We start from the raw sequence: 1,153,433 nt of genomic DNA, 5'->3' as shown, positions 1-1,153,433 counted from the left end.
GTGACATCTGCATCCTCTGGTCCCATGGAATAGGAGCCCTTGAGGAATTCCACCATGATTTCAACAATTTTCATCCCACCATCAACCTCAGCCTGGACCAGTCCGCACAAGAGATCCACTTCCTGGACACTATGGTGCTCATAAGCGATGGTCACATAAACACCACCCTATACCGGAAACCTACTGACCGCTGTGCCTCCCTACATGCCTCCAGCTTTCATCCAGACCACACCACACGATTCATTGTCTACAGCCAGGCTCTATGATACAACCGCATTTGCTCCAACCCCTCAGACAGAGACAAACACCTACAAGAGCTCTATCAAGCGTTCTTACAACTACAATACCCACCTGTTGAAGTGAAGAAACAGATTGACAGAGCCAGAAGAGTACCCAGAAGTTACCTACTACAGAACAGGCCCAAGAAAGAAAATAACAAAATGCCACTAGCCATCACCTTCAGCGCCCAACTAAAACCTCTCCAACGCATCATCAAGGATCTACAACCTATCCTGAAGGATGACCCATCACTCTCACAGATCTTGGCACAAGGGCCAGTCCTTGCTTACAGACAGCCCTCCCAACCTGAAGCAAATACTCACAAGCAACCACACAGCACACAACAGAACCACTAACCAAGGAGCCTGTCCGTGCAACAAAGCTCGTTGCCAACTTTGTCCACATATCTATTCAAGGGACACCATCACAAGGCCTAATCACATCAGCCACACTATCAGAGGCTCGTTCACCTGCGCATCTACCAATGTGATATATGCCATCATGTGCCAGCAATGCCCCTCTGCCATGTACATTGGCCAAACTGGACAGTCTCTACGTAAAAGAATAAATAGACACAAATCAGATGTCAAAATTATAACATTCAAAAACCAGTTTGAGAACACTTCAATCTCTTTGGTCACTCGATTACAGACCTAAAAGTGAAAAGAAAAGGAGTACTTGTGGCACCTTAGAGACTAACCAATTTATTTGAGCATAAGCTTTCGTGAGCTACAGCTCACTTCATCAGATGCATGCCGTGGAAACTGCAGCAGACTTTATATATACACAGAGAATATGAAAAAATACCTCCTCCCACCCCATTGTCCAGCTGGTAATAGCTTATCTAAAGTGATCATCAGGTGGGCCATTTCCAGCACAAATCCAGGTTTTCTCGCCCTCCACCCCCCCACACAAATTCACTCTCCTGCTGGTGATAGCCCATCCAAAGTGACAACTCTTTACACAATGTGCATGATAATAAGGTTGGGCCATTTCCTGCACAAATCCAGGTTCTCTCACCCCCTCACCCCCCTCCCAAAAACCACACACACAAACTCACTATCCTGCTGGTAATAGCTCATCCAAAGTGACCATTCTCCCTACAATGTGCATAATTAAGGTGGGCCATTTCCAGCACAAATCCAGGTTTTCTCACATCCCCCCCACCCCCATACACACACAAACTCACTCTCCTGCTGGCAATAGCTCATCCAAACTGACCACTCTTCAAGTTTAAATCCAAGTTAAACCAGAACATCTGGGGGGGGGGGTAGGAAAAAACAAGGGGAAATAGGCTATCTTGCATAATGACTTAGCCACTCCCAGTCTCTATTTAAGCCTAAATTAACAGTATCCAATTTGCAAATGAATTCCAATTCAGCAGTTTCTCGCTGGAGTCTGGATTTGAAGTTTTTTTGTTTTAAGATAGCGACCTTCATGGAGGGCTGATTTCAGCAAGAAACTATAAATAGAACACGCAGTCTAGTTTATGCCTATGCTGTTCCACTGATGATCTTAAAGTTCCCTGAAGGGACCACCCATCAAAGGGATAGTTGTGTTTCAGTGGTGCTCATTTGTGTCACTCATGTGAATTAGGTTTAATGGTTTGCTAATGTGATTGGCCATTAAGTACAGAAGTAAAGTTAGAATGCCAATGCCATTCACCCCAGGGGTGAGAAGTGCCAGATTTGGCTCACACCACAGATCTAAAGATACAGGTCCTTAATAATATGACATTTCCTTGTCACAGCTGATCATGACGCTCTTTAAAATTATACTAAATTACGTAATATGTAAGGGAAATTTATGGTTTTAGGTCTAAGACTTTAATGAAAAATAAAAATGACAATTAGCTAGGAATTATGCCTAGAACAATAGGGTACTGATTCTTGATATGGGGGCCTCTAATTTTATTGTTTATTGTATCTACTGCAGTAGCACCTGCATTGCAAATGTTAAGTCTTCCTCACTTTTGCCTTCATCCCCACCCACTAAGGGGGATGGGGAGGGAAGTAAAAAGTAACAAAAGGATTCCATTAATTGCAATGCTGAAAACTTCAGGTATATCAGTACATCCTGTACTGTACACTATATTCTAACTGAACTTGACAGTTATCTCTGTTTCACTGTCTTTGGAAAGTGACACATAAGGTAATGATGTTATAGGTGCAGTGATGGGAGAAGCAGCAGAAAGCATATGTATATGCATAATTACTTATCTATATTCATTCTATCTAACTTTCAAAGTCAATGAGAGCTCGGGTTCTGACAAAAGGTAAATGTGCCCCAAAGGGATCTTTGCACGTGACTGGAAGCTTATAGGGTAGTTATATGGTCAGTGTGTGTGTGGGGGAGGGGGTAACATTGACATTCTTTTTATTTAATATGGCCACAAGATGGCTGTATTTGGCCAGAGTCAAGGAACTAGTATTTCCTGAAGCTAATGTAGTACCAAGCAAGGAGGACCGTTTCCCAGGGGTGGGTTCTGTCTTCTTCCCATTGGAACTTACTAGGCACTGCAGCTGGCTAAACCCGGAGTTGAACCATATTTCCTGCACCACCCAGGAAATGGTCAGGTTGTCAAAAGAGAGCTGAGGGGGGTGGGGGGGCAATCTGACCCAAAAGTGTGATGAAAGCATCAGGTTGAACTGCTGGTGGTCCCCAATCTCAACCTGGAGAGGTGCTAAATTGCATCTTCTTTTAACTTCATCCTTCATGGCACCACTGACATTGATCAAGTTTCCTTTGATCACCTGATTTTATTTGTTCTATGACTTCACTGCTGCTGTATTTTAACACTGTTACTTTTCTAAGTTGCAATCACTTGGTCTTGCAATTATTGCAAGTCAGCTACATCAGTTTTCCAAGATAATGAAGAGTGCTATAATTAATTCAAACATGTCTGCCAGTTGTAAGATAGCTGCATAAACTAAAGAGCTTAACTCTAGATCACCCAGTGTCATGCCCTCTAACTTGTCTACAATTCTTAATGTCCGATTTAAAAACATGATGAAAAGTGACAGACATTCCACATCCACTTGACTTGAACCAGTCACTTAAATTCTCCTCCAGTTCTTATGGCTCTACAGGAGTCTTCATACATATCTTTTATAAATGCAATTATCCTATCCAGAACTCTGTATAATTTTACTACTTTCCATAACACTTCCCTCCAGAGTGAATCAAATGCTTCTGTGAAGTCAATGAAAATAACAAACATTTTAAATCCCCATTCTCCCATCCCCTCCTCCCCCCATCAACTGTTAGAGAGTAAATATCTGATCAGTACAACTTCAGCCTGGTCTGAAGCCACACTGCTTATTGCCTGCTACTTCCTCTAAAGCTGGCCTTAATCTATTGACAATTACTTTCATCATGATTTTTCTGGTACCAATAATAAGCATCTACCTCTCTCTAATAATTCAGATCAGCAGGATCTCCTTTCTTCAGGACAATTAGTGTCTGTAGCCAGTCATCTGATACCTCTTCTTGCTCCCATACATAATATGGGTGTTCCATATTTTTATACATAGTATATGGGTTCCATATTTATTGCTAGGGAAATGAGACACACTGAAGAGAAACTCAAGCTCACCAAACTTTAGAGAAGACTGAGGGAAGTCAGTGACCTTTCCCCACTGCATACAGTTCTGCTACCCTCATACTTTAAAAGCCCTGGGAACAGTCTTTACCTTCAGTTCTCTTCTTGGGGTTGTCCTGAAGGTCTGCTATATCCCTCCTCCAGATGCTTTTAGGGAACAGCAGGGTGGTCCCACCCACCTGTCAGATCTTCAGGGGAAGCCAGGCTGGCCGTCCCACTCCTCCACCTACTTTCTATGGAGACTGTCAGAGTAAGATGGCTCCCCCAGAAGTAATATCTTTAGAAAGGCAGGCAGCCTGCTGACTAGAGGACAAGCAACGGTGGGTCTGGGAAACACTCTTCCAGCAATAGTGCTGCCACTTTAAATGACATTTAATGTATTTTGGGGCTAATACTTCCTAGAATGCATTATAGTAACATTTTACCTTTTTTCTGGGATGTATCAGCCCCACAGCAAGTGGCACTTCCGCATCAGCAACTGGACCAGAAAAGAATTTCTACTATGACTAAATGGGCATGGTGGAAGGCCCATTCTTTATTTCCTGTGAGTGTCATGTGCAAGCTGGCTTATCTTGGCCTCCTGAGGAGGCAAGGGAGGAAGGAAGGCCAGACAGCCATTCCCTTACGCTTATTAGGAAGGGACTGGCAGGTCACTAGCCCCTAAGAATACAACTTTAGTTCAGGGGTGAGGAATCAGGGACACTTGAGAAGCTCAGGTTGTGTGATGTGAAGGAAGGTCCGTTGGCCTGCTCTCGGGAAGGGGTAAGTGTGGCAAGAAAAACCATTGCAGAACTAGTTTTTCCTCACACACTGTTGCTTGAGGTTAACTTGGAAATTTTAGATTTCCATGATCCCAGAACTCTACACAAACCTCTGTGGGGCTGTAGAGGGTTTCACACTCACCACAGGTGCTGTGAATTAGTTCTTGTCCCATCTGGTGATCCCTGCTGTTGGTTACTCATGCTGTGAAGCCCTGTCATTCACCTGTCATTCACTCTTCCTTCATGACTCAGCCCTCCTGTCTGTTCACTAAACAAACCCCGACTCTTCCTGGGGCAATAAAGTTCCACCAGACAAGCTGTCCATATGTCACCTCAGGCCGTCTTCTGTTCCAATTACTGGTCCTGTGACACTTTGCCAGTGGCTGGTAGGGAAACTGCGCCCACCCAATACTCTGGGTCCCAGCCCAGGGACCCTATGGCTAGCAATCCAGATCTGCTCAATCTCAGATCCAGTTGCTGGTTCCCTGGGCTCCTTCCTACCCCACCTCTCTATCTCCTTACCTCCAGAATTTCCTCCACTCCTCATGGCTACTTTACCCTTTAGAGTCTCTTGTAAGATTTCTTAGTCTAGGGTAGGGCCCTGGGTTTTATTCTCCTCTGGCATCTCCTCCTTGTCCCTGGCCAACTCCCTTTCTCTCTACAAAGTGATTTCACACCTCATCCCTGCAGCCTGTTCCTGATCTTACTTTCGAGTTTATAATCCTAACCCAGCTCCTCCCCCAACTGCACTTCATCTGCTGTTAGGTTTTATCAATCCCTGGTTCCCTGCCTGGTGCAGCATATATGGTTAATTGGGCCCTTCTGGCCCACATTAACTCACCCAGGGTTTGTGTGGTGGTGGACACTCCATCAAAGGGGCAAAACCTTGGGCAAAGTTAGGCTGCAGGTTTATAGTGCTCAGATGACAAATGAGATCCAGAAAAACAAAAACCACATTCTAATGAAAAAAATCCAGATTTCAGAAATGGAGCTCCAAATCAAACAAAAAGAACAAAGAAATATGCATGTGTTCAGAAATAAGTAGTTGTCCATAACAGTATAGTTTCATTAATGTTATCATTGCTAGAGTTGGTCAACAAACGGATAATTTTTCTGGTTGTCTTCTCTTTTGGTGAGTGAAAACAACTTTTCTAGATTTGTAAGTGCTCCAAATACTTTGTTTTCCAACTGACAAAAGTTGGAAAACATTCAGAAATTGGTAAATTTCAATTTCAATAAAATTTCATTTAATCAATTTTTACTTTTTTTCTTCCCCAAAAGTGTATTTAGAAAGTTAAATATTAATCAAAAACAAAAAATTTCCATGTAAAATATCCTTATTTTCAATGAAGTCACGTTTTCTGTAGAAAAAACGTGGCCAGAAAATGTTCAAACACCTTCAATTATCATATTGCTTTGAACTCTGTATAGAAGCATTTAAATGTTCATTTAAATTTAAAGATAATGAGCATTAGAGAAATTCCTCAACACAACAGATGGTCATTAGCTGTAAGGAATTCTGGATTTGTGAATTAAGGGACAAAAATTTAGAGTAGAGTAGGGAAATTGTGGCTGCTCATTTGCAAACTGAAAATATCATTCTTTCCTATAGATACTATTTTGTATTACATTACCCCAAAGTTGCTCTTCTCTTTAAGCCCATGCATGAAGTACTTATTCACATCTAACTCAGACTAAACTCCCAGTGACTTTTATGGGAGTTCGGTTTATTTAAGGTCTGATCCTACTATCATTTATGTCAATACAAACCTTCAGCTGACTTCAGAGAATAAGACTGGGCTCAAACATAATCTTCAAAGAGCAGGAACCTTTAAGAAAAATAAATCAAGTGCTAGGCACACTTATGGCACTACAGAAATTAGTGCAGTGGGCATTTTGCTGGAGTAAGGAATGAGATTAGACTTTAAAATTGAGCCCTGTAATATTTAGGAGTATAAGGAATATTAGCATCGGAATAAGTCTAAAAGCCCATTCCCATGTGTCCGTTCCTTTGAAAAAACAGTTATTCCTCACAATTGCCAATATTTGTGTGCTATCACATATACTATAATTGTGCACAGCACTTTACAGACCCAAATTGTTTTAAAAAGTCAAGACACATTACAGTCCTGGTGACATTTTTCCCTTCCAACTTCTGGGACATTACAACTTGGCAGAGTCTCCAGAGAAGCAATAGTTTACAAAGAAAGCAATGGCTCTGTAGGGATCTATGCCTTTATAGACACCGATGCAACAGTATTTATTCCTCTTTATTTGGAAAAGCACTAGCTTATAATGGTTCTTGTTGCACTACATTACAAGCTGATGTGGCACCCTCCCTCATATTGAATGGTTCCCAGGTGTTAGTCTAATTCTTTCATGACAACGTTTAAGAGAGAAAATGTTTGTCACCTGCCAAATGTCTGGTTGCAACACCTTCACAACAGAGGGGTACAACTGCATTTTCTCAGCTCCCTTAAAGGGGCTGCACATCCCATTTAGCTGAAGAATCATCACAGGTTTTCTTTCCCATACCTGTGTATTTCCTTCTTAAACCTATCCTATTAAACTAGTTCTTTTGCTGACACTGGGTTAAATTCCACACAGACTACAGTTTATGTAAAGAAATTTCATATAAGTTCTCCCGGCTACTCTCTTCCTTAGTTTGAATTAGTTACCAACTCCTTGTGCAGAGGCTAAGTAAGCTTACCAAATATGAAATATGCTCCCCCTGCCTGTCAAGGGCCAAGGAGGTCTGAGTGTCCCATTTATAAGCATTTGTTCCTCAACAAAGCCCACAAAGAGACAAATTCTGGTCTCAGTGTAGCCAAGAGCCAGTTTGGCCAATTGTGACAAGATACATGGATTGAGCGGGTGATTATGGAAAAACTTCAAGCTTTTCCACAGGAACAGAAATCCAGTTCACCCTCACCCAGTTTTACTACAAGCAACACAGACAGAGCCACTTTTAATTAAATTCATGGGAAAGACACAATTTGACAACAATTGGAGATGGATCAGGCCCTACATTCTTAAAGTCTTCCATTTTGTACAAATAACGTATATTTCTGTATACAAGGTGTTTGATCTAGGCACAATGTGCCTGTTCACAATTATAAAGGAATAAATATTGAAATACAGCAGGTCCGGTTCTGTCCTTGGACACAGACTTCAGGATTCCTAATGACTAAAATGGAAACTGTATGCAACTATCCAGAACTAACTGTACAGCAAGTATTAAAGTAAATGTGTGGTAAGCAGCCAGGGTCAGATTTACACCTTGTGCCCCTAAGCACAGCTTCTTCAGGGCCTCCATCTACTCCCCCTGCCTACAGCTGACCTTTGTGTTTTCAGTAAAAAGGGAAATGAAAAGGAATATAAACACAGCCTCCCAGGGAAGGCATGAGACCCTCCGCCACGCACGGTACTCCCAGCCTGGGGCTCAGCCCACCCATCCCAGGATAGGTGCAAATGCGGGGTCTGTACCTCTCCCCATGGAGAGCGGTTGATGGGTGTCTTCTGTCCCTCCTGCAGCCTGGTGCGGCAGCCACGTTCTGGCTCCTCCTGTGCAAGTAAATGGGGTGCTGGCATGGGGTGCCAGTACGGGGTGGAGGCAGCAGGGTGGCCGAGATTGGGAAGGGCTGGGACACTCCCAGCACCTTCAGCAGCCGCCCTGCCCAGCCATGGCTCACAGTGCCCCAAGACAGGCTGACTCAGATGCTCATCCTGCTCCAGCCCTACAGGCTGGGTGACCACCAACCCATGCCAGGAGCCCGGCCACCCACAGGAGAGCTGTACGTATTAACTTTTTAACGTTTACCCCACTTTTGATTTTTAGGCGCCCTAGAACGCCGGTGCCCCTAGGCACATGCCTAAAGTGCCAATCGAAATCCAGCCCTGAAAGCACTTAGTCTCTGCACAACACAATGAAAAGTTCCCCCCTACAGATATATGTTATTTCTCTTCAAAAAAATATTTGTTTTTAATTCATCAAAGCAACTAACTAATTATAATGGTTACAAAGGAGAAAAACAAAACAGAGTTCATTTCAATCACACACAGCTTCACATGATAATAGTCCAAAATCTACGGTCAAACCCTCTTGAACTCTGAGGTGGTGTGTTGATGTAATGAGCAGAATTTGGCCCTGTGTGTCTGTAAAGCCTAGTGAATATAAATGTACAGCTGAAAGAGAAAAGTTGAACTTAGGAGATAGAACAAAGATTACCATTGTGTGACTTCTATTACATTTTAACTGAGACTAAGTTTTGGTCAGTGAAATATAAAGGAAGTGCCTCACTGGCTATCCAAGTTCATACTGCTTAGCTTTATACCACATGGCAGTGCATAGCACAGACCACGTGGCTAAAAGAATGAGCTATTCACTCAGGTCTCATAATCTTGCTCTCTTTTGCCCCCTGGGTCAACAGCTTCCAAGTGAAGCATAGAGTGGCTCTGAGGAAACAGCCTTACATTCCTCAGTGATAGAATTTGTTATTGGAAAATTCCATTTAAATCAGCAGATAAAAGAATCTAGCCAATGAGTTCATATATCATAGCAGTAATCAAAAACAGTTTGGAACTTTTGGACATTTCAATGTTTAAGACTCATTCAAAGCAACATCAATCTACATTTAAGATCTGCATACAAGTAATTAGTATTCACCTTTCCTATCTTTCAGCTGTTTTCTCACCTATGAATGTTGAACTTTGGTGATAAGATCATCTTCCCTCTTCACTTTGACTGATAAAGAATGAGTTGAGCTATGGATTTTATTTTTAGGTATATTTTTAAAAAGGGAGGACAGGGAAAAATTAAAAACATGCTTATCTGAAAATACATGAGATGTATTCATACAAATACAGAATCCTAAAAAGGGAAGTTCTGTATTGCAATGCCAGACCTCAGGTTCTCAAAAATACAGTTTTATTCACCAACAATAAATTTGTTTGTTTCTTTTATGCATGGCCTTATTTCAGTACCCAGCAGCTATTATTTCTGTGCCTCCCAAAGCAAAACACATACTATATGAAACAGCACTGGTTTGGCTCCAGGAGTTGCTGTAATTTTAAGATCATTTGTACCCAAATTTGTAGACAATTACTCTTTGTTCCAAACCTCAGCACTGAGGCCTAGATTCACAAAGGGACTTCGTTATTTCAATGCTCAGTGCTGCAGCACCTAACTTTGAGGGTGCCTCGCCACCCAGTGGAATCTGCAATCCCAAGTCAGGCACTCGGGCTCCCTATAGAAAGTACTGGGAGAGTTAGGTGTCTAAGAATGCGTTCTACAAAATCCAGCATGCTGAGTGTTGAACCACCTATGTTAGCTAAGTGAAAATGCCAAGGAGAGGAATATGACCTAAGCTCCATCCCTCAAATGGACTTAAGCCCCTAAGCAGAGATGGTGCTAGCCTATTGGGGGCCATAAGCAGGAATGTTTTTTGGGGCTCCCAACATATAACAAAAAGCAAATAGGGGGCCCACTTGAGCTGCTCGGGGACCTAAGCAATTGCTTAAACTGATTATGCATAGCACTGTCTCTGCACCTAAATCCAGGTCACAGGAAAGCACCTATCTGTACTTGGGATTCACAGCCATGAACTCTCTCCTGGAGTTAGCTGCCTAAGCCCTTTCTCACAGAAAACACCATAGGAAGTTGAGCGCCCACTCTCTGCTATAAGTTTTAGTTCAGTGGTTATAGAGTATGCACCCGGGCTATGGAAAACCTGTGTTCAATTCCCCCCTCTGCCTGTATTCATGCGGTACTGTTATTTAGGATGCTGCTATCAGTGGCCTCGACAAATTAAATCAGCAGGTTGGTGAGCATTTGAGAGTCCTCCTGTTCTCCACCCACTTTGAGATGATATGAATCCTTGTGGATGCTTGGCAGGAGAAGTCCTGATATGCTTGTGTGTGCAGGGACTGAGATGGTTACTGGAGCTAGCGAGGCACCCAGGGGATTGTGCAAAGGCAGGTTCCTTGCACCCTTTCCAATTGTGCAAAGGTCAAGAGCAACCATAAAATGTACAATATTGGACCATATGAAAAATGGTCATATTAATTTCCCTACAGTAACTCCATTTTATACAGAATTACAAACATTTTCTACTGTATGATGCTCATTTGGGCTCCAGTTCTCTAAAGAATTATGCACATGGGCTTGGATTGGGCCCTTGTCTTTTATTCCTTTTAATCTGATTGTAAAAAAAATTAAATCCAACACCACAGTCAGAAAGTAGAAAGAACATACTCTAAAACACAACCACCAGCCATTTTTAAGGAAATTTGTATTTCTAGTTGAGAAAAAAACCCGTCAAACTCTGTACTAAAAATAGACTGCTGCAGTGTTTAAATGGAGTAACCCATTTTCATCTCAATGGGCTGTTAGTCTGGAAACCTAATGAAGAAAATTTGAATGATGGTCATTGTACCAAAACCAACCAGTTAATGTGTGTCCGTCCCAGAATCCCCAACTATCTCCTTACAGCTGCAGGATGCTAAAAGAGCCACTACCCAACTGTCAAAACCTCCAACTTCCCCCATGACAATTGAAATGCAGTTCTATATTGTCAATATAAAAGGGCAGAGGCAAATTGTAAACTGAAAAATGAATGGGTCCATGACTAAACTATGTAAATATATTTATAACAGTCTTTCAGATTGCCAACTGGTAATTAGGAAGAGATTACAGTGAAAGCAAGGCTTGGCTTTCTGCCAAGAAATCATGAAGATTCTACAGATCTTTCACTGTATGGCTTCCATCCTGCCATGGGACATCACTGGGACTCCACAGGAACACTGCAGGTTGCTCACGCAGATTTGATTGGAGGATCAGAGCTTATGTTTGTTTAATTTTTGAGATGAGAAGAAAGATTTATCTGAACTATAATTCTTAAAAATGAACTTATGCTTGCACACGTGCCCTGACAATTACCACTATAAGCAGACAAATCCAGGTCAGTTTGAACGGCCATGGACTTAGTGGGACAGTTCAACATGTTTTCACATGTAATGCAAAACTGGAGAATTTGGTGGTTTCCACATTAACCTGCTCTGCACAACCAGGCCCCATAATGGAAACAAAACAAAGCAACTCCTCCCCCCAACCCAGATTTAAGTTTTGCCCCATAAGCCAAAATGAAATGTGTCATCCTAGTAGAGGGGAAAAGGGGCTGAAGATCAAGATTAAAATTTGGCATTCCCACCCATTTGCTGGCTAACCCTCTCACAAGTTTGCACAAACAGCATTTAGATATGCACTAGCCAAAAAGCAAAGGCACATAGGGGTTTCCATACCAATCAAGCCTGTGGTCTGTTTAGTATGGTGTCTGGTCTCTGATCACAGCCAATATTACGGGGTTCAGATGAAGAGTCAGGAAACCTCGAGGACAATTATGAAATAACTTGCCCAGTAAGGGAAATCCCCACCCCCCAAACTCTGGCACTTGGTGGTTAGATGTTGAAGAGAAAAAAAGGATGCATGGACCATTATATTAGGAGAATATCAACTGGAATATTTTTAATTTGCTGATGTTATCTTAAGGAGGCGTTTTATAAGACATACTTTTATTCACCTCTAAGAAAATTTTTACTGAAGTAAAATGTTGATTTTATGTTGAAGTTAAGATCATATACACTTCTCATCTTGAAGGGCTTCCATTTCCCATATTGGAGAATAAATATTCTATTCATACCTTGCTTTCTTCCTCTTTTCATTCTTGTTATTTTCATTGGCAATCTTTGGTTCTGATTTGGTATTTTCAAACAGAGTATGCTTCTCCAGATTTTGCTTACTAAGACATTTTTTTCTCTCTCTCAGATTTCCTACTTTTCTTACTCTGACTGCCATGATTGTTCAGCACTTCACAGCTCCTACGGCTTCTAAAAATGGCAAGATTGACAATGATAAAGACTGTTTTCACAGCTCTTTTCAACCCGGTATGTTTAATGTAAGCAAAAAGAACAGTAACAATAGGCTTTTAGTTTGCTCCATACTGAAAAACATAAAACCCCACACCTAATTGTTCTTCACACAGACTCACCTCATAGCATTCTGTCCTAAATAAATAAATGGATCACATCAGGAAAAGTGTCATTGTTTCCAAATATAGAGGTCATTTTCTATTAAGTATTTTCCAGATGACCAAAGTAAAACAGTTATAAACTAGGAGTAAACATATAGGGACAACATCTAGAGTCCTTATAGTCAGTCCTTACACAGAGAACTCCCAGTACAGTTGGCGGGAGTTTTGCCTTCACACGGATTGAAAAGCAAACTCTTATTTGGCATAACACAATGGAGTTACTTCACATTTACACTAATGTGAGATCAGAACCAAGCCCCAAAACTTCAAGATTTGGTCTATTATATTTTATGAACAGGATAAAGTGAACAGGATAAATTAAATGTTGCAAGCAATTTGTGAGGTGAACAACTTGGGTAATCCAGTGCTATATACCTTTCGAATAGACCTATATATATGTAGTTTCATGCAGAAAAAAGAATTAGCACTTACAGGAAATTAGATTTGTTGTTTACAGAAAATATGTATAGCACATGAGCACTGAAGAGTATTTGCAAAAAATAATCCATGTTGAGTTTACGAATTGGAGTCTCCAAAGAACACAGGGATTAAGAGACTCTGGTGTAGACAAATGGCATGGGGTGGCAGTGGTAGAAGGCTACTGAGAGAGCAGGTAACAATGGGGTACGGTAGAAGGGAAGAGGAGGAAGGGGCTGGGGAAAGACATAAGAATGGAAACTTAATAAAGAGCTAAACTGAGAAGGTTCATGAAGGCAAGAAAAAGGCACAAATACTTGTCATGGAAGGAAAGGGGAAGCAAGTGAGAGGATTTGAAGAGTAGGGCTGGATGCAGCCAGAGAGGCAGGGAAGGGAAAAATTTTTGTAGTAGTATTTTGAATGGATTTAAAATCATAGCTGCTGTCTGTGGAAATGACAGGCCATGTACATAAAAGACTATGTCTTTCTGTACATAGCACTGCTTTAATAAAAATGCAACACTGTATGCTGGGGCATGTAGAGTTAAATCTAGACCTGTGACTTCACTAGAGTTGCACTTACTTACAGTAGATCCAAATTTGACTTAAAGCCCCCTGGAGGCCATATTTCCATATTAAAGTTAAAGGCAGCATGGGAATGACCCATCTCCCCAGGAATAACAAAAGGGGAAACTGGGGGAAATATAATAGGAGTAAAATATATTTACCAGCTGGAAGACAGGGAGACACAACCAGTTACCAAACGGCCACCTTAGAATAGCAGCTGTGGGTTTCTGCTAAATGTAAAGGAGTAGCACTAGAATGGCCTGCTGGAAAAAAATTTCTATAGGAGGGCAATTTTACATTGAAGAGAATTAGTAGGGACCATGAAGTCACAAAGGAAGGTGCTTTGGGGAAAGGGCTGCTTCCACCTATTGCACATTCCCTGATGCTGTCTCTGCCTACCTTGTATAATTCCATGGCTACTCTCAGCTGGAGGGCCACACTTTTTCCACTTTATTCTAGAATTTTAGTTTAGATGGAGAGTGATTGTATAGTCTTTTAAAGGGCGTGGGTTCACTTTAACAAGAACTAAAGAAGAGAGATTAAAAACAGCTGGACTTCTCTTCCCCCCAAGGTCCCCTTCCCCCCATCCCCCACCATCTGGAATGTTTTTTGGAAAGCATATACATTCTCCAAACAAAAACGTCTATTTGAAGAAAATGATAAATGGCGCAAAGACATGCATTATTTGCTTTTGTCTGAAGGTTTTAACTTGAGTGCTTGAATTTTTAAACGGTAAATCTAGATCTTTCAAAGGTGTAAGTGAAACATGAATACATCAACCTTCTTTGAGAAATTATGGCATTTTGATCTTCTTTCAAAACACTTTGGTCCAGACAACTGCACTGATGGCTGTTTCTCCTATAATACTTATTTGAGGGAAAGTAAGCCCAGCAAAAAATAAAAACTAATAATTTATGGTCTCATGCTGCAATGCTTTTTCATGATGAGTAGAATTTACTAGCATGAGAAGTCTCATTCATTGAGCTTCAGGTAAAGATTGGCCAATTAGGCTCTGTAGTTTGGGGTTTTTCTTCTTAAATTTATTTTAAGAGAAGGACAGACACATTTATATGTGTGCAATTCTACAGTGGTTTGAACCTTTAGCTGCGATTATTTTTACAGACTGAACACATTTTGCACTCAAAAACTGGCAGTAACTATACGCTTATCTGGAATGTTTGCAATTCTAACTGGATATCAAGGGCTAAATTTTACTTTTAGTTGCACTGGTTGTACATTGATCTCAATGAATCCAGATCTGCCTAGACTTTCAGAATGACATTAAAGAGGTTATTTGGGTAAATCCTCAATTTATTCATCTGTCAAATGGGGATGGTGCTTTTTCCTTATTTCTTTTTCTCCCCCCATGGCATTTTTAAAGAGGAGTCAAAGTTGTCTGATTTACTTCCTTAGAGTATATAAAAGGGCTAGAGTGTGGCATTTAACCACAGCTGCAAGAAATGCAGAGCTACACCAACCTAGGAGCAACTCAGAAGATTACTGAAATTATTTTAGAACACTTTACTGGATGCCCCAAAAAGCCACAACTGAGGAAGAAGGCCATATTGATTAAAAACTACCTGGTTTAGAAGGCAAGTAAAGACAGCTATAAACAAAATTATATATAACAAATTGAAGAAATGGGAAGCTGATACTAATGAATATAATTCAGAAGTTAGGAATTGTAGAAAATTGATAAGGGAAGCAAAAGGAACACAAGGAGAAGTGTGGCCAGAAGAGTTAAGGACACTAAGAAGCAGTATTTTAAAAATATAAAGTAACAAAAAGAATCCTGACAATGGTATTGGTCCATTACTAGATGGAAATGATAGAATCATCAATAATAATGCAGAAAAGGGAGAAGTGTTTAATAAATATTTCTGTCCTGTATTTCGAGGAAAAACAGATCATAAAGTCTTATCATAGGGTGATAAGTTGAATCCCATATTTTTGAAAAAAGCTTCCTGAGGAGTTCACTGGACAGTTAAGGTTCATTTTAAGTCTTGGAGCACTGGGGAAGTCCCAGAAGACTGTAAAAAAGCTTATGTTGTGCTAGTTTTTAAAAAGGGTAAATGGGATGACCTAGGTAATCATAGGCATGCATGCTTCACATTGATCCTGGGCAAGATAATGGAGCAGCTGATACAGGGCACAATTAATGAAGAACTTAAGGAGGGCAGTGTAATCAATGCAAATCAACATTTGAATGATCCTGTCTCTTCCCCCTCCAGCAGTGGTCATTTATGCAAGGAATCATTTTGAAATTCACTTCCTTTCCCCAGCTGGCAGCATCTCTTTAGCTTCTTCCCATTTGGGAGCTGCAGCTGGCTTAGTAGAAGGCCCAGCAGGTCACATTTTCTACCACGGTAGGGCTTTCACATTGCTTACCCAGAAGAATTACTATAGTGCTTCAGAGACACACTGCGAGTTCTGCAGCATGACTAAAAGCGAAACCCCAGGGCAGTGCCGAGTTTAAAAGACAGCATAAATTCTACTACTCATCAAACCTTCGAGATAAACTAGTTATTAGCTAGTGACTCTCCTTTCCAACACTTTGAGTTTTGGCGATACAATCAGGTCTGGATAGGGGGCAGGGTCTGGACAGACTCACTTATTCCTTATTGATTCTATGGTGTAGGCTACATCTACACTATGAGGTAGGGAGGTATTTCCCAGCTTGATAAAACATACTCAGACGCTTTCTCATCTGAGCTAGGATGCTAAAAATAGTAGCACAGCGTGGGTAGTGCCAAGCTATATCACGGGCAAGATGCCCTGACTACATACCCACGTGGTTCAGACGGGTTTGTACTCTGGGCGGCTAGCCCATGCTGCTGTGACTACACTTACCATTTTTAGCATGCTAACTAAGATGAGAGCTACAGCTAGTATGTGAGTTAAGAACATCCCTACCTTGTAGTGAAGATGTAACCTCTATCTTCTCTTGGTCTTTTCTTTTCACAATTTAGTCTATGTTGCAGGAAGAGAAGATACAGAGTAAGCCCAATCTGTAGACCTGTATTATCATTTTTTCCTCATGCTATCAAGCAGTTTATTGCAATAGACACAATGAGCTAACTTCACTGTGCAGTAACTCCGTTAGTATTAATTTAATTATCATAGAGAGTTTCAGGGTATAAATGTGTGTGTTGTAAGCTCAGAAATATTAATTTATACAAAAATGTACAACTTGCCTATTCCACTAGTATTCCCATACTAAGCCTAATTGCTTTATATTGCAAAGACAGCAAATAACATGGGCTACCTACAGTATATAAACCCACACAGTGATAGTATTCTTGAGGCTTCTGATATCACATGATCCATGTGATATTCCACACGAAGGGAGGAGTTCAGTGTTCCTTGTACTTTTATATTAATTGTTTACCATTTTGGCACAGTGATGCTGCAAAGAGGATGTGAGTGGGTAGTAAGCATCATCATAACATCTACAAAATGTGTATTTTTTTGCAAGAGTTTAGGGTAAGATGTTTTGGAAATGATTCAGTCCTAATAAGGTAATTTCAGAAGAGAGATTGACCTATCATAAAGTTTGAAGATGTATAGTAGCTATTTTATTAAGTCCCCATACTTAACTGGAATTGGCTATAAACAGCATTTAGTTCATATGCCATGCAGAGGCATAAACTGATTATTAGTGAAACACTAATACTTACACTCACAAATGGTGGGAATGGTTTTTCAGACCTTTCTGCTTTTAAAAGTAGATGGTTAAATAAGGAATCCAAATATACAGGACTCAAAAACCAGAAAATGTATAAGGTACCAGTTTTAGAAACCTGTAAAATGTTCATAAGTAATCCAGCAACTCATGACACATCAAAGATCCAGTCTTTCACTGCTGTAAATGGTAGAGAGAATTGACAATGCAGGTACCATTGGAAAACTCTTCTTAATGAGAAGTGTTTGCAGCCCTTTAAGTCTCTTTCTGACACACATCAAAAAGCTCTCACTGGCCCAGGATGGAATCTGACCTACCTGGAGCCTCCTGCATGGGTACATTTTAGGGAAAATTCTTCATTGTGAGATGGAAGCAGCATTTCCATGGTGGGGCAATTATAGCGGCTGCTTAGGAGTTTCGTTGATAGAATAGCTCTTAGAGGGCAGATGGCAAATGAAGTGATCAAATTAATGATACATTTATCACTATTCTCTCTCAATATATAAAAAGTGTGTGTGTGGGTGGGGGGCTGGGGGTGATCACTCACACACACACACAATATGGGATAAATCAGACTCAGCCTTAGAAGGCCCAGGGCCTGAGACATCAGGTTTTAATGTTCTGACATTTTGGGATCTAGAAAAGTTTTTAGAACATTTGTAGTTTTTCTTAGTGCTTCCTCTGAGATCTGTATATTCAGGCTCTTTCTCCTCTCCTTGCATTTGTGTAGTCTTTTTCACCAGTGCAAAGTGGATGTAAAACACAACCTTTCTGATGGAGTAGCATTTCACACTCCACTCTGCATAGGCGTAAGTTACTATACATGGTGCAAGGCAAAGGAGGAATGTTGCTACAGTGATTTAGGCTTGTGACCTTACCGGTGCATGGATACAAAATAATCCTAATTATTTTGGGATTTTTAGCAATGTTTTAGGAATGCTAAACATTGCTAAAAATATTTTTCCTACAGCATGTGTGAAGTTTACAGAATACATGATGTTGTGGTGTAAAGGATTTATGAGCACTCATTGGAGAACCTGAATCACTCACTCATGACTAAGTTTTATATATAAATATCTGTACAATATTTCAAGCTGTGAAACCCTCTGTGAGTGTTAACTGTGGGTTCAATCCATTTCCCCAGTGAAGGCAGTGGGAGTTTTGCTATTGACTTCAATGGGAGTAGAAACAGGCCCTGTAACCCATCCTAAATGAGCTCTATGTGGACACAAATATCCATCTGTGTATTTGAAATCTATTATAATAGTTACCATGCATAGGATTTTACAGCATGTAATACTGTTTAGGTACACATATACCTATTCCTGAATTCTCAAGTCATATCTCTCCTGTCTTGATACTGGCAGAAATTCCATGGTCAGTGTGAGTAGTCCTGTTTTCCATATTTCTGCAAATAAAATTAGAATGACTTTTTAAATGTTTTAGATTAAGTTTATATGCCACAGACCATGATAAATCTGCTGGGATGGGTTTTTGACACTTTGTTACCATTAAATAAAACCACCAGCAAAAAGGGATCCTATCAAAAACATGTATTTTTTGTCTATCATAAGTGAGCATCCTTGTTGATTTCAGCAGTCAGTGATATGATTTAAATGGTATGTTGGTAACTAGTTTTCCCTAACAGACTCACATACTTGCACAGGAATAAACAAACACGCACAACCAAACCAGAGAAAGACTTAATGGTAAATATGTATCATTTATACTTTGCCAAAATGGTTTTGCGGTTTATTACACTACAGTATCTCAAGGAAGATTTTTTAAATAGAGCTACAGCAAATATTTGTCTGTATGCTCAAAAAAAAGTTAAACATATCTAAATATAACTATTTCAGTAAAGCTTTCCAAGGAGCAGTAGTGTTCAAAAATACTGAATGATGAGCTCATTCTCACTTAGACATAAATGTTTTTTTAAAAAGATAAGCTATGGAAGTTCACATAGAGAACATAAAATGAGAACAGCATGAGCAATATACTCCCCCCCCATAAATAAATACAAGTCTGTATGTAAGTGACTAGTATCCAGTCCATTATTTTTGTCACGTACAAAACAATAAGAACTGTAGTTGAAATTTAAAGCATTCTTCTGAGGAGTTCTGGTCTGAAAGTCAGTTGCACTGTGACAGACTATGGCTCATTAAAATCAAATCTCAGGCTGACTGGGTCAGCATTCTCTATGTTCAGCATGGGCGAAGCGCAGCACTTCCCAGTGGAAGCCACCTAACAAACAAAGCTATGCATTACCCTTTCTTCTCTATGTCTCACAACTAAAAGAGCAGGACAGCTTCTCTGCATCCACAGTTGTATGACCACCTTGGCTCAGATCCTCAGATCCCTTGGGATTTAGACACCTAAACAGCTTTGAGAATCTGGGCTTTTGTTACCGGTATTCACAAGTTGGAGAGAGTTCAGAGATGAAGAGCAAAAACAGTAATGGAGGCAGCTAAGGAAAAAATAACTGAGCTAAATCTGTGTATTTTGATGAAGTGACAACTAAAGAAGAGACATTAAACAAAGTCTGAAGGCTGTCAAAACCAAAAGAGGAGAGTAATGATTTAGCATAACGTAAAAGAGGAAGGACTATCTGGGAATAATAATATTAAATTAAGACTAGTAAAATATATACTCACAAAGTCAGAACATTTTTTGACATTTAGATCTACATTATTATGCAACAGCTTTGTATCAGGATCAGCTGGCACAGGTCTTGATGCCAATGTGAAATCCCACTGCTGTCATCAGAACTTTATACCAGGATACAGAAGTATATGCTAGTTGATTCCAATACAGGAGCAGAAACCTAGTGAAGTGACAGAAGACTCATGGCTTGGCCAATTCAAAACTAGACTGCATAAAGCAATAATAAATTTATATCAAGAACAATCCTGCATCAGCATCAAACTGGAGCAGATGACTTGCAAGACCTTTTTTGTCCATGGATTCTAGGACTTCTCTTTCCACACTAAAAGATTTTAACCCCTTCACTGTGCAGGTGGCTATGCATGGTGTTGGTGGGGAAGACAAGAGACGAGACACACTCAGCATATATCCTGTCACAAAATTAACATTCCGCCAGAACCTAAATTTTGCATAACAGGAAAGCAATAGAATGACCCTTCGTTACTGTGAAATTAGTATTATTCCTCCTGGTAGCTTTCAACATAGACTATAAATAAGAAAGACCACAAGGCATGGAGGAATAGGTTCCAGCCTAAAAAGGATTAAAACCAACCAAGAAAGTTACATCAGCTTTGCAGTATAAAACTAGAAATATTTTGGGGACAGTTGTGCAACTTGCATGGTTTTTATGCATCAGATAATAAACAAGATAACATAAAACCCTTTGAATCCTCAGCCCAGCCTACAAATTCTCTGAAAAGCTGCGTGAAAGCACAGGAAACACATTTCTAATTTCAATAGAAATATTTCCTCTGCTTTAATGTGTCACCAAAATGGGCCATTCTCAACTTCCTTCACTGTTGTATAGATGTGTCCACAACCGTAATACCACAAGTGCTCTATGGAAAACTGTACCCAGAACATAAGAACACAGAACAGTAAAATACTATTGTAAAAGCCCTGCTTTCTCCTTAACTATATTTCCTTAGCTTATTACACCAATCACCTTGAGCATAAATCTGTCTTCTACCTTGTCTGTTCTTTCTTCAACAGCAACTTTCCATTGTCCTTGACGGCGGCTCCAGTATACCGTTCTCTATCAATTTTAATTGAAAACAGCAATGCATCAATACTCTTCCTCTCCCCAAGCAAGTTCTTAATCCTTTAGATCCAGTACAGTACTACATCAGTGATGCTACACATGCTGCAATTACTTTAGCTCCATAAGATCTATAGTAACTCTTATCGATTTTATTTGTACAATGGAGGAAGAAGCTGGGAATCAGACATGGATGCTGGTCAGCAATAAAATATTTTAAGACAATTAAGCCATTCAGTTCTTTAGGAGATGCTCTTTTGCTAGATAGCACCTCAATAACAATCACCATAATAGTTATGGTAGCTCAGAATAATTTATGACTATATTAACTAGAAAAATTTACCAAGCTTGTTAAGTGTGGGGCCCCAATAGCAGCAACTGTGAACACTTCTATTATATTCAAGTTTAAGTTTGACACTTAGCTTTGTTTTACACCAGTATCCCACTATAATGGTTTGGGGAGATGAGAAGAGACAGAAGGAAAAGACGGCACTGGCAAATGTGATGCAGATAAACTCACATCCAATGTCCTGGACACTGCAGGAAGAAAAGGAACGAGGAATGTGGTTTAACTAGGCTGCAACTTTAACATCTGGAAACTTTGTATCATCTCTTCATCTGGTGCATGTCATCCTTCCATTGCAATCTGTTCCACCTAGCGGAGGGCTGCCATCAGCCCCCCACCCAGTTAACCTGGTCCAGCACCATTGCTGAGACTCTCGTATAAGAGTCAAGGGAGTAGGGAAGTGGGGGTTGTCTCCATGCTGTGTCATTCATTAGCCCCAACCCCATTTCTACTCTACCTCCCTCCCCCATTTTCTTTTGAAGATGCTTTCTCCTAACCTGCTTCTAATTCTGGTTTATCAGGGAACATTCAACATTATCTATTGAACATTGTCTGCACTGGGCCCCTGCCACCAAGAGGCATCAGCAGTTTTCTTGGCTGCATCCCCTCACCCCTGCCAAACTTCTAGATTGTTAACCATTCAGGCTCTGACTCAAGTTTGAACCCTAGCTTCCTTCCATCGACACACAAATCAGTCTGACTCAGGTCAGCGAGCACTGCTGCAGGGATGGATCCAAACCCAAGTCCTGCTGTCAAGTCCAAGCCCTGTCATTCTGCAGTTTGGACACAAGCCACAGATCCGAGTCAGAAGATCTGCTTCGTGCAGTATGGACATGTTACCACAGCTGTGAGACCCAGCAATTGTAAATCCAGGTACACAATGCAGTATGGAAACTCAAGCACAGGGTTGGAAAAATCAAGTCCACAAGCCTGGTCCCACAGACCCACGTTTACTCTATAAAGCTGCCCTTACAGGCTGAGCACTCTCATGAGCATCCATGGGCTTGGTCTGTGCAAATAACGTTACCCTTGTAATAAAACACAGCAGATGAAGTCTTAAGGGGGTATTGGGGGGTATAGCCAGAAAGTGGCTTTATCTGAAAGCTAGCTACTATTATCTAAGCCCTCACCATGTCTACAGCGGGGGGATGGAAGAATAAGAGATCATTATTCTAGGTCTTTCCCATTATAGGCCTGGTTTGACATAAGTAATTGGACATGGGTGAGGCCTCATTTCTTGTGAGACAGGATTAAGGAGGTAAATGGTTCAGCAGTCTGGAAACAGAATATCCTAAGATAGGGGGAACACCGAAGGGACCATTTACAATAGACAAGATAAGCCTGGAATGTAAAATGAGGTAAAGAGTAAGCTGGGCATGGACAGTGTGTGTACAGGGCACACTGTACAAGAATTGGTTCCTTCAAAGTGGCCAAGCCAACCCCAAAACATGTTTTGCAATGTACAGTAAATGCAATGTATTATGTAAATGTATATAAAGGAAGTGATTTTCCATGTAACTTTGGGTGTGTGGAATGCGTGATACCCATGGCCTATTTGTGAGTGTGATCAACTCAGTGTAGCTTTGCTATATGAGAAATAAAGGAACCTGAGTGACAATATTGGAGTTCTTGGGAAATTGAGTGGAAAAGGTCTTGGGGAACCCCAACAGCAATCATTCTACTAACTTTCTTATAAGGAGGTAGTAGCTCAAGGGATATTCCCAAGGTATCTTTTTGGGCACCCGCTTCAGAACACAAGGCTTGTAGCGAGCCACTATCCCGAAAGGCCCTCTAACTTAAAAAACAAAAACCCAAACAAAACAAACCCCTTACCTCTCACTATGCTATGTAAACTCTCTTTGGCTTTGACATTTGGAATCATTCTATCAGATCTACCCCTTTGTATATCTTTAGTCCCACTGAACCATGATGTCCTTTGTCATGATAATCCCACAGGGGGTACGCATAGCACTTTGAAGTCAGTGGCAGATGAGGCTTTTCCCATAGTCCCATACTAGTTCTGTTCCTAGAGGGGAGGACCCGACCCTCTCCTCTAATGGAGTGTCACCTCCCCTGGGGTCCAGGGCAAATTGTGTGCTCTATGAGGTTTTTAAAACACTTCTGCTTTTGTATTTGCGTAAGTCTGAATATTTTCCCTCAATGAAAGCCCAGCATAATTGCTTGCTAAAATCAGGTTTCCCGCTTGATGGCTGAGGAACCTATAAATCAGTCAGCACAAAGGAATGACACCACGTGAGCCAAAATCTCTCGTGGCTTTGAGCAGGTGCATCATGATTAGAGCAGTCACTCCTGTTTAATCCTGCCGTGTTGACTGGAACTGTCATCTGTGGGGGAATCACCGCACAATACACCTCACCACACACATACACATGCAGAAGGAGCTGGTTCAATAACCTTATCCCCTGTACCTTGCTGAGCTAGATTCAAAGTTGTTTGACCTATGACATTCTGCCTGCTACTGGACCCACTGCCATGACCCCAATTGTGCACTCATCCATGGCGTGCGCGGGGGGGGGAGGCGTGAAACACCTAGATCCCACTGCATGAGCCTTGTTTATCTTATCCATAATATTGGGCACTAAGACCCATGAAATCCACAATCTCATAAGCCCCATCAAGAGGAAATCTTACAGGCACCATAGCTTCCGGGCCGACCCAAAGTTCCCTGAGAAGAAACTTTCTGCCCGGTCCTCCCCTCCCCTCCTCTCCCCTCCAAGTCACTGATTTCAGCCCCTTAAAGGGGCAAAGAGTTTTCTTCTCCTGCTGGCCCAGAAAAAGCCTTCCCACCCATGAGGCTGAAGGGGAGCAGTGTGTAAAGGCAATGCATGTTTTTCTAAAATTCTATATTATTCAGAGACCCTCTGAAGTTGACAGAGAATTTAAGTTCAAGGAACCTACCACCATGCTCTCAATTATGAACAGGGATTGAAATTTCCTCTCATAATAGGGGCTGCAGAGAATATGCAGGAAAAGTAGGTCTTTTACAGCTTCATACAGCATAATGCATGGGGGCGCATAGGGAATGGGTTGTAAATAGGCTGTGAGGAAAAACAGGGGTCTAGCCATGCTTATATAATCCAGTACCCTTCACAAGAGCTGTTCAGAGTTGTGACTCCTATTCCAGTTCAGGCACTGCAATGATAGTTAAAAGAGGGGCTGCAGAGAGACTGAAACAACCACCAGTAATTACTGTTATAACACTGTAAAATACCAGTAGGATGACGGCAAATCTTTTATGCAAAACTGTGTGTTGGCAATTGGAAAGTGTGACAGACTCACAGGGCAAACTGCAACTTGTAGTGTGCCACAAATCCATGAGTTCTTGGCTACCAGTTTAGATTTCTGCTGCTGGTCTTTGGTGACCTTTTCTGATGCTATGAAACTTTGGTTTTAGACTGGTTTCAGAGTAACAGCCATGTTAGTCTGTATTCACAAAAAGAAAAGGAGTACTTGTGGCACCTTAGAGACTAACCAATTTATTTGAGCATAAGCTTTCGTGAGCTACAGCTCACTTCATCGGATGCATACTGTGGAAAGTAAAGAAGACGTTTTTATACGCACAAAGCATGAAAAAATACCTCCCCCCACCCCACTCTTTAAGCATTTTAAAATTACATTTAAAAAAAGCCCCAAATGGTTCCAAAGCAGCTGTAGGAACTTTGTGTTCAGCTGGAGGGAATCCAAGATGGCTTCTGCTAGGAGCATCTGCAGGTGTTTGCAAACTCTTCCATGGGAATTTTCATGGGACCTTTAATTCCTCCACTATTTTAAAGGCATGGCAGTGTACACTGTCATTAGACCTTGCTATTTTCTTTCAGAGTATTTTAATTAAATGTCATTTAAAGACATTGTTTCTACAAATACTATTTTATATATTGATATTTACATACATTTGCAAAATAGATGACCCCTGTAGATGAGTGGCTGTCTCACAGTACCCTCTGTTGGCCTCAGGGCAGCCTTATCCACAGCCCCTTATCTCAGTTACCCTTCTTAGGATCTTCAAATAAACTCCACGCTGGGTTTTTCCAGAACAGTCCTCCTTAGGGTCTGATTTATTAAGTTAAAAACTAAACACAAAAATCTTCCCTCCAGCTGCATAGAGCTGAAACTCCCATGGTCTGGTCACAGTCCTTCCTGCCTTAGCAGGCTACTCCACACCCTTCCTAGCTGGAACCAGTTCCCTGGTTTCAGGGTCTTCCCTGCAAGAGCCTCTCTTGCTCTGTGTTGTACCATTACAGCCTCCTGAGCTTCCCCATTACTGTAGCCACTTTCTGCTCTTTATAGGGAATTGCCTGATTCCTCTCAGGTGGGATCATTCTGCAATCACGGTTGGATTAGCCCCAGGTTCTCCAGCCCAAGGGCAAGCCACCCTTTTACAGTCTCTATAAAGAGTAATCCATTGCCACAACTTATCTATAGCATCCAAAAAGGATTCGTTTTCCTAAGCTTGTGTCGTTCTTTAAAAATGACTCATAAAAACCATTTAGCTTTAAAAAGTCAGTATTAGATGTATTCTTAAACCACAACTTTGGATAAGTCTGTGACAACATCCTCCAGCAATTTATAACTTCCCTCAATTCATGCATTACATCAGCTCTAGGCTATTCCTAAGGGGAATTTAAACTTTAACTAATGACCAGAGAAAGAACTTTACTCATTTTCTCCTAATCACATATTTTGCTCACTTTCTAAATGCCAATATTCTGCATGATAAACTCTTTTTCACTCAGAGTGAAAGCGGAGCGTTAAAACTAGAGCTTCTATGGAGCCTCTTTCTCACAACAAGGAAGGGTTCAAAAAGCTTCTACAGAGACACAGTCCTTTTATATTACAGAAATATTTGAGATTTGGACAAGAACATAAGGATTATGCTTATACTTTCAATAGCATGTTTGATAGTTAGAAATGACATAATGAAAAAACAGAGGGCCAAATCCTAAATGGTACACTGAATGCTATGGGAGTTGTAGGTGCTAAGTATCCTTTAGAATTTGTCCCTAACAGCACAGAACTAGTTCACATTATTCTACATATTTACTCATGGTGCAGAAGAACTACTCTTACAACTTCATGAATGTATCCTTTCTCTACACTGATTCATGATGAAAAATTGATGGAATCAGGCACTCTGATAATGTAGCTATCATTTGTTCACATGTCATTTTTAGGCCATATAGTTTTCTCACATATACATACAGAAGTTAACGTTACTCTTAAATTATCTTTGAGACTAGCTCTCTGGAGCCTCCTCCCTAATTGTCCAGTATGTGGCTGGCTGCAAGGATGTTACTCCTGTTTCCCTAACAGAGTTCACAGATGTGTCTGAGAATGTGAAACTTGTTTCTTGTGGATTTTGTGATTTGCATCTTGAGTTGGGATTCAAATAAGACCATACGCTCATCAAAAAATTCAGCTGAAATTGCCTAGTTTTGCATGGTGTCTGCCCAAACCCATAAATTGACTAGAGGCAACACATACAAAAGCTCACATACTTCAGAGAAATTTTCTGTGTACCTAGCCGGAATTTTGCATTTGTCCAGCTCAGGTGGCCTCTACAAAAAGCAATTGTGTAATCACTTTTTAGTACTAAATTTACAAACTTCAGATGCTTTTGATCAGAAACAGTTTTAAACAGTTGAGCAAACAATTTCACGGGACAAGTAATGGATTGGCAACGTCCAGTAATACCCTTAGTGACTCTGCCTTTGTTTTCAAGTAAGATCAACTACAGAAACTCAATAGGGTCCTTGTCAATTTATCATTTGTTTGGTATCCCTTAAATTAATTAAGATTCTCTCTGTTACTGTTTTGGCTTTGACCTATAGCTTTCCAAGTTCATGTTTATCAGGCCAATGAATCCTAGTCCTGGCCTTAAAGAAGTTTTAACAAAGCAGATCACAATAAAGACACACAAAACAAGGAATGAGCATGATACAATATTGTAAGCTATTTTGGCCAACGACCATACCTGTTTACTTGCTGTAAGTGTCGAGCACACTTCTGGAACTTTTTAAATAATAAATTATACATCAAGTTTGCCTGGAGGAATATTAATATTAGGAATTAGGGCACAGAAGCTTATCTGTATTCATAGCACACCCTAAACCACATGGTATTAAGAAGAGTGACAGAAGACAGCTAACTGGATGGTTCTCACAGGATACTGTGCTTACATGTGCTGCAGACAAGTAGACATGACAGAGCTTGTACCTTGCAGCCTTCTGGAATGAGAAGATGCCTGCACTTCCTTTAAGTTGACAGAATTCATTATGGGTGTTTTGAGTACAGGAAGAACGGGTAAAACACTTCTAAAACCATACTGACTTTGTTTTTATCCTACTTTGTTGGCTAGTTCTGCTACTTTGTTTTCATCATATTCACTCTTCTCTCTGCCTCCATAGTTTTCCCTTCTCCCTTCCATCTGAAAAGTTAATATAGAAAAAATGTTATTTTCTTATCCTGTTTTATAAGAAAAATAACTATAGAAGCTTATCCGAGTTTTTGTTTGACTGTATTCTATTGCATACAACTTGACATCTTTACAAGCTCTGTCTTTCCCTTGTCTTCACGTACAGAGCTACAGTGGTGCAGCTGCACTGATACATTGATACACTAAAGCTGTCGCGCCTTAGTGAAGATGCTACTATGCTGATGGGAGAGCTTCTCCCGTCAGCGTAGTTAACCCACCTCCCTGTGAGGCAGTAGCTGTGATGGCTGGAGGAGCTGTCCCATCAGATTAGCACTGCATACACTGGGGGTTAGGTCAGTATAATTGCATCACTCAGGGGTGTGGATATAGGTCCATCGTGTAGACCTAGCCTCAGGCTCATGTGCTGCTGTCTGTTATGTGATATAGAGGGAGACATTTTGTTAAAGATTTAAAATGTATCCAGTTATGCTCAGAGTAGCAGAAGATCCCTCTTTCCTCTATATGCACCCCAAGAGAAGGGTTTTATTAAAACAACCACAGGTTGAGAAGGCAAGAAAAAAGAAAAAGCCCAACCCTGGTCTACCACTAACAACTTTTAGACTGGTCCAAACGCCAACATTTATTTACAGAAACGCTACACAAACAGAAGTCCAAGGAGCAGAAGAATTACTGGAGCACTACAGCTACTCTCTTATGACTGCTAGGGACACTCTGGACCAAATGCTCAGGTGGTGTAAATGGAGATAGCTCCATTGAAGTCAATAAAGCTGCCTCCGTTAATACTAGCTGAGGATCTAGTTCTGGAATGCTTTAGCTACCCTACCACTTGCCATGGTTCTCAGATGGACTTGCAAGAGAAAAAGTGAAGAAAACATGAAAGTCTATGGTGGAAAATGGAGTCTGATACTGACATACACAGAAACAAGAAATTTTCAAAATCAGCGTGCAGATGAAGAAAAGCTGTCACAAGCTGAATCCAAGGCAAGAAAGCTGTGATTCTAGTAAGAAGTGGGAAGTGCTTTGAATAATTTGGTTCATCTGTAACATCCCCCATCTTTGAAGGAATCTGACTTTAAATTATTTTTAGGTTGGTCTTCAGATTTGGATCCTTTTGGACTCTTCATTGCCAGAGGATGTGCTGGGTGCAGACACAAGAGGCCACCTGCTTAACAACACAGGTCCCAAGAACAAGTCACTCTGGAATTCCACCCTATACACTGGCTGTCCTGGTGTAAAGTTCAGCTCAAGGTTACTGTCCTAATATTCAAAGCCCTCCATGAGTCTTGTACTAGCTAGCTGAGAGATCATCTCTTCACCCATAACCATGACCTTTCACAATAGCTACATTACACTTGAACAATGAGTGAGGGAGATAGAACTTTCACAGGAGCTGGATTGAGACTAAGGAGCTCACTCCTGCAAGAAGAGAAGGAATTTACCACTCTCACAGCTAAACACAAACCTCTTTTCTTCAACTTAGAATAAGCTCTACAAACACACACCTACACAGAAACAAGAATGCTAGTCAAGCTATTTTGCCTATAAGCCATGAAGAAAGAAAGATTATTATCTCTATTATTTAATACTTGGTAATTACCCAGATGCCACGATGATGAGAATAAGGTAAATACCCAGACAGGCAAATAAGAAACATGGAAATACGGAAATTGTGGAAATATGACAAGGAAGCAAGTTGTAGGGCTGGTGAAGGAAGAAAAAACTGGAGTGTGTGGAATCAGGGACATTCTGCATGTATACAAGCTGAGCTTCATGGGGTTTTGAATGTCTTTGCTCAGAGATCTCTGGCCACATGTGTACGTGAAGTAACATTCTATCTCCTTTTTCTACATCTGCCTGACTTGCCTTGGCAAGGCAATGATGTAAGGCAACTGTGAGTTCTCTGATGTCACATATCTTTTCAGGAAGTAGTCAACTTCCTCATTTAAACAACAAAATAAACACAACACAAGAACGGGGGTAGAGACCCCAACCTCTTATTCTAAAGCAAAGGGAGTGATGTTTGCTTATATTTAATGAATTTGTGTGTTTAGAGCAGGTTTACATAGGTTAATGAGCCCTGGTTATTTAAAAAACGTCATGTTAGAATGAGCCCAGTTTTCTCCATGATTGCACTTCATTGTGAACCCAGCAGTAAGGTTCAGGTTCTGTTGTTATACCAATAAATTAAAAACCAGCAGGATCTTATTAAAGGGGAAAAGGCAAAATACCACATTTATTGTGAATACAGAAAGAATCATAGTAAGCAGTTAGTTATAGTTATAACATTCCATTCAATCTCATATTTATTCACACATTCATTCATACATACACACACACACAGAGGTTCTGCAAGGTCTTTATCATAGTTACCAGCCTTCGAGTTGCTCATGCCAAGCCACTGGCCAGGTGGCCTGGATATGAGGAGGGAGCAGGGCCTTGTCAGATGCTCATCTGATGCTCCTGGAAGTTGGTTTGTAGAATCAGATCCCAAAGTTCTCACTTTCTAGAGTCCGTTTTTATAAGAGTTTCTTCCTATGCCCGTCTATGGGAATTGCTTCATCATGCTGTTGCTGAATCAATCAGCAGATAGCACATTCCTGACGGCTCCATGCTGCTAGATGTTATCTTGCTCTTTGGTTCTCCCATTCTTGAGGCTGTTGGGTGGATTCCAGTCTGCCCTCCGGGGGTCCTCTGGTTATTTCCATTTGTCGCCTTCTTCAGCCAATGGACACTGGGTTCTTAGGCTGGCACCTCCCTGATCATTCAGTTATTATCCACACCAAGCATCCATCCACATACATCCTCTATCTCTATTTTAATCACAATTGTTAATACAACAAAAGGGCAGGGAATCTCTGGGTGCTGTTTCTGTTGTTACAGAGTATTGCTTTGAGTCTCTCTCTGTGTGAATTGCTTTGAGAACAGACTCTGTCTTAGAATGTACTAACGCAATTAGCAGCTTGCAAGTTTCACACATAGAGGGAGAGAAACAGTACCAAAAACCAAGAGACCTCTTAATTAGTAATACCCTGGAATTTAAACTATGGGGAATCAAATTCATTTGTGATTTTAATACAGAACTTCTTTAATATGATCCAACACTGTGGGCTCACAAACATATACTTAAGTTCAGAGTCTTTTATGAGAAACAGAAGTGGTCTCAGCAAAAACAGAAGTCTGATCTCATAAAAAAGTTCCCTTATAAAACTGGGATAAAATGTGATCCAAAATCTACAATAAAATAAGTGACAAAACTGTTCCCAAAAACTTGGGGAGTAACAAAAGACCATCATATCATGGATTAAGCTACTGTCTCCGTGTCAGACACAGGGGCGACTGAAAAACATGTTTTTTGTATTCTCCTTCTACCTTTCAGTCAGAGTTCAACTAAAGTGCAGTTTGTTCTCCTCTTCCCCATCCTTTCATCTTCCTTTATTTCCCATCCTTAGGCTGACTGGGGTCTGCACCTTACATCTCTCACCAACCTTGTCTGCCTCAGTGATATCAGCTGCTATGCTGATCCCTCAGTGGTTTTCTTCAAAACTGAGACCCCGTTTGCATTGTATGATTATAATGGATAGTCCTCACAGTCTTCATTAAAAAGGATTTGTTCCACATCAATCAGCAGCCGCCATTCTTTATAGCAATTGTTGCCTCATATCTCAGAAAGTCTCTTATTGGAACATGCCAGTGTGGTGACACTTTGCCACCTGTAATACTGTTCTGTTCATGGCTAGGCTGTGTTTCTGAGTGTTCTATAGTTATTATTAACTTCCATCTCTGCTGTTCTGTACCTCTGTTGACCAGTCAGTGCCTAATTTCCACTCAGACCTAACTATTTTATAGAATTCACTCTTATTGGCTCATAATCAAATCTGATATTATTTTTAGTCTCAGATAGTTTCCTAAGGTGTTAAAAATTGCCAGGAAGTTATAAATATATGTATGTGGGCAAATACATGTAGCTCTATTGCTTGCTATACATGCAGCTCTCTTGCTGCTATGTAACTCCATAGTACACCCACACCTTGAATACTGTGTCCAGTTCTGGTCACCCCATCTAAAAAAATATATTAGATTTAGAAAAAGTACAGAAAAAGACAATAAAAATGATTAAGGGTATGGAATAGCTTCCATTTGAGGAATGATTAAAAAGACTGGGACTTTTCAGCTTGGAAAAGAGACGACTATGATATGATAGTGGTCTGTAAAATATGAATGGTGTGGAGAAAGTGAATAAGGAAGTGTTATTTACTCCTTCACATAACACAAGCACCAGGAGTCACTCGATGAAATTAATAGACAGCAGGTTTAAAACAAACAAACGGAAGTACTTCTTCTCACAATGCACAGTCAACCTGTGGAACTTATTGCCAGGGGATGTTGTGAAGCCAAAACTATAACAGAGTTCAAAAAAGAATTAGATATGTTCATGGAGGATAGGTCAATCAGTGGCTATTAGCCAAGCTGGTCAGGGATGGAATCCCATGCTTTGTGTGGCCCTAGCCATTGACTGCCAGAAGCTGGGAGTGGACAATAGGGGATTGGTCACTCAATGATTGCCTCTTCTTTTCTTTCCCTTTGAAGCACCTGGTACTGGCCACTGTCAGAAGACAGGGTACTGAGCTAGATGTACCATTGGTCTGACCCAGTATGGCTGTTCTTGTGTTCACTTGAAGGAGATTCAACTAAGAAACACACAACAAAAGCCTAGTACTCCACTCTGTTACACCAGTTTTACACCACTGATTTTGATGAATTATACCAGCATAAAACTGGCATAATGCATTGGAGAATCAGGCTCTGGGTCTTTTAGCAGATGACAACAGCTTGAAAAATATTTAGCCAAAACTGTAAACATTACCATGCAGTAGGATAACCACCATTCATCCATATTATGGGAAAATGTGTATTTATGTAGAACAATGGCTTGAAAATCAGGACTTCAGTGCCCTAGTCCCAGTCCTGCCAAAAACTCCTTAGTTATGGTTAAGTTATGTAGACCAGTTCAGCAAAGCACTTAAAAATGTAAGGATGGATTTACTCAGCTGCTTTCATACCCTTGGTTATCAGTGCAATATTGGTCTGCTTGAAAAGTTCAAAATTCATGAGTTGTATTCTCCTCCTGCCCCCGAGTCCTTCCATTCTCAAACATACACTGCCAGACAAGGGTGAGGGCCTTATCATTTTAAAAGCAATAATATGGTCGGCCTGTTGAGATACTATCTATATAATAGTCCCTTCAAATGAATATTCTTTTTTTTTGTGAGAGGAGTTTCAGAATTATCTTAAACACTCCCTTTGCACTCTTAAAGAATGGGCAGCATGATTCTTATACTGTATTTCATGTACCATGCCCCAAACAATTTCTCTCATATCACTTGGTCAGTTTAGTGGCACTAAGTTATTTCTTCTCTTTTATTGCATGTCTGTTTTGATTATCTGAATGGTGTTGAAAAATCTTTGTTGGCACATCCTGTACCACTTGTTCCCAGATGGTTAATTTCTCTTCTCCTTCACTCAGGGCAAAATCAACTCAACCTGCATAAAGCAGTATTGCCAACTGGAGCGGGTCAGGAACATTTCAACAAAACTTCCCCTCCAACTCGAAAATGCTGATTCATCAAAAAGAGCTTTTTGCGGAAACTGGTTTTGGGATTAGAAGGTTTCTCAGGTCCAAGATGAAATTTATGATGAAGGCCAAAGAGACCTACCCACAGTAGCCAAGTGGTTAGGGTACATGGCTGGGAGAATCAAATTCAACGTGGTGCTTTACTTGTGAGCAGAGACTTGAACCTAGGTCTCCCATATACCAGCTAAGTGCTCTAAGCACCTGCCTATTGGCTGTTCTGGGATGGTAACTCACTCTCATTCTCTCTCTCTTTTCCAGTCATTATCATTTCATTCTGTATCAGAACAGAACAAAATTTCAAAACCTCAACATTTTTCTTGTTTTCTGTCTAGCCCTATAGCCAATTCCAAAAAAACATTCAAAATTCATGAGTCAGGCCATGAATCCTGCCCTCCCCCCCAGTGGTTTAACTTTGAAAATCATAAGATTTTTGAATTTGGGGTTATTTTTCTTTAGCTTTTTGGGTCCTGCAGCAGTAAGGTGCACTCAGCTCACATTTTCTAGCTTATCTCTGCAACCACAAGGGATAGAAACTTACTTTTTAAAAAAAAATGAAAGCTGATATTCTCACGTAACCACGTAACTCCAGTAACTGGGACTTTAAGGAAAATTACGGAACTTGTGTGATTTGCAATAAAATCATAAGAGTTGACACTCTGGTTGTAACAGTGTTGCCAGTGAGTGGCCTTCTCGGGACATCCCCTTTAACTTGCCCTTGCCTCAATTTCCCCTCTTGGTTCCTCAATAATTTCTAGGCTTTTATCAACATGGATGTTAAATTTCTTTAACTGTTTTCCACTGCAGTACTTTTCGCAGTATGAACAGAAAGGAATACATCATTGATCAGTCTACACTTTGCTTTTTTCATTATTCCCTGCTTCTACTCTTCTCTAGAAATAATAAGACATACTGGAAAGAGTATTTGCTTTTATGGAAATTGTGTACAGTAAAAAGTGTAGATTTAGTCTTTACACTTAAATCTCATTAATTTGATTAGGGCAGTTTGCAACATCCAAAATGAAGTGTTATTCTGAATGCAGCAATGTATTTCAGATGATATTTGTATAATAGTGTGGAATTTTTCAAAAACAGTATTTCTAGCATTCACCATTTCTATAGCTCTGCAATTCATTTACACAACTTCCTGTACATTTTAGGAAGAAAAAGCATCTATTTTACGCAGCATTTCTTGAGCACTTGAGATTGACTGGTCCCCATGCCACAGGTTGGCCATCCCGTCCCAGCTGATGGCAGGAAGCAGCCAGATCCCCCTCCTAGCCAGAGCAAGCAGAAGCTAAAAACAGGGACTGACCATACCCCTCCACCCAGGCCAGGACAAAGATTAGCCAGGGCACAGCCAGTTCAGTTACCCAGACACCAACCACAGAGATGCCAGAGCAAGCCAGGAGCACAGCATTTTCTATGTTATTAAAGTGTACTCCAAATTGCAGCCTTGTCAGACCTAAGTTCTGGTAATTGCTGGATTCTAGTAAACAAGCTAATGGGTAATTGAATATTAAGTTATTTACATAAAATCTCCAAAGTTCTGAATCTTCAGCATTACAGGTACATATTCACAAGAACATCCTGTATCAGGCCATGTTGAGTTCCTCTGAGTGGCTGTTTATCACCACTAGCTGCCATAAAGAGAATGGAGGCCTGTTGTCAAATAGATTGTTACCTTGGGTGAACAACTGAAATAATATTTAAGTTCCTCCACAAGTGTTAAGGTTTCTATTTTAGAAGGCTGGGCTACAGTAGGGAAGAAAGCTTGCAGCATGGATCCAGCTTAATTTACACCTATATATTTAAAGATAAGGATTTCTAGTGCAAGAAAAGAAAAATCATGAGGAGACTGATTATATGTCATGTGTATGCCTGAGCACTGAAGCAATTTCACTGGTGTGAAATTGTGACCTATCCCGAGTTACCAAGGAACGGGAAAGCTCGCTAAACAAAGTTTATTCTAGTTTGTCTCTTTCTATAGTGACATTGGTGTGACTTCAGTGGAGTTATTCTGTATTTACACCAATGCAAGTGAGATCAGAATCAAACCTGATGACTTTCTGTATTGTCAGAGAAACCATAAACGTACGTTTCTGCATATGATAGATTAGTTATCCAGGGTTGATCTGAAAGGGTTATTTAATAAAATAACTTGAGATTATGGTCTTTTAACATAGTTTTTTTTTATTTACATCTGTATATGTAATCTTTTAAGTAATAAAACTTTAATATAAAATCAAATTGTTACTAAATACAAACAGGAGTACAACATAGCTACTACAAGGACATTGTTGTATTAAATATGTAGTAAAAGAGAGACATTTTATTAAATCATTACTTAAAACTTGATGCACTGCATGTCAAATAAGGAATTCCTAATTTATTACTCCTGGATAATCACTCTATCTCAAGGGAAGCTGCCTTTTCATCCTTGTAAGGATGTTTCTTGTAACTCTGATATATTTTATATTTTTATATCATTAGTCTGAATGTTCCTATCCATAAATGAAGCTGACCACACAATTTCCCAGGGGAAAATAATGTGTGCAACCATAATCATAATTTCATACTTGTTATACTCATGTTTGTGCAGTGAAGAAAAGCTCTATATGTACGTGGGTGCATATCTGCACCTGTTTTAAATGGCACATCCTCCTAAAGCCACATACGCTTTTCCATTTATGCCCAAGCACACTAATGTCCTGGTTTATACATGTACATAGAGATACTGAGTTTGGAATACAAACAAATCACTATGTTACATGCAATTATCGAGATAAAAACCTTTGAAATAATTTGAAATTTTGTTTAAAACTTGCCCAGACATTTAATATTCTATTAATATCCATATAAAATATATAAATTAAATACTTTTCTTGTCATGACTTAGGACATTGACTTTAGTGGTTAGCTTTAATTAAACTAATGAGTGGGATCTCCTGATGTCTTGATTTTCTTTGTATTAGATTTGTTCTTGTGTCACATAAAGTGTGTGTGTAGAAATAGATATAAATATAAACCTAAAAAGATAAAATGATGCGCTGTCTGTATCAGAAAAAAATCTATTTCTGTTGCATACAACATAACATCAGAAGTTAATTTCTTCATTAATTAATGTGGAGAGAAAGATCTGAAAAATATGGAATATTTGTAAAGTATTGAGGATAATTATTTCTCAGCACTTTAATTTTACTTAACTCGTTAGGTTTGGGAGCCAGGTAATATTTTAAGTGCAGGTTAAGAAGATGTATAATGATTTTCAATCACTTACAGTTATAAGTAGGTGCCCTATATATCATATTGACAATTTAAATCTCCAAAGTATAAATATGCAAGACCTTTGCCCTGCCTAAAAGCAACTACTTGGGTAAAACCAAGGGATTTTAAATTAAGGATGAATTTGCAATTACTTTAAGGAAGCATAAAACCAAGCTCTCCATTAGGAATATATTAGCAGCTGTAAAAAATACTGTCTGTTCATTCAATTAACTCTCAACCTTGGAGGCCACAGATCATTTCATTTGTCACCACACTGATCAGGCAGCTCTACATTTTGTGAAAGCTCCCATGCCATTAAGATTATTAAATCTAGCTGCTTTGTTTTCTCAGAATTATATGAGTATGTTCTGTACATTAGCTAATTAAGAAAGTTAAAGATTCATATCACGGTATTTTACAAATATAGTAACAAAGTGTTATGATAAGCACATTTTGGACTAGATGAAACATATTTATTCTTAAATCAATGTTCACATTTTAAGAATAATTTGTCATTCTTATGGCATTATGTATCAGATGAAACATCCATCCAAAATGGTTAAGAAACATGAAAACCCTAAACCACTATATCCACGCTGTCGAAATCATACACAATCAAACCGCTTAATCTTTATAATGAACTACAAACCTTCCTTCCCTACCATTTGTTTTACAGATTACATATTTGAATTACACATCTTGTCCAAATAGAAAAATAGTCTTCACATATTAATTGGTTGCTAGAATTTATTTTATTCAGTGATTTAGACTTTAAAGCTAAATTACAGTGTGAGGCTTTTTTGAAAATCTGGACCTTAGGAGAGTACTGTATGTTCTTCCATTAGGTCAACATTGGTAACAAAGTGCCAAAAGGCACATCATTTGAATAACAACAAATAATAAATAAATTATAATAACAATAATAAAAAGCCTACATTTCACAGGTCATAATAAAGTATATGCAAAGTAATAGGTCACTCTCTTACCTCAGTCAAAGATTCCTGCTTCTGACTGAATGGAACAATTTTACTTACATCCCAGTAAACTCTTGAACAGTAATCCTGTTATGTGTCTACAGCAGTTTCAAGGGGTGGGACTTCAGTGTAGTCATGAATTCACCAGGGAATCTTCCCTTTCAAAGAATGCTGCTGCAGACCAGGAAACCACTTTACATTTACTGTCATGAGCTTTTGGATGATTAGTTTAAGATTTAGAGTGTATATGTATATTCGCCAGCACACAGGGAGGAGTTGCTGGATATGTTTCTTAATATTGAAGCTGCAACACTTTTAAGAATGGGACCAAATTAAGGGATAACAAAGAGTTAAATACATTTTACATAATACACAGCATAATACATGGGCAGGATGTGTATTTGATTATATGACATGTTCCCCCCTGGATCATGCTCTGGGAGGAAGTGTGGGCCACTGGTTACAGCAGAGGATTGGCTGTCAAGTGGCTTGATTTCTACTTCTGATGTCTTGCCATTTACCTCAGACTGTATTGGCTTTGCATCACAGTCCTTGTAGGTCTTAATAGGGAGGGAAATTTTGCAGACCTCGAGCTCTTCCCTGATCCTCTCCCAGCCATGCATGATTAACCCTGCTTTCATTTGTTTGTTGTGCCTTATGGGGTCCCTTCCACTTCTTCCTTGGAGGATATCTTCTTCAGCTGAAGGAAGGGAGGAGCTGAACTGGCATGTTTGTTTTTGCAAATAACTTGACAACATTTGGTGAGGCCACTCAGAGGGGTATCAGTACTGTAGTTATTACAGTTATAATTTACAATTACATTAAGAAATAACTGTACAGTGATTATGTAAATCAATACACAGAGCCAATCAGTGCAGAGTGACTTGCACAACGGCACCATTAAACTGTACAGCATCACTTATGTGGTAAACACGTATATTAAAAGAGCTACTAAAGGAAAATATCACACAACTGCTTTACCTAGCCTACATGGATCTGGTAAGAACAATGTGTTTACTGTGGTTTAGTAGTGATTCTACTAATTCTACCTGAATAAGAGGTAAGACACTCATACCAGGTATACACTCCGCTCCAGTCATTTTAAATATCTGTTATTTGAAAAATGATGAGCTGTATAAGGGGAAGACACATAATGGCATCAATGGCGATCACGCATTTCCCCACATTTTCAGTATAAATCTAATGAAGAAATCATGTGACATTTTTAACTCAATAACCTTAAGAGAAATAACTTCCTGTAGTTTCTGCAGGTATGTATGATGGCATTTAAATTTGTCCCTCCTAAGATCTATGATTAAAACGAATTTGAAAAATAAATAATCATTGTCACTAACAAGACAGTGTGCTAGTAACATATAAAGAAAAGCAATAAAGGCCAGTTACATTAAAAATCTTGTAAGGTGAAAAGTTTAAGAGAGTTAGGGGGCCCTGGGCTATAGCAGTGAATATGTATAGATGGGTGAAGGGCATGTCTACATTACAGACTTAAGTCGACCTATGTTAGGTCGACTTAAAGACACCGTAGTAATTACTGCAGTGGCTGATGTCCATACTACCCTCCTTCTGTCGGTGATGTGTGTCCTAACCAGGAGCACTTCTGCTGACTAAAGAGGGGCAGGGTGGGGGACTGAGAGCCAGGGCTCTTCTCTCCCTGGGCTTCTTGCCTCACTGAGCAGGGACCCAGGTGAGCGCAGCCCAGCTGGGAGCAAGGGGCAGCTGGGCTCTAGCTGCCCGGCTTTCTTGTCAATTTGAGGATTCCAACATGGAGCCCTGAAGTTGACAAGACAGCCAACAGCTGATGTAAGTAAGGCAGCACCTACACAGACAGTGTCACTCTAATTACACTGACATAAGCCCTGTGCCTTTGTGGAGGTGGAGTTATTATGTCAGTGTAATACAGCACTTACATAGAGTCATAGAATATCAGGGTTGGAAGGGACCTCAGGAGGTCATCTAGTCCAACCCCTTGCTCAAAGCAGGACCAATCCCCAATTTTTGTCCCAGATTCCTAAATGGCTCCCTCAAGGATTGAACTCACAACCCTGGGTTTAGCAGGCCAATGCTCAAACCACTGAGCTATCCCTCCCCCACGTCGGTGGGACAAGGCTGTAGCGTATACACTGATATAATTAGGTTGACATAAGCTGCATTATGTTGACCTAACTGTGTAGTGTAGGCCAGGCCTAAGTATTCCTCCAAGAGTCTTATTGACAATATCGATTATGGTGATTATATAGCCTCCATTAATGTAGCAACTGAGTGCCTGACAACTCTTAATACATTTAGCCTCACAATAGCCCTCCAAGATGGGGAATTACTATTATCTGCACTTTACAGATGGGGAAGTGAGGCACAGAAAAATTAAGTGATATATGCCAAGTCTCCTGCGCCCCAGTCTAGTGCCTTGACCACCCTAGTCTAGATAATCTTTCCTTTCAAGACCAACTCTGGATCATTGTAAATCAGTTATTTTCTGAGGTGGAGGACTGATACGAATCTGTCACAATTATGAAAGGGAGAGCTTACATTAGATATAGCAAAAGGCATTTGTATTATGATTGCTCACTTTGAACTATTTACACTGACTATGACTCATAGCTATTCAGGGGATACAGACAGTAGGGTCATTTCCTATTAGTCTACTTTCCACCACGCTCCTTTGGCAAAAATTCAAGTGCTCATAATTTTTTACAGAGTCTCAGGACGGTCTGTCTAAGGCATTATGTTATGTTCATCATTGGGGCACCTGAGTCAGTTTAGCTCAGGAAGATCACCAGCCTTTTTACCATCCTGGTCCTGTATTGTATTGAAATAGTTCATCTAGACTAGTATCCTCATTTGACCTATCACAACTAACCAATGGCATTAAGATGGTTAATGTAGAAGATGGCCCATGTAGAAGATCAGCAAAAGGCTTATACCTGGCTTCCTGAAAGTTCCACTTAAACCTTATTTTGCGAGTTTAAGAGATAGACTTTGTACAGTTCTTCTGCATAGTGGTGAATTTCTCAGAGTGACAAATCAAATCTCACAGAGAACCGTTTGACTGTATGGACTGGTCTCAATCAAATTTGTTGAATAATTTTGAATAGCAAATAAATTTGAGAAAATTGCATCCTACTTGTCGATATTCTGCAAACAGAAAGAAATGAAATTCATCAGATAAACTCATCATTGCAAATGATTTGTTCACTGGTGTTGCCAATGCAAGTTGTGTGCTGAGTATGTAATGTGAAGCATGCTGCCATCAGACAGAATTTTATCCAAAATATAAATGCATGAATAATTTTTATAATTGTTTTGGAGGAGAAGGGAAGGCATATTTTTGCTGTTGAGGGGATTATTTGCCATATCAATAAAAAAATCTTCACTCTGTTGATAATTCTCATCTTGATTGAATTTGGAAAGGTAACAATTTTGTTTTGCTATTCTACTTTACAATGGAAAAAATGCTTTCTTCATGCAACAATTAAGGTTATTGCTCTAATTGGATTGCTTCTTTCCTATTGATATAGAAGTCCACTTTGTAACCAGTGCATTTAAGATCCTTTTACTTAGCTGTATGAAAAAGTATACTTCATATTTGATACAGAGGTCTATAAGTTCTTTTGTATCTTGCTTAAGGTTTTTGCCTTAGTAGTCAGAACAAATACAGTAAGGCAGCTCTCAGAAGTGAATTATTCTGATCAACCATAAACTATGACTACTTACGACCTTTTTTATTGCTGCGCTACACAGTGACACACTGCTTCTCCCCTAGGTCTGTGTAGTGCTTGTATTAAATTACTGTCTAACTGGTTTTCATCTACTTTCCCCATTACCCTAACAGACAATAACATTACTGTCCCAGGTCATTTTTTCTCATATAAATACATTATATGGATTCCCTGTCTTTGTTATTGTTAGAGAGCTATTGAATTTGACAGTTACACTTTTCCCATTTAGCAGCAGTTATGCCCATGCATCCATTAGTGACTGACATATAGCTTTTCCTTAATTACATTATGTTGCAGCATTTTGTAGGTGGAATGTGTCCTTTGATAAGGAAAATTCAATTTAATGAAATGGTGCTGGTTTACTAGTATTAGCTTGAAGAAGCTGTACCCAGTAGCTAGCAAAATCTGTTCATCATCAAACCAGTGCTTGAAAAAAAAAAAAAACAATTTCATCTACATGCTATAGATAAACAGAGATTCTTGCCTGCAAAACCAGACTGCACTAAAATAGTAACAACTGAATTTGGCACAAATAATATAGGATTATTCATGACAATATTATCCCTTTTCTCCACTTCCACTCACAAGAGAAGGCCAATCCCTTTCAGTTGGCCCCTGCTTCTCATCCACCCTCAAGGAGAAGGGTTATAGCTACTTATCCTTTTTGCTGGAGACGACTGTCTGGGAGTCATTTTCCAGCATGGGACACCAAGACTAAACCAAATTCAGTTGCTCTAGTACATGGGAGCCCACAAGAGAGGATGCTGTGGAGGCGTAGTGCCCCAGAGAATAAGGGTTGGTCTACACTTTGTCGTCAGATCAACATTTGCCACATTAGGTCGAATTTACAATGTGCATGTCTACACTCCTGAGCCCTTTCTGCCAACCTAAAGGGCTTTTAAAATCAATGCCGGTACTCCACCTGGACAAGAGGAGTAGCGCTAAAGTTGACCTTCCCGTGTTGAATTAGGGGTAGCATAGACACAGGATACAATGCCTTGAGGAGCAGAATGGGGGCAACTGTATCTTTTGGCCAGCCTGTAGCTGCAGAGAGCCACCTCTCACTGGAATGGAGATAGCTGGACCTCCCCATCTCTTCTGTGGTGGCTGTCACTGGCATTAGCTTGGAGCATTCTTTATAGTCAGAAGAGCGCAGGAACTGCTATTGTGTCTGACTTCTGCACAATTACTTCCTTGTAGTTTCTTGCATGTGGGCATCTGCTTGGGGACCAGTCGATCTCAAGTGCTCAAGAAATGCTGCGTGAAATATATGCTTTTTCTTCCTAAAATGTACAGGAAGTCGTGTAAATGAATTGCAGAGCTATAGAGATGTTGAATGCTAGAAATACTGTTTTTGAAAAATTCCACAATATTATACAAATATCATCTGAAATACATTGCAGCATTCAGAATGACACTTCATTTTGGATGTTGCAAACTGCCTAATCAAAGTAATGAGATTTAAGTGTAAAGACTAAATCTACACTTTTTACTGTATACAATTCCCATAAAAGCAAATACTCTTTCCAGTATGTCTTATTATTTCTAGAGAAGAGTAGAAGCAGGGAATAATGAAAAAAGCGAAGTGTAGACTGACCAGTGATGTATTCCTATCTGTTCACACTGCAAAGAGTATTGCAGTGGAAAACAGTTAAAGAAATTTAGCATCCCTGTTGATAAAAGCCTAGGAATATTTGTTACATTAAATGCTCACAGTCTCTTTGCATCTTCCTGCTTTTGACACTGAGTGATGCCATTAATATAGGAGTAAGAAGTGTTGTGAAAAACATTTGATATATTTAGAAGGCCAGTTTAGGTTTATATTCTGCTCTCAGTCTACACACAGGACTTCACTGACATCAAACAAGTTGACTGGTTGACAAGTAGGGGCTTCAGGGGCTTCCTGGAGGAAGAGGCCACACATCCTGCAAACTTCTTGTAGATGCCACTCTACTCCAGAGCTCTACATAAACTAATGCAAACTGTTGTACCATGATGTAGATGGAACAATTGTTAAGCCCAGGTTTTTCAGTCATGATGAACACTGATGTTGACAGGAATGCACTTCAAAATTATGTTAGTGTGGGGCTTGTCTTCACACGTTTTACTGAGGATACACTGTTCCTTCACTGGCTAAAGGAATCACTGTTGAACTATTTGTACTGGGTGTGTGGGCAGAACTTCCTACCCAGGGATGAAGTGTACTACTTCTGTTGCATCCATAGTACTTGCCAACGCAGGGCCCAGAGGGCCAGTATTCTGTTTTTATTGTGAGCAAAATAATTAGCTCTTTTATTTTCTGAAACCTTGGCACTGCAAAGAAAGCAACCCAATACACTCAGTTTAATGAGATTCTTTCTACAAAGCAGTCTGGACTCCTGTGCCATGGAAGGAAATTCAAAGTGACTTTCCCTGTATTTAATTAAAGGTGCAATACAGATTAGTAGTCATTAAAATGGAAAGGACAGACCTTTTTTTTTAAATGTAGATTGCCCAGGAAAATTAGTTTCCCTTTCTCACCAGTTCAAAGGAAAAAGGCTTAGAATGTTAGTTCCCTAGTACCCCGAGATAAATAAATTTAACAGAAATACTGTATTACAGTAAATACCACTTTCAGATCATGAAGCATTAGGGTAAGACTCCTTTGGTGAAAAGAGAAATCCCTATAACCATTAATTTCCAACTCTGAATGTATTAAGTTAATTCAAAATAACTAATTTGCTGGTGCAAATATTCATGTTAATTATAAGACATGACTCCTGCCTTTATGTCACTTTGCATTCCAATACATAATGCTCTGCCTGTAAACTAGTTTTTGCCTATTAACTTTAAGCATCCCTCTCCTAATAGTCGCACACAACACAAAATGAGGCTAAAATAACATGAAGAAAAGGAGTACTTGTGGCACCTTAGAGACTAACCAATTTATTTGAGCATAAGCTTTCGTGAGCTACAGCTCACTTCATCGGATGTAGCTCACGAAAGCTTATGCTCAAATAAATTGGTTAGTCTCTAAGGTGCCACAAGTACTCCTTTTCTTTTTGCGACTACAGACTAACATGGCTGTTACTCTGAAACCTAAAATAACATGCTGTTTCTGACTTTTAAGTTCTATTTTAGGTATTTATATGGCCCCTATTACTATAGTAACTGAGCACCTCACACTATTTGATATACTTAACCTACTTGCCCCTTAGAGATAGGGTACTATTCTATAATCCCCATTTTACAGATGGGGAACTGAGGCACAGAAAAACTAAATAACTTGCCCAAGCTCACACAGGAAGATTGTAACAGACTAGGGAATTTAACCCTGGTCTCTCAAGCCCCAAAATAGCCCTCTAGCCAAATAAAGATTGAAAATACTAAGACACCATATTATGTCTAGGTTTTACAATACAACGACATACAAGATCAGAGAAAGACTGAACATTTTTGGTTCACCCTCTAAAACAGCATCTCTCCCCTATCAAAATCTAATTGATGCCCTTCCACTGTAGTGCATGAATTAGGGGATGAATAGTGAAATCATTCATGAGGGCAACTCATTGTAAGTGGCTCCAGTAGCTTATAGTTGAGGTTGCATTTCCATTATAAAACCCTATTTTCAGTTGCTGATTACTTTGTCAAATTTGTAATTGTTTGGTCTGAAGTTTCCCAAACCAGTTGTCTGACTCAGATTAAATTTATTCAGAAATTTTCAGCAAAAAAATGGTTCATACATTTCTGAAACAAGATTTGGGGGGAAATGCATTATTTGCATATGTTAAAAAAAATCTCACAACCTCTACACTTCGGAGAAGGGACTTGGAATTTGGTAGGACATCATGCTGGTGCCAGGAGTGTACCTTTTGCTATTCCTCTGAAAACACACTCAGATTTGCCCAAATTATAAACCTCAAACAAACAAACAACAACAAAAAACAGTTCAAAGATGTTCATCAGGGTGTTTGGCAGCTAAATTCTCCTAAGATTCAATCTGCACTGAGTGTGCTACATCCCAGACCTGCAGGGGCTGAGCAGGACTTTCCCTGAAATTTCTGCTCGTGGCTGGTAGGGGGTTAATGTAGTACTGGACATCAGAATTGAGAGCAGGGACTATTGACTATTGACTATTGACTATTGTCCCTATTGACACCCATTCAGCATGGTGAAGAAATTAACCTGACTGAAATAGAGATGGGACAATCACCAGACCTGGGGTGGGGGAGGGGCAGAGGGAGACTCCTGGGACAGAGACCCTAGGGAGGAGACTGGGAGGTAGTGGGGGTGGACAAGGAGACAAGGACTGGGATGAGGAGTCAGGCGTGAAGAGACAGAACTGGGACAGCAACAGGTGAGTCAGCCTGGAGGGGGGCAGGGGGCAGAAAGGAGGGAACAGGACTAGAAAGGTGTCCAATCACTACAGCACACTCCCCCATCAGAACCTGGCGTGGAAATCAAGATTTCCAAATCCCAACTTCCTTCAGCTGTCGGCAAATATCTGTGAAACCTACTGGTGAAGTGTGTCTCATTCGTCCCAATGGTCCGTCCCCAGAAAATGACCACCTACTATTCCTATGCTAGCTCTAGTGGCAGTGGTCTGGGCACCCACCCTGCTGTTGACCAAAATGAGTGTCAATATGACGACATTGTTTGAAAGCAAAGCATTAGGTTTTTTGTATTCAGAGCCTTAGCGCTACATTACGCTTACAGTCATGGCATATCATAATACTTGATAGCAGTACACAGTCTTCCATATCAGAAATTCAAAATTGTTTGAAGATATTGAGTGAAATCCTGGCCCCACTGTAGTCAAAGGGAGTTTCACCATTGATTTCACCGGGGCCAGGATTTCACCCATTAACTTGCACAATAACCTTGTGAGGTAGGTTAATATTGTCCTTTTTACTGATTGAGAAACTGAGGCCCAGATAAGTTAAATGTCAAGTTCATAGCTGCACACTGATTTGGTGGCAGAGCTAGGAATAGAAGTAGAACTGTTTATTCCCAGTCTCCTGCTCAAAACCACTGGCATATTCTTCACCTTACAGGTAATGCCAAATTCTTTTCTTTTCTTTCTTTCTCTTATTTGTCATGAAGAACTGAGCAAGTTACTCCAGATATTTCCCCTTTGATAGTGGTAGAATTACTTCAAGACATTATAATCCTTCCTGAGCTTCCCGTCACCTGTGCGGTATCTCGGAGCTCTGCTAGTGACATTTGGCACAGAGAACTCTACTTTGCTCTCAGCTTCCCTTCCAGTTTCAGCAGAGGTTAGCATAACAGAAGGAGAATGGAAGCACTAGTCACATCTCAGCTCTTTATTCCAGACTTGGGCTAGGCAGCTTTGTTTGGTTGTTTAGTGGTTTCTGCTTGGTACTTAGGGCTAGATTCACAAAGAAACTTAAAAGGAGTCCGGTGGCACCTAAAAGACTAACAGATTTATTTGAGCGTAAGCTTCTGTGGGTAAAAACCCCACTTCTTCAGATTGAAGTGGGGTTTTTACCCACGAAAGCTTATGCTCAAATAAATCTGTTAGTCTTTGAGGTGCCGCCGGACTCCCTGTTGTTTTTGTGGCTACAGACTAACACGGCTAACCCCTGATACTTAACAGAAACTTAGGTGTGGTAATACTGCCATACCTAACTTTTAGGTGCCTCAAAGATCACTGGGACTCACAAAGCCTAGGCAGCCAGGCTCCCTATACAATGAATGGGGAGAGAGAGTTGCCTTTAGAATGGGATTCATAAGAGCCAGCATGTTGGCAGCTCCTCACCCAAACTCGTCAACAGGAGGTGCCAAGCCCCACCCACTTAAGTCTGGGCTGTAGACCAGCAGTTCCCTTTCTTTGGGATTCTCAGTGGAAAGCCCTCTATTGGCATTAGATGCCTACACTGTTTCTGCAGGAAGCATGGCAGGGCAGAGGAGGAGGGTGACCATTCCTGGTGTCCACACATAAAGAAAAGATGTTGATAAGTTGAGAAGGGTTCAGAAGGGAGCTACAATAATGATTCAAAGTGTATGTGAAGATCTCCCCATGATCCTCCAGGGCCCTTGTCAAGGTTCCTCCCCCACTCTGAACTCTAAGGTACAGATGTGGGGACCTGCATGAAAAACCTCCTAAGCTTATCTTTACCAGCTTAGGTCAAAACTTCCCCAAGGTACAAAATATTCCACCCTTTGTCCTTGGATTGGCTGCTACCACCACCAAACTAATACTGGTTACTGGGGAAGAGCTGTTTGGACATGTCTTTCCCCCCAAAATACTTCCCAAAACCTTGCACCCCACTTCCTGGACAAGGTTTGGTAAAAAGCCTCACCAATTTGCCTAGGTGACTACAGACCCAGACCCTTGGATCTTAAGAACAATGAACAATCCTCCCAACACTTGCACCCCCCCTTTCCTGGGAAATGTTGGATAAAAAGCCTCACCAATTTGCATAGGTGACCACAGACCCAAACCCTTGGATCTGAGAACAATGAAAAAGCATTCACTTTTCTTACAAGAAGACTCTTAATAAAAATAGAAGAAATAGAAATAAAGAAATCCCCCCTGTAAAATCAGGATGGTAGATATCTTACAGGGTAATTAGATTCAAAACATAGAGAACCCCTCTAGGCAAAACCTTAAGTTACAAAAAAGATACACAGACAGAAATAGTTATTCTATTCAGCACAGTTCTTTTCTCAGCCATTTAAAGAAATCATAATCTAACACGTACCTAGCTAGATTACTTACTAAAAGTTCTAAGACTCCATTCCTGGTCTAGCCCTGGCAAAGACAGAATATAGACAGACACACAGACCCTTTGTTTCTCTCCCTCCTCCCAGCTTTTGAAAGTATCTTGTCTCCTCATTGGTCATTTTGGTCAGGTGCCAGCGAGGTTACCTTTAGCTTCTTAACCCTTTACAGGTGAGAGGAGCTTTCCCCTGGCCAGGAGGGATTTCAAAGGGGTTTACCCTTCCCTTTATATTTATGACAGTCCTCTTGTGGCTGGGTGCCTAATGCCAGGATTACCATCCCACTGTTCCTCTCAGGCCGCTAAGGACTCCACAACTGACTCTCTTGACACAAGAATACATTTCTTGGAGGGGGAGGGGAAGAATTTATTTAAAAAAATAGTACAAATAATCTGTAATAAAAGCTCTAGAACATAGTTCATTAATCAACCCTACTGCATATATGTCTTAAAAATCCCAAGCCATCTAGTCCATCAACATAGCACATACCACACTCCAGCATCTTTCCCCACAGATTGTCTTCAGTCCTCTCCTGTCCTTCTTCCAGGACAGCTGATTCAGTCCTTCCAGTTGGAGTACATTCCTACTCTTCCCAGCATGAAACACCCCCTTCCATCCCATAACCTCTCTGCTGGGAGCTCATCCTCCCCAGAAAAGCACCCATTACTCCCTCTATTCCATTTACCACTCATTTCAAACAAGCCAGCAGGTAGGCTATTAGCCCTCTCTAGCATGGAGGAATCAGCAGCTAAGCCCATCCACTATTCATCTGCCTTCAGCCTTCCCCAGTTTTCAGGTCTAGTTTAGAAGCCAACACGCAACTCCCTCTACTGTTCTCCATCTTGGTGAGATCAACCAGCAAACTCCTCTGTTGCTATTTAGCTTTCCCACAGAAACCTCCGACTTCTCTGATTCTCCCTGATCTCCAGGAGCTTTTCCCGCCCCCTTAACTGGCCAAACTGGAACCAGCTGATCTGGTGGGGGTTGGAGGAGCTGGATCTTCTCTATTTAAAGGGGCCAGCCACCCTGTGACAGTCTAGAAAACCCACCTAACTGTGACAGGCTGAAGAAGCTCAATCTATTTAGTTTATCCAAGAGGTGACATGATCACAGTCTTGTAGCCACGGGGAAGGGGGAATTTCTGCTTGTAGAGAGCTCTTTAATTTTACAGACAAAAGTATAACATGATCCAATGATTTGAAACTGAAGCTAGACAAATTCAGAGTAGAAATTTCTGGAAATAATTAACTACAGAAGGCAATATTATAGGGTCTATGGATGTTTTTGAGTAGTCTGTATTAGATTACATTAAAAAAAAGCCCCAATTCTTATTGGACTACTCTATTAGGCTTTTAACTGATTTTTCTCATGTAAATATCATTTTAGATTAATCTGTACATGCTTTAATCCCTTTTTATGGGATTAAACCACATGGGATTTGATATTAAAACATATTGAAAAAATATTTGCAAAGTTCTGCTTGGGAAGAATATTCACAATTCCCAGTGCTCATTGTGCATTACTTTCCATATGTAGGTCTAAGAGTTAAATTTTACTTTTTAGCAGGAAGCTTTTTTTCCCTTTTCACAGATTCATAGAAATATAACCTTGAGAAGAGAAGGGATTTTTTTTGCCTTCAAGCAGTTTGGGGGTGTGTGTGTATGGGGTTTTAAAACAAGTACATTTTACAGCATATGGTAAGAGAGGCAGTCTCTTAGACAAGCTGTAGCCAAGCTATTTAGGGCTTTACAGGCCAGGTACTTTGGTGGTACTGAAGGAGTTGATTCTGGCCCATAAGCCCCAAAATGGTTTTGAATCAACCTGCCTCAGAAATCATCTGTCTGCCTGTGTAATCCTACCACAGCTGAAACCAGCAAAGGGGCTGAAGCTGGTACATAAATCCCTGATTCAGCAAGGTATGTACACACATACCTAAGCTTAAGCATGTAGGTAATCTTGTTGATTTCAATGGGACTATTCACATGCTTAATTTAGGCATGTATTTACAGAACTCACTGAACTGGGACCTAAGAGAGGAGTCTGCTTGCAGGATGCTCTCCACGAGGGATGCTAGCCTTTGGAATTCAGGCTCCAAGCTCTTGGTTGGAAATAGACTGAATTAGTCTGTTCTGGGGCAGTCTGCAAAGTCCATTAATTTCAGCAGGCATTTAAGGAGGGCTGAGGGTCAGGGGGTTGGTAGTGAGGAGGTCTAGATTTTTATTGAGGGGATAGGTGTCTGGGTTTGCTGAACATGACATGGAAAAATTTTGATGATGGACTGGCTTCTTCCATGCAGCATAATGTTGCGGTTTGCTCCTGGTGTTTTGGTCTTAGATTGTGTTTGTAATTATTTGTGCAGGCTGCCTGAGGTAGGCACTGAGATGGCTATGATTTTCAGAGGTGACTAAAGATTTTGGGTCTTTCAGTTTCTGGGTGCCCATTCGGAGACATCAACTGGGAGCCTGATTTTCAGATGTTTGTACAATGCATTTATTCTCTGCTGGAAGTGTGCTGAAGATCAGATTTTCAGCTGTGCTTGGTGGAAGACTGGAAGAGGTACAAAGGTGGCTTAAGCAAGTTTTGTGCTGGGGCCATCCAGCTGCAGGGGGGTTGACGTAATGTAGAGATACATGGACTAGTCTTCTTTTTCCCTGGTTACATCCCGTCACATGCTGGGGTGCAATCCACACCAGTGAGGGGTTGTGTCTCCACCAGCCCCACAACCCTGGGTGCCTCACAATAATTTGCTGTCGTAGTTCCCAACCTGGGCCACTCACAGCCAGCATGCATGTCATGCCCTGAGTGCCTGTGTGTTAGACAGCCTTGGTTCAGCAGCTCTGACCCCCTGCAACCTGTCTATAGTCCTACAGCACCAGTCTGGCTTCCACTAATATTAGCAGAAAGAATGTACAGTACACATTGCCATTATTTCCTTGTGGTTAACAAGGTACCAAAACTCTGGAAATAGTAATTTCATATTTGGCATATAATCTTCTGCTTAGGAACTAACATGTCTGTAAAATTATATTTCTGATGGTAAATATGAGATGCCTTAGTCATGCCAAGAAATTGCTAATTTTACATATGAGAAGAAAACTAAAAGAAAAGAAACCCCGCTAGCAGGTAGCTTGGCAGGAACATAAATTGCCTCCATGTAGATTGGAAAGCTGTCAGAAGATGCTCACTTATCGGGTAGGCAAATATCAGGCATAGCACAGAGATGATTATTTTTTGACTGGAGAAAAGACAAACCAGAGTATAGGTCTTGAAACAATGATGTCTTCACTGAAGGAAAAGGAAGATTTCAGGGTACATAAAGGAAATAGTGGTCTTAGGCAGAAGACACAAGGGACCACAAAATTGGACAAAATTCTACACTGATCTATATTCCTGCGTCCCCATTCACTTCAGGAGGGTTGTAGTGGGTGTATGTCAGTGAAAAATTTGCTCTATTGTGTGTACTAGAAGTTTTGGACTATGTATCAAAGGAGTAATTACAGGTATAATAGGGGTTAATGGCTAGTAATGGGTTTTCGGATGTGGACAATTAGAATGTCTACCTGTTTAATGGGATCTAGCACTGTCTTTTGAAGGTTATAAGGAGAGTGCTGCTAGCAACACAAAGTAAAAATAATCTATATAAATCTGAACGAAAATAAATTTGTTGTTTTGGTGAATATGTGAAACAGTGGAGAAGAGAAAAAAGCTTCAACGGTATATTTGTGCCATAAGTGAAAAGTAGATGTCACACAAAAATAATCTGACAGCAAATATGAAATTTGTTCTTTATTTCACAGTAAGGCCAAAAGGGAAATTCCATTTACTACTAGACTCCTTTTCAGCAGTGCTCACACTCAAAGGAAGAACTCAGAGACGGAGGGAAAATGTTTAAGAGGTTCCCAGGTGCAATATTTAAAAAAGAAAAAAAATGTTTCTAGACATAATAAAGGTATCCATTTATTTCATATAAACTTTACCTTGCCATTTTATTATAAACAAACATTTATAATTATTGCAGTGAATAGTTTATTTATATAAAAATATTGTTTATGTAAAGAAATACATTTTTAAAGACTCATTGCAGTAAGTGGTAGAAATACATAGATAATTAATATTTACAATGTTGTCTTTGCAGGCATATAACAAATTCAGTGTTTAAGACAGTCCCTAGGCTAAGTAGACTAACATTTACAATATATGGGTGCTTTTGAAAATCTGAATCTTTAAACAACTGAATACTTTACAAATCTGGCCCTAAATCTTTGCGTAAAATCAGTTTCTTATGATTCAAATAGGGGTGATAGTACTTCCTTTCTCCTACGCTTTCTCTGCCTTGTCTATTTAAATTGCATGTTCTCTGGGGGAGAAGAGCCTCTGTGTGCCTATAGAGTGCCTAGCATAATGGAGCCATGATCATTACTGCAATACAAATAAATCATAATGAATAGAAACATGTAAAACAAAACCCATTTTTGTCTTCAGAACAAGAGAATGATTAGCACTGGTTGAAAAGTTTGCAATGGAACAGTTTTCCATGCAAAAATCTACATGTTTCACAGGAATTTGTGGATTTCAGTGAAATTTCCTTAAAAACACAAACCAAAATGAAGTGTTTTGATGGTGACAATACTGGAAAGGAGCATTTCAGTTTCTCATTTCAAAAACATGTGTTTCGATAATAAATTTCTTAAAGGCAAAATGGAATGAAACATTTTAGTTTTATCAGAAACAAACTATTTTGATTGACCCCAAACAATTTTTTTAAATTCAGTTTCACTGGTAATTTCAATTTTTATTTTTTGGCCAAGTTGTGGAATGTCTGGTTCCCATCCAGTTCTAATAATGATATGCGGCTTAACGGCCCACGAGATGCGTGTGTGGAAGGAATCCTCCCCATGTCAATCTCACTTTTCCATACAGTAAGCCTCCTAGGCTCCTAGGCTGTCAAGGATGCCTGCAAGGGGAGCTGTCAAGTGGTAGATAAGCCAGGGGGAGAATGGGAGCAAGGTCAGTGGAACACTGGTCATTTCTCCCACCTACCCCATGGAAATGTATTTTAGCTAGAAATTGTATAACCTCTCTGCTGAGCTCCTCCTCCGTGAGGAAGTCTGGTAGAAGGGGATCACAGGGACATCTGCTCCTAGGGGAACCCTAGCAGTATGAGCTGTGATTCCAGGAGGATGGGGTGGCTCACCAGGGCCTCCGAGCCAGAGGGTCTCTGTGCAGATAGCCCTGGACTCTTACAGATTTGAATGGATTTGCAGAGTTTAGGGGCCAGACCTACAGCATGTTCCAGGGAGGGAAGACTACACCCCCTGAAAGAATATGGGAGAGGATCATGGGGATTTACCTCTCTCCAATGGATTTTTCCTAGAATAAGAGGCAATAAGGCCTCTAATTTGGAATTTTCCTTGCAGTAAAGAAATAATCTCATGTTAAATAAAATCAATAGGCAGTTTCTCATTGCAAGAAGACGACCGCTGAGACTAGGATTGGGCTTTTCAGATGCAATTGTCAGTATTACTCATTAAACTTACAACAATGAGAAGTAACATCAGTATACTAGCAAGGGTTTCATTTTAGGATGATTAAAGTTCTTCTGGTTTTGTTTCATACCACGTCACTAGGGAAATTGAACTAGAAATATAGATCCTGATTCTTCTCTCACTCATACCAGTTTTATTCCTTAGGAGTTACTCCTGATTTACAGCAGTGTAATAAGAGAGCAGGCCAAGTTTTCTTGAAGTGTAAATTTGGGATTTTGTAGCAGAATCCTACAACAAGCAGCAGTTGCAAAAAAAAAAAAATCAAAAAAAAAAATCACAGATTGCAGGGGAAAAGGGATACAGGATAGACAGCACCAACAAAAAAAAAAAAAAATAAAGCAAGAAAATGTGCAGAAAGTAATATAAATATTTGTGTTTAGATGATAAAGTTTGCAATAAGTTTGATTCAGCATATGTTTGTCCTGCATTCAAGTTCTGTTTAATTTTCTAATTATAAATTGCTCAGAGGTTTATGCTGTGAACATACATCTGGATTTTGTCCATTCAGCTGCTTTTTATTTTATTTTTTTTAATTTGCCCTTCTATTTAGGGAAGTATATTCCAAATTTATTTTCACATAGTGCTGTAAATGTCTTCCATTCCTCAAGGGAGACATTGCTGCCAGATGGATTTGAATGCACATATCATGTCTCAATTTCAATAGTTTTTCACAACATTTTGAATATTTAGACAAAGTTTAATATATCAGACTATTTAGTTTTGAGTGCTTCAAATCTTTTTGAAAATGTAAAGAGAATCATGAAGCTATTGCACACTTCCTGTTTGTTTTTTAAATCAAAGTTGTTAAAAGAGAAGACGACAGCATAGTTACAGTTTGGGTGTTGGTATGTGGACAGTGGTGCTTATGTTTCCACAGCCATTCATAATAGTAATCTTAAAAGGAATACTCGTGGCACCTTAGAGACTAACCAATTTATTTGAGCATAAGTATCCAATGAAGTGAGCTGTAGCTCACGAAAGCTTATGCTCAAATAAATTGGTTAGTCTCTAAGGTGCCACAAGTACTCCTTTTCTTTTTGCGAATACAGACTAACATGGCTGTTACTCTGAAACATAGCAATCTTAGTTCTCTTGTTGTGTCCTTTAGCCCTGATCCTGATTTGGAAGCATCTCTGTGGGAGAGAATAGGTAGGGTAGAACATCCTAACATGTTCTAAAGTCTTCTTTGAGCAGAAACTGCCAAGGATTGTGGTCCCAAAAATAAAAAGATAATAATGCTTGGGATATTTGTTTTTGAATTCTAGTCTTACCACATAGACTGAAAAGAATTTGAATATATCTACAGCTTTATATAAGTATGCAAGAACTATTACATAGTATTAATTGCTTCACTTAGCACATCTTAAAACTTACATTCCTTGTCAACAAATGTTTTATGTGAACATTTGTGAAGATAATCATTCTGGCTGCCTCCAAGTATTTAGCAGTGCTGCAAATTTTACCCTTGAAGAGAAAAGAAGCTTGTTTTAGACTGATAAAAAGGGAATACTGTTGTGATGATTTCCCAGAGTACTCAGCTGTTGGAATCTGTTTATTTTTGTCTTATGTCTTGTTGCTATGTGCACCCTCCCCTCTATTCCTATTAGGTCACTCTTTCAGTTTTCTACAACAAACAACCTCCTCGTTTTGATAAAATGCAAAATAAATTAATTATTTTGAATATTAATGAAAACAGCCTGTGTAATAACGTTGCACGGTTTCATAGGATCCAGGTGTAATGAGTTCTGCTGCTTTTTAAAAAGGAAAATATTCTCTTCATTTTTCTTCATGATATTTGCCTTTTTCTGAGATCAGCCCTGCAAGACTCAGATAATGGCCTGCCACTTTGCTCACACGGCTAATGTATTTCAATAGGATATCAGTAATCTTCTGAATTTTTATAACATAGATCCGTCTTAAGAGGGGGCACTCAAAATAGTGTTATCCCATTAAAGATATTATACTCTATGTACAATGGTTAAGGCAAATGGTTGAACCTACGTAGTCTACACAAAGCATAATAATTAATATCAAAACACTGGGATAAGCTTCAAAACACGGTTTCAATTTCCCTGAAAAGAGTCATTATGACAATGATAATTAAAATGTGTACATACAGTGTCAAAACAATGTCTTGGCATCAAACTCGAGTGTTCTATATCACCTTGAATAATTTCGCCCTAATACCTGCTTACAGTAGAAGCAAATATTTGTCTACCACTGCCACACAGTAACCACCACTATCTTCAATTCTAAGTGTAGAAGACAACATGAAATAGACACCTACTTTTATTACCAGCATAGTCTAAGAGTATTTCATTATTGTGGGGTACTGAGGTTTGTTTCCTGATCCTGTTGCAGATGCGCTGTAAGAAAGCCTGCAATCAGTGTCATTCTGAAAAGAACCAGCCTACAAGATAGCTGAGTTGTTTCTCTCTGCTGCAGGAAGCAGCCTGTTTTGTCTCTCCCAGTTTTGGGGTTCTTGTGTGTTATAGTTCTGAATTCCAAGAAATATAGTAGTTACATTGCAACCTGCCAGCAAGAGTATTTATGTTGTTATCGAATAACTCTGTATGTATTCTGTGTATACTCTGTGCATGCTGTGAATACAATACATATATTTAGACAGGGAGACTACATCAATAGGAGATAGTGACAAATGTCTCTGTAATTAGAGTATAATACTCACATGCTGGTAAAAGATATCTATTTTCTGGTCCCAGATGAAGGATATGTAATGTTGTGCCCCTGTTAGATGGCAAGTAAGTGTCAATTTCTACTAAGTAGTGACCATTGTCATAGTTAGCATTTGGATTATGGTTTTCATTCTCAACACACTTGATGAATTTAATCCTCACAACTCCTACTAGGTAGGTACAATGACTGACATTAAAACATCAGTATTATACAAAAGCTACCACAGAGTGATATCTGAGATTGACACTGTTCCTAAGGACATGTTAGTTTAATGTTATTCTTATACCTTCATGGTGTTTAACAATGCAAAGCACATATCAGTCACTTAAGCTTCTGATATTAATAGGAAGCTCATCAGTTTTCGCAAAGTGTATAAATGCTGACACCTTCAACCAAAATCAATAATTCTCCACGTTAGAAGGAGTGAAAGAAACAGGTACGATATGAAAGCTAACATAGTTAAGTAACAACATTACTGTGATAATTCCCTCAAAATCCACATTCTATGAAGATTAATCTACCATAATGTATCCACAATATTTATTTTTCTTTAAGTTTAAGAAAAAAAAAAGAAAGAATACTTATATTCCTCCTTTTAGTTTCGCCTTTTCTGTCTATTCACCTCAATCCCCTTCCCAAAGATAACTATGCCTGAGAGTCTGCCCTGACTGGGAAAAACCATCCCATTACTTGCTTCCAATTTAAATAAACTGAAGAGACAATGTCTGCCCTGGAGTCCTTCCTGAATAGTCATTTAACAAAATGCTATTGTAGTCTATATGCAAGAGTTTTTAAAGATGATTATCTTAAAGATGCAAAAAAAGGGCCCCAGTCCTGCAAGATGCTCCACAGAGCTGCACCCTGTGCTTGTGTGGAGCACCATTATCTTCAGTGGGGCTCCCCAGAGATATAAGTGTCCACCCATATGGATCTGATTGAGGGCCCAAGGTGAAAACTACAGATTAATTTTGATGCAGGTAAAATACCATACTTACATGTACCATGGACATGTTTCTGAACATGATAGACCACAGATGAAACAGAAAGGAATAGATATTGACAAGAAAAGTCTACTTGCCATATTGTACCTTAAAAAATAAATCAAACAAAAAACCAAAACCCAAAAAAACAACAATCATCACCAAAAAGTAGGGCATCAATAGGCTTGGAAAAAACATGGTGTTGTTATTTTTCTTGTCTTGTAACAGTAGAGTGCTTGTTCCTCACATTTCAGTCCACATCATTACATACTGTCCAGATCTGAAGAACAATAAAGCCAGTTGTACAAGTGATGCTGTCATAAGTCACAGAAGGCATGGGACTTGCGTGTATAGGGTGAACAGAGTCATTCCAAAGTTTGTTAAATATATCAACAAAATGAGTAGCATTGTTAGCAACAGCTTTATAGTTCAGCAGCAAAAGGTTATAAAAAGATTTTATTTAATCCATTACATTTTCCAGGCTCTTCTCTGTTGAGCTTAACTTTCTATTTTTGAGTAGCATTTACTTTTTCAACTCACAAAACAAATACACTATCTATTGTCTGCCACATAGTTTGGCTTTTGTGATATTGAATATACGGCATAAGACTAAAACTAGATCCCCTCTTCTCCCTTCTAGAGCACTGATCAATATGCAGTTACCTACCAGGAAGCATGGAGGATGTAATGGGATTCCATGCACCATGCTGAGCCCTCCTGCTGGCCGTCCTCGGGATTAGCTCTGCAGGTCAATATGCCCTCTCCCGATGGTGCCTCGTCCGCTGTCACTTCTTCTCCTGGACCCACATCACTCCAAGAACCGCAGTGTTCTCTTCATGACATAGCCTTCCAGCCATGTCAAAATCTGTGCTCCCCCGCAAGAAGGTGAGCTGCAGTCTGACTGTCTAACCCCTTCCTCAGTGGCAACTGCAGCCAATTGTTTGGCCACTTCCCTGTGGCTCCAGAACCCTCTTCACCCTTGCCTCAGGGCCTTAGCCTGCAAATCCCAGCAGCCAGTCAGGAGCTATCCCTTGCTCCCCTGGTCCCTGCTAGCAGCACTGCTCTGTCCAGGGTACTAGCTTCCTTCTGCCTGTCAGGCACCCAATTCTGCCCCCTTGTGTTCCAGAGAGTAACTGACCCTGCTCTGCTCTTCAGCTCTTCTTACATGGGCCTGTTCCTCTCAGCCCCTCTCTAATTGACTGCCTCCTGTGCAGCCTCCCTAGGGCACTATTAACCCCTTAAAGGCCAGTGTGGAAGTCAACACCCCTATCACAGAGGGCCAGAGAGCCATCATTCATTTAAATAGCCTCACTTCCTCCTCCTCCTCTTTTTGTCATTCACCTTGAAAGAATGGAACACACTCCAGTACCTCATCTATCCCTTCTCTATCTTTCCATTCATCACAGTTATAGGGCTAGCTGCACTTGTGGCTCCCTACTGGCTCCTTTGACTATATCAACTCTGGTGTCAGGAACTTGTGCCTTTACCTCTCCTAGGATGGAATTCGCAGCTCTCTCTCTGTTAGACTGTGCCGTGGGCTATGATACCACGTGTACCCACCGTATTTACCCAGCAGGTCTTACTGGGTCTGGCACTTGAGGTTCTTTTCCTTGGGAGTCTGATCAGTGGGGTATACAGTGACCAGACAGCCTTCTTAAAACCAAAGTATTGCTTTTTTTAACAATAGGAAAAATGTATGTAGAGAAAAAAAAGATTTTAAAATAGTCTGCATGCATGTCTATCTTACCTAGATTCTTACCATCACCTAATGGTAAGCTAGGCAGGCCCAGCTTCTTCAGAAATCTCTAACAGGTGTCTGTGTGTCAGTCTGGTTCTCCCAAACATCTACCAGACAGCTCCCTGAACAGGCCCCACCCTCTGAGAGTCTCTTTATAGTCCTTTTGATCTTCTGTTTCCCAGGCCTTTTCCTATAATGGTATTGTTACTGAACAAACCTCAAGTGTTTGCAGAGAAGTGGCTTATCTGAGTCATTTTGTTTCCTTCCTGTTTGTTTCTTCCTTACTTACTTCTTCCCTTATTAAATTAAACCATTAGAGACATACAGTAAACCTCCCAAGAACCAGGTCAACATACAATATTCAAAAATTATTACGGAGTAGCTCCATTTCAATCACACCATCCGTCTCTGCTTTTCATCACAAGACATGAGGTAGAAAAAAATTCTAATAGGAATAAGGTGACACCGGGGAGATAGAAAAAAAAATTCTTCAAAGGAAAGCATCAGATGGAAAGGAAAGACAACTCTCAGGTTTTCAGTTGTGAAGGAGCGTATGAATATCTTATGCTGCCTTACGTCAAGTCTTCCTTGTAAGGTCTAAATCCTCTAGGACTTTTTGAAGATCAATGCTTGCGGTACATTACTAGAGCTGTAGTAACTTCTCTTAACCTGTATACAGCTTTCCATGCTCTAACTAGGTCTACAGTTACTACTGCTAGGACATATTGTCTATTGCTAGAGATAACTTCTAAACCAACACTTTAGAGACAGACAGTTATAGGGATATTGTCTGGAATACATGCCAAGGCTCTGCCTCTCAGAGAGTGTGATATAGCCCTCAGAGGACGAGAAGAGAATATCTCTAAATATAGAGAATCTCTTGTCAAGGCTGATTCCCCACTCTGGCACTTTGAGTGCAGAAGGTGGGGCCCTGCAAGGATTCTGAAAATTAATATTGGCCACTCCAGGCTTGTATTAAAAGCTCAAGGTTACACCTTTTCTTTGACCTTGGATTGGTAGATGCTGCCACCACCCAAGTGCAGAACCCCTTTGCGAGTCCAGGAAGGTGCACTTGAGAATTCCTTCCCGTGGGTTACCCTCAAGCCTTTTCACTCCCCCCTCCGGGGAAGAGCTGAGAAAGAAAATAAAAGGAAATAACTGTTGCCAGCAGCTAATTAAACAATATGTTCACAAACCTCTTAAGACATAGAAATCCAATCCTGTTCTTAAAAAAGGTAAATTTTATTTTAAAAAAAGAAAAAGAAAGAAAGAAAATACATCTGGAAACTCAGGCTATTACTAGATTTTAATAGAATAACTACAAGGATTAAGCATCAAGAATAGCTTTCTTGAGGTCCATCTTAAAGGTTACAAGCAAAACAAAAGCCCCTGGGGTTAGCACAGAGGTAAAAAGAGATAAACCTAATCACATCTTCCTAGACATTTCCTGATCTACATACATATCTGAGGTTTCAAATTATTAGTTTCTAGGTATGATACCAAGGATTTTTCATACCTGGCCCAAGCTCTTACAGCATAGCTCTGTTCTGTCCGCCTCTCCCCGGAGAGCAACAACAAAAGGGGAGTCTTGTTTCAATTTTAAAAACTTCTAGCCTTCCCATTGGCTCTTTTGGCCAGGTACCCACTCACTTCCTTTTACCTATGCATAGCAGTGAGACTTTTTAACACTTTACAGGTAGAGCAATTAGATAGCAGCTACTAAGAGGGATTTTATGGCTATTGGCTGTCTGGGTGTCCATAAAAGGGAGCTATCCCTCTCCCCCTTCATTTATCACACCTATGTTGTCAAATAGGGCTATGTCATTAGACTCCTGAAGGTCCTGAACTGAAAAACAAAATCTGTTACTTCGTAGGAGCTAAAAGGAAATATGAGTTTCATGTAATTCTGGGATTTTGATATGTTTCTTTGAGAGACCATGGTGGTCTCCATATTACCAAGAAAAATGTTGTAAAAATGAGTGGGTGGGGAATACCCAGGAGGGTATATTGTTGTGATTAATTGTTTAAGCTATTATTCATTATTTAAGAACTGAAGCATACTCAGTGTTGTAGTGTTGTTTAAAAGACATAAAAGACGACTTGGGTTCTGCCCCGAAGAATTACAATCATAAATATTGTTTTCTGGCCTTTTTTTGCTTCTCATAGGTCCCACTTCATACTTTTTAAGGTGTTGCTTTAAAGGGCTCCTGCCTTTTCATGTCTCCCCTATTTGATTATTACTGTGTAAAGTATAAATGTGTGTTGAATCAGAGACTAATTTCCTACTTGTGATATTACAATATGATGGATCATTGCTTCTCAGTTTATCAGATAAACTTCTTACCTACTTTTCTTTTTTGTAGCTGGTAGGTTAGTTTCTATGAAGACCTAAGGATTCACAGGAATCCTGTGGGATTTGTTTCTTAAAACCTTCCCATATGTAGGTTAGGTGGGAAAATATTAAGGATGACATTTTCAAAAATGCCGAGGTTCCATTTTAAAGTGATTTTGGTACTTGTGATACTAAATTTCATGGAATTTCAGTGAGACTTGTGCTTCAAATGACCTGATTTTTAAACGTGGTAGACACCTCCCAGCTCCCATTGTCTTCAGCTGGAGTTTAAGCAAAATGAAATAAATGAATGGGAATTAGGTGCCTAAATACCTTCAAAAATCTGTCCCAAAATCTCTTTTGAAATTGATTTCCTTACTGTTAATTATTATGTTCATGGCATACACACAGAGAAGTTGGATAAAAAACATAAAATACTCCTGCTGGCAGAGTGCAATGCAACATTCCTTCATTTCTTAGCATTCAGAATGATAACACATGAGAACCCCCAAACACAAAGAGACAAAACAGGCTGCTCCTTAAGGAAAAGAGGCAAACTCACCTACCTTTTTTTAGGCTAGCTGTTTCTGGACTGATGGCTTAGATCCAGATTGCATGCTTCCCTGTACATTCCCTTAGCCTGCAAGAAGAACCAGGACCACCCACCCTTCTCACCCAGATCTTTAAGTTCAGTTTCTATTTTTGACCTAACATGCTTCAATTACTGAATCCACCTCATTCACTTCCACCTTGAAACCATAAAGGATCTCTACTCTCGGTTCTCCCAGTTGTGTGTGGGGAAAATCTCTCATATTCCATTAATATGTTTTGACTTGAATGAGAGCTTCTGGATGCCTCTGGACCTTTGAAAAGTCATACCAATTATTTAGGTGGACTTAGGAGCCTAGCTTTAGGCACCCAGGATTAATCCTGTTCCCACTGAAGTCAATAAGAATTTTGCCATTAAATTAATTGGGGCCAGGATTTTACCCCCAGTGTTGAAAATCTTAGCATTAGACTGTAAGCCCCTTGTGGCAGTCATTGCTTTCACTATGAATCTGCTTGTGTACAGTATTATGCTGCTTCTTTTAGATTGTTTTTAATTTCTGAGGGTGACACTGTTAAGGGGGTCAGCGGGGACTGACTCCTGCCATGTGATAATGAGCTTTTGTAACCCTGAGCTGTGTCAGGTGACTGGGTCCAACAAATAAAGGTTACCGTCTTACCAGCACTCCTGTGTCACACAATTATTACACTAGTCAGGGACCTTGTCTAGCTATGTGTTTGCACATGTATACTGAAAGTGCTACATCACTGAATAACTAATAATTGAAAATCTTGCTCATAGTCATACTTCTTTGCTAAACACAGTATTAAAGAAGAGCATCTCTGTTAAGCAACTATAGGAGTATAAAGTTATGGAAGAATCCAGAAAGGAAGAGGAATTCAGTCTCTGGAAATTATTACCCAGATCATTTCACTTATGGAAAAAATGGGATTGTAAGATTAAAATCACAATTTAAGTTATAGAACCTTCAAGAGTACAACATGAGTAAAACCTATAGAATTTGTATTAGTTTTGCTTCCAAATACACTTTTCCCCAGAAATATTAATCCAGACACTGCAAGTTAAATCATGTACCTTGAAACTGTTACTGATCTCTCAAGCTTGTTTATTTTTTTTTACCATCTTATCAGCCAAGAAGCATTAAAGACAATACTTGTCAATATGAAGTGTCAGCAAGAGCATACTGTAAGCTCTTCAGGGAAAGGATCTTTTCTCTTTGTATAGTCTGGTAGTACCTACTATGTGCTCAGTGACTTCCAAACAATAATATGAATGAGTTTTTATTTATTATAAATTTTTCAAGTCAGCACTTTGCTCAGATAAAATGGTAATGAGTGTAAATACTCAGAGTGATTCAATGACTATATTATATGTAAATATGGCTATTTTTAAAATAAGAGAAAAGGGGAATCTCGTTTCTATAGAATGGATGGATTCAGCTCCTTATGAAGTCAATGGCAAATTTGCCACTGATTTCGGTTGGCAGAGGAGCAGGTCTACAATTTGTCCTTTTTCCAGGCTAACAAAATCTTCCCAAATGCTGGTACACAGCCACATGTTGTAGAACATGGAAAAGTGTTTTCTGTGAAAAGAGCTTTGGGGAAATTAGACACATTTTATTACAAAACAGAGCCAGATTTTCAGCAGATGTAAATCAGCGTTGCTCCATTTAAGTCAGTGTTGCTCCACTGACCTACATCAGCTGAGAAACTGGCTAAATTATATTTTTTTAAAATACATTTTCTCCAATAAAGAAAGAGAGAAGGGAAAGAAAATGGATGATACTAAGACGCTGGTAATTTTATTTTGTCTGAATATGAGAGATTGGGAAAAGTATAGTGTGCCATAAAATTTAATTTAATTTGTTCTAATGAAAGGCTATAATTTTCTGTTAGCAAGATCACTATAGAAGTTCATGGATTGGGGAAAAAAATACTAAGTACCCTCTTTTAGTTCCTTCAGAAAATACCATAACCTTTACTAAACCTGAAAAGGAGATTCTGAAAAGTGAACAATCAAAACAGCAGTCAAACCAGCTGAGAAGCCAGCATACCGCTTTCTAGCAATTTCTGAGCACAATTCTGTCTCTGGGCACACTGATTTAAGCTAATTAAATAGGCACAAACTGTAAAAAAGTGGTTTTTCCCATGCATTTTTATCCAACAGATGCTCATACAGATTTATGTTTAGTTTATATGTATTCATTTTTAGAAGCAATTAACCTTTTAGCTGCTGATTTAGACTTACACTATGGAAGCACATATCTACCAAAGTTATGCTTTGATGAAGAAAAATGCTTCAAGCTAAAACAGCATATTTAAAACATATGTAAGAAACCTTCCAAATCAGTGCCAAACACCTATGTATATATTGTATCATTGCTACTTCTAACTAACAGTGTGGAGAGTGGTTCTGAAATACCTTCCGCAACACATGCAGCTCCCATAGCCTAGAAGTAGGCTGTGTCACACCACGTGATGGGAACAGAATTATAACTAAGGAAATGTAATTCTGCATGTAATTCCCCCATAAGTATCAGATGGGAATCTGGCCAAAGATGTATGTATGTATGTATGTATGTATGAAAGAAAGAAAGAAAGAAAGAAAGAAAGAAAGAAAGGTCAAATTTGGGATTTATTAATCTTGTGTTACTCAGCCCTTCAATCAACACAGTAATCTAACATATTGTGCAATGAGAAAACTGAACAAACAGGGACATCTTGTGGTAAGCTTTGTGGATCACAGGATCTATTAAAATAAAATCCCCGTTGGAACATGTTGAGTGATTCTACTCTTAAGAATATAAAATATGTGCACTAACTTGTAGCACATTATTTAAATAGGGGCATAGATAAGGCTTTAAATCTGCTGTCAGTTCTTAAACACACAGACTTTAAAAATAACATTATCATCTGGCTTTTCCAATGTGCCTTGTTTTCTCTATAGTATTTGTTTAATAAATCTTCAGAATAGAAAGATCAAATAATGTAAAATAAAGAAACAAATGCACGTAGAATCTAACCTAATCTACCAATGACAGAATTAAGAATTTGTATGAATACTTACAACTATAGAATGATTTGAAGCAGTCACATATTCCACTGTAAAATAAGCATAAACCTGATAAAAAACCTGCGACTATACAGGCCATGAGGAACAAGCTTAAAATACAAGATACATGGACCAATATCTGTCTGAAACATTTATTGATCCCTCTCTTTTGTTTTCTGTATAAACATATGCTGAACTGTAGTAGAACTTTTACAGTGTTATTGTTATGCCTACATATTTTTGAATTTAAAGTATCACTATACAGAGAGACTGTACATTTAAAAAAAAAGCTATCCAATTAAATATACATTGAAAAAGTTTGGACACAAGCTGCTAAAAGCATCTTCACTTTTTATATGCCTCACCCCAGTCCTCCTTTATCTGAAAGCAATGGCCCCCTTCCTACACCTACATCATCTTGACTTTCCTGTGATTTCTTTGCTTTTTAGAGCTATAATCTTTGCTGGCTAGAGATCTGAATCATGCTAAAAGTGTCTAACATTGCTCTATTTTTTAAAATAAATAGATTTTTATCTAAAACTTTCAGTTCTTTAAATAATTGATCTTGTATGCAAATTACAAGGCACATTTTTATGTCTGTATGTTCTAGAAAACTAAAGAGATTGTGCTGTGTCACTCACATCAGAGATGATGAACAACTCTATATAAGCAGGCCTCAGTGCCTGCAGCGTGAACAAGTAATTGCTCTGTGGCTGTGCCAATTCCCACTTGAATAGCACTGAAGTAGATAAAAGAAGGTAGTTTCTGTGCAACTGTTTTACCATTTTGACTGGTATATTGTGTAAAACCATACAGAAGTTATTCCTTTACATAACTTATCAGTGTGAATTAATGATCATGCTACACCAATATTTAAGGCATTGAATCACAAGCTTTCTGAAGCCTTTTCCCACATACCTCTCTAAATGTGTCCACCTTGTGCGTGGGTCTCAGGATGGGGTTAAAAAGGCTGAATGACTTTTGAAACTTCATTGTTTATGCAGATAAGGCTTCTTGTGAGTTGGCTCAAGACTTCATGTTCACCACGACATCAATGGGAATATCCCAGGAGGTTTGGAGATCAATCACATAAATGAACACACCATTAACGTGATAGGAGGTGAGGGGCTGGCAGGTCTTATTCACATCATACAGCAAACATTACCTCCCTCATTTTCAGGTCAGAGCACGCCTCTCCTGTCAGGAGGAAGGACATGTTTTAATGGACTGTCCATCAGATGCTAGGCTGGCCTTTAGAGAGTTCTGAGGAAGAATACAGGATCATCAACAGGCTACTCATCTCTTTAGCATCTTGTAGGACACTTAGGGCTTGGCTACATGTGGGGTTTAAAGCAGATCAGACTGGGTTAATCTGGTCTGAAAATGGTTGTGTATCCATGACACAATCCGTCACTGCTCATTAACTCCAAATTTGCAGTGACCTCTCGAGTCCTCTTGCCAAGTAGATTAGGTGTGCTGTGGATTGGATTAGTGTGGTCTATTGTTCATGTGGATGCAATTGCTGCGCACCACTTTTTGCAGGTTTCCAATGGCTACCCCTCCGTCCTTTGTAGGTTGATGTTACTAACCTGTTCATTTACCTGTGTGCCCTCCTCTGCTCTGGTGTCCAGTTCCCAGCATGCCTGCTCCCCCCTTTGAAAGCTAGCACAGAGCCAGCATCTGCCCATTTGTTCCTGGACCCCAGTGAATCAGCATTTTGCAATACAACAGCAGTAGCACGGCAGAAGCCCAGAACTTGCCTCGTGCAGCTGCTTGGAGCTGTGCTGAGACCCTAGATCATTGACATCTAGTATCTAATTGTATTTTAGACTTACCTTTATTGGACATTGCAAAGCAGATGCCTGCGAGGGGCCATGACACCAACCAGTGCTGGATAAAAAGCAAGCATCTCAGGAAAGTGTACATTAAAATGAGGGACCAAAGGACACAATCCAGCATGTAACTTGCTCATTTTTTGCTGAACTGGACAAGCTCCTACACAATTAAGCACAACCCGTCCAAGATGCCATGTGAAGCCTGCTGGCCATACCCTCTCCCCATAACTGGCAAGGCCCACTGGAAGATGAGCAGTAGGATGCTGGGACAGAATTACCTGCTGGGAGCCAGGACACGGATATGGCCAGCTGTAAAACTAGCCTGAGTTCATATACCCCATATGTTCCATGCATCAGCGGAGCCTGAGTCCCAGCCAGAAACCCAGGCCATTCTGTCTCAGTTCCAGATGCCCCATCAGTTGGATGTGAGCTAGGAACCCGTCAGAGTATCCAGCCCCTGCCTGTCTTCCTCCTTCCCTCAGCTCGCAGTGTCCATTCAGTCCCCACACGTGTTTCCAAAATTACTGCTGCTGCACCTGGGCAATTGGACTTTGTCTCGTGCTACAACCACAACTATGACAGTTTTCAGGACCCATAACAAGAAGGACACTTCTCCATCTGCCTGTTTTCCTTTTCACTTCCCTCACCTGTCCTATCTGGTGAACCTTTCCACACCATCCCGTCTGCCCATCCAAAATGGCAGCTAGAAATATGGTGCAGCCGAAGCCCCTACCCCACCCCCACAGCACGTTCAAATACAGAAAAAAAAATTCATTCACGGAAAATGCAACAGTTCATTGAGACAGTGGTTACAGGAAAATAAGCTTGGTTGGTATTCATAGTTTACATGAGGCATACATGGACATTGTATGCCTGATAAAGGTACTAACTTCTCCCTGCTGAGGTTTAAATGCCCTGAAAAAACAGACATTCTAGTTGATAATCATCACAGAACCCTATTTTTCTCTGCATTTTCTCCATGACTGCAGGGGAGACATAGCAGAACTTAAGACTGAGGAATGGCTTGATTTTATTTCACATATTATAGGGAACAGCAGGATGCCTATCCACCTACTATAGCTTGCAAGCTGCTTCTACTCCTGCAATAATTCTGGGGGTCATATCCTGTTGAAAAGCTTCCCAGCATATCTTGTTGGTCTAACCTTTACCTTTTTGGATGAGGCCATTCTCTGTCTCTTCGTCACCTCAGTCATCAAGAGTCAGGACAGCCTAAAGGGGATGCAGAGGGGATTACTATCCATCTCAGCTCTCAATGTCCCCTCTCCCCAGCTTCTCCTTAACCCACCAACACCACAGAAGTGCCTCCAGCACACAAACAAAACTGCAAAACCAACATGAAAACATAATTCCAATACCTCTATCCCCAACAGCATAACTGCACATACAGCAGACAGAAATATCAATGCAGTCAGCACCTCCTCACATGCAGGCCCCTTACCATCTCTGAGGTTTCCTCAAGAATGGGAAGAATCTCAGGGACGTCAAGTCACATATGCATATTAAAATATTACTATCATGGCCTGTCTGAAATATGAACAATAAGTGACTATTTTTTCCATACTCCAATAGCCACCGTACTTGCCAGAATGTCAAGGTCAGGGCCTCTATCTACATCTGACAGGCTGGCCAAGCTGAGTGGGTGAAAGAGGAGACTCGGGATGAGATGTTTGGAGAACTCATGGCAGAGTCCCAGAGGAAAACCAGACTGGCTGAGAGGTGGAGGCTGTACGCAGCGATCCAGAGGGAGAAAAAAATGCAGCTCTCCTAAGAGATCCCGTTACCAGTCCCTTCAGGGTTAGCCTCTCAGTCTTTATGTCTCTTCTTGTTGCAGGAGCCCTGCCCTTTCTCCCGGAGCTTGGGTAGTTCAAGCAATTATTGTCCCTTTTCTTCTTCGGAGTTCCCAGCATTTCTCTTGGCGCTGGGTTGCAATTTCTTTCTCAGCCTGTGTCTTCTCCTTCTGTCTCCTTCTTTCTTGGAGCTGGGATGCAATTTGTCTCCTTCAGCTGGCCCCACTTAGTCCTTGGGCTTAGAGGGTTTGGCAGCCTTCTTCTGCCACTGTCTGCTCCCTGCTAACTCCAAGCCCTACAGGAGCCTTCTTACTCTCTTCACTGTCTGCAGGCATTTGCCCTGGTATGAAGGGGGAGGCAGCATTTATGCTGGTCCGTCTCTCAACTCATCCCCAATTGGTTGGGAGAAAAGGAAGCCTTGCTCTGCCCCTTTGCCCAGCTCCTCACCCTTAAAGAAATAGTACCAGGGCTTCCTTCCAAATCCCAGTTAGTCCTGGGACTGCTTCCTCTCTCCCAATATCTCCCAGGTCCTTATATCTGTAATCAGTTCTTTCAACTATTAAATATTCATGACAGGTGGTGAGGTGGACTGACTAGTAGGCAGTACTGCCCGTAAGGGGTAGACTACCCGATCACAGGGACCCAGTTACGTCCTCCAGCTCCTGAACAATCCTGGCTTCTGGGACCAGGAGCAACTCCTCCCTGCCTTACCATGGCAACACTTGTTCCAGAGGCCATTCCTCGCTGAGGTCCAACATCTCCCACTGAGAACACAGGCGCCTGGATGCCCAGCACTTTTGAGCCCCACAATGCACCTGAAAATGTTGAGGCATTGCACTCAGCCCCAGAAACCCTGTATATGAGAAGAGGCAGAGGGAAAACCTATACATGCCTGTAAATTTAAGTTCTCCCCACCTTGTTATGTTCTGTACTGTTTGCATTGTTACACTATCCATTTGGTTTTCACTATTGTTTTATTTAAAAATTTCCTTTTTGTTGGTTAGTCTATAGATTGTTTTGTAAATGTATTTTTAAATAAAAGGGTATTGATATTTATCCATTGGTTCAATTAAAACTTTATTTTTGGCTTTATTACCATTGTTTTATAATAAAAATAATTTAAGGTACAGTTAGGTCAATTATGGCTCATCATTGCATGCTATGGGATTACCCTCGAGAACTCTATTCCCTCAGTTTGCAGCAACCAGAACTGTGTTTTCACACAATGCAAACTGAAAATGGAACATGTGTCCTGTGTGCACGCTACTGGTGCAGCTTGAGTACTATCACATGAGTTATTGCAGAATGGAGGTCAAGTGTGCATTTGCTGTTTGAAAGGCGGGGCAACAGAAAGACGACAGGGGCTGGATATCCAGAAGGGCTCCTAGTTCACATGCATCTAATGGCTGTGGCCATGGGGCACTGGCAGAAGAATGACAGTATGGCACAACACTAATAAATAATAAATGTTAAGGATAGGTACTTACATGCTGAAGTTCCCTCCAGGGGATCTGCCTCTTTTTGCAACAATCTGTGTTTCTGGTTGGGACTCTGGCTTGGCTGACACATGGCAGGAACTGGAGTACATTGCAACAGGGCAGGACTGGGGCTGGCTTTCCAGCTGGCCAGTATCACGATCCCGTGTCCCAAAATTACCTTGGCTCTCAGGGGACAGCTCCTCTCCAACATCCTCCAGCTCATCCTCTGGGGGGCTGTTAGGATATAGATATTCAGGCCTGTTTGCAAAGGCTTAATCTTTAAGAATTTAGGTGCATTCTTATCACTTAGCTAGTTATAGAGGTATAAAAGAAAGAATTAAAATCACTGTCTGCCAGTGTAAGGGCCTTCTCTTACTGTGACAGTCTGAGGCCCTGTGCTTACGCTACGACCTTTGGCCAAGCAGCAGAGGCAGCCATAAGCTGGGAAGAGAACAGTCACCTCCTCACATTCCAAACTAGTCACATTGAAATAAGGTGCTATTGGGCTGTTAGAAATACAATCCTGTCCTGATAGTGCCTATCACCTCCAGAGAAAGGGAAGTGCCTAGACAATGTAAAAGGAAACTTAGTTTGATAGCATCCTGTCTGGCAAGAACTCACTTATCAATAGCTGGGATGTGAAATCCTCATTTCTGTGTGGTTCTATCATTGTAGTCCCCATTTCCCAATTGTTTGTCTGTATAATCTCTGTCTGGTTCTGTGATTGCTCCTGTCTGCTGTATAATTAATTTTGCTGGGTGTAAATTAAGTAAGGTGGTGGGATATAATTGGTTAAATAATCATGTTACAATATGTTAAGATTGATTAGTTAAATTTCCAAAAAAAAAGAGATTGGTTAAAGTATAGCTAAGCAGAACTCAAGTTTTACTATATAGTCTGCAGTCAATCAGGAAGTAGTTGCGGGGGAATAGGAATGGGGTGGGGAATTGGAATCACGTTTTGCTAATGGGGGAATGGGAACAGGGACACAGGTAAGGCTCTGTGGTGTCAGAGCTGGGAAGGGGGACACTAAGGAAGGAAACTGGAATCATGCTTGCTGGAAGTTCACCCCAATAAACATTGAATTGTTTGCACCTTTGGACTTCGGGTATTGTTGCTCTCTGTTCATGCGAGAAGGATCAGGGAAGTAAGCGGGTGAAGGAATAAGCCCCCTAACAGGTTGTCTTCAGGGGGGCAGAGGGTGTAGAGTGTCTTGGACAGGTTGTGCTATCATTGTGTAGGATCCTGTCCAGTTCATCATAAAAAGGACAGGTCACATGTCCCCCGCTGTCCCTCATTTCCCCTGAGCTGCTTGCTCTTTTTCCAGCCCTCGTAGACATCTTGGTCATGGCCTCACACAGACGTCTGCTTTGCACTGTCCACAAAAAGGTCTTTATTCTGGTATCTAACAGCTTTCTTCCCTGATGCTTCTTCCCAGTTGGCAATGATTCAGGATCTTAGCACAGCCCCAAGCAGCTGAATGAGGGGTGTTGTGGGGCTTTTAAAGAGCTACTGCAGTTGTATTGCAAGAATGTTGATACACTGGGATGCAGGAACAAATAGGCAAATGCTCACTCCATGCTAAATTTTCAAGGGGGAAGGGACAAATTGGAAACTTGATCCCAGAGCAGGGGAGGTGAAACAGGTAAAGAGATAGGTCAGTAACATCAACCTGCAAAGAACTGTGAGATAGCCCCTGGAAGCATGAAAAAGTTGTGCGCAGCAATTGCGTTCACAAGAACAATAGACCACACTAATTCAATTCACAGCAAACCTAGTCTACTTGGCAAGAGAACACAAGGGGTCATGGCAAATGCAGAGTTAATGTGCTGTGATGGATTGCACTGTGGGAACGCAACTGTTTTCAAACTAGATTAACTCAGTTTGATCTGCTTTAAAACGCCTATGGAGACAAACTCTTAGTCTTCCCTAATCAAAAACTCATAGCCTTTAAGGCCAGAAGAGACCATCAGGATCATTTAGTCTGATCTCTTGTGCATTGCAGGCCACAGAACCTCCCCCACCTACTCTTGTAATAGACCCCCTCACCTCAGGCTGAGTTACTGAAGACCTCAAATCATGATTTAAAGACTTCAACTTCCAGAGAATCCACTATTTGCCATGATCACAGTATTTAGACTGATAAGCTGTGACTGATGAAGCTAACTGACCATGTTGACTCTGCTACTAGATCAAAGTGCACTACAGAACTTTCAGTGCATGGTTGTGGGGTCCACGTGGCCAGCTCATGCATTGCAGTGCAGAGTAGATTTACATTGCAGCTAGCCACACATTCACTCTCCATATAGACAAGTTACTTTAGATTGTAAGCCCTTTGTAGCAGGAATTGTCTCTTTCCTGTGTTTTACAGTGCCCAGCACAATGGGCCTCTAGACCTTTGAGTGATAACTGTATATCTACTCATATAAACCACTACCACCTGGAATCCAGAGTATTTAGTGATCAAAGTTCTATTGGCTCCCCAAAGTTGTCTGCTTAAAAGAATCAATAACCTTTTTCAGATAGGTAAGTCCCTACCTGACTATGACTAACAAGTTATACTGTCCTAGGTCCTTGAAACAACACCTCAGTGCTGCCTTCTCCAGACCTCCTTAAGAGGTAGAAGGCCTTGTTTTATATAGGGCCCCAGACTCTTCCCAGTTCCCGGTAAAAAGAAATGAATAATTAGTTCTCCCCTCCCTGACTCTTTCAGTGGGAGAAGCTTATGCCACACCATATCTCTCTGTGGTAGGGACAGATGTCATTGGACCTACTTCCTGCTTATTCCTGGGAAAAAAAAAGAACAAGTCAGAAAATAAGGGAAGTTTAGCTTCCTCCATCTTTCAGGTCTCCAGCCTCATGGCCTGAATAATAACTGGAGGGATTAAGTCAGGTGTCTTAACAACAGCATGTACTTTTCTTCTCCAATGCTCCTTCCTTTCCCCAATGACAGTGTTCTCTTTTATTGACACACATATTGCTACATATCAATCTTCTGATCATGCTTGAGACCCATCATCCAAATGGCACAGACAACACAGAGAGAAAGGATATGCTTTGTGAGCAACTATTAGCAGAGCTAAAGGTATAACTCTGTGACCACTCAAAGGAGAGGTTTGAAAACTTGGTGGCTGAGCTCAGTATGTTGGACAAGGAAGTAACAGGTAATGAAAGAGACAGTGATTGATTAGCTACTGGGCCAATGGGGCTTGTGCCAATAGTGAGCCAGCCAATTGGGAGCCCCCCTGGAAAAATGGGCAGCCCTGAGCCCTGACCTGCTTTGCCTGCCCGCCCAGCGGGGAGCAGGGTTGGGGCTCAGGAGCGCTGGGCAGGGAAGCCCCCGGGCCCCAACTCAGCACCCTGGCAGGAGTGGAGGGGGAATGCAGGCAGAAGGGATGGGGAGGGGCCCCCACTTGCTATGGCTCAGGGCTTCACAAACCTCTAATCCGCCTCTAGAAATTGCTTGGAAGAGAACACAGAAGGTAAAAGAAAACCAACATGCTGGCAATGACTGGCAAAACATTAAGAAACTTGCATATCATCAGAGGGCCTGCAAGCTGCTGTGGGAGATGTAGGACTCCCCGGAGATAGAGTAAAGAAAATCAAATTAAAGTTTTTCACTGCTTTTTATATGTGTAAAGACCCATACAGAGAATAAAGCATATTCTAATGACTTGCCTTCCAAAATTTAGGTAATTAAAGAGGGACATTTACTGCTTCTGAATTTAATGACATTTTTCTTTTTGTCTTTTCTACAATGAACACTGTAAATAGATTTTATAACATTCAAATTGTGCATTAATAGTCTATTAAAACATTAAGCATGAAAGTACTAAGATAGGTTAATGTTTTTAAAATGTTTTTTTTAAAAAGAAATCAATTGTTTTACAAGAAACACTTGCATAATAAGTGATATTGTGAAATTGTATAAAGCTACATTGTTTACGAGAAGTTCTAACAGGCTTCCCACACATTAAGCATGGCAGCTCTTCAAGCAAGAGATAAAGACGACAGATTGGGTTCCCTTCTTCATCTTTCACAATTCCTTTCCCCAATGTCTAGAGAAGCAGTGCATGGCATATGGACAACGCTGGGTAGCAAATCAGCAGCTTTTCAAGTCCTTAATCTTAATTATTCCTATTTCTCTGGCTATTTCTCAGACTTTTAGCTGTTGAAGAGGTTATAGCTGGTAACAGTTGTTTCAGAATTCATTCATCTCTAAGCCTTCATCCAACTCAAACCTACATACAGCACACCAGTGCTCTGAGTCATTAAAAGAAGATGTCATAGGAATGAGATAATAATTATCAAGGGTAGAATTTAGAAAGTCAGAGGCATGCAAATGTACACAAAACTTGCACACAGCCAAACTGAAAATCAGACACCTAAGGGCTCGCATACAGTGAGTTTGTCAGAAACTTTAATATGTAGACAAGAAATAAAGCAAACAATGTATAGATTAACATTTTACCTTGGCTTGGCAAAGAGTAGGTATATTTTGGGAGGAACTGTCCCCAAAGAAAAACTAATGAGTCAAAAATATGCAGAGACAGCAAAAATCAAATAATTTTATTCAGTCCATCAATCACCAATCATAATATTCAGGACAAGAGGCTTGAACAGGGCAGAAGTAAGATGGTTGGGAGAACCTTGGGTTGCTAAATTTTCCTAATATGCCTTTTGTGACTGAAGTCCTGTCTAGTATGGTTGGACAATGACGGACTGAAAAAAAAGTTACTTGATTTCACTGTGTCTGTATGACTTTTTTTTTTTCGGCTAAGGTTCCTCCCAAAATGTTAACTACTCTTTGCCAGACTAAGGTAAATACTGGTATATACCCAATTACTTTGTTAATATGCTGGTCACAAATAGAGTTTAAAAGGTGCTATGGATTAATATAATAGAAAAATGAAAGTGAAGAGAAAATAAAATATAAACCACTAGATAGCTTCTATCTGTCCTCAGAATATATATATATAGAGAGAGAGAGAGTAAACATCTAAAAATCCATTTTAAAATAATGTTCAGGTTTAAAACTCAAGCACTCAAAAGATAACCTTAATTCTGGCTTTTTGTATCTATAAAAGCGTCATTTGGCCTCTTTGTGCATATGCATTAGGATACAGTCTTTAATTACATGATCACATCCTATTTTCCCCGCACAGGATCACTGCCTCATTCAGTGTCCTGTATAGTTACATTATTTCTTTATATCCTTATCATTGTAGGTGTGGTTCATGGTTTATTTACTGCACACTATTCAAACCCTGCATTAAATACAGAATTATTAATTTCCTCATGAACTTGCCTATGATGCTCTCATTTTAGTGCTTAAGTCTTTACAAACATTAATGAATTAATCTTCAGAACACTAAGTGAGGTGTGGGCCAAATATTTTTTAAATGGACAATTGAGACATGGAGATTAAATCCAAAAATGTGAAAAGTGACAACTAATTTTGAATGCCTAATTTGAAGCACATAAGACCTGATTTTTCACATAATTAAATAGCATTTCATAGGTTAAAAACACAGCTCCCATTGACTTCAGTTGCACTTGTGAGTGCTCGGCACTCCTGCAGATCAACCTCAGGCTTTCAAGTTGGACACTTAGAAAATAAAGAACAGAAAATGAGTGGTCACCTGTAAAAAGATTTGGTTTAAGTGATTTGCCCAGACTCACCTGGGAATTTTGTGGCAGAAGCAGGGATACAATCCAATTCACCAGGGTGGTAGTCAAATGACTTACCCTTGAGACCCTCTTTTCTCTTCCTGCAGTCCCTGCCTCTTTCACTGCACACCTTCTAATTACTGCAACAAACGAGTCAGGGTTCCTATAGACAACAGCTTCATTCAATATGAAATCCTGGTTTATTCTCAGAGCATAGTTTGTCCTGTACATTGAATGAGGCAGGGATCCCATGGAGGGGAAAAGTGTGATCATGTAATCAAAGACTACCAGTATGCATACACAAAAAGAGGCCAAATTAATGCTGCATGAGCAACCTTAATTCTGGCATTTCTTAACTATTGAGTGCTTGTATATGCATCCTTAATGTTCTTTAGGATGTAATTTCCTACCTTTTTTAAAAAATGGATTAATCATATAGAATCATACTGATCCCTCACATGGGACATCAGTGGAGCTGGAATCTTTAGATCTACAACATGGTCCTCTACCACTTGAGCTAACAGAGTAACCGGTAACAATAGAATGCTGTTTTCTTCTATGTGGACCCACCATTAGAGGGTGATGGAGGCACCCCATTTGGCATTTCTCAGCTATGTGCTTGCAAGCAAGGCAATGCTGACACTCAGCAATAATGTGTTCAATTCCAGGTTCTGGAATGAGCTCCTGGTTATAAATCCTTCTGCCTGTGTTTCCCTTCCACTTCTATCCTCCTCCCCTATCTCCTGTCCCTTCCAAGACTTGTAGGGCCATGGCACATCTGTTTATGAGCAAGCTAGTTGGAGTCAGTAAAACACAAGATCAGCCCTCAGTCATTTGGAGACTGAGTATATTATCCCTGTGAGGAACACTTCCAGGAAGACCATGAGGAACACTGCATACTCTGGAAGCAGCAGGCATGTAAAGAGGAGTGCTTTAGTGAAGTCATGTTATCTTAGAAAACAATACTTTTGTAAAAAAAAACAAAAAAAACACTCCCCCAAAATAAACGGCAATTGATTACTAGAAAGCTAGGTAGGAAAGGTGTTATACCTCAGATATGTAAACTGAACATGGCCAATAATAAAAAGAAAAGTTGCTTTATGAAAATTTAGGAAATACCTGTCTACAGCTGAACAGCAGCTCATTTGATACACGGATCCCAGTGAACAATATGTACCATTATTGGAGATAGCTATTTAATCTCAAGTACCAATGGTCTCTTATTCAAACAAGAATGAGAAAATATTTTCGAAATAGGTAAGTTGGATTCAACATGCACAAAAAGGGATTCTTTTCACATCTGGTGTCCCTGCCCCAAAAGACACATGTACTGAGATAGATTTACCATGAAGCAGTGACATTCTGCATAGTCTATTATCATTTCACATAAGTAAGAGCAGGAAAACAATGCAATTTGCTCTTTTTTTTTTTTTTTTGGAACCAGCTCTCTCATGAGTGAAATCCAAAACATACAGAGTTCTAGTTCATAAAATGTAAATCAAATAAGGACCTGATCCTTTAAACTTTACTCCTGAGAGTATCATTACCCAAGTCATTATGGGATTACTCTGTATCCCTAACGCATAGTAGCTCAGAGTACAAGGGTCTCAGTATCAAGCGCTATATGTGTTTCAGGAGCAAGCGGTGGGATGTCCCAATAACCACTCAGACACATGGCTAAGAGAAAGGTTTTTACTAAAGTTGGCAGGAAAAGTAAATGTTGCAAATACTTTAGGTTGAGAGGCTCAAACAGTGACAGTTCAAAGTGAACAACAATGGTTCTTGTTTGGGCCCCTGGAATCAGGGCTTTTCAGCCCTAGTACTTGGGGTGCCCTCTCCAGTCCAGTCTCTATTCCAAGCAAATAGGAGCTTGAATGGCAGGCTCAGTCGGTCTCTCTCACTGGAGGGGCCCTCTGCCAATTGCTGCTGCTCCCCCATAAGTCCTACACAGATCTGCACCCAGCTGCAACACCGGGTATCCACACACAGTTCTGCATATGTTTCTTGCCCCCACCTTCTCTTCAGCTCCCTACTTGCTTGAGGCTGGCTGCTGCACCTGTTTCAGCTTTCTTCAAACAGACCCAGGCCACTTCCCGGTTCAGAAGTAAGGACCGTTCTCCTTATCTGGCCAGGTGAAAGGGAAGTGCAGTGGGGAGGGGCTGATGGGAGTCACTCCTCTGCTTTGCAGAGCCAACACCAGCATAAATTATCCCACTGAAGTAAGTGGGAACACTCACATGAATAAGGGTTACTCAGAGGAATCAAAAAGGTGCAAATCAAAGCTCGAAATTTTGCCCTGACTTGCATTTCTTACTTAAGCAAAACTTTTCTTGAAATCAGTAGAGAATTTTGTCCAAGTAAAAGCTGCAGGATTGAGTGCAAAATAACCTCTCTCTTCCAACTTATTACATGATGAGGAAAAAAACATAACATTTATTTAACGTCAGTTAAAGCCTGTCACTTACTGAATCTTTAAAAATTTAAATCTAACTCCGAAAACTGTATTTTGAGAGATGCTTTAGAGGTTATCCATTGCATACAAGAAGGAAGCTAAAAAATATTAGGAGGTTACGTACGAGGCATTAAAAATTGATGTTTAAAGCAAGCAATTTAAAGCAACATGAATTTGTATTAAAAACGGATCCTGAGCACTCAACACATTTTATAAATTTTCCATAAGTGTGTTCAGGCCTGAATCTGCTCTGACCAACACAGCTTCAAATCAGGAGCACCTCCTTTTGAAGTTAATGGAGTATTGGTCTAGGAGTGATGCAAATGAAATCAGAATGAGGCCCTGAATTTTTTTCCAGATTGCTCATTTTTATTATTTTCTTGCAAACCTCAGCAGTTACCAGCAAATTATTTTCCCCCATTTCTATATTTTCCTAAAAGCATTGGCATTTTAGTGCTACATTTTAGAAATCATTATGTTTTGATCCATTTTGATAGTGATGTTTGGACCATTATGGCTTTTAAGCTATGTCCAGGCCTCTATATTATAGAGTCTAACACAAATCTTCTTTTGTAGCTTTGAAATTAGGTGGAAAAAATGAATTCCAGGCAGAGATTTACGCACTTGTATAGCATAATTATAGAAACTTAAACTAGAAGGTGTTTGCTAGGGAGCAAATGTTTGGAAAAAAAGATGGGTTTATTATTTATTGTGTTAGAAAAAGATTTGATTGCAACCTACAGTTATTGCAGCTGCTCTAATAACTGAAACAGGATTTAAAAAAACAAAACAAAAAATTGTCTGACAAATAGTTTATGCTTTGGCCAATACTCTACCTAAAGAGTGGGGGTGTTGCATTTTTTTAAAGGAGACTCAAAACCTGCTTGCACAGGTTTTTGCATCTATGGGTCTGATTCTTGTGTAACTCATGGCTTTAGTGGGACTACAGAGCTATACTAGTGTAAATTAGACCCAATCAGGTTATTTTATTTGAATTCTCTCAAACTCAGATTTCTGCATTCAAACAGTATTTGTGTCTGGAAAAATTGGTGGAGTGGGAAGGAAGTAAGAAACTTCTCCTTCCCTTGCAGAGCCTTCATAAGAGCTGAGTAAATTTGCAGTTACTCCACTCGAGAACCATGCAGGCACATGTGTGACAGATATAGCAATTTCCTGCAATATCTTTGGGAGACCTTACTGAATTAAGTTTAAATAGCTTTGGAGTTCATTGCATTATAACTACAAAGTTTATGTATTACCGTGAGATTGTCTTCCCTGGGGGGGAAACATGGCTAAAGTAAACCCTGGGAAGTGTGAGCTTCAAAGAAATATTTTAAACAGTGTTCCAGACAAGAAGGAACTTTTGGAACAAAGTTAACTGTGTTTGCTATGAAATACTTGTGGGGAGGCAAATATAAATTCCCACCTCTATCTTTTGAGGCTACACCCTGAGGAGAAAACCACTGTCTGACTGACTGACTGACATGGTCAGACACCACGATTAGGTGAAGACCCCCGCTGTGTAAAGGAAAGACTAACCTATACATATATGGTCTTGTTCTGAGAAAACACTGTCATGAACTTGTAACCACAAACCCCTCCCCCCCAGTGGTGTTTGTAGGCCTGAATCTTACCAGAGCCCTTGTTGGAGTTGGAGTGATCTTTGGTGAGCTTTTAGCATGGGTGTAAAGAGTTTTTTTTAATGTTTTAAATATGTTCTCTGTAAGGCTTTCATTTTAGGAATAAATATGCTTGCTTAGAAAGGGCTGCGTGGTAACTCATGTGGGGACAATTATGCTGTTTGAAGCTTCTGGAGAGAAAGCCAAGTGCAGATGCTGGTCATTTAGGGCATCTGACTCGCTAAAGAACTCACAATGTAGGCAGGGAACTGTGTATCCTGCAAAAAACCTCAGTCAGATTGGAGAGAGAGACGTGTCTCCCTCCATGAGAGGTGATTGCTGAGGAACTGAGGGTTCCCTTGTTGAGCCCTGAGAGGAAAATACAGGTGCTGTTGCCCTGAAGGACTGGCCAAGTCTACAGGAAGGGACTATGCTGCACCCCATGAAGGGGTGTAGCTGGGTGTGTGCTCCTCTGGAAATTTAAGCCCTGAAGGCATCACTATTAAGTACATTAAGCACATGCTGAAGTGCTGTCCTGAACACGGATGGACTTAAGCATGTGCTTAAATACTTTCCTCTAATGGGTCCTTAATACAGGAGGATATCCTTTCTATACAATCTAATTAAGACTTATCCTGGCTATGGTTTAAGAATCTATAGAAAGGTTATCACTCTTATATTCTATAGAAATTGTCCATAAGATGTTGTCCTACACTAGCAGCCTAGCAGATGAGAATCTGAACCCCAGGATTCCCTATCAATTAATCATTTTCTCTCCTTTTTCCTAATTGTAGAGTTACTAAATTCTTACATGGGTAGATGGAAGGTTCTTGTTCCTCTGGGTGTGTCTGTACAATGATAAATAGGGACATTTTTGCTGGTTAATTTAAGTTCTGGAAGTAGGTTTAGGGATCACTAATGAGTAAGGCTCTGTGTCGGTCATGGAGATTGTGGAAGTCACAGATTCCATGACTTTCTGTGACCTTTGTGACTTCCGCAGTGACTGGTGTGGCTGAGCCCAGAGCTGCTGGTCCCGGGGACAGCTACACCGGCCTCTGCTGGAGCGGCTCTGCAGCCAGCCACACCAGTGCTGCTGGAGTGGCCCTGGGGCCAACTGCACTGGGAGTGTGGGTGGCCCTGGGAGAGGCCAGAGCAGCAGTCGGTGGGTGGCCCGAGGGCCAGACATACTAGTCACTGCTCGCACAGCCCCAGGCAGCTGGCCCCAGAGACAGTCCAAGCAGTGACCAGTGTGGCTGGTACTGGGACTGCCTGAGCAGCGGTTCCAGGGGCGGCAAGAGCAGTGGTGGGTGGGTGGCCCAGGGAATGGCTGGAGCAGCTGCTACTTGGTGGCTCCCGGCAGCTGGTACGGCTGGTCCCTGCCCCCCGACCCCAAGCAGCGGCCCTCCCCTAGCCACCCAGAGCAGCACTCCCCCCCCCCCGACTCCTGCTAAGATTTAGTCAGGGGTATATATTACAAGTCATGGACGGGTCATGGGGCTGTGAATTTTTGTTTACTGCCTGTGAACTGTACATGACTTTTACTAAAAATACCCATGACTAAATTGTAGCCTTACTAATGAGCGTTAGATGGAAACTGCATTAGATTTTAAAATATTTCCTTTGTTGTTTTCAAATTCTTACCTAATTTGGCCAATGTTGTGTCTGCATGGGACAGACCATATATTTCATTTATCAAACATAAAACATGTTGCGATGAGTGATTTATTGTCTCATAACCAAGTTAGTATGTGCTGTAGCTGTATCTTTCTTAGGAAAATAAAGGAATAGAATGTTGGTTCTCTTTTAATTTCTCTACTTCTTCATTCTTGCCACTTCTCTGTTTGGGATTGGTGACTTTTATAGTCTTCTTCCAAAACTCATAAATCAGATGCCAGGCTGTCATGCAGATTGGTCTCTTGGAGGTCCATGTACCAAGTCTTTGGTCTCTCCCTTGGTCGTCTTTCATCCATGATCACTGCAAGAGTCATCCTACCACTACAGATTTCAGGTCTCCACTGGATATGCCTATGCGGACATCCGTTAGCCTCCTTCAACTTGTCTTCAACTGGAGCAACCCACATTAGGTCCCTGACAACCTCATTTCTTTTCCTATCACAGAGCGTCCAACCCTTTGACCATCTCAAATCTTCATTTCATAATGGAGAGCATACTGACTTCTTGTCTAGTGGCTGGTCAAGTATCTGTTCCATATGTTAGGATGATCAAACAACAGTTTTAAGCACTACCTTTTAGCTTTATTGATAACTTTTTGTCATAAAAAACTGGGGTCAGCTCCCCCCCTTTGCACCAAGCAGTTTCAGTAAAATACTGGCCATCACAGAAGAGGGCACTGTTCTCAGCAACCACTGATCCTACATATTTAAATTATTTCTCTCTTCTAAACTCCCTGCCTTCATGGTGAGTCCTCCTTTTTCAATCATCATAGCCTCGGTATTACCAGCATTCACTCTAAGTCCAAACTGCTCAAAACTATGTTACCACTTGCTCTTTTTCATTTCTAACTTTCCTCTTATGTATGATCTCTGTCCTTAAATTTTCACTTTTCAGTTACTAATGTATTACTTATTTAGGGGTAGGGGTTTGGGGTTTTTAGTAAAGTGCTCAGTTCCAAGTCAAGCTAGGTTGTCTGTCTTACTGTATTATTTATTCTTTGTTTGTTTGTTTTGGCTCATGATCTGATTAATGGATAATTTCAGACTCCATTTCAGCCATTGGTGTATATGCAGTGTCAGTCCAGCAGAACAAATAAAATAAAGGCTGCAGCTATCCACCCTTAGGCATAACTAAAAAAGTTTCCATCTGTTCTTTCATTCATCATCATTCACCATCAGTCCTGGGATATAACAAATACGGCTGCTGCTTCTCACATTGATTTTTTATTTTCTAATGGCAAAATTCTTCCTTTACTCATATTCCAAAGCCAAATAAATGCCCTAGTGCATCCAATTTCACTCCTAACTCAGAGCTGTTAGCTTGCTATCTTCAAAAGTGGTTTCAAAGCTCCAGAACTTTTCTCTGGGCTCAGGTTAATCTGCTGCATTACAGCTTTCACTATTACCCTGAGCACCATCACCATCAACCATTCTGGTATCACAATCATAAATGAGAATTTGTGTGCTAGTGGGACTTTTCTAGTCCCTTCAAGGCACATTTGTAACCTACTGGCATGCTGCTACAGCAAATGTCTGTTGCAGAGATAGGGAATAATAGGGCCCATTAGGTCTGTATTCCAAATTTTGTGACACAAAGGAATATAAAGCTCAACAACGAAAATCCTTCCACTATACTAGCAGGACTTACAGGATCAAACAAACAAAACAACTTTCCCTGTAGGGTGACCAAAAAAAAAAAAAAAAAAAAGATGTTAAGTGCTAATAGTCAAGAAGTTTGTGAATTCCTGAACTTTCTGAAGTTAATTTAAAACCCTAACATCTAAAGTCTGAACTTCATCAACCTCAAAATCAGAGAATAGAGTTCTACTTTGATGTGTATATTTTTTCCCCCGAACGACATGGGAAGCAATGCAGCCAGCTGTCTGCACCAGCACTCCTATTTCTTGAGGCAGAAAATGTCTCCTCATTCTCTTTGGCTCCTAAGAATTTCCCTAGATATTAAGACAATACCAGATGTTAAAAGCAGCAGCAGTTCTCACATCAGCAGAAAAAGGAGAAGCCAGATTTGCACAAGAATCCACGGTTTTGAATATGAAATCCCTCAGAGCTTCTCTTTCATGACAGCATTCTAAGAGAGCATCCAGAATTCCCCTTACATTTAAATACTTATTTATGGAGATCAAACAAATAATGCCAGCTATAGAGGTTTATTTAGGTTGTTCCTTTAACATGGGAGAAGTGTGTACCTCAGTTTTATGACAAAGCCTGGAACAAGAGCGTAACCTTTTCTAGATTACCTTAAATGCATCTGTCAAAAAGGCACAGTAATATCTTGCAGATTACACGCTTCTACAGTCACATAAGACAGAAATGGCCAAGTGTATAACTGATTTGGGAACAGTGCCCTCCATCTATTGCTATTCATTGTTGCATTTAAATTATGGGAGGGCAAATCTGACTAATATCACCACGATCACCTGTAACTCTTTGGGTAAACCCCAATATGCAAGGGTGCCGTGGCATAAAGGATATGTGTGCATGTGCATTCCTAGTGCAACATGCATTGTTCACTTATTTTCATAAAGATTTTCTTGCTTGTTTTTTTTAATTCCATATAAATCATTTACTTCTCTTCATGTGACAAAAACCAGAAGCTGCTAGGGTTCACATTAAAGAACCAAATGACTATTTAGGAGGGAGCCTCTCCTAAAAAAAAAAAGGGGGGGGGTTCTGTAAATACAGTTCAGTTTCTCTTGTTTTCCTTTCCATTTACATGTCAGTAAATTTGTTTATGTGCATTACTTGCATGACTATTTGTTCATGTTGCTGCTGCATCTACTTTCAAAATCCTATATAATTTTAGGATGTGTTGAGTTGGAAGAATCTATTTGTCCAATACATTTGTCTGAGCTCTCTGTAATGCAATTTATTTTTCTATTGACTTTACTTGTTCTTTCAGGCTGTTATATTTAAGATGGATGAGGCATTTATTTTCAGTCAAGAAGCTATTTAAAAGTACACTGAGTTGTATAGATGAATTAATTACTACAATTAAATCCTTGTATGTATTTTGGAATGATTTGTTGACTTTCCAGACTAAGCACATTGTCTTTAAATCAAAGAGTACAGAAGTGCAGACAGTCAATTACTCGCTACCTTCTTCTACCAAATAATCCACTTCCTCCAGACAACTTAACCAACTGATTACAGACAAAGGTACTCTGCCAATATCTGGTAGCCAAATAGAATATCTGTTCAAGCTGGCACTGAAAAGAGAGGCTTATTTTCAGTTCTGTGCATATTGTCTGACAGATAAGAAAAGAGTTTGTTATTCCCAGAACATTTGGAAGCCCCCAATTTATGCCCACTAGACTGCTATTATTAGTAGAGAACATGGCTTCTGCATGCATACTATCATTGACTCAATTGATTCAGCCTACTGGATAGAGTACTGAACAGACTCAGGAGATCTGGCTTCTATTCCTAGCTCAGAACTGGCCTGCTGGGTGATCTTGGGCATGTCACTTTGCCGCTCTGTGCCTCAGTTTACCCATCTGTAAAATGAGAATAATGATACTGACATTCTTTGTAAAGCATTTTGAGATCTACCTCTGAAAAGCACCATTTTAGAGCTAGGTATTGTTATTAGCTGTATTCCCAATATAAAATATAGGGACTATCACAGGAATGGATTCTCTCTCTCAAAATGGAATCAACTTGTGTGTCTGCTATAAATACCAGTTCGGTGCATATTTTTGCAAAACCACAAATGTTTTATTGCTGAAATATTCATGTTTGCTTAGAAATCACTATAGCTATTAATTCAAAGATATCAAAATATATAGTGGTGTTACATTTAACTAGGTATCCATACCATATTAATCACTGAGATATTTGGGCACATTATAAGTTCTGAAAGAACTTGCTATAAAGCTAACAATGTGGCATCATTAATAACTCTTATAAGAAGTTAATTTGGCTGCTTACATTTATTTTCTTATAAAAATACCTTGGTGCAAAACAACCCTATTATTATAGATTGCACAAGGTGCATGTAGTTAACACAAGTCACCTGTGAGTAACAGATGTAAATACATCTCAGGGTAAATGTATTAAAGACAAAGAACTGTTGAAAAAGGAGTTAACTGAGGTCCTTGGAATTTGAAGTTCCAGTACAATGTTAGGTAGCCTGTGTGAAGTCATGAATATTCACCCACCTGGTCCCAGGACAACTCTAGGATGTTAGGAAAGAAAACAGGCAAAGAGAAGAGAAGAAAAAGTGAAAAGAAGGAAATGGAGAAATTGCCAAAGAGAGGATTAGAGAGTCTGGGGAAAGCAACAGAGGCTGGCTGCAGGTTTAGCCTCCCAGTAGTACCTGTAACACTGTCAAAATACCCCCTCTCAATCAATCATATTTAATATGTTACATCTGCTCATAGAGCAGAACGTAGACCAAGCTGTTCATCTGCTCATAATGGGTGTATCAACAGCTTGAGGCTTATGAGAAATGAACCTAACTGTAGGGTAGGCAATTAGTGTCCGCAGATCTAGTTTTCCCCCTAATATGAGCTTTTTGATTTTCCACTATCCTTTTCTTGACTCTGTACTGAACCAGTATGCTACTGTAGCATCTAGAAACCTATTTTTCACACTCTTTCGATGCACACATTCAGATGTAAGCAGGATTGGTTTATGTTCTTTTAACTAGAGTGGTAATATTTACTGGCTTTAAGTCACATATCCAGAAATGCATTCCGAGGTGACTAAATAATTTATTGGAGACATGTTACAGTTACACATACGCAAATTGAGAGTAACTCCACTGACCAGTGTAATTGAGATAATGATTTCTTTCAGTTCACTGTTCCTGATAGTAGAAATCCTGAGATATTGCTGAACCTGGTCCTCCCATATGCCAGAATAATACAACACTACAAAATGCCTGGATCCACCAATATTCCAGAGACAATCAAATATTTCCTGTTAATAGACTAGAAAATCTGATCTCACAGTGTTCAGGACTCCTGTTAAAGGAAATAATAAAAGCTGGTAATATTCTAACCAAGCACTACCATGTATGTTCTGAGTTAATAAGAGAGCTGGTAAAAAGAAAAACATGCTAAACTGATCATTTTCGGATTGGGAGGTTCTAGAAACTGAGAGAAAGACATTGGGTCTGATTGTGATTTATACTGCACTGGCATGGTGCAGTTCCTCCAAAGTCCTATAATTCTCTTCTGTGAATAGGACATAAATGAGTTAATTATTTTATCTGAGACTATTTATTTCATTTCATGAGGATGGTCTCCACATACTAACAAAATTCAATATTCCCCTAAAGCCGATACAAATTTACAGTCCAAGATGACCAGTTCTCTACTGCACACTGCTTTTACCTTGGTGCAATTCCTTTGTTGAAGAGTTACTCTGGACGTACACCAGTGTAAGATCACAATCAGATCTAAAATATTAGTCTTAGCATACCTATTCTAATGACTTTATACCCACCACAGAACTCCACAGCAGACTGAAGCCAGCAAGTGATAGGATGGGGGCAGGGCCAGCACTAGGTTTTTTGCCGCCCTAAGCTCAGGTGGGGCTGGGGTTCGCAGCGGTGCTGGAAGTGGAGGGAGTGATGTCACCTTCTCCCAGCGCCTTCAGGGGCTTCACCCCCTCCCCCGCCTGGCCGCACAGAGAAGCCCCGGTATAAGGGGTAGCACAAGGCAGCGCAGCTGCCAGTGCACAGATGAGGTGGCGCAGCCCCGGCTCCCCTGCAGGACTCACCCTCTCCTCCCCAGGTAGCAGCTGGGCCCCGGCAGCTCAGCATCCTGGGGCTGGGGCTTCCCCTTCCTGCTGCGGCCGGGGGCACAGCGCCCTCGCCCCGTCTAAGTGGCACAGCTCTGAGAGCACAACTGCCCTGAAAAAAAAAGGCTGGCCGGAATGATGCCGCCCCTGGAAATGTGCCGCCCCAAGCACGTGCTTGCTTTGCTGGTGCCTAGAGCTGGTCCTGGATGGAGGAGGGATTTGGTAAGCCTATATTTATTATTACTTTCCCCCCCAAATGTACTTGTTTCAGGGTTTCAGATATATCTGGGTCCCTATTGGCCAACTCCAGTCTGCAATAGGTTACTGTGAGGTGTGTATTATCAGAGTAGGGCATGTTGGGTATTGCAATGAGTTGGAACCTATACGGGGATCAGACATGTGAGCCTGCAAACCAAAAAAAGAGCTCTACTTTTTGAGCTTATTATGGTCATGCTTCTGCAAGGTGCTGAATATGTAATGATTGCACTTATGCTTTGGGTAACACTGCCCTCAAACCCAGTGGCTGTTTATAATATACGATATATCCAGTCTTCATTAACTGCTGGCAGATGCTCCTGGGCAAAGTTCTTGCAATATCATAATGCAGAGCCTTGTGGCTGCTGAAGTAAATTGCTCTGAATAATAGATGATTTTATATATAGTTTCTGCATGCTGGTCTTAAAAGGCAAGTGAATTGTCACTATTTTGTATTCCATCTGGGGAAGGTTATTCAGTAGATTCAATACTTTCTTTGTGCTTGTGGCTTGAATCACAATATAGCAGACCTGCATATGACAAGCTGTCTAGAGAGTGACTTTTATTGGTCTTCAGAAACAGTTTGCAAAGTGTGGACATTTGCTCTCTGTTTGCAAGTCAATTATTCCTAAATTCATGAATTTAAAGAGCTGCAGCTCATATTACTGTCTATACGAAATTTCAACTCAACCTAAAAGGTACAGCAGATGGCAGTCTAATTCCAAAATATGCCTATGTAGGTTGTTGTCCTCTCTTGTCAAGAGAAAGTAAATACTGCTACAGACAGCACACATATGATAAAGAAATAAGCAAGCAACACTTTAAACTTTCTCTTTTTATAGATGATGTTCTGCTCTATGTTGCTGATCCTTAGATCCCCTGTGACTGTTCTTTTAAATATGGACTCCTTAATAATTTCTGGGTGTGAATATAAAAAACAAGAGGTCAGTTTTAAATAAATGTTAGAAAACACTGTTTGTTCTTTGTTCATCTAGAAGGTATACTACTGTTATCGTCTTAGAAGAAAGGCTGTCTTTTCACTTTTGAGGAAACAATCTGTATTATGCCTGGAAAATGCAAATATTATAAGATATAAAATAGTCTTCCCAAAATGTTTATGGCTGATGAAGATCAGATTCTATTCCAAAGATGAATATCAATTATCCTCTTTGCACTGAATATCAATTATCCTCTTTGCAAATTACTTTTGCCATTCTAAAATTGCCTGTTTATAGAAATTAAAAGTTTATCAATTTATCTGGAGAAACAATGTGTATAGAATTCACCTTGATAAAATGCTTCTAAAACACAAGGAGTTATAATCTTCCCAGATACACAAAAGGTACTACTAACACCTTTGATCTAAGGGGAAGTGCTCTATTTAGCACATGTTCAGTCACCAGAATGGCTAAAAGTTGAAAAACTTCAGCATCTTCATGGTAGAGTTCAGGGTTTCTTTCCTTAATATCTCTAGCAAGGGACATTCACAAACAGCTAAAAATAGACCTACAAATCCTGGATACATTCCCTATGGGAGATAATCTAAACTAAATGTACCTCTATCATAACTCATTATTGAAAGTCAATAGCAAACCCTTCTTCCCTTGGCCCCAAATGGAAAGGCAATGGTACAGAGAAGGTGAGGTATCTCATTGGCTGAAATCTACGCCTATTCCCAGGGCCCATGCACCATTTAAGTTCCACTTAAAATCTCAAAATAGTGCTTAAGTGGCATGCAAGTGGTGCATGGACCTTGTGGGTCCTTTGCCCAGGAATTAATTTCACCCATTGAACATAAAGACAGCTGAGATACAGATTTCAATAATTGACTTCAATTCTTTAATGTATGTCTAGGGCTATTCTAAACTGGCAATGTTAAAGTGCTGCTGTGGCAATGCTTTAATGGGGCTTGTGTGGTCGCAGCGCAGCACTGGGAAAAAGCTCTCCCAGTGCTCTAAAAAAACCTACCTCCATGAGGGGCATAGCTACGAGCTCTGGTGCCCCTGTCTACACTGGCGCTTTTCAGCACTGAAACTTGCTGTGCTCAGGGGGGTGTTTTTTCACACCCCTGAGCGAGTAAATTGCAGTGCTGTAAATTGCCAGTGTAGACAAGCCCTAAATAAGCAAAATTAGAAGCCACTTCCAAATCCAGATGTTGCTGTGTGAAGTTGCAAAGTTTCTGTTCCTTTTTGTTCCTGTCCAGTTTGGTCAGTATGGAGGAGTAACAGCTCGAGGGCATTAGAGTCTTGATTTCTTATTAAGTAGAAGGCAGCTCTGAGGCTGCCCCAGGACAGTGAAACTGAAAAATCAGAGGGTCTCTTTTGAAAGCATAGACTTAACTATTTATCTTGTAGAAGAGGGTGATTTTGCCAAAGGCTGCAAGTCTTCCTGTCATTGCGATTTTGTTGAGCCTTTGTACCTATACTTCTGAATCGATGACTTGGGTGAATCCTTCATAAGCTCCAGGCCAGACTATGTTAAGTGTGTTTGCTAACAAAGGTTCATATTTCAAGTGTTTTTCCCTTTTGCTGTAGCTTTTGGGTGAAGCCTTGCTTTCCCCACATATAAGTGCTTATTTTTAGATGTTTAAAAAGATGCTTTTGGAGATGATTTTAGCTTATCCTGCATTTGAGTTTGATAGTTAGGATACAGAAGTTACAATTGACCCATCTTAATTAGCCCGGTGTAACAAGTCCTTAATGCAACAAAATGAAGTGATATCTCAGAGGCAAAGGATGAGCAATCACTCAATTCTTTCCTGTCCTGATGAGGTGTCAGTTTCCATCCTAACTGTAATGTTTGCATGCTAAAAAGGTGACTGGAATGACTTAAAAAAAAATACAGAAACCATTTAAGACCAATCTTTAGCAAAATACACATGCAGACTTTAAATGACTAGATACATTTTAATGCAAAATAATAGGAAAGTATTTAACCTTTCAGAATTCTATATTTGCTGCAGTTTCCACGGTATGCATCCGATGAAGTGAGCTGTAGCTCACGAAAGCTCATGCTCAAATAAATTGGTTAGTCTCTAAGGTGCCACAAGTACTCCTTTTCTTTTTGCGAATACAGACTAACACGGCTGTTACTCTGAAACCTATATTTTTCTGTTATAGTGGAGGACAGAACTGATATTTAAAGAGTAGAGGGAATGCAGTTCCCTGAACAGACATTTACGGTCAGCTACTGACCATTATAAAACGTTCACTGCATCTTTAAAATGTCTATCATTTAAAATGTTTGCATGTATTAGGTTAATAATTTGGGGATCCCACGAATTCTCAGCATTAAAGTTCACCTTTACAACTCACAATTTTCAAAGTACTTCAGAGCTGTTACCCAACTCAGGGAATTCAAGGTGCCACTGGATTGATTAGAGAGAGTCCTGAATTTTCTAGATCTGTAAATTTAATGAACATTCAACTTTTCTGTAATAGAGATTTTATTCCCTTAAAAGCTTACCTTCATAACCTATGCCTCCCTCTGGAGCTCATGGCAAGTCACTCAAACACTTTAGCTCAGTTTCCCCATTTGTAAAATACTTACCAAATTAACTGATGGCGGTTGTAGATATGTTTTAGAGAGGCTCCCTCATAAAGGACAGTATTTATGAACATAGGAATTTGAAGATGTGCTCAGGAGGTGGGGGTTGGGAACACTGCATGGCTGTGTGCACAGCAGTTGACGAGAGATGCTCTCTGGTTTCTTTTATTAATTTCTCATTCACTGGTTTTTTATTTAATGAACCCCAAGATCGTTACAGGCGTGTTCAGATGATTAACCAGTTAATGTCTGTAAAGTACTTAGAAGAAGAAAAGCTCCATGCAGTGGTCACTCTTGAAAAGTTAATAAGGGTATCTGAGTTACTGTTATTTTAATTTCTAATTACGGAAAAACTACAGTACCTCAGACACCTTTGTGATAAATGTTGAGTTTTAAAATAATGACCACTATTAGGGAGCAATTGAATCGTCAGGCCCTAAACTAAAATAAAAAGCACTAAAGGCAAAATTACTACAAGGCTTTTAATAATTTACAAGCATGATGCTAGAACTTTTACTTAAAGTCCTCTGAAGAATTTAGAGACTATAAGAAATGTTGACATTAAAAGGTCATTGTGTTTTCCATAACTTTATGAAGATAAAGGTTAATGATTAATTTAGGAAAAAAGAACAGAAGTACTTGTGGCACCTTAGAGACTAACAAATTTATTTGAGCATAAGCTTTCGTGATCTATAGCTCATGAAAGCTTATGCATCCGATGAAGTGAGCTATAAATCACGAAAGCTTATGCTCAAATAGATTTGTTAGTCTCTCAGGTGCCAGAAGTCCTCCTTTTCTTTTTGCGGTACAAACTAACACGGCTGCTACTCTGAAACCTGTCATTATGCAAGGCAATTAATTAAGGGTTGTATACATGCTACACACATACTAAATTATTATACTAAAATGTAAAGATGAAGAATTGTTGAATGGTAAAAAGAAGGGTTTGGTTAATTTAATGTAATTGTTTATAATTGTGAATAATTAATAAGTTTAAATAGGTAGTACTTGTGTCTGGCTTTGGCCTAGATTTTACCTGCATTGTTTAAACAATGCTCACAGCTGACAGGACATAGATGATGTTTTGTTATTGTGTTGGAAGATTTAGATAAGAGGAAGCTACTTAATATAATAAAATTACACAAAAGGTAATGCTGAAAGGCCCTATACTCAGAAAAACAGATGACAAAAATAGTATAAACAGCAAAATTTATCCAAATTGAAGCTTGTGCATACATATTGTACTGGCTACTGTTCATGCATACTGTACAGCAAAAAGTTAGCTAGGGGAGTCAGAGTACAGCCACTGCTGAACAGACTGGAGGTGAAAGACTGCCACCCTGCTGACTAATCAAGGAGCCTCTGGCTCCCCTTCATTTAATGGCAGGAACAGCAAAGCAGGGCACAACCAGTGATAACTATTAAAAAAAGACAAGAAAAAAAAAGGTTATATGACTCTGAAGGAAGTCCAAAAGGTCAGGAGAGGGTCCAGACACACTAGTCGATGCCACAGCACGGAGGACACATGGTTGTTGGCAATTGAAACCTGCCCCTGAAAGGAGAGCCTAGGAAGAAGCCAGTGTTATTTCTGCAAGCAGTCCTTTACTTTCTCCTCAGCCCCTTCCTAGTTCCTTAACATTTATTGTTCAGATCTGGAAAAGACCCCACCAATACCTTAATCCCAGAGATACCCCCACAGAAATTGTTGGGGCAGCAAAGGGGGACCTCTACACTACCAAGAGCCTAGTAAGACCAAATTGGTCTTAATCCAGTTAATGCAAGCAGAAGACACCTGTTCATACACTTTTAAACAAGTGCTGAGTGTCAGCAAGTCACCATCTGATGTGATAAAAACTGAGATAGCATCAGCATAGGCCTACCAGGAAAGCATCCAGCACAGAAAGACCAGTCAGACGGCATCTGAGGAGTGCAGAAATGCCTCCAAACTCAGAGGATAAAACTTCCCAGACAGAGGACACCCATGATAAATGTCTCTGCAAACAGGGAAGCAGTGGCTAAGACCCCCATTAATCTTTAAGACACTAAAAATGTTCTGGTAAAATAAAGAAATATATGAAGAGAACACTGGCCCAATCCCAAAAGATAACTATGGTTAACTCTATCAAAGGTCTTCTACTGGTCCACTGAAATAAGCCCCACATCCAGATTACAACAGTAAAAACACCACAAATTAAAACAAATTATAAAAAAAATACAGCTGTTAGGAATACAATATGTTTGATCAGGGTGTATCAAAGAATCCAGATAGTCCTTAAGGCAGTTAGCTAAGGACCTGGATAAAATCTTATAATGAGAAGAGAGGAGAAATAGATCTCCAGTTCCATAAGTCACAAAGGACGTCTGTTTTTGTGCAGCTGGGTAATCGCTGATCTGCAGCAACTGCGGGGCAGCTCTTTCTCCTTGATACACGCCATCCCCACCTTAAAAAAAAAAAGAGAGTCAGGACAAATAAAATGTCCAAAATGCTTATAGAATTCAGATGGAAGCCGATCAATGCCCATGGCTTTGCCTGCAGAGAGTTGCTGGACTGCAACAGGGAGCTCCTGCAACAACAGCAGGGCATCCAAACATCACTGTGCCCTTGTTGCCAAGAAGGCTAATGGCATACTGGGCTGCATTAGAAGGAGCATTGCCAGCAGATCGAGGGAAGTGATTATTCCTCTCTATTCAGCGCTGGTGAGGCCACATCTGGAGAATTGCATCCAGTTTTGGGTCCCCCACTACAGAAAGGATGTGGACAAATTGGAGAGGGTCCTGTGGAAGGCAACAAAAATGATTAGGGGACTGGGGCACATGAGTTATGAGAAGAGGCTGAGGGAACTGGGCTTATTTAGTCTGCAGAAGAGAAGAGTGAGGGGGGATTTGATACCAGCCTTCAACAACCTGAAAGGGGGGTCCCAAAGAGCATGGAGCTAGGGTGTTCTCAATGGTGGCAGATGACAGAACAAGGAGCAATGGTCTCAAGTTCTAGGTTGGATATTAGGAAAAACTATTTTACTAGGAGATTGGTGAAGCACTGGAATGGGTTACCTAGGGAGGTGGTGGAATCTCCATCCTGAGAGGTTTTTAAGGCCCAGCTTGACAAAGCCCTGGCTGGGATGATTTAGTTGGTGTTAGTCCTGCTTTGAGCAGGGGGTTGGACTAGATGACCTCCTGAGGTCTCTTCCAAACCTAATCTTCTATGATTTTATGATTCACTGTTCCTCACCATTCAGATGTAGCAACCCCTGGTACATGTCCTTCACTGCTAGCATATCAACGGCTTCCAGTGAATACAGAGTACTTTGAAAGAAAACAGCTGCTTTCTGGTCCACAGCAGGTTCAGCTATTTTATGACCATCCAACAGTAGGAAGTAAAAAAAATCTGCCAATGGTCCATAGTCTTTTTCTTCAACTGGAATAAGAACCTTGTGGGAGCATCAGCTTCCTGCAGCTGAGTGAAATGGGCTCATACCATGGCTCCTTACCCCTCTCTCCCAACAAGCACCTCAGAAGCCAGTACTTCTTAGTTAAGGTTTGGTGAATCTGCATAGGATTTCACATATCAAAGTTCCCATGAAGGTACAAGATGCATCAGGCCATTAGTGCCCAGGAACGAGACAAGGACTACGTGGCAGCCTGCCTGTGATTCCCTCCTGGCAGAACAGGTGGATACGGACCTTTCCGAAACCCACCATTGTCTCAGGGAGTCATATAGGTGTTCATGCTGTTGCCAGTGCTCCCAAAACAAAAACATCTCGGTGAAATTAAAGCCCTGAAATCATTTGGAATCAAAGCACCAATGGGGATCGCAGGCAGGAAGAGGGAGAGACACTTTGACAGAGACATGGGCCGTATCTATACTTAGAGGGCTGCAAGGGCTCAGCTGTACCAATAGGGCTGTGCCACTGCAGCATGTCTGGTGAAGACGTGCTGTGCCGACAGGAGAGAGCTTTCCCATCAGCATAAAAAAAAAAAAACAACCTCTGCAAGTGGCATAAGCTACGTTGGCAGGAGAAGCTCTTCCACCGACACAGCTCTGTGCACAGAAATGCTTATATCAGTGTAACTTATGTCGCTCACAAGAGTGTATATTCACACCCCTGAGCGACATACGTTTTGCCGACATAGGCTATAGTGACATAGCCATAATGATGATCAGACAAGTGAACGGAAGACATGGAGGACCAAACAAACATTCACAATGGCCTTCCTGGTATAAAGGCAATCCAGTTTAGCCCCTGAGATGTGGTTGGGAGTAGTCTTCAGTCAAGAGTACTCCTTATGAGTGGGGTGAGAGAACCTCCAAACATCTATGAACACAAAGGTCTGCCAGGAAAAAATATAGTTCCTTGGCTCATGGAAGGCGTGGCTCCACATGGTTCCTCTCTAAAACAATCTACAGTGCAGCTGAAGTCCTCTCCCAGAACAATAAGAACATCGGGCCCACAGTGAAGCAAGGCATGGACAAGGGTCTACAAAAAAGGAGACATGGTCTCCCAGTGTCACCACCCAGTGTGATGGCATAAAAAGTTAAAAATGTGCCACTACATGTCTCCAACTGGACGAGATGGCCCTGCACAATCTGCACAAAAGCGGGGGGCGCTGCATAGGGCTCCAGAATAGTTAGGGACAGCCCTGGCTGGAATGACATAACATGCCTCACATTTGGGTTCTTGCAGTCTAATGGAACCATCCTAACTGCAGAAACCTTCACATAATGGGAGAGATCAGACACTAACATCTCATTGTGAAGGAAAGGGGCTGCGGGGTGGGGAGGGCATTGGAAAAACTACTTTAGTACCAGGAGTAAACAAGGGGAAAACTAGAACAAAAAGATTCCTTGACCCAAAGTCCCTCTTGTACCAAAAAGATTCACAAACTACTCCTGGGCTGTGAACATTACTATAGATTTCTCATTTGAGGCAGATTTTATACACAACCGATAACCTAACCAACACTCAGCAACACATCCTACACAGTACAGGAGACAGCAGGCACACCCCAAATCCCATGCTTGTCGGTCAAACTGCTAAAGCCATCAGAAGTGGACCATATAAAGAAGCTCCCTACTCCCATCCAACCCTAAGGAAAGGGAGAAAGCAACTACACTCCTAAAAACCAAGAAACAGCAAGTAAACAAAAACAGATACAGACCAACAAAAAGTGCACACAGCACATACCAAACACCGCCTCTCAAAAGTTCCCACAATGCCTAGAGAAAGAGAGATAGAGAGACACTCATACACCTATCAGGTTATTAGAGGACCTTAACAATATAATAATTAGGTTCTTTTGCCTTTCAGTCTGAGTGACTAAAATATTGGTTTTTATCCCTACAAATTACAGTTTGCAAAGTTCCAATTTCTAGAGTGAATTACTGAAATTCAGTCATTTTGTTTGGTCTTCTTACATAGCTGGCAGGGTAAATCAGACTTTAAAAGGAGACTAGAACTATGGTAAGGTATAACCAAAAGAATTTATCATCCGCACAGTAAATTTTGGTCAGTAACTGAAGTATTCCGTGTTCATTATGCGCCTAGATTTTCCCTTCCATTTATTGCAGAGTTTGAAAAGTTTCTTCCTCCTGGTATTGTGTCATGTTGAAAATCACTAATTATACTGGATACTTTATGCAGTCAAAGACCCGCATGTATCAGTGAGGAGTTAAATGTTGAAAGCATATGTAAGTATGCCTTGTGGGTCAGAATTAAGTTTTATGATCAGATGTCTGAGACACTTGGATCAGAGATAGGGATGAACTAAAGTCAGATCTCCCAAACTTTGCTGGAAATCCAGATCCTGGTAGAAATTGTGATAGGAGTCCCTTTCTTGTTTACTTAATTTGATTACAGTTTGGACTTTTTGGGTGCTTACTTATTTGTATTTCTCAATCTTTTTGAAGTGCCTTCATCATGATTCATAGATATTTAGGTCAGAAGGGATCATTATGATCATCTAGTCTGACCTCCTGCACAACGCAGGCCACAGAATTTCACCCACCACTCCTGCAAAAAAAACCTCACACCTATATCTGTGCTATTGAAGTCCTCAAATTGTAATTTAAAGACTTCAAGGAGCAGAGAATCCTCCAGCAAGTGACCCATGCCCCATGCTACAGAGGAAGGCAAAAAACCTCCAGGGCCTCTTCCAATCTGCCCTGAAGGAAAATTCCTTCCTGACCCCAAATATGGCAATCAGCTAAACCCTGAGCATATGGGCAAGATTCATCAGCCAGATACCACAGAAAATTCTTTCCTGGGTAACTCGGATCTCATCCCATCTAATAGCCCATCACAGGCCATTGGGCCTATTTATGAATATTTAATTACCAAAACCATGTTATCCCATCATACCATCTCCTCCATAAACTTATTGGGTTTAATCTTAATGCCAGATAGATCTTTTGCCCCCACTGCTTCCCTTGGAAGGCTATTCCAAAACTTCACTCCTCTGATGGTTAAAAACCTTCGTCTAATTTCTAGTCTAAATTTCCTAGTGGCCAGTTCATATCCATTTGTTCTTGTGTCCACATTGGTACTGAGCTTAAATAATTCCTCTCCCTCTCTGGTATTTATCCCTCTGATATATTTATAGAGAGCAATCATATCTCCCCTCAACCTTCTTTTAGTTAGGCTAAACAAGCCAAGCTCCTTGAGTCTCCTTTCATAAGACAAGTTTTCCATTCCTCGGATCATCCTAGTAGCCCTTCTCTGTACCTGTTTCAGTTTGAATTCATCCTTTTTAAACATGGGAGACCAGAACTGCACACAGTATTCCAGGTGAGGTCTCACCAGTGCCTTGTATAACGGTACTAAAATCTCCTTATCCCTACTGGAAATACCTCTCCTGATGCATCCCAAGACCACATTAGCTCTTTTCACGGCCAGATCACATTGGCAGCTCATAGTCATCCTATGATCAACCAGTACTCCAAGGTCCTTTTCCTCCTCCGTTACTTCTAATTGATGCGTCCCTAGCTTATAACTAAAATTCTTGTTATTAATCCCTAAATGCATGACCTTACACGTCTCACTATTAAATTTCATCCTATTACTATTACTTCAGTTTGCAAGGTCATCCAGATCCTCCTGTAGGGTATCCCTGTCCTTCTCTAAATTGGCAATACCTCCCAGCTTTGTATCATCCGCAAACTTTATTAGCGCACTCCCACTTTTTGGGCCAAGGTCAGTCATAAAAAGATTAAATAAGATTGGTCCCAAAACCGATCCTTGAGGACTCCACTGGTAACCTCCCTCCAGCCTGACAGCTCACCTTTCAGTAGGACCCGTTGTAGTCTCCCCTTTAACCAATTCCTTATCCACCTTTCAATTTTCCTATTGATCCCCATCTTATCCAATTTAACTAATAATTCCCCATGTGGCACAGTATCAAATGTCTTTCTAAAATCTAGGAAAATTAGATCCACTGCGTTTCCTTTGTCTAAAAAATCTGTTACTTTCTCAAAGAAGGAGATCAGGTTGGTTTGGCACAATCTACCTTTTGTAAAACCATGTTGTATTTTGTCCCATTTACCATTAACTTCAATGTCCTTAACTACCTTCTCCTTATAAATTTTTCTAAGACCTTGCATACTACAGATGTCAAACTAACAGGCCTATAATTACCCGGATCACTTTTTTTTCCCTTTCTTAAAAATAGGAACTATGTTAGCAATTCTCCAATCATACGGTACAACCCCTGAGTTTACAGATTCATTAAAAATTCTTGCTAATGGGCTTGCAATTTCTTGTGCCAATTCCTTTAATATTCTTGGATGAAGATTATCTGGGCCCCCTGATTTAGTTCCATTAAGGTGTTTGAGTTTCGCTTCTACCTCAAATATGGTGATGTCTACCTCCATATCCTCATTCCCATTTGTCATGCTACCATTATCCCTAAGATCCTCTTTAGTCTTATTAAAGACTGAGGCAAAGTATTTGTTTACATATTGGGCCATGCCTAGATTATCCTTGACCTCCACTCCATCCTCAGTGTTTAGCGGTCCCACTTCTTCTTTCTTTGTTTTCTTCTTATTTATAGGACTATAGAACCTTTTACTATTGGTTTTAATTCCAATAATAATCCCAGGCCTCCTCTACCTTTAGATCCATAAATTCTTCAGTCCAATCCACTTTCCTAACTAATTTCCTTAATTTTTGAGAGTCAGCCCTTTTGAAATCAAAAACCCTAGCTGCAGATTTATTTTTATTAATCCTTCCGTTCAGTTTGAACTGAATTAGCTCATGATCACTTGAGCCAAGATTGTCCCCTACAACCATTTCTTCTATGAGGTCCTCACTACTCACCAAAACCAAATCTAAAATGGCATCCCCTCTAGTCGGTTCAGCAACTACTTGCTGAAGAAATCCATCAGCTATTGCATCTAGGAAAATCTGAGCCCTATTATTATTATTATTAGCACTCATCCTCTAGTCTATATCTGGGAAGTTAAAGTCTCCCATGATCACACAGTTTCCATTAGTATTTACTTTATTAGAAACACTAAAAAGGGCTCTATCCATATCCAAATTAGATCCCGGCGGTCTATAGCACACCCCAAGCACTATCCCAGGGGAGGCTCTAATAGTTTTCTTCCCCAATATAATTTTTGCCCAGACGGACTCAGTCTTATCCATTTCATCACTTCTTATTTCTTTACAGTCAACCTCATCATTGATGTACAATGCTACTCCACCACCTTTACCTTTATTTCGGTCTTTCCTAAACAGCACATGCCCTTCAATACCTGTAGCCCAGTCATGACTACTATTCCACCAGGTCTCTGTTATCCCTATAATATCTGGTTTCACTTCCTGCACCAGTAGCTCTAGTTCCTCCATTTTGTTACCTAGGCTCCTCGTATTAGTGTACAAACATCTTAATTTTTGCTGTTTGGCCTCACTCACATTCTGTACCCTATTAGGCATGGTCATTTTACTACCAGTATAACCTATTAGACTTGTATCTACACTGCCCTTCCTCCTACCCACGGCTGTATCCACTCTTACTTCATTTTCTTTCCTCTCAATGCTAAATTCTGGCGTGGAGATTACCTGGACATCTCCCAACCATCTCCCCCTAATTCCTAGTTTAAAGCTCTCTTAATCAGTTGTGCCAGCCTCCATCCTAGACATCTATTTCCTTCCCTACTCGGATGAAGTCCATCCCAAGAGAACTGTCCTCTATCCATGAATGCCTCCCAGTGGCCATACATCCCAAAGCCCTCCTTATAGCACCACTGCCTAAGCCATCTGTTGATAATCATAATCTTGTCACACCTTTGTTGCCCTTCTCTAGGAACAGGCAGAATCCCACTAAAGATCACCTGAGCCTCAATTTCCTTAAGCGTCTTCCCCAGCCTAGCATAGTCTCCCTTAATACTTTCCAGCGAGAATCTAGCCGTATCATTTGTTCCCACACGAAGGATAATTAGGGGATTCTTTCCCGCTCCCTTTAGAATCCTTTTCAACCTCAGGTCTACATCCCGTATCTTAGCACCTGGAAGACAGCACACCCTCCTATTCTCCGGATCAGCTCTGGTTACAGGCCTATCACATAGACCTGTCTTTTCCTAGTGACGGTGCTATTCTCCAGTCTATCCCCTGTTCCCTCTGGCTGCAAGTGCTTTCAGTTCCTATTCTCCCTTGTAATCCTCTTCAACCCATCCTGTATCCTCCTGGGCTCATATTTGGTGTAATCTCCATTAACTCTTCCCCTTTTCCTATAGGGACTAGCCGCTCTTCTCTTCTTCCTTGCCCTTCCACCTTCAGTGACTACCTGCTGAGCCCCTTCTTCATTTTCCAACTCTGCATACCTATTCTTAAGTTCTATTTCTCCTTCACTAGCCTGTCTTTTCCTCTGCCTGGTTCTTTTAGTCACATGCTTCCACTGACCACTTTCCTCACCCAGTCTCCCCTCAGAATTCCCCAGTCCTGCTTCCATCTGCAAGTCTGAGCTTTTCCCTTCAGATACCTCATGTCTTTGCTCCATAATCTGCTCAACCCCTTTCCTAAACTCTACCAGACTTTCCACCTGCATCTCCAAACCTCAGATCTTTTCCTCCGTCAGCTCTATCAGACGGCACTTCATACAGACAAAACTCTTACCAGGTGCCCCCTCCAGGATCATGTACATACTGCAGCTTCCACATCCAGTCATCCTCATTGTGTCTTCCGCTACATGGGTCACTCCCACTGCTACCTCTATCTGTCATTGCCTTCCCACCTAAATCCTGTTAATCTGGGAAACACAAACCACACCCAAACCACCACCCACAGCAAAAACCAAGCATCACAAGACAAACTCCCCTTACAAACTTCCACTCAAACTCCCCTGTTTACAGCTCTGTTTGCTAGCTCCTGTGCCGCTGCCTGACTGGCTGATTTAGCTGATTTCCCAAAAAGGAATCCTACTGGTCAGCTTTTCTGATGGTGTCTGAACAAAATGCATTTGCATATTAGACTGTGAGGAAACTATACCTGAACAGAGCAAATCAGAACCTCTGTTGTTTAGCCCGAAATAATCAAAGTGCTTTGGATCAAATTACACAGTAAGGGGCTTCAACTGAAGCAGAAAAATGGTGTGAATTCCAGAAGGGAAAATTGGTGGTTTCATGTATAGCCCATTAAATATGAAATATTGTTGAAGTTTCTTATACTTTCACTAACTAAAAATCAAAACTATGATACAACTAATATTGGTTAATGGAAACCCATTCATTTAAACTGTCTTTAGAATAAGATGTTCTGGACAGATTCTGAAGTCAATGGGGGAACTCTAGGAGTGAAATACTACTCCATGTAAGTAAGAGGGCAAAGTCTGCCTTGGTGATGATTAGATTCAATGGAGAAGTGTTGTACTGTGCAATAAAGTATTCCACTCAGGCAGAAAAATTCAAAGTATACAAACAATTATGTATTCCATTGTCATTTTTAATAAAACTGACCACTTGGAGGGGGAAAAGAACCAAAAACAGAAAATGGATTTTTTTGTTCTTTTCTACAAGACTGGCTCAATCGTCAAGTTTCATTAATAAATTACTATGCGCATGTGTTTTGTCTGTGCTTTGCAGCAGGAGTATTTTCAGCTGTCCCATGGTATCCTAGCTAATTAAGAACATGTTTTAAGAACATGTTTTTATATTAGAAAACAGCACAATACATCTGTGATTTAGCCCCACACCAGTCAGAGGGATTATTTACCTTTTCACAGTGACCTTTTATCATCTGCCAAGTTACAACTGTATGGTTATAATAATCCCCACCAGAATTTCCCTCTCTGAGAGCTGTTAGCTACGGTAGAGTACAACTGACAGAGTTAATAAAGCCTACAGAAAATGGCTGAATAAAAGAAGACTCTCCTATGCACCTCAGATTGGGATACAACTTTGCCGTTAAATAAAATCTACACTAGATAGTTAGCAACTTCTTATTTTCAGAATCAGTGTTTTCTGTCCACCTTAGCTCTCTCTCCCCCACTCTCTCTGAATTCAATGGGAATTGGGGCACTCAAGAAAGCAAATTACAGGCACCTGCCCAGCCCTTCTTACCAGATATCTTCCACAGGCAAACAGCTATAGAGGAAAGTATATGATGAGGGAAATTAAGTCACACAATGTCATGGTTGGAAAGTGCGGTTCTCCTGTGATAAAGTACCTTAGTTTTTTTATGAGACTTCTATTTAACTGTTGAGAAAAAAAAAAAAACAACAACAAGTTCTGGACGGCGTTGATGCAAACTTGTCAAGGTTCCTCCCCACTCTGAACTCTAGGGTACAGATGTGGGGACCTGCATGGGAAATGTTGGATAAAAAACCTCACCAATTTGCATAGGTGACCACAGACCCGAACCCTTGGATCTGAGAACAATGAAAAAGCATTCAGTTTTTTACAAGAAGACTTTTAATAAAAAATAGAAGTAAATAGAAATAAAGAAATCCCCCCTGTAAAATCAGGATGGTAGATATCTTACAGGGTAATTAGATTCAAAAACATAGAGAACCCCTCTAGGCAAAACCTTAAGTTACAAAAAAGATACACAGACAGAAATAGTTATTCTATTCAGCACAATTCTTTTCTCAGCCATTTAAAGAAATCATAATCTAACACATACCTAGCTAGATTACTTACTAAAAGTTCTAAGACTCCATTCCTGGTCTATCCCCGGCCAAGACAGAATATAGACAGACACACAGACCCTTTGTTTCTCTCCCTCCTCCCAGCTTTTGGAAGTATCTTGTCTCCTCATTGGTCATTTTGGTCAGGTGCCAGTGAGGTTACCTTTAGCTTCTTAACCCTTTAGAGGTGAGAGGAGCTTTCCCCTGGCCAGGAGGGATTTCAAAGGGGTTTACCCTTCCCTTTATATTTATGTCAAAACTAATGGTGAAAAATTGACTGAAACATTTTGCTTCAACACAAATTTACCAATGAAGTCAGTTTGGTGTTTGGATCAGCATCTTAATGACCTCAACAGAAAAACTGAGGCTATGACTGCACTACAGGCTATGTCGGCAAAACGTATGTTGCTCAGGGTGTGACTATGCCATCCCTCTGAGCGAGTTAAGTTACACCAATATAAGTGCTCATCTGCACAGCACTATGTCGGTGAAAGATCTTTTGCTGCTTGCGGAGACATAGCTTCTGCTTTTTGCAGAAGTGATTTTTTTATGCTGATGGGACAGCACTCTACTGTCGGCATAGAGCATCTTCACCAGATGCACTGCAGTGACACAGCTGCACCTGTACAGCTGCAGTGCTGTACATATAAACGTGGCCTAAGATTGTAAGTTTCAGGGTATCAGGTTTTTCATGACTGTGCTTTTCTATAACTTTGTAGAGTACTCAGCATAACGGGGCCCCACTCCAGACTGTCACCCTTGGCCATTATTGTAACATAAGCTTTATGATTTAAGGCCCGGTCTACACTAAGAATTTAAATGGGTATAGCTAAGACTCTCCGGGGTGTGAAAAATCCACATCTCTGAGAGCCGTAGCTATACTGATGTAGCTACACTCACCCAGTGTAGACAAGGTCAACGGAAGAATTCTTTCATTGACCTAGCTACTGCCTCTGGGGAGGTGGATTACCTATGCCAATGGGCAAACCCCTCCCGTTGACCTACGGATTGTCTGTTGTGAAGCTGTGAAACTGTAACATTTTAAGTGTAGACATACCCTCAATCATTGACATGAACTGAGTCTAAGGAGTTACTCACTCAAAAAGCAACACAGATGGAACTCTGTCTTCATACCCCATAGCATCTACCCCAGCCTACAGAAGATCAAGGAGTGTGAAGAAGGCCCAAAGTTGCTGTAGAGAATATGAACAACATTATGAGACAAGCTATTGCTGAACCTCTTTGCTGCTTAAGAGGACACAGCAAATCTGATAATCCTAACAGTACAGGATATAAAAATCCATGCAAAACAAGACTCCAAATAAGATGATATCAATATATAGTGTCAAGGAACACTATTACCTTACACAAATCAGACTCTCTGTACGTGGTCTAAAAATATATAAAGTCATAAGCTTAAACTTTTATCTTCCTCAAGGGCACTGGGAAAGAGATACACAGTCAGAATGACACTGTTTTGACACCATATTATTAACTACATGCAACACATTTCATACTTTATGCTATTGGTGATTTTCTATTAGAGACTCAACTATATAACTTTGCCTATCACTTTTGTCTGATCCAGAAGTCAGCTAGAAGTGTTTACTTGTTTGAATGACAAAACTGGGAGAACAGATATTCAGAGATAACCTAAGGAAAGATGAGTAAATGCAAATCTTTCTGATCTTAATCCTCAAAGGCAGCCTTGGAGGCTAGCAGGGGATTGTAAAGAACATTAAGCAGAAAGCTTTTGACAGGCCATCTTACTGATCTAGTCTTACCAGACATGCAAGAAGTTCACCAAACCACAAGATTAATGTTAGGGTGAAAATAGTCTTCTCAAGCAGTCTGCCATGAAGTGATTGAATTTTGTAGAACTATGGTAATGGGACATCATGGGGACATAATTTTCTACATCAGTGATGACTGATAAAAATAAGTGTCCCGGAATTCAATAGGAGATGCACAGCAATCATAGCTGGCAAATCCCAGTAGCGGCTGACTTTAAAGCGTGATCAAAATTACTCTCAGATAATTGTGTCTCATTGTGAGGAGTTGTTGTGTGGAATTTAGAGAGCCTCTACAGTGGTGTCAGCCATGAATTTGCTAAATGTCACCACAAGAGGGGGCTGACTCAAGCCACAGCTACATTAAGTAACTATCATAAGCAGCAAGGTGCTTGCTCCCTAAAATTCAAGATCTGGATTGTTACTTAAGTTTTGAGTGATGAACAGATATGGTACAGTCTCATTTGCAGAACAGCATAACATTATTTTATTTTTACTTTGCAAAATTATGAATAATCTCCAGTTTGGAAAGAAATGTTGATATCAGTGGAACTTTTGGGATTCATTTGTTTTAAAGAAAATAGCTTGAAAAGAAAACACATGCCACTAGAAAGTACTAGAGAGAAAGACTCCAATACTAGCAAACAAATTAGCAACTATAAAATAAGTACACAGTCCACTTATATTGTAGGCATCCTAGCAGGAGTTCAGACAAACCAATTCACGCTACTTTTCTCAGTTCATAAAAAGTTTTTGGGCCAGGGACCATGTCCACCTTTATGTTTGCCTTGCACAAGTGGGCTTTAGACAGAGCTTTAAGAAGTAATTTGTCTTGTCTGATCTGTTGACTAGCATATGAAATTAGAACTATTATAATTAAATATAGATTTGGGACTACTTACTGGTTAAGTAAATAAAGAATACTTGAATAAGTGGATGGGAACATTTGATACTAGAAATGCTAGAGGACTGAAGAAGGTTGGAATCAAAAAAGTTACCATTTACTGCATGAAGACAAGGTACAGCAGAAAGGACACCTGGAAGAAATAGGTTTTAATGGGGAATGATGTGGAATGCTTGGTGGACAGGAGATGAATATCCCAAGAATAGGGGGCAACATGAAGGGGCAAAGCAAAAAAATATGGGAGGAGACAGAGGGAAGCAGAGAGACAGGAGAAGGTTACAGTAACCAGGATGAAAAGTGACCAAGCCATGGGCAAGATTTTTAGAAGCACTAGACCACAAGAAAATAATGAATTTGGGTGGTATCAGACAGGAAGACACTTCAGGAATCTAGATAAGGTGGCTCAAAGCGTGGGCCTGGGAACTGAAGGCTGTAGAATTGTAAATGGTAAAAGAGAACAGAGATGAGAGGAATTAGGAGAAAGAAGCTCACATCTGGAATACGTTCCTGTGTCAGAGAGAGCAGACAGATCAAGAAGAATGTTGAGTGAAAAGTACAATATCGCTAGGCTCACGTAGGAGGAGCTCAGTGAGCCAGATGTCAATGAAGAGGAAAAGAGGAAGTCTAAGCTTATAGGAGCAGACAACCTACAAGGATTTTGAGAGGAAGGAGGACTTGAATGAAGGATTTTCCAAGGTAGGGAATCTTGCATTTTATTTAGAATGTGTTTTTAGCTAGAGGGAAAAGGAATCAGAGAAGAGAGTGACAGAGCAGTTAACGATATGAAAGGGGAGGTCAGAAAAAGCTATGGGGCCAGGAATTGGGAGGAGATAAGGTTGAGGGGACAGACTGAGTTTTGATATTCTGCTCAAGGATTAAATTATGTAGAAAATCATCTAATCAGACATTAAAGCTCAAAGGCTGATTAAATTATAACATTTTATTTGAATATTTTAACATATGTATTGTAAGTTAGGGTTTGATATAGCTGTAAAAAGCTAATTTCAGAAGCCTTCTGCATTATATCAGAATAGAGAGCTTTACAAAGATAGTGGAATGTTTCTCAATTTTTATTTACTAATATACTTACAGCACATCAGCAACTGGTGCTAAATTGTTCATTTAAGGTTCATGGAAAGATGCCTGGTTGTGCGGTAATTTAACACTTTTTAGCTGGTTGCCAACAGAGATCTGGCATAAGCGCTAAACTGGATGATGCAGGTTTCCTAATTTTTAATCTTTATTTATCCATATTTATAACACCAATCATCCAGCTCCACTACTCTCCAAAGATATATATTATCTGTATTCTCTGTGCTGCTGAAGAACAATTCTCACGGACATTTCCAGATGCTACACTACAGGGCTTTATTCATCATTTAGGAAGCAGTAGGGCCTAATGGATAGAGCACTGCATTGGGACTCAGGAGACCTGGATTCTATTCCTACTTGACCACTGGCCAATTGGCTGACTTCACTTTCCTGTGCCTCATCCACCCTTCCCTCCCACATCTGTCAAATGGGGATAATGATACTTACCTCCTTTCGTAAAGCTCTTTGAGAGATACACATAAATACCTTATGAGAGCTAGGCAGTATTATTCTTAGCAGCAGCAGCAGGAATTTGTTAGTGTTTGTCAAGGTTCCTCCGCCACTCTGAACTCTAAGGTACAGATGTGGGGACCTGCATGAAAAACCTCCTAAGCTTATCTTTACCAGCTTAGGTCAAAACTTCCCCAAGGTACAAAATATTCCACCCGTTGTCCTTGGATTGGCTGCTACCACCACCAAACTAATACTGGTTACTGGGGAAGAGCTGTTTGGACGCGTCTTTCCCCCCAAAATACTTCCCAAAACCTTGCACCCCACTTCCTGGACAAGGTTTGGTAAAAAGCCTCACCAATTTGCCTAGGTGACTACAGACCCAGACCCTTGGATCTTAAGAACAATGAACAATCCTCCCAACACTTGCACCCCCACTTTCCTGGGAAATGTTGGATAAAAAGCCTCACCAATTTGCATAGGTGACCACAGACCCAAACCCTTGGATCTGAGAACAATGAAAAAACATTCAGTTTTCTTACAAGAAGACTTTTAATAAAAATAGAAGTAAATAGAAATAAAGAAATCCCCCCTGTAAAATCAGGATGGTAGATATCTTACAGGGTAATTAGATTCAAAAACATAGAGAACCCCTCTAGGCAAAACCTTAAGTTACAAAAAAGATACACAGACAGAAATAGTTATTCTATTCAGCACAATTCTTTTCTCAGCCATTTAAAGAAATCATAATCTAACACATACCTAGCTAGATTACTTACTAAAAGTTCTAAGACTCCATTCCTGGTCTATCCCCGGCCAAGACAGAATATAGACAGACACACAGACCCTTTGTTTCTCTCCCTCCTCCCAGCTTTTGGAAGTATCTTGTCTCCTCATTGGTCATTTTGGTCAGGTGCCAGCGAGGTTACCTTTAGCTTCTTAACCCTTTAGAGGTGAGAGGAGCTTTCCCCTGGCCAGGAGGGATTTCAAAGGGGTTTACCCTTCCCTTTATATTTATGACAGTGTTGATCCCAGAAGGTCACTGGCTGTGGTTGCTTCATCCCCTTAAAGTAACACTGCATAGAACACTACATAGCTGCCCACCTAGAAAAGTGTCCTATGTCACTTCAAGTTGTTTCAAGAGTTAAAATGTTGGGTTGATTTAACTTAATTTTGCTCATAGGCAAATGGTCTCATTTTTTTAATATGGCATGGAGAAGATATAATTTTGTTAAAGGGCTAATCAAAGAGACCCTGTAGCAGTGGCCCAACTCTCATCTGTGGGTATGTAGCCACAGCCAGCGTTTCCCATCTCATTGGTTGGGTAGTTTAGACCTACAGAAAACAAAACAAAACACAAAAAACTCCACTTTTTCAACAAAAGTCCAAATTAAAATCCCAGCTTTCAGAGTCTATTTTCCTGACCTACAGATCTTTCTTTGGCATCTGTCATTCTTCACTCCACTCTAGGATGTAAAAAGTATTCACCAGTGCCAGGTTCTCTCAGTCAAAGGGCAGTTTGCACCTTTTCTCTTTCGCAAACTCCAACTACCAAATCACATCATGTTCTGTAGGTCCAGCCACCAAGTCACATCACCCCCCACTTCACTTCCCTCAGCTCTGCTTCTTTTACTCCACCACAGTCTATGCCCTTGAGAGAGAGACTGATAAACAGTACATGAAAAGAAAAAAAAAATGAACTAGTGAGAAATACCACACAGCGATGCTGCTCTGATCTGGTTTCCTTTTGTGTTCTGGAAACCGCCATCCCCGTTGCTTTGCCAGTGATGCCAGCCTACATAACCCCCTCCTATCCTAGGTGTCCCCATATCATATTCTGTGCTGTTCCTTATGCATGCGATGTACTCCCTGTGTATGCAGTGAGGCAAAGAACATTCTATGGAGGTCCCTCGTAGGTGCATGTGAAAACAAATAATGGTGCCTTTACAGTTTCAATGTATATATATATATATGTCTGCTAAGTATATTTTCAAAATAACATTCCATCCTGAACTATTAAGCTCCAACATGGAAATCAATATTGACAGAATTCTTTAGATGAAGAATTTAGACTGTATATAAAATACTGTTAATCTATTTCATCCAGAAGTTTTTGGTAGTTTATAAGTTGTACCTAATAAACTGTTAATTTATTGCATTGATCTTGGTGATCTATATGCACATTCAGTAAGTTGGCTTCCAAAGTGTCCCCTTTGCACTATTCGTTGGATAAAAGAGAAGAAGGATGCTTACATTATATATCATACTTACATAGCTATTTTAAAACTTCAGTCTCTTGGCCAGTGTTGCCCCCTTTATGCAAAACACCAGCTGCAGCAGACTTGGCACCAGCAGGTAAGTCACTGGGACAAGCCAAACAGTAGTCCCACATTAACAGGCAGCAATCTCTCAAGCCATTCCTGGCCCCAGCCTGGCCTCTCTCACTAACTGGTCGCTGGAGATTCTGCTCTCTTTCACAGTCAGCCCCTAAATGAGCTGTGCTCTCCCCTTTTAACCCTTCCTCCTAACCTGACACTTATGGCAGGTGTAGCAGGGTGGGGCTGATTGAGCTCACAACAGCTCATTAACCATTTCCTGGCCAACATAGGGTTTGCATACCCCAAAGCAGCATTACCTTAGCCCTTTTGGCCATAGCATAATATGGGAAGCTCATGCTTAGCTGCTTATCTACAATGAACCCTAAATCCTCTCAGAATACGATCTCCCCATCCTGTAGGTATAGCCTAGCATTGTATGTTCCTAATAACCTTGCATTTGGTTGTACTTTGCTGGACTTAAATGTTATGGGCTCAGATTTCAAGCAGTCTCTCACAACCTCTAAACTGAGGCATGCAGTTTGAAAGGCTTACATATTAGCATTTGCAAGCTACACATTTGCACCTGAAAACTAGGTAGTTGCAGAATTACCTGATTTCCAGGTGCAAATGCCTTTTCTGAATGCTTAATTTTGCAACCACAATTTTAGAGGCTATCCTTGAAATTAGTCTTTTGGGTAAGTTTAAACCTCAGAAAACATAAATGTTGAAAAGAGCTTTATTTTGCAATTGATGATGCTTTATTATAATGTGCTAGAGAATTGTTTCATTTGATTGTTTCAGGTTGCAGTAATTTTATATTGGGTTTTTCTTTTAGGCTATAAAATTAGTCACCGTAGCATTAAAAAGCATTGAGAAAAGATGGGCATAAAAATGGAAGAAGTTAAATTAAGGTACAACATATGGTGTATGAATGTTAGCACTATTTTTAATGCTCTTAAGGGATTTCACAGAAATGAAAGTTTGTCTAAGATGACTTCCTAGAAAAAGCTCATGAGGACTGTTCAGTTTGATGGTATGTTTTAACAGCAGTTTATTTACAGGATAATCCTTATATGACTTTTGTATGACAAACAGGTATTAATATAAAGTATTTCACAAATAAGTACCAGTTGGAAAAGTGTATTGCATACAGTGTCTGGGGGAGCCCAGAAGTGCTGATGCAGAATATAAAACCAGCTTGATTTCTTTTTGTTTTGCCTTTTTTTGTTCCACTCCCATATGCCTTGGGAATGGGCTAGATATAAAGAGTAAACAGCACACTGGACCAGAATACACTTAGTAGTGTTAACTTCTCATAGATTTACTTCCACCTTAGTTTCCTGATTGCTGTTTCAGCTCTAAACGGAAGGGATGGAATCATGGAAAATAGAGATGGAAAGACATGGAGGCCATTTATCCCACTGCGAGGAAGATTGATCTCTACAATATATTTTCTACTACTTTATTCAGTTCTCAGTTTTAAATATCTCAGATTAAGGGCTTTCACCACTCTCTTTCAAGACTGTTTGAGACAAGTAGATTGCACCATTAGAAAATACTTCTTTAAATCAGTATAAATTTACCTTTAGCCTCATGCTATTGTTTCAAATGATATAACTTTGTTACCATCTCTTTGGAGTTTACACACTTCAGATATAGTACGTGTAGACAATTACTGTGCTCCCTTTCAATCATCATTGAACTAAGCTGTACACATTCATATCTTTTGATTTTTTCTCTTCTAAATCCATGCTTCTTGTCTCCTGTAAACGTTTGCTGTTCTTTGAATTTGCTCCTGCATCTTGCTTGTAATAAGGGGCCCAGAACTGACTTTATTCAACAGAGCTGCTTGGAGATGGACTATCACCTCTCTGCTCTCTGATGTGTCTGCCACCCAGGCCATAGTTTCTATCTTACTGAATTGCAAACTCACATCTAATGTGTTGGTTACTAGCATCCTTACTGTAAGCCCCTCTTTGCGACGGCTTACAGTGCCTCTCTCCACTAAAATATTTGGTTTGTCTTCTTTCCACCTCCCATCTCTCTCTAGTCTCAATGAGTCAGGGCTGCCCTGTCATGTGCTTAACATTAAATACATGCTTTTGTTTTTGCAGAATCAGGGCTTTAATTTGTATTTGTCCATCTCATTTTGTTCCTTCAGCCCATATTTCTAACTGCTTTAGGCTCCCTGGGATTATTTCTTTATGGCTGTTCATATAACTCTATAAATGTTCCCCTTTCACATATAAATAGAATGCGAGGGCTCTGCCCCAAATGGCACACTCTATTTTTTTGTTTCTGCATATCCACTGGATCTCCCAACATTTATCAGTTTAGTATCTTTTAACAGTGCAGCTAGAGGTGCTATTTCTTCCTCTACCAGATTATTAAGGAAAAATTTAAATCAGATTTAAACTAATACTGATCCTGGCAATGCTCCAGGACACCAACACCTCACCATAACTTTATACGTTAATGTGTAATGATTACCATGGCCTGTGTTCGAAGTAAAAAACCACCCATCATAATTATTAGATCCACAGTGGGATTAAACACCTACATTTCCACTGTGTGACAGGCAAAAGCCTTTTACTGTTCATTTATAACAATATAGTAACCAAGTGATTTAGAGACTGCTGTGGTGCTAAAGCATATACCTGCAATGCAAAGTACCCATGATCCTGTACTCTGGAGCACAGTTTTCTAGTTTAATAATATTACAAGCTTTTTTAAGGTGGCAACCATTGTAGTACAAAAGGAATATTGACATTTCCTGCATAAAGGAGCTCTACGTGGGAAGTAACATTCCATAATCAATGAGGAACTTGCTACAGTGATAAGATGCATCACCCAGTTTACAGATTTAGGGAGAAATCCTGGCTCCATTGAAGTCAATGGCAAAATTCCTACAAATTTCAATGGGGCCAGGATTTCACCTATTAAGGTGAAAGAGGACTGTGCTATGTCTTGATGTGGATGAGTAATGCTGAAACTGAAAAAGAATGGGTATAAGGAGAATTTGTAGATTTACAGTTTGGAAATCTCTTTGGTCCACTAACAGTTTTATTTTTTCCTTTATTCTAGGCCTTGAAGTTGCAGTCTTCTTACACAAAATTCCTCTTTTCTAAATTCAAACTCTTGGTACTGGACAAATTAAAGATGTGCCGAAGACACTATAATATTTCAGTCTGCTTTTACCAGAGACGACTAACCAAATCCCTGAAGTTAATTTTTACACAGATGGTACAGGCTTTTTACATTCTATTTTTTATATCCAACAGCTCCTCTAGGCCTCTAACTCTAGGCACTGACCTATTTCATTTCCCATCTTTTTCTTCATGAATTTTCATGCCTCCCCCACTATGACTACATCTTAATAAGTAGACATCAGAGTGCTAACCCTTGTGCTGACAATAGTATGTACTTTTTTCCCAACCCTATATCAATTTCATGCTAGAAACTAATCAGTTAGGATGTCTCAGAAGGACACCACCATCCTCCGCTACCAAAGTCACACATTTGCGCTCTGCAATACGTGGGATGTTTTCCCTTTCTGGGCTGAGACGTTTATGTGCTGTGCTAAATGTTTCTGGTTGCAGTATGATACTGCGATATCTAACTATGATATCCTTAGAAAGAGGATACTATGATAACCTAACTATGATATCCTTAGAAAGATCCTGGTTGGAAATACAAAAGCCAAGAGGGTTTGGCATGCAGAGGCATCTTTTATTTATAAACTGATACTTCTGTTAAGGGCAGCACTGTTCTATGAAAAATACCTTTGGGAAAAAAGTGCTCTTTTTCCATAAATCACTTAAATATTTCCCTTGAGGTTGCATCTGTCCTATTGACTAATGCAATCTCACTGTTGTCATCCAACACGGCACATCACAATACAAATTTGGCACCATAGTCCCTAATCCTTCCCAGCACTATCTCGTTCTAGCTCACAGATGATTTGTGTGTTTTGCAGAAACAATGTTAAGTTTTATTTATAACCGCAACAAAAATCAAATCATTTAATGGAAAATGGTGCTCTTTTTGCTGAATTTACCGATCAACACAAACCCACCTGCCTAGTTTGTCTCAAATACTCCTAGTCTCAGCTCCAGCTTCCCAGATTTCACATTGCTTCTTGCTCTCAACAAGAGTGAGGTATATGTTCAAACATGGGTAGATGCAGCTTTTCTACACATGCTTGACCAAATTCACTCCTTATGGAACACATATCTTTTTAAGCAGGATCAATGACTAGGTCATAATTTGAGGCAGCCTGTACAAAGATTAAACCCTGGAATCTTAAAAATATTTGCAGATCTTTTCAATGTAAACAGCTAACTTGATTAAAAAGGTGATAAATGGTATCTTTAAGAGGTGCAAAGGGATGGTTCAAATCATATTAGTTAACTCAGGTTAACAAAGAAAGAACTTTTGTCTATTATCTAGACAAGACCTTACTTGTGTAGCTGCTTCAAGTACACAGTGATCATCTAGCCAACCCCACCTCCCTATCCTCTTTGACTAGAAAAGCGTGTCAGGTTTGCTTTCTTTGCTTAAGCCATCTTCATTGTTTATTTATAAAAAAGTTAGCTCAAGTCCAAAAGTAACACCAGTGATGTCAGTTTCCATTGCATGTCAGCCTCAGTTGCATGAATAACCATGCATGGCATTTTGAAAGATATCTTCAATTCTACATTGCATCCCTGCTTAAGGGCTATCAAACAAAGGGTGTGCTTTCCCAAATATCCTGCAATTTATGTAGTAATTTACAAAAGTGCAAAGTGGATGTGAAATGCTACCAAGACAGGGCAAATACCTCCTCTCTCTTTTTTGTGTGTAAAATTTTGTCCATCCAAACAGGTTTTGACAAAATAGATTTGCCTGAAATATGATTATGCTTTCAACACTTATTGCCCAAACTGTGTCCACAGATTGTGGATGTTCACAATTGATTACATACATAAAGCTTGCACTTCTGTACAAATGGGTTCAAGTTCCTATTTTCTATGTGTTGTTACATATGCATGAATATATGTACATATTTTACAGGTGTAACAGACAGAGTCCTGGTCTAAACTACACAGGTTGACACAAGGCAGCTTACATCTACCTGCATCTGAAGAAGTGAGCTGTAGCTCACGAAAGCTTATGCTCTAATAAATTGGTTAGTCTCTAAGGTGCCACAAGTCCTCCTTTACTTTTTGCTAATTCTGTAAGGATCTTTAGTAAAATGTCACTCCCACTGATGGAATTTGCCCACTACACCAACTTAATAACTCCACCTCTGCGAGAAGTGTAGCATTTAGGTCAATCATCGGGGTGACACAGTGTCAGTGTAGAAAATGCATTACTTAGATTGATTTTAGTGGCCTCCAGGAGGTGTCCCACAACTCCCACTGTGACCACTCTGGCCACCGTTTTGAACTCTGCTGCTCAACAGCCAGGTACACAAATACAAGCCCCTCCCCCTTTTATGCCCAGCAAATTTTTGAAATTTCATTTTCTGTTTGCTCGGTGTGCAGCGCTCACATAGCAATTGCCCAGCTGACCATGCCACCTCCATGATGCAGACGTGCCCCTACCTAGAGTACAAAGGAGGTGTTGGATCTGTGGGTAGAACAGGCTGTGCATGCCCAGTTCTGATTCAGCTGTAGAAACATCAATATCTATGAGTAGATCGCTCGGGGCATGGGGGAGAAGGTCTACAACAGGGACCTGCAGCAGTGCTGTGTGAAAGTCAAGGAACTGTGGCAGGAATACCAAAAAGCAAGGGAGGCTAACAGTCACTCTGCTGTGGGGCCGCAGACATGACGCTTTTACAATAAGCTACATGCTATCCTGAGTGGTGACACTCCCTCCCGCCAGAAGGGCCTCTTTGCACTTTGGATGAGTCAGAGTCACAGGCCACTGGAGTGAACCCTGAGGACGAGGGGTTGGAGGAGGAAGAGGAGGAGAAGAATGGGGGACAGGCGATGGGGATCCAGTGGCCCAGTGAGCCAGGAACTCTTTGACTCCAGAGCAGTCAAGCAAGTCCCTACAGTCCAGCGCAGGTGAGCCTTATGCAGAGGAAGGAACCTCTGGTAAGTATGCAGTTTGATTTCATATTGCACGGACACATCTGTTCATTTACTCTTTTTTAATCAGGCTAGAGGAGATAGTGAAATAACTAGTAAAGGTAGAGTCACTATATGCTTCTCATTTCCATGTAGTTAGGCAGAGGAGGCCCTGCAGAATAGTTTATGTGCACTGGGATGTCCTGTGAATCCTACATAGAGATCTCGAGGAAGCTTTCCTGAAGGTAGTCTGCAATCCTCTGCTGAAGATTTCTGGGAAGGGATGCCTTTTTTCTTCCACTCTGGTAGGATGCTTTTCCATGCCACTCAGCAATTACTTCAGCAGGCATCATTGCAGCACACAGGCAAGCAGCATACAGACCCAGTCTGCAGCCAGAAGCATGCAGGAGCTGTTCCCTTTCAGCTTCCGTTACCCTCAGCAGTGAGATATCCGCTAAATTCACCACTGCCTATGAAAATGGTGCCAGTATTCAGTTCAGTTGCCCTATCCACATATACTCATGCCTGTGAGCTCTCCATCTCCCGCCCTTATTATGCCAGCTCTCCCTGTCTTTTCCCCGGGGCCATACTCACCATGTCTGGGACTGACACCGTGCTCTATGAATCCCAAACAGAAGTGAGAATGTAGTGCTTGAAACTTGTGTGGATCAAGGGGAGTGAATACACTCACAATAGTACCTCTGTACACTGTATTTTTTGCACCTGGAAATGTGGCCTTCAGGATCTCTTCATCCACACCAGCAGAGTGGCTCAGCCAGATAAGGAGGAGAAGGAAGAGCTGTGTGCTTCATGAACCTGCACTGACCATCCTGCATTGATGTCAGTAAAACATCCCCAGTATTCTACCAGCACTTCCAATACCAGTGAAAAGTAGCCCTTTCTGTAGATGTACTCTGCGGGAAGGTGGTTTAATGCCAAAATAGGGACATGCGTGCCACCACAACAGTTCAGGAACCCCATTGCTGCAAAACCATGCAGTACATCCTGCACATTGCCCAGAATCACAGTCCTTCATAGCAGGATGTGGTTAATGGCCCCTGCACTCTTGCATCACAACTACTCCCACAGTGGATTTCCCAACTCCAAATTGATTTCTGATCAATCAGTAGCAATCTGGTGTTTCAAGCTTCCACACAGTGATTGCCACTTGCTTTTCCACTGTCAATGCAGCTCTCATTTTGGTGTTACTGCACCAGAGGGCTGAGGCAAGCTTCGCATACACTTCCAAGAATGTGGCCTTGTGCATCTGACAGTTCTGAAGTCACTGCTAGTCATCCCATACCTGCATAATGATGTGATCCCACCAGTAAGTGCTTGTTTCTAAGGCCTAGAACCATCACTCCACCATGTTAAGCTGCTCTGCGACTGCAAACAGCAACTGCAAATTGTTTCTTTCCATGGCTTCCAGCAAGCTAGCCTGCAAGGAATCATATTATTCCACGTGGCTTCTCTTGTGGGTCTGGAAATACTGCAGGATCAGATGCATGGTGTTCACAGTGGTCATCACAATAGTGCAGAGCCATGCAGGATCCATGCTTTTCACAGAGATGGTGTGGGTTTGTGGGGCTTTTGAAAAGAGGCACAAAACATAATGCAGATGATGTTGCAGATGCAGAGAAAATTATGGGATGGATAAAACTGCATTATGGGACATTGAAACCATGTTCCCGGTCATCCCTGTGTGACGCATTTGCCCCCATGAGGCATTGCAAACCCTTCCCAAAATACCCTGTGCTAGATGGTGGCGAGTTGCAATGTGGGATATTATTGAGGGTGCATTGCTAGTGAGGATGCGCACCGCTGACACAAGGAGCACAGTGGGACATGCTAAAGCAATTTAATTACTGCACAGGCGGTATGTTAACTTAGGTCGACTTAATTTTGTATTGCAGATTTGCCCTGAGTTTTGAAAACAGTTCGTTATAGGTCTCTCTAGGATACAAAAGCACTTAAATAGTGTGCTTGTTTTATCATCTGGTATGTAAGCACTGTATTCAGAGATACCTGCTGCAACTCACATTGTGATCGTTCATACTAAAGAAGAGACATACACTGCATTCTCTGATGGGGACTTTACTCTAATTTTCACTTCGTATTACTGAATCTAAAATTTAAAAAAGCATTAGAAGAATGCTACATAGGTTGAAAAGTCAAGCATTTAAAAGTTAGGAAATGCCAGACAACCATAATTCTGCCTCCTTGAGTGTCCATCCTGTGCGCCGAATGAGACAGGAGTCCTGTGAGATGAGCAGGATGTAATTAAAGATTATATCATAATGAATATGTATTAAAATAGTATGTTCCCTTACAGTTGATTCTTTAGTAATCACTGCATATTATAAAGTACTACCATTTTACATTTGGTTTTTCTGGGAAAAAATAAGGTGGGAACTTTGATCATTTTTAAATGGAGATGATTATTTGTCGAACAGTTAGGGACTTAACTTTTAGGTGCATTTGAATCAGCATGTAGTATCCTCATTGTTTATCTCTCCATTCATTTTTCTTTCATTTTCACATTTAAAACCCCCTCCCATTTTTCCGTTTTTCTCCCAGCATCTGACGGGGAGCCGCTGAAGAGGCATTAGACCGGGACTATTCCCATTCTTCATTCAGCTAGCCTCTCGGACATGCCTGGCTCTCCAGGTTTCAAGCACTGTCTGACCTGCAGACTCTCAATACCAGTGACAGACAGCCACTTGCAGTGTGTCCGTTGTTTGGGGGAGAAGCACATTACCCAAATGTGTCCCACTGCAAGAAACTCACAGCACAGACAAGAAAGGCCAAGGACCTCCAATTAAAACTCCGACCCGCCTCTGACCCCGAGTCCAGGACACCTCCTCGCCAGTCCTCACCTGCAGCTGCCTCAGATATGGAGTCCTCTGCAAAAATGTCTTCTAAGGACCCTGGTCCTACCAAAGCCATAAAAAAGAGGTCTCACTCCTTGCCACACCGGGATTTACCTCCAAAAAAGCAACCCCTGACCACAAAAACTGCCCCGGTACCAATGGCACCCAGAGCGCCGGACCACGAGGCACCGGGACAGTCTGGTACCAAGACGGCCCGAGGAGCAAAAGACCCTGTGGAGTTTTGCTCTCATAGCAGCAAAACTAAGCCTCATAGCTCGGCACCAAGGGAGCAGAAACGTCAGGCACAGAGCAGCGCAATGGCCCCGCCTGCTGCACCAATACAATCTGACAAGTCTGCGGCACCGACAACACGCCCTCTGGTTCCCAGCCTGAGCTTGCCTGCGCTGTCGGCATCCAGTCTCCCGCTACCACAACAGTTTGTCAGCCATGCGGACCTACTCATTGCTTCCACCCCGGGAACTCTGCTCTTTGGCACTGATGGCACCCTGGCCAGGTCAGGGCCAAGCTTTATCACTACACCTGCTGGCTCGGCCCATCCTCTCTTCAGTGATGAAGTGGAGACAGGAGTGGGCACACCTCACCATCCCTCTCCTAAACCTGGACCTGCTCGGCCACAGGGCATGAGTTGGCAACCCCCACAATGGGTGCCCCCTCCCATGGCCTTCCCATTGCAGTGGGCATACTGGGACCCCTGGGCATTATACAGAGCCCAAAACACCCAGCCATCCAAACCACTTAGGTCCAGGACACAGCAATCGCCTCCACCATCTGCTCCAGCTTCTCCAGAACTTCTGAAGAATCAGCAGACAGGCCAGATGGTGACACCCTTCGCACCTACCCACATCCAGACTTCGTCTCCGGATGAAACAATAATGCCGCCGATCCCCACATTGGGAGATGACTTCAAATCCTTTCAGGATTTGTTTAAAAAAGTAGCTGATTCATAAGATATCTCACTGGCTGAGTTACCATAGACTCAACATAAGCTGACAGATTTATTGCAAGCTGTGGCCTGCTCCATAGCCTCATCCATTGTCATGTGGAGAGCTTCATAGTTCCATCTCTCCGGCTTTCCCAGGGAAGTTCAGGCGACAGTAGAGGACTTACCTTTTGAGGGCAAAAATTGTTTGTAGAGAGCACGGACATCTCCTTACACACCCTGAAGGACTCCCATGTGACACTGAAGACACTTGGAATCTATATCCCTGCGAACAGAAAGAAACAGGGCAGATTGTACAACCAACAATTCCATCCTGCCGCATACACTCAGCCTCAAAGATATTATGATCAACACCGCAAGCAGCACCGGACAAGACGCCGTCAGACGCAATAGCAGTCGTCTATGTCTCAGCCATCCATTTCTAGATAAATGTTTTGAAGTGTTGGTCAGGGACACTAGAGCCCCACATTCTCCAATTCCAAAGTCACCTCTAATTTCCAGCCCACTTGGGGACCGCCTTACACCCTTTTACCCAATCTGGAGAACCATCACCACAGACAAATAGGTTCTGGAAATTATACAGAAGGGCTATTCCATCCCCTTTCTTTCCTTTCCACCAACCCACCCCCCTTCCCTCTTCAGGGAACCATCTCACAAGTACCTGTTACAGCAGAAAATACACTACTAATACAAGGTACTTCCCTTCAGCCTTTCTATGGCTCCAAGATTTTTTTCCAAAGTACTGGCCATTGAATCAGCACATCTTCGCAAGCAGGGTGTGACCATATTCCCCTAACTAGACGACTGACTGCTAAAAGCACTGACATACGACAAGGCAGTTCACGCCACTCATACCACTCTAACCCTATTTACAAACCTAAGGTTACAAACCAACCTACAGAAATCCACCCTGGCCCAAACCCAACAACTGGACTTAATAGGGGTATGCCTCAACTGTGTCACGGCATCAACATGGATACCCCAGCAACGGCTTCTTGCCTTAACAAACCTAATTGCGACAGTAAGAGACAGCCTATAAAAGCCTGCCAGAACATGACTACAACTTCTCAGACACATGTCGGCTACCACGTTTGTCGTGAATCATGCCAAGGTGCATATGAGATGTCTACAAACCTGGCTACGCACTGTATACATTCCTCACAGACACTCGATCAACAGATGGCTTATAATGCCCAGCAGAGTGAAAGACTCGCTCAAATGGTGGACAAAAAAAAACAAACGTCTGCTCAGGTGTTCCCTTAAAAAAGGAATACCCCATCAGTCACTGTCACCACGGATGCCTCTCTGGTAGGATGGGGGGCACACTTGGCTAACACCACCATTCAGGGCTGATGTCCCTAGAGGAGTCAAATCTCCCCATAAATTTACTGGAGCTCCAAGCGGTTCGAAACGCCTGCCATCACTTTCTCCCCCGATCTGCAAAAAACTGTCCAGAGTCTCACGGACAATTTGGTGACTATGGTTTATATAAATTGCCAAGAAGGGGCCCGATCTTACCTGTTCTGCACAGAAGCAGAAATGGTGCATCTCCAACAACATACACATCACAGCATCCTACCTACCTGGAAACCAGAGTGCCACAGCAGACGACCTCAGCAGGAACTTCTCACAGACTCACAAGTGGGAACTAGACCCACAAATTCTGTAAACTATATTTCGACAATGGGGATTCCCCTCAATAGACCTTTTTGCCATGGCCCACAATGCCAAATGCCCACAATACTGCTCCCAAGCGGGACTGGGACACAACTCTCTCGGAGATGCCTTCCTCATCAAATGGGAGAGCCTGTTCCTGTACGCCTTCCCCCCCAATCCTTCTGTTGAGTCATGTCCTACATAAAATCAGACATGACAAATCCAGAGTCATCTTGATTGCACCAATATGGCCCAGACAAACATGGTTCCCATACCTGACCCAGATGGTTGTCAGATTATAAACCCTTCCTCTCCTGCCTCACCTAGTGACACAGAATAAGGACAACTGCGTCATTCCAACACTTCATCTCAAGGCATGGCTAATATAAGCATGACAGAACTCGAAACATGCTGTTCGAAGGAGGTCCAAGACATTCTACTTAAAAGCCAACGTCTCTCCACACAAACAACGTACGCACACAAGTGGAAAAGATTCTCCATCTGGTGCTGAGACAAGCAAATCATTCCACAATCGGCCCCGTTACCCACTATCATTGATTACATATTGACAAGCAAAAAATCTGGCCTCTCTACTAGCTCACTCAGAGTACACTTATCAGCCATCACCACCTTTCACAACAAGGTGGACGAACTCACGGTCTTCACCCATCCACTGACTAAGTGCTTTCTCAAGGGTATAGAGAACACTTACCCCACATCTATGTGGGACCTCAACCTTGTTCTCCATGCCCTCATGGGCAAACCCTTTCAACTGCTAGCGACCTGCTTGTTCCTACACTTATTCTTGAAGGTCGCCTTTTTAGTATCTATCACATCAGGAGGAAGGGTGTGAAAGTTGGGTGCCCTAATGGCACACCCACCTTATACCACATTCCTCAAGCACAAAGTAATCCTATGCCCACACCCTAAATTCATACTTAAGGTTGCCTCCCTCTTCCATCTCAACGAACCCATTTACTTACCATATTCTTTCCCAAGCCCCATGCTGACAACAGGGAGCCGTCCCTTCACACACTAGGCATCCGCAGAGCACTGGCGTTCTATATAGAGAGAACAAAAGAATTCAGAAAATTGTCCAAGCTATTCGTATTCGTAACAGAATGATCATGAGGCACAACCATTTCTAAACAGACACTTTCTAAATGGATCTCTAATTGTATCAAACTGTGCTACCAAAATGACCAATTTGCAAGCTCCTTCTGGACTTTGTACACACTCCACTAGAGTTATGTCCACATCCATAGCTTTTCTTAAACGTGTACCCACCATGGATATTTGTAAAGTAGCTACCTGGGAGTTGCCCCATACTTTCACCAAACATTATGCCCTGGAACAGCAGTCAGCTGCAAACACTCACTTTGGTCTATCGGTGCTCTCCACAGTACATACATCAACTCCGAAGCCCCTCCTCTTCACTGAGAGGCACTGCTCTTCAGTGACCTAAAGTGGAGCACCCACAGGGACACTCCTTGAAGAAAAGAAGGTTACTCACCTTGTGCAGTAACTGAGCTTCTTCAAGATGGTTGTCCCTCTGGGTGCTCCAGTACCCACCCTCCTCCTGAGTTTCGGCTTGGTTCTCTGGGGTAGAGAAGGAATTGGGTGGAGGTTGGCTGCGCATGTGGGGTAGCTGCATGAAGTGGTGCAAGATGGCTGCTGCACATGTGCGGCCAACCGGCTCACTGCTACCACAAGTCTCCAACTAGAAGTGCAGGGTGCCAAGACACCTAAAGTGGAGCACCCAGAGGGACAACCATCTCAAAGAACCTCGGTTACTGCACAAGGTGATTAACCTTCTCTTAGACCCGATTAAAAATATAGTAAACACAAATCAAAGCAAGCAGATGGGTGTGATAAACGCTCTTACAAATCTACACTTTGAGTTACATGTTTTCTTTTTAATTTAGATCTGTCAGATTGGGTGTGTGTGTGTGTGTACCTTAATCAACCGTCTTCATTTTAAAAACAGAAAATGTGAAAAGAAAATGCTTTGGTTTACAATAAAATATTTGATTTACAAAAACAGAGTAAAGGACTGATCCCACAAACACTTGGGCGCACAAGGCACAGTAGAGCCAAAGGGACTGTTCATGTGAATAAATCCATACATATGCGTAATGGTATAATTAGGCCCATACTTCATTTGTATCCTGTCAACAGTAGCTTAAATTCCAAACAATAGGTGTACTCCTTCTTTCATTGAAATCAATGACAAACTCCCATTGAATTCAGTGGGAGCAGGAGCAGGCCCAAATTTAGGAGATCAGGTCTTTGAGGATTTCCTTTTTTAAACATTCTACCAAACTGATGATGTCATTGAAGACGATGTCCTAATGCATATTCAGAAAGGTACAAATTAAGGTTGCACATGCAAACTTAATTCTGGCATTTCCTAACTTTGGAGTGCTTCATTTTGCAACTTAAATATCTTAATGTACGGTTTCTATACATAAAAACATATTTCCTATTTTAAAAATAAAACAAAAAAATACTGGAATTCCATCATATGGAATAATATTGACACCAACAATAGTAATCAGCAAGGTATCTAGATCTACAGCACAGATCCCTATCACTTGAGCTGAGTAACTTGCAGCCATAGTAGGCTGCTCTGAGTAGACTAGAGACTAAAGGAGAAGACACACACATTTTGCCAGTGGCTTTTGCAAATACTTGCTCACAAAAGCAGAATGTTGGGAACTAAGGACAACTAGGTTCAATTCCAGGTTCTGGAGGGGAATGTATTCTACTAGCTAAAGAACCTTTCACTCGTCCCACCTCTGTTCTTTTCCACACCATTTGCTTTTCCCTGCTCCTCACTCTGTTCTTATCCATCACTATCCATTCTGCTACAATCCATCTCCCACCCTGGCCTTCCTACCCAGGTTGGTTTGTCATGATTTTTTTTTTTTGACAAATCCATGCTGGCTATTCTTTATAACCTTATTATACTCTCAGGATCATCTTCCTCTTCTATCACTGTGTCCATGTTTCTGCACTTCCTTCATTCCTGCACTGATTTCCTCTCCTATTCCTCAAAATTCAAGTTTCTTCACTTCCACAGCACTCCACGTCCACATGCTCCCATCCTATATTTCATTAAGAAAAAGTGATGAGTATTATTTTAGTATCAAATTGATATATATTCAAATATGACTTCTTACAATCTTTATGCTGAGAGTCAAAAAATGAAGTCATCATTATGTTTATTGTAGTTTTATTCAAAATTTTATACTGGTGTCATTGCCAATATCTTGAAACTTCTAGTCTTCAATATTCGTATATAAAGCTATCGTAAATATTCTACATATTTTAAATATTTAGATATGGTCGTGAAAAATATTTAGATATGGTCGAGGAACCAATTTAGAAAACAAACACCTTACCCTTTGTGGGAAGAGTTTACTATACAATGCAAAAAGAAAAGGAGTACTTGTGGCACCTTAGAGATTAACCAATTTATTTGAGCATAAGCTTTCGTGAGCTACAGCTCACTTCATCGGATGCATACTGTGGAAAATACAGAAGATGTTTGTTTTTATACACACAAATCATGAAAAAATGGGTGTTTATCATGACAAAAGGTTTTCTCTCCCCCCACCCCACTCTCCTGCTGGTAATAGCTTATCTAAAGTGATCACTCTCCTTACAATGTGTACGATAATCAAGGTGGGCCATTTCCAGCACAAATCCAGGGTTTAACAAGAACGTCTAAGGAACGGGGTGGGGGGGGTGGAAGGAGGAGGAAAAAACAAGGGAAAATAGGTTACCTTGCATAATGACTTAGCCACTCCCAGTCTCTATTCAAGCCTAAGTTAATTGTATCCAATTTGCAAATGAATTCCAATTCACCAGTCTCTCGCTGGAGTCTGGTTTTGAAGTTTTTCTGTTGTAATATCGCAACTTTCATGTCTGTAATCACGTGACCAGAGAGATTGAAGTGTTCTCCGACTGGTTTATGAATGTTATAATTCTTGACATCTGATTTGTGTCCATTTATTCTTTTACATAGAGACTGTCCAGTTTGACCAATGTACATGGCAGAGGGGCATTGCTGGCACATGATGGCATATATCACATTGGTAGATGTGCAGGTGAACGAGCCTCTGATAGTGTGGCTGATGTTATTAGGCCCTGTGATGGTGTCCCCTGAATAGATATGTGGGCACAGTTGGCAACGGGCTTTGTTGCAAGGATAGGTTCCTGGGTTAGTGGTTCTGTTGTGTGGTATGTGGTTGCTGGTGAGTATTGGCTTCAGGTTGAGAGGCTGTCTGTAGGCAAGGACTGGCCTGTCTCCCAAGATTTGTGAGAGTGTTGGGTCATCCTTCAGGATAGGTTGTAGATCCTTGATAATGCGTTGGAGGGGTTTTAGTTGGGGGCTGAAGGTGACGGCTAGTGGCGTTCTGTTATTTTCTTTGTTAGGCCTGTTCTGTGTTAGGTGACTTCTGGGAACTCTTCTGGATCCATCAATCTGCTTCTTCACTTCCGCAGGTGGGTATTGTAGTTGTAAGAATGCTTGATAGAGATCTTGTAGGTGTTTGTCTCTGTCTGAGGGGTTGGAGCAAATGCGGTTGTATAGCAGAGCTTGGCTGTAGACAATGGATTGTGTGGTGTGGTCAGGGTGAAAGCTGGAGGCATGTAGGTAGGAATAGCAGTCAGTAGATTTCCGGTATAGGGTGGTGTTTATGTGACCATCGTTTATTAGCGCCATAGTGTCCAGGAAGTGGATCTCTTGTGTGGACTGGACCAGGCTGAGGTTGATGGTGGGATGGAAATTGTTGAAATCATGGTGGAATTCCTCAAGGGCTTCTTTTCCATGTGTCCAGATGATGAAGATGTCATCAATATAGCGCAAGTAGAGCAAGGGCGTTAGGGGACGAGAGCTGAGGAAGCGTTGTTCTAAGTCAGCCATAAAAATGTTGGCATACTGTGGGGCCATGTGGGTACCCACAGCAGTGCCACTGATTTGAAGGTACACATTGTCCCCAAACGCAAAATAGTTATGGGTAAGGACAAAGTCACAAAGTTCAGCCACCAGGTTAGCCGTGACATTATCGGGGATAGTGCTCTTGACGGCTTGTAGTCCATCTTTGTGTGGAATGTTGGTGTAGAGGGCTTCTGCATCCATAGTGGCCAGGATGGTGTTATCAGGAAGATCACCGATGGACTGTAGTTTCCTCAGGAAGTCAGTGGTGTCTCGAAGGTAGCTGGGAGTGCTGGTAGCGAAGGGCCTGAGGATAGAGTCTACATAGCCAGACAATGCTGCTGTCAGGGTGCCAATGCCTGAGATGATGGGGCGCCCAGGATTTCCAGGTTTATGGATCTTGGGCAGTAGATAGAATATCCCAGGTCGGGGTTCCAGGGGTGTGTCTGTGCGGATTTGATCTTGTGCTTTTTCAGGGAGTTTCTTGAGCAAATGCTGTAGTTTCTTTTGGTAACTCTCAGTGGGATCAGAGGGTAATGGCCTGTAGAAAGTGGTGTTGGAGAGCTGCCGAGCAGCCTCTTGTTCATATTCCTACCTGTTCATGATGACAACAGCACCTCCTTTGTCAGCCTTTTTGATTATGATGTCAGAGTTGTTTCTGAGGCTGTGGATGGCATTGTGTTCTGCACGGCTGAGGTTGTGGGGCAAATGATGCTGCTTTTCCACAATTTCAGCCCGTGCACATCGGTGGAAGCACTCTATGTAGAAGTCCAGTCTGCTGTCTCGACCTTCAGGAGGAGTCCACCTAGAATCCTTCTTTTTGTAGTGTTGGTAGGGAGGTCTCTGTGGATTAGTATGTTGTTCAGAGGTGTGTTGGAAATATTCCTTGAGTCGGAGACGTCGAAAATAGGATTCTAGGTCACCACAGAACTGTATCATGTTCGTGGGGGTGGAGGTGCAGAAGGAGAGGCCCCGAGATAGAACAGCTGCTTCTGCTGGGCTAAGAGTATAGTTGGATAGGTTAACAATATTGCTGGGTGGGTTGAGGGAACCATTGCTGTGGCCCCTTGTGGCATGTAGTAGTTTAGAAAGTTTAGTGTCCTTTTTCTTTTGTAGAGAAGCAAAGTGAACTTTAGACTTAGAACAATGCTTCCTCAGCGCTCGTCCCCTAACGCCCCTACTCTACTTGCGCTATATTGATGACATCTTCATCATCTGGACCCAGAGAAAAGAAGCCCTTGAGGAATTCCACCATGATTTCAACAATTTCCATCCCACCATCAACCTCAGCCTGGTCCAGTCCACACAAGAGATCCACTTCCTGGACACTACGGCGCTAATAAACGATGGTCACATAAACACCACCCTATACCGGAAACCTACTGACCGCTATTCCTACCTACATGCCTCCAGCTTTCACCCTGACCACATGATCCATTGTTTACAGCCAAGCTCTGCTATACAACCGCATTTGCTCCAACCCCTCAGACAGAGACAAACACCTACAAGATCTCTATCAAGCATTCTTACAACTACAATACCCACCTGCGGAAGTGAAGAAGCAGATTGATGGATCCAGAAGAGTTCCCAGAAGTCACCTAACACAGAACAGGCCTAACAAAGAAAATAACAGAACACCACTAGCCGTCACCTTCAGCCCCCAACTAAAACCCCTCCAACGCATTATCAAGGATCTACAACCTATCCTGAAGGATGACCCAACACTCTCACAAATCTTGGGAGACAGGCCAGTCCTTGCCTACAGACAGCCCCCCAACCTGAAGCGAATACTCACCAGCAACCACATACCACACAACAGAACCACTAACCCAGGAACCTATCCTTGCAACAAAGCCCGTTGCAAACTGTGCCCACATATCTATTCAGGGGACACCATCACAGGGCCTAATAACATCAGCCACACTATCAGAGGCTCATTCACCTGCACATCTACCAATGTGATATATGCCATCATGTGCCAGCAATCCCCCTCTGCCATGTACATTGGTCAAACTGGACAGTCTCTACATAAAAGAATAAATGGACACAAATCAGATGTCAAGAATTATAACATTCATAAACCAGTCGGAGAACACTTCAATCTCTCTGGTCACGCGATTACAGACATGAAAGTTGCGATATTACAACAGAAAAACTTCAAAACCAGACTCCAGCGAGAGACTGGTGAATTGGAATTCATTTGCAAATTGGATACAATTAACTTAGGCTTGAATAGAGACTGGGAGTGGCTAAGTCATTATGCAAGATAACCTATTTCCCCTTGTTTTTTCCTCCTCCTTCCACCCCCCCCCCCCGTTCCTCAGACGTTCTTGTTAAACCCTGGATTTGTGCTGGAAATGGCCCACCTTGATTATCATACACATTGTAAGGAGAGTGATCACTTTAGATAAGCTATTACCAACAGGAGAGTGGGTTTGTGTGTGTGGAAAAAAAAATGGGGGGGGGAAGAAAACCTGGATTTGTGCTGGAAATGGCCCACCTTGATTATCATACACATTGTAAGGAGAGTGATCACTTTAGATAAGCTATTACCAGCAGGAGAGTGGGGTGGGGGGAGAGAAAACCTTTTGTAGTGGTAAACACCCATTTTTTCATGGTTTGTATGTATAAGAACATCATCTGTATTTTCCACAGTGTGCATCTGATGAAGTGAGCTGTAGCTCACAAAAGGTTATGCTGAAATAAATTGGTTAGTCTCTAAGGTGTCACAAGTACTCCTTTTCTTTTTGCGAATACAGACTAACACGGCTGTTACTCTGAAACCTACTATACAATGGAGTCTAATCTAAGTCATCAGTCAGCAGTTTTAAAGGTAGACTCAAAACATTTTTTTTTAAAAAAGGGACAGTAAATTACTGAAGTTGAGATATTTCCCCATATCCTACATGTTCTTGTAGATATCACAGTGTCCCAGTAATCTTGAAAGTAAACATTATTTATTCACTTCACTGAAAACAAGATCTGGAATATGTCTGATAGTACATGATCAATGAAGCAACAGATACAATGCCAACTGCTGAAGAGAAAAACCATCAAATAAAGCACTTACAGTTTCAGTAGGTACCATAGGCAAGTATATAATTTGTTAACATCTAACACTTTGAAAGCCAATAGCTCACTGACCATATCTGTTTTTGCGTTCAGTCACATGGACTATTATGCCTTCTATTCATGATTCTAGAACATCCCTGTAGGAACTACACTGATATTTTTTCCACTAAACAAGTGCAGAAGTACATAAAAGACAACAAAATCATGTACTAATGCAAGGTAGCAGCTGGAAATAAGGAGATATAGACAGACGTCTCTTTATAAGCCACCAGGAAGTACTCACATCACCATTTGAGAACCACTTTTCATGCATGTATAGAAGAGTTCAAATATATTTCCAGATGAAGATCTGTTCTGACTACAATGAGCTTGTGCACAATTTAATTTAGATAGAGGTAAAGGGGAAGTGACCCCTTAAAACAAAATTAGTTTACCCCCCCCACACTAAAATTTACCTTGTGTAAATCTTTAAAGACACTTAATGAAACATTTCTATATTTTGGATATTTTGAGGAACAACCGTGTCAGCAGTCAAACATACCATGTATATTGGTGAGTGAGTCAGTAAAATTTATATCAAGAATGTTAATGTCTATTTTACAGTTTATTAAGTTTAGAGGCTGTATTTTTTTACGTCATATTACAGCTGTTGATTAATCACAGTTAATTCACGCAATTAACTGAAAAGAAATAATTGCCAGTAAAAAAAAACTAATCACGATTAATCGCACTGTTCAACAATAAATTACCAATTGAAATTTATTAAATGTTTTTGGATGTTTTTCTACATTTTCAAATATATTGATTTCTATTACACACAAGATATAAAGTGTACAGTGCTCATTTTATATTATTTTGTATTACAAATACTTGCACTGTAAAAATGATAAACAAAATAAATAGTATTTTTCAGTTCACCTCATGCAAGTACTGTAGTGCAATCTTTGTCGTGATAATGTAATTTACAAATGTAGATTTTTTTTGTGACATAACTGCTCTCAAAAATAAAACAAAGTCCACTCAGTCCTACTTCTTGTTCAGCCAATCACTAAGACAAACAAGTTTGTTTACATTTACGGGAGATAATGCTGCCTGCTTCTTATTTACAATGTCACCTGAAAGTGAGAACAGACATTCCTATGGCACTTTTTGTAGCCGGCATTGCAAGGTATTTACATGCCAGATATGCTAAACATTTGTATGCCCATTCATGTTTCAGCCACCATCCTAGAGGACATGCTTCCATGCTGATGATGCTCGTTAAAAAAATAATGTGTTAATTACATTTGTGACTGTATTCCTTGGGGAAGTATTGTATGTCTCCTGTTCTGTTTTACCCACATTCTGCCATATATTTCATATTATAGCAGTCGCAGATGATGACCAGGCACATGTTAGTTTTAAGAACACTTTTACAGCAGATTTGACAAAACACAAAGAAGATACCAAGGTGAGATTTTAAAAAATAGCTACAGCACTTGACCCAAAGTTTAAGAATCTGAAGTGCCATCCAAAATCTGAGAGAGATGAGGTATGGAGCATGCTTTCAGGAGTCTTAAAAGAGCAACACTCAGATGCGGAAACTACAGAACCCGAATCACCAAAAAAGAAAATCAACCATCGGCTGGTGACATCTGTCGCAGATGATGAAAATGAACGTGCGTCGGTCCACTCTGCTTTGGATCGTTATCGAGTAGAACCCATCATCAGCATGGATGCATGTCCTCTGAAATGGTGGTTGAAGCATGAAGGGACATATGAATCTTTAGCACATCTGGCATGTAAATATCTTGTGATGTCAGTTATAACAGTGCCATGCGAATACCTGTTCTCACTTTCAGATGACACTGTAAATAAGAAACGGGCAGCATTAGCTCCTGCACATTGTAACCAAACTTGTTTGTCTGAGCAATTGGCTGAAGTAGGACTGAGTGGACTTGTAGGCTCTAAAGTTTTACATTGTTTTGAATGCAGTTATTTTTTGTACGTAATTCTAAATTTGTAAGTTCAACTTTCGCGATAAAGAGGTTGCACCTCAGTACTTGTATGAGGTGAATTAAGAAATAGTATTTATTTTGTTTTTTACAGTGCAAATATTTGTAATAAAAAATAAATATAAAGTGAGCACTGTACACTTCGTATTCTGTGTTGTAATTGAAATCAATAGGATTTGAAAATGTAAAAAATGTCCAAAAATATTTAAACAAACGGTAATCTATTATTGTTTAACAGCATGATTAATCACAATTTTTTTAATCACTTGATAGCCCTAAGTCATATTGATTTTGAGTAATAAGTGACATGCAGAACTCATAAAATTATATATGTATGCTATGTACATTAAGGATCAAATTTTGCAGTTACCCCATGCAACATCACTTAAGTGGGCAGAATTTACATTGTCTGGAACTGTTTACTTTTAAAAAAATATAATTGGTCTCTGCTAAAAAACAGTTACAAAAGGTTTACATTTTAAAACCCATTTCTAGATGTGCTAAAGACATGCAGCTCTTTGACTTCAATGGGAGCTTTGGATGCTCCTCTGAAAATCAAATCATTTTTAAGTGTGTCAACATGAACGTCTGTGTCTCACTTAGGCACACAACTTTACAAGCTTTTGCCAGAATGTACAAGATTCATTCCACTCTTACCATTAGCCAGATATTGGAGAGGCTTTAGATATACATGGGATAAAATACCTCTCTTGAGATATTTTTCAGAGTAACAGCCGTGTTAGTCTGTATTCGCAAAAAGAAAAGGAGTACTTGTGGCACCTTAGAGACTAACCAATTTATTAGAGCATAAGCTTTTGTGAGCTACAGCTCACTTCATCAGATGCATATCGTGGATGCATCTGATGAAGTGAGCTGTAGCTCACGAAAGCTTATGCTCTAATAAATTGGTTAGTCTCTAAGGTGCCACAAGTACTCCTTTTCTCTCTTGAGATAATAAAAGATCATTAATATTAAAGACAAGAAATTTACTGCAAATCTATTATATGATGCATATTTGTCAGTCAAATGCATGGAATTCCTTTACGAATTATGACCCTAAAGCAATCTGCCTTCAGAACAGAAGTTATCTAGACAACCTTTCTAAGTGTAGAATTTTCATGTGGAGAGGCAAAGGGTGTTTTAGTTTTTTAGACGTTGGTATCTGTTTAGGTTCATAGGTGATAGGTACATTACAGAGAAGGTCCCATGGCTGTGTACCACCTAACTCTGTTGGCACAGACATTAGGAATTGTTGAACTGTGGAAGATGTCTAACCTTTGAAGATCAAGGAACCTTGATTCCATAAAGTTTTGAGCTTTGCTAGCCAGGCACCTTTTTACCTCACTGGAGTGGATACCATATCTTAAATTTGCTAGACTTCTGCCATGTTTAAAATTTAAATATTTGCATTTGATGAATACGTTTTTCTCCATTGGCTTCCATTGCAAAGATAAACATAAATGATTAAAGATTATCAGAGGGTTTGTTTTTGTTTCTGGGTGTGGTTTTTGTTTTTGTTTTTTTTTGGCATAGATCAATAGCAATGTAAAGTTTCAAAATTAGAAAGGTCTGGAAAAAAGTTAACCAGCCGAAAATTTTTAAAAAGTCAGTAATTTTAACTGCTTAAATATTCTAAACTATTTAAAGTATTTACTTGTAACTTTCCAGAAAGCTATTTTTAAAAAAATGCAATATTTATTTTCATCCCTAATATAGGGATTTTAACTGGAAAAAACTTCACACAACCTCAGCTAAAGCCATCTCCATGATACAGTAGCAGGAGCATATTTTCAATTTCAAAGTTTTAAGCAAGTTTTATATACAAATTCTCTTAAGTGATTAGGAAGAGTCCCTTTCTATGCATTATTTGACAAGGTCATGGCACAGTATCATTCTTTCAAAGTCATTTTAGCTAAATGTAATCTCTGCATAAATGATTTTTATTACATTTGCCTTTCCATCTAAAAATATTTTTTCATTAAAAGTAATTTGAGTGGAGAAGTAGAAATTTATATATTATGCATATAAAATAAACAGTGCCAAAAAGCTGGATAACTATTTTTTGATTTATACTCTACCTTTATTAAGACTCTAGGTAATAACAGTCTCTATACCAAGGGTAGGACAATAATTTTCGCAGCGGGGCCACTCCATGAATTTTAGTAAGTCATCACGGGCTGCACATTTCTACTATATTAATGGAGGGGGTGCAGGCTCTGGGAGGGAGTTTGGGTTCAGGAGGGAACTCCGGGCTCGTGCAGAGTGTTCAGGTGCAGGAGAAGGTGAGGCGTGTGGGCTCTGGGAGGGAGTTAGGGGGCTCTGAGCTGGGGCAGAGGATTGGGGTGCAGGAGGGGGTGCAGGGTCTGGGAGGGAGTTTGAGTGCAGGAGGAGGTTCTGACCTGGGGTAGGGGGTTGGGGTATGGGAGGGGGTGGCCAGGAGGCGCTTACCACAGGCAGCTCCCACTCAGCTTCACAGTGGACCGCTCAGGCAGGCTGCCTGCATGCCTTGGACCCACACTGCTCCCAGAAGCGGCCGGCTGCTGCTGGCATATCTCTGCGTGCCCTTTGGGGGGAGGAGGGCAGCGGGTCTCCGTGCGCTGCCCGTGCCTGCAAGCACCACCCTTGCAGCTCCCACGGGCCGGTTTCTCGCCAATTGGCGCTGTGAGGATGGTGCTGGGGGCAGGGGCAGCGTGAGGTGGCACCTTCCCCCACCGGGGCGCGCAGAGACATGTCAGCAGCCGGCTGCTTTTGGGAGCAGTGTGGGGCCACAGCAAGCAGGCAGCCTGCCTGAGCACCCCACTGCGCCGTGGGACTTTTAGCAGCCAGGAGATTACGAGGGGGCAGCTAAAGAGCCTGGCAGGCCGGAGAGAAATGTTAGATGGGCCAGATCCGGAACGCAGGCTGTATTTTGCCCACCCCTGCTCTATACTGTCAAATTACTCAGTCTTGTTCCCAAGCTACAGTATGACCTTGTTATAATTGTTATGACAATAAGGTTCTATAGAAACTTAATCTCCTCTTCAGCAAACTATTTCACCATGTGCTTAGTTTCAAGTAGGTGTTGAAGACAAATTGATTTAATGGGATTTAAGTACATGCTTAACTTTAAGCTTGAATAATGTCAACCTAGTCAGCAAAGCACTAAGCACGTGCATGCACTACACTCAGGCATCTTTGCTGACTCAGGGCCCAAATAGCTTTTGAGTGTAGTTTATATAGAACCTTATATTTATTGATTTGCTTAAAAAACAAACAAACAAAAAGGTTTTACCAGATGATTGCTCTAGATGATTGCTAAATAAGCCACTCTCTATTGCAGGCTTACATCCTTTCTGTAGCTTTTGGAAAGCTTCTATAGATTTCCATAGCCAAAGTAATTCTCTATTAAAGTCTAGAGAATCATTTAAAAACTCCAGATAAAGGTTATCATCCTCTATTATAGTCTACAAAGATCAGTATTATAGTTGGCTTATTATTGTCTAGTTTTAGGGATCATGAACCGGAGAGATTGAATGATCAGTGCAGATGTCACTACACAGCTCTGCCAATGCATCCACAATCATTAGTTTAGTAAGGAACCATAACTGACCAAACACTGTCAGTTATACTAAATGTATACTTCCCGTTGTATGGTAGTTTTCTAGTGTGGATGAATCCAAATGAGGGATATTTTATTTGACATATACATATGTCAAACCTGTCTTAAAAAGCTTTTTGGTGGTGAAAGTATGTAACCTGTTGTGTCAGTATGGCCATCTGTAAATTCTGTGTTGCACATGTATAACTATTTGTGGATACATTTCAGTTATCCATGCATCGCTATTTATAGAGATTGGATCACTTGTATTAAGTAATCCTCTCAAAAGATAATTAGTTAATTATAGTTTACTTGTCACGCTTACCAATGCGGGCCCATTGTTTGCTTTTGTTTCTCCATCTGTCTATATCCACCTGCTGTCTGTTGCGTTATACTTGGGTTGTAAACTCTTAAGGGAAGAAAATGTCTTTTTGTTCTGTTTTTATACACAACAAGCACTGTGAGCTTCTGGTCCACGGCTGAGGCTCCAAGATATGTCTAACCACATTTGTGTAACTACTTAACTCATAATAATGAGAAAATAATGATGTCAGCTTGGAAGGATTAGATTTTTTTTTAAATCATTAAATGCTGGTAAATGGAGATTTCATTGCATACATGCAACCGACAAAAAATATTTCTATTGATAATAATCAAAGTTGATAGATAGGCAAAGAGAAAAATGCTGCTTGAAAATGTATTCAAGTCAGATTTACGGATATTTACTTAGTGTATTTTGACATGTGATGTTGACAATGTGTGTTTTAACAGTTATCAAGGTTTAACTTTTTGAATCTAAACATCTACTGCCATTAAATAACTACTGTCGGAGTGTGATGGCATGCATGTCACCCCAGCATGCCTCGTTTTGGTCAGGCATGGCACCACACATGAGCCCGGCACCACAGGTGAGCCCTCCATCACTCCTTTCACCCAGGCTATCAGCAAGTCCAGACAGACCTTTTTAATCAAAGAGCACTTCCCTTCTAAGGGTGTCAATTATTAATGACACCCATAGTCACAAGTAGGGGCTCACTCAGATATAATCAAGGACATTTGTTGCCTTGGGCTTAGTCCAGCTAGCAGTCTCTGGCCCCTTCCTTTGGGACACTTCTTTCTTGAACCTGAAGACAGTCTCGGATCCAGAAACCCTTCCTGGTTCCTTCTTGGGGTTACCCCTTGTCAGTCTGTAAGCAAGAATCCCTTGCTTTCCTCTTTGGAACTGAGCTGTATTAGTTCCACACTTTCTCCTTACCTAGGAGTCTCCCCAGCTTTCCTCTCTGGAGCGGAGTTGTGGATTAGCCAGCTGCGGGGGCCTTACCAGCTTCTCCCCTGGCTGGCCCCCTTTTCCTTAATTAGGCTTCAGGCAGCTCAACAGGCCAGCTTTTCCCCGCTGGTAACTCCGGTTGTCTGATCTGGTACGATGGAGGAAGCAGCACTGATGCTGGTCCTCTTCTCCCAGCTCATCCCCAATTGGTTGGGTGAGAGGGGAGACTTTCCCTGCCTTCTGTGCAAGCCTCCTGGCCCATGGCTCTTAAAGAAACAGTAATGGGATTTCCTCCCAAGCTCTTCTTACTCCCAGGACTGCTTCCTCTCCTGCAGTGTCTCCCAGGTTCTTGTATATATAATAAGACCTTTCAGTCTCTTAAAGAGCCATGCCATGTGATGGGGCAAGATGACCATAAGGCCCCCCACTACGCCAAAGGGACAGACTACAGATCACTTTGACTCACCCCATAATTTCCCACAACTGTGAAAATTTAAAATAAAAAAAATCAACATTATTATCCATTAAAATATAAAAATTGAATTCTGCCAAGCCTACTTATATGCTTTGACCTATTCAGCTGTTGGTTAATTAAACCCTGGAACTTCAAAAATATTTTCCAGGACTGCACAGTAACATATGACAGGTTTTATTGTGGTGCCAATCAACTCAAGGCTTGCTTTGTAACACAGTGAAGTGTTGTCCTAACTAGTAGAGTTAAGAGATCAAAGAAAGTTATGTAGAAAGAGAAATTAATTGCACCAAAGCACCAGTTTGCTGAGGCAGTAAATTGATTCATGCTCAAGGGTCACTGTTTTAAAGCCCACTAAGCAGTAGAGTCTTCATCTGCAAAACAATGTGGGCTACTTTTGTTAACTGAGGACCTTTAGAGTAATGCAGTACATTTTAAAAAATTTAAAAACTAGTGTTGAGTTTCTTTGTGACCAGGTGGCAGGCCTTCAGCCCCTGTTTGGGCTCAGTAGTCTTTGCCCCTATTCCAGCATTTACCTGTCCCTCCTGAGAGGGAATGTTAAGGGGACCCAGGCCCATCCTCTCCTCTGGATCCCAACCTAGGCTAGGGCCCTTGTTGAAGCTTATCTAAGGTCTGTTTCTTATGGTCCCTTGCTTGCTCTCTGGGCTGCTTCCTACCTTTGACTGTTTTCAGGCATCAGTCATGGAGCTGTTCTCTCCAGCCCTGTCTCCCTGGAGTTTCATTTCTCTGTGCAGCTTTTTAACCAATCTTTTGCTAAGGAGCGCTCCTTAATGCAGCTCTGCCCACTCAGTTTCCCCTCATTGTCCCTGCAGCTCTTCCTTTATAGAAACCACCCATTCTGGGTAAGAAAAGCTAGAAGTCAGAACACAGATCCTGCTACATGATAATGTTCTTTAGCTCCAATACTAAATATACTGATGGGTAAGGTATTATCTTCTATTGGACCAACTTCTGTTGGAGAGAGAGACAAGCTTTTGAGTTACACAGAGCTCTTCTCGGGTCTGGGAAAGGTACATAGAGTGTCACAACTAAATACAGGGTGGAGCATATTAATGTAAGTAGTTAACATATATTTCAAGGTATCATTCAAGGTGGAGTGGACTGTTAACACCCCTCCAGCCATAAGCGGGAGAAGAAGGAAAGGAGGGGAAAAGAGACAGCTTGGTGGAAGGGGATAGGCTCTTAGTGGGTTACAGATTGTTGTAATAAGGCATACATCCAATGTCTTTATTCAGTCCATGATTTTTAGTGTCTAGCAAAGTTATGAATTTAAGCTTCTAGGCTTGTCTGTTGAAGGTGTTGTGTAGATTTGATGAGGACTGAGGGAAATTAAAAAGTTCACCTCCAAGCAATATGGTGTTTTTGTCCTATCGTTTTTCTGTGAGAGTTCATTCAAGAGCATAATGACGGTCTGTTTATACAGCTATTGTGAGTGAAATGTATTTCATTACCAAGACGGGAAGCAGTCACTCCGAATGCTTGGTTTACAAAGTTCTTAGATCACAGATTTTTTGCCCTGGGTCATGTGATAAATATGTATGTGGTGTTTGGGAAAGACTCATGTGTTACTATATTGTAACAAAATATTGCAAGTAACAGCAAAGTTCACCATACTAAGGACTGTAAAAAAGGAAGCTATTCACTATAAATGGTTAAGTGCAGTGCTTTCTCACACTGATTTAAAGGCTCAAATCCCTTTTCTTTTTATAAACTACTGGGCTCTGTTTTATAACAGCAGCAAATCTATTGTCTAACATTTTTGTTTACCTCAACACTACATATGGGTTACACTTTAAGAGCCCAAATATTCTTAGCCAGAGAACACTCAGTGTGGTCCTACAAGACATAAATATGGTTTAAATCATGTCAACCTCTTTATTGTAACGTGCTTACAGCAAAGGTGTAATCTCAGATTTTGCCTGCAGATGCAGCACTCAAGGGGTTACCTTGAAAGAAAATTAATCACTTGAAAGCAGCTAGCACCTAGCAGGAACAAGAGGGGCTGAAAGGATGTATAAAAATGTATAGGAAAATATGTACACAGACACACACACACACTTTCTCCAGTTCTCTCTCACACTTTCCAGCTCATTTTTACAGAAGGATCTGAACTTTTGAAAACTTAATGCTTATCCAAACCAAATCTTTTGCATGTTAGCCTTCAGTAGTCAAGACACAACATCATGCGCTAACAGAAGGAGAAAATACATACCTTAAGTCTGGTGTCTGCTACTTCTGCATTGCTATATATTGTTGCTGCCATCTTCATTTTTTCTTCTCTTAGTCGACTTATGTCACAATCTAGGTTCTCATAATCCAAGAAGAAGCTCAATTTCAACTGACAAGGGACTGGAGTAGCAGTAGTAGGTCAATTCTCAGAATGGGGGGGTATTTTCTATCCTCCAGATTGAATAGTTTACATTTCCTCATGAGAAATGCATCAAGTCTTACACTTATTCATCTATATCACCCATTGCTAGAGTACATTAATCTTGTAATGATTTCATTCATAAATCATTTGTACCAATCATAACCTTCCAGAATCATATTAACCTGGATATAAATAACACTGCATAATCACACTGGTGTGAAGTAGAAATATACATGGACTAGAGAGAAAGACCATAGATAAACAATGGTGAAAGAGGAGCTGTGTTCTCTAATATATAAATTGTGTCTGCATTTTCTTTCCCCCTCTATCCCAAGGCATGTGAACAAAAGTATTTAAGTAACTCAGTTGAACTGAATCTGTGCAACCTTGGCTAAATCTATGTCTCAATTCACATATTTACATAATACGATAGTACTGTATTTACTTGCCTAAACCACCAGACTGTAAGAGACAGAACTGTTAAGGGTGAAGAGATTATTAGATTAAAGGTGCTAAATAAACACTCAAATTATAAATGCCAGGCCCAAGAAAAAGCTCAGTATCAAGTGGCAAAGAACCAGAGCGATGGTTCTAGACAATCCTAAGGAATATCCAAGGGGCGGGGTGGGGAAAAAAAAAGTTGTGTGGATTTTTTTTTGCTTCCTAAGGATTTGAAGTTTTTGTACTATAGCCATAGTTGCAGACTATGGTTTACTTTTTAGCGATGATCAAAACATTTCGACTGAAACAAGTTCTTTCCTCTTGGGAAATGTGGTTTCATTAAGAAGTTTTCCACAGAAAACTGTTGATTTCAATAAAATTTTGAATTTTCTCATCAGGTGAATTGAAAGAAATTGTTTGAATTAGCAGTTTAAAGCATGAACATTGATTTATAATGAATATTCTCAAAGTGTTAATTTTTTTCCCATTGAAAATATTGATGTTCATTAACCTGAAAAGTTATTAAAGTTTCTCTGTTTTGAGTATGCTCCCTTTCATGTCTCCTTGGCTGACTACTTCAAACTGAGAGCCAGGAAGATAGCTGTGTGATACATACTGCAATGGGGTATGCTCCCTATTGGGGCACCTCCTTGTGGCTAGGTCTGGGGATCAGCTCACATCCAGTCTAATGCCCCTCCAATTGCTTGTTCACCTCATGGTGCATGTCTCTCTCTCTCTGGACCCAGGGTGCTCCCTTCTCATGACTCAACCCTCCAGCCAGAGTACTACAGTCCTCCCTTTCTAGGGTATGAAAGTCCCATTGGACAAACTGTCTATTTGCAATCTCAGGTGGTCTTCTGATCCACTTTAAAGTCTGTGCCACTTTCCCAGTGGCCAGGCCCAACCGTTACTACAGATTCCAGCCCAGGAACCCTATACCAGCAAACATGGTTTGCTCAAGCTCCAACTCTGTTGCTGTTTCCCTGGGCTCTTTCCTACCCCTATTCTCTTTCTTGTGAGCCACCTCTGGGCTTACAACTGGAGCTTCCTCCACTTCCTATAGCTGCTTCACCCCTCTCAGCTTCCTGCCAGAGTCTGTAGTGCAAGGCGCAGTCCCAGGGCTTACTCTCCTGCTAGAACTTCTTGTTGTACCAACTCCACTTCTCTCTAGAGAGTGACCGCAGAGATTCTCCTGGCAGCCTTGTTCCTACCACCAACTTCATCTCTTTAATAAGCCTATCCCAGCTCCTCCCCCAGCTAGACTTCATCAGCCATTTGATCTTACCAGTCTCTATCTTTCCTCCAGATGCAGCCTGTAAGGTTAATTGACTTATTTGACCAATTCAGGCCTTGTGTAAGGTGAACACCCATCACATATACACACAGTTAATCTTTCCCCTGGCTGCTAGTTTCCTTATAAAAAGAGCCCATCCTTTGCTGTGAGGTTAAGGATATGAAGTTCCTCCAGACCCCAAGGGGTCTGAAGGGGAAAGTTGCTCCATTAAGCTGATGCATACAAGTTGGTTTCAGTCAGAGATCCCAGGTGTGCTGCTGTGGGTTTCACACCATGGAATCTATTATACTGAAGATTGGGCCTACAGTTTTTAAAAACAACAAACAAAACAAAGATTAGGTTCACCAAAATTGCACTGTATCTTTAAATATCCATTATTAAAAAGAAAACCTATGTCTTGTAAGAAGCACTCAGTTTGATAGGAGAGTGAAATCCTCTGTTCACCTACAGAATAGATAACTGGGATGCAGTACTATAAACTTCCATCTCCAAATGGCCTTACCCTGGTGGGACTACCTTAAGAAGGCAAGTCAGTTTTCACCTTTGAAAATCCCTGTTTAAGCAAGCCCATATGCCCTAAAAATACGAGGAGAGTATTCCAGGGGGGACGGCTGATTTTTTTTAAAAATTGCTCTATTTATCAAGGAAGACTTTTTTAAAAAAATACCAATTATGTTTAAACAGTGTCTTAAACTGCCTAGAAATAAACTCACCCAACCTCTCAGACATGCTAGCTATTAAATGTTAGCAGCTCTCCATCATTAAAGACCTGGGCTGTCTGTTACCTGGTGACTTACAGAAAAATGTGTAGTGTAGACATTACAAATCCCCGAGCAGAAATATTAGCAATTTTAAGCCGTTTTAGCCAGTGGGAAATGTCCATTAAATGATAGTACTGATCCAAAGGTGGTACGAACTCCACATAACATCAAAGTTGCCTTCATGTTTCAGTTTATTTTTATTCCCTTTTAGTTCCCCCTGCTGTGGGTGCAGCAGAATCAATTGCAAGATACAGAGTGTTCTTACTGTGTTCCCCGATGCTCACAGGCTGCCACTCACCATCACTTCTCAAACCTCAGCACAGTTTACTTTCCTCTATCATTTTCTTTGACATAATGAGCACTTTTGATAAAATAGATGTTCTTGCTGTTCAACAGTAAAGCAAGCACATTTTCTTACAGCAAGAAGGCTATAAGCAGAACTCTGTTCATCGTCATACTTTTGATGAAACACTGATAAATTACACATTACTTTAAAACATGAGTGAATAGAATACATTTTTTATATTTTATACATTTTGGAGTTGACAATATTTCAAACATGAGAATATTCCTAGAAGGCTATTGATACAAAAAGCCCTTACTTTAGGGAACTTGACTGAAGGGTTTAATGTTTTTTTGAGGAGCTGACCTATTTCATAAGGTTCTTTTTCATCTGATATTACTGCGTCTAGATACTGGAAAAGGAGGGGAGGGGGAGAGTATAAAAACAAAATCCATACTGTTTTAGGATTATGCAATTTTAGAACATGCACAAGAATGTACAGCATAGTGCAGAGATTTTCTGGCATTGTGTAGGATCCTACATTGTTGCCACTCTAAGTGCTAACAGTTGTCTGGGACCTTGCAAGTCTGCTTCCTAGTGCAAGTTTTGAAGCAAAGTCTGGGAACATCCACTCTGACACTGAAACCACTGAGTGCTGCACAATCCTCAAAACAATTACAAAACAGGAAGAAAGCAGCAGACAAGCCGTGGTGATGATGACAAATCTCACCGCCTACAAAACTGAAGTATTTGTAATACAATTTTAAAAGAGAAGGTAAGACTAGAATAGAATCATAGAATATCAGGGTTGGAAGGGACCTCAGGAGGTCATCTAGTCCAACCCCCTGCTCAAAAGCAGGACCCATCCCCAATTAAATCATCCCAGCCAGGGCTTTGTCAAGCCTGACCTTAAAAACTTCTAAGGAAGGAGATTCCACCACCTCCCTAGGCAATGCATTCCAGTGTTTCACCACCCTCCTAGTGAAAAAGTTTTTCCTAATATCCAACCTAAACCTCCCCCACTGCAACTTGAGACCATTACTCTTTGTCCTGTCCTCTTCTACCACTGAGAATAGTCTAGAACCATCCTCTCTGGAACTACCTCTCAGGTAGTTGAAAGCAGCTATCAAATCCCTCCTCATTCTTCTCTTCCACAGACTAAACAATCCCAGTTCCCTCAGCCTCTCCTCATAAGTCATGTGTTCCAGACCCCTAATCCTTTTTGTTGCCCTTTGCTGGACTCTCTCCAATTTATCCACATCCTTCTTGTAGTGTGGGACCCAAAACTGGACACAGTACTCCAGATGAGGCCTCACCAATGTCGAATAGAGGGGGACGATCACATCCCTCGATCTGCTCGCTATGCCCCTACTTATACATCCCAAAATGCCATTGGCCTTCTTGGCAACAAGGGCACACTGCTGACTCATATCCAGCTTCTTGTCCACTGTCACCCCTAGGTCCTTTTCCACAGAACTGCTGCCTAGCCATTCGGTCCCTAGTCTGTAGCTGTGCATTGGGTTCTTCCCTCCTAAGTGCAGGACCCTGCATTTATCCTTATTGAACCTCATCAGATCTCTTTTGGCCCAATCCTCTGATTTGTCTAGGTCCCTCTGTATCCTATCCCTGCCCTCCAGCGTATCTACCACTCCTCCCAGTTTAATATCATCCGCAGATTTGCTGAGAGTGCAATCCACACCATCCTCCAGATCATTTATGAAGATATTGAACAAAACCGGCCCCAGAACCGACCCCTGGGGCACTCCACTTGACACCGGCTGCCAACTAGACATGGAGCCATTGATCACTACCCATTGAGCCCGACAATCTAGTCAACTTTCTACCCACCTTATAGTGCATTTATCCAGCCCATACTGAATGCTACTGAACAAGAACTCACATAAGCAACACTCAGACAATACCCTTTTGATTTGGAAGAAAAATAAACACAGCTCTTCACCTAAGGCTACTTTAGTTTATATGTTACTAAAGATCCACACAGAACTCAAAAACTGCTAACCTGACAACTGTGGAGGAGTTGTCTGACTCCTTAGGCCCCCTTGTGGCTGAGGGGCCTCTGCCCCGCTCTGCCCCTTACATTGTTAATCTCTCTGAAGTCTTAAAAAACAGAAATGAAAATGACAAACAGGAATTTCCCACTTCCATGAATTTTTGGAAATGTTTATCAGAAACTTATTTCAGAGATGGTTAAAGAAATAGTCTCCCTCACCCCCACCCATGAAAAATGCCATCTGCACAAAAAAATGAAAATTTCAAACATGTCAATATTACAGATTTTTTTTTCAGTTTTCTGTTGGGAAAATTGAAAACAAATGTTTAATTCTCTGTTAGCTCCATGAAAATAAAAATATAAACATGAATAAGTCAAAATAAAAGAGAAACCAATCCTAATGCCAGAATATCCAATAGCCCATGGCTAAGACACTCACCTGGGATTTGAGAGACCCAGATTTAAGTATCCTTTGCCTGGTCTTCCACATCCCATGTGAATGCTCCAACTACTGGGTCATTGACTACTCTCGATTTTGTGTGTGTGTTTGTGTGCACAAACAGGGGGGTTGGGAGAGAATATCTCAGTATTGTTCCAATGTGGAATAGAGAAAAAACTGAAATCTCAAAAATGTTAATGTGACAGGAAAATGGTTTCCCTCTTAGCTCTCTGTATGACTGTTTGAACTCCCACAGTGCCTCATAGGAGTTTGTAGTTTGGGTGCTTCACAACGCCTTCTCCTCTATGGGCCAGGCTTCCTGGCAAGACTACAGCTCAGCAGCTCAGGAGGACACAGAATTCTGAAAAGAAATAATTAGACATTTCTGAATTGGAAATTTTTGCAAATTTCCATTCTGCAAAATAATTTTATACTGAATCAGGATGCCATACGAAATAGCAAAACAAATATTCAAAACATCAGAATTTCCTAGGGATAGTAATTCTGATTTTTGACCTACTCAACATACAGGAGTAGTTTTTAAGGTAGGGAATGAATTTAGGGAGATGGCAAAGTTGCTTCACCCAAAGACTTGATTAAAACTTGCACAACTGCTCCATAGGCAAACAATTGACTTAGCAGCCTAAGTCCCACTTAAAAACTCAGTGGGTGGGATGGAGATAAATATTTTCTAAAATGATATAGCTCAAAGTGAGGTACAGCTGAGAAAAATGGGAGAATCTATTCCCTGGCCTAGGCAAAAGGGTGCTGGATTTCAGTCATCACATGCCATCTCCCCAAATGCTATTGTAGTGCAAGTCGAATACACCCATCTACAAATCAGACTAATACACATTTACAAGATAGGTTACATTTGTGAAACATTAAAAATCCTTTCTTATTTCTTTTATTATTCAATTACCCCATGTACTTATTTTTCCAGTTATGCAAATTTTGCCACAGATCAAAACACCAACCAACTTGTGGTACAACTGAAAGAATTTTATTCTTGGGCTCTCGGGACTAGAGCAGTGCAAATAACTGATTTTTCAGTTCACTGGCAGCTCTGGAAAAAAAAAGAATTGTTTTGGGTTAACCTGAATCTGTTACTTTTGGCAAATCAACCCTGCCCCTGCCCCAATTGTATTTGGATCAAACAAAATGTTTAGTTTGGTCCAAAATGAAACATTTTGCCTTGGAGCATTTTTAACCATAGCTTAACAAAAAAAATCAAAGGGAATTTGGAAATCAAGGGCTAGATTCACAAAAGTGCCATTCACAAAATGGAAGAAGCCTTGGTGCCTCCTGTGCCTTCCCCTCTTGTGCCCCATAGCACAATGATTAGAGCACTTTTGTAGGCTGTAGGAGACCCAGATTCAAATCCCAGTCTGAAGCAAAAAGAAAAGGAGTACTTGTGGCACCTTAGAGACTAACCAATAAATTACTCTGAAGTCTGAAGCAGACATTGAACGCAGCACTCCTCACACCCAGGGGAGGACCCGACACACCAGACTATCTAGGGTTTTGGGCTATCTCTCAATCTCTCCTGTTGAAGCTGTTCCTTTTCGTATAGATAATTAAATATTCAATTGGGCCAGAGAGAGAGAGAGAGAGAGAGAGACTATAGACTGGTGATTAGCGGACTCACCTTTATTCCAGTCCTTGCTCCAGTGACAATTCAAGTATTTTATACAAGATGGAACAACAGGAGAGACTGAGTAAGACCAACCCCATAATAGCCAATAGCCTGGTGATCAGGATACTCACCAGCGAAGGGGGAGAGCTGGATTCAAGTCCCTGCTTCAGGACAATGATTAAAACCCATGTCTCCCATATCCTACCCCCATCTCCTTCTGCTCCCACTGAATGGAGCCTAAATCCCCTGGAGAATCTAACCCCCCAAAATCATTGTTTTGATGAAAGTGACAGAAGTTTTAGCTAAAATATTTTGCCCAGCTTTACTCAGGACTTGAATCCAATAGCAAAATCCAAAGAGTGAGAAACTCCTTGGGGAGTTTCCAACTACAGTCTCCTTCAGAAAGATGGAGTTTGGGAGTTATGATGGAGGCAGGTGGACAAATCTCCTGGGTCCCATGGAATGTAAGTACTAATGTCAAAGAAGGCGTGCCTCACCATAGTGCTGCCCAGAAGCTTCCCTCTCTTTTGGCATCCTGGTTCCCTGAGAAGCTGTGCTCCCATTGGTTTCTCTGCCTTTGCCAACAGAACAGATCCCTCCCCTGAGAGAGAAAGTAGTACTGATAACCGTGTAAGGAGCGCTTTAATGTTGACAGAGGAACTGCGCCTTCTTTTCTGCCACTGCCTACTTATCTCTGTCTAGTAGATTCTCCCTTCCTGTGTGTGTGGAAAGGAGCCGTAAAAACCAAGGGGTTGCTGCTGCAACATTGAAGCCAACTGGAGATGGGTCACACTTAATGACATTTTAGTTATATCCAAGAGCAGCAAATATTTTGCCTGTCCTGCCTCCAATGACATGTTAGCTTAATCCAGTGCTGAAGCAATGTGTTGACAATTGAAAATAGGTTGTTTAATTAAGGCAGGAGTTTAATATCTGGGAACAAACACAGGATATCTAAAAGGAGAGTGGATCTATAAAAGAAATGACCTGGATGCTACAGGTGTTTGAATGGATGACAGAAGCCTATTACTGGGATTATCTGAGAATATTTATGGCCGAGCTTGAGTTTAAAAGTGAATGCTAAAGTGGCTTGTAGACAGATTGATCACTGAAAAACTGATAAATGAATTAGGTGTTGAGATAATTTTTTATTTTCAAGAATGCAATATAAATACAGAAGCTTTCAGGGTCACACAGTTCTCATTTGTCAAATGCAAAGGTAGGGCAAGGGAAAAAACAAACTGAGGTGGGTTGGGGTGTGTGTGGGAAGACATGAATGGATTTTCTTCTATAAACCAGATTTATGTTATCTAATGGTAATGTTTTATCTGTTGTCAGTAGCTGGGATTAGTAAGTTTCCTGTGACCTTCATTCTATATTCAGTCTCCCATCGAAACACAGAAGGCAGCAGAATCAGAGGTTTGCAAGTCAGTTTGCATTGGCTTGAATCATTTGCCATATAAATTTACATTAAAACTTCTTAAAGTGAACATTCTACACCATATTTTCTAATAGGATTTACATGAAAACTGTACCCATTTGCCTTTGGCTAGCTTTCTCGTTTCTCAGCATGAACAGTCAGTGGAATGTTTTAACAACAACAGTTTAATAATCTGCCTTCTGGGCCTCTATAGTGGAGGAGCCATCTTCTTATATAAATGAGTTGTAACCTGAGGACCCAGTATAAGAAGCAGTATTCTGCTTTAATAGTGATCTAACAACTGGAAAAAAAATATATCCAAACACTTATTTTTAAATTGTAACTGGGATTTCAGAAGTAGAAATATTAGCAGGATACTAGAGAAGCAAGAAAGTCAGGAAAATTTCTACATGCTATTAAATGGAACAAAATGGCACCAGGTCCCAGCCAAGAAGGCAATGTATCACATATGCCAGTTGCAGCTCCGGGAAAAAAATCCTTCCTTGTCTTTCCCTGCTACAATTCCAGAGCAAGAAAACAGGCCAGGGTGGCTTCAGAAACCAAATGAGAGCAGAAACTAGTTGGGGTTTATGCCGTATAGGACACCCAATGATCGTCCAGAAAGAGAGGGAGGCAGTCTCTGAGTACTCACCTGCCGATCTGCATCAAGGTAGGTGATGAAAGACCTGCTGGAAGATAACGTCTACACCCCTCTCACTTTAAATGAGGAGGATGAGTGCAAGTGTGCGTGTACAATAAATAAAATAAAAGAAGCACAGAACAAAAAGATACCTACTGTATGTCACCATGTGCTTAATCATTTGCTTCTCTTATGTGCTGGTGCCCATCCCTCTTCTGCTTGTTGGTAGTGCTATACTGTAAACTCTGGTTACATATCTATCCTGAAAGATGCATAGGGTGACTTTGGGCATGGGACAAACAATAATATTTTCTTTGTAAGCTCCTCAAGTGGGGAAATTGGAGAAGATTCTCCTCTCACACAAGCATAAAGGCCTGATCTAACAACTATTTTCTTCTTCCCTTTATCTTGGATTCCAATAGGTGGATTGAGCCCTAATCATAAGCAACTCCAGTAGAATGAAATCAGTTACGGTCAGAAGAGAAAAAAAAAGTGTCTCCTTATTTGACTTAAAAGTGCCTAGCCACCTTAGTAGTGAAATTGCATCCGTTTGGAGAACAGCTGTCACAAAACACTAAGGACAAGTGAATTGGAAAACATGCAGTTTTTAGAGAATAAAAGAATCTAGGTGGATGAACAAATCAATTATGAGAACATTGAAAGCCCCTCCACCACAATTCCAAACTGTTCAATATTAATCATGCACTACATTTTTTTTTTTAAATTTTGGAGAGATTCAGTGGATTGTTTAGCTAGGGATAAGTGAACCATGTAGAGTTCATAGTTTTGCAAACATCTGAAGCCAATTTGAGGTTGCAATCTTTTTTCCTATTAATTTTCTCTCACACCATTTCTAAAGGTGATTCATTATTTAAAAAACTGCTATCTAAAGAAGTCTATGATACATATTAGAGAAAGAGAGAGAGGAAAAAAAGAAGCTTATGCTGGAATCAATAGGTGCTCACATATGCCTATTTCAAGATTTTTTCTCTATTCCTCTTCCTACTATTTTTTCATTCTCTGCATTATTCTTTCTGCCCCTTCTCTTCTCAGTTTTGCAAAAATGCTCAAATTATATTTTCAAACTAGTATTTGAGGGGGTGTAAAATTAGGCAAAATTTGTTTGTCCACTCGTCTATAGGATTAATTCCTTTGAATATACAGGGCATTTATTCAGTATATACAGTATTATTGAATGTACTAATTACGTAATGAAATGGTCACTGGTTATACTGTGTATACCATCCACTGAGTTTTTCAAAGTGATTGCAATTTAGTTAAAAGGACAGAATTATTCCCAATTTCTCTAGAGACCTTGACCAGCAGTGCAAATCAAACCCCCAAACCAAACAAGAAACCCCCATTTGTGTGTCCCACCGCTTAGAGAGCTAAGTTTATAATATCCAATATGGAACAGTTAAAATAGCACTCAAAAATTGCCTTTGTAATGCAATCTCAAAATTGACAGTGCATACACCAGAAGAGAACTGGAGATCCAGAACCAAATAAGTTATGAGTGCAACTCCTAAAGTCAAAGGACTATCATGGATGTTCTGACAGAAGAATTGGATCCTACTCATTCAGGTCCTTAGTTTTGGTATGATACAGTTTGGAGCCAGAATTTGGTGTTATAGAGCAGGATTCCACTTAATAGATACACACAATTACTCCAAGTGTGAATAAAAATATTTAGGATTTTATCCATTGCCTTAGTTATGTATAAAGGGAGAACTAAATATTGTTTCTCGTATTATAATGGAAAGACCAAACAGCTCATGTGACTCCTAACATCTGTTACAGAAACTTTTCACCTTTTCTATTAATTTTGTGACCCATAACATTTTGTTTTCTCAAGTTATAATGGGTTCAGAGGTTTATTAATGCATCTGTCATATCTTCAATAACTGAATTCCTCACTTAGCAAATGTGGTCTATTTTCATTTGAAAAACTTATCTAAAATTAAATAATTTTTAGTCCCTTAGTGATGCCAAGTCCCTGAAACATGTATTTGTGTTTTCTTGTATTGATTTAAGTAAATCCTTCTTTATCATTTGCCTGGAGCATCTCATAAACAGGCTTGTAGGCTACGTGGCCATCCCTCCCTATCAGTCTCTGAGGGAGACCACACTGTTGTGTACCTGAAAAGGTGAGCTCAAAGGGGGAAATTAGCTACACCTAGTGTTCCAGTCCTCTGACCGGGCAGCGTATGAGCCCCATGCCCTCAGTCAGGGCAGGACAGCAAACAGTTAGTATGCTCTAACCTACAATCAGGACAGAGCAATTAAGTAGTCCTTGAGCCCCAAGCTCTCAGCCAGAGTGGGGCAGCAAAGCAATGAGTAGGCTCTGGCTGGCAATCAGGTAAGAGTGAGCACCAATAACAGTCTGTGGGGCTCAGGTAGGGTTGTCCAAGGAGCACAGGCCTCCTGGCCTAAGGAGGGGAATACTGCCACCCCAGGGGTGCAGTGTCAGGGGGAATGTGGGCCCGCCCAACTTCACTGCATCCCAGCGCAGGGCCCTAACAATGGTGGAGTGATCCACCCGCAACACACTAACCTTGTATCAGGCCAGCTCCCGACTAGATTGTTGCCTAGTTTCCCTGGGCTGCTTCCTACTCTCCCCCCGGGTGTACCTGTGTCTGCCATCTTGGGGAGCTGTGGCCAGTCTGCAGGTGGCAGCCCCAGCAGCTCCTCAGTGTCTCGGTTGACCAGCAGCCCCGGGAGATCCAGTCATTCCTCAGGCTTCAGTCCCAGCAACTCCTCTGCAGGCTCCAGCAACAGGCAAGATGCATCCATTTCCTGTGGTGGCTGCAGCCCAACTGAGCTGCAGGACCCGCCTTTTGTACTTCCCCTTCCTGTCCCACGCTTCCGCTTCTGGCAGGGCAGACCTGGCTGTCCTTGTTCGGCCCACCATGGGGCGTTGTGGTCCCTCCTTGTCACTCTCTGAGGGAGGCCACACTCCTCACTACAAGGCTACTAATGCTCCAAAATTCTACCATAGGAGATCTATGCAAGATTAGATAGTCAAGGTACTTTACCTGTTTTAGAAATACCAATACTGGTTTCCAGTCAGGAAGTGTGTTCATTTTTAGAATTTCACTACTATTATTGTTCAGCTGGCCAGGGTACCATTTACCTACATAGGTGATTATTTTTCACTTACAAAGTCAAATGATTTTCTTGTTGGCCTGGTGGAAGTAAGAGGAAATGGATGGCCTGATCCCAAACTCATCAAAGTCAATGAAAATACTCCCATTAACTTGAAAGAGATGAGGCCCATGTTAATAGGCAAATGGTTTTTTTTTGGATAATATAAAGGCCAACCCAAATATACCCACTGAATCCTAACAAAGCCACATTATTTTGAGTCACATTTGATTTAACTCAGTTTTTTAAATATATTTTATTTTACATCATCTGTTTGTGCCCTCATCATAATCCAACTTAATCCTTTTCGATTTCTTACAGTCTTTTTCTTAAACAGGGTTTTGTAACTTCTTGTCTGGAGCAGGCGGTCAGTATAAACCATTAAGCAATTACCCTTTAGTTTGGTAAATTTTATTTAAAACACCATCTGGGTCTTGAGCACTATGGTCAGCATTTACTAAGGTGACACCCTGAGCTAAATCTTCTTGGATTAAGCACAAACATTGCATTGAAAAAAGCTAAGGCAATAATAGTATTTAATAAGCTTCCCACATATAGATCCTCACAAAGGGCCTGAAATTTCCGGTTTATATTCTCTGAAGTACAGTTACACAGTCAAGATGCCACTGGCATGGCACATCTTACAACCTTCAGAAAGCTTCTCCTTAAAACAGTCCTTAAGAATACCATGAACTGAAATATGTACAATAGACCTGTCAAGGGGTGCTCCCCTCACCTCTTGTCTAGCGCCTCTTCATGGTCACTCTCGAGGTCAATGCCCCTTCCTGTGGTTGCATGCCGGCACACTGTCTCTCACTCTCAGATCTGCAGCTCATCTCATCCCCTTTCTTATAACCGCAGCATCCTCTTCATGAATCAGCCCTCTGGCTAGGTCACTCAGCGTTCTCCCCTTCTGGGATATAGTCCTTCACTCCCACAATGACCCAAGTAGTCTTCCTATTAATTGCCCCACTGGTCTATATCACACCTGTGGTGTCTGGTAGGGGAACCCAGTCCCGCCTTCTCCTTCAGGTTCCAGTCCAAGTATCTCAAGCCAGCAGTTCTTGACTTTACTCTCCCAGCCCTCACTGCTCTTTCCCTGGACTGCTTCGTACAACTCTTGGTTCCCCCATTTTTTCTGAGTTTACCAGCTCTAAATCCTCCTTCCTCTTCCAAGGAAGTGACTGCCCTTTCCCAGCATCAGACCCTGTCTGTTTACCAGCCTCCTGGCTTTATAGTCCCCACCTGTTCCTGCTTGCAATCATTTCCTGCTCCCTGGGTCTTCCTCCAAGAGCAGCTTTTTCAGTTAATAGGCCTGCCTGGACACCTTAACCGCTTCCAGTCCTGTGTGGGGTGGATACCCCATCACAAGACCTCATAACTGTTTTATACTGATAGTGTGACACAGGCTCAGATAGCTCTATGCCTAATGACCTTACCTCCTTAAAGCTATACAGCCATCCTCCTCTTCACTCTTGGCTTTCTCTTGAAAAACTTGGGCTTTTTTCATCTGTGTCGTCTGATCTAATGCTGTCCAGGTTCTCCAACGGGTCTCTAGAAAGACCTCATCCAGCTCTTGACAGATTTTCAGAAAAGAAAAACAGAAAACACGTGATTTAGATTTATGGAGCCATGGTTGGTTCCTTCAGTCCAGCCCCCTTGATATCTTATATCCTATCCACCTGTGACTCAGCTCCACACTTCACATCTTTTGAGGAGACTCTCCAGCCTCATATGAGGCCACCCTCTTCTTGGGTTCAGACAATGGGTGGGCACCATGCTCTTCAGATGGTATCACAATTGCTCATGTCTCCACGTTGGATTTTGGGGTCTCCAGAAGCAGCTGGACCAGAGGGCTCCCCTCAACCTCCCCCATCTTTTCCGAACAATCACTGATGTAGCACTTTCTTTGCAGGTGCCCAAGCACTGGAGCTAAAATGAATTCTGTAGTTCTCATGGGGGTGGTAAAGGAGTCCATGTTTCCGCTCTGCATTTCCATGGTTTCTGAAAATTGTCTTTTTAAACAAGTTGGCTCTTTCAAACCTTGAGTGCTTTGTTGGGTTCTGTGGCAATGCTACTTGACAATGAATGGCTAAGCACTAGAGGCTAAATTTCTGGCCTTGATACCCTGTCTGATTGGTTTAGGACTCGGGGACCCACTTTCCACAAAGCCCCACCAGTTGGCTTATTCTATTAGGCATATACAGAGGACTTGATTGAGACCTAAACTGATGAAGAGGAGCATTAGCAGACCACAGATGAAGTCACCCCTGGAAGTAAGAACAAACAAATTGGGGCATATGTGATTTCTAGACACGTCTCAACACTGGTAAAGGGAAGAGGAGGTGCTACCATCAGAAGTCCTGCCCATGCCCCTTCGTACATGGTCAGGGGATGCAGGGCCTGTGTCACATCATCTTAGCTCTACCCCATGAACAATCAGTGCTAAGGGTTATGAACAGAATTTTACAGCTAGGGTGTGAAAAGTTTGCCAGGTGGGGTGTGAAAAAAATTGCCTAGGTGTGTGAAAGTTTAACAGCTTGTGTACCATATATCTACTAACCACCAAGCCTACACACCATTACTTTTGTTACCCTAAGCTTTTTCTTTCACTTGGTTTAAGAAAAGAAGATGAAAAAATTTACCCTAGAAAGAGGTGAAGCTTCCTTAGGGACCCTCCTGGCTATCTTCCCACTCATCTCACTGTAAGACATCACATCAAGTCTATCTGCTTCCTGAGCTCTGTAGGCTGAATAAGAAGCTTGTCTTCTATAGTTCCAGCCCACAGTCACAAGGTTGCTCAGCTATACTTCATGTCAGTCCCTGCAGATTACAGCCCCCAAAATGTTCTACGTAGCATGCTGCTACCCGACCAGAATAGATTTGGCCTATATAGACCTTAGAGTCAGTTCACTCTCTGTTATACCCCTGTTAAGACTATTTGGAGGGAAGTGGATGGTGAATAGGCTAACACTACTAATTTCAAAACACAGTACTTGATATTCAAGGAGGAATTCAGGGTGATGAACTTTACCTCTGGTGAGTATAAAACTTGTGAAATAAGGTTAAGTTTGGTGAAGAATTACATTGTTGTATTGGTTTCAGAGTGGTAGCCATGTTAGTATGTATCAGCGAAAAGAATGAGGTTAGTTTCTAAGGTGCCACAAATACTCCTCGTTCTTTTTATGGTTTTACTGTCTACCAAAAGATGCACTCTGTTTTATGGCAATATAATTGGCCAGGGATCAGAGGTGATCACACCATCTCTTGAACATTCCAGATTATTTGTAAAAAGTTCTCATTGCCTGGAAATGTACGTCAACGCTGCAAAGAAAAACCCACAGTGCCCAGAATCCGGGTCAATGGACTTGGGCTGTGGGGCTAAAAATAGCAATGTAGCCATTTGTGCTCAGGCTGGAGCCCAGGCCCTGAAATGGTCTCGGAGACCAGACTCCAGCCTGAGTATCTAGAGTGCTGGTTTTAGTGTGCAACCCGAGCCCTAAGAGCCTGAGTCAATTGATCTGGGCTCTGAGACTTGGTGCAGCAGGTTTTTCTTTGCAGTGTAGACATAGCTAAATTATCTTGCTGTTTTCACAGACATGTACAAGTTATTAATGCTTATTTATTTACGGATTGCTGGTGAGCCAGCAACAAAGCCAGTAACAATTTATTAAGTCAATTATCCCAGTTCTACTGTTGCTGAAAAAAGAATAGGGAGAGTATGTGAGAGAGTGCAGGAAGGATGATCAGGGAGGGAAACATGTCAGTGAAAAAACTGTTTGTCCATATGACCAAACACCTCATAGCCTATGGTAAAAATACAAGAGATACATATTGACTATTCTTAGAGCTTCAGTTCTGGAACTGACATTTGTTTGTTGCCTTTAAAGACACCAACAAAAGGGATACAGATGATTACCCTGATGAATTTAAGTCCCAGATGCTTTCAACAGACCTACCTTTGTCCTCCACCTACACTTAAACAGAACCAGTAAAAAAGTAACATCCCACCTCCTACCACATTTTCTCCAGCACTGACCTTTCACGCTGACACACCAGTGGAACTGGTGAATAAGTGATAATGATTCTAAGGGTATATAAGGTTATCGACCTGAAGAGATATATCAAAAGAAGCACGATATTCTTCAACTATAGTAGAGGGGTTACTTGGCAGACGTTAATAGAAACATGAAAGGAGATTCTTTGTCATACTGATATTCAAAAGAGGTATTTGGTCAACTTTTGCAGGACCGACCACTATATATCATGGCTACGAACTTGAGAACTGAGCTCCAATCTATTTGCAGTGAGGGTTCCTTTTGGGTGGATAGTTATGACTTGTGGGTGATATTTATTACCCATCTTACTCTCATGTCTGTCAGTGCTGAGGGTGCTCAACAGCTTTTAGGATTAGCCACCAAAGTGTTTGATTTTTCGCAGCAGCATAGAGGAAGTACCTGCACAAACCCTGGGAATAACAAGATACCCCAAAAATGTGGGTTGATGTATATATTTATACCTTATTTCTATTCTATGCTAATATCTATAACTATGGTCCAAATCCTGCTTGGTTTGTTCACAGGAGAAATCCCATTGATTTAGAAAAGTCTACTTATGTGAGTAAGGTGAATAGGATTTGACCCTCCATGCATGTATCATTTCAGACTTTTGTCCTTCATAAGGAGACATTAAAGCATAATTTATTAGCTTTATTAAACCATTTAAAAGTTTATAGAGGAGAACTCATTGTGGACTATGAGCATTTAGCTGTATTGCGTGAGTATACTTATTATAATTCTGTATTTACTCTGCTAGTATGTATTTGTTTCCCTGAGTCCTCTATATAAAAATCCTGCTATTTAGCCATTTTTTAGCCTTACAAACATCTAACCTGGTTCATGGTGTGCTAAGATTCTGTTTTCTAGAGAGTGTTTTAGTTAAATTAATACTTTCCTTTCTGTGAAATTACAGCATTATGTCATGATCATGTAATATATTTGTCTTGTGACCAAGAAGAGAGGGATATTAATAATTACAGATGTGACTGTTTATTGTTGGAGAAACAATATATTTCTTCTGTTATGGTTGAATATATTTCTTCTATGGCTGGCACTACCCACAGGCTCCATGAACTAGTGGGAGAAATTTATGAGTTTTCAAGAGCTCAGAAACAGCTGTAGGCCTGATAAGAAAATATGAGTGTTAAATCAGTTACTCTATGACAATTACATACAATATAAAGAAATCAGTAGAGTAACATCTAGAGAGACAGACAACTTTTATAATACATTTTCATTGCAATGTAATATTGTGCTTCTTGTCCAGAATCTATTCAAAGTGGGCCAAGAATTTTATGGTGGGGAAAAAAGATTAGGAACCCATGTCGTACCGACACTTTAATGCTGCTCCACAAAAACCATTTCACTACTTACTTGAATTATAAATAAATAAATGGAACAGAATAGATTGCAAAAATATCTAATCAAATTCCATATGTCTTCTGATAGCATTAACTTAACAAAAAACTTAAGAAAGCTAATACAGTACAATAATTTTTCTTCACTATTCAGTGTTGCTTATCAGTCTATTTTGTGGATTTTGCACCGAGGTGGGTGTTGCTATAGTAAAAAGTGTGTCTAACATGCAAATAAAAAATGTGGGGATTAAACATGTTGAAAGCCTTATATAAGGAAGTGCCAGAAACAGACTTTAAAAGAGACGGTATTGATAGTATTAGATCCACAACACTTTATATGTTCAAAGAAAAAAATCGGAAAAAAAAAATTCTGCTGTACAACGATATAAGAAAGAGATCTATATTCTGAAGGCCAAGTTGTTAAAATGATGACTGAATGAGTCATAATTAGGACCAGAGATGGACTGCCAAAATTGCAACATAGGAGTCCTTTGAAGATTGCAAGTAGTCAGCAGTATATGTCCCCATTAGTTCTTGAGATGGACTGGTCTCTCCTGACTACTGGGAGTGTCCCTAACTAGCATAAGGGAGTTTAGGGTGTCGATAGAGTTTCAGATACCTTGGAACTTATACATTTAAAAGACTGGATTCAGAGTCGCAGCCGTGTTAGTCTGTATCCGCAAAAAGAAAAGGAGGACTTGTGGCACCATGCCACAAGTCCTCCTTTTCTTTTTATTTAAAAGACTGACCCTCTGATCTTGCTACAGGAACGATGAGAGGGAGATGATTGTGCTGGAGTTTCATTAGTTGAAGCTGGATGGAGCTGCTGATACGGCAACCTTTGTGAGGTAAATGGGTTTTTAGAGGTGTCCCTGACAGCGGAATGAAGACAACGGGGATACGTATGAAAGCTTATGCCCAAATAAATTTGTTAGTCTCTACAGTGCCACAAGGACTCCTCGTTGTTTTTGCTAACTTTAGGACAAAATTCTTTGTGGCGGAAAGTTCTGAAAATTCTCAGTTCAGAAATATTTCATTTTGGGTCAATTTGGCATTAAATTACATCTGCCTGAGCAGCCAAAGTGACTCATTGAAGTTGTAGTTCAACCAATATAGGGGAATGGAAACATGGGGAAATCTGGTCTCCCTGGCTGGACTACATCTCTCATAATGCATTGCAGCCATGGGACTTCCATGATGCACTTTGGGGTCTCAGCCAGAGAGAGGAGAGTGTGATGCATTATGGGAGATGAAGTCCAATCTGAGAGCCCATTCCATAGGAGAGAATGGGATATGAGACACATATACTCAACTCCCATGAGGCTCTACATGAGCTCAGACAGACATCAAGAAATATCAAACTGACCCAGAATTACCAAGTGTTACAAATTTTATCATTTTTAAATCATTTTATTGTGATATTTGGTATTTTCCTTAAATCCTAGCTCCTGGAATCCTTTGATGAAGTGAGAATCACAATTATTATTTTTTTAAATAAGATTCTACCTCTGAGGATACCAGAGAAAAGATTGAAAAAGTGGACTGAGTGCATAATAAAGAGTCAAAACCAGAAGGCAAAGTAAAACCACATAATTTCTTATTTTTTAAATGAATTTGTTAGTGCCTGACACATAATTATTTGAACATCACAAGATGACACTAGTACTCATCCAAGGTAAAATGAAACATTTTTAACAGAGCAAAATGTTTTAATTTGGGTCCACCCAAAACAAGAAATTTCATTTAGACTTTCCCTAAAAACAAAAATTCAGTTCAACTGACGTTTTCCCATGGAAAAATTTGATTTTATGGAAGCCAGATTTTCCATAAAAAATATTCAAAGGAGAATTCCTAACATGATCTGAGTTCTGAAATGGCACAGAGGATTCTTCCTTCCCCCCTCCCCAGGCTCTGTGCTATTACCTTGTAATACCATGTAAACTTAGCCTTTTTACTCTGGCTCTGCAGACTTGATCAGGCTTGAAAGCAATACTCAGAACCAGAAGTTTCTTAGTTAATTAGACACTCAGATTAAAGGTGCACAACAACAAACACCGTGATGGAAAGCTGCTGTAAAATTTAGTAGGTCTTACTTCACAAAGTTCTTCAATGTTTGTTATGTTCCTCGTGATCACTAAATCACATGATGTTGTCTCTCTTGTTATTTAGCAATATGGATGCTGTCTGTTTATTTATGGAAAAGGCACATTCTGTTGTTTCAAATTTTAAAGTTGTCAGTATAAGGAAATAGGAGGAATAGGAACTGAAACATGACTCCTCAGTAGCATTTCCCAGAATTGCCTTTTGAATTATTCCTTCTTCCAATAGGTGTAATTTTGCTATTATATGGTGGGTAATGAATGAAAATTGTTTCAGATGCAGTTTACCTTATCTGTAGATTGAAACAGATACAATCTGTTTTATAATGATGAGCAAATGGATGCCCAAACCTTCCAACATACTGTGAAACTTAATGGTTTGTTAAAAAAAGGTGCCTTGGGGGCTGAAAGAAAAACAAGGATAGAAAAATAGCAGTCAGCCATAACTTTCACACAGATGTGATCTCATCCATTCGATTCTGTGATTGCCATTTTATTATCTGAATCAATAATCGCATGGCATCAAGAAATAATTAAAATGGAGAGAGGAATATTGTTCCCAAACAAATTTAACATACATAAGTATTTTAAATCTCTACTGCATATTGAAATTCACTTGAGTGGTGGATAAAATGCATTCCTCTATATATGCTTTCAGGATGCAAGGGAATTCTAGTCCTGACTCTGCTACTGACTTGCTGTGAGAATAAGACATAGGGCAGGTCACCTGAGCAGGCAGTGCCTCAGTCTCCCCCTTTGTAAAATGAAGATATTTAAGCATCTGCACCTTTGTAAAGCACTTTGGAAGTAGCAGATGAAAAGCTTTATGATAGAGCTGAGAAATTATTATTGAATTGCTGCAGACCAAATACATTTAAGTTCAATTTTTCAATTCTTCCTGGAATATTTGCACAGATGCATGCTGTGTCTACGGATCACCATTCTCTTTATTATAGGACAGCAGTATCTGTTCCACAGCTAAAACAGAAGCTAGCTTCTCATTTAAGCTGGATTCTTAAATTTCCAACCTTAAAATTCCCCTAAAAGAAACTGATCTTTTTGAAATTTCTCCTGCTATGTGTCATCATAAGATATGATTTGAGAAGTCTGGTAAAAATCAGAAAAGAAATTTTAAAATTAGGGAATTTGAAAAAATGTACACAAAGCTCACTTTTGACATTTTAACCTTTTATGGCTCTTGACAGCTCCCAGAATGGCTTCATCTAGATACTCCAAATTTGGTTTGTCATTGTTGTGCCTTTTCATTCTTTGGGGAAGGGAGAAGAGTTGGGTAGTTGGGAAGTTATATAGAAGTATTGTAACAGTGAGGCTATCCCAGTGTAAAATCCTAGAGGAGACAAGGTCCTCATAGTGTTTACCATGAGGCAACTGGGGGAGGTCAATACTATGTCCCTGCTCATGGTGGACCTTATCTAGTTTTCCTGGAGGTAAAAACTAGAAAGCCCTGTCTCCACTAGGATTTTACACTGAGATAGCTAACATACATTAGTTATCTCATGGTTTCATAAATAAATCATTATCTTTTTTTGCAGTCAAGGCAGCCAAGGACTTGTGATACACCACCCTGAGGTAAAGAGGGAAGGGGTAAACCTTGAAAACAAAAAATAGAAGGAAGCGGTGAAACGTTGAAGCAGGGGACCTGAGAGCAAATGGAAGTGCTTGCAGAGTCAATCCTGGCCAGCAAGGAACAAGTGGAGGAAAATGATTGATTATAGACTGTTTGTGACAGGATGGTTTGTTTATTCCCCAGCTGGGAGGTAGCACAGCATGCTATGGCAAAGTCCCCTCTACCCCCAACAATCCCTGAAATAGCATCTAAGCTTGAGGAGTGCTTTAGGGACAAGCTGCACACCAGGTGGGAACTCCCAAGGCAAGAGAAAGCTCAGGTGAGTAGCTCTGACCAGCCTATAACCCCCTTGCCCCACCAGAGCAGGGCAAATACTCCAAGGAACTGGAGAAGATCTGGGTCACTAAGTTTGTTTCCCCTTTGGCAAACATTTGGAGCAGAAATTGGCAATGCAGTGTCAAAGACATTACACTAAGAAGATACCTATTTACTGAATGTACACAAGTCTTGCATACTTTAATAGCAGTGATAACAGACTGCACATAGGCAACTCCCTTTTGTAGAAGTAAAGCATCACTACTCCCCTGTCCAAAGAAGCAACTGCCCTAGGCCTCTCTCTCTCTCTCTCTCTCTTTTCAGGACTCTCAAAACTCATACAAATCCAACTATTTAAAAATGCAATACCTCCCTCATCCCCCACAATTTATACCAGGGAGAGCTCTTGTCAAAGATTGGTTCCTATCAATTCACCCTGGGTACTTATACATCAATGACCCTGTTACATTACTCACTGTCTGAGAGCACCTACTCATGGCAAGACCTGGCTTTGTGGCACTTCTGTCTCAGTTTCTCCACACTGAAATTCAACCTCCTCCTGCCATCTAGTTGACATGGCCTTCTGGCCAAATTGCTTTAAAACATTGAGCCTCTTTTGGGGTAAAAGAGTCCCTTTGTCCAAGTCCAAGAACAACATCACAACAAGAGACTATTTGGCTCTTTCAGCCCCCTTTCTTACAGGTGTTCTCCCATCAGTAGTGGTCTGGCTCAAAATATAACTGCCAGCTCCTGCGTTCCAGTCAGCCCATTCAAGAAGGTCAGACTTAGGGTATGTCTACACTACGGAATAAGGTCAAATTTATAGAAGTCGGTTTTTTAGAAATCGGTTTTATATATTCGAGTGTGTGTGTCCCCACAGAATATGCTCTAAGTGCATTAAGTGCATTAACTTGGCGGAGCGCTTCCACAGTACCGAGGCTAGAGTCGACTTCCGGAGCGTTGCACTGTGGGTAGCTATCCCACAGTTCCCGCAGTCTCCGCTGCCCATTGGAATTCTGGGTTGAGATCCTAATGCCTGATGGGGCTAAAACATTGTCGCGGGTGGTTCTGGGTACATATCGTCAGGCCCCCGTTCCCTCCCTCCCTCCGTGAAAGCAAGGGCAGACAATCGTTTCGCGCCTTTTTTCCTGAGTTATGTGCAGACGCCATACCACGGCAAGCATGGAGCCCGCTCAGGTAACTGTCACCCTATGTCTCCTGGGTGCTGGCAGACGCAGTATGGCTTTGCTACACAGTAGCAGCAACCCATTGCCTTCTGGCAGCAGATGGTGCAGTATGACTGGTAGTCGTCCTCGTCATGTCCGAGGTGCTCCTGGCCACGTCGACTGGGAGCGCCTGGGCAGACATGGGCGCAGGGACTAAATTTGGAGTGACTTGACCAGGTTATTCTCTTTAGTCCTGCAGTCAGTCCTATTGAACCGTCTTACGGTGAGCAGGCAAGCGATACGGATTGCTAGCAGTCGTACTGTACCATCTTCTGCCAGGCAGGCAAGAGATGAGGATTGCTAGCAGTCATATTGTACCATCTTCTGCCAGGCAGGCAAGAGATGAGGATGGCTAGCAGTCATATTGTACCATCTTCTGCCAGGCAGGCAAGAGATGAGGATGGCTAGCAGTCGTACTGTACCATCTTCTGCCGAGCAGCCCTGAGATGTGGATGGCATGCAGTCCTTCTGCACCGTCTGCTGCCAGCCAAAGATGTAAAAGATAGATGGAGTGGATCAAAACAAGAAATAGACCAGATTTGTTTTGTACTCATTTGCTTCCCCCCTCCCCTGTCTAGGGGACTCATTCCTCTAGGTCACACTGCAGTCACTCACAGAGAAGGTGCAGCGAGGTAAATCTAGCCATGTATCAATCAGAGGCCAGGCTAACCTCCTTGTTCCAATAAGAACAATAACTTAGGTACACCATTTCTTATTGGAACCCTCCGTGAACTCCTGCCTGAAATACTCCTTGATGTAAAGACACCCCCTTTGTTGATTTTAGCTCCCTGAAGCCAACCCTGTAAGCCGTGTCGTCAGTCGCCCCTCCCTCCATCAGAGCAACGGCAGACAATCGTTCCGCGCCTTTTTTCTGTGCGGACGTCATACCAAGGCAAGTATGGAGGCCGCTCAGCTCGCTTTGGCAATTAGGAGCACATTAAACACCACACGCATTATCCAGCAGTATATACAGCACCGGAACCTGGCAAAGCGATACCGGGTGAGGAGGCGACGTCAGCGCGGTCACGTGAGTGATCAGGACATGGACACAAATTTCTCTGAAAGCATGGGCCCTGCCAATGCATGCATCATGGTGCTAATGGGGCAGGTTCATGCTGTGGAACGCCAATTCTGGGCTCGGGAAACAAGCACAGACTGGTGGGACCGCATAGTGTTGCAGGTCTGCAGGCTGCGAAACTTTCGCATGCGTAAGGGCACTTTCATGGAACTTTGTGACTTGCTTTCCCCTGTCCTGAAGCGCATGAATACCAAGATGAGAGCAGCCCTCACAGTTGAGAAGCGAGTGGCGATAGCCCTGTGGAAGCTTGCAACGCCAGACAGCTACCGGTCAGTTGGGAATCAATTTGGAGTGGGCAAATCTACTGTGGAGGCTGCTGTGATGCAAGTAGCCCACGCAATCAAAGATCTGCTGATATCAAGGGTAGTGACCCTGGGAAATGTGCAGGTCATAGTGGATGGCTTTGCTGCAATGGGATTCCCTAACTGTGGTGGGGCCATAGATGGAACCCATATCCCTTTCTTGGCACCGGAGCACCAAGCCGCCGAGTACATAAACCGCAAGGGGTACTTTTCGATAGTGCTGCAAGCTCTGGTGGATCACAAGGGATGTTTCACCAACATCAACGTGGGATGGCCGGGAAAGGTGCATGACGCTCGCATCTTCAGGAACTCTGGTCTGTTTCAAAAGCTGCAGGAAGGGACTTTATTCCCAGACCAGAAAATAACTGTTGGGGATGTTGAAATGCCTATATGTATCCTTGGGGACCCAGCCTACCCCTTAATGCCATGGCTCATAAAGCCGTACACAGGCAGCCTGGACAGTAGTCAGGAGCTGATCAATTACAGGCTGAGCAAGTGCAGAATGGTGGTAGAATGTGCATTTGGACGTTTAAAGGTGCGCTGGTGCAGTTTACTGACTCGCTTAGACCTCAGCGAAACCAATATTCCCACTGTTATTACTGCTTGCTGTGTGCTCCACAATATCTGTGACAGTAAGGGGGAGACATTTATGGCGGGGTGGGAGGTTGAGGCAAATCGCCTGGCTGCTGGTTACGCGCAGCCAGACACCAGGGCGGTTAGAAGAGCACAGGAGGGCACGGTATGCATCAGAGAAGCTTTGAAAACCAGTTTCATGACTGGCCAGTCTACGGTGTGAAAGTTCTGTTTGTTTCTCCTTGATGAAACCCCCCGCCCCTTGGTTCACTCTACTTCCCTGTAAGCTAACCACCCACCCCTCCTCCCTTCAATCACCGCTTGCAGAGGCAATAAAGTCATTGTTGCTTCACATTCATGCATTCTTTATTCATTCATCACACACATAGGGGGACAACTACCAAGGTAGCCCAGGAGGGGTGGTGGAGGAGGGAAGGAAAATGCCACACAGCACTTTAAAAGTTTACAACTTTAAAATTTATTGAATGACTGCCTTCTTTTTTTTGGGCAATCCTCTGTGGTGAAGTGGCTGGTTGGCCGGAGGCCCCCCCACCACGTTCTTGGGCATCTGGGTGTGGAGGCTATGGAACTTGGGGAGGAGGGCGGTTGGTTACAGAGGGGCTGCAGTGGCAGTCTGTGCTCCAGCTGCCTTTGCTGCAGCTCAACCATACACTGGAGCATACTGGTTTGGTCCTCCAGCAGCCTCAGCATTGAATCCTGCCTCTTCTCATCACGCTGCTGCCACATTTGAGCTTCAGCCCTCTCTTCAGCCCGCCACTTACTCTCTTCAGCCCGCCACCTCTCCTCCCGGTCATTTTGTGCTTTCCTGCACTCTGACATTATTTGCCTCCATGCATTCGTCTGTGCTCTGTCAGTGTGGGAGGAGAGCATGAGCTCTGAGAACATTTCATCGCGAGTGCGTTTTTTTTTCTTTCTAAGCTTCACTAGCCTCTGGGAAGGAGAAGATCCTGTGATCATTGAAACACATGCAGCTGGTGGAGAAAAAAAAAAGGACAGCGGTATTTAAAAAGACACATTTTATAAAACAGTGGCTACACTCTTTCAGGGTAATCCTTGCTGTTAACATTACATACATAGCACATGTGCTTTCGTTACAAGGTCGCATTTTGCCTCCCCCCACCGTGTGGCTACCCCCTCAACCTTCCCCCCTCCCTGTGGCTAACAGCGGGGAACATTTCTGTTAAGCCACAGGCAAACAGCCCAGCAGGAATGGGCTCCTCTGAGTGTCCCCTGAAGAAAAGCACTCTATTTCAACCAGGTGACCATGAATTATATCTCACTCTTCTGAGGATAACACAGAGAGATAAAGAACGGATGTTGTTTGAATGCCAGCAAACATACACTGCAATGCTTTGTTCTACATTGATTCCCGAGTACGTGTTACTGGCCTGGAGTGGTAAAGTGTCCTACCATGAAGGACGCAATAAGGCTGCCCTCCCCATAAACCTTTTGCAAAGGCTTTAGGAGTACATCTAGGAGAACCGCGAATGCCAGGGCAAAGTAATCCTTTCACATGCTTGCTTTTAAACCATGTATAGTATTTTAAAAGGTACACTCACCAGAGGTCCCTTCTCCGCCTGCTGGGTCCAGGAGGCAGCCTTGGGTGGGTTCGGGGGGTACTGGCTCCAGGTCCAGGGTGAGAAACAGTTCCTGGCTGTCGGGAAAACTGGTTTCTCCGCTTGCTTGCTGTGAGCTATCTACAACCTCCTCCTCCTCCTCATCATCTTCGTCCCCAAAACCTGCTTCCGTATTGCCTCCATCTCCATTGAAGGAGTCAAACAACATGGCTGGGGTAGTGGTGGCTGAACCCCCTAAAATGGCATGCAGCTCATCATAGAAGTGGCATGTTTGGGACTCTGACCTGGAGCGGCTGTTCGCCTCTCTGGTTTTCTGGTAGGCTTGCCTCAGCTCCTTCAGTTTCACGTGACACTGCTTCGGGTCCCTGTTATGGCCTCTGTCCTTCATGCCCTGGGAGATTTTCACAAAGGTTTTGGCATTTCGAAAACTGGAACGGAGTTCTGATAGCACGGATTCCTCTCCCCAAACAGCGATCAGATCCCGTACCTCCCATTCGGTCCATGCTGGAGCTCTTTTGCGATTCTGGGACTCCATCATGGTCACCTGTGCTGATGAGCTCTGCATGGTCACCTGCAGCTTGCCACGCTGGCCAAACAGGAAATGAGATTCAAAAGTTCGCGGTTCTTTTCCTGTCTACCTGGTCAGTGCATCTGAGTTGAGAGTGCTGTCCAGAGCGGTCATAATGGAGAACTCTGGGATAGCTCCCGGAGGCCAATACCATCGAATTGTGTCCACAGTACCCCAAATTCGAGCCGGCAACGTCGATTTAAGTGCTAATCCACTTGTCAGGGGTGGAGTAAGGAAATCGATTTTAAGAGCCCTTTAAGTCGAAATAAAGGGCTTCATTGTGTGGACGGGTGCAGGTTTACATCGATTTAACACTGCTAAATTTGACCTAAAGTCCTAGTGTAGACCAGGGCTTAGCCTCCTGCCAGTAGCCTCTGGCAGACTGTAGACCTCATCCACCTCAACAGCTTCCTTGTGGCCCAGGCATTCTATCTTTTTTGCTCCCCAGGCTCTGTCAGGCTAGCTCAAGCCCAGCTTCTTGTCCCACACATAACAGCAGCCTATCTGTTCTTCTCCCAATCCTGCTCTCAACTGCAGGGCTTTCCTCCTTTTAAGTCCCACACCCTGCACAGGTACAGTGAAACAGGGCTAACTGGCCCAAGGTCTCCTTGCCCTGTTACAGACCCCTAATCTGCAAACCAGTCTCATATTTCACCATAAAAAGCCTGTTGTCAGATTATTAAAAATGTAAGAACTAGGGCTGTCAAGTGATTAAAAAATTAATTATGATTAATCGCACAATTAAATGCACTGTTAAAGAATAATAGAATACCATTTATTTGAATATTTTTGGATGTTTTCCACATTTTCAAATATATTGATTTCAATTACCACACAGAATACAAAGTATGCAGTGCTCACTTTATATTGTTATTTTTGATTACAAATATTCTCACAGTATAAAACAAAAAAATTAGTATTTTTCAATTCACAAAAAAAAATGTACAATCTCTTTATCATGAAAGTTGAACTTACAAATGTAGAATTACATACAGAAAATAACTGCACTCAAAAAATAAAACAATGTAAAACTTTAGTGCACTCAGTCCTACGTCTTGTTCAGCCAATCGCTCAGACAAACAAGTTTGTTTACATTTGCAGAAGATAATGCTGCCTGCTTCTTGTTTACAATATCACTTGAAAATGACAACAGGTATTTACATGTTGCTGTTATAGCTGGTGTCAAGGTTCCTCCCCCACTCTGAACTCTAGGGTACAGATGTGGGGACCTGCATGAAAAACCTCCTAAGCTTATCTTTACCAGCTTAGGTCAAAACTTCCCCAAGGTACAAAATATTCCACCCGTTGTCCTTGGACTGGCCGCTACCACCACCAAACTAATACTGGTTACTGGGGAAGAGCTGTTTGGACGCGTCCTTCCCCCCAAAATACTTCCCAAAACCTTGCACCCCACTTCCTGGACAAGGTTTGGTAAAAAGCCTCACCAATTTGCCTAGGTGACTACAGACCCAGACCCTTGGATCTTAAGAACAATGAACAATCCTCCCAACACTTGCACCCCCCTTTTTCTGGGAAATGTTGGATAAAAAGCCTCACCAATTTGCATAGGTGGCCACAGACCCAAACCCTTGGATCTGAGAACAATGAAAAAGCATTCAGTTTTTTTACAAGAAGACTTTTAATAAAAAAATAGAAGTAAATAGAAATAAAGAAATCCCCCCTGTAAAATCAGGATGGTAGATATCTTACAGGGTAATTAGATTCAAAAACATAGAGAACCCCTCTAGGCAAAACCTTAAGTTACAAAAAAGATACACAGACAGAAATAGTTATTCTATTCAGCACAATTCTTTTTCTCAGCCATTTAAAGAAATCATAATCTAACACATACATAGCTAGATTACTTACTAAAAGTTCTAAGACTCCATTCCTGTTCTGTCCCTGGCAAGAGCAGCATACAGACAGACACAGACCCTTTGTTTCTCTCCCTCCTCCAAGCTTTTGAAAGTATCTTGTCTCCTCATTGGTCATTTTGGTCAGGTGCCAGCGAGGTTACCTTTAGCTTCTTAACCCTTTACAGGTGAGAGGAGCTTTCCCCTGGCCAGGAGGGATTTCAAAGGGGTTTACCCTTCCCTTTATATTTATGACAGCTGGTGTTGCAATATATTTACATGCCAGATGCACTAAAGATTCATATGTCCCTTCATGCTTCAGTTACCTTTCCAGAGGACATGCGTCCATGCTGATGACAGGTTCTGCTCGATAATGATCCAAAGCTATGCGGACCAACATCTGAGTCAGATGCCACCAGCAGAAGGTTGATTTTCTTTTTTGGTGGTTCAGTTCTGTAGTTTCCGCATTAGAGTGTTGCTCTTTTAAGACTTCTGAAAGCATGCTCCACACCTCATCCCTCTCAGATTTTGGAAGGCACTTCAGATTCTTAAACCTTGGGCCGAGTGCTGTAGCTATCTTTAGAAATCTCACATTGGTACCTTCTTTGCGTTTTGTCAAATCTGCAGTAAAAGTGTTCTTAAAACGAACAACATGTGCTTGGTCATCATCCAAGATTGCTATAACAAGAAATATACAGCAGAATGTGGGTAAAACACAACAGGAGACATATAATTCTCCCCCACAAGGAGTTCAGTCCCAATTTTAATTAACACATTTTTTTTTAATGAACATCATCAGCATGGAAGCATGTCCTCTGGAATGGTGGCTGAAGCATGAAGGGGCATACGAACGTGTAGTATATCTGGCATGTAAATAGCTTGCAATGCTGACTACAAAAGTGCCATGCAAATGGCTGTTCTCACTTTCTGGTAACATTGTAAAAAGAAGCGGGCAGCATTATGTCCCATAAATGTAAATAAACTTATTTGCCTTAGCGATTGGCTGAACAAGAAGTAGGACTGAGTTGACTTCTAGGCTATAAAGTTTTATTGAGTGCAGTTATGTAACCAAAAAATAAATAAATCTATATTTGAAGTTGCACTTTCACAATAAAGAGATTGCACTACAGTAGTTGTATTGAATTGAAAAGCACTATTTCGTTTATCATTTTTACAGTACAAATATTTGTAATAAAAATAATATAAAGTAACCACTGTACACTTTGTATTCTGTGTTGTAATATAAATCAATATATTGAAAATGTAGAAAAACATCCAAAATATTTAATAAATTTCAATTGGTATTCTATTGTTTAACAGTGCGATTAATTTTTTTAATCACAATTAATTTTTTTGAGTTACTCACATGAGATAACTGTGAATAATCAACAGCCCAAATAAGAACATAAGAACAGCCATATTGGGTCAGACCAAAGGTCCATCTAGCCCAGTATCCTGTCTTCCGACAGTGGCCAATGCCAGGTGCCAGGTAATCATCAAGTGATTCCTATTAATTTCATTTGGTGACCCCTAGTTCTCATGTTATGAGAAGAAGTAAATAACACAGCCTTATTTACTTTCTCCACACCAGTCATGATTTTATAGACCACAATCAGATCCTCCCACCCTTAGTTGTCTCTTTTCCAAGCTGAAAAGTCCCAGTCTTATTAATCTCTCTTCATATGGAAGCCGTTCCATCCCTCTAATAATTTTTATTGTCCTTTTCTGAACCTTTTCCAATTTCAGTACATCATGGGGCAACCACATCTGCATGCAGTATTCAAGATGTGGGTGTACCATGGATTTATATAGAGGTAGTATGATATTTTCTGACTTATTATCTATCCCTTTCTTAATGATTCCCAAAATTTTGTTCTTTTTATTTTACTGCTGCTGCATATTGAATGGATGTTTTCAGAGAACTATCCACAATGACTCCAAGATCCCTTTCTTGAGTGGTAACAGCTAATTTAGACCCCATCATTTTATAGGTATAGTTGGGATTATGTTTTCCAATGTGCATTACTTTGAATTTATCAACATTGAAAATTTTCTTAGTATCTTTTTCCATTTTCAGAAATGCATTAACAATATAACTTGAATTTTGCCTACCTTCCTCCTGAAAAATAGACTTTGTCCTTACATCGTGCATGGCTAAGTAGAGAAGTTCATGGGTAGAATTTCTAGCTCTTCAGATGCTCCAATAACTTGCCTTGTCCATGATAAAATATAGAAACTTCTTTGACCCTCAGAATAATTTACCCACATGTTTGAATGTACCCTTTATTTCATTTCCTGAGAGAAAATGTTTTTCATGGCCAAGGGCAACCTCTCCCAGTAATGTATTTGCATATCACCGTATTTCCCTATTCCACTCTATTTCCAGATCAAAGGGGTTTTAATAAGTTTCATAGATGTAGATGAACCTTTTATGTTTAATAAACCCCCTGTATCTTTTGAGGTTTACCCATAAAATGAAGTATAATCTTATAGTATTCCTATATTAATGTCACCCTTAAAAACTTTCTAATTGATTTTATAACTAAATAACATTACTACAGTATTTAGTGTATCAAGCATAGGAAATACACTGAATACTGCAGTAACATTATTAGTTGCAGAGACAACACTGGAAAAATTTTAAGGGCAGTCATTCTATTTGCACATGCAAGTTTCTATTCACTCCTAAGTATCTCTGTCAGTATGCACACTTAATGTCATGAATAGTTCATAGACTGAGTAGTGCATAAAAAATTCATCCTAACTATATATTTAAATTGTTTGTGAATCAGATCATTATACTCTAATTAGCAAAGCTCCTAATTGTAAATGGTTAATAATTTGATGATGGCTTGTCAGATGAATTCCATTATTATGTGGTTTATTTGTTTACATTTGCTATAATTTATCATCCTGGATAGTTTGACATCTTTTCTAATCTTGTTAATTCAAAAACAACTTGTAAATATTCTCATAACTTGTACTACCACTGATCAACTGCTTCAACATTCATTTTAAAGAGAACAGTTTCTAACACGACTTTTTCCTGAAGTATTACAGAAATAAAAACAATTACATTGGAAAATGAATTGAATGGAATATATTTTTCTTCTCAACTACTAAGTGTTAACTTATTGTGACAGGTTAAAAAAAAAAACCAAAAACAACAACTTATAAAGCTGATATGTTGCCAATGAAGAAAATTACCGTTTGCATTTGACTTAGACATAAAACATTGCCTAAAAAAGTTTCCTATCAAGCCTCTTTCTATTTTAAAACAAAGACCTGAAGGCAATTGTGCACCTACATTTATGGCCACTAACTTCAGCTGGGTGTGTAGCCCATTGGTCACTATGTGTTATGAGGCTTGTGTCACGCTGTCTAGAATGGCTCATGGACGAGAGTAAATCAAGGCCGATGGTCAAAAAACAGGGCAGAACCCAAACTGGGGTGTATGTCCTATAATTAGATTTTACCAACCCAATAATAAACTCCCAAAGTAGGGCTGTAAAGCGATTACAAAAATTAATCATGATTAATTCACACGATTAACAAAATTAATTGTGATTAATCGCACTGTTAAAAAATGAAAGAATACCATTTAATTTAAATATTTTTGGATGTTTACTACATTTTCAAACATATTAGTTTCAATCACAACACAATACAAAGTGTACAGTGCTCACTATTTTTTATTACAAATATTTGCACTGTAAAACCCCTCATACAAGTATTGTACTGCAATCTCTTTAATTCAAATTTAATTGACGCATTATTTTTTTAATGAGCATCATCAGCATAGAAGCATGTCCTCTGGAATGGTGGCCGAAGCATGAAGGGGCATATGAATGTTGCACATACCTGGCACATAAATACCTTGCAAAGCCAGCTACAAAAGTGACACATGAATGTCTGTTCTCACTTTCAGATGACGTTGTAAATAAGAAGCAGGCAGCAGTATCTCCTGTCAATGTAAACAAACTTGTTTGTCTTAGCGATTGGCAGAATAAGAAGTAGGACTGTGTGGACTTGTAGGCTCTAAAGTTTTTCACTGTTTTGTTTTTCAGTGCAGTTATGTAACCAAAAAAAAATATCTTCATTTGTAAGTTCAGCTTCCACAATAAAGAGATTGCACTTCAGTACTTGTATGAAGTGAATTGAAAAATACTATATTTCTTTTATCATTTTTACAGTGCATATATTTGTAATAAAAAATAATATAAAATGAGCACTGTGCACTTTGTATTCTGTGTTGTAATTGAAATCAATATTGAAAATGTAGAAAAACCACCCAAAATATTTAATAAATTTCAATTGGTTATAAGTGCGATTAATCATGATTACTTTTTTTGAGTTAATTGTGTGAGTTAACTGCTTTAATTGACAGCCCTATCCCAAAGTATTGCAATAGTCTTATAATGGAGTCACAGACACTCCCCTTAGACACTCCAGTCTATCTTGCAACTCAGGCAAGCTGGTCACTTACACCACATATCACAAAGTATTCAGGTTGCTCCCGATCCCAAGAAACCAGTCACTTACCCCAGGTCAATTTGTACCTTAGATCTCACACCAAAGACAACTCCTGCAGCAAATCCTGTTATAAACTACCTAAAGGTTTATTAACTCGGAAAAAGGTTAAAGAAAGGAAACATATATACACAAATGCATTTCTGTCAGTGATTCCAAAAGTGTCAGAGTTGTAGTAATCTGTCAATTCAAAGTGTCTTTCAAGGCTAGCCCATGACAAGCAGCATGGGGATCTCTTTGCTTATGTTTAGGAACCCTTGTCACTCAGAATCCAGACAGCATAAAAGAGATTCAGTTTCTCTTTGTCACGGATTTGTATCTCCTCCAGTCCAGAGTCCAAAACGGATTGGATGAGTTCATGTGTAGATCTCTCCTTCCTGGAGGGAGTTAGGAATGCAGTCAACAGGGCCTCTGTCCTTTGATGCTACAATAACTCAGTTGCCTCCAATGGGCCCTACTTGTATACAGGGTGAGCATTTTACCCTAATTAATGATTCTTTTCCTGTTTGGTGAGTTACGCAATTACAGAGATATACAACACAATTCTCAATAGAACTTTATAGCATGGGCTATAGAGTTTCTAAATGAGATTAATACATGTAGCATCCTACAAACATTTTATAAAGTCTAAACACATTCTTAGCAATTTAACATCTCTTATCTATTTTGATAATGCTAGCCCACCAGTAAGCAAGACTGGTTTCCAGCTATGCATTTGTAAGTGTTCAGTAAGGACTGGGGCTTTGGCATGAGCTGGCATCTGGTGGCATGAGCTGACATCATCCTCGGGAAGCATGGTAAAAATGGTAAGCATATTTTGCAAAAAAAAGTTCTCTCCAAAGAGTGTGACTTTTGACAAAGAACACAAACTCTCACAACTTCTGCACAAAACTGTAGGCCAAACATTTTCACTTTCATACTGAATGCCAGCTATGTTGGGTGCTTCTTTGTCCACCTCAGTTCAAAATTCATCAAGCTAATATCTGGTTCTGAATCTAATATCTGTTTGCATGGGGGAAGCTTTTATTTTTTATGCATCATTCAAACATCAAAGTTCACTCACTTTGGCAGCCAGTTGTCTTACATCAACTCTCATGAAAAGATCCAAAATAATGATTGCTGGGAGCTCCAGATTCTCAGTCTACTGTCAAAACTGCAAATTCATCCTGCAGGGTTTTGTTAAGTGCCGAGCGTACATCTGCATACAGCACATATCTGTCTACATCATGTTCACCTTTACAGTCCACAATGCCAGCTAAAAAGTCCTACTGGAGCCAGACCTCTTCTAAATTTGTCTTACTCAGGAAAGGGAGATGGAAAATGTCACTTGCGCATTTTGAACCTTCATAATAATTATTTCGTAGTTGTGAAATCTGGTTAAAACAAAAATCTGTACTTTTGCGAACCATCAGAAAGAGAAAATTAAAAAGAAAAGTTTTATACATTGTTATGCATAATATGGTACTTCCTATGGCTCAGCAGTACTCTTAGAATCTTACATTGCTCGTGAGCTGTATGTTTTTTATTTGTGGACATTTTATTATACAGTAAAGAAAAAAAAAGAACAACATTATGTGAGCCCTCATTATCCAACAGGTCAGTCATTGCTCTAGCTTTTAACTTTTTTAGCTACAAACCTGAACCACATCAGGAAGATCACAATTCAAAAATTTCCAACTTAAAAGCCAGTTAAAAGCCAGAAAAAGAAAGTTGTTAGCTGCCAATGGAGCTAAGAAGTCACGTCAAATCATTAGCCAATCAGTATAAAGGGATACATTCCAGCTATTAAACCAATTATAATTTTGGATTCCCCCTGTTACCTGTCCCTATTCTGTATTATGGTAATACAACTTTTCTGTCAGATAAAATGGGTATTTTACATTGACTGAAATTTGATATTTTAATTTATTGCTGATGTGTCAAGCAAAAGAATCCATAAATAAGGACTTCTGGAGTCCATTAACTAATTTCAGAACAGAAAAAAGGTCAACCAACTGTAACCAACAACAGAAGAAAGCATTTAGCTAATCTCTGCAAGTAAGCCAAGCCTCCCAAAGGGAAAGAGAAAGCAGTAGAGAGTAAGATATGACAAAATGAATACCTTGGAATTGAGATTAATGAAATAAGAAACACTTATAGCACAAATCACATTAAGAAGTCATCAAAGCAGGCAGTAACCTATATTCACTCATAGCCTTCATTAGCATAATGTGGTAGAGATGATCTATCCAGTTGACAACTGCTTATTAGAAGCCAGCCTGGAACACAACATACTTTTCCTTTTTTACCAGCTTAGACCAAACAGCAAACAACATTAGACTGTAAACACACAGAGGGGAGAGGACCAGACATTGCCAGCACAGGCTATTGCTCTACTTCTTATTCCTGTATTAAAATACAGAGCAACGATTTATCTCACTCAATAACAGAGACCCAAATCCTGTGAGATGCCAATCCAGCAAAGTGCTGAGTATCTTCTGCTCCTAATGACATCAGGGGGCATGTCACATCTCAGGATTGGGCCTAGGTAACCAAGAGTAGAACTGTGTGAAATAAGTGCAGCACTGCCTCCAACCTCACAAAAAATTTCCTCACCCTGAATTTCATCACAAACTGGAAAACCAGCCCCTGGTTCTTAAAGGTTTATGAACATCTGAAGCAAACCCATGCTCAGCTCAGCTAAATTTATTTTTAAAAAAAAATCATCCAGTGGATTACTTTGAAACAAATTATTCTGAGCTTCAGTTTAAAATTACAAGAATGGATGAGTAAGATAATAATCAGATATGTAAGAGTAAAGCCAGGTTCTGAGAAAGCTTTCCTTACACATCTGCCAATGCACCCAAATCCTGACTAGCTGCACAGCTTACATTCTAGACTTAAAACTTCTGGGGTAACACTGACCAGCCATGCTGAATTACCATATGACAGACATTTTATGCTGAAGAAAAAAGGATGACTTATTTTCACTTGTGATCTTAGTCTGACTCTCAAGTAAGGCCTTGATAGTTGGAAAAAAAATCAGTTTACTAATTTCTTTCTGAGCTCCTCTGTTTTACTACCAGTGCACACTTTAAAATAGACATGCTCCAGATATTCACTAACTACAATATACCAGCACACAATCTGCAGCCTTTTAGATTTCATCTAAGACAAGTATAGAAAAAACATTTCACAGTGTAATTCTATGAAGTCTTCTGGACAAAACTGTGCCATTTGTTATTTTATAATCTCAGTAAGTATTATTTTTCTTTTCAGTTAAAAAACACTCTCATATTTTCTGGCTACATCCTTTAACAGTAATACTTCCTAGGACAGGTTTTTTTTGTTTTTGTTTTTTTTTAAATTAGGTTTGCTTCTTAGAACATCATTTTGCCAAATATACTTTTATGAAAGGTCAAAATTCATTTCATTCCTTTAGCAAGCATGTAATTATTAGCCAGACCACTAGCAGCAGAGCCAGAAAGTCATTAAAATAGAAAATAAAATGGACCACCTCTGAGGAAGTTACTGCTTAACAGCACATTCTGTTACAATGTATTCCTCTCATATTAAAACTATAAAAGTGCCTTATAGTTTGAAGTAAATTGGAAAAAAGGAGAAAAATATTTTGCATTGTCTTTATATTTCTTTTCTATTGATAGAAACCAGTTAAATTCATGGAACTCATTACATTAAAAGAGGATTTTGCAATCTGTTGTGTGGTCAACCAGATATTAGTACATTCTACAAGAGCTATAAAGTGTCTCAGAGTCCTATAAAACATGGCTAAGTCCTATCATTTAAACTGAATTGCATTACTGCGGAAATTACAAATCCTCACAAAGTAGATATTATGCATATTTTAGAAACAGCAATCATTTCTATAATTTTGAGGGTACAATGCTCTTACATTTTTAATTTGAGGAAACAACTGTCACTCTTATTAACATCATACTGAACTGCTTTGGTAGGTTTATCAGGAATAAGGTCATTATGATACTGTAGATAAAGATTTCATGTACTAATCTAAATTACATAAAAAAAGCATTTTATGGACTATTCATGGGGCTCCTGTTGATTAGCTGAGATGTTTAATGATAAGTGTTTTGGAAATTAAGCTCATGTTGATACTAAGATGCGCTCTGTTTAGGATGACATTAGAACTGCTGAAATTCACACTAATATGCTTCCTAAACTTACATTACTTCTGTGGCCAGTTCTTTTCCTATTAATCTTTTGTGCATCTGAGTGGGGATTGCATTATTTAGAATATTTAAACCAAGTAACTTCCAAGATACACTGCATGCACCTACCTTTGCGGTATGTCATGTAAATTTCCTGCCAGAAAGATACTTCACTTTATGCTTGTAAGACGCCATTTCCCAAGAAGCAAGAAGTAAGAAAAATGTAGTCACCCAGACCTATAATTTACAGTATGAAGCTATACTCCCTCTCTTTAGGCAGATAAGTTCCAAAGATGATGGTACAAGACAAGGGAGGAGAAGTAGGGTGAAGATCAGGAGGAGACTATGACAGCTGAATTGTTGCTAAGTAATTTTCACCTGTCATACATCTATCCTCTTTGCTATCCTCCCATTATTCTGCACTAACAAGCAGTAGGGAGAGAAGGAAGGATTACTTGATATTGAAGGTTGGTGTACCTTTCTACTAAAGGCAATCTCATTCAAAGAAAACAGATCCTTTCTTTAGTGGAACGCAATGGCATGCCAGGATGACCACATAGCAGTTTTGCAGCTTTTATCTACAGAAATCTCCACCCTTTCTGGCCTGCCTACTAGTGGTACTGGGGGTACTTTACCCACTTTTGAGAAGGCTTGCTGGATGATGGAGTCCCCAAACCAATGAGAAAGAATGGCAGAAGGCAGATAAAGCTAGTCTTAGGTTCAGGAAGAGACAAACAAGCAATGCCTGGAACTGATAAAAAATATCTTGGTTTGGTCTAATTACAGTTTACAGTCATTTTAACATCCAGTGAGAAACATTTGTATTCCTCAGGACAACTGGAATTTAGAACAAGGGCAGACAAAGATAAAATATTTCAGATCAAATACAGGAAACAAGAAACATGGGAAATGGAAGACAGCCCTATCTGGAGTAAAATGAAGACAATGAGAGGAATCTCCCATGTTACCCTGTAATGGGGTGGGACTCACCATCCTGGCGCCTCCTGCTAACTGTCCTGGGAATTAGCTCTTATTTCGCCAGAGTGCCCTCATCTAGTGGTATCTTGCCCATCGTCACTCTTGCCTCCACCTCTTGGACCCACATCACTCCCCGGACTGTGGCATCCTCTTCTGGACACAGTCCTTCAGCTTTGCCACACTCGGTTCTCTCCTCCCTTATGGGGGACCCGACAGTCCTCAGCCCAGTCACTTGCCTTGGTGGCAAACTGCAGTGTCTGGTCTAGCCACTTGCCTCAGTGGCAAACTGGAGTCCATACCTTGGCCACTCCCCTCGGTGGCAAGTGTGGGGGGGGCAAAGTGGGGGAGACCTGGGCCCACCGGCTACTCCGGGTCCCAGCCCAGGAACCCTATAGCTGTCAGCCACGTACTGCCCCTCCTTATACTCTGTCAGCGGTTTCCCTGGACCACTTGCCCGCAGCCCTAGCACCTTTTCCGTCCTTGTATCAGGGCCTCAGTCTGGCAGCTGCCAGGCTGGAGCTCTCTCTCTCTCAACCCTCCTACAGGGCAGCCAGTCCTCCTCCCATAGACTCCAGGCAGAGACTGCCTCTGTTCTGCTCAGCAGCCCTTCTTATATGGGCCAGCCTGGCCCTGATTGGCTGCTCCACTAAGCCTTCTTCTAATCGTCTGGGTTCTGCGCAACCTCCCCAAGGCTGCTTTAACCCTTCTTTTGCCTGTGTGGGCACACACCCATTCTCCTGGCTGAAGTCCTGACCACCAAAAATATGACCTAGTAATCAGGAGTTTAAACAAATGGAGCCTAAAGGCTTAAAATAAGTGCCCATGAAGTAAGTCCAATATAAGCAAAACCCTGGATAAGTGTATACAAAAACATGTAAGAAAAGAAAAGTATAAGGGTGAGTTTAACAGTCACCACTTTCACACCTTTATTAAAATGAAACCCTGGGCAAAACCACCTTTCTGTAACAAGAAGAAATGCAGATTAATACTTTCAGAAGGCACCCTTGTGAAAGCCAGCCCAAAGCAAATCCAAATTTAGTAAATAAAGTGTTTGGTGAGAGTGTTAGCTGCCTGCACACCACCCATAGAATATATCCCAGATCTGGGTATAAGTCAGCAGTAGGTTGATGCTGGCTCAGAGGAATATTTGAAAGGGCTCCCAAAACAAAACAAGAACTTCTGCACTCCGCAAGTATTGCTTCTTCCCCAGGCAGACAGAGACAGAGACATTAAAATGATGAGGATGGGACCATGGGAAAGGAGATTCAAGAAATTCAGACTGGATCTCCAAATCCACAGGTACAACCGTAACTTTGCATTTTGTGATCCAAGTATTCAATTGCATAAAATTAACATTTTCTTATTTTTTTATAGAATACATAATAAATATTTAAGTATGTTTGCACATGTGTAAAGGTTGACTATGATAATCATTAACTGTGAAAAAGGTTTTGATTAACTGATATTTAAGTAATTAAAAGCTATTCAAATTTTCTTGTAACTGTAAAATTAATTTTGTTGGAACTATTACTTACTGTTACATACAGTTTGATTGGCTTTTAACAAAGTCCTGTATTAAAGGATACTTTGTTTTGGCACAGCTTATAAAAATAATCTTTTCAGAACTGAACATTAGATAAGATTACTACTATGTGGTAAGACTTGAATTGTTGTCTATTTTCTTTATTACATAGATTATAACTTCTTGCTAAATTCTGAGCATTCTGTACTAATTCATATAATTTTATTATAGTCACAGGATCATTACCTAGAGTTATTATTTCCTGTAACTATTATTTTAGTTAATAATCCATACATTCTGACAGAGCTTGATAACTTATTTGTTTAGTAAAGCAGGAGACAACTAGGTCTGTGATCTCACACAGAGAACCAAATAGGCAGACACCCCCGCACACATTTCCCCATGTGCAGCCTGACGAAAGTCAGTAGTCCCGTTGTGTGTTTGGTTCTCAGCGTAGGATCAGGGTCAAAACAAGCAATATTTAATTATGAGTCATTTGCATAGTAATATTATCAACACTAAGTTTCTGCTGTAGCATGTCTTGTTCAATTCTGGTGAGGTTATTCATCCAGATCCATTTAAAGTCAACTGCTTTGTCGGGTGATAATTGCTATCATTCTCCATGCCATTTAAGCTCACAGTTTTGGGGATCATTTTCATTTGACTTCACCTCTCACATCTAGGCTTTTGACAAATGCTACTGCAACATGTCCAAGATCTGCTTCTTGCTGTCTATCTTCAGTGTTAAAACCATCCATGCTTTGGTTTCCTGACATTAATATTAAGGAAAATAAGAACCGGACAGAGACTTTCTTGTGTCTATTGTTTAACAAGGGTAATTTGCAAACAAATTGATTTTCTTATTGTCAGACTAGGTGATGCATGCTCACGAGTTCATGGGAATTTTAAACAGAGGCTAGTCTAGTTTGTGTAAGTGCAAGAAAGAAGTCTTTACTGGCACTTTTAAAACAAAAATGTGTTAAAGTTATGCCATGGGTATTAGTTTTTAATTTCCTGACTTTATTGGACATTGCAGACTCCATTTGTTGTCTTGCTAGGGCATATACAAGGGCAGATATTTAAATTAATTTTGTTGATATTTAACTCTATCTGGGGAATCTTTTCCGCATCAGTATTAAAGATGAGATATTTCTTTGCTTCTTCCACCTAAATGTAGTTTGTGCCACATTACTTGTGTTCCTGCTCAGGAAGGACAGTAGCGATTAGTTCCTTCTCTGCATTAGGAATTCCATCCAGTGCATATAAAGAAATATAGTATGGATGATTTATGGAGAGGTAGTGTGGTCCAGTGGATAGGGCACTAGATTGGGACTCAAGACCCCAGGGTTTTATTCCCATATCTGCCACTTACCTGCTGTGTGTCCTTGACCAAGTCACATCACTTCTCTGTGTCTGTTTCCCCTCCTATCCTTTGACTTGCCTATTTAAGATATAAGCTCTTCAGGGAAGGGATGGTCTCTCATTTTGTGTTTGAACACTGCCTACCTCTGCTGAGTAGTAGAGGGTGCTGGTCTCAGTTGCGACCTCTAGGCCCTTCTGTAATATCAATAATAAATGTAAAAGGTGTAAGTTATTCTGTGTGCCTATAGAGTACTGACTGTTTAATTATTCTCCAGAACAGAATGAAAACTAGTTGTCTCTTCTTATTTACCTATTTCAGGAGTTAACTGCACTAAGGCTGCTTCTCAGTTAAACTTAGGGACAAAAACTAGCATCTTTCAAAGAAAGAGAAAGCCTCAGATCCATTTTTTCCTTCCTTTTTTCCAGCTCTTGGTGGTAAAGACTGTCATATTTGATAGGAGAAAAAGAATTGCAATTGCTCCCTTGCTCCAGCTTGATTTAGAGAGAGTGTGAGAGAGAAAGAAACTGAATGTGTCAGCTTCCAGTTTTCAGGAAATAGCTATTAGGCCCCAGCTAGACCAGATGTGACTAATTTACAGACCCACAGGATGGTGGTCATGTAGGCTCTGGTCTCAGGAACTGAAATCATAGGATTAAATGCTTTGCTTGCAACTTCAACTAAATTGTGCTTGCTTGCTCCGTTGGTGAATTTGGCTCTAACAATCTCAGTGCTTTTTGAGTTTCGGGGAACTATATACCATGTTTAATTTGCCTTTCTGGTGTTGATAACTTGTTTATGCTTTTTACCTCCACTTCTCCTGAGTTGTCATTCTGCAAGCCTACCGCAGTTGGTCAGTGACACATAGTAAACAACAGAATTTCTAGCTCCTTCATTGAATAATAATAATAGACTAAACCTCCAATTCAATTGCAATTTATTCTTTATGTGCAATTTAACTTTGTGTAATGCTTCAATACAGACCTACTCTGGTGCTTTTGCAAAAACAAATATAATGTATTGGAAACATAATGTATTTTTCCATCTTTGCAAGCCGGATTTATAAAAATTTTACCCACAGATTTATGAATGTCTTGTGCTTTTTTTGTATACATTGATCTGTTTGAATTCCTTCTGCCCCCCCCCCCCATGTTCAGTGCTGCCCTTGATTTCTGCTGACACCTCACCAACGATCCCCTCTCTCCATGTGGACTTAGTTTAGACTCAGTGTATAACATATTTGAACAGTATGACATCTTTCTTTCCTTATAACCCTGAGCTCAAAATGGTAATTTTTTTTAGCTTGCAAGAGGCTTTCAATCTGAGTGACACATTATTCTAGTCCCTGACCCTTAGTAAGAAAGCTTTTCTTGTAGTGCTGAAAGGTCTGACATTTTATCCTTTCATTGCATAACTTCTATTGAAAAACCACTAAATGCACATGGGTATGGCCTGGCCAAATCAAACTAGTGTATCCATAATGATATTAAGTACTGGAGCAGAAGGTCAGACATTGTTCTGGTTTTTAATCATGAAATGAAAGTGGTGAATTACTAGCTACGGAAATATATATTGCTAGAAATCAAAAAGGTAACAGACTTTAAATGGCATTAATATTATTCTGCTGCTTTTGGAAGCTTGCCTGCAAAACATATTCCAGCAAACTGTACCACACGAAAGCACTAGAGAGTAATAATGGGCAAATAGTATGTTAATTTATGCATATGCCTTTGACACATACATCCCTCAAATTTGATAAGTCTGAAAATAATATATTCAAACATTTTTAGGTAGAGATTTTGAAGAAATATATATGTAAAAAAATCTCTCTTTTATACTTTCAGCTTGAGCAGGAAGGTGATGGGATAAGATTGGATAAATAAGGAAAGGCAGAGGAAGGTGGAGACATAAAGGCATTTCAGTATATATATTAAGAAAAGCGTTGTTATGATTCATTTCACCCTTTTCAAATGAAGTTCTAACTCTGTTTTTCTGCAGACACACCATTAGCATTTTCATACTTGGTCTCCCATCACAATGACTGTATGGCTGCTTCAAAGAAACATAGGTATGTAAAAGCTCTTTATAATGGAAACACTTAAGTGACTTCAACTATAGTACTCTGAACACTTACAATTAGCATCCGCTTACCCTGCTTCTTCAAGTAACTGGATTTTGTTTTCTTGGTTTACTCGATACATGCACGGGTGTATCAGGGTCTAGTGGATTGAAAACACACAAAAAAAATCTGAAATTCTTTTAAAAAAAAAAGAAAAGGAGTACTTGTGGCACCTTAGAGACTAACCAATTTATTTGAGCATGAGCTTTCGTGAAGTGAGCTGTAGCTCACGAAAGCTCATGCTCAAATAAATTGGTTAGTCTCTAAGGTGCCACAAGTACTCCTTTTCTTTTTGCGAATACAGACTAACACGGCTGTTCCTCTGAAACCTGAAATTCTTTTGTTTTCATCTATGTTCTACTACTGACCTGTTGCATGGCCTTCAGTCAAGCCACTTAACCTCACAGCTTCAGTATCCATCCAGTGAAATAGGTATAATACCATCTCTACCTGGGGGACACCTAATATACTGTGGACCCTACTGCAACGTAAACAATAAAAAATAATATAATAAAATCAGGTGTTGTTCCAATGGCAGAAACACAAAAAAGTGATTCTCAGACACCCTTGCCCCTCCACCCCCATACACATTATATATATATATATATATATATATATATATATATATGGGATTGATCAGATAAATTCAGATGGAAGAAAAAGATAGTCTGGTATATGTACAGTTCAAAGGGCGTTAATAATAAATGTGTACTAGACTAAAGTCTGCAAAGGAGAGTTGCTGCTGTTGTACAGAATGTACCTCTGTAATCAATAATACAGGGGCTTCTTCCTGTTATGAACAACTATATTTCTGATCAGACAAAAAAGAGCTTGCGGTCTTCTATGTTGCTAAAGCCCCAGAAGATAACGGATGTTGGATTTACTTCATCAATCTAGCCGGGAGAAGGGCCAAACCGCTGTGAAAAATCATTAAAAAGCCCCACAGCAAGGAGATGCAGAGTACTTGGGATCAGACTGAAAGGGGAACAGGGTTTGCAGTGAGTTACAGCAGCCCCTTTCCATCATCTACTGTGGAATTTAAGCTTTACTTTTAAGTTTCTAGCCCTTTTTACTGCAAAGTAAATCTTTCAGATAGGACTTTGAGGATATCATGTCTTAGTGAGGTTGAGTCTACGCAACAGATCTATATCAGCATAACTACATCGCTCAGAGGTGTGAAAAATCTATGTCTGCGGAAGAGCTTCTCCTGTCAACATATCTGCCACCTCTTGGGGAGGTGGATAAACTACACCAACGGGAGACGCTCTCATCAGTGTAAAGTGTCTTCATTACAGCGCGACAGCAGCAAAGTGCAGCTGCACTGATGCAGCATTTTAAGTGTAGAACTGCCTTGAGTTCAAGAGAGAGGCCTGATACGATATCTTTGAGAGAGGTGTTAATCAGAATGTTAGTTATAAGGACTAATGATGACAGTTTAAATCCTAACATTGTTAACTACTTCAGTGGTGCCCATTTTAGCAGGAACATCCAACTGCGGGTTGTAGGTGTAGGTAGAACAAAAGTAGAGTTCAGTCACTTTCCTCCCCTCAGCCCTGACAACCTTAGATGACTCGTGCTTTCCCTGTGCTGAGGGGGCTCAATCTAAAAGGGAGGACACATGACCACCCCATGTGTCTCCTCGGCCTACTGACCCTCCCCCCTGCCCTGCACATAGCACAGGGCTGCCATGATCTCCCTGCTCCATATTACCGGTGGGTGGGGGGCTTTATAATAAATTTAAATTGGTATTATATTATTGTTTAACACTGTGAGTAAAACTGCCATTAATTGTGACCATTTTAAAAAATACAGTCAATTTGTTTTGTATTAATCGCTTGAGTTCACTGCAATTAATTGACAGCCCTAGTCCAAATCAATATTAGGGAAGTCATGCAAGGTTAGCTAAGTAAGAAATGAAGGCAGTAAGTCCAGAGATGATTTAAAAATTATTTCTTTAACATGAGGTATTTTGTTACAGCTAAATATTTCCTTGTAGTCGCAAGCAAGCAGTAACATGACAAAAAAAATTTATAGGGATTTTTGTGTGTGTAACATACAGGGAGCCAAATGAATCAAAATAATTCTTGGTCCTGGGCTGGGAGCCATTATAATTGTGTTCATCCTATAAAAAAATCCTTCAGGGAGAGAACTATGTACAGAATTCAATACACACACTATGTCGTGAAACCACTTCTTGGTAACCAGACAAATAGAAATCCAGAAAAAATGGTGATTCTCGGTAAAATATTCTATCATCAGATTTCAGGGCCTGACAGCCCAAACAGCTTGAGCAAATCAGAGAACAACAATGCCTCCATCTTACCCTTATACAAAAATAGTTTGTTAATTTTACCCCTAGTAAAAGTCACAATTTAGTAGGGATATCTGATATCAAATGAGAAATACAGATACAAGAAGCAGCAGAGAAATAGGACTCAAGCTGAGTTCACAACTGAAGTTCCCAAGGGCAACAGATAGACTTAGAACAGAAGGGGGCCATTGTCTCTGAGGAGCGAAAGAATTAGATGCTCTGGGCGACCTCAATAAAGCATGTTAATTAAAATATGCATTTGAACAGGATCAGTAGTTTGCAGCTGACAAAAACAGATTGAAATGGTTTCAATAGATTATATTTTTTCATGTTGGAGAGCAATTAAGAAGCCACTAACCTCTCAGTCACTTCAGACAGAAATAGTGGTTCTGATTTTCTGCTCAGTTACTGCAGTGTAAATCAGGACTAATGCCATAGTAACTTTTTAAAACAAGCTGTTACCAAATCCTGTTAATTCTTTCTCTATAAAACGTCAAAAATTCAAGCCTTCTTTTCTGTCCTGACAGCTAAAATCCTTATCTGCCTTGGTTATGTAACACGTTGACTACTGCAACTTTCTCTCTCAGGTCTCTTGTTCCCATGCTGTCTATTCAAAGATCAATAGCAAAAATCTTCTTCCTCACCTACTTCTCACTCCTCTCTTCTACTGATTAAATTGACTTCCTTTCACATTATGCTGAACTAAGATGAGCTTTTATTCTTTGAACAACTCCACCTGCCTCACCCCGCATCTCCATCTTATTCCTCATTACTCTTCTTCTTGTCCCTTTTACTCAACCAATGAGTCTCATTCCATTTTTCTCTTTGTGCTAGCTCTTCCATGAAACTTCTGGTACTCTTTCCATCACAGCACACACTTTCTTTCTTCAAACACTTCCTAAAAACTAACTTCTTCCAAAGAGCTTGCCCATGTTAATAAGATACAGACATATATCTATTCCACCAAATAAAATGTTAAAACTCGAGCTTTAAGATAGCACCATCTTCTAGACCACCCTCTGGATTTGGAGCCTAATTAGTTTATAGTGCAAGATCTTCAAGACCAAATCTTCATTTGTGCTTTGTACAGTGACAAACACATGGCCAGCCAGTCCTTAATAAAGACATTTTTACAGATACATAGATTCTAAGGCCAGAAGGGACCATTGTGATGATCTAGTCTAATCTCATGTATAACACAGGCCATAGAATTGCCTCAAAATAATTCCTAGAGCACATATTTTAGAAAAACCTCCCATCTTGATTTAAAACTGGTCAGTGATGGAGAATCCACCCCTCCCCTGCATAAATTGTTCCAAGTAAATGGTAATTAAAAATATACACCTTATTTCCACTCTGAATTTGTCTAGCTTCATGTAGTCCATATGTCTGCAATAGGCAACTCCTGTATTATTTATTATTGTTATTTTAAATGTAAAAGTAAACATATTGCAGGGGAGTTCAGAGGATTAGTAACGGAGCATAAAGCCTTTTGTCTCTAAATCACTGGTCTGAATCCAGTGAAAAAATCTGATGACTGTTCAGAGGCCTATATAACAAGAAGTGATGTTCTCAGCTGTTGGAAACCACTCAAAAAAAATCCAAGGCAAACTAATTTGTTAAGCACCCAGTCAATGTGCTCAGCATTATACAAGAAACAAAATGCAGACAGTACCTACCCCAAAGATCTCACCAAGATCTAAATCAGAATTCTATAAATGTCTATTGAGTGCACCATTCACCAGGATATCTGTCAGTCTCATCAGAAAGAACAAGTGTTGAATAAGCATAAAGATTGAGCTAGTTTCTGATCCTGCCTGAACAGACTTGATACACAGTGGTGGGGCAATTTAGGGAAAGCTTGGACTATTGTTGTCAGTGATCTGTGCATAAAGAGAAATATACATTTTACATGTTACCAAATCTCATAACCTTTACAAGTAATAAATTCACTCTAGAAATGAAAGGAAAAATGGCAATTCTACCATACTGAAAAGCCAATGAATAGGATTTTGTATTAGGACTCTGTAAATCTAAATTTGTTAGGCTCAGTCTACAATAAGAATGCTCCTGTTTGATTAAATCACTTTTCTGGCACATACTGACACTGTTAGAAAGTTCAATTCTGTACTATTCTAATGCTAAGAGAGAAAGCAACACTTTCCAAAGATGAAAAGCCTTGCTGCCACTAAATAAATAACTCTGTCCATCACAGCTATCTTGCCTCAATCTGATTAAATTCTGTTCTCAGGGGATCAAAAGACTTCTAATATCCTATTTAAAAAATAACACCTCAGATTTTTATCATTTAAACTGACTAAAAATAATCTTTAAGGTAACTCTTGCTGAAATGCTTGGAACTATATTTCATTTGTCCAACTAGGTTTATAAGCACTGTCATTAGGCATTGAAGGGGAATGTCCAGACCACTTAAATTTAGTGTGTTACATATTCAAATGCCAGGTTAGTCAGCTGCTTAAGGAGAAAAAAATGAAAAACTGAACCAGCTCAGCAGGCAGGATTTGAAGATCTGCTCAGCTGTGGGGGAAGTCCCTAACTCAGAACAATGTTGTCAAGGTTCCTCCCCCAATCTGAATGCTAGGGTACAGATGTGGGGATCTGCATGAAAACCTCCTAAGCTTATCTTTACCAGCTTAGGTCAAAAACTTCCCCAAGGTACAAAATATTCCACCCGTCGTCCTTGGATTGGCCGCTACCACCACCAAACTAATACTGGTTACTGGGGAAGAGCTGTTTGGACGCGTCCTTCCCCCCAAAATACTTCCCAAAACCTTGCACCCCACTTCCTGGACAAGGTTTGGTAAAAAGCCTCACCAATTTGCCTAGGTGACTACAGACCCAGACCCTTGGATCTGAGAACAATGAACAATCCTCCCAACACTTGCACCCCCCCTTTCCTTGGAAATGTTGGATAAAAAGCCTCACCAATTTGCATAGGTGACCACAGACCCAAACCCTTGGATCTGAGAACAATGAAAAAGCATTCAGTTTTCTTACAAGAAGACTTTTAATAGAAATAGGAGTAAATAGAAGTAAAGAAATCCCCTCTGTAAAATCAGGATGGTAGATACCTTACAGGGTAATTAGATTCAAAACATAGAGAATCCCTCTAGGCAAAACCTTAAGTTACAAAAAAGATACACAGACAGAAATAGTTATTCTATTCAGCACAATTCTTTTCTCAGCCATTTAAAGAAATCATAATCTAACGCATACCTAGCTAGATTACTTACTAAAAGTTCTAAGACTCCATTCCTGTTCTATCCCTGACAAAAGCAGCATATAGACAGACAGAGACCCTTTGTTTCTCTCCCTCCTCCCAGCTTTTGAAAGTATCTTGTCTCCTCATTGGTCATTTTGGTCAGGTGCTAGCAAGGTTACCTTTAGCTTCTTAACCCTTTACAGGTGAGAGGAGTTTTCCTCTGGCCAGGAGGGATTTTAAAGGGGTTTACCCTTCCCTTTATATTTATGACAGCAGTCATTATGGTTGTTTCATTTACATGGTTCTTCGTGAATCAGAACCACGCAGAGATGCCAGCAGGGAGGGGCTTTTGCCCCTGGCCCTGCATTTGAGAGGGCCACTAAATCAAGTGGCATTATGAATTGGTGTGCAGGGTTGCAGCAACACTCACTGAAATTTGGCCTGGTAGTCCCCATAACTACAGGGGCATGTCTGGGCCAAACCCGTCATGGGACCTGGAGTGGGAAGCCATGCCCAACACCATGGGGTAAGAGCCAAAATGCCACTGCAGAGTGAGTGTCATATGGGCTCGGTCTCCAACCCTGGCCTACCCTCAGTAATAATATTTTTGGAAGGGTGGGGGTGCCTCAGTTTCAGATTTTGTCCTGGGCGCCCGTAAACCTCTGTGCAGCCCCAATACCATTGACACTATTAGCACTGGGAAGACATAAAAAGTTTGAAAGAAATAATAAATAGAACCTCAGTCTAAAGACTGAACAGCACCTAAACCTTTTAAGGTGCAGATATTGATACCTTTCTTTCTCCCAACATGACCCTGAACCTCTGTTGATGTCTCAGAAAATTAAACATGGGATCTCAATAGGTCTAGCAGCCTCTGACTGCCTTTCAGCTTTCTCCAAATCATATGGGGTCTTGAGTGTAAACATCATTCTGATGCATCTCTAAACTCACGATGCCATAGAAACTTGCAGAAAGCTCAGAAGAGATAGCCAGACAGGCTGTGTGAAAACCACTGGTAAATTTAATGCCTTACTTTAAAACAAAATCCAGCTTCACTGGAGGACCCAATTTTCCACTTAAGAAGAAATCAAAGCCAAATAAGTAAAGAGACTCTTGTGAAACTGATAGAAGCTTTGTTTTATATCTGCAATACTTTGTTCATCCTGATTCTGCCTTTCCTTTAAAAATATCCATTCCATTACTAAACTACAAGAAGCTACAGAAAACAGTATCTGATTTTAAATTGTTTCTGTGTCCCTTTTCTCCGTTTCCACAGTCTTGGTGTGAGAGTTTTTTCCCTTGCAAATTCTGTTACCAGGAACAGCCTTCTGATATCTCTCTGCCCGTAGGGAGATCTTTTGAAATCTGTGCTTGAAGCATATATTTTTCCCTCCTTGTGTCATTGCTCTCAGAATTATATGCATTAATTTATCCACCACACAATGTTTTTAAATCAATGTAATTTATACTACAAAGTATGTACTATTTCATGGCATGCAATGCTAGGATAAGGCTTGCATGCAAGTTGCTATACCAAATAAAACTGTACAGTATAACTTCCAACTGCAAGGTGTGGCTATTACAGGTATAGTTAGTGACTACAGCATGCACTTTCTATACCTCTCTACAGTCTAAGATTTCTGCTTTACACAACATATCAAGCTTTCCTATTTATTTGCAATCTGAAAGTTTTCTGTTTACTATTTTTCTGTATAGCTTCTATGCTGCTCTTACAACTCCTGTGGACTTCCAGAGCTTTGATCCAACTTTCATATTTGTATTCCTTTTTAACCTGACACCTTGAACTGTCGAGAATTGGCTTTCTTTTGAGATCTGGTGGGTTCCCACAGGACCATTCCTTGAAGATTAGAAAGCTGAGCTCAGAGGTGACCTTTAGGCCTCTTCTTCGTTTTCCTGCTTGTTAGCAGATTGTACATACAATTTGATGCCAGACAGAAGGCTTTGCTATAGATCCACTTTGTGGTTTCCCCCTATGTGCTATTTCTTTACTAAAAAAGAAAAAAGATGGTCTGTTCTAACACTATACAGAACATAAAGAGATTATTTGGATTTCTGTATATAAATTGCATGTATTACAGAAATACTTGCAGGAGTGATATCTACAAACTATGAGAGACAATATTTAAATTAGTGTTATTTTATTGTTGCGTCTTCAATTATATTAACTTTTTCCTATTTATTGTTATGTATTTGAAGTTATTTTGAATGAGTGTACTCAGTGTTAGAGACAAACATGGGATTTTCAGTCTGGTCCAGATGGATAACGAGTTTGCAAATGAAAATAAGATGAAGTTTTGTCTTTGAAGTGAGGGGGAGTTGCAGACATGTGTTGTAGTTATTCAGTCATGGCACGTACATTTGTAGTGGAATACTTTTTCCTTCCTTAAATTTAAATTTAAAGGTGAAGAGAACCAGCAGCTAAAAATCCCTAACTCCTGGGATGTCCCAGTGTCACAGAGTGACTGTCCTCTTTAAGAGGGAGAAGGGTCCAGTTTACTTGTGACTGATTACTGGCTGTCTAAATGGACTTATGGGAAGGCACCGGGACCTTATAAAGAGGTTGTCATAAATATAAAGGGAAGGGTAAACCCCTTTGAAATCCCTCCTGGCCAGGGGAAAGCTCCTCTCACCTGTAAAGGGTTAAGAAGCTAAAGGTAACCTCGCTGGCACCTGACCAAAATGACCAATGAGGAGACAAGATACTTTCAAAAGCTGGGAGGAGGGAGAGAAACAAAGGGTCTGTGTCTGTCTGTAGTCGTCTTGGCCGGGGACAGAACAGGAATGGAGTCTTAGAACTTTTAGTAAGTAATCTAGCTAGGTATGTGTTAGATTATGATTTCTTTAAATGGCTGAGAAAAGAATTGTGCTGAATAGAATAACTATTTCTGTCTGTGTATCTTTTTTGTAACTTAAGGTTTTGCCTAGAGGGTTCTCTATGTTTTTGAATCTAATTACCCTGTAAGATATCTACCATTCTGATTTTACAGGGGGGATTTCTTTATTTCTATTTACTTCTATTTTTTATTAAAAGTCTTCTTGTAAAACACTGAATGCTTTTTCATTGTTCTCAGATCCAAGGGTTTGGGTCTGTGGTCACCTATGCAAATTGGTGAGGCTTTTTATCCAACATTTCCCAGGAAAGGGGGGGTGCAAGTGTTGGGAGGATTGTTCAGTGTTCTTAAGATCCAAGGGTCTGTGTCTGTAGTCACCTAGGCAAATTGGTGAGGCTTTTTACCAAACCTTGTCCAGGAAGTGGGGTGCAAGGTTTTGGGAAGTATTTTGGGGGGAAGGACGCGTCCAAACAGCTCTTCCCCAGTAACCAGTATTAGTTTGGTGGTGGTAGCGGCCAGTCCAAGGATAACGGGGGTAATATTTTGTACCTTGGGGAAGTTTTGACCTAAGCTGGTAAAGATAAGCTTAGGAGGTTTGTCATGCAGATCCCCACATCTGTACCCTAGAGTTCAGAGTGGGGGAGGAACCGTGACATGGTGGCACAGTGGTGGGATTAACCTGAAATCATTTTGAGATCCAGTTGAGATTTTTTGAACTAGAAATACAGATTTTAAAAAGGAATTTTTAGGAAGTCCAGAAAGCAGCTTTGAAACTGAAAGCAGCTTGGTTTCTCTCTGCTTTGTGGCCAAGCAGAGACAAAAGGGGATTATCTTGTGAATTGCAGGTTTTCTTTGCCTGGAGGCAGGGTACTTAACTCCTGCAGGGAAATTCACAGTCTTCCAACCCAGAGGTTTTTTTTTTCTTTTCTTCCTAAAAGTAAATAGGGGGTGTGTGCTCTACCCATTTGCCTGGAGACAAAAGTGGCAGGGTTTTTTTTAGGATTTTGATTTTTTTTTGTTTTACAAGGAGCACAGGTTTGAAAAGGAATTTTTTTTTTCTTTGGGCTGGGTAAGCAGGTTTCCAAGTAGTTGGAGGTTTTTTGCTTTAATTTGGGCCCAGAGCAGAGACAAGGGAATTGTCTTTTTCTGTAGGCTGCCAATCACTATCAGAGAATAGGTATTCTATTCCAGCACAGCAAAATTTTACAGCCAAGTTTTGTTTGTTTATTTCTAAACCTCGGGTGTAAAGTTAGTTAAAAACAGAGAGGTTAGAATGGCCAAATCCTCGGCTCGACTACAGCTGGAATTAGCCAAATTTCAGGCTGAGGAAAAACAAAGGGAACATGAAAGACAGATAGAACTCATGTGGCTGGAGAAGGAGGTACAGGAGGCTGCCCACAAGAGGGAAATGGAGGGAAGGAAGCATGTGGAGGAGATGGAGAGGATAAAGGCCCAGCAGAATATACCAACAAACCCTAGCAATCCTTCTCCAGGTACCACTTCCCATCCCAGAAAGTTCCCCACCTACAAGGCAGGTGATGATACTGAGGCCTTCTTAGAAAACTTCGAAAGGGCCTGCCTTGGGTACAACATCTCTACTGACCAATACATGGTAGAGCTGAGGCCGCAGCTCAGTGGACCCTTAGCTGAGGTGGCAGCTGAAATGCCTAAAGAACACATGAACAAGTATGAACTGTTTAAATCCAAGGCGAGAGTCAGAATGGGGATAACACCCGAGCAGTCTCGTCGGAGGTTCAGAGCCCTAAGGTGGAAACCAGACATGTCATTTACCCGACATGCCTACCACATTGTGAAACATTGGGATGCCTGGATATCAGGAGCAAGTGTTGAATCTCTAGTAAATTTGCCCTTCCTAATGCAAATGGAACAATTCTTAGAGGGTGTTCCTGAGGAAATAGAAAGATACATCCTAGATGGGAAACCCAAAACTGTAATCGAGGCAGGAGAGATTGGAGCCAGATGGGTGGAGGTGGCAGAGAAGAAGAAAACTGGTCGCAGTTGGAGCGGAGACCAGAAGGGACCACCCCAGACCACACCCTATTACCGGGGGCCGCCCAAAGCCCCACCTACCTCCCAAAGAACCCTCCAGACCCCTTATCGTCCCACCACCCCGTTCTCCAGCAACCCTCCTCGCCCCAGTGACCCGTCAGCTGGACGATGTTTTAAGTGTAACGAGCTGGGGCATGTAAAGGCCAACTGCCCCAAGAACCCCAACAGATTACAGTTCATTGCACCGGAATCACACCAGAGGTCCACAGGCCCAGATACCTCCCAGATACCCTTGGAGCGGAGGGAAACTGTGAGTGTGGGCGGGAAGAAGGTCACCGCGTGGAGGGACACCGGAGCACAAGTGTCAGCTATCCATGCTTCCTTAGTGGACCCCAATTTAATCAACCCAGAGATCCAAGTGACGATTCAACCCTTCAAGTCCAACTCTTTCAATTTGCCTACAGCCAAGTTGCCTGTCCAGTACAAGGGCTGGTCAGGAATGTGGACTTTTGCAGTCTATGATGATTATCCCATCCCCATGCTGTTGGGGGAAGACTTGGCCAATCATGTGAAGCAGGCCAAGAGGGTGGGAATGGTCACCCGCAGCCAGGCTAAACAAGCCGTGAGGCCTAGCTCTGTTCCGGAAACTTCTATCAGGACCCAGTCAGAGGTGATGGACCTGGACCCCAGGCCAATGTCTGCAACAGCAGTAGTGGATCCAGTCCCAGAGACCCAGACGGAACCAGTCCCAGAACCGGAACCAGCCGAACAACCAACACCAGACCCCGTGTCAGCACTGAATCCAGTACTTGCAACCTCAACACCAGAGGGCCCCACCGAACCTGAACTGGCAGCAGCCGATAACCCTACACAAGAGGCTCAGCCGGAGCCTGAATCCCAACATAGTGCACCAGCGGAGAGCGGTTCACAGTCAACAGAAACAGCTCCATCCCCTATATCGCTTCCAGAAGGACCAAGCCTGGGTCCACAATCCCATGAGGAACTGATGTCTCCAGCATCAAGGGAACAGTTCCAGACCAAACAGGAAGCAAATGAAAGCCTCCAGAGAGCTTGGACGGCGGCACGGAGCAACCCACCGCCTCTCAGCTCTTCTAATCGATCCAGGTTTGTTGTAGAAAGAAGACTTTTATACAAGGAAACTCTTTCTGGTGGACACCAGGAAGACTGGCATCCTCAGAGACAGTTGGTAGTTCCAACTAAATACCGGGCCAAGCTCTTGAGCTTAGCCCATGATCACCCTAGTGGCCATGCTGGGGTGAACAGGACCAAAGACCGTTTGGGGGGATCATTCCACTGGGAGGGAATGGGCAAGGATGTTTCTACCTATGTCCAGTCTTGTGAGGTGTGCCAAAGAGTGGGAAAACCCCAAGACCAGGTCAAAGCTCCTCTCCAGCCACTCCCCATCATTGAAGTTCCATTTCAGCGAGTAGCTGTGGATATTCTGGGTCCTTTTCCGAAAAAGACACCCAGAGGAAAGCAGTACATACTGACTTTCATGGATTTTGCCACCCGATGGCCGGAAGCAGTAGCTCTAAGCAACACCAGGGCTAAAAGTGTGTGCCAGGCACTAGCAGACATTTTTGCCAGGGTAGGTTGGCCCTCCGACATCCTTACAGATGCAGGGACTAATTTCCTGGCAGGAACTATGAAAAACCTTTGGGAAGCTCATGGGGTAAATCACTTGGTTGCCACTCCTTACCATCATCAAACAAATGGCATGGTGGAGAAGTTTAATGGAACTTTGGGGGCCATGATACGTAAATTCGTAAATGAGCACTCCAATGATTGGGACCTAGTATTGCAGCAGTTGCTCTTTGCCTACAGAGCTGTACCACATCCCAGTTTAGGGTTTTCCCCATTTGAACTTGTATATGGCCGTGAGGTTAAGGGGCCATTGCAGTTGGTGAAGCAGCAATGGGAGGGATTTACACCTTCTCCAGGAACTAACATTCTGGACTTTGTAACCAACCTACAAAACACCCTCCGAACCTCTTTAGCCCTTGCTAGAGAAAACTTACAGGATGCTCAAAAAGAGCAAAAAGCCTGGTATGATAAACATGCCAGAGAGCGTTCCTTCAAAGTAGGAGACCAGGTCATGGTCTTAAAGGCGCTCCAGGCCCATAAAATGGAAGCATCGTGGGAAGGGCCATTCGTGGTCCAGGAGCGCCTGGGAGCTGTTAATTATCTCATAGCATTCCCCACCTCCAACCGAAAGCCTAAGGTGTATCATATTAATTCTCTAAAGCCCTTTTATTCCAGAGAATTAAAGGTTTGTCAGTTTACAGCCCAGGGAGGAGACGACGCTGAGTGGCCTGAAGGTGTCTATTACGAAGGGAAATGTGCTGGTGGTGTGGAAGAGGTGAACCTCTCCATGACCCTTGGGCGTATGCAGCGACAGCAGATCCAGGAGCTGTGCACTAGCTATGCGCCAACGTTCTCAGCCACCCCAGGACTGACTGAACGGGCATACCACTCCATTGACACAGGTAATGCTCACCCAATTAGGGTCCACCCTTACCGGGTGTCTCCTCAAGCTAAAACTGCTATAGAACGGGAGATCCAGGATATGTTACAGATGGGTGTAATCCGCCCCTCTGAAAGTGCATGGGCATCTCCAGTGGTTCTAGTTCCCAAACCAGATGGGGAAATACGTTTTTGCGTGGACTACCGTAAGCTAAATGCTGTAACTCGCCCAGACAACTATCCAATGCCACGCACTGATGAACTATTAGAGAAACTGGGACGGGCCCAGTTCATCTCTACCTTGGACTTAACCAAGGGGTACTGGCAGGTACCGCTAGATGCATCTGCCAAGGAAAGGTCAGCCTTCATCACACATCTCGGGCTGTATGAATTTAACGTACTCCCTTTCGGGCTGCGAAATGCACCCGCCACTTTCCAAAGACTTGTAGATGGTCTCCTAGCGGGATTAGGAGAATATGCAGTCGCCTACCTTGACGATGTGGCCATATTTTCGGATTCCTGGGCAGACCACCTGGAACATCTACAAAAAGTCCTTGAGCGCATAAGGGAGGCAGGACTAACTGTTAAGGCTAAGAAGTGTCAAATAGGCCTAAACAGAATGACTTACCTTGGACACCAGGTGGGTCAAGGAACTATCAGCCCTCTACAGGCCAAAGTGGATGCTATCCAAAAGTGGCCTGTCCCAAAGTCAAAGAAACAGGTTCAATCCTTCTTAGGCTTGGCCGGTTATTACAGACGATTTGTACCGCACTACAGCCAAATCGCTGCCCCACTGACAGACCTAACCAAAAAGAAACAGCCAAATGCTGTTCAGTGGACCGGAAAGTGTCAGAAGGCCTTTAACAAGCTTAAAGCAACACTCATGTCTGACCCTGTACTAAGGGCCCCAGACTTTGACAAACCGTTCCTAGTAACCACAGATGCATCCGAGCGTGGTGTGGGAGCAGTTTTAATGCAGAAAGGACCTGATCAAGAATTCCACCCTGTAGTGTTTCTCAGCAAAAAACTGTCTGAGAGGGAAAGCAACTGGTCAGTCACTGAAAAAGAATGTTATGCCATTGTCTACGCTCTGGAAAAGCTACGCCCATATGTTTGGGGACGGCGTTTCCACCTGCAAACTGACCATGCTGCACTAAAGTGGCTTCACACCATCAAAGAAACTAACAAAAAACTTCTTCGGTGGAGTTAAGCTCTCCAAGATTTTGATTTCGACATCCAACACATCTCAGGAGCTTCTAACAAAGTGGCTGATGCACTCTCCCGTGAAAGTTTCCCAGAATCAACTGGTTAAAATCGTCCTTGAGATGTGGAAAATATTGTTAGTCTTTATGTACTTGGTAGTATATTTAGAGATGCATGTGTCTTATTAACTCTGTTTTCCTAGAGCTCCAGGAAGAAATCCCAGCCAGTGTTTCACCCTAGCTGAGATTTGGGGGGCGTGTCATAAATATAAAGGGAAGGGTAAACCCCTTTGAAATCCCTCCTGGCCAGGGGAAAGCTCCTCTCACCTGTAAAGGGTTAAGAAGCTAAAGGTAACCTCGCTGGCACCTGACCAAAATGACCAATGAGGAGACAAGATACTTTCAAAAGCTGGGAGGAGGGAGAGAAACAAAGGGTCTGTGTCTGTCTGTAGTCGTCTTGGCCAGGGACAGAACAGGAATGGAGTCTTAGAACTTTTAGTAAGTAATCTAGCTAGGTATGTGTTAGATTATGATTTCTTTAAATGGCTGAGAAAAAGAATTGTGCTGAATAGAATAACTATTTCTGTCTGTGTATCTTTTTTGTAACTTAAGGTTTTGCCTAGAGGGATTCTCTATGTTTTTGAATCTAATTACCCTGTAAGATATCTACCATCCTGATTTTACAGGGGGGATTTCTTTATTTCTATTTACTTCTATTTTTTATTAAAAGTCTTCTTGTAAAACACTGAATGCTTTTTCATTATTTTCAGATCCAAGGGTTTGGGTCTGTGGTCACCTATGCAAATTGGTGAGGCTTTTTATCCAACATTTCCCAGGAAAGGGGGGGTGCAAGTGTTGGGAGGATTGTTCAGTGTTCTTAAGATCCAAGGGTCTGTGTCTGTAGTCACCTAGGCAAATTGGTGAGGCTTTTTACCAAACCTTGTCCAGGAAGTGGGGTGCAAGGTTTTGGGAAGTATTTTGCGGGGAAGGACGCGTCCAAACAGCTCTTCCCCAGTAACCAGTATTAGTTTGGTGGTGGTAGCGGCCAGTCCAAGGATAACGGGGGTAATATTTTGTACCTTGGGGAAGTTTTGACCTAAGCTGGTAAAGATAAGCTTAGGAGGTTTGTCATGCAGGTCCCCACATCTGTACCCTAGAGTTCAGAGTGGGGGAGGAACCATGACAGAGGTAAACAGGAAGAGGAAGTGGGGCGGGCTGGAAGAGATGGAAGATTTTCTGACCCCAAATAAAGTTGCTCTGTAGACTGAAGATGAGTCTATTAGACAGGGAGAACAGATACAAATTAGGTGGATGAGGGAAAGAGTAGAAGCAGAATCAGATGCTGCTGTGATATCAGCAAAAATGCAAAAAGCTGAGGAAGGAAATAAACGGAAGTGTTATAATTGTAAGATCCCTAGCCAAAGAAATAAGATTAGGTGACCTTAAAACCCTGTGATAGTGGCTGACTGGATTAAAAAAAAGTATAGGGGATAAACTAAGAGCCAGGAAGCTGTGAGATGGGGATTTTTTTAGTTGACTGTGAAAACAAACAGCAAGCTGATTAACTGCTAAAAACTAAGATGCTACAGGAAATTAAAATAAATGCCATCTACAAAGTATTTGACTGAAATGAAGGGGGTAATATATGGATTGCCGTGAGACCTGACCAATGATGAGATCATCAAAAGCACAGGAGAATATAAAGTGTTGCAAATAAGCGACTAATTCATATATTAGGAGGAAAAAGCAAGCCATCAACAGCAGCAAGGATTACATTTAAGGGAGGGACTCTACCTGAGAAAGTAACATCAGGGTTTCAGAGGTTCAGAACTAAACCATATATTCCTCCTCCCCAAAGGTATTAAAAGTGCCAATGGGCATGTAACAATTGTTTGTAAAGGGAAAATGAGTTGCAGTTAATGTGGGAGAGATCATTTCTATGACAATTATACAGGAAGGACAGAGGTCAAATGTAGTAACTGAGGTGGGAGTCACAGTCCGGCCTATATAGAGGGTGTATTATAACGAGACAGGCTAAAGAGATACAAAAGACAAAAATTGTTAACAATATATCTTATGCAGAAGCCTTAAGGAGACTCTCAAAGCATCAGGCAGAGAAGTAAAAGACAATCAGCACAGGAGAAGAGGAACTGCAGACACAGCCTCATTCTACAAAGAACATGATAAACACTATGAAAGGAATAGGCCATGATATATTAGTAATGAAAAAAGAAAGGTTTATTACATTTATGATAGAAGTGATAAACTGTACATCACAAACTGGGGAAACAAATCAGAAAAATGAAAATTATAGCAAGGGCAAAGGAAAAATACTTGTATATTAGCAATTTGTCAATGGACTGTATTCATACAATTTTGCAAGAGGTTAATGGTGAAATATGATTAGCATGCGGATCACAATTTTTTGTTGGAAGTTTGATAGCACATGATCAAGAACTAAAAGAAAATATGCTGGAAATGAAAATTAAAGCAGATATAAGTATCCAGGAAACACGGATGAATAAAAAAAGCCCTGCATTTAAAATTCCAGGTTATATTTTCTTCAGGCAAGACTGAGAACTAGGAAGAGGAGGCGGTGTTTTTACTTGCATGAGGGAAAACTTAAACTGCATAGTAGAATGAAGAAGTAAATCTAGAATACAATGGTGCTGAGTTCCCGATGAAGAAGAGAAATATTTCTTTAAGGATTTATAATGTCTACAACTCATGTGGGAAATTAGAAAGCTCAGAGCTACAAGAAATAGTGAAGAAGCTAAAAGGCCATACATTATATGTGGTGACCTAAATAGTCATTAAGTAAGTGAGACAAGTAATAAGGAAGTAAGCTAGCTGATAGAAATTGTACATGCTTAGAAAAGTCAAGGATGAAAATAATCCTTGAAATGATGGTACCCTGACTAGATTTAATGCAACAGATGGTAGTTTTTCCTGCTTAGAATTGGGAATTATAATAGAAGTTATTGCAAGGAATTAAAACTGGGAAATATATAAGGACAAAGGAATGGGGAGTAATCATTTCCATATAATTATTACTATTCAAGGGCATGATAAGGTTGATGGCAATGGAAAATTACCACCTGAAATTTAAAGGAAGGTAACTGGGAGCTATTTACTAGTAAATGTGCTGAATTTTTGAATAATCATTATCTGAGTGATGACAGAGAATTTCATGATAATGTAATAAAGGGATTAATAGCAGCAGCTACTGTAGCCATATCTAAGATATTAAAGTATCCCAGAACGAAAACTCACTTCCAGGGTAGAATGAGGAGTGCAAAATGGCAGTGAAAGAAAGGAACAAAGCCTATGAAAAGTGAAAAATACAATGAAGAGTGAAGATATAATGAAATATAAAAGTAGTAAGGCAATAGCAAAAAGAAGTATCTAAAAAAATCAAAGAAAGTTGGAGGAAGCATTGCAGGCAGATAAATAAACATACCAGACTAACACTAGTCATAACCCAGGTCTCATTGGGACTGACAACATAGTGAGAAGTTCTGATAATGAGAAACGAACAGTTTTAGCAGAAGCTTTCCAAGGCGTGAGTAATGATGAAAATGAAAGTGAAGTTTTCCATCAGATTAAAAGACTATTCATTGAAGACAGCCATGATCTAATATGTAGTTGAGGTAAACATGAAGATACTACACTGAATAATTTTGCATGTGGGAACTTGAGAAAGCTATTGATATCAGCAAGAATACACGCCCAGGTAAAGATAAGCTATGTAACCATGTTTAAATAGCTCTCTGAAAGCAGTTTGAGGGTTCTTTTGAAATTATGTAACACTATAGGGTACCAGTAGGGTAGAAACATGCAATAGTAATACCAATACAAAAAACAGGCAAACTGCGCACAAAGTGGATGCTTATAGACCAATTGCCTTTATATCCTGTCTGGGTAAAATTATGGAGTGAATGGTAAATGGCAGATTGGTTGTCTATTTGGAAAACAATGGGATTATAGACAAGGAACAGGGTGGTTCTAAAGGAGGAAGATGCATCATTGATTACGTTGTTAAATTAGAAACCAAAAAAACATAGAAGTAAAAGCCACAAAGGTTTTATGATAGCTGTGTGTCTATGTGTTGAAAATGTGCATGACATGCCATGGAGGGAAGGCTCATTGGACAGTGTGGATGCACGAGGGATAAGGAAAAGACTATATGGGTGGACTAGAGAATTTTTGAGTAAAAGGACCACACAGGTCAGAGTTGGGAACTTTATGTTGAATATATATAATATTAACACTTACCTGTGGTGTACCATTTTTATGAGCCCAACCTTATTTAATATTATGATAAATGATTTCCCAGAACAAATAAGTGCTGGGGTATGTGTCATTCTATTTGCAGATGATTGTGCTCTGTGGGTTAGGAGCAAGAATGTTGAGGTGGCAAAAAAGAAAATTAAAGCATTACAAGAGACCTCAGACTGAGGAAATGCTGGGATTTCAGTGTTTCCATTGCCAAAATCAAAAGACTGATCTTTACATTCCTTTGTAATTTTCCTTTTTGTAAACTGTACATGTATGTAGAACAAATAGATGTATAGTTAAAAGGCTTAAATTCTTAGGAATAATATTTGATACTAAATTACTTTGGAAAGATCAGATAGATTATGTTTAAGATAAATGTACAGGAAGGATTAACCTTCTTAAAAGTCCTGCAGGTACTAATTGGGGGGCTGATAAGAAAGCACTGTTGACCTTGCACAGTGCCTTAAACAGACCAGAGTAGCAGCCGTGTTAGTCTGAATTCGCAAAAAGAAAAGGAGTACTTGTGGCACCTTAGAGACTAACAAATTTATCTGAGCATAAGCTTTCGTGAGCTACAGCTCACTTCATCGGATGCATGCAGTGGAAAATACAGTGGGGAGATTTATATACATAGAGAACATGAAACAATGGTTACCATACACACTGTAACGAGAGTGATCAGGAAAGGTGAGCTATTACCAGCAGGAGAGAAAAAAAACCTTTTATAGTGATAATCAATGTGGGCCATTTCCAGCAGTTGACAAGAATATGTGAGGAACAGTGCGGGGGAAGGGGGGAATAAACATGTGGAAATAGTTTTTCTTTCTGTGATGACACATCCACTCCCAGTCTTTACTCAAGCCTGATGTAATGGTGTCCAGTTTGCAAATTAATTCCAATTCAACAGTTTCTCGTAGGAGTCTGTTTTTGAAGGGTTTTTTTTGAAGAATTGCAACTTTTAGGTCTGTAATCGAGTGACCAGAGAGATTGAAGTGTTCTCCGACTGGTTTTTGAATGTTATAATTCTTGACATCTGATTTGTGTCCATTTATTCTTTTACGTAGAGACTGTCCAGTTTGGCCAATGTACATGGCAGAGGGGCATTGCTGGTACATGATGGCATATATCATACTGGTAGATGTGCAGGTGAACGAGCCTCTGATAGTGTGGCTGATGTGATTAGGCCCTATGATGGTGCCCCTGAATAGATATGTGGACACAATTGGCAACGGGCTTTGTTGCAAGGATAGGTTCCAGGGTTATACCGGAAACCTACTGACCGCTATACTTACCTACATGCCTCCAGCTTTCATCCAGACCACACCATACAATCCATTGTCTACAGCCAAGCTCTACCATACAACTGCATTTGCTCCAACCCCTCAGAGAGACACAAACACCTACAAGATCTCTATCAAGCATTCTTACAACTACAATACCCACCTTCTGAAGTGAAGAAACAGATTGACAGAGCCAGAAGAATACCCAGAAGTTACCTACTACAGGACAGGCCCAACAAAGAAAATAACAGAACGCCACTAGCCATCACCTTCAGCCCCCAACTAAAACCTCTCCAGTGGATCATCAAGGATCTACAACCTATCCTGAAGGACGACCCATCACTCTCACAGATCTTGGGAGACAGGCCAGTCCTTGCTTCCAGACAGCCCCCTAACCTGAAGCAAATACTCACCAGCAACCACACACCACACAACAAAAACACTAACCCAGGAACCTATCCTTGCAACAAAGTCCGTTGCCAACTTTGTCCACATATCTATTCAGGGGACACCATCATAGGGCCTAATCACATCAGCCACACGATCAGAGGCTCATTCACCTGCACAACTACCAGTGTGATATATGCCATTATGTGCTAGCAATGCCCCTCTGCCATGTACATTGGCCAAACCGGACAGTCTCTATGTAAAAGAATAAATGGACACAAATCAGACGTCAAGAATTATAACATTCAAATACCAGTCAGAGAACACTTCAATCTCTCTGGTCATTCGATTACAGACCTAAAAGTCGCAATTCTTCAATAAAAAGACTTCAAAAACAGACTCCAACGAGAGACTGCTGAATTGGAATTAATTTGCAAACTGGACACCATTACATTAGGCTTGAATAAAGACTGGGAGTGGAAGTGTCATTACACAAAGTAAAACTATTTCCCCATGTTTATTTCTACCCCTGCCCCCGTTCCTCAGATGTTCTTGTCTACTGCTGGAAATGGCCCACCTTGATTATCACTACAAAAGTTTTTTTTTTCTCTCCTGCTGGTAATAGCTCACCTTACCTGATCACTCTTGTTACAGTGTGTATGGTAATACCCATTGTTTCATGTTCTCTGTGTATATAAAATCTCCCCACTGTATTTTCCACTGCATGAGTCCAATGAAGTGAGCTGTAGCTCACGAAAACTTATGCTCAAATAAATGTGTTAGTCTCTAAGGTACCACAAGTACTCCTGTTCTTTAAACAGGTCAGTTAGTGACTAAGGCTGCCAAACTTTCAGGCCAGCATCAAAATCAGAACTTAAATTACATTAATACAAGCCCACACACTATGAACTGCACGTATTACAACACCTATATGTATGCGACAGAAATGCCAGTTACCATATAAATAAAGCTACTGGACCTAACTTTCCAGGCTAAAGTTAATGGGAATTGCAATGATGAATGTACCAAACAAACATCTGAGGATTGTCGGGAATCTGATAGATGAACTAAAGCACACAGTAGAATTCCGTATACCATCTGAGCTGAAGAGTGGATGCCGGAGTTGAAAGACAAGGTAAAACTGAATGAAGTCAAAACTTTTAGTCATGGGAAACTTAGTTATGGATAGAAAGTCACATGTCCAATGGTGGATTTAGATTTATTTTATAAACTTAAGGGTAAAAAAGAGACAGTAAGTATTATAAAGTGCACCATTATATAGAGGAGAAGTGGAATTGTTTTTTTTCAAATATACACAGATGGATTCAAAAAAAGAAAGAAAAAAAACCAGGAAGCGTGGGGAACAGCATACTGCATGCCAAAATTAGGAATTAGTACACCCAAAAGAATATCTGATTATGAAGTTTTCATTATGGCTGAACTAGTAGCAATAAAGCAAGCATTAGATTGGCTCTGGGATGTGCACCCAGCAGCAGTGGTCATTTTTATTTTTTAATTTAACCTCAGGCTTTATGGAGATCAAAAGGTGGCCTCAGTATGTAGAAGAAATGTAATTAATGAAATTATATTTCTAATAACTCAAGTACTACAGATGTAGTATTAGTTTGGATCTCAGAGCATATAGAGATAACGGGGAAAATGGTGAACAAAGCATCTAAAACGCTGTAAGAAATGGAAAGATAGATGAAGAAATATCCTTGAGCAAGCAGGAATTCAAAAGCCTAGTTAAAAAAAAAGTAAAAGAGGAATGGCAAAAAATTTTGGTGGAATCAAAATAGAGAGGAAGAAGATATTTTGAATTGTGCCCTAGAGTTGAGGATGATAACATACTTTGGGACTGATGAAGTGATTTTGTTTAGAGTACTAACTGTCCATTGTGGCTTAAACAAAAAGATTTTTCAAGTATACAGAAAGATGGACTGTGTGCATGTAGCAAGATGGAAGAAACAACTGATCACCTTTGATAAAGGAAGGAAAAGCTTTCTGAGGAATGTGAACATCTAAACAAATATCACATTATGTATTTAGTAAAAACATTGGGGAAATGGGGTATTTAAAAGGTGGTAAGTTACCTGAAAGACAAGGTGCAAAATGAGAGAACATGAACTCCTAAGTATTGAGGAATTGTGGCTGGTGATGGTTAAGTCAAGGCTGCTTCACCATTAAAAAAAAGGAGAAAAAAGCAAAAAGCTGGGGAGGTGCCTGCAGGTGAGTTTGGGGCTTCAGTGCTGGCCTCTCTCAGCCCAGGGTGATAAGGAGAGATTCCTGGGAAGCTGGGAGAGAGTCAGTCAGAGAGTTGGAGTAGAAGATGGGTTCAGCCAAGTTGGGCTGGGAAGGATGGAATTGGGACCCTGAGGACTGTTTTTTAAATTGGATCAGTTCAGGACAATAAACCAGGGTATTACTGATAGAGAAAAGCCTGTATGGAGTTTCTCATGAGTCCAAAAAGGAAAATTGAGGCATGATGCTGCTGAACCATGTTTTGCCAGAAGATGAAGCTATAGAGCAGATATGCTATTTTACACTCAGTCATTCCAAATGGATCTGGCCCATATACTACCCTGATGCAGATTTTTCCTGTGGGGACAGGTGTAATCTTTGCAAGGTGTGGTGGGACTGAGTCAAGAGTCACACAGTCTAAAATGCATCAGCCATAGTCTTGAACTATACAATGCTCCTTTCTGGTATTCCAGCTTTAGGGATGCTAGAAATGGAATGCAAGTGTTGTATCTCGAGTTTCCTCTCCTGGTTTCAGGTTTTTTGGCATATGTCTATGCACAGCCTGGGTCTGAACTTGGACCCACAAGAATAGCCTCTTTCATGGTATTGATATCTTGCTACTTCTGCACCTCGCCTCAATCAGAATCAGGACTTGAAAGGGGCATGAAAATAAGGGGGGAAATAGTGAATTTTCTCCATCTTTAGCAGAGTTTTGAGTTGGGCCCAACAGACGTGTGATGATTCAGGTTGGTTCTTATTTTAGTCAGACTTGTTCATCTTCATGGTGTTACATATTTTGTTCAAACATCCACACATGCAAGATCAACCATAGCAATCATTTAAGATAATCTCCACACCACTGACGGATTTGAAAGGTGTATACAAGTCACGATAGCAACCAGTTCCTTTAAATCAGAACAGTATTCTTTTTTCTTCCAATTCCAACATCCTTCTTTGCCTGTCAGTTTTTATAATGCTCTAAAAAGCATTTGTTCATAATTGTAATTCGATAAAGAAGTGACTGTAAGCATGTTTCAGGTGGAAGGTTGATATTTATGATTTTCTGTGAAAACTATGACATTGGAGAGGGTTCAGAAAAGACCTGCTAAAATGATTCAAGGTCTAGAAAACCTGGCTTACAGTGAGATTTAAGAAGCTCATTCTATTTCATTTATCAGAGACAAGGTTAAGAAGTGACTTTTCCCATGGTTTATAAATTCCCTTGTAGAGAGAAAATATGATACTACAGAGCTCTCTAACTTATGTACTTCTCTAACAAGATCCGATGTCTGGAAGTTGAAGCTAGAGAAATTTAAATTGGAAATAAAATGCACTTTTTAAACAGTGAGGCAAGTAACCATTTAAAAATCTTAAAAATGGATCTAGTGGATTTTTTCATCACGTCAAGATTTTAAATCAAGACTGGATGTCTTTCCGAAAGATATCCTCTAGTTCAACCAGAGTCATGTCTTGTGTCATGCAGGAGATCAGATTAGTTAACCAAATGGTCCCTTCTGGTCTTAAATCCTATTCAGTGGTTTTGCTTGGTTTCAACCTGAAAATAGGCAAAACACCTGTTTTGCCTGAATTTTACTTTGAATACATTCAAATCCCAAATCAAAAGCAATATTATGGGGTGTGAGCCCACACAGATTAAACAAAAAGAAATGATTTGTATTTAGTCACCAAATCTGTAGAGTTTCACACAGCTTCCGTAAGCTGAAAAGCAAGTATTTTTGCTTAGCACATTTCTTTTCAGCTAGGCTCACTTATTCAGTGGCACAAGTGTCTGAGCAGATCATTCACTGCCCTCCTTGTCAAATTAAGGTACAGAGTCAACAGCAGCCAATGAAGCAGAATATTTCATGCTAGACTTTTAGTCCTTGATAAATGCAGTCAATGTGACCTTTTTCCTCCTGACGCAACTGTTTAAGATTATTAAACATTTACATACCACACAAGACATTAAAATTTAAATTTAATGCAATGAGTAGTGCTATGGCCTGACACACTATATGCACGATCAATAGAAACCTTCCAAGTCTAGACTCTTATAATAGGCTAGAGATGTAAGAGGATGAGTATTTGCAAATGTATCTGCTGGATCTTCAGTGGTAAGACATTGGGCTTTATACTGAACCCATTTAAATCAGTGATGAAGCTCCCAGTGTTACCCCGTTATCTACTCAAGCTAGATGACTTGTACATCAGTTAAAAAAAGAGGAGACATATCCCCATCTTCAAGGCTGGATGCGAGGAGATGTAATGGAGAGAAGGGATCACCTCCATCATCGGATAGGACAAAGATTGCTAGTCTAGGTGTCTGAATGGTTGTTGGAATACAGTTGAAAGGTAATGAGAATGTATTATAACAATGAGAAATGACAATCATTTATTTGAGCATTCCATATCTCCCAAGAAGTAGCTAAAATTTTGAAGTCAGTGGGATTGAGAAACTAATCAGTTCGCAGTGACTGGCAGAAAAAAAAGCGTGAGGAATAGGGTTTAAAAACAAAACACTTGATTCTACAACATTTGTGCATCTAATTTCTTTAAAATACTTATGCATGACAATATATAATATTATAAATGTGTAAATATTGCCCGATTTTATAATATTCAAGAGTCTTTTTGATCTATTATAACATGTTTTGTAAATAGTGTGTGGTCAAAGTAGTTCATGAAATGAAAAACCAAACATTATTCTAGATAAGGTGTTTATTTACTACAAACTTTGTCCTGATCAAATATCATGAGACTCAGAATAAAGTCATCAAGGTTGGCAACACTTAAAGCCCATAGTTATTAATATGTTGTAAGAAGAGGAGATCCATTTTTAAGATTTTTAAATGGTTACTTGCCTCACTGTTTAAAAAGTGCATTTTATTTCCAATTTAAATTTCTCTAACTTCAACTTCCAGACATTGGATCTTGTTAGAGAAGTACATATGTTGTGAGGAGAGGCTGAGGGAGCTGGGATTGTTTAGCCTGCAGAAGAGAAGAATGAGGGGGGATTTGATAGCTGCTTTCAACTACCTGAAAGGGGGTTCCAAAGAGGATGGCTCTAGACTGTTCTCAATGGTAGCAGATGACAGAACAAGGAGTAATGGTCTCAAGTTGCAGTGGGGGAGGTTTAGATTGGATATTAGGAAAAACTTTTTCACTAAGAGGGTGGTGAAACACTGGAATGCGTTACCTAGGGAGGTGGTAGAATCTCCTTCCTTAGAGGTTTTTAAGGTCAGGCTTGACAAAGCCCTGGCTGGGATGATTTAACTGGGAATTGGTCCTGCTTCGAGCAGGGGGTTGGACTAGATGACCTTCAGGGGTCCCTTCCAACCCTGATATTCTATGATTCTAAGACTGATACTGTATGATTAATTCTGGGTTTGGTTTACGATATTTATGTTTATCTTTAGAAGGCATTTCAGATACCAGCATCATGAAGGCAGTAGAGGAATATATAATTGCATATAGGAAAAAAGTGAATAGAGTGCTCAAACAGAATTTTTAAATAGCACTCAACTATCAATGTGTTGACCACTGGCTGAAAGTTGAAGTTGCCCCATGGAAACTGAAGTACTCAATCAAATGAAACCCTCAATTTGCACTCAGTTGCTTTGTCACACCCCAAGGCCCCCTCCCTCAGGGAAGGCTGATCAGCATTGTATATTACTAACACTGTTGCTCGCATCGCAAAGCATTTTGGGGAGGGTCAGAGGCATATAAGTGGGGAGTGGAAGTTTCCTTTGCAGGTACAAGAGGCTGGGGGGGGGGCGAGAAAGAAGAAAGCAGAGAACTGGTTAATTCAACACTGCAGCTAGCAAGCTCAGTCTGAAGATAAGAAGCTGATTCCAGCCCAAGGCCAGCTGCTACCTGCCAAGACAGAAAAGGGGGAAGTCCAACACCCCCGACAGGCTGTGAGAAAGGAGAGTTCTTGAACAAAATGCAGGGGCTGGGAAAAGGAGCAAGACAGAAAAATCCAGCCAGAAACAAACAGAACTGTCTCACGGCCCTGAAACTGGGTGTTTTGGGAAAGGAAAAAAGACCACAAAGAGCCGGTTTGGTCTGGCACAGACAGCGCCAGGAACAGAGGTCGCGGACTGGAACACCCCCAAAGAAGCCCAGGACTTAAAACCCTCCTAAGAGCTGAAGCAACTCGGAGAGCACAGCAGATCCTTGGACAGCCTGGGCTCAGGTCAGCACTCCCGTCCACCTTCTCCCCCTCCCTCTTCTGACGTTACACCCAGACTTGACCGGTCTGGTTGTGCATATGTGAGTATGAAAGTGGGTTAGGGCTTGGGGCATTAACACTTTCTTTCTTCCCCGAGCGACCGTGGGAGCGCCCCCAACTCTCTCTGCTGTTCTTATTTTATTAATAAAGCTTTAAAATTTAGACATTTGGTGTGCCTCGTCATCTCCTCCCCAAAAAGATCCTGTGGCCCCAGCCTGATCAACGGTGGCCCCAGGCAGATTGGTAACAAAAATCTGTCACAGCTTCACATAAATTCCAATCAAATTGCAAACCCTTTTGTACGAGAATATCATTGAGAAAGAGTGGAGTGGGAGAAAACAGAACTGAAAACTAAGAAATGGAGCTGGCCAAAAAAGTCTCTCCCCCCAAAAAAGTTTGATGAAGATAAATAGTTTTTCACTGACATTTTCCATGGAAAATTTCAATTTTGGCAGAGATTTGAATACCAACAAATTTCAGTTGAAAATGGAAACAAAAAAAATCTATTTGAAAATACTGTTGCGTTGCCTCCACAGTTTTAGTTTGGATACTTCAAGCTCCCATTCTCTGTTGCCTGGGCTCCTTGGTTGGACTACATCTCCTGTGATTCTCCCTGGGCTCTCCTTTTAGACATGGGAGACATTACACCATTGGAGTCCCTGAGCATGGTGCGTTCTGGAAGATGTAGTTCAGCCAGTGAGGCTGGCCCAAAGAAGAGAACGGGGACACGATGCAACTGAAATACAACTCATGACGCACGATGGCAGCATTTCCAAATTGAAATATTTCTGTTTTCAGGCACTTGTTTTTAATGAAAAAAATCTTCCATCAGTCCTCTAGAAAAATAATTATAAAAACCCATTGGACAGAAATCAAAGTGTGGTACAAGAATAATGCATTTGTCAATGAAATTCTATTGCTTCAGGATGGGACTGTTATGAATTAAGAGTATCCATCCATGTCATAGAGCGCACTCTGGCATATTATCTTCCTTGGGGTGACCTCTAAATTCCATTAACACATACACAAATATGTGTGTAACAATCCCTCAGCTTTTGTAAGCTGCATTTTAGAGGATGTGCCCTGTTGCAGTCTCATGTTAAGTGTGTATCCTAATCCTATCCTCTAGCCCTGAGCTCTACTTGATGGGAGGTAGGGATAGCCTCTGCAGGTGTTTGCACGCAGGGCTACTGCTGTGTCCATACACAGCCACTTGAGGACTGAGGTGCTCATCACTCGTTATACTTAAAAAGATTTTTTGAAAAGCATGTGACAGTGAACAACAGTCTAGTCTTAGACTATGAACTTCTTGGGGAAGGGGCTGTTACTACTTAGCTCTTTGGAAAGTTCTTAGCCTATTGTGAGCTATGGCAAAACCTAATTACATAGATATAATAGATAATGATATATATTCATTCACACGTATGGACTGATGGCTGTCACTAACCCTGAAATAGTGTAGCAATCCTGCTTAATCACCTGCCACACTAGTCAGAGAGAGAGAGAGAGAAAGTTTCTAATTTCTAAGTTTTACTCAAATTTCAACCACTTTTAGTTTATGTTTTACTAAATGGTTGAATGAAGTAAAACCTAGAAATGCTCAAAACAATGTTTTGATGCAAACTACTTTTTTCAGGTACTTAGTTAAAAGAAATTTGCAATTTTAACTTTTTCTCATGATTTGGAAGAGGTTCCTTTCCCCACCCCGCCATCTTGAAAATGTCCACTGGAGAGGAAAACTAGGAATCCATGCGTGGAAGCACTCAACTGCCCACAATCATTCACCGGCACTTAGCACAACATATATGAACTAGCAGAATAGTTTTCAAAAGAGCTTCACCAAGAAACCTCAGCTTTTGATACTGTTTAGCGGTGTACTAATTAGCAGCTTACTGCCGCTTGACTGTCAATTTTCTTTCATATGTATTATATACCATAGCTTCAGTTGTAAGACTGAACTACTACTTTTGGCTTTTTTAATAATAGGCTTTCATAAGAAACAAATAAAAAACGTTTGATACTTATTTGCTATATTTAGGAAATTACATTTGAAGAAGACAAATAGACTCTTAATGAACAAATGCTGAAACAGCTTTCACAGCCATTCTAAAAATACATGCCAAATAAGAAGGACCTATAGTAATATCAGAAATGTGAATGTTCAAGAGAAGTCAATAAAAGGAGTGGGGCTTGGTGCAAAATCCCTGTCAGATTGGGAGAGCTATATGTAATGACAGGTTTCAGAGTAGTAGCTGTGTTAGTCTGTATCCGCAAAAAGAACAGGAGTATTTGTGGCACCTTAGAGACTAACCAATACATTTGTTAGTCTCTAAGGTGCCACAAGTACTCCTGTTTTTTATATGTAATGAGACTCTAATAATTCGGTGACAATGTATGGTTTAACAATGTAGTAATCGGGATTTAAAAATGTAACCTGGTAGAATGAAGGATAAAAAGGACAAAGGCTACATTGCAAATGAGAGGATTTTCTGTGCTTTAGGGCAGAGAAGCCAAAGGCTTGTTATCATAGTTAAATCTGTAAGCTCACACTCTGTAAACTCATACTAACCAGAAGGCTAATGAAAAATTGTTGCTGTCATGAGGTGCAGGGTAAGGAAATGGTACAAAATAAATCTTTAATTTTAAAGTCATCCCAGAATGTACAAAAATCAGTGTCAAAAGCCAACTGAAACTATTAGGGAGCATTAGATAATGTGAAAATCTGCAATAAGAATGAGTAGAGAAACCACATTTCAGGAACACAACAAGTGTATATAGGCGAATTCAAGGACAGCATTCCCAGGAAAATTTGAGTCGCTCTTGTATGAAAAAATGCATTTGCATGTCAATGGGAATGGGATGATTAGTTGTGTATACATAAAGGTGGTAAAGTAAGTAAGAGGAATGCTTTGGTGTTGCAGTATATGTAGAACATGACAGGAAAGTTTACAACGACCCGGGATTAATGTACAAAGCAGACATTTTGAAAACTCACACCATCACTCCAGAAATGCCAGTTACATGGCTTGCCATACAGCATATAAGGAATTAGATGCCATAAATCATTGTGCCATACTGCATATAAGGAATTAGATGCAGTAAATCATCTTGTGATGGGTTTTTTTCCACTATGTGGGTTGCATGGTGGCAGATATAAAGGGATCACATAAGGGAATGGAAAATGAAGAGTTGTATGTGATTCTGTCTGCAGGCAGCCCTAGGAGAAACAGACACTTCTGCAGAAAGATTCTGCTTCCATTAAAGACGGTTAGATTCAAAGAAAATGATCCTGCTTCATTCATTCAGCTCACCCACACCAATTCTTCATTAGTGTCAGATTGAGGGGATAGTGCTGAACTAAACTCATGCCACCAAAGATTATACCAAACAGTGACCGTGTGTGCCTACGAAGAGCCAAGAGAGAGGGCTGGGTTGCACATAGGCAGGGAGAACTGAAGAGGAAACCAGCACACAGAAACTCTCTGCTGAAAGTGCCTAGTGACTAAATGGAGTCAGGGACGGCTTTAGGTTTTTTGTCTCCCCAAGCTCCAAGAGTGCAACTGCCCAAGCAAAAAAAAAAAAAAGAGGATGGCCGGAATGATGCCGCCCCTGAAAATATGCTGCCCCAACCACGTGCTTGCTTTGTTGGTGCCTATAGCCGGTCCTGGATGGAGTTCTCCAGCCAACTGAGGAATCCAGAGAATTGTGTGGGGAATCCAGGGCAGGAATGAGTCACACTTGAATGGTAGGAGAAGTAGTCAGGATCAGCAAAAGCTCTTATATTTAATCACAAGGAGGGAGACTGGGAGAGAAATTTTATTGATGCAATTTGAAATGACAAGTAAATTGACTGGGTGCTCAAAAAGCAAAGATGGCATATTTGGCCACCTCAGTGAACATGGACAAGTACTATAATTATGAGTCTGTCTGAGGCATCCTATATGGGGAAAAGAGGCAGATGGCGATGGTTCATATCAAATCAGAGGAATGTTGGATTTTGCAGAGCTAGAGTGAGTGGTTTGGAGGAGGGGCACGTATTAGATACTTTTTGGAGAAACAATGGAACAGAGGAGACTGGACTATTTCATAGGTGGCCTGGGTGGTCCAAATCTGCAGGTGCCAGGTAACAGTAAGTGGACCCAACTCTGTGAAAGAGGACTTGATAGCAGTTACAAAAACAGTGTGATGGGAAGAAAGGCAGAGTTGTGAAACTGTTAGTTGTATCAAAATTAGTCGCTGGCCTGTGCAGGAGAGTCCAGAGTGGAGGGAAAGCTGGTCAGAGACCAAGGCAGTGGGTGAACTCCCATCTTAATCAGGGAACTTGCTCAGGTGGTGACACTGGATTGTCCCTTCAGTAATCCTTTGATGACCTAGATTACATGGTGGACATAATCCTAACCCAGGAGTAGCAGAGTCAGGTCAGGCAGGAAGCTAATAGGTACCTATGTATAGAACCACCAGCGTATGACTCTAGAACCTTTAGTAGAGATATGAGTCCATGTGTCTACTTAGCTTTCCAGCACCCAGAGACACCCTCAGATTGGGTGCAGATAGTCCTCAGCCTATAGTGCTCTGAAGACACTGAAGAAGCAGTTACAGAGCTGGGTTAGAATTTGATATAGAGGTAGAGTCAAGTCTGCTGGGGTTCGTAAGACATAGTGGATGATGTAGTGATTGATGGGGAAACTAAAGAGAACTAGGAGTAGGAAACATGCCTAATTTCAGAGCCAAACCTAAGGACACACTACAGAGATTGTGGGGTGCGGGTGGCAAACTATTATTATTTCAGTTTATCATAAGGGCCATCTGCATGTAGGATGCTAAAAACTGAAAACATTAACTGCAAAAAGTTAATTGATATGGGCTAGGCCTGAAAGAGCTGTTAAAGGGGGTGATGGAAGGTTGGCATCTCTATGGGACACAGTTAAATTTGAGGTTTGAATTTTATGGTAATGATAAAGTATGTGCTTTTGAGTGGAGGAGTAGAGGGTATGGCCTGTTAGGTAGTTTAATGTTTGGTTTCCTTGCTTTTGTGGGTTTGGGTAAGGCATGCTAAGTGTTCAATAACTAACTGATTCACAACACCTTTTTATGGATCCAAAGTTCTTTTTGGATTTTTAATATTTAATTGGGGGTGGGTGGGCAGAATTTGCACAAGCAGAGGGGTAGGAGCACTAAAGGAAATACCTCCAAGAGGTAGCCACGAAGTTATCAGATCACACCTTAGGTCAGCAGCTTCCCATGAGCCCTTCTTTACTAAAGATTAAAATGGTCAGAAAAGTACAACTCCAGACAGAAGCGTGTGTGTATGTGTGTGTGCACACATGCGAGCACACACATGGCCCCAGTCAGGTTTGAGTGCTCACCTATATTCAGTAGGGAAGACAAGGAGCTGTTTGAGTCATGAATAGCGGACACTGAAGATGAAAACCTATGACCCTTTCTGTTGTAGAAGGAGACTCTTCTAGAACAACATAGCTTCACAGAGGCTTGATTAAGGTTTTCTGGGCCAAGGTGGGCTATCTAAAAGTGTGAAAAGATGCATTATACAGAAAGTAGCCAACCGTGTAGGTGGGCTGCATACCGTGGTAGCCAATTGTGGTATGTTCTCTGTATTTTAAACCAAAAAACAGAAAGTCAGAAACATGCTAACACTAGAAAAGGCCTTGTATCATAAGAGAGAACATCAGAAGAAACATGAACTCTACCGTGAGGGTCCTGAGGAAGGGGGACTGGAGATAGCTGACAATCCAAACCACCCAGCCTCATGGAGTGAAGAGGGAAGAGCTTCTAACTGATGCGACCAGCTCCCTCACCAATTAAAATGACACCATTCGTAAGCCACTTAGTGGAGGATGGACACTCAAGTCTATCCACCAACAGAGACAAGACAAACCCTTGCCAGAAGAGACAGACATTCTGAAACTTGCAACTCTGCCCTCAGAAGACATGATACCACATTTGGGGACTACATATGGTGGAGCATAGTGTGTAGTGATTTTCCTCTCATCCACTAACTGGATTGCGTGTAAATACGGCTATAGAGAGAGTGTAAGAAAATATAAATTGAAAGTATTTTGTGGATGTGGTTGTATCCAGCTCCAGGGGAGGCTGGCACCTCTGTATCAAGGACTCCTGCTTCATTAAAAACTGTTGGATTGAAAGACATATAGTAATCTTGTTAATATAGGTACAACTGATGCTGTAATGTGCACAGTATAAATTACTCCAGAAATAATATAGTCTCTGGATGTTGAGAAAATATGCATATTATGAAACGCAAACAGGTTGATGCAGCTCAGATTCTGTTTACTAAAGAAAAAATATTGCCTTTCAATGGAATGACATGATTTAGGCTTTTAATTGAACAGCTCCTCAATTTCAAATCTCTGAATGGAAAGTGCTACATTAGTCAGTACCCTGCCATGAAGCATCCATCCTAATGAGATCTTCAGCGTTTACTTGTCATTATGGCATATTTGCTAGGAGCATGGTGGGAGAAAGTTAAACCTGTCTGTTCATCAACTCAACTTCTGCTGGAAGGAAAAAAAACTCAACAGGTGTTTTGGCTACCACAGCAGGATGATAACAACAGTCAGGGCTGGATTAAGGTAAACATATGAGAAATCTGCGCTTGAGGTCATAAGATTACATCAGAATCCTTTTTTTTTTTTAAGTGGATGCTAAACGTCGGTAGCCTTCATGGTTGTGAAAAAAAGCTTGAAAATGTGACCTGAGTGTAACTGGTACAGTAATGGTTGCCTGCATTTGCAGACAGCCTGGGACAATAACTCTGAGAAGTGTAGACTGCACCATGCAGTTAAACAATGGGGTTTAGCTACATGATCCTCTGCTTCAGGTGTGGCAGGAGAAGAGTGCCATGGGATCAGCCCCTATACTTCATGGGTGTGTCTGTCGGGGGGAACTCCTAGCCAGTGCCACTCCAAATGGAGTTCTGGGCAAATGAGTGTCAGGATAGCCCCTCATCCCTCCCGTTGCAGTATATCAGGGGCCCTGGATTGCCTCAATCTATCTCACACGCAAACGTGTACACACAAAGCATATGGGAAGACTAGAAGGCCACTGGATATTCACTCTGAAAGAGATGTATATATAGAACTCCTAACATAATGAATCTTTTGGAAACCTAAAATACTGACTGGGACAGTCTTTGGGTTTATTCTGGTGAATAAATCTTCAACTATGCATAGCTCCCAGTAGAGTGAATAGACATTATTATGCATATTGAAAAGGCGAATTGGCAAGGTACATTTTGATTCCAGTTAGAAACAATTGTCTCTGCTCTAATAAAATATATATATTTTTTAGAAAACATTAACATTCATATTCATATACAGTAATGTGTATTTGAAGTTAAAGTTTACCTAAGTTTCTCACTATATTTTATATAATCTTAATGATAAATTTGAAAATAGTTTGTTAAAGTAAGGTTACATGTTCAGTAATTGCATGGAGGGGAGCAGATTCTGCCAACCCTACTCATACAGAGTAGAAGCTTTCTTTGCTAGCTGTCCCACTGAAATCAATGGAAAGACTTATGGAACAAATTATACTTCTACCCTTATTCATATGGAATAGTAATCTGGCTCCACAGCACTAAATATCTTTGCAAGCAGAATCTTTTCTCTGCCCCAGCTTGACTCTAAACTTTCCTCCATTCCCACTGTATGAATTTTTGAGTGAGTAAGGATTTAACATATACAGTTTACAAGTCCTTGCTATGAATGTTAGTTGTTCAGATTCTTCAACCAACAGCTGTTGTTTTGTCAGCCACAGTTGGTTAAATGGTGCTAAATACATACGTCTGGCACATACTGTCCATTACAGAAAGCCATCCTGTAATCAGGCATGAAAAAAGACATCACATGGTCGACCTGATTACAGCAAGGGCACCCACATGATCCTCCATATCACAATTAGTTATGAAAGATTTATGAAACAGAAAAAATGTATCATTTTAAATTTACCACTGTCTCTGCACTTCTATGATTACAAAGGCTGTGTCCAGAGAAAGTATGAAGACTGAAGCATCCCCTTGCACAGGAAAGTTGCTTTGATTAGAATCAAAGACTATAATAATTTGATGCTAATGTTTAGCATAATCTGTAGGTAGCTGTAGGTAGGTTACTTGCTATTGTATATCTCATATTTAAAAGAACTTGCCTCACTCATATCACAATGACAAAAGCAGCAGTTAAGTGTTTCTCGGGGAAAATATCATTTCTTTGTACTGTATTTGAGGGTTTACTGCAGAAGTCCCCCACTGGAAGCCATGGGGCAGGGGCACATGGCTCTGGTTTCAACCCCCACCATGGGGCAGGGGCGAACAGCCCCAGCTTCAACTGTTGACAACTGAACCCTAAGAAGTCACAGAGGTCTGGTAAAGTCACAGAATTCGTGACTGCCATGACCTCCATGACTAAATCATAGCCTTACTGATGACTAAATGAGACCTAAGAAATGGACATTGCTGGTGACGACTACAAGCAGTGAATCAAGATCACCAAAATTACCCTTGGTTTAGATACAGAGTTGTGAAATGCAAGGACTATAGTTGCAAATGCACCTACCTCTCAGCAGGGAGATGGAAGACCTTATATCCAAGATATACTGGAGCTGAACCGCTCCTTGTGCTGCAAAGTGCATGTGGGAGTGTGCTTGGGGAGGGGCTTTTGTCTCCCAGTGTCCAGCCAAGAGGGATGAGAGGAGCTGATTAACCGTTACATGCCCTTCTCCTCAATTTACAGACTTCCCATGAATCTGGAGGCCCTCTTGTCATAATTACTGCTCCCTATAATTGAGGTATATTGAGCTGCATTTCCAGGATACTGTGGGTCTGACCAATCGTCTGTTTGTGGCCGTGGGCTGTTCCCCCCCAGACCAGCAGCGCTAGGGCCCAGGGCTCCCACCGCCCAGAACAGCAGCGGCAGTGGGGCCCCAGGCAACCCCCCACCCAGTAGCAGAAGGGGGCCCTGGGCCGCACCCTCCTCCAGCAGAAGCATCACCCCGTGCTGCTCCCCCCACAGTAGCAGTCTTCAGGAGTGCCCCCTCCTCCCAGCAGATAAGATTTAGTCACAGGAATTTTTAGTAAAAGTGATGGACAGGTCACGGGGCCCTGACTTTTTGTTTATTGTCCGTAACCTGTTCATGACTTTTACTAAAAATACCCATGACTAAAACATAGCCTTACCTATAATGAAGAAGAAATATTATATTACTAGAAAAAGGCTGATACCAACACTCTGAATCAGAACAACATCCCTGAACTTTCAGGATCTGAGAAATCTAAACCAAGATATGGATCTGGGTTTTGCAGTCCAATGGTTATGATGGTCCATATTAAAATCCAAAATTCAAAACATACCCTAACTGTGGGCCAAGATCCAAACATCACACCCAACTGTAGGAACACCCTTCAAACTCTTCTCTCCTCAGCAGATATGACTATTCACAGGTAAGAGAGAAGATTAATTTTTGTTCCCTCTTTCTAATAAGAGAATTAGCTCTTAATTGGAGGATTTTAATGTTCCTTTTGAACAATGTCTGCAAGGAATGTCTAATTTTAGCTATTCCCCACTCAAAATTCTGGATTTTTGTAATACTTTAACTAAAGACCTACTATTTTAAGTCTCCAGGAGATTTTTACTAGGGATATAACACAATTTTCTAACTGAATCTTGAAACAAGATAAGACTCTGCAGGTTTCAGTCTCAGAATACTTGGGCTGTCTGGGGACCCTGAACCTCTACATAACAGGGGTCTCAACAGCAGGGGTCCTGAAACCCTTTCTTCTCTCACCAGCAGAAACATTTCCTGACATAGGCTGCCCAAAAACCTATCTTACCTGCCCATCATGACCCACTGAACACTCCTTTTGAGGGGTACTTTAGAAGGGGAGTTGTATGAGATTAACTGTGTCATAAATATAAAGGGAAGGGTAAACCCCTTTGAAATCCCTCCTGGCCAGGGGAAAGCTCCTCTCACCTGTAAAGGGTTAAGAAGCTAAAGGTAACCTCGCTGGCACCTGACCAAAATGACCAATGAGGAGACAAGATACTTTCAAAAGCTGGGAGGAGGGAGAGAAACAAAGGGTCTGTGTCTGTCTGTATGCTGGTTTCTGCCAGGGATAGACCAGGAATGGAGCCTTAGAACTTTTAGTAAGTAATCTAGCTAGGTATGTGTTAGATTATGATTTCTTTAAATGGCTGAGAAAAGAATTGTGCTGAATAGAATAACTATTTCTGTCTGTGTATCTTTTTTGTAACTTAAGGTTTTGCCTAGAGGGGTTCTCTATGTTTTTGAATCTAATTACCCTGTAAGATATCTACCATCCTGATTTTACAGGGGGGATTTCTTTATTTCTATTTACTTCTATTTTTTATTAAAAGTCTTCTTGTAAAACACTGAATGCTTTTTCATTGTTCTCAGATCCAAGGGTTTGGGTCTGTGGTCACCTATGCAAATTGGTGAGGCTTTTTATCCAACATTTCCCAGGAAAGGGGGTGTGCAAGTGTTGGGAGCATTGTTCATTGTTCTTAAGATCCAAGGGTCTGGGTCTGTAGTCACGTAGGCAAATTGGTGAGGCTTTTTACCAAACCTTGTCCAGGAAGTGGGGTGCAAGGTTTTGGGAAGTATTTTGGGGGGAAGGACGCGTCCAAACAGCTCTTCCCCAGTAACCAGTATTAGTTTGGTGGTGGTAGCGGCCAGTCCAAGGATAACGGGTGTAATATTTTGTACCTTGGGGAAATTTTGACCTAAGCTGGTAAAGATAAGCTTAGGAGGTTTTTCATGCAGGTCCCCACATCTGTACCCTAGAGTTCAGAGTGGGGGAGGAACCTTGACAAACTGCATGGCAAATTGGGGTGTAAATCTACCCCTCACTGATGGACCCATTAAAGGTTTCCTAGTGCACTTTTGTTTACTTCACACTGAAAGTGGGAGACTATTAAGGAGATTAAGGAGTACTTGGGAATGCTTAATGCATGGCAGCCGCATCCATATGGACAGCTAATATGCGGTAAGTTTACACCCCAACGTGCCAGGCACAAACGTTTATCTAGACAAGCTCTAAGGAATGATAAAACTCAGTCTTGTAATGAATCCACTGAGCTTTTCAGGCTTTGGCTTGATGTCTTATGGCTCATGTGAACCCCGAGTCCAAGCAATTAAAGTGATTGCAGACAAAGGGAAACCAACCTGCCATTTTGGGTTCACCAAAGCTCTGAACTGAAACTAGTGGATTTCACAAAGCTCTAATAACTACACTCTGCTGAGAAGGAATTTATTTTCTGTTCATACACCCATCAGTTGTATGCTAGACCGGATAATTTTCTAGTCTCAAAAAGCTATTCTAATGTAACTAATGACTGAATTGATTAATTCTATCACAATTTTAGATCATGCACGCATCGACTTTAAAAATTCCACTGAAATATGAAAGATACACTCTACATAACTAAGAAGAAGAGGAAATCATTAATTATGTACCTATGTATAATAAAAACTGAACAAACACAAAGCTGCTGTTTTCATTGTATGTTGAACAGGACTACAGGAGTCAGCCTCTGAATGCCCTGGGAAAACGGCTACCATAAGCAAGCCACTCACCAGCTGGTGTACCCCGCAGTGTCAAGGCATGGTGTATCAGTGTCTCCTCCTTTAGCACAGTCTGCTGACAGCAATTCCAGCCCTGCAGTGGGCTGCTGCTTCTTGTGACTGTGGTCAGGTTAGATCACAGAGTCTCACCTCTTCTAAGGTAGCAATAGTCCAAAAAATAATAGTCTGTCAACTTCACATTGAACCTTCAGTCAGGGTCATATTCATTAGTCTTTAACCTCTGGTCTTTGGGGCATGGGGGGTAGTTAGTATTCTTTGCCCCTTGACAGGGGGATTTCCACTTCACCTCTTTGGTGGGCTGGTAGGGAAGACAGGCCCTGCCTCTCCACTGGGTTCTGATCCAGGGACCCTTGCACAGTCATCCAAACCTGACTACACAGACCTCTTCCTGCCTCACTGGACCACTTGCTACCTTCCCATGTCTTGCGTTTTTGCCTCAGCTTCTTCCTGGCCTCCCAAAGTATCAGCTCCACTCTAAGCAGCTTAGTCCTTTCAGCTATCCAGCTGGTTCAGCTAGAGGGGAATTTTCTCCACTCCCTTTGCAGGGAAGCACCTGCCCTTCTTGCTCCAGGGCTGGATTACCCAATAGGCAGACTAAGCACGTGCTTCGGGCTCCAGCAAAGCAGGGGGCACCAAAAAAAAAGATTTTTTTTTAAAAAAAAATTGATATTTGATATTTCAAAAAAAGAATCCAAGTAGTCATCATGGGAAAAATCAGAACTTTGTTAGACTTCCTTACACTCCACTACACACACTTCCCCCGTTTTTCTGTTCTCTTTTTCTTACTTATCCCCACCTAAACCAGGGGAGCGTCCTACTAATGTAGATAGAAATAATGCGAGGAAATCAGATCCTGTCATGTATTGCAATAAATTTATGTTTTATTATTGATATAGTCTTCTGAGTGATACGTACTTGATTGGTTTTTTCTTTCTTTTATATATATTATATATATACATAAAAATAGTGTATGTTGTGTAATTTTTTTTTTTTAAGTTCAAATAACTGAGGTAAGGGGAAGGATGAAATGTAACCAACTGAGTGGAGCACAGAAACATAAACTGGTGGAAGAAAAGAAATAAAAAACTAGTGAAATTTTCCAAAATCTTCCAAAGCTGACATTTTTCAAAGCAAATCCATCAGAAGCAATATCTTCTCTTGGTAGCACAGACATCATTCCAAAACCTGTAGGTGTTTCAGAGACTGACCCTTCTTCTATTGGTGAAACAAACACCATTCCAGAACATGTGGATGTGTCAGAGACCGTAACTGATCATCCTACTCCTGGTGGTAAAACCGATGTTGTTCTAGAAGGTGTGGATGTGTCAGAGACTGAACCTGCTCATGCTGTAAATAATAGGAGAAAAGATCCTGGTACATGGGTTGATTTCAGTATCAAGGATGTAGCTTACTGGATAGATCGTGGACCAAATGGCTGTAAACACCACCCTGGGCCATTTGAGAAATCACATCAGACTTTTACCAAGGGCAAACAAACAAGATATTGTCCACAAAAAATATTTTTCGGCATGAAAGTGAATGGTGAGAAATACACTCGAGAATGGCTACTCTATTCACCATCAACAGGGTCTGTGTACTGTTTTGTTTGCATATAAACCTTCAACATCCCAGTTTGCTGCAGATGGATTTAGTGACTGGCGGAATCTATTTTAATTGAACAACAAGAAAATAGCACTACTCACAGAGATTCAATGTTGACATATTTAAATTGAAGACAGGGTTTTGGATTGATACAAAAATTGGAAAAACAAATTAAAGGGGAGCATGAATACTGGCAACATGTCTTGCAGCGTATTATAGCTGTTATTCAAACATTTGCTGAACATGGTCTGATTTGCTGATTCCGGGGATCAAACGACACATCTGGATCATTGCAGAATGGAAATTTCTTGGGATTGTTGGAGTTTGTGGCTCAGTTTGACCCATTTTTAGCAGACCATATCTCAAAATATGGGAATGCTGGCAAAGGTAACCCATCATACCTATCCAAGACAATATGTGATGAACTCGTTGGTCTAATGAGTGACAAAGTTCGTTCAGCCATTGTGGATGAAATAAATACTGCTGGGTACTTCAGTTTATCTGTTGACTCTACACCTCATCTTTCACATTGATCCATTGAGTATTGTACTAAGATATGTGTCTCCCACAGATGGAAAACCAGTTGAATGATTTATAACATTCCTCAATTTGAAAAGCCACACTGGTGAAGAAATGGCAAATCAACTACTGCATTATCTGTGTCAAGTTTGCAAAATAGATTTCTCAAAGTGCAGAGGTCAGTCTTATGACAATGCTGCCAACATGTCAGGGCGTTATCAAGGAATGCAGAAGCAGCTTTTAGAACAGAACAAATATGCCATATTCTTACCATGTGCTGCACACTCTGTCAATCTTGTTGGCCGCAGTGCTGTTGATTGTTGTCTGGTGGGAGTAAGTTTTTTCTCAACAGTCCAGTTACTTTATACATTTTTCTCTGCCTCAACACACCGATGGGCAGTTCTTAAAACATATTTGGGCAATGATCGTGTGTTGAAATCTCTTTCTAATACTTGCTGGGAGGCACATGCAGTGCCAACAAGTGCAATTCTGGAGTCCTACTCAAAGATTGTGGACGCATTAGAAAGTGTAGCTGAAGACCAATCACTGTACGAGAGGCAGAAAACATTGCAAACAAGATGCAAGAACTAGAGTTTGTATTCATGTTGACCATGTGGAATGAAATTTTACAACACGTTTACCACACAAGTCAAGCTCTCCAAGAAAAAGAATTGGATCTGAAAACATATGCAAACCTCTGTCAATCATTAGCAGACCTCTTACACACTTTGAGGAATGATTTCGAAAGTTTTGTAGACATATCAAAAGATATCTTGCCTGATACTAACTACAAAGAAGCCCAGTCCTGCAAGCGAATCAGGAAAAAACAAGCAAATGATAGCAACAGAAACAGCATTAAATCCTAGAGACAAATTTCACGTATCTACTTACTACGCTATAATTGATGCACTTGAAGCTCATATGAAGAGGAGGGGTGAAGTGTACAAAGAAGTATCAAGTAGATTTTCTTTTCTAAATGATATGGACTTATCTGATGAACAATATTCACAAGAAGAAAACGAATACTTGTGGCACCTTAGAGACAAATTTGTTGGTCTCTAAGGTGCCACAAGTACTCCTTTTCTTTTTGCAAATACAGACTAACACGGCAGCTACTCTGAAACCTGTCAATATTCACAAGGTTCCCAAAAGCTAGTTGACTCATACCCTGTTGACTTGAACATGAATGTGGAGAAGTATGGCAGTTCCACTGTTATATGCATGCAATGTTAATGAAACAGGAAAAATGAAATTCAGTCACATTGATCTTCATGACACAATACTGAAAGACAGAATACAATGTGTATTTCCAAATGTAGAGATCACACTATGTAGTTTTCTAACATTGATGATTATCAACTGGTCCGCAGAACGCTCTTTTTCTCAGCTGAAAAGAATAAAAAACCCTCAGAGAACAATATGTGTCAGGACAGACTCAATTCACTTTCTCTATTGTGTATGGAAGCAGACATGCTTCATCGAGTCAGCTTCGATGAACTTATCCAGAATTTTGCAATCAGAAAGAAGCTATTTTAATTTCAGTATACATGTAAGTTGTGTCAAATTTCAAAAAATAAAATTTTATTTTACGGTATAGTATTGTTTTTATTTTGAATTACATATGGGGGGGCACCATAATCTTTTCAGTGTTTAGGGCCTCTAAAGGGCTTAATCCGACCTGGGAAGCTCCCTATAGGCCCCAGCACCGGCATGCAGAGTGTTGGTTGGACTCACTTCCTGCTGCTCTTTCCCAACTGCCTTGGGTTCCCTGTTTCAGAGGAGTTTTCCTTTCTGTCTGGCAGCAGTCCTGCATGACTCCATGACTCCAGCCAGGCTTCTCTCACTTAGTGAGGACCAGAGATCTGCTCCTCTTCCTGGTCAGAGCTTAAATGAGCTAAGTTTAGCACTTCTAACTTCTCCTTCCAGCCTTGACACCTTCTGCAGATGTAGTGGGGTAAGTCTGATTGCAGCCACAGGCTCTCATTAAGTCCTTTGTGCCCCATGTGGGCTTGGTACTCTACATAAGGCAGTGGGAGAAAGACGCCATATTATCAGTACTGGTGTTTACTTATGTAGCGGTAAGTAAGTGTTTTCACCATATTTAAAACAATGCTATACTGACTGTTTTGTTCAAAGGGAAAATTAGAATTGAAGACTTCAGATTTAAACTGACACCCAAAAGAGGAATTGTATGAGTCTCCGAGGCCTACCTCTTGGCTCCAGCTGGAGAACCCATTTGAACTTTAAATGGGCCAGAAATCTTCTTGACGGTACTCTCCCTTCCTACCATCATTCTTCCTTCTAAAGCTCATCAGATGAATTGAGATCTGATCTCCCAGAGGACTGTGAGACCAGTCCTTTGGTAAGGAAGCTTTTGAAGCTGTGGAGTTGCAATGACTTCAATTAATCTTATTTTTTGCAGTGGAATGGATGGGGACTTCTTGTTTATGCAAACCTCCAGGACTGGAATGATGTGCTCACTTTTCTGCTCTGTTCAACCATTTGGACATGTGCCCTGAAATCTGAGAACAGTGGATATGACCATCAGGCATACATTCAATGCTGTAGAAAAAAACAAAGCATAGGATATGGGATTGGTTTTACACAATCCATGCATGTGACGGATAGACTAACATGAAAATAGGCATTTTTCAAGCCTGTTCCATTAAACCTCCTACTTGGAGCTCAATATATTTAATGAGCTACAGAAGCAGGACAAAAAAAAAAAGGTACTTTAAGGAAGACTTCTGGCCCACCTGCAGTCAGGAAGAGTCTGTGTGACCTGCATCTGTAAACATGGTGTTTCTAAGACTTCACTTGAGCATCCACATTGCGATGGAAAGCTTCCATTCTGTAGTATGTAGACTGAGTCAGAATTTCAGCTTCCATAGGCATTTACTATCATATCCCAGGGTTCATAGATCATAGAATATCAGGGTTGGAAGGGATCACAGGAGGTCATCTAGTCCAACCTCCTGCTCAAAGCAGGACCAAGCCCCAATTTTTGCCTCAGATCCCTAAATGGCCCCCTCAGGGATTGAACTCACAACTCTGGATTTAGCAGGCCAATGCTCAAACCACTGAGCTATCCCTCCCCACCAAACACATGCTAGTTTAGTGACCACATATATTCTTTCATTATACTATAGAATATCAGGGGTGGAGTTTCTACTCCATGAACAGTTCACTTTGTCTCCAGTCAGCACTGGGTGAAAATGCATTGTAAATATCAAACAGATGCTAATTTAAGCTTGGATATGCAGTACAGCCTCCTTTAGACTGCCATCCTCTGCTGCAATTTGGATTCATACTAAAGCCAGCTATGGACTCATAACAGTCAGGTTTTTGGATACTCAGTTCATAGGCCATCTGGGACAGTGTCGGCATGAGCAATTTATAAGGTGCATTATATTAGATGGGACGGTTACATGAGGCTGTTAATTATGGAGCCCCAATCCATAATTACAACAATCAGCGAGTAACTAGTAAAAATTTCATAACTTCTTGTTTAACTTTCTTCCTCATTTTGCAGTGTTAATTTTAATCCCACGTGGCATTAGGGGGAAGGAGCGGCACGAGGGGAATGGCTTGAGTTCTGTCCTGAAGGGAAGCACACCAAAACCCCAACTTGTTTTAATAACTTAAATCCCTCCCATCCATATATTAATAAAAACAACATGGCAGCAGAGACTTACGAGTGTTTGTTCTGATGCTGGTTCTGCAGAGGACTGCAACCCCAAAGCCCATCCCCAAATAGCTCCTTTGAGTATGGACCCTAGAGATGCTGTAGCTGCTTCAGTGGCATAGCCTCCTCAGTGACCAGCTTTGGCTCCAGAGTCACTTCTTGCCCTCCATCCAGCAGTTGGCTCTCCTCTGCCTCTGCCCAGCCATCCTTGCTCAGCAGATTGTCATGCACCATATGGGTTCAGTGCTCCCTACAATTCTCAGTACCCAGTCAAATTTCTTGTGAAAAGGCTGGAAGATTGGGAGTTCCCAGAGGTGCCATTGATACGCTATGGTACTCTGTCTTCATCTGCTTGATTTTCTGTCTGCATTGTTCTACTTTCCGGTCAACCCCCAAAGCTGCCAGCCACTCGTATGTAGCTTTCTAGACATGATCATTGCTTGTGCTCTCACTGAAGTTGAATGTCTTGCTCACTTCACACGAGAAATTCACCAGAATCCTGTTGTGTTCCTCTGGCCAGCTAGCAGTGCACCCGATGCAGGAGGTCTTACACTGGATCACAGCTAATATGCTTGAGCGTTGACTGTGTTTCCAGTTGAGCAATCCACGTGGAAATGAAGGGTTAAATATCAAGCAGCTGCATTTGAACCAAAAAGGTTGCTTCCAGTTCATGGAAAGTGAGTGGCAAGTTTTGGAATTGAAGGACTGTGAAACAGACCCAGGGGATTGTGGAATAGTATTGGTGGAGTCTCCAGACTTGAATCTGGTGATCTGGACTTGAATTGCATCCATACTCTAAAATGCCTGGGTTTGATCTGAAGCACAGTGGGATTCAGGGTCCACGGGCCCAAATCTAGAAGGAGTCCTGGCCTGAGTCAGACTAACTTCTGTGTGGATGAATGGGGGCTTAAGCTTTGCAGAGCTTGGGCTTAGTGTGTTGGGGAGTGTGAAGAGGCTAGCTGGGGCTTGTCCCTCTCTGGGGTGGCGGGGAGCCACACCAGCTCACTACACACTGTTGATGTTTACGGGGAATTAGTTCTGCCGCGGGAGTCTCTCTCGGCGGCCCTTGCAGCAACTGAAATAAGCACAGTGAGCCTGGGCCCTAGGTCAGGGCGGGGCAACAATGAGTCCAGTGCTCAGGCCCTCAGGCAGGGGCTGAGCAGTAGCAATACAATAGAAGCAATAAGCCCAGGCCCCAAAGGACCTGGGAGAGGGGGAGACTGCCACCCACGAGTTGGTTGGCAGCGGGGAATGCAGGCCCTCCCACTACACTGCATCCCAGCCCAGGGCCCTAGCAGCAGCAGAAGACCAGCTGCTGTGTCAGTGGGGATCCTGGCTGCAACACACTGACATGGGCTCTGGCAGTGTTGCAGCCAGACTAAGGTCAGCTGCCCTGGGCTACTTCAGGACTCCCCCTCGGGTGGTACCTGGGTCATGGTGGTGTCCTCCGGGGGGTCCATCATCATGTGTTCCTCGGGGTAGGTGGCGAGAGGCAGACCTGGCAATTCCTTCAGATAGCAGGTGTGGGGCAGGCCCCGCAACTCCTCCAGGTAGCAGGCGTGGGGCAGGTCGGAGGTATCTGGCCTCCCCGGCAGCTCTCTCCCTCGTGATTTCTGAGGTTGAGCCTTTTTACTTCCGGGGCGCTGCCTGAGCCTCTGAGGGGCGGGCTCAGAGCTCCATAGCTCCGCCCACTCCGGTGTCCGGAAGGGCTCGTCCCTCTCCGGGGCAGTGGGGAGCCACACCGGCTCACTACAGGGAGACATACCCTCAGCGGTCATTAAGAACTGGAGAGCAGTTGGAATCACTCCATTTTATACCCTCAGAACCCTACAAGAAGAAGGGCAAATGACTCAAACCAACACTGCTGTCTAGAAAAATTCTGAGATGAGCTCCAGGGTTCATTTCTCCAAAGAGAAGGAATCTTTATGGAGAATTCTTAAAGGAGGATCAGAGTTCCAAACCTTTTGTTTGGCAAGATCGTTGTAAAATAAAACAAAAAATTGGTGCATTTGCTGATGTTTAAAGTCAGCTATTAAATTAACGACTGCAATTCTGATGAAATCACCCTAAAACAGTTCAATTTGATGAACAGTATCTAATTTCCAGTGTTTTCAAAATACTACAGGTGTTTTTTTCAATCCTAATCTGAATTATCCACTTGAGAAGCCAGTTGGGACATATCATTAAAATGATCACTCTCAGGGAGGGATACACAGCTTCACTGCCTGAAGGGGATACTGACACATTACCGATACTTTAAAGACTGTTTAGAATAGACAATTTTCCTTTATATTTAATATAATCAAAAATAAAATACTTAAAAATTTAGAAAACTTCATTGTTAAACAGGAAATGGGGTTCTCTTCAACTTCTCAGACTCAAATATATGTAAAACCTAATTTTAAATAAAAGACTAGATTTCTCATTGGGGATAGTGTGAGATATTATTCAAAGAGTAGCATAATAGTCTTCTAGTTGCTTTTACTATAAATCATAGGAAAAAATATACATTCATGCTGGTAAAAATAGTGTTATAAAGAGAGACATGACACTTCTTACATCTGACAGTACACTCTTGAAACAGAGGACTATCGAGATTTTTTTTAAAAATAATATAGTTTGTCAATTAAACAAGATTCCTTTAGAAAATCATTTCACCATAACACAAATAAGACAAAACCTTAAATCAGAAAAAAAATCAAATATTAGAATTCCGCTTAAAATGCGGTCAATACCTATCTTTTCATGAATTTTTCACTGATTCTCTAACATGACAGATCTCCACGGTACAGTCTGTGAAGTCTTAACAATTTTTTTGCTTGAAAAACAGAAGAGTTTGTCTCCAGTGGTCTGATTATAACCCATCACTTATTATCTCAGTCTGTACAATCTTTGCTATATGCCTGAAGTCTGTAACACAGAATGTTGTACACCAAGATCAAGGGTGATTCTTAAAGAAGAGACCTGGCTCAGATATCCCCTGCAAACTTTGCAATATATAATACTTCATTCTGTGAAAAAACAAGATTTCTCTGCAGCTTCTGTTTCACTTGACACAACAAATCACTTCGACAAAGTGAAACAAATGTCTTTTCTTCAAAATAAAGTGGTTTGATGTAGGTCAAAAGTTTACAGATTTTGTCTAATTAATCTACACTAAGTAGCTAGAATATGCAGTAGAAGAATTATTTCTCAGTTTCCTCTCTGTAGCCATACTCCTCAAGGAAGCACATCTTCCCTCCTCGTTTTGGCCATAATTCCCCAGCAGTAGGTATAAAAAAACCCTGAGCATCAAAATTAGCATCAATCACTAACTTTGGGTTTTATACTCCTGTCCATTACCATAGTAATGTTCTACAGCTGCAAAAATTTTAACCTTCCACATACAATGAACAACAAAAGCATAGCCCCCAAGTGGAGGATCACTGTCACTGCATGCAGATGACCTATAGATTGTATTTGTTGAATCCACTGACCCAACAAGTTTGTTTATATTCAGTCACATTTTAAAAGCAAACCTGAGTACAAGATAAGATAATAGTTTTTCCTCAGATGATCAGCTCTCCTTACAGCAAGACCAAATTAATAAATGAAAGACTTATTGCCAATCTCAAACCGAAGGCAAGAACATTCTGCAAAAATGCTATTGTTTAGAGTTCAACATGTTGATAAATATAGTGGCCATGTACTTGAAGTGCTTCCTTTTTGTGTGTATACACCTGTTTGTATACTCAGATAACCATTTTAATTCCTCACAAGTCAAGTAACTTCACACTCAACTTTTTGCTTTGTGTGCACAAATGTGGGGTTTGGCAATAAAAATAGAATAATCCACACAAGAGGGAAGTCCTTAAAATTTTCCCAATAAATCTTACAGACAAACTGAAACATCACTATTGAAAAAGGGTTGGGTTTATGCATGAAAGAAGGCTTGTTCTTCTAAAGTGATAATTATCTGGAGCTTCCAGAAGCCTGCTGTGTGTGAGAAATATTCCTGTCAAGTCTTTGATAAACTTTCTAGTCACAATTTGAAACCTGTGGCAGTCTGACCTAAACTGCTTCTTTTTGTGAGGGGTAACAAGTAAACCATCTCCCCTTCAATCCATCTAATACTTTATGGGTAGGGAGTGGTATAGAACAGATGGTGTTCTTGTCCCATTCATCATCTTTGTCAGGAATTCCTAGTGAACCACAAAATGCTTCTGTAATCCCACTTCTTCTAGATTATTCCTTCATTCTACCATGGACATGATCCACAATTCAGTACACTATATATTGATGGATTTATGCAGGAGTGCCTTAGGGGTAGGTGGAAGAGAAGTATAGGCTTATAGCCTGGTCCTTGAAAAAGCTGAAAATGGAAAGTGGGCCCCTGCAGCACTCCCTGAAGACTGGGAAGGGCTCACTAGTCATGTAAATATAACATCTCGAGCTCACCTCCCCCATTTAGAAAAGGACCTAATAGAGACTGGAGGCAGCAGAGGGTCATCTGTTTGTAAAAGAAAACAAACAAACAAACAAACAAAAATCAATAGAAATTATTTGTTTGATAGAACATTTTGTACTTGACATATTATTCCAGCTAGGTCAGAGTTAAAAACTATTCCTAAATAGCCTGGCACTGGAGTGTGTGTTCTCTAGCAACCACACAGTGTGTGTTCTCTAGCAACCACATTCCATCTCTTACATCACTTACCATGCTGCTGTGACTAACGCACTGTTTTAATAGTCTAAGCAAAGATACAATTTTGGAGGTTTTGTTACTTCTGAAAATTCAACAGTGTCTAGGGCTAGCCAGGTGGGTAACTTGGGAACTACCACTGTTTTCACTGTCATTATGCCTCACTGTATGTTGTAAAATAGAAAAGAAAAGAACCAGGAAAAATACTTTGACAGTTGTAAAGTACTGTGTTATAAAAGCTGGGCCCTTTGGGCACTGTCTGAAGCTGATTTTCATTCTGCTTTATTGATCATAGAGCTGTTTATCTTTAGTAGTTACTGTAGCAGGAAAAACATCTTGTTTGAACATTCTGAAGCGTATTGGCAGGTCTCAACATCTGTTTTATTTAAAACTGCACAAGTATATATACCACCACATTTAGCAACCGATAAACTCAGACTCAAAAAGAAAGCAGGGGTGAAATTGTCAAAAAGAAAAATGGCTGCAGTAAGGGAAAAATTCTTCTCAGCTACACAGAGCAGGTGCAAAACTGATTGGAAAACCATTCCCAGGGAGTAATCAGTGGTTCACAGTCAAGATGGAAAGACATATCAAGTGGGGTCCCACAGGGATCAGTTCTGGATCCGGTTTTGTTCAATATCTTCATCAATGATTTAGATAATGGCATAGAGAGTACACTTATAAAGTTTCAGAGTAACAGCCGTGTTAGTCTGTATTCGCAAAAAGAAAAGGAGGACTTGTGGCACCTTAGAGACTAACCAATTTATTTGAGCATGAGCTTTCGTGAGCTACAGCTCACTTCATCGGATGAATCCGATGAAGTGAGCTGTAGCTCACGAAAGCTCATGCTCAAATAAATTGGTTAGTCTCTAAGGTGCCACAAGTACTCCTTTCCTTTTCACTTATAAAGTTTGCGGATGATACTAAGCTGGGAGGGGTTGCAAGTGCTTTGGAGGATAGGATTACAATTCAAAGTGATCCAGACAAACTGAAGAAATGGTCTGAAGTAAATAGGATTAAATTCAATAAGGACAAATGCAAAATACTCCACTTAGGAAGGAACAATCAGTTGCACACATATAAAATGGGAAAGGACTGCCTAGGAAGCAGTAATGCAGAAAGGGATCTGGGGGTCACAGTGGATCACAAGCTAAATGAGTCAACATTTTAACACTGTCACAAAAAAGCAAACATCATTTGGGGATGTATAATCAGGAGTGTTGTAAGGAAGACATGAGAAGTAATTCTTCCGCTCTGGTCCATGTTGATTAGGCCTCAACTAGAGCATTGTGTCCAGTTCTGTGTGCCACATTTCAGGAAAGATGTGGAAAAAACTGGAGAGAGTCCAGAGAAGAGCAACAAAAATGATTAAAGGTCTAGAAAACAAGACCTATGAGAGAAGATTGACAAAATTGGGTTTGTTTAATGTGGAGAAGAGAAGATTGAGAGGGGACATGATAACAGTGTTCAAGTACATAAAAGGTTGTTACAAGGAGAGAAAAAAATGTTTTTCTTAATCTCTGAAGATAGAACACAAAGCATTGAGCTTAAATTGTAGCAAGGGCAGGTTAGGTTGGATATAAGGAAAAATTTCCTGTCAGGATAGTTAAGCACTGGAATAAATTGTCTAGGGAGTTTGTGGAATCTCTATCATTGGAGATTTTAAGAGCAGGTTAGAGAAAGACCTGTCAGGGATGGTCTAGATAATACTTAGTCCTGCCTTGGGTGCAGTGGACTGGACTAGAAGACCTCTTGAGGTCCCTCCCAGTCCTACACTGCTTTGATTCATATAAACAGCTCTAATACCTCATTCTTATGTTTTTTTAGTTCTGAGGAATATACATTTTTGGCAATATAAATGAGAGGACATCAAATATATGTAGAATATGAATGACTGATGTCCTTAAAACTGAGGCACTTTTGAGAATTAACAGGGTGAGACTCGAAGATGAGTGGCTGAGGGACTTGGGCTGAGTGAATAGGAAAGTAGGCCAGTGGAGCAGGGAGAAATAAGAGAAATACAAGTAAAAAGTAATTGATTGGGTGCTGAGGAGGGACAACTTCAGTTTATCAGATGTGTATTAGTGGAGATGATGGATGTGGGCCCCCCATTAGAATCTAGTAGCAGTGTCTTAGTAAGAAGCCCAGCAAACGTCAGTACCAAAAAGCCAAGAAGTTGGGCCATATTGGGTTTGGTTTTTTTAATCAATGCAGTGTCTTTACACAGTGTCTGTGGGAGCATGGTATGAACTCTTTTGTATTGGCCCCTGGCTAACAGGTCTGTTCTTCTGCCTATTGTAACTGTCAGGAAATCTTTTTTCAAGCCCTGACATATGTAGTCAAATAGAATCTTAATTATTCTCCACTGGTGTTCAATCCAGACTGTGTATTGATTGTACATATAAAACTATCTATTTTAATGAAGAATTCCATCATTTGCTTGTTAATTAAAAATAATTCAGACATTTGAAGAGTAGCTATAATCCAGAAGTTTTTATTAATTTTTAAATAAATTTAAGAAGACTTGAAAATACAAAAGTAGAAATGTATATAGTTCCTTTCATTCTTGAGAATCCCAAAGCATTGTGCACTATATGTGTTTGAAACCATTCTGAGGGATCGCTTCACTCGCCACTAAATTCCCCTGGGAATGGGTTGCAACAAATGCTACACAGCACTTTAGCACAAGAGGCATAGAATACTATATCCAGGAACGAATATAAGGGTATTCATGGGAATGTGCAAGTCACGGTGAACTAGAAAGCATCTGATAAGGCAGGTAAAATCTTAGAATCAGAGTCTCTCCTACATATTGGTCAGATTAGATTGACAGTGTGTCAAGATTATCATGATATAAACTGGACAAAAAGTGAGATTATTTGCTCACCTTAGTGTTGCCCCAGTATCATTTCCTCAAAATGGAACTTCAGATGGATACCAAACACTATGCAATATTTAGAAATATTAATAGGGGTTTAGAAAACATTGAAAACATGCTAAGGGATAACTAAGGTCCCTCTATACTACTCAGCATATTAGACATGCATTATGCATAAAGATCCCTGATTTATTCATCAGAGCTGCGCTTAATTATGTCTCAAATGGGGAATTATTTAGCAATTTATGGGAGCAGGGATTTACTCAGATAAGACTCAGGAGGTTCATGTAACAGTTTCCTTCTCTTGGAAAACTCCTTCTATTCTCACAGCTACTGCAGTTCCTTTCACCAATAACTGCCTTTGCACTGCCACAAGGTCTCCCTTCCCACAGGACTCATCAGGCCTTCAGGGTTAGTGTGTAATATTAGAGTGGCATATGAGAATTCTGGTAAAATAATGGTCTCCGTTTCCTGGCTGGGGACTTGCTTGTTTGGGGGAAAGAGATAGCTCTTTATAGACACATGCTTAGACTGGGCAATGACACACAAACTGAAGCGACCTTGACTTACACAGAAGGAGCTGCTCAGAGCATGCAAGGGGCTCCGGACTATGGAAATCATTCTCTACATTGGTGTAAAATATCCCCCATATATTGACCCCCTAGGGCACACAGCAAAGCAAATGCCTTTTCGGATAACTTTTGGGTGGAAAATGGGGGCCGAAAGTGGCGCTCTGAAATCTGATATTGTAGTTGGGGTATGTTTTGTTTCCCCTTCCTGGCTGGGGGAGCTGGTTTTACTTTGCTTATTTGGGAACAACCACATTTGTGATACATGGCAAAGGTGCTTGGAGCCTTCAGTTATATACATATAAATATTTAACAGCTAGATTATGCTATTTAGGGGCAGCCCCGAGTAAGGAGAGATTCAGAATGACTCCCAAAACTTCTCTACCAGCAGTGGCTGCTTGCCCACAGATAGAATTCTGTTTACTATATCTTGAGCTCTGAACACACGAAAGGGGAAGAAACAGCCTGGTCCTAAGTAAATAAATGGAGAGAGGGACAGTCATCTGAGAATCAGGACAGAAAGGGTGATGACAATACAGCTGGAAGTTCTGCTCTGTTTTTACAGAGATAAAAAATAAAAGAAACTGTTGATTGGGTCTCCCCCAAGGCAATGAAGATTTTCATTTTTTAAAACTCCCTGCATCATTACCTTCACCACTCTATTTAGTCTTGTGTCTGTGTTCTATGTAGTGTTGGCAACATAGCCTGCAAGAAATGTCAAGAGCTTCTAACCCCTGCTATACTCTGAGACTTTGAGTTAAGAAATCCTATACCTTTACTGGGGCTAATATATATGGTACAGAAACAGCAAAGATTTAAGGTTTCTATAAATCAGGATGGAAACTGTCAGATAAATTGACTGACAGAGCTATTTTTGTTTGCTAACAAAGATTCTCTGTGCTGAACATAGGCTGAAATTCAAGAGGCTTGGGTAAGAGGAGAAAGGGGAAAACAGAAGAACTATATATAATTCTTCGCCTCTCTGACCATATCTCCTTCTTTTGAAGTTTTCACTCGCTTTCACTTTTCTGCATCAAAGTTAAGCTTCATGTCCTCATATTGAAGGCACTGAACATCTCTACTCTTGCCTACATCTGTGCTCTCATCTCCTACACAGCCTTCTGCTCTGCCGAAGCTTCTCTCTGCTGCCCAAGGCTCCTTAATATGTGCCATGTTCCCTCACGCACCTCCTTCAAAACCTCTGGAATCCCATCATCTTCATGAAGTAAATCAGCTATAAAAAACAAACTCCCTGTTTTGCTGTATTATATCCATGCATACCTTTACACTGTAACTTCTCTTGGGTCAGGACTCTTACTTATTTGCCTTGTTCAGCCCTGTGCATAGTCACATCTACACTCATGGTGCAATGTGGCCCTAATACAGCAAGTAGTTACTATTAAAGTCAAGCATGGGGTTAGAGCCATGGACTTCAAGCACACCTTGGTCCTAAAGAAGTAAACCTACCGAAGATAAACGCAAACAAAGTGAACATTTCCCCAGAAGAAACCGATCCAAATTCTTACTCAATTCATTCCTGTTTTTTTGGAAACCAACAGATATTTAGCATTATACAGAAATGGAAAATGCCTCATACTATTAGAGAAAAAATGGTGCTACTGGCTGCTATGGACTTTTGAAAGGAAATGTTTCTACTAGAAATAAATAGATGTGTGTTCCAGTTTCAGACAGCAAGATAAGCAGAAGAAAGGATGATATGGACAAAGATTTCAGATATTACCTTTATTTATTTAGCTGCACGCACATCATGACGACTGTGTGTTTATTCATATCAATGAGTTGCGCAAAAGCCCTATTTTGAAATTTGGGATGGTACTTCTGAAAACTGTGAGAACCACTGCTCTCTGGTACTTCTGTGTTGCTCAACATTTCACTACTCCAGTGGTGGAGCTTGCTAAATTTCTTCCTATCTCTGCTACATTCCCTAGGGACACTAGGGAAGGGATGTACGTACTATAGATTTTCCAGTGAGTGGCTGTGATGGTTCTCAATGGAGCAACATCTTTGAAAGCCAGTAATGAAGACATTTTAAAAAAAAAGTTAGAGGCTTGGATTGGTGATTAAACTTACAGACTATGTACTCAGATATTTTAGCCCAATATATAAATCTAGAGGAATGAGGGCTTTATAGTCTTCTTATCAATCATCCTTCTAAAGATCTTGATATGCAGCTCTCCTTCTCACAGCAGACAAATCTGTAGTCAATTACATTTTTTATAACACTGTCATTAATTTTGTAAAACTAGGGTCTTTTGTTTTTTCATATCAATATTTCATTTAACTCACTGGATTTCTTTCATTCGTCTTTTTTGCAGACAATCTAGCTAGGTGGAGACAGTGTCATCTTGCAGCACAGATAGCTATATTTATGCTTTAATCAGTATTCAACAGGACAGAGGTACTTGTGATCTGTACATTTGAATCATTATACACAGTTTGGTCACATGGAAGTCAGTAGCATGCCTTGTCTATTGGGACAAATTATGTGGTATTAGTGTCCCATTATTCATGAAATCTAGTTATTGTTGTGGTCCTTACAGCTGGTTAGCTATTTAGTTTGTTGGCAAAGAGAAGAGCTAGCTATGGATTGAACATGTTTAATTACTTTTTCTGTCACTTGACACAACTGATTCTTCATCAAGGGAAATTAGTTTTAATGCTTTTTGAAAGTGTAAGTCACAGGTTCCCTATATAACATAGGAATAAATATTTTGACTTATCAATAAATGTCTAATTGAGTCTGAAGGAAAAAAAATACAATGATAGTTTCTTGAAAGATTGCCTGCATGTTTTTTAGACAGATTGTCTGCTGTATTGACATCACACAAGTGAGAGTGAGGCCTGGTCTACAGTAAGTGGTTATTTTGGAATTAGCAGAGTTACTTCGAAATAAAACTGATTCCGTCCACACGACCAAACCAGTTTTTTTGATTTAAAGGGCTCTTTAATCCAATTTCTGTACTCCACCTCGGCAAGTGGAGTAGCACTAAAATCGGGATCGGAGTTCCAGGTTACAGATACTGTGGACTCAGTTCGATGTTATTGGCCTCCGGGAGCTATACCAGAATGCTCCCTTGTGACCGCTCTGGACAACACTCTCAACTCCGATGCACTAGCCAGGTAGGCAGTAAAACCCTGGGAACTTTTGAATTTACTATTCGGTCACCATCAGCACAGGCCACCATCACAGGCGACCATGCAGAGTCCACCATCACAAGAGACCATGCAGTCCCGGATTCACAGACGAACTCCAGCATGGTCCAAATGGGCGGTACTGGATCTCATCACATGCTGGGGAGATGAATCTGTTATGGCAGAACTACGTTCCAAAAAAAGAAATGCAAATACGTATGCTAAAGCCTCCAGGGCCGTGATGGAAAGGGACTACTCCAGGGACACAGAGCAGTGTCGTACAAAAATCAAGGAGCTCAGGCACGCATACCAAAAAGTCAGGGAAGCGAACGGGCGCTCTGGGTCACAGCCCCATACATGCCACTTCTACTGTGAGCTGCATGCAATTCTGGAGGGTTACGCCACCACGACCCCCGTCCGTGGACACCTGCAAGGGGGGAGTAGCACGGAGCAAGGAGGATGAGTTTTTGGAGGATGAAGAGGAAAATGCACAGGCGGCAAGTGGGGAATCCATTCCCCACCCTAGCCAGGAACTATTCTTAACTCGGGAGCCAATAGCCTCCCTCCACTCCCAAGGCATGCTCCCATACCATGACCCTGGAGAAGGCACTTCTGGTGAGTGAGAGCTTGATCGGAACCCCGCGGTGGGGGGAAAGCCAGCCAGGCTGGACTGTTCGCGTTTAGTCTAAAGGGCTCATCCCTGCTCAGAGGCTCATCGGAACCATGCAGTGTGCGTGTGTGTGTATGTGGGGGAGGGAGGGTGTTGTGTGCAGCAATCATCCCAGAGAGCCCATAGGCCATCCTTTTATATGGCAAACCCACCAGGCATTGCTTTCTATGGGAAAGGGGGCCCGCAGTTTGAAAGCACTGAAATGAACATGGAAGAAGCAGAATCCCGCTTGCCCCTAGGGCTTACCATGGCTGCCTGCAAGCTGAATTCTGTTGCCCGGCCGCACGTGATGGCTTAGTCACACCTAAGTGGCAGGCACTTCAGTATAAGAGGCAAAATGAGACCTTGCACAGAAAGAACATGTGCTGTGTACTATGAATTGCCTGTTTCACTGAGAAAGTGTGTCCCCTTTGTTCTCTAAACTGTATCTTTTATAACAATACCCTTCCTTTTTCTCCTCCCGCAGCAGGTGCAAATGTTTCAACGCGGCCCCTATCTACTCCATCCCAGAGGCTGGTCCAGATTAGAAGGCAGAAAAAAAGAACTCGGGCCGAGGTGTTTGCTGAGCTCATGCAGCCCTCCCGTACTGATAGGGCCCAGTTGAATGCGTGGAGGCAAACAATTGCAGAGTTGTGTAAAGTGTTACATGAATATGAAAAGAGGAGGGACATGTGCGATGAGAGCAGACAGGATGCTATGGTCAACCTCATGGGGGGCAAACTGACATGCTCTGCTGTATGGTGGATCTAATGCTGGAAAGGCAGCAAGAACACAGACTGCTGTTGCAACCCCTGTATAACCGCCCTCCCTCCTCCCCAAGTTCCATAGCCTCCTCACCCAGACGCCCAAGAACATGGGCGGGGGTGAAGAGAGGCTACGGGGACCCACACAGTCAACCCCAGAGGATTGCACAAGCAGCAGAAAGCTGGCATATCCTAAATTTTGATTTGATTTCTAGACTTGTCCTTCCCTCCTCCTCCACCCATCTAACACAATATCTCCCTTTCCCCCATCTAGCTTCTCATTTCTCTCAATGTTTTGTGCAACAAATAATAAAGAATGGTTTTTAAACAATTGTGACTTTATTTCCTTTCATATGGGGGCGGGTAACTTTAAGAGAAACAAAAACAACTTTCACACCGTACCCTGGCCAGTCATGAAACTGGCTTTCAAAGCTTCTCCGACGTGCAGCGTGCCCTGCTGTGCTCTTCTAATCGCCCTGTTGTTTGGCTGTGTGAAACTGGCGCCAGACGAGTTGTCTCAACCTCCCACACTGCCATAAAAGTCTCCCCGTTACTCTCACAGATATTGTGGAGCACACAACAAGCAGCAATTACAATTGGAATATTGGTTGTGCTGAGATCTAACTGAGTCAGTAAATTGTGCAGCGAGCTTTCAAATGTCTAAACGCACATTCTACCACCATTCTGCACTTGCTCAGCCTACAGTTGAACTGCTCCTTACTACTGTCCAGGGTGCCTCATGAGCCATGGCATTAAGGGGTAGACTGGGTCCCCCGAGGATAACTGTAGGCATTTCAACATCCCCAACAGTAATTTTCTGGTCTGGGAAGTAAGTTCCTTCCTGCAGCTGTTCAAACAGACCAGAGTTCCTGAAGATGCAAGCATCATGCACCTTTCCCGGCCATCCCACGATGATAATAAACGAGGTGATCCACCAGTGCTTGCAGCACCATGGAAAAGTACCCCTTGTGGTTTATGTACTGGCCGCCCCAGTGTTCTGGGGCCAAGATAGGGATATGCGTTCCTTCCATCGCCCCCCAGCGTTATTAAAGCCATCCACAATGGTCTTCACATTTCCCGAAGTCACTACCCTTGATAGCAACTGGTCAATGATTGTGTTGGCTATTTGCAGCACAGCAGCCCCCACAGTAGATTTGCCCACTCCAAACTGATTCCCGAACGACCGGTAGCTGTCGGGCGTTACAAGCTTCCACAGGGCTATGGCCACTCGCTTCTCAACTGTGAGGGCTGCTCTCATTTTGGTGTCTTTGCACTTCAGGGCAGGGGACAGCAAGTCAAAGTTCCATGAAAGTGGCCCTACACATACGAAAGTTTCTCAGCCGCTGAGAATCATACCAGATCTGAAACACTATGCGGTCCCACCAGTCTGTGCTTGTTTCTCAGGCCCAGAATTGGCATTCCACGGCATGAACCTGGCCCAACACCACCATGATCTCCCAATCGACACATGCCATGCTTCTAGGAACATCTGTGTCCATATCCTCATCACTATCATAATCACGCTGTCATCGCTTCCTCACCCGGTTTTGCAGGTACTGCACATACTGCTGGATAATGCGCAAGGTATTTCCAATGGTCAATACCTTAGATCTGAGTGGGCTCCATGGCTATGGAGCCTGCATGGGCAATCCTGGAAAAAGGGCGCGAAACGTAGGAGAGCAGAGTGGCAGCGGAAGAGGTGCTGTTTGGTTCACGATAGCTGAAAAAAGGCAGTAAATGGTTGTCTTCTGTAGCTTTCACAGAGGTGGGAGCCCAGGACAGACAACATGGAGAAGCTCGGAAGCACGGCAATAGCGGAAGAGCAGAGTTGGCGGCAGAAGCTGTGCTGCTCGGTTCAGAATTGGCAGCGGAAGTGTTCGATGGGGAAGAGAAAGAGTAGATAGTAGAGATTACACAGGAAGATGAGAGGAAATGAGAGGTGGATTCATAGTAGCAGGTACACCATCTGCTGAAAGCAGTATGGGATCTGCACGCCAAAAAGGCGCGAAACAATAGTCTGCCGTAGTTTTCACGAAGAGAGGAGCAACTGATGAGACACACCCAGAAACACCAGCGAGAATGTTTTTGCCCCATCATGCACTGGGAGCTTAACCCAGAGTTCCAATGGGCAGCGGGGACTGTGGGCTAGCTCCCCACAGTGCACCGCTCCGAGATTAGATGCTAGCCTTGGTACCGTGGACGCAATCCACCAAGTTCACGCGCTTTAGTGGGGATACAGAAGACTGAGTATAAAATTGCTTCCAAAAATTCAAAGAGAATAATTTTGAAATAATTTCGTACTGTAGACATACCCTTATAGTCCATTGCTTTTCCTCCTAATTATGGGACATACGAGTATCAACTAACACAAATCATTATCTCCTTGAATCCATTATGCCACTGAAGTTACCAATAGAGGCAGATGGAAGGGAACAAAGTTTTAGATTAATTTTAAAGAGCATTAGACAGAGCTAAAGCTATTACGTTTCTTGTTCAGGCTCAGGAACCAAGTCTATGAAAATAGAATAATCATTGAAGATTTGTTATCAAGAAGCAATTAGAAAAGGAAGAAAAAATACAGAATACACTTTTCTGAATCTTTCCTCCCCTGCTTGTAGGCAGAAAACTCATTTCTGCTGCTAAAGTGAAGTAACTCCAATGTGATAGTGAAATCCACACATCCGACATTTGAATATTAAAATCAGGAATCCATTAAAAAGCAAAAGATTAGAAAGAGTGAGGGGGCAGAACAGTCAGTTATGCACTGAAAATCTCTGCACATGGCCAGTACATTGGGCCAAATTCACCCCTGTTTTAACTGCACTGAAGTGAAAGAAATTGCTTCAGGAATTAATTTGTCCTATTGATTTCCATTTGCTCTGTGGAAGACTTGCTTCTACATATAAACTATTCCATGACAAAAATAAGGAATAATACATACCTTGTATCTATAAATCAAAAAGAGAAAATTCATTTTCCTTCTTTTGATGGCTTGGACTAGGATGTTTGATCACCATCTTCACATGTTCTTCAACTAAATTAAATTATATTAAAACATTTACACTGTTCTCAGTGCTGACCAGACTGACAGAAAGATTAGAAGGTTAGCATGATCTTAAAATAATCAGCAAGACTGGTTTAACTGATTGACTTCTATGGCATTACATCAGGGATGGTTTTGACCAAAGAAACAGTTGGTTTTGAGGTTACATTTTACCTTTGGCATCAGGTGTCCCTATCTCAATATAGCAGATTAATCATAATATTTAGCATTCAGCTAAAACATCTGAATATTAACATTTACTTTCACACCAATAGATATTCATCGACATTTACCTGACTACTGTTCTATACTGGTGCTTGCAAATTGAATTGAACTGTTCTTACAGCTCTGACAATGCTTAACCTTCACCACGATGGAAGAGTAAGCATGCCACAAGCTTACCCTAAAACACTAACTATATACTGACAAAAGAAAAAGCAAAATGTTTCTTTTCAGTCATAATTTTACAATAAAACCCCTTTCATTTCCTTCCGCTTAGAAGTCATTTGGTTATTTTCCATGAGAAACATTGATGTTGCCATACAAAGATCAGAGATCCTGAAGTGGTTTTTTTAGATGACATCTCTATAAATGCTCTCAGGAGTCAGTGCCTGGATAGTGACTTATAGATTTAGGTTATACTTTCTCTCTTCTTATGTGCTTAGATACACATTAATGTGACAGACATTATATGCCTATGTCATCCGATTTTGATATTCACAGGCTTTGGCTCTTCGCAGCACTCCTTAATACAGTAAATCAACAGTCAGCTCCTTGGTAATGATATTTGTATTTCTATATGGCTCTTGTTAAACTATACATTGAATATTTCATTCAGTTATCATCATATTACTAGAGTTTCTTATGAATTGGATGGAGTGCAGAGAAAAGCAACAGAAATGATCAGAGTGCTAGAAGAACTTGGTTATGACAAATGATTAAAAGAATCAGATGGGTAATTTTGGTTAAGGTATTACAAGAAGAGGAGGAGACATGGTAGCAGTCTACAAATATATGGAGGCTAAAGCCACGAAGGATTTATATATAGCAGTACATGGGGGGTATATAGTAATTAGGAATCATGGGATGCAATTAAGAATGAACAAATTTAGGACACATATTACAAAGAACTCCTTAAGGAGAAAAGGTGAAAGACTATTCCTAGTGCAAGTCTTCCAAGGGAAGTGATAGAAGCCCTATCAGTTGGAAACACTTAAAGGTGAATCACAAAGGAAAACCCCCAGAATGCTGCCTACTGCTTCTGAAGATAGGTGAAGCTTGTCTCAGTTTAAAGAAAAAGTCATTGTGCTTGATTGTTACATTGGCACTCTCAGGTCTTCATTTTCTCCTCATTGCTGAAGGACTTTGGCAAGATCTTTAGGGAACAGAAACAGTGACGCCAAACAAGGTTTCAAATCTGAATTCTAGCTCTCCCTGACTTCTCAATTTTAAGGAAATAGAACTTTATCTAAGGTTCCTACTTCATCTGAGATCACTGTTCAGGTCCTTCAATGATCATGCCAGGGTTCTCCTGTAAAGAGAGGAAAGTGAAGACCGGAGATTTCTAATGTAAAATAACGTAAAATAAAACAAGCAAATAATACTAACTGTCTTTTTAAAACACAAAGAGGCAGTATAGGACAAAAAAAAAGTTGCATATTCTTAAACCAGATGGGAAGAAGTACCAGCAAATGTATGGCAACATTAGTGGTAGGGAGACGGACTGAATAGATGACCCAGGAATGCACAAATATTTGCTCATATTTCAATTAATTAACTTTATCAATGGTCATGGGACTCTGTTTCACTCTGAAGAATATAAAATTAATCACATAGTTTGCTGAACCTTGGGTGCTATCAAACTTTCACCAGTGACCAAACTGAATCTTCCCAAACGAGTAAGATGTGGCAGATATTACAACCGCATGCAGCACCTCTGGGGACCACCACAGTGTATTTTATGTTTAAAACGTGGAAACCTCAAAAAGCCATTACACTGAGATGGCCCAGCCTGTATGAGCTAAAGAATATTCACAACCCGTTGTTTCAATTCTGGTGATGTGTATTTTTGTGTTCCTGGCTCACTGGGGAAGTGGGTTTCCTGTGGAATCTGGAATCACTAGGGGGTGAGTAATGCAAGAACCAAGACTTTGAAGCTTTCCCCTGAGGAGAGGACTATTGACTTGTGATTACCTGTTATAGGAGGCCAGAGATCAAAGGCCCAAACTGGATAAAAAAATGGTTGAACTGTCCCGAGGTGGTTCTTTTTCATGATGTAAAACCTGACATTAACTGATAATCAAGAAAGCAAATCCAGGTAAGGGATTTTAAAGCCTGACACCTACTAGAGCCCTATGCCGGGCTGGCATGACCTCTGGTAAGTTTTAACATTCATATAGAGCCATTTATTGTTGAGGGGGGAAGGGGGGAGTTGTGTTTTCTCTATAATGCTTTTGCTCCAAGAATAACTGTACCTTGCTTTGGAAGAGCTGAATTGTAACTTGTGACTGTTGCCACACACTGGTCATTGATCTCACAGAGAAAGCACAGCCCCGGTGCTGGCCCTAAGGCAGACTGGCTTGCTGAGGATATCACACTGTATGGCAGAGAGCTGTGCACCTTTAAAACTCCAGTCGGTAGTGAAAGACATGCATGTCTCTGCCCAAGAGTTGACAGTGGGGAACCTGAAACCCTAAGAGGGTGCCCTTGAGGGACCACAGAGGGGGCATACAGGAGCAGTTCTCTTTGAAACTGTGACACATGGCACAGAACATTCCTTCATGAAACTGTTGAAAGGGTTGACAGCCAGTTACTGTCCTATGGTAGAATTAATCTGTGTTCTTAGAACTATAGAAAGGACTACACAGGAGCTCAGTGATACAAGCCTTTTTCTTTCAGTAACTTCCTTTAATTAAAGAAACATTGTCCCCATAATTTACTCTGATACTGTTAAGACCCTGTGGAAGACCATTTCCCCTCAGGAATGCTGATTCACTTTACCCATGCAAATAGCTAGTTGAAGTTAAATTAGTCAGAGTTCCTCAAAATAATCTTGTCAATAGGAAAAAAAATTATGCTTTGAACTGATAAATATGATAATACATGTATTATAATATTAAACACTAATTTTCCACTCTCCAGATTCCAGAAAACTTTTTTAAAAACATGGTTGAAGCATTAGAAATATAGGGTTTATTATTGTTGTTTGAAATCACCAGCTGATCAAATCCATTTCTTCTGACTTTGAGTCAGATGAATTTAGACTAACAGACAGAAGTAGTGATTGCTAGAACCTTCTTTGTCTTAGTTTTTCAATTGGCAAGACATTAACTCGATGTCCTTATTGATTATGCTCAACATCTTTCTTCCTTTTATTTTGTCCTTTTTGTGAGTCAGACTCTGTTGACACCTTTTTCCATTTTTGGGTGGCATGGGAGATAAAATAAGATGAAGTGCAATCAGCTAATAGAATTTAGTAAATCCATTGCCTGAAATGTCTTACCTTGCTGACTCAGTCTGCTTCTGTCTATGCAAAGCAGTAATGCATCATTCCCCTCCATCTCTATTATGAACAAATAAAACAAGAAAAAGAAAGAATAATGCCCTGCAGGTCACCATGAAAATTCAACAAAGTGAGTTTTTGTTACCCTAAAGCACAAATTCTTTTTTCCTTAAAGCTATTGAGAGCAGATGAATCTTCTGCAACGTTGATCAGACTTCAGATTTTGCTGAGCTACTGAATACAAATTAAACTTTAATCAATTTTTTTAAAAACTAGCAACATTAGGTCATTATATAATACATTAAATATCATATGCAATACAGAATTCCCAATGATAGGAAATTCATGGTCAAGCATTCTTTATTATCTCCTCCCACTAGGCCACCTCACACTATTGCTTGTATTTTGGCAGAGCCTAGAGGCTCCAGTGTTGATCAGGACTCCACTTTGTCCTACTTACTGTACAAACACATAAAAAGTCAGTTCCTGACACAAATATGCTGCCTAAGCATCTTGGACAGACATTTAGCCACCCATTTCATGAGCAGCACTGAACACCAAGGAGTGGTGTTTTTTGTTTTAAAAACAAAGCATTTAAAATAAACATTATTTAACCATATTCAACCAAGTTTCCCTCTGCCTTAATCCAAGTACAGTTCCACTGAAATCAATGATTGCACAGGGAGTAAATCAGAACAGGTTGGCTCACTGTGCATATTTCATGAGGCAGCATCAAATTAAAATTATCTCAAGCTAGCTATGGTGCCTCACTAATGAGAGGCTTTGTTATTTCCCAGTTGATCTCACATTTTTGATCTCTCTCATCAGAGTCTCATCTCTTTGCCATCTCTTATCCTCCTAGTTTCCTGATGTGGCTGTGTCTTTCTTCTGTAGCTGTTTCCTCTGCAGTGTCAGGCTCTGCAAATCATATGATTCAGAGAGCCCTGTTTTTCCACAAATGCTGCTATTTGCACAATTCTTTCCCTCCCCTTGTGACAGGTATCTTTTTGCTGTGGGTTTCTCAGGGCCTGAATATTTTTGGCACTCAGACTGCGTAACCTATGAATTTGGATCACCGTAGGATCAAAATCTGAGCCAGAAGGAAGATGTTGACCGTTGTTCATAATTCTTGTTAAGTGCTAAATTTAATTTCAGTGATGTATGCACTGAAGGAAAAGGCAATCCACAATTTCTTCTGAGCTGCAACGTGCTCCTAGTGTACAATGTGTATTTGAATAAAAAAACCTGGAAAATCGCCCCAATGTCTAGGAAGAACCACTACTGCTGTGCACGTGCATGTGGATAAGGCTGAGACCTGCTCTACACCAATGGAAGGTTGAGTTTTTATTTACAGGGTATTAGACGAAGAGCATCCCTAGAATAAATCCAATACAGCCAGAAGTTAGTAGCATGTAGTAGGACCTTAAAGCAGAGCTTAACGAATCATAGAATTTCACTTGCAAAGGTCTTTTGATACAAAATATGAACATAATTTTTTCAAAGGTGAGACATTCATAGTTGCATCCTGCCATCTGATGCATAAGGCACATTGGTGTGCATGTTTAGACCTGATATGAGAAGCTATGTCCCCATTCCTACAAACTGATCCATGCTAGCAGACCCATGCCCACTCAAAGCTCTATTTACCTTCAATGGTATGCCAGGAGTTGCCCAGGAAGGAACAACATGGACAGGAGAAAGAGACACAGCACAGAACCTGGCCCCTGCTTAGTATTCTCTGCTCTGCCAGAAGTGACCTTGAGCACCATCTCAGTTACCTCATCTGTAAGATAAGGTGAATGATACTTCCATGCCTCTTAACATAAAAATTGCTTAATAATAAGGGCTCTGAAAGGCACAGAATTATTAACACCAGTCAGTGGAAGACATTAAAACACATGCCTCCTCTTGGCAACCAGCTAAACACTTCACTCAGTGATTTGAAGTAGATTCAAAGAGTAAGGGGTACTCCTACCACAGCTTCTAAGGATGAGAGGATCTTGCTAGGGGAAACTCCTGCCACAATCCAGAGAGAGGATGGGGAGTGCTCACTCTGTTTTTACGGGGGCAGTTGCATCATTCCTACCCTTGTCAGGAGCTCAAAGGTGTTAGCAGCAAACCTCTAAAAAGCTCTGAGCATATGTAAATGGTGATTTTCAGAGGACTCATAATTCAGACAAATCTGAGTGTATTTTCATAAGTACAGCAAAAGATTTTGAGTTCCTCATACAACTTTCCAAGATGCAGAACTCTTCAAAGAAATGGGGGTTTTGTTTGGTTTGTTTTTTAACATGGGCACATCTGTTTATTTTCCTCTATCCTCATTTTCAGAAATGGCTGAACACCTTTTTTGCTAAAACGTCCCCTCACTCCCAAACAAATGCACTTCAGCTAGAGGCGGTGAAACAATTTTAGTGCAAAGTGTTAGAAGTTTTGCAAAGTTTGGAAGAAGTGAAAACAAAGATAATGGAAAAAGTTAGTAAAGATTGCCCATCTCTGTTGCTTCCAGCTGTGCCTATAGTCTAAATAAACAGGAAAGCTTGCACTTTCTACTTTCAGAAAATGCTCTCTCAGGCTTTCCTAAGCAAAAAAGAGAATAGTAAGAATACCTTTCTTTGTAAACACTATTTTCCCCCCTTTTTCTGACCTACGGGGGTGGGGAGCGGGAAGGTAGGAGGGGAGATTCCCTTCTGCTCTGGGAATTTTGTATAAGTGTGTGAAATAATGTGATATGAATACAACACACCTCTTATTCCTCTTTGTTTTTCTAACATTGCTGCAGTGTCCTTTTTTCTGCTTTACCCCCTTATTAGCTTTTTCTGCGTTACCCACCTTCGCTCCCCACACTTGCACTCTTTTCCACTATCAAAAATGGCTTTCTGCCTGAGGAGAAGCAACAGCCTTGTCTCTTTGGGGCTGGAACACCCTCTTTTAGTTATGTTTGTACAGGGCCTAGCACAGTTGGACCAAACCCTCTAGACATTACCACAGTGCAAATAAATAATGACAGGTTTCAGAGTAACAGCCGTGTTAGTCTGTATTCGCAAAAAGAAAAGGAGTACTTGTGGCACTTTAGAGACTAACCAATTTATTTGAGCATGAGCTTTTGTGAGCTAAATTGGTTAGTCTCTAAAGTGCCACAAGTACTCCTTTTCTTTTTGCAAATAAATAATAATCCTCCTCCCATTCAGATGAGCTGACAAACAGCCACTAACTGGAAGCTGCTGCCTTTGGGTAGAAGCACCATCAGATGGGATTAATTAAGAGAGGTACATGTGGACAATTAATTAGCAGCTTCCCAAAGGTCTTAAGCACCAAACTGGCATAACTTCTACAATGAGGATATGGGGAAGGCAAAGCATAGGTTCTAATATAGCCTGGAAACAAGTCTTCTCAAGTTCTTGAGGGACAACAAACACTCAAAAGACTTTTCTTTTAGTTGTTTATATTCAATACATTCCCTATCTGTTTGCACCTCACCAACAATCTGAGTCTTATTAGCCAAGCATATCCATGCAGTATGCTGATATTTGAGCATCAGAGGAGGAGGGAAAACTGGAGAAGGCGCCAAGGGACTGTAAAGTGATGAGAGACAGATGGCAAGGTAGGCTTAACACAAGTAAATTAAGCACTACTGTAGGAGACCTAGAGCTGTATTATTCCTTAATAGCACTGCTTCATGTTGGGGAAGGTAGAAGGGAGATGAGGACCTTAGTTAGAGCTCCAGGAGGGATTGCTTCATGGCACTTCCCAGCACACAGGGAGATCATGACTGCTGTACTTCCCATTAACAATGTTACAAGTAGTGTAATATTCTCTTTGCAACGGGCCAATACAGAGTAGTCAAGGATGTACACCACCTACTTCTCTTATTCCCCTTGGGGTTTCTAGCACTACTAGCCTGACACAGTCTTTGTATTGAACTGAGGGCAAGGACTGTGGCTGCATTTAGCTCCTATGTAGGCACATGTCAAGGTTCCTTCCCCACTCTGAACTCTAGGGTACAGATCTGGGGACTTGCATGAAAACCTCCTAAGCTTACTTTTACCAGCTTAGGTTAAAACTTACCCAAGGTACAAACTATTTTACCCTTGGACTTCCACTGCCACCACCAAACTTTATCTGGGTTCCTGAAAAAACGTAGTTTGGACACATCTTTCCTCCCAAAATCCTCCCAACCCTTGCACCCCACTTCCTGGGGAAAGTTTGGTAAAAATCCTCACCAATTTGCATAGGTGACCACAGACCCAAACTCTTGGATCTTAGAACAATGAAAAAGCATTCAGTTTCCTTACAAGAAGACTTTTAATAGAAGTAAAAAAGAATCAACTCTGTAAAATCAGGATGGTAAATACCTTACAGGGTAATTAGATTCAAAACATAGAGAATCCCTCTAGGCAAAACCTTAAGTTACAAAAAAGACACACAGACAGGAATATTCATTCTATTCAGCACAGCTATTTTCTCAGCCATTTAAAGAAATCATAATCTAACACATACCTAGCTACATTACTTACTAAATTCTAAGACTCCATTCCTATTCTGTCCCCGGCAAAAGCGTCACACAGACAGACACAGACCCTTTGTTTTTCTCCCTCCTCCCAGCTTTTGAAAGTATCTTGTCTCCTCATTGGTCATTTTGGTCAGGTGCCAGCGAGGTTACCTTTAGCTTCTTAACCCTTTACAGGTGAGAGGATTTTTCCTCTGGCCAGGAGGGATTTTAAAGGGGTTTACCCTTCCCTTTATATTTATGACAGCATATAAGGGGGGGAAGCTTCCCAGGGGGAGGGTGGGGTGGGGGAGGAGGAAATTTCAGTATTAATCTTCTCATTCCTGACCAAATAAATGTAGCTAGAAACATTTCCTCAAGGATGCAGTTTGTAAAAATTGTCTACACCAGTAGATGATTGTGGAATTGGGGTACCCCCAAACTCAGTAATGGACAGTACTGTTCATTAGAACCTCAGAATTATGAACACCAGAGTTACGAACTGACCAATCAACCACACATCTCATTTGGAACCAGAAGTATGCAAACAGGCAGCAGCAGAGACAAAAAATTGGGGAGGGGGGAGGGAGGAGGGAGGGTAGAAAGCAAATACAGTATAGTACTGTGTTAAATGTAAATGACTAAAAAGAAAACAGCATTTTTCTCGTGCATAGTCAAGTTTCAAAGCTGAATTAAGTGAACGTTTAGTTGTAAACTTTTGAAAGAACAACCATAGCATTTTGTTCAGAGTAACGAACATTTCAGCGTTATGAACAACCTCCATTCCTGAGGTGTTCATAACTCTGAGGTTTGATATTATAGATGGTGGTGGTACCGTATCCATAACAGAAAATAACAACAATGATACATTGTTTTTCCTAAGACACTTAAAATATATTCCCAGAGATCCTATTCCCTTTGATGTGAAGATTGCAGTGGAGGGAATCAGCTTTAAAAGAGCCTTTTCTAAACAACCTCCCTCCAGCCCCCCAGTATGAGTGAAATATTCCTGGAGGTAGTGTTACCATTCAGTGTGGTGAAGAAAGGAAGCACCTAAAAATACAAAATAGGTAATTCTTTCTTACATAAGATACTGTATTCCATTATAGTATATCACTCCTTTACTAGTAACAGAAACAGTATTAGTATCAGTCATTTGAAATGTGTTTTCTGTATCAGTTTGTATCTTCTTCAAAGGTGATGATTTCTCTGCCTGCTAACTCCTGTCACATTTCCACAGACCACATTCACATTTGACTCTTTTGAAGAAAATATTTTTTTTTGCTTCTGGTCTCAGAACAGATTATAGCAATCTGGAGCTGTAGGCACATCACAACATGGGTCCCCCTGGCTCCACCCCTACAGCTCTGTCCATTTACTATTGCCCTGTCCTTCACTTGGAGTAGTGATGCTAGCCTACTCTTTCTCCCTTCAGGAACAGCAAGGTGGTCTCAGGGATTCCCCTCCCCATCTCTAGTTAGGCAAAATAGCAGCAGGGGGTGGGGGCCAGTACCCAGAAGCAAGTGTGTGTAGACTGAGCTGGCCACATGCTGCTCAACCCGCCACACAGAACTGTGGGGCATGAAGTTAAACCCCATTGAAATGCATAGTGCAGTTTATACATCTCAGAGCTATTGTTCCAGGCTCTCAGCAGACACAGGTAGACATTAGTGCATCACTTATACTTAGGTCATATTTTCCATCTTTTTCCACAGCCATGAAGAGGCTTGCTGCTTCTTCTCCCCCCCCCACCACACCTCAGAATGAAAGCTGAGATTCTGATGTGAGCACAGGACTCCAGGAAGGGGGGCTTTAGGACATGATAATAGAGTGCCCATTCCTTAATCCATCCCTGTCTGATTTAAGTGCAAAATATTGTAGAAATACCACAGCCAATATAAACAGCTAGTACTAAAGTGTTCGGAGACCTTAACTTTCAATGATTATTTAGCAAACTCCCCAAAGACAATGGTTAATGATTCAATGAGGAAAAAAATTGCTTAAATTAGATATGAAGGACTTTAGAGTTCATTATAATCTTTGTAGCTAAATAGATCTAATGAAGATGTGAACATTATTATATTCTTAATGAAAAAGGATTTCAAAATGTAGTGGGTTAATCTGTGATATATGAACTTACTGTTCAATGTCAGAAGTTAGTGAAGATTTACCTAATTAAAGTTGAGTCAGTTTTACCCTGGAGAAAAAAAAATAGGAAAACAAGGTTCTAAGAAAAGTGTAGTTATTTCTGGGTCTCCTTTAATTTTCAAGTTGCTGATGAAACTGTGAATTAATTGGAGCCGTTGAACCCATTCTAACCTATTTTTGTTAAAGTTTAAACAACTCTGCTTTGCAAAGAACAGTGTATACAAGAGATTAAAGTCTTCTGTGATGAATAATGTCTTTGTTAATTCAAAGAAAACAGTAGTATTATGACAGGTTTCAGAGTGGTAGCCGTGTTAGTCTGTATCAGAAAAAAAATGAGGAGGCCTTGTGGCACCTTAGAGACTAACAAATTTATTTGGGCATAAACTTTCGTGGGCTAGAACCCACTTCATCAGATGCATGGTGTGGAAAATACCGTAGCAGGTTTACATATACATAGTACATGAAAAGATGGGAGTTGCCTTACCAAGTGGGGGGTCAGTCTAACATGGCAATTCAATTAACAGTAGAATACCAAGGGAGGAAAAATCATGTTTGTGGTGGTAAAAAGTAAAATACTATATCTGATGAATAGTATATCTTCAGTTGACATATTTTTTTGCAATATGTGTATGCTCCACAATTACACAGGTAACATGTAAGTGAAAAAAAGGTGTGGGCAAGCATTTGAGCATTTGCAACTTTCAGTTTCAAATGTTTGACTGATCATCAACTTTGATTCCCAAGTTATTTGTACAATTGCCATTTACAAGTAACAGTCCAGTAAACGTATTAGGATAAATAAAAGCGTTGTCTTATGGTAGCTTTTGCAGCTTCAGGATCATTGATTATTATCTAGTATTTCTTTTCTAGTGGCATGTAGACACCACAATAATTTTGGGGTTCTTTTGTGCTAGGTCCTGTACAAACATGTTTGATGATTAAACATAAAGGACTAGATTCTCATCCCAAATATACAAATTTGTGTGTAAACCTGGAATAATTCCACTTAAATTAATGATATTATCCCACAATTACAACAATATAAATGAAATCAGAATCTGGCTCCTAACTATACACTATCAGAATATAGCTGCTACCAATAGCTTAGATAATGGCAAAAAATGTTTAAGAGAAATCAACTAGTCAAGAATGCTAGTCTTAATATTTAGAATGTAACTTCACTGTAGAGAATGGTCAAAATGTGTGACAATATTTGCTGCAAAAGTTAAGGAATTCCCCCAGAATCTTAAGGAAATCTCAGTTTCTTAAAAGATATGCAAAAAATGGGGAAGCTTCACATTCCAGAAGCAAGAGTCTCAACATTCTGAAAAAATTTATGAAATACATTGAAAGTTTATAAAGTTCCATAACCCACCTAGATGGACAAATAACAGGGAAAGGATAGTCCTGTGGTTAAAGCACTAGATTAGGATGCAGGAAATCTAAGTTCAAGTCCCATCTCATTCACAGACTTTTTGCATAACCTTGAGCAAATCACTTGGGCCTCAATAAAGCTTGTGCTTATAAGCATCCTATGAAGAAAAGCTCTTAAGCAACTGCTGAAGTCCCATTGAAATTAATCACAGAAAATTAAGGTGTCTAAACATTTAAAAACCAGATGTTTATATTGGTGGCTGTATTTTTTAACAATATTTTCACTTTAGTCATTAGATCTGAAAAAATATCTGGCACTGAAATTTATAGGACTGAAGCATACGTTTAAAGTTAAGCATACACTTAAAGGCTTTGTAGAATTTGAGCCCCGCTCTCTTTTTGCCTCAATTCCACATTTTGGAAGCACAATGGGACTGGAATCTCATTTAGTGTTTCTAGCCACTTCCACTATACAAATAAGATGATGATGTGAAAGTAAAATTAATTAATTAATTGTGGTGGAGTAATAGGGGTAATTCATAATTCACTCTGAACTACACTATCTTACTCAGCAAAAAGAGAAAAGTGAATTGAAAAACGCATGCAAGGTTGATGCAAAACAACAATTTAAGAGGATAGGTCTTCATATTCAGGGTTGATTACATGGTGTGTTAGTCCACATTAAAGGGGTGTAAATTCTAGCTTTCACTAGTGTGTTGCGCACTAATTGGTCCATGTGGACCCTGTAGGCATGCACTAGAAGTTCCCTTGTGTGCTCTAACACAGTATTGTTTGAAACCAGATTAGCACACAGTGTAGACAAGAGCTCAGTTAAATGAGAACCAAGGGAATAGTAAATAAATAATAATAATAATTAAAAATACAGTATTACAGTACATCTAGAGGCCCAGATTGAGATCAGGACCCTGTTGTGCTAGGCACTGTACAGACTAAACAGACAAAGAGCAGAATAAAAGTGTTATCTCCATTTTACAGATGGGTAATAAACAGGTATTTTTCAGTGTGCCCACATAAGCAAAGCATTACAAATGAATACAGTTTTAATTACCAGCACCTTTATTATCTTTGTACATATTTATCTACCTGAATTTCTAATGTGCTTATCACTGTAGTTTCTAGATGCTACATACAAAATTAGAATAATCTCATGTCTGGAGACACAGCCCAGATTACTTGGTGTAAATTCTACAGCTCCTTTGCTATCTTAAATTGGACTTTGAGTCTGTGGAGGGGGCTGGATGGTAGGAAGAGGCCCAGGGAGGGAGCCTTGAGGCATGTCCTGGTCCCTGACATTGTGTGACTCTCATAGGACTCTGGGAAGCGACTAGTGGAGTGGGATGGCCCAGTCAAACACCCTTGCCATATAGGGACATAAATCTCATGAGTAAAGAGAAGATAGAGATGCTGAAAGTCTCATGGCAAGGACAAGCCACATACAGGGGCCTGGAGATAGACTAAGGGTCCTTCCCTTCACAAGGATGCAGGGCCCTCTACAATTCATTGGACACTGCTGCCTCAAAAGGGGGGTTGAGCTAAATCAGTGACCCAGCAGGAGGGCTGAGTCACCACCCACCAAAACGCAGGCCATCCCAATACTGGAGGAGTTGCCGACAGGAGGCACCAGAGACCGAGAGGGGGAAATTGAGGGCCCAATGACAACCACTGGATGGTAAGCCCAGCCTTCTGTCACATAAGTGCATTTATTTTGCAAAATATTATTAATTAGCAAATTGGGGTGTTTGGGAAAGTGTTTGTCAGAAATAGAACTGGAAAATATCTTGAAACAACAACAGAAGTAGAGGTTCATATAAAACATTCTACAGGTCCATTTGCTCAGATTTCAGTGGAGCAATACCAATACACCAGCTGAGGATGTGGCCCTCTGCATGCATCTGTAAACAGCTGTTCAGTATCTCCATATGTTTTTACAGTAAACGCTCATCTATCTGCCAATGTAAATTACATTCAGAATACTGAATTTATACAAGACAGAAGATAATAGATTAATGGAATATAAATTGCCTCTTTTTCAAATATACCGAATTGTATCCTTGCTATCTACATAACATTTAAATGGTTTAATCATCACATTCTTTTTTGCATGACTCATCATGCATGCAGGTGACTTGTTTCGACTTCTTCATTATATTACCACTAGAACTGTAGAAACAAAAATATGCAAAATCACCCTTTGAACTGTTTTTCCTATTAGGCAGAAAAATCTTCTTTTTACTTGGAACAGTTTTGTCAGTCCTGCCATAAGCAAAACATATTTTCACGGGTAGAAAGCTGTGTTTTGTCACCTGAATTGTAAAGCTTGCCTCCCACTGGAAATAGGGTTGAAGGTTAAAACTAAACTGTAATTTTCAGCATCAGTTGTTCTGGATCTGAATGTTATTCATATGATAGCTATAAAAACAATGCCCAGATCTAATGAGTTGCTTTAGCAAAATGTTTTCATGTTTATAAAAGTTAACATAAAACTAAAGTCTGTTGTACCTCCATTTGTTATATTCAAGGCAGATCTGAGAATTTTTCCAGCTGTGTCTCTAAAGACTGAAGGTCAGCCTAAATGTCCAGACAACTAGTAAAATAAGCATATTTCAAATCACAAGTTTCTTTTAAGTAGGATGATGTGAAAATTTCTGGCCAGCTCCCGACCACTCAGCTGATTGCCTGTGGATTATGGAAGCCAGGCAGCTCAGGGAGATAACCAGCTGAGGAGCGGGCCACTGGGCTCTCTGGGTAGCCCGGGAGCTGTGCAGCCCGCTTTCCACATACCCACCAGGCAGGCAGCCCAGAAAGTTGGGCGACCCTCTAGACTGTCCTCTAAGTAGACAGGCAGTCCTAGGAGCTGGCCAGATGTATGAGGAAGCACAATCACCAACAGTGCTGCCTAATGGTTAGGCAGGGTTTTGGCAGGGCTCCTTCCCTCTGAAAGCACAGTCCCTTAGCAGCCCTACACCCAAGGTTTCCAGTACTCTCCTTTTGCGCAGAGACTGTGTGGGAGCTGAGTCCTTGGACAGTCATGGTCTTTTCTAATAGGCCCTTCACATAAGTGAAGGCTCCTGGTGTTGTCATGTCTTCAACCTTCTGGGTCTGAACTTGGGTGGCTAGCCTGAGTCTCTGCCCATGCAGCAATGATCACACTGCGATTTTTAGCATGGTAGCATGAGCCCTGCTAGTGCAAGTCTGTCTACCCATGGTGGAAGAATTGCTTCCAGTTGCAGGGTAGAGATACCCTAAGTCGCTCCTTTCAGTCTCTGGTTTCACTGTGCATCCGGTAAATCTTATGCATACATGCACTTTCAAATCAGTGGAAGTGGTCGGTTAGTTTCCATTACAGCTTGGTTTTCTAATGGTTAAAAAACAAGCATTTTCTGTGAAAGGATGTATTTGGGAATGTGTTTTGGCTGCCCCCACCCCTAGGGTGACCAGATAGCAAGTGTGAAAAATTGGGACAGAGGGTGGGCGGTAATAGGCACCTATATAAGACAAACCTCCGAATATCAGAACTGTTCCTATAAATCAGGATATCATTACCTTACCCTCCTCCCCCTTTTCACACTATTGCTTAATACAACCATTTCATGCTGTTAAAATAGAATTCCTTTGTCCCCATAGGAGCAGCCACCAGTTTGGGGGGCAGCAGGACAGAGAGGTTTTGGGGGCCCTAAAATAGCCTGCATTAATAAGGAAGCACTCTTTAATTGCACCTATCAGAGTCCCCTTTATCTGGCTTTGATTGGCTGGGTCTCAAAGAGCTCCTGGCTGACGGTGGTGCCCGCGCTATCTGCATCCCCATTCTTAGTAATCTCCTCCTGGGTTGCCAGTTCTCTGGTGTTCTCCTCTGTAGTTTTCAGTGCCACAATCATTGTTGGGGGCGGATCTCTACTCAATATGTCATGAGCAGGTCTTGGGAACTACATCAGATTGGAAGTTGTTCTCCTTTGTCTTCTGGTAAGCCTGCCATAGATCCTTCCCGTAGCCTAGCATCGGCCCTCCTCCGTGATGTACCCCAGGTTCTCCACGGCCTTTGTGATGTCCGTGTACACATCATTATTATTCCTGTGGGAATTCTATTGTTGTGCAAGCACATGTTCTTCACCCCACAGGTTGTGGAAATCTAGGACCTCTCTCCTAGATCATGCAGCAGCACAAGGGTGACTTGGATATGGAGTATCCAAGGGAAAGAAGCATTTCCAAAACACACTGTGGATTTTAAATGGGGGTGGGATGGGGTTCTGGTCACTGATCTTCAGGCAACACAGTTCAAAAATACAGTCAGAGCAGTGACTGCTGAAGCACTGTGGGCTTCTTGCTGGAGGATTACTACATTGAAAGAGGTACTTCTGCATTTACACAGGCATTGTGCTGGTAGAATTATACTGGGCGAAGGCTTGTGTCATTTAGGGAGGTGGCTTACATTTGCCCGCAAAGTTGAGGGTTTTGTTGCCAAGAATCAAAATGGACTGTGGAGCATACCCAATGGCTGCAAAAGGAAAGTTTTGCTGGGAAAGCTGTCTAGTCTTAGAGGGAGGCAAAATTTTAGACAAAAGCCTGTAGACATTGAAGGGGAAAAGCCCAGATAAAACATCTGTCAGCACTGCATAGCTGGGAGCGTCTATCATATGGCATAATGGGGCTTAGTATCTTTGAGACATAGGCTATGTCTACACTACAGACCTTACAGTGGCACAGCTGTACTGCTGCAGCTGCGATGCTGTAAGCTCTCCTATGTAGCTGCTCTATGCCGACGGGAGAGAGCTCTCGTGCCAGCATAATAGAACCACCCCCAATGAGCAGCGGTAGCTATGTTGGTAGGAGAGCATCTTCCGCCGACATAGCACTTGTCCAGACTGGCACTTTTGTCAGGGAAACTTATGTCAGTCAGGGGTGTATTTTTTTCACACCACTGACTAACAAAAGTTTTACCAGCAAAAGTACTAGTGTAGACATAGCCATTCTTTGGAGCATTTTGACCTGCAGGCACAAAGGGTGTATCATATTGACTTGTCTTCCTTTCAGAAAAGAACTACTAAAATGATCTAATTAAATAGGCTGATTTCACTGTTAGCAGCAGGTCTCAACACAACCATATTCACCTTTTGATCAATCGTTGCTTGTCCAAAACTCCATCTCTGAGCTCCTTCTATTTTATTTGCTCTTTAGCTTCATCCAAGTTTGTTCAATGTTTTCACTTTCGAGTGGTTGCAAGACACAGAAATTCTCCAACTTTGTTGACACTTGTTAAATGGTGCTATCAATCACTTCATCCAACAGGCTGCTCTCTCAGATTGCCCTAGCATTCTGCCAGCCAAACATGAGGTAATAGAGCTTGATGATTTCATTCTTAGTGTCCCACTTCACTGACCAAAAGGGACCTTTTGAATGCCCCAATAAATTCTCCCAATAATTTTCAAGTGACATCTTGCTGTTTATTCTACTTCATGCTAGGAGAGATTGACAGTTTAACTAAATAAAGCATCCAAAACTCCGAGGCTTCTCTGCTGCCATCAAAAGCCCTTGTTTCTGCTCTCAGTTTGGCCTGACAGCTTAGAGTTTCTCACCAAACAAAAAATAAATTGTCATGTAAGCTTGTAATTTCAGTTAAGCCATACAGCTTCTTATTTATACAGCACCATAGGTGGGCACAGGGCTTTACAGATAAATAAAAAGCTGTCCTCAAAAGCTTACCTTAAAATTGCACATTACACAGAAAAAATTATAAGCAAAACGTGGGAGCAGGAGGATGGGATGGAAACACAGTGAGTTAAAGACTAAAAGAGTGAAGGGTTTCTTATTACTGATTGTGTGGCTTCTGCTGTCAGGTAGGCCTGTATGACCTGCCTCACTCAGTGGGCTGGAGAGGTGAATGCCCCGATCACTGAGCATTGTGATAGTGAATGTGCCTTCCTGAGACAAAAGACACATCTAGCATGCTGTGACAGATTTGGAGCTGCTCTGTATTGATTTATGAATACTGTACATTGGCCTTGTAATTGGGATGTTGACTGTATGAAGATATTAGGTTTATTCAATAGAGGGCTGTATAGGAAAACGGGCAGGAAGGAAAAGAATAGCTTCATTTAAGCCACCTCTCACAAGAGTTGCTAATGGACAATGCCAGGACCATGGGCTCTGAGGACTGTCTCAATCTCTTGATGAACCTACAGCACAGGTTTTGACTAGAGGAGTCAAAGTCCAGGAACACACAAGTGCAAGAGAATTATAGCAGCATTTAAAAAGCATGTTCTCTCAAGAGGTGATAGTTGCTTGTAGCAACCAGACTGAGAAACAAGCACTTGAGGTGTCTGGAGGAGCTAAACCTATGTAAATCACAATCAATGGATGTAGGGCTACAGGAAAGAGATATAGATGTAGATGTTTAGTTGCGTTAAAACCCCCTTTTCTCTAATAGTTTTGCTCCTACTGCAAAATAAACAATATTCTCTGGCTAAGAAGGTTGTCTGATCATGGGATACCACTGGTTATAGACTCCCAAAGGGAAGAACTGCAGGTGTTGGAACTTATTTGGACCTGCCGGGTGAGCACGGTTGATACAAAGGGTACTGTAGCCGAGGGCCTGGTCTGGCTAAGACAGAACCACAGGAGAGGTAAAGGTATGGGCTTGGCACTTGAGCGGTTGCAATGAGGGAGACCAGAAAATGGATAGATGTGCAGCTAGTCCTGTAGCCATGACACACATGCATCTGAATCAGGGAAGATAGGTGTGCAGAAGGAACATCTTTTCAGGCCTGTTTTCGACTGAGACATGGCTCTGGCACTGAGTTGAACCCTCAAGAGCTCTAAGTGCAATAGTTATGGTGACTGAAGAAAATTGTATAAAGTCCTGTGAAAGGGAGGAAAAACTTAACTTACACTATAAAAAAAAACTATATGAAAATATTGAGGTAAAAGGCACTGAAAAAACAAGTCTGCAGGGTACACACCTCCACATGACTGTAGATCCAGTCAACAGCAAAGTTTTCTGTATTCCCTGCCATGGAAAAGGAGGAATAAGAAAGTTGAGGGCTTTGGCAACCTTTAATGCCATACATTTGACACCACAAGGGGGTGTTTATGGAGTCCCAACAGATACAGTTTCTAGAAGGCTCTGGAAGGTCAGATGCCAGGGCATCGTTTCCATGAGTAGAAGGTACAAAGGCCCTGTGACCGGGGTCTCTGGGGGGAGGGCGGGTGGGGGACGGGACACACTGAGATTACTTAATGAGGGCAAACAGCAAGTAATAGGCTGATAATCCCCAAAACTGGTGGATATTACAATACTTAGATTTTCCAAGCCAGCAGAAAACTACTTCTACAATACCTTACTGGATGCACAGAAACCAAAACACAGTTCCCTTATAGCACCCAGACTCCCAAGTCAAATATGATGAGGATTAATGAAAATCTTATTCACCATATAAGAAAGTTCTATCAATCCCAAAGGATCAGACACATTACCTCCCAAGTTAATGAATATTTTAGATCTTACCTAAATACACACTTATATCCAGTTCTTATTAACTAAACTAAAATTTATTAAAAAAGAAGAGAGTGTATTGGTTAAAAGATCAGGATACATACAGATGTAAGTACAGTTTCTGAGATCAGTTTCATAGTAGAGATGGTGAGCTTTGGAGTTGCAAAGAGTTCTTTCAGAATTAGTCCATAGGTTATAGTCCAATGTTCATATTCAAGGTGATCCAGATGGGACTGGAGATCTCAGTCTGGGTCAGCAGGGAATCCAATCTTAACATGCTGACTGGGTCTCTGGTAGCAATGCAGCCAGACAAGGGTTGGCTGCCCCTGGGCCATTCTTATCTTCCCCTCAGGTTGTCCCTGGATCTGTAGGGGGTCATCCGGTTCATCTGAGTAGAAGGCCAGCGGCAGTCCCAGCAACTCCTTGATACCTTTTGTCAGTGGGTGAATCCAGCAGCCCTGGCCAGTCCTCAGCTTGGTGGGAGTCTGCTGCAGTCTCCCAGCTTGGGAGCAAGCAGGAGGTATCGGTCTCCTTCGGTGGCTGCAGCCCAACTGAGCTCCAGGCCCTGCCCTTTATACTTCCTGTTCCACTCCCGACTTCTGGTGGGAGGGATGAACACAGCCTGGCTCTCCCCACCAGGGTTCACACAGTGATCCCTCCCCCTCTGGCTCAGTGGGAGGGCACTCCTCGTCAGTACAACATCTCACTGTAATGAGTGACTAATCTAGTAAACAGATAATCCATGCCATTTATCAGTTCAGGGATATACAAAACCACATCAGAATTTGATTGGATATCCCGAGTAATGCTGTCATAAATATAAAGGGAAGGGTAAACCCCTTTGAAATCCGTTCTGGCCAGGGGAAAGCTCCTCTCACCTCTAAAGGGTTAAGAAGCTAAAGGTAACCTCGCTGGCACCTGACCAAAATGACCAATGAGGAGACAAGATACTTTCAAAAGCTGGGAGGAGGGAGAGAAACAAAGGGTCTGTGTGTCTGTCTATATGCTGTTTTCTGCTGGGGATAGACCAGGAATGGAGTCTTAGAACTTTTAGTAAGTAATCTAGCTAGGTATGTGTTAGATTATGATTTCTTTAAATGGCTGAGAAAAAGAATTGTGCTGAATAGAATAACTATTTCTGTCTGTGTATCTTTTTTGTAACTTAAGGTTTTGCCTAGAGGGGTTCTCTATGTTTTTGAATCTAATTACCCTGTAAGATATCTACCATCCTGATTTTACAGGGGGGATTTCTTTATCTCTATTTACTTCTATTTTTATTAAATGTCTTCTTGTAAGAAAACTGAATGCTTTTTCATTGTTCTCAGATCCAAGGGTTTGGGTCTGTGGTCACCTATGCAAATTGGTGAGGCTTTTTATCCAACATTTCCCAGGAAAGGGGGGGTGCAAGTGTTGGGAGGATTGTTCATTGTTGTTAAGATCCAAGGGTCTGGGTCTGTAGTCACCTAGGCAAATTGGTGAGGCTTTTTACCAAACCTTGTCCAGGAAGTGGAGTGCAAGGTTTTGGGAAGTATTTTGGGGGGAAAGATGCGTCCAAACAGCTCTTCCCCAGTAACCAGTATTAGTTTGGTGGTGGTAGCGGCCAATCCAAGGACGACGGGTGGAATATTTTGTACCTTGGGGAAGTTTTGACCTAAGCTGGTAAAGATAAGCTTAGGAGGTTTTTCATGCAGGTCCCCACATCTGTACCCTAGAGTTCAGAGTGGGGGAGGAACCTTGACAAATGCAGAGTGCTTATGGTATACAAGGAGGAAAGTACTTCTTGTGGTCTCTCCATAAATGAAAGAAATGGTTTTTTAGCACTTCTGCTGTTGCCTTGTTACTTTGTGATGGTCCTAATGCCCCTTTGTTGTGAAAGTATCAGACAGAATTTCTCTGCGAGGATACAATTCATGGAAGTGGGAACTGCAGTCATAACAGGAATCAGCCACTCTTTTGCTTAAATCACTGAAGTGAAAACTGATTTGATTGATGTAGCTTGAATTTCCATAGAAGCCAAGAATGTCAAGTTGCAACAACTCTGTGAGCAACTGATAAGAGAATTAATTAAAGAAAGTGTTATTTAAAAGAAAAATCCAAGTCTTTAGTTTCATCTTATATCTTATTAATTAGTTTGTTGAATCTTTGTATTTTGCATGCTTGTCATTGTTCGAATAAAAACAAAAAAAAGTAAAGCAAACCAAATGAGTTAGCAAAGTGCAGTAGTAAGTGAAGAACCTGCTTACTCTTAAGGTATCTTATTTTCAGGATACAGAATGTGCAGCAGGATTTCTTCAGGTTAGTGAATAATGTAGCTGAAGTCAATGTACTTAGATCTACTTACTGTGCTGTCTTTGCTGCGGTCAGTCGATGGCTGATGCTCTCCCATCGACTCCTCCTGAGCCTCTTGCCCTGGTGGAGTACTGGAGTCGACAGGAGAGTGCTCGGCTAGACGCTGCCTGTTCATCCAGTGGGAAATGTAGACAAGCCCTAATTAACAAATGCAAGGTGACCTTAGTTCTTGGAAGATAGAATTAGGGAGGCAAATGAATTATCAGGCTGAAAACAGAATGTATGTGCTAAATAAGTTAAGTAAATAGGTCAGTAAGCTAAGAAGACAGAATGACTGAGCCAACTAAGGGTACATCTACACTATGAAATTATTTCAAAATTATTCTATTCAAATTTTCTGAAGCTATTTTGTACATTTCAGCTTGCAGGCAGCCATGGTAAGCCCTAGGGGCACGTGGGATTCTGCTTCTTCCGCATTCATTTCAATGCTTTCAAATGGCCGGGCCTCCTTTTCCATAGCAAGCAATGCCTGGTGGGTTTGCCATATAAAAGGATGGCCTGCGGGCTCTCTGGGATGATCACTTCACACAATGATTATGATCCCTCCCCCGCCACACACACACACACCCACCCACCACTTGGCTCCGATGAGGCTCTGAGCAGGGATGAACCCTTTAAACTAAACACAAGCATCCCAGTGCGGCTGGCTTTCCCCCTACCCTCCACCACGTCGCTCCGATCAAGCTCTTGCTCACCAGAAGTGCCTTCTCCAGGGTCATGGTCCGGGAGCATACTTTGGGAGTGGGGGGAGGCTATTGGCTCCAGCGTTAAGAATAGTTCCTGGCTGGGGGGGAAAACAGATTCCCCACTTACCGCCTGTGCACTGTCCTCCTCATCCTCCTCTTCATCCTCCAAAAACTCATCCTCCTCACTCCGTGCTACTCCCCCCTTGCAGGTGTCCACAGACAGCGGTGGGGGAGTGGTGGCATCACCTCCCATAATTGCATGCAGCTCTCAGTAGAAGTGGCATGTATGAGGCTGTGACCCAGAGCACCCGTTCGCCTCCCTGGCTTTTTGGTACGCTTGCCTGAGCTCCTTGATTTTTGTACAACACTGCTCTGTGTCCCTGGAGTAGCCACTTTCCGTCATGGCCCTGGAGACTTTAGTGTACGTATTTTCATTTCTTTTTTTGGAACGTAGTTCTGCCATAACAGATTCATCTCCCCAACATGCAAGGAGATCCAGTACCTCCCGTTTGGACCATGCTGGAGTTCGTCTGTGAATCTGGGATTGCGTGTTCTCTTGTGATGGTGGACTCTGAATGGTTGCCTGTGATGGTGGACTGTGCTGATGGTGACCAAACAGGAAATTCAAAAGTTCCCGGGGCTTTTACTGCCTACCTGGCTAGTGCATCGGAGTTGAGAGCATTGTCCAGAGTGGTCACAAGGGAGCATTCTGGGATAGCTCCCACAGGCCAATATCGTCAAATTGCGTCCACAGTTCCTGTAACCCAGAACTGCGGTCTTGATTTTAGCGCTACTCCGCTTGCCGAGGTGGAGTACAGAAATCGGATTAAAGAGCTCTTTAAATTAAAAAAACTGGTTTGGTCATGTGGACGGAATCAGTTTTATCTCAAAGTAACTCGGCTAATTCCAAAATAACCACGTGCGGTAGACCAGGCCTAAGATAAGAGGGAGAACACCCAGGGAACTATCTACTATGAACTAGATAACAAGGGACAAAATAACTTGTCAATATAGAGATGAGGCAAAGAGAAAGTCAAACCATGGACAGTGCATGGACTGCACATGCTGCACAGGGATTGGTTCCAACCAATCCAATCCAAAAAATGTGTGATGCAAAGTATAGTAAAATCAATGAAATGTTTAATGTACATAAAGGGAGAGGGTTTCTCTGTAACTTTGGAGTTGTGATATACCCTGCATCCATTCCCCATGTGTTTGAGTCTGATCAACTCAGTGTTGCAGTACTGCATGCCAAATAAAGATGACTGAATGACAAGGGCTGGAGTTGAACTGAGTTCTTGAGAAGTTGAGTGGAAAGAGGTCTTTGAGGGAATCCCAACATTAGTGGTGCCATGACTTGACTTACTGGTCACCCTGAGGCTCCTTTTGTATTGCACTGTTTTATCTGTAGGCAATACATTTGGCTAAGTTTGGTTTGCTGGTCTCTTGAACATTCTTAATAAACCAGAAGTGTAGTCAAGCAATTGATTATCCATATTAGTTAACAAATTGATGAGTCAGGAGCCATTAGCCAAGCATTCATCAAACTGATTTGGCATGGGTGTGTAACCTGGCCATTTGGATTTGGGATAGTAATCTCTAAAATTGGATTTTGCGGGCATGTTACAGACCCTAAGTAGACTTGCAGCACTCTACTCTGTGGGGTAGGGGTGCAAAATATATAACAGTGCTACTTAGGCAAAACACCTTGAATAAATGTTTAATACCTATTGCTAAATGTTTTACTTGACAGAACACCATCTATAACTCATAGAAAATAATAAGGGAGCTCTTGAATATTTTGTAACTGTCCCTGGGGTTTTTCATTTATGTGGAATATGATATATAAGTGTAACCCTTGGCATTATGTTTGTTCTCTATGTAAAATAGAAAAAAAGGAAAAAATAAAGAAAAAGAAAAAGGGAGACTAGGGGATTGTTGGATGAAAAGCAGCTAGCAAGAAGAAGAGAAGTTAGGCTGGTAGAAAGAGGAATCGAATGGCCCAGGAAAAGTTTACTGCAGCCAAACTGGGCACCACAGCAGATCACTTAGTGTGTAGAAGAGACAGAGAAGAGTTAAAGGAACAGGTTCAGGTTTTTCGGAGGCAGGTAGCAGTGCTCACTCTCCTCCTAAAGCCAGGATAAAACTCAGAAGTCCTTGCTCCCAGCCTACTGGACCCCACTCCCCTCCCCAAACCAGTAATATAATCTTCTTTTTCTAATATTTATGTATGTTTCCAGTGTTTCCTTTATGTCCTTTCTCAATTCAGACCTTCCTCTTTGCTTTTTCACTTGTATTCCTCACTTGGCTCAGTTTGCTGAATTCCCTGTGGATGTCTGTAATTTGAAATGCCCTCACAAAAGTCAATTAATCTCCCTTGGATCTTGTCTCCCTTCTTTCCTACATTGCTTCCTGTGAGCCTTTTTGGTGCACCCCAGGCTATGAATCACCTTTTTACCACCTGCCTCCAGCATGAGGGAGTCTTGCCTGTGCTAGCTGGATGTTCACCACTCAAGCACTCTTCTCTGGTCTAAATCAGACCTGCTTTTACTCTGCAGGTTGAAAATAGATGCGCTCCTTCAAAATGTTCTTATGTGATGTCTAGCCACTGACCACAAGATTTCCCCAGAAATTCCAGATCTTCTATTCCCAAAAGAATAGTGTAGCCCAGTGTATATACATCCTTACCTCTAGGGCACCCCCTTCTGCCTGGACACAGCATTGCAGGGAAGTTTGCTTCTCACACTCCCTCTGGTGGCCACTTCCTGGACCACAATGGTTAGCCCCAGCTGGTCTCTTGTGCAGACTGCTGTACTTTGTCTTCTGTGGCTTGGCCTTCTGGTTAAGAGACACAGCAGTTCAATCCCCTTTTGGGGTTCAGCTCTAAACAAAAAAGGTCCTTCACACAGATTGGGCTTCTACCTAATTCTCTGGTCTCATAGACTCCAGCTCAGGGATTCTCTCCACTCTAGGGCCCCATCACAGGAGTTAACCTTATTCCTGCAGCTTTACTTCCTGGCCACAACTAGTCCTAAATTACTTTGCTCCAGGCCCTGTAGGGGGACCTCTCCTGAAGTTCCCCCCCTTTGAACTGAGCTCTCTCAGCTCCTTATACAGTCTAGTGCTGCCTCCTCTAGCCATGAGGCAATTAATGCTCTAGCCATGAGGCAATTAATCCTACACCTGGGAGCATAACAAATTAGATACTTTCTCTAGATTTTCAGGTGATAGGATTAAGCTGGTTTTTCCTTAGACCACTGCTCCTGTATCACACACAGCACTTGAGTTCAATTCTAGTAAAACAAAAGAAAATTTATTTACGAAATAATGGAGATTCAAATAGAAACAGGTGTGAGTTATGGAAACAAATGGTTACATGTAAAACAAAATAATAAAACATGAACTAGGGCCTACACTTATTAATAGTTACCTTTCCAGCTAATAAAGTAGATTCTCATCCTTTTACACCAGGCTTCTGCCCTTTCCTTTGCGGTCTGAGCTCAATGAACAATCTAATCTGTACATCTAATCTGCCGGTGATATCAGCTGCTTCTTGCACAGATGCTGGGAAGTGATCTCCAGCCGCTGCCCTACTGCCTCAGTGCATTGTCTCAAGAAATATCCTTGGGCAAAGAGGTGAAATAACCTATTATAGTCCTCTGCATCTTTACCCATTACCCATTTTTCATGAAATCATACATTTTATAAACACACTCCCCGGGACTCATTATTATCATGCTTGTTAAAATTTCTAAACCTTAATCGATACACCTTTGGGTGATCTGAAACCCTTTTAAACAGTTTTCTTAAACTTTTCATAAATAGTACCTCCCCCTTTGTCCATATCCTTAAATATCTGTAAAGTTTTACCAGACAGTTTGGGAATTAATATGGATACTTTGTGTTCTTTAGGAATTTTGTGCAATTCATATATTCTTTTATGTATTCCTTTGATGTACTCCTCAACACAATCTGACTTCTATAGACTGGGCACAGTTCATCCCAGCTGGGTGGTCCTTGGAGTAGATTGCCTGCTGTCTAAGGGTCCGTGTCTCCAGCATCCTGCACTCATGATCCCTTTCCTCATGCTTTCACTCCTCCAGCTCCATGGCTCGGTTATATGCAGCTTCTTAGAACGTAAGAATGGCCATCCTGAGTCAGACCAATGGTTCGTCTAGTCCAGTATCCGACGGTGGCCAATGCCAGGTGCTTCAGAGGGAACAAACAGAACAGGCAACCACTGAGTGATTCATCCCCTGTTGTCCACTCCCAGCTTCTCGTAAACAGAGGCTAGGGACACTTCCTCCAGCTCTGGTGCATCCTTGTGGTCCTTGGCGATGATTTCTGCCATCCTCTGCTGGTGTTCATGTTCTTTTTTTTCCTGCTAATTCCAGTGTATGGGGCTGTACCCTGGCCTTGCCCAGCTCCAGGATAGTCACACTGTGGCAATATGAGGCAGGCTCCCTGAGTTATTAGGCACACTCAAGGAATTCGGTTGCCCTCCATGTTGCTTGTTGTATTCTTCAAGTAGGGCTTTCTACCCATCTGCAGGTTTTTTCTGCAGCAAATAAGCAGTGCTTGGTACATAACTCTTCTACCTGCTTCATGGTATATTTAGCGTATGCGTCTTTGCTCGTCCTTCCTTTTCTACTGCTCTATTCCCTTACACAAAAAAAACAGAACACAATAAATAGTCATTTTTCTTTACCTGTTTCCAAACTTCACACGTTTGAATATCTCAGAAACTGGTTTATAAGTGCTGGGAGCATGGTCTTTAGTTAGCTAGCAAATGAGGTACTGATCCAGCTGACTATGTTAGGCTCTTACTAGATGCCTCCCTATGGGTTGGGGGAGCAGACAGATGCTGGACACAGTATTGGTAGATAATACTCTAAATCAGGGATGGGCAAACTTTTTGGTCAAAGGGCCACATTTGGGAACAGAAATTGTATGGCTGGCCATGAATGCTCACAAAATTGGGGTTAGAGTGCAAAGGGGTGAGGGCTTTGGCTGGGGGTGCAAGCTCTGGAGTGGGGCTGGGTATGAGGAGTTTGGGGTGGAAGAGGTTGCTCCGGGCTGGGACCAAGTGGTTTGGAGGGTGGGAGGGGTATCAAGGCTGGGGCAGAGGGTTGGGGTGCAGAAATGGGTGCAGGCTCCTGCTGGGGGTGCAGGCTGTGGGGTAGGACTGGGGATGAGAGGTTTGGGGTGCAGAAAGGTGCTCCATGCTGGGATCAATGAGTTTGGAGGGTGGGAGGAGGATCAGGGCTGGGACAATGGGTTGGAGCACAGAGGGAGGCTCAGGGGTGCAGGCTTGGGGAAACACTTACCTCAAGTGGCTCCCAGAAGTAGCGGCATGTTCTTCTGCAGCTCCTGCATGGCCAGGCGGTCTGCATGCTGCCCTGTCCGCAGGCACCGCCCGCACAGCTCCCATTGGCCGCAGTTCCTGGCCAATAGGAGCTGCGGGGATGGTGCTTGGGGTGGGGGAAGCATGCAGAATGGAGCCCCTGGCTGCCCCTAAATGTAGGAGCCAGAGGGGGGCCATGCTGCTGCTTCTGGGAGCCACGTGGAGCAGCCCCCGACCCTTCTCCCTGGTTGGAGTGCCAGAGGGGGACTATGCCACTGCTTCTGGGAGCCGTGTTCCTCTCTAAATACTTTTATTGATTACAATATAAACCCACTCACTTCATATTCACACCCCAAACATACTGCACCAAAGTCCAACAATTAGAATGAAGTCTCGATGGCCAGTCGAGGTTAACTCCAATCATAAGGCGTGGGGAGCTGGCACTCTTCAAAATCAGGGTTCTGGTTCGATGTCTGACTCCAAGTTTCAGATATGTCCGGTACCTATTTATAGAGCAGTTTGTTGCATCATTGGCTCTGTCTGTTTACTAAGCCTTTCACTCATAACTCCAGGAAAGCAGTTCCAGGCAGGCCACCATAATCCATTTCCCCCAATTCTTGCATAACAGCACAGCTGGTGTTATTTCCTTCTCTGATAATTCTTCGTATTCCCCATGGACATGACAAAGTTGTTTTGCACAGACAGTCCTTGACTGCTCATAACCTTAAATCCATGCTTCAGTTGCCAACACACAACTCTCTTACTCATGTCAAGCATACTGCATTCATGCTCGGCCTCAATGGCCTATAGCATATTACTCTGTGTGTGTGTGTGTGTGTGTGTGTGTGTGTGTGTGTGTGTGTGTGTGTGTGTGTCAGGGTTCCCTCCCCACTCTGAGCTCTAGGGTACAGATGTGGGGACCCGCATGAAAGACCCCCAATCTTATTTCTACCAGCTTAGATTAAAACTTCCCCAAGGCAAAAATCTCTGTCTGTCCTTGGACTGAGGTATGCTGCCACCACCAAGTGATTTAGACAAAGAATCAGGGAAAGGACCACTTGGAGTTCCTATTCCACCAAAATATCCCCCCAAGCCTACACCCCCTTTCCTGGGGAGGCTTGAAAAATAAACAAGGTGAGCACAAACCAGACCCTTGGTTTTATAGGACACTAAAAACCTAATCAGATTCTTAAAAAACAGGACTTTATTGTAAAGAAAAAAAAGTAAAAGAAGCACCTCTGTAAAATCAGGATGGAAGGTAATTTTACAGACCCTTGGTTTTATAGGACACTAAAAACCTAATCAGATTCTTAAAAAACAGGACTTTATTGTAAAGAAAAAAAAGTAAAAGAAGCACCTCTGTAAAATCAGGATGGAAGGTAATTTTACAGGACAATCAGATTCAAAACACAGAGGATTTCCCTCTAGGAAAACTTAAAAGTTACAAAAACCAAGGATAAACCTCCCTCTAGCACAGGGAAAATTCACAAGCTAAAACAAAAGATAAACTAACGCATTTCCTTGCTTTACTTACAATTTTTGTAAACTAGATGCTTAGTTCAAGTAGGGCTTTGGGAGATGTATTTTCCCTGTCCTGATTCCTCCCTGACCTGGAGAGAGCCAACAAAGAGAACAAAGCTAAACTCTTCCCCCACAGATTTGAAAGTATCTTCTCCCCTTGTTGGTCCTTTTGGTCAGGTGTCAACCAGGTTACCTGAGCGTCTTAATCCTTTACAGGTAAGAAGGGATTTTATGATACTCTTAGCTGTATGTTTATGACACACACGCCAAATCATAGACAGTACTGGACAGCCTGCTCCACACTGGCTGTGATTTCTTCCTGGAGCTCTAAGAGAAAACAGAGTTAATAAGACACATGCACCTCTAGACATACTATGGATTATATAGAAACCAACAATATGTCCCACATTTCAAGAATGATTTAACCAGTTGATTCCGGGAAACTTTCATGGGAGAGTGCATCAGCCACTTTGTTAGAAGCTCCTGAAATGTGTTGTAGTTCAAAATCAAAATCTTGGAGAGCTAAACTCCACCGAAGAAGTTTTTTGTTATTGTCCTTGACAGTATGAAGCCACTGTAGCGCAGCATGGTCGGTTTGCAGGTGGAAACGCCATCCCCAAACGTATGGGCGTAGCTTTTCCAAAGCATACACAATGGCATAACATTCCTTTTCGCTGATTGACCAGTGGCTTTCCCTCTCAGTTTTTTTTGCTGAGAAACACGACAGGATGCGTGAATAAAGTGAACAACTGTCTTGTTAAGCTTGAACGAAATAGAAGTATTGCAAACATTAGGCCTCAAACTTCCGTATACTGCAAAATGCAAGCCTTGCAAAAATAAACTTAAGCTTGTGACTTGTGGTCAGGAAATGAGGTGACCAGATAGCGATTTATGCTGATTCCTATGTACTTATCAATCCAAAATTACCCACATTCAAAATCTAATTGGCTACAGAAAATAGGCCTCAATTATACGAACAACAAACAATTGGACATAAAAATTAAATACGCATCAATTATACAATTAGGGCAACCACATAAACAATGTGGCCCACCCTGATTGGCTGGTCTCTTCTAAAACATGGCCATCAGACCAGATAAAAAAGATGAAGACACAGGAGTGTGTGTGTGTGTTTTTGGTCGTACCTGACCCACACCCCCGAACTGAAGGGGCGTGCACTTTTCAACTGTCTGTACCTGGCCAACGCGTAAAGCGGCCAACTGAAGGGTAATGTATTTTTCGGACGAATGCAGGGTAAGTCTATGAAGTAAAGAAGTCTGGCCACTCGAGTTGACTTGATCATAGTCTTATCGATACTGTAGTACAAAACCAATAGTAGATGGCTGATGCATAATAGCTTTGCATGCGTTATTGCTTGTCTTTTACATAGTCCTAGCAAATGCATGTAGCACTGTCGTTCATCAGCTTTATATTGCCTTTAAAATAGTTTCACACCAGGAATAGAGGGCTGGTGAATAATAGCTTTACTTATGCTTGTCTTCAGGGCTTTTATTATAACCTGCCAGGACCAGCATATGTAGAGTCACTGTTCAGGAACTCACAAATGGTCCACAATATTACATATCCTTGTGCTTGTCTTCAATATAATCTGCCTTTTGGATTAATCCTTATTCAGTGCTGGTCCTTGATTTTCCTTTTCTTGTTTTGTTTATGCTATTATAGTCAGAAATCATTAAAAGCTTTCCTTGAGGAATAATCAGTAGTTCTTCCTTGTTTTATATGGACACCACTTAACCTCATCACATCTGTGTTGGGTGGTGGGAAGTAGTGAACACTACGGGGTGAAATAGGGCCCCAAGGTGTGCTTCTTTCTTCCTTTATCTCTGTAGGATGGAATTCTTGATCCAGTCCTTCCTGCATTAAAACTGCTCCCACACCACGCTTGGACGCATCTGTGGTTACTAGGAACAGTTTGTCAAAGTCTGGGGCCCTTAGCACAGGGTCAGACATGAGTGTTGCTTTAAGCTGGTTAAAGGCCTTCTGACACTCTTCGGTCCATTGAACGGCATTTGGCTGTTTCTTTTTGGTTAGCTCTGTCAGTGGGGTGTCGATTTGGCTGTTTTGCAGTACAAATCGTCTTGTAATATCCGGCCAAGCCTAAGGAGGATTGGACCTGTTTTCTTTGGGACAGGCCATTTTTGGATAGCATTCACTTTGGCCTGTAGGAAGTTGATAGCTCCTTGACCCACCTGGTGTCCAAGGTAAGTCACTCTGTTTAGGCCTATTTGACACTTTTTAGCCTTCACGGTTAGTCCTGCCTCCCTTATGTGCTCAAAAGACTTTTTGCAGATGCTCCAGGTGTTCTGCCCACGAATCAGAAAAGATGGCCACATCATCAAGGTAGGCGATTGCAGATTCTCCCAATCCTGCTCGGAGACTATCTACAAGTTTCTGGAAAGTAGCAGGTGCATTTCTCAGCCCAAAAGGGAGCACATTAAATTCAAACATCCCAGGATGGGTGATGAAGACTGACCTTTCCTTGGCAGGTTCATCTAGCAATACTTGCCAGTATCCCTTGGTTAAGTCTAAGGTAGAGATGAACTGGGTATGTCCCAGTTTCTCCAATAGCTCATCTGTGCGTGGCATTGGATAGTTGTCTGGGAAAGTTACAGCATTTAGTGTATGGTAGTTCACACAAAAGCATATCTCCCCATCTGGTTTGGGAACAAGAACAAGTGGAGATGCCAATGCACTGTTAGACGGGTGGATTACACCCATCTGCAGCATGTCCTGGATCTTCCGTTCTATAGCAGTTTTGGCTTGAGGAGACACAGAGTATGGTTGGGCTCTAATTGGGTGAGCATTACCTGTGTCAATGGAATGGTATGCCCATTCGGTCCACCCTGAGGTGGCTGAGAACATCGGCTCAAAGCTAGTGCACAGCTCCTTGATCTGCTGGCGTTGCATATGTCCGAGGGTCATTGAGAGGTTCACCTCTTCCTCTCCACCGTCACTTTTTCCTTTGTAATAGACACCTTTAGGCCACTCAGCATCATCTTCTCCCTGGGCTGTAAACTGGAAAACCTTTAATTTTCTGGAATAAAAGGGCTTTAGAGAATGAATATAGTACACCTTAAACTTTAGGTTTGAGGTGGGGAATGCTATGAGATAGTTAAAAGCTCCCAGGCGCTCTTGGACCGTGAATGGCCCTTCCCACAATGCTTCCATTTTATGGGCCTGGAGTGCCTTCAAGACCATGACCTGGTCCCCTACTTTGAAGAACTGCTCTCGGGCATGTTTATCATACCAGGCATTTTACTCTTCCTGAGCATCTTTTAAGTTTTCTCTAGAAAGGGCTAAAGAGTTTTGGAGAGTGTTTTGTAGGTTGCTTACAAAGTCTATAATGTTAGTTCCTGGAGAAGGCGTAAACCCCTCCCATTGCTGCTTCACCAACTGTAATGGCCCCTTAACCTCGCGGCCATACACAAGTTCAAATGGTGAAAACCTAAAACTGGGATGTGGTACAGCTCTGTAGGCAAAGAGCAATTGTTGTAACACTAGGTCCCAATCACTGGAGTGCTCATTTACGAATTTATATATCATGGCCCCCAAAGTTCCATTGAACTTCTCCACCATGCCATTTGTTTGATGGTGGTAAGGGGTGGGAACCAAGTGGTTCACCCCAAGAGCTTCCCACAGGCTTTTCATGGTCTCTGCCAGGAAATTAGTTCCCGAATCTGTAAGGATGTCAAAGGGCCAACCTACCCTGGCAAAAATGTCTGTTAATGCCTGGCACACACTTTTAGCCCTGGTGTTGCTTAGAGCTACTGTTTCCAGCCAGCAGGTGGCAAAATCCATGAAAGTCAGTATGTACTGCTTTCCTCTGAGTGTCTTTTTTGGAAAAGGACCCAGAATATCCATAGCTACTTGCAGAAATGGAACCTCAATGATGGAGAGTGACTGGAGAGGGTCTTTGACCTGGTCTTGGGGTTTTCCGACTCTTTGGCACACCTCACAAGACTGGACATAGGTAGAAACGCCCTTGCCCATTCCTTCACAGTGGAAGGACTTCCCCAAACCGCCCTCGGTCCTGTTCACCCCAGCATGGCTACTAGGATGATCATGGGCTAAGCTCAGGAGCTTTACCCGGTACTTAGTTGGAACTACCAACTGTCTCTGAGGATGCCAGTCTTCCTGGTGCCCATCAGAAAGAGTTTTCTTGTAGAAAAAGGACTTTCATACAACAAACCGGGATCAGTTAGAAGAGCTAAGAGGCAGTGGGTTGTTCCATGTTGCCGTCCAAGCTCTCTGGAGGCTTTCATCTGCTTCCTGCTCAACCTGGAACTCTTCCCATGACGCTGGAGACATAAGTTCCTCACTGGATTGTGGACCTGGGCTTGGTCCTTCTGGAAGCGATGCAGGTGATGGGGCTGTTTCTGTTGGCTGTAGACCGCTCTCCACTGGTGCACTATGTTGTATTTCAGGCTCCAGCTGAGCCTCTTGCATTGATTTAGCTGCTGCTGCCAGTGCAGGTTTGGTGGTGCCCTCTGGTGTTGGTTGCTTCGCCAGTTATGGCTCTGGGCCTGGATCCACTATGACTGTTGCAGTCGTTGGTAGGGAATCTGGTTCCACCACCTCCATCTGGGTCTCTGGTAACACAGACGAGCCCCTGTTGGATGGCTCAGGAACAGAGCTAGGTGTGGCAGCTTGCTTAGCCTGGCTGCGGGTGACCATTCCCACCCTCTTGGCTAGCTTCACATGGTTGGCCAAGTCTTCCCCCAGCAGCATGGGAATGGGATAATCATCAGACTGCAAAAGTCCACATTCCTGACCAGCCTTGTGCTGGACAGGCAACTTGGCTGTAGGCAAGTTTAAAGTGTTTGACATGAAGGGTTGAATTGTCACTTGGGCCTCTGGGTTGATGAATTTGGGGTCCACTAAGGACTGGTGGATAGCTGACACTTATGCTTCAGTGTCCCTCCATGCGACAATCTTCTTCCCGCCCACACTCACGGTTTCCCTTCGCTCTGAGGGTATCTGGGAGGCATCTGGGCCTGGGGACCTTTGGTGTGATTGTGGTGTAATGAACTGCAATCTTTTGGGGTTCTTGGGGCAGTTGGCCTTTACATTTAAAACATTGCCCAGCTGACTGGTCACTGGGGCGAGCTTGGTTGCTGGAGACTGGTGTGGTGGGGCGATAAGGTGTGTGGGGTTTTCCTTGGGATGTAGGTGGGGCTTTGAGCGGCCCCCTCTGATAGGGTTTTGTTTCGGGTTGCCCCTTATGATATTTGCTCCAACTGCTACCAGTTTTTTCTTTTCTGTCGACTCCACCCATTGACTCCAATCTCCCCCGCCTCAGTTAGAGTTTTGGGCTTCCCATCTAGGATGTACCTTTCTATTTCCTCAAGAACACCCTCTAAGAACTGCTCCATATGCATTAGGAAGAGCAACTCTTCCGGAGATTTAACACTTGCTCCTGATATCCAGGCATCCCATTTTTTCACAATGTGGCAGGCATATCGGATAAATGATACATCTGGTTTCCACCTTAGGGCTCTGAATCACTGGCAGGCCTGCTCGGGTGTTAGCTCCATTCAAATCCTGGCCTTGTCTTTAAAAAGTTAACAGGATAAAAGGTTAAAAGGATAACAGCTCCTCGGCAGCTCTCCAACACCACTTTCTACAAGCCATTACCCTATGATCCCACTGGGAGTTACCAAAAGCAACTACAGCATTTGCTCAAGAAACTTCCTGAAAAAGTACAAGATCAAATCCGCACAGACACACCCCTGGAACCCCGACCTGGGATATTCTATCTACTATACAAGATCCATAAACCTGGAAATCTTGGGCGCCCCATCATCTCAGGCATTGGCACCCTGACAGCAGGATTGTCTGGCTATGTAGACTCCCTCCTCAGGCCCTATGCTACCAGCACTCCCAGCTACCTTCGAGACACCACTGACTTCCTGAGGAAACTACAGTCCATTGGTGATCTTCCTGATAACACCATCCTGGCCACTATGGATGTAGAAGCCCTCTACACCAACATTCCACACAAAGATGGACTACAAGCCATCAAGAACACTATCCCCGATAATGTCACGGCAAACCTGGTGGCTGATCTTTGTGACTTTGTCCTTACCCAGAACTATTTTACATTTGGGGACAATGTATACCTTCAGATCAGCGGCACTGCTATGGGTACCCGCATGGCCCCACAGTATGCCAACATTTTTATGGCTGATTTAGAACAACGCTTCCTCAGCTCTCGTCCCCTAATGCCCCTACTCTACTTGCGCTATATTGATGACACCTTCATCATCTGGACCCATGGAAAAGAAGCCCTTGAGGAATTCCACCATGATTTCAAAAATTTCCATCCCACCATCAACCTCAGCCTGGTCCAGTCTACACAAGAGATCCACTTCCTGGACACTACAGCGCTAATAAACAATGGTCACATAAACACCACCCTATACCGGAAACCTACTGACCGCTATTCCTACCTACATGCCTCCAGCTTTCACCCTGACCACACCACATGATCCATCGTCTACAGCCAAGCTCTGCGATACAACCGCATTTGCTCCAACCCCTCAGACAGAGACAAACACCTACAAGATCTCTATCAAGCATTCTTACAACTACAATACCCACCTGTGGAAGTGAAGAAACAGATTGATAGAGCCAGAAGAGTTCCCAGAAGTCACCTACTACAGGACAGGCCTAACAAAGAAAATAACAGAACGCCACTAGCCGTCACCTTCAGCCCCCAACTAAAACCCCTCCAACGCATTATTAAGGATCTACAACCTATCCTGAAGGATGACCCAACACTCTCACAAATCTTGGGAGACAGGCCAGTCCTTGCCTACAGACAGCCTCCCAACCTGAAGCAAATACTCACCAACAACCACATACCACATACCAGAACCACTAACCCAGGAACCTATCCTTGCAACAAAGCCCGTTGCCAACTGTGCCCACATATCTATTCAGGGGACACCATCACAGGGCCTAATAACATCAGCCACACTATCAGAGGCTCGTTCACCTGCACATCCACCAATGTGATATATGCCATCATGTGCCAGCAATGCCCCTCTGCCATGTACATTGGTCAAACTGGACAGTCTCTACGTAAAAGAATAAATGGACACAAATCAGATGTCAAGAATTATAACATTCATAAACCAGTCGGAGAACACTTCAATCTCTCTGGTCACGCAATTACAGACATGAAGGTCGCTATCTTAAAACAAAAAAACTTCAAATCCAGACTCCAGCGAGAAACTGCTGAATTGGAATTCATTTGCAAATTGGATACTATTAATTTAGGCTTAAATAGAGACTGGGAGTGGCTAAGTCATTATGCAAGGTAGCCTATTTCCCCTTGTTTTTTCCTAACCCCCCCAGACGTTGTGGTTAAACTTGGATTTATGCTGGAAATGGCCCAGCTTGATTATCATACACATTGTAAGGAGAGTGATCACTTTAGATAAGCTATTACCAGCAGGAGAGTGGGGTGGGAGGAGGTATTGTTTCATGGTCTCTGTGTATATAATGTCTTCTGCAGTTTCCACAGTATGCATCCGATGAAGTGAGCTGTAGCTCACAAAAGCTTATGCTCAAATAAATTGGTTAGTCTCTAAGGTGCCACAAGTACTCCTTTTCTTTTTGCAAATACAGACTAACACGCTGTTACTCTGAAACCTTTAAAAAGTTTGTAGCTGTTCATGGATGACTTTGGCATTTCAGCTGCCACCTCTGCTAAGGGTCCACTGAGCTGTGGCCTCATCTCCACCATATACTGATTTGTAGAGATGCCATACCCAAGGCAGGCTCATTCAAAATTTTCTAAGAAGGCCTCTGTATCATCGCCTACCTTGTAGGTGGGAAATTTTCTTGAGTGAGGAGCGGTGCCCCTCAGCTTAGCCTTTTCCAGCCCTTCGCGCTTCAGTGCTAACTCCATCTCCAAGCTGTGCTGCTCCACCTCCAGGCATTTCGCCTCTTTCCTCTCCTCTGTTTCCAACTCCAAGCGTTTTAAGGCTGTCATGTTCTTTTTGTCTCTCTTCAGCTTCAAATTTAGTGAATTATAGTTTTTCTTGGACCTTGTTTTTTGCTATCCTAGCTTTTGCTTGCCTAGCTTACCCAAGAGCTAAAAAGAAAAAAAAAAACCTGCTTGTGAATTTCCTGGCTGTAGCTTACACCTTTGTTAGAAAAACACCTAACACCTCTGCCTCCAGGCAAAGAGAGAGAAAAGGAAAAAGACTCCAGCTGTTCTCAGCTCCTGCTTTCCCCAAGCAGCTAAATGAAGAAAAAAAATTCCGAAGGTTTGTGCTTCTGGTTCAAAATGATCCCACCACTCTGCCACCATGTCAGGTTCTTAACAGAAGGATTTTATTTTTTTTTAAAAAGGTAAAAATCACCTCTGTAAAATCAGGATGGAAAATAACTTTACAGGGTAACAAAAGATTCAAAAACACAGAGGATTTCCCTCTAGGAAAAACTTAAAAGTTACAAAAACCAGGGATAAACCTCCCTCTAGCACAGGGAAAATTCACAAGCTAAAACAAAAGATAAACACATTTCCTTGCTTTACTTACAATTTTTGTAATCTAGATGCTTAGTTCAAGTCGGGCTTTGGGAGATTCCTGTCCTGATTCCTCGCTGACCCGGAGAGAACCAACAAAGAGAACAAAGCAAAAACCTTCCCCCACAGATTTGAATGTATCTTCTTCCCTTATTGGTCCTTTTGGTCAGGTGCCAACCAGGTTACCTGAGCTTCTTAACCCTTTACAGGTAAGGAGGGATTTTATGACACCCTTAGCTGTAAGTTTATGACAGTGTGTGTGTGTGTGTGTGTGTGTGTGTATCCCCACACACAGATATATATTTACATCTCTCCCACCAATTACACCACTGTGGCACTTCTCAGGACACCAGGCCCGGGCATCACCTTGTTGCCACTGGCTTCCAAGTATCCCACAACACATGGCAAAGCTGAAGTCAGCTTTAGCATAAGAAAATAAGAAACTTGTCAAAGCAAAGATGGATACTTTATACCAAGTAGAGTTAGGGTGTCCTTGCATGGCATCAGAACACTTACAATGTAGTATTCAAATATGATATATGGAAAAGCGTAGGGAGGTACCAAGGATAAAGTTAGAAGAACTTAATGGGTTACACATACTTAAACTTTAAGTGGCGTATAGGGGACTTTTAGCTTGTAAACAACCACAGTATAAACATAAGTGGGTTTGAAGGTATATCTTTGAGGCATACCTTCTGTGTAAGGTGGACATGTTGAAAGATTGAATGCTTCCCAGAAAGATGGTATGTATGTCTCCTTTTTGTGTTGTACTGTTTTGTCTTTGGGCAATAAAGTTGGCCCAGCTTGGTTAGTCTCTTGAACTTTCTTATCAACCAACAACAAGTGTAATCAAGCAATTACCTATGCATATTAATCAACAGTTCTTAAAGAGTTACTACCTCTTTTTCCCACCCATCCAGACAAAGGCCTTTGAGATTGCAAGGCTTGCATTTGACTAATAGTGAGTTCATATGCAAATTTCCTATGCATATTTAAGGCTTATGTTGATGTTCACTCTCCAGGTAAAAACCTCCTTTGTTTTGAATCTTAAAGCACAGTTAGATCCAAATTTACCTCCACCTCACACAAACTCGCTGCTGCTCCCAGTTAAGTCAATGGCAACACTACCGTTGAATTCAGTGACAGCATAATGAGACCCCTGGTCTTGTTTCATTTTTAGATGTTTACAGAAGAAATTTTAACCATGAAACTGAGATTAGAGAGACACTCAGTTTCATGGATCTGTGCCAATTTACACCAGCTGAGGATCTATTTATGCTGAAGATATTAATCCTAGTTGGTTGAAAGCTTTCTTCATTTTTTTCACATTTCTTTCTTCATCCAACATGTGGACCTCAGAAGGTCAAGACTAGGTCATTTTTTCTGGAGCTTTCTTTGAATCTTACTTTTGTCATGCTAGCTATTGAGGATATAGTTCTGTTTTAAACTATTGTTGGAACTCTCAAATGTCTAAAAGGTTGTGTGTGTGTATATATAGGCACCCACAATTGAATATTTACAGTATGAGATTTACCAAATATACTGAGGCAGTGGTGGGCAACCTGGGGCCTGCAGGCCACACATGGCCCGTTGTGGCTCACCAGCGGATTACCCTAAGACAGCGTTTACATTGACTGTCCGCAGGCACAGCCATCCGCAGCTCCCTGTGGCCACAGTTCACCGTTCCCGGCCAATGGGAGCTGTGGGAAGTGGCACAGGCCGCAGGGACGTGCTCGCTGCGCTGCCCGCAACTCCCACTGTACAGGAATGGCAAACCGCAGCCACTGGGAGCTGTGGGCGGCTGTTCCTGCAGACGGTCAATGTAAACACTGATTCTTGGCCCGCCAGTGATTACCTGATGGGCAGCGTGTGGCCTGCGGGCTGCAGGTTGCCCACCACTGTACTGAGATCGCCTGAATCTCCCTGTTGCTTTTGAAATTATGACTTTAGATGTAACCTGAAAGTTCTTCAAGTGGCCATTATTGCCAATTGTTAAGCACTTTAAGGTCTTCTTCACCTCTGATACTACCCTCTCAAAATGTATTTTATAAGGATGGATGGATTGCAGTAAATTGGACCAACCTGACTGAATAACTTCCCACAAACTCTTATGAAACAATATAAAACTAATTAACCATGTATGTGATCCCATGTAATCCAGTTCTACCCCTGAAATAGGATTTGCTATTACATAATTGTCAATAAGTCTCACTTCCCTATCTTCCAAAAAAAACTTACATGCTGTATCAGCACACATTAAGTACAACCTGCAAAACTCTTGTCAGATATAATTAATAAAGGAGACTCCCTCATGATGCCAGGATGTGTCAGAACTCAAAGTAGTGACAGGAAGGCAATTGAGATAGCATACTGAAATATGAATAGCACAAACTATGATTTCACAAAACTTCTGATAGAAATCCTGCATGAGTAAAGAAGGGCCAGAGCTGTAAAACTCAATCTGGTCCGGAATCCAGTTGCTATTTCTAAATGAGCATCTATGGAGTAGGCTTATTTGTCAGTCAGTTTTGGCATGGCATTTTTGGGGCCTCTAAGCACAGATGGATTTGGAACAAAACAGCAGAAATAAGAAAAGGAAGGAAAGTCATTGGATTTCTCTTCATAACAAAGAATATATGGTAAGTTGCAGAATGATTGGTTACTAAACCAACAACTAGCTGGCTAGACAACCATTTCAAAACTACCTGTGCAAAATACCATCTACTATAGATGAAGCCACCATGGGCAGATGGAGTGCTCATATATGTGACATAACCTTTGCCTTCTGTCTCTTCATATTGTTGCAAAGAGCAGTTGAAAAGAGAATGGAAAATCAAAGGGAGGACAAAAGTGGATAAAATGAAAGGCATGGAAAAGGAGAGATGAAAGAAGAAGAGCAGGATAACAAAGACATCCTTTTTTGAGTCTACACAGATTTACTGACCTGCCTCCCTCTATGCCAATTGCAGATCTCAGCCTGTGACAGACATCGCCTGCTAATTTAAATTTAACATGACCTGTTGATCTTTCCTCCATAAAGCATTGCAACTCTCCCATTCTCTGTCACTTTGACGGTACCACCATTTTTCCGGTCTGCAGGGAAGGGACTGTTTCTACCATTTTTTGTACAATGCCAGCTACTACTTGGGCCGAATCCTGGTCAAGACCTCTGGCTGTTACCCCAATGCGAATATTAACTAAATAATACATAAAAATAATAATAAATGTGTTATTTTCTTAGACACACAATACATTTATAAATGCGGTCCCAAGATTGTTAGACTTAATACCAGTGCTGTATTCTTCACGAGCTCGGGAGGAGTCACAAGTTCCCGAATGAACTTGCTGAAGTCATCTTCTTTTTCTTTAGGAAAGTGCTGTACTCATGGCTTGAAAAATGAAGGCATTGCCTAGACCCTGATTCCGCAATGACCGTTGCGCAGATGTTAGGCTACTCCCATGCAGAACTCCTTTCAGTATGCAGGGACTTAATTCATAAATCAGGTGAGGTGAGACACAGGTAGCGGTAATTTCACATTCACCACAACCACCTCCTATTTACAGTTGGCTTCATCCTGGAGGCAACACATTTAGAGATTAGAAGGGACTTTGTTCGCTTTGATAAGATTGTCTGCTGAGATTGCCGACAAAGATGCCAGCTTCTATCCACGTGGGGCTAGATTCTCAAAAGGCCTTGACGCCTAACTGTCCAGAATCAGGTTCCACAGGGATTCACAAACCACCACTCAGCTGCCTACAAATCCCATAGGTGCCTAAACTCACCCAGCACCTAAATTGTTGTTGTGGTGCTAAGTCGTTGTTCCCTAGAAGGCTATGTTTCTGCCTCTGAGCACATGCATTGAAGCCTCATGCCAGGAATCCACAAGCCTCAGCCCCAGAGCACAATTAGAGGAAAGATAGCCAATCCTTCCCTAATTTGCCTGCAGGGCCCAAGCCGAGATGCGAGCTCTGAGCTCACCTACCAGATCGGGTCCTATAGTGTACACAAAATGCTAGGGGGTAGGGGAAGAGGAGGACCTTCCTTATAACTTTTATCCCAATGGTTAGGGTACTCACCTGGGATAAGGGAGACCTCTGGATTCAATTCCCCCTTCACCTGAAGGGGAAGAAGAGATTTGAACAGGGATCTACCACATCTCAGGTGAGTGCCCTAATCACTGAGTTATGGAATATTCTGATTTGGGGCTCTCCCAGTCTCGCCTGTTGAAACTGTTAATTAAGTATGCAGAAAAAGTGCCAAACTCAGGCTTTGTGAATCCTAGTGATTTTCTAGATGCCTAAAAGTTAGGAGGGGTGATGCTGAGCATCACTGCACCCAAGTGTCTTTGTGAATCCAGCCCTTGGTGATTTTTCTGCCATTTGGAAACTGGTTCATTAAGGCCACCAATTCATTTTAGAAAGATCACTAACTAAGCCAGCTTTAGGAAGGGTCTCTTGGCTGACAGCTATATATTTTGCCAAGTATCCCAGCATTCAGTGAACAGTAAAAGTATCCATTAAAGATATTTTGCTCTGCCAAATGGTATCATATACAATCACCTGCACCAGAAAAGCCTATCAACTCACTGAAGAGTGGCATTAATCAGATGATGCCTCTGCTATAAATGGCAGCTGTTGTGCTCAGGACTGCAGACAATTAGACATGTACACACTCTTTAGACAATTCACATCACTTGAGCGTTCCAGTAGCTGACATCTCTTATCTGTACATCCTCTATTTCCTTCTCAATATCTACACTTCATAATTATTGAAAATATACTTAGAAACATTCCCCAAAGAAACCAGATTACACAGAAGATATTACACCATGCTCTTTTTTCTTTCAGTATAGGCTCACATTTACAGAAAGTTCAGATAAGTTTAGTTATGGCCTTTCCCTAGTCATTTAACAAATATAAATAACCAAGTTTAAAATAACCAGGCTTAAAATAACCTTTTAACAGACTGATGTACTCTAGTAAATATTTTTTAAAATCCATAATCCTAGTATGGATTTAAAGATATATTTGACAGAAGATATTTTTTTCAGAGTATTGTAGGATCCCAAATTAAAGGTGTTGACTGGAGTCTCAAATTATTTGATAGGCAAAAGCTATACATAAAGATGAAACTGGGGCCATTAATATTGGGCACACTATAAGGAAAATAATAAAAATCAGTTAGGCTGCAGGGATGGAGGAATCAGTTATGAAAGAGGGAAAAAAGGATCCGTCCATCATAAACCTTTGTCTTTTTATGGAACGGAACCAAATATTTTTTGCTCATTATTAGCTTCTTAATGGACTTAATCTGAGAGGACTCATCCCATTTTTGATAATCATAACTGGATTTGGTGCAAATACTATTTCATTTTCTGTTATGTTTTCAACCATTCACGCACTCCACACTTCTTCTCTGGTTGGCAGGCCTTTGTGAGTGCATGCATGAGTTTGTGCATAGTTACGCCTAACCTTAGAGCTAAGGTTGTGAGGCCCAGCTTCAGTGGACACACTCGCACTGGCTCTCATTGCACTAGTACTCTAAAACTAGCAGTATGGCTGCACTTGCATGGACAGTGGCAAGCAACGGAATGGGCAACCACCCTGAGTATATACCCACTCCGAGCAACTAGTCCATAATGCCGCTCACCACTGTCATGCAACTGCAACATTACTACTATTTTTATCATGCTAGCTTGACAAAAGATGGCATGAGTATGTATACTGAAGATGGGAATCACACCCTCTGCTCCAAGTGTAGACATAGCCCAAGAGAAGCAGGAGCCAATACACACACAAAGAAAGAGACAGACATAGCATAGACAAGTGTCAGGGTTCCCTCTCCACTCTGAACTCATGGGGATCCGCATGAGAGACCCCCCCCAAGCTTATTTCTACCAGCTTAGGTTAAAAGGCACAAATTCTCCCTTGTACCTTGGATTAGGTAACACTGCCACCACCAAGTGATTTAGACAAAGTCTGGGAAAGGACCACTTGGAGTTCCTACTCCCCCTTAATATTCCCCCAAGTCCCCACATCCCTTTTCCTTGGGATGCTTGAAAATAAACAAGATGAGCACAGACTAACCTTGGGTTTTTTTAGGACACAAAAAAAAAAAACCCAATCAGATTCTAAAAGAAACAGAACTTCATTAGAAAGAAAAAAGGTAAAAGAAGCATCTCTGTAAAATTAGAATGTAAGATAATCTTACAGGGCAATCAGATTCAAAAACACAGAGGATTTCCCTCTGGGCCAAACTTTAAAGTTACAAAAAGAAAACCAGGAATACACCTTCCTCTCAGCACAGAGAAAATCACAAGCCAAAACAAAAAGAAGCTAACACTTGCTAGTACTTACTGATGCTAAAGGAGTTGGATTGCTTGCTTCCTTGATCTGTGTCTGGCAAGCACACAGAACAGACAAACCAAAACCTTTCTCCTCCTCCCCAGATTTGAAAGTATCTTGTCCCCGTATTGGTCCTTTTGGTCAGGTGCCAGCCAGGTTACCTGAGCTTCTTAACCCTTTACAGGTAAAAGGATTTTGTGCCTCTGGCCAGGAGGGATTTTAGGCTACCCTTATGGTTGTGACAACAAGCAACTTGTGTGACCCCGAGAAAAGCTTAGAGATGGGGCATTGGGGTCTGCTGTTGGCTAAAGAGGCTTGGAGTTTTTTAAGCAAAAAATCCTCTCTCCTGCTGTTTGGTTCCTCCTCTATTTAAGAAAACAGGACTGTGTACATTCTTGGTAAATAAACAAGATTGCATCAAGGAAATACCTATCTTCAATTTCTCCTCCTAACTGGAGCAACCTGCAACACCCTGAATTTGGCTAACTACTTAGATTGAAAGGGAGAACAGTAAAATTAAATGGCACTTGCCCTAGAGCAAGTCATGATAATCAAAAAGTTGCTGACTCCACTCAGATTAAGTCTACTACTTAATTTAGCAGCAGTGAAAGCACTTCAACTCTGTTTTTCATCTAGCGCAAGAAGTGCTTAGATTCCAAACTGAAAAATAAAGGCCTATTAGCTTACTATGGTCGAAAGTGACTTTAGCTCCCTCAACAGGTACCAGATCAATAGCAGCAGAAACATTAAATTCTCTCCAAAAAGATTTTGAGATGATTCAACTTTCTGAAAAAAAATACTACATTCATATTTTACTTAAAAAACAAAATAATAATGCTTATGACAGGGGCTACTTTGAAAAGTCTAAAGGAGTCTCCCCCAGCATACATGGACTCACGTATTATGTCAAATACTCTAAGTTCCACTTAGGCCTTTAAATGATGCACAGGGGTTTATTTAAGACTTTCATAGTATAGGCAGTACAGCTTTATGTCCTGATCCTGCAAACACTTAGGACTTGGCTTCCATCAACCTAGTGCTGTATCATAGGGATTTAGGTCGGCTTAACTACACTGCTCATGGATGTGGATTTTTCACACCCTTCTGCGACGTAGTTGTGCTGACCTAATTTTCTAGTGCAGACTAAGCCTTATATACTTGTTTAACTTTATGCATTTATGAGCACAGATTGGATCCTCAGGGACTAGTCCTGAAAACTAAATGTCTGGGTAACTTTACTCATGTAAGTAATCCAATTTACTTCAGCCGTATCGTTTGAGAAAAATTTGGGGTGGGCAAAGTTGTGTCAATCATATGATTATATTATATCCTGTAAAGTCAGGAGTGGAAGGGGACAAAAAAGTAGAAGCCATAATGGTGCATCTAGACCTAAGAAAAGGGCTTGGCAAACCAAAGTCTGGGGGTGCAACACCCTCATTTCTCGCATAGCAAATTAAGCCTCTGATTAACTTCAATGAAATTACTCATGTAATGTAAAGTTACTCATGTGCATATTATCTTGAATTGAGGGGACCACCTGTGGAGATCAGAGGTCAACACAATTTGTATGCTCACTCAATCCTCTTCCTCTTGGCTGACGCTTCTCAATAACTGGATCAATTATGCTGATTCTGATTGATGATTTGCAGTGTGTTCTTGTTGTTTTAAGGTGACTACTTGTCCACAAGTAATTAGATAGGTACAACCAATTAATTTCTCACAGGTCATTGAGCAATTGTCAGTCACTATTGCAGCAATGTAGATTCAAACCCATATTATAACAGTGAGAGACCCCATGTCATGGTGTGTCCTTTCAGTCATCCAGTCCTCTAGCTTGTCAGCTTTAAGTGATTTAAGCATCTTTGGCAGTGTTTCACCATTTCCACATAGTTCTATTTCTCTTATACATCAGAGGTTCTCAACCTGGGGGGGCAGGTCCCCTTGGTGGTAGGGGGGTGGGACAGGGAATGTATTCTGGGGAGGGAAGACTTAAGAAGCTTTTGAAAAAAAAAAAAAACCTTACTGAGTACATTTTATCCACAGCAATGAATAATTAGCAAAGCTGATTCCTCCAGACATCTCAGATGGCCCTGTGCACTTTGATGGATTTCCATTAAGCTTGCATAGTATTATACAAAGTTGTTGCCATCTGTACATTAATGCATTTGCTACAATGCAGTGTGCACATTTAATTGTGAGCATCGACCACCGTCATAGTTTTGCTTTTGCTTTTATTGGAATGGATCATTGGCTCTGTTTGAAACAATACCTTGTTGTTCTTAATATTTAGTGAGAATTGCTTGGGGTTTTTTAAATCGGTATATGTACTTGTGTGGTGGGAAGGGAGGCATAAACTACTACAGATACAAAGAAGGAGGGCACAGTCAAATATATGTGAGAACCATTGATGAAGCTGTTTTCTATAATTCTCAACCCATGTATTTTAAATATAGTCATTACAAGAAACACTGTAACAAAACAAGGACAAACAAAATTAAAAAGCAGACAATAAGAAAACAATAGCTAGGGCCAGAATTAGCTCAGATTGAGGCGTAAGTTAAAGTTAAGTAAGAAGGATTCAATAAAGTTGAAATGGCTGTTTCAGTGGTACATTAACATGATTAATGTTGTAATATTGTAAGACACAGTCACCAGCTTGAAATCATCAAGGACAGCTGAACAGATCCCATAGTTGATCTTTCAATATTTCTGGGCCCTTAAGGAAAACACATACTATTATTTATGATTTATTGAATTATTTGCCTGGTCAGCTTAACTATACAATTGTATTTGATCAACATATCAGTAAAATGCAAGTTTTCACACTGACATTAGGAAATCTCACAAATAACTATTTTGATCAGCTAGAAGCTGGCAGGAAACATACCAAAAAATTGAAAACAGCTAAGTAATAATGGGTGTAAATTCAGTATTGTAAATACAGTACGGTATTTTATCAAAATCTTTATTTTGTACATGATAGTTCTACAAAAGTTGAGATTCAGAGTTACATAATTGAGAGAATTATAAATATTATAGCCTGACAAGAACTAATAGGGCATATCATCCACTCACCGGGCTGTTACATTATTGTTCCCTCATCATGGTAATGAGTAGCTATGGCGTTTGATACTGAGCACTGAGGAGTACCTGGGTATCCCACAGAGAAGAAATAACATTCGTAGAATGTTAAAAATTACAGCATCCTAAGATTCTAATGGTTAGACATGGAAGACAAGAACAGTGCACCGGGTTAAGTAAAAACATATTTCTTCATGCCTGATGGATAAGTGATTGAGTAACATAATGTGTTAGGTTGGGTTAAACCTTGTTGTTTTAGGCTGGGGGTAACTGCTGCCTTTAATTCAGGATAAGAGTAAAGAGGTGACTGAAATAGTAGCAGTCTCCAAATCCAAAACATAGGCAAGTGTCTCTGCCCAAAACAAAGGCAAAATCAAGGCTGCCTAGAAATGTGAACGGCCTGGGCCAAAGGTTTCATTGAGTATTGTTTGACCAGAGCGGTGGGGTGGGTGCCTGGCTATAAAAGCAGCAGGAGACAGCAGACAAAGGGCAGGGCTACACTAGAAGCACTACATCGGCACAACTGCAGCTGTACTATTGTAGCGTGACTGGTGAAGACACTCTATGCCAGTGGGAGAGTGCTTTCCTGTTGGCATAATTACTCCACCTCAGTGAGAGGCAGAAACTATGTTGGCGGGAGAGCATCTCCCGCCAATATAGTGCAGATGTGGACAGTGCTTAGCTTAATTGTTTGCACTCCAGAGCAACGCAAGTTAGATCAGCTTAAGCGGCAGACCTGTCCGGAGAGAGACAGAGACAGAAGCAGCCTGGACAAGCATGGCATATGACTCTGTATATAAAGAACCACTCTCCTGATGTTTAGTTCCCCTGGTTTTCCAAGAAACAGGATTTTATATGTTATTTGTAAATAAAGAAGATCACAAAGAAAACACCAGACTATCTTCAATTTCTTCTCCTAACTGGAATGTCTGGGACAGCTGAGACTGGATTTTTGAAGGAGTTGTGGGTCTAGTCCGCCTGTGACTAGTTAATGGAACAACCCACAGCACCAAATTGGTTTAAATGTCTCAACAAATTCTTCAATGTGGTTACCTCCTTTCAACTTTAATATAGCTACAGCAGAGGCTAACTCCATGACTGGAATTTCTGTGGTAAGCCACACATCAGCATTCCTGTTAATTCTAATAGTAACAACACAGACAGAAAAGTCATCAAGAATAGTTGATACTAAAACATCATACAATGCAGTAACCAAAATGTTTTTATTAGATTCCCCATGAATCTCCTATAACAGAGTGTATAAAAATGGAACATGACATTTTTTCCTTTCAGAAATATTGCAGTGTTTGAAGTTTTTTAGGATAATTTATCATTTCTAACAGGTTACTATTTCCCCCCTATTATTAGCTAAATGTTAGTCACCGATTATGTTTTGAGTGTTAAAGAAAACTCTGCTTTACTGCAGAAACTATTATTTTGAATTACAAAATGCAAAGCACAGTTTTACTAAATACCAATGTTAACCAAGCCCAAACAGTAACATTACAGGCTCCTGTGACGTCTTAGACTTATCTTAGCCAGTGAAAATGACATAGTTAAAATAGCTTATAGTATAGTACACTTAGCTAATAGTATAAAATGCACAATCGACCGCTAAGGTAGAGTTTATTTGATGGGAGAAAACAAGTAGGTTTTTTTTTTTTTCCTGAAGCAACATACTATATCCCACTTTACAGCTCAAACCTCTGACAATTTAATATCCTTTTACAGGAGAGATAAATACTGAACTATCTTTTGCTGCAAACAGAAGGCTAGTTAAACAGTGAGATATATTATGCAATCTTCAGTCATATGATAAAATCCACTTTAAATATGAGAGATCATAATTTCAAGCATTTTGAAGCACAGAAACAATGCCACACCAAAGTGGGACACTATTTACAACTGCTTATTTTAGCAGGTCAGCTTAATATCTCTGGGGGGGGATTCTGTTTCTCTTTGCTTCTGAGGAATTTCTCTTGTGATGAAAATGTATATGTCTATATCACTTTCAGTGATAATAAACTGAGTGTTGGAATGATCTGCTTTTTAGGGAACGGGACACATTCAAGGAAAATAGAAGTCAGACACCCCCCCCCCCCGAGACTTCATACAGTGCTAGTTTTCTGAGTAACCTAGTACATTTTCTAACGTCTTTCACTAATTTCTTTCTTCAGAGAAAACAGCTTCAAATTCAAGACACCTGAATAGTACAAAACACCTGTATAAAATGATAAACTTATTCTTTGAAATCTTCACTACTTTGAGAATTGAAAATGTTTTGCAAGTTTGGCAATTAGATATTTTCTTATAGACTGGACCAGTAAACAAAGCAACAACAAGAAGTTGACTGCTTCTTTGAGAATGGTCATTTCTTTTCATGGAAGTGGCTGAACTTATGATTTCTCTTACATGTGTACTTGGATTTGAGATGAAGAGGCAAAGGGATATAGGCCAGGTCACTGAGGGGAAAATCCAATTAAATTATCTCCAGAACATCAGGGGGAGGAAAACAACAGTGAATATGGCTGTGTCACCCCTTCTTCTAAAACTGAGGAATGCTGAGGCTGGCATCTGGAAGGTCTTTTCTGAGGGGAGGGAGTAATACTGCTGAGGGATACAATGGGGAGCAGTCATCATAGGAAACAGTGTTCTCCTCAGGAAACCTGAAGAATTTCTAGCAGAAAATCGCAGTAGGATTCCTTTGGAAAGGGCAGGAATATGTCAGTGCAGAACTAGAAGTAGCCTAGATCCTGCATTAGCTGTGCAAGAGAGGAAAGTGCTGGAAGAACACGGGCTCTTTGTATGAATGCCTTGAGAACCATGGGGTTTAGAAAAGCCTCAGCATCATGTCTTTCAGGGACTGCCCTGCCTACCCTCCCTCCAGAAGCCACAATGGCCAGAAAAGAATAATTTATCTAGTGAAGAGGATGATTTAGCCTAGGATCATTTGGCCAGGAATGATGACAAGGTCTCTGACTTGTGCTTATGAAATGAGGAATTATTCCTAGCATTTCTAAAACGTCTTCCAGCTTCTACGAAAGTGGCACTAAGACAGTAAGAAAACTTTGGGACTCAATCAGTTTTAACTTTGCCTGGTCTTTGCAATCAGGAAAAATTCTTCTTAGCAACAAAGAAGGAAAAGTAACTTGTTTGGGGAGCCATTGTAATGTACCATTGTTGTGGAAGTTTTACAGTATGGGTATTCACTCAGACCACTCAGTACATGAGAAAGGAGGCAGATGTCCCAAAGGAAAAATAAAAGGTAAGAAATCAGTATGCATGAGCAGACTACTCTGACATGAAAACACAGAAAAATTTCTGAAAAGTTAGGTCAATGTGGTCCCCACAGCATGTCTGATATATACACTGGCTGGTTCATGTAATCGATCGCCAAGTCTTTGTCTCATTACCGAATGTCAATATTACCAGGTTCATGTTTTTACAAGGACGAGCCATTTTTGAATGATATTTCCTATGTATTTTATCTGGAGATCCTTCCCTGAAACACTGGAAATGCAAATGTTTCCTTTTTTCTTCTTCTTCCAAAAAATTATGGTGGCAAGTGTAGGAAAAAATCCATTCTTCATTTGTTTGAGTTCTCCTCTGACCTTGGGATAATAAATAGGGCAGTGACACAATTTAGGATTTGTCACAATTTAACAAACCAGTTTCTTGCTTGCTTTTTTAAAATCCCCCTCCAGGATTCCTGTGTCATGGAACAGCTTGTAATATACAGCAGCCAGCTCCAGTATTTCCATCTTTTGAGGACTGAAATGGATTTAACTCGTATTAGTGGAGTTACTGTGCTCACTGCCTGACACGGTGCAGGAGTGCCATCCACAATGGATGTGCAGACAATTTTAGTACAAGACTAATCAGTGAAAGCAAATTGTGCTGAGGCAGATATGCTGAGAAATCAAGCTGCTACCGCCCACTACATGCTGACAAAAGGCTATTTCCTTGTTGCTGAACAAGTTTGAAATATATGGATAATGTGAAGATCTGTGTATGTGTGTATATGTCACTTTATATGGCCAATAGCTGTGGATTCACTCTGGTAATTGGTGAAATCCACGCTTAAATATGCAGCTAACCAAAGCACACTGAGATGCTCATATGTGGCCAGAATTGGTTTCTTACTATATGTGCAGAAAGCAACCAGCATGTAGTGGATGCAACATAAGCCAGATAATAACCAAGGACCTCCTTTGGTGCTTTTTGATTTGATGCAGGCAGCTGTGCAGAGAATTCACATAGATATACAAAGGGAAATGGTGAGGAACAGATCCTCCAATTAGTGGTTTACTACTCTAATCAAATAGATAAGAGTAGGACACTGGAGACCAGTCTGCAATTTCCCTTCACCTCAGTTCCCTTGTAGTAAACCTTGGCCATTCAATGCTTTGCATTATACGGCTTTAGTTCATCAAGATTCAGTACCAGCAAAATTCTTAAACATGATTTTACTTTAACCACATCACGTTATCTTCAATGGGATTACTCATGTGCTTAAAATTAAGCACATGCTCAAGTGTTTTGATGGATCTTAGCTTAAGTGTTAAGTAAAGAAATACTGCTACATGCACAATGAACACTCAAAGGATAAATTGATAGTGTATGAATGTACCCAAAGAATAAATTGACATAGTATGAAAGAATACAGCAAAAAATATACCAGTTCTGTAAAGGAAAAAAACTTCTCTCCCTTCTAGGAGATATAATCAAAACTTCGACAAGATGTAAGCAGCAACTCATAACACAAGAAAATATAAAGACCACATTTACAATACTGTATATCTTCCCAGAATCATTTCAAACAAGAGGTCACCAGAGTGGTTAAATAATTCGAGGTTGAACACTTCACAATGGTTTATATTAAAGATTTTTATTCACATTTATTTAAAAATTGATATAACATAGCTTCTCATACTTCACAACATGGTAATACATTTATATACTTTTTTCCAGTAATTCTAGTAAAAACAACTTTTCTTTTCTAAAAGGGAATAATACACCATTTAGAAATGTTTGTCTTGGAATGTAAATACTTAGCTATCACAATAGTCTAAGTAAAGTGATGCTTGATAGACAAACTGTACAGTGGCAAATTTGATTAAAGGTTTGTTACATTTCCGAAAACTAGATAGGAATATTGCCTAAATCAACTGAAATCATAACTGAAAAATGAGACACAAAATGATTTAAATGTATTTTTCCCTTTCAGTTATCAGCAACATATGGCCATTAATAAAGTGTTATGGTTTAGATATATAATTTAAATATCCTAAAAAGTATATAATGTACTATAGATAAACAAAAATATAACACCAATCTTAGATTAAATCCATGCAAGATTTTGGAACCTGGAGGTAAATAATCAAATCAAGATATATTATAGAGTGACTCCAGTAAACTGGTTACTCATGTGGTGCTTTGCTCATGAAAAATATGCGAACATGCATGAAAAAAATGTTCATTTTCACTGTCCTTCAGAAAGAACTTGCACAGTACCCTTGACTTCCCCCAAAGGAAACTGGAGGTACAAATGGTCTACATTCAGTATCAGAATTTCGGCAGGTCTGTTGTACATCTAATGTGCAGATTTACTGAGAGACGTGTATGATGTGACATATTAATCATAAAGGATTTGTGTGAATGACCTTATGTAGACTGTGTACTGTATGACCTAAATCACAACTACAGATGTAGACTGTTCTCTCACATTAGTAACTGTTGAAACTAAGATCGCAGCCGGGAGAGTGGTCCCATCTAATTTAACATGGATTTTAAGGCCTTGAAATGAAATTTGTGTCACGGAAAGATATTTCTTTTACACTTTCACTGTTACCTGGCCATATGTGCTTGGGCTATAATGCAAAACATAAAAGAGTTGCTGTTATTTGTTAAACTAATTCTTTCACAACTATTTTCTGACTGTCATTTCTACATAAGACTGTTTTCTTTTATAATTTTTCTGGGGGCTGTGAAGGTGATCACAGACAAACTCAAAATGTTTTGATGCCAGAAATTGATTTTTTTTAAATATGTCTAATGAAGAGAAATACAAGAAATGCATGATAGGTTGGTACTGTTTTCTTTTTAAAAAAACCCATGAGTGTTAATCTTAACCATACATAGATGCACTGGACATCTCTCTATTTCCCAGCTGGCTCTCTGATTTTTTTCCATTTATCTAGTGTAATGAGTCTGAACTTGCATTCCTTGGTGCACCTGAAACCCCGCCGGAAGTCCTTGGGCTCTGTCTGCATACAAATAACTTTCAGTCTTGTCCCTAGCTGCTCCTTTTCTCGTGCTGCTACTGTCAGAGACAGAAAAGCTCAGAAGTCACCAGGAGGGGCTTGGCATAGCAAACACTGTAGTAACCCGTAAAATAACCTATACCCTCCATTTGCTATCAATAATACATATCTAATCCCACGAGAGCCTAGCAAGTCAACAGCCTCCTGAAGGTTTGTCTCATGTTTTAAAACATCTGGTGAGGCAAACAGAAATGTAAAGAGGGAATATATTATCCTCATTTTTCTAAATGGCAACATCTCCTCATCTGGCCCTATCTTTTTTTCTCGGCTCTTCCCCTTCTCTACTTCTTTTTTCTCTGCTTTTTTTGCTCGTTGACCTCCTTTCTCTTCTTTCCATTCACACATCTTTTACATCTGTGTTTCAAACTAGGCCCACATGTGATTTCACCTCCCACACCAGAATCTGGAAGAGGGTGAAACATGCACCTCCAGTCTGGAGAGAGAGAGAACTGGTAGAAGTTTGGGAAACTGAGATAGGGAAGGAGGCACACCTGGTAAAACCAGCAGACACCATGGATCTGCAGGGAAGTCTATGCAGAATCCACAGACCTTCCACATATAAGACAAATCCTTCTTCACAAGCCGCCTAGCTCCATCTGGAGCTGTATCATCAATACCTCTGGTCCCCAGGCCTGAATATCAAGCATCTCCCTCCAAGAGTGATACTAGCACAGATGACTTCCCCTGGGAAAAATCTGTATGCTGCAGAGGCACCTGTCATGTTCAGTGGCTGCCACTATATTTCTCCCTCTCACAGAATGCCATGCTAGTTTCACAGAAGGGCTTCTGCTGTGTCTGGAGACAAAGTAGATCATGTCATGGAAGACCAGCCCCAGTCCTGATTGCGTGTGTGTGTGTGTGTAGGGGGGAGGACTCATTTTATTGCCCTGCCCACTAGGTAGGAGAAAGGAGCCCATGAGCCCTTATTATGGCTGACATTAGTCCACTGAGCCTCCTTAGAAGTGACTGGAGACTTCAGACAAGTGGTTTCCACAAACACTTTTCTGCCAGGAGGAGGGATACTCAAACCTCAACCCAAGTGCACTTTTTAAATAAATGGGCCCTCTCAAGCCGGACAAGAGAATGAAGGGGATGCAATTTGCAATGCAGTGCCAACAGATGTATATTATTTCTGTTTATGGTCTCATGGTCTGAATGGTCCTAAATTCATCTGCTATACTCCATTTTGACACATCAGGGAACACAGCACAACCAGACTAATGTTTGCTAATATGCTGGCACTCAAGTTTCACAAGCTGTTAGATGCAGGAGTGGAAATGTACGAATGTTAATTGTATATGTTAGAAATAGTATATTTAATGGTGTGATTTGATTAAACTTGTATTACACAAACATTCAATAAAGGTTTTGAACCTGATCCAGAGCTTATGAAGCCAATAGAATGACTTCCATTGATTTCAATAGGCTTTGGCTTGGGCCCTTAATGATCTGAGCTTATTTTATTTCTATTTGTCACACACACACATCTAGAGTTCACCCTCAATATTTGAGAGGCACAGACATTTACTTCTAGGATTCTGTGTTTGTCCCTTTCTATGGATGTTTCCCAAGAAGAATCAGAGAGAGAGAGAGAGAGAGAGAGAGAGAGACTAGACTTGATTTATATTATATATGACCAGCCTTCCCTATCAGCTTTCTAGCTGTTTTCTCTGGGTTAATAATTGCCCTATGGCAGAATGACTATTTTTATTCATGAAAGAAGTAAGAAAGTTTTCAGCTATATTACTATTGTGCACACTTGGGACAGCCACTTTCAATGAACTGCCCGAGAATAATTACTGCCTTCCAAATATTAAATAAAATGGTCAATATATGCTCCCTGTTCTTTCAATATATAGGATCTGAGTCACTTCTGGAACAAGCATACACAACTTTGGTGACAGTATCATGGCCCGAAGTGAATTTTGCCAGTGGAATCGAGTATTTTGGTGGGCACAGCAGCTGATAGAATCTTGACTATCTGCCTTTATGGCAATGTTTCTTCTAGGCCCTGTCAGGCTGCCTTTGGCATTCCTTCCTTACATGTTGTGGAATATTGGTCAATGGAACCCAGAGAAGCATCTGAGCTATCCTGAGAATAATAATAATAATAAAATCTAGCTCTTATATAGCACTTTTCAGCAGCAGATCTCAAAGAAGCTCTACAAAGTGCTGAAAACCACAGAAGAAATCACTGCAACAGAAGACCCTTAATTTATAAGGGATATGAGAATGCTGTATCAAAGAAATAATATTTTGTTTGCTGTTATTGAATATTCTAAGCAGTACTTGCTAAATTTAGGTTTGTAATAAAGTTATTAATACAATATAGAAGTATAAATTATTAGCACACTCGTAACTTCTCTATTCTACTTGTATACAATGCATATATATAGTGTTAATAATATAGAATATGTTATGTATTTCTTTGATACTTTTTTGTGATTTTTTTAAAGGCATTTTAAGTAGAAAGCATTATGGGAAGCTGGATAACCCCCTACTCTCCCTACAATAGGTTGAACTAATTTGGACAGTTTCCTGTATTTTTATTTTCCTGAATATATATACCAGTCTTTTCCACTGATCAAACAATTATCTTTTTGGACAGAATAAAATTTCCTGACCTTGCAATTCTCACGAAGGTACACACACTCTCACTAACTCACATTTGGCCCTAAAACATTTGGTGAAATCTTTTGAATAAGTGCCCCTGTTCTCACCTGTGGGGGCTACCTAGACCTATGGAATGTAGACAGAGGATTTGCCTTCTAGTGAATTGCTATAGTACTTAAGGTGAGACTATTAAAGATGCATTTGATTTAGCAGGAAAAGTGTACACATCAGAAAACAGAAAACTTAGAAGTGTTTCACTGGGCCAGACTCCCTGGCATGGGGAACTCTCCTAGTGGTGGAAAATATTCTAACCCACCTCCCAACATAGCCGACAGCGTAGGGGGCACACCCTGTGCAGTAACTGTACTTTGGGTATTTCTGGCAGCCGAAATAGCAACTCTAATTTACATTGAATATTGTTTAAGGCTGCTGGTTTATGTCAGAAGCTGAGCTGGTCAAGGAGAATCATGGAGTTGTATAGGTGGTGTAAAGAGACCTTTGCTCCCCAACTGAAGTCCTGTGCCAATTGTAGCATGGCTAGAACAAAGGCCCATTGTTTTTTTCCCCTGAAAACAACTTATAAAGCTTATTTACCTCTTTTCTGAAGTACTTCATCAAAAGGGTCAGATGCTCAGAGAAGCATCTAAAGCTTGGCTGTTTCTCATAATCTTATTGGTCTAATAATGGTATCTGTCTCATTTATGTGGAACAAGTTTAGTTGTGGTACATAAAAGGTTGTTAAAAGGAGGAGGGAGAAAAAATGTTCTTAACCTCTGAGATAGAACAAGAAGCAGTGGGCTTAAACTGCGGCAACAGTGGCTTAGGTTGGACATTAGGGAAATCTTCATAACTGTCAGAGTGGTTAAGCACCGGAATAAATTGCCTAGAGGGGTTGTAGAATCTCCATCATTGGGGATTTTTCAGAGCAGGTTGCACAAACACCCTCAGGGAGGGTTGAGGTAATACTTAGTCTTGAATGCAGGGGACTGGACTAGATGACCTCTCGAGGTCCCTTCCAGTTCTATGATTCTATATCTGGTACTTCCTGATGTGGTCTGACCAGATATACAGCACGTGATTTCTTCAGGGTATTCTAGCACTTTTCCTTCCAGTCCTAGCCCAAGTCACAAACTGTATAGGTGTGTGGTGATATTAAAAAAAACACAAATGTCAAAAACATAATTTGGGTTCAACTCAAGGCCCAACCAAAGTTTCAGGTGAGATTCTCTCTTAAAACTAGAAGAGTATATAAAATTATACTTACTTATACAGGTTTAGTGGGATGAGAATGACTAATTCATGACTGCATAGAATGGGTCAGAATATTTTTGTTTTATTGAATACTGCACTGGTATTTTTGAATTAGTCAACACAAGCCTGATTCACACTTACATTAAGGCCACTTTACACCACTCTGACAGCGTAAAGTAGAAATGGTTTTCTGTCCAGATAATATTTTCAAGAGTTCATAATTTTTTCTTGCCCTAGATTGGGACAAAAAGTCAAAATCTCAAACATTTTTGTGAACTAAAAAGCCGCACTATTGTTTTGTTCAAGTCAGTTGAAACATTTTGGTCTGATCATTTTGAAATATTTCATTTAAATTTCAACCTGTTTTTTCTCTTTAACTTTTTTCAGTCTAACTTAAATTTTGAAATAAAAAGTAAAACTGGAAAACTATTTTTTTTTGTTTCAAAAGTGTTTAAACATCTTGAAAATACTATTTTAAAGAATATTTTTAGTTGGGAGATTCATTGAAATTGACGCATTTTCACAGTCTTGCTTTTAACAACACAGGACTTTTCAACCAAAAAACGTTTCACCTACAAATTTCCAACCAGCTCTAGGGTTAAGGAGGTCTAAGCAGGTACAAATGTAATTTATGTTGACTTTAAAGCTCCTTTTCTTCAAAAGAGTGGTGCAAAGTTGCCTTAGTATAAATTAGAATCATTCCCTTAGTTTTAACTTCTCCAAGCCTGGCATGAAAATAAATCCATTCACTTTGCAGGTTGGAATGTCTGCAAAATAGTCAATCTAAATATGTTGGTGGTGTGTGTTTGTTTTCTAAAATCAAAACAATCTCCAGCAGTCTCTGTTTTGTATGTAGTTTAGAAAGTTAGATTGAACCAAGAAAAATTACCAAATTGCAAATTTAGACAAAACAAAAAGAAAATGTGCTAACAGAAGTTATCTTTAAATAGAAATTATCCAGAAAAAAAAACAGGTTTCTCATCAATAGTAACATTTCTAGTCTCCCCTTGACATTTGAGCATCCTGAATGAATTCTGTTCATTGTTTTCCTGTTTCATCTATCACATTGTGGTTATACGGTAGCACCAGATGAAAATACTAAGACCAAATACAAAGAAGTACAGTACAGATTGTAAATTCTATGTGTTAATTACATGCTACAGAAGTTCCACTGTTTCAACAAAAGTAATTTCCAACTTCCAAAACCTTGCTGTTATTTCATTAAAAAACCAAACAAAAAAACTTGAATATACAGTATACTGCTTTTGAATAAATATGTTATCTACAATTTATAAGACAAAATCAATTTAAATATAAAAAGATTTGTATTACATAAAGCAAGAGAGTACAAAAGCACAGCTTTTGTAATTTTGGTAATATTGCAATTTTACAAACATTGCATAGTATGTGTAAGAAAATATTTCCATCTTTTTATATATCTATACACACAAGAAAAACATTAACATGATAGTTACAAAACAAAACAAAAAATGGTTAGATTTTTTTTAAGTATGGTTTTAAACAATACAACACTCAAACTCTTATCCAGTTTGCATCTGCATTACAGTGAATCAGCTGATATCTCCAATATCAATATCAATATCAATATCTCCAATAAGTTTGGCTTTTATTTTGTTAACATGTAGGCAATGATTTAGAAACCCTAAAAATATCACAGGTTATTACAGCTGAATATCCTTAACATCCATCAACTTCTTTCAGTCCCTATGGCTGTTTCTTCAATCCATACTAAATAGCCCTCTGTTTCTAAATTGGTCTAATGTGAATTGTGTTATCCGGTCCAATCACTGTGCAAGCAAAACAATGTAAATTATAAATTCAGTTGAAGTAAGCAACTTTTTGGTACATTCTGGAATACACATTCTTTCCTCTTCTCATGATCTCAAACAGTGAAAGAACCTGTTATGTCTGAAGAACAATATAATTGGACACTGACACTATCCCTCTGGAACAAAAAATCTACATCTCAAAATGCTGCACAGAGCAAAAGTACATTACCATTTCATGTTGTAATTACAACTTCTCCTCTCTTCCTTCCAACAGAATTAGTGGAAGCAGCTGTGTCATACTATTAGATATAATAGAAGTGTCAGTCTTTGGTCTTTAACATTTAACCAGTGAATGAACTGCAGTACAAAACCATACAGGTAACAGTGTTCAAAGAGGTCATTCAATGTTTGTTTGCTTTTTTTAAACAAGAAAGAGACAGTATCCTTTTCTATTATAATAGACATTTTTACAACATATTATACGATAATAAATATTAATACATGTAGCTAACAAGGTCTTTTCTTATATTTCATTGTGGCCATATGAGCAATTCTGAGGAGGTGAGCCAACTATAAAACCACTTCAGTAGCGCCCAAGCTAATAAGCTAATAAAAAGAGGCAGTTTGTGATACATGTATTCATATATTATAAAGCACCTTAGAGGATTATTTTTTAGCCCCAGGTATTATTTTCCTAATTAGACATTTACTAATTGAAAAGAAAAAGAGTTAAAAATGCTTTTGGGACTCTCACCCCTGCCCTGCAGCTGTCACAATGCAATGACCTGGAAATTCGGAAGCTGTTGCCTTAGCCACGGCAAGAAGTTGCATACCTTTTCTAAAGAGGGGTATCGGAACATTCAGCCAGTCAAGCATACTAATGGGGGAAAGGGTTGCAGTTGCTTTATCATGAGCAGAGCAAGGCAGCAAGGTGACATGTGGCAAGAACAGCAATGAAAAACATCCTTCGGTTTTGAACACGCGACCTCCTTTACTTTACACCTCAGCTTCATAAGATCAATAGTCGAAATGTAATGATATCACTCCCTGTTTCTGTGTGATCTATTTGCTGAGAGCATCCACGAGCCCTCCATCGAAAACTAAATGCATGGGTGTTTGCAGCTGCATTTTTTTTTTTAAGCACGACCACCAGTTGAACTGGGAAACAGGGAGGAACATTAATTTAAAGCATTTTAGGAACTTGTAACTATGGTTTGTTTCAGCATTCCTTCTTATTTGCTCTTCATAAACATACATACAAGTAAGGTTTTCAGTACTGCCAAATACAAGCATTCAAAATTAATCAGTCAGGCCCCCAAAATCATGAGATTGGCTTAAAATAATTTTTCCATTCTTGTTGTTTTCCTTCTGCTTTTTTTTTTTAAATTGGATCACATTTTTAAGCTTTTCTCCATAACCTTGAGAACTAGAAACTTACTTTTTAAAAAAATGAATGCTGAGGTTCTTACATATTCACTTGTTTCCAGGAGCTGGGGCTTAAAGTAAAACGTCCAATTTCACAAGACTCACATTAACATTTGCAAGAGTTGGCAACGCTGAACATACAAATGTTGGTGGAAAATGAATTTAGGCTTGTCGCTAAAATTAATCTCATCACATAATTACATTTGTTTTTGCAATGTAATGAATTTCAGTTCACGCAGAAGTAGGAGTAGTTTATACAAGTTAGGTCATTCAGCCAGGGAACCAAAACTCTACTGTATTCAGGTGACCAGTCATACAGTTCGAATATCATGAATGGAGAATACTCAAGGGAAGACTCACAGCAAACTATTGCAAGCCGTTCCCAGAGGCTGACATTTGTTTGCACAAACATTCCGCAATACACTTTAAACAGCAAAGAACTAATCAGTCTATTCACGAACACTTTGAGAACAGCACAAAGGGTTAAATTCACCGAATCAATGATTCTCTGCAATTTTTTGCCCATCTTTTAAATTACCAGCATACGCACGTGGGCACAGATGATAGAATGTATGAGCTCAGAGACACAGACTCATTCAGCGGTGTCCTCCTCTCCTTGGAATATCATTTGTGCTGATGAGTTTTACACATACATTCTGTTACCTATGTGCCCAAATGAAAGATATCTCTTTCCTCATAAGGTCGTTTGAAGATCCACTATATATTGACAATTCCTACAGTTTTCTTACAATGCTGCTACTTTATTTCCTGTATTGCAGAGAATTAGCGTACCAGAAAAAGGAAAAACAAATGACTAACAGCAGAAGTATTTTTCTTTATTAAAGACAAGGAATTAAAGTCTCAAAATTCAAAAGTTAACAGCTGAAGAAATCTGAGCAAATGAAGTAGTCTAATTAAAATCCTTGTTTGACTATGTAGTAGCGGAGGGGATAGCTCTTCCTTTTTGGTGAAATTCATCCCTACACATAAGACTAGAACAAGGCCAAATAGCTGTGAAGCAGTGTATAGACCTTGTGCTGGTCTTCTTCATAAGGGTGAATGTCACCTGTAGTGAACAAAATAAACCCTATAGATGATACTAAAACAGAAAATTAATCACATTATTATGGTTGCCAAGTTTCACTTTTTATTTTTTCGTTTATTTTTTACCCCTTTAATACTACTCTCCCCAACTTTAGAGTTAGCTTTGGAAGCAAATCATTGCATTGGTGTTCTTATAGTTAGACACAGCAAAAACTATGAGCTGGGTGGGATAACTGAAAAGATAATATTTAAAAGCACACTTACCTTATTGTTATCAAGTCATCTTCCCACAATAGGAAACATTTTTTATCTGTTTTACATTCCTGGATTCTGCAAGTTTCAAGATACTCTTGTTAAGCAGCAGTGAGACAAATTTATCAACAATATACCAAAGTGTCTTTTGCAGGAGCTCAATTACTAGAAAACAGGTAATGAAAAATGGAACATAACTAAATTCCCAGGTCAAGCTAGTCAAAAAGAGAGTTACTATTGAAAGCTGAGTGGAAATATGATAGCTTTATCTAAACACAGACCTGGTGGAGTCAACACAATGTCAATGTACTTGTTAATATTCTATGTCATTTCATATTTGCTCATGGATTTTTAATGCTATTACTTTAAAAACCTTAACAGCAGATGACAAAAGAAAAAAGGATAATAAATCTGAGCGGGCCTTCCAGTTGTAAATGCATTGCTTCTTGGTGTTATGCATTACATTAGTATTTACGTATTATGTTATGGCAGCGGATAGACAAGCTATAAGTGCTATAAAATGGACAAGATATACCTCTGAAGAGCGTCTCTTTTTTTTGCCAAACATAAATGTCTTCTGAAAAAAACCTATTTGATCAGACAGTTCAATATCATCAATATTTCCCTCTTTATCCTGTTCTTCTTTTCCAGAAACTGTACATTTTACTAAAAGCAATCACTTCATGTGCAGTAACCCACTAATAACTGTGTGAGGCTATTCAGATCTGACAAACAAGAGTGGATGTCTTTTGAACTCCATAAATTTAATATTGCTGAGTGCTTGCAAAATTTACCTAAACGTACAAAACCCCAGACTTAGAAGACAGAGTAACAACACATTTGTTTTAAAGAAACAAAACTCAGAGGGATTCTGTCTCTCTTTTTTTACTTTTTTTTCTTTTTTTGTTAAAAACCATGTACTGAATTTTAATTGTTTAATAAAGCAAGCATCACACAATGCTTCAAAATTTTAAAATTCAGGGATAAAAGTTTACATCCAAAAAGATGAATGGAAAATTGTGCTTTCAGACAGTGAAGTTAATTATCATACAGGGGTTACCTATTCATCTCACAATTGGATTCTGGGCTAATTTGTATAAGTACTGTATATACGTGTGCAGTTCATATCCAGGTCCTGCATAAAACTAAACTATGTGCTTCACTTCACGTAGCAAAGGCACCTGTGTTATTCTCTCTTTTGGACAAAAGATGATATTATGATCCAGGTTTCCTGATGAAGATTACATTTATTTTTGAATATCTCACTCCCATCTCTATGTTGAGTGGTAACATGAGCCACAAGAGAAGGCAGCTTTGTATTCCTGCTTACACTGGAAGAAGTTGCTCTGCGGGCCATTTGAAGCTTCAAACTTGTCACAAGGAAACCGAGCAGAACTGTGAAGCAGAGGGACAGTAACAAAAGGCTATTCTGGTGTGAGGAGAAACTGGAGTCATTTCAGCTCCACAAACAGATGTTGCTACTGGATTGACAAGTAGAGCCTGCTCCTGCCGGGGAAAGGTACAGTTTACCACTAGGACAAACGCAGAGCTCATAGATAGTCTGTCGAGGAGTTGAGGAACTAGATGGGGAAGATGAAAAGGAACCCATTGGTAGATTTCCCAGTCGGATTATATCTGCATTTAAAAATATCTGTGGAGGGGAAAAAAAAAAGAAAAACAACTAAATTTAATTTCTTTTTCCATCCTTTATATAAAATATTTTAAAAACTTTATTCTAATGTGCACCTGAGAGATTAATATGAATATCTAAACAACATACATTTCTACTGGTATTGCTGGCATGTGCCTTTGAACACACATTAGTACACATAATTACAGTTTATGCAAATACCTCTTAACTCCTCACCCAAGACATTTATTCAACCATAAGTGAATAAGTGAGTGCCCATACAATAACATTTTAAGAATGTTTCCTGAACAGGTTGATTTTTCTCTTGTATCTTTTATGACAGAAATTCATTCATTCCAGACAGTAGCGTCTCCCTACCTCAAACAATTCATATTTTAATGAGTGTGAAGTGCTATTAAAGCTTATTCCCCCATGTATTACTTTAAGTAGCAGAAAATTTGTGGTGAAATATGCTAAACTGTATAGTCTTAACAATAACTACATACACGTAATAGTTAAATAATCATGTGTGTTCACATATATTAGATAATGTGCTTACTGGATTTGAAATCAGACGAGAAAGGTTTAAGGTTAAAGTCTTGTTAAGAGCACAATCAAACTATAACCATTTGATTTCTGAACATTGTATCTAAGTCGGAAATGTCCTTTTTTTACTTTCTCTCATCTGAAACAACACTAAATGTTCTGAGGCTGACCAGTTTGGAAAGGATAATGTGATCATGAATTTGTTTATAAATAGTTTTATAATGTTTAGAGAGTACATCAGCCATCTGGGAAATTGCTCAGGGTGCTGAATAAATAACTACAGTACAATGAATCTTCATCAAAACAGATGAATAAAATAATAAAAAAGTAAGTCCTTCAGAGGGGCATACTGATAGAGAAAAAATCTCTGAAAAAAGTGAGCTTTTAGGTGTTTGGTGGTTTTGCTGCTGTTTTTTTTTTTTTTTAATTAAATTAATGAGGGATGAACTGAGGAAGATAGTTTGAGTGAGAAAATTCCACAACAAGCTAAAGCAAGATCAGCCATTGCCCTAGGTGCAACACTAGAAACTCTAAACAGCAGAAGGTGTTTCAGTGCGGACACAAGCCCTGGAGATAGCATTATGAGACTTATGAGGTGGTGGGGATCCTGAAATACTGCCCAGTGCTTTAAAATGTTATCTACCACATTATAGGCAGCAAATATATAGAATGCAACATGACATAGCATACATACTACTCCTCCATTCAGTAGGCAAAAATTCTTTTATATTCAACACCAGCTGCAAATTGTCAGAGAAGCCACGGGAAAGCACCACTAATCCCCTACCAAAAGTGGATGAGGATGGGAAGGCTATGATTTACCAGAGAGAAGACCAAGAGGAATTCTACACAGCTAGAAGTATCCTATTGTTATATGGTCAGTGAGGAAACTGCAGAAAATCTCTGAAGTTCCTGGTGGGAGGAATGGAACACAGAGCTGTATGGGACATATCATAACCCAAAAGGCAATCAAGTGTGCCCACAAAGAGATCACCAACTGTCCAAGGAAGACAGATGACCCTTGTTGGAGATTCCATACTAAGAAGAATGGAAAGAACATTCTGCAAGAGGCAGAAAGACAACAGGATGGTGTGCTGTCTTCCTAGAACCAAGAAAGGGTGAACAGGATAACCTGCATAGTTATAGGCTTGTCAGACTGACATTACTCCCAACAAAATAATGCACAGAGAGTGCGATGACAGGGAGAAGGATGCTAGAGCCAGTAGGCTGAGCTCCTGAGAGGAAAGTCAGCATCACGGGTCCATGAAGAACAGTCTGGGGTAGAAAAAGAGCTCCATATGCTGGAGAAGAACCTGAGATGAGTTTGAACTATTGTGTTTATTTTGGAGATCCTGAGGACCACTTTGTACTGCTTTCACCTATTAACCCAGCCCCATGTGGTGGTTGGGGGTAGTCCAAAGACATATTGAGGGGAGTTCCTAAGTGGCCCTGAAGAAGGGAAACAGAGCGAGCATGGTTTGGAGTCACCTCTGGCCACAAGTGGGTGGGCAATAAATGGCAACCCTGCTACAAGAGATGATATGGCACTGGTGTGACTGCTGCTGGAATACTGTGTCCAGTTTTGCTGTCCATAATTCAAGAAGGACTTTGATAAATTGGAGTGTTCAGAGAAGAGGCATGAAAATCATTAAAGGATTGAAAAACATTCCTTAAAGGAGCTCAGTCTACTAAATTTATCAAAGAGACGATTAATGGGTGACAATTACAGTCTAAAGTACCCACAATGCAGGGGTATTCATTCTAGCAGGCAAAGGTATAACAAAATCAAATGACTGAAGTTGAACCTAGACAAATTTCAGACTCGAAATAAAGTATAAATATTTAACAGTGAGGGTAATTAATCACTAGTGCAACTTCACCAGGATTGTGGTAAGTTCTCTATCACTGGAAATTTTTAAATCAAGATTGTATGTTTTTCTAAAAGATATGCTCTAGTTCAGGAATTAATTTAGGGAAGTTCCACGCCCTTATAATCTAGACTTCTGGATTTATAATCTGTGAATCTATAATGATCTTTTTTTATATCATTGTAGCTACACTTGTGCAGAACCTCAATGTAGGCATGTTGTACTGCTGTAGATGGGAATTTAAATGGAATTATTCTGGTGTAAGTCAGAAGAGAATCTGCTGCAATTATTTTTTCTAGTCATCTGAAGATTTGGAATGTTGCTTAACTTTAATTTTTACTTCAGGTTTCACATTGTGGTGCTGTGACAACTTGATTTTGGTTTTGCTACAATATAAAAGCAGCATTCTTGTTTTCTTTCTATGAGGCATGCATTTGGCCATGCAATATGACATCATGCAAATGGAGTGGTAACAGAAGAAAGGGCAATACTACATTATTATTTGACAAGACAGCCTTGTGATATAATGATTTTCATAAGGAACAACTCAAAGCAAAGTGAACTTTTGACAAATAAGATCCAAACCCCAATGGGAATTCATAAAAGAGCATTCTCTTGTATGAGAAATGTTTAAAGGCATTAGAGCTACTAGCAGGGATGTGTTTACGGTAAAATTATGTTGAGTCTCCTAGGATTTGGGCAACAAGATTATGAAATTCTTTGATTTTTTTCATGTTCAGTAGCAATACTGTGACAAAGTGCTCTCTTACATTAGCTCTGGATGTTAATTAAATGCTTTTCTTTTGAAAATTCTGTACCACAAGTAAGTTTTTGGTTACAGTAGTTCACAAACCATATCTAGGCCAGAACCAGGCATGACATGACGTGTGGAAAAGAAAGGACAATTTCCAGTGGACGTATACAAGATATTTGACTAGACAGAAAACCAATATGAAGAAAGCTATTACATTAAAACAAAATATTGTAAGAGACTAAATAAAAGAACAAAACAAAGGGTTTCAAAATTGTTCTGAGTCAAATTTCCCAGCTATTATAATCCCCACTTGGGAAAAATTTCTATTGACATCAATTTTCACAATTTTGTTGAAGTAAGGAGTCAGAGAGAGCTGAAGAGATACTCATTGCAGCTCTGGCCTCTCGATGCCATAATGATTCTCCCAACACGGGAAAAGTACAAAACAGCTGTAAAGCTCCCTTCCAAGGACCTCCTTGCAAGTCCTATGGGGCATGCCCAGGGTCAGGAAGGGGCAAAGGTGTCTTAAAGACACCAATATAGTCCACTCACCACCCAGGGTCTTTTGTAATTATAAACAGTAAGATTCACCTTGCAATCCATCAGCATCTGAGGTTGTGACGGACTCCCTAGATCAGCAGTTTCCCGCCTGGGGTCCAAACATGTAATTCCACAAAGGTCAAGGGATCACAGTCAATACTGTGGGGCAGATTCTCTGCCCTGTTAAGTTTCAAACCACCTGTAGTTTCCTGGCTGAGGATTCCCCTGTACAGAGCACACGGGGAAGTGCTAATGAATACCCTGCCCCCCAATCTAAATAGCCCTAAACTCTGCTTTGTAAAAGCACTGAATGAGTGTTCCGCTTCTGTGAAAGAGGCCAGAGAAATTAAGCTATCAGCTACAATGTGTTCAATGAGAGCTGCTCAACTTTGTTTATCCTAGTGTTTTGTTAATGTCTTATGTGTTTTGTGGAGGCAGGGAAGATGAAACAGATTAGCTCTATATATAATAGTGAAATCTAAGGTGGAAGCTTCAATTGGCTCTGAGGATATGACCTAGTGGTAAATAATAATTTGATTTTAGTATTAAAATATTCAACTAGCTAAGCTGATTTTGTTGCCATAGGGAAATTCTCTAATTGGGGTCTGTTACTCAATAGATAGCGAGCTACCTCCTTTTAGGACTCATCTTTTTTACTCATCTTTTAGGACTTATACGGATAGATCATCTGCTGTATTCATTTGATGATTTGACTAAATGTATTGCTTAATTTCAATATTGCTGTTAACTTGTCTATTCCATCTTATTTTGACCTCAGTTTAACAATTTAATTGTTGAACCCTTGGTTGGTTTACAGTAGTTTAGCCTTAGTGATAAGTTTTGATTTCATTTTTGTTTGTTGATTAACTTTAATAACAATTTATTAAAAGGATATTAAGTCAACTTTCTCCCAATAAGTAACTTGAGCCAGAATTACTGAAAATCTCTGGTGGATATCGGCCAATCCACCTAGGAGCTTAATCTGTTTCTTCTAAATTAGTTCTTTGGTTCTCACAAGCTCTACCAAGTACAATGGAGCTATGCTGATTTACACCAACTGAGGATTTGGCCCAGGGTTGGGTCTTTTCTGTGCATTAGTTTGGATATATTATTGTTTTGTAAGCACAGATGGTTGTTTTCACAAATTGGGTCACTAGGCTCCCATCAATGCAGTTTTCACATGTTGGTATGTTTGAAAATACAAGTTGAGCACCCAAACTGTGGCCCTTTTAACATTGTATTCCCACACAGACCATTCCTTGAAACTTTTAACCATTTTTATTCCTTTCTTTCAACACTTATTCACTGAATTCAACCTCCATTTGGTATAACTGGACATTCCGAGAAAGAAGAAACAAGCCTTCATGAGGCAAAATCAAAACATTTTAATTTTCTATTAGCAAAAATAACGAGGAGTCCTTGTGGCACCTTAGAGACTAACAAATTTATTTGGGCATAAGCTTTCGTGGGTTAGAACCCAATTTCTTGTGTGTTTTTAAATCTTTACGGATATTTGTATAATATGAAATTAACAAATTAAGATTATTTCATGCTGCCCTGAGGTGAGGGTGTTGGTGCTAATTAAATTTCACATTGGGTTGCCCAAGTTGTTAGAGTGTAATTCTGTTCTAAGAGATTTAGACTGATTTGCATTATTTGTCTAACAAGTGAACAAACAAAAGAACTGTTTTACTGCAACTTTTACTAGTTTAATAATAACAGCAATAATGTTCTTTGCATTGGTACACTTGCAGTAAAAAAGGTTTTGAGGTTAAATCCTCCATGGTGAATTTTCAACCATTTATTGCTACGTATGACTTTCAATCTGAAAATAGATGCACAAGCCTAGACCCCTGTGTCCATGCAGTGATAAATTGCAATGAATGAGACTCTGTGCCAACATATCAGTGCACAATAGGGCATCTGTTTGCAGAAGCAAAAACATAACAAGCATGAGACAATGAATGGCTTTTGAGGATGGTTAAATATTGAAACAAAGCTGGCGACTGGGGCCAAATGCATTAATATGTTAGGTTTTGTAAAATGTTCTGAAGACAAAAACACTATATACAAGTTAGATGATATTATACCCTATATTTTGGTGACAGAGACATTGCTTGTTAAATATTCTTTAATTATTAATACCTACTGAGAAAGTAAGAATTTGTGCTTCACTATGGATTTTCCAGTACCAAAGTAGCTATTTATAGAAGTTGTTCAAAAATATTTCAAAATTCTTCTCTTCTGAGATCATTTATTTTGTAACATTAAATCATGCGAAACACACATTATCCGAGATGTTAAAGAACCAGTGCAGTGTAGAATGGTGCAAAAAAAAAACATTCCAAGATATCTGTTCACATTTTTAATGAATTCAAGCATGATCTCATTTGTTTTAAGTTTGTTTTCTGTGAACATTTGAGCAATCAATTTTTACAAGCACAGATGTTTATGGAAAGCCAATTACTGTACAAAGGAACAGGCTCAAGTGTTCACAGAAACTGAGTTTGAAATTTGCACTTGCAGGTATTTGAGTTGGTAACATTAGCATGTGTATCCAATGAAGGACAGAAACAATCCCATGTGACTTATCGGCCCAATTGCAAAAAAGAAATACTCAAATTTTGAATATGCATGCTCAGTCCAATGAGTGATATATTCATCACATAAATTCAAACAATGAATACATTCAAGAAAATTGTGCTCAGCTTGTGAAAGTGGCTACATGTGCAGAATACATTGTGTACTGTGAATTGTTTGGCCATCTCTATTAATGAGGAATATGGACATTATTTGAAGGAAAATCCACAGGGTCCTACATATCAGTACTCCAAAAACTGAAAATACATCCAAATGTGGTTTTATATGTTAAAATATTAAATTGGATGCAAAATGTGAAGGTTTTTGATTTGAAAATATCCTTGGCTCACATAGCTGAGAGCTAGCTGGTGCCCTAAGACACCAGTTAAATCCTTGCATTATGAATACTTCAAGCCTTATCACCAAGCTTCTGAAAATTAGTAAATCTGGCAGAAATTTAGGCAGTTGTGTCAGTTTTCTTTTCCTTAACAGTGTTAGCTGTTACAGTTCTCAGGAAATGTTTTTCCAATACAGCAAGAATTCAAGATTTTGAAAAAAATCCTGTCCTGAAAGTCAAAATCTCAAGAATTTTCATGAATTGGTAATTGAAAAAAATTCAGATTGGGTTAGTCAATTTTCTTTGGTAATTCTGAAACATTGTGTTTCCATTTTGACCTTTTAAATTTAACAGGTTTTTTTTTTATTACTATACATTAACTTAAATTTTAAATGAAAAGTTGTTTGGAAGCAAATATCAGAACTTTTCATTTTGAAAATGTCAAAATCGGATAGTTTGATAATTTTGAAATTTGGTATTGTTTATGTTTCAAACAATTGGCAATTTTTGATGAAAAAAAGTTTCATTGAAAACTTCCTCACTGGCTCTACTAATTACATTCCTACCTCACAGAGGTGACGAGTAATTAGTTAGAGTTGTGACAAAGCTCTGTCCTTGCCTCCATGGGTCCCATGTTTCTTGGTGGATTTCGCTAGCCTCAGAGGCTCACTGTGACCTCCACGTAACCCTTCTCTCTCTAGAGACAAGGGTCACAGTCTACTGAGCCATTTTCATCATAAGCCAGAGAGGGAGGTGAGGAGAAGTTATCCTTCCTTGCACAGTCTTTGTTGTCTCCCAGTCTCAGTGATTAATCAGGGGGCAAAGGTGTGTGGGGGGGGGAGCCCGGGCCCACCCTCTATTCCGGGCTCCAGCCCAGGGACCTTAATAGTATCAGCTATGGTAGCTGACCTTTTAGAAACATAACACGTACAATTCCCTGGGCTACTTCCCCCACAGCAGCCCTCACTTCCTCAAGCTCCACTTCACCCTTACCTCAGGGCCTCCTTCCTTGTGCCTGATATGGTGTGTACTACTCAGCCTCTCCAACAGCACAACTTCCTCCCACAGCTCCTGACATGCACCTCCACCTGACTAACTGGGAGGCTTTTAACTAGTTTCAGCCAGCCCCTGATTGGCTTCAGGTGTCCCAATCAACCTAGCCTTCTCCCTGCCTTCTGGAAAGTTCTTAATTGGCCTCAGGTGTCTTAACTGACCTGGAGCAGCTGCCATTTCACTTATCCTGGTACCAGGGATTTGTTTAGCCTGGAGCGAATATATCTATCTCCCACTACTTTTCTATAGGGGTGGGGCCGGCGGCCTTGGGATCAAGCTGGGAGGGGGCTAGCCGCTCCGCTGGCCACTTTGGCGGCCACTCCAGCCTGGGGTCATGCTCACCTGCCCTCGTCTCCAGTCGGATCCGCTGAGTCTGCGGGCCTAGTGAGGGGGCGGGGCGAGGAGGCAGTGCTGGGCTGGGCCTGGCCTATGCAGGGGGTGGGAGCTCCATAGGCTGAGCCCTGCTACACCCACATCCCAGTCCAGACAACATCCCAGTCCATCCACATCCCCTGCCGTAGGGCGCATGGGGGAGGTAGCCGATCACATCTCCTTGAAAGCTTCCATGCACCTAACGGAGTCTGTGCTCCTCACTGTCTCTCTCAGATTAAATCAAAATGGCCGATGAAGAAATCGCCACCCTCGTTGTTGACAATGGCTCCGGGATGTGCAAAGTTGGCTTTGCTGGGGATGATGCTCCTCGAGCCGTGTTCCCTTCCATTGTGGGACGCCCCAGGCACCAGGGTGTCATGGTGGGCATGGGGCAGAAGGACAGCTATGTGGGCGATGAGGAGCAGAGCAAGAGAGGCATCCTCACCCTGAAGTATCCCATTGAGCATGGCATTGTCACCAACTGGGATGACATGGAGAAGATCTGGCACCGCACTTTCTACAATGAGCTGCGGGTTGCCCCTGAGGAGCACCCTGTCCTGCTCACTGAAGCCCCCCTGAATCCCAAGGCCAACCGAGAGAAGATGACGCAGATCATGTTTGAGACCTTCAACACCCCAGCTATGTATGTGACTATCCAGGCAGTGCTGTCCCTGTATGCCTCTGGGTGTACCACTGGTATCATCATGGACTCTGGGGATGGGGTCACCCACACAGTGCCAATCTATGAGGGGTACGCCCTGCCCCATGCCATGAGATATTTGGGAAATGTATCCTAATATTCAGCATAATTTTTAATGTAATTATGGATTTATTATGGTAGTAGTTGGAGACCCAAGACAGGGATTGGGCCCCATTATGCTAGACAATGTATAAACAAACAAAACAAAGACAGTCCTCTGCCCAAGAGATCCTGCAGTCTAGGATTATAATAACCAGGCACAACAGGTGGATATACAAACAAAGGGGGATGGAGTGGAGGGACAAGGTGACAATAAACATGGATATGTTTGCATAAATGTGTAATCTCAGAGTGTATGTCTACACAGCTGCTGGGAGTGAGTTTTGCAGCCTGGCTTGACAGAGTCACACTATCAGGGCTTGGGGTAGCATGCTAAAAAGAGCTATGTAGACACGGCTTTGAAATTTTCTGGCTTGGGCTAGAGCTTGGATCTGAAGCCCACCCCTCCTCCTCAGGCTTCAGAATCCAAACTCCAGCCCAAACTGGAATGTCCATTTTGCTATTTTTAGTGGACTTTCTAGCGTGAAACCTGTTAACACAACTCTATTGACCCAGGCTGCAAGACTTGTCCCAGCAGCTCTGTAGACATACCCAGAGTCTCTTTTTCTTGATTACACTTGGCCTTTATTAGCCAATGTGATGCTGCAAAAGTTCAGAGTCTGTTGCATGGGAGCAGTTTGGGTAAATATGTAGCAACTGAATCAGAATTAATTTTCATAAGAGCTGGGCTAGGTAAGTCATATTTTGGACCACTGAGTTGCCACCATCAAATAATTCTTGAAACTTGTTACTGTTATATACTGGTATATTTTTGGTTCAACTCAACAAACTTTTATGTATTTGCCAGTCTACTGAAAGGTAGTAGCTACAGGATGCAAATAGCATTATTCAAAAATGATCTGAACATCTTTGAACTTTTCTACTGTGTTTATATGTGGAAGTAATAGTCAACCAGCAGCCGGGGGTGGGGGGGGGTGTTTGTGTGTGCACATTTCCAAAGATGGAATGTTCTTTTTTCCTCTTCTGTGAGCTGATAGGATTTTTTAATGCCCAGAGTTTCCAATTCCATTTTACGTGTAAATGATTGCTGCTTTAAACCATTGGCTATGGTTTATTTATAGAGTAATACATAGTTCACAATTAAATGCCAAGCTGTAATTGAATCAAAAGATTCTGCTGATGCCTTGAATCACAAGGGTGCAGCTCAAGTGCTTTATAAAGGGTAGCAGAACCTGAGACTAAATTACAGTCTCCAGTATTCAATCTGGGATCATGCATTATTATTTATAATGTGGATAAAAAGATTATAATAATACTGAAGTAAATAAAAAGAAAATGCGTCAAAGAGCAGAATGCTTGCAAAAACTTTCAATTTGTGCTGTGGGAGGCTAAGGATTATACCGTACAAGAAATAGGACTGGAGGAAAAGTATTTGGTAAACAGTTATATTCTTCAAAAAAACCCAACAACCCACAAAACTTTAAAGTTCTTCTTAAATAAAAGGTAAGTACATCTTTCACTGCTTAATCCATGGTAAATTTATAATGTTCTGATAATATGGTTATAACAAATTTATCTCAAGTGATTTACAGAATAAGTAACTGTCTCCAAACCTTATAAAGTTCAATTTGGTTCGGCAGTATGTGAACAAAACAAAAGAACTATTTTCTAGTACAAAACCTCAGCCTCAAATACGACAAACACCATGAGCACAAAGACTGATTGACAAAGGCTGTGTTTATTACAAAAAGGCAAAGATTACTTTTAAAATGTGTCTGATTGCACTTAAGAATGTGATATACTAATAGAACAATAATGATAAACTCTCTAGTCATCAGTGAGTTAACAAGGAAACTAATTGTAAACTATTTATTAGGAATATTTTTTTCACTGTATTAGTCTCTGTGGTATAAATTCTCTCATGTAATTTTCCTCCACTGACTTGCTTTGTCAATTTCTTATACAATGAATGGTGCTGGACTGCTAGCCTTGAACACTGAAGTCCCATGTGTGTCCACAGAAAGATACAAAATGGGCATCCACAGTCATGCTCTTCCAGACTGCTCAACCAAGATGCATTCTAGAAGGGCCACTTCTAGGGATGAAAAGATAATTTAGTCTTGATGCTCAAAAAGTCTTTGGCCTATCTGCTGGCAACTGGAATGGTATTCTGGTGCTTCTAGTAATATCATTTATAGGTGACAAAAGGCACACGGGGACATGCATTCCAGCAATTGTGATACAGCTGCTCTGATGTGCAAATCTGTCCCTTAGGAACTGGATTAAATCTACCAGATCATTACTCATCGGTTCCCTACCTACCATCAGTTAGTCATTTGCTATCACCACTGACCTGGATAACAGATGAAATGCTGACGCACAAGGAAATAGTGTGATAGCCTGCGACCAATCTCTTGAACTATTTGTTTCCCAGAACCTTGCATTATAAGGACATTTGGACTTTTTTGGAGGGGAGGAGGGCAGTGGGAAGAGGGAAAGATATTTGCTATCTCTACATCCAGCAAACCGCCACCTCCTCACATCACTTGCTAGAACACAGGAAGTTGCTAAGAACAAAAATTTAATGTGATGCAGGCAGGGATTGAACATTTGTATGGAGATCAAGAATATCCACAACTATAATAATTAATGGTAACAAAAAAGTTGTGGAAGGGATATTAATCTTCATGCTTCAATGCTTGAAGTAATCTCGGTTAGAGATCAGGATGAGTCCTAAGGGGGGGGGGGAGGGAGCTATTTGCCTATGCAGAGTGCTTGCATCTTCCACAAGCATCTTGTACAGTCCAACGTTGGAGACAAGGTACCAGACATGATGGACCTTGGTCTGATCCAGTGTGGAATTCTTGTGTTTATTTAGGGGCAGAGCCATAGGGTAAAACTGTTCTTTGCTGAACATAAAAATTACCAGCACTAGAAGAATTAAACAACGTACAATAAGCATATAAAATTATTTTGGCTATGATAACTCTCTATTAGGGAGTAACAAAGGGTGGTGTTTGTCTGTCAGGGAGCGGGTAGGAAAGTAATATTTCATTACAACTATTAATAAATTAACAAATCATTATGGAATCAACCACCTGGGAAATCCCAGATGTGTATAAAGTTTTGGTTTCCATGATTATCATGTTGGTTTAAGAATTGAACAAATGCTCCAATTTGGTGTTCAGCCAAGAACCTGTCAGGTTTGTGTTGAGATAATTTATTAACATTCTAAACAGAGACTTGTGTTAGGAATAAAATATCTGCAACGCTTATCTGAGAATGGGGCCTTCTTTTATCATCTAAATAGTTTTGTCAATCTTGCTACAACACCATGACATCCAGAGGCAGTTAAGTTTGAACACGTAAGTGAATCTGAATTCTGGATAAAGAATCTAATCAATTTGACTTTCCTTAGGTGCTCATCACCAAAGTATCTAGACTAAAGTAGGTCATTGAATGTCATTTACAAAAATACCTTACATGGAGATTAGAGAACAGTACTTCAGAAGAATGGTTAGGAAGGCAAATAGCAGTCAGGGTACATGACAAAATCCCTGATCAACCCATGGGCTAGAGGTTATCCTCACAACCATTGGTTCACAATTATTATTAATTATCATGACAGGTGCCGTCTTCCTCCTTACTCCAGGAGTGCTCAACCCCTGCTCTGCCTCAGACCCAGCCCCACTTCTTCCCACCCCTGTTATGCCCCTCCCCAAGCGCGCCCCATCCCCGCCCCTGCCTTCTCCCCCCATCGCCTCCTGCATGCCGCAGAACAGCTGATTGCCGTGGGCGGAAGCTGCTGGGAGGGATGGGGAAGAGTTGATGGGGAAGAGTTGGCAGGCTGCTAGTGGGTGGGAGGTGCTGGTGGGGAGGAGGGGAGCTGGCTGCCAGTGGGTGTTAAGCATCCACTAATTTTGTTCCATGGGTGCTCCAACCCTGGACCACCCACAGAGTCAGCACCTGTGATTATTACTATTATAAAGCATTTGTAAAAGCACCATAGATGTGCATAGTACTAAATGGAGAAATTAAAGACACACTCACTGCCTCAAAGAGCTAACAGTTTAAAAAAAGTTCTGCCACTCGTCTCAGCATTTGAGTATTATATTAGTACATGAGAAATGCCATTAAAGGTAGAGCAAGAGTAGTAAGACACAAGCACTAGGTGGAAAACGTAAGATGACTCAAGGACATGTTAGACTGGGCAAAGGTGAGGGAGGTTGGAGGCTAGTAGAAATAAGACCTAGATTGTCACTAGTCCTAACATGGCCATATAGGACAAATTCTTTTTGCCCCCTCCTCATCTTCTGAAGTGAGAGAAGAACTGCACAACCTGTATTCTCCACTGTAAGAAAGTGGATGGGAAGGTGCTAAGAATGTGTGAGGAGTGGATGGGGAGTGGGCAGAGCCACAAATTCACTCCCTCCAGTCAGACACAATGGCCAATGGAAATAGCCAGGCATAAGAAGGAAATAAGTCTTTCCCCGAAAGAGTGAAGTAGCTTATGTACCCCACATAGCTAGGGGGAAGCATGGGAGAAACAGTTACTGTGACATACAATACCTTTAGGGTGTCCCATTTGGCTGCATGCTGTCCTTTGCAGAATGCTGAGCCAAAAAGTTTAATTTTGCTCTAAAACAGCTGTTTTCCTTGTGTCATTGGAGATGCATCATATCGGTTCCTTCTCTTTCAATGAGATTTTCTGAGGGTTGCACTAGTATGAGAGTAACTTCTTAAGGGATTGTGAGAAGAAGTGGGCTTTGAAGAAAAACTGAAAGGAGGTGGTATTATGGTGCACAGAAAGAGAGTGGAGAATCTAGGCTCAGTACCCGAAAAATTATCATTGTGCTTTAAGTATGCTGTATGGAAATTACAGATCCCGTGGAAATTTTTATAAATGTAAGGCTATGACCCAGAGAGTCCTTGGCCACAACATTCCTTATGCATTGTAATACACTATTACATGCTGTGCAATGGTTGATGTGGGTATATGTCAAAGCTGTTATATGCATTTAGTATAGTTTGTGAAACATTTGGGATTCTTTGGGGAAGATGTGATATATAAACCCAAGGAGACAGATTTTCAAAAGAGTGCAGTTCCCAGTTAGGCACCTAAATGAAGTGGCCAGATTTTCAAAAGTACTTGGAACCCAGCAATTCCCACCAAGAATTTGAAAATCTAGCCAGTTCACTGAATTGTCTAGTTGGGAACTGAGTTCTCTAGATGTTATTGTCCAAGATTTCTTACTATTATTTCATTTTTAGGTAATTTTCCAGGCACCACTATCACACATTAACTGACTTACAACAAAACCAAGAATCTGATTCTCATTCTGTTCTGGTCGCATTTTATACCCCTTTTCACAGGTATAAATGACCACACAAGCAGAGAATCCTGCCCCAAAAATCTGTTCATACTGAAATATCACATGGATGGTGGGGTATATCATTGAAGCGGAGCTTTCAATCTCTCAGAGAGGCAATAACAATTTAAGGAGAGAGAGCAGTTAAACCAAATTGGGGAAAGTTAGAAAATAGAACACCTCTTCCTTTCTCAGGCCTTATCAAGATATCATTCCAAATTTAAGATTCATTGGCTGGATGCAACTTTCTCTGTGCACATTCACACAATATAATTGTGTATGTATTCAAAATCCTAGCTCATATCTGCCTCTGTACCAGGACTCTGGTGACAGATTTGGGTAAACTTGTCCTCTACTGCTATATTAAGCAGCATTCCATGCCATGCTATTTCTAGGGCAAATACTCACATTTGTATTTTGTTAACATTCTTTTTCCTGAGAGAAATGGTGTGAATAAAATTTAACCATTCACATGCTTTTTTAGAAAGCAAACAAAGAATAATGCATGAGCCAGGCTGGAGTAAATCCACTTTTAAATTCAGGGAGCTCCAGAACATTTTTTACAGTATACACTTGATTCTTACATACAGTATCAATTAAATAGTTTCTTTATGTTATTTACTTTTTGCTGGACAGAACTGCATAGTATTTCATTGCAGACTGAGCTTACCTCCCCTTCCGTGGACTGCAAGTGCAGTTCTTTCCTACAGGTTGCCTTTAAGTCTCCTGCAGCCGCACTAACTTGTACTCCCTTTGGTGCTTCCATTATCAAAGATCTAGTTGGAGACTCAAGTCTGAAAAATAAAAGTATCCATTAATAAAAAAATCCTCATATCAACAGCATGTGCTGACGAAAATCCATTGTCAAGACAAAGAAAATGAAAAGTGAATTGTTGCATGAGTTCTTTATTTATTATTCTTTGTGACTCCAATGCAAGAAAGCACCTAAGTATGCACTTAAACCCATCACTGTTCAAGAAAGTACTTAAGTATGTGCTTAACTTTAAGCAACGGGATTCATGCACATGCTTGCTGTACTGCTTAGGGATGCTTTCTTGAACTGAGGCCTAATTTAGTTGATAGCTGCTCCGACACTGAATTATCATTAGTACAGATATGCTGCTTTCCACTGTGACTATATGCTGAAAAGCAATGCCTAACCTGTCTATGCAATGCCAGATGTACATTTAAATAAAATCCAAATTGAAATGTTTCCTTTGAATTTTTTAATAACAGTTTCAATTCCCTGGGACCTCCTCTTCCTTCGCAACATACAAATAACCCCTACTAACTGCACCAGAGTTACTCACATGCTTGGGGGTGAGGAGGGGATTGGGGAGTGAGAGATTGATTAGGCCCTCAGTCTGTATAACTCTGCTTTCTGCACACATTTCACCCTCTTCTGCAAACTGTTCACTGACCTCTTCAACCCCACAATATCTGCCATATTCTCTGTATCACTTCTCAATGCAATTACCACATGCATCCGATGAAGTGAGCTGTAGCTCACGAAAGCTCATGCTCAAATAAATTGGTTAGTCTCTAAGGTGCCACAAGTACTCCTTTTCTTTTTGCGAATACAGACTAACACGGCTGTTACTCTGAAACCTTCTTTTTGTACGTCCACTAGTTCCCCCTTTTCTATCTCTTCTTTTCCTCACACTCTCTGTCCTCAAGATCCTGGACCACTCAAAGCCAAGGGGTGAGCTCTCTCTGCAGTGCTAGCTCACAGTACTCCATGCTTCTCTGCTAATTGAGAGTTGTAGTGGTGAGGATTTGTGGTGATGGTGCTGTGACAGACCCAGACCAGTGGGGTACAGGAGTCTGGTCAAAGGCAAATATACTGGCCACTGGATGAACAGTTTTCTGTTCCCTGAGTGACCAGAGCAGGGGCTGCCCTAGAGCAATCAGGAACCTGCTAGAACCAATTAAGACAGGCAGGCTAATCAAGGCACCTGGAGCCAATTAAGAACTTTCTAGAATCAATTATGGCATGCAGGCTAATCAGGACACCTGGTTTAAAAAGGACCTCCCATCAGTTAGTAGGGGGGTGTGCTGCTGGAGGAGTGAAGAGTTCAAGTGTGATCAGGCTTCAGAAGGAAGCTCCTGCAGTGAGGATAAAGAAGGTGCTGGGGGAAGGCCATTGGGAAGTAGCCCAGTGAGTTGCAGCTGTCATGCAGCTGATACAGGGAACACTGTGGACAGCTGCTATCCACAGGGCCCTGGGCTGGAACCCGCTTCCCCCTCATCCCCACAACTCCTGATCGGACACAGGAGGAGTTGACCTGGTCTGTGGGAAACACCAGAAGGGAAGGTCTAAATTGGAAAGGGATCTGGCCTGTCCCCGACCTACTAGGACACAGAGACTGCAGGGATTGTTCTCTGTTTCCCCCATTTGGGCCAGGGATGAGGTTAGCTGAGTGGACAGCAGGTTTGAGCCACTAGCAAAAGTGTCCAAACTGAGGGCTGCAGTGAATTCTCTGAGGCAAGGAAATCCACCAATAAGCTAAGGACCCACCAAGACAGAGGAGGATCCTGCAGGAACCTCACAGTGCTAACCTGCAGGGCTTAAAAGGGCAGATGGTCTAGTGGATAGGGCCCTGCACTGGGATTCAAGAGGTGTGGATTCAATTCCTGGATCAGCCAAAGACTTACTATGTGATCTTATTTAGAATGAGCAAGCTTGGAGAAATCACTTAATCTACACAGAATCTCAGTTCTCCATCTGTAAAATGAGGATAGTACTGCCTAAGCTCACAGGGGTGTTATGAAGATGAAATCAATTAATAATCATGAGGTGCTCAGATACTACCACAAAGAGAGCCAGTTCAGCACCTAGATAGATAGCTGGGAGAAAAGCAGCTGAAGTGGTTTGTTCCTCTGCATTTTCCTTCTATCAGTTTGACCCCTGAGTAGTAGGTCATAATCACCCAGAAGTATAACAAAATGCATTTATAAAGGGGAAGAAGAAAGGAATTGTTTGATATAAAGCATTTGCCAGCTAAAGTAAACTGGAATAGCTATTAAGTATCAGGCGACTGGATTTAGGCATATTGTAATATTTTATTTATTTATTTTTTGCAGACAGGAGATAGCAGTCATGGATTATTTTCCTGAAGCCAAAAATACCACATTACATCAAGGATAATGGAGATGAGGTCTGAGCTGAATGTCATGAAGATATCATCTGTAAAATATTTCGGATTGCTGGGTGTCACTGGCACTCAATGGGAATAAATCTGAAAGCAATTATTTGGAAGTAAAAATATAACTTAAATACATTGTTCAGATATGACATGATCAGGTACTAAGCGTTTTAGATGCCTGTCTTTAAAGTCAAATGCAAAACATGAACACATGATCTTGTGTTAAAGAATGAGAGAGATTTTTTGAAGACCTTTATCATCTTTTACTCAGGAGGATACAACTGCCCTCTGTTATATGTATTGCACTGAATGGATGACATTAACAATTCCACGTTACTGCGGGCTTCAGAAAATCTAAACCACAATTGATTTTTCCTGGAAGTTTTCCAGTAGCAGGTATAGTGTTGCATATCCTGATCTGTGTTGGGTAATATCTTTCACAGCACTGTAATCTTTTCTATAGGATCACTAACAATTATTTGCAATAAACATGCCACAGTGCTGCTCAGAATTGTCAACTCTAGTTTCAACATGAATAGTCAAATTTCCACCAGTTTTATGAAACTGGTAAGTGACTGATTGCATGAATATAAAAGATCTGAACAATGAATTCCCGAAGAAGCTATTAATATTGTATTTCTGTGCACAGCTGAAAGAAATTTGAGCATTTTCAGAAAACAAAAGCATTTAAGTAATTAGTGGAAATTATTAATTTCAGCAATGTGATGTATAGATGAATTTCTGAGATTTGCAGTTTAGTTTTTAAAAGCTATCTGCTAGCACAAATTATTTTTCCTATCTTTTTACAGTTGCTTCTGTACTTTTATTATTGTTTTACTTATTATACATCTGGAAAGAATCTTAGGGGCTGTGTGACCTGAAACTATCAACTAGAAAAGTAAAAGCCTATATGTTCAGAGAGATTTTTTTCCTCAGTAGGTGTTGCAAGGGGATAATCAGACCCATGATGTAGAATAACACTTCTTGTTTGTTTCAGTCCTATTTTCTAAAAGCTTTGATCTTTGCCATAAACCTATTGCAACATTGCATGATATCATATTTAGGTCTCTAAAATGTATAATTTAAATGGCAGCAAAGGTCTCTTCTGAATACTGGAGCAAGAATCTGCTTTCCTTTCAAATTTACTAAGGGCCTGTCAGAGTGGCATTTACTTCTGTGAGTGTTTCCTAGTCCCATGATTTCATTTTTTTTTCTACCCAAGACAACAAGCAGATCTGACAAAGCAGAAAACTTTATACTTCCTGTGTTATTAGACAGACACCTTAATGTAGCAGGAAAGAGAAGTATACTTTTAAAACAAGGATCTTTAAAAATTTAATCTGCCAATTTCAGACACAACAGGTATCCAGATTAAACCAACCTAAATATTTTGGTTCAAAGGTCAAATGACACGTGACACTAAATTGAAATGACACATGAACCTTACAGTTAGGATATTCCATTGTGCTGGATCTGAGAAGACTGATTGATGAGCCACTAGTGAATTGAATCACCCAGACACTGTGTGATTCTTATATTTACATGAAACACATTTACATGAGACACTGTGTGATTCTTACATTTACATTCTTACATCAATCTTACATTTACATGAAACCTTTCGCCCAGAGGATCACTTTGTCAGCTTCTGAAGGCCAACCCTTTTGGGGTGAAATGGGTCATCTGTCCATAGCAGCATTATACTTCAGCTACAAGGAGCAATTTAGGAAGGCATAATTTAATTACTCACATCTGAATTTGGCCAAGAATACCATATGATGGGTAAGGGATCAGGACCTGAGTTTTTCCATCTCATGCAATTTCAAGGTACCCTCAGCTGAAAAAAATTATTAGGGGTTCTTGTTTTGTTTCCTTATTGTTCCTCCTTCTGATCTGCTCAGAAAACATACAGGCCCTGATTCACAGTGAGCTGGTTGTGGGTCCATGATCCTCAGCCACACAGTGGAATACAGAGCACTAGGGAGCCTAATCTAACATGTCTAATGGAGTTTACCTTGGTGGAGGATCAGGCATAGGGGCCTCTGCTCCACCCTAACCCTTTCCATGTCTGTCTCATCACCAGTCCACCACGTACACGTCTCTGTCCTCCCCCTTACACAGAGTTGGTAGGGAAGCTGGTATAGGGTTATATCAACTGGCTTTACATCGGCAAAGATTCTCCCAACACAGCGGGACTTCTCCAGTGGGAATCTGATTGACTTCAATTTGCTTTGGGCCCATTGAGCAGAAAATCCAGCCCACACTATTCAGTAGAACCACCAAACCACATTTCAGTCTGTATAGATAGGGCCTCTAATTTCTCTTCCCATGGTATCACCGGAGTCCTTTCTCTCTAGCATGTGCAAGTAGCTAGTAAAACTTAAAGCACTGTAGGCTAAGTCTGCTAAAAAGGAACGGGAGTATTTAAAAATGTGCTGCTAAACAGAAAACACACATGAAGAAGGGCATCCACTTCCCCCTCCCTAATCCAGAATCTTTCAAACTGGTCTTAATGCAAAGAGTCCCAAGATGACACATTTCCAAGACTTTGATCCCTTTATCTGTGAGTTTAACCAACCTTTTTTCTTTTCTTTTCTTTTTCAGTTAGTATTATTTTGTGGACTTCTATAGTATTACAAGAGTAAAGATCCACCAATAAAAAGAAAAGAAAAATCCATCTTGTCTACTAGGTACCCGTTATGAAGATTTTGGCATATTGAGAGAAGTGTGTCAACCATGTGATGTATCCACTGGTTCTTCTGGGCACTAAAATTGTCTTAGATTGGCAGCTGAATCAACAACTCAATAAAGATATGAAAAAGTGCCAGGCAAATATTCAGTGACTGGATAAATTGTTCACCATGTTCTGTCAGTGGGATCAAATGAATGTAGCCTATCAGATCCAAACCTTATTTTAATGTCACAGATTGAAGATCGAAATAAAACACTTGGCTGATCACAGTTACACATATTCTAATGTGACATGCTGGCACTGAGAAACCAGTCTGGCATATGTTCGACATCCTAGATTACAGTGACAATGTCATGGATTATGAAAGAGAATCATTAGGAAAACAAAAAGCAGAAAGCAAGGAAAGGGAAGAAGCAGCAAAGGATAAGGGAATAGGGAAATATGAGAAATTCAGGCGGACTGCATACGAATTCTAATGGTACTGTGATCGTATTCAACACTGATTTACACCCCTTATTCAATCTCATGGAATTGAATAGGACTGCAAGTTACCACAGAGTTTGACCATCTGTCTTTTGAGAGTAATATATATCAGATAGCAACATGATATGCCAAATCCTGACCTTGCCATCTAAACTGTGGAACATCCCCCCGGCAGCAAAACTTTTGTGGTTCTCCTGAAGGTTGATAGAGAAGGAGGAGCCAATGCATAGGGGAGTTTCTCTAGAACTGGGGTGGCAAGAGCAGAGTGAGAACCTCTTTCCTCTCTAGGAAAAGATGTCTCAGGGTTGTAAAGAGCACACTTGTGGCCCATTCTCCACTCAGTCCCCTAAAAAAATCACCCCAATCTATGTCATACTCTTCCAAGAGACAGGAGAGACAGCAGATGGGGCAATTAGCAAAGGGACCGGGAAGAAGCACGTGTGCTCTTTCCCATAATCCCAGAAGAACTGACAGGCTTCCAGGGAGAGTGCCACCTCACCCCAAACAGTCACAGTTGAGGGGGAGGACAGGGAAAGACAACACATGTAGCAGACCTGAGATGTGGGGGTCAGTGGGAGAGCACCCATCTCACTAAAAGCTGGCAAAGAAGTATAGCAGAGACCTCAGTGAATGAGTTATAGCACTAGTTTGCCCACTATTGCTGGGGAGCCTCGTGCTACACATTCTCTACTCCTCACCCTGCATCTCTTTGATATGCCACACAACGGGAGCAGAGAAAAGGTGAGGGCTCCACCAGGCATCTCTGAACTATAATTCACCTACTCACACCTGGAATAGGGACAGAGGCCATTTCCCATCTCTCCAGGCAGGACAGCAAAGGGCAGCAGGGCCTTATAATTGTGTCTTGTTTCTTTTTGGTCAGGAAGGATGTTCTATATTAGCCCCACCCAAGAATTACCAGTTCTTTGGTGTGGGAATCCCTTGCATGGGTCTTTCAAGCAGAAGCAGCAGCCTTTCCCTTTTCTTACAGCAGAAACTTTCAACCCACCCTCCTCCCCGCCGATGTATATGTCCAGCTGGGCAGGGTGAGTTGGGGTCCCTAAACTTCCAAAAGTCACCTTATATATTGAAAAATACTTGTTTGAACTGTGACATTATTAGGTAGAAGTGCACTTTAATTCTGATAAATAGCAACACACTAAAAGAAAATGATCAGGAAGTACAAATTACATCAAAGGACAGAGAAAAAATATATTAAAGGGGTTAACACTGACAAGCAGAGATGTTGACTCTGCACAACTCATGGCTCACCCTAGAACTTGCATTCATTCATGAGCTTGTTTCACATAAATATTTGTTTTTTATCGTTATTATGAAAAGGTAATTTATTGCCCTACGTGCTTTGGCTGTGGGAATCAGGGTGCTTTTGTAATTAAAATGATTTCTTTACTCTATTCCCATTATTTATGCTATTATTTACAATATTTATTATAGTTGAATACACCCACTTTTTAAAAAAAATATGTCAAATGTTATAGAACAAATGTACTGAAAAAAATCTTTTCTTGATTTATTTAACCTACTACATTGCCTTGAAGATCAATTTTCCTGGACCTTGTTGGATACCAGTTTCAAATCTGTACATGACATTTAAAATAATTATTTGTAACCACTAGAATGCAGTAACTCCAGGATCAAATCAATTGTGTTATTGGAATTAAAGGGGAAAGAAATATACATCTATATGCCAGACTCATAGAATCCTAATTCTGTTCACTGATCATCAGCTGTATTATAAAGGCTAAAATCTGTCCTCAGATGCACACATCACTCCCTTTGACTTCAGTGGCAGCCTGACACATACATTCAAGGACAGAATCTGGCCCTAGGTGTTGTGATCTCATCAAAGGAGTGAAGTGGATTTCCTATGGAAATAGTGGGTACCCCTTTCTGAAAACCAGTAAATATGAATTTTTCACTTATACTTTCCACATTTAACTTTACAGGTCATTGACAACACATTTAAATAAAGATGAACCCCTTGTGACTCAGTATCAGGACAGTAAGGCAGTCACTGTACCATTTGCTGTTATGTCCACCTTCATAGGCGGGAGGGATAGCTCAGTGGTTTGAGCATTGGCCTGCTAAACCCAGGGTTGTGAGTTCAATCCTTGAGGGGACCATTTAGGGCTCTAGGGCAAAAATTGGGGATTGGTCCTACTTTGAGCAGGGGGTTGGACTAGATGACCTCCTGAGGTCCCTTCCAACCCTGACATTCTATGATATCTAACCAATATCATTGGCTGTAGGACAAGTCATTGTCACCTTTAGAGTTCCTAAAGCTCTCATTAACCTAGAAACCAACTCACTAGACTAAGCGCTGAATACTAATTGCACTGCAAACTCCATTACTTCATTATAGTGGATCTGCATTATCATAGTAACTGAATACTTGAATATTAATAGACCTACACAGGTCGGGAGGAAAAGCACTTCTTCAAAGGTCAAGCTGCAGGATCTCTTCTGAAAGTTAGAAGAGGAAGAGATAGAGATAAAATGGAATAGGAGAGGCTCTGAAAGTGTCATTATCTTTATTTATTACAAGTACTAGAGAATTAGTGAAGAGACAAAAAGGAAGTCTGGAGAAGTGTTGGAGAGGGCAACAGCATTGAATATACAGCATCCATCAAGTGTAATGAAGCTTCAGGAATGACCAGGAGGTTTGAGGAAAGTTAAAAAAGCCTAGCCTGTGAATCTATAGATTACAGAGTGAGCAAGGGCATCCCCAGGATGTCTAATGATTTATGAGAATACAGGGAAACAACCCAAAAGACAAGGAAGTATAAAAACAAAACAAAAAAACCTGGAACATTGGAGGAGGATGGAAACAACCAAGAAAGTTAAGTGAATGTTGGGCATTTTAAGGGGCAGCTAAGAGTCAATGTTAGTAGAGTAAATGAGACAGCTATTAATATGGAATCTAAATTTACAACAGAAACTTATTTACATTAGGTTTATAATAATTTATGATAGATCCAGGGATGAGAGTTGGGCATGGGAGAAAATAACAGCCTTTAAATGATTTTCGCTGCAGGTCACTTGTGCATCCTTTACCCAAGAAAGCCTGGCAACCACTTGATAGTTTTCAAAAACCTTTCTGAATGTATTGTCATCTTATTTTTCACACAAAAAAGGTTTTTTTGTTTTTGCTTTTTAATATCTAACATGTTAGTACTTGAAAACCTCATCATTACAACATTCTGAATTGACCACCTAATGTTTAGTAGGACTTAAATGAAACCGTGACAGTAGAATGATTCAGCATACTTGCTTGCACAAAGCTAACACATCAAAAATAATGAAAAAAAACAGTCTTACTGGTTTACATCAGACATTAGAAAATGAAAACATTACCTTGCCAAGTGAAAATGTGAAACAGGAAAAGATCTTTTAGAACATATCTTGTATGCTTTAACTGAGGGAGGCAAAGTCTGGTTGCAAGGGGTAGGGGTATTGCTCTAAGTCTTTACAGGGATAACAAAGATGAACTAGTTCAGAAAAAGCAGCAGCAAAAGCTTCTTTTTAATCTTTTGCATGATAGCCGCCATGTTGGCTAATATACCGGGGAATGAACAGGAGATTTTCAGTGCTAAAAATCATAAGCTGTTACAGCTTAAGCAAAAGCTCTCTAACAGTTTCATATCCACGAGCTGAGTGGAGGATGGAAAATCTGTTTTGCAAATGATTTCAAAATTTTGAACTATAGCTTTGTTCCAACAAGTTCAAAATTCACTGTAAAATAAATAAAAAAATAGAATAGTTGCAAATCAATTGAAATACTTCATTCATTTAAAAAGTGAAACTAGGCCAAATTATGAAGGATGAATATAAGAAAAAAACAACACAAGCATGTAGGGACAAAATTAGAAAGGGTAAGGCACAAAATGAGGTTAAACTATCTACGGACTTTAAAGGTAAGAAGAAAACATTTTACAAATACATTAGAAGCAAAAGGACAGGGTAGGCCTATTCAATGAGGAGGTAATGACAATAACAGAGAACGCAGCAATAGCTGCAGTGTTAAATGCATTTTTTTGCTTCAGTATTCACCAGAAAGGTTAACAGTGATCAGAAGACTAACACAGCTAACATCAGTGTAAATGGGGTAGGATCTGAGGCTAAAATGGGGGGGGAAGGAATTAAGAATTACTTTGTCAAGTTAGATGTATTCAAATTGGAAAGGCCTGATGAAGTGCATCCTAGAATACTTAAGGAACTGGCTGAAGAGGTATTTGAGCCATTGGCAATGATCTTTGAGAACTCTTGGAGGAAAGGAGAGATCCCAGAGGACTGGAAAAGGGCAAATATAGTACCCATCTATAAAAAGGGGAATAAGGACAACCCAGGGAATTATATACTAGTCATCTTAACTATGGTACCTGGAAAGATAATGGAACAAATCAATCAATTTTTGAGCATGTATAAAATAATAAGGTGATAAGTAACAGTCAACATGATTTGTCAAGAACAAATCATGTCAATCCAAACTAATATCCTTCTTTGACAGGGTAACAGGCCTTGTGGATAGAGGGGAAGCAGTAATGCTTTTGATAGTATCTTATATGACCTTCTCATAAGCAAACCAGAGAAATATAGGCTAGACAAGTCAACCAACAAATGGTTTAACAACTGGTTAGAAAACCATACTCAGAGAATAGTTATCAATGATTCACAGTCAAGCTGGAAGGACATATTGAGCGGAATCCCACAGGGATCTGTCTTGGGTACTGTTTCCATTCCATATTTTCATAAATGATTTGGATAATGGCATAGAGAATACACTTATAGTGGATCGCAAACTAAATATGCGTCAACAACGTAATACTGTTGCAAAAAAAGCAAACATTGTTCTGGGATGTATTAGTCGGTGTGCTGTGAGCAAGACAAAAGTAACTCTTCCATTCTGCTCAACACTGATAAGGCCTCAACTGGAGTTCTTCAGGAAAGATGTTGACAAATTGGAGAACATCCAGAGGAGAGCAACAAAAATGATTAAAGGTCTAGAAAACATGACGTACGAGTCAAGATTGAAAATTTGGGTTTGTTTAGGCTGGAGAAGAGAAGGCTGAGTGGGGACGTGATAATAGCCTTCAAGTACATAAAACATTGTTGTAAAGAGGAGGAGGATAAATTGTTCTCCTTATGCAGTGAGCACAGGACAAGAAGTAATGGGCTTAAATTGCAGCAAGGGAGATTTAGGTTAGATAGGAGGCAAAACTTCCTAATTGAATGGGTACTTAAGCACTGGAACAAATTACCTAGGGAGGTTATGGAATCTCCATCATTGGAAGATTTTAAGAACAGGTGAGAAAAACACTTGTCAGGGATGGTCAAGATAATACTTAGTCCTGCCTTAGAGCAGAGGACTGGACTCAACCTACTGAGGTCCCATCCAGTTCTATTTTGATTTTGAATTTTTACTCTATATTCTATTTTAAAACAGAATATAATACAAATTATATTTTTGAAACAAAGTAATTTCAAAACAATAAATCAAAATGTTTCATTTTGAAACATTGAAATAGAACATTTTGACACTGTTGGGAACGTCATTTCCCAGTTTTACTCCAAAATGAAATTTCAGGGAGGTTGACACAATTTTACAAAGTGTATTGATCTTTGGAACTGCATTCTCTTATAGAAAATGGTTCTGTTGAAGTTTTTCCAACCTGCTTTATCACCAGACACAGAGGAGAATCTGTAACGCACACTTCCAAGTTTGTTGCACTTGCACTCAACCAAACCTTTTTGTTTTTGAAAACAAGAGTCAGGAAAGATTTGCAAAAAGAAAAGGAGTACTTGTGGCACCTTAGAGACTAACCAATTTATTTGAGCATAAGCTTTTGTAGCTCAAATAAATTGGTTAGTCTCTAAGGTGCCACAGTCTCTAAGGTGCCACAAGTACTCCTTTTCTTTTTGCAAATACAGACTAACACGGCTGTTACTCTGAAACCAGGAAAGATTTGGTAAGTCAATTTATTTTCAGTTATCTGAAAGTAGAGACCAGACATTTCTTTCTGTTCTTTGGCAGCAGACCATGCCACCGGAGGGGAGCCAAGTGGCTCTTTCTTCCTTTTTGACAGTGAATTCCATCTTCAGAGCCACTGAAGACAGAATAAAACTAGAGATAATCATTTCCCTTTATTCTGTACTGGTTAGACTACAGCTGGAATACTCTGCATAAATATGGGCATTATACAATAGAAATGATAGAGAAAATTGAGAGATTGCAAAGAAGAGTAACTAGAATGATAAAGTGTCTAAAATGAAATGTAACACTAAAAGAGATTAAGGAAAATAAATGTGGATTAAATAAAAAAGCCTCTTAGATCAATCCAACATTAAGCCTGCACAGTTAAAATCACAAAAAGACAGGAACTGCAAACATTAAGGTTTCAGTAGCAATGCTGACTCAACTGCACTGCACATCCTTGATGATGCACAACACAAGTTTTATGATGCGCACATTTAAACCGAAAAACCTGATAAAAATTACACAGGTGTAATGTGACAAGTTAGCGTTTCTGTTCAAACTCAAGCTCTGCATTTCTTGTTTTTTGGTGATTTTATCAATGAAGTTGAAATGTTGCATTTACATTTTTAAAATGTAATATTCTTGTTTTTAAAAGAAAAAAGAAAAATCTTCTGTGCTTAAATGATGTTAGCCTTTAAATGATTGCAACTAGTCTGAAGTTCACACTTTCCTGTATTGTTGCTATTGGTTGATTGGAGATAGGTTTCTGAAATGCTAGGTTGTTAGAACAGCAGCATAGTTGTTTACATTGTGATGGCTCTAACCTTACAATATAACAAGCTTTTTAAATATAAATAAAAGCTTGCATATTAGGCAAAAATTGGAAGGATGAAGATAAGATTACAGGATTTGAAAGGGGTGTTTTTGCACCCATGATTTCCTCCTGAGGTTAACATAGGTTTTTTGGAGAATTTTGCTGTTTTTGCCCCCCAATACCTGATTCTGTGAGACGCTGAGCACTCAGGCTCTGCTCCAAAAAAAAAAAAATAGTCAAGCATGTCCTTGACTGAAGTAAAGGAATAGTTCCAATGAAGTCAATGGGCTTATTATAGAATTATAGGACTGGAAGGGACCTTGACAGGTCATCTAATCTAGTTCCCTACACTCATTAGGAAAAACTTTTTCACTAAGAGGGTGGTGAAACACTGGAATGCGTTACCTAGGGAGGTGGTAGAATCTCCTTCCTTAGAGGTTTTTAAGGTCAGGCTTGACAAAGCCCTGGCTGGGATGATTTAACTGGGAATTGGTCCTGCTTTGAGCAGAGGGTTGGACTAGATGACCTTCTGGGGTCCCTTCCAACCCTGATATTCTATGATTCTATGGCAGGACTAAGTGTTATCTAGACCATTCCTGACAGGTGTTTGTCTAACCTGCTCTTAAAAAAATCTCCAATAATGAAGATTCCACAACCTCCCTAGGCAATTTATTCCAGTATTTAACCATCCTGACAGTTAGGAAGCTTTTCCTAATGTCCAACCTAAACCTCCCTTGCTGCAATTTAAGCCCACTGCTTCTTGTCCTATCCTCAGAGGTTAAGAAGAACAATTCCCTCCTCCTCGTAACAATCTTTTATGTACTTGAAAACTGCTATCATGTTCCCTCTCAGTCTTCTCTTTTCCAGACTAAACAAACCCATTTTTTTCAACCTTCCCTGATTGGTCATGTTTTCTAAACCTTTAATCATTTTTGTTGCTCTTTTCTGGACTTTCTCCAATTTGTCCACTTCTTTCCTAAAATGTGGTGCCCACAACTGGACACAATACTCCAGTTGAGGCCTAATCAGCAGGGAGTAGAGGAGAAGAATTACTTCTTGTGTCTTGCTTACTCCTACTAATACATCCCAGAATGATGTTTGGTTTTTTTTTTTTTTTTTGCAACAGTGTTACACTGTTGACTCATATTTAGCTTGTGATCCACTATGACCCCCAGATCCCTTTCCATAGTATTCCTTCTAGGCAGTCATTTCCCATTTTGTATGCATTCAACTGATTGTTCCTTCCTAAATGGAGTACTTTGCATTTGTCCTTATTGAATGTCATCCTATTTACTTCAGACCACTTCTCCAGTCCTGATCATTTTGAATTTTAATTCTATCCGCCAAAGCACTTGCAACCCCTCCCAACTTTTTATTGTCCGCAAACTTTATAAGTGTACTCTCTATGCCATTATCTAAATAATTGATGAAGATATTGAACAGAAATGTATCCAGAACTGATCCCTGCAGGACCCCACTCATTATGCCCTTCTAGCATGATTTTGAACCGCTGATAACTACTCTTTGGAACAGTTTTCCAATCAGTTTTGCACCCATCTTATAGGAGCTCCATCTAGGTTGCATTTCCTTAGTTTGTTTATGAGAAGGTCATGAGAGACAGTATCAAAAGCTTTACTAAAGTCAAGATATACCACGTTTACTACTTTCCCCCCATCCACAAGGCTTGTTACTCTGTCAAAGAAAGCTATCAGGTGGATTTGACGTGATTTGTTTTTGACAAATCCATGCTGTTACTTATCACCTTATTATCCTCTTGATGTTTGCAGAAAGGAGTTGGGCCATATTTTTCAAAGAATAGTCATCTCTGGGCTTACGCTATGGGTCCTAAACATCAATCCAAGAGGTGAATGTTTCTGAAAAAAATGTAAGCATATAAAAACAGGGACATATAATGGAAGCTCTTTGTCAATTTAAAAAAAGGTCAGAAGTAACAGGAGCTTGTCATACTAACCAGGGAAAATGGAGCATACAGGGGGACATGGTCATGGTGCACACATACATACACACACACCCCCGTCTGTAAGTATAAATATAAGGAAGAAGTTATTCTCACCAATTAGAGATACGATTAGAAAAACAGATTTGTATCAACACAGGAACATATCAGTTTAAATACTGATTATCTGAAGGTGAGATCAACTTGGGAAGAAAACCAATTTGTGAAAAAAAGTCAGAGAACGAGAAAGTCACTAAAATCCGTCTGGTCATAGCTTGAGAGACTGGCAATAGTTTATAGCCATTAACGTTCTACAAAAAATAATTTTAAAAAAGCAGGGGCTTGGACTGTCTCAGGCTATAGCATCTTCTCTTTTGTGTTGAAGATTGGTTTGTTAGCTTTTCCTGGATGAAAAGAATGAACAAAAGATGCATGAACAGAAGATCACGCCTCTCCTGCCAACTTTAAATAGCTTCTCAGCCTAGCTTCTCTCAACCTTCATCATTTCAATGACAAAACTGTGTGACCCCTTCTCTGGCCTCAAGCTTTTACAAAATGGACACACTGCTATGTTAGCATGCTACCTACTACAACCTTTTAGAAAAAGGTTCTTAGAGAAGTCCTGTGTTTGTAGCTTTGTGGAAAATATAAAACCATTCTGTGGGATTTGTGTATCTTCGATACTGATCAGAGTCAAAATGAAATCTTACGGGCTTTATCTGTTTCTTGCTGCTTGATCAATTTCCATCTCATTATGCCCAGCACTAGCTTTCAGGATTAGCTAATAGTCAATGGTATACTAGCCTTGACATAGAAGAAAAAAAAGCTATTAAATTTGATCTTCTAGTTCTCCCCAGAGGTAGGAAACAACAACAAAGTAATTTACCCCCTTATTAAGAAGGTGATTCAGGGCATAGCTATCAGCATATAACCATTGGCTGCCTCTTTTGTGCATAGATATTACCCATTAGTGCACCATGTTTTAATGCATTACTATCATTAAAGCCAGTACTTTGGGGCTATAATCTTGGTAGTTTAGTTCCTTCACAGCATTCTAGTGAGAAAAGGTATCAATGGAAATCTGGAGATTTAATTATTAAAATGTAATTCATTTTGCTCATTCTAAAGCACAATTCTTTTATTCTGCATGTTTTAGTTAATGAAAGTCAGATTCAATTATATTTTAGGCAATGGACTTGATCTAAAGGGGTTTATCAGCTTTCACAAAGGATTGTAGGAAAACATTTTGCTAGCAAAAGCTGGCTGGTTAGATTTGGAAAAAAATGTAAGGAAAAATCAACACAGAAGAGGGGACAAATATGCAGTTGTTTTAAAGCTGCATTTTGTATGATTTTTAAAAGGAGCGTTTTAATAGCAAATATTAGAGATGGGCCAAAGTCTGAACACCCTTACGTTTTGGTGGGGATGACATTGTTCAGAGGATGAACCAAGCTTCAGAGCTGAATTCTGCAACCAGTCCTTTTGTCTGTAATGAGCTGAGCCAAAATGTCAGATTTGGAAAAAACAAACAAACAAACAAAAAACCCTACCTTAATTTAGTGGGTGTCAAAATCTGGGTTCACATCCAATTTTGTAGTTCAATCTCATCTCTAGTAAACATGGTCATAATTTTACCTTCTAGTTTCAGTGGTGGATTTTGCTACATATACAAGGTCATTATTTAATAAATTGTCCAGTATCTTCTGTGCTAGACTAACTTATATTGTCTTATATAAGACTTATATTGTCATCTTTCATAAAATCCTAATTCCAGAGGTTGATAACTTGACTTTGTTTAGATGACTTCAGAGGTTTCAAATGCAATAACCCTGAACCCTAATGAATACATAGCAGTGAACATTTAGGGGTAGCTAGCAGAGCATAATACATATTCAATAAATGAAGAATAAAATAATTTAATCATAAGTTAATGCTGTTGACTAGAATTCTTATGTGCACAGTAGGAGTTATTTCAGTTTCATAAATGTCTTATTTGATGATGATTGGTGCTGAATCGTCCTTCTTTGAGTTGTCTCTAAATCAATCTGATGTCAGAAGAAGAGGGAAAGGCAAGCTGAAGAATGTTGAGGAATTCCCATTAATTGCAGCATGTGTAATAACAAATGATTTGAGGGAATGGTTGGTTTGGCAGATAGTCAGTGGGAAGGAGAAGCACGGACAAGATAAATGCCAAAAGAGAACTAGGGTTGATAGTAGACTGAAATTTAGATGCAAGTTTGCAATGGGTTGTGATGGCAAATAAATGATAATGCAATTTGCATGCACACAGGCAACAGGGAGATACAGCCCTACTCAAATGAACCCTTAAGATCACATCCAGGATACTGCATGTTGGCAAAGTACGTCTGCTTCTATCCTCCATATTCTTTAGGGTGGCAAAAGTACCACTTCTCCCTCACACGAGACTGTTGCTGCTGGTTATGCCTTTTTGAAACAACAGCAGCTTCTTGTGTTTTCTCTTCTGTCTCTGCTGCCCTCCTCGCTTTTAGCAATCCTGCCACCTGGTTACAACACCTGCCACCTGCCACCTGTAGACAACAACTACTTTTAACAACAGACAACAGCCTTTGGCAGAGGGGAGGGATGGGGGGGAAAGAGTGTTGCACTCTCTGGAGGCCCCCCCCCAAAAAGCCTTGCATTAAGTTTAAAATGTTCTGTTTAAATGCTCAGTTTTGGTCAGACACTTCCATTTTCTGAGAGAGAGGGGGAAAAAAAATAAAGGCCCCAATCCTGCATGCTGTACGGCTATGCAAAGCCACACTGAAGTCAATATTAGGTTGATGTTTTTTTTAAATGCATGGAGGGGGCTTCATCTAACCTCCTTCTGGAAGCCAGTGAACAGCTGGCACTGTAAATGTTGCTAGGCAGGATAGCAAGAAGGGTTTATAATGTGCAGAAACCATGGAAGAGTTGCAGTCAACTTTGATGTAAGTAAAGCGAGGAAAGATCACAAAAAATCCTTAGATTCTACTATGATTGATTGTTTCACAATTAAATTTAATCTCTCCATCATTTAGTGTAAATTATTAATACCTACCACTGAAATCACATATAAACTTTATGAAAAGGCCTACATTGGCAAGTCATTCTAAATAATCTTTTTCTTGGTCTTTTAGACTCTAGTAAACTTTGGATTTTGTCCTTTTACAATTTACTCATGCATACACATCCATATACACATGCAACCATCTCAGAATGACTTTGAATACATTTGGAGAGGTGGACTGGCTTACTTAAAAATGAATTCCTGAAGAAAGCAAAAACACCTTTAAAAATCCCGTAGAAGTATTGTTTGAAGGATAAGCCTGAGGCTGTTTACTTTCTGTTGACATTTTGGCTTTTATCTCCTGCAATAGCTCAAACAAACAGGATCTGGGCTTCATGCTGCGAGACAGCACTGTATTGAACGGGACTTTTTTTTTTTTAAAGCCTGTTCCAAAAGGTATAGTGTGTGTACGAACCCCAAACTCTATGATTTAGATTGGTCTGGCACTGGAGAAAGTTACATTATAAAAAGTAAAGGGGTGTGCATATCATTTGTGATACAGGATATTTTTCTCTCTGACTGTGATACCTTCTGTTGTAGGTGAAGTCTGTGGCTGTTTTGATATACCAGGAACAGGCCAATAGAATATATATATATATATATACATACATTAATGGCCTAAATGATATAGATTACTTTATAAATAAAAAATAAAAATCGATTTCTTAATTGGTGTTGGGAAAAAATAAATTTTAAATAACTCTTAACGAACACCTACTTGAGGTCTTGGGAAGGTTCTGCTCTGATATGGGGTGTCTCCACAGAGTGCCCAAACACTGCCCCTTCTGTGCCTAAAATAAACACACAAATAAAATACAGTACAATTATACTGGAAAACAAAAACACATTCAATTCTATAACCATCAATCGACATACTAGGACAAAATACTTGGTTGATTCATTTGTTTATGCTTCTGCATTTCATTATCAATAAGGTTTCTTCAGATTCAACATTCATTTTTTGCATTAAAGAAAATGTTATTGCTTAAGTCAAAATCTGTATTAGGAGTACTAGAAACTGCAATCATCTATGTATCCATAGAACAAAGTTAACTTAAATAATAGAAGTCCAAACTTTCCAGCATTGGTGTGCCCATCAGTGTACCCATCTCAACACTTTTAGAGAAATCATGTTAAAGGTCAAAATTTTTAAAAAGATAAAGAACATAAGTATGAACAACAAAAATGTATGGTCAAACTTTCAGAAGTGTCCAGTAATATTGTGTGCCTTGGTTTTTGTGTGTCTAGCTTGAGATATCATGTACCTGGTCTTCAAAGGTTTTGAAAATGCATAGCTCTCTTATTCTTCTGAAGATACCAACTATTTTGAATCTCTTTACCCTTTTCATGTCTTACATTCCCTTGCCAAGAGACACTGGCTCACTAATTTACTGATGACAACATTTCTGAAATGGCCACTAATTCCGAAAGCCTCATTTTTGGGTGCCTAACAGGAGACATCCTGGTGTGTGTTGCTGAACACCCAAAACAGAGGCATACAGAATAAGTGAATATTTCTGAATACTCAATTTATATAAGCATCTATAATTTCAGATGCTCGTACAAAGCTTAACAAATAAGGCTATTTTACCATTTTCAGTCAAAACTGGGTTTTTATGAAAAATAGGGTTTGATTAAATGAAATTTTTCACAAAAAGAATCTAGTTTCATGGAATCATTTTGACTTTTCATTGAAAAACTGAGAAACAAAATATCTTTGGTTTTCAACCAAAAATTTTATTTTTCAACAAAAAGCTGAAAGTTTCTGACAGCAATCTCTCTCCCCCCATTTTTTGACTAGTTCTTTTAACTAACAAGCTTAAATAATACACTGATCTGTTCCCAAATAGGTTCATCTTTCCTGTACTTAATCTACTGTCTTCTTCTATCAGTCTAGATTGTGGATATGAACTATACACAGGCAGCCTGACCCACACTTTGGCAGTGGGTTCTTTATTTGGAGTGCCCTTCACGTTTAAGTCACTCAGCTTGATCCCTGAAGAACAGACCTATGCAAGACTAGGCTGGTTGTTTCTTGTGCACATGCTCAGGTCTAACCGATTGCCATATGTGGGACTGGGAAGGAATTTCCCCCCAGATTAGATGAGTAAAACCTCTGGGGTTTTTGATGTTCCTCTGCAGCATGTTTGTGTGGATCTCTTGCCAGGATTATCTGGGTACCTCTCATTTAATCATTTCCCTGTCAATGCAGAAGCCTCAAGTACTGGTGAACCTTGGTCCTTCCTATTCTGTGACTGTGGCACATCATAGTGTAGTTTCCTATGGGTCTCATTTACTTTGGTCTCATTTCCATTGCCGGGTTTAGTGTGTGGGCGCTTGGCGGTGTTGGTGGCCTCTGATATGCAGAAAGTCAGATTTGATGATCCAGCGGTACCTTCTGGCGTTACATTGTATGACTCTGCTCACATGACAGGGAAAACCAAGAAGTCTGCTGCTTGCCAGGAGCTAGGATTCACGATGTGACGGAGAGACTGCCGAGACTCATCAAGCCCTCGGATTGCTACCCCTTCCTGCTTCTCTGCGTGGGCAACAATGATACTGCCAAGAATGACTTTGAGCGGATCACTGCAGACTATGTGGCTTTGGGAAGAAGGATAAAGGAGTTTGAGGCACAAGTGGTGTTTTTGTCCATCCTCCCCGTAGAAGGAAAAGGCCTGGGTAGAGACCATCGAATCGTGGAAGTCAACGAATGGCTACGCAGGTGGTGTCGGAGAGAAGGCTTTGGATTCGTTGACCATGGGATGTTGTTCCAAGAAGGAGCAGTGCTAGGCAGAGATGGGCTCCACCTAATGAAGAGAGGGAAGAGCATCTTTGGAAGCAGGCTGGCTAACCTAGTGAGGAGGACTTTGGTCCCCTTCCCCCAGTGAACCTAGTTTAAAGCCCTGAGGTAAGTGGGGATGTGGGATACTGGGAGGAAGCATGAGCAGGAGAACGCGAAAGGGGAGGGCTCCTGCCTCATACTAAGAAAGCAGGACAAACAGCAAGTTATCTCAAGTGCCTATACACAAATGCAAGAAGCCTGGGAAACAAGCAGGGAGAACTGGAAGTCCTGGCACAGACAAGGAATTATGATGTGATTGGAATAACAGAGACTTGTTGGGATAACTCACATGACTGGAGTACTGTCATGAATGGATATAAACTGTTCAGGAAGGACAGGAAGGGCAGAAAAGGGGGAGTTGCACTGTATGTAAGAGAGCAATATGACTGCTTAGAGCTCCGGTATGAAACTGCAGAAAAACCTGAGTGTCTCTGGATTAAGTTTAGAAGTGTGAGCAACAAGGGTGATGTCATGGTGGGAGTCTGCTATAGACCACCGGATCGGGGGGGATGAGGTGGATGAGGCTTTCTTCCGGCAACTAATGGGAGTTACTAGATCGCAGGCCCTGGTTCTCATGGGAGACTTCAATCACCCTGATAGCTGCTGGGAGAGCAATACAGCGGTGCACAGACAATCCAAGAAGTTTTTGGAAAGTGTAGGGGACAATTTCCTGGTGCAAGTGTTGGAGGAACCAACTAGGGGCAGAGATCTTCTTGACCTGCTGCTCACAAACCAGGAAGAATTAGTAGGGGAAGTAAAAGTGGAGAGGAACCTGGGAGGCAGTGACCATGAGATGGTCAAGTTCAGGATCCTGACACAGGGAAGAAAGGAGAGCAGCAGAATACAGACCCTGTACTTCAGAAAAGCAGATTTTGACAGCCTTAGGGAACTGATGGGCAGGAACCCCTGGGAGAATAACATGAGGGGGAAAGGAGTCCAGGAGAGCTGGCTGTATTTTAAAGAATCCTTATTGAGGTTACAGGGACAAACCATCCCGATGTGTAGAAAGAATAGTAAATATGGCAGGCGACCAGCTTGGCTTAACAGTGAAATCCTTGCTGATCTTGAACACAAAAAAGAAGCTTACAAGAAGTGGAAGATTGGACAAATGACCAGGGAAGAGTATAAAAATATTCCTCGGGCATGCAGGAGTGAAATCAGGAAGGCCAAATCACACCTGGAGTTGCAGCTAGCAAGGGATGTTAAGAGTAACAAGAAGTGTTTCTTCAGGTATGTTTGCAACAAGAAAAGTCAAGGAAAGTGTGGGCCCCTTACTGAATGAGGGAGGCAACCTAGTGACAGAGGATGTGGAAAAAGCTAATGTACTCACTGCTTTTTTTGCCTCTGTCTTCACGAACAAAGTCAACTCCCAGACTACTGCACTGGGCATCACAAAATGGGAAAGAGATGGCCAGCCCTCTGTGAAGAAAGAAGTGGTTTGGGACTATCCAGAAAAGCTGGACGAGCACAAGTCCATGGGGCCGGATGCGCTGCATCCGAGAGTGCTAAAGGAGTTGGCGGATGTGATTGCAGAGCCATTGGCCATTATCTTTGAAAACTCATGGCGATTGGGGGAAGTCCCAGATGACTGGAAAAAAGGCTAATGTAGTGCCCATCTTTAAAAAAGGGAAGGAGGAGGATCCTGGGAACTACAGGCCAGTCAGCCTCACCTCAGTCCCTGGAAAAATCATGGAGCAGGTCCTCAAGGAATCAATTCTGAAGCACTCAGAGGAGAGGAAAGTGATTAGGAACAGTCAGCATAGATTCACCAAGGGCAAGTCATGCCTGACTAATCTAATTGCCTTCTATGATTAGATAACTGGCTCTGTGGATGAGGGGAAAGCAGTGGATGTGTTGTTCCTTGACTTTAGCAAAGCTTTTGATACGGTCTCCCACAGTATACTTGCCAGTAAGTTAAAGTAGTATGGGATGGATGAATGGACGATAAGGTAGATAGAAAGCTGGCTAGATTGTTGGGCTCAACGGGTAGTGATCAATGGCTCCATGTCTAGTTGGCAGCCAGTAACAAGTGGAGTGCCCCAAGGGTTGGTCCTCGGGCCGGTTTTGTTCAATATCTTCCTTAATGATCTGGAGGATGGTGTGGATTGCACCCTCAGCAAGTTTGCAGATGACACTAAACTGGGAGGAGTGGTAGATACGCTGGAGGGTAGGGATAGGATACAGAGGGCCCTAGACAAATTAGAGGATTGGGCCAAAAGAAATCTGATGAGGTCAACAAGGACAAGTGCAGAGTCCTGCACTTAGGAAGGAAGAATCCCACGCACTGCTTCAGACTAGGGACCGAATGGCTCGGCAGCAGTTCTGCAGAAAAGGACCTAGGTGTTACAGTGGACGAGAAGCTGGATATGAGTCAACTGTGTGCCGTTGTTGCCAAGAAGGCCAATGGCATTTTGGGATGTATAAGTAGGGGCACTGCCAGCAGATGGAGGAACGTGATCATTCCCCTCTATTTGACATTGGTGAGGCCTCATCTGGAGTACTGTGTCCAGTTTTGGGCCCCTCACTACAAGAAGGATGTGGAAAAATTGGAATATGTCCAGCAGAGGGTAACAAAAATGATTTGGGGACTGGAACACATGACGTATGAGGAGAGGCTGAGGGAACTGCAATTGTTTAGTCTACGGAAGAGAAGAATGAGGGGGGATTTGATAGCTGCTTTCAACTATCTGAAAGGGGGTTCCAAAGAGGATGGGTGTAGACTGTTCTCAGTGGTAGCAGATGACCGAACGAGGAGTAATGGTCTCAAGTTGCAGTGGGGAAGGTTTAGATAGGATATTAGGAAAAACTGTTTCACTCGGAGGTTGGTGAAACACTGGAATGTGTTACCTAGGGAGGTAGTGGAATCTCCTTCCTTAGAAGTTTTTAAGGTCAGGCTTGACAAAGCCCTGGCTGGGATGATTTAATTGGGGATTGGTCCTGCTTTGAGCAGTGGATTAGACTAGATGACCTCCTGAGGTCCCTTCAAACCCTGATATTCTATTATTCTGACTCTAGGAGTGTAATGTTCCTCTCCAATTAAGAGGTGATCAAGGATGGAGAAACAGGCAGACTGATTGGCTGGCTCTAGAAAAGAACCTGTTGTTGAAGGCAAGAGATGGTGGTTGTTCAATCATCTAAAAGGATCAGATGCTTACACAAAAGGTTCTCTTTGAGATTTGAGGGAATGTTCAGTGAAATTCTTCTTTTATCCAAATTAGTTTTCCCATCTCAGATAACAAATAATTTAAAAACAAAGATGCAAAATTTGACAATATTTTTTCCACTTTAAGCCTTTCTTTAAAATATACTGAAGAAATTTGGCAACATTTAATAAACATCCCATTAAAGCAAAAAAGGCTGTTTGCAAAGTGGGAATAATTAGGAATGTAATAAGAAGGCTAAGAGGACAGATACTGACTCTCAGACAAAAGTTCCATAAAATTGGTATTATTCTTTACTCTGAGACATAAGGATAAAACACATATATCAGCCATTTAAATGTCTAACTATGTATTTCAGTATATAGCAATACCAAACCGATATTGTTAGCCATTCAGAAGATTAGGCTCTTTTTGAGAATATATTGATATCTATTTTTTTTATTTATTGCCTTTGTATTAGAGTGAGCTGTAGCTCACGAAAGCTCATGCTCAAATAAATTGGTTAGTCTCTAAGGTGCCACAAGTACTCCTTATATTTTAATTTTGTTACCCATTCTCTCTACAAATTTTCTATCATTGTTACTAAATCAACAACCATGTGCCTGTAAGCGCTTTCTCTCTCCTTTTTAAGATGGAATAGTGGACTCTGTGTAATAAAAACAGATTCAATGCTATGCCATAAAGAAGTCAAGAGTAACAAGAAGGGTTTCTTCAGGTATGTTGGCAACAAGAAGAAAGCCAAGGAAAGTGTGGGACCCTTACTGAATGAGGGAGGCAACCTAGTGACAGAGGATGTGGAAAAAGCTAATGCACTCAATGCTTTTTTTGCCTCTGTTTTCACTAACAAGGTCAGCTCCCAGACTGCTGCGCTGGGCATCACAAAATGGGGAAGAGATGGCCAGCCCTCTGTGGAGATAGAGGTGGTTAGGGACTATTTAGAAAAGCTGGACGTGCACAAGTCCATGGGGCCGGACGAGTTGCATCCGAGAGTGCTGAAGGAATTGGCGGCTGTGATTGCAGAGCCATTGGCCATTATCTTTGAAAACTCGTGGCGAACCGGGGAAGTCCCGGATGACTGGAAAAAGGCTAATGCAGTGCCAATCTTTAAAAAAGGGAAGGAGGAGGATCCAGGGAACTACAGGACAGTCAGCCTCACCTCAGTCCCTGGAAAAATCATGGAGTAGGTCCTCAAAGAATCAATCCTGAAGCACTTGCGTGAGAGGAAAGTGATCAGGAACAGCCAGCATGGATTCACCAAGGGAAGGTCATGCCTGACTAATCTAATTGCCTTTTATGATGAGATTACTGGTTCTGTGGATGAAGGGAAAGCAGTGGATGTATTGTTTCTTGACTTTAGCAAAGCTTTTGACACGGTCTCCCACAGTATTCTTGTCAGCAAGTTAAGGAAGTATGGGCTGGATGAATGCACTATAAGGTGGGTAGAAAGCTGGCTAGATTGTCGGGCTCAACGGGTAGTGATCAATGGCTCCATGTCTAGTTGGCAGCCGGTATCAAGTGGAGTGCCCCAAGGGTCGGTCCTGGGGCCGGTTTTGTTCAATATCTTCATAAATGATCTGGAGGATGGTGTGGATTGCACTCTCAGCAAATTTGCGGATGATACTAAACTGGGAGGAGTGGTAGATACGCTGGAGGGGAGGGAAAGGATACAGAAGGACCTAGACAAATTGGAGGATTGGGCCAAAAGAAATCTGATGAGGTTCAGTAAGGATAAGTGCAGGGTCCTGCACTTAGGATGGAAGAATCCAATGCACCGCTACAGACTAGGGACCGAATGGCTAGGCAGCAGTTCTGCGGAAAAGGACCTAGGGGTGACAGTGGACGAGAAGCTGGATATGAGTCAGCAGTGTGCCCTTGTTGCCAAGAAGGCCAATGGCATTTTGGGATGTATAAGTAGGGGCATAGCGAGCAGATCGAGGGACGTGATCGTTCCCCTCTATTCGACATTGGTGAGGCCTCATCTGGAGTACTGTGTCCAGTTTTGGGCCCCACACTACAAGAAGGATGTGGATAAATTGGAGAGAGTCCAGCGAAGGGCAACAAAAATGATTAGGGGTCTAGAACACATGACTTACGAGGAGATGCTGAGGGAGCTGGGATTGTTTAGCCTGCAGAAGAGAAGAATGAGGGGGGATTTGATAGCTGCTTTCAACTACCTGAAAGGGGGTTCCAAAGAGGATGGCTCTAGACTGTTCTCAATGGTAGCAGATGACAGAACGAGGAGTAATGGTCTCAAGTTGCAGTGGGGGAGGTTTAGATTGGATATTAGGAAAAACTTTTTCACTAAGAGGGTGGTGAAACACTGGAATGCGTTACCTAGGGAGGTGGTAGAATCTCCTTCCTTAGAGGTTTTTAAGGTCAGGCTTGACAAAGCCCTGGCTGGGATGATTTAACTGGGAATTGGTCCTGCTTTGAGCAGGGGGTTGGACTAGATGACCTTCAGGGGTCCCTTCCAACCCTGATATTCTATGATTCTATGAAGTCCTCACTAGACCACTGACAATAAAAGGGAAAAGAACTAAATGAAATGAATATATTTCCACTCACTCTATATTATTAGAAATAGGACTGAGGAGAATGTCAAGTATCCAAATGCCTGATCGTTAAATCTTCTAGGATTAAATATTGTATTTCAAATTGTTTCTGATATGTCTTTATTTTTGAGCACTACTCTTTTGTATTTCTAAACATAGCTTTTTACAAATCTTATTAAATAATTGTAGAAATACAATGAACAGTACAGATACATCACTCTAGATGTAACAATATTTTAAACACTTTGCGGAACTAAACTATGACGATAAGATTAAGAAAACAGCTATGGTGAGCAGATTAGAGAACAAAGAAAACTGAAATGGGATGTTATATTATTTTAACATTTTGCAGTGATAGAGGGAAAATGTCCTCAATGTGAAGCCTCAGTTAAAACTGAAGGATGGTGTTGATTTCCTTGGCCAAAAATGACAGTAGTTCTTCTTCTTCTAAAAGCTGCTTGCACAGGAGATTTTCTGAAATGGTTGATGCTACTGTGGTTAACAGAAAGAGAGGGAACTTAGGGAGGTCTAATGGGCTGTAATAGCAGCAGGTATCAATATAGCTAAGATAGCTTTAATCTTGCTAGTTTGGGTACTGACAGTGTAGCCACAGCAGCACAGACTTCAGTGTGGATTAAAGATCTAGGCTTTCATCTCGAGAGGTGTAAATGTTGTCAATCGTTATTTAGGTCACAGTGAAAATCAGTTTGGTGGACTCATCCCAGCTGCTATTTTTAAACGTTACAAACATAATTTATGGGAAAATCCACTTCAAACCACCAAACCAGCTGACTACTATAGAGATCGACAGGAAAGGAGAGGGAGAAATTTTCCGCCAACATCACAGAACATGAACAAAGCTGTGTTATGGAATCTACTCTGTGGTTTTGAGTAGCCTTTGCAAGCCTAGTACTGTCAGTAGACAGGGATGAGGGGAAGAGTCAGACAGGAGCATCTGTATAGTGATAAGTTCTCCAGCTACCGCCATATGCTGCCCTGCTTTCAAAACCCAAACCTTGCCTCCACATGTAGTGCCATGAAGGGAACTCTTGTGGAGCTGGATTCCTTGCCACAAAGAGGGTGCTTCCTACATATCCTCAGCTCCTCCCCCCATCCTGGCCAGCAAAGCTGCACACATTTCACATCCAAGGGGCCTTCTGCAGGGGTGAAGGTGGGAACAAGACTTGAACTCAGAAATTTGTGCACAGTTTAGAACAACCATCTGTCTCTACTTATGGGAGGCCCAAAATGATAGTAGCAGAGGTGTTGGAAAGTCAAGACTGAGGTGCTTAGGGGAAGCTTGAACAAACTATCTCCATACCAAGGGCCATACTCTACTCATATTCTATTGTGTGTGCCAAGCTACCACAGATAATTCTGTGCAAAGAACAAGAATAGAATATGGGCCATCACTGTCTCAAAGGCAACAGTAATCGTTTTTCACTTTCATGAGTACATTTGCTTATGAATTGAGATATTTTTTCCTATAATACACATTTGTTAAAAGGCAAATCCATTACATAAGCAGAGAGCTTTAACATGAAGACAACTAAACTAAATTTTAGCACCGGGGACTAAGTAGAATCCTTAAAGACACATCTAACATTCAAAGACAGATGTGTTTTCCTTTACCTCCAGGAACATAATCCCACATTACTTTTTTGAGAGAAAGAGAGAAGAAAGGTAAGTATAACTAGTTTTAGCAGGTTTCAGAGTAACAGCCGTGTTAGTCTGTATTCGCAAAAAGAAAAGGAGTACTTGTGGCACCTTAGAGCCTAACCAATTTATTTGAGCATAAGCTTTCGTGAGCTACAGCTCACTTCATCAGATGCATACTGTGGAAAATACAGAAGATGTTCTTATACACACAGATCATGAAAAAATGGGTGTTTACCACTACAAAAGGTTCAGCAGAAGCAGCTGTCCTATCTCGGGGCTTCTCCTTCTGTCCCTCCACCCCCAGGAACATGATACAGTTCTGTGGTGACCTAGAATCCTATTTTCGACGTCTCTGACTCAAGGAATATTTCCAAAATACCTCTGAACAACATACTAATCCACAGAGGCCTCCCTACCAACATTACAAAAAGAAGGATTCTAGGTGGACTCCTCCTGAAGGTCGAAACAGTAGACTGGACTTCTACATAGAGTGCTTCCGCCGACGTGCACGGGCTGAAATTGTGGAAAAGCAGCATCACTTGCCCCATAACCTCAGCTGTGCAGAACACAATGCCATCCACAGCCTCAGAAACAACTCTGACATCATAATCAAAAAGGCTGACAAAAGAGGTGCTGTTGTCATCATGAATAGGTCGGAATATGAACAAGAGGCTGCTCGGCAGCTCTCCAATACCACTTTCTACAAGCCATTACCCTCTGATCCCACTGAGAGTGACCAAAAGCAATTACAGCATTTGCTCAAGAAGCTTCCTGAAAAAGCACAAGATCAAATCCGCACAGACACACCCCTGGAACCCCGACCTGGGATATTCTACCTACTACCCAAGATCCATAAACCTGGAAATCCTAGGTGCCCCCCAGGCATTGGCACCCTGACAGCAGGATTGTCTGGCTATGTACACTCCCTCCTTAGGCCCTACGCTACCAGCACCCCCAGCTACCTTCGAGACACCACTGACTTCCTGAGGAAACTACAGTCCATCGGTGATCTTCCTGATAACACCATCCTGGCCACTATGGATGTAGAAGCCCTCTACACCAACATTCCACAGAAAGATGGACTACAAGCCGTCAAGAACACTATCCCTGATAATGTCACGGCTAACCTGGTGGCTGAACTTTGTGACTTTGTCCTTACCCAGAACTATTTTACATTTGGGGACAATGTATACCTTCAGATCAGCGGCACTGCTATGGGTACCCGCATGGCCCCACAGTATGCCAACATTTTTATGCCTGATTTAGAACAATGCTTCCTCAGCTCTCGTCCCCTAACGGCCCTACTCTACTTGCGCTATATTGATGACATCATCATCATCTGGACCCATGGAAAAGAAGCCCTTGAGGAATTCCTCCATGATTTCAACAATTTCCATCCCACCATCAACCTCAGCCTGGTCCAGTCCACACAAGAGATCCACTTCCTGGACACTACAGTGCTAATAAACGATGGTCACATAAACACCACCCTATACTGAAAACCTACTGACCGCTATTCCTACCTACATGCCTCCAGCTTTCACCCTGACCACACCACACGATCCATCGTCGACAGCCAAGCTCTGCGATACAATCACATTTGCTCCAACCCCTCAGACAGAGGCAAACACCTACAAGATCTCTATCATGCATTCTTACAACTACAATACCCACCTGCGGAAGTGAAGAAACAGATTGATAGAGCCAGAAGAGTTCCCAGAAGTCACCTACTACAGGACACGCCTAACAAAGAAAATAACAGAACGCCACTAGCCGTCACCTTCAGCCCCCAACTAAAACCCCTCCAACGCATTATTAAGGATCTACAACCTATCCTGAAGGATGATCCAACACTCTCACAAATCTTGGGAGACAAGCCAGTCCTTGCCTACAGACAGCCCCCCAACCACCACATACCACACAACAGAACCACTAACCCAGGAACCTATCCTTGCAACAAAGCCCGTTGCCAACTGTGCCCACATATCTATTCAGGGGACACCAACACAGGACCTAATAACATCAGCCACACTATCAGAGGCTCATTCACCTGCACATCCACCAATGTGATATATCATAGAATCATAGAATATCAGGGTTGGAAGGGACCTCAGGAGGTCATCTAGTCCAACCCCCTGCTCAAAGCAGGACCAATCCCCAATTAAATCATCCCAGCCAGGGCTTTGTCAAGCCTGACCTTAAAAACTTCTAAGGAAGGAGATTCTCCCACCTCCCTAGGTAACGCATTCCAGTGTTTCACCACCCTCCTAGTGAAAAAGTTTTTCCTAATATCCAACCTAATATGCCATCATGTGCCAGCAATGCCCCTCTGCCATGTACATTGGTCAAACTGGACAGTCTCTACATAAAAGAATAAATGGACACAAATCAGATGTCAAGAATTATAACATTCATAAACCAATCGGAGGACACTTCAATCTCTCTGGTCACGCAATTACAGACACGAAGGTCGCTATCTTACAACAAAAAAAACTTCAAATCCAGACTTCAGTGAGAAACTGCTGAATTGGAATTCATTTGCAAATTGGATACTATTAATTTAGGCTTAAATAGAGACTGGGAGTGGCTAAGTCATTATGCAAGGTAGCCTATTTCCCCTTGTTTTTTCCTCCTCCCCCCCCCCAGACATTGTGGTTAAACTTGGATTTATGCTGGAAATGGCCCACCTTGATTATCATACACATTGTAAGGAGAATGGTCAGTTTGGATGAGCTATTACCAGCAGGAAAGTGAGTTTGTGTGGGTGGGTGGGGGCGGGCGGTGAGAAGACCTGGATTTGTGCTGGAAATGGCCCACCTTGATTATCGTGCACATTGTGGGGAGACTGGTTGCTTTGGATGGGCTGTTACCAGCAGGAGAGTGAGTTTGTGTGTGTATGGGGTGTGGGGGGTGAGAAAACCTGGATTTGTGCTGGAAATGGCCCACCTTGGTTATCATGCACATTGTAAGGAGAGTGGTCACTTTGGATAAGCTATTACCAGCAGGAGAGTGAGTTTGTGTGTGCGCTTTTTGGAAAGGGTGGGGGGTGAGAAAACCTGGATTTGTGCTGGAAATGGCCCACCTTGATTATCATACACACTGTAAAGAGAGTGATCACTTTGGATGGGCTATTACCAGCAGGAGAGTGAGTTTGTGTGTGGGGGGCGGAGGGTGAGAAAACCTGGATTTGTGCTGGAAATGGCCCAACTTGATTATCATACACATTGTAAGGAGAGTGATCACTTTAGATAAGCTATTACCAGCAGGAGAGTGGGGTGGGAGGAGATATTGTTTCATGGTCTCTGTGTATATAGTGTCTTCTGCAGTTTCCACAGTATGCATCTGATGAAGTGAGCTGTAGCTCACGAAAGCTTATGCTCAAATAAATTGGTTAGTCTCTAAGGTGCCACAAGTCCTCCTTTTCTTTTCTCCTTACAATGTGTATGATAATCAAGGTGGGCCATTTCCAGCACAAATCCAGGTTTTTTCCCCACCCCCCCAAACCCACTCTCCTGTTGGTAATAGCTTATCTAAAGTGATCAGCAAGTTCTTTATCCTCAGAAATGTGTCATTCTGCTCACTACTCCCTAGCAGAAGAGATGTGTTCACATATATATATTATCTTGTTTTTAGCAAGAGAGGTAAAAAAGATCAGTCCCTCAAAATCTACTGATATACCTCCTATGATAAAATACCAAGATTAAGAAAAACTCAAAGAACTAGCATAACAACTACAAATACCTTATTACTAGAAGCTAAAAAGAAGAGGAGAGTGACTAAGGAATATATTGTATAAAGCTAACATGTTCTAGGTATCTTTTCTCTCATCTATGTGTATGGGGAATGTTCAGTGGATAACTCCTATTAGTATTATAGGAACTATATGTAAGTTCCCAAAGGTCATTGGTGGGAAATTAGGCTATCATCTCCACCCTTTACTATAAAATGACACTAGAAATGTGTGTGCCTATGAATATTACATGCTTTATCATAAACCATATCTATAACATAGAAGTGTGATTCGTTTTCTGAAGACAAATTGGGATAAATAGGAAGAAACACACCCTTTATTTCTTATATTCTGAAGATTTGTCCTCAAGAATAAACCAAAGGATATTTCAGTGCTACTTGTTTTACTCAGAGGTAAAATGTGTGTCTTCTTTTAATGGATTGTGAAAGCTGCTGTATCTGGTACCCAAGACTCACAAGAACTTACAATATGAATGAGTTCAAAAAACTATAAGAATTTAAATGTCACACAGAAAAAAGTCCTTCATCAGGATAAGAGAGGTCCTTTTAAAATTTCCTGAAGTTAATTCAAAATAAGAATAATCTCTCTCAGTGACTGAAACTTGGCAGGAATGGAGATCTCTGGAAAGAGATATAGTTAGGGAACTGAATTCAGTGGAACATGACAGAGAATGGATAACAATAAAAAGTCAACCTTTCAGAGAAAAAATAGAGAGGGCACTGAGTAAGGTGCAAAGGAGGTAAAAGCAAAAATCACAAGTATGAGTGAAATTACTTCCAACTCCAGCTCTGGAAGAGAATGAGTTAACAACACAACAAACTTCATTTAGAAAAAAGCATCTCCCCTGACAGCAGCCTAATGGACAATAGGGATAATCTATTCAGAAACACTGAAAGAAGTTAAAGCAACCTGAGGCAGAATGGATGTAAGGAAAGAAATCCTCAGAACCCCTAGAGATGGCAGGTTTTAAAAAGACATTTCTCTGACAGAGAGCACAGCACAAATCATATTAGTCCTAATTCAGTACAAGGAAGATCTAGTCATGCATTCCCAAATTGTATTCCCCCTGAAACTATGGAAACTGAAAATTTATACTTAGACCGACTGGTGTAAACTACTTATTTCTGCTCAATTTACTACTTACTGATTTGCAGCTTTTTGGAGAATGACAAGTTTCATTAATACATCTGGAAATACAAAGTTGATGTTTGGTAGCGGATGATGTTATCTCATTCATGTGCTCTTGGAGAAAAGCTGTTGGTTTATTTAGGCATAACCAGCAAACTATGGCTCGTTAGTTCTCAAAAGAAGTTTGGTGGCATTCAGTGCCTTACTCATAAGCTAGCAATCAAAGGGCCAGATCCTGCATTATTGATTTCCCTGTGGATTTTGTATAAGAACCAGATTAAAGAACAGTAAAGTAATTACTTTTAAAGGTTTATAAATGCAAATAATCCAAGAGCACCATGACATTTGATAAAACTAAATCAGGATTGGGTGGCACTAGTTCTAGAAGAAGTTGTTGCAGAAGCATTGATCAATACAAAAAATAAGTAAGTTCTTGGCCTGATGGCATATCAACAGAAGTATGGAAGTGCAAGTAAGCATGAATATATTGGCACGACTGTTTAATTTCATCATGAAGCCTGAGAAGATGCCTGATGTGTAGAGAAACTGCACATTAGTACCAATATTTAAAAAGAAAAAAAGATAAACAAGACTGTGGTAACTATCGCAGCATTAAACTCCTGAGCCACAAAATGAAGATCTGGGAGAAAGTTATTGATAAGAGAAATAAAGGTCAGTGACAATCAGTTTGGATTTGTGTCAGGCAAGTGAACAATGAATGGATGCTATCTCTGCATTAGGATTGCTTGTGGAAAAATATAGCAAAAAGAGGAAAACCCTGCACATAGTATTAATTGACAATGAAACAGATACCCGAAGACTATATCAGATTAATCCAGCACATGCGCAAGGGTGCTGTTACCACAGTTAAAATGTCACATGGACAAACTGAACAGTTTCTAGCAGAAGTTTGTATACCGCAAAGCTCGGCACTAAGCCCCTTTTTGTTCATATTAGTGTTTGATGTACTTACAGAAAACATCCAGGATGGCACTCTGGTGCATCCTTTTTGCAGATGATGTAGTGTTCATGGGGGAGAGCAAAGAGGGTGTGGAAGATGGTTTAGAGCCACAGCGGTACATATTGCATGAAAATCAGAAGAAATAAAACAGAAATAAAATAAAAATAAAATAAAAAAGAAATAAAATATAATCTGTAGATTTCATGATCTCTTGCAGGAAGACATGAGACTAAGTCTTGGAAGGCCAGTCAATACTGAAGGTACAGAAGTTTAAGTATGATAGTACAGGATAATGGTGAACTCCATGATGAAGTTATAAGCGGATCAGGAAAGATGGACTAAATGGAAAGAAGTGAGTAGAGTGATCTGTCATAGTAGAATACCTATCAAATTCAAAACTAAAATCCGCTAGATGGTAATTAAGCAGCACTTTTGTATGGGCCCAAATTCTGGGCACTGAGAAAGAGACAGGAAATGAAAATGGGAAGTTGAACACTTGGAGTTACAAGGATGAACCATATTTGGAACAAACAAATTAGTGAAGATGGTATCAATCATAGAGAAGCTGAGAGAATCCAGGCTTAAATATTTTGGGCATGTGAATAAGAAGACTGGAAGAATATATAGGAAATAAGTTATTAAACTTAGAAGTGGAGGGTGAGAGAAAGGTTGGAAGAACCAAAACTAGACAAATAAGGGTCATACAAAAGGACTAGATTAGCTATGGAGTTTCCAACTGCTTCAAGACATACTGGAATAGAGAATGACTCAAAGAGCTGACACCATAGAGATGGGACACAGGTTAGACCAAAAAGAAAAGGAGTACTTGTGGTACCTTAGCGACTAACCAATTTATTTGAGCATGAGACCAAGAAGACTGTGGATTTTGTGTGTGAAAAGAATGCAGAATCACACCTAAAGTCAATGAAAACAGGAACCTGAAAGCTGGTTAAATTATTCATCGTGAATAAAGGGCCAGATACTGGCACTTTCTTTCCTGCTTTTCATTTCTTTTGCACCACAGAGCATACAGAAAGAAGGCTTAATTGGACAATTGCAGATTCTCCTAAAATAGGAAGGGAGGTTGTGATGCCCTGAAGAGTGCCATCCTCTATGGATGTGAACTTGTTCTAGGCTCTCTGAAAATATTAAAGGACATGGCAATGGCTTTCCAGACCCCAAAGGCCAGCCTTGTCACAATCTTGTCAGAGTATGCAAGGAAAGTCAGAATAACTTGTGATCTTTAGGTACCAGTGACAAACTTTCAGTCCTAGTGATCAATGCATCAGTTACATTCTCATGACTATCATCTTAAGGAAGAGAGCTAGGAACTTACTTTAAAAAAGGGGAGATTCTCCTTTACTTTCTTTAGCTCTCCCAAATTAGAGAAGATCCTAAAAAGGGCTGTTTTGATACATTATCTGTAAATATCTATGAAAGAAATTGGCACATACAAGGAAAAATAGATTTCCCAAGTATAATGTCAGAGGGAACCAATAAATTTCATTCTGTTATCCCTGTATTGAACCCAGCAATTTCTGTTTGACCAAAACATAATTTCCAGAAAGGCATCACATCTTCATCTGAAGACATCAAAAGATGGAGAATCCACTACTTCCATTGGTAAAAGAACTTTATGAAGTGCTGGTTTCGTATATATATTAGGATGTAGTACCAGTTTGTCCTATTGAGTTTAAAGGAAACACTGTAAAATCTTCATTATGGTGGAAGCTTGACATCTAATTCAAAGAATTTGTAACAAGTAAAAGTATCCACAGTCTAACTTTCAAAGAGAAATAGGAGTAATTAATCAGGATTGCTTTGCCATTGCAAGAACCTTGAAATTAGAGGCTTTATGCTCTAAAAGGTTTAATTGAGATAGAAAAGCTTAATAATTTTTGTACTATGTGTTGAGAGTTAACCTTATTTGCCACTCTTGCCATAGGATCAGGCATTCTCCTATGAACTATAACCTGTGAAGGCTTGATTAATGCTACACCAAACACAGGAATATGCAACCAATCAGAAACAGTACATCAAGGCATCATTTAAGAACACATTCATTTGACTTACTATTTAGAAAAAAAAGAAAAGAAAAAGCAAGCTATTTTTATTATGAGTTTAAGGCAAAAGTGCAGTGCAGGTTGTGGACCAAATGCAGCTTGTACAGCCCTACACAAAGTGTCACCACTGCCTTTATTTTAATACAGGATCCAGCACAAAATTCAGCCAGCCTGCTTGGATCAAGTCTGCATTCTGGAACCAGCAGTTTCTACAGGTTGCACTTGCCTAGTAAAAATTAGTTAAACTGCACCATTTTATACAAATAAGGTTGTGGTGATTCCACAGACTCCTGGCCTGTAGACAGTGTAACTCCCTGAGTGGCCAAAATTTAAATGACTCATTTTAAGTTTTGATGGTTACATGACCCTGATGCAGGCGTATTATCATTAGGGCTTTCATTATGCCTGGACTCATCCATATTTGATACTATTTTCTCCTATTAATGATACACCATGAGTGAGGTCATTAAGTCCAGGACTTGCTATGAGGCAGGACCAATTAAACCTGAACCATCACTGACAGATGTTTGTCCAACCTGTTCTTAAATCTCCAATGCTGTGGATTGCACAACCTGTCTTAGAAGTCTATTATTCCAGACTAACTACCATTATAGTTACAAAGATTTTCCTAACATCTAATCTAAATCTCCCTTGCTGCAGATTAAGTCATTTAATCATAGAATATCAGGATTGGAAGGGACCTCATCGTTGAAGTGAATTGATGAAGTGAGCTAAAGCTCACGAAAGCTTATGCTCAAATAAATTTGTTAGTCTCTAAGGTGCCACAAGTACTCTTTTAGTTTTGATACTGTGCAGCAAGTACTTTTGTTTCTCCAGTTTCCTCCTGTCTGACCATTCTTCTGAAAAAGTCATATGGGTGAGATATGTATCTCTATGACCCAGATGGACTCTATCTGGTCTAGTGCATAGGGCCCTGGAAAAGGAGAACATGGCCAATTTTTTTAAAATAAGTGCCTAAAATTACACTCCTAAATCCACATTTAGGGGTCTAAATAAATGGCTTCACTTTCAAAAATGCTGAGCACGCAGCAAGTGATCAGGAGTTGCTAGGTGCTTAGCCCTTTGGAAAATCAGCCCACTGATTTACGTGTCTAAACAGGGACTTAGGAACCTAGCTTTAGGCACCCAGATTTCAGATGTCTTTGAAATTATCTAAGTTACCTTCTATTTTAATAGCTGATTGATGCTGTTTAAAGTGACTTATATAGGCTTGTGTTGCTATGTTCTTCTTGATATGTTTTGCAGTAAGATCATGCACTGTGCTAGGGTGGCTGTATCTTGAAGTCAGAAGAAATATGCATTGGGCAAGATTACACATGAATATGCAATTACTCATCTTTCTACTTATTTTAACAGTTACAAGTAGGTGGGAAATAAAACAATTATTAAACCTTTATCTAAGATTGAGTAAGAGTCCCAAGTGAAAGCTCAGATTTGATACTCATCATTTAGCTCTAGGGACATGTCATTTTCAGTTCTCCCTCTGACAATAAATTCTACTACAGTAATTACGGAGAATTTTAATTCCAGTTGTCCAGAAACTTGAACTACATATTCAATTGATTTTGAATGCTTTATTTTTTCATAGTTGTAATCATGTGAATATGCATACCTGCCTTCTCTTTTCAGTTTCAGTACATCATAGAATCATAGAAGATTAGTGTTGGAAGAGACCTCAGGAGGTCATCTAGTCCAACCCCCTGCTCAAAGCAGGACCAACCCCAACTAAATCATCCCAGCCAGGGCTTTGTCAAGCCAGGCATTAAAAACCTCTACAGATGGAGATTCCACCATCTTCCTATGTAACCCTTCACCAGTGCTTTACCACCTTCCTAGTGAAATAGTGTTTCCTCATATCCAACTTAGATCTCCCGCACTGCAACTTGAGACCATTGCTGCTTGTTCTGTCATCTAAAGTAATAATGCATCTCATTCTCCATGGTGGCTTTAATTAAATAGCATAACTAGGCAGTGTTCATCACGCTGAACAAATTTTATTCTGTTTAAGATTCTATTTATCTATATTCTCATTTTGAACCAATCACCATGCTATCTGCACGCCAAAAACAAACATTTTTCCTCTTCATTCCTCCCTCCAGAGAGTGAAGTTATTTTGATGTGTACTTGTGGATATGTTTGATTTTTGTCTGTCTAATCTGTGAATTTGACATGTATTGCTTAATGGGAAAGGGAGGTCAAATAAATGATTTAGAAGTGAATATGGTGAGGTTTGTGGTCATTCATACATTGTGCTGAGTGAATTCCACAACCTTTGCCTTGACCTGGAGGAAGCCCTGCCTCCCTCACATGAGCCGGACGTTTAAAAGTTAGATAGAACCAGTGTTCTTGAGAGTCAGTGTTCTAAGTCATGGGAGGTGGGGGTCCTGGAGATTGTTGCAATCTTTAAGGAATGCTAGGATCAGACCATTTAAAGCCCTGAAATTAAGGAGTATGTCTAAACTTGATGTGAATTTCTATAAGAAGCCAGTGGAAGGAGTAGAGTACAGGAGCACTGTGATCTTGGGAAACTGTTTCCAAGGAGACATGCCACTACATTTAGCTCCAGTTTTAGTGTTTTGAAGAGTGAGGTTTTCAAGGCCAAACAAATTACATTGCAATAATCCACCTGGAAGGGATAAAAAAGGCAGTCCGATGTAAAAAGTGTTTCTTGCAGATGCTAGAATTTTATTTTCTGGGGATTCCCTTTTCGCATGGGGTTGAAAGAGAAGACAATTGTTCTCTTGGCTGATCTCATGAGGTCTGTGGTTTGCAGTGGCACCTAGCCAAGTCTTTGCAATTCAGGCTGCATCTGGAGTTTTATGGACAATGAGATAATGACTGGCATAATGCTTGTTGACAGCATATCATGGCAAATGAGGGTTGAGCACAAATATATGAGGAGACAAACAGGGTCCTGCTGCTAACTTGTAAGTATTGAGGGTTTAAGGCCTCTGTACATGTTACTATTTGTCTATTTAAAGGCTTTAAAATATAGAAACCATTGCCAGGATCAGTGTGGAATACTTATGTCTCCTTTCAAAATGCAATTCCTGGAGCTTGCCAACACAAAAGTCAAACTTAGACCCTGCAATTTAAAAGTTTAACCTCTGAAACAGTCAAACTTGGATAATGAGATCCAATCCGGAAAGCTTTGGTAGAGGCAATCAATCATTCTTCTTACCTCGTTCTACAGTGAGCCTCATGGTAAACAGGGACTGTGAAGGACTGTAGAGAAAATGCTTCTCAAGTGTTGATGAATCTCTTGCAAAGGAAGCTGCTCTCAGAGAACAGCAGAGTACTTCTGTTCCCTATTTTATAATTATTAAAGATTACCTGTAAAACCTACGTGCTGGTGTAGTAGTTGGAGTCTGCTGGATTACTTATTACTAATGAAGCAGTAGTACTTGGGTTGATAGCTCTGAAGAATGAAGCCACCGTACGGCAATATTATCACCGATGTTTTAGAAATGTCATTACTATAGCTAGTGTAGTGTTACCACATAATCAGACACTGATGATATTTCATCAGTAGAATCATAGAATCATAGAATATCAGGGTTGGAAGGGACCCCAGAAGGTCATCTAGTCCAACCCCCTGCTCAAAGCAGGACCAATTCCCAGTTAAATCATCCCAGCCAGGGCTTTGTCAAGCCTGACCTTAAAAACCTCTAAGGAAGGAGATTCTACCACCTCCCTAGGTAACTCATTCCAGTGTTTCACCACCCTCTTAGTGAAAAAGTTTTTCCTAATATCCAATCTAAACCTTCCCCACTGCAACTTGAGACCATTACTCCTCGTTCTGTCATCTGCTACCATTGAGAACAGTCTAGAGCCATCCTCTTTGGAACCCCCTTTCAGGTAGTTGAAAGCAGCTATCAAATCCCCCCTCATTCTTCTCTTCTGCCGGCTAAACAATCCCAGCTCCCTCAGCCTCTCCTCATAAGTCATGTGTTCCAGTCCCCTAATCATTTTTGTTGCCCTTCGCTGGACTCTCTCCAATTTATCCACATCCTTCTTGAAGTGTGGGGCCCAAAACTGGACACAGTACTCCAGATGAGGCCTCACCAATGTCAAATAGAGGGGAACGATCACGTCCCTCGATCTGCTCGCTATGCCCCTACTTATACATCCCAAAATGCCATTGGCCTTCTTGGCAACAAGGGCACACTGCTGACTCATATCCAGCTTCTCGTCCACTGTCACCCCTAGGTCCTTTTCCGCAGAACTGTTGCCTAGCCATTCGGTCCCTAGTCTGTAGCTGTGCATTGGGTTCTTCCGTCCTAAGTGCAGGACCCTGCACTTATCCTTATTGAACCTCATCAGATTCCTTTTGGCCCAATCTTCCAATTGGTCTAGGTCCTTCTGTATCCTATCCCTCCCCTCCAGCGTATCTACCACTCCTCCCAGTTTAGTATCATCCGCAAATTTGCTGAGAGTGCAATCCACACCATCCTCCAGATCATTTATGAAGATATTGAATAAAACCGGCCCCAGGACCGACCCTTGGGGCACTCCACTTGATACCGGCTGCCAACTAGACATGGAGCCATTGATCACTACCCGTTGAGCCCGACAATCTAGCCAGCTTTCTACCCACCTTATAGTGCATTCATCCAGCCCATACTTCCTTAACTTGGTGACAAGAATACTATGGGAGACCGTGTCAAAAGCTTTGCTAAAGTCAAGAAACAATACATCCACTGCTTTCCCTTCATCCACAGAACCAGTAATCTCATTATAAAAGGTGATTAGATTAGAGGGCAGTAATATACATACAAATTCTGGGAAGACAGTTGCATAAAAACAGAGTATTATGTACATTAATTTTTTTGTTCAAAATGTCACTCCACAATGCTTTCAAATACCTCACAGTACAAGAAGAAATAAAGATGTGAGAAGTCCTTAAATTTCCTCCCTAACAAAATGAAGATGCATTGATATTACTTGCTTTGCTGCCTATAGGCTAAATTGGAACAAAAATATTAGCAACTTAGATTATTGAAAGTCCTAGATTCTATGCAAAAATGTGGAATAAATAAAAGCTATAGTATCAGTTCTTCAGAAGATTGTTAAGAAATTTCTATTTGGATATTACCATTAATTCTCTTGATTATTACCTACTCTGACTGCCTTTGTAGTCATGCTCTTCATAAATGTTCTGACTTTGTGCACTGGAACTAAATTGCACAGCTGAATAGAGCACATTCAAACCGGTCATTACTACAATGCAAAAGGGAAAATGACTTCTTTAGACATTTCTTAACTGTAGTTTAAAATGGAAATTCTGCAGCTGTGAGGGAAACGGTAAAATGTAGAACAGTAATTTTGTCACTTTAAAATATTCCCAAATCCAGTTCAGCATAACTGTGAAACAAGCCTTTTAATTTAGCAAAAGAGTGGAAGCAGGTGTATTTTAAAACAATTAACAGCAGTGACTAGGAACCAGAAATGACCATGTCAGCCAGAATATTAGGAAGAGCCTGTACGTGACCTTTATTCATCAAGGAAGGTGATCATGTTTACAGCAGTAGCTTCTGCAGCCTATTGCACTGTATCATTACAGTAACTTTAAAGAGCTTGCCAAATGAATTTTGTATGTGTTCATAAAACTCTTCTTCAAATGTTTTAAGAGTTATTTTGTGAAGAAACAGAATCACTGACTACTTTTTTTTTCCTTTTCTCCTTTTTGTACCATTTTAAAAGTGATGTTGATTTCTATTTTATTATTTTTATGGCACATAACATTATAACTATAAGGAGATTCAATTACAAAAATTTAAAATAAATAATTAGCATATGCCACTCCCCAGAGAAGGAGATGCTGTTAGAACTGTTGCCAGCAAGTCTTGGAAGACCAAATGTTACATAAATATTCAAAAAGAGCCAAATGTAATAAATAAAATCAGTCAACCAACTGCTAAACAAAACAAATGAGTCTCATATTGTGCTCTCAAGTTCACCAAATTCAGGCTCTGCCAAACCACAAAGGCTCTTAACTGGGTATGCCCTGTTGACGTCCATGTAGCAATCTATCCTCAGAACATCAGCAAAAACATTCCCAGGTTTTTAACTGCTGCAGCATGGTGCAAGGTGAGAGGATGTCCCAGATGATCCAGAGTTTTAAAGATTATCATTAATAGTTTGGAATGCAACTGGGAAGTAAATAGATTACATATAGGTCAGTCTCTGTACTGGTTCTTACTAATCAGCATTTTATCTTTTTCAGCAGGACTTTCCTTCCACCTGCTTCCTCACTAATAATAATTCTAATTTCCAGTTCAATGTTTTTTAAAAACAAAAAACCTTTTGAATTAATGTTACTTTTGCTGTCACGAGAAACCTACTACAGAAAATCTATTCCTACTAAATCCATATTTTCAGAAAGAGAAATTGCTATCTTTGCTTTCATCTCAAATTTAAGTCAAACCAGGAAAGCCCAGGCAGAAGTAACAGTAAACGGATAAAAATTGCAATACCAAGAAAACTGAAAGCAATCCTGAGAACTTAAACATGAAACACACTTGTTGATAAATACTCTTACTGCACGGTATGCTTTCGCTATTGGGTTTGCTCCATTCCATGCTGTGAGAAACACAAACCGAGAGAGAAATAGATAAAGAAAGCATTTTGGTAATGTGGCTGAGATAAAATAGTGGATATAATGCAGCCAGTTTGATATGAAAATTAATATTTTAAAAGAGATGTTTCCCTTTGACCTTTAATGAGTAAAGAAAGTGATATTTATATAAATCTTTTCAAATGCAAGTTCAAACCTCAACTCTTTCTGATGACCACAAAAGCAAGGAAAAGCATTTTTCAAAGGGGCCTTGCATCCTGTCACCTCTTGGATTCCACATGGTTGATCTTGGCCACCTTTAGTCTGTCTTGGAGCACTGCATTTTTGTAATTATAAGTGTAACCCTTCTGCCCGTCAGAGTTGGCAGCAACAAGGGCCGGGTTCAATATCTAGGGGTTCCATTCCAATAACACAATGCAAACCGGCTCGAGCCCCCACCCAGTGACCTGGGACAAATATATACCACCCCCGCTGGGCGCCTCCAAGAGGCAATACTTCCCCTCTCGCAAGCACATAGTCTGAGTGTAGCAAAACTCTTTTAATAACAGAGAGAAACAATGTGGCATTATGTTGGGGAAACACCACCAACAGGAGTCCAGCAACCCCAAATCACCCAAAGTCCCAAAAGTCCAATGCCCCAAAAGTCTCTGTCCCTGGTCAGGGCAGCCCCAGAGTTCGAAAGTTTATCTGCGGAGCTTTACCTCCCAACCTGGGTGGAAATGGGACAGGGGTAAGAGGCACCTTACGTGATCTGAAGCTGACCGCCCATAGCTCCATAGCGGCGCTCCGCTCCGCCAGCCGCCCCACAAACTCCTTGGCTCAGCTGCGCTCCGCTCCGCCAGCCGCCCCACAAACTCCTTCGCTCAGCTCCACGGCCCACAAGCAGCTCCTGCCATCCACACACTGCGCCGAGTCGAACTGCTTCACCAGCCGTCCTGCAAACTGCTCCACAATATATCTTCAGGCTCCCGCACTACTTAACACAACACTCAGTGATTTCAGCTCTTAGGTGAATTCAGCTTATAATAGGGGAGCCCCAGTGCTGGTGCACTGTCAGCCCAAAGTTAGCTCAGCAGCCTATAACTAGACTTCTAATGAAATCAAAACTAGCTCTGATATTCCACAGTGGAGAGAGGAGGAAGTGCAATTAGCATGTAAGGCCCTCACCAAGGGGCCCATGCCACCAAGTATTAATACTTGTCCCCAGCCTCTCTCCATTCACACAGTTTTGGAACCCATGACCCTTGCCTAGCGAGTGCTACTTAGTTGATGGTGAATCCCTCCATCATAACAAAAGGCCACGTGCAGTTCCAAGCACAGTTCCCATAATCAGGGTAATAACAATTTATTCTTCCTGCCCCAATAACAGAGACACTGGGGATCCCACAGCAGCCAAAGTGACCATTTGGGCAGCTATGGCCTCATTCTAGGCAGGGTGGGTGTGCCTATGCAAATGAGATCGGCCCCTGAAGTTCTTTTCCACAACTTGCCACACCTCACCACCAGATGTCAGGGTGGAGCTCATCCTGACACTGCTTACATCGTCTCATAAGCTACTGGGTCTACAGCTTTCAACCTCTATACATTTTTGCTTTATAGAGGTCGAAGCCGTAGACCAGCCGCGGGCAAACTGTGGCCCACGGGCCACATCTGTCCTGCGGGACTGTCCGTCCTGGCCCTGTCTGGCCGGTCAGGAGACAAGAAACGGGGGGGGGGGGGGGGGGTTAGATGGGTCGGGGGTTCTGAGGAGGGCAGTTGGGGGGCAGGAAGTGGGAGAGGGCGGATAGGGGGTGGGGGCCAGGCTGTTTGGGGAGGCACAGCCTTCTCTACCCAGCCCTCCATACAATTTCAAAAACCTTGATGTGGTCCTCAGGCCAAAAAGTTTGCCCACCCCCACTGTAGACCCAGTAGCTTATGAGACTTACAGTATACTGGGTCTGCAGCTTCAACCTCCATACAGGTTTGCTTTCCAGGAAGCTAGATTAAAAGCAAGTACAACATATTTTGCACGAAATTGTTCCACTGCTAGTTATGGCTTAGGATGATGTACTCTCTGTTTTGTCATCACTGTGTCACACGTCTTACATAATGTTTGTTGTGCAATAATAATGGCTCGGAGGGAAAGCTCTCTACTTGAGATCAGTGGCAGTTACACACATGAATAGGGAGAGCAGAATGATGGCTTGAGACACACTTTAAAGATCTAAAAGGAGATTTTTGCCTTTTGATTTATATTCTGAACTGCCTATTATCTAGCATGATTGCAAAGTGCATTCCAAACTGATGAACAGATAACAACTTCAGCCACATGTGAAGCTCATTCACTTCTAGAAACTTGCTATAATGTACATTCCACAACGTTCAGCTTTTCTGCACTCGCAGTAGGTGACACAGGCACAAGTCAGAACATCCAGACAAACGGATCTCCCCATTTCCACACTAATACTACTGCACGCCTAAGTTAGCAATTGTCACTTCATCAGAAGTCTAGCTGGAACATGTATACAAAAATAGCTACTTTCCATCAACATAGGTATGGGAAATATGGTATGAAAAGAGCACATGTGCATAGTAGAAAAAAAGAAAGGACAACTCAAAGTATGAACCCCCTTTAAGGCCAAAACAAACACTTTTCATTCTTTAGTCACTAGAACAAGGGGATAACTGTATAGAGCTAACTGGGAATGATCTTTCATTTTCAATCATTTTAACCATAGATGCTTCAGTGTGCCAAGATGTAATCAGGAAGAGGAACCTTTATTTGTGTGTACTCTTCAATCCACAACCATTAGAGTACTCTGGCCATGATCCTGCAATGCATTTTAGCATGTGCTTTCCCTTCAGTGGGACCACTTGCATGCTTAAATGAAGCATATGCTTAAGTGCCTTGGAAAATTGGGGGTAGAATACTCAGGAACTCGGAGGACCAAACCCAAAGAATGGGTAAGGTACTTGGAAAATGTGAATATATTCAAATTAACAAAACAGATGAAATGCATCCTCTAGAATAAAGGATTTGCAATTAAAAATGTTGTACCCCTAACAATTATTTGTGAGAAATCTTGGAGAGCCGAACCATACCATAAATCTTCTATTAATTAGACCAGCCGAAGTGCAGTACTTTGGTGACCTTCAATATAACAATCAATTTAGTTTATTCATTTAGGGTCCCATCCTGCTCCCATTGAAGTTAATCACAAACCTCCTAATGACTTTAATGATGAAAGATCAGACCTTCAGTAAATAAGGCTTCGTAAGTATTAAAATAAATATGTATGTTTTGTGTTAGCTTTCAGCAAAATTTCCAGAGAATAACTTTACTGGATCAAATGTTTGCTATAATAATGTTTCTGAAGCAAATATGGCAAAATATGTTGAAAATGGAATTTGTAATGAGAAGTTTTGCACTGGAAACCTGATTTCAAGAATTAGACTTGTTCATTAATTAAACAAACATACTTGTGATCTATGTCAAAACAGCTCAGATTACAAACACCAACAAGGCATAACAAAGTATTCATGACCAAGGCATAGACTATTAATAATTCACTGACATTATTTATGGTACCTTAGAGACTAACCAATTTATTTGAGCATAAGCTTTCGTGAGCTACAGCTCACTTCCTGTAGCTCACGAAAGTTTATGCTCAAATAAATGGGTTAGTCTCTAAGGTGCCACAAGTACTCCTTTTCTTTTTGCGAAAACAGACCAATACGGCTGTTACTCTGAAACCTGACATTATTTAGTGAATAATTTCAAAAACAAATACGAGAAAAAACACAGTTTTTTTCATGGACACTTTAAACTGAAATAAGCAACATTCTTTAGGGGTTCTGGTTAAGAAAATGAAACATTTGTTAGCTTTATTGCTGTTAGATATATGTTGGACTCTGATGATATTCATAGATTCACAGATTTTAAGGCAAGAAGGCATCGCTAGATTAGCTAGGTCAGACCTCATGTATGTCACAGACCATAGAATTCCACCAAGTTACCCCTGCAGTGAGCCCAATAACTTGCATTTGTCTAGAACATATCTTCCTGAAAGGCACTGAAGCCTTGATTTGAAGATATCAAGAGACAGAGAATTGAACACCTCCCTTAGTAGTTTGTTCCAGTGGTTAATCACCACCACTGTTAAGAATCTGTGCCTTGCTTTTAATTTGAATTTATTTGTATTTAACTTCCAGCTATTGTTTCTTGTTTTGCCTCTTTCCTCTAGATTGAAGTCCTTTAGTACCTGTTTTTTTTTTCCTGCTCATAATCACGTTAACTCTCAGTCTTTTTTTTTTTAAATAAACTTCTGAGCAAGAGCTCTTTAAGTCTCTCCCTGTAAAGCATTCTCTCCAGCCTCCAAGTCATTTTTGTGGCACCTCTCACATTTTCCAGCTGCAGCCCTGCACCTGACCCACCCATCCTGCACAGGCTCTGTGCTGGTGTGTTCACCTATGCTGGTGCTCACAAGGTGATCCTTGGGAGACTAGCTTGCAGCTGCCCCCTCCAGAGGGGGAATCCTCTGTTAGGGAGAATCTGGGTTTTTACGGCCCCTTTACACTGCTCTCATCTTTTTACACAACATAAAGGGGCCAGAGCAGGATTGAGGACCTGAACCCAAATCTAGAAAACCCAAGCGTTCTAAGCACCAATGGACTTCAATGAGTCTTGGATCAGGACCTAAAATATCTTAGTACTTAAAGTGCATAAATTATAATATAGAAGACTTTTTTTATAAGTTCTCTTTGTAAGATAAGATTTTCAAAAGCATCTGCATGACTTGGAAGCCTAACTCCCATTTGCGAAAGTGTCAAACTCACAAAACTACATGAAACATAAGGCTCCTAAGTCACTTAGGCACTGTTGAAAATGTTACCCATTATCTTTTCAGAGACACTTCATATTTATTTGCCAAGGCTTTTGTCATAAACATACAGCTAAGGGTATCATAAAATCCCTCCTTACCTGTAAAGGGTTAAGAAGCTCAGGTAACCTGGTTGGCACCTGACCAAAAGGACCAACAAGGGGAGAAGATAGATTCAAATCTGTGGGGGAAGGTTTTTGCTTTGTTCTCTTTGTTGGTTCTCTCCAGGTCAGTGAGGAATCCGGACAGGGAAAATACATCTCCCAAAGCCCTATTTGAACTAAGCATCTAGTTTACAAAAATATATGTAAAGGAAGGAAATGCATTAGTTTATCTTTTGTTTTACCTTGTGAATTTTCCCTGTGCTAGAGGGAGATTTATCCCTGTTTTGGTTTTTTTGTAACTTTTAAGTTTTGCCTAGAGGGAAATCCTCTGTGTTTTGAATCTGATTGTCCTGTAAAATTAACTTCCATCCTGATTTTACAGAGGTGCTTCTTTTACTTTTTTTCCCTATGCGCACACACAAAATTCTCTCTAACATTACTTGCACTGTGATTACTCTTTTTTACAGAGCTGTACCCCAATTACACTCCCATCTTGTATAACTAGACACAACCAGGTTACCTGAGTTTCTTAACCCTTTACAGGTAAGGAGGGTGTCATAAATATAAAGGGAAGGGTAAACCCCTTTGAAATCCCTCCTGGCCAGGGGAAAGCTCCTCTCGCCTGTAAAGGGTTAAGAAGCTAAACGTAACCTCGCTGGCACCTGACCAAAATGACCAATGAGGAGACAAGATACTTTCAAAAGCTGGGAGGAGGGAGAGAAACAAAGGGGCTGTGTGTCTGTCTATATTCTGTCTTGGCCGGGGATAGACCAGGAATGGAGTCTTAGAACTTTTAGTAAGTAATCTAGCTAGGTACGTGTTAGATTATGATTTCTTTAAATAGCTGAGAAAAGAACTGTGCTGAATAGAATAACTATTTCTGTCTGTGTATCTTTTTTTGTAACTTAAGGTTTTGCCTAGAGGGGTTCTCTATGTTTTTGAATCTAATTACCCTGTAAGGTATCTACCATCCTGATTTTACAGGGGGGGTTTCTTTATTTCTATTTACTTCTATTTTTATTAAAAGTCTTCTTGTAAGAAAACTGAATGCTTTTTCATTGCTCTCAGATCCAAGGGTATGGGTCTGTGGTCACCTATGCAAATTGGTGAGGCTTTTTATCCAACATTTCCCAGGAAAGGGGGGGTGCAAGTGTTGGGAGGATTGTTCATTGTTCTTAAGATCCAAGGGTCTGGGTCTGTAGTCACCTAGGCAAATTGGTGAGGCTTTTTACCAAACCTTGTCCAGGAAGTGGAGTGCAAGGTTTTGGGAAGTATTTTGGGGGGAAAGACGTGTCCAAACCACTCTTCCTCAGTAACCAGTATTAGTTTGGTGGTGGTAGCGGCCAATCCAAGGACAAAGGGTGGAATATTTTGTACCTTGGGGAAGTTTTGACCTAAGCTGGTAAAGATAAGCTTAGGAGGTTTTTCATGCAGGTCCCCACATCTGTACCCTAGAGTTCAGAGTGGGGGAGGAACCTTGACAGAGGGATTTATGATACCCTTAGTTGTATGTTTATGACAGCCTTTTACATAGCATCATTAAAAACTGTTTCTTTCTTTAGCCTGGGTCATACATTTTAACATGTTGTAGCTGAATGATTCTGACCACCACCTTTAATATTATGAACAATAGGATCAAAATAAAAACGTATTGTTATAATAATACAGCAAGACCTTTGGGACCAAATTTGATATTGCATGTACATATCAGATACTGACAGGAACATCAGTGATCCAATATGCACATACAAGGCCCATTCAATATTTGCTTGATTTGTAAGCCTCAGGACAGCTCCCATGTTCAGAGAATGTTACTCCTCCCATATGATATCACCCTACCATCACCAACATTGCCATAGCAACAGAGCATGACTCCCTTGGTCATTCCTTCCCTTGGACCTGATGGAAGCGAAGTGACCCAGAGCCTCTAAATGGCTGTGCCCACGATCCCACAACCCCATGGATAAAGGACATTCACCCACTTCCTTAACCTGTATGTATATTTTGCATATCACATTTTTAAAATGTAACCTTTCAAATGTAGAAAGACCTGATACAATAATCCACAAAATGATCTCTCTTGTGCTCTGTCTCTGGGATGCTACTATTTCTGTGTTTGACCGTTTCTTTTTAAATCACTAAGAGAGTTAGTCTACAAATACTGTATGTTTAACTCTGGGGGAAAAAATGGGTGAAAATGTTCCTGTGATTTGGGATAAAGAAAAATAACTGCAAATCATTCATGAAGAGACAAATCGTTGCTAGGCTTGTGCAGCCATGCAGGAGAGTTACAGGGTGTAAGGGGCTCTCTCATGGAAAGTCTACACAGGGGAGTAATGTGGGTAGTTGTGCAGGGAGGGCTCCAGACTCTGTGAGCTGCCTACCCAGACACATGGGTACCAAAAGATGGTGGGAGGGGGATGAGAAGAACCAAGACATTGGCCAGTATAGCTGTGCCAGCACTGCCTGTGAACACGCACTGCACCAGGTATAGGCCTAGAACTGGATATTCCTTCTCCAAGAACCAGGGGGAAGATGGGAGGCAGATTTCTTCAAGGCTCATGGCAAGGCTACAATTAAGCCCTACAAATGAGAGAGTAAAAAGTTTAAGATTGGGTAAACTATGCGTTACTCAATCTATCTTTTATAATTGATATTTCTTGCCTGATGTTTGCTCTTTTTTCTATTGATGAATGTCTGCTCTAAAATAATTTGATGACTTTCATATTAATTTAAGCCACCCCATGCAAACTTGGAAACTTGGATTTTCCAACGAGCTTACTGGAGTTGGCTGCCCAAATGCCACTGAAAATTAGTATGAATTAAGGCACCTCACTGCATTTAGGTTTCTTTAAAAAATCCAAATCTGAAACAAAAAGGGATAAAGTAATTTAGATATAATCATTATTTCTTTTTCATTCTAAAATATATAAAATAAAGTCTACTGCATGCATCAAAAACCTCCATATGTACCCCACTCAGAAGACTTCATAGTTGGTAGAGAAGGTGCTGATTTCATCAGTGACGATATATAGATACATATAGATGTATTTTAAAATATAGATTTCATAGAGTTTAAGGCCAGAAGAGACCATTGGATCTTTAATTCTGATCTCCTGTATATCATTACATTTCACCCAGTTACCCCTGTTTTAGAACCAATAACTAGAGTTGGACTAAAGAATTTCAGTTCTCAGGAGACTAAACTATTGTGTGCTACAGGCAAAGAACAGGGAAGACAGAGGTACCACCAATATCTGAGGCCCCTGCAATGGCAAGGAATGTATTAGATGACATATGCCCAGAAGGGGGAGAGAAACATATAGACATATTCATCCACACGCGCGCAAGCACACCCATGCAAACACTGTTCGTTCTTGTTTGCTATGCTGAGATCCTCTTGTTTATACTAAACATTGCGTTATGTCTAGCTATTTTTACAGATTGCAAACAACACTAGCAGTGAAGGGAATTCCAACTAATACACTGCTGAAAGAGGACTGTCATAGTGTGCAAAGCAGACAAAGTTCAAACCTCGGGAATATCTAGAGCTGCTGATCTGGTACTGCTGTATATGGAATAAGAATGCTAGTAGAGTGCATCTTCCAAATGACCTTCACAATTAAATTGTGTAAGTCTTGTGAAGATATTCTGAAGCGTATTTTACTTTAAAAAAATCTCTTCATTTTTTAAAAAAACGTAAGATTTTTAAGAGCAAGTTAGACAAATATCTGTCAGGGATGGTCTAGATAATACTTAGTCCTGCCATGAGTGCAGGGGACTGGACTAATTGACCTCTGAAGGTCCCTTCCAGTCCTACGACTCTGTGGTTCCATAGTATAATAATTCCAAATTCTCCATTAAGTTGTGATATATAAAATGGACAACGATAGATACACTCCATTTATCTCCTCTCCTCATCCTGAAATTCTCCCACTCGTAAGTATCTTTGGTTCTAATAGTAGCAAAGTCTTATTTCCTGTCACAAAGCCAGGTGTGACTCAGTGTTCCCTTGGTGTCTGAACAGACTGAGACATAATACATTTCTAAAAACTCAAAATAGCACAAAACATTTTTAATCACAAAGCATGTTAACATTTACAAAACAATTAAAATTAGCTTTCAAAAACTCAGATACAAGAAACACAAAACCATATCTAATATTCAAAAGAAAATAAAGTAAATTAGTAGAACCAAACGTAGAGAGGGGGGAAAAAAGATTTGTTTAACAAGCAGAGACTGAGAGTTAAGCATTCTATCAGGTAAGAAGAGTGATTTGTTCAGGCTTCTGAGAGCTATAGAAAGTATTTGCACACCGTTCTCTCATATAGGATTAAAGAGAAGGAAGGATTTTTTTTTGGAACTTGCCTGAACCAGTTTGTGACTAGAGGTAAAATGCTAACTATTCTTTTATCTTATAAGGGCCCTTTTTGTTCCAATACCTATATTCAGAACAGTATTGAAAAGCCAAAACCTGGGATGGAATCATAATGCACCGTCTCATATTCATTTCCTATAATAGGTGAACTTCAGTACTCAGCTGTTCACTTTACAAAGAACTTTGGCTTGCTATCCTTTCACCTGCAGTTCAATCAGCATTCTTCTCACTTGTAGTCTTACTGGATGGTATTCTACAGGTTCTACAGATGCATTGTGAGTGGAATATTTTAGAGCCTGTATTTTTCTTGTCCTATTTCCTCTGCGCGACTATGTGCATCTGCAATCTAGCCTTCTTTCAGGAGTCTCAAGGGAAATCACACGTCAAGCAACATTTGTCATAGTTCCTCAAAATATATCCACCAGATTTGTTAGGAATTATCTCTTCCTGTTTGCTGGTCAAACCACGTTGACTGTCCTTAATTATATCATATCTTTCTAGGAGCTCCCTTATTGTACACGAACATTTTTTTGTTTGATTCTCTTCACTGACAATGAGATTTCAGGGTCTTTCCGACAACCTTTTAAAATATTTTATTGCTGTTACTCTTCTATGTGTTTATCATTTTCAAATATTATTATTATTAAAATATAATTATTAAAATATTATTATTATTATTATTATTTTAAAATGGATCTACTATATAGTCTTCTTCCCAGGTTTTTTTTTGGGGTGGGGAGGGATTTTGGAAAGCATCTGTTGGATCTAGAGTTTTGCCAATCTACAGGTCTTCTCTATATTTGAACCTCCTTCAGTGGAACAATCATTACTGCATTTCCTTTTGCTTTTTCTATGTAATTCAAAGTTCATTTTTGCTACTTTTCCCTCTGGAATTGATGTGCACTAATGCTCATTTCCAATTGTCAATCCTTATCTGTGTACATGCACTATTGTATATGCTGAAAACCCAGTGAAGTCATACACATACATTTACATTATATACTTTTAATAAAGTATAAGGCTCATATATGTTGATTATGTGTTTTAAGAGTCAAAAGGATGACTCATGATGCCTGTGTATATGTGTGTTGAATTTACTGCTGTCAAACTGAAATTTAAACCCATTGTTATCCTCCACCCAAACAGAAATTTAAATTTACAATGCAGGCAGAAAGCTTCAGGCCATATTTTTGTGGGTGATTTAATGTTTTTCTGGAGTGCCTTCCCTTGGGTGAAAGTATTCTTAGCTCACAGGAGTCTGCTACCAATAAGGTTTGAGATGCATTGCACCAAAGAAATTACTTGAACAAACAATATCTTTCACAGCTTTACCTGCATTCTGCTGCTTTGTGCATAGATCTACAATAGTGAAGCCCTTGATGCTGATGCTGCAAAACTAACAGCCCTATCAGTGCAGATGCTGGTTTCAAATTTTGATAACCATGGATTTATATATCTCCCTAGCAAAGAATACTTTGTGGTCACATTATTCAAATATTGTGTTCACAAAGCCTGTTTTACATACTTCACAACCTTCCTTTGCTTACCTTTTCTACTTTTCAAACTCAGACATACACAAACAAATGTTATGAATGACTTTTTCTCCCTACTGATTTCAGTGGGGCCAGTATTTTATCCTGTGAGTCCAAGTTAAAAAACGAGACAGCTATAACATATAAAACCAAGTTTGACTCCCTGCAAAATAGTATATTCAGACATTTGAAAGATAGCAACCCCCCATCTCTAGTTAAATTATGAGGAAAGAAGCATCTGCTTAATGACTAGTAGAAAGGTTCCAATATCCTCTGTTTGAATTTTTTTTTCTCAACAATTTAAAAAAATCTCCTTAATGTCTAAATTTATTTTGTCTGTCATTTCCCACTTGAATGCAGGGACATCCAGTCCATTGCAAATTTAGTGGTATTATTGTGTAGTCATTGCAAACACTGCACATACAAACATAAGAATGCCCATACTGCATCAGACTAATGGTCAATCTAGCCCAGTATCCTGTGTTCCGACAATGACCAATGCCAGATGCCTCAGAGAAAATGAACAGGACAGGGCAATTTATCAAGGGATCCATCACCTCTCATCTAGTACCAGCTTCTGGAGGTTGGAGGTTTAGGGACACCCAGAGCATTGGGCTGCATCCCTGACCATTTTGGCTCATAGCCATTGATGGATATCCTCCATGAACTTACCTAACTCTTTTTGAAATGCAGTTATACTTTTGGCCTTCACAACATCTCATAGCAATGAGTTCCAGAGGTTGACTGTGCATTGTTATGAGGTGCTTCTTTTTGTTTGTTTTAAACTTGCTGACTATTAATTTTGTCAGATGACTCCTGGTTCTTGTGTTATGTGAAGAGATAAATAACACTTCCTTATTCACTTTCTCCACACCATTCATCATAATTTTACAGTCCTCTGTCCAATATTCCCTCTAATTTTTGACAGGCCATGTGCACAAAAAAATTCTCCTGTGCAAATTTTTGTGCTTCTGTGCAAATTTTTGTGCTTGTGGTGTTTTGCCATGTGCGCGTTGTTTAGGATCTGTGTGTGCATGCACACCCATACAGCTTAGAGGGAACAGTGCCTCTGTCATATCCCCCTTAGCATCTCTTTTTTTAAGCCAAATGGTTCCAGTCTTTTTAATCCTTCCTTGTATGGAATCAGTTCCATATCCCTAATCATTTTCTCTGTACTTTTCAGGTACAGGGTGCCCAGAACTACACACAATATTCAATAAAGTTTCTACATAACCTAACAGTACCAGATACGGTCACTGAATACGTTGCTTTACACAGAATGAATGTTCAATATCTGTTTTGCCTTAAGGTGCTGGCTCCAAATAGGATTCAAAGTGTATTACTAATGTTAATATATGGTGCTTGATATCATAAAATAGCTTTCACCACAATACTTTGCTACAGCTCACAGAAACAGGGTGTCATTGTATACACTTTTAAAAAAAGAGTAATATAAAGTGCTCATGGTATTTCTTAAACGTGTGTTTTATTATCCCTTCTATTATTCCAATGACTCTGAAAGTAGAATTCTGAGGTTTTTATCTCCTCACTACTCCACCCCTAGTGCCACCTTGGGATGTAGTGATATACTTTGGCCTGTAGCATCCTCTTTGTATGAATAACATTCAAATCCATACATCCTTATCACTGAACCCATATTCTTCAGTCTCTTCAGTCTGACCTTTCTCCATCACTTGGATTGTGTTTCCATGCATAAATTAATCACAACCAAATATTCAATAACAAATAGAAGCAATTAAGTTCTTCTATGATTTACCCTTCCTCTTTGTTAGCAGCTGTATCTTAAAAATAAAGGTGGGCTTGATCTGCAAAATTAAAATCTATATTTAAAAATGTCCAATGCTTGGGCGTGTCTGGATATGAAGTTTTGGTTCAGCCCATTAAAGAGGTAGTTCTCCACTGCAAAATCTGGATCCCTATCCAAGTTTAGATTTCAAAACTCCAAAGTGTATTAAGATATAGGATTCTTTGGTTTAGGCCCATCTCAGTTTACCAAACAGGTTCAATTATCCACCGTGTCCTAACTTCAGAAGGGGCCAGTTGTGACTTCCTGATACAGTGCCACTCAGAACCAATGGAAGTTAGAGCAGCTGGGTGTCTGCCTCTGGCCTCTGACATGCCCCCTCCACACCTCATGCTTATATGACCAGGGAATCTAGCCCATGGTTTCCATCTTTAAACTCATTCTCAATAATGAAGGCATCAGATCGAAACAGTGAACAAGATTTCCAAAGCCACATATGAAAAAATGCATGTTATTTTTGTGTGCCCATTTTACGTGTGTAATACTAAATGAATATATGCAAGTCCAGACATATGCTCACATAAAAATGTATGAGCATCACAAGTTAGGTGCACAGCTTTGAAAATCTAGAAAACAGGATTTAAAATGTGACCTTTTTACTATTACTATGATAATATTTTCTAACCTCTCGATATTTTTATTACCACAAAAGTAGGAGCTTTAGAAGACACCCTGAAAAGTGAAAACACCCTAACAGGTTAAAACAATGATCCAGGTTTTTGGTCAATGCAAGCTGCTTCGGGTTGGCTCTCTCTCATTTAACAAAACACTAAACTAAACTAAACAACCCAACTGTGGATGTAGAAAGCCCTTTTTAAACTTTAAACCTGGCCAAATCAAAACTGAATTTTACTAGACCACCAAAAAGCATATTTACCATTTAGGGATTTATGCCTTTCAAATATCGGTTTTCCCTCATCTTCCACTGCAATGGGAAAGCTGTGGAGAAAAACGGGAGCAAACAATTTTTTCTAAAAGAAAAACTATTTTATTCACTCTCATCAATGACTGAGGCATTTCTACTCAAAATTTCCCAGCATGCTCACTTGCAAATTGATAACAAACAAGCAAGACTTGAGCCAAAATGGTAGAAGTATCCAAAAATAATCCATTAAAATTAAAATGTTTGGACAACCTCAACTTTAGGTAATTGCAAGGAAAACTTATGGATGGGAATGCACATTTACTAGATCATTGGGACATTCAAATTGGTGTAAGTGTAAAAGGATGAAAGAATATAATAAATAATAAATAATAATAATGCTATACAAGTGTATTTATGGTAGTAGTAATTAAATATCAAGGATTTTTGAAAATTCCATTGAAGAATTTGAATGGGACAGATCCTCTATTCAGATCTGGTTCATCTGTTCCACTGACGAGAGGCAGAAAGGAGCCAGACACTGGATGCAGCTGGTCAACAGATAAACTCCACTGCACTGCTGGTGCAAGCATAATGGATTTGTCCCCTGAATCTGATATCCCCACCCCTGCTTAGGGGGCATGTCAGGCGAGGAGAGGGCTTGGCAGAGCTCGCTTCCCTATTTCTATGCTCCACTGGCATATGGTCAGTTAGGGACCCTATATTAGTGGTGCACATTAGAGGTGTGCTGAAGCAGCTCTAACAACTGGGGTCAATGGCTGGTCCGGAGAATCAGGAAGTTGGAATCAACTACCTCACATCCACTGTCCTGTACTGAGAAGAGCTTAGGCACATGAGAGAATCAAGCCACATATATTCATGTAACTAAGGATTCATAGTCATGCATACACAAAAAGAGTGCAACTGTAACATTAGCATTTCCCAACTTTTGGGTGCTTAACTGTGCATATTTATCATTCTCTTAATGTAGATGTTTTGTACTGAGGTCACGGTTATGGAGCCAGCTTTCCCACTTTCTGAGGTCTCTGAATGCATCCCCTCAGGTGTTTAAGCCTCATGCCCTTACCCGTCTTGCGGTAAAATTTTGCAAGTCTCCCACTCTCAGCCCAGGATCAGGGTACAATATTTCATCTGTGCCAACTTATTACCATGCAGATCTGACTGGTACTTTCCTTGGGAACCTGTGAGCATTGATATAGTGACCAATAGCCTTCTTTAAACAAGTATGTTTATTAGCAAACAGAACAAAGCATTGGAGAAAATGGTTTCAAAATAAACAGCCCATATCCATATTTAGTCTCATCTAATCTCATGCTTCACTGCATGCTGAGTTAGATAGTGTCATGGTTATAGGACTAACAGCACCTTTGTCCCTTTTCTGGTCTCTCTGAGGGCATATGACTTCAGGTGTAAAGTCTTGTGCCTTTACCTGACTGGGGCAGAATTGCACAACTCTCCCAGTCCTAGAGCAGGTACTGAGGTACAGAACCCTGTGTATCTACTGTTCTCACACAGTAGGTCTGAATGAGTTTGGACAATTGCAGTTCCTCCCTCTGGGAGTGTCTGTTCTTAGGTATACAGTGATCAGAAAGTCTCCTTAACACAAAAATATTGCTTATTTTGCAGTAGGAACAAAGCATCAGAGGAAAAAAGATATTTAAAACTACAGTGTACATGCATAACTGTTGTACCTAAGGTTTCTTCTAATGGTAACCTAAGGAAGGCCTAACTTCTTCAGATACCCCAGTGGGTGTCTGTGACAAGTCTGGTTCCCCACGAACAACTGCCACCCATCTTTTGAGAAAGAGCCCCTTTTAAACCATCCTCTAGTTCCCTAAACAAGTCCTGTAGACTCAGCAGGAGATCAAGACACAGCCCTAGAGCCACTGATTCTGGCATGGTCCATTAACTCCTCAAGCATTTGCTATGGGGTGGCTCATTTTGAGCCATTCTTTTCCTTCCTACCTGTTTTTTCAAACTCTTGCTTAGTTAAATCATTGTAGTCATACAGAAAACCCATGGTAACCACACCAACACACAATATTAATACATTATTATGAATCTGTCACAGATGGGCTTTCCCCTTGTGTTACAAGATAACCACCAAACCAGCTTACATTCTTTTTGGAAGCAAAGGGAATCTCTTGGGATCCAGTCTCATTCCACTTTGTTTTCCAGAGAATATACCCCCATGTCTGTTCCTCCCTCTCCTTTCAGAACATTCCAAATTATCAAAGATCTGTCCTCCATGTGTGCTCCTGACTCCAGTTACCACACTGCTCAATGGGTTTATTGCAGGATGAGAAGTCTTCCGTTAGCCTCAGACTGGTTCTTCCTAGGTTATATCTATACTATGGACCTGACAACGGCACAGCTATACCACTACAGCTGTGCCACTGTAAGGTTTCCCATGTAGCTGCTCTTTGCCAGCAGGAGAGAGCTCTCCTGCCGGCATAATTAAACCAATCCAATGAGCCTATCCTGCTGACATAGCGCTGTCCATACTAGCTCTTTTGTCGGTGAAACTTATGTCTGTCAAGGGTGTGTTTTTTCAAACCCCTGACTGACAAAACTTTTATCGACAAAAGAGCTAGTGTAGACAAAGCCCTAGTCAGCCATCCACCTGAGAGAATGCCCCCGTGATGGTCGCTCTGTTTGGCAGCTAGATTCATTCAAGTCTAATGGCTTTCAATCACAGGCCCAGTTATTGTGGGAAGGGGCTGAAGCTGTCTGCTCCCCCTGACATTCCAAAACACCATCTCAGATATTCTATACATAAAAACACAATTTTGGGGTATAGATCAATATTATGTACCAAACATCGCCATATTTTGTCATAACTGAACTTTTGCTTTTTTGCTATGGATAGAGAGCTGGGTTCAACATGAGCCCACTAATTTGGCATGTGTACTTAACTTTTGCTCAGTCTCTATTTGGAATTTTTATTTTTTTTACAACCACATCAAACATATCAATTTTGCCAGTGCCACCTATGACTTAGCTGAGTAAGCCGGGTGAATGTTATTAAGTGCTTCTCCTACTCTGCATCACTTCTCCCTCCAAAATTCATTCACCTTGAATGATGATCCTTCTACTGGGCTTGCTGAAAGAAAGGGTGACAGGTGTGCAGTTGAGCATGAGTCAACATACATTACATTTGTACACAGACCTGTCAAATGTCATGCATATGGCATTACACTCATGCATTTTCAAGGTTTGTCACACTTTCCTGCGTAACTAACATGTTAATAATAAAAATCCTAATTATTAAATGATTAACAATAAAGGGGAAAGAAAGGCATCTTTTCATTTTAGATTGGGATTTAGGGAAGGTGGAAGATAGGGAAAGGGCCCACACAATTAGACAGCCAGCATACCCACTGAGGTCAAGGACCTGGGTTCTGCAGTAGGACTGCAAAAGGCATGTAACAGTGATACAAAAGGATTTTGAGCAGCTCTATCTTGTTTGCAAGCGTAGCACTGGAAAACATTGCTCTGCCACCAGTAACTGAAAAGAGGGGAAAACTGAAATAAAATTAATTAAATTGGTCAGAAACGGGGTGGCAGCATTAGACCATAACATTAAGATACATAAGTTGGCAAAATAAGTATTTATTAAAGAAATAAGGTAATTGTTTATCGTTTAGAATTTTGATAACTAAGTGTGCACAGAATGTTGGCACACAGCCAAGGACAGTGACTTGGCAGTTCCGAGCAGTTCAGCCTATGACTAAGACATTGGTCAGTAGGGTGTGGACTCAGATCAGGTAAAGGTCACTCCAAAGCTGCAGGGAGGGATCATACAGGCATGCTCAGTCCAAAACTAGGTGAGGGTCACTATATCATAATAGTAACATCCCATAATACTTAAAACTTGTTGGGTAACAGCTCTGATTGACAGCAAGATTTAGCAGTTGTCATTGAGCTATAAGTATGAACCAATCATAGAAGGTCTAAAGGTGATTGGAAGATAGGTATGCTTAAGATAGATGAAAAATAAGCCAATCAGAACAAGCCAAAAACAGTGTATAAGGTAGAGAGCAGGCAGGCAAAAGTCAGGTTAGGAGCAGGAGAAGATCAGAGAAACCTACAAGAGCAAAGATCAGCAAGGAAGAAGACCTGAAGAAAGAAGCAACTGCAGGGTTACAGCAGCTGCAGCAGGGGGCTGCTGGCACAGAGCAGAAAAGGATCCCGAGACAAAAAAGAAGGATCCTTAAGACAGAGGGAAAGAATGCCAGGGAGAGTAAGGATATCAGTCATAGTATAGAATAGAAATAGGGTTAATAAATGTGTATGCTTGGGATAATAAAGATGTGTGTTTGTGTTATGAATGTTACCTTGTTCTATATGCATAAAGTTTAGTTTATTAAGATTGCTGTCTGTGTCCTACATATGACTGATCACCATGTGCGGAACATAGTCACTTAAGCCATTCCATCTGTATGACATTATGGTCTTGGGTAGTTTAACTTATATACCTGTGCTTAGGGATTTATGTTTATATTTTAATTATAATTAAACCTAAATCTAAATTAACGTTTAGATTAATTGTGTTAGGAAAGGCTGGTTACACTAAATAAAGAAAATATGTTGTTTTGGAAAAGTACTGCGTGGGTGTCAATCCTTTGAGTGGAGGGCTGTATCCGTTTCCTCCCAGGGGTGAACAGATCTAGTCTGTTTGGGGGAGTTTCCGGAAGGGCATAGGGAGATCCTTGGTAAACACTGTCAATTCTACTAGGACAGGCCCCTTCCTTTCACCTTGCAGGAACAGATTGATAGGTCAACTTCTTGAGAACCTGGATGTATGCAATAGGAGGGCTGCCCTGGGACCCCCGAACAACAGGGTTCATGGAGTTAACTGGGAGCTCTACTGCTCAGCCCCACTTCCCAGCCCCTTGGCAATAGCCACACTCTCCTCCTTCCTCTGAAGCCTCCCTGGGATGGGTTAAGGCTGGCAACAGGAGACCTGGGGCTAGGAAAGACAGTAGTCCCCCACAAAGGTTCGATGTTCTGTTACACAGTGTAGATTTATACATTTTGTTTATCCATCAACTCCCTAGAGAAAATTCTCTGAAGTAACTTCCCTGTCTAGCTGATGTTCTACAATTTAAAACAAAAAAGGGAAGGATGTGAAGTTTTAAATTTGTCACAAGAATGCAAAGCTTTCAGAATGTGCACAGTCTTTGTCTCCCGTTGTGTGATAAAGTAGGAAAGAACAAACACAATTTAAAGACAAGCAGAAAATGGTGGTGGAATGAGAGAGAAATAGAAGTTCTATAAATTATATCAGCAAACTCTATATCAAGATTTTTAAATTAAGCTTTGGCACCTCTGCAATGTGGGTGTGAATTATTTTCATTATTTAGTGAGGTTCTCATAAGGTAAAGTGTCAATGGCTATGGTGACTCCATTATTTTTAGTGGCAAAATAACAAGAACTCCTATGCTCACCTTTTAATATAATATTTATAAAATTTCAAGGTTAGCTATGAAGCTCCTTAATGGGGAAATCCATAACTGTAATTTTTGTCTGGAAACAAAAATACAGCTTCTGCCTCCAGGTTTTGCTAGTCCTGGAAGAATGTATATTCATTTTCTCAATGGCTTGTTTCACCAGTGTGCTGGTGCCACACTTTTCTTGCACAAAATAAGATTCCTTGCATTCTAGATAGACAAATAAAAGTGTCACAAGCCTTGTAGCTTTTACCTGATGCTTAATATTTCCAGGTCTCTAAAGACAGAAATTTGTCATATCATCTTATGTTAGGTTGCATTGTAAGCTGTGTTGCACCAATGTTTCCTGGATATCCAAAGGGAGAACAACCAACAGAGTCTGGCTGTGTGGCTTTCTGCAACTCATCAGAGGTGTAGCCCTAAGAAGAATCTTGACAAAAGTTGCTAACTATGTAGTGGGTTCATTCATAAAGTGGTGATTCCTGAGAGAGACCTCTAGGCCACAGTTAAGTGGGAAAACAAAATCTGGTTTACACTGTAATATCAATCCTGAATTACTGTAATTTGAAAACTTCTGATTTTCCATGCAGAAATATGGTTCTGTTTCTGTTTGTTTATTCCTTCTTTTCAAAGTCCTGCTTTCCCCTCCTCTTCTTCTTTACATACCACCCCAAGGTACTGTGGTTATGAAAGTGTCAGCTTGAGAAAAATACTCTTTTTTTCTTTCCAATTTCCATCTGATGATTGGCACTGTGACCCCTTGACAGGTTTAATCAGTTATATCATGTCATAGAGAGTAATGTAAATTGACTGATGCAACCCACAGAGACTCATCACTTCACCGGGTTTTTCTGAAAAAATTAAAAGTAGTACACAATCATTGGTCGGAACTCAAAGACCTGTGCTATGAAGAAATGTTTATGTTTTTTCCCAGGCTGGGTATTTTACCATCTTTTGGAAAGATTTTAGTACTTTCCATGAGTCTACATGTAAACTCGTACAGTTGTTACAAAGTATTTAGTTCATCTCCAATTGACATGCCTGGATAGCTTGGCTCAATAGTCTCAGTTTTGGTCTGCAGTCAGTAATGAAGCTCATCCGACTTGCTACAGCTTTGATGTTTGGCTGCAGTGTAGTACATGCTCCGTTTTCTTTTCAGGGAATCTAGAAGTTTGGAAATCAAGGATTTTTGTGTAACCCACTTAGAGAAGGTAATTAAATTGACATTTTAAAATTCCAATATAGAGGATACTTTTGTGTTATTATAAGCTGATTAAAGAGTTAACATAAAAGGGACCGCAGAGTTTTTACAGAAAAAGGTTTTGGATTCTAGCCAATGTTTCATCCTAGTTACATTATAGGCCCCTAAATTCCTGGGCCATTAACATCAGTTTAATGAGGCTAGTCAGGAAGTAACTGTAAAAGAGTGATCTTAAGAACATAAGAATAGCCATACTGGGTCAGACTAATGGTCCATCTAGCCAAGTATCCAGCCTCCTGACAGTGGTTGGTGCCAGATGCTTCACTGGGAATGAACAGAACAGGGCAATTATTGAATGATCCATCCCCTGTCATTCAGTCCCAGCCAGCTCCTTACGGTCAGAGGCTTAGGGACACCCACAGAATGGGGTTGCATCTCTGACCATCTTGGCTAATGTCCATTGATGGACCTATCACCCATGAACTTACCTCATTCTTTTTGAATCGCAGTTGTACTTTTGGCCTTCATAACATCCCCTGGCAGTGAGTTCCATAGGTTGACTGAATTGTGTGAAGAAGTAATTCCTTTGGTTTGTTTTAAACATGCTGATCATCATCATCATCATCAGGTGACCCCTAGTTCTTGTGTTATATGAAGGGATAAAACTTCCCTATTCACTTTCTGCACACCATTCATGATTTGATATCCCCCTTTAGCCATCTATTTCTTAATTTAACAATCCCAGTCATTTTAGTCTCACCTCATATGTTAGCTGCTCCATACCCCTAATCATTTTTGTTGCCCTTTTCTGTATCTTTTCCAATTCTAATATACCTGTTTTGAGATGGGGAGACCAGAACTGCAGCCAGTATTCAAGCTGTGGGTATATCATGGATTTGTATAATGGCATTATTATATTTTCTATCTTATTATGTATCCCTTTCCTAATGATACATAACATCTGGTTACCTATTTTGACTACTGTTGCACATGGAATGGATGTTTTCAGAGAAACCATCCACGAAGACTCCAAGATGTCTTTCTTGAATGGTAACAAGCTAATTTAGGCCTCATCATTTTTATATTATCTATCTGTCTAGGCTTCATTTAATCTTAGGATAATCTGCACTTAGGACGGAAGAACCCAATGCACAGCTACAGACTAGGGACCGAATGGCTAGGCAGCAGTTCTGCGGAAAAGGACCTAGGGGTGACAGTGGACGAGAAGCTGGATATGAGTCAGCAGTGTGCCCTTGTTGCCAAGAAGGCCAATGGCATTTTGGGATGTATAAGTAGGGGCATAGCGAGCAGATCGAGGGACGTGATCGTTCCCCTCTATTTGACATTGGTGAGGCCTCATCTGGAGTACTGTGTCCAGTTTTGGGCCCCACACTTCAAGAAGGATGTGGATAAATTGGAGAGAGTCCAGCGAAGGGCAACAAAAATGATTAGGGGACTGGAACACATGAGTTATGAGGAGAGGCTGAGGGAGCTGGGATTGTTTAGCCTGCAGAAGAGAAGAATGAGGGGGGATTTGATAGCTGCTTTCAACTACCTGAAAGGGGGTTCCAAAGAGGATGGCTCTAGACTGTTCTCAATGGTAGCAGATGACAGAACGAGGAGTAATGGTCTCAAGTTGCAGTGGGGGAGGTTTAGATTGGATATTAGGAAAAACTTTTTCACTAAGAGGGTGGTGAAACACTGGAATGCGTTACCTAGGGAGGTGGTAGAATCTCCTTCCTTAGAGGTTTTTAAGGTCAGGCTTGACAAAGCCCTGGCTGGGATGATTTAACTGGGAATTGGTCCTGCTTTGAGCAGGGGGTTGGACTAGATGACCTTCTGGGGTCCCTTCCAACCCTGATATTCTATGATTCTATGATTCTATGATCTGTTAAAGAAATCTGTTAAATGTTATTTGTGGAAGTTTTTGCAAAGAAATTGCTTCTTTTTATCTGATTTCTATGCACACATTTTGCTTTTTGTGAAATGTTTACAAAATGTTTTTTTTTAAACTAAAAAAAGTGAAAATAGAAACTGCTGCATGTTCTGTTGCAAAGTATTTTTTAAATTGAAAATGGGCCCACTTTCTCTTAGAAACTCATGCATTAACACCTAAAAATGGGAAGGTTTTGTGTACAGTGTAGTACCCTTAATGATTTTTTTCTAACAGGAATAGGTCAGTTTTTAAGTTTGCAAATAAATGCAAACACTTATCTATACATACACATTTTTAATCAGTTTTACACTTCAATGTATATTTTGAACAGCTCTGTCCTTATATTGAGAAAGGTAGGGCCCAGGAGGCAAAGGGAACCAGAGATAGTATATTTAATAAATAGCAGCACTTTAAGGTCTGGAGTTTGGTGCTATACCCAGCCAAGATATACCAGCCAAAGTAAGCAAACCTAAGCCCAAGAATACTTATCTTTAAGGAAAAAAAAACATAAGCAGAAATTCTTGGTCATCAGTAAATAACTTGGATGCTAAGAGACACCATAGCAACAGCAAGTACTCTCCTTCATTAAAAAATGCCCTACCAACACTTTCCATCAATGACTAGTACTCTACAATTACCATTCATCTCTACAGCTTGGAGAATAATTGATCTTTCATTTCACTGACAGCTCTGAAAAAAAAATCAGTTCAGATCAAACCAAATCCAAAAATTCACTGAATCAAAAAACATTTGTTTTGGGCCAAACAAAACGTGTCGTTCAACCTGAACTGTTTTTTTTCCAAGCATTTTTAAAGGGCTAGGATCACAACATGGTGGTACTAGCAGGTAGAATCATAGAATATCAGGGTTGGAAGGGACCTTAGGAGGACTTCTAGTCCAACCCCCTGCTCAAAGCAGGACCAATCCCCAATTAAATCATCCCAGCCACGGCTTTATCAAGCCTGACCTTAAAAACTTCTAAGGAAGGAGATTCCACCAACTCCCTAGGTAACGCAATCCAGTGTTTCACCACCCTCCTAGTGAAAAAGTTTTTCCTGATAACCAACCTAAATCTCCCCCACTGCAACTTGAGACCATTACTCCTTGTCCTGTCATCCGCTACCACTGAGAATAGTCTAGATCCATCCCCTTTGGAACCACCTTTCAGGTAGTTGAAAGCAGCTATCAAAACCCCCCTCATTCTTCTCTTCCGTAGACTAAACAATCCTAGTTCCCTCAGCCTCGCCTCATAAATCATGTGTTCCAATCCCCTAATAATTTTTGTTGCCCTCCGCTGGACTCTCTCCAGTTTTTCCACATCCTTCTTGTAGTGTGAGGCCCACAGTACTCCAGATGAGGCCTATGTATATTGTGATTATATTTTTTACTCCAGTGGTTAGGGCACTCTCCTCAGAGTAGACAGACTTGGATTCAAATCGCTGCTCCAAAGGGGGAGGGTAGGCCTCCCTCTTTCCAGGTGAATGCCCTAACTAGCAGGCTATACATTATTCTTTGGTTGAGCTCTCTCAAGTTCTGCTGTTGAAGTTCTTCCACTTTATATAAAACAGCTGAACCCGGGGAGGGGGAGGGGGAGGGGAGGAGTAAGAGGGAGGGAGAGAGAGCAAAAAAAGAGAAAGAATGACTCCATAGTATGGTGGCTAGGGCACTCACCTGAGAGGTGAGAAGTCCAGGTTCAAGTCCCTGCTCCAAATAACATGTAATCATTTATATAAAGCTGAGTTGCTTTTGCTCTCTTCTGTTGAAGGTACCCAGCCCAGAATAGCCTATAGTCTGCTGTTTAGGACACAAACCTGGATGTAGGGAGACGTTGGTTCAAATCCCTGGGTTTCCCACATCCTGAGTGAATGCTCTAACATAGTTACAAGGTGGACACCTCCTCTCCAGCCATTTTGTGAATCTAGCCCTATTTTTTCTCCAAAATATTCAGTAAATTTGTGTCAAAATCACAAATAGTTTCAGGTTGACTAAATTGCATTTATTCAGCAAATAAACTATGCTTCCGAAAAATGTCACCCTGCTCTAGCAATCTCTAATATATCCAAATGCCCACAAACAGGCCAAATTTACCCAGGTTGTCCCCAGCATTTGCATGCACCTATATTGCTTTAATAAATTCATTCTAAGTAACAAGACATCACTATGATCATTTAGTGAATCTGCATCTGTGTTCCAGAGAAGATCTATCTGCATACTTGGGACAGCTTTTCAAATGTACTTAGCTCTCAGCAGCTCCAACTGAAACAATCAGAGCTGATGAGTATGTTCATCAATCTGGCCCGTAGTTCATAAAGTGGTGAAACTTGAGAACTTTTCTATTGCTTCAGTAACAGTAGATAGCATTACCAAAGTGTACACAGTATTCTCTTGGGCCCTCACCCTGCAGACACTTACAAGCATGCTCAACTTTACTCATCTGAGCAGTTCCCATTAAACTCAGTGGGACTGTTCACATGAGTAAAGCTTAGCCTATGCATAAGTGACTCCAGGATCAGGGCTTAGTTTGCACTTAGCAGCCACTATATATACAAACAAATGTTAGGCCATAGCTATTTCAATTCACTAATATCATGAGATCCTATAGTAGAGGACCATATATAGACAGTAATCCCTGAAACTCAGCTAACAGTGTCAAAGCAGCATTAACTCAAATTTTCCTGGCCTTTGTAGGTAAGGTAAAATCTTAGGTATTTTTTAAAAAAACCTATAGTTATGTTTCATTTAATATTAGATATATACACTTTGGTTTCTTTCAGGAATTAAGAGAAAAATCCTTTTCTTTGTCACAAGGAACAATTTTATTGGCCTGATTTTCCCTACTGGTCCTATTGAAGTCAATGGGAACTGCTTAGACTCAGCCACTTTGAAAATATAGCCATATAACCTGAAGTTAAGGTTCACTTATACAATACATTGCTTTTCAAAGTCTTTAAAAAGATATATCACATCTACAGCACACAATTAGTTTCCCTAATGGTGACAACTCTAGCACTTCTCTGTCCTTTGTCAGACGTGTTTTCTTTTGTACACTTTTAATAGCTGCTTTGAAAGCTCGTGTCAACTGTGTAAGATTGAATGTCTGAATATTTAACAATCTGACTGGGAGTTTGGATCCCAGTGCGGCTCCAGGATGATTCTGCCTTTTTCTTCTAATATTCTTCCGATGTCTCCTCTATCATGATAAAAGTCTCCTAAAACTTCTGTCTGTGAAGAGCTCCTCTGAAGCAATGAAACACTCTCCACCCCATTCTTGTAAACAGATGGAACTAATGCTATTTCACAGGATGGCATTTCTAAATTGTCTACTGTGAAAAGCCTTTGAGTATGAAGTACCAGCATGAGAAGAGAAGTGTGAAAAATAAGTAGAGATCAGGTAGGAATGGAAGAATAGGAGTGAATAAAAAAACATTCTTTATCTATTAATCAATATTATTGTAATCCGATATCTTTTCTGATGCTTAAAAAGAAAGTTTAGTTAACTTTTCCCCCCCACAGGCTGTGCCTCTGGATTTCCTGGGTCCAGTCTGGACTGGAAGTGGTAGTAGTAGAATATTATGAGAAAACCATTTTGATATATCTGGCCTGACTGTAAAGAAGTAGTTTCTAAAATCTCACAAAAAGCCTATTGTTGCAAAGGATTTACAGCTTAACTTTACAGACAAAATAGCTCCACTTAAATATGGGCTCAAAACAGAACCATCCCACCTGAATTTTAGAGAAGTGGAATAATAATCTGAATTTTGTAATTCAAGCCTCTCTTAAATGTGGACTGACCTGGTACTCCAAGTCCAAACATACTTGAATTGTGGGGAAATTCAGATTTGTATCTCACTCTGGATTAGAACTTCATAATTCAGACCCACCTCTAGTTCAGATAAGGCTTTTTAAGTATTGAATGTTTAGATGCTTATCTAAACTAAACCTAGTTTATCTGAGCCTTTTAAGGTTCACCCTGCACTACAATCAAGTATATAATAATGCATTGATACACCTTCTAGGTACTAATGTTCAGGAAATGCATAAAGATGTTTTAGTGGTCATCTGTTTTACACTGATAGTATATAAATCTTACAGACTTGCCCAAAACTGAGTAATTTGCCTCCTAAGTGAGAGTACTTTCTAATTCTTCTATTAAGCAGACTAAGGTTAAACTCAGAAATAGACTTCCCCTTCTCAAATTCAAGGTGAGCCTGCTTCAGTTGAGCACTACTTGGCCATACAGAAATTAGATTTGACATTTTCAGTACAGAAGAAATGCAAAACATACTACGTAATGGCAGCTCTTACACAATTAGGAGGTGGCATTATGTAAGTAAAACCTTTCAAAATGGCACATGTACCATAAGTCAATGCTTTATTAATGATGGCATATAAAATTATCCCTGTTAAAAATGAAACATATACAGTTTGTGGTCATATAAACTTCATTCTAAGTTCAACTCTAGTCACAAAGAAATTTATTCTGAGCCAGGGTGACCAGGTGTCCCGATTTTATAGGGACAGTCCCAATATTCAGGGCTTTTTCTTATATAGGGGCCTATTACCCTTCACCTCCTGTCCCAATTTTTCACACTTTCTATCCAGTCACCCTATTCTGAGCATTAGAAAATGTCTTTCATACTTGACATTATGCAGCACCTGTTGGTTGCTCATCCTAGATTATTCTGAACAGCTCAAGCACTCACTGCTAGTGCTAAGAATTTGTCCCCATATACCCATACATTGCTACGGGAAAAGAGTTTATGAAAGTCTGAGAGATACAAGTTCACTAAGTAAAATTATCACCAGGGAATACAAACAAATATTGTTTAGAGACCTGTTTGTTACTCTACCTGTTACTTTCAGTCTGTCAGCTCCAATGATGATCTCATCTTCATCTGCAGAAAACAGCACCTTTTCACCTTCACTTGCCCTCACTTCAAATCTCTTACACTGGGCCTCCACAGCATCAGCTCCTGGAATTGAGAAATAAGACACTTAATCTAAGAAAATTGAAATGAAAGATAAATAATCAGTACTTCATTTTGAATCCCAGAAGCACATACAGTACCTCAAGTTTTGAAAAATATTTTGGTTTCAATATTTTTGTCAGTTGTAGAACACTTTGTATTATAAAATCTTTCAACAGTTTCATAATATAAATGATTATCCCAGTATTGTCTATTAGGATAGGATTTTAAAATAACAAAAATAAATAGTGTATATATAATTTATTTAATTTACATTAGTGGAAAGAGAAGCCAGAATTAAGAATTAACTCAAATTCTGAGATCTTGAAATGTCAGTTCAGAAAGGTTTCTTAGATTTATCTGTATAAATTTTCAGTTGTGTGCCTGTAAGAACAAAAGATAAGCACTGGCATATTCTGCCAACACAAACAATCAAACAAATTCACTTTGTGGAAAACGTACTCTTTCCAGGTTGATTTTCTAGTCCTGTCACATACTTTTATAATTTGATAACTTAAAAAAGCAAACGCACACACATAATTGTGTCTCATCATTTGTTTGACACTTGATGTTATGGAAGAAAAATTCCTAAATATCTTAAGGCACCTAGTGCCTTACAGTTAAAAGGCATCAAAGTCCCAAGAGAATGTCCCAGCTACAGTGTGGTGAACAGGGTTTAGACAAATAGCAGATTTCAATGCCCTATCTACTATATTTAGAATGCAATCCCTTTTTCTTCTCATACTTCAGTATATATTTCCCTTATTTTTTTAAAAAATTGTATCCTCTTTTATTTCACTCATCCAGCAATGAAACAGAGCTTTAGTTCTCAAAAATGAGGGTGATAAATGACAAATTATGTTCCATTGACCAATAGTAAAAAATCCTTCAGCCTTCTTGTGCAATGTTATTTCTATGACACTCCTAGGTTTTCTCATTGATCCTCACCAATTTAGTTACATTTATAAATTTAGATTACTAATTTAGGCCTAGATTATCCCCTCGAGATACGCATGCAAGGGATTATGGGGGTGGTATTCTAAACTCTATCTTGCAGTTGTCATCTGAGTTCACTTACAAGCCTCCTAGCTCTGTTGAAGCTAGTAGATATTGAACAGCGAGGAATGCACCTGCTTACATAATGCTGCATACATAATCAGTTCAACACATAAATGGCCATCATCAAAAACCGGAATCCAATCAGAGATATAAAAGCCCTACCAGCCAATTTTGAATTAGGATTTTCTGATGAGGTTCTTAATATTCAGGGCCAAAATAAAAAAAATAATAATAAATTAAGCTCTTGGAAGGGTGATTATACCACTAGAGTGATATATTTACACTATATAGAAGTTAGAATTATATTTAGAATATCAATACAGAAGGTTTATAGTAATATAGGTGCAGCTCTCTTCCTTTGAAATTAGTGCAATATTTGTCCTGTTGTGAAAGTGCCTCTTTTGCAGAATGTATCAGATTCCACACCCATGTCATGTTTTTGCTTTCTTTTTAACATTTTGACTGTGATCATCAGGTTTTGCTACAATTTTTATTTACTCTGTGTAATGAAAGAAGTGAACAGGTTTTTGAAGTGCTCTTTACAACCACGTAATAATGACCAGATCCCGAGAGTCTCTCAGAACCCTCATATCCCATTAACAGAGGCTTAATCCTGCAAAGGGCAGAGTGCTTCCAGAGAGGCATTCACTCCCAGTGGCTTGACAAACACCTGCTAACTATAACAGATATGAACCCCCTAAGAACTGAATCTGCTGGTTTATAATCCCTAAACACTATAAAACCAAGATGGCAAGGTTCAACAGCTCTAAAGTGGCTTTGTTTTGGTTTTTTTTACTGCATTGAGGATCGTGTGTGTGTGTGTGTGTGTGTGTGTGTGTGAGTGTGAGTGAGAGAGAGAGAGCCCACTTACTTCTCATGCAGCTTCTGAACTGTGAGGTGCACATGTCCCTCAAATCCCATTTAAGGGCCTCATCCAACATGGTGCTGAGGTTCCTCTACTCCCACTTCATTTTTTAAGGCAGGGTGTCTGGTACAAAAAAAAGGTTAAATAGCCCACTATTGCCCTCATTTCTGAAGTCTTCACAGGGCAAATGACTGGCTCACCTGTACATCAGGTCTTCTTTGTGGAGATTAGTTAGTTGGGCTACTACCTCCTTCTCCCACAAACTACTAGAAATTTGAGAGTGGACAGTTTATTTCTCCACCATCCTGGATAGTGGGACTGCAAAAAAGCTGTTTACTCTGCTTAAATTAATTTACGCCTAAAACACCCAAGATTCCTCTATACTAAATGAGATAGTCCCCAGATTTAATCTCACAGAGACAGGAGTGAGAATAGTATTGATTCTGCAGGGTGGTCACACTCTACACCCCCAAAGATTATGGACTTACTGAATGAGTACCATATAAAATGAGACTATAAACAACTATGAATACTCTTATCTGTGATCAGTCCCTCAGTCTTGCTTCCACTAGGGAAATCAAAATGGGATACCAAAAATTAGACATATTTAGGCATGAAGTTCAACATGTGTAAAACAGAAAGAGTATAAACTATGGCAAGTGAAGTAAAAATGTAAGAAGGCAAACCAAGAAAGCATTTGATGAGCAACTAGCTAAATATCACAAAAACTAACAAAAATATTGAAGTATGTCAGAAGAAGGAAGCCTGCCAAACAGTCAATGGGGTCACTGACTGACTGATGTGCTAAAGGAGCACCCAAAGAAGATAAAGCCATTGAAGAGAAGCTAAATGAATTATCTGCATCAGTTTTCACTGGAGAGTATGTTGGGGAGCTACTCACTTTAGAGCTATTCTTTGTACAGAACAAATCTGAGGAACTATCCCAGGCTGAAGTGTCAATAGAGGGGGTTTTGGAACAAATTGATACATTAAACAGTAAAAAGTCACCAGGAATAGAAGGTATTCACTCCAGAGTTCTAAAGAAATTCACATATGAAATGGTAAAACTAGTAACTGTGGTATATAACATATTATTTAAATCAGCCTCTGTACCAGAGGGTAGTTCATGTAACACTGTTTTTTAAAAAAAAGGTTCCAGAAGCAAATTGGTTGAAACAACAGTACAGAATAGAATTATCAGACACATAGATAAACATGGTATTTTGAGGAAGAGTCGACACAGCTTTTGTAAAGGGAAGTCATGCCTCACCAATCTATTAGAATTCTTTGGATGTGGACAAGGGTGATCTAGCAAATACAGTATACTTGGACTTTCAGAAAGCCTTGGACAATGTTCCTCAGCAAAGGCTATTAAGCAAAGGAAGCAGCCATGGGATAAAAGGGAAGTTCCTTTCATAGATCAGTCGCTTGTTAAAAGATAGGAAACAAAGGGTTGGAATATATGGTTATTTTTCACAATGGAGAGAGATAAATAATGGGGTCCCCCAAGGATCTGTACTGGGACCTGTGCTGTCCAACATATTCATAAATGGTCTGGAAAGGTGGTGACAGTGAGGTGACAAAATCTGCAGAAGATACTACATTACTAAGATAGTTAAGTCCAAAGCAATCTGTGATGAGTTACAAAGCAATCTCACTAAACTGGTGTCTGGGCAAAAAAAACAATAGATGAAATATAATGTTGATAAGTGCAAAGTAATACACATTAGAAAAAAATAATCCCAACTATTCCTTCAAAATGATGGGGTCTAAATTAGCTGTTACCACTCAAGAAAGATCTTGGAGTAATTGTGGGTAGGTCTCTGAAAACATCTGCTCAATGTGCAGGGATTTTTTTTAAAAAAAGCTAACAATGTTTGAAACCCTTAGGAAACAGATGGATAGATAAATCAGAAAATATAATGTCACTATACAAATCCCTGGTACACCCACGCCTTAAATACTGTGTGCAGTTCTGGTTGCCCCATCTGAAAAAGATATATATTAAAATTGTAAAAGATACAGAGAAGGGCAACAAAACTGATTAGGGGTATGGAACAGCTTCCATAGGAGGAAAGATTAAAAAGACTGGAACTGTTCAACTTAAAACAAGAGTTGAGTAAAAGGAATATGACAGAGGTCTATAAAATGATGATGAATGATGCGGAGAAAATGAATAAAGTGTTATTTATCCCTTCACATAACATAAGAACCAGAGGTCACCAGAAGAAATTAAGAGGTGCCAGATTTAAAACAAACATAAGGAAGTACTTCTTCACACAACACACAGTCAACCTGCAGAACTCATTGCCAGGGGATGTTGTAAAGGCCAAAAGTGTAATTGGGTTCAAAAATGAATTAGATAAGTTCATGGGCGATAGGTCCATCAATGGGTATTAGCCAAAATGGTTAGGGATGCAACCCTATGCTCGAGGTGTCCCTAAACCTCCAACTTTCAGAAGTTGGGGCTGAATTACAAGGGACGGATCACTCAATATTGCCCTGCTCTGTTCATTCCCTCAAGCATCCGTCACTGGCCACTGTCAGAAGACAGGATAGGCTAGATGGACATGAGTCAACTTATGCAGGAACCATACATAATGATACATACATTTTGCATTTAAAATGGTGGACCCCAAAGATATTTAAACTTAATTCAAAAAGTTCTCCCAAGGACATGCAGGAAATTGCCATATCTATACCAAGTCAGACCCTATATTTACTTTCCTGGGCCCCACTACACAGGCAGAGGGCATTATTGTTACTACCAGGAAACTTGAGATATTTTAAACCATTGACATTTGTGGCTCTTTACTTTCACACTGTATGAAAATACTCCTAGATATCTGTTACTCCACAAATGTCATTATAAAAGTGAATTCCACTTTTTGAACAATAAAAGAAATGTGCTTTGAGTATATGCTACCATTGGGTTCCATAGTGTGCTTTACTGAGTAGTACTCAATTATTATTGCTGAAACAGTAGTTGGTATATTCAAGTCATTTGTGGAATTATCCAGAGATAAGATTAAAACCATTTCTGATGTGCAACAATTTAGGTTTTTTTTTTTTGAGAATTTAAGTTACTGACAAAGTCATAAATGCTAGGACAACAGAAATGCTGGACTGTTTTGTTACATTTCAGCCATGCAGAAGGAAAATAAGTGTATATAGTTGCATGTATGACAAATTTGTGTTGCATCCTTTCGGTTACAATGCACACAGTTGTCTCTCAAAAGCAGTCAGAAAATACATGATTTGTGAATCCGTGACAGTATGCTAAAATAACAGAAAGAAGCAAAGTAGGACAGAACTGTCTCTCAAGACATCATGTATAAGCAATGGACATCTGTGAAGTTGTTAGATCAAACATGTAGAACAATCACATCCTCCAGTATACTCATTTGCAATGGACACAGAATAGCATCTCTCGCTGAATTATAGATTCCACAGTTTGTGGAAACATGTGTCTGTCTCTTCCAAATTTTACTGCATTGAGAATGTCATTTCTGTGAATTCCTCCAGTTAGTGAGCCATCTGAGAAACTCTTTAGCTCTGTTGAGCACATACATGCATATTACTGGAGCAGTCTACTTCCCAAGGGTCAGAGTCTTGTCCCACCAATGTGAGTGGCCAAACTCTGTCTTCAGTGTGCTGAGGATTTGGGACTAAGAACCCAGAGAAGTTTAAATGCATTTTCAATTTATAAACTACTGACTCATTTGAAGCAAAGTTTATATTTCAAAAGCCTAAATATTATTTCAGTATCTTCCTTAAGTACTTTTTAAATAATCCCTGGGAAATGTAGCTATGATTTCAAAGCAAATTAATAGCGAATAATATTCTCTGTGAACCTGTATTAAATCAGAGTATTTGCTGAAAATGTGAAGAATGATTTTTAGGACTGTTTGCATGAAAGGGGATTTCACAGTAAGAATAGTAACATACTGTACTTTATTTTGCAGATTATCAAGATGAATATTGAGGTAAATTACAAGTACAATAATACAGGAAAATTTTGGCTCTTTCTTTAACATGAACTTTCCATACAGAAATTTATCAAAATAAATGTAGGTATTAAAACACTAGAATGAAAGGTGTACAGGAAGCCATCTTTACTAGGCAATCTCCAACTGAAAGAGACTCACTCATAATGACAGATTCTGAAACTGGGTATTCTCAAGCCATTATGCAAAGGGCCACAATCCTGCTAAAAGTACCTGGTAAAAAAATTCCATTGCTAGAGGGGAAATCCTTTGTGGTGTATTTACACTGTAGCCAGTCCCCTTGTCCTGCCTTGGGGGAATGTCAGTGGAACGTTATGTTTTGGAGGCAGAAGGTGGGCACAGTGGAGCACCAACTCCACCAAGGAAATAGCCATTAAGAACCCTGTGTCAGTGCTTGGAAGCAGCTCTAAATGGCACCAGTGGTGGGAAAGGCACTGAGAAACCAGTAGTCATCATAACTGCCTCCCTGATGCCTGTTCCCACTTTCTTAACCCTACCCTTATGTTGAGCAAAGCTCGGGCACAGAAGAGAATCAGACTCAAAATATTAATAATGCCTACCCCTTACATAGTGCTTTTCATCAGTGTGTCGAAAATCACTTAATAAAGATCAGTGTCACTATCCCCATTTTGCAGATGGGAAAACTGAGGCACAGAGTGGTGAAGTGACTTACCCAAGGTCACCCAGCAGGCTAGTAGCAGAGCTAGGAATAGAACCCATGTCTCCTGAATCCCAATCTAGTGCTCTTTCCAGTAGGCGACACTGCAACCAAACATATTGTGCACAATTCTGAAGTATATCTTTGTTAAGCAACCAATTCCTGTCATTCGTTTGCATGACAGCTTAAGGCAGTTGTCACTGTACTTGCATCCATTTTAAAATTATTTATGAACGTACCTTTATAACTTATGCTTACTGCACAACATCTGTATGACCAAAGTTAGCATCACACCTACTGTGTTGTGTATTTGCTCATCATTAGCAAAGCACCTTTAGATAATTCAGAGTACAAATGATGAAGTATAAAATTATTAATTCTATCTTATTTGGAATTGTGACACATTTATATATAACAAACAGCTGGTCTGAATATGCTATAAATTTATACTGGAGTATGGCATTATTACTTCAGTTATAAGTTCTTTAGGACAGGGACTGGCACTTTGTCATATGTTTATAGCATAATGAGGCCTTGGGTAATTTGCAGCATACAAATAATATGTAATAATAAATAACTGTTTTATAGCTTTGCTAAAATAAGATAGCAATTTGCACAATTTTCATTGGTTACTCAACAAACAAATGATAACCATTATTTGGAATTATGGTACATATTAACAAATTCTCACCCCTATCTTGTCCCTAAGATTTAGGCATCACAAAAGTGATTGTCCATGTTCCCATGACTGGCATGCTCTTGAGTTAAGAAAAAAAAAATGCTTTGGAGGCACTTCGGCATGTTATGCAACCCAATGATCAGTGAAGATTTTATTTCCTATTCTGTACCCAATCCATGGAAGACATGGGTCTATTCTAGCTCTCAGCTAGAAAACTTAGCTGAAACTGTAACAACTTCTGCTTTTAGCTCTAGCTGTCCCTAGTTTATTCCTTGGTATCAGCCAAGATGGTAACCATCAGAAATGGATTAGATAAAGTGGAATTTACTGGAAATATGCATGGAAATCTCCCAAATTTGGATAAGTGATATACTACCCTACCAAGTACAGAGCTATATTTTTACATTACACAAAGTTGGTAAAGGAACTGCAAACAGTGGCTGTGGGAAGGTAAAGCTCATACTTGCATGCATAATAGATGTGCTCTCCTGAAAAACGAATGTAATTTAGTATAGAGATGCCTTTTTCCTTGGCATTCCCAGGAAGCTTTTTTGCTGCAGAATGTACACTCTGCAGAAGCCTTACCATCAGACATCTCTCTGTTGGTATAGCTCATCACAGATTCTTAGATGCTCTGGATTGTTAGATGCTCTCTTGTCTCATGCCAGCCTTGACACAATTATCTGCAGGCTACACCTCTTCATGACAGGCTTTTGTGACTATGCATGTGGTGCATCATGACACACTGAGTCATGTGTCAGATTGTGATGAATGATAGTCACTTTTGAGACCCTAGTTACTGCATAATGTTTTCACAGATTTCACTCTCTTCCATGTTTTTCTGTACAAAAGGGATCGTAATAGGGATAATGATACTTACCATGTTTGTGAAGCTCTGAGGTCTACAGATGAAAAGTACTAAATAAGTGCTAAGTATTTTTTTTTATTATGTGGACCAGAATGATAGACAAAACTCTGAATTCCTGTAGTTTTAGGTTTCAGTAAGAAACTTTGCATCGTGTGGTTTTCTTTTGTATTTAGTGTTGCAGTTGTTTATTATTCACATAGCACAGAAACGTGCATGGAACTTTAAAGATCTGTCGTTCTCCAAGGAACTGACACTGTGCATTATTCTTTCTGTCTTGCCTGTAAAAACCATCCTCTCCCACTGCTATCAGCAACTATAAAAGTAATACAAAGCTGTGCAAGAGAATAAAGCTAGCACTTTCATTGCTGTACTTTCTGCTCTGCTTCCGGGCACCTACAGTACATTTTTAATCCATCCTCAAAGCACCAGTGCATGAACTGAAACTGAGGTGCCTGAAAAGCATCAATAATACAAAGCATCAGCGTGCTCACTGCAATGGCTCCTTTAAATTGCAATATATCCATTCTATACCTGATTCACAGAAGCCATTGTTTTATCTTTCCTGCTTGGTTCCTTTAATAACTCCATTCGATCTAACTCCATAGCTAGTAACCCCTCATCAACAAACAGAGAGAGGCATGCATCATATTCATAAAAAGTAATACAGATATCTTCCAGTTCATCACAAAGGCCCACAGTTCAAAGTGAATTATTGAGAGCTCATGATCTCTGTGTATGCAAAATGTAATGAAATTCACACTTAATTTACAGTGTTTTGTTTCTTCAATAAAAACAGGCTGTTTAAATATTTATTAAATACAGGATATTTCTTGATAAAGAAAGATTTGAAAATGTGTGGATGCTTTTGAGACTAAGAGGATAAAAGAGATAAAGCATTTTTAATAAAGAGTCAACCCCCCACAGGATTTAAACTCAATATTTTTGAAATATAAAGGCAGATAAAGTATGTGCTAAACTACAGAGATTTTGTTCAATATTCAGAGGAACTTCAAGTATTATATTATTTCAGGCACTAGAGGGCTCCCATATTTTTCAATGAATGCAAAGGCAATAAAGCAGTCATTCTCAAAATGTTGCACTAGTGACCCCTTTCACATAGCAAGTACTGGAGTGTGATTCCCTCCCCCTTATAAATTAAAAACACTTTTTAATATATTTAATACCACTATAAGTGCTAGAGGCAAAGTAGGGTTTGGGGTGGAAGCTGACAGCTCACCTTGCAACCCGCTGAGGGGTCCCAACCCCCAGTTTCAGAACCCCTGCAATAAAGCAAATGAAGAATTCATACTAATTCCATACCCCTTATATTCAATTTAAAATAATGTGTTCCCTAATTCACATGAAGATACCAACACATTCAGATTTCCATGAAAACAAGTGTTTTGGGTGTTATATTAATTATAATTATATTATATTATATTAAACAGATGATTAAAGCAAATTTTTCCTATATTTTACATATGAACTGCCCCATGAAGAGGTTCTCTTAAATTAAGTTTATACGTTACATTTAAGTGACTAGGTCTGTTAGTTTGTTTGTTTTTTTAAAGCACATATAACGTGACACAATTTTCTGTATCTGGTTTTGTTAAGGCCTACAATTTTTCCTCTCAAATCGTCTTGCACAGCTAGCTACAGAAGCACGTTTCTATTTTGTTTTTGAGTCAATACGGTATTGTTATTCTCAATTGCATACATCCAATTAACTTTGAAGTTTCGAGTGAGGTGTTATGGAGGTAACATAAAAGCAAGGCTCAACTACAATAGCTTGTACCAGATGCACATCAGGATTATTAATCCCGAGGATGATGATCAGGGATCTACCATCAGTAGGTGCAACATAGTTAGAAAATACAGAGAATGCATATATGCAGAATTCCCTGACCTTTTCCATAGAAGCCCTCTATGAATCCAAGTTCTCTCTCCATCTGCTGAGGGAGCTGGAATTCCTGCATGGCTCCAACAGGTGGCTCTGGGGGATGATGGGAATTGGGTGGAGAAATGGACTGGGCTCTCAAATTTTTAGGGGGAGGGTGTGTATGAGGAAATCTTGGGGGACCAGAAAAATGCCTGAACCACTCCCGTTTATTGTTAAAAGTAACCAAGCCAGCAGGTCATAAGTGGGCCTATGCAGCTGCCTTAGCTTGACTGAGTCAGGAGGGGTGGGGGGTTGAGCAACCACAAAAAGGGCAGCTTGACCCAGCATCCTTCCTGATGAGATCTCTGTTGAAATTGCTGAGGTATGTGTTTCAATAAAACTGGAACCTTATCTATATGTGCCCTCAGGGATGTGTCTGTCAGGGCCTCAAGGCATGCAAACTCTGAGAAAAACCCATATCTGACTAATTGATAATTAGAGGAAAATCTCTTTGAAATTACTTGCTTAATAAGTTTTCTTTGAGTGACATCTTATTGTAATACTAACGAATAAATAAGGGAAGAAAGTTTGGGGTAGTTGTACTCTTCAGGGACTCTCCTTCTGGACACATCTTGTGGTCCCCATTGGAAGACTGCCACTGTACCATTCGAGAGCCACACACAACTTCGGTAATTAATGAGGGTCGGGGGTGTTTTCCTAATCAGTTGCAGATGTGTGTAAGTGCTTGAGACTAAGTAAAGTATAGCTTTAAGTGAAAGCATTCTTGTGTTGTCCTGTTTGTGCCATCTATCAGTCGGACGGCTGTGCCTCCATTGATTTATTTCCTGACACCACCTTGCACAGAGAAAAGTTACGAAGAGCTTTGGTCTGAAGGAACCATGGGTAACAGGGTGAAGGTATAAGTCACAAGAGAACTTCTCACTTGTATTGGGGTGAGAATCTTTGGATTGATGGGTCCTAACTTGTAGACAGCTGACAGTTCTGCTACCTGGCTGATAGCTCTGCTTTGGAGTTGTCAAAGGGGAGATCACATTTTGGGGTAGTGGGCGTTTAAGGCTTCCCTGACTTAATGGCTGCTGTCTCTGCTCAGCTTGAAGGAGAGGTAATACACATATTCAGTTTTTCCAGACATTATTCTCTAGTGCCCAACTGCAATCTACACTAAATAATAAAAGGGTGTAAATATGTTATTTACATAGTGATTAATCATTTGTATGTTATATAGAAATTGTCTATACTAATGATATAGTATAGTCTCATCATATGGTGGTAATAACATTCCACTAGTATCTCTGAAGAATATTAAGAAGTCAGACATTTCTGAATCAGCAGATCCTGATAACTTGCATCCAAGAGTTTTAAAAGATCTAGCTGAGGTGCTCACTGGATTGTTAATGCCAGTTTTCAACAAGTCTTGGAACACCAGAAAAGTCCTAAAAGTCTGTAACAAAGCTAAAGTTGTGCCCATTTTTAAAAAAAGGGTAAATGGGATGACCCGGGTAATTATAGGCTTGTCAGCCTAGAGCAAGATAATGAGCAGCTGATAAGGACTTAATAAATAAAGTATTAACGGAGAGTAATGTAATTAATGCAAATCAACATGGGTTTATGGAAAACAGATCCTGTGAAATTAACTTGATATCTTTCTTGGATGAGGTTACAAGTTCGGTTGATAAAGGAAATAAGTGTTGACAAAATATACTTAGACTTCTGTAAGGCACTTGACTTGGTACCACACAACATTTTGATTAAAAATAGAATATAAAATTTCCCAGCACACATTTATAGTGATACGCTAAATAGATTGAGCTCTTTGAGTCTGACAAAGAGATGGCTAAAGGGTGACTTTATTATAGTATATAAGCATCTACACTGGCAAATATCTAATAATGGGCTTCTCAATCTAGCAGAGAAAGGTAAAACATGATTCAATGGCTCTAAGTCAAAGATAGATAAATTTAGAGTGGAAATAAGGTGTACATTTTTGACAGTGAGAGTAATTAACCATTGGAACAGTTTACCAAGAGTTGTGATGAATTCTCCATCACTGACAAAGTTTAAATCAAGATTGGATATTTTTCTAAAAGATCTGCTCTAGGAATTATTTTGGGGAAGTTCTATTGCTTGTGTTATTACACAGGGGGTCAGATTAAATGATCACAGTGCTCCCTTCTGGCCTTGGAATCTATGAATTTGGAGTTTGCCTGGGACTGGTAAGTATCCGAGTCTGTGTTTGTTTGCTTGCTGAGGAAGTATCCGAGCGTGTGTTTGCTGGGGGGGCAGTGTGAGAGCCTGAGTGAGTGTCTGATTGGCTGCTAGCCTGCAGGGGGCGGGCAGTAGGGTGTCTGTTTGTTTGCGACAGGGAAGCCTGGCTGTTTAAAAATAGCCAGAGCTTCGCGAACCAGCTGAGCGGCGGAGAACCAGCTGAGCAGCGGGGACAGCAGAGCAGCACACAGCAGGAGTTTGCCTGGGAGTTCGCCTGGAGGGAGCCCAGTGAGGCTTACGTCTTGCAAACTGTTCTGAGGAAGCTCATAGTAGGAAGGTGATATGGAAGGGGGGGGTTCAGCTGTTGTGACCTGCACTGGATGTGCCATGTTTGTCTTTCTTCCACAGGACAGAAGCGACTTTGTCTGTACAAAGTGCAAGCTGGTCTCCATATTGGAAGAGAAGATTGAAGGTCTGGAGCAACAGATAGCAACCCTGCGTTGCATACGGGAAACTGAGGATTTCCTGAACGAAACTCAGGATAGGCTTCTAGGGGCACAAAGCTCTACAGATATAGAGCAGTTTGCACAGAGGAGCCAAGAGACCAGTGAAGAAGCTTGGCAACATGTGACCTCCAGAAGAGGTAAGCGGAATGTCCGGGTTCCAGTAACACAGACACAGGTAACTAACCGCTTTCATGTTCTCTCCACAGGTATCGTTGCGGAGAGTGGACCAGATGATATGTCTGGGGCGAGAAAGCAGAAGGAGGCTCCGCTGGTTGGAAGGCATGAGATGCGCTGTCCTGAGGTTGGGGGTTCCACGACCACCACCCCCAAGAGGAGAAGGCGGGTTGTCATAAATATAAAGGGAAGGGTAAACCCCTTTGAAATCCCTCCTGGCCAGGGGAAAGCTCCTCTCACCTGTAAAGGGTTAAGAAGCTAAAGGTAACCTCGCTGGCACCTGACCAAAATGACCAATGAGGAGACAAGATACTTTCAAAAGCTGGGAGGAGGGAGAGAAACAAAGGGTTTGTGTGTCTGTCTGTAGTCGTCTTGGCCAGGGACAGAACAGGAATGGAGCCTTAGAACTTTTAGTAAGTAATCTAGCTAGGTATGTGTTAGATTATGATTTCTTTAAATGGCTGAGAAAAGAATTGTGCTGAATAGAATAACTATTTCTGTCTGTGTATCTTTTTTGTAACTTAAGGTTTTGCCTAGAGGGGTTCTCTATGTTTTTGAATCTAATTACCCTGTAAGATATCTACCATCCTGATTTTACAGGGGGGATTTCTTTATTTCTATTTACTTCTATTTTTTATTAAAAGTCTTCTTGTAAAACACTGAATGCTTTTTCATTGTTCTCAGATCCAAGGGTTTGGGTCTGTGGTCACCTATGCAAATTGGTGAGGCTTTTTATCCAACATTTCCCAGGAAAGGGGGAGTGCAAGTGTTGGGAGGATTGTTCATTGTTCTTAAGATCCAAGGGTCTGGGTCTGTAGTCACCTAGGCGAATTGGTGAGGCTTTTTACCAAACCTTGTCCAGGAAGTAGGGTGCAAGGTTTTGGGAAGTATTTTGGGGGGAAGGACGCGTCCAAACAGCTCTTCCCCAGTAACCAGTATTAGTTTGGTGGTGGTAGCGGCCATTCCAAGGATAACGGGGGTAATATTTTGTACCTTGGGGAAGTTTTGACCTAAGCTGGTAAAGATAAGCTTAGGAGGTTTTTCATGCAGGTCCCCACATCTGTACCCTAGAGTTCAGAGTGGGGGAGGAACCTTGACACGGGTGGTGGTGGTCGGGGACTCTCTCCTCCGGGGGACTGAGTCATCTATCTGCCGCCCTGACCGGGAAAACCGAGAAGTCTGCTGCTTGCCAGGGGCTAAGATTCGTGATGTGACGGAGAGACTGCCGAGACTCATCAAGCCCTCGGATCGCTACCCCTTCCTGCTTCTCCACGTGGGCACCAATGATACTGCCAAGAATGACCTTGAGCGGATCACTGCGGACTATGTGGCTCTAGGAAGAAGAATAAAGGAGTTGGAGGCGCAAGTGGTGTTCTCGTCCATCCTCCCCGTGGAAGGAAAAGGCCTAGGTAGGGAGCGTCGAATCGTGGAAGTCAACGAATGGCTACGCAGATGGTGTCGGAGAGAAGGCTTTGGTTTCTTTGACCATGGGATGGTGTTCCATGAAGGAGGAGTGCTGGGTAGAGACGGGCTCCATCTTACGAAGAGAGGGAAGAGCATCTTTGCCAGCAGGCTGGCTAACCTAGTGAGGAGGGCTTTAAACTAGGTTCACCGGGGGAAGGAGACCAAAGCCCTGAGGTAAGTGGGAAAGCGGGATACCGGGAGGAAGCACAGGCAGGAATGTCTGTGAGGGGAGGGCTCCTGCCTCATACTGGCAATGAGGGGCGATCAACAGGTTATCTCAAGTGCTTATATACAAATGCACAAAGCCTTGGAAACAAGCAGGGAGAACTGGAGGTCCTGGTGATGTCAAGGAACTATGACGTGATCGGAATAACAGAGACTTGGTGGGATAACTCATATGACTGGAGTACTGTCATGGATGGTTATAAACTGTTCAGGAAGGACAGGCAGGGCAGAAAAGGTGGGGGAGTAGCACTGTATGTAAGGGAGCAGTATGACTGCTCAGAGCTCCGGTACGAAACTGCAGAAAAACCTGAGTGTCTCTGGATTAAGTTTAGAAGTGTGTGCAACAAGAGTGATGTAGTGGTGGGAGTCTGCTATAGACCACCGGACCAGGGGGATGAGGTGGATGAGGCTTTCTTCCGGCAGCTCACGGAAGCTACTAGATCGCATGCCCTGATTCTCATGGGTGACTTTAATTTTCCTGATATCTGCTGGGAGAGCAATACAGCGGTGCATAGACAATCCAGGAAGTTTTTGGAAAGTGTAGGGGACAATTTCCTGGTGCAAGTGCTAGAGGAGCCAACTAGGGGGGGTGCTTTTCTTGACCTGCTGCTCACAAACCGGGTAGAATTAGTGGGGGAAGCAAAAGTGGATGGGAATCTGGGAGGCAGTGACCATGAGTTGGTTGAGTTCAGGATCCTGACGCAGGGAACAAAGGTAAGCAGCAGGATACGGACCCTGGACTTCAGGAAAGCAGACTTCGACTCCCTCAGGGAACGGATGGCCAGGATCCCCTGGGGGACTAACTTGAAGGGGAAAGGAGTCCAGGAGAGCTGGCTGTATTTCAAGGAATCCCTGTTGAGGTTACAGGGACAAACCATCCCGATGAGTCGAAAGAATAGTAAATATGGCAGGCGACCAACTTGGCTTAATGGTGAAATCCTAGCGGATCTTAAACATAAAAAAGAAGCTTACAAGAAGTGGAAGGTTGGACATATGACCAGGGAAGAGTATAAAAATATTGCTCGGGCATGTAGGAATGTTATCAGGAGGGCCAAATCGCACCTGGAGCTGCAGCTAGCCAGAGATGTCAAGAGTAACAAGAAGGGTTTCTTCAGGTATGTTGGCAACAAGAAGAAAGCCAAGGAATGTGTGGGCCCCTTACTGAATGAGGGAGGCAACCTAGTGACAGAGGATGTGGAAAAAGCTAATGTACTCAATGCTTTTTTTGCCTCTGTTTTCACTAACAAGGTCAGCTCCCAGACTGCTGCGCTGGGCATCACAAAATGCGGAAGAGATGGCCAGCCCTCTGTAGAGATAGAGGCGGTTAGGGACTATTTAGAAAAGCTGGACGTGCACAAGTCCATGGGGCCGGACGAGTTGCATCCGAGAGTGCTGAAGGAATTGGCGGCTGTGATTGCAGAGCCACTGGCCATTATCTTTGAAAACTCGTGGCGAACCGGGGAAGTCCCGGATGACTGGAAAAAGGCTAATGTAGTGCCAATCTTTAAAAAAGGGAAGAAGGAAGATCCTGGGAACTACAGGCCAGTCAGCCTCACCTCAGTCCCTGGAAAAATCATGGAGCAGGTCCTCAAGGAATCAATCCTGAAGCACTTGCATGAGAGGAAAGTGATCAGGAACAGCCAGCATGGATTCACCAAGGGAAGGTCATGCCTGACTAATCTAATCGCCTTTTATGATGAGATTACTGGTTCTGTGGATGAAGGGAAAGCAGTGGATGTATTGTTTCTTGACTTTAGCAAAGCTTTTGACACGGTCTCCCATAGTATTCTTGTCAGCAAGTTAAGGAAGTATGGGCTGGATGAATGCACCATAAGGTGGGTAGAAAGCTGGCTAAATTGTCGGGCTCAACGGGTAGTGATCAATGGCTCCATGTCTAGTTGGCAGCCAGTATCAAGTGGAGTGCCCCAGGGGTCGGTCCTGGGGCCGGTTTTATTCAATATCTTCATAAATGATCTGGAGGATGGTGTGGATTGCACTCTCAGCAAATTTGCGGATGATACTAAACTGGGAGGAGTGGTAGATACGCTGGAGGGGAGGGATAGGATACAGAAGGACCTAGACAAATTGGAGGATTGGGCCAAAAGGAATCTGATGAGGTTCAATAAGGATAAGTGCAGGGTCCTGCACTTAGGACGGAAGAACCCAATGCACAGCTACAGACTAGGGACCGAATGGCTAGGCAGCAGTTCTGCAGAAAAGGACCTAGGGGTGACAGTGGACGAGAAGCTGGATATGAGTCAGCAGTGTGCCCTTGTTGCCAAGAAGGCCAATGGCATTTTGGGATGTATAAGTAGGGGCATAGCGAGCAGATCGAGGGATGTGATCGTTCCCCTCTATTCGACATTGGTGAGGCCTCATCTGGAGTACTGTGTCCAGTTTTGGGCCCCACACTTCAAGAAGGATGTGGATAAATTGGAGAGAGTCCAGCGAAGGGCAACAAAAATGATTAGGGGACTGGAACACATGAGTTATGAGGAGAGGCTGAGGGAGCTGGGATTGTTTAGCCTGCAGAAGAGAAGAATGAGGGGGGATTTGATAGCTGCTTTCAACTACCTGAAAGGGGGTTCCAAAGAGGATGGCTCTAGACTGTTCTCAATGGTAGCAGATGACAGAACGAGGAGTAATGGTCTCAAGTTGCAGTGGGGGAGGTTTAGATTGGATATTAGGAAAAACTTTTTCACTAAGAGGGTGGTGAAACACTGGAATGCGTTACCTAGGGAGGTGGTAGAATCTCCTTCCTTAGAGGTTTTTAAGGTCAGGCTTGACAAAGCCCTGGCTGGGATGATTTAACTGGGAATTGGTCCTGCTTTGAGCAGGGGGTTGGACTAGATGACCTTCTGGGGTCCCTTCCAACCCTGATATTCTATGATTCTATGATTCTATGAATCTAAAAATATATTCGGAAAAAACATGAAATGGACTAGTTTGGCTCAGTTAAATAACAATATGAGAGAACTTTCCTCTCTCTATCATGGGCCTGTGGATTCTTAGTGGCTTATGTGAAATGAGTTTAATGATCTTATTTCAGTTTTGCGTCTAGGATGTTCACATTAGAAATCCACACAATTGGCCTCATTTGAGGTTGGGGGGGCATTCACACCTGCTCTGACCCTTTTATGCCATGTAAAAGGGCAAAGAGACCTAAAGTGGTCCTAAGAGCTCCATAGCCAGCTGTGTGCAGATTCCCCCTGTGTAGACACTGCAGAAGACAGCTGAAACGCTGCCTTCTGAGGACTCCATCATAACCCTAGTGTATGGGGTGGGACTTGGGTTGAGAGGTGCATGTTGGGGGCAAACCTCTGGAGATTCCAGGCAGCACTGTGGCTCTTAGGGCAGTCTGGAGAGCTGGCCCTAACTTTGACGCCCCTCCAGGGCCATCTAAGTTACACTGTGGGTCTCTTCAGCCTCCATAATAGCCAAGGGTCAGGACGACACAAAAGTGGTTTAAATGAACCCTAACCTCCCTTAGGCTATGAGTTCTCACCTCTCATCTTACAGATGCAGATTGAATGGAGATGAAGACTGAACAACTGAATCATTTTAGCTGAAAGGGACACCTAGTGTGTTATCTAGTCCATTCCCAGGGTTGTGGCCAGCTTTATTTTGTTATTTCTCTTTGCTTTTCATTAAACCCTTCCTTCATACTATACCAAATAAACAATATATTCTTATCAAATCATCTTTAATACACGAGTGATCAAGTTTAGATCCAAAATGATTCTATTTCTTTCCTCTTGAGAAAATCCCTTTTCATGCATATAAGTAATTACATCTAGAATCTGACCACTACATCCACATGCATGGGACTGGGTGAAGTCCGAGCAACCAGGAGAATTCTGGCTGACTAATGCAGAATTTCCTCCTGGGGACTCCCTGAAAGCACACATACAGTAGCAGCTCTGCCACCCTTGCAATAGGTACAATGTATGCTCCCCTCAGAGCACAGCCAGCTCTACCGCCGAATGCTGGTTGGAGGCGTGAAATGGACCAGCCCCTATAGGTAAACAATGCCCGCAGGAACACAAGCATAACCAAATGTGTTATGCATTCACAGAGGGGGCAAGATTCTGTGCTACACCTCTAAGAAGCAAAGCGCAGGGAGAGGGGGATTCAAGACTGATTCAAGCCACCTTTGTGCCCTCCTGATTCAGCTTTGCTCTGGAAGCTGCAGTGGCCCTGAGGAGCTGTCTAAGTTACAGAAGACTTGTAGGGCTGCCCTAGGTGGTGGCAGTACTGCCTGGAATCTCCCCAGCACTCTGTGCCCAATCAAGCTCCCAACATACTCCTTACATCAGGGCTTACAGGGAGATCCACAGGCAGTTTTCCTCAGGTACTGTGTGGGAGAATTCTTTTGGATGGAATTGGGAATTTTAGGGCCCTTTTATACTGTAAAGGAGCTGGAAATGGGTAGGAAGTGGGTCCCCAGCATGTTTCTCTCAGACATTTCTCGGCTCAGTTATCTATATTTCCTCATTCTACAGGTCTTATTTTCAAAAACTTATTTTTGTTGCTCCACTTTGAACCTCCTCAAGTCTTTTTTTAATATGAACACATTAATTTAATTTAGGCTTGGATACAGTACAATGAGTTTACTAGTTGACTTGTTTTATGCATGATACTCGTATTAATAAAATCCAGGTTAGTATTTGCCTTTTTTGCAATAGTATTGCTTTGGCCCATACTTCATTTATTATCCACTATAAACCACAGATCCTCCTCTGCAATACTAACATGTAGTCAGACTATGTTTGATTATTTCTTCACCAATGAAGTCTTTTACCTCTGCCTTTATCAACTCACCTTTCATTGACTTTAGCCCAGTTGTTCAATTTATCAACATCATTTAAATCTAGTTTCCAAAATATGTGCATTATCTATGAATGTGATTACTACACTTTCCACTCATTTCTGTACGTGACTAATTAAACTTGAGTAGTAGTAGACCCAAACCAAGTCTTGGCACTTGACGCCACCCTCAAACTTGGAACTGAGCCTTCTGTAACACTTCGTGTACTCATCATAATGTAGTTCTATCTAATCCATATTCTTCTGGAAGTACGGTGTGTGAAGCCATATTAAAAACTTTATTGAAGCTGAGGTGACTACTTTTCCATTATGCATTAGAAAACTGATTCAAAACTCATTGAAATCAATGGGAGAGTTTCCATTACCTTGATGGGAGTTGGATCAGGTCCTACATATGCTACCTTACTGAAGAACAAAATATTAAGTTAGTTTGCCATTACATGTTTTATGACAAACCCAAGTTGCCTACTAGCTCTCCTTTTTATATTATTTACATGCTATTAAACTGAAAAGAAAACGAGAAACTGAAAAGTGAGGGGATAATATAAAGTACAATATACATGACCATCCATTGTACATACGGAAGAGCACATCAAAATCAAATAGCAAGAGCATTCGTAAGAAAGAACTACTCTGAATACAAAACTTTAGTTATATAAATCCAAAAATCTAGGTTCACAAAAATCTTTACACTTCCCTCCAAAGAAATATAAAATCCTCAAATTCATTAGATCACTGGATTCCTAAATACTCTCTATAATATCTCCTATTTATCATCTTATTTTCTTCCAGGTGCTTTCACTCTGACTGGTCTATGAATTGTTCTAAAAGTTTATCAGCTCTCGAAGTTAGACTCATTTATCTGTAAGTCCCTGGATGCTGGTTTTTTTCTCTTTTTACAAATAAGTTTGATGTCTGACTTGCTCCAATCTGGTGAGACCTTACCTGTCATCCATGAGTTCTCAAAAAATTGCTAATGGGTTTCAATAACTTTTCTCCTACCTGCTTTAACACTCTGAGGTGAATTTTACTGGGCTATGAGCATGAGAAATATATTCATATTATCTAAGCGTTCTTATAACTTCCCTTTCTGATTGTACCTCATGACCTTTCCCTTCCTTGTTAACTATTATTATATTGAACACCTTGCTTTGTGAAGAATTCAGAAGAGCAGCATTTCAGTTTTCTGCTTGTCAACTCTTATTTTCTCTTTCTCTGTTAAGTTTTAGACCTACATTTACTGTACCTTGTTCCTTGTTTTTTTATGTACTTACAATTGTGTGTGTGTTTTTATAACTGATGAATAGCACCTTATTGTGTCCCTTTGCCTTTCTGACATTGCTTCTTCATGTCCTTATTATTCTATTCTTATTTCCATTTATCTCTCTTTTTTATAATTTATAACTCATTCCATTGCCCTTACTAATATTAAGAGTTCTATTATGGACAGACTGATAGCTGATTCCATTGCTTTAAGCACCAGGTAATATAATGTTGTCCAGAGTGGAAATTTCTACACTAGAAAAAAATCATTGCAAATATTTATTTTTGCTAAAACCAGGTCAGTCCCACAGGAGTAGCTACATTGGGAACCCTAATGTAAATGGGCTGCTGTCAGGTGCTGGCATTTCAAACACCATGTTGATTATACCTGGTCTGAGTAAGGTTTGTAGACACAATGCTTAAACTAATGAAGGCAGTTTGTGGTCCATCTGCACTATGGCTTTCAACATTGCTAACACCAGAGTTAGATGAACCAGGGTTAGCAATGGTGGAAAATTGACCTAAGTGTGTTTATTTTCATTCTATTGCCACATGACAGAGCTATGGGTTGCAGCAGAGACACTGGAGCTATTTTCAGACTTAGGAAGATGATATAACTAATGCCCACCATTAATGTGTCACATGGAGATCTGTGCCTTTAAGGATTTCACTCACAGCCTCCAATCTGTACCTGATACTTCTTGGACCATGGGGCTTATAATCCAGAGATCAGTTGGTTGTGGGCCAGGATAAAGTCTGCTGAGAAGAAGGAAGCAGGGTAAAAAGCAGGTCCAGGCTCTCAGTCAAGGGAAAGAGTAACCAGTAGCTACTTGAACCAGGGTCTAGGAAAAAAACAGCAATGGCTTACTCTTGGAAAGAAGCTGGCAAGAGATCCAGGGAGCACAGTAGCATGTTGAGCAAGTTCTTCTTGGATTCAGGGGTCAGGACTGCCAGCAATAGAAGTTCCCTGTGGGGAGGAAAATGGGAATTGAGCCCATAAGGGTCTTGACTGAAAGAGCCTGAGAAAGGCCTGAAAGGAGATAGATAAACATAGAAATGGCTTCTGGGAAAAGTGAAGTGAATGTGGAGGTGGGAGCATACTGCTACTTCATTAGAGGGCTTTGGGACTGGAGCCCATGGAGCATGCTCCCTGCATTTCAACTGTACCTCTTGGATGGGTTGAGGCAGTGCTCTTGAAACTAAGTGGGAAAGGAGTCATGTAAACTCTGCAAGAAGGGGAGAAGGTGGATACCCTCGAGAGAGGCATTTGGCCCAGTGGTAAAGAACTGTGAATCCTGCACTGAGGAGCAAAGGAGTATGGAGGTGTTTAGCCTTGGAAAGGCCAAGAAACTTTTTAGCTTGAGAAAGGCCACCTAATGAAGACTTATAGTACAGAAGGTCAATGAATGGGGAGGGACAAAAATGTATTGTACTTTGTTTTGAACTTTGTTTACTGTGGAAGGGAGGGAAATTTTGCTTTGGTCACAAAACCAAAGCACTGAAATCATTCTACTGGCCTGGGAGAAGGCTGTCTTTAGCAGTAAATTGAAGCAGTGACTATGCCTTTGACATCACATCAGAAATGTAAGCTGAACCCTTCATGGGGCAAAGAAGATCCAAGAAAGGAAACAGGACACCCCTCCTCCCTTCTAGAAGGCTAGACAAGAAACAGAACAGTCAGGTCACCCATCCCACAAACAGCAGCCTGGAGGATCCAAAGGGTGAAGAAGTGACAGAATGATCTTTCTCTATTCCAGAAGAGTGATCAGAAGCTTCACGTGTATAAAGCACCTAAAAACCAGAGGCCTTTAAAGCAGGATCCAGGGACAACGCTTTGCTGGAAATTCAACTGCTGAAGGTGGTAATGAAATAGGCTTTTCAGCAAGGTGTTGTTCCACACCGCCCTGGGATAGACTGCCCTCATTTTCCATATCTTCCTTTGACTTGTAAATTAAGTCTATCAGCCAGCAGGTGTTTGATAGATTTTTCATGGTCTGGCTTTGGGATCTCTGGGAATCCTAGGCTTTAGGATCTGTAATGGGGTACTGTCCTTTAAGATCATGTGAGGGACCAGTTATCTCATTGCAGGTGTCTGAAATAATCAAAACCAGACCTTGGTTATGAGGAAGATGGTACTTGGGAATCGTTTGTGTCTGGGAGGGAAAAGGTATAGGTAAAACCCAAGCTACTGTTTTTTTAAGGGCCTAGGATCAGAAACCTTGAAGAGTGGGCAGGTAAAGTCTCCGAGCCAGCACAGACTGGCATGTGGAGTAATTAGATCCCCTTGGAAGGCTTGAGTTTTAGGTGAATAGAGGCAGATGACTCAAGAGGGAGACTCCCCACTCAGTCAGGGAGATTGCTGCTGAGGGAAGAACTCAGCCAGGACTAGGGTGACCAGATGTCCCGATTTTATATGGACAATCCTGATATTCAGGGCTTTGTCTTATATTACCACCGATTACCCCCCACTCCCATCCCAATTTTTCACACTTTCTATCTGGTCACCCTAGCCAGGACACAGCCCCAAGAAGGACCATGCAACCCCTGGACCTAAGGGCGAGCGAGGGGAGAGTCTACAGATGAGGGAGATCCAGATAGGAACACACAGGCCCCAAGAGGGAGGGCTATGAAACTCTGCAACTAAAAGGGAGCTGAGAAATCTGAATACATTAGATCCCAGGTGAAGGGGAATATTATTTTAAAGACACTGGGAATATGTGAATTATTTGTGGAACTCAGAGCAAAAAGGCTGCATACAGGGGCACCCCAGGCCACAAGTTGGGCCCTGGGATGGTACTGGCCTAAAAGATTTCAATACCTTGATAATTCACGGGGAGGGAGAGGAACCCAACTCATGTAAGAAACAATCTGGTGGAAAATCCACAAATGAAAGTTCATGACATTTCCAGTCTCCTTTTTAGGAATAGTCTATTTACTGGACAATACTGCCCTTAATTTTAGTTGAGAGGGAAAACTCTGATTTAGGCTTATTATGCTACTTGAATATAAGATGTGTCACCATTTAGATGTAGTGATTTGCTCTGATTACTTCTGAGAGGCATTGACTGGTACTTGACTTGAGCTATTCTGATCTCTAAGTGAGATCAAACAATGATTGTTTCAATGAGTTAGTTATTCCATGCGATTAATTAATTGCAGGTTTATGGAATATTCTTACTCACAAAAATAGAAGAATGGTAGCAGGATATTTTCAATGATCAGCTATATCACCATTTCAATGCCATCAGTTCCCTCATTCTCCTGTAAGTACAGTATTTATTATCAATTCAAACAACAAATGAAATAGAAATGTCAAATCTTGAATGCTTAGTTACTACAGAATTTAAAATTACTCATTAAAAATATCCCAAGCTAAACAACCATGTAAGAACTTTTGATTTACCCTATAGAAAAGGAAATTTGTCAGTTCACCATTCATCTTTTCTATAAATATCAGTGATGAAGCTCCATGCTATTTTAAATGGAGGCAAAACAATATAAACAGCAATAAATGTAATTAACTTGATTAATTAGCACACTAAACATAACTATTTTCTATTTATGGTCATTAATTGGTATTGATTTTGCAATGAGAAATTTTTATGGTTACAAGACTGCACTGAAGTCATTAGAAGGTTTGATTTTACTCTACTTTTGATTACTGTACTGAAACAAACAAAGCAAATCTTGATATTTAACATATTGTTCTTAAAAATAGGCAGTAAACATAACACAATAATGGACTATTCTATGGTCCAATTTGCCAACAATTTATACCAGACCAAAGGTATTTGAGAGCAAACAAGCTGTGGTGTTAGTGAAATGATCACCAGATGATATTTCTAGGAATTGCATAGCTAATATGGATGGATTCACAGATGATCTTCAACAAAATGAACCACTGATATTCTTTTAAGGCATGATTCAAACCCTCCAGAAGTCAACACTTGGCTTGGACAGATTTCAATTAACTTCAGATCAGGCCCTAAGAGCATTAGACCGACTGGAAGAAGCACTGATCAATATGCAGTCTTCTGCAATACATTTCACTGAGGCTATATATTTCATATGATCCTAATTTTGCATACAAATATACTATATTGTACATGCAAAGTAATGCTTAGAAGCCTGATTATCCAATCTACACGTGTAAATCCTAGCACAACTGGACATTGGGACTCTTTTTTCCCCATGTTGGAACCCATAAGATATTAAAATAATAGAGTTTAAGTTCAGACTGCTGTAAGAAGTGCAAATCTGGATATAGATTCCAAATCTGCAACCATGTATTCCTACCCCCTCATATTTTCATAACGATATGTCTCTTTGCTATCATTTTTAATAACGTATAGTGTACATTAGCTTTTTTCCCCTAGAGGAGGAAAAATGGTGAAGTCAAGAAGCATGCTAGAAAGACCTGATGGCTTCTTACTAGGGTTTTTTTTTTGGTATTATTAAATTTTTGGATTTAATAGAATAAAGTTACAAAATAGCATTAAATTTACTTGCCCTTTTTTATGCCTTTCTCCTAAATCATTCATATATAGAACAGCATATTCTCTGCAAAATTAATGAGCTATCTGAATGTCAGAAGGAAAAAAGGAGTAAAAATAAAATCTGAGTGTCCTGTCAGGGACTGTTAAAGGCCCAGATGCTGTAGGTAATTTAATTGTGCTTAGCACCCTGTAGCAGCATTGTGCATGCCTTAGCACTTGAATCAAGTATTAGCAATTAAAGAAGTTAAAGACTGGGAATTAACACCATCTTTTGAAGATGTACACCAAACCGCCAAAAGCACATTAAAATTCCTTTGAATAGTGTCTGCTTTCCCCCCCGCCTCCACTTTTGGATCCACCTGCTACATAACCAAACCAAGTATTCCTACTTTAAACATTTCTGAGCAGCAGTTATGCTATCTGTATTGGCTGACCTAGCATGAGGGTTAGCATCATCAAGACAGATGGCAAGGGATTGCTGATTAAACACTAACACCACTGTACTGGAACCATTAGTGACTTCTTTTCATTCGCTAACTAGGACTTCTACAGTTGAATCCAACTGTAACATGGAGTCCCATGACAGCTAGCAGCTTTAAGGAAATGCAGTTTCCTTTCTAATGAAGTGCTATAATCTGCTAGACAAGACATTTCCTTTTCCTTCTTCTTCATGCTACCTGGGAACACTCAGACACTCTACCGATCATGGTTCTGATAATGCAAACAGTTTTAAATACACGTAATCCCACTGACTTCAATGGGACTAGTCACATAGGTAAAGACAGGCATATGCATTCGCAGGATCAGGACTTATTTTGTTAAGAAGCCCTCCCTTTTATTTCTATGTCTGAGATGGACATTATCTCAGGACAAGAGATAAACTTCCTAATATGACAAGGTATGAGCAAATGTATGCAGTTTCATTACATGTTCCACATGTATGTTTCTCCAGGAAGAGTATTTACCATGCTGGAACAATAAAGGATCACTTGAATCTCTTACTTCCTCACTAATTGGAAGAAAGGGGAAATTAAAAAGGAGATGGGAGAAATCTCAACTGCTTTTATAAACTAATCCATTGTAAAAGTAGAATACAACTAATTCATCTGAAGAAGGAAAATATGTTGACAGTATTCTTTGGTCTCTTTCATTAACCTCTAAATAGATACAAAGTGCCAACATTATGGTGAATAATATACAACATGTATATCTTCAGGTGAAAACAATTCTATGTAGATCGTCTCGCTACCTAACCAAACTATCATTAAAAAAGTGTTTATTTTTTATTTAAAGATAAGATTTGCTGTATTTGTAGCTGACTAATTGCCTGCTCTAAAGTCTGTTTATTGTTTTGGTTGTCTAGCATTTTTGTTATTTCTACATAAGAGCCAAGAAAGTCAAATAAAAGAAATAATAAAACCCCTTTAAATAGCAGAGAGAACAAAAAGCGTGGCTGTTACAATGCTGGAATACAAAATTAAAGCACACTTCTGTAATATACTTCAGCACATGCTTACCTTTAAGCGAGTGAAGAGTCCCAGTGACTTGAATTGACTTCAGTTCCTCACATGCTTAAAGCTTTTCATATGCTTAAGCATCACGCTGAATTGGGGTACACATGTGCCGACTTTCTGATTTCCTTGGGTTACTCGACGCCTGCTCTGCCCTGGAGCACCCACGGAGTTGGTGCCTATGGGCTAATATCTAGAGTTACTAATTACTCCAAGCAAAGGTGTGTTTTTGTTGTTGTTTTTTGTTCCGTTTTAATGAAAATATTGGTGTAAGTGAGAGGAGGACTTATAACAAAAACTGGAGTGGAGGAGAGGGAAAGGTTTTCCCTCTATCATAAATGTAACCCTAACAACCAAAGTAGGGAATGTTTGCTAGTGAATCACAGGACCGGCTCTAGGCACCAGCAAAGCAAGCACGTGCTTGGGACGGCACATTTCCAGGAGCGGCTTCATTCCGGCCAGCCTTTTTTTGGGGGCAGTTGTGCTCTTGGAGCTGTGCCACTTAGACTTTGCCACTTTGCTTGTGGCGGCAAAAAACCTATAGCTGGCCCTGGTGAATCAGTATTGTCTAGTGGTTGTATAGAAAACCAAGGCACTAAAATAGTCTTCAGTTTAAAAAGTTGTTTTAACTTCTAGAATATCACTTCCTTTCCATGCTTCCATAAACCATCTGTAGATCGCTTAACAGCAAAACCATACTGAAAAGCAGGTGTTACACATACAGATGGGTGAAAACTTTGGGATGAAACTATTTTATTCACTAAAAAAAAGTTGTCATAAAGTAGGGAATCTCAACCTTGTTTGTACACAGAGGCTCAGGATACTGGCCCAACTATTCATTATTGCATAGACCACCCCCCATTGTAATGACAACACAGAAAAGATAGAATTTAATTTAGCATATTAATGTTACGCATATGTATGTAGAGGTCCAAAACCCTGATAGTAGGCGTTTGAACTCAGACATATCAAACAGCAGGACATGCTTCTGTGTTTCACAGAGGAAATGCAGAATGTGTAACAGCAACAGGCAGCTAACTAAACTAACCATGTACTCTTGCTAAATTGTGAAGTGACTTACTGTTTTACCTTTTTCATTTACATAATATGTTTTATACTTAGAAATTCATAAGAGAAACACAGTAGATATTGCTTGATAGTCATTGTATGATACCGTAGTATACTGGTACAGCTGTACATCAGATGTAAAAATATTAATTAACATCTAAAAAAGTATATAAAAAATTAAAGGCTATCACAAACATTTTGCAATAAACATCTACAGTTTAAGAAGGAATTATTGCTAAGGTAAACAGAAACACAAAGAATACTGCAAATAATTTGAACAAGGGTATCTATTTTAAATTGAAATGCAATCTCTCTCTTCATAACTAACTAACCAATATATAAAAAGATATTTGTTTTATATTGAAATGTTATATTAAAAAAGGTGATAATCGGTACAATGAGAAGTCAAGTGAAGTGAAGTGAAGTGAAAATCTTCAAGGTAAACTCAACCAAAGCTAATGGTCATAGGTCTAATTAACTGTTTGGTGGCGGTCACATGGATGAATTGCATATCATTCATCCCATTCTACCGATAATCATGGATATGTCAGTCATCAGGCATAAATGCAGGGACCAAAGCTCACCAGACTTTTGGCTTCAAAGAACAGATAAGACTAACTACCAAGTGAGCTGAAAAAGATGCTTCAGAATCTCATCTGGCAGAAGGAACCAATAAATCATAGAATCATAGAGTATCAGGGTTGGAAGGGACCTCAGAAGGTCATCTAGTCCAACCCCCTGCTCAAAGCAGGACCAATCCCCAATTTTTGCTCCAGATCCCTAAATGTCCCCCTCAAGGATTGAACTCACAACCCTGGGTTTAGCAGGCCAATGCTCAAACCACTGTTTGACTATCTACTGAATGCTTGGGTAGTAGATATATTTCACTGAGAGTTAAATGGAAATTTTATTTACTAGCCATTTTAATCATACATCTTTGTTATCACCTCCTGAACGTTACATATCATGTATTGTATACATACACCACCCACCATAGCTTTAGGAGTAATGGCAGCAATGTGCCTATTAGCTAGGCTATCAGAATGAATTCTTCTTTATCAAACAGCCTGAATTGGTCTAAAACATTTCATGTGTGTGTAAAAAATAAAATAATTCTCTTAGATTTATCACTAGAAGCTCAGTTAGAGCAAAGTTAGCAATGGCTGTTTCACAAGTAGCAGTCAGAGCTACGCTTCCTTCATTAGAGCTCTCATGTATGAGTTTGTGCACTTTAAGAATTGGCCAATTGTTTCTTGCCTAAAGGGTCATTCAAATGGCCAACTACTTACCAATTTGTCTCATTATTTACATACCACATCTTTATATAGCTGAGCTTTTTTTTTTGGTAAATTAGCCATCTTATTACATGCTAAATGTTTCTGTTCACTTTAATTGAGAATTAATTTCTTCAACTTAAAATGAAAAATAGATGTTATTATAAGAAACAAGTTTTGAAATCATTGCCCTAAATATTAAAGAGACTTTATAAAAGGAAATCTCCCAAAATAATTATCTTTATTTTTAATTAGAAGAAGCAAAAATTGAACATATTATTTATGGTTATAGTATTTTAACAAGGCACATTCCCTGTATCAGACCACACTTTGCACAGCAAGCAAAATTTAATGAATATGACATTATTTATGTAATTTGTTTATTCAACAAAGAGGCCAAAGTACAGAATAGGACTGGTCAAAATTTTCTAACAAAATTACGTGTTGTGATTAAATGAAAATTTTCATGGGACATGTCTACTTTCATGGCATTTTCATACATATTTTTCTTTGAATAAAGGAATTTAAAAGAATTTAAAGATCCTGGTCCACAAATTGGAAAAGAAAAGTAAGGGGCTGGAGGAGCAAAATGAGATCTGTAAGGTACATGCAATACAGTTGTTTCCTTCAGTGGAATCTGGCCCCAGGGGCAAGAGATTCTAGAGGAAGGGACTGGGAGATCAGGCACATGGAAGACTGAAGATACCATTTTGGCAGCTTAACAAAAATAAACTGGAGGAAGAAGAAGAGATAAAAAGCTCTGCGGGAGGAGGGGACCCAGTGAGCTCCCAATAGGGCTGCCAGACCCTGCACCACAGTTGTCTTTCGTAGCATTCCTTTCACAGGATGGCAGCAATAACTGTGAAAGGGCATTTGTCAGAAGAGCCAAAGCAAGTGAGGATTCAGGGAATTACCAGAGTAACTCACATGGTGCAAATTAGGAAAAACAAACAATTGTAATAAGACTATGTAAAGAAGAGTGTGGCAACTAATGAGGTGGAAGCACAGAAGACTAAAGCATGGTTCGATGCCAAAGGAGACGTGACCTATCATCAAGTAGGATCTATAGTCATGATCCAGGCTCCCTACCACCCTTTCTGAAAGGGTATGTTCCATGAGTGATATTGGATCGACTTGCCCCCTCCGTATGCTTAGCAGACCTGGGAAGTGAAGAGCAGAGTTGGGTTCAGGGAGGCCAACTCAAAGCTCATGAAAGAAAGTAAAGAAAGAGGGGAGAAATGGTTTCTTCCCTTTTTGTCTTACAGATTTGCAACAATGAAGTGGTGGAAGGTTACACCCTTGTGTGTCCTGATGTGGGGGTGTGTGGCATTGGTCACAAGTTTTAGAAACAGTCCAATCGATGATTCCTCAGTCCCAAGGCCACCCAGAAGTACAACAGACTCCAACTGCTCCATAAGAATGGAAGGGAAATTATATGAAAACCACTATCTGGAACTAAACAAAAATCAAACTACCTTTCTAGGAAATTTGTCTTGTTCAGACACAGGGATAGTATTGTCGGCAGTTGGAGAACTACCAGGGGTGTGTTTGGGAGGTATCTGTGGGCCAAAATGCACAACTGGGGAAGGGGCTGTATGATTTGAGAGTTTATGGGTCTAAAATACATTCCAGGAAGGTGGTGGCATATAAATGAGTCTGGGGCTTTTAAACAAGACGAGGGAACATTGTGGCATATAAACAAGTATGGGGTTTTTCTAAGGCAAAACAATTTTATTTTAGTAGGCCCAATTGGTGGGCTTGTATGTAAATAGAACCCAGCTGTTTCGGTGGTGAATAATAAATAATATGCAACACCCCACACCCCAGCCCAAAATATGTACCTCTACCATAGAATCATTTAAATATGACGCCCTATAGAAATTGTACAGTCAGACGGGATTCTGTGGCAACTATACTGGGTGGCCTGGGAGTTGGGGGTCTCTCTATGGAATTCTGCAACCATTGAGGGATTAAACCTTAAAATTAACTTGATGATTGATAAATTTGGTCAAGCCATTGAAAAAAGGAGGAGGAAGCAGTACTTCAACCTTGCAGCAGGAGGCATTGATTATTATTAATATGTACTCCCTTGCACAAACTTCAAACTGGATTAATATATCTGTAAATACCCTAATTAGTTCATTGAATAATAATGTTTCTTGGGCAATTGTGTGTAGTATATATGGTACCAAATGTTTTATGCATGTAATACAGGAAATAGAAGCGATAAAGTAGGAGGAGTGATCAAGTTTGTTAAATAGCACACTTACCTCTACCACACTAATAGAAAAGGGAATTCATAACACGGGGGGAGAAAATTTGCAATTTGCAAAGCTGAACCTTGGGCACCACATGAAATTAATAATTCGACTGTGCCAGTTATGATTTTTATTTCTAAATGGACAGGTAATCCTAAAGAATTGGTATATTTGAATAATATGGGTATAATAGAGAATGAGATCTATAAACAGCATTGTACCAATGTGAAGATAGCAACACAAAGAGGAGATTAAATAAACACAACCTGCTAAAAAAAAAATAAAATAAAACCAAGCACAGGTGGTTCTGTTAGTGCTCAGCACGAATTAAGCTAACCAAAAGTGAGGGATGTTGGGCCCGACTAGTCATTAAACAGAGAGTGAAGGAGGTGGCACAGCTTGGGTACACAGTATGTGCTCTGGGATACCACAAGTTTCTGGTGGGAACACCACCATGCTACAGGAGCCTGAATGGACTTTGTCTGAAACTCACCTCTCTGACTCAGACTGGGACCAATGCCCTATGGCCAAGTGTACAGATTAAGGAGAATGCAACAGAGACCATGATAGACAACACCAAATGGTGACCAATCTCTTTGCACCCATACCTCCCTTGTCCATTAACACCACTGATTTGGTACAAAGGAAAATAGAGTAATTGGTGCTCATTGTCCAATAGCTGAGCAACCTGAAATTGCAGACAATATTGTACAGGCAGAGGAGACACTTTGGTGGACTGTACCAGACGTGGTGTGCTTGCACCCCCTGGTTTGTACTTTGAGCCTAATTTTAATGGTGGTTCAAATGATTACAACTATTGTGGTCTTGGGAATGTGCTATTGAGTAAATATACTTGAAAAATAAAGCACAGAAATACAGGAATTTAATGACAATGGAATAAATGCAAATATAAAAAGAAAGACAGAAGCAGGGGAATGTAGTTGAGGCCTGGCCCGACATGAGTCGTTGGCAATCCCTGAGCCACAAGCTCATTGGCAGACATTGCAGGTGGTGTTGGAAGACAGGCTTGGGCTGAGATTGCTGCGTGACCATTGTTTTTCCTTTCTTTTCTGGCGTTTTTCTGTGACCAGGGCAAGGCGATTTTCCTCAAAAGTGGACATTCCCTTTCGGACAAGTCTTCACCAGTTATCTCCATCCTAGGCTGCTGTCTCCCAGTGTGTAATGTCAATGCCACATCACTTGATGTTTATCCTGAGGGTGTCAAAAGCATTTCTTTTGACCTCCCTGTTTCCTTTCTACTTTGGTGAGTTAGGTATACAGCAGTTGTTTTCGTAAGCATACATCAGGCATGTGCACACAGTGCCTGCTACACCTCAACTGAAGATGAATAATCAGGGCCTCAGCACTAAAGATGTTGGCCTCTGTGAGGACACCGACATTAGTGTGGTGATCCTCCCCCTTTATGTTGAGGATCTTCCGAAGAAAGTGCTAGTGCAGGTTTTTCAGGTGTTTTCTGTCGGTCACCCAAGTCTCACAGCCGTAGAGGAGAGTTGGGGTTATCGCCGCTTTATGAACTAAAAGTCTAGTATGTGTTCTGATGTTGTGATTGTTGAACACCCGGCGAGACAGTCTGCAAAAGGCAAGGCTGGCACAGCGAATTCTGTGCTGAATCTCAACATCTATGTCTGCCCATTGTGAGAGATGGCTGCCAAGATTGGCAAGTATTCTACATTTTCTAGTTTTTCTTTGTTGATGTAGATCTTCCTTGATGGGTCCGATGATTGACCAGGGACTAGCTGGTGGAGAACTTTTGTTTTGCCAATGTTCAGAGTTATCCCTAGGCTTTTGTAAGCTTCAGAGAAGCAATTACGGGCTGTTTGTAGATCCTCCTTTGAGTGTGCAACTACAGCACAATCATCTAGGTACTGGAGTTTGGTTATTGTTGCTGATATTACTTTAGTTCTGGCATGGAGATGAGAAAGGTTGAAGAGGTTGCCGTCAATCCGATCTTGGATGCCAATGCCCTGTGGTAGATGGCCTTGGGTTAGTGTTTTCACAGCTGCTAAGAAGATGGAGAAAAGGCTGAGTCCCACTACACAGCCTTGTTTTACACTAGTTCGGATGACAAAGGGCTCAGAGATAGAGCCACTGCACAGGATGGAGGCAGTCATCTGGTCATGGAGGAGTCTTACAATGGTGATAAATTTGCTTGGGCAGCCAAACTTTGACATGACTTTCCTCAGAGCCTCATGGTTGACAGTTGAAGGCTTTGGTCAGATCGATAAAGGCCATGTCCAGCTCTTGGTGTTCTTGACATTTTTCCTGATCTGCCTGGCTGCGAAAATCATGTTGGTTGTGCCTTGTGATGGTCTGAAGCCACACTGGGACTCTGGAAGTACTTCCACTGGAAGACATGAGTAATTAACACACGGAGGGAGGCCTCATTTATTTGAAGACAGAATTGGGGAGGTAAATGAATCATCAGGTTGAAAACAGAATGTTTGTACTAAATATAAGTAAATATGTCAGTAGGCTAAGAAGTCAGAATGAGCCAACTGAAATAAGAGAGAGAACATCCAGGGAACTATTTACTATGAACTAGATAACAAGGGACAAAATAACTTAGGAATGTAGAGAGGAGGGAAAGAGGGAGGTCTAACCATGGACAGTAATAATGCATGCTGCACAGGGATTGATGCCTGCAAAGTAACCAAGCCAATCGAACAAATGTGTGATGCAATGTATAGTAAATGCAATGAAATGTGTTTTATATATATTAAGGGAGAGAATTTCGGAGTAATTTTGGAGCTGTGATGTACCCTGCATCCATCCCCTCTGTGTTTTAGTCTGATCACCTTAGCATTGATGTATGTCAAATAAAGACAGGTTTCAGAGTAGCAGCCGTGTTCGTCTGTATTCACAAAAAGAAAAGGAGGACTTGTGGCACCTTAGAGACTAACCAATTTATTTGAGCATAAGCTTTCGTGAGCTACAGCTCACTTCATCGGATGCATAAAGTGGAAAATGCAGTGAGGATGTTTTATACACACAAACCATGAAAAAATGGGTGTTTATCACTTCAAAAGGTTTCCCACCCCCCCTTGGAGTCTGGTTTTGAAAACAGAAAAACTTCAAAACCAGACTCCAGCGAGAGACTGCTGAATTGGAATTCATTTGCAAATTGGATACAATTAACTTAGGCTTGAATAGAGACTGGGAGTGGCTAAGTCATTATGCAAGGTAACCTATTTCTCCTTGTTTTTTCCTACCCCTCCCCCCCACCACTGTTCCTCAGACGTTCTTGTTAAACCCTGGCTTTGTGCTGGAAATGGCCCACCTTGATTATCATACACATTGTAAGGAAAGTGATCACTTTAGATAAGCTATTACCAGCAGGAGAGGAGGGGGGGAAGAAAACCTTTTGAAATGATAAACACGCATTTTTTCATGGTCTGTGTGTATAAAACATCCTCACTGCATTTTCCACTTTATGCGTTCGATGAAGTGAGCTGTAGCTCATGAAAGCTTATGCTCAAATAAATTGGTTAGTCTCTAAGCTGCCACAAGTACTCCTTTTCTTTTTGCAAATAAAGATAGTTGACTGTCGAAAGCTGGAGTCAAACTGCACTCTTGGGAATCTGAGTGGAAAGAGGTCTCAGAGGGAATTCCAACAAGGTGGGCGCTCTTACTGCTCAGTAAAAGCATCATTGGGCACTTTAGATTAATACGCTTTAAAGTATACTAAACAAAGGGCACTTTTAGTACTTAAAAAGAGCATCCTCATGGTGAGTTAATGTAGAGTAGCGAGCACTCTGCCAAATCACATGCTGTCTTGTTGAATACTGAATTCCTGTGCAGACAAAGCCACAGTCTTTGTGTATTTATGTAGGGTAGGTAGGAACACATGGCAAACTAATAGAGATAGTCTGAAGACATTAATGGGTGTTCCATTTACACAAGATTTGCAAGAAAAGGGTACAGTTAAGGTTGTGTGGGCACGTTGAATGATAATTTCTTGAAAATTTTCATGTATAAATTCTTAATTCTAACTGAGAATTAATGAAGATTTTTGCCTTTGGAACTTTTGGTTTTGTGTCTTATGATTTCAAAAATTAACTTATGCACTACATGTCAATGCTAAGTGCTAGCAAAGTTTAAAGGCATAAATATAAAACATTTCTGAGTTTCCAACTCTTCTAACAAGGTTGAACAATTTTTAGTTAGACGTTTTAGTTGGAAAAAGTTTTTTTTCCTTCTGTGAACCTGGAATTTTGAAATCTAAGCTGTTTAAAAAAATTTAATTTGAAAGTTCTAATTTCTGTTCTGCAGTGTAAAATGAAAAATTTTAGACCAAAAGGTTGCTTGCTTGTTTTAAATAAAGCCAGAACAGGGTTCAGAAATAGGATCTAGGTCCAAGATTTTCAAAAATGGGTGCCTAAAGGTTAGGCTCCAAAAACAATTTAGATACCTAAATAAGGGGCTGAAAAGCAAAGAGCATTCAGCTGTTCTCACTGAGATCAATAGGAACAATGAAGTGCTCAGTGTTTTTACAAATTAAGCCACTGATATAGGCGCCTACATATGAAGTTAAGATCCTAATCAGGCACTCATTTTAAAAAAAAAAAATGGCTGAAACAAAATACATCTTTCAACATTACCCATGTAATGACTACATGATGAAAAATTTATTATTTCTGGAGGTACAATTTCCCCCCTTATCCAATTGTTATTCTGCACCTGTCCTACTTGCCTATGCTGCTCAGTCACTGACATTAAAGTTATCTTTGCATTATTGTGATGTTCCTAAAGAGACCCTTCAACTAAAATTAGGATTTCATCACACAAAATGAAAGCTCCTTATGATCTGTCCAATATTTTTATTATTAAAAACAAATACAATTTCAGTAACATTCACAAACACAACACATGCTTCTTCAGATTCTACCATTTGCCTGGCCATTCAGCACAATCCATAGTGATAACAACACAGAGAGCTGCTGTTCCTGTGACTTCCACCCCTTGTAATTTTTCAGCGTCAAGACAACTAGCACTGTGCATTGATGACAGACATGGCATTGTTGTTATTATAACGACTCAGAGCCATGACTTTATATTTAAACATATACAATTGAATTCTCCAATACTACCTGTCACCATTGTTTATACTTTCCCCCTTCACCCCTTGTAGATTGGGATGTGCTCCAAAATGTCTTCATGATGTACTTTATAACCCACCTCTACTGAATATACTTCATCATCCTGAGTCTCTCATGGAATGGAGTACCTCATTTATTAACAGTTTTATTCAGGGTCTTCCATCTCCCTGAATGATCATACCATACTTTTTCTTTTCTTTAAAACAGAAAATGGTAGCTAGATTAATCTTCCATTTGAAGATCTTCAGAAGAGCTTAAATTCTCATTGAATATTTCCCAGAGACCCACTGGGCACTGTGGGGCTTGGGGCTATAGCCCCAGTGGGGCTCACCGGGGCTTCTGCAGGTTTGAAAATAGTTAATGGAGCTCTGCTCCAGATAGCTCTGGCTGAATTTAGCCCTGCTCCTCAGACCCTCCTAGTCTAGTATGGACACTTTTCCAAATATCTCAGATGAAGAGAGTGTATTCTCTTAAAGTTTGACCAGTGCAGCAATTTGGACGTCAAGATCTGGGTCCAGATTATCCACACTGTGGCCCCTTGTGTAGTCATTTATATTTGTGTAAAGTGGGTGTTAAATGCTACTGTTCTGATTTGGTAGCATTTTACATCTTTTTGTACATGTGTAAATAGAAAGTGTAAGGTCGTAAAGAATCAACCGTGAGAAGTCTTGTTCCTGAGATTTTCAACAACATTGTATACACCTGTATTCCTCTTACACTCTTACAGGAGCATTTCAGATTTTGTAATGTTCACAAACCAACATTCATAGAATCATAGACTATCAGGGTTGGAAGGGACATCTAGTCCATCCCCCTGCTCAAAGCAGGACCAATTGCCAACTAAATCATCCCAGTCAGGGCTTTGTCAAGCCTGACCTTAAAAACTTCAAGGGAAGGAGATTCCACCACCTCCCTACGTAACACATTCCAGTGTTTCACCACCCTCCTAGTGAAAAAGTTTTCCTAATACCCAATCTAAACCTTCCCCTCTCCAACTTGAGACCATTACTCCTCGTTCGGTCATCTGCTACCACTGAGAACAGTCTAGATCCATCCTCTTTGGAACCCCCTTTCAGGTAGTTGAAAGCAGCTATCAAATCCCCCCTCATTCTTCTCTTCCATAGACTAAACATCCCCAGTTCCCTCAGCCTCTCCTCATAAGTCATGTGTTCCAGTCCCCTAATCATTTTTGTTGCCCTCTGCTGGACATTTTCCAATTTTTTCACATCCTTCTTGCAGTGTGGGGCCCAAAACTGGACACAGTACTCCAGATGAGGTCTCACCAATGTCAAATAGAGGGGAATGATCACGTCCCTCCATCTGCTGGCAATGCCCCTATGCCCCTACTTATACATCCCAAAATGCCATTGGCCTTCTTGGCAACAATGGCACACTGTTGACTCATATCCAGCTTTTCGTCCACTGTAACCCCTAAGTCCTTTTCTGCAGAACTGCTGCCGAGCCATTCGGTCCCTAGTCTGTAGCTGTGCGTGGGATTCTTTCGTCCTAAGTGCAGGACTCTGCACTTGTCCTTGTTGAACCTCATCAGATTTCTTTTGGCCCAATCCTCTAATTTGTCTAGGTCCCTCTGTATCCTATCCCTACCCTCCAGCGTATCTACCTCTCCTCCCACTTTAGTGTCATCTGCAAACTTGCTGAGGGTGCAATCCACACCATCCTCCAGATCATTAAGGAAGATATTGAACAAAATCGGCCCAAGGACCAACCCTTGGGGCACTCCACTTGATACTGGCTGCCAACTAGACATGGAGCCATTGATCAGTACCCGTTGAGCCCAACAATCTAGCCAGCTTTCTATCCACCTTGTAGTCCATTCATCCATCCCATACTTCTTTAACTTGCTGGCAAGTATACTGTGGGAGACCGTGTCAAAAGCTTTGCTAAAGTCAAGGAACAACACGTCCACCGCTTTCCCCTCATCCACAGAGCCAGTTATCTCATCATAGAAGGCAATTAGATTAGTCAGGCATGACTTGCCCTTGGTGAATCCATGCTGACTGTTCCTGATCACTTTCCTCTCCTCTAAGTGCTTCAGAATTGAATCCTTGAGGACCTGCTCCATGATTTTTCCAGGGACTGAGATGAGGCTGACTGGCCTGTAGTTCCCAGGATCCTCCTACTTCCCTTTTTTAAAGATGGGCACTACATTAGCCTTTTTCCATCCATCTGGGACTTCCCCCGATCACCATGAGTTTTCAAAGATAATAGCCAATGGCTCTGCAATCACATCCACCAACTCCTTTAGCACTCTCGGATGCAGCGCATCCGGCCCCATGGACTTGTGCTCGTCCAGCTTTTCTGGATAGTCCCAAACCACTTCTTTCTTCACAGATGGCTGGTCACCTCCTCCCCATACTGTGCTGCCCAGTCCAGTAGTCTGGGAGCTGATCTTGTTCGTGAAGACAGAGGCAAAAAAAGCATTGAGTACATTAGCTTTTTCCACATCATCTGTCACTAGGTTGCCTCCCTCATTCAGTAAGGGGCCCACACTTTCCTTGACTTTCTTTTTGTTGCTAACATACCTGAAGAAACCCTTCTTGTTACTCTTAACATCTCTTGCTAGCTGCAACTCCAGTTGTGATTTGGCCTTCCTGATTTCACTCCTGCATGCCCGAGCAATATCTTTACACTCTTCCCTGGTCATTTGTCCAATCTTCCACTTCTTGTAAGCTTCTTTTTTGTGTTTAAGATCAGTAAGGATTTCACTGTTAAGCCAAGCTGGTCGCCTTTCATATTTACTATTCTTGCTACAAATCGGGATGGTTTGTCCCTGTAACTTCAATAAGGATTCTTTAAAATACAGCCAGCTCTCCTGGACTCCTTTCCCCCTCATTTTATTCTCCCAGGGGATCCTGCCCATCAGTTCCCTGAGGGAGTCAAAGTCTGCTTTTCTGAAGTCCAGGTTCTGTATTCTGTTGCTCTCCTTTCTTCCCTATTTCTTTTCTATTTGTTCCACTTTTAGGATGAATTAACAATTAAATTCATTTTCCATTTTAGGTCACTATTCATTTCTCTGAATCCTGTGGGCCGATGTTCATAAATAAAAGAATCTCCACAACTTGTATTAACAGCAATACAAGGTGTTAGTACTGAAGATTTCTAAAAAATATTAGGCTACTCACTCCTGATTTGCTTCATCAAAAAAATAGAAAGAAAAAGATAAACAGGACAAAATGTAAATGACACTTATAGTTAGGAACATTCCACTCTCTTGATTTAATCTGCACCAGCTGTAGACCAATTAAACAGTTCCCAGGTGTTCACATTAATGACTAAAACAACATGTTTTCTTTCAGGCTTTTTAACTATTTATAATATTAAACTCAAATACAATGTGTCTAAGCAGATCAGGTCATGCACACACACTTTTGCAACGTTGTATTGACTTGACAAGACATGGTATTACCCATCAGAGTACTAGCTTCACTGCGGCAGATGTAAATGAGTGTCACAGAAACCCCACCTTTTAACAATATCGGCTGAAGTAGAATGTTTTAATAATGCATCTTCTCGAAGCAACAGACACTGGCAAGTACCAAGTGGCTAAAACAGATATCAGTTTAATTTCTTCTCATCTGTATCTGCTAGCAAGTCTGGTTACTTTTGCACACAAATTTCCCATGGTCATTTATAATAATCAGCACAGATGGTGGGTTTCTGTGAATGATACTCCCACACAACAAGTGTAGTTTCTACAGGCCTGAAACAACAATCTTAACTCCATGTGAAGGCAAAAAGTCATCAAAGCTAGAATTTACAAAGCAACTAACTGTAAAACTATCTCAGGATTCTTGAATATATGAATTAGCAGACCATGAAGAATGTGTGTAATAGCAGCAACATTGCTTGATCATAAGAACATAAGAAGGGCCATACTGGGTCAGACCAAAGGTCCATCCAGCCCAGTATCCTGTCTGCCAACAGTGGCCAATGCCAGGTGCCCAGAGGAAGTGAACCTAACAGGTAATGATCTAGTGATCTCTCTCCTGCCATCCATCTCTACCCTCTGACGAACAGAGGCTAGGGACACCATCCTTACCCACCCTGGCTAATAGCCATTAATGGACTTAACCTCCATGAATTTATCCAGTTCTCTTTTAAACCCTGTTATAGTCCTAGCCTTCACAACCTCCTCAGGCAAGGAGTTCCACAGGTTGACTGTGTGCTGAGTGAAGAAGAACTTCCTTTTATTTGTTTTAAACCTGCTACCCATTAATTTCATTTGGGGGTCCCTAGTTCTTATATTATGGGAAAAAGTAAATGACTTTTCCTTATTCACTTTCTCCACTCCACTCATGATTTTATAATTATGGAATTAAAGGAAAATGAAACCAGACTTTTACAGGAACTACTGATTAATGAATATGAATATCTGTCCAAAAAAAAGTTCCCTCCTCCCCACCCACCATCTCTTAACCCTCTCTCCTGAAAAAGATATTTTTTCTCAGCCATCAGACAAAACATAGACATTCTGCAGGAAGAGAGGTCTTCTGACTGATTAGAAGCTGGAGCATCTCCCTTGAGAACAAACTTCAGAAATAGTAATCACAATACATAAGGTACCTAAACCAGATTTCAGTCCTCCCCTTGTTCAGAAACAACATATGATAGTTAATGGCCTAACACTAGATAGAACCATTGGGCTTTCATAATGTTAGGAGGTTTTCCTTTTAAGCATTCATGTTTATAAGGTCAGATTCTTTAATTCTCACCTTTTAATGAGAGGTTGACTTGTTTTTACCAAAAACTTTTCTATGCCATGCCTGAGTAGTCCAGGTTAGTACCTATTCTTGGAGCATACTGAGAACAGCAGGTATCATTTATAAAATGAAAAAATATCACTGTGAGAAAAGCAAAGTATTAAAGCCCTTCTTCAAGGCACAAATTCCAAATCCCATTAAACACTGATTGCTTTAAAGTTCTGTGGAAGGCTGTAGGTTTGAGAGAGTCAAGGCCATGGCTCAAACTCAGCACAGAGCACATCTCATATTCGTTTTTCTGTTGGTGCTCATGAACAGTAGAATATCCAAGTTTCTTATCTAACTACACATTAAACCTTTTCCATTACATGCCCATATCTTTGCAGTATGGGGAAGTTCTGTTATTCTGAAGTAAAGCTAATAAATGAAAACATTCCTCATTACTACTCTAACTTTCTCCTTACTCACAACCCCACACTTCAATTTTTTCTCTGTTACTTGTGGATTTGTTGTATAATACAATGGGCAATCACTGGTAGATTATTTTAATTATTATTATTTTGTGCTATTTAAAAGTAAATTTGTGGATTTTTTTAAAAAAATCACAAACTTGCATACCAAATAGCTAGTTCAAATATTAAAGAGTATGTAGATTTGCCCAAAGAAGAGATAATTTACTAATGGCTGCTTTTCATCCCAAGAGATGTTTAACCTCTTTTCTTGCAAGAACTAAAATAATATTAATATCTACTATGGAAAAAGAGTGGAAACAATGTGATAAACTATTAGAAATACCTTTGGTAGACAAATATGATGAAGTTTTGTAAAAGATGTTGTAAAAATGATGCAGTTAAGATGAGGACTCCAAGAAGACGCAGAAGTCTGTTACCAGAGTTTTATAACAGAAAGCCTTATAATTGAAGTAGGGTGTAACTACCCCTAAAACACTGATTTATTTAATGTAAATATAATCTAATAGACTGCATTACATGTGATAAATTGCCAAGTCAGGATTATAGTTATTAAATGCAAATATTTTATAGTATCTTTCATCTAACAAAAAAGGATTAAAATGCTCCTCCCTAATTTTAAAAATTGTTAGGCCTTACATATGGATGTTTTTGGATGGAGAAAAACTGACATGACTGCAATTCGGCACCTCTGAAATGTTAGCTTAACAGTTTTCTTAGGAATGCAAAACTCCTAATTGAAAGGTAATGTATGCTTTGCTTTCAATGAAGTGGAGAAGAGGCAGCATTTTGCTTTCATAAGTAGGACTCCGCATCTGTCACAGAAGTCATAGATATGGTGACTTTCCAGGACCTCTGGGACTTCTGCAGTGCCCAGTGTGGCTGACCCCAGGGTTGCCAAAGCAGCTGGTTCCAGGGCCAGCAGCTCAGGTGGCTTTGGTAACAGCCACACTGGCTGCTGCTGAAGCGGCTCTGCAGCCAGCTACTTGGGCAGCCCTGCTGCCAGCCGCACTGGCCGCTGCTCGGGTGACCCTGGGCAGCTGACCCTGGGGACTGCCTGAGCAGCGGCCAGTGTGGCTGGCCCCGAAGATTGTCTCATCAGTGGTCCCCAGGGCAGCCAGAGCAGCCACTGCCTGGCAGCCCCCAGCAGCCAGTGCCACTGGCTCCATACCCCCAACAGCGGCCCCCCAGAGCACTGCACCCCCAGTACCATCCCCCCATTAAGATTTAGTCAGGGGTATTTATAGTATAAGTCACGGACAGATCATGGGCTGTGAATTTATTTATTGCCCGTGCCCTGTCCATGACTTTTACTAAAAATACCCATGATTAAATTGTAGCCTTATTCATAAGCAATAAAGCTGAGCAATACAAATTTGTAGAAGCTAAGGCTGGCCAGAAAACAAGAATTCAGCGTAATGAAAAATGTTGAGGTTTCAAAACTTGTTTTTGTCCTGTATTGAAATAAAAAAATTAGAGCTTTCAAAATTTTCCATTAAAAAAAAAGGAGAGAGAGAGAGAGAGAGAGTTGCAATGAGTATATAATTAGTTGAAAAAAGTGAACAACTCCAAAAGGAGACCCTGAGAGACATAAAGACTGACTCAATAGCTTGCTGGTTAGGGCTCACTCATGTGGGAGTACTAGGTTCATACCTCTACTCTGAGTCAAGCAAATCAGGGCCTTGAACCTGGTTCTTCCACATAGAAGATGACACCCCTAACCCGAAAACTATTTGTTTGGTCTCTTTTTCCCCCTCTAAGTTACATCCTGAACTGGAGAAAAGTTCTTGATAAATGTTTTGTGGAAACATAACGTTTCTGCAAAAAGTTCTGATTTTAACCAAATGGCATGTTCCAACAAAAAATATGTTGTTGAAAAATTCCCAACCTCTAGTAAAAACTTCTGTAAAGTTATTAATACAACATTCTGAGTAGTTTAAGATTACTCAGTATTTTGTAAAAAGAAAAGGAGGACTTGTGGCACCTTAGAGACTAACCAATTTATTAGAGCATAAGCTTTCGTGAGCTACAGCTCACTTCCTCAGATGCATATCATGGAAACTGCAGCAGGCTTTATATATACACAGAGAATATGAAACAATACCTATTCCCACCCCACTGTCCTGCTGGTAATAGCTTATCTAAAGTGATTTCCAGCACAAATCCAGGTTTTCTCACCCTCCACCCCCCCACACAAATTCACTCTCCTGCTGGTGATAGCCCATCCAAAGTGACAACTCTTTACACAATGTGCATGACAATCAAGCTGGGCTATTTCCTGCATAAATCCAGGTTCTCACATCCCCCCCACCCCCATACACACACAAACTCACTCTCCTGCTGGTAATAGCTCATCCAAACTGACCACTCTTCAAGTTAAAATCCAAGTTAAACCAGAACATCTGGGGGGGGGGTAGGAAAAAACAAGAGGAAACAGGCTACCTTGCATAATGACTTAGCCACTCCAAGTCTCTATTTAAGCCTAAATTAATAGTATCCAATTTGCAAATGAATTCCAATTCAGCAGTTTCTCGCTGGAGTCTGGATTTGAAGTTTTTTTGTTTTAAGATAGCGACCTTCATGTCTGTGATCGCGTGACCAGAGAGATTGAAGTGTTCTCCGACTGGTTTATGAATGTTATAATTCTTGACATCTGATTTGTGTCCATTTATTCTTTTACGTAGAGACTGTCCAGTTTGACCAATGTACATGGCAGAGGGGCATTGCTGGCACATGATGGCATATATCACATTGGTGGATGTGCAGGTGAACGAGCCTCTGATAGTGTGGCTGATGTTATTAGGCCCTGTGATGGTGTCCCCTGAATAGATATGTGGGCACAGTTGGCAACGGGCTTTGTTGCAAGGATAAGTTCCTGGGTTAGTGGTTCTGTTGTGTGGTATGTGGTTGTTGGTGAGTATTTGCTTCAGGTTGCGGGGCTGTCTGTAGGCAAGGACTGGCCTGTCTCCCAAGATTTGTGAGAGTGTTGGGTCATCCTTTAGGTTAGGTTGTAGATCCTTAATAATGCGTTGGAGGGGTTTTAGTTGGGGGCTGAAGGTGACGGCTAGTGGCGTTCTGTTATTTTCTTTGTTAGGCCTGTCCTGTAGTAGGTAACTTCTGGGAACTCTTCTGGCTCTATCAATCTGTTTCTTTACTTCTGCAGGTGGGTATTGTAGTTGTAAGAAAGCTTGACAGAGATCTTGTAGGTGTTTGTCTCTGTCTGAGGGGTTGGAGCAAATGCGGTTGTATCGCAGAGCAAATGCTGTAGTTGCTTTTGGTAACTCTCAGTGCTTCCGCCGACGTGCACGGGCTGAAATTGTGGAAAAGCAGCATCACTTGCCCCATAACCTCAGCCATGCGGAACGCAATGCCATCCACAGCCTCAGAAACAACTCTGACATCATAATCAAAAAGGCTGACAAAGGAGGTGCTGTTGTCGTCATGAATAGGTCGGAATATGAACAAGAGGCTGCTCGGCAGCTCTCCAACACGAGTTTCTACAAGCCATTACCCTCTGATCCCACTGAGAGTTACCAAAAGCAACTACAGCATTTGCTCAAGAAACTTCCTGAAAAAGCACAAGATCAAATCCGCACAGACACACCCCTGGAACCCTGACCTGGGATATTCTATCTACTACCCAAGATCCATAAACCTGGAAATCCTGGGCGCCCCATCATCTCAGGCATTGGCACCCTGACAGCAGGATTGTCTGGCTATGTAGACTCCCTCCTCAGGCCCTACGCTACCAGCACTCCCAGCTACCTTCGAGACACCACTGACTTCCTGAGGAAACTACAATCCATCGGTGATCTTCCTGATAACACCATCCTGGCCACTATGGATGTAGAAGCCCTCTACACCAACATTCCACACAAAGATGGACTACAAGCCGTCAAGAACACTATCCCCGATAATGTCACGGCAAACCTGGTGGCTGAACTTTGTGACTTTGTCCTTACCCATAACTACTTCACATTTGGGGACAATGTATACCTTCAGATCAGCGGCACTGCTATGGGTACCCGCATGGCCCCACAGTATGCCAACATTTTTATGGCTGATTTAGAACAACGCTTCCTCAGCTCTCGTCCCCTAAAGCCCCTACTCTACTTGCGCTATATTGATGACATCTTCATCATCTGGACCCATGGAAAAGAAGCCCTTGAGGAATTCCACCATGATTTCAACAATTTCCATCCCACCACCAACCTCAGCCTGGTCCAGTCCACACAAGAGATCCACTTCCTGGACACTACAGTGCTAATAAACAATGGTCACATAAACACCACCCTATACCGGAAACCTACTGACCGCTATTCCTACCTGCATGCCTCCAGCTTTCACCCTGACCACACCACACGATCCATCGTCTACAGCCAAGCTCTGCGATACAACCGCATTTGCTCCAACCCCTCAGACAGAGACAAACACCTACAAGATCTCTGTCAAGCTTTCTTACAACTACAATACCCACCTGCAGAAGTAAAGAAACAGATTGATAGAGCCAGAAGAGTTCCCAGAAGTTACCTACTACAGGACAGGCCTAACAAAGAAAATAACAGAACGCCACTAGCCGTCACCTTCAGCCCCCAACTAAAACCCCTCCAACGCATTATTAAGGATCTACAACCTATCCTAAAGGATGACCCAACACTCTCACAAATCTTGGGAGACAGGCCAGTCCTTGCCTACGGACAGCCCCGCAACCTGAAGCAAATACTCACCAACAACCACATACCACACAACAGAACCACTAACCCAGGAACTTATCCTTGCAACAAAGCCCGTTGCCAACTGTGCCCACATATCTATTCAGGGGACACCATCACAGGGCCTAATAACATCAGCCACACTATCAGAGGCTCGTTCACCTGCACATCCACCAATGTGATATATGCCATCATGTGCCAGCAATGCCCCTCTGCCATGTACATTGGTCAAACTGGACAGTCTCTACGTAAAAGAATAAATGGACACAAATCAGATGTCAAGAATTATAACATTCATAAACCAGTCGGAGAACACTTCAATCTCTCTGGTCACGCGATCACAGACATGAAGGTCGCTATCTTAAAACAAAAAAACTTCAAATCCAGACTCCAGCGAGAAACTGCTGAATTGGAATTCATTTGCAAATTGGATACTATTAATTTAGGCTTAAATAGAGACTTGGAGTGGCTAAGTCATTATGCAAGGTAGCCTGTTTCCTCTTGTTTTTTCCTACCCCCCCCCCCAGATGTTCTGGTTTAACTTGGATTTTAACTTGAAGAGTGGTCAGTTTGGATGAGCTATTACCAGCAGGAGAGTGAGTTTGTGTGTGTATGGGGGTGGGGGGGATGTGAGAACCTGGATTTATGCAGGAAATAGCCCAGCTTGATTGTCATGCACATTGTGTAAAGAGTTGTCACTTTGGATGGGCTATCACCAGCAGGAGAGTGAATTTGTGTGGGGGGGTGGAGGGTGAGAAAACCTGGATTTGTGCTGGAAATCACTTTAGATAAGCTATTACCAGCAGGACAGTGGGGTGGGAATAGGTATTGTTTCATATTCTCTGTGTATATATAAAGCCTGCTGCAGTTTCCACGATATGCATCTGAGGAAGTGAGCTGTAGCTCACGAAAGCTTATGCTCTAATAAATTGGTTAGTCTCTAAGGTGCCACAAGTCCTCCTTTTCTTTTTGCGAATACAGACTAACACGGCTGTTACTCTGAAACCTGTCAGTATTTTGTGTTATTTCTTCTTGAATTTACAAAGAATATGACAACATTCATTTGGACATATCCTTTTCCTGTAGAATATATAGTATGTTGATTCTCCAGGTTGAATACATCTTAGGTTTCATAACATGAGACAGAAGAGTTCTTTATTTTAAAAAAAATCCCTTTTTAATATCCTTTCCCCAGGGAACACAAGATTCTTTTATCCAAAAGTTTTACTACATAGAAAAGATGACAGCAATATTTTATGATAACATCAATGATATAAACCCTAGACAGAAATACTACTTTCATGAAAAACTTTTTACTACAGCATCCTGTGTAGTAGAACCATCTATTAAAACTGTTAACACCACTAACACTATATAGCAATTACTAACAGGGTGTAGAGGTTTGTGTTTTTCTTCTACCCTCCCCATAGCAAGATTTGTGATAGACAAGATCAAGAGTTTTTAAGGCAACAATATCAAAAAAGTCAGAACTATTGTTAAAGGAAAACCAACACACTTTTGGTTTCCCAGCCAGTATCCATTTACTTCCCTTCTAATATATCCTCTATCTAGGACATTTAATTATTTTAAAGGTTACCGCAGATTGACCTTTTTCATAATTACCACCAGGAAGGCCATGAATGCCTTCAGTCCTGTGCTCGCCACTAAAATATACAGCCTTATTAGTAATATATTATTAGTAATTCTTTAATGTATAATAAATCATACTTATAATAGTAAATATTAGAAAATAGTAGACTTAATAAAAGCAGGATAACATAAAAGGAAATCAAAATAAAATGTACCCCATTAGTTACATTTGGAAGTTAGTAACTTTAGGCCACTTTGAATTTTAATTTCATTTGGAATTTTTAGCTCTTATATTTTGTCCCTCAATTGTAAAATAAAGATATATCAAATTCATTTTCATTAATGACTGGAAATATATTCCATATTACCCTGATTACAGTACAGTGATGTCCTGACAACACAGACAATATCGTGTTATCTCGGTAAGAATTTCAAATAGGTTTACACTGTTTATATTCTGTTACTCAGATTCAGAATCTGTGGAGGACTGAATTCAGGATCTGGGCTGGGGGACCTATTCAATGCTCATTGAAGAGATGGAAGTCTTTCTGTTAGAAAATGGATAATTACTTTCCATGAAAAAATTGAAAGAAGCCAGAAAAATTTCATTTTATGCAAAACTGTCTGCTGAAATATTTGTTTTTTGTGACAAAAAAAAACAAATGAAAAAATAAATGATTTTGATGTATGAAAAATCCATTTTCTCTCTTTTTTTTCCCCCTACTAGCTCTACTTTCCAATGAGTGTTGCATCAGGCCCAATGTTATTCTTCAGTATGATTATCAGAGTTTTTGCAAAAAATATTTTACATCACTGAATAAAAAGGTTATTAATGAGACTTAAATAATACAAATAATCTTCTTTAAAGAAGAACACTCACCTACAGTCAGTTGTCCAGTTAACTGTCCCATGTGATTTCTTGCGTTCACTGTTACGTTCCTGTCAGACTGTAAGACCATTGGGCTATCCTGGTAAACATGTATAAGACAAGCAAATGAGAGAAAAAAAAATATAGAAGTAGAATTCAGTTAGAACTGTAAAAATAACCCCATGCTTATGATGATAGGGTCTTGCCAAAATATTGTATTCTTATTTTCATGTAAATATTCATGTAAATATTTTACATATCCAATATATACAAAGAACAAGGATGAAAATCTTACTGCACAGCCTCTATTTTTGGAGATCAGACATGAAATTATGCTCTAGAAATTGTTTTATTCTCTGAAGACCACATTTGGATGATACAATTTATAAACTAAAAAGAATAAAATTGTTGCATTTTATCTTAACCTTTACCATGACACAAAATCCATGTATTCTTCATACAACACCCTTAGTGTCGTCAACAAACATTATAACAATCTTACTTTACAAACGTTAATGATTTTCAGAATTTGGAGGAATAACTGTTATTCCTATTTCCAGACTGATCAAAACAGAAGTGTTGAAAGGTTACAGAGGATAACACCAACTTAACAATCACAATGAATTATTTTCCCTACACTTATTACAGATAGTGCCTGAGATCAGAGGGGATTTTTTTTTATAGCTTCTTTGCTTTGTTCATTTGACATGACCTTGTGCAGGATCAGTTCCACTACTTAGTTTGTCCAATTGCTTACATGGGTTTTTCATACAACAGGGGAGGGAAATATATTTAAAATAGACATACAATACACTCTCGCTATAACAAACCTATCAGGATCCAAGCCATTTGTTCATTATAGCCAGGGGTACGTTACAGCAAAAACAACAATTACAATGAGGCCTGTCAGCTCCTGCCAGCAGAGTGGGTCCAGGATGCCAGTTCAGCTGGCAACCCCATGGCAGGCTGGGTAAAAATTGTGCACCTATATGCAACATCCTCCCCCGTACACTTTTTTTTTTTTTATAACAGTATAGTACTGTAGTTGGGATCCAGGATCTGTGTTCATCATAGCTAAAAGTTCATTATAATTAAGGGAAAAGTGTGTACTGTATGCTAGGGTGTACTATATGCTATTTTAAATCCACAACGTTTGGCACAAGGGTGTACTGTATGCTATTTTAAATCCACAACATTTGGCACAAATAAACGGATCAAGGACACCACATGCAGATATGGCACAAATAATATTGCTACAAGAAGCCCATCATGCATATTTTAAAAATTAGATTTATAACGGAAAATTGAAAACAAATGCCATAATCCTACTCAAAATCAGTGAGCTTATGGAATCCATTTGAATAGCAACTCTAAAGTTCAGAGGTATGGTCTGGATTGATTTGATTTAGATAAGAATACTTGCATGTTGGCTAAAAATTCAATTTTTAAGGTATTGGTTTGTGATTTCAAACAGTATTACATTAAAGTGCACTAGGGAACTTTTAATGCAGACCGCTAAGGTCGACACAGTGCTTACTAACAAGATTGACAGTGATGTAGACAATGACCTGAGATTATTACTGTATTTATCTGTTACATTGAATAGCCATGAGATGATACACAAACAAGTAGAGCTGGTTGGAGAAACTGACAAAACCATATTTTGTTGGAATATTTGGTTCCATTGAAACAGAAACTTCATTAAATTGGGTCAGTTATACCAGATTTTATTTCAGAAGAAAACTAGGGGGAAGTTGCAATGATGTTGAAACATCCTATTTTAACATTTTTTGGAATGAAACATTTTGATTTTTTGTTTCAAAATTTATTTTTTTTAAACTTTATACTACAAAATTAAAAAAAAATTCAGAAATTCAGTTTTTGTTCAGATTCTGAACGAAGCCAAATTTCAAAATCCTTCATGACCCAGAACTTCCATACTCTGCAGAGCTCTATTAACTACCTAACCCAGAACTGTGACTAAAGTACATTTTTTGTATCAAATAACCAATTCCATAAGCCATCCAGTCCTGTAATTTATCTGAACTTATATGAACATATTTGGTCTAAAACTTTGATTGTGCATATGGCAAGATCAGGTTTTGACCTAATACGCTTTAAATTACCTGGGATGAGCCTACCTAAGAGACCACCTCTTTCCCTGTGAAACACTATCACAGTTACAATCAGCTGAGCCATGGATGCTAGATCCTTTCTTGATATAATAGAGTTGATATGAGAGAGAGTAGGCAGGACATTCTCTATTCTCATTCAACCCCTGGTACAATACAGCCTGAATTTGCAACTTCCAGGGCATACTGCAGGATCCATTTGTCTCATCCAACTTTTGAAGAAGTACTGAGATACAGATTGAGGTATAGGGTGGTTAGCATTTGATTATGAGCTGCTGCTTTGGCATGGAGGGTGAGCTGACTGAACTGCATATTTAGTTTGTGAATTTAAATGATTGTAAGTCATTAGGAGCCTGATTATCAGTTCTTTCGTTATTCTAACTAAAAAAGAAAATTAAGAAAATAAATTAAAAACACAGTTGCCTATGGTCACTCTTTTCTAGAAAGAGGGATCATCTCCTCCCCACTAACTCTTCATCATTGTTGAGAAGATGGGGAAATGACTAAGAAAGTCACAGTTGGACTTATTTTACTTGAATGATGAATTGGAGCTGTACTTCAATCTTGCATACCCCCTCGGCTTTTTCTTCTGGTTCAGGGCATTCCTTTATAATAAAAAGCTCTTCTGGATTGCATTGCCAGTGATTGTTAATTGTAAAATCGTACTCTGCCTGTAGAAAGGTCTGAAATTATTTTGACCTAGTTTCCAAAATAGTAAGTGTGTTTTGTCTTTCACTGGACCCGACAACAATCTTATGTAATTCCCTGCCAAAGAGCTTGCTTGGCTTGTCTATTTTCTTTCCAGGTGAGGAGCCATAACTATCTGAGACATTGTGTTCAGAGCAACCATTTGAGCAGAGAATATGATCATGCCAAGGGATGCATCAGCAACAAAAGCAGCTGCTATGGATATTTTTCTCAGCACTGATTTGATTTTCATGTCCCCTATGGACCTTTGAAGATCATTAGCACAGGCAACTGCCTTTCTGGCAAAAGAGGTTATAATACACAGCTGAAGCTTCAAAATGTATCTTTAAAGAGCCCTTTACTCTGCTGGCTAGTCAATTTTTTGAAAGACATCCTTCTCACCCAGAACAATGATATCCTTATCAAGAGAGGCTATTATCATGTCTACCTTTGCCTGTTGAATTAAATCTTCAGTTTAGAATCTAGTTTAAACTAGATTCAGCAGTTTACTGAAATTGAGTAGCGATCTCAGTGGTCTTTGCATTCTCATCCTAAGGGTTTTTGTTTTCTTTTCTGACTTAGGAGAATAACTAACTTCATTATCACATGCTCCTCAGGTTTGTTGAACTAGTGATCTGATTGTAAATGAAAACCTAGGGTAGTGTAACTTAAGTGTAACTGTTTGGCTGTGTGGTTGTTTGTTTGAAAAGTGTGAATTGGGAGTGCTTTGTTCCAGGTGGGCCTTGCGTGGTTTATTGGAGGGAAGGCTTTGAGCCGGGCCAACTGTTTCAAGCCAGCAGCCTTATAAAAAAGCAGCCAGTTACGAACCAAGTGAGTTTGCCTGGGGGAGTTCTCCCAGAGTGTTTTTGCCTTTCAGGCTTCTGTGAGCAGTAAATACACCATCTGAAGAGGCTTTTAGATGGAAGATACAGATCGTGAGCGATCAGCTGTTGTGACCTGCACAGGATGTGCCATGTTTGTCTTTCTCCCAAAGGATAGAAACGACTTCATCTGTACGAAGTGCAAGCTGGTCTTCATATTGGAAGAGAAGGTTAAAGGACTAGAGACCCAAGTATCAACCCTGCATTGCATCAGAGAAAATGAAGACTTTCTGGATAGAAGTCAGCATTTGGAACTGCAGGTATAGCATGCTGAAGAATCAGAGAGGGCAGTGCAGAACAGGGAACAAAATTCGCAGCATGTGACCTCCAGAAGAAGAAAGAGGAGAACCCATGTACCCCCAATGCAGATAGAGGTAAGAAATCATTTTCATGCTCTCTGCACAGGTACTGGTGGAGAATGGTTTGGAAGAGTTATCTTAGGAAAGGGATCAGAAGGAGAACCCGTTGACCGGAACGCATGGGATGCATTGTCCTATGAATGGGGGTTCCACAACCAGAACTCCCAAAAGGAGGAGATGGGTGGTGGTGGTCGGGGACTCCCTCCTAAGGGGGATGGAGTCATCCTTCTGCCATCCAGACCAGGAGACATGAGAAGTGTGCTGCTTGCCTGGAGCTAGAATTCAGGATATGATGGAGCGTCTGCTGAGACTGATCAAGCCCTCGGACTGCTACCCCCTTCCTACTTCTCCACGTGGACACCGATGATACTACTCAGAATGACCTTGAGTGTGTCACTGCAGACTACATGACTCTGGGAAGAAGGATAAAGGAGTTTGAGGAGCAAGTCATCTTCTCGTCCATCCTCCCTGTTGAAGGAAAAGGCCCAGGTAGGGACCATTGAATTGTGGAAGTAAATAAGTGGTTATGCAGGTGGTGTCGGAGAGAGAGCTTTGGATTCTTTGACCATGGGATGTTGTTCCAGGAAGAAGGATTGCTAGGAAGAGATGAGATCCACCTAAGGAAGAGAGGAAAGAGCATCTTCACAGGCAGGCTTGCTAACCTAGTGAGGAGGGCTTTAAACAAGGTTCACCGTGGGATGGTGACCTAAGTCCAGAGGTAAGTGGGGATGTGGGATACCAGGAAGAAACACAATGAGGAGGGTGTAACAGGGGCGGCCTCCTGATTCATACTGAGAAAGCAGGGCAATCGGCTAGCTATCTTAAGTGCCTGTACATGAACACAATAAGCCTGGGAAACAAGCATTGGAAGAATTGGAAGTCCTGGCACAGTCAAGGAACTAAGATGTGATTGGAGTAACAGAGACTTGGTGGAGTAACTCACATGACTGAAGTACTGTCATGGATGGGTATAAACTATTCAGGAAGGACTGGCAGGAGAGAAAAGGTGGAGGAGTTGCACTGTATGTAAGAGAGCAGTACGATTGCTCAGAGCTCCAGTATGAAACTGGATAAAAGCCTGTTGAGAGTCTTTGGGTTAAGTTGAGAGGCGAGAGCAACAAGGATGATGTCATGGTGGGCATCTGTTATAAACCACTAGACCTGGAGGATGAGGTAGACAAGGCTTTCTTCAGACAACTAACAGAAGTTTCCAGATCACAGGCCCTGGTTCTCATGGGAGACTAAGATCACCCTGACATCTGCTGGGAGAGCAATTCAGCAGTGCACAGACAATCCAAGAAGTTTTTTGAGAGTACTGGGGACAACTTCCTGGTGCAAGTGCTGGAAGAACCAATTAGAGGCCCTCCTCCTCTTGATCTGCTGCTCACAAACAGGGAAGAATTGGTAGGTGAAGTAGAAGTGGATGGTAACCTAGGCAGAAGTGACCACGATATGGTCATGTTCAGGATCCTGACAAAAGGAAGAAAGGAGAGCAGCAGAATACAGACCTTAGACTTCAGAAAAGCAAACTTTGACTCTCTCAGGGAACTGATAAGCAGGATTCCCTGGGAAGCTAATATGAGGGGGGAAAGGCATCCAGGAGAGCTGGCTGTATTTTAAGGAAGCCTTATTGAGGGCGTAGGAACAAACCATCCAGATTTGCAGAAAGAATAGCAAATATGGCAGGCGACCAGCGTGGCTTAACAGAGAAATCTTCAGGGAGCTTAAATGAAAAAAGGAAGTTTACAAGAAGTGGAAACTTGGACAGATGATTAGGGAGGAGTATTAAAATATTGCTCGAGCATGCCAGGGTGTAATCAGGAAGGCCAAAGCACAATTGTAGTTGCAGCTAGCAAGGTATGTGAAGGGTAACAAGAAGGGTTTCTACAGGTATGTTAGCTACAAGAAGATGATCAGGGAAAGTGTGAGACCCTTGCTGAATGGGGGAGGCAACCTAGTGACAGATGATGTGGAAAAAGCTGAAATTCTCAATGCTTTTTTTGCCTCGGTCTTCACAGACAATGTCAGCTTCCAGACTGCTGCACAGGGCAGCACAGTATGGGGAGGAGATGACCAGCCCTCTGTGAAGAAAGAAGTGGTTTGGGACTATCCAGAAAAGCTGGATGAGCACAAGTCCATGGGGCCGGATGTGCTGTATCCGAGAGTGCTAAAGGAGTTGGCTAATGTGATTGCAGAGCCATTGGCCATTATCTTTGAAAACTCATGGTGATCGGGGGAGGTCCTGGACGATTGGAAAAAGGCAAATATTGTGCTCATCTTTAAAAAAGGAAAGAAGAAGAATCTGGGGAACTACAGACCAATCAGCCTCACCTCAGTCCCTGGGAAAATCATGGAGTAGGTCCTCAAGGAATCCATTTTGAAGCACTTGGAGGAGAGGAAGGTGATCAGGAATACTCAACATGGATTCAACAAGGGCAAGTCATGCCTGACCAATCTGATTGCCTTCTAGGATGAGATAACTGACTCTGTGGATATGGGGAAAGGTGGATGTGGTATATCTTGACTTTAGCAAAGATTTTGATATGGTTTCCCATAATATTCTTGCCAGCAAGTTAAAAAAACTAAGGATTGGATGAATGGACAATAAGATGAATAGAAAGCTGGCTAGATTTTTGGGCTCAATGGGTGGTGATCAATGGCTCGATGTCTAGCTGGCAGCGATTGTCAAGCGGAGTACCCCAGGGGTCTGTGCTGCGGGTGGTTTTGTTCAACAGTTTCATTAATGATCTAGAGAATGGGATGGATTGCACCTTCAGCAAGTTTGCAGATGACACTAAGCTGAGTGGAGAGGTAGATATGCTGGAGGATAGGGATAGGGTCCAGAATGATCTAGACAAATTGGAGGATTGGGCCGAAAGAAATCTGATGAGGTTCAATGAGGACAAGTGCAGAGTCCTGCACTTAGCATGGAAGAATCCCATGCACTGCTACACGCTGAGGACCAACTAGCTAAGTGGCAGAACTCTATTCAGAACTTCTGAGGCCACATCTGGAGAATTGTGTCCAGTTTTGGCCCCACCCCCAAATATAAAAAGGATGTAGAAAAATTGGAGAGAGTACAGCGGAGGGTAACAAAAATTATTAGGGGGCTGGGGCACATGACTTATGAGGAGAGGCTGAGGGAACTGGGATTATTTAGTCTGCAGAAGAGAAGAGTGAGGGAGGATTTGATACCAGCCTTCAACTACCTGAAGGAGGGTTCCAAAAAGGACGGAGCTTGGCTGTTCTCAGTGGTGGCAGATGACAGAACAAGAGGCAATGGTCTCAAGTTGCAGTGGGGGAGATCTAGCCTGGATATTAGGAAACACTATTTCATTAGGAGGATGGTGAAGCACTGTAATGCGTTACCTAGGGAGGTGGTAGAATCTCTATCCTTAGAGGTTTTTAAGGTTTAGCTTGACAAAGCCCTGGCTGGGATGATTTAGTTGGGGTTGGTCCTACTTTGAGCAGGGGATTGGACTAGATGACCTCCTAAGGTCTCTACCAACCAAAATCTTCTACGATTCTATGGAAAGGTAGGTGGAACAAACCTGTCCTTAGTTTCTACCTCCTCCCTCACATCTCTGTGTCAACTCCAAGAACTTGTCTTCCACATAGAAGAGAAAGGGGAAGAGGAGGACTTAAATCTGTGTTAATTCATGCATGTCTTCTATATACACTTATAGGATGAAATCCTGACCTGATTGAAGTCAATGGCAAAACTCCCATTGATGTCAGGAGACCAGAATTTCACAGTGATTATTTTTTTTCTTAGCTATTGGCTCCAAAGACAGAGAATCAGAGGAATTAGTTTCTATAACAGTAACCAACTCAGAGGCATATGTGGTGTCTAGGAGACTGTACAAGTACTGAAATTACTCCAGCGTAAAACAGTTGTGAGATGAGAAGCAGTTTTAGGAATGAAAATTAACCTTAGTCTTTTGCACGGATAATCTTTGGAATATTTGACTATCAAAGAGAAAGCATGGGCTAGCGGTTAGCACCAAAATATGATCACAAAACGTTTTCTGTAAACAGAAAGTTAAACCAATATGTCACAATGAACTTAACACATAGAACAGAACACAAAACTAAACACATCCATTCACATTTGGATAAGTGTTTTAAATAAGGAAAATACATTTGAAAGTCAGAATTAATTTGAAACACACACACATGGTTTTTCTTCTTAACGACCATATTGTTTAAGGCCAGAAAGGCCCTCCTTTATAGAACAGGACACCAACATCACCCACAACCCGCACACTAAACCCATTATACTATTCTTATATGTGATTCACACTTTCATTATCTAGGATGCTGATTCACAAAAATACAGATAAGTACATTTGTAAATTAATAATTGCGCATACAAAATGGTCTTAAAAAGCCTTAGATTCTGCCTGCCAGAAAGAGAGTTTTTGCAAGTGAAAGCTAAGATACCCTGTCACTATTCCTTTTCTGATATACACCTTGAAAGTGATGGCGACTTTACCTCATACTTTTCCAAAAACAGGGATGAAGGATTTAGAAATTGCTCACACACACACACACAAAGGGAAGTATACTGCTTTATAATGTGATTTCTTCTGCTTTCTCCCCCTTAAGCTATGAATGCAAGGGGTAGTGAGGTCAAATATTTAAGCTTCATAGAATATTCATTAGAATATATACATGTAGTGTAAAAAAGTTTTTCCTGTTTGATTCCCACTTAGATGTTGGGAAAGGAGCAATCTTCTTCATTACACTAACATTATTTCTTGGCATTGAGTTCACCTGAGAATATGCAGGGAAACAGGTGGGAAGGCATGTCCTTCTCCTCACAAATACAGTCCCTGCCATCACCACCCACTCCTTGCTAGCACAACCTGGGGGACAAAGTATCTGAACAGAGAGGGAGGAACAAGGAGAAGTCTGTGACGTTGTCATCCTCTTACATCTGCTAACACAGCTGGCCAGCCCTGGAAGCAGGGGTGAAAGTAACTTAAAGGACTTACCGGTACTCCAGAGTCCTTATGAGAGGGTGGGGCCTCAACTAGAAGAGGTGGGGCCTTTAAATCCCCAGGCACTTTAAATCAGGATTTAAAGGGCCTGGGGCTAGGGCTGTGGGAGCAGCAGCTGGGAGCCCTGGGCCTCTTAAATCACCCCCTGCACTCCCAGCTGCAGAGGCAACTGGGAGCCTTGGGGTTCGGGGGTGATTTAAAGGGGGCAATTTAAAGGGCTCGGGGCCACCGCTACCACCCCAGCCCTTTAACTTGCCACCGGAGCCTGGCTGCCACTACCCTAGGGCTCTGGCAACAAGACTCCAAGAACAATTTAAAGGGCACAGTGCTAGGGCCGAATTAACTTTTTTTGGCATGGCGCCAAACGTATTTGTGCCCCCCCGCCCGCACCCGGGAATGAAGAGGCCAGGGGCAAGAGCACAGCGGGGCATGGTGGTGGCGGTGGTGGGGGGGAAGGATTGGTCACCAGCTGGAGCGAGGCAGGGGCCAGGGGCAAGACAAGCATAGTGGGGCATGGGGGGAGAATTAGCCCCTGATGACTGGAGCAAGGCAGGGGCTGGGGGCAAAAGCATAGTGGGGCAGGAGCTAGGGTTGGTCCTTGGAGCAAGGGAGGGGCCAGGGGTAAACTGGAAGGGCAGCAGGGCTGGGGACGGGGTAAACAGGATCCCCCACACACACCCCTTCCCACATAGAGTGGGTACCTACCTTCTCCCTGGTTCTAGCCCATTCTCTTCCTCTCTTTCTGCACCGAGCTGAGGGTGGGGGTGCATTGAGAACAGGGCTGGGTCTGGGAGGGATTTAGGGTGCAGGAGCAGGCTGGGGGTTAGGGTGCAGGGTCTGTCCAGGAGCTAGAATGAGGGAGGGGGCTCAGGGTTGGGGCAGGAGGTTGGGGTGCAGAGCGCTTACCTGGGGCAGCTCCCTTTCGGTGCGAGGGTTGCAGGTGGGTATGTGGGGTGGGGGAGGGTGCAGGAGCTCTCGTTTGGTGCTCAGGGTGGGGGTGGGGATGTGGGAGGGTGCAGGAGTCAGGGCAGAGGGCTGGGGGTATGGGCTGGGCTCGTGGGGGGGGTGCAGGAGTCAGGGTAGGGGGCTGGGGGTGTGGGCTGGGGTCGCTCCCAGCTCCCTGCCCTAAGCGGCTCACAGCAGGGGGCTGGAGGGTGTATGTCCCGATTCCATCCCCTTCCCCAAGGTCCCGCCCCTGCCTCTTCTCCGCTTCCTCATGCCGGCAAACAGCTGATTGGCGGCAGGGAGAGGGAGTGAGAGTGGAGCACGCTGCAGGAAGAGGCAGGGGCGAGGGGAGCTGGGCTGCCGGCGGAGCCTGCCCTGCAGCAGCAGGACAGAGCCCTGGGAGAAGGCAGCACCAAGCTTCTGCCCCTGTAGGAGAGAGGAGGGGGCGGAGAAGAGCAGGCGGGGCCCCTTCCGAGTGTGGGCCCTTTAAATAGCCGGTGGAGCCCCACCACACTACCCCAGGGCTCCAGCCACAGGGCTCTGGTGGCAATTTAAAGGGCCCGGGGCTCCAGCCACCTGGGGAAGCCAGTCCGCCCCGGTACGGTGCACTGGCTCTTCCACCTCTGCCTGGAAGGAAGTCTTTACTACACCCTCCTAAAGGTGGCAAAACAGCTGTATTCTCAATGCTGGGGGCACTCACTGGGTCTTCCTGAGGTACAAAGCTGAAGCTATCCACAGTGCTCCAATATGGACCAATAATTACTGTCACAATCTGGTTTAACATTCCATGATGAAGCCCATAAACATGTTAAGGACACATAAGAACTTTTTATATATAGGATACATAAAAATATATGAATGAACTGGACAGCCAACATGTTTTTAACCCCTAGGAATCTCCCACCTTGGAGAAAGAACTGTGTGATAGACAGTCCACTCTCTTATTCTCCTTTTTTACTTTCACTGTGGATCCCAAGGAGTCACAACTTTTTCTCTCCTCAGGACTGCAATTCTAAATTTTTCTTTTTATTATGAACAAAATATAGCAGTCACCATATCATTATATGCCTGCTCTGAGATTATCTGTATTTGTGAACCATTTGCAGGGAAAGTTTCTTGGACAGTTTCTATGGAAACCCCTTAAATGGAACAAGTCAAACCATTCACATGAGGATTTTATTTGTATTCACCTTCTGATTATACAGGGCAGCCAATCCCTTTTGATGGTATTGACTTCTCACGTCTTCCCCACTTATGGCACCCCAAATACCTTGGTTTTTTAAAGATATAAACACTAGATTTCATAGAATGATGTTATGTGGGTTTTTATTTCCTCTGGAAATGACTCCAGGATCCAAATACCTAACAGGTAAAAAGCCTTCTGTCTAAAGAAACAAACCACCGAATCTGTATAATGAAAAAAAAATTCACACTGGGACAAACTTGCAAAAACAGAACATTTCATGCAAAAAGCAAATGAGTTTATGAGACATAACCAGTATCTTCCTGCATTTCCCCCCAATAGTTAATGAAGATATTTGTGTCAATGTAAGTAATTTTCACCTCAATCCTCTTTTCTGCTCTGGAGCCTACAGTGAATCCTGAATTTCTGACATAAAACATTGTCATGGAAATGTCTTTGATGTTACTAATTCAGCACCAACTTCTTCACAGAGTCATAGGTGGGTTCTTAAATAGAACATACTTGATGAAAGATACATCTTTCATCATTAGCTGAGAATACTTGGATTTCTTTCTGCAACATTAGGTAAAAGTTTGACATTTGGAAGAAATTTGGTAAATGAATATTGAGGCCATACCAGAGTCTATATTGCAATTATTTAAAAGGAACATGCAAGGAATGCCCTTCTCTCCTTTAATTTTGGCATAAAGCCTTTAGCAATAGTGATGTTAAATATTAAAACCAAAGGGATTACAGGGGGAGGTGAGAAGGAGTTTAAGAAGTTGAAGCATGCTGATGATACAACCATTATAGACTGCAAACTACAATCCCTGAAATTTTTGATTTGACTGAGTCATTTCTGTTCACTGTAGAAATGTTTGACCAACTCTGAAGTAAATTAGACAAGAAATTTCTAAGATAGGAGAGCTGAAAAATTATGGGATAAATAATATACAGCAAAATACGCTGAACACTTTTTGAAGTACCATGTCTCAATATTATGGCCTAAAAATTGGGTTTATTCATGAACTTTTAGCAGAATCTAGAATGTTTTTGAAGTTCTTCATTGTCTAGTAGAAATAATCTGTTAGGTCTGGAAAAACATTTTGATTGCACATAGACTAGAAATTTCTCATGTCTGGCTGATTTTACCATGGATTGGACTGATATAAAAGGCCCTTTGTTTTCAGTTTTTATTTTGCTGAAAAAATCCTGGGAATTATCAGTGTATATTACAAAAAAATTAAAAATGGCTGAAAATTAGTCTGAAAAACTAACTTCAGTTTTCTGGGTAAATATCAGGGGATGGGAAGGACATTTAAAAAAAGCAACAAATAGAGAAAAGTCAGAATATTGAAAGTAAAAGGTGTTTAATGACGTGGTGATTTGTTTCATATACTGTATTTAGCTGCATAATACACTGGATGGGTACCCAAACCAACTGGAGCCTCAAGATATTGTAACAAACAAAAGTTAATGTGGTTCCGTATATGGTTTATTAAAAAAGAATACTTCTCTTTTTAGCTTACATTTAATATAAGGGGCTTTGTATAAATTCCAGAAGTCCTACATAGCTAAGGCTTACAGCAGTTTTTTCAAAGTGTCTGTTCCAAAACTTGTTCTCCTGCAGCCTTGGAGTTAGCCGAATTTTAAAAGTATTCTCTCTGTATCAGCCAAGTTAGGTGGGACACTGAGGATGCGAGAAGTAGGCTCAAATTTGGGAAGTCAGTGCAGTGGATTTTCCAAAATTCAAATGGAGTGATCTGCCATTGTCTGGTGGAGATATTGCCATGTATGTATGGAATTCACTTTCCAGATGTGTTCTTCCTTCATTAGGAGTCACAAAGAGGAAAATTATACACAAGTAATCTTTAAATCTTCATTAGTACAGGCCACTCTTTTGCAATGGAGGTCAAACAAGCACAATGACTTTCCAGAATTATGATTCACTGTTAAAAGTTTCAGGGGACATATTATGAGAGACAGTAGCTTCCCACTTCTTTGACAGCTCTGTGAAAACTTCAAAAAACCTTTCCAAGTATATACTGCTCACTGACTGGCAAAATGGATATGAAAAGATTTGTTTTTTTTTCCCCTGGAATCTCCCCAGATGTGTTTTTGTGACAAGATACTGCAAAGACCTTGTTGACCAGAATGACATACACCTCTGTGTTAGACAACACAGAATCTATTGTAGAATGGGATTCCAATCTTTTCTGTGCTTCATACAATGGCCAAAGGGTTTCCAATCAGAAATTTGAGTTTTGAGCAAAGGATTTACCTCATTTCTTCAATAGCTGCTTTATTGTTCAGTATTTCAGCTTTTGTGCTGCTAAACTCTTTATGATCTAGAAGGTGCATTAGGACACCCCAGACCTTCTGACAATTCTGTGCAGCTAAGGGTTGTCGGTACAACAACAATTGGAAGACTGCATTCCAATTTGATCTCTTCACAGACATCATAGAAGATGTTTTTTCATTTTCCTGGAATACTTGAAAACCTCATTCAGTTATGAATGTTTTTAAATTAGCCATTTCTAGAATACCCATTGCAATGTGCAACAGATGAGCTAGGCCTTGTGTAGTAAGAGGCTGAGTCAGAATTCACTGATGCCACATCCTGCCAGGTAAGTTCATCTTAACATAGGTTTCAGAGTAACAGCCGTGTTAGTCTGTATTCACAAAAAGAAAAGGAGTACTTGTGGCACCTTAGAGACTAAACAATTTATTTGAGCATAAGCTTTCGTGAGCTACAGCTCATTTCATCGGATGCATACTGTGGAAAGTGTAGAAGATCTTTTTATATACACACAAAGCATGAAAAAATACCTCCTCCCACCCCACTCTCCTGCTGGTAATAGCTTATCTAAAGTGATCACTCTCCTTACAATGTGTATGATAATCAAGTTGGGCCATTTCCAGCACAAATCCAGGGTTGAACAAGAACGTCTGGGGGGGGGGAGGGTAGGAAAAAAGAAGGGGAAATAGGTTACCTTGCATAATGACTTAGCCACTCCCAGTCTCTATTCAAGCCTAAGTTAATTGTATCCAATTTACAAATGAATTCCAATTCAACAGTTTCTTGCTGGAGTCTGGATTTGAAGTTTTTTGTTGTAATATAGCAACTTTCATGTCTGTAATTGCGTGACCAGAGAGATTGAAGTGTTCTCTGAATGGTTTATGAATGTTATAATTCTTGACATCTGATTTGTGTCCATTTATTCTTTTACGTAGAGACTGTCCAGTTTGACCACTGTACATGGCAGAGGGGCATTACTGGCACATGATGGCATATATCACATTGGCGGATGCGCAGGTGAACGAGCCTCTGATAGTGTGGCTGATGTTATTAGGCCCTGTGATGGTGTCCGCTGAATAGATATGTGGGCACAGTTGGCAACGGGCTTTGTTGCAAGGATAGGTTTCTGGGTTAGTGGTTCTGTTGTGTGGTATGTGGTTGCTGGTGAGTATTTGCTTCAGGTTGGGGGGCTGTCTGTAGGCAAGGACTGGCCTGTCTCCCAAGATTTGTGAGAGTGTTGGGTCATCCTTCAGGATAGGTTGTAGATCCTTAATAATGCATTGGAGAGGTTTTAGTTGGGGGCTGAAGGTGACGGCTAGTGGCGTTCTGTTAGGCCTGTCCTGTAGTAGGTGATTTCTGGGAACTCTTCTGGCTCTATCAATCTGTTTCTTCACTTCCACAGGTGGGTAAGAATGCTTGATAGAGATCTTGTAGGTGTTTGTTTCTGTCTGAGGGGTTGGAGCAAATGCGGTTGTATCGCAGAGCTTGGCTGTAGACGATGGATCGTGTGGTGTGGTCAGGGTGAAAGCTGGAGGCATGTAGGTAGGAATAGCGGTCAGTAGGTTTCCGGTATAGGGTGGTGTTTATGTGACCATAGTTTATTAGCACTGTAGTGTCCAGGAAGTGGATCTCTTGTGTGGACTGGACCAGGTTGAGGTTGATGGTGGGAAGGAAATTGTTGAAATCATGGTGGAATTCCTCAAGGGCTTCTTTTCCATGGGTCCAGATGATGAAGATGTCATCAATATAGCGCAAGTAGAGTAGGGGCGTTAGGGGACGAGAGCTGAGGAAGCGTTGTTCTAAATCAGGCATAAAAATGTTGGCATACTGTGGGGCCATGCGGGTACCCATAACAGTGCCGCTGATCTGAAGGTATACATTGTCCCCAAATGTAAAATAGTTATGGGTAAGGACAAAGTCACAAAGTTCAGCCACCAGGTTAGCCGTGGCATTATCAGGGATAATGTCCATCTTTGTGTGGAATGTTGGTGTAGAGGGCTTCTACATCCATCGTGGCCAGGATGGTGTTATCAGGAAGATCACCGATGGATCTTTGTGACTTTGTGTGTCGGGGGGTGTGTGAGAAAAGCTGGAAATGGCCCAACTTGATTATCATACACATTGTAAGGAGAGTGATCACTTTAGATAAGCTATTACCAGCAGGAGAGTGGAGTGGGAGGAGGTATTTTTTCATGCTGTGTGTGTATATAAAAAGATCTTCTACACTTTCCACAGTATGCATCCGATGAAGTGAGCTGTAGCTCACGAAAGCTTACGCTCAAATAAATTGGTTAGTCTCTAAGGTGCCACAAGTACTCCTCTTCATCTTAAAATAGTTTTACTCACACAGAATGCAACTGTGTGACAATTTGCTAAAATTACAATCTCCAAATCTCCCAAAATAAGTACAGGCTTTTCCACAAAAAAAGCCAAAGAACCCCAGCCAAACAGCAATCCTACAAAATTGCCACTGCAGGGTAATCAATTTGTGATTTGTCGAAAAACAAACATACACCTAACCATTCCCAGCCAGTCTCGCTTTAATTTTGTTGTTCAGGGCAACATCATTCTCCTCCAAGTATTTCTTGGAGAGGCTAATTGAATTTGTCAGGGATTTTACAGCCAGGCTAAAATTTAGTACAAAACCCCCCAAAGGACCATCAGCAAGTCCTGAAAAGCATAAGACATGGTAAAATTAACTTACCACATAATGCAGAGCTCTGTTTTTCTGCTGTGTTGTTTGGATGTTGCTTCGAATATACGTTTGCTTTTATTTTTACTATCTTCTTTCAGCCTCAAGTATAATTTGCTTTCAAGTCTTTAGAAGAACCATCTAGATTAAAGGAATTTCCAGAGACTTATTGACGCCTGCAGACTTTTAAGAGTCTTAGCAGAACAGGGTGATTAAAAGGCTTTGCCTCCACATAAACTTACTGAAGAAAGCGAACGTTTAAAGTTCATAGATGAACTAGTAGGTTGAAAGAAATCAAGAAATCCAGAGGCATAGTTTTGAAGAAACTTTGGTGCACCATTTTCCCTTATACTTTGGTGCACCATTAATACCTTATACTTATTTAAATGAACAAACAAACAAATCCAGAAGCGGTCACCAAGGGGTAGATCCTAAGCTGCCACAGAAGGTCTATGACAATTTACACAAGTTGAGGATCTGCTCTCAAGCACAGAAAATTTTACCCCATAGTTAAAGGCAGAGTTTTAAGCCACCAAAAATAAAAAGGCTGTAATGGAAAGTGATATACAATGTGAACCTTAACTACAGGTGTTCACGCTGCCTATAACAAACATATTAATAAAGTTAACACAGTTAGATCTTCAGATTTGTTCCTCTGATGAAAACTAGAACACCTGACATTTCATACCAACTGATACCTCTGTTTCCAAAATTACAGCCTTTCAAGGCTGAATCCCAACTCTGTCACTCTGAGTGCAGAAGTGGAGCCTGCAAGGATTTTAAAAATTAATACTTGCCACTCCGGGCTTGTATTAAACTCCCAAGGTTACAGCTTTTCTCTGACCTTGGCTTGGTAAAGGCTGCCACCACCCACATGCAAAAACCCCCTCGAACCCAGAGAGGAGCACTTGGAAATTCCTCCCTTTGGGGTACCCTCAAGCCCTTTCACCCCCACTTCCAGGGAAGAGCTGAGAAAGAGAACAAAGGAAATTAGTTGTGGCTACGAGCTAATCAAACAACATATGCACCAAAAATCCAGTTCTGTTCTTTAAAAAAAAAAGGTAAATTTTATTAAAAACAAAAAGAAAGACAATACATTTGGAACTTAGGCTTCTGCTAGATTTTAAAAGAGCAATTCCAAAAATCAAGCACCCAAAATAGCTTTCTTGGGGGTTCAGTTTAAAGATTACAAGCAAACAAAACATCTGGGGTTAGCACAGAGGAGATCCACATGCCAAAAGAAAGAAAATAAACCTGATAGAGTCTAGCTAAACAGCCCTAATTTACTTAGCTATTTGGGGGCTGCCAAATAAGTAATTCTAGGTATGATCTGATCTGGTTCAAGCCTTACACAGCATTGCTGCTCTGTCCCAGCAGCCCAGAGAACAACAGACAAAGGGAAAGTTTCTCTGAAGTTTTTAAAAAAGTTCTAGCCTTCCCATTGGCTCTTTTAGTCAGGTGCCCACCTTTTTTCTTTTCTTTTTCTCTCTTTTTATTTTACTGGAGGACTTTTTAACCCTTTACAGGTAAAGCAAGTAAAGAACAGCTACCAAGAGGGATTTTACAGCTAATTGGCTGGCTGGGTGTCCATCAAAGGGAGCTCTCTCCTCCTTTATTTATCACACAGCCCATAACACTAGAGCCTCTCCAATAGTTGTGAGCTGCACAGACATATGAAACCCAGTTGCACAACTCTGACTCTGGTTCATGTACACCCTAGCATGTTTATAGGCTGTGCGCCTCATTTCTGCATTGTACACATCACTTGATTAAAACAGATACGTTAGCCAAATTTTTCCTAATCTGGTGCAAAAGTTAGGATCTAAATAAATGCTGAGGCGGAATCAGGCCACTTATTTAGGTACCTAGTATGTTGGACTCTGACCTGGTCCCAGCTCATGGCAAGGCCCAAGCCTCACTGAACACTGACATGCATAATTGGAAACCAGTCTTGCTCACCTGTGCGTTAGTATAGTTAAAATAGATATTAGTGTTATATGATTGTGTTTAGACTTTATGGAATGCTAGTAAGATGCTGTACTAAGCCTACTTATAGTATCTGTATTCCATGCTATAAAGTAATACTTGAGTGTTTGCTCTGTAACCGTAAAATGTTTGTTCTGAAACTCTAACTCACCAAACAGGGGAAAAACTTCACCTATTGCAAGATACTGGGTTTCTACAGAAGGTGGTATTTCCAGCCCATCAGGAAGGACTACTGAATCCAACTGGGCAATTGGGAACGAAAGACTATCAATTGTTCCTACCACCCACACATGAAGGGGTTACGAGCAGAAGAACTCATCCCGTTAGCTTGGATTCTAGGGAGAGGGGGATACAAATCTCATACGAGCAGGAATTGGGTTCTCTTTATGCTGTCTGGACTTTGAGGGCAAAGATTCCAAAACCTAAGCAAGAGATTCCCATGCTGCTTTGCATGGGTCAGCCCGAATAGAGCTGCTTTTCATAAAAGTGTTTATTACCTTTTTAAATCTAGATAATACTTAGTCCTGCCATGAGTGCAGGGGACTGGATTAGATGACCTCTCAACGTCCCTTCCCTTCCCATCCTATAATTCTATGATTATATGACTAACTCGTGTGTGTGTGTGTATGTTTCCTGTTTTGACCTTGTAAATAATTCTCATTCCTTCTCCTAGTTAATACATTGTTAGTTAGTTTATTATAGGTTGGCTACAACTGTTGTCTTTGGTTTGAGATCTGAGTACAGCTGACCTGGGGGTAAGTGACTGGTTCTTTGGAACTGGGAATGACCTGAAAGATGGTGTGATTTTTGGTGTAAAATGACTATCACTAATTCCAGCTTGTCTGGTTGGCAAGATAGACTGGAATGTAAAATGGGACTGTGACTCCATGTTAAGACTGTTGTGGTGCTTTAGGAGTTCACACTTGTTACTGGGTTTGTGAAATCTAAATATAACATCCAACCAGTTTGGGGTTTCTACCCTCCTTTTTGACAGTCTGTCCTGAGTTTGACAATCACAGTCATGAGCCACACCAGACAGCATGACAGCCTCATTTATTTTTTCTGTAGAAAACAATCCGGCATAATTCAACTTTCGTTTTTAAAAACAAACAATAACGAACACCTCGGACTTTTTCCCAAAGGAAGTGTTCTTGAGCTCTGAAGTAGTCCAGTTAATTGTTATTGAAAATTATTTTCCTTTTTCACGCCAACTTTTCAGACTCAAGAAGTTTGGATAAGTATTCAAACCAACCCTAGGTCAATTCTTTCATTCCCCAATGGCCAGGCTGATTATCTATGCAATTTTCACCAATTGCATAGCAAGCAGAAAAATCAGTTAATTAACATTTTTATAAAACACACTAGTTAAAGTGAGTCATAATTTTTTATGATTTGACCAGTAAAATCCACTTACTAAGGATATCTCATGCTCACATGTAGCACCAGATTTTCAGTGTGATGCGACTTTTACCTGGTTTCCCAGATCAGTTCAGAAAGGAACAAAGAGCTCTTTTTTATGACTTGCCTACAAGTCAACTTTGAAGATGAGGACCACATTCTCAGCAAACAAAAACAGTGATTATACAAATGATTTGATATTGAAACACAGGGTCTCAATTAATAGAGTAAAAGAGACAAGACATTTAGCTAGCTAACAAAAATTGTACTTATGCACTAAAGGACATTGTAACAAAACATATATTGTAAGAGTTAGTTGTTCTTGTTGGACTAGTTCCTAATCACCTCTCTCATTCCAGGTCACACCTTTATATATGCAAAAGGCAGTTCCAACAATTAGGATCTGCATCAATCTATCTTTGGGCAGCTTTTAAGGCCCCCATTTGTAAGGTAATAAGTACCAGTCAACTCACTGACTTTAATGGGAGTTAAGGCTTTACCTTACAGGATTTGGCCTTTGCGAAAGAGTCAGTTGGCCTGTAATCAGTGGAAAAACCTTCCCTAAAATTGCTCAAGGGACTACCTTTTTCTAGGTTTCCTCTCTTTTCTCATTTGCCTTCTAGGAGCCAAACAGCTAAGGGTTTCCCTTCAGTTTTTCCTGTCCTGCCAGGAAATTTAATCTTCCATAAATGCTAAGAAAGTCTAGAAAACCAAAACAATGCTCATAGCCTAGTTATCCCTGTCTCCAATCAATGTTAGGATATGTTCCTAGCATACAGCACCATGATTATTGTGAGCGTCTCAGACTCCAGTTTACAGAAATATATCCTCCCTCCTCTCCCTACTACCCTTTGCCCCATCTGCTGGGAAGGTTCTCTCTCCTTTATTTCTATTTCCCCTCCCTTCACCTACAGCTCACTGGTTGCTTGGGAGGAATCTTGGCATCTCCAGTCTATTTATCATGAATCCTTTCATGCATCAGAGGAAGATGCTGTCCTGTGAGGAACTCTGACCAAACCTGTGGACTCTGTGAGACATGCATGCTATAACCTCCAGATAAAAAAATAACCTTCTTGTTTTTCTTTGTAGTATAATGTACCATGACATTTGTATTATGTCAGCAGTTACTTGTGCATAAAGAAACTTAATGATACAATAGTTGCAGCCTATTCAAATACCAAATAGACCCGGAGTTTTGGATTGATTCAAACATCAGACAAAACTTCCACTCGATTTTAAACATCCCAACTTGAAATGAAGCAAAGCTGCAGTGAACTTGCAGAAAGCTTCTGAACTACCCACAATTCACTCCTTAGCGATGATGTATAGCAAATAAAATTCTGGACCACTGAGCTGCAAAACCCCAGAAAATTCAAATTATGACAAGTGTAGGGGGCCAATGGAGGTCTTAACACTATAAGACAACGGTTCAGATCAGGATCACTGCACTGTGGTCTCTTTCTGACCATCTTTTCTTTGTATGTATACATGTTAGGAGTGGGTCACATGTCAGAGGAGGAAATTAAACCAAAGTGGTAATGGAACAGCACAGAATTTAGTTTTTTCTTTGTTTTACAGACAACACTAAATAAATCCAGTCAGAGGGTGAAGAGATTGCAAGCAAATTTACAAAAATTAAAAGTAATACACTCATGTAAGTGTTATTCCCTGTTTGCCCTGCCAGAGGGGACTTGTCCACTGTTTTTAATAACATTTATTTTAGACTCACTAGCTGGGAGAAAAAGCTAATTAAAACTTGACTGCTTAAAACATCACCGGACAAAGCACTGGTGAATATACAGGAGGGGGAAATCCTGAACATCCACGGAAATGAAGCGAGCAAATGGTGGCAGAATTTCGTTTCAGATTAAATTTCACATTTTTCCCTGCCTAGATTTCACCTTTAAAAAAAAATGTATTTATCCCATATACTTGGGATCTACACTAAATTCATACCTCTAATGGCCAAACAAATAGAGTAGGCCAGAAAATAGAAATCCGTTCCCATGAAAGATTCTGCAGTTTTGAAAACTTTTCCTTTTGAACCAGGATGAAAAGTCAAATATGCAACATTTTCTCAGGTTAGGATTTCCATAAAAATTCTGTTATGACAGAACTGAAATGGAATTCTTCTGCTTCCTAGTTGCCTTCTTGGAATGCTCCTGTCAGTTTCACTTTCTCCCTGCTGCCACCCCCACAAAAAATGAAACTGACCAGAGCCTTCCAACCTGGCTGCCCTGAGAGGCAGAGAACCCAGGAGTTCAGCCTTTCCAATCTCTGGTCCTGCTTCGAGCAGGGGGTTGGACTAGATGACCTTCTGGGGTCCCTTCCAACCCTGATATTCTATGATTCTATGAATCCTGCAGCTGTGGGGAGAAGGCAGAGAGACAGGGCCCTCAGCCTTGGCAGGCCTCCAGGCAGGCATCTAGGGAGCCTTCATTTTGTTTTTTCTGATGGAAGAAATCATAACTTTGCAGCAAAATTGAAATTTTCCATGTGAAAACTTCAATTTTGGAAGAAGGTTATTTTCCAACAGAAAATTTCTGACAAACTCTATAAACTAATACAGATAGTTATAAAGCTAGATAATCAAATTTATTATTTAAATTTATGAATGTTTATCTGAACACAAAATTGCCAAACTTTGTTATAATCTGACTTTATTGTCTATAATTTGGCTCAACTCTGCTAATAACCTTGTTCTTATTCACCTACCACCTCCATATTACCACCCAAAATGGAAGGCATTTGCCTTCAGATTGCTAATATGGGCTGCAGCCTCAATATTCACCTGGCTTCTTCCCTATTTTTGTATGTGCAAACAGATATACTTTGCCCCCTTTTTTTTTTACATATGGTTGAGTGGGACACAAGACCCCATCCTGTGAGATTTAGACTTGGCTATGGTGATTCATGACCTACAGTCTTGACTACTACAATGTATGATAAACAGGATTGAAACCATAATCTTTATAAGGCTCCAACTGGTGCAGAAAACAGCAGTTGGCTTATTCAGCAACATACGCTGCCAAGAGCGCATCAATCCAGTGCCTCTTTCTCTTTTCTGGATCAAGTTCAAAGTTTCAGTCTGAATTTTCAAAGCCATTTATAGGATTGGCCAGAGTGACACAGAAATTGATAAAGTGAATCAGACATGGGGGCTCATCCAGCCCATATGCTATATTGTAACCAGTACCAGCTGCTTCAGAAGATCAAACTCTGTACACAGATTATTGGATAACATGCATACAGGGAAAGCTTCTTATAAACCCCAATCATGACCAGGTTAAGGCATAGATCCTATCAGCCTGTAACTAGGGCTCCAACTCCTGGAGTCATGTGATTACATCAGATAGTCAATTTTTTTTTCTAAACATAATTTTTAGCCCATGAGGTTGTACAGAAAGGCTTGAAAATAATAACTGAAAGTAACTCATGCACTTCTATCTTCCTTGGGCTGCAGAAAGCCTGACATAATAGTTCTTAATGATGTAATAAACTTCCCAGCACATGCATGGGATGTTAGCGCCAAGACCCACTGCTCTATGTGGCTTCAAAGCACCACCCCAGCAGAACACTGTCTAGCAACAACTGCAGAGTGATGTGAGCTTGCTTCATTAGTGACACAGCTACACTCCAACTGATGGTGGAAGTACTTGAGGGCAAGCTGCTGCTATCTGTGTGTCCACAGGCAGGAGAGGAAAATCTCTGCTGCTTATCCTGAGAGAAGGGGAGTCCCTGTTCTGGGGGCATGCTGCCCTGCCTGTCTGGGAGAGGAGTCCCTTCAACCAGGTGTGTGTGTCCTGGTGTATGTATTTACAGCCCCTCACTGATTGCCTTAATCTGATACTTCCCCCAGAAGTAAGACATTGGTGTACACCTCAGATCCTGAATTACTTGAGGGATCACTTCCCTCTGCATGACCATAACTTGCCACAACAAGTGTGTTCCACTGGAACAATGGAAGAGACAAGCTCAAGAACGAGGTCAACCTACACAGGGCATAGAGGCAAGCTTTCTCAGCAACTGGCCTGTGTCTGTGGAAACTAATTCCAAAAGAGATTGGAATTATCATGACCCTCAGCACGTACTGAAAAACTGTAAAATCCACCTCTTTAAATCACCAAAAATCACCAAAATCACCAAATCACCAAAAATCACATTTTTTAAAGCTTACAGAATGAAAGAATGAGTGAGAGATACAGAGACCTTATCTACACTTTTAATCATTTTAATGTGCTCAGATACCCTGGTGTGGGATGCCCTAAAAAAGCCTGGACAGATAGCTCTTCTGTTTCTATTTCTCTATAAGTTGCCTGTTGGTACTTTTCAAAGACTTACAGTTGGATATTAGTTCTAAGGACTTGGATAATCTTAAACTGCAAAAAAACCAAACCAAAACAAAAAGTACAAAACCCCACAAATTGTAAGGACAATAAAGGGCACAGAGATCTGATCACCAAATTGGAGAGGGAAGTTAAAAAAATAAGATGCAGGGAAAGTTTGTCTTTTAATAAGAAGGTTTATTTCTGGAATTCTATTTTTAGTGTGCTCTGAACTTAATGGAGTACTAAACAAAGCTGAAAACCACAAAATCTTATATGATTTAAGTAACTCTACTAAAATTATCAGTTACTCGAACAACAAAGTGGAGATTGTTCTATCCATTTTTTGTTAGCTATACATAACTGTATAGCTAATGCGGAGGCTTCCTGATAACACTTTTTGAGGTTTGGATCACAAGCCGTGAAGAATCAGTTATTGCTACATCTTAATTATTTTGCTCTCTTGGCAATGATATCTGTAATGTTGGTTCTATCTATTGTTCCCATGTTAAATAAGAAGTTTATACATCTCCGATCGACTCTGAACGGCCCCACTGAAATGTAAAAAATGGTTCATATTATTGTTGCTCTCCTTCACTCTACACCCATATATTTGCTTATTTTATCCAATTCTTGCATGTTTTCATGAACCACAATTGTAGTCTATGGCAGGGATTATGTTTGTATAGAACCTGGTGCAATGGGGCTCTGATGAGTTTAAGGTACTTAAATGAGGCCTGTAGGTACCACTGTCACACAAATAATAAATCATAATAATTTGAAAGGTAAATTAGTAAATCATTTCTTGGTTATGGGATAAATTATATATTTTTGTGTATCTCCAAAATGTATCTGTCTTGATCATGACAGCATAGGATCTATGAGTTTTGCATTTGTCCTAAACAATGGCAGATGTCCATCATCCAGCTTTACTCTTGACCATCAAGAAGATGGATTCAGGTCTGGGAATGCCCTTGCTTTTCCCCTTTCATGAAAATAAAATCAGTATGTATCTTTTGCCATCCTATTTGCTTTGTCAGACTTGAAGCATCAACAGGAATATTGCAATATATTGTATAAATTAGGAGGAAAGGAATACCCCAAGTTGCCCAAATGAAATCCCCTCCATATATCAGATTGTCACCCACAGTTCTGACAAACCAACAGTCATAAGTGAGTTTGAAAAGAATGTACTCATACTCTGCTTCTGCACATTCTTTAACCTTGTAAAATCTTTAACAAGCAGCTTAGTCATCGTAAGACACAAATTGACTGGTAACTGAGCTCAAAATTTGTTAAATGGTCTTCCTCTAAAATTTGTCATCTGTGGAGAAGAGATATTCAGTACCACCTTTACTCTAGGACATGACTTAATGTTTCAATACATTTTCTAACAGAAAGGCAGTTTGCCATGAGACTTGCCAGTCACAGATGAAGAAAAGTCACCAGTTCTGTTCAGAAGGGCAAAATAAAGGAATTAAGATTCTTGAGAAATTATTATAGTTCAGGGAGAGAGCACAGGACACATCCCTTGAAGGGGATTGACTATGGCATTGGTCTCTACTCTTTAGTTGCAGATACTTGCAAACTTTGAATACTGTAGATCTTTTCCAAATGAAATTATTAGGGATGTCGTCGTCTTCTACCATCTAACTTCTAATTATTTAATTCTGCTTTGGTAACTAACTCTTTGGTGCATAACGTTTTAGGAAGTGCTCAGTTGCAGATTTTTGAAGAAAATCTCTTTCACTTTTGGCTACATCTACACTTGGAGCTAGGGGTGTGATTCCGAGCTTGAATAGCCATATTTGCGGTAGCTCTCATTAAGATAGCATGCTAAAAATAACACTGTAAGTGGGCTAGCACGGGTAGTGTCAGCATGGGCAACCTGTCCTCAGTGCATATTCTCCCAGGCCACATGGGTACGTTCTTGGGTGGCTAGTCTATGCTGCCAGTCACCTAGCTCCAAGTGTACAGATACCCTTAGTGACTTCAACAAATACAGCCCTGTGGCTTACAGCTTCCTACTGTCTGTATTCAGAGTAGACTAGCATAGGAGATTCCCAATAAGATATTATTCCTTCAGTCAATAGAACTCATAACAGAGTTCTAAAAAAAATCTAGAATTATTTCAGTTCGAAGAAATCAAACTGTTGGATTTTTTTTTAGCTACAAGATTACAGTGCAACATGGGAACTCTCAAGTAAAAACCCAAATGCATGCATGTTCTTATCAAGATTTATATGACCAAACTTTTAAAGGGGCCTCATTCTGCATAACAATATTATTCCCAGGGAGGTTTTTTGTGTGTGTTTTTAAAGATAAAAAAAAATAGTTTGCATCTGAATATGTAGTTTGTGCACTCACATCTAAGTTTTCAGAGCCTGCTTTGGAAAATTTGCCTTACAATGCTTGCAACTGATGCATCACTGGCTTTAGTGTGGTAGCTATGTGGAGTTTTTTATTCCCTGTAAAGTTTTTGGCATCTGGACAAGATCTAATGAGGGAAAGGGCGATCAAACATCTTCCTTTCTGAATATTACAGCAGTTGTCATTAGCAACTACTATATTTAAGCTTCCATTATAACTCTGTTAAGATCTCATTATAACTGTATTAATAATCTGTCCAAAAAGATTTCCTGTGGGGCTGAAATTTAAATGAATGGTCTCGCAAAACACACACATACTCTTGGTCAAATTAAAAATGGAGCAAATTTACCGCCTATTTTTAAGCTGCAAGTCAATGTTAAAAATACACCATTTCATATTCTGACCACTAGTTTCTGTGTAAAGAAAACAAAAAAATGGCTGAACGTAGACAGTTCAAGTTTATCACATAAAGTCCTCACTGAAAACTAGAAGCTTCAGTTTTTAATATTAAGTTATAAGCATCTGAAAATGTTCTTTGGCATAGTTGTGACCCAAGAACCTCTTGATGCCAATTGGCAGAGGGCACAAGAGCACACGGGTCTTCGGGGATCCCTTGTGTTCACCAAAGAGGGTCATGTGAGGTCTGTACTGAAAGCCTGTGTCACACAGTCTTCATAACAACTGTGTGATGTATGTAGGGAAAATGTGAGGAGTTATTTATATATGCTTAAATTATGTTCTCTAGGCTCTGTAGTTAAATGCAGATCACTCAAAGGCAGCAAATTCTGAGACAAACTTTTCCAGACAAGTGGCAGGAGATATTTATCTCCCTGGTGGACCCCTGAATATTGTGCATCTCACAACAGAAGTCTAGTGGCATACTGAGTCAAATGCTAATGAAGAGCTGTGGAGACTTCAGAAGGAAATTAAAAAGAAGTAGTAAACAGAAGGGGGAGAGGTCCTGAAACAGAGTTACGATAAACAATATCAGGAAGATTTAGGATATAGAGGTGAAATATAAGTATTACTTAATGTTGTAACATAGGGCCTCCAAGTGCAGGCCTATAAGATATTTAGCTTAGTTAAACAAGGCCTTGCACCTAAAGATAGGTTTCTACTGGTAGCTTAACTTATGCATGACCCAAGGTCACACGATAAAACATCTATTCCTATGACTGTTTCAACTGTTGATATTTAGTACATATGTACTTCAGTGTACCAGTTAAAGCTAATTAGAGTATTTTGGGGATTTTTGCAGACATTGGGTATGAACAATGTGCTAACCACAAGTTATGGTGAATGAATAATGTCAGTGTTAATAAATATATGGGGAACTAATAAACTAGTCTATGAAAAATGTGGCACCCCAAAGTAGTGGGGTATGGAAGTTCAAATAGGAAAAGGGGTTGCAAACCTTCATAAGTATGCATGAACCCCAGTGGGCATCAGTGTAACACATTATAATAGAAAAGGAGTACTTGTGGCACCTTAGAGGCTAACCAATTTATTTGAGTATAAGCTTTCGTGAGCTACAACTCACTGTAGCTCACGAAAGCTTATGCTCAAATAAATTGGTTAGTCTCTAAGGTGCCACAAGTACTCCTTCTCTTTTGTGAATACAGACTAACACGGCTGTTACTCTGAAACCTGACATTATAATAGCTGAATCCTGACCTGCCTGCCTTGGAACCATCAGGAAGACAATCACTCATGGTGATTGTGAAGATAAACGACAAATACTCTGGGGTTCCCCACAAGGTGGTGTGAATGAGGCCAGTCATAGGGCTAAACACTTTGTACAAACTCTCCATCTGTTGCTGTATTTCAGTGTTCATTATTATCTGCTTAGTGGATTTGTTAATAAGGGGACCTGTGATAAATTGCAATGTTTTTTTGTGTGTTCCTCTGACCTCATTCCAATAACTTTGATAGTAATCTTCCTAATGCTGTAGCCATTTAGAAGACCAAACTCTTATTAACCACTGCAGTTTAAGAAATTTAATCTATTCATGGAAGATAGGTCCATCAATGATTAGCAGCCAGGATAGTCAGGGATGCAACCCCATGCTCTGGGTGTCCTTAAACCTCTGACTGGATGGCAGTGGCTACATCACATGATTGTTGTTCTGTTCATTCCCTCTGAAGCATATGGCAGCAACCACTGCCAGAAGACTGGATACTGGGGTACATGGTCCATTGGTCTGACCCAGTATGGCCGTTCTTATTTTCTTAATCAAGACACCAGTTATCACTCACCTAGGACATGAGAGACTCAGATTTGAGTCCCTGGCTCAAATTCTACGGAGCAGGACTAGAACATGGGTCTCTGACGTACCAAGTGAGAGTCCCAAACACAAGGCTATTGGCTATTCTTGGTTGGTCTCTCCCCCATCCCGGACCTGATAAACTTGTATGGATGAACTAGTATTTTACAAAGGGCAAAACATATTCTTCAGAAAATTACTGATCAGACTAAGTAACTAATCCTTTCCTCTCTCACAGCCCAAACATGTAATGCGGACCTTGACAAGCAGAAGTTTTAAAATGTCTTATTTACAAAAAGTTACAGATGGCAATCTCAAGTTTAAAACACAAAATGTTAATGAGCATCTTTATGAGATGATATCTAGAACTTTCTATCTGGTGCATTCCCTATGTGGCCTTATGGATACTCACACACACATGCCTACACACAGCCACACTTTCACTTCCACATACTAAAAAGAAAGAAAATGAAAAAGGCTGAGACATCTCTCAACTAATAATTAAAAAAATGTAGACAATTTAAAATGGTAAGGAGTTTCTGAACTCTGCAGTGGGGTGGAGTGGGAGGAGAGAACCTCAACAATTCTTTTCCCTTTACCATAAAGAGTGTAACCCTTTATTAAACAAGAAAGGTAACATAAGCAGAAAGTGTAAACAATTTTTTTTTCCAGTTTAGGATTCATCCTAGTCTTATGGGATAGTTGGAGTCGCAATGGAGAAAATAGTGCTACACTAGATGAGGATCACTGATTGGGGAATACAACTTTCCCTACAGATTTCTCCTTTTTTAGGTTACATCAACCCTACAGATTTTTGCTAGCATAGCTATATCAGTAATGGGTAAGAGAGATGTAATCCTTCTTTGTTAGCAGAAGTCTGTAGTACAGACACACCTATACAGTCGAAATTGTGCCTTTACCAATATAGCTTGTTTCATTTGTGGGTGTTGGTTTTACTGTAGTTGTACAGAGCAAAACTTTGCTGATATAGCTAGGTCCACACTAGAAGCACTTTGCCAATATAATATACCAGTATTCTTATCCTGGTAAAGCACTGCTAGCGTAGAGCTCACCCCCGTGGAAGTTATAGTCTTATCCCTGAGCAAATGGTGTACAGTGAGGTGGGTGAAATTGAATCCAAATTTACCTTTGGTTCACTGGGGACTAGGTAGTGACCCTATTTGTCACAGGCCTTTCTACCATTTCAAGGACTAAAAGCAACTTCAGGTGCTTTAAATACTTAAAATAGAATAACCAGCTAAAATCACTCTAAGGAGCATATTCTGCCTCCAGATAGAAATGTACAACAGTCATTTCTGTCAGTGGGAGTCCAGTGTGAATTTCTGTCCTTTTCATTCCTAAAATAAGGCTGTGCTCAAATTCCCCCCCCCCCCCCCCCGAGGAGCATATTTCTTTTGTTTTGCTGCAGGGGATTATGTAGATGGTCAGCACACTGAGTATGAGAGGTTCTATTTTCTTGCATAGCAAAGCTATTTGAACTCAAGTTTTGTCACTGATTCTCATAATACAGCTAAATGGCCTTTTTGGTCAAAAATGGCTTGTTAAATATTTTATGTGACATTTCCCAAAGCCAATTTGTTTGCCAGTTGTTCACAACATTTTTAACTTTTGGAGAGTCTCCTTATAAAGTGGTATAAATATTAAATTTGAAATACTTGCACATTCTACAGTGATCAACAGATAGTTCAGCCTCAACCAAAGCATTTTATAAGCCAAGCACCAATGTTTCTTCTGCATAGTGCTTTCCTAAAACTGTACCTTAACAATAACATTTTTCTGGGTCAGATCTTTCTGATTCTTCAAATACATACTCCCTGATGGGTAGTAGAAAAATTTCAGTTTGAAATAATTCTAACTTGACTCAATCAATGGCAGTTAGGTTTTAGTAGGCTACTATGACAAATCAGCTCTAGGTTTTGTTAAATACTAGACAAAATCAAACTGATGTGAAAAAGACAAAAGGCAAAGAAAAGTGTATTAATATTTTTCTTCCTTGTAAATTATATCAGAATGAATTATGAAACTGAAGTCCTAACAGCATTGGTTTGAAGTTATATTGAGGGAAGTGTTGAACAAAACCAATATATTTCAATTCTTACCTTCAAACACCTGTATTATTCTAGCTGTGAATATCTCATGAGACTGACTCAACTGTGTTTTCAGCTTGATATGGGAATAAATGCATTTGGAGAGAACAGATCTTCAAAATCATGTTTATTAAGTTTATAAAATTACATATCCACTGTACAAGTCTCTGGGCACATGAACATCTACTGCTCAAAATCAAAGGTCAAATTTTCAAAATTAGGCTGTAGTTTTTGGCCTGCAGTTTTGTATCCATAACCGACTGATATCAGAAAACTGCAAGTAGAAAATTAGAAGCTGGGTTGAGGCCTTTGAAAACGTGGCCCATAATTAAAAAAGCAACAACCCATAACATACTGCTAATGATTGTTTGCCAAACAGATGATTTCCAATATTCACAATAAAGAGAAACGAAAGAACACCATCCCTAAGTGCTTATCTAACCAGTTCTTTTGACATGAGGAACGTCTAAACTAATGTAACATCAGAGAAGGACCTGAGTGAACAGATAGGCCTGGCATTGTGATGAAGGTAGGTTCTGGCAGACTAACATGGAGACTAAATTCCAGAGTTAAGGATCTTCCATTGAAAATGGTTTCCCCCTACCCAGTGCAGCAGGGCCTACTCATTTTTCTCTTGCCACCTGATTCAAGGATTTAATGTAGAAGGATTTAGACTGAGGTTTCCAGAGGGGAAGAGGATGGATATTTAACATTTAGATACTTCCCTTAACCCATCTCAACTTAATAAAACACTTATTTTATTTTAACTTTGCTTTTGTGAAAGAAATGCACAAGTCTCAATCAAGAATTGATTAGAAAAACATGGTCTGTGCCATGCTGTCCTTTTAGTGTTGAAACATCTTCATCTTTCATTTTATTGTCTCACTTTTTATTTTCTCTAATGCTTTGTATAAAATGTCTCCAGGTACTGCTTTGTGGATGAAAAGGTTTATTTGGATTCATTCATTCTACTGTATTACCTGTGATTCATGATAGCTGGAGGCTGTTCCAAAGCCATAATTCAGTAGGACAAAACACATGGCAGGTATTGTAACAAAATGAGAAGGGGTGTAAGGTTTATATGATCTAGAGGGAAAATAACCAGGTTATAACAGAAGGGTTCCACCACTTTCCCACTGACCCTGCAATACAAATCAATTTGTGGGGTGAAACCTGAATCCGCGTGAAAGCTTACACCAGGGGCATTTAAATCCATCCCCAGCTTGACTGTCACTAAAAATTTAATTGAAATAATTTGAAATACACTGAGGCATGTGGCAGAGTATCATTTTTTGCTCATGAACACTAATAAAGGGCAACCTGTGACAGGCTACCATTTCACTCAGTCTATTTTGCTTTGTATGGTAGAGTCTGTTGATTTCTTAGTGACACTTGTCCATATTAAATCAGAATTCAGTGAATCATATAAACTAATTGTACAGCCAAAGCTATCTTTAAAAAAAGCTGTCTATCTTGTCTGGTAGAGTTAATGACTACAGACTACTAGGATCTTGCTTTAAATTTCATTAGTAATAAAATGAACTTCTACACAACAAATCCAGTCACCAGCTGGTGGAATTTTTTAACTGGATAAAGTGCCCTAATGTCTTTTCCACCAGTTCATAGACAAGTATAACTGCAGTATATTTTATTCTTTTAAAAAGAAGGGAGAAGAAATATTAACTGTAGACGTACTGAGATTAATGATAAAAGTGCATAAGTCAACCAGTCAGCAGCTGAAAAAAGATATGAATATGGTTGACTAACCAGAAGGCATTGTGTGCTGCTTTAGAAATATTACATCACAATTCAAAAAATGAAATTAATTGAAAAAGGACTAGTGCTAGAGATGTCAATTTCCTTTATGAATATTCAGTACACTGGCCTTGAGTGTACCCATGGATCTATAGGTAAGATACTTCTACTTCTATCTGTACCACTGCCAAATTCTCTCTCAGGATTTGCATACTACAACAATCTATCCATCTGTATCTGCTATTCACATTGCATTCCAAACTAAAACTCACCTCAGAATTATTCCAGCTATACCTATAAAGGCATCACGTCCAAACATGAAGCAACTTTTCTAAAATAAAATTATTAAGTAGGTGAAAGATTGTAGAATATGAATTCTTCAAACTTTCAGGAGCAAATAGGACCTCAAGCAGAATAGCAAACCTATAGAAGGAAATATATTTTAAAAGCTATGATAGTAAAAGAATCTGCCAATGTTACAGGCCAAATTTACATGATTTTTTGCATTCATATGGCAAAATATCCATGACAAACTAGGATTTTACACTGTCACTTGGCTGCATTCCATGATCACTTGGAACTTCAAGGAAGCAGTAGAGACAGAACTCAGATTCTTGTCCAAATTCATAGGCCGCTACCATTTGGAATCGAGAAGTAGTATAATGCATATGACAAACTAAGTTGCTAGCCTGGGAAATGGAAGCTGCTTGCCTGCTCCTCTGCAAGCTTCTTATATGACCTTGGGAAAGTGACATTCTGAAAGTCTTTCTTTGCCTCAGCTTCCCATCTGTAAAATGGGGATAATAGCATTTACCTACCTCACAGGGATGTTAGGAGGATAAACACATTAAAAAGGTGGTGAAGCACTGTGAAAAATATGGAAGATATCGGTATTATTTTTATGATTATGTGTACCTCTGTTTATTTGAGTCTTATTGTGCTCTTTGGTACATGGGATCAAAGAGCTATCTCCTGTAGGAGCTCTCCTCATGTCCCAAGGAAGGCAGACAGCTGTTTTAGGTAACCCAGCCACTGGTACTTTATTGACAATACAGGCTCAATGCCTTTGAAATTTTGCCTCTGACCAAGCTGGCTTGGTACAGGGACAAGGTACTTCAGGAAAGTTCCTGGGTAAGGATAAAAGGGGTAAAAAACAAGGGTGATGTCATGGTAAGGGTCTATTACAGGTGGCCTAATCAGGAAGAAGTAGTGGATGAGGCTTTTTTTAAACAACTAACAAAATCATCCAAAGCACAGGGACTTGATGGTTATGGGGGACTTCAACTACTCAGACATCTGTTGGGAAAATAACACAGCAAGCACAGATTATCCAACAAGTTCTTGTAATGTATTTGAGACTTTTTTATTTCAGAAGGTCGAGAAAGCTGCTAGGAGAGGGGCAGTTCTTGATTTTATTTTGACAAAGAGAGGAATTGGTCGAAAATTTGAAAGTGGAAGGCAGCTAGGGTGACAGTGATCATGAAATGGTAGAGTTCATGATTCTAAGGAATGGTAGGAGGGAGAACAGCAAAATAAAGACCATGGATTTCAAGAAGGCAGACTTTAGCAAACTCAGGGAGCTGGTAGATAAGATCCCATGGAAGCAAGTCTAAGGGGAAAAACAATTGAAGACAGTTGGCAGTTTTTCAAAGTAACATTATTAAGGGCACAAGAGCGAACTATCCACTGTGTAAGAAAGATAGGAGGTATGGCAAGAGAGCACCCTGACTTAACAGAGAGATCTTCAGTGATCTTAAAAAAAAAAAAAAGTACTACAAAAAGTGGAAACTAGGTCTAATTACAAAGGATGAGTATAAACAAATAACACAAGTATGTAGGGACAAAATTAAAAAAGGCAAAGTCACAAAATGAGATCAAACTAGCTAGAGACATAAAGGATAACAAGAAAACATTCTACAAATACATTAGAAGCAGGAGGAAGACCAAGAGCAGAGTAAGCCCGTTACTCAGTGAGGGGATGGGAAATAACTAAAAATGTGGAAATGGCAGAGGTGCTTTGTTTCGGTTTTCACCAAGGTTAGTGGTGATCGTATGTCTAACTTAGTGAATGCCAGTGAAAATGAGGTAGAAACAGAGGCTAAAATAGGGAAAGAACAAGTTAAAAATTATTAAGACAAGTTTGATGTCTTCAAGTCCCCAGGGCCTGATGAAAAGCATCCTAGAATACTCAAGGAGCTGACTGAACAGATATCTGAGCCAGTACTGATTATCTTTGAAAAGTCATGGAAGACGGGAGAGATTTGAGATGCCTGGAAAAGGGCAAATATAGTGCCAATCTAAAAAAAACAGCCTGGGGAGTTATGGACCAGTCAGCTTAACTTCTTCACCAGGAAAGATAAAGGAGCAAATAATTAAGCAATCAATTTGCAAACATCCAGAACATAATAAGGTGATAAGTAACAGTCAGCATGGATTTGTCCAAAAAAAAAAAAAATCATGTCAAACCAACCTGATAGCCTTTTTTGACAGGGTAACAACCCTTGTGGATGAGGTGGGGGGGGGGAGGGGGAGAGAGGGGATGGTAAACATGGTATATCTTGACTTTAATAAAGCTTTTGATACAGTCTCGCATGACCTTCTCATAAACAAACTAGGGAAAGACAACCTAGATGGAGCTACTATAAGGTGGGTGCAAAACTGGCTGGAAAACCATTCCCAGAGAGTAGTTATCAGTGGTTCACAGTCATGCTGGAAGCTCATAATGAGTGGGGTCCCGCAGGGATCAGTTCTGGGTCCCGTTCTGTTCAATATCTTCATCATTGATTTAGATAATAGAGAGTACACTTATAAAGTTTGAGGATGATACCAAGCTGGAAGGGGTTGCAAGTGCTTTGGAGGATAGAATTAAAATTCAAAATGATCAGGACAAACTGGAGAAATGGTCAGAAGAAAATAGGATGAAACTCTATAAGGACAAATGCAAAGCACTCCACATAGGAAGGAATAATCAGTTCCACATTAAAAATGGAAAATGACTGCCTAGGAAGGAGTACTGTGGAAAGGGATCTGAAGGTCATAGTGGATAACAAGCTAGATATGAGTTAATAGAGTAACACTGTTGAAAAAAAGCGAACATCATTCTGAGACATATTAGTAGGAGTGTTGTAAGCAAGACATGAGAAGTAATTCTTCCACTCTACTCCATGCTGATTAGGCGTCAGCTAGAATATTGTGTCCAGTTCTTGGCACCACATTTCAGGAAAGATGTGGACAAGTTGGAGAAGTCCAGAGAAGAACAACAAAAATTATTAAAGGTCTAGAAAACATGACCCATGAGGGAAAATTGAAAAAATTGGGTTTGTTTAGTCTGGAAGAAAGACTGAGAGGGGACATGATAACCATTTTCAAGTACATAAAAGGTTTTACAAGGAAGAGAGAGAAACATTGTTTTTCTTAACCCTGAGGATAAGACAAGAGCAATGGGCTTAAATTGCAGCAAGAGAGGTTTAGGTTGGACACTAAAAAAAAACTTACTGTCAGGGTGGTTAAGCACTAGAATAAATTGCCTAGGGAGGTTGTGGAATCTCCATCATTGGAGATTTTTAAGAGCAGGTTAGACAAATACCTGTCAGGGAAGGTCTAGATAATACTTAGTTCTTTCATGAGTGTAGGGGACTGGTCCAGGTGACCTCTCGAGGTCCCTTCCAGTCCTATGATTCTATCTCGTTCTTTTTTGAATCTGGTTATAGTCTTGGCCTTCACAAGATCCTCTGGCAAGGAGTTCCACAGGTTGACTATGTGTTGTGTGAAAAAATACCCACTGCCTATTAATTTCATTTGGTGATCCTAGTTCATGTGTTATATTAGAAATATGGCAAAAAGCAGCATGATAAGTGATTTACAATAACTTCTTGTAAAACATTATGAGAAATGATTGAAGAAATGTTGCATCTATTGACTATTTTAAATATACTTTACATTGGATAATTTTAAGGAACTTTTTGTTTTATATTAAATAGTCATCTAATTGAAGTATTATAAAAATATCCTATAAAACAACAACAACAACTAGTACATCCTACATCCCTTACTCAGGTAAAACTCCCATTGACTTCAATGGATGGCTTTACCTGGGAGAGTGGGGGAAGACTAGCTAATTAAGGACATAGGATTTTGCCCTAATTGATTTGTTCTTCAAAATCTGATTAACAACTATTCAGCATTCATTCTGCCTTGATTAAAATACATTACTTTCACTATTCCTATCCCTCCAACACATGACAATGGGTCATCCTGGAAAGTAAATAAGACATCTGTTTTAACTGCTGTTTTTAACTGTTGGGCATGCCACTAGCAGTTACCAAGTGCTATTCTTCCAAAGTGCTAATGCTTGCATAAATATTTTAAAGTTACTAAAATTCATTTTCATCAGGTGAGGTGAGATGACATGAATCATGTTACATACCTATGTCTCTGAGCTGCCTTTGCTCCAGCTGTCCTATAAGCCTATTTGCACATGGGTTTCAACAGGTCAAGGAAAAGTGGCTGGCATACTGACAATTCATATTTATTCTAATTGCTATAATCTAGTAGAAAATTACCTTGGCCAATCAATCACTTCCAAGCATTCTTTCATAATGCAAGGCTAGCCTTTATCACAAGGCCAGCTGTCAGCTGCTTTTTTTTTTTTTTGGTTTGAAGACACAAAACTTTGGATCTATAAAACCCATAAATTTAATCTTTCATATCTGAGTCACCAAGAAAAGTTAAACTAGCTATTCATTTCTTGTGCAATATTAGTTTACTTTTCATTAAAAAAGGAGAAGCTTGAAAAGAACATATATTATTAAATCAATTTTGATCACTCCTATATTTATTTTAGCTTTGATATTTCTTGTTTCATTATTCAGTTGGTATAATCACACAATAAAATACACATTATATATATATATATATATTATATATATATATATATATATATATATATTTCCTCATTTGTAATGCATGGGATTGTGTATATTCTTGCCTAGAGCTACACACTAGAATTAGTACACTGTACTCACATACATAAACTATGATATAATGGTATTAAGAATCTGACTAAACAGCAGAAGTAATGGAATTAGGAATAGGCACTGAGGCCCATACGTTGTTTTATGGTGTCATGAACTGAGACTCTTCTGAAATACTGTCATACAATTTGTGTGTGTTAGACATCAACCTCCGTTTTGGATTTGTTTACAGTAAAAATGGGGTCCAAAAGTAACGATTTTTTTTAAGCTCTTGGTTTCTACTTTACTAAAATATATTTTGATACTTTGAATCCCAAATGCTTGCTTTGTAACTGACTCACTTATCCATTGATTCTTTGGAACCATTGTCACAGTTCAGGACAACTGCACATGTATCCCCTCTACATGGTGCACCTAGGTCACCCACACTAGGCTCCTGGCTCCTCGGTGCCTCTCTCTCTCCTGGCCCAAATTTTTCCAGGCTGCACAGTTCTCCACCTACACTGTGATATTCCCATCAAGCCAGACTGCCCATATAGGCAAGCAGCATCTGTTATACTTTCTCTCCAAAAGTTAAGTACAATGTAGATTGCCAGTAATCACAAGTTACCACGCAACTTTTTATATTCAAGCACATTTATTCTAAAGGGGAAAACTTTGGAGAGGAAACATTAAATACAAAAGAAGAACTTACTGTGACGTTATGAGTGTAGTATAATCTCTCATTGAAAGGTGCCATAGGGCCAGAAAGAATTAATTAACTCTCAGACTGACCTGACCCAGAGCCGAACTTTAAGGATGGGTTAGGAAAATATGTAAATGAATAGAGCTTTAAAATGCAAGCCTGCATTGTTTGAGATAGAAAGGTAGATGTGTGTTCAGGTCTTGTGATGTAAGCAAACAAGTCTTGTCTACTGCTATAGCTTTGATTCAAAGATCAAAAAAGGAATATTAACATTTATGAAGACACTTGAGTGAAGTAGTATTGTTGTCTATACGTCTCTTTGAAGGTTGTGGTAACCTGTTCTGAACTATTTAATGGATACATTACCCTGTGCTAATTGCCATGACGTTTAGGAGAAGGAAAGTTAAGCCTATTGTTTTCTCATCCCAAAAGGCTACTGGAAATGTATAAAAACCCTGGGACATGATCCTTCTTCATCTCAGAGCTGCTTTGGGTTTCAAGAGGGGGAAACCTTAAGCCATAAGGATTGAGATCCCCAGTCACTGACTGGAGTCACCCTGAATATGGACATTGGACTATAACCTATGGACTATTTCCAAAAGGACTTTTGGAAACTACAAGCTCATCTCTGCTATGTACCTGAACCTCAAGAATTGAATTCAAGTTTGTAGGTATATTGATCTTTCAACAAAAAATGACTATAGCATGTATTTTGGGTAAGATCTAAGTTATAATTAGACCTGGGTCTGGGGCCTGATCCTTTGGGATTGGAAGAACCTGTTCTTTTATATGATGAAAAAAGATTTTCAGAATTCATCATCATATGTTTAACATGTGTGTCTGGATGGAGGCCTGAGGCTGGGCACTTTAAGGGAAGTTTGTTGTTTGAAGTTCTGAGTAACCAATGAGGTACTATAGAAGTGGTTCTGTGCTGGCTTGGTATATTTAAGTATTGGAATATCCACCAGCTTTGGGGGTTTGTCTGCTCCGTTTGCAGTTCACCCTAATTGAGTGACCTCAGGTGGCTCCCACGGGCAGCCTCGTCACACCTACACATATGCTAAAAAAGTTTACCAGATATTCCCCCCTTCCCCACCATCCCTCAACTCCAGCAGAGGCTCTGGTAGCAGTCAGTCTTTTAAATCCCATGGTTACAATTTCGTAACACCATTAGTTCAGAATCAGAACCACCATGAATAGGTTAGTCTTTTCTTTATACAGCTTGGGCCTTTTACTCTGAGAACAGGTAATTAGCAGACAATGGTCCTCTCCTCAGGGCATGGCTTCAAAAGGCTGGGGTTTTGCCTAACTGGAGATGGAGGATTTGGAGTCATCTCCTTTAAGATTCCTCAGGCAAAAATCACTTGATACTGTTTGTCCCAAAAATCCATTGTTGTCTGGCACATTGCTGAATACAGTTCTTTGAAGTTCATAATACTTCCCAGGGCTCACATTCCATCTTCCCCCAGAGAGGTTTCATACAATCCTGGCCGACACCTTTGCATTTGCTCTTAATATTCATTCACAGCATATATATTGTACTTTAAAGGCTCCTTTGGAATCCTTATGATTACTGCAGTTGTCTACAAACTAATAATGGTACACATTTTTTTTTTGTTTGCAGTCCTGAAATTTCCTTGCTCCCATTCAGTCTGGCTCTAAGCCTGGTGTGTGAGCAGAGTTCCAGTCATCTGAGAAAAGTATTCGGTGATTATGGGTTTCCATCTCTATCACTGAGAATGCTTCTCCATCCTTTGTCCAAGAGTCACAGTTTTAGGGTACTCCTGGAGCCCTGTTTGCTGCTGGAATCCAAAATGGTACCAATGGCTAAGGGCACTATTTTTCATCTGCTTCCAGCTCAGAATTTATGACCTGTTCTTTCAGATCCAGACTTTGCTAAAGTAATCTATGTATTTATGACTTCATTGGTGGATTATTGCCATTTGTTTTACACGGGTGATTCAGGGGACTAGCTCCCCCTGGTTTGGCACCCCCTTAAACAGTTGTATAGCCCACTGCCCCACTCACTCACTCCGTTTGCCACTCTCCTCTTGCTCATAGAGTTGTAGTGCAGCTATTTTGTTACTCAGCCCTCTGACAAGTCACACTATGGTTTTCCTTCTGGGGACTGGGGGATACTTTCCAAGTCTCTCCAGATGATCAGCATTCAATAGTGCTTATTCCCGCTGCCCTGAGCCTGTTACTCCTGCCATGACTCAGGAAATCTGCTAATTCACTGCCTTTGGCAGTACCACTTGGGAATGGTTGGTAGGGGAACTCAGGTCTGCTTTCTACTCTGGGTTTCATTTCAGGGCCCTTTACTAAGCAGTCAAGGTCTGCATCTTCCCTAACCTTACTGTTCTCACCTTTGAGCTACTTCCTACCTTGCTTCCACTCTTCCTAGTCAGACACCTCTTTCCAAGGGTCTTCTAGGTCTCAGGGATTCCTATCCCTCCTTCCCTCTCTCTTACCTCACAGAGTGACTAACACTCTTAACCCTGAAGCCAGTCTCTGGGCTTTATGCAGTGTAGTTTTAGCTGTGTTGGTCTCAGGATATTAGAGACAAAAAGTGGGTGAGGTAATATCTTTTATTGGGCCAACTTCTGTTGGTGAGACCACAGACTAGGACACCAACTCAAAGCAGCACCAGACCCTGCCAGAACAACAGATGCAAAGCCTGCAGACATATCTCCACTGCCACAATGATCAACACCCCCACAATACACCTTTCACAATCCACAGATCATACACAAGCCTATCTCAACGTGTGGGCAACACTAAATGCCCCAACAACAAGTATGTGAGTGAAACCAGAGAATTACTATGCTCTCAAACTCACACAGGAAAAAGATAAAAAGAACAAAAGTACCCTGTCACCTGTGGGTGAACAACAACCACCAATGTGATATATGCCGCCATGTGCCAGCAATGCCCCTCTGCCATGTACATTGGCCAAACTGGACAGTCTCTACGCAAAAGAATAAATGGACACAAATCAGACACCAAGAATTGTAACATTCAAAAACCAGTAGGAGAGCAATTCAATCTCCCTCGACACTCAATAAAAGACTTAAAAATTTCCATTCTTAAACAAAAGAACTTCAAAAACGTTCAAGAACTTCAACGAGAAACTGCAGAACTGGAATGAATTTGCAAACTGGACACCACCAAATGAGGCCTGAATAAAGACTGGGAGTGGCTGGGTCACTACAAAAAGTAATTTTCCCTCTGTTGATATTCACCCCTTCTTGTCAACAGGGCTGGCCTTACCATGAGGCGAAGTGAGGTGGCCGCCTCAGGTGCCAGACTGTGTGTGTGGGGGGGGTGGGCACTAGGACCCAGAGTGTAGAAAATTGTGTCTGTTGCTGGCGCATAGTATTATCTCTGCTCTACATGCACAGAGATAGTGGAGTGCTGTGCAGGAGGAAGGAGAGCACAAGAGAAATAACAGGCAGGCAGGAGAAAAGGTGAGAGGGAATAACAGAAAGCAGCCGGAGCTGCAGGGAGAGAAAGGAGGAGGAGCCTCTTATGTACCTCTCCAGCACCCCCAGGAGCCTGAACTGATTAACACCAGCTTCTCAGGGAGCTTCCTGTTTCCTGCTGCTTCCCTGAACCCACTTGAGGAGAACAGGCAGTCAACTGAAGTAGTAGGAGCCAGTTAGGCCCATAAGACGCTGATATCTTCCCTCACTCAGGCCCTGCTACCAGCCTGCTTATTTGTCCCCTTCAATTGAGTGTTGAGAGCCACTATAGATGGCACAGAACAACAATCATGAGTGAAAGAATAAAACACCCCTCTGGGGCAGTAATCAGAAAGCAAGCAAGCAAGGAAGCTTTTCTATCTAAGCAGGAAGGAGCTCTCCTGAGATACATAGATATAAATGTTCACGGTGAGCCTTCCGGCCCCAGTGAGGATGTGAGTGGTGAGGAGATGCCTGATCTTCCAGTTAGTCAGAGTGCAGGTGACCTGGCAGCTACTGCAGCATCCATATCTCCATCTGAAATGGATGTAACCATGCACATTCCTGAAGAAAAGTAACTCAGAAGAGTGTGGTGGAGGCGCAAGAAACAGCTGCTGCTGAGTTGAGTTCCTTAAGTCTAGATGATCCAGGACTGTGGACCCACTTGAGCAGTAGCCTGAGGGACTTCCTTGTACTGCAGGGGCCACAGCAAGTGAAAAACTTCATGTTCCCCAAAGACAATGGGGAACATGTCTGTTACTGGCATGAAATCCCCCACGCCACGTAAAGTTGAATTCTTTAAGCAGGTGCTAGATTGTGCAATAGTCAGTTGAAGAACGTTTCATGCAGCTCAAGGAAGACAGCAGTATATTTGGGATGTTGTATGATGTTCCAAAACTCCTCCCTTTATCTGAAGAATACCTACACCAGGAATGCAGGGCACTAGAGACAGTGTTGACACATGATGACATGCGCAATATTGATGCGAGTGATTTAGGTGATGAACTAAAAACCCTTTCAAGATACATTTCAGCAGGATCAACTCCAAAGGCTGTTCTGGAATATATGTACACAAATAAGATGACCACCCTCTTTCCAAATGGTTTTGTTGCTCTTTGTATACTTCTAACACTTCCTGTAACGGTTGCCAGTGGAGAACGCAGCTTCTCCAAACTGAAGTTAATAAAAACACATCTATGCTCCACAATGACACAGGAGAGGCTAGTTGGCCTTGCAACCATCTCAATAGAGCATGAGCTGGCCCAGACTGTGGACCTTCAGGAAGCAGTTCAAATCTTGGCAGCCAAGAAGGCATGGAAAGCACCACTTTGAATAATCAAACAGAAAAAATGCCAGTGTTTACTATGCAGACACGAAAAGTTACATTTGCTATTCAGGCGTTTGAAAGTTAAGTGTTACTTAAAATTTGTGAACAAGGCATTTTAAGTTGTTAGTTCTCCTTTATTGGGGTTGGTAGCAGAGCAATACCATGAGAGGAGTAGAACAGGAAGACAGAATTGAGACCTTTCAAAGTTTTGTCCCAAGCGAGGGGGCATGAGGGCGTCATTTGAGTTCCTCACCTCAGGTGACAAAATGTTGTGGGCCGGCCCCGCTTGCCAACTGTGGGGAATGGACCACATCCACCCTGATTGAATTGGCACTTACCCCCACTTGGCAAGACAACTCCCATCTTTTCATGTGTTGTATATTTATACCTACCTACTGTATTTTTCACTCCATGCATCTGATGAAGTGGGTTATAGTCCACGAAATCCTTATGCCAAAACACATTTGTTAGTCTCTAAGGTGCCACAAGGACCCCGCATTGTTTTTACTTTTCATAAAGTGATCACTCTATATCTCAGGCCTTATCCTCAATGGAAACCTGTACAGCACCTTCAAAAGGTAAGCCTGGGAGCTTAAATTAATCACTCTGCTAGACACTAAAAACCATGGACTGAACAGTGACACTGGATTTATATCTTCTTACAACCACCTGTAATCTAGCACCCCCTTCTTTTTGTCCTATGCCTGAAGAGATAACAGGCAACTCTACCTTGAATGGTCCCTTACAATATGTGCTAACTACTTATGCTAAACAGTCTGTTCTACCTTGCATTTTGCTGTGACTTTGGGAGTTCCTTTGTCAGACCCGAAGCGCAGTTCTGTGTGGCTTGAAAGTTTGTCTCTCTCACCAAGAGAAGTTGGTCCAATAAAAGATGTTACCTCAACTACCTTGTTTTTCTTGGCTCTGTGTAAGCCTGCTCCCTTACATGAGCTTGCTTCCAATTAGCAGACTCCTCATGGACTAAATCTTTCCCTGATTGCCACTTAATTGGTTGATTGGGCCTGTCTGACCTAATCCAACCCCCACAGGGCCAGTGCAGGAAGCCCACCTCATCACATGCCCTGAGATGTGATAGGGTACATTCCAAATATCTGTAAACAAATTCAGGGTTCGGGGAGGGAAGAGACGATTTCAACTTTACCTATAGAGAAAACAGTAGCAACTGCAAACACATTCACAACTTAAACTAACAGATACAATTCTTTAAAATTTGCAGCTTTGTACAAAAAAAAAAAAAATCATTCCTGAGAAGAGAGACAAATTGTCAAGCTTCAACACAGAGCAAATTGAAGCAGAAAATAAGTTCACTTTATAATGAAAATGCTGACTGACCCTTACTTTAAAAGATCTCATGTATGTTAAATCTATCACCTGCGTATCCATAAATTATTCATTTGATACAGCTCCACTAGGTTCACTGATCATTTTATAATATTTATTATGTATGCTGATTTCATTCTTTGCAAACTGTATAAACCAATGACACTATTATAGTGATGTCATCAAGAGAGGTACCATAATACCACTTGGCTGATATTATGAGAGTGATAAATAATACCCTTTCTCACACATCATTTAGGCCTTGTCTTCACGGGCAGCATCCCAGGTATATGTAGCTACATGCTGCAGTGAAAAGCTGGCTGCATCCACACTGAGGTGCATAGTTACATGCAGCTGTGAAAGGCTCTGGCAGTGGGGAGCTGCCAGAGCCTTTCTCTACTGCATCCTCCCTGCAAGAGCCTTTGCCTGCTGCTGGAGCCTTTCCCTACTGGTGATGGGACCCTATACTACTAAGGACAGCGCTGCAGGTATGGGAGGCATTGCTTGGACATGTAGAGAGTCATGTTGTAGGTGTAGGGTATATACCCTAAGGTTTTGATGTGTCTTTATTCTGCTCACTTAAGCAGTACCTTTATTCTGCTCACTTAATCTATCTATACTGCTATTTATACCCATTCTAGGAGACGTGTGCAGTGTATATACTCTACACATCTCAATGGGAGTAGACATAGCCTTAGAGAAGGTTCAGTATTTAGCTATTAAAAAAAAAAGAGAGATTTCAAATGTGGGAAGTTTAAGTGTAGTATTACATTTTACAAGCTATATGGCAGTACACACCACAAAGTCATATCCCAAAGATTTTTTAAGGGCTCTGAAGGTTTTAAGTTACTTATAGACAATAAACAAGAAGAGGACAATAAGTGATCCTGGAGTAAGTCCATGGATTTAAGTAGAATCCATCTATTATGTGACATTAAGGGCCTGTTGGTGAAATCCTCAAACAGCCTAATCAGCAATCAACAGAAGTTTCTCTTTCACAGGAACTGCACAACCAGGGAAGGTGTCTGTATCTGTCTCTACACACACGGTCAAATTCATCCTTGGTGTAACTCCATTAGCTTCTATGCCATTCAAGTAAAGTGTTATACCAGGAATAAATTCGGCCTGCAAGTTTGTATGTCAGGGATGGACAGTACATTACATTTATTGGAAATAATATATCTGGATAAAACTTTGAGCCTTGAAGCTGAGTGGGGAGGGTGTGATGGGATCGGTCACAGAGACCCCCTTGGGACTGTCACTTGATGTGCTGAAACTACCTCTGAGCCTGTTTTCTTTGTCATCTTGGGACTCCATAATCCTGTCTTGTTGAGCCAGACATGTTAACCTGCTGCAAAACAGACCCAGAGTCTGAACCACTCCCCCAAAGCTTCAGATTTAACTGAAAACAGCTCAGCAAGTACTCCCGTCTCCAGCACCCAGTTCCCAATGGGATCCAAACCCCAAATAAATCTGTTTTATTCTGTATAAAGATTACACAGGGTAAACTCATAAATTGTCCACCCTCTAGAACACTGAGAGAGATATGCACAGCTGTTTGCTTTCCCAGGTATTAATCACTTACTCTGGGTTAATTAATAAACAAAAGTGATTTTATTAAGTATTAAAAAGTAGGATTTAAGTGGTTTCAAGTAATGACAGACAGAATAAAGTAAGTCACCAAGCAAAATAAAACAAAACATGCAAGTCTAAGCCTAATACATTAAGAAACTGATACAGGTAATATCTCACCCTCAGAGATGTTCCAATAAGCTTCTTTCACAGACTAGACTCCTTCCTAGTCTGGGCTCAATCCTTTCCCCTGGTACAGTACTTGTTAGTTCCAGCTCAGGTGGTAACTAGGGAATTTCTCATGACTGGCAACTCCTTTGTCCTGCTTCACCCCCTTTTACAGCTTTGGCACAAGGCAGGAATCCTTTGCCTCTCTGAGTCCTCACCCCTCCTTCTAAATGGAAAAGCACCAGGTTTAAGATGGATTCCAGTATCATGCGACATGGTCACATGTCACTGTAAGACCTAATTCTTCATTACCCACATCAGGTACACAGGAAGGCTTGCAGGTAAATAAACCCATTCATAACCAATTGTCCTTGTCAATGGGAGCCATCAAGATCCTAATCCACCATTAATGGTCCATACTTTGCATAATTACAATAGGACCTCAGAATAATACTTCATATGTCTAGTTTTAGATACAAGAATGTTATATTCATACAAATAGGATGAACACACTCAGTAGATTATAAGCTTTGTAATGGTACCTTACAAGACACCTTTTGCATAAAGCATATTCCGGTTACATCATACTCACACTCATTAGCATATTTCCATAAAACATATGGAGTGCAACATTAGAGGGGAAATCTGATCAACTGGGTACAACCCTCATAGCTCTAGCAGGTCATTACATATCCATATCCTCTACTGTAATTAGGAACTGAACAAATTTCAACATCAAGACAGACAAAAGGATAAAATTCCATGATATTCTTGAAACAAACTGCAATGAAATTTCAAAAAATGTCAACAGGAATATGAATAATAATTGTAGCCACTGATGATATATATGATTCTTCTGCTATATATGGTATACCCCTTGCTGAGGAAAGGGGTATACCATATATATCAGAAGAATCACAGAATCACGGAAATGCGAGTTTGGAAGTGACCTTCAGAGGTTTTCAAGTCCAGTCTCTAGCATTGAACTAGGACCTAGATCATCCCTGACAGGTATTTCTCCAACCTGTTCTTAAAAACCTCTAATGATAGGGAGTCCACAACCTCCCTTGGAAACCTATTCCAGAGTTTAACTGTCCTTATAGTTAGGAAAAATTTTCCAATATCTAACCTAAATTTCCCTTGCTACAAATTAAGCCCATTATTTCTTGTGCTATTTCAGTGGACATGGAGAACAATTGATCACTGTCTTCTTTATAACAGCCCTCAGCATATTTGAAGACCATTATAAGGTCCCCCCCCCCCCACACACACACACATTTTTTCTCAAGACTAAATCTGCCCAGTTTTTTTAAAACTTTCCTCAGGTCATGTTTTTAAACCTTTTTATCATTTTTGTTGCTTTCTTCTATATTCTCTCCAGTTTGTCCACATCTTGTCTAAAGCATAGCACCCAGAAAACAGTACTCCAGCTGAGGCATCACCCCAGTGCCAAGTAGAGCGGGACAATTAACTTCCATTTCTTTCATACAGCACTCCTGATAATACACCTCAGAATGATATCAAGTGGAGTGCCCCAAGGGTCGGTCCTCGGCCCAAGGGTCGGTCCCGGGGCCGGTTTTGTTCAATATCTTCATAAATGATCTGGAGGATGGTGTGGATTGCACTCTCAGCAAATTTGCGGATGATACTAAACTGGGAGGAGTGGTATATACGCTGGAGGGGAGGGATAGGATACAGAAGGACCTAGACAAATTGGAGGATTGGGCCAAAAGAAATCTGATGAGGTTCAATAAGGATAAGTGCAGGGTCCTGCACTTAGGATGGAAGAATCCAATGCACCGCTACAGACTAGGGACCGAATGGCTAGGCAGCAGTTCTGCGGAAAAGGACCTAGGGGTGACAGTGGACGAGAAGCTGGATATGAGTCAGCAGTGTGCCCTTGTTGCCAAGGTGGCCAATGGCATTTTGGGATGTATAAGTAGGGGCATAGCAAGCAGATCGAGGGACGTGATCGTTCCCCTCTATTCGACATTGGTGAGGCCTCATCTGGAGTACTGTGTCCAGTTTTGGGCCCCACACTACAAGAAGGATGTGGATAAATTGGAAAGAGTCCAGCGAAGGGCAACAAAAATGATTAGGGGTCTAGAACACATGACTTATGAGGAGAGGCTGAGGGAGCTGGGATTGTTTAGCCTGCAGAAGAGAAGAATGAGGGGGGATTTGATAGCTGCTTTCAACTACCTGAAAGGGGGTTCCAAAGAGGATGGCTCTAGACTGTTCTCAATGGTAGCAGATGACAGAACGAGGAGTAATGGTCTCAAGTTGCAGTGGGGGAGGTTTAGATTGGAAATTAGGAAAAACTTTTTCACTAAGAGGGTGGTGAAACACTGGAATGCGTTACCTAGGGAGGTGGTAGAATCTCCTTCCTTAGAGGTTTTTAAGGTCAGGCTTAACAAAGCCCTGGCTGGGATGATATAACTGGGAATTGGTCCTGCTTCGAGCAGGGGGTTGGACTAGATGACCTTCAGGGGTCCCTTCCAACCCTGATATTCTATGATTCTATGATTAGACTTTTTCACAAATGCACTGTATTGTTGACTTATATTCAATCCGTCATTAGTGTAACCCCAGATCCTTTTCAGCAGTATATAGCCCAGCCAGATATTCCTTACTTTGTAGTTGTGCATTTGATTTTTCCTTCCCAAGAATAGTACTTTGCACTTGTCTTTATTGAATTTTATCTGGTTTGATTTCAGACCATTTATCTAATTTGTCAAAGTCATTTTGAATTCTAATCCTGTGCTTCCAAGTGCTTGCAAACCCCGCTCAACCAGCTTGATGTTATCCACAAATTTTATAAGCATATTCTCCACTCTATTATGCAAGTCATTGATGAAAATACTTTTCAAAGATAATTGATAACAGTTCCAAGATTGTTTTTTAAGTAGCCTAGGACAAATTTTGTCAAGCCCTGATGACTTGAATATATCTAATTTACCTAAATATTCTTTAACCTGTTCTTTCCCTGTTTTTGGTTTATGTTTCTTCCCCATTGTTGTTAATACTGTGTTCAGCATCTGGTCACCATTAATCTTTTTGTGGAAGACTGAAGCAAAATAGGCATTAAACATTATTAAATAAATAATTAAAGCCTGAATAATCCCGCTACATCAGAGCTAAGTATTATTAGATGATCATAACAGGGCACAGATTACAGGTTTTATTGTTGAATCACTTCCCAGAACTGCCTTTCCCATTATTCCAGTCTCCTAAGCTGCATTAAACTACTCAACATGTTAAGAGATTTAAATTTTAGATCTCAGATTTGCCAACCCCTACACAAGAACAAGGCCTTGTTACTTTCCAAAGGAGTCTGAAAATAACTAACAAGCAAACACATGGACATATGGCTTTTCTCTCTTCTGATACTACATGTTGGAAGTATGCTTAGAGGGAAAGTCTATCAAAACCTCTGGAGTCATGTGTCTGTGTTATTTATTTTAAAAATACTACCTAATGTAGTGTATTTTTTCAGTCTTCCTTTTAGCCTTAAAGTTTAATCCAAACTTATTTATAAATGTGTTTTAGATTTTTTCTCTTCAATTCATTTAATTTCCATTAAAAGAAAACATATAAACAATTTACTAAACTAAATTACCAAGTTTAGCACAGTAAAAATTTGTTATAACCATTTCTTACTTTATTTAAATTAATAAAAAATACCTATCTAGATTATAGGCTTCTGAAAACTCTCAACATCCAGAAATTTATTATTAGGTTTGCACAGATTTTTTTAATCTGTTAGTTTACATAAATATTTCATCTAGGTCATTTATTTTGAAGGTCAATGGTGTTTACTGAGACAAAGTTTTAGGGATAAGGGATACATAGTTCATAGGTAAAATATAACATGATTTAAAGCATGCAACTGAGTAGAAAGGAGATGAGAAAAAGTGGTAAATTCTCTTTGTTTTTATTTCTAGGGTCCCTATCTGACACCAGTTTAGAACTTATAACATGCATATTTACCCTCCTGATATAGTGAATCAGGATCTTAGGACTAGATTGGGGTCAAGGAGCTTTCACTTACTCATTCATTTAGAGAGCAGACCTTGCTTGAGATCCAACACTCTGCCCTGACTCAGATACAAGCTCTTTGTAAACACTTCACTCCCTCCTTCATATGCTCTTAAGTCAGCTGACACAAAAATGCAGCTTCATCCAAGACTGCAGGACAGCCTTTCCACCAGTATCTGATATTGCAAGAAAGGAACACTGAATGTAGTGACATATCCAATTGTACCCAAACAGATTGTTACTCAATTTGAAGGGTATCAAGTTCATTTCAACCACATGTGCATCACACATTCTTGCTGCAAGAATTCCTACTCCCCTTGCCAGATACACATAATTTGCTGTGGGTTTTATTTTTTTAACATAGTTGATCTTTCTGTGCTCTGCCAATCTTGACATCAGGGTTTGTTTCAGGGATTGCTTCCTGGGTTAGTGTTTTTGTTGTGTGGTGTACAGTTGCTGGTGAGTATTTGCTTCAGGTTGGGGGGCTGTCTGTAAGCGAGGACTGGCCTGTCTCCCAAGATCTGAGAGAGTGGGGGCATCGTCCTTCGGGATAGGTTGTAGATCCTTGATGATGCGCTGGAGAGGTTTTAGTTGGGGGCTGTAGGTGATGGCTAGTGGCATTCTGTTACTTTCTTTGTTGAGCCTGTCCTGTAGTTGGAGACTTCTGGGTAACCTTCTGGCTCTGTCAATCTGTTTCTTCACCTCATCAGGTGGGTACTGAAGTTTTAAGAATGCTTGATAGAGATCCTGTAGGTATGTGTGTCTGTCTGAAGGATTGGAGCAAATGAGATTGTATCTTAGAGCTTGGCTGTAAACAATGGATCACATGATGTGGTCTGGATGAAAGCTGGAGGCATGTAGGTAAGTATAGTGGTCAGTAGGTTTCTGGTATAGGGAACCTGAAGCAAATACTCCCCAGCATCTACACACCACGCAACAAAAACACTAACCCAGGAAGCAATCCCTGAAACAAATCCCGTTGCCAACTCCGTCTGCATATCTGTTCAGGGGACACCATCATAGGGCCGAATCACATCAGCCACACCATCAGTGGCTCGTTTACCTGCACATCTACCAATGTGATATATGCCATCATGTGCCAGCAATGCCCCTCTGCCATGTACATTGGCCAAACTGGACAGTCTCTACGCAAAAGAATCAATGGACACAAATCAGACATCAAGAATTGTAATATTCAAAAACCAGTAGGAAAACGCTTCAATCTCCCTGGACACTCAATAACAGACTTAAAAGTGGCAATTCTTCAACAAAAAAACTTCAAAAACAGACTCCAACGAGAAACTGCAGAACGGGAATGAATTTGCAAACTGGAGACCATCAAATTACACTTGAATAAAGACTGCGAGTGGATGGGTCATTACAAAAAGTAATTTTCCCTCTGCTGATACTCACATCTTCTTGTCAACTATTGGAAATTGGCCACCTTGATTGCATTGGCCTTGTTAGCACTACAAATTTCCCCTCCCTTGGTATTCACCTCTTCTTGTCAACTGTTGAGAATAGGCCACTTCCACCTTAATTGAATTGGCTCGTTAGCACTGACCCCCCACTTGGTAAGGCAACTCCTATGTTTTCATATGCTATCATATATATCCTGCAGGTCCTCAAAGAATCAATCCTGAAGCACTTACATGAGAGGAAAGTGATCAGGAACAGTCAGAATGGATTCACCAAGGGAAGGTCATGCCTGACTAATCTAATCGCCTTCTATGATGAGATTACTGGTTCTGTGGATGAAGGGAAAGCAGTGGATGTATTGTATCTTGACTTTAGCAAAGCTTTTGACACGGTCTCCCACAGTATTCTTGTCAGCAAGTTAAAGAAGTATGGGCTGGATGAATGCACTATAAGGTGGGTGGATAGTTGGCTAGATTGTCGGGCTCAACAGGTAGTGATCAATGGCTCCATGTCTAGTTGGCAGCCGGTGTCAAGTGGAGTGCCCCAGGGGTCCGTCCTGGGGCCGGTTTTGTTCAATATCTTCATATATGATCTGGAGGATGGTGTGGATTGCACTCTCAGCAAATTTGCGGATGATACTAAACTGGGAGGAGTGGTAGATATGCTGGAGGGCAGGGATAGGATACAGAGGGACCTAGACAAATTGGAGGATTGGGCCAAAAGAAATCTGATGAGGCTCAATAAGGATAATTGCAGGGTACTGCACTTAGGATGGAAGAACCCAATGCACAGCTACAGACTAGGGACCGAATGGCTAGGCAGCAGTTCTGCGGAAAAGGACCTAGGGGTGACAGTGAACAAGAAGCTGGATAGGAGTCAGCAGTGTGCCCTTGTTGCCAAGGCGGCCAATGGCATTTTGGGATGTATAAGTAGGGGCATAGCGAGCAGATCGAGGGACGTGATCGTTCCCCTCTATTCGACATTGGTGAGGCCTCATCTGGAGTACTGTGTCCAGTTTTGGGCCCCACATTACAAGAAGGATGTGGATAAATTGGAGAGAGTCCAGTGAAGGGCAACAAAAAGGATTAGGGGTCTGGAACACATGACTTATGAGGAGAGGCTGAGGGAACTGGGATTGTTTAGTCTGCAGAAGAGAAGAATGAGGGGGGATTTGATAGCTGCTTTCTACTACCTGAGAGGTGGTTCCAGAGAGGATGGCTCTAGGCTATTCTCAGTGGTGAAAGAGGACAGGACAAGGAGTAATGGTCTCAAGTTGCAGTGGGGGAGGTTTAGGTTGGATATTAGGAAAAACTTTTTCACTAAGAGGGTGGTGAAACACTGGAATGCGTTACCTAGGGAGGTGGTGGAATCTCCTTCCTTAGAAGTTTTTAATGTCAGGCTTGACAAAGTCCTGGCTGGGATGATTTAATTGGGGAGTGGTCCTGCTTTTGAGCAGGGGGTTGGACTAGATGACCTCCTGAGGTCCCTTCCAACCCTGATATTCTATGATTCTATGATTCTACTGTATTTTTCACTCCATGCATCTGATGAAGTGGGTTTTAGCCCACAGAAGCTTATGCCCAAATCAATTTGTTAAGTCTCAAAAATATGAATATCATTTGGGGTCATGGAAATGGCCACTATTTAATGAAAATGACACTGTGAGGCTCTAGAATGGTAAACAAAGCTTGCAATCAGTAATGGTATCACAAGAGGTAACCCTGTGGTTATATGAGGTTGTTATCCCCAGATGGATATGTACCACAGAGGAAGGCGGCACCTTCTCCAAATCTCAGAAGGGATAAGGGCAATGAAACTGTTGTCTGAGACCCTGTGGGCAGAACAGCAATCTTGTTCACATCTATGGTTAGGTAAACTTTTAGCCTGATACACCACTGCATCACTCTAGCTTTAACCCATGTAACTGAATTGAAATCAATGGAATTACCCTGGTGAAAAAAAATGGAGTAACTCAATGATCAATCTGGCTTTTTGTCGAATCTCCTTTTTTAAAATTGTCCCTTGCTACATGTAATTGATATGGTGAAAAATAACTGCAGATCTTGGATAGAAGCAGAAGCAATCACATAAAAATACAATGGCAAAAATACACGAGAATAAGATTTAACTGACAGTAAGAGTGAAGCTGGGAACATAAATAGCTAAAGCAGACTATTAGAAAAATCTTAGGAATTCCTGTGAGAGCCACTCAATACACTGGCCCCACCATATGCCCTGGGAAAAAGAAAGTCACATGGGACTTGTGAATGCCAAATTTTTCACAGTAAAATCCAGACTGGCAGCAAAATTAAATGTCAAACAGTCACAGGAACCTTTTGTACTGTGTTAGGTTTATAGGCTTATCTGAAACAAACACTCATTTGCCCTGACTCAAGACAGCCTACAAGTCACTAGCTACTAATAATTATAGTTATATAGATAGATAGTTTTGCTTCACATACACCTGCATCAGCAAGGATACTGTGGCATCAGTGATAAGATGCTTTTGGCACGGGATGGCCCAATCTCATTTTAACATAAGAATAGCGTTGAACCTGTTTCATCCAGAGTAACATCTGTCTGAAATGCCTGTGTGACATTTCATTGTGCCATCTTTTCATTGTGATAAAAAAAATGTTAAGACAATTTTCTGGACCTTGCCCTACCCTACTGGCTGAAAAAAATCTGCCATAGTTTTACTGCAAAGGACTAACCATAATCCAGTCTGCAACTGGATTCTATTAAGTTTTTAAAGAACAAAGGAATGAAATTATTCCAGTGCTTGAAAAAACCTCACACTGGTGGTGATCTACATTAACTGCATATCAGGAGCTCTAATTATTTCTGCCAAAATCTCCATATTTAACTTAATTTTTCCATAAGCCCCTGTTTTCAGGAATGATCTGTAAAGTACATGATAAAATACAGTCTATGAACATACCTTGGACATCTTTAAAAAAAATCTAATCCTTCCAAGCCTACTTATCAGTAAATATCAGTAAACGTTAATTTCACCTTACACACACAAACTGAGAAATATTTCCATAATCATCTACATTTACGGATATGAAAAGAAAAATGCTACTTGAGAACTTCTTAGAGTTTGATTTAAATTCTATTTTTTTTTTATATATTTTAAAATCTCATATGACAATTTGTGTGTTAACGGTGATCATTTAACTTTCTGCATCTCAACATCTACTATCATTAAACAAAAGTCTGACCCTCCGCCATTGTCTGACATTCCATAATTCACCAATCAATAAAATAACCCTCCACAACTGTGTGCAACTGAACATTTAAATTGACGATTTTAAAAAATGCTTAAAAATCAAGATTTTCAGCTGCTTTGGGCACTCACAACTCCATCTGCAACTGAACTCAATGATAGCTGTGTGTACATAGCACCTCTGAACGTCAGGGGCTCAGAACATGCCTTCTTATAACACTGCCTCTCTCTGTCTTTGCCTTCCTACCAAAGCTATGCTCAGTGGAGGCAGTAGAACTGGAGCCCCCTCAACTACCCAAAAGTTGTTCAGTGCCTCTTGAGAGGTGCTGAGCAGCCTGTAGCTACAGTGAAGTTACTGGTGCTTGAGGGTACTCAGCATTTCTCAGGAGGCACTTTGCACCTTGCATATTTAGGCCTAGTGCCAAGTTTGCTACAGAAGAGTACAATATAGAAATAGATGCTACAGGAAACAACAGGCTTGCAATAAAGTTGCAGAGAGTGTAGTAATGTTATCTTTAATGTACATTTCCGTGACTGTACAAGAAACAAAGCACTCTGTTTACTACACTATACATGTTTTCAAGTCAGGTGAAAAAACCTGTTTGTACTATCGGGGAATGAAGCATTTAAGTGTGACAGGCCAAGATGAATCTCCTGATTTTTCTTACATTACTAGGCCGTCTACTTGCTTTCACCTGCACTACGACTACTGTTAGCACTGCTGCTCCCACAGCCTCTCAAAGAATGGAGACATTTGCTGGCAACAGTCCATCACAGTACTGTTTGCCCTTCTTCCCCAGTTAGGAGCAACATCATTAGTAGTTTCATATTTTTAATGAAAACATTTCACTTCTAGTCTCATTAACAGCAGTGCTTAGTAGAGCAAAAAGGCTGGGCTTTACTTGCCATGGCTTTGGTTAGGAAAAAGGTGCGACTTCTCATGAGCAATTAATAGCATGTCAATTTCAAAATACATAGGAAATATCATAAGAGAAGCATGAGCTAAAATGATGCAATATAAAACTGATCCTTTAGATCCTGGAAACAAAGAAATAAATAGCAACTCTAGGTGCTGAGAATTTGTTGATGGTTTCAGGACAAATCTTGTGCTTCCTTCTATATCATCAGCTCTGCAACCTTGTTCCATATGGTCTACTCATGGCACCCATTGGCAGCATCTGAGTGCTTCACACTCTTCTAATGTATTTCTCCCGAAAACATCCCCATTTTACAGATGAGGAACCGAGGTACAGAGACAAAGTGACCTGCCCAAAGTTACAGAGAAAGACTGTGGGTAGAGCAGGTCTCCTGAATCTTGCATGCGAGTGTCCTAACATCTGTGCCCATCTTTGCACAAAAGTGAAGGACAGAGAAAAAGATTTAGCCTGTTGCTTCTAGAAGAGGTCCTGCTAGCTCATGTATGAGGCATTTTGGTATTGGGGCATCAGTACTCAGCCACCGTCTATAGTCTATGCAAAAACAGAGTTTCAATTTTCAAAAGACAGTGTTGTACCAATAAAATAAAAACCAGCAGGATCTTATTAAAGGGAAAAAGGCAAAATACCACATTTATTGTGAATACAGAAAGAATCATAGTAAGCAGTTAGTTATAGCTATAACATTCCATTCAATCTCATATTTATTCTCACATTCATTCATACACACACACACACACACACACACACACACAGGTTCTGCAAGGTTGTTATCATAGTTACCAGCCTTAGAGTTGCTCATGCCAAGTCACTGGCCAGGTGGCCTGGACATGAGGAGGGAGCAGGGCCTTGTCAGATGCTCATCTGATGCTCCTGGAAGTTGGTTTGCAGAATCAGACCCCAAAGTTCTCACTTTTTAGAGTCTATTTTTATAGGAATTTCTTCCTATGCCAGTCTATGGGAATTGCTTCATCATGCTGTTGCTGAATCAATCAGCAGATAGCACATTCCTGACGGCTCCAAGATGTTATCTTGTTCTTTGGTTCTCCCATCCTTGAGGCTGTTGGGTGGATTCCAGTCTGCCCTCCGGGGGGGGGGGGGGGGTGTGTCCTCTGGTTATTTCCACTTGACGCCTTCTTCAGCCGATGGACACTGGATTCTTAGGCTGGCACCTCCCTGATCATTCAGTTATTATCCACACCAAGCATCCATCCACATACATCCTCTATCTCTATTTTAATCACAATTGTTAATATAACAAAAGGGCGGGGAGTCTCTGGGTGCTGTTTCTGTTGTTAGAGTATTGTTTTGAGTCTCTCTCTCTGTGAACTGCTTTGAGAACAGACTCTGTCTTAGAATGTACTAACACAATTAGCAGCTTGCAAGTTTCACACATAGAGGGAGAGAAACAGTACCAAAAACCAAGAGACCTCTTAATCAGTAATACCCTGGAATTGAAACTATGGGGAATCAAACTCATTTGTGACTTTAATACAGAACTTCTTTAATATGATCCAACATAATCCCCCTTTTGACACTAAGATTTATAATCGTCAGTGTCACTTTCTATGTAGCCTATTCAAGAGAAAGTACTTGAGGCAATTTGAGTTTGTGATTCCAATTCATGCCACATACATGATCCTAGTGATGTATCTTTACTACAAGGTTCTGGGGCAACAGGCAAGGTGAGGCACACGCACTTTTGAGGAGTCCATTCGGTACAACCTCTAGTGTCCAATAGCTTCCCTCCCTCCCCAGCCCACTGGCTCAAGGTCCAGGGTAGCCAAAAGGATCCCATGTGTAATATGGGGAGTGGGTTAACCTTCAATACCTTTGCCTCCAGGGACTGTTGGTGTGCAATTTTGACAACAATTTCTCCCATTAACAAGTCTGGTTTACAATACTGGAAACATATTGCATCCATTCATATTGATAAGTGTCAAACAATGATCTCTTTCTTTTTTAACAAATGCATCAAACCCTTAATATTTCCCAATATGACCCAGAACATTTTGTGTTCCAAAGTAGCTAGTGCAAGTATCTGCATTTCAGTGCATCCCATAGCTATGGCTGTGTAGTTTCCTATTTCTAATATTTTTTTTTTCTTATGGATAAGCCATGTGGTAGTATTAAGCCATTACTAAAGATTCCATTGGCCTTTTAGGTTACCCAGACCAATTTGGACCAAGTCTACATTGGCATGTACTTGTTTTTGTATCAGGCTGTCCTGTAGCTGGGACAGAAAGCTTAATTTATTTTTAAGTTCCTGCAGGTCTTCAGTATTTTTTTTTAAACACACAACAGTGCGAGCAACAACACAAAACACAAGACAAAACATAGAACACAGAACACAATTTCTATTGTGACAGTAGATTCATGGTATTGGGTTGCTTTTCAGCTGGCAGCTTTTCCTGATTTTCTGAAAGACAAAAAGAACATGTTTCTACCCCTTTTGGGGTGGCAGATTATTGCTTAAAATATTTCTTTTACAAATACCCTTGCTGATTGCAGGCAAAACAGAGAAATTGCCCCCATATTTTCCTGTTTTTGTTCTATAGGCAGGCCAGGTTTCAATGGCTTTTATCTTTTAAGGGTTATGGGGAAATTATCCCACTGTTTAGTCATTAAATCCCTGAGTTTTCCTTCTTATACAGCAGACCAAGTTTATAATGTTTTTCCTGCTGTGTTAAGCTTTAAGTTTTATTTACAGGTAATAACTGAGAAGCATCATTACCATACGACCTTAAAGGATTTTTCCAAAAATCATACACACTATACGTTGTTACAGGGATACTTATTATCATTAAATTTATTAAAATTATCTTGTTATCCCATGCCTTTTATTTAGACAATTTGTTTGCTGACCAGGTATGTCCTTTATCTGCAGCTCCTTTGTGCTGCTAGTTCTTTCCTTCATCATTTAGGTAATTTGCATTTTCACAGAAACTTCCTGCTTTTGGATTTAAAGCCATCAGCAGCTCAGAGAGTCTATCTTAAAAGGGACACAATCAACTTTCACCAGAGTTTTGATTACTTTTAACTTCTGCTTCCAAAACACACAGCAATCTGAAAAAGAAAACCCAACCTATTGTGGCTCCCTTTGGAGCCCTAATAGCATTTTAATTAAGTAGCATGGTATGTTTGCATTTCTTTTGCCCCTTCTACAATATACCCTGCACATGTTCTGGGGCAAATGCACATTCCTTCCATAGCTTAACTTCTATAACATTATCCAGATCCATTTTTACATAAGGTGTCACTATTTCTTTTTTTGCTTACAGAGTTTTCATGTACCTTTATCAAAGTGACAGTCTGATTACTCAGAGCCATTTTAAGACTCAGTGTTTCTAACATTGCTTCTTTTTGTTTTGTGCACCTCACCCCTGCTGTTGCTTCAGAGAGGCACTGTCTTTTTTAATTTTTTTTTTTTACTACAACTCTCATCTGCTATTTTGTTACAAAAACAAACAAAAAACAAACAAAAAGAATCCAAATTTTTTTTTTTATATTCTCCTGATTTTGACTGCCCTGCTGCAGCCACAACTTAAAAACATTTTAAATTTTGTAAAGCATTGAGTTACCTTTTAAGGGTTAAATGCCAAATCCCAAAGCCAAACAACACTAATTACCTGTGTCTAGCAAAAAGGTCTGTCAGTTTTGCAACTTTGAATTAAAGAGTCAAATGGATTTTTAGTGGCATTAACAAAAACAAAACTAACTGGTCCTTAGAACTTTACATATTTACACACACACAGACAGATACATACACATTTTCTTTTCCTTCAACATCCCTTCCACACTGCTCTGTTTTTTACATCTTACATTCCCTTTATACATTTGAGGCAGTTAAGTTCCAATAGAACCCTCTTATGTTCTTTTAGCAAATTTGACTAAATTGTCCAGTCAAATGATTTTAATCAGATAGTTTATTTTTGCCTGGCTAATTTACAGACATTCCTTTGGAAAAGGGCCCATTTTTCTTTCAGAATGGCTGCAAAGAAACCAAGAATGCTCAAACACTTTTCCTTTTTAACATTTTCGGTTAAAAGTTGTTTGGGTGAAATACAAAGTTTAACTGCTTAATTCCCTCCAGCCTCTGCAGAGTTAACTTTTTTTTTTTTTTACTCTCTTTTCTCTTTGTAATTATGCCTGGGGGTGCGGTACATAGGACCTTCTCCCCCTTTACCTGCCTCCCTCCAGCCTCTGCAGAGTTAACTTTTTCACTCTTTTTGTATTCCTGGAGTGCCTCTTTCACTATTTTCAGCTGGCTTTGGGTATTTGTAGCCAGCACCTTCCAATTGTCTGCTCCCTTTTCCATTTGTGCCTTTTCCTCTTTACATGAAGACAAGCGGAGGGAAGAATCCTTACATGCCTCCCACAACAACCAAATTGCTGCTGCATCTCTTTTGGCAGCACTAGAAGGTTTATATATGAGGATATACTGAGCCAATCTATCCTCTAGGTCCGAAATAGTGCAGACATCAGCTAGGGCTTGTTTAGTCCAAGGACTGTGCCCAAATTTTTGAAGGATTTGTTTAAAAGGTGTAATTTCTTTAACAAAAGGTGAGGTTGGAGTTCCTTCTGACTCCATTCCTCCCTCTAGTACTGGCTTACCCTGTTTTCTTTTAAACATCTTAACATGGATATTTCAATCTCTTTGTCACTGCTGGTATTACTTAGCAAGTGACACAGCCTAGATTCTGAAATCATAGCTTAATCTATGCGTTTTTCCCCTGCTACCTTCCCGGAGGCCAGCAGGTCCCCTGCTACCTTCCCAGAGGCCAGCAGGTCCAGTTAACCTATTTCTCCCTGCTACCTTCTCGGAGGCCAGCAGGTCTGGTTAACCTGTTTCTCCCTGCTACCTTCTCGGAGGCCAGCAGGTCCGGTTAACCTGTTCTTCCCTGCTACCTTCTCGGAGGCCAGCAGGTCCCCTGCTACCTTCTCGGAGGCCAGCAGGTCTGGTTTAATCTGTTTTCCCTACTACCTTCTCGGAGGCCAGCAGGTCTCCTGCTACCTTCTCGGAGGCCAGCAGGTCTGGTTTAATCTGTTTTTCCTGCTACCTTCTCGGAGGCCAGCAGGTCCCCTGCTACCTTCTCGGAGGCCAGCAGGTCTGGTTTAATCTGTTTTTCCTGCTACCTTCCCGGAGGCCAGCAGGTCCCCTGCTACCTTCCCGGAGGCCAGCAGGTCTGGTTAACCTAATAGAAATGCCTAGCTCACTAGAGCTGGCGGTGTGTACACCAATATTTACAATAACTGAGGTTTTTTTACCAATATTCCCCCTTTCGCAATTCTCCACCAAAATGTTGTACCAATAAAATAAAAACCAGCAGGATCTTATTAAAGGGAAAAAGGCAAAATACCACATTTATTGTGAATACAGAAAGAATCATAGTAAGCAGTTAGTTATAGCTATAACATTCCATTCAATCTCATATTTATTCTCACATTCATTCACACACACACACACACACAGGTTCTGCAAGGTTGTTATCATAGTTACCAGCCTTAGAGTTGCTCATGCCAAGTCACTGGCCAGGTGGCCTGGACATGAGGAGGGAGCAGGGCCTTGTCAGATGCTCATCTGATGCTCCTGGAAGTTGGTTTGCAGAATCAGACCCCAAAGTTCTCACTTTTTAGAGTCTATTTTTATAGGAATTTCTTCCTATGCCAGTCTATGGGAATTGCTTCATCATGCTGTTGCTGAATCAATCAGCAGATAGCACATTCCTGACGGCTCCAAGATGTTATCTTGTTCTTTGGTTCTCCCATCCTTGAGGCTGTTGGGTGGATTCCAGTCTGCCCTCCGGGGGGGGGGGGGGGGGTGTCCTCTGGTTATTTCCACTTGACGCCTTCTTCAGCCGATGGACACTGGATTCTTAGGCTGGCACCTCCCTGATCATTCAGTTATTATCCACACCAAGCATCCATCCACATACATCCTCTATCTCTATTTTAATCACAATTGTTAATATAACAAAAGGGCGGGGAGTCTCTGGGTGCTGTTTCTGTTGTTAGAGTATTGCTTTGAGTCTCTCTCTCTGTGAATTGCTTTGAGAACAGACTCTGTCTTAGAATGTACTAACACAATTAGCAGCTTGCAAGTTTCACACATAGAGGGAGAGAAACAGTACCAAAAACCAAGAGACCTCTTAATTAGTAATACCCTGGAATTGAAACTATGGGGAATCAAACTCATTTGTGACTTTAATACAGAACTTCTTTAATATGATCCAACAACAGAACCAAGGTAGGTTATTTTTCCTAATTTTAAGTATAATGAAAATGTTGCATAATGCTCATCTCAGTCAACAAATTTTTCCTGCTTTGTATAAAATTATTAGTTTTAATTACTTTCAAAACACAATTCTCTTAATATGCACGATCCACACTGTGGTAGCAGAATTTGCGTTCTGGGGGGAGGCATCGGATCTTCAGCTAGCGTTAGTCCATATAAAGCAGTTTCTAGGAAGACCTTTTTTCCATCTGTGTCTGAAGCAGGATCTTAGGAGATATTCTTTCTATTGCAGACACTGCCGTTCTCATTCTATATAACTTACCTAAGAACCAAATTCGGTCACTCATGTTGAAGAATCCATGGGACTACTCATGGAATAAGCATTACTATTACTATTCAACAGGAGTAATGTTGTGGAAAAATCTAAATCGGGGTGGGCAAACTTTTTGACCTGAAGGCCACATCTGGGGGGGGGGGGGGAAATTGTATGCAGGGCCATGAATGTAGGGCTAGGGCAGGGGAGTGGGGTGTGGGAGGGGGTGCGGTGTACAGGAAGAGGTTCTGGGCAAATGGTTGGGGTGCAGGGTCAGGAGTGGGGCTCATGGCAGGGGATTGGGATGCAGGGTGTGTCAGGGGGCTAGGGGTACAGGAGGGGTTCAGGGTGCCAGTGGCGTGCAGCCAGGCTACCTGCCTGTCCTGGCCCCGCGCTGCTCCCAGAAGTGGCCAGCATGTCCAGCAGCAGCTCCTGGGGGTGGGGTAGGGTGGGGCAGGCAGTTCTGCTGCATGCTGCCTTCTCCTGTGGGTACCACCCCCACAGCTCCCATTGGCCGCGGTTCCCCATTCCTGGCCAATGAGAGCTGGGGGGGCACTCTGCCCTCCCCTGCCCCCCAAGGGGCTACAGGGACATGGTGCTGGCCGCTTCTGGGAGTGGCGCAGGGCCAGAGCAGGCAGGGAGCCTGCCTTAGCCCGCTGCACCATGGGGCTGGGAATCCTGTGGGCCAGATTGAAAGCCCTGATCTAAACAATACAGCTGAGAAAACAAATATGGAGCATATTGTGGCCCAGAAGAACAGATCCATACATCATATTCAGAGTCAGAGATAAAGGGTTGGTTGTGTGACTTGTCCAGAACCTGTGCAATGTATCCTCTGCTGTTATATCTATAAGAGTAAAATTGACATTTCTCTTACTGTATAGTAGTGGGGGATACAAATGTGGTATATCTAATACCTTGTGAACAAAATCTGGGCCTGGATCTTTGGTGTGGTGTGATTTTTACTAAAATATTTCTCAAAATGGATTTTGTTTAATTGTAGAATGTGCAATTTTCCCATGAGACTCATGAAACTAGGGTACATGATTGCTGCTCCAGAAAGCTGATTAACTAGCTGTGTCAGTTTTCTGGCTCAGCTAATCAGGGGGACTAATTACCCAAAAATTAGGGACTCTTTTCCTCCAGAGTTTTGGAGTTAATTGGATTCCACAGAAATCAATGGAAAAGAAAGGTAATCCATGGATTTTAAAAGAAACATGCAATTCATCAGGTGCCAACATGGAATTCAGTAAGCGTTAAAACTAAAAATACAACTAATTCTTCCTTCATGGATTTTTGATCTATATTTCTGATCCAGCTAGTTAAAGCCTTGTTGTTCGCTCTAGACTCTCACTCTAGACTTCATTAAAATAACATTTTCTTTTGTTTTCCTCCTTGTCGCTTGCTGCTATGCACTGCACACAGCATTCTCTATCATGAAGTCATTGGACTGATACAGTACCAGTAAACTGTAAGGTGCAATCCTGCAAACTTTGAAAACAACTATCGGCACTTGCTTTGCAAAAAAAAAGCAAATCCAAGTCAGCAGATATGAATGAGTCCTGTAACTCCTCTAGCTCAAGAGAGCCTCCCAACTTCAGAGTAAGTGCACAGATGTTCATCTTATGAAACTAATGCTAACACTCCAGGACAAATGTGGTAATATGCTCAGCTGTTTCCCTATAAAACTTTTGCTTTCCCTGTGAGTTTTCTTTATCCCAGCTCACTTATGGCTTCAATCACGGGTATGCAACAGTAATTTTTCATAGTACCATTTCTCTGGATTTTGTTTATTTAAATAATTTCCACTTGACTTCCTCTGAAATCTTACTCTCATAGTCCCAATGCTATGGGACAGAACAAATAATACACTAAAAAAAGCAAAAAGATATACAAATGTATGTGTAAAAGATGGACTTTAATATTAATCAATTAAGTAAGAATTCATTGGTACTGAGAAAAATACACCCTGAGGATCTGCCCTGGAGGCACTTACAACCTCCCAGCCCCACCCTAACACATTCTTGGCATTTGATCTAGTGTCATATTATTAATTAAAAAAAGAAAAGGAGTACTTTGGCACCTTAGAGACTAACCAATTTATTTGAGCATAAGCTTTCGTGAGCTACAGCTCACTTCATCGGATGCATACTGTGGAAACTGCAGAAGACATTATATACACAGAGACCATGAAACAATACCTCCTCCCACCCCACTCTCCTGCTGGTAATAGCTTATCTAAAGTGATCACTCTCCTTATAATATGTATGATAATCAAGTTGGGCCATTTCCAGCACAAATCCAGGTTTTCTCACCCTCCGCCCCCCCACACACAAACTCACTCTCCTGCTGGTAATAGTTCATCCAAAGTGACCACTCTCCTTACAATGTGTATGATAATCAAGGTGGGCCATTTCCAGCATAAATCCAGGGTTTAACAAGAACGTCTGGGGGGGTGGGGGAGTAGGAAGAAACAAGGGGAAATAGGCTACCTTGCATAATGACTTAGCCACTCCCAGTCTCTATTTAAGCCTAAATTAATAGTATCCAATTTGCAAATGAATTCCAATTCAGCAGTTTCTCGCTAGAGTCTGGATTTGAAGTACTTTTGTTGTTTGTTTGTTGTGTTTGTTTGTTGTTTGTTTTGCCTACAGACAGCCCCCCAACCTGAAGCAAATACTCACCAACAACCACATACCACACAACAGAACCACTAACCCAGGAACCTATCCTTGCAACAAAGCCCGTTGCCAACTGTGCCCACATATCTATTCAGGGGACACCATCACAGGGCCTAATAACATCAGCCACACTATCAGAGGCTCGTTCACCTGCACATCCACCAATGTGATATATGCCATCATGTGCCAGCAATGCCCCTCTGCCATGTACATTGGTCAAACTGGACAGTCTCTACGTAAAAGAATAAATGGACACAAATCAGATGTCAAGAATTATAATATCCATAAACCAGTTGGAGAACACTTCAATCTCTCTGGTCACGCAATTACAGACATGAAGGTCGCTATCTGTAGTCTGTAGTCAAGGACTGGCCTGTTTCCCAAGATTTGTGAGAGTGTTGGGTCATCCTTCAGGATAGGTTGTAGATCCTTAATAATGCGTTGGAGGGGTTTTAGTTGGGGGCTGAAGGTGATGGCTAGTGGCGTTCTGTCATTTTCTTTGTTAGGCCTGTCCTGTAGTAGGTGACTTCAGGGAACTCTTCTGGCTCTATCAATCTGTTTCTTCACTTCCACAGGTGGGTATTGTAGTTGTAAGAATGCTTGATAGAGATCTTGTAGGTGTTTGTCTCTGAGGGGTTGGAGCAAATGCAGTTGTATCGCAGAGCTTGGCTGTAGACGATGGATCGTGTGGTGTGGTCAGGGTGAAAGCTGGAGGCATGTAGGTAGGAATAGTGGTCAGTAGGTTTCTGGTATAGGGTGGTGTTTATGTGACCATTGTTTATTAGCACTGTAGTGTCCAGGAAGTGGATCTCTTGTGTGGACTGGACCAGGCTGAGGTTGATGGTGGGATGGAAATTGTTGAAATCATGGTGGAATTCCTCAAGGGCTTCTTTTCCATGGGTCCAGATGATGAAGATGTCATCAATATAGCGCAAGTAGAGTAGGGGCGTTAGGGGACGAGAGCTGAGGAAGCGTTGTTCTAAATCAGGCATAAAAATGTTGGCATACTGTGTGGCCATGCGGGTACCCATAGCAGTGCCGCTGATCTGAAGCTATACGTTGTCCCCAAATGTAAAACAGTTATGGGTGAAGTGAGCTGTAGCTCACGAAAGCTTATGCTCAAATAAATTGGTTAGTCTCTAAGGTGTCACAGTCTCTAAGGTGCCACAAGTACTCCTTTTCTTTTTGCGAATACAGACTAACATGGCTGTTATTCTGAAACCTGATACTATTAATTGCATTTCAGTGGCACTCATCACTAAATTATTCTTGAATAAGGACTGCATGACCAGACCCAAAGTAGGACACAAGGAACAGAGCTTAAAGTACTGGAAGTAGATTCTGTCTCAAACTATGATAAATCTTGTCCTCAGAGAACCCTAAAAATCAGGTGTGGAAGGGTGTTTGTAATTGAATAGAATAAGTTATATTTAAGAAACATTTTAACTTCCTGATGCAATTTTTCAAAATTACTTTTAAATGTACTTGTAATAAATGCATTTTACACTCATTTCCAAAGCAACGTCTTGTCTGTGTCTCTACTTAGAACAAAATAGAGTTCAAAATCATTTGGTTTGTACAGGCTGGCTCCTGGCAATGCTTAAGGTTGCCAACTTTCTAACTGCACAAAACTGAACAGCTTGCCCTGCCAATTCTTCAAGTCTACCCTCCCCCGTTCACTCCATCCCCGCTCCCTCGGATGCTTGCTTTCCATCACCCTCACTCACGCTCTCATTTTCACTGGGCTGGGGCAAGGGTACAGGCTCTAGGCTGGGGCCAAGGGGTTTGGAGTGGGCTCTAATATTCGGAATCTGGAAGGTGGTCCAGGCTCTGGGCTGGGGCCAGCAATGCGGAGTTCAGGGTGCAGGAGGGGGATCCAGGCTGGGGAAGGGGGGGTTCAGATTGTAAGTGGGGGATCCAGGCTGAGGCACAGGGTTGGGGAGCAGGAGGAAGGGAGGACTCTGGGTGCGGGAGGAGGCTCCAGGCTGGGGATGAGGGGTTCGGGGTGCAGGAGGAGGCTCCAGGTTGGGGATGAGGGGTTCGGAGTGTGGGAGGGGGTTCTGAGCTAGGACAGGGGGTTTGGGCTTTGGGAGCGAGTTTGCGTGCCGGATGGGACTCAGGGACGGGGACAGAGAGGGGGTGCAGGGAGAAGGTTCTAGGCGGTGCTCAGCTCTGGCGGCTCCCCGGAAGCAGCAACATGTCCCTTGCTCCTAGGCAGAAGCGCAGCCAGGCAACTCTGTGATGCCTCCGCTGCAGGTGCTGCCCCCACAGATCCCATTGGCCATGGGAGCCAGCGCTCAGGGCAGGGGCAGCACATGGAGCTCCCATTCCTCTTCATAGGAGCCAAGGGACATGTCGCTGCTTCCAGGGAGCTATGCAGAGCCAGGTAGGGAACGTGCCAATCCTGCACCAACCTGACTTTTAATAGCCCGTCAGTGGTACTGCCTGGAGCTGCCAGGATCCCTTATCCACCGGGTGTTTCGGTTGAAACCCGGACACCTGGCAACCCTAGTGATGCTGAATGTGCTAGCAAGCATTTAATTTAAGGTTAATATTATTTGTTCTTATCACTATTGAATGCAGCACAATCACAGAAATTGCACTGTCACTGTTCTGGGAAAACCATGTTTGTCCCCAAATATTCTCAAAAGAATTAAGCTCAAAGCTGCTTAGTGCAGAAATGTTAACATTTGCATAGAAATTCTCCTTTACATGGCACTTGTGTTAAAAAAGAAAAATCAGTAGTGCTTGCTATATGGAAACATATTATTTATGAAGCACAGTTCTTGGTTCTGTATAGACATACCACAGAGAAAGAAAGTTCCTGCTCTATAAAGTTTACCACTGAAGTCAAATACAACCAATAAAGTTTAAGTGCATAACGCACGAGGAGATGGCTCATCCTGGAAGAGTGGCGACTCTGTTTTACACCTATAAAGGGTGATTACTACAGGAAGACATTTTGAAAGCCTGAGGTAAGGAGGTATTGCATGAACAATATTTTAAGTATCTATGTGTAGTAAAGGCCGGTGATAATTTTCCCTATACTAATTACAGTAGGAGAAAATACTAAGGGTGGGAAATATAGTCTTTGGTTTTAAGAAGCATATTCTTTATTTAGCCAAAAAGAACCTTTGCTGTTTGGACCCTGTTATCACAATAATCCACATACTTTACAGATTAATACAACGATCTTTGATACAACACAGATCATTTCCTTTTCACTGCTGAGGAAAGACGTTTGGAATTTAGTTAGTACTAGTATTGCTGCAGCTTCCGAAATTTGAACATTTTTATACTAAGCAGCTTTGATAGGAAAGAGGGCTGCAGGCACAAAACATGTAAAAGTTCCATTACTAGAGGGATGGGAAACTCTTTTGGGGTACAGCAAGATATTGAACCAGGTATTGTCAAAACTGAAAATTCCTTCGCTGATGATCACCTGCTTAGGGAACCAGATGGTTATCCTAACTTGATTTATTCCATACAATAAGCTAGGTACTGTAAATTCAACAGGCATGTCTGGTATAAAGGTTGAAATGTGTTTGGAAGGCTCCAAGTCCTTAACCTTAGCCCAGATCATTTCCAAATATTGCTAGCTGAATGCAGACATAGTGAGTGAACTGACTAGAGCTGAAATTAGTTACACTAGAAATGTGTTAACATGTGGAACAGGTGGACAACAATAAAAAAATGTTTAAAAGTCTGATGCAGGAAAAGCTAAAGGAGATGGAAATCAGTATGGCATTCAGAGTTTTTGAGGATAGAGAAAATACGAAAAAATCTCAAAGATGGAAGGAAACAATATTATAAATAAAAAGAAGAGGTGGTTGCACTAATCACCTATAGTACAGGAACAAGTGATTTGTTCAGAGAAGAGCTGGATGGTACAGTTATGAGAGATATTTTCTCATATAGGGCTAAATTTTATGATTAGGCAAAGCCCTGTATTGGGTGGGGAGTATTGAACTGTTCGGCAGAAGAAAAGGTGGGTGAGGAAATATCTATTATTGGACCAACTTTTGTTAGTGAGAGACAAGTTTCTGAGCCACACAGAGCTCTGTCTCTCTAATATCTGGGGAGCTACATGGTTACAACTATACTGCATGTACTGCAGAAGGCCATTTTAGGAAGGCCTTGTGTTTGGGGCAGGCTCCAACTTGGTCTGCAGCACGCCTGAAGGGCTAAAACCTTAACTTAAAATAATTTCCTGGTCTAAGTGCTAGAGAAGCCAACTAGGGGGGGAGCTTTTCTTGACCTGCTTCTCACAAACTGGGAAGAATTAGTGGGGGAAGCGAAAGTGGATGGGAAGCTGGGAGGCAGTGACCATGAGTTGGTTGAGTTCAGGATCCTGACACAGGGAAGAAAGGTAAGCAGCAGGATACGGACCCTGGACTTCAGGAAAGCAGACTTCGACTCCCTCAGGGAACGGATGGGTAGGATCCCCTGGGGGACTAACATGAAGGGGAAAGGAGTCCAGCAGAGCTGGCTGTATTTCAAGGAATCCCTGTTGAGGTTACAGGGACAAACCATCCCGATGTGTAGCAAGAATAGTAAATATGAAAGGCGACCAGCTTGGCTTAACGGTGAAGTCCTAGCAGATCTTAAACATTAAAAAGAAGCTTACAAGAAGTGGAAGGTTGGACATATGACCAGGGAAGAGTATAAAAATATTGCTCGGGCATGTAGGAATGAAATTAGGAGGGCCAAATCGCACCTGGAGCTGCAGCTAGCAAGAGATGTCAAGAGTAACAAGTAGGGTTTCTTCAGGTATGTTGGCAACAAGAAGAAAGCCAAAGAAAGTGTGGGCCCCTTACTGAATGAGGGAGGCAACCTAGTGACAGAAGATGTGGAAAAAGCTAATGTACTCACTGCTTTTTTTGCCTGTGTCTTCACTAACAAGGTCAGCTCCCAGACTGCTGCACTGGGCATCACAGCATGGGGAGTAGATGGCCAGCTCTCTGTGGAGAAAGAGGTGGTTAGGGACTATTTAGAAAAGCTGGACGTGCACAAGTCCATGGGCCCGGACACGTTGCATCTGAGAGTGCTAAAGGAATTGGCGGCTGTGATTGCAGAGCCATTGGCCATTATCTTTGAAAACTCGTGGCGAACTGGGGAAGTCCCGGATGACTGGAAAAAGGCTAATGTAGTGCCAATCTTTAAAAAAGGGAAGAAGGAGGATTCTGGGAACTACAGGCCAGTCTGCCTCACCTCAGTCCCCGGAAAAATCATGGAGCAGGTCCTCAAGGAATCAATCCTGAAGCACTTCATGGGAGGAAAGTGATCAGGAACAGTCAGCATGGATTCACCAAGGGAAGGTCATGCCTGACTAATCTAATCGCCTTCTATGATGAGATTACTGGTTCTGTGGATGAAGGGAAAGCAGTGGATGTATTGTTTCTTGACTTTAGCAAAGCTTTTGACACGGTCTCCCACAGTATTCTTGTCAGCAAGTTAAAGAAGTATGGGCTGGATGAATGCACTATAAGGTGGGTGGAAAGTTGGCTAGATTGTTGGGCTCAACGGGTAGTGACCAATGGCTCCATGTCTAGTTGGCAGCCGGTGTCAAGTGGAGTGCCCCAGGGGTCGGTTCTGGGGCCGGTTTTGTTCAATATCTTCATAAATGATCTGGAGGATGGTGTGGATTGCACCCTCAGCAAATTTGCGGATGACACTAAACAAGGAGGAGTGGTAGATACGCTGGAGGGTAGGGATAGGATACAGAGGGACCTAGACAAATTGGAGGATTGGGCCAAAAGAAATCTGATGAGGCTCCATAAGGATAAGTGCAGGGCCCTGCACTTAGGATGGAAGAACCCAATGCACAGCTACAGACTGGGGACCGAATGGCTAGGCAGCAGTTCTGCGGAAAAGGACCTAGGGGTGACAGTGGACGAGAAGCTGGATATGAGTCAGCAGTGTGCCCTTGTTGCCAAGGCGGCCAATGGCATTTTGGGATGTATAAGTAGGGGTATAGCGAGCAGATCGAGGGACGTGATCATTCCCCTCTATTCAACATTGGTGAGGCCTCATCTGGAGTACTGTGTCCAGTTTTGGGCCCCACACTACAAGAAGGATGTGGATAAATTGGAGAGAGTCCAGTGAAGGGCAACAAAAATGACTAGGGGTCTGGAACACATGACTTATGAGGAGAGGCGGAGGGAACTGGGATTGTTTAGTCTATGGAAGAGAAGAATGAGGGGGGATTTGATAGCTGCTTTCAACTACCTGAGAGGTGGTTCCAGAGAGGATGGTTCTAGACTATTCTCAGTGGTAGAAGAGGACAGGACAAGGAGCAATGGTCTAAAGTTGCAGTGGGAGAAGTTTAGGTTGGATATTAGGAAAAACTTTTTCACTAGGAGGGTGGTGAAACACTGGAATGCGTTACCTAGGGAGGTGGTAGAATCTCCTTCCTTAGAAGTTTTTAAGGTCAGGCTTGACAAAGCCCTGGTTGGGATGATTTAATTGGGGATTGGTCCTGCTTTGAGCAGGGGGTTGGACTAGATGACCTCCTGAGGTCCCTTCCAACCCTTATATTCTATGATTCTATGAACTCCTTCTAATCAGACTTATGAATACTATGGGATTTGTTCATAGACATTTTTCCTTCCTCTGTCTGTCCAAAAATATTGTGAGAGCAGCCTTTCAGCATTTCTGCTTGCTGCTGGAATCCATGAGTGCAGACAAAAACAATAGGGAGAAAGTTAGTCAAACACAATAAAGGTTCAGTCTGAGCGTTGAGTAAAGATACAGGATGATTTTTATTTTATGTAAACTGGTTCATCAATCCCTAGAAATAAGATGTGATTTTAGAGAAGATGAACTGAAAACACAAAGATTATGCTAAGATTCGAGTTTGACCGTTCACAAAATCTTTACTGTCCCAAACATACTTTAGAGTTTTGACTTATGTTTATTTCAGTAGATTTTAAATGATCTGGCAGCTTGACTTTTTAAATGTATTGATTATAAATGATTTACATAAAAATATTGTGAAAAAGTATGAAAAATACAAGGTATATTGAAAGCAAAGTTACAACATCAAAGAACTTGCTCTGATAAATTATGCCTATACAACTATACAGTGCTGTTCAATTGTAAATTTGACATGAATTGAAGATTGTCTATGGATTTTGCTAATGGATAAAAACTGGGTTTTGTAAATAAAGAAGTCTGCATTTTACCAAGCTCGAAGTTCAAAATGTCAATAAACTAATTTAAACTTGGTCTCAGAATTAATATTTTATGAACCCCCTTTCCTTCTTAAGCTGAACTTAAAAGTTTGTTCTACGTTTGAACTTATGGGGGGATTTTTATTCCAATCAATGGCTTTGTGGCTGTACATGACTCAGTCAGAGATTTCGGTCTTTACCTTAGAGAGAACTAACTCTGAACAGTTACAAAAGCAATATTTTCATTATTTTTCTTTTTGTGTACTTTTCTTTTCCTTCTATCATTTTTTCTTTCTTTTTATATTCTATCATTAAACTTTCTGTTCTCAGGTTTGCCAAAGTGGGAATAGTGTATATGAAGGACCAGAGTTTCTTCACACTAAGAAGCAATTTGTATATCAACATTTTTAGATATAGAATGTTAATTATGTTCTCTGTTTTTAAGAAATGAAATCTCCAAATGTCACATAGCCCTACTTTAGACACTTTATTAGTTTTACCGTTTCGAGATAATGTTTGTATCTAATGGAGAATCAATCTTTTGAACTTAAAGGAAAACAATTAAAATGCCCTCCATAGGTTACTGAGTTACCTGAAGTCCCATATGTATTTTTGGAAGGGCAATTTATCTGTAATTTGTTAGTAACTAGAGATTTACAATTCTAACAGAGGGTTCTTCCGGAATTTCCCAGTGAGATCCATGGATCTAATGGAAGTGTTCAAGACAATAAAAACTTCTTTTTCTCTTTCCATTATAAAAAGAGAGAATGTAAGATTGTGTCTCAATTCTCTCTAGTTTTTAAAGTTCTCACCTGGGTAGGGGTTTCATGTGAAATGACACTAGTACCTTTTCTTTGTCTAATGCATAAAGGCTGTCATTTTCTTGTTATGGGACTTTTTGTACTCTGTAAATTCTAAACACATTTTAAAACCTATATTAAATTTTCAAGAACATTTTACGTGCCTATAATATACAGTCGTAAGAAGCTCCATTTGTCTCATCAACCCAAGGAACCAGGAATATGGGGCTTGATTCTTCACTTCGATATATAGGTTCTATGCCAATCTAATTCCATAAACTTCAGTAGGATTGTACTGACATAAAGCTAGTATAATAGAGTGGAGAATTACATGCATTAACTTTTTATATTTTGAACCTTTGAACAAAAGCTCAATCTTTCTATGGTGAATGAACACACTACAGACAGAAGTTAAAGTTATTTGTGTTCAACTTCTGTTTGCCATTTTATTTTCCTCCCTCCCATGAATAAACTAATTATAACCAAAATGTTTATGGACTCCAATCCTATTTTACCACTGCACTGATGAAAAGTGCTATATAAGAGCTAGGGTTTTGTCATTTGAGGGCGCTACACAGTGAGTTACGGCGATAGGAAGAGCCAAATGCTAATAACCAACTTCTAGCCAGCAATTCAAACAAACACTCAAATCCCCCCTGGCCCCACCACACCGAAACTTCGCACTCCCATGCAAAATTATGAGAAGAGATTGTATCAAGGCTTCTCCCATACCATGCAACTGAAGGACACAGATTTACCAACTAGAAAGATGTAGAATAATAATCTGATCTCACTGAAGACTGTTTACTGTAGAGTGCACACTGAGCGCTCAGGTCCACAGCTGAATTAAAGGATCATACGACACACACTAACAGTTACATGTTTAAGAAATGTGGACAAAACTAAAATACTAAGGAGGGCAAAACTACAATTCCTGGAATATGATGGCAAAGAGGCCTTCATTCCCTTTCACTCCCAGATGAGATACAGTGACTAGAAGATAAGAATGAAATTCATACTGAACCTGGACAAAAAAGCTGGTCTCCAACCAATCAAGTGGTAACCTCCAAGACTGCTATTTTCAGTGATGGCACCTGGAAATTTTTCTTAACTGTTGTTGAGCTGAAGATTTCATTTAATACAACTTTCCCTGAGAAAACTCATCCTCCCCTCCTTCCCTAAAAAGCCTCACACTTAAATTAAAAATAAGTACAACTCTGGATGAGCTATATGAAGGATCAGATAGATGAAAACGTCATTACTAAATTTAAAAATTTACCCAGTGTTTACCCTTGATGAAGCCAGGGCTACGGGCAGTAGCAGGCAAAGAGGTTGCTGGCACTTCATGACTTGGAGAGGAATTCTCCTCACCCCCACATCCACATTCTCAAAAATCATTCCCATGCCAAGGCCAGCTACTCAGGCTTGGTACAAGAGAGGGTGGATTTAAACCACTGATGATTAGTCAGGGACATTGTTATCACCTAAAACTAAAAGTCAGACATCTGCTTGGATAGACAATAAATCAATGAAATAATAAAAGGATGATTTGAAAACAAAAATGTGTTCAAAATTCAGTTTTACCACTGGATGACCCCATACAGGTTTCAGTGAAGTAAAGCAAATCAAGGACACCGTCGTAAATCAATGTGTCCTTAGGTGCCATTAGATAATGCAGAACAGCCAACTGAATTTCAGAATGGCAGTCACTACACAGACAACCAGCAAAAACAATTGTGACTGGTCCCTTGGCAAAGCTTATGATTAAGACAACATTGTCATGTTCATAGACAATAAACTGACACTGGACTCTCAGTACATTGGAACACCATCATTCTGAGAGCAACAATGAAACAATGACTACTTTATTCTCACCATTAGGCAAATAATCATAAAGGCAAGTAGATTTCAACATTAGGAATTCAGGAGCATTTTAGATTTTATCACACTACACAGGAAGGTAAAATTTGGTCACAGAAATAGACATTGTACTTTACACTGAAAACAATGAAGAGTGGATTCTGCATTCCCTTTGTGCTGCTCAGGTGATGCAAAGATAGCATGGACTAGACACTCCCCCACCCCTTTGACAATTCCCCAGCATATAAGAATCTTCAGTGCCTGTAGATCTCATACCTACACCAAAATAGTCTCCTAGATCCCCCAGCACAAATGGCATGTCTGGGTGGAGAGGAAGGAGCAGAGAATCTCGCCCTGCATGCATACATGAGAATGCGCTTTGGAAGAAAGCCCACTAAATAAAAAGATAGCTCTTCCAGAACATTAGAGAAAATTATGGACACCTTCTAGGCATGTAGTGTGCAACTGGTAAATAACACAAACATAATCATCATTATACTACTACATTACAAATGGTTTTTGATAACCCAGACTGGAAACAAGCCAATATTTTTCAGTTCTAGTTAAGTTTTAATACAAAATATATTTGATCCCATCCAAGTAATAAATCTTTTTGGGGCAATCAATTTCAGCAACCATGCCACTGTAATATAATCACAAGAACAATGTAATCAAATACCTTCCAAAAGATAAGCAATGATTAAGAAGCTAACAGCCTTGTTACTTCTAGGAACACTAAATTAATCATGTATTTGTTGAATTTATCAAAGCAACATTACCGGTAGAAATGTTCTCTTCTTGACTGCAGAGTTATAGACAGCCAAATGCTACTCTGACATACAAGTGCAGCTTCCACTTACATCAGCGGGAGTTTTGAACATGTATATAAGGGCAGAATTTCCCCTCAAATAGTCACATTATATACGCACTCTTTCAATGTGGTTAACTGTCAGTCATAGTCATCAAAAGTCTCACTTCTTTTACAAGTAGAAATACTGTTACCGTCTATGAAGCCAGTTAAGAACTTGAATCTATGCAAAATATGAGTTTACGTGTGGAAGGAATATTGAAGTTCACCAGGGGCAACAGCTGATATCGCCAAGACCAGAAACAGCTTCTGAATGTAGAAAGATCTCCACCTAGTAATTGAACATATACTCTCTTTCACCTACCTGGGATGGAGTCAGTATTTCCCTCTAAAACCTCTGCTACATGGAGTAGTAGAATTCAAATTGACCATCATGAGGCCCAAAGACAACAGAGGTATAGAAAATAGTACTTAAGAAATACCAGGAATCAGCAAGAAACACTCCTAAAAGTGGCTGAAGCATACCCCAGCATTTCCTGTTTATTCTTTAAATTATGAATTCTCTGTGTATTAGAGGCTGGAGAAACCACAGAAGTTTGGTTTGTGATATGGATGTTACAACTGACCACAAAAAAACAACAATAATCAGAACATGCCAAATCCAACCTTCTGCTCACAGGAAGAATAGGAGGAACTCAGTCCACCCCTTCCAAAGAAAACCTCCAGTTGGGGAGAGGACTCAGACATAACCTCACTGATGAGCAGCTGCTGAAGGGGACAGGATGCCTAAATGCCAACCCTCGAAAGATGAGCTTCTGAACCAGCTTTCCAAAGAGTGAATCTGATCTTATCCCCTCTTTTAAGCTGCATATAAGAGGGTGATACATGTAAGGTAGGGTGGGATGGGTGGAAGAAGGAGCCTATTGCATGCTAGTCGCCGCTAACACTGCCTTGTGTGTGAGCTAGCAGCATTCTTTCTACTACGTTTCATGCGGGAAACACAAGGCTTGAGCGAAAAATCTCGAGTGGATGGAATCTCTAAGGAAGTTCACCTTTCACATGAACCTGAATTTCCAAGAAACATTTCCCCGACTCCCTCCAAGAGCATACTAGTTATTTTAAAATAAAAATATAGATTTTGAACCTAATTAGGTGTTCAACTCTGAGTACAAAAATGCATGATTTTAATAATATGTTGTACATATATTTCATTTGATCAAGATTCTTGATTTTGTGCCTTGTAAACCATTTTTTCTAATAATCTTTTATTGTATTATATACTAATGTGTTCTCTTAGGGCAATCTCTTGAAAGCATGTGATACAGGAACAAAGAGCACTCTTTTGACCCTATTAGCTGGACAGAAAAGATGGAATATGAAGCAATGGATTATAGAATGAAGGAAAACAGTCTCTCTCTCCAAGACAGGCAAGGAGACTGCATTACAGGGGTGCAAATTTGGGCTTCCTTAATGCTTCAGGCAACATTGTATGGGTGAGTGGTAAATAACTAGTCAGGATTAAGGAATTTGGGAGAGTTGCCTGTTACACTTGCAGTATATTTACAACTAATAAACCTCTACAGTGATAGTACAGCTTCGGCAAACTATAATATTTTAACTCAGAAACCTTGAAGTCTCAAATTAGTTAAATCCATTATGAGTTATTTGCAAATCAGCAATTGATCTGTGTGTGATGCTATTTTAATTATCATCTGATGATGGTTACTTGCTAGAATAATAAAAATGATGAGAGCAGAAAGCCATTTAATGGCAAGAAAATTATTTTAAACCATAAACAAACCAGTTTAGGGGAGGGTCATTTGACTGTTCTGGTCCAGACAGACCTTTTGGCAGCTTTTGACACAACTGACCATGGATTGCTGCTTCAGAGATTAAGGGATGCTGCTGTGTGGCGTGAACTTCCCTCCAGTGGTTCAAATCATATTATGGATTGAAGGAGTCAGCTGGCAATAATGGAAAAAGACTTATAATTACCAAGGGATGATTTGCAGTGCACTACAAGGATCAATCATATTACCCTTCTTGTTCAACGTACATATGGGATCTCTTGGTGACAATTTCATAAAACTGTTTGAATGGATACTGCTGATATGGAATTATATATCACTGAATCTATGCAGCCAGCAGGTGCAGTCTCTGTTACAGATGGGACATTTGAAAACAGAGCAGCCTTGTCCCTTGATCCTGGGAAAACAGAAGATTTGCTGCTGGGTAAATCATTCAGAGATAGATTTCCATGAAAAAGATGTGGTCAAAATGATGCCAAAAGTTCTTAACCCACCTATTTGTTGGATGCATTTTGATTTTTTTTTTCAGTAGTTCAATTTGTATAGGCTACACCTATTGATGCTTGTGAACATTTTACAACAGAAACACATGCTTATGGAATCACAAGATTTGATTAGTGTAATTCCCTTTCTGTAACAGATTACAGTATGGCTCCTTCATCACTTGCAGCTAGTTCAGGATGCAAAATTTTACCCAGACATCATTATACAATACTTGCTCCCTTTTCTTTACATTGGCTAAATATACAGCAGTAGATTGGATTCAGGAAGGGGCAGTTAGCGAACCTGGCTGCTGCTCTCTAGGGACCTGTTTGCTATACTCCCTTTGATCACTTCTCTTTCCTATTCCCCTCTAGTCTCTGTGCTGTGAGTTGAAGGGAGCACTTAGGATCGAGGTATGCTGGCTGAATACAGTTTTGTGCCAGTTTGAAACGCAAATCTGGGTCCCCTGCCCCTTGCCATTGTGCAATCACCACTAAGTACTTTTGCAAAGGGACCGTCCTAGCCTTCTCTGAAGCAATCTTATTAATTAGCTACTCCCAGTCTATCCGTCTTGCTTTCAAGTTCCCTAGAGAAATAAAAATGCCAAATTGCTTAACTCTTCCTGCCCTGTGAAGGTTCTTCGATGGGTCTTAGTTCACTTTAGCTTTCTGAAAAACTGCAGAACTAGAATTAATTTGTAAACTTGACACAATAAAATTAGGCCTGAATAAAGACGGAGTGGCTGGGTCACTACAAAACGTAATTTTCCCTCTGTTGATACTCACAACTTCTTGTCAACTGTTGGGAATGGGTCTGATTGGATTGGCCTTGTTAGCCACTGACCACCCTGATTGGATTGGCCTTGTTAGCACTGACCCCACACTTGGTAAGGCAACTCCCATTTTTTCATGTGCTGTATATTTATACCTGCCTACTGTATTTTTCACTCCATGTATCTGATGAAGTCAGTTATAGCCCACAAAAGCTTATGCCCAAATAAATTTGTTAGTCTCTAAGGTGCCACAAGGACTCCTCCTTGCTTTTGCTGATTAGGACTAACAAGGTTACCCCTCTGAAACGTATCTGTAAATCCTCCTTTGTTTTGGAGAGGATACCAATGAAATCTACAAAGCTCTAAACAACCTTTGTGCCATCTTTCAAAACCTCAATACTTAAGATATTGGTTCCAGTCAGGAGAGGTCTGGAGTACAATCAAACATAAGAAAAATATTTTACTTTCAACAAGGTTGGGAAAGCTGTCTGCCATACTATTCTTGTTATCCTTCTGTAAATTCATTTTGATTTCAGTTTGATAAGCATGTCACCTTTGCCATACTGGCCTTCAGAGCTTTCAAGTGATCTCACAAACAACTAATCATGTACCTTGCAAGTAATTCAAGTAACCCCCCCAAAATTACCATTACAAGAACCGTCTAATTTCTCATCTAAAACTTTCAAAGCTAATCACCTAAGTACAACAAAATATCCAAGAGATGATGCAAAATATTGTACCACATCCTTCTGCACCTGATAGCAGATTTGCACACCGTTGTCAGTTTTATGACCCTTTTCCAACCATTCTGCAAGTTCCATCCAGTAAAGATGGTCTCCACATATTCCTTCAAACATTCATATTGGCATATTTGCTTGCTATAGTAGAAAGTTTATAGACCCAGTTTTATGGTTCACAGGGAAGAGGAGGAATTTGACTGGAAAAGCAAAAAAGCGAAACAGAACAAGGAGGCAAGAGTTAAACTGTATATCCCAGAGCAGGTAGACAGATTCATGATAGCTCAGCTTGAACTAGCATGTTAAAAATAGTATTGTGGACACCGTGGCAATTGCAGCAGCTCAGACTAGCAGCTTCAGTCCAAGCCCACTGGCCCAACCCCCAACGAGAAGTAAAGTAAAAGACAAAACAAAAACACAAGGCCTTTGATAGCCTGGGCCCCGCTCCCCTGTAACTATTTGACACCCCTTTGCATGGCCTGGCTCAATGACTGCTAGAACTCTCCATCAAGGGAGATATTAATGGTTTAGTTAGACCAGAATGAGGCAGAGAATCTGTCCCTCTATATTTCAGACCTTGCATATCTGTATTCAGACACCAGCAACCATTTAAGAGTCTCACTATCATGACTTCAATCAGTAGGCAAGGAGTAATCTACTACTGTGATGTGCCCTAGGCTGTAGAACTCCCCCCTGAATTTCATCTCACAACTTCTCTCACCAATTAAACAAAAAATTACAATCTTTTTACTCTAAAATATAAGTTCAAAAGATTGACAATTAGTTTGACAACTGCTGGCCTTATCGGAATGGGGTTTTGTCACAGACGCCATAGGCAGCTGAGTTGGAACCATTAGTATCATCCCTCACCTCTTTTCTTTTCCCATTTTCAGCTTTATTGTTAAGCTTTTTTAGAGTGCAGTATTTTATTTCATTTCTTTAATGTCTGTTAAATTGGTTGGAAATAAATAGCTTCCAAACATTTTGACAAGAGTTAGGGGAGATAATGTATACAATTATAACAATTCTCTACACCTAAAGAGAAAAACATACAAATAATGCAGCTTGAAGTATCCCAAAGTTCAGGATATCTAAGAAGAAGAGGATGATTTTGTGTGAAAGGTTCACAGTACATTTTCTTTCACTAAATCAGTACTGCAGTCATAATGCCTCTCATATACTGGAAGTTATTGCACAAAGTCCCAGGAGTACTAAGTCAGTTAAAGAAGTTTATGGAAAAAAATGTCAAGAGCAGAGCTGATACACAAGGGAGTTTCGTCTGTGGTAATGAACTTCTTACAGTCTTTCAGAATCTTCTAGCTAGATAAATAAAGTAACTTTCTAAGGCTAAAACTCAAGAAAAAGATCAGATTAGTTGCAGTTAGGGTTTAAGAATGAGGTATCAGTTCAAACAAATGAAAAATGTGTATTTCAAAATCTAGATGTTTTGAATAGAATATTGTATCCATGCTTCCCCGAAACTTTCCTTTCTTCGGGTATCAAGATCCACAAGATGACAGATAAGGCAATATCCATGAAAAAATTCATTGAATTACGTTTGGTGGCCATTGTAATAAATGCAAAATGTACCTATTAATGTGGACCAGAACTGTATGCAACTTCTCTAGGGGAAAGATGGAATGTGAACCCTGGGAAGTGTTATGAATTTCAAATGACTATACTGAACAATTGGCCAGACAAGAATGAAATTTTGGACAAATAACGGGGAATCTCTAGGTAAAGGTGAAAGCAAAAAGTCAACCTTTTGAAGCTATGCCCTGAGGAGAGGACCACTGTCTATTGATTACCTGTTCTCAGCATCACAAGATCAAAGGCCAAAGTGGTATAAAAAAAAGACTAACCTATTCATGGGCATACTTGGTCTGAGCTATGGCTGTTATGAATTTGTAACTACAGGAGAAGCCCCTTTGAGAAATCTGAAGCACTGACTCCTGTCAGAGCTCTTGTTGGAGTTGAGGGTAATATCTGGTAAGCTTATTAGCAGGTGTGTAGGTCCTTTTATTGTTTTTAATATGTTTTCTCTGTAATACTTTTACCTTAATAATAACTGTGCTTGCTTGGAAGGAGCTGAGTGGTAACTCATAACTCTGGGCAATTATCTGGTCATTGCCTTCAACTTCAAAGTACAGATGCTAGTCAGGCAGTCTGGCTTGCTAGGAATTTCACAGTATAGCGAGAAATCTGTGCAGCCTGGAAAAACCCCTGTCAGATGGTAGAGAGACAAGTCTCCACCCAAGAGACATGACAGCTGAGGAACTGGGAGCCTACAGTGGAGGAAGACCAGTGCAGTTGCCCTGAACTGTGACTCACACAGTTCCTACAATGAGTTTTTAAGACTGATTCTATCAGGGAGTGGGTACATCAGAGGGGACAGCACCAGACCTATCAGTCACTGGCTCCTAGGCAAGTTGCACCTATCAGTTATGTAATTTCTACAGCCAAAGTAAATATGAATATTTTGTTTACATTTCTGGGAAGCAAAACTTTGCATAACTAACTAGTGCTACTCCTTTACCATGGTGAAGAATAGGACATCGCTTGAGGAAGACTAATTCCACACTATTTGCTAAGGGTAAATATTTGAGAAAGCCAAATTCCTAGCATCAATATTTCAAATCTCCAAATGGGCTTTTAAAAAAAAATGGTTAGCATTTGCTTTTCATATTAATTTTTCGCTAGGTGGAAATCCATTTGTTATATGGGTGTAACTCCTAAAATGACAAAAAGCTAAAAATGACCAGGAACTTTAAAAATGAACAGTTACAGAGCATGAATCCCAGTGATGACTGAATCTGGTAATATTCTAAATAAGAAGAACTCTCAGATATCCTTGTAGCGGTTTCCATCACGTCACGCTGACTCAGCAGACATTCTAGGCTTCAGAGTGACACACAGAGGGGCAATCCTAGAATCCTGTTATACAAATATTTCTAAATTAAGTAATTACAAGATATAGAGTAGAGGAGTTAGAATTTGTACAAAACCAAAGTAAATAATCTGCAGTGGGTTTTGGTCAGTGGATTAGTAGACATGATTCCAACACTGGAAGTTCCCTGGCCTCTCCCGAGCTCTTGCCTTAGATATGGAGAGCAACAATGAAACACTGCTTTACAGTGCCCCCAGGTGTGTGCAGCAGTCCCCACGTAACCTCTCTACAGCCTCCCTCTTCTGTGCCGGGAAAACATAGCAGTTGTGCAAAAATATTTTCTGATCTATCAATTGTTTCAGCTCAAGTACTAACAACCAACTTAATTTCACTGCCTACCTGCTTTTAATGGGAAAATAGCAAACTTGATAAAAGAGAAGATATTTGTAGATCAGAACTTTTATGGGTTCCATTTTTAGTAGTATGGAAAATAAATCAGCAACAAAAAAGAGCACGTAAAGTCCTCAGATTCAGTTGTATCTTTTACTCCTTGATGTACATTACTTACATTAATAATAATATTTCACCATGGGTTTATACTATCTTCAAGGAGAAAAAAATGGGGGGGGTTAAAAACCTCATTCTGCTGCTTTATTCTCCTTCTCACATTTTAATGTTTTGTATTCTTAATATAACAGATACACATCTTTTTTTTTTTTCCAAGCAAGCTGTGACACTTATGGATTAAATCACAAGGAAGATGCAAGTGAGTAACCTTACAATTTACAAGTGCAGAATTTCAGGTATGTTCCTTTCAAAAGGTGGCTAAGGTGAAAAACACAACAACTATTCTTAAAGTATTTTCTTCATTTGCACGTGCAAAGCCTATTTCAAGTGGAAACAGAGAAATTTACATATATAGTTTAAATAATAATTCCCCTCTGGGATCTGGAATGAGTATCCAATCAGCTGCTTACATTTGTGCTGTAACTTAGCACCTAAGACAATATTCTGTTCACACTGATGCTATCTGAATTTGATGTTAGTTTATTATAGGAGCTGGATATTATTAAATCTGGAAAATACAAGATAAGATTTCTGGTCTCATTTAAATAGAAAGTTAATCAAAAGGAAGGAAAGACAATAAGTGATAACAGAACCTCTATTATCTCAGTCTAAATGTCAAGTATTGTTTATAAATCACAGTTACTTCTACTTTTCAAGTATCAGAAACGATTGCCAATAATGGGAGATATTAATAAATTTAAGTTTGGGGAACATTTTCAAGACTGTTTCCTACAACATAACACAAATAAAGTCTATTTTATAAAGAACATTAGGAATTTGACGCTGTGAGAATGTGTTTATTGTTTTCCTTTTTATTAACTTTACTAAGTTTACTACAACTGTGATTTGATTTTCCCTGTATATTACCATTTGCTGGCAAAAAGGTCAGAAATCTATGCATACCAGAAAGAAAATTAGTGTATGAGATTCACATGTTCACCATTGTCATGGAAGTCACAGTCTCTGTTTCCCCATCCCACTCCCCAAAAAGGCCAACACTCTCCTAATACAATGTAGTTGAACAGATTTAAATTGTGTTCCACTCTCTTCCTGCCATCAAAAAAATACATCCTAATTTATTACTTTCAAATGGTGGCATTTACTATATCTGTGGCCCAGACAATCAAGCATGATGGTTCTGCATATCTAGGGGAAAGGTCAGCTTGGTAGGAAGGTCCCAAAATAATGCAAATATTTCTCAACAGCTAGTAGAAGAACTAAAAAACCACCATGCATTTCCAGCTTTAGCACAGCTCCAGAAGTATCTTACACACACTCACTCACACTCACTCCACATTTTTACATCCCACAATATTTACTACAGCCTTAGGACTGTAATCAGTCTCCATTATGTTTCAGTGTTAGGGAGTGTTAAGTAAGTACTGGTCCAGAATGTAGGCTCTATGGCTGAACGGGTGCCCCAAACCTTTGCCAAACAATGCAGCTACAGCTATCCTCTTCCCTTTTTTCTATTTTTTCCAGAGGACTTACGCCCAGGCCTACCTTTCTCCAACCAAGCATCAGCCATTTTATATTTTGACTATTTCATCTCACAGTAGTCCTCTGGGAGACTATCTAGTCTTCCTGGCACACCAATCTTCCATAGGACTTTGCTTATGTAAGCAGCAGCATTGGCCCCATTGAAATTAATGGTAGAACTCCCTTTGACTTCAATGCAGTCAAGATGCCTCCCATTGATTTCAACTGGATTATTTCACATAAGAATGGCCATACTAGGTCAGCTCAATGGTCCACCTAGCCCATTCTCCTATCTTCTGACAGTAGTCAGTGCTAGATGCTTCAGAGGAAATGAACAGAACAGGCAATTATTTAGTGATCCATCACATTGTCCAAACCCAGCTTCTAATAGTCAGAGATTTAGGGATACCCAGAATATGGGATTGTGTCTCTGACCCTCTTAGGTCCATCAAGGGATATGAGTCATGCCCCATCGACTTATCTAAATGTTTTTTGGATCCAGTTATACTTTTGGCCTTCACAACATCCCCTAGCAACAAGTTCCATGGGATGACTGTGCATTGTGTAGAGAAGTACTTCCTTATGGTTGTTTTAAACTTGCTGACTATTAAATTTCATTGGGTGACCCCTGCTTCTCATATTATGCAAAGGAGTAAATAACACTTCCATATTCATGTTCTCCGCACCATTCGTAATTATATAGACCTCTCTTATGCTGTCTCTTTTCTAAGATGACCAGTCAGAGTCCTTTTAATCTCTATTCATATGGAAGCTGTTCCATATCCTAATAAGTTTTACTGCCCTTCTCTGTACTTTTCCCAATTCCATCTGTGTGAGCAAACTCACACTTGCTTAAGCACTTGGCAATAGCAAGGTCTCGGTGGGTAAATACAGTAACATAATTCCCATAAGCCTGATTATTATACATAGCAGTTGGGACGGACAGAATCACAAATATCACACATGGGAAGGAACAGTCATGGCATACTTAATCTGGCATTCTGTGACCGCTTGGAAGGAGCTGCGTTTCCCCTAGTGTAGTTACAAGGATTGCAGAGTTTGGGGAATTTGCAAAACTTCCATAAACACTGCACTTGTAAAGTTTCTATTGGCTGGGTTAGGACATGGATACTTTTAGGAATACTTGAATTTATTTTTTTAGCTTTATTTCAATATGTTCATTAAGTATTCTGCAGCCTTTAAAACAAATCTTCTATTTCATGGATACTTAGAATATTAGTGATTTACTTTGTTACTTCTGGAAATGATAAAAAAAGCTAAAGCTAAGTCAGTGCATCAAATATCATCGAGTTGCAAAGATGCACATGAGACTTTTAGGAAGATTATTTTGAGAGGGACTTTGTGCCTTTCCATAGCATGACACTTTGAAAAAAAATTATTTGAGGGGACAAATTCTACCCAGAGTTGCATGTTCATGTATTAGAGGGCAGAATGTGACCTTAAATGTCTATTCCTTGTAGAAATGGCTAATAAAATATATAGAGGTCATTTTTGTGAGCTTAATCTTTTGGTTGTATCGTGATCTAAATCCAAGTGATGATATTTGCATTTCTAAATATATTCAGCTACCTTGTTACTGAAGGTTTGCTTATAGATGTTACATAAATTACCTTTTCCTATTTTTAGCAAACCTTTCATAAGGAATATTTTTCAAAAGGCAAGCCTTAAAGGAACAAACTGATTGTGAATAGAAAAAAGTCAAAGATGATTATCTATCTAATAAAGTGATCAAAACACAATCACTATTTTGACATATACACAGATTCATAAAAAGAAAAGGAGTACTTGTGGCACCTTAGAGACTAACCAATTTATTTGAGCATAAGCTTTCGTGAGCTACAGCTCACTTCATCGGATGCATACTGTGGAAAGCGTAGAAGATCTTTTTATACACACAAAGCATGAAAAAATACCTCCCCCCCACCCCACTCTCCTGCTGGTAATAGCTTATCTAAAGTGATCACTCTCCTTACAATAAGAAAAGGAGTACTTGTGGCACCTTAGAGACTAACCAATTTATTTGAGCATGAGCTTTCGTGAGCTACAGCTCACTTCATCGGATGCATCCGATGAAGTGAGCTATAGCTCACGAAAGCTCATGCTCAAATAAATTGGTTAGTCTCTAAGGTGCCACAAGTACTCCTTTTCTTTTTGAGAATACAGACTAACACGGCTGTTACTCTGAAACCTCTCCTTACAATGTGTATGATAATCAAGTTGGGCCACATTGTAAGGAGAGTGATCACTTTAGATAAGCTATTACCAGCAGGAGAGTGGGGTAGGGGGAGGTATTTTTTCATACTTTGTGTGTATAAAAAGATCTTCTACGCTTTCCACAGTATGCATCCGATGAAGTGAGCTGTAGCTCACGAAAGTTTATGCTCAAATAAATTGGTTAGTCTCTAAGGTGCCACAAGTACTCCTTTTCTTTTTGCGAATGCAGACTAACACAGCTGTTACTCTGAAACAGATTCATAAAGTGTTACATGATATTTCAGTTGGCAGGCAAACACTCACGACTCTAAATCTTCACCAGTTTTTTTATCTTACAGATAAAGGAGACAGAGCAGTTAATTGTCCATTTCAATTGATTATTTTAAGAACTAAACGTTGTCAGATGTTGGTGGGACTTTCCATTCCCCCCTGGGCCGGCCAAAGACATTCCCTCCGAGACCTCTCTTCATACATGGATACCCAGAAGTTGCCTATTGTCCCTCTGATGTAGTTAGTTACCACTCCTTTAGCTGATAAGTGGGTTCAATCAAAACATCTCTATCCATCGTACTGACATCCTGACCTTATCTTTGAGGGTTGGGGGTGGAGGGGAGAATCAGTGTGACCCCCTATCATCTTTGGAGAGTGTGTTTGTAACATACTTGGTATCGGGGTGTTCTGGTATCACCCTCTGGAATGTGCTTGCCTGAGTGCCACACACATCTTAGGAATGGGTCTATTTTTGCTGTATCAGCCCTGTTTTTGCCAGTTGCTGTGAGCTTGCAGGCAGGCAGGCTCTGACTTCTGCTCACTGCCTGACTTTTGCTAGCTTTGCTTTATATTACAGGGCCTGACTACTACTCCAGTTCAGGTCTCAGGCCTCGTAACAGGACTCTTGCACCAGGCCCCATTTCTCAGGCTCCCTCTACTACACTAAGAATATAATCATGAAGGAAAAATATCAAGGTACTGTACCACATATAAATTTAGATTTTAAGCTTCGTGTAGCCTGTAGTTCTCATGGTACATTTTCAAGCATACATGATTTTTTCTACTGCCTGTGGAGGTCAAAGACTTTTCTGAGGGAGATTTAATAGCGGAAAGACATATTTAATAGCTCTTCATTCCTTTCAACATTTGCAATATGCATATTGAAATTCTCTGTACTTCATTGACTAAAACACATTTTAACATTCCTCTCTGATAGCATTTGTATAGCAGCGAGAACTTAATAGAATTCAAGTACTGCAATTTTTTTTATTTTTAATATATCTAGGAGAGCTACAACCCAGCATGACTCAGTTGAAATGAGCTGCGTTGCACTTTTGAGTATATAATGTCTTGATTTAACTATTTTTTCTATAATGGCCTGCTGTTAAGTGATAAAACAATTACATTTTTAGCAATATTACAAATGGGTTGCTTTGAAAAATCTCCATCCTAGTGTACATTATCCAGTTTTAATAAAATTCCCTGTTCCCCATGAAAAAAATTACACTAGCTGAAGCTAGAAGGTACTCAGGTGGAGCTACTTGAGTATATATGAAACTATTCATTCTTTTCATTGCATTTTGCAGAACTTGTATTGCTGGGTTCACATCAAATTAGAAGAATCAAATGTTCCATTCACAGTGCTGAGCTCCATCTCCTGAAGTTTAATGTGCATATTTTGTTTTCCCACATAGATGAGGGATGATGGCACTTTTTAAGTAATAGCACAGGAACAGAAAGTTTCAGAAAACAGTGAATATCTACTTCTTAGATTAAAGCTCATCTTTGGCACTCATGAGCCTTTCTGTGATCTACAGTGATTTCTCCTAAGGTATTCTCAAAGCAAGCCTGCATTGAATGCCAGTTTAGAGGGTGCAGAAATCCTACTCTACGTTTTCAGGGTGAAGAAATTAATTTGAATTAGCTGTAAATAAACCCAAAAGATATCAAGCTCCTACCTTTCGGGAATGTATTTCTTTCACATACAATGGAAGTAGAAATTCAGATATGCCTTCAAGTCGAATTCCTTTTTTGGTGACTCTCAGATTCCCCATTCCATCCTACAAACAACAACAACATATATGTATATATATTTATTTCACTTTTGGAAGTAACCACTGTGAAGAAATAAACATTCAGCTCAAAGTCTAGAAGCATTAAATGCAAAGAATACGGAAGAGGGAAGTAAGGTGAAAGGGACTCTCTGAATATATAAAAGTGCATGAGAGATCAAGTTTTTCATAGAATATCAAGGTTGGAAAGGACCTCAGGAGGTCATCTAGTCCAACCCCCTGCTCAAAGCAGGACAGATCCCCAATTAAATCATCCCAGCCAGGGCTTTGTCAAGCCTGACCTTAAAAATATCTAAGGAAGGAGATTCCACCACCTCCCTAGGTAACGCATTCCAGTGTTTCACCGCCCTCCTAGTGAAAAAGTTTTTCCTAATATCCAACCTAAACCTCCCCCACTGCAACTTGAGACCATTACTCCTTGTTCTGTCATCTGCTACCCCTGAAAACAGTCTAGAGCCATCCTCTTTGGAACCCCCTTTCAGGTAGCTGAAAGCAGCTATCAAATCCCCCCTCATTCTTCTCTTCCGCAGACTAAACAATCCCAGTGCCCTCAGCCTCTCCTCATAAGTCATGTGTTCCAGACCCCTAATCATTTTTGTTGCCCTCTGCTGGACTTTTTCCAATTTTTCCACATCCTTCTTGTAGTGTGGGGCCCAACCCTGGACACAGTACTCCAGATGAGGCCTCACCAATGTCGAATAGAGGGAAATGATCACATCCCTCGATCTGCTGGCAATGCCCCTACATATACATCCCAAAATGCCACTGGCCTTCTTGGCAACAAGGGCACACTGTTGACTCATATCCAGCTTCTCGTCCACTGTAACCCCTAGGTCCTTTTCTGCAGAACTGCTGCCGAGCCATTCGGTCCCCAGTCTGTAGCGCAGCATGGGATTCTTCCGTCCTAAGTGCAGGACTCTGCACTTGTCCGTGTTGAACCTCATCAGATTTCTTTTGGCCCAATCCTCCAATTTGTCTAGGGCCCTTTGTATCCTATCCCTACCCTCCAGCGTATCTACCTCTCCTCCCAGTTTAGTGTCATCTACGAACTTGCTGAGGGTGCAATCCGCACCATCCTCCAGATCATTAAGGAAGATATTGAACAAAACCGGCCCCAGGACTGACCCCTGGGGCACTCCACTTGATACACATGTGGATAACAACTTATTTGACTTTTCAAAAGCTGCAAAAATATTTAAAAAAACATAACAGTCATCCAGTAGGTTCACTAGCTTGAAGATAAACATTACTTTTACAATCACTAGTCAAAGTCTTTGCTGGGTCTGTGGTGAGCAGAATGAAGGTTTTTGAAGCCTTCTGGAAATTCCAGACACACAGCAGTTTCGAGTAAAAACGAAGAATCTACATTTAACATTCTATCTGATATGAAAAGAGGCATTTTACACCTGAGTTGGTGGCAAATCCTGCTTTCTTCTTTGTAATCCTGTAGCAAAACTAACACTATTCCACTGAGCAAAGGCTAGGTCAGGATCTGAGGAGCCCATGCAACGGACGATCCCTGCAGGCTACCACTCACTGGAGAATTGAGGACAGCTTCACCAGCTCTAATTTTATAAGAATGCATTATCCATCTCCACTAGCATCTTTCCAGTGGGGGAACAAGAGGCAGGGAGGCTACTCCAGGCCCAGAGGATGGAGAAGCAGCTACAGAGCAGCATTGCCACTGTACAGTGGTTTGTGCAAAAGCAGCATTCACTAAAACGTAGCTCAGGAACTGGGGTTGTGAAATATTAGCTGGGATAAACATTGGTCTGAAAGTTCTGAGCATGAGTGCTTTATTTTCCCCTTTATTTTCTTTTACACTAAAGATTGGAGTACAATAAAAGAATGGCGGAAGAATAAAGAAGTTGTTTAAACACAATTTTGTTTATGATAATACAATTGAAAGAGCCTGCTCCTGCTTAGTTATGGCAAAATTCCCAGTGGTTTCATTGGGAACAGAACTGGGCTGAAAGTAATAATTAGTCTCTAATATGGAGACAGGAAGCTTCAAAAGATGGCTGCTGAATCAGCGTACTCTGCATGTTTTCCATCAGGCTTTTTAGCACACATTTTGAAATATAAACACACAGTACCTATTTGAATAAAATAAAAAACATATTGTCATAAATATGTAATTATACAAGAAAGCCAAGATCCTGTGTCCACTTCTGAGGACCTACTAGGACCATAGAAACAAACAAAAAAAAATATGCATGGCACAAGTGTCCCCAACTGATCACAACATGACACAGAAAGGTGCCCCAGGCTTGGCAGGTGCCAATACTCTGCAGGGCTCCCCACAGCAGGACACAGAATGAGTATATAAAATGTTGGGGCATAATCAGTGAGGCAACACACAACAGCAATCCAAATAAGCTAAAAATCCCATGTGAGCACATCAACCACTTCCCATATACCAGATAGCAGTGGCTGAAGGCATGCTACACAGCAGCTTCTGTAGACTGAGCCTGCGGGTTTTGCTCCTCAAGCCCAAGACTTAATACCCAGATTCCACTTGAATATGAACCCTTACTGTACATTTTGCATGAATGCTCCCAGAGCCACTCATGAATCACACAGATAAAGGAACAAGCAAAATACCCCTAGTTCTCAGCCTTGTACCCTAGGAATATGCCATCTTGCGCTGCTCAAGACCCTTTCTTTAGCAATGCAAGTTTATTAATTGGTTCACCATTTCATTAATGGAAAGTGGATATACACCACCCTTTGTAACCTGAGCAGATTTACCAAGCACTTCAGTCAAACTCACTGGTAAGGATAAACACTAGAATAAATTTATTGATTAAAAAGATAGATTTTAAGTGATTACAAGTGATAGGCAAAAAGAGTGGTTATGAAAATAAAATAAGCACACAGTCTAAATTCTCAGCCCTATTAGACTGGGCAACATCTAGATTAAGCTGTTTTTCTCACCCCACTGGATATTGCAGGTTGATTACAGTCTTTCATAGGCAAGCTTTTTTCTCTTGCCCAGGGACCAGTCTCTTCAGCTCCAGTGTTCTCGTTGCCTTCAGCATTGGTGGGGAAGAAGAAAAAGGATGGGTCCACTGTGTTCTGTTTTATACACTTAAGTCCATGTGCTTAGAGAACATAAGTCCAGGCATGTCTGGTGGACATTGCTAAGTAACCAGGCAAGGTTGAGCACTTGCCCTGGGTATAGCCTTGTGCAAGTGAGTCATTGAATTGTAGGCTCCCTTGCTGGACAATGGCTGTTGATGGTTGTTCAACACCTGCCTGGGCACTGGTTATCCCCCTGGTTATTGTCTTTGGGGAGCTAGTATCTGGGTGCTTCCCAAACCCAAAGCATATTTTAGTGACAGTCACACAACACAATTCTCATAACTTCATATGCATTAATGATATACATATTTAGATGAAACAGTGGGTTTCAACAGATCATAACCTTTCCTATGATACTTTACAAGGCATGCTTTGTATTCCATATTACAACTGTATACAAATGATGAACATGACGGTTACGGAATTCTCCCCTGGGGTGTAGAGTGTCATACTCTCTTTATGGTTGGTGTAGAAACCATTTCTAAGGCAACCCTGAGCCCTGCTGTTCCACAGCTACATATTGACCTATTGGAGCCATTCACAATCCCTTGTGCAAGATCAAGCAGCATTCAGGTTGCTTTAAATTATCCTGAAGGATTGGTGTGTTGAGGAGCTGGCCCAGGAACAGGGGAGTGTAAAGGTGACCTTTCTTGCCTGCTGATCTGAGCTGTGGTATCCTCAGCTGTGGCTGTGGGCTTTTGGGGCCTTTGTATTTTCCAGAAACAAACCACATATCTTCGTTTCTACAAGGATTCCAAAGAACACTAATTCTCCTCTTTCTCCCCCAGCTTGCTATTCAAAAGTTTTTAGGGGAATGTAAACCATGTAATCTTATCTGGGATTTAGAAGTGACTGCTACAGGTAGAAGATAATCAAATAAGAGTCATATAGAGGCAGTCAGCCAGAGAACTGCCTCTTTATTTAGGTAATTTCATTAATTATTTAATAGTTTTAACACTTGAAATTAAAAAGTAAATGACCCACTGGACTTCTGGTATGATTCCACCAAAAAGAGAAACATTGACCACAAAGCCACTAATGAGGAAATTAAAAATACCGCACAGTTGGTTCTAGTTTAACAAAAGGTCAATTATATTATACCCGTTGTGAAAACTTATCTATCCAACATGATTCTATTTATTTGCTTCCTGGTCATCAATGGAAAGAGGGAGACTTTAATTACTTTCCCTATATCCACTGTGATTTGGCCCCCAACTGACACTCCTCAAAGCTTCCCTTTCCATATGAGCAAAATATGGGCTGTGATTTGGGGAGTGCTCAATCTGAGCTCAGCCAATCTCCCACACCACAGTTCCTACCCCAATACCATGGCCCTTATAACAAACAGTTACTACAATCAGAGCTGAGCAAATAACTGATTTTTCAGTTTGGTGGCCAAACTGGGAAAAATATCTTCAGATCACAGTAAACATTTTAATAAATAAGAAAAAGTGCAAATCCTACATACAAGAGATGGGGAACTCAACGGTAGGTGTTGTACCTGAAACTAACTTAACTCTAGTTGACTAAATTTAAGATTTATGTTGTTCCTTTAACAAACATAAAAGCCAAATGCCTAAATTGAATTCATAACACAAACATTCAGGGATAAGAATTCAGTTAACATCCACAGACAAAATTTACTAAGAGCAGGTCTACACTACAGGGCTAAGTTGATCTAAGTTACGCAACGTAGTAACGTAGCTGGAGTCGCCGTACCTTAGGTCGACTTAGTGCGGTGTCTACACCGCACTGGGTCGACAGGAGAAACTCTCCCATCGACTTACCTTATGCTTCTCATTTAGGTGGAGTATTGGAGTCAATGGGAGAGCAATTGGCACAGCACGCCGATCCCTCGGTAAGTGGAGACAAGCCCTAGGAGAATGATCGCATATAGTCTATATCAGATATTCTCTATTATCTCTCGTTCATGGCCAGCTTTCCTAATCTTTATACTGGCTTGCACTAGGCGATGCAGAACAAAATATTAATTTTTCCCCAGTATTTCATTGCTCAAGACCCTTGTCTTATACCAACTTCCACCCTATGTCCATACTTCTACTGAATGTCAGGATAAATTTTAGCATTGCATATTGCCTTCTATGACCCATTTATATATTGAAGAATGTCACACATCTACAAACTCAGGCTATGAACTGTGCTCCCCACCCAAATAAACCTAGTAAAATGTTAATGGCGAAATTAACAGTAAAGCAAGGTCCTGCATTAAAAGTTGTACAAAATGGTATTATGGGGTTCAACATCCATTGCACATCTGAAGTTGCATGCTCTAAAGTTCAAGATTATAAGGCTTCAGTATTAAAGACTATAGAAATATGAAGTGCTGTATGTGTCATTTCATACCTTGGTAGTGCTTCATGTTACTTTTTACATCTGCTTTCTTTTTTGCTTTTAAAGACATGAGTTTTGTTTTACTATACCACAGTAATGCTAAAACATTTTAGCAGTTTGCCCTTGACTCCGGTGTGTTCTTAGCCCAAGAGAGCTAACGCGCTTAAGGTCTCTCTGAACATTAATAGTTCAAGCATTTGTTTTAAACTACAATTGCTATAGGGCAAAAAGAAAAAAAAATTCTAATATGCATAGAGAACAAAAGGGCCCACAAAGACGTGAAGAAAAAAAAATGAGATTCAGTACAGAATGAATAAAGGAACACCAAGAAAAGAATGGATCTCTCAAATTTATTTGCACCCTTGTGGAATAAGGGCTGTAAGTTATTTTGTTTGAGCTATTCCTCTTCTCTCCCTCGCCAAATAATTGGCCCATATTATTTGAAACTTTCCAGGCTATAATATTAGCTGCTTGTAGGATTCAGCTTTATCCTAATGTAACACATTATCTTTATGTAGTAAACGGGAGTTTTACCAACCACACACCAGGCATAGTACTGCTAGTAAATTTCTTGATTGAACCCAAAGGTTCGTAACGTTAGCATCACTATGTAATAATAATACTTGAACAAAGTATTATTGTTTGGTACTTAGTGCATACCAACAGCATGCTTTGGCACCACTACAAGACATGCATCATCTGCTTGATACCTCCAAATGCCTTGTCTGGAGTCTAATGTATGTAATGAATCATCTTAGACTGAATTGAATGTGATTCCTATTTTCTTGTCAAGCTGTGGTACTTGACAAATTCAATTCCATTACTTGTTGACAGTTAAGACCTGTCTCTCTCATTTTAAAATTCACTAACTGTGTTGTTAAATAGATCTACTGCAAGATTCTGTAATGAAATGCTTTCTCTATGTGCTACAGGAGAACAAACCTGAGGAGGGCTCCTGAATGTGAGAGACAGAAAATACACAAGTGCTAGACCTAGACTATGGAAATCAGTACCCAAAGAGAGAAGAATTAACACAGGCCTCATATTCCTGGGTTTCAGAGTAACAGCCGTGTTAGTCTGTATTCGCAAAAAGAAAAGGAGTACTTGTGGCACCTTAGAGACTAACCAATTTATTTGAGCATAAGCTTTTGTGAGCTACAGCTCACTTCATTGGATGCATACTGTGGAAACTGCAGAAGACATTATATACACAGAGACCATGAAACAATACTTCCTCCCACCCCACTCTTTTACATTTTATACATTGTCCCCACTATTTTACATTTGGGGACAATGTATACCTTCAGTTCAGCGGCAATGCTATGGGTACCCGCATGGTCCCACAATATGCCAACATTTTTATGGCTGATTTAGAACAACACTTCCTCAGCTCTCGTCCCCTAATGCCCCTACTCTACTTGTGCTATATTGATGACATCTTCATCATCTGGACCCATGGAAAAGCAGCCCTTGAGGAATTCCACCATGATTTCAACAATTTCCATCCCACCATCAACCTCAGCCTGGTCCAGTCCACACAAGAGATCCACTTCCTGGACACTACAGTGCTAATAAACGATGGTCACATAACCACCACCCTATACCGGAAACCTACTGACCACTATTCCTACCTACATGCCTCCAGCTTTCACCCTGACCACACCACACGATCCATCGTCTACAGCCAAGCTCTGCGATACAACCGCATTTGCTCCAACCCCTCAGACAGAGACAAACACCTACAAGATCTCTAGCATGCATTCTTACAACTACAATACCCACCTGCGGAAGTGAAGAAACAGATTGATAGAGCCAGAAGAGTTCCCAGAAGTCACTTACTACAGGACAGGCCTAACAAAGAAAATAACAGAACGCCACTAGCCGTCACCTTCAGCCCCCAACTAAACCCCCTCCGACGCATTATTAAGGATCTACAACCTATCCTGAAGGATGACCCAACACTCTCACAAATCTTGGGAGACAGGCCAGTCCTTGACTACAGACAGCCCCCCAACCTGAAGCAAATACTCACCAACAACCACATACCACACAACAGAACCACTAACCCAGGAACCTATCCTTGCAACAAAGCCCGTTGCCAACTGTGCCCACATATCTATTCAGGGGACACCATCACAGGGCCTAATAACATCAGCCACACTATCAGAGGCTCGTTCACCTGCACATCCACCAATGTGATATATGCCATCATGTGCCAGCAATGCCCCTCTGCCATGTACATTGGTCAAACTGGACAGTCTCTACGTAAAAGAATAAATGGACACAAATCAGATGTCAAGAATTATAACATTCATAAACCAGTCGGAGAACACTTCAATCTCTCTGGTCACGCAATTACAGACATGAAGGTCGCTATCTTAAAACAAAAAAACTTCAAATCCAGACTCCAGCGAGAAACTGCTGAATTGGAATTCATTTGTAAATTGGATACAATTAATTTAGGCTTAAATAGAGACTGGGAGTGGCTAAGTCATTATGCAAGGTAGCCTATTTCCCCTTGTTTTTTCCTCCCCCCTCCCCCCCGAGACATTCTGGTTAAACTTGGATTTATGCTGGAAATGGCCCACTTTGATTATCATACACATTGTAAGGAGAGTGGTCAGTTTGGATGAGCTATTACTATCAGGAGAGTGAGTTTGTGTGGGGGGGTGTGGGGGAGGGAAAGAAAACCTGGATTTGTGCTGGAAATGGCCCAACTTGATTATCATACACATTGTAAGGAGAATGATCACTTTAGATAAGCTATTACCAGCAGGAGAGTGGGGTGGGAGGAGGTATTGTTTCATGTGTATATAATGTCTTCTGCACTTTCCACAGTATGCATCCGATGAAGTGAGCTGTAGCTCACGAAAGCTTATGCTCAAATAAATTGGTTAGTCTCTAAGGTGCCACAAGTACTCCTTTTCTTTTTGCATATTCCTGGGTGTAAGACAGACCTGGGATTCCTCCAGTAAGATTGTTTTTTCTCTCTCTTTTTCCTCTATAGGCTAGAATAGCTGCTAAATTTTGTCCATGTGTGATCTTTTACAGAAGTGAGAGAGAACCAATTATTTTCCCCTCAGGCTGCTCATAAGCAGTGGGAAGTGGGTGCAGGCAGAAGCCTCTCTCTTTCACTTGGCAGAATCAGAGGGAGAAAGAAGGTGGATCCAGAGCCAGCATGGGTGTTGGGGGAACCCAGGGTCCTGGGAGCCTGGAGAAGCCAGGTGGGGGTGGGGGGACCACAGTATTGAAGGAAATCAGGAGAAGAGCATAAGGGCTTGTTTGAGGAAAGGGCTGCTAATGCCCAGTGCCATATATTGGTGTCTAGGAGTAGCAATTGCAGGAATATCCTTCCCAGTCTCTGTAACCCTGCTGTATGCATAAGAATCCAGCTGGCCTGTAGAAGTACGTGAGGGAAGAGGCAAATACTTGTGTGTTATGCCTAATGCATGCCCTGGACTAGAATTGAGAAAGGAGGAGGATAGTGTTGTAATTTCTCATTTTAAATACTTAAAGAACTCTCAGACAATATGCTGGGGGGAGAGGGGAAATGAAAAATAAGTAATTATTACATATTTACTGTTGTCTGATTTTACCTGTGAAAACTTTGGTCTGGGATCAGAGGTCTGTCTACTGCATGGCATATAAAGATAGTTTATTTCCAGGGTTACTGTTGAAAGTGAACTCTTGGATTATTTTGTTCCCATTCACGCTCTGTGGTATGTTGTTTTCATTTTAGCAAACCTTAAATTCAAAAGCTTCAGCCATTTCAATGGTATAAAGTGGCATAAAATTACTCTTTTCTCTCGAAATTTGAAATAATATATTTCATATATGGTAAGAGTATACAGTGTGATTTCAAATCACTGCTTCAGTTTTGGAAGTCAATACGAGATCTATTATTACACCCTTTATGATTTATGAAGGTCATAATAGTTCAACAGTGCAAGCAGTTGATCAGACAATTGTTGATTTCAAGGAGATTACCACTTCTAGCAGAAAGGATTTACATAAACAGCCCCCTTGATTATAAATTTGAGACTTTTCATTTTAAAATAAAATCCATTTCTGGACAAATGATCAGCTCAAGCTTCTGTTTTTTTTGTTTTTTTTTTGCACTTCAGGCAGCTTGCATCAGAAGCTGGGCTTTGAGACAACCTTTTGGTGTTGGCCGGAGTCTACTTTTATTGGCTGCCTCAACCCTGGTAAATTCTGGCAGCAGCCAGGCCCTCTGGTGAGGTTATCAACCTGACCCTAGGCAGTCCTGCCCCCTCAGTGTGCACCACACAGTTAAGAAAACCAGATGCACTTGGTCTCGGATTGAAATATGTGGCGAGAGCAACATCAGGAAGATAAAATGAAGATTTTGGGTCCCACTGTTTCTGAATAGAGTGAGAGCCGAGGGGAGGGTGGGGAGATGAGGGTAAAGTGAAAGCCAGTACGAAATATCCACTCTAATGAAGATATTTTGTGGAAGCTGTAGAGAAAAGATTAGGACTCAGCCAATTTATACTCCTGTTTCTCAAAGATAAGATTTGGGAGGGTGGATTAGAACACCTCAATCTGGAGCACAGAATGGGCACAAAGCAGACAGCCAGCCATGAGTAAGATACAATAGAGATGAAAGTGTGTAAATCACTGCTAGAAGCAGCCCATTTGGGAAGAGAGGCAGGATATCCAATGGGAAAGAAGCTGGTGGCTCAACATCCATTTAAAAACAATAGGTTGTGTGTGTATGAATACCTTTGCCCTATCCTGGGGACAGTCAGAGCAAGGCTGATATGTCATTTACCCAGTACTGGTAGGAGCTGAAATAAATACTCCTTTAGATTAAGTGATAGGGATGTGTAGTTTTCAATCTCCACCCACTTGGTCTCAGGGAAGCTTCATGTAAGCCATGGTGTTTATTATTACAGTCATAAAAACATAGATGGTTAGTGGGTACTATCTAGCAAAATTATTCATTATGTGGAAATTGATAGGAATCAGTCTGAAAAATGCAAATAAATAACTTTTGAGAGACCACTAGAATAAATCCCCTTTGTGCAATGTAAAATATTTTAAAAGGCACTAAAACACATCGACTCTAACGTTGACTAGTTCTGTAATCAGTAAAATGTATGGTCTGGTGCACCACTGTCTTTACAAGAGTCCTCCTGAGATTTCATTATTTACCTTGTCAGAGTAAGGACATGAAGCATTTTGTTAATCTAATTTACTAGCATAATATGAAGCTATTATTTTTATGTTAACTGATGTAAAAAAATCTTCTGATGTACTTCTGTAGAAAGTAAGTGACCTGTGAGATTAAAAATTTGGTCTGTCAGAGCTGGCTCTTGAAGAAAATAAGGTTTCAAATAAAATGAGGTTTGTGTAAATTAAACTCTGAAGTGGTCAAGGATTAAAGGTGTTTGACATTGGATTTTGAAATATATCCAAGGCTACATTTATACACAGACAGTTTAGCCATTAGTCCAAACAAGTCTTAATGCCACCCAAGGAAAAGGAGGAATACAACTCACTTCCCAAGGACATAATTTTCTAGTACTTGTCTTCAGAATTTTAGATTAGGTGCCATTTCTATCTGCATCACCCCAAAGACCAACACCATATATTGAATCAAGATTTGATTCAATGTCCAAAAGAACTACTAAGTCACTGACTGCAGCAATATTGATTGATTTATACTCCCTGGTATCCCACTTTCATGCTCTCCAATTCCACTAGGTGGGTTTTATCAAAAAACGTAGCAACACAGTAGTGTGAATGAAACAAATCAGCATGTTTGGCAGGCACGGAAATCGATTACCATTTTTTCTTGCTTGGCAGAATTACTTCTCTCCATTCACACTCTTCACTGTATTGGAGCATGAAGCCTCAGTCCCATAATCTTTTGTTCTGTGGGACAGTTAAATTCACTCCAACACATACAAACAAAAGAAGGGTAAGGTAATATCTTTTACTGGTCTGTTGGTGAAAGAGACAAACTTTTGAGCTTCACAGAGCTCTTCTTCAGGTCTGGGAAAGGTAATCAGAGTATCACTGCTAACTACAAAGTGGAACAGATTATATTTAGCTGTGACACACGGATTACCTTTCCCAGACCTGAAGAAGAGCTCTGTGTAGGTTGAAATAATGTCTCTTTCACCAACAGAAGTTGGTCCAATGAAAGCTTTACCTCACCCACTTTGCCTCATATCCCGGGACCAACATGGATACAAAAGCACTGCAAAAAAAAATGTAGGATAATCTTTAGAAATATTATAGTTTCCCCCTTCTGTCTACCATCTAAAAAAAAAAGTATCAGAGGCCCTCTTTTTCCATTCTCTGATGTTGACGCCAGCTCCATCCAGCACTTCAACACCCAGAGCCCAGCGAGGCCTGTTTTTTCTTACTGTTAACACCAGTGTCAGTAATATTCTGACGTTGTTGGCTTAGTGATTTTTCTACACCACATGTCAGCTCTACACCGGAAATTCAAAAAAGAAAGAATATTAAACCACAGAAATAGGGAAACAAAACATTTATTATATGCTGCCACTGAGATTATCTAGCAATAATTTTGCTGCATTTGAATGACTATGTCAAGGTGAATAAAGTTACAATTTTATTGAAAGTTGTTGGGAAGGAAAGGAAGTCTAATTTACTGGAGCTTATGAAATGGATTTGAGATGCTTTGAAGACAGACATTTTTCTCTATTATGACAAATGTTTCTGCTCTTGAAAATGAAAAAGTGAATAATCAGTCCACGGGGTCAATCAAGCTTTTAATATCAACATTCAGGAATTTTTAAAGTCTTGGGCTGTAAGTAAGTGGGCACAGATATGTCTGTAAAAGAACTGTTAAATGGGTTTAGTGTATATGATTTAATATTTAAAATGAATCTTAAAGATTAAAAACAAGGAAGGTGGTCTTTCTAAAGGCAAAAAACTGATTTACCGGTATTTCATTTTTTGTCACTGTATTGGCAATTCCTTCAAGCAACAAAAACTTTTATAACTCCAGGTTAATATTCTTTACTTTTGTTAGATAAGCCATTTTATACACACCATTACACAAAGCAAACGTGAGTGAGCTATGACTCGTGCTTTCCAAGTCAGGAGGTGTCATAAATATAAAGGGAAGGGTAAACCCCTTTGAAATCCCTCCTGGCCAGGGGAAAGCTCCTCTCACCTGTAAAGGGTTAAGAAGCTAAAGGTAACCTCGCTGGCACCTGACCAAAATGACCAATGAGGAGACAAGATACTTTCAAAAGCTGGGAGGAGGGAGAGAAACAAAGGGTCTGTGTCTGTCTGTAGTCGTCTTGGCCGGGGATAGACCAGGAATGGAGTCTTAGAACTTTTAGTAAGTAATCTAGCTAGGTATGTGTTAGATTATGATTTCTTTAAATGGCTGAGAAAAGAATTGTGCTGAATAGAATAACTATTTCTGTCTGTGTATCTTTTTTGTAACTTAAGGTTTTGCCTAGAGGAGTTCTCTATGTTTTTGAATCTAATTACCCTGTAAGATATCTACCATCCTGATTTTACGGGGGGGATTTCTTTATTTCTATTTACTTCTATTTTTTATTAAAAGTCTTCTTGTAAAACACTGAATGCTTTTTTCATTATTTTCAGATCCAAGGGTCTGGGTCTGTAGTCACCTAGGCAAATTGGTGAGGTTTTTTACCAAACCTTGTCCAGGAAGTGGGGTGCAAGGTTTTGGGAAGTATTTTGGGGGGAAGGACGCGTCCAAACAGCTCTTCCCCAGTAACCAGTATTAGTTTGGTGGTGGTAGCGGCCAGTCCAAGGATAACGGGGGTAATATTTTGTACCTTGGGGAAGTTTTGACCTAAGCTGGTAAAGATAAGCTTAGGAGGTTTTTCATGCAGGTCCCCACATCTGTACCCTAGAGTTCAGAGTGGGGGAGGAACCTTGACAGGAGGTTATTTAAAAATGCTTTGCTAAATGTAGGGAGGCTTAAGCATTGCTAATGGAGTTAAAAGGAGACAGTAAAACCGAGCAGTCTGCCTTAATTGATCCTGTATTGTACTTTACGTGCAATGGATAGAAAATGTTTTTTAAAACATTAAGGAAATGATCAAGTGAACCTACCACAGATTCTGTCTAAATATCTGATAAACAGAAGTGCAGAAGACCAATGGTGATAAAACAGATATACCAGTCATTTAGTTCCTTTTAAAACAGACTATACAAAGTTAATTGGTCCAACATTTGGCTTGCATGGAAAAAAGTTAGTAAAACTCAGTTTTTATAAGATGGTTTTAATGTTTATCCTAAAAATAAAATACAAACATCAGTTGTTTGGCACATATGAGTGCTTAATTTGAAGCATGGGAGGTTTAGGTTGGACATTGGAAAAAAATCCCATTAGGGTGGTTAAGCACTAGAATAAATTGCCTAGGGAGGTTGTGAAAACTCCCTCATTGAAGATTTTTAAGAGCAGGTTAGACAAACACCTGTCAGGGATGGTTTAGATAATACTCAGTCCTGCCATGAGTACTGGGGACTGGCCTAGATGACCTCTCCAGATCCCTTCCAGTCCTAGGATTCTATGAAATCACTAACAAGATTTATTTATACAATGCAGAGTTCCCCCCCCCCCTTCATGAAGTGCATTTGCCTTATTCGATTATATTGAGATACTTATACTGCATCTGTCACTATGTTATTGTGTAGTGTAAGATCTCTTTTTACTAAGTGGTCAGATCCTTAATTGGTATACATCAGCATTGCTTCACTAGCAGCAGTTTGATACACATCAACTGAGAATCTCACTTAACATTTCTTTTTTTCAGATTCTATACACTATCCCCACTTCTCCAAGATACAGAAACTAGGAAAAGTGCAACTACATAAGCATGAAACAGTTTTTAAAACATTATTCAATCCTGCTGAAAATTTAATTGCACTCTTTTAGTCTTACTGTTTATTTTAGCTAAGCTGTCGATTTATTTTTTAAAAAAAGAACAAAACATCTAGAGACTAGCAAAAATAAATACTGAAACTGATTTCTGTTGCCTAAACACATTAGCACAGTAAGCAACATTCAAAATTCTTTCACCTTTTTACCATTAGCTATTGATATTTCTAGTTGTATTCCCAGTGGAATTATTCTCATAATAAATTACCTAATAAAAAAGTAATCAAATCAATTTTAGGGGCACAAGTTATATGTGCATGAAAGTAACATAATTAAAGTCTTCTTAGAACAGATGCAGAGCCATCTTCAGTATTTCTGGGAGAATCTACAAAACAATTTCTGTTGTACTCCCCATAAACATTGGGCATCATTATCACACAGCTAGGCTGACATCTGGCCTAATCATTCTGAAGACCAGTAATGAAATGATTGTTTGGGGTTGGGGACACCCTGTAATTAACTTCGTAATTTTACACAAAAAGTGCAAGAGGGTTTTTGTCCATCTATGGGGATCTTCAGATTCTTTTCAGTTTCATGGTGCAAAACTGGAACCCATCTGTTTGTGTCTTTGAACTCTAGCGATCAGCTTACATCAGTTTTCCATTTTCAGGTCTAAAGTTATGGGGCGAGGGGGGGAGGTCTAAAAAACACACTAAAGCTGGTTGAAAAATGAATTTTCTTTGCCATGGAACAGAAATACCTCTTGGGAAGGGGAGGTAGTGTATCATGGGAGCCCCGGCCCATGGTGTATCATAGGAGATGTAGTTTGGCCAGACAACCCAGCCCATAAACGAGAATAGGGACATGAGGGAACCAAACACAGTTTTCACAGGACACCATGGTGGTATTTTCAAATTGAAATATTCCTGTTTTCAGCCATATGTTTTATGACAAAAAACAAAACAAATTTTCTGCACAAAACAGACAAAAAATAATTTAACTTAAAACCCAATTTAAAACAAACAAACAAAAACAAAAACACCCCCTCCCCACAGTTTCAATAGCAATTTTTCAACTAACTCTCTAATATATATTTCAGTCATACTTTGCCTTATGTTTTATACCCCTCAAATTAAGGAGTGGACATCACAGAACTGAAAGACTAGCTCTTGGCAGAAGAATTAAAATTATTCACTTTTCTGAGAAACCAAGGACTGAACAGGCATGGAGAAGGAACTACCCCAACTGGAACCATTCTTAAGAACTGAACTCACACTTTCAAATTAAAACATATCTTAATTACGTGCACATAAAAGACCGAGTCACACAGGGCCCAATTCAGCTACGCTTACTCACATTGAGTAGTAAGTCACTCCATAATTAGTCCCATTGTTTGTCTTTAGACTACTGGTATAGTTGGATAGTACTTACTGTAGTTAAGGTTGACAATATCAAATCTGTAGGGATTTCCAAAATTTATAAAGAAAAAGGTTGCTCAAAGAAAAAATAATGTAGTTGATTAGAAGCATTGATAAAAAACATTTCAGTTTCCTAAATAAGATTAATGGAATTGGCCTTTTAATATATTTAGGTGGTTACCTGAAGGACTTACATTGGTTACAGTGGAATATTAAGGATTATCAATTAACTTAAATACATATTAAATTGATTACCCTGTGTGAAGTAAAATTCTGAACTTGTCAACTTTTTCCTTAACTTTTAAATGATTATTAAAATAATCATTTTCCATTGTGACATTATTAAGATTAAGTGTTTGTTACTATCTGAGATACCATAGTGATTTCTTTTTCCATAAAGAAATACTACATGGAATATTAACATCTTAAAGATCCTAATTATACTTCTATTTCTGTGATGCCTCCCACAGTCTACGTAAATGTTCATGGGTGCCTTTGTAGATGGATAATGGTATTGTGTATTGGTGTACAGTGGCCAATCTCTTGGTTTTGAATAAAGTATTATGAAAATTTTACAAGAGGACTAGTAACAGTATGCAGAAGATGGTATTTTCTGCAAGTTCATATTTTATTTGAATACAATTGTGAACTTCTCTACCCCCTCGCCCCTACCCCCCCCCCCCACACACACACACTGGGGAATTCTGTTAACTGAATGTGAGGTATATTGCATAGCCAGATTTCTAATTAGTGGTTCCATGTTTGTTCCTCTTTTTCAAAATATTTTTTTAAAAAAAAACTCTAACGGAGTGAAATTCACCCAAGCAAAGAGGGCTCATGCAAGGCCTTCTTCTTCTTTGGATTTAATAGCTGCTTTCAACTACCTGAAAGGGGGTTCCAAAGAGGATGGCTCTAGACTGTTCTCAATGGTAGCAGATGACAGAACGAGGAGTAATGGTCTCAAGTTGCAGTGGGGGAGGTTTAGATTGGATATTAGGAAAAACTTTTTCACTAAGAGGGTGGTGAAACACTGGAATGCGTTACCTATTGAGGTGGTAGAATCTCCTTCCTTAGAGGTTTTTAAGGTCAGGCTGCTGCTGATGATTTAACTGGGAATTGGTCCTGCTTTGAGCAGGGGGTTGGACTAGATGACCTTCTGGGGTCCCTTCCAACCCTGATATTCTATGATTCTATGATTCTTCACTGGAAATTTTTAAATTAAGATTGGAGATTTTCCCCTAAAATGTATATTCTAGTGCAAACAGAAATTATTTCAGGGTAGTTCTATGGCCTGTTTTATAGAGGAGGTCAAACTAGATTATTACAGTGATCCCTTCTGGCCCTGAATGAATGAAACTTTGCTAATTAAGTTCTGCAGCATGGCTATGTGGAAGTTAGTAGCCAGGGGGCTAGCCCTAAAGAAAGTCCTCCACAGCTCCCCAGGGCAATAAAGGAGATCCCATACATAGTCCAAATGTGTGTAAATGGAGCAAGTGTTATTGGAGCTGAGCTCACATGGATGCAATGGCCCAAAGCTCCATTGGGGCTCCAGATGGGGCTGCCTATCTGCTCACAAGTTGTAGAGATTAATTCTGGTCCCACTAACCACTGAAGAGGACTTCATATAAAACCAAATTACACTAGCTTTGTGAAGGTAGTCTTTAAAAGAAATGAGTTTTTTTTTTTTTTTTTTTACTGTACCATTTAAATCAAAGCTAGGCAAAGAGGAAGTGAAGAGGTTAGGATTCAACTCCTTTACCCTTATCGTATATGCTGAATACAACATATTTCAAGTTAACAATGCTTTACTTTGGATTACTTAGCTCTGCATTATCTTACGTAGGGACTATTTATTTCCTTATGTTAATACCATAAATAAATTTACCAAAAAAGAAAAACAGAATGCTGGCAGTCTAGCTTTGCAAATAAAAGTTTATAAAAAAAAATCAAAACTTGATATTTTCCCATATGACTTTTCCCCAGTCTTGAAACAGATAAAATAAAATGAGAATGCTGTCAATGAAGGAAGATTTTTAAAGGCGACATTGACAAGTTGTACAGAATCATTTTCCACCTTGTTCCTTTTGCTGCAATAAGCACTGGAGTTTGTCCTACCCTGTCCTTGAATACAAATATATCATATTTATTTATGATGTCAACTTCAACATGTATTGCACATTTTATTGATGAGCAAAATGTGTGTATACTTTGTTCGTTTACAAACCACAAAGATGTTTTGCTATAATTGTGTCATGAATAGGATACAATTTATGTCTTTCTACCAGCAGTGAAACAGTGGCAACATTTTTATTTGATTGAAAGCGTTCAAAGTTTCTATTCCCAACTTTAATGACTATTATTTGAGTGTATAGCAATAAAATTGATTATATTAGAGTGCTTAGAATGAGCCTCATTTATTGTTGCAGTACACAAAGTAAAGAGCATGGAGGATATCTGTGAGAGACTCTGCAGCTGGATTAAGTATACTAGAACATCCCACATTTGCAGGTTCACTCTATGATCCATTTGCTCATTTGAACCCTTTCCACACATTCCCAGAAGACCAAGTGGGTGGGTTAAAGGGCAGAGGGAAGAGTATAAAGGAAAGACGAGAAAAGAAGGGGCATGAGGAACAAGACGACAAGAACCGGTGAGAGTACATAATGATGGAGAGAGATTGGATGGAGAGAAGAGCTGGAGAGAAAAATATTGAAGGTACAATTTGAAAAACCAACATCTTAATTGCATTAATCTACATCTTCTTGACATGACAGAGAGTAGCAGAGTACATGGAAAGGAACTAGGGATTGTGAGCAAGAGTAGAAAAAGGGGAAGATAGTAAAGAGAAAAAGTGAGCAGATCCATGAGTGAATGTGTCAGAGCCAGGATCCAAAACAGACACGCTGAAAGGGGGGAGAGGAGTACCTTTTTGGAAGAGACCTGGAATTTGTTTTCAGCTAGCCAGGATACCAAAACTGCGAATACCACCAACAACTCAAAAGTAGTAAGACAAAACATACATTATTGAAATAACTTCTTAGTGAAAGGAGAGCTAATCACTCCAGAGCAGCAGCAACGTTCTTTAGTATCAGACTGCTTCCTTAGGTCCTTATAAGTGGGTGCAACATTTTCCCCCTTGAGATGATTCCTCTGGAGCCAAGCTTTTGTTCGCACTTATTCTGCGAGGGAAAAAATCAAGGGGTGAGGGAACCGAGATTACAAGGCCCCTCTGAAAAGTCAGTACTGCTTGTTGTGATGAGAAAACGGAAGATATAAATAGAACATAAGGACAGACAACCTAGGAGGAACACAGTAGAAAGAGAGAAAGAAAGAAAGACTCGAAAAGGTTTTTTTGGGGGGAAGGGAGGAAGCACATGCTTGCTGGGCTAGCAGATACAGGATAGAAAACACTACAAGGGTTGGTACAAGGGGAAGTACAGGGGACACAGATAGGTAAATAAGATTCTCCTACCTTCAAGCCCCCATTTACCAGAACCTGTCCTGTTTTATACTTAGAAAATGGACAGAGTGATGGAGAAGGAGAAGAGAAGATAATGAGGTTGCTTGGCTGATGAAAAGTGAGGGGAAAAAAGCCAGACAATCCTTTTTCTCTGCACCCTGACAAAAATCTCCAGAACACACCGCCCCCGAACATTCTCTCCTTCCCTACCCCACCTTTCACACACACATTAAATCCATTCTCTGTACCGTCACCCTGATTAGAATCTCATTTTAGCACATTGAAAAGTATTTATAACCAGAATTCAATACAATAGTGCAGCAAATAAGAATTCAGAGAACTTCAGGCCAGTAAAATAATCCTTAATAAAAAAGTTTATGCTGTGCTAGTCCAGTTTTGTTATCTGCAACATGTGCTGTCAAGTTAATTTTGCTCCATCAAGATATATTTTTAAAATAGAACTAAGGATTTATTTCACATTTAAGATGGAACCTATTGAAACTCAAGCTGAATATTCAGTATTGAACGATTTCATTGGAAAATAAATATAAAAAGCGAGAATAAAAATCCATTTCACTAACATTCCTGCTTTCAGGAATATTTTTCAAGTCTTATGACATATCTTGGGAAAAAAACCCACCACACTTTCAAAGTTATGTGTATTGCATCAGCAGAAACAAGAGATTCTTAACAGCTGGCAGAGTGAGTGAGTGTGTGTGTGTGTGTGTGTGGAGAGAAATACTTATGCATTTCTTTTTCATTTGCAAGTACTGTGAAATTGCCACAAAATTTATCACCATGTACATTCCACATTACAAGTGTCCATCGCACTACCATTAGGGATTATGTAAAAGATGCTCTGTTGACACCAGATGGTGCTACTATGTACTGCTAGTCATCAATTACTGTGAAAGACCTGCTTTGGTGAGCCAATTGGGTCTTGGATGGATTTTAATTTTACTGTGCTGGGTACAGAGGATTAGTAATCAACAAAGATTCCAAAACCTGACAAGACTAATGTGGGAAGAGGGGGGAAAAAACACAAAAACCAAGAGTAAGGTGCTCCAAAGCTATAACATCATGTATTTAAGAAAAACAAAATACCCTTCAAACATACATCATAAATAGGGGCCTGAGTCAAAGCCCTTTCAAGTCAATGGGAGTCTTTCCATTGAGCAATGGATCAGGACCTCGTTGCACGTGTAGCTCAAGGTCCAGTGTGCTTCAACAGCAACCGTGGGAACTATAAGTTATGGACTACAAACTGCATCATGTTGGAAGAACTTCCTGGTTCCTGCCAGGATGTACCACTGTGTGCCCCCCCCATGGCAGGAGGTCTCAGCACCGACTGAGCTGGGAGCACATAGCGGGCAAGCAGAGAGGAGGCTGCTGGACTGTAGACTTGTTCTATGTTCTTTACAGGTAGGACCAAAAAGAGCTTAAAGAGCACCCTGAGAGGCGTTTAAATGACACAAAGGAGAACATTGGCTTGTTTGTTTGGGTTCAGTTATTGCGGGAGTTAGAACATATTTGTAAGAGGGACCCTTATCCTGGTAGTTTGTCTGACTGGGTCTGGTCTGAGGTGGACACAAAGTGACACAACACAGAGCATACAAAGGAGCCTCAGGCCCAGTTTCCCAAAGTTGTGTAAAAATGTTGCAAAGCAGGCTTCCCCTATCTTGAACAACCTCATACCGGGCCAGTGAACAAGAGTGGGGGCTTCACATGTAAGCAGTGGGTCAAATATATTTGGGCTCCAGTGGAAATGACAAGTATACAGTCCTGTTGCTCTATTGTTAAACACTGTATGGGGCAAGCAAATTTTCAGAATAATCACTTACAATGTGTATGATAGTAGAAGAACAAATTATTGTGTTGATAGCACAAGATTTCAAAAGCTGATTAAAAAAGGCTCACTACAGATGCTCTCTTACCAGTAATACATTTAAATTAAAGTGCATTTAGCTAGAGTCAGGATTTAAGGCAGATACGGTAGCTAGACAGTAAAAGTCAAAGTTAGTTGAGTGCAGAAGGGCAGGGGGGAAGAGAGACATTCTGTAAGCCATCTGGAACCAAAACATCCTTCTGTTCTAACTGTATGTCTTGTGCTTGTTTCCTATGGTTGTAAAACAAAGTGCATAATGACCACAGACAGCTGCTTCAAAATTGAAAAAAAGTGATACATCAGAGGTGGAGAATGATGCTCTGCATTGCTTTGATCTTTTTCATTGCAGGATATTTAAATAAGTAACTTTTCACCTGTACTGCTGCTTTTTGTTTTCCTGTTGTTTGATTGGCCACATAATAAATGACTAATATACTATTTTGACATTGATTGTGTTAAAAGAGTACAAAAAGATTGTCAGAGGGTAACTGTATATTTAGTTACTTTACCATTACATTTTGAGATAAATGGAAAACTATATATTTAAACAAGAGTTTCTACATTTAAACTGTAGAATGTTATTTTTATTAATGAAAAAGTTAGATACAAGAAGTCCTAAATATATTTTAAGCTATTCCTCTAACTTGTCACTTTGAAAAAGGCCCTGAAAATTACATGCAGAGAGGGCATCCAACTAATCATCCACATAATAAATGAAATTCCGTGTAAATTAGGTCCAACGTTTGTAACAAAAATGCTACCAGTGATATTACAACATTTTGGCTAGCTGTCCAGTCATTCAAATAAATGGTTGTGTCAAGCAGAAAATATTCTTCTCCAAAAGACAGGACAATTTGACTATCATGCTCACTTTTAAACATGCTACTGCATCTAAACTTTTTATCTACCTTTTGTATTTCTGTAATCACAATGTAAAATGTTCAATTATTATTAGTCCCTCAGAAAATCGAAGTTACTGCAATCTTCCCAAAGATTCTCAAAATTATATCACAAAGCAAAGAGAAAAAAAACTTAATACCTGAAGATGTGCTATTAAAACTTATTGAAGATACAGATATCTAAAGAGGCAGGCTGCCATTACATGCCAGTGTGGCACCTGGTTAAAGTAAGTACAACTTGTGTTGTTTTGCTAAATCCTTTTGTTAAACCTCCTAGCAAAACACTGAGAACAAGTCTACAGTACAGCACTACATTGGCACAGCTGCGTCACTGTAGCACATCTGGTGAAGATGCGCTATGCCTATTAGAGAGCACTCTCCCGTTGGCCAAATTACTCCACCCCAGCAAGAAGTGGAGGCTATTGCTGGCAGCCATCAATATGCCAACGTCCCCCAGCTCTGACCCAGATGATGCAGATTCTCAGCTTTCCTACTATCCGAGATTTAGGTTACCTTTCTTATGCTTAGTCTATATAAAACATACTTGATGCTGTATGGCCACATAAACAACCAAAAACAATCTCTCTCCTCTTGGCAGAGGAATTTTCCCATGTTCTTTTACCATTGTGTGCAACCAAAGGGATCTTGTTGGAGATAATATTCCTAATTTCAGATACCAAATGATACATGCAAACAAATAGGATAATCAGTCAGTAAATCACAACCTTTTCAATGATCTCACATGACTTATCTTGCATAAAGTAAATCATACCACAATATCATCTCTATGAAGAATATGGGACCTAGTGTCATTCTGGCAGCAGAAGCCAGGAGAGATTAATTGTATTGGTGGCTACTGGATGAGTTTTCTAGTTCAGATGATGTGCCATCAATACTCTATCAGAGGGGTTGCTTTCCAAATACACAAACAAGTTGAATTTGGCATATGTCAGAATTGTACTGAATTTAGGAAAGAAAACACACTAAACCTTGTCTGAAAGCATCATGATCACATGCTTCTACAGTTAAAGACTCAACCAGCAGCATTGGGATGTAGGACTGACAAAAAAAAAAGCCAGCCCTCGTCAGATGAGCCCTCACAAAACATCCTGATTGAACATGCAAAACCTATAAGAGAAAGAGTTGAGGACTTTATTGTCATCACATCGCTCCTATTCAGTGCAGAGGCAAGGAACAAAAAGCATGTTACAGCTCTTACCAAGCATTTCATAAATGATATGACAAACCCATTTGACCCTGAATCACATTCAGTGGTGTTTATCAACATATCTAGTGGGCTGCATGTAATATCAGATGTACACAAGACGCTACTGAAAAAACAGGAAATTTTGGTGCACAATTGATTCTGAGGGCATATGTCGCTTCTTCAGCCCACTCGAGAAATCTGGCATCAAAACATTTGCTAACATGGCCAAGACCACCAAATTTAAGTCTGGCAAGGGAGGGACAAACACGGTAGCTATCCATCCGGAAATTGTTTTCCTGTCCTTAGCAAGATGCAGAGATGATGTTTCAATGGCGACTGTTCTTGGTCACCCAGTAGGATCTGTGCCCCGCTTCTGTGCTCCCAGAACAATGAAAAGAACAGACCAAGATGAATTAGGGCATCAGCTAGAAGCTCCAGCTGAAAGAATCCATGAGCTAAAAGTACGCAACAAAGAAATTATAGTGTACATCACAGATGCCATGGCTTCTCACACAAACGATGGCTGAAAACAAACTAGATGAATTGGCTGCTGAGTATTTTTGAGACAGGTCCTAAAAGGATTTGACAAAGTTAATTTTGTAATCAAAATGTTTGATAGATATAACAGTAAATCAGTGAAAACTGCAGAAAGACAGCATTGGACTAGATCTAAGGTTGGATTCAAGAAATACCAGGGAATTGGTGGACACCTTGTGCCTCAATGGCAAAGGTTTCTAAACATGGCATCCAAGAAGCAGTCACATGTATGACTATATGGGTCAAAATGCACCTGACAATCGAGCAGCAAACCCAACAAAACACTCCTCCTTGCTGGAGGCTTTTCCAGTGGTGAAGTAACAAAGTCAACTACAGTAAAGGTGTTGAAGAAGCCCTAGGCTTTTGCAGTAATGAGGAAGAAGTGGACACAAGGATGTTTCTGCATGCTGTATGTGCCAATATGGCTTTTGCATCTCTTGGTGAGACAGGAACCATAGTAATCGGGTTACCTAATACAGATGTTTTGGTCTTTGCTGTTCACTACCTTCCAAAAAAACAGAACCCATAGATAACATGTGGATCAAAAAAGGCAATGTTACCAGCACAACTGACAAGAATCACTTAATCCCCAGGCATAGAATTTCTGATGCACTCACTCTTGACTCTGCAACATACTTTCTGCTGTAAATGCATTAACAGGATGTGACCATATTATCCCTATTTGACACTGGGGAAAAAAATTCTGTGTTTAAATCCCAAAACAGAGGGCGCTTACTGCTTTGGACATCTTGCCAAACTCGGGGAGCGATGGACAAGCTGCAAATTCTGCAGCAAGGAAATTAGTAGCAGTGCTGTATGACCAGAGTGAAAAGAACAGGAAACCCATAGAGACCTGAATTGCTTGTGCATATGTGTAGCCATCAAAAAGGACAGGTCACTGGCCAAACTACCGCCATGTGAGGACAGTTTTGAAGAACACATCAAAAGAACATCTTGACAAACAAATAAAGATTTGGATATCTTCAAACATAGATATTGGATCACCATTGCAACGTGGATGGAAAAATGTGGATGATTAACTACTTCCTGTATTCTTCAGTGGCCCAATGGCATCTGAACTTCTACAGGACCTTATTTGTTCCTGTGTCAGTAAGGGTTGTGCCCCAATCAACTGTGAGTATAGTCAGAACAATCTTCCCTGCACAGAACTTTGTATATGCCAAGGCAAGGAAGAGTGTGATAACCCACACTATCAGAGTTCATGATGATGATAATGATGTTGACTAGAAATGTCACCATCACTATTACATTTCAATGATACCTGTACAAAATTATTAGATTTTGTTTTACCCTTTAGATTGTGGTTGTGCTTTGAGGTCACGAAGATCCAATTTTATGGCTTAAAATAACAGAGTTATTAAAATAGCAAACAAATGCAAATATTTCAAAGTGATCATTTTAACTTGTTGATGGTTTCATTTTTTATCCCCCTTTCTATGGTAACAGCAGCATTTGACAGCTCCACTTCATACTTTACCTTAAAGAAGACACAATAAGCTTTCAAATGATGTGTGACATGCATGTGTGTAGACAGTATAAATTAGGTTGACCAAATCAGTGGTGTCTGCAACTTGCTTATTTGTTACTTCCAGACTCCCTGGACTGGGATACAATTGTAGATCACCCAAGTGTTTAACTAGTGCAGAAAGCAGCTGCCTGTGTATATAGCAATGCTTCTTTCAGGGAGCACACTACAAAAGTGCTCCATAAACTGTACTGATTAGTTTCCAGGGACAATTACAGTTGTTGGTTTTAACATGCAAAGCTTTTGATCCTCCGTAAATGAAAAAAATTACCTGTCTGTTGTAATATGACAACTAAAATCAGATGAACCTTCTGAATCGGGATTGCCCGGATTTGTTTTTTTGAGGCTGGTGGCAGATGAGAGCCCTGGAATTCACTCCCCTCCTTGATTTAACAGGGAGAGTCCAAATGTGTTGATCTACAGGAAACATTGCAAAGCCTCTCTATTTATCCAGACTTCTACTGAGGCTAAGATTTTTATTTTATTTTGTGTTTTGCTAGTGGGGAAGTTATTTTTACCTGACCTGGTCTCATCATAGATTTATGTATACAAGCCTGGATAAATAAATATATATTTGTGCAGCTTATTATATATAAGAAACACATTTTGGACCAAATACTTTCTGGTATCTTTAAACAGGAAACCCTATGCCCCTAAAACAGAGTGCACAGATGTGCTTCAAAAGTAATGTTAATATGCATTTAATCTAGCGGATATTGCTTTACAGACCCTTTGTGGTATTTCCACATCTTATAGAAGACAGAATGTGGGTGGCCATATTTTACCCTGAACTTCTGCTGCTGAAGATGTTTTTTCTAGTGTATGACTATGCTCAATTCCTGGTCCTTTGAATCTGCAGAATTTTATAATCTAAGCAAACGTAATGCTTAGGTAGGTGTATATCTAGCTTTCTGTAATTATACATTCTAAAAACAAATCATATGATGATAATTATGTTAAATATAGGATTCTTTTAACAGTCTTCTTTTTTGTCTGCACTTTTGCTGGATTCCAGAGCGAAAGATCTCTTTGATTACATCCTCTTAGCAGAAAACTTAAGCAAAGACCCGTAGAGTACAAATCTGGTTGTTGGTACTCCAGCAACACGTACACTCTAAAAATTAAGGTAGCTGTTGATGTGGAAAAGCATGTCAGATGGGGGACACTTACTGGGATGATAAAAGTATATTAAGATCATGTCATAGTTAGACATATGGCAGCTGGTAACTAACAGCAAGACTTTTGTTATACAAAGGGAAAGAGAGGCACTAAACGTAAAAAAGGAACACCAGTATATTTTCATCTGTAAGTTTTTACAGTTCAATTAACTGTATCCAATTGCAAATTACTTTAGGAGAAGAGAAAATACTGCATCCAAAAGTTTAAGTATGTTTTACATTATAAAACATTTTTTGCTGTATTAACTGTATTGTTTGCTATGGGTACCCGCAAGGCCCCACAGTATACCAACATTTTTATGGCTGATTTAGAACAACACTTCCTCAGCTCTCATTCCCTATCGCCCCTACTCTACGTGTGCAACATTGATGACATCTTCATCATCTGGACCCATGGAAAAGAAGCCCTTGAGGAATTCCACCATGATTTCAACAATTTCCATCCCACCATCATCCTGAGCCTGCACCAGTCCACACAAGAGATCCACTTCCTGGACACTATGGTGCTAATAAGCGATGGTCATATAAACACCACCCTATACCGGAAACCTACTGACCGCTATTCCTACCTACATGCCTCCAGCCTTCATCCAGACCACACCACATGATCCATTGTCTATAGCCAAGCTCTACGATACAACTACATTTGCTCCAACCCCTCAGACAGAGACAAACACCTACAGGATCGCTATCAAACATTCCTACAACTACAATACCCACCTGCTGAAGGGAAGAAACAGATTGACAGAGCCAGAAGGGTACTCAGAAGTCACCTACTACAGGACAGGCTCAACAAAGAAAATAACAGAACGCCACTAGCCATCACCTTCAGCCCCCAACTAAAACCTCTCCAAGGCATCTTCATGGATCTACAACCTATCCTGAAGGATGGACTCATCACTCTCACAGATCTTGGGAGACAGGCCATTCCTTGCTTACAGACAGCCCCCCCAACCTGAATCTCTTCGGTCACTCGATTACAGACCTAAAAGTGGCAATTCTTCAACAAAAAAGCTTCAAAAACAGCCTCCAACGAGACACTGCTGAATTGGAATTAATTTGCAAACTGTATACAATTAACTGAGGTTTGAATAAAGATTGGGAGTGGATGGGTCATTACACAAAGTAAAACTATTTCCCCTTGTTTATTTCCCCTCCTAAGGTTCTTGTAAACTCCTGGAAATGGCCCACCTTGATTATCACTACAAAAGGTCCCCCCCCGCCCTCTGTCCTGCTGGTAATAGCTCACCTTTCCTGGTCACTCTTGTTACAGTCTGTATGGTAACACCCATTGTTTCATGTTCTCTGTGTATATAAAATCTCCCCGCTATATTTTCCACTGTATACATCCGATGAAGTGAGCTGTAGCTCACAAAAGATTATGCTCTAATAAATTTGTTAGTCTCTAAGGTGCCACAAGTGCTCCTTTTCTTTTTACTGATATTAGTACGAGTAAAAAGTATTTTTTGCATTTTTATTTTTAAATCATTTTTATGACTCTTTTCTGCCATCATCCTAGTTTAAATGTGGGCACCATAATTGTATGCAATATTCCAGTATTTATCTCACAGATGGACAGGTACAGAGGTAAAAATGTGATCATCCTACTCACTACTCCCCTATTTATACATCCAAGGATCACATTAGTCCTGTTTGTCACAGTATTGCACTGGGAGCTCATGTTCAATTGTTTGTCCATGCCTCTTCCTAAATCCTTTGAGTCACTATTTTCCAGGATCAGTCCCCTATTCTGTAGGTATTGCCTGCATTCCTTGTTCCAGAAGTATAACTCTCCATCTGGCTCTGTTAATATTTATTTTGTCTGAATGGGCCCAGCATACCAAGAGAGCCAGATTGCTCTATTTGACTTCCCTGTCGTCATCATCATTTACCACTCTACCAATCTTTGTGACATTCACAAATTTTTTCAGCAGTCATTTTGTATTTCCAGATCATTGACAAAAATGTTTAATAGCATTGGGCCTACCACCAATCCCTGTGGAACCTCACTAGAAACACCCCTCTTAGATGAGAATTCCCTATTGACACCTATAGTTTGAGATCTCCTATTTAGCTAGTTTTTAATCTAACAGATGCTTTATTGCTTTTTGATAGTGTTAATTTTTTAATCAGAATGTCATGTAGTACTTAGTCAGATGCCTTACAAAGGTTTAAGGGCTTATCTACACAGGGAAGTGAGTGTGCAGGAAGCTAGGGTCTGAATTTACAGTGCAGTAACTACCCATACTGACTCCCTGAGTGGACAGCCTTACTGTGCGCCACAAGTGACTTTAGAGGAATACTTTTTAAAGTGTATTAAGCGAAACCACCCAAGAGCCTTTCTAGTGCATAGTAAGAGCGCGTCCAAATGGGGAGTTAGTGCAGAGCTGCTAACGCATCTCAAAATTCAAACTTCCTGTGCACTCACTTCCCCATGTAGACAAGCACCAAGTTATATTACACAGTTACTTTTATCAACCAAACTTCTGATCTCAAAGAACAAAATTAGGTTTAACAAGACCTACTTCCATAAAATGATGTTGGCTGGCATTAAATTATTTTCCTATCCTTTGACTCTTTATGAATTGAATCCCATATTATCTTTTTCATCACTTTGTGTACTATGGGTGTCGGACTAACAAGGCTATAGGTACCCGGTCACCCTGCTTCACCTTTTTGAATATTGGCCCAGCAATCTTCTGGAATTATTCACTACTCCAAGATTTATTAGAAATTAAAATCAGTGGGACAGAGATTTCCTTAGCCAACTCTTTAGGACTTTTGGGTGCAAGTTGCCTGGGCCCGGTGCATATATAAATGTGAATCTCGAGAATGTGTTGAACATCCTTGTTTACTGATGGTTCAGAAGGAACTTTTTCATTCTCATCTGATTCAAATATATCATCCTGCTTCTTTCCAAATACAGATGAGAAATATTTTTTTCAGCACTTCGAGCCATTTCTGCATCATTATTAACCGTTTAACCATCTGCATCTAGCAACGGTCTATGCCTTTGCTAGGATTTCTTTTCTTCCTAGTATATTTAAAAATGCCTTCCTATTGCCATTAGCCTACATGCCATGGAGTTTCCTTGTCTGCTCGCTGATCCATAGCTTCCCTTATCAATATTCTACACTTTATAACTTCTAATGTATAAATTGATGACTATCTATTTCTTCCTTTTTCCATAAACTACATAAATGCACACACTGAAATTGCTGCATTCATCTCATCCTGAACCAGAACTTTTAGCCAAGTTATCCTTTTTCTTGATTGTAGAATTATGGCTTTTTGAACATCTAATAAACTCTTCTTAAAGAGCTCCCAATTTTCATTCACATTTCCATCTAAAATTTTTCTTTGCAATCAATTTTGCTTACAATTTTCTTTATCTTTAGGAAATTAATTAGTCCTTTTGAAGCACCAAGGACATATATTACTGGTTAGGACTCTTCTGTTTTTCCATATTCTGTGTAGACACCTCATGATTACTGAACGCCAGGCAATCACCAACTTCTAGTCCAGTGATTCAGAGCCTATGTCACAAAGTGCTTCTGAAAATTTTACCCAAAATAGATAAGTCTCTAGGTATTTGAATGGATATCCAGATATTATATAAATTATGCTATTCTTTTGGGTTTGAATAATTAGGATGGAAATATTGTGAGATGACCTTGCTCTCAAATCAAGCTGAAATGTGCAAGATCAACTTCCCTTGTGGTACTTCGGCATTTCTGTTTCTCTTGTCACTTGCGTCTACACTGCAATCAGGAGTTATGATTGCAGCACATATAGGTATGTTTGAGCTAACTTCGATCAGCTTGCTAAAAGTAGCAGTATTTCAGTAGTGGCACAGGTGGCGGCATTGATTACCACTCAACTATAATCCCACCCAGGATCCTGGGTATGTACTTTGGCTGGATACCACCCATGCTACTGTAGCTACATGGCTATTTTAAGCAAACTAACTTGACCAAAGCTTGCTCAGGTATACCTTCTGATGCAGCCATGGACATGCCACCAGAATACAGCTCTTTAGGAGGCAGGTGAATTTTTTTTTTTTCAAATTTGAAGAAGAGATTTAGTTTTGTTCAACCATTGGGGGAAAAGTTGTGGGTTTTCCATCTTATTTGAACCATTATTACTTATACTTATTAAAAGTCCACCTTCTTTTGTGTATCACAAATCATCTCAGCCCTAAAGAAAGCCCTCAAGGAATCATTACAAAAAGTGGGAAAGGAAGTAGAATCAAAACATTGTTGGTAGAAATGGACAGAAACTAGATCGCAGTCCTATCCTGCAAAATTATGCAGAAGAAAAGCACTTGTCTCCTGAGCACAACATTAAAATCCACAACTAGTAGTTTGATAAAAAATGTCTGTTTCAATAATGAATCCTCAACCACCTAATCCTAAATCACTTAATTTTTTGTTCATCAGCTTCAGACTGCTTTTTGTTTGTCACCACCTTCTACCCCTGCAACTTCTAAATGGTAATCTCAACCCAAACATGAAATGTATCCAAGAAAAATAAATAAACCAGACAACCACAGGATAATATGATTTTGCAATTTGTTTTGCAAGTGGCTACTTAGAACCACAGCAATCCAAATCTTCAGTACACATCACTTGATTAATATTTAGAAAGCAAGAAAAACAAATAAAACCTCTGAAATTAATACTAAACCTCACAAAATGCTAAGCCATGTACTCCTTGTATTGCACTGGTTATTGTAGAGTGACTGAAGATATAATTATGAGAACGAAGATGGTACCAATTCCTGAATGGGTTTTCCAAGTTTCAGTGTATTTTTAATTACAAAAGTCTGGAAACCATAACTGACAGATAGGACTCTGAACTTCAATACAAAGAGATTCTAACCTCTACCATACCTGTAGGGTCACTTTTATGCAGTGATCATTTCAAACTGAAATATCCTTGTTTCAAATGTATCTCTTCATTTCATTTCAGTTACTTTACAAGCCATAGTATATTTCAAGAAGGACTTTGGAAGTTTATAGAACAAATACATACAATAACTGAATCACATTCAAAGCCAAATTAAAACCAGCCAAAGAAATAAATACTATCATACCAGACAAATAGTTTGCTATCAGAAATCAAAATTGGATTAGAATATATTCTAGAGAGTTTATAGTGTGACAGGGTCAGGCCAGATGGCTACAGGAGAATGATCCTATTGGGATCCAGGAAGTGGGCAGGTGAAACCCACCCACTGCTAAAGGATCCCCCCCATAGCCTAAGAGGGGGATCCACAGGACTGGGAAACCAAATGATTACAGGGGACAACTAGTGAAACAACAGGGACAGCAGTGTGGTTAAAGAGTTGCTACAGGAGAGTGATAGAAGGCAGATATATTAGCCCCAGGTTAAGTAGGTCCCTTTTCCCTGGGTAAGGTAACAGGGAAGGTTCCAGAACAATCAGGAACTTTCTAGAATCAATTAAGACAGGGAGGCTAATCAGGGCACCTGGGTTTTAAAAGGAGCTCACTTCAGTTTGTGGCATGTGTGCGAGGAGCTGGGAGCAAGAGGTGCAAGAAGCTGACAGTGAGAAGGCATACTACTGGAAGACTGAGAAGTATAAGCATTATCAGACATCAGGAGGAAGGTCCTGTGGTGAGAATAAAGGTGTTGGAAAGAGGCCATCGGGAAGTAGCCCAGGGAGTTGTAGCAGTCACGCAGCTGTTACAGGAGCCACTGTAGACAGCTGCAATCCACAGGGCCCTGGGCTGGAACCCAGAGTACAGGGCGGGACTGGGTTCCCTCCATCCCTCCAACTCCCTACTTGATACCGGAGGAGTTGACCTGGACTGTGGATTCCACCAAAGGGAAAGGTCTCTGGCCTGTTCCCCAATCCACGAGGTGGATCAGCAAAGACTGTAGGGATTGTTCTTCTTCCTTTCCCCATGCTGGCCAGTGATGAGGCTAACTGAGTGAATGGCAAATTTGAGCCACGAAAGTGTCCAAACTGTGGGCTGCTGTGAACCTCTGAGGCGAGCAAATCTGCCAAAAAGCGCAGGACCCACCAAGGCAGAGGAGGAACTTTGTCACAATAGCAATACAATTTATATCATCAATCTGGGAATTGTTTCCATGACTATGAAAACATTGCTGTACATTAAAAAAACCATAATCCTAGCTGTTCTGGTCTTTTATCATCTCAGATGTTCACTCTGTCTTGCTGCATTTCTGAACTGCAGATCTGATTTGCTTTTACATGCAGAGTCTGAGTTAAGAATTGATGTAGTCTGCAGATCAGAGATTAGAATCTAGTTTATGCATTTAAGAAATTACAGAAAAGCAGCTATAATAATGAAACATACCACACAATTATTGTAAATGCATTAGTCATCTCCACAGTAGATGTGGTACATGTCAAATACTGTAATATTTTATAAATAAATTTGTAAGTCTTAAGAATTTCAGCTCTAACAATTAAGAATTTCTGGCAGGAACATCTGTTTTACAGTTCTACTGTATAAGCTAAATTTATCATGTAGGTTTGAAACATATATTTTGTTTTTATTAGATTAATAGTATATTGGCATCACCACATGTCAAAATTAATGGCTTTTTAATGATAGTCCTTGGTCATCATGATTCACTAGAAATAAGTGGGGTGGGGTGAATGTGTTGCTTTAGTTCATGTTTAATAAGAAAACTTTCAATGATGTGTAATAAAATGATTAAAAGGAATAAATATTTTTGTGCCTCTCAAAGAAAAATAAGAGTAAGTTATAGAAACTATATATTATTGTATCAGCAGCAATTTCTAAGGGCCCTTTCTACTATAGTACAAAGCAAGGCCCTTCATTTTCAGTTTTTGTTTAAAATTTCCCAGGAATTTATCAGTGTTTATTACAAAAACATTAAATATGGGTGAGACTCTCAGAAAAAAAAAATAATTTCAGTTTTCTGGGAAAATATCAGGGTACAGGAAGACAGAAAGAAACCATCAAATAGAGAAAGGTAAGTGCGTTGAAAGTAAAAGCAGTTTAATGCTGCAGTTTATTTCATGAACAGTACGTTAATGGAATGCACGTGCACAGGTGTATTTCCCACTACATCGTCTTACTTGGACAGCTTCACATCTACCTGTAGACTAACTTATTAAACTATACATATCTATATATTAAACCATACACACTACTGTAATGTACTGGATGTTCTTAATATAATCACATACTTGAGTGGTCCAATATTGGAGTGAAAAAATAATTGGTAAAAAACAAATAGCAGCTTTTGTAAAACCCAGGAAATTTTTGGCACCCCACTCCCTCCTCTCCCTGCAACAAACCATGGTAAAACTGCAAACAAAGGGCCTTAAGTCTAAGAACTCGGTTGGTAATAAGTTTTTCATCATAACATATAATTGAAAATACAGAAAAATAAACCATCAGGAAGTGTACATGATCCTTGTTTTACCATGTGATTTTATTCACCTAAAACTATCCTTACTTCCCTCATTCCCTCGTTTGCTCTCTCACCTGTCATGCTACATATATCTAAATTCTAGATTGTACACCAGGCCCTTTTGGAAGAGGTTTGTCTCACTATTTGCTATGTGAAGTATGTAGCAAAACTTTTTGTGTGGCACAAATAAAAATAGAGCAATGATGCTCATGCTATTTTTGTCAGAAACACTCCCCAGAGCACCAAGTAGCAAACAAAGAAATATTAGGAAATGCAATGGATTATTTGCATGAGACATTTAACATGCTACTTCTGGTTGAAAATGTACAAGTGTGAAAACAAGTGGTGATGGTATCTCTCAGAGGGAATTTAAGACTGGGAGGTAGGTGGTTCCTAAGTTACACTGCCATCCTCTAAAATGACTAGCACCAATATCTTTTACTCATACAGAATTAACAGCATTTAATCATGAAGTAGGTAAAGATTCTCTTCATTTCACACAGAGGAAGTGAGCTATGGCCAAGGTCACACAGAAAGCCAGTATCAGAACTTGGAATGGAATCCAGATTTCCTGGATCCAGACGCAACTGAAATTCATTAAATTATATTGTTCTTGCACAGGCAAGTAATTTAACTTCTGAGACAAATTCTGTCCTCAGTTACTCCAGATTTACATTGATATAACTGCATTGATTTATTTAGGTATTACATTTGTGCAGCTGAGAATAAAATTTGGCTTTCTATGTCTGTCTCAGATCAATCTGTAAAATGATGGTAATACTTAATTCTCGTCTATACGTAGACATTAACATTGTAAAGCCTGTTTATTTGGGGATTTCATTTACTGCATTATGGTGGGAATCACCAAGTGGCACTGTTATATGTAGTCTTACAAAGTTCTTTTTTGGTGCAGAAGCAGTCTTGAAAAAAAATGCTTACATTGCTAGTATTGTGATGAAGCTTTTGCAAACAGCAAGAGTTTGTTCTCCATCTTAATTGTTCTGGAATAGTTTTTGAGACACTAATTGTTTGAGTAGGCCTTTGAAATTGAGCCGGAAGAAAGCTGCTGGAGCTACATCCGTGCATTTTGTTTGCCACGTTCAAGCTAGCTGAGTTGCAAACTATTAAAAATTGCCATTTCCCTTCTATCTGTGTTCCTCAGGAAAACACTGAGAGTTCTTTAAAATAAGGACTGAATATAAGCATTCTAAAAAACCAAGCCCACACACCACTGCCAAAGCAGCCCCGTCACCAATACACTACTCTGCAGTGCGCTGTAAACAGGGAACTGCTGGAGCTGCTGTAGTGGTGGTTGGGCAGGAAAGACACCCTCATGTCCCCCTCTCAGACCAGGCACATAGCCTCCATATCTCGTTTTGCCTTACGGGTCACCACAAGGGGCAAGAACTCCCCATCTTCTGGAAGAGGAGGAGCATGGAGAGAGAGAGAGGGGCCAGGCTTCTCCCATCAATCCTTCAGATCTAACATATGGTACCAGTGGTCCATGCATCCTCCAGGATAACAGTTCTCCCCCGTTAACAGTTAATACAGCTAATCCTGTAGTTCAATTGCTAAATGTCTATGCTGCAGTACTGAGAGTTCAAACCCCGATGATGAGGTCTGATGGTTAAGTGTTGTTGCAGTTGTATCTAACATGGAATTTGATTTCCCTTTTTCCTAAAAACAAAAACACTAAAAAGCAGCAGCAAAACCCCTAGGAAATTACACAGCAAAATTTTATTTAAAGAATGTTATTTAGGGTGCAAAATAAAACAAATACTCAAAAGTTAGAAAATGCCAGAATTAAGGATGCCTGTGCATATGCATTATGATACAGTCTTTAATTATATGATTACATCCTATTTTTACCACAGCTTCATTCAGTGCCCAGGCTGGATTCAATTTAAGCCATCTATTCATAAGAACTGGAATTTGTCTAGATCAGAGGTTCTCAAACTGCGGAGGCATAAGAAGCTTTAGGGGGAAAAAAAACAAACAAGCAAACAAAAAAACTGACTCCGCACATTTTACCCACAGCAATGAATAACTAGCAAAACTGATTCTTCCAGTCGTATCAGATCCTCAGATGGTGCTGTGCATTTGACTCTAGATGGTGCTATGCATTTTGACAGATTTCTATAAAGCTTGCATGGCATTGTAAAATGTCGTTGCCATCTGTACATTAATCCATTTGCTACAATGCAGTGTGCATATTTAATAGTAAGCATCAACCACAATCACAATTTTGTTCTTGGTCTTATTACAATGGATCATTGGGTCGTTTGAATCAAGGTCTTGCTGTTTAGTGAGAGCTGTGTATATTTTAAAAATTGGCATATGTACTTGTGTGGTCGTGGGGTGGGGGGTTGTAAACGAATACAGACACAAAGAAGGGGGATGCAATCAAATAAATTTGAGAACCACTGGTCTAGATAGCAAAGAACAAGCTTCTCCTGGTATCTCCTACCTTTCTACACCCAGCTGCTTTCCTACCAAAGTCACTTTTCCAAATAGAAATTAATTTGTTACTCATTACCTCCTATGATAGAGTGGCAATACTGTTTGGATGCGGTTGTCCCAAAAGAGGGTATAGAACAACAACTTCTGGGTGTAGGCTTGGTGTTGTTTTACTGTCCTCACATGCTCTTTCCCAAAATTCACTGCATATACCAAGACTTCAGCTTCTTTCCCCCAAAAACAGTTTTTTTAAAAAAACAAAAACAAAAAACTTTAGGTACATTAGTGTCAGAACATGCCTGAAGATAATTTCTAACATAATAAACCTCACACACTGTAAGATCCCCAAACCAACTCTTCATCAGGTAAGAAAGATTTCAAAGAAGGAAAAAATTACTCTTTGAGGTAACTAACTTCTTCAGAACCTAAGGTACAGACAGGGCCCTAAACCAAATGGTGTCCCAGGCAAGGAGCATCTTCGTTGCTCCCCCAATCCCATTTGTTAAACTTTTGAATACCTTATTTTTATTGCACTCAGGACTTTGGGCAATAATTTGGATGCATTTTTTATCCCAGTCATATAAGATGATACATTTGCATACTGGGATCTGTAAATTTGTATTTATTCATGCTAACACCTGCCCCTAAATCAGACCCTGGTTGCAGACTGCCTAGTTCTTCTGCCAGAGTTAGCGACAATGCTACAGACTGTGCAACCTAAACACAGATTGAAAGAGATGTTCCAAAGCCCTCATCATTTCAGTTTAACTTTCAATTTTTTAAAAAAAGTGTTCCCTTTGGGCAGGAATTTATCATGCTTACTTTCATTCAAAAGATATTTTCTGGGGACAGAGTTTGAAATAATTCAGATGAGCTCTGTGTGTGTATATGCACACACAAACATAAATTGCACAGGTTTCCATGTCCAAAATATAGTACAAGTACTATTTTTGCTGTCCACTGTCTCATAGAATCATAGGACTGGAAGGAACCTCAAGAGGTCATCTAATCCAGCCCCCTGCACTTATGGGAAGACTGATTATCTCGCCATCCCTAACACGTTTGTCTAAATTGCTCTTGAAAATCTCCAATGAGGGAGATTCCACAAATTCCCCAGGCAATTTATTCCAGTGCTTAAAGACTCTGGCAGTTAGGAAGTTTTTCCTGAAGTCCAACCAGACCTCCCTTGCTGCAATTTAAACCCATTGCTTCTTGTCCTACACTCAGAGGTCAAGGAGAACAATTTTTCTCCCTCCTCCTTGTAACAACTTTTTATGTACTTGAAAACTACTATCATGTCCTCTCTCAGTCTTCTTTTCTCCAGACTAAACAAAACCCAATTTTTTCAATCTTCCCTCTTAGGTCATGTTTTCTAGACCTTTAATCATTCTTGTTGCTGTCTCCAATTATTCCACATCTTTCCTGAAATGTGGCACACAGAACTGAATACTATACTCCCATTCAGGCCACTATATTGAACACTAAACTCCCATTCAGAGCAGAGTAGAGTAGAAGAATTATTTCTCGTGTCTTACTTACAACACTCTTGCGAAAAAATCCCAGAACGATGTTTGGGGTTTTTTTGCAACAGTGTTACACTATTGACTCTTACACTCACATTTAAAAACTTTACTCTTTCCATGCATTTAGTCTTCAAATAAGATAAGTGTCTTTGTGTTTGAAGAAACATGATTCAAAATTTGAAAAGTTACAAGTGACTGAAAATTACCTATGGGTTACTCCAAACCATTTGATGGGAAGTTTCAGCCCAAAGGAGAATTTGCAAGACCATCACCAGGAAGTGCATAGAGTTGTAGCAATATTTGGAAAGTCCTATCAAATATCTGTTTCTGAGTCAAGTTTCAAAATTGAGAAGAAAATCTCATTAGACCAAACATCTTGAGCGGCTGATATTTCCTATTTCCCTTCAGGCTAGAAATACTATAATCAAACCTGGACTCAACAAGAAATAGGAAATAAAGAAGTACTTGGGAATTGGAAATGAAGTTATCTTCAAAGAGTTTTAGTTCAAGTTGGTTCTTAATTTCTCCTGAGTCGCATCTCTCATCCATAATTAGGATGCAGTAATCCACCTACACCACTGTGAGAGAGATTGCATAAGGAGAACATTAGAAAGCCAATATGCATGATGGAACTTTATGGGAACGAAACAGAAGAAGAAAAATAAAAAAAACACCCTCTGCCCAAGTAAGAACTCTGACATTTCTGTTGTCTACATTATACTTACACAAAAGTGAGTTTTCTATCTAAAAATTATAATTCTATAGATCCTCCATTATACAATTAGAAATCTTTAAAACATATGGTATCTTAAATAAGTCTTTACAAAACCCACAATTTTTCAGTTGTTACATGGGCTAAAATAGACAAAAGTTTAATACAAGTGTTCGAGAAAAATAGTCTACAGTGATTTATTTTAAATGGTGTTATGATGGGTTCCTTTTAAGACTGTTAACTTTTGTTTTTAAGGAAAAAAGTTTACTCTTTACTTGGAAGTACAAACTAAAGGTTTCAAATGACTATTTATCCTCTCTACATGACAAAGCTATGTGTTCTGCTATATCTTTGGAAAGCATAATGGTTTGAGGCTTCCAGAATAATATAGATCATTTTACTTGTATAAAAACATTTCATTAAAATTTAAACTGATTCATAAATAAAACATTTAAAAATGAGTAGGAGTCTTTAAAATATCGTCATGCAGATTTATAAGTAAGATCAACAGAATTAAGCAAGAACATACATCTTGTAATTCATTTTTATCTAGTAAAGCAAAACTTGTCTGTTAAATGTTGGGAGTTTTTTTTAAGATTATATTTTGAATTTGTCCATATTACAGCACAGTTTTAAATCCTTCCAACATGTATCAGAAATAAGAACAGATGCAAGTGATGGAAGACCTGCTCTATAGGTATATAATACATAGTTAGATCATAAATTCCTTGGGGCAGGGTCTGTCTCTTTGTTATATGGTTGCACAGTGTCTAACATAATTGGGCCCTGGCCTATAGGTTCTACTGCAATACAAATAAAACTACTATTATTACATTGAGCTAAGTTTACCTTCCCCAAAGGAAAAATTCAGTAAACCCTATTATGAAAAAAATAAATACAGGAAATGTGTTGGTTAGGGTTTAAAAAACACCTTTCAGTTATACAGGGTTAAAGAACCCAATCAACAAAAACTGTAGTCTGAACATCAGAGATGTCTCCCTCCACACATACTACATGGACAACTAAAAGATCCTACTTCAAAATGTTGGGATTTACAATAATATTTTCATTTTTTAATAAAAAGGTTTTCTCCCTCCTCACTGATGTGTATGAAAAGTGCACAAACAAGACAGGAAGAAATTGACTGACTTTAGAAGATAAACTGTGAGATTGACAGTACACAAAGTGCTGCCAAATACACAAATATAGCAAACTGAAAACAGAAAAAAAAAAAATTCTCTACTCTGTAGTCATCTGACAGAAGGAAATTGATGGAGTCACTTTAACTTGTATTTTAACACGGAAGGACAGATCAGGGCCTTCTCTTTAAAGCGTATAGAACAGGAAAACAGCAGAAAACCCATTTAAATGGAAATTTCTGTAGGACCTATACAAATCACTTTTACCTTACTCCAGGGCTTTCTTAAACCAATTCTCGTTCAGCATCCCATCAGGTCCCCCTTATTAAGCTAGAGCTTAATCTTGTGTCAGGCTAGTAGGGCTGCCCACTTTTCCGTCCCTTAGAATTGGTCCCCCCCTTCTCTTACTGAGCTGGAGGGGATATTTCTGTTAACCTTCTCTACATAGCATTGTTAGCAGCTCTCTGAGTTCTATCCTTATTTTCTTTCCAAAGTAGCCATTAATTTTTATCATCAACGTGGACACTTCCCTGTTCTGCTCTTGACCCTACCCAAGGGAAAAAGAGAAGTTGTGACATTTAAGATTAACCTCTGCCTTTCTGCTGAACTCAGAAACGGAAATACCAATTCAATCTCTTCATAGAGCCTAAGCAGGCTCTCTCTATTGTCATCAGCTATTTGATTAATGTGTCCCTTTCATTCTCATTTAAATTTTAATTACTTTTTAGTTCAAATTTCAAATTTTGAATTTTTTCAAATCAGCACTAACTCTGGTCAGAAAATGTCTTTAGTGTGAAATTCATATGAGCTCTAATTCAACTGCAAATGCCTACAAACTGTTGTGGTCTCCATAACCAAAAAGAGAATCTTTTATGCAGGATTTTTTGACTCGACTAAGGGTAATTTCTGCTTTCATATACATCCATAAAACCACAGTTAAATGGATACAAATGAAAGCAGTATCTGGTCCAGTTGGATGATAATTTCTAGGATTTCAGAGAGATCTAGGTCAGGGCTGTGTTTAGAAACATAGGAATGATTTGTAAAGGTATTTAAATTCCTTATGGGAGGTGCATGCTTTTGACTAACACATTATGCATCTAGGCACTTGTCTATATCTTTAGGTGCCTAAGCACCTTTAAAAACTAGCCTCTTAGGATATGTCTACACTGCAAAAACAAAAACATGGTAGCAAGTCTCAGATCCCCGGTCTAGAAATTTGGGCCTGCATTAGGATGATAAAACTAGCCACGTAGATGTTCTGACTTGGGCTAGAACTTGGGGCCCTGCGAAAGAGGTGGGCTTCAGAGCCATGAGCTCCAGTCCAACCCAGAACATCTACATGGCTATTTTTAGCACCATAACACAAGCCCCATGAGCTCAAGTTTAAACCCAGGCTCTAAGATGCACGGCTGTGGAGGATTTTATTTTGGGGGGGGGGGGGCAGTGTAAACAAGGGCACTAGAACAATTTGTATAGTGGGGTTGCTGAGCGCCACTGAACCAAACTGTAAACCCTGTGTATGATGGAAACCACTTCAAGCCAGGGGGTGTGGCAGCCATCCCACCCCAGCAGCCCTAGTTCCAGAACCTATGAGGTTAGACAACTTCAGGTCAACATTTTCAGACTTGAGTGCCTAAAATTAATCCATCTTAATCTATACACAGCCACTTAAAGGGGGGGTGGGGGTGGGGGTGGGGGTGGGTGGGGGGGGCGTAATTTACTTTGGTAGGAGCAATCAATGTTCAACATCACATTTCTGAATCCTGAAAAGTACGTAGCCAGCTCAATCACTTCATTTCCATGTTTTCCAAAGAATTTACTCACTTAACACGGGGGGATCCACAGCAACACTGGATTTAAGGCTGTGTTTAAAAAAAAAATTCTGCAGCACTTTAATTCAATCTAAATTAATTCTCTCTGTCTCTCAGCACATTTGTTCCTTTGTACTTTGCTGGGGTCATATAAAGAATATATAATGGTTTCAAATAAAAATATATAGTTATTCATGAATCAAAATTTTGTTCAGTATTATTTTTGCACAGTCAATTTAATCATTTTAACACTGCCTGAAATGCATTATAAAACATTTAGTTCTATCAGACAAATACATTTATCATTGCCAGTAGAGATCCACTGCCTTTCATCTACTGAAACTGAGAAGTCATCTGCTGTTATTACAGTCTCGAGCGAAAAGGATATGAAATGTGGCATGCAGTCAAAATTGCCTCTAAAGAATGTCTGTGCAGGGACTCTTGCTTACCTAGTTCATTGACATTTTGGATATTTAAAAGCTGGTTCAATTGTAGGATTAAATGCCATAAAAATGCTGAACAAACTGCACACTAACTGAGTTAGCGTTTGAAAGGATATCAAAATGCCTGAAATAAACTTGTGTCTTTCAGCTGCTTACTTTAAAATACAAGTTATGATCTACTATTTATATAATGTCTAAATGCACCTTTTTCCTGTTCATCTATTCAACAGCAAAAAAAATCACTGCTGAGGTGATTAAGTACTAAGTAACCATCCTTCTTAGCTGTCAATATATAGTACCGAAAATTTGCACTGACCTTTTATATAGAACTAAGAGAGCAATTTTACATAACTCCAGGAAGTTCCACCTTCAACATCATGCCTATTTTATTTATCTTTATATATATTTTCAGACACCATTGCCGTAAAGATGGTACTTCTCCGAGTGGCCTCACAAAGGATGGTAGGTCAAGCAGCTTTAGGAAATTCTGTAGTGCCAGTCTCAGAAGCACCAATTTTAAGAGTGTTTTGTAGTCAATCAATAACGTTTAAAATGACAATGTGTAGTTTGACTACCTGACATTGTTTCAATGTCAGGTAGTCAAACTACACATTGTCATTTTAAATGCATTGATTGCCTACAAAATCAAACCTATAAATATCTAGATGTGACAATCACAGAACTAAATACAGGTGAACTGCTATTCACTTTCTCATAATACAAAAACAAGGGGGTACTCAATGAAACTGAATGGCAGAAAATTTAAAATTGGTAAAGGAAACACCTTTTCCACACAACTATCTGTGGAAGTCATTGCCCCAAGCAGTCCTTGAGGCCAAGAGTTTAGCAGTATTTAAAAGGGATTAGATATATGAATAAGATGAATATTCAAGTTTAATGTAAATATTAAACAGAGAAAAGATTTTTCAAAGGGATACAAAATCTTCAATTTTACAGGCATAAGCCAATCTCTAATTACTTGGAATTGGGAGCAACTTACATTAGTTGCCTACTGCAGGGTTTCTTGCATTTCCCTTGAAACATCTGACACTAGCCACTACTGGTGATGGGACATTTGACTAGACCAACCACTGGTATGATCCAGAAGGGCATTTCCTAGTATCCATTTTTTTAAAAACCCTATACAGTGTAGATATTGCAAGCAAGACATATGGTCTGCTAGGTTTTATAACATGACTTAAGGACAAAGCACCTTATAGTAGATTTTTTTTCCCAATCAACATTTTCTAGATGTTATTGTTCTTTATTTTTCTTTCTCATGGTGCAGAGTACAGTAGAAAAAGGAAAAACAATTAAAAGTCTCTCCTAGAAGTTTTCAGGGTATGTCTACGCTGCAATAAAGTATTTGGCTGGCCTCTGAGTCAGCTGACATGGGCTCATGGGGCTATAAAATTGCAGTATAGATGTTTGAGCTTGGGCTGGGCTCCCATCTCCCAGCCTGAGCTCAAATGTCTACACTGCAATTTTATTGCCCTGAAGCCCAAGCCCCATGAGACGGAGTCAGGTGACAAGCCAGCCAAATACTCTATTGCAGTGCAGATGTACCTTAAGTATTAATTTATTTTTTAAAAAATTAAAAAGTGCTATGGAAAATTTTACAAATATTAGTTAATGGATAATTTGGACCATTATAAATAAGGATTTAGGAACTTTTTTAAAAAGTGGGTTATTATGCATGTATAATGTGTAACAGGTACAGTGGCTGATTTTTTTTAAAACCAGACTGTAATGGCTCCAGCTATAGTAAAAAAATATATATTTAATGCGGTTTAAAATGCAGATCACTACCCAACAGACAACCACTCCGTCTATCAAAATAACATGATTTTTATGTTCATTGTGCAAAATCTCATCCTGAAAGAAATAAAATCCTGAAAATAAAGGGTTTATAATGGTAATATGGAGAGACCTGCTTTCAGTACCACCCATAGGAACCTGTATTACACTTACTTAAATATAATACATCACCAAACAAACCAACCAACCATAGATATGGGAGAATTATCTGACATGTATTGGACTTTCAAAATCCTTTGTGCTAGTCTACACAAGAAGCGCTACATCAGTGCGGCTGCATTGGGAGAGAGCTCTGCCATCAGCATAATAAAATCACCTCTACAAGAGGTTGTAGCTATGCTGGCTTATTCACACCCCTGAGCAACAAATTATACTGAAGTAAATGGTAGTGTGGACTAGAGAAAGCCCCTTAACAAGACAAAATTAAGGAAACTAAGGTGCTAATCCTGCAAGGAGAAGCCAGTCAGTTCACCCTTGCACGTCAATAACTTCAGTGGGGATTCATACATGCATAAGGAATGTTGGACAGAAAACAGCAGAATAAAGATAATGGACTTTGAGAAGGCAGACTCAGCAATCTAAGAGAGGTGGTAGGCAAGATTGCATGGGAAGCAAGTCTAAGAGGGCAAAAAAGTTCAAGAGTTGACAGTTTTTTAGAGAGACATTATTAAGGACACACGAGCAAAAAATCCCAATGCACAGGAAAAATAGGAAATGTGGTGAGAGACGACCCTGCCTTACCAAAAAGAACTTCCATGACCTGAAACTCAAAAAGAGTTATACAAGAAGTGGAAACTAGGTCAAATGACAAATGATGAATATAAAAACCACCACCACAAGCATGTAGATACAAAATTGGAAAGGCCAAGACATAAAAAGAAATTAAACTAGCTAGGGGCATAAAAAGTAATAAGAAAATATTTTACAAATATGTTAGAAACAAAAGGAAGACCAAGGACAACGACAAGAGAGGTCCATTATTCAATGAGGAGGGAAAGACAATCATAAAAAATACAGCAATGGCTGAAGTGTTAAATGCCTTTGTTTCAGTTTTTCACCAAAAAGGTTGTCAGTGATTGGACGTTCACTAACACAGTTAACATCAGTGTAAATGGGGTAGGATCTGCAGCTAAAATAGGGAAAGAACAAGATGAGAATTATGCAGATAAGTTTCATATCTTCAAGTGGGCAGGTTCAGATGAAATACATCCTAGAATATATGAGGAACTGGATGAAGAAATCTCTGAGCCATTAGCAATTATCTTTTAGATGGGGGAGATCGCAGAAGACTGGAAAAGGGTAAATATAGTACCTACCTATAAAAAGGGGGAATAAGGACAACACAGGGATTTATAGACCAGTCAGTTTAACTATGGTACCCAGAAAGAGAATGAAGGAAATAATCAATTTGCAATCACACAGAAAATAAGGTGATAAGTAACAGCTGGGGACCAGATGAAAGAAAAGGTATTTTGACTCCTTTGTGGAACAAAATACCTCTTCTCTGCCAACTTCAACACTGGTGCTGTGGTGGCTGGTGCCTGCCAGAGCATCTTGGACAGCTCAAGGATGGCCTCATAAATTTTCAGCACTATTCTGCTCAGGCCCAAGCTGTGCAGGATGTCCAGCAGCCTGTGCAGAACCTCCTGGATCCTGTTCCAGGGGCATTTAAGGCCTCTGCCACCCTGTAAACCAAGATCTGAAAGTCCTTAGGGTCACCCAGGCATGGAGGGGAAGCCAGAGAGGACAATGACAAGCTCACTGGTGCACTGTCTTCCGGCTTAGACTTGTCCTCCCATTCAGAGGGCTTTCATAGCTCCAGGAAAGGCTGTGGAGATCCTTCCTTCCACCAGGGAGCCTTGTGCTCATCGACAGTAGCTGCAAAAGTTGGGCTCTCCCCCAGCTTGATGAGGGATTCACTGATTGGCTCCACAGCAAGGTTGGTGTTGGCATCCTGTTGCCAGGCACGGGTCCCCAGACAGTAATGGTGGCTCTGATTCCAGGAGGATCAGAGAGTTTTCTGGTGCCAAGAAGTGGACCAGAGTAGACGGATTATCTGCCTCCTCCTCCACTGCATGAGCAGCTAGTGCTGCACACACAGGAGCTGAGGACGCTGTTCCAGATACAGCCACTAGAGATGCTCAGGTACTGCTACTGGTAATGGAGGGTGCAATGCTTTGTCTTTAGTTGAAGTCCTGGACCAGACAGTGAGGGCTCCTCCACCTTGGAATGGTATAGGGACTTCTGCCTCTTCTTGCAGGACTTGAACTAGTAACTTTCCCTCTTGTCTCTATGGGATTGCCTGTGCCTCCCTTCCCCATGTTTACCCCGGCTCTGTTTACCAGAGTCTCTTGGAGCCAATGCAGAGAGCAGAGGCCCTGGAACTGGCCATAGCCACACTCAAGGGGAACTCCTACCTTCTTCAGATGGAAAGGTGGTGTCTCCCTTGTTACACTCCAGACTGGCTCCCAGTCTTCTCCATGAAAAACTTCTTAAGCCAGAACTCTCTTCACTGCTTTATCCTCCTCAGAAACCAACTGCAGATATCGCACCTGGAAGGGATGTGGTTGTCTGTGGCAGTAAAGACAGGCATTGTGATCTTCTGTGAGTGGGATGGGCTTCTGGCTGTCCAGAGCTCTTGAAGGCATGGGGATAGAAGAGGAAGAGGAAAGAAAATGGAGCAGAGATTGTTCTCCTACTCAGTGGGACTCCAGCCAGGGTACCGAACCCCAAAATACACTAAACTAAATTAACTAGAGTATAAACTAGTCTATTTTAACTATTTACGAATAAGGCCAAAGAGGCACAAACGCTGAGGCACCATCCCAAACCACGAGCCATGAGAAGCAACCAAAATGAGTGGTGATTTGACAGCCACCTTATACCTGTGGTATGGTGCACAAAGAGAGAGAGTGTGTGGAGAGAGAATGTGCAGACCAAGCAGACACTGCTAGGAAGAATTCTCCAGTCCCAAGTGCACAGAGTACGTGAAGTGTGCTATACACAGGGACAAGCCCTCAAAGAAGAACTAAATGGTACTACACAAAAAGTTGTGTGCTGTTATTAATCCTCCCATAATACAATAGCAAGGGGCCATTGAGTGGAACTGAAAGGTAGCAAATGTAAAACTAGTAAAAAGAAACGTCCTTCTTATTAAGACAACACATAACTAACCAGTGGAACTCATTGCCACAATATATAATTAAATACCCATGCTTCAGGGCATAAGTCAGTCATTCACTAAAAGATCTTAGAAGGATACTCATCAGGCTGGTATTTCCATAATTTATGTTTTACAATAGGATTTCTTACACCTTCCTCTGAAACATCTGGTACTAGGCACTGTCAGGTTATGGGACTAGGTGGACCACTATTTTGAGGCAATATGCAGTTCCTATCTTTTAACCATATTGTCAGACTAGAGGCACCTATGTGAGGACACCTTGTAGTTTGATCTTTCACTTTGCCATAACAATCAATCAAATGAGGGCTGCAATTTATACCACTATGAATTTCAATGTCCAGCTGTTAGAATAATATATGCTTAGCTCCAGACCTATACATTATTACTGCCAAATGCTATTTGTCATTTCAGATCTTAAATTCTTTGTGATATTAATTATTTATAAGGCAAAGCCAACTTATCCTTAAAATGTAAAATAGGAAAACAAAGTTGCCTTTGATGCATATCTTTTGAAATGTAAAATGTCATAAAACTTCAAATCAGGCACCTTTCCAGTTTAAACCCTTTGAATCAGATACATTTAGCAGAAATGATTTTGGACGCTGCTTTGTGTAGTTCAGTGTAAATGAATCACCACTTATTCATTAGGTAAATCCACAAACTCTGCATTAAAGGTAGATGTTTACAGTGGGCATCTAAATGATAAATCTCACATTTGATTCAGTCCCATTTTTCAAGTGCCATTAATTTTAATCAGTAATCATCACAGACTATAGTGGAACTTTCTTGCAGAGGATAATGCATTGCATTTGCATCTCTACCACAGACTAAAAATAAATCCTTTCAGGACCAAGGGGACAAGGCATCAGAATTTTCTGTATAGGACATAAGGATGACATGATTTTAATTAGAAATGGCTGGGGTTTGTAAGCTATTTGACATTTTAAACCTTGATGGATACGGCCTGCAAAACTGAAAGTCAGCCTGGCTGGTACAGTAGGCCAGTGTCAGGTTACAGTTTAAACTATTCTAGAAAATGTTTCTCAGTTTAAATAATCAGATGCATAATTAAAAAGTAGTCTACCCAGCAAGGTGTATATTACACTTAACATTTTTAATAGCAATTATAATCTAGAAATATATTTTAAAGCTAGCAAGTTTTAAAAAAGTATATACACATGTTTAAGCAAGAAGGTATTCAAAAGACTGTTAAGAATCACACTATTACTCTATTTTGTTTACTTGCCTAAGTATACTTAGGCCCTAAACATAGAAATGGGTATTATGTGCCAATTTATCCCCTTTTCTGGAAAAAAAAAAAAGGGCATAGGGTAAAAATATGTTTAAAATGTACTCTAAAATAGGGCAGTATAAAATGTACCCTAGCACCCCATCAAATCTAGGTAACCTTATAACATGAGCCTTAAGCAGTGTCTTTATTTCAGCGGGTGGGGAAGATTCAAGGAACACTTAGTTAAACACTACACACACCCCTGCATTTATGGCTCTTGGAGACATAAACCAGAGTGGATGTAGCTGGGTGCAGACTCACTGGTAGCACCTCCTGCTGGTCGTCTCAAGGAATTAGCGTACCAGCGTCCGGAGCGCCCTCTTCAGCCTGTGTCTCGCCTTGCTGCTGGCTCCCGTGTCCCTCCCAATACCCCAGTGCCACTTTAACTGAGTGCTGCCCCCTGGCAGTACCCCCCAGTTCTGGGTCTCCCCCTCCCACTATCCTCACCTCACCTCAAGGCTACTGCCAGTCACCAACTAGCCTCCATACCCTAGGGCAGACTGTAGTAGAAGCCACTCATCACAGGTGAGAGGGTTTAGACCTGCTGCCTCTGGCTACCTGTGGCTGCCCCTGCAACTCCCGTACCTAATAGGCCTTCCCAGGTCTGCAGCATGGGGATTTCCTAGGCCTGAGCTCCTGGGCTCCCTTGGCCTTTCCCCAGCCCTGCTCCAAACTAGGTCCTCTATTCAGGTCTCTGCAGCCAGGTACCTCCCTCCCAGGGCTAGAGAGAGTGTCTTTTTGCTCCTGGCTTCCCTGGCTTTTATAAGGCCCACTGGGTGTGTTTGAGGCTTGGGCCCCAGCTGCGGCTACTCTGCCAATCAGCCCAGTTTTTCCCCTGCCCCAGCCCTCTCCTAGGGCTGTTTTAGGCCCTTCCAGGCAGGAGCAGGTGGCCACCCCACTACAGTGGACCATATGTAACCATGTCAATGAGGTCTGATTTCAGAGATTCCTGTCATGCTGAAGGCAGAAGTACAGTAGAACAGGGCAGTAAACAAAGCAGGCAATATATGCTAGCTAGCTACATATGCATGTACAGATAATGTGCCTGCTTCTCCACTACCTTGCACATCTTGGAATTGTTTACGTCTGTTCAAAGTGGAGGTAAAACACTGATTCTGATCTGATAGCATTTTATAACCACTTTGCACAGATGTAAATGACTGCTCAAGAAACCGCATATTCTCCATCAGTCACCTCAGCTTTAGTATCTTATGTGGATCACTTCTTTTTCCAGTGCTATTCCTCATCTACATGTGACCAGTAGGACTACTGATGTCACTTAAATGACTCAAATGCCAGTGGTAAGGAGAGGACTCACAGCTCTGTCTGTCCCTCACACTATGATAATGTCATTTTCACCCAGCTAATTAAGTGTATGGCTGAGATCAACACGTTGATGAACAAGAGCTGGCTGATGTCAAACCCTAGCAAGAAAGGAATTATGCCATGAACCTGATGAAGACACTTTGGAATAAGTATAGCTGTGGTGCAGGCTCTTCCAGCTGAAGACTTAGCTGCAACTGGTCAAGCCAGTCCACAGTTTCAGAGTTCTTCTGGATCCCTTGGTGGCAATGAGTAGTTTGCACATAGTATCATCTATGAGGATTGTGTTTTCCTGTCTCTGATTGTCCAGAAGACTGCACTACACTATGATGACCTGGCTTTAATTCACATTACTTCCTGAGCGGGCTTAAAAAAAAAAAATCAACACTGAGCAGTCGACAAATAGCCTAGAGAGCAGTGCTTCACGTCAGCAACCCAGGCTACCAACAGCAGTCTCCAGTGGCTGGAAGTTGAAACTAAACTAGACAAATTCAAACTGAAAATAAGGTGAACATTTTAAAGGGGGAGGGCAATTAACTGTTGGAATAACTCAGCAACAAAGAGGTGGATTCGCCATGACTTGAAGTCTTTAAATCAAGATTGCATTTTTTTTCTATACATTGTTCTATAATTCAACCAGAAGCTACTGAATTACAGGAATTACTGGGTGAAATTCGATGGCCTATGTTTCTGTGTCCCAACACAGGCAGTCAAGAGTCAGAGTAGGGGCAAACCTGAGGCAGGGGGTAGAGGTGGAGTGTGTAGTCAGGTTCTAGGCCAGGGTTAATACCAAGGGTCAGAATCTGTGTGAGGCTTCAGAATCTGAGTCTGAAGACAAAGTCCAAATCAAGCTGAGGTTGAAGCCAGGAGTTCACTAGGAATAGTGGTCATGACAGCTACAGAGAATCCTGCTGTTGCCTGGACACTTCCTGGAACAGCCATTTGGTTTACAGGGTGGGGAGCCAATCAGGAGTCATTGGAACTGCTGTTTGTCAGACCCCTTGAGACAGGACTTCTCATGGTCTGTGACCAAAAAGAAACATAGGTAGTGGAGTGCAAACTGATTACAGCTGCTCCTAGGTGGCAGCATGGTGCTGTCAGCTACCCAGCAGTTTTGCAGGTCTGCATTCTTGACCCACAAGGACAGTGCCATACTGGACTCTCTTCCCAGTTCCACATGAAGTGACCTTGTGCAGGCACTCAATTACCTTGTCATCTTGGGGAGAAAGTGTCTAATACTTCTCTTCTTTCTAGGGCAGTATGTTATGCAGGAGGTCAGACTAGATCGGGGTGGGCAAACTATTTGGTGCAAGGGCCACATCGGGGTTGCGAAATGGTATGGAGGGCCAGGTAAGAAAGGCTGTGCCTCCTCAAACAACCTGGCCCCCGTCCCCTATCCGCCCCTTCCCACTCCCGTATGCCCCTGTCAGAACTCCCGACCCATCAACTCCCCCTGCTCCTTGTCCCCTGACCATCCCCACCCGGGACCCCCCCACTCCTAACCAGCCCCCCGGGACCCCACCCTCTATCTACTCCCCCCAGCTCCCTGTCTCTTGACCGCCCCCATCCCCAAACCTTCACCCCATCCAAATGCCCCCGTCTCCTGACTTCCCCCTGGGACCTCCTGCCCCTTATCCAACCTCCCCTCCCCCCACTCCTTACCATGCTGCTCAGAGCGGCAGGACGGGCTTATTGGAAAGCCTGGGAGGTGCGCAGGCGCAAGCCACACTGTCCGCACAGTGGCATCACTACAGGGAAGGGGGACTGCAAGGGAGGGGCTGGGAGCTCAGGGGCCGGACAGGATGGTCCTGCAGGTCATAGTTTGCCCACCTCTGGACTAGATGATCATAATAGGCCTTAAAAATCTATGAGAACATCTGACTTGTCTTTACTCAGTGTTTTCCAACAGTACACTGTGTCAAGATTTTCAGGGCACTTCATGCTTTTGGATCAAAATAGTTAAATGATTGCCTCATGCTCTGAGATCATGATCACTATGGTCAAATGTACTACTCTGGAACAATGGCATTGTCTACCACAAGGGTAAAGCTCATTTGTGAAGGAAGACAGAGCTTTCTGAGAAGCCTGTCCAAGAATGCAAAGCTCACTCCTGTAGGGCGAGCTGAAAGCTTTTCAAATAAAATATAGCACATCATAAAAGAAGAAGAATCCAGAGTTTTCCTCTGGGAGCAGTGCTGAGAAAAGAAGGGGGCAGAAAGAGGTGGGGAAGAGGAGGGGTGGGAAACAGTGGGGCGGGGGTGGGTCCACAACAAAATTTTAAATCAAAGGGGGGGGGTCCCCGGGTTACTAAAGTTTGAGAACCGCTGCTTTAAATATTTTCCCTTCTTTTTCTTGTATCTTTAATAAAAGGTTATAAACATTGTAATGGTTGTTGCTGCCATGGTACTAAACAGGCCTTGAATTTTGTTTAATTGTTTATTGTTGTGCAGTGAGAGGGTCATGTTAACACCTTTTATTCTCTGGGCTTATTTAATAGAAATTAACATAGACCTACGGTTAACTGCAGACCTCCTCTTACCTGTATGAGTACTCTAATAAGGCCTAACTATAACTTTAACTGATAAATAGGATAGACTCCTGTATCCTAGTCTGCTCAGAGAATTATTCTGCATGCAAATAATGTTTCGTTCCCCTCTTTGATTATACGCTAGTCCTTTGCCTTGGCCTTCTCCTTAGCAACGGTTTTGAAGTAACATTTTCATAGGCTTCTATGTCATTTAGGCATTTAAGTTCCAGTGCCTTTCGATGAGACTTAGATTCATAACTGCTGAGGTCATTTTAGTTTATCTGCTGGTAAATTCTGTAATCAAGTTCTTTATGAAGCAGGCTTAGCAATCAAAACATTTACATGGAAATTTAAAGCCATAAGTTGTAGACACCTCCAATACCATCCTTTTGCTCAGGAAACAAGCACAACTTGATACAAACGACCATTTGGGGGAGGTTTAGATTGGATATTAGGAAAAACTTTTTCACTAGGAGGTTGGTGAAGCACTGGAATGCATTACCTAGGGAGGTGGTAGAATCTCCTTCCTTAGAGGTTTTTAAGGTCAGGCTTGACAAAGCCCTGGCTGGGATGATTTAACTGGGAATTGGTCCTGCTTCGAGCAGGGGGTTGGACTAGATGACCTTCTGGGGTCCCTTCCAACCCTGATATTCTATGATTCTATGATTTATGGGCTTACTTGCAGCACTAGAACCCCTTAAAGCAAGCTGCAGACAAAGCACAACTGAATAATAATACAACTTCTGCAATTTCTATAGCACTGAGTTATGGAAAAATCTATCTCTAAAGTTTTGATATTTTAATGTACAGGAAAGTTTTGTTAACTAGGAAACACATTCAATTTTATGTGTCAGTAGGAGGGTAAAGGGGAAGTTGTTGACCAAACAAAACATCTTTATGGTTTTATATTTGATTTTGCCATTGATAGCTCTGAGTAGTGTATAACTTTGAGCCTGCTTCCAAAAAATATGAATCCACTCTGTATGCTCAATCCCATTTGTAAGCCTGGGCCCCACAGCAGATCAGCAGCAGCTCAACACATACCACACCTACAGCTGTGCTTGCCCTTGTTCCAGTCCTTGCTCATTCTAGCCCTTGCTCCAGCTTGCTTCCAGTCCCTAATCTCCTCTGACTTAAGGCTTTGGCCCCCACCTCTGCCTTATGACTTTGGTTAGCCCTCTGATTCTGGCACTTGGCTTCTGTCTCTCCAGTACTGATCCCCGGCCGACTCTGGCTTACAACCACCCCAGCTCTGGCATTTGGCTTTTGCTCCTGTGGTACTTGGCTTGTTTCTGGGACTCTACCCACCCTAGACCCAGCTTTAACTTGTGGGCTGAACTCTTACTGTCACCATTAGGTCTGACTGTCCACGGCCTGGTCAGCAACATTATCAATGAGGAAGAGGAGACAAGATTTCAACAGCGTACAGAGATATGAGAGCCAAAGATGTGACAAGATCACGAACTTGAGTGACAGGAACTGTTAGTGGCAACGGAGAAAGAAGGGAGGCTTTAGAGGAAAGATGAGGAGTTAAGTTTTTGAAAAGTCAAATTTAAGATGGCAATAAGGTATCTAAGAAGTCATATCAGATACAGAGGTGGTGTTAGATGAAGTGGAACAGATAGATTTGGGAGTCACTGCATAGAGATGGTAGTTAACAACATGAGAGCAGATGATGTCACCTAGAGAAAGGGAGATGAGGATTAGCGGGCAAAGGATGGAGACTTGTAGATAAGGACTTGTCTTCTTAAATCTTCCCATTATATCCACTTTTCCCATTATATCCATCCTTCATACATCTAGCACTTCAACTGCTGCTCCCTGAAATCTAATTTTTTTAGTTAAATCCTGTCCTTCTAAACATAACTCTGACTTCCTCAATGACTCACCCACTTTCTTGACTTGATAATTAACTATGCTTTATCACTTAGTGACTAATCTCAGACTCAGTATACACATTCCCTGATTAAATTCAATAACACTTTGCAAAACCCAGCCCACACTATCTATTCTTCACTTGAACAGCTTATATCAACAACTCCGATAATCTTATTCTTTGGCATTCTATTTTGCTCCAACCCCGGTTTCATATGTATATTACAGAAAACGATAACACCATTCTTTCAAAAATTCTCAAACTTTCTAGAAAGGATTCAGATTCAGCCTTGCAAGTCCTCTTTCATGATAAGGAATTCCAACATCAAATAAAATAAAGAGTGGGGAAAAATGGATGTGGAGAAGAAGTTCTTTATTACTCAACACAGTGTCCTGGGAGGACCATCTAGTCCTCCAACAGACCTTCCTCTGGTCCAGGTAGACACCACTTTATCATTCAGCAACCTCCAAGGCACAGGGTGTTTTCCCATACTTTACAGTACCATTCAATAGTTTATCAACCCAACTTCTCTGTCCTATGCTACAAAGTCTTTGCCTCTTTCTTCAGCTCCATGGTATTGTTAATTCATGGCAGCCATCAAGGCTGCCAAACACTTCAACAACAAGCTTACTTAACCTTCCTCACTTAGATCGACTCAGCTGCAACACTCAGAGGTGTGAAAAATCCATGTGATGTAGTTAAGCTAACTTAAATCCTCATGTAGGCAGCATTAAGTTGACAGAAGAATGTTTCCATCCACCTAGCTAGAACCCCTCCCACCAGCGCAGATAGCATCTATGCTGATGTGTTACAGTGGTGCTTCTGTAGCATTTCAAGCATAGACAAGCCCTTAGCTTCTGTCCATGTAAATCTGGAGTGTTCGAAGATCCACCTCATCTTTGGGATTGTAAAATTTTCCAGCTTCTGAGAGCATGCTGGATTTTACCTCTGGAGTACAAAATGAATTTTTATCAGCATCTCAAAAAAATAATGTGTTTTTTTTCCCTCAATACTTTCTAGTAATCCAATTGGTGGTAATTTTTGCCCTTTCAACAGTGTGTCAAAGAGAGTATTTTTATGTTCTGACTGATGTTTTAATTTGTATGGATGTTGTGGTTTTAGATTGCGAATACAAAACAAAAAACCATACACAGACATATCGGTCGATTTTAATAAAATTGACTTGACTGCTCATCCATCCACTTCTGTAGCTTTCAAGTAAGTCACATTCCTCACTATGCTTCCTTATAACTATAAAATATAATCTATCTCCACTCTGCCCCTCCTGGAGGAGGATTTTGGCTTCTTCCCAGTTTCTGTTCCACTCCCTCTCCATTCATGGAGGATGGGAATACTAAATTCATTTTGTCTAACTTCAGCAGCACTCAAACATTCAGAAGCTTTTCTCCACAGCTACTGAGTTGCGCTTCCATTTAAGAAATGCTACTGGAATATAAAAGGGGAGCGGGAGTGGACAAAGTTCTCATGAAAAAAAAGAAGCGTGTAACACTTCATGTTGGTTGTCTACTTGTGCTTATGTAGCTTCAGGGGGTTCCTTCTATCCCTACTAAAGGCTTTGCCTTAGCTAACCAGTTTTAAAAATCAAATCAGCCATGGAAGTAGTACAAGGATTTAATTACAGGTAATTGTCCAGTTTGCAATTTAAATTATGTGCACTCAAACTTTATAGCAGCAGGTGTAGGTCAAAAATACAAAACAAACAAACAGTTCCAAGAGGCTCACTCCAACCAGCTACATAAAACTAGGAACCACACTCTGAGTCATTGCCTTTTAATCTCTTAAGAACGCCACCTTCTTCTACCCAGCCTACAAATAGTAATTGGTCAGACAGTCTTACCAACTCTTCATGTTGTTACAAGTCTACAATCCTGAATTACTCAGCCCTTATTGCAACATTTTACATTTCCATTGGTGCAATGTAGGATATTTGTCGGAGCAAGATATAAAACTTAAATTTTATTCCAGACTATTGCTGAAGTTTTCCTCTTTGCAAATTTTATTTCCATTGATCAAAAAGAGTTAAAAATCAAGGCTGTCAAGCAATTAAAAAAAGATGTCTCAATTAATCCCGCAATTAAAAAAATAATCATGGTTTATTGCACTGTTAAACAATAGAATACCATTTATTTTTTAAAAAATTGGATGTTTACTACATTTTCAAATATATTAATTTCAATTATAACACAGAATACAAATTTGTCATTTTATATTTATTACAAATATTTGCACTGTAAAAAACAAAAAAAAATTTCAATTCACCTCGTACAAGTACTGTAGTGCAATCTCTTTATCATAAAAGTTGAACTTACAAATGTAGAATTACATACAAAAATCCTGCATTCAAAAATAAAACAATGTAAAACTTTAGAGCCTGCAAGTCCACCCAATCCTACTTCTTGGTTAGACAATCACTCAGACAAACAAGGTTGGTAACAATGGCAGCAGTATCGCCTGTCAATTTAAACAAACTTGGCAGAAGAAGAAGTAGGACTGAGTGGACTTGTAGGCTCTAAAGTTGTACACGGTTTTGTTTTTGAGTGCAGTTATGTAACCAAAAAAAATCTGCATTTGTAAGTTACTTTCATGATAAAGATATTGCACTTCAGTACTTGTGTGAGCTGAACTGAAAAATACTATTTTTTAAAATCATTTTTTACAGTGCATATATTTGTAATAAAAATAATATGGAGTGAACACTGTGCACTTTGTATTCTGTGTTGTTATTGAAATCAATATTGAAAATGTAGAAAAATATCCAAAAATATTTAATAAATTTCAATTGGTATTCTATTGTTGTAAGTGCGATTAAGTTTTTTGAGTTAATCGTGTGAGTTAACTGCGATTAATTGATAGCCCTATTAAAAATAGTTGTTTTTAAATGATCACATTTGAGAGAGAGAGAGAGAGAGAGAGAGAGAGAGTGTCAATGTAGGTCCAGGCAGTACAAAATATAATTCACTTCCCCCGCAGTTTAACACTGAACTGGAAGACAGATAAAAGATTCATTTGAAAACACCTCCAAAGGCTATAACAGACTAATATTTCATCAGCAATTTCATTCAGATTTAAAAATAAGTAAAAGGAGGGATTTCCTTTCAAACGGTACAAAAAGATAGCATGCATCACTGTGGCCCCACAGCCAAATTAATACCATTAACCCTCAGGATTCAGGGATTTAACAGCTTGCTTTCCCTCATGCTAAACCTGCTCGTAAATAACATTTTATTTTGCTGAAATTTTGCATCAAAATAGTATAGCATTTCCAGAGCTGAATCTTTAAATAGAATTTGAATACTGAAATGATAGAGACAGTGCTTTGAAAAGAGTACTCATAGAATCATAGAATATCAGGGTTGGAAGGGACCTCAGGAGGTTATCTAGTCCAACCCCCTGCTCAAAGCAGGACCAATCCCCAATTAAATTATCCCAGCCAGGGCTTTGTCAAGCCTGACTTTAAAAACTTCCAAGGAAGGAGATTCTACCACCTCCCTAGGTAACACATTCCAGTGTTTCACCACCCTCCTAGTGAAAAAGTTTTTCCTAATATCCAACCTAAACTTCTCCCACTGCAACTTGAGACCATTACTCCTTGTCCTGTCCTCTTCTACCACTGAGAATAGTCTAGAACCATCCTCTCTGGAACCACCTCCCAGGTAGTCGAAAGCAGCTATCAAATCCCCCCCTCATTCTTCTCTTCTGCAGACTAAACAATCCCAGTTCCCTCAGCCTCTCCTCATAAGTCATGTGTTCCAGACCCCTAATCATTTTTGTTGCCCTTCGCTGGACTCTCTCCAATTTATCCACATCCTTCTTGTAGTGTGGGGCCCAAAACTAGACACAGTACTCCAGATGAGGCCTCACCAATGTCGAATAGAGGGGAACGATCACGTCCCTCGATCTGCTCGCTATGCCCCTACTTGTACATCCCAAAATGCCATTAGCCTTCATGGCAACAAGGGCACACTGCTGACTCATATCCAGCTTCTCATCCTCTGTCACCCCTAGGTCCTTTTCCGCAGAACTGCTGCCTAGCCATTCGGTCCGTAGTCTGTAGCTGTGCATTGGGTTCTTCCATCCTAAGTGCAGGGCCCTGCACTTGTCCTTGTTGAACCTCATCAGATTTCTTTTGGCCCAATCCTCCAATTTGTCTAGGTCCCTCTGTATCCTATACCTGCCCTCCAGTGTATCTACCACTCCTCCCAGTTTAGTATAATCCGCAAATTTGCTGAGAGTGCAATCCACACCATCCTCCAGATCATTTATGAAGATATTGAACAAAACCGGCCCCAGGATCGACCCCTGGGGCACTCCACTTGACACCGGCTGCCAACTAGACATGGAGCCATTGATCACTACCCGTTGAGCCCGACAATCTAGCCAACTTTCTACCCACCTTATAGTGCATTCATCCAGCCCATACTACTTTAACTTGCTGACAAGAATACTGTGGGAGACCGTGTCAAAAGCTTTGCTAAAGTCAAGAAACAATACATCCACTGCTTTCCCTTCATCCACAAGAACCAGTAATCTCATCATAGAAGACGATTAGATTAGTCAGGCATGACCTTCCCTTGGTGAATCCATGCTGACTGTTCCTGATCACTTTCCTCTCATGTAAGTGCTTCAGGATTGATTCTTTGAGGACCTGCTCCATGATTTTTCCGGGGACTGAGGTGAGGCTGACTGGCCTGTAGTTCCCAGGATCCTCCTTCTTCCCTTTTTTAAAGATTGGCACAACATTAGCCTTTTTCCAGTCATCCGGGACTTCCCCGGTTCACCACGAGTTTTCAAAGATAATGGCCAATGGCTCTGCAATCACAGCCGCTAATTCCTTTAGAACTCTCAGATGCAACTCGTCCGGCCCCATGGACTTGTGCACTTCCAGCTTTTCTAAATAGTCCCTAACCACCTCTTTCTCCACAGAGGGCTGGCCATCTACTCCCCATGTTGTGATGCCCAGTGCAGCAGTCTGGGAGCTGACCTTGTTAGTGAAGACAGAGGCAAAAAAAGCATTGAGTACATTAGCTTTTTCCACATCCTCTGTCACTAGGTTGCCTCCCTCATTCAGTAAGGGGCCCACACTTTCCTTGGCTTTCTTCTTGTTGCCAACATACCTGAAGAAACCCTTCTTGTTACTCTTGACATCTCTTGCTAGCTGCAGCTCCTGGTGCGATTTGGCCTTCCTGATTTCATTCCTACATGCCCAAGCAATATTTTTATACTCTTCCCTGGTCATATGTCCAACCTTCCACTTCTTGTAAGCTTCTTTTTTATGTTTAAGATCCGCTAGGATTTCACCGTTAAGCCAAGTTGGTCGCCTGCCATATTTACTATTCTTTTGACTCATCGGAATGGTTTTTCCCTGTAACCTCAACAAGGATTCCTTGAAATACAGCCAGCTCTCCTGGACTCCTTTCCCCTTCATGTTAGTCCCCCAGGGGATCCTACCTATCCGTTCCCTGAGGGAGTCGAAGTCTGCTTTCCTGAAGTCCAGAGTCCGTATCCTGCTGCTTACCTTTCTTCCCTGTGTCAGGATCCTGAACTCAACCAACTCATGGTCACTGCCTCCCAGATTCCCATCCACTTTTGCTTCCCCCACTAATTCTTCCCGGTTTGTGAGCAGCAGGTCAAGAAAAGCTCCCCCCCAGTTGGCTCCTCTAGCACTTGCACCAGGAAATTGTCCCCTACGCTTTCCAAAAACTTCCTGGATTGTCTATACATCGCTGTATTGCTCTCCCAGCAGATATCAGGAAAATTAAAGTCACCCATGAGAACCAGGGCGTGCGATCTAGTAGCTTCTGCGAGTTGCCGGAAGAAAGCCTCATCCACCTCATCCCCCTGGTCCGGTGGTCTATAGCAGACTCCCACCACTACATCACTCTTGTTGCTCACACTTCTAAACTTAATCCAGAGACACTCAGGTTTTTCTGCAGTTTCGTACCGGAGCTCTGAGCAGTCATACTGCTCCCTTACATACAGTGCTACTCACCCACCTTTTCTGCCCTGCCTGTCCTTCCTGAACAGTTTATAACCATCCATGACAGTACTCCCGTCATGTGAGTTATCCCACCAAGTCTCTGTTATTCCAATCATGTCATAATTCCTTGACATCACCAGGACCTCCAGTTTTCCCTGCTTGTTTCCAAGGCTTTGTGCATTCGTATATAAGCACGTGAGATAACCTGCTAATCGCCCCTCATTCTCAGTATGAGGCAGGAGCCCTCCCCTCACAGACGTTCCTGCCTGTGCTTCCTCCCCGTATCCCGCTTTCCCACTTACCTCAGGGCTTTGGTCTTTGGTACTGTGCATGCATAAATGAACAAAAAGCACAGAGAAAAGCTAGAAGGGCTAGAATCTGATCTCACTTGCCCTGGTTTTACATCATTGACTTCAAAAGAGTTAATCATTACTCCAAGGGAGGGCCCGAAGATAAGTAAAACAAAAATTAGGTTTCCACAGTAGAACAAAATGTGTTTAAAAATCTATCTATCTATTAGTGGCATTTACAAAGAGGCTTAGGACAAGTCTACACTTGAAAGTTTACGAACATAGCTTTCTGGATCCAGAAAAAAAAAATCTTGTATAGTTTAATCCACTTGGAAATGGATTAAGCTAAATTGGGGGTGGAAGGAGGGGGAGCTCTTATTCCAGAGGTTTATACTGAATTAGCTATTCTGAATACTTGTTCCAGTAAATTTCAGTTCTGATCAATTTCCTCTTTGTGATGCAGTCTGTATCAGAACCACATCTAGGTTGCTCAGGGGACCTGCAAGTAATACAACTAGTATTTTTCCCACTTGAGGGAACAGAAGGCCTATAATTGTTTTTTTACTCCTTACAAAGCAGCAGGCAGAGTCTGGCCCTAAATGATTTGACCTAGTTTACAGAAAATCCATGGCAGAGCCAGGAATAGAACTTGAGACCTCCTATCAACCAGTCCTCTGTTTTCCCACTATGAATCTAGTACAGGCAGTGGCGGATTTAGAGTTAGTGGGGCCCTGTGCTGAGCTTCATTTTTTGCCCCCTACCCTCCTCCATGGGACCCAGACAAGAAAAAGAACATTCTTTTTTTCTTCACCCTCCTCCTATATAATAAGAAGAAGTAAATGAAAATAAAGTGAGGTACCTTGATTGTTTTTGTAGTCTAACATTTTTTTTTTGAAAAGTGCTGAGGGTCTCGGCAGACCACTTAATGATCTTTCCAAATATTGTTTGTACCGTTAGCTAACTAGTGTAATAAAGGTGCTTTATAAACTATTGTACAAGAGCACTTTATAAAAAAAACATGACCTTTCTTTGGTCCAGCTGAATGTAGTTCTCAGACCACAATTTGAGAACTTCTGGCCTAGATGAAAGCTTGTATTTGCACTACGTTAACGTGAAAAATGTGTAAAAATAGAAAGTGTAGATGCATGAATGAAAAAATAAGTTAACTTCCTCTGAAGAAACTTATTCAATTAAAAATATATATATTTATTCTGATAGCTTTTTTTCTATACTTTTTCTTTACAAAATCATCAATAAAGCCATCATAAGTAATATTTTGTAAAGAGGCACTTCCAATTGTATCTAGCGAAACTACAGCTTGTGTAGTTGTGGCAGATCACTCTGAGAAAGCTCTCCAAGAGCTCTAAAAAAATCCACCTCTACGAGGGGCGTAGCTACCAGGCCTGGGAATGCGGCTCTCAGCACTGGTGCACTGTCTACACTCGTGCTTTACAGCGCTGAAACTTGCTGCGCTCAGGGAGGTGGTTTTTCACACCCCTGAGCAAGAAAGTTGCAGCGCTGTAAAGTGCCAGACTAGACAAGCCCTAAGAGAATCAGTTTAGTCGTAGGAAGGATGCATTCGGTTCTCTGGAGAAATGCCAAGTAGGTCAGGCTGTGGGGCCGGCAGCCCCTGTTCTGCACTGCCAAGCATGAAATCAATGACTTTTGTTGTGTCCTTCCCACATTAGGAATTTTCTTATGTTCAAACATTGCCAGGGCATGGTATGTTACACAGTAAATCCCTCCCTGAGTACAGGGATGGGCAAACTATGGCCCATAGGCCAGATCCAGCCTGCCAGCCGTTTTAATCCAGCCCTCATGCTCCCATTGGGGAGCAGGGTCTGGGGCTTGCCCCACTCTGGCGCTCCAGCTGGGGAGCAGGGTCGGGGGCCACTCTGCATGGATCCCAGAAGCAGTGGCATGTCCCCACTCCTGCTACTACGTGTAGGGGACTCCCCTCCGCATGCTGCCCCCCCACAAGTGCTGCCCCCGCAGCTCCCATTGGCTGGGAACCACGGTCAATAGGAGCTGCAGGGGTGTGCCTGAGGACACAGCCATGCACAGCAGAGCCACCTGGCTGCACCTCCGCGTAGGAGCCGGGGAGGGGGAGGGAACACGATGCTGCTTCTGGGAGCTGCTTGAGGTAAGCGCTGTCCAGAGCCTGCACCCTGAGTCACTCCACCCTGTGCCCCAATCCCCTGCCCCAGCCCTGGTCCCCCTCTCACCCTCCAAAACCCTCATCCCCAGCCCCACCCCAGAGCCCGCACCCCCAGCCAGAGCCCTCACCTCCTGCACCCCCCAAACCTCCTCCCACACCCTGAACTCCTCATTTCTGGCCACAACCCCAGCCAGAGCCCTCACCCCCTCCAGCACCCCAACCCCAATTTCGTGAGCATTCATGGCCGGCCATACAAGGGACAGACAGATACCCAGATGTGGCCCTGAGGCCAAAAAGTTTCCCCATCCCAGTCTAGTATGATAATCTAAAATTGATTGCTGATATAAATTACAGAAGAACAAATTCAACCTTATGGTTGAAAGAAATATATTAATATGACCACTCAGCCTGCAAACAAAGAAGTTTCCTGAGATGAAGGGGATGTTAACATATTAATAAAAATTAGGCAAAAGATGAGTTCACTCCCAGTCACAGCTGGGATATGACTGTTCTGAGAAGATACCAGACAATACCTACTGTAGATACTGTTAATTGGGTATTCTAGTGAAACAGCTTTCAGTGACTAGACCAAAAGGACATCTGAAAGGAATACTGAATTTGGAAAGTATTGCCTTCAGTTTGGTGGAACAATTAAGTCTCATCATTTAAACACTGGATAAACTGGAATACACAATGGGGACTCTGATTGGTAGAAATTCAATTACTTGAAATCCTGTCTCAATGCTAATTTTGTTCGCAATTACAATACAGGATATTACAAATGCAATGTTACAAAGATGTTTGATTTGAAGTCAGATGATAATGATGACTTAAGACCTCAACAAAATCTGATAAACAATATAAACATGGAAGAGAAGTCAAGGACAAAAAGGAACTTTTAGAGGAAGTTGTGAAACACTGATCATGAGATGCATAATACAATGAGATTTAATGTTATTGAACAGGACACTAGAAGCAGCCTCACAACACTTGCTGACAGAAGATGGTTTGCTTAGATCAAGATTTGCAGTTATAGCGAGTCATCTTTAGCTTTGCCTAAACTTAACTTCTGCCTAAGTAACAACCTGATGATAACAAACATGCTATTTCAACAAAGAAAACCATAGCGGAAGTGGACATAAATATCACCTGATGGGCAAAAGAAGAACATGATAGGCTTTGTGTCTGTGAACTGAAGATGGAAAACAAATGCGTTGTCATGTAGATCATTTGCAGCTGATATTGGATCAGATCATGAGTTATTGCTGAAGTCAATGAGGTTGATACAGAGTAACTAAAAAACGACCTGACCTGGATAAACTGAAAGACCAGACATCAGGAAAGAATACAAAGAAGTCATGCAGAAAATCATCAGGTCCCTGGTGAAGGAAGAAATGAAAGTTGAAGGAAATGGAAGATTGAAAATAATGGCATTGAGAGAGTGTCTGAACAAGTGTTGGGCTACAAAGCCAAAACAAGGTGGATAACAGATAAAGTGCTGCAGCTAAGAGACAGGCAGCTGAAGGAGAATAAAAAGAAAGATGCAAGATTAAGAACTGAGTAAGATGGGTTGACCAGACAGATAAAACAGAAAGCAAAGAGAAACAACTGGATAAGCAAACAATGTAAAGATACAGAAGACAACATGAACAGAAAGGAGGCATTGGGGTTATACTGCAAGATAAGAGAATTTAGTGGGACACATGGAGTTGAAAATATCAGCAGTGAAAGAGAAGCAAGAGCAAATAATTGAGGACAAACAAACAAGCAAAGAATCAGTGATACAAATAATACTCTGAAGAGCTGTACAATGTGCAGAACACATTGATAAATTAGTCTTGGAGAAGCTGATGGAGAGCAGATTCCAGAATTCTTAGAGGAAATAGTAAAGATCTCGATAAAAAGTTTGAAAATGAAAAAAGGTTCTAGGAAGTGACAACATAACTGCAGACCTTTTGCAAATAGGTGGTAAGGGTAATGCACAAACTATTCAATAAAATTTACAAACAAGAGCAAGTGATGAATATATAGGGGAAAGTCTATAACAAAGGAGACATGAGTGAGTACAAAAACTGCAGAGGTAACAGCATATTGGGTATACCAGGGAAAGCATTCACCAAGATATTGCAGAGGAGACTAAAGAGGCACATTGAAGCAGGACCTGCAGAGTAATAGGCCAGATATACACCAGGTGAAGTACAATATACCAGTTATTTGTGATAAGACTGGCATTGGAGAACTATTGCAGAACACAACTGAACCTGCCACAACAACTTTAGACTTCAAACAGGCTTTTGATAACATTTTGGCAGAAAAGGTTATGGCACATTTTCAGAATGTATAGCATACCTGAGAAATTGATCAAACTGATAGAAAATATCGAGAGCAACTTGATGGGTGCAGTGCCAATAAAGAAGAAGAAACTGACAGAATGATTTAGGACAACCATAGGAGAGTGAGACAAGGATTCACACTATTGCCAGATTTGCTCAACTTGGTACCGGAAGGGGCTACAATTGTTACTGCAAGCAACAAAATAGGAGGCGGTATGTTATGTGAGAAAACAGTAAAAACTTTGATTTGCAGACAGCATTCAGCAAGGAGGATTTACAGAGAACAACTGACAAGATAGACCAGGAAAGCAGGAAAATTAACATTAAAGATGAGCACAGAGAACACACACACAAAAGGCAACTGGAAGCCAAGAGGAAGAGGTAAAGGTCAAAGTCAAAGACAAAGGCTGCAAATATGTAAAGCTTAATCCCACCAATGGTACTCCAGAGAAAATGATTCTTAGCGGATTTAATCTGTTTTACAGATTCTGGAAACACAGAAACAGGCAAAAGAGAATTTAAAAAGAAAACAACTTCATCTTGCTTTAATCTCAAGTAGATGCATTTTTGCAACTTCCAAATTCTAATGTAAATTTCAAAAAGTAGCGTTATATGAACTGAGGCCCTGATCCTGCCTGTATGGGATTACTGAGGTAAAAGCAGTTATGTGAGGGTTCAGCAGTCTGCCTGTGTGGATCATAATATTGGATCAGGGCCCAAGGCAGTTCAGCATAAAAGGAATAAATTGTTCCAGCCTGATTTCTAGAGTTTGACAAGTCTTGAAGAAAAAAGTTATTCCACAAATATTCCTTCATTATTTTAAATAAATATAATAGCCTTTGTACCCTCAGTGTGTTCTTTCAGTGATTAATGCTGCAAGACAATTAACTCTTATGAAGTAGTCCTGTAGAATTTAATTAGGGTGAAACACCATTAGGACTCTAGAAATTTATTAGGGTTCTACATAATTTAATAGAATTCTATTATTTCTATATTATGTTTCAAACCACTCTGTAGAAGGAATATAATTCCCTGTTACATATAAAAGTTATTTTTTTAAATTAAATTCTACAAGACAGGAATTCTCAAACTCTTATAGTGTGGATCACATATAAAATAGAGATTTTCTTGTGGAGAACCTCATCTCCCATTTGTGTTTGCATGAATCATGTCCCTTTCTACTCCAGTGTCCATGACATGCTTGTGGTAACTACAGCAATCATCCAACCAGGTATCAGAAATGTACTATGTGACATAAAGAAAAGGAGTACTTGTGGCACCTTAGAGACTAACCAATTTATTTGAGCATGAGCTTTCATGAGCTACAGCTCACTTCATCGGATGCAGTGAGCTGTAGCTCACGAAAGCTCATGCTCAAATAAATTGGTTAGTCTCTAAGGTGCCACAAGTATTCCTTTTCTTTTTGCGAATACAGACTAACACGGCTGTTACTCAAACCTGTCATTATGTGACATAGGTATCCAATTAAAATTAACAGAGATTGGATTTCAAATATTAATATTTTCAATGAACAGCTCACAAAATATCCACAGACCAAAATTATTTTAAGAAATGATTTCTAGTTGCTTATATTGAAATCTTGCTTGTTCATGGGTTTATTTATATACAGAGAAACAAACCAACAAAGCCCACTTTAGTTAAGGATTTTGACATTTCTGTTTTCCATATCCCAACATTAAGTCAGAGGAAGAACATGAATGTATTTTGGGCATGTACACTAGATCCTTCCTAAAGTTTGCTAATGTGCTGAATATTTCAAATATTAAATTTTGGACTCAATCACAGGTGAAACAAAATTAATCTGGCTAGTACAGCCGGAAAAAATATCTTATGCCTGACTCACTAGTGTGTTAAGGCCATTTTGGTATCAAAATGCACCTCTAAACCCAGCTTATTAATTGTTTGTGTATTAAAATGAGAATATATTGCTATGGCAAAGGTGTTAATGAATTGCATGTTGTCTGGTGGGAAGACTTTCATGACTGAAGCTAGAGCTGGTCGGAATATTTTCGCTGAAATGAATTTTTAGCAAAATATGTTATTTCGCTGAAGAGTTTTGCAGAGACAAATCAATTTCCACAAAACTCTCATTGGGAAGTGTAGAGAGATGTTTATGAGAGATTGTGATTTGGAGATGCTCCCTCATCAGGGACTGCATTGAGAGTGTGGGAATTTGGAGGTGTGCCCTGGAGGCACATGGCTCTGTGAAGCAGTTCACCAGAGATGCTCTTCGGTTTGCTTTATTAAAGATTTATTCCTTTTTCATTCATAGGTTTGTTATTTAATGAGTCCCAATATCGTTACAGGAATGTTTTGGGGCTGGGGTATGGGCAAGAAAGAGAGACAAATACATGTGTGCATGTGCACACAAGAGCATGCACACAATATCTGGGTACTTAGGGAGCTGGCCTGGGATATGGGAACCCCGAGATTCAAGTCCCTGCTCAAGCTGATGTGAAGTGATTGGAGTTAAAAAAACCTCTGTTAAAAAGCAGAGACTTGAATCTGCATCTGACACATTCCAGCCCAGGGACTTTGTCTGCAAGCTACAGGGGAGAACATGATGGATACACACTTGCAAAAGAACTTGAAAGGTTTTGTTTTAATTCCAACTGAGTGATAAAAATAAATTTTGAAACCTTGAAAGATGCCACAAAATGAAATTGTGCTCTAATTTCAGCTCTAAGCGGCATGTAAAAATCAATGGCTGTAAACTATTTAGAAAGGATTGAGTGGGCAATAGAGGAGGGAGGAGTGGCATTCTATGTCAAAAATGACATTCCTTGTTTCCAAGTCACTGACAACTTGGAAGCAAATGATCTTGAATGCTTATGGATCATGTTCTAAACAGATAAAACAGAAGATGGGGTGCGAGTTGATGTCTGCTACAGACCAACAAATCACACTAGAGAAGAGATTGACTGGCTCTTTAAGCACCTTTCTAGAATGCATAGAAAAAAAGATGAATTATCATGGGGGATTTCAGTTTGAGTGACATACACTGGAGATCTCATGTTGCCAGTACTAAAACACTGTCACAATTTGGAAAAATTATAGATGACAACTTCCTAACTCAAAAAGTGTTGCATCCAACATGAGGGAATTCTATATTAGATCTCATCTTGACCGATTAAGAGCAATCGATCACAAAACTAAAAATACTGTGGTAGCTTGGGTACAAGTGATCATGACTGGACTACACTTGTGATGTGCAAACAGAATGAAGTCCATACCAGTAATAGCATACTTACTACTTTAACATGGCAGTTTCATAAAACCGAATACAATGAGTGAAATCAGTTGGAAGAAAGAATGTTAACACAACAATGTGAATGATAATTGGGAACTGTTTAAGAATGTTTTACTAGATGCCCAAAAAATCTCAGAATCTAGCAAGAAAGCCACACTGGTTAAGAAACCAGCCTGCATGAGAGGGAAAGTAAAAGCAACTATATATATATACACACACACACACACACACACACTTATTTACTACTATCAACCCCATACACACACACATCCACACACACAATAGTAGTGAATAAAAGTCAAAATCTAGGAATTACTGCAAATTAATGCGATAAGCCAAAGGACACAAGGAGACATCTATGGCCAGCAGAGGTAACGTTAATATTTTTTTTTGTTTGTTTTTAAAGCATATTAGGAACAAAAGGAATCTTAGTCCATTATTAGATGGAAATAGTAGAATTTTCATTAATAATGCAGAAACATTAGATAAACATGTCTGTTTTATATTTGGGAAAAGCCAGATGATGTATTCCTATCACATGATGATACATGCCAACAGTAACTCAGAAGGATGTTAACAGCAGCTACTAACACTAGACATGTTATCAACAGGCACAGCTAACTTGGGAGGTTATTTAAAGAGTCAGTTGAGGAGCTGTCTAGACCATTAACACCGATTTTCACTAAATCTTGAAACACTGCAGAAGTTCAGGAAGACTGTAAGGCCTGGTCTACACTGCGGGGGGAGGGGTCGATCTAAGATACGCAACTTCAGCTACGAGACTAGCGTAGCTGAAGTCAACGTATCTTAGATCGACTTAGAATCGCTTACTTCGTGTCCTCGCACCGCTCCCCCGTCGACTCCGCTTCTGCCTCTCACCCTGGTGGAGTTCTGGATTTGACAGCAGTGTGACTGGGTATCGATTTATCACGTCTACACAAGATGCGATAAATCGACCTCCGATAGATCCATCACTACCTGCCGATCCGGTGGGTAGTGAAGACGTGGTCTAAGAAAGCTAAAGATATATGGGACAACCCAGATAACAGTCATTGATCCTGGGCAAAATAATGGAATGATTGATACAGGATACTATTAAAAGAACTTAGCATGATTAATGCCAATCAGCATGGATATATGGGAATAGATCCTGTCAGATTTATTTAATTTTTTTTATGATTACAAGTTTGATTGATAAAAGGTAATAGTGTTCATGTAATAGACTTCTGTGAAGCATTTGACTTGGTACTGCATACCATTTTGATTAAGAAACTAGAATGATACAAAATAAACAGAGCACATTGTGATGGTGTGTCCATCACACACAAGGCTGGAAAGGGTTAAGGTGGCCAGGTAGGCCAATTAACTCCCAAAGCTGCACCTGGAAGAGAAGCCAGGGAGCAGGGGTTGATTAAATGAGGCTCAGCTGGGCAGGAACAGGAGGTGCCTGTATAAAGCCCAGTAGCTGAGAGCAGAAAGGGGAACAGTCTGCAGTCACTCCCTGAGAGAAGGGAGCTTGGGCCGGCAAACCTGGGGGGTGGGGGGAAGCCAGAAGGTAGAGTTAATTCCAAGGATGGCCAGGAGGAGATGCAACGCGACTGAGTGCACCCTTTGATACATATTAAATGGATTAAAAACTGGCCGATAGGTTTCAAAATATAGTAATATGGTATCATCACTGAACAGGTATGTTTCTGGTTGGGCCCTGCAAGGGTCAGCTCTTGGCCCTAAACTATTTAAAATCTTTGTCAATGACCTAGAAAAAGACACAAAATCACTGATAAAAATTTGCAGAAAATAGATTGGGGGAGTGGTAAATAATACCGAGGACAGGTCACTGATATATAGCTATCTGGGTTGTTCAAACAAATAATGTGTATTAGAATGGGCAAATATAAAGTTATCCGTCTAGGAACAAAGAATATAGGCCATACTTACAGATTGGGGGATTCTATTCTGATAAGCAGAAACTCCAAAAAAGACTGAAACCCATGATGGATAGCCATCTTAACATGTTCTTCCCGAGTGACACTGCCCAGAAGGGCTAACATGATCCTTGGATGTAAAAATGGAGTAGAGGAGTTACATTAGCTCTGTAATTAGCATTGGTGCAATAGCTGGCTGAAGCAAAAATAAACATTTAGTTTGGAACCAAAACGGATTCTCCCTGCCCCACCAAAATGAAAAATTGAAAAAAAAATTGGTCAAAACAAAATGATTCTAAATGAAACTGATTCAAATTGACAATTTGACTGGAAAATGTAGATATGAAGTGGTTCATTTCAACATTTTCAAAATAAATGTTTTCAGGGTTGTAAGGTTTTGACATTTCCAAAATTTGTTTTCAGGGTCATAAGTGTTTTTTGTGTGTGTTTGCAGAAACTATTTGCAGAATTTGATTCATATTCAAATAGTTTTGGTGCCCTCCAAAATCCATTTTTATGCAAATTTACTATTCACTTAAAAAAAATCACCCAGCTGTAATACTGAAGAGTTGACTTGATTATAGTCCATAAATAGGAAACAAATTTAAAAGAAGGCTCGTCAATCTAGCAGACAAAGATACAATAAGATTCAGTGGCTGGAAGTTGAACTTAGGGAAATTCAGACTAGAAATAAAGGGCAAATATTTAACAGTGAGGGTGATTACCAAGAACTGGGGTGGATCCTCCACCATTGGAAAATTTAAAATCAGGATGGGATGCTTTCCTAAAAAAAATGCTCTAGATGAAACAAACTAATTCAGGAACTCCTATGGCCTGTGTTATGTAGGAGGTCAGACTATGTGATCACAATGATCCCTTCTAGCCTTATAATTATAGGTTGGTGAGTAACTGAAATTTTTGGTTCACTGACAATTTCAAAAATCAAGTCAAGCCAAATTCAAAAGCTGCAAAAGAAATTTGGCAAAAGAGGAAGTGGTGATAGCAACCTCCCTTATAATCTGCAGCCTAGTGGTTATGGCATTCAAGTAAGATGTGAAAGACGTAGGCTAAATTCCTCCTAGTATAGAGAAGGGATTTTAACTATTTGGGTCTCCCACATTGCAAGGATGGGCTATTCTGAGGTAAGTCACTTTTAGTCTCCCCTGTTGAAGCTGCTCTACTTTGTATAAATAATTAAATAGCCATTGGAGCAGGGAATTTAACCCAGGCATTTCACCTCCCAGTTGAATGCTCAAATTACTCAGCTAAAGGTCATAAGTGACATGTTTTGTTTGTTTTGACTGACACTATTCAATGAGTGTGAACAGTTACAGGTCAATCAAAAAACATTTTCTAGTGAGTTAACTATTCAGCTGAAAATTTTTGCCCAGCTCTGCTTATAACAACCTATGAATCATTTATTTTTGTTATAGTAGTGCCCTAAGGGCCTAATCAAGGATCAGAATCTCATTGTGATAGGTGCTATACAGACAAGAGGCACAGTCTCTCCTTCATAGTGCCCACAATTTTGGCTTATGTAAGATACACCAGATGGACAAAACATACAGAGGATAGGAACAAGGGTTACAGGTGTAACAGTGAAATGATCAAGTTTTGTATGGTAATCAGTAGTCACAGCTTACTGACTTAACAGTTTATAAATAAGAATATAGATACTTAATTTACAAGTCCTCACTGAAATGGAGAAGTAACAGAGGGCCTGCCCCAAAGAACCCTGTCACAGAGTGCGCTGTACTCACTGCTGGAGATCCTCCTTCTGGGGATTAGCTCTGCCAGTCTGACTCCCCTTCCTGTGGTTGCTCATTCCATCCTCCTCCCTCTCTTGGAACTTAGCCATTCCTGCTTTGTGGCTTGGCCCAGGTCACTGTATTTTTCCCCTTTGGTGGGTGGGAGGGAAATGCATGTACCAAAGTGTCTCAGAACCCCCTGTCCTAGCCAGTCTTCCCTTTCACTGCCTCTTAATGGTGACACTTCTTCAGTGACTGGTGGGGAACCCAGGCCCACCTTCTGCACTAGATTCAAGCCCAGGGACTGTACCACAAGAAGTCAAGGTCTGCACAGTCCAAAACCTTCCAGCTGCATTCCCAGGCTACTACCTACCTTGTTTTCTCTTACCCTGAGAGGGACTGCAGCCTGCCTCTTAATCTCTGTACCTCTTCTCCCCAAGTACTGGCTTTATACAGGTCCCTCCTGTTCCTGTCCAGCTGAGCTTCATCTCTAATTAGGACTCCTTGCTCCTTCTCCAGGTGGAGCCTAGGCAGTTATTTGGCCCACCTAGCCACCTTAACCCCTTCAGGGTCTTGTATTGTGTGGACACCCTATCACAGATGCCTTGAGAGCTAGCTACAACTACCATATCTGGGTAGTCATTAGTGTTCAACCCATACAGGGCACTGAATTTATTGGAAGGAGACTAAGAGTAGGCAAATCCAATGGACATTGGATACAGTCAAACCTGCCTAAGGGTTGTGTTGAAGAGCAGTGCACAAAAGACGACTTACTTATCATGCCCAGCAAACTAGGCCATGTTTACTTCTGGCAACAGAAACTCTGTGCTGTCAGAGGCTAGTGATTTTGAGCTAAGACTTTTCACAGGGCACAGACAAGAGAGAGCAAACGTCCTAAAATAATTGAGGCAGAGAAAGAAGGAAGCGGTTTCTTGTTACAGACCTCAGCAAATGGAATCGCTCTGTAGGTTTTTCCCCCAGAGGGTTGTGCTACCAGCTGCTAATTCAGGCTGTGTCTCACTTTCTGCTCCTTCTGTCTTTCGGTGGGGTGGTCTACACTGGGAACTTACATCAGTATATCTACATCTCTTAGGAGTGTGAAGAATCCACGCCCTCGAGAGAGAGGTAGCTATGCCAACCAAACTCCTGGAGGTAGACAGCACTACCTCAATGGTCAATGGAAGAATTCTGGCAACCTACCTCCTGCCTTTTAGAGACATGGATTATCTACTGCTGACAGGAGAACTCCCTCCCATGAGCATAGGTAGTGCCTACACTGAAGAGAGCTACAAGATGAAAACTGCGCTAAAGCCTTAGTTCAGTTACCTGGGCAATCCTGTTGACAGCAATAGAATTATACAGGGCAAAAATCTGGCATGTTTACTAAAACAGCAAAGTCAGGTGACTATATCAACAGTGGTAGAAAGTATATGCTGATTTTATGGTGATAACACAAAGCAGGAAAACGATTGGTCTTACCACAATGAGATGAAAATGTTTCAGTAAGGAAACTTAATTTTTACCATTTAAGGCCCCAATTGTACTCAATCACAGAGGGGCTGTTAACACAGAGATGGCTATCTGATCAAACTTTAGTTTGTCCTCTTCAGTAAGTGGAAATATCCTTGGTACAAAGTGCCTACTCAGATTCAAAACTACTAACATCTGTAATGATATTTTACTCGGCACAACTCACTGAGACACTTTTCTCATACATTTAAATAGTTTCATGCCATTCTGGCTTCCCTTTCACATTAATTATTTTCTTATTTTCTCCTCAGTCAACAGTTATTTGGTTATGTCCCCCACATACATTTAAATCGGGTGCAAACTACTTTTAGATCTACATATATCAGAAATCTTCAGGAAATTGGCAGCTTTATGATTCCTTTAAGTTGGGGGTTTCTAACATAAATATTGCAGATAGTTTACCGGCTAGCAACTGTATCCATAGAATGTGAATAAAATCAAAATAGCATATATATACTATATGGGTAATACTTTTACATTATTTCCAGGTGAAATCTCTGTAACTGACTGTTTTCTATAGCTACAGTAGGTCAAATTCTATGACTGGAAACAGAGAAAACCCCTAATAGGTTGAAAACCAACGTTTGCAGCAAAATATTTTGTATGAACCCCTATCTTCAGACATATGCAAATCTTTCTAACATGGTTACTTTTACCACCAGAATTTTTGTGATGCTGAATTTAATGTAAACATAGTAGGAAGTGAATCCTGTTAATGCTGATAACTCCTTTGAAAGGAGTAGCTGTAGCTCATGAAAGCTCATGCTCAAATAAATTGGTTAGTCTCTAAGGTGCCACAAGTACTCCTTTTCCTTTGAAAGAGGTTTTTAAATACCAGCAGCTATGGATATTCATTCTAAATAGGTTCTTTACACATCTAAAGAATGTTAAACAACTGAGCTCTATTTGTGTGTATTATTCTATTATGACCAAAAAGTTAAATAAAGGCTTAAGCAGCAGTAGAAAAAACAAAGTCAATACACACATGGTTCTTAGGATAATCCATTCGTTTTCTTGGAAAAACAAAGGGCTGAGACTTTGTTTCAAACAAGGCTCATAGATAATTGAAATTATTGCACTTCATTCAGTGTTTTTGCAAAATTCCTCCACCCCACTTAAACTGGACAACTGGTGAATGCAACTTAACGACCCTGACTGACAAAAGTTGAATATGTACATTTTAAGCAAGGCACATTTATATGTGCTGAAATCACAGCAAACTACTTAATAGACAGAGGAAGGCCCTCACAATGCGGGATGGAGAAAGGAAAGTGAGTTTCACATTCAGCTGTTACCTATGTTCTTGTTTGACTGAAAAGTTGCTTGGTCCCTTTTTGCTTAAGTATAAAAGTTCTGCTGATGAAACCTGTCTAAATGGCTAGAATTCAGAAGGCAACAATATATTGCAAATATGCTACCAAAAAATGCTGAATTTCTTGCGAGTCAGAAGGGGAAGTGTGTACTGTATTAAAGAAACAAAGTTGAAAATGAAGGTCATTCTTGTGTTTGGTTAACTGTTTCTTTCCTGGGATTTAAAATGCAGTACAGAGAAGTCTGATTAATTGTGGTTTTGAAGTAAAAATAGAAGTACAGCAGCCTAGACTGTGTTTTCCTCTCTCAGTATTTACCTTTCCTTTTTTGTGACTCTTAGTCTAGGGGTATTTGCCGATTGGTGCTTTGTGTAGTATCTACAATATTGGTATGTAGAGTTGATTCTAATGATCAGTAAAGGAATGGGTGTTGATCTGTGTGAATGGAACCTAGCATAAATGCATAGCTTTATTAGCATCTCTTTGTGAATGCTTCATAATGTAAAATGATTGCACTGGTTTTCTGTTGCCAAGTCATATTAATGTTACTTAAGTATCTGCAGAACAGTTACTTCCAGCACTAGAACATTTGCTTTCTCAAATCTCAAATATACGATCTAATTGAGGACTATCTTCAGCTTTTCTTGGGAAAAACAAATACGCATGATATTTGGGATACAGTAGAAGGCTTTGTGTGCTGACTGGCTGAAACTGGGAAATGCTATAAAGGTATTGTGAAGTTGCAAGATGTGAGAAATACATGCCATTATACCACATTATATATTGAGTGCATTCCTGCAATCTGATACTAGACGTGTCTCCTTTTTAGCATTTAAAAATCAAAAGAGGAAGTTTAAAAGTGATGGAATTGGGGGGAAATGAAGCATGAAAAATGGAGTTTATAAACACACACATTCTAAAATGTATGGGTGGGTTTCTTTTTGATTTTTGGTAGGACACTATCAAACTTCATGGCATATTCACACAGTTGTCCTCTATCACTGAGGTCTACCTCAGGGGTGGCCTCTGTGGGTCCAAGTGCTTGGGCTCCAGCCTGAGCTCAGAAGTCTACACAGCAAACAGCCCTAGCCCCATGACACTGAGTAGGCTGGCACAGGCCAGCAGTGGGGTTTTCCTTGTTGTGTAGACATACGTACATAATGAAAGAAGGCTCTGTGCAATTTTTGGTAATTGCATGTCACCAGTTATCAGCACAGACAGGCCCCTCCTCCTTTTCTCTTTTTTGAGAAGTCCAGGTAAAAAAAAGTAGATGTTCTTAGGGTCTGGGGCTGTGGTGGACAACCTGCGGCCTGTGAGCTGCACATGGCCCAACAGGGTAATCCACTGGTGGGACACGAGACTGTTTGTTTACATCAACCATCCGCAGGCACAGCTACCCGCAGCTCCCAGTGGCCATGGTTCACCGTTCCCGGCCAATGGGAGCTGCTGGAAGCTACATTTTTGTCTGCAACCATCCCAGCATTTCATTCCACTGGGGGGGGGGGGGGAAGGGGGAGAAGGGTGAAAGATGGGGCCACCTATGGACCGCCTGGACCATTTTGCATGGTTCCCCTTAAATATCTCTTATGCTTTCACAAATGCTGCCCTTTCAAAATGGAATATAACTATGATCACTCGCATACTCAGAAATGCAACCTTGGTTATTCATGCTATGTTGGGAGTTTGTCTCTTAGGGTCTCAACCCTGTCTGAAATTTCCATTGAAGTCAGAGGACTATTTAAAAAAAAAAGGGACAGTCCTTGCAGTCCTTAAACTAGCACATCCTCAGGGAACTATGAAGAGTTAGTCAATTTCTTGAAGATCTTGAAATATTATAATAGGAAAAGGCAACTTTTATGCATTTTATGTTTTCTCCTTTTCATGAGTATTGTCCAAAATAAGTGTGAAAATTGTGCATTATTTCATAGAATCATAGAATATCAGGGTTGGAAGGGACCTCAGGAGATCATCTAGTTCAACCCCCTGCTCAAAGTAGGACCAATCCATCTTGCCTTGAATAAATGTTAAGCAAGAACACCACACAGATAGTTGGGAAAGCATGCCATCAATTATGTGTGGAGGAATCCATTAGTATAAATATTGTTTTATTTAATATAAATAAATTAAATTAAATATTAAATTAAATTTAAATAAAATAAATTTGTTTAATATAAATAAATATTGTTCCATCTGAAGAAGTGGTTTTTAAATTAAGAAAGCTTATGCCCAAATAAATTTGTTAGCCTTTAAGGTGCTACCAGACTCCTTGCTGTTTTTCTTAATATAAAAGTAGGCCATTTCATGAAAACTGTGTCTTAAATAATACTGCCTTAACCTATTAAAGAATATAAAGCAGCTACTCCATATGATTCTGTGTTTTAGGTTAATGTTTTAAATTAGTAGTGGCCATAAAATACTCTCTCAGGGGACTTATTTACTTTTAAATAGCTATATTTTTACTCTGGTTTTCAGAAGGCTATGAAGCATTTAATGTTATTTCAGTATCAATTTATACAAGCCCTCTGTATTAATTTGCAATAATTTTAAGGAATCTCTAATGGTCTGTATAAGAGTAAGATATAATCTTGTGGGAAAATGAAAGCTCCCTTTTTCTCTTGCACTGTGCTGACTCAAGGGACATTTGAGTCAGCACAATACATAGAATGGGGCCCTCAGATAAATTTACTGTGAAGTTAATATTAACATGAACTATTTTTCTATCTTCTTTTAGGATGCACAAATAAAATGAGCTTTCAATAGGCAACTGTTGGACTAGAGCAAAACAATTTGCCATGTTTATTCATTGAAATGTTTTAGTTTTTCAGAGAACTGTTGTCAAAGAGAGGATTCATGAGCAAATCAAAGTTTTTAACTGATAAATGAAGCTGTAAAAGTTGTAATAGGTTCAGAAACAAAGATATCTGTGCTTTTACTTCCTCTGCAGCTAATTATAAAGTAACACTCCAGGGATACATATAAACAAGTCATCTACTTCTACATAATGGAGACAGAGGCATGGGAAAGTTTTCTTCATAATTCAAAGACTTAGGAATTCAGAGCTCCAACTCAGCAGCACTCAGATACTGTCACAATGGGTGCCCTGGAACTGGGAATCTGAGGAACTCAAATTATTCTTGTTAACTTATTACTCTGTTTTCTGAGTTGTCAGAAAGATTTTGGGGGAAATCCTGGCTCCACTGAAGTCTCAGGGCCTGTTCTGTATGAAAGAACATACAGACAGAATATGGGGAATACTGCAGAGTTTTTCTTCCCCTTAGTCCCCAGGTTTTTAATAAGGAAAGAGCAACCATATCCTGTGTTATTAGCCCAGTCTGTTAGGGCAATAATTGGAATTATTTTAAATGTAATCCTTCTAGAGCAAGTGTCCCCCATTTGAAACATATTTTGTAGCAATAAATGTATGATTCATATTTTACCATTTCTGCCTCCCTTTTTTAAATGTGAGGAAAAGGATAGAAAGAACAATGAGTGAACAACTTGTGACTGAAAAGAAAATGCCTTCCAAAAGGAAACATCCCCATAGGCAGTTTAATAGCCATGACAATTTCAGATAGAAAAATGAGCACAGGGGGCTGAATAGAGATCAATGAGAATGCCAGCACAGATCCAGATGCTGCTGCTGCAGCAAAAAGACAGATTTCAGAGTTCACCATCTGGAATCTATTGCTGCCAAACACATCTTGTCAGTGACCACTGGGATTGGCTGTAAAGCTGGGGCACATTAACTAGGATGCAAAGGACTGCACAACAGTCACTTTTCTAATATCAGCAGGCAAGCCTAACTGAAATTAACCACATGTCCCAATTTCATCTGGAGTAGATCTGTCAGTCAGAAAACAGCTTCCTATGCAAAAGCACAGAATTCAATGCTTGGAATACGCATCTCCAAAATGCAATAACTTTCAGATGAATTACTGAATACTTTAATGACAGGTTTCAGAGTAGCAGCCATGTTAGTCTGTATCCGCAAAAAGAAAAGGAGGACTTGTGGCACCTTAGAGAATAACAAATTTATTTGAGCATAAGCTTTTGTGAGCTACAGCTCACCTCATCGGATGAAAGCTTATGTTCAAATAAATTTGTTAGTCTCTAAGGTGGTACAAGTACTCCTTTTCTTTTTGTGGATACTTTAAAAGTGCCTAGTTGCTAGGGGCTCCCTGCTAAGCTATCAATAGCTATTTTTGGTATTCGAATCACACATCAGATACTGATGCCTTAGCACTTAAAGGCTGCCCTAAATAAAAGAGCAAAGGTAAACTACAGCCCTCAATATGTCATCTGTCTTTCTGTTGCTGCTAGCAGTTCTCATTGCAAAGAGCATGAAAATTAATCAACATGTAAGTTTGTAATCAATCACCAAAAAAACAAAAGTGCAATATTTCTACGTAATAGGCTGCACTATTGGTATTGTATTAATACTGAGTTCTAGGTCCAGGCATCATACAGCATAAGTATTATCTTTGCTTTTCAAATGTGCTCATTATCGTATTTAGATGTCATAGTCAGGGATGAACAGACGAAGAGTAAAGTCTTGTAGAGACTCTCTCTGGATGTTTTCAGAATTCAGTACTAGACCACAACCGTCTATTTTAATCTAATTGGAACTTCAGGATACACAGCAAAGGCTTGTTGGAGTGGTTTTAGAGGGAAATAAAGGGAAACGTGATCACTCACATGTCTTAAGCCTAGTTTTTTATTAAGGACTTAACATTGAGTTTTTCATTTTATCCTCCTTCAGTGTCACACTGGCATCATCTAAAAGCAGATAGAAAATGGTGCTGTCATGAATATTCACAGTCATGCTGTGTGATTATTCACTGAGACACAATGTGGAAAACAGCATGCAGCTAGCTCCTTGACACAACCACCTCTATAGCAGAAGGTACTTGGTAAAGAGTGCTCTTCAGCAGCAAAATCCAGTTATATTACTTTTCCAGATTGTAAATTATGGACATGATTATGGTTTTGCCACAAGCTCCCCATAAGGGGCAGTATGTTCCTACACTTCCCTGGGGTCAGGCTGTGCAAAAGAATTTAACAGCCACACTCTGGTAGCTGGTTTCTATATGTGGCCCAGATTGCTTCCTGCAGTGCGCCAGCTCGGCTGCACTGGGTGGCACATTGAGTGTGGTGGAGCCCAGACTCCCTGCTCCTCACCCCCACTTGCCCACATGAATGGCAGGGGAAGTAGCAAACCTACAGAAGGGTCCATCCACCCAGTGCTGCTACCCCCCTTGCATGGCGCTATAAGGTGGTTCCCAGCTGAGCTCTACCCAAATAACTAGAGACTGCCAAACGCTGTAGCTTTCCAAGGTACCTAAAGTTAGCTAAAACCAGTGTCTTATCTCCAAGATAAGCAATATTAATATTTGAAAATGTCCATGTGACTAGCTCACTTGAAGAATTTTCTTTGTAGTGGATTTGGATTATGATAATGTGTTGAAAAATACACATAATTAAATAATGCTATAATAGGCATTAAATGCAATGAGATAAAGCGAGCAAGATTTACTGAACATATTTTAATAGCCATTAAAACTTTCTTGTTTGGTGTTAGAGTGTGTTACTTTTTAGAATTTTAATATATTTCAAGTAACTCTCATTGTATGTGTAGTGGGTTTAAATTATCCCCCAAATTGCATCACTGTTTGATGGGGGGTTTTTTTGTTTTTGTTTTTAGAGGATTTGTAGAAGTCCACAGCTGTGCTGAATTCTTATATTAAAAACTCTGGAAATGAAAAGGTAAAACTGGTGCTATCTACAAAATATAAGTTTCTAATATGTCATAATTTCAAGGGATTGTTATGATCAAGTCGGATATCTGGTGTAACCAGAGGGGGTCAGGAATTTTGACAATTTTTTTTAAAATGCCATTTTGTTGAAACCCAGCCTCTGTTCAGTTTTGATAAAACTTTCATCAGGAAACGTTTCTCAAGTCCAAGATGGAATTTCTGGTTAAAATGAGAGCATACTGCCCCCTTCACCCCAATCCCACAATAGACTCATTGTTAGGGTACTCACCTGGGATATGAGAGAGACAGCTTCAAGTCCTTGGTCTCAGACAGACTGAGCAGATCGTTTAAATGCACACAATAGATTGGTGACTTTCAATAGATCTCTTTCTTCCTAGAATTTGTTTCTAAATGTATTGACAATCTGGGCACAATCTACCTTCTTTCATGTGACCGAAAATGGCTGAAGATCTGTAGCTTCTGTGTTTGAATCCCAATGAGTGGGTCTGGTATACAGGTATTGAAGCTACTTGGTAATTCATAGAGCTTCCTTCCATTATTTTATGCAATCCCTTAATATAATTTGAGATGTAGCTTACAGAGCTACTCTGAGCTTCATTGTCAGCATCGTGATGCTCAGTGTACTGCTATCCATCTTGAGATTATTTTGTCCTCCTAGGTAAGATGGTGGCTTTCAAGGTCTTAAATGCATTCAGGCAGTAGTCACTTTCACAAAGGATTTTAAATTTTCCTTCATTCTGAAATGTAGGAATGGTTCCTAAAATAGCTTCCATTGCTCGTGTTAAAGACATTTTTGTGATCGTGGGCCAAGGCCTGTGAATGAGTTTGACCTCCTATCTCAGGATCAGATCAAGCGGTTTTGAAATTCAGTGAATATTTTTCAGAGCCCTACTAATAATTCTGATGTGCCACATACATTAAAATTACAGTAAGCAAAATCAACAGGTAACCTATAGCATATTGCACCTGATCACAGTCTAAGGGTATGTCTACACTACGAAATTAGGTCGAATTTATAGAAGTCGGTTTTTTTGAAATCGGTTTTATATATTCGAGTGTGTGTGTCCCCACAGAAAATGCTCTAAAGTGCATTAACTCGGCGGAGCGCTTCCACAGTACCGAGGCAAGCGTCGACTTCTGGAGCGTTGCACTGTGGGTAGCTATCCCACAGTTCCCGCAGTCTCCGCTGCCCATTGGAATTCTGGGTTGATATCCCAATGCCTGATGTGGCAAAAAACATTGTCGCAGGTGGTTCTGGGTACATGTCGTCAGGACCCCGTTCCCACCCTCCCTCCCCCCGTGAAAGCAAGGGCAGACAATCATTTCGCGCCTTTTTTGTCTGCTGCCAGCCAAAGATGTAAAGGATCGATGGAGTGGGTCAGAACAAGACATAGACCAGATTTGTTTTGGACTCATTTTCCTCCTCCCCTGTCTAGATCACATTGCAGTCAGTCACAGAGAAGGCGCAGCGAGGTTAATCTAGCCATGTATCAATCAGAGGCCAGGCTAACCTCCTTGTTCCAATAAGAACGATAACTTTGGTGCACCATTTCTTATTGGAACCCTCCATGCAGTCCTGCCTGAAATACTCCTTGATGTACAGGCACACCCTTTGTTGATTTTAGCTCCCTGAAGCCAACCCTGTAAGCCGTGTCGTCAGTCGCCCCTCCCTCCGTCAGAGCAACGGCAGACAATCGTTCCGCGCCTTCTTTCTGTGCGGACGCCATACCAAGGCAAGCATGGAGGCCGCTGAGCTCATTTTGGCAATTAGGAGCACATTAAACACCACACGCATTATCCAGCAATATATGCAGCACCAGAACATGGCAACGCGATACCGGGCGAGGAGGCGACGTCAGCGCGGTCCCGTGAGTGATCAGGACATGGACACAGATTTCTCTGAAAGCATGGGCCCTGCCAATGCATGCATCATGGTGCTAATGGGGCAGGTTCATGCTGTGGAACGCCGATTCTGGGCTCGGGAAACAAGCACAGACTTGTGGGACCGCATAGTGTTGCAGGTCTGGGACGATTCCCAGTGGCTGCGAAACTTTCGCATGCGTAAGGGCACTTTCATGGAACTTTGTGACTTGCTTTCCCCTGCCCTGAAGCGCATGAATACCAGGATGAGAGCAGCCCTCACAGTTGAGAAGCGAGTGGCGATAGCCCTGTGGAAGCTTGCAACGCCAGACAGCTACCGGTCAGTTGGGAATCAATTTGGAGTGGGCAAATCTACTGTGGGGGCTGCTGTGATGCAAGTAGCCCACGCAATCAAAGATCTGCTAATATCAAGGGTAGTGACCCTGGGAAATGTGCAGGTCATAGTGGATGGCTTTGCTGCAATGGGATTCCCTAACTGTGGTGGGGCTATAGACGGAACCTATATCCCTATCTTGGCACCAGAGCACCAAGCCGGCGAGTACATAAACCGCAAGGGGTACTTTTCGATAGTGCTGCAAGCTCTGGTGGATCACAAGGGACGTTTCACCAACATCAACGTGGGATGGCCGGGAAAGGTGCATGACGCTCGCATCTTCAGGAACTCTGGTCTGTTTCAAAAGCTGCAGGAAGGGACTTTCTTCCCAGACCAGAAAATAACTGTTGGGGATGTTGAAATGCCTATATGTATCCTTGGGGACCCAGCCTACCCCTTAATGCCATGGCTCATGAAGCCGTACACAGGCAGCCTGGACAGTGGTCAGGAGCTGTTCAACTACAGGCTGAGCAAGTGCAGAATGGTGGTAGAATGTGCATTTGGACGTTTAAAGGCGCGCTGGCGCAGTTTACTGACTCGCTTAGACCTCAGCGAAACCAATATTCCCACTGTTATTACTGCTTGCTGTGTGCTCCACAATATCTGTGAGAGTAAGGGGGAGACGTTTATGGCAGGGTGGGAGATTGAGGCAAATCGCCTGGCTGCTGGTTACGCGCAGCCAGACACCAGGGCGGTTAGAAGAGCTCAGGAGGGCGCGGCACGCATCAGAGAAGCTTTGAAAACCAGTTTCATGACTGGCCAGGTTACAGTGTGAAAGTTCTGTTTGTTTCTCCCTGATGAAACCCCCCGCCCCTTGGTTCACTCTACTTCCCTGTAAGCTAACCACCCTCCCCTCCTCCCTTTAATCACCGCTTGCAGAGGCAATAAAGTCATTGCTGCTTCACAGTCATGCATTCGTTATTCATTCATCACACAAATAGGGGGATGACTACCAAGGTATCCCAGGAGGGGTGGTGGAGGAGGGAAGGAAAATGCCACACAGCACATTAAGCACAGCACTTTAAAAGTTTACAACTTTAAAATTTATTGAATGACAGCCTTCTTTTTTTTGGGCAATCCTCTGTTGTGGAGTCGCTGGTTGGCCGGAGGCCCCCCCACCGCGTTCTTGGGCGTCTGGGTGTGGAGGCTATGGAACTTGGGGAGGAGGGCGGTTGGTTACAGAGGGGCAGCAGTGGCAGTCTGTGCTCCAGCTGCCTTTGCTGCAGCTCAACCATACACTGGAGCATTCTGGTTTGGTCCTGCAGCAGCCTCAGCATTGAATCCTGCCTTCTCTCATCACGCTGCCGCGACATTTGAGCTTCAGCCCTGTCTTCTGCCCGCCACTTACTCTCTTCAGCCCGCCACTTACTCTCTTCAGCCCTCCACCTCTCCTCCCGGTCATTTTGTGCTTTCCTGCACTCTGACATTATTTGCCTCCACGCATTCGTCTGTGCTCTGTCAGTGTGGGAGGACAGCATTAGCTCGGAGAACATTTCATCTCGAGTTTTTTTTTCTTTCTAAGCTTCACTAGCCTCTGGGAAGGAGAAGATCCTGTGATCATTGAAACACATCCAGCTGGTGGAGAAAAAAAAAGGGACAGCGGTATTTAAAAACACACATTTTATAAAACAGTGGCTACACTCTTTCAGGGTAAACCTTGCTGTTAACATTACATACATAGCACATGTGCTTTCGTTACAAGGTCGCATTTTGCCTCCTCCCACCGCGTGACTACCCCCTCAACCCTCCCCCCTCCCCGTGGCTAACAGCGGGGAACATTTCTGTTCAGCCACAGGCAAACAGCCCAGCAGGAATGTGTCCCTGAAGAAAAGCACCCTATTTCAACCAGGTGACCATGAATTATATCTCACTCTCCTGAGGATAACACAGAGAGAGAAAGAACGGATTTTGGTTGAATGCCAGCAAACATACACTGCAATGCTTTGTTCTACAGTGATTCCCGAGTATGTGTTACTGGCCTGGAGTGATAAAAGTGTCCTACCATGAAGGACGAAATAAGGCTGCCCTCCCCAGAAACCTTTTGCAAAGGCTTTAGGACTACATCTAGGAGAACCGCAAATGCCAGGGCAAAGTAATCCTTTCACATGCTTGCTTTTAAACCATGTATAGCATTTTAAAAGGTACACTCACCAGAGGTCCCTTCTCCGCCTGCTGGGTCCAGGAGGCAGCCTTGGGTGGGTTCGGGGGGTACTGGCTCCAGGTCTAGGGTGAGAAACAGTTCCTGGCTGTCGGGAAAACCGGTTTCTCCGCTTGCTTGCTGTGAGCCATCTACAACCTCCTCCTCCTCCTCCTCATCTTCTTCGTCCCCAAAACCTGCTTCCGTATTGCCTCCATCTCCATTGAAGGAGTCAAACAACACGGCTGGGGTAGTGGTGGCTGAACCCCCTAAAATGGCATGCAGCTCATCATAGAAGCGGCATATTTGGGGCTCTGACCCAGAGCGGCTGTTCGCCTCTCTGGTTTTCTGGTAGGCTTGCCTCAGCTCCTTCAGTTTCACGCGGCACTGCTTCGGGTCCCTGTTATGGCCTCTGTCCTTCATGCCCTGGGAGATTTTCACAAAGGTTTTGGCATTTCGAAAACTGGAATGGAGTTCTGATAGCACGGATTCCTCTCCCCAAACAGCGATCAGATCCCGTACCTCCCGTTCGGTCCATGCTGGAGCTCTTTTGCGATTCTGGGACTCCATCATGGTCACCTGTGCTGATGAGCTCTGCATGGTCACCTGCAGCTTGCCACGCTGGCCAAACAGGAAATGAGATTCAAAAGTTCGCGGTTCTTTTCCTGTCTACCTGGCCAGTGCATCTGAGTTGAGAGTGCTGTCCAGAGCGGTCAGAATGGAGCACTCTGGGATAGCTCCCGGAGGCCAATACCATCGAATTGTGTCCACAGTACCCCAAATTCGAGCTGGGAACGTCGATTTAAGCGCTAATCCACTTGTCAGGGGTGGAGTACGGAAATCGATTTTAAGAGCCCTTTAAGTCGAATTAAAGGGCTTCACTGTGTGGACGGGTGCAGGTTTAAATCGATTTAACGCTGCTAAATTCGACCTAAAGTCCTAGTGTAGACCAGGGCTAATAGAGACAGGTGATTCTCTAGTGTGTTACCCCAGTGAAGTAATTTGCACTGCAACAAACCTGAAAATGTTTTCTAAAGTCTGGGCCACATCAACACTAAAATGGAACTGCATGTGAAAAAGTTTCACAAGTCACAAAACATTGTTTTCAAAATGAGCTTAGTGCACCCACTACCTACTGCTTTGTCATCACAGCTACAGCCCTATACAGTTGGAATTTGGTTCTCTGTATCAGTTCTAATAATGTTTAGGATTGGCACATTGTCCTATCAACTTAAAGCTCATTAAGCTACTAGGTATAGTTTAGCTGTGCTAACTAGGACAGGGGCTTAATTTTTTTCTTGTGTGTCTATACTAATCAGCTTAATTCTTGAAGGAAAAAAAAACACTGTACAAAAAGTTCTAGAATATAACCACAATAGCTATTCCCTTATTTTGCAGACACTTAAAATAAGGATTCTTAGTCTTTTCAAATATAAAAATGATAAATTTACCCGAAGAGACTTAGAAAAAACAGACTTCATGTTACTTCATAAAGTGATTTTCTTGGTTAATACTACAGAACTCATCACAACTCAGTTGTACATTGGAAAACGGGGAAATTGATTTTTAACAATAAGTTGCATAAGGCTGTCCTCAGCTCACGTGTCATCTCACAGGTGTCAAAGTCACGGAAAAGCTGAATCAAAAACCTTTTACCAGAAAATATACAGAAGAGCTATATTTAAAAACAAAACATGTATCAGGCAGTGAGAGAGGAAAACAAAATCTAAAATGATCTGAAAAGCAGAATCAAAAGTATGTTTAAAGAACCAGACTGTTTAGGATAAGTCATTTGAAAAAGATAAGTTACTTACCCTACAGTAACTGTGATTCTATGAGATATTGTAGTCAGTGTGGATTCCACCATAGGTGAACACGTGCCTCATGAAGAGAAGATCCAAGGCAAGTGGGGTTGTGAATGTCCCCTGAGTGCCTTGCTCTCCTGTGTGAGGGCACAAAGGGCAGAGCACCTGTGACCCTCTCTCAGTTACCTCACAATTTGAAGCCCATGTTGCTGAGTGCTCAAAGTAGGAATGGAAGCCAGGCCATGGGATCCGCACTGAGTAAGGCATCATGAAGAACCAGTTACTGTATGGAAATAACTGTTTTTTCTTCGTATGTCAATGTGGATCCCATTATAGGCGATTGGCAGGCAGTATCATATGGCAGAAATGAGAAGTTTCAGGTGCATTAGTCAAATTATGATTGAAGCACTGCTCTCACAAACTTGGCACCTGAATAAGTTGCTAAGACAAGGTTATAATGTTTGACCAAGGTCAGTGGGTCATTCAATGTTCCTGCTTGCAGATCTCAGATATTGGCACATTCCTGAAGCAGGTACAAGAAGTTGCCTATGCCGTGATAGAGTGAAGTTAGTGAGTCATCTGATAAGTGGAAGGAAATACATCACATGATCCACCCAGATTTTCTGAGCTTTAGGAGGAAGATGTTGAGAGTGTTAGGATATAGATATTCAGGCCTGTCTGTAAAGGGCTAGACTAAGAATTTAGGTGTATTCTTATCACTTGGCTAGTTAGGGGTATAAAAGAAAGAATCAAAACCACTGTCTGCTGGTGTAAGGTCCTTCTCTTACTGTGACAGTCTGAGGCCCTGTTCTTAGGCTAAGGCCTTTGGCTAAGCAGCAGAGGCAGCCATAAACTGGGAAGCGACCGGCCACATCCTCACATTCCAAACTAGCCACATTGAAAGAAGGTACTATTGGGCTGTTAGGAATACAATCCTGTTCTGATAGTGCCCATCGCCTCCAGAGAAAGGGAAGTGCCTTGAAAATGTAAAAGGAAACTTAGTTTGATAGCATCCTGTCTGGCAAGAACTCACTTATCAATAGCTGGGCATGAAATCCTCACTTCTGTATTGTTTTGTCATTATAGTTCCCACTTTGCTATTGTTTGTCTGTATAATCTCTGGTTCTGTGATTGTTCCTGTCTGCGGTATAATTAATTTTGCTGGGTGTAAACTAAGTAAGGTGGTGGGATATAATTGGTTACATAATCATGTTACAATAGGTTAGGATTGGTTAGTTAAATTTCAGGAAAATGATTGGTTAAGTTATAGCAAAGCAGAACTCAAGTTTTACTATATAGTCTACACTCAATCAGGAAGTGAGTGGGTGGGTGTGTGGGTGGAAGATATTGGAATCATGTTTTGCTAAAGGGGTAAATGGGAACAGGGAATGGGGGTGGGGAAATTGAAATCATGTTTGGCTATGGGCAGGAATGGGAACAAGGACACAGGTGTAAGGCTCTGTGGTGTCAGAGCTGGGAAGGAGTCACTAACAAAGGAAACTGGAATCATGCTTGCTGGAAGTTCACCCCAATAAACATTGAATTGTTTGCACCTTTGAACTTCGGGTATTGTTGATCTCTGTTCATGTGAGAAGGACCAGGGAAGTAAGTGGGTGAAGGAATAAGCCCCATACATACACACTGTAACCAGAGTGATCACTTAAGGTGAACTATTACCAGCAGGGGAGCGGGGGGTGGGGTGGGGTGGGGGCTTTTGTAGTGATAATCAAGGTGACAAGAACGTCTGAGGAACAGTGGGGGGTGTGGGTAAACATGGGGAAATAGTTTTACTTTGTGTAACGACCACATCATAATCCACTCCCAGTCTCTTTTCAAGCCTAAGTTAATTGTATCCAGTTTACAAATTAATTCCAATTCAGCAGTCTCTCATTGGAGTCTGTTTTTGAAGTTTTTTTGTTGAAGTATTGCCACCTTTAGGTCTGTAATCGAGTGACCAGAAAGATTGAAGTGTTCTCCAACTGGTTTTTGAATGTTATAATTCTATGACGTCTGATTTGTGTCCATTTATTCTTTTACATAGAGACTGTCCAGTTTGACCAATGTACATGGCAGAGGAGCATTGCTGGCACATAATGGCATATATCACATTGGTGATACGAGCAGGTGAACGAGCCTCTGATAGTGTGGCTGTTGGGATTAGGCCCTATGATGGAGTCCCCTGAATAGATATGTGGACACAGTTGGCAACGGGCTTTGTTGCAAGTATAGGTTCCTGGGTTAGTGGTTCTGTTGTGTGGTGTGTGGTTGCTGGTGAATATTTGCTTCAGGTTGGGGGACTGTCTGTAAGCAAGTCTCTACGTAAAAGAATAAATGGACACAAATCAGACGTCAAGAATAATAACATTCAAAAACCAGTCGGAGAACACTTCAATCTCTCTGGTCACTCGATTACAGACCTAAAAGTGGCAATACTTCAACAAAAAAACTTCAAAAACGGACTCCAACGAGAGACTGCTGAATTAGAATTAATTTGCAAACTGGACACAATTAACTTAGGCTTGAATGGAGACTGGGAGAGGATGAGTCATTACACAAAGTAAAATTATTTCCTGTTTATGTTTATCCCCCCCCACTCCCCACTGTTCCTCAGACATTCTTGTCAACTGCTGGAAATGGCCCACCTTGATTATCACTACAAAAGGTGATATTTCCCCATGTTTATCTGTCTCCCCCACCCCCCACCCACTCTCCTGCTGGTAATAGCTCACCTTAAGTGATCACTCTGGTTACAGTGTGTATGGTAACACCCATTGTTTCTTGTTCTCTGTGTATATAAATCTCCCCACTGTATTTTCCACTTAATGCATCTGATGAAGTGAGCTGTAGATTACGAAAGCTTATGCTCAAATAAATTTGTTAGTCTCTAAGGTGCCACAAGTCCTCCTTTTCTTTTTACATAGAAATAAAGTTTCAACTAATTATTTCTTGGCTCAAGTAAAAATATTCTAGAAGGTGAAGTCACAAAATGCAGGAGTCTCATTATAAGCCATGCAATGCATGGTATTTGTGATGAGACAGAATATTGTATTGTATATGGTCTTCTCCATAGTATTACATCTTGGAAGCCTATCCATTGCCAGGTATTCTAGAGCGTACCTTAGATCACGAACTCTTCACAACACTGATCATCCTTAAGTGTTTGGAAAGTGTATAGCACATACAAGGCTCTATAAAAAGAGGACAATCTAGGAAATACTATGAGTATTTCATATAGTCAAAACATTTTTTAAAAGTTAAGTCAAATTCCATGCTGAATGCTTCCCCATGGCCTGATGGAGCAGCATTCAGCACACATATTTGGGCTAAACTCATTTTCATTTTCCTTCTCCAGTCCACTTATTTTTTAAATGCTTATGTGGTGATTTCTCACCACAAGCAATAGGAAATGGTAAAATACCCCTTGAGTACTGTCATGGCAAGCTATTTTTTACTACATCATTTCCAAGAAAATATGGTACTTCCATCTTAGCATGCCACTAATGAAAAAAACACCTATTCCTCTAGAAGAAAAAGGCCATAATTTAATTAACTTAACCATTATAATAGGACAAGCTATGAACATCTTTGCCAAGTCTTTTCTGCAAGTTTCCCACACCATTTCATTTCACTGGGGCCTTGTGCAACATTCTATGCCCTGGCTTTCCTTCTAGGCAATAGTCGATAGAACTCTCTTTTTGCTGAGACTGCCTAGAAGGGAGGTCAGGGTAAACCCTTTACTGTCACTTACCCATGACATGGCGGACTATGTAGATTTAAGTACTCTGTATACTTAACTATGTGAGAAGAGGATTTAAATACAGATTAGATGTTGTATGTATCAATTAAACTAACAAACCCTATATGTATTATACAGAAATAGGATGAACAGATTCTGCAGGCTTTCACCATATAGCTGCAACTGAAAGGCCTGGAAGTGTTCTGCCTACCCAACTGAAGTGCTAAAAAGTGATTCTTTTATGAATGAAATTATTATGCCAGATAATGGAGAAAATAAGATTGTGTGTTCCACTATGCAAACATTAGTGTACTTTTAGTCAACTGTAAACAGCTATATATTTATATCCCCTACCTCTCACTCATACCATAACTGCAACACCTATGTTTTGTCCATGCCTAACTGCCACATTCATTTGCATAAGATTTGAAAAATGTGAACTGATAAAACAGATGTCAGTTAATAATTTATCAGCCAATACTCTGACATTACATTAACCTTTTACTAGGTCAGATTTAAAACTGATATGAATCACAAAAAAGGGGAAAAATGGACTGGCTATTTAAGTAGCTCATCAGAATTTTTTTGCATATTCTATATCAAAGACATCTGCTAAAAGCAAGGTAGAGAAACATCAGAGCAGAGTGATAGTCTGGATTTATTTATTTTTAAACTTTTTCAGCCAGCCCAAATTTACACGGTGTCAATCAATATGAAAAATTGCAGAGAATCATCTATACACAGTAACAATGCATATGGTCTCTTATGGCCAGTGACTAGCCAGTAGTTAAAGAAAATTTCTCATTAAATATGTTTTGTATTTTAATTTCAAAGTCCATCAAACTTATGAAAAACATATTTTGTATCAGACACCTTCACTAGTCTTTAGTGCAGTACAAGTTGCTGAGAGAATGAAATTTATGTTTGTTCCATTAATTTCGATAAAAAGAGCTACTAGGATACATAGCTGAAATGTCAGCTTATATACAGAGTGATCCCGGAGTCAGCCAGGATTTGTTCAGTTCAAACAAAGGCTAATGTTATACAGTTACAGTCCTGAATATTTTATTTGATCTTTAGTGACCTCGTTGTAGACTGACGACTCTCAGTAGGGTGATACAGCAAATGATTTGCTGCATTCAGTGTTTGCATGATGGCAAAATTAGTTCCATTAGGTTCATTCATTCCAGATTAAACATTTATTCTACCCATTTGTATTCATCTAATGTTAACACAAGAACTTTTTATTCATCCTGAAATCTGAACCATGTATGGTTTGCTGTGACATACTTAAAGTGTTTCATCTGTGTGTTCTGGACAATAGTTACTTGGATTTAACCCTGGGATTTAACACTGGGATTTCAGCCATGACTGTAGCTGCACTGTGCAACTCTAGTGTAAGCACAACTTACACTAGTGCTTCGTGTCCAGACAAATAAAACCAAGTGAATGAGACCAATATAAATTGAGTCTACACTAGGGAGTTGCATTAATGCAGCTAACCCAGCAACTGAAACCCCAATGTAGACAAGGCCTTAGTTTCTGCTATTGACCAGATGCTTTAGCATGAAGCAACTATTATAAGTGTTAGCATTTCCATATTTCCAGCCAAAGAGGAGCAGTTACATAAAAAAAATCTAGAAGGAATTTGGACTCCAGGGTTATTTTCCCAACTGAGCCAATGACTTGGTGTTTCATAAATCACCTAATCTTTGTGCTTCTTTTTATCCACCCATCAGATTAATATCGACCTTCAAAAGCACTGTAAGAATTAGGATCTTAGAGTGCTTTACAAAAACTTAGCATAGTGATTTCCTAACTGGCCCATTCTACCTCTCTGCTAGAGCAGGAGATGCTTTCACTTCCCCAATGATTATTGGAATTGCCAAAGAACCTCTGATTTTTTTTTCCCCTTTCTTCACCATAATTGGCTCCAACCTTCTTCCCATCCTCCTCCCTCACGATTTAACTGCTGCAGCTACACTCTGCCTTCTCTATATCCCTCCATTCTCTCTTCTGTCTCCCTTTCCCGTCTTAATATTACCCTTCTTTTCCCTTCTTCTACTCCTACTAACTCATCCTTTCGACCTTCCATCCTCACCAGTGGGAGTATGTATAGAAGTAAGAGGACATAATGAAATTAATTTAAAAGAGTTGAGACCATACAGACTTATCTCGACCACACTTGACATCTCTGTGTTGTGTATGGCATTCCTTCCCCCTACCAACCACAGTTCACCTATCTTGTCTGTTAAGTTTGTAAATTTCTCCAGAGCAGTGACTGTTTTTACTACATGTTTATACAGCAGTGGGGTCCTCATCTTATTTGGGGACTCTAGGTACTATATCTATAATAATGGGTGGGATTCCCCAACTATGAGTTAGACCCCCATAGGGGAATTATGGATAAAGGATATGGCCAAGACCTCTTGTGGTTCCAAGTTCTGCCTCCTCGAGCAACTCAGGTTGGACCAAATCCTAATGCACCAATGTCAGGTGGCACTCTGATTTTGTGATGCCTGGATGCACAACTGTATAACTGAGGTAAGACTCCAAAATATTCAAGGTTTAGCTAGTACCTGAATCTACAGTTTAAAATCCATTTTGTGACATTATGCTAATTAATGACTAGATTACATACTTTTTGGCACAGCCCACAGTAAGAACTATGTAGAAGCACAATGACAGATAGATGGAACACCAGGAAGCATTCTTTACCACATCTCTTGTGCAGAGGCTTCAGTAAGCTTGCTCCCAAGGCAAGCCACAAGACCATCTTTTGCCCACCACTCCCTGCCTCTTTGGGATGAGTTGTGTTCCACAGAGGAGTAAGGAAAGGACAGGGATTAGAATTCTATCTGCCCTTATGTAGGCTCTATAAGGGGAACGCTGGGGCAATAAAACCTGTGAAAAGAGATGATCCTTGACCTCAAGGGATCACCAATAATTGAGCTCCAGTGCATGGATAGCAGAGAAGAAAGCCTCAAGGAAGAATTGGATGACCTACTTATGGGGGACTGGCACACAATTCATCTGCAGTTCAAACTGCATCTAGAGCAGCTGTATGGCTAAAGATAAATATGTTGGGGATGAGTCAGCTAGGAAGTCTCTCCCACCTTATTCTTCTTCAGCCAATCTTGGAAGGAGGTTTTGTAATACATCCTTTTATAACTGTGGATGTTCTATTTCTCAGATGCCTCTAAGGAGACATCACAAGGCAAATATAGACTAGAATACGAATAAAATTCCTCAAGCAATTCCCACAGTGTGGGATACAAGGTGTTTAAAGCTTAATCACACCTGTATATTATTTATAAATGTATGTGTTAAACACAAAGTACCTTATTAAAATGGCCATTAAAGAATTTTTTTGAAAATGTGGTGATGATTTAGAATTAATTTCCTCAGTATAATGTCATTGAATGTGCTGTCACCTTAACAGATAATTGCAAATCTATTTACAAAGAGTACCTCACAACTGCCTTCATCATGCGAAGTTTTGCCCTGAAGTAGGATCATTACTTTTTTAGTCAAGAATAAGTTAAAAATATATTTTCATTTCAATACAAGACAAATGACCAAGATTTCCTGATTGTGGAGCTGTTCAAGTTGTATGGTATGTCTGATTTTTTTTTTAAACAAAAGGAAATATTTTCTAATTGGTTTTATAATTCACCAAACTGAATATCTGAAAACAACAACATATACAGTGTTGTCATAGCTGTGTTGGTCCCAGGCTATTAGAGAAACAAGGTGGGTGTCTCTAAAATAAAACTTGTGCAGCATGGAAACAAAATGTCTGAAGTGAAAGCCATCTTTCACAGAAAGGGTCAGTTAAAATATATATATATATATATATATATATATATACACATATATACTCAGACTCTTTCCTAGCAGCCTGGTCCACTGTTATACATTGCCAGGGCTGTATTTCAAAGATGAAACTTCAAAGCAAGAATCTCATACCAGTGACCACACTTCTTTGCTTCACAATTAATAATTAATAAATATTAAAATGCATCAGATAAGTTTATTATCCTATTTCTCACCTGTTGGCCATCAGGAGTTGTCTCTCATACTGTTAAGTTATGCACATCTTTTTTATATTATAAATGTACTCAGTTACACTTACAGAATTTTTTTTTTTCATATTATTGCTAGAAAGGTTTGCAACTATGGTTCCACAGTATTTTCCTTCCCCATTATCTGATATATGGGAACTGCCAGAAATTACTAATAGGCACACTTTAAAGGCTTGCTGGTTCACTTGGGATAAGTGTCCAAAAGTTCAGATCCTCATCTGAGGCTCAACTGACCTTTTCAGAACCTTTGGTCTGGAAATCTCTGAAGAATAGACCTTTGTGTGAGATTACCAGTACATCCTTGCTTTTAACTGGGTCAGAAATACATCAAGAATAACCTCCCTCATTAGATTACTGTTTCTGATGTAAACCAGAGTATGGGCTGAGATTTCCAAGTGAAAAAAGATAGTAACCAAGCTCCATAAATGTTCCAGTAGGGATGGATTCAAATTTTGTTGGAGTATTTGGGCAAGTTCTTATTTTATCCAAAACTCTGCTGAGCAACACCAGCTAATTCTACTAAACTGTTGTAAGAATTAGTCATCTTGAAGAGACATTACCAAAGCATATCCATTATCATTTAAACACTGGAATGCGTTACCTAGGGAGGTAGTGGAATCTCCTTCCCCAGAAGTTTTTAAGGTCAGGCTTGACAAAGCCCTGGCTGGGATGATTTAGTCGGGGATCTGTCCTGCTTTGAGCAACCCTGATATTCTATGATCAGCCCTTTTAAATATATAATTGATAGACTTTTTTGGTTTTAGGTATTTAAAACTAATGACCAGTTTTAAGATGTGACTGAACTGATCACTTAACATGATCCCTTTGTATTCTGAATACAAACAGACTGTACTAAGTTTATGGTGTCCACCATCATTAACTACATGGACCGTTCACCTAGAACCTTGTGATACATCTGTAGTTCTTAGGATTTATTGTACAATTCTAATGGAACTCATGTATGAGATTTTATCATTATAAAAAGTCAGTTACTCCACAATTTTAGTTAACTTTCTGATAATTCAGTGGAGTGTAGACCACTATTTAAAGTGCAGTTATGATCCATGATCCACTCAGTTGTGCTCTCTAAGCTCAGCTATTAAAACATAACACTGATGGGCTTCCCCAGGACACCCATTTATAATCTAAAATGTTGCACCAGGTTACCGGATAGAAAAGCAGTATAAACATAGACTACATTAAATACCTGCTTTCATATTAAACCTAGTCCTCCACTTCAAGTTCATATGAAAAAATGAGACTCATCCAAGAAAATTAAAAATCTAGAGAGGAAAAATATAGAAACAAATTACTGGAATGTATTGAGTTTCTTCCTAAGACACATTAATGTTTTTGTTCTTTTTATATTGCTTCCATAGCTATACTTGCTTGAACTAAGTTACTTTAATCTTCTAGTTCTATCCTCATCTTTAATGTTGCATATGACTTAAAATCACTCAAGAATTTCTGCACATGTCCCTATATATTTATTCTATCTGTACATGTTCCAAGTGAGCTTCTTGTCCTTTGCTACTGTACGTCAAATTTCACATTTATTGCACCATATATGGTGCAACTAGTTACAACATGTATGTATTGGAAGGTGCAAAAACCAAGGAGTTTAAACTTTCAGCTTTATTATGTAAATTCAAGGTCAGCTACTTCCTATTACAATTTATTGGCAAATCACTTGAGATATATATGACAATCACTTGCCATTAAGTACACTTCTATTGTGTATCTTCTGGGCCTTTTGTTTGTTTTTTACATTACCACAAGGTGCCAAGGATATTACCATCAAAATTGAAGAAATATATTGGAGAACTGATATATGACTGATATGGAATAAGTTTGAAAGAGGGTTAGTGAGATAATGTTTGCTCTGAAAGATTAAAAATAGATCTGAAGACTACCAGAGCAATGTTTAAAGTATGGAAGGGAGGGAGGGAAGGAAATGTAGTGGCATATTACCATTTTGAAGCCTAGGGCATATAGTATAGCCTTAAAAAGAAAAGGAGTACTTGTGGCACCTTAGAGACTAACAAATTTATTTGAGCATAAGCTTTCGTGAGCTACAGCTCACTTCATCAGATGCATGCAGTGGAAAATAAAGTGGGGAGATTTTATATACACAGAGAACATGAAACAATGGGTGTTACCATACACACTGTAACCAGAGTGATCAGGTAAGGTGAGCTATTACCAGCAGGAGAGCAGGGGGTAGGGGGAGAACCTTTTGTCATGATAATCAAGGTGGGCCATTTCCAGCAGTTGGCAAGAACGAGTGAGGAACAGTAGGGGGGGGAAATAAACAAGGGGAAATAGTTTTACTTTGTGTAATGACACATCCACTCCCAGTCAAGCCTAAGTTAATTATATCCAGTTTGCAAACTAATTCCAATTCAGTCTCTCATTGGAGTCTGTTTTTGAAGTTTTTTTGTTGAAGAATTGCCACTTTTAGGTCTGTAATCGAGTATATCCTCGGAAGTCTTGGTATAGGAACACAAGACATTTATATTTCAGTTAGGTTCAGTACACCTACTCCATACAAGCCCAATTCAAAACCTTAAAAATCAGTAAGGAAATATATTTCACTTGTCAATAAATAAATAAACCAGTTATTTTAAAGGCACCCAGGGGGTGTGTTTGTAGTATAAGGAGGCTGGGGCCTTTAATGGCTGAGCTTCTTAGACAGCAAGTCTAGGTGCTGTAAAACTTTGATTGTTAGGCATAGCCAGTTGGAACTGGACACAGAATAAAGCAGATCTCTTTCAAGCTCCTTAAGCACAGGATGACCACATAATATCAGGAGTAAAAAGTTAAGACGACTCCGAGTGAAAAACTGGAGCATTTCAAAGCTCCATTAGAGCTGAAACTCTGGACACGTAAAAGACAACTGGAGGAAGTTCAAACAGCACTTTTACTCTGTATCCAGAGGTAAGTGGTGCCAGATAAAAGGAAGTCACTCACAAGGTATCCTTATTTGCGACTGGTTCTGAAGCACTTGATGTGTTTAATAGTGTTCAGTTAACTCAGGAACTATGAAACGGGAGTACTGAAATTTGACAATACTGTACTCCACATAAAAATGAAGCATGTGAGACATGCCCAGGAGGGTCTCCGGTAGGCAATAAGCACAGCAGATTGAAAATCACAACTGAACTAGCCAATTTCAGACATCAGTAGTGTTGAAGTATCAGGGGAGCCCCGCAGGTCCAGGCGACAGTGCAGGGTACCTTATGCTAACTGTTAGCAAAGTTAATTATTAGGTTGGTTATAAACAATTGACATTTTATGTTATGCTTATGTTTTTTAAAGTATTATTTGCAACAGATATGATGAACACAGGCACACAGCTGTAGCTCACGAAAGCTTATGCTCTAATAAATTGGTTAGTCTCTAAGGTGCCACAAGTACTCCTTTTCTTTTTGCGAATACAGACTAACACGGCTGCTACTCTGAAACATTGTATTTAATGTTATAAATGTTGTTTGTATGTTTGAGCTAGGGCTTCAAAGCATGACAACTTCAAACATGATAGTGAGATGGACCAGATGATAGAGATTCATACATTCACAGCCCTTTGTATCATTAAGTGTCATATGTATGTGTGTGTGTTCCTCACTTGCGGGGGGAGGGCGGGGACGAGGTCATATTCCCTGCAAAATCTGGAGTCAATAAGGAGTCATTAATGCAAAAATCCCAAATCTGCTTATGCAGATCCTCAGTGGGCCAAGCCTCAAACGGCTGGGTAAAGGGGCAGTGACTGGTTTTACTTCTTTTCAGGATGCTGGTAGGCAAAGCAGGAGTTTGGGTATAAAAAGCCAGTTTGAACTACATAGGGGCCTTCTTTTTGTTTCAACAAACAGTCGTGACTTTTGTCCATGGGAAAGCTACCCCTGTGGAAGGATTGGATGAACTGGAACCTACCAATATCTCCACAGGACTGATGGGGGCTACTGGTAAAATGTAAGTATGCATTTAGATCATTTTTTTCTTTCATGTTTTCTCTGTATGCTTTTGTCTTTAAATAAATGTACTATGCTTTGAAAGAGCTGTTTGGTTAATCTTAAAAACTGGCATTCACTGGTCCTCCTTGGCCAAGAATATATATTATATAAACATAATATATGTAGACTTGATGCAGAACAGCATCTTTATCAATAACTAAGGCAACCGATTCCCAAAACATGCCGACCCCAAGTTGTCAAAAAAATCATGGGTCAGCTTCTCTTCCCCATTCTTCTCTCCCACCCCCAAAAAAGCCAATTATGATATTAAATAAAATAAATACAATTTTGGGCTATTTTTGTTTGCCTTCTGAGTTTTCAGACTTTAGTGTGCGCTTGGTTCATTTCTCTGCAACTACAAATGTTAGAACTTTTTTTTTTTTAAATGAACTCAGATTGTTATGCAAGAGATTGATTCCAACAGTTGGTATGTTAAGGAAAACACCAAAAGTTGCAGGACTCACACTCACAAGAGTAAGCAACAGTTCTCTGCATTTATATGGTATCTACTTTTACTGTATCAAATATTATACATATTAACAATGTTTGAACAATTTAAGTGGAATAATTTATGTATTCCAAAGCTGTATTAGGCAAAAAAACCCACAATGTCTTTTGCTACTTGTGGGTATGATACAGTCTCCTAGATGTAGGATTCATGTTGCTGTACATCTCATTGCCAATAAAATAACCTGTAAGAGGGAGCTGAGAAGGTGCTTAATGTTTTATTCACAACATTCTATCAAATTTTATGCCACTTTGTCCTAAGAGCCTCAGCAGGACTTGCAAGGCTCAGCTGTCATGGAACTGAACAGGAACCAACCATTCTTCTGTACATGAAGTTTAATCTTATGTGTTTAGCAGCTCTAAATCTCCGACACTCTACTCCCACAGTATATCTTTCCATATGTTCAACATCCCGAAACAAGTCTGATTCAGCTAAGAGTAGCCGGAGATCACAATGTCACCACAAACAGAAAATGGACTTTTAAAGCAGATTGCAAAACTAGTATTAAAATTAAACATCCACATCCTGGCTTATGTTTATGAGTGCCATTACTCTGAAGACCTGATGTTCTGCTTCCTGATTATTACTATAGGTGTACCATCATGTTCATAACCAGGGGGCCAATTTGCTCCTGAAAGTAATTAACTCTTCTAAGACTGTATAGGTGATTATTTCCCCTTTGACTATACTTCCATTACAATCAGGAGTGAACAAAACATCTGTCCAGGGCTTTGATTTAGGCCTGAAATTGCCTTTGAGGGGGCAGGGGAACACTAATATGATGAGAGAATGTAGTCTATCAAGTGGAGTTGGAGAGTTTGAGTCATTTGCTGCTGTCAAGGTGCCACAGAACTAAGTTTTCAAATATGGTAGAAAGCACTGCCCCATGGAGAAGAATGCTTTAGTGGTCAGTAATTCATTAATTTCATCTCTGCTATATTGATAAAATTCCCAAAGCATACAGACAGACTATTGACCTGAATCTCCTCTTAGTTACACTGGTATGAAAAGAAGAAACTATACTGAAGTCAGAGATACACTGGTATAAAGGCCTAGATGATAAAAATGCAAGGTTCAATTTGTATACTTAACATACTATTTGATACAGACACATGTACAAAAATAGAAACAACCCCCCTCTTCAGTCCTAACTGAAAAATTAAGGAATAATTAAATAAAAGTTGCCAGTGGAAAATAAGAAGTATTTTAAGTTTAAGCAAAATGAAAATATTGCTTAGTTTGACTTAGAATAGAGGTAGTAATCCCATTGCATTGGAATTTTTAGCCTGATAAATTTTGATTAATACTCATCTACAACTTATGAATGCGTGGCAGATTTCATCAACAGATCATCAAGACATTTCAGGAAGAGTTCAGAGTTTAATGCATATGGAAAATGACAAAATCTTGATTTGTCAAAGGGCCTATAAATTATCAGATGTAACAAAAATTGTCCCTAATCTATAAAAATAACAGCACTTGAAATTTTTAAACATACAATGTATTGCATAGTTAAAATTACAGTTTATATTTCCTCTTTAAAACAATCATTTATTTAAAACTTCAAAAGCATACTGAATCTACCATGCTAATAGTAAATATTTCCTGGGGTGGATTTAATATGTTTCCAGACTCTATCCTCCTTTAATAGCATTGGAAGCACACCCTTTCAAAGCAGTCTATTTCTAAAATTCACCTGCCATTTATAGTTCTCAGGTGGAAAGAAGACGTGGCTTCATAAAAGCAACACTATTATTTTAAGCATCATCTCATGGGGTTTGAGAGCTATTTGGAGCATGTTCAAGTTACAAGGAAATCTCAGTCTACATTTTCTGAATGTGAATACTGAGAGTTTAATTCTCAGTAAAATTTATACCAATCATATCCTTTACTTGTTAAGTAATAACTCCTTGTATCAAAAAACAGCAATCCGTACATTTGAAAATAAATCCACCAAACTAAACAAAATATTAAGTAAGCACATAATTCTCACTGCAAATAACTGATTTTTCAGTCTGGTGGCCAAATCCAAATAATTAAAAGTTTCTGGTCAATGAAAATGTTTTGGTTTCGTTTTGCCTGAGATGAAGTGTTTAGTTTCAGAGGGTTTAAAAAAAAAAGAAAGGGGAAAAAAAAAGAAAAACCATTTGAAGTTAAATTCTAAACAAAACAATAATTTGAAACATTTCATTTCAAAAGTGTCAAAATGTTTCAATTTTTCAGAATTTTGTTTCAACCAAAACAATTTGGGAAAGCTGATGTGAATTCGTGAAATATTTGCCAACCTAAAAAATCTGCATAAAAAGGTTCATCCAAAAAAATTCATTCATCTCTACTGATGAGGCTCTCTTGTATATCATAACATTAATAAGAGTTTGTCAAACAGTGAGTTGTGACTTCCAGGGGATTAATATTTTTAATCAGTCAGCTGTCATTTAACCACTTGCTGTTTGTAACATTTTGTACTTACAGAGCACATTTCAGCTGAGGCTCTCAATATGTTTAAACATCAGAATCTTTCTGGAAGGCAAGTATTACTGTAACCATTTTACAGATGGCTAAACTGAGACACAGAAAAATAAATGTGTCCAATTTTCAGATGTTCAGAGCAAATATTATTCTCACAGATTTCAGTCAGCCTTGAGCCTTTGCAAAGACCTGCTGTAATTAACTTATCCACCTTCACACAGTGAGCCAATGAAGAATAAACCCCATGGGCAAAATCCTGGCTGCACTGAAGTCACTGGGACAAGATTTCACACCATGACTCCTGAATCCCATTCTCCTGTTTTAAATATTAGATAGATTCTTCATGCCATGCATGAAACTGGGGGAAGGAAGGTGACAACCACTGCAACAAAAGATGAATAATCTTCAGGTATGAAGCATGTATTCATTAGCTGAATGACATTACCTTTTCCAATGAGCTGTTGTTCAGGCACAGTAGATGACACTAATTGAAAATGCTTTTCACCCATGTAGGCTGTCAAGTTTTTTGTTGGGTTTTAAGTACACAACTTTCAATTAATCATGCCAGGTGCCACATGAGAGATGGATCATCAGACATTCAGGGTGTGAAGAGGAAGTTAGAGACAATGCTACTGAAAAGACATCTTTCTTTGCCTGCAATACTGTCGTGGTGGCTGTAGAGATCTGCTTAACAGACGACAGCATTAGTTGCCTCTAAGGCACTGATTATTTTCCTGCATTTTGCATCACTCTTTATGGTTATTTAATTTGGGATTAATGCTTCAGTACTACTGAAAAGAATTGCAACAAAATTTATAGTCTGAAAAACAGAGCAAAATTACTGAAAAACAGCAAATCTACAGCTATAGCAAAGTTTTAGGGTCAAATCTCACAGTCCTTGTTCAGGCTTTAAGGGAGCAAAACTCCTACTGGATTGTTGAGTGAGTAAAAGGATTTGGTCTATAATTAAAGTCCTCTCCCCTTCTCCTGCCAGCCTCCATTCAACTCAAAGACAAGAGTCTAGTAACAGGACAGAACTACAATTTCACATCACCTGAAAGAGAACTTCCATTCATTAATATCTTTCATGGAACAAATACAAGTGAAAATTCCAGAGGGATGCATATGTTTGAGTTCAATAGGAGTTTTGGCAAAGCTTCAGAAACAAGGTTCTAGAAATCTACATGGAACCGGCATTGTAATGTTTACACAAAATATTAAAACCTATCATCGTATGCAAAGAATCCAGTAATTTGTTATGAGCGATAGCACTACAAATTATATATGTGCGTGGATAGGTCTCTGTTGGTGTATCATAATGCAATATGGTAGCAAGGAATCTAATATAAATAAGCTATAACTTATGCTACCAGATTTTGTTGCTCTTTGGTTCCAGACTAAATCCCTATCTGGCTTCCATAATCAATGCCTCACAGACTCAGAGAGGAGCAGGATCCTCTCCAGGGCAGACTCCTGATATCTCCCTTCTGCTACAATCATTGCAGCCTCCGTACTTGGATACACACAGATCTGATCCTGCTGCCTCCCTACATAACAGACTCCTTTTCCACTCCTTCCTGACACTCACTAGAGCCTTCGCTTCAGTCCCCTGACAACTTTTCTCCTGGCCATGCTTGATACATCACTGACTGCTCATGGGACTAAGCTGTGCCTAAATTAAAGTGGAGGATAAGCACATCTCTCTCTCTCTCTCTCTCTCACACACACACACACACGTTTTGTCTCATTAAATAAGACTCTTAGTTTCCACAAATGACCAAATTAAAAAACAAAATCATACAATAGGCAACAGACACCTAAACCAAGATCATATGTCACATCAGGTCCTGCTGCAGAGAACCCATGAGGCTGTACTTGTGGGTGTTTCTAAATAAAAATGCATCTATCTACACCTGGTCTGTCTTAGACCCCACTGACCAAAATAAATATCTAAACAAAGTGTTTGAAATTGAATATCTTAAGGAAAGAGAGAGAGTGGGTGAGACAGTATATTTTATTGCAGTGGTTCTCAACCAGAGGTACGTGTACCTTTGGGGATATGCACATGTCTTCTAGGGGGTACATCAACTCATCTAGATATTTGCCTAGTTTTACAACAGGCTATGCAAAAAGCACTAGTGAAGTCAGCACAAATCAATATTTCATACAATGACTTGTTTATACCTCTCTATATACTATACACTGAAATGTAAGTACAATATTTATGTTCCAATTGATTTATTTTATAATTATATGGTAAAAATGAGAAAATAAGCAATTTTTCAGCAATAGTGTACTGTGACACATCTGTATTTGTATGTCTGATTTTGTAAACAAGTAGTTTTTAAGTGAGGTAAAACAGGGGTATAGTAGTCCTGAAAGGTGGAGAGCCCTGTTTTATTGGGCCAACTTCTGTTGGTGAAAGAGACAAGCTTTGAGCTGCACAAAATTCTTGTGTTCTGTGGAGCTTAAAGCTTGTCTCTTTCACCAACAGAAATGGGTCCATTAAAAGATACTACCTCACCTTGCTATTTCTTTTAGCATGAATGAAACACAGGTTAGCCAAATCAGGTTCTTAATCTTTTTCTGGTAATTTTCAGGCTGTTAATTACATGAACATTCACAATTTTGCTGCACTTGAGAAGAAAGGAGTTGTCCATCCACAAACACAATACACATAAATTCAGATTATTGGCTGAATATGGGAGAATTTCACAAGTACTTAAATATTGTTCTTATTTTCATTTTAACGGATCTTAGGTGTCGAACAAAAATTGTCTTGTAAAACTAATTTAAATGATAATGAATCCTGAGTAAAAAAGAACTCAACAGGAAAAATTTGACACAGTTACAAGCCTGAAATGATTAGTGAGTTATTAAATTAAATTTTCTTTCTAGTTTCATTGGTTTGGAAAATCTTATTTTCATTTGAAAACAAATGGCTAATTTGGAACATTCTCTAGTGTATTAACTTGAACGTTTACATTTGTTAGAGAAGAGAAAAACCAAGGGGATTCCATGACTCTCAAATTTGTAAAGCGATAACATTTAATACTTAAGTCTCTGATCCAAGTTGTTAGTAATCAGAAAGTTTCCATCTGATGGCTTTATTTTCCTTTATACTGTAGGGGATGACATTTTGGTGGTAGTTTATAGATCAGTAGCTCAGATATTTTTCACACTGGTTATGAGGCTTAAAACCTTGGGCCTAGAGGTGTTAGATTTTTCAAGTTTTGCTAATTGTTATGTGAAGTTCTGTCCACTAAGAAATAGGACTTGGATCACTTATGTCATACACAGTGGGTTCCTGTAAGAAGCTCCACAGGAACTTTAGATCAGAAGGGCCTACAAGAGAGACATAGCACAATGAAACAGTAGATGGAACAGAGATCTAAAATGAAGGAAAGTGGAAGAGTGTGGCACACAAGCGTAAACGACATAAAAGATGGAAACGAGGAATGGATACCCATAACATATTCAAGACAGAGAGGGATAAGATTAATAAGTGCACAAGGGAACTCAGAAGCTCAACTATAAGTCATGAACCAACTAATAAAAAGGAGTTACATGAATGAAAGGCAGCAACAGTATTGACTGGTTACTCCACAGACAGGAATTCCAACATCCTCTCTGGCTCAATAGTGAGAAGAAAACTGTATGCAGTCTTGTGCGCAGCACAATAAAAAAAAAGGGTCACAGTAAGGATGTCCAAGAATGATGGAAATCCCCACTAACACACACCACTAGTGATGGAAGATTAACTAGGTCAGAAGTCACTTCAGGAACCTAGTAAGAGGAAGGACAAATTGTCTTTTCAGAGATTTTTCCAGTACATGAGCAAACAAATGAGAAAACTGATACCAGAAACCGTTACATTTACAGGTCTGTGCTATCTAATCACACATGAAAAAAATGCAGGTTTAGACTTTGTTAAATTTAGTCATTTAGTCACGTTAGTTAGAGGGACATCTGCTTCTGCTGCGAATATAGTTATTTCTGAAGCAAAATACTTTTAGTCAGAGGCTAAAACAACCTGAATAAACGGGACCCAACTCCTTGTGTGTTCCTCAATCCGTCCTATGACAGTGGTGGTAAGTTCAGCTGATAAGAGGCTGTTAATCTCAGAGGCCAGAAAAAGGACTGCCTTCTCAGTGTGCACCTATAACTGCAGGAAACTGACAAGAGACTAATCAATCAACCATATAATGGAGAAGGCAAGGACAGCCTGTGACATCCTTGGTCTCTGAGATACATGATAAAGAAGATGGAAATGAAGTGGAGAGACGAAAGTACAATCATGTTGGGAAAAGAAGGTGTGAGAACTGTTGGAGGAACTGGCTTCATCATCAACAAGAAATGATCTTCAAAAATCATCTCCTGTAAGTTAAAGTCATTGCGCATCGGAGTGCTACACCTCCAACTGAACAAGAACAGCACATTCAAGATTATTAAGATCTATGCTCCCCCACACACAAGCAAAGATGATGATGTGGAAGAATTCTATCATGAGCTTGAGGAAACCCTCACTCAAAAATCCATATATATATGACTGTAATGGGAGATTTCAACGCCAAAGTTGGAAGAGGGAAAGAAGGTGAAAAGTTCATTGGAAGGTATGGCATCAGTGAACAGAATCCACAAGGAGAATGACTGGCAAATCTGATGGAGATGAAAGAAATGTTCATTGGTAACACTTGATTAAAGAAGATGGCCAAGAGGAGGTGGACACTGATCACGCCCCATACAAAGAACAAAAATGCGATTGACTATATTCTGATGAATAAGCAGCACATTGTAAAAGACATCTCAGTAGTACCATCACTTAACACCAGTAGTGACCATCGCTTGCTTAGAGCACGGCTCAACTTCAATGAAAAGGTGGAGAAGAAAGTACTACAGATGGCAAATCAGAGACAGTGATCAAAAATATTTGATGGGGCAATCTTAAAAGTGAACATTTCCAAGGAAGACTGGAATCTTCTAGATAACTGTGATGAGGATTATAAAAACTTCATTGATAAACTGAGGCAATGTGAGAAGTTAGCCAAGAAAGACAGACCGAAAAGAGTGAAGGGAAGAATCTCGGAGGAAACTCAGAACTTGCTAGAGAGGTGGAGGAATATGAAGTAAAATGATGGTGACAAACTTGAATACTCCCTCCTCTGCAAGTTGATAAGACTAAAGGAGGACTTTGAGAAGTACCAAAATGAAAGGCTCTTAAAAGACGGCTGAAGATCTCAGAAGGCTCAAAAAATGCAAAATGGAATTGACACTGTGCAGGTCAACAATAAAGGTGCTGAAGAACAGGGATGGAAAATCAGTAATTGACAGAACAGGGATGGAAGTGGTCTGCAAAGATTTCTACACCAAACTGTGTGTATCTCAGATAAATGTCCCAGTACCAACACTTCAACAGGGCATGTACTCCGAGTTCCTGTCAGTGAAGTTCAACGTGCAGTTCACCAAATGAAGGAAGAAAAAGCCCCAGGTAAAGATGGACTGACCATTGAAAGATAAGAGCTGGAGGCCAAGGCCTCTGGGAAACCCTTGCCCAGAGGTTTAGCAGTTACTTGGAAATGCTCTCACACGTCTACAAGCTGTTCACCAAAACAACAACAAACCGACTCTTCACAGAGTCTGGGCGAGCAGCAGCCGAGAGAGCAGACAGGTTTTAGAAGGAATTTCAGTACAATGGACCATATTTTCACTATAAACCTGCTATTGGAATGCTCAAGGGAATACAAATTCCCTTTACGTATTGTCTTTGTCGACTATGAAAAAACATTCGACAGCATCTTGATTAATGCAGTGATCTTGCAGAGCAGGGCATCAACACAAACTATACTGAACTATTAAGGAAGCAAATTCTGACTGCACTACAGATATAACTTTATTTGATACCTTCCTTCATATCCCCGTTAAGAAATGCGTGAAACGGGGAGACACGGTTTCACTGAAACTCTTGAAAGCCTGCCTTGAAATGGTAATGAGGCAGATGAATTGGAAGGGTGGAATCAACAGAGAGCAGTTAAACCATCTCAGATTCATGGACAATATTGTGTTGATCACCAAAAATACTATCAAACTACAGAAAATGCTACGAGAACTCAACACAAAAAGCAGCCATGTTGGACTGAAAATTCACTGCTCCATAACAAAATTTAAGCAGTCTGATACCTTGCCAAAACCCCAAACAATAATCAAGGGAGAACAAATAGAAGTTGAGCAATATATCTAATTGGGCCAAGAAATCAACATGCCCCACAATCAGGAAGGTGAACTCTCGCAAAGAAAGAATGCGGATTGGTGCGCATTCAATTCCATCAAGGATGTCCTCCAAGGAAAAAATCAACAAGGCAACACATGCCAGCCTCTTAAACTCAACAGTACTGCCAGCAATGTTGTATGGCAGTGAAACATGGGCGCTGACAAAGACAGAGGAGCAGCAACTGTCTGTTATGGAGATGGCAATGGAAAGAAGAATTCTGGGAATTACAATTCTCAACCAATTTCCCAGTGAAGTGATCAGACACCAGAGTGGAGTCCAGAATGTTGTCATTGAGAGCAGGCATAGTAAAATGCAATGGGCTGGGCATATAGCAAGGCTCACTGACAGTTGATGGACTGCAGCTATCGCTGAGTGGTACCCACAGAAACTGAAACGACCACTCAGCCAACTCAAAAGAGACAGGAAGGTTTATTTGTAAAAAGACATGGCCGCACATGGAGAAGGAAGGCCAGGATATGAGAAGAATGGAAGACGTGTTGTGATCGGCGTCATCTATACAAGGGCTGAAAGACCTATCGATCAAGGTCATCAAGACAGAGGAAGATATTTTCCAAAACATTTTTATGCAAACACAAATATACAAGTGTGCATATACATGGATTCTCTTTCACACATTAATACATCTCAACCTTTTACCTAGAGGAAGGGGAGCACAAGGCTAGTGGTTACTAGTCAGTGGGACTACGAAGTGTTTTGCAGAACTCAGCATCTTGTAGGTTTGGATTCTTACATTTTATATTTATATTCTATTTAAAATTGTACATATTGAGTACTTTTATTGTAGATTGAGACATTATTTAAACTTCTTTGTTTAAGGCAATGTTGACTTCTTAAGACCCGTGAGAAAAGTAATATTTTCTACTTTTTTGTGACTGACAGATTATGGATTTTAGTAGTGTCATTGTGGTAACAACGGAATATTTTAAAAAACGTATAACCCTTTAAAGTGCAACCGTTTGTACTTTCTTGACCTGAGTAACAAGAGCCCGAATCTTCTGTAAAAATAGCTTAAACTACTTCTTAGTTATCTGACAAGTGTATGAAAAATACTTGAAGATTTTAATACACTTGTTGGTAATTATTCAGAAGTGTCTAATTTGAAAGAATAATTTTCTTGATTGAAATTTTGAGTAATTCCTCAGTAGGTCAGCAGACAAAATGTTACTCATTAGCATTGAAATATATCAGCACAGTTTAGAAGGAAGCCAGTGTACCACTCCATCATGCACTTAAATTATTTAGGCATCTGTAGTCACATCACAACTTGTTCTCAAACAGATTGCACTTGTACTGCCTAATTTCAGAAAGGAAAAAATTAAATAAAGGAATCTAAATTTTGTTGCCCAAGGAATTTACATGCATCTCAAGCTATTCTGTGAATTTTCTGAACTGATTACCAGTCTGTAGGTGTTGCAAAATCTCATTTATCTTGACAGTCTCATCTAACGCAGAGAAAACATTCAGTTTTCTATCTTTTGATTTGATTGTGGTAGGACAATTCCTCTGTCAAACAGTGGGAGGAGTGGTCACTGTCTCTTCTACCCTTCTTCCAATCGCCTGCCACCCCAACCCAACGAACCCTGCCCTGGAAGATCCAGTCACATTAGGTTTGATGGACTACTGTAATTGCTTACCTCTGTTACATTTGTGTGTTATACTAGATTTTCTTACAATAAAATACAGAGTGTTATTGTAGCATGCTAGTCCGTTGAACAATCCTATTTTAGACATCAAAAACACCACAACTGTATTTTAATGAAGGAGACGGACTGAAGTAATACCGCACACAACTGTCTGCACATCCAAAAGCCACTCATACATCAGGATACAGTGTGGTCTGCAGGCCTGCAAACAAATGCATTCAACCACTGAGTAAATATGGTAAGCTTCTATAAAATGCTGATCATGAAGTAGTTTTATAAAATGTATGCTTTTTTTTTATGATTTATATTTACTGAATACTGGCCCATGTAACTACATGGACAACCCTCCATCAGCCAATCGGATTCCTTCCAGAAGTTAGGGCCTCCAACTCTCTGTATAAAAATTAAACAGAAGGAAACCATTTATCTGAGAGGTGTCTAGCTGCTGAGAGTGGTTTGCAGATGCACATCCTGTACCCATCTTGCAAAGTGGCTGGGACACAGGGAGTCACTTGAAGTTAGCAAAGGTTAGGACCCTACAAGGACTTAAGATTCCCAGACCGACATATGAAGGGGACTGTGTTAGTATTCCCCACGCAAGGTCCTCCCACCCATTGCTTGCAGCACAACCAGCTTTCTTGCTGAGCTGCCATGAGTTGATGGGCAGTAGCTGAACTCTGGCTATGATCCTAAACTGAGGCTATAGCCCCTGATCCAAAGTCCATTGGAAACAAACATGCGCCTTTTCTTCAATGGGTATGGATCGTGGCCAGCGAGAGGAACTTAATACTGTTTCAAGAAGTGTTAACTAATTCATGGTAGAAAGAACATGCAACACTGAGCAGCTGTTCTCAGACTCCTCCCTGCTACTTCTTGTAAACGCTCCCTCTCTCTGGTGAATTTATGCAGCAGGTGATGGGGCAGGGATCCCAATATTTCATCATTACTGCCTTTCCATTTTGTACAATCTTCTGCACATTTCATCAAGTTGCATTTATTAGTTTTTAATATAGTCCTATAAATGTGACTAGCGCTTTACAAAGAAAAGAACTTCTAAACTAACAGCTTGACTGCCCCCAAAAGCGAACCATGGCCCCGGTCCTGCAAAGCTATACCTGTGAGTAGTTCTACTGAACAGCGGTGAAAACACAGCAGTATGGGCTTCAGCGTGGGCTATTTGCCAGACTGTGCTAGCCCATGCTGCCATATCTTCGCTGCTATTACTCACACTACCTAGATTAAAGATAGCATGGGTATGTCTACCTGTGCTACCATTACACCTTAAATTACAATGTAGATGTACCCCAGAATGCAGCCACTTCTGATGGGAATCTGGCAACTATTAGCAACACGGCAACTCTGTGGAACATCCTTAAAAACCTGACCCTTCCTATTTTAAGGAATTTAGGCACTTCTAGTGCAGATAGGGGCCTAGTAGGATTTTCAAAAGTGCCTAGCTGCTTAACTCTAATTTGGAGTTAGGTACCCTGGTGCCTTTGAAAAAAATCTCACTAGGCACCCATATCTAATTTTCAAATGAATGAGGTGCCTAAGTACTTTTAAAAATCTGATCCTAAGTAAAGAAGAGCTGTTTCTGCAGAGGAAAGTTAAGCAGAATAGAATTTCCTGATTTGCAAATCAACCAGAACAAAGGTTATCATTCCAATTCTTATAAAAAGGGCCTTAGGATCTTTAATTACCATAGGAGATCAGGACTTCTGCTTTCACTCTTATACACAGCCCCAATATCTCCTGAAGCACTCAACACCTAGCCAAAGGAAAGAGTTCCACCTACTGAATGCTCAGCACATTTTACTTCCTCATTTTGCTTTTCTTCAGGTGACCCAGAATAACTTGGGTTTGTTTGTGAAATTAAACAGGATCACAGCTCTCAGGGTAGTATGACTTTAAGCAATTAATACACTACTTTGAGGATACAGAGAAGAAAATAAATAGGTAAAGACATGAGCTGAACTGGTAAACATCAATAAACAATGAGAAAAAATGATAGTCGCATTAGCACAGATCTCTTCCAATCATACAGAGGATAAAAACTGTTCTATGTGATCAGTATATCAGAAAGGTTGCATAACACTGATTAGAGAACAGCTGTGACACTCAAGAAACCCAGGTTTGAGTCCCAGCTCTGAGAAAGACCTTAAGGAATATTGACTTTCCCAAGAATAGCTTTCTCACCTATTAAAATGGGCAGAAGTGTTTTAAAATCTTTGGATGAAAGAGCTAACAAGTACAAAGCAGTATTATTAATATACAATAATTTATGGGCTAAAACATGTTTAGTACAGCATTAGAAGTATCTATTGTCTCTACTGAATTGCTAATGTTCAACTAGAACTTCGGCACTTGAAAATCATCATGTTTTAATGACACCTTTGCTCTAGCAAAGCGGGTAAATAAGAGGTATGCTTTTCCTGACAGTTAAATATTGAATAATGTATGTGTTCTCAAGATTTACTCCAAAATAGCATTTCTTGACAAGTATATCCTGTAAATAACAGCAAGTAGGTAGGTAGTGTTGGAAAAATTCTTCCATCTTGTAAAAGCTGCAGACAGAAGATTGCATTTGGGTGCTTGTTTTTCTGACCTGAGGTTAAAGGACTCCTTATAGCAGATGCATAGAAATATTGTTCAATAAATAACACATCACAATTTCAGACTAAGAAAGCAAGAACAAGGTCAAAGAAAGAGAATAGTTTCTACAAAACACAAACTATAGATTTATCACAGGCTTGGCTGAAAAAGCTGAAGGAACTTTTAACGTGCGATGTTAGTGAGAGCCTGTAGATTCAAAACTACTCCAAGTTCATTCTAGAAGATAAATACATTGATGATGTTGAACAGTTTTATAATTTCATTTCAAATGCAAAACTTTGTTGGCCTGCTTTTCAAAAATCCACTTTGTCACAGTCTCCCACAAAATTAATCTTCTTAACAGTAGCTACAAGTATCTGCTTATATTAAAAAGCTTTAAGTTTTGTTATTTTGGACACAGAATAAGGCTTATGTGTAGTCTGAGGAAAATGGAAGTGAGGAAAACAAATGGGCAAAATGGACTTATCTTATTTCTAGATTTTTTTAAGCTCTTTTCTCTCAGTTCATTCTCATACATGAGATTATTTCTTCATTTGAATTTTACAGTATTCATTTGCATATGGGTTATTTACCATTCACTAGCCACTATGATAAATACAAGCTTTAATAAATTATTGTAAATGCTAATACTTTAGCTTAATTAAAAACATGTAACTTCAAATAAATACTAACTTGTCAATTTAATATAATAAATCAAGCTAGCCTGCAGAACACTCATCTAAATATCTCACTGACATCTTGGAACTAATGCTGACAAGTTAGAGTGAGGTAATTTAGAAGCAAGGTCACTGAAGTCAGTGTTGGTTTAAACCCAGTGCATAACCGGAGGTTAAAAATCAGCTCTCTTAATTTCAGAGGTAGTAAGTGATTAAGTACCTGATCAAACTCCCATTGAAGTGAACGGAAAGACTGAAGGTATGTCCATACTGCAATTAAAAACCCGCAGCTGGCCCATGCCAGCCATCTTGGGCTTGAGGGGCTTGGGCTAAGGGGCTTTTCAATTGCAGTGTAGATGTTTGGGCTCAGGTTGGAGCTGAGGCTCTTGGACCTGTGAGGTGGGAGGGTGCCACAGTTCAGGCTGCAGCCTGAGCCCAAACATCTACACTGCAATTAAACAGCCCCCTAGTCAGAGTCAGTTGGTACTTGCCAGCCAGGGGTGTCTGCAGTTTAGACATAGGAGCCGAGTTAGGAGTCTATGTGACTTACCCAAGGAAGTCTGTGTAGTAAAGTCGGAAACAGAATCTAGGTCAGTTGACAACCCACCCCGTGTTTTAAAGACCATCCATACTCCCTTACATACTAAAGTAATGCTTGGGATTTCTGGGGCACATGAATGGGACTTTGACCAGACAGCACCAATGCCCTGGAGAGTGGCCAAATAGGGTATGTCTACACTGCAATTAGATACATGCAGCCTGACAGTCTCAGGCTCAGGGCTGCTTAATTGCAGTGTAGACATTTTGGCTTGCTGAAGCCAGAGCTCTGGAACCCTCCTACCTTGAAGGGTCCAAGGGCCTGGGTGCCAGCACAAGCTTGAACGTCTACATCACAATTCAACAGCCCTGTTCTCTGATCCCAAGACAGCTGGCCTGGGCCAAATGTGGGTGTGCAACTGCATTGTAGATGTATCCCTAAAGTCAGCACCAGGGACTGTAAACAGAACAGGTGGAAAGTTAAACAGGAAAGAAAAGGTGGAGCAGCAAGATAGTGGCAGATGGAGTAGAAAGGTGAAATACTTTATAGCGGCATGGGAATTTGCTCTTCATCTGTTTTCCAACCCTTGGTCTTCCTCTCTGATTTTACCCAGGGGAATTTTAGGCCCACAATTTCTGCATTTCATGATAGTATCTAAACACAACTTTCAGGAGGAGGACTTGTGGCACCTTAGAGACTAACACATTTATTTGAGCATAAGCTTTCGTGAGCTACAGCTCACTTCATCAGATGCAAGCCTTGAAGTGAGCAGTAGCTCACGAAAGCTTATGCTCAAATAAATTTGTTTGTCTTTAAGGTGCCACAAGTACTCCTTTTCTTTAAACAGAACTTGTTTCTTTTTTCTCTTCCCTCTCTTTGTATGTGTTTCATTATTGTATAAGGAAAAAACGAACTTAATAAAAACGCTTAAAAATTGTACCTAACATTGGCCTTTAGAAACCATTAAACCATCAGTAAAGAGAATTTCAATCAAGTCAGCAGGCTTTTAAAAAAAATATGTAAAATGAAAATAAGTCACAGAATGCTTGCATGACAGAATGGGTATAGAAGGAGCAGCAGCATAGAAAAGTTTCACCTCATGAGAGCTATAGAAGGGAACACTGTTTTTAGCAGATCTAGTGGCCCAGAATTGTTGCCCCAAATTACTGTGTAGGAGGAAGAGTGGGCAAAAGTTTCTATTCCTGATAATAGCCCAGAATAAGGGTTACTAACACCTCACAGTGTAGCTCTGTAACCTCTACATTGGGAGAGATTGTGGTAGCATTCTCTCATCTCCTGTGGTATCCCCTTCATGCAAAGCCTTGTTTTCTTAGATCCAAAGCACTGTACAAATACCCAAGGAGTTATCTTATGAGGGAAAAATGGATTTCACTTTAAGAAATTAAGTTAACTACCACATAAATGTTGAATCCATTCATTAAACCAGAATTTGGAACTTCCTCTGTCTTTAAAAGATGATTTGCATATAATTTTAGTCACATATCATTAGACAAAACTGATTAAGTTACATAATATCTATTTATTTGCTAGAGTTCTCAGTAGAATAAATTAGAAATGACTGTCTCAGTAAAGTATAATCTATCATCGACTCAGGCTATAATCTTTTTCTCTCAATAGTCAACTAAATTATATTTTATCATTTGCAATTTCTCATATAAGCACCAAACCAATTCCTGTACAGTAGTACATGTCAGAATGTTACAAGAATTCACTGCTATATGCTTCCGTACTTGTTTTAACTCCAATTCTCGATTTATTTTTCAGTTTGTATAGAATTTCTACTAGGTCTCTTCCAAAGCAGACAGAGAAAATTCTCTTCATGTCATGTATCCATAAATGAAATAAGTGCAGCCAACATGTACTATTTTTCTTCATTTGTAATAGTTACTAACATTTTTACCAACAGTGCCTAGAATTTTGCAGCTGCTGACTTCTTTTGTACAATCAGTTCAAAAATAATGTTGCATAGCTTTTTTTCAGTAATTTAGTTTCACAACAAAATATAATACATTTTAAATGATATTGAAATACTAGATGGATCTAACAACACACAGGGTTGAATTCTACCCTTTGAAATGTGCAACCAACTCCTATGACCGCAAATTATATAGCTTTGTATAGATTACCTCAGATATTTTAATTGTGGGTATAAATGGAATATAGCCTATTTCCAGTAAAAGATCCTTAACATGGTGAAATTAGAAGAAAAGCAAAGACCCATCTCCGAGCCATTGTGCACCTCACAAGCACAGAGTGGGCAATTTTACTCTTGCCACAGTCCATGCATACATTCTGAGATTACAATCAAATTAGTTTTGCAAGTGTGCTCAGTGGGGACTTCCTTAGCTGCACACTGTACAAGCTTAGCTCACAATCCTGCAATGAGCTCCCTTCTGGTGGGCCAGTATAGATATTACTATAACCTGCCTGGAATTTAATATTAATTGTGCTGAAGTAGTACCAAAAGGTTCCAGCCAGATTAGGGATCCCACTGTACTAGGCACTTTAGAAATAAAGCAGAGTGTCTGCTCCAATGTGGTCACAGTGTAAACAGGAACACAATGAAACAAGGAAGGCATGAAACACAATGGAGAGGCAAAATGGGATACAAGGATGACTGTAATGAAGATGAAGTGGTCTATACTGGCCAAGTGTACAGTTTGGAAGCTACATTTTTTATTTTAAAATTAAGATAAATGAAGAGATGTTAATAACTAACAGGCCATTAGCTTAGACATTAAGCATTATCCTTATGGTAGAATACTCTCTTTATATTGCCCTTACGGAGAACCTGAAAAAAATGTGTTTCTTGGGGGAGTGTAAGAGCACCTGCAATTTGCTGATTCATTTAGATTAAGGTGGCATCTTAAATATGAATTAAATTAAATACGTATGCTGAGAGTGATAATTTAAATAAGGAGTGGGCTCACATTCTAGGGGGAAAACTTTGCCTTGACCACAGTATGAAAAAAGGAGACCATGAAGTGAAGTGAGAGCACATTTTAAGCTAAAATAAAGGAGTTATGTAGACCCAGATGAACGATACATACATGTCAATGAAAATGTGATAAATGAAGTAATCCTGATTAGATCAGGCAATTCAGGAACATGCTAGCAAGACTACTTATTTTAGGGTATATGCCTTATGAATAGGGCCCTACCAAATTCACGGCCGTGAAAAATGCGTCACAGACCACGAAATCTGGTTTCTCCCACAAAATCTGGTCTTGTGTACTTTTACCCTGTACTATTTCACAGGGGAGACCAGCATTTCTCAAAGGGGGGTCCTGACGCAAAAGGGGGGTTGCAAGGTTATTGTAGGGGGTTTGTGGTATTGCCACCTTTACTTCTGCGCTGCCTTCAGAGCTAGGCAGCCAGAGAGTGGCAGCTAGCTGAGGAACCAGCTCTGAAGGCAGCAGCGCAGAACTAAGCACGGCAATACCATACCATGACATCCTTACCTCTGTGCTGCTGCTGGCAGCGGTGAATTTGGTAAGCCCCTACTTATGAGTAGAAGGTTATGGTACTGCAGCTCTCCAATTAGCTTCAGTTCCCCAACTTTAAAATAAAGGTGGTAATACTTCTAAGATTGTAATTTGTTCTGGGCACAGTCTCTTCCTGCATAATACATATAATACTTAGCACATTGGGCCCAAAATTTGTTTTTTTCTGGTGGCAGAGGTGGGAGGGCTGTAATACCATAATACATAATAATAAAGAATAATATGAACACCACTTCCAAGAGAAATATTCCTTTTGTTACTGAAAGAACATAAGAACAGCCATACGCGGTCAGACCAAAAGTCCATCTAGCCTAGTATCCTGTCTTTCGACAGTGGCCAATGCCAGATGACCCAGAGGGAATGAACAGAACAGGTAATCATCAAGTGATCCATCCCCTTCCGGCAAACAGAGGCTAGGGCAGGGGTCGGCAACCTTTGGCATGGGGCCAATCAGGGTAATTCACTGGCAGGCTGCGAGACATTTTGTTTACGTTGACCATCCGCAGGTACAGCCCCCCAAAGCTCCCAGTGGCCGCAGTTAGCCGTTCCCGGCCAACAGGAACTGCTGGAAGTGGCCTGGGCTGCAGGGACATGCTGCGTGTGAAAAATACTTCCTTTTGTTTTGAACCTACTGCCTATTAATTTCATTTGGTGACCCCTAGTTCTTGTGTTCTGAGGAGTAAATAACACTTCCTTATTTACTTTCTCCACACCAGTCATGATTTTATAGACCTCTATCATATCCCCCCTTAGTCATCTCTTTTCCAAACTGAAATGTCCCAGTTTTATTAATCTCTCCTCATATGGCAGCCATTCCATAACCCTAATAATTTTTGTTGCTATTTTATGAACCTTTTCCAATTCCAATATATCTTTTTTGAGATGGGGCGACCACATCTGCATGCAGTATTTAAGATGTAGGTGTACCATGGATTTAAATAGAGGTAATATATTTCCTGTCTTATCTTCTATCCCTTTCTTAATGATTCACAACCTTATGTTTGCTTTTTTGACTGTTGCTGCACATTGAGTGGATGCTTTCAGAGAACTATCTACAATGATTCCAAGATCTCTTTGAGTGGTAACAGCCACTCTAGACCCCCATAATGTTTTATGTATAGTTGGGATTATGTTTTCCAGTGTGCATTACTATGCATTTATCAACATTGAATTTCATCAGCCATTTTCTTGCCCCGTCACCCAGTTTTGAGAGATCTGTTTGTAGCTTGTCGCACTCTGCAGAAGAAAGATTCTGATTGTTGTAATAGTACAAGAAACAGTCTTAAATATATCAAAAGACAAATGGAAGTGAAACATGAATTGCTATCTTCTGAAAACCAACGTATAGCAGCTACCGACAATATTGTGCACTTGAAGAGTCACCTTCCAAACATGAACAGAATATAGCAAATTAGTGGGCTTTGTGCCACAGTACACATATAGACTATTTCATTATTACATTTCAGAATGCAGGTGCATTGAGGATGGGTTGGAAATATGATGCAAACAGAATATTTTGTATTATGAAGTACATGTGTATTTCCAGAAGAAGTAAGCTATAAATTTGCACTTTTATGTCAGATAACTTAACTGCTTTGTAAATTTAAACCTCTAAACTTTGAACCAGATGTTACCAGGAGTTTTTGGCTAAACATCACACATTACTAGCAACTTTCCTCTAATTTTGAGTTTGTAGGGATTGGAGTCAAACTCAGAGTGGCTACATTCAGATTAATTTAATCTGCATGACTAAAAACTACAAAAACAATCTTCCAGGTAATGAAATCTCCTTAGAAAAAACAGTCCTTTACAGGTTGAGGATCCATGAGGAGGAACTTCTATGCAGCAATAAGTACAGAGATGTTACAAACCCTGGTGGAAAATATTGTGGAACTAAGATTAATCGAATAATATAAGATTAGGTTTGGAAGAGATCTCAGGAGGTCATCTAGTCCAACCCCCTGCTCAAAGCAGGACCAACCCCAACTAAATCATCCCAAGCTGGACCTTAAAAACCTTTAAGCATGGAGATCACACCACCCATTCCAGTGCTTTACCACCCTCCTAGTGAAATAGTGTTTCCTAATATCCAACCTAGACCTCCCCCACTGCAACTTGAGACCATTGCTCCTTGTTCTGTCATCTGCCATCACTGAGAACAGCCTAGCTCCATCCCCTTTAGAACCCCTCATTTAGGTAGTTGAAGGCTGGTATCAAATCCCACCCACTCTTCTCTTCTGCAGACTAAATAATTCCAGTTTCCTCAGCCTCTCCTAATAAGTCACGTACCCCATCCTCCTAATAATTTTCATTGACCTCCGCTGGACACACTCTAATTTGTCCACATCCTTTTCGTATACTCCAATACTCCAGATGTGGCCACACCAGTGCCAAAGAGAGGGGAATAATCACTTCCCTCAATCAGCTGGCAATGCTCCTCCTAATGCAGCCCAGTATGCTAGCAGCCTTCTTGGTAACAAAGGCACACTTAACTCATATCCAGCTTCTAGTACACTGTAATCCCCAGGTCCTTTTCTACAAAACTGCTGCTTAACTAGTCAGTCCCCAGCTTCTAACAGTGCATGGGATTCTTCCATCCTAATTGCAGGACTCTGCACTTGTCCTTGTTGAACTTCATCAGATTTCCTTTGGACCAATCCTCCAATTTGTCTAAATCACTCTGGACCCTATCCCTACCCTCCAGCATATCTACCTCTCCCTGAAGCTTAGTGTCATCCATGAACTTCCTGAGGGTTTAATCCATCCTATTGTCCAGATTAATGAAGATGATAAACAAAACCAGCCCCAGGACCAACCCCTTGATGCCAGCTGCCAACTAGACCTTGACCTGTTGAGCCTGACGATCTAGCTAGCTTTCTATCAACCTTATAATCCATTCATCCAATCCATATTCTTTAATTTGCTGGCAAGAGCACCGTGGGAGACACAATCCAAAGCTTTGCTAAAGTCAAGGTATATCACATCCACTACTTTCCCCAATCCACAGAGAAGTTATCTCATCATAGAAGGCAATCAGGTTAGTCAGGCATGACTTGCCCTTGGTGAATCCATGTTGACTGTTCCTGATCACCTTCCTCTCCTCCAAGTACTTCAAAATGGATTCCTTGACCTGCTCCATGATTTTTCCAGGGACTGAGGTGAGGCTGACCAGTCTGTAGTTCCCTGGATTCTCCTCCTTCTGTTTTTTTTTTAAAGATGGGTACTATATTTGCCTTTTTCCAATTGTCCGGGACCTCCCCCGATCACCACAAGTTTTCAAAAGATTATTCAGTTCTCTGATACCATACATCCCAAACTTTGTTCTGCGTAACTGCATAGAGTTTTAAATGATCTCTTTGTAAAGAAGCCAAATACACCTGACAACTCAGAATTCATGCTGCCATTATCTTCCTGGGTTATCTTTCCCTTGAAAAAATGAACCCTCAAAAGTCAGGAGGCAAATATAAAACCCTCAAAATTTTATTTTAATGTCATACTTTGTTGCGACCTGAGTAATTTTTGAATGCTCAGTATAGCAATACTGTTACCATCTGCACATAACATTATTACATACAGAACACCTCCCTGGTAACATTTACTGGGCAAAAGACAACATTTCAGTGGAGACCTATGTAGGCAATTGTGCAATACAGTAAATGGAGGAAATAATTCTCTCCAGTCCCTCAAAGGTAATCAGCTTACTTCTGAAAGCACAACACCAGATTACTTTTATCATTTTAAAGTGAATAGCCACAAATGAGGTCAGCAGTCAGGAAATTAGCTATCTTTGAAAAGAAAATCAGACAGCACATGATTCAGGTTTCTACAGTAGTGAGTTTTACTTGTTGACTAGGTGCTGCATAAAACAGTAAATTTTGGTTATTCAAAATTTATTTCCTTTTTATTACACAAGAATATCCTTGTCCTTCTGTAAAGAAAAAAGTGAGCAGTTTAAACTATGCCCTTAATACTGTTAACTCAATCAAGGCCCTTCTTACTTTTTCAGCCTTCCAGGATAAATAATCCTACCTTTTGCAGTCTCTTATCATATGCAAGTCTTTCTGTGCCTGTAGCCACCTTTGCTGCCCCTCTCTTTTCCATCTTTGTTACAGTTTCCTTAAGGTGAAGTGAATGACACTGAACACAGATTTTTTTTTTTTTTTACCTTTCATAATGCACCAAAGCAGCATACTTTATTTAACTGTAGCAGCACATTAAAGATATAATTTATTGAGCTGTCCATGATGAATCCATAAGAACGGCCATACTGGATCAGACCAAAGGTCCATGCAGCCTAGCATCCTGCCCTCCAACAGTGGCCAATGCCAGATATCCCAGAGGAACCTAACAGACCAGACAATCATCAAGTGATCCATCCTGTCGCCCATTTCCAGCTTCTGGCAAACCACCCTGCCCATCCTGGCGAATAGCTGTTGATGAACCTATCCTTCATGGATTTATCTAGTTCTTTTTTGAACCCTGATATAGTCTTCCTCTTCACAACATCCTCTGGTGAAGAGTTCCACAGGTTGACTGTGCATTGTGTGAAGCAATACTTCCTTTTGTTTTGAACCTGCTGCCTATTAATTTCATTTGGTGACCCCTAGTTCTTGTGTGATGAGAAGGAGTAAGATGTGGAGTTAGCTAAAGGAAGATTAAAAATACATGGAGTAAAAATGTAAACCCAACAAGAAATGTAAAAGGAAAGATATCGAATACAGAGAATGTATCTTAGAAAGCAGCAAAATTATGCAACAAGTATCATTTCAAGTGTGCTCTGTTGAGCTTAGGTCCTTTTACAAATGGTCATAGAGAAATATGCTGAAGGGCAAGTAAGACATATATACTTTGCTTTAGTACACCTGATTTGAGCCTTCTACCTACATGGCCACTGTTCCTGACAACTGAAATTTCACTAATCTTCTGACCTCATCAAGAATGCTAGAGGCTAGCATGCATGAGCAGCATAAAATCAGATGTGCCATATTGTCCAGCATCTGTTCTTTTCAGGGAAAATTGCATGCAGAGTTAAGAACATAGGGTCGTCAGATTCAATAAACTCTGCCCTCATCTTATATCTTATTGCCCTTATATAAATCCATGGTACGCCCACATCTTGAATACTGCATACAGATGTGGTCTCCTCATCTCAAACAAGATATACTGGCATTAGAAAAGGTTCAGAAAAGGGCAACTAAAATGATTAGGGGTTTGGAACGGATCCCATATGAGGCAAGATTAAAGAGGCTAGGACTTTTCAGCTTGGAAAAGAGGAGACTAGGGGGGATATGATAGAGGTATATAAAATCATGAGTGGTGTAGAGAAAGTGAATAAGGAAAAGTTATTTACTTGTTCCCATAATATAAGAACTAGGTGCCACCAAATGAAATTAATGGGTAACCGGTTTAAAACAAATAAAAGGAAGTTCTTCACTCAGCACAGTCAACCTGTGGAACTCCTTGCCTGAGGAGGTTGTGAAGGCAAGGACTATAACAGGGTTTAAAAGAGAACTGGATAAATTCATGGAGGATATATTCATTAATGACTATTAATCCCTAGCCTCTGGGTGGAGATGGATGGCAGGAGAGAGATCACTTGGTCATTGCCTGTTAGGTTCACTCCCTCTGGGGCACCTAGCATTGGCCACTGTCAGTAGACAGGATACTGGGCTGGATGGACCTTTGGTCTGACCCAGTATGGCCATTCTTATGATCTGTCAGTAAGATGCATTTGTCTTGCTCTATGATAGCTGTCTCCAATTATCCTACTGGTACTTAGATTTTGCTTACTTGGTAGATATTGAATGAACCATAGAATAACATACAGGCTCCTTTTTAAAAAAATATTAATTTGCTGTGTATTTGGAGAAAGAGGCCTTTTCTTTACAGCATATATTTTCAAGATTCAACCTCTCAGTTCTGCCTCTGTGACCTCAGCTGAACAGTAATTTTCACTGTATCGTTTATAAAGACTAAAGACCGTGTTATGGTAAGTAATAAATACTTGTAAAATCATTTTTGCATCCAGCAATTTTATTTATTTTGTATCACCAAAGAAGGACGGATCATCATGATTTGAAGCCAAATGCATTTCTAAAAGAATATAAAATTTATAGGTGTTCATTAATTGGCAGAGCAATAAAGGAACAACTAATGAATGGCTTCAAGGTACTCAAGGCACACATAGCAAGTTAAAATATTTCCATAAATAGTTAAACATTTAAATAATAAACATTTAAATAATAAAATCTGATGCACCATATCCTTAATGTTTCTCTAATAACATATATAAAGACTATAGCATTAACAGCTCTAAAGGCTCAAATTAAGAACGCAAATATTATATTGATTTTTTTTTATAAATGTTTAGTTTTTTTAACCTGAAATTCACAAAATAACTTTTCTCTATAACTGACAATAAAACTAGTTCAAGGAAGCCGCTCTTGCAGAGATACTTGAACCAATTTGAACCAGAGTTCAAATGAAATTATTTCCAGTGAAGTACAATCATATATCACAAAGTGCAATGACCATCATCTTCAGTAAGAAAAACTGAACCTTTCTAATGGCCCACCCTATGAACACTTCAGTTGGGCTACTTGTGTGCAGACAGAATAGTAAATACAATCGGGCTCTTGACTTCTCTTAAATTACTTCTTTTCAATTACTTTCCCCACACACACACACACACCTCCCTATTTCTATTGCTCATCCCCTATGTGGGTTTTCCTCCTGTACTTTCACATTCCTCTTGTTTCCTTTCCAAAACCACAGACAAGAAATGATAATTGTTAGCACTGAGTGAGGGGCTGAGATGGCAGGTGCTTTAAAAAAAAATATCCTGCTCAAAAAGTATCCATCTTCAACCACCTAACTGTTCAGAATGAAGCCCTGATGTATAAAAATTAACATGCTTATTTTTAAGAAAAGCATCAGTCGATGGATCCATAATTAAATGTGCAAAAATATAAAATACAGCTCTCTCCTTTTGCTCCCTCACAAAACCTATTTAATTACAGCCAATGATACTTTCAGACATGCAATTAAAATGGTTATGCATTTACAATTCAGGTATTTTATTTTTGTCATGTGATGCTATAACATTCAATACAGCTAACCCTCAAGTACCTGTTGCAAACCAACCAACACTCATTGATATTTAAATCCAAAATTACACCATTTACACTGAATCACCAGAATTAACCTTTGCCTCCATTTCACCCCTGAGCAAACATCCTCTCTTTGAACTTTTTAAAGCTTTGTGCAAGGGCAATGGCCAAAAAAGCAGGAGAGTTATTAAAACACATTTACACACTTTTTAAAATAAGTACACTTTGAGTATGTAATAATCAGGACATTTCCAATGTATTTTTTCCCCATTCAGCAGAACCTTACTTCTGAGTTGTCATGCAACAATAGATAGCTGAAATGGAAATGATCTGTGGGGTTATCTAATCCACTTCCCCAGTGGACTAGAATCCTAGAGAATTCTAGCTATCTATATACTTATATGGAATTCATTATGCCAACATTAAAGCACTTCACATACATCAGAGGATTTATCCTCAACACCATTGTGAAATCATGAAGCATTAGCATTTGCAGACAGCCAAATGAGAGACAGATCTTTATTTGTACTGAAAACTAGCGCCGGTTGGGTATTTTTCGATAGCACACTTTTTTTTGTCAGAGATGTAGGGACTTGAACTGGGGTCTACCACTTCCCAGGTAGTGCCCTAATCACCAGGGTACACAGTCTATCCCTCTCTTTCTCTGTCCCAATGAATAATTAGTTATACAAAGAACTGTTGGAGCAGAACAGCTCCAACAAGAGAGAGAGAGAGACCCACCCCATAACAACCAATAGCCTGAGGGTTAAGGCTCTCAGGTGGAATGTCCCTTCTCAGAATCCAATATGTGCCCTAAGCACTGAACTATTGACTATGCTGATCTCTCTCTGTTTGAGGGAGGAGGGGAAGTCTGGTTTCATCCAAATGAAGAACAAGAAAAATCTCAAATGTTCATTGGATATGAAAATGGTTTCCCTGCCAGCTCAACTGGAAACTGAACCCTGCCTTAAACCAAAACAATCTTTCCTCCAGGTCACTTCATCGGAAGCTTATGCTCAAATAAATTTGTTAGTCCCTAAGGTGCCACAGGTACTCCTTTTCTTTTTGCAAATACAGACTAACACGACTGCTACTCCGAAACCTTTCCTCCAGGATTCTTCCTTGCAATACATTCTCTAGTGCTCTCTCCACTTTAGTTTTAAGAGGCCCAAACAACGGAGCTTGGCTTGCTTACCTTGGGGTATTATTTCATTGACTATTAGATCTTTTTCTCAGGAAGCTTTTTTCTAATAAGCATATTTTTTTCCCCTTTTCTTAATTTCACTATGCTGCTTCTCACTACAACCTCTTTACCATGTTAAGTAAGTCCTTTCTTTTCTTGATGTTCAAACACTTTGTTACCATATGGGCCTATAGCTCCAAGTATCCGTCATAGCTGTGGTAAGAAACTGTTAGCATGAGTGTATTATAAGGACTTGTGAAAGATATGCTAAGAGATAATGAAGAATTACTAGTTTGTGGATTTTATATTGCTTAGAGTGAAAAAATATCGGCAAGCATGATCCAATTTCAAAACCTATTTTAAGTTTGTTTTTATTCTTGTGATTGGCTAATAAAATCGTAACTAAAACCACAAGAAAGGGCAAACAGAATGGTAATATATGAGGGGACATGATTCCCCTTGCCTGTGTATAACCACAATGTGGCATTAACATATGACTCGAGAATGCATAAAATGTTCCAAGCCAGAAAAAGACAAAATGAAATGACTGGTGCAGACGTATTTTTTTTTTTTAACTCACTAAGCTTTGTTGTTAAGTTGGTTAAATTGTTATGCCGGAAATGTTTGTTGGTGACTGGATAATATTCAGTATACAGTTAACTTCAAGGTGTAGAAAGTAATAACTAGTCCATAAAAACCTATGAAATTATAAACCAGGTTGACCAGTCAAAGCTAGCAACCATTGAGCCCTGTATTGGTGAGTACAGCTTTTCCATATTGTGCTGATCTTTTTTTTGGTTAGAACAATCTAATTTAGTAAACCCAACTGAGCTTAACTATTTAACATCTCATTATTTAATTATCTAAATGGAACCCATCATTTACCCCTTCAAACATGAGTATTAACTGTTCTATCCCCTTTAATCTTTACTAAACCAAGCTATAAATATTTAGGCCTCCATGCGTCAAAGATGCCAAGCTTTATACATGAATAGTCCCATTGTCACGTACAGGAGTAGTCCTGCTATTCTATTCTACTCCATACAAAATTCATATACAACATTCATCACTGTAGCATCTGAGCCTCTTCTGGTAGTGCATTAGGCAACATTAGGCAGACAAACATCTGTCACACTTAAGTATTTATAGGACTGAGGCCTTAGGTCTTAATATTGTTTCATCAATTAATTCCATCAGCCAGCTCATGATCATGTGTATGTATTTATTTTATTCTCCATTGTCTTTGAACTATCTCCAATTTGTCTACATCTTTCCAGTATTTGGTGGCTAGAACCTTACACAATATTCAAGGTATGGCCTCACCAGAACTGCACAGAAAGGAACTATTACCTTCCTATTCCACAATCCAATTCCTTTGCATATGCTGCCCTAAATTGCATTAGCTTTACAGTTGTTGTATTAATATTTAAATTGCTGTTCACTATCACCCTGAGATTTCTTTCAAGACAACCACTTTTTAGGTTTCTCTTTCCCATTGAGAATCTATTGTTTTCATTTTTTCCCCAAATTTTTCAAGAGGAATCTCATTTTGTCATTTCCTGTCTATATTTCTATGCTCTCCAAGTCTCTTTATTATGCTGTGTATAGCATCTCCCAGTTTAATTTCATATGCAAATGCCATGTGTTGTTAAACCATCTTTTGGGCTATTAATAAGAACATTACATTTGATGGGACGAAACAGGGATGCCTCCAGTACCCCAGTACATACTTCTCTTCCAGTCCAGTACATAATTGATTCTTACTGTTTGTTTACTGTCTTTCAAACAGATGTCAGTCCACACAATCTTCCTTATCAAAGCCAATTTAAACTAAGTCTTCATTCAAGATTTCAGGCAATATAATACCTGATTTTATAATATTTATATTTTATTATAAATGTAAATGACACATATTGGGACCAAAGGAATTCTAGATAGATTTTGAAAAGCTGGGAAGTTCCTACCTGCTTCTTTGTTAAGGAGAAGGGGGAAGGGAGGAGCCAAGATCTTGAATTTAGGAAGAACTTAATTGATATATATATTTAGCTGTCACTTCACATTTTGCCCAAGTAAATCGTATCATTTACTTGATTAGCAATGTATTCTCCATTGTATTCCTCCGTATGTCCACTCAAGTTATAATTAAAAAGTTATCCTAGCTACCAAAAGATGTTCTCAGAATGAAGGAAAATAGAAGTTGAATTAGAATACCAGTAGCCTCCCGCCAACATGGTGCAATGGATTTCTCCTAGGTTTAGGATTTTTTTTTTAAATAGTGAGATATTTTCTTTTTTAATAAAAGCACGTGCCTATAAACAATACTAAACATTATATTTGCAATTTAATAAATGGGAAAGACTGAAAGTAGAAATAATTGCAAAGTTCCAGATCAAGAAAGCTGTCCTTTGAATGTAGCAGGTCTCATGAAAACCTCAAACTCTGGTAGCTGATATAAATAGATGTTGAATCACTCCAGTGTGAAAAATCTCTGAAAAAGGATAAAATCTTCTTTCTTAAAGTCAAATCAGGATGTAATACAACCCACATTGTTCAATTCTTGGGTTCTCTGTAGCTTCTGTCAGTGTTTAAAATCTGTCCTTAGTGCCTGAATCCTGCAAACCCTGGATGTTTTACATCTCATGGGCCTGATTCTGATCTCATCCTGGTTAAATTAGGGGGAGTTAGAGATGTGAAATCAGAATCAGGCCCTTGTAAGCAAAAACACCATAGCCAGCTAGTGATTTGTTGTTCCACTGAACAGTCACATATCCTCATTTTCAATTCATGCTGTGTTCTTTCATTCTCAAACGGTGCAAAAAAATTCTCTCTAGTTCAGTTATAACACCACCACCTACCATTTGTGTAACACCTTACATATTCAAAGAACAGCATAGACATTCATTAATTAGCACTCGCAAAACTCTTTTGAATTGTGTGGGGGAATATTACTAGCCACATTTTACAGATGGGGAAACTAAGACAAAGGTGAATTGACCCTTGCCACTGTCACATGCCTGGCATATATAATTAGGATTCCAATTCACCAGCAAATTCTTCTCTCCTGTTGCACACAGGATATAGAATGCTAGATTATTATGCTACTCCATGAAACAGTACTTCCTGTGAAAGAGAATGTCTGCAATGTTTTCTAAAAACATTTTAGGGTTCAGTTCATGCTCTCATCTCATTATTAGGATATGAACAGCATTGAAGGCTCATACACTTGGGATTATTTCCTGGCAGATTGCTGGTTTACTGGCATATCAGTCTGACTTTTTTTTTTGGGGGGGGGCGGGGGCGTTAATACTGACCCATGAGTCTAATGAGTAACAATAGAGTGTTGCAACATTTGGAAAAATACACCTTTCATCAATGAAATTAATTAAAATGGTTCCCTGAAATGCTAAATCCCTTATGCTTTCAGTACATTGTAATTTTCAAGTCAGTTGCAAGCATTTTTAAAATGATTTTTTTAGATATTTTCAGAAAATGAATTAACATAGGATTGATACTAAGTTCATATCTGGGGTGGTATGGTGCTCATATTAATATAGTGATCCAAAACTAAAAACAAAATTTAAAAATTCAAATACAGTTGCTAAATGACAACAAGGTATTTAGATATCACATTGTTTACAAAGGCAAAATACTTCAAAACGTGGAAATGAATAGGTGAACACCACTCTTTAAATGCCCCTATAACAAAGATATGCATATCGGGGGAGATTTTTCAAAGACTTAAATTAGGTGCCTAACTCATATTGAAAGGCAATGGGAGTTGGGCACCTAACTGCCATCTATACCTTTGAAAAATCTCTCCCATTATTTTTATCAAATGCAAAGAAAAGCAGGGTCACCAGGTTATTAAATTAAAGGAATGAGCTAAGATGTACCCCCAATAATCACTGAAAAACAACATTTATTTTGTCTTAATAGTTTTGAAACTTTTATGGAAAGAATCTGTCTACAAGCAGTATATTTTCAGGATATTTGTAAGGCTTAACAAAATCACCTGTCAACTAGATTACACAGTGTATACACAGCACATCATCCCAATATCTTTGCTTCGGCCACTGATGAAAAGAAGCAACTGAATTCAATCATTTACTTCTGTCACTGTTCAGGGCTACTGCACCGGTATTCCCCCTTCATGTTCCAGCACCATCACCAATTCTTGGGCTTTTGGTTCCCCAGCAGTGTTGTCTCTCTTGGGTAGAAACTTGTGTTTGTCTCTGTCCTGACTGGGGTATTTCCAAGCTGCGCAGCTCCCAGCCTACGCTGTTAATTCTCTGGCAATGTCAAACTGCCTAAGCAGACCTTCTTTACTTTCGCCTCAAAGATGGTACCACACAGCTCTTTCTAAGTGGTAAGAAATTTGTTCTTCAGGCATGACAGAGGAAACACATTAAAACAAGAAAAATATTGTTTAATATTGTTTTGTTTTATGAAATTCTATCCGTTCTGACAATAAAACGGTTATGAAAGTTTGTTCTCTCACTCAGGTGCCAATTGAGCAAGGTAGTTAAGGATAGTCCTAAATTTAAGCATGTGAGTAATCCCAATGAAGCCAATGCATCTATTATCAGTAGAGAGCCTCCAACAAGTTACTTATTGATACCTTTAACCCTTTGTGCAAAAAAATGTATTCAGTATTGTATTTACAGATAAGTGAACCAGTTGAGAAATCAGACCTGAAAACTTCACCTAACACATCAAATGACCCTAAAATAAGTCTCTAAAGTTCAAGATATTTGAGTTAGGACAATATGGTTTGTTTCTGAACTGAGAAGTCATTGCACTTCCATTTCCTTTCTGACCTGAAACCAACAAGTGTTAAATATCTTGAGAAGCATTATTCTTGCAGCACATCTGAAAGCCAGTATAGAAGCAGGAAATACAGGCTCTCCCTTCAGAATGCCTCTCCCTCAAAATCTTGCAAACTCCAGAGTTTCAAACGAACAGTTTAGATAAAATTTGACTAGAAATCCAAAATTCCAAACCAGACCGACACACTGTTTTATATTGCCCATCACTAATTTTATTCACTATCCCTTTAAAGAACAGTGAGACACAAAGTCAGTGTAACCATACAACTTTAATAAAGATATGTAAAGAAAAATGTAGATATTTCTAGTAATCTGACAGATCATGTATACTACCTGTTACTTCAGTCTGGGTTACTGAGTGAACTCCTCCCCTGCTTTCCTTAAAAAAATCTGTTGATCTTGTAAGGTTGATATGACTGTAAAAATTAATATATCCAAAGTCATAATATCCTAATAACTGTATCATGTACAGCTTGAGAAATGCTAGACCCACATTACTGTAACAAGCTACCTGGAGACCAAAAACTGATAGATCCAGAGCCACAGCCAATCGCTCAGGTGGAAATAATGTATGAGTTGGGTGCTTTTCAGAACAGGTATTTTATGTAAAAGCGTAACTTTTAAATCGGTTCCAGAACTTATTAAAACAAACATGAGAAACTAAAGTTTAAAAAGTTGAGTGGAAAAATAAAATATTTCAAAACCCATAGAAAATGTCTAGCCAACAGCTGCATTTATTAGCAGCTCTCATACCTTCAGTATTGTTTTAATCCATCAATTTTAATATCCAGAATTTATCTTGAAATGTTTGGACCATTCAGTGACTCAGGCTTGGACATGATCTGTAAATTAAACCATACTGGCATTGCTGATCATTTTGATTTTTGTCTCCAGATCCAATACTTATTTTGATAAGATTTCAATTTAGCTCTGTCCTACTGTGCTACACTGCTACTCAGCAGGTTACTGAATAATTTCCTGAGGTATTTCTCTTTTCTACATAGGAAAAAGAAAATTTCTCCCAAGCCAGATTGTCATCTGGAACTAAAGTATCTGACCCTTCTTTCAGCATACAGACATGTTGCTTACTCACAGATATTGAACAGGAAACCTGATGGTGTTTGTCAGAAACTTGTGCTGTAGTTCTGGATGAGCCAACATTTATTGGTCCCCAGATGTTTTCACCATGTATTATTTACTATTCATCTGGGATCAGGGCCCCATTGCATCAGAAACTGTACATAAAACAAATGAAATGATGATCCATCTCCCAAAGAGTTTACAATCTAATTAACACTGCTATATAATCATCTAGCCCAGGATCCTGTCTTCTGACAGTGGCCAATGCCAAGTGCTTCAGAGAGAATGAACAGAATAGGTAATCAAGTGATAGATACTCAGTGACTCCAAAAGGTGACACAGGCAAGAACCACAGACCTAACATTTTTACACAATTAAAAATGTCAAAATTTCTCGGATTCATTTTTTGTCAAAAACAAGGTAGTTGTTGCAAACTTGAAACTAGAATTTGCCCATATTCAGCCATGTTCTATCCTCAACACAAAAACCAAAATGCACCGCATGGAGAAATCAGAAATGTCAACTCCATGAACTACTCAGCACACATTTTCCCCCTTCCTCAATTAGAAACACATAATCAAATGTTCTTGTATAAAATTCTTATTTTCAGCAGCGCACACTACATATTGATAAATAATCTTGTTTTGTAATGTCATTATCAGGTCATCAATAGAGAATTTCTCAGAAGTTTCTCTGTTACTAATTAAATGTACTGCATGCTATAGCAATTAATATTTAAGAAAATCTTTTTCTGTTAATAAACAGTTACACATTATATGCTTATCAAACTTTGAAATATTACTTAAGCATTCAATTTCAAACAAGTGGGGCATAATATCGTGAAATATTTATGTGCCTTGATTACTCAATTTGACTTTTTTAAATTCCATGCAAGTTGGTGGGACACTCTCTGATGAGATTATACCTTTATTAATCTGAATATGCCATAATTCATACCGATTTTCTCCTTGGAAATGAGGCAAAGAGTTAAGAAACATTCTTTAAACATCTTCAATAAAAAAATTCTCATGACATGTTTCACTGTACACTGCTTTACATAAGTGATTCAATTCTAACCTGGACCTTAGGGCATCTGAAGTCATTTTTCTTTCACACACACCATGAATCAGAAATCCATAAATATTTCCCTTTAGAAATGGTATTCATAGTCTTTTTCCTGTAATAAAAACCTTCATCTGTTATCCAATTTTATTTTCTTGAAAGTAAATGGTTTATTAAACTTGAGTGAACTGGAGATTATAGCTTTATTAAATCTTACAAGAGGAGTACAATAGTCTTTTGACATTTAGTCCAAAACTCAGATAACCATTTCATTACAGGATATTTATTTCTCCACAGAGCCTGCTACAAAATGGACTACACTCCTGCAGTAAAGCACAAGGGCAGGGGTTGGGGGAAGTTTGCCCAGAACATTTTAAGAGGCATATCTACAAGATTTGCCTCTTCCAATGGAATGAGTAAAAGGTATAGCCTACAGAACCTGCAGACATAGAGGGATTCTCCATGGACACTGATTGTGTATTCCTGGGCCCTGTAGCTCTCCTTCAAAACCTAGTCAGAGTCCCCCATGGAGCCAGCCCCAAGTGGAACCAGGATAACAAGGGCTTCTCCAGCTGTGTGCTGTCCCCAGAATCCCCTTAAAAGGAGTACGGGGGAGAAGTCCCACAGCACCAGAAAAAAAAAAACACAACCTAAGGTTATGCTAAAATGGCTAAATCTCTGAAGTTGGGATGCAGGGGGATGGTACATGTGTGTCAAATATAAAGGGAAGGGTAAACCCCTTTAAAATCCCTCCTGGCCAGAAAAAAAAAATCCTCTCACCTGTAAAGGGTTAAGAAGCTAAAGGTAACCTCACTGGCACCTGATCAAAATGACCAATGAGGAGACAAGATACTTTCAAAAACTGGGAGGAGGGAGAGAAACAAAGGGTCTGTGGGTCTGTCTATATGCTGGTCTTTGTCGGGGATAGACCAGAAATGGAGTCTTAGAACTTTTAGTAAGTAATCTAGTTAGGTATGTGTTAGATTATGATTTCTTTAAATGGCTGAGAAAAAGAATTGTGCTGAATAGAATAACTATTTCTGTCTGTGTATCCTTTTTGTAACTTAAGGTTTTGCCTAGAGGGGTTCTCTATGTTTTGAATCTAATTACCCTGTAAGGTATCTACCATCCTGATTTTACAGGGGGGATTTCTTTATTTCTATTTACTTCTATTTCTATTAAAAGTCTTCTTGTAAGAAAACTGAATACTTTTTCATTGTTCTCAGATCCAAGGGTCTGGGTCTGTAGTCACCTAGGCAAATTGGTGAGGCTTTTTACCAAACCTTGTCCAGGAAGTGGGATGCAAGGTTTTGGGAAGTATTTTTGGGGGGAAAGATGTGTCGAAACAGCTCTTCCCCAGTAACCAGTATTTGTTTGGTGGTGGTAGCGGCCAATCCAAGGACAAAGGGTGGAATATTTTGTACCTTGGGGAAGTTTTGACCTAAGCTGATAAAGATAAGCTTAGGAGGTTTTTCATGCAGGTCCCCACATCTGTACCCTAGAGTTCAGAGTGGGGAAGGAACCTTGACAATGTGGATCACCCATCCTTCCCCAGCCTCTGTGTGGGTCAGATGAAGATTAAGTAGAAGTCCGTGATAACCCAACCTCTTACAGCATGGGCAGGGGAGATCTATAAGAAAAAGATTTCCTCTGCACACATTTTAAGATGTCCCACACACTCACTCAGTGTTCCTTTTTTGAGAGTTCTTCACTATACCCAGTGGGAGAGTGGGGGCAGAGGGGGAGAAAGATGTGTTAATTTAATGTAGTCTTTTATCTTCTATAAATTGTATGAAGAAAAGCTGTACTGTAAAATTTAAGGTTTTTTATCTTTTTCTTCCAGCATTTTACAATGAAGTGGACAACTCAATATGTACACTTGGCTTCTCTCTCTTGCTGCCCTCTCCCACTTGGGTCAAAAATGCAAACTGCTAAATTTTTAATGTGCAGGAGGTAACAGAATTGATCTCACAGTGATAAGGCTAACATTTGCCCTTGAGGAAAAAGAGAACATTTACATAGCTACATTTAAAAAAAAAACAAAAAAAACATTGATCTGGAAGTAAGCACAGGGACTGAAGAAGAAAACACTTGAATGGAATGGAAGTTACAGGTTATTTGTTCTTGCTACCAAAATGATTTATAAGTATGTGAAAATTTTACTCGTTCTGGAAAGGCAGTAGCATTTTATCTGACAGGATCTTTCCTCAAGAATTTTGAAGCTATTGTTGGAATATGGTTGTTGATTTCCATTCATTTTTAGCTTGGTCAGTTCCATTCACATTTTTAATTTAATAATCTCAAGACACTTCTTGCTTTTATAAACTTTTAAAAATGATTTTTAAACGGGTATTTTAATTTTTCTACATGAAAACAAAAAAGCTACACCCTGGAAAATTCTAAAGCCAAACTCCTCCCCAAACCAGTTGCTAAGTGATAACATACTTATTCCCTCCTCAAATCATTTACAACCCCAAAACACCTAAAGCAAGGCAATGAAAAATTAAAGTTAGACTGCCGACATACAAAAATCAAGCATTTTAAATCAATCAAGACATACATATTTCACTGCAATACACCCACCGTAACTATGACTCCAAATAGTCTTTTAGTAGCAATTTTAAAATATAAATACTGTGCAAACCCTTCTGAAGAAACCACATACATGCACACCAGCCTCAAATGTAAGCCCCTATGCAGGCATTATTTATCTTAATGGTTAACTTAATAGGTTAACATAATAGGTTATAATTAACTTAATAGGTTATAGAACAAGGAGTACTTGTGGCACCTTAGAAACTAACATTTATTTGAGCATAAGCTTTCGTGGACTAAAACCCACTTCATCGGATGCATGCAGTGGAAAATACAGTAGGAAGATATATATACACAGAGAACATTAAACAATGGGTGTTACCATACCATCTGTAACAAGACTAATTAATTAAGGTGGGCTATTATCAGAAGAATTTTTTTTTGTACAGATTAACACGGCTACCACTCTGAAACCTGTCACCATTAATAGGTTATAAGTGTTTCCTTTTAAACTAAATATAAATTCTCAAAAAAAACCAGATATATTTTACTTATAATTTTATTGCCTCTTGATAAATTGATGAATGCTAATATTCCTCCCTTAACAGTAAAATTTAAAATAAAATATTTAGCGTAAAACTGTCTCTTGGCCTGCCCCGCCCATGAGAAATAGCAAGAAAGAAAGAAAGACTTTCCTGCTCCAGATGTCTGTATGGTCAGCTCAGCCCTTTAGTCTGGGCACAGAAGCAAAAATAGGATTATGCATCAGCTGCACTTATTGCCCCCCATAGAGCAGCTGTGCAGGAAACGAGTAGAACACTAGCTCTGTTACTGCAATGTACAGGCCTACAGAGCCAGCATCAGGGGTGTAAGTCAGCCACAAATTATTATCCCTCAAAAGCATGGTGGAAGCAGGAAAGCAATTACAGTTTTCAGAGCCACAATTCTTTCCCTGGGATGCTCTTGAAATGATGCTGTAGTCACTTCTCTATTATTGACTCTGTCCTTCTAGAACATAGTAAGGGGCGATGTGTCACTAGCCAAGCCAGCCTCTTAGGGTATGTCTACACAGCCCTCAATGTCAAACCTCCAAGCACAGGTGAACAGACTTGGGTTAGCAGGGCTCATTCTACCACTCTAAAAACAGCTGTGTAGACAGTGTTTGAAATTGCAGCTTGGGCTGGAGCTCAGATTCTGAAGAATAGGGAGGGGTGTGGTGTGATTTTCTGTACCTCAGGGGAACACCCAGCACCCCCATGTTCATCCTTATAATAGGATTGTGTGGTATGATTGTGTGGTTAAGGAATATTTAGAAAAGCTGGACATGCACAAGTCCACGGGTCCAGATCTAATGCATCCGAGGGTGCTGAGGGAATTGGCTGATGTGATTGCAGAGCCATTGGCCATTATCTTTGAAAATTCATGGTGATCGGGGGGAGGTCCCAGACTATTGGAAAAAGGTAAATAAAGTGCTCATCTTTAAAAAAGGGAAGAAGAAGAAACCCAGGGAACTACAGACCGGTCAGCCTCACCTCAGTTCCTGGAAAAATCATGGAGCAGCTCCTCAAGGAATCCACTTTGAAGCACTTGGAGGAGAGGAAGATAATCAGGAACAATCAACATGGATTCACCAAGGGCAAGTGATGCCTGGCCAACCTGATTGCCTTCTATGAGGAGATAACTGGCTCTGTGGATATGGGGAAAGCAGTAGTTGTGATATATCTTGACTTTAGCAAAGCTTTTGATACGGTCTCCCACAGTATTTTTGCCAGCAAGTTAAAGAAGTATGGATTGGATGAATGGACTGTAAGGTGGATAGAAAGCTGGCTAGACTGTCGGGCTCAACAGGTAGCGATCAATAGCCCAATGTCTAGCTGCCAGCCGGTATCAAGCAGAGTGCCACAGGTCGGTCCTCGGGCCGGTTTTGTTCAACATCTCCATTAATGATCTTGATGATGGGATGGATTGCACCCTCAGCAAGTTTGCACTTGCCACTAACATTTGCACTTGACACTAAGCTGGGGGGGGAGAGGTACATACGCTGGAGGGTAGGGATAGGGTCCAGAGGGACCTAGACAAATTAGAGGATTCGGCCAAAAAAATCTGATGAGGTTGAACAAGGACAAGTGCAGAGTCCTGGACATAGGACGAAAGAATCCCATGCACCGCTACAGGCTGGGGACCAACTGGCTCAGCAGCAGTTCTGCAGAAAAGAACTTGGGGATTACATGGACGAGAAGCTGGATATGAGTCAACAATGTGCCCTTGTTGCCAAGAAGGCAAACGGCATATCGAGTTGCCTTAGTAGGAGCACTGCCAGCAGATCAAGGGAAGTGATTATTCTCCTCTATTCGGCACTGGTGAGGCCACATCTGGAATATTGCATCCAGTTTTGGGTCCCCCACTACAGAAAGGATGTGGACAAATTAGAGAGTCCAGCAGAGGGCAATGAAAACAATCAGGGGGTGGGGCACATGACTTACGAGGAGAGACTGAGGGAACTGGGCGTGTTTAGTCTGCAGAAGAGAAGAGCAAAGTGAGGGGGGATTTGATAGCAGCCTTCAACTACCTGAAGGGGGGTTCCAAAGAGGATGGAGCTCAACTGTTGTCAGAGGTGGCAGAGACAGAACAAGGAGCAATGGTCTCAACTTGCAGCGAGAGAGGACTAGGCTGGCTAGTAGGAAACACTATTTCACTAGAAGGGTGGTGAAGCACTGGAATGGGTTACCTAGGGAGGTGGTGGACTCTCCATCCTTAGAGGTTTTTAAGGCCTGGCTTGACAGAGCTCTGGCTGGGATGATTTAGTTGGTGTCGGTCCTGCTTTGAGCTGGGGGTTCGACTAGATGACCTCCTGAGGTCTCTTCCAATCCTAATCTTCTATGATTCTACATCAATTTCTTTGTTAAATTGACAAACTCATACAAGCTTGCAGTGTCCAGCGAGCATAACTGGACACTGCAAGACAGAGGTTCCTAGGGTTGTGTCTGGGACCGGAGATATTGGCTAGTGTCATTTGGTTGTACAATCCAAGGACAGCTTACATGCCAGAGGCTGTGCATAAACAGACCAGGAGTGGGGGCTCTCACAGCAGAGCAGGGTAACACTGGCTCCCAGAATCAAGAATTGGAGTGACCTAGCTGATCACCAGTCCAGATGACACCAGAGGGGGAACATCTCAGGTGGGCTTCAGAGCCTGAGCTCCAGTCCGAGACAACTTCAAAGTTCTGCCTGCATACCTATTTTTAGAGTGCTACTGCAAGCCCCACTAACTCAGGTTGGTTGACCCAGGCCAGGGGTGGGGGGACTTGCTGTCGCTGGCTGTGTAGACATACTCTGAGAAACCAAACGCAAAATAAAACTGCTTGTGGAAATCTACTGATGAAAAGTGTTATACAAGAGCCAGGAATTATTGTTAGTAGTAGTAGTAAAAAACTTAGTTGATCAAGCATTTGGACTTTTTCTTTTTCTTTGGACTTGATTAAAAAACACATTATGTGGGCAGTTTGTTGCTTTCAAGGGGCTTAGTTTTGCGAATAATGTCATAGGTGAGTAGAGTATCTTGTTTCTTTAATGAAGTTTTTTTGGTTCTGGAATACTTTCAGTATTGTTCTAGTATGTATTACATACAAAAACAATTTGTCCACTTGGACTAGAGAAAATGAGGAACAATTAAAAAGACAATTCTGTGCAACATAAAAAAATACACATTTCATTATTATGAATGTCACTGAAAAAAGACCTGATTTATTTTCTCTAATGAAAATAATTAATTGTGTTTAACTAGAGGGCAAAGAAAAAAGGAAATTTGCACTACAGAGTTTCTGAGGGATAATGCACTCTTGGGTGTTTTATTAGCATGAAGAATTCTGAAGTCACAGAACTAGCCCGTAACACATTGCCAACCACAATGAATCAATGAAAGTTACTTTTTCTTTCTTTCTTCATTTCACAAGTGAGATACATTAGATTGGATTTTTTTCAGGAAGAATTGGCCAACTTTACAATCTGAGGTTTTTGACTTGTGTAATCATGTTGGCTTGTGCTCTGTGATGCTTCAACAATTTTTATGGTGTCTCAGGGAGCGTCATTCATATTCTGGTTTTGTTGGTTTAATCATAGATTTCAAGGTGAGAAGGTTTACTTGTTTTTACTTTTTATAGTCTCTAGCTGTCTAGAAACATACAACCTTCAAGCATCCACAGCAAATGCCATCAACTGCCAGACCCATGGGATAAAATGGAGCCTTAGTCAGACGTTCCATGAAGTCCATAGAAACATTTCATTCATATATGTGATGAAAGAGTTCTTATTGCCATTTTAATCCTGTTTAAAATGTTTGGTGGTTTCATCACATTCCTGGTGAGATGAAGGCAGCTGGGTGATTAAGGGAGTTCACCAAAAGAGAAAGGCAGAGTCTCCCCCTTCTGCCCATCCCTGCTTAACTTGCAGGCCATCTGAGGAAGAATCTGCAATGGGAGGTAAACAGCCTGTCACCAGAACCACTACTAGCTCTTTCTCTGCTTGCATCTGTTTGGCTCTTGGCCAGGGAGGCATACTGACCCTGGAGACTTCAATCCAAATCCTGGTCTTGACTTCTGGGAAATATAGTTTGCATATCCTTGCTGAAGAAAACCGGGCAGGAGAAATCACCCAGAGTGACAGGTATCCACTGGTGGAATCATTCAGGAAGCCCGGAAGAGAACTACAGGAGGACATGGCTCATCTGCATAGCATCCACTAGTAGGAGGGCTTCATTGTCAGAATGCACATGGAGACATCCAAGATGGAGGATGCTAGTTAACCACAGATTACTACAATGGCACCAGAGGAGTAAGGAGACTGGCTGCTGGTCCCCCATCCATAGAGGTCAAGAACTAGTATGCAATACTGGAAACAGGAGGAGAGGAGCAGATCCCAATGGCTGAGGAGAAGACAACCATCCCCAAGGCTGGGATACTCACAGCGACTGCACCCACAAGGACAAGGCACAGTGTGGTAATGGCTGGAGATTCCCTTTTGAGGTGGATGGCAGCATCCATCGGCCTACCCCACGTAATGTCCCAGGAGGTGTGCTCCCCAATTGGATGTGAGGGACCGGGGAGTAGGCAGTTTGGTTTAGCAGTCACAGATCCCTATGCTTACTACCATCCCTAGTAAGCAGTCACAGATCTGCTTACTAGGGATGGTAGTCAGTGGGCAGGAGTTGGAGGAATCGCAAGACACAGAGTCAGGCTGGGGTCATAGACTGGAGACCAGAGGTAGTATGAGGCTGGAACCCAGTAACAAAAGTCAGAGTCAGGCTGGAAACTGGAGATCAGGCAAAGTCTCACTTTGCAACAGGCCAAAGTCTGTGTGGCCTTCCAATAGCAGTGTGAGCCTATCAGCTGTCCCAGGCTCTGCAGATCCAGGTTCTAGTCCCTGGGTCCTTGCAGTGGAGCCCATAATCTGAGACATTATGGAAAGGTTGCTAAGGCTTATCTGTTCCACTGCCACATGCTGCTCATCCACATGGGCACTAATAATATTGCCAGGCATGACCCTAAGAAGATCAGAGGGACTACAGTGCTCTGGGAGAAGACATGAGGGAGTCAAGAGTACAGGTTGTGTTCTTGTCCACCCTCCCTCTTGAGGATAATGTCCCAATCAGGGACACATGCATCCTGAGTATGAATGCATGGCTGTGAAGATGGCATTAACAGGAGGGCTTTGGTTTCCTTGACCATAGGATGCTGTTCAGGGAAGGAGGACTGCTGGGAAGGGATGGGGTCCACCTGATCAAAAAGAGGAAGAGTCTCTTTGCACATTGTGATGGTTTTCAGGGTACCCAGGACTGTGACACACTTTGTTACCCCCTGCATCCTGTGAGAGGGAGGCTCTCTTGTGGTAGCTGGATATCAGGTTCCTACCACCACCAGCCTTTCAGCCACACCTCTTGGCTATGCCAGCCCTAACGTTTGCCTTGCATGTTAATAATAGGTGCACCTGACTCCTCAAGTCCCTTAGAATCATTCCCTCATTATATCCATCCCCTGGCACTGGCTACTCACAGAAATTCCAGATCCCCTGCACCCAAAGGTGCAGTGTACCCCAATTTACCAGTTTTATTTTAAACCACACAGCACTTGTGAGCACCTATGATAAAACAAAAGTAGGTTTTTATTTAAGAAAGAATAAAGATTTAACTACAAATGAGAGAGTGATAGAAGCAAATAATTACAACACAAAATCATAAAATGCAAACATGGTTTACACTTACCAACAGTTACCTTTCCTTTACAGTAGGCTCCCTTCCCCAATAATTTAATCGGTTGCAGAGCTGTCTGGTTTCACAAGAAGCAGGATCCAAACATTCATAAAAGTCCCATGATCTTTTAGGGGTTTCCTCAGTGAATGGATCAAGAGTGCCTCTCCCTACCCTTTGTTATTCTGAAACAAAATTTTGTCTCTATTCATAGCCAGAACAATCTCCTGCCTGCTATAATGTTCCTTTCCAACTCCAAGTGGTTTACTTGCCTGTTTTGGGATGTGGCCGGGGTAGACAACAGAATCTTGCTTTACCTCACCAGCTGACTATGGTGGGTGACAACTCCTCCTTGTTTGGGAATGGGTCATCACCGAGGCACAAGACCCCCAGTGAATATGTTTTATTCAAAGTTCATAAAATATCCTTTCAATGTAAATATATTGTTCCTTAAATCTTACCCATGCATCCATATCATAATGCTTGTGTGTGACAAGTTATTCTTTACAGATAAATATCCTGTAAGATGTGTTTGGTGCAGTGAGTTTGTCAGGTTTGAAGTCAGAGTTCTTTGCAAAGAATAGGAGACCCTTAACAGAGAACTATATGTTGGGGAGGAAATGGGAAATTACAATCGGGTCAGAGAAGCAGCAAGAAGTGTAACAGTGGTGGAATCTACTCAAAATCTGAGATGTGTCTCCACAAATGCAAGGAGTATGGAGAAAAATGTGGGACAAATTGGAAGTATTAGCCCATAAGCTAAATTATGACTCAATTGTCATCCCAGAGAATTGGTGAGATAAATCTCATGACCGGAATATTGGCACACAGGGGCATAGACGTGGACTTCCCCTCTGCCCAGTGGGTGTTCGACCACCCTCGCCCCTGGCCACGCCCCATCCTGCCTCTTCCTGCCACCCTCACCCACACCCATTCCACCCCCTTCTTCCAAGTCCCTCCCCCTCCCTCCTGGAAAGTCCTAAGCAGCATTCAAAAGTTGTGTCAATAAAGTTTTACAAAGCACGTCTTAAATTCATTCCATGGACTGCTAATCACATTTAAGCTATATTCTCAGACACTTTCTAAATTATTCACCAATTTTCCAGATACTTCAACTCTGTAGTGCAAAGTAAAAATAGAACTAATTACCTCCTTAGACGCTTGTGATCATGGTTCCCAAGGAAGTTAAACAGAGCTGCACGTATATTTCTGAAGTTAATCTAAAGGCAGAAAAATGAGACCTTCCATTTTGGTTTTAGATTTCTAGGTCACCAAACAAGAATAATGTACATAGAGATACATAGATGAGACTTTCTGGGACACAGTAGAATGGTCCCACCCCCTGTCTGACAGCCTCTGTGCTGTTGAGGAGAATGAAAACCTCAGGGAAGGAGAACATCCAACTGGAGCAGATATAAATGATCCCATAGTTGGGACCCTCCTCCCAGATGATGATGTGGTATCCTCTCACACTGAGGATACTTCTCCAGGGGAGGGAACTCCAGTTATTAGGAAGAGACCGGTATTAGTAATGGGCAATTCGATCATTAGAAACATAGATAGCTAGGTTTGCTATGATCGGGAGAACTGCATGGTGACTTGCCTGCCTGGTGCAAAGGTTGTGGATCTCTTGAGACATCTAGATGGCTCATGTGTAGTGCAGGGGAGGAGCCTGTGGTCGTGGTACATGTAGGTATCAATGACATGGGGAAGGATAGGAGAGAGGTCCTGGATGCCAAATTTAGGCTGCTAGGTAAGAGACTGAAGTCCAGGACCTCCATGGTAGCATTCTCTGAAATGCTTCCAGTTCCATGCACAGGGCCAGTTAGACAGGCAGAACTGCAGGGTCTCAATGCGTGGATGAGACAATAGTGTAGAGAGGAGGGGTTTAGATTTATTAGGAACTGGGGAAGCTTTTGGGAGAGGGGCAGCCTATAAAGGAAGGATGGGCTTGTCAAGGTTCCTCCCCCACTCTGAACTCTAGGGTACAGATGTGGGGACCTGCATGAAAAACCTCCTAAGCTTATCTTTACCAGCTTAGGTCAAAACTTCCCCAAGGTACAAAATATTCCCCCCGTTGTCCTTAGACTGGCCGCTACCACCACCAAACTAATACTGGTTACTGGGGAAGAGCTGTTTGGACGCGTCTTTCCCCCCAAAATACTTCCCAAAACCTTGCGCCCCACTTCCTGGACAAGGTTTGGTAAAAAGCCTCACCAATTTGCCTAGGTGACTACAGACCCAGACCCTTGGATCTTAAGAACAATGAACAATCCTCCCAACACTTGCACCCCCCCTTTCCTGGGAAATGTTGGAATAAAAGCCTCACCAATTTGCATAGGTGACCACAGACCCAAACCCTTGGATCTGAGAACAATGAAAAGGCATTCAGTTTTCTTACAAGAAGACTTTTAATAAAAATAGAAGTAAATAGAAATAAAGAAATCCCCCCTGTAAAATCAGGATGGTAGATATCTTACAGGGTAATTAGATTCAAAAACATAGAGAACCCCTCTAGGCAAAACCTTAAGTTACAAAAAAAGATACACAGACAGAAATAGTTATTCTATTCAGCACAATTCTTTTCTCAGCCATTTAAAGAAATCATAATCTAACACATACCTAGCTAGATTACTTACTAAAAGTTCTAAGGCTCCATTCCTGGTCTATCCCTGGCAGAAACCAGCATACAGACAGACACAGACCCTTTGTTTCTCTCCCTCCTCCCAGCTTTTGAAAGTATCTTGTCTCCTCATTGGTCATTTTGGTCAGGTGCCAGCGAGGTTACCTTTAGCTTCTTAACCCTTTACAGGTGAGAGGAGCTTTCCCCTGGCCAGGAGGGATTTCAAAGGGGTTTACCCTTCCCTTTATATTTATGACAGGGCTCCACCTAAACCAAAATAGAACCAGATTGCTGGCACTTATAATTAAATGGGTTGTAGAACAGTTTTTAAACTAAGGGCTGGGGGAAAGCAGACAGGTACGGAGGAGCATGTGGTTCGGTCATCCCTTAGGGGAGGATCTATAAATGGAGATTCCCTATGTCCTAATAAGGAGAAGAGGATGGAAAATGATAAAATACAGGGAGGATCTGATGAGAAAGTCAAATGAAAAAAAGTCCAATTCAATTACATCATGCAATAGAGGACAGCCAAAAAATGAAAAGTTTTTAAAATGCTTATATACCAATACTAGAAGTCTAAATAATAAGATGGGTGAACTAGAGTGCCTAGTATTAAATGAGGATATTGATATAATAGGCATCACAGAAACCTGGCGGAATGAGAATAATCAATGGGACACAGTAATACCAGGGTACAAGATGTATTGGAAGGACAGAACAGGTCGTGCTGGTGGAGGAGTTACATGATATGTAAAAGAAAACGTAGAATCAAATGAAGTAAAAATCTTAAATGAACTAAATTGTACTATGGAATCTCTATGGATAGTAATTCCATGCTTGAAAAATAAGAATATAGCAGTAGGGCTATATTACTGATCACCTGACCAGGATGGTGTTAGTGACTCTGAAATGGTCAGGGAGATTATGGAGGCTATTAAAATAAAAAACTCAATAATAAATAATGAGGGAGTTCAACTATCCCCATATTGACTGGGTACATATAACCTCAGGAAGGGATGCTGAGATAAAGTTTCTTGACACCTTAAAAGACTGCTTCTTGGAAAAGCTAGGCCTGGAATGCACGAGAGGAAAGGCAACTCTTGATTTAGTCTTAAGTGGAGCAGAGGATCAGGTTGAAGAAGTGAATATAGCTGGACCGCTTGGTAACAGTAACCATAATATAAATTTAACATCCCTGTGGCGGGGAAAACTCCACAGTGGCCCAACACTGTCGCATTTAATTTCAGAAAGGGGAACTACAAAAAATGAGGTGGTTAGTGAAACAGAAATTAAAAGGTACAGTACCAAAAGTAAAATCCCTGCAAGCTGTGTGGAAACTTTTAAAAGACACCATAATAGAGGCTCAACTTAAATGTATACTCCAATTTAAAAAAACAAACAAACACAGTAACAGAACCAAAAAAAGGGCCACCGTGGTTAAACCACAAAGTAAAAAGCAGTGAGAAGCAAAAAGGCATCCTTTAAAAGTGGAAGATAAATCCTAATGAGGAAAATAGAAAAGAGCATAAACTCTTGCAAATGAAGTGTAAAAATAGAATTAGAAAGACCAAAAATAATTTGAACAGCTAGCCAAAGACTCCAAAAGTAATAGCAATTTTTTTTAAAAATATATCGAAAGCAGAAAGCCTGCTAAACAACTAGTGGGGACACTGGACGATCAAGATGCAAAAAGATGATAAGGCCATTGCGGAGAAACTAAATGAATTCTTTGCATCGGTCTTCACTGTTGAGGATGTGAGGGAGATTCCCAAACCTAAGCCATTCTTTTTGGGTGACAGATCTGAGGAACTGTCCCAAATTGAGGTGTCATTAAAGGAGGTTTTGGAACAAATTGATAAACACTAATAGGTCTCCAGGACCTGATGGTATTCACCCAAGAGTTCTGAAGGAACTCAAATGTGAAATTGCAGGACTATTAACTATCATCTGTAACCTATCATTTAAATCAGCTTCTGTACCAAATGACTGGAGGATAGCTAATGTGACGCCAATTTTTAAAAAGGGCTCCAGAGGTGACCCTGGCAACTACAAGCCCGTAAGCCTCACTTCAGTACTTGCAAATTGGTTGAAACTATCTTAAAGAACAAAATTGTCAGACACATAGATGAACATAATTTGTTGGGAAATCGTCAACATGGTTTTTGTAAAGGGAAATCATGCCTCACCAATCTACTAGAATTCCTTGAGGGGGTCAACAAGCATGTGGACAAAGGAGACCCAGTGGATATAATGTATTTAGATTCTCAGAAAGCCTTTGACAAGGTCCCTCACCAAAGGCTCTTAAGCAAAATAAGCAGTCATGGGATAAGAGGGAAGACTCTCTCTCATGGATTGGTAACTGGTTAAAAGATAGGAAACAAAACGTAGGAATAAATGGTCAGTTTTCAGAATGGAGAGAAGTAAATAGTGGTGTGCCCCAAGGATCTGTACTGGGCCCAGTCCTTTTTAACATATTCCTATATGATCTGGAAAAAGGTGTAAACAGTGAGGTCACAAAATTTGCAGATGATACAAAACTACTCAAGATAGTTAAGTCTCCGGCAGTCTGAGAAGAGATACAAAAGGATCTCAGAAAACTGAGCGACGGGGCAACAAAATGGCAGCTGAACTTTAATGTTGATAAATGCAAAGTAATGTACATTGGAAAACATAATCCTAACTATACATATACAATGATGGGATCTAAATTAGCTGTTACCACTCAAGAAATATCTTGGAGTCATTGTGGATAGTTCTCTGAAATCATCCACTCAATGTTCAGCAGTAGTCAAAAAAGCGAACAGAATGTTGGGAATCATCAAAAATGGGACAGATAATATGACAGAAAGTATCATATTGCCTCTATATAAATCCATGGTATGCCCACACCTTGAATACCGCATGCAGATGTGGTTGCCCCCATCTCAAAAAAAGATATATTGGCATTGGAAAAGGTTTGGAAAAGGGCTACAAAAATGATTAGGGGTATAGAACAGCTTCAGTATGAGGAGAGATTAATAAGACTGGGACTTTTCAGCTTGGAAAAGAGGCGACTAAGGTGGGATATGATAGAGGGCTATAAAATCATGAGTGGTATTGAGAAAGTAAATAAGGAAGTGTTATTTACTCCTCCTCATAATACAAGAACAAGGGGCCACCAAATTAAATTAATAGGTAGCAGGTTTAAAACAAGTATTTTTTCACGCAACACAAGTCAACCTCTGGAATCATAGAATCATAGAATATCACGGTTGGAAGGGACCCCTGAAGGTCATCTAGTCCAACCCCCTTGCCAGAGGGTGTTGTGAAGGCCAATACCATAAGGGGGTTCAAAAGGGAGCTAGATAGATTCATGGAGGATAGGTCCATCAATGGTTATTAGCCAGGATGGGCAGGAATGATGTCCCTAGCCTCTGTTTGCCAGAAGCTGGGATTGGGTAACAGGGCATGGATCACTTTATGATAACCTGTCTGTTCACTCCCTTTGGGGCACCTGCCATTGGCCATTGTCAGAGGACAGGATACTGGGCTTGATGGACCTTTGGTCCGACCCAGTATGTCCGTTCTTATGAGTATGGAACAGATTACCGGTGGCACCCACTATCTGCTGTCAGAGTGGTAGACTAAAGGAGGTGGTATGGATCCCTCAACATAGGGTTGTTCTATAGCAGTACTGGCATTTGGTAGAGTAGATCCAAGGCTGCTCTAACATATCTGGACTGGTAATGACCCCACCAGGGGCCAGAGTACCCTCCATGCTTCCAACAGATTGTATGCCAGGCAAGGTTTATTGTAGTATAAACTTTAACAGTGACAACCTACAGGATATAATGCATTCCTACCATTAAACAATGCAGTACTCTGTATAACTAAATTGGTTTTAATTTCCCTCACATCCAAGCGGAAGGAAGGAAGGAGAACAAAGTGTAAGGACTTTGTCCTGTGTGCTTGCTGAAATCTCAAATAATATTCTTCCAATAGATGCAAAATGACAGAACAAATCCAGAAATGAGCAATTTTATCTTTCCTCTGTGCAGAGGCAATTTGCAATAATCAAAATCCATAGAGAATTTATAGCTCAGGAGTGACATACAGATTTTAAGACTATAAAATGCATTTACACATCCTGAAACAATCCTATGCAATAAATGATGTAACTAGCTATGATTCAACAACTTGATAATACATCAAGTCAAAGAAATTCATGTAATTTACCAAGATACATTGTTGAAAGGATTATTGTTCCATGTTATTTACTTATTTTTAATCCACTTTCTTTTTTCTTCCCCTTTGTTTAAGATTTAGTCTTCCAAACTATTTTCTTGAGTCTAGTCACCACTGTTGGGACATCAAGCTTTGTATATGTGCATAAGGAACCATTTACAATCTAAAAGGGACAGAGATGAAAGTAAGCCGGTATGGCGTACTGGCAAGAGACGGTATGCCATGCTGGACCAGACCGGCTTCCCCAGGCTGGCGATTTAAAGAGCCCAGGGCTCGCTGCAGCAGCCGGAGCTGCAGGCCCTTTAAAGCACTGCCCAAGCCCCACTGCTGGAGCCCCGGGGTAGCGGTGGCAGGGCTCCGTTGATTTAAAGGGCGTGGAGCTCCGCTGTGGTAGTGGTGGCCAGAGCCTCAGGCCCTTTAAATCACCCCTGAGCCTCTGCAGCTGGTAGATCCGGGGGTGATTAAAAGGCCCCGGGGCTCCCAGCCACAGCCAAAGCCTTGGGGCCTTTAAATCTTCATTTTGAGGCCACGCCTCTTCTTGTTGAGGCCATGCCCCCGCTCAGGAATCCGGCTTACCAGTAATTCCTTTAAGTTACTTTCACCCCTGAAAAAAGAGCACATGTTGGTAAGTGAATGAGCTATGAAACTTATGCTTTTTGAGTGGATAAAAGTACACTCTTTAGTAAAAGTACAGTCACCAATAGAGAAGTACTTCTTTCATAAGGAAGAGAGACTTTGTCTGCAACCATCTACATTATTTTTGAGTAGCGGTCAGCACATCCCCAGTAAACTTTGAAAATTATGAATGATTTGGACTGATTAGCTGGCATTTAACATCTGCATATTGGAAACTTCTGTTTCTATTAAGTAATGCCAATAATCCTCCTAAACTGTTTAATCATGTTCCTTTTTTAGGATCATTTAGAAATGAGTTGAGATAACACAGATTGAGATGCTGTCTATCACCCAGACAAGCCATCAGAATTGATGATACAGAGATTACTGGATCAAAATACAAAATAAATAGATCTGGGTGGTCAAAACAATCTGTTACGTCTGAAGCAGAGATGCTCCCCCTAATACTGTGATACATGTGGAGAAAAACAAGACACTATTACATATTTTTGCAAGAAAATTAATTACTTATGCATTGGTAATTCAGAGGTGATTTGCTACCATAGTCAAACTTTTGATTAAAGCACTGAACACAATTGCTTCTAGTTCTGTACCAGTAAAATTAACTGAAGTCCGATACTTTGAAGAAATGATGAGGGATTTCCCTAATGCTGAACAGTAAACTCAGCACCAAATGTGGATCCAGTTCCAGCCACTGAGAAACTGAAAAAAGCATTTGGTGCTTTTCAAAAATGTGTGTGATGCATTCTATTTAGAAACAACTCCTTTTATGCAATATTTTTCTCTCTCTCTCTCCCCCCCCATTATTTACTACTAAAAATAGCCATCAGGCTCTAGTCAGAATCAAGGTGCATTGTACTGACCACTGTATCAATCATATAGGAATATAGCTTCTGCCCCAAAGAGCTTACAATCTAAATTTACATGAGTAGAACGCCTTTGCTTCTATCAAATATTTGTTCCTCAGTTGTAATGTCACAAGTGAAGGATTGAAACTTCTGGCAGTGTAGATTCTTGATTGGGATTATATCGCAAGCCATTAGCTCATTGGTAAATTGAATGAACCTATCAGAAACCTGAAAAGAGCATTTTGTGATTAAAAGTTCTTTTTTACTTTTGTAGTCCTCTGCACTTTCTGGCATAAACTCCTGTACATCACAACAAAGACTGCACTCATGTTTTCTAACTCAAAGGAAAACAAAGTAAAAGGAATCTCACAGAAAATCTTGTTCTTGTGAGACTTCCAGTAAATTTTTGTATAATTATAACTGTTTGGATTATTAAGGTAGGCATCCAGCTTTTAGATGTATATCTAAATCAAACCTCTGAAGCATCTCCCAGCACTAGGCTGCAGGTCAAATATTATCTTGGATTGTTCCTTGAACAGAGAAGCAGAACCAACAAATGCAGAGTATTTTGTTCTCTTTAGCCTCACATGAAGACGTTTTTCATATAGAATTCTTTTGGCAAGTTCCGTATTACTCAAGACAAGTAGGCAACCTGATCTTTGAATTGCAAAGGAGTGAATCCCATGGGCCCAGTTTGTCTCCAGAATGGTATTTACTTGAGAGCTAGAGGGTACTTTCATAGGATAATGCATATATTTTGAAACCACAAAGCTAACTAGTTGTTGCCTTATACTCAGAATAATTGATATTCTATGATTCTATGAAATGCTATCAGTCATTTATAGCAACCAACAGAGTTGGAAGGGACCTCAGGAGGTCATCTAGTCCAACCCCCTGCTCAAAGCAGGACCCATCCCCAAATAAATCATCCCAGCCAGGGCTTTGTCAAGCCTGACCTTAAAAACTTCTAAGGAAGGAGATTCCACCACCTCCCTAGGTAACGCATTCCAGTGTTTCACCACCCTCCTAGTGAAAAAGTTTTTCCTAATATACAACCTAAACCTCCCCCACTGCAACTTGAGACCATTACTCTTTGTCCTGTCCTCTTCTATCACTGAGAATAGTCTAGAACCATCCTCTCTGGAACCACCTCTCAGGTAGTTGAAAGCAGCTATCAAATCCCCCCTCATTCTTCTCTTCTGCAGGCTAAACAATCCCAGCTCCCTCAGCCTCTCCTCATAAGTCATGTGTTCCAGACCCCTAATCATTTTTGTTGCCCTTCGCTGGACTCTCTCCAATGTATCCACATCCTTCTTGTAGTGTGGGGCCCAAAACTGGACACAGTACTCCAGATGAGGCCTCACCAATGTCGAATAGAGGGGAACGATCACGTCCCTCGATCTGCTGGCAATGCCCCTACGTATACATCCCAAAATGCCATTGGCCTTCTTGGCAACAAGGGCACACTGTTGACTCATATCCAGCTTCTCGACCACTGTCACCCCTAGGTCCTTTTCCGCAGAACTGCTGCCTAGCCATTCGGTCCCTAGTCTGTAGCTGTGCATTGGGTTCTTCCGTCCTAACTGCAGGACCCTGCACTTATCCTTGTTGAACCTCAGATTTCTTTTGGCCCAATCCTCCAATTTGTCTAGTTCCTTCTGTATCCTATCCCTGCCCTCCAGCATATCTACCACTCCTCCTAGTTTAGTATCATCCGCAAATTTGCTGAGAGTGCAATCCACACCATCCTCCAGATCATTTATGAAGATATTGAACAAAACCGGCCCCAGGACCAACCCCTGGGGCACTCCACTTGATACCGGCTGCCAACTAGACATGGAGCCATTGATCACTACCCGTTGAGCCCGACAATCTAGCCAACTTTCTACCCACCTTATAGTGCATTCATCCAGCCCATACTTCTTTAACTTGCTGACAAGAATACTGTGGGAGACCGTGTCATCCATGATACTTTATCAAAACACCACCCATAAAAAAAACAAAACATACAGCTTCACATTTATTTACAACTCAAGTTGTGCAACTCCATAATGATGGAGGGGCTGAAAGTAATATTATGTACGTTTGAAGATAACATGGCAGAAGTTGGTAAACATTAAACATCTCTTCACAAATGATGGTATCTTTTGTTCCTGCTATTGGCATGACTACCTGCAATGAATGAGTTAAAGCTCCACCATGCAAGCAAACAGCACAAAGCAGTCTTAGAACCATAGAATATCAGGGTTGGAAGGGACCTCAGGAGGTCATCTAGTCCAACCCCCAGTCAAAAATTGCCAATGTTTTATTGTAAATTGCAAATGACTGCAGAGATGGGAATGGGATATCTAGGAATTAGATGATGGGGGGAACTATTGGTAAAATAGACAAAGCCTTTCACTTCTTGATCTCCGGTTGGAATTGAGGCCAGACTAGAAGTGCATAGGCAAACGTCATCCCCCACAGGAGCTAGTTGGTGGACAACGCGAAACCATTTGGTGGTTACACAACTGGCAACGAGGGCTGAGCAGGAAACAGAGCTTGGATTCCCCTCAAAGCAGTCCTAGTGGGTAGCCAGGGTAGCGCACACTAGAATCCATTAAATTGTGACAAGTTTAGGGCAAAAAACATTACTAGAGATGATGGGATCCATAATTTCTCTAGGTTGGCTACAATGTTAACATTTCTGAAATGTACAGACTCTAAGAAGAGCACACTGTACTAAAATACAGCTCCTCTTAGGGTTTGAAAGTCATCACTTGATGTTGCACAACCATCAAGACAGCAACAGGGAATGAAGGGCAATTTCAGTATTAAAATTAAAAAGCTAAGTCTCAATGTTATGAGAGATCTGCTATAAAGACATGAACATGTAAAAATAGGTTAAATGTTTTTCACCATCACCAAAATTTAAAATACATATGTACTACATAATTCAAATCAGAAAATAGCTACAGGACGGTATCCAGATTATATATTCATAAAATATATCAGTATACATACCATATATATATATATTTTAAAGAGTATTCCCACCTTTCAGTGAATTCCTTTAGTTATATAGGAAGGACCCTTTACTTTCTTTGGTCAGCTTGTCTCCAGCTTTGTCTCAGACTTTTTATAGCTCTTTTTTCATTTGCTTATAGGCCTTTCCTGGAAAGATCTAAGCTTCAACTTAGTGTGACAGCCACCATCTTGGCCAACACAAAGAATTGAAGTGAGGAACTCCAGAGCTAAAAGCACAAGTTTCTACAGCTTTAACTAAAGAGATGTTCCAACATAGAACTATAACAGATTTACATGGACACACACACGGTTACATTAGTCTCTTAAAAATGGGTGATGACTGGTTAATTCAAAGCCAACATTGCTGTATTTCTGATCCAGCAATTGTCACTATGTGTTGGTCACTCACCATCTTCTAAAAAGTGATTGTAAAGAACCTCAGGCAAATAACGTCATAATTTAAACTACTCTGAAAAGTTCAAAGTTGTTTAACTAGACAAAGAAAGGGATTAATTTCTGCTTTTAACAAATCATAGATTACAAGTTACATGAAATAGTGTATACATTGTACCTAAACACCATAAGTATGTAAGTTAACTCAGCTATACGTTCTAGTTTGGTAATCCGATCTCCAAGTCAATTCCTCAATTCTCATTGCTCTCAGACACGTAATTTTTAGATCTTAAACTTAAGTCAACATGAATAAACCATGTCCCATTCTTAATTTGACATCATAGCTACTTCTGCTATGCACGTTAAAGTCTAGCCAGCATGGATTTTACCAATACCACTGTTTATTTTTTAACCTTGAAAATCATCCAGCGAATTGTGGTTATATTGATGCACAGGCATATTTTCCATATATATTAACAAAAATTATATGCATACACTACCTTGGTAATTTTAAAGATGCTTTAAAAAGAATGAAGTCAATCAAAATCAAGTGAGGGCACTTCAACCTGGATACGCAACAGACTTAAATGTGGCCATTCTTCAACAAAAAAAAACTTCAAAAACAGACTCAACGAGAAACTGCAGAACTGGAACTAATTTGCAAACTTGACACCATCAAATTAGGCCTGAATAAAAACTGGGAGTGGCTGGGTCACTACAAAAAAATAATTTTGCCTCCGTTGATACTCACACCTTCTTGTCAGCTGTTAGGAATGGGCTACATCCAGCCTAATTGAATTGGCTTCATTAGCATTGGCCCCCCACTTGGCAAGGCAACTCCCATCTTTTCATGTGCTGTGTATTTATACCTGTCTACTTTTTTCACTCCATGCATCTGATGAAGTGGGTTATAGCCCATGAAAGCTTATGCCCAAATAAATGTGTTAGTCTTTAAGGTGCCACAAGGACTCCTCATTGTTTTTGCTGATATAAACTAACACGACTACCCCTGAAACCAGTGAAATCCTAATATGCTAGATAATTTAAATAGACAAGATTGGGGCTAATCGTGCTGAGCTGAAATGTCAGAACGTATAGTTATCTGAAAAATGTAGTCTTATTTTTCTCATGAATGCCAATGAATAGAATAGATTTTTTTCAGATTTACAGATTAGAATTTTCTCAACATTTTTTGGGAGGATTTTCTGTCATCAACATCACAGTGTTTGATACAAAGGGATTTCCTGTGTGGGTTTAACTGTGGAGAGTTCAACCAGATCCTTTACTGATAGGAACCCATTCCCTGTCAAGCTCTTATACATGGACAAGTGCAATAGTAAGATTTATGATATTTCTTATATTATGTATCATCACTGCATTTGAAATACTACAATGACTAACACGCTGTTAATAAAAATATTTGCAAACTATAAATTATACAATTTTGAGTAAGAACATTCATGCAGAATTAGAATATCATAAACCAGTCAAGATTTATATCTATAAACCCTGTTTTCTGTAACAGGCTAACCAGATGATAGGTCATGAATATATATAAATATTTGGAGTGAGAAACTATTCAGTCCCAAAAAAGAATATTTCACCAAACAAAGCTATTACACATTCCACCATGTGAAGAATAAAGGTTAATAATCCAGTGTCAACAATGATATACTATATACAAATGTTGGTAAAAATGATATACTAATGGAACCACCATAAAATAAAATGATCCTTCCAGTCTTCCTTGGTACAGAATTTTTTATAACAATAGCATACACTCAGCTTGTTCAAATAAGAAATGTTAACAGATGCGAGTTTGCATTTCTGGGACAGAAACTGCAATAATGAAAGTGAAATATAATGCTGGTAGATCAGTAATGTTACCTGAACAAATTGCACATTATTTTCTGCTTTTTGATGTCATGGGGTGATTTTTTTCTTCTTATGCTATTAACAATTGCTTACTTGAATACAAGTGCAAGGACTGGTGAAAAATATAAAATTATTTTTCCTCTTAACAGGAGGATTAAAGATTAATTCACATATGTCAACTAAATATAATCTAATTGGATTTGTAATATTTCAGGACTGTTAAAAATCCACATTAAGTGATTTTTGAACTGCAATATCCAGCATTGTCATGAAGGACTGCATTTAGGTATAAAGTGTATTACACTTCAAATGTTATCTTAGTGAAATCATTAAGCTCCCGTTCATTTAATTATATTTGCCACATGCATACTGCTAAAACTACTAAACCAAAGGCTTCAATCTGCTAAATAGTAAGCAGAAGCACTGAAATAGATAGATTTGCACTGTGCACTAAATGTGAGATTTGATTCTATATTCCATTACAAGTTATTCACTTTCCAATAAAGCTTCTAGATGTTTTATTCCCAAAGAGTGAAGCTGAATGCAAAGTAAATTAAACAAGAGAAACTTTATTGAAGCCTGTGGACTTCTGCCTCCATGTGGCTGAGTTGTCCTTTAACCTAACTACCTCCATTCCCTATTCCTCCAGGGACACTTCAGTTCCACTGACCATGATATATCTTCCCTGTTTTAACAAACATTTTAATATAAAATTAAACACAAATAATTGACACCCAGACTCCAGCTCCTGTCTCTTCTGCCAGAGGTTGTTAGCACACAGCTAAATTGGAGTTTCATCTTTACCGCAGACTCGTGGTTGAACAGTCTTTGAGATAGTTTGGTCTTCTCAACAGGTGAAGTACATAGAAGCCCTGGAGCCAGGTCCTCCTGCGAGGACCTAGCCAATAGAGAAAAAACAGAAGGAGTAGGCTTATGAGTTGTGAGGAGCGTCCGTCTCCAGGGTCAGCAGGTTGTTTGCTAACCAGCTATACTCTGTTGCCTGCTTTCACTGATTGTTGGCCATCTCCTCTTGGTGGATTCTCCATTCTTCTGGATGCAGCAGGCCTCCACTCAGTGGTGGGCAGATCATGTGGTAACAGAGTCTTTCTGCTGGTGGTTATCACATGACCAGCAGGCGTCACACCCTGCTATCAAGGAGCAGAGATGTGTATTCATTCCTGGCTGTTAAATCTACTCACAAGCCTGTCTAAGACAACGGTCAATGCCAAGGTGCGAGTCCTGTATTTTTTGCACGACATGCTTATGGAATGTGGTGGAGACAACAAACTTCCTGTCCTCAAAATATTCTATCCTGCATACTCAACTAATCTTTAATTTGACAATATGGTTCTGCTCCTACCAGAAACTTGGCTTTTGTCTTCTGGCCACCCTGCTCTTATCACATTCTTTTGACTGCTTGCAATTGGGCTTTTCCATTGCCTCTTTGATTTTCATCAGCTTCAGTGTTGAAACCAGGAGACAGTGCAGCATGCTAATGGATTCAATGTCCAGACCCCGTTCCTCCAGCTCGCTGATACTGGGTACATATGTGTACAACATCTGATCTCCTTGGTAGTGTTGGAGATGCATCAACATATGCAAGAAGGGGCTTTGCCATGATTGTTTCTAGGGGTGTCTAAGCTTTTTGCACTATTATTGGCTACAGGTGTACTGATGGAAACCCTCCACTCCAAAACCATAGCCAGAAGCTTTTTTTCTATTTTGTTCAGTCTCTGACAGGGGTCTGTTGGAATAAGTGACTGGCTGCTTTTGCAAAAAAGCTATACCCAATCCTTTCTCTGATGCATCACACTGGAGTGACAGTGTCTCTCCTGTCTTGTAGTACTTCAGGACAGGGGCATCCATTATCCTTTGTTTCAGCATGTCAAATGCTTGCTGTTACGGACCTGCCCAGTCCCTCTCAACATCCTGCCTTATGAGAGGACAGAGACTTGTACAGGAGCTGACATATGGTTCCTCTATTGCAGACAAATGTGGACAGAAAATGTATCATTCCTATAAAGTGCTGTACCCCTTCAGGAGTGCTGGAACAAATTGTATGAGGGGTGATGAGAGCCATTGAACCAAACTGTAAATCCTGTATATGACGAAAACCACTTCAAGCCAGTGGGCATGGTAGCACATTCAGCACTCCTAATTTCAGCACCTAGGTACCCCTTTCACATCTACTAGGAATGTGGAATGTCTGACTGCTTTCATTTTGATGGGATCAGCTCTGTCCCTGTGCTGTGAGCAGATGTTTAATGTATGTCACCTCATGTTGTTTGAGTCACATTTTATCTGCATTCAGTTTTATGTTCTTGTCCCTGCATCGCTGTAGAAAAGCTTGTCGTCATTTCCTGTCATAGTCTCATTCAGCTTCTGTATCATGGCTTCTTTCACCTACAATGAGGATATCATCTGCAATTGTTTTCACCCTAAGCAGTCCTTACAGCACTCAATGAGTCATCTCTGGAACACCTCTGGCACTGGGCTTATATTCATCAGCAGGCATAGCCATCTGTAGTGACCAAACAGTGCTGCACATGCTGACTCTTTAACCAGACTTATGAGTCAAAACCCAGTCTTCACACCACAGACCATTCAGATTCTGGATCTGGAAAGTACTAGCAAGATTTCATCTATTGTGTGCAGTGGATATTTTCAATTCCGGTTTCAGTGGCTTTGGTCTATGCAGATGAACAACATGCCTGATGACATCTTTACCACCACCAGGCTGCACTAGTCCCTACAGGTCCTCTAATGCCCCTGCTCTACACACTTTTGAACTCCTTGGCCCACTGGACTACATAGTGTCATAAGACTTTCTTTGCATGCTTACTACCCGATCAGATCCATGGTTTGTATGGCTGTATGCTGTATTCCCAAGAGAGGTCTGGGGTGCTTACCATCTACCATCCACAAACTTCAATTGGTACCATCTGTTATTTCTCAGATTAGTTACTATGAGGTCACATATTCCTTTGGGCTCCACTGTGTTCTCATTTTACATTGTGACCGCTCTTTGTAATGGGTGTGTTCAAATCCAACTCACCCTAAGAAATCACTATGCAGGAGGCTTCACTATTCAGCTGAAATCACAAAAGATAACATGCTTCTATGCATGGAGGATGGTACTATTCATCCCTTGTTGCTTTCTTGTCCTGACAGCTTGAACTGATATGCTCTCAGAGCCCAGGAGAGTCTCACGATGTTACCACCACTGTCTGATGTGCCACCCCACTCCTGTACAAATCTGACAATCTTCCAAGACCTTGCTCTGCTCTTGCACAAGATGGCTCAACCTTGCCACATTCCTTGTAATGCTGTCCTACCTTGGGGCACCTTCTCCTTTACCTGCTCATGCTGTCTCACACAGTAAATACATTTCACTACGTTTATGGAAGCCAATTGCTTTCCTTTCCTGTTGACTCCCTGACATGTAGTTCTGGGGATGCGATACACCTTCTATGTATTTCATCTTTCCTCTCAAGGCTTCCATTGCATGCCCCATGTCTAAGCATTTGTCTAATGTGAAAAGAAAAGGAGTACTTGTGGCACCTTAGAGACTAACCAATTTATTTGAGCATGAGCTTTCGTGAGCTACAGCTCACTTCATCAGATGTTTACCGTGGAAACTGCAGCAGACTTTATATACACACAGAAATCATGAAACAATACCTCCTCCCACCCCACTGTCCTGCTGGTAATAGCTTATCTAAAGTGATCAACAGGTGGGCCATTTCCAGCACAAATCCAGGTTTTCTCACCCTCCACCCCCCCACACAAATTCACTCTCCTGCTGGTGCTAGCCCATCCAAAGTGACAACTCTTTACATAATCAAGTCGGGCTATTTCCTGCATAGATCAAGGTTTTCTCACATCCCCCCCACCCCCATACACACACAAACTCACTGAGTTTGTGTGTGTATGGGGGTGGGGGGGATGTGAGAAAACCTTGATCTATGCAGGAAATAGCCCGACTTGATTATGTAAAGAGTTGTCACTTTGGATGGGCTAGCACCAGCAGGAGAGTGAATTTGTGTGGGGGGGTGGAGGGTGAGAAAACCTGGATTTGTGCTGGAAATGGCCCACCTGTTGATCACTTTAGATAAGCTATTACCAGCAGGACAGTGGGGTGGGAGGAGGTATTGTTTCATGATTTCTGTGTGTATATAAAGTCTGCTGCAGTTTCCACGGTAAACATCTGATGAAGTGAGCTGTAGCTCACGAAAGCTCATGCTCAAATAAATTGGTTAGTCTCTAAGGTGCCACAAGTACTCCTTTTCTTTTTGCGAATACAGACTAACACGGCTGTTCCTCTGAAACCTGTCTAATGTGAGATTGTCTTCCCAGAGCAGAGGGAGGGGATGATCCCAAGTGCCACAGACTATCCTGTCCCAAATTAGGGAGTCTGTCAAGACTCCAACATTGCATGTAGGCAGCCAGTGTTTGTAAGGCAGTAACATGAAATCTATCCCCTCCCCTTTAGATTGTTCTCTAGTGAAAAGCCTGTGTCACTCCACAGTTTTGTCCTGCTTTGGGGAGCAATAGGTCCTCGGGGCTCCTAGGATTGCTGGGAGGCTTGAGGCAGTGTGTGGTTCAGAGCAGTGCAGATCTCTCCTCCTTGTTCCCCAATAAGGTAAACTAATAATTTTAATTTCCTGCTGTTGCTGTCCTCCTGCATGGCCAGGTCTGTGTACAGTTCAAACTCCTCCTTCCACCGGGCACATTACTGGACTAGGTTTGTGTCTGCAAATTCCAGACCAAGTTACAGGACTCATTCTGCCAGCTGCTACACTTCAGATAATTCCCTGATCAGATGTTACCACCAGATTTTATTTGTAAAGGAAAGAAGCTGAAACAGGTAAAATTGAACAAGTGGAACTTTATAAACCCTGTGGATTGCTGTGTCTATGTGGCTGAGTGGCTTCCAATCTAACTCCACTCCCTCCCCATTCCCTTGGTTTCCCATCAATAGCAGTTCCTCCAGGGAACATGCCCCCTAGTACTCCAGTTCCCCTGATCATTTTATGCTAGCCATGGAAAAAAGTGTTTTGATATTTCATTTTTGTACAGCTGTAATTAAGGTATTTTAGTTTTCCAAAAATTTAAAATTCTAAATTAGGTAGTCCTGTGGTAGGCTGTAATCCTGAAAGCCAAATAAGTCCCAGGTACAAAGGTGTTTGTTTTGAATATTTCACCTGTATGGCCTTTTATGCTCTGGCCTCAGTGCGGTACAATGTATCATGAAGACAAGCATACAGAGGAATTCTTATGCATTTTAAGAACATCTTTATAACTGATTTAAATATCCTCTAGCTGTATTTAACATCCCCTGAATTTGGCTTATCATCTGAAGAAGAACGTTGCATCATGTCAAGAAAAGTCTGTAAACACATTTAAAATATTATTTATATATACATAAGCAGAGTCATAGATTTACAGAGATAAGGGAGTCACTAAGTCTTCCCACAGTAGAGTTATGATGTGTTGTGATCCATAAGAAAAACAGCAACCACCTTCACATATTTACATGGAAAATAAAGCCAATTAGTAGTTAAAATGTCCATTTCCAGATTCACATGTTGTAAACTGATAAATCCTTTCTCCTAATATCCAGTATCAATAAACAAACCAAAAAATTGTAACCTTCCATTTTAATTAAACAATAAATCTGTAATGTGTATGTTGATAGTTTAATAATGTGCAAGCATTAAAGAATACATGAACGTGCACTGAAAAAAGGACAAGCTATTAACATGAAGATCAAGAGATGGAAAATCATGGTGGTACTTACCACTGTGAAATTCATGACCTTCAAAATCCATATTGTCATTGCTAAGTTAACAATCATGGTAACCAACAGCAGAAGGACAAAGAAGTATAAGCACCTCTTTCGCCATCCATAAATTCCCACTGGATAAAGTTGCGGATTTTCAATCCTTGGCAGGCTGTTCTGCTGTGTTGCCAGTATATATTGTTCTCGTGTCATCTGCGTGGGGGGGGGGGGGGGGGGACAAAAAAGTAAGAAATGAAAAATTGTCATTTGATAGATTTTATTCTATGAAGATTATCTGAATAGGTTTCCAGAATCATCATATTACAGCCACTGAACTGTGTTAAAGAAAAAAAATTCATTGAGCCAAATTCAACCATACCAATTTGTTTGAGCTAGGCTTTTAGTACCCTTGGTATGATTTTTACCTATTTGCTGCTCCATGATATGAAGCATTCTTTTTCTTCTTCTTATCATGGATTATAAAGTGACTAATAGAGGAACAGATGTGATTATAACTAAGTCAGGCTACAAGTTTCAATAGTATATGGAAAACTAGGAGAAAAAAAATGTAGAAAAGAAAATAGACCATATGTGCTTGTCTCAAATACAGTTTTATTGGCTTCTTCATATATGAGCAGGTCACAGAAAGTAATTTTTGAAAGGTAAGTCATTCATATATTTAATATGAAAGGAGAAAAAATAGTGTCATACTTTGGTTTAGGACAAAATTTTACAAGTGAAATTCTCTGTTTTATTATGTATGCAGATGGTTAAATAAATCATCTTCTTACATATATTGTATCCCATAGAAAAGCATACATTATAACAGGGATCAGCAACATTTGGCATGAGGCCTGTCAGGGCCATCCAACTCGGTAAAGGAACCCTGCCTCCATCCAAATGAACACTCATACATCTGGATGATGTTCCATGCTCTCGGTCAGAGACTGAAAATTCTACTCACAGTGGGCAGTTAAAAAGTTTTCTTTTTTTCCCTTATCTTTTTACTGGTTTGTACAATATGACTAGTTATTGACATTGCAGTAACACCTACAGGCTCCAGGCAGGATTGGGCATTGTGCATATAGACAGACAGACATGCAGTCATTATGAGGGAAGAGTTACAAGAAAAGAGGGAAATGGGAAGGGGTGTGAGCAGGTATTCCCCATACTTATCTTGTGAAATACCAAGAGGATCAATCATTTCTTATTTTAGGAATAGAAAGGTAAAAGAAAAAAGTTAACTGTGCCCACTGTACTTCAGCCATCTGTGCCATGTCAACAGAATGTTGCGGGATGTAGTAAAAAAGCCTCTTTCACTTTAAAGCTCAGTGATCATGTGCAAATGTAACATCGATGGACCCCAATCGTCATTGGGGAGGATTGAACCTGGAACCTGTGAAGCTAAATGCATGAGCTTCTACTGCATGAGCTAAAAGCCATATGCCTCTTAGCTAAGGCTGTAGAACAGACTCATTAATCTATAAGTGGTCTCAGTGCCATTAGATGGGACAGAACACCACACCGAGGAGGTGTATGGGTTACATACTTTCCCTAGCTGAGGAAGCATGTCCCAACTTCAGAAACTTCCCAGATGAAATCCCGGATGAGCCCCCACTTATAACGCCAACAGACTCTGGTCACCAGTGGGCAGGATTGAACCTGGGACCTCAGATCTGGACCATATGGCTGTTAGCCAAGGCTTTGGGGAGCAGACTCATTACTCTCAGGAGGCGTGTGGGTTACGCAAAGACCATACTTTAAACCTTTATAAGGCTACCATATCAAATGGATTGTTGTCACCAGGCTACCAAAAGGGATAGTCTTTAGATCTCATATGTCTCAAGGGTCAAGGGTCTATTACAAATCAACGAGGTGTCAGAGCAGTTCATGTAAGGGTTACCACACCTCCACCCCCAAAAACCCTCTACCAATGATAGCAAAAAAAAAAAAAAAAAGTATTTCCCAGTATAACCTGCCCTACCAAGGAATGTCTATCATTTTTACTGCCAGTCTGAGTGGTTTTGATTCTTCATGACTATATAAAAGGGAAAATGCAAAGACATGGTCAACAAAACCAGATAATTTACTTAGCTCAAGCAGCAGACTGGACATAAAAATATTACAAAAGAAATTTTGTATTAGAATACCTTTAGTCTACATTTTAGACTGTTCTCAACATATGCCAATTTAGGAAATTAACTGAGAATGTCAGGGCACAGGCATTCACTACATTAACTTCTAATCTTTTGGTATTTAGGAAAAATTGTTTTAATAAATGTAGAAGTAAATACAGATATGTTCTTCCATTTTTACATCCTCTATTTTTTTTCCTGTCATTTATGTTCCTATTCAATGTTCAAACTTGCCTCCCTTTCAACATAAAAAGGCCTCCATTATTATATGATTTAAAATTAAATGAAGGCAATTTATTTTTGTTTTCCAAAAATACTATTTCTAATGTGACCATAAAATTATGACTTTGAACTTTACAGGAATAAAAAAATTAAGCCATTGAGTAAATGTGTATGTAGATCCATCCACCCAACCCATAACAATACACATCAGAGAAAATTACCAATTTTACATTTAAAAACAATGGTTTATTTCCTGGTAAAAATAATAGGGCAACTTTTAAGATATCTTATGAGTAAAGATGGTAAACTGATCCAAACAAAAGTAAGAACCAATGTATATCTGCTTGAAGGATCAAACAAAGTCTCAAATTTCACTAGGAAGTCTGTTCTCATGAGTTCAAGACCAAACCCATTTGGATAAGCAGCTGAATAAGTGGATACTTATCCAACTCAAAACACTGAGGTTTGCCCATCACTTCTTATGAGCAGAGATATTAATTGTGTGACATTACAATCCCAACTTCTTCCTCCAGCATTGTGAAATGCAGAGACTCCAATGGTGACTTGGAATTGGATTCACTTTGTGAACCTGTTACGGAGAAGTTTGGTCAGTGGTCCTGTCTTTTCTTTAACTCCTATTCTTTCACAGTTGCTTTAAGTTCTTTACTTCCAAATCACTTTAAAATGTATGTATCACAGCAGTGAACATTAGAAGGCATATATAGAATTGTAATAAAACAGGTAAGGGACAGAATTATGCATGTTATAAAGTGATCTGAAAAACATAAGTCTCACAATCAGGGGGGATTGAGAGGATTTTTGTTTTGCTTTGTTTTTTTTTTGTTTGTTTTTGTTTTTTTTAAAGAGCACAGAAGGCTACCCTTTGCCCCTTGGTCTTAATTACATGATTGTTTCTTGTAGTCAGACTTCACCAACAGGGTTTCTTTCAACTAAACACACTTCTCTCAACTTCTAGAGAGCTTTCTAGTGCAGGTTAGCTCAGAGGCCTCAAAGCATGCTCCCCTTATGCCCTGGCAGAATGACATAATTTACCACAGCTGTCGCCAGCCATATTTTCTTGACAGTCCATGAACTGAGGCAGCTGCAGTTTTTCCCTTCTTAATAGATTAGTTAACCCTATTCTTTCCAGCTGCTGAATTCCTGTATATTTGCCCAGTCATAATCATAACAATTTCTGAATAGTTCTTGAATTATTTGGGTACATTCTGCCCATCCCTCACTCTTTACCTTGTGACCTACAAATATATTATCACAATAGAGCTAGGTTAAAAGACTTAAGGTTGTAAAGTGAAGCTCTCAAAAATTAGGCAATGTTGGAACTCAGGTTGCCCATAAAACCTTAATTTGGCCTCCTTGTGTATATGCATTATAACAGTCATTAATTACATTATCACATCCTCTCCCCCTCCCACCTCCAAGTCAGGATTCCTGCCTCATTCAGATCATAGGATGGACAGATTTCAGTATATGTTTTTATTTTTATCATTTCAAACGAGAAAGGGTTTTTTGTGGGGTTTATTTTTTGGGAGAGCGGGGGGGGGGAGATAGGGAAGGGAGGGAGATGGATTTATGTATTGATCATTCAAGACTCCTACCTTTTTGACCCAAAATATCATGAGAAGAGCTCACAGTCTCAGCACAGTTGAAACAGAGTCTGTGTTTGACCCCAAGCCTGTACTAAAAACTTGTCCAGATCCTGATTCAAAAACCTCCTCTTCCTTGGCTCTGCACCGTAACATAATACTTTGATATTCCTTTGGCATCTTTTATGCCTCTAAAAGGAATATTTCAATTACAGCTAGTTGGAAATCTTCCATTGAAATGATTTTTGACAGAAAATGCACTTTCCACAAAAATCAAATTTTGGCTTGCTGCCAAGGACAGCAAACTTAGAAATGCCTTACCTAACAGACCATCTTCAGAAGGCTTAACGTAGATCCTGATCCTGCAAGCTGATAAACGCAGGTAGACTTTACCATCTTGCCGAGTCCCACTAATCTCACTGGGGCTCTGCACAGGCCCAAGGGTGCCTCACTGATTCAATTGTAGGATTGGGGTGTAGACTCAATTCTTCCAAGCAGTAGGGTGACCAGATAGCAACAGTGAAAAAATGGGATGGGGTGGGGAGGTAACAGACGCCCATACAAGAAAAAATCCCAAAAAACAGGAACTGTCCCTATAAAAACGGGACAGGTCACCCTGCCAAGAAGGGATTTTGTTTTTATTTCTCCGCTGAGACCCAATGAACATTAATGGTGTCATAAAGATAATTAAATATATTAGGGCAGTGTTCTATGAAATGGTCAATAGAATTGTAATATAAGCAATCTGATTAATTTTGGACACAAAAAAAATCAGAAGGCCATCTGTGGATACATTATAATGAATGAAAAGGATATTGAAGGAGATTTTGGGATTCAAATTAACAATAGAATAGGTTGTACTATTCTGTTACTACAAAGATGGCAAATCAATTCATAAAGTGCATCAAAGGGTGTATTATAATAAACAGGGCTGTGCAGTGATTTTTTTAATAATCGCAACTAATTGCAAGATTAAAATAGTTGTAACTAATCGCAGTCTTAATTGAACTGAAACACCACCACCACCACTTAAATGTATTATAAATATCTTTGGATGTTTTTCTACATTTTCAAATATATTGATTTCAATTACAACAGAATAAAAAGTCTACAGTGCTCACTTTATATTATTTTATTACAAATATTTGCACTGTAAAAAGAAACAAAAAATAGTATTTTTGAATTCACCTCAAAATGTAGTGTAATCTTTATATTGTTAAAGTGCAACTTGTGTTTTAAAAAAAAAGTAACTGCACTCAAAAACAAAAAACAATGTAAAACTTCAGAGCCTACAAGTTGAAACAGGAAGGAACATACGAATGTTTAGCATACCTGATACAAATGTCTTGCAACACCAGCTACAACTGTGCCATCTAAACGCCTGTTCCCACTTTCAGGTAACATCATAAACAAGAAGTGGACACCATTATCTCCAGTAAATGTAAACAAACGTCTTAGTGATTGGCTGAACAAGAAGTAGGACCGAGTGGACTTGTACGAGGAGAATTGAAAAATACTATTTCTTTTGTTTATCTTTTAAAACAAACCACAGAGTGCTCAGATTCTTTGAAGAGGCCTTTTTGTTGTTTTAAAGAACAGGAGGGGACAGGAACAAAAAGGAAAATATTTTAAATGCAATACCCTGTGACGTGGGGATGAGATCCCTGTACTTGGGCTCCTGATTCTGCAGCTGGCAGTGTGAAGCTCACACTATGGTAGTGGGGGCCAGTCACCACAGAAGACCCATTAAGACAATACATAGCCCTCCACAGCAAAATTTTGGCAGCTCAGCTGCTGCTTCCTGTTTCATCCAGCCTTCCCTCCACTTATGGCTGATGATGATTACTGCTGGGACAGGGACTTTCTCTGCTACTCTAGTTGTTCCCTCCACTCCACAGCTCTGAGTGCAGGCAGCTGGGAGTGAGGGAAGTAGAGAAGGAGAGATTGGGAGAACGAGACAGAGACAGACTCTTCCAAAAAGAATATTCCTGCAGCCTAGTTGAAGATGCACTGAACTACAAACCAGCAGCCCATGAGCTCTCCTTTCAACTTTTCCAGTGACTATTAAATTAATATATACCTTTCCTGCTCCAAATTAACAACCAAGGTCTCATACTCCTACCTTATCTGTTAGTGAATGACAATTTGTCTCCCCTAAAGTCCCTGAGAGCAAAAGGGAGCAGAGTTCAGGTTGGTGTAGAAACCACAACTATTTCCAGACTTAAGATTTTGAGATACTAGTACAATGACCTTATTTTCTGACTATCAAGCTTTTTAAAACTTTACCTTCAGATGTTCTGACATTTAAACCTGTGTGCATTTCTTTTTTATAAACTACAAAATTAGTGTTTTTGTTGAATAGGTTTTTATTTAAAACTTTAATTCTATCAAAGTTACTTTATTTTTTTAAAAGGAGGAATTTTAGAGATTTTGAACTTTTAATGACAAGAACTAAGTTTAGACATATCCTCGACGTAGGTGGAAAAATATACCTATATAATCACTTTTAATATCCGCAAGAGAAGGATTTGTTGATTCAGTGTGACCATTTTGTGCCAACTCAGTATTTTGGTTTTACTTTTTTGTCTAGTGGAGCAGTCGTAATATTAATGGGTATCATTACAGAATTCCATTGTAGTACATTTACTAAATGTCTAATAGTTTGCAGAGTATTTACTGTGTCTTCCAAAAATCACTAGCTAGCTTTATTTACTCTTTTAGGCCTCATGCAGGATCATCAATATCTTTAACACACATGTTAGCTTCAAAATGTTTACTTTAAACCACAAAAATTTTTAAAATCCAATATCAAGTAAAAATCTATTTCCACACCCATATTTTTCTACATTCACAAGCTGTGAAAATTCAGAACCTAATCTTGCAAATCAAATAAATATGCCTCTTACCCCTACAGAGATAATAAAATAGATATGCAAAAATTGAGTGTGTTTTGCTACCTGTATTATTAGGATTTTAACAAAACACAGCACACCGCTTACAGATCTTGAGCATTTAAGATTTAATCTTAATAACCTTTAAGTAATCTTTTGATATTCAAGCACTGAATGAAAAATGTTATAAAGGAATAAAAAGCATATATAAAATATGACATTAGTCAGACCAAACAATGATTTAGGCTGACAAGGGACCTCCAAGCAATCAGGTGACCTGTAATGGAACAGATTTTTGTGTGGTGTTTTCTGCCAAAGCAGACAATGAACCAAGAGGAGAAAATATAGCTACTAAGATGAAAGTGCCCACATCGGCATTTAGTGTGAAAGAGAAAAGCAAAAACAATCTGCTCTTAACCAGCCATAGCAGCTCAGCAGAACTCTTTCAGGACATTAGACAGGTAATTTACCAGAACCAGCTGGCTTTCCTCACTCACCCGGACCGTAACATGCCCTCTAGCCAGGCAGCCCAGGCTGTGGGCACCTCTTTTTTTGTGTGTGACATGCCAGCAAGTTACTTGCTCTTTTTCCAATTTGTGCAACATGTGACATTAAAAAAAACCTGACAGATTAAATATTACTTTAGGTCTTCTTTACAGTCTTTAGCTGGCAATCTACAATGTGTAGTGTAACGTGTGTCACATACAGCAGTAGATGCTGCATAGGAACAACAATAATTTCTTACGCTGAAGACTCTAAAGCATATATATATGTATATATACATTCTAAACAGTCTGAAATCATTATACCTCAGATAAGATCAAAAATGAAAAGGGTTTTTTGGTGGGGTGGGTTATATGAAAAGAATTATTAATGGTATAATCAGTGGCTAGCCTTACTTTTGCATCTCTTGTAAAAGGCTTTACACCAACATAAATGAATTCACTCAGAAAGATTTTAAATGACAAACAGTTATATGCAAAGCTCTTGCTATCACTTCCAGTTTGCGCAGCGCATTCTAACTTATGTTTCCTTTGTCACCCAAGGGCTTAGACTTCTCTAAGTGACTTCTAGAATGTTAATATAAATTTCTGGTAATCAGGATCACAATGCTGGCCAATGATTCCATCACCTATGACAGAACAGGCAGTTCTAGATTGAGAGGGTAGTGAATATTGCTTTCTTAAACAATTAAACGCTGGAAGGGAAAATAGCTTCCCTTGGTATCATCAAAAACAGACTAACTACAAATTTTATATTAAATATAAAGACTAACTAGACCTAAGCACAAGGGAATTGGTATTAATATTCTGTTGGTAAGAATAAAAAAAGTGTTAGCTCATGCATGCCCTGTCCTTATTTAAATTATATTATCAATATAGAAAAACACTTACTTGCAGCAGGTTAATGGCCTGATATTACGCCTTACTATAGGGCATAGATTTTAGTACTGAGCGTAATCCCCATTGTGGATTATTTAAAATGCTCAAATATTTAAAATCAAAATTATTCTTTATTAGTGGCAATGTTTACTTTTTCATTGCACTCGGTTTGGAAATGAAATTGGACTTCACTGTTTAACTTTGATTATAGCAATTTTCTAAGCAGTTGCATTTTCTCAGTCCTGTGCACTACCATAATGCTTTTGTACTGTCTGCCTGAAACAATGAAGAGCTGTGAACTACCTTAGGCCAAATTCCTGCCCCACTGCATAGTGCAAATGCCCCACTGCATAGTGGAAACAGGCTGAGACCTAGGGTGTTCTTCTGAGGCTATGGTAGAAGGGATCCTTCTCCCCATGCAATTCCTTGCCAACAGACATCTGCTAGGGTAGCCTTCTTGACACTTGTGTCTCTACTACAAGGTGGTGCAGGGGGGAGAGTTCAGTGGATTAACCTAGCAGAGGATTTACCACTCTTCCCCAAATCCCCATTGTGCAATGGGACAGAGACTGCTCTTCCACATAAGCTCTGCAAATCCTGCTCCACACACTGTAGTGTATGGCATGATCTCTGCTACATGAGAGACCCACATAGGTGCAATAGAGGGAATTGCGTGTGAACTGCTTCCCTTTCTGGGACTTCTGGGAAGTTTAAATGGGCTCTTTCCCATATACTTCAAGATTTGCAAGCACTGGCAGCAACTTGGTGAAATCTTCTGACTAGTTACCTCCTAGACAATGTGCCAAAGGTTGGATCTCCTATGAATAATGAAATCCTATATCCTCTATCTAATCTCTCTGAGAGCCACTTCATTCTTGAGAGCCACAGTCTCTTTCCTATTCTAAGTCCAGGTAGCCAGGTTTGGCAGATGAGAGCTTGTCAAGGTTCATGTGGGGACCTGCATGAAAAACCTCCTAAGCTTATCTTTACTAGCTTAGGTCAAAACTTCCCCAAGGTACAAAATATTCCACCCGTTGTCCTTGGATCGGCCACTACCACCACCAAACTAATACTAGTTACTGGGGAAGAGCTGTTTGGACGCGTCTTTCCCCCCAAAATACTTCCCAAAACCTTGCACCCCCTTTCCTGGGAAATGTTGGATAAAAAGCCTCACCAATTTGCATAGGTGACCACAGACCCAAACCCTTGGATCTGAGAACAATGAAAAAGCATTCAGTTTTCTTACAAGAAGACTTTTAATAAAAATAGAAGTAAATAGAAATAAAGAAATCTCCCCTGTAAAATTAGGATGGTAGATATCTTACAGGGTAATTAGATTCAAAAACAGAGAACCACTCTAGGCAAAACCTTAAGTTACAAAAAAGATACAGACAGAAATAGTTATTCTATTCAGCACAATTCTTTTCTCAGCCATTTAAAGAAATCATAATCTAACACATACCTAACTAGATTACTTACTAAAAGTTCTAAGACTCCATTCCTGGTCTATCCCCGGCAGAAACCAGCATAAGACAGACACACAGACCCTTTGTTTCTCTCCCTCCTCCCAGCTTTTGAAAGCATCTTGTCTCCTCATTGGTCATTTTGGTCAGGTGCCAGCGAGGTTACCTTTAGCTTCTTAACCCTTTACAGGTGAGAGGAGCTTTCCCCTGGCCAGGAGGGATTTCAAAGGGGTTTACCCTTCCCTTTATATTTATGACAGAGCTCTACAAGGGTTGAAGAGGAAGAATCCCTCAGTCTGCAGTAGACTTTGCCATATTTGCATCTTTGGACTGTGAGGGCAACACCAAGTAGAGGTGGATAACAGATACCTCCCTGGACTGGCCCATGTTCTGCTGGACAGAGAAACTTCACAAAGCCTCTGTTCTGACAGATGGTGCATGCACACTCCCCAAAATCACTCCTCTCTCTCACTATGCATCTGCTGCTTCTAGTATCTGAGGGTCCTGCAGCGAATATGGAGACCATACTCCTGACGTTTTCCCAACAGTTGACCAGTGCGTATATATTTCAGAATTACTTTTTTTCTTCATATCAACCTCGTAGCAGTCTAATTCTCTTATTCACACCAGTAAGCAAGTGAATTTCTTAATATTTTGGAATTATTCAGGCACATAAACATCCCCACAAAACAGTAGGGTGTCCAAGTGTTATTTTAGAAAATAGATAACATTGCAAGTGTGTTTAAATATGCAAGCAAATCAATGCATGCTTGTGAAAAATCAGGAAGCAAAACAAAATAAATATGAAAATCCTGAATTTTTCAGAGCTCATGGGTTTTTCTTTTAATAATTTAAGGGGAAAATGACATTAACTCAGAGCGTAATTGTTCTCCTTCATATCCTCCTTAAATTTCTCCTTTGCCATGAAGCTTACAGTAAACTTGACCACTGCCTTTCATATTGACCAATATTGTCTCATTGTTTCCTGTTACTCCCCCATTGAGAGTATGTAGAGGTCAGGCTAAAAGCTAGAATGTGAAGGTGAAAGGCTACGTAATTCCCAAGCCTGCAGTTCAAGGAAACAAGTCTAAGTCCCAAATGAAACTCAACAGAATGAATGGGCCCAAAACAAAGGCGATGTATCTCCTTCTGCAAACCCTGAAAGGACCAAATTCTCCTTTTGTTGCTTGTCTCATACTCAAATTGTAAGCTCTTCAGCGGAGGGGCAATCATTTTATTGTGTTTGAGCATTTAGCACAATGGGGTCCATGTCCAGGTGCTATGGAATACAAACAACAACTTAAGTGGTCTTAAAACTTTCCTCTGGCTCGAGCAATTCAACAATTAATTGTAGTGGAATTCCCTATTTTAAAGGGAGGGAATATCTGTGCAACCAGTCAATTATTTCAGGCCAATTTAATTTTTAAAGTGAGTCTACTATACCTACTAGGGAAAAAGGCATTTCAAAATTGACTCGTATCAGAGTAGTGAAAAAATTAAATATCATGACACTATTGGGGGAGGGATAGCTCAGCAGTTTGAGCATTGGCCTGCTAAACCCAGGGTTAAGAGTTCAATCCTTGAGGGGGCCATTTAGGGATCTGGGGTAAAAATTGGGATTGAGCAGGGGGTTGGAATAGATGACCTCCTAAGGTCCCTTCCAACCCTGATAGTCTATTGAAGTCAATGGTTGCTTTGCCACTGATTTTCATGGGGACAGATTTCATGACAAGTGTGTGCATTTGGAGAATTTGGTCCTTTCAGGGTTTGCAGAAGGAGTTACATCGCCTTTGTTTTGGGCCCATTCATTCTATTGAGTTTCATTTGGGACTTAAACTTGTTTCCTTGAACTGCAGGCTTGGGAATTACGTAGCCTTTCACCTTCACATTCTAGCTTTTAGCCTGACCTCTACATTTCCTGAACCCTGAAAGCTGTGTTCTGCCAAAGAGCTTCAGTTAGGAGGCCAGATGAATAATGAAAACATAATTTGTTTTTCAAGTTCCCAGAAGACCTTTAGAACAAATAGGAAAGGATGCACTATAATTTCTCTCTCATACGATGGCTTTTCTATTTACCAGCAACATTGGCCTGGAGAGTCACTGATTTAGGGGAATTCTCAGTCAAAAAGCTATACATGCAATTTTTCAGTTTAAAGCAGTTCTCAGGCTTTTGTCAAACAAAATGTTATCTTATTTATCAAAATTTCCTGTGACCTTCTTTCTGCCCTAAACCTCACCACATATCAGATAAGCAGTTATGTACATTACTTGTGTTCTGAGCTTATTTTATCATTGTTTCTATCTGGAAAGGAGAGCAAGAAAATTTTACCAAAATATTCTATAGGAGCTGCTTTGTTCCATTGTTTTCTTAAAAATTAAAACAGAAAAGTGAGTATGTTGCTTGAATCTGTGCTGATGGATGTCTTTAGCTTGTTTGCACTCCTTAACTATGGCTATTGGGTCAGGGGTTCCAGATGTCAGTGCAATGTTCCTTAAGTACCAGTAGCAGGAGCTGATGGAAGCCAGCCATGGGGATGAGGAATAGCTCTTTCATGGCTGAGCAATAACTCTAACTTCATGGGTTTCCCCTTTCCTGCATTCTTCCCGTGCTCCAGCTAGGGGTGGGAAGGTTGGGTGAGATTATATACGTAATTTAGATTTTAAAATGTGTCCATATCGGTGGACAAATACATGTTGATTAATAAGACACATCAGTTAGGACTCACAATATAAAATCTTCTCCAGCTCACCCCAAAGCAGGGTACTCCCCCCACCCTCCCCCCCCCCAAAAAAAAGTCTGGATCTCAGTCCTCTCCACCTGCAAAAGTGGAGGGACTGATATCACTCTCTAAGCAGAAGTGAGAAAAGCAATTCATGGGCCTTGAATTGCTTTTCTCACTTCTGCTTAGAAACCAGGATCATCCCCTATAGTCCTGGAATACCCCAAACTCCTTTTTAAAAAAATCACAAGGGATGCAAGTATGTAAGGAATGCAAGACTGGAATTCAAGATCCCACCTAAAAGACAGTATACTCAGTTGATTGGATAATTTACATGTTTGGAAGTTGAATAATTGAAATGCATCTGACTTTTCTTCGCCACAGAAAAATACTTTTGACATCAGTGTCAACTGGACTTAAGTCAGCATGTCGCTTGTGATGGTGCAATTTGCTTGGCTTTATGTTGTCAATTAGAATTCCACTTTCCTGCTAAGTCGATGCAATTAGATTACTACAGAGACTTTATTACAGCCACAGGCAGGACAGCAGATGAGGTATACAATTTTCTCCCTGTGATGCCAGCACTACTAAATAGTTATTGGAACAACTGTCTATAAGAGAGGACAATAAATGCTTCTACCTTAAATATTGTTTTCTAGTAAAAGTTATATCAGAAGGAAAGAATAAATCGTAAAAAAGGACATAAGCTAGATGTTGCTTGCTCTTAGCATTAAAAACTTACTGGGAACATTTACTGCTGCTCTGTATTTAACATTTAATTATGTTGGTCATTCAGTCAAATTCATGACTTGCTCATAAGAATGAATAATCATATGGTAAGTACAGGTTCATTTTTTTTTCACTGAAGATAGAGATTCAATGTATTGAAAAGTTACTGAACAATATTCTGTACTTCGTTGGTTTATACTCTTAAATGCAGGGACTGAAGTACTCTGAACATGAAGTTTCATCGTAATCGGTTTTTCTAAGTTATACTTTTAATAACCAGAATAATTTCATGTTTTTTTCCTGTACATGCAAAGCTCTTTGAACACAAAGGCTTAGTCATCTCTGTGCTTTGTCTCATACCTCTGTGCTTTCTCAATACATTAACATCTTAAAGAAAGTTTAAGACCAAAAATAGCCAGTGTGTTTCAATTTAATCAATTGAATTTAAAAACTCAGTAGAAGCAGCAAGAAATTCAAGAAATTAAAGCAAAGCAATGGCTTTCAGTTAGAGGGTGTGACTTGCCAGAATTGTTCTTTAATAATCATCCTTCAAACTTATATTGTGCCCTATCAATGTCTCTCTAGGCACAATGCAAAATTAAAATAAAAAATTGGTGTCGGGGGTGGGGGGCGGGGGGGAGTATCATGCCTCTCAGGATCCACAAGCAAAAGGATAATTTTCCCACTTCAGAGGCAGAAGTGTGGCAGTATTGTCTTTTCTGCTGAACTCCCCTCTTTCAGGAGGCTTCTGTTGAAAGTTGCAGCCAGGGAAGTCCCTGGCATCATGACTAAGTGAACACTGTTGCGAAGAAAATAATTCTAGAATAGGATTTAGGAGGGAAAGTAGAGTGAAAAGTGGCAGACTGCTCAAGGGGAAGAATTTAGAGAAACCCAATTTAGAGTTGGGGGTAGGTAAGATCTGAATGATCGTAAAAGCAGTGGGAACCTATTGGTTTGGGGAAAGGGGACACCAAGCAAGGAGGGAAATGACCTGGAAAAGAAACAAAGTTGGAGAGCCCAGGGGGACTGCAGGAGGAAGGGGCGGGGGTGCGGGGGAGAGAAGAGAACTAAGCAGTGTGGGACAGTGGTAAGGAAAAAGACCATGCTCTGTCTCTCCCCCCCGTTTACAGAATTAATGACTGCCTGAGTTAAAGTCTGAAACCTCAGAACATGGTGGAAGAGAATGTGCAGTTACTCAGTGCACAGGCGAAGGAGAGAAAGGAAATCCAAAGGCTCCTTCCCTCAGGTCAACAGGCACAGAATGGGCAATGGGGGCTGGTGCATGAGCTAAGTAAACTTATGCACGGTGTTTCCCCTGAGCTGGGTGTATGTGTAAAGCTGCCCCACTACTTCCTGGCTTGTTGGCCAAGCTTCTCAGATAAGAACCTCTGGATTTGAACATATGAACTAAAAGACTCACCTTAGTAAACTCAAAGGCAGAAGCAGACTCAAAAACAAGTCCAGCAACACTGGGTTGCACATGCATGAACTTGGAAGAGCATTTGAAAGAAACTGAAGAAACAGGAGAACTGGGCATGAGCAGGAGAGATCAAGATTGAGAGCAAAAACCATGAAAAATAAGAATGAAAATGACGTAGAAGGAACGAACATTTTAAGTGAAAATAGAACAAATGAGGCAGACCAAGATACGTATCTATAAATTATAAAGGGTAAGTTCTAAAAATATTACCATCTTCCACTTGCCCACACCTGTATGTTGATACAGAGTGGAAGACAGGAGAGAAGGGACTTTTCTAGCTTGTCACACTCACCATTTGCATTGTGTTTCATATTAGACCATTAACTCTGGGGGGCAAGGATTGGGACTGCCTGAGTGTTTATGCATAAACTATAGCATCCTGGGATGGACACCAAGATGCCACTTAATGCATTTCTACAGCTTGTCTCAGCTTTCTTACCTCAGAGTAGCTGGCTCCAGGCCTAATACTACACCAAAGTAAGAGACATTGATATAAAAGGTGACAAGACGAATCAGGTGCTCTGTAATACACATGAAGCAATTCCTTCAGCTTATGTAAATACCAGCAGTGGTCGAGTAACCAGAAGATCTTATAGATAAGGGCCATGGTGTAAGCTAGGAGTTGCGTCAGGAAAGAATTTGGCATGTAGTGATTAATGGTAGTAGTGAGAGTAGAAAGATCACTGTTCCTAGCTGCTTTGATTTTTTCAAGGGAAAGAGCTATACATAGATCATTCTGAATTCCTGTACTAAGAATTAGATCAAGTGATGATAATATTACTTCATTATGCAACACACATGCTGCATAATAAAGTGACCCAAAATGACTGCTTCTTGAGTAAAACATGCACTTCTCAGCTAAATTACCAGTGTAATCAGATTTCTAAATGAAGGCCCCAAATGACAGTCCCTTTCAGGGACACATCCCCAATTGCTGTAAACTGGTGTGGCTCCATCAACTTCAATGGAGCTGGGGAAATTTACACCAGTCGATAATCTGATCACCTTTTAAAGAGAACACTTTTCTTTTCTTAGTTATGGTCTCGTCAGACAAAGTCAATCTGAACCAATACCCACAAACACTTACTAGTCTGATATCACACCAGAATGACTTTGTAGTGACTGGAGAGGCTCAGGCTATGTATGCCATACTCTGTTCTGAGATTTTATAGTTACAATACAAAATAAGAATAGATTTCACAGAACCATAATATGGTAACTGTTGAAAAAAACTGAATGTTTCAAAGAGGGAGTCCCTCTATCCTGAGAATATACACTATACAGTTTCTCTGTATAATGATAGACAAATTATTTATATATATGTCTACCATTTTACAGAGAAACTCAGATGCAATTGGATTAAAGGAACAATGCAGTACCACCTCTATCTCAGTCTCTAATGTCAATTCACTTCCTGTATCTCCCAGGTACGCTTTCATCAAATTAAAAACCTGTAATTGCCTAATATAGATTGTAAGGGCAGAAGGGACCACTGAGATAATCTAGTCTTATCTCCAACATAATATGCTCTTTTTTAAACTAAACAGATTTAGATTCTGGAGTCTAATATGAGGAGGAAATGATCTAAAAATATTTATGTTCCAATTCAGGGCTTGACTTTGTATGTTCCTATGTACCTCCTGTGATGCCAATAAGTGTTGAAGACAACATCTTGCAAGATGCATTCAGAATTGAGCCTTTACTTTGACAGTCTGTGTCAATGACTACCTTAAATACAGCATGGCAAAGATATTTTTTCTGCACTTGCAGAAGTCGATGATTAAAGTTGGGGAACATTTCAGAACTGTCTAAATTGAAATTTTATAATGCCACTTTTCATAAGGCCGGTTATGTTTTAACAACAACATCGTGCAAATGAAGATCCGAATCCTGGAAGCCACTATGTGTGAGCCAACACCTGCTTTCAACCAGAGCCCCACTGAAGTCAGTGGGGCTTCAGTTGAGTGCTTTGTAGTACAGGAGCTCAAAAGGTCAGAATTTTTTAATCACAGGAAAATCTGTTCACATAACAGGGATACAAAAATGCTGCATCTCAACCTTTATTTTTAATAGCACCTCACAAAATGGGGCCCTGAACTGATCTGAGAGCTATATACCGTAAAAACACCCACACCAAGAAGGTATATATTATAGCAGGAAAAACCACAACATTCTGGTTTGCACTATTGTAGTTGTACTAAAGTTTTAAGTATGTGTAGTATATTTAAAGTAACCTGAAAATACTATTTTCCCCATGCAGGCTATAGTTAGATAAACAATTACATACAGAAAATACAGAATGTGCAATTGTGCATTATGAGGCTATAACTCTATTGAGTGGATTCAGGTGACATCATATACTCAGAGAGAACAGCTTGAGTTGTTTGTGTAACCACTAGGACTCCACAGTGGAATTATAGCTCCATCATTCAAAATTTGCATTTTTTAATTTTACATGATACATGGGTATGATTCTCTAATCTGTTCTTTTCCTCCCTAGAATGAGGCTTCTTCTTTCTCCTTGCTATTGATGAATGCAATTCTTTTCTGTGATCTGTAGATTTTCATAATTAACAGATGTGGCTTCACAGTAATGAAATATTTATTATTATACACAGGCTGTGAAATTTTTAATCCTGTAATCAATGTCTCATTGTGGATTTCATGCCTTTCTTTGTAGCAGTCATGTACATAAAGGTTCAATATCATCTTACAAACTGACTTTAGCGTTGTGATGAACGTCAACTGATATTTATAAAAACTTAAGTTTGAGAATTGCCACCTGAACAGATTTTCACTGTGGTCTTGCATGTGTGTTGCCAAGAGAATGGGGAATGGTATCCTCTTGGTTGTGTTATGTAAATCTCATTGTAGTAACAGTCTTTGTGACTGTTTTAACCTGTGTGCAATACTCCTTGAACCTAAAGTGTTTCTATATTTTTATTTCTTTAAACTTTTCATCCTTTTAACCTTTTTGCATATTCTGTCAAAAAGGTATGTAGTGACCCAATAAATGGCTTGGTAAAGGACTTTAAAAAAAGGAGGTGTTGGTTAAAGGAATGGGGGTGGGGAGGAACAGGAGGTGGGGACTCCTATGACTGGTATGGCAGGATGCACACACACCTTTCTTATCACCCACTTTAACCCTCCTACAATGGGGTGGATGGTAAGGTCCCAGCAATGGGTTGGCTGGGGGACCTGGATGGAAAGAGCGGGGAGGGTGGCAGAAACCCCCCGAGAAGTTATTGAATGAACATGGAGTTACCTGCACTGTATGTTTTTATCTGCTAGGTAGTTGCAGATGTCTAACAAGTTGTGGCCTGATCAAAACAATATGTAACGTCTCTCCTGTCCTCCTTTTGGTATAGCCGAACAATCACCATGCATGGGAACCCATTCATGGGGAACTCACTGAATCCCTTAACAATTTAACACCCGTGCAGGTTCTACTCTAACTATTCTTCAGCTAGAGTAGAAGCTTAAATGAGCCTTAGGCTATGCATATTGTGCTCTCCGTGATTTGAAAAAAAGTGGAAGCAGGACAGTTTGATGGAGAGAGGTCTCCTGCAGTCTGTGATAGGGGAGGGAAGCCTCCTCTTTTATACCCAGAAGATATTGGAAGAGGGAGATGCATCCTATCCCTTTTTGCCCCACACAAACAAGAAACTTTTGTGATCAAGCTGGAAGAAAAGCAGCTCCTCTCAGTCTCTAGCCTGGGCCTGAAGCTGTATGGCCACTAGCTACTTGCATTTCAGAATAGTGAGTAACTCATTTTTACACAGCCTAGGGAATTCATAGAACTTCTATTGCTCAACAGAGGTAATTTTTGCCCAGAGTTTTTCCTCCTATCCTCCAAAATAAAATCAAATAAAAAGGCTGAAGGCTTGGTTCCACTGAAGTCAATGGCAGAACTCCCAATAACTTCAGTAGGGACAAGATTTCACCCAGAAGATTTTACTTAGTTGACCAATTCCATCTCTTTTCTAATTTGGCTTATTTTTAAAGTTTGCAGCTACCATCACTGAAACAGACCATTTTTCTGAACAATTACTATGGTAAGAGGACACCAGCTTATTCAACTTCGATGAAAATCTGAGATACAGTAGGTGAGCAAATGACTGAACTGAACTTATCTGATAAGTTTTCAGTGTTCAACACAGAGGAAAATGTCTGTTAACTAGATTTATCTGGACTTTGAATCTTTAAATCATAAGGCTTTCATTATCTCATCTAAAAATTGTAACACTCTACGGGCAAACTACATCATGCAGTATAGAAAACTTGTAAGTTTAATATCCTATATTACTTGCCTGAGATATACCCATTTATGACTCTCTTTTAAAGGAAATAATGGTCCTGAATTGTATATAATCTCCAAATTGCATTCTGGGAAAAGTAACTTAATATGGAAGAACCAATCTTCCATTGTATAATTTATGAGAACCTGGCATTTTACTTAAACTGATAAACATTTTCATATATATTTGTGTACATGGCTTTTAATATCTGTTTCTGTACTTGCTTGTACGACAGTTTATTATTTTCACCCAGTCTTTAATAAAATAAAAACTTAAATTTATTAAGACTTTAGCACTTTATGAAGACTTTAGCACTTAGGAAAGCTCCTGCTGGTACAGAATGCTACAGCAAGTCTCCTCAGCAACACTGGCTACTGTGAACACATCAAACCTGTACTCTGCTCGTTACACTGGCTTCCCATTGAATATCAAATCAAGTTCAAGCTCCGAATCCTCAGCTTCAAGATACTCATAGGCCTGGGCCCAGAGTAGCTAAAAGATCAGCTAAAGCTCTTAGATGAAGACCATGGGTGACAACTCTGCTCATCTGGCACAACGGAGCTCTACAATAAAGGTAAAGCTCATCTGTGCAGGATACAGAGCTTTCTCAAGAGCTGGCCCAAGACGGTGGAATGAACTCCAAAGAACTAAGGACTATCACAAGCCTCAGCACCTTCTGCTCTAAGTGCATGGTTCATTTATTTGATCTTGCCTTCTTTAATCAATACTGTATACAGTTCTATGGGTAAACACACATGCATGTGCTTATGTATTTAAAAAAAATCCAGAACGCTATTGCACATATTTCTTTCCCGGAAGAGAGGATGAAAGAGCAAACATGTGACAGATGTTAGTCACCTTGTTTAATGCATTGCTGGAAGGTTCTCAGACACTTCAGTGATACATGCGGTATAAGAATATATAGAATAGAATGAATTACTTTAAAAACACATCAAAGTTATTCAAACCACAGTGAAAGATCACTTTTAATTTAACCTCTGTTGCTTTCCTAAACTGAGTATTAGGGTGTCTGAAGTGTGTTGAATTACCTAACAGATTCATCATATCAGTAGTGTGCTAGTAGAGCTTTGTAGATTAATAAAAACAAGACAGCCTCAGTCAAAATTGACATCATATATGAATGCAGGGAAAGGGGTGATAGGAGGCAACAAAAAAGCAATGTGACTCAGCAGTGAAATAGGCATGGCATGGATTTTCTACCTAGATATTTATACCATGACCTATATTTTTATGTATATAGATCTACTGTGCAAATATCTTATGTGATTATATACATTCAAATGGGTAATGTATTCAAGACTGATATCTTTCCTACTACCGGTTTTCTCCAAATTATAGCCTTGAAAGGCCATGTAATATAGCTGTTGAGAGACAGGTAAGAGAATGCTTAAACATGTGAATACAAATCAAGTCTGGATAATATGCATTCTAGGGAGTTAAATGAATTAAATACCAAATTTATTGAACCACTGATTAAGAAATGGGGAGTATAACTAGGTAAATAATCTTTTTCTTTGAGAATTGTCTGCCAACAAAATCAAGATGTGCTCACAGATAATTTGTGATCAGTAGAAGAGGTAAAATTCAAATAATTCAACATAAATCATTCTCCCAGCTCTGTTTCGAAGTGTAATTTCAATCCCGAGTCAGATAATAGAACCAATATGAAGTGAACAAATGGAAAAATTAGCAATAAGCAGCATAGATATAAGCATGTCATATTGTGCCTTAATTGTATTGCAAAAATGATTCACATTCGATTGGCTATGAACACTATCACATGGATGTAAAGCTGACTGAAGGATAGTAATAAGAAGTATTATACTGATTTGGTGGAAGACTTATCTGGTGGGATGATGAAGTGCTGGGTATGATTTTATTTCAGTTTTTCATTAAAGAGCTGAGAGGAGGAGTAAATTGCACATTAATTCCACAAATACAAATAAGGAAAAAAATATACAAAGGGACCTTAAGGCTACAAATACACAAATATTCTTTAAAAACAAAATATTTAGCTTTGTAAAATACCAGCAAATCCATCTGCAAGAAAATGAAAAAAATAATCAGTTATTCAATGGGAGGAAAACCATTGTAAAGCAGTAACACTGAAAGGGAGGTAGGAGTGCTAGTGGTCAGCAAATGAAACAGGAGTGTGTAAGGGATGTGACAGTGAAAAATAGTCAACAGCATATTGAAAGGCATTGCATCACTGGCAGGATGTAAAATTCCCTGTCTATCTGGTTCTGGGGAGACTTCCCTTGGATTACTGCACATCTGGTACCTCATGACTAGAAAGATGTAGCAAAGTTGGAATTCAGAAAAAAGAAAAAATATGGATGTGGAAAGACTGATCTATGAAGAAAGATTAAAAGAGCAAATAGTCACATTATCCCTTGTACTCAATGTGAGTGAGTGCAAGTAGTCTTCTGCATCTCCACACATGGGTCCCTAGCTCACAGAAGCACAGTACTGCTTACTCTTTTACACCTCTGGGGGAATGCCCCTCCCTCCAAAGGAGTGAGGGTGGGGGTGGAATGAAGCAAGGCCATGACCTCACTCTACAGATTGGTTGGTGGAGATGGCTGAAGCTATAGGATAGTAGATCTTTCACTGTTCCCATGGGACCAAGTACCCGACAAAGCATAATCCTTCCCCCAGACTTTTTGTGATGGTGAGGCTTGCCCATGACTGTGGCTAAATGCCACAATCTTCCTCCTGCCTATCCCAGACCACTGAACCTATTCCCCAACCCAGAAACACTTTCCTGCCACTCCCCCACCCCCACCCCCCCCACACACAAACAACCCCCACCACATATATATTCTCCGGAGCCCTGGACTCTGCACAGAATTGTTCGAGGAAAATGTACTGAAGTGTTGGCATATATGAGCCAGATAATTGCAACAGGTAAATATTATGCATCTGCAACTGTGTTTTGCAGTACATCATTTTCTTAAAGCACAATGTGTCAGAATGTGAATATTGCACTGATCATTTTTAGACCTATAAAACTTAGTGTTGTGTGTGAACTGCAGCTGCAATATCTTCGGTATTCTGTGACTGGATAGGAATTTATTTCCTTTCATTTTAGCTTAATGGTAAAGCCTGAAAGAGTATTATCAATCCTTTTGGCATTTGAGTCTTGAAACACAGCGAGGAAATTTAAAGGATCTAAGGAAACTAAAATGAAATTTATTATCTCCAGCACTGGGTTTATTGCTATAGTTCTAAAATAATACTCCTGACATTTATATGGATTATAAATAATTGTCCGCAATTCTTAGTGATATTCTGACTGCTACAATAATTAAAAATATATGCAGCAAATATGTTAATACAGCATTATATTTGAGGATTTAAACATACAGAAGTCAAGGGGGATTGATTCTGTACCCTTATGCTAGTTTTATGCTGGTGTAACTCAGCTGAGGTAAGCAGTTACATGAGCATAAAATTGTTTTAAGAGTAGTAAAGTCAGAATTGTCACTGTCATTCCCAATTCCCATGGTAACTGTACCTTGATTCTCTTTTATGAAGCAGAATTTTTTTAGCATATCAGATATTAAATTTGAAACTATCTTCGGTTATCCAGAGCATATAACTGCCAAAATCTGACCCTTTCCTGTCACAAAAGACATTTTAGTGCACCTGCCTTTTGCAACCCTTCACCGGGATGAATTTCACCCAGCAAAAAGAGTCTTCCCTTCCTCACCTCGTTCTGGCCACTTCTGTATTTACTTTCCGCTATCTTAGAGCTTGTCTGTACAAATACTTAGTTCACAGCAAGTTTGTAAATGAATCTTAAACTAACCTGCTGCACACTAAGTCTGTGCAGACCCTACCACTGTACACCAAAAGTTCCCAAGTGCACTTTAATCTACTCCTGTTTCAAAGTGCTCAACAGAAGTTTTAGTGTGCAGCAGCAGGGTTCATATGGACACTTAGACCGCAGCAGGCTACTGCAAGGTAGATTTGCATCCTTGCTTGTGGCAAAGTAAAGTCTTCATTTAGACAAGCACTTAGACTCACTTACACTCAGTCTCCCTTAGCCTTACATCCACTTAGTGAAATGTAATTTGCACATCATTTTAAGTAAGCTTAGCTGGTATAACTGACATACTAAAGAGAAGGATGTAGCAAGAAATGCAGCAAGAGAATATAAAAATATTTAAATTAAAATAGAGATACTGTGTGAGCGAGAAAACATTTTATTGTATTAACTTTTGTTGTGCTTACACAGAGCTCTTTACATCTCATGAAAGCAGGTGTTCATTATCTTAGACTTCCTTAGATTTGTTCCAGATGTGAATGACAAAGATGATCAAAGAGATGGAATGCAAGCCATATGAGCAAAGGCTGAAGAACTGGGTGTGTTTATTTTGGAGAAGGGGAGATTAAGGGGGCGGCGGAGAATGACAGCAGTCTTCAAATACTGCCATAAAAAAAGATGGAGAAAATTTTTTTCTCTTCTCAGAGGGCAGGACAAGAAGCAGTGGATTCAAACTACAGCATATCAGATTTAGATTAAATTTTAGGAAAAACTTCCTAACTGTAAAAACAGTGAGATGATGGAAGAAACTGCTTAGGGAAGTTGTGGAAGCTTCTTCCCTGAGATTTTGAAAAAGGCTGGATCGCCATCCGTCTTGGATGGTTTAGCCACAATAGAGCCTCCATCTCAGCAATGTAAATGCTATGCTCTGCCCTCTCCTCATGCTCTGAGTTTGGAAAGAAGTGGTCATTCCTGCTAATAGCAACCAAGCTGCTGTGGATACAATCTCATGAGACCCATGAGAGTTGCACACAGTTTCAAGGGAAGCTGGGTGTGTACAACTGAAGGCAGAATTTGCTGTCTTAAAGGAAATGCATTGCAAAACTTTATTTCAATTCCTAATGGGGCAGTTTCCATCTCTAGGTCAGCAACTATCATTTTTTGATGAGACTTCTGAGATGAGGACTAGTTCTATGCCAAGATGAAGACGACATTTTCTCATGTAGGAATTTTATTCTCTCAGAACATACGAGTAAGCTTTTTCAATGCCTGTACATTCCTCTCTAATAAAGATTTTAGACAAGGTTTGTTAGTCAAGGTTTCATGCTTGAGCTTTGTTCATAAAATGGTGAAAACAAATATCTATACAAAGATATTTCATGCCTTAATTCTAAATGATGAATGCTAATAACGCTGTTGGTGGCAGAAGCTTCCTTCCAACTGAAGAGTGAAAGAATTGCTAAGATGCTAAACGTAAGTGTGCTGTCTGCTATCTAGACTTGGAATAAGAGGATTCCAGTTTTCTGTTTTATTACGCTGATTATCTTAATCAAACACAGCAAATAATGAAGTGAGCTGTAGCTCACGAAAGCTCATGCTCAAATAAATTGGTTAGTCTCTAAGGTGCCACAAGTACTCCTTTTCCTTTTCCAAAATGGTCATTATGTCCATACCAAGGCAACATGAAGATATTGTACATGTTATATGCATGCAGATTCAGCTGAAGCTATACACAGTGCACCACTCTTGAGTGCTACACAAATTGGCAGCGAATTTCAATTAGCTATTCAAGCTGTGAGCTCCAGCAAAATATACTGGGTAATGCAATAATGTGACTGATCAAATGGTCAGAAAGCACTATCGATCTCAACCTGTAGAATCCCCACCAATAAAGAGAAGGGGTGGGGGAGCAGCTTCCAGAACACAAAAAACATAACGTACACGACTGCACAGTTCTACCAATAGTGCAACACCCGCACCAATCACATTCTACCATATATTTTCCTCCAACAAAAAATGCACTACATTTATATTTCGTTTTTTATATATACACACACACACGTGTGGCTATAAAATCCCAATAATGATATTGGAGAGAAACAAAGGTAGTTTATTTCTGGGGAGAGGGAATCTGTTCCAGCTACAAACAAAAGAAGAAGCTGTTTGCGTTACAAAAGACACAGAACCATGCCTTCCGAATCTTTCCACTGGCTGATGGAAAGGTGTTGTGAACTGAAAAGGAATAACTAAGTACTGCACTGCTGCCTTTGCTTACAGGCAGTAAAAATGGTGCAGACATTCATGCTGCTCTAGAATTTGCTTTTGGAGCACTGCATTGTTGGAGATTATTACAGTGTACAAGATTCCAGAAATATTTCTGAAATCTTCTCAAGCCCAGGTTACAGTGCAACAAGAACTGACAAATAAATACCAGTTCTATATTCTCATCTGAAGCACCACAGTATGAGGAAACAGTTTCTAAGGACATTCAAATCTGGTCTGTGCTGCAAATGTTTCTGTTTCACAGTATTAGTTAGTGCAACCACAGCAGTTTTTAAATCAGTGTGAAAGTTATGATTTCTGAAAAGGCATATCCAACATGAAAGTTTCCAAAGCAGGACTGTCTCATCTGTGGCCCGCTACATCCTCAGTATGTTTCCAATTCATAGCAGAATCTCCCAACACAGTGATTGTACAAATAATATCACAGTCTTAGCTGCCTGCATTGTTCGTTAGCTTAGATATTTATTCAGTGCTCATGTCCAATGGCTTGCTGCTAGGGTTGCCAGTTTTGGTTGGATGTATTCCTGGAGATTTAGCCACATGACATAATCTAATTAAAAATTAATCTTTAATTTCTGGAGAGTCCAGGCCAATCCTGGAGGGTTGGCAACCCTGCTTGCTGCTGATTTCAAATACTGAAGTACATGTCCAGTAACTACATCCTTGTTGAATTACTATAATTGTTGCATAAGTTCCATAGCTAATTTTATTCAAAATAATTATCAGTGTCAAACACTCACATTTTGCACAAAATTGATCAGAAAATAAAAGCTACTAATATCTTGTATTTACTATAGGACTGTCTCTCCATACGGTCCCCAAAGCAATTACTAAACTATTTAGGAGATTCTCTCAGACACCCTTGTAGTAAGTAATAGCTAGATTCTCAGAAGTGCTCTCTTATTCTGGGTGCCAAATTTTTGATGCATTTAGCCTGATTTTCAGAAGCTACTGGGACACCCACAGCTGCCAGAGACTTCAATTAGAATTTTAGGTGCCCAGCACTTTAGAAAACCAGGTCCAAGGGCTCTATCTGAACTGGGATGGAGGGGAGGGGAGGGGGAGAGAAGAGGCGGTCTACATGTAGCAGTTGCAGCTCCCTGATGCAGAGCAACCTGGAAGCAGCAGAAGTTTGGGCTGCACCAGCCCTAATACACACCAAGTCTGCCCTCCATCCCTCACCTTCCCTTGGTTTAGAAGTTGGTGGCTGTCGCAGGAGTCCCCAGGGAGAATTGCAAAAGTGGGTTGCCTGTTCATTTTCAGGAGCAGTTTTAGGAGTTACAGCTGAGGAGCTAAGGGAAAGGAGGGGCAGAATCTACTGACTGGAGGAGGGGGAAGAGCCCCAAATTAATTAGCTGGCTGACTGATCTTATTTGGTAGAAATATCTTTTTTAGAAACAGTCTGGGAGTAAGAATCTAATTGCCAGCCCAAGCCCCACTATTTGGCCACTAGCTGCCAGTGTCTACAAGAACGTGATCCTCCATGATGTTGTCTCTCAGCTTCCACATTGCAGGATCAGGCCTTTATAAAAGTAGCATGTTTACCAAATTTAATAATTATTTACAGAAAAAAATAAATTATTGAAATAAGCACAAAAATATAAACCTATTTTTGTCATAATAGAATGTCACTTGTGTTCATCTGAGTTTATTTTATCCTCCAGTGAGAAAATAAAGGGGAGTGAAGAAAAATGTTGCTGAGCTAAATTGGATTTAGGATATTTTAAAATAAAACTGAATTATTAATTAAAAGTTATATGCTGTGGGGCACAAAATAGGTTCCGTTGTTCTTTGACTCTTTCTAATGTGTGTGGTACGTGGGCATTACCAAGATTACAAGTTTATGAAAAAAAAAATCTAAACAGCATTGTGCTGCATTTAGCTTAAAAGTGTCTCTGCATTAATTTAAAAGTTATTCTGGATCAAGGAATGCAGAAGCATGAAGCACTAGACACAAATTTTAATAATGAGGGATGATTTAAAAAAAAATTAAAATGGTCTCTATTTCCAGACCATCGTATTCTACACCAGTTCTTGTACCACTTTTTTCACCTGGTATCCAAGTTCTTCACATACTATAACAGTGCAAGACAAAGGAAAAATACCCTGATTCTGCAACTGACTGTGCCCCTGGGTAGCTCCACTGAAGTCAGTCCTGCTCCCGTCATGAAAATTTGATTGTAGAATGGGGTCATACATTTCAAAAGCATTTTTCCTTCTGGTACATATGGACACTTCACTTCTCAGATCAGAGATATTTTATATACACTAAATCAGGGATGCAACTTCACTACATTTATCTGATAATAAAAGAGATACTCTCTTTTAATCAGAAATGCCCTGACTGCTTTGAAACACGAGATTTTTCTTTTAAATACCAGTTTGTGTTTGACAGGGGCAGTTACACAACTGAATAAACGCTTAGGTGAATAGAACATATATGCAATTACACAGTAAGTTACATAAACAGAAAGAACACAAGGAACTTAACCGTAATAGAAAGTCAATAAATCAGAAAGAAAAGTGGGCAAACAAGATGGATAAGAGTCTATTTTTAGAGTGATATTGCATTATAACTGAGTAGGCATTTTAAATGCTAATACGGTCTTATTTCCCTGGAAGGTCAGAATCACTGAATGCTGGTATTATAATTTAGGAGTGATTTTGCATGCGTCTTAATTTTTGTTCTTTTATATGTCAAGAGTAATACATTGTCTAAGATCCATCTTTTTTTTTAAAAAACCATTCTTGAGTTTGTAGGATTTGTGCAGTGATTTATTCCATAGCTCATATTTAATATTTTGTCCAGCCATATCTTAATTGTAGGATTCTCTTTTGTGAGCCATGAGATGGCTGTATGCTTTCTAAGAGCTACTGTTAAATTTGAGTGTTTTTCTGTATTGCTTTGAAGGGGGATTCCAGAATAGAGTAGGTTTATGTGTGTGTTCCTCCTCCCACCCCTCAACTGTATGCTATAGGTATTTTTGCAAGCTATTGTATATTTGGCATCTGAGGACAATCTCATAAAATGTGTGTGGTTATGCACTCCAAAAATACTGGAATGTCTGGATTCATTTTTAAGTGATAACCAGTATGTAGGAGAAAGTGGGTGATTATTTTCCACTGGAATTCTCCCCAGAAGAGTGTGCCATATGGAGATGTCAGGGACTTTGGAATTCCAATTTTCATTTCTATTTTATATGTAGCAACTACACTGTTTGTGTATCATTTAGAGTTCCATAAATTCTGGACATTAGTTCTTGCTGTTTGCATTAGCCTTTTCTATTCATTTTCAGATTTGGACAGGAGCGGTGGTAGATTTCCCTAACCAGATCACTGCCTGAATTATTATGTTACATTGTATTTGACAACCAAATGACTTGTCATTCGTTATGATGAACTGTTTTAATGTATGCCCCCCTTTCATGCTGCTAATATTTCAGACATATGTAACACAGTGTATGCAGTTAGACACTACCAGGTGTTCTTGCAAGCAGAAAATTAAAACTGATTATTTTTGCTACCTCCTCTTTTATCCAAATTGGAGATCTGAACACATTGCTAAAAATACAAATGACTGTCAGTTTATTATTATTAATGTTCTCTCAGATGTCCATAAAGGAAACCATTTAGGCCAAATCCTGCCCTGTGTTATGAAAACCTTGCTCCCAATGCATTATGTAGGTGCCCCTCTATGTGCACCCAACCACTGCAGCGGAGAGAAGGATTACAGTTCTTGAATACAGTGGTGAAAGCAAAAAATAAAATAAAAATGAAAAATTGGACCACTACCATGGACAAGCAATTGCCCCCAATTAACCAGGTATTTCTTTTGTAAAACAAAATCAGTGAATTTTTTAAAAAATAGAGACTAAATTTAATGCAATATTCCACTGAATAAAACATCAAGAGGAAGTCTGGGATTCAATGCATTGTGTGTACGTTTTTTTAAATCTTCTTTTAAAAACTTCTGTATTAAAAGGCCAGAGTTTAAAATTTCACCATTGTTCACCAACACTTCCATAAAAATCACTATAGATCCTTCGCACTTCACATCAACTCTCTAAAGCTGTCCTAAATAAGTAGAAATAATTGCCATCCACTAGACTAAATGGATATGTGACTGAATAAAGTTAAGAGCGAAATATATTAAAATTTGAGCCCTGTCTCTGTAAGTTAATGGCAGGCAGGGAGCTAAACTCCAACTGAGACCTTCAGCAAGGATCAACTACCAAGCATGTTCAACAACCCATTTAAACATGCACTATGAGCAAAATTCACCCCATGCCACAGTTCACCATTGGAGACCCATTTAAACCATATTTTGAAGCCCTAACTTGTGCTGTCCCTGTCTCGGGTAAATTTCATCCTACATGAATTACTCGTCATTTAACATATTTGATGTAATTATAATGAAAGAATTCCCAGTAACAGATGTCACTATAGTTTAGCCATTTTAAATTCATGTTCACATAGCTGATAGCCTCTTCATATTTTGATTTTATCTTAACCGAAGTTACGAAGGGACACGACATGCCGCTAGGAAGCCAGCTAATGACACTCATACACAGCCCTGTCCTCCTAAACACTACTATTTAGTGGAAAACAGATACAAATGAATCCACTGAATGCATCCGATGAAGTGACCTGTAGCTCACGAAAGCTTATGCTCAAATAAATTGGTTAGTCTCTAAGGTGCCACAAGTCCTCCTTTTCTTTTTGCGAATACAGACGAACACGGCTGCTACTCTGAAACCAGATACAAATGAGTAAAACTATCTATCTAGGTTTTTGCAGTGCAGTCATCTCAGCACCACCTTGGTAAGCTGTGGCTGATGAAGATCCAACAAACACAGATCAAATGTGAATTAGCATTCACTGGCCACGAGACCAGGGTTTTTGGCCCTACACTATTTGATGTTTTTATCAATGACCTGAAAATTAAAAATAACTTTACCAATAAAGTTTGTGGATGGTACAAAGGTTAAGGAGGTAGGTAAATAATGAAGAGCACCAGTCACACATAGAGAGAGATCTGGATAGCTTAGTAAGCCACATTCAAGCAAACAGTACACACTTTGATACAGCCAAACGTAGTTATGTAACTAAGAACAAGATCTGTAGGCCATACTTGCAAGATACAGGCCTATTTTGGCAAGTAGTGACTCTGAAAAAGACTTGGAGTTTACTATGGATAATCAGCTGAACATGAGCTCCCAGTGAGAGTCTGTGGCTAGAAGGACCAATGCAATTCCTAGATATATAAATGGTGGAATAGCAAGTAAAAATAGAGAGGTTCTCTGTATTTGGTACTGGTGTGACTGCTGCTGCAATACTCTGTCCAATTTGGGTATCCACACTTCAAGAAGGATGTTAATAAATTGGAGAGGGTTCAGAGAAGGAAGAACCATAGGAATGTTTAAAGAATTGGAAAATATGCCTTATAGTGTGACATTCAGGGAAGCCAAACTATAAAAGAGAGGATTAAAAGGTGACATGATATTTGACCTTAAAGCAAGGTGGGGTAAGCAGTTCCACACTACCTTAGGGAACAACTTGATTTATCTCTCTCTGTTTCTGGGTTTGTTCATATCATTTTTTTCAAATCTAAAGAAATAGAATGTTATATTGCAACCTTCCAGTGAGAGAATCCATGTTTTTATCTAACTTCCCTGGGTGCCTGCTGCAAATATAAGAGTTTCAAAGTCACCCTCCCCACTTTCCTGAAGGTTTTCCTTTGATTAACGTGTTAACACAAATTAAACAAACTAAAGTCCTACCCAAACGTTCTCCCCCATTTTGGCTGTTCTAATCTTTGAACTGCTCAGCCCAAACCCTAGCTTCTTCTAAAGAGAGGCCATTCCACCACCCTTATATCTAGGGCATGTTAAATAAGCTGACCTTCCACAGTGAGTCAACTAGAGCTCATATAACATCTGACTGTAGGGAATCCATAAAAGTAGATCCCGAGAAGAACCCAAACTCCCCTTTATAAGTATCCATACCAATTTTCCTATATATACACACGTGGTGGTAATATGAATTACAAAGCCATGTAATAAATTGCATTTACCACGCACTTTTGACCACCTCACCTGTACCAACTATTTCACCTCCACCAGTACTTAGTATACTATTCAAAATTTTTGAGCAGTTTGAAATTGCCAGCATTTTTTGCAACTACCTGCCACAGAAATATTTCCTTCTTCCTCTGCCAACAAATGTTGAGTGCAAGTCTTTGTTTCTTTACTATATTGAATAAAAGCATTAAGCTCTCTACAAAGCTTAGGGCAATTACTGTGTATATGTAAGCAAACCTATCAGAAGAACTTTAAGTGGCCATTACTAAGAGATTAACTTACTATGCTCTCTTAAATCATATATATGCGTTTTCTTTGTTAGATAGCATTAGAATGATCCATGATGATTTGGATTTAATATCATTGGACAGGGAATATGTTAAGGCACATATTCAGCTTTTAAATTGTTTTATTGTTAAAGAGACAACAACTGGATTTCTGTTATTGGAGAAAATGTCCAGGTTTCATTAGTTAGACCTATCTTCAGTATTATGGAGACTCAAATGTGCTAATCAATATCCATTGTATCTGACAACTAACTACAGTTCTGAGTCAAGAAAGCATCCCTCTTCAGAGCAGTATTTAACTATGTACTCAGCTTTAAGATCTATGGGTATTAAGCATTTAAAAATCACCTGGACTAAAGAGCCCTCCTGAATCAGGTCCTACACTATAACAAGTCCATAACATACAAAGAATTCAAGTAATTACATTCCATAATACTTGGAAGAATATAAATAGGCTATTGTAGGAACATTTAGCAAGTATAGATGATAAAAAGAAACTTTAAAAAAAATCAGATGATTAATTATAGGAGTGGGATGGGTTTTAGAAGCAACCTTTAATTTCATGTGAAGGCTATTTGTCCTAAGATAAGGGGACATATCAGGATTTAAAGGCAAAAGTCAGCAGTCATAAATGAGCAACAAAAGAAACATAAGGAAGACTAACATCTGGCAAGAAATGGCATAATCACACTGACTATACAGAGAACTAAGATAAGATGTAGTTGACTATCAGAATCCTACAACTCATTCAGGATGACATTGAAAACCAGCTTTTGGGGTATCCTTAGGACTTGAGATGTAGGTGTATAAACCCATTAATGCTAATGGGTATTTCCCAAAATCCTTAGGTCAATACAAATATTTACCTCTGAGGGATAAAATGAAAAGTTCAGTCTAACCACAGGATATGGTAAAATATCTTCACTAGGTTTTCACGCAAGTTACAGGTCACTAAGGCTTAGATATTTAATTATAAAAACATAGCATTGTCAAGTGAAAGATGAGATGATTCCAGATTAGATTCCTCATATCTTTGACTTTGTAGATGCAATATTTAAAAAACAGGAAGATTTTCAATAAAATGAACACCACCACCACATCCATACTCAGCAATGAAAAAAATCCACCAAGTTTCTTAATCATGTATAAATTGAAAAATACTATTTGCTAAAGCCTAAAGTAATTGTAATCTCTTTGCTAGCAATGTTATCCAGTTCCCCCTCCTTAAATATAATAGCAAACTATCCAGTACTTGGTAGTGGATAATTTAACTAAATATAAAAATCGCCAATATTTCAGTGTCAGTTGTCTCCAAAAACAGAAAAATAAATGACATGACTTAACATGCCCAATGAAATTATTTCTATTAGTAAGCGGATGATGTCAAGTATCAACTCCTATCCAATTTCCTAAAAGCTACAAATCCATTTAAGGAAACAGAATAATCACAATCAGCTAGAGAGACAAAAATATTATTAGTGGAATAGCTGACACCCACATGCAAGCCAACTGTTCTCATTATAAAAGCACTCAGAATATAAGTACCCCAAATAGTGAAGAGTCAATAAAAGATAAAACAAGTGACTCAATGGAACAATCAATAAGAAAATCTATGTCAATTATTTTTTTCTCAGAGCAGTCTTGCATAGATGACTAGATGATAAATGAGTGTTTACACATTCTAGGATAGAAGAGAGAAATTTGAAGGGGACAAAAATAAAGTATGAGGAAATATGAATGTTTTGTTCCCAAAGGGAAAAATCATACGTTGGCATGCAGACCTGGAACCCCCGCCCCCCTCAAAACAAAAAGAATCTCACAAAAATACAATCCCTCCGCCCCCCGAAAACTTGCAGTATAACCTCCTCAACAATTTGATGTAACCCTACATTAAATAAAGTTAAGACAAATAGGCCCTTATTGCATAGCCTTTATACTCTAGATTAAGGTCCTGCACTATTAGAGATCCCTATAATACCTAGGGCAAGGAAAAAAACAAACCTCAGGCCCTGATCCTATAAATATATACAGATGAACTGAACTTTACTCACTGAAAATAGTCGTATGGACCTCACTGAAACATGTGCGTGAAGTAAAGCATATGTAAATCTTAGAAGAATCAGGGCCCAATTGGCACCGTTAGTTTTTAATATATTTCCTTTCCTTGTTTAAAATACTTTCCAAAAAAATTAGTTTTGGGAGGAGATTTTCAAAGGCCAAGAGGCATGTTAGAGGCCCAACTCCCATTCTGCCTTTGCAAAATCTTCTCCTATATCGCTATGGAAAATAAAAAAGCAAAACATTTTCATTGTCATTACATTGTGTTGGACAACAGAGAAAGAGTCCATTGGCAACATTTCATTTCAGACTCTGTGGGACAAAAAATGGCTTAAATATGACAAGATTTTTTTAAAAAAAAATCATACTAGCCAAACTCATTCAAATCAAGTTTCAGAGGGGGTAGCCATGTTAGTCTGTGTCCACAAAAACAACGAGGAGTCCAGTGGCACCTTAAAGACTAACAGATTTATTTGGGCATAAGCTTTCATGGGTAAAAAAAACCACTTCTTCAGATGCAATGAGTGAAAATTACAGATGCAGGCATATATAGATACTGACACATGAAGAGAAGGAGTTACCTTACAAGTGGAGAACCAGTGTTAAAGGGCCAATTCAGTCAGGATGAATGTGGTCCACTCCTAATTGATGAGGAGGTCAATACCAGGAGAGGAAAAATTGCTTTTGTAGTGAGCCAGCCAGTCTCAGTACCTGTTCAAGCCCAAATTAATGGTGTTACATTTGTGAGTGAATTGTAGCTCTGCAGTTTCTCTTTGAAATCTGCTTTTGAAGTTTTTGTTGTTGTTGTTGAAGGATGCCTACTTTTAAATCTGTTATAGAATGTCCAGGGAGAGTGAGTGTCCACTACTAACTTTTGTATGTTCCCATTCCTGATGTATGATTTGTGTCCATTTATTCTTTTACGTAGAGACTGTCCAGTTTGGCCAATGTACACGGCTGAGGGGCTTTGCTGGCACATGATGTCATATATCACATTAGTAGATGTGCAAGTGAATGAGCCCCTGATAGTGTGACTCATGTGGTTGGGTCCTATGATGGTGTCGCTAGAGTAGACATGGGAATGGAGTAGGCAACAGGGTGTGTTACAGGGATTGGTTCCTGGGTTAGTGTTTCTGTGGTGTGGTGTGTACTTGCTGGTGAGTATTTGCTTCAGGTTGGGGGGCTGTCTGTAGGCGAGGAGTGTCCTGCCTCCTAAGGTCTGAGAGTGAGGGATTGTTTTCCAGGATAGGTTGTAGATCACTGAATAAAGTATAGGTATGTAGGCAAAGGGTTCTTCAACCATTAGGAAGTTCCAGCCTAATGTGAATTAGAACAGCAGAGTCATTAAACCCTCAAAAACTAACTGTGGAACAGAAAATCTGACAGGATCTTTCATTATGAAAGTGCTACTGCAATTATAGAAATAATAAAAAAGGAGAAGAATACCAGTTCAAGAAACCAGCAATTTACTAGGAAAATGGTCCAAGGAGCCTCTTATGTGTCTTGTAGAAGCTGTCAGTTAAAATGTCATCTTTAACATTGCCTATCATCTAATGGACTATGAAAGGTAAGGAAGGTAAACTCAAGCTTAAAGAGCTCTTTGAACTACTGATTTGAGCAAAATTAGAAGAATCTGATCATAGCATAGCAAGGAATTGTGAATCCCCTAATTTAAAACCAACCAAGGCCCTCTTGACAATTTTAAATGGGGGAAAAATCCTGTCCTTTGGAATAACACATCTCTTAATGTTTTATAGGAACAGTGTCCATGTACATTCATAAACTCATAATAGACAGTCCACAAGTGGGCAAATTTGTTCAGATTTTAAAAAAAATTCCTCCTCCCCCTAGTTTTAGAACCATTCTGAAGTGTTCAGATAATGTTTTCCTCATTTACAGTTTTGGCTTGAAGCCAATTCAATGGGCACTAAAAAGGGCGTTTTAACGGTAATCCAGTTGGGACTAAAAATAAATGTGCTGGCTCAAGAAAAATGAGTAGTTCAGTTACATTTTGGATAAGAATTCAGCCTGAACCACCATTTCTTCTTTTGATCATTGAAAGAAGCCACTGGAACTTTAGTCTGTTCCACAAAGTGGGAGAATGATGGTCAGGAGAATAACAGGAATATGGGTGTGGGGAGTGTCTTTGCAAATTTAACTTTTAAATCCCAGAGTCTTAAGATTCATAGTCCTGCCAGATTCCAAATGGAATCTGCATGTTAGCTAACATGACTCTTAGCAGCAACAGCTCGTCCTTTGTATTGTTTAGGTCTTGGACACAGTGGTATTGTGCAGACACAATGGCAAACATACGGCAACCATGATACTTAAGTTTGCATTCTGCCAAGCATAGAGAGCAATATGGCAGACAAGCATATTACATACCATTTGGGGTTGGGACTGACTTTCCCTATGGGAACCTTGAACTTCATTGAAGTTAGTTATAAAGATATATGATGAAATCCCAGCCCCACTGAAGCCAATGAGAATTGTGCCATTGATTTCAATAAAGCCAGTATTTCACCCATGCCTCCTGTTCTCACTGTGCAACAGCAAACCCCAGCTCTGTCCGATTCCAAACTGAGTGTTTTCAAACCCCTTCTCCCTCACATTTTTACAGATTAGTGTCTCGTCACCACGCACTGAAAAGCTAAATCTTACACTTGCATGCTATACAATATTGTACACTTTATTAGGACTGAAATATAAAGACACATTGTGCAACAGGGAAACATGCCCCAGTAGCAGGGTGCTGGTGCAAAAGCACCTAATTAGCCCCTGCCCAGTCAGCTCCAATCAGTGGAAACATATTGGGGCTGATGGAAAAGGCCTGATGCTGGCCTGAGAATTGGCAACACTTGCTGGCCTGACAAGCCAAGGGCTATAAAGGCTGTGAGGGAGGCAGAAGGCAGGGGCCAGCCAGGGAGAAGTCAGGCAGTCAGGGAGGGAACTGGAGGTCTCCTAGTTGAAGGCTGACTCTGCCTGTAAAAGTCCTGTAAAGCTTGTAAATAGATGTAACTGGTGGTGGGATAACTAAGTAAATAAAGACAGGTGTGCACAATCCTGAAGCCTTTCTGAGCCTTATTGGGGCAGCAAGAGCGCCCCAGGAGGAGAGGCAGGAGTGGACCCTGTTACAATCCCACAATCCACTACAATCTCTTCTTTCCTCCCCCCACTTTAAGTTAATCTTTCACATGGCCTAAATCTCCAAACATCTACGTCTCTGCTGAGTTTTCAGCAAACGTTATTGTTAGACAACTTTAAAAAAAAAGTAAATAGGATTAACACATTTTGATTTAAGGCTTTTGATCATGTCTATTCTGACTAGGATGGGAGTACTGTAAACAAAGGTCTTATGTAATTGTCTCAAACAAACTCTTCAGTGTCAAAATGCACATAATGAAACATGTACAGTACAATATGCCAATCATTAAGAGTGAGCTCAAGATGTTATATAGCTAACTGCCACGCAGTTTAGGCTGCAACAATTACATATATGTTGAAACTTGCCTTCTTTCTATAACTTTGTCTGAGAATACTGAATTTCAAAAATAATTTTTGAACGTTTAACTGAGCATTCTAAAAGTTCATGTCATGACAATAAATTTCAAGTTTAAATGGTTTAAATCTAGCATGGTGCCTGGACTCAAACACTGTTTATGAAGAGACTACTATTATTTCCAATAACATTAAAGTAGGTTTCTTACCCTTTGTGAGACTATGAAGGAAAGATTACAGAAAACAAATCACTGTTTTGATTGAATGTTATCCTGAAAGTTGTTTGCTGTGTTTTATAGTCATCAAGTTTCAAACAGTTTATAAAAGAGTATGTCAAGGTTCCTTCCCCACTCTGAATTCTAGGGTACAGATGTGGGGACCTGCATGAAAAATCCCCTATGCTTATTTTTACCAGTTTAGGTTAAAACTTCCCCAAGGTACAAACTATTTTACCTTTTGTCCCTGGACTTTATTGCTGCCACCACCAAGCATCTAATAAATTTAACAGGGAACGAGCCCCCTTGGAAACATCTTTCCCCCCAAAATACCCCCAAGCCCTACACCCCCTTTCCTGGGGAAGGCTTGATAAAAATCCTCACCAATTTGCATGGGTGAACACAGACACAAACCCTTGGATCTTAAGAACAATGAGAAAGCAATCAGGTTCTTAAAAAAAAGAATTTTAATTAAAGAAAAAGTAAAAGAATCACCTCTGTAAAATTAGGATGGTAAATACCTTACAGGGTAATCAGATTCAAAACATAGAGAATCCCTCTAGGCAAAACCTTAAGTTACAAAAAAGACACAAAAACAGGAATATCCATTCCATTCAGCACAACTTATTTTATCAGCCATTTAAACAAAAGAGAATCTAACACACATCTAACTAGATTGCTTACTGACTTTTTACAGGAGTTCTGACCTGCATTCCTCCTCTGGTCCCCGCAAAAGCAACACACAGACAGAGAGAACCCTTTGTTTCCCCCGCCCCTCCAGCTTTGAAAGTATGTTTCCTCATTGGTCATTTTGGTCAGGTGCCAGCAAGGCTGTCATAGCTTCTTAACCCTTTACAGGTGAAAGGGTTTTTCCTCTGGCCAGAAGGGATTTAAAGGTTTTACCCTTCCCTTTATGTTTATGACAGAGTACATGGCACAGTAACAATGAAAATGTTCTCAGAGTCACAGATGCTATAAATGAGTATTTGGGGATCTATTTGCAAATCCCTGATAAGAGTCAGGGAAGAAGAGTTAGACCCTACCGTGGTTCTCAGTTAAAAGTGCCTAACTTTTAATGCAGAGACTTTCACGACAAACCAATTGTTCTACTAAAAAGGCCAGATGCTGCTGTGTTTTCAGTTATGCAACCGAGATTGTGAAACACTGTTACCTGAAAAGTATGGCCGGTATGTGGTACGCACACTGTAGGAAGTTCTAGAACACCATGAGCCTCCTCTTCTCTCCACAATTTATATTTTCATAGTAACCATGGGTTTGCCACTATTTAAGTTTGAGAAAAGTTTAAGTATCTCAGTTTGTTCTGAAAATATATGGGAAAAGGTCTATCACTCCCATTCCGGGATAGTGAATGAAATAAGAGGACCAGACAGAAGTGCGAAAGAAAAATAGATCTAGGGTTTTAGTAAAAACATCTAATTTATTTTTTTAAACAGGACTTTGAGTTGCATGGTAATGAGTGAAGAATCCAATAATACATCGCTAACTCCCACTGCAGAGGTTGTTGGTATACTTGAACTATCTGAAGAATTAATCCGAGAAAATAACGCACATGGATCCTGCATCCCCATTATCCTATGAACTATGTGTACTTGGAGAGAAACTTAAGCACTATGATGCCAATATTTCTGCTTTTTAGTTCTTTATATTTCAGTCATCTGGATACAGAACAAGGATGTATCTTTCATGTGTGATGGATCCATTTAATTTTGGTGCAAACTGTTCTGATGATACAATAGACTTCTAAGCATTTGCTAAACAGATCATGCTGAAAGCCAACAAACAATAATGATGAATTCACACTAGTAATCAGATCATATGTGAAAAACTGCACATCAAAAAATCAGGTATGCATGATTAAAAACCGTATGTTTGGGGACAGCATTTGTATCTCAGGCTCTGGTGTCTGCTTTGGAAACATCTCCATAAACCATGCATTCCATGATCGAGTGCTCTCTCAGAATGGCAAAAGAAGAACTCTGTCCATCTTCCATATCTCATTTTTTTCCCAAGGTAATTCCTGGTAGCTCTGCCAAGTAGTTTGCCATATGAGAGTGTTCAGTGATGTGGAGAACATAGATGCAGATCACAGGCACAGTCTACTATGAAGATTTTGAATTGGAAGAATTTGCAGCCTACATAAGCATTTAGTTATATGCAATTTATTACTGCTCCTTTCTCTTACATGGTGATTATGTATCAAATATGAATGTATCAGAAAATAATAATTGAGCAGCATTCATGTGTATTTTTCCAAGGACAAGTAATATATTTCAAATAGCAAAAATTAAAGTTATTAACTTATGTATTTGTAGTTAGTAGTAACTATATATTGAGAACTATGAAATTGTTAGAAAAAAATGAAATTGCAAATGAGCATCACTTCAATTCTAAAGAATAGCTAAAGTAAAAAGATACTTTCAAGTTGCCTGTCATTTTTATTCATGTGTGTGTTATTCCAAGAATGTCGGAAATTGCATTTGATTGTCAGATATATGTTCAAAAAAGTATTACTCCTACTGGAAATCTCCAGTAACTGGGGCATCCAGCAGTCACGAAAACAAAGACCTTAAAAAAAAAAAAGATCTATTCATATGTACTTCTACATCAATGAGACTCTACAGGAGGCTTGGATAACTGACAACTAGTTCTTATTAGAATTGTCTCTCAACTGAGAGAGCTTTCTCTCTCTCGAACAAGTCAAAACCTCAAATGACAGACAGTATTCAATGTTTTTTTTTGTAACAGTTCCCACCTGGGAGAAATGCAGCGCCTGTTAGGTTTCATTGTCAACATGAAACTCAGCCAGGTTCAACAAAACAGTTGCAAACTTGGCCCCACCTTATGGCTTTGCATAATTGAAAAAAATCTCCTTCCTTCCATCTTCTGACAGCTGCTCTCTACTACCCAACAAATCCCATTACTTTTGAAATTCTCCTGTAGGAAGCCTGGTGACCTGTATCTTTTCCGTCTTTTGCCATGTATTCAGGAGGAGGAATTATTAGTTCCCTTTAATTTTTCAAGATCTGTATGGAGCCATGATGGTCACTCTGCCTCTATCGCAAAGAGACATCTGGTATGGGTTGTTCGACCCCAACTGTCAACAAGGTCTGCCAAGATCCTGTTCTGAATGAAAGGAGGAATTGCTATGATGAAGATTCTAGTCTTCATTGAACTATTCAGCTTGTTCAAGAGCTCAGCTCTACCATTCAGCTGATTCAGGAACAGGTTGACATTTTTCAAAAGAAAGTAACTTTTCATAAATGGCCTTTATGCTAAAAACACACTTTTTTCCAAAAATATCTTTAAAATCATTGTTTTAAATAAAAAGCCATTATTTGATTAAAATATTTCAAAATTCCTCTAGTTCCCAGATGAGATGATTCAGTTCTTGAGCCAGCTGAATTATCAGACTATTCATCAAAAGCAAAGGAGTCCTTTGTTGAACATTCTGTTCATGAAACTCTAACCAGTGACACGTCTTAGTCTTCAACAAAAGCAACATCTACAATGACTGGGGTCTTTGCCACAATAGAATTGCTCAGCAAAATACAGGAGTGACTGAATGGTCAAGGCCTGAGGGTTCTGGTCCTTGACAAACCATCAGCTATTACTTCAGAGAGAATCCTGGTAGTTATAAATCTTATACTCTGTAGAATAACTGGAACACTTAAGGATTCAGTTGTGTCAAAGAATGTTTTGTTTGATTTTTGTTTTGCTAATTAATCAAATAGTCACACAATCCTAGCAAGCCAACTTTTTTTTTTTTAAATGTCTACATCTGTTGCCTTAGTATCAGCTGGACTGGAAAGTCATCAGATTCTTTTTTAGGGGGCCAATGTTTGAGTAGGATTTGGAAAGTAACAAAACCATTTTCTAGAAACTTCTCAAAATTCAAACTTTACTCAAATTGTTGAAAATTTGGGGCAGATGCACTTTATTTTTTCATACAAAATCAAAAGGTTAAACTCCTGCTTTACATGTGAAATAGAACTCAACCTTAAACATTGCAATGGCTCCACTACAATATTGAGAGAGTTACCAATGAACAGCTAGTGCCCCTCCACATAGGCAGATATTAGGGAATGGGGTTAAACACCTAATCCCCAAGTTATGAAACAGAAATTGAGGAGTGTTATAGCCACAAGCCCCCCACAGAAGAATTCAAATACATAGGGTGTCTCCCAATATAAGAGCATACGAATGGCCATACTGGGTCAGACCAAAGGTCCACCTAGCCTAGTATCCTGTCTTCCAACAGTAGCCAATGCCACGTGCCCCAGATGAAATGAACAGAACAGGTAATCATCAAGTGATCCATCCCATCACCTTTCCCAGCTTCTGGCAAATATAGGCTCGGGAAACCATCTCTGCCCATCCTGGCTAATGTAACAAATGTAGGTTTCAGAGTAACAGCCTTGTTAGTGTGTATCCGCAAAAAGAAAAGGAGTACTTGTGGCACCTTAGAGACTAACCAATTTATTTGAGCATAAGCTTTCATGGGCAACAGCTCACTGCATCCGATGAAGTGAGCTGTAGCTCACGAAAGCTTATGCTCAATTACATTTGTTAGTCTCTAAGGTGCCACAAGTACTCCTTTTCTTTTTGTAATGAATGTAATGAATCTGTGACCCGATATTGAATGGCTACTGTGTCTTGCCCCTCACCTCATGTTGAGGGAGATTTTTACAGTTTTTCCTCAGAGAATCAGGAACTTGAGATGAAATTCTTGAGCTCTATTGCCAATGCCTCATGTGTGCTCTTTAGCACTAGAAAGATTCCCACTATTGTGGCCTTGGATTATACCAGGACTACAGCCAATAGGGAAAAACGTGGACGGGGAGTTTTTCGTGTATGTCATTTTGAAACATCATAGATTATCAGGGCTAGAAGGGACCTCAGAAAGTCATGTATTCCAACCCCCTGCTCAAAGCAGGACCAATCCTCATTTTTTGCCCCAGATCCCTAAATAACCCCCTCAAGGATTGAACTCACAACCCTGGGTTTAGTAGGCCAATGCTCAAACCACTGAGCTATCCCGCCCCTTCACCAAGCAAGCCTGATGAGTATCAGTAGGTGAAAAGAAAAGTCAACAGTTTAGGTTTACAAAACAAACCCATTATTTGCAGATCTCTACAGTTCTCCTTTCAATAGTTAATTCTCATTCAGAATACCTCACTTTAGAAAATATACAGTTGCCTCTGTGGTGACTCCTGATATCAATTCTGCAACATTATGGCTATGTCTACATTGCCATTTGTCATAAATATAAAGGGAAGGGTAAACCCCTTTGAAATCCCTCCTGACCAGGGGAAAACTCCTCTCACCTGTAAAGGGTTAAGAAGCTAAAGGTAACCTCGCTGGCACCTGACCAAAATGACCAATGAGGAGACAAGATACTTCCAAAAGCTGGGAGGAGGGAGAAAAACAAAGGGTCTGTGTCTGTCTGTAGTCGTCTTGGCCGGGGACAGAACAGGAATGGAGTCTTAGAACTTTTAGTAAGTAATCTAGCTAGGTATGTGTTAGATTATGATTTCTTTAAATGGCTGAGAAAAGAATTGTGCTGAATAGAATAACTATTTCTGTCTGTGTATCTTTTTTGTAACTTAAGGTTTTGCCTAGAGGGGTTCTCTATGTTTTTGAATCTAATTACCCTGTAAGATATCTACCATCCTGATTTTACAGGGGGGATTTCTTTATTTCTATTTACTTCTATTTTTTATTAAAAGTCTTCTTGTAAAACACTGAATGCTTTTTCATTGTTCTCAGATCCAAGGGTTTGGGTCTGTGGTCACCTATGCAAATTGGTGAGGCTTTTTATCCAACATTTCCCAGGAAAGGGGGGGTGCAAGTGTTGGGAGGATTGTTCATTGTTCTTAAGATCCAAGGGTCTGGGTCTGTAGTCACCTAGGCAAATTGGTGAGGCTTTTTACCAAACCTTGTCCAGGAAGTGGGGTGCAAGGTTTTGGGAAGTATTTTGGGGGGAAGGATGTGTCCAAACAGCTCTTCCCCAGTAACCAGTATTAGTTTGGTGGTGGTAGCGGCCAGTCCAAGGATAACGGGGGTAAAATTTTGTACCTTGGGGAAGTTTTGACCTAAGCTGGTAAAGATAAGCTTAGGAGGTTTTTCATGCAGGTCCCCACATCTGTACCTTAGAGTTCAGAGTGGGGGAGGAACCTTGACACCATTAGACATCTGTGGCTGGCCCATGCCAGCTGATTCGGGCTTGCAGGGCTCAGGGGCTGTTTAATCGTGGTGTAGACATTTCGGTTTGGGCTGCAGGATGAGATCTAGGACCCTCCCATAGGTTCCTAGAGTCCGGTTTGCAGACCACACCCAAACATCTGCACTGCAATTAAACAGCCCCTTAGCCTGAGACAGGTGGCATGGGCCACCCATGGATGTCTAATTGCAGTATGGACATACTCTAAGGTACTTGAGAGTATGATCTTTCACATATCCCTTGCTTAATTTACTTACTTGTAATAAGAAATGCTACCAGCCATTTACGTTTTGTTTATAGGATTATTTCTATGACAGTATGCGGACTACGGATTCCCTGAAATCCTGCCCCCTGCCCTTTTTTTTTTTTTTTTTATTAAAGTTAGCTACTTAAATTTGGTTTAATAGAAGACAGTTACTGTCATTCTACCTGAGGTGGTGAGTTTTAGGGGATATTCGTGAGAGAGCGAGACCGACCTAAATTTTGAAAGATTAATATTAATAGAAAATCCTGCATGGAGTGTGTCTCAATAATTTCCCGAGGTAAAAGTTTTTAGGGATGTCAAGAGATTAAAAAAATTAACCGCACAGTTAAACAATAGAATACCATTTATTTAAATATTTTTGGATGTTTCCTACATTTTCAAATATATTTATTTCAATTACAACATAGAATACAAAGTGTACAGTGCTCACTTTATATTTATTTATTACAAATAGTTGCACTGTAAAAACCAATAGAAATATTTTTCAATTCACTGAAGTGCAATGTCTTTATAATGAAAGTTGAACTTACAAATGTAAAATTATGTACAAAAAATAACTGCATTCAAAAATAAAACAATGTAAAACTTTAGAACCTACAAGTCCACTCAGTTCTACTTCAGCCAATCACTCAGACAAATAAATTTGGTTACAATTTGCAGGAGATAACGCTGCCCATGTCTTGTTTACAATGTCACCTGAAAGTGAGAACAGGCATTCGCATGGCACTGTTGTAGCCAGCATTGCAAGATATTTACGTGCCAGATGCGCTAAAGATTCATATGTCCCCTCATGGTTCAACCACCATTCCAGAAGACATGCATCCATGCTGATGACAGGTTCTGCTTGATAACTATGCAAAGCAGAGGGACCGACACATGTTCATTTTCATCATCATGAGTCGGATGCCACCAGTAGAAGGCGGATTTTCTTTTTTGGTGGTTTGAGTTCTGTAGTTTCTGCATTGGAGTGTTCTTCTTTTAAGACATCTGAAAACATGCTCCACACCTCATCCTTCTTAGATTTTAGAAGGCACTTCAGATTCTTAAACCTTGGGTCGAGTGCTTAGAAATCTCACATTGATACCTTCTTTGCGCTTTGTCAAATCTGCTGTGTAAGTGTTCTTAAAACGAACATGTTCTGGGTCATCATCCGAGACGGATGTAACAGGATATATATATATGGCAGAATGTGGGTAAAACAGAACAGGAGACATACAATTCTCCCCCAAGGAGTTGAATCAAAAATTTAACTAACACTATTTTTTAATGAGCATTATCAGCATGGAAGCATGTCCTCTGGAAATGGTGGCTAAAGCATGAAGAGGCATATGTATGTTTGATAGCCGGCGTTGCAAGGTATTTAAGTGCCAGATATGCTAAAGTGCCACGCGAATGCCTGTTACTTTCAGGTGACATTGTAAATAAGAAGCAGACAGCAGTATCTCCCATAAATGTAAACAAATGTATTTGTCTTAGCAGCTAGCTGAACAAGGACAACTGAGTGGATTTGTAGGCTCCAAAGTTTGACATTGTTACATAATTGCACTCAAAGCAAAACAAGCTACATTTGTAAGTTACACTTTCATGATAAAGAGATTGCACTACAGTACTTGTATGAGGTAAACTGAAAAATACTATTTTTTGTTTATGATTTTACAGTGTAAATATTGGTCATAAAAATATAAAGTGAGCACTGTACACTTTGTATTCTGTGTTGTAATAGAAATCAATACATTTGAAAGTGTAGAAAAACCATCCAAAAATATTTAATACATTTCAATTGGTATTCTATTGTTTAACAATTGATTAAATCACGATTATTTTTTTAAATCACAGTTAATTTTTTGAGTTAATCACACGAGTTAACTGTGATTAAGTCAAGAGCCCTATAGTTTTATATCTTTAATAGTCTTACTGTTTTGGGTCTTGGTACTAATGAGCATTAAAAAGTAAATCTGTGCTGTACTTCTTCCTAAAAATGCTTACACTCCTGCTTAGCTTCAAACAGATGAGAAATTCAAGAGAGGCAGGCAAAAAACTGTTTAAATTATTTACAAGCATCCACAGCCTTTATTGGCAGAACATTGGACATCCCAATAACGACACTAACAATTTGGGAATAGTTCCACATTATGTTTCTAATACTTGGTATTTGCCTGCATATTTAAAACATTAGAGGAGGACTAAAAGATCCTTCAAATCCGAACCACAAGTTCTCCTCTGCTTATATAAAGGGCTAGTAGTCTCTCCAGTACCAGATGATTCTTTTTTCCACTTGCTGCTTCAACAGCTTCCTCCCCTCACTCAAAGCCTTCCTAAATGATGCCAAAGAATCTTGTTTGAAGGACTTCTTTGACCATTGCTCCTGGTCAGCACACCTATTTAAGTACAACTTGACCTTTGAGGAACTCAAGTCTCCACTAGAGGGAGACGTAGCTTCACTTCTTAACCTCTGCTCCTAGTTACGATCTACTGTCATTATACGCAAAAAGAAAAGGAGTACTTGTGGCACCTTAGTCAGTCTGTAAGGTGCCACAAGTACTCCTTTTCTTTTTGCGTATACAGACGAACACGGCTGCTACTCTGAAACCTGTCACTATTCTGGAGCCCAGAAGGTGAACACAAGGTACATTGCATGGCCTAGGACAGGAAGTCTTCTCCCCCGGAGAGCTCTGACCTAAGTAGTGCTCTACTCAAGAAACCAAAGAAGAGCTAATTATTCACCTATTAGATCACTTTTCAGTTTCACAGCTGCTGCCCAGCCACAGTAACAGGCAACGACAGCTCAATCACCAATGCTGCACCAGAAGTGCCAGGGCCTTGGCAGCGTCAGCTCGAGAACAAGCCTACTGCTCCTGACCAGCCGCACAGAAGGAGCAGAGAGGTAGAACTTGTAATATTCACTGTAAACATATTCCATGAAACTTTAAGAATGTGAACAAAAACAAATGTACACTTAATCTTTCCAGTCCTATAGCATGTCACCCCCTGGAATTCTGCTGGCAATCCTAAATGACAAATCAAAGCTGACCTTTTTTTCTTTCAAATGTATCAGTATTCTGTACCGTGCAGCACGTGTGTTTCTTCATGGCTGTATGAGCTATCAACATGGCAAATTCCTCTTTTCAATTACTGGACTCAACCTGTCTGTCCAGAGCTGAGTATTAGCACAACTGTTTCTATCAGATTGTGTTGATGGCTGCCAGTATAAATAATTCAGGGCTAGCTCTGAGAGCTTGTAGACAACAGAAAAAAAAATAGCTTGACATGACAAGCGTTGTGTGAAAAATTAAGGAGATATAATATCCTGTAACACTTTCAAACGAACTTGTCCTGCAAAGAAATCCCAAAGAAGAGAGCTTGGAAAGCTGAAATTTCAAGTTCATTTTTGTGGTAATAATATCCTTTGACACAAGCATGTGAATGTGAACGCACAGTGCTAAGTACAATAGCCCCCAGGTCAGTCACTTTCATATAAGGAAGGCTTTAAGAGGCCATAAGTAGGTTCTGCTGACAGAGTAGGCAGTTGATCAGGATTGCAGTATACAATGCCAGGTTTCAGAGTAACAGCCGTGTTAGTCTGTATTCGCAAAAAGAAAAAGGAGTACTTGTGGCACCTTAGAGACTAACCAATTTATTTGAGCATAAGCTTTCGTGAGCTACGGATACAGCTCACTTCATCAGATGCATCCGTAGCTCACGAAAGCTTATGCTCAAATAAATTGGTTAGTCTCTAAGGTGCCACAAGTACTCCTTTTCTTTTTGAGTATACAATGCATCACTTCAGCACTTTCTGTACAAGCCCATTTGTAAATGAAAGCTGCTGCTCCTCACAAAGAGCCCAAGAAAGGCTGCTAGAAGTAACATATGCTATTTACTTTAATGAAACTTTTGACTATGGAAGGAGTCAGGCCCGTAATGGATTTAAACTGGTTTGACACATGAAATATTTGACGAAGAAGGCCTCTAGTAACAGAAGGGCAGTAAATGCAGTTAAATGAAAAAGTAAATACAGCAGATTGAAAGCATGTAGCAATTAGAGGGGAAAAAAGCTCTATAAAGATAAATTATATGTATAGAACAGATGGGGAAAGAAAGAATATGGAAACAGATGTAAACATTATTCTAAAGCATGAAAGATTCATCAAGACAGCAAAGACTGTGCAGAGCAGTTTAATGCTGTCCACAGCAAGGAACTCTGGGCTCCAATTCCTATGAAGAATAGGAGCAAAGTTTGTTAAGTATAAAAGCATTAACAGAATATGTTTTGGTGATGGTGTATTCCACATAGTTCTTATTCATAAAGAACTGAAGTGAAAATTAAGACTACATTACGCTATTGTGTTGAATGCACATTCCCAGTATGCATTAAAGAATCAAGTAGTACAAGGCAAAGTGCAGCACAAACACCATTGATGGGAAATGATATAAGCACCTTGTATAATAAACCAATTAAATTGTGTACACACAATGTGCTAATTGTTCTCTTTTTATGGGGATAAATTTCAAAACACATTTTCTGTCTTCACTATCTTTCACCATTACATACACATACATGCATACGTATATTACACATTTTGCATAATTACTTATCTGTTACCATCTTGTTTTGAAACCTCAGTATAAAAAGAGATTAATAACCTGCTTCACAATACTACTTTGTGTAATGCTGTATATTTTTACAAAGTCCAACACTGGATGAAGAAAAAACTAGAAAAAAAAATACTGAAATGTGAACATTTTGACCCTATATTCAGTACTCTTAAGACTTATTCTTTGAACAATATTAAAGACATGAACCATGTCCAAAGTCCTCTGAAATCAGCGGGAGTCTTTGTTTATTTTTATGGGTTTAAGATCAGTCCCTCTTAATACCAGTAACTATAAAATAATGTTTTTTCCTACTCTCCACCCTTTAGTAAGTAGGTCTTCCTCTTTTTGTCACTTGCTACTATTGAGGTACAAAATTTTGGAACAGTACATTAAGAATGGCTTTATTTTTTATGGCACTGAGGTTATAGGGTCTGTTGTGGCCAAAGTGGTAAAGAAATTAAAATTAATTATTTTATTAAAATAAACCATGTAATTTAGGGTGTGAAGGGAGAAAGAAGGATCTTGTGGCTGCTCAGGAAATGCTCATGCATCCCAACTCTTTTACAGACTACCTGTGTGACCTTGCACAAGTCAAAATCTCTCTGGGCGCATTCCTGGACCCACTGATGTCCATGGCAAAACTCCCCTTGGCTTAGGGGGGTGAAATCTGAGCGCCCTTTATGTCTCAATTTCCAAGTGTAAAATGAGAATCTGGCCCAACCCCTTCCCCAGGGTTCAGAAGAGAATACACTACATCAATGGGAGGAGCTCAGATATGACTATGATGTGGGACAGAAAAGCAGGTGTTCCGGTAAATAACTACTGTACACGAACCCAGGACTTGGGTGGATTATTCACTGACGTACACATGGCTGCATTGTTATAAAGACGGTCTTTCAAACAGTGTTTCTTGTCACACACTGTTGGGGTATGTAAGGATTAAGTAAAGACCTGGGTAACCGCTAGTATGGTATTAGGGAGGAAGGCATGGGCAGGCACTGTCTCTTCGCTTGATAAATAAAGTGCTACTCCTCTCCCCTCCCTTCTCCTTGTTAAGGATTGATAAGCATTGCAGCTGCACAAGAAAGGTGGGGATCTCAAGAATACCCTTTTGTGTAAAGCTGTGCTATTTCCCCCTCCCTTCCTTTCCCAGCTCCACAAATGAGCTTGGGGACATGGCCTTTCCTCTCTTCCCTGTGAACTGCTGATCAAGGGAATTTGTGGCTACAATTATAGCAAAAAAAAATAAAATAAAATGTATTTGTAAGGTAAAAATTGTCTGTAGAAAATGCTAATGCTGTAAATAGTAATCAGGGGCAGGAATAATTATATTCAGTATATTCAGTAGCTGTTAATATTTATTGTGTGGGCATTCATATTACTGAATAAGGGTTTTGGGGGTGTTGTAGTAAATATGGGTATTTACATGCTAATAAATAAAGTGTAAGGTAATTAACTCAGTGCTTACTCCACCATCTATTCAAATCCGCCTCTGGGTCAGCCTGTTCTCTCCCAACACATACTCTGGTTGTTTCTGAGATCACTTTGAATTGTCCACTCTGAACAATTGCATCTGAACATTGGTTTTTACCAGGCACCTAGCCACCTTGGTAAATGTGTGTTTTAATGTGAAGAGATTAGTGCACCCTGTGTGGAGTTAAGGCACCCATAGTTGTCTAGTGCAACAAGGAAGAGAGAGTGTGTCTGTGCAACTTTAAGACAGAGAATCAGTTTTTCAGGAAACTTTAAACCCTGAGCTTTATTTGGTAAGAGTTCGGAAAAGTCAAGTTTCTTGTAATTAAGCAGCACTGCTGCTTTTGCTCTTTAGTCTATCTTTATTTAAGCTCAAAAAACTATGTATGTATATGGCCAAATTGTCTAGCATCTTGTACCTTGTGTAATCATTTGCACCTGTAGAAAACCAATATAAAATATCATTCTGATCAGGTTGTGGTTTACACCCACTTTGTACCAGGGTGTATAACTAGACAAGGTGCAAGGCAGTGGAGAGACAGAACCATACTAAATTGAGAGATTAGGAAAAAGCATTCTGGAAAGAATGTCAACGCATTTCTATTCCAAAAAGGAATTAGGTCTCTTTGACCACTCAGAGGCCAGGAGAAATCTAATGTCAAACCTTGCTGGAATTAAAATGGCAGGGGTGGGAAAGTTACCTTTCCAATCACATACAGTGCCACTTTTTCCTCCTACTAGTTCAGAAAGAATTTATTCTTGTTCATTTATAAGGTAATTGAGTAAAAGGAGTTGAATCCTAAATATACACAGATTTGAATAATGGATTAACAGCTTTTCTGACTAAAAAGAAAACAAAACAATTTAGGAAAGTTTGAAAAGTAAAAGTGCTATATTACTGAAGTTATAGGTTGTAGCATTTGGAATATTTTTAACCAACACTTTGCTTCTCAAACTACAGAATGCAAATCATGCATTAGATTATACTTGTTTAAATACGTATAAATCAAGATTTTATAAATGCACTATTTTCCCCAAAAGAGTTTTCCATTTGATCCTAAGTCTGTGGTTTCTTTTGCTGCATTTCTTACTGTATACATTGGAAATTTACTTCCACATATTTTTAAAACAAGTTCTCCTTTTCTTCATAGGTTCAATTTGTATTCCTATCATGCCTCATTCATTTTTAGACTAATCTTTTATTTAGCATTTTACACTTCTCTTAAATTACTTGTCCTCCTGCTTGCCACTGAAACTTGATTAGAGCAATTTATTATTACTGCATCAATTCCAAACTAAGGGTAGGAAAACCAGTGTATATAAATTAAGAATTACCCTAAACTTTTGCCCAAAACTTAAAATGACCCAGAACACCCCCCAACTTAAAGGTTGAAAGAGATTGGAAAATTTTCCTTTCCTATTTTCTAGGCAAGACAAGAAGAGTGAAAATATATAATAAAGCTTTCATGGATTTCCAGTCTAGTTGAGTAGGCCAAAGCAATTCATTTTTTAGACAAGCATCCAGACTTGTGTATTTAATCTAAACTTTTTGGATGTTAATGAAATAAACAAAACCAAAACATCTTTTTGAAGTTCACCTGTCATTAGCTGTTTTCTGTCACTACCCAAGAAGTGGCATCTCTGGAAATGACAATGCAAAAATAAAGGTCATTGAGTTGACGACGTTTTGATGTGTTTGTGAGCACTGCCTGTCAGGAGTAGTATTTCCAAGTTCTGGCAGATCTCACCCCACCACAGTGCCTAAGGGCAGGGCAGATACATACCATATTAGCAAGTAGGTTCCGCTCTAAAATTATTAGCATTGACCTTTATTTTCCATATGACATGCTAGAATACGTACCACCATAGTTCCTCCCTAATACCTAAAAATAAACATTTTGCAAAATACCCACTGGAGAAAATTCTGCCCTCTGCGAGTGGTATGGAGGATCCTGAATGTAGCAGAACAAATAAGGTTCCAGGCTAGGGGTAGAAGGCTAAATTCTGGGACCCCATTCAGAGTGGTTCTGCAGCCCTGTGCTGGCTCCGTGGAAGGACTCTGCTCCCCAAGGTGCAAGGTTGTGGGGGAGAATAGTTAGTAGTAGGAAGCATTCACAACTGCACAGATCCACTGGCTATCTCCCTACCACCACCACCACACACAGACATATGTGCATGGGTAGGTATGCTCAGGTGTCACAAAGGCCATTGTAGCGTGTCTGGGGCCATGCAAAGAGGGATATTCCTTCTCTTCCCTAGCGCCTAGAAAAACTCCCCAGAGCACAACTTGGTTTGCTTGGCTTGTGCACTACAATTAGCATTTGCCTTGATGACAACTCTCTGCTTATTTACTGTACAGTCCCATAAACCATATGCGCTCATTTACTGTCTAGTTCCATTGTCACCGTATTGACAGGTTTCAGAGTAGCAGCCATGTTAGTCTGTATTCGCAAAAAGAAAAGGAGTACTAGTGGCACCTTAGAGACTAACCAATTTGAGCATAAGCTTTTGTGAGCTACATTAATTAATTATAATTAATGTATCCGATGAAGTGAGCTGTAGCTCACGAAAGCTTATGCTCAAATAAATTGGTTAGTCTCTAAGGCGCCACTAGTACTCCTTTTCTTGTCACCATATTGTTATTCAGTTTTATACTTTGTTTTGTTTTGTTGTTTTATACACATTTTGTTTTGTTTTATACACATTTTGAAAATTCAATTCTTCTGGTCAGAAGCATAAGACTGGTCATGCTGGCTGAAACCAATGGTCCATCTAGCCCAGTATTCCATCTTCCAGCAATGACCAATGCCAGATACTTCAGAGGGAATGAACAGAAGAGGCAATAATCACGTAATCCATTCCCTGTCACCCATTCCTAGCTTCCGGCAGTCAGAGGCTAGGGACACCCAAAGCAAGGAGTTGCAACCCTGACCAATGGCCAGTGGAGCCACATAGCAATTTATGTGCTGGCACCATCTTGCCTATCAAAACCTGTTCTGCATCACCCAGGGATCGAAGTCCCCTATGCAGGCTACCTAAACATAGCTACACCCTAACTCATGCAAACTGTCTGGAGCCTTCTGAAACAGCAGGTGAGGAGACAGGATTTCCCTTTTCCTACACAGAGTGTACTGTATTTAGTACATCACAGAGTACCCTTTATACCAAAGAAACATTATGTAATAGTACACTATAATCACAATGTCTAATCAAGGTATTCTTTTACTTATGTTTTTATTATTTCTGAAAACTTCAACTTTCAAGATTACATGAACTCTGTATAGATGGACAAAAGGACTTGCGACTAGGCAAGAAAATGGATTCACACTATAGCTCATCACTTTCAAGGCCTCATTTCAAATTCCTTTCCAGCCATCACAGAGCAACCTCAGTAATTCAACTAAAGAGGGGTGATCAAGACATTCAAGTTTGTATGCTTTTCAGATTCTTTCCCAGACATATCCAAACCAATTTGTTCATTTGGGCTGGAAATCAATAGGCTCTCTTAAGAAACCCAAACAGTTCATCAACAGGGTGAAACTAGCAGTCTTTGTCGGAACTTTGTCAGCAGTGTCTTGTCTCTCCTATTTTGTCTTCTCCTTTCTCTTTCAATTATGCTTGTACTCTAAATGTCTATTCCTGCCTTCATCTTTGCTCTCATTTCAAATTGCTTTCCCTCTCCTCTCCTCTGCTGCACCCAAGCCTCCCTACCATTAAAAAAACCACACACCTTACTTTCCCATTATCACCTTCGTTGTTTTACTTTCTTCCCCTATTGGAACTCACTTGCTTTCTTGCTGTGGCTCTGTCAAATCCTTCCTTAAAACTTACCACCACTGCACAGCCTATCTTCCAATGAAATGAATATTGGTAGAAAAAGCAGTTTAGTTAAAATTATGATGCTACAGTGCAGAAATACATCTGCTGATTACTTAGTACATTGTGGGCCAAATTCTGCTGCCTCCTACACAGAGGCAAGTTAGACCAGTGCAGCTGCACCCCACAAATAAACATGATTTGAGGTGCCTGCTAAGAGGGACTTCCTGTGCAACTTGGTTTGGTAGCAGGCACGGGCAGGGTGAGGAAAACAGGGGATCCATTGGCTAATACTGCATTGCTGAGCAGGAACACAAGAGCACTGGGGACTTTCAGAGCTGGAATAGCAGATGCAGAGCAGTTGTGTTGCTGCTGCACCCTGCTGCAGACAGCAGGATGGAAGGGGGAGGAGTGTGTGTATGCATATACACAAAGGGGAATGATATAGATTGTGGAATGTGACCCTATAGGGCTATACTAAGAATTTTAGAATGTAAGCTTCTTGCCTTTTTCTGTACAGTATAGCAGTGAGTACACTGTGTGTAGCAGAAAAAAACCCCAAAAATATTGACTGCCAGCATTAACTTTACACTAAGAAGTTAGGTAACCCATTCCCTTTCAAGACTAAGTATAATTTAGTTTAATGCCAGTAAATTTCATAATATGGTGTATGCCAATTAAAAAAAAAAACAACTTTTCATGCAGGTGTTTTGGTACAGCAGTAAAACTGTTTCCAATCTTGGCTCCTTTGTTCAGTTTGTTAGTGGCACTGATTATGCTTTTAATAGAGCAAAGCAATTTTATCAGCCCTAGCTTTTGTCCTTTTAAACTGAAGAAATCTGGAAAATAATCTTAAAAAGACCTTGTTTAAGAAATAATGGGGGGGAGGGGGAAATATGAAAAAAGCCAAGAAAGTACTGCACATACTGAATAATGATTATTTCCTGGCCTACAGAATTACTTATCAGTGGTAATTATATTAAGTAAGTGTTTACTGGAATAGTAATGGAACATGGTGCCTTTTGCCTATAAATCACTGTTTGGATTGAATGTGGTCTAGTTCCTAATGCAGTTTTAATGGGCAAGATTCCACATAGTAGTAATAAAAAGAAATCACTATTCTATTGTGTCTCTCAGCAAAGAAGCCCAGAATTCAGCTATATGGGCTAAACTTATTTCCACACTTGGTTCTTCCAGGCTATTGTAAGTTATCTGTATTTGGTAATTGTAATAGTGGCTGTACAACCTGTATTTTAGTGCAACCCTTCTGCCCATCAGAGTTGGCAGCAACAAGGGCCGGGTTCAATATCTAGGGGATCCATTCCAATAACACAATGCAAAACCGGCTCGAGCCCCCACCCAGTGACCTGGGACAAATATATACCACCCCCGCTGGGCGCCTCCAAGAGGCAATACTTCCCCTCTCGCAAGCACATAGTCTGAATGTAGCAAAAGCCTTTTAATAACAGAGAGAAACAATGTGGCATTATGTTGGGGAAACACCACCAACAGGATTCATAACACAACCCAAGAGCAACAAACCCACCCCAAGCAAATTAGGGCATGTCCTTTCCCTTTGGTTCTTGAGTCCAGCAACCCCAAATCACCCAAAGTCCCAAAAGTCCAACAACCCAAAAGTCTCTGTCCCTGGTCAGGGCAGCCCCAGAGTTCAAAAGTTTATCTGCAGAGTTTTACCTCCCAACCTGTGTGGAGATGGGGGGGGAGATTAAGGGGCACCTTATGTGATCCAAAGCTGATTGCCCCACATCTCTATGGGGCTCCGCTCTGCCAGCCACCCCCATGAGCTGCTCCAGGCATCCGACAAACTGCTCTGCTCCGCCAGCCACTCTGCTCTGCCAGCTGTCCCGCAAACTGCTCTGCAATATATCTTCAGCCTCCCCCCCCACTTAACACAACACTCAGTGATTTCAGCTCTTAGTAAGTTCAGCTCTTTTGTGATTTCAGCTTGTAGTAGGGGAGCCTCAGTGCTGGTGCACCATTAGCCCAAAGTGAATTCAGCTCAGCAGCCTGTAACTAGACTTCTAATGGAATCAAAATTAGCTCTAATATTCCACAGTGGAGAGAGGAGGAAGTGCAATTAGCTTGTAATGCCCTCACCAGGGGGCCCATACCACCAAGTATTAATACTTGTCCCCAGCATCTCTCCATTCACTGGGTTTTGGAACTCACAACCCTTGCCTAGCGAGTGCTGCTTAGTTGATGGTGAGTCCCTCCATCATAACAAAAGGCCAAGTACAGTTCCACTGTCCTTGATTCACATAATCAGGATAATAAGTTTATTCCTGCCCCAATAACAGAGAAACTGAAAGTACAGCAGCCAAAGTGATCATCTAGGCAGGGTGGGTGTGCCTGTGCAAATGAGATCAGCCCCTGAAGTTTTTCCTACAACCCACCATGACTCGCCACCAGATGTCAGGGTAGAGCTCATCCTGACTCTGCTTACAATAGTAATTATAATAGATGTACAAACACAGAAGACGACAAAGTAGTTACTTCAAAGAACGTACAATCTAATTTAAACCAAGAACACAATAAGTGGATATAACAGACAATAGAAGAAAAGGGGACAGGGAGGAAGAGAATAGGAATTACATGCTTACATAGCTAACCTATATGAATAACAAAGCGGATGACAGAAGTATATTAGCATAATTATTTGGGAAGCTTGCATGACCATTCCCCTTGATAGACCCATTCTTCAGACAAAAAGAAGTTACTAGTATTCAGAACTACGAAACCAGCATCATTTTCATTCCAAAAATTGCAAAAATATATTTTAATTCGAGTGTTCACAGCTACCAAAGCTTTTTGTTTCCAAAATTACCAAAACACAGAAGTGCTCGTATTGTACCTGAAACAGATTAGATATGCAAATGAGTTAGGATAAAAAAACTTAAGCCATTAATACACTGTAGGGGTGGGTTCATCATTCTTGTCACTTCCTTATTTGGGGGTGGAGACTTTTATAGCCTTCTTTCAAAACTAAGTCAAATCCCGGGCTTTCCTGCAGATTGTCCTGAGATCTGCTGATATTCGGACCAATGTACTGAGGGCTTGATCTCCCCCTTTGTTGTCTTCCATCCACAGTCATTACAAGAGCCATCTTCCCAATATAGCTTCCATGTCTCCACTGGATGTGCCCATACCAATGTAGCCTCCCTCAACTGGTCTTCAGTCAGAACCATCTGCATTAGTCCCTTTATGCCTCATTTTGTTTCCCCTCAGGGAGGGTCCAACCATTCAATCATCTCATCTTAACATCTTCCTTCCCTGATGGAGAGCATGCTGATTTCTTTTCTAGTGACTAGTCAAGACTCTGTTCTGTACATTTGGATGGGACAACCTGTAATTTTATACACATTATTGGCATCTTTTGTCACAAACAACTGGGGTCACCTCCCACAATATGCACCAAACAGCTTTAGTGTGATATTAGGCATCACTCAGAAGGGCACCATTGTCAACAACCATTGATCCTAGATATTTCTTTCACTCTTCCAATATCTTAGCCTGTGATAGCCCTTATTATAGCGCCTCCTCCCTGTTATCATAGCCTAGGTCTTACCAACATTCACTAATTTCAGCTTTGTCAAAACTAGGTTACCACTGTTCAAAGTTGGTTTGTAGGGTGCCCCAGGCTTCCACATATATTACTAAGTCATCAGAGAACAGCATATTCCAAGGCTTTGTATATCATCACTTATCACATCCATGATAACCACAAACACAAAAGGAGTTAAGGCTGACCCCAGTGCAGGCCAACATTTACTGGAAATTCTCTACTGTAGCCCCATTTCATTTTGGCTAAACTATCAGTGGCTCAGAAGGACATCTTGCACACCTCTGTCACATATGCCACCAAACTAGTTCTGTTGGTATGCCTTCTTCAGGTCCACATGGGTCATGCATAGTTGTCTCTTTACTCTGAACTTCTCCATGAAGATTCATAGTGCAAATATAGTATCAGTTGTGCTCATATCCGGCGTTATTTCATACCGACTCTTCCAAATTTCAACTATTCCATAGAGCAGCTTTTCAATAATCTTCTCCCATACTTTCACAGAGCGGAAAGTCAGCTTAATTGGGCAAGTCTGTTTTCAGTTAGTGGATATGACAAAAATATTCCCAGGTGTTCACAACTTAAAATATTATAATAATCTTTGTACAAAGTATGTTTTGTGAGGTATCATCTTATTAAATAACAAGCAAATTGAGTTATGTCCTGATAAAAGATATGTGGGAACATTGTATGTGAAGTTACAAGATTCCACTGTATGGTGTTACCACCACATGTTCCAAATTGAGGTTGGCAAATAGGTCTGTCTCGAAGGAATGTGTGTTTTGCTTAATTTGTATTTAAGCAGTAAACAGAGTCATCAAGCAGAAAGGTGAGACAAAGGAAGTCCCACAAGATTAGGAAAAGCAGCAGGAACATCCTTCCATATAAACTTCTTGTCTCCTAGTACCCATCTGGAAATGTTTTTTCAAGAGGGAAAAGGAAACTATGCAAAGGAAGGACAAACACCCCAAGGCACCACTCTATTTCTCTGCATTCATGGCTCCTGAAAGACAAAGGAAGGAGTGTGGATGTGGGGAGGGGTCCTCACGTAAGAAGTTCGGTCTGTAAGACTGCCGAGAGCATATGGTGAAAAATCTTTGCTTTGCATTTAGCATAGTTTGTTAAGATAAAACTCAACTCGTGTCTATCTTTATTTTACTTGTAATCATTTCTAACTTTTATGCCTCATTACTTGGACTCACTTAAAATCTCTTTGTAGTTAATAAATTTAACATTTTATCTAATCCTGTGTGTTTTAATTGAAGTGTCTAAAAAACTCCATTTGAGGTGGCAAGTTATGTGCATATTATTTCTACTAAAGCAAAACAGACTTTTTATAAACTGTTATTGTCCAGGAGAGGGGTGGGCAGTACAGGATGTACATTTTCATGGAAAAATCTAAGACTGGGAGTGGTTGGCGGTCACACTGCTATATAACCAAGGCTGGTAAGGGTCTTGGCGTGGCTGGCTGCAGCACACAAAAAGACATAGTTGGGAGTGACTTGCACACTGGAGGCTGTTTCTGAGCAGTCCAGGCTGGAGGCTACAGCAGCAAAGCAGTGTAAAGGGCACTCCAGGTTAGAGGGAAGAGGCGATATTTACTCATTTGTCTGGATTGTACCCTGGTATGTCTCAGCGGCATAACAGCCAGTTTCAAACTAAGGACAAATTCTGGCCCTAGCAGAGCAGCACTACCAGGCTTTGCTGCCATTGACACCTAAGCAGCTCAAAGGCAGAAGAATGAGAAAGGACCTCATATGAGGCAGCCACATATAGTTTTCAACCACTATAACTTTCCCTCAGGAGCAGAGTCACAGATTCCACCCAGTCTGATATTTTATCAATTGGACCCTTGGAGAGGATGTGTGTGAAGGTACTAGATATGTGCTCTGCTGGTATACAAAAGAAGGTACTACATACACATCAGACCTGTCCTTCCCTCTCTGCACTGGCTTCCTAGAGGATAGTAGGTCAAGTTGAAGGTCTGTCCTTACTTTCAAGGCACTCAGTGGCCTGGACCCTGGCTACCAAACACATTGCTTAATGAGGACCAGGGTTAAGGACTCCTCTCCTCAGGCACAATGGACATTTCTACAATAGGGTAAAGAGAGCGCGTGGGAGATAAAGCTTTCTTGGGGACTGGTCAAGACTGAGGAATGTACTCTTACAGGAGCTAAGGACCATCAGAAGTCTCACCTTCTATTCCAAGTTAAGCTGCACTTTGACTTTGCTTTCTTTAACATATCCACAGAGTGCACATTAAAAAAACCCTACCAAAATCCTGCACTGCACACACTATTCTCACCCTGGAAAGAGGTTTAGAAAGAGATAAACCAAATGTGAAAAATATTGGTCATGGTGTATAATAGGCTACAGGAAGGCATGCAGATTCTATAGCAATACGAACCTATATAGGACAGAATACAGTATGTTAATCTTTTAATAACAGCCTTTCAAAATCAAAAGCAGCGACAGATGTAATTTCTGAAGTAAAATGTATCCTCTCACTTTATGTTTCTTAATAAGGGATACGCTTTCTACTGATGGGGGGGGGGAAATCTTCTCAGCCAATCTACAGGGAAATTAGAAGAGCGCTTACTCTAAACTACATTAATTCTATTCCCTATTGAAATATCCCCCAAAAGAGAATCCATCACATGTTGGTAACCATGACTTTGGTAAAAGCAGCACTAGGCTGCATAAAGGAAGACGCTTCCATGATGCCAACTGCATCTCTGCTTTCTGCATCTGAATAGTAACAGAACAGAAGTCTTGTGTTGGCTTCAAACTCCAGTCAATGCCATTTGTACTATCAATCCTGGAACAAATAGTCAGTTTGTTACACGGAGCTACTATCAACATCAGCACATATGCAAACGGTTCCAAAGTGATAGCTAGAGAGGAAACTGTAGACTGGCAATACTTTTTTTCTTGGCAGGATCATGCACGCTTGGCTCTGATCTGATCTGTAGCAGTGGAGTAAAATCAGGACCCTAGCCTGGCTGCACAAAGAACATTTGCATCCCCCAAAGCTTTTATGTATTATCTCTGTGTTGATGCAGCCATCGTGTAGGGCCATATGCTCTGCTTCATGCCTAAAACAGCATGGGAGGAAAGCAGCAGCCACCTGACAGATCCATCTGCTGTAACATTCTCTCTGCCAGACCAATAGCTGTGCAGAGCCAGAAGGGGTCATAGCAATGATTGATATGATTTACAATGCAGCCACATGATCTGTTGGAATACTAAGGGCAGATCCAATTAATCTTAAGTGAAGTCTTTGCCTGTATGCACTTCTGGACCCACACCCGCTGTGGTAGATTGCTTGTACGAATGCTGACATTAAGTGGCAGCCACCAGCCCCATGATCCGTTAGAACCACAGAGGGGGAATTACTGCTCTTCTGGGCTTTTGTAATTTACAATGATTTGTTCCTACTAAGTTGCACACGGAGTACCGCTTCCCAAGACTCTGCCTTTTTCCCACATGGCCTTGACCAATATGCATTACAACTCCTGTGACCTGACAAGAGTGGATAGAAGTTCATACTCCTGCATTTTTTCAATCTTTGGCTTTCTTTCACACAGTGAAAAGAGAGGTTTATAGGCCTTCTCTCTCCTTTCTTAGTCTTTATTCAGGAAGAACTCAGAGAGCAAAACACTTTGATCACTTCAAGATATTCCTGTAAATAAGGATTTGATCCCTAACATAAGCCTGTGTAGTTAGAAAGAAAAGAAAAGAAAAGTTGGAGGCAAACATACATACCTGGTGGCTTTTCAGTTTAATAATTCTGTAACAGCATAGGATTTGAGAATGATCAAGTCAGGCCTTTAATATGTGGCCTTTGCTGTGAACTAATGTGAGGGTTTCTGGCGGGTTTGTTTGTTTGGGTTTTTTCCGGCACTTTGATAAAAACAATCCTCTACAACCAACCATTTTAACATTCCATACATTCCATCCCACAAAGGTAGAATCAGAAATACATTGCATCAATCACTTTCCAACACTGCAACAGATATAACAAAACTGTTGAGTTTACCTGATGAATTTTCCTTTAGATAAACCTAACAACATGAACTCTACAGAAAACAGAAATACATAAAGCTACACTGCTTGTAGAGGGACAAGGATTATATATTTGTTACTTTCAAAGCCCACTGCAGACAGAGAATTGAATTAGTGGTATCCGTGTCTAGCTTTAAAAACAGCAGAAAAGGGCTGTGTTTAATCACTCTACTATACCACTTGTGACAAATTAAGTCTAGCATCATCTGGTTGGTATAAGGATTCCGGTGGCATCAGCTATTGTGTTTGTTCAGATAATACTAGCTTCGCATGTTCCATGGAAATGTATGCCAAGATTATTAATAAATCCAACGTGGGAGTGCTACAGAATATACTAGAGACACCGTTTGCTTAGTATTGCAGAATCTTAGTTCTAATGTCAAAATAATTAAATGCCCTCTATATGAGCTTAGAAAAGGGTGACCTCTTTCAACAATTAGACTGTTTTGAAAATCAATTTACCAGGCCAAAGCTACAGCATAGTTTACCAAATGCGTAGAAAACAGCGACCTATAGAAATAAATCTAAAGTAACATACCAAACCTAACCTTTCATTTAACTAATTTAAAACCATCAATACATATTTTCTCTAATAAATGTGATTAACATTAAGATATAACAATCCTTAGTTTAAACAAGTCCCTGTAATTTTTTTAATTTCCCAACAAAGCCTGTGTAACTAAATGAAGATATTTCCCTCAGCCCTGCAAGTTACAGAATCTCAGGGTTGGGGTTTGTTTTCCCTTTTTAATCCAAACTTCAACTAGAAACTGAGATGTACTGTATTTTGTTTATGATGGGCCTGGGAGAGGTGGTATAGGGAGAAGCAGATGTTACTTCAGAATCTACTCTTGAATTTGAGTAAAATTGTCTGGTAAAAAAAGTCAAGCTTCCTCCTCCAGGTTCACCATCTCTAGCTGGAGTTGGACAAGGCATTTATTTTTTGGCCTTTACATTCAATTAACAACATATTTATAGAATAGTTAAAGTAGACAATGGCTAATTCCTTTTCATCCTTCAGAATACAACATCCATAAGCTGCAAATGGAGATTCTAGCAAAGCATCTCTGAGTTTATGGATTTGCCACACCCTATGCAGTAGTTAATGGAACATATGTGATGTACTTCTGAGACTTGGTGAGATATAATTATTAAACATGTTCATGAATGAATTGCTCATTTAAACTATATTAGCATAAAACAGTTGTGAGTAATTTATATGGATGTAATTTCAGTCACTTCAAAGTATTTACTTAGATCCATGAACACCCTCAGCAAATTCACGGATGACACTAAGCTGGGGGGAGAGGTAGATATGCTGGAAGGTAGGAAAAGGGTACAGAGTGACCTAGACAAATTACATGAGTGGGCCAAAAGAAATCTGATGAGGTTCAACAAGGACAAGTGCAGAATCCTGCACTTAGGACAGAAGATCCCATGAACTGCTACAGGCCAGCTAGCTAGCTGACTGGGTTAGCACAGTTCTGCAGAAAAGGACCTGGTGATTACAGTGGACAAGAAGCTGGATACGAATCAACAATGTGCCCTTGTTTCCAAGAAGGCTAACAGCATATTGGGCTGCCTTAGTAGGAGCACTGCCAGCAGATCGAGGAGAGTGATTATTTCCCTCTATTTGGCGCTGGTGAGGCCACATTTGGAGGATAGCATCCAGTTTTGCTCCACCCCACACTACAGAAAGGATGTGGACAAACTGGAGAGAGTCCAGCGGAGTGGAACTAAAATGATTAGGGAGCTGGGGCACATGACTTACGAGGAGAGGTAGAAGGAACTGGACTTTAGTCTACAGAAGAGAAGAGTATGGGAGGATTTGAGAGCAGCTTTCAATTTCCTGAAGGGGGGTTCCAAAGAGGATGGAGCTAGGGTGTTCTCTGTGGTGGCAGACGACAGAACAAGGAGCAATGGTGTCAAGTTGCAGTGGGGGAGGTCTAGGTTGGATATTAGGAAATGCTATTTCACTAAGAGGGTGGTGAAGCACTGGAATGGGTTACCTAGGCAGGTGGTGGAATCTCCATCCTTAGGGGTTAAGGCCCGGTTTGACCTGGGATGATTTAGTTGGGGTTTGTCCTGCTTTGAGCAAGGGGTTGGACTAGATGGCCTCCTGAAGTCTTTCAACCCTAAACTTCTATTATGCTATGCAAACTATTGTTTTTATCCTATATTTGACAGCCCTTCTGTGTTATGGCTGAGCTAATTAAGAAGGAAGGAATGCTCACCTTCACCATATCCTAGTAGTTTAAAGATTCTTAACACAGTGTTGCCAACGCCAAGCATTTTTTTAAGTCACTCAAGCCACACCAAAAAAAAAATTATATGATTATTACAAAAAATAAAAAGTAAGTATTTTTATTAGCCTCTGAGCCTTTTGTGTAACTCACTTGGCATTTGCAGGCTTTCATTTGCCAGTTTGATGGCTAGAAATTCACCTCTTTTATAATGAAAAGAGGACATTCTCTCCCAATCACATGCTTGTAGGAGCTAGGGCTTTAATAAAATCCATCTAACATCATGATATTTGGCAACTCTAAAGCCCACCCAAATGTGCATTCATGACAGGGTCCTTTCCCTGTAATGGAGTGAGACTGTCATTTTCCACTGACACCTCAAAAACCATGACTGTTTACTTTGTTACCTGATCTTTAGAAGCATCTACCATGAGGGACAGTATGAAGATCCACACATAAGTAGACAAAGTGATGCTACATGACATGTGTTCTCTTATGTCACATGCAAAAAAACCCAAGGCCTAAATTTGAAGGTAAATACCCATACACATTACTGTGACATATTGGAATGTATTGAGCGTTGCTGAATCTGTTTAAGAGAATTTGTAGTAATAGTTTAAGAAGTTGCTTATGTTGAATCTGTTATATAGTGCCTACTATGTTTTTCCTTCCTTCTCTCTGCAATAGACGAGGTCAGCCATCATGGTTCCAACCACATGTACAAGTCTGTTTCTAATCAGGGACTTGTGCTGTATCCACCATACACAACAACTGGAGGCAAGGATTCCAAGAAACTCCTATGCACCAGAGTAGCAAGACAATCTACGAACATTGATAGATTAGGGGCAAGAGGAGAGATGTCTGCTAAAAATGAGTACTCCAAACTCCTAAACTAACAGCAGCAAGGTGAAGCGGCAGCCTATCCTGGAACAATGGAGACCTCCAAAAGTGCTAGAGAGGAGTGGCCCACATAGAGAGAGACAGACTAGAGCAGTATTTTGAAGCGAATGAGATTCCCCCAGAAAAAACACATAACAGCATTACAGAGTGTGATGGGGGAAGCACACACACACACACACACACAGTTTAGTACACAGTGATCACCCCAGAGAAGCCAGCAAGTAAAATCTGTAAAGGGATGGTGCAAATTGTTCAAGAGCACTTCACACCCAGGTCGATTATAGCAGAGAGCTTAAGGTTGCATTAGAGGATTCAACTTGAAGGTGAATCTATTTCCTTCTTTGCAACAGAGTTAAAAAGATTATCAGAATTCAGTGCTTTTAAGGATGAGCTTAGCAAGGCCCCAAGAGACAGACTTATGTGTATATTGCTTAATAAAAGCACATGGAAGAGGCTCTTAACTAAATAACATCTTACTTTTAAGCACACGGTAGAAATGGGAGTAGCAATGGATGCTTTATCAAGGGATGCAGCAGAATTGCATACTGGAGCTAAAACAGATGTAGAAATGCATCTACTATCAGTAACCCAAGGCAAAAGCTGGTCCACTCAGCAGATAGACATGGTATTGTTGTGCAAAAAGGGTTCCATGATCCTTCTTATTGTCAATTTAAAGATGCATATTGCAGAAGCTGTAATAAAAAGGTCATATCCAAGCAGTTTGTCACACTAAGCAAAATCAGGAAGAGGCCAATCAGGGTCTAGAAAAAGAAATATCAATTTACACGTTGTAGACAGAGGCAGTAGTGACACAGAAGGCAAGAGTGGAAAAGCCAGCCTGGATATATCCAGTGTGAGCAAAAATGTTAAGCCAGAAATTTGGTTGACACCCTAAGCGGTGGGGAAAAGATAATAAAAATAGAATTGGATACATGATCTGCAGCATCTGTCATTTGCTGTTTGGAATATGAGAAAACTTGTAAAAATATCAAATAGACATTGATATGGCTAAATCATGTACAGGAGAAAAGATGGTGCCAATTGCAGCGATGCAAGAGAATACTGAATTTAACAGTAAGCACTGTTTATTAGAATTGTATGATGTTCAGAGGGATGAGCCAGTGGGGCCATGAATGGTTACAAAATTTCCTCTGGACTAGAAATCTAGAAAGATGTTGCAGTCACTTTCAGCAGACCCTATTACAACAGTTGAACAACAGCTGGAAGCATACCAAGTCAGTCACTAGCGTATTCAAGGAGGATATAGGAACTCAAACACAGGAAGGCTAAAATAATCCCAGCTGTGGAGGTGCAGCCCAAGCTTTGCAAAGTTAACAGTATCTACTCAAAGGTAGATGCTGAACTGAAACATTTGGAAGAGAGCATACTTTTGACCGTGGCCTGGAGTGAATGGGGAACACCTATTATTCCAATTGTAGAGAAAAAAGAAAAATGTGATGCAGTAAGGGTGAGATTTTAAGGTCACTGTAAACCCCTTACTGAAAGGTGAAATATGCCCCCACCTCGAACTGAAAACGTTTTTGCTAGCAGCAGGGGGACAACAATTACGCAAAATTGAATTGTCGCAGAGCTACCTACAGATGGAAGTTGAAGAAGAATCTAAGTCATACCCCACAATCAACACACTAATGGGTCTGTACCACTAAAACAGGCTAACATTTGGTATAGCTTCAGCTGCTACTATGTGGCAATGGCAATGAGAACAAATTGTTGCTTTGAGGACATTTTTGTGACCAGTGGAAATGAGGAAGAACATCTGGAAATACTGTAAAGGGTATTAGAATGTCTAGAAGAATACAGGTTATAGCCAAGCACATAAAATGACACTTTTTTCAAGGACTCAATAGCTGGGCGTGTTATTAATGCAAAAGGCCTACATAATTCTCAGGAGAAGAGTAAAGCAGTCCTGCAAGCTCCACTGCCATAGGCTGTATTGCAATTTTAGATAATTTCTAGAGTTTATCTATTACTATAGCTAATTTTTACCAAACCTAGCAACTGTATTGCATTCACTGAACCGTTTACTGCAGAAAGTGGGTCAAAAGTGGGTATGGCCAGGTGAGAGTTAAAATAAAACCTTTACCAGAAGCAGAACAGTTGGCCACATCAGACTGTGTGCTTACACACTTTAACCATTCCTCGCTCATCAAGTTAGCATGTGATGCTTCCTCACATGGAATTGGGGGCAGTTCTATCACACGGCATGGCAGATAGCAGTGATAGACCCATAGCTTTTGCCTCCTGATCTCTCTCAGTGGCAGAACCTAACTGTGTGCAAATAGACAAGGAGGCTTTAAGCCTGGTACCGAGTGTAAGGAAATTCTCACTTACCACTGACTAGCAACCACTTTACCCGAGAAAGGGAGTTTCTGTGACAACAGCAGCATGTATGCAATGCTGGGCTCTCTTCCAAGCCGGTTAGATCTATGACATCAAATTTAAAAGAACAGGAGCATATGCTCTCTCCTACCTGTGCTAGCTGAAGGGCAACTTGTAGTAGAGACTAAATCTATTGAACGTATCACCTTGTTTCAAATTGAGGGTGCCCCAGTGACTTATAGTTTGATCAAGCAAGAAACCAAGAGGGATTACACACTAGCTCAGGTTTATGAAGCCATTCTGAAGGGCTGGAAATATACTGACAGTTCTAATCTGGCATGATTTTACACGTTTACCATATATCAAGGATGTATCATATAGGCAATTCATGTAATTATACCTAGGGGTAGTAAAAATGAAGACATTAGCCAGAAGTTCTGTACGGTGGCCTGGCATTGACCAAAGAGAACAGCTTGCTAAGGAATGTTTGGGATGCCAAAAGATAATAGCATGTGCCTAATCCAGTACCATTGTACCCTTTGGAATGGCCACCAACTCAGTCGCAACGTCTGCATATTGATTTTGCAGGACCATTTTGGGGAAGGCTATATCTAGGCATGGTAGATCCGCGTTCCAAACGGCTGGCAGGTTTTTGCATAAAGACCACCACAGCTGCACAGGCAATAGAAAAACTTAAGCTTGTTTGCAAGACCTGGACAGCCAGCACAACGCAGTGTAGCCTGGAAATTTTGGATGCTCATGAATTAAAATGGTATTAGATATATCACCTTGGTACCATACCACCCAGCCACAAGTGGCTTGGCTGAATGGTTGGTACAAACTTTTAAGCAAGCCCTACAATACATGACAGACAAGAGGCCATTCCAGCAGCAGCTAGCATGCTTCTTGCTAGCATATTGCAGTACATGCCACGATGAACCAAACACCTGCAACACTGTTTCCTGGCTAAAGTCTCAGATCATGCTTGGACTTAAAGCCAGATCTGTGTCTAGAAGTCAAGAGTCATCAAATAATGCAAGCTATGATGAGAGGGACCAGCTAAAAGTGGGTCAGTGATGGCACATGATTATCGGGGACCCAGTAGATTGCTTTTGTTAGTGCGCAAAAAGGTCCCTTGCCCTATATTCTACAAATGGCATGCAATAGGTTTTGGCACCACCACACTGACCGGTTGTGAGATTCAGGGGTATCTCCATGGCTTACAAAAGAAGTACAATTCCCCTGCTGCCAGTTGTTCCAACATCAGTGCCCCAGCTTGAAGCAACAACCAATAAGGTAGACTAGAAAGCAAGTATGCTGAACAACCTACATCACCTAAGTCAGACTTTGCTGCCAACACCCCACTTCCAAGGTAAGTGTTGAAATATTGGCAGACACTATTCAGAAAGAAAATGCAAGCCACCAAAGACTTGGTTTGTGGGGGGAATAACCCAAGGCCCAGTTACAAGTACATCTAGATGTTGTGCCCATTTTGGCAAGCGAGGGGATGGGGAGCATATTTGAATATATTGAGCAGAGTATTGAATGTTTGTGTGAATTTGCAAGTATAGTTTCTCAAATAGTAGCTTATGTTGACTCTTGTGTTATACAGTGGTTACTGTGTTTTGGTTCTCTCTTTCTACAACACAAGAGTCAGCCATCATGGCTCTAACTGTGCGCACATCTGTTTCTAATCAGAGATTTATGCTATATCCACCAGATCAAACAATTATTCCTACCATAATCTAATTATGCAGGCTGTTCAAACAGAAGATTTCAGATCCTACTGAACGACATCTTCTTTTCGTGCAATAATACTGCAGTCAAAAGATTATTCTCTCAGCATAAAGTCATTGCCGCAAGTCCCATGTCTGGTGCCCTGTGTACTCTGTGGCATAGGGGACAAAAGCTGAACAATGGCCCCACTCACTTCACCAGTTCTTTAGAGTAGCAGGGCAGAACTTCTGCAGAAAAATAAAGACCGAAAGAGTCATTTGTATACTTAATTCACTAGATTAACAATCAAAACACTCACTTCTGTAACTGTGATATTAAGATGCACTCATTTATGCTGCCCCACACTGCCCATATCCTGAAAAGAAAAAAGATGCACGGACTAAATATAGCTAGACTGTGCCAGGCAATACAGTTGGAGGCATTGGTAGCAGTGCTGTGGTGCTCTTTGCTTTCTGAAGGTAGAAAAGGCAATCCAGGTTGTAGGCACAAAAAGGAGTCGGTTAAGTTTTTTTCCACTGGGAGAGTATTACACCTTCTTCCCATTGTGGGCAGAAGTGGAGGTTACAGTTTGAGAAGGGGCAGTGCTTTGATATCCTAGTTGCCCCACTCAGCAACTAAGTGCCAACTGCATCCATCCAAGTATCTGGGACTGCATTCCAAGATAATGGACAAGTACCTTAGCAGAAACATTGTACTGTAGTAAAGTGGTCAGTAATGAAATAGTGCACAAAAGTTGAGAAGTTATCATTGGGTCTTTGGGTCAATACCTCATTGAGATGAATAGGGAAGTTATATCATCCTGTGCTATTGTTTCAGGCCAGACAGAACCACGTTAGTTACAGCTGACTCACGTTTGGAACGTTTTCCTCAAAACCATAAGGACTAACAAATATTTAAATGAGAGGTTAGATCTGGAGTATAGTTCTGTGTTAATGGGTGACTTCTGCAGAAAAATTCCATGTTCGAGGATACGTGGGGACTTCTATGGTTATTTGGGATATATATGTATTGCCAGCAGATTGAGGGATTTGATCGTTCTCCTCTATTCGACATTGGTGAGGCCTCATCTGGAGTACTGTGTCCAGTTTTGGGCCCCACACTACAAGAAGGATATGGAAAAATTGGAAAGAGTCCAGCGGAGGGCAACAAAAATGATTAGGGGACTGGAACACATGGCTTATGAGGAGAGGCTGAGGGAACTGGGATTGTTTAGTCTGCGGAAGAGAAGAATGAGGGGGGGATTTGATAGCTGCTTTCAACTACCTGAAAGGGGGTTCCAGAGAGGACGGATCTAAATTGTTCTCAGTGGTAGCAGATGACAGAACAAGGAGTATGGTCTCAAGTTGCAGTGGGGGAGGTTTAGGTTGGATATTAGGAAAAACTTTTTCACTAGGACGGTGGTGAAACACTGGAATGTGTTACCTAGGGAGGTGGTGGAATCTCCTTCCTTAGAAGTTTTAAGGTCAGGCTTGACAAAGCCCTGGCTGGGATGATTTATTTAGTTGGGGATTGGTCCTGCTTTGAGCAGGGGGTTGGACTAGATGACCTCCTAAGGTCCCTTCCAACCCTGATATTCTATGATTTCTTTTCATTTTCTGAAAATCTGATATTTTGGATATGCTGTTGATCCAGCAGTAAATCATAAGCTCCTCAGTAAATCATAAGACTTATCCACAAACTTAACTTTTCCCACTGAAGGAGCAGGACTTTATTTTACAATAATAATTTAAGAAAAGTGTAATTTTGGGTGCACAAAAATCTTGCTTCCCTGTTTTAATAGGTAAATTGCAATTCTTTAACTATTTCAGTTAATTAGTGCTTGGAACCACCTATACAACTGCACCTTATTCTGAACTTATGACAGTGTACAGTGTTACATCCTGAAAACCTAGCCCTGCCTATTCATGAGTAGGAGCTTTAAAGGAAGCTTTGTTAGGCCAACACTGAACACTTTTGAAAATTATACACTGCAGCACTAAGAAATTGTATCTTATGTTGCTACTTTATATACAAGCTTTTCTATGGTAGTATTGGAGATTGAAGCATGAATTTATCCAATTTACAGTACATGCTCACATATTCAATTTTGTAAACAATTTTATAGTGGTATTTGTTTTCATAAAAACAAAGCTATTATTCAGAATACAACAACATTATGTATATATTTGATTTTGTAGTCTCATGCTTGTTTCCATCGAAACCAAACACATATGACCACAAATTCTTGACAAAATTAAAGAAACACATAATTCATAAAAAGAAAAGGAGTACTTGTGGCACCTTAGAGACTAACCAATTTATTTGAGCATGAGCTTTCGTGAGCTACAGCTCACTTCATCAGATGTTTACCGTGGAAACTGCAGCAGACTTTATATACACACAGAAGTATATTGTATATACTTCTGTGTGTATATAAAGTCTGCTGCAGTTTCCACGGTAAACATCTGATGAAGTGAGCTGTAGCTCACGAAAGCTCATGCTCAAATAAATTGGTTAGTCTCTAAGGTGCCACAAGTACTCCTTTTCTTTTTGCGAATACAGACTAACACGGCTGTTCCTCTGAAACCTGACATAATTCATAGTGACAAAACCATTCAGAATTCCTGCATCTGGACATACAAGTGTTAAGGAAAACCAAAATAGAACCAGTAAAAAAAATCCAAGACAATGAAACATGGAAAAAGTTTCACCAACAGATAAAATATATTTATCACCATGGTAACACTTTCCATTCTCAAATGATATCAAACAAAAAAGTGTCAATACCCAATGTCGTCTGTTACTGGAAGACACAGAAGCTGAAGGCCACAAAATTAACCCAGGGAAAATGGCAAGGAGTTAATTTTGCTGCATTTAGTGTAGTAGAGGACATAGACCATGTATGCATGCAGAGGGAACACGGATGGATTGCCCACTGGCTATATGGAAATTAGGCAATATCTTCACAGCATGGTCTTTCATTCCCTTAAAACTTGTGGACACCTCTGTTGCAGCCGTGCGTTGAAGGTGCTCTGTGTGGTATTGGAATGGGACGAGTGGGATGGAGTAGAGAAAAAAAGTTAGCATTCCATATCATTGTCCCTTACTAACCTGGGTTGTTAGGCCCAGGATATCCTATAGTGTTAGGCCCAGGATATCCTATAGTTCTCACCCAGACTATACTCCAGCAGGTGTAAATGCTTTTTCGGGCAGAATATCCCCCATCTGACTCCTTTCTGTACTACAAGTGGAATCAACCAAAGGCAGCATTACTCTTGCAAGGGCTGTGCTGCAACAGGACAAGGGAGCCAGTGGGACAAAACAGACACAGGAACTGTCCCAAAAAGACAGAGTTAACTGGTCACTTCCACTCAAATCTGCATGATTTGGAAGCTCTAAGTTACTCAGGGCTCCAATCCTTTACTTCTGGAGAGTAAATTTAGCAGGAAACCCTGCAGGTGTAACACCACAGTTTTTCTGACTCTCTAGCCCCCTCATGGAATGGGGCAATCTGGGTATGATAAATTGTATCCATAACACCCTACTTGTGTTCAAAATCCTTTAGGGGATTTATACATGACAGAGGAAATATTGTTCAGCCCATTAGGGAGATCACTATGGAATTAAATGCCACACTAGGTGGCTTACTAAACTCAAACTGAAAAGAAAAAAAACCCCAAACAGTTTAGGCTTGTTTTGGGCCCTACTTTGGAAAACGGAAGAAATTAGCAGTGTGACTATTTTTACCTGGTCAATTAATATGATTTAGAGAAAATATTGGGGGAAAGTGAAACTAAAGGTATCTAGTGAAACTAAATAGGCTTCTGAGTCAAACAAGATTATGGTTAATAAGCTATGAATTGATAATTTAATTGTTTCCCCCAAAGTTATCATTTTGTGCAGTTTAGAAAAATGTATCCACATGCCAAGGTCTCTTATTGTTCAGTCATGTTGATGAGGCATTGGGTGCCACACAGTAAAATCATGAACAATTAGACTTGGGGAAAAAACAAAACAATCAGCAAGTGCCAGGTTTTTTGATTATTCTTGTGATGCTTTCCTTTATTTGTGTTGATCCTATCTATGAATGCAGATTTGGCTCCATTCTCATCCTGCATGTCTAAAAGTTGAAAGTTACACATGAAATACCATTCTCATGTGGAAAGGACTTTAGAGGATACAGTAAGTAATGCCCAGGGTAGTATTGCTTTCTGTAAGGCTTATATACACACACGTGTGAATTTAGTGAGTCTCCACTATATCTGCTCTGCCTTCGAGTACCTCTTTCTCCTTCCACTACTCTTCAACTTTAATATTAGTCTATTAGCTATTTCCACCCATTAACTATTTTTCATTCATTATTTACCACTCAGCTTTTTTCCTAATCTTTTCACTGGAAATGTTAGTGTCCATATTTACTTCCCACACACTATGCATCTATTGTGATTTCTATTCTCTCTCAGATACTCTTTAAGATCAATTATCCCCCTCACTCCAGAGAGGTCACCCTTTAGCTAGTCTCTCCTCCTTTCCTCTGACTTCAATCAGTAGTTGCTTTCAATAAATTCAGCTTTGTAACCATGCCAGGGATACACTTTGAATCCTGAGCTCAGTTTTTTGATGTCCAGGCCAATAGTGAATGGGAGGCATTGAAATGCCGAAGAAATACTTTACATTGCTGTCTACTACCTGACTACACGTATAATAAGTAGCACTGGCAAGTTCTAGGTGGAGATGTACAATTGTGAAATTGCTGGGCACAAGTCACTTAAGTGGAGCCTACGAGAAAGAGTGCTACAGATGGATGGGACATGGAGTGATACTTTAAATTTTTTTTTTTTTTGGTTCTCTAACTCACTTCCATAGCAAGACAGAAGGGGAGTACTGTACCACTGCACCACCATTTCTTCTTGAATGCATGTTCCCTTATTTTCCATTCTCCGTATACATTTGTTAAGTCTACAATATCAGCCTTTCCCTGACTCTAACAGCTTGCATTCTTACAGTCCTATTCTGCTCTCATTCTTGACTTGCAACTTGGGAATCATCTTTGATTCCTCCATGTCCCTCACCAACCCAAGCTGTGCCCAGTTTGAAATCCCTTTGGAACAGTGGTGGATGTAGCAACTGGCTAGTGCAGCTCTGTTTGATACAGATTTCTCATCTATTTGAGCTCTCTGGGAAGCCCTACCTTTCCTAACAATAAATGCTATGTTAGACAAGATGTCTATAGCTATCTAAGTCATACTTCAGGAGGGGAACATTGCACCAGCAGCTTCCAGAGGTATTCAAAATTTCATTATCCACTCAAACCCAGACTGCTCACATCTGAATGTTTCTTCCCGCACAAATCTATATCTAGATATCTTCCTTCAACCATTCCTCTATACCACCATCCATGTGGTGATCACCACATCATGATTACTCCAACTTCCTTCTTTTTGGTGAAATACATTTGTTCCCCCCCACATCCCTACAGTATCAGCTGAACATTTTGCCCTTGCATATTGTCAGCACTTAATACATGTAACACTAATACCCATAATTTTGTACCACTAATTTACTTTGGCCCATGGATCACCTTCATGAATTCTACTCTAACTGCTGACATCTGGAGATGGTGTGTCTCAAAATTCACAGCCTATTGTAAAGGCTAGCTGATGTTTCAACCACTCTCTTTTATGGGATAAGACTCAGATTTAATCAAATTACCACCAAGAGTACCAGAGATTAGTGCTATCTGTTCCTGACTTGATTTCATACTTACAGTAACAGTAAACTTCTTTTAACTGAGTGCTTTGAGATGGCTGCATTCTTCTTCTGAAGATCAAATAAATGCACAACAACTTCAATGCAGCCTGAAAGCCTACTGCCTCTCTTTGGTCCATTCTCAAACCTCTTCCTTGGTCTCCTCTCTTCTTGCCTCCTCTGAAGCCATCAATAAATTTCTCTCTCTCTATAAACAAAGGATTTCTTCAGTAGATCTTTCAGCTTCAGTTTTGCCTCTTGCCTCCTTACCCTTGCTTCTCATATTAATGCTTTCATCAGTCCCTCCACAACTCCACTGGATTTCCTCTGCTCTCTAAATTGTTCCAATCCTCTTTCTGTAGAGCTCTCCCCCTCAACTCTATTTTAACTCTTACATGAAAAAGCTGGAGGAGTTGTGATGCATCAGTAAGATTCTGCAGCCTAATCTTCCCTGATTTCCAGAGCCTCCTCCAGAATAGCTTCCAGGATCAGTGGTAATATTTAGTACTGGAACAATGGCAAACACCAAATGCTCTAATTTACCATTATTTTGTTACTTTATTCAGGAAATTAAGGTGCTCCATGTTTATTCACCCAAGCTCTCATATAGTAAATCACAATTATTTCTTAATTTGAAAAAAAAGTACCATTTTCATTGCATGCAATCTAGACAACTCTTAACCCTTGTCCTTTAGCCGTCTTCCAAACTAGAAGATAAAGCTACCTTATTTCATTTAGAATTTCCATATTATAGGGGGCAAGTAACAATGCTTCATGTTGAAAGCTATATGCATTAAACACAGTACTATATTAACATTCAACACTGGGATTTCTCCCTTTGTGTCAACCTTGCTCTTCTGATATAGTACATGACAAACTAAGCACAGCATTGAAAGCTATAATTTACATTTGTGCTTCACAAGGAAGGTTTCCAATAACAATTCATTTGTTTTACTGCTGTTATTTTGCTAGTAAGGACCAATATATTTTGAGGTTTTTGGCACAGTAAGGGTCTTTGTTATTGTTGGTATAATTAAGTACTAGATGTAGTAAATTGTATTATAAAAAAGTACACTTCCTTACCAGTGGGAGTAATTTGCCTACAGAAATCTGTTATAACATTTAAAATGAAATTGTTAATCAGGGACTATTTACAGTTGCACCTGCTCTTATTTATAGTGTTAAACTGTGTAATTACTCAGTTCTTCCAGGTCTAGGCAAATCGATAATCATTAATACAACAGAAGCACAATTAGAGAATCCCCATCTGCTGTATTACACTAATTTTGTTGGAAATTGAGGAACATAGATACAGAGGGCATACAGGAAAAGAAGCAAAAAGAAAAGGAGGACTTGTGGCACCTTAGAGACTAACCAATTTATTTGAGCAGAAGCTTTCGTGAGCTACAGCTCACTTCATCGGAAAAGAAGTGGGTGTATCCGTTTGTTTTGCTTAAATGGTCATTTGTTTAGTTCTAGCTGCATGAATGTGAATCCCCTAAAGAAAAAAAATACTGCTTCAAATTCATTTCTGTGATTAATTAGGTGTACATCAAGCTATGACAACATGATCCACAACATAGTCCACAACCCAGGGGCTGAGTGGGTGGAGTTTTCAAGAGAACATAGCAACTCAGTTGAAGTTAAACAGATTGTAACAATAATATGTCAAACAAGATATTCAGATGCCACCCACCATTAGGTAGGATGAAGTTTTTGCTACTGAAAATCCCCTTTCAAATAGCAATGGAGTAGAATAGCTTTTACTCCAGGTCCAGAAGTAGTGTTATAGCATTTGAAAATCAGCTGCCAAAATTAAGTCTCCCCAATTATTGCCTTATTCTGATACTGCTCAGTTAGTTATATGAAAAATGTCGCCCTGGTTACATATGTATGTTGCACACACACTTCCCATATAATAGCCCAACTCCTGCTGTAACAACTGCAATCCACTACATACATATATACACGTGCTCTGCAATTGTTTAATTATTATTTTGTTAAATATAATATCCCAGGAACTTTTAAATAAATTCTCATAGCTTTCACAAGGAAACTATCTTTTAAAAAAATATGCAATTCCTCATTTAATTATTTTCAGAAAATAATCAATCTGGAAATAGATAGAATCAATAATCGAAACTAGAAAAGGATAGGGAATTTAATTTATCAGAATACATTTCTAATATGGATTAACTATTTGATTTTCTGCCGAATGGGTATGAAAAAGTAACTACAAGATATGTAGCAGTAAACATATTAAGAGCATATGCATAAATAAGTGAATATATATTATATAAGTTTATAAATGTTAAGTTCAAAGAAAAGAAGAAACATGAAGATGAGAAAGCTGCTTTAGAATTCTGAAGAGTCATTGCATCACTGTTTTCTGTTAGTATACATCACTATTTTTATATTACCGTACGTTGCACTTTATTATTTTACTCAAATTGCAACCCTTAGATCGTAAATTGCATCAGGTTTGCTTTAGTGAGGCTTTTGATACAGTCTCACATGATAGTCTCAAACTAGGCAAATGTGGTCTAGATGAAATTACTCTAAGCTGGGTGCACAACTGGTTGAAAGATCATACTTCTGAGTAGCTGCCAATGGTTTACTATCAAACTGGGAGTTGTATCTAGCATGGTCACACAGGGTCAGCTGTGGGTTGAGGGCTATTCAGTATTTTCATAAATGACTTGGAAAATGGTGTAGAGAATATGCTTATAAAATTTTATGACTACAAAGCTGGAAGGAATTGCAAGCATTTCCATGGACAGGATTGGTATTCAAAAGCACCTTGACAAATTGGTCTGAAATCAACAAGATGAAATCCAATAAAGACAAGTGTTAAGTACTACACTTAGGAAGGAAAAAAAGAATCAAATGCACAACTACAAAATGGGGATACTAGCTAGGTGGTAGTAATGCTGAACAGGATCTGGGGGTTATGGTAGATCACAAATTGAATATGAGTCAACAATGGGATACAGTTGTGAAAAAGGCTAATAGTCTGGGGTGTATTAACTGGAGTGTAATAAATAAGAAGAACAGGAGTACTTGTGGCACCTTAGACACTAACCAATTTATCTGAGCATAAGCTTTCGTGAGCTACAGCTCACTTCATCGGATGCATACCGTGGAAACTGCAGAAGACATTATATACACAGAGACCATGAAACAATACCTTCTCTCACCCCACTCTCCTGCTGGTAATAGCTTATCTAAAGTGATCACTCTCCTTACAATGTGTATGATAATCAAGTTGGGCCATTTCCAGCACAAATCCAGGTTCTCTCACCCTCCGCCCCCCCACACACAAACTCAGTCTCCTGCTGGTAATAGCTTATCCAAAGTGACCACTCTCCCTACCATTCTTTTTGCGAATAGAGACTAACACGGCTGTTACTCTGAAACCTGTCATAAATAAGAAGGTAACTGTCCCATTCTACTCAGCATTGGTGATGCCTCAGTTGGAGTACTGTATCCAATTCCAGGCACTACAGTTTAGAAAAGATGTAGACAAATTAGGGAGAGTCCAGAGAAGAGCAACAAAAATGATAAAAGGTTTAGAAAACCCAAACTATGAAGAACAGTTTAAAAAAAAAACTGGCCATGTTTCATCTTGATTAAAAAAGAGACTGGGGCGGGGGGGACCTGAAACAGTCTTCAAATATTCTAAGGGCTTTTACAAAAGGACAGGGATCACTTGTCCTACCTTTAGTGGACACAGAAAACAAGAGGTAATGGCTTCATCTGCAGCAAGGGAACTTGAAAGTTTTCCCTAATATCTAACCTAACTATAGGGTAGTTAAGCTCTGGAACCGGCTTCCAAGAGAGGTTGTGGAATCTCTGTCATTAGAGGTTTTTAAGAACAGGTTCTACAAACACCTGTCAGGGATGGTCTATGCTTATTTAGAGCTGCCTCAGCACAGGGGGTTGGACTTGAGCACCTCTCAAGTCCCTTCCAGCCATACATTTCTTATGTAATGTTAACCAAAAGTAAACTGTATGTTACTGTCATAAATATAAAGGGAAGGGTAAACACCTTTAAATCCCTCCTAGCCAGAGGAAAAAAACCCTTTCACCTGTAAAGGGTTAAGAAGCTAAGACAACCTCACTGGCACCTGAACAAAATGACCAATGAGGAGACAAGATACTTTCAAAGCTGGGGGGGAGGGGAAGACAAAGGGTTCTCTGTCTCTGTGTGTGTGTGGTTTTTTTTTTTGGCCAGGACCAGAGCAGGAATGCAGATCAGAACTCCTGTAAAAAGTCAGTAAGCAATCTAGTTAGATGTGTTAGATTCTCTTTTGTTTAAATGGCTGATAAAATAAGCTGTGCTGAATGGAATGTATATTCCTGGTTTTGTGTCTTTTTGTAACTTAAGGTTTAGCCTAGAGGGATTCTCTATGTTTTGAATCTGATTACCCTGTAAGGTATTTACCACCCTGATTTTACAGAGGTGATTCTTTTACCTTTTTCTTCAATTCTTCTAAGAACCTGATTGCTTTTTCATCGTTCTTAAGATCCAAGGGTTTGGGTCTGTGTTCACCTATGCAAATTGGTGAGAATTTTTATCAAGCCTTCCCGGGAAAGGGGGTGTAGGGCTTGGGGGAATTTTGTGGGGAAAGAAGTTTCCAAGTGGACTCTTTCCCTGTTATATTTGTTAGATGCTTGGTGGTGGCAGAAATAAAGTCCAAGGACAAAAGGAAAAATAGTTTGTACCTTGGGGAAGTTTTAACTTAAGCTGGTAAAAATAAGCTTAGGGGTTTTTTCATGCAGGTCCCCACATCTGTACCCTAGATTTCAGAGTTGGGAAGGAACCTTGACAGTCATACTAGATACTCCTTTTCTTTTTGCGAATACAGACTAACACGGCTGTTACTCTGAATACTAGATACTGAAGCAGCTCAGCTAGAACCACCCAGAAATTTCCACAACAAGGTGTGGCAATTACCAGAAATTACTCAGTAGCTGTATATGAAGTTCTTTGTGGACAACCTTGCTGGCATATTGCCTTCTAGTCACCCTCTGAGAGTTCAGCCAATTAGAGAGCAAGGGGAGAGGGGAAGGTTAAAAATTCAGGAAGTAAAAGTAGCTGACTGATGCAGTGCCAAGAAATGTGTCTGCTGTAAGGGCTTGGTCTCAATCTTTGTACCGCTTTGGTCAGAGCTATTCCAGTGTTATTAACCAAGGAAGCCCCATATTAGGATGGTGTTTGGTCCACGCTGGTGTGTCTTATGGACTTAGAGAAGAGTGCAGAGCATTTGTTACCCCTACAGGCTACAGAGCCTGAAGAACTTACATTCAGGTACCATCTAATTTCTCTGAATTGGCACTGTGTCTTAGAGAGAATGAGGTTTGTGAATTTGTTTCTAACTTAGGCTAATGTCTACACTGTCCCACAGTTTTGACTACAGGCATTTGAATAGCAGAGTTCCCCAAAGTGCTGTGCTGTAAATCCCATGTGGACACTGCAGAAGTATACTAACAGCTTCCTAGTTCCTACTGGAATACATTAATGAACCATTTAGTTTGCTCCTAAAGTGTCTACCCCAGGGAATTACAGTGCAGCGCTTTTGTCAAGGTTCCTTCCCCACTCTGAACTCTAGGGTACAGATGTGGGGACCTGCATGAAAAAACCCTAAGCTTATTCCTACCAGATTAGGTTAAAAACTTCCCCAAGATACAAACTTTGCCTTGTCCTTGAACGGTATGCTGCCACCACCAAGCATTTTAAACAAAGAACAGGGAAAGAGACCACTTGGAGACGTCTTCCCCCAAAATACCCCCCCCCTCAAGCCCTACACCCCCTTTCCTGGGAAAGGCTTGATAATAACCTTCGCCAACTGGTACAGGTGAACACAGACCCAACCCCTTGGATCTTAAGAACAATGAAAAATCAATCTGGTTCTTAAAAGAAGAATTTTAATTCAAGAAAAAAGGTAAAAGAATCACCTCTGTAAAATCAGGATGGTAAATACCTTACAGGGTAATCAAATTCAAAATATAGATAATCCCTCTAGGCAAAACCTTAAGTTACAAAAAAGACACAAAAACAGGAAGATACATTCCCTCCAGCACAGCTTATTTTACAAGCCATTAAACAAAAGAAAATCTAATGCATTTTCTAGCTAGATTACTTACTAACTTTACAGGAGTTGTAAGGCTGCACTCCTGATCTGTTCCCGGCAAAATCACCACACAGACAGACCAAACCCCTTACAGATTTGAAAGGATCTTGTCCCTTCATTGGCCATTTTGGTCAGGTGCCAGCGGGGTTACCTTAGCTTCTTAACCCTGTACAGATGAAAGGATTTTGCCTCTGGCCAGGGGGGATTTTATAGCACTGTAGACAGAAAGGTGGTTATCCTTCCCTTTATATTTATGACAGCTTTACTGCATGCTGCTGTTCACTGCCCTGAAGTTCAGATTACATGTGTGTAGACAAGCCCTTTGTTGGGCTTATGGAAATTAAATAATGCCCTATACACTGAAAACCTTAGAGATCCAGGAAGTAGATATTTCATATACTGAACCCAATCCCTCTCCTACTTTAGATATAGGCTACAGATTTCCGTTTCATGAGCAACAGAGAGGACCAGTCAACTATTAACCCAAGGGCTGCTGGCTGTGGAGATCCCCAGACTGTTTGCTGATTGCATTCTGAAGTGTTTGCAAGGACTGGGAGGCTGCTATTTCTCAAGCTCTGAAAAATCCTTTGGACGGACACACTCCATAGTATGCTCACACTACAGAAATCACCTCTGAGAGAAGATCAGAAGCATTGCATTTTGATGTCTGTGCTAAAGTATAGAAAAATGTTGTGTTGATACAAACATTCCAAATATAAGGTAACAACAACAAATGGGGGAAAGGGGAAGAGTCTGGATAAGGAACACGAGTAGATTTATTGTCTAATAGCTTTTGTTTAAAAGTTATTCATAGTATTCCAAATATTATTTGTGTTTTACTATTTAGAATGTGTATTGTGTGCATTTCACGTTTGCTTTATTAAGTGTACAGTACTCTGAAAACTGACTAGGAATTAACATACATTTATCAGGGTTTTGCATATAATAGCTCCGAAGTTTAATTCTGTAATGCTTTCAGAAAAGACAGAACACTGGCCTGTACTTCAAGAAAGAGTTAAACTGAGGTTCAGAAGAAGGGGCGTATACAGTTATACAGAATATTGCCTAAGCATTCCCTCTCCTGCTCCCACTACATATATAGAATACTCAATGAGTCCAAAATTAAATGTTGCATTATGTCCACAGGATATAGATCCCCCTCCTATGTTTTATGTTAAATATACAATACTTTTTGATTAATGGCATTACCAATATATCTTATTTAGTAGACAGGACTATTTGAAAAGTAACTTACATATCTTTTTGAAAATCACTAACTCAAGATTGTATTTATGGCAGTATAACAAATGATCACTTTAATAGTGGAGGTGTGCCTTTGATAGGGATGGCAGCAGTGGAAACACCCTCTGAAACAGGGAGGGAAGACATCTCAGCTCCTGGAAACAAGGTGAGGTACACCCCTTTCCTCCTCTCCTTCCATTCCCCTATCTTTCCCTTCCCTTCACCTTCAACAGGTGATTCTCTGATTCGCTCTTCCCCACACTTTGCTTGTACTGCAGGGTGTGGAGGAAGTATAATTATTATTATTTGGTAATTAATACTAATCTAATTACTATATATTTACTTCATATTTCTATCATATTCCTAAGAATCTGAGATGGCAGACAGCAATATGGTCCAAGAAAGAAAAAAAAGTCATTGAAGAGGATGAATGTGGTTTGAACAAATGGGATGAAGGGAAAGCTGTAGTACCTTTTTCTTGTGATTGGCAATCTGCAATAACAAGGTACTGACCACTGCAAATGAAACCACGTTCTGTGTAGTGACAGGCACCTTAAAGGGACACTATCAATTGGATTAATATTAAAAGTTCCATTTTCTGAAAGAACACTCAATAGTATGATGCTGTGACTTCATTTTAAATCTTTAAAATCTATTTTATAAAATTTGTTCTTCGTGTTTACAAACATCAACAGAAGAGCAGAGGAGGAAGGTTGAGAAGAGGAAAGGTAGTCCAATGGTTAGGGTCCTACTTTAGAATGTGAGAGACTTGGATTCAATTTCTGTACTGCCACAGACTTCCTGGGTGATTATGGGCAAGTCACTTAGACCCAGACCCACCAAAGGACTTCAGTGACAACACTTACATGCCACCAAGATCCTCAAAACCCCTGCTTGGCTGCTAACTCATCCAGTAGGTGACTAAAATCCCTTGGCACCTAAATGTTCACCGTATGAGTCCTCTAGACACCTAAGTTTCTGCCACTAGGTATACAACAAAGCCTCACTCTAGCATCCAGATGTCTGCATGTGTAAAATCACACTAGGATCTTCAAACCAGGTGAAGGTGCCTATCAGGCCTAATCTGGTAGGTATGCGCTGAGCACACCTACTGAATAAGAGCCTATCCAAAATCTATAGAAGGAGTTGGTGTAGTGGTGGCTCTTTCCACTTTTAGCCCAGTGGTTGAGGCACTCACCCAGGATGTGAGATCCCCCTGTTCAATTTTCTACTGTGTCTAATTGGGAGAAAAAGATATGAACAGGGGTCTCCCCCTTCTCAGAAGGGTGCTTTAACCACTGAATATGGAATATTCTGATGTGGGGCTCCCTCAGTCACTCCTGTTGAAGCTGTTCCACTTTGTTTAAATACTTGAATACTCACTAGGACACAGAGTGAGAATGACCCCATAGCCTAATAGTTGAGGGTACTCATCTGGGTTGGGTTATACCCAGGGTCCAGTCCCTGTGCTCCAATAGCTGTTTAAGTATTTACACAAAGTGGAACAACTTCAACATGAGAGATTGAAAAAGAAAAAAGTGTGATGCTTAGGACACATCCCTTTCATTGTCAGCTGCCATTGGCTATCTTAGGAGTGGAGCTCCCTAGGGTGTTATATTTTGTGGATCACATTCTGAAGCACCTGTCCATCTCTATTCATTATATAGAAATCCTAGGCACTGAATGCAGTCTTTGTGGGTTCCAGTGATTTTCCAAGTTCCTGAAACTGCAGAATGAAAGCCACCAAGAACTAAGGATCATCATGATTAGGGGGCTGGAGCACAAGATTTATGAGGGGAGGCTGAGAGAACTGGGATTATTTAGTCTGCAGAAGAGAAGAATGAAGGGGGATTTGATAGCTGCTTTCAGCTACCTGAAAGGGGGTTCCAAAGAGGATGGATTTAGACTGTGCTCCATGATGACAGAACAAGGAGTAATGGTCTCAAGTTGCAGTGGGGGAGGTTTAGGTTGCATATTAGGAAAAACTTTCACTAAGAGGGTAGTGAAGCACTGGAATGTGTTACCTAGGGAGGTGGTGGAATCTCCTTCCTTAGAGGTTTTTAAGGTCAGGTTTGACAAAGCCCTGGCTGGGATGATTTACTTGGGGATTGGTCTGGCTTTGAGCAGGGTTTGGACTAGATATCCCTGTCAACCCTGATTTCTATGATCACAAACTTCATTTTCTGTTCCAAGTGCAAGGCACATTTCTTTGACCTTGCCTTCTTTAACACACAGCAATAAGTATATTCACAACACTACCCAAACAAGACACTCCTCTGCACGTGCTCCTCCCTCTGGCTCTCAGGAGAGAGGATGAGAGAACAAAACACCTGACAGCTGTTAGGGACACTGTAATACACGACTGGAAGACACTCAGATAATACAGTAATGAGCATGGTATAAAAATCTGTACAGAATAGAATTTCAAGCTCAAGTAGTCATACCTGTGCTAAGTCTAATCAAGCTAGCAGACTAAAAAGAGAAGAAGTGTAGGTGCAACCAGCAGGACAAGATAGCCACCGAGTTATGTACCTCTATGACTAGCCTGTCCCACTGCTTGTGCTGCCCTGGCTACACATCTGCTTACAGTGCATTACTCCTCTAGCTCTAATGAAGATATACCATTCGTCACAAGAGGTCTTCAGCAAAAGAGAAACTTGCTAACTTACTGAGCACACAGAAGAAATAGTAAACCTCAATGTACACAAAGTTCCGTCACATGAATGAAGTAAACTTGAAAAACAGAAAGCTTTCTAATTTATTTTAGGTATAGTCATGCTAGGCGTCACTTGTAATTATGGTAGAGACAACAGTTTCAGCCGCAAGCGGACATCTCGGTATGATAAATAAATCCAAAATATTTAATTTGTATAAAACAAGCCACATAGGAAAGTAAAAGTTCACCTGGAAAAGATGTGATGCCTTTTAAAAAAATTACTTGAAAGGAAAAAAAAAATCAATCATGAAAATAGTGAACGCGTGATTAAAATCGAATTTGGTCCACTTCCTTGAGATTATGACCCTGATTCAAAGTCCACTGACAACTGAAGTTAATGTGAGCCTTTCCATTAACTTCAGTGAAGTTCAGTTTAAGCCCTGTAGTCTCATACAGGGGAGATCTGAATTTTCTAGAGACTAAGATAATTTTGGGAGCAGTTAGATTTGATTGTTATATAATTTAGGATTAATTTCATTTATAAAAAATGTGTTGGTTGCTAAATCTGGGTGATTTTCCATAAATATTCACTTCAAATTTGCTGTTTCTGCAAATATTCTTCTCCGTAAACTCATTTGTGAAAATATTCACAAAAGTAGCATGAACGCAATTTACTATTTGAGCCATAACTTTTTGAGGCTTAGTTCTAGTCAATACCATCCCACAATCAGGTTAAAATGCACTTTTCATGGTCTCCCACACAGGCTTAGTTTCCTTTTAAAATGAAATGGTCATTTAAAAAAAGAATGCAAGGAACTCCAGTGGAATGAATGAGAGATTTAAGTGTTAGCTTTTAATTTTCTCTACTGAATGCAGTCATTTTTGTCAAAATTGTGGTATAATTTAAATATGGGATTTTGTCTGTGAATGGCCATGAATTATGCACTACCCTGCGATTACACATTACATTTATTTTCTAATCCTAAATTATCTTACTCTGATCAAATATCATACAGTTTGATTTCATTGAAATAGAAACTTATGAAATCTTTAAGATTACATTCAAGCCTTTAGATGAATTTCAAAATGGGAGATAATGAAATGAGTAGGAAGACAGGTATTATATAATTACTTTAATGCTCATGAGGTGGACAAAAAAAGATGCATTAATATTGGCATGTCTATAGTGTTGGTTTCTTGACAGTGATGGGAACACTTAAAGACATTTCTCCAGGATAGCTTACTATTGAAATTATCTCAATTTATTTTGAATAAAAATATTTGCATGTTTCCAATAAAAAAGTTTAAAACCGCTCATCTGTTCAAGTGGGGGCTGATGACATCTTAAAAGCATATACAAAACTGACACTTAAAGTAAGGCCAAGAGTAAGCTTAAAATGGGGTAAAAAGGATACATTATCTGATTAACAATTTTTTAAAAGTTAGCGAGATTTACATTGGTTAACTGATCAAAATTAATGTAATGGTTTCCGACATTGCACGTGGCTTCTGAAACCATACAGACCTCCTGCATTTCTGGCTGTTGAATTTTATATATATATTTTTACAGGGTCCGGCAAGATGGCTACAGGAGAGTAATAGAAGGCAGATATTAGCCCCAGGTTAAGTAGGTCCCTTTTCCCTGGATAAGGTAACCGGGAAGGTTCCAGAACAATCAGGAACCTTCTGGAGACCATTAAGACAGGCTGATTAGAACACCTGCAGCCAATCAAGAAGCTGCTAGAATCAATTAAGAAAGGCTAATCAGGGCACCTGGTTTTTAAAAAGGAGCTCACTTCAGTTTGTGGTGTGCATGTGAGGAGGTGGGAGCAAGAGGCACTAGGAGCTGAGAGTGAGAACGTGGACTGTTGGAGGACTGAGGTGTACAAGCATTATCAGACATTAGGAGGAAGGTCCTATGGTGAGGATAGAGAAGGTGTTGGGAGGAGGCCATGGGGAAGTAGCCCAGGAAGTTGTAGTGTCGCACAGCTGTTCCAGGAGGCACTCTAGACAGCTGTATTCCACAGGGCCCTGGGCTGGAACCCAGAGTAGAGGGCGGGCCGGGGTTCCCCCCAAGTCCTCCCAACTCCTGGTCAGACACAGGAGAAGTTGACCTGGACTGTGAATTCAGAAAAACGGCCAAGGTGAGGGCTGCCATGAAGCTCCAAGGCGAGCAAATCCACCAATAAGTGCAAGACCCACCAAGGTAGAGGAAGAACTTTGTCACAATATATATATATATATATATCCTATTCTAAGAGGACCTGACTCTGCCATCTTAAATCATGTTGAGACATAAGCCCCCACTGGTTTCAGCTGGAGTACTTGTAAAATAATGTGAGGTCAGCATGACTTAAGGTGAAAGAAATCAGGTCCAGAATATGATTTGCATCTAAGGGGCACTCAAGTAGCCCTTTCTGCCTGATCAGAGACCTGAAATTAACTGGGATGAAGAAGAAAAGCTCTCTAGTCAAAGAAAAATCAGGAAAAGTTGCAGTGGGGAAGGTTTAGGTTGGATATTAGGAAAAAGTATTTCACTCGGAGGGTGGTGAAGCACTGGAATGGGTTACCTAGGGAGGTGATGGAATCTTCTTCCTTAGAGGTTTAAGATCAGGCTTGACAAAGCCCTGGCTGGGATGATTTAGAGTGGGATTGGTCCCACTTTGAGCAGGGAGTTGTACTAGATGACCTCCTGAGGTCCCTTCCAACCCTGATATTCTCTGACTGAGGAGATATGAGCCAATATTGATTATCTTTGAAAAGTCATGGAAGACCAGAAAGATTCTAGAGTACTGGGAAAGGGCAAATTTAGTGCCAATCTATAGAAAGGGAAATGACAACCTGCAGAATTACAGACCAGTCATCTTAACTTAATTATCTTTCCAGGTACTACAGCAAATACTTAAGCAATTGGTAAATACCTAGAAGATAATAAGACAGAATGGATTTGTCAAGAACAAATTGTGTCAAATCAACCTAACAGCTGTCTTTACAAGGTAACAAACCTTGTGGATGGGGGTTGAGGGGGAGAGGTGATAGATGCTGCATATCTTGACATTGATAAGGCTTTTGATACTGTCTTGCATGACCTTCTCTAACTATGGAAATACAACCTAGATGGAGCTACTATAAGGTGAGTGCACAATTGGTTGGAAAACTGTTCCCAGGGAATGGTTATCAGTGTTCACTTGAATAAAAATAGAAATTTTCCTTTTAGAAGCAGTGGTAGAAAAAAATATTAAAATGATCAATACTGGTGCAGCAAGTATAATTCCCATAAGAAAGGATATACACCATCTGTCACAATACGTTTTGGGAAGAGTTAATCTCTTAAATATCAAACTTCACTAATATTTATGCCCAGAGATCAGTCTTCTTCAGAAGAAGGATAATTCACATTACAAATGCAGATTCATTCAACTTTCTTTATTGTTGGTAAAGAGGGCCATCATATTCCAACACGTTCACAATTCTACACATAAAGCAAAGAATTAATCCAGTCTTGGGTTCTCTTGCCACTCATCCTGCCTTTCTATTATTTTGAATTTATTGGATATCCAGTCCTAGACTGTAAAAGTCAAAAGCTAGTTATGCATGACAATGTATGCAGTTGGCCTGTTTCCTACTCATTACTAAATAAACCCTTCTGGTTTCACTTACCTTAAACATTGACTATCCGGGAATTTTAGTTGGATTTTTGACTTCTTTCGTCTGCCTCCTCCTCACTTTTTTAGTTCATTAAGATCCTTAGGTTACATAACAGTGTTATTAAATGTCATAGCACTTCAGCTCCATTACGTCTATGTCTTCCTATTATGCAGGGTAGTTGAGGCTATCAATCTTTGTATACTTTAAGGCTTCATAATAAAAAGCCTTATAGATGAAAATAACTAGTATTGCAGCATATTGATTTGCTATGCCAGACATTTTCTAAATGGACTCAGCTCCTTGGTGGAGAAGGAAAGAGATTCCTGGAATTGATGAGGTGCTTGCAGCATTGTCTAAGCAAAAGGGTGCCTAATAGGTCACTTTGATGTCTGTAACGGTACCATTTCATGGATCAACAGGGCAATCCAATGGAAAAACTTCACTAAGTAGCTAGGATTTGATAGATTTTTAGGGCAGCTGTATCTGAGAAGGAAAAGGAGAAAATTGCAAATACATTTAATATACCAATTTCGGTGAAAAAGTAAATCTACCTCACATGGGGACATTCCATCAGTGGAATTCTGTAGGATTCTGGTATGCTAATTTGTTCCTGCTAGTGCTTTGGGGCTCTCAGAGGAGAGCTATGTTTCAGGAAATACTGGTTTTATTGCAGGTTTGATGCACATGTGGTCTGTTATTGTTATCAAGGTTATACCACACTGTACCAAACCTTTACATGCATACTTAATGACTTTCATTTCTACATTCACTCTTGTTTAACACTGCATCTCATCTGACCCAGTTCTTTTTTAAATTACAGCATACCTTTTTAGGAACATAGGCTCCTGTTTAATCTAATGAACTCCTAAAGTGCGTGATTTAGTTAACAGATAATTAAATTTCAGAGATGGTAACTTTAGGGAGTAACACATTATTGAAGCAGCAGAAGAAGAGGTACTTACATTTAACAAAAAAAAAAAAAGATACTCAACTGGCTGAATGAGGCTAGGAATTGCAAGCTAAGACAGAACAACTGCCAGTTGATGATAAGCTGTTCATTATTGTATTGGAATCCTCAGTTTGTAAAATCCCAAAGCTGCTCTCACATCTATACACATGGAAATAATTAGAACGAAAATAAAATACTGCTTTGCATTTGCAATGTGCGGCAGAGTGCCTGTGAACAATGCACAGTCTACCTGCTTGGAAAAATCTTACTAGCCATGTACGCTTTTTCCACAAGCGGTGAGATGGTGTGTTTCAACAATGTATTTATTCATTTCTATCCAAGAGGATATGCAGGTTGTTTTCTTTTTTTTTTTTTTCAAACACTGCTGTTTCCTTCTATGGTATCTGTTTTCTAGTGAAGTCAGTATTCATATGCAGAAGACCAGAGCTAGAATCCCTCAAATAAGCCAGACACTGCATTTAAGATAACAAATGGTGCATAGCAAAGTACAGTGAAACATCCAGCATTCATGCCCTGTGAGGAAGGCATAGAAAGCTCAAGGATTTATGAGGTTCACTGTCTATATTCCCTCCCCTTATTTAAGCAACAGAAGAATCCCCGTAGCCTTCTCCAGTAGATTGTAATATGAATTTCCTTGGGTATCTTGTACCGAGATGGATGTGAGTGACTAAACTGCATCCACACAAAACAGGCACCACACAGTAGTATGTAAGGGACATCGTGCCAAGTGCACATTGGAGCGTATATATAAAATGCAGGCACCTGGGTGCACAAAGTAATACAGTTTTGCTTTGTTTTAAATATTGTATACAGCAATGAAGAGGCAGACTCTTTACTGTGTGGGAAAAAATCAGGCAATAAAAAACAACATTGGATAAATCTGTAAAATGTACAACAATTTATCTATATACCATTAGTAAGGAAAGGGGCAATGGCTTAAGCTAAAAATGCATGGGAGTGTTAGGAATTCTAAATGGTTTTCTATTGGCTTCATTCATTCACTAGGTTTGTTTAGATTTCAAACGTAGTATCTATGTCACTGACAGCCAGGGCCGGATTTAGGGGCATCAAAGTCATGAATTGGCTACAAATACAGTAAAAATAAGGTATTTAAAATATAATAAATGGTGGGGGGGGCGCACATGTCAGAGATGCTCCTCGCCTGGGGCACCATTTGGCTTAAGGCCAGCCCTGGTGATAACAGCTATAGCATATATGTTTCAGTCAGCCTCTCTTGTCTTTATATCATTTACCCATTGATAACTATGTCAGTTTTCATCCAGCTGTGTCCAGCCATACGCTGCCTGGACAATTTCTCTTTGGGTTTCTTTAAATCTTATTTAGGTTCTATCATGCTTTGACTTTAAAAAACACACCTGATCTTAGGTTAAGAGCACTGGCGTCAGTAAGGGTGGACCGTGAGAATTTTTCAGCTATTGCAAAGCTCTCATTCCCAAATTGGGACAAAGTTCAAAATGTCAAGAATTATTGCAAATTGAAAAATCGGAGAAGAAAATCAGACTGGGTCAATCAGAATGGTTTTGTTTGGATTTTGATCTTTTATATACACGTTAATAGGAAAACTTGATTTTTAAAAAAAAATCATTTCAACATGATAAATGGAACTTTTTTTGGAAATGTTTAAACAGATATTTAGGAAATTTAGAATTTTATTTATTTTTTTGCTTCAAACAACTCTCTCATGAGATATTCTACCTATATAGAATTTAATGTTTGTTTCTAATCAACAGTAGACAGAAAGCAGGATCAAGTATGTGTAATATCACTTCTTCAGTACAGTGTAATGCCATGTACTTTATAAATAGTTTATTAGCTTATGCCATCCTGAACAAATACGTTCTGTATTCTTCACCAGGCTTTTCCAAGGCTGATCAAGACTGGTAATCAATCACTGTTCATGACAGATATTCTGTGACTGTTTTCACTTGACATTCTTATTTTATCAATCTGGTTCACTCTAGATTGAAATACATTCCAAGAGACCATGGAATCGCTCAAGACTCAGTGTTTACATTCTAAATCAGACGAGGTTGAGTATTACCTGTTGGGTAAATGACATCCAGAAATCTCCTCTTACATGAGCACACGTCATGCCTAATACAAGTATGCAAAACTCCACTGACTGCATTGGACTTGTATTTCATTTCCATCAAAGATGAAATATATAGTCTTCAGAGGTAATTTGCAAGCACATTGTAAGGCCAGGTTTTATTTATAGATGCTAAAAAGCCAATCTTTACTATTGAATCAAATAAGGACAGAAGTGTTGACAGCTGTCTTAACACATTTGATCTTTTTTCTAGCACAGAATAAATAGTCATATATGGTGCTAAAACTAACCTCTCCAATTTCAAAAAAGGCTAGATTACTATTATACCACTATGACCTTCCTAGTACAAATCTGAATGAAATGCCATATTTTGGTGCAACAAAATTCCTCCCATCTCTCAAAAATGTTGCCATTCAGTAATGGTTAAGACTGATGCTATGTCTACACTGCAATTAAAAAAACACTCAATTGGCCCATGCTAGCCGACTTGGGCTCATGGGCTGCTTAATTGCGGTGTAGAGATTCAGGTTTGGTCTGGAGTCCAAGCTCGACAATCCACCGAAGTGGGAGGCTCCCAGAACCCAGGCTGCAGCCTGAGCCTGAAAGTCTATGCTGCAATTGAACAGCCCCATACATCTGAGTCAGCTGGCATTAGCCAGCCGCGAGTGTCTAATTGCAGTGTAGATATACCCCAAATGTCCCACTTCAGTTTGTTGAAAAATAGGGGGCGCTTCCACTCTCCTGTTCAAAGAAAGAATTGCTTCCCCTCCCATTAAGCCTCTGTTCTCAAAGCTCTGTTCCCAGGATTTGATCCTATATGTAGTCTTCTCACCCATAGCACATTGTATCTCACTCCTTTCTCTTACCAATAGCTGGAAAGAAAAAAGTCCACTACTGATCACTTCATATGCCTTTCCTAGGGCTGCCCATTTCCAAAATCAAAACTCTAAACCCAGACAAAGCCAACTCAAGCTACCCTATAACCACCAACCAAGGTCTTGCCAGCTGGAAGAAGAGAGGACATATCCACCCTTTTCCTTTTATAACCCTGCCCAGATCAGTCATGTGACAGGCAAGAACCTCTAACATGCCACAACACTTTTACACCTTGTCACAAATACCAATCAGGATCAGGGCTCCTTCAAAATTATTGAAGTTCTGGCCAATAAATAAATTACACAATCATCTACGTATTTACATTCTATTTCCCAGCAACTTTCTCTTGTTTTCTTTAGTCTTTTGGATGTACCAGGTCATTCGCGTTAAGTGACAGTTTCCATTTCTCCCTAGGGAGCTCAGATGTATGTATTGTTTACATTTTAAACTGCTTAAAAATAATTTCAAACTTTAGGGAGCTACTCTGGCCTGCACAGAGAAGGTGTTTTTGTGAATGAGCAGAACTGATTTGGAATGCTTAGTGGCAGTTCAGATTAGGAAAACAAAAAACTACAGAGGGGAAAGACATCAGAGCCAAGCAGCGGTTGTCCAAAGCAAACTCCAAGGTAAGCAACATAGTTGAAGGGAGCTTCATTGAGACCACGAAGATACCTAAAGATGTCCATGAACAAAACAAGAATAGGAAAATAGTGTGGTACCATTAAACCCTTGTATATTGCCCGACTCCAGCCTTCCTATACAGTAGCTATTGATGGACTGTCTCTAAGTAAAGAAGCTCAGGAGAATGGCCGATAATGAAAAAAAAAAGAGCTAGATTAAAAGATTTAAGTCAGGTCTGCTTTGAAGGGGAAAACTCCCAGAGTACTGTACATACTAATCAGCAAAGGAAGAATCTCTCAAGTTATATCAAAATCCCTCATCCATAATGACGTGAAAATCTTTAAAAATGAAACTTAAAAAATCCTCAGAAAGCAAACGCCCCAACTCATTTTCACTGTAAATCAGCCTTTGAAAACAAAGCAAACAGTCTCTGAAATACAATTGTAGAAACATTTTTATGTACCGAAGAAGTATTCTGAACTTTTCAACATGGATAGAGATTTTAATGACCCAATGGAAACTCAAGTTCCCAGTGACATAATATTTGGAGGAGGTGAGGTTTATTTACTTACTAAAATGTGCACACAGTCAGATTCTCACACAAAGCCACTGAACATTTGCTGTACAAGAGCCTGATATTCCAAGCCACCTATGCACTGCATTTCCAGTTGTCAGTGACAATTCAACCTGTGAGACTGGCAGGATTGGCTCTAAATTACTGTACTCAATATTTCTACAATAACTCATGCCAATCTGCCACTTACATTCACAACTCTTACAGAGATAGGGATAGATTTTGCTGTTATGCCACAAACTCCATGCTGCAAACAGTGCAATGATTGCATTCAAGTGGAAAGCAGAGAGAATCAGAACATTTTCTTCCTACAGAACACTTGTATTAAAATGAGAATACACATCTCTAAATTTTCAGCAGAAAACCAAACATTAAAAACTGAACAAAAAAACTGAGTTTGTTTTTTCTAAAAAAACATTTAGTCAGAACCTCAATATTTCTGTCAAAAAAGTTCGACACATTATTTTCAGTCAGGCCTAGGAAGTATCCTTTATTCTCCACACTTGTTCGTATCTGCTTTCCCTGCAGTCTGTACCTTGCTACCCCAGTTAGACTGGCTAGCTTTGATGGTAGCAATTGCCTTGTGTCGTTTTTGTGCATTCTGAGTTCAAGGACTATTACTGTGTCTAGCTCTGTGATCCTTGTGCCTCTTTGTGCCTCTTCCCCATCTTTGTGCATCTGCAAAGGAACCAGGTAACCTTGCTCTACAATTAATGAGTATTTTCCAACACTTGGAAAACATAGGGCACGATAGAAGTACAAAGTTGCTCTTTAAAGAAAACCAAAAAAACCCCACGCTCTTAGTAGGGTGGGGACAAAAACTGCAAACAACCCCTCCAAAAGAAACAAAACAGGATTTTGCAAATGTTTCTCCATAGTAAAATGTCTCACCCATCAGGCAGCTCCTGATAAGACAAAAGAGGACTTGTAGACTGATCTAGGACCAAGGGAAAAGGAAGATTACAACTCCTAGTTGCCATTGCATCCTTAATTTAGTTTTTATGTTAAAATCGGAATGCTCTCTAATGTCTAAATCAGCCAAAAAGATGATGTTTTGCAGGATGCCTCAGGCATTCAGCAGATTCCCAGGAGAGAAATTACATGCAAATCAATAAAAAAAGAGAGAGGGTGTAAGCCTCCTTTTAGTATTATTAAAGTTTGAGCCCCTGCCATGTGGATGAGTTTTGCTTGCATTGATATGGGGAATGGGAGGGAATTGTAATTTGCTAGTAGAGGCTAGCAGCAAATTGCTTCCCTTCTCCTTCCCCTCCCCCAAACAAAAGTGAACATGAAGTACTTACCCAAAAGGGAATGTCTGAGGCACAATGACTTTCAGGGCTTTTTCTGGGATGTGTATAGTTTACATTATACCCAGTGCTTAGGAGTGTCTCTCTGCTAGTCAAACCCAGTATAATGAGAAAGAGCAAGTGAGGGAGGACAAGGCAAAGAATAAGAAGAACATTTGTTAAAATAAGCCAGCAATGTGCCTAGCTGAAGTTTTTTTTAAAAAATGAATTATAAAAACAAAACATCAGTTGGGTATCAGATGACCCTGTATAGTTGATACATACATGGTTATCGATTTTCTTTGCCTAAACAGCTGTCTGCTTCTACTTTCTTTCCTCTCACTGTTTGTTACACTGAATGGGATATGTACAGAGGTCCTATATGGTTGCTTCTCCTCCCTGCACTTGCAGTTAACAAGATATTATGTACACATCTGTTGCTAACAGGGTGGCTTGCCCCTGATTACTATTGCTGAAGAGGCACAGGTGAGAGAGATCAGCTGTTGCCTTCTAAAGGGCAGCAGGAAGCTAGGGGGAGTTCAGAAGACTGTAGCTAGAGTGAGAAAGGAGACCCTAAGACCAGAAAAGTTGCCCGAGCTAGGAAGGGCTGAAAGTAACCTGCTAGAAAAGAAAGATCCTGAGACACCTGTGGATTTTGGAGCTGTGCCTAATTTAAGGCTGGAGGGAAAACCATTGTGTTTATTTTTGAATTTTAAGTTAATAAACCAGATCCTAAGGAGGGGTCTTCTTACTGGACTTGTAAAAGACTCTTTTTGAATTTATTGAGGAACCAAGAGTGGAAACAGAATTGAGGGACTGCTTGCAGGGCAGCCCTGAAGCCCTGAGGGGATTCTCCAGAGGAGGCAGTCTGTTGACACTACCATATGTAAAAAGCCACTGCCTTGCAGCCTCACTTCCCAGTCACCGAGTTACAGAATACTTCCCAGTCACTGTGTTGAAGAGCAGGGATTCCTTCCTGCACTCCCTGATGGTTGCTGTGGATTTCCATTTTACTTGTGCATTCTAGTGCTTACTTATACATGTCATGGGTAGACTTTGACCTGTCTATAGCAGATTTAAACACCATAGCACAAAATCAAGCAGAAGACCTCCAAAGACAGCCCCAACACTAAGGAACTTATAGTCTAGAAGACTGACTGAGAAAGACAAAACAATGGGGGAGAGAGAGACAGACAGACAAAAGAATCACCTTTAGTAAATTCACAGTCCTCCAAGCCTGCATGTAATAATCATCATTTTCCCTTGATTCCTTTGCATATTTTGCATTATGTTTATTGTGAGGTCTAGCCTCTCTCCTGTATCTGTGGTGGCCATTTACAGTATTGGGGAGTACTTGGGTCAACTGTGTTTTCATTGAGGGGCATTCACCTCTGGACATTGTCCCCTGCTCGCCCAAAAGTTCACACAACAAGGCTATCCTTTTATACAGGCTCTTCACTAACAAGATGTACAAGCTGAGTCAACTAACTTTCTTTGAGTAATGGAGGAGATTGGCAGCGAGTTGCTAATCTTTTTTTAGAATCTGACACATTTTTAGCATTTCTGATCCTTTTCATATTTTTATCCACATAAATAAATACTGGGGCTGCTCAAATACCTCCCCTAAAATTCATATTCGGCCTATGCTGAAGTCAGTGGAACTTGATTGGCACTACTTGTTGCTACTTCGGATTAGAATTGCACAAGTGCTTACATGTTTGCAGGACAAAGGCTTTAGCGCATTATTATTTTTCATTTCTAATTATCTGAATTTATATAAATATAGATGTTTATTTTTATAACATTTTCTGTTCACTTTAATCTATTCAACCTATTTAGTGCATGTGCTATGCATTACTTGTATAATTCCTTTATTTCTTTACCAATCTCTTAAATTTAGCAAAATCAAAACTTAAAATTATAATGTTGGGAGTTAAAAATTGTGAAAAACCCATCCCCGGTTTCCCTCATGTTGGGATAGCTTAGCAATGGCCATATGGAAATTTTATGAACTTTAACAAACAGACAAGAGCCCCAACCTAGCAACCCTCACCATTTATTTGAGAAATATAGAATTGAAAATATATTTCAACTCAAAAGCTAAAAGTAGCTTGGTGGGACAGAAATCGACTGGTGCCAGACTACTTGTAACTCACAGAGACAACTGCTAATACCTATAGTTCAGTTTATATTGCTTGACACATAGGTAATGATTTTGGAAGAAAAATAAAAAAAATATATTTAGACAGATCATTGTGAAGTTAGAGAACATTGGACAAAGAAGCCTCCACATTATCATAACTGATGGTGAGAAGAAAAGAGCTTGTCCCAGGTGTTCAATTTCAATCTTCCATCCAATTACTGCATGGCAGTCAATTAGCACATAGGCCAAAGAGCAACTCCATTTTCTGCTGTGAAAGACTGTAAAGGAGATAACTCACTTTACTGTTAGGTGACAAGGTGAAAAAAATGTCTGCTTTCTACTGTATGATTTTACTTATAGGATGTTTCAACCACTTTTCCAGTGTTTTGCCCTTGGTACAACATTTAACACTAGGATAAAACATTGTTTTGCCAAAGTCTGGATGGACAGCTTCTGTCATTCTTTTTAATAAGTCTGTGGGGAGTTAAACTGACTGAAGTAACTCTTTCCTACTATGTAGACTCAAATATTCCTGCTTATTTTGGGGCTTAACACCTTATAGGAGACCATCAGAACTCTGTAGAATCCAGCCCAATGTATTGAGATTGAGCACCTGATGTTAATTTTCCTTATACACCAGTAAATCTTATATTCAGTTCAACAGCTACTCAACTAGAATGGTGTAACAGAACAGAATCAGGCCCCCCCAACCATATCCTCTTTGTCCTAAACCAGTTATTTAATTTTAAAGGAGCATTATCCAGTAGTTAGCACAGAATTTATCATTTTGGAATTTTCTTTATATTTAAAACAGACTCACCTCTCACTTAGAAAAGGAATTTTTTTGGACAAAGTTGGTTTCCCAGAATAGTAGTTTTGGTCAACTCGATGCTATTATGAATTTGACATGGATTCATTTAATTGTCCCTGTCATAAAGGGAAGGGTAAACCCTTTTAAAATCCCAGAGGAAAAAATCCTCTCATCTGTAAAAGGTTAAGAATCTAAAGGTAACCATGCTGGCACCTAACCAAAATGACCAATGAGGAGACAAGACACTTTCAAAAGCTGGTAGAAGGGAGAAAAACAAAGGGTCTGTGTGTCTGTCTATATGCTGGTCTTTGTCAGGGATAGACCAGGAATGGAGTCTTAGAACTTTTAGAAAGTAATCTAGCTAGGTATGTGTTAGATTATGATTTCTTTAAATGGCTGAGAAAAGAATTGTGCTGAATAGAATAACTATTTCTGTCTGTGTATCTTTTTTGTAACTTAAGGTTTTGCCTAGAGGGATTCTCTGTGTTTTGAATCTAATTACCTTGTAAGGTATCTACTATCCTGATTTTACAGAGGTAATTCCTTTACTTCTATTAAAAGTCTTCTTGTAACAAAACTGAATGCTTTTTTCATTGTTCTAAGATCCAAGGGTTTGGGTCTGGTCACCTATGCAAATTGGTGAGGATTTTTACCAAACCTTCCCCAGGAAGTGGGGTGCAAGGGTTGGGAGGATTTTTGGGGGAAAGACGTGTCCAAACTATGTTTCCCAGTAAACCCAGATAAAGTTTGGTGGTGGCAGTGGAAATCCAAGGGCAAAGGGTAAAATTAATTTGTACCTTGGGGAAGTTTTAACCTAAGCTGGTAAAAATAAGCTTAGGAGGTTTTCATGCAGGTCCCCACATCTGTACCCTAGAGTTCAGAGTGGGGAAGGAACCTTGACAGTCCCCGCCCTCAAAAAAAAAAAAGGACTTAAGACAGCACTGCCTCTTTCTCCAACTTTTAGCCCAGTGGCTAGAGCACCCATCTGGGATGCGAGAGACCAGGGTTTCATTCCCTCCTCTGCTTGATGTGAAGAATGATTTATGAACTTGTGTCTGCCACATTTCAGGCTAGTTCTAGAGTCACCGCATAATGAGATATTCTGGAACAGATCTTCAGTGTCTCCTTTTCAGATAATTTGGAGCAGGAACCTGGGTCTCAGTTGATAGAGTGCCCTAACCACCAAGCTTTAGAGTCATTCTCTCGCCTTCCCTGGCACAATAACTACTTGTCATCCAAAGTGGCAATTCATAGTCTATTCATTGTCATTATAAATGTAATTGCACTCCAAATCCCTTTCCCAAATCAGGCAGAGCAGGGAATTGAATTCTAGTCTCCCACGTCCCAGGTGAGTGCTCTAACCATGGGGCTAAATGGTTGTAAGGGTGCTATCCCTATCTCCATATTCTGAATGATGCCAAAAGTCCCCCAGTTTGGGAGAGGGTTGAGATGTGTGAGAAACTATCCAGTGAATTCAGGTCAAATTCCTGAATAGTTTTGAGTCAACCAAAACTGTCTTTCAATTAATAAATGATCCATCTGACAAAAGTTACCTAGCTCTATTTATTACCCAGTATTCTGAGGTGATTTGTACTGCCTTTGAGTTTTATTTCTGTAACTAAAGCTAGGGGATGCGAAGTGCTCTGTGGCTGATGCTTTTATTTTTTCCTTCCCCAGTTGGTCAGTTTGCACATCATCTTAAAGTAAAACAGAATTAGAACAATGGAAAAGGAAGTGGTACTGGATTTTCAAGGTTCTTACAGGTAATTAGTGACAACTGACAAAATGCAAAAAATAGTTCATCACTCTTAAAAAATGCTACTTAATAAGAGTCCCTTTAACTCCCCCTGCAAGATACAATTTCTTATTGTATGAAAAGGTCACTCCATTTTTTCCCCCCATAACTTCCCTCTACTAATCAAATTAGCCTCATGCCAATGAGCCTCTTATATCCTCTTTCAGGATAAGATCTACTGATGAAAGCAGAGATAATTTACTACAGACTTTCCTGTTGCCATTCCTGCAAACCCTTACTCACCAAAGGGATCACTTTGCCTTCAGTTAAGATGATTTTACTCAGATCTCAGATTCAGTAAGACTCATTGGCTTTATTAACTCTTACCTCACGTGATGAGTCAAACTGTAGGATCCAACCCCTATTTTGCTTTTCTAAACCGAGATGTCCTTGATTGATCTTTATAATCTTCCTCATAGAGAGGAAATGTCAGCATTAAGGTTCCAAAATGTGATTCAATTCCTTAGCTGTAAGAACTAATTAGTCACTGGACCAGCAGTACAGAGACTCAAACCATTGTTTTCAGCAACAGCAAGTCTAAGTGACTAATGTATTTGTTTACTGCACTATTACACTGGCCCCCAGTTGCTCATTTTTACTAAAGTAATTAACTAAGCACGATGTAATAGTTTCCATCCTACCAAGTTATTTTCATGGGAATTTAAATAAATTAGCTATAATTAGAACTAATGAAATGGCTAAGAGTGCTGGGTTCAATTGCAAAAGTTATTCTGGTGCCTTATGCTTCCTTTTTATTGGAGTATCAGAATACATTCAAATAGTCCTTAACCATCCAATGTTAGCATGGTCACTAAGATCCAAAAGAAATCCCAAACTTCTTCCTATAGACTTCAGCTACTAGATACTATTTGAACAAAACAAAATGTACAAAGATTAGACACCAAGGATTGTGGCATCAATCACTGGACAAAAAGGAAAGGAAAAACTGGATAAAATATGGGTCAATTTAAATTGCTGCATAGACAGTTGAAATAAAGTCAAAGGTTCTTTTGTTTATTTGTTGTTTATATTTCTAAGGGATTCAAAACTAAAAGACACTGCTCACAAACAAGGAAGGTAGGAGTGAATGGACTAGTTGATGCAAAAGGTAATGCATATAGGACTTAGTTCTGAACAACAAACGAAGCATAAGCCATGCTTGCCTTGGGTATTTTGGTGTTCTACGCAAAACCATTGTTTACATACTCCTGAAAAGGTAAAAGACCAAGTCAACAAAATCAACATGTTTAAAAACAAACATCACTTACTTGAAGAATACCGCTATGACTATTTAGATTGAGTTCTTTGAGAATGTCACTATGTGTGTGCAGAGCATTTAATACAGTGGGGCCTGGAGTCTATGCAGGTAGTAATATACATAATAGCACATAGGCAAAGGAATACTTTTTCCCCTCTTACCAGGTGTTATTTCTGGTCTTCTGCTCTTCCCTTGTTCTTTCAAATTTTTGTTCCAGCTCTCAGTTGCATTCTTTTCAGGGCTGGGGGAGGGAGGGAGGTGTTTGTGTTCCCCCTCCCCCAATCAAAATCCCACATCCCAGAAAATGGACAGCCACTTTTTGCAAACCTGTGCCCTCAAAATGTGTTCAGTAGTATATGGGGATCTCAAGACCAGCAGCCTTGTCCCAGTTGTTCACATCAGACGGTGACCAAATCAATTTTTGTTGAGAAGAGGCTGGTCGAAATCCCAGTTAGGTGTGGGACTTCATATCACAGTGCTTCCATCTAGCTGATCAGGGAGGGCTACCCATTCTTATATCCCCTCTCTGCCCTTGCCCCTTCTCTCGTTTCTGTTTGCACTCTCAGCAATGAGAACTGTTACATGAATTCCCAGTCTTAGTTCATGGGTTGCCACAAACAGTCACCATCTCTGGAAAATGACACCAAGCACTAGTTCATCAGATCATGCATTTTTCTTCCTGGAAGAGAGGATAGAGGCAGCTCACCTGATGCCACTACTTCAAATGTTGTCACATTAACCCTTTTTTTCTCCGAGAACAAGAACAGATACATTCATCATTTCCTCTTGAAATTATTTCCTCTCAAGTCCCTCACATATGGGAAGATCCTTGCTATGTGGATGAGGCAGTCAACGTCTGATTATCTGCCAAGATATACCAATTTGCACTGTAAAACAAATGCATCCTTAGTGACAGCTTGATTCATAGGATCAACACTGCAACACTCCCTCTCCTCCAAAGATTTCCAGAACATATGCTTATAGTTGTCACTGAGCTGATGTAAAACAGCTTTGCTTAGCTGAAGTGGTCTTGCAACACAGTGGTGCTAACGGAAAGCATTATTTGCTCCAACTTATTGAGCAGGGCCCAGGTAGCTTGTGAACAGCTTGCAGCCAGTTACTGGCCCACTGCCCTCCCCCACAGTAGTTGAAAAAAAAATCTAGGGCCATGTGTGTCATTTAAAACAGTGGTTTTCAACTGTGGTTTTCCAACTTAGATTATGTCTAAGATCTCCAAAGGGGCCTTCACCTCCATTTGACTTTATGGGTCCAGAAATAAAAAAAGGATGGGGGAAAATGATTTAGAACATTTCAGCATTTGCTCAACAGTTAGTATGTTACTGGGGAAGACAATGGGAGGAAATAAGCACAAAGAGACATTTATTTCGAGAGAAAATGAACGGAAAAGTAGAAGAAACTAAACAAGAGCAGGAACATTAGACTGGCTGATTTTATCCCCCCTACATTTTATATTCTTATTTTATTGCTCCATCTGCCATATGACAGAGGGAAACAAATATTTGGTTCAAAATTCCGGCAGGACATTTTTGGAGTACTATTTCTGAATAGCGTGCTAAACATTCCCCATTATTCCTGTGTCTATGCAAGATGTCCAGTACTAAGAAAGCCTAATTCAGATATCCTAATAAGTGTTTACAATAGCAAATTGATAAAAATATATTTCACCATAACCCTTGGACTTGATGAGACTGTGTAAAGCAGCATGGCAACTAAGCGAGTGTCTGAGCTGCCAGCTAGGTCTTTTGGATCCTCATCTAGAATCTAAATTTGGTTCCACAACTGATTACATCACAGAATTAGGTTCCCAGACTTCTGTGGAATCCTTTCTGAGCAGTAGGAGAGAACATTTAAATTGGATATGAAAACTGGTCACTCCAAAATAGTGAGATCAGATAAGATATTCAAGATGGCAGAACTGAGCAGTCTGCAAAACCTGGTACTCTCACCATCACAGTCATACAAAATATTACCTAGAGTTTGACCACAGCAAATTAGAGAGTATGTTTTCAGAAATCACCGAAGGTAGATTCTCAGCTTGTACAAACTATCGTAGTCAATAGAGATATGACAATTTAAACCGCGGAGGATCTGCCCCAATGTTGCTGCAGTCCTCTTTACAGCAAATAATTGAAAGGCTAGACAGATGTCGAGATCAAGTGACTGCAGAGACAAAGAGTAGCAGCAGCTGATAAGTTCATAAAATATTGAACACTAGTTTGAAACTCCTAGAAAATCATCATATATGTACAGCTTCTGGTTCTCCCTGAAGTAGAGAACCCCACTTTAATGCATACCCCCCCAAAATAGATCTCTAACTACTAGCAAAATAGAATAAAAATTTAGAGCCCATAAGGTGTCAAGTATACCTGCAAGAGGTGGCCTTCACCGCTACTCTGTAATTTTCTCCCTACATGACTTTAAATACAGGCAATCCATTTTACAGACTGCCATGGCAAAGAGATTTTACTCAAAGACAGAAACTGTCACTTCTATGAACTATCAATTCTATGACTTTTCCAGTGACAGAACTGCATTCAATATAGTAAAGAAACTTCTCAGATAGCAAAGCATTAGGTATATTATCCTACATTCAGCAACCCTGAAGATCTCAAAGGAGCACAATTTTTTTTTGTTTAACCATCTTGTAGAAGCACTAAGGTTTTCATAGACACAAGAGCAGAAAAGAAAACTGAACTGAAAAGAAAGTGTGCGCGCGCGAGAGAGACACACAAAAAGAAATCAATGCTGGCATTTAACATTGTAGTTCTGTTTGCTAAATGAAAAATTAAAAACAGGTGGTTTCTTTTTAAACTAGTTTATGGTATGTGCTTAGTTTCCACAATAATAAATTAATCAATGAGCAGCACCATATTTTAGAATGTTATGACAATCAACCTTTGGCATTCCCGACTAAAAGCAGTCTATAGTCTAATTTAGGGGGAAACTATTTCTATTATTTTCTTGCAAATAGACCCAATATCCTCAGAACAGTTACAATACCATTTCTTTCTTCAGGGTCCCAACTACTGATTCTTACATCTAAGTCTGCTACACAGGGTTACAACTTCAGTTCCTACCCACTCACCCATCCAATTTACAAGATTCAATTGATATAATTAAAATGAATCATTGAATGGTCTAATATTATACATAATCATTAAAATTCACAGCACTTGAAAAAAGATCTCTCTTACACTTAGGATCCAATAAGAGGAGAGAGAGTGTACCATCTATGTCATCTTGCTTAGATTAATTATACTTAACAGAATCCAGTAGGAAAGCATTACTGCCTGGGTAATAATTACTGGTTCCATGATAACTGACTATCTTTGTTCTAGTTTTAACCATGATGATTTAATAACCAATCTATTCATTTTGCCCTCAGCAGGGTATCTGAATGGGTTTTGCTTCGTTTGAGACATAATTAAATAAAAGATCTATATTTAACATTCAGTCTGCAACAGATTGATTTTCCAACAATTTATCAGTAGAGGTACATCACAGTAACAGAGAGGATAGCCAATTTAGACAAAAATTGTTTGGTTACAGACATTAAATATGTGATTTCCCCTCATCTCTTCTGTAGTCTTAAGAATTCTGTATATACTGTAGCGAAGACATTACCCACCCATTAAAACCTATGAAAATCCTCTCCTTTTTAAATGAAAGAAATGGTGGATATTCCCTAACCTATTAAGCCTTGCCCTTTGTAGTAACTTCAGTCATTACAAATGAGAAAGGATGCCCTCTCTTGCTTTCTCCCACAAATCTCACAATAAGTTACTACCTGGGGTATGTGTCTGTTGTGATGAATTTCTTAATTTTCTATCAGACTTATTTACCAATTACTCCCATCTTACAAACAGAAAACTCTCTCAAGTAGACTTAATGTGGCATTAAACCTCCAGTTTAAAAAAAAAAACCTACAAAATTTCCAGACCAAAAAAAAAAAACAACACACACCAAAAAAAACACCCAAGTTGTCTCCTCATAGAACACTACTTAGTCAATGTGTGAAAGCTTCTAAACATAAATCACTTAAGGACTTCACTTTCCCCTCCAAATGTTGTTTTTGCCAGTTTTGTTTAACATCTTCATTAATGATCTTGACAATGGAATGGATTGCACCCTCAGCAAATTCATGGATGACACTAAGCTGTGTGGCGAGGTAGATATGCTGGACAGTAAGGATAGGGTCCTGAGTCACCCAGACGAATTGGAGGATTGGGCCAAAAGAAATCTGATTAGGTTCAACAAGGACAAGTGCAGAGTCCTGCACTTACGACAGAAGAATCCTATGCACTGCTAAAGGCTGGGGATTACCAGGCTAAGTGGCAGTTTTTCAGAGAAGGACCTGGGGATTACAGTGTACTAGAAGCTGGATATGAGTCAGTATCCTTGTTGCCAAGAAGGCAAACTGCATATTGGGCTGCATTAGTAAGAGCATTGCCAGCAGATCGAGGGAAGAGATTGTTCCCTCTATCTGGCATTGGTGAGGCTACATCTGGAATACTGTGTACAGTTTTGCCCCCTCCCCACTACAGAAGGGATGTGGGCAAATTGGAGAGAGTCCAGCAGAGGGCAATGAAAACAATTAGGGTGCTGGGGCACATGACTTATAAGAAGAGGCTGAGGGAACTGGGCTTATTTAGTTTGTAGAAGAGAAGAGTATGGGAGGATTTGAGAGCAACCTTCAGCTACCTGAAGGGGAGTTCTAAAGAGGATGGAGCTAGGCTGGTCTCAGTGACTGCAGATGACAGAAGCAGCATCAATGGTCTCAAGTTGCAGGGGGGAGGTCTAGGTTGGATATTAGGAAACACTATTTCACTAGGAGGGTGGTGAAGCACTGGAATGGGTGGTGTAATCTCCATGCTTAGAGGTTTTTAAGGTCCAGCTTGACAAAGCCCTGGCTGGGATGATTTAGTTGGGGTTGGTCCTGTTTTGAGCAGGGGGTTGGACTAGATGACCATCTGAGGTCTCTTCCAACACTAATCTTCTGTGATTCTATGATAAAGCTGAAACAGCTAAAAAATTTTCACTCCTATAGCCTGTTTATACAGGGAAGTTAATTTGGATTAAGGTAGGGTTTGAATTTTAAGCATAGCTGTTCCTGATTAACTGCTTGGGTGAGCATGCTTACTCTGGAATAAGTGTGTCCACAAAGGGAGTTAACTAGGAACAGATATTCCAGAATAAATCCTTATGTAGACCAGTCCTAAAATAGGGGCAGAGATGGATATCTGTCTTGAAGAGCATTATGTTCAAGACAATACATCAAGAAGGAAATTCCTCTCTTATGCTGAAAAGAGAAGCATTTGTGTGTTCAATTTATCAATGAACATATATAGACTATTACAAAATAAAAAAGCATTAGACAAACTCACTACAGATTTTGAGGGAGGCAATGCGCCAGTGGATTGACTATTACCTATATGAGAAACCCAAAAGAGATCTTTCAGGAGGAGAAGTGATTTTAGAAAAGAAACTAAAATCTCTTCCAGCTGATCACTGTGCTTCCCAAGAAGCAAAATGGAGCTAGAGAAATTCACTTGCCACTTGAAGACCTCTCACCTAGGGCACAAGCAGCTCCCTCATATATCCAACATTTTTAAATTTTGGAAATTAAATCAGCTGTATGATTTCCAAAATATCCCAATCTGACAGTTATACCTACAACTGTAATGAAAGAAATTAGACAGATAGAAAACTTTATGAACCTTCAGGAACTACTTCTAAAAACACAAATACATACAGTTTTGTGTGTTTGAGAACTGAAAAATCCTACAGATTTACCAAAGAACAGAGTACAGAGTGAAGTATAGATTTTAACCGAGGAAGTTCAAAATGCTGCAAGAGACTTTTCAAATGGCATGTTTCCAGGATTGGATGGCTTTAACAGTAAACCTTTATAAATATAAATCTTTTTTCAGAAGCTTCCAGTGCCACCAATGTTCAGTCTCCATTGATCAGGAAAAATTGTTTGATCCTCATTTGGAATTCAGTATAACTGTACTCCGGAGAAAAGAAAAATCCAGAAGCCTGATCAAAATCATGACAATAAAATATTTGCAAATGTCTTAGCAAACTGGTTAGTGTGAATTGGGCTACATATAATCTGGCTTTAATCCAGGGAGAAGCATAAATAATATTCAGCAAAAAAAACGAAACCACCACCACTACCACATTAAACAATTGAATGAGAGCAGCCTTCTATCATTAGAGGCACAGAAGGGGTTTGATACAGTTCATTGGAACAATCTTTTTGTAGTACTGGAGAAACTGAATTTTGAACATCAGTTTGTAACAAGAACTATACACAGTCTTATTTTAATGGGTCTTGATCAGAGCCTTTTTCCTTAAAATGCAACTCTAGGCAAGTGCGTCCTGTGTCACTTTTTTCCTTTTCTCTGTTGTTGAACTGCTTGCAGTAGCCGTCACAGATTCTGACGAGAACCAGGGCATCATAGTTTGATCAACATTTCTCCCCCCTGCCCCCCACAGCTCACAATCTATTTTTTATCTCAGTGGAACACAAGCCTCTATTCAACGTATCTGTTTGTGTAACTATGACCAAGCCAGAAGCAATAATGCCCTAGAGCATCAGTGAGATGCTCTAAATTACTTTTCCATACCTAGGGTGTCTCAGAAGTATTCAAAGACATGGAGATACAAAATTAGCCCAACTCTACTAATTAAAAAAAAATTTAAAAAAAGTCAGTCTGCACCTCCTTTACTCTCTCTCACGTAAAGACTTCAAAAGGACGACATAACTCACAGTTATGTTTGCTGACAACCTGATAAACATTGATCAATGTCCTTCACTACAGGTCTTACCACTGTTTCTACATACTTGGTATTAAGAAGACCTACATAAAATATTCTGCACTTTTACATGGCACAGAAAGAACCTCTGCTTTTATTTTTTTCCCCACTGTGACTGAAGCCAAAGACATTTTTCTCCCTCAGGAAACTGAACATCCCCCTTTCTTAGGAACCACCCTGCCAGTATTGAAAAAAGGAAATAAGGTTCCTCAGTGTAGTAGCAAAATAATTACTGAATTTCCAGGCATTCATCTATCAGATTTTCCTTCAGGACAGGAAGACATTAACTTTAAAAGATGGGCTGCCAAAGGACTGTCAACCTTTGGAGACTTTTTCCAGATAATAAAGCTACTGAATTTTGAACTTCTCTGACTTAAGTTACTGTCTCATGATTACTATGTTTATGTAAAGTTAGCCACCTTACACTCCACAGCTGGGGAAGAACCAAATTAGGAGAAAAACAGTGTGGCCCAATCAAAATATGCTCCAATTTTTAGGAGTAATTTGGGAAACACTTGCTAGTGCATATCGCAAGTTTTACATCGACTAAAGTTCCTCTTCTTAATCAGGCAGGATGGTCTTCTGATTAAGGTACTGGGTTTCAGGAAACCTGGATTCAGGTTTTTAACTCTCTCATGGAATTCAAATGTGACCTGGGATAAATTTTGCTGACATTGACTGTCCGCAGGCACAGCCCCCCTGCAGCTCCCAGTGGCTGTGGTTCGCCATTCCCAGCCAATGGAAGCTGTGGGAAGTGGCAGCCAGCATGTCCCTGTGGCCCGCAGCTCCCATTGGTCAGGAACGGTGAACTGTGGCTGCTGCAGGGGGCCATGCCTATGGACAGTCAACATTAGCAAAATGTCTCACGGCCCGCAATCAGATTACCCTGATGGGCTGTATGCGGCCCGCAGGTTGCCCACCACTGCTCTAGATGCTTATATGGCCCCCATCACCATAGTATCTATGCTTCCTATACACACTAATGAAATTAGCCTCAAAATTTCCCAGTGAAGTAGGAAATTATTATTCCTATTTCTATTTCCTATTCCTATTATTCCTCATGGCTGGCCATGAGGGGGGCCTCTAAACTGGGACCTGGAATAAAGGGTGGGCCCAAGTCCCCCTACTGGCTGCTGATAAATTGGCACTGGTAGGGCAGTGAGTAGGAAGACTGCCTGAGACCAGCTGTCAAGAGGGACATTGATACCCAGGAAGTGGAAATGCACATGATGACCTGGCTGGAGGCCTCAGTCATGAAGAGGAGGCTGCAGTTCCTGGAGCAAGAGGGGTCTGCAGGGCGAGAGGACAACAGAAGACATACTTCCAGGGGAGGGCTCAACATCTGGCTGGAGCTACTCCCCAGGATGGCCGGCAAGCGGTACCACTAGCAGTGAGTGGACCTTGTGACATGAATATATAAAAATACTCAAGGACTTTATTAACTGACCAACCACCACAGTTGTTTTGACCCCTCTCTGCTTCTACTGAAGCCTGTGGTTAAACTTCCCTTGACTTCAGTGGAAGCAGAATTAGGCCACCATTTTTTTTTGTTTTAAATCATACTCAATTTCTAGAGATAGAGTTGTATTCATATCAATCACCCAAAATGGTTTTAGTGTTTGGCAGTTAGATGAATAGGAGGCACAGATTTATTACGTTAAACTTCTATATTATATACATATATTCTATAATTGTTAAATATTAATTTGTAAAAAAGACAATTGTTCATGGCTACAGAGTTGTTTTTTAAATGCACCACAGTTTACTTTTATTATCTGATAACATTTATTTGCACCATGTAGCCTAGGAGCCAGAGTCAACAGTCAGGCTTCCATTGTGCTAGTCTTTGTACAAGCCCAGAACAAAGAAATTGAAATCTAAAAAGTACAAGACAAGAGGTAGATACAGACACAGAAGGAGAAGGAAACAATGAGACAAAATTAGTCAGAATGATAGGCAGTGGTACACTGATTCTCCTATAATTGTTCCTCCTTTGGTTTATCTTGAATGCAAGAAAATAAAGTTAGAAAAAAACCCTCCCAATAATTTCTGTATTTCACACAGACTCTTAATGGATGTTTTGAGCAATATGACAAATTAAAAACACTTGAGACTAGTTAATTCTCTAAGGACATGCCTGCAAGTATTTTAACAGCACATTCATTTAGATCCAGTAAGATCGTTCATTTTGTTTCGGTATATCAGTACATCTCAATTAAGACTGCACCTGCACTGGGGAGAGGGAGAGACCTGCATGTTCATTTATTCTCATTGCAGAGATGTAATCTAGCTGGCATGTGCTTCATACTTAAAAAAAAAAAATCTTTATTTTCTAAAAAATTATTTGTCTTCTGTAATGAAGCTGAAGGTTTTTTTTTTTTTTTTTTTTTTAACTGTTTGCTATTTCCTTGTGCAATTAAATGGCATTTTGCTCAACAACATTTCAGAAGTCCATTAATAGCCCCATTGTGTGACATTAACTGGTAATGATTCTCTAAGGCCGAGGGACTTCTCAGGAAGAGATATTTAATGCATCATACTTTGTATCTTACATGTTACTTGTCCTGTATTCACATGATGGTAGGATGCTAATGGTAATTTTAAAACCCAGTTCCTGAAAGGCTTTATTTTTCACTTAATATTTTCCTGCAGTTTACCACAAGAAACTACACAGTTTCTTTTCTTGAGAGTACGTACTTTAGTGATTCATTAATCCCAAACATTTCCTGTTAAAGCTTTTGGGAATTTGTCCCACAGGTGTATTATGAATCTTTTAGCTTTTTTGCAGTTTACACAGCGTAAAAAGGATCAGATTCTGTTTTCAGCTATAAATTTGGAGTAGGCTTATTGAATTCAAAGGATTTATGGCCTGATCCAAAGACCTCTGCTCTAAATGGGAAGTCGCTCACTGATTTCAACGGGCTATGGTTCATACTCTTATACAGGATGTACCATGCTGTAAATGCAAGGAGAATCAGTCTCAAATGCCAGGTGTACACTGCAGCTGGGAGATGCTTCCCAGCATGTGTGGACAGACATGTACCCATGCTAACATGCTAAAAATAGCAGAATAGAAGGGGTGGCAGCTAGGGGTAGCTGAATCCAAACCTACTCAGACCCCCTGGGTGCATACTCAGACTTCGAGCCCATGCTGCTCTAGCTGTGCTGCTGTTTTTGGTGCTCTTGCTAAAGCAGTGAGAGCGCGAGCGTCTGGTCTCCCCTCAACTGCAGTGCTGATAGCGCCAAAGAATCAAAAGACAGTACAGATGTTTTAAGTACATCACTTCTAAAGGGACTTCATTAAACTATTTCCTTCAGTTTCATAGGAGTATACAAGAAATTAATAAGATAGGTCACCACTAGGTTTTGGTCCTATTTACCTAAATGAACAGAAGAAAAAACCCTTATTGTAGCAATCCCCAGAAACAGAAATGCTTTTCCTCCTGGGCAGAGTTTGATATGAATTCTCAGTAATGTTTCCCTTGTTTTCAAACTAATTATGATTCCCCAAATAACTATTATGGTCTTGGCCATTTCTAGCCAAATTGCTATATCTTTTTCTTTCACTAAACTTCAGACATGAAAGCGAATGGAAAAATGCACCTAATAGCCAGAACAGAAATGACTGTATTTGGGTACATCATCACCACTTAGCAGCAGGTAACACTTGTCTACAAACCTACTTTGTTTTTGGCAGAACAACATATTCATTATGTGGAGACAAATCCTGATTTGAGTTGAGCATCTGTAAATTCTTTGGAGAAGAAGTTCAGCACTTCTTCAGATTTGGCCCATGGCTATAGACAAATATTAAAGGCTTTCATCTAGAGCTGTGCAAAGCTTTTATTAAGCCCCCAAACTTGAGCAAGATTTGTTCAAATATTTCCTGAATTTTGCTAATTGTTCAGAAAGCTTGGCCCAAGCTCTGGGTTTAGGTAAAACCTTTGTAAAAACTAAGGGTACCCCATGTTTTTTTAACCCAAGAACCGACAATGCTTGGTGGTTTTGATTAAGTTTAGTTTGGAGATATTTGGGTTGCATGAACTTAAACAGGCGGTAGGTGGGGGGGAGGCTCTGCAGCAAAAAAAACCAAACAAAAAAAACCACAAACACACGCATCCATGAGAGTTGAGAAATGTCCTATATCTTTGCTTTATAAGATATATAAAGCACCAAGGCCTGAAATTGGGATTCTCTCTTTTTCATTCAACTGTGGCAGGGCCATAGAAGCATCTGCAAGTGGAAGAGATTACTGCACTAACAGTCTGATCCAATACCCATTGAAGTGAAGGAGACTATTAACTTTATATCAGGCTCCCAAAAGTGCTTGGTTGATGCACCATGCTGCATGTTTGATACTCGAGAATGGAAACCCATTATCTTTTATTTGCTTTCAATGCTTGCCTCTGATTGGCCCAGGATGTTAACCTCCACTGCTCACTGGTTAAATTTTCAGACACCTTTGTGCTTTCTCCCATGCTGCCCGCCCAAGGTTGGAAGACAATGCCCATAACCATCCACCTTCAAAGCCCTCCTCAATACTTTTCTTTGCCATGATGCCTACAAAACTCTTGATAGCAGAAAGGCTGCTGGTATGAAATCATGACTAATATTGTCAGTGGGTGTCTACATAGCAATTTAAGCCCAGGAGCAAGCCAACCCCCTCCCTTTTGAATCCACACTGCAAATGTGCTAAACTAGGACTTGGACCCAAGGTTTCAGGACCCTGCGGGGCTGGTGGGCGTGACCCTGTGTTAAGTTGGGATGTAGCCCTATTGATTTCCTGTGTGTGCACGTGGCCCCACCTTAACTCAGGTCCTGGAAGTCCTCCAGCTGTAGTCCACAGTTCATGGCAGTAGAGGAGCTGTGCTACAGGTAGCCAGTGCAGTATGCCAGAAGCCCCATTACTGTCTGACCGAGCACACTCCTGCTTCCTGCTACTCCCATAATGGCAGCTCCATATCCTCCTTGCTTCTGTGTGGAGCTTGCCTGGAGTAGGGAGCAAAAGTTGATAGGCAGGAATCATCCGTCCCCTGGCTGCTTCCCCTCCCTGAGGGGCAGTGCTTGGTCCCGGGCTCCTGCTGCCCTCCCAGAGGGTGGTTGGGGCAGATAGTGGGAGCTAGCCCCAAAACTTCCCTGCAACCTACTGAAAATCCCTCAACTCTGCCTCCTGGGGTGCAGCAGGGGCAGGGATAAGGGATTGCTGGAGCACACTGCACTCCAAGCCCTGGGGATGCATTTCATTTCTCCTCAGCTAGCAGCAGCCAGGCTACAGTGTCTCATCTGATACCTTCATTTTATGTCAAACTTCAAAACAGACTAATAAATTAAACACACTTTCACTGAATATTCCGTTGAGAATTGCAAAGTTTCATTTTAATACTTTGACAGCCCTGGAGACTGATGGCCTAATTATCCTCAGAACTGGTCCACATGGGTATTTCCCAGCCAACGTGGCTCAGCCTTAACCTGGAGAGCCCAATTCTCAGATCACATGGCAGTTCAGTATCCGATGAAGTGAGCTGTAGCTGACAAAAGCTTATGCTCAAATAAATTGGTTAGTCTTTAAGGTGCCACAAGTACTCCTTTTCTTTTTGCGAATACAGACTAACACAGCTGCTACTTTGAAAACAGTTCAGTATAAGGCCTTCTCAAACTGCAGTCATTCTCCTGAGACAGCCACCAGAAGAGCAGATTATGCTGTTCACGTCCTCAGGTGCTCTTTGTGGGCACCCCAGTCCCATCAATAGCTCCACCATAGTTCAGAAAGAGCGTGGACAGTAGAGTTTTCCCACTGAGCAACGTGTTCCTCGGGGTAGATCAGCATTGGGGGGAGGGCACTAGGCACTCTGGGATATGGTTACTTTGACTTGAATCCATGCGGTGCACTGCCAGAGCATGCATCAGAAAATTATTAACCTAGGATTAAAATGCAGTGTAGATGCTGTAGCCCAGCATTCCCTGACAGGAAGTCAGCTAACTCGAGTCCCATTTACCCGATGGTTACAATGCTATGTAGATGTAGCCATTGTTTACTTTACTCCTCCACTTAGCTGTCTCTCTATATTCATTCATCTTGATTTATACCTTAGATTGTAAGCTCTTTGGGACAGGAATATATTTGTTCTGTATTTGTACTGTGCTTAGCACAACCGGGTCCTAGTCCATGACTAGGGTTTCTATGTGCTCCAATACGAATAACTGAAGTTACGACACTAGTGTGGTGAGTAGCCCTAGACCTGAAGCATGCTCTCTTTTGTTCTAGTTACTTCTTATTCTAAGAGATAAACTAATGGGAGGAGGAGTTTCATTCACTGAACTACATTAGCAGGTGATGTTATCTCCTTTACAGTATTGTCACTAAAAAATAAATAGTTACTTTACTGAATTAGATTTAATTGAAAAATTGGAAAAATATGACAGTAATAAGATAAGCCCTTCCATTTCACTGCCTACAACCCCTGCCAAAGTGTATTCACTAATTGATTTAAACTTTTATTTTATTAATATCTTTTCAGCTCACCTCTTACCAGCAGTAGGAATAGCAAGATTTTATCTTGGAATATGCACTCTACACAGCAATTGCCATTAAACACTACCACCTATTTAACATTACCACCGTATCAATTCTTCGATGTCCCAAAGAACATAACTTCTCTATCTTCCCCATGCACTATGTTAGCAGGAATCCGAACATGCAACTATTGTCTATTTCACTGGAAATAGAAGAAATTGCTATATTCTATGAACTGACTCACTCATGAGATTTCCAGATGATTTTTGCAGACTCAGGTTCAGGTAGTTAGCCAAGCAAACTTCTGATAAGAGTTAAAGCTTAATGCTGAAATACTATGAATTCTTCCTTAAATCCGAACATGAATTGCTTGAACTGAAAATATATTGTTTTTGTAGCCTTCTTGAGACTGTAATAGCATAAGAATGAAAACTCAGGTTGACTGAGTCACAGTAACCAGATATACTTTTTTTAAAAGGTTTTACTTCTTAACAACTGTACACAGCTATTGCTTCTAAGCTTGCCCATTCTTTAAGAGCTGATCATATCTTGAGCAATTTCGCTGGTTATATATTTTCGGTATGTGATCTTTCAGTACATACAGCCTATGAAGTAATTCTGATAACATTTAAGAAGAAATTATTATAAAGAGAAATTAACTATGCGGAAAGTAAATTCCCCCATTTCCCCGATGAGCGCTGCATATTGGCTCGTGATATTTAACTTAAAATAATACAACTAAAAAGGGAACAGATTTGTGCAGTTTATGCAGAATGTTGAGAGACGTTAGTACATAACAATTCCATAAGTATTTGCTTCCAGAAATAGAGTAGTGCAAACTTGATAGGATAAAAAACAGAAAGCCCTTAAATTATTTAATTGGTATAATGCCAGAATTCAACTAAATTTACATCTGTGAAGTAATTTCATTCAAATTTTTCAAATGACTCCATAAAGAATTTAAAAGATTTTTGTATTTATATAATAACATCAAAACTCTGTAATTATATTCATAAACTGACCTTTATAAAATGGTAGCGCATTAAGTAAAATTGGATTAGATTGGAATATAGTAATAAGAAATGTGTTTTCAGCTTTCTATTTGTAATTCAAACTCAAAGGTTGTAATATATTAAATGTGTGTCAATCTGTAACATGACTGAGTCTACATACCTCTGTTTCCTTGTGTGTCTTCAAAGCTATCCCTCTATCTCTCTTGATTGACAAAAAATTCCATTCACATGTTAATGTACTACATCTCAGCTGATAGCACAGGCATGGGAGAGAAAGATAAATGATGCATCTTAGTACCTTTTTCCTCTGAAATTACATTAGTCTGCTGGGACGTTAGATAGGATGAAGCTGCAGATTCTAAGATCATTATGCTGCTTATTACCCTCTGTATTTATCTTCAGTGATACTAAAGCTTTATAGAAAATCTAATTTCTCCAAGGCTGCATTAGCATCCAAAGTACCAATTTTTGGAGGCCAGGATACATTCCAGCTTCCAGATAATGCATGAAAGGATGTAATATCAATCACAGGGAGATACACCCAACCATTAGGCTTTCTGTATTTGGCGCAGAATTCAACAAGAAGCTATATATCTGGATTGTTTTGGGACCCTCACTCTTAAATTTGGTTCAGGTTTATTTGAGAGAGAGAGAGATGAAGTTGAACTGGGCAATAGAGTCAAGGTTGTGCTAATACTCCATCTTCTTTTGTTCTGTTATCACCAAGGAAATGTTTTGTAGCTCACCTACAAAAGTGTAATTATTTAATTTTAGTAATATTCTTTTTATGGGAAATGTTGCTGGGCATATTTGAAGGGAGAAAAGAAACTCGAGCTCATTTATGTGCCCAAACTCTAACTTTACAAAAACCCCAAACACACAAACCAAAAACAGAGCTCAGAAAATTATCACTGAAGTGCAGGTATGTTCACATTAAACAGCTAACTCACAAACTTAGAAACCCACATATTTGTTTTTTCTGCCTATGCAAGTGATGTTCTACAGACACTTCAGCTGGAGAATTGTACTTTCTTCCTGTTATGAAAGGAAGAAAGTGATGCAGACCAATATGTGGGCAGCATTTCAATAAAAGCACATTTGAAATTTACTCTCAAGTACAAGCATAACGAAATTCCATATTTGAACTCTATACTGTGACAATGCCTGTCCTTGTGCAGAGTGTTTTCCATCTGATACATCAGCCTATAGCAGCTAGAAATATTTCAATTCCAGATTTCTCATAAGAGTGCCCCATAGTCTGTTTCTGCTGCTGCTACCTCCGACAAGCACTGGCCTTGAGATTTTCTGCTGTTGGTAATACTCAAGCGATGAATTAAAACCTCTTGTGCTGAAAAGAGGGATTCTAAGTTTGAATCCCAAACAAGAGGCCACTAAATTCTACCAAATTGGCATGGGAACCTTTGAGGGAGAGCCCAAAAATAGACAGCTGTGAGCTGAAGTTCCATTCTAATGCTGTGAGAGGTTTTCCTTTGCATGCAATGTAATCAAAGTTTGTTAAAGGCAAATCAGAGTGTAGAAGACCTGGCTGAATGGTATGCAGAAAAGATTTGTGACTTAGTTTCCTTAAGGCTCAGTCATGAGGGGTTTAATCAAAATGATTTTTAATATATGATCTATACATATATATTGTGGTTCTCCTTCAGCCTCTATTGCTGCCACATTCACAACATTCTTGTGAATTAGAGGCATGATTTCTTTTACAAAAATCAGTCCATTTGTCTTTACCATATCACTTGTTCATCTGTTTCTTAATTGTGTTTTAATACTCTTTCAGCCCTACTAGGATTGCTCCTAATGCCTTTTTGTGTCTACACTGAAAATGAAGATGTAATTGTAACATGGGTAAGCATACCTGTGCTAGTTTTAATCTAGCAAGCACAGGTAACAATGGTAGTGAAGACATGGTGGTACATTCTTCAATGTGGGTTAGCAACCCTGCCACCACATCTTCGCTACTATTGTTACCTGTGCTATGTAGATTAAGGCTAGCACAGATAGATCTACAATTACACTTTCACTTGCAGTGTCGACATTCCCCTACACACTTAGGTACAACATGTGCTACCCTCTGGTCTTTTGGTATTGTAGCCAATTTTAATGAGACTACATATCGGTGTTAGTAGCTTAGCCAATTCACACTTAAGTTCTTCAGAACTCTTTGATGTGTACTGTCTGATCTGTGTTACCGGATGACCTTTAAATTTATTATTTTGTTCTGCCTCCTCTTTTAACAACTCATCTTCATTGCCTGAAAAGAGTACAACCAATAAACCACATCTCCCCAATATCCTCCATGGGGAAGAATGATGCAAAGCAGTCATTTAGCATCTCTGCAGTGTCTTTCTCCGGAGTAGTCCAGGGGACTCCGGGATCTTCTGGATGTGTCTCTACTTCAGAAACACTTCTATTTCTTTGGCTATTTGCTCTCAAAAGGTTTTAGCCCTTCCATTTTCCATCTTACCTTTTATATGCCAAAGTTTACGATCTCTTTCATTATTAAATCCACTAAAGTTGGATTTCCATGTTATAAATGTTAGCTGGGTAGACCCCGTAGAATATTTTGGGAACAATAGAACATTACTGAACCACCTACGCATGAACCTAATCTGTTCTTTATCTATAGGTATATAGAGCAGTAATACAGCATCCAATTTTTTTTTTTAAATCGTTCAATCATGTTTAAGTAATGCCTATTGTGTCAAGGTCCTCTTCCATTACCAGGATTTCTAGTTCACCCATTTGCTTTTAAAAATTCTTGCTCTGAGACAGACACCTATAGTTTTTACCTTTGTCCAGGAGCCTAGTTTTATTTAAAATACTTTATTCTGACACCATGTATTTTCTATCATTTAGCCATATGATCTCAACCTTCAGTTCTGCTGTAGTTTGTTCTGTTCTTTACTAGACACAGAACTACATTTGTATTATTGCTTTCCTTTACAGATACTCTGTCCAAATTGAATGCTCCTCAGCATCTATGGCTCTTCCCCCCCTCCCCCCCCGCCAGCTCCCAGTGTAAGTAATCCCCCCAAACCTTGTTAGTTTTCTTTGACAAGAATGTTTCCACTTTGATTATATACAGCCTTCAAATACCAAGAACACTCAACTGAAGAGTTCACAAGCAATATTAAAATTGATACATACATATTTTGCATATATCAACTGAACAACTGTGTCTGATTCTGATCTATACCCTGGTGTATACCAGAAACCACTTTTTTGAAGTCAGTGAACTGGCATTGGTGTAGAATAGCTGTGAGATAGACTCTGACCCCAAATATTAGCTGTTCAAGTTAAAAATTACTAAAAAGAAAAGGAGTACTTGTGGCACCTTAGAGACTAACCAATTTATTTGAGCATGAGCTTTCATGAGCTACAGCTCACTTCATCGGATGCATACCGTGGAAACTGCAGCAGACTTTATAAACACACAGAGAATATGAAACAATATCTCCTCCCACCCCACTGTCCTGCTGGTAATAGCTTATCTAAAGTGATAACCTGGATTTGTGCTGGAAACGGCCCAACCTGATGTTCTCACCCCCTCACCCTCCTCCCAAAAACCACACACACAAACTCACTATCCTGCTGGTAATAGCTCATCCAAAGTGACCATTCTCCCTACAATGTGCATGATAATCAAGGTGGGCCATTTCCAGCACAAATCCAGGTTCTCTCACACCCCCATACACACACAAACTCACTCTCCTGCTGGTAATAGCTCATCCAAACTGACCACTCTCCAAGTTTAAATCCAAGTTAAACCAGAACATCTGGGGGGGGGGTAGGAAAAAACAAGAGGAAATAGGCTACCTTGCATAATGACTTAGCCACTCCCAGTCTCTATTTAAGCCTAAATTAACAGTATCCAATTTGCAAATGAATTCCAATTCAGCAGTTTCTCGCTGGAGTCTGGATTTGAAGTTTTTTTGTTTTAAGATAGCGACCTTCATGTCTGTGATTGCGTGACCAGAGAGATTGAAGTGTTCTCCGACTGGTTTATGAATGTTATAATTCTTGACATCATATTCTCTGTGTGTATATAAAGTCTGCTGCAGTTTCCACAGTATGCATCCGATGAAGTGAGCTGTAGCTCACGAAAGCTCATGCTCAAATAAATTGGTTAGTCTCTAAGGAGCCACAAGTACTCCTTTTCTTTTTGCGAACACAGACTAACACGGCTGTTACTCTGAAACCTTAAAAATTACTGTATATGAACAAAACATAATGGATGGACTCTGAGGATCTCCAGAGGATTATGGTCGATTCAATAAAATAACTAGGGTGGAAAAAGGTGCAGAAATTAAACGACATTTCAAGTGCAAAACCAAACACGATAGAAAGATAGCACCGAAGTTGTGCATTTATCAGTCAGAAAGCGACTCCATGGTCTTCATTAGAGGGAAAATGTGCAACGACAGACATGGAATGAAACAGACTTCACTAATTAGTCAAATCATCAGTGCTTTAAATCCCATTAGAGTTTAGAATTTATTAGCTAGACATATGCAAAAAGCCACACAAATGCAAAAGCTTAATAGTAACAGCAGTAAACAGATTGGTGTCTTGCATACCTTACATTTGATTTTTAGATCTTAAGAGGGAAAAAGACAAAGAAAAAAATACTTGGGCTTTAACTCTGTTAAAGGAAAGACATTTCTTTACAACAAATCATGCAGTGGTTCAAAAATAGAGAGAGCAGACTTATATGGCTGTATTGAACACCAATGGAATGTAAGCTACCATAGCAAAGAAAAAAATCATAGTATATAATGTACGTTATTCAAAAAGAGGGGTTTACTTGAATTTTTTTCCATTGTTTCTTCATTTCACTGGGTGTAAACAAACATCCACTGGACATACAAAGATTTGGTGTGTAATTGGGTGTAAGTGGGAATATGAAAAATCCCACAGCACTTGCAAACTACAGAATCATGACCTAAAACTGGAATTTCTACTGTGTTGCAAGGAGCTGAAATCTTTCTAATTCTTGAGGCTGTAGATAACATTGTAAAAGAAAGCACATCACAGAAGGACAATGCAAAATGTGAGGGAGAATCAAAATACTAAGGGTATACCAATAATTTAGCAAGATGAGAAGTGAAAAGGAATGACCAAGGATAAGAAAACTTACTGACTTCAAAGCCGCAGTTTGTTCATTAGGGAGTGAAGGATCAAGGCCTGCATATATAAAAACTACTGTATTTAACAAGAAAAGAGAAAAGTAAAACAAACACAAATTGAGTCTAGCACCTTTCTAGGCACACATTCATGCTTTTCCAAAGCCATTTAAAAATGGTCACGAAATTCCTATTGCTCTTAGAAAAAACACACTATATTCATAAACCACAAGTACCTCTTTATTGAGCATATATATTAATGCACAAATAGAAAAGAGGGGAAGGGAGAGATCAGTTATGATTAGAATAATAAAAAGGTATGGGAAAGAGGATAATTGTTAAAAGTAAAATTGAACACTGACTCAGTTTAGCTGAAAATTGGTAGCCATGTTCATACATGAACTATACAGCAATGAAATTTAGTATAGCAAAAATGGAAAATCAAGGAAAATAGATGACATGTGTGGCACAGTACTGTAGGAGACTAAATATTCAAACAATCTGTGTCAGTGTGAACCAAAGAATACATAGCAACCACCAGCAAGGTTACACCTGCCAGGACTCTTGTCAAACCCCAGTCTCAAACCCAGGTCAGCTGGGCTCTTGGAAAGCAACTTTGGCCATCACACCACACCAGCTCAACTTATTACCAGGCAATTCACAGACTTGGGTGGGCCAGCTTCCAGTATTTCATGACCTGCTCCCTGATTGGCCACAAGGTCTTGACCCTGATTGGCTGGTTACCATATATTAGCTTCCTGCTTCTTTTCTGACCTCCTACGAAAAACAAGTTATTGCCTGCTAGGTGCTGCTTGCACCCTGCCTTGCTGCCTTCCTTGACCCCATTGGCTGCCTTGCTGTATCTTCCACTTGAATTAGATCTCCTGGTTATGAGGTCTCCTGCCTGACCCCTTGGCATAGCAACCCCAAATTTCAAAATCAGTAGCTAGGAAAAATAGCAAGTCTCAGGGCTGGTCTGCAAAAATACTTCATTGGTGGCAAGCTGGGGTGTAAATCCACCCCACACTAGCCTGCCATGCATGAAGTGAATTGTACCATCGTACACTAAAAAGTTCCCTAATGTGCTTTAACCTATTCCTTTTTTCAAAACAGCATAGATTAAACTCCACTATGACACTTGGTCACTGCTGCTGTGAACTATGTGGACACATGGGAGACTAGCATGGGATAGATTTACACCCCATCGTGCTGTGAATGAAGTGTGTGTGTGTGTAAACAAGCCATAATTCAGTGCCATATTGGGAGAGTAAAATTCTCAAATTTGTCCAGTGAAAATTTCATTTGGTGAAAAGAAACAATAGTGACTATACTCCTGTATATTGGTACCAAATAGTTTCTCTTTATTAGCTCAGTTGGGGCCAACCCAAGACTTTTGCTACATGAACAGCAAGTGACAAGGCCCATTCTGTCAATACCAGGTGAAGGCATAGAACAGGACCTCCCCACTCAGTGGTCTACAAATAAATTTAATTACATCCTTACCATAATGTAACATCCTTGGAATGGGAGGAATACCAAAGAAAGCCATGACACTAGCATTTAACTTCAAAAAGGGGAGCTACACAAAGATTAGGAAGGTAGTTAATTGGAAATTAAATGAAACAGTCACAAAAGTGAAATGTCTGCAAGTTGCATGGAATTAAAAAAAACACACAAAATGCATACCCCAATAATAAATGAATAATATCAAAACAGTAAGAGGACCAAAAATGCCATCATGGTTATACAGAGAAGAGGTGATTAGATCCAAAAAGATATCCTTTAACAACTAGAAGGTAAATACCACTGAGGAAAATAGAAAGGTGCATAAACTCTGGCAAGTCAAATGTAAAGTAGAATTAGGCAGGCCAAAAAAGAAAGAAGAATTACTAGCAAAACACACAAAAACTTACATCAGGAGCATCAAGCCTGTGAAATAATCAGTGGGGCCACTGGATGATCAAGGTGCTAAAGGAACACTCAAGGAAGATAAGACCATTGAAGAGAAGCTAAATGAATTATTTGCATGGGTCTTCACTGCAGAGGATGAGAGGGAGATCCTCAGATTTGTCACCAAAAAATGGCTCAGGAGTGGGGAACTGCCCCAGATAGAGGAAGTTTGGAAAGAAATTGATAAATTAAACAGTAATAAGTTACCAGGAGCACATTGTATTTACCAAGAGTTCTGAAGGAACTCACATATGAAATTACAGAACTGTGGTATGTAACCTATTGCTTGAATCAACCACTGTACGAGATGACTGGAGGATAGCTAATCCAATTCCATTTTTTAAAAAAGGCTCTAGATCCGATCCTGGCAATTGCAGGCCAATAAGCCTAACTTCAGTACCAGGCAAATGGGTTGAAAATATAATAAAGAACAGAATTAGACACATACATGAACACTATGTTGGGGAAGAGTCAACAACTTTTGTAAAAGGAAATCATGTCTAAATCAATTCATTATAATTCTTGAGGATGTCAGCAAATACATGGACAAGGGTGATCGAGTGGATATAGTGCACCTGGCCTTACAGAAAGCCTTTGACAAGGTCCCTCACCAAAGGCTATAAGCAAAGTAGGCAGTCATGGGAAAAGAGGGAAGGTCCCCTCATGGATCAGTAACTGGTTCAAAGATAGGAAACAAAGGGTAGGAATAAATAGCCACTTTTCACAGTGGAGAGCATTAGATAGTGGGGTCCCCCAAGGATCTGAATTGGGACCAGTGTTGTTCAACATGTTCATAAATGATCTGGTAAATGGGGTAAACAGTGACTTGGGCAAAGTTAGCAGACAATACAAAGTTCCTCAAGATCGTTAAGTCCAAAGCTGGCTGCGAAGAGTTAAAGGGATTTCACAAAACATGGCAACGGGACAACAAAACGACAGATAAAATTCAGTGTTGATAAATGCAAAGTAATGCACATTGGAAAAATTCATCCTGATTATACATATGAAATAATGGGGTCTAAATTAGATGTTACCACTCAATAAAGTGATCTTTGAGTCACTGTGGATAGTTCTCTGGTAACATCTGCTCAATATGCATTTGCAGACAAAAAAAGCCAACAATGTTAGGAACCATCAGGAAAGGAATAGATAATTGGATAGGAAATATAATAATCCCACTATATAAATCCATTCTATGTTACATCTTGAATAATGTGTGCAGTTCTGGCTACCCCATCTCAAAAAAAAAAGATATTAGAATGGGAAAAAGTACAGAAAAAGCCAACAACGATTAGGGGTATAGAATAGCTTCCATATGGGAAAAGATTAAAACAACTGAGACCGCTCACCTTAGAAAAGAGGAATACTGGGAGACATGATAGCAATCTATAAAGTCATGCATGGCATGGAGAAAGTGAATAAGGAAGTGTTATTTATCCCTTCATATTACACAAGAACCATGGGTCACCAAATGAAATTAATTGAAAACAGGTTTAAAACATAAGGGAGTACTTATTCACACAATGCAGTATCAACTGGTGGGACTCATTCCAAGGGGATGTTATGAAGGCCCCAAAGAATAATTGGGTTAAAAAATAGGACAGTTGGCCCCCTAAAGAAACAGTGGCTTGGTGTTTTTTTTTGTTTGGCCTGCCGTCACTCTTAATCAGGGCAAAAGAAAAAACAAACAATGAAAATGTCAAGAGCCCCAGGCCCCTCCTCTGTGTGAGGTGGGGCTGCCAGGGCAGGGTAGAGCAGAGTCAGATAGTGTAGTAGCCCAGAACCAGAGGAGCCATATCAGCAGCCCAGAGCTGGGGAGCTGAAGCAGCAGAGACCATCCACACTGCTGGTGAGCCAGAACTCTGCTATAGTGGAGAGCCGTGAGACCAGAACCTGCAGTTGAGTAGGGTGAGCAGCTAGGGAGAATGAGGTGCAGACCCTGGACAGAGTGCTGTCAAGGTTCCTTCCCCACTCTGAACTCTAGGGTACAGATGTGGGGACCTGCATGAAAAATCCCCTATGCTTATTTTTACCAGCTTAGGTTAAAACTTCCCCAAGGTACAAACTATTTCACCTTTTGCCCCGGACTTTATTGTTGCCACCACCAAGCGCCTAACAGGGAAAGAGCCTGCTTGGAAACCTCTTTCCCCACAAAATCCTCCCAAACCCTACACCCCCTCTCCTGGGGAAGGCTTGATAAAAATCCTTACCAATTTGCATAGGTGAACAAGATCCAAGGGTTTGGGTCTGTAAGAACAATGAAAAAGCAATCAGGTTCTTAAAAGAAGAATTTTAATTGAAGAAAAAGTAAAAGAATCACCTCTGTAAAATCAGGATGGTAAATACCTTACAGGGTAATCAGATTCAAAACATAGAGAATCCCTCTAGGCAAAACCTTAAGTTACAAAAAGACACAAAAACAGGAATATACATTCCATTCAGCACAACTTATTTTATCATCCATTTAAACAAAACAGAATCTAATGCATATTTAACTAGATTGCTTATTAGCCCTTTACAGGAGTTCTGACCTGCATTCCTGCTCTGGTCCCGACAAAAGCAAAACACAGACAAAGAGAACCTTTGTTTCCCCCCTACCCTCCAGCTTTGAAAGTATCTTGTCTCCTCATTGGTCATTTTGGTCAGGTGTCAGCGAGGTTATCCTAGCTTCTTAACTCTTTACAGGTGAAAGGGTTTTTCCTCTGGCCAGGTGGGATTTAAAGGTGTTTACCCTTCCCTTTATATTTATGCCAAGTGCCCAACAGCGGGTGATGTTGCCAGACAAGAGGACCATTAAGGCTTGGAGTGGGACGTGAACCTGATGGGAGAGCTGATACTGGGAATACAGGTCCCATCACCTAGAGACTGAAGGTCTGTAGCTACCCCCACAGCAGGTATCACCAGAGAGTATCCAGGTCCTCAAAAGGAGGCTTAGGAGACTATGGTTTACAATATTCCCCATACCTGTAGTGCCGGTTCCTTGATCCTTTAACCCTTTCAGTTTTCCCCCTAGTTTACAGTTGCTTAATTAATTGTATGGGGTTTAAACTCAATAGTAGTGATCTGAGTCAGGGAAGTAGCCAGTCAGGAGAGAGTACTCCAGAGTAGGGATACCCTAGCCTCTGTCCTGAGAGAGGAATGATGAGACTGGGAGATCAAGGCTCCCAGGGATCCTGGACCCAGTCTTATCAGGGTTACAAACATGGGAGAGAGAAAAAAAAAGTCCTCACGATCAGGCAGGGACTCATTCTTTTGCCATCTGATTTCACTGGGGTAGTATAGAAGCCAGGAAAATTCTCCATGATAGCAGGACCATTCTCCAGCTCACCCAGAGGTGTTGTCATAGCTTTGGAAGCTGAGTGTTAACATATACCTCTTCTTCACAAGAGGGCTCTGCAAGTTTACTTTGCTTTGCTATAGTGACAATGTAAATATTTGTAATGATGTAAGGTTTAAATTTAAATATTTGTGATATACCAGTGGTTTCATATTTATAAACTGCTAAGTTTCGCTACAATCGTTATTTCTACTCAACATTAGCTCTTTATCTTTCTATTTAATGGTGTATATAACTGAATCCATTTTAATAGATAGAAGAGTGGATTCTGGAGTGGTCCCAGAAATAATTCCTTGGCAAACCCCATTACCACACTGCACCCAACTTCTCCTGGACATAGCAGAGAATGTGGTTCCTGTACTCATGAGCTTTCCCCAGTGGTCAACAGTTCTCCAATTTTCAGTGGAACACTCTTAATGGAAAAAACCTAGGCACATAAACTGAGTCTTACTTTCAGAAACACTGGATTCTATCTATAGATATGTTCCCAAAGGCCTTTTGTTCCATCCAAATCAATAAGACTGATGCCTTTCTAGTAGTCAGCACTCCTGTGATAGGAGGTTGGCAAAAATACAGTGCTATTCTAAAAATCAAGTAAGGCAATGTTCCCAGTTCAGTTCCAGTCTGCAACACCTGAATCATCTTTCTTGCTAGCTATTTATACCACACACTGACAGTCGTTGCTTTGCCAAATAGGTTAGTTTATTAATGTAAAAATTGAAAGTGTTAACAGGTAGCAAATTAGATGCAATCAAATGAAAGTGTCTACTGCAACAACTAAGCCATTCTAGCTTGCCAATGTTTTGTTTCCATTCAGTTACTTCTCAGCAGATATTGGAACATTAGCTGAGAGAATTTAATCTACCAACAGATCATTTCTGGAAATCATCTACATGCTCATTCTATATGTATGTTTTGCTTTTGTGTGTTTCATTTAAATGGAAATGAATGTTGCAATTTCTGACCTACTTCATTTTTTAAGTACTATTATTCTTCCATATGGTATATAATACTTTACACTTACATTGCACCATCTGTGTGAAGATTATGGGAAATATCTGTAGGCCTTACTGGAGCCCTAGGCACGGCTAACAGCCTAAACCAAAGGCTGTGCTCGGAATGGTAACATCTAGAGATCAGCTAACCAAGTAAGCCCACTGCTGATGGAAGAGGACGGTAAAAGAACATTCAGACTTCTTAAGTAACACTGTAAACACAGTCCAAAGAGTGTGGTACAACACCACACCAACCCCTTGAAAAGATAAGGATGGGATGACAGCATAATGGATCAGAATGTTTTGTTTGAACTAGAGGGTACACAAAGGTAGTAATTAACATCTGGAGCATAATACATAACTTGTTTGTAGCAATGTGTAAAAAGAATGGTCATAGGAGGGGCATATTTGATTGGCCTAAGGGACAGCTTTCTATTATATTGATTGAGCTAGCACCTTGTTGTGGGCATATATAGGCTAGCGTACGGTTACTGTTGAGACAGGTTACCTTGTTACTGTGGGGACCGCGCTTGGACAATAAACCTGGATGAGTGCCTTCACCAAACTGAGCCTATCCTCTTTCTTCATGAGTGACATCGAGGCCTACTGAATTGGCAAGCTGCACTGTCTGCTGATGCAGCTAACACATGGAGTTCCACCAACCACACATGAGCAAAAGCAGACACTAATATAGTGCTTACTTTATAGGTGAAGAATCTCAGGTAGAGGCTTAGCCAACGTTACACAGAAAGCTTGAGGCACAAGCAGGTCTCTTGATTATCAGCCCTTTGTCTTAATGATAAAATGGCCTATATTGGTTTCCTTGGTCTCTGTCCTTAGTGTTAAGGTCACTCATGAATCAGACACAGAAATAGTTCAATAAATGTTAACATACGATTCCATGGATATTGTTACTCATTGTTACTGTGTTCAGTTTCCAACTGCTCTTTTTGGTTGTACAGTTTTTGTACGTAACAGATTTTTTTTTTTTAAAAAAAAGCTTTTCAAAATCCTCAAGCCCAAAATGGATCACACATTCAACTTTCAGAAAAAGAAAAGACCCCAGGAGATTATAACAACACTGCAAAAAAAAAGGTAGAAGAATAATAAACATAACTTTTCAACCTTTGCCTGAGGGAAGCACAGCACCCCAGGGATGCAACAACTACCATCAAACTGTTTTATACACACCCACACCCACCAAAAGACCAAAGGAACCTTAAAAGCTATAGGAAGTGATCTAGCAATACGTTTCTTACATATTTCCTCTCTTCTGGAGACTAACTTGGAGTTTCAATCAACACTCTGAAACAAGCAATCTTTTGAAAAGAAGTTTCTATTCTGAACCATCTTCAGGCTCTGAAGCAGAGAATGGGAAAGATGAACAAGTGCTGTGTTTAATATTTGTATACCATGAAAAGATTGACACAATGACAGGATCAGCAATCATGAAAGCAGATGCAGATCAGAAAGTCACAGCAAAGTAAATAGAGAGATATGTACAGAGTGAAACAGTGTCTAAATGCATTGTGACATTGATAGCCAGTCACAAAGGAGCATGACAAGGTTATTTTGTCAAGGCTGAGTTCTACTAAAGGATATTTAGTAGAAACAATATTAATTACAAGTACAGAGATACCTTAAAAACAGAATAAACTGTCCTAGATTAGTTAGCAATATGCCACTTTTGCCAAGAGCAGTGATATCAACATGTAAAGGTGGTTGAAGATCTCAATAAACATTTTGAATATTATTTACCTTCAATAAATTGCCTTGATGAACTCTTTGAAAATGGAGGAAATTAAGCTCAAGTGACCAAATGTGTGAATTAGGCACAAAGTAGACTGAGCTAACAGGTTATATTCAAATCCAGGTTAGACTGAGGCTAAGTCTTGGACTCTGTGTATTATTATTTTTGTTTAAATTTCACACACCCCTGCGAAAATCTAGGTATGTTACAGACAACCAAAACACAAGCCTTAATCAAATATAAATACATCCCATAAATTTACATACCATCTGCCTCACAGCCTCCACCTATTTTTTTCTACAATGCCTGAAAAAGCCTGAGAGAAAAGGCCAGTTTGGCTGTGATTTTTGAAGGTTACCCCAAATCTGGCTCTATTTTGTCCCATTTCAGGTCCTTATCACACTGGTATCTGAACATCACATTATGCTGAGAAGTTCTATAAAATTTTGAACAAATGGAAGAAATCTAGCAATATATCAGCCACTTTGGATCATAGGGGTGCAACCACTAGTAAAGAGACCCCTGCAACATGTTTGGATTATAGATTCTTGCTGGAGCACACATCTATGCTGGTTTAGTTTGTAGAGAATTCCCAGAGAGAAAAAAAAAATCTACATTAAGATGGAGTTAAGTTTGAGAGACTGTATGTGTAATTTAAGGTAAAACAAACCAAACACATTATCACAAATGTTGTAATGGTCACCAAGCCAATCATTGCACACCCAGGAAATTCAAAACTAGGTTCCATTTTAAAAGATATCCAAACATGGAGAATGAAAAGTTAGGGTACCCAAACAATACTAGTGATACTGTAATAGGGCCCTCTGGCTCCTACCTCTGCTCTGGTCCACAAACAGCTCAGAGACCCTTGTGCTGGTTAAACACCTTGTATAATTTATTTACAATGTGTGTCCTTATCATCACCTTCATACGGCTCTGGTCCAACAGTCCTGGGACAGCTACCACAAGCAAAGCAGAGAAAAGCAGCCTCCCTCCATCTTTTATTGCCTCTTGTGCCTATTTGTAGCCTCTGCCTAATGGCTTAATTAGCCTTCCAGGTCTCCTCCACTCACAAATTAGGCACAGCTCTGTTTAATCAGTTTTTCTGTATTTGATTGGAGCTGTTGTGAGGAGAGGGCTGGCTCAGGTGTTCTTTCCTAGCACTCTGCTACAGACACCAGGCAGCAACCACCCAATTCTGAATAATGCATTATAGTGTTTGTAGCCTCAGATTAAATAAAGTTGATCTTTTAATACACATTAAATGTATTCCTTTCCCCCCCCTCATAGTTTCCTTCCAATCTTCACATGTCACTTTTTAATTTTTTTTTAAATATATAGATTGAGTACAATTTAGGAAATATCGCACTTGCCTGTACAGCTTTTACACCAATCTCTGTTCTTACACAACACCATGCATGCTTCAAAGTATGGCTAGCCTTAAAACTGTATTGAGTGCTTTAAGAGCAGTGTAGTCAGTCACCTCCCTCTAAGTACTGTCTCCAGAACAAACCTGAACTCTCTGGACTAATATAATCTCTAACTTTTAGTAAGAAAGATACTAAATTTATAACTCTGATGCCTCACCTGTGCTAAGAACATAGTAATGTACTATATTACTTTCACCTTTCTAATAATCTTTGCTTCTACTAAGTATTATTTTATTCCTTTCTCAATACAGGCTACATTCCCTCTGTAAGGGAAAAGAAGGACCAGCTAATAACAAAGATTATCAAAGCAATAAAATTTCTGCAGCATAATGGTGTGTGCATGAAGCCACAGAAATACTTATGTATTTGGCCACTGGTGGTGGGCTGAACAGGGAGATAGCGGAGCTGAGATATAATGGATGATGAGCTTTCAAAACCTGAGGAAGCATTAACCCAGGAAGTGCCAGAAAATTTTCACTTTGGAAGTCAGAGAGTGAAATGATAACTTTGGCTGGATGTATATAGGAGTATATTGCACCTGTTCTCTCTCCCTTCACCCCAATCATTAATATTTATATTTTGAAGCTCTTCACATTCACTTTTCTCAGTGGAGGACGGGTAGAGAGGAAGGCTTGAGAGAGTCACAAAGTGAGATGATGGATGAGTTTATGAGGAGTAGAAGCGTTAAAGATAGAGTGTCAATGAGAAAGTTAGCCAGGTGGCTTGTGGGCTGTGTGATGTCACTGAGTGTTGGAAGAATCAAATGGGGATAAAGAAATAGCAGAGAGGGCTGGAGGAGAATCAAGGAAGTCTTGGAAAATATCTGGATGATCAGGACAGTCATTTGGACAACGAAAATGTTTTAGCTGACAGCACATAATCAGAGCTGGATGAAAGAACATAATGTGACACATGTTTGGATGACTTTAAAATAGAAAAGAGCACCTGACCAACGCATAGCAGCAATAAAGAGTTGTGGATTGAGATATGAGAGTTCAGAGAAAATTAAAAGGATGTGGAACTGTGGACACACTGGAGATAGCTGAAGTGGGTGTCAAAGGAGTTCAAGGAGCACTCAAGGTGACTGATAGCCATCTCTCAAATACAAGATATTTCAGAGGTTCTATAATTACCAAGCAATGAAGTATATAATCACTAATGCAGCTCAGCATTGACCACATGGTAACTTGTTATGAACTTATCTATATTGCACATAAACAAACTTTGTTAAAATAACATAATTAAGGTTGAGAAGTCAAGCACTTAAAAGTTAAGAAATACCAGATTTAAGATTAACTGCACCCCCCTCCCCAAAAGCAAGGTCCTAGGACCTGGGTCCAGAGTGCTTGCACACTTGACTCAGTCTGATTTGTGTGTGGATGGAGGGGGGACTTGGGCCAGAGCCCAATCTTAATGTGCAGTGCAGGCATATCTTTAGGAGCCTTACACCTTTGGTGTAAATTAGAGCATCTCTAACTTATGCTGGGGTTAGGGTGTGCATGATTGGGGAGTTGCAACAGACTTCTTGATTGTCTTTACTCGGCCTGGAGAATTTAGCCCTGTGCTCACACAAATATGTATTTCCCCAAACAAAAGGATCACTAGAAAGGTTTAGGTGTCTTATACTCCTGTACCACAAACATAGCTATAAAAAATAGCCAGGAATTATCTAGTTAAGCCCTCACATCCTACAACTATGATTTGCCTTCTCCAGAATACCTCACCTAAATGAACTACCCACACCAGATGACTCCTTCCAATATCTCCTCACAAAATATGCAACCTTTGATTCCAAATAAGTGGAATGATGAGAAAAGAACGATTTCACATATTACAAGTATGATTCATATGAAATGTTACCAAGGAAATGGGCTACCGAAGGGATGGCTTCATGAAGAGGCCTTGTACTGTACTGCCACTGGACTATGCACAGACTCCACTCCCCCAGACATCAATATCTTCCTCCTAACATCCCCCCCCAGCATTTCCTTTTAATCCCCTACTCCTTGCTTCCCAAAACCTCAGGCACTCTGCCTGCCTCCCCCATATCCTTGTTTATCCCTTTCTCCATCAGTCCCTTTCTTCATCAAAGGGAGCCACTCATGAGCTGCCATATAGAAGGAGGAAGGGAGGACCTGAGGGCCCCCAAAGGATGAGTGAGGATGTGGGCAAGAAGCATGAGGAAAAAAGTGAGGCTTATCCACAACCCCAAGTCCCATCTCTCTCCAGGGCTCGTCTCCCATTATCCTCTTTTGTCTAGTCTGCAACCCTGTCTCCTCAATATGCCTGTGAGGTATGTATCTGGAAGAAAGCAGTGTGGCAGTATCTGAAAATGGAAGTAGTTTATGGAATTTAATTGGCTAATCTCAGCGTAGCTCAATGCGGTTATTCTGCATAAATGGAAAAGCTATTTACTCTATTTCAGAAGTTTTTATGTCTGAGGTGAGCCTGTGAAATTTGAAGTTTGTGACAACCATTATTGTTTAGCCAGAGGAAGCTAAATATATATGAGAAAAATCAAGGCAAAATTTCAAAAAGGAAGCATTTTTAAATGTTTCTTCAGCCAAAGTTAGTATTTTACTAAAGAATCATAGAATCATAGAATATCAGGGTTGGAAGGGACCTCAGGAGGTCATCTAGTCCAACCCCCTGCTCAAAGCAGGACCAATCCCCAATTAAATCATCCCAGCCAGGGCTTTGTCAAGCCTGACCTTAAAAACTTCTAAGGAAGGAGATTCTACCACCTCCCTAGGTAATGCATTCCAGTGTTTCACCACCCTCCTAGTGAAAAAGCTTTTCCTAATATCCAACCTAAACCTCCCCCACTGCAACTTGAGACCATTACTCCTCATTCTGTCCTCTTCTACCACTGAGAATAGTCTAGAACCATCCTCTCTGGAACCACCTCTCAGGTAGTTGAAAGCAGCTATCAAATCCCCCCTCATTCTTCTCTTCTGCAGACTAAACAATCCCAGTTCCCTCAGTCTCTCCTCATAAGTCATGTGTTCCAGACCCCTAATAATTTTTGTTGCCCTTCGCTGGACTCTCTCCAATTTATCCACATCCTTCTTGTAGTGTGGGGCCCAAAACTGGACACAGTACTCCAGGTGAGGCCTCACCAATGTTGAATAGAGGGGGATGATCACGTCCCTCGATCTGCTCGCTATGCCCCTACTTATACATCCCGTCACATCTCTCCCCCCTTCGAGATCGAACTGAGCGGGGTCACTTTAGCCGGTGACCTGGGGAAGTTCGAAGCCACCAACGTTCCCATGGATGCCCCAGCATCTCTCCCATTCCTTGGTAGGAGTTACACCAGGCCCTTCCAGTTTCACACCCTCCCTTAGGTCGGGGGTGGTCAATAGCACTCGCAGGCTGCATGTGGGAAGGTTTATGAGGCCCGTGCCCTTTGGCCACCCCAAAACCCCAGGGGGGTCAAACTGGGATTGGGTCTTCTCCCCAACAAGCTGGCCAAACACAGCCACTTGGTTATCGGACTGTTTAACTTTCTTAACAGCTTTCACTTCATCTGAGACCTTCTCAAAGCTATCCACACTGGATCTTTCAACAGGAAAGTCAGTGGATCCATTCACAACAGAAAATTTCTGGCTGTTAGGAACTGAAACGTTCTTGATTAAATCACTTTCACACCCTTCAGTTGCAGTAAACTGCTTGCAAAGACTCCATGAGGATTCCTTTCCCTAGGGCTTTTCTATGCAACAATTCACCCCTCACAGAAATTCTACTCTTACCCTCTTCACCTAGGGCTTGCTCAAGAGGAACACTTTCCTGAGCAACAACAGACTCTTTCTGGGTCTCCCTTACATCCAGAATCACCTCTGGCCCATCCGGCGGATTCCTACACAATCCCCTTTCAGGCAAACTTACAGACTTCCTAGATAAAAGGTCAGAAGCATTCTCCTTCCCTTTGCCACACACAAGTTCAGGAAATACAAAGAAAGAAAGAAAAGAAATACAAAGAAAATGCAGTTTTTCTATTAAAAGCTATTGTGCCAAATTTGGTGTCCAAATTCAATCACTTAAGTGTAATACAGAGGTACTGTATTTCAGCCACACTGTAAATGCAACTCTCAATACATCCTAACTATAAAACCATGTCCGACACCTCCATAATGCGTTTGGAATATAATGTGATAATATGGTGTGGTATAAAATTGTCACTAGTATGGGATGGCCACATTTGTTACAATGGCTGAAATTTACCCTTGAGCAAGATAGAAGCATGAGGCTTATGCACTGCTCAACAGGAGCTTAAGTTGTTCATGGGTCTTGTGTTGGCCCTCTGCACAGGGGTGAACTTCACTTATTTATGTCATCCCGAGCAAATGTCAATAAAAAAAATGTATATCGCACCTTTTCATATTTTGCTAATGTTATTAGAGAAGAGTTATTTTAGAAAATGTGGAGAATTTTACCAAAAAAAATTAGTTGTAAATTTTACATTCAACTGCATGGAAAGACAGGTTGTCTTGATTACCACAAAAGGCACATTAAATTAGTTGTTGTGCTGCATCAAGTATTGAAAACTCTGTGACAGTACTCCTTTGCTTGCCTGCAATACGGAACAAGCAGTTGATTAAGCACATGTAGTGGTGTCATGGGTCAAAGAGTACAGGCCAAGGAATGAAATACATGTGACTACTACTGCTTTTAAGAGTCTTTAAACATTATTTAAAATAGTTGCATTTCATATAACCTGTGTGTCACAATTTAAAGTCTAGTATCTCAAGAACAGCTGTGGTTGAAATGGATCTTTGGAAAGCCTAGAAGCCCTGGTATCCAATAGGAAACAGCACATCCTTTTAGCCTAGCAAATCAAAGAATATTGGACCATAAGATGTCACTGCTGCAGGGGAAAGTAGTTCTGATCCTGGAACTGAGGGAGTGGAGGTGGATGGGAGGGAGGGAGGCTATTTTGTTCTTGTCTTTTGTTTGTTTTTAAGAAAAGGCATCTTTGAAAGATACTGAGCCATTTCAACTGGAGTACTGGAAAGAGATGGATTAGAGGTAGAGTATAGGTGAGGAGAAAGATGCAAAATAAATGAAGTTTATTCATGTACTACATTTAGGGTTGGCACAATTCATTTTTTTTTATAATTCCAGTGGATAATATCAATGTTTATTTTAAAGTATTTTTTCCATTTTTAATCAATATAAATGTTTAGAACTATGGAGAATTATAGGGCAGGTCACACAATGTGAAGGGCAGGTCAGACAGTTATTGACAATTATTTAATGACAGTAGATATTGCAATTCAGAAAGTTAAAGTATTATAACCATTAAAATACAAATTGTCAACATCACATTTAAAAATATACAAAGTTGATATCCTTAAATCAAACTTTTATAAGTTCTCAAGAAGCATTTTCTTATTTTACCTATCTGTAAATTTCTATAATTATTGATGGAAATGTTTTTTCTTCGGTTTGTTTGTGTACAGTGAAATGGGTGTTTTCTGACATTTACCAATAAAAATCTAATCCTTCCAAGCCTATGTTGTAAGCTCTCCAAAGAAGGGGTAACAAAAAACCATGCAGATATATAACACTTTATAGAAATGTTAAGCAATAAACTATAAAAAGATACAAACATAGCTTTCACTGTCACAATAGCCTGCTAATATACATGATTGTTTTAAAATCTTCCTTACAGTGTGAGGCTATACTGATTGAGACCTGGCACATGCACTAGTCCTGACTTCTGAAAAACACAATTCAATAGCTTGATGCAGACTCGGCAGTGAAATAAGGATAGACACCTGCAAAGAGTTAAGCTTATTAAACTTTAACACAGGGCAAGGAGCTACCCGCCCATCGCCCATAGTCTCCTGTACCAGGCATTTAATTAGTTCCAGTGTAGGAGTTACAGAGCTCTTACCATATAACCCATAACTCAGGGTAGGCTCACCTCAGCCTACCTCCGGGACTTAGCTCACTCCAAGTCCTAGTACCCTTCCTCTGCGAGGGGGAAGAGAGAGTGCAGAAGGTGGGGACCTCAGCCTGCGAAGGGCACAAGATCTGACCTTGGTCTGCAAAGGCCATAAGGTCTCATCCTGTCACATGAGCCCAAGACCCATCACAAAATCCCAGGCCTTTTACCTCTGGGAACTGTTAATTTTATCATTTTAACTGCGCTAGAAGCCAGCCACAGGGAGTGCCAGAGACTAGCTTGTTTCCACCCCACCCAACCATAATGCCTGGTATCACAACTCCTTCCCAATCTATTCCATCACCTTTCATAGCCATATGTCAGCCAATGTTCCCGCTAATTTTTGACAGGCCACGTGTGCCAAAAATTTCTTCTGTGCAAATGTTTGTGCGTGTGGTGTTTCGCCATGTGCATGGGGTTTAGAATCTGTGTGCGTGCGCACACACGCACAGCTTAGAGGGAACAGTGAAGTCAGCGCCTCCATCTGACAAATATAAGCCATCATCCCTGAAAAACTCAGACAGATTGTAACAGATGTGCCTATGTTTTATCACTGAACCCTCTGTCTCCAGGAACATGCTGGTGACATCCCTATTCACTTTCTTTCTAGACTTGTCCACGTGGGCTGGGTCTGCAGCTCCCCACCAAACCTGACTTGAGAGCCATACTAACCTAACCTCTGACCACAGCCTGTCCAGACTAACCTAACCTCTCAAGATGTGGTAGGAGCTACCTGTTGTCCCTCAGCTGCTGGGACTGCTCCCTTTAACAGTGAGCCCCATCAAGTTCTCCCACTCGCTGTGGCATTTCTAGACAATTTCCCCTCTATGCTAAGTGTTTCTCCCCAAGTTCTATTTCATCTCCTCATGTGCATATAAAGAGATCCCCTTTATTTCTTCCCACAGTATTTAATTGTAATTGGGATCTCTTCTTTGTGATGGGTAAGCCTTTAAAGTTCAATGAAAATTCCCCTGGCCCTAATTTTTTTTTTTTTAATTCTAATCAAGCTTTTTACTGCAGCTGTTCAGTTCATCAGAAGTCTCATACTACCCCCTTAATACATATTTAAGTTCAGGAAAAATAATTTTACACAGTTGAGCTGATGTAAAAGACTTTATATCCACTGATGACTGGATATAAAAATATGTACATTTTAGACAAGTTGACTAATTGGGAGAAATACATCTCCTAAACTGTAATATTTTGGTAAAAGTTTATGTTTTATGAGGCACATTGGAGTTTGCACATACAGTCTTTACTCTGACCCTCTAGAAACCGTAGGATCTTGCCTGAATAAAGTGTGCAGGATCAATCCCTGAGAGTGGTTTTAAAAATAAGGGCTAGATTTTGAGAGGACCTCACAGGAATGCACAAAAAACTTTCTCTTCTTTTACCCTGCTCTAGTGATAACATGTGGAAAAAAAACAAATCAAAAAAAGATGTTTTAAAAATCAGTTTAATCTAATCTCTCCAGACTACAAACACTAAAATGCCTCAATCATAATTATATGGTTATTGAATAGTATCATGACAGGGCAGAGTTAAAACTGTTTGGCTGTCTTAGTTGTACATTTCCTACATTAATATGTCAGGATTTCGTTCAAGTTTAACCTTAATTCTGAATTTCCTGCTAGATGATGCTCAGTTTTGAGATAATTATGACATCCCTGAAATGTATTTTGCCTTAAATTACTGACAAGTATTCTCTCAGCCCTAACTCCATCTTAATGTGGTTGGTATCTGGGAATGTTCATTAAGATTCAGACAATTTTGTTTGTAAATTGTACTGTTAATTAATCTTACATAGTCTTAGTATATTTATCTTAAATAACTGTACTTTGTTATCCCAACAGTAAATTGGACATTGCTTTGTCCAATATGTGCTTGCACTATCATCTTTCTTTGTAAATTGCCATTTTAATTCACCTTTTGTTCTAATTTTTATAAACCAGGTTTTGAAAAGAAAGGACGTAGTTTTAATCCCTGTGCACTTGTACAGTTTACATGCTGATGCTCAGTATCTCCTTGTCAGGTGTCATAGGTTTCCAACCTAGGCAGTGGGGTTGCTGAGCAGGAGCCTTATTCTTTGCACTTCTGCGCTGGAAAGCTACATATGGAAACTGCAGATGATACCACAAACAAGGGCTATATCTGTTGACTCAGACGGATCAGCTGACTAGTAGCCAACTGCCGATTATTCTAGGAGATGACCAAAGCTTCCTGTTCCCTACCACACCACTGTCTGAGCAACTAGTTGTCAGGCCTGCTGATGATCCCAACCCCTAATACCAAGTTCCTGACTCCTTACCTCATTCCCACTCCTTGTTCCTGCTCCCAGATCCTGACCCTAGTTATTAACTTCAGCTCTGACTTTTGGCTCCAACTCCAGCTCCTTGGCGTGATTCTTGACCACAACCCCTGGGCTTTGACCATTAGGTTAGACTGCCCACATATGGGTCCTGCCACCTCTCCCATCCATACAGTATTGCCTGCAAAATAAATACGATATGAGAGTATCTGTTTACTGATCAAAATGCTATTAAATAATATCCAGTGTGTCTCAGTGGTTGACCAGAAGAAATTGTTGCATATTGATATTTCACAGGTTATGAAGCATGAACCTAAAATTTATGCATCAGATTCAAAATGTAATAAGCCTTCTGCATTCAGACTACTAGATGACCCATTTGTGAAAATATTAAATGAGTTCTGCACAGATGTAATGCTCATCAAAAATGTTCATGCACAGCAGTTTCTATAAAATTACCCTCAACGAAGTAAATACAGTGCAAATGCCCACTTTTGTGTCTTAAATAATTGGTTATAGGATTTTGCTAGTTAGACAAAAGATTTGGGTTCGATTTTTACTGTGTATAATTACAAACTTAATGCTACAGCTCTGCTGTCCTGGATAACTTCATACTGTATGTTTTGTTTCAAATATTCAGCATTCAGAATATCAGATGTTCTAAATAGAACTGTGAAAAGGACAGAAGTTCTGTTTCACAAAGGTTTTTTGAGTTTTCAAAATGTGTCTTTATTCAAAATTGGACTGAATACTGAAATACTTTATTCAAAATTGGACTGAAAATTTCTTAATTCTCTGTGAAAGAACATTTTAAAAATTATTTGGGATCCATTGAAACATTTTGCTTCAACAAAAATCAAAACATTTCATTTTGATTTTGACTTTTATTATAATACAAAATAAAACACATTTTAAGAATTCTTCTAAAAATAAAGAACTGAGACATTTCAACATTGTCAGAACTTATTTCCCAGTTTTCTTCTGGAATGAAATTCTAATGAAATCAAGCAGCATTACAACAGAACTGCCTATTCTGATAGAATATGATTCCATTGAAGTTTCTCTGATGGGCTCTAGATATAATACTAGATATATATATAGTGTCTAGTTGGGTTTACAAGGAAATTGGTGATGCACGTGACATAACTATCTGTCAGATAGCAGGACTGAGCCCTATATGACAAATATTTGAAAGTGCCTCAAACTGGACACCAGTTTAACACTTGTGATCAATTGTTGGGCAATTTTGTGGCACAATTGCATTAACTGCATGATGTATGTACACGAAGTTGGAGGCTTACTTATAAAGAAATAGCTTGTTAATATAATAAATTGCTTAAACTTTGCATAAAGTAAATTTATTTTTGTCAAAAGCACTCGGTTATATTTGGAAAGGATTTCAGTTCCTTTCTTATGTATTTAATGATATTACATTAATTAAAATGTGTCAATACCCCTTTTTAGTATTTGTATGAATACTAAAAAATAATGTTAAACAATTTTGTGCTTGAGAGAACCCCAGGCAGAGCTTCCAATAAATAAATACATACATAAAAATTGCTGATTATCTTTGAGAAGATAATAAATTAGGAAAACACCAATGCCTAAACAAGGTAAAACAGAAGGTATCTGCTGCTCAGGGCTCTGTTTTTAGTAGTTGATCAAATACAATTTTTTTCAGAATAGCAGTTATTTGAATACAAATAAAAATCAGAATACTCCTCCACTTCCTATTCACAAATGTGAAGAAAAAAACATTGAATATTTCATCCACTGATGCATAACAACATTTCCTGAAGTAATTCATATTCTTGTGTCAAGCAATTTTTTACAAGTATTTTTGTGAAGAATCAATGTTATCAGCGTGACAAAGATTAAATATCCTGTGTACATTCTGTTGGTGTAAATGAGAAAAAAAAAAACCACCACAGTTGCAGAAACATTTTAAAGAGCAACTTTTAACTGACAGTTAAGTGATCATGGTAGGGAAACAATGTTTGCCAAGTAATAGTTTAAATTCAGCTAACAAGAAGTTAAAATGGGTCATTTATAAAAAAGGAACATATAAATCCTTTTGCAATTCATAACTGTGCTGCTTTTGTTGTGTTTAGAAATTTAAATTCCCACCCAGGCACCACGACTGAGGTGTGAATAAGATTTAATATCTTTTAACATGTCCAAAAAGGCCAAAATCTTCAATTTCTGTGATTGTACATGTAGCTATCATGAGAATACTGAAATAAATCAGAGCTATCTCATTTTGTAGAGTATGAGTCATGAATTTAAAGATGACTAGGACAGGCAGAGAATGGATATGAGCTTGCTGCAGCTTCTATGATAATGGTTTGCCAACTGCCAAAAGAAAAGTGTACTTCTTAATATCTCTTGTTCATGCCAGTAAGAGATGTTAATCAGGTTAAATACAGGCTAAACTTAAATCCATTTTAAAAAAAGATTCAAGTAGCATTTTGTTTGAAATGGTGCTGAATCTATTTGGAAACACTCTGTCACTTCTTCATATAAATGGCAAGTCAGTATTTTATCCCCCGCATGTCAAAAATCAATGCCAATGCAGTAAATGGTTGGCACTAAACTTAACAGAGTTAATTTTTTTCTTGCTTCAGAAAACAATCCTGTCTGCAACAATCTTTCTGGGACTCTCTAGCACACCACTGGCACCATTGCAAGCTGTCTCCAATTATGAGGCCATGACTGCTTAAAAATGTTTAGAGGTTAGAGTTGTTTTTGACTCTGAAAATATTATAAAGTGCCTTAGATTTGTGGTACATAGACAAGGGATTGGGAAGAAGGCTGTGTTGCAGGGAAGTGTTCTATCCCAAAGGACCTAAGTAATTGATGGAAATTAGCAGGAGCAACATGGAAACTGTGTAAATACACGAAAAAACTAAAGGTATTCCAGTAAAGCTGGTTGTTAAATTTCTGCAGCCCCTTTAGAGTGGGTGTGCCTCAAATACCACACCTGAGCCTCTCAGGGGCTCACCCCAGACTACAGCAGCAATGGCTATCGAGGCTCAGGATGCTTTTCCCAGATTGCTAGGGTCCAGGCTAGAAATGGAACTGGTTAGCAACACTACCAAAACCAGTCATAAGTCAAAGCTCAGAGACAATATTTTTTGTTTTGGCTGTATTTGTACTGGAGAAGAGGGAAAAGTGTCACAGCCAGTGAGGACCTATGTAAGAGAAGACTTTGAGTCCTTTGGGATTTCTGGGACATTGGGCAGTGTCCTCTCAGCAGAGACCAGAAATCCAGGAAGCTGAGGAGAGAGCCAGCCTAACGGCACATTTGAATCCAGACCAGAGGACCACAAGGATAGAACAGAATAAACCCTCCCTTCACTGCCCCCCAGATATCTGTAAGCACTCATCCCTACCCCCAACCCTGCCTCCTTCCCCCGCAATGTAGCCATAGAAGCTTGATGCAATAGAATGACCTCTATATGTATGTACTGTTCCTATTTTTATCTTCGTTCAGGGTTCTCTCTTGATTTGTAACAATGTCTGTCTCTGTATGTACAGATAAATGCAAATGAATTGATAAGAGAATGTATATAACTGGCCACTATGGCACCATATTTTTGAAGCTGCTTGTCAGTCTTCCTGGTACCGTGAATAAACCCCGTTCAGTATTGTCTGTGCTTGCCTGATTCTTGGGGAAAAGAATCTTTTTGCCTAACAGTTTTGGCGCAGTGAGCAGGATGTGATCGGGAATCCTTGGAAAGTTTCTCTCAACCAGGGATAGGGATGAGTACCATTTTACTTACCCGCTCTAGTGCACACCTTGGTTTGGGACTCCCCGAGACACCCCTTCACACCCCTTTTTTAATAAGGACTACATATAGGACGCACAAGCAAGAGGATTGAATGGGACTGTGTTTGTGGCCAAGATCGTTGGGGTGCAGGGATCGCTGGAGGTGAAGGCTGTACTGCCAAGTAGTGAATACCAGGGTATGTGCTGCAGTAAACTGAGTACAAGGGTGTGCACAGTCGGTCTCCCCTGAAGTGCTGCTTAAGTGGGTTTCAGGAAGCTGGGATACAATGTCTTATGAATCGGCCCAAAATGCATCAACAATACCCTCTACAGGAGGGAGACTCATTGACTGGCCCTGGGGAACATCAGTGATGCCCTCCACAGGAGGGAGATTCATTGATTTTATAAAAGGGAAACATGAGAAGGTTCAAAAAACCATGGCAAAAGATGGATGGAATGAGGGTATGAGTATGATGGATAGTGTTCTGTGGTGGTCTCGTCACACAAAAGAAAGATTAGGGAAAGGGATCATAATAATGTATTGCGAATATGAAAGAAAATTACAAGAGTTGGAAACACTCCAAAAAGATCTTATATCAGAGCTGAATCAAAAGGCAGATTGCAGCCACAAGCTGTGTGAGTGTGAAGCAGAAAACAAGGCTCTAAAAGCAAAACTATAAAAAAGAAAAAAACTCCTCTGCACATCGTATTGATGCTAGCATACACCAGAAGGGTAATTTTACTGACAAAGACCAAAATGAAATTAATTGGAAACACCTTGAGAAATAAATTCAGAATTGGAACCTGGCACACACGGGGGGAAGATCAAAATAATTGGTCCCCTCCTCCACGCCCCCCGCCCTTTAACCCAGAATTAAGTGCCAGTGCTCTCTTGGCCCCTCTCCAAGAGACTACTAAGTGGTCAGGGACAGGTGAAACCAGAGTGGCTCATAATACGTATAATACGCTCCTCTCAGCACAGAGGAAATGAGAGGCTTACTGAAAGATGTCCCTGATCTAAAGCCCAAAGACCCAAATTTGATATTTTGGAAAAGAATAAGCCAGATGGTTACCACCTATATGTTATATCCCAGGGATCTTTATATTTTAATAAAAGCTAAATGCCCCAATCTATCATGGGCCAAGATCCCTACAGAAGGACACCGAAAGGGCGTTTGGGCCTCTGTTAAATTTGAATCTGAAAATGATATAACCCGTGCCTGCACTGAGTTTAAGGAAGCCGTCCAAGAAGACTTGGGAAATGGAGCCGGTTGTTGGGGACTGAGCATGGGCTGCGAACAAGGCAAACACAAGCCTGAAGCTCAATATTGTGAGGGAAAGTGGGAGATGTATTCCAGCAATGCGGGTATTGCAGACCCAAAGAAAATGGATCAGGGATTTTTAAAGATGTTAAAGGAAGGTTTTAACTCCCACCTGCAAACAGCCCTTAATTTGGGAGTGAACCCAAGCTCTGATTATGAATCCATCTGTATGTGGGCCTCTGAATGCGAAGCCAGACAGGGCAAAGAGATAAAGAGCAAGTCTACTCACATTGCTGTGGTAAGAGCAAAAGATAATGTAAACTGTTATAACTGTGGATGGACATACCCAAAAGAACGGCAGGCGCAAGGCCCAAGAACCTGGTCAGGGACAGAATCAAGGCCAGTTGAATCTCTGCAGTACCTCACTGCCCTTTCAATCTGGTCCTGATCCCATCCTCCCCCTCCCCCCACCTCACAGTGTTTTGTATGTGGGGAAACTGGACATTGGGCAGCTGGATGCCCAAGCCGAGTAGCCCTGGGCAACTGGCCTCAACCACTATCTCAACCAGCTGCCAACCGTTACTCACACCTAAGCAAAGAGGAAATTGCCAGGCTTTTAAATTCCATAACCAGCTAGGATCCAGCACCCCCCCCCCTTGCCTGTCAGTAAAGCTCAGGCAGATATAAATTCCTCGAGGCCACCCTTACAAGCATAGATAAGGGGCCGGCCATGCACAATTCTCGTGGACACGGAAGCATCTGTTTCCATTACTGACCTCCCCCTCCCCACTACTAAACAGTATATTACTATTTCAGGGGTAGGAGGTGCACAACTCATGGCTTACAAAAGCTATCCTGTTCTTGTAAAATGTAATCTATTCTTCTGGACACAGCCTTTTTTTTTTTCTCTTTGACAGATTTAATGATGAAACAAAAGTCAGAACTGGATCATATACCTTTTTTCTTTACACATGGTATTAAATATTGAGAAGACAATATATGGTGCAAGATGATAATCTTTCAGGTACTAATCTTCTGACTGGACCCTTTTATAGTGTAAACTGCTAGAGTCTTCACCCTGTCCCAACAACATACTATGTATAAAGTCAAAAGTTACCCCCCTTTCTGGGGTTTGACTTTGTCACCAAAAGTAACTTCAACTACAATTTACAAAATCCATCCTTAGCCTTAGCTCCAGTCCTCACTAAAGCTGGGCAAATAATTGATTTCTTTCAGTGCTGTGGCAGTTCCAAAAAAATTGAAAAAAAATTCATTGAAGTTGAACCAATTCCAAAAACGGGGGGAAAAAAATCACAAATTGAAAAAAAATTCTTTCAGCTCAAACTATGTATGTTGTTAAACCCAAAACATTTTGGGGGGAAGTTTTAAAGGGCTACATTCACACAATAACCAAAAGAGGAGCTAATGGGAGAGTTGCTACTGCTGTCTTCCTTATAACTTGTAGTCCAGTGGTTAGGGCCCTGGCGAGAATATGGAAGAACTAGGTTCAAGTCACCATCGCTCTGATGTGGGGAAAGAATTTGAACTTGGATCTCCAATAGTGCAGGCGACCCAAGTCAGGTGTGGGACTTTCTCAGTCTGTCCTGGTGAAGCTGTTTCACTTTGTATAAATAATTATTAGAGCAGGGACATGGAGCTCTCACCACCAGGCCATAGATTTATTTTTCCACTCAACCTCTGGCCCACTGACTATTCACAGTGGCAATTCACAGTCATCCAGCCATGATCATTACACAGAGTAGCTGCTATATGGAAATGTACAATGATAACACAAGGCAGCCAGCAGGAAAATGCAATCTCACATTAGCAAACCTGTAAAACAAGAAGAGAAACCGGTTGAAGTTTATGGTAATGGATGGAAACTGCCAGCAACCCATTTGGTGAATATAGCTATTTGGTCTAGAGGTCTGATGAGGGTATTGCACCAGCACTTCATATGTGCAGCAATTGGAAGCTGAGAATTGTTCCCATGAACAATGGAAACAATCTTAAAAAATATGGGAATGTATTCAAGAGTGCCAGCTGTCTGGATAGAGAGCTCAGTGAGAAACTGAACAAGTGTATGCACGTATACAAAAAAATCCAACCCTTGGCTTGGTATCTGGAGTAAAGCAGGCCCATCAGTATACCAATGGCTACCCTGTAGTGGTATTGTGATGAGACTACAAGCCACTAGAGACAATTTAAGACTAGCCTTGTCCTTAGTGCCCCCAAAAGATTTCAGTACAAACTGATGCACCACTCTGCATGTTTTATAAAGATCTCTTCCCTACAGCAGTCTGCCTGCTGCAGCATTTATTATTAATGAAACAGTTTGTGATTAATAAGGGTACATCTAGACATGGATAAAAAACCTGTGGAAGTAGAAAAAGGGATAAAGGGAATTTGAATGCAGACATCTCAGTTTTTGGAATAGCGCAAGAGTCAGGCTAACTCTAACTCTAATAACACAAGCCTTGAAGGCAGGGCCTGGACGAGTGGGAAAACTGAAAGAGATGCTGTTTTGACCTTGTGTTGGTAAGAATTGGAATGCAGACTGTAGCAGGAACCACTGAGAAAAAGTAAGATATCAGGAAGGAATATGTATAAACAAGATGTGTCTGTTGATCATTATTGTATGTAGCAAAAAGTATAAATGCTTGCCCTAATTGTTTAATAGCAGAGACCTGCCTAGGAAGGGGGAATCCCTGTCCATGCGCACTCTCCCCATCGCAATTGCTTGAGAATAAACTGTCTCTGACTTGTTGCAAACAATCTAAGAGTGAAGACTGTGTTTTTCTTCCACAACCAGTATACCAATGAAAAGGAGGACTTGTGGCACCTTAGAGACTAACCAATTTATTTGAGCATAAGCTTTCGTGAGCTACAGCTCACTTCATCGGAAGCTTATGCTCAAATAAATTGGTTAGTCTCTAAGGTGCCACAAGTCCTCCTTTTTTTTTTCGAATACAGACTAACACGGCTGTTACTCTGAAACCTGTCAGTATACCAATGGCTACCCTGTAGTGGTATTATGATGAAACCACAAGCCACTAGAGACAGTTTAAGTCTAGCCTTGTACTTAGTGCCCCCAAAAGATTTCAGTACAAACCGATGCACCATGTTAGGATATAGATATTCAGGCCTGCCTGTAAAGGCCAATACTTTAAGAATGTAGATATATGTTTATCATTTAGCTAGTAATAGAGGTATACAAGAAAGAATCTGTGTAAGGGCCTTCTCTCACTGTGACAGTCTGAGGCCCTGTTCTTAGACCAATGCCTTTGGCTAAGCAGCAGAGGCAGCCATAAGCAGAGGCAGCCATAAGCTGGGAAGCATTCCAAACTAATCAATATGGGGCTGTTAGGAAGGTGATCCGATCTATCACCTCCAAAGAAACGGAGGAGTCTAGAAGATGTAAAAGGAAATTTAGGTTGATAGTTTTCTGTCTGGTAAGAACTCACTTATCAATAGACACAGCTGGGAAACCCTTATGTCTTTACAGATGTAGTTGTGAAATCCTCACTTCTGTATTGTTTTGTCATTATAGTTCCCACTTTGCTACTGTTAATTTGCATGGTCTCTGTCTGGTTCTGTGATTGTTTCTGTCTGCTGTATAATTAATTTTGCTGGGTATCAACTAATTAATGTGGTGGAATATAATTGGTTAGCTAATCATGTTACAATATGTTAGGATTGATTAGGTAAATTTCAGTAGAATGATTGGTTAAGGTATAGCTAAGAATATTACTATATAAATTAGGGGCAAACAGGAAGTAAGTTGGGATTCGAAAATAAGGAAAAAAGTACTTGGATTTAAGCTTGCTGGAAGTTCACCCCAATAAACATCAAATTGTTTGCACCTTCGGACTTCAGGTATTGTTGCTCTCTGTTTATGCGAGAAGGACCAGGGAAGTGGGAGAGTGAAGGAATAAGCTCTCTAACTCACCACTCGGCATGTTTTATAAAGATCTCTTCCCTACTGCAGTCTGCCTGCTGCAACATTTATTATTAATGAAACACAGTTTGTGATTAACAAGGGTACATCTACACAGGGATAAAAAACCTATGGCTGGCCCATGTCAGGGCTCAGGCTCCAGGGCTGAAAAATTTCTGTGTAGCCATTCTGGCTCATGCCTGAGCCTGAGCTTTGGAACCGTGCAAGGGTGCCTGGTCCCAGAGCTTGGGCTCTAGCCTGAGCCAGAATGTCTACACAGCAATTTTTAGCTCTGCAGCCGAGTCAGCTGACCCAGGCCAGCTAAAGGTCTTTTGTCCCTATGTAAACATTCCCTAAATCACAAGCTTAAACTAAGTGGATTAAGGGCTTGCAGGTTCTGAGCATAAGTCTCTACTATAATGTAAAGGGTTAAGGGATAGAATTAAGGGTTCTGATGGAACTTGAATTTCCTTACTCTTATTCAGCATGTCTCAACTAAACTTTGTATGACATTATTATTTGTACTGTGGTAGCACCAAGGAGTCCCAGGCATGGATCAGAACCTAACAGTTGCATTTAAATTACTAATTTACTTTATCAGACTTGGAGACTGATTTTGTTGAAGTCTAGAGTGACATATCTCGAAATGTGTGGTGTCTCTCCTATTCCTATGTGATTCTGGTAAACCAAGTGCCCATTCTGCCAAGGCTGCAGGCATTAGCTTAGAACTGACAAGCTCATAGCTGGAAACCAAACCAGCTCACCTGTACCTTATTTTTGTTCAGAATCGGTATTGGGCTTATAAGAATGTATTTAGTATTTAGACTCGATGAAATACATGTAAGTTGTTGCATGTAAGAAACTCACTAGTAATATCCGTATTCCATGCTATATGGAAATAACTTTGAAAATGCTTGCTCTGAACTTGTGAACAAGAATTGTCCACCCAGGTGGACTATCAAAAATTAAGTGGGTGACTACAAGACAAAAGCTTTGTTAATTAGCCCTTCCACGCACAGAGAAGTACATGCAGAGGGCCTTGTTCCATGGGTTTGAAGGCTGGAAGAGCGGAATAAAAATAGCTGACATGAAGATTTTTCATCTCTTTGCTGTTTGAACTCTCACAGGGCCAGAGATTCTACATTGAAGTGAGTGATCACCTGGGGTTATCCCTGGGTTTGCCCTGAGAGTCATCTTGAATTGAGAGATAACTACAGTTATGTCACTCTTAGGATTTAGATTGCAACTCATTTGTGTATATATGTTTTCTTGCTTTAACCTGTAAATAACTCATTTCTTTTTCCTAGTTAATAAACCTTTATTACAGGATTGGCTACAGCCATTGTCTGTGGTGTGAGAGCTAGGATACCAATTGATCTGGGGTAAGTGACTGGTCTTTTGGGACTGGAAGCAATCTGAATATTTTGTGATTTTTGGTGTAAGTAACCAATCATCACTAAGTCCAGCTTGTGTGGTTGGTAAGATGGACTGAAGAGTCTAAGGGGACCGTCTCTGACTCCATAATAAAACTGTTATAGTGATCCAGGAGTTCACATTTGTTACTGGCTTGGTGAGATCTAATTATACAATATACCCCCTGTTTGGGATGTCTGTCCTGTTTTCAGAGTAACAGCCGTGTTAGTCTGTATTCGCAAAAAGAAAAGGAGGACTTGTGGCACCTTAGAGACTAACCAATTTATTAGAGCATAAGCTTTCGTGAGCTACAGCTCTGAAGAAGTGAGCTGTAGCTCACGAAAGCTTATGCTCTAATAAATTGGTTAGTCTCTAAGGTGCCACAAGTCCTCCTTTTCTTTTTGTCCTGTTTTTGACAGTCTGACATGGGGTAGGCACTCATGGTCATGAGCCACTCCAGAAAGCTGGATATGTGTGGTGTCTCCTCTATTCCTGTGTGTTTCTTCTATTTTATCTCAGTTCTTTCACTTTTGTGAACTACAATAAAGATTATAGAGTTTCTTTCCAGTCCTATGCTCTTTACAATGGACTCCTGCAAGTTTTTTCTCATGTTCTAGCAAAGTAGGGCAAATCAGAACTGAAAGGTCACTCATACCTCCTTTCACTAGCAAAAGGAAAGAAGCTCTTTGCTGTACAAGGATATCTGAAGAAAAAGTGTTGTCACTTGTGCCATTGTGATTTCTAGTCTTACAGGAAGCATAAAGGATGGAACTGTAGTTTCTTGAGCACAACAGACTGTAATAATCTAAGAAGAGACAGTACTGTGAATTTGAGTGGCATGGCTCCCGACAGTTTCTTTTTGCCCCTATTTCTTCCATGAGTTGCAAGCAGTGCAACAGAGCAGTGAATTACAATAAGCTATGGGTGGGTGTGCTGGGTGTTCTTGGATACTCGAATGCAAGGGCCAAGTGGATGCAGCAGCGTGAGGAGGAAGTTTCGTAGTGCACACCCAGACAGAGCTTATTGCTATTAGAGTTCATTCATTTTGAAATTTAATTATTTTAAAAGTATTAAAAACTTTTTGCTAAGAGGGGTATGTAATGTATCAACGCACCGTGATAAACAGTTTGTAGAAGGCTAAAAGAACACAGTAGGGTAAAGATCCTAAAAGCATTTTCCCTACTAATTTGAATGTAGTTGATGATATTTTTTCCAAAGACATTCTTCCTTTTAAGAATAGATAGAATGGTCATTTTTCTCCCCCTCTTACTCTACAAGAGCCCTGCTTCTCTTTCAGTGACACACAAAAACTGTTGGGGGAATATTGTACATTTCACAATATTGTACATTTTAGTCTTTCCAAGAGCAACTGAGTTAAATGTACCTGGTGGCCCACAAATCCATTTGCTGCTTAGAATGCTTGACACTTTGGGGTGAGGGTAAAAGAGGTGTCTCAGGTGTTTCTGATCACTGTGGCCATGTTTCTGTGCCTCTCTCTGTGTGTGTGGGCGGGGCGTGAGGATTGATTTATCTAAGAAGTCATTTCAAAGAAGTAACATGATACACAGGCAAACCAGTAGCCCAGGTGCAGTGTTCAGCTGCTGCTGGAAAAGCCCCTTGACTTCAGTAAGAAGCTGGTTTAAAATTCCTGTTCAACCTTTCTTTAACGAAAATAAAAGTGGAAAGATTTTGGTTTGGAGAGAGAAGGAGAGAAATTTCTGTTATAGGGTCAAATCCTGAGGTCCTTGCTCAGATACCCATAGTGAGGCTCTGTGCTCCCATACTCCCTTTCTCCAGTCCACTCCTTGTTGTCATGTCCATTGGCTTTATGACCTCTTAACTTTGACAGTGCCAGCACATGGGAAACAGGGAGACCTTAGTCTACTTCCCATGGAGTCTTCCTTAGGAGGCTAGAAGGATATGAGGCTAGAAGGATAAGGAGTCTTCCTTAGGATAGAAGGTATGAGCAGGTGATACTGACTCAAGCCCTAATGAGGAATACCTGCAGTGTGACCAGGCCAACAATGTGTGAAAAACCCACCTACCCCTCCCACTGCACCCGCTTCAGTCCACATACTCTTCATGCATGCAGTCCCAAACCTGAAGAGATATTAGTAAAGGGAAGGGAAAAGTGAAGGTAGAAGATCTAATACAAGAGGGGGTAGGTGAGGGTCTACGGCCTAAAATGTGCAGGAGGTCAGACTAGATTATCATGATGGTCCCTTCTGGCCTTACAGTCTATGAGGCTCTGAGATACAGAGCCTCCACATTCCTCTTCCTGTTTTTTCAGACAAGGATTCTCCAGTCTATTCTCCCATCCATAAACAAAAGTGAAAGGGATGGTATAGGTCCAATATATTATGATCTACCTTCCTTGAACACAGTAAAGGTTGTTTTTATTTTGTGAAGTACAAAATAAATGAAAAGAATGTTCCACAGATGCTAAAAAGCTTCTTCCTCTTCTTTTTAAAATAAACTTTACTTTCCCACTTGGGGTATTTTGGTGTTTATGGTTATGGAGTGGCTTCCCATTTAGAATTATTTTTTTAAAAAAAGCACTAAACATGGGAGAAGGCAAGCACTACAATATTTTTAAAGTATCAATATGATGAGATGTTAATATACTGTTATCAAATATAAAACAGAAGTATAAAGCACTGTGAAAAATGATATCTCAGGGAGTGCACCTTTAATCAAGTTAGCTACATTTATCTAAATCTAGAAAAAATCTCTTTCATACAAGTTCAAATAGCTCTGCAAGATATGTTTTCTTGTAAGTGCCTGCTCAAATTCATAATTGCTAACAAAAATCTGCCCCACCTCCCCTCCTTGGCACATGAATAGAATAGATTATGCCTAATTGAAAACTGCAGTCAGAAAAGCAATCAGACTGACATGGTTAATAACAGGCGCTTCTGTTTAATTATAGGCTAAATTAAAATTGCATTTCTTTTCTACGTATGAAATCTGCCAGCGTTATTGAATGTGAATTGTTTCTCAATTGGATTTAAGAGAAAGAAAAGAATAACACTTTTTTGTGCATCTTTTTTTTTAGGTCTTACATCTAATGGAATGTTTCAGACTTATTATGGTTATTATTCCTCTTATTTCCCTCTTTAAATCCTGAACAAAGCTGAGACAAAACAGTACTCACAGAAGGATTTCTACTCTCAGGAGATGTACTTATACTCAGGGTCAGCTGACAGCTGTCCTTCCTGTAGAAGAACTCACAGGCTGATTTAAAGATACACAGAAGCTCTAGCTAAGTCAGTGACTTAATGTGCATCACCCACTGCACACTAACATTGAAAAACAGTTGGTTCAGGGTGTAATAAAGTTAATTTTCCATTAACTAGTAACAAAAAGTATGCAGATGGCAGAACATTTTACTATTAAAAGCAATAGTAACGTTTACTATTCGGGGGAGAGAGTAAAATCTCAGGAAAGACTTTAAAATATATTGTACAAATATATTCTGTCATGTTTTCTACCTAAGTTTTATATAATGCCCATCAATATGGTATTTAAATCCCAATACAGCAAAGCACTTGAGCACAGGATTTCAAGGGGACTACTCACATACTTATGGTTAAGTGTATTCTGAAGTATTTTGTTGTAATAGAGCCTAAATGCTGGACAGAATTAACGACTATAAATTCCCATGACTAAAAGGTGTTTTTTTCTTTTATCCGTTATTCCTGAATAGATGAGTTTAACTAAATAACCATAAATGATGAAGTTATTCATTTATTTCCCTCCCTTCTCCTCCCAGAGCAATAATTCTGGGAGAATCTATAATCAAAAAGGGGTGTTTTACACCTTTACCTAAACACCACTGGGCTGGACTCAGTCTGAGGTGTCTTCTGGAAAGAAGTTCCTCAGCCACACCCTCATCAGTGAGTTGGCTTTGTTCCCCAGTACCCAGCTTTATTGTGTCTGTGGTGCATAGCTGGTGACTATGGAGGATAAGGCAGCTTTAGCTAGGTCCCAGTACTTGTAAAATAGAAGCAGGACTTCGAATTCTTCTGTGAAATGAAGTGGAGATTAAAACTAGGAGTCATGGAGTTTGTGAAGCATGGGTGTGATGTGTAGTCTTGGTAGCTACTGAAGCATGCTGCCTTCCTATATATAACCAGCTCTGGGTAGAGCTACAACCTGAGACTAAAGTCAAGTATCACATTTTATTTGTCACACTGTGCTATATCACACTACTATACCATCCATTCTGCCACTTTTAGGAGTGAAAGAAATCAGAAGGAAAGCCACTTTTACAAATAAGGGGTAAGTACGGTGGGTGGGTTTTTTATTTTGTTTTCTTTTATAAAATCAATTGTCTGCCCCCATTATACCCTCTCCTGAGTTTCCCATAGTATCCTGTCTTCTCGGTATCCCCTTTTAGATAGGGTTGGCTGGAAAACAACAATTCCATTTTGTGGGGGAAAATGAGGTTTTGAAAAATAGTTGTTCAAAGGTAGAACGAAAATGAGACCTTTCAACATTTTTTTCATGAAAAACAAGCAACTCACCCCAGTGGTAAGGGTATACACCTGGGATGTGGGAGACCAAGGTACAGGTCCCTGCTCTGCCTGACTGGACTACAAACTTGAACTTAGCTCCTTCGCATCCCAGGTGAGTGTCCTAACCACTGGACTATAGGCATGTGGTCTCATGTGATCTCTCCAGTTGAAGCTGTTTCACTTTGTATAAATAAAGAAATATTCCCTAAGAGTGAGAGACTGACTCTGTAACCCAGTGGTTAGGGCAGTTGCCTAGGATGCAAAAGATCTATGTTTAAGTCCCTTGTGTGTATCACACAGAATAAGGGTCTGAACTAGTCTCTCCCACATCCCAGGTGAGTGTCCTAATCTCTTTCACACCACCAATTCCATTCTGGACTCGAGAAACATTTTAGTTAAAACAAAGAAATTTCAGTGAAATGTTCTGGTTTTCACAAAGCAGCATTTTTCAAAAGAAAAAAGTTTTGTCAAAAGTGTTTCAACAAGCTCTACATTTAGACTGTAAACTCTTTGAGACAGCAACTGTCTACATTTTCGTTTCTTGTATAGAGAGAAGAAGCAAGTGTTTTAGACTCAAGCTGCCTGATAGCTAGTTACCAGGGGAGAACATGGGGCATCCATCTCCTGCAAGTAAGTTATTAAAATAGAAATGGGCAGATCTTGCAATTACTGCTCAGGCAAAACTCATTAAAGTGAATGGGAGATTTGCTTGAGTAAAGACAGCAGATGTGGGCCTAAAAAGCATTTATGCTATATCCCAAAGCACAAATAAAATCTTTATGGTATAGTGCAACTTTCCCATCAAGATGATTGTGCAAAGTAACAGAATAACTAATGTCACGGTTTAGAATTGATTGCTATTGCATAATTACCATAAAAAAATTATAATCGAAACCTTCACACGACCACATAAACCAGCATCACATTAGGCATGAAAGTCTGTTCCACACTTCTGCATGTCCGATTTTGTGCAAAAATATTTATATTTGACAAGAACAAATCGACTGCCATGCATAAAATACAACAGAATCCCAATGAATCTTATAGCTTAAATCCAAGACAGTAAAATTGCACACACTGTGATTATACAGAATGTGGGCTAGTGGCTTGAGCAGGACTCTGCTGGTCAAGATTCCTGGGTTCTTCTACTGCTCTGCCATGAATTCAACATCAGACCTTGTGCACTGATGTACCAATTTATAAAATTGGAATAATATTCTGCTTACCTCATGGATCTGATTTTCCACCACCTTACCTATGCAAAGTAAGTACAAAACCACCATCAACCAGAAATCTAGTCAATTAAAACACTTCACATGCTATACTGCCAGTTTTTTTAAAAACATCAATTTTTTCCTGGGTTGTTTTGCTTTGTGAATGGCTCACACAAACAGGCAAAATTAACTGACTGATCATACAGAAAAATGTAGAGTTGACTAGTACCACTTTGTGAAAAAATACATTAAAAACCAAACAAAAAAAAATATGTTTCTTCAATCTTTCAAGTATGAAAATCCTACATGTTACTTCTTAAAATATAATAAAAAGTTTTTTCTGGTTTCAGAGTATAACCAGCTGCAACAATATTCCCAATATTCAATATTTAAATGAGGAAGAAGTATGATTTTTAATTTGATTGTATCACTTTCCCCTACTATCTTTCTAGGTTTCTTCTCCTCAATTATTATTCAAACTCTTCTTTACTGAAGTCTAACCATGTAGCGTCCTTTCTAATCAGTCTATCTTCCCACACATTACATAGTAGTAAATGATTACTCATTTTATTGCATAAAAGATGAAGTTGCTAATTTTGGGATCTCTCTTCCTGCCCCTTGTTACAATATAAGGGCCCAAATTTGTGTGTAGAAATAATATAGATTTCTATTAGGGTTCCACATGCAAAAGATGTGCAGAGCTGAGACATAAGTTTACCAGATCACCTCTCCGACTAGAGGGTATAATGTGATATTTCAAGCAATTAGTTGTCTCTTAAAAGCCATTTTTACCCTACTGTTTGTTTTCAGCTGTGCTAAATATTGACTTTCACATAAAACAACACTTACTATTTGTTGTTAATGAAAATGGTACCAAACAAATTGAGCTGCAGAGACATTCATCCAAATGGACGATTAGGTATCTGGGCTAATTAGCTTTGTTATTTGTCAGCTCCTTTATTCAGTCCATTCCTGAGAGAGCATCATTCATCGGGATACCAAGGACTTCTAAGAGAAGAACACTTTCATAATTCATTAAAAATTATGTTTGTTTATTTCAGAAAGTATTGTGAAAACTATAGTTTAGTAGAGTTATGGGCCTTTGATAAGATTTTAGTTGTGAGTTTAACATGAGTAAATGAGGCCCAAATAAGGAAATATGGGAGTTATTGGCTCCAGCCTGGGATTTGCCAAAGTATCTTAGGGAATGTGAGTAAATTTACAGAGCATGTATGCTTGGGAATGTGCAGAAGACTGGGGACAGGGAGAGTTTCTGTGCTGGGCTCCAAGGAGTACAGCACACAATGTTCAGCCAAGGGAAGAGGAGGAAAGGTGGACTTAAGCCACCTTTACACTACCCAGATTCTGGGCCAAAATGGCCCCCAGTGTAAATCATAGCAGCTGGCTACTTTAATTTATGCTGGCCTTTCCACAGCTGCCTATTGGCTGCTCTGCAGCAGCCCTGTGTCTTCTCAAAGCTGAACACTGTAGGGACCACCTTCCTCCTGCCAACTTGCCCTTTCCTACCTCTGGAATAAGGGCTGCTTAAATTAACCCTAAGCAGCCCTGGTACTGGAGAAAACCTTCCCTGGCTACTAGGAATTCCTTTATAATTCTGTATGCTGTTCTCGCAACGTACAGGGCCACACTGGGAGGGACTCAAAGAAGAGAATCTCTGCTGAGATTTGTAGGTCCCCTCAAGCCTCCTTTTGCAGAAATTACTACCTGCTCTTTCCTGCTAACCCTAGAAACTGGTTTACCCTTCCAAGACATCTTTGCCAGGAAGGAGCTGGATTTTGCCTTACGATTTCTGGTTCCTGCAAATCAAGAAGCCAAAAGATTAGGGCTTTGTAGCACCCAAAAATTAGTTTGTGGATGCATGTCTCCCACCATTAGCCATTGCTTAGCCATTTCTCCCCCACCCATTTAACTCAATGTTTACTTGGAAATCAGTCTCCCATGCCCCCTGACAATGTCTGTTTCCCCTGCTTAAAGTCTCCTTAGCTTTTTTTTAAAAATCCTGGGTAATGTAACTGTGTGGAGGATTTCATTATGCATGTGTCTAATCCTTTTAATCCTACTAAGGTCTTGGCCCCAATAATAACTTGTATCAATGAGATTCACAGGCTAATTATGTGTTCTGCAAAACAGTCCCACCAATATAGGCTGGGGTTTTAAGACTAAATAAAATCAACAACAAAAATCCCTTCAGGGCCAATTTGATCAATTACTGTGAATGTACTAGTACTAAAAGAGATAAAATAAACTGATAATTTGGGGAAGGAGTGGAATGATGGGCAGACACACAGCTGAAGTGCAGAGTTTTTTGCCTTTAATACTTTGAAGTTTATACTGTGAAAACACAAGAGTATCTCACCAAACAGTATTTTAATGAATAAAGAATAATCAAATGTAAATTTTGGATTTGAAGACACAGTATGAACAGTAGTAAGGACACTTTTGTCTTTTAGCACATACATCCAATCTCTATATGTCATATTCACATCCCTTCATGACATCAGTTTTTCTTTATCATGTAATATGACTCCCACATGGTAAAGCCAGGGCATAATGTGGCAATCTACATATCTATTCCCTTTCATTTAATTGCTTTCATCTAACATGACATTTTAGACAGGTAGTGAAGTTGTAGGAAATAATTTTTATTCCCAAATGACTTATCAAAATTCAGGAGTCTGCATCTGGTACAGTGCATAGCACAGGAAGTACAAAGCTACTGCTTCACTTGAAGTTTAGCTTTATCCTTTTCGTGTCTGACATTTCAACCAAATATTGATAAGTGTGAAGTCAAACAATGTTGTGTTTTGTTCCTACATATGCATTTCATGAAAGTATGGCTAATTTTCCTAAATAAAATGTATATTTTTGAAACAAATAGAACATATAGTAGTTAAATTCTATTATCGTTTGGAATTGTGTAGCTTCATTTATTAATTTCCTCATGTTTTAATCTAAATTTATGTCTTCTATTTAGTTTCCAGTGTGGAAGGTATTCATAACAATTGAGCACTGACGGCCAAGCTACAGCTTCAGCAGGGTCTTGTTTCTATTTCAAAACTTTAAAGAAGAAAGATTTGCTTTGATTTTTTGTGAAAACTCTGACCCAGTTATTCTGCAATGCAGCTTTGTAAATGATCTTTTATGATTTCTTGCTTAGATTTACCAAGTTATTAACATGCATGGAGAGTCTATTACAGAACTCGATTACCTTGTGTATCAAAGTGACAGATCTATAGCCTTTGTGACACAGTTACAGCTCACAAACACTGAAGGCCAATTAATCACTTATGAATCAGGTCAGAGCTACCAGGTCTTGGAAGTCTGTCAACTCATCTTGAATAAAGCCACTACAATGTTATAACAAATATTGGTATACACTGTAAATGATGCCGGACTGTAAGTCAACCACTGGTTTAAGGGCACATTAAAATATCAAAGAGGAGTATGTCAAAAATGATTAACTGCATGGGGTGGGACATTTCCAAACCACCAGTGGAGGTAATCCATTCTGTCAAAGCAATGGTACATTGTGATCAAAGAAAATAAAAGGAGTTCATAATGCAGCACAGAACATATGGGAGGGCAGTATCTCCTCCTCCCGCCCTGCATACACTAAAAATTAAAAAGACTACAGTGTAGGACACAACCCTTAGTAAGCAGCACACTGCTGTGCCCCAGCAGGAGTATCCCTATTACACCTACGCCAGCAGTAGTTTAATATCCCCGGTGCTCCTTAGTGCAGCCAAGGAATCATCTAGGGGAGAGGGGAAGGCAAAAGGGTGTGCAGCTGATTAAAGTCAGGTTATCCCAGGCAGAAATGTAATGGGATGTTATTATTCCCTCTTACTCTTACGGATATGCAGCCTGGGTCAGAATCTCACCCTAAAGCACTAACATTTCTTGATTGCTACAGTCATCACTGTATTAGCCACAAATATCTTTCAAAGTGACAGAAGATTTTCGAGGACACACAAATATGCCCCAAACAAACTCACCCTGCATCTATTAGAGGGCTAGACTCTCTCCTGTGATGCTACTGCTTTGCTCCAGAACCTGAGTCTGTTTGCGAGGCCTTTAAAACTAGAGAAGATCAGCCCAGAACATAGGGGATTCTGCAGCAGCGTATAGAGGTGCTCTTACACCACTCAGTTTCCCTGCTTCTGGTGTAGCAGGAAAAAAGGAGATGTGGTCAGAATCAGAGTCATGGCTAAGAAACCGAGTCATGGCTGAAGCAGCTCAGGGAAACCAGTCCTGCATAAAGCAGAATCAGGAGGTAGAATAGGTGAGCTTTAAATGAGCACATACATCCCTGACCTTTGCTCCATCCAGATCAGCTGCACAGGAGGCTCTGGTCCAGAATATTTATTTTGAACTTTAGCTGCTGTAATGCAAACTATTTTCAATTGTAGGCATATTCCATACTGAAGGTTTATATATTAAGGTAAACAAATCATAGCACTTGGGCATGCAGATATAATTGTCTGCAAAATATATGAACCTTGGGCACAAAAACATTTGTAATATTTATAGTTTTTAGGTCCCAGCCAACTGTCTGGCCATAACGAGAACTGCAAGAGGCATATAGTCATTTAGTAGAGGGAAAGTAAATCAAGCAGGAAAACATTAGGTGGCACTGTATAATAAATAATTCATAACCTGTTATTAAAGAATATGATAGAAAGATTGTTGCTTGATAAAGCTGCATTGGGGGGGAGGGTGTCATATATCTGCTCTTCTAAATAACCCACCAATATTAGTGACCAAGAAGACATACATCTCTTTTAAAGAAGGAAACACAGTTAGTTATTAATATTATTTTGGACAAAGATGCATTTTCTGTTAACCTTCCCTTTTGCAAATGCCTGCCAGGGTACAAATTACTTGTCTGTTTAAAGGATTGCGTTGTGCACACATATATTGTTAGTCAACATTACCTACACAACAAAAAGTACGTTTGGAAAAATATTAGTATTTGATACAATCCCACAAAAAGCAAGAACTTCACAAGTGTTCTTCAATGTCTAGACCTAATTGACAGAGTAATATTTAGCACTTCTATTGCCTTCCATACCTGGATGTCAAAAAAGCTTTGCAGATAACCACTGATTAAACTTCACACCACCTTGTGACATAAGCAAGCAGCACATTATTACCTTCATTTTACCAATGGGGAAACTGAGGTGCAAGTGGGGTGAAACAAAGTGTCCAAGGTTAAATGGGAGGTCAGTGACAGAGCCAGAACTAGAACCCTAAAACACATCAAAAGATGGGTGAAAGAGCAAAGTTTGGGGGAGGTCTGGGGGGTCTGTGAACCTCTGGAGCTATTTTGCAGGATATGGAGTGCAAACGTTTTATTCCTGGAACTGAATCAAGTTGATTTCCACATGGAGCAACAAGGTGCTAAGGGTACAGGAAGAAGGAAAGCAGTCTGTGTTTCCCTCATGCTGCAAGCTCCATTCTTGCAGATTTAAAGCATGCGGGAACCCCAGTAGTGCTCATCTTTCCCCCTCCCTGTTCCTATTGGGAGCTAGCATGGGACAGAGACATCTGACTCATCTTCATGTGGTAAACGTTGCTTCTTCAAAGAAAACTCTATAGTCTCTTAAGTACAATGCAAATGGTTGGAGCTAAAGTCAATGACATTTGAGGGGGTCCAAAATGAAGAACAAAGTTTGCCCATCCTTACACTCTACTGCCTAGGTGTTATCTCATTAAATTATTGCCTTTTTTCCTCACAGATTGTTGTCCACTTTCACACAGCAATTAGTGTCATTACATCTAATTAGAATCAGTGTGAATTCAAGTAGCCACAAAATTACAGTATGTAATTATAGATATTTTGTTCAAGTGGAAAGGATGACAAACCCATCAAACCTTTGGGAAATGGAGCTGCTGCAAAGTATTTGACAAAGCACCATTTTAATTCTAAAGAAAACCAACAAATCCCAATGTGTCATAAACCCAGAATGAAACAAATAAGATATGTAGCATTATAATGCAACCAACATAAGTTGACAGTTGATTTTTCATAACAGCCTCTTATGCTGATACAATTTTTGAATATGCTGTTATTCTCATCAGTTCCCAAATTCCCTCCACACATCCCCAGAAGAAAACGATAAAATATTTAAAAGACTCCATGCTCATTCTCCCTTTTTAGGGAGTTAGAAACCTCCCTATAAACTTTCTATGACCTTTATAGTGTTATGGATCAGGTTGGGCTGGGGTTGCGGTGCAGGAGGGAGTACGGGGCACGCGATTCATGTCCCCAAACTCTTAATACATGTCCCCAAACACTAATGAAAATGAAGCACTGTGCATAATTATTGTAGAGTCCTTGTCAAAAAAATGTAAGTTCCTCTTCCTTCTTAGCATAAGGTCTTTTGTAGTTTCTCATACTGCGCATTACCCAGTGGTTAATTTGTGCCAGGGCTTGCCAGGGCTGAACCCTGGCACTCTAGGCTTGACAGTCCATAACCCCAACACCTCTGGGCTTGCTGCATCAGTTCTGAATGTAAAAAAAATTGCTTGCGCACCAGCACCTCTTTCATTACAAATTAAGCACTGACATTACCTCCTAATCTAGGGCTTGTTCTCACCACCTTTCTGGAATGGGACTTTAGCATCTTCTGCTTTTATCTGAGAACACAGAGCCATGGAAAGATAGAAATCTTTATGAGTTCTTTTAATACCGGAGAAGAAAAGACAGACATTTTTCTTCCCTGATAATAAGCTAGCAGTTTATATATCTTGGTAAATTTGGAATTTAATTTGTAAACATTAAATGTATCAGCAGTCCTAAGTATACATCAGCTGAGGCTCTGCTGGACTCTTTCACTGACAAGAATTATAATTATAGCTGTATTATTAAGTGTCATATGTAAATATATTTACTTCTATACGCTTCATTCCCATATGAATACAAAAATATATTTTTCATATATGCTAATCAGAAAAAAATTCAATGATAGCTCAAGAACTGGAGAGCTAGGAACAAACATATTTGTTTGATAGGCATCATTAAAATAATACCTTACCTTGTCTCCACCATTTGAGCTTTCATTTCCCATATGCATCATGTTTAACCCAGTCCTCCCACCTTACTCTTCTGTTCAGCTCCTTTCTTCATTCTCACTTGGTGCCTTCTGTCATTCTGACCTTTAGTACTGCAAAAGTCTTTTCCCATCCTATCCACGATGCATTCTCACTCTCCTCCATATCTGTCCTTGAAATCCCCTTATCACAGATCATAGTGAATCACCTCCTCTTGGACATTTGCTAGGCTGTTGTGAAGGGACCCAGCTGCTGGACCCTGGGTGTTTTCAGCCTCCAGAGCCTGAATGGAGTCCAGCCAAAATGGCCCATATTTGGGGTCCCTAGGCACACTCTTGGGCCACAGACCTCTGCCTTGTATCCCATCCTGAGCGCTGGAACAAACTGTCCAATAACCTAAAGCCTGAGCTCAGTGCTGATCGTTCACACCCCTCCATAGCTTAAACAGAGCCTCTCTCTGAACTCCACCCAAATTTGTGAGCCTTCTGCTTTACAGTTAAACTCTTTCAGGAGTCATAATAGTTCTGGAGCCAATACACAGAGATAGTTTGTACAGATTCCAATGCCACTGCTCTTTTATACTTAACAGATAAAGCATAAGAGAGTACAGATCTTATAGATCACAATACAGATCCTAAACACAATGTCCCTCTCTAGCTCAACATTCCTTTGGGAGTCATTGGGAGACCATGTGTGTTCAGGAAGGTAGGCAGGTTCCCCTGCTTCATAAGGGCCCCTACACGCTGCATTGATACTTACATCTATTAAACTGAAGAAAAGTGGCAAAAACTCCAAATAGATCCATAGGTGCTAGAACTAGGGGTTCTGTGGTGCTGTCACACCCACTGGCTTGAAGTGGATTACAGTTTGGGTCATTAGCTCTCAGCACCCCCACTATACAAATTGTTCCAGCACCCTGACTAGATCAGCTCCTTCGTTTTTTACAAGCTTTCCAGTATCCTCTGTGAGATGACTCCCTTACCAGCTTCAACAGGAGACCACAGATCCATACCTGGTGATACCATTGCCAGGTGACCTCTTCCCTGCTAAACCAGTTCCTCTGGTGGGAGTCAGTTTATTGTCAAGAGTGATTATACTTCCTTGTTCGGGTTGATAAAGTAAATTACCTTCTATTATGAGGCCTTTGTCTTACCCTCTTGGAATTTTATTCCAATGTGGCATTGAAAGGAGAGAGAAGTCAATTAATCCCAGATTCAAAATGGAGTTTGCAGTCTGACAGAGTCCCCATCATCAATCACTTTGAATACTGTAGATACAGATTACCCAATTAATTACAACCCTGTTCAGGAAATCCCTCTTCCCTTTTTCCTAACAATTGATATTGGATTGCTCATCTTGTCTTATTTAGATTATAAGTTTTTCAAGGCAGGGAACATGTCCTATCCATGTTTGCAAAGTGCTGAATGAATTGACAGCATTGTATAAATATTTGTTACTTATTATTGTTAGAAAAATACTGATAATACATAGATGACATATTAGAAAACAATGTTCTTCAAACTGTATCAAGAACATTACATTGAAGTTAGCACTTAGATAGAACTCCTCATCTTCAAAGGGCTTTACAAGCATCTTTTGAGTCCTCACAACAACAGTGATATTACACACAGAGAGCCAGAGGCATAAAGAGGTTAGGTAATTTGCGCAAGGGCATGGTACACAAAGGAGTCACGGTAAGAGATGGGATTAGAAAGCAGGTATTCGCAAATCTGAAGACTGTGCTCTAACATCTAGGCTATATCTTTTTCATATAGACACCTTAAACAAGGAGTGAAGAAAGAACAATTTGTTCAGTTTATTAGGAGAACAATAATAATATTTTATTTATGTATGTTAAAGACTGAATTATGGAATACAATACAGAACCAACACAAAAATAAGTGACCAGTATCATAGAATCACAGGGTTGGAAGGGACCTCAGGAGGTCATCTAGTCCAACCCCCTGCTCAAAGCAGGACCAATCCCCAATTTTTGCCCCAGATCCCAAATGGCCCCCTCAAGGATTGAACTCACAACCCTGGGTTTAGCAGGCCAATGATCAAACCACTGAGCTATCCCTCCCCCAGTAATACTATGCTATTATGATTATTTAATATGTATATTACAGTAGCACTGACACTCCCCAATAAGGATTGAGGTCCCATTATGCAAACTGCTCCTCCTTCATTAAGGAACTTTAATTTCAATTTATGAACCTAACTTTAGGTTCCCATTTTTTTAAAGTCATGGCCATGAAGTTTAAAATCAAGGCTTCCACAACAGTCTTAGGTTATGTCTATACTCCCTCGCTTTCTTGGAATATGGGGTTGTGAATAGCAGTGCACACCAAAGTGCTGCGCTCTAACTGCCCCCCTATGGATGTTGTGGGCACAAACTAAAAGGTTCCTAGTTTGTATTAATGTAATTCTTTTTGAAGAGGGCTGTATTACTTTGGTCTGATTTGGGTTCTTGGGTTTAGTGTGTGGGTGCTGGGTGGTGTTGGTGGCCAGTGATATACATGACATCAGAAGATCTGGTAGTCCCTTCTGACCTTAAACTCTAGGACTATGACTCTGTGTTTTGTTAAAGCCATATGCCTCCTATTCAGTCATTTACTCCCACTCCCAGTCTTCCACTTTGGGGAGTCCTGTTCCCTGCACCTTGAAAAACTTACAATCTAAATGAGACAAGACACACATCCCAAAGCAAGAATGCTGGGGTAGATCTCCATAATATAATGTCTTTTCCTTCTTACATGCTTTGATGAGCACTGAAATAGTAAACAATGTTGAGTCTTAAAGTATTATCAATGGCATCAGAGTTCACACTTCAGAGCTATTGTTTCAGGCTATCTACAGACTTAGGCAGGGATCTCAATGTTGGTTACACTTGCTTCATGTTTTGAAGGTTCTCTGCAATCATTGCACCTACAGACTTACTTTCTAAAAAAGAAAATTGAGATCTTGGAGAACAATAGAAAGGTTCGTCTGTGCCCTCATCCCTCACCCCCATGCCTAGCTAGTCGTGCATGCCCTCTATTGTGTGGCACAACCCACATTTTGGGAAACACCGGTGTAATCTAAAATGGTCCTTAGGCAATGACTTTCTGCAAAAAAAGAAAACATTAGGGGTTCTGGTGCTACTCTGTCTAGTGTCTGTCAATTTATTAAAATATTTTTAAATTCATTATCAACCCTGATCCAGAGGAACATGCTTTAGATACAGAGCAGAGCTCATTCCTCATGCTAATTTGTTTTTTGGTCTTCCTGCTGAGATTACCAACAGGAAGACAAATTAGTGACAATTGTGATGTGGGCACCTGTCCAGACAGTGAACTGGGCTGAAACTACTGATTTATTTCACATACATCAGAAAACTCTTATCAGATGGTAATGATTTTTTACCCATTTCTGATCCAGGCTCACAATAATGACCTAGAGGTAAATGGCTCTACACTTTACCAATCAGTTGTGACATCCCATTCTTCTCGTTTTTAAGTTATGAGTAAGAAAGCCATGACCTTCTTTTGGGGATTAACTCTGCTTATATTGTCTCCAACCAGCTATCTAAGTTTTCAACGGTTCTGAGGGGAAAATGAAGAATTAAATATTAGGATGAATGATATATGTTTTTCACATGTACATTTATGTTGAGCAGCTTTGTTTCAATGACTTGATATAGTCATATCCCACTCTTTCAGACTATTTAGAATGCGATTACATACTGTCAAGATGCATTTGAAAAAAAAATTGAAATATAAAACTGCATGTTTGTATTTTTACCCCGGAAATGATACTTGGAAATAATTGAACATACAGCACAATAGTTCAGAAAACAGAATTTTTCAGTTAATTTAACATAGATTCTACTAATCCCAGATTTAGATCCTTTATATTAAGTAACTCTGTAATAATGAGATCAGTCCAGTTCAACTTAAAATTCTCAAAAATGCATCTTTCTGGTTATTGTTAATTTCTGATGCAACAATGGTCACTGTGCTGAATGTAAAGATTGGTACAGAATACAAAGCTATAATTATAAATGGACATATACAAAATATTTAAGTGGAACAGAGAAGGTATACCTGTCACACTTACACTGCAAATTTCACTTAGTCTATAGACACTCAAATTCACAAGTCAGTGTCTCAAAAACCGGTAGGACAATGCCCAGGTTCACCAGGAGATCAGGATATCTTGGACATTACACAGATACCTTTATGAGAGTATCTTCTTTTCCCCAAGACTTCCATTCACTCCTCCCTACTGTCAATTTCTCCTTCATTTTGTTCCCCCAGGAAAAATTTGACATTACTTAGTCTCAAGGAAAACATCCTTTCTTCTCCCTATTGGCCCTGTCTCCTTGTTCTTGCTCCCTATATTATGATTATCAATAATTCTTGTGCCTTACCCCCATAAATTTGGCACTGTCCACCCATGCATTATAAAACCATCCACTGATCCTGACATTGATTATTCCCTCTCTCACATCCGAAGTTCAGCAAACTGCTTGAAGAACATCCTGCTGTTATATCTCCAATCACATCTCGATAGACAATAGCCTTGACTGAAATCACCCTTGATTTTCCTCCGGTCATAGCACACTGTTCTCCTTGCTAACAACATTATTCTTCTTTGAAAGATACAATGAAAAAAAAAAAAGAACAACAAGACTGAGAACAGGACTGAGATAGCCTTGCAGCCTGTGTGGCTCACCATGAAGAAAAGAACAGCAAGAATATTTGCATTATCAAAGATCCACCAGCACATCCCTCTCCTCCTGGTCATTGGGAATTCCTGCACAAAATGGAGTGCAGATTCATTTGCAAAAAATTGCCACATGCTAGCTACACTAGTCACACTACAAAAGTACAGGTTTCAGAGTAACAGCCGTGTTATTCTGTATTTGCAAAAAGAAAAGGAGTACTTGTGGCACCTTAGAGACTAACCAATTTATTTGAGCATAAGCTTTCGTGAGCTACAGCTCACTTCATCGGATGCATACTGTGGAAAGTGTAGAAGATCTTTGTATATACACACAAAGCATGAAAAAATACCTCCTCCCACCCCACTCTCCTGCTGCTAATAGCTTATCTAAAGTGATCACTCTCCTTACAATGTGTATGATAATCAAGTTGGGCCATTTCCAGCACAAATCCAGGTTTTCTCACACACACACACACACACACACACACACACACCCACACAAACCCACTCTCCTGCTAGTAATAGCTTATCTAAAGTGACCACTCTCCTTACAATGTGTATGATAATCAAGGTTCTTGTTAAACCCTGGATTTGTACTGGAAATAGCCCACCTTGATTATCATACACATTGTAAGGAGAGTGGTCACTTTAGATAAGCTATTACCAGCAGGAGAGTGGGGTGGGAGGAGGTATTTTTTCATGCTTTGTGTGTATATAAAAAGATCTTCTATACTTTCCACAGTATGCATCCGATGAAGTGAGCTGTAGCTCATGAAAGCTTATGCTCAAATAAATTGGTTAGTCTCTAAGGTGCCACAAGTACTCCTTTTCTTACTACAAAAGTACAAACTACTAAAGGATTGTGGGCATCTTAGAATTTTTCAGGCTGTAGAGGAAGACTTGAGAACCACCTCTACCCAGGATAGGGACTGTTGAATTTTTCACATTGTTTCCAGATCTCTTAGCAGTAGTTGTTATTGCATAGTAACTAGAGGTGGACAAAATTTTTTGGACAGTTTATTCATCAAAAAATGCAGTCTCTGTTTGACCAAAACTATTATGAATTTATGTCAAGCTACTGGGTTTTGGGATGGGGCTATCTGAATCTCTCCTCCTCATATAAATATATATAAATAAATAATAATTGGAAAAGGGACTTACAACTTGGTTCTCTCACACATCCTATGTGAGTGCCCTAACTACCAGGCTATACAGTCATTTCACTCTTTCCCTGGCCCAATGGCTATCTATTTTCATCATGAAGGACTATGAATTGCCACGATGGATAACAATGGTAGAATAGCCCACAGCTGCAAAATTGCAGCTTCAGGTTCAAACCCCTTTCCATGTCAGGCAGAGGGGAGAATTGAACCTTGGTCTCCTGCATCTCAAGTAAGCGCCTTAAATGCTGGGTTAAAAGTTATAAGAGAGACACTTCCACCTGCAGTTGTTTTGTCCAACTTAATTGTCCTTTCCTTTCCTTTAGTCAAAATGCCTGAAAAACTAAATGAAACATTTTGGTAATGTTAAAACGAAATGTTTCATTTCAACCGAAAGTTTTCTAATTTTTCAATTTGCTGAAAAGTTTTGAAAATGTTGGCTTTTGGTTTGACCTAAAACAAACAACTTCCAATATTTTAAATTGCCAGCAAACGAAAAATCCATTATTCTCCCAGCTCTAATACTAATGACACTCTGAGAGTAGTTCTGCATATCTACCAGTATTTAGGCTTCCCAATACTGCAAGTGAGGTAGCAAATATTTACACATTTATTTGTATTTAAGGGCATGTCTACACAGCAACTAGACACCCGCAGCTAGCCTTTGCCAGCTGACTTGGGCTTGTGGGGCTCAGGTTGTGGGGCTGTTTCATTGCTGTGTAGACTTCCGGGCTCAGATTGTAGACTGGGCTCTAGGACCCTTGTATCTCACAGGGTCCTAGAGCCCAGGTTTCAATCTGAACCCAGATGTGTACACAGAAATGAAACAGCCTCACAGTCCGAGTCCTACAAGCCTGAGTCAGATGGCATAGGCCAACCATGGGTGCCTAGTCGCTGTGCGAATATACCTTCTGTCTGTTTATTTTACATGGCATGTTATAGCGGTTCACTGTGTTTGCTAGCTTTTATTGAGAGACCATTTTTTTTGTGTATCTATTGAAAATTTCACAAGAAAGTTTTATGACAATTACAGTGTTACTGTCATTCAAAATGAGAAGTCTATGACAAAAATTAACCTTGGAAAGTATAATGGCCTCCTCACTGGCACATTAATTTTCTCTTTTCAAAGGCTGGAGCCATTCAATACTAGCTAGTCTGATGCTGTCATTGACCCCAGATATTTACAGGTTGAAAAATTCCTCATAAAACTTCGGAGAGACCAGGTGGATGAAATAATATCTTTGAATGGACCCATGTCATATCAATAAGAGATATTACCCACCTTTTATCTTTACTATCTTGGGACCAACACAGCTACAACACTGCAAATATAAAAATTCAGTAATGTCCTATATTTAAACATTTTTTTTCATAAGAGCTCATGGTCTACTTAAGTAAACTGGTAAGGAAAATCAAGTGATAATCAAGTATTACTGGTCAGTTGATTTTATTTTCAAGTTTAGGTCAAAAAAGGTTGTGTCAAGTCCCCTAACGTGGTTCAGCTCATCCCCAGTGCTGGTGCTGCAGTGTAACAATAGAAGGCTGTGCAGCATTGTTAAAAGTGTTATTCCTTTTAATGAGACACTAAATTTGAGGTCACTGCCAAACAGATAGTTTCAATGCAATTTAAAAATCACTTTAGCTTTGCTTATCCTTGGAAGAGTTGAGCTAAAGATTAGGTGTTTGTGTATTCAGTTTAAAACAAACAGTCCAGCAGTAATTGTACCCCTCTATTTTCACTCTCTACAGCAAATAAGGATTTCCCATTATATGAACCATTCCTACTGTAACTTGTCTGCAGTGATTGCACAAAGTTACGACATATCTTTAACATGAAGGGGAAAGAGAACGATGCTCATTGGTTTGTTTTTAAATACACTGCTCATGGAGTTTATTTAAATGCACTGGCACATCCACATATTTTCCTAAAAACATAAAATTAAAAAGAAATTGGTTTTAAATTTTCAAATTTGGATTGCTAAATTTGAGCCTTTAAATCCATATTTAGATACCCAACTTTAGCTACACAAGTTGGAAGATTTTGGCCATTGTTTTCTCATTGAAGTTCTGAGTTTGGGCACATAATTAATGCCACTGTGATACTATATTTTAGAACAAGCACTGCAGCATTGCTGTGTCCTTAGCACAATATAAAATCCTAAGATACTGGGGTATTACAATCATGTAAAATTGCCAAAGGAATTTACCAGCATGGGCACAAAATTTACTTACCTACCCTTAGCAAATTTGTAATGATGACAATAACTATGAAACACCGAATATTTTATTTACTCATCAGAAATAACTAGCAACAGAAAAGAATATAACCCTGAAAGAGGTTACAGGCCTGGTCACTTAACTGAAAGCAAGCTGACATTTGGTAATGGAAAACTGAAGATCACCATTTCATGTACAGAAGGTTTTGCACATTACATCCAAGCAATTTAACAATGCGTCAGTGAGTGATGGAAGTCATAACACACATTTCAAGGCATTCTGTATCATATGTCCATTGAATTATCCCATCTTTTCCACTGAACAAGCTGTTAGGAAGATAAATTATATCTTATCACTTATGAGAATTGAAATGTTAATAGTATACTACTTGTTTTAGTCTAACAATCAATTACAGAGATGAACAGAGAAGGGGGTAACTGGGCACTAAATACTGAGCCTGCTATGAGGAAGATTAATATCATTACTTAGTTGTAAGTGTACAATTCATTTTATGAGAAACAAATGCAAATAGAATTCATACTCCTAAAATCAGCTTGTTAACCTACACAAGGTGAAACAATGTTTCAGAGAGTTATAATTGTCCTGTAGGTGGGCCACTGCTAATCCATTTGCAGTGCACACATCACATGCCAGTTTCTTTACCTAAACTTGCTTGGGAAAGGAATCTGCTCTTAAGAGGGAATTCCACAACTTCATAAGGAAACGTTGCATCTGACTTTAGGAATGAAAGGTTATGTCATAAACAGAAAAGGAACTTCGTTATAAAGGAAACTGCAAGTGTGTTTTAAGGGAATCCAACTAATAAACCCCCCAAACTTAAACTTCTTTAAAAATAAAAATTTTGCAACTTCAGAAAACCACCTGTCAAAGTCTGGAAATGAACAGTAGTGTCGAGCCAGTTCCCCCACCGCACAGAACCCTTCATCACTCACTACTGATCTTCCTACACACAATGAATCTCTCATCACATATCTATAAACAGTTATTATGTTATTTAGGATTAATTAATAACAGTCCTTAATGTTATTAAGGATTAATCTCTCCTTTTCAATACACTGTCATTAGCCCAATTACTTGTCAGCATATACAACCAAACCACAATTCTACAAGAAGGCTGAGTATTACAGGGTTGTATGTACTGTTGCTATAGCCACTTTGGTCCCAGAATATTAGAGAGACAAGGTGGGTGAGGTAATATTTTCTATTGGACCAGCTTCTATTGGTGAGAGAGAGAAGCTTTCGAGCTTACACAGAACTCTGAAGAAGACCTGAAGAGCTCTTTGTAAACCCAAAAGCTTGTCTCTCATCAACAGAAGATGATCCAATAAAATGTATTACCTCACCCACCTTGTCTCTCTGTTTATCTTAGCATTTCCAAATATCAGAAACACGTAACATGCCTGATAATGTCCTATTTTCTCTTCCTGAAAATGAAAAAGCATTAAATGTCAATATTAATAGATTTACAATCTAGTAAAAAGCAACTGATTTAGATCTCTAGCATCTGACTCCACCCTCCAGTACAATATGGGTTCTTTTGTTGGTGTTTTTTCTTTTGTTTGTTTGTTTGAAGTTGGGGGAAGTTGTTTGCTTTTGTTAGTAGATTTTTCCCCTTCTTTTTCTTCATAGATTTTAAGGTCAAAAAGGATCATCTTGTCTGTTTTCTGCATAACAGGCCATAGAACCTTACCTCTCGGTAATTTTTGCCTCAAGCCCCTAACTTCTGTTTGAGGTCCCAAGTCTTGATTAAATAAATAAAATAAATAAATAAATAAATCCAAGGTACGTTATCTCTAGGTAAATTTTATTTTTGGTTATTTACCCTAAATGTTAAAAAAAAAAATGCACCTTCTTTCCAGTCTGAATTTGTCTAGCTTCTGTTTACAACCATTAGATCTCATTATGCCTTTTTTTGCTAGAAAAAAAGAACTATTTACTATCCGAAATCTCCTCACCATGTACTGAGGACTGATCAAAATCACCCCTTTAACTTTCTCTTTCATAAATTAAATAGATGGAACTTCTAAATTCTTTCCTTGTAAGGCAGGTTTTCCAGAGCTGCCCATTCTTGTAATTTTCTGAATCGTTTCCATTTTTTCAATATCTTTTTTGAAAAGTGGACATCAGAACTAGACACAGTATTCCAGTATTATCATAGGGCTTAGGAACCTCAATCATGGACAGAGACCCCATGTGCTAAGAATTGTACAAATGGAGCAAAAACACAGTCCCTAAGCCCACACTACCAAATGATCCAGTTTAGTCTGTATCGCTGATCTCTCACCATAATTATTTACCTCCCCAACTATTTGTATGTCACTTTCAACTTTTACTGTAATTATTTTATATTTTCTTCTAGATAGATCATTGATAAAAACATTGATGAACACTGGGTCAAGAACAGGTCCTTGATGGACCCCACTGGAAAATTAAACATCTCAGTAGGACGATTCCTCATTTACAATTACTTCTTGAGATCTCTATTAACCAATTTTATCCATTTAATATGGGCTACATTGATTTGGTATCATGCTAGTTTTTTTAATCAGAATGTTATGCAGGTCTAAGTCAACTGCCTTACATAACTCTAAGTACATTATGTCAACACAAGGTCAGGAATTGGGGCTGGCAGTGGAGTCAGTCTGGAAGCATGGCCTGAGCAGAGCCAGTCTCCAGGCAACCTAATGAGTGCAGCTGGCTTCTGTAGGCTGCCTGATTGGCTATACTATATGATTGATTGGAAGAGTCAGCAGATCAGCTAAAGCCCAGCAGCACTTCAGTGTCTTCTCATACTATCTGTCTATTTTATGCTTCTGTCTATTGCATGCTAGTGTCTGCTTGTGTATAGCTTTGTTCCTACTCTTTCCCTGTCTTGGCCTACTCCAAGTAACATGGTCCTGACCTCTGACATTGGCACTGATCCTTGGCTCTGGCACCTGGACTCTGGCTCTGCCCGTGAGCTCTGATTCCTAATTCCTACTTGTCATGAGTGCCCAAGTTCCAGTCACCGACAACAGCTACATGTATCAGCCAAACTTAGAATCTCATAAAACTGATATCAAATTTGTTTCACAAGACCTATTTTCCCTAAAACCATGTTGACTGGCATTAGTTATGCTACTATCCTTTGCTGACTGCATCCCATATCAGCCTTTCCATGAGTTTGCCTGGGATCAGTTGCAGGATAACAAGTTTATAGTTACCTGGGTCATCCCATATAACCTTTTAAAATATTGGTGCAACATTTGCTTTTTTCCAGCCCTCTGATCATGTTCAATGATTTGTTAGAAATTAATAATAAAGGCTTGAGAGATTCTCAGAAAAAAAATGTCTCCACGCATACTTGGTTAGGATTATATTCTGTTTGTACAAAAATCAAATTAAGACTTGATCACTTGAACATAGGTTTGTGTATTTTGTTGACTAATATAACAGAGTGAGGATTCAGGTTGATAGTCCCTAGTTTGCCCAGGTGATACATATATATGTGCATTTGTGAACCTTTTAGAATACCAGTTGTTGAGAGAATTGCTATTTGACTTGGTAGGGCAACTGGGTAAAATTCTCTTTCTGATCCTAATAGTTTTCAGTTTTTGCATTTTTTAAGCTTCTTACATGCACGGAATGTACCATACACTTCACGGACCTTTCAAAATCCTAATGAATAAGAGGCAACAATTATTTTTAGAATGAAATGCAGTATCAGTCACCCACAAAAAATTAATAGTGTAAGAATTTAAAGTTTTTGGTTTGGGTTATTTTCGGGGAATAATATGTCTTTCCTTTCAACTCAAAATCTCATTATTGGACCTCTGATCTGAAAAATAAACATTATCTGGCCTGTTACAACAGTAGTATTAATATATCAAGCTTCAGGAGCTTGATTGGGGCTTGAGAGAAGGGATTTAGACACATGGTAACTGCCTGATTTCACTTCAGAGCTTAGTTCCATATTAATAGTGTTTGATATATGTTTTCATTTGACAGATTTACTAGGTGAATCAAGATAGTAATTCTTATTTGAAGAGAAGATGAAAAGTCTGTTCTTGTTTCATAAATGTATATGACCTTATTTTACAAACTAATTTAATGACATCTATCCATGAGGGAAAGGACAGCTTTTTAAAAAATTCTGTCTTTGCTACAGTTCAAACAGAGCATTATGTTGTAAGTAAAATATTTGTAAATCCCCTATGGCCCGATTCTTAATCAATATGAAATAACACAACATAAAAATGGGATTAATCTGAGATATCAGACATAGGCAATGACCTGACAGAGAGTTCTGTGTAAGATCAAAAGTTTGTCACTCTCACCAACAGAAGTTGGGTCAATAAAAGATATTACCTCACCCACCTTATCTCTCTGATATGCAGTGTACAAACAGCTAAGGAAACTAAAATAACATCTTATACTGGATCTTTATTAGAAAGAGAGGTAGTGTCTGGCCTTTAGCCACTTAGTTATAGTGAGACAGGCATAATAAAGAAGGTTTTTTATGAATTTTCACCTAATTGGACTGGAAGTGAAGCAGCACATGCCTTACATAACAGATTATTAGCTCCTAGAGCCTGGCCAGGATTTAATATTAGGTCTGCCATTTCCAACCTTCAAGTCCACCTTATTTGTTCTGGTTTTATACATGTAGTTTGTTTAGCAGTTTATGCTTCTATTTTCCATGACAACAAGTGACAGATTAAGGCTGAAATACTTGACCAACCCAGGCATCACTGGTCAATATCTAATTTACTTAATGTGATCATTTATATAACTTTCATTCAGTTAACTGAACATTTCAATATTTTTAATTTATTTAATTATTTTGTTCTTTATGTATTTTGCATATAATTTATTTGATTCATTGTAACCAATTTAAATGTAAATTGACATGTAGAATGTATACATATATATTGGTTCAGAATATTTATTACATATATATTCCAAACCATAAACTATGGTAACAGTAAATTGCTTACAAAGTGAAAAACTCAGTCATCGGGAAATGCTAACATTGAAATTCCATGTGCAACCTATATCTGCCCCTTTGTGTAAATTTTTTGTGTTACACTCTTTTATAACATTGACTCTGAGTCAGCAAGGTTCTGAAACGTGTGTAACTTTAAACACTTTTGTGGTCCCACTCCCACTGATGCCTATTGGAATACTGAAAGGCTTAAAGTTACACACATGCTTAAGTACCTTGAATTGAGAATTATTATTTACATTCCTTTTATGCCCAGAAGCTCCCATCATGATCAGGCTGTCATTATGAGGAGGGATGTACATACACAAAGAGACAGGTGTTATCTCAAAGACTTTACACTCTATTTAGACAAAACCGACAAACAATACTAGGCAGTGTCACAAATCTGTCCATGGTGGCGTGCCCCCTTTAAGCTATGTGGCGAGTGTACACATGTGTATCCAATTACTGCACATCTACGCCAGCCGGTGCTACAGGGCATCTTTCTAGCAGGCTGCCACTAATCTTCCAGCAGGGGCCTCCTGATGGTCTCATCCCCTCTCTGTGTCTCCAGTGATGCCACCTAACAGCCCACAATGAGCAAAAAAGTTAAGCAAAAGAAAGGTATGCAGCACCCTCCAGGATATGGGCTTCTCTTACTTCAGAGGAACCCTGGGAGCAACAATGTCAACTTCAGAATTTGCTGGGTTCCAGTGCAAGTCTCAGTTCTTTCCCCTGTGAACTCAGAGGTTCTGTACCCTCCTTCTGCGAGGTCAGGGGCTCTGTAGGCTGTCAGTCCTCTCTCCAGGGATGGAGAAGCTCAACAGTCTGCTCCCTTCCCAGGGTTTCCCCCCAATCTGAGTGGAGTTCCCGCTTTTCAACTCCTCCTCCAATCCTGGCATGATTTGCAGGTGGGGCAGGATGAGGCTGCTCCATCCCAAAGCAGCTCCTTATCCATTTCCATGTCATTGGGGGTATACAAACCCCATAACAGTTAGTTACATTAAAAAAAAAGAAAAGAAAAAAAGACCAATGCTTACGTACTACAGTGTCTGCAGACCAGACTCTGGTCAGCAAATGAGTTAGCTGTTGAATTATTTTTATCACCATACAGTGTCTGCACCTCACTCATTATACACCATCTACTCCTGCACTGAATGCAATTAAAAACTGAAGTTAATTGTATTCAATATGTAATGAAAGACTATTGTCATGCATACATACAAAGAGACGAAATTAAGGTTGTCTAGGCAATCTTAACTTTAGCACTTCCTGGCAAGCATTTTGAAAACCTGTCTGGTTTAATATAAGGGCATGTTTTTTGTTTGGTTTTATTTGTTTATTTTTTGCATAAACAAAGTAGTTGCTTTTTAAATAACACAAATTTCAATAATCACATAGAACTATTTGTTCAGCAGGTAGTTTTGCCTGTATAATATAATGAAAGTGCCAATGGAATATTGGCAGATCATCAATTTTAAAAAAAAATCTTATGAAACCAAACCAGCCTGTAACATTCATATGGCAGCACCCAGAATCTCAACTGAGATTGCAACCTCATTTTCCTGAGTGCTGCACAATCACATATTAAGACATGGTCCCTTGCCCATGGGATTACAATTTTAGAGCTTATCTACACTGCCGTCAGTATCGGCAGGCAGCGATCAATCCAGCGGGGGTCGATTTATCGTGTCTAATATAGACACGATAAATCAACCACTGAGCAATCGCCCATCAACTCCAGTACTCCACCAGAATGAGGAGCACAAGCCGAGTCGACGGGAAAGCATCAGCTGTCGATTTACCACAGTGAAGACACTGCGGTAAGTAGATCTAAATACATCAACTTCAGCTACACTATTCACATAGCTGAAGATGCGTATCTTAGATTGACCCCTCATGGTAGTATAGACAAGCCCTTAGTCTCCAATTCTACGAAGACATAAGCACATTATTAACTTTGCGCTCTGTGAGAAGACCCATCTAGTGCAATGTGAGGAGCGAGATAACAGAGGGAGGCATACAAACAAATATGTACATAAATGCTTTTGCATTTTTAAATATTATAGTAAATAGGCATGATGTGAATTACCCCATCTGTCTCTGAACCTAGCTAGTCCTCACTATTTCTTATGGGCATCATCACAAAGGTAGGCCTTGTCATGGGAATTAAAGGAAGAGAGGGGAGTGGCTTTTATAGATCAGTTATTGTATAGTCCATACACAATGGGCAGGGTAGAAAATGTTACAGATATTTGTGACAAGCTCACACTTGGATTAATTACAGTAGCATCTTTGGCAGAGTAGAGGAGGCATAAGGAGACATAAGAGGCTCAGATGAGCAGAGAGATATAAAGCTGTGAAGAGACTGGAAGGAGAGGACAGGAAGCTTGAAGTTTATGTGATGAAGGAGGGGAAGCTGTTCCAGGTAAGGAGGGTGGAGAGGTGAGGCAGTGATGTGTTTCACCAATGCCAAATACAACTGTACAAATAGTGACACAAACTTGCCCAAAATGCTGCATGAAACATAATTAGCAATATTTAGTATTTGTGTAATCCTACTGTATCTTTCAGTCTTTTCCCTTAGACAGAAATATAGTCTCTGCAAACTATCATAACTGGGTAACATACTGAAGATATTTACAAAATATTAGTAACTGTCCCAGTACCTTTAGATAAGCCCATGAATTATTCAAAAACTTCTTATCAAAACTAACTTAACATAGAAGAGACTAGGGCCTAATATTAAGCGTGTGTGGCAATTCAAAGAGTGTATAGTAGAAAATCTTTTGAAATGTCAAGACTGTTCAACCATCTTATTTCTAAGCACAGTCTCTTTCTTTCAAATTCCAGTTTAAAGTCTACCGTTTGTTGTTTCATTCTATTCATTTTCTCAGCTCTGGTGCTAATATATATATATATATATATATAGAGAGAGAGAGAGAGAGAGAGAGAGAATCATAATTCTGAAACTCTTTGCAAGCAATGCACATTCTAAGTATAAATAAAGATAATCGTGATACCCCATTTCAGAGATGAAACAGCATGTGCTGCAAATTAATGTGAGAGGAAGGCTGGCCCAGTCATTAGCACACTACCCTTGGGTTCAAGTCCCTGCTCTGCTCCAGGCTTCCAATGTGACCTTCTGCAAGTCGCTTAGATTCTTTGTGCCTCAATTCCCCATCATAAAAATGGGGATAGTAGTATTTCCCTAACTCACCAGGGTATTGTAAGGATAAATAAATAAAAGATTTTGAGGTGCTCAGATACTGTGGTGTCTCTGTCTATTTAGTTATCCTATATATATATATAGTTATATAGGATAACTAAATAGACAGAGACTCCACAGTCTCTCTCTATATATATACTAAAAACCATGAACTAAACTAAAATATCACACAGCCATCAGAGATCTCCATTTTCAGGGACACCATAGGACTAGAAGTTCTAATACTGTGTACAGTTTTAGGAAAACCTGATGCACATTCTTGAGAATTTCTGTTAAAACATTGGACTTGCTTCTTCCAGGGATCAGCACTGTTACGTTATTTCCTCTTTCCAATAAATCTCCATGTAATGATATGAAATTAAAAACACAAGGTCATTCTTAATGTTTCATTCATTAGCATGTTCTTAGAAACCAAGATTTGTTAACGACTTCTTACTGAAATTCTCATCATAAAAAAATGCTGGAATAGATATGGAATAGATAAAAAATGTTGGCAGACACCACTATATTGAATAATATTTCATTTCATGGACACTATTAATATATTACACCCAGAAAGGCAGGCCAGTAAGGGACCTTACCTTTTCAAGCTTAAAGCAGAAAAATTAAGCAAAGTGTTTGGTTTCTTTTGTTTGGGATTTTTTTAAAGAATCCAATTTAAATAATTTCAAATTGTGATAGAGGCACTTTACATGTTAGACCAACTTTTACCCTTAGTACCATGCAAGTTGACTAGATATAATAAATAAAATTTAGCTCTTAATAGGGGAACATATATAGTTTTTGTGCCTTTAATAAATTATGAACCAAATTCTCTACTCTGGTTAAACAGACTAAATGACTTCAAAGGCTAAAGGTTGGGGACTCCTTGAAACAAGTAATAACGGAGGCATATTTCCTTGACCCCATTTCAGTAATTGTTTAAGCAGCGAACTTTTAAATAGATCTGGGTGAAACCTTTCACTCAAAAGGGTTTTTTCTGTGAAAAAATGCAGATTAATCAAACCAAAACATTTCGGCATAACCAATATGGATTAATTAAATGTTTTTGCTTGAAGAAAAAATCCAAGAAAAGGTTGAAACATTTCATTTTGACACATTGAAAATGAAACGTTTAAAAAGTCATTTCGTGCTGAAAAATGTATTTCAAAATTACCTTTCATTTTATTAAATTCAAAATGTTTGAAACTGAAATTAAATGTTTCAAGTGGGAAAAAAAAACCTTTGTTTGGCATCATATGATTATTTTTGACTTTTCAATTTGACAAACATTTTGAAAAAAATCTGTTTTTGTTTGACACAAAATATTTTTCCCCCCGAGTTTGGAATTGCTAAGTGAATGGAAAATTCTGCTATTTGCAGAGCTTTCTTCATTTGGTCCAAACAAAGGAAACTTGAACTTGCCACACTTCTTTCCTTTCTCGATACCCCTTGTAGGCCAATGGATTATCGCTTCCTCTAGCCCAGCCCAATGGCTGGCTGCTGGTTCACCTTTGTGCAGCATCACAGCATGCTGCAGCAGAGGTTTCATCAGGGGTAGAACACTCCCTGAAAGAACGGGGAAATTCAGATGTCATGGGCAGCTTATTCCGAAAGTTGTTGTGCAAGTTGCAGTAATCTTTCAATGCTACTAGAGCTGAAATGAAAGTAGTTGTGGCAAGAAAATAAATAAATAAATAAATTGCCTTTTGTATTGTAGTTTCCCCTCTCCATGTACCATGTAAACAGTCTGTTTAGACCAGAGGTGGGCAAACTATGGCTCGTGGGCCACATCCGGCCCGCGGGATCATCCTGCCCGGCCCCTGAGCTCCTGGCTGGGGAGGCTAGCCCCCAGTCCCTCCCCTGCTGTCCCCCCTCCCCGGCGGGTAGCGTGGCTGGCTCCAGCCGGGCTGCGAGCTCCTGCTGCTCTGAGCAGCATGGTAAGGAGGCGGTTGTATAAGGAGTAGGGTGTTCTGAGGGGCAGTCATGGGGCAGGGGCGGTTAGATGGGGCGGAAGTTCTGCGGGAGGGCGGTCAGGGGCCGGGGGCGTGGATAGGCGTGGGAGTCCTGGCAGGATTGTCATGGGGATGGTGGTGTGGATAGGGGCCAGGGAGTGGGGTGGTTGGACAGGGGGGTCAGGGGCCAGGGAGCAGGGGTAGTTGGACAGGGGGTGGGGTCACGGGGGGGGTGGTTTGAGGTGGAGGGTCCTGGGAGGGGGCAGTCAGGGGACAAGGAACAGGGGGGATTGGATGGGTCAGGCGTCCTGGGGCGGAGGGGCGGATAGGGGGTGGGGGCCAGGCTGTCTGGGGAGGCACACCATTCCCTACCCGACCCTTCACACAGTTTCGCACCCAGATGTGGCCCTTGGGCCAAAAAGTTTGCCCACCCCTGGTTTAGATCCCTGAGAAAAGGGTGGGGTGAAAGCCAGAGCTCCAGCCTGAGTTGCAATGTCTACACAGCTATTTTTAGCCCAATAGTGCAAGGTTTGTCAACCGCGGCTGGGAGGTCTCTTCCAGATTCTAGGTACACATACCCTCTAAGGCTTAGAGCAAACATACTAACTTTGAATACAATTCAACACATATGGCAGTATTTATAGTTCACTGCAGCTTAGCAGAATTTTATGTATATTATTATTCTGGCTTTTAGGTTCAACCATTAGTAATCCCTGTGCAGCTGCAGTGATAGGTTCCAATGAACAATTTGGAACTACTAGAAAATTAGAGCTCTTCAGGACATTCTGTTTTAAAATTAAACAATAATGAACTCAAAGCTGTGCTTTGCATTACAATAATGCAAATGGGTTCCCTTACAGAGTGCTATCATTATTAGAATGCACAGCACAGGTTTAAACTTATTACTTCTAGGAGAGAACATCAAAATGATAACCTGTAAATAATGTTGTAATTTCAGTCTGATAAAGAATATGCCATTTTGTGCTTTCTGCTGTATTCAAATTCAGTTGCCAACCAATAAGGAATAAACATTGGATTAAGGTGGGTTGTCATAGTCTTTGGGTGATTCACCTAAGGTCGTAACATTGTAATATTTGCTAGACAGCCAGTGCATCAGAACTCTCTGGATCTGTCTAGTAAAATATGAGTTTCATATTCAATCCTCTAATCAGATTGATGTGGAAAAAAAAACAGTCCAAATCATTTATAACCCCCAAGCCTAACACTCATCTGTATGAATCATAATAAACTTGTCTTGAAAATTATATCATCCTTGCTGAATCCCAACTATTGTTTACAACAGAGGCAAATACTAGTAGACACTCAGCAGAGTACCTGTAGGTTTAAAACAAAATCAGACCAGGATCTGAAATGGTGGTTACATTCTGCAAATGGGGCAAGTAGGTGCAATTCTGTGAATAAGTCACAGCTTACAATAAGTCACAGTTGCTTATGCCAGGAATCAATCTGGTCCCTAATGTTTAGCACACTCCCAAACCAAAGATGAAAAGACCCTCATGGTTTCAGTTTCATGAAACTTTGAAAACTCTTGGAAATATTTTAGAACTATTTTTAGAGCAATTTTTGTCCCATCTTCTCACATCCCTCCCCAAGCAGCTTGCATTTCCACACCAGAGGCCATGCTTTCCTGTCTCCTCTTTTTATGCTGCTCTTGGGCCCTGATTTACAGAATATAATAAGTATTGTATAACAAACTTTATTCAAACAAAACCAATCTGAAGAATGAGTACATACTGAGTTCCTTGTATAGTAACTACAGTGTACTTCCATGCAGCTCCAGTTTCTCTGCTGTAAAAGGTTAACACCTGGGGAAAAAAAATTCTACTTACTATGATCTATGTCTCCCCATCGCTAATACTTTCAACACAGTATTATTAACAGTCCCAGGTTCTCCCATTCTTGCTCTGTCCTCCCCCTCATTGCATATTCCAGAACCTTCTGTTCTCTCCCTGAATAACACAAAATTACAAATTATAGCACTGAATAAAGCAGTCATGGCATTTGCATTTAAAGGCAAGAAACTTATAGGCACAGATATCACCCTGTGATAGCAGCTAATATACATTCTCTGTTCACTTTCCTGTTTTCATTATCTCTTACGGCTGCTCTAATGCAGTTTAGGCTGCAGTTTAGCTGAAAAGTTCTCAGCAAGGTAGCAAGTGTGCCATCCTAAACAATTATTTCAAAAACAAGTTATTGTATTGTGAGCATCTTTATTAAAAATTGACAATCTGAGCCATCGTTGGAGAAGCGATTGTTGAGCTTTCCAAGCCCATCTGACTTTTACTCACACCAGGAGCTCCACTGAGTTACACAGAGGAGCATAATAAAAAGACAAGACAGGAAAGTGTGGCTTCTGGTGCTGGAATCCAGGCTACTTGAGAAGGGATGTGAGGAGAAGATAGGACAAAAATTGCTCTAAAATAGTTCCAAGAGTTTGGAAAGTTTCATGAAACTCAACTGAGTGAAGTGAGTAGGTGGTCCGTTGTCAGTAATATTTCAGTGAAATCATTATTCTGTGGAACTATCCCACAAACATCCATTAAATCTACTAATGAGAAAAGGTAATTTGGTTCAACTCTGCATCCAAATATGTGACATGTTATCTATCCAAAACTCTGCAAGCCTGGAAATTGGGCTGAAGAGATCTCAGACAAGACCTGAATAGAAGTTAGTAACTCTAAGAGGAAAAAGGAAATTGAGCCGTGGTGGGAGGAACACTTTTACCATATGCGACGGGATAGGGTGCACAATATATCAACAGGGTCATTTTTATACCTCTGACAGAACTAGAGTTGGGTGACTTGTGAATATTTCAACAATTTTAATTTCACTTTGCCATTATATCCTCCCTCTTGTATTTGCTTGTAGAATTGTGAAAAGCACAATTTTGTGCATCTGAACATAGAAGCTTGGGCTTGTTGTCAAAAATAATGTAGTTATAATACAAAATGTATTTGGGTAGAAGCAGAAATAACATAGCAGCCATGTTAGAATTTTATTTGTCGATAAGTGATGGAAGAAGGTCGGAATCAATGCAGTGAATGAGAGAACAGGAAGGAGATCAAAGAGGAGGGGGAGGAGAAAGAGTGACAGGGCCAACAGAAGAATCTGCATGGTTCCTCTTTAGAGGTATCAGGGAACAAGACCTTTTCAACCTCTATGGAAAGAAGGTGAGCTGAATTGCTGATGAGGACAGGGTGAAGATATTGGCACTGTAGCTACCTAAAAGATCACCACAGGAATGAGCTAGAGACTAATGGGCAAGGCAGCTCATCCATATCAATAGCCAGCATGGATCTGCCAGTGGGGAAAAGGGATGGGAGGGAGAGAACCTGGCAAGACTACAACTCACAAGAGTCTGTTACTGAGGAATAGGATAAGCTGCTCTCTCTGTCATCAGACTTCTAGGCTCACTCTTCTGCAGACAGTCTGGCTGTTTACCAGGAGGTGGTTTTCACACTTGGATTTCTGTAGTAAATATTATTCTATATTGGATATAGCTAATCATGTAGAAATGGCAGGAACTGCTTTACTGGTTTCCAAAGTCTCTGGTCTGAGACCTGGCAATAAAGTAGCTATATAACCAAGACCAGAAAGAAAAAGAGTACTTGTGGCACCTTAGAGACTAACAGATTTATTTGAACATAAGCTTTCGTGAGCTACAGCTCACTTCATCGGATGCATTCAGTGGAAAATACAGTGGGGAGATATTCACTTCATCGGATGCATTCAGTGGAAAATACAGTGGGGAGATTCATATCTCCCCACTGTATTTTCCACTGAATGCATCCGATGAAGTGAGCTGTAGCTCACGAAAGCTTATGCTCAAATAAATGTGTTTGTCTCTAAGGTGCCACAAGTCCTCCTTTCCTTTTTGCGGATACAGACTAACACGGCTGCTACTCTGAAACAAGACCAGAAAGGATAATTGACCATGGCTTCTGTAACTGTGACCAAGTAATCAGGCACAGAATCATAGAACTGGAAGGGACCTTCAGAGGTCATTGAGTCCCCTGCACTCAAGGCAGGATTAAGTATTATATAGACCATCCCTGACAGGTGTTTGTCTAATCTGCTCTTAAAACTCTCGTATGATGGAGATGCTACAACTTCCCTAGGCAGTTTATTCTAGTGCTTAACCACCCTGACGGGAAGTTTTTCCTACTCTCCAACCTAAACCACCCTTGTTACATTAAATTGTTTGTGAGTGATAAAGTTGAATGGGATCAGAAAATGAGACACTGGTATTATAAAAGTATTTGGTAGAGATAAGAAATATTGTGGATTACAGAGCACTGAGCTTCTGAGTTCTCAAAACCCCAGACCAGGAATCTGCATTAACAATTATTCAAACTAGATACACAATGGTATGTGATCAAATATTTTGCAGCTAAAACTGTGCAAAACACTGACACTGAGGTCATTAAATGTCTGGCTGCAATGTTTACAACCATGACTGTGCATACACACAACATCCTGGCATGAATGTGACGAGAGAAGATTAAAGTGTGCTGTTAATAGCCCATAACTTCTGCTTTCAGTTCTTTGTCTCCCTTTCTCTCTCTTCTCTTCAGTCAGGAAGAAACCTAAGGGTGTATAATTTGGTAGAATCATATTCTTGTAGCTTCCCATCATACATCAGTCTAACTATAACGAGTATTAGAAACATGTGAAAGACCTCACCATACTCATCATAGTATCTGAATCCTCATTACGTAATTTAGATTTTAAAACAGCAGCATTTTTCCCAAATCAGGAAGAAAACTCTACTAAACATCACAGTACCAAATTATCAACCGTAAAAGGCAAGAGCTAGGGAAATCTTTCTAGAATCTAAAGGTCAGAATAATCCAGAATTTACAGTTAGTGTAACGCAAATAAATGCTGCCAGAATCTATTGAAATCTTATCAGCATAAATAAGCCATGTTGAGCACCATACCTTGCTAACAGTACACCAATACATTACCCCTGAAACTGAAGTATTATGATTTATATGGAATATGTGAAATACAGTAATGAGTATAAAGTATATTTCCAAACCATTCACCCATTTTGCAATGTTGATTGTCATTGAAAATAGTTAATTTATTTGAATGCCAAGCTAGTATTCATTTTCTATTTATAAAAGCACAATTCCTGACACTGATAATGCAATGAGTATAACACATCTCTGTGAATTTTGGCTGCATGTTAATGACTTGAATAATCCACACAATTTGTGAGGTTTTTTTTTAAACAAGTTATATATTTTTTCTGTCTCATTGTACAGAGATGTATATAATAGTGTACATTCTCTCTGTTTTATTCTGAACTGAGTCAGGTAAAAGAAAAAAGTCTGGACAGCAAAAACAGAGTGGATACCGTAATGGAGCATTCTTTGTTGTTCTGTAGAGATGTAGAAATGATGCAGAATTTAGAAAGATGAACAGAGATTCAGAGGTCATTTAGCTGTGTTGTTCTCTACCCACACTGCAGGCTATAAGGGGTGAGGCAGTGGAGAATCACAGCCATTGATGTGTTTTTTGTCAAGTTCTTTATTGAAAATTAATTGGAAATTGATATTTTTTGAAAGAGGTGACTAATATATCTAGCTTTCTATAGTTCATTATCAGAGTTTTTATTTGGGGAGAGGGAGCCCAAGTCCTTGTTGTTTTATGGTGGATAGGAGAAGCATTATGGAGACTGTAGCAACTGTAGCAAGGGAATTTGAGTTTATTGACTCATGTTAACCCCTCACTATTCTGTCCTTGCCTAATGGTTGGCAGTTTCATCCTCTGCTCACTTCAGTCCAACTCTCAGCCCCTGCCTCTTCTCTTTATAGCTCTGTTCAGTTCTTCAGGTTTGCACCACCAGAACTGGTGCAGCCAGTTGCCCTTTTCTAGCTTTGCCCCCTGTCCATGTTTTCTGAGGGCCATTCTTTTCCTGGGGTAGCTCTCCTGCGAGGGTGCTCAGTACATACTACCAGCTGTCCAGTTTTATGGGCTCTGGACCATCCTGGATGTCCTGATATTTTATACCTCAGAGGTGGTATCCCTGCTCTCTTTCCCCTCATCCTGTACACTACTGACAGCTCCACGCTGGCTGAAAACCCACAGAATGAGCAGTGAGCATGGAGGAAGAAAGGCAATGAGGCACAGCAGGCCCCAAAGGCTGAATTTTCAGAGAATCCTTCCTGTAGGTACAAATGGCAGGTGTGACATTTTGTGGCCCTGTAATCTGATGGACTGGTAGGGAGCGAAATACAGCTATCCTTCAACACAGTCCTGCTTAATGGCCATGCCTGATTCAAACAGGCCCTAACTTCTCTCCATGTATGGAACTCGAACCTGTAGAGAAGGGTTACCATATCTTGCCATTACCACAGCAGCCACCCTTTGTCTGTGAAGAGTAAAGGCGATATACCTGTGGATCTCCTCAGATGACCTGGATCCCTGTGTATTATACCACCATGTCAACTTGCAACACAAAATGGTCCCAGGAAGAAAAGCGGTAAAGTAACTGGTATGGTCTGGAGATAACATAGGGTACATAATATTTTGGTTATCTTGGGAAATTAAAGTACAGAAAATTAATCGTAAGTTAGTGCTCTTCTGGGCAGCTGTCACTTGCTAGCAACAAATATCTGAACCTTAATGTGGCAAAATATAATTGTTTTGCTAGAAGTCTAAATATGCAAGTGCCAGTTGCAAATTTTGGGTGTTTGTGGTTCTTCATCGGACCTCAAAAGGCTTGGAAAGTTGGCTGTATATTTCCATACACCGTTACCTCCTACTACAGTTTCTGCTTTATGAACCAGATTCATCATTACATTCCACTGCTTTGCATTACTCCAGTGAATGATGCAAGGCAGCTGTAAACCTGGTTTAACTGGTCGGTTAAATCGTATTTATGGCTACTTTGTGTCAGAATGGTACAAAGCAACCAGAGCCAAACATGGAATATGGCCCTATATATAGTATTTCAGTACTCCCTGTCATCCCTCAAAAACTGAATAATTCTAACACTTTTTTTGAAAAGCTTCTCTTTTTGGTGAATGGACGTTGTACTTCCTTTATTTATCCTAAATCTTGTATTAAAACTGAAAATCTATTGTGACTCACAAACAAATCAAAATGAAATGTCAATTCATCTCCCCATAAGGTTGCTATTAGAAAGTTGATTTCATTTCTGTCATAACAGTTTGCAGAAGGGATATTGTTCTGTGTCTATTTAATTAACATAAATGAGTGACCATTTCTAAGTAAGTACTCGCAGTAAATTACAGCACAAATCAATGTAATCTGCATCTATTACACACTGTATTATTCATGTTGCTACCTTATGCCTTAATAAATATTTGATTGGGCAAAAGAGTAAAATGGGGTGGGACTCTATACAAAATGCAATACAATACTACCCTAGCTTCCCACAGGATTTCAAATCAAGTTCTAGGTTTCAATCCTTACGATCAAGGAACTCAGTGGCCTGTGCCCAGGTTATCTAGAAGACCATGGTCAACAACTCTGCTCCTCTGGCCCAATGGAATTTTCTATAATTAGAGTATGTTTGGAAGACAGAACTTTCCTGGGGGGTGGGGAGGGGAGGTGTCTGACACTGTGGGATGAATTCCGACAGGAACTATGGAGTTATCCATACATCACCAACTTCCGCTCCAAGTACCCTGCACTTCTTTAACCTGTCTTCTCTAAGATAAACACAGAGCAGTGTGCATAGAAGAAACATATAAACCTACAAAAGAAAAATCCCTTACCAAATCAAACCATTCCAATGCGCATACAATTCTCCCCCAGGAGAGGATGAGAGAAACCACAAACCACGCATGCCAGATGTTAGTCATGCCACTTAATGAATGACTGGAAGGTACTCGGACACTACAATGATGAGTGTGGTGTAAGCACCTATACAGAATAGAACAGCTGCTGCAACAGGGAGGCTGGTTTGCTCCCTGCACAGCTAGCAGTCACTGCTATTGTGGGCTCCCTTTTAAAATCCCACAGCTCCTGCAGCTCATGGGCAGCGAGTATAATAGGCCAGGGGAGGCTAAACCTCCCCTAAGCCAAGTCCTGGCCCTGCCCATACTCCGCCCTCTCCCCCAAGCTGGTGCCCTAGGTGGGAGCGCAGCTCTGGCCAGAGGACAGCAGCCTGACACTGGGTCCGAACCTGTTGCTGGGGCCGGTGCTGGGGGCGGCCTGCGGCACGGTGCTGGGGCTGTGGGTGGCTGGCAGCCTGGGGCAGTTAGGCCAGGTCTCCTTCAGCCGTAAGGGGGAGGATGTGGCTGTGTGGCTAACCTCCCTGAAGGGGGGCTCATGTGCCGCCCATGCAGTAGCTCCTCAACAGAACTACAAGTCCCCAAAGGTTTGTTCACAACCTGAGGTGGAGATGAAAGGTGGGTGCCTAAGAGGGAGAATACCATCACCCACGGGGGGTAGAGGCCAGGGGGAAATGAACACTTTGGGAGGAAGGGACAGAGTCACAAAGAATGATCTCAGGGCTGCTGGTGGTTGGCTCTGCTAAATGTTTTGTTCTCGGTCCCATTAATCCTGGCTATGGCCTTGCTCCTGTCTGCACCACAACACAGTAAGGAAACTAAAGGATGCTGTAATGTGTAAGTGGAATACAGGAGGAAGGAGGGATCCCTTAATTAAGGAATGAATCGTAAGTTAAAACAAGACTTGGAATGAATGGTAAGTTAAAACAAACAAGAAGGTTTTCATTCAAGATTTAAGGGGAAAATGGCTTTCTTGTGTGGAGGGAAGAGAGTTTTTCAGTCAACCACGGCTGCAAAATTACTGAAAGTCAGGGTGAAACAGAAAGTTAGATGACATGAAGAAGCAGGAGCATAGGTGGATATGAAATCAGAGATAGCATTTAAGGCCACGGAGAGTTTAGAATACCGAGGAGGCAGGATGGGAACTGAATTATATTCAGATGTGGAGGGAAAGCCAAGAGACAAGAGAACATGGAGAGTTCTGATGAGATTTTCAGTGAGTGGGAGGAATAAAATCAGAAAATAAATGAAATGAAGATTCATTCAAAGGAAAGTGAACAAGTGTTCACTTTTCAAGTGTTGTAGGAGAAAAAAGTTCTGACGTTTAGCATATCAAAATAGGCGATGCATTTGGGGCCGCAAAGTATTATCAGATCACCCTGCAAAAAAGCCCTGGAAAAAGCAGAACTAGATCAACTGAAAACCTCCACCAGTGTACCCAACATCTTTCCTCTTTCTTAATACAACATACTGTTTTCAGACAGGCTAGACACTGACTGATATAAACATACAATATCTTCACTGCATTTTTTAGATGCCTATACATGCAATTTCTGTATAACATAGATTGATTTTAGCTTATCTGATTGAATATACTAGAGTTCTAGTCAAATAAAATGTCAAACAGAGATATTTAAATGTATCTGGACAGCAGCGCCAAGGCTAAGAAGCAAAAGCAACAGAAAATGACTCTGAAAAGATTTCAATTTGTTTTGCTAGTGAAGTTACTTCAAGGCCTTCATTCATTTTGAATTTCCAGTTTTAATAAATTAAGGAGCATCAAGGTTTGAAATTGGTAAAATTCAGCTTGTTGCAAGACAGAGCAGAATCCACAAGCTACAGCAAAAGCAAGAAAAAAATATGAAATTAATAACCATTACACTATAAATATGTGACTAGAGACGAAAAGGCAGTGTCAATAAATTGCTCCTGCATGCTCACACTACCTGTCAGGATTTATAGTCTATCTTACAAGAGATTTAACAATTTAACTTAGCAGTATCTCTTATTGTCATAGTTCTGAATCGAGTTCATTTAATGTAACTCCCACAATTATCAGGCATGCTTACTGAAGTTTGAAAGTAGCATGGCACTTGACAAACCCTCAGACATTGGAACTGTTAAGAAAATATCTCCTGTAAGAATACTTCTTCATGCCCTTCCTTAATAATACAGTGTTGTGTGATTAATTATCTCAAAATATATATTCCTGTTGCGCTTAATTTCTAGACAAACTTTGTGCTCAATAAATAAATAAATAAACTTATAATCAGAAGTTCAGAAAGAGGGGACATGGGTATTTCCCTTTATGAGATCACAGTAAGTATATACATATGAATAGGGCACTGGGAGCAAAGGATGCAAGTGTTTGGAGAAAAGTATTGTATTAGAACAATGGAGCCAAAACCCCCAGCTCCACTTTAACCCCCCCCCCCACCCCTAAAATTTGCATGTTGGGAAATTTTAAGTTAATGCTAAAGATTTTTAAATATTTCAGTCTGGCCATTTATAATTTAGGTTCCATAGGCAACCTTAACTCTGACTCCATCTTTTCTTCCTTCTCCTCACACATGTATTATTTACCCATGGATACAAGCAAGGGTCACAGATATGTTGTATATTATATTCATTTTAACTGTCTTTCCAAAGGACATAAGAGTCTACAAATCTGAGTTGTATCGGAAGGTGAAAAAGAATTTCAATATACTTTGGAGAGATGAATGGGACAAACAGATGTCCAGAAGCATCCTGGTCTGAAGCACAGGGTATAGAGTCAATAAATTGTACATTCTAATTCCAGCTCTTTCACTTGTGTGGCCTTGGACAAGTTACTTCATCTGTTTGACCTTCCCAATCTCTAAAATGAAGATACTACTATTTATCTACCTTACATGTCTTTTGTGTGTTCATAAGTGATGATACAGTGAATATGTAAATATGAAATAGTGAATGCATACAAGGCTATGTAAGTGCTAATCATGTTTGTTTTGAATATATGGAACAAAGTGGAGTAAAGAATTGATGGTGATATTGTAATACTCTCTTGTAGAACTCAAAGGATTTATTGGAACACTGCAAGTTAACAACTCCCACAGACACGGGCAGGACTTAACTTCCCACCAGTCCTCCTCCATCCCCCCATCAGATACAACGTAACTTAACTCCCAGACAAAAATATAGCACCATTTATTTGTGGAAGAGCTATCTATACTGATCATTACAATATTGTTCGGTAACATATGGGAGGTAAGTTGTCAATATTTCTTGATGTTCATATTTAAGCAATTAAAGCAGAGGAAGCTTTATGTTTGAGTGAATGACCTATACGTAATATTTTTAGATATGTACAACCTGAGAGTTTAAGTTTTATGGAAATGTTGAACATGTATTGGGTTATTGCACGATGAAGTTTAGATGCAAAAAAGTTGTTGGTGGGGAGGTAGAATATGGATACTGGTATAAGGTCAGAATAAAGGATACATGGACAGAGAAGTGAAATTCCATACTTTTCTTTCCCTTTGGCAGAGGAGGGGGTGGGAGTGAGGAGTGCTGAAAATCAGGGGCAGGACATCAAATTAGGAGCTCTAGCAGGCAATGGGATGAGGGAGCAGCAGTAGAGAGGCCAGAGCACAGCTGAAACATCATTGCAAGACTTTTGAATCCAACAATTTATTTAGACCTCCACCAGAGTATACCTCATTTAACTTGGGAGTTCTTTGAGTTTGGGAGGAGGGGATTTAGACTAGTTATCTCAATACAGAAATATGTTATGCATTAAGTGATAATTCATTCAAGTAACTGGACCAATTTTCTCACAAGAGCTGTCTCTGTAGAGGTTTCAGTTACCTGATGTACCTTGATATCTATGCACCTAGCTTTGCAATTGCTTTTCAAACTTTAAAGAAAGTACAAGTAAATAGTTGTCTGTGAGGAATTCCAGCACAGAAAGTTTCAGACAAAACTATTTAGGCTTTTTTCCACCTGATGTAAGCAAATATTGACCTAAACCCACAAAATGTTTGTTTTTTTTACTCACTTCTGATTAAAAGAACTCCCAGTGGACTTTTGTCAAACTTTAGAAAACATTTTGCTGCGGCACTGGCAACTCATACTAGGTTTCAGGCAAAAACAATGTTTTGTTCCTAAGTTCAATAGCCTTATTATGTTTTCTTTCCATTTCAGGGAGGATTGATATACAGGAGGAGGATGTAGCAAAGGATTTCTGCTTTTAAACATCCTGCAATAATATCTTAAATCCAGCCAGTAACTCAAGCTGGTGCAGAGGTTTAGCAGCCTGCCTGTTAAAAATATGATCAAATTATGATCACATAACACATGGGTTAAAACATATTATCTGACTAGCTGCCTACAGTTTCTGGGTCGAATTTAAGGTGTTTGTTTTTGACCTATAAAGCCCTAAATGGCCTTAGACTTTTCTACTTGACGGATTCCTTTTTCCCTCTGCCATATTGCCTAATTTGTGGTCAGCAGAGCTGGAGCTCTCTCAACATAGGAGAGAGAGGGCTTTTGGCCAGTCATGTTCTATGAGACTGCCATGAACTCCGGAACTCATTCCCCCATAGGTGCTGGAACTAAGGGTGATGGGAGTGCTGCTGCACCCCCTGGTTTGAAGTGGTTTCCATCATATACAAGGTTTACAATTTGGCTCTCAACACCCCCACTATACAAATTGTTCCAGCAGTCCTGCATTCCCCTTGATCCAGAGTATACCAATTCTGTTGACAATGCTGTAAAGTCCATTTATTCTTCTTGGCTTTTGTTGAAGGAGTAGAATTATGAAGGTGACAAGTGGTGGAAAGGATTATTAAATGCCTTTTTGTTGTCTGGACATTAATGGTTATGGGTTTTGTCAAAATTGATAGAGTTGTAAATTAGAATAACTGTATTTTTCAAATATTTTTGTTAGAATCATGGGTAGGTGATCAGTCTATTTGTTGGTGTATGAATCAAAATAAACAAAAAAGCTAACTTAGGAAATATAATATCCTAGCAAAGAGTACAGGAAAGCAGTTGGTAAAGGTAGGAGCTAGTAAGGAACAGTCAGATGAAAGAGTTCCATTTAAACATAACATATGAAGGCAAGCAACTAAATATTGACATACTATGAAAATGTGTATATAGAAATGCTCGAAGTCTAAACACTAAGATGGGTGAACTGAAGTGCCTGGCATTAAATTAGGATATTGATATAATAGCACAGAGCAGGGATCAGCAAACTTTGGCCCGCAGCCCACAGCAGAAGGCTGCTGGCTGGGCCGGTTTCATTACCTGCAGCATCCTCAGGTTTGGCTGATCGCAGCTCCCACTGGCCACAGTTTGCTGTCCCAGGCCAATGGGGGCTGCAGGAAGCAGCGTGGGCCAAGGGTTGTGCAGACCACCCTTCCTTCAGGAGGGCCAAATCGCACCTGGAGCTGCAGCTAGCAAGAGATGTCAAGAGTAACAAGAAGGGTTTCTTCAGGTATGTTGGCAACAAGAAGAAAGCCAAGGAAAGTGTGGGCCCCTTACTGAATGAGGGAGGCAACCTAGTGACAGAGGATGTGGAAAAAGCTAATGTACTCAATGCTTTTTTTGCCTCTGTCTTCACTAACAAGGTCAGCTCCCAGACTGCTGCGCTGGGCATCACAAAATGGGGAAGAGATGGCCAGCCCTCTGTGGAGATAGAGGTGGTTAGGGACTATTTAGAAAAGCTGGACGTGCACAAGTCCATGGGGCCGGACGAGTTGAATCCGAGAGTGCTGAAGGAATTGGCGGCTGTGATTGCAGAGCCATTGGCCATTATCTTTGAAAACTCGTGGCGAACGGGGGAAGTCCCCGATGACTGGAAAAAGGCTAATGTAGTGCCAATCTTTAAAAAAGGGAAGAAGGAGGATCCTGGGAACTACAGGCCAGTCAGCCTCACCTCAGTCCCTGGAAAAATCATGGAGCAGGTCCTCAAAGAATCAATCCTGAAGCACTTGCATGAGAGGACAGTGATCAGGAACAGCCAGCATGGATTCACCAAGGGAAGGTCATGCCTGACTAATCTAATTGCCTTTTATGATGAGATTACTGGTTCTGTGGATGAAGGGAAAGCAGTGGATGTATTGTTTCTTGACTTTAGTAAAGCTTTTGACACGGTCTCCCACAGTATTCTTGTCAGCAAGTTAAGGAAGTATGGGCTGGATGAATGCACTATGAGGTGGGTAGAAAGCTGGCTAGATTGTCGGCCTCAATGGGTAGTGATCAATGGCTCCATGTCTAGTTGGCAGCCGGTATCAAGTGGAGTTCCCCAAGGGTCGGTCCTGGGGCCGGTTTTGTTCAATATCTTCATAAATGATCTGGAGGATGGTGTGGATTGCACTCTCAGCAAATTTGCGGAATGATACTAAACTGGGAGGAGTGGTAGATACACTGGAGGGGAGGGATAGGATACAGAAGGACCTAGACAAATTGGAGGATTGGGCCAAAAGAAATCTGATGAGGTTCAATAAGGATAAGTGCAGGGTCCTCCACTTAGGATGGAAGAATCCAATGCACCGCTACAGACCAGGGACCGAATGGCTAGGCAGCAGTTCTGCGGAAAAGGACCTAGGGGTGACAGTGGACGAAAAGCTGGATATGAGTCAGCAGTGTGCCCTTGTTGCCAAGAAGGCCAATGGCATTTTGGGATGTATAAGTAGGGGCATAGCGAGCAGATCGAGGGACGTGATCGTTCCCCTCTATTCGACATTGGTGAGGCCTCATCTGGAGTACTGTGTCCAGTTTTGGGCCCCACACTACAAGAAGGATGTGGATAAATTGGAGAGAGTCCAGCGAAGGGCAACAAAAATTATTAGGGGTCTAGAACACATGAGTTATGAGGAGAGGCTGAGGGAGCTGGGATTGTTTAGCCTGCAGAAGAGAAGAATGAGGGGGGATTTGATAGCTGCTTTCAACTACCTGAAAGGGGGTTCCAAAGAGGATGGCTCTAGACTGTTCTCAATGGTAGCAGATGACAGAACGAGGAGTAATGGTCTCAAGTTGCAGTGGGGGAGGTTTAGATTGGCTATTAGGAAAAACTTTTTCACTAAGAGGGTGGTGAAACACTGGAATGCGTTACCTAGGGAGGTGGTAGAATCTCCTTCCTTAGAGGTTTTTAAGGTCAGGCTTGAGAAAGCCCTGGCTGGGATGATTTAACTGGGAATTGGTCCTGCTTTGAGCAGGGGGTTGGACTAGATGACCTTCAGGGGTCCCTTCCAACCCTGATATTCTATGATTCTACTTAACTTAACTTGAATTTAAACTTGGAGAGTGGTCAGTTTGGATGAGCTATTACCAGCAGGAGAGTGAGTTTGTGTGTGTATGGGGGTTGGGGGGATGTGAGAAAACCTGGATTTGTGCTGGAAATGGCCCACCTTAATTATGCACATTGTAGGTAGAATGGTCACTTTGGATGAGCTATTACCAGCAGGATAGTGAGTTTGTGTGTGTGGTTTTTGGGAGGGGGGTGAGGGGGTGAGAGAACCTGGATTTGTGCAGGAAATGGCCCAACTTTATTATCATGCACATTGTGTAAAGAGTTGTCACTTTGGATGGGCTATCACCAGCAGGAGAGTGAATTTGTGTGGGGGGGTGGAGGGTGAGAAAACCTGGATTTGTGCTGGAAATGGCCCACCTGATGATCACTTTAGATAAGCTATTACCAGCAGGACAGTGGGGTGGGAGGAGGTATTTTTTCATATTCTCTGTGTATAAATAAAGTCTGCTGCAGTTTCCACGGCATGCATCCGATGAAGTGAGCTGTAGCTCACGAAAGCTCATGCTCAAATAAATTGGTTAGTCTCTAAGGTGCCACAAGTACTCCTTTTCTTTTTTCAATGGGACACGGTAATACCAGGATACAAAATATACATAAATGACAGAGTAGGTCACACTGGGAGTGGGGGTGGAATATATTAAAGAAATCATAGAGTCAAATAAGATAAAAAAATTAAATGAAAGAAACTATACAACAGAATCTCTATGGAGAGAAATTCCATGCATGAATAAGAGTATAGCAGTAGGAATATTTTACTGACCACCTGACCAGCATGGTGATCGTGCTTGTGAAATGGTAAGTGAAGTTAGAGAAGCTACAAAAGCAGAAAAATGATGGGGAATTCCAACTATTCTCATATTGCTGGGTACATGGTATCTCAGGGCATGATGTAGACATAAAATGTATAGACACATAAATGACTGCTTCTTTGAGCAACTAGTCTTGGAAGCCACAAGGGGAGAAGCAGTTCTTGATTTAGTCCTGAGTGGAGCACAGGACCTGGTCCAAGAGTTAACTATAGTTGAACCAGTTGGTAATAGTCACCATAATGTAATTAAATTTAACATCCCTGTAAGAGGGAAGATACCAAAAATCTCCCACAGTAATATTTAATTCTAAAACACACAAAAATGGGAACACTAGTTAGATGGAAGTTAAAAGGAGCCATCACAAGGGTTAAATGCTTGAAAACAGCATGGGGACTATTTAACAACACTATAATAAAGTTTCAGACTAAACAAATGGCCCAAAACAGAAAAGACAATAAGAGAACCAAAAGATTGCTGCCATGCCTAAACACGAGAATAATGGAGGCTGTTACAGGCAAAAAGGCATAGAAGTCAGATCCTAGTGAGGATAACAGGAAGGTTAAACTCTGTCAGGTTAAGTGTAAAGGTAATAGAAGGCAGGCCAAGGAAGAATTTGCTAAGCAACTTGCTAAAGACACAAAAACTAACAGTAAGATTTTTTTTTAAGTACTTCAGAAGCAGAAAACATGACAAACAGACAGTGGGGCCACTTGATGACAAAACTGCTGAAAGCAAACAAGGCCATTGCAGAGAAGCTAAATGAATTCTTCACATCACTCAACTACAGAGGATGTGGGGGAGATATTCACATCAGAGCAGTCGTTTTGGGGTGAGAAATCTGAAGTACTGTTCCACATTGATGTGTCAGCAGAAGAGGATTTGGAACAAATAAATCACCAGGACCAGATGGTATTCACCCGAGAGTTCTGAAGGAATGCAAATATGAAATTGCAGAATTACTAATGGTAGTATGTAACCTATCGCTGAAACAATCCTCTGTACCAGATGACTGGAAGATAGGTAATGTAATGCTGATTTTTAAAATGGACTCCAGGCAATCCTGGCAAATACAGGCTGGTAAACTAATTCAGTCTCTGGCAAATTGATAGAAACTATAGTGAAGAACAATATGATCACACATAGATAAACATGGGTTTTTTGGTGAACAGAATCAACATGGCTTTTGTAAAAGGATGTGTGCTAGAATTCTTAGAGTGTGTAAAGAAGCACAATCCAGTTAATATACCATACAATAACTCCTCACTTAATGTTGTTGTTATGTTCCTGAAAAATGCAACTTTAAGCGAATCCAATTTCCCCATAAGAATGAATGTAAATGGGGGGGGGTTAGGTTCCAGGGACATTTTTTCCCCATACATTACAGTACTATAGTTGGCAGGTGCCCCCACCTTACCCCACACAGGCATAGCCCACTGGCACTGGAGACAATGACGCAGGCAAGGAGGCCAGCTGATTGCCATGGGCAGGAGGCAGGGGAGGGATGGGGGAGGCGCGTCACATCCTCTCTCCTCCCCCCTCCTTCCTGCCCAGGGCAATCAGCTGGCTTGCGACGTTCAGGGGACAGGAGGGTGGTGAGAGGAGACCCAGCGCACAGCCTCCTCCCTCTGCCTCCTGCCCACGGCAATCAGCTGGTTTGTGGTGTTTGTGAGGCAGGGGAGGGAGGGGGAGCCTTCATGCTGAGTCCTCACTCCTCCCCCCTCCCTCCTGAATGCTGCAAGCCAGCTGATTGCCACGGGCACGTGGCGGGGAGGAGGAGGAAGGCTCTGATCTGCAGGGTCTGCTGGTGGGCATGAGGTGCTGGGGGGGAGAGGGGAACTGATGGGGGGCCGCCAGCTGCAGACAGACCAGGCAGCCAAAAGACGTTATAGCGAAGCATTGCACAACTTTAAATGGAGTATGTTCTGTAATTGAGCAGGGATGTAAGATCAAAACAATGTTAAAGGAGAGGACATAAAGTGGGCAGTTACTGTACTTGGATTTTCAGAAAGCCTTTGACAAAGGATTACCAAATACCCACCTGCTGAAGTGAAGAAACAGATTGACAGAGCCAGAAGAGTACCCAGAAGTCACCTACTACAGGACAGGCCCAACAAAGAAAATAACAGAACATCACTTGCCATCACGGTCAGCCCCCAACTAAAACCTCTCCAACGCATCATCAAGGATCTACAACCTATCCTGAAGGAAAACCCATCACTCTCACAGATCTTGGGAGACAGGCCAGTCCTTGGTTACAGACAGCCCCCCAACCTGAAGAAAATACTCACCAGCAACCACACAACAAAAACACTAACCGAGGAACATATCCTTGAACAAAGCCCATTGCCAACTGTGTCCACATATCTATTCAGGGGACACCATCATAGGGCCTAATCACATCAGCCACACAATCAGAGGCTCGTTCACCTGCACATCTACCAATGTGATATATGCCATCATGTGCCAGCAATGCCCCTCTGCCATGTACATTGGCCAAACTGGACAGTCTCTACGTAAAAGAATAAATGGACACAAATCAGATGTCAACAATTATAACCTACAAAAACCAGTCGGAGAACACTTCAATCTCTCTGGTCACTCGATTACAGACCTAAAAGTGGAAATTCTTCAAGAAAAAAACTTCAAAAACAGACTCCAACGAGAGACTGCTGAATTGGAATTAATTTGCAAACTGGACACCATTACATTAGGCTTGAATAAAGACTGGGAGTGGAAATGTCATTACACAAAGTAAAACTATTTCCCCATGTTTATTTCCACACCCCTACTGTTTCTCACACATTCTTGTCAACTTCTGGAAATGGCCCATCTTGATTATCACTACAAAAGGGTTTTTTTCTCTCCTGCTGGTAATAGCTCACCTTACCTGATCACTCTTGTTACAGTATGTATGGTAACACCCATTGTTTCATGTTCTCTGTGTATATAAAATCTCCCCACTGTATTTTCCACTGCATGCATCTGATGAAGTAAGCTGTAGCTCAGGGAAGATTATGCTCAAATAAATTTGTTAGTCTCTAAGGTGCCACAAGTACTCCTTTTCTATTTCAAAGAATCATTTTTATTTGTTTTAAGTACAGGTCAGTGTCAGAATTGTTAGCTCTCTCACGCTGGTCATTGTTCAGAAATCACATCTGTATGTTTGGTCTCCCTAGAGAAACTCTATGGGGAGTCTAGTTACTGCCCGCATTGTTTATAAAACAGCAGCAGAGATGCAAGTTGCTAGTAGCAGGAAGGTAGACCACATACTGGATACTGCAGAGACAGATTTAAGATAGTGAAAAATAAGTAATTGTCAGAGAAAACGTAGAACAATTCCCTCCACCCCCAAGTTTGGCACTAGGTTAAATGAAGAACCTCTTACAGTGAAGTTACAAGCAATAAAATAAAAAGGGTCCTGGTGCAGAAAACCTCCTAAATTCATGCTTATCTTTAAGCATATCCTCAAGTCCTATTGCACTACAATGGGCAATATGCACCTGCTTTAAGTACAGACCTGAATGAGGAGATTCATTTCAATGAAAACATTCATATTGCGAAGCATGGGAACATTTTGGCTTCTCACTCAAAGAATTCCACTGTATCTAGCAGCCATGGTCAAAGGGACTCTCACGTTTTTCACTCGTTAAGCATACCCATAATGCCCTTGTAGCACTGATTTCTCAAATTCATGAGTCAGAAGCTCTTTCCTAATCAGTTAACACATTGCTATTTAAGGTATGGATTCCAGATGGCAGGATTGGAGGGTGCTGATGTGGGATATGTAACATTGAAACGGATGAAGATGAAAGGGGTGTTTTGGGGTATTATTTTGGAGCTACCGTTTTGTAAAGTTTGATTTAAACACTCATTAAGTTGCATTATCATGTAGGTTCTAAAATCATTTCCACCGGCATAAATCCTGACAGAAGGCTCATGCTGTGACAGATCTGCCAGTCAGCAGATTCTGGAAATGAAAAGCAGCCACAACTTCCTCTTGCATTGGAGGAGGGAATCAAAGAATCAGTGCAATGCAAGAAATAGCCACCATTGCCTGGGAAGGTGGCATAGCCAGGACAGTTGTGCAGTTCATTGATTCAGTGTTAAAGCAGTACTGGCTTCTGCGGGGCCGGCTCTACTGGTTTTGCCGCCCCAAGCAGTGCACCACGGACGGCTGAAGAGAGAGGCTGCCGTAGAATTGCTGCTGCCGCGGAAACGCCCTAATGGTACACGGACGGCCACCCCTTGCAGATTGCTGCCCAAAGCACCTGCCTGGAACTCTGGTGCCTGGAGCCGGCCCTGAGCTTCTGTCGAGGCACCTCCTTATCACACAATGCAGCATCCATTAATTGGAACAACCAGAGAGAGATTGTGCCAGAATGATCCAACTAACTGACATTTTTGAAAGAGGGCTTGGCCTGACTACAGATGTGCAAAAAATACCCACAGGAAACTTAGAATAAGAATTGTGAATAAACTAGCATTTTTTTAGTGGGCTAATAGTGTACGTACAATGTATCAGGAAATGATCTCACAATTACATGGGACAGATCCTTTTATAGAATTATCTGAAATCCACTGTCAGAGTCTGCAAGGTAAGGAGGGTGAGAGAACGAAAGACCATCAAATGAGAAAACAGCTGCAGAAGATGAGTTGGAAGGTTAGAGTCAGGTTTAAATGACAATGAGGAAAGTGAGAGGAGTGTTAAAGAGATCATTGATCCAAGCAAATATCTGATGAAAAGTTAGTGATAGCCAGGACAGGAATAAGAATTGCACCTTTCCTTATTCAGACTCATTTACAGATTGAACTGAAGTGTGAACACCAGAGAGGATCTCAAATCCTTGTCTGAGCATAGAGATCCTACCCATCACACATGGATGAACATGGAAGAGTGCTGCACAGTTAAAAGTTGTCATCTTTGGGTAACATATTAAACCTGAGTTCCTTCTAGAATACCCTGGTGAACGTCCACTGTGAGGCAAAGATCCAGTGGTATTCTGGCTAGGGCTGGACAGAAAATAAGAGTTTATTTTGCAAAAATTGAGGTTTGAGACCCAGGTCTTCTAGATTCTAAGCTGGAACTTGAATCTGGTTGTCCTCAAGGGACTAGAATTCTGCCACATCTCTAAACTATATAAAAAGTGGGACTTACAGAATGTGCAAGACTCAGAATAGGATCCTGAATTTGCTATGTAACCTGTAGACTCTTGCAGATTAGTCTATTATGGTAAAATCACAGCAGACAAACTGAAGAGAATTTAAACCATAATTTTAGAACATGAAAACTATATGTTGGATGTCTTTAAACTAATCCTTCCTCTGGGTTCCAAACCTGTGGCCAAGTACGGGTTTTCAATTCCCACAGGCTTTTCAAGGCAGAGCACAGGATGACTAATGCAACAGGTTGGCCTGGAATTCCCTGGTGGTACAGTAGAAGGTTTGGAGTTTTCCTTTTTTCTTCATATCTTGCCTTACTTTCTTTTTTGGATGGAAGTTGCGTACGATGTTCCAGCATTTGTCATTTTGTTCACACCAACTCCAATCTGTTCTTTCTTCCTCTATGCCTTAGCTTTCATTTACAATGAACCTACTTCTTGCTGGTTCTCAGCACGAAGTGCTGCATGATGCTGAAAAACAATCTAAAATGAAGGAAAGTTCATTAAGGGTGAAGTTTACCCTCTCTGCACAAAACCTGAATAATCTGACTTCATATGGAGAACTCTGCAGGGGCTGAGGTGATGCAATCCACAGGCAGACTGGCAGTTTATAGTGAAGCCCTTCTGGGTATGTCTTCAGTGCCAAGTTAGACCAGACTTTAGTCTGGTGCTGCTCCATACCCTCCTTCCATCTACAAAGAAAAACCTCTGACCCAAGCTTGAGGATGTGTTAAGCCCAGCCTGGAAGACACAGCTGAGAGCATAGGTTTGAGTTTAGATTCACTTCAGTCTGGGCTGGCAACCTGCCTTCTTTGCAATAAGAACTCAGGCTAGTCAAGCCAGGGTGCTGCTAGACCTCTGATGCTATCCCACAATTCCATCTGGAATGTATTTGCTTGTCTATGTCCTCCTGCATTCTGCACTGACATTACCTACACTGGATCAATGGTTTAACCCCACATTTGCCAGCTCAGTTTCTGCTGCACTTCCACAGAGATGCCATCCAAAAAATCCTCCTCCTGTGCTGCCAGTTGGCCAGAAGGTCATAAGAGCTTTCTGGTAAAACTGTGGTGTGAAATCAGTAAGACCCATAAATCTCGGAGAAATATAGCTGCAAGATGACACTTATGTTTATTAGAAACAAAAGAAATGGAAAAATCAGAGAAGTCAGTCACATGCACTATGAATTGCTTTAAGGAATTCAGCCTGCAAATCACAATGATGTTCTCATGCTGTTGGCTTTCACCTTCAGAACTGTCTGCATTAATAAGCTAGGCAGTTATTTATATAAAGTATTGTTTTCATGTCACTGCCACAAACAGCAGCTCCATGCTAGGATAGAGGAGGGAAAAAGAGAGAGAGAACACCCTGAGAGTGAATTGATAGAAAAGCCCAGATGCATGCACCTCTAAGAATCATGGGCTATCTGACTAGAAATTCTTCCCAGTAAATGGGCCAGTACAGCACCACTCTGGATGTAACAACATGGTTCTGCCCTGTGAGGCTAGACCCAGCTGAATCTTCAGGGAAGAAATAGCCTCTGCAGCCATTACTCCAGACTATAAAGTGGAATGTAGCTGCAACCCTCTGTACCTCCTACATGGGGTCCCTGCTAGTGAATCATCATGATTATTGATCTCATGGCTCTTCCCCTGACCAATTCCTATATCACCTCCACTCCCCCATCTTCCCTACAAAATCTCACCAAAAGTGCTTAAGTTGTGTTAAAGGCTTTTCAGCAGTGAATTCCATTTCTAAAATAAAGCCCTCCCACCAGAAGATTTACAATATAGTAATTTGCAAATATGTATATTATAGATGGCACAGATAGTGCTGTCGATAATTAATGTTGCCTGACAGATTCCATTGTAAGACCTTGGATAAGGGATGAGGAATGGGGAGCGGATGCAGGTAGGGGAGTGGGAGGAGGACCTGATTAGAAGTGGGATGGTACAGTTGGTGCAAGTAGTGGGAACTGTAATGAGTGGGTAAGCCAAGGAATGGGGACATGGACCCAAGTGGGAGGGACTTGGATCTAGAGCCATGGGAGTCATTAGGGGACTAAGGCAAGGATCGAGGGGAGGGGAGGTAATGGAGAACTGGAACTGTGATGTGGAGCCAAGATAGGGGTGGGGGGGATAGGAATGAGGAGCCAGACGGGGGTGAGGGACTGTGATGAGGAGTTAGACTGGTGGTAGTAGGTTCTCGAAGGTGGAATTGGAGGACTGGGATGAGGAACTAGGTTTGGATAATCTGAGACTGGGATTTGGAATTGAGCAGAGAACTGGGCTGTGGAGCTGATGGGGAGGGAGGTACTGGGACAGGGAGCTGGAGGGTGTTCAGGCTCGGGGACTGGGCCCAGGACCAGGATTGAATATATTGTCAGCTACAGTTGGGGAGGGAGACTGAGATGAAAGCAACTGGGGGGGTGGGGGGGGAAAAAGGGGCAAAAAAGAGGCTTAGGTTGAAGAAGGGGCAGAATGGTCTGTGACTACTAGATCACATTCCCCTTAGATCCTGAAATGGAACAAGGGATTCTCAACATTTCTCTTCTGTCAGAAAATGGCAATGAAACCCACTGACAAAATATGTGCTTTATCTCCCTTTAGTTGCTTGCACACTGAGGGTGACAACCTACTACTGCTATCATATACTCTGTTCAAACAACTGGTAAAGATCTGTATAATGGATCTAAAATTCTAACCTTGCTGAAGACCCATGTGTGAATTAATATGATTCCACATGATGAAATTTGGTTTTTTCTTTCCGCTTGCTTAATAAAAACCCAAAGAATTTACACACAAAATACTATGTCAAAAGAACATTATTCAGATTTCAAAGCCAAGCATTCAAAAGTTAGGAAATGCCAGAATTAAGGATGCCTGTGTAACCTTAATCCCCCCACCCCATGCATATGTTTTATGATACAGTCATTACTTACGTGAACACACACTTTTTTTTCCCCACAGAACCCGTGGCCTTATTCTGTGCGCAGGATGGATATTGCTTCTTGAATGAACAGTTATTGAATATTTTGTTTTCTTCTCACTGTCCAATATGTGACCCCAGGCTTTACTGACTGCATAGTATTGAAACCCTGCTATGACAATAGACCTATTTTAAACATATTTTTGTGTGTAACATATATGCACATATACACACACATTGTTATTATTATTATAAATAGTATTTATGACCTATATGTGAACATATAGACTAAGAATAATACAAAGTATTGTATACAGGTTTTTTCATTTATTGATATCTACGCACCAACATAACCAATCCCATTTTAAAGATGGGGAATTTGATGTGCAAAGGATCAAAATAACTCAGGTTGAATCAACACTTAAAATGCTGCACCACCGTAGTGCTTTAATAAGGATGCTCCTATGCTGACCAGAGAGAGCTCACCCACTGCATAATGAATGCACCTCCTTGAGTGGCGGTAGCTATGTCGATGGGAGAAGCACTCCCACCGACATAGCACAGTCAACACCAAGGGTTAAGGTCAATATAACTGTGTTACTATGGGGGGTGGATTTTTCTCTGAGCAATGTAGTTATACCAATGTAAGGCTGTAGTGTAGACCAAACCTTAATCAAAGTCACTCAGCAAGTCACAGACACAGCTGGAAATAAAACCCATGACATCTGCTTTCTACCTTTTCTATTGTGACTATCTGTCCATCACAATGTAAATCAAAGAAAAACTGTTTATGGGCAAGCTGGAGCAGCAGCAAAAGTGAAGTTGCAACCCAAGCTCCATCCTTCCTTCTCAGTGAGGTGTGATTTTTAAGTCTAAATGGGACCATTTTAATTTTCTTTACTCACACTAAGGAACCTCATTTTGTAATCAAACATAATTTTGTGTATTAAAAATGTAGGGTGAAGGATTAGTATTTGCCATCTACTCCCACCTACAATAGCCAGTTTCAGAGAGACCAGCATAGATTCCAACTAGAAAAAAGTCTGAAGTGAACTTTTTTCATAACTTCTAGAAGTGCTATTGTAGAAGCTATCTTTGAGTATGGAAGTTATTTCAAGAAGTATCATTGCTGGCAACAATATGTAGAGAAACTAGAAAGACAATATAAAAAGTGAATTTATTAAACCCATATCAAAATCAGTCACTAATACTCAACTAGTTTTGAGTTTCCCCAGATTTCTGGCATTTACAAGAGACAAAGTATCAGATGAATAATTTTTTTATATCCGACAGCCTGCATTAAATTCATTCTGTGACTTCCGAAACAAAACAATACACCTACCCGTCTTTCACTCTTTCACTACAAACGCCAACCTTTAAAAAAAAAAGAAGTACAGCACTGTTGATCTCTCAACTCAACCACATTTTAAAGGAACAAAACCCCAATCCCTTAAAACCTCTCCTATTTAATCAAGACTGAAAAGAACCACCTGGGAAGGTCAAGTACATTCAAGTTATTAAACTTCAAATATGCTGGAATCTAGGTGTGTCTTTCTGGACCTTCTTCCCCCCCCCCAAAAAAAAATCAGCAGTAAGGAATTGGGTATCTCTAAATTCAGGGAGAATTAATTTTGGCATCAAGGCAGTTAAAGAACCTCATCTTAGCATCAAATTAAAACAAAACAGTACATTTAAAAAAAAGTAGAAATAATACTTCTAGAATTGTTAGAAGGTTTAACTAGCTGTGAGAGTTAACAGGGTGGGGGTGGCCAAGCATTAAGTCTTGTGGTAAGACCCTATCCCAGTTGAAGATTGCTTTGTGCCATAGCAAGAGCTCAAAGCAGCACTACTCCTCCTCTGGCTGCTAGTGGATCTCCAGCAGCTGGAGATCTCCAGGCCTTAGGGATGGTAGTGAAATAGCTACTATGGCAGTTGCACATTTCCTGGGGATTCCCCTGCGGGACTGGATCCTCTTTAGGCCACCTTTGAGGTACCAGTATGGCAGAAAGCAGCCTTAATGCTGGACAAGATCCAGCCACTATGTTTTATTTTAATTCATTAATTAATTAAAACACTCCTCCACCTCAATCCTTCCTGTACCTGAACCTACACCCTCCCAAGTTTCCCAAACTTCATGAAGTGTTCCAGGGATGATGAAAAGTTTTCATAGATTCCAAGGTGAGAAGGGACCATTGCGGTCATCTAGTCTGACCTCCTGTATAAAATAAATTACAGAAGTTCCCCAAAATAATTCTTGATTTAAAATCTGTCAGTGATGGAAAATCCACGATGGCTCTTGGTAAGTTGTTCCAGTGGTCAATTTCCCTCACTGTTAAAAAAAATATACATCTTATTTCCAGCTTCGATTTGTCTAGGTTCAACTTCTAGCATTTGGATCACTTTATACCTTTCTCTGCTAGATTGAAGAGCTCATTATTAAATATTTGTTCCCCAGTGTAGACACATATAGACTATAATCAAGCCACCCCTTAATCTTCTCTTTGTTAAGCTAAAATGAGTTTGCTCCTGGAGTCTGTCACTGTAAGGCATGTTTTCTAATTCTTTAATCATTCTTGTGGCTCTTCTGTGATTCCTCTCCAATTTATCAACATCCTTCTTGAATTTTCGGCACTAAATTGGACACCATAATCCAGTTGTGGCCACACCTGTGCCAAATACAGAGGTAAAATCACCTCTGTAATCCTACTTGAATTCCCTTTGTTTATGGATTCAAGGATCACATTAGCCCTTTTGGCCACAGTGCCCTACTGTTTCTTTAAAAGTCTGCTATTTTATTTTAATTTGATACTTAGGTGAGCTATATTGTCTCTGGACGTAGAGATGCCCTAAAGGCCGCTCTCTTTTACAAGAGAGGAAGCTCTAGCAGCCAGACAGCCCCAAGAATTGGTGGAAGTGAATGCTAAGGGCACAAATGCACCTCTGTCTTCAGCTGGGCTGAACAGTGATTGGCTGCAGCTAAAGATCCTGCCAAAATTATTTTACTGAGACAAACCTATGTCATTTCGCACTTTGTAGATTTGATTAATTCCCCCTATTGACATTGTGCCTCCGAACCGGCCCTAAAAATGGAATGTATTTATCTGAGATAGTCAATTTAAAATAAAATTTAAAAAATGGTTCTCTCACTTCAGGTCATGACCTTTAGGTCTAATCATGGCCTGATTTGAGTGTAGTATAGGTTTCTTTTTATACCTCTGAAACCACAGTATCCCTCATCAGAGGTACTACTTTGTTCTTTCTTCAGTGTTTCAGTGGATACAGCTTATTCACACATCAATTACTGAAAGAAATAAAAGAATGATGGTAGCTACATCACCATGGGTTTCTTTTTATTTAGGGAGGTCTTGTCTTCATTTTATAATGATCTTAACTCAATATTACTATTTAAATAAATTGCCAAACTGACATTTTTAAAAAAAAACAATAACTATAACTTAATTCTAGAAAATGGAAATGAGAAATGAACATCCTTGTCTACAACTAGACATAATGCATAAGGATGTCACACAAGCTTCCATCCACAGCTCCAAGTTGCTCTTTAAGGCTCACCTGCATTGTCCTGCCTAATCCAGTCCTGGATCCTTCTGAGAAGATGCTAACAATTGTGCTGAACTGTGACACATTAAGTGACAAAGTATTTTAGTTGTGAAGTGCAGTGATGTCCACTGGGAACAGATCAAGACCAAACTCATGTGTGATGAGACCTATGGTGGAATAGAACCAAGGCGCTTTTGAGGTAAAAAGGCTAGTACACTTGCTCTTTCTGACCAGGCAGTGCTGTGGCTGCTTAATATCTACTCAAAGCCACAATCACCTTCTGATCTGAGGAGCAGGTGACTTGGTGATTCTCTCGCGTCCTGATAACAAGGCACAGATTTATCATGAAAAGATGGAATATAACAGATTAAATAATATTCTAGTCACCAAAGCAGTTTGCTTTAACCTTTTAAGAATTTGCCCCAGGCATCATCATCCATCATAAATTGCTTCTAACATGACAGTGTTGGATCTGTAGGATTATCTGGGCACCAGTAGCTGAATCAGAAAAATAAAATATCAGGAGAAAAAATAGAAATTCAAAGTAAATCTAGTTGTATAGATATACGGGATTGACATCCACAGTTAAGTTATATACATTCAAGCCTTGAAGTCAAATGACTCGGATTAATCTTCTGTCACATGGTGTCATAAATATAAAGGGAAGGGTAACCACCTTTCTGTATACAGTGCTATAAAATCCCTCCTGGCCAGAGGCAAAACCCTTTCACCTGTAAAGGGTTAAGAAGCTAAGGTAACCTTGCTGGCACCTGACCCAAAATGACCAATGAGGGGACAAGATACTTTCAAATCTGGAGGGAGGGGGAACAAAGGGTTCTGTCTGTCTGTGTGATGCGTTTGCTGGGAACAAATCAGAAATGCAAGCCTTTCAACTCCTATTAAGTTAGTACGTAATCTAAAGCTAGAAAATGCATTAGATTTTCTTTTGTTTAATGACTGGTAAAATAAGCTGTGTTGAATGGAATGTATATTCCTGTTCTTGTGTCTTTTTGTAACTTAAGGTTTTGCCTAGAGGGATTCTCTATGTTTTGAATCTGATTACCCTGTAAGGTATTTACCATCCTGATTTTACAGAGGTGATTCTTTTACTTTTTCTTTAATTAAAATTCTTCTTTTAAGAACCTGAATGATTTTTCATTGTTCTTAAGATCCAAGGGGTTGGGTCTGTGTTCACCGGTACCAATTGGTGAGCATTATTATCAAGCCTTCCCCAGGAAAGGGGGTGTAGGATTTGGGGGGATAGTCTGAGGGAAGACGTCTCCAAGTGGTCTCTTTCCGTTCTTTGTTTAAAATGTTTGGTGGTGGCAGCATACTGTTCAAGGACAAAGCAAAGTTTGTAATTTGGGGAAGCTTTTAACCTAAGCTGGTAAGAATAAGCTTAGGGGGCCTTTCATGCAGGTCTCCATATCTGTACCCCAGAGTTCAGAGTTGGGAAGGTACCTTGAACACATGGTATTAAGAAAAGCCTGTTATAGTTACAAGAATAGTCTATAGAGCTGTTTTACTGGTTTATATTTGCTGCTGCATCATTATTGCCTGGCCCTGTAATATAAATTAACAGATCAGAAGCCCAACATTATATGACAGTGGCATTCATTTCAATTTGTGGATTTCTTTAAAAAACAGGCAGAAAGTACAACCTTTTAACGATACCTGTGTTTTTATTAAACTGCCTCACACATCCAGCACCTTACAAAAATGGTATGGTTACATTGGAACACAAAGGAGAGATTGTTTTTAGTAACTTGTAAGATTAAAAACACTTCTAACCATTCCAGGGAGGCTTCTATTCTATGATACATCTATTGATTTATATGTGTATATAGCTGGAGAATGAAATGCACTGGAGACTGGCAAACATACTGTGTATTTGTTAAAAATAACCAAAAGAAAATGCTACTGAAGAGATGGATTTCATTTCTATCAAATGGACTGTACTATAGGATCAACTGATTGCTCAGTTTTCAGGTCTGATTAAGCCAGACAATGACCACCTTCCCCTTAGGCTTAACAACGGCCAGATAAGTTAGAAATGAACAAAACGATAAAACTATCAGCACATGTTTTTCTTGCTCCGAGATAGAATTTGGCTTGCCAGAGTACACTCATTTAATACTTCTAGCTCAGCTTAAAATAAGCTATGGCTGGAGAGTGAACTCTGGGCCTCTCAATCTCAAGATACCCCTGTTAACTACTGAGTTTTTTTATCAGCACAAACTAACTTAAGCCAACTCTGAAAAGTTATCAAAAATACTGAAAGGAAACATATGGCATGGGTTGTATCTGCATTATCAGAGAAGCCCATAGAGAAATGTTTTTTCCCCTTTGGTTCTGAAAGGCAGAATTTGCCCAGTAATACAGCCGTGATTTTGAAATGCAAAAGGGACCCTATGAAGGTTGCTGCCAAATTACAATGCACCTGATACATTGTTGGAGTTCTAAGAAGGCCACCTCCTATTAGGCCCAGTGGTAGTGATTAGAGATAAGGCAATCTGTGCACACAGGATACAAGTACAAAGCAATACAGTTTTCTTCATGTACCGCAACAAGATAATTTTGCACGTATTTTTAAGTAACAATCATGTTTTGTTATTTTATATCACTACATACTATTCCATTTGTTTAATCATTTCTGCTTGATTTAAGGCATCAACACAATTTACCAAACATAAAAACAAATAATTAACATATCTTGACATATCAGTATGTTAAAAAAGAATATGGATCCAATAGAAAACTCAAAGTTCTCAAAATCCATTGAAGAAAACTGTTGAAAATCTGCATACTGTTCAATGAAAGAATTAGAGGTGAGGGTGGTAATTATCTTAACATTACTTGCCAAAAGACAACACTTTGACTTCATCCAGAGAAAATCAGACCATAAGGTTGAACTCAATATTATGGAGCTGAGCAACAAATTGCAAAAGCAAAATTCAAAAAACAAAACTTCCTGATTTACTATCTGTCTGAAAATTAATGCAGTTACATGTATATTTTACGATTAACTTGTCTTTAACAACAACTCCGTCCCTTTTGCAATGTTGTTATGGAGAGATACTGTATGGCTAAAAAAAATTCAGATTATTATTGTAACCATAGCTGTGCATATTTTTCACCATGAGAACAAAAACTCTCATCTTTTCAGGCTTCATTACAAATTTTACACTCAGATAATGTCTGTCAAAAGAGTCATTAAAGGTCACAAAAAGAAAAGGAGTACTTGTGGCACCTTAGAGACTAACCAATTTATTTGAGCATGAGCTTTCGTGAGCTACAGCTCACTTCATCGGATGCATACCGTGCATCCGATGAAGTGAGCTGTAGCTCACGAAAGCTCATGCTCAAATAAATTGGTTAGTCTCTAAGGTGCCACAAGTACTCCTTTTCTTTTTGCGAATACAGACTAACACGGCTGTTACTCTGAAACCTGTCATTAAAGGTCACAACTCTACAGTATAAACCTGTGCTCAATTTTGAGTGGACCCATGGCTAGCTGCAAAATGAATATGGTCCAATACATGCACCAAAATGATGTGAAATGTCTGGTTTTATATGATTTTCAACTTCAAAACTGGAAGTAAAAGACAGCCCCTGCTCTGAAGAGAGTTTCCAGAAAAGAAACATTTGTATCATTGAACAGAAAGAAAAACCTTAAGACAATAACCTGTGCTAAAACTATTTCATTCTTTACACTGCAGGTATAGTCCCAGAGCAAATCTAAGGTCCAACCAATCCATAAGCCAGGAACTGGTCTGTTGACTCTCAGGGCAGGTATATAAGCATCACATGAGGAACAGCAGCTCAGTCTGCTCAACATCACTCCAGGGCTTGGAACTTTCTCCTGCCTGACAGTGGCAACAGACTCCCCAAGCCTTAGCCTGCTCCAGCCATCCTCTTACTCCAACCCTGTTCCTAGTCCTGTTTCCGTCTTGCTTGCTCTCCGGCCTCACTCCAACCCTGCTCTGGACTCCTCATCCTGGCTCTCACCCGTGGCTCCAACCACTAGACCTGACTGCTGTGGCTTCGTCCATTAGGCCTGATTATCCCCATCAACGTTTCTGACAGGCCCAATCTTAAGGGGGGTTCTATTTAGGCAAAATTCATACTGGAATCAGTAGCAATTTGCCTGAGTAATGGTTGAATAAGGACTTTATGAGTGGGCCCTTTAAAGCTATGTTTCTACATCTTCCCTGAGTTCTGCATTACCTACAAATGGTATTTCCACTACAATACACAGCACTAATATGTGCCAAAATGAGACCATATGGTACTAATAAAACCACTGATTCCACAAAGGGGCAGATTCTGCCACTCTTGCTCATGATGAATAGTATCTGACTTCATTACTAGTTCCACTGAAGACAATGTCACTATTGAAAAGCAGCATATGGATTACAGATGCGTGGAGAAAGGTAATTCCATTTTGTGGAAGATTTTAATATTTTGAAATCTAGGTTAATTCCAATTTTGAATGAAAAACAAAAAAAAACCCTCAAAATTCTCCCTAAAAGGGTACAAAGTCCCCAGTTCCAAGGCACTCTTGATGGTAGGCTGCCCTGGAGCTACTGATCTCCAGGCTCCTGGGTCCGTGTGTGCCCACCAGGCAAGCTGCCAAGGAGCCATAAGCCTGGAGGCCTGGGTGGTGATGTTCCAAGGGCTTCCAGGCTCTCAGTTTTCCCATCAGCCTACAAGGTAGGCTGCTGAGGAGCCAGTTGGATGAGCTGGCAGGAAACCAGTTTCAAAACCTTCCTGGCAGGCAAGGTTCTGTCAGAACTTTATCAAAATGCAGCCAGTTCCATGAAACTTCTCAATTTTGACAAATCAGCAATTTCTGATGAAAAAATGTAGTCAGAAGTTTTCTGACTCGCTCTAGCATACCTTGGAGTATGCTGGTACCTGGCAACATAAGAAAAACTATGTGATTTATTAGTCTCATCACCACACATAAGGAAAAGTCTATAGATATGGGACTTCCATGACACATCACCTCTCCTCACCAAAAGAGGAGTCCAAAATATTTTGGTTTTCAAATAATTGCCAAAAATTCAAAATTTTCTGTGGAAAAAAGGTTTTCCAACCAGTTCTACTAATTTCCTTTTAAGGAGGAAAAAATCCCCTTTATTTAAAGTGTTTTGTTCTCTGCTAATCTATGACTAGGAAAAGGACCTTAGTTGTAAGCAGGAGAGAAAGCTCTTGAAGGTTGTTAAGCTGTGGCATGCAGTATTCTGTTTTGTAGCTGTGATTTAGGTCTGATGTAAATCATGTAACATTACCATGGGGGAGCACAATTCAATAATAATTATGGTAGACAGTGCAGGCAGACAGTGCAGGAAGTAAGAAAGTATTCTTATTGGTTAAGATTTCTGAAGGGAGGTTTATTTGCATGCAGTGCACTATGAATATCACACCCTTCAGCTAAAACTGGCTGCTATTCAGTGCTTTAAATTTCATCTTCTAGTTACAAAGGACAATGTTCTCCACAACATGCCATTTTAGCACTCTACAGAGGCACATCTCAGTGTCCCAGGAGTGAAGATTGTCTTATTATAGTCAGCCACACTGTCATGCCTTATTGTATAATTAGGCATAATGATACTTAGTTCTGCAAGTCAATTGTCCAGGAGCTACTATCCTGAATAGGGTTTGTGACATAATTGCTTTCTGGCCTTTTCTACCAGCAAATCCTTGTAGATCATATTTTAATTGCATTTTTCATGAAGAAAATGTGTCAGAGGACAAAGTTCTTATTCCAAAACAGCCATAAACTAATGTTTAATTGGCAAACACAAAAACTATGTTTGTTAGAGGCGTGACTTCACCAAGAACAAAAAAGATTTAATTTCCTCTGCTTTTATCTCCCCCATCTTCTTGTTCCTCTTCATCTCCATCTCTCCTGCCCAGTTCCCTTCTCTTCCACTCCTCAGGGCTTAGTTCCTCTGTAGAAGAGAGCTAATGAAAGGCAATATGATAACACACATTGATTGAGAGTCACAATGACAATCCTTCCAATAGACAGCAGTGTGTAGGCAGACAGACAAACAGATTTTGAGTCCATGTTGAGTTACTCAGAGGATTCAACACACTACAGCACAGCACAACAGGAGTTATGAAGATTAACATAGAGGTGGTTCCAGGGCTAGCCCTGCACAAAACACACATGAAGGTGGCAACCAACCCCCTTTTAAAAAACTTTATTTAAAAATAAGTTGACTTCAGTTTAAAAGTGAATGTGTGGAGGATGATGGGAATGGGGCACATGCTAAATATAAACACAAAACTAGGTGTAAAAAATACAAAAACTAGGCCTAAAACCCAAACTATAAATGCCATTGGGCAATACGCTAGTTTATTTGCACTGAGCACTGTGAAGTATCTTGTTAACTGTCAGCAAATATATGAAGTATTTCAAATAAATGACAAAGGAAGTTTCACATTAATGACTGCAGAATCTGGCACCAATAATCATATTAAGGATTAAAATCTTGGCATTTAAAGAAATATAGTCTTCAACCTACAACTCAAACATCTGGCACTTCCCTGCTCCCCAGATTTTTGGTAAACTTTAATCCTAGACAGACATTTTATTCAAAGTTGGACTTCAGACATTGTTAAATCATGACAGGTTTCAGAGTAGCAGCCGTGTTAGTCTGTATTCGCAAAAAGAAGAGGAGTACTTGTGGCACCTTAGAGACTAACCAATTTATTTGAGCATAAATAAATAAATAGGTTAGTTTATTATTGGTCAAATAAATAAATTGGTTAATAAATTGGTCATATAAATTGGTTAGTCTCTAAGGTGCCACAATACTCCTTTTTATTTATTTTTTGTTAAATCATGGTAATTTTGCAGTTGGAAACTTGTGAGGCCCTTTCCTATAAGTGTGAACTGAGACACATTATATCTCATAAAAGAACCCCATTATGAATGTATACAGTCCAGAAGGCAGCATTCTTTCTCATTAATTATAGCAAAACAGGAAACTCACATTAGCTCCAGTGATCTGAAAGGTAATAAAAAAACAAAAAAACAGGTTTGTATGGAACTGGGCATTAAAATTCTTTGGGGCAAAAAGGTATCGGACTAAGATAGTACAATATACTTAACTGTTTCTTGCTAAAGGCTCTGAAAAAACAAATGTAAGGGATTACCTTTCTTCTAACATGAATGACTTACTGTTATGTTTCATCTCCTGTATGGAATATATAGCATAGTGCAATCCTCTTAAACAGTAGGCTTTGAGAATCACTGAAAAATTATGACTTAAAAGAATCTAGAGAAATATATCCATACATAGTTTTTGGAACACATAGAAAGCTTTTAAAAGACACATTTCAGAGTAACAGCCGTGTTAGTCTGTATTCGCAAAAAGAAAAGGAGTACTTGTGGCACCTTAGAGACTAACCAATTTATTTGAGCATGAGCTTTCGTGAGCTACAGCTCACTTCATCGGATGCATGCCGTGGAAACTGCAGCAGACTTTATTTATACACAGAGAATTGGTCAAACTGGACAGTCTCTACGTAAAAGAATAAATGGACACAAATCAGATGTCAAGAATTATAACATTCATAAACCAGTCGGAGAACACTTCAATCTCTCTGGTCACGCAATCACAGACATGAAGGTCGCTATCTTAAAACAAAAAAACTTCAAATCCAGACTCCAGCGAGAAACTGCTGAATTGGAATTCATTTGCAAATTGGATACTATTAATTTAGGCTTAAATAGAGACTGGGAGTGTCTAAGTCATTATGCAAGGTAGCCTATTTCCTCTTGTTTTTTCCTACCCCCCCCCCCCAGATGTTCTGGTTTAACTTGGATTTAAACTTGGAGAGCGGTCAGTTTGGATGAGCTATTACCAGCAGGAGAGTGAGTTTGTGTGTGTATGGGGGTGGGGGGGATGTGAGAAAACCTGGATTTGTGCTGGAAATGGCCCACCTTAATTATGCACATTGTAGGGAGAATGGTCACTTTGGATGAGCTATTACCAGCAGGATAGTGAGTTTGTGTGTGTGGTTTTTGGGAGGGGAAAGAGGGGGTGAGAGAACCTGGATTTGTGCAGGAAATGGCCCAACTTTATTATCATGCACATTGTGTAAAGAGTTGTCACTTTGGATGGGCTATCACCAGCAGGAGAGTGAATTTGTGTGGGGGGGTGGAGGGTGAGAAAACCTGGATTTGTGCTGGAAATGGCCCACCTGATGATCACTTTAGATAAGCTATTACCAGCAGGACAGTGGGGTGGGAGGAGGTATTTTTTCATATTCTCTGTGTATAAATAAAGTCTGCTGCAGTTTCCACGGCATGCATCCGATGAAGTGAGCTGTAGCTCACGAAAGCTCATGCTCAAATAAATTGGTTAGTCTCTAAGGTGCCACAAGTACTCCTTTTCTTTTTTTAAAAGACACAGTGTATGTTACTATATATAAAGATCATATTTTATAGTACAGCCCTTTTTCTCTGTTCCTAAGACCAAAAGTCTGCATTATATATTTATTCACACTCCCCCTCCCTCTCACAATTGTAAATGAAGCTAAATCTAAAACTGAATTTGTCTAAATTGCATTCAGTAATGAGAGGAGCACTTACTTAATTGTATTTTTAAGTGACTGCAAGGGTGCCTATGTCCAGGATAGGCATTCTTTTAGGTCTGCTTTTTAAATCTAAATAATCAGATGAAGATATATCTGATTATATTTTGTATATGGCTTGAATTCAGTGGTTTCTGATTGTTTAGGACATAGGGTTGCATGATCTCCAGTATTGATGTTTGATGGTATTACAGAATGCCAAAAGAAACCAGCTGGACTATAAGAAAAAATGTTCAGGAATTCACATATACAGAACTATATCACAGGATTGTTCAGATAAAGACCTACAAGGAGAAGTCAGAAGAGTACAAAAGCCAGCAACGAGAACGACACTTTGCAATAGAAGAAGAAAAAAGAAAAATAACAGAAGAGCGATAGAGACCAAATTCACTGAGATTTAAAGTGCTGCCCTACTCTGAAATGTGCCTATAACCATGACATTGTTGAGTTCGGTGTTATTGCTTCACAATGATTTCCAGATCAAATGTGCTTGGTTTACAATTTTTTCCCCCTCTTAACTGTTAGACTGGAAAACTCAACCTGGAATGTGAAAGTGAAGAGAGATTATTTTCTTCAAACATTAATTCTGCCCAATTCTGGGCTGTAGTCAGCCCCTTTGCACTGCTCTTGCCACATGGGGTGGCTAGCAAGCAGTCATCTCCCCACTGAGGAATGCTTCAGTATTTAGTTGAAATCGAACCATTTCCATGAAACATTTTGATTTTGACGCATCAACAAATTACCACTGGAAAACATGTTTTGTTGGAATTTTCCTGACCAGCTCAGGACAGAAACTTTAAGGGATATGTCAGTTGGAAAAACACATGAATGAAAAGTCTATTGGTTCTAGTGGGTTGGAAATTGCCCCATCTTTCTATGTACTTTGCATCTGAAACCAAGGGCTCTTTTGGATTTACTGTGTCAGACCAATGTTTCGTCCAGCCCAGTATACTGTCTTCTAACACAGATGCTTCAGAGGGAATGAACAAAACAAGGCAGTTGCTGAGGGATTTATTCCCTATCATCCAGTCCCAGCTTCTGGCAGTCACGGGAGACCCAGAGCATGGGTTTGCACCCCTGACCGTCTTGGCTAATAGCCATTGAGGGACCTACCCTCCATGAACTTATCTAATTATTTTTTTAACCCCGTTATACTTTTGGCCTTCACAGCATCCCATGGGAAGAAGTTCCACAGCTTGACTGTATTGTGTGAAGAAGAAGTACCTCTGTATGTTTGTTTTAAACCTGCTGCCTATTAATTTCATCGGGTGACCCCTGATTCTTGTGTTATGTGAAGGGGTAAATGACACTTCCTTATTCACTTTCTCCACACCCTTCATGATTTTATAGACTTCTTTCATATCTTCCCCAGTCAACTCTTTTCTAAGCTGAACAGTCACAGTCTTTTTAATCTTTCCTCATATGGAATCTTTTCCTTAACCCTAATCATTTTATTGCCCTTCTCGGTACTGTTTTTTTTTTTCAATTCATACATCTTTTTTGAGATGGGGTGACCAGAACTGTAAACAGTATTCAAGGTGTGGGCATACCATAAATGTATATGAAATGTACTGTCTTATTATCTATCCATTTTCTAGGGTTCCTAACATTCTGTTAGATTTTTTGACCACTGCTACATATTGAGCAGATGTTATCAAAGAACTGTTCACAATCTCTCCGAGATCTATTTCTTGAGTGGTAACAGCTAATTTATACTCCATCATTTTGTATGTATAACTAGGATTATGTTTTTCAATGTGCATCACTTTATGTTTATCAACATTGAATTTCATCTGACATTTTGTTATCCAGACACCCAGTCTTGTGAGATCCCTCTATAATGCTTCACAATCAGCATTTGACTTAACTATTTTGAATAATTTGGTATCATCTGCAAACTTTGCCACCTCACTGTTTACCCCTTTTTTCCAGAAAATGTATGAATATGCTGAACAACACTTGTCCCAGTAGAGATTCTTGGTCCCCTATTTACCTTTCATTATTGTGAAAACTGAGCATTTTTCTCCCCTTTGTTTCCTGTCTTTAGTTACTGATCCATGAAAAGATCTTTCCACATATCCCATGACTGCTTACTTTACTTAAGAGCATTTGGTGAGGGAACTTGTCAAAGACTTTCTGAAAGCCCAAGTACACTATATCCACTGGATCACCCTTGTCAACATATTTCTGACCTCAAAGAATTCTAATAGATTGGTGATTTCCCTTTACAAAGCTCTGTTGATTCTTCCCCAATATATGTCTCTGATAGTTTCAACCAATTTGCCTGGTACTAAAGTTAGGGTTACTGGCTTGTAATTGCCAGGGTCATCTCTTGGACTTTTTTTTAAAAAAAATCAGTGTTACATTAGCTATCCTCCAGTCATCTGGTACGGAGGCAGATTTAAGTGATAGGTTACATATCACAGTTAATAGTTCTGCAATTTCATGGGTGAATACCATCTGGTCTTGGTTACTTATTACTGTTTAATTTATCAATTTTTTCCAAACCTCCTCTATCGACACCTCAGTCTGGGACAGTTCCTTTGATTTGTCACCCAGAAAGAATGGCTCAGGTTTGGGAACTTCCCTCACATCCTCTGTAGTGAAGACCAATGTAAAGAATTCATTTAGCTTCTCTGCAACAGCCTTGTCTTCCTGAGTGCTCATTTAGCACCTCAATTGTCCGGTGGCCCCATTGACTGTATAGTAGGATTCCTGTTTCTGAAGTACTTGCATTTTTTTTTCTTTTTTTTCTGGTTTGTGTGTCTTTTGTTAGCTGCTCTTCAAATTCTTTTTTTGGCCTGCCTAATTATACTTTTACACTTGATTTGCCAGAGTTTATGTTCGTTCCTATTTTCCTCAGTAGATTTGACTTCCAATTTTTAAATGAGGCCTTTTTGCATTTAAAGCCATCATTACTGTGCTCTTTACCCATGGTGACAATTTTTGGTCCTCTTACTTTTTTTTTTTAAATAACATGAGGACATTCATTTAATTTGAGCCTCAGTTACAGTGTTTTTAAAATGTGTCCATGCATTTTTCAGGCATTTAATTTTTGTGATGTTATTTTTACTTTCTATTTAATTAGCTTCCTCATTTTGTGTAGTTCCCCTTTCTGAGGTCAAAGGATACTGTACTGGGTTTCTTTGATATCCCCCCAAGGAAGTTAAATTTAATTATAATATGGTTTCTATTACTGAGAGATTTAACTATATACCTCTTGGACCAGATCCTATGCCACTTAGGACTAAATCAAGAATTGCCTCTCCCCTTCTGTCTTCCAGGACTTACTGAACCAAGAAGCAGTCATTAATGGTGTCTAGAAATTTTCTCTCTGCATCCCATCCTGAGGTGACATGTATCCAGGTGAGAGGAAACTGATGAAGAACTGTAGGCAAATTCTTCATCATATTAATATGTAAAATATTCAAACAGTAAGCGCACAACCATCCATTCAGCCAAACTACTGAACTGATTTGGCAGACAAAATATTGTGGTGTAATAGTAAGGTGAAAGATTAGAGGGAAAAGCCAAAGAACAGTTAGAGCAGGAATACAGCAACGGAGGAAGTTGGTGAAATAAGGAGAAAATGGGTGGTGGGACAAGAATGATACAATCCCTACTCTTAGTACCCCCAGAAGAGAGACAAGGAATATGATCAACTCAGTAAAGCTGTAGTCAGAAGCCAACATAGTAAAGTTCCATCTGCGAAAATTGGCTTTGGTTTTCCACACAAACAAAATTAAAGGCAAAATTGAAAAATGTTTTGCTTTCAAACAAGACTGCCAAAATATGTTTTTCCCCCTCAATATTTTTGCCAAAATTAACCCCTAAACAAACAAGAAAGTTGTCCTTCTCATTTAAGAAAAGAGTAAATGTTAACCAGATATCTGACTCCTTATATTCAAACAGATTCACATAGCGGTTGGTATTAAATAACTGATCCATCAAGCCCACCATGCATGGAACGCCCATTAAAATATCATTTGGTTATTGTTAGTTTTGATTCAGCAACTCTGTTTATTCATTTCAAAGTTAGGAGTAGTCTGGGTAAATTAAATGATCCTCACCCCCAAATTCTGTTCTAGTTTGACGAAAACTTAACCAAATATTTTTAGAGGAGACACTAAAAATGTTACATTTCAGAGTAGCAGCCATGTTAGTCTGTATCTACAAAAAGAAAAGGAGTACTTGTGGCACCTTAGAAACTAACCAATTTATTTGAGCATAAGCTTTCGTGAGCTACAGCTCACTTCATCGGATGAATTATTATTATGCTCAAATAAATTGGTTAGTCTCTAAGGTGCCACAAGTACTCCTTTTCTTTTTACTAAAAATGTTGTCACTTTAAATGAAATTTATTGTGAGCCAGCTAAAATTTGACATCAGAAACATATTAGAAAGGAAATGCTAAGTAGTATACAGTATGCTGTGGAACTAATCCAAAAATGTATATACAAAGTTATATACAGGAGAAAAAAATATTTTATTATAATTAGTCCAATTAAAGCTTGAACCCTGTTTAAATAGAAATGCACCTGAATCTTCCCTCTTCTCCTGAACCAAACTCTCTCCAAATGTTTGACATTCAAAATTTAGTTTAATTTGTCATCAATCTCACGTGCCCCTATATCTTATTTCTGGTCAAGACTGGAAGCAGAAATTTCAAAACACTAAGAGTAGGTGGGAAGTTCCCCTAGTTCAAGTTCTGAACAATCAGCAGTCAACCAGTAGGTGTAATTTAACGCCTGAGAGTCAAACATATAAGTTTCAATTTGGGTAAGCCATGCAAACCAAACCCCGCAGAGTTTACAAACATATACTCCAAACATTTTGAGATAAAACCATACGGTCCTAGGATTTGTATTTGGAGGACAAAATATGGAAATGGAAAGACCACTTTCCAGGTCTAGCCCACTCACACAAGGTTTGTCTTACCCTTATATACCTCTTCAGCATTATAAATGTACCGAATGACTAGTAGTTCAGTATTCAAAAACTCCTGGTCGGCTTCACTGAACAAGTCTTACTAATAAATAAGATCGTATTGTCTCATCAGGCATATTGACTATGTTTACAACTATTTCCTTTTTCATTCCAGAACTGTGTCAGGAGCCTATTTCTACATTAGTGACACTTGTCAATTACTTGAATGAATTGTTACAAAACAAATGGAAACAGAGTGAAAATTATGAACTTGATTTTAATTAGCTAAACAACAAGTGATGTCTTCCAAGACTGGAACATTTGGATAATAAATTACCTACTTATTTAGCATGAAATGCACCAATTGTTGGTCTTGCAGCTGGAGAAGCACATCTTTCAGTTACGCCAGATGGCTCTCAAATGCATATCACCTTGTATTTATCACGAGCCAGAAGAAAGCAGTGCTCAGACAAAGAGGAGTTCAGAGGCTATTCTGTAAACTTTTGGGTATGGTACAGCTTAAAGGCAAAGGGCCCAATTCTGCCATTATATACACTACAGTATATGCTCCCACCTCAGACTTTGGGACACATTGTAACTTTAGAAGCTACCCTGGGTCAGAGTCAGCACTTAGCTTTACTGTCCCAGTAAGCAGAGGATGAACTGTGACTCAGTCAGAATTCCTCCCTCATCCCTCTTGCTCTGGGAAGGGAGTACATTTCCTCACCCTTTTTCATGGTTCAGCATTCTCCACAGTGAACATTTTTCTGGCTTCCTAATATGGGGAGGTCAAACCAGGGGTTCTTTCATGCATCACCCTTTTCCACACTCTTGCTCACAGTGGAAGTGGCAGCCTGGGAGCTCTTGCTTTCCTCCCTATTGCCAGAGTCACAGTCTGAGCAAGACCAGGAAAAGAAGGAAGATGGACCTTACTTCCTCTTACTCCCCTATTCTGCTCACTAAAGACTGTAATAATCTAGGTCAAAGGGGTTGTATATATTGAGTTCCTGTGGGGGTGGGGAGGGAAAGTCCACCCACATCTAAAGGCCTCTCCCACAACCTAAGGGAAGGAGCCACTGAACTCAGGGCTCACATTAGGTCAGGGGACAACTAATGAAAAATAGGGACAGGGGTGAGTTCACAGGGTCAGAAGCAGGGATCCAGAGCGGGACACCTAGCAGAGAACCCTGGACAGTACCCAGTGCTCCTCAAAAGCATCCAGGGAGCCAGTGGACATGGCCCAGAGGAATTCTGCCCGGAGACATGACCTGAGGGAGGAGCGGAAATAGGCCCCGCAATCACAGAGCACCTCCCCATCCAACAGCCTCCTCCCAGTGTGACGGATAGCCACCTGGGCCATAGCCAGGAGGAGGTTAATGAGATGGTCTCGTGATTTTGTGGGGCCATGGGTGGGGTGAGTGTAGATCAGGAGATGAGGGGAAAAGTGCAGCCAGTACCTAAGGAGAAAGTTCTCTAGGAGCCATACAAGTGGCTTTAACCTGGCACACTCGATGGAAATGTGTGTCAGGGTCTCCCACACAATACAAAAGGGGCAAGTATTGGGTTTGGGGGGGGTGAAATGCATAAGGTACATGCCCATGTTTATGGCTTCATGAAGGAGCCACCAATTAGTATCCCCAGTGGGCCATGGGACCAGGATGGAATACAGACCGGCACACCACAGGCGGTAGAAGGTCCCACCACTTAGTGTCAGGGTGGGACATGAGGTTGATGAAGTGAAGGGTATGGCACATGACTCAAAGGGGGGTATAGCTGCATACTTGGAGGCAGAACTGAGACCAATGAGATGAATGTAGGACAAGAAACAAATATGACAACATAGGCACCGATGCCGTGGGTGCTCCAGGGCTGTGGGGGTGGGGTCTGGGGTGGGGGGGGCAAGCACCCCCGGGGTAGAGGGAAAGTTGGCCCCTATGTATGACAAGTGTTCTTGGAGGCTTAACTTTACTTGAAAAAAAGAGGAAAGAAGAGGAAGAATAATTTTGAGATGGAAAATTAAAAGGCTTATTTAATGGTTCAGTCCATATTCACTTCTCACCTCTCCCTCACTTTCCCATATATGATTGAGGTGTGCATTGGAACATGATGAAAAATCCATCTGGTATTTAGATTTGCTTTCCAGTGTTTATCTTGTGCCTGTGTTTTATTATGCCTATTATGTAAATTAAAGGGAGTATAGGAAGTCATTGTACACTTAGAATCATGGCCGTAAAAATATGTCTTTATTAGCTTATTGTCATCTCCCTTATTCTCATCCATCCCCAATCTTTTCTGAACTCTCTTTTTAATAGGGCTTTAAAAAAATGTGAATGTTATTCACAAAGGCATAGCAGCACTGTGCTGGTCCACCTACTCTCTCATGCGATGCCAGCTCTTTGTAAAGGCAGTGCTGCAGCAGCATGTGGCCAGCACTGGTTCTTCATTATAAGCGCAGCTTGATCTGATCAATGTTCTTAGATAAGACTCCCTGTAAATTACAATAAATTTCCCAGCCCCTGGCGTTCTTGTTCAGAGATAATCCTTTAAGCTGTTAAGCATGTCTGTGTTGTGATCCTCAGCTACAGGTCAATCCTGTTCCACAGCAACCCTCAACAGTCTCTTATGGCAACTTGGTATCCTGTTCCACTACTTCTTCAGCCGAGTCCTCCTTATTTTGTCCTCAGTCACCACTACCTTCAAAATTATAACTTGCTTTCTCCAATGTTGTCTTTTGTGCTCAACCTACTTGCCTCTCAGGGTTTTTTGTTTGTTTGTTTGTTTTTAACAGAGCTCGACTGGCAAGCACTAGTCTCCTTCTGGTCCAGTAAGAGTCTTGTAACAATCCAAGTTCTCATTCTAGACCAAAAGTCAAATTCAACTCTAGCATAAGCAGGTTACTCCCATCTAAGTGTGTGAAAGTTGCATTAATTTACAACAAGATTAAATTTGATCCCAATAACTAAATTTGTATGGTCTACTGCTGGAGAACACACCCCTTTGCTGGCTACAGAAAGCAGCTTTAGCAACCCAACACTTGTCCTGAGGACCCAGAGAATGCTATGATGAGTACTGGCAACAAGTTCAAATATATTTAATTCCTTAAGGAAAAATATTTACTCTTTTGGAGCCCAAGATAATCAGAAGTCTCTTAATAAACCAAAAAGCACAGATTTTGCTTTCTTGGCATTGGACTTTGAAATAATTAGCACTTGATAAATCACAGCAGCATTGGAGCATTGGCAGAAAAACATTTCACACATGACATAAGGATAAATATAATGTGAGGGGGTGAAGAGTAGAAAGCATTTGTGGGGTATAATGCATTATTTTTTATTTCATGAATTGTAAATGAATTGTATTTCAGTATTGCACTAGAATAAAAAATATAAAAAAGAAAGACATACTGTACTGCATCAATTTTAATTATTCCTGCATCAGCTTTTGTTACAAGACCAATGCCTAAAGTTATGACATGCAGGTTTCCAACATGCAGAATTGGATTTCACTGTGTTTAGGCCAGAAGTCACATTTGTATATAAAAAAAGGAAACAAAAAAACACCTAATAATAGGTATAGCAAGCCAAAAAATGGCTTGTACTGAGAACTCATGAAACATTCATTACATCCAGTGAATCAAAGCAGAATTCAAAGGCAGTGACATTCACCAGCCTTAGAAGACTTCAATAAGACCAGGCAAATACCGCAAGCATGAAGAAAAACTACAGTTTTAAAGGGACAGAATGTTTGCAATCAGATACTGTATTTGCCAGTGATTTCAACACAAGTGAGCTGATTACATGCAACAATAGCTAAGAGCACTGACGATATCTTGTCTTCTTGCATGCTCTTCATAGTAGAAACAATGCATCTGGTCACAGCACATAATGCTGTTCTTTTCCAGGACATTGAGTCAAAATTAATCTCACATAATCAAAATGTGATAAAAAGCCAGACTTACAATACAGGAGAAAGTTGGCTTTACTCTGAGTAGCAATGAACAACACCCAGCTGACAAAACACACATCTAAACCCAGAATTTGTTTTTATTTGTTTCTTATTGGTAGGTAGGCAGGCACTGATCTATGATTTCCCCCCCCCCCTCTGGTCTGTGGTAGCTATACTATATTCTTGGGATACTGTGCTTGTGACAACTATAATATCATGCATGGTGTGATGGGGGTCACCCACCACCAGCCTGGGAAGGGTTAATGAGGCTGAGAAGGGGCCAGTTAATGAGCTAAGCCACAGTTGAAGGGAATGAGATGGCCTAAGTAATTCCCTGAATGATGACAGTTCCCAGCAGAGAAGGAACAGATGGGGGTAGACTAAAGCCAGGAAGCTGGCAACAAAAAGGGGCTAGAAGGAGTAGTCTGTAGTCACTCCCTGGGAGTCTGAGTTTGAGTTCGTACACCCAGAAAGCAGGGTGGGAAGCCAAAACCTGTAGGAAGGAGTCCAGGGAAAGAACAGCGGGGTCTGAGGGAAAGCAGACCACAGTTGCCAAGTATAGAGTCCCTGGACTGGAAGCTGGAGTAGTGAACAGGCCTGGGTTCCCCTACCAGCTACTGGGGAAGTTGTAATGAGAGGCCTGGACTAGACATGAATCACAGCCATCTTGAGTATGGAGTTAGCATAACCCACAGCCATCTTGTATGCTCAGCTACCATACGTTGGAAATAAAAAAACTACAGAGTCAGGAAAATTCAGCCTTAGCAGATAGAAAAAATACCTGCTGCAGCTGCAGCATTACTAACAGGGAAAGATACAGTGAAATCACAGATTCATGGGAATAGAAGGGAGTACGGACAAGCTAACCTTGCAAATTTCTTACTGAGTGCCTGTAGGAGTTTCTTGTTAAAAAGTTGCTTTTGCTGATAAGTAGACATTATGAGGTTTCCTGTTGCCAGGAAAATTATTTTAGCCCATTAGGGGTTATAAGTAGGTAAATTTATTGTATAGTCATGCTTTAAGTAAAACGATTGGTTAAGACATAGATAAGAAAAACCCCTCATTTTCAACTATTGTGACGGGGTTGGGCCAGATGGCTATAGGAGAGTAATTTTTTTTTTGAAGCAAAAGATTTTTTTTTTATTTGCATAACACACTTACAAAGTAAAAACAGCAGCATATGCAATGTGTAACACTGCAACCAATCACAATTGTTTTCTCATTAGCTTCAGGGGAGGGAAGTGTTCAAGCTTGCCTGGGCCCAGAGTGGGGGGCTTCCTCAACTCTCGTGGTCTTCCACCCTTTCAAGTTACCTGGTGGCCCAGAGCAAGGGGGCTTCATCGACTCTTGGGGTCTTCCACCCCTTCGAGTTACCTGGCGCCACGCCCGAGTGTCACCAACAATTCCCTCCTCTGAAAGCACCCAACAAGAGGGGCAGGCTGTGGGGTGGACAATCCGGGGGGGGAGGGGGCACGTGCACCCACGTGTGAAAGGACCCCTCTAAGGTGGTGGTGTCCGCAGCAGCAATGGCTGGGGTCCCTTACTCTCTCCCCCAGTCAAAGGGTCAGACAAAGGGACCCGAACGGGGACACCGAGCAGAGAACCTTGGACAGCGCCCACCGTTTCTCAAAAGCATCAAGGGAGTCGGTGGACGCCGCCCAGAGGAACTCTGCCCAGATACGTGAACGGACCGAGGATTGGAAAACGGCCCCACAGTCACAGGAAACTCCATCAGCCAACCTCTTCTCTCTGGTTTTATAGATGGCCGTTTTAGTCAGGCCCAGGAGGAGGTTAACTAGGAGATCCTGCGACTTTGTGAGGACACAGATGGGGAGTGCATAAATAAAAAGGTGAGGGGAAAAATGCAACCAAAAACGTAATAGGAGATTTGTGAGGAGCTGGAACAGGGGCTGCAGCCTGGCGCACTCCAAATATACGTGCGCCAGGGTTTCCCTCACACCACAAAAGGGACAAGTATCTGGGACGGGGGTGAACCACACCAAGTACGTGCCCGTGCTCACAGCTCCTTGAAAGAGCCGCCAACTGATGTCCCCGACAGGCCTCGGAACCAAGGTGGAATATAGGCTGGCCCACTGGGGTGCTCACCCTCCAAAGGTGGCAGAAGGTCTCGCCACTTTGTGTTGGGGCGGGTCATTAGGGTGAGGGCGTGAAGGGTGTGGAGAGTGAGCGTGTATAGATGTTTCCTTGGCATGGTTTGGAAGCGTACCGGCTGCAGTGAAGGGGTGAGGGGGTCGATTGGGTCTGCGGGGCAGGGATCCAATTAAAAGGTCCGACGGGCCTGGGGTAGAGGGTGGGCAGGGCGTGCCCTCGAGCAGGACCCGGTCGAGGTAAGCTCGAGCAGCGGGCGGCAAAGCGGCCTTCGCCTCCTGAAGTACGCGCTGGGGGGTATGAGGTCTGGAGAGCCCCATGTGCCGGGCGAGCACCAGGGGATCCAGCCATTCTCCCCGGTCGCAGTCCAGGAGGTCTCTGACTCTCATGACTTCTGCCAAGATCAAGCTCTGGCGCACCGAGCAGGACTCTGCCACCTGCACATGGAGCTGGGGGTTGTGTAGCAGGGGCTCCGCAAGGAGATCTACCCCCTGGGTGGCTGCAATGGACCTGGTCGTTAAAAACAGTTTCCAAGTCCAGAAAAGGTCCTGGTAGAAGACCGGCAGCCCCGAGAGGTCTCACGGAAGACCTGCCGGATGGAGAGAAAAGAGCTGCCGGTCATATCGGAGCCTTCAGATGCGACGCAGGATGGTGTGCGCCAGTGTGCTCCACGCTGAACTGCCTGCACCATAGAGGAGCCTCTGTAGGGCCTGGAGGCAGAAGACACGGACCTGAGTGTGTTGAAACTTCAGGCCCTGTCCTCCTTTCTTCAGGGGTAGATGAAGAAACCCTACAGAGGCCCAGTGCGTTCCTGACCAAAAGAACCCCAGAATCGATGTCCGGAGGTTGGTCAGGAAACCCAGGGCCGGGACCAGGGTGTTGAGCCGGTACCAGAGCGTGGACAGGACTAGTTGATTAAGCACCAGCGCTCTCCCTCGGAGGGAGAGACATCGGAGTAGTCCTGTCCATTTCCGGAGCCGCACTATCACCCCAACCTCTAAATTTTCCCAGTTTTCCGGCGGAGAGGGATGCATGGCAGAAAGGTAAACGCCGAGGTAGAGCAGCAGACCCGTGGTCCACTGGATGGTCTGAAGCGCGGGTGGGAGGGAGCTCGCCTGCCGCCAGTCTCCTACCGCCAAGCCAGAGCTCTTGACCCAGTTGACCTGGGCGGAGGAGGCTACCGAATAGATGGCCTGGCAAGCCTCCACCCGCACCAAGTCGCCGGGGTCCTGGATCACGAGGAGCACATCATCAGCATATGCCAACAGGACAAGCTGCAGCTCCCGCTCCCGCAGCACCAACCCTGTCAACCTCCTGCGGAGGAGACAGAGAAAGGGTTCGATCACCAGAGCATACAGTTGGCCTGAGAGGGGGCACCCCTGCCGTACTCCTCACCTGAAGCTGACCGGTTCGGTCAGGGTCCAGTTGAGCTTAACCAGACACTCTGCAGAAGTGTACAGCACCCGGAGAAAACCCACAAACTGGGGTCCGAAGCCAAATGCCTGCAGAGTGCTCAGGAGGTACCAGTGGTCCACCCTATCGAATACCTTCTCCTGATCTAGGGACAGGAGGGAGAATGACAGACTGTCTCTACGCCCGAGTTCCACAAGGTCCTGAACCATAAATAGGTTATCAAAGATACTGCGGTCCGGGACAGTGTAGGTCTGGTCTGGGTGGATCACGTCCGCCAGCACAGACCCTAGCCGCAGCGAGATTGCTTTCACTACGATTTTGTAGTCCGTTCTGAGGAGCGAGACGGGATGCCAATTTCGTAAATCGCAGAGGTCCCCCTTCTTCGGCAATAAGGCGAGCACAGATGGTGACTAGGTCTGGCATCCCAAAACACGTGGTAGAACTCCACGGTCAGGCCGTCCATGCCTGGAGACTTATTAGTGGGCATACGACTGAGGGCTTCCGAGAACTTGGCCAGAATGACAGGCAATTCTAGCCGGTCTCGGTCGCTCGAGCTGACTGTAGGGAGCTCCTCCCAAAGCACTCTGCAAGCGCTAGGGTCGGTCGAATCCGGGGAGAAAAGACTTGCGTAGAAGGATCGGGCCCTCTCGCACATCTCCGCCGGTTCCGTGAGGGGGGTGCCGTCTTCTGCCAGGAGGCAGGTGACATGTTTCTTAGCCCCCCTCGTTTTCTCCAGGGCATAGAAGAAGTGGGAGCCACGATCCATCTCCTGAAGGAGGCGGATGCGGGATCGAACAAAGGCGCCCCAGGCCCGATGGTCCTCGAGGGCCCGGAGATCCTCCCGCTTCTCCCGGCACACTCCGCAGAGGAGTGGGTCTTTGGGGCTGGCAGCCAAATGCCTCTCCAGCTCTAAGACCTCCCATTCCGACTGCTCTATTGCCACATGTCTCTGTCGGCTGGTGCCCCAGGTGTAGTCGCAGCAGAAAAAGCCGGGCACGCACCTTCCCCAGGTCCCACCATCGCCGCGCTGAGGGAAAGGCACGCCGCTGCCCTCGCCAGGCCAGCCAGAATTCCTGGAAGGACATCACAAAGCCTTCATCCTCCAACAGGTTGTTGTTAAAATGCCAATAGGCCGGCCTCGGCCTCTCTGCACAGAGGGAGGCTGTCACGGTGGCTAGGTGATGGTCAGAAAATGGGGCCAGCCGAATGCTGGAGGAGTGGGCTCGTGAGAGATGGAAGCATGATAAATAAATTTCCTGCTTTCAGGAAAGCAGACTTCGACTCCCACAGGGAATGGATGGCCAGGATCCCCTGGGGGACTAACTTGAAGGGGAAATGAGTCCAGGAGAGCTGGCTGTATTTCAAGGAATCCCTGTTGAGGTTACAGGGACAAACCATCCCAATGAGTCGAAAGAATAGTAAATATGGCAGGCGACCAGCTTGGCTTAATGGTGAAATCCTAGCGGATCTTAAACATAAAAAAGAAGCTTACAAGAAGTGGAAGGTTGGACATATGACCAGGGAAGAGTATAAAAATATTGCTCGGGCATGTAGGAATGATATCAGGAGGGCCAAATCGCACCTGGAGCTGCAGCTAGCCAGAGATGTCAAGAGTAACAAGAAGGGTTTCTTCAGGTATGTTGGCAACAAGAAGAAAGCCAAGGAATGTGTGGGCCCCTTACTGAATGAGGGAGGCAACCTAGTGACAGAGGATGTGGAAAAAGCTAATGTACTCAATGCTTTTTTTGCCTCTGTTTTCACTAACAAGGTCAGCTCCCAGACTGCTGCGCTGGGCATCACAAAATGGGGAAGAGATGGCCAGCCCTCTGTGGAGATAGAGGTGGTTAGGGACTATTTAGAAAAGCTGGACGTGCACAAGTCCATGGGGCCGGACGAGTTGCATTCGAGAGTGCTGAAGGAATTGGCGGCTGTGATTGCAGAGCCATTGGCCATTATCTTTGAAAACTCGTGGCGAACCGGGGAAGTCCCGGATGACTGGAAAAAGGCTAATGTAGTGCCAATCTTTAAAAAAGGGAAGAAGGAGGATCCTGGGAACTACAGGCCAGTCAGCCTCACCTCAGTCCCTGGAAAAATCATGGAGCAGGTCCTCAAAGAATCAATCCTGAAGCACTTGCATGAGAGGAAAGTGATCAGGAACAGCCAGCATGGATTCACCAAGGGAAGGTCATGCCTGACTAATCTAATCGCCTTTTATGATGAGATTACTGGTTCTGTGGATGAAGGGAAAGCAGTGGATGTATTGTTTCTTGACTTTAGCAAAGCTTTTGACACGGTCTCCCACAGTATTCTTGTCAGCAAGTTAAGGAAGTATGGGCTGGATGAATGCACTACAAGGTGGGTAGAAAGCTGGCTAGATTGTCGGGCTCAACGGGTAGTGATCAATGGCTCCATATCTAGTTGGCAGCCGGTATCAAGTGGAGTACCCCAAAGGTCGGTTCTGGGGCCGGTTTTGTTCAATATCTTCATAAATGATCTGGAGGATGGTGTGGATTGCACTCTCAGCAAATTTGCGGATGATACTAAAGTGGGAGGAGTGGTAGATACACTGGAGGGGAGGGATAGGATACAGAAAGACCTAGACAAATTGGAGGATTGGGCCAAAAGAAATCTGATGAGGTTCAATAAGGATAAGTGCAGGGTCCTGCACTTAGGACGGAAGAACCCAATGCACAGCTACAGACTAGGGACCGAATGGCTAGGCAGCAGTTCTGCGGAAAAGGACCTAGGGGTGACAGTGGACGAAAAGCTGGATATGAGTCAGCAGTGTGCCCTTGTTGCCAAGAAGGCCAATGGCATTTTGGGATGTATAAGTAGGGGCATAGCGAGCAGATCGAGGGACGTGATCGTTCTCTATTCGACATTGGTGAGGCCTCATCTGGAGTACTGTGTCCAGTTTTGGGCCCCACACTTCAAGAAGGATGTGGATAAATTGGAGAGAGTCCAGCGAAGGGCAACAAAAATGATTAGGGGACTGGAACACATGAGTTATGAGGAGAGGCTGAGGGAGCTGGGATTGTTTAGCCTGCAGAAGAGAAGAATGAGGGGGGATTTGATAGCTGCTTTCAACTACCTGAAAGGGGGTTCCAAAGAGGATGGCTCTAGACTGTTCTCAATGGTAGCAGATGACAGAACGAGGAGTAATGGTCTCAAGTTGCAGTGGGGGAGGTTTAGATTGGCTATTAGGAAAAACTTTTTCACTAAGAGGGTGGTGAAACACTGGAATGCGTTACCTAGGGAGGTGGTAGAATCTCCTTCCTTAGAGGTTTTTAAGGTCAGGCTTGAGAAAGCCCTGGCTGGGATGATTTAACTGGGAATTGGTCCTGCTTTGAGCAGGGGGTTGGACTAGATGACCTTCAGGGGTCCCTTCCAACCCTGATATTCTATGATTCTATGATTCTATGAAATGCGTTCCAATCGGGATTGGCTCGACCAATGGGCTTCCACCCGGACAAAGGTGAACGTGGAAGTGTCATCCGGGTGGTGATCACACCAGATGTCCCCTAGGGAGTGATGTTCAACTATCTCCCAGAGGGTGTCCGTGGCGGCCGGGCTCTGCTTGGTCCCCAAGTGGTCTCGCTCCTCGAGGGTGGTATTAAAATCCCCTCCCAGGACCAGGCACTCGTGAGAATCTAAGGTGCTGAGGAAGGCGGACACCTGCTGATAAAATTGCAGCCATTCCGGGCCCAATGTCAGGGCATAGACGTTAACGAGGTTAACCACGAGCCCCTCTATATGGATCCGGAGATGCAGCAGGTGACCCGCACGGCCTCGGCGACCCCTAGTACCTCGGGCTGTAGGTCGGGAGAGAACAGGGTCGCCATTCCAGCCTGCCGAATTGTGGAATGGCTAAAGTAGACCCTGTCCCCCCGACTCGAGCTGCCAACTGTCTTCAGTGGTCAGATCCGTATGGGTCTCCTGCAGGAAAATCACAGAGTACCCTCCCTCCTGAAGGAAGGAGAGCATGTGGGACCTGCGGAGAGCCATCCTACAACCCCGGGTGTTCAACGTTGTGATGGTGAGAGGTGTCATGGGGGGGGTCGGGGGGGGGATCCTCACTGGCAGGGACGCTCACATCCCCCAGAGGGCCGCACAACAGTCCTTGACCCATCCTGTAGGTGAGTAATTGGTCACGGAAGACGCGGACCCGCCAGTAGGCCGCAGCATCCTGCTTCCCCGTCCCTTTACTTTCCCCCATGAGGGCCCTTGTGGCCTGGAGAATTTGAAAAAAATCCCCCCATCGCTGGAGAACATCCCCCCATTGCTGTACCTTGTTGCTGGAGCCACGGACATCCTCTAAAAACTCCCGCAGCTCTCCTCGCAGCTCATGGGGGGCTGGGGTTTCGGTTTCCCGGTTGTTCCCCAGCAGGGCCCTTGGTGCAGCCCTCTGGTCCACTAAAACGGACAAGCAGGGTGCGGACTCCGACAAGGTGCCTGATGGGCTGGAGTTTCTAGGCCCGCCTCAAGCTCTGGGGTGATAGGGGGCGGTGGAGGGAAGATAGCAGCTCCTAATGGCTCGGGGCAGGAGAACACAAAGGCCGCTCCCTGGGGGTCATCAGTTGGGAAAGGGAAGGAGACAGCCCCGGTGGCGGCAATACCATTGCAGGAGGTAAATTGGATAGGGGCAGGGGCAGGGCAGGGGCAGGGGCAGAGGCGAGGTTCTGGGTTTCGGGAGGCAAGCAGCTGGATGGCGGCGCCTCCCGATCAGACTCAAGGGTTAAGGGGGTGGGGAGGGAGCTCTCAGTGATTCCGGGCACGGGCTCTATGGTGGATTTAGCGGCCACAGCATCAGGAGGTGGATTATCTTCTGTTGGGCCCCCGCCTGGGAAGGAAATCAATTGCTCCGCAACAATGGGGGGTGCCCCTGGTGACTTGTGTCCCAGCCGCATGGCGCCTGCTGTCACCTGAGCAGGCTCGGTGGTCGTCAGCGGGAAGCCATCAGCAGCCAGGTCGATGGAGGAGTCCAGGGGTTCCTCAGAGGTGGGAGCAGAAGCAGCAGTTAGGGGGAGGGAGCATGGGGAAAAGAGGGGTGGAGTGAGGTCATCCAAATCGAGGTTTGCTGGCAAAAGGTAGTCCTCCCCCTGGGCGACTGGGGTCAGATCTAGGGCCTCGATCTCCTCGAACTTGGAGGAGAGGACACTTTCCGTCACCCCGGGGTTCTCCCCACTGGCACCCGCCACAACAGTTGCCTCAGGGTTCACGGGGGCTTCAGGTAGTGTCAGGACAGAAGGGGCTTTCTCAAGGATCTTGGAGGGGAGGATCTCCCATGGAGGGGAGACACCACCTTCCGGTGCTACCACGTCTTTCCCGGCTGACACCGGTGGATGGGACGCACTCGTGGGCAAAGCGGAAGGTTCAGCATCGGTGCCCCCATTCCTGGTCTTCCGGGGGGCCGTGGGTAGATGAGGCGGAGCTCGAGCCTTCTGCTTTCCTTGCTTCCCCTGGACTAGGGCCCAGCCCTCCATGGCATCATCTGGGGGCTGGTTAGCAGGGGTCATGTCAGGGAGTAAAGGCGATGGCTCAGGGACTTGGGGGGGGGGGACGGTGGGGCAGCATAAGGGAGGGAGGATTCTCCCTGGGGCAGGCTCTCTCCCATGCCTGGTGGTATCTCTGACACACCCTCCTCCATAGGCCCCGCCGGATTGTCAGCAGTGAGGGCAGGGCTCTCCTGCTCATCTGGGCATTGTAGGGGAAGTGCCCCTTGGGCCTGAGCAGGAGAAGTGGTGGTCCGAAGAGAAGGGGGGGCGGGTTCAGGTATCAGGCGGCCAGGGGCGTCGGCAATGACGGGGCCGATGTCCTGCTGGGTCTCGGGGATTCCAGATGCCCCTCCTTGCCGGACTAAGAGGCAGTCCCTCCAGACATGCCCTGACGTCCGGCAGAGGTAGCACCGGGCTTCCCCCATGGAGAAATACACCCGGTAACGGGTCCCCTGGTGGGGGACTAGGAAGAACCCCTAGAGCGCCTCTCCATCACGTGCCACCGATGGCAGTAGAAGGGCAGCATTGGGGAGAAAAGGAGGGACAGAGGTCAGGACGAGGTGGACACCCAGGTCCTCTAGTGGCTCTAGGGGGACAAACACCCCCCCCACCGCCAGGCCCCCTCCACCGCTTCCTGGGCAGCAGCCTCTGATGATAAGAAGAAGATGACCTTCCCATACATTTTGGAGGCTGCCACAATGGCCGAAGGCCCCACCACCCTCACCAATGCTCGCACGTAGGTCTCCACATGGGGCGAGGCGGGTACCAGGAGGCATCGGACACCGTGCTTCCTTGTCATGGTGGGGAAGAGGCCCCGGCCGCTGTTGATGGTGGTGGAGGCAGTGGGCGGGAGAGATGACAAGGTGGCAGGCGGGGGGGGCTGCTGCCGCCCGGGCATACGGCCGGGGAGGGGAGGGACGGACACCCACAGAGCTGGTGAAGGGGGCAGCGGGGAGGGACGCCGTGGTCAGTGGCGAGGCCGCAGCAGTGGGGGTGGCCCCTGACACCGAGGGCCTGGTGGTTTTAGTGGGGCCCTTTCTCGCCAGCTGGGGGGGCTCCCCTAAAGTCTGGGGAGGTGATGGGCATGGCAGCGACGGAGGTCACCCTGGTGCCCTCCATTGCCAATGCCCCAGCAGGTGCGGTGGCAGGTGGTTAACAGGAGTTGGGGTCAGGTAAAAAGGGACAGGCTGTGGGATGGACAGTTCGGGGGAAGAAGGGGCACATGAACCACCATACGCTTGTCCAGAGAGTCCTGTTTGGTTGGCTGGTGCTTCTGGCCTATGCGGTGGAATCAGGGCGAGCACTAAGTCCAGAGGCAGATGTTAAACAGCCAGCAATGACGGTGGAGGAGGCAGTTGTGAAGATGGTAGTGTGGGGGTTGGGAGGACACAGATGGATCTGGGGGCAGCTCCGTGCCACACCCCCTGTGTCCCTACAAACACAGCCACGACACAGTCCAAGCCTCCCCTCACCCGAGAGCACAGTTCAAAAGTTAGTCAGTCTTGGACCCCCTCCATGGCGATTTGTAAGTTTCCTGGGCAGTGTTCCTCTGCTAGAGGGCTGTTTCTCTGTCTGTTCCGGGTTTTCTTTTTTGCATTCCAGAAATGCCGGAGCAAGTGATAAGTTTCCTCTCAACCGGAGACGGGTTCGCAGACAAACAGCAAGCGGCTGGGTGTGGGGGTTGGGTCCTTCCACTCCCCACCTCCGGGGAGTGGGTCAGCAGCCCCCCCCACTCGGAGCAGCAGCAGCATCCGAGGGTGGGCGGGGGTGGGGAGGCTAACAGCTGGCCAGCACTCTAGCAACAGTGGAGAAAGAAAAGAAAAGAAAAGAAAAGAAAAGGGGAGAGCATCTGGCCCGGTCGTGGGGGGGGAAGCCGAAAGCAGGGGGAAAAAGCAAGAAAAGCCTAGGCCAGAGGGTAGCAGTAGGAGAGCAGGCTAAGTAGGTCCCTTTTCCCTGGGTAAGGTAACAGGAAAGGGTTTTTGTTTTTTTTTTTTTTTGAAACAGAAAAGAATTTTATTTGTAACACTTACAAAGAATCACCAAAGAAAACAAAACAAACTATGCAACAAAACAACACAAACAGATGGTATAACACAGCAGCTTTCAGGAGGGAGAAGTGTTCAGGCTAGCCTGGGCCCAGAGCGGGGGGATTCCTCGACACTCGTGGTCTTCCACCCTCCTGCATTACTTGGTGGCCTAGAGCGGGGAGGCTTCCTCAACACTCGTGGTCTTCCACCCCCTTGAGTTACCTAGTGCCGCGCCCAGTGTCACTGATTATCCGTCTCCTGAGAGTGCCCGGCAAGATGGGCACGGCTGCAGGGTGGGCGGTTTAGGGGTGGGGGGGTAGACACCCATGTATTATAGGACCCCTCCTAGATGACAGTAATGATGGTATCCACAGCGGCAACGGCTGGGGCTGGCGTCTCTCGCTCTTCCCCTCAATCAAAGGGTCAGACGGAGGGAACCAGACGGGGTCACCGAGCAGAGAACCCCGGACAGCTCCCACTGCTCCTCGAAGGCGTCAAGGGAGTCGGTGGACGCCGCCCAGAGGAACTCCGCCCTGATACGTGAATGTACTGAGGATCGAAAAAAGGCCCTACAATCGCAGGACGCTTCATGGGCCAAACTCCCCTCTCTGGTTTTATAAATGGCTGTTTTAGCCAAGGCTAGGAGGAGGTTAACCAGGAGGTCTCGCAACTTTGTGGGGCCACGGATGGGGAGTGTATAGATAAAAAGGTGAGGGGAGAAATGAAGCCAAAAGCGCAATAGAATATTTGTGAGGAACCGGAAAAGGGGCTGCAATCTGGCACACTCTAGATATACATGCGCCAGGGTTTCCCTCACATTACAAAAAGGGCAAGTATCCGGGATGGGGGTAAGCCATGTCAGAAACATGCCCGTGCTCACAGCTCCATGAAGGAGCTGCCAACTGATATCCCTGACGGGCGTCGGGACCAAGGTGGAATACTGGCTGGCCCACCGAGGTTGCTCACCCTCCAAGGGTGGCAGGAGGTCCCGCCACTTTGTATCGGGGCGGGACACCAGGGTGTGGGCGTGAAGGGTGTGAAGCGTGAGTGTGTATAAATAATTCCGTGGTGCGATTTGAAAACTGACCAGCTGCAGTTCATGCAGCCGGCTTGCAGTGAAAGGGTGAGGGGTTTGTTGGGATCGGCAGGGGAGGGGCCCAATGGAAAGGTCCGGCAGGCCTGGGGTAGAGGATGGGCGGGGTGTGCCCTTGCGCAAGACTCGGTTGACATAAGCCCGAGCAGCGGGGGTCAGGGCGGCCTTCACCTCCTAAACTACGCGCTGGGGGGTACGAGGGCTGGAGAGCCCCATGCGCCGAGCAAGCGTCAGGGGATCCAGCCAGTCTCTCCGGTCGTAGTCCAGGAGGTCTCCGACCCTCGTGACTTCCGCCAGGACCAACCTCTGGCGCACCAAGCGGGACTCCGCCACCTGCACACGGAGTTGGGGATTATGAAGCAGGGGCTCCGTGAGAAGATCTGCTCCCATGGTGGCCACCACGGACCTGGTCATTAGAAACAGTTTCCAGGTCCAGAGGAGGTCCTGGTAGAAGACCGGCAGCCCGGAGAGGTCTCGCGAAAAACCTCTCGGACAAAGATAAAAGAGCTGCCGGTTGTATCGGAGCCCTTGGAAGCGGCGCAGGAAGGCGTGCGCCAATATGCTCCACGTCGAACTACCTGCACTATAAAGGAGCCTCTGCAGGGCTGGGAGGCGGAAAACGTGGACCTGAGTGTACGGACACTTCAGGCCCTGCCCTTCTTCCTTCAGGGGTGAATGAAGAACTCCAACAGGGGCCCAGTGCATTCCTGACCAAAAGAACTCTAGAATCAATCTCCGGAAGTGGGTCAGGAAACCCGGGGCCGGGGCCAGGGTGTTGAGCCGGTACCAGACCGTGGACAGGACTAGTTGGTTAAGCACCAGTGCTCTCCCTCGGAGGAAGAGACATCAGAGTAGCCTCGTCCATTTCCGGATCTGCTCTATCACCCCGCCCTCTACATTTTGCCAGTTTTCTGGCGGGGTAGGGTGTGTGGCGGAAAGGTAAATGCTGAGATAGAGCAGTGGACCCACACTCCACCGGATGGTCTGAAGTGCGGGTGGGAGGGAGCTTACCTGCCGCCAGTCCCCCACAGCCAAGCCAGAGCTCTTGACCCAGTTGACTCAGGCGGAGGAGGCTGCCAAATAGATGGTCTGGCATGCCTCCACTCGCGCCAAGTCGCCCGGGTCCTGGACCACGAGGAATATGTCATCGGCTGACAGGACCAGCCGCAGCTCCCGCTCCCGCAGCACCAACCCTGTCAACCTCCTGCGGAGGAGACAGAGGAAAGGCTCGATCACCAGAGCATACAGCTGGCCTGAGAGGGGGCACCCCTGCCGCACTCCTCGCCCGAAGCTGACCGGTTCGGTCAGGGTCCAGTTGAGCATAACCAAACACTCCGCGGAGGTGTACAGCACCCGGAGAAAACTCACAAACTGAGGTCCGAATCCAAATGCCTGCAGAGTGCTCAGGAGGTAACCATGGTCTACTCTATCGAACGCCTTCTCCTGATCAAGAGACAGGAGGGCGAACGACAGACCATCTCTCCGCCCGAGTTCCAAAAGGTCTCGGACTAGAAATAGGTTGTCAAAAATGCTGCGACCCGGGACAGTATAGGTCTGGTCTGGGTGGATCATGTCCGCCATCACGGACCCTAGCCGCAGCGAGATTGCTTTCGCTACAATTTTGTAATCCGTGCTAAGGAGTGAGACGGGACGCCAGTTTAGTAAATCGCGGAAGTCCCCCTTCTTCGGCAACAAGACGAGCACTGCTCGCCTGCACGACAGAGGGAGGACCCCGCTCTGCAAGGACTCAGCCCAGACAGTGACTAGGTCTGGGCCGAGGATATCCCAGAACGCGCGGTAAAACTCCACGGTCAGCCCATCCATGCCCGGAGATTTATTGGTGGGCATGCGACGGAGGGCTTCTGAGAACTCAGCCAGGGTGAGAGGCAGCTCTAGCCGGTCTCGGTCGCCCACGCTGACTGTGGGGAATTCATCCCAGAGCACCCCGCAAGCGCCAGGATCGGTCGGATCCGGGGAGGAAAGGCTTGTGTAGAAGTCACGGGCCCTCCCACACATCTCCTCCGGATCCGTGAGGGGGGTGCCGTCTTCCGCTAGAAGGCAGGTGACGTGTTTCTTGGCCCTCCTCGTTTTCTCCAGGGCATCGAAGAAGCAGGAGCCGCGGTCCATCTCTTGAAGGAGGCGGATGCGGGACCGAACGAAGGCACCTCGGGCCCGGTGGTCCTCGAGGGCCCGGAGCTCCTCCCGCTTCTCCCAGCACGCTCCGCAGAGGGACGGGTCCTCGGGGTTGGCGGCCAGGCACCTCTCCATCTCTAAGACCCCCCATTCCAACTGCTCTATCGCCGCATTTCTCCGTCGGCTGGTGCCCCGAGTGTAGTCACGGCAGAAGAGCTTGGCGCGCACCTTCCCTAGATCCCACCATCGCCACACCGAGGGAAAGGCACACCACTGCTCTCGCCAGGCCAGCCAAAACTCCCGGAAGGACATCACGAAGCTCTCGTCCTCCAACAGGCTGTTGTTAAAGTGCCAATAGGCCGGTCCCGGTCTCTCTGCATGGAGGGAGACCGTTATGGTGGCTAAATGATGGTCGGAGAATGGGGCCGGCCGAATGGTGGAGGAGTGGGCCTGTGAAAGATGGAAACGGGATAAGTAAATACGGTCCAACCGAGACTTGGTGTGACCGATGGGCCTCCACCCGGACAAAAGTGAACGTGGAAGTGTCAGCTGGGTGATGGTTACACCAGACGTCCACTAGGGAGTGATGTTCGACTATTCCTTGGAGAATGTTCGTGGCGGCTGGGCTCAGCTCGGGCCCTGAGCGGTCCTGTTCCTCGAGGGTGGTGTTAAAGTCCCCTCCCAGGACCAGGCACTCGTGCGAATCTAGGGTGCCGAGAAAGTCGGACACCCGCTGATAGAATTGTGGCCGCTTTGGGCTCGTTTGCCCAAAGATGTTAACAAGGTTGACCACGAGCCCCTCCATACGGACTCGAAGGTGCAGCAGGTGGCCCGGCACGGCCTCAGTGACCCTTAGCACCTCGGGCCATAGGGTGGGGGAGAACAGGGTCGGCACTCCAGCTTGCCAAGTCGTGAAGTGGCTAAAGTATACCCCGTTCCCCCCCCCCCCCTCCAGCTGCCACCTGTCCTCGACGGTCAGGTCCGTATGGGTCTCCGGCAGGAAAGCTACAGAGTACCCCCCTTCCTGAAGGTAAGAGAGCACCTGGGACCTGCGGAGAGCCATCCTACAGCCCCTGGTGTTCAAGGTTGCAATAAGAGGCGTCATGCGGAGGGCTGGGGGGGTGGGGGTTTCTTATTGGTGGGGGTGTTCGTGGCCCCCGGCAGGTTGCACAGTAACCCGTGACCCATCCCATAGATCAGTAGATCTTTTCAGAAGCCGCGGGCCCGCTCGTAGGCCGCAGCATCGTGCTTTCCTTGCCCCCTGCCCTCCTTTATAAGGGCCCTTGTGGCCTGAAGAATTTGATCAAAGTCCCCCCATAGCTGAAGAGCCAGCTGTACCCTATTGCGGGCGCCACGGGTGTGTTCTAGGAACTTCCGTAGTGCATGCCGCAGCTCATGGGGGGGTGGGGTTACGATTTCCGGGGTATTCCCTGGTGGGGCTCTTAATGCAGCCTCGTGGTCCGCTAAGGCGGGTAGGCAGGGTGCGGACCACCGACGGGGCGTCTGACAGGCTGGGGTTATTAAATCCATTTCATGCCTTGGGGTGGAAGGGGATGGCGGGGAAAAAATTGCAACTCCTAATGGGTCGCGACTAGAAAGTGCAAAGACTGCTCCCTGGGGGGAATCTGCAAAAAGCGGAAAGGAAATAACCCCAGGGGCAGCATTAGCATTGCAGGAGGAGGGGACTTGGGCAGGGACAGGGGTGGGGGCAGGGGTAAGGCTCTGGGCTTCAGGAGGCGAGCAGCTAAAAGAAGGTGCCTCCTGAGCAGAGTCGAGGGTTAAGGGGTAAGGGAGGGGGCTCCCAGTGACGCTAGGCGCTGGCTCCATGGTGGTCTTGGCGGCCATGGCATCAGGTGGTGGACCACCTTCTGCAGGGTGCTCACCTGGGAAGGCAATAAGGGGGAGGGAGCATGGGGAAAGGGGGGCTGGGGTAAGGTTGCCCAGCTCGAGGCCAGCCGGCAGTAGATCATCCTCTGCCTGGGTGACCAGGGTCAAATCTAGGGCCTCAATCTCCGCATACACGGAGGAGAGGCCAGCTCCTACTACCCTGGGGGCCTCTCCTCTCCTCAACAGTCGCCTCGGGATTCGCGGGGGGTTCGGGTGGTATCTGGGCAGAAGGGGCTTCCTCAGGAGTCTCGGAGGGGAGGGTCTCCCGTGGAGGGGGGATTCTGCCCTCCAATGCCAGTCCGTCTTCCCCTCCCGACACCAGTGGATGGATCTTACTCGTGACCGTAGCGGGAGGCTCAATATCAGTGCCTCCTTTCCTGGTCTTCCGGGGGGCGTCCGCGTCAGATGGATGCAGCAGAGCTCGAGCCTTCCACTTGCCTCGCTTCCCCTGGACTAGGGTCCAGCCCTCCATAGCGTTGTCTGGGGGTTGGTTAGCAGGGGTCATGTCAGGGGGCAGAGGTGATGGTTCAGCGGTTCGGGGGGGTAGCGGTGAGGCAGCATGAGGGGCGGGGGGTTCTCCTTGGGGCGGGCCCTCTCCTATACCCGGTAATATCCTTGCCACACCCTCCTCCATAGGCTCTGCTGGATTGGTAATAGCAAGGGTGGGACTCCCTTTCTCACCCGGGCGTTGTAGGGAAGGCATCTCTTGGGCCTGGACGGGAGCAGTGATGGGTCGAGTAGGAGGAGGGTTGGTTTCAGGTGCCGGGCAGCCAGGGGCGTCGGCAACGACGGGGCCGATGTCCTGCCGGGTCTCGGGGGTCTCGGGTGCCCCTCCTCCTCGGGCCAAGGGGCAGTCTCTACGGACATGCCCCGCTGAGCGGCAGAGGTAGCACCGGGCCTCTCCGGTGGAGTAAAAGACCCAATAGCAGGCTCCCTGGTAGGGGACTAGGAAGGACCCCTCGAGCGCCTCTCCATCACGCGCCCCCGCCAGCGGTAGAAGCTGCACTTGCCGGTGGAGCAAAAGGACGTGACGGAGGGTGGGGTCCTTGCAGCCCAATGGGAGAGGGCTGATGACAGAGACAAATTTCCCCAGGGTGGAGAGAGCGGGTAACAGGGCAAAATTGGGTAAAAAGGGAGGAACGGAGGTGAGGACAAGGCGAACGCCCAGTGGGTACAAACACACCCCCCCCCCACCGCCAGGCCCTTCTCCACCGCCTCCTGGGCGGCAGCCTCCGAAGCTAAGAAAAAAACGACCTTCCCATAGATTTTGGAGGTCGCCACAATAGCCGTGGGTCATACCACCTTCGCCAACGCCTGCACGTATGTCTCCACATGGGGCGAGGCGGGCACCAGGAGGCAACGGACACCGTGCCTCCTGGTCAAGGTGGGGAAGGGGCCCCGGCCGCTGGTGATGGTAGCAGAGGCAGTGGGTGGGCGAGATGACGAGGCGGCAGGCAGGGGGGAGCCTGCCACCGCCTGGGCATAAGTCCTGGGAGCCGGGGGAGGGACGGTCGCGGAGCTGGTGGAGGGAAAAGCAGGGAGGGACGCCATGGTCGATGACGAGGCCACAGCGGTGGGGGCAGCCCCTGCCATGGAGGGCCTAGTGGTTTTAGCGGGGCCCTTTCCTTTCTTCCCGCCCTGGCCTTTCCGGCCAACTGGGGGGGGTTCCTAGAATCTGGGGGGGCAGTGGATGTAGCAGTGGCAGTAATCGCCCCGGTGCCTCCTGCTGCCGGTGCCCCAGCGGCGGCGGTGGCCGGTGTTTTGACAGTGGGGGGGGGGGGCTTGGGGGTTGGGCAGGGGGGTAGGTGGGGGAGGGACAACCGATATTGTTAGAGGGGCCTCGCCCCTCTCATTCCCCGCCATTGTGAGCAGGGAGAGACGGGGAGACACCAGAAGGAGGAGGGGGAAGCAGATTAACCACTCCTCTCTGCTGGGCTGCAGGCGGCGGGGGGGTACCAAAGGGGTTGGACTGGAAAGGGGGGAAAACAGAAATTGGGGTCCGGTGATGGGGCAAGCTGTGGGGTAAACAGTCGGGGGGGGAGGGGGGATGGACCCACGCACGTTTGTCCAAAGAGTCTCGTTTGGTTGGCTGTTATGTCCGGTCCGAAAGGCAAAGTTCAAAGCAAACAGCTGGATCTGAAGGCAGATGGCAGGTTGCCAGCAGGGACGAATGGCGGGGGGCCATGACAGTTGTAATAATGTTGGGGGGGGCACCGATGGATCGGGGGGCAGCTCCGTGCCACATCCCCTGTGCCGCCACAAACGCAATTAAACCACAGTCAAACTCCTCCCCACGAGAGTATAATTCAAAGAATTACTCAGTCTTATGGCCCCTTCCACGATGATTTGTAGCTTCCCTGGGTGATTCCTCTATCTTCTTCTCCAGCTTTGTTGGCTGTGCACCAAGGCTTCTGGCAGGCCGAGAATGTTGCAGAGATGAGAAGAAATTCCGAGCTGACAGCAGAACGGCTGGGTCTGGAGGCTTCCACTCCCCCCTCCGGGTAGCGGATCGGCAATCTTCCCCCCCTCCTCCGGGGGTTTCAGCTGAGGCAAATAGCTGCGCCTGAAAGCAGGCGTGGGGGGCCGGGTGCTGGCGGCGAGCTGAGGGCCGACCAGCACGTAGACGGGAAAAAAAACCAAAGAATCAAAACAAGCAAAAAAAGCGTCTGGCCCAGTCGGGGGGGGGGGGGGACGGGACGGGACGACGACGACGACTAAGGCAGGTGCAAAAAGAAAGAAAAATCCAGGCCAGGGGGCTTTAGGAAAGAATAGAAAGCAGATAGCTGAGGAGCAAGCAAAGGACGTTCCGTTTCCCAACAGGGAAGGTTCCAGAACAATCAGGAATCTTCTGGAGACAATTAAGACAGGTTGATTAGAACACCTGCAGTCAATCAAGAAGCTGCTAGAATCAATTAAGGCAGGCTAATCAGGGCACGTGGGTTTTAAAAAGGAGATCACTTCAGTTTGTGGTGTGCGTGTGAGGAGCTGGAAGCAAGAGGCACTAGGAGCTGAGAGTGAGAACGTGGACTGTTGGAGGACTGAGGTGTACAAGCATTATCAGACACCAGGAGGAAGGTCCTGTGGCGAGGATAAAGAAGGTGTTGGGAGGAGGCCATGGGGAAGTAGCCCAGGGAGTTGTAGCTGTCACATAGCTGTTCCAGGAGGCACTCTAGACAGCTGCATTCCACAGGGCCCTGGGCTGGAACCCGGAGTAGAGGGTGGGCCCGGGTTCCCCCCAAATTCTCCCAACTCCTGGTCAGACACAGGAGGAGTTGACCTGGACTGTGGGTTCAGAAAAACGGCCAAGCTGAGGGCTCCTCTGAAGCTCCAAGGTGAGCAAATCCGCCGATAAGCGCAAGACCCACCAGGGTAGAGCAGGAACTTTATATGTAATCACACTATATAATGAGGATCAAAAGAAAGCTCATTGGAACCTAACTCCAGGAAACAGCTGAAGTCCAAAGCTGCCAGAACTCTTAAGCCCTGCATGACCACACTGTGCAGAAACCAGAGCCCCAGGAGACATGACCCTGACTGGCCATTGGGAGACATCCATCTGCTTTATTGGGAGCGGTGAGCATTAGATGCTTTGTGTGTGTATTCTGCTGATTAATGGTTAATAAATACATGTATATGTTTAAGGATATTCACTGTGTAAGGCTCTGCCACTGAGAAAAATTCCCACTACCCCATACAGGGCCACTGGAACCCCAGACATAGGGAGAGTAGGGAATGGGAGCCCTAAATTGTGTGGATAACAAAGTGGCATAAACCATCAGGGCAGTGCAAGAAAAGACTACTTGGGACTGTTGGTATGGAAAGACTCTGATACCCCAGAAGGGGAGACTACAGTGACCTGGCTTGAGGGCCAAGCCACGAAGACAGAGTACCCTGAGTCAGAGGGAGTGAGAGAAAAGCAGCAGGGCATGCAAAGTGCAGCAGAAGGAGGTGTCAGACCTGAGTGGAGCTAATCCCCAGGTAGTAGGCATCCCTAGCAGTGAGTACAAAACTGCATGACACATTGTTTCATCACAAACAGTGACAGATAGAAAACTTGGATGAGAGAAGGCCTTTCTGTCTGATTTTAGGTATAATCTTTTAAAGAACTTAATGTTTACAAACAGGATTGGGTGAAACTAAGAGAAAGGAGAGAGCAGCTTTAAAATCAGAGCAGTATTTCAGAAAGAAGCTAAATTCAAGCTTGGTATGCTGTGAGATTTCACACAGTTCCTAAATGAATAGAATCAAAGTTATTAAAAGAGAGAAGGAATGCTACATAAAGGGAGATGTGAGAAATTCACACTGTTCATTGCATACAGATTTCATTATGTTAAAAACAATATGTCCAGATGTATCTCTGTTTCAAAGGCGAAAAGACTGCAGGAATTTATTAAACTATTGGCCACCTTTAATTAAATGAATTTCCCTTATCACTCCCTTCATTTGTCTTTTGAAGTATACGTGTTCATCTTTGAAAATTTAATTTCCATTCTTGAAAAGGTAATTGACTGTCAATGATCTAGCCTCAAAGGAAAAGAATAACTTTCATTTTTCATTACATTGAAAAAGAACACATCAGTGTTCCTTTGGTGACAGTTTCCAAAAGAAATGGACAATGATTCTCCAATGATTCCCTTGTTGAGAGTCTTTGCTTCAGGTCACAATGAACATGTCTTCATTGTCTCTGAAGCTATCGAGGCCTTTCACATTGATGATGCTGTCAGTTTTTACAATCCCTAAGGGAGCGGTTATTGATCTCACAGGGGCACTTGTCTTAAATTCTCAGACAGGCTTTTAAAGAGTGCCAGAAGAAAGAGAATAGGCTTGAATGTTTGGTTGTAATTTCACAGATTTCTGCAGCTAACACTCAATACAATAGGCATGCATTTCTTCCATTGTAAATAAAATATTGTTTTCAAACAAAATCATTATCCTCATTCTCCTGAGCTCAGTCTTAACTGTACTGACCTGTGTCTGGAGATTGTCAAGATTCAGAGGAAAAATGATGTCACACCAAAATGGGAAAATCTGAGCCTACTAAGATGAAAAGTGCAATTTAACCTTAAGTCTCTGAGTAAATTGTGATTTTCTTATCCTCTGGAGAAGAAGAGACTGCAAATGGGCTTATCAACCAGGAAGTACTTTTAAACGGGTCTCATTTTCCATCATTGTGCTTATTCCCACTAACAACTGGATATGTATTGATGGAAAATGAAGCCTTGTTATTAGTTAAAGTAAAATAAATCTTAACTAAAAAAAATTCCTTCTTGCATGACTTGCATTAGGATAAGATGATGGCACGATGTTACACAAGGATGGGAGAATCTATTTGGATTTAATAAGACTCCACTCTCTAAATATTCATTAACCTTTAGAATCTAACTTGAATCGAAACTTTTTGGAGTCTCTGAAATACCGAGATAATTATGCAGTGCAGAAGGGCAGGTGGGGATAGTTGACATTTAAGATTATTAATATTTTCTAAGGACAAAAGAGTGGTAGGTGCCCAACCCCTGGTGATTTTCAATAGGCCTGTTTCTTTGAAAATGTCCCCTTAAAGTTACAAAGATGCAAATACATTTTAATCCCTCTCTATTTGTTACTTGTCTACCTTATGGGACTGGTACTATGTTTCCAGTCTGGACTGTGCATATCCCATTAAAAGAACCACCAGACTCCAAAGAGTAATTTCTGAACACTGTTCATGTGGGAGATTTCTAGCCCAATTGTGCTCACTGAATAAGTGGAAACAAAATATGTGTTTACTCAAATAAAATTCACTCTGTAAACATCTAGTGGTTCACCAATCACTAATGTATAGCTGAAACACTGTCTGTTCTCCTTTTGCTGCAAATGCCTAACTCCCATTTACACTATAGAGCTATGTACATGTAGCTAGGCAAGAACATCCATAGAGTTTACCCAGTAAGGTACATGCAAAGGGTAACAAAGAAAGACAAGGAAAGAAACATCCCAGAGTATAGTTAGTTCTGGTGCTTTGAACATGATGGAAGCAGGATACAATATCACACTTTGCTTTCTCATGCAGATGAGTCAGTGGAGTGCTGTGGGTTTTATAGGAAAAGCCACAGATATGGAAGAATGCATGGATTCCACATCAACAAACTACCCTTGTTGGCTTGTGTGACAGATATAGCAAACCAATGTTCAGCTAACTTTTAATGCTTTGTTCAAGGAATTTATAGTTAGGCTTTATGTTTCTTCCAGCTGCTATACTTCCATATGCTTAAAATAATGGTGCAACATAATCAGGTAAGTGATAAAAGGCTCAGTCCAGTGTCAAACAAACAGGGAAAGATCATTTCTAATTCCTTAGAGGTTTTTTGAAGAACGTTGTTTCCCATGTTAATTCATTTTACTTGTTGTTACCCACGAACCTTCTTTTCTGTCCTCCCACCTAAACGTTAAACATGCAATCAACGGGGGGAGATGTTCCCAAAGGGAGGGAAACTTCCACTTGCAGATCTCCCCCAGCTAAAAGAACATTTCCTCTTCCACTGCCCCGACCACCCTGGAAACCATATGTGGTTGGATGGGGGAGAGGAGTGGAGACAGGACAGGGTTGGGGATTGACTTGTTTCCCTGGGCTCGAACAGTTTAGGCAGAAACTGTAATACAGTTTAATGCCATATGGGTCAAAGGACCAGTGGGACCATGTGGGCAACAGCAACCAGAGCCACTGCAGATCTATGATGATGTCAAGCTAGAGGATGGTCTCCACAGCCTCTTCTGTAGACGGGAGGGAAGGCAAACCTCATCTCCCACCCTTGACAGGATGATGCAGTGGAAACCTCTGTGTGAGAGCCATGAAATGATTTCCTCCCTAGGGCTCCTTCTCCCAAACAGCCACATTCCCCCACTTCCCTGGTCATGTGTGAAATAAACGATCATGATCTTGTAAGTACCCTTGACTAATACCTTTTTGTAGAGACCCTCCTACCCCTGAGAGAGAGATGGGCATTTATGGGCATACAGACTCTGCTGTAATGAACATAAAGGGAATGCTGAGATTTCTGGATGCAGACATTGTAGTTCTCCAACTCTCCAGCTTGCAGAGTAATTAAATGTAACCTGATCTTAAAGTTACTCTGGACTGAGCAGTCACGGAAGGTGCTTTGACTACAGGTGGGCAGGAAAGGACTTCCTGTCCTGTGTCAATCTGAGATTTTGAAGTTTTTTCCCATCCTGAATTAGAATAAAAAAAGTCAAAATCTTCAGCAATTTTGTGAACCAAAAATATTTTAAAAAATTGATGTCAATTGAAGCATTTTGTTTCAATTACAATTTTTTTCCCTAGAACTTAATTTTTTAAACAGTCATTTTGAACCAAAAAACTGATTTTTTTGTATAAAAAAATTCAAAATGAAACATTAATTTCAAAACTGTTTCAAAATATTGAATCAAAGTTTTCTGAAACCACCCCTTTCCTGTGAAAACTTTTGGCTTTGATGAATCAGCATTTTCTGTCAAAAAGATGTTTAGTCAAAAAATTCCCAGGCTGCTCTATTCTGACTACACTAAATCCTGAATGATGTATTGAAAAATATTCAGAAACATTAAAATACAACTTCTTGACCTATGCAAAACCTCTGAATTAGCTTAAACATTTCAACCAAGGACAGAAATGCAGGCAGAGATCTTTAAGTGTCAATAGGAAATGACAATATATCATTGTTATAAAGGAAGGCTTTATGTTCCATAGACCAGACTTGATTCTCCAAATCTTAAGAGCTAAATTAAATAAAGGGAATTATAAGGCTTCCTGACACTACACCTGTACCCAATGGGGATTTTTTTTATTTATAATCATCAAATCCCATTCTAGTCTCTCCAGTTCTCCTGAAATCACTGCTACCAGTATTAAGGAAGACTTAAAAAATATGGGAAGCTTTCAAGGCCAGACATTTGTTAAGATTCCCTGATTGGGATAGATTAGAGATAAGACTTCCAAGTTAGATGCTGATATCTATGCCAATATTTTATAGTCTGTTTATGATGAACAGGGGCTTGTATGGCATTCTGAAAACTTACCAGGAAGGAAGTGACAGGGATAAGGGCTGTATTCAGTGTCGATGGAAGAATGTCCCTTCAAACCAAGAACCATGCAAGTTCTCATGCCAGGTATCGTACATGAGAGTGGAATCTGATCCACAATATTTAATGATGGTGGCATCTGGCATAAAAGAGGTTAGAATGTGGCTCATATTATGTTATGTTATTTAACTATTTAAAATAGATTAGGCACTGTTTGGCAGACTGCCAGAGCTCAAGGATCGGCATAATTTCAGACATGCCAATATCTGGTTAAACTTCAGGCTTGGTTGTCAGTTTTTACCTGCAAGAATTTATATAGATTCATAGGAAGGTTAAATGAACTATACCAAGTTTGTTTTAATAAGGCATCTAAACAACACTGGCTGAATAGCAGAAAATTCATTGTTGAATAATAATCAGCCTAAAATAATTTAGCATAAAACATTAGGATGCATTTTACATTGCTAAGGCCTTCTCCATACTAACATTTTTCTTACATTCTCTGACCTGTCATGTGGGAGCTCAAGCACAGACCAGTCACTGGTGTTTTTACCACCATGTTGTCTAATGGTGCTCAGAGCAGAGTTTAAAGTATATTACAAAGAATGCCAAGTCCTTACCAACAACTCAGACTTTAAGGCCAGAAAGGGCCATAATGATCATCTAGTCTGACCTCCTGAACATTGCAGGTCAAAGAACCTAGCTCACCCACTCTTTGGCTGAGTTAGTGAAGTCCTCAAATCATGGTTTAAAGACTTAAAATTACAGAGAATCTACCATTTATTCAAGTTTAAGCTAGCAAGTGACCCTGCCCCATGCTGAAGAAAAATCAAGGTCTCTGCCAATTTGAGCTGGGGGAAAATTCCTACCTGACCCCAAATAAGGTGATCAGTTGAACCCTGAGCATTTTGGTAAGACCAACAGCCAGACCCTGAAGACAGACCCAACAGCCAGAATTCTCTGAAGTAACTCAGAGCCCTCCCCCATTAGGGATATTTGCTACTAGCAGATGAAGATCAGCGACAAGCCATTGTAGGCAGTCTCATCATGCCATTCCCTCCATAAACTTATCAAGCTCAGTATTAAAGCCAGTTATGTTTTTTGCCCTCACTGCTCCTCTTGGAAAATTTCATTCCTCTGAGGGTTAGGAACCTTCATCTAATTTCAAGCCTAAAGTTGTTGATGGCCAGTTTATATCCCTTTGTTCTTGGGTCAACATTGGTGCTTAATTTAAACAACTCCTCTCTCTCCTTGATATTTATCCCTCTGATGTATTTTATAGAGAGAAATCATATCTCCCCTGAGCTTTCTTCTGGTTAGGCTAAACAACATAAGATATTTGAGTCTCCACTCATAAGATAGGATAATACAAGGAATGGAAAAACCTAGTAGCCCTTCTCTGCACCTGCTTCAGTATGAATTGATCTTTCTTCAACATGGGAAACCAGAATGGCACACAGTATTCCAGATGTCTAACTAGTGCCTTTTATAATGGTATTAATACTTCCCTATTTCTACTGGAAATATCTTGCCTGATGCATCCTCGGACTGCATTAGCCTTTTTCACAGCTGCATCTCATAGTCATCCTGTGATCAACCAATACACCTAGGTCTTTCTCCTCCTCTGTTGCTTCCAACTGATATATCTCCATCTTATAGCAAAAATTCTTATTGTTGTTAATCCCTTGCACTTGCACTATTACATTTTATCCCATTTTTATTACTCCAGCTTTCAAAGTCATCCAGATCTTCTTGTATGATATTCTGGTCCTCCTACACACTGGTAACACTTCCCAACTCTGTTATCCACAAATTTTATTAGCACACACCACCTTTTTGTGCCAAGGTCATTAATAAATATTTTAAATAAGATTGGTCCCAAGACCGATCCCTGAGGATCTCCACTAGTAAGCTCCCTTGAGCCTGACAGTTCACCTTTCAGTATGACTCATTGGTAGCCTCCCATTTAACCAGTTCCTTATCCACTTTTCAGTTCTCATATTAATCCCTATCTCCTCCAATGTAACGAATAATTTCCCATGTGGAATTCTAACAAATGTCTTACTGAAATCCAGGGAGACTAGATCTACCATATTTCCTTTGTCTAAAAAGAAGATCAAATTGGTCTGGCACAATCTCCCTTTTGTAAAATCATGTTGTATTTTATCCCAATTACCTCTGTCCTTAACTACTTTCTCTTCCAAGATCTTGCATAGAATTGACATCAAACTTATAGGCCTGAACTTTCCTGGATTACTGTTTTTTCCCCATTTATTAAAAATAGGTACTATATTCGTAATCCATAGTCAAAGAGTCAGGTGTGGGGGAGTGAGAAGGAAAGCGGCAAGCCAGTGGTGAGTGGGGGAGTCAGGCAGATTGCTCGGCCATGCATTGGCATGGGGGAGGCTGGCTGGGGCCGGCAGCTTGGCTCGGCCGGGGCTGGGCCAGTGGTTTGGCCTGGCCGGGCGTGGCCGGGGCTAGCTTGGGCTCCCACTTCTTTGTTTTCTTTTTATTTATATGGCTATAGAACCTTTTACTATTGGTTTTAATTTCCTTTGCAAGGTCCGACTCTGCTTACCTTTTGGTAGTTTCCCTACACTTTCTGACCTCCGAGAAGTAGCTTTCCTTACTGATCCATCTCATCTTCCATTTTTTGTAGGTGTTCTCTTAATAACCTGTTTGAGATGCCTTTTCATCCAGCTTGGTCTGTAACCTTTCCCTATGATTTTTTTTCCCCCTTGCTTGAGATTCTGGCTTCAGATAGTTAGGGAAGTTGCCTGCAATGAAGGACTCAGGGATCTGAATGTGGAGGAGGATTGGAATTACTTTGTCAAAATTGCAGAAACTATTTCCCTTATTTTTTTAAAGTTTGCCCTTTTGAAATCAAGGGCCCTAATTGAAGATCTGTTTTTGTTTATCCCTCTGTTTAGTTTAAACTTACATTTAAACATTTAGTTTCAACTTAATTAGCTCATGATCATTTGAACCAAGGTTGAACCTTACAACCAGTTTTTCTATGAAGTGCTCACTACTCACCAATACCAGATCTAAAATGGCATCACCTCTTGTAGATTCAGTGACTATTTTGTGAAGAAATCTGTCAGCTATCACATCCAGAAAAATCTGGGCCCTACTATTATTAGTAGCATTTGTCCTCCAATCTATATCTGGGAAGTTAAAGTCTCCCATAATCACTCATTCCACTAGTCTTTATTTCATAAAAGAGGTCTCTATCTTTCACTAAGAAAAAGCAAAACCGAGCTATATAAACAGTGAGTAGTTTAATATCTTGGATTTAGCACCAGTAGTTATGATTCAACTTCAGCACAGAATCATTATGAGCCCCATGCCACTGGCTGTATCTATGTTAATTAAACTCAAGCAGACATCATTGGAATCCAGGGAAGGGGTTGGAAAATGGTTCATTTATCGACACCAAATGCAAATAAAAACAATTTTTCTACAAATCAGGGAAGGAAATTCTATACCTGCAAATTCAGATGATATGCCATATTTTGGATGAAAAAATAAAATATACTTAAGGTATTTTCGTAATGTTTCTGGAAACAAAGTACAAATGTACAAGAGTGCACTTCACCGAAGGTTTGGTCCCATTACAAACTCACTTTTTTCTGATTAATAAAATTAAAATAGGCAAGTTGGATGAGTAGATGGTTAAAATAGCTAGATTAATGCAAATGGAAATAGTGAGACAAATGTAAGGAAACACAATCAAGGTTGCAAAGGTGTAGATATTGAAGTGTTAAGATGGAATATTTATGAATCCACTCTATGGGCCTGATACCACGCTCTGGAAATTGCTGATATTTGGGAAACATCAAAGATTTGTATTATGGATTCGAGAGTTGCTGGGTTTTTTGTTTGTTTGTTTGTTTTTATTTATTTGGATTTTAAACAATCCGTTTAAATCCATAAAATCATGGTCATGTATTTACAACCATATGCCTACTTTTTCTTCAGCTAGCACTATGAGCCTTTATTTAACTAAGTTATGCATGCTGTGTTATCAGCACCACTGCTGATGAGTGGGCTGCTTCAAGAATCCTGGATCGGCATCATTTCCCCCACATACAGATACTTAAAGAAGGTACAGTACAATATTGTACAGATCTAGTAAGAGATTCTAGTAAGTACTGTCATGACCCACTAGTGTATTTCCAGATTTCGGTTGCAGAAAATAAGGGGTCAGACATCCACATCTAATATACAGTAAATTGTACAATTTTGTCTTAATGTCTTAAATAAAAAGTGAGAATGAGGGGAAAGAGTGAGATTTTCCTATGTATAATATATATTAGTATTAGTTATGACTGCACTTTTGGGTAATGATGTACCATTTTAAGTACGTTGTATTTTCTAAAAAGGTTCTAATTTCTCCTCCCAGAAATCCCAGAAAATGTATTAGCAGTTTCACTTTTACTGTACTGCAACTAGATTCAGTATGTGCAGCCAGTCCCAAAGAGGGTAATATCTCTGTTTCACATTTGCATAATAGTAAAGATGGGAATTGAATTCCTCACTGGATGATGTCCCTGGAGTTTCCTCCATCTGTATTAAAAAATAAGAGCTACGTAATTTGTTTCAGTCAAAGGGGAAATTTGTCTCATGGAAATAATAAAAATAAAAAAAAAAAACCCTCCTCAATGGAGGAATTGCATTTTTCTTCAGGAATCCTCTCATGAATTTTATTTAGAAAACCTTAAGCCAGATAATCCCAGTAGAATAGCTCTCCAGGGTCCAGCAGTATCCAATCAGGCTGGGCAATAAAACGGAGGGAGACAATCCCATCAGTGGAGTAGGAAACTCATTGTTCCCAATTCATTCCTGCACTGGCACAGCTGCCAGCCTCAGGACCCCTAGGAAGCAGTTTGCACCTCCTCTGACTCAGTGGCTGCAGGGATCACACAATCACCTAGTAGTGAAGAATAGCTAGGGCACAAGTCCACCCTATGGAATGCCCCTTACGCCACTATCGTCAGGGTTGGCTGTGTATCAGGCAACGGGAATTCCTGCTCTTGGAAGTAGTCCTTAGAGGGAGTTATGACAGCTATGCTAGTGCAAAAGGGCTATGGTGCAATCTTACATTGTCCCTGATGAGTCGCAACACAGTATTTCCCTGCCCCAAAGATAGAATGGGGACCCATGTTAGAAATATTATCCTTATCCTCATTTGCAATGTCCTAGTAGCTTATCGTGCTTTATATGACATGATAGGTATATTCCATGCCAATAATATGATCTGAAAAACTTACTATTCAGAAAACAAAAAATGACTGTTATAGACATGGTGAGTAAAAGCCAAGCCACCACCAGTACTATGGCTGTGCAAAGAGAGCAACAGTGTAAGCCATTGTCCTGTAGTTTTTCTCATCTACTGCTAAGAGCGATAAATTTCCTTAAAAAAAACCAGAAAGATGGAAAAGATGAGATGATCCCATTGTCAGTTCTTATTAAAACAAGTCCTCACTTTTTTTCTTTCTTTATTCCTTTTATCTAATTACCCAGATGACGGTTACATTTCCTAAACTCTTTTGAACCACTTGTCAGAATGATTATACATGGTTACTATGGAGCTGAAAAATCTGTCTGATTGTGCTCATCTTTTCACAGCTATTCTTGTTCTTGAACTCTCCCCAACCCACATATCCAAGAGATACAGCTGATGTGTTGGGACTCGTCTTTCACAGGATGCTATTACTTCAAGTCTAAAATGTATGCTAGTGCTCTTCCAGAGGAAGCGTCAAGAATATTAAGCTTTTGTCCCTTTAAGAAGGAAGGCGATGCAGTCTCACATTTGTATTGGAGCTGTGTAAAATATGAACTGCCATAAAAAGCAGAGAAAAAAAAAACCTTTGGTATAAGTGTGCAAAACCAGCAAAACATTTTTCATCTTTTACCTCAAATTTTTCACAAAACTTCATTCCACTATGAAAAAGGAAACATTTCTCTGTGAAACTGGTAAATTCCCACCTGGAGCAAATTCACATATATCAATATTGCAAAAAACTCAGACCAGTCTACATAAAGTATTAATATCATTTTTTATCTTGCAACCAAGACTAAGGGGTGTGTGCTTGGTGGGAAGGCTTTAATGCTTGCAGGAACATCAACACGTGCTCCCTTATGATGTGTTTTTTTTTTTATAACATTCCTATCAGATTGATTTATGCCAGGAACTTGGAGTTTTTTGCATGGTCCTAAAACAAGACTGAGGATGATTTCTGAAATGTGTCTCTAAGTAACAGTCTCAGAATTGAGCCATGTAAGACATTGACCATAGCATCTTTCCACCAAGTTCTAACTAACTCAAAACTTATGTGCCAACTTTTTCATTCCATAAATACACAGAATAAAATAAAAAGCTGACATTTAGGACAGGAAGCAAAAGCCTTATCTACATTTTTGCGCCATTACTTTTTAAACTCACAGCAGGAGTAAAGTAGTGATTTTAACTTCTTAACTGCTATGAAGACAGGGACTATAGAAATACTTCAGGCAATAATAAGGCATACAGTCTATTGATACTTATTATTTGTTTTACAGTAGCTCCTAAAGTATCCTAATTAAAATTCAGGGCTCCATTGTTGTAGGCATTGTGCAGACAAGTAGCATAGACAATCAGTCCCTACTCCAGAGAGTTCACATATCAGACAGGAAACAACAGGTTGATAAAACAAACTGGAATGGGTTAGGACAATTCAGACAAAATCTAATAAAAAATAGTTTGGCAGTGTCATAAATATAAAGGGAAGGGTAAACCCCTTTGAAATCCCTCCTGGCCAGGGGAAAGCTCCTCTCACCTGTAAAGGGTTAAGAAGCTAAAGGTAACCTCGCTGGCACCTGACCAAAATGACCAATGAGGAGACAAGATACTTTCAAAAGCTGGGAGGAGGGAGAGAAACAAAGGGTCTGTGTCTGTCTGTATGCTGGGTCTTTGCCGGGGATAGACCAGGAATGGAGTCTTAGAACTTTTAGTAAGTAATCTAGCTAGGTATGTGTTAGATTATGATTTCTTTAAATGGCTGAGAAAAGAATTGTGCTGACTAGAATAACTATTTCTGCCTGTGTATCTTTTTTGTAACTTAAGGTTTTGCCTAGAGGGGTTCTCTATGTTTTTGAATCTAATTACCCTGTAAGATATCTACCATCCTGATTTTACAGGGGGGATTTCTTTATTTCTATTTACTTCTATTTTTTACTAAAAGTCTTCTTGTAAAAAACTGAATGCTTTTTCATTGTTCTCAGATCCAAGGGTTTGGGTCTGTGGTCACCTATGCAAATTGGTGAGGCTTTTTATCCAACATTTCCCAGGAAAGGGGGGGTGCAAGTGTTGGGAGGATTGTTCATTGTTCTTAAGATCCAAGGGTCTGGGTCTGTAGTCACCGAGGCAAATTGGTGAGGCTTTTTACCAAACCTTGTCCAGGAAGTGGGGTGCAAGGTTTTGGGAAGTATTTTGGGGGGAAGGATGCGTCCAAACAGCTCTTCCCCAGTAACCAGTATTAGTTTGGTGTTGGTAGCGGCCAGTCCAAGGACAACGGGTGGAATATTTTGTACCTTGGGGAAGTTTTGACCTAAGCTGGTAAAGATAAGCTTAGGAGGTTTTTCATGCAGGTCCCCACATCTGTACCCTAGAGTTCAGAGTGGGGGAGGAACCTTGACAGGCAGAAAGGCAGAGGTCTCAGCTCACTACCTTCCTAACCAGTAACAAACACAAAGGATTGGCAGACATCACCCAAAAGGGAGGTTTTAAGGAAGGATTTTAAAGATGGTAAAGGGAATCTTTTACTGTTGTTATTTTTCTGAACCTGTTCTGCGCAAATCTGATTTAAATAGATTTTTAAATACTATGCTTTCATTTTTTACTACGCTGGGCTAGTATTTCTTTCTCCCACTGATCTCTGTACCTCTTCACGTGCTGCCTTCTATGTATGGAATAAATGGCCAATTCCAGTTTTCCAAGCCAGCATCCTCTCTCCTTTACTCCCTTTTTCTGTGATGCGATCAAACCATGATTTCATAACTATTAAAAATATATGGTTCTAAGGATTTACTGGCTCCTATATACACGTCTTTCAAATTACAAGATGTTTGTTTAATATATATACAAACACACACACACACTATTTTTTTTATTATATATATATATATATATATATGACAGGGTTGGGCCAGATGGCTACAGGAGAGTGATAGAAGGCAGATATATTAGCCCCAGGTTAAGTAGGTCCCTTTTCCCTGGGTAAGGCAACAGGGAAGTTTCCAGAACAATCAGGAACTTTCTGGAAACAATTAAGGCAGACAGGCTGATTAGAACACCTGCAGCCAATCAAGAAGCTGCTAGAATCAATTAAGGCAGGCTAATCAGGGCACCTGGGTTTAAAAAGGAGTGCATTTCAGTTTGTGGTGCATGCGAGGAGCTGGGAACAAGAAGTGCAAGAAGATGAGAGTGAGAAGGCATACTACTGGAAGACTGAGAAGTACAGGCATTATCAGACACCAGGAAGGAGGTCCTGTGGTGAGAATAAAGAAGGTATTGGGAGGAGGCCATGGGGAAGTCGCCCAGGGAGGTGTAGCTGTCATGCAGCTGTTACAGGAGCCAGTGTAGAAAGCTGCAATCCACAGGGCCCTGGGCTGTGACCCAGAGTAGAGGACTGGCCCGGGTTCCCCCCATCCCTCCAACTCCCTACTTGATATGGGAGGAGTTGAACTGGACTGTGGATTCCACCAGAGGGGAAGGTCTCTGGCCTGTTGGTGGATCAGCAGAGTCTGCAGGGATTGTTCTTCTTCCTTTCCCCATCCTGGCCAGTGATGAGGCTAACTGAGTGAATGGCAGATTTGAGCCATGAAAGTGGCCAAACTGAGGGCTGCCGTGAACCTCTGAGGCGAGAAAATCTGCCAATAAGCACAGGACCCACCAAGGCAGGAGGAGGAACTTTGTCACAATAGATATATATCTATATATAGATATATATGTAAAAGCGCATATATATATATAGATAGATAGATATAGATATATACTGTATTAATATTTGTACAGTGCTAAGCAAACTGTCAGTGCTTCAGGTGTGGTTCTATTCAGTAAAAAAATCTAAAGTGATTCATGGGTTCCATGCTTATTTCCTGTAACTGAATTCTTTCCCAAACGTGCTCAACAGAGAAGTAATTGCCTGCATGCTCACCCTGAGATCTGAAAGTAAAGTGCATCACAACCAGTAACTGGAGCTTTATAGGCCAAATTGGGTCCACAGTTACAGCTGTGAAATCCTAGTGTCTTCAAATTTTGCCCTCAGAGACAACAGTGCACTGCCTTCAATGTGTTTGCCTAGAGGAACTTAGTAAATGGTACTATTAGTTCACAGGAAGGAACTTACTCTCTCTAGCTGTATTGCCTCTACAGGGCTAATAGAAATGAAAAACAGTAAAAGCTCATTTTTGTCCTGAGAGTCAGCAGTTACGACTCTGAACACACAAAGAGGGCAGGACTGTTGATTAAAAAAGTGCCTTTTTACACAGCCACTTTTCAGAGTGAACGTGCAGACTTTAAAAAAAAGAAGAAAGAAGAAGAATTGTATAGAATCTGCTAAACACAGGTGCAGAAATGCAAGTACTTCGCAGTGATTTCTTTGAATGGAAGAAGCCAAAAGAAAATTCCTCTGAAGCGATCTTTTTCTATTTCTAAATATATAGAAACTTCTCATGCAGAGAATACGTTTTGTGCTGCTCTCTGTATTTGTATATGTTTCACAAAACATATTGGGCCAGATTCATGGGAAATAGTTACCTTGCATAATGACTTAGCCACTCCCAGTCTGTATTCAAGCCTAAGTTAATTGTATCCAATTTGCAAATGAATTCCAATTCAGCAGTCTCTCACTGGAGTCTGGATTGGTAGTTTTTCTGTTGTAATATCGCAAATTTCATGTCTGTAATCACGTGACCAGAGAGATTGAAGTGTTCTCCGACTGGCTTATGAATGTTAGAATTCTTGACATCTGATTTGTGTCCATTTATTCTTTTACGTAGAGACTGTCCAGTTTGACCAATGTACATGGCAGAGGGGCATTGCTGGCACATGATGGCATATATCACATTGGTGGATGTGCAGGTGAATGGGCCTCTGATAGTGTGGCTGACGTTATTAGGCCCTGTGATGGTGTCCCCTGAATAGATATGTGGGCACAGTTGGCAACGGGCTTTGTTGCAAGGATAGGTTCCTGGGTTAGTGGTTCTGTTGTGTGGTATGTGGTTGCTGGTGAGTATTCGCTTCAGGTTGGGGGGCTGTCTGTAGGCAAGGACTGGCCTGCCTCCCAAGATTTGTGAGAGTGTTGGGTCATCCTTCAGGATAGGTTGTAGATCCTTGATAATGCGTTAGAGGGGTTTTAGCTGGGGGCTGAAGGTGACGGCTAGTGGCGTTCTGTTATTTTCTTTGTTAGGCCTGTCCTGTAGTAGGTCACTTCTGGGAACTCTTCTGGCTCTATCAATCTGTTTCTTCACTTCCGCAGGTGGGTATTGTAGTTGTAAGAATGCATGATAGAGATCTTGTAGGTGTTTGTCTCTGTCTGAGGGGTTGGAGCAAATGCGGTTGTATTGCAGAGCTTGGCTGTAGACGATGGATCGTGTGGTGTGGTCAGGGTGAAAGCTGGAGGCATGTAGGTAGGAATAGTGGTCAGTAGGTTTCCGGTATAGGGTGGTGTTTATGTGACCATCGTTTATTAGCACTGTAGTGTCCAGGAAGTGGATCTCTGGTGTGGACTGGACCAGGCTGAGGTTGATGGTGGGATGGAAATTGTTTAAATCATGGTGGAATTCCTCAAGGGCTTCTTTTCCATGGGTCCAGATGATGAAGATGTCATGCAATGTAACTTATTTCCCCTTGTTTTTTCCTACCCCGCCCCCCTCAGACGTTCTTGTTAAACCCTGGATTTGTGCTGGAAATGGCCCACCTTGATTATCATACACATTGTTAGGAGAGTGATCACTCTACATAAGCTATTACCAGCAGGAGAGTGGGGTGGGGGGAGAGAAAATCTTTTGTAGTGATAATCACCCATTTTTTCATGGTTTGTGTGTATAAAGACGTCTTCTGTACTTTCCACAGTATGCATCCGATGAAGTGAGCTGTAGCTCACGAAAGCTCATGCTCAAATAAATTAGTTAGTCTCTAAGGTGCCACAAGTACTCCTTTTCTTTTTGCAAATACAGACTAACACGTCTATTACTCTGAAACCTGATAAAAATGAGTAAGGATTGTTTTTACTTCTAGTTTATCAAAGCTTTTGAAGAACTGAAGCCAAATGCCCTAGGAGGATCCTCAAGGATAATTGCTTATTTAATAATGCCCTTCAAACCTTGCAGTGCAGGGAGACTTTGCTTTTTGAACACCTTTTCCTGGGTTAAACAGGTCAAAGACCGACACAGTTAAGTTTTCCATAGTTAAATATTCTGCAGAACTTCTGACTCCAACCTCCCAGACAGAAGCCAACACTAAGTAGAGCATTAAAAAGAAAAACACCAATGGAGGAATAAAGAGGCAAGAGTAACATGCTCCTTATTACCATCCAAATGCTATAAAACACAGTTAGCATGCTGTACTACATGATGGATTGATTTAATCCCACACAGCTTTACATGTATAAAACGATTCCTATTGGTATTATATACACTTGTACAGTGAACTCATATGGAATGGATAAACTTTCAAAAAATTATTTACGCTAACAAGTCTGCAGTTGAAATGGTCAAGGCTTATGCTTCAGTGCTGTATGGAGGTTCGTTTCAAATTCAATACATCATCAAAAAGATGTAAAATTCAAACAAGCATCAATATAACAATAAAGGAGAAACCTTTAGATATCTGGAACTACCAAGTGGAAGAACTGAACAAGTCTTATGAACATTTTCAACAACTGGAAAAAATGTATCTGTACAAGAATTTAATTCATGCTCCTCTTATTCAGCTTGATGTCTTCATGTGCACTTAAAATATATTTTTAAAGGAGGCAAAATAATTTGAAAACTACAGCAGGGTGAAATGTTTCAGAGAAAATCAAAACTCCACTCAGATGTCTCTGCAAAACTTAAAACAAAGGTAAACACATTTTGACATTTGAAATATCAGGTTAACGTTTTCCCTTTGATTTTGATTGTCAGATAACTGCACTTCCAGAGATCAACTGGAACTGGAAGTACAGCAAAACCTTGAGAGAAGTTATTTCACATTTTCTTCCAGGTTTACTAGAATCTGGGAGTAATGGAAGCCCCCTTAGTTTATCAGGAGACGTCCAACCCAATTTCATTTAGACAAATGAAATCTAGCCTTTTTAAAATTTGACTCCAAAACCTGCTAATAAAGCAATTCTTAAGTAACTGCTGCAATATCAGATATGTTAACAGATGAGCAATTTTATATAAAAATCACAGATGAAGAAAAGCCAAGTGTTCATAAAATATAAATATACTCAAGCACAGTGATAGTTCTTTGCATAGATACAATTTTTCATCTGCTACATACACATATTTTTCCTGATTCATCCACCAGTCTTCTCCTCTTATCAATAGTCTGTGAGAATTTTGGGGGCTAGGATACTAGAAAAAAATCTAACTGTAATTTAAAACAGCATCACTACAAAATTAAAATCAGCAAATTTTAAAAAGTATCAGTACAGGAATAATGCTCCTCAACACACACATTTAGTAGGTTTAGGATGGTTGGAGATGTTTATTGTTACTATTATTATGATTGCTTTCTGTTTGGATTTCATGCCAGAATAATTTCAATTTTGTTTACAGGTTTTCATCAATTCCTTTTCTATTTGTAAAGCTCTTGGTTTAATAGATATTATAATGAAAATACAAAATGAAACATGGCCCATTACTGAGGTAGGGACTAGCAGAAAACCTGAGCTGTGCGCGTAAACTTAGCTCAAATAAAAAGGGTTTGGGTTCAATTTAAGTAGAAAACATATGGAGAAATCAAACTTCAGCAGCACAGTACACCTACAACACATCACGGGTCAGAAAGATGTAATGATTTGCATGCATCGTCAGAAGAGGAGCTAAGGTATCTTCAGGCATCAAAAATTTAAGAAAACCAAAATACAATGTACTGATTCAGCAAAGAGATCTCAGGATTCACAAGTTACAGCATGTCATCTCTGGTCATCCTGAGCTTGTGTGTCACATCTCCAGTAGAGCATATCTTTCAATCAGCCAAAGTCTACCCAGTGAGCAAAATCTTAAAACTGGGAGTAATGCCAATAGTAAGAAAAGATGGAAAGGACCTTTGATATGAATTATACACATGCTCTTTTTTTACATGGTATCAGCTGGAACCTGCTGTTTAAAATTATAAGGATTTGGGTTGAATATTTCTGGTAATTGGTTATCAAAAAAGTTACATACAGCAGGAGGCAAAGAATGAGCATGTCCTACAAACATTTACAAAAGTAAAAGAATTTATAAGCTCATCAGTGCTGACCTAGTTCATAAATTCTAAGGCCAAAAGGACCATTGTGATCATCTAGCTCAGGGGTGGGCAAATTACTGCCCGTGAGCCACACCACGTGGCTTGGCCCCACTCTGGCTGGGGCGCTGGGTCGGGGGCCGCACCACATGGAAGCTGCGGCATGGCCCCACTGGCTCCTACGCACTCCAATGGTCCCCTCCTGCACTCCAATGGGAGCTACAGGGGCGGTGCCTGCAGATGGGGCAGTGTGCAGAGCCTCCTGGCCGCTCCTCCTCATAGGAGCTGGAGAAGGGACATGTCGCTGCTTCCGGGAGCTGCTTGAGGTAAGTGCTGCTTGGAGCCTGCACCCCCTGAGCCTCGCCCCATGCCCCGCCCCAGCCTGATCCCCCTCCTGCTCTTCAACCCCCTTGGTCCCAGCCCAGAGCACCCTACTGCATCCCAAAGCTCTCATCCTCAGCCCTGAGCCGCACCCCCAGCCAGAATCTGCACCCCTTCCCACACCCCTACCCCAGCCCTGATCCCCATCCCAACCTCCAAATCCCTCAGTCCCAGCCCAGAGCACTCTCCTACACCCCAAACTCCTCATCCCCAGTCCCACCCCAAAGCCCATACCCAACCCCAATTTTGTGAGCATTCATGGCCCGCCATACAATTTCTATTCCCTGATGTGGCCCTTGGGCCAAAAAGTTTGCTCACCCCTGATCTAGCCTGACCTCCTGTATAGCACTACCCCATAGACCTTCCCCCAAAATAATTCCTAGCAAAGATCTGTTAGAAAAATAGCCTATCTTGATTTAAAAGTTGTCATTAAACATTTGTTCCCAATGTAGGTATTTGTAGACTGTAATTGAGTCACCTCTTAACCATCTCTTTGTTAACCTAAATAGATTGAGCCCAGAGCTCAACCACCAATGTCATTTCAATTAAAATATTACACTGGGAAATCCAAAGTGCCCACACAAAAAGGGAGGTCAACTGTCATGAGACTGAACTACTTATGTCATTAACCTTGACACAAAAAGGTATCATTTTTAATATCTAAAGCTGAAATAAATAAAACGTTCAAGAGAAGTGAAGATAAGAGAAGGAAAAGAATACATTTACTGTACCAGACAAGAACATAATCCCTTTACAGTTAACATCTAGCTCCTTCTCTAACAAATTTTAGATCTTATCTTTAGTAGTGTGGGAAAAATTCATGACTCCCCATTTCCTTGGCTGTTTATATATCTTTAAAGGTGCACCATTCATACAAAAAAAGGATAATATCCTGAGAAAGAAATCAGTATTTTGTTAAAGCTTACTACAAGCTAAAGCTGGTTATTTGACTTTCCACCAAGGGTAGGATATTCTCAGTTCACAGGCTTGTGCCTTAACAGAAACACAACAAACCACAAAACAACAACAAAGGTAGGGTTTTAAAGAAAAAAACAAAAGGATAAGCAACAGATTAGAAATACTATCTAAAGAGCCCTTGTAACAGAAGATATATATATCTAAAAAGGTATGTGTATTAATATATCTTCAAGTCTTTACAAGGCTATACTCAGACACTCTGAATCCTGCCATTATAATGTGTAAGGACAATGTTTGAGCAAGGTACAGAAAGAAGTGTTTGCACACCGAAAAAGCAAAAATTTTAAATGGAAACAAAGTCTATTTGTATCTCAATGTGATTTTTCAGCTCCCCCATAGTACCTTCAGTATTTTCAGAACTGAACCAAATTCATCCTTCAGTTCCATGCAGCCAATTCTCAGCATGCCATTGTTGTGCTGTTAATTATCTGATGCAAATCCCACTGAAGACAATGGGCTATTTTTTGCTGTCAGTTACACTCAAAATCTGGAGTTATTCCACTGTGTACACTAGTTTAAGAGCTAAATTTGCCGCAACAAGTTTGCACATATGTAACCCACATCAGAATAACGTTCAATGCATATATGATGGAGAATTGGAATATGGGAGAAAAAACAGCATGCTTGTTTGTCTATGTACAGATCAGATACAGGTCCCAAGTAGTATATATTGAGAGAGCATACAACTAGTGCACACAAAGTACTCTATGCAAAAAATATATACTGAAGTGTGGTATAACACTCCCATTAAGGAGAATAGCCACCCCTTAAGGAATTCCAGTCATTCCACTTGCCTCTTACATATACTTCTGTTCAAAAAGTTGCACTGAATTTTGAAAAGACTGGAAGGCGATTTTCTCGTACAACTGTCAAATATTAAGCAAAACCACTAAAACTAATTCTGGTGAAAAACTGTCTACTTGTGAACCTTCTGTCCATTTTAACCAGCATGTTGTATTCTAGATTTCCAATGTACTACTTCCTATTTACCATGCTGTAAATGAGGTTGCCATGTAAATTACCTTTTTTTCCATTCACTACAACTAAAAAAAGATAGCTCACATTTGTAAAATCTCTCTCAAAGAAGCTTGAGAGCAGACCACTGCACCTACCTGTCCAAATGCAATATCTGAAATCCTTGGGATAGCCTGGTGGAATAGTGGTAGAGCACAGCAAAGCACTCTGCTCATACATTGCCATCCTGAGCAGCTAATGAATAGGCATGGTGCTACTGAACTGCAAAAATAAAAGGAAGACTTGTGGAACCTTAGAGACTAACAAATTTATTTGAGCATAAGCTTTCGTGGCATACACCGTCTCTAGAATGGTGGAGGAGGATAATTACGAAGATTCCTCTGTGAATTAAGTGCTTAAAAGCAGAGTCACTGAAACAAAACACTTTCTAAACAACAAAGAGGTATGGAATGGAAATTGTATGGAGAAAAAAAGGATAGAATGGTGTGGATACCAGTGTCCGGCCTCAAGCCTCCTTGTATCAGTACTTACCCACTTTATTCTGGCCACAAAGGTGCCACTTAGGGACCACCCTGCATTGAGAGTTGTGTGAATCCACCCACTCCCCTGTGAGTTTGGGATACAATTCTGTTTCCCAAAATTCCATTTGCTTCTCCCACTTCTGCGCATGTCTACTGCCACAGTCCTGCAGCAGAAGTAGCATCCCTCTACATGCTCGCACATCTCTACTGGCCACTGGTTAGGAGCTCAGTTCCTACCTATTCCTTTTGGGTGTCCTGCACCATAGGGGATGCAGAAAAAGAACAGTTCCTGAGCTCTGTATTACAGTTGTGCAGCAGCAAGAAACGGAGAATGATACATATGTATCGAGGGGTTGGGCATAAAGAAGAAGATGGTTTTAAAACAATTAAAATGTGATATATTTCTGTGTTTATTTATAGTTATTAAACCTTGTTAGTTCCATTTTGTTTTCAACCCTGACTTTGCTGGTGCAGCCAGTTCCAGCATAGTAAAGCCAGTCCTGAGAGCTTGAGAAGAACACATCAGGAGTGAAGATTAACAGTGAAAAGCTAGCCAGAGAAAGTGAGCCTTGTGGACAGATTTGAAAGAGGAGTGTGAGATTGCTTAGCACGCAAGAAGAGGAATATTGCTGCAGAGTAGAGGGAGGCATGAGAAAATGCACCAAGGTGTGAATGGAAGAAGTTACAGTCAGATGCCTTTAATCATTTAAAGTGAAATACAAAAAGATAACAGATTAGAAATAAAATCCAAAAACTAGGCCAGCTAGATTAGCCACAGCATGAATGTGTTATACCCACAAACTCTCTAAAAGTTCCCTTCTGGGATAGATGACACCAAGCTGGAAATGCTGATTGGCATATGCTCTGGAGAGGCAATTATTTCTGTCATTTACCTCTCAATGAAACGTGATGGCATACCCATGTTTAAACTGAGGAGAGGACATCCACAGATAGAATTGGCTAGCTGGCATTTGAAAGGCTGCACTCAAGTGAGCCATAGTAATGGAAAAGAATCAAATTTCCATATCCCCAGAATTTGTATGGATTATTGGATGATAATATGTGATAATATTTCATTTCTTAAATAAGTGAAAGATGTTTAACTTGTCTTATTTTCTTTCAAAGACAAAACCTTTATATGTTGAGCTTCATATTTGTATTAATATTTATACAATTAAATTTCCGATTCTTTCTAATCAGGAGCACTTTCTTGATTGGACTGTCAGAATTTCTATCACATTCATTAGTTAAGATGGATGGTAGTGTGCTCCAAAGACACAGCAGGAAAATTTGCCCAAGAAGTGCTACCGAGCAAATCTCTTATGTTCCCAGATCATCATTTATCAACTTTATGGGGAGAGTGGAAGTTCACATAAACAAACTGGAAAGAACAAAATTTGTTAAGAATGGTATATTATGTTTTCCGTTGGTAATGGAGATATAATTAATTTACATGAGTTCACGGCTGCTCTAAATTCTGTAACAATTAGATCTTTTACATTACTGCTTGGGCTTCTTCCCAGCCAACCCGCAGCTCCAGCTCATTTTATTCACCTTATCTCTCATACTCAAAGCCTCACATCCAAGAGTTCCTATAGTCCTTCACTGCTTCTAGGTATCCTGGCACTGCAGGAAGCCAAGAAAAATTAGTAGAGTGTTCCTTGTAGGGAAAGCTGCCTCTCTTTAGTCTTGCTACGCTCCCTTCCCAATCTGCAACTTGAAAAAAGTGAATTTTAGGAAGGAGCAGAGAGAGGGTGTTAGGTGTGATGAAGAAAGGATGATGTGAGAGTATAATGGAGGAAGATTGGTACATTTACCTAAATGGACACATTTACTGAAATAAAAAATAAGCAAATACTTCCTAGGGAGTAAAGTATGGGCCAACAGATGAAATATGGGGAATTGTGACACTACACAGAGCCTTGAAGAAAATGTAAGGGGACTGTTGCCCCCTTACTAACAGTCAGTGGGGGTGTTTTGGTTGGCTAGCTCCCAGTACTAAAAGGGGAAGGATCTATGGGAAATCAGGACCCTGAGACTGACAGTCCCCAGGAACAATGGGGAGAGACCAAGGCTCCAGGTCAGCCTGAATGACAGGGCAAGCAGGCTAATCAGGGAGTCAGGAGGCCAGGGAGGTCCCGTCCTCCATGTGAGCTGGATTGGCCGGGGTCAGACAGAGTGGGGCCAAGCTAAGGAGAAAGCAGGGGCCCAAGCTGACCTGGGGAGCAGAGCTGTGCCAGAGCTAGAGGGACCAGAAAAGCAGCCCAGAGAGAGCAGACCCTGTCCTGGGAGCAGAGCTGCAGCCCCAAAGCCAGAGGCACAGCCCAGAGAGAGCAGACTTGCCTTGGGAGGAGAGCTGCAGCAACCAGAGCCAGAGGGGCCAGAAAAGCAGCCCATGAAGCAGGTCAGTGCTGGGAGCAGAGTCACAGAAGCAGCCTGCAGAGCAGACCTGTCCTGGGAGCAGAGGAGCTGTAGCAACCAGAGGCAGAGGGGCCAAGGAAGCGGCCCAGGGAGCTGGAGGCAGAGCAGCAGCAGCCGTGCTGAGATGGAGTGGTGGAGCTGGGGCTGGAGCAGTCCGGAGCTGGGTGTGGTGAGCAGCTGGGGAGAGCGAGGAGGACCCTGGGCAGCAGGCCCAGTACAGGGAGACGCCTCAGCCAAGGGGCTCTGCAGGCCAGGCTTGGATCGTAACCCCGACAGGGCGGGGCGACACTGGGAAGAAGGGTCCTACCACTTAGAGCCTGAGAGCGTGTGGCCACCACCAGAGCAAGTGTCCAACCCGCAGCATCCCTACAGCACAGCCAGGGCCTGAGAAGGCGGCCTGGGACTTACAAGGAACAGACTGTGAACTGCCCGGACATTCCAGAGACTGTTTGTGATGTTCCCTGCCACAGAGCGGGTGGATGTGTTTCCTTTAACCTCTCCCATTTTTCCGTATTCTTTTTAAAATTAATTGTTGATTAAATAACTTGCATTTGCTTTAACTTGTATGTAATGGTCAGTGGGTCAGAGAAGTGCCCAGTGCAGAGAGAGTACCCCGGAGTGGGGACACCCTAGCCCCTGTCCTAGGTGACCTCAGCAGGGTTGGGGTCGAGCCCCCCAGAAATCCTGGGTCCAGCCTTGTTGGGGTTACGAGGACTCTGCCAGAGAGGAGAGTGGAAGGGGAGTCCTCAAGGGCAGGGAGGCCACTGGGTAAAGGAAGTGGGAGAAAGGACTCGGAACTTTTCGCTAGCCCACTTCACCGGGGTAGTGCAGAAGCCAGGAAAGTTCCCCACAAGAGCGGGACTATTCCCCCCCTTACACAAAGGTCAGAGTTTGATAGCAATCCAGTGGGGCAGAAGGACTTAAATAGGTAAATTGAAATGACCAGAATAGTGGTCAAGGAAGATAACTTTGGCTCCAGCTTACTGAATGAATTTGGGGGGATAAAAATGGAGAAAGTGAGATGGCAGCCAGTGAAAAGGCCATATTATTTTCCTTGCAGATGTCTCAGTGAAAACTCACTGTGGGCCCTACTACTAGGAAGGCCACAGTAAATTTGCTACCTGGGCCCTTATCCTTAAATTTGCTCCTGTGTCATTAAGTACAAGTGGTTTAGAAATCCCTACACTAAAATTAGCCATCTCTGAACACCACTGTATGTTTAGACTTGCATTTATAACAGTGGATCCATGTGATCTTGCCAAAGATCTTTTGTTGCAGACATTTTGTCCGACAGCTGGCTAGGGCTTTGGTCATGACAGATTTGTTATACAACTGTATTGAAGCTTTCTTTCATCAGTGACATTTGGTCATGGACTTTTAATCCAAATTTACAGTTTCTCTACCTGCATTTATGAACTCTGTCTCTAGGCTGTAACTGTACTAATAAGCATGACATTTCATGGTGAATAGTCACATCGTGAAATGCCAAATTCAGGCATCAACACAGGATGCCTGAATATCCTACATCTCAGGGGGGAAATGTGAGTATTTGAGTTTCCTATGAATACAAAGAGAAACTTAAAATACTTTTATCTCTGAAGCCCTCTTCCTTTTTCTACTGTTAAAAACAACAACCTTGGAACACTTACTTTACACTTAGTAGCTGATTGATTTATTTAGGATAAACGGTGACAGTCTGTGTCACTGGCATAACAGTACATGTCCATAGATTTGACTGTAATTGTGCCAGTGTGATTAATTGTAACTGGATATGGTACACCATGGAAAGATGAAAAGTCTGAGAATAGTATATTTAAAGGAATGATTTCCTAAGAGACACAGTATGAAGTTCTTTCCAAAACAATTTTCATTCACTGTTTTTAGTTTCTTTATTTTCCATTCAACATTCTTTTAAACATCCTCTTAGAATATTTAAGAATAACTTCCACCCTCATACCACTGTTGTCTTGGCAGACAATGATTCCTTTTAATCAGTTTTTGAAAGTGAGAAGTCAACATGACTTGATCTCTTCTGTGCAGTCATCAGTACCATAAAATGATGGCAGCACATCTCTAAAACACACCTTAATGTCTGCTTACTATGTTGATTGATTGGCTCTGCAACAGTGTAAAATATTGTCGAGTCACACAAACCATTATTTTATATTTAATCTGACAGCAATGATAAATTTAAAAATTAGACTCTGAAGGAAAATTTTAAGCCTAAACTGATTGTGAACTATTCCTTGAAAGCTTCAAAACTTACTGTTTTGGGGCTTCCCTGGAGAATCAGGTGTTCTAAAAAATATATCTGCAGTAAATATTGCTATTTTTATTTCTAAGACATCTGGAACAAAGCAGGGCAGCAAAGGGCTCAGGTGTCAGGTGAGAAGGTAGGGTCCAATGTAGCAGGCATCCTGCCAGGGATTCACCTAGTTGCTCAGACAACTTTCTGTGCCTCCCCCTTGCTTAAATAGCAAGTCATATCCCATCAGAGAGGCCAGACATCTCCTCCAATCAGGAGCTTTGTGAGCAGCGTCTCTGGTGAGCTAGGTGATATCAGCCCACACTTCCTGCTGGTATCGGCAAGCTGCCTGGTGGTGGCTGCAGTCTGAGGACTATCTGGGGTCCCACAAACCCAAGTTTGTGATCCAAATTCCGTCATACCAGTTCACTCTCCCAAAAAAATCTGATGTTTACGGGGGCTCCATGGCAGGCCAGGACCATCTGAATGGGGGGGGGGGGGGGGGGGAGGGAGGATAGCTCAGTGGTTTGAGCATTGGCCTGCTAAACCCACGGTTGTGAGTTCAATCCTTGAGGGGGCCATTTAGGGATCTGGGGCAAAAATTGGGGAGTGATCCTGCTTTGAGCAGGGGGTTGGACTAGATGACCTCCTGAGGTCCCTTCCAACGCTGATATTCTATGATTCTATGAATGGACATTGTATGTTTCCCAGAAGCCCCTACCCTCACCAATCCTTAGAAGCCTGGCTTCAGCACAGGAACTGACCAATAGGCCAGGAACTTTCCTTGGTACAGCTTCCCCAATGCACAATGAGGAAGCTTACCAGAGGTCACCCATCAGTACTAAGGGGCCCTAATAGGGCAAAGTCTTTCCAACCCTTCTGCCATGGTTGGGGCCCTTCTTGGACAAAAAATCCTGTCCATTTGCTGGATAAGAAGGAAGACCCTTAGTAAGATGAAACACAGCCCTTTTGATATCAAAAGCCCTTTCTTTGGCTATTGGTCACTGGAAAACTCAGTTTGAACCAGTATATGCAAGCCTCCCCAGTTGTTGGTACCTCTCTGGTACCTATCTGGAGTGATTCACCCCCAAAGATCCCCACGGGCATAGTTTGTGGGTCCTGGATGAGCCATGATAACCCTTCCTGCTGGTGTTACATACAAACCCTGGCCCATAGTGATACATAAAACTTATTACAATATGGTTCCCACAGATATTGCATGTCATTGCAGTATCTGTCAAAGATGAATCAGAGAAAAAGGCAGCAGAGTCCCATGTCACTGTTTCAAACAGAATCTCCAAAGAACATGTACTCTCCTTGCTGGTCACTTAAGACTTATATTGTGTGCTACTGAAGGGTTTGCTCCCTGTTCTCCAGGTCTGATGGTGTATTGACCATTTCACAACTCAACTCCCAGTTCCATACACAGTCCAATAGATCATTCTCCATCCCTCTGCAGCTCCCAGGGCTTTTTAACAGATATAGAATTAGCCCTATAGATGTGCACAGTCTAGTGTATGATGCAAACTACACAACCAGAGTGATCATATTCTATTTGATGTTGCAAAGTCATAGTAAGCTTCTGATTGTTTACTTTAAGATTTACTCAACTTTTTTTTTAATTCCTCTGTAGACTTGTATCCTCTGACTCTCTTTACCAGGCAAGTTGTCAAATGAACATGGAACCAAGCTAAAAAAAGTGTTTCAATCCTCTTAATCTCCGTTTTTACAGCTTTAATCCAAATAGAACTTTAGTCAGCTGCAGTCTGGGGTCTGGCTGAATTATAGATAAGCAGATCCCACTAGGGAACACCACAGGAATTAAAAGGCTGCTACTCATTCAGGCATGCTTACTTTTAGTGAAAAATTACGATTGTTCAGTTTGCCCAGGCAGTTCATAGGACATCCATTAACTCCACTCGTTAATACCACAAACAGGAATTTTTTAACTTTTAAAACATGAAAATGAACACTGAGTTTTATAACTGACCCTCTACATTGAAAGTGTGAGCTAACAATATAAACGATAGATTTGCATTTTCTCAGCAACTTTTACACAAGGAGGTTCAGACCTGATCCATACATTTAGAACCAGGTAGTCAAACTGATCCTTCTGAATACAATGCTGGGATAAAACTCTCTGGCATTCTGAATATTCCAAGCTTATTTGAACTTTTCAAATGCAACAGCAAAAAAATATCCTTACAATAAGAAATAAGATGGAAAAGACTTGATGTTACTTGAAACTCATTTTATCTTTACTATGATCATTTTACTTTTCTTCATGTTATATAATTGGAAACTGGAACTTATATGTTGATATAGGTTAAAAGGATCTACGTTAAATAATGATTTCAAAATATATTGTGATATGTTATTTTGTACCAGTACCAACATGACACGAAGGCATAGAAGGTCATAAGATAAAGCACGACTGGAAACTTGCCAAGGAAAATTCCACAGAGATGCAGGACCATAGTGTTGGTAATTTGGTGGGCAGCAAATTTTCCTCTGAAGTGATACTAAATCAATAACTCTGCATTATGTTCAAAGACATTATGCTGTTGACATTACTATATTTCCAGTGAGACATGCCAAGAAGAGCATACAGCATAAGGAATGGTCTACAATTAAAATTCTGAAGTGGCATAGCTGTGCCACTGTAGCACTTCAGTGTAGACACTAACTATGCTGACAGGAGGGACTCTCCCATCAGCATAGGTCAGTGGTCTCTAAACTGTAGGGTGAGCCCCCTGAGGAACATTTAGGGGGGTGCATGGTGGGACCCAGGCACGTCCCCAGTGGGTTGGCGAGGCAGTGCTGCCCAGCCTCTCTCTGCCCCCAGGCAAGCTCCATCCCAGCCGCAATTCCATCACGCCCCCTGCTCCACTCCCATCTCTGCTCTGACCCCAGCCGTAGCTCCACTCAGACCCCTCCTCCACCCCCAGCTCCGTCTCTAGCCCCAGCTCCTGCCCCATCCCAGTTCTCTCCTTAGCTCTGCCTTCAGCCCAAGCTCTGCTGTGGGGGCAGCCTTGGTTGAGCAGTTTGTGGACGATACCAAGCTGGGAGGGGTTTCAAGTGCTTTGAAGGATAGGCTTAAAATTCAAAATGAACTGAACAAACTGGAGAAATGGTCTGAGGTAAATAGGATGAAATGCAATAAGGACAAATGCAAAGTACTCCATTTAGGAAGGAACAATCAGTTGCACACATACAAAATGGAAATGACTGTCTAGGAAGGAGTACTGCAGAAAGGGATCTGGGGGGTCACAGTGGACCATAAGCTAAATATGCTTCAACGGTGTGACACTGTTGCAAAAAAAAGCAAACATCATTCTGGGATGTATTAGAAGGAGTCTTGTAAGTAAGACACGAGAAGTAATTCTTCCTCTCTACTCCGCGTTGATTAGGCCACAACTGGAGTATTGTGTCCAGTTCTGGGCGCCACATTTCAGGAAAGATATGGACAAATTGGAAAAAACTGCAGCAGAAAAAAGAAGAGCAACAAAAACTATTAAAGATTTAGAAACCATGACCTGTGAGTGAAGATTGAAAAAAAAAATGGGTTTGTTTAGTCTGGAAAAGAGAAGAGAGTGGGGATGTGATAATGATTTTCAAGTACATAAAAGGTTGTTACAAGGAGGAGGGAGAAAAATTGTTCTTCTTAACCTCTGAGGATAGGACAAGAAGCAATGGGGTTAAATTGCAGCAAGGGAGGTTTAGGTTGGACATGAGGAAAAGCTTCCTAACTGTCAGGGTACGTAAGCACTGGAATAAATTGTGTAGAGAAGTTGTGGAATCTCCATCACTGGAGATTTTTAAGAGCAGGTTAGACAAACACCTGTCAGGGATATTCTAGATAATGTAGTCCTGCCATGAGTGCAGGGGACTGGACTAGATAACCTCTTGAGTTCCCTTCCCTTACTACGATTCTATGATCCTGCTGTATATTAATATGAACAGATCTATTGTGCCTTCAGATTTAAGATTTATACAGTCTTAAATTGTACATGTAGCGTATTTATGTAATCTTGTTCACTATATCTCTTTGATAATATAATAGTTAGAGCCCTTATTCCTCAGATCTGTTACTGAAGTCAGAGTTTGTTACAGATTTCAGTGGGAACCAAACAGACCAGGGGTAACGTGAAGCTGGAAAATACATCTTCATTATACCGTACTCCTTTCCTTCTTTCACCTCATAATCCTCATTCTTCTATGCTTTCAAATCTATTTGAAATAGTAAATTGAAGATTTTGTGGTGCAAGGAAGGAATATTTAATTCCTCTCTGAGTAAAGTTTGGGGCCTCTGAATGCCATTTGGATGAAAATCTGAATGGGTTTATTTTACCCCTTTTCATGTTACTGACATTAAAAAAGGCATGTCACCAGTGTCATCTCTGTGAAATATAATTGCAAAGAGAAACAAAACTTTTTTAATTTATGGGTATAGAATACAATTAGTGTCTTATCACTACTTGGTTAGGTTATCAATGTGAACTACTGTCATATCAGCAGTAGTAGCTATTTTGATTTGGGGAGCTAACTCTTTATTTTTCATGTATATCCCCTTTGGTAGAGCCAACCGTACTTAACTGCATTAATTCTTGTCTGCTTCTTACATTAGCTACCTAACAGCCATCAAACCCACCTTTCCTGCATCCTCTTGGGGAAGGGAATAAAAAAAAAATAGCCCATGAGAAGTAGCAAATGTATTCTTCTTCAAGTTGTTTTCATTTTTTGACAGTTTTAAATTCCCTCCCTGAATTTTCTCTGACTCCTTAGAAAAAATGTTTTTTTTTCTCCTTTTCAAAAGCCTTAGCTACTGAATCCATTATTTAACAGGCTCACATGACTCCTAGTTCAGATCTGAAACTTCAGTATGCATGGACAGCCTTCGTACAGCATGTTCTTTGTCTTGCTCCCAATCAGGAGCCAGAAGCAGAGGTGGCCTGACATGAAATAAAACTTTAGAACTTTAGCTATTTTAGAAAGACAAGTTCCTGAATGCTGCACTTCCACCCCAACAGTTTTTTGGGACAGAAGATTTTGTATTTTCCTCCTTAATAAAATTCTCATCTTTATTAATCCTGAGTTTGCATTTTTGTTTTAACATCAAAGTTACTTTATGCCATTCATACCATTTTGACAAATTCCTGTCACTCTCTACTTTCTTAAAGGTCCATTCCTTTGTTTCCCCCTATCTCCCTGAGGGAACGTGGGGACACTGCAACAACAGAAGGAAAATACCTCATCTCCTTGTTGCCTCACATAACATTTCTAACATGGAGCTGAGCAGATGCTTACATTAATATTTAAATGAATATGTAATACCAAAACAATACCAACACTGCAATAAATATTAACAAGAAAAATAAACACTGGTTTCATTTTTATTACACAAATAAATCCTCCCGCCCCATTATACAATTTAAGCTACTGCTGAGGACAAAGTCCTTAGGCCTTGAGAGATTCTTAATTCTGTATTTCCTATTCAGCACTGCTGTGCAGTTCTCACTTTGTAAAAGGCCATCGAGCAATTTCCACTAATACAGTAGACTGGTGAATATCTGAACGCACAACTGAAAGTGATAATTGATAGCGAAGGACCAGATTTTTAATTTGCAATAATGTGTGTGCAATCATGTACCCAGATTTGTGTATGAATTTACCACAGCTGCAAGTGCCAATGCACATTAGATCAGCTCACAAGTGAGGACCAACTAACAAATTGTGCATGGAGCTAAAAATAAAATATAATCAAAGGAATTTCTATAGCATGAAACTGTCAGGCATTTCCCCAATATTTAAGTGTTTCATTGTTAAAAATATGAATTAAAAATCAATGTGTCACAGTTCTCCAGTGGCTTAAGACAAGATCAACCCTGCACTTTTCCATGTCAGAGTGTTTAGCAGAGTGCTAATGTTCATAGTAAGCCCTGGTCTACACTACGGGGTTAGGTCAAATTTAGCCACATTAGTTCGATTTAAAAATGACTGCATCCACACAACCAACCCCGTTCCGTCGACCTAAATGGCTCTTAAAATCGACTTCTGTACTCCTCCCCGACGAGGGGAGTAGTGCTAAAATCGACCTTGCTGGGTGAACTTTGGGATAGTGCAGACACAAATCAATGGTATTGGCCTTCGGGAGCTAACCCAGAGTGCTCCATTGTGACCACCCTGGACAGCACTTTGAACTTCAATGCACTAGCCAGATACACAGGAAAAGCCCTGGGAACTTTTGAATTCCATTTCCTGTTTGGTCAGCGAACTCAGCAGCACTTAGCAGCCCAGGTGACCATGCAGTCCCCCCAGAATCGTAGAGCATAAACGCTCCCCCATCATCTCCGTCCCTGAGGCTATCACAGATTGGAAGGCGGAAAAAAAAAACGCACTCACAAGACATGTTTTCTGAGCTCATCCAGTCCTCCCGCACTGATGAGGCACAGCTTAATGCATGGAGGCATTCAGTGGCAGAGTCCAGGAAAGAATTAAGTAAGCACGAAGAGAGGAGGCAGGACGTGATGCTGAGGCTAATGGGGGAGCAAACGGACATGATGAAGCGTCTGTTGGAGCTGCAGGAAAGCCAACAAGAGCACAGACCCACACTGCATCCACTGTTTTACCGCCTATCCTCCTCCCCATGTTCCATAGCCTCCTCACCGAGATGCCCAAGAATGTGGGGGGGGTGGGGCAAAGGCTCCAAGCACTCAGCCACTCCAGAGGATGGCTCAAGCAACAGAAGGCTGTCATTCAAACAGTTTGATGTTTAGTGTGGCTAAAATAAGTAATGTGGCCTTTTCCTTCCCTCCTCCCCCTCCCCACCTGAGCTACCTTGTCCATTATCTCATTTTTTTTACTAATAAAGAAAGAACGCATAATTTAAAAACAATAGTTACTTTATTTCGAAGGGGGGTGGTGGTTGGGTTATAGGGAATTAAAATCAACAAAGGGGGAGGTTTGCGTCAAGGAGACACACACAGCTGTCACACTGAAGCCTGGCTAGTCATGAAACTGGTTTTCAAAGCCTCTCTGATGCGCAACACGCCTTGCTGTGCTCTTCTAATTGCCGTGGTGTCTGGCTGCTCAAAATCGGATGCCAGGCAATTTGCCTCAACCTCCCACCCTGCCATAAACATCTCTCCCTTACTCTCACAGATATTATGGAGCACACAGCAAGCAGCAATAACAATGGGAATGTTGTTTGCGCTGAGGTCCGACCAACAGCGTCAGTGAGCTTTTAAATGTCCAAAGGCACATTCTACCACCATTCTGCAGTTGCTCAGCGTACAGTTGAACTGCTCCTTACTACTGTTCAGGCTTCATGAGCCATGGGAGCAAGGGGTAGGCTGGGGTAGGTGTGACCGTGCGGTGCTGCCGGCTGGGAGAGCAGCCTCAGGAAGAAGCCTTCAGCTCGCATGATATTCCAGGCAGGACTGAATCTCCATGAGATGAATCTTAAAGAAGAGAATGACCTGGAGTCTCTGCCTTTGCAAGACATGCAGGGATCGATTCCTGGAGCTCTTCTACATGTACGACGAGGACAGGTACTAGTCCTACCACACCGTCTGCTGCGAAGGCAAGGAGCTGCTGCTGGGTAGCAATGCCAGCTGCTGAAGGTGCTTCTGTGTTGAATGCTTGGGGGTCCTGGTAGGGCAAGGTACCTCGTCCAAGGCAAAAGAGCAAGAGCCCTGGAGCGGTTATATGCATCAACCTCAGAAGTCTATAGTGTGTTACAGCACTGATCAGACTAAAATGTACGGATGCAAGACTTCTTCACTAGCGACATAGGACAGGAATATGATGCACCTAAAATCTAAAAAGTCCCGCACATTTCCCAGAGTCATTACCCTTGATAACAGAACATCAATAATTTCATTGGCTACTTGGATCAGAGCAGCCCCCATAGTAGACTTGCCCACAACAGCAGCAGTGATGGTGAGCTGAGCGGGCTCCATGCTTGCTGTGGTATGGCGTCTGCATGGGTAATCCAGGAAAAAAGGTGCGAAACAATTGTCTGCCATTGTTTTCACAGAGGGAGAGGCGATTGACGACATGTACCCAAAACCACCCATGACAATGTTTTTGCCCCATCAGGTACTGGGAGCTTAACCCAGAATTCCAGTGGGAAGTGGAGACTACGGGAACTGTGGGATAGCTACCCACAGTGTACCACTCTGTAAGTTGATGCTAGCCACAGTAGTGAGGACGCACTCCACCATCTTAATGCGCTTAGTGGGGACATACGCAATCGACTGTATAAAATTGATTTCTAAAAATCTACTTCTATAAAATCGACCTAATTTCATAGTGTAGACATACCCTTAAGTCTAACACTAAAAATCACATGGATGTTTAAATTATTTCAGGTGGATAATTTCTGCTCCAGCTGACAGAGAAAGCAAGTGACAATTAAAATTCATGAAAGTATACAAAACTATTTAAATATTCCATTCTGGAATCCCTGGTCGTAAATTTCTTTCCAGCATGTACTAGATTTTTTTAAAATCATTTAATGAGGACTTTTTTAATTGAACAACTGCCTTGTTGTAATTCTTGCACTTTAACAACTAGAGCCCTTTTCAGCAGAACACATTCATTTCCAAGAAAACAAAACTGGTGTTCAATCAGCATGATGGTTACAAAGAGTAAAATCAAAGAAAGGGTTGTTATAGAATACATGGAAGGAATAATAAATAAGACCTAAGACCATGGATTAACTCAAGAATTTATACATTCAGGCTGAAGGAATAAAAAAAAATTCTTGCATTTTCTCCAACAAGTTGCAATAGAGTTTGAAACCCTGGAGTGGATGTATTTATGCTTCCACTTTGAATAGGAAATAATTATGGGGAGGGGAGGAAGCATGTCCCACTGACTGTGCCTTTTAGTTTGAATCAATGAAAGATCCTTTTGTTTACTTTGTACACTGTGAGGCCCAGGTGGGCCATCCTGAGCTAAATGACTAAGCCAGCTCACTTCACAAGATGCTTCAGTTGAGTCCATGATATTCCATGAGTAGAGCTGGTCAATTTTTCTTTTTTGTGGGGGCTGTAGGGGGAGAAATAGTTTATTTAGCTAAAAAAAAAAAGGTTCACAGATTCAGATAGATTTCAGCCAATAGTTTCAACCAAATAAAAGCGAATAAAACAAATCCCAAGAAACTGGAAACATTTTGTTTCAACATTTTCAATTTGAAATGTTTTGACTTTTTATTTCAATACGTTTCATTTAAAAATCTTGCTATGTTTAACCAAAAAAACCCCACAAAAAGGGTAAAAATATTTTCCCTTTTTTTTTTTGATCAATGAGAAAAAAACAAATAATTGTTGTTTTGGGTGAACCCAAAACAATGTGTGATTTTTTTTTAATTAGGAAAAAAAATTAGAGGTTCACTTATGTCTGTCTGTTACTTTAAACATTTAACACACTGATTTTCTGTATTAGTAACTAATAAAAACATGAACAATTCTTCAAATTAATTCTGGTCTATTATCCTAAGTTTAATAATTCTTCTCTCTCATTAATATGGACTCCCTTCAGAACATAATGGAGCTAACATATCACTTCTTAATAAAGGTCACTTAGCAGATTTATGACATTTAATAAAAGGCAAAGATCCTGATAACTAGAGCTGAATAAATCCTCATGTAACTGTTCTATTATCCTCCCATATTTATTTGTTTCATCTTCCTCTTCATAAGAGATGTATGTATATATATACATATATACATACACACACATATATTTCTGGACCGGAGCTATATTTAACTATATGCTGGGAGGTATACAAAGAGACTAATACCTGAATAGGCTTGTGGACACTACTGTAATGCCATGAACAAATAAGAACAATAAATAAATAAAATAAATAATGATGAACAATTTGTTTAGCAAACTTAGCATCTTTGCTTATGGAAAGTCAAAAAGCAGGGTGATTTTTTATAATTATGTGAAAATCTTCAATTCATTTTAACTATATTGTTTGACTGCAAACAATTTTTGGCAGGTGCTGATTATTCACTATTTGCTGCTAGAGATTTGTGTATTAGAAACTGGAGAACTGGGCTATAGACCACAAAATGAAATTCAACAAACACAAATGTAACGTGCTACATTTAGAGAGTAAAAATCAAATACAGAATGGGGGATAACTGGCTTGGCAGCAGCACTGTTGAGAAGGTTTTGAGAGTTGTGGTGGATCACAACCTCAACATGAGTCAACAGTGTGATGCTGTTGCAAAAAAAGCAAATGCAATTTTATGTTGCATTAATAGAGGCATAGCATGCAAGGCACAGTAGGTGATTATACTGTTCTACTCACGAGTAGAGGGTTAGGGTTAGGCCTTAGCTTAGTGTCCAGTTGTGGTCACCACTGTATAGAAAGGATCCAGAGGTGAGCAACAAAGATGATCAAAGAGATGGAATGCAAGCCATATAAGCAAAGGCTGAAGGAACTGGGTATGTGTAGTTTGGAAAAGAGGGGTTTAAGCGGGAACATGATAGCGGTCTTCAAATACTTGAAAGGCTGCCATAAAAATATGGAGAAAAACCGGTTCTCTCTTGCCACAGAGGGCAACACAAGAGGCAATGTGTTCAAACTACAGCATATCAGATTTAGATTAAATCTCAGGAAAAACCTCCTAATGGTAAGAACAGTAGGAGAATGGAACAGATTGCCTAGGGAGGTTGTGGAAGATCCTTCACTGGAGGCTTTCAAAAGGTGGCTGGATAGCCATCTGTCTTGGATGGTTTAGACACAACAAGTCCTGTATCTGGGCAGTGGGTTAGACTAGCTGACCCTTGCAGTGCTTTTTACCCTACAATTCTATGATTAGTGGAGACCAAATTCACCTAGTTTTATTTCTGCTTCCTGATTGGACGGGCGTGCAAGCACTTACAACATGAATATTCATGTCTACAGATTTTAAAAAAAATCAACTTTTGTGACTACTTGTGCCAGTAATTTTGAAATATACTTCCTGGGTGACTTCACCCCTATGTAGAGGGTCATCACAGGGCTAGAACAAGGGACACCCTTACCAAACATTCATGCCAATGAAGCTCAATTGCTCAAACACTCATGGAAAGTAAATCTGTAAGGTGTGTAAATATTTAAAAGTAGGGCTGTCAATTAATTGTAGTTAACATCTGCGATTAACTGAAAGCAAAATTAACATGTTAATCGCATAGCTGTGGGTGGGGTGGGAAGCATCAGCAGCAGGGGGGTGAAGCCTCAGTGCACAGCTCTGGAAGCAGCAGAAAGGCTGGAGCAGCCCCAGCCTGCAGCTTCCTGGCAGTTAGAGTCCTGAACAGGGCTGGAGCCCCCAGTGGGTCTGAATCCCAGAGCCCTAAGGCCAGACCTTATATTTGAAATGATACAAAACCTCAAAAATATTTCAATAAATGGTATTCTAATATTGTTTAACAGTGCCATTAAAACTGTGATTAATCTCAATTAATTATGATTAATTTTTTAGTCGCTTGACAGCCCTACTTCAAATGCAAATTAATATTTGATGAATAGCCTTCTGATATTTGGCCAACTCTGCTTATATTCAACAGGCTTCAGGAGAGTCAAAATCTCCTCGTAAAAATCACTCCTCTAGGAGGCTTCAGCAGTGAATGGAAATGCCCTTAAATGGCTCAGGTCCTTCCTCTCACAATGATGCTAGACGATTGTTTTGCTGCCAACAGGTAGGTGCCTCCCAGGTGCTCCCTCTTGACCTTTAGGTGGCCTTGCAAGTGCCCCCTGCCTCGATTTCCTTTCTTTCGTGACTATACAGTTCCACTGTTTTTAGGGGCCAGTTGCTTGCATACATTATCCATATGTGAGATTGTGGCCCCTTCCTGGGTGTCCTCCTGCAACAGGCTGCAACACAACTTGTCTGTCTGCCTCAGTTTCCCCTTTTGTCCCCAGTAATTCCATGCAAATTTTTCAAATATAAATAGTCCTTATTGGCTTAATTTATTACAAACATCCCACAACCATAATTCAGAATTCCACAGCACAGTACAAACAGTTCATTTGGTCTTTCAAGTCCTAATGGTACAGACTCCAAGTGAAGCTTTGGCATCTCTCATCATGCCCCATCTCTCAAGTGCAGCTCCAGTATCTCTCACCATACTTCATCCTAGCCCCACTGGGATGCTTTTTCCCCTTTTTTCTTTCCCAGGTATGGTTCCAGCTCTTGTCTGGAGACATCAGCAGCTCACATCATTCCACAACCTTTAGCCCTCCCTGGCCCTCTGGCTTCAGCTCTCTGGCTCAAAGAGCCAGCAGATACCTCTTCCTATGCTGCTGTCAGCCTTCAGCCCTCTCTGGCCTGGGAAAGTTTGTAGGTTACCCCCAGTGCTTAATTTTTCCCAGGGCTGAGCCCAGCACCTCTAGGCTTGCTGCATCAGTTATGAAAGTAAAAAATTGTTCGATCCCCAGCACCTCTTTCATTACAAAGTAAGCACTGGTGACCTTTCTTCCTGCCTTCACCAGCTTGACCTGATTCCACTGCCCCACTAGGGAATTCTCATCTCACTCTCTCCTTCATGGGCATCCCCCACTGAAGCTCTTAGCCCAGCTCTGCTCTTCCAAGCTCCCTCATTCTGGACTCTGGTTTCTGAACTCTCCCTCTCAGGATTCTTGACTCCCTTTGCCTTTGGGCTCTCTCTCAACACTCTGAGGGGCAGCTCCACCCTTTTCACTACACCAAATTAGGGCTCAACTAGACTAGAACAGGAGAGCTGGGGGTGATTTCATTTAAGGGGACAGTTACACATTACATCTGGGCAACTGCTTTTCCACTTTAAGAACCCTTATTTGTGGAGGGTCACAAGAACATAGTGGTGGCACTCTGTACCTCAAAGCAGAACTCTGAACCAACCCCACCCCCATACCCCCATGTTCACCACTGTCATGTAATTATGATATGTTTTGTACAAACTATGCCTGGTAAAGTATCATTTTAAAAGTCTTGATCTGTTGAACATTAATATCCTGTTGGATGGTATGTGCTATCACTGTATGTGAAGTTATGAAGTTTTGCTGTGTGTATTACTGAAATATGTTGTGAAGTTGGGAATCTCCACAACCAGCCTTTTAGGTACAACAATGGAGGGTGTTCATCAACACCCATCAAGGCAAGAATCCACTATCTCAGGAATGGTATACAATGGACACTTCTCAGACAGAGCACCTATATAATGGAGACTGCTTCACCCATGTTATAGTAAAAGATCTTTCCAGAAAGCTGGAAGAAACTACAAAAGAGGGGAAGTGACATCATTACTTGGCCTCATTCCCCCCACAACTCAACACCTTAAGAAATGTCTGGAGGACAAAGATTTGAACTGGGAAGAGTGGTCCCAGGCTGGAGAAGAGTCCCAGCCTATGGACTGAGGAATTATACTATCTGTCATGGTGAGACACTGCTACATTACACATTACACAGGTGATGGCCATTTCTGCATTTATTTACATGTGGAATGAAACCACATGCCCTGAAAATGCACTAGCTGCTGCAAAATTCTGCTTAGCTATCTAGGTTACCACAAATACACCACACCATGAATTCAGAGTCCATTTCAAGGACACTTTCCCAATATCCAAAGATCTCAATGGGACTGGCCTGCCTCTGTCATGACATACCATGACAACTACATTCCAGAGGAATGATGGAACTGATCAATTGACCAGCAGGGGGAAGGACATGAATGTGGGATATAGAATTTTCACAGAAACCAGATTTAGTCGATGGGACTCCTGCAGGAGTTAAGAGTGACTAGCAGAATGTACTGGTTTCAAAACCAAATGCAGAATTCATGTCTGATCCGGTTCTCTATCCAGAAGAATCTTAAACATATACTTACTCTAAACTATTCATCCTATAGGTTAGGAAGGAAGACAGAAACAGAGCAATTGTTACAGTTGCTTCTATTTACAGGTCCCCGAGAATTGCTACCGTAGAAAGGGAGATGGGTCATGTAACTACGAAAATAAATATTTTACACTACTGTCCATATGCTTAAAAGTAAATTAAAAGTGTAAATAAAGGAAAAGTGGTTTTTGATATTATGGGGCAATAAAATAAAAATTGAACTGTATTTTTATTTTATTCATGATAACCATTTAAGTGTTTTTAGATAAGATAAAAGAATATTTGGGCTGGCTGAAAACAAACATAGTTCAGCACCATTAAGGAAGTCACATCCTGCTTTCTGAACATTTAAAGAAAAATGTTTAGTGCCATGTATAGATCTTGCCTTTCCCGCATGTACATGTGGCTTGTTCAGTTCTTTCAGTGGTACAGTCCTTCTGTGCCCCTAGACTAGAGCTGGTTAGGAATGGTCTATTAAAAAGATATTTTTGACTGAAAGTGTGTTTTCTGAAAAACTGAAAAGGTCTAATTTTTATAAGTAAAATAGAATGGAAAGATGTCACTTTGGTTTGGGCCAGGCCAGATAAAGACATTTTGATACATTGAACCAAATCAAAACATTTGGGGTCAGCTCATCATTAATTTGTGTCCATCTGAGCTACTGCGGTACCCAGTGGTATATCAGGTGCCTCATGCAACCATTTTACCCTATGGGACGTGCTATTGCCTGGAATACATCTCCCATGATGCACTGCGGTTTCTCCTCTTATTGAGCTGCCATGGTGTGTCCTAGTAGCCCAATGTCTGCTGTGCATTATAGTCCATCCAGACAGTCATATTAGTTCCACATGGGGTGGAGATAGGGGCAAGTATTGTTAGGAAAGCCTTTGCTAAATGGAAAATCAAGACAAGGGAAAGTGTTAGGATATAGATATTCAGGCCTGTCTGTAAAGGCCTGTACTCTAGGATTTAGGTGTATTCTTATCACTTAGCTAGTTATAGAGGTTATAAAAGAAAGAATCAAAATCACTGTCTACTGGTCTAAGGGCCTTCTCTTACTGTGACAGTCTGGGGCCCTGTTCTTAGGCTAAGGCCTTTGGCTAAGTAGCAGAGGCAGCCATAAGCTGGGAAGCGAACGGTCACTTCCTTACATTCCAAACTAGTCATATTGAAGTAAGGTGCTATTGGGCTGTTAGGAATACAATCCTGTCCTGATAATGCCTATCACCTCCAGAGAAAGGGAAGTGCCTAGAAGATGTAAAAGGAAACTTAGTTTGATAGCATTCTGTCTGGCAAGAACTCACTTATCAATAGCTGGGATGTGAACTCTTCATTTCTGTGTAGTCCCCATTTCCCTATTGTTTTTCTGTATAATCTCTGTCTGGTTAGTTAAATTTCTGGAAAATGATTAGTTAAGGTATAGCTAAGCAGAACTCAAGTTTTACTATATAGTCTGCAGTCAATCAGGAAGTGAAGGGGGGAGAATGGGAACAGGAAATGGGGGTGGGGAAATTGGAATCATGTTTTGCTAAGGGGGGGATTGGGAACAGGGACACAGGTGAGGCTCTGTGGTGTCAGAGCTGGGAAGGGGACACTAAGGAAGGAAACTGGAATCATGCTTGCTGGAAATTCACCCCAATAAACATTGAATTGTTTGCACTTTTGGACTTTGGGTATTGTTGCTCTCTGTTCATGTGAGAAGGACTAGGGAAGTAAGCAGGTGAAGGAATAAGCCCCCTAACAGAAAGGAGTAAGGAGAGGATGAGAGGGACAGGTGTGGAATGAAACTGTGATGAACGGACTGTGACAAGGATTGGAAAGAGGCTGAGCAAACAGTCATTCAGTACTAAGCAGAGAAAGTCCAGTCAAGGCTGTAAGAAATTATTATTAATGTCCATTAGTCCTTACTTTACTTGTTTCTGCAGCTGCTTTGCCAGCTTCATTCTCTGCCTGGGGAAAGAACTATAGTGGGGGCCAAGTCTACTTGGCAGGGGGAGAGAGGATGCCACATGGTTTCAAGTGCCCAAGGAGAAGCTGTCTCGCTTCCATAGTGCGGAGTTGGGAGAGAGACTTTTCTGCTCAGCCAGCCTCTCTCAGGAATTCCCTGTGAGAGGGAACTATATGTATAATGATTACATGAATTTTATGACTTTTCTAATGACATTTTTAATTTTTATATGTTGAAACTATAAAAACAAAGCATTATGTGCAATTTGAAATCTTAATAATGCAGTGGTATATTACTGGAATTTATTGTAAGCATATAATGAGACAAAAAATAAAATAGGACATGATCCTGGAAACCGTCCTCTTGCTTCTAGTCCTTATTAATGCAAGTGGTCCTACTGGGACTGGTGATATAAGTGGAGGATACTTGTGTGAATAAGAGTTTGTGGGATTAGGCCTATATTTATTAAATATTTGCCCTGATCCCTATACATGATAAATCCAGCCTTATTAAATCAGCAAACATGAAATTTGGATGCCTTAAAGAACATTAAAACGACTCAGCAATCATGAAAGAGGAGCAAAACAAAGGGTTATGAATTACTTCGTTTCTATATCTAATTCCAAATATATATATTTTTAAATAACGCAAAATCCTTCAGTTTTAATTACATAGCAAGACAACTCTGGGCCTGATCCTGCACACCCACAGGATAATCCGCCCCCGCTCCCCCACTGACTTTAGTGAGAACAGACCGTGAGGTTTATAACCTTCCTGTGCCAATGAAAGTAAGCTTTCTTTGTGTGTAACTATAGACATGTGTCATTGACACAAACATAACATCCCAGCAGTAATCATTTCACAAGCATCCCACCCCCACTGACCTTATTTGTTGAGCCTGAAGGGTGACAGAATAGAACCTTGCAACAAGTCAGCTGAGAAATCCCTCATGTTAGTTGAGTAATTACCCCAAACCACCTGCTGAGATCTCCCAGACAGAAAAAGAATCGAACCACTCAAAAGTGATGCCTTCTATTCCTACTCAGATCTGTGGATAGGTCAACCAAACCTTCTAGTCAGTGCTGCCAGATCCAACAGAATCAGCTTGGGCACATTACTTCAACACAGTGCAAGGGAGAGATCACCAACCAGCTAAGCTAGTGTAACCTTTACATGCTGGGATACAGAAATAAGCTGCCTCACCACAGCCTTCTCCATCACACTCCTAAGAAAGGTAAATCTTAGCCCTTAAGCTTAGCCCTGCATTTGGAATTACTGCCATCTGGGTGACTCATTTGCCATTGCATTGCTGTGCTTTGGATTATTTTTCTGCTTGATGATGGTGCATGTCACGACAGTGACCACTATTATATCTATGAAGGCCTGGATTTCTTTAACAAATGCACATTTTTCATTCATCTATTTGGTTTACGGTAACATTTCCAAAGATAACCTCAAATAAAAGTACTGAAGAAATGGTTACACATTTCTTTTCTAAGGAAGTAAGTGATTGATTTGACTGCCAATGATAGATGTTAGTACAGTATCAAGACATTTTAGCATTAATAGATATTACCATGGAAAGCATATTTAAATTCACTTTTACACCTTGAAGATCAATGTATCTTGGTACACACTGTAAACTGAAGTACAGTTAATCTGTATGTTGTATTGTAAAATCAGTTAATATATATCTTTCAATAACACCTCCTATTTCCTGCACCCTTCAGCTTGGAGAATGTGGTGGAATTTTTAAAATCAGGGAAACGCATATTCGGATTTCCTTCAGAAAAGCATATGCTAAGATGTGAAAGACCTTGTGAGGTTTTTTGGTTTGTTTTTTCCTCATTAAAACCATGCAGAAGATGCTGCAGACAAAGCAAGAGCTAGTTTTTACTTTGGGAACAACATTAAGACCGGGTGGCATATATGCTGGGAGGCATGCATGGCTTTACCCAGAGTCCAGGTAGCCTGCACAGCAGCGTAAAGGTGTTTTTACACCCCTGTGCAGGTGTGCAGTCCAATTAAGAGTCTAGCCCTTAATGAAGAATTACAATGGAATGAAATTTAAAAACAAAATTAGTTTATATGCAGTGATAGACAAGCCTTGATGTGATAGAGTGCATTATATTCTGGTCCCCCAAAGCACCTGGGTTTATGGATTCTGAATGCTAACTCAGGAGGTTGTTAGTATTTCAGTGAAGTTCATTTTCATTTAAAAAGAGTCCCCCAGGGATACTCTTTAAAAAAAGCAAGAGACTGAGTTGCCTCTTTGTTTATTTGGTAAGGAGATTTGAATAGTCTGTTTAACATTCTAGAATAAGGGCAATGTTTTGGCTTTGCCAGTGCATAGGCCTAGGACTCTAATGTGCAGCACATGTCAGCATGAACAACTTCTGCTTCTTGAAATATGTGATGAAAAGTAGTCATTGTAGATGAACAAGGGTTGTTTTATTTTTCAAATAACTACAATTTTAACATTGTTTTTCTTTTTTTGCTAAATTGAGAACAAATAAATTATTCCATATTATGATCTAACCTCCTGCTAGATTTAATTGAATGAAATGAAGCTATTTAAATGTAGGGACACATTTAACTTCATAAAATTAGAAAGTCTCTATTTTATTTTGCTCTCGCCAATAAAACTATTTTTAAAATTCCTGAAAACATCCTATTTGAAATGCAAGTACCGAAAGTGATCATTTGAAAAGTTATTAGAACTGCCTTTTCATTCCTCACATGCATCACCCTGACAAATCTGCCAGAATTTTAGTAAATGACATAACCACATCTTCCATATTTACATAAATGTGCTCTAATAACCAGCAATCTTTTTTGCCTGCCACATCTGTATACTTGCTGATGCCATGCAGCAGTATTTCATAAATGAACAGATATTAAAAGAATAGTAGTGATGGAAGAACAATTTGCCGAGGACTATAATTTATTCCTGATAATACAGTATAACACAAAATATGGTCATTGCTATTCACTCAGTCTTTGGTATTATTTATGTGTTCAATATGGGTCTGTAAATACATAGATACAGATAGACAATGTTAATAATGGTTTTGTATTTTTACAGTTTGGGTTAAAACCTTTTTGAAACTGATGGGAGTGAACATGCCCTTCCATTAAGATAACTGTAAGAGACAGTTAAAGAGCCACATCTAAAACAAGGCATAGTGGAGTCTGCCCAATAACTAGCAACATATGTGGAAGGTTCAACTGTCTATTGCTTGACCAGGTGTGCTTGTGTGTGTCAATCGGAAGTGCAGACAGAAATTGAGCACACACAGAGAGACACATGAACAGAAAAAATGAGGCAAGATATACTGAGAGAGACAGACGGAGCCTGGAGAAGCAGAGTGTATAACCCTGAAAGAAGTTAGAGAGGGAGCTTCTGAGTCTGGTACTGTCAAAAGACACTTGCGCAGGTAAGCAAAGAAACTCTCTTTTTGTTTTTGGTTCCTCCTGTAAGCTCTGTACACTCCTTGGATCTGAATAAGGATGCATCACAGAAAATGCCTGACTCCACCATCGATTTCTACTCCCAACTGGAACACCCTCAGGGCCTTGCACTTTGAGCAGACACTCAGGTCAAAGAGGGGTAATAGTATCATTAGCTTAATTTTTGTTTATGATTCCTGCTATATAGAAATCAATACATTCTTGGGCATTATTGGGAAGGCAAATGGAACGGTAAATTGTAAATAGGGGCTTAATAAGCTGTATGCTGGAGTCAGGATGTCTGTGCGAGCTAATATAAGCAGAAACACCCTGGTGCTACAGACAACAAAGAAGATAAACCTAGAATGTAAAGATCAGGTTCTACGTGGCCAGAGCATGCTGCACAGGTATTGGTTCCTGCAAAGTAACCAAGCCAATCCCCAGAAATGTGATGCAATTTAATGTGTAAATATATGTAAACTATACCCACCCCTACAATTGAGTCTGATCAACACAGTGTAGCTTTCTGTGTGCCAAATAAAGATACCTGGCTGACAAAACCTGGAACTGAACTGTGTTGGCTTTTTTTTTTTCCAGAATCCTAGAGAACTGGATGAATTGTTCTCCCAGAACTGGACAAGGTGTTCTGGATAAACTGAGTGGAAAAGATCTCAGAGGGAATCCTAACAGAGATATCCCTGAGGGCAGAGACTAAGGTAAGAGACAGCAGGGTAACTACGTAATGCTACTTCTCATTTTTGGTTTGCTATTTTGTAAAATAAATAAAGCCTTGCTGGAAGGGCCTGTGAGATTGATCTGTTGTGAGTTTAGTTGAGGAGCCCTGAAGAGAGGGAAGATTGATGACAAGAGGCCTGGAGCAGGACTTCAAGCCATGAGGGGGCTCACAGGAACAACCTGACACTAGAACAAAACCAAAGCACGTGTAGCTGCTACCTGGAAAAATGCCTGGCAGGTTGGGTTTAGAGACTTTGTCCACAGTAGAATCTCTCTGCTACAAAGTATTATACAGCATGAAGTACAACATGAGAACTACTTGTGCTGTATATAATATTTAAAAAATGGGTGACACATTGCTACATGATTTACTGGAAGTCCAGCATTTCTGTCAAGCTGAAACTTGTTACAGGTGAAAAAGATGTATGAACTTTCGATATTCTTATCCTCATGATAGTAGGAGGGTGACAGGAAAGAGAGCCTAGAGTTAATAAAGTAAAAAGACAATAAAGATAAGTAAAGGATGGATGGCTAAGGCAAAAGACATTATGTGGCGATATGAGCCTGTTAAAGTTTATATTAGATTAAACAATTTAGAAGTGGATTTCTCACAGTAGGAGTAATAAAATACTGGACGTTTTTACTTGCTTTAAAAATAGGTACTTATCTGTCACATCCATTATCCATATATCTAGTAAATCAAAGTAGGGAAACAGGCTTTTTTTAAAAAAAGTAATGGAATTAAAAAGTGAAGGAATATAGGTGAATATTTAAAGTTTCTGTTGAAGGATTAAAGATATGAACCAATCAGTTAATTACAGAAACAGTAATCAGTTGAATTGAAAACAAACAAAGTGAGAAATGCTTAAAATTCCGCGTTATGTAAGATCTGAAAAAATCTGTAGCCAAACAGTTAAATAGAGCAGTGTTCAAAAATGAATTTGTTACCTAGTGAAAGAACTTTAGATTTGCAAATATTTAATAGAGGAAAATTGGGGAAAATCCAAAGGCTAACAAGAAAAAAAGAAAAAAGAAAAATGCTTCAAAAGAATCAAATGGAATGTGAAAATTGGTATAATTAAATCAGAAGAGTTGTCACACTGGGTCAGATCATGCTCTATCTTGTCCAGTATTCCATCTCAGACAGTGGCCCATACCAGAGTTTCAGGAGGAGTATACAGAAGGCCAATTATGGTATGATCCACTCCAATTTTTCATTGCTGACCCTCCCCAAGCCTGAGGTTTCACCCCGACCATCTTGGCTAATAGCCATTCACAGACATTCTCCATGAACATATCGAATTCTCTGTTGAACCCAGTTATACTTTTGACCTTCGCAGCATCCTCTGGCAACAAATTCAATAGGTTAGTTGTGCGTTCTATGAAAAATATTTTCCGCTTGTTTGTATTAAACTTGCTATCTATTATTTTCATCAGGTAACCTTTTGTTTTTGTATTGTGTGAAAGGGTAAACACCACCTCTCTGTTCACTTTTTCCATTTCTGATTTTATAGACCTCTATCATATCCTCCCTTAGGCATCTTTTTTTGGTAGGTTCAACAGCCCTAATCTTCTTTTAGTCTCTCCTTCCATGAAACCCATTCCATATGCTTGATCATCTTTGTTGCCCTTGTCTGAACTTTTTCCAGTTCTACCGTATCTTTAAGATGAGGTGAGCAGTACTAGACACAGTATTCAAGGTGTGGGTGCACAATGGATTTATAGAATGACATGATATTTTCTATCTTATTTTCTATCCCTTTCCTAATAGATCCTAACATAGTTAGTGTTTTTGACCACTACTGTTCCTTGAGTGGAAGTTTTCAGAGAACTATCGATGGTCACCCCAAGATTTTTTTCTTGGATGTGTAATAGGGAATTTAGACCCCATCATTTTGTATGTATAATTGGGATTACTCTTTCCAGTTTACATTATTTTATACTCTTTATTGGTGTTGAATTCCAGCTGCTGTTTTGTTGCCCAGTCATCCAGTTTTGTGAGATCCCTCTAACTCCTCCCAGTCACGATTGGACTCTATTATCTTCAATAATTTGGCATTGTCTGCAAACTTTGTCACTTCATTTTCACCCCCTTTTCCAGATCTTTAATATGTTGAAAAGCACAGTTCTCTGTACAGATTCTTGGGGGACCCCACTGTTCACCTCTCTCCATTGATTCCTATTGTTCAACCAGTTACTGTTCCATGAGGACCCTCCCTCTTATCCCATAGTTACTTCATTTCCTTAAGAGTCTTCAGTGAGCAACCTTGCAATGGCTTTCTGAAAAGGACTGTATCACCCTTCACCTATAACTTGTTGATTACCTCAAAGAATTCCAGTAGATTGCTTTTGTTAAAGAACATCATGCCTCACCAATGTTGACTCTTCCCCAACAAATCACGTTTATCTAGCTGTCTGATAATTGTGTTTTTCACTATAGTTTGAACCAATTTGCTTGGTACTGAATATAGGCTTACCCATCTGTAATTGCCAAGATTGCCTGTGGAGTCTTTTTAAAAATCAGCATTATGTTACCTACCATCCAGTCATCTGGTCCAGAGGCTGATTTCAGTGCTAGGTTACATACTGCAGTTCGTAGTTCTGCAATTTCATATTTGAGTTCCTTCTGAACTCTTGGGTGAATACCACCTGGTTCCGGTAACTTATTATTGTTTAGTTTACCAATTTGTTCTAAATCCTCCCCTATTGACACTTCAGTTTGGGACAATACTTCAGATTTGTCACCCAAAGAGAATAGCTCCGATGTGGGCGTCTCCCCCACATCCTCTGCAGTGACGACTGATGCAGAGAATGCATTTAGTTTCTCTGCAATGACCTTGTCTTCCTCGACTGGTCCTTTAATAAATGTTGTAACTTATTGAACCCACTGCCTATCTGGCAGTCTTCCTGCTTCTGATGTACTTAAAAATGTTTACTATTAGTTTTTTAATCTTGAGCAAGTTGCTTCTCAAAGTCTCTCTCGGCCTCCCACCTTATACTTCTGCACCTAACCTGCCTGAGTTTGTGTACCTTCCTATTTTCTGCATTAGGGTTTGACTTCCAAATTTTAAAGAATGCCTTTTTGCCTCTAATGGCCTCCATTACTCTGCTGTTTAACCATGGTGGCATTTTTGGTCTTCCTGTCATCTTTTCTTAATTTGGGGTATACATTTAGTCTGTCTCTCTTATACTGTTTTTAAGTAGTGTCCATTCTGCTTGCAGGCATTTTAGCCTGGGGCTATTCTCTTCAATTTTCATTAAATTACAATCTTCATTCTTGTGTAGTTTCCCCTTTTAAGTTACATGCTATTGTTGTGGGTTACTTATATAGAGATTTCCCCCACTCAAGGATGCTAATTTTAATTTATATTATGGTCACTATTCCCAAGTGGTTCAGCTGTAGTTATTCCTTGGACCAGATCCTGTGCTCCACTTAGGACTAAATCAAGAATTGCCTCTCTCCTTGTAGGTTTCCTTCAAGAAGCAGTCATTTTTATATAGACATTTGCTCTGCATCATGCTCTGAGGTGATATTTACCCAGTCAAGAAGAGGATAGTTGAAGACCCCTATTATTATTGCATTTTTGCTTTTGTAGCCTCTTTAATCTCCCATAGCATTTCACAGTCACTGTCGCCATCCTGGTCAGCTAGTTGGTAGTATAGTCTTACTGCTATATTCTTATTATTCAAGCAGGGAATTTCTATCTATAGCGATTCTATAGTACAATTTTATTCATTTAAGATGTTCACAATATTTGGTGTGTTCATGTTCTCTCTCCCATTCATTATATATACTTATGTCACAATATAGTGCCATTCCCCAACCAGCACGACACTACTGTCATTCCTATATATTTTTTACCCTGGTAGTATTGTGTACTATTAATTATCCTCATTCTGCCAAGTTTCCACAGTGCCTATTGTATCAATATCCTCATTTAATGCTCGGCACTCTAGTTCACCCACATTAATATTTAGACCTCTAGTAGTTGTATAAAAGCATTTCATTATATTGTACATGTTGTCAATATTTTACTGCTTGCCTTGGTATATATTATGTTTCAAGGAGACTCTTTTAAATTGAATGCTCCTCACTAGATCATACCTGTACTTTATCAACTTCTTACCTATTCTCTATACCAGGATATAGTTTCTTTGTTTAATAAATTCCTCTCTAAAGAATGTCTCTGCCTGAACCATGTGATCCTCTGCACCTCCAGCTTCCCCCCAGCCCTTAGTTTAAAATTACCTCTACAACCTTTCAAATTTTATATTCAGCAATCTGGTTCCATTTTGGTTAAGGTTGATCACATTCCTCCTTTATAGGTTACTCCTTCCGCAGTTCTTAATAAACCATAATCCCTGTTCCCTATACCATCGCCGCATCCATTCAATGAGACTTTGCAGTTCTGATGGTCTTTCTGGCCCAGTATGAGGAACTGGAAGCATTTAAGAGACTACCACCATAGTAGTCCCAACATTTAATCTTCACAGTCAAAATTTGGCCTCCAGGCCCTCTCTCCTACCTTTCCCTATCTCATTGGCATGCACGTGTACCATGAGCACTGGCTCCTTCCCAGCGCTACCTATGAGGCTATTTAGAAGTCTCATGAGATCCACTACCTTTGCATCTGGCAAGCAGGCAATTCACCATGTGGTTCTCCCAGTCATCACAAACCTAACTATGTTTCTAATAATCAAATCTCCTACTATTATTGCCTGACTCTTCCTAATAACTGGGGTCCCTACCCCCTGAGGGATATCCTCTGTGCAAGAGTATATCATGACTGTAGAATATGATATGTAGAATGTATATTTTAGATGTTGGGACATGACAAAAGATGCCTGTTTGACCTGCAAGGAAAGAACTGCCAGGTGAAAAGCAGAGCCAGCAACCTGATCAGGTGAACAACTGGGTCAACAGTTCAATCAGGTAAACAACTTAGTCAGCAAATTAATCTTAGTGATAGGCAGAACAGCATTTTTACAAAGTTATTATATATTGTATAATGTGTTTAAGGCAAGCACCTGAATTTGTGTGAGCTTCTATTTAAACCTATGCTGTGCCACGTTTCAGTGGATTGATCACTCACTGAAGCCTCAAACAAACATACTTCTTCAGTTGAAGAGTATGTGAACCTGTGCATTCTGGGTAGCAGGAAAAAGAACCCGTCAACACCACAATCATCTGGAAGGTGGGTCCCAACTATGGGACAATTTCTCCATCATCTACTCCAGTTTGATGCGGTCCTGCCCCAATACTTTCATCCTCCTGAACAGCACAGTGGCTATTGGACAGCAGGTGGGGATGCTCTACTATGTCCTTAAAAGTTTCCTCTATGTACTTGTCATCTTCCTTTGCTCCTCCAATTCAGCCACTCTGGCACCAAGAGCCCGTACTCTGTCTCTGAGGGTCAGGAATTGCTTGCATCTGTCCAGAGGCAGGTAATACATGTTGCATATAACACATCATGATGGAAGGGATAGTTAAAATTGAACAGGCTGAAAGTAGAATGAAAACTAACTTAATCAAAGGTCTGAGTCTAGAACTACATCCACTGTCAATGGGATGAAAAATTGGAGGAGGAGAATAAGGCTCTGTCAGTGGCTGCTTGTTACTTCCGGCAGCAGGCAGTGCTCCGCCCCATACTCCCAACCCACCCACCATAGTGATGAAGAACATTTATCCTGCCCTGGCAATGAGCGATGAGGAATCATGATAAGTCATGTACTGCCAAAGCTGGGAGGATTGCAGGCACCACTCCCAGGAGGAAATGTAGGGTAGCAGTAGTTGGTGACTCTCTTCTGAGGGGGATGGAGGCACCCATCTATCAGCCTGACATGGCATCCCCAGGAGGTATGCGATTTGTGAGGGGCCCATATCCCAGACATTACAGAGGGATTGTAGAGGATCATTCGGCCCTCTGACCACTACCCCACGCTACTCATTCATCATAGACACAAGTGATACTGTGAATTATGAACTTGAGTGGCTCAGAAGTGACTACAGGGCTATGGGAGTAAGGGTGAAGGAATTGGGGGCACAGGTGGTGTCCTCTTCCACCCTTCTGGTCAAGGGTAGGAGCACAGGCACAAACAGATGCATCCTGGAGCTGAATGCCAGGCTACAAGGTGTTGCCAGGAGTGCTTCAGTATCCTTGACCATGGGATGCTGTTCTTGGAAGAACTGCTAAGCAGAGATGGGGTTCACCTATCAAGGGAAGGGAACAGCACATTTGGATACAGACTGGCTAACCTAGTGAGAAGAGTTTTAAACTTAGTTCAATAGGGGCAGGTGACAAAAGCCCAAAGGTAAGTCAGACATGGAGACCTGGGAGAAGGGTCAGAATCTGGAAGGGGAGCATGGGCTGTTATAGCAGGGATAAGGGAGAGACAATAGAACATGCAGGGGGAGAAATCAAATCAGTGTCTTAGATGTCTGTATAGTAATGTGAGAACTATGGGGACCAACCAGGAAGAACTTGAAATGCTATTTAATAAGCACAGCTATGACATAGTTGGCATTAGAGATTGGTGGATAATACACATGGTTGGAATATTGGTATAGAAGGGTACAGCTTGCTCAGCAAGGACATGCAGGGAAAGAATGTACAAGGTGTTGCCTTATATCAAAAGTATATACACTTGGACCAAGGTTGAGATGGGAATAGGAGACAAACTTGTTGAAAGTCTCTGGGTAAGGATAAAAGGGGTAAAAACATGGGTGATGTCATGGTAAGGGGTTCACTATAGACTACCTCACCAAGAAGAAAAGGTGGGTGAGGCTTTGTAAAAAAATAACAAAATCATCCAAAGCACAGGACTTCAACTACCCAGACATCTGTTGGGAGAACAACATGGCAGGACACAGATTATTCAACAAATTCTTGGAATGTATTGGAACCTATTTTTTATTTCAGAAGGTGGAGAATGTTAATAGGGGAGAAACTGTTCTAGATTTGATTTTGACAAATAGGGAGAAACTGGTTGAGAATTTGAAAGAGGAAGGCAGCTTAGGTGAATGTGATCATGAAATGGTACCACTCATGATAATAAGAAATGTTAGGATGGAAAAACAGCACAATAAATACAATGGATTTCAAGAAGGCAGACTTTAGCAAACTCAGGGAATTGGTAGGTAAGATCCCATGAGAAGCAAGTATAAGGGGAAAGCAGTTCAAGAGAGTTGGCAGTTTTTCAAAGAGACATTATTAAGGGTACAAGTGCAAATTATCCCACTGTGTAGGAAATCTAGGAAGTATGGCAAGAGAGTACCCTGGCTTAAGCAGGAGATCTTTAATGAATTAAAAAAAAAAGTCCCACAGAAAGTGGAAACTAGGTCAAATTACAAAGGATGAATATAAACAAATATCACAAGTATGGAGGGACAAAATTAGAAAAAACAGAGCACAAAATGAGATTAAATTAACTAGAAACCTAAAGGGTAACAAGAAAACATTCTACAAAATACATCAGAAACAAGAGGAAGACCAAGGACAGGATAGGCTCAATGACAGGGGGAAACAATAACAGAAAAAATGAAAATGGCAGAAGTACTAAAAGCAAAGTACTCCACTTAGGAAGGAACAATCAGTTGCACACATACAAAATGAGAAATGACTGCCTAGGAAAGAGTACAGAAGAAAGGGATCTGGGAGTCATAGTGGATCACAAGCTAAATATGAGTGAGCAGTGTAACATGGTTACACAAAAGCAAACCTCATTCTGGCATGTATTAGCAGAGTGTTGTAAGCAAGACATCAGAAGTAATTCTTCCACTCTACTCCACACTGATTAGGCCACAGCTGGAGTATTGTATCCAGTTCTGAGTGCCACATTTCAGGAAAGATGGGGACAAATTGGAGAAAGTCCAGAGAAGAGCAACAGAAAGGATTGAAGGTCTAGAAAACACGACCTTTTTGGGAAAATTGGAGAAGAGAAGACAGAGGGGACATAACAGTTTGCAAGTACATAAAAGGTTGTTATGAGGGGGAGGGAGAAAAATTGTTCTCTACCTCCGAGGCTAGGACAAGAAGCAATGGCTTAAATTGCAGCAAGGGAAGTTTAGGCTGGACAGTAGTATTTCCTAATGTCCAGCCTAACCACCCTGACAGGCAAGGGAAGTTAAGTACTGGAATAAATGGGTAGGGAATTGTTGTGGAATCCCCATCATTGAAGATTTTTAAGAGCAGGCTGGACAAACATCTGTGAGGGTTGATCTAGAGAATACATAGTCCTGCCATGATTGTAGGGGATTGGACTAGATATCCAGTCTGACAATTCTATGATTGTATAAAGAGGATAAGAATTAAACAGAGAGTCAGATGTCAAAAAAACAATGTATGATTTAATGCAAGGTTTTAAAAAAATCAGAATTAAAGAATTACATGCAACAATCTGATGTCACTTGATAACAGCATATCATCAAGTCCCTGGAGGAGGAGAGGTTTAGTAGCCTGGGTGAGGTGAAACAATTTAAGACAGTTACAGAAAAGAGAAAGTAGAGTATAATGGGTTCTTAGAAAGCAGGTGCTTTTAAAAAGGCAACAGGAAATGCATAACTGAGAAGTGTTAACATTAATGGTAGTTATCAGATAAGGAGCTACAGGAGAGTCAGTAGCAAGCACTGAGTTTGTTTTGTGGTTTCTATTCCATGGTTTAATTAGTTGTTTCCTCTGTGACTAAAAATTTCTTCTATTGATCCACTCCCTCCATATTAAACGGACACTTGTAGATAATAAAGGGTGAATAAAATTAACGGAAAAAGAGTTTGAATGCAAAGATTCTACTTCATATGTCAACAATTTTTTAGTAGAAAATCCTTGCAAATGCATCTTGTCTGGTAGCTGTGAAATGAAACACTAGATATGGAGTGAGTTGATTTATTTTTTGAAGAGGGGGAAAAAACAGAGGTGCCTGTACTGAATACGGAGTGGTCCCAAGTGAAATATGTGGGGATCACAAGCTACTCAAGAGACCTAGGGCATATATGGTATTCTCTACCTAGGAAATTCTCAGGATGGGAGCATAAAGAATGCTGATTTGAGAGAGATTCAAGATGGGAAATCTGCTGAATATCTGCCTGTACTTATCATTCCTCTGGAGACTACTATCAGACTTATTTTCAAAACTAGTGAAGTTCACTGAATTCTTTTGAGATAAAGAACAAAGCCTTAGAATTCCAAACTAGGAATAATAAAAGAAACAAACTAGCACAGCACCTAAGAAACACAGAGATATTTGATACTGGAAAAACAAAAGAAAATGGTTTTCTGAACAAAAAAAAAATACTAAGAATGATCAAATGTGCAGTAGAGAAGAGACATTACTTCTGGCATGTTAGCACTCCAACTGAGTGCAGCTTTTTTTTTTTTTTTTTAAACTCAATGGCCTAGGCCTCTTTCCTGGGTAAGTTAACTTGTGAAGAACCTATGCTTTGACTTTTTTTTTAAAAAAAGCTTCTAGACCCTTCAGTAGCAACAAAAACCTAAGTGATTTTACTATAAATCAGTGAAATGCTTTCTTCTAAAGTGTGCAGGCAGACAATCCCAAGTCTTGGGCCTTTTTATTGCTGCTATTCTCTACTATCGGCAAGATTCTGAAATTGACGAAAGCAATCAAGTCAATTTCACTTGTGGCTACTTTAGAAAAAATCACCACCACCAGATGTAGGCACTGCAGCTATTTACAGAATATAATGACTCAAAATACAGAGGATGGATGACCTATCATGTACCACCACCTCCTTCTTAGTTGTCAGGACATTCCAGAGAGAGAAGAAAAGAAGTTGGTGTGGAAGGGTAATAATTGGCAAATGCTCTCCTCTCCCTACTATCAGGGGATGGATTGGCCTAGGGGGAGCTTTACACTTAGACAAATTTTAACTTCAATAATTGGAACTCTCAGGAAGGGTCCAGGAACTATACTTTCTTCAGAATACCATCTTCCTCTTGCACTGCCCAGCAGCTGAGTTTGGTAGAAGTTGGGGTTGGATTTTCAGCTGGATGTTAGCCTTGGACAATGAGGACCCTTGTCTTAATTTAGCTTTCTGGAAATTAAGTCCTCTAACTATTAAGACTCTGATGATGGATCATGTAAGTGGATAGAGTGTGCATGAGGATGGGTGCGGGGGAGAGAACAATATGGTAATTTAGAAGAGAGAAGTAAGGTATTTGCATGACAAAAGATAGTGAGAGAGAGTTGGGGGGATATATAAAAAAAGAGAATATAGAGTAAAGAACATACTGTCGGGGGGGGGGGGGGGGGATAAAGAGTAAAAGTGAGCAAGAAGGAAGAGAGGAAACAGGCACTGAAAACAACCCTGGTTGAAAACACCATGCTGAAGGAGGAAATGAAAGAAAATGGGGATGGAAGCCAGGAATGGAAAGAAGGTAAAACAGAACCAATAAGAATGAATGTTTTCCTTTAAATACCATGGTGTGTGGAGATGAAAAATGTACCAGAGTGTGCATAGCCATCATGAAACAGGACTTCAAGTCCTGTTCATGATAACTGTTGTATTACAATATACTTGACAATTAGTGCCACATGGATCCCTGTAGGGCCCAAGTCTGACTCCTTTACAGCACTCAACCAATACCCTTGTTCATGAATAATCCAGTTGACTTCAACAGGACTCCTATTGGAATCCTCAAGGAAAGTAATAGCCGGACTCTGGCACCTTTAAGGATTCCCTCACACCTTAGATTTGTGGTCCATAAACTTTAATTCCTTATATGGTTGATGGCTGATAAATTTCAATGTAAATAATTCCTGAATGAAGACACATCTCCAACCTGTGAGTACATTAACACTCTATTGCTCAATATTCAAAATGAAAATTTGTACGTTTCAGAAAGTGGAGGTGGGGTTGTTCTTTCTAAATAAGATGAAAGGTGTGACACTGAGTGTCAAAACAGAAATGCAATATCCTGAAAGGAAGGAAGGAAGACTCCAGGAAATAGAAGGGAATTTGGAAATTAATCTAAAAACATGGAATACCATTTATCAAAATCAGACTGAGAGCTTAACTATATGAACAGTTAGCATGCAGCAAGCTGGGATATAGAAATCTACAGGGCGCTAGCCTGACTGTACAGACCCTGCAACTGTGCATGAAAAATTCTGTAGAGCGCTTTGATCTACCCTACTTTGAAATGGAAGTAGATCAAAGTGCACAATGGATTTTTTTCATGCATGATAGCAAGAGTCCACACAACCACTTAGCTCAGGCATGCTAGTGTACCATAGATACCAAATCTTAGCACACTAGGGTATATAAGTAGTAATTTGCCTTAAGGGGAGATAGCTGATAGAAAGGTCTTGAAAGGAGAGAACTAAGGGAACATTCATGATCTTCAATTTTGATTTAAAGAAGCTAGAAAATAGTAAGTGTAGAGTACCATTTTAAAGTTCAAGTGAGGTAAAATAATTGCTGAGGAAGTGGTATGAAACCAAAAATCGTTGGAGGGTCTAATGCAATTAATTTAGGAAGAAAATGAAGTTGGTAGAAGGAGGATGTTAGAAAAAAATGAAATGTCTGATCAGCTGCTACCAGTAGCTATGGTTTAAGCTCCGAGATTTCAGGGAAGACTAGATCTACAAGACATGAAGTGTATGGCAAGAGGAATGACAACCTCAACTTTGTCCAGCTTTACCACGATACACAAGACATCTTAAAAAGGGACAAATCATCTTTCTTCATCCAAGGAACTAGTTTGCTTCCAGTGCATGAAGGGCACTGGGTTCACGCTGAAGGACCTGCAGACATTTAAATGCAAATATCTAAATAAATGCTATTAGAGTTTGGAAATGTTAGCAGTTAGAACTGCATGTTTAAAGAGATGACATTGTCCCCAATTTATAATTTTCAGGTGTATTTGGGTTTTGATTTTAGTGCACAGTAGTTTTGTTATTCTTCGTCAGTTGTTGGGAAGTTATGTCTGCTCCCACGTAAGTATACTATTGATGTTTTACATGTACAAAACATTGTGTGTGTTGTGACAGAGTCAGGCCAGATGGCTACAGGAGAGTAATAAAAGACAGATATATTAGCCCCAGGCTAAGTAGGTCCTTTTTCCCTGGGTAAGGTAACAGGGAAGATTCCAGAACAATCAGGAACCTTCTGGAGACAATTAAGACAGGCTGATTAGAACACCTGCAGTCAATCAAGAAGCTGCTAGAATCAATTAAGGCAGGCTAATCAGGGCACCTGAGTTTTCAAAAGGAGCTCACTTCAGTTTGTGGTGTGCATGTGAGGAACGGGGAGCAAGATGCACTAGGATCTGAGAGTGAGAACGCGGACTGTTTGGAGGACTGAGGTGTACAGGCATTATCAGACAGCAGGAGGAAGGTCCTACGGTGAGAAGAAAATGTGTAGGGAGGAGGCCATGGGGAATTAGCCCAGGGAGTTGTAGCTGTCGCACAGCTGTTCCAGGAGGCACTCTAGACAGCTGCATTCCACAGGGCCATGGGCTGGAACCCGGAGTAGAGGGCGGGCCCGGGTTCCTCCCAAATCCTCCCAACTCCTGGTCAGACACAGGAGTCGTCGACCTGGACTGTGAATTCAGAAAAACGGACAAGCTGAGGGCTGCCGTGAAGCTCCAAGGCGAGCAAATCCGCCAATAAGCGCAAGACCCACCAAGGTAGAGCAGGAATTTGTCACAGTGTATACATACACACGCACACAAAAATGTAGTTTTCTGTATTTAAAAAAATGTGAAGATAACAGCATGAGAAAGTGGTACCATTAATAAATCCTGAGTTACTGCCATATCTGTCACATACAAATCATTATTCAGGCAGGTTGAAAGTACAACTGACTCTTGAAACATTTTTAATTATGCATTCATGATTTAATATTAGTTTTCTTGTGCTGCTCCCGGGCCTTGTCCTAGTTTGCCAAAGATAGGAAATTTACTTTCACAAGTGGGTGCCTGAGGATGTTAATTACATGAAAACATCTCACAAAAAGCCGGCTAGCTGCCATATTCAGGAACCCTGTGGAAGACATGGATTACTCACCAAGTAGTTAGCAACTGTCCTCTGAAAAATATTTTCTCTAGACATGAAAAGGAAAAAGAGACGTATTCAAAAAACCCAAGAAAGTCACCACCTAGTCAATACAACTTTAAGATTCCCGATGGCTAATCAGCATCTGACTCATCATCCATAAGTCTTGGACTACTGGCCTGAGCTATAGACTCTTGCCATGCCGCTAATTCCCCATGACAGGTGATGCCCAGAGATGTAGTGAGGCAGAGTGGCCTCTCAGACCCAGAGTGGGAGGAACCCCGCCGCTGAACCACTACACATGCCAATCTGACAAGTGGCTTGTCACATCTAACAAGGCACTATCCTTTGCAACAGAAAGGATAACAATAGAAATATATCATTGCTGTTTAAATAATGCAATAAGAGAATATCTCAAATACAAAACTGGAGATGCAACTTAAAACATAGCAATTAAAAAACACACACAAAAAAACAACTTATATTAAGAACCTTAAAGTGCAGGATGATACATTTCAGTTGATACAATAATAGCCATCTCTCTCTTGCTGTCCAAACAGTGATTTTGACAGAAGGCAGGCCCTCAGGCAGGGCAGGGCAACAGAGGTCTATGGCTCATGCCTGCATTCAGGGTCAAGCAGCAAGGGGTTCGGGCATCCTTAATCCAGAGGATGGCCGACAAGTGCTGGCTTCTGGGCCTTGAGAGGGGGAGACTGCCACCCCAGAGTTGCATGGCATGGGTGGCACAGGCCCACCCACTCCACTGCACCCCGGCCCAGGGCCCTAACCTTGGCAGCGGAATTCACCACTGGGTTAGTGGGGATCCTGACTGCAACATGCTGACCTATGCTCAGGCAGTGCTGCAGCCAGATTAAGGTTGGCTGCCGCTGGGCAATGTCCGAACTCTCCTGGCAGCTCCTCCGTGGTCGGGTCAGCATGAGACTCTTGCCAGTCCTCAGTTCCCCAGGGGCCAGCAGCAGGCATCTGGCTTCTCCAGTGGTTGCAGCCCAACTAAGCTTCCAGTCCCGCCTTTTATACTTCCTGTTCCACCTACTGACTTCCGGCAGGAGGGGTGAGCATGACCTGGCTCTGCCCACCAGGGCTCAGTGAGAGGTTCCTCCTGCTCTGGGTCCGTGGGAGGCCACTCCGCCTCACTATAGCACCCCTTTTATCGAAGACAATTTTTGATTTCATCAGTAAGTTCCTTCTTCTCTGCACATACTGGGGTCACCTTTATAAGCTTTCCAGTTTTGACATGTTAACAGTTAAGGTTATCTCAGTATTTGCAATATTACCAAAACTCTCCTGTACCATAAGGAATACCTGTAACACAACAAATCTAAATGAATAACTAGATTTAGTTATATTAGGCTTTGCTTATACTTGTAATTAGGCCTTATTCAACAATTGGTGGTCAGCAACCCCTGGCAAACCTCATTTACCATTTGAGCACTGGTGTAACCATGTACTAATGGAAATAATACGTATGCATTCACTTCAACTACAGGCGACATTAGCTGTAACTGACCTGAAGGTTTTTTCTCAATGTACACCATAAGCACTGTAAAAAAGGCAAAACTTCTAATGATTAAAACACTACATTAAATAACTCTATAGATGTTCATTTTAATGTCTTGCGGTTCCTCTTAAGAATATTTTCCCTGTGCTCCACAAAATATCACGTGAACTCCCATTGTGTTATTCTTAACTTGAGAAGTTAATAGGATACTAGGGCTTTTGGGGGGTCCCCCCCCCCGTTTTGCTCAGCTCCATGAACCAAGGGTTCTTCACACAACGCACAGTCAACCTGTGGAACTCCTTGCCAGAGGATGTTGTGAAGGCCAAGACTATAACAGGGTTCAAAAAAAGAACTAGATAAATTAATGGAGGATAGGTCCATCAATGGCTATTAGCCAGAATGGGCAGGGATGGTTCGCCAGAAATTGGGAATGAGCGACAGGGAGTGGATCACTTGAAGATTACCTGTTCTGTTCATTCCCTCTGAGGCACCCAGCATTGGCCTCTGTCAGAAGACAAGATACTGGGCTAGATGGACCTTTGGTCTGACCCAGTATGGCCATTTTATGTTCTTACGTTAAGCCAATTATTTAAAAAATAAAGTAGTTTGTTTTGAGGATAATACTTCTTCTCTATGCAATTGATGCCATAAAATTAAAGACAGTTGATGCTGGCGGTCATATTTTTGTGATGTGTGTAGTGGTGCATGTTCTTTGGATCCCCACTTAGGAACTTTAACTGTTAACAAATTACATTGTGGGAGGTTGAGGGTATATTGCAGTTGATCCTGCATGCAAAAAAGGAAAAAAGTCTAAAGAGCCTCCTGAACCTACCTGCCTTGCACCCTACTGCAGAGGGCAACAATAATCCAAACCTTGCTCTCCATGGTACAAGGATTTAGGGCCCAATTCATCATTATGATGCTGCTTGTGCAGTCATTTACCCCAATATAAAGTGAGCACAAAGTGGGGGGGGAAAAAACACTACCAAAGCAGAATAGCATTTTTCATTCATTTTCATTGATGTAAATGACTACACAAAGTACAGGGCAGTGATGAACTGGACCTTCAGCATTATAGTCATTTGATAGGGTGTGCTCACAGTCCTTGTAGTAGCCAGCGTACCTTAGACAGCTCAGCAAAAAGCACATGTTGAACCTTTCAACAGGATGACTGAGCTCATGCCGGCATGTACTCTAAACAGCACACACAAGCATTTTAGCATAGTAAGCCAGAAGGTCTCAGGATTGCTGCTGCTGCACATTGGTATCACCCCTTATGTGGGCTGTCACTTAACAGCCATAAAATAAGACCTGTGTATTTTTTTTTCTCCATTAGCAGCAGGACTTTAAATGATTCCACTGTTCCTAACAGCAGCAACCAACATATACCATACAATATAGTGCTCAGGCAGAAGAACTAATTAGCTGCAGTTGGCCCTTATTCCCTGAAGATAATGTCCATTTTAACTGACTACTACCAAACTAATCAACCCATCACAAATCTATCACAACCTTTCATTACAGAGCTCACACTGTTATTGCAATAAATTCTCATTTGGATTGGCTGCTGCCAAAAAAGTCACGTAACTTAGAAACAAAAAATAAAAGCTATAAAGGCTGAGAATGAAATGAATTTGAAAGCGAGAACTACAGAAAAAAACTGAACAAGTATTTCAAATAGTTTTAATCCTTATTTTATTGAACGGTGTCTTCTTTCATTATACAGTGTGACTCCATCTTTCACACACAAGACACATTGGGCACTCTGTCAACGTATCCTACAGCTGCTGAAACCAGTTTCTCAGGGCCAAAAATTGTACAGATGACCATTTGTATTAAAATATACTAATGCAGATCAAGATAAGACAATTGTTAAAAATGCCACCAGCCATTGGCATCATGTGCACTTACCTGTTCCTGATGTTGCTACCAGTGGTAGCAGTAGTGAGACGTTTTAATTGGAAAGCCTAGACTAACTAAGGCCAGAGAGGATGCCTGTCGGGGTGAGACAAGAGTCTCCTTGCCAACTCAGACGCTAGCCAAGATATCCCATGTGCTAATTAGAGTCAATCAATTCTAGTTTTTTTGTTGTGTGGAACTCATCTGTCCACTGCATGCTCCTTTCAAGTAGGCCACAAAACAGGGCTACCAGCAGGTAGTAAATTCTGGTTGCCACCTTCTTGCACTGAATTTGTATAGCGTTTCATTAAATTGATGGAAAGAAGAAGTGAGGCAGGATGTGACTGGGAAAGCTCAAAATTGAAGCAGAGACAGCATAGGCTTTTGGATAACACTATGTGCCTTATTCTAACAAAGCTTTTGTTTAGTGTTAGAAGAACTGACACTTTCCCATGGTCACGTGACATGCCCTAGAGCTCAAAGGTGTGCCTTATTTCACCACTCACCCCCCAGCCATCCAATCTAAATCCTTTTACTAACACAAAATATTACATATCATACTGAAAAAGAATGATCTTCTAAACTGAAGAAATTGTGCTCATTAATCATCAGATCAAAATGTTTAGATTCTTATCTAAAGCTTCGGAATACATTGAGAATCCTTGCCTCTGAATTCACCAATATTCCTTGCTACCATATTTTTGCTGTTGCATACATAGAGTTATTAGTCTCTTATTTCAATCTGTTTTGCTAATTTCACCACAATTACAGGTTTTATATTAACTGTTGCATAATAAGTTTACTTTTATGGGTGTATTATCTATTAAGCATTTGATAACAAGTTTCGTTTTATTAGAGTATTCATTTTCTCTTTTTATGTTTCTTGTCTTACACATTATGTCTTGAGGGATGAGGATTTCCCAATGGGCCTCAGAATTTTTATTTTACTTATTTTCTGTCTGTGAATAAAAAGCTTCACTTCAAGTGTTAGCAAGCCATTAACCTTCATATCCATGAATATTTGTTAAAGTATAAATCACAGTAGGGTCATTACCCATATATTTAGCTCGATTTTATTAAGACAGCTTTATAACACAATTATGGATAAGCGCTGTATTGTAATTCCCTTGGATAGCATTGCTAAACTCCATAAAGAATTTGTGCTCCATATTACCAATTAAACAAAGAAAAAGGCAGCGCAGTGCAGCCCAGCTTGACTTTGAGAATGTCTCCCGGATTCTCTCTTTTCATAGCTGAGATCTCGAAACAGGCCACATGCTCCACTGGTGAAAATCAGCTACATTCCACATTATGTGTCATGGAAGAGAAAACATGTAGAATGAGAAATCCCCATACGTGTGGCATTTTAGATTGCAGCATCTTAAAATTTCCCCTAGTTTTCTTACATGGATAGCCGGGATATATTTGCTCTTGCCTCAGCACAGGAGGCTGGACTATATGACCTCTTGAGGTGCCGTCCAGCCTTAGATTTCTATGATTCTATGTTAAACAAGGTAGGTGAGAATACTGAGCCCTGAGAGACTCTACAGGCAAGAACCTTGTAGGCAAGGAGTAGTTGTCTATCATGCATCTCTGGGATCTATAATTTGAAGTCAAAGAATTGTATACTGGCTGTCACTCTTAAGTAAAAAGGAGTACCTGTGGCACCTTAGAGACTAACAAATTTATTAGAGCATAAGCTTTCGTGGGCTACAGCCCACTTCATTGGGTGCATAGAATGGAACATATAGTAAGAAGATTTTATAAATTATGTTTAATATATAACACACACACACACACACACACACACGCACAAATACTTACATACATACAGAGAGAGAGAAGGTGGAAGTTGCCATACAAACTGAAAAAGGCTAATTAACTAAGATGAGCTGTTATCAGTGGGAGAAAAAAAAACTTTAGTGATAATCAAGGTGACCCATTTAGACAGTTGACAAGAAGGTGTGAGGATACTTAACTTAGGGAAAATAGATTCAATATATATGTTATGACCCAGCCACTCCCAGGCTCTATTCAAACCCAAGTTAATGGTATCTAGTTTGCATATTAATTCAAGCTCAGCAGTTTCTCATTGGAGTCCGTTTTTGAAGCTTTTGTGTGATGAAATTGCCACCCTTAAATCTTTTACTGAGTGGCCAGAGAGGTTGAAGTGTTCTCCTACCGGTTTTTGAAGGTTATGATTCCTGATGTCAGATGTGTTTCCATTTATTCTTTTGTGTAGAAACTGTCCAGTTTGGCCAATGTACGTGGCAGAGGGGCATTGCTGGCACATGATGGCATATATCACATTGGTAGATGTGCAGGTGAATGAGACCCTGATGGCATGGCTGATGTGATTAGGTCCTATGATGGTGTCACTTGAATAAATATGTGGACAGAGTTGGCATCGGGCTTTGTTACAACGATAGTGTTAGTGTTTTTGTTGTGTGGTGTGTGGTTGCTGGAGAGAGTATTTGCTTCAGGTAGAGGGGCTGTCTGTAAGCGAGGACTGGTCTGTCTCCCAAGATCTGTGAGAGTGATGGGTTGTCCTTCAGGATAGGTTGTAGATCCTTGATGGTTTTAGATGGGGGCTGAAGGTGATAGCTAGTGGCGTTCTGTTATTTTCTTTGTTGGGCCTGCCCTGTAGTAGGTGACTTCTGGGTACTCTTCTGGCTCTGTCAATCTGTTTCTTCACTTCAGCAGTTGGATATTGTAGTTGTAAGAATGCTTGATAGAGATCTTGTAGGTGTTTGTCTCTGCCTAAGGGGTTTGAGCAAATGCGGTTGTATCGTAGAGCTTAGCTGTAGACGATGGATCGTGTGGTATAGTCTGGATGAAAGCTGGAGGCATGTAGGTAGGAATAGCGGTCAGTAGGTTTCCGGTATAAGGTGGTGTTTATGTGACCATTGCTTAGAGGAAATGGACCGCTTGTGTGGATTGGTCTAGGCTGAGGTTGATGGTGGGACACGGCTGCTACTCTTAAACCACTCTTAAGTAGGAAGCTCATTAATTTCTGCATTTTGGCTTCAAACTAAATTGCTACATCTTTTTGCCATTGGGATTCTACTGAACAGCATAAATCTTTTGTTGTGAAAAACTCCAGGTCTGGTAAGTAGAGAAACAGAGATTATCTGGTGTGAGACTATTGACAAGGAGGTCCAAAAGGAAACTCAAAACAGAAGCAGAATAGAGCCACTGATCTGTAACATGATTTTTCTTGTATTTTATTGAGCTATGTCACCTTTACCTTCTGAGCACCACAAATGGTAGCAGATAGTCTGGGAAGTACTATTGGCAATGGCATATTAGTGGTATGTTTAGGGACCAGACATGTGACATTTTCCTGGATACATGCCAGACAACTGTATTGTGAGTTTCAAGAAGGTTTCTACCAAGTCCCTTGTTGCTAATAAAAAAAGTAATTGTGGATGCTTCAGTCAGACAGTGTTCTCAGGAGCAGATTTGCTGCTGAGTGGGCATGCTCCAACATGACTGACATTTCTAGTGTTCCCATCACATGCTGGGTTAGCCAACTGGTGGTCAAACATGCAAATAAGACTTAATATAATCAGCGTGGTTCTCTGTCCCATTGCTTAATTCAAAATGTGTGACTTTCATATCAATGAAGCCAAGAAACAAGTTAGCCTAATCATGAACCACAGGCAGCAATAGGAATTCCACCAGGTAAGCTAAAGAAAAACATTGTTTGAGGGCCAGACCAGTAGGAGATATGCTAATCTTTTTCTCAGCTAGAAGTCACTGACATATGCTTTGTATCAGATGTTATGTTAACTTAGAGACTTTAGTAGAGTGTTTTTCCTGATGGTGAAGATGTGCTGCAAATATCATATGCATGAAGCAGCTGGTTTCCATGTTTACTAACTATCAGATTATTATGCAGGATTTCACCACATCTTTTTACTAAGTGACATGAAGAAAATTAGCTTTTTATCCGCCGATGTTAGCATTTAAAGCAGAAATTAGTAAGGAAGGTTTAAATGAGGCAGATTTTTTTTTTTTAGAAAAAGTAAAACTCAAAGTAGTTTGAGACTAAATAAATATTGACACCATCTCCAAAAGACAACGTTTTAGATATTAAACTCATAACTTGATCTTTGCCAAAATACATGTAAATGCATGGACTGAACTGGTGAGAGTGCGTAAAGTACAGACACATTTTGTATGTATAATCATATAATATGAAAATGAGCACCAATATCCTTATACGTTTTGACTGGCACTACAGGAATAAGATTCTTTAAACACTGAAAAGCAGTAGTAAAATATGGTTAAAATAGCATATTGAAAAGCAATTATTTTTCTACCAGAGAACTAGAAGTAGCATACTGGGCAAGAAAGCACAAAATGAAGTTGCTATTGTAAAGGGCATTACATTTTTAATTACCTTTATAGTTTACATTGTTGCATGCAAGGGAAAAAGTCTGCCTTGTTACTGGATGAAAATAGTCAGGTGATAAGTCAAATTTCTGTTTACCTCCTTAAAAAGGTCAGCAACACTGAAGCCTAGTACAATGTTAACCAATGAAACTTTATAAAGAATCACTACAGTACACTACAGTCATGGTTCAAAATGTTGCAGTAACATTATGGTAAGACAGGCTGTGTTTTGGAACATTATAAAATACTGCAAAACACTAAAGTAAGGGAGATCATGTATGAAAATGGATGAAACTTAACTGGCTTCACTGAATTCTGCAGAAGTTTAGTTTTTGTCTCTGTAGGGACCATAGGTTTATTCTCCCCTCTCCTTTCTTCTTCCCTAAAACTCAGGATCTCATGCAGAGTATTAGTTTAAGAAAAAAGTAATGATTACACTTTTGAAATTCACAACAATGATTAGGACAGAGCCAGATATTTCTAATTACAGGATTCCAAAGGTGTGCAACAACAATGTTTAGCAAACAAGGTATTTACCCACAAAGGTCAGCTTTGTACCAGTCATATTTCCTGATAAATATGGACCAGATTCTCGGACGTACCTACATCCTTTTTGCTATGGCTGCATATTCCCAGTAGATTATGTCACTATGCCTAGGGAACTCCACACTAGATTTACTTACGCCACAACCAGTTCCGAGTCTCTGACCTCACCTCCAGCATAGAGACCAAAGAGAGAGAGGAAGAAATGTCAGAGGCAAGGATGGGGTCTGGAAGAGCCAATTCTGCTCCAGTCCCCCATTAAGGACCCCACATCAATGGTACAACAGAGCTGCTCATCTGGAGCCAGATCTCTGGCTCAGTGATCCATAATCAGATCTCCCACTTCCTGCACTGAGCAGAGCTCTTGTGCAAGACAGAATCAATACATATGTTTTGGAGTTTCCTCTCAAAAGAAATAGTATCTGCTTAATACTAATGCCAATAAATCCCATGACATGTCCACAAAAGATCATTTGTGTTTCTGGCTCATTTACTTTTTACCACCTCCCTGTTTTCTGGAGGATGGAGTGGGGGCAGTTTTTAATGCATTTTTCTTAAATCTTTCTACAAGCTTATAACCAGTTTTATTCACCTCCACCTCCTGAACATCCTTGCATTTCTCTAGGTGGTCTTTATCTGCTACAAAGAGAATTGAATTTGCGGACTTTCTAGTCAGTGTTATATATGGACCATGTCAAAGCTTTGGTTTTCACTTAGAACCAAATAGGGATTAAAAAGTAAACAAACAGGCAGTTAATGGGATCTTTGCAGTGTAAGTACACCACAGATGGAGTGTGGAATTTGATGAGTACACAGTATCAGCAATGAAAAATTCTATTTCATGCTTAGCACAACAAAATTTGGAAAGATGCTTTACTTTTCAAGTGTTATGGCTACCAACTGTGATTTACACCCAGAGAGGTCTGTCTCCTCATTTTTATCTTTTAATTTATGTTCCTCCTGACTTTCTCTCTCCTGTACCCAGGATCATTTCCTATGATACAATACCTCTGCTTGACAGCCTCCTAGGCCTTCTCCCCATCCCTTTCCCAGGCTTCTTTCACACAGCTCATTTTAGGCTTCTTACTAAGGCCTCTCCTGGTTCTTTCCCTGTTTGTGGCCATAACCGCTCTTGCAGGTTCCTTTCATATGCTTCTTCCTTGGGCTATCCCAGAAAAAGTCCCTGCTCCTCATATATTGAGTTACAGACATCTTACAAGCTAAAACCCTGTAAGTACTAGCGCTGAATTTAACATTATTGCATTCTTTACATCACATGATATTACAGTATTACAATCAGGAGGCATCTCTTCAACCTCCCTCCCTTCCCACCCTCACAGCACTCAGCTCTGGGGGAAGGAAAGCAGCACTCTTCCCCTCCTCTTGAGCACTGCATGGAAAGCAGACAGCTCTTGCCTTTCCCCTGCCTGCTGCCCACTCAGCCACAAGCATCCCTACCAGCCGCTCCAAACCAAACCCAGCAAACACCTCCTAGCACTCCTTGCCAATACCCAACAAAAGCTCCCCTTCTCTATTCCACAGCAACAAACTCCCCAGACCCAGCATTCTCCACCCAATTCACACTTTTTTTCCCTGCAACCCCAATTCCACAACCATTTCCAACTACACTGGGTGGGATACAACAAATACACACCCTCCCTATGAGCCAGAGTCTCATTTACACTACTGCCATATTGTAATACTCCCACTTTTAGGCTCCTTTACACAAGAATCTGTTCCTCCGATTTTTTTTCCAGTGGGAAAAGGGAGACCACCATTGAACTACAGTATGCTTCACTGTTAGATTATAGTAAGGAGTATGTTCTGGCATTTATGCAGTACCAAAGAAGTTTAGGACTGGGTATGGTACTCTTCCGAGTACCACTGAAATTTGGGAGAATTTGGAAAGAATGTAACTATTCAAGTAACATCAGCACATGAATGTGAACACTTCACAAAAAGCACCGTGGAACTGAAAACGAAAACAATGACCAAATATCAGAGTACCAATAAAGTGATCAGGACAATCTGAAAGACAATCTCCAGCAGTACAGTGCCCATATTGGGCCAGTGGTCTAGGGAAAGTGTCATTACTGAATCAGCAGCACCACTCTCTGTAAAACCTGAGTTTTCCCACGAGGTCTCCTTCTTCAAGTGTTGACAGGGGCCAATCCTGATTAATTTAACACAGTGTGATGAAATCACACCTGGCGCTGGAATGGCTGGTTATATTCTATACCTTGTCTCAATTCCTTCACAAAATAATCTGAATTCAAGATTGTCCTTCAATTGGTATTGTAAGCCTAGCTGGAAAAATATCATAGCATTACATTTCCTGTGGTGAACAGATTTTGTCACTGTTGCTCATAGAACTGGTAAAGGACATTTGTCTAATAGAACATCATAATTGTAAGTAATGGTCAAAATTATTATAATATAGGATGTTTTTCAAAATAGTTCTTTTCTGGATGTATTAATTATGCATTTAAAAATCAACTGGCTTTAAAACAAATCTTTAATTTTTCCTAAAATGCAAATGAATGCAAGAAAATGGATTCAGCAGATAGGCAAACCAATAAAGCCTATGTGTAATAAATTTAAATATAGTCACCGAAGGAATAGCATGCAAAAGGTTTCTGTGAAAGCTGATTTTGAAAACATGTCACAAGAATAGCTTCCCCAATAGACTTCACTGACATCTGCAAGTTAAAGAAGCTGAAATACAGTGGGGAATATTCTACTCTTTAAATGGCCTATTTATGAGTTTATTCAGATAAATCTCTCATCTTGATATTTATAAACAAACAAAATTTCCAAATTGGTTCTTCAGACTTTTATACAAATCATAAAAATATTATAGGTAATGAAAAGCTTCTTACTTCAACAGAAGCTTTACACTTAGAAAATGCTAATATTTAGAATTAACTGGACACAGATTTCACACAGCATTTTAATACATGTTATTAAGAAGTTTGTGTTGATGCTGTTCTTTGAGGGCAAAATTCACTCTCCTCATACAGGGCTCAAGAATTTTAGCTCTATGTTGGGGGCATGGTGTGTGGGTTGGGGGATTATTGAGCAGATAGATACACAGATAGAGAGAGATGAGGGGATTTGGGAAGATTCTGAACTGGGATGGAGACAGGGATGGAATGGATTTATGGGACTATGTGCAGAGGGGGAGATGGACTCAACTGGTAAATGAAAGTACGAAATTTGTAAAGAACAGTGAAAGGGTCAGAGGATTTCTCCCACCCCCGTTCTGTCAGGTATTAGGTTTTTATTCTGAAAAACTTCCCCTCCCATCTCCATTATCTGCCACCGAAATGCTTCTCTGTGACACCCCAAAGACTCAGTTTTTCTCTTTGAAAATGTAACCATCCACAGGGTAGGCTTAGGTATGTCGGAGGAGGGAGAAGGCAGCTTCCTACCAGCAGCCCTGCCATTTTTGGTGGGCACCGGTGGCAACTTTAACTATAGGCTTTGCTAGCAGTGCTAACAAAATAAAAAACAATAATTTAATGTTATTGCCTACTATCCTTTGTACCAAAATATTCACTCGTCACCATGTGTAAAAGAAAAAGAAAAAAATAAATCACATTTCACTGCACCCGAAGCAAAATGGCAAAAAGCCTAATTAAATTAAATAAAAATATACATAAAATAGTTTAATTTTGTAGAGCACCACACACTAACAGATTTTTTTTAAAAAGGCCAAATCAATAGGGATTTTAACTCTTATGCACAAACCAGCAACACAGAATCTTTTCAAAGCACCATTTAATGTTCCAGGTTTGGATTTACATTATAGCAACCAATTTCCTTTTGAAGGGGGTGGGGGGGGACTCTTCCCATTTCAACTACATTTTATTCCACTTTCATTTCAACTATATTTAGAAGATTTTCCTGAATTTATTAGCATATGAATGAGTGGTAAATGGTTCCTTGCTTCTGTTGTTGGAAGGCACTTCAAATAAGCCAAATTAAAAAAAGAAAACAATGAAACAGTATTTGTGTCTAGTATTTTTAGAATATTTGCTGGAAAACATTTGCCTCAGAATTTAAAGTATTTGAAGAGGGGAAGAAGAGTGGGGGCATAGTTTGCTCTGAAAGGGCCAAATATTTTCCCCACCGAAGTCAATAGAATTTTTTTTTATTTACATTTGTAAAGTGTTTGGGTCTCTTTCTGGATAAGGAGTGCTACAGAGCTACAAGCTTACAGCAAGATCAAAGTCATCCTCTATGCTGCCCTGCTTGTTTATTCTTCTGAAGAACAATTTCTCATCCATATGCAATCAAAATTACAGTTGTTTCTTTATCAGAGCATACTCCAGCATGTGTCTTATGCCATTCCTGCTCCTATCTCTGTAAAATTTCCCATAGGAATACCTTGATAGAACTCCACTCATTCGTCAAGAATCCGCAGCGTTCAGATATTCTTAAATTTGTCTGTTTCTCCTCTCTATGTCCTCACCACTGGGCATAACCAACCATAACCATAACCAACCAGTTTCAACACTTTCTCACTTATGTTTCTTCAGAAACTATATTTTACAACAAATAGTGGCATTCTGAGTTTATGCCTGTACTCAATGAAACCTCCATCCGATAGTCAGCTTTGCAGAATATTAGACCCTAGCAACTTCAAAATTAGTGGAGTTTTTTAGGACATCCTACCAACTTCTCCTTCTCTGGTTACTGTGGTCACAAGACATTCCATCCCACTTTTCATAACTGCCACTCAAATAAAATGTTAGTGCCATTTTATCATCTTTTTAATTCAGGCCCCATACCATTGTTTCTACAGAGCTCTAGGTGTCTTTCCTACACTTGGCACAGCTGAATGCTTAGACAACTTTGTTCTCTCTCAGTCCTGGGTTGGTTCAGGGTTGCTCTAAGACCACACCAGAACCTGCACTGGAGAAGCATATGTCACAGTGCTCTGAATTCTGCACTGCACATTTGTGCTCCTGACATGCTCACAAAAGTGATCAGGTTCAGGTGGTGCAGAGATAGGTTATGCAGACTTTTTACTCACCCAAAGATTCCCCTGGACCTGGGGGAATCCCTGGATTCTTTGTGGCAGCTTTCTCTCAACATAAAAGCCACTTTATCAAACCTTTTCTCATTAGTCCGCTTACAACCCTGTACTAAATACGACTACATATGTATTTACTACTTCAAAATATATTTCTTCCTTCTCTATTAAATTTCTACATAATTTTCGTCTCTTAACTTTTCTGCTAGTCTGCATCTTGTCTTTGATTCTACCACCTGAGACTTTAGGGTAGCCACATCTTGTCTTTCAATAATCTAGCCTCCTTGCCCAAAGAGATTCAGCTTCTTAGTAATTCCTATTCAAATTATACTTAAGAGTTACACGAGGGAAATTGTGTCTGTCTGAAGGAGATTTTTACAGTCTCTCTGCTTTAATCCTCACAAGATGAAAAGACCAACACTTTAGCTTTCCTTTTTCTTTTTCTCCTCAATTTCTTTCATTACCAAGATTCAAAGATATCTAATATTTTTCATGGGCCAATCCCTCAGCTGATGTAAATCATAGCGCTCCAGTAAAGTCAATTGTTCCTTTATCAGAGGTTCTAGAAGACTGAAAGGGTCTTCTACAATTTTATTCAGGATAAGCGAACTTCCTAGAATTTAAGGTTTTGGAACCTCACTTTTTTAAAGAATCAGGATTTACAAAACTAGTTTGAGGTAGTGAAATTTTGCCATATTTTAAAGTTTAGGGGGTGATTAACATTATAAAAAGCCGTTTTTTCCTGACTCCCATTGCTTCAAAAGCTAGGCTGGCAAGATGTTAAGGGTGTTCAGATTCCAGATTTTTAATATCAGTTCATCTCTAGTATTGATTACAAATCTTTTGTAGAATTCTTAACTGTCTAATGAAATAGAACGTGCAGTTTGGGGCCAAGACTGAACCAAATTCCAAGACATGGGTAAACACACTTCACTTAATTTTCAACTGGCTAACACTGTGGGTCAAAAGTTTGATTTGAGCACCAATAGTGGGTTTGTATTCCATTTGGGGATGCTGTGAGAAATATGGGGGCAGAAAGAATAAACCTGATTTGGGGATGGGATAACACATAGGCAGAGGGAAAAAACAAACAAAGATAGCATTTATGGATCCCCCCCCCCCACAGCCTATGTACAGACTGTTTGAATGTGGATTCAAATGTTGCAGCTTAAGCTGCTGAAATGTATAGAACTATAAACAGTAACAAAAGATGTGGCCATTTCCTATGCTGAGTAAATCTATTCTTCCAGCTTTGATCTATTTCAGTGAAGGCCCATTTCGGAAATGATGCAGAGCAAGTGAAACTTAATTTCCCTGTGGCTGAACACAAGTCTACATTGAGAGTGATTTCTTAAGAGAAAAATAGATTTAAACTATTGCCTAATCATTCTGTAAATGGATTACTTTACATTCATTCTGAACTCATAGGAATTTTCTTTGCATGAAGTTTAAATTAGGAAGCAGAACTTTTCACTCAGTGGGGTGGATATTCTTCAGTAAAACATAAATCTTGTGGCTCCAGGCAGTAAATACACAGAAACCATTACTGTTAACAGCACACACAGGGAAATGTAAAAATTATTACCTTTGTCATTTATAGTATGTTAAACTAAAGCGGCAAGTTTACACAGCATCTGCACAATTGTTTATAGGAAAGAGATTCTGTAGCACCTCCATTTAAAGTGGCAGCTGACATATTTCCCACACTCCATCTTCGAAGTACTATTAATACCCCAAAATTTTATTTTTTTAAAAGGATACACTGAATTCACATGATGCACTTATCTACCATCATGCAAGAGACAATTTTGCATCCAAACCAAGTGGAAAATAGATCCCAAAGTGTCCATTGATTAACTGTAACAAAGTTGAACTGTGTAATACATTTGGTTCACTGTGTTCATGGCAACTATAGCGAACTGTAGATCAAATATGTAGAGAGTTCTAGGGAAATGGTGATCAGTATTTCTACCATACAATAACTGACAATGAATGAAGATAATGTATTAAATAGTTACAATGCAATATTGGAGGTTCCAGTAGATGGTACCATGCATTTTTGCCATAAGAATTAAGAAAGCAAAGCAGCTCTGGAAAGTGATAAATACAGCTGCTATTAAATAATAGATTGAACACTTTCTTTCGCACTGTGCAGAGACTCAAAATGCTGCCTTGACTGCTCACTCTATTTTAGGGAAGGTAGTAAAAGACTTACCCTTCCAACTTCCTTTGGTGCAGAATAATGCCCAAAGAATGGCAGGACAAGGGCTGCAATGGCTACTAAATCATCACTACAGCCTAATAGTAAAATGGACCACAGAGGGACAAGACTGGTAAGCTTCAATTACATCCCCAACTGCAGTTGATGCTACAGGTCTTCCACAGATAACAGACCACTTGATAAGGTTGTTAGCCCTCTAGCAACCGGAAGGGAAAAGACTGCAATGTGCCAGAAATACAGTAATGAAGGGAGGGAGAAAGAGGATAAAAGGAAATGACTGGGGGTGTAAAATAGTATGAAAAAGTAGCAGAAAAAAAACCAAGATAAAAAGATGTGCAGCCTCCCCAGATTATACAGGGCAGGTGGAGAAAGCAGGTTGGACTTCCCAGGGTTTTGACTTTACATCATGGCAAAACTAACTATTGGTCATACATTAGATCATACCACATAGTGGTCAAGCAAGTCAGTACCTGAAGGAACAATAGAAAATATGGCCAGTTTGCATTTGAGACAAGGTGGAGGTAAGGCTATAGTCCAAGAAGAGAATTTTCTTCTGACCATAAAGGGAAGTGAACAATTCTAAGGACTGGTGACACTTCCAAAAAAAGTTTCCTATGAACAAAGAAGGAAACAACTAAATTTCCTAAGGAAATGTGGAAATGCTATTCTGGTGGGAACACTCAATATTGAACGGTCATCGTTATAATCTGTTTACAGTGGTGTTGTAGCCATGTTGGTCTCTTATTTTCATAATCAAAGAATACCAACCATGAGAACAGTCTCTGGACTGTAGGCAGATAATGGCAGACATTGCACAGGTGGATTTTGAGGTTACTCTACAGATGGGAAAAGGGAATAATTTATTCATAATATCTATTGACATTTCTATGGCTGAGTCCCTTACAGTAGCTGTTCGAGAGCTTACCCCTCATTGTCCTTAAATGCAAGCTCAGGGTAGGTGGTTTGGGGTCTCAGCACTGATGGTCCTGATTCTTATCCCAAGGAAAGGACTTGCTGAGCATGCCATGGCCTGGAGAACTGCAATACTTAGAAGTTAAAGGGGATGGAGATAGTAATAGTTGAGTGAATTATAGTCCCAGTCAGGACATGTGTGACATTTGTCCACCATATCAGATAGTGGAATCAGCTAGGACTCTTACTTTGTATCTTGAATCAACTGTGCATTTGTCTCAAATTTATATTTAACATGGATCTCTGGTATCATGCATATTGCTTTTATGGTGTGACAGACACCTATTTCCATACTTTTAACATCTTCCTAGTCCAATGCTTATTGATTAAGTAATTCATGCGATTTCAGCAATTCATTGTTACTGAAGAATACTATTATTCTAAGGCCATAAACATGTTTATACTGTTATTAGATAATTTTTGTAAGGAAAACTTTTTTTTACTGTTCAGGAATTTTGTATTAATCAATGATAGCCTGTTCTAGATGTTCTTCTATATGTTCTACTATAAAACTGTATTACTTTCCTAATGTAATGCATACTTTTCTCTAAAAACACCAAAAAAGGTAGGCTGTCAAGGAAAGAATTGATTTTGTAAAAACCACAATTTACATTTTGAACTTGATGCTACATCAATCTTTTCTACAAAATATACAAATCTAATCTTTTTTCTATTTTGAGTGAAAATAAAGTTAAGAATACCATTTATTTTATTTCGACAATGGTACTAAAATGCATCTGAATTGAAATTGCTGAGGAATTAGTAATTCTCAAAAAATCCTTATCAAAAATATCTTTGGGATGGGCACTTTTCTTGTAGAACTTGTAGTTAAAGTGATTTATCATGGTTTAAATTCCCCCCTCCCCCACCCCACAACTTTCTATTCCGTTTCCTTACACGTTGTAGCTTCTCTGTCTGTAGAATTTTCACCTTCTACCTTGTTTTCCTTTGTATTCCATTTTTCATCTCAATTTTATCCTTCTCTTCCTTCCTTCCTTCTCTCTTTAAAATACTTAGTAAATGAGTTTTCTTGCCACCACTCGGCCACCTATTGCAGAAGAACAGCAGAGCTGTTCCAATGACATATAGTCAGCCTGACTGTAACGATACAGGTTATTTAAAACAAAAAATATCAAGGCTTGGTCTGTAATATTCTATCCACCTTCTCCTCAATATCATTGCCAGCATCCACTTTTCCTAATTTGTTACAATCAGACAGATTCTGGGACAAATCCTGAGCTGCTTTGTCAGGCAAGCACTCATCTTGAAATTAGTGGGATTACTCAGTCAGTAAATAAAGACAACAAGACTCAGTCTATGTGTATCAATATGTATAATAATTTGTTAAAGAGACTGATGTGTTGAGATGCAATTTAATGTATGGGCTGGCTACGTGTGACAGGTCTCTGTGATAAAGGACACCCCAAAATTGTATTTGAAAAGTTTTAAGCATAGTAACTCATTTAGCCCACTGATCTTAGCATATGCGGCCTCAGGCGCTTGATTAAAGAAACATACTAACTTTTTTAAGTAGATGGACGTGATCTACAGATTGAAGAAATGGGATATGTCAGAAGTTTTATTACTCTCCCTTAAGCCAGTGAAATGAAAAATAGAAATTAACCATTAGTATTGTTGCATAAGGCAAAATTCTGCTCTGATCCCTAGGGCAGATCTCAACTCTAGTGTCCTTTCTTTCTACATATGTAGCTTTCCCTTTTATTTATGATGCTAATGGCTTTGCACATGTAAGCAGAGAAGGATATTGTAGTCAAGATCCACCATATAATGGAGGACAGAATTTTGCTTCCAATGCAGATGGTCAAGCATCTTACCTATCAATTTGCAATCAACCCTTCTATGGGCAATTTCCTGCAAACTTGGAGTGAAATTCTGGTACTACTGAAGTCAATGAGAATTTTTCCATTGACTTCCATAGTGCCAGAATTTCAGCTAGAATGTATGTCATGTTTGTGATCTTTCTGTAATACACATGTACCGCTATAGACTGGCACACACGAGCACCCCATAGTATAGTAAAAGCCCACGGATAATTATGTAGAGGAAAAGTCCCCAAAAGAGGATAAAAATCTGAGTGTTTACCCAGATTAAACAAACATTCAGAATCATCAGATCCTCAGTTCTCTATATCCATAAAGTTAAATTCCAAATGCACAAACTATATTTTTCTTGAATCAATTTTCTTTTGGTTCTTTAGGCCCACACACATAAAGCATTGAGCAGAACCAAAACCACAGAAAAAAGTGTTAAAAAAGCAAAATTCCATTAACTTTAAGAATGTTTAATAAGAAAATGCATTACAAGTGCAAATATTTCCACATGTTCAAAACAGCCATGTTAGTGAACCTACCTTTGTGTAACTGCAATCTAAAGAAATGGTGTGTTTCAGTGTTTAACTGTTCTAATGAAGCTGTTTAGCTCTGTGTTCCATTAGCATATTTGGATTTAGAGTGTGGTAAAAATTTTATTCTTGTTCTAATACTAAGCAAATCCTTTACATCTGTTTTGGGTTATACTAACAAATTGCTGAAGCCTTCCCAATGAAAATACAAGCTGCCAGCTACTTTTATGCCAAACCTCCTATTAGCACATCTGAAAAAAACCAGAAACAAAAAAAACCCCAGGCAAATGACGGCACCAGGATATTATACAAAATAAGCACCCCCTCCAGCAAACATATTTATTACTACTAATAGAAATTAAAGGGCAAAAAAGAACACGCAGGCCCCATTTTTATTGAGCTGAAATTTATGCAAAGATCATATAATCCAGCTAAAAAGCTTCAAATGAAAGTTAATTAGATGTTGTTAATGAGATGGTGTTAATCAGCAACATCAGTGTTCTATTATTTTCTGAGCCACTGAAATGTAACACATCATTATACTTCCAAGAATTATGCTATTAAACACTATGGTTGTCGTGCCAATGTCTTTCAAAACAGGAAGAAAAGAAACATCTCCCATTTTATTTCTTCCCTTTGTGTGGCATGACATCTTTTTAATCAACTGAAGACTAAGATACTCAACCTAGGTACAGTACTGTACCTTTGACAAATGCATAAGCAGGAGCTGCTGTAGAAAATGTACAAGCACAGATACTTGAGACGTAAGCAATAACTTGGAATAAAATTGGACAACAGCTGCCTATAAACAATATATTTCCAGTTTCCTACCAAGGATAATGAGGGAATTTTGGATGCAGTATTAAGTCTTTTATTCAGACCCACAGACTATTTCTTCATAACAAATTGCATCCTTCTTGTGATAAAGACAAACAAACATCTTCTTGGAAAATAAAACGTTATAAGCACTATTTTCCCCACAGCTGTTAACTTTTCCATCAGATGCAATAAAGGATGCTGCTTAAAGAGCCATGGTAAACAAAGTCAGGGTTTATCTAGAGTATGTACTTGAAATCTCTTCATCAAAACAATTACTAAATTACTGAGCCCTGGTCTACACTTGTGCTGGGGGGGGGGGGAGAGAGGAGAAATTGATCTAAGTTACGTGAATAACGTAGCTGAAGTTGATGTACTTAGATCGACTTACCGTGGTGTCTTCACCACGGTGAGTTGACTGCAGCAGCTCCCGTGCCAACTTTGCCTGTGCCTCTCGCAGCGGTGGAGTACAGGAATCGATGGGAGAGCACTCGGGGGTCGATTTATCGTGTCTAGTCTAGATGCGATAAATCAATCCCCACTGGATCAATTGCTGCCTGACAATCCAGTGGGTAGTGTAGACATACCCTGAGAGAAAGCCACTTTTCTTAATGCCATAGAATGATATGCATTTGAACACATACACAGACCAAATCAAAATATTGATCAAAGTGAAATCAGAATACAAATCATTGACATTTTTTGTACTGTGGTGGCACCAAAAGGGCCTGTTTTGGATCAAAGTTCTATGGCATTCTGTGCCATAGGAACACACAGGGAACAGTCCCTGCTGTGAAGAATTTACATCATAATTTGAAACAAGATTCAAGAAAATGACTGAAAAACAAACAAGTGGAGGGAAGGGAAAAGGGAAGACAAAAGGTTGTGAACATAAGTTCAAGTGGTTATATAGCATCACAAGTTAGGGTGACCAGACAGCAAGAGTGAAAAATCAGGACGGGGGTGGGGGAGGTAATAAGAACCTACATAAGAAAAAGACCCCCAAAATTGGGACTGTCCCTATAAAATTGGGACATCTAGTCACCCTCTCACAATTGTACACTTGATCGTTCCAAATCTCCTGAAATCTCTTAAATTAAATCAGTAAAATAACAGTTCTTTGACTGTTTTGCAACCTAACCATCATTGGTTGGCTGACTGCAGCACAGCAAAGTGAGTTTTGAGAGGTTAAAAGGTGGTGGTCTTTTGGTTTAATTCAGGGAAGGATTTCCTTATATAAAAGAGTAGCATGGAGGAAAGCACAGATATTTGTGGAATAAGATGACAAATGGGCTTTTACAGCTGGCATATGAGACAATGGCAGTTAAGTAAGGTGGGGGGAAATTGTGAAGAGCCCTGAAGGTGAGGACAGGATTCTTAAATATGATACAGTAAAAAATGGAGAGTCAGTAGAAGGATTTATACAGGGGATAACATGGACAGTGTGATATGCAAAGAAGATATCAATACTGAATTTTGAGTGGATTATAGGAGAGCAATGTGTTTTTCAAGGATTCCAAGGAGGAGACAGACAGTCACAGCAATCAAGACAGGAAATGATGAAGGCCTGAACAAAGGTATTATCAGTGTCAATGATAAGGAAATATTGGATATTCAAAATGATATACTGGAAAACTATCTTAAAACTGTTTGGACTCTGCGTGGATGTGTGAGGCAGACACACATCAGTGATGTCTCCAACCGATGGGTCTGAGCAACAGGAAAGATGGTAGTGTTGTCCAGTGACCAAGATTGTTGGGAAACAGGAATACTTGGGAGGAAAGATCAGAAATTCATTTTGGCCATATTAAGTTTAAGCTACCAGCAGGACATCCAGGAGAAAATGTCAGAGAGAAGCAATACAAGTCATGAATGGCAAGATGGATCTGCAAAACGTTAGTGCAAACCCAGTGGTTTAACCTGTGTGAGTGGATGATAAATGGTGCAGAGGAAGAAATGGATTGGGTCAAGGATGGAGTCATGTCAGGCCCTCAGCAAGTGGGAGAAAGGAGGATTCACTAAGAGGCACACTAAATGAATAGGTGGAGAAATAGGAGGAGCACCAGTAAAGGACAGCGTCAGGAATGCAGAGGAAGTACAGGATTTGGAGATGGAGAGAATGATCAATAGTTTCAAAAGCAGTACAGATCGAGGTTGTGGATGGGGTAATAGCCCTGAGGTATGTTCAAGAAGAGGCCAATATAAAATATGAAAAATATGAGTGAATTAATGTTACATTGAGAACCCAATTTTTTTCTTTCCCTGTCTTCTGATGATTAAATATTTAACAGTAACACTGCACTGATTTAATTTTAATTTCCTTTTTTTATTTTTTAAATAAAAACAAAAAGTACAATGTCTGTGCATGTTGTCATTAAATGGTCTAATTATGCTTTGACATTCACACCTCAGGGTTATGAATGGGTGCCGAGGAATAGAAGTCAATCCTCAATGTGGTGGGAACAGGTAGGAGTTCATGTATCTGCTGTGGTTATTGTTGACCTCCTGGGGTAAAGGAGTAGCAGCAGACCAGAAAGAGTAAGAGATGAGAGCAGAAACAGCAGGAAAAAGAGACAGTAGCATAGGGCCTGATTCTGCAAAGTGTCAAAGGCACTCAACTTCTCAGCACCCAGGTCCTGATTCGGACCACTTTTGTGTGTGCATTTTTGACGTCAATGGGATTAGTCATAAATACGTGCCTTCCTTTAAGCATAAAATTGTTGCTGAATTGGGAGCTCAGCAGGACTACTATTATTCACAAATGAGTGAACTGAAGTACAGACATATGCCCAACATCACAGAGCTAATCTGCTGTAGTTCTTTTGACTCAGATTGCTACTGCAAACACTAGATAGGACTATCCTTTTTTTGCCCACTTGTGTCTAATTCTGATCAGAAGATTTGTTTTAGTATTCACTCTAGTATTTTGCCTCTTATTTTCTCTTCCCAGCTGTTGTGACTTTTGCTCTTTACACAACAAACTTAGTGTAAAGGAACTACACAGGCACAATGGGGTCCAAATAATGAATATGCGTAGTCAGTAAACACAATGGTCTGAATGCATATACACCCGACCAGGCCTGGATTAACCAATCTGCACTTAAAAAAGACCCCCATCTCAGGAGGGGTGGCCAGTACAAATTTGAGTGAGTGAAATTGTAGCCTGGTATGTAGGATTGCAGTGCCACTCAGGTTTGTTCTGGAAACCACCACCATCACAGCTTGGGGGTTGGGGTGGCCAGGCCAAATTTGAGTGAGTGACATTGTGATGTGGCACCAATTACTCACATTTAGCCTTCTCTAAGGGAATGCAGGGCCGGAGATGGGACCTACCAGCCAGCTAGATCACGAGGAGCTGCCCTAGCCTGGGATGGGAGTGGACAGCTGAGCCAGAGGTTGCTGAGTGAGGCCTAGTCAAATATGAGTGAAGTGAAGGGAGAATTCAGAGGCTAGCTATAAATTAATATTTTAGATAAAATGTTAACGTTTTTGAAAATGCTGTCTATATGGATAGTTATTGGTATGGAATTTATGCGGATGTTAATTAAGACAATACTTAGTGTTAAATATCCCGTGACAAAGTAAAAATATTTAATTTTAGTAAAAAAGGTGGATTTAATGCTCATTAATCAATTTATAAAAAAATTATAAAATGGTAGCATGTTAATTTTTGATTAGGTATGCCCATCCACCATAAAAGCATCATTAGAAAAAGAATTATACACATTCTTTTAATTTTATACCCATTAATTTCATCTTAGAACATGAGTATAAATGCAGCGTATGGCTATATTGCAGCGTATGAGTATAAATGCAGCATATTATATTGTAATGCCTGTGTATTTAATATAAAAGTTAGTGAAGCAAAATTTTAAATTGTATCACTTACTGAATCAGTCACATATCACCGCTAAATTAAATTCCCTGTAATTGCCCTAGATGCTTGAACCTTAAAGAATTCAGTGTGGTTTTGGTCCTCATTTTTAAATTACTAATTGGGAACACATAAATCAAAGGTTTAGGTGATCAGGCCAAATTTGAGTGTCATTGGTTGAAGGACCAATTTCCATAGTGTGCAGGACCAAAATTCTTTAATCCAAGACTGCACACTGCTGTTTTATCTGGTTTCAAAACATAGACACCATTATAGGGCTCACAGGGCTATTGAAAAAGATATTACCCAAATCTCATACACTACACTGCTCTGCTCCACAAACCCTCCAGCTCTACAGAAGAGAAAACATTTATTATGTTCCATGTTTTGTTTACCTTTGTTGTTCTAGCAGGGTTGGTCCCAGGACATTAGAACGAGAAGGTGAGTGAGAGAATCTCTTTTATTGGATACCTCCACCACATTGTTTATCTTTGCAGTTTACTAACTAAATGCCACCGTGGTGCCACAAATACAAAACAACTGCTAGAGTAAACCAATATCTTCTTAAGTTAACAAAAATCTGTCAATCTTACCAGAGGAACCAAACTTCAACTGTCACTTTATTTTTATGAAGAACAGGAGGACTTGTGGCACCTTAGAGACTAACACATTTATTTGAGCATAAGCTTTCGTGAGCTACAGCTCACTTCATCGGAATGCATCCAACAAAGTGAGAGGTAGCTCACGAAAGCTTATGTTCAATTAAATTGGTTAGTCTCTAAGGTGCCACAAGTACTCCTTTTCTTTTTGCGAATACAGACTAACCCGGCTGCTACTCTGAAACCTGTCTTTATTTCTATGGAATAACATGGCCCTTTTTCACATGTTCCTCGCCAGTTCTTTAAGACCACAAGCTCTTCAGGACAGACCTGCCTTGTTTTATGCATGTGAAGCTCCTAGCATTCTTGCAGATGCTATAAAAGGAATACATATTAAAATATTGTAGCTGGCACACAACATCCATACTGAATCCAGTATTTTTTGCTACGAGAAGTCAGAGTTTATTCCTGTTTTAACATTGTATTTCAGATATTGGCTATTTAGAAAGGGTGCTTCAAAGCTTCTGTCATGGCCACGGTGTAGGCAGTCAGGACTAATAGGTGGAGCAAGAGTCAGGGCTAGTGGGTAGGGCCAGTGCTCAGGGTGAGAGCCCAAATTGGAATCCAGGGCTCAGAGTCAGAACTAGGGCAGCACAAAGGAGCAGGGTCTGTCAAGCAGCCAGCTGGGATGCATTTAGGTGCAGACAACTTCTAAATGTCCCCTTAAGGCTAACATAGTATTTCTGGACTAATCAGGAACCCTGAGAGCACCCCAAGTTGGTGGGCAGTACATCTTGTGGTGCTTTCCCCACAAGACTCTCATCCCATTGACAAGTACTCTGCAAGAGCTGTTGGGTGGTGGTGTGGATGCGGCAGTTACTCCGGGATCACCAAACTCATGTTCAAGCCCTGTGGATCCTCACATCTCCATTACCAAAGTTATGCCACTTTAAGTGGAACATATAGGGTCAAACTAGGTGTTTTTCCATTGACTTCATTCAGTAGCAAAATAAGACCAGTTATTGTATTTCGCCAGCTAACTACAAAACCATCTCTCTGATGAATTTCTGTGTACATTATGATACGCTATTGTAAATTTAATAGAATGCTATTTGCAAGAACCAAAGCAAAATATATAAGAAATAGCAGAGCAAGGTAAGGTAAATGAAGCTACACTGATTTACATCAGCTGCAGTTCTGGCCCATCAGCAGGAAATGAGGGTGATTATAAAGTTTTGAACTTTATTTGAAATGATGTAATCAGTCAGCAAGATTGAGCAAACAAAAGAGATAATTTTACGAAGCTAGTAATGTGTCATGTAATAACCATAGAAAGCTTCATAGACCAAGTACCATCTGTTACCTGTACCCATTATGAACAAGAGATGAAAGATGTGCAACTGTATGTTATATACTTTGAAAATCTTCAAAAACCCTGGCATCTGTAATGCATAGCTATATTATTCATACAGGTATCCAATATAAAGTGGCCATCTTTAGATTGCTTTGATCTGGCAATGCTGGCAGTTAACACATCCTTTGATTATCATGCAAAACCAGAGGTAGCTAGTCTTATAGCACTGACATCTCTTCTTGAACGTGATAGGTGTTTTTACAAGCATACCATAAGATGTACTGATGCATCAAAACTGATATGCTTGCAGCTATAATAAATCATTTGCTGAAGTACTACAGAACCAGTTAGTAAAACAAAAGTAAAAATGGAGTGCTCTCCTTCAGTCAATAGGGTTAAACATGCAAACAGAGTATCAAAACATAGCACTAAAGGAATGCAGAGTCCCTTGCTACATTCTGGTTAGGGGTGAGGATTTTTCCATGTTCCTAAAAGAGAACTGCAGATCCTAAACATTCTCTTTTAAGTCCTTATCATACAATACACATTCAAATGCAACCTCAGTAAAACATGGTCTGACAACCTTCCTTCTGCCTGAAGAGGAGAAGATGAGATTCACAGTTCACCAGAGGAGCTTTTTAACTCTGGACGATATTGAACTACACCAGGCATTCGTCACTTCTCCAAGAGCTTAGCACACTGTACAAAACCCCAGAAATAAGAGACTAGATGCAAGTCTTGAACCTGAATCTCCCACATGGTTGGTTCCTACGTTAGAATATTTGATACAGAAGTATATCAAAGAAAATAAAACACATCTAGGCCTCAGGTCCATGGGGTTGCTCATGCATGAAGTAAAGTAACAATACAAAGACTCATATCCATCTTTCTTGATTTTTTCCCACAACACATCATCATCTGACTGAAATGTTTTTTGTGCAGAGATCTAAAAAAAGTAAACAAGTCTGAACAATTAACAGTTACTGAAATTCTTGTTAAAAATTGTTGTTTTCTTTCTAACTCTACATAATACATGTAACAGCAAAGATATATAACTGGAGCATCTTACCAAAAACAGGTAAAGTGATCTCTCATTAGAAACAAATAGTTGTTTCCTAGCAACCGAGATAATGTTTGCTTTTCACAGATAATGTTAAAAAGGAAATTGTCCTTGAATATCCCTGCCTGCTGAGGGGAAAAAAAAAAGTTCTGTGCAGTAAAATAAAAGGATAAGTCCTAAGGAAAGTCTCAATGACTGCAGCTAAATTTTCTTTTTCACTTTTCAATTTCAATCTCTGTTATTGTTATCTATTAAGACTGTGATTGATGAGTCATAAAATGAATTTTAAGTGGTATTATGAGTTTACAGTATTTCGCTTTCTTTTTTAACAGAAGCTCTCCTAAAACTAGGCATCATTTCAATACGTTTTGCCATCCAGGCATTCCCCCCCCCCCATCATCAGCAAAATAAATTTATACAGACAGGAAGATTATGAGCCAGAACCTCTCTTGTGCTGTGGGTCAATAGAGAGATGTGCAGAACGCAATGATAAGACAGGGATATACAAGGGAGGAGAGCACAGCATACGAAGAAAAGCAATATTTATTTTGCACAAGTCTAGTTGTGCCACAAAACAGAAGTGCCAGTAGAGACATGTAAAGGAGATGTGTTCAAAAAGAAAGTGAGTATGAGCTGGATGCTTGGACAAAAAGCATGTATGTAGCTGTGGCAAAAAGCCGCCATAAGGGGGAAGTATAAAATAAAGTAGCACTAGAGCTGCCCTAACCTGAGCATAGATAAAGGCAGGAGGAATATTCACAATGGAACCAGCACAGAGGGGTCTCGAGCAGACTCTAGTTCACATGCTCCATATTAGCTACTCAGACGGAAAAACTACATTCGCCTCATATCTTTAACACATCATCATCAGCACATAAATCCAATGACACTACACTAAAAAATATACCTGAATCCATGGAGAGACTGGAAAATGGACTAATAGTAAATGAAGGATCATCAAAATACCATGCACAAAACAGTGGGGTGGGGGAGTCCGTCAGTTACATGCACAGTAGATAAAAGCATCCACTTTTACCAAGCTGACAGCTACTGAACACTTTCCTTGTGTTTAAGTTAACACAAGATTGCTAACAAAATGCTACTTGCTGGAGATGTGTTGAACCTCCCTAGCAGGTAACAAATGCTTAAGATGCACATAAAATTTTGTCACTAGATGCTTTTGAAGCTGCTCCTGGTTAGCAGTCAGATTTCTGGTCAAAAAAAAAAAAAGAAAGAGTAAAAGATTATGACTGTGCAGGACAAATATGTGATGTGCAGAAATGGACTTGACCACTGTACATACTGATCTACCCATGACAAAATATAGAAATACCCTAACAGCAAGATTTCCTCTTGAGGCTGGAGAAACTGTCTGGGCACATAGGGCACCTGATCCAAAACTCATTAAAAGCCAAGGGAAAGAATCCCATTGAATTAAATGGGTACTGGATCAGGTTCTAAATGGGGACATGTGTATGAATTCAGCCACTCCATCTTTTCCACTCCAGACATTGTATACCTTCAGAAAGGTTCTTCAGCCCTCGCGTGAATAAAAGTGGTGTTACTGATGCTAGAATCAAGAATGTGTGACTCCCAAGGAACAGTCCTTTGCATCATCCCCCGCAACCAACACACGCACACATCATATCACTGATGCTGTTATATTAAACCATTCAGATATATCACTATAATGGATACGGACTGTTACTGTAAAATGTTATCTGTACAGTAGGAAGCACACTGCAGTTGCTTATTTAAGACGAGGGAATCTCATTTGCCATTAAAGAAAAGAAAAGGGACCTCAAGGAAAACAACATCTTGCTCAAAAATCATAACACCCATTTCCTTTGTTCTACTGAAATCACTCCTTCCTCGGTATGATGCAATCCCTGCATACCAATAGTAATAGCACTTGCATTGCACCACCACTAACCATCTCTGAAAACTATCTGGTGACCATCAAAAACAGATCATCCTGCACCAAATCATGAAGATGTTGTGCAGCCTCACTTCATTAAATATACCACTTTGACTACATCACACACGACAAGAGTGGCCATGTAGTTGGCTATATAGAGAGCACTTCAGTGCTAAACATATTGCCTTCACTAGCAGGATTTCAGACCGATTAGAAGCAACCCAGCTCCATGCTGCACAGTAATTTCTAATCTATTTTGTTCCTTTTCCATACTTTAGGGAGGACCAGCATTTCTCTATTGTCACCATTCTACAGCCTTCCTGTCAGCCCCACTTTGTCATCTAACCATAAGGTAATCCAGAATAGTACAGAATTACACTCCGAGCATGGTGGTTTATGTGAATATCCACTTGAATTTTTAAATGAATTCACTTTGGCAGTGTTCCTGCCCTTTTTATGTTCACTTTCTCAGAACATTTATCTGATTGAGATTTACAAATGATCATAAAAATCTAATTGTTCACCTAATACAACCAAATACTCAGGAGAAGGTCAATTTAAATTTGCTTACCACAAACGTGTACAAAAAACTGATTACATAAGTCACATACTAGTTCCTCTCTCCACTCCCCCTCCCCCGCTACTTAAGTTACTGTATTATACTCATCCAGTCACGGACTAGACAAGACATCATGTGACTTATGTGATTAATAACAAGCAATGCATCTAGCAGTTTGAACTGGAAATGGCAAATCAAAGAGAAATAAAAATTTGCAAAACCTTGTGTCAAATAATTTTAAATAATGAACAAACTGATCTCTTAATGGACATTGTGCAAACAGGAAAAAGAGGTGAAAATCATCAACCAAATAATTCAGACTATTTACTGGGCTTGAATTACATTCTCCATCTTTCAAGGAAAGTCCATTTTGTCTCTACAAACACTCACATCTTGGCCAAAACAATTAGAATTGTGCAACTGGGTGATTAGTCCCTTAGGAGAAGCGAAAAATTTATTGGATGATTCTTCAGAGACATTTCTAGACTAGAGATGAAACAAAATTATTGTTCTAAGATTACACTAAAGAATTATATGTAGTGACTAATTAGTGGGAAAAAATATTCAGTGCTTTATCTAGAGAGTAATACTTTCTCTCAGCTTCCACAAAATTCAGCAAGACAGAAATGGCAAAAAACAGTGATTCCAAGAGTGAGGGGGATAAGATGGGATTGATGATGGAAAATACGTGAGACCAGGAAACCCTGAAATAAAAGGAGTGTTCTACTTGCAGAGTTTGGGGATGCTGTAAGGATACTGGCCCCACCAATCATTGCAAAAAACTTTGGGGGTCTCTACATGAGGAATACTGAAGAACTGGGGAAATGTACAAATACAAAATGGGGCATAACTGGCTAGTTGGTACTAGGACTGCTAAAAGAGGTCTGGGAGTTATAGTGCATCACAAGTTGAATGAGTCAGCAATACGAGGCACTTATGAAAAAGTCTAATATCACTCTAGCTATTAAAATGAGTGTCATATGTGAAACACAGGACGTAATTGTCCCACTCTACAAAGCACTGGTAAGGCCTTAGCTAGAGTACTATGTCCAGTTCTGGGTGCCACACTTTAAGTATGGACAAATTGGAGAGAGTCCAGAGGAGGGCATCAGAACATTTCAAAGGTTTATAAAATCTGACTTATGAGGAAAGGTTAAAAAAACTGGGCATGTTTAGTGTGAGAATAGGACACTGAGGGGCTAGCCAATGACAGTCTTCAAAATATGTTATAAAGAGGATGGTGATCAATTGTTCTCCATGTCCACTGAACATAGGACAAGTAGTAATGGGATTAATTGACAGCAAGGGAGATTTAGGTTAGATATAAGGAAAAAAATCTAGCTGTAAGAACTTAACTAAAGTTAAGCTCTGGAACCTGTTGAGGTTACAGGGACAAACCATCTCGATGAGTCGAAAGAATAGTAAATATGGCAGGCGACCAGCTTGGCTTAACAGTGAAATCCTAGCAGATCTAAAACATAAAAAAGAAGCTTACAGGAAGTGGAAGGTTGGACATATGACCAGGGAAGAGTATAAAAATATTGCTCGGGCATGTAGGAATGAAATCAGGAAGGCCAAATCACACCTGGAGCTGCAGCTAGCAAGAGATGTCAAGAGTAACAAGAAGGGTTTCTTCAGGTATATTGGCAACAAGAAGAAAACCAAGGAAAGTGTGGGCCCCTAACTGAATGAGGGAGGCAACCTAGTGACAGAGGATGTGGAAAAAGCTAATGTACTCAATGCTTTTTTTGCCTCTGTCTTCACTAACAAGGTCAGCTCCCAGACTGCTGTGCTGGGCATCACAGCATGGGGAGTAGATGGCCAGCCCTCTGTGGAGAAAGAGGTGGTTAGGGACTATTTAGAAAAGCTGGACGTACACAAGTCCATGGGGCCGGACAAGTTGCATCCGAGAGTGCTAAAGGAATTGGCGGCTGTGATTGCAGAGCCATTGGCCATTATCTTTGAAAACTCGTGGTGAACGGGGGAAGTCCCAGATGACTGGAAAAAGGCTAATGTAGTGCCAATCTTTAAAAAAGGAAAGAAGGAGGATCCTGGGAACTACAGGCCAGTCAGCCTCACCTCAGTCCCCGGAAAAATCATGGAGCAGGTCCTCAGAGAGTCAATCCTGAAGCACTTACATGAGAGGAAAGTGATCAGGAACAGTCAGCATGGATTCACCAAGGGAAGGTCATGCCTGACTAATCTAATCGCCTTCTATGATGAGATTACTGGTTCTGTGGATGAAGGGAAAGCAGTGGATGTATTGTATCTTGACTTTAGCAAAGCTTTTGACACGGTCTCCCACAGTATTCTTGTCAGCAAGTTAAAGAAGTATGGGCTGGATGAATGCACTATAAGGTGGGTAGAAAGTTGGCTAGATTGTCAGGCTCAACGGGTAGTGATCAATGGCTCCATGTCTAGTTGGCAGCCGGTGTCAAGTGAAGTGCCTCAGGGGTCGGTTTTGTTCAATATCTTCATAAATGATCTGGAGGATGGTGTGGATTGCACTCTCAGCAAATTTGCGGATGGTACTAAACTGGGAGGAGTGATAGATACGCTGAAGGGCAGGGATAGGATACAGAGGGACCTAGACAAATTGGAGAATTGGGCCAAAAGAAATCTGATGAGGTTCAATAAGGATAAGTGCAGGGTCCTGCACTTAGGACGGAAGAACCCACTGCACAGCTACAGACTAGGGACCGAATGGCTAGGCAGCAGTTCTGCAGAAAAGGACCTAGGGGTGACAGTGAACGAGAAGATGGATATGAGTCAGCAGTGTGCCCTTGTTGCCAAGAAGGCCAATGGCATTTTGGGATGTGTAAGTAGGGGCATAGCGAGCAGATCGAGGGACGTGATCGTCCCCCTCTATTCGACATTGGTGAGGCCTCATCTGGAGTACTGTGTCCAGTTTTGGGCCTCACACTACAAGAAGGATGTGGATAAATTGGAGAGAGTCCAGCGAAGGGCAACAAAAATGATTAGGGGTCTGGAACACATGACTTATGAGGAGAGGCTGAGGGAACTGGGATTGTTTAGTCTGCAGAAGAGAAGAATGAGGGGGGATTTGATAGCTGCTTTCAACTACCTGAGAGGTAGTTCCAGAGAGGATGGTTCTAGACTATTTCCAGTGGTAGAAGAGGACAGGACAAGGAGTAATGGTCTCAAGTTTCAGTGGGGGAGGTTTAGGTTGGATATTAGGAAAACCTTTTTCACTCGGAGGTTGGTGAAACACTGGAATGCGTTACCTAGGGAGGTGGTGGAATCTCCTTCCTTAGAAGTTTTTAAGGTCAGGCTTGACAAAGCCCTGGCTGGGATGATTTAATTGGGGATTGGTCCTGCTTTGAGCAGGGGGTTGGACTAGATGATGACCTCAGGACCTTCCAACCCTGATATTCTATGATTCTATGAATAGACTTGCAAGGGAGGCTGTGGAATCGTCATTGTTGAACATTGTTAAGAATAGGTTGGACAAACACCTGTCAGGGATTGTCTAGGCTTACTTGGTCCTGACACAGTGCATTTCCAGCCCTACATTTCTATGACTCAATGTGACCACTGTGACATGAGTTTGTAAACAGCTGATAAGCAGAACTTCTTCTGAAGCTAAAAACCTATTGCCCGTCTGGTCCAACTGCCATTTTGAAAACATTTCAGAGGCAGAAAGAAGCAGGGGGCAGAGACAGTGTTTGACAAGGGTTGGAGGGGCTGGAGACTCAGAAAGGCTCCTAACTCACATCCACCAGAAATGGCAGCCGCCATGGGGTACTTGGCACAGAACTTAGGATAGTAGTATAGAATAATAATACTGTAAATTGTAAAGTTAGATATTTACATGCTGAGGTACCCTTGATAGGAATGATAAGATCTTACTCCTGTGTCCTGAGCTGGGAATCAGGCTGGCTTCCTACATGTCTGCCCTCAGTGCCCCAGGTTCCAAAGGGATCCCATTTACTTGGGGGTAATTTCTCCTCTGTTGTCCATATCCTTGTCCTCCTCTGCCTCTTGCTTGTCCTCAGGGGCTCCAGTGTTGTTGGTGGCAGCAACAATGGTACCGCTGTCCACAAGGGCACTGCATTCTTCAGTTATGTGCTGGCAACAAATCCTGTCCACCTCCTCATAAAATGAGGAAGTCAAACGGACCCTACTGGATTTTCTGTCATCCCTCATTTTTTGTACATTTCTTAGTTGTTTACTCTTTATACAGCATGGGAAGGCATCCTGGCTATGATCCTTCTTGGCCATATGCTGTGCAATATCCTTGAAATGTTTCTTATTGCAATGGCTGGTCTCAGAGCTGCTCGCACCATCACTTCTCCCCAGATGGCGAGGAAGTCAAGGATCACACCACAGCTCCAAACGACTACTTGTGGCATATGTTGGAAGGCTGCTGCAGTAATATTGCTGTATTGCCGATATATTTGAATCCAGGGCAAATGGGCCCATCTTATGTCTGCACCAGTTTTTAAATGGAGGAGGGGATATCCAGCCAATTGATCCCAGAGCAATGGAGGGTACACAAACAAACAGGCAGGTCTGTCACGGATACCCGCAAAGCGGCATGGTATAGCGTTGGAGGACTGCCAAAGCAGTGTGCACATAGACTGTGTGCACATGAGCAATAGTCTGCATTAACTCAATTCGCACTGCACTTAGTACTTGTTGAAAGAAAAATTCACACCAAGTAGGGAGTTAGTGTGCTTTAAGGGTCTGTGTCATGTACACAAGCATTTTCAATCAGCACTAACTTAAGTTAGTATGGACTAAGCTCCCATGTAAACCAGGTCTTCAGATGTAGATGATGATAAAGTATCGATATACCTTTTATAAGTATGACTACATTATCTCAGGCTCCCTTCTTTCCCAATGTGTTTTTAAATTACTATTATTCTTGTGGCGGTCAGGTCCTTCATGGCCCACCAGGCAATAATTTGGTGACATCCCCTCTAAGCCTAATAGAGAAAATGATATGGCCACTAACATGCAAACACATTTTACCCCAGACTCATTGCAATTTCCAGTTTCTGGGATGAAATGTAGCAGCTGTTCAATACCAGACAGAAACACTGCACAACAGCTGAGGAAAATTAAGCAACACAGTAAATTAGTAACATCACATCAAATAAACTCATTTATCTTCAGTTTATATGGTGTATACTCCCTTCATTACATTTATATTATTCCCCTCAGTACTACTAGTGTTTACCTATATCAGTTGAGAGTATGTGTCCTTTTGCTTGTAAAACAAATAGTATAATTGCATGCTATACCTTGCTATTACTACTTCTAGTCAATGTTATAGCATAGTATAGAGATCTGAAGATATCTGCAGAATGATAGTCAAAATTATCCTTAGGACAGATTCTCAGTTGATGTAAACTACCATTGCTGTAGTGAAGCCAATGGGATCTACATTGATGTAACCCAGCTGGCCCCTTATTGGTACCTAGTTGCACTGCACAGTACAAGCTGAAATCAGGCTTTTTTTTTTTTTTTTTGTATATGTAAAGGAATATTGTGCTACATGCTATTTTGCAAAATTGCTGGATTCGGTCTAAAGTGATGATTTTTGGTGCATTCAGGAATGACATTTGCTTTCAAATAAGAACTTGGATACCTGGCACAAGACCACACAAAGGGAGAGCAGCTAAAAAATGTTTCTTCTCTATACTGATTCTCTCTGCAAATAAATCCAGTGACGTTTCAAAGGTCTGGCGAAATAGTCCTGAAATCTTCTAAGATGTTGCTGATTCAGAATCTTTACTGGTACTAGTATAATAGTCAACTATTTATTAATTGTTATTATTACCTTTCATGGCCTGCACCAACTGGTAATCTGCAACACTTTATAGAGTAAACTGGTAGCATACACAGTTGGATAAACAGTTTCCTATCATATTAAGGGAAGTGCTAGTCTCAGATTTGATCCTGCAAAAGAACCACCACTGAATGAAACAACTTGTTTTTCCACTGCAGAATATATGATGCATTCTGATGAGGCCTATGAAGTTAAAATGGTTGTTCAGACGCTGAACTAAATAATTCTACAATAAATTGTATTAACTCCTGAACTTGTTGGTTGTCACTATGCTGCACTCTACCAAGCACATGAAAGTGACAGCAGAGGTAGAACTCGGATTTTCTTGTATGAAAAGCATGGTTAGGTTTTAGCACTATACTGCCTATAAAAATCAATGAATTTTATTTTTTTATATAAGCTAAATTTCATCCCTACTGTAGGAGGCCATAGGCGCGATTCTTCTTTTACTTACAGTGCAAATCAAGTATATTCACAAACTATAATGGAGTTAGACTGGGATAAAAAGGTCAGTGTGATAGAATTAGGAGCCTGAACACCACGGAAACCAAAGTAGTTGCAAAAAAAAAAAAAAAAAAAAAAAAAAAAAGTTCATATGGGATGAATTTGCCCCAGTGGGGATGAACTTTATATAGAGTGATCAATAACATTAAAAGTAATGGATATGGGTTTAAATGTTGAAACAGATTTTTGGCATCTCAGGGCATGTCTTCACTGCTCTGACAGATTCATGCTAGCACTAAAAATAGCTGCATAGATGGGGCTTTGACAGTGTGGTTGGACTCCCCTTGGTCCCCCCACCCTGCTTCCCCAAAGCTTCAGAGTCCAAGCTCTGACTGAGTTGCAAGACTTACCTAGTTATTTTTTAGAGTGCAAGCCTGAGTCTGTGGCCCTGGGCTGGGAGGCTCACTCCCAGATGCAGTGTATACACTAAGTGTGATCCAGGTTGCGTAGAATATTTCTCACGCTTCTATAGTATACTGAAGTAGGTCAGAGGTAGGGGTATGTTAAGAATTTTACATTTAGTGTTGAATGTTTTATGCTTAAATTCATTTTATTTTTAATATAACATTTGTATTTGTTTCCCAAAATCTAAGCTTAAAACACTAAGCATATATACAGAAGGATCTACATGGGAGAAAAAAAACAAAACACCCATGAATTACAAACCATATGGTGTGAAATTCAGCACATAGACAGCAATCAGCTAAATGCCATCATCAAATGTTAACATTGATGTAAAGGTGAGAGGTAAACAGCAAAATCTAAGATACTAATTTAAAAATGAACAGCAAATAATTACTGGTATATAGAGGATAGGGGAGCATTTAATAGTTATATTACTATATACATCTCTGTATACTGCCTTTTAAGTAAGCTACATGCTCTGATCTGTAGCTAATGCTTGTGTCCTGCTTCTTTGTTCTTTTGCCCTCTAGAGTTCTGTAACCCTAAGTGTCCCTGGCTTCCACATATTCATAGGGACATAGGACTAGAAGAGACCTCCTAGGTCAGTGAGGCCAATCGCTTCTATTAGAGGCAACCCCATCATGTAATCCCATTCTTAAATTTATGAGGCTCCACTTCAAAACTAGTTAGGCTGTTTTTCCCTCTGCCACTACTCTTGTTGGAAGGTTGTTCCAAAACCTCACTCCTCTGATAGTTAGAAACCCTCTTTTAATTTGGTTCCTCCTCTGTTTTCAACTCCTATAATTCCCCAGTTTATAGCAGAAATTCTTATTAGTCCCTAGTTGCATTACCTTGCACTTTGTACTATTACAAGTCATCCCATCCCTATTACTCCAGTACTAAAGATCATTCATTTCTTCTGGTACAATATTCTGATCCTCCCCTGGTCATAAGCAAATTTCACTAGCATGCTCCTTTTTATTCCAAGGTCATTAATGAACACATTAAATATGATTGGTCCCAAGACCAATCTTTGACAAACTTCATTAGTAACTTCCCTTCAGCATCATAATTCTCTTTTCAATACAACCCATTGTTGTCTCCACTTCACTCAGTTTCTTACTCACCTTAGAGTTCTTGCACTAACCTCATCTTCTCCACCCTAACTAATAATTTCTCACATACCACCATATCAAGTGTTTTATTGAAGTCCAGATAGAGGAAATGCTAGATCTAAATCAGTCTTTAAAATAGATGCTATCAAAGCAAGATATAAAGTTAGTCTAGCATAATTTAACTTTGGTAAATCCATGCTGCATTTTAGCCCATTTTCTGTTTGCTTCCATGTCTTTATTCCTTCCTTCCTTCCAAATTTGTTCTAAAATCTTGCATACTAGTGAGTCCAGACTAACTGATCCATAGTTGCCTGGATCACTTCACCCCCCACCGACCTTAGATACGGTCACTTCTTTTGCTATTTTCCAGTTATCTGGTATCAAGTCCAATTTGATAGACTTGTTTAAAATACTTGCAACCAGATTTGTAATTTCATGTGCTAGTTCTTTCTGAATTAGCTCCACTCCGCCCCCTGACTTGAGCATATTAATTCTCCCAAAATACACCCTGCTTGACTGTCAGAATCCTTTTTAAGCAGGTCCTCCATTTGAAGCATTCTCTACAGCTGCTCCAGGGCAGAGACTTCTTAGCCTAATACTCTTCCTTTACTCTTAGCCTTAGAGTGGGGTCTGTAAACGCCATCACAGGGCTTTGCAGGCCAACTCTAATTCTTCCACACAAGGGCAAACCCTGCTCTTCTCTACAATAGAAAAGTTGAGGAAACTGACAAGGGGAACTTTACTGAGTTTGCTTCTCCCCTGTATGCTCCATGGGTTATTGTTTTTGCTTCACCCAAGTAAGCAGCAGCACATCGTTAAAGCATGTTTGAGACATGCAGTAGGTCTGTACACATTTTAAAAGTTTCCAGACATAATACTGATAATTTGTCATTAAATATTCCTCTCCTCCATCCCCACCAACAAGAAAATGTATCTTTAGGAATCAGAGGAGCAGCTGTGTTAGTCTGTATCCACAAAAAGAAAAGGAATACTTGTAGTACCTTAGAGACTAACAAATTTATTTGAGCATAAGCTTTCATGAGCTACAGCTCACTGCACCTGATGAAGTGTCCAGGAAGGAGACTGACTTCTTACGTAGAGATAGCAGTCAAGTCTCTGATTAAGAGTTCTTATACAACAATACCTTAAGCCATTCATGGATATCCCAGATCAGAACTTCTCAAAAGAAGAACAGACAAGCTTAAGTTGGAAGAAATGCATTCAGAGTATAAGCTAAGACAGCTTACACCTGATTAAGATAGGGGAAGGGGCAGAGTGAGCAAGCCTCTGAAGGGACACTAATAAATACAGGCAAAGAGGTGCTGTCTAGCCTCCGAGGCTGAAGGTAAAATAGCCTGCTGGATATTAATGTAACAGGTCATTGCCAAGCCCAGGTCTAGTAAGATACTTAGCTCCGTTTGATCATGAATATCTTGTTTAAGAGAGAAATGTTAAAGGCCTTAGAAATTCATACTAGTCAGTCTTTTTTTGGGGGGGAGGAGGGAAGAGAAGACAACTTCACCTCACAGATACCAATATTCCAAGGGACTGGTTAGTTATCTGGGGACCTAAGCAACTGCCCTTGTTTCAGTCTAGAAAGCACACACTGTCAGTGGATCCACCTGCAAAGGACAAGGTAGTTGCAAAAAGGCAACAGTAGACCACTGACATCAAGATGAAACAAGGGTGAAGATGTGTTTTTAAAGTTTAAGTTTTTGGTTCACTGACAGATGTTATCCTGCAGCTCTATTCATGAATCAGAAATCCATGCTAAAAAGCTATCAAGGTAATTGAACTATTCTATTTCAAACTAGTAATAGCTCCTTAAAATGGTTTACCTTTATTCAGTGACTTCTCTGAAGCAGAAACCCAAGACTAAGAATTAAACACAGCTCCATACAATCACACATTTTAAGAGTCTATTTTAGGTCCAAGATATTTGCAGGATTAGTATGCAGCGCTAAGGTTTTTATTTACGACAAATAAAATAACTCAGAGTAAGATCAGATTACATTTGGCTGCTAGTTAGCTTCTGTCATAAATATAAAGGGAAGGGTAAACCCCTTTGAAATCCCTCCTGGCCAGGGGAAAGCTCCTCTCACCTGTAAAGGGTTAAGAAGCTAAAGGTAACCTCGCTGGCACCTGACCAAAATGACCAATGAGGAGACAACTGCACGACCCTCAACCATCACAGGCTGAAAGGCCCCTTCTGTCTGCTCCACAGACAAAGAAGAGCCGGACACACTTTCTCCTTTCCCAGACACACAGCTTGGGATCTCTTTCCCCTTGTCCCAGCACACAAGGCTGGTCACAGACAGCTGGTTGGAGATCAGGGTAGCTCCCTCCATAGGCAAGTCAATACCCCTGACAAAGGCACGTTTCCTTCCCTGTCACAATTCTCCACCCAGGTAACAGGTAAGGTCCAGACCACTCATCTTCCACTTTCCTCGCCTTCCCACCCTGCTGACTAGACACAGCCATCAGCTCACAAGGCTGCCTAGGCTCATCCAGACTTTCCTTACCGAGCACCTTGCCACTCCCCACAGATACCCTGCCCTGCCTGTGTCTCCCCCCACTCAGCTGGGGTCTCAGCTCCCTCTGTGCTCAGCGCTGCCCTTGCTGTCCCAGTGGGGGTAGGCAGCGAGCTCGCTGCTTTCCTCACTGCATCAGAGCCAGCGTGAGCCCCCTCCAGTGTGCAAGGGGGCGGGGAGCATCTCTCTGTCCCACCCAGCTCAAGGGGTCTAGTTACAGGCAGGCAGGTAGCCTGAGCCTAGCCGCTCCTCCCCCCTGCCAGCCAGGTCATCTGCATTTTCACTGACCATTTCCCTCTCCACTTATTGGTTCCCTGGATTCAAATTCAAACCCTTGGCCTTTACAGGAGCAAGGCCTGGATTCTGTCCCAAACAGACACAGTCACCCCACAACAGGATCTCGCAGCCAATGTCCTGGAGAACCCCAAGACCAGCCAGCCCCACCCCTCCTGGGTCTGCACAGGGATCTGGGCCATAGGCAGGGCAAGGGGCTTCGTCCTTGGGACCCTCACGCAGCTCACACAGCCTCTCAGCATCTGAGGCTGCACCACCCAGGGCCTGACACCAGTTCTCTCTGTCCCAGGATCTCGCCATCCCAGGAATGTCTCCCCATTGACCATCACCTTCCGCTCCCACTGGGGGTCCGAGGGGCCTGGCCACAGGAAACTCCACACAGACATATAGGTTGGGGTCAGGAGTGGGAGCCTGTCCACCTCCCCACCCATCTGGCTGACTGTGTCTATGGCCTTGGAACCCAGCAAGGGAGCTAGACACTGGGGCCAGTTCCGCCGGGAACCTCAAGACTAAATTGCTGCCCCTGGTTAAGGAGGGGGGGATGTGGATGTCACCTCACTGCCCTGTGGAGCAGACAGAAGGGGCCTTTCAGCCTGTGATGGTTGAGGGTCGTGCAGTTGTCTCCTCATTGGTCATTTTGGTCAGGTGCCAGCGAGGTTACCTTTAGCTTCTTAACCCTTTACAGGTGAGAGGAGCTTTCCCCTGGCCAGGAGGGATTTCAAAGGGGTTTACCCTTCCCTTTATAATTATGACAAAGGTTTTGCCTAGAGGGGTTCTCTATGTTTTTGAATCTAATTACCCTGTAAGATATCTACCATCCTGATTTTACAGGGGGGATTTCTTTATTTCTATTTACTTCTATTTTTATTAAAAGTCTTCTTGTAAGAAAACTGAATGCTTTTTCATTGTTCTCAGATCCAAGGGTTTGGGTCTGTGGTCACCTATGCAAATTGGTGAGGCTTTTTATCCAACATTTCCCAGGAAAGGGGGGGTGCAAGTGTTGGGAGGATTGTTCATTGTTCTTAAGATCCAAGGGTCTGGGTCTGTAGTCACCGAGGCAAATTGGTGAGGCTTTTTACCAAACCTTGTCCAGGAAGTGGGGTGCAAGGTTTTGGGAAGTATTTTGGGGGGAAGGATGCGTCCAAACAGCTCTTCCCCAGTAACCAGTATTAGTTTGGTGTTGGTAGCGGCCAGTCCAAGGACAACGGGTGGAATATTTTGTACCTTGGGGAAGTTTTGACCTAAGCTGGTAAAGATAAGCTTAGGAGGTTTTTCATGCAGGTCCCCACATCTGTACCCTAGAGTTCAGAGTGGGGGAGGAACCTTGACAGCTTCTGACTGTTTCATGGGAGGGTGAGTTTTGATTCAGCTATCCATTATCCACTTTTATACTTTTGCAACTAACCAATGCTGAAAAAAAGAATACAGCTACAGAGGAATAAGGTTACATGAAGCAATCATGTTCTCACTTTGCACCTCTGGAGGTCTGAATTCAAGATTGTATTAGTACCATGTGAAAGGAATTTAGTCTTGTCTATCCATTCTTAACAGACTGCTGTTTCACAAATTCCCAAAATGTTTAACAATGACAGCTTGATGCCAAATTCTCTGCTCAGTAGAAACTTAGCAGTTGAATAGCAAGAATGATGCAGTTACAGTTAAATAGATTCCCATGAAGCTCAGGCCAATCTCTCTCTACCCAAATTATTTCTGCTAAGAACCATCATTTTCATGAGCCCTAAAGTGATGTGTAGAGTCAAGTCCATAAATTAGGGGAACAGAAACAGCTAGATATGGCAGGTGGATAACAGTGTTAGTCTTATTATAATTTTCAATCCCAGCCAACTTCTCTAACAGATGTTAGAAATATGACTAATCAGTTAAAGGAAAAACAGGAATTTGTTTAATTATTGAAATAGCAATATTAGTAAGAAACTTATTCCTGATATTTGCTATAAAAGGCATGCGAGGTTGACAGCCAAGTGAGTAGTAAATCACGTTTCAAAATATCTACCAATACTATATAGATGGTTATGGAGAAAAGAATAAAAAACTCAGCTAAATTGCTTATGCCATGATATATAAACAAACTACAAATTATTTCAATGAACAAGCGACTTTTGCACATTCCAAAAATGGGGCAAACAGAATCTGAGGAAGTAGTAACATACAGTATCCAAAATGGTAAATGAAAAAAAATGGTCTTTAAATTAGGTCTGTCAAGCAATTTAAAAAAAATTGTGATTAATCACACTTTTAAACAATAGAATACCATTTAAATATTTTTGGATGTTTTCTACATTTTCAAATATATTGATTTCCATTATAACAGAATACGAAGTGTACAGTGTTTATATACAGTGTCACTTTATATTTTTATTACAAATATTTGCACTGTAAAAATACTTTCAATTCACCTAATACTAGTACTGTAGTGCAATCTCATCATCATGAAAGTTGAATTTACAAATGTAGAATTAAGTACAAAAAACTGCATTCAAAAACAAGTCAAACTTTAGAGCCTACAAGTCCATTCAGTCCTATTTCTTGTTCTGCCAATCACTAAGACAAACAAGTTTGTTTACATTTGCAGGAGACAATGCTGTCCGCTTCTTGTTCACAATATCACCTGAAAGTGAGAACAGGCATTCTCATGGCACTCTTGTACCCGGCATTGCAAAATATTTACATGCCAAATGCACTAAAGATTCACATGTCCCTTCACGTTTCATCCACCATTCCAGAGGACATGCGTCCATGCTGAGGACAGGTTCTGTTCAATACAAATCCAAAGCAGTGCAGACCAACACATGTTCATTTTCATTATCTGAGTCAGATGCCACCAGCAGAAGCTTGATAATCTGCAGTGAAAGTGTATTAAAATGAAGAATATTTGCTGGGTCACCACCCAAGACTACTATAACGAAATATATGGCAGAATGAGGGTAAAATAAAGCCAGATACATACAATTCTCCCCCCAGGAGTTCAGTCACAAATATAGTTAACACTTAAAAAAAAAAAAGAACACTAGCATCATCAGCATGAAAACATGTCCTCTGAATGGTGGCCAAAGCATAAAGGGGCATATGAATGTTTAGCATATCTGGTGCATAAGTGCCTTGCAATGCAAGCTAAAAGAGTTCCATATGAATGCCTGTTCTCACTTTCTGGTGACACTGTAAATAAGAAGTGAGCAGCACTATCTCCTGAAAATCTAAACAAACTTGTTTGTCTTAGTGATTGGCAGAACAAGAAATAGGACTGGGTGGACTTGTAGACCCTAAAGTTTTGCATTGTTTTGGATGAGTGCAGTTACATAACAAATTATATACATCACACACATTTATAAGGTACACTTTCACAGTAGAGATTGCACTACAGTACTTGTCTGAAGTGAATTGAAAAATACTCTCTCGTTCATTTTTACACTACAAATATTTGTAATCAAAAATACAAAGTGAGCATGTACACTTGGTATTCTATGTTGTAACTGAAATCAGTATATTTGAAAACGTAGAAAAACATACAAAAATATGTAATAAGTTTCATTTGGTATTCTATCATTTAACAATGTGATTAATCACAATTAATTTTGTAATTGCAATTAATCTGAGTTACTTGTGAGATTTAACTGATTAATTGACAGACCCACTTTAAATCATAGAAAGAAACTATAATGGTCGTTCAGTTTGTTTTAAAGCTAAATATGTAAGCAGACAGTCACTGTTGTGTGATACGTGTGCTCTGACATCCACCATAGTTTCTGTGGAAGAATAGTATCTCATGTAACATTTTAAAGAGGAGCTGCCAAAGTTGTGAAAGTCTAGCCAATTCACAACTATTATTTGTATTACAGTGGTGCCTAGGGGCCCCAACAAGACATGGGTCCCACTTCACCAGACAGTAATTGACACTGTATGGCAGCATCGTTTTCTCTTGCTCTCTGCCCTAGCTCCACTTCTGTTTATTTATATAGAAGTCCAGCAGGAGACTGATACCCCAGAAAAGCCAGTAGCCCAGTCATTAGGGTACTCAGGCCCAGGGACTTGAGCATACATATCCCAGGTGATTGCCCTGACTACCAGGCTATTGCCTATTTTGATATTCATTCATCTCTCCCACTCCCTCTTTACTCCACAATTTTGTCCGAGGCCTGAGAAAGCTCTCTTTTTCTCTTTGTTTTGAGCATAAAATTCATCCTGCAGAGATGCGACTCTTCTTCGGTCGCCGGCAGCAATTTGGCGGCCGCACCATCACACCGCCTCCGTGTTTGGCGGCAAGGTTTATTGTTTTGTCCTAAAAACACTGGATCTATAGGTCAGACTTCCACAAAAAGCAGAATCCACTCTATTATAGAGCATATACAAGAAGATTTAAAGGATGTGCTCTAGGTATATTGACAAAAACCCTTCTGGAATTAGTTCGATATCCAGCTTAACAACCTGGTCATGCATATAACTTAGTTCAGAAGCTAGACAGAGTGCATTTGTGCTACAGTCCCTAAGGATTTACACACACAGCTTCTGTTGTTGGTGGGAAATGTTGACCCTAATGCCCTATCAAGCACCCTATAAATTTATCCTTAATTGTGAGAAGGCTGTCAAACTGAAAGCTACATGAGGTGATTCACTCTCCTTGTTAAAAAGATTTTTTCTTCAAAATTATATGATGTCCTATATATTTTATGCAGCTGTTTACAATATAATCTCTGGATTCATAGACTCATGGTAGGACAAGATAGTTGCCATCTTAATCCAAGCACCACAGACCAAGAGGAGATAGCCAAGCAGACTTCACTGATCTCTAGACATTTGGGATTTTAATTTGTGCTGGAAAATGCCTTCTTAATGGGCTTTTAAATAGATTTAACTTTGTTTAAAAGCTAGTTTCTACTTTGAGGAATCAATTGAAGCAAGCAGATTCCACAGAGAAGCACAGAATCTGCTCCACAACAGATTTTTAGAATTATTTTATTTGGAAACCCATTAACATAAGACATGGGATGGAACCAAAACTTCATCTTGATAGAGTTCAGTTGTAGATCACAGACACAGGGAAATTCATCCCTGCCAGTACAGTGACTGAGGTGAGGCAGCTCACGTCTTCCTCATTTTTGGCTGGAAAGGTTGGTACAGCCCTGAGTGCACAGAAGGTTTGTCCTCATTTGCATTTCCAGAAGCAGTAATCCCTCTAAAGGCTTGCTGTAGTGGGGAACTGCTTGGAGGCACAACTGCTGCCCTTTATCTGCCTCTTCCCACCTCTTGTCTGCTCCTGCTCCATCCCTGCACTGGGGACTAGAGATGGGAGTCGCAGACCTGGCTTCTGTGCTTGGCATAGAGGCTTTCTGTGCTGATGCTGTTCACTGAGATTTATGGCCTTTTGGTGTAGCTGGCCAAAGGCCAATAGAAAAGGTCTTATCAATATGCCAGTTCTTCTCTATTCGTTAGAAATCTTGGTTGTCTCTTCACATGTGTTGTCCAGGCAAGTTCACGCTTAAGCATTTGCCAACATTTTATCCAGTATCAGTTCAATGTTCTTGCAGTTACCTGTATCCTATAGGTTAGTCCTGCTAGTCTCACTGTTCCCCTCAGTGAAGATATGGGTCTGGAAGAAAATTTAGGTCCTGCTCCCCAGTTTAGATCAGCTCAAACATCATGCTGTTCTAAGGGGAGAATAATCACGGCTTGTAGCCTCCATTATGAGCTACACTACAGTATTAATGGCAGATGCCCACATGCCCTCAAAGGCTTAGTACCAAGGCCTTGATAGATTTTCTGGCTGGTAACAATTTGCAGAACTCAGTAGTGTAGCCACATATCAAATAGGTCTTCCAAACAGGGCTAGGAAGATGAGTGAGTCTAATCAAAATTGTAAATATTGGGAATTTTAGCTTTAATATACACACATGGAAAAAATTCTCCTCATTTGACTAGCTCCGTAAAGAAAAGTTAAAACTATAGTCAGATGTGTGATGGGAGGTCTGATAACTAAGAGCAAGTAGTTTGGTTTACAGTCCTTGCCACCGTGCAAGCAGTTTTCCACCACTCCAGTTCCTTTCTTTTTGTTTGTAATTTATTAAATCATCTCCAAGCAGGTAGATAAAGATGTGGCATACTGTGTGTGTGTGTGTAAGAAAGGTAGGTAAATGCCTAAGTCACTTCTGAAAATGGAATTTAAGCTCCTAAATGTTAGAAGATTTTGCCCCAAACTCTATTGATGCACAGTCATACACTGCTGCAGAAAATTTCAAAAGTAATTATTTCCACAACACAAGAAACATGAAATATTCCAAAAGCCAGAGACTCTAGCCAGCAGGAGCAGCTGCAGAAGCAGCTGAAACAGCTAAGCTGGGGAGCAGTGCACTGAGGGGGCAGTAATTAAAGTGGGACAAAGCTGGGCCCACACCATCCGCTGGACTCAGATTATGCGGGAAAGATCCCACTCGAGTCTGAGGAAACTAAAACCCAGCTGATGTCTGCCCTGTGCTCTTGAGAAAAAAAATAGAACAGGGAGGAACCAACCACAGACTCCAGCCTATTTGACTGCTTCTGCAACTGCCCCCAAACAAGGGCCTTTGCATTTTCTAAGAACTCTACAGATTTGACCAGACTTTCACTTACCTGTGCTGATTGGCTGTTTGTTCCAACCCTCCCTGTCCTGCTCCCTCAGTCTCTTCATCTTAGTTTCACTCCACACCTGCCCCTCTTACCCTCTTCTCCCCCTCCCCTTCAGTCTCTCCATTCTAAATGGGAAAACATGCTTATCCCATCCTCAATACTTCCTACCCCCCAAAAAAGAAATCATGGAACTAATACTGTTTGCTGTCATCGCATTGTTCAACTCTGTTTATGAATTCCCTCTCCTCACCCAGTGTCTGTCATGGCTAGACTATAAGCTCTTCAGAGCAGGGGCTATCAGCTAATCTGTCTGTATACTGCCTAACACAGTGGGGCCCTTTTTTTGGTCAGCCCTTAGATTCAACCACAACAAACCTGACTATTAATAGTAATACAATCAAGGAAGTGCTTTTTACTTTAGCACTCTTAAAAAAAGAGTCAAAGGAGCAGCCTTTTAAAGAAAAGGATAGGGAAAAAGTCTCTTACAAGCTTAAAATAGACAATTACATAAATAGTACCATAATGAAATAAAGTTGTTCAGCTAATAGTCTTCTTTCTTGAGCCTTGTAGCAAAATTAGTGCTCTCATTAGCTTTGACTCCACTATGGTTACTCAAAACAAAAATGTATTTGAGTTTGCTAGTCAGATATTCCCAGACATCCTTCTAAAGAATGTCGCCATGCTGTTCCCACATTTGGGTTCAGTTACCAAATCCCTATATTGCCCAATATCTTCAATCTGCAAAGATTGTAAAAGCACCTCCAGTAATGTTTTCAGGCAAAAGGCGGTCGGGGGCGGGGGAAGGAAAGAGAGAGAGAGAGAATGGTAAGAAATGAAAGCAGGCTGGTGTTCTGAATCTCTTGGGTCAGAAAAAAGTAGTGATATGCTGTAATACTGTACAGTTAGTTATTCTGCCTCCCACTCTAGGTTGCTTTTTCATTTAAAAAAAAAAAAACACAGCTGCAGGCCTGCACCCAATGAAGTAGGTCTTTTGTTCTTTTTACACTGAAGGTTGACATTACCACAGCAGTCTTCTTTGGCAGGGAAGGTAGGTGACTAGATACTACATCTGATGTCTAGGTAATTATACGGTCTATCATATCACTGTAGAATCTGAACCTCTGACAAACATGACAATTTATTTTTAAAACAACCCTCTCAGATAGGAAACTACTTCCATTTTACAGGAGAAATGGTGGCACAGAAAGCAATTAAATGACTTACCCAGTCATACAAAAAGTCTGTTGGAAGAGTCAGGAGTTGTACTCAGACTTCATGTATCCCAGGTTGGATCAGGCACTTGGGACCAGACTTTTAAAGGTTTTTAGGCACTACGGCCAGTTTTCAAAGACACCTAGCTCCCACTGATTTCCATTTGCCTCAGCCACTTTAGGCTCCATGACATACCTAGACTATAGCTTTCATTTACTCTGGGTCCTCTACCATAACTATTGGCTTTCCATTTTCCCAGCAGTACACCTTACTGTCAATTAGCTATTCCTAAAGCAATTTTAAAAGTATTCCTGGTATAACGTAGCTCTACAAGAAACACCTATTGTGAATTGCTGGTGCAGTTTTAACAGCATACCAGCTCAGCAAACAGAGTATCATAGTCTTTTGGGGGGCAAATCTACTCCCCACTACTTGGTCTGCGACAATTCCCAGTGGCTGATAAGTAAATCCAGGTCAACTCTTTACTCCAGGATCTAGCTCAGGAACCATCTAATTAACAACTAGGGTCTGTATTTTACATCTCCTGCTCCTTCATTTGCCATCCCACATCTGTTCTCAGCTTCTGGGCTTTATACAGCCCCCTCCTTTTTCTGTCCAGCTGAGCCTTGTCTAATTAATCCCTTCTCCCTGGCTCCTCCTTCAGGTGCAGCCTGTGCAGTTAATTGGCTCACCTACTGCCCTTAACCCCTTCACACCTTGTATGGGGTGGACACCCCATCACAGTCCCTTTTCTCAAAACAGGACATTTTACAGGTTACAAATTCAACCACATCTGAAACATGTATTGTCTCCTTCCTGACAGCGATAGGTAACAATCCTACTGCTACATTTATTCTTATTTTACTGGTCCCTAATCATAATTTTTAGGTATTTAGTGAGAAAGTTGTGAATTTGCCCAAAAAAGCAAAGGGTTTGCTTATGTTTACAAGTCCATAGCAAGTTTCTTTTTTCTTCTTTTCTTTTATTCAAATTTGGTGGGATTGTTTTGTTTTTTTCAGAACAGGTGTCACTGAAGACATATTTCTAGAGTGATTAAAAAAACATTAGGAGTTTGACCCAATCTAGCATGTTACACAGTTTAATGATTTTCATCTTCTCTGACAAAATTTAAAGAAAAAAAATTGGCATCTGATGTGAGCAATTTACATGGAACTTGTGACCTTTGCAAACTAGACATGATGTGACAGACTAAAGACCAACTAAATTTCAGTTCACATTTACTAAATCTACTGCTCATAGCAAATATCATTCTAGATCTGGTAGTTTATTTTTCTTTACTATATCAATTTAAGCACAAAGTGAAATTCTGTTAGTTTCACAGAAATGCAAACATGTGTTGTGCAGTGGTGCTTTAGCATTCTTACCTGGTGTTTACTGATCTTTTCAAACTTTTCTCCTTATCTTTTCAAAACAAAACATCACAGCATCCAGTGCTTATATCTGTGCTGTATAGAAGTTACCTACAGTGGTCATTATTAAAAGCCAACAATTACCAATTTGTATATTTAGCCATTAAACCATAATCCCTTTGTTTTCTGCATACTGCTTATTTAGGGTCTGATTCAGAGCCCAATGAGGACTCCAGCTGATTTTCATAGGCTTTGAATCAGGCTATTATATTATTACTAACTTTGCCTGTGTTGAGAGACAGTAGCAGTTTAGTTCACAGAGAGTCTGAAGCCTGTTGCAAAAGATACTCACACATATACTGTGTTCTCTCACATAGTTTACTTTCTTCTTGTTTTTCTTAATCTAAAATGAAAATAGTTGCCATGCAGTGCTGCCTGAGATGCAAGCATATTTTCTTATACTTAGAATAGGAAAGAGCTGTGGTATCTCAGACGTACACTATTACGAGGTAACTGTTGCTTAACTTTGACCTTTTTCATAGTGATCACTGCATATATTTCCATAATGAGTGTCAAACACCTCAATATAATGAAGCAGTGCTGAGTAGAGCTGATGTTTCAGTTCAGTGGCCAATTTTCGATTTCCTCCCTCCCCCCAAAAAGAAAAGAAAACAGAAAGGTATTTGGGATTTTTTATTATATAACATTTTTTTCAAATTTCTTGGAACAAAAAAAAAAGACCAAACTCTTTCAAGTTTCTGCTTCATTTTCAGGTTTTTTAAAACATTTTTTAAATTAAAATTTAGGGAAATTCAAAAACAAAATGTTTTTTGAAATAAAATGTTGAAATGTCTCATTTTGTAAATGCCAAAATGAACCATTTTGACATTTATATGTGCATGGATTTTTTATTTTAATTTTTATTTTATATTTTGACAAAAACCATTAGCCAAAATGTATCTGAATTTGCAAATAGTTTTGGTCACCCTGAATCAGCATTTTTGGCCAAAAATAATGTCGCCCATTTCTATTGTGGAGTCCATATATGGGTCCAAATACCACCTTCCACATGTCACTTATTATAGCACTCTTGCTAGTTACATTTATCTGCTGTTCTATCTTAACACTCAGAGATGCTGGATTTCCAATACATTTTGGAAACTCTTAACAGCAAGACAGATAAGTCTGAAGTTGGCTGCTTTACATTGTATCCTTGTCACAGAATACATTGTATCCTTTTACATTTGTATTTCTTTGTCTCATTGAAAATGATATCTCACTACAGCAGTTAAGTGCTTTTTCACAGTACCTGTATATCACTGCTACATTAAATCCGTTTAATGGAACAAGAGCAAAACCCACAGCAGCGCAGCTCTTTGAAGAAAAAGAATAGTGAAGGCAGCCACAATATAAAGACCCAAGATTAAATCTGTTCTGTCTTGCGGAATACAAATAATTCACAAATATACTGGCCAGTTTTAAACACAAACCATGTTCATGCGAAAATGGATGGTTTGTTTATTGAGGGGTCAGTGGGGATATAATTCATACTATTGATATTTTCCAGATATTAAAGGAGGTCTTCTTTTAATAGTTTTCATAAGCTTTCCATTCTAAAACCTCATTTTCCTGAGCATCTCATCTTTGGTGTAAATGTTTTCCATGATCCATCTTTGCCTGACAGAGAGTATTTTGGGGAAACGAGCAAAAATAGTAGGAGCTGTGTTGTTCCTGGGATTCCTTTATTGCTGGTATTTGAGTCTGTGTGTCTTTAAGGGCTGAGCTTCCCAGTCAGAGGTTCACAGTACCTCACCCAGACTCTCTTATGCACAGCCAGTTGGAACCAAACACAGACTAAAACAGAGCTCTTGCAAAGCTCCTTACGCACTTAATGATAACTGAACATCACACTTACTGCCCCAGAAACCCTTCTCAAGGGATACCCGGATCATGGAGGCAAAAGCAGCAAAAAGTATGGCATGCTAGGACCTCATCTAAAGCCCTCTGAAGTCAACAGAAAGACTCCCACTGATTTCAATGGGCTTTGGATCAGATCCTTAGTCTGTAGTATTTTACATTGCTTTTCCCCACAGGGCTCAAGCTTTTCTTACATTCCACTTGATATTCCCTCTGAAACACAAAGACTGGGGAAGGGAGATTCTCTCCCCCTTCAGTCTAGGCAGCAGGCTGTCTGACTGAGGAAGCTCCCGGGCCTGGCTGTGTCTAAATGGATCTCAGTTTAGGATCTGTGCCTACTTTTCTTTTCTTTTTTAATATTATTATTTCAACAAAAAGCAGTCCTCTGCTATTTAAGCAGCCTAAGCTATTTAAACAGAATTAAAGCCTTAGATTCTTTTAAGATGTTTAGAACTGTAAGACCTTAGATTGGTCATTTTTTTCTAGTTACAAATAAACACACAAATTGCAGAATCTGAGGAGACAACAATAAAGTTAGAGGGTTTGCCAAGGTGTGGGAGGCATAGATGATTTCTTGAATTACATACCTAGGGCCTGATCCAAGGCTTTGCAATCAGAGGGACATTTTCACAGACTTCAGTGGGCTTAGGAACAGGCCATCAGAAGCATATCAAATGCACTGGCATAGAAACACCCAATAAAACAAATTTTAAACCGACACTAATAAATCTGAAATACTAAAACTGACTAGCTGGTGCATAGAAACTAGTTTATTAATGGGAACAGTAAGCACTGTCTGGCCCTTGTTCAGTTGTTGCCTATTTGTTATGATTTTTCTTTAATCCATTAAAACTTTAGGAAATTAAATTAAAAAAAATCTTGCATGCTGCATTAAAATGCAACAGTAAGTGGCACAGGTAAACACTCAAATGGACAACCTAAAATCAGCCCCATTACACAAGTACATTACGATGCAGTCTGCAAGCATATGATCGTGTTAGGCTCAATGTGTGCGTATTCAAGCTGGAAATTTGTAAAAGGGGATATTATATTGGATTATTACCATAATATGTATCCACACAATTAAACACTGTATAGTAATGCATATGCATTAGGGAAAGAGGCAAAGTTGAACATTCATTCTTAACTTTTGCCATTCACAGCTGAGTGTTTAAACTGTACACCCTTATGGTATATTAATTTATGTTTTGCAGCTAATATAAACATAGTGTACAAATGAAGAATATATTTCACTAAACACTTTAAGTGGCAAAAGTAGCATGTCCTTGTGAATGTGGATGTACCATATGGTTATTTAAGGGAAGAGGTCATTTACAATGCCATAAACATTTAAAGGAGATAAATAGGCTTCCTAAATAGACTCTCTTAAGGTGACAAAAAGTAAACCTAACTCTTGAAATTATGACTCTAGGAGCTACATTCTTCACTTGGCCTCTCATTAGACATGCAGTTTCTGACACCATGAAATAGCCCATAAAACAATGAGAAAAAGAAGAAAATTAATAGACTGAAGAGTCTTAATGTGTTTGGGGCTGTTACAACAAAGGGCCTATTCCTGTCCCCTTTGAAGTCACTTATAAAATTCGTGTGGTCTTCAATGAGACCTTATGGGTCTTCTGCATGGAAAGCTAAATATTACAAGAAAAAAGGAACTGAGCTGTGTAGAGAAAGACCAAATGGATTGCATCAAGGACACATGGTGAGAAGACAAATGTTAGCCTCTATGTGAATCCTGTATTGGGTTCTGTAGTTTCTCTGTTGAAATCCATTCTGTCCCAAGTCTGCCTGCAAAAATTGCAGCTTATATGTAAATAAAATAAATTAGGATAGTTTTAAATTGTGAGCCTGCTGTCCATTCATTTGTTATTCTAAAAGAAATTAACCACATCTGAATCTATTAGTAACAGAATTATAAAATGAAATGTATGCTTTGTAGCCAAATTGACACACTATGTATAACTGATTCTGGCTGCCCCTGGATGTGTATACAGAAGAGGAGGTGAAAAGGAACCCTCTTTCACAGAGACAGAAAGAATACTGGTGGTTCTCTGTCTTCGGTTCAAGATGCAGAGGAGTCATAGCACTGTTTGTGGCACTGTTTGTGGCATTGGTCAGGGTGAATGCATGGGCAAGGACCTACCTCCTTGCATACCAGTTTTTGATCTCAGGATGATGGGAACATGCAAGCTGCACTTCTAGAAAGAGATATAAGAGCTACTTCTAAGTGAAGTTGCCCCAGCATCCATGACAGCACTCTACCTGACTCTGTCCAGGGCAGACAGAAGGCCTTCTGACACTAGTGCAATGGACCTACACAGCCCCCAACAACTTGGTACTGGCGGGGAAAAAGCAACCCCCTATGGGTCAGTTCTGATATATGTAGCCACACCAGAGCCGAGAATTCCAGAGTGTTCAGATATTGATCATTGCATTGAAATGCCATCCTCCTTTCATTAACTCCTAAAGATAAAGGTACAGAATAAACATGTATTTTCCGTCCTTCTTTAAGGTAAAGTACATGCCCAGAATGCACTTACATTGTAACATATTTCTGCCTGTTGAATTTGAACTGAATAAAGAGAATATTTGTTTAAAAGCTCAAACTTCCTCTGAAGTTATTATATGGGCCTGTTTTCTAAGTTAAAACACCATAGAAAAAGATCAGATTCTGAATATGCTGCTTTTTTTCTCCAGACTTTAAGTGTGACAGTCTCTCTGTTAGCACCCCATCTTAGAATAGCACACAGCTAAGCAGATTCATAATTGTGTGTGTTTGTTTCAGAATTATGAGCCTGATGTATTCCTGGGTTTGCACTGGCACCTGCTGACAAAGACCCTCCCTCCACACCGTCCTCCCCGGAAAGTTTTCCGGAACAGGAGCTCCATGCCAGAACAGGTAAGTGCAACATAGATTCATAGAATATCAGGGTTGGAAGGGACCTCAGGAGGTCATCTAGTCCAACCCCCTGCTCAAAGCAGGACCAATCCCCAATTAAATCATCCCAGCCAGGGCTTTGTCAAGCCTGACCTTAAAAACTTCTAAGGAAGGAGATTCTACCACCTCCCTAGGTAACGCAATCCAGTGTTTCACCACCCTCCTAGTGAAAAAAGTTTTTCCTACATAGCCACAACTGACCGCACAGGAGGTCAATGTTGTCTAAAAAATGGTCTGTCACTGGTTGGGGAGAGGTATGAATGAGTCAGTAGCACCTTAGTGTCTATTAGAAGGGTTCTAATGGAGTTCCTATGGATTGCCATCGACAGTTCCCCACCACAGTGGAAACAATTTTTGACCTTCCCTTGGGGGCCATCCCTGCTAGATCACAAGGCTGTGCCGGAAGCGGTGCAGGTGGACAGTATGCAAAAAATGTTGGAACTTAAATATAAATGTTTAGATTTATCATTTACATACGTATCTTTACAGAAGGTATAGTTAGTGGTAATTCAGATATTACCACAACAGAAAGAGTTCCAGTTAATTCTCTGTGGCATTCAGTAATTAGCTTTTAAATATTTCAAGGCTAAAATTTCTTCATGGTAATGCAATTACTGGAGTTGCTACATTACATCCATTATAATGGAATTACATTTATGGGTCATATCATTGACACAAGAGTCTTTACCACTTAAAGGTCAGCTATTTTCAAAATTCCTGTTGTGTAAAGAAAATTTAGAAGGAAGATTCCATATTTTGAGGCCTGCTCTAATTTCAGCTGTTGAAATATCTTAGAATATTTTTTTTTCTTTTATTTCTGCAGATAGATGTCCTGGGCATGAGCAAAAGACCATAAGTCTTAATAGATTCCTTATCTGCTCCTAGTTTAAATCTCATCTGCTAGTCTGAATAGGACAGAATGCTATGTGTAGTTCTAGTCCTCTAAACTTAACTAATCCTGAATAGACAAAGGAATTGTTTTTCTCTGCTGCCTTTCTTTCTTTAGCCAACCATAACTTTAGCACTCCAGATGAGGAGTCCCAGCTTGACTTTATTTAAACCAGCAACAGGGGTGCTTCATGCTTCTAACACCAGCCAATCAGAAGCCAAACTTTCATGCAAGTGCTACTTGTTAAAAATATGGCTGAATTTCAGTATGAAAACTTACTTAAGTCGAGTCTGAAAGATCGAGGCTATGCCTACACTATGAGCGAGGGGTATGATCTCTCTGCTCATGTACACATCCTCATGCTAGTGGTTTCAGGTGGGAACAGCTAAAGCCCTGTCTCCGTTGCTGCCTGTGCTGCTGTGACGACACTGCTATTTATACTCCTGCGAGCTCATTAGGAAAAGGTTCCTAATTTGCATGAATGGACTCTTCTTTGGACTACATTTGTGTGAACCTGAGACCTTTCAGTTCACGCCCACAGCAGCCACGTGGGGGAGGGACAGCACAGCACTTTGGTGCATCCAAACTGCAGGGCACCGTACACGTGCCTCAGTTTCTCCTGTTGAATTCCTTTGGGACATTTTTCCTATCTCAGTCCTAACAGACTGGCCCTTTGGTCTGGCAGTGCCAGACTTCCTTGTCAGAAGCAGAGACATTCACATATATTATATAGATGAATGGGATCCTAAGTCCAAGACTGTTACTTTATGTATGTCATGACATCATACCCTATAGCACAATACTATAAATTTTTATTTTGCTTTTTAATTTCCCTCGGTTTCCCTGTTCCTTCTGCTCCCCTGCTCCCACTTTTCTCCCTGGCAAACTTTTACAGCAGACTAAGGTTCCAAAACTCGGCCCTGACTGGTAGTGCGACATACAGACGAGAACATTAAATAATGAAAGATTTTATTTATCAATTATGCATCTGAAGAAGTGATTTTTTTTTACCCATGAAAGCTTATGCCCAAATAAATCTGTGAGTCTTTACGGTGCCACCAAACTCCTCGTTGTTTTTGAAAGATTTTATTCAAGCTTTCAGAATTTTGCAGACCAAGTACTTTGTAAGATATCAGTTGTAGCTGCCTGCTAAACAATTACATAATACATTTAAATGTAAAAGGTTTCAGAGTAACAGCCGTGTTAGTCTGTATTCGCAAAAAGAAAAAGGAGTACTTGTGGCACCTTAGAGACTAACCAATGTATTTGAGCATAAGCTTTCGTGAGCTACAGCTCACTTCATCGGATACATACTGTGGAAAGTGTAGAAGATATTTTTATATACACACAAAGCATGAAAAAATACCTCCCCCACCCCACTCTCCTGCTGCTAATAGCCTATCTAAAGTGATCACTCTCCTTACAATGTGTATGCTAATCAAGGTGGGCCATTTCCAGCACAAATCCAGGGTTTAACAAGAACGTCTGGGGGGGGAGGGGGGGAAGCGGGTAGGAAAAAACAAGGGGAAATAGGTTACCTTGCATAATGACTTAGGCTTGAATAGAGACTGGAAGTGGCTAAGTTAATTGTATCCAATTTGCAAATGAATTCCAATTCAGCAGTCTCTCGCTGGAGTCTGGATTTGAAGTTTTTTTCTTGTAATATCACAACTTTCATGTCTGTAATCGCATGACCAGAGAGATTGAAGTGTTCTCTGACTGGTTTATGAATGTTATAATTCTTGACATCTGATTTGTGTCATTTATTCTTTTACGTAGAGACTGTCCAGTTTGACCAATGTACATGGCAGAGCAATGCCCCTAAAGTATTAGAAAGTCACTACTCTTTGTCACTAAGAGACATAAGAGTACAATATGTTACTTTATAGTCTGATTTGGATTTAAAAAAGATTCTAGAAAATTGGTGACTAAAGTTTATAATTCTTGTACTTTTAAAAGCACAGACTTTTTATCTTAAGAGCTGTTCTGTGTGGGTTTAATGTTTATCACACTGAGGAGAGGGTACAGGTTAAGGTGCTTCTAATTTAGTTTTGCATAATTTTAACTATAATGAACCAGTAAATATAACCTTCTGGCATAAAACTGTCATTACTGAATGCCTCGGTAATTTTAATCTGTTTCAGTGTCATTGTACAATGGCACATTCTGAACATTCACCATCTAGATTCTTCCTTTCCAATGTTGGTCAAAGCTTAATGGAGGTATCTGGGGCTAATGAGGAGGAAAAACATCCAGGGGACTTGGATATAGTAAATGAGTAATAAATGAGGTTTAAACAAACATGGAAATGAACCTTAAATAACCTAGCTATTGCACAGTCTAAAATATGCTTAGATATAGCATACACCAAATTACTGTTGTGGTATAGTGTCCAAGAACACTGCAAGAATTTTAATTTGCTAATCTATAAAAGAAAATGACGTATAGTTTCCTCTGATGAGATAGGCTGCCCTGTACTGATGCACTGATACATCTGAGTCTGATGAAAATCAGTACCAAGTGTAACAGACATGGATTGCAGCTAAAGCATGTGGCGGACTTGGTGTACAGATCCAAGCACACAAGTGGTTTTCTTGTGAGAAGCGTTTAATGTCTTTATATACTGTCCATGAACAAGCAGGATTCAAGTCTATCAAGTGTTCAGGGAAAAGCTGCACAGTCAAAAAAACGTAGGTGGTTGCATGCCAGATGGCCAGAAAGAGAACTTTCCATTATGTGGGCAAGGGTAATTAAGTAAGTTTTCTTTCTTAACTGACTAGGATGGAATTGTGTACAGTTTATATATGCTTGCCTCAATATGCACAGAAGCTTTCAATATGAAATTCCAAGTCTCTCTGGAAGCTTTAAATCTGCACCCTTTAACACCAGCACCACCCCTCAATAAACAACTAAAACTACCCCCCAACTACAACCAAACAAATAGAAAAACCCACCTGAAAATGCATTAGATGAAAAACTCTAATTCATTGATTGAAGAGAATTTTGAAACACACCTTTTCACAAGCTAGGGAACTAGCTTATTTAGCTATTCGGATATAATGATTTGACTTTCAGCTTCCCCAAATGTGCAGAAAAGAATCAGAGCAAAAGCCTACAAAATCACTTAAATCACAATTATGTGGAACATGTGCTTTATGCTGTCCCAATGCACATGAGTGAATTTTATATTTTCCAAACAAGGAAAGAAACCTCCATTAGGGTCCTTAGATTGTTTTTGTACTCAACAATGAAATCCATGTGAATAAGAGATGGAAAACATGTTTACAATAAATGAATAATATACAGTAGCCATCTTTAATGAAGTTTTACCTAATATTTCATGAAGTTTATGAATGTTATTTACATGCAATCCCCATTATTTGGGCAGCAGGTTTATTTGGGATGGGGCTGTGTCTTTGCATCTTGTGTAGTGCAGAGATCTTAGCACTTTGTATTAATTATACATGAAAAGTTCAATTAAAAGAACATTAAAAGCAAAGAAAATGGTCACAATTTAGGAAATGACAGAATTAAGGTTGACTGGGCTATCTTTAATTAGCCCCCATGTTTAAATATTATGATATGCTCTTTAATTACATAGTCAAAATACAAACTATTTTTTCCTCTGGATCCCTTCCTCATTCAGTACACCGGAGGGACATATGGGCACTTTACAAATAATAAGTATCCTGTTAATGAAACTTTCTCAGTGATTGAAACGTTCCTAAAAGAACAATATTAAAAATAATGACAAACAAAAAAATTAAGATGAGCTGGGGACATGGATGACAATTGGGATTGGTGATATGATACACATCTTCATCTGTAGGTGACCTGTTTAAATCTAACTCAGTTGAGTACAAGAGTCATAACTATCTGATTGCTGGCCAATGGTCTACATGAAATGAAGGGACTTGGAACAATTTGATGGTTTCACTTTAAGCTGCTCAGAGTTTTCATTAGGAAAAATACTCTGTTTGAATTTATCCCTTTTTTATCGTGCATGAATCATGTGCAAACCAATCCTGGTTTCTATAATGTATTAGTTACTCAGATATTTAATAAATAGTCTTTGTTCCAGCAAATAGTAGTCTGAGAGTTATTGGTTAACTGGTCACTGACTATTTGCTATTTATTTTGCTGGTCATCTGTATTATTTGTTATTTATTTCTGCTGACCGATTAGAAGAATAATAATCATGAATGACAAATAGCAAACCCTATTCACCTCCCAATAGAATCACAGAATATCAGGCTTGGAAGGGACCTCAGGAGGTCATCTAGTCCAACCCCCCCGCTCAAAGCAGGGCCAATCTCCAACTAAATCATCCCAGCCAGGGCTTTGTTAAGCCTGACCTTAAAAACCTCTAAGGAAGGAGATTCCACCACCTCCCTAGGTAACGCATTCCAGTGCTTCACCAACCTCCTAGTGAAAAAGTTTTTCCTAATATCCAGCCCAAACCTCCCCCACTGCAACTTGAGACCATTACTCCTTGTTCTGTCATCTGCTACCACTGAGAACAGTTTAGATCCATCCTCTTTGGAACCCCCTTTCAGGTAGTTGAAAGCCACTATCAAATCCCCCCTCATTCTTCTCTTCCGCAGACTAAACAATCCCAGTTCCCTCAGCCTCTCCTCATAAGTCATGTGTTCCCATCCCCTAAACATTTTTGTTGCTCCCCGCTGGATGCTTTCCAATTTTTCTACATACTTCCTGTACGTGGGGCCCAAAACTGGACACAGTACTCCTGATGAGGCCTCACCAATGTCAAATAGAGGGGAACAATCACATCCCTGGATCTGCTGGCAATGCCCCTACATTAGAATCAATAATATTTGTGCCAAAATTCATAAAACTTCTGAGATTCATGAACATGTTATCAATATCCAGTGGCCAACTGAAAACTTGAGAAGAGTGCAGAGTCTGACCCCACTAACACTAAACTGAATTCATGTGTTTTACTGTGAAAATATTTGTGAATCACATGAAAATATTGTATTAATCAGACAACTCTGGTCTATCACTTCAGCTCTTAATGGAGAGAGGTTCACAGCACAGTTAGCTCTCTTAACAATAGAGAGGCTAAAGATAAAAGGCCCATTAAAAAAATGGACAGATTCCAACTGAATTAAACAAGTGCTGGATAAGTCTCTGAATAGACAGTTGTATAATCCTCTCAACCTCCCACTCCTCTTCCCCCATAAGTATCAATCCAGAAGAAAAAGAGACACGATGGCAGGACAGCACAGGTCAACTTGTGTTACTGTTTCACATGCTATAGTTTGTTCTGTGGATAAAGGCCTACAGCTCCATGGCCGCTACTATGGCACTTTTTCCATGAGTATTACATTCACTTTAAACTTTTTAAAGCGGATAGTAAAATTGTAAGCAGAACTAAGAAGAAACTTTTTTTTAAAATAATTTTTTTTTACAATATAGGCATTAATGACCCGTTCTTTGGTTTTCAGTTATTTCATGAACACACAAACTATCAAGTATCCTGGGCTTTACCTTCCACATTTAACTCCTTAGTCCTGTCCTTGACCAAACAGTAAAAACAAAGTATTATTAACCAGTTTTCAGCATTTCTATGAAACCCAAAAGGATTAATGCTTAAAAACTTAATTGTGTTAGCAAATACAATTATGGGCCAAGTTTTGGAGTATACCATATACCTGAACAGCTAGTCGCTGTTACTAGGACATGTTGCCTGCCTTTCAGTGTACAGTGGAACACTTCTATTTTCAATTGTATTAGACAATTAAATAAAGTTACCTCATCAGTAGAGTATTCTCTATTATCAGTTTAGGGAATGCTCAGGCCATGTTATCGAAGACCACGCTGAGCAAACAGCCCCTGGATAGAGAAACTACAATTTGAGCTTATTATATACTTCTGAGAACCTTCTTTAAGATAGAGTTAAGGTTGCAAGAACATATCTAACTTCAGGGTTAAAAAAAATTACAAGAAGATTATAGCTGTAGAGAGAGAGAATTTATAAGCCAAGATATTCAGAATTAAGGTTAAACTTAAAAGAAACCAAATCTTTTTAATTAATAGAAAAGCATAACTCAGGTCATCCCAACAATGATAATGTTTCTAGTTATCCTTCCTTGTCCAAACAGACCAAGTCTTCAAGTCCACTTCAACAAACTCCTGTACCCACCAGCACACACTCTCCCACGCTCCTCCCCTGTGTATCACTGATGGTCCATAGTAGTGGAGCTTTCTTGTTGCACTCCAATCACCTAAAGTCAAGTCAATACATTAAGCACCTGATGCCCTGTAGCCCAACCAAGCCACCAAAGTTGAATCAGTAACTCAAGGTCTTGGGCACTAGGTAAGAAGTTCAAGGAGCAAAAATAATGAAGACATAGTGGCACTGGCTTCAGCACAGACTAGCAACTAGATTACACACCCAGGCTCCCCAGCGGGCTTACACTGGAGCGGCTAGCCCACTGTGAAGACCGTGCTGCCATATGTACAATGCTAGTATTACTTATGCTAGCTAGATTGAATCTACCCATGCTTTGATCATACTTTCACTTGCAGTGTAGACATACCCTAAGAATCCTAGAAATGTATGATTGGAAGGGACCTCAAGAAGTCATCAAGTCCAGCCCCCTGAGCTGAGTCAGGACCAAAAAAACCAAGACCATCACTGGAGGATTTTAAGAACAGGTTGGATGTCAATGATGGGGACTCCATAACTTCACCTGAAAACCTATTCTAGAGGTTAACTATCCTTATAGTTCAAAAGTGTGTTCCTAATATCTAACCTTAATCTCCTTGCTGCAGATTTAGTCCATTACTTCTTGTCCTACCTTCCGTGGACACGGAGCATAATTGGTCAGTCCTCTTTATAACAGCCCTTAACATATCACGTCTCCCCAAGTCTTCTTTTCTCAAGACTAAACATGCCCAGGTTATTTTTTAAACCTTTCTTCACCAGTCAGGTTTTCTAAACCTTTTATCAGTTTTGGTGAACTGTTCTGGACTCTCTTCAATTTTTCCACATCTTTCTTAAAATGCAGTGCCCAGAATTTGAGACAGAACTCCAGATGAGGCCTCACTGGTGCTGAGTAGAGCGGAACAATAACTGCCCATGTTTTTCTAACAAAATTCCTGTTAGTACACCTCAGAATGATATTAGCATTTTTTACAACTGCATCACATAGCTTACTCATATTCAATTTGTGATCTACTGTAGCCACCAGATCCTTTTCAGCAGTACAACTGCCTAGCCAGTTTTCCCCATTTTGTAGTTGTGCATTTGATTTTTCCTTCCTAAGTGAAGGATTTTGCACTTGTCTTTACTGAATTTCCCCTTGCTGAATTCAGACTAGTTCTCCAATTTGTCAAGGTCATTTTGAATTCTAATCCTGTCATTCAAAGTGCTTGCAATCCCTCCCACCTTGGTTTCATCTGCAAATTTTATAAGCAAATTCCATCATCAAAATCATTAATGCAAATATTAAGTGCCCCAGGACTGACCTCATTAAATACGCCCACCCCGTGTGCCGGTGAGCCACTGATAACTACTCTGAGTACAGTTTTTCAACTATTTGCGCACCCACCATATAGTAATTTCTTCTAGACACATTTCCCTAGTTTGTTTATGAGAATGTCACGTGGCATTGTGTTAGAAGCCCGACAAAAATCAAGGTATATTATGTCTACTGCTTCCCCCCATCCATCAAGCCAGTAACCCTGTCAAAGATGGAAATTAGGCTTATTTGGCATGATTTGTTCAACAAATCCATGCTGGCTATTCCTTATAACCCTATTATCCTCTAGGTACTTACAAATTGATTGTTTAACCTGTTCCAGTACATTGCCAGGTATTGAAGTTAGGCTAAGTGGTCTACAATTTCCCAGGTCCTCTTTGTTCACCTTTTTAAAAGGCAGGTGCTATGTTTGACCTTCTCCAGTCCTCTGGGACCTCACCAGTCCTCCATGAGTTCTCTAAGATAATTGTTAAGGGTTCCAACTTTGCTTCAGCTAGTTCCTTAAGTATCCTACAATGAATTTTATCAGGCCCTACCACTTTGAATACATCCAATTTATCTAAATATTCTTTAATCTATTGTCTCCCCTAATCACCTCATACAGCCCAATGAATCTTCAAAAACTAGCCACAAAAGGCAAATATTAGGAAATCAGTCAATCTTAAAATTATTAGGGTGCAAGATGACTATGTTATCATGGTCATGCATTTTAATATATTCTTTATACTTCTTTAAATATTTATATAGTTTCTGTCAATGCTGCCTTATGATTTTTCTATATATCCTTCTTCAAATCAAGTGGGCTCAGGAACACTCTTAAAAGCTGTTGTCAAAAGAGCTATAATATTTTTATGACTTTATTATTTATTATAGCAAACAGATCAAAGCAGATTACCTAGCAAATAAGCAAAAAAATGCAAACTAAGCTTAATATACTAAATAGATCGGGTAAGAATCTGCTATTCATAACCAAAGTGATTATACAATAAGGCTGCAGATTCTTAAGGGGCAAGCTGCACTTCTTACAGCTTGGAATCCCCTGGTGTTCCATTCACAGGCTAAAAATCCATTTTGCCTGGGTCCAGCACTTCCTCCAGTTCAGTCTTTGTTCCTTAGGTGTTTCCAAAAGTCGTCTAGGGTGGGGAGTTGGTGAAGAAACCCAGATAATGTCAGTTCCCGTCTTATATAGCCTTTGCATATGGCAGGAGCACTATGTTTCAGAGCTTGGTTCCCATGCCAGTCAGTGGAAAAATACTGACATCCCAAGGTGGAGTCCAGCACCAGGTGACCATGGTCACATGACCCGGAAGCGTCACAACAGCCATTACGTGGAGGCTGTCTGCAGCATTCTCAAGAAGGCTCCCCAGGTGGGAAATAAGTTTCCCCTAAGGGCTATTGTTCTCTCTAATGGCTCTTCCCCACCCACTGTCTAGGCTGAAAGCATCTGGTTTAATGGGCGTTCCCCAGGTGAAAATGCATTTGAAATACAGATACATAGGCAACATTGCTAACTTCAGATACAAAATGATACATGCACACAAATAGTATAATCATATTCAGCAAATCATAACCTTTTCAATGTTATCACACATGTCTTATCTTGCATTAAAATATATTACAATTAGGGCTTTCAATTAATCAGTTAACTCACACGATTAACTCAAAAATTAATCATGATTGATTAATCATAATTTTAATCACTGTTAAACAATATCAACTGAAATTAACTATTTTTGATGTTTTTCTACACTTTTATATACAATATATTCTGTGTTGTCATTTAAAAAGTGTATATTATTTTTATTACAAATATTTGCACTGATAAAATTTTTCAATTCACCTCAACTGTAGTGCAATCTCTTTGTTGTAAAAGTGCAACCCTCAAATGTAGATTTTTTTTGTTACATAACTTCACTCAATTTTTGTAAACAAAACAATGTAAAACTTCAGAGCCTACAACTCCACGCAGTCCTAATTCTTGTTCAGCCAATCGCTAAGACAAACAAGTTTGTTTATATTTACAGGAGATAATACTGCCCTCATCTTATTTATAATGTCACCAGAAAGTGAGAACAGGCATTTACATGGCACTTTTGTAGCTGGCATTGCAAGGTATTTATGTGCCAGATATGCTAAACATTTGTATGCCTCTTCATGCTTCAGCTATCATTCCATGCTTCCATGCTGATGACGCTCATTAAAAAAGTGTGTTAATTAAATTTGTGAGTGAATTCCTTGGGTGATAATTGTAGGTCCCCTACTTTGGTTTACCCGCATTCTGCCATATATTTCAGGTTATAGCAGTCTCGGATGATGACCCAGCATGTTCATTTTAAAAACACTTTCACTGCAGATTTCACAAAACACATAAAAGGTACCAATGTGAGATTTCTAACGATAGCTACAGCACTCGACCCAAGGTCTAAGAATCTGAAGTGCCTTTCAAAATCTGAGAGAGATGAAGTATGGAGCATGTTGTCAGAAGTCTTAAAAGAGCAACCCTTCAATGCAGAAATTACAGAACCTGAACCACCAAAAAAGAAAACCAACCTTCTGCTGGTGGCAATTTGGATTGTTATGGAGCAGAACCCGTCATCAGCATGGACACATGTCCCCTGGAACAGTGGCTGAAACATTAAGGGCCATATAAATCTTTAGCTGGCACACAAATATCTTGTGATGCCATTTACAGCAGTGCTATGAGAATGCCTGTTCTCACTTTCAGGTTACATTGTAACTTTCAGGTTACATTGTAAACAAGAAGCGGGCAGCCTTATCTCCTGTAAATGTAAACAAAGTTGTTTGTCTGAACAATTGGCTGAACAAGAACTAGGACTGAATGGATGTGCAGGCTCTAAAACTTTACATTATGTACAAAAACCTGCATTCAAAAACAAAACAATTCTACATTTGTAAGTTCTACTTTCACAGTAAAGAGATTATACTACACTACTTGTAATGGGGGAATTGAAAAAAAAATTTCTTTTGTTTTTCACAATGGAAATGCTTGTAATCAAAAATATAAAGTGAGAACTGTACACTTTGTATTCTGTATTGTAATTGAAATGAATATATTTGAAAATGTAGAAAACATCCAAAAACTTAAATAAATGGCATTCTATTAACAGTGTGATTAATAGCGATTTTTATCACTTGACAACCCTAATTGTAATTATGATATAATTATATCATACAAATATCACTATGAAGAATATGGGGTACAGTGTCACAAAGGTGACTACTCATTTTTATTAATAATAATAATTTATGTAACATCATCAATTCTTTACAGAGCATTCAAAACAACATTATATAATTACCATTATCTCCTGAGAATGCACCTCAGAACAGATGGGTTTTCAGAAGTTTCAGAGAGAAAGGGGGAAAGGTAAATTGTTTTACATTAAATAGAAGCCTGTTCCAGAAGCAAGGGGAGGTGAGAAAGGGGGTGAAAATCTTCAGAGAAAACAGTGGGGACAAAAGCCATTGTCTATGCCGATGTGGAGTTGGAAACTTGAAGATGAACAGGAGAATCTTTAACATTATGTTGAAGACAATAGGAACCCAGTGCAGGGATTCAAGATGATGTGAGAAACGTGATCAAAATGTGAAAGGAAGATGCAATTTTGATGCTGCATTTCTGAAGGCATCCAGAAGAGGGAAAGATTGGAGAGTCAAGAGAAAAGGAAACTGCAGTAGTGATGGAGTGGTGAAAGGAGCTTCCAGTAGCAAGATTGCACTCGAATCTTGCTACTGGATTGGATCTTGCTACAAGATTGGATCTCGTCAAGAACCTGCTGGTGAATTTTGGGGTGAGGTAGAAAAAGGTTAAGAACCATTGGACTAGTACATGGACTAAGTTTGGCCTTGGAGATCATAAGGAAAAGGTAAATTTTTGAAATCTCATAGAGGAGGAAGAGCGAATAAGTAAAAATACTTAGCATTTAGCCCTTTTCATGTTCAAAGTGTGTTACAAATATTGGGCCAGCTGGCATAAATCGGCATAGCTGCATTAAAGAACTGGCCCATTATTTAAAATTTGATAAAGGCATAAATGTGGGGAGAGAAAGACACTTAAGATAAAGAGGACCCCAGGCTATGAGCTAGTAGGATATGAAGGATGTTGGTGCTGTGAAAGGGGAAGCGAGGACTTGGGAAGAAAAATGCTAAATTCACACTTGGTACATTTTATGTCAATTCATCTTTGGTGTAATTCTACTGAAGCTTGAGATAGTAGCTGGGCATGCAAAAAGGACCAAAGGCAAGAGGCTGGTGATAGGGATTCAAAGGTAGATTTAGAAATCATTGGCAGAGACGTGACACCTGCAGGGGAAAAATTGTGTAGGGAAGACTCCAGACTGAACTGAATGAATAGCCACCTCAAAAAGGTTATTAGGAGTAAGCAGATAGCCTATAGGGAATGAAAAATGGGGTTGATCAGCTAAGAAAGCTATATATTGGAGAATAGAAACTGTAGGAATAAAATTAGAATTGCTAAAAGTCAATTTGAATTAGTATTTGCCAAGGAAATTAAAATAACTAAGAGGATCATTAGTTATATAAATAAAGAGAGAATAAGGAAGGATGATGTTGGGCTGCTATGCAGAGTGGATGGGAAAAAGATTGAAGATTATATAGGTTGGGCCCAAAAACTAAATGAATATTTTGCTTTAGTTTTCAGTAAAGACAATAATATGGAACATGCACATTAAGGCAGTATGGCTTATGGAAATTAGTGTCTATATATGGAAATAACACATCTGAGGTGGAAGAAAAACATAAAAGGTTTAATGCATTGAAATCAGGGGGACAGGATATTTTCAGTCCCAGAATACTGAAAGAATTGACACATGAGATTGCTAGTCTGGTAGCAAGGATTTTTAATACACCCATCTATCATATGACTGGAGAATAGCTAGTGTAATCGTGTGACCCGAACTGCATCCCTGTGCAAGAGGGCAAGGGCCTCACTGGTATCTGGGAATGAGTTTCAGTTGGCCTGACCAATTCAGTGTACCCCAACTCACTAACATCATAATCTGTATCGAAAATCTGTCATGTAAGATATTTATAGAAAGATAATCACAATCATTTATAATTGTGTGGTGAATGTACAGAGAACAAATTCAAAATAACAAACATATAGGAAATATGTGTCTGCCAGGCAGGGCTAACTTTCTCTACCCTAGACAAAGTAATGTAGTTCTGCCACCAGCAAGGCACCTCCAGGTACATTAAGAGACAATGGGAATGCAAATTACTCCTGGGAGAATTCTGTACCACTGGACAATGCAGAATTTGTGAAGAATTAAGGTTCTGTGCTGAATGGACGGTGGACCCAGCAGACCCCAGATCCCCAACTCACAAATAAAAGACACTGATGGGGTGAGGGGAGGGGAAGAAGGAGCTGGAGGGTTCCTGGCAGCTGCTGCTCCTGGCACATCAGGAAGGAAGGAAGGAGACAGTGTGCAGGAAACTCCATACAAGCCTGGGACCAGCCTCAGGCTGTTCCTTCCTCTGGATCCCTGGGCTCTGTGGGAGAGGGAGTGCAAGTGTCTGGGCTGGGGGACGCCCTGTGGTTGGGCTCTGGGTGAGAGGGGATGTGGGTATCTGTCCCCCTTGCTTGGCTCTGGGAGGGAGAGGGTGCAAGTGTCTGGCTGCCCAGCTGGGCTCTTGGTGGGTGAGGGAGTGCTGGTGTCTGCCCCCTGGCAGGGGGAGAAGGGGTACAGAAACAAGAATTGGGTTGTTGTAGGGGTTTCTTTAACTCTCTACTCCTTAGGGATTTTTTTGTTTTGTTGCTGACAAATATTTTGAAATAAATTACCAAAATAATTGAAACTGGCATAATTACTGTGATTTTGCAAATAAAATATGCAGAATTTTAAAATATTATGTGCAGAATTTTTAATTTTTCCACTCAGAATTCCCTCCAGGAGTAGCTAATTACATTGAAGGTAAACAGCATCATCAAGGTAACAGGAAAGGAGATTGCAGAAAGATTTGCATTTTAGCAAACATTAGCAGTGGACAGGTTTCAGAGTAGCAGTTGTGTTAGTCTGTATCCAGAAAAAGAAAAGGAGTACTTGTGGCACCTTAGAGGCTAACAAATTTATTTGAGTGTAAGCTTTCGTGAGCTACAGCTCACTTCATCGGATGCATTCACTACTAGCAGTGGAAGCATTCAGTGTGGCATGTCCTTCACAAGGAGATTCCATGTCAACTTCCTCACTGCTCGAATGTACTTTACTCTGGGGGATAATCTTCAGGAATATATACTGGATATTGTATCTTTAAAGGAACAAATGAACCTTCACTCTCTCTGCAAGGTCAAGGAGAAGACTGGACATTGCGGAGCACACGGTTTTGTGAGATTTGGGGCTGGGAGTGTGTTGGGGTTATTTTGTAAGGTGTAACCAGAGTGTGGCTGGGGTTGGGTATAACAAGCAGACTGTTAGAACTGGAATTGCTTGATCAGAGCTGCTTTACCCATGAACACTCAGTGCATGTTTGTATGCCGGGAGCATCCAGCCAAGAGAACCACAGAAGCAGAGCCATTTGAAGCATATAGCACCGGCAGTGACAACCCTTCACCGATCTGGATTGCACCACAGAATGTTACACATACTGGTACTTATGAAAGGGGGGGGGGGAAGTGATTTGAGCAATTACAGACCTGTTAGTCTGAACTCAATACTATGCAAGGCTTTAGAACAAATGGTGAAGGAAAGAATAATGAAATTCATGTAGGTGAATGGTAAAGGGGATGTAATGCAACATGGGTTACCAAAGACAGATCATGCTGGAATAATCTGCTTTCCTTCTTTAAGAAAATAATGGATTTTTAAAAATAAGGGACGTGTGGAAGATTTAATATACTTCAATAAAGCATTTGACTTAGTACCACATGGGAAATTTTAGTTAAGTTAGAGAAGATGGGGATTAGTACAAGAATTGTAAGGTGGATAAAGAACTGGCTAAAGGGGGAGAAAGCAATGGGCTGTGCTGAAAAGAGACTATTGGACTGAAGGGAGGTTATTAGTGGAGCTCCTCCAGGATCATTCTTGGGACCATTCTTAATCAATATTTTTATTAATGATGTTGGCACAGGAGTGTGTTAATGAAGTTTACTGATAATATAAAGTTGGAAAGCATTCTCAATACAGAGGAGAATCAGATTATTATACAGGAAGAGCTGGATGACCCTGAAGACTGGAGTGCCAGAAATAGGGTGAAATTCAATAGTACAAAGTGCAAAGCACTTAGGGTGTAATAAGAATTTTTGCTAGAAGGTTGAGGGCTTATCAGTTGGAAGTAACAGAGGACGAGAGTCCCCTCACCTAGGGGACTCCTGGATGTGTGGGCTGATCACAGGATTCCCATGAGCCACCAATGTGGTGCAACTGTGAAAAAGGAAAATGCTTTTTAGGATGTATTAGGCAAGGAATTTCCAGCAGAGAGAGAGAAGCATTAATACCATTGTACAAACAAGGCACTGGTAAGACTTCCCTTTGAATAGTGTACACAATTTTGGTCACCCATGTTCAGGTAAGATTAATTCGAACTGGAACAAGTGCAAAGAAGAGCTACTGGCATGATCAGGGGAATGGAAGGCCTGTCTTATGAGAGAAGACTGGAAGAGCTTGGCTTGTTTAGTCTTGCAAAAAGAATGCTGAGAGGGGATAGGATTGCTCTCTAGAAACGTATCAGAGGAATAAATACCAGGGAGGGAGAAGAGCTATTTAAGTGAAAGGACAATGTTGGCACAAGAACAAACGAGTATAAAGTAACCAGGAACAAATTCAGGATGGAAATTAGAAGGTTTCTAACCATTCAGACATTTTGGATCAGCCATGCAATGTAAGATAAGCCACATAATCAGTTTTAAGAGAGCTGGACAAATTTGTAAGTATGATTATTTGATGGGGTTGCTTGTGATGGTAGGGGCAGGGCTCAGCAGCCCTGGGGCTCACTTTCCAGTTTATATCTTATGTTCATAAAAGCTCACATTTCAGGGTTTCAGTGAGCCACTTGCAGGGATCCTGAAAGGATCTCCACCCCCAAATGTATTCCGATTGGGTTTGTCTAATAAGGTATGGCCATGGCTGGAGATGGAACATTGGATGGTGTGGGCTGGGTCTCTGAAATGTCACCAAGCATGGTCTCTCACAGGTGCTTGGGTGGCTGGTTCTTGCTCATATGCCTAGGGTCTAACTGGTTGCCATATGTGAGTTTGGGAAGGAATTTTAGCTCAGATCAGATTGGCAGTGACCTTCAGGGATTTTCACCTTTCTCTGTGGTGTGTGGGTCACTTGCCAGGCTTATCTGAGGGCTTGTCTTCACTACCAGAGAGAGCAATGCTGCTGCAATTGATACAGCAGGCATCAATTTAGTTGGTCTAGTGAAGACTGACTAAATCAACAGCAGAGCGTTCTCCAGTCGACTCCAGCTCTCAGAGAAGAGCAAGGTAAGTCAACCAGAGAGTGTCTCCTGTCAACGCAGTGCAGCGAAGACACCAGGGTAGATTGACCTAAGCTATGTCTACTCCAGCTATGTTATTCACATAGCTAGAATAGCGTAACTTAGGTCAACTTGCTCTGGTAGTAAAGACAAGCCCTGGGTATACCTCTCTTAATTCAATTCCTTGACATTGCAAGGGCCTCAGGCACTGGTGTACCTGGTCCCTCCTATTCTCTGCCTCGTACATAATCTAGTCTCCTGTGGGTTTTGGTCTCATTCTGGTTGTTGGGTATAGTGTGTTAGTGGCTTGTGATGGGCAGACTAAATAAGCTAGTGGTCCCTTGTGGTCTTAAACTCTATGGCTATGAATTACAGGAATGAATTAAAAATAAGGTGTTGCTTGGTTGAAGAAAGAAACAAGGAGGGGTGACCACTTTCTTCTCTTCCACAAATGTCCCAAGCCTTCTGTTCACACCTCCTTGACCACCACCAACCCCCTGACCTCTGCACCTCCACTCTGCAAGACAGGTATCTTTAAAAAAAAATGGGTTTTTTTTGCATAGATTTGTAGACCCATCTAGGATAGCTACAGACAGCTCAGCGGGGGTAAAGGGAAAGGCAAACGCTGCTTTCTCTTGTATAACACTTTCTGTGTAAACATTTGGAACAATAATCACTATTTCTCTTTTCCTGGCCAACATCCCTGAAAAACAAAAAAACAATTTACACCCAACATAACCTCCAAGAAAAAGTAAGGTGCATACCGACAACGCCAGTATCTATTCTTTTGGGTCCATTATTGCTAAACTGAAACATGACTTTAGGATTTTTAGTACTCCTTATGGATCATATTGACAAATCCTTCCTGAATGCTAAAGTTCCAAAGGTGTGTCCTTTAGCAGACCCGCTTCTCATTCCTCCTGCAATATGGACTTTCAAAAGCTCAACTTCTTATGATCATAGAATCATAGAATCATAGAATATGATGGTTGGATTATATTAATACTTCGGCTCCTGCTTCAATTCTCTCCTAAACTTCATGTCACCTATTGACAGTTATATGTAATTTAGGACTAGGTTGGAAGTACTGTACAACAACAAAGATTGTGAGCTAAATTCAGAGCTGGTGTCAGCAGATAGAACTGGATCAGGTCTGAATCTGGTCCTTTACCATTAGTCTCAACCTATAAACAGGTAGCAAGCCCTTAGGGTTTTCTAAATTATGCCCGTGGGTAGTTGGGACCACAGCAGACCCAGTATTTTCAACTAAGCCAGCAATAACACAGAAAATACCCCAAAAAGCTTCTGAAAAGAACAAAAGGCTACGGACATCACACTAACATATTTTCAGGATATTAACCGTCATGTTCAGTCAACATGAATTACATATAATCAATTAAAGAAAATTAAATGCAGGATGGATTTGCATTAAGCAATCTTGTTTACTTTCCTAATCAAGGAAACCACCTATAAAAGAGATCTCCAATTTCTCCAAAGCTTCTGCGTTTCTGGTGTTTGCAGAGAAATGAAAAAAATAGTATTAACTATTGCCTTGATTCCAGGCTCATTTGCACTGTAAATCCAGTGTGATTCAATGGGGTCACACAACTGTAAGGAGAACTTGCAGAGTGGAAGTGAGGTAAAAGTTGGGCCCTATATTGCATGCTGTTTTCTCATTTAAAGTTATGTTTTGCCCTGAGCTGTTAAGGAAACAATGTTGAATGTATGTGCTCTGCTTTTCAAGTATAAACAAAACCTTGTTTTCTGCATGATTGTAAGCTTTTTCTTCTACCCCATTGAAGGAGAAAAGTGGTTTTGAAAACATTAATCTATTGTTCAGTGCCTACTTGTCAAAAAATATGCCTTCAGTATATATATAAAAATTCACTTACTTTGTTTATATACACTTATATGTCAAGTGAGAAGTTATCAGCATTAATATAGTTCCTGTTTCAGGATCAAATATCCCCATTGTGTCTCCATCATAGAAATTACTGGGGAAAAGTACTCTTCTTACAAGGCTACCAGTCGCAGCATTCTGAAAGGCAGTCTTAATAGTATGCATCATATCATTCTGAATTGATCTAAACACTGCTATCAAAATGTAACTTCAAGTTATTTGTCTTATAAACACTCATTCTCTATTTCCTAAAGGAAGAAAAAAGCTTTTTACCCTGAGTTATGGAAAAATGTAGGTTTAATGTTTATTGTAAATGTTGTGCAATACTGAGTATTACACAGACTAATATCTACTTAGCAATGTACTCACTGCTTAAGCATCTGCACTACCAAATGGGAAGGATGGATTAGTAGGTGTGCTCTCATGTTCATATAACTTATACTGCCTTTTTCAAGAATACCCTATATTATTTATGATTTCCACAACTCAGACATTTCTCCTGATAGTAGGAGCAATTGCTTTGTGCCAAATAAAAACTGACTTTAAGCTTAGCTCTGTTTTATTGCTTTGTTTTTATAATGGGAATCGCTCCTGCATATCTCAGTTAAAGTATACAGATAAACCTTTAAAAAGGGCATAAAAGGTTATTTTCTGCAAATTGTGCAGTTCTAGCAATTATACTCTCACTCCAGCATCCCCGCTTAAATGGATGTATAAGCATTTTCAGATTTCACATCAAGTGGTCCAAATGTTTCCAAACAAAAGCCACAGCTCAGCGTAGTACAGTCTGCTGCTCCCTTCCTGTGCATTCCAACACCATTGCTAGGCCAGAGGGAGTAGCAAGAAGCCCATAAATGGTGAACAAAATGCACACAAGTGAGAAAATACAGATGCCTAGAAAACAGGTACTAATGGAGCAGCATGTCGATGTTTTGAATTGGGGGTAAGTGTGTGTATAGCAAATTCACATCTTTTCTGTATTCTGATTTGCAGCTGCCTTAAGAATTCATTATCATTCAAATGAAAAGATCATGTCTGCCTTCAATTTGTTTTCTGTTCCCCAAACCAGCTCCACCCCCCCCCCCAACTCCTCTTCATACCTGAATAATGCTGGGCCTCATGAGTCAGAGCAGATTCATTCAGTTTAAATTTAGTTTTGAAAATTCTCCTTCTCCCTCTACCTTTAGCTTCCCCCCTCTGCAAAAAGAGTAGTTTGCACTTGTAATATCTGAAAGATGAATGTGATAGTACCGTAGGGCCCTGTTTCTTTTCTGCTATTATCAGACAAGAACAGGAGGCAGGTGCACCTGACACTAACCCCTAGGCCAGGCCACCCATGCCCCAGCCCTAAGGTCAGATTGGATTGTGTGACCAGGGCACTATTTCAGAGGCTGCTGCAGGAGCTGCTTTGAGCTGAGGCCTTAAAAGAAAAGATGTGTTAGCTTAAACACTGTCATTGGTCTGCATCTCTGCGCATTACCCCACCTAAGCTCCAGCTTTACCATCTATTCGTGTTCCAGGGCGAGACCAGATGGAGACTCCAGTGTTTCCTCTGTGTAAATTTTTAGAAACATCTCTTATTTGCATACATAATAAATCAAGTACGAGATGCTAAGGGGGGGGGGGGGGAAGCAGATGCAACCAGTCTGTATGTAGCATTGCACAACCTTTTTTGGATACAGCAATTAACACAAGCACCGGTTAGGATGCAAGGCATGTGTTCTCTCAGATGTATACATATTTAGAAAACATGAGGAGGAGGATTCATAACCATTATCTCTCTTCTGTCCTCACACATAGAAAATTTATTTTTAAGTATCACCTATTACAAGTTTGGCCAATATATCAAGTGCACCTGCCTCCTGTTCTTGTCTGATAATACTAAACAATTAGCTATCCTCAGGCCTCTGCAGTACTAAGTATTCACTCTCACTTGAGGTCAAGTACTAGTGTGCATTAAAGTCCCCCCCCCCCGTGTTATTGACTATCTGAGGTAAAGGAAGGAAATTCTTGCACTACAGTACCCCATTTTACGATTAGGAATTACAGATGTAACAAAAATTCCAGATGGACAAGCAGCTAATCATAGACATTGTATCTAGGATGTTGAAGTCCTTGGAGATAGCTGGTCTTTTGTGTCTACTCCTGGGACATAGGGTGCATTGTTCTGATTGGAGTTGATTGCTAATTTAGTTTTCACAAAATTATTTAATGAGGTTCAGAACACATGTATGCAGGCACAGTTCAACAGCACATTAGTGATTCAGGCTCCTATTCATAGCTGAAGTAGTTTGCTTGAAGGAATGGTTGCTTTCTAGTGACCAGAAAAGATTGTTGATCTCTCGCATTCTTAAGGATTTCAAGAGGGGCGGAGGGATAGCTCAAGGGTTTGAGCTTGGCCTGCTAAACCCACGGTTGTGAGTTCAATCCTTGAGGGGGCCATTTAGGGATCTGGGGCAAAAATTGGGGATTGGTCCTGCTTTGAGCAGGGGGTTGGACTAGATGACCCCCTGAGGTCCCTTCCAACCCTGATATTCTATGATTCTAAGTCCAGAGTTGAGAGGAAAATTCTGTGAATGTTTTCCTACAAAAGTTTTATATTGTGTACACTTAATAGAAACCAGCTGGGATCTGACCAGTTGAAGGGAAAGTTATTCTAGGAAAACCTGCTTCAAGTTATGGGACTGTTCCTTTCTGAACAGAACACAAGTGCTTAGGTTGCAGGTACAAACCTATTTCTAATCTGTTCAGAACGTTCTCTCATTTTGCTTTTTAAAATGTGAGACACCATATTATTGCCACCTTGCAAAGATAGATCTTTAATAAATCCTGATAACCCTTTGAGCTTGGAGGAAAATTTGATGCACTTAAATGTCTGATTTCCCTCTACATCCAAAACATTGTCATCATCAGATGTCCCCAAACTCCTTGACACAGCTAGGTTTCATCTCCATATACACCCACAGCAGTAAGGTGTTTGTATGCTTTGCTATGTTAGTCTTTTACTTCAAAGAGCAGTCTCTCTCACTGCAGTTGCATCACTGTAGACCTTGCATTTAGGAAACTAGTCCACTGATCTACTTATTGCATCCAGATTTAAAATTCTATTGAATGTGAAGAAAATAATTTTGCAGTGGGGAGAAGGGAGTAAAAGGACAATGAAAAGGGAGAGGCAGCCAAGCAAAGCAAAAATAAATAAATACATAAAATAAAAAGGGAGAGCAGAAAATGAAGGAGGAGAAGTTTTTGAAAAATATTATGTTGGGGCTCAGCAGAGCTGGAGGGAGAACAATGGACTGTAAATCAGTTGTGATTAGAGAGCGGAGGGGCTGATCTTGAGCTGTTCAGGGGTGGGGGGAGGAAGCGACTAGAGCAGCCCCCAGCATAGCTTAGGCAGCCCTGAGGGTCTACCCAAGTTACAGCATCCTCCTCAGCCAGCCTTATGGATCACAGAACTGCACAGAGTATCTGCAGCGTTGCATGGTGTGGCCCTGCCACAGCTCTGCTACTCCTAGACCATAAAAACGGCCCTACTGGGTCAGACCAAACATCTAACCCAGTATCCTGTCTTCCAACAGTGGCCAGTGCCAGGTGCCCCAGAAGAGGTAATCATGTGATCCATCCCGTCGCTCATTCCCAGCTTCTGGCAAACAGAGGCTAGGGACACCATTCCTGCCCATTCTGGCTAATGGCCATTGATGGATCTATCCTCCATGAATTTATATAGTTCTTTTTTGAACCCTGTTATAGTCTTGGCCTTCACAACATCCTCTGACAAGGAGTTCCACAGGTTGACTGTGCATTGTGTGAAGAAATATTTCCACTTATTTGTTTTAAATCTGCTGCCTATTAATTTCATTTGGTGACCCCCTAGTTCTTGTGTTATATTGTGTATCCTGCACTGGGGTGTGTTTTGTTACCATATCCTGGATATGTTCAGGAAGACTCACCAGCCAATGTCAGTTTGTTCTGTAACTTTATAACATAACTAAAAAGGTCTGTGGATAGTCATATATGAAAAATTAACTGAAAATAGGATGCCATTTAAAAATTATTGTTGCTCTCTAGCCAGACACCACAGTATAATTTAACTTTTTACTTTTCTAGTTCACTGCTAATCTTTTTACTATTATTCCAAGCACAACAAATAAATACTTGTTAGGAGCTCCCCGGGTGTGCCATTTGTTTACTATCAAACTCCTAAATTTCACTACATATTCCAGAAAGGGGCTAATACTGCCTTGTAAATAAGTCACCCAGATACTACCACAGAAGCGTGCATAATCAAATAGTTATAAACTAAAACAGGATTCAGCCTCAAATTTTAATCTAAATAACTACTGAACTTTTACAGTATATTGTAATAGTTACATAAAATGCTCCTTCAATGCATATGCACAAGATATAACTGGTATATGATTAATATTTTATGTCTTTTTTACTGACTTTTCTTACTTGTTCTTCATCACAAACACATTTTAAAGGTAATAATTTTGACAAAGTTACGTAGCTTTTCCCTGACTGCCACAGGAGTGACTATTCAAGAGCTACAAGTTAAAGAGACTGGTCAATTAAAATATACATTGCCCTGGGATATGCAAACTATCTGAAAGGGAATCTGGACAACTTCCTCTAGCATCAGCAGTAGGTGGCCTAAGCTTTCTCTATTGCAACTGAGCCAAGTTACTGACTGCATAGTGGCATGACTGGAGTGACATGTGCTCTGCTGACTGTTGACGACATATTAAGAATACAAAAGGTGGTCATTTTATGACAGTTGAAAAATGAATCTCAATTATAAATATGTTTAAAATAACTAACTATCTTCTTTGACCTGCTGCTCATTGTCATGGAAACATATATAAAACACAAAAACATTACCAGGATAAAGTAAATGGTGTCATGTACACATTGCTATGTCAAAATGAGTATCTTAAAAGTGTGGTTATTTCCACTAGTACAAAGTAGATATAAAATATTGCCCCATTCTGATTTGATAGTATTTTGTATCCATTTTGCACTGCTGGAAATGACTACGCAAGGTTTGGGTAATAGTGAATCAAATCCCTCAGTGTTTTAAGGGCAGATTGTTGCAAGAAAAGTAACCTGGGTGTAAATAAGTGTGAGACAGAGCATTTCCCCAATTTTATCCTCCTGTGGTTACTTGTCCTGCTACAAGTTTGTCCCCTGCCCCCGCCGCTGCCCTCCTCACACACCATGGATGTACACACCAAATAGAAAGGATTTACCAACTTCTCACTCTTTTGATTGTCCTTTTCCAATTGGGCTCTGCTTCTACAACAATCTTTAAAGACCCTTATCCAACACTAATCAACCCAAATTTATCTCTGAACTAGCCTTATTTCAGAGGTATCTTTAGCAGTTTTGTATAAGTCAGGAGAACAATTTTTCAACCCCTCCTCCCATGGAACCAACCCCATCCACCATGATCCCATTGCATGATCAAATAATTCCTAGGCATGCACACTCCTTAAGTAGAATCTGTACAGCCAATTTCACAATGTTGAACTGGCTACTCCCAATGAGTTCCTCTCCCTTTCAGTGTAGACATACTTTGCACATGGAAAGGCCCTTGTGGAAAAATAATCTTGTACCCTCAGCTCCTTCCTTGAGAGAGTCATTTTTGCTGCTTTGTAGAGACCAAAAGCATAGTGGCAAAAGGCACCAATATGTAGAATGACTAAAAAGCAGTAAAACAGGATGGAGGGGGGAAATTATAGAAAAGACAAAAGGTATGAAGGAGAGAAGTAGTAACTGAAGACAGAAATGTGACAGGAGAAATAGAGGGTTGACTGGAGATCCAAATAGGGGGATAGATGGAAGAGACAAATGTCCAACACAGAAAAGGAGCTAAACAGAGAGTCAAAGTGCAGAAATAGTGATGATCCAAACAGTGCATTGCATTATCGCATTTACTGACTTATGATGAATGCAGTAGGAACTGGCAAATTAACTTTAACTTACTACCAAATAATCATATTCCACTTGCTGTCGTTGCCATTGACATCAGTGGAAGTTCCACAGGGGCAAAAAGAATAGGATGTAGCTCTGATTTTTGTAGTTCCAGCCTACAAACCCTAAATAAAAAAAATCTAAACGTAGCCCTCACCATGGTATATATTCAACACCCTTATTCTAGGCAAACTGAATTAAGAAAGTGCATCTTCAAAGTTCCATGACTTTTTCTTACAACAAAAGCTTTCATAAACTAATTCTAAAACAAATAGACTCAGGAGATACTAGGTGCTTACATACCTGATTACTACAAGTTGCATTGTGGCATCAATTTTAAAAAGCTAAAATACAATGCAAGGTGAACAATAAGCTGGATGTGTTACGTTTGCTTCTAAAACAATAGTTAGAGTAAGACTATGTTAGCTAATGCACACTCCAGCCAGACTTCTAACTGTAATCTACATTTTGATTGTGGACATAGTTTTTAGTATTTCAAGAGTTCTCAGGTTAGTTCTCTTAATTATTAGTATTTATCATTTAAATCTCTTAACACTTGAGGTTCCTCATCAAGGTTGGAGTCCCATTGTACACTGTACTGTAAAAACAGACTGAAAACAGGTCCCCCATATTGTATGATCTACAAGACAATACAAAACAGGTGAATGAAACAAGCAATTGAGCAGGAGTGAAGACACAGCAGGGCAATAAAAATAATAGGATTTTTAGCATACACTTTGTAGCCAATGAGTAGCAGTAACCTCAGTTCAATTGCTTAGTCTTCAGACATTATGTAGGTGTATTAATATATTTTCCTCTATTGAAATATTTCCAAATCATCCAACTTCATCAGTAAAAGACATGCACTTGAAAAAAAACAGATCGTATATGGTTATATATGGTACAATTATGTCATGCAGTGAAAAGATGGGAGAAAACATATTTACATAAAGAACATGAATATTCTTGTGCTTGAAAATGGCAAGAAAGGAGCCTTTAAAAAGCTGTTTCCATGTCAGCATCTGGATACTTATGATGCTAAGGAATCATTATGTCAGCTGTAGAATACCTACTGCATTTCTTATACTACAAATGTAGTCATTTATCTCTAAAATTTAGCTAAAACTGAAGAGATTTAAAAGAAAAAACAGGAATGATTTGTTGTCTTGCATTGTAAAATAAAGTAGTACACGCTTGTAGAACAATCATGTCTTATAGGTAGTGTGTTCTGTTGTAACAAACAGCTCAGTCCAAAAGCTTCTAATAATAGGATTTAAAAGAAGATTGTTTGTAATAATATATATTAGAACTGCTTTCTATAAAAGGACAAAGTATTTTAAATACTTTGCACAGAGTTGCTTGAAGCTGTTCTGGTGTAATGTGCAGCAAAGGGGAACACTACATGACAGAATAGAGCTTTAATATGCAAAATGTCATTTAGAAACTGCTTGCAAATTGCTGGCTGTCACGCATGACAAATACGTGCTTTTAGTGCTACATTTCCCAAGACTTTGGTGAGATTGTTCTGATGGAGACATGGCCATAACTTCAATGAAAGTCCAAAGTTCAGTGCTGTGTCACTTAATTTTTTAACAGTCAGTCTCTGATCTTATATGTGACCAAACAATGATTTATTTCCCCCACCTTAAAATGTGAACATGGTAATTTTTTAGATTTTTCAGAATCATGTTACAATACATTTTATTAGGAATATTTTGTAATGAAATATGGTTGTGATGTATTTGAGTATTAGATAAGTGACAGATGTACACAAGTTTTAGTTCATGCAGAATTGTGTTGGAGTTGCTATTCCAAATGTTTGTGCTTTCTTTCTGTTGTGCTACCTAACATTTACTAGTATATTTTAGTTAAGCTGGAGCCTTAACTCTCAACATGTTCAAGAAGTTATGGACACAATATCTAAACACTGGAAGCAACTAACTAACATTAGGGACAATCAGTAATTATTTTCTTATTTGAAGAAGAGCACAGTATCCGTGGAAGATACTAAGATATAGGATGGTTCTTGTGCCATTTCCTTCCTTCCTTGGCCAGTAGGACACTCACTGCAATACATACGTCTACATGCAGAGGGAAGTTAAAGCAAATCCTTGTTTACAGCACATCAATGGAAAAATATATGACCCAAGTCCATTGTATCTTAAATTATAACTTCTCAAAAGTGAAATAAGCTTTTGTGAATACATATACAGTAAACGATTCAGAACAGTTAATATAAATATATTATTTACTGTAAGCAACTGCCCTTACCTACAGTAATTTAGAATTAATAACCCTAGTTTACTAAAACAAATACCTTATTTATTTTGCATTTCTCTCAGTGTGGACAATGAAGATAAATTTACCTCCTGTGGGGCAGGACTGTCAGCAAAGGAAATAGTGTTGAGTGAGTGAGTGTGTGTTGAAGCAGTCAACTTTGGACACTTCTGACTGTCATCTGGATGGTGTGAATTTCAACTACAATTGACTTAAATGCTCAGTCTCCCCCTTGTCAGTTTCTATTCAATTTCACTTTCAAGAGGTCCTCATTGCTTGGCACAATGCTTCAAACAATGAAAGGAAATTGTTATTTTTTTAACAGGTTTCAGAGTAACAGCCGTGTTAGTCTGTATTCGCAAAAAGAAAAGGAGTACTTGTGGCACCTTAGAGACTAACCAATTTATTTGAGCATGAGCTTTCGTGAGCTACAGCTCACTTCATCGGCTCATGCTCAAATAAATTGGTTAGTCTCTAAGGTGCCACAAGTACTCCTTTTATTTTTTTAAAAAACTGATTCCATTGGAACAGTAAAAAAACTAATGCAAATGTTTCTACTGGTCTTGGTGTAGTCTCAAAATGTACAAAACCTAAGTCACATCATCATTTTTCACTCGTCCATTACAAAATGTGAGCTTGCAGGTTTCTATAAAATTTCTATATTCTAATGTTCATTTCCTTACACTGTGTTGCAAGTCCCTTGAAATAAGAAATGTATACTGGTCTCGGTACTGTCAGTGGCTGGGTTGTTACTAAGAGGCAGCACACAACTGTACTGCCCCAGCAGCAGAGATGGACAAGACTGTGTGACACTCAAAACCACACAACCTTTTTCCTGATTCCCCCTTGCTAAGGCAGGAGCTTGAGAGGAATGTCATCTGTGCCAGTTCTTTTCCTCAGTAGATTTCCTTGTCATGAACTGGCACCTTCCCCCTCTGTGTTGGCTGTGGTGCCCTGTCTGGTCCATTGGACTCCATCTACTCACCTGCATGGAATGGTGGAATAGCAGCCCCATGGTGGCTAATCTCTCAGCCCTGCCCAGGCATCCAAAATGTGGGTGAAGCCCATCTAGGTGAGTAAAGAGCCTCCTTACATCCACTTACTCCCCTGCATGGATGCACGGGAGGGTTCACAACTGAGCCCATTAAGAGTAAGTACTACTTCATATTAATGCTGTTTTCAAGCAGGAAAGGCATAATAACCCTTAAGGCTTCTTGGTAAATAGAGAAGTATGGTATTCTCATGTTTAGCCAAAACACTCTTCTCCTCTGCTAAACAGAACTAATTCAGCCAAAGATGCTCATCGGCTGTGCCAAGGTTCCTCCCCCACTCTGAACTCTAGGGTACAGATGTGGGGACCTGCATGAAAAACCTCCTAAGCTTATCTTTACCAGCTTAGGTCAAAACTTCCCCAAGGTACAAAATATTACCCCCGTTATCCTTAGACTGGCCGCTACCACCACCAAACTAATACTGGTTACTGGGGAAGAGCTGTTTGGACACGTCCTTCCCCCCAAAATACTTCCCAAAACCTTGCACCCCACTTCCTGGACAAGGTTTGGTAAAAAGCCTCACCAATTTGCCTAGGTGACTACAGACCCAGACCCTTGGATCTTAAGAACAATGAACAATCCTCCCAACACTTGCACCCCCCCTTTCCTGGGAAATGTTGGATAAAAAGCCTCACCAATTTGCATAGGTGACCACAAACCCAAACCCTTGGATCTGAGAACAATGAAAAAGCATTCAGTGTTTTACAAGAAGACTTTTAATAAAAAATAGAAGTAAATAGAAATAAAGAAATCCCCCCTGTAAAATCAGGATGGTATATATCTTACAGGGTAATTAGATTCAAAAACATAGAGAACCCCTCTAGGCAAAACCTTAAGTTACAAAAAAGATACACAGACAGAAATAGTTATTCTATTCAGCACAATTCTTTTCTCAGCCATTTAAAGAAATCATAATCTAACACATACCTAGCTAGATTACTTACTAAAAGTTCTAAGACTCCATTCCTGTTCTGTCCCCGGCCAAGACGACTACAGACAGACCCTTTGTTCCTCTCCCTCCTCCCAGCTTTTGAAAGTATCTTGTCTCCTCATTGGTCATTTTGGTCAGGTGCCAGCGAGGTTACCTTTAGCTTCTTAACCCTTTACAGGTGAGAGGAGCTTTCCCCTGGCCAGGAGGGATTTCAAAGGGGTTTACCCTTCCCTTTATATTTATGACACGCCCCCCAAATCTCAGCTAGGGTGAAACACTGGCTGGGATTTCTTCCTGGAGCTCTAGGAAAACAGAGTTAATAAGACACATGCATCTCTAAATATACTACCAAGTACATAAAGACTAACAATATTTTCCACATCTCAAGGACGATTTTAACCAGTTGATTCTGGGAAACTTTCACGGGAGAGTGCATCAGCCACTTTGTTAGAAGCTCCTGAGATGTGTTGGATGTCGAAATCAAAATCTTGGAGAGCTAAACTCCACCGAAGAAGTTTTTTGTTAGTTTCTTTGACGGTGTGAAGCCACTTTAGTGCAGCATGGTCGGTTTGCAGGTGGAAACGCCGTCCCCAAACATATGGGCGTAGCTTTTCCAGAGCGTAGACAATGGCATAACATTCTTTTTCAGTGACTGACCAGTTGCTTTCCCTCTCAGACAGTTTTTTGCTGAGAAACACTACAGGGTGGAATTCTTGATCAGGTCCTTTCTGCATTAAAACTGCTCCCACACCACGCTCGGATGCATCTGTGGTTACTAGGAACGGTTTGTCAAAGTCTGGGGCCCTTAGTACAGGGTCAGACATGAGTGTCGCTTTAAGCTTGTTAAAGGCCTTCTGACACTTTCCGGTCCACTGAACAGCATTTGGCTGTTTCTTTTTGGTTAGGTCTGTCAGTGGGGCAGTGATTTGGCTGTAGTGCGGTACAAATCGTCTGTAATAACCGGCCAAGCCTAAGAAGGATTGAACCTGTTTCTTTGACTTTGGGACAGGCCACTTTTGGATAGCATCCACTTTGGCCTGTAGGGGGCTGATAGTTCCTTGACCCACCTGGTGTCCAAGGTAAGTCACTCTGTTTAGGCCTATTTGACACTTCTTAGCCTTAACAGTTAGTCCTGCCTCCCTTATGCGCTCAAGGACTTTTTGTAGATGTTCCAGGTGGTCTGCCCAGGAATCCGAAAATATGGCCACATCGTCAAGGTAGGCGACTGCATATTCTCCTAATCCCGCTAGGAGACCATCTACAAGTCTTTGGAAAGTGGCGGGTGCATTTCGCAGCCCGAAAGGGAGTACATTAAATTCATACAGCCCGAGATGTGTGACGAAGGCTGACCTTTCCTTGGCAGATTCATCTAGCGGTACCTGCCAGTACCCCTTGGTTAAGTCCAAGGTAGAGATGAACTGGGCCCTTCCCAGTTTCTCTAATAGTTCATCTGTGCGTGGCATGGGATAGTTGTCTGGGCGAGTTACAGCATTTAGCTTACGGTAGTCCACGCAAAAACGTATTTCCCCATCTGGTTTGGGAACTAGAACCACTGGAGATGCCCATGCACTTTCAGAGGGGCGGATTACACCCATCTGTAACATATCCTGGATCTCCCGTTCTATAGCAGTTTTAGCTTGAGGAGACACCCGGTAAGGTTGGACCCTAATTGTGTGAGCATTACCTGTGTCAATGGAGTGGTATGCCCGTTCAGTCAGTCCTGGGGTGGCTGAGAACGTTGGCGCGTAGCTAGTGCACAGCTCCTGGATCTGCTGTCGCTGCATACGCCCAAGGGTCATGGAGAGGTTCACCTCTTCCACACCACCAGCACATTTCCCTTCGTAGTAGACACCTTCAGGCCACTCAGCGTCGTCTCCTCCCTGGGCTGTAAACTGACAAACCTTTAATTCTCTGGATCGATTAGAAGAGCTGAGAGGCGGTGGGTTGCTCCGTGCCGCCGTCCAAGCTCTCTGGAGGCTTTCATCTGCTTCCTGTTCGGTCTGGAACTGTTCCCTTGATGCTGGAGACATCAGTTCCTCATGGGATTGTGGACCTAGGCTTGGTCCCTCTGGAAGCGATATAGGGGATGGAGCTGTTTCTGTTGACTGTGAACCGCTCTCCGCTGGTGCACTATGTTGGGATTCAGGCTCCGGCTGAGCCTCTTGTGTAGGGTTATCGGCTGCTGCCAGTTCAGGTTCGGTGGGGCCCTCTGGTGTTGAGGTTGCAAGTACTGGATTCAGTGCTGACACGGGGTCTGGTGTTGGTTGTTCAGCTGGTTCCGGTTCTGGGACTGGTTCCGTCTGGGTCTCTGGGACTGGATCCACTACTGCTGTTGCAGACATTGGCCTGGGGTCCAGGTCCATCACCTCTGACTGGGTCCTGATAGAAGTTTCCGGAACAGAGCTAGGCCTCACGGCTTGTTTAGCCTGGTTGCGGGTGACCATTCCCACCCTCTTGGCCTGCTTCACATGATTGGCCAAGTCTTCCCCCAACAGCATGGGGATGGGATAATCATCATAGACTGCAAAAGTCCACATTCCTGACCAGCCCTTGTACTGGACAGGCAACTTGGCTGTAGGCAAATTGAAAGAGTTGGACTTGAAGGGTTGAATCGTCACTTGGATCTCTGGGTTGATTAAATTGGGGTCCACTAAGGAAGCATGGATAGCTGACACTTGTGCTCCGGTGTCCCTCCACGCGGTGACCTTCTTCCCACCCACACTCACAGTTTCCCTCTGCTCCAAGGGTATCTGGGAGGTATCTGGGCCTGTGGACCTCTGGTGTGATTCCGGTGCAATGAACTGTAATCTGTTGGGGTTCTTGGGGCAGTTGGCCTTTACATGCCCCAGCTCGTTACACTTAAAACATCGTCCAGCTGACGGGTCACTGGGGCGAGGAGGGTTGCTGGAGAACGGGGTGGTGGGACGATAAGGGGTCTGGAGGGTTCTTTGGGAGGTAGGTGGGGCTTTGGGCGGCCCCCGGTAATAGGGTGTGGTCTGGGGTGGTCCCTTCTGGTCTCCGCTCCAACTGCGACCAGTTTTCTTCTTCTCTGCCACCTCCACCCATCTGGCTCCAATCTCTCCTGCCTCAATTACAGTTTTGGGTTTCCCATCTAGGATGTATCTTTCTATTTCCTCAGGAACACCCTCTAAGAATTGTTCCATTTGCATTAGGAAGGGCAAATTTACTGGAGATTCAACACTTGCTCCTGATATCCAGGCATCCCAATGTTTTACAATGTGGTAGGCATGTCAGGTAAATGACATGTCTGGTTTCCACCTTAGGGCTCTGAACCTCCGACGAGACTGCTCGGGTGTTATCCCCATTCTGACTCTCGCCTTGGATTTAAACAGTTCATACTTGTTCATGTGTTCTTTAGGCATTTCAGCTGCCACCTCAGCTAAGGGTCCACTGAGCTGCGGCCTCAGCTCTACCATGTATTGGTCAGTAGAGATGTTGTACCCAAGGCAGGCCCTTTCGAAGTTTTCTAAGAAGGCCTCAGTATCATCACCTGCCTTGTAGGTGGGGAACTTTCTGGGATGGGAAGTGGTACCTGGAGAAGGATTGCTAGGGTTTGTTGGTATATTCTGCTGGGCCTTTATCCTCTCCATCTCCTCCACATGCTTCCTCTCTTTTTCCTTCTCCTCCTCCTTCAGCCGCATGAGTTCTATCTGTCTTTCATGTTCCCTTTGTTTTTCCTCAGCCTGCAATTTGGCTAATTCCAGCTGTAGTCGAGCTGAGGATTTGGCCATTCTAACCTCTCTGTTTTTAACTAACTTTACACCCGAGGTTTAGAAATAAACAAACAAAACTTGGCTGTAAAATTTTGCTGTGCTGGAATAGAATACCTATTCTCTGATAGTGATTGTCAGCCTACAGAAAAAGACAATTCCCTTGTCTCTGCTCTGGGCCCAAATTAAAGCAAAAAACCTCCAACTACTTGGAAACCTGCTTACCCAGCCCAAAGAAGAAAAAAAATTTCTTTTCAAACCTGTGCTCCTTGTAAAACAAAAAAAAATCAAAATCCTAAAAAAAACCCTGCCACTTTTGTCTCCAGGCAAATGGGTAGAGCTATTATATTATATATATACCCCCTATTTACTTTTAGGAAGAAAAGAAAAAAAAAACCCTCTGGGTTGGAAGACTGTGAATTTCCCTGCAGGAGTTAAGTACCCTGCCTCCAGGCAAAGAAAACCTGCAATTCACAAGATAATCCCCTTTTGTCTCTGCTTGGCCACAAAGCAGGGAGAAACCAAGCTGCTTTCAGTTTCAAAGCTGCTTCTGGACTTCCTAAAAATTCCTTTTTAAAATCTGTATTTCTAGTTCAAAAAATCTCAACTGGATCTCAAAATGATTTCAGGTTAATCCCACCACTGTGCCACCATGTCAAGGTTCCTCCCCCACTCTGAACTCTAGGGTACAGATGTGGGGACCTGCATGAAAAACCTCCTAAGCTTATCTTTACCAGCTTAGGTCAAAACTTCCCCAAGGTACAAAATATTACCCCCGTTATCCTTAGACTGGCCGCTACCACCACCAAACTAATACTGGTTACTGGGGAAGAGCTGTTTGGACGCGTCCTTCCCCCCAAAATACTTCCCAAAACCTTGCACCCCACTTCCTGGACAAGGTTTGGTAAAAAGCCTCACCAATTTGTCTAGGTGACTACAGACCCAGACCCTTGGATCTTAAGAACAATGAACAATCCTCCCAACACTTGCACCCCCCCTTTCCTGGGAAATGTTGGATAAAAAGCCTCACCAATTTGCATAGGTGACCACAAACCCAAACCCTTGGATCTGAGAACAATGAAAAAGCATTCAGTGTTTTACAAGAAGACTTTTAATAAAAAATAGAAGTAAATAGAAATAAAGAAATCCCCCCTGTAAAATCAGGATGGTAGATATCTTACAGGGTAATTAGATTCAAAAACATAGAGAACCCCTCTAGGCAAAACCTTAAGTTACAAAAAAGATACACAGACAGAAATAGTTATTCTATTCAGCACAATTCTTTTCTCAGCCATTTAAAGAAATCATAATCTAACACATACCTAGCTAGATTACTTACTAAAAGTTCTAAGACTCCATTCCTGTTCTGTCCCCGGCCAAGACGACTACAGACAGACCCTTTGTTCCTCTCCCTCCTCCCAGCTTTTGAAAGTATCTTGTCTCCTCATTGGTCATTTTGGTCAGGTGCCAGCGAGGTTACCTTTAGCTTCTTAACCCTTTACAGGTGAGAGGAGCTTTCCCCTGGCCAGGAGGGATTTCAAAGGGGTTTACCCTTCCCTTTATATTTATGACAGGCTGTCAATTCAAATGTGTTTTGTTTTCTACCCATTCACACTGCAAGTGAGTTATCAACAAAAGTACCTAGACATAGCTCTAAATTTCAAGTTCTTCCTTGCAGTAGTCATTACATTGTAAATGAATAGCTGAAAAATGAAACAAAATGTTCTCTTTTCCCAGTAAACTGATTGTCTGTATGTGCAACGAAAATCACCAAGTAGGTTGAAAGCTTCAGGCCTTTCTAAACCAAGTGTACTCTTGCAAAGAACAAGCCTTTTCAAGCAGCCATGCACTGCCTTGCTTAATTCCCAGATAATAATTCAGTATGCTGAACTAATCAAATGCAGCAGCCAGACACACCAAGAGCCAGGACAGTTCCACTAACAGTATTGCACTCAGCGGTGCCTTTCCCAGAACTGGTGGGGAGGGGAATAATCAACCCATACCTCTGCTTCTGATTTATCTGAATACTGCCCAAGACCCCACACAATGGGAGAGAGTCAGATAACTTCTTCACCCGCATTATGACAGCCAAAATGACTAGGACTCAAATTAATGAACTATAAAATTTTCAAAGTTGATTCCAATACATCATTAATCCTGGGTTTCTGGTTTCTGCTGCCAATGCTTCCTGATGTATCATACAATGAATCCACTAGCAGTAAACTACAACTGCATCTGAAGCTTTGTGAGACCACTAATTCTCCCTCTCACCCCTCGCCCCCTCCCCGACTGCCCCAGCTCCATCATTTGGAAGGCCTCAACATTTTCAGCAACTCAGCCCCCTTAACTCCTAAGTGTTAGAGTTAGGATTAGCTCATGGTTTCCCCAGAAACCAGGGAAATCACTGTACATTTATCAAGAATTTTGAATTTTTTTTTAACTTGTGGGTTAAGTATTTCTTTATATACAAAGTTGTCTATAGGGTAGCTGGCACAATGGGCTAATGCACTAATGGTTTAATTTCTGGAGACCTCAGTTCAGTTAGGGAGTATGCTGCAAAGTGAAAACAAGTTTAGTACGAACAAAATTTGTCATTTTGGCACCAAGATAGGAGTCTTGAACAAAGAAAATTAAGTACATTGGCAGAACTCAGGGTGAGGATTTGTGGGGGCTGATTACTTAACACCTGTTTACACTATATATAAGTAGCCAGTGCTGCTAAGAGCCGTCCTGAAAGGTTTCATCGTATTCTAATGAACATAAGAGAATCTGAAATGTTTTTGAAACGTGATGAATTATCTTGCTGGATGAAAAAAATAGTATATACTTCCTTATGCATGATCAACAGGATGATTCTCTACTTCAACTGCAGCACCTTCCATGCATTATCCAAGTGAATCATTTGTCATAGAAACAGATTTAATAGCACTGCCCACTCTTTCCTCAAGCATTTCAAAAATGTGCAGCTGTAACCTGACATGAGTCCTTTAGCAACACGAGAGCATGATTGGCTTTGGCAAGGCACAGACATATGATGCTTGTGACTTTTGAGAAGTAATTGCCTACTTTGCCAAAGCCTTCCTTAGGCATTTAGATGGTATCTGTTACTCTACAGTCATTTTGATTCATTTGAATACCCTCAATATTCTCAGTGACATTTGTTGCGAGTACAGATTTATCAATTCCTTTGTTTACCCATGATCAATAGCCAAGTCACTCACACCAATTCCACCTGTCTCCAGCAAGATGTCATGGTAACATTCAGAAAGCAGCTGGACTCATAGTAACTTGGGGGGGTTCTTTACAAACCTGGAGGTTTGTATCCAGTAGGTTACAAAAAGAAAAAATATACTGTAGAGAAAAGTGCTGGTCTTATTCAAATCAATAGGATTCTTGTGGTCACAGAGTTCATTTGGACAAGGATCTGTTCCATAGAAAATAAAACATTTTAAACTTTAACCTGTGAAATGTCTGAACCTATTCTGTAACCTTAATTATAGAAGGAAAAATATATATAAAGCCATACAGAAATATTAACTGTGAGTTTCCTTTATGAGGGCTATAAGTAGCTGAAAATCTCAGACAATGTGTGTTCCACAATGAAATCTTCCATCCCTCCCACCCCCAAACTTCTTAGTGGGCAGGACCTAACACATTTGTAGGAAAACAGCATTTCTGCATTAATTAATGCTCCTTTCCCGTTTGGTGATTTATAAATTTACAGAGGCTTACAATGCAAAAACTCAATATAACCTTACAACATGGGGTACAGACGTTATAAATGAGATTACTACATGCAGCATCCTACAAGCATTTCATAAAGTTTCAACACTAAACACATTCTTATAACAATATCATTTATTTTAAGTATACTAACCCATAGGTAAGCCAGCTATGTATTTATCAAGGTCCAGTGAGGCCTAAGGGCATTGTCATGAACTGGCACCTGGTCTGTCAGTCTCATACTTTAGCTATAGAAAGTACTACCATCTCCACGTATAGCAAACTAAACATTAACAGAACAAGATTGGGAAGACCCTAACTCAAAGGAATACTTTCCATAACACGTGAAGACATGACTCCTGTGTGGCAAGTCTACAGATCACCTCCAAAGAGTTATACAGATACTTCTTTTAATAATAATATACCTGCTGCTGTACTTCCAGCTTTGGAAAGCTGTGTGGGTAGACTCCAAATGAAATCAAGTACATTTTGCTGAGAAAAATCTGAGATCTTGCTCTTGACGTGGGCTTTCTAAATTACAAACCAGACGTTTTCACTCAATTTGCTTCTGTTTGACTAGAAGGCAGTTTGTTGAAAAATTACACTGTGAAATAAATTATGATCTGATACCTTTCTCGGATACGCATTTTCTCATTCACCCTTTAGTACTCAACCTTTTTAAAACCATAGTAAATCATATGTTGCTCCAAAAATACAGCACCTCCTGAGAAAACAGCAGCACTCATTTTATTAAGCTAGACAAAATAGGACTTAAATGACAATGGTTTCCAAAAGTAGTAGAATTTTGTTAAAAATTGGCATGCTGAAAAACCTCCCGTTAATTTCTATTAGAGTATTTTCATGCATGAAAGAAACTAGGTTAGTATATTTTTAGCCTATGATTCCAGCTCAACTAGCTCTGTCATTAGTAATATGTCTCCTTTTGTGTCCATGTCAGATACCTTCCATTCTACCTTTATCAGAAAATCCTTCTTCTCTCACCCCTTCATTTTAGTTTAATCACTTGTCCTTTGGGCTCTCACATCTTCCTGTTCCCTCTCTAATAGCCTTAATACATTCACAGCAACTCTATTCTCTTTTTTTCCCCATTTAGTGCCCCTGACAAAAAAAGATCATCAAGGCAAAGAAAATAGCTGGATTTCAGAATAAAGAAGTTTCCACTATTAATTCTGTGATTGTTCCATTTAAAAAATATTATACTGAAGGAATTTCATACATCATGGAGGAAGTTCATATATTGAAATTTAGCTTTCATAAAACCGGATTTAGAATTTTCACATCAAATCCTACGTGTGCATAATTTTAAACCTGACACTTTTAAATATCTCTAGGCCTGTGGGCTCTTTACCTTCTGCATTCTAAATAGATGTATTGATTGTTTAAAATGGTTTCATGCCTAAAGCTAGAAAAGAATGGGAAAAGATTGGTTATGTATTTGGTGTATTAAATCTTTATCTTTACCTGCAAACCAATATACTACCTGATTATACCTGTATAGCAAGATCACCAACTCTAGAGCACTTAGTTATTATGTATTTACTTTCATATGTATGTTACAAAATGTTCAGGAAAAAAAATAGAGTTCTTCATCGTTCCATAACCATTGTATTTTAAAATTGAAAATCTGAAAAGGTTTGCTTCAAGGCATGCTGCAAAGATATTATATTTGCCTGGATGGCTGAAAAGGCTGGGGCCTGCTGGATGTGATTGTTTATGGGGAAAATGGACAGTTGGAGGTTTCCAGGAGATTTCTGGAAGCATCAATTGGTTTTGGTGAACAGCAGATGGGCACATTTTTATATGCTGCGATAAACTGCAACAAAGAAGTAGTGATTTATTAATGGGCCTGATAATTTTCAAGCAAAGTATAATGCAAGGGATGTTTTCTTTGGATATTTTTTTTGTAATGATTGGCACTTATTTATGTAGATTACAAAAAGGGCAGAAACATTCACCTTGTAATTTGACAATTCATCATTAGACAATATGAGTAAGATCACCTCCAATGTTTAAAAAAATACATTGCTGATCCTTTTGTTGGAAAAATATTACTGAAATTTCAATATCGGAACTACTGTTTTGCTTACACAAGCCTTTCAGCTTCCCCAGTTGTAGAAACATTAAGGTGAGCAAGGTAAGGGCTCTTTCTTGAGAACTTTATAGGGTGCAGAAAAATGGGGCCTTTCCCTCAGGGAGCACGTAAGTGAGCAGAAGGGCTCTCTCCTGCAGCCCTCCAAAAGGATTTGGAACAGAGTATTCCAGTGGTGTCTAATCCAGGAGTTCCAGATTACGGGATTTACATCTGCAAAGTCAACATAGCAAATTTCTGATCATAGTGGGTGTTTTTTTGTTCCCTTCCTTACATTATATAACAGAACATTAAGGACACCTGGGTAAGCCAAAAGCCAGGAAATAGCAAAGTAAAGGTTGCACATGTCACTGTACACCTCAGGCCATCCCTTCATCTTTCCTATTGGCCTCATACATATTGAGTAGAAAGGATAGCAGAAATGACACCTTCCATGTTAAAACCTTCAAGGTATAATGGTGAGTGCCCATTACTACACCCACTTACTCTTCTCACGGCAAAATTAACAGTGTTAATCAAAGGCAATTCCATTTATACCTGCCAAGGTCTACAGGCATGTCAGCAAACACTTTAGTAGTCAATTGTATCCCAGGAACCCAAACAAAATAAAAAGCATAAGCATGGACTTGTCATTTGCCAGTAGGTTATTATACACTGATTGACCCATGAAACCAGAATAATCTTTGTGCCACATTCAAGTATGAAACGGGAGTGAAAGAGGTCAAACAACTGAGGAATCTAGATAATTCCAGAGTTGCTGATCCAAACATAGCTCAAGAAATTAATTGGACAGATCATGAAATATTATCTATGACAGGTCTCGATTTATGGTATCTATGGTTCAAAACAGGAATGGGGTCCACACAGCTAGAAAGAAGGCAGAAAGGGGAAAAAAATGGTTGAGGTGATTTTCTGGACATTTTTCCCTGCCGGGAGAGGATTGAAGTGGCTGCAATTAACTGTTTATTTGTTTTTTAAGCTCCTTTGGTCCTGTTCCTATAGACTGCACTGGTCAACTTGTGACTTTTGCAGAGTTCACATCTTATGCAAGCTGCACAAGAGTGGGGTACTAACAGTTCATTTGCTGATACTTAAGGCTGACCTGCTGTAATTTTATCCCGTAATGGTCACACAACAATATTTGGGGGGGGGGGGGAGGTTATATATTTAAGGTAAATATTGTCAAAAGACTTGAGTCCTGGCCGTCATTTCCATGGGTATAATTTGCACCTGAAAAATTTGTGCCAATTATTTTTTTTGCTCACACAATAAAATATTGGTGCAAGTCACTGTACTTGTGCTTTTAATTGCACCCACTATCAGGTGGGGCACACTAGTTAGAAGCACAAGTTCTGGAAATTTATGCCTACTATTCAAATACGCCCAGAAAAGAGAGGCTGGCCTTTTGAAAATGTAGTCCTTAACCAATCTTACTGAGCTTTCCAAGGTTGCCCAACTGTGTTATTGATATAAGGTGAAACATGGCTTCTGCTGAAGTATTTTTCAATTGGAGTTAGAAAACATATATGCACAATGTGAGACATCTTGTACCTGGGACGTATTAACATGTTGGCATACATTATGCAGTTAACACAATGCACAGGGCAATGGACAAAAATTGTTGGTAAAGCATTATAGACTCTTTCATGGGGACAGTGCTACAGAAATGTATACTACTATTATAGGAATGATATTTTAAAAAATCCATCTATTTAAAAGCATTGAAAAGCACTTACAGCACCTTGCCAATTACTTAAAGTAACAAGTCAAATATAAAGTTAAATCACCTCACTCTGTCTACCGTGCAGCCGATCTAAATACAATTAACACCCCAGCACATCTGTTAATCCTTCAGTCTCTGTTAATCTCCTCAAAGGAAGAGGTGAAACAAAGATTCTGCCCCATGCCCTGAAAGACAGCAAATCCCGGATATTTCAGTCCAGAGATCAGAGCGTGTTCCAGAAACCCAGACCCTTATACTGTAGAAGGCATTCTGCCCCTCCTCCCCCACTCATTATACTGAGGGAGATTTAACATCCATTCCATGGATTGCCACAAGCTGTGTGACTCAGGGAGCGAGATAGCCAGTATATTATTACATTGTGCAAGAAATATTAGTATTAGTAAAAACATAAAACTAAGACTCCAAATGTGTCATGCTGATTGTCAACTGTTTCATCCAGGCATAGTGAAAATAGGTTGCATGCAGGAATTACTTCAGTCACCACTGAAATGCAGACACCTCTGGAATGGACTGTGGTAGGTATTTGATCTCATTTCAACCACATACTGAAGAAATATTTCTGTGCATCAATGAATGAGGAACAAAGTATTGTTTCATATGAGTACACTGATTGATACAGCTCTTCTACCTAGATTTGCAATAATTTCTGATCAGCTACAGAATAAGCCCAACTGTAAACAAGCAGTATCACATTTATACATACAATTCTTGTTAATAAACATCCCGCAGGGTATGTTTAATGGTGATATTTGAAGTGCTCTTGCATCACCTAGTGGTGAGTATGGATAAGCAATATTTAAACGAACATAATTGACCAACAGAGGTACCTGGTATTTTTGGTCTCACCTGAAGTGAGAAATGTATAACAACAACAACAAAACCACCAACCAACCAACCTCAAATTGCTGAAAGCTCCCAGAGTCTGAACAATTTGGCACTATTTGATTAACTTCTTTTAGTTTTGTTTTCTTTATTGCAAGAAAAAAAAACACACACTTGAACAAGTATATGCACTAAAGAAAGGATGTGAAATCAGTAGACTAAAGCTTAGCTACAGGAAACCATTCTGATTCCAAAGAGTTAGTTTTATGCCTATTGTGATATACGTATCTAACAATTCCTTATGTATGTAATATTAAGGACATGGGAACAAGAATCATCTTGGAGTCAGACTTTGTTCAACTTCTACTAATCCACTCTTCTCTATTAAGAGCAGTAAGCAGCTTTTCCATGTGATCATACACCCCGAATATTAACAGTTGTAACTGTAGAATATAAAATGTAATTTTTGTTGTGACTGGGTAATTTGCAGGTAGTCTTAGCAACCAGGATAACATGTTGTCAAATTCAGTCCTGTGGGATTTTTTGCATATTCCTGTGAGCTCTCTCTTCCCCATCTCTCAGAGTTACTTTAAAAGCTACATTGATGTTGACTTCAGTGGGAGTTTCCAGTACTATGCCTCTGGAAATGAGGCAATTTTTAATTTTGAAGTTTGAAAAATGTTGACTTATCATGGCCCTCGTCTTGATGTCAATGCAGACACAACCAACGAATGCCACAAACAGCATGAGTACGCAACATGTTAACTACATTATAACATTGCCTTTATATTCTCTGCTATGTTTGCCATTCAGAAGTACAGTATCACTAAAATTTTATTTCTTTCATTTTTTGTGTGGTGTACTGGATTGAAATTTCTTGTTTACAGGCTTCTTCTATTAAAACGATTCAATACATTTTATTTACAGTGCATCATTTGAAGTCCAAGATTTCTAAAAAATTAGTGCCTAAAGCTAGGGTGGGATTTTCCACTGAATGCAGTGGAAACAGCAAGAGCTCCAACACTTTTGAAAATGAGGTCACTTAGGGCTGGTCTACACTACCACGGTAAGATGACCCAAGTTACGTTACTTCAGTTTTGTGAATAATGTAACTTAAGTTGACGTAGCTTAGGTTGACTTGCGGTGGTGTCTATATTGCACTGTGTCAACAAGAGATGCTCTCCTGCCAACTTCCCTTACTCTTCTCGGGGAGGTGGAGTACCAGAGTTGACCGGAACATGCTCTGTCATCAATCTAGTGGGTCTTCACCAGTCCAACAAAATCACCACTGCATAGATTGCAGTAGTGCCAATCTATTGATATGTGTAGACATGGCCTTATTTAGGTGCTTAAACATGGATTTAAATGACTAACTTTAGGTACCAAGATTGCAAATGTTGGCATCACAGTTTACATTTGCATTAGGATTTGCCACAAAACACTGAAGTAGTACACATTCAATTTAAAATCCATCACAAAAATGTTATGATTGGATAATTTGATGGTTCTTCTTTACCAGTCTGACATCTTCATCTCTACATTGATATGTAATGAAAATAATCATGTTAGGCACTAAAAGTATAAAACTGCATTCAGATAAATTAGAAACCTAGTTTTAAAATGTATTTCATTTTGACAAGACAGTGCATTGGTTTTTATATCATGTTTTCATCTTTTAACTATATGGTAACTGATACTGTGCATGTCTCAAAGCAGCATACCACACACCTCTTTAGTTTAAAAGAATTATCTCTGCAGGATAATGGATTCCTGAACCTTATCAGCATATGTACTGAATAGAGAGAGAGAGAGAGAGAGACAGAGAGAGAGAGAGACAGACAATTGAATTAAAACAGGAGATGGCATGTAGAGTAAGCCTTCTTTAATCATAGAACTTTCTAGATTGTCATTTGTACAAGGTGGTTTTTTTGTTTGTTTCTTTCTTCAGTTGTACAGTAAAATATTATCTTGGTTGTGCTCCAAAACTGTGGGCCAAATTTTGTTACACACTTCTTACATGCCAACCAAAAATAATTATCTTGATTTCTGAAGCTTGGCAAGAAATATATAAAAAAAATAAAAGCAGTGTATTTTTTTTAAATGAAACCCTACTCCACACCCAAGGCCAAGGGAATGCCATTATGATTCACTCCTACTCAAACTGTTCAGCATTCTCAAATCAAATCCATACATTTTGCCTCTAGAAACTGCTAATAAAAATGAATACTCTATTTGCTATCATTCACAGAACACACAAATCAGCCAGTATGTCACCTTCATAAGCCAGAGAGTTGATGTGGAAGAGTTATGTGCTTTATGTAACAAATAGATACTAGCCTGAAGACAAAGGAATGTGTATATGAACTGGGCATTTATGTCCAGAATACTTAATGGTGTATAAAGGGAACTGCATTAACCCTTACTTTTCACATTGAGAAAGCTAGACAACCAAACAAAATTAACCTGCTTGGGCAAAAGGACATTTAACGGAACAAAGATTGTTATAACTTTCTGAAGCAATACTTCAGCTCAAAGTTAAGAAAATCAAGATTCATAATAGATTCCAGGTAAAATTCCTCTACTTGCATTAGGCAGCCATGAGGGAACATGTATTACTACTAGATTAACAGAAGAGAAAAGGGATTGCAGTCACAGAGGTGAGTGGAGAAGCAAAAGAGAATAGTGTCTTGGATGTACAGAGGAAAAGGTGTAGTCATCAATGGTGTCAAGAATCAAAGCTAGGTCAAGGAACATGATGGTGAAGAAGCCATAGCTAGACTTGCTATTCACTCAAAAGTAAGTTTGGTGACAGCTATTTTGGTGGAGTGAAAGCCAGTTTGAAAAGGTGGGTAGTGGGTCAAAGAGATAATTAAAAGGAGAGACATTCATAGGCAGAAGAACAGGCCACTCTCTGGAAGAGTTTAGAGGGGAATTGTCATAAATATAAAGGGAAGGGTAAACCCCTTTGAAATCCCTCCTGGCCAGGGGAAAGCTCCTCTCACCTGTAAAGGGTTAAGCAGCTTGTCAAGGTTCCTCCCCCACTCTGAACTCTAGGGTGCAGATGTGGGTACCTGCATGAAAAACCTCCTAAGCTTATCTTTACAAGCTTAGGTCAAAACTTCCCCAAGGTACAAAATATTCCACCCGTTGTCCTTGGACTGGCCGCTACCACCACCAAACTAATACTGGTTACTGGGGAAGAGCTGTTTGGACGCGTCCTTCCCCCCAAAATACTTCCCAAAACCTTGCACCCCACTTCCTGGACAAGGTTTGGTAAAAAGCCTCACCAATTTGCCTAGGTGACTACAGACCCAGACCCTTGGATCTTAAGAACAATGAACAATCCTCCCAACACTTGCACCCCGCCCCCTTTCCTGGGAAATGTTGGATAAAAAGCCTCACCAATTTGCATAGGTGACCACAAACCCAAACCCTTGGATCTGAGAACAATGAAAAAGCATTCAGTTTCTTACAAGAAGACTTTTAATAAAAAATAGAAGTAAATAGAAATAAAGAAATCCCCCCTGTAAAATCAGGATGGTAGATATCTTACAGGGTAATTAGATTCAAAAACATAGAGAACCCCTCTAGGCAAAACCTTAAGTTACAAAAAAGATACACAGACAGAAATAGTTATTCTATTCAGCACAATTCTTTTCTCAGCCATTTAAAGAAATCATAATCTAACACATACCTAGCTAGATTACTTACTAAAAGTTCTAAGACTCCATTCCTGTTCTGTCCCCGGCCAAGATGACTACAGACAGACCCTTTGTTCCTCTCCCTCCTCCCAGCTTTTGAAAGTATCTTGTCTCCTCATTGGTCATTTTGGTCAGGTGCCAGCGAGGTTACCTTTAGCTTCTTAACCCTTTACAGGTGAGAGGAGCTTTCCCCTGGCCAGGAGGGATTTCAAAGGGGTTTACCCTTCCCTTTATATTTATGACAAAGCTAAAAAGGAGAAGTTAGAAGACTTCTACCCTCAAAGAAGGAAATGTTAATGTTGATACTGAAATTATGCCACAAAATTATGCTAAGAATATGGCAAATTACATGTTTCTTTCCAGATGGCACAGCATGTATTGATTTGAAGAATGTTTACTTTTTATGTAACCAATTCACATGACTTACTCACTACATTTGTACATGTGTCTAATAAGCAGCAATTACATCATTTTAAAATAGAGTATTTTTGACGTTAAATTGTTTGTTCTTTATTTGCAAGCTTTATAAAATGACTAAGATTTGTTACAGAACCTCCATTGGCTGTTTCCCCTCCAGAGGGATTCAACATAATTTACTTGGTTTTCTATTGCTTGAACTTGACATAAAGAGCATAAGCAATTTTAGGAACAGGAGAAAGTAATTTGGACCAAAATGACATGTTATATTTTTTATAGCCACTGGCAATGGATCTGTACAGTGGTGTGTGTGTGTGAGAGAGAGAGTGATGCAATATAGATGTCAGAGACAGATTATGAGTTATATAGGTTGTATGGTTATGTCAACATTTTGGTAATATTTCTGTGTGTGTTTATTTTAATAAAAGGAAAATTCCTTTAGCTACAGACTTAGCAAGTATTCTCTGGATGCGGTTTAATTTGTTTTGACTCTTTTTTGGATCAACAACAAAAAGTTCCTGTGCTGAAGAAAGCAACTTTCCAGGAAAAGACATTAATCTAACAAGCTGAAAACATCCACAACTATGGGATATATTAATTAGTGCATAAAGATGCCTAATCCAGTAGCCATTAATCCCCGTGAAGATTCCCACTGAATTTAGCACTCAGAGCTCTACTTCCGTGAATGAAGTTTCATTGCCAGAATAGCAAAGGGACCACCAACTTAATTATATTGTGTACTCCGCTAATATCTTCAAATCATTTGCATTTTCAAAATGATATTAAACTAGATTTTCACAGGTTTATAGCACAAAACACTTGATTTGCATGTCCAGTCCCTGGTTTGCTCACATCCAGATCTATATTTGTGTTTACACACACACACACACACACAGAATACACACATTTAGGTGAAATACTAGCCCCACTGGAGTTAGTGGCAAAACTCCCATTGACTTTATTGGGGTGAGGATTTCACCTTTTGTGTTTGCATGTTTGAAAAGATGGCCTATTATTTATCTAGAATAAATATGTACCTGCCATTCTGGGTAGCAAAACATCATCAAGGTTGAGATGTCTGAGCCAGTGCAGCCAGAATATGCCCAATATAGATTATGGGATTTTATGCTGTATACAATATTATTAAATAATAATAATGTTAGAGAGAGAACTAACACAAACAGGAGGTTGAAGAAGATTTGGTGGAGCAGCAGCCCTATATTGGAGAAATCTGAAATCTTATAGAATATAGATTGTCGTATACTTTAAAACCAGTGAAAGGAACCCAACAGTATATTTTCTTTTCACCATCAGAAAAATTTTACTAATCTAAAAGATAGCATATACTGTTATTAGATCAGAATATTGGTTCCATATTAAGACTCTCTTTTTAAACATATGCCTGAGTTCTTTATCATTTACTTTCAGAACTCCTTTCCTGTATCTTTATCATTATACTTTACACATGTTTATGTTCTCCAGAACCCAGATGGGCCAAATTGTGTTTGTCTGGAACTAATTGCAGAACTTGAACCTCAGGAGTTAGAAATTCAGCTGGTGAATAATATCATAGCTCCACATTCACTTTGGTGGAGCTACAATCATCTACATCAACTAAAGATCTTCTAGTTTTTAATTTGCTCTCTGCTTCAGTATTGGTAATATTCCCTGTAAATTATTTTTGTCCATTAATGATGGATTTTAACACAATGCATGTGATTTTTTTAAATTAGTTGTTCTTAGTCAGTGTTGAGGAGGAATACCAATGCCCAAAATTTGGAATCATCTCAGCCACAGATACTGTATAACCATTGCTGTTAATTACAAAAAAAAAAAAAATCCCATTTGTATTTATCATACCAATGCAAGCTGAAAAGCATAACAATTCTAGAAGGGAAAAGGAAAGTAGGAGATCAGTTTTGTAACTGGTTGTATAATAATCTTACTCTGCAGTTTTTCTTCTGACTTAGGAAAGGTGATATCACAACGTAGGTCTTCAACTTTTACTTAACAAGAACTCATTGAAGCATTGGTGAAAGTTGTGGTATAGATGGCTAGTTGGAATATATTTGTTTGTGCTCAAATATTATATTACAAATTGTAGTTAGTTTTATTTGATTTTCTAAAACATTCAAATATTTTAGGAAAACTATAGTACTAATAATGCAACCTAATGGTCTGTTAATTACTTAACACCACACACCCCCACAGACATTTACTGATGGAAAGGAAATATATGAAGAGTTTACAGAATTATTTGGACAGCAGTATTCCAACATCTTCATTTGTATAGTGAATGCAACCAATACATTTCTAATAAAAACACTACACCCAAAAATTAACAAAATGCAATTCATTCTGTGTTATAAAAAGTACTAAATCTCATCAGTTTGTAAGCACCTAGAGATTAACAGGTTTATAAGTAATAGACAACATGGATTTGTTGTCTCAGTGGTGGCAGATGACTGAACAAGACGCAATGGTCTCAAGTTGCAGTGGGGGAGGTCTAGGTTGGGTATTAGGAAACACTATTTCACTAGAAGGGTGGTGAAGCACTGGAATGCGTTACCTAGGAAGGTGGTGGAATCTCCATCCTTAGAGGTTTTTAAGGCCTGGCTTGACAAAGCCCTAGCTGAGATGATTTAGTTTGTATTGGTCCTGCTTTGAGCAGGGGATTGGACTAGATGACCTCCTGAGGTCTCTTCCAACCCTAATCTTCTTTGATTCATCAAGAACAAAACATGCCAAACAAATCTAATTTTCTTCTTTGACAGGGTTCTTGGCCTAGTAGATAGGAAAGAAGCAATAGACATGATATATCTTGATTTTAGTCCGTCTTAATCCAGTTCCACATGACATTCTCACAAGCAAACTAGGGAAATATGATCTAGATGAAATTACTATATGGTGGGTGCAAAACTGATAACTACTCTGAGTTCACTCTTCAATCAATGGTTCACTGTCAAACTGGTGGGGCTATAACTAGTAGAGTCTCAGAGAGGTCAGTCCTGGGTCCAGTACAATTCAATAATTTTATTAATGGAGTGGAGTGTATGCTTATAAAATTTGTGGACGACACCAAGCTGGAAGGGGTTGCAAGCACTCTGGAAGACAGGATTAGAATTAAAACAACTTTAAATAGGAGAAATGGTCTGAAATCATAAGATAAAGTTCTATAGAGACAAGTGCAAAAAAACTACATTTAAGAAGGCATATAAAATGCACAATTACACAATGAAGAATAACTGGCCAAGTGGTAGTACTTCTGAAAGCAATCAGGGGTTATACTGGATCACAAATTGAATGAGTCAGCTATGGGATGCAGTTGCAAAAAAAAAAAAATGTGCTAATATACTTCTGGGGTGTATTAACAAGTATGTGTCATATGAAAGACGTGGGAGGTAACTGTCCTGCTCTACTTGGCACTGGTGAGGCTTCAGCTGGAGTACTGTGTCCAGTTCTGGGTGCCACACTTCAGGAAAGATGTGGACAAACTGGAGAGAGTCCAGAGAAGAGCAACAAAAGTTATAAGAGATTTAGAAAACCTGACCTATGAGGAAAGGTTAAAAAACTGGGCATGTGTGGTCTTGAAAAAAGAAGGCTGAGTGGAGGGGAAATCAGATCATAGTCTTCAGACATGTTAAGGGAGGTTATAAAGATGAAGGTTGTGGAGGTAGGACAAGAGGCAATGGGATTAATCTGCAGCAAGGGAGATTTAGGTTAGATATTAGGAAAAAAAATCTTTTTAACTATAAGGATAGTTAACTGGCATATACTTCCATATACTGTGCAATCCCTATCACTGAACATTTTAAAGAACAGGTTGGACAAACACCTGGCAAGATTTGTTCGGTCCTATCTCAGCACAGGGGACTGGACTTGACTTATCAAGGTCCCTTTCAGCTTTACCTTTGTTTGATAAGACTGGGTCCTCTTAATTTCTGCAAAGCAGTGAGAAGAGGCATTAAAGCTTCAGTGATTCCTGGAGAAGCCTTTTGCACAGATGTGCAAGGTCTAAGCTCTTCAATTGAGGGACTTTCATGGATGTTATTAATAAGGAATATCTAGTTAAGTGGGAACAATTTCTGGGAGCAGATTTATTTCACATACTGGATACAGTGGAATTTAATTGTAGATAATGTGGGTACCTTGAGAATGTTTTTCCTGCTCTAATGCTTACATTGTTTGAGGAAAAAGCTTAAAATGAAGGTGCACGTCTCTAATCTCTAGTTTTTTAATCTGCATATATATAATTTCCAATTTACTATACTTCATGCATTTGTGCTGTTAAGCAGACCAGTTCTAGTGGTGTCTCAGAATGGACTATTTCACCAAATTTGTTTGCACCTTTAGAATATATATATAGTGTCAGGGCAGGAGCTCATTTGTTTGTTGCATTTCACATAATGTACATTGATTAATAATTATTTTCTTCAGAAGACACTGTCTATATTTTTCAGCTGAAGACTGCTTTGGTTTCCACTGGTTAAGTAAGTCACTTTTAAGACAAACTAACAGTTAAACAATTTCTCAAGCAGCTTGGTTTTCACTTTTATATTTAATCTAGCTTTTTATCAGAGTCTATGGCTATAGAATTATGTTAAATAAAGATGACATTCCATAATTCTTCTGTTTGCATTTTCACAAACACACAAAGAAAACAAAGTCACCTTGTCAAAAAAGATTCAGTATCTTATTAAAACATGTAGGGGACTGGACAAGTTATTTTCTAAATATTTACCAACTGTAATAGGCTGGCCTGAATTTTGAACAGGAATGCTTTTGGCCTTCACAGTACAAGTGGTAGACTTGTGCAGCCAACAGCTGCAGCTCTGAAAGCCCTTGAAAGATGTCTGTTTCTCTATTTTGATAGCAATTTGTGACACAAATATACCAATTAATTGCAGGAACCTGCAAGCTAATCTCCTTGCTGACACCATGCATAGCCCATGATTGCTTAATAGTACTTTGGCTCAATTTAGATAGGTCTCTCTAAAGTCTCTTTTCCCTAAAACAAAGTTTGCAGTATAGTTACAGTGCTTTAGTTGAACATACCAACTGGAGGGCCACAAGTGCCCTCCTCTGGATATCTGATGCTACTCCAACAGATGCAGGGAGCAGTGTCAGTACACAGATGACTTATCTGAGATCAGGTGGTTAAAATTCCCTGAGCTGAAATGTTATATGCATCATGTGTCTCCTGGGTAAAAAAAAAAAAAAAAAAAGACAGATTTATTGAACTGTAAGTTTGGTAGTACAAGTTACACAGAGTAAAGGCACCAGCCGAATAATTTAATAGGAAAACACCAACCTATGAAATTTAGCAGAGTTTCTATGTCAATTATAGTTAATTCTTGGTGAATATATTCCTTAAGTGACTACTCACAGTACGTTGATCTTAAATCCCACTTTCAAGCAGGATTAAGAATAAACCTCCCTTATTTTCCTCTCAAATTGAAAAAAAAAAAAAAAAAGAGAGGTATCTCACTTGTTTTTCTACAGTCGTATCTATGCACAAAAGAATCCATTAAAATTGTCAGGCATTAATCAAGAAGAGATTGGGTGCAGTGGAAATAAAAATATGGGCAAAATTATGAGATGTGGGTGCCAAAATATAAGCACCTAAAAGAGACACTTTAAAAGATCCGATTTCTAGGTGTGTTTCACCTTACTTCACTGTGAATTGTGGGTACTCAATATCTCTGAAAAACCAGGCATCTGTTTATTTTGATCTCTCAGTATATACTTACAATGCGTGCAGTAACTTTAGGCATTCAAGTTTAACCTTTTCATCTGTACAAAGCCCTTGATTAAGCTGAACCCCAGGCACAAACACATGGCACCACTATTTGCATGTTCACAATCACAAAGTAACTACTGGAAGGTATAGAATCTACAATTACCTACGTGAAAGAATCCAAATAAATGGAGGCACAACTGAGGAAGATCTAAGCTGCAGCATTACTTATATGCAACTTTAGACACCAACTATATAATTCAAGGTGCTTTCCACTTTGGCAGTACAAATACTTTAGTTCAAAAATAACCCAGACTGTTTACCTAAGACCAAGCTGTCCCAGGTCTGAACTAACTGATACCTTCCCTACTCATATAATTGATAAAATGGTACTGGGAATCAATGCTACCCTAGGAACATGGCTAGGATCATCATCAAATCTGAACAAGACATTGGGAGTCATTAAATCTGACAACTGAGAGTTTTCACCTGTTCAGCATAACGAGTACAGGATTCTAACGCAATAAAACAGTACTTCAGAAACCCAACAATGTTAAAAAGGTCAAAATGTTGCCTATTTTAAAATTTATCGGGCAGAAGCAGGATTTAGCATCATCAGCTAGTTCAAGAGTAGAGTAGATTAACATCTAAAATACAGAAGAATGGAAATTGCATGTGGAATTTGACAATAAACCAGGCAAGTGTTACACCCTAGCCAAATGTTCTGGAATCTTCCTCTTGACAGAAAACAGTGATGCTGCTCACCACTTCTGGGTGACATTCTGGAAGCGAGCACACTAAGCAGGAAGACAGCCCTAAACCTCACCCTACAGAAGCTGCTGCAGAATTCTGTGGACGCAATTTCAGGTTATAGCCAGGAGCAGCAGCAGCAAACTGCTACTTCCAGCCCTATGTGTCTTTGTGGGCCAGTGAGCTGCTGTAGCACTACAGAGCTGTGGACTTCTGACTGTCACACAGCAGACCCATGCCATTCAACAGGAGCCTTCCTCAACCCTCAGAATTTCAGTGCTACAATCCATATTAAGTGTGAAGTGAATGCTTGTTCAGATCATATCTAGAATACCTAATTATGTACAATAAGAAAATATCTCCACTTGCACATGCATATGTTATTTCCCCCATCTTTATGAAAAAGTACAGTTAAAACCAAGAGAGACTATAACTAGGAGATCCAGTGCTGTATTTTATTTCTGTCTTCTTTATTGACTGACCTCATCATGGTCACCGCCCTTTCATAGTCATACAATTGTCGATAGAAATGACAGATCCACTCCTGAAATCCACCTCTCAGCTGATATTGCCAATTGTGCTTAGAAACATCTTGGTCAATAGCACAAAATATTGCATTAACGAATAACAAGGGAAGCAGTGGGGGCAAAAGATGTATCTGGCTTTAAGATTAAACTCGATAAGTTTATGGAGATGGTATAACATGGTTTTGGTAATTAAATATTCATGGTAAACAGGCCCAATGGCCTGTGATGGGAGATTAGATGGGGTGGGATCTGAGTTACCCAGGAAAGAATTTTTTGTAGTATCTGGCTGGTGAATCTTGCCCATTTGCTCAGGGTTTAGCTGATCGCCATATTTGGGGTCGGGAAGGAATTTTCCTCCAGGGCACATTAGAAGAGGCCCTGGAGGTTTTTCGCCTTCCTCTGTAGCATGGGGCACGGGTCACTTGCTGGAGGATTCTCTGCTCCTTGAAGTCTTTAAACCACGATTTGAGGACTTCAATAGCTCAGACATAGGTGAGAGGTTTTTTGCAGGAGTGGGTGGGTGAAATTCTGTGGCTGCATTGTGCAGGTCGGCTTAGATGATCATAATGGTCCCTTCTGACCCTAGTATCTATGAGTCTATGAATCTACATTCTACAATAGACAGGTAAAAATAGCAGCAAAGATTATGGGAAAATATGCTAATATTGCATTTCTAAAGAAAGAAATCCCTTTCCAGTACACTGTTTTTATTTAAAACTATTACAAAAAAGTGTGCTAATAGTCTTATTTTTTCTTCATTGAAATCCTATCAACTCAGTACTATAACTAAACTTGTAATTCCTCCCTCTCCTGTTACTTTGAGGCTTTCAGATAAACACACACACACAGTTGAGCATTGCTATCTGAAACAACATTAAACAAAATGATTTGTTCCCCAGAACAGCAAGTCCAAAAAGTCCAGGAGCCAACTGGTATACCCACTCAAATTTGTAAAATCTCTTCTTTCAAAATTAGATCATAAGCAATTTTTATATTTAAGTATCAGCTGTCAGGTTCTTTCTTCAGAGAAATGAAGCCTTGACAGTAGATGGAACTACATGACTTCAGTTTGATCCTGAAAAACCCATGCAGCTTTATCCACAGATAGAACATTCTTTTCAAGTGATCACCCACCAGTCTCTCTCTCTCTCCTGATTGCCCCTATTTTGAACTAGATTCAACCCTGGCTTCAGTGATTTATTCTGGTATAATCTAGGGTGCAGGGCCCTCCAGCAGTGGCAAATGCACCTGGATGCAGAGTCCAAAAAGTCACTGATGTTGGCAAGAAGGAAAGGTACCAGGAGGAAATGCACATTGGAAAAAAATAATCCCAAATATACATACAATATGATGGGGGCTAATTTAGCTACAACTAATCAGGAGAAAGATCTTGGAGTCATCGTGCATAGTTCTCTGAAGACGTCCACGCAGCATGCAACGTCAGTCAAAAAAGGAAAGGGAATATTAGGAATCATTAAAAAAGGGATAGAGAATAAGATAGAGAATATCTTATTGCCCTTATATAAATTCATGGTACGCCCACATCTTGAATACTACATACAGATGTAGTCCCCTCATCTCAAAAAAGATATACTAGCATTAGAAAAGGCTCAGAAGGGCAACTAAAATGATTAGGGGTTTGGAATGGGTCCCATATGAGGAGAGATTAAAGAGGCTAGGACTTTTCAGCTTGGAAAAGAGGAGATTAGGGGGGATATGATAGCAGTATATAAAATCATGAGTGGTGTGGAGAAAGTGAATAAGGAAAAGTTATTTACTTGTTCCCATAATATATGAACTAGGGGCCACCAAATGAAATTAATGGGTAGCAGGTTTAAAACAAATAAGAGGAAGTTCTTCACTCAGTGCATAGTCCACCTGTGGAACTCCTTGCCTGAGGAGGTTGCGAAGGCTAGGACTATAAACAGGGTTTAAAAAGATAACTGGATACATTCATGGAGGTTAAGTCCATTAATGGCTATTAGCCAGGATGGGTAAGGAATGGTGTCCCTAGCCTCTGTTTGTCCGAGGGTGGGGATGGATGGCAGGAGAGAGCTCACTTTATCATTACCTGTTAGGTTCACTCCATCTCGGGCTCCTGGTATTGCCACTGTTGGTAGACAGGATACTGGGCTTGATGGACCTTTGGTCTGACCCAGTTTGGCCATTATGTTCTTAGCTTAATGTTTAAAGCAGGCACTACTGCAATCCCTGAGCTCAGGAGAGTATAGGGATTGCTGCCCCATTGCACCATGTCCTGTGAAATGGGATTGGTGCACAAGAGGCTTCTCAGCAGCTCAACAGTAGGGCTAAATTTCTAAGGCCTAAGTAAGCCATAATTATCTGTGATGGTAGTTATTTCCCCACAGATGTCTCAGCTTACTGTTTTCCCAGGTTGAATATGTGTTGTCTTCATTTCTAACTTCAGTCCCTTTGAATTATTTATCTGACCTCTGTTTGCCACGCCTCCCAGTTTTGTATTAGCTGTGAAACTCATTAACATGCTGTTTACCTCATCTGATCATTAATTAAGATGTTAAAGAGATCAGACCTAAAACTGATCTCAGTGACATCCTATTACACCCACCCCTTGCTCCTTCACTTCACAACTCAATGAACACTGCTGTTTATCATTACCTTTTATTTATGCTCCTTCAGCCAGTTTTCAATCCAGGAGACAGTGCTGACATCCAAGCCAATTTAAGTTAATTATTCAAGTGAAACCTTGTTGGACATTGGTTTATTGAAGTCCTGATATAACAAATACTTTAGAGTCCAGATATGTTATATCTACTGCATTCCCCTTGTCAGCTTACATTTTTAATTAAATGATTTTTAAAAATCATGTTTGGCATTATTTACACTTTATATTCCTCTATTTATTGCTCAATTGTCTTTGGATGTTAACAGATGCAATTGGTTTCAATATTTTACTCAGACCTGAAGTTAGAATTCTTAGACATTACTGTAATTGCTAGGATCATGCTTTCGATCAGTTACATTTTATTCCACTGGTATACCGATCTCCTCAGTACTCCATTTTCAGAAATAACTGCAGGCAGTTCAGTAAAATCCCTTTGGATTCTTTGGTACAGAATGACCAGAATTTGTATATTCAGTTTCTCCCATGTACTCCCTTAACAGTTTCTTTTAAATCAAAAGCTATCTTGACATGGTCTTCATTTCTTCTTAGTTATCCTAAATCCTTTCTGTTTCTGGTGAAGGAATACGGAGTTAAAAAGCAGTCCAGTAGTTCTACAATTCCAGCAACATTACTAGTTTGGTCTCCCCTCTTCATTTATTAATAGGGCTATTTACTCTTGCATTTCATTTCACCTGCATGTCCTTGAAAATTTTGTTCTCTTTTAGCTAGTTTTAGCTCCCCATTCTGGTTTGCTGCTCTTATCTTTTCTTCACAAGCTTCTGTATATTCTGATGTCCTAACCTTGCTTCATGTCCAGTCCAGGATTTATTTATTTATTTTGCTGTAAGATCTTTGAACAAAATACCATTGGAACAAATCCTCCTGCATTGACCTAACAATTTTTTTTTTAAATCTCACTTTTCTACGATGCAAACCCTCCCTGTCACATTTGCTGTTTCTTTCCCTTTTTCAAGTGCACTGATAAGTGTGTTATGGAATATTTAAATATGCTAGAGGCTCATGTGCTCTAATGTGTCCTGACTGAATTTTTTAGTTCTCTAAATCTGGATTTTGTGAAATCCCATACCTTGGGGGGGGGGGGTATTTTTATTTGCTTGGCAAACATCTTCAAAACTGAGCAGTAATTTGGTTGCTCAGCTGGGGATACCATAAAGGATCTGATTTTTCAGAAGTGCTCACCCCCCACCCTCTAACAATCAGGATCCTTTTAAAGTATCCTCAAATGAAGATATCCCAAATCAATAGTCACTTAAAATTTAGGCCTTATTTTTTCATAATATGATCAATTCAAGAGATCATTTGCACCAAGCATCCCATTTGATTTAAACTCAGAATCTAGTTAGAGGTTAAGTTCTACAGTAGCTGCCTCCCAACCATACACTACTAGGAAGGAATTTTTTTTTTTTTTGAGATTATGTCAAATGGGACCATTAGATCTAATCTGATCTGTACACCGCAGGCCCTTAAATTTTACCCAATACAAGATTTGCCTCTTGAAAGGCAAAGAAAGATGGCTCTACATACTTCAGCATATCTGAAAATGAGAACTATTCATATAAAACATCATTAATTCTTGGCTTTCTTGACAATGAAATTGTGTCCTCTACATAATTTAATAATTTTTGGTGACCCGTGCATGTTCAGCTGTATTCATCACCCAGAAGCTTTCATGAAATATCCTGTAGTTTCCAACTCCTCTGCAGTTCATTTAGTAATTTTTCATTCTCACTCTCCTCCTGTACTGGAGGTGTGTAACAGATACCCACCTCCATTTCTCTTTTGCTTGCCATTAGTTATATCCTTACCCAACTCCTCAGCTTTATAATACCTTTGACATCTAATATCAATAATAATTATAAAAGATTTAAATTTGTTACACTAAAAGACATCCAACAAGGCAAATATACAATAAATTTATGTTTTATTTCTCTTTACCTCTTACAGTAATATTAGTTGGTATAACGTTTTAAGCCTAATACTTCTACAAATATTGTGCCTTGTTGCCCACTGCTGAATCACCATCACCCTTTAAATCCCTTAACAAAGTTTATACTTGTCACACTTACAAGTCTGTTCCAACTTACTTCTCTGAACTAGTTTCTTACTATAAGGCTCTGACTACTTCAGTATGACAATCAGTATCACATAAGTGCCTTATTCATCTCCTCCCACTTGTGCCCTTTCCCATGTGGTTCCATGTACAAATATTGTGCTCCCATCACCTCCCTCTCTGGATTCAAGTCCCTTCTTAAGGACTTTCTTCTACGCTGCCCACACCAAATGATACAATATAATTAAAAAAAATCTAAAAGTGAATCCTTCTGGTCTTCAGTAAACATCTTCATCTTTGTTATTTTATACTTTAAGCAACACAGAAAAGGAATGTCTGCACTGTATTTTGTACAATGTATGAACACTGTTGAGACTGAAACAATAAAACATTTCATAATTTTCTTGAGGAATCAAGTTTCAGTCCTCTCACTAGTAATATGTTATCATCTATCTTCATAAATGTTTATCTGTTAACTCAAGCTCTTTGACAGGATCTCTCTCAACTACTCTATAGAGACTGTGTGTAAAACAGCCTTTCCTGGGTCCTGAATCATGCCATAGGGAAACCTATGAAATTGGCAGCACATCATTTTGCGTATCACAGTACAGGAGGATTTTGCGGAGGGAGATGGAGGGGTGCTAATACTGGTCCACTGAGTTTTCCATTCTCCAGAACCAGTTTACCCTTAAAACAGTAGTACTGTACTAAAAGATAGCTAAATTGCCAGAATATTTAATTCACTTACAAAATCAAACATTTGTTTTACATATTAAATATTAATCCATAATTTTTTTTTAAAAAATGGAAAGCAAGCAGCATATTTTATATATGCACAAATATGAAGCTTCGTTATAGGACTCATCAGCATATAAGACTTTGCACTTAAAGTTTTGCCTGGGGGAAACATCACAGCATAAGAGCAGTTCCTATAGTCACAAAAAGGGGATTTCAGAAGAGAGACAGCAACAAAAATATGAATTTCAAAGCAATCATTCACTAAAAACTTGAGAAAGATTCATACCTATTGCCAGGACAAAAGAAATAGGCAAGTAAGATATCTATAAAACCTATAACATAACCAGAGTGTCTACAAGACAAAGACATGAGCAGTCATGGAATCCTAACCATAAAAGCACTGAGCTCAAAAATTTGGACCCAAAACGAGAGACTCCTTGCCCAAGGAATAATTCTTTCTAAGCAGTAGAATAGATTTTTCTGTCTCTTGGGTTATGCTTTGCTACTACACATTACAACCGCATGCTATACAAGGCCCTGCTCATGTAATTAAAGACTGAGTGCATATGCACCAGGTAGCCAAATTAAGGTTGCATAGACATTTCCTTACTTTTCAGTGCTGAACTTTGCAGCCTTCTGAACAGTTGTTTGCATGTAATACAATGTATGTTACAAGGAGATCTTGTATGTAAACATATATAAGCCATATGTATATATGGAAATAGTATAGAATGATCACATATTTATGTATGCGGTTTTGTAACCATGTCAGTCCCAGGATATTGGGGAGACAAGGTGTTTGGGGTAATATCTTTTACTGGACCATTTTCTGTTGGGGAGAGAGACAAACTTTCAAGCTTACACAGCGCTCTTCTTTGGGTCTGGGGAACATACTCAGAGTGCCACAGCTAAATACAAGTTGGAATGGATTGTTGAGCATAAGTAGTTAACATATCCAGTAAAAGATATTACCACACCCCACCTTGTCTTTGTGTGTATTTATGACAGAGTGCTAGCTGTAGTAACTTAGTCATTTCAATAATTGCATAATGGAGAAGATTACAGGCTTAACTGGAATCAACTAACCTGTAGTGGTGGGGATTGTGGGGATAGCTCAATAAGGGGAAAGATGTATAATTTGCAGCAACAAGAAATAAGCTCAGAGCAAGCTGGGTGTGGTAGAGAAAACTGGGTGGTAGGCTTCTCCTGACACGTCTGTGCTGTGTTCTGCAGTGCTTGGAACACAAGTATTAGAGGTACTCAGCTGGAGAAAAGGACCGTGTGTCTATGTTGTGAATGAGAGATCATGCAAATGGGCCAGGCAACATGGTACGCCAGGTAGCTAAGGGAGCACCCTGTGAGGCATGAGATCTTGTTCAGAATCTTAATCCTTCCAGTCTAGAGAAGTAGTCTTGAGTGGAAAACTGCACTAGGATAGTGATGAATGAGATGCTGCGGTGGCTTATTGAATAGCAACAAGAGATGCAGAAGACCCAGTAAGCAGAGAGACAAACACTTCTGGGCTGTCAGGCAGAATAGTAAGGGGTCTTATGGGAGTTCAGCAAGGACCATTCCCAGGTACACCAGCAGCTCTTGAAGAGGCTGGTGAGTGCCAATGAGGGAACTGGGCATTGGGTGATATGCCTAGGACTATGTAAGATGGCCCCAGGGTATGACGTGACACCCTTCTGCTAATGTTTCAGCAGGTGGCTATGAGTGCTGGATTGGACAAAGAGCATGGGTGGTGCAACTAGCCCCTTACCTGAGTGTTGAGGACCAGGTGGCTTATATGGTTCTACACAAGGACAAAGCCAAGGACTAACACACCGAAGGCCACTGCTTTGGATTAAGTGGGCCTGCTGGTAGAGAACCACCAACAACAATTTAGGGCACCCAGATGGAATAGTGGGATACATCCTCGGGCATTCACACAAAAACTATCAGACTGCATCTGATTAAAAAAAAAAAAAAACCACCACACACACAGGACACAGAAGCCATAACAGACTCAATTATTCTGGAGAAGTTCACAAAGAGTCTCCCCAACCCTTTGAAAGTCTGGATCTGAAGGTACAAGCTAGAGTCATTGGAAGCTGCTGTAAAGTTAACAGAGGAGTGTGGAGGTGGATTTTCCAAGGAAGGAGCTCCAACCCCACCCCAGAAAGGGTTGGGGAGAAGTTTGAGGAGCCACATGGTGGTGATGGGGAACTTCAACTACATGTGTTGAGAAAACACAGCAAGACACAGATTATCAGACAAGTTCTTGGAATGTATTGGAGACATTGTCAGAAGGTGGAGAAAGCTACTAGGGGAGAGGCTGTTCTAGATTTGATATTGACAAATAGGGAGGAAATGGTTGAGAATTTGAAAGTGGAAGTCAGCTTAGGTGAAAGTGATCATGAAATGGTAGAGTTCATGATTCTAAGGAATGGTAGGAGGGAGAACAGCAAAATGAAGACAGTGGATTTCAAGAGGAAACTCAGAGATAGTAGGTAAGATCCTATGGGAAGCAAGTCTAAGGGGAAAAACAATTGAAGACAGTTGGCAGTTTTTCAGAGAGACATTATTTACGGCACAAGAGCAAGCTATCCCACTGCTTTGGAAAGATTGGAAGTGTGGCAAGAGACCACGCTGACTTATCCAGCAGATCTTCAAATGATCCAAAAATCAAAAGAGTTTTACAAAAAGTGGAAACTAGGTCAAATTACAAAGGATGAATATAACACACCACAAGTGTGTAGGGACAAAACGAGATCAAACTAGCTAGAGACATAAGGATAACAAGAAAACATTCTACAAATACATTAGAAGCAAGAGGATGACCAAGGACAGGATAGGCCTGTTACTTAATGAGGGGGAAAAGGACAGAAAATGTGGAAATGGCAGAGGTGCTTAATGACTTTTGTTTCAGTTTTCACCAAGAAGGTTGGTGGTGATTGGATGTCTAACATAGTGAATGCCAGTGAAAATGAGGTAGGAACACAAGGCTAAAATAGGGAAAGAGCAAGTTAAAAATTACTTAGACAAGTTAGATGTCTTCAAGTCACCAGGGCCTGATGAAATGCATCCTAGAAGACTCAAGGAGCTGACTGAGGAGATATCTGAGCTATTAGCAATTATCTCTGAAAAGTCTTGGAAGACAGTAGAGATTCCAGAAGACTGGAAAAGGGCAAATATAGTACCAATCTATAAAAAAGGGAAATAAGGACAACCTGGGGAATTACAGCCCATTCAGCCTAACTTCTGTACCTGGAAAGATAATGGAGCAAATAATTAAGCAATCAATTTGCACTCATTTTGAAGATAATAAGTAGATAAGTAACAGTCAGCATGGATTTTTCAAGAACAAATCATGTCAAACCAACCAGATTGCTTTCTTTGACAGGATAATGGGCCTTTTAGGTAGGGGAGAAGTAGTAGATGTGGTATATCTTGACTTTAGAAAAGTTTTTTGATAAGTCTTGCATGACATTTTCATAAACAAACTAGGGAAATGCACTCTAGATGGAACTACTATAAGGTGGATACATAACTGGTTGGACACCATTCCCAGAGAGTAGTTATCAGTGATTCACAGTCATGCTGGAAAGGCATAACAAGTGGGGTCCCGCAGGGATTGGTTCTAGGTCCGCTTCTGTTCAATATCTTAATCAATTATTTAGATAATGGCATAGAGAATATGCTTATAAAGTGTGCGAATGATGCCAACCTGGGTGGGGTTGCAAGTGTTTTGGAGGATAGGATTATAATTCAAAATGATCTGAACAAACTGGAGAAATGGTCTGAAGTAAACAGGATGAAATTCAATAAGGACAAACGCAAAGTACTCCACTTAGGAAGGAATAATCAGTTGCATGCATACAAAATGGGAAATGACTGCCTAGGAAGAAGTACTGCAGAAAGGGATCTGGGGGGGGTCACAGTGGACCACAAACTAAATTTGGGTCAACAGTGTAACACTGTTAAAAAAAAAAAAGGATCATTCTGGGATGTATTAGCAGGAGTGTTGTAAGCAAGACATGAGAAGTAATTCTTCTGCTCTACTCTGCGCTGATTAGGCTGCAACTGGAGTATTGTGTCCAGTTCTGGGTGCCACATTTCAGGAAAGATGTGGACCAACTGGAGAAAGTCCAGAGAAGAGCAACAAAAATTATTAAAGGTCTAGAAAACATGACCTATGAGGGAAGATTGAAAAAATTGGGTTTGTTGAGTCTGGAAAAGAGAAGACTGAGAGGAGATACGATAACAGTTTTGAAATACATAAAAGGTTTTTACAAGGAGGAGGGAGAAAAATTGTTTCTTAATCTCTGAGGATAGGACAAGAAGCAATGGGCTTAAATTGCAGAAAGGGAGATTTAGGTTGGACATTAGGAAAAAATTCATGACTGTCAGGGTGGTTAAGCACTGAAATAAATTGCCTAGGGAGGTTGTGGAATCTCCATCATTGGAGATTTTTAAGATCAGGTGTCATAAATATAAAGGGAATGGTAAACACCTTTAAATCCCTCCTGGCCAGAGGAAAAACCCTTCCACCTGTAAAAGCTTAAGAAGCTAAGACAACCTCGTTGGCACCTGACCAAAATGACCAATGAGGAGACAAGATACTTTCAAAGCTTGAGGCGGGGGGGGGAGAGAGAGAGAAATAAAGGGTTCTCTCTGTCTGTGTTGCTTTGGCTGGGACCAGAGCAGGCATGCATGTCAGAACTCCTGTAAAGAATTAGTAAGCAATCTAGTTAGATATGCGTTAGATTCTGTTGTGTTTAAATGGCTAATAAAATAAGTTGTGCTGAATGGAATGTATATTCCTGTTTGTGTGTCTTTTTGTAACTTATGGTTTAGCCTAGAGGGATTCTCTATATTTTCAATCTGATTACCCTGTAAGGTAATTTACCATCCTGATTTTACAGAGGTGATTCTTTTACTTTTTTTCTTCAATTAAAATTCTTCTTTTAAGAACCTGATCGCTTTTCATTGTTCTTAAGATCCAAGGGTTTGGGTCCACATTCACCTGTGCAAATTGGTGAGGATTTTTAATCAAGCCTTCCCCAGGAAAGGGGGGGTAGGGCTTGGGGGAATTTTTTGCAGGGGGAAAGATGTTTTCAAGTGGGCTCTTTCCCTGTTATATTTGTTAGACGCTTGGTGGTGGCAGCAATAAAGTCCAGGGACAAAAGGTAAAATAGTTTGTACCTTGGGGAAGTTTTAATCTAAGCTGGTAAAAATAAGCTTAGGGGGTTTTTCATGCAGGTTTCTGTATCCTAGAGTTCAGAGTGGGGAAGGAACCTTGACATCAGGTTAGACAAACTTGTCAGGGATGGTCTAGATAATACTTAGTCCTGCCATGAGTGCAGAGGACTGGACTAGATGACCTCTGGAGGTCCCTTCCAGTCCTATGATTCTATGAAATAGGACAGGGCTCAGACGGAGAGGAAGAACATCCCCAGGGGGGCAATAAAAGCTCTCAAATGAACTAAAGGGGTAGAGTGCTAGCTGCGACACCCTGCTCACTTAAGTAATTGTTTACAGGAGAAGTTAATGGGCTTAACTGGAATCAATTAATCTGTAATGGTGAGGATTCTTGACCTTTGGGGTAATGCTTGGGCTAATGAAGTAATTAGGTCAATATGAGGAAGATACATAATTGGGAAAGAAACAGGAGGAAGGGGAGCTCAGAGAGAGCTAGCTATAGTAAAGAAAGCTAAGTGCCAGGCTCCTCCTAACACATGCCTGTACTATGTTCTGCAATGCTGGGATTTAAAGAGGAAAGGTACTCATGGGGAAAAAGAAATGGACTGTATGTTGTGAATAAGACCATGCAAACAGTCCAGACAATACAGCACCTGAAGTAGAAGAGAGCACACTGATATTTTATGTATGGGAAAGAGGTGAAAAGATGAAGAAACAGATAGTTCATACTTGAGGAATGAAGGTCTCCTTAAGCAGAGCTGGTGAAGCTGAACCAGCTCTTGCAGTGCTGATCGTTTTTTATTTTCAACCCCCACTTCAGTAGCCAGTATTACATACCATATCTTTGTGAGAATCCATTGTATTCTAACTGCCTAATATTCTTTAGCATGCTAATATGTAAATAGGAACTCTAATTAGGATAGAGCCAATGGGCCCAATCCTTCTTGTAAAATTCTCATTACACAGTCAGGTTCCTTGCCACTTCACATTCATTTATCTTATCACGCCATTCATTTTTGTGTCAACCTTTACCTGGGTCATCTTTGGCTGTTAAGCCTAAAACATATTTTAGCAAACTAACATATTTCACTCAGTACACTTCTATTGAGAAATTCACTTCTTATCACAGTCATGGAGTTGCAAATATTAGTAGAACCAATCACGTTTTTATCATTGATCATGGGAGCCCTGCCAAAAGAGACACAGCATCATGAAACCAAGTGGCAAGGTCTATTTAGTATAAGAAATAAAAATGATGCCTAAAAAAATCAGAATCATGTCAGCTTCAAGTATTAATCACTTTTCCCCCCCTCTTTAAAAATCTTCTGTCTTAAGTACTGTATGTGGAACAGCTTGTTGAGTCTACAACCCTGCCTTTGGGAGATATAATTCTCATAGAATTGATTACATGCCTCTATGTATATTACTTTACAGGTTTTTTGGGGGGGTGTGGGGAGGAGTTGGGTGTGTATGGAGAAATGGCACTAATACCAGGTTATATTTTCCAAGCTGTGTGCAAAAGATGAGCTGCAAAAGATATACACTTGCAAATGCTTTACTCTCCATATTCAGGAGGGATAAGGTGTGGTTTTGCATACAATTCTTTGGAAATTTAGCTTGCTGAGTGAAGTGAGGGCTAGCTAGGAATTAGCACAACCTATTTGATTATTGATTGTGCTTTTAAAGAAAACTGTTTTGGCCATTAGAAACCTTCCTAAGTAAAATCATAAAATGGCCAAAAGTGGTGGCATTTTTTACAAAGAAAAAAACATGATCTCACCCTGGCTCGGATTTTGGTGGCTCATTTCTCATGGATAAGAAATGTCCTGCTACTGAGGGCACAAAAGGTTCACATTCATGTAACTATCCAGTAGTTTAATCTGCTTCTCAGATCTGAACTCCTACCCAATAGGGCTAGAAAAGCATGAAACAGCAGAATGTCTGTCCAGATCAACAGAATTTCCTAGTTTGTCTGGTGTACATGTATATAGGGCCCTACCAAATTTATGACCATGAAAAACATGTCATGACCATGAAATCTGGTCTTTGTGTGCTTTTAACCCTCTACTATACAGAGGTCACAGGAGAGACCAGTGTTTCTCAAGTTGGGGGTCCTGGCCCAAAAGGGAGTTGCAGGGAGGGTCACAGTATTGCCATCCTTACTTCTATGCTGCCTTCAGAGCTGGGTGGCTGGACAGCAGCAGCTGTTGGCTGGGCTCCCAGCTCTGAAGGTGGCACCCTGCCAGCAGCAGCTCAGAAGTAAGGGTGGCAATACCATACCATGCCCTCCTTAGCTCTGTGCTGCTGCTGCTGGCAGTTCTTCCATCAGAGCTGGGCTCCCAGCCAGCGGCCACCGGTCTCCAGCTGCCCAGCTCTGAAGGAAGCATTGCCACCAACAGCAGCGCAGAAGTAAAGGTAGCAGTACCACAAGCCCCACTAGAACAACAACCTTACAACCCCTCCTTACAACTCCTGTATGGGTCAGGACCCCGAACATTAGAAGAGGGTGAAATTGCAGATTTAAATAGCTGAAATGAAGAAATGTATGATTTTCAAAATCCTATGGCCGTGAACGTGACCACAATGGACCGTGAGGAGTAGGAGAGGAAAGGAAAATCTCTCTCTCTCTCCATGTATATTATATGATCATACTCTCTACTTCAGGAGAATATTTGATATTGCTTTACTATAACTCCTTTGTATATTGTATATTAATTAAAATGCTAAAAAGCAGTAGTGCTGGCTCTGCTTATCACCTATACCAGTAGAAACCCCACACCAACTCTACCTACTGAAAAGTAGTTCAATGCACCTTGGGAGTTTTCTAAAAAACTCACATATCTACCTCTGTCACCAAGCACAGATCTCTCCCCACGCTCATCAGGGGATGCAAGCTCTTCAAAAGGACTGCAGGGGTGTAGCGAGACGAGGACTCATCGATGCAGCACCTTCTGCTGGTCATCTTGGGAATTAGCTCTTTCCAGCCTTTGGCATGCCCTCTGCAGGCCAGTGTCTCACTGGCCCTGCATCCCTCCCAGTGCCCTTTTCCTCAGGGTTCTGCCCCAGCAGTACCCCCTACTCTGGGTCTCCCCCAACCCTCTAAATCCACCTTGCCTCAGTGGCTACTGCCAGTCATCATCTGGCCCCCACTCACTGGGGCAGACTGCAGTGTAATGGCCACTCATCACTGGCAAGGGGTTAAGACCGGTGGCCTCTGCCTATCTCTGGGCTGCCCCAGTACCTTTGTAGTCCTTCTCCAAGGCCTGCAGTTCTACCAGGCTGGAGCTCCCTCTGCCCTTCCCCAGCACAAATTCACCTCAGGTACCTTGCTCTCAGGCAGCTAATCCTTCCTACTCCAGGACTAGCATGAGATTCCCCTTTGATTCTGGCCCACAGCCCTCTTATAAGGGTCAGCTGGACCCTGATTGAGCTGGCCAAAGCTGTGGCCAGCTACACAGTCAGCTTTCCCCAGCTGTTCTCACTCCACTTATTTCCAGCCATAGCCCTCTCCAGGACTGCTTTTACTATTGGCTCCCCCAGGGAAGCCCTCTCCCAGGGCTGTTTAACCCCTTCAGGTCAGGAGTGGGTGACCAGTGACCACCCCACTACAAGGTGGGACCATGGTTCTCCCCCATCCCTCCATCCCCCTACTAGTTAATAGAAGGATTAGGAACAGTAAGCCTTCTGTTAGTAGCCAATCCTGAAAACATTACCAGAAATAGTGCTCACTACTCTGAGTAGTCTCATTCATTTCCATTGAGTCCCAGCATCACTGATTTCAATGGGACCATTCTCGATTGCAAGCATTATGCCTGGTAGTGTTTTCAGGATGAGGTCTGTGATAGAATTTACATTATAGGACCCCACACAAATAGGCACAGCTATTTTGTTCACTGATCTGGCAGCTGGACGAGCTCCAATTCAGGATGATACATGATTGAAAGTCTTAAAGGCAAAAGAGGAGCCTGAGGTGGGATCTTGCAGAAAAACCATAAATACAGCCAGCACAGAAGCAAACTCTAAGTGTTTTGTTTGATTTTAAATTAAGAATAAAGGAAAAAACTCTGTGTGTACATGTACACAATATGTTGAAAGGTAGATGGGAACTCAGCCATTTCACAGGGATGTTAGGAAGCAAAATTCTGCTTATTTCTATACTGCAGATCTTGCATCAATTCTTTAGCCATATAAGCAATTTCTATAGATATTAGCATGAATTCTGTCATGTAGGAGTAGCAGAACATTAGAGCTGAAGTGCATCATGAGATCTGAATAGAATTTAAGTTACAATAAGACAGACTGTACTGTTTCTATGAACACCAGTGTTGTTCTTTTTCTCCACTCTGTACCCATAGCCACCTAATTCAGTATTTAACTTTTGTAAAGATTATGAGTCAACAGTGTGCCCTTGTTCCCAAGAAGGCTAACAGCATTTTGGGCTGTATAAATAGGAGCATTGCCAGCAGATCGAGGGACATGATCTTTCCTCTCTATTCGGCATTGGTGAGGCCTCATCTGGAGTACTGTGTCCAGTTTTGGGCCCCACACTACAAGAAGGATGTGAAAAAATTGGAAAGAGTCCAGCAGAGGGCAACAAAAGTGATTAGGGGGCTGGAGCACATGATTTATGAGGGGAGGCTGAGGGAACTGGGATTACGTAGTCTGCAGAAGAGAAGAATGAGGGGGGATTTGATAGCTGCATTCAACTACCTGAAAGGGGGTTCCAAAGACGATAGATCTAGACTGTTCTCAGTGGTACTAGATGATAGAACAAGGAGTAATAATCTCAAGTTACAGTGGGGGAGGTTTAGGTTGGATATTAGGAAAAAAGTTGTCACTAGGATGGCGGTGAAGCACTGGAAGGGGTTACCTAGGGAGGTGGTGGAATTTCCTTCATTGGAGGTTTTTAAGGTCAGCCTTGACCTAGCCCTGGGTGGGATGATTTAGTTGAGGATTGGTCCTGCTTTGAGCAGGGGGTTGGACTAGATAACCTCCTGGAGTCCCTTCCAAACCCGATATTCTATGATTAGGAAATAGAGGTAAATCAGAAACAAACACACACAAAAAAAAAATCAGAATCTGGTTGTAATTCCAGATCCAAACTTCCCTCCAGGGTTCAGCTATGATATTAATATAAAATATAATATAGTTCAGTCTAACTGAAAACCTGGGAACTAACTGAGAATCTGGTTCTGAGCATTTCCAAGGTGTGGGAGAGCTTGGATCCCAGGTTTTGGTTCTAAGGAAATCTTTTAGGAACATTAATGTTTTTTGTGTTTTTTTTTTATTTTGATTCATGGAGACTTACTTTTATATATATGTGTGTGTGTGTGTGTGTGTGCGCACGAGCGCAATGGTAATTCCTAAGCAGTGTCATGGAAAATACATTAACCATTAAAAGGACAGCGTAAAATACAAAGTACAGTACTCATTTTTGACCCTTTATAAATGCATCAAAGAAAAATGTAAAAAGACAGCCTTATTTGAAAAGTACTTGCTTCACTGAACAAAGTGGTTCATTATAATCCTATGCCACCTGGTTAGCAATTAGCAATTATAAATTATCAGCAATCACTGAGCCAATAAATGTACAATTATGAAAAAAGACCACAAACATTTATAATGCCTGTAATTTTAACCTAAAACTTGAATAAGCCTGAATCAGTCAAGCCCTCTCATTTCAAACATTTGTATCAGATATCATGGACCCTAATGCCATCAATTGCAGTGTTCAGCTAGCTAGGATTTTAAATTTACACAGATACTTCACATACTGTGGATATTATGCAGACATTTTGTGGGAACCTATGATTACTTTTCTACTACCGTGCCTTAAGTATAGGATCTATTGTACTTCAAGTACCGTAGCAGTGCAAGTTCAATGAGATATTGCAGTGAACAGCGGGATGATGTCCTTTTGAATAAAATAAATAGCCCTATCTAAATCTAGTTAAAAATGTAGCCAATTAATGCACTTAGCCCTCTCCATGATAATAGTTTTTTAAAAATCCTGTATTTCTTTGTATTAATTCTTTTATAGTTACAAATTTTATCTCTAAATTTAATTTTCTTTTTGCAGTTCCTTAATTTAGCCATCAACAGTTCAACCACATTACCCCATTTACAATAATCCTATAACCAAGCAGTGCCAATTGGAGATCCCCTTCAAACCAAATGCATCTCCTGATATGAACCTTTTCTATATGGATGAAATGGGAAGGAGTCCTTGGAGTTAGTAGTTTGTGCTAGAATTTTTAACAAACTTCTTTCAAGCTAGGCAAAGCTTTTAAAAATCTGTCCTATGATTCATAAAGGACAAAATGCAATTCCTTACTTCTGTCATTATGATGGGAAATAACGTCCATGGGCCAGACATTGATTTAAACTGAGACACCAGTAGGATACTGTACAGTAATTACTGTGGTCACCATTTCTTATTTCTGACATAATTCTATAATCAGCTACCTTCCCCCTAGAAGGCAACATTTCTACATTACCTGCAGAAATCTTGCAGCATATTTACTAGGATCCAATAATATAGTTAGCAAAGACAAACTGTTTTTTTCTTTTAAAAAGTTTCTCCTTCCATTTTTACGAGCAATTTCAAGGGATAATTTGATCAACTTTGGGGGTGGGGGGGTAAGAATACAAATTTAGAACAAACAGAAGTGCTATTTCTCACCAAACAAAGATACAGTAAATATTGGTAGTAGGTAACTTAAGATATTCCAATTTTTATATATTTTATTGTTCAAGTTAGAGCAATCTACTTTGAGGAAATCTGTCTCAATAAATCACCAATAGACTTCAATATTGACCTTAAAACTTGCAGGGGCACATAGTCCTCCTGATAAAGATGAGAGGAAAAGAGGACAAAAATCACATCAGTCAGGATCCAAATTTGGTACCAAAACCAAGAACACAATTCCTGATATGAGCAGCTTAAACATCTATTTGTATTTGCAGAGTGGGGGAAAAGCACTTAAATTGTAAATACAGGACAATGATATAATAGCTGACCCTCTAAAGACTGGATCCAGCAAAGGAAAATATCCCATTGATTTCAATGGACTCCAAGTATGTCATTCATGCAGCAAGATGCAGTTACCATGCCACCAAGAAGGTTAAAAAGAGAAGTACGATTTTATACATTGTGCTTTATCTGTCAATCTACATATTGCCATATGCAGCATATTCTATATATGCCTATGCAGCAGTAATACAATTTCTTCATAACACTATTAAATCATACAATTTTCAATATTTGCAATTCTAGCAAATAAGATATTATAGTAAAGGCAGCTAGACAGATGGATGAATGATAAATGTTATGGTATGATGTAAGGATTTAGAATGCTAGCATGTGGATTCGTTATGAACAGTGACAAAATTCACATTTTCATCTTTTCAAAAATGTTGTGAAAAACCAAGGTACGTATAAATTTGAGCTATTCAGTATCTGCCTTACTGAGTAGGCTGCAGTATACATTTCCTGTATTTGTATGTATTCAATTTCTTGTTTTCTGTTGAGGCTCATATTTCTGCATCTCAACCTTCTAGTTTCTCATTGTCCTATGTAGCGTTGTATTTTCCTGTTATTCAACCACTCAGGAAAGTCTGGATTCTGTTTGTTTGTATATGGCACTTATGAATGGAGTATATAATCATCTCCCCAGAATTTAAAAAAAGAAACAAAAAAAGTGTGATTTTCTCCCCCTTCCTGGTGTCTAGGTGTAACTGCATTATAGTTTTAATTGTTTGTTTATATTTATTTAAATACAAAAAAGCCTATCCACAGCTGTGGGCACCCTGGCAATAATTCAGAACAATTGAGAGAAGAATAACCATCCAGCAGCATGCTAAAGCTCATTCACAATAAAATTGTGTGCACTAAGAGCTTATTGTAGGAGATTGAATAAACGAGTTATATATTTAGTTGTGTGCAGGTGAGATTAGTAGTCAGTCTTTTCTCATCTAGAAGTTAATGCCAGACAATGGAACTGTCTCCTGTCTCTGGAGGCTCAACTTATTTGTTGATAACTTTCTAGTTCTAGCATACGTTAGAGTTGGAGGCTATTTCTTCACAAAGGAAGAAAGCTGTGTTGAAAGTTAACTTCCTCCAGGTAACAAACACAAGGTAAAATCCTAGTGGAGACAAGGCATTTTATAGTTTTCACTACATACCCACCACAGTCTTCAACTTGACCTCCTCATTGATGCAATAACTGCAAGCTACCTTATTTTATCTACAATGTTAACATTCTTCCCCCCGCCCCCCTGCCCGGAGAAGGCCTCAGTTATTCTCTGAAAAAGTAGCAAAGACTTTTCAGGAATAACATTTTGTTTCTCTCAGTCAATATAATAAGAATTACCAATTCTATATTCTGCAACTCTTACCCATTAGTCAACCAGTCCTCCTAGGTATGTCTCCATGAACTGGGAATCACACCCTCAGTTCAAAGTGTAGTCATATCTTTAGTTGCAAAAACTCTGAGTTCTAAATTACAGTAACTCCTCACTTAACGTTAAAAGAAAAGGAGTACTTGTGGCACCTTAGAGACTAACCAATTTATTTGAGCATAGGCTTTCGTGAGCTACAGCTCACTTCATCGGATGCATACTCTGGAAAGTATAGAAGATCTTTTTATACACACAAAGCATGAAAAAATGGGTGTTTACCACTACAAAAGGTTTTCTCTCCGCCCACCCCACTCTCCTGCTGGTAGGGGGAGAAAAAACCTTTTGTAGTGGTAAACACCCATTTTTTCATGCTTTGTGTGTATAAAAAGGTCTTCTATACTTTCCACAGTATGCATCTGATGAAGTGAGCTCTAGCTCATGAAAGCTTATGCTCAGATAAATTGGTTAGTCTCTAAGGTGCCACAAGTACTCTTTTTCTTTTTGCGAATACAGACTAACACGGCTCTTACTCTGAAACCTGTCACTTAAAGTTGTAGTTATGTTCCTGAAAAATGCAACTTTAAGTGAAACAATGTTAAATGAATCCAATTTCCCATAAGATTTAGTGTAAATGTGGGAGGTTCCAAGGTTCCAAGGAAAATTTTTGGGGCAGACAAAAGGCATTATATACTGTACAGTACTGTACTATACTGTGGTTGGAAGTGTTCCTGGCTTACCCCACATGGGCACAGCCCGCTGCAGGCAAGGACACTAGGAAGCACCTTCGCAGCAGCTTACCCAGAGAAGAACAGGTGCCGACTTTGTGAGGGGATGCTCCAGGCCCACCTCTTCCCGTTCCTGCTCCACTCCAGGCCCACCTCTTCCCACCCCCACTCCACCTCTTCTCTGGAGCATGCCACATCCCTGCTCCTTCCCCCACCCCCACCCCCCAAGTCTGAAGCTGCTGTTTGGCGGTGGGGGAAGCGCTGGGAGGGAGGGGGAGGAGGCGGAGAAGATGAACTTGTGCAATGCTCCCTTGTAAAGTCGCTGCTCTTCCACAAAATCTTACATGCAGTGGACAGAGCAGGTAGCCAAATGACGTTATAAGGGAGCATTGCACAACTTTAAATGAGCATGTTCCCAAATTGAGCAGCGACATAACTTTGAAACAACGTTAAGCAGGAAGACGTTAAGTGAGGAGTTACTGTATTGCTTTTGCCATGTGGTTCAGAAGCTGAGCAAGTAGTAGGTAGCTATCTGCTGACTACCTAAGCAGTTCTTACTTTTCATGCAACATCAAAGGAAGCCACTTGACAATTTATACCCAGCTGTTATCTATTAATGGCCTCCTTATTGTGCTTGGCTAGGGAAACCTATTCTTCACTATAAACAATGGGTGGGGAGTCAAGATGCAGAGCAAGAGTATTAAATGAAATTTAATACAGATAAATGTAAAGTTATACATCTAAGAACAAGAACTGCAGGCCATACCTACAGAATGGAGGACTGTATCCTGAGAAGCAATGACTCTGAAAAGGATTTAAGGGCCATAGTGGGCAAGCAACTTAATATGAGCTCCCAGCTGATGTTGTGGCAAAAAGAGACTAATATGATCCTTAGAGGTATAAACAGGAGAGCAGTTTGCAGGGAGGTGATTTAGTTCTTTATACAGCATTAGCAAGACAGATATTGGAAAATTACATCTAGCACTGGGTGTCCACATTTTTTAAAAAAAAAAAAAGATGTTGAAAAATTGGAGATGGGACAGAAAAGAGCCACAAAAATTATTAGAGAGCTGAAGAAAATGCCTTATAAAGAGAGTCTTAAAATAAACAGATTGAGCTGTTTGTCAAAAAGTAAACTGAGAAGTGACTTGATCACACCATATAGATAACTTCACAGGGAGAAAATACCAGAAACTAAAAAGATCTAGCAGAAAAAGCCATAATAAAAAAAATGGCTGGAAGCTGAAGCCAAACAAAATCAAATTAGAAATTTTAACAGTAAGGATGATTAACTATTGGACCAAACTATCAAGGGAAGTGGTGGATTCTCCATTGCTTGATGTTTTCAGATCAAGACTGGATGTCTTTCTGCAAGGTTGTGTCAGTCAAATACGAGGTATTGGGCTCAATACAGGGTAACTAGATGAAATTCTATGGCCAGTGATATACAGACTAGATGATCAAATGTTCCCTTCTGGCCATAAGTGCTATTAATCTATGGCCCTGCAGCTGTTTGAACCCTTCTGAAGTAAGCTTTTTTTTCTCAGATACATACCATTTCCTCAAAATGCATCTCTTTGCACTGCTGTCATTTCAGCCAGTTGGCTACCTAAGCATTAATGTGTCAAACTATTCATGCAGGGGGAAAGCAGCCATCAAGCTGCCTCTGGCAGCATCAAGGCATTTAAAACTATGCTACTGAAGGGTTGAAGGACAAGGAGGTAGTACTTAGCCCCAGGGCTTCTATGCAAAGGGTCTCCATTGATTCCAGTATAGCCCATGCAGATTTTAGAGGTATCTGCGGGTTTTGGAGGCCAAACTCAGCCTTCCTGTGCTATGATGGAAGAAAGAGCAAGAAGCTCAATAAGTACAAGCTTATAAAGTTTTAGTCCCCAAGTTACTACTGTCTAAGGGACCCTGAACCCTATATTATATCAATTTTATGACCCTGCTCCCATTGAAGACATTAGGAGTTTTGGTTGGAGTTCAGTGAGAGCAAGTTAGAGTCTGAGTTCTTTGAATTATTTTATTTGGGATACTGCCATTTTGGAGTACCCAACTTAAGATGAACACCCATTCTATGAAAATCAAGCTCCTTTAGTATTTCTCAAGTTGGGAACCGAGAAATAGAAGCACTTTGCAATCCTAGTCACTTTTGAAAATTTAGGCCAAGGCTCTTAACATGTCTCATAATAAGACATTTTCTGTCCACATTATTTAGACATCCCTCTTCTAATGAATTGTCCCACAAATGGCCACATGAAGCAAAAATATATAACTACACATAACTCAGCTTTCAGTACCATTAGACACAGAAAACTCTAATTATATTGCATGCTGAAAACAGCATCTGAGTTAATATATTGCATGTAAGCAATCTAACTAAAAAGCTTTTTGGCCTCTTTGCCAGTACTGTTACTGACTTAAAATTCAGCTGATGAACTAGAACTACCTACATTAAAAATAAATAGTGCCAGAGTGGACAATTTTTAATTGGCTGGCCATTCAATGTGCATTTAATGTGGCTGGAAAATTTAGGGGGTTTTGAACCTTGCAAGTTATATTTTGGCTTCAAAGGATTCACTAAACTAGTTTAAGATCATGAATGTTTTTCTCCCTCCCCCCCATCAGGATCAACTGAATTTTTAAAAATATGTTCCTGGCTACTGAGAATCTCATGCTATCACTGAAGCCAGGCAAACACCTCCCACACCCCCTTCAGTGAGATATATAGCTTGCACCTGTGACAGTTATTTATTTTTCATCTGTTTTTTTCCTTTCTCTATCCCTTCTATTTTCTCTATTCCCTAAGTGAATGTGAACCCACTGAAAGTCACTCTCAAACCTACTATTTATTTGTATTACCATAGTGCCAAGGAGCTCCAGTCATGACCAGGACCCATTGTGCTAAGCACTGTACAAACACATGGTGTACACATGGTTTCTAAATTAGGCAAAAAACAGTTTGTTAATCTCTAATATTTAATGCACATTCCCATGGAGAAAATGGATGGTGTTCATTTCTTCCTATTAATATACGTGGCTTGAGTTAGTAAACATTTACAGAAATAATTTCTAGGTTTGGGCAGAGAATCTCAAAAAGTTAATCATATCAGTCGTTTTAAATCTGCACTTTGCTTTTCTGGATAAATACCAAAAGAAAACAATGTTCCTTTCCTTTGGAATTATGGTTTCTAAGAAGTATATTCAGCTTTGTGTCTGTGGGCCATAGAAACTCCACAACTCTTCTTGGGTTATACAGTCAGTGAACTGTTTGACACAAAATCCACATTGCTCAGGGATGGTCACAGAATACCTACCTTGCTCTTGTCTTTTGGTGTAGGCTCCTGATATTCTAATAACCCAACAGGATATCAGTCAAGGATTTGGGAATGACTTTAGACCCTATTGTAGAATCACACACACAGGTGAAAGCATTCACAAATCTAAGGCTGTCTGTCTAGATGACCTGCCTGGAGACAGATTAGCCAGCCAGTCTAATAATTCAGGACTGAGCTGAGGACTTGGAGAAGAGCAGGAAGCCAGAGAACTGAGGTGTATGCTAGCTTCAAAGCAAGGTTCACTGCTGTCCAGTTTGCCTCTCCAGGATCACGGAGCTCTGTAGTGTGAGGCACCGGGAGCCAGGGACAGAAGAACATTGAGAGAAATCAGATGGCTTTTCTTGGTGTAAATCAAAATGTTTGACAAATATAGAAATTATGAAAACTATTTTTCTGTTGGATTTTAAAATTGCCAGCACGCCCTGTGTTTGAATAGTGGTGATGTGTGTATGTTTATGTAGATCAGAGTTTGTGATCTGTGGTGACTATTTAACAAGAGGTACCTCTTCCACTGCTGAAAAAAATAAAAACAAAAACCAGCAAGCCTGTCAGGGCTAAATTTCAAAACCAATTTAGTAACTATTTTATCCAAATAATGTCACCAAAAATCCAATTGTACTCTGAACAGTAACTGATCCTAAATTCCATCACTGAACTTTGGAACACAGGGATCTCATTCCTGCTTTAATGAAAAGTTAACTACAGCGTCACTACAGATGACTTCAGGATACTTAGGAAGTTCATCCCTGTCATGAATTTGTGAAAGTGGGTTCTACTTAGCCAGGATCCTGGGTTATGCTTCCAATTAGACAAGATAGGATACAGAATTATAGGTCACCTAAAAGAACCTAGGAGATTATAAAAATGTGGAGTTACTTCCAATAGAGGAGAAAATATTTCTTACAAAAAATACCCAGACTCTAGTCTGTAAGTTGGACACAGGCTATCAAAGCCTGGTTTAATATCTGCAACCACAGAAGGAAAATATACCAGCCTGTTCTTGAAAGAAAAAAAAAAAAAACACAGCAGCTCACATTTTAAACCACCTATTGAATCACACTTAAGTAGCCAAAGGAGGCAGAGAGCTCATGATAATGAGCCACTTATAAAGAAAGAAATGTTTCTCTGTTGAACATGTCAAGTCTGATTTAGAGCTAAACACATTCTAAGGCTTTCTGCAGTGTCTGTAACTCTGCATAACCCCCCAGATCATTACCACTGGTTTAAGCAAATCTCCTAGGTCAAAGAAAGATAATTTTGAGCTGCAGAGCATCTTCTGCTGCACAAGGGAAAAATGTATATGAAAGGGTGCAGACTCAATGCACTATCCCTTATGGGATAAACGGTCTCACAGAAGGAATAGGGAGTATGGCCTTTAAAATGCAGTGGCCATGTATGTATACAGAATTTTGGCCCAACCTCATGTATCCATGTCCACAACAGTAGCATTCATTGTTGCCATCTCTCCCACCCTATGTAGTCAGAGAGTGCAAACCCAAGTGAGTGGCCATGTACTACTGATTTCCCAGTTTATGACTATGCACTTCTCCTCAGCTCTGTAAGGGGACCATTAGAGTTTCTGCAGTGTTTTACTCTGTGACCCACCAGTTACAAAAGGGAGTATTCTGGCTGTTGTAACTCCTCCATACTATTGTCATGCCAGCGGTGGGAGAATGAGATACACCATGTATGCTTTGAACCCCCTCTCTTACATCCTTGCTTTCTTGGCACTGGTATTTCTTCTCCTGTACTCTCCTCCACACCATGCATTACAAAGAAAAATCTGAGCCTGTGTGTTCACCCTACTTCATATGTCTTTGCACAAAAATCATAAGCTAATAATTTTTGAGCATTCTGAATTGTCAAATTTGAAAGTGTATTCTTCATTTTTTTTCTTGCAAAAGGGACATTTATAACTTGTATTTAAAATGGAAAATTAAATCAGGCAACATTGCAATGGAGTGTTGGAAGAAATTATTCTGCCCCACAGTAAAAGATTAGAAGATTCAATTTGTGTTCTATTTTTTTTCAAGCCACTCAGATACAATGGTACTGTCAAGACACTTTTCATGTGAGAAAATTTGGCTGATAGAAATAAATTCCAATCATCTGCGATTTGGATTTTGTAGCAATATTGATAAGAGTGGTGGGCATAGTGGCATGACTTTTGGCCTGAGACTTTTGGCCTGGATTTCTCTGGTTCGTATGCCTGGGGTGACCAGATGTCCCGATTTTATAGGGACAGTCCCGATTTTTGGATCTTTTTCTTATATAAACTCCTATAGTTATGCCTCATATCCACAGCCCCCTGGTAGTGCTGTAATGGCTATAAAAAGCATAGAGGAGAAACAGAGAGATGGGGTCAACAAGGTAGCAGTGAAATGATTATTACGGTATTCTAACTGCTTAGCTCTGTGTTTTATAGGTATTATGTCAACTCAATGAGTTAAGGGGGGAACTTGAAAGAAGATAATGCAGTGCCCTTACCAATTTTTATAGGGGACTCCTCCCATGCAAAAGGAGCAGCATAGGAAACAGTGCAAAGGTGCTTGACTCATTGGTAGAGCAGGCATGAGTCAACTGCTTGATGGCATATTAATGTAAAGGTAAAACAAGTACCTTGTTTTTGATGCAGGAGAGAAATGCAGGGCGGTGTGATGTAGTCAAAGCAGCAAGCCAAAGCAATGTTCTTAATAAATGTGTTTTGAATTAACTTGAGGAGGGCAAGGTTACATTTCTCAAGACCAGAAAGGAGGATGAAGTAGTCAAGATGGGACATAAGGGCTTGGATGAAGATTTTGGATGGGTAGGTTTAGAGATGTGTAGGAAGGAGTGATAAAAGTTAGAAACTGAGTGGATCGGGGAGGATGGGAGGAATCTAAAGCTTTTCAGTTTCTGACAATACATAAATAGCTTAACAGTTTTTAAAGCCAGAAAGGGCTATTATGATCATTTAGTCGTCCTCCTGCAGAACAAAGACGAAGAATTTCACCCAGCAATTCCTGCATCAAGCTCATATGTTGTTGAGCTAGGGCATATTTTTAAAAAAAGAGAGAGCTATCCAATCTGGATTTAAAGAGACCTCAAGAGATGGAGAAGAAACCATGTCCTTCAGTAAGTTTTTCCAGTGTGGTATGGTAGTTAGATGACAATTTAAGTATTTACCCTATTGGTAAAGGCAATATCAAAGAGTTCATGTAGATGAGAAAGTCCCATTTATAAACCTACCAATCCTGAACATTTCTGCTGAACGTTTCTTTTGAGGTCAATATGTCAACTATAGTTTAAATCAATGGGAGCTAAGGTAGCACATCACTTTGCAGACTGAGACCCTTATTCTGCATTCTTTATTTGGGCAAAAGTTTTACTGTATCAAATTCTGCTCTCATTTGCAATAGTGTAAATTCAGAGTCCCACCAGTGAAGAATTTTCCTCTACTGTACCTGAGATTAAAACTAGTTTCCATGGGAGGTTTGTCTCAATGAGGAATCCCAAATAGGTCTCATAATAATATATAGGACATTTTTTTTAACTGACAGTTTCTCTTTTTCACTACTTCTCTAGGAGAACCACTCACAATTTGAAGTGAAAAAAATGCCTCACCCTTTTTCAATTTTATATGCTTCTTTCCTGGCTCTCTATGGCATTACAAACATAGTGTACATTTTTTCCTATTTCTCTGTCTAGATTTTCATTTCTGTTCCAGCTCTACCTTCTTGGTGCACAATGCAAACCTGATTACATTAACTATAAGTTTTGACTACTGGTATGTGAAATAGCACTTGATCTAACTGTCAATAACATAACTGTATATGAAAAAATATAAATTAGGTACATCACACAAAACAATAGATAAAAACCTCAGATTTCTATTAAGGGAACAACATTTACTTGCAGCTTTATAACCAATACAGAAAGTGTTATTTTTCCCTCATGGCATCTTCAAGAACCTATGTGTTGATTTAAAAGCAGTGCCAGTTTCTATATAACAAGAAATATAAAAGGCTAAATTAATTGAATAATAAATCAGATTTTATTGTGAGAGTTGATCATAATTGTCTAATATAAACATTTACATTTTGCATAAGGATTAATGGATCAGGTTACTTTAATATAGAGGAAAAAATGAAACTTATGACCTAGTGCTAGACAACACTAAATGGCTTAATCTGGTTTTCTTTGAAAGTAAAGCAGTGGATTTGGAAGATATGTACAGTACTGAAGTAAAATTTCTTTTATAAAAAAGATTAATTAATCGTAGCTTATCAAGTCTTATTTGATGTCATTGGTACATGGAATAACAAGTTTTACAATTCCATGTATGTATTTATAACCTTTTCCTCACTGCCTCTTGCTGTCCAGCCCTACATTAGTTTACGTTTTCTGCAGGAAAGAAGATTGTTCAGTGCCATCAGAAAGCATCTTGTGATCATAGAATCATAGAAGGTTAGGGTTGGAAGGGACCTCAGGAGGAAGCTTGAAGCAGGATCAATCCCCAATTTTTGCCCCAGATCCCTAAATGGCCCCCTCAAGGACTGAACTTACAACCCTGGGTTTAGCAGGCCAATGCTCAAACCCCTGAGCTATCCCTCCCCCCAATAAAATGTTTTTATGACCTATTAACTGGGCTGCTAATATTTTCACAGTAGTAGAGTACTCCACGAGTAACTGTACTATGCCTTAGGACTGGTGCCAGAGCCTGAAACCTTTAGAATCATAGAATATCAGGGTTGGAAGGGACTTCAGGAGGTCATCTAGTCCAACCGCCTGCTCAAAGCAAGACCAATCCCCAATTTTTGCCTCAGATCTCTAAATGGCCTCCTCAAGGATTGAACTCACAACCCTGGGTTTAGCAGGCTAATGCTCAAACCACTGAGCTATCCCTCTCCCTCTCCCGCCCCTCCCCATGGAATTGCTTGGTCTTTGTTCTGCAGGAGGACAGCCCCCAATATTGATAATCCATCCAATATTGCACTTATATACTAATGCCTAATGACAGAGTTCTATACTGTGAACATGAGTTAATATGAGACATCATATCTTTCTGCTAAGCAAAACCAAAGATCACACAGGTCATAGGCATACCTTAGACTCTAAGCTATACTCCATATGCTATTATCTGTGTTGTAAGACAGCACCAAAAGCTGTAAGAGGGAAGGAATTTTACATTGTGCTGGATATAAAAGTCATGGACATCACAATGTGTTTATTTCAGAAAACTATTAAAGTGGAAATCCCTAAACTTCAAGAGGAAAAAACAAAAGATGCATTGATAGAGTTGATTGTTCAGTTTTAATTGAGTATTGAGATTCTGTGAACAGACACATCCCTCTGTCAACATAACCTTTTACATTTCTTTTTTGTCCAGTAAAACCTGACGTGTTCTGATATGGGTCAAATACAATCATTCAGTATTAAAGAATAAGGCAAACTGGTGACTATTCGTTAGAACTAGACTGTGTGAATAACATTCACAATGTTGATGAAACATTAAAGCTTATAAAGTGTAAAAGTAGCCTACTCTAAATGCAACAATTTTACGTTGCAAAGGCTGTACACGGGAAAGCGATTAACTGAAATTTCTGGGAATACAAACAGTTAAAGTAGCCAAAAGAAACATAATTGGGGAATATCCATAGATATGCACGTGGCACAGTTATCCTCCTTCTACTGGCTTCAGGAATTTGGCCAATAGCAGTAATGTACCCTAGATAACAGATCCCCAGCTGTCTAAAGAGGAAGCAGATCCCATTTAAGTTAATGGCAATTGCAGGTACTTAGGACCCTTTGGGATCAAACCCCTATTTCCTAAATTCTTTGTGCCAAATCCTGCAGTCCTATTTTACTGATGAAGGACTGAAAAAGAATTGCAGGATTCTGCCTTTAAGACAGAACTGCGTATCTCTTACAAAGTGACTGGATACATGCCATTGTTTGGTTTTAGAGAAGACCGACTTTGAAGTGACAAACTAAAAAAATGACATGGACAGATTTCTCTTCTCTATGAAAAATTAAGGCAGGCTTGATAAAATTCAGAAGAAAGAAATGTTATACATTAAAATAAAATGGCTTTATTCTTAATTATATCAGTTACTATAGACATTTCATTAAATATTTTCTACCAGAAGGTATACAAATAATTTTTTGTACCCAGAATTACAAAAATCTTGCAATTTGGGTCCAACAGACAATATAGTACCACTGCTGCTCATTTTTAAATGTAGATTTTCCTCAACCAATAAAGTATAAAATATGTTTAATATTACTCATAGCTAAAAATTAAATCATTCAACATTATTAAAATTTTAATTTTTAAATATGTTTAATAAAGGTCATTTACCATAATTTAAGAGGCTGAGAAAAATCCATGGGTTCTGGAATTCAGTGGACTTCAATATTTCTCCAGGCTCTTAGGTAACTATATGGAATTCAATATGCTGGAAAAATAGGGTAAAATATACAATTCTGTTAAACTGGAAAAGTTAACAGACTGATTAAAATACATATGCCACAAAATCAGACTCATATGCCCCTCCAGACAAGGAGGCGGTGTTAGGGCTTACATTTAACTGAAACCTAACAATAGCTATACAGTGGGGGTTAGCAATTACTATATTTTGTTTTCTTCTAACAAAACAAAGACTTTAGAACATTGGGTTCTCAAACTGGGGGTTGGGACCCCTTAGGGGGTCGCAAGGTTATTACATGGGGGGTTGCAAACTGTCAGCCTCCAACCCAAACCCCTCTTCACCTCCAGCATTTATAATGGTGTTAAATATATAAAAATGTGTTTTTAATTTATAAGGGGGGTCACGCTCGGAGGCTTGCTATGTGAAAGGGGTCACCAGTACAAAAGTTTGAGAGCCATTGCTTTAGAGTCTATTACCAGATCACTGAAAGACAAATTCCCATTTGTAAAAATACAAAGGGACCCTCACCTGTGTTCCTGAGATCACTGTTTTACTTTAGGTTAGTTCAATGCTTCAAACAATAAATGAATGAATACATCGTTATAGTGCATTGTATTTTTTAATTGAGAAATATGTGGCAAGTCCTAGAAAAAAATTTCAAGGAGAAAATAGTGTTCTAGGTATTTCTGACTAGAATACTTATCGCATCGTATTTGAAAATATTTATTTCATTTGATTCTTGGAGACCATTTTTTTTTAAATGCAAGCAATGATGTAGTTTTGATAGAGTAGTCCACAGTCCACTATGAATCTGCTCCTGCATTCCTTGTCCACCTAAATTTCCAGTTGAAGTCAATGGGAATTTTAGAAGCGCAAAGAATAAAGGTCCAAAATTCATATATGGCTATATGCATATTCCATATATACACAGGTGATTTTGAGGTGCGCTAAACTGCTTTTTCCAAATAACTTGCAAACTCATATCAATACCTTTTTTTGAAAAATGAGATAAAGATGCAACTTGCCCCAAAACATGTGCCAATAAAGGGTGATACTATCAGCTAACTACACACGCAGGCAGGGATTTTCATCCCTTTTGAACATGGGACCACCCCCTTCCCACAGCTTTTCATGACACCATAAATTACTGTTCAGAGTCAGACCTTAAAATCCATTATTATAAATTCATAGAGTTTAAGGCCAGAAGGAAGCATTGTATTATCTTCTCTGATCTCCTGTATATCAGAAGCCATTAAATTTCCTCCATTTACTCCTGTAGTGAGCCCAATAACTTGTGTATTCACTAAAGTATAATTTATGTTTGACTACAGCATATCTTCTAGAAAGGCATCTAGTCTTGATTTGAAGACTCCAAGAGAATCCACCACTTCCCTTGACTGTTTGCTCCTAATTTCTCATTTGAATTTTTCTGGCTTTTGCCTTTCTCCGCAAGATTAAAGAGCCTGTTATTATTTAGCCCTGGTATTTCCTCCTTTAAGAACGGAGGTTCTTAAACACTGTAATCAAGTCACCTCTCAATCTTTGTTGATAAACTAAACAGATTGAGCTCTTGAAATCTCTCACTATAAGGCATTTTCTACATCCCTCAAATCTTTTCCGTGGCTCTTTTCTGCACCAACTCCCAGTCTACAGCATCCTTTATAAATGTTGACACCAGAACTGTATGCAATATACAAGTATTGGTCTCACAAAGGTAAAATACCGAAGACACTCCTATTTTGACCCTTACTTTTGAGGAAGCCTGTTCTTACAGTGAAGGGAGACCACCAATAGTGGTAACATTTTCAACATTATTTACTATTGAAATATCTGTTAGATGTACAATACATGATGGGATATGGCATGATATAAAAAGATTGACACATTTAGAATGACTTTCACAGCTCACTGATGGTATCACCACTACCAAATAGTGTGATCATCCTAAAGTAATGCAAAAATCCCTTTATGCCACATCCCCATGTAGTGAATTATTTGTGTAGATGGTGTATGATGGTTTACATATGCCATTTTTACACAAATTAAGACATGAAGTTGGTTAGATTCCAAGTACCTTTAAAAGATGCTACATTTGTAGAAAGATTCATACGGTTTCCCATAATCAAAGGGAAGCTCTTAAACATTAAATGCTAGACTTTCAATGCTATTTGTGCATTGCTGCATGCACAGCTCCCATCAACAAAAACTGTTGGTGTAATTCCTCAAATATAACCCCAGATATGTCTCTCTACCATGGATGGATTCACTCGCTCAACCATAGGGGGAAAATAGATCAATAAAATCTCCTCTAGTCTATGCATTGCAACTTATAAGTGAGCGTACACAAAGAGAGAACATTTTCTATGACATGGCTGGAAATGCCTTGACACTGTCCCTTATATCATGATTAAACTTACATATTATTGCCCTCAAGTGCAAGCAATGAAGTGTCGTAAAATACAAAGCTGCTTGGTTTTCAGAGGAGAAGATAATAGTGAGGAATATGCCCTCCAGCTGTGTATAGCTCTTTGTCCTGCTCTGCAAATAGGGGCTTAGCCATCTCTACACCACCATCTGAGGCAGGGTGTTGAACAATGGAAGGGGATAAGGTATGCCTGAAGTGGGGATAAATATTATTCCCCTCCAGAGCTTATGAAGAGAAAATCCAGCTTGGGACTTTCTTTTCTCTTCAGCAGAGCCCCTTCTGTGGTATGGATCCCCATTTAAGGAAAGATCTGTGGTAACAAGTAGCTCTATGCTACAGAACATCAGTGCCAGGGCAACAAGCTGCAGTTGTCTCCTCCCGCCCCCTCTCCCCACCCCAAAAAAAAAAAAAAAAGCAAAAACAAACCTGCAGGAACTATGGAAGCCTCCTTGGGTATGTCTATACTGCATACTAAGCTTAGATGCTGACTCATGTATGAGCTACAGCCCCTTCTGTCCACACACAAATCAGTTTGACTAGTGCCAGCAAGCACTCAGAATCCTGGTTCTAGGATCCTAGTAGGGGTTGGATCAGAACTCAAGTTCTGCTATGAGTTGGGTCCAAGCCCTGCCATTTTTCAGTGTTGATGCAGCTCAAGCTACAGACTCAAGTCACAATGTCTGCATAGTGCATGCAGTAGGGATGCTTTACCACAGCTGAGAGACCCTGGTCCAGCAATTACAAGTCAGGTTTAAAATGCAGTGGGGACACTCAATAGGGGCTTGTAAACATCAAGTCCACAAGCCTGGATCCCACAGACCTGGGTTTACAATAGTGGGTAGTCATCCGCTACAAGACCTGCAATGTTTAGGGACAGCTTCTATATCCTTTCCTGCAGTGGACAGACCCTGCCCCAGAACAAAATTATTTTTTGGAAGGAAGGGTGATCTCAATCATTCCTTAAGGAGATTAACTTCCACAGGTATTACCGAGGGAAGGGGAGTCCTGGCCCAGTATTAGGAAGGTCTTACAATTTTTTGTTACTTGTCATTTGTTGTTTTGCTCATGACTACGCAATGCCCTTTGTCGGACAGTTACAGTAATTAGGTCCATATACTGCCCTCATTCCACATGATGAACTTCCATTGTCATTAATGACAGTTCTGTATACAGAATAAAAGGGGAATAGACAGTTATAAGGCCACACTAAAATGGCAAATGCAAAGTGCATAATTCCAATTCTGCTTCTCCCATCCACATGTATTAATATTCCTTCCACTCTAAGCATGTATGCAGTTTATATCCACTGGTTTATCTTATATTGTTACAAAACAAAACAGTTAAAAATACAAAAAAAAAACCCAAACCCTCAGACATAGGTTCAACACAAATAGCAAGGGCTACAAACTGACCATCAAACTATAAATGGACATGAATTGCAAAACTAAAATGGCAAAAAAGCCAAGGGAATCATCTGGTGATATGAAACCATAATAGTGGCTTACAATGGACAAAATAGTCAAGTGCAAAATAAAGATTATAAAAGAGGGACAATAGGAAGAGAAATAATATCTTGTACTGCACCCCAGCCTGCTTCTCTTTTCATCCATGTAGACTGTAAGCTCTTCAAGGTAGGATCCTCTCTTCTAACATGCTTGTAAAGCGCCTAGCCCGGAATAATTTCCCCCTTATATGTGAGCATGGAGCAGAGACCCTCTCTGAATCTTGCCCTCCATATAAGGTGGGATGGGAGGCAGTTGTCGCTCCCAACAACAAATGCTAAATCCCTTAAAAAATTAGTACAAATCATGCTGCATTAACTTTTAAGATCAACAGCTGACTGAAGAAATCCTGGATAGTACACTGGCAGAAGCCAAGGAAAGAAGCTAGCAGTCCAGAAGCCAACTTGGCGATGCATAGTCTTCATTGTGGATGGCTTTGTCAATCCAGGAAATCCAAGATCCACTGGAATTGAAGACCAGATATTCTGCTGCTTCTGTAGGGAGAGGAAACCCATTCCATAGATGGAAGAATTGAAGAAACTCCCTGAAGGAGATCTTGTGGTATTTCCTGGCTCTATCAGTTCTCTTCCCCAATGGTATTTCCATGGGATGGAGCAATCAGTCCAAGTAATAACAATTAGCAACGGTCTTTTGGTTTGGCTTTTCAGTTAGGCCAACATCAGGTTTGAGACTGTAAGCCCACAGATAAAACTACAGGTTTCTTAAAGTATGTACATTCTAAATCACACCTACAAATCAGGCTGTTTATTACCCTTTTTTGAGGCTTCAAAGAATAACTAAAAACATCTTGTTTCCACAGGGTGTTCAAAAGTTCTGATCCACCCCCTACCAGGATCCTAGAACCTGGATCCTGAATGCTTGCTGGCACTTTTCTTTAGGAAGATAAAAACTGACCAAGAGATCAGTGATACCTTTTCAGTAATCCTTATTGCCCTGGTTCAGAAATGCCTTCTCCACAGATCTATATGTACATTACCCTGAATAATGAAATTGATCATGACATATCTGAGGCAATGAGTTTATTTTATTATTATTTATTTATTATGGTGCATTGAAAACAAAGAACAAGTGCAGATGATTATTTGCTGCATCTCCTAGGCTGTTTGGGTTTCTTCAAACACAAAAGGAAAATACATTTAAAGCCTACAACAGTCAAATAAATTCCTCAGATTTATTCCTCAGCAGACCCTTGCCAAAATTGTTGGCACTTTGTCAAAAATACTCATGATGCAGAGTACAGCTCCTGAAAGCACCTACATGATTTCATTAACATCAATATATTTTTCCCTTCCCACTTTAGCCTTGGCCATTTTAAATGTTAGAAGCCTATCAGCTCTGATAATGTAGAGCACACAAATGGGAAAATGAGTCTGCCTATGACTTAACCACACATGCCAAAGCCAATGTACATGGTGAAGCTGCCATTTACCTTTTCTTTCTTCAATGAGTCATTGCAATCACCTATGAGACACCTCAAAACTAGAATAGGAAACCGGCAATAATGATTGGTCTCTTTGCAAAGGAGTGAAAGAGGAGGGATGTCCCTTGTGCCCTTTCTTCCACTCCATAGAATATCAGGGTTGGAAGGGACCTCAGGAGGTCATCTAGTCCAACCCCCTGCTCAAAGGAGGACCGATCCCTGACTAAATCATCCCAGCCAGGGCTTTGTCAAGCCTGACCTTAAAAACTGCTAGGGAAGGAGATTCCACCACCTCCCTAGGTAACGCATTCCATCATCCCTTGTTCTTCCTCCTCCCAGGGACTAGAGACAAAGACCTCATGGGGTATACTGAAAAACAAAGGCTGTAATGTATGCAAACCACATCCCCAAGTGCATATTTTTTAGCATATACTGATTGACTTCTCTCAGTATTTAAAATTAAGTTGCCTTTAGGCAGCCAAGGCTCTTTCAGGAGCCACTAATGATATTATTAACTTTAAGTACTGAAATTCTGTTAGTATCACCTGATTTATCTGTGGTGCACAGTACTGGGCTCTCATTCTTAGTCCTGGCTTATGAAAAGTTACAACTTTGGGGTTTTCTTTTGTTTGTTTTTCAGATGAAGGCTTCAATGAAAGCAAACTGTGCTTTGAACTTCTGTCACAGCTTGTACATGTGGGATTCATTACAATTTCCAAGTAGTACTTTTTTCTTGAAAATAGAAGGGTTGTTTTCAATTGACTCCTCAGTAGTTTAAAATAGACATATGCAAGAAATACACGAGGGCAGACAACTTATTTGTGGATTCCTTCCCCCCCTCCCAAAAATAGTGCATTTTTATTACAGCATACAGACCCTAAGCAATATGAGCAGAAGATGTCTTGTTTAATGAAAATGGGACTCGTGTGTTATACACTGGGCTCAATTTTGATTCTGTATGATCACTTACACCAGTATAAAAGAACATTAGCTCTATTGAAGTCTGTGTTACATGGGTGTGAAATTGGACCCAGTTCAGCTTTCATTCATTTTTATCGCTCACTGGGCTCAATAAAGAGTTGTACAAATGAAGCTGAATTGGGACTATTGTGGGTGATGCCCTCCGTTTATAAAGGAGATAAGCAGGATATCCTTGGTATAGTCCACAGGCTCCTCTTCAGACTAATCAATATTTTTTAGCTGCTTCTGAGCATTGTGTTTAGGGCATAAATCTCTAATACTGGAGTGGGAGGAGATAGGGTCTTTAGAAGGTGTAGTCTCGTTTACTTGCAGCTCACACTATTTTAGAAGACTGTATTTGATTAAAATAGTAGTAAACGTTATTGCTGCTGACAGCAGAAGTAATTGTTGTGGGAAGAAATAATGGATTGTTCAAAAAGTTGGTTTTCTTGCTCTATTTTTACAGTTTAAGGTTACATTTCTAATCTGATTTTGTGTACAGATGAATTCTCTCTCACTGCAAAAAGCTCTCTCTCTACATTTTCTGGTGTCAAATACAAAAAAGCTCATGCCCAGTTGTGGAAATGTAAGGGGATTGGGGCTGTTTATGAGGCAGGAATAGGTATCTCATTTTCTCATGTACAACATGTTGCGTTTATAATGAAACTTTCCAGTTCTTTTGTAGGTTACAAAGGATTAGAAGAACATAAATAAGTAATTCTAGACCACTAGATTTAAAATAAACATATCTACCAATTAGAAAAATACAACTACTCTAAACTTCTGAAACAAGCAGGCAGTTATATGTATGCCCATCATCTGCCTTATGCCATACTCTTAGGGATAATTTGTGGTAATGTACTAAATGATGCACAACTGACAGCCTGGCTGAGATGTACAGAACTGGAGAAAAAGGAGCAAAGGTACATTTAGTTCAACTTTATGATGCCCTCAATCTGTAGAGCCAGATGGGGGTTAGCCCAGCCCCCAGTATAAGATGAAAAACTCTCAAGACTTATGCTCAGTTACCCCTGGCCCCAAAAGGCCATTTTGACAGATGGGGATCACCACAGTGTAGGGACACTCCAGCCACATCCCCTATGTCGGGGGCAGGGAGAAGAGTTACTGTGGGAGCCACTATTATGGTTTCATATCACCAGATGATTCCCTGATACAGAAGGAACACTTAGGTGGTTGGTTAAACTGCTCTGCATCACTGGAACACACCAGAGGATCAAGCCCAATAAGTTTAACTTACAAGCTGAGGGGGCACAAAAGCCCAAAAGCCAACAACCGAACCATGTAAGATAGCATAATGGATTCGGAGTTATTTTTATGTTATATAAGTTGTTTTTTCACTGTACTGTCTCCCTTCTGCTTCATCATTTTCCACACTCATTGACTTCAGCTTCAACAGCTCATGTGAATATGGGGAATGTGGTCTCATGGCTACATAAAGAACTCCTTGCAATTTAATAAAAAAATCGCAAAAATCTCTATAGTTTAAAATTTAAATTGTATTATTTTTACACACTAAATCATAGATATAGTTTCAGAATGATGGCATTTGAGCTGAATTTTTATTTTAAATAAAATATGAAGCGCCATAGAAAGGCAGAAAAGAAAAATAAATAAATAGATTTAAGAACAGATTTAAGCTATCAGCTCTACTGATGGCAGAGAGATCCATCTCTGAAATTGCTAGCCTCTGTTACTTCTGCTCGCTGTTTATTAAAAGTTGTGGTAACAAAAAAAGCAATTTGGCATTAGACGGTAGAGAATGGTATATCTGTTTAGTAGAAGAGGATTGGCTGTGGCTAAGACGATATCCAGTAGAATACAGAAGAGTGAATGCTAAGGGAGAGAGCCCAATCCAATGACCTCAGTGGGAACTTGGAGTGCACAGAGAATGCAGGACTGGGCCCAAAACATAGAACAGAAAGTAATGCATATAGCGTATCAGCTCAGTGGTAATACGTTACTTAATTCTTACACTATCATAACACCACCAGAGATAATTATATTTGGTAATAGCAAACATAATTTGACTTTGGGGAGTCTCTGATTCTTCTCCTTCAGTCACCTTTCTATACCACAAAAGAATTCTACAGAATAAATTTGAGAGACTTCTATAGATCTTCCTAATAGTGACTTCAGTTCTGTACCCCATATTGTGAAAAATAAACTAACCTTTTCTCATCATTAACACACATACTCCTCTTCTTATCAATAAAAATAGTAATATTAGTGCAAAGCGCTGACAACTGAGCATATTGTATTTAATAAGCGTTACTAAAAATCTATACTAATGCAATCACTGCTTCATCTGTCAATAATTACGGTGTCTCAATGCCATCCTCATGAGAGAGAAAAAATGAAGTGTCAGCATGATTTATAGTCTGGCTGACTAGAAGACCAACTTGTTATAGTTACTTTGTCTGAAGCTCAGTTTATGATTTGCTATGTTTTTTAAATGCCATGTTCCACTTTGAGCCACTCAGATGATCCTTCAGACTTTAAAACTTTAGATTCCACTTGCCTGTTCTAAAGCTGTGTGTGTCTATTACAAAACACTAGTGGTGTAATTCTGATGCAACCACATATGCCCTCACCTACATTTCAGTCAATATACTCTATAATCCCAGAGACATCATGAGCTCGACTTCAGTTCAGTTCTCCTAGGCCCTAACTCCTTGCTCTGTTCATTATGCTGCTGTTTACTGCCTCATAGCCACTATTCATTGATCAAGGCCCAGAAAAGTTCAATAGGACAGACAGCACCTTGGAAAAGAGTGCCTTTTGTATTATGACTGTCAGCTGTATGATGGAAATTTTACCATGGGACACAGTGACACTGCTCATATTCCCATAATTCTATTAGGCAACAGTGCAAGTAGTCTCGGTAGACTGAATAGTTGACATATTTACATGAACAGCGAATATTATCTGCCTCATCTAAATTAATACTGAATGAAATAGGGAGCTTAACTAGTCAGAGGTCTGTGCTGGGCAAATAGATCATTTTCCAATCACATATTCACTTGTGCCTCATAATGAGTTGAGGGGACAAGAAAGCAAGCTGTAAGATCATCTCTAAAAATAGCACCAAAATTCCCTGAAAACAAAAATGGTTTACAGAAAGGAGAAGGCTGATGCTAGTACTGGGAATATAGGAGACACCGGTTGGCTTGTTGCTCTTGTTTCAAAAATGGTACTATTTTCGCACTTTTTCATGAAAAATCAAATAAAACACACTGAAATAGGCTGCATTAAGTGGGAACATGAGTCTACATGAGAGATTTCTTTTTATATCTGTCTGACTGCTGAATTCATTGGGAAATGGCATGGAGACTATTTCTGTGATACATCTAAAATGGACAGGTTTTAGAGTAACAGCCGTGTTAGTCTGTATTCGCAAAAAGAAAAGGAGTACTTGTGGCACCTTAGAGACTAACCAATTTATTTGAGCATGAGCTTTCGTGAGCTACAGCTCACTTCATCGGAGTTAGCTTTGAAATAGTAAATGTCATTCTCTAAGCCCAAAAGAAACTTATCACCAATTCCAGGACACGCCTACATATGATTTCCCATCAGCTAACAACACGTAATCCTGTTTTGTACTCTTATTGGTCAACGGAAACACTGAAGGATAATACATTATATTTAGGAAGATTAAATATTTATGGTTGATAGAAAATATACATAAGTAATATGTTTAAAAAAATAAATCACAGTACAGTTTTCTGGGGCCTACTTGTGTCTCAAAATATTAGTAAATTCAGGGAGGGGAGGTCAGAACTACCTAAGAGTAACCTTTGATCAAATATATGCTAGAATGTTCTAGATGAAAAATTGGATAACTTTGAATAAGGTAATCAATAAGTCTCTTATCGTCTGTTGGTAACCAGGCACTCAGAACTAAGATAAGCCTACGTCACAAAGGTATTATTTAGGTATGGCCTGAACTTTCCCAGCATTCGGAGGTGTTCCATTTCAGGGTTTTGTTTTGGGAGCTCCTTTGTGTTGAGGGATGGGAGAGAGGCACCCATTGCTTTGTAACCACTCAGGACTACTTTTTACATTGAGTAATTTAACTTGGAAGTAAATGAGCACAGGAGCTCTTCATCAGGTAACACACTCATATCTTCAGGTTTCAGAGTAGCAGCCGTGTTAGTCTGTATTCACAAAAAGAAAAGGAATACTTGTGGCACCTTAGAGACTAACCAATTTATTTGAGCATAAGCTTTCGTGAGCTACAGCTCACTTCATCGGATGCAGCTCATATCTTCGTAAACCTCTTACAAGGCTCATTTATTTATTTTGTGGCAAGGATGATTCACTACCCCATTATCCCCACACATAATCCTATCTAAAAACTTATACTTCTTTATGACGGTTTCCATTCACAGACTTAATTTTTTGCTAGAAATGCTGCGGTTATCACTTAACACCTAAATATCCAGGAGCTGCACAATCCACCTCAGGATAAATACATCACAAATCTAGAACCACCATTTTGCACTTCCACAGTGACAATCTGTCTCATCTGGAGCACACAGAGCTTGGTGGCCACACATCTTACCCCCCTCCCCCGTCTGTTCATTTCAATTGTATATGTTGGGGCTTTTAATCAGGGATCTGATTCACCAAACCATTTAACCACATGACTAAATCTGACTGAAATGAGTCTTAAGTGCTTTGCTGAATCAGGAGTCCTAATGACCAAACAAGGTTTTAGCCACAGTGACCAAAAGGTATTGCATTTACTATTGATTTATATTATGCTGAAGGGTTAACACTAGACACCCTTTCCCAGTGCCATGATTTAAATCAAATAGGCAAGGCAAGGCAGTGATCAGTGCCCCCAGTTGTGTGGCTCACTTCAAGTGTATCCTACTCATCCTTGATTATGCATGAAGCAGATAGTAACTTTTGAGATTTTAAATTGGTTTGCACCTTTTGTCATCTCTGTTGAGCTACATACCGAGTCCTACCAATTTATCAGGCAGCAAAACTCCTATTGTTTTGACTGGTTTAGTTTTGATTGTGAGTTACCAGCATACATAGAACAAATTGCTATTTTGTTGCCTTTAAGTTGAGCAAATATGCAGCCCTCTTCTAACACAGATCACTTGTCTGGGGGAATGATGAGTTAACAGGCAGGGAAACCTTTTCTGCTTATGGGTCTGGCCTTACCTGGAGAGAGACGTTCAGTGATACTGAACATCTTTCCATGACAGATTCTCTATCTGTCTTGTCATCAGCTATTTGGCACCTTATAGAAAGGCCTCTTTATGTCAGCTATAGTTACCAATGTACTACAATACTTTTATCAGCTATTGTTTTGCACACAATATAATTGTGCTCTTTAAGCAGTAACTTTTAGGGGCAATGCACATAAAGGTTTCAGTGAACAACAATTATCCAACAAAAAGTTGCTGTGCTATATGTCAACCTGCATTCAACGTGAATTTTAGTTTCTTTGTTTGATTCCTACTCAAAATTCCTGTGCATTAGTATTTGTAAACTAAAGTCACCATAAAAACTAGGATGCATGCATAATATTTTCACATACAAATCTGAAATACATGGAGACTTAAAGTTGCAGACATACCTAACGGGGCAACCCTATCTAGGGCATTTTTATACTCAATTATACAAACACAAAACACACTCTGTTTACAAAGTACAAATTCAAAATTGTGTGGTTACCACATGATACTGTTTCTGCATGATTTTGCTTTTTATACATGTACATTTATTAACTGTTCATTATTTCTTACTTGTGGACTAGAAACAAAGTATCCCTCTAAATGATTTTTCAGCCGTGCAAGCTGTAGTTAATCATTTGTCTGTCCTCAAAGTTGTGAGGAGTAGGAACATGGAGCTTATTAATTCTGCACCTTGATGCATGGATGAACTGAAGGAGGACTGATGAAACAAAATAAGATGGCTAAGGGCCAGAGTTTTCTGCCTGGGGTAATCTGCTGCTTGTGGCACTGATTTTTAGAAGTCCTGGTGATGTGTCACTGTTGGTAGGACTGTACTAAATTAACAAAAAGTTGTTTATTTTAGTGCTGCTAGTTTAAAGATGAAAGGTTTTCTTTAAGGATGATATAACAATATTTAATATATAACAATATTTTACACTTATTTAGTACCTTTCCAACAGAACATTAAGTTTTCTCTACACACATGAAGGAGTTAAATCTCACAACACCTCTGCAATACAGGGAATTATCCTGTTACAAAGATGAAAATCAGGATCAAGAATCTTATTTTTATATGTTTTGAGAAACCCCCAGCTTCCATCGACTTGCTCAGCACCTCAAAAAGTTGGGGCTTGTGGGACTTAGCCAATGTGACACTGGCAACTGAGCATAAAACCTCATGCTCCAGTGGCTCAGCCAAAAGATCCTCCTTCCCCTCTATATAACAAGAAACAAAACCTAATATTTGTGGATAGCATTGTACAGTACCCTTCTTCACAAAGAACTGTTGTGTGTATGTAATAAGGACTTTAAGTATTTGATGGCTTAGTAGATAAATACTGATCTTTCATTCTTGGACTGCAAAGTAATTCCAGCCTGTGGCCCTACAACACCATACTAGAACACCGTTGAATATGACTGGAATGATTGATAGTCTGTAAGAAAGTTTTGGAGTTTAGGTATTCAAAAGCCTACCAGAAATAAATGTAAAGACACAAATATATTATTTGTAACCAATTCCCTTCAGAGTTTTTAAATTAAAAGAACAAAAAATAAAATAAAATGATTAACTATGGAAAGGCTTTGACATATCAACTTCAAAGAGAGAAAAATAGTTTTATGGTAACTCCTTGTAACTTAATGCCTTTTTCATGTTTTGAATCCTTATTTATCCTTGGGACAGTAGGATTCCTCATGGATTTAGAAATATCTTTGCTAGACATTGATTCACATAAATTCATATAAAATTGCACCAAGTGCAAGATTTTCACAGGAGGCAGAGCCTTGTTCATAACACGTGTGACAGTGTTTCACAGATAACCTTGCTCCTGGCAATACTAACCTTCAAAAAGGTCAAGGGCTGTGCCAAGCAAAGTAATACTTGAATCCCAAAATACACTCATTCCCTAGGCCATCTGATCATTGAAAGGATATAGAGTAGGAAATGGATTCTCCATAAGTCTGAATTTTAGCTCTGTAATAAATAAGCCAATTCTCTGCAAGAAATAAACACAATATTTTAAGAGATTGTCACATGGCAATCTCTTCCATTACAGAAGAACCTCAAAATTAATATTACTGACCTTCTTGTAAATCCCTTATTTTTTTTTAAATCATGCAAAATATGTACATGATGCATCATTAGATGAGAACTGAACATGTACTGAAAACGAGAGGAAGCAGAGGTGTTTTCCTTTTAACTAGAGCTTCAGGTATTGATATATTTTCAACTGGAAAAAGATGGAGCTCAGCAAAGCTGTAATGTATATTACAGAAATGCATAGCTAGATGATATTGCAGCTTCTTAGTAATGACAGTGGACCAGTGATTTCTAAAATGTGTACTGGGAACATTGCTGTTGTCTTGACCTTTTTTTCTGGGTCATATGATACTATACATATGTTTCTTTCCAGCCTCACTGACCAAATATCCAATTTCTATAAGTATTTGGAGACTGAGGGGAACCCCCACAGTGGGGACGAGAAAGAATATGCATGCCTAGTACTTTAAAATCATTTCAACTCAACCTTTAATTGGGAATAATTTTCTGAATGTGAACTGCAAAGGTTAATTGTCTTTATCCACTGTTGATGATGGACCCTCCCTAAAAGATGGGGAGTCAGAGGGGTTGGAATGGAGGGGGAAGAAAGAGCTGTTCATAAAAGAAGACATAAAACTCAGTATCCACAGGAAGATGTCCTTCTCTTAAGCAGAAGAATGAATAAGTGAAGTAGAGTATGCTAAAAATATATCATTTGTTAGAGTACTATTTTTCATTATGGAATGACTAATTTATAACAGAAATATAACCACCTACTTACACTCATCAAAAATCCTCCTACACCATACTGAGCATGACTTTCCTTGGCTCTATCTTATTTAAAACAATCAGAATTGTTCCGAGTTTTAACTTTACTGTTTGATTTAAATTGTGAAGTGATCTAAAAGACTGTTTAGCTTAAAACCACTATATTGTTGAATCAACCTCTTGAGTTCAAATTTTTCTGGATTCTTTGTCTGAGTTTCTTCATGACATATGAAGTATCTTCCTAATGAAGAACCTGTTATGCATTGGATGGTTTTATTATCACAGATCATCATCATCTGTGGCCAGTTTTATACAGTTAAGTTTGGTATTTTTATTTCACCTGGAAATGTGAAACTATAACAGACTTGAAGGATAATTATTGCCAAATGACATGGCTAGGTTTGCGATGTGATTCAGATATAGTGTACTGTATTTTAATGGTTCTTTCATATTAAGTGGCACTAATTACAAGACACCCCAAACACATTTCTAGAAACAAACATTTTGGGATTCTAATGGAAAATTCTAATTTAGCATCCAAACAGCAACTTCAGGTTGAAAGCACTGGTTTGAAAACAGGTTATTACAGTATGTAAACAATACCATATTTATAATACTTTTAATTTACAAAGCAACTTTCTTTCAGAGAGATATCATGGATGCTTTATGGACTGTTTAAAATGCTATCACCTATTATCCGAGTGTGTAGACACATTTTGATGACTAAATTAACATAAGAGGAAAGATTGTAAAATATGCTTTAAGAGCTGTAGACCACACAGCCAGAAAAATGTGAAGGACAAAATCTATAACTATCTATTCAGTGTTGATATGACTCACACAATTTATTGTAATCTAGGAAATTTAAAAGCCTCTGTACTGTTTATAAATCCAGACTGCACTATTTTCATGTGAAGAAAACCATAGTTTAACATCAGTTCTTGATAAGAGTTAATATATACAGAGGAATAACATACATATATTACAACATACCAGCCAAAGACCTATAGAAATATACACTCACATATCTACACACACTTTAAATAGAAACAGCTTAACACACGAAAACTAAGGATGTAGTGCAAACATTCAGAGAAAATAACCATAATTGAGTTCATTTTTATGGTGGAACTGCTTTAAAAGAAAATACCACAGGGTTGTGAATTAAAAGTCAGAGGAAAGTTCACAGATGCCATCTGAGACAGAAGATGAAACAGATCAAAAGGAAAAGCAGAGCAGTCCAAAAATCTCTGGATGAGTACTCTCTCTCTGTCCCCAGTACTGATCCATTTCATCAGGAATTCGTGCACGGACTAATAAAGTGAAAGTCATAACTACCCTCATTAGCAGGTCTTGCACACAATTTTTGGTTCAGTTTTGCACAAAAACTGACCTTTCAAAATGGATATAGAATTCATAGCAATCATAATAAAGAGCATATTTCAAACTGACATTCAGTGTCTGACCTCAGTTTATCAGAATCTCTCTCTTGGTGGTAATGTAATTGTAATACATTATACAACAAGCACACCTGATGTATAGTATTAATCAGAGTTTAGTCTGGTGATTTCCTAAATTCACTTGCACATACTAGGTGCTAAACTTGATGCTAAAATAAAAATCTGCTATCCTGCACTAAGCCACTGTCCCCCCGTTTCTAAAATTCCTGGAAAAAGTAGCTGCAGGGTCTTGGGTTAGGAACACATTGTGCATGTCAGCCCTCAGAGTAACATGATGAGGGTGGTCAGAGGAGATTGCTAGAGCTCCAGAGCTTACAGCTGGCTGATGTCTAAACATAAGCAGCTAGATCCTTTGGTTGGGTTGAGCTTGGACCTGAAGGAGATGTGTGGGAACCACAAAGATACCACCTTTGGTGCTCCCTGATCACAGAGCTGGAAAGGAGTTCATTCAGCCTTTTCACAACTTAGAGCAGCATTGGGCTGCTCTTTATTATGTCTGGCTACAATGGAGAGAGTTTACTCAGGTAGGAATGGTCATAGTTCGATACAGCTTTGTCCATATCTTCTGGACTGGTGGGACAATGGCTGACGTACTTGAATCCCAAGATGTCCATGAAATCCAGCTTTAAGTCTGCTTTGCATCATTGGAGTGGTACTAAAGGGGGCATAGTAGAACAGAGGATCTAGCTCACTGGGAAAAATCCATCCCACTGACGTCAATGTAGTTACACCAGGGCTGAATTTGAGTTACTAGCCACCCCCATATGACCCCCCCCCACACACACACACAGGTAATTCATGCACAGCAACAAATCCCATGTGCTAGGCAAACAGATCTTTCCACTGCTTAGTGCACCATTTAAAGTTTGAGAGCCTTCCCCACCCACCACAAGCTTTTTTTTTTTTTTTTTTACACTAAAGATGTTCATACAAGTAAACTGAACCAATGAGCCTGAGACATGGGGCAAGTATGGAAGGGTGCCAAAGAGGCTAAGTAAAGATAGGTATCGCAACTCTAGGAGTATCAGCTTTAGGAAGGCAGGGTTTTTTCGCAGATCTTATTCTTATGGAAGAAGGGGGGGGGGGTTTCCAAAACCGCTGATGCTCTCTTTAAACCAATCAAGAAAAACTAACATTGGGGATCACTTTCCATCCATGCTGCTTTTCTCAGGGTTGCCCACTGTATAATCCCTGCAACACTGGACTTAATTGCAAAGTCGATTGCCAGAACACCCTTGCAGCGGTGAAGCATCTGGCAGTCCCCAAGCAGTGGTAATTCCTACGAAGTGCCACCCATTTTTAGGATTCACACAATATCCAGTGGCGCTTTTTCAATCACTTAGGTTAAACTTTCCCACAGGGACTTGACTGCAGGGCTCATCCGGTGTCTTCCTACCACTGTCCTAAAATCAAACTGAGCTCTAATTAAACTCCTGAAAAGGCTGAGAAGGGAGATGGTTCGCCAGAGGGTCCCTTGTAGCAGGCTCGGTTCAGGGATGAAAAATGCGTGAACTACCGCCTACTGCTCAGTGACTTCCAAACAGGCGTTTGTTTCACCCGCTCAGCAGTCATGAAACCTGGCGCTTAAAACACCAACATTTTGTGTTTATCTTTTACGGGGGGTTTCATATTGTTTACAAGCAAGGCTTGGAGAGAGAGAGAGAGAGAGAGAGAGAGACAATGTTCACAAGTACTGTCAGATTCGGCGTATCTTAAGGCAAAGATGCCCACGGAAGCTCTTCGATACTTGGCAGGGTTGAACCTCGCTGCGAAAGAAGACGCGAAGTCCGCCGTGTAGTTTTGGGGATGTTGCGAGATTAAGTGACGGGGAGGACCCCACTCTCCCCCCCCCCCCGCTATCATTTCCCTAACTCCGCAGTGCTGTTTAAATCCACCTCATGGTATGGTGGTCCCTCCCCTGCCCTTCTCTCAGGCCGTCTTCTCTTTAAACCCCTCATCCCCACTATAGACCCCAAGGAGACCCCTGAAGATCCTCGAAACCTCTCCCGGGGTTTTTTGATCCTCTATTTCCTGCTTTTGATCGTTTTTCCCCATTATTTTTCCTCCTCTCCCCTCCCCCCCGAATACACCCCTCTCCCTCGCTCAGCTTCCACCCCAGATTTCGCCCCTGCCCCCCCGTTTGTGTCGCCCCCCCGTTCTGCTCACTCGGGGCGGGGTCGACCCCAGCCGCAGGTGAAGGCAGAGTCTTCACTGGCGCCAAGGGGCACGCTCGGCTCCCAGGCATGCTCTCCAGCAGCGGGGGAGCAAAACCGTGACACGACACAGTCCCCATGGAAAGTTGCACTGCTCGAAAAGGCCACCGAGCGGACCCTTCGTTAAGCGTTCGCTACTTCTGCATCCCAGCCAAGCCCCCCTCCGTGTCCTCCACGCTTGGTGTTATTCGTTTTCCTGAGCTGTTCCCGGAGCCCCCCCGCGTCTCTGTAGCTCATGGGGGGCGGGGGGGGGGGCTAAATCCTTTGGCTAGGCACAGCGTAGGAGAAGGGAACTCTAAATCGGCGAGTGGGACCAAGGAAAAGCAAAATCTAGCAGAGAAGGCGTCCCCACTTGGCGAGTGGGACCAAGGAGAAGCAAAATCTAAGCCACCCTACCGATCCGGGCATTATTGATAGGCTGGCTGCATCTCTAAAAATAAAGATTTTTAGCCGGAGATGCCCAGGCTGGGAGAGAGGGAGCCTTTCGAGCGAACTTCGACTGGAAAATCCGCAGCCGCTGGAAAAATCTGAGGCCGCTTCGCGGGGTGAGATTAATGGACACACTGCGCTCTGGCTCCGTGCCCCAAGTGTGGCTGGAACTGGCGAGGGGACAGGGGCTGTCACCATCCTCCTCCTCCTCTTCCAGGCGGAGGGGGAAAGAAGCGGAGTCCGACTGTACACCCTCATCTCCAGAGAGCCGCCTCCTCCTCCTCCTCCCCCCCTCCCAGCCCAGGACGGCTGTGTGCCTCGGTTCCCACCCTCCCCTACCCCACTCACCGGCACCCGAAGCGCCTCCAACTCCTCTAGCAGAGCCAGGAGCAAGGCAGGAGAGGGGAAGAGAAAACAAAACACCCGGAGCATCACGTACCTTGAGCTCCTCAATGTCCAGGCTTGTGGATCGGTCCATAGAATGAAACTAAACGACAGGGAGGCGACCCGCGGAAGTTGTGCCAAAATTTAAAAAAAAATAAAAATAATAATAATAAAAAATCTAGACTCCCCCTTTCCAGCCCAAACTCAGCCTTGTCCTCCAAACCCTGGCAGCTCCTCTCAGTCTCATTCTCCGTGATCACGCCTCCTCCACCGGTTAAAAATAAATAAAATAAAATAATTCACTTTTTTACTCCCTTACGGATTAGAGAGACAGGTGATCTTTTCCCGGTAAATCCCGTGTCAATGAAAGGAGGAGAGAAGCCAAAAATAATTAAAAAAATCCACTCAGTTTAAACTGACTACTTCTTCGTCTGCAATAAGCTTAGAAAGCAGCGAACTGCTGCATCCCAAGGAAAAAATCTGCTTCACTGGACAGCATCCTGCAGCAAATTTCAGGCAAATGTGTTCAAATTGATGAGAAGAGTATATCATGACAGTCTGTCTCCGTTATTCTGGTAGCTAATGTAGCACCTGTGAGCCTCAGACATTAGCAATGATCAATTTCACCAGAAAGAAAATCCGCCAAGTCCTGCCTAGACTCAAAAAATTGTTTTGCTGCTAAAGATATTTTCTCAATAAAAATAAAGATAAGAAAGTCTGTAGGGAATGGTCTCCTTTGAAGGGTTATGCTAGAAGAGTTGAGAGGAAATTAGGAGGTGGATCTCTTTGCAGAAAAGCGAGAGAAAGGGGGAAAGAGATTTTTTCCCCTTCTTTCCTGTTTTACTGTCCTTCACCGCCAGGTGACTGACTTCACTTCTCTCCTCTCATGGCCAACACTGAGGGGATTTCTCTCATCTGTCAAAAAGCAACATTTCCTTTCTCGACAAATACAACCTCTGGGTCTTAAAGCCTGGTCGCCGCTTCCACTCTATGCATTAGCCTGCCGGCATTTTAATGTATCTGTCCCTTTTTTATCATTCGTAGATTGCAAGCAGATATAATCACGCTGGATCACTTAGGATACAAGTACCTCCTTGGATATTTTGCCCCATGTAGGGGAGATCTTTAAATAAGCAAATGTATTGAATATCACAGCAGAGGTACTGCTATTTCCCTCACATTTAAAAAAAAAAAAAAAGAACATTGCTTGCAAAATTCAACACAGGGGCTGGTACCTTTCACTGAATTTTATTGGTAAAATACATGTTTTTTGTAGAATTGTTGATCTTATTATTAATGTGAAATGGGCAGTAGTTTTGGCAGAACAACCTTTTTGATGTCGCATGGATATAAAAATCAGGATACCTCTCTATTTATTACTTTAGTAATTTCCTTTCTTTTTCTAAAGGATTCAGTGTGCTGAGGTTCTCATGGGACATTAAGCTGTAAATAGAATCAAAATTAGATTAAAAAAAATTCAAATTCCTCCCCACCAGGATCTTGATTTGATCAAACTCATTTTTCCCCCCTGCATTCTGACTGCCACTTGCAGGGTTTTAAAAATAAGACTGTCCATCTGATTTCTGTTTTCCTACCTTCAATCTTTTTGGGGCCGTCTTTTTAAATTAACTCTTTGACTGACAGATTCTGAACAGGCATATTCTTGTACTATTGCCCTCTCCTATTGTACATATTCTACACTAATATCATTGCAGTTTTTTAACATCGGAGACACATTTAATAGTTCCAAGCATATCATATATATTTTAGTTCAATAAGGGCTTATTTTTTTAGTCTGCTATTCAAGGTCAACAGAAGGTTAAACTAAGGGTGGCTGTGCCACATTCCAACTATGGGACATTGCACATATCTTCTAGAATCAACTACAGAGATGAGGCAAAGACAGGCAAAGGACACTTCTCATCTTAGAACAAACTCTGTGTGACTTAATGGTGCATTCACAATGAATCTGAATATATACTTAATCAAAATAGAACTGCAATTTGCAAAGATTAAGGACCTGATCCTACATGCCAACTATGTCTAAATAGAGGACTGGAAAACTGGACACTAAACAATTTACTGTAGGACCTATAGAAATAGTAATTTAAAGTTATCTTTGCTCTGATAAAATTTGCACATAACCATTTATTATTTAGACAGAAATTGTGCAAGAGACCTGTCTTAACTAGGACACTTCCTCTCTTAAAAGGTATCAGAGGGGTAGCTGTGTTAGTCTGGATCTGTAAAAGCGGCAAAGAGTCCTGTGGCACCATATAGACTAACAGATGTATTGGAGCACAGGCTTTCATGCATCTGACGAAGTGGGAAAGCCTATGCTCCAATACATCTGTTAGTCTATATGGTGCCACAGGACCTTTTGCCTCTCTTAAAAAGATATTCCTAAAACATCCCCCAAAATATCAGATCTAATTCTAGTCTACCTTTATTAAAACCATATAAACTTCTGATAAAAATGGTCCCTTGAATGGACATTTAAAGTAAGTTTTAGTTGATATTACATACCAAAACTAGCTTAAAATAAAGTTATTAGGTTGCAAAGTCAGTCACTCAAGTGTTTGGAAATGCACAATTTTAGGTTTCTCCTGAAACCTTAATTCTGCCTTCTTGTGAATATTCATTGTGAGAGTATGTGATTATGTAATTAGTGTCTAAATTCTTTCTACAGGAGCTCTGCCTCTTATAATGAAAAGAGTGACTCGGCTAATCCATACCTTTTTTCATCCTCACTATTTAATGTGTGGCCCCATGTTTTATTTACTGCACATCATCCAAACCCTGAACTGAATATTGAATTAATTTCCTCGGGCTTTTCTAAGGCATTTTTCATGGTAGTACCTGTGTGTTTCACAAACACCAATGGATTTATCTTCAGAATTCCCCTGTGAGATAGAAATTTTCATCCCCATTAAATAGATGGGGAAATGTATTAAGAGAAATAGAGCAAAGAGGAGCTAAGTAATTGAGTTGGTTCCTGAAGTTTGTTTCGACTGTGCTTACCATTTGAGTTGACAGATGAGGTAGAAAGATGTTTTCTAAGAGAATGAGACTAGTGCCGATTTTCCCCCTATTTGCCACAGGTTTACTTTTTATATAAACCAATAAAGATAGCGCATTTATAGACATTTTATCTGTTTGTAGTCCCCTGAATTGGAATAGCATATAAGTTCAGTGCTAATTCTAACCCCCTCCCCCCCCAAAAAAAAACAAAAACAAAAAACAAACAAAAAACAGAATACAGGTGCACAATATCTCAGCTTGTAGCCTAGAGTTTGTGTTTCCCAGGCTACCCCATCCCTGCCATTCTGGAAGATTTTACATTTCCCTGCGTACTGCAGCATGAGTAAAATAATAAGACAGACTGACAAGAAACAGCCTAGAAAGTAATAACAAAGTTTTGATTGAATTAGTGATGAATAAACTTCAGAAGGTTTGGACATTTGCTATGGTTAAGGTCAAATGCTTACTCAAACTTTTCCTTTCTTCCATTCAGCAATACCAATTCAGCAATTGCATTTGGTACTCTCTACTAGGTACTCTCCATATGTTCACACCCCCCTACAACTCTCCAGATGACTACTTGTAAATGGCTACCTGCTACATCCCCTATATAAGGCCTATTTCAAGCCTGGCAAGAAGGAAGGCGGCTCGTTTCTGAATTCTTTCTAATCTAGACATTTTGAGGTTCAGATTCATTTTTATTCCTAAATATAATCCTCTGCGTGCTATGCTATGTTAATAGGCATCTTCCAATTCTGAAAAAAATATAAAATATTAATGTCTAGCTTTCAAATTAAGCTACAAAACACAGCAAGGATTGTGTTAGTCAGAGACAAAACATGACTGTTACACAGGCTTTGGAATATATTTTTAAATAGCAAGCAGAAACAATGCTATCCCTTGTTGTGAAGAAAGATGTATCCTTGCACTAAGCATAGTTAAGTAATTCAAGTGTATATAAAAAAAGAAAAGGAGTACTTGTGGCACCTTGGAGACTAACCAATTTATTTGAGCATAAGCTTTCATGAGCTACAGCTCACTTCATTGGATGCATTCAGTGGAAAGATTTATATACATAGAGAACATGAAACAATGGGTGTTACCATACATACTGTAACCAGAGTGATCACTTAAGGTGAGCTATTATGAGCAGGAGAGCGGGGGGGGGCGGGGGCCGGGGGAACCTTTTGTAGTGATAATCAAGGTGGGCCATTTCCAGCCATTGACAAGAACATCTGAGGAACTGTGGGGGGTGGGGGAAGAGAATAAACAAGGGGAAATAGTTTTACTTTGTGTAATGATACATCCACTCCCAGTCTCTATTCAAGCCTAAGTTAATTGTATCCAGTTTGCAAATTAATTCCAATTCAACAGTCTCTCGCTGGAGTCTGTTTTTGAAGTTTTTTTTGTTGAAGTATTGCCACTTTTAGGTCTGTAATCAAGTGACCAGAAAGATTGAAGTGTTCTCCGACTGGTTTTTGAATGTTATAATTCTTGACATCTGATTTGTGTCCATTTATTCTTTTACATAGAGACTGTCCAGTTTGACCAATGTACGTGGCAGAGGGCGTATGCTACCAGCACTCCCAGCTATCTTTGAGATACCAGTGACTTCCTGAGGAAACTACAATCCATTGGTGATCTTCCTGAAAACACTATCCTGGCCACTATGGATGTAGAAGCCCTCTACGCCAACATTCCACACAAAGATGGACTACAAGCCATCAAGAACAGTATCCCCTATAATGTCAGGGCAAACCTGGTGGCTGAACTTTGTGACTTCGTCCTCACCCATAACTATTTCACATTTGGGGGCAATGTATACCTTCAGATCAGCGGCACTGCTATGAGTACCTGCATGGCCCCACAGTATGCCAACATTTTTATGGCTGACTTAGAACAGTGCTTCCTCAGCTCTCGTCCCCTAATGCCCCTACTCTACTTGCGCTACATTGATGACATCTTCATCATCTGGACCCATGGAAAAGAAGCCCTTGAGGAATACCACCATGATTTCAACAAATTTCCATCCCACCATCAACCTCTGCCTGCACCAGTCCACACAAGAGATCCACTTCATCGCTTATTAGCACCGTAGTGTCCAGGGTCACAACCACTACCTTATACCGGAAACCTACTGACCGCTATTCTTACCTACATGCCTCCAGCTTTCATCCAGACCACACCACACAATCCATTGTCTACAGCCAAGCTCTATGATACAAGTGCATTTGCTCCAATCCCTCAGAGAGAGGCAAACACCTACAAGATCTCTATCAAGCATTCTTACAACTACAATACCCACCTGCAGAAGTGAAGAAACAGATTGACAGAGCCAGAAGAGTACCCAGAAGTCATCTACTACAGGACAGGCCCAACAAAGAAAATAACAGAACGCCACTAGCCATCACCTTCAGCCCCCAACTAAAACCTCTCCAATGCATCATCAAGGATTTGCAACCTATCCTGAAGGACGACCCATCACTCTCACAGATCTTGGGAGACAGGCCAGTCCTTGCTTCCAGACAGCCCCCCAACCTGAAGCAAATACTCACTAGCAACCACACAACAGAACCACTAACCCAGGAACCTATCCTTGCAACAAAGCCCGTTGCCAACTGTGTCCACATATCTATTCAGGGGACACCATCATAGGGCCTAATCACATCAGCCACACTATCAGAGGCTCGTTCATCTGCACATCTACCAATGTGACTTATGCCATCATGTGCCAGCAATGCCTCTCTGCCATGTACATTGGTCCAACTGGACAGTCTCTACATAAAAGAATAAATGGACACAAATCAGACGTCAAGAATTATAACATTCAAAAACCTGTCAGAAAACACTTCAATCTCTCTGGTCACTCGATTACAGACCTAAAAGTGGCAATACTTCAACAAAAAAACTTCAAAAATAGACTCCAACGAGAGACTGTTGAATTGGAATTAATTTGCAAACTGGATACAATTAACTTAGGCTTGAATAGAGACTGGGAGTGGATGGATCATTACACAAAGTCAAACTATTTCCCCATGTTTATTTCCCCCACCCCCACCATTCCTCGGACTTACTTGTCAACTGCTGGAAATGGCCCACCTTGATTATCACTACAAAAGGTTCCTCCCTCCTCTCCCGCTCTCCTGCTGGTAATAGCTCACTTTAAGTGATCACTCTGGTTACAGTGTGTATGGTAACACCCATTGTTTCATGTTCTCTGTGTATATAAATCTCCACACTGTATTTTGCACTGAATGCCTCCGATGAAGTGAGCTGTAGCTCATGAAAGCTTATGCTCAAATAAATTTGCTAGTTTCTAAGGTGCCACAAGTACTCCTTTTCTTTTTGAGAATACAGACTAACACGACTGCTACTCTGAAAAGTGTATATAAAGGGTGTCAAACAGTCCAGTGGATAGGGAATGTGACTAGGGATCAGCGGACATGGGAACCGCTCTAATAATGATCTTCTGTGTGATCTTAGACAAGAGAAAATATCACAGCTATGTTCATGCCTCAGTTTCCCCATCTTTAAAATGGGGGAGAAAAACTTACAGAGGTAGACAGTATCAATCAATGAAAGAGTATTAAGTGCAAATTACTACTGTACTCTAACTTGTGTTACTATGTATTCGGAGGTTGGTTTTTTAAACAGAAACACCATTCACATCTTCAGTTCTGTAAAGTGCAACATGTTGGTTGTTCGAGAATATAAGGTACTCAAACTACGTGTTAAAAGGAAAAATAATACTTACTAATGTACTATACATGGATTCCTGGATATTTATAACTTCCTACTAACATTGTTTAGTAATCTGTAATCAATACTGTGAAAAAAACATAGTTAAAACACAAATAAATAATTACGTTGAATAACTTCAAACCTTTATTTATAATTAATATAGCAAATTCAGTAAATTATGATCCTCATGGTAGGATTTTCTGGTGCACGATTAGATCATTTCTCTTGGAGGTAAACTGGGCATTTACTCTATTGGCCATCCTGAGCCTATTTTATCAAGAAAAAATGTTTGGTTATTTTTTTTTACAATAATGATATTTAGATATAGCTTTTGAAGACCTGGATCTTGACTTTTTTAATCCCAGGAAGGTGGCATGAAAAGTTATATATTTGTAGTAATGATTAATACAAAATTCATAATACCTGAAGAGTCAGGAGCACACTTTCTCAAAGTAATGTCTGATTAGATGTCTCACTCTAATGGCATGCTTGCAATTCTTGCTATATTTAATTTTTTTTAATATAAACATTTTGTACACATGCATTATGTTTGTGCATTTTACAAATAGTGCTGTAATGATTGCTATGGAGATCAATATATTATAAGAACTTCATTCTGTTCTCTATTTTCTACAAAATGTGTAACGCCAAAAAGCAGATGCATCCCTCACCACAAGAGAGTGCATGCTGCAAAACTGGCACTGTACACTGCCCTCTTGAGGAAATGATCTGTAAACAGTTTCCATATTTATCTTTTTGGCAAATATAGTGAATGTGTAAGACCTATATACAGCTTTTTTACTTATTTTTACACCCACAATTCAGCTCCCATGAGGGTTACCACCTTTGAGATACAAAAAAAGGGACATCTGATTCCAGAATGATCCTGAGCCCATTAAACTGGACAATTGACAGTGTGTACTGGACAGCCTTACAGACGTCCCAAGACAACTACCTCAAAAAAAAGGGATGATCATGGGAAGCCTGGACAGGCAGGAACCTTAGTTCCCACTGAAGTCAATGGGAGTCTTTCCATTAACTTCAGTGGGAGGTAGATCAGGCAGCAGACTCAAGGCAGAATACAATTCTTCACTATTGATTTAGCATACATAGCTCAGAACATAGTTGCATAGATCTCCATGGTTTCCATTATATGTTCAAATAAAAAAATTTGGCTGAAACTACAGAGTCAAATCAAGTTAGCCAATGTGAGTGATCAACCATATTTCTTATCTTGTATTTTATATACATGAATATATAGGAAACCCTCCAACAGTTAGGTTAGAAACACTTTAGCATACATTGCTTACCTTCGATTGATTTTCTCTGTATTCTCTAGTTTCTTAGAGAAATCTTGTTATATGCAAGATAATTTTGGGATTCTTGGTTCGCTTTGGGATAATTACTCTAAGCCATTTTTGGAGAGAAAAGAAAAGCACCTCTAGATTCAGAAATGTTTGAGTGGAGGCAGGGTACTGTCCTGAAGTGTTCAGAAAAAGATATGGACATAGGAAACCAGTGCTCAAGAGGTGGTGCTGACATGGTGAAGAAAGCAGTTATCTAGAGAAGGAGGAAAGTCCAAAAACCAGAGGTGGTATCAAGCAGAGACTGAAGATAATAGCTCTCATTTCATTTCCTATATGCTGACTGCAACAAGCAGGGTGAACTGATTTAAATCAAAGTTATATCAATCCCCAATCTTAATCATGGTTTAAATTAACAAGCAGGATATTGTGATTTAAATGCTTGGTTTTAATTTTGTTTTGCATTTGTACTTAAAGATAGTTTCAGAAGAAAGGTTGATTTTGATTGGTTAGTAAACATTAAAACATGTTGATTTGCATTGCAACTAAATATAGCCTTTACACTAAACTTAGGGTTTCTTTCTGATTACTAAAAAGAAACACCATCTATACACATTTAAGGAATTGCATAGTTTTATACACAGGTATTCAGATTCTTCATTTTTATATTAGAAAATGGTAAACATTTAATTTGCTAGATGATTAATTTTTTACTCATGGTTTGTGTCAAGTTGCATTTAGATGGGAATTGGATTTCAATTACAAATGCACAAAAACAGCATTTTAAAAATTGTTTTGCTAATTAAATAAAATCTTAAATGTGGATATATAAGAAAAAATATTAGATCAGTTTTTTATAAATAAAAACATGTTTTATTAAATGAAGAAAGTATTTTCTATAGTTAGTGAACTCAACCAATTGTTTCTGGTCACCATATCCTTTAAGATTTTAGAACTAGTAGATCTCTTCTTACAACTCATTTATTCATAGATTGGGAATTGAAAAAGCAGGAAAGCTTGTTTTCCTTTTCCAATTCCCAATCCACTTATGAACTTTGAATGAATTTGTCATTGAACTGAACTATTTGAAGAAACCAAAATGAAAAAAATACTCTCTGCACTTGCAGAAGAGTCTACTGCTGTCAAACAGCTAGTTTAGCATTTCAACAAATTCTGGTTCTAGGTGATTAGCTAGTGACTTCCACCAGTTCAGTGGTTTTGACTTTAAAACTTCAGCAGCAAACATGAACTGCTTGAATTTTTTATATATAAATTTTATTATTGTAAATTTAGGCCTCTGTATCAGTTATAATTTCATATTTAGTTTAAATAAAGTTATTTTCAAAAGGAAAAATTATTTAAATTAAAACAATCCAGTTTAAAATAAAAATCTTTCCCCCACCTTCCCCTAAAAATAAACAACTTTCTTCTCTCTGGTAAGAAGCCGTAATAGAGACGACACACACGTAGTCCAACACCACAGTTCTGTAAACACTACATAAAGCATCTTTTTTTAGTATACATGGCAGGATTTTGTAACCTACCTACCAGTGAAACAGGATTGTAACATTTTAATGTTTGGTTGTGACACGCTGTCTGACCTATGGCATACCACAACAAGATACAGATATTTCTTACACTTCACTATCAGGCATTTCATGTACCACAATATGCTGCAGTCTGAAAAAAAATTGTTTTGCATGAGTGCCTTCTATTTCTGAAAGAGTAATATTTCTATGTTATTGTCATAAAAATAAAGGGAAGGCTAACAACCTTTAAATCCTTCCTGGCCAGAGGAAAAACACTTTCACCTATAAAGGGTTAAGAAGCTAAGACAACCTTGCTGGCACCTGACCAAAATAACCAATGAGGAGACAAGATACTTTCAAAGCTGGAGGATGGGGGGGGGGA

At 40.4% G+C, this 1,153,433-nt stretch overlaps 2 protein-coding genes across 5 annotated transcripts; one reads left to right on the top strand and one right to left on the bottom strand.

Annotated features, from left to right (window-relative positions):
- Positions 1 to 303,904: 303,904 nt before the first annotated feature.
- Positions 303,905 to 1,144,329, bottom strand: SGCZ (sarcoglycan zeta). 4 transcript variants are annotated; one of them, XR_012158659.2, is made up of 9 exons: positions 1,143,512 to 1,144,329; positions 686,901 to 687,095; positions 526,772 to 526,873; positions 438,463 to 438,550; positions 389,549 to 389,671; positions 338,531 to 338,603; positions 320,329 to 320,452; positions 305,180 to 305,500; positions 303,905 to 303,927 (listed from the first exon to the last, which is right to left on the bottom strand). XR_012158659.2 is itself a non-coding variant. In XM_073341950.2 (9 exons), exons 2-9 carry the CDS (start codon positions 1,124,554 to 1,124,556, stop codon positions 305,306 to 305,308), a joined length of 903 nt encoding a protein of 300 aa, XP_073198051.1. In that variant the 5' UTR covers positions 1,124,557 to 1,124,650; positions 1,143,512 to 1,144,329; the 3' UTR covers positions 304,835 to 305,305. The 4 variants fall into 4 exon arrangements, 3 of the variants coding, with proteins under 3 accessions (XP_073198051.1, XP_073198050.1, XP_073198052.1); XM_073341950.2 differs by lacking the exon at positions 303,905 to 303,927 and adding an exon at positions 1,124,554 to 1,124,650 and having other exon boundaries at positions 304,835 to 305,500; XM_073341949.2 differs by lacking the exon at positions 303,905 to 303,927 and having other exon boundaries at positions 304,835 to 305,500.
- On the top strand, positions 313,768 to 314,326 carry LOC140910785 (actin, cytoplasmic type 5). Its single transcript, XM_073342622.2, has one exon. It carries the CDS (start codon positions 313,775 to 313,777, stop codon positions 314,324 to 314,326), a length of 552 nt encoding a protein of 183 aa, XP_073198723.1. The 5' UTR covers positions 313,768 to 313,774.
- Positions 1,144,330 to 1,153,433: the final 9,104 nt, after the last annotated feature.

Source organism: Lepidochelys kempii, chromosome 4 (genome assembly GCF_965140285.1).
Source record: "Lepidochelys kempii isolate rLepKem1 chromosome 4, rLepKem1.hap1, whole genome shotgun sequence".
NCBI lineage: Eukaryota > Metazoa > Chordata > Testudines > Cheloniidae > Lepidochelys > Lepidochelys kempii.
The sequence above is the reverse complement of the archived record's forward strand: the minus strand, read 5'-3'. Positions and strand labels throughout refer to the sequence as shown.

Excerpts from the sequence above, each read along its gene's own strand:
- SGCZ (XM_073341949.2), bottom strand. The coding sequence starts at position 1,143,550 with ATGGACCGATCCACAAGCCTGGACATTGAGGAGCTCAAG. Across the intron at positions 687,096-1,143,511 it reads TGGACATTGAGGAGCTCAAG|ATGACACGAGAACAATATAT; the intron begins GTACGTGATGCT and ends CCCCCCACGCAG. Across the intron at positions 526,874-686,900 it reads AGGTCATGAATTTCACAGTG|GATGGAATGGGGAATCTGAG; the intron begins GTAAGTACCACC and ends TGTTGTTTGTAG.
- LOC140910785 (XM_073342622.2), top strand. The coding sequence starts at position 313,775 with ATGGCCGATGAAGAAATCGCCACCCTCGTTGTTGACAATGGCTCCGGG.